At 42.6% G+C, this 1,153,433-nt stretch overlaps 2 protein-coding genes across 3 annotated transcripts; one reads left to right on the forward strand and one right to left on the reverse strand.

Moving 5' to 3' along the window:
* The first annotated feature begins 9,660 nt into the window (after positions 1-9,660).
* PAXIP1 (PAX interacting protein 1) lies at positions 9,661-60,864 on the forward strand. Of its 2 annotated transcripts, XM_040984379.1 has the most exons (21): positions 9,661-9,765; positions 13,013-13,147; positions 16,142-16,185; positions 18,586-18,649; positions 25,561-25,674; positions 31,101-31,733; positions 39,135-39,870; positions 40,315-40,409; positions 42,685-42,780; positions 44,629-44,766; positions 45,431-45,552; positions 46,293-46,477; positions 47,832-47,875; positions 51,197-51,267; positions 52,777-52,879; positions 54,358-54,526; positions 57,708-57,808; positions 59,127-59,261; positions 59,722-59,797; positions 59,886-59,946; positions 60,383-60,864. In XM_040984379.1, the coding sequence occupies exons 1-21, from the start codon at positions 9,685-9,687 to the stop codon at positions 60,396-60,398; spliced, it is 3,219 nt and encodes a 1,072-aa protein (XP_040840313.1). In that variant the 5' UTR covers positions 9,661-9,684; the 3' UTR covers positions 60,399-60,864. The 2 variants fall into 2 exon arrangements, with proteins under 2 accessions (XP_040840313.1, XP_040840314.1); XM_040984380.1 differs by lacking the exon at positions 60,383-60,864 and having other exon boundaries at positions 9,676-9,765; positions 59,886-59,961.
* A 62,119-nt stretch (positions 60,865-122,983) lies between these two features.
* On the reverse strand, positions 122,984-891,567 carry DPP6 (dipeptidyl peptidase like 6). The gene is made up of 26 exons (XM_040984381.1): positions 891,238-891,567; positions 547,534-547,648; positions 523,739-523,837; positions 462,946-463,040; positions 446,635-446,709; positions 379,261-379,313; positions 353,933-354,014; positions 292,903-293,023; positions 256,788-256,942; positions 253,917-254,014; positions 232,670-232,793; positions 231,044-231,082; positions 224,300-224,407; positions 222,606-222,697; positions 221,762-221,809; positions 219,492-219,610; positions 169,304-169,351; positions 148,738-148,836; positions 145,356-145,425; positions 142,143-142,337; positions 138,859-138,913; positions 134,763-134,874; positions 131,702-131,760; positions 130,819-130,891; positions 130,644-130,717; positions 122,984-124,916 (listed from the first exon to the last, which is right to left on the reverse strand). Exons 1-26 carry the CDS (start codon positions 891,463-891,465, stop codon positions 124,770-124,772), a joined length of 2,583 nt encoding a protein of 860 aa, XP_040840315.1. The 5' UTR covers positions 891,466-891,567; the 3' UTR covers positions 122,984-124,769.
* Positions 891,568-1,153,433: the final 261,866 nt, after the last annotated feature.

Raw genomic sequence — 1,153,433 nt, forward strand, 5'->3', positions numbered from 1 at the left:
AATCATGAAGAGAACTGCAGGTTCCATGGTGTGACCATGGAGTTCATGTGTCAAAGCTGAGCCTCCTCAGTGGCTCAGACACAACAGTGGACAGCATATCTAAGTGCACAGGGAGGAAATGGCAGTCCATTGGAGCCTGCAGAGGACACCTGATACCACAACAGAGGACGGAGGACAAAACAAATAAATAAATCGGTATCTGCCCCAGCCATATGTTGACAGTGAAGATCTGGGCAGAGACTTTAAGGTAGACTATGTCAGCCAGCGGATTCTGGAGAGATTTGATCGTGCTTGGAATGGCGAGATTGGCAGTAATTTAGAACTGTTGAACTATTGAAACCACTTGAGCAGTGCCATCGGAGCATGTCCCACGTTGGGGATCCTGAGATGGGGTGGGAGATCGGTTGGGGCTTCTCCTTTCATCTCCCTCCTTACTCCAGATACACACACACACACACAAATATGGAAACAATGGTCTTACCCACTTTCTTGTAACCTTTGACCCTTTGTGCCCTAATGAACTATACAAAGATTAAAAAAAAAAAAAAAAAAAAAGGATCCTAGGCAGATATCCTACTGGAAGTGCCAGGGCTCTCCATGCTTTGCAGCTTCTTTTCACACCACATGCAACTGACAAGGATGTGAGGTATTAAGGTGAGGCTAGTATGGATCCCCAAATCCAGCATCGCAAACCATCTGACAGCATTCATCCCTACAGGATTCTTAGTCTTCCTTACTTACTCTTACTCCGTAAATTACTAATTTACTGGAAATTTCCCCCCAAATTCAGGGCTTTCTTGCTTTAGCACGTACTTCCTGCAACTGGTACTTAAGAAAAGTGACAGGGTCCAGGGTGGTAGTAGTAGAACAAGCTAATATTCCATCTGCAGCGCTGGTTTGTGGCCCAGCTACTCCACTTCTGATCCAGCTCTCTGCTTATGGCCTAAGGAAAGTTAACGAAATTTAGCCCAAGTCCTCATGTCCCTGCACCCAAATCGGAAACCTGGAAGAAGCTCCTGGCTCCCAGCTTCAGACTGGCCCAGCTCTGACCATTACAGCCAACTGCAGAGTGAACCAGCAGAGGGAAGAGCTCTTTCCCATCTCTCCCTCTTTGTTGCTGCCACCCTGGTTTCCAAATAAAATAAATCTTAAAGAAAAAAAAAACCTACATAAATGAAATGTAGCCAATCTGAGGATCTGATGAAGGTCTTATAAAAAGCACCAGTAGAGACCAGAATGCCTTATCAGTAATTTTTTAAAGGCCTTTTAATCATTTATATTGTATTTGACAGGCAGAGAGAGAAGGCTCTTATCTGCTGGGCCAATTCCCAGACGACTGCAATGGACGGTTCGCCTGCACAGGTTTCAGGGTGTCCCCCACTGGAACCCTCTCCCGCAGCTGACCGAGGTGTGTAGGAAGCTACGGCTGGGGGAGGGACCAGAGCCAGCTTTAAACTCAAGCACACCAGTATGGAATGCAGGTGTTCCAAGGGTTGTGTTAACCACCATGGCTTTACCAAACAGCTACCCTCCCCTCCCAATTCGGATGTTTAACTCATTTATTTTACTCAATGGATGTGTTCTTCTGTCACATTATTGTCCTTGGGTGCATTTCATCAAAAGATCAATGATCTTAATATAATTAAGATCATTTTATTTTCACATATTTCAGAGGCCATAAAGAAGCAATACAAGTTTGCAATTTTTGATATTTCCAAGGCACATTTTTTTGTTTGTTGGTAACACTTGTACTTTTCAGGCTTCATGTTACTCATGAAAATGAAGAGGTCTGTTAGGTCTAAGTAAAACCTACTTTGTAAAAGAAAAATTCTAGGCCTGGCACTGTAACTTAGTGGCTAAACACCTCACCTTGCACGCACCAGGATCCCATATGGGCGCCGGTTCTAATCCCAGTGGCCCTGCTTTCCATCCAGCTCCCTGCTTGTGGTCTGGGAAAGTAGTAGAGGACGGCCCAAAGCCTTGGGATCTTGTACCCATGTGAGACCCGGAAAAGGCTCCTGGCTTTGGATTGGCTCAGCTCCAGCCACTGCAGCCGCTTGGGGAGTGAATCAGCAGATGAAAGATCTTTCTCTCTGTATCCCCTTCTCTCAGTAAATCTGACCTACCTTTCCAATAAAAAAATAAAATGAATCTTTAAAAAAAAAAATCAAGTGAAACTGCTGAAATTTCTCCTGCAAGCAGGGTTGGTGTGTATATGAAGGGCGCATTACTGTAAGCCTACATTGGAGACCAGCAAGGACTATCAGCAGACCATATTGCTATCCTCAATTATGTGCTATCTTCCCAGAAGAGAATTTCTTCCTCTTGCCCACTGCATGACTGGCAGTGCCTCCCTGTGAGGGTTAGAGTCACATTTTTACACCGACATCAGACTTGGCGATCAGACTAACTTTGGCAAATGGAGTGTGAGTGAATTCCTAAGAGAAGCGTTAGTACTAGACCATGGCTCTGCCACGACTGTGTTCCCTCAGTCTTTGCCCAAGTTCTAGAGAAGACATGAGCAGAGCCATCATACATAATGAGTGAGAAGTGAACACTGTTAAGTCACAGGATTTGGGAGTGAAAACCAACCAACAGGCTCCACAAACCATTGGATTCATGCAACATCACATGGATAAACTAAAAATACTTAAAATGTGTCAAAAAGAGTTAAAGCATAAAAACTAATTTCTTAAAAAGGTATGTTTGAAAGGTAGAGTTAAAGAGAGACAGACACACAGAGATCTTCCATCCTGCCCAGGCAGTTATCATAGCCATGGCTGGGTCAGACCATATTCAGGAGCTTCTTCCACATCTCCCACATAGTACATTCTCCAACTTTGCCTGGCCTTAAGCAGGGAGCTGGTTTGGAACCAGTGTTCATGAGATGCCAGCACCAAAGGCGGAAGCTCAGCCTGATACACCATAATACAGGCCCCATGAATTGAAATTCTTAACACTCCTCATGCAGTCCTTGAGCACTAACTTATTTGGAAATCTTGGCATCCTCTTAGGGTCTAACAAGTTTTATTATTTTTTAACAGGGCACACAGAGTATGTTTGGCTTACATTAACTCCAAACATGGTCCAACATCTTAATTTTTAGCTTTGAATATCACTCCACTCCCTATCACAAAATGTACCTATTTAAGAGTTCCTGATTTGGTGTCCTATGGAAGTTGTAGGCAACCTACTTACAAAAGCATGTTTTTTATAAATATTAGTTTTCAATCTTGGCTGTGAATGTTTTTACAGAAGTGCACAGATTTGATGGTTACTGTTCAGACATGCTAAGTGCCATTAGATGCCTGGACATGCTGTGGCCAAGTACCACACATCCGGGAACAGCAATAGCAGCTCTCAGTTCTGAATCCAAAAATGTACAAATTTGGTGTTGGTGGGGCCCTGCCTTCTCTGAGAGCCCTAGAGGTGAATGCCTTGTCTCTTCCTGGTCTCTGGTACTCCCAGCAGTCCTTGGTACTACAGAGCCTACAGACACATCACTCCAACCCCTGCCTCTGTGGTCATCTTGCACTCTGTTGCTGTGTCTAAATTCCTATCTTCTTACACAGACACAAGGGACTGGATTTAGAGCTGCCCATCCTAATCCAGCAGGATCTCACCTTGATTGCGTGTGCAAACATCTTGTTTTCAAATGAGGTCACACTCACAGGAATTGGGCTCAGAGTCTTAGTTAAGATTCAGTTTATCTTTGTGGAGAACACAATTCAACCCACAACAGGAGTCAACAGACAACCCCAGATCCAGCACATGTCTACTTGTAAACTACTTTTTCTCAGTTCAACTACTTTCTCTGGCAGAATCATCATATGTGAGACATAATGTATTATTTTTATTATTCCTCATTTTTAAAGAGGTTGGTTTACAGAACTAGTAATAGCAGGTAAGTTGCTGCTTGTATCCCATATAGGCACTGGTCACCACATTTCCCAACCAGTTCTCCACTAATGTGTCTGGGAAATCAGTGTAAGATGGCCCAAGGTGCTTGGGGCCCTTTATCTTCATGGAAGACCTGGAAGAAGCCCCTGGCTCCTGACTGGCCCAGACCCAGCCATTTGGGGAATGAACCAGTTGATGTAAGAGCTGTGTCTCCCTCTTTCTCTATAACTCTTTTTTTTTTTTTTAAGATTTATTTTTATTATTTTTTTCTTATTGGAAAGGTGGATATACAGAGAGGAGAGACAGAGAGGAAGATCTTCCGTCCGATGATTCACTCCCCAAGTGAGCGCAATGGCCAATGCTATGCCGATCCGAAGCCAGGAGCCTCTTCTGGGTCTCCCACGCGGGTGCAGGGTCCCAAAGCTTTGGGCTGTCCTTGACTGCTTTCCCGGGCCACAAGCAGGGAGCTGGAAGGGAAGCGGGACTGCCAGGATTTGAACCGGCACCCATATGGGATCCCGGGCGTGCAAGGTGAGGACCTTAACCACTTGCGCCACCGCGCCGGGCCCTCTATAACTCTTTCTAAATAATCTTTAAATTCACACCCCTGCACCCCATTTTTTTTACATTAAATCACTATTAATATCTAAAAAAATGTGCAACTTCTTACTCAGCAAACCCACTATTCTTTTTTCTCCATTTTTTAAATTATATTTTTGACAATCTTTACATAGTTAATTAGGGTAAAGAGGTTCAAGGGCTATAGGAAAGTGAGTAAGACTGTCATTTCCATATTGTTTCCTTCATGTATCTGAGGTAAAGGGGGATATTGAGGGAGAAGCCCCACCCAGTTTCCCACCCATCCCAGGTCCAGGATGTGGGGCATGCTCTGAGATTCTTGCTCAAGTGGTTTTGATAGTTCATCAGTTATGAATCGTTGCCAATCTCGCCATTCAAAGCACGATGAGGTGGTTGAAGAATCCACTGATTGACATAGTCCATCATAGAGTCTCTGCCCAATCTCTGCTGAGGTGGTTGATTGACTTATTCTGTGTTCTGTCTTTTCTTGGTTAGGGTTCTGAGTCGGCAGTTTGATTGGGGAGATCCCCAAAGAAACTTTGTCTGAGGTGTTCCCAGACCAGATTCTTGTATGTACTAGCAAGTACAGGGCCCGGCACAGTCCATCGCCCTGATCAGCCAGCGGTTGTAATTGCTGGGCTGATTCTGTTTTCAGCCCCGACTTCCACTGGAACCAATGAAACCCACTATCCTAACTTCCCCCTCTTGGCTGTCATTTTTTCTTCTCCTTTAAGAACTATTTTCTTCACATCCAAACTATTCAACAAGTTTCCCTCAGCTGTCCTAATACCTCTTCTCTAAATATCTGCTGCATCTGTGAGTAATTCCAACACGAGTATTAGGCCTGAGTATGTGAGTGTTAGGGTAGACACTGGTTAAGAAAAAAAAAAGTCCATCGTCACTGTCACGTTCTCCCGTCCATTAATCAGGGTCACAATCGGACTTGGCACATTCACACTGAGATCATGTTTACTTACGAAAGCACGATAAACAGTGTAAACACGACGCGTGGACAGCGAAGGAAAGTCGAGAGGGAAGTGGGGAAGCCATCGCTGCTCCCAGGACCTGGAAGTCGGGAGTTGTTAGAGAAATCTGTCCTTTGCCAGTTCAAAGAAACCTGCTCAATTACCTGGAGGAAAACTGCTAATCCTGCTGCTCTCAGCCTCCCGTCGGAGTTTTCCTCTTTGGAAGCCAGACTTCATGGGTGTCTAGCCTAAGTCAGGGCAGTGTCCTGGGGTGGACCAGTGAAGGATGGAGCTCAGATCTGAGGGTGTGGAGTTGAACAAAAGATATCCAACACTGCCATTACAGGACTTCAACAAGTACTGACTACATAAATGCAGAAGGCATTTTCTAAAGATCTGTTTATTTGGGACACACACATGTGCATATAGAGGGAGAGATGCTCTTCCATTGGCTGCTTCGCTTCCCAGACGGCCACAAAAGCTAGCACGGGATCAGGTCAAAGGCAGGAGTTTCTTCTCCCACAAGGGTCGCCAGGACCCAAACATCTGAGCCACTTTCCCCCGTTTTTCCAGGATTATTAACAGGGAGTCTAATCGGAAGTGGAGCAGCTGGGACTCGAACTGACAGCTATGGTGTTGCAGTGCTGGCTCAAGCTGCCGCCCTACAGGCTAGTACTATTGTCTTCCACATTAACAATAAAAAGCAAGTATACAAAGATTTTCTGGAATTTTTGTTTTATATTACAAGGTAAAATTTACACAATTGCTTTTTAAACAAATGGAAGAAATTGGCAAAACTCCAAGAATGCATTTCCTGTTCCTGGACAGGAAGGAAGACCATGTCAGCCAGCTACCTCGTTTAAGCATGGTGGGAGACGGCAGCGTGCCAGTCTTTACAAGCCTGCAAAAGTGGGGACCCCTAGCTCAGGCCTTCTGACTCACATATGTGCGGTGTGCTAAATGACGAAGCAGGTATGGGACAGAGTCTGTCCTTAGAGCGCAGGACAGAACACATAATATGCATATGCCAATTCTAACATTACTTCTTTTCATTGTAGCATTGTTAGCAATTGCTTAATTAGAAGCAAGAAATGTGTAACAATACAGTTACGCAGTATTAAGCATGGATTCTTTTATTCACTTGAAAGAACATTTTTAAAAAAGATTTATTTATTTTGTATTGGAAAGGCAGATTAACAGAGGGAAGGAAAGACAGAGAGAAAGATCTTGCATCTGCTGGTTCACTCCCCAAGTGGCCAGAATGGCCAGAGCTGAGCTAAGCTGATCCAAAGCCAGGAGTCAGGAGCTTCTATCTCCACCTGGGTGGAGGGTCCCACGGCCTTGCGTCATCTTCTCCATTGCTTTCCCAGGCCACGAGCAGGGGGGGCTGAATGGGCAGTGGAGCAGCTGGGACAAGAACCGGCGCCCCTGAGGGATGCCTGCAGTTGGAGGTAGAGGATGAACCAATTCACTCTCCTCCTGCCTTTTATAGAAGGAAAAAAAAAAATATATATATATATATATATTTTGTGTAGGATTTCATAGTGTGGCTGCTGTGGGTACAGGCTTTGGGGTAATTTACACTTATCCCTGTCTTAGGCTTTTTAGATTTTTTTTATGCCAAATAACTAAACTGCTACTGGTCAAACAGTGGCTCTTGTCATAAATCGGGCCGGTTTGTGCCTCTGATCTTGGCGTTCTGTCCTTTGGATTGCCTTGGGAGAAGTATGGTCATACTCGGGAGTGCTACATGCACCTGCTAGACACAGGAAAGGCAAGCTAGCAGGTTAATGAGCAAGTATTATGACCTTGACATGGGTCATCTTGAGTCAGAAAAATCGAGTTATCTGTGAGGAAAACATCGCTGTCTCAACATGGTATTTTTTCCACCACCTTGCATATGGATACTTGACATTACAGAAGACATCATCTTTTTGTGCAAAGTTGTAATGAGTTCCACTGCTTCTCTTTGCACACTGGTCACCTTTTAGTCTTCTGCTGGATCATTTTTCCCCTCCCAACCTCAGACTGTCAGCTTTTTAGATTTCCTCAGAATAGCCATTGTCCAAGTGAGAATGCTCTATGCGCATCGGCCGCAGTGCACACTGACACGTGAGCAGTGCTGTGCGTGGCTCTGGCTGTAGGCTTTCCGGACCCAGAGCCGTGAAGACCCACTGCGCGCACTGCACAGCTCACCTCACAGGCCACACAGGGATTTTACATAGCAGCCCTCTCACCATATGTCTTACTATTCAGAACCTGAAGGAACAACTGGCTTGCTGTTTATTACAAATTGCTTCTAAAAAAAAATTATTTGAAAGAGAGAATATCTTCTGGTTCATTCCATGACTGTGGAGCCAGGCTGAAGTCAAGAACCGGGAACTGAACCCGGGTCTTCCACGTGGCGGCGGGAACCTGGATACTTCCCAGCTGCTGGTGTGCACGCTGGGCAAGCTGGAACAGCGGGGGCCGGGGACTGGAACAGCAGGTGCTCCGAGCCAGGCCCTACCCACGGTATCAAACGCCTGCCCTTACAAGCTGCTCTCCCTCACCACTGCTTTAAACAAATCGCTTTCTTAACTTACAGAGTGATTGTCTCTGGTGGCCCTGTTCAAGTCTTTTAGAAGCAAAATGTCACGCATAATTTTGTGTTGGAGAGACAGAAGGCTTTTCTCACACAGGCCACTGAAGACAAATTCCATATTTGAGTGCAGAGTTTAAAGCAGTGACAATGTTGGAATACGCATCACCAAAGCTGCTCCTGGGAATTTAAAGACTGCCCCAACAGGAAAGTTAGACAGACCTACCCATGCCGACGGCTAACCTGTTGATTGTTCATTTAGACAAGCACTCTATGTTACTACTACCTGGAAAGGAAATTTCTTAGTCGTACAGTAGGGCTGCTTCTGATTGTTCATCGGAGAAATGGAAAAAATTATTGGCGATAACACAGTTTTTACATGTGGCCTGTTTGCTTTCTGTCCACCCCAAGTCATGTATTATACACAAAATTAAGGACAAGCGAAACTGATGAAGAACCTTCCAACAACAGCCATCCGATGAAGCCAGCCCATAGTACATGCTGATCAACGAACAACCAGACCAAGTGTTATCTCAGGTGTGGTTGATTTTGAAAGGATTTTTTTAAAAAAAGCTAATTTCACTAACACTGATTTTAAATGCTCATTTTCTGCTCAGCAGGGCGGCGAGGAACCGTAGGCCTGACTGAGCCTTGCCCTTTGGCAAACCAACCTTCAGTCACCGTACAAGATGGTTGTATCCCGAGAGCTAGTTCGGAGACCGGGACAGGGGCCTTCCTACCACGGTGGACCGGGCACAAGAACGGCCACTGCGGCACGTTTTAGCATCGGCAAAGGAGATCGGATAGCATCAATAAACTCAGGACCGGGTCAAATCAACACATCCCACGTTCGCTAGTCCCACGGCGGGCTTTGGAGGACCAGCGGCCGTTGGCCAGGAAACCCCATACCTGGGGGATGGGGGAGCGGTCAGAGTTCCAGAATCCCTCTGCAGCGTCGCCAGGCGCCCGGAGCCCCCAGGGAGCACTGCGTGTCCGGCTGGCCAGCGGCTGGGGCCGCGGAGAGCGACCGAGCGGGTCCCGAGGGGCCCACGGCCGGCAGCCCACGCACGGGCAGCGTCCCGCGGACACCTCCGCCGCCTCCCACACGGCCGCGGCTCGGCCCCGCCCCTCCCGGCGCACGCATGCGCCGGCGCGAGCAGCGGCCGCGTGTGGTGACGGGAGGGGCCTCCCCGTTCCCCTCCCTCCCGGGACTGGCTCACTCGAGCGCTGCCGCGGGGGGGAGAGGCGGGCCGACCCACGTCCACGGAGCTCCCTGGTCGGAGGGCAGCGGCCGTGGACTCCTCGTCTGCAGGACGGGCTCCGCAGCGCCGTCTGCGTCCAGAGCTGTGGGCTGCAGCGGAGGCGCCGGGAGGCCAGGCTGTCGGGGGGCGCCGGCCGCGGCTCCCCCTCGGCGGCCGGGAGCGGATGGTGCGTCCCGCAGGGCGCGCGCGGCTCCCGCGCTTCGGGCGCTCGGCGCGGGCGGGGGCGCGGAGGGCGGGGGAGCGGGCCCCGAGTCGCAGGAGCGGGCCGGGGCCGTGCGGGCCGGGGCCGTTGGTCGGCGCGCGTGGGGGGCACCGGCCTGTGCGGGCCGCGCGGGGGTCGGGGGCGGGGGTGGGCGGGGCCCGGCGCCGCTGCGGAGCCTTCCGGGCTGCCGCGATCATGTCGGACCAGGCTCCCAAAGTTCCTGAGGAGATGTTCAGGGAGGTCAAGTATTACGCGGTGGGCGACATCGACCCGCAGGTACCGCGCCCGCGCCGCCGTGGCCTCCCTCCGCGTCCGCGTCCCCGTCCCCGCTTCGCTGCGGGCGCGCGCCCGGCCGCTGAGCCCTGGGCCCCGCTCAAGTCCGGCCGAGGGCCGCCGGCCTGCGCTGCGCCCTGGGCGAGGGGGCGCGGGGCACCGGCTGGGGGGAGGGGACGGGGCCGAGGGGGGCAGGGAGGGGTGGTGGGGGGTCGCGCTCGCCCCTCTCGTGCGGGCCACCTGCTCCCGTCGGGGTCTTCACTGTCCCCCCCGCCACCCTCTCACTTCCCTGCGCCCTGATCCCCGGGCTTGGCGCCACGGGGTGCCCGTCTTCCCAGTCCCCCCCACCTGGCTGGAGCAGCCTCGGTGGGGAGCTGGAGGGAGCCCCGTGCTTCGGCCGCCTCCTCGGCCGCAGATCGCCCATGCCTCTTTTGGGAGCCCTCGGCGTTGCATCCTCTCGGACCCAGGGCTGGAGAAGGGATGATTTGGAAGGCGAGGGGGTGGCGGACGAGCAGGAGGCCGGGGAACAGGAGACTGGAACCCGGGGCGCTGTAGCTTTTGCAGGGACTCCCGGGCGCACGCAGCAGCGGGGACGCTCCTGCAGGTTCCTGCTAGGCGACTCCGGTCTGTGCGGAGCCCAGAGCGCTCGCCGCACGGCAGCCTCCTGTCCTGCCGAGCGGGGGCTGCCGCTCCTCTTCATTGGTTTTCCTAATTGGGAGAATTATACAATAAGTGTGGGAAATAGCCCCGGTGGTGTGATCACATTGAACATTTTAATTTTTCTCACGCCAGAGGACATTGTAATACAGCTGTTTAATCGTCATCATGGTAGGAATGAATCAAAATACTCGCCTTGCAAAAGTTGAAGTACACAGCTGTGTTGTTTGGGGTGTCTCAGCGCTAAGCCACGAGGATCCGGAAGCTATTGCATGCTCAGGATTTAGGCCTGGGACGGGGTGCGGGAGAAAGACTGGAAGGCAGGTCGGTCTCGGCCTTGCCAAGGCTTCCAGTTGGTTTCTTAGTAACTAAACTGCCTTGGATTCTTTCCCACTGGAACTTTAGGGTAAGGAGACTAGTAACTTAGGATTTAAAATGAGATAAGTGCTGAACCCAGTCTGGCGCAAACGAATACCTGTAATAGGGTCGCTTTTTCCCATATTGCTCATTTCTGCATCATTCGCATCTTTGTCCTTCCTACCCTTGTTTGATTTTAGGATTTTGGTGCTCTTATGGGGGCAGGGTGATTTGAACCAAAACCTATGATAAGCTGAACCAGAACCATGCTCGCCTGCACCTAAGTGCTGGGGGCAGGGGTCGAGGCCTTCCAGCTACCGCTCCACTCCCCAAATGGCTGCAGAGGGCTGGGGTTGAGTTTAGTGAGGCAGGAACCTGAAGCTGCACCCGAGTGGTCCTTCTGTGTGTGGCAGGGGCACCGGTCGTGGCTGTGGCCGGCTCCTGCTGCTCTCGCAGGAGCCTTAGCAGGGATATCGCATATTATGCATAATACGTAATGTAGAATAGGGTCTGGGAAGGCAGTGAACGAAATGTAGAAAGTTGAGCGTCCCAACTTCTGACTTACTGAAAGTTGTAAATCAAATGCGGATTTGAAAGTTCCTCTGTATTCTACATCTAGTACATGGCAGGCAGCAGCCTAGCTCCCAGGTGTGATGGTTGAAGATGGGGCAGCTGTCCTTGAGAACTTGCTACGTCGCTGGGGAGGACACACCTGAAGCACGGGTGCTGCTGAAATGCAGAGAAGACACCACGAAATGGCGCTGGGCAGGGGTCGGTGCAGCCGAGTCTTGCGCTAAGCAGAGTTTATGAAGGTGTCAGGTTATTTTCTTAGTGCTGGAGAATGCAAGCATTGGTGTATTTGGAATATGTCAGGGTGATGGCTGTATCTGGAGCAGAGCCATGTGAGGTCAGTCAGCAACGGAGATGGACCAGAAGCTGTTAGCTTTGACATCCTCAAAGTTCATGCAAATTGAGTAAGTTTTCAGTTGTTGCTGAGGGCTGCTGTGAGAAGTTGGAGACTGACTGGGATGGCAAATGAAGGCAAAAAGGTTAAGACTTGGTTGAGGACATTGGTCAGGAAAAGGAAGTGGGGAAGGGAGTAGAGGAAGATGAAGTCCCTTAAAGGGGATTTGAGTTGCATACCGTGCGAGTGGTGGGAAGCGACTGCCTTCTCTAAAAGGTAGTAAAGTCAGGCTGCAGGGTAAGTAGGTAAAATAGATGTGTGAAGTCAAAGATGCTTGCTGGTCCAGGGAGGAAAGAAAGGTGAGATGGCTCTAAGGAGTGTTTAGCATCTATACGTGTATGTTACTGACCCATAAGGTCTTCTGAAAGGTCATCTGTTCACCGTGTGAGAGTACCATTTCGCTTGGTTCGCTTTGAGTTAACCTGTTTCTCAGCAGTTGCTTGAGTCTCCCTGTCGGGGCTCTGTTTGCTACCTTGTTAGCCTTCAGTTCACCTGCCACACCCTCCACACCTGGGGGATCTCTGGCCCTCTCAGGGCTTTGGCTGTTATGCTGATGGTTCCCCAGCAGGGAAGCGCCAAGTCCTTTTAGAGAGAACAGGTGTGTCTGGCCAGGTGTTACTCATGGCACCACAGCCTGTGCCTTCCCATCTCTCGGGGGAGTGGCTCTTTAAGTCTAGACTTTTCTCCTGGGTCTGTATCCCTTTCAGCCACCACATCTTGCTGATTCTCTCACATCTTTCTTCTTCCTGGTTGCATTCTTGTTGATCCGCCACCCCAGTGCATTCTTAGCAGTCACTTTTTTTTTTTTTTTAATATCACCTGTTATTTCTCTGCTATCTACTGACTCATGTGGATTGCGGAGTGAAGTGCGTGCTTTCTGCATAACATGTGAGATGCTTATGAGGTGGTCTGCATGTCAGCAGCCTGTCCAGGACCATGGATGTAATCCTCACCATGGGCATGTGCTTTGCATGACTGGCAGTCAACAGTTTCTAAGGGTTCCACTCGGGTTTGACTGCCTCCTCTTCTGGACGCTCTCCCGTCCCGTCCCTTTAATGGGGAGACTGTCTACACGCTGGGCAGTGCCCAGCTGCCAGTCTGCAGGAGCCTCCAGTTGTTGATGAATCAGGAGTTGCTGTTCTGACTGGGAGTAAAAAGCTGTCAACTGTATGATTCAGGGAATATGGTGTATTTCCCGTAATTACTTCGATAAAGCAGGGTGGCACTGCAGCCTTTGCCACGCTGATTTGCATGGGTGGCTTTGTCTTTCAGGTTATTCAGCTTCTGAAAGCTGGAAAAGCCAAGGAAGTGTCCTACAACGCTTTGGCCTCACATATCATTTCGGAGGACGGGGACAACCCAGAGGTCGGCGAAGCCAGGGAAGTGTTTGACTTGCCCGTGGTAAAGGTCAGTAGTGCATCAAATGCTGTTGACTTTGTTTTCCAACCTTGCGCACGTCTTGAAAGCTGTGTGTTGAAGTTTCTTAGTGGCTGTCCTCAGGACCTTTGCTTTAAGTGTGAAGTTACCAGGTGAGTGGGACCTTGGACATTTCGATCCCTTCCCCTCCAAGGAGCTGACTCTGCATACCTTATGCAGATTTCATGATAGGGGGACCTGATACCTTTAGGGACCTTGGCCATTATTGCCAGGCCACCAAGTCAGAGATCTCTTTCTAACTCCAAAGCTGCTTTTTGTGATAGATATTTTGCGTATCCCATTTGTTACCTTATACCTTATATTATTATATATATTATTATTATATATTGTTATATATAAGGTAATATATATAATATATCTGTTTACCCAAGCTGAAATGTAAAAGAGCATTTTGTGACTACTTGGACATAGTTACGCCAGCATGTAGGATGAGATTGTCAGATGTTGCCATGCGTAGACCCACGGAGTATGACTGTTAAATGCAGATCATCGAGTGTCGTGTCCTGCAAGTGGAGTTGCCAGCTGTGAGGTGACGTTTCAGAATGGTGACTAATCCTTGGTGAAGTTCTGGCTGGCTAAGCAAAGCAGTCTGCTTTCGTTTTACATGCTAGTTGTATTCCTGAAAAAGTCAGGATATAATACGTCACTGCTTAAAAGTGCCCGCGACTTTGACAATTACCAGCTCACCTCTGCAGTGGCCAGCGTGGTGTCGCTCTGCTGTTCTTGCCTGTGGTTGTAGTATTTTACAGTGGGTGTCAGACACGCTTCCTCTGTACCTGTTTTCAGTATTCCAGCCTGCCTGTAGTTTGTGGCAGCCCCTGTGCAGACTGCAGTCTGTCACATGACTGCGTTGGGTGATGGCATTTTTAAGAGCTGATCGGCAGCTGGTACTTACTCTTGAGATGCGGCCAGCCCTAGCAGCCCTAGCAGTCTTGGCTTGCACCTCATGGGCTGTCTGATTTAGGCTCCCACTGCTGCTCCGAACTGAGCCTGAATTCAGTTGAAGCTTGGTTCACTAGGGGCACATCCCTTGGCCTTTACCTTGGTATTAAACTTGACAGTGTATTTCAAAAATAAGGTATCCTGGTACACAGGGACAGTATATCACTTACATACTTTGATTTTAGAAATGTTTAAGATTTGCTTCTTTAGGCACCCAAACTGAATGGGAATATTTTTCTCAGTGGCCTTGGGGGCATCATTGGAAATGTTAATTATGCTGACTTGAAGTGGGTTTTATTTTTATATACTGCTCTTTGCCTGTGGGAAAAATGAGTCTTATAGCTTGGCTTTTATAGTTGTCCGTTTCTGCTTCATTAGGGTGTCCTACTTCTTAAATTTGAATTATCTTACTTAGCCTTAACTGACTTTGGCTCCAGGGTGATTCTGCTCTTGGGCAGGACTTGATGATAGTCACACCAGCAGACGTTAAACCAGGATCTGCTGCCCACTCCAAAGGTATAAACTGCCCGGATGTTTGTGAGGGTTGCCTTCCTCTAGCTCTGCCTGCCAACCCAGCTGTGGTCATGCCAGCCGGCTCCCATGTTGCATAAACAGCCACGCTGTCCCTCATTCTGATGGCTCAGTGTGTTAGCTCAGGCTGTGGGGCAGTATCAGGGGCTCCCATCCCACGGAAGAAAGGCTGTGGGGCAGTATCGGGGGCTCCCATCCCACGGAAGAAATCACCCGACACTGGAGAGCGTCTCAGAGGCGCTTTATTCAGACCTTCCGTTAAAACCGTTATGTCCATTAATTCCATTAGGCAGAAGCCCCTCCTCCCCATCGCCTGGCTTATATATCAATCCTATCCAATCAGCTTAAAGATCACCAAGGCACGCCAATCAGGGCAAAGGGCAGGACATTGTCAGTGCCCCCAACAGGGCAGTCCTTCTGGACGTGGGAGAAAAGTACAGCTGGAAGCGCTGGTCACAGGGAGTCCGGCCTTAGGCCTCCATCAGTGGGCATGGGACCAAGGGGCTGCTCGGTGGTACTGCGGAGAGGAACGTGGCCCAGGTGAAGAAGTTTGGAATTGAGGCAGTGAAACTAATGCAGATTACCGGTGCTGCTACAGTCTTAAAATTTAGCTGGGATTTAGCCAGCATAAATAGGAACATTAAATATTTTGTTCCATGTTTGCTATAATTATCTGATGTAATTATACAAATTATCATGAAATAAAGTTTTCTAGGTAAAGCTGCTCTGTTTTAAAAAGTGTCTAGCATTTCCATTCTTTTGTAGAAAATCTGCTTATTTAAACTTCCGCTCATAGCTAAAATAAATGATGAGGGCAGAACTTGGTTGTCCACTAAGGTGTTCGTGACAGGATAGTTTGCAGCTGTTAAAGTTGTATGAGAGCAAAGACTTTGTTTCTTGTGCTTGTTGTTGTGTCTGAAGAGTGGTTTTGTGAAGTAGAATTAACAGTGATGAGTATAATTTCAAAGATTAAATATGGAAACATAAGATGATGATTTTTCGAAAATGGACATTACCCAGAGGAATAGCAATTAATTACTGTGTTTTGGAGTTCCTCAAAAGGGTACCAGGTAGAATTAATTGTTAACATTATGAGCACTGTGTCTTTGTTTATTTGTTGTTGCTTATTTGTTTTGCTGAAACATAAAATCTCATGATTTACTTTTGAAGTAGCATTCAATAAGGAAATGGTTGGGGCGCTGGTCACCCTCTGACGGGGTGGCATGGTGGGTGTCAGTCTCCCTGCCCCTCTGATGGCCAAGTCAGCAGTCACGAGTATGTAAACCTCCGATTTGAGTGAACGCACATAAATTTGAAAGCATCCGGTAGCATTTTCATTTGGTCTTTCAGTTTTATGTTTCCATTATTTGAACACTTACATCTGTAATCTGAATGTAGCCTTTTCATTTGTAGAAGCAGCGCTAATAAGGTGGTTTTATTTTGATTCTAAATGGACAGTATTTACTAATGTGTTCATCTTTTCCCTTTCAGCCTTCTTGGGTGGTTTTGTCCGTCCAGTGTGGAGCTCTTCTGCCGTATCCTTTTTCGGAGTTGGAAGGAGGGAAGGAGAACTGGGTTGAAGGTTAGACAGTGGTTTGCCTGCGCCCTCGGTCGCTGCTGCTCTCCCTCCTGCCTCCGTATTGTCATCAGCTCTGTGCAGAGGGGACCGAGCTGGAGGCAGCAGGCCTGGTTCTTTTCAGCTGTTGTGCTGTGTAGTTAGATGGTGGTTTCTAAAGCTCTCGGACTGTGTGGACCAGATCATGAATTATTTGAAGATGAGATTGGGGAAGAGACGACCAGGAGAAACACTGGGGTTTTGTACCTGTGTTCAGATGGTTTTTAATTGCACCAGATAGGAAGTCTGTTAAGTGTGCATGTTCAGCACTGGTTGTGAGCTGAGCACTGGGAGTGGAGCAGTGAGGAAGACACCATTCAAACTGCCTGGCCTGCTTGTGTGTGTCACGCAGCATCTCTGGCGTGTCAGCAAAGGGGCCTGCTGCTCACGCCTTCAGGTCTGATGGCGCTGTGTCACTCTAACAGGATGAACCTCACTGGAGGTTCACTCCACACAGTGACCTGCTTGTGTGTTTTTAACAGTACCTGCTGCCATACGGTTGGGATAACATTTACGGCACAAGAGATGATGTCACTCACCCTGTTTTGTCTTATGCTGATGCCAGGCAGTTCCTTTTAATGCACTTACACCCTGTTGAGTCAGTGCCGGTGGTAGGACTCCCGTTTTTAATGAGGTATCTTTACAGAGGATGTCACATAAACAGAGAAAACATTAATTTAAAAACAATTCATGGAGGAGGTACAGGACTTCAGCAACCCCTAAGATTCTTGTCAACTGTCTAAAGTGATGAAAGAAAGCAGTTCCTAGTCTCTTGTCATTTTAAACTTTTGCTTTGGCTTTATTTCTGAGCTCGTGGAGGTGAGGCTAGGGGGAATGGGGTTTTTGAGGCTAAGAAGCCTGTGATCCCATTTGGGATCATTTACTCAGCACAGCAGACTTCCTTAAACTGCCTCTCCTCCGAGCTCTTACTTGCCTGTCCAGAGAAGCCTACAGGACCGGAAAAGAGGATCCTGAACTCTCTAGTGGATAGTACGCTCTGGTGTTGGCCTCTGTTAATATTTCCCCAAGTCTTTGGAGGCAGAAAATCTCTGAGATGAGGTAGGAAGCGGAAGCAGGCCTTGGCTAATGGGGCTGAGGGCTTCCTGATGGACTCCGTGACTTCGTGGAGTATCATCACAGCCAAAGAAGGCTTAAGCGTTCCTGAGATAAGTATAAACTTGCATAGGAGACTTCAAAATTACAGTGACTTAAATATGGTATTTTTCTTAAAATTCTAATGGGCCCAGCACAATAGCTCAGTGGCTAAATTCTCTCCTTGAATGCCAGGGATCCTACATGGGCACTGATTCATGTCCTGGCTGCTCTGCTTCCCATCTAGGTGCTTGTTTGTGGCCTGGGAAAGCAGTAGAGGATGGCCCAAAACCTTGGGACCTTGGAAGCTCCTGACTCCTGGCTTCAGAATGGCTCGGCTCTAACTGCTGCATATGTGAACCAGCAGATGGAAGATCTTACTCTATCTCCTTTCTCTGTAAATCTGACTTTCCAGTAAAGATAGATAAATATTTTTTAAAAAATTCTAAGTAATTATGCTTTTACCCTATAGGGAGAGAATTAATACTTGAACCCATTTTTAAGTCTGGACACCAAAAAAAAAAAATTTTAAGTCCATGTGTTTGCTTCAAAAGGCTATAAAGTAAATCCACACGGATACCATGTCTGCCTCCTGGTTAGCCACAGCCTTCATGCTGGGAACATCTGAAGTTCTCAGTATGACTTTGGATGAATTTTAGACATCAAAAACTTTAGAACGAGGAAGGGTATTCTCGGAAGTTCTGTATTTCAACTCTTAAAAAAGGAGATTGATACTCAGGGTTGCCTTCCCCGAGGTAACAGAGCGAATGGTAACACTAGTGTTCCCATTCTGTGATGAATTCCTCAGAAATGATTACATTAATGCTTCATTCTAAAACAGACTAGAGACATTTTAAATTTCATTTGAAGATAACTGCTGTACTGTATGTGTGTATATTCGTGGATATGTTTATAGACGTATATATACTTCACTGTTGGAGGGCGGATGTTTTCCTCCAAGAGAAATTATGCTCCTTTTATTTATGATATGAACACAGAGATTGAATTTTATGTGCTTTTCCAGGAAATTGTTCAGTTATTTTTATACTACCATCTACTGTCTCTTTAGTCCAGTCTGCCCTGCCCTGTTAGGTCGTCCTAAGTCGGTCCCTCTCCAGTGGGATGGGGTTGGTGTTGGTGTCTTAAGTGGGCATACGGAGTGTGTGTGCTAGTGAAATAAAGGTTGCATTTATCTTATTTCATTGTAATCTTAATGACTATACAACAGAGTAAATGGTTTTTCTCCAGAGTCATGTCAGATTTTTTTTGGAATCACTGCCTGCCTTTCTCAGGTAAGCATGGTTATAGTTTGTCTTGAATTCTTTCTCCTCAGATTGGATTTATGCTGTGTTTGATAAACAGTCTTAGAGAAGCTAGTTACTACAGTAACTGTATATTCAGTATGAACTTATGGCACACTTAAATAATTTAAATATCCGTACTTTCAAGATTTAATAGTTTCTGCAAATGGTCTTTAAAGAAATAGACTTAAAGCTTGGTTGTTAAAAAAATATTAGAAATGAAGCTCAGAAATGACAAGGAAAACTCAAATTTATAGTCAGATTTTCTTAATTAATAAAAGATTTACAGATCAATAAGACGAAAGTGAAGAAAGCTTTAGCAGGTGAGGCAGAGAAATTAATTTACAATTTATAAAGAGACTAATATTTGACACATTTTATAATCAGACGTGAATATTATAGTAATAAGCATTTTTGCTTAGCAGGTTTATAACACTGTTGATGCTGAGGGAGATGCTGAAGGCAAACTTTCATCCTCATTTCTGGCAAAAGTGTAAATCAGTGTAGCTGTTTTCTAGAAAAGTTTTGCAGTGTCAGGATCCTTAAAATACTCATTCTATTTTCACCTGCAGTTGTCTTATATTTGGAAATTTATCCTGAGCTAATCAGAAATAAGGGCATATGGTTCAAAAGGGTGTTTACAACATTATTATAAAGGAGTAAAATTTGAAACTAAGAGAGCATCTGCTGTTTGCATTCAGAAATATTTAAGAAACTTGTTGTATACTTAATAGTTCCATAGCCATTTTAAAATTGTTTTATAAAAATACATCAAGATGTGGGAAATGATTTAAGTAGGAACATTTACGGTGTTGTACAACGAAACAAAACATGTTGGAAGTGTCTGAGATGTAGGACTTGAATGTTAACGGTGGTTAATTTCGGATAGTAAGAGAAGTGGGTAATACTCTTTTTTTTTTTTTTTTTTTTGTAATTTAGTCTTGTATCCCTTATCCAAGGAAGAAATCCTAAGTCATAATAAAAATTCTTAAAATGACATGAAATAATTGGTTTAGAACGATTGGTCATTATATGGGAAGAGGTGTGATGGAGGGTGCCTCCATTTCGCGTGACCCTGTCGGCCTAGTCCCAGTCATCCTTCTTGAGGCTCAGAGTTAGCCATCTATTCCTGTGCATGCTGTTGACAAGGAGATATTTCACAGATATGAAGTGCTGTGGAAAGGATTTTGATTACTTTATTAAAAAATTCCTGTGTGAGAGGGTTAGGGAACTGGCAATGTTTGGTTTAGCATTGTTGGATTGACCAGACTCGAACTTTTATTACATGTGATACTGCCAGTGTCAATTTGAGCCCTTGTCCAGTCATTTAAAAAGTAGGTTTATTTGTGGTTGCTGTGTTTTGTTTCTGTCTCTTGTAAATCCTGGAACTTCTTTAAAGTTATAAAATCCTGTTTCTTCTTCTTCTTCTATTTTTTTTGTTTTTGGTGTGTCGTTTTGATGGAGCTCTTTAAAAAGGAAAACTCTTTGAGAGTTTTGTCTTTTTTTCACTGCTTGGAAAAATATTATAAATGCATATTTACATTAGCATCTCTGAAGTTGTCTAAAATGAAAATCTTTTAATGCTGGGTGTGGTGCTTAGATGTGGTTTTTGTTTTCTTTATACGTCTCTGTATGTTCCAAATTTACAGTCAACATTATTTGAAAAGTTTTAAAATTAAAAACATGAGTATTACTGCTTATGCAAAATGGTACATTTTGGCTAAAATGTGGACTTTTCAGTTAATCCTGTTTGCATTGGATTTCTGGGTTTAAGAGGCTCTGAGTTCACTGTTCAGAAAGGCTCGTGTTGAATGGAGGGAGGTGCAGGAGGGCGCTGTTGAGTGGGACAGATCAAGGATCCCATGACTATTTTCCCAAGATTGAAATCACAGTAATGTAAGGTTTAATAGAGTTGGCTTATAGAAATAAGAAAGAAGATCGAACATTAGAAGATGGAATATAAGATGATTAAATTAACTATGCACTAGAGTTTGCAATAGAGAATAATTTCTGTCTTGGAAAGAAAACTATTAAAGTTTGTGGTTCACGAAAAAAAAATTATTGCATCAATACACAAAGCAAGCTTATATGATATGCTGTATGAATGCATGTGTTTAGAAAGGGCGTCAGCTGCAAGCTGATGTAGATCTTGATGGAGGGGATAAAATTGAGTGTGTCCAGCAGAGTAGGTGTAATTGTTATGAGTAAAAGGGAGGAAGGCAAGAGGGCAGATAGTGCGAGAGTGAAGGAGATGGTGAAAGTGCACAAGAGGCTGGTTAGCAGTTGGTGATCAGAACTAAAGGATAAATGGTTGGGTTGGGAGATCTGGAGCAAATAGAAACCTTTGGAAACATTATCCAAAGTGTGTACTTTAGGCAGCAGGATACTTCTTGCATGTTTAATTTTAGATTATATAATCAGAAAAATTAAAAAACAAAAGACTCAGACATTTGTAATTGTTTGAAGTGAAACAGATTCAGAAGCCCTGACTGTCATATTAAGGCAGGGTACTGATTGGAATGTTGATGAGCTGCGTAGTTGCGATCTTTGGTGTTCGTGTTAGCAGATAATGGTAGGCCTTGGTGACCTAAGCCAGCACTCACTGTGCCTACCTCTGCGTTAGATCCCAGGATGCGTACCCATACCCGGAAATGCCAGAGGTCTGCTCTGGCTTCTGATTGCAAGTGCCAGTTCAGTGATAGCAAACTGATGGGAGTGGAAGATGGAGGAGAGCCTGAATGGAGAGGCAGGATGATGCGGTTTGAAGCTGAGATGTTCAGACGTGGGAACTGGAAGATAATGGGGCTTTAAGGAGATTCTTATAGAACATATTAGAGAGAGATACCTTGGGTGGCGTGCATGGTTTTTGCCAAGTAGGAGGGACTTGAAAACAAATTGAAATGATGTTGGAAGAGTTGGATATTAATTTTAGAAACAAAGTGTTACACTTACTCATTTTTGTTATTCTCTTTGAAAGGTGTTATTTATTTGAAGGCCAAGTTAAAGAGAGGTGACAATGATCAAGAGAGACCTTGCATTCACTCGTTCACTTCCCTAATGGCCACAGCAGTTGGGAATGGACTGTATGGAGACTGGGAGCCAGGAGCTCCTTTTCTGTCTCTCACATTGGTGGTTGGGGTCCATTGGGTTGGGCGATGCTCGTCTCCTTTCCCAGGTGCATTGGCAGGGAGCTGGATCGAAAGTGGAGCAGCTAGGACACAAACTTGAACCCATATGGGTTGTTGCTACAGGCAGGGGATTCAGCAGCTGAGCCATGGAACTGGCCCCGCATATTTATTTTGATAGCTAGAAAGTAACACTGTCCTGGTGAAAGGTTAAAGCATAAATATACAGGTAGTTGTGCTGTTTCACGTTTCCTTGGAATAGAAGAGAAAAAGGATGATAGATAAGCAGGAATGTTGACTGAGCTTCCCACAAGCACGCAGATCTAAGTAGATCCCGGGTATATGGTGGACAGCAGGTGAATTCAGCAGGATCTTTGACAATAAAGTGTTAGCATCAAATAAGTTAGGGAAGAAAAGTCAAAATCCAGCATTGGCATGACGTTTGTGGGTTAGTCACAGTTCATCATCTGCTATGATGAGTTGAAACACCAGTGTGTCATGGTATTTCTTGTACCATGTAAAAAGTCTCTTGAAGTTCAGAAAGAATGCTCAAATATGGATGGAGAAGACTGTTGGAGCATACCTCATCTGGAAAACACCCTGGAAATTTTTGTCTGAGAAAAGTCTATTTGAGGTTGCTGAAAAATGGTAATTTGGTTTTTACAATAAATGTGCTCTCTGTGCAGCCTGAAGGGCTTTGGTTCAACAAATCCTTCATGCCTGCCTCCTTTGGCACAGGGAGCGTGAAGGGTTACAAATGAATGAAGATAAAGTTTCTCTACCAGTAAGTCTGCAGTTTAGGAGACAGATGTGAACATGGTATGTTGTAACATGTGCAAGAATGAAAGTAAGTGCCAGGTACAGACACAGGAAGGATGGTCATTCATGGTGGTTAGCCCCTGCACTTGGAGACGGGGCTGGTACCTGCGGCTTCAGCACCCTGCCACCCCTGTGCGCACGCCCCAGGCAGGACCCCACCTTGCGAAAGCACTGTTTGTTGGTGGTTCTCAGTGACCTTCTGTCTTTTCCCGTCAGGGTTTCATACAAGCTGGAGCTCTTTGTTGGAGTCTTCCAGAGCTCTCCCAGGGAGAGGTAGGGAAGGGAGCTTGTGCCAGCAGAAGTTGGGAAGCACAGAGATCATCTGCCTTCTTCTGAGCCGGAATTGATGCAGGCTGAGGCCTCTGTTGTAATGTGCTGGGTAGGTTTCGGGGAATAGGTCAAGAGTCTCCTGGAGAGCCTGGCCAGGTCACACTTTAAATCTAGAAGCCTAAAAATGAAATTCCTTTCCATTCTCTCTCTCAATCAACAAATATTTCTTGACTGCCTACCCATGTGCCTTGCACTGTTCTAGGTACTGTGAAAGATACCAAAGTTTAGGATATACTTCTCACGTAAGACTTCAGTCTTTTGAGTAAGTGTTGTTAAAATCCTTAACCAAGACTGGTCAAAGAAAAAATCCTGTAAACTAGAATCAAGAAATGTCTTTGGGGGATTGGGAGACCTTAAGGAACAGGGAGTGTGTTGCTGATTGGTTTAAAGAGAAGCATTTATTCTGGAGGATCAGCCAATTCTAGCCCTCTGTCATAGGTACTTGTAAAAGCCTGGGGAGTTGGGGAAAGCCCAACTAGCATATAGTTCCAGAGTGTGAGAAGTGTTCAGATTGCTTTGGAGTTTGCTGGGGGTGGAGTACAGTGTTAATGACTCCTGAATTGAATCTCAGAGGAGGAGTTGCTGAGTGCTGGAGTGGTCTGGGTGCAGGGCAAGTGTAGAGGGTTTGAGGAAGGAATTTAGGTATCACTAGAGTTCAGCGTGCACCTGGGACTAGGTACTAACAGACAGGAGGTCAGAAGCCACCTGTACCAAGAAGGGCCTTGGCATATGTTGCAGTTACTAAGTTTTAGCCTTAGAACACTGAGGAGATAGCACAGCTTTTTTTTTTTTTTTTTTTTTTTGGCCAACATGATAAGGTTGATATTTTAGATAGATGGCTTAAGAAAGAAAAGAAAAACAGCATTTTTTTTTTCCCCAATTATAAAGCTAGTGGATTTGGAAAATACAGAAAAGTATAAAAATGTTCCCTTAAACCTCTTACCACTTTGGTGTGGAAAGAGCATTCTTAATTCTGTTGAGGCAGATTCCCTCAATGAGCAGGTGTGGGAATCTGAAGTCACTGTGTTCTAACACTTTGAGAAGAATCTGGGTCAGGGAGATTTTCCAGGTCGATGATATTCTTTCCACAACAGTGTCCTGCACCCTGTTGAGGTGTACACTTAGGTGTACAGCACTTAGTAAAATGATGTAATACTTAGCTGGTGTGTAGCCAGATCTTGCTAATAAAGGCATATCTAGATTATGGTTTTTAATCATTTTAAATAAGGATTTGTATGATTTGTTAGATCAGTATATATTATCATATAATTAAATCTCAGCTCCAAAAACTGCAGGATATAAATGTTTTTGTGACAGCCTCTAAGAAAAATAACCTGGTCCAATTTTCTGAAATGTGACATTGACTTACTAAAGATATGAAATGATCTTAAAAGTGATTTTAGGAAATTAATTTGTTCTCGTTAGTTTTCATAGCATAATGTGGAATACAAAGTAATTCCTAGAAATACTTGTAAAAGGGATGAGAGTAGTTATAGAATGTTAGATTATTGGCAAGCTGCATGCTAGCAATTAAAAATAATTAACTTGCCATTTATAAATATTTAGAAATTGATACAAGTTCAGGATTCTTGAACATTCATAATCTTCAACTTCTAATAAATTTATTCAGAAAAAATTCAGTTGATTAAGTGATTATCTTAGAACTAATGCTTATATCTTTATTTTTCTTGAATGCTTATTTTGCCTTTCAGGTTCCAAAATTTTGTTTTTTGAAGAGTTACTATTACTGTCCGATTGTCACTGCCCTTAGGGAAGCAGTTTGGAACAGTGGAAAAAGACTTTGAAATTAAGCGTGGGTTTTAAAAGGCAGCTTTGCCGTTTATTAGGTACAAATTTAGTTTGCTTTCTCATCTCTAGAATAAGGCTAAGAATTTCTCTTTCACATAGCAGATTACAAGGATCAGGAGTATGATGGAAGCACTGGCACAGTTCCTGGCACATAGTAGGCAGGCAATAAATGGCAGCTGCTCGTGTTGGTCTGAGAAAGCCTGTTTTACAACATCAGCCATTGCATTTGGAGTCTTCATCACTGTCCAAAGCATAAGAACTACTCCGTTATGCTTGCCATATTTTTTCTGTATGTTAAATGATGTTTTTATGCTTGTCCCTGAACTGTTTATTTTACCCATTGCCTAATTAGTATTTGTTATCCATTATTTAATATGGCTCCAATATTGCTATTGTACGTAAATATTTTGAACAATGACAAATGGAAGTTGGAGTGGTATAGTGGGTCTTTCTGCCCTTTTCCCCCCTATCATTTTGTTATGGATAGAAATAACCCCAGTCTTTAGAATGTGGATATTAATCTTTTTTATTCCTTTGGTGATAAGGCAAAATATAGAACAAGTGATTTACAGCTGTATTTTGATTGGAATAATTTTTATTTTGATCATATTGCTAAAAACTTCTTTGTATGTGTGTGTGTACGTGTGCTTGAGTGTGTCTGTGGGTGTGTGTGTTTTGCAAATAACCTTAGGTTAATTTTATTTAAGAAGGGAGAAATAGACAAGGCACAAATTGTTACAATGTCACAGTGTATTCTAATAGTTAAAATGTAAACGTGTCTGAGTCGCATGGTATAAAGCTGTTTCTAACTTTGTGCAGGTGTCTTCTGAAGACAGAAGTGCCCTGTGGGCTTTGCTTACTTTCTATGGGGGGGATTGCCAGCTGAACCTCAATAAGAAATGCACACATTTAATTGTTCCGGAACCAAAGGGGGTAAGCATTTCATATACGTTCTTCTTGTTTCATGAGATCTAATTGTTTGCAATAGTCCCATTTCTTTTTTGAACTTCTAAATTATTAAATTTCTTTGATAAAAGCTGTTTATATTGGTTTGCATTATTTATATCTAGCTTCACTCCATAAAAGATGTAAGACTGTGGCAAATTCTATTAATACAACCTCTGAATACAAAGAACTTTGGCTTTATCTCATAGGGGAGTTTTTTTTTTTTTTTAAAGATTTATTTTTATTATTTTTTTTATTGGAAAGGCAGATATACAGAGAGGAGACAGAGAGGAAGATCTTCCATCCGATGATTCACTCCCCAAGTGAGCGCAACGGCCGATGCTATGCCGATCCGAAGCCAGGAGCCTCTTCCGGGTCTCCTACGCGGGTGCAGGTTCCCAAAGCTTTGGGGCCTTCCCGGGCCACAGGCAGGGAGCTGGAAGGGAAGCGGGGCTGCCAGGATTAGAACCGGTGCCCATATGGGATCCCGGGCGTGCAAGGCGAGGACCTTAACCACTTGGGCCACCGCCCCGGGCCCCATAGGGGAGTTTTTATAATCCCTAGAATTTACTTTCAAACCCAATAAAACTTGCATTTTTAAAAGTATTTTACTTAGTAACATTTTATTTTAAGAGGCAGACAGACAGAGTGCTTGCTCCTGCACCCTCCTTCACCTCTTGGAACTCCACGCGTCAGCAGGGGCGCCTGTTCAGGGCTTCAGTCTGGTCTCCCGCAGGCCTGAGCCGTCACTGCAGCCTGCAGTGCACCGACAGGAAGTGTCGTCAGGAGCCCGAGCCCATGTGCTACGGCACACAGGTGTCTTGACTCCTGGGATGAGTGCCAGTCTTCCAGATTCATCATTTATTCATTCACTTTTGTTTATTTTTATTGGAAAGGCAGATTTACAGAGAGAAGGAGAAACAGAGAGAAAGGTCTTCTGTCCGATCATTCACTCCCCAAGTGGACGCGACAGCTGGAAAGGAGCCAGGAGCTTCTTCCGGGTCTCCCACATAGCTGCAGCGTCCCAAGGCTTTGGGCCGTCCTTCACTGCTTTCCAGGCCACAGGCAGGGAGCTGGATGCGAAGTGGAGCATCCAGGACATAAACTGGCACCCGTGTGGGATCCCAGCACTCGCAAGGCAAGGAGTTAGCCATTGAGCCATTGTGCCAGGCCCTGTTGGGATAGTTTTTTTTAAAGGTGATTTTAATGAGAAATACATAGGATTTTGATTAATCAAGCACAACTATTCTAGAAGGTAATTAAATAATAAGACATTTATAAATGTGCAACAAAAGTGCATGTTTCTAAGAGTGATCGTGAAATTACCAGTGTCTTGTGTAATTATGACACAGAAATCGTAAGTGATATTGGTATGTTTAGTGACATTTACCAATAAATTCAACTTTTTTTTTTAATTTTTAAAGATTTATTTGTGATATATAGATAAACATGTATGTAAATATATTCATCAAGAGGAACTCTATAATGGAAACTAGCATACCGGGAAGTGAAGATACGTTGCAATATACGTCTCTACTTCTGAATTAAAGATGGACACCTAATGAAGCTGTTAAATATATCTTGACAGTAGGATATTGGACTTTCTACCATTGTCTATAACTGCAATGTCAGGATACGCTTAGATAGCAGAAAATGGACTTGTGTCTGCTGTTGAAAGACTATACCATTGTTACTGTTGAGGGGAAATCAGTTGGCGGGAGAATAAATTCAATTTAAAAAATGATTGACCAGGACCCGGCTTGGTGTGCTGGTGGCTAAATCCTTGTTTTGCATGTGCTGAGATCCCAAGCGGGTGCAGGTTTGTGTCCCAGCTGCTCAGCTTCCTGTCATACTCTGCTTGTGGCCTGGGAAAGCAGTGCAGGATGACCCAAAAAATGAGTGGCCAAATTTTAGTAGGTTTTTTTTTTCTTTGGTAAGAATTATTTTTATGTTTTTTTGTAAGTGCTTACTTGAAAAAAAAAACACTGTATGGTTTTCCACGTGAGTATTTGGAATGTTGTTTTGAGTTTAATTTGACCAGGTAGTATTGCCTTTGGCATTGAGATGGTTGGCATCCTGGGCACCCCGTCCTCCTCTCAGCTTTGTTCAGGACTGCGCAGTGGTAACAGCTCCTCTTCAGGGTCACTGAATTAAGAGGTTAATTGTAAGCAGCTCACAGAGGCATGCTGTCTGCTGTGTCGTGTTTCTGTTGGCTCACGGTCGCCTGTGTGCCCTGCTCTGGTCAGCTCAGAGAGCATCGATTCCCCCTTGAGCCTGCCTCCCTCCTCTTCTGCATCACGGCCCAGAGACAGCCTGCCTCCCTCCTCTCCTGCATCACGGCCCAGAGACAGCCTGCCTCCCTCCTCTCCTGCTTCACAGCCCAGAGGCTGAGAAGCGGTAATCTCAGGTGAGCTGGTTTCTAAAACCAGCATGGTTTTAAGTTAACGTAAGTTATAATTAGCAATTATATTCTTGACTCGTGCTTCTCTCTGTGGTTCACATAATTAAATTACCACAATATTTTGAAATCATATCCAAAAGAGTCTGGTTCAGTTATTCCTTTCTTTATGTTACTACACTTTATAACATATTCAGGCATAAGTTTTAAAATGTATTGAAGAAGTTAAGAGTTTTGGGGCCTGGCGTTGTCATGCAGTGGGTTAAATTTCTGCCTGCAGTGCTGACACATTACGTGTGCAGTGGTTCAAGTCACGGCTGTCCACTACCAGTCCAGCTCCTCCTTGTGTGCCTGGGAACGCAGCAGAAGATGGCCAAGTGTTTGGGCCCTGCACCACTTGGAAGACCAGATGTGATCATTTGGACCAGGCCAAAATCAACAGCCAGGAACAGCTTCTGCGTTTCCTACATGGGTGCAGAGGCCCAAGCATGTGGACCATCTTCCACTGCTTTCCCAAATGCATTGGCAGGGAGCTGGATAGAAAGTAGAGCAGCCAGGACTCAAACCTGTACCCATGTAAGATGGCAGTGCTGCAGGTGGTGGCTTAAAGTGCTGTACCACAATCCTGGCCCCACAAAATTTAACACTAGGTTTTCAGAATAGAAAACAATAGAAATAACTACATGACTGACATTAAGTAATCGATTAAATTATCTAACTCGGAAAAGAAAGAACACCCTCAAGTTAGAACTGTTGTGTTCTAACTTGATAAGGTGTTTGAGGCTCTTGGAGAGACTTGAAGAAAGCCCGAGTAGGAGATGTATTGTGGTTCATTTTATTGGGCATGGTAATAGGTGGCTTAAATGGGTGGCTTCAGGTAGCTATCAGATATATAAATAAAGCAGGCATTTGGTATAATGGCTAAGTAGCTGCTTGGGATCCCAGCACCCTATGTTCGAATCCTGGCTCTCCTTCCCATCCAGCTATCTTGTACTTCTCCCGGGAGGCAGCCGGTGATGGATGGCTCCATTACCATGTCTCTACTTCCCACGTGGGAACTCCTGAGTTCCGGGAGGTTGACTTCTGACCCAGCACCAGCTGTTGCTAGCATTTGGAAAATGAGCCAGAAGATGGTGGCTCGCTCTCTCCCTTTCAAATAAATGAAAGAAAGACTGAGTGCTTTGAGTACCACAAATGGGATAAAGGAAAAAAAAAAAAACTAGTTTAACAACAGGAAAGAAACAGTCAGAAGATGGATGAGGCCAGATTTGCTGTGGTTGGAGCTGGGTGATGGGTTAGGGGATGTACTGGGCTTTGAACTTTGAACTTTGTGAAAATGTACATTTAAAAAAGTTAAAATATTGGTGCCAGCTTCAATATATGTATATGAAGGACACAAAAGGACAGTTCTCCATGTTTTAGGTTGAAAAAGTACCTGGTTAAATTTTGTGATAATACGGTTCTTCCCTTTACCATTCTTACGTATATTTATTACAAAAGTAACTACAGCTGGGCACTGGAAATGCTCATGTGGTCCCAATGTGGTTACCACCATGATCGTATCCTTTGCTTAGCCTCTTGTTCATTGCTGTGTGTTTTACTTGTATCTTACAAAGGTTTAGAAGGAACATCCTTAGTAATACAAAGGACACATCCCACTTCTGTGGAGCTTGCTGCTTCCCAGGAGATAAGTCTCCCAGGTTTATTCTCTCTCCCGTTGAATGGGAGCCTAACCCATTCATAAACTGGACCAAAAGCTGCAAGTGCCTTCTTGGTCCCAAGTTTGTATTTGCCAAACAACAGGCTTTTAAAAGAAGCAGATGAGTAAGACTGTATTAGTTATCTGAGCCAAATTTATGAATCCATCTACTTATTTTGTTTTTTTTTTTAAATCTATATATAAAGTTATTTGAAATATGAAGTTATAGAAGGAGAGGGCTTCCATTCTCTGTCTCGCTCCCCAGACAGCCACAGTGCCTGGAGCTAGCCAGGAAGGAGCCAGGAGCTTCCTCTGGGTTTCTGGGATAAGCTCTGTGTGGGAGCAGGGCTCAAGCACTTGGGCCCTCTTCTGCTGTTTTCTCAGGCACCTTAGTAGGGAACTGGCTCAGAAATGGAGCAGCCGTGATATGAACTGGTGCCTCTATGGGATACTGCTATTGCAGGTGGCACCTTGATTTGCTGTTCCACAATGCCAGCCCCCAAACTCATTTTAAGGCTATTTTATTTGTGTTATTCGATATAAAATTTTTCATTTCTCTCTTTTTCTTTTCTTTTCTTTTTTTTTAGTCCTAAACCCTTTCTGGGGGGAGAGCCCTCTGCCTGTTAGCACTCCTCACATGTCTCAATACGTGGTTAATTTCTCGCGTAGAGCTAGATTGCGAACCTTGTTAAATCCGGAGGCTTGCTGTATAGCCGGTGTGTCTCCAACCCTTATTGTTACTTGGCATATCTGCAGACTCAGAAAACACCAGCCAGAAGTCTTTCCTACCACGTCAGCTACCTTTCAGTCACTTTGGAGGACATGCTGAAGATAATACTTAAAATACATCTGGTGTAGCTAACCAGCTTCATGAAAACCATCGGTAAACACAGACTTAGATATCAGCTCCTCACTTTCCATTTTCCCACAAGGATCCTAGCTCTGCTGCTGTATTTGAATGTGCATGGGTTGGGCTTTGTGGCCCAGGCTGACACTCACTCAGATTAGGTTCCCCCCATTCATTCCGGATTTCAGCTTCCTGCTCATGCAGACTGTAGGAGGCGTTTGGTAGTTGGGTTCCTGCTGCCTCTTGAGGATGCTCTGGCTGGTTCTGATTTCCTGGCTCCAGCCCCGGGCAGCGAGAGCCTTGATGAACGGGATCTCTGTCTCCATGTCTCAGATGAATGTTACTTTAAACAAAATAAGCGTTGCTGTGGCGGGCACGAGTTTTTCCTAACGTCAGTGCTGTCGGGTTCATCTTTATTTATGGACCTAACATCTCCGTTTTGTATGTTTGTGTTTCCGCTTAACTTGCAGGAGAAATATGAATATGCTTTAAAGCGAGCAAGTATTAAAATTGTGACTCCTGACTGGGTCCTGGATTGCATATCTGAAAAAACCAGAAAGGATGAAGCCTCTTATCATCCTCGTCTGATTATTTATGAAGAAGAGGAGGAGGAAGAAGAGGAGGAAGAAGTGGAGAATGAGGAGCAAGAGTCGCCCAACGAGGGCAGCACAGATGAGAAGTCGAGCCCCGCCAGTTCGCAGGAAGGGTCTCCTGCCAGGGAGCAACCGTTTTCCCCCAAGTCAAACACGGAGAAGTCTAAAGGAGAGCTGATGTTTGATGATTCTTCAGATTCGTCACCTGAAAAACAAGAGCGAAATTTAAACTGGACCCCAGCTGAAGTCCCGCAGCTGGCTGTAGCCAAGCGCAGGCTGCCTCAGGGAAAGGAGCCTGGCCTGATTAACTTGTGTGCCAATGTCCCGCCTGCCCCAGGTAACATTGTGCCTCCTGACGTCCGGGGTAACTTAATGGCTTCTGGACAGAATCTCCCAAGTTCTGAAAGATCACAAATGCTAGCTACTTGGAATCCAGCTGTGCGGACATTGAGAAATATCACTAATAATGCTGACATTCAGCAGCTTAACCGACCTTCAAACGTAGCACATGTAAGTCACTCTCTAAGGAGCAAACATTTCACTAGTGTATTTTAGAATTGAGTTTCGCAGTCTGTTTCAATACAACGTACGGGTCTTGTCTCTGGCTCTTCAGACCCGCGTAGCTTACAGGCTATTTGTGAGTATGTGTGTGTGTCTGTCCGTGTATTGAGTGTCAGTTTCTGCTGTGGAAGCGCTCATTGATAGAAGCGCTCAGATAGAAGGCCTAACGGAACTGAGTAGAAGCAGGGTCCACACGACAGAGTTAGAGAGGTCTTCTGTCAACTGATCGACTCCCTAAATGGCCACAACGGCCAGAACTGAGCAGATCCCAAGTCAGCAGCTTTTTCCACATCTCCCACGTGAGTGCAGGGACTCAGACACTTGAGCCAACCTTTGCTATTTTCCTAGACCATAATCGGGAATCTGGATAGGAAGTGGAGCAGCTGGCGCTCAAAACTGGCTGGGACACTGATAGTGTGCTGTGCTCCAGCTCTGGTCCCTGGAGTGCTGGTTTTGAGGACGGGTTTGCACACAGTTACTTAGCAGCAGTAGCAAGGAGAAGCCTAAAGTTACCAGCTGTTCCTTGTTCCTTAAAACAGGCTTCATTCAACATAACAGAAGTTCATTCATTTATCGAAGCCTTTATTTTCTAATTCATGGCCTATACCTTGTTGATACAGAAGAGGATTTGTTTTGTTTTGTTTTTTCAATAGGAGTAGGTGTTCGGCCATATGGTTAAGCCCCATATGGGGACTTCTGCATCCCGCAAAGGTACCTGGATGCAGTTCCTGACTGCAGGTTCCTGTTAACATGGGTTATGGGAGTCGCTGGTGTTGGCCCTAGTGACTGAGCCCCTGCAGGAAGTCCATGTAGGAGATTGGACCGAGTTCCTAGCTCCCAGTTTGATCCCCTGGACGTGGTGGGCATGTGGGCATGTGGGCATTTGGAATTTGGTGCAGTGGCTGGGAGCCCTGTCTGTCTTTTACTGCCTCTCAAACTATAAACAAGGTCTTCATGCAGAAAGAAGATTGTTGATGTATATTGGCAGCTGTTTCTGTTTTTCTGGGCAATAGAGATGAAATGGCAAATAAGGACAAGCCCATTACATTTGTTGTAGGTAGAGAAACAGGCAGTGCGCAATCAAATTTGAATAGAAGCACTTCTCCCGGTTACAGAACTTCTGGTTATAGATATTTGAAGCCAATGCTAAGGCTTCATATTAAAAGCCATTGATGGCAGCAAGAGACTCTTCCATGTCAGGTGCTGAGGGTCGCCTTGTCAGGCGGATGATTTGAATCAGGGCTGAAGGACAAAAGAGACTGGAGGAATGATGGGGGGCAGAGCATTCTGGGTGGGAAGATGCAGAAGTAGAGCATGGCTGTGCTGTGCTTTATGAGGTTTATATGTGGTGGGTGAGTGACCGCCAGGACATCTTGAAAGGGGATCTTGCAATGTAGGGCTGTAGTGAGGGATGCGAGCTTCCTTCAGAGGAAGGAGTAGGGGTGAGGTGAGATGTGCTAGGTATTGTAATGTCGAACTGTTGTAGAGGAGGAAGCGTGCAAACAGACCCTAAAAAAACTTCGGGAGGTGACGTTTGAGAGGAGTGCAGGGTTGGACCTAGCTTTCTAGCTGCAGCAGGAGAATGAAGGCGATGCCGCCTCAGAGATGAGCCGTGTGTAAGGAGCTGCAGGGTTGAGAACTTGAGCGCCTTGCCAGATAGGTTGGATTTGAAGTATCAGATCTGATTGGTCAGTGGAAACGTGTTTGTCATGTTGAAGGCTTTCCTGGAGTTAGAACCCGGGGCAATGCCGACTCACGCTGTGGAAGGGGAGAAGGATGTGTAAGGTAGGGAAGGGAGCCGGGGCAGAGCCCGCGGAGTCAGAGGCGTGCAGCGAGTGCGGGTTCCTGGGCAGGAGAGGCGACCTCCTGTTGGATGTGTTCTGACAGCAAGGAACCTCCCCCTGCGCTCTCGGCTCAGATGGACTAGTCTGTCTGATAATGAGGGCCGGGATGTTGACTCACTTGGTTTGGTATATGTCCACTTCCTATTTTTGCTCTTAGAATAACCATTCAGAGTTCCAGGAAAACGTCTGTAGAGTATAGGAACAAGGGGAAGCAGGATGTAATCCACAGCCCTGCTTGGAGTGGAAGGGGTTGATGTTTAGGAAATGGGGAAATATAAACGGGGCCTGGGTATGAAGTAGTAGTAAGAAACATTGCTGTTTTTCTTGTGTATGGTAAGGGAATTGGTTTAATAAAGTATTTGTTACACATACCTTAAAAATCTCCCGTGTTTATCCAAAGGACAGGAACTTTATCAAAGAGCTAACTTCTCCACCGGGTTTATAGCAGCATTGTTAACAGTAACGATGTCAAAATGTGGAATCAGCCAAGGTGTTCATCATGAGACGAATGAATAAAGAGAACGTGGTGTGTATGTATAATGTTATCTTATTCATCTAGAAAAGCAGTGGGATTCTATCATGTACAGCAAAATGAATGGAATAGGAAGGGAGGAAAGGAAAGAAGGAAAAAAGGGAAGCAGAGAAGAAAAGGAGGGAAATAAAAGTGAAAGGGAGAAAAAAAGGAAACTGGGGGGAAGGAAATGAAAAAGAGAGGGAAAGAAAACAAAGAAGGAAAAGAAGAATAAAGAGCAAAGAGAGGAAGAAAGCTCACCCTCCTCTCCTGGCTGGCAGCGAGTTGCGAAGTGGCGCTGGGATAATGGAAGGGAGCCTGAATCCTCGGAGCTGCCAGGAAGTGGCGAGGCTCGGCACATTGGAAGAGTCGTGCAGTTTGGCATTCAGAGTAAGATGGAAGATGCAGTTCTTTAGCTATTCGAAGAGGCAAGTTAGATGGCGTGAGGCAGAGTGGACCTGTGGCAGCTCGGGAGGACGGGCAGTGAGGAGGATTTCCGGGAGGAGAGAAGGTTTTGAAATAGACAAAGGTGAGAAGACGGTATTGCTAGACATGATTAGAATCCAGTGTGGGATGGTGACCGTAACTTTGCATGTTAACAGGAATAATGAATAAAACGGAGTCCACCACACAGGGAGGAGAGACCAGGGGCGCAGTTCTGTGAAGATGATTGTGTCAGATTGTTAAAGTTGTGCCAGCAGTGGATTGGTCAGATTTTGGCATATTTGAGTGATCAATGTTTGGGATAGAACAGCTGTGGGTGATGAAAGATGCATTTCGGTCCAGATACTTAATTTGATCAGATTAGTTAAAAGATTTGGTTAACTTGCCCAAACCATGAGGTTGACCAGACAAATTTGATGTCTGATTTGTCTTGTCGACAAAGCTTCGGCTGGCATTCTAGAAGTCCTAAAAGCAAGCCAGGGTCCTCTGGGGCTGGGAGAACCCTTGGACTTTATGTTCCCACGATTCCCTGTTTGATTCCTTCACTCTGCACTCCCTGTCTGGGTGCCGCAGGAGCGTGTGTGCTTGTGACTGGCTGTTGCTCTAGAGGGTGGCTGAGGGAGCAAGGCAGTGCCCAGTGAGGCTGAGGTGGCTGTAGAACTCCATGGCCCCGCTTGTCCAGGATGGTGTCCCATATGTACACGGCTTCTTGAGTGAAGAGGAGACGAAATCATGCAAGGAAAAAACAAATGTCAGTGCGTTTCAGGCCTGCAGGTGCTGTCCACCTGCTGTCCAGGAGAGCAGTGACAAAGCCACGTGGCTGTATCTCAGCAGAGCAGAGGTTTCAGAAGACAGTGCTGCCAAGCCTGAGGAGGTCATGGCAGACAGGAAGCGTGGCGGGCTAGAGGAAGGGGATTCTAAAGATTTAACCTTGGGCCCGGCGCGGTGGCACAGTGGTTAAGGTCCTCGCCTTGTACGCCCGGGATCCCATATGGGCGCACGTTCTGATCCCGGCGCCCCTGCTTCCCATCCAGCTCCCTGCCTGTGGCCTGGGAAAGCAGTCGAGAACGGCCCAGAGCTTTGGGACCCTGCACCCATGTGGGAGACCTGGAAGAAGTTCCTGGCTCCTGGCTTCGGATCGGCATAGCATCAGCCGTTGCGCTCACTTGGGGAGTGAATCGTTGGATGGAAGATCTTCCTCTCTGTTTCTCCTCTCTGTATGTCCGCCTTTCCAATAAAAATAAAATAAATTAAAAAAAAAAAAAAGATTTAACCTGTGACTATCAAAGACTAGTGACCCACCCCAGAGAGGGAGTTTTGAAGGTAGATGGAGTATTTGGGACAATGTGGTATGGTGGGTTAAGCTGTTTCCTGGGATCTATTGATCCAGCCACCTGCTGCTGTGCCTGGGAAAGTAGCACCAAATGGCAAGTATTGAGGTGCCTGCCACCTGCATGCTAGACAAAGATGGCGCTCTCTAGGCTTCTGTCTGGCCTTGCCTAACCCAGCCCTGTTGTAGCCATTTGGGGAGGTAAACAGGTGGATCCGAGTTTTCTTTCTCTCCTTTATTCTTTCTTAAAAAAAAAAAGACTTATTTAAATTTTTAAAAAATTTACTTATTTTTTATTTGAAGGTAATTATACAGAGGCAGCTTCCATGTGCTGGTTTACTTCCCAAGTGGCTGCAACGGCCAGAGCTGGGCTGGTCTGGAGCTAGGAGCCAGGAGCTTCTTCCAGGTCTCGTGCGTGCGTCTAGGGGCCCCAGGAATTAGACCCTTCTCTGCTGCCTTCCCAGGCTGTTAAAGGGAGCTAGATTGAAATGGAGATGCCAGGACTTGGACCAGAGGCTTAGTCTGCTGTGCTATGGTGCCAGCCCTGCGTAACTGTCGTTTAAGTGCGTAAGTAAATCTTGCTTCAAAATCTAAGAAAGAAGAAACATATAGAGGTGGAGTAGTCCTGGTGAGATCTCGGCCGTCTGGGAGACCTGTCCTGTAGGAAACTGGAAGAAGTGTGAGGCCTAAGCTCAGCAGTGTAGCTGTGAGAATTGCACACCATGGAGAGAACCTGTGGCAGCCTGAGGAATGCTTTTCCTTTTAGCAGTTGAGAAATTATGGATAGAAGTGACCCATTTAAAGGAAACATTGTTATTGTTGGCAGTGTGGGATATGTCATCCTTACTGCCTCACGTTTTCCAGTTGTAGAGAATGGATTGGCTTGAATGCGAAGATGCCTATTTGTATACCAAGAAACAGTAATCCCCTTTGACTGCATAGGAGTGACTACGCCAGGGAGGTGGGCCCAGCTCTGCTGTTGAAGTAGTTTTTGGGAAAGCAGCTTGAGGCTCAGCTGCGTGTTCTAGAGGTGGAAACCAGGAAGGGTCCACCGAGTTCCAGGAAAAAAATGTCTACTCAAAATGTTGAAAGATTTAGTTTAACGTTTGGTGAGAACAGAGTTGACCATGAAAATCCTGTTGAAGTTGTACTTTGGTGGTAGCTAGATACCACGTGGTACGTATCATCATGTTTATAAGTTGTGGCACTCAGTATTACATGTGTTGGAGCAGCTGTGGTGGAACAGTAATTCATATCTGATAGTGATTCGAAGTTTGTTTTGCTCTGTGGCAGAGCAGTTGTGACCAAGCACGTAAGAGTCTCAGGTTGCTGTTTGTTACGTGACCAAATAATTAACAGCAGTTATTGTTTTTTTCTTGCATTTCTCAGGGTTAATTTATGTGTTTAACAGGCGGCAGAGAAGAGGGTTGAAGAAAGTGGTCTGAGAAGGGCAGTGGGTGTTCTAACAGGGTGACTAGCTGTCAGGTGCCTTCCTCTGCCAACCTAGCTGTGCCTCATGTCCCCACCCTTGAGTAGCTACAGAGTATCCCAGGCCACTGGCCATTTCCATTCCGGCTGTGGCTGTTGACCTGCTTCTCTGATCTCTAACAGACTAGGTTGGCTGTGGCCATGACTCTGACCCAAGGCTGACTGGCATTTGTTTCCTTAGGACCCATCAAATTTTTATTGTTTACTATTTTTTTTAAGAATTCTATTTGAGAGGCAGAGAGAAGACGTAGAAAGAGAGAATTTTGTCTGTCTGTTCACTCCCCAGGTGACACACCCGCCTGGGCTGAGCCAGCCTGCGGCTGGAAGCAACATCTTCACTGCTACACTAAATGCTGCTCCCTGTGTTGAGTTCTGAGGGCTGAAAAAAATATATAGTGCAACATAAAAAATAATCAAATGATACCAAAGCATAGAGAGTGAAAATTAAACTGCTTCCTATCCCCAACTCTTCAGAGGCCTCCCCACCCCTTTGTTGTGTGGGCAGGTGTCTTCCCCACGCCTACCCTCCACCCCTGCCTTTCTGTACTTGTGGACATACAGATGCTGCCCAGTGCTTGGGGGAGTGTGTGGAGGTGTTCGTTTCCTCTCAAGTTTACTTTCTAAAATGCTTCTAAGCGTAGAGAAGAAATCATTCTATTATTAAATTTGTTCAAAAAAAGTTTTTCTGCTTAGAGTGCAACTGATGTGTTTCTGAAGTATTGAATATCTTTACAGAGGGTTTGTCTTCAGGGTGATTTCAAAGACAGGTGTGTCCAAGCTATGGAATTTGATGTCATCTTTAAACTCAATTATCTTATTAAACCCAAAACCTGTTATTTTGAAGTATATTTAAGTGGAGAATAAACAATAGAAATTTTTGTGTGGCTCTTGACGTATATTAAATTAGAATTTCTAGGGTTTTATTTAAATGCTTTCAAGATATTAAAATAGGGTGAAGTTTATTAATTCTTAGTTAAATCTTTTCTAATGGTTTCCGTGATCATAAGGAACTGATTGTAACTTTTTGAAGAGTGAGAATTTCCTAGTTAGAATAATGATTTTTTTTTAGTTGATGGAATGCCTATGTTTTTAACCTTGATGTAGTACACCCACCGCACGGAGTAGGGTTGCCCTGACGGGCAGCGGAGGATGGGCACAGATGGGCCTTGCTGGGCTAGGCTCATGTCTCAGCTGCTGCTGGTACTGTAGCTCGGAAGGGGCTCCTAGGGACCTCTCCTCGTTGGACTCTGGGCCCGTAAGGTAGGTGGAAGTGGAGACTGCTCGGTGTGGCTGCCGCTTACTGTTTCCCTGAGCACTCCGTGGTGTGCGGAAGTGCAGCTGGAGGAAGGGAGACGGGCGAGGGGAGATGCTGCTCACACAGCACAGTGCAGGGGGCACCAGGACTCGGGCTCCCAGAGGAATGCTCTCGCTGTCCGTGACTGCTGCTGAGTACACGGCAAGCGTGAGTTCTTCCATGTGTCATCTTTCATTCATGAGCTTGTTCAGTTTGACTTACAAGTTTTAAATAAATTAAAAACACGAATTGATTCAGTTGCCTTGTTAAAGTTACAAAGAAAATCAGCAGGAAGGATGCCATGTTATTTGTGAAGTGTCCAGTCACTTGGTGCTTCTGCTAGGTGGAGTGTTTGTGTCGATGGGGTGTGCTGTTCTCTTAAGCAACTAATATTACATGTAATTATTGCTAATGACTTTACCTACCTCCTGTTTTCTAGATCTTACAGTCCCTCTCTGCACCCACAAAAAATTTAGAGCAGCAGGTGAACCACAGCCAGCAGGGCCATGCCAACGCCACTGCAGTGCTATTCGGGCAGATGAAAGGCGGGCCCGAGACGCAGATGCTCCAACAGCACCACCAGCCCCAGCACCCGCAGCAGCAGCCGCTTCTGCATCTCCAGCCCCAGCAAATCATGCAGCTGCAGCAGCAGCAACAGCAGCAGCAGCAGCAGCAGCAACAGATCCCTCAGCAACAGCCCTACCCCCAGCAACAGCCGCATCCTTTCTCACAACAGCAGCCACAGCAAGTTCATCAGCATCAGTTTCCACAGCAACAGCTCCAGTTTCCACAGCAACAGCTGCATCCTCAGCAGCAGCTGCATCGGCCTCAGCAGCAGTTACAGCCGTTCCATCAGCCGCATGCCCTGCAGCTGCAGCAGCTACAGCAGCAGCAGCTGCAGCAACAGCAGCTGCAGCAACAGCAGCTGGCACACTTGCAGCAGCAGCAGCAGCAGCATAGCTTGCTGCAGCAGCAGCAGCAGCTGCAGCGCCTACACCAGCAGCAACAACAACAACAACAGCAACAGCAACAGCACATGCAAAATCAGGCAGCACAACACTTGAGTCAGACATCCCAGGCACTACAGCATCAGGTCCCACCTCCGCAGCCCCAGCCGCCCCAGCCGCAGCCCCCACAGCATCATCAGCTGTTTGGACATGATCCAGCAGTGGAGCGTTAGTAACTGGAATTTATCTTTTCTTTCTCCTGAAAATCTTATATAAATGTGTGAGGAGTATGTGAGGGGGTTGGGGGCAAGGATCCGTATGAAATAGTTACTACGAGGTAGGGAATGGGACTCCTATGTTACGAGGCACTTACTGTCCTTCGTACCTTGAGGCATTGTATACCAAAGGATAGATTTGTTCCATAGAACAAAGAGGCTGCCAGGTAGCACTAATTCCATGTTTAGTTGTCTGGCATAAACTACGTTGGTTTTAGTTTTTAATAATTTCTTAGTATACATAATCAAACCGGTATATTTGTGTGAACATTCCCAAATGCACTCAACATAATTCTTGAGACCAATTAGCTTGATTAAATTCAGATGCTGTTAGATTATGGGGACATGCATATTCACAGAATTTCAACTTACCTTTTCTTGCATTGTCCTGTTCTAGTTCCAGAAGAAGGCTTCTTGCTGGGGTGTGTGTTTGCAATTGCGGATTATCCAGAGCAAATGTCTGACAAACAGTTGCTGGCCACTTGGAAAAGGGTGAGGCCTTGCAGAAGTGGAGAGCTCTGGAGATGTTCCTTGTTGGGTGGAGATCTGGCTGTGTTGGGCTACCTTGGTCTGTCCTCAGTGTCCTCAGTGTGTTAGGCCTTGTCCAGGACTGTCTCCTTGACCTTAGGGACTTAGGCAAGTCCCGTTCCTAAGATTTCAGTTTTCCCGGCTGAAGCAATAGGTGAAATTTACTCTGTCAAGAGTCTTTCAGAAAGTCAAAGGGACACTTATTTATGTATGATTACGGGCATGGCAACAAGATAAACATTCTAAAAACATAGGAAGAGAACTATCAGCTTGTATGACTTAATCATTTTTCTTTCTCCTAAATGTTAGAAAACCTAAAATCTCTAAGTAAAAAAGGACTGTACGTCATCCCTGTTGCGCTAGAGCCCATTTATTATTTTAACTTGATTTAACTGGTCTATTCTACATATCTAGCTTTAGTCCTTTTGCTAAACACGTAGCTTCTAGAAGTGAATGCTTTCTTGCTGTATCACAAATCAAAGCTAAGTCTTTGTTTTTTTATTTTAACAAGAGCTAACTTTGTGTTTCCCCTGCAAGCATCCTGACTGTGTGCCAGGCGCGCTGCACGATGCAGTGAATGCAGAGGGATACACGGAGTTCGTGATCCGACCAGTACAACAGACTGTCCCTGTGCAGTGTGTCACTGCCCCGCAGAGGTGGCCCAGGTCCTTATGCGAGCCCGAGAAGAGACATTATAGCCTGTGTGGTCAGAAAGGGTGTGTTACACTGTTTAGGAAGGGAGGATTCCTGAACTGAGTCCCAAGGAGATGTAGCAGTGAGGCTTGGAGGAAAGATTGTCCAGCCAGACCAAAGAAGACAGGAGAGGACCACAGTGTGGCTGGCAGCGATGAACGATAGACACTGCCCGCTGGCATTTGTGAAAGTCCATGAAGACATTCCCTCTATTCTCTGTTAAGGGGTTTGGCGTTTTCTCCCTGGAGTCTTTAAAACCTGTGGGAAGGGGTGGGGCAGAGTGGTCTGTTGCTGTTGAGGGGGCGACAGGAAGAAGATTGTGCTGTGACCAGTTAGAGATGATGATGATAAATAAAGCTTGGACAGCATGGGGGAAGAGGGAGATGTTTCGGAGAATCACAATAGCAAATATTTATTTTCTTCCAAAAGTTTATTTATTTGAAAAGCACAATTGCAGATAAAGAGGTCTTCCTTGTGCTGGTTCCCTCCTCAAGTGGCCACAATGGAATACACATTTGGGAACAGAAAAAATGAAGGAAAGAAAATTATTGAAGAAAGTAGCTTATAATTTGAAGGACCTGTGTCTCCAAATTTACAAAAAGCTGAAAAGAGTGGTATTTTTAATTTAAAATTTTCTTTTTACTAGTTCATATAATTGAGTGGGATGAACATGTGGGCCAAAGTGAGTGATATTAGAGCAACTTAACCACTGTACTAAATTCCAAAGATATTCAGCATCTCAAATACAAAATATGGGAGCCAAGAGACGATTGAATAGTGTTTTTTTAAACTGAAGAAAAATAACATTCAACATTGAAAAATGTGTTTCGCCCATATGACTTTAAGGGTTAAAATATTTTCAGATTTCTGCTGTCAGAAATTTGCCACTCGGGTGCCCTAACGTGAGAAGCCAGTGCAGTAATCAGGAGTGTGACCTGGTAGGCACTGAATAGAGGATCTGATGTGCAGACATGGAGCGGTTATTCCAAGGGTGGAAGTGAAAGGAAATCCCAAAGATTTGGGATGGCACTAGATGGCAGCCGTACTTGGAACCAGCAGGTAGGATTCCAGAAGGAAAAAATAAAAAAAATGGCATGCGGGATTAAGAAAATACATGAACAAATACTGCCTTAGTTCAGTTTTGTTTTTTGAAATGCAGACTCCTGTCTGCTGGAATAGCCCAAGTGCCTGCAGTAGCTAGGGTTGGGTGCCAGGCTAAGGCCAAGAGCCAGAAACTCTCAGATCTGTAGGAGACGGGCCCCCACGTACCTGAGCCATCATCTGCAAGCTCCTAGGCTGCGTTGGCAGGAAGCTGCAATCGGGAGCAAATCCGGGATTTGAACCCAGGCCCTCCAGTATTGGATAGGAATGTCTACAGTGCTGGGTAGGAAAGTTTGTATAAATACTGTGGTAACCTATCTGTCATAACTTGGAAAAATCAGTATAAATATGTGGTGGGTTCTTTTGATAGCTGTCTTATTGAAATAACATTTATCATGAACTGCATTGTGGACTGATGGCTTCCTTGTTTGATTCTGTTGTGTAGATAATCCAGGCCCACGGTGGCGCTGTGGACCCCACGTTCACAAGCCGATGCACACACCTGCTCTGTGAGAGCCAAGTCAGTAGCGTGTACGCACAGGTGAGCACAAAGCCTGTCCCTTTGTATAGAGCATCTGAAGATTTTAGTGGCTATTGTTTTTATTTATATTTTTATTTTTAAATTTTTTTAAAGATTTATTTTTATTGGAAAGTCAGATATACAGAGAAGAGGAGAGACAGTGAGAAAGATCTTCCGTCCGATGATTCAATCCCCAAGTGAGTGCAACGGCCGATGCTATGCCAATCCAAAGCCAGGATCCAGGAACTTCTTCCAGGTCTTCCACATGGGTGCAGAGTGCCAAGGCTTTGGGCTGTCCTCGACTGCTTTCCCAGGTCACAAGCAGGGAGCTGGATGGGAAGTGGAGCTGCCAGGATTCAAACCGGCGCCCATATGGGATCCCGGGGCGTTCAAGGCGAGGACTTTAGCTGCTAGGCCATGGCGCCGCTGGGCCCAGCTATTGTTTTTAAAAATAAGGTGATTCTTTTTAAAAATTAGTTAGCTAATTAATTAATTTTTTTTTTTTTACTGGAAAAGCAGAGTCATAGAAAGAAGGGGAGAAAAAGAGAAAGATCTCCCACCCACTGGTTCACTTCCCAGTGGCTGCAGTGGCCGGAGTTGGGCTGATCTGAAGCTAGGAGTCAGGATCTTAATCTGGGTGTTCAGTGTGGGTGTAGAGTCCTAAGGACCTGGGCCATCCTCTGCTTTCCCAGGCCAAAGTTAGGCAGCTGGATGGAAAGTGGAGCAGCTGGGACAAGAACTGGCACCCAAATAGGCTGCTGGCACTTGCAGGTGGAGGATTAGCTGGTTGCACCATCACAGCTGCCCTGATTGGGACAGATAACTTTTGTGAAACCATTTGAGTAATAGAGAAAGAAAATTTCCCCTTTAGCGTTAAAAAGACGCCGCTCGCAATCACGTATCAAAGCAGACATGGGCAAGTGTGGGCTGAGGAAGGATCTTACTCTGTCTCTGGACTTCGCACAGAAGGGCCTAATGGGACACGCTGCCGGCCGGGCAGCTCTAAAACAGTCAGTGTCGCCGCCTCCTCTTATTCATAAAGATGGTCTTATATACGGACAGACTGACGTTAATGTACATGTAACACATGACTTTTGAGAAACCCTTCTTCGGATTTCCATTTACTGGTTCTACTTTTCAAGTAAAAGGCTAGAAATGCTTTGAAACTTTATCATAGAGTTAATTGTAGGAGAATGGTGATTTTTTTTTTTTTTTAGACTTTTATGTGGGGCCTCTGTCTTTACGGTCAGTTTTATTTTTTTTGAATGTTCGTTTATATATTTATTGGAAAGTCAGTACAGCAGAGAGAAAGGGGGGAAGAAAGAGAGAGGGAGAAAGAGGCTGCATTGCTCATTCACTCCCCAAATTACTGCAGAAATCAGCTGTGGGCCGGGCCAAAGCCAGGAGCCAGGGACTCCATCCTGGCATCCCACGTGGATGGCGGGTCCAAGTGTTTGAGCTGTCTTCTGCTTCCCGTGGTGTATTAGTTGGAGGCTACATTGGGAATAAAATATCCAGAACTGGAACTGGTGCTGCCGTAAGGGTTGGCTAGCACCCCAGGCGCCAGTGTAATCCACTACACCACCACACTGGCCTTCCAATGGTCATTCATGACTCGAGTGGTTTTTAAGGTTGTTATAAAAGTTTTTGTGTCCCATTACAGATTCTTATTCACAGAAAGATACGCCATTTTGGGATTGTGTTAAAAAAGCAACCACCCGGCCATCTGATGTAGTTGGTTACTTTAGTTCATCCTAGACTAAATGGCATGGGATTCTCAGTGATAGGCCTGCAGAACGGTGGCATTGGAGTCGTACAGCTTCACAATTGCCAAATGAACAAAATGACAAGCTAATTTTATTTTCTTAGGCAATAAGAGAGAGGAAGAGATGCGTGACCGCACACTGGCTGAACACCGTCCTGAAGAAGAAGAAGATGGTGCCCCCTCATCGCGCCCTGCACTTCCCAGTGGCCTTCCCGCCAGGAGGAAAACCGTGTTCGCAGCATGTAGGCCGAGTCCTCTTGCCCTGTTGTGGCTGTACTTCGTTCTGTTTCTAATCCTTCTGCTTTGGTAAATGGTGGTGGCTTCATTCGCCACCTTCTGCACTGCATCAGCGTCTGTGTGGTTTGACCCTGATTTTAAGTGCAAAGCGTAAGGATTTCTGATTTCCTTCCTGTTACTCCCTTCTCAAAGGCCCCGTTTTTCTGTAGTTAGCTCTAATTGCATGGTATTTCCAAAACCTTTGACGCCATTTAAAATCTGAAAAGAAATCGGGGCTCTTTCAACAGAGGCACCTGCTGGTGAACACAACTCTGTCAGTAGCTGTTGGGTTTTCCCAAATGACTCAAACTTGGAAATCAGTAAGGAGAGAAAGAACTCACTGATGTTTATTTGCTCAGCTAAGCGACCAGCGGTTCTCTGAGCAGTGTCCTGAAGCTCATTCAGGTGCTTCTAGATTCGGTGTCTTTATCTTTTTCCTCCTGCAGGAGATCTGTGTGTGATATTTCACCATTGCTACAGTTCTGGCCTTGACTTTCTCAGGAGTGATATGTGTTCCATAGCGTTCATTAAACCATGGCAATATCTATGTATAAAACAACTGAGAAGCTGATAGACATGGTACTTGTGCATAACTTTTCTTTTTCCTTTATTTGTCCTTTTTCCCCCTAGATTATTTCTGTAACTGGGTTTGTTGATAATGACAGAGACGACCTGAAGCTGATGGCATACCTGGCAGGTGCCAAATACACCGGCTATCTGTGCCGCAGCAACACGGTGCTCATCTGCAAAGAGTAAGCCGGTCCTTGTCGTTCTGGTCGGAGTGAGCAGGGAGAGAGAGAGAGAGGGAGAGAGAGAGAGAATCTGCATTGATTCATTCCCCAGTGGCTGCGCAGACTATGTGCAGCTGCTGTCACCAGCCAGGAGCTTCTTCTGAGGCTCCCACTTGGGTGCAAGAGCTCAGGCACTGGGCCCTCTTTCGCTGCTTTCCCAGGCTCCTTAGGTGGGAACTGGATGGGAACTGGATTATCTGGGACACAAACTTGTACCTAAATGGAATACCAGCGTTGCACATGGTGGCTTTGCCAGCTGTGCCACAACATCAGCCTCATAGTAAGCAAAATTGTAATTTATAGTGACCATTTCAATACTTCTGTATCTCTCACTTTGTCCTAGTTTTGTGGTAGAACTTTGAGTGCAAAAATTAAGATTTTTAAGTAAATGATAATGTTAACGTTAGTAGAAATACCTGGAACGTGAATTAGAGGAGTTAATGAAATTTGAATTAAGAGAATTCAAGAACAGAAATAGATAAAAGTGGGACTAGTGGATGGTTTGACGATCCATACCGACCCCTGCTGTGTACATTTAGTGATGGGTTCGGGATTAGCAGCAACTTGGCTAAGACACGCCTGCCATTTCTGTTATGACGAAGCATTTTAATTGGGTTTTGTTGAAAAGTAATGTAGATTTTTGACAGTAGACAGCTCTAACATTTAATAAATGTGTTTTCTCCTCCTCAACGCCAAAACAGACCAACGGGTTTAAAGTATGAGAAAGCCAAAGAGTGGAGGATTCCCTGTGTAAACGCTCAGTGGCTTGGCGACATTCTCCTGGGCAACTTCGAGGCCCTGCGGCAGGTTCAGTACAGCCGGTACACAGCGTTTAACCTGCAGGATCCGTTTGCCCCCACCCAGCAGTTAGTGCTGAACCTTCTGGGTGAGTGCCATCTCACGTGGTACGAACTGTCCACCACTTTTCATCATTATTATTATTATTATTCAGTATCAAACTTGGCTTTAGCTTCCTAATCAACTTTCCCTGCATTTCCCGTGTCCTTGGCCCCCTTGTGCCCAGGATTCTGGTTGGCACAGGACCGAGCATCCCCCCCCCCCCCAAGTGTCGGGTACCTTTTTTCGGGGAGCCCTGTGGAACAGTCCCTGCTTTCCGAGAGCCAGTGGCTCGTCATCCTCACTGAAGTGCTTTTCTTCTGTTTGAAAGATTCATTTTATTTTTATTGGAAAGGTAGATCAGATTTACAGAGAGGAAGATCTTCCATCCACTAATTCACTCCCCAGGTGACTGCAACAGCCAGAACTAAGCTGATCCGAAGCCAGGAGTCAGGAGCTTCTTCCGGGTTTCGCACGCAGGAGTGGGTTCCCAAGGCTTTGAGCCATCCTTGACTGTTTTCCCAGGCCACAAGCAGGGAGCTGGATGGAAGTGGAGCAGCTGGGACACACACCAGCATCCATGTGGGATCCTAGGCATTCAAGGAGAGGATTTAGCCACTAGGCTACTGTGTCAGGCTCGCCACTGCTATGTAACTGACTGGCTGTTAAAGTCTGCCTGTTAGCTGTGGGCAGGTGGTACATGCCTGCCACCTTGTCACCATGCCCCTCAGTATCAAATGCCCTTCTTACAAATATTACAAATGCTGAATTTTTTTTTTTTCTGCAGTGCATTCAACATATTCCCCCAAAAATCATTTGAACTGCCTGGGCGTTCTCAGTGGAGCATATTTTGATCTCGGATGGCTTTAATCAGGAGAAAGCTCCTTGGTTACAGTCTGTATGCCGTTAGTGTGCTCGTCGGTACGGCTTTTACTGTGGATCATTCTAGAACCAGCAGATCTTCCCTCTTAGACATCCTTCTCCAAGTGTTCAGCATGGGTGTATCTCTCCTCTGTCCCACTGCATACACATTTTAAATCTCTCTGGCCAGGCTCTTTCTCCTGGTCGTCCTTCTTGCTGACCGACCACTCGTCATAATTGGTGTGTTAAGCGAACAAACTATCTTCTAGTCAGAAGTAGGTAGAGACTTCTAGAAATGTCTAACCAACGCTTCGTAGCGGGCTGCTGACTGCCACCGATGTGCTGCAGGGTTTCTGACAAAGGAAGCACTCAGGGTGTGCCCCGGCCCTGGCGCTGCCCGTCTCGGCCTGTGCTGGAGAGCCTTCCTCTGTGTTACTTCAGCTAAGCCACCCGTGTGCCTACGATTACTGCTCTGGCAAGGGAAGAGGCCCTTCTGTTGAAGCAGGATGGTGTTGTAAAGAAGATTGTGTTTCTCTCTTTAGATGCCTGGAGAGTGCCGTTGAAAGTATCCCCGGAGTTGCTGATGGTATGTCAAGTTAATAACCTTATTTTGCAACATAGCATGTAGAATCTGGATGTTCTCACTGGTCACAAAAAAAACCTTTGAGGATCATTCGGAGCCGTAGATGTGGAACTTAGCAGGCCACAGCCTGGAACAGGACTCGCAGTTCTTCAGCAGTGAGGGGAGGTGCCTTCCTCGGGTCCCAGGTCGGGTCTCGGACGGCGTCCTGCAGGCTTGCATGCCCTGTCTTCTCAGTTACCACAGGGGGGTTCATCCTCTAAGCGATGAGCCAGGATGAGCCAGCCATGTTCTCATCTGTGCGGTAGATTGTGAACAGCGTTGTTTTTTTTTTTTGCATTCTTCCTTCTCTGTTTAGTTACAGACAGAAACATGACTGTGATTATCTGAGAATCTTGTTGCTTTTCAACACTGAGAATAACGCTGCTTCTTCATTGGACGGCAGCCCTGTTTATTGCCTTTTTAAAAATTTTCATTTTTCATGATGCCGTTTGATAGGCTCAGGGATTTCCACTTCCATCCCCACTACCCTTTCTCCTTCCCCATCACAGAGCCCAGCTTCCAATTGTCAAGAGAGCTTTAACAGTCTCCCTGGGAGCAGAGACTGTACCGCACTGTATCTTTAATTCTCGGTACACTTGTCTGCATTATATAGTTCTTCTAGGTAGATGTATGTATGTACATGCTTACCTATATCTATTGATTCTGTATTTTGCGTGAGTGTTGTCTTATATCAGAGAAAATATGATAATTGTCCTTTTGGGATTGGCTTGTTTCACTGAGCGTAGTGGTCTCTGTTAGGACCATTTTACTGTAAGTGGTAGGATTTCATTCAGTAGCCCTGTAATTTAAAGATTTGGGAATATGTTTGTGTTACTTTCCTAATTTTTTTTTAAAGATTTATTTATTTATGGGAAAGTCAGATATACAAAGAAGAGGAGAGACAGAGAGGAAGATGATTCACTCCCCAAGTGAGTGCAACGGCCGATGCTATGCCGGTCCGAAGCCAGGATCCAGGAATTCTTCCGGGTCTCCCACGCGGGTGCAGGATCCCAAAGCTTTGGGCCGTCCTCGAGTGCTTTCCCAGGTCACAAGCAGGGAGCTGGATGGGAAGTGGAGCTGCCGGGATTAGAACTGGCGCCCATATGGGATCCCGGGGCGTTCAAGGCGAGGACTTTAGCTGCTAGGCCACACCGCTGGGCCCTCCTAAATTTTTAAAAAGTCAATTTCCATGTTATATGGTCATTTTTAAAAAATGATCTATTGATTTTCATTGGAAAGACAGACTTACAGAGAGAAAGATCCTCCATTCACTGGTTCACTTCCCAAGTGGCTGCAAGAGCTGCAGCTGAGCCAGTCCGAAGCCAGGAGCCCCTTCTGGCTGTCCTGCTGTGTCCGAGGCTCTGAGCCGTCCTCTGCTGCTCTCCCAGACCACAAGCTGGAAGGAAAAGTGGAGCAGCCAGATACAAACTGGCGCCCAGATGGGATTCTGGCACATGTAAGGCGAGGACTTTAGCCACTAGGCTATTGCACTGGTCTTCCACATCTTTTTCAAACCATGATTTTATCATGCAGAGATAATTTAGTGTTTGTGTAATTCAGCAGCTACCTGGGGAGAGTCTTCACAAGATTCCAGAAACTTCTGCTACATCTTTCCCAGTTCTCCCAGAGTTCGGTCTGCAGAAACATGTGATCATATACAGGGGGTCTTGGAGTGTGTTACAAACAACTGCCTGGATTCAAAAAAAATTTTAATATGAAAATACACTCCTACCTCCACTTTTACATGAACTTGTTTTTTTAAAGATGTTTTATTTGGTTTAAAAGGCGTTGTTACAGGGAGAGCGAGTCAGAGATCTTGCTTTCACTAGTTCATTCACCAAGTGACTGCCACAGCCGGAGTTGGGGAAGGCCAAAGAGCCTGTAGCTCCATTGGGGTTTCCCACGTGGGTGCCGGGGCCTAAGCCCTAGGGCCACCCTGCCCGGCTTTGCCAGGCGCATCAGTGGGGAGCAGGAGGGAAGCGGAGCAGCGAGGACCGAAAGAGGCGCTCAGGGGCTGCCTCACAGCGCTGGCATGGCTGGCATGGCTGGCACGGCTGGCACGGCAGGGCCTTTCCGGGTCTGTGTGTGGTTCTCCCCGTTAAACTAGTAGTTCCGGTTTCAGTAGAATGTGACCCCCTCTGAAACGCGGGCAGAAAGAAATATTCTCACAGTAGCTAGATGAAGGAAATTGTGTGGTGACTTTTAAAATTAAACCAGAAACCTGATTACTCTAATTGTGCATGTGTTAATTTCCAGATATTCATTTCTATTGTGGTTTTCTATTAAAAGTGAGAAATCATAGATACAAGGGGTTCAGTTTATCTTTTTTACTTAGATAACTAATTTTTTATGTCTTTACTACCAAGAATATAATTTGGAGACTTGATGGTAATCTTTGGAAACAGAAAGTGAAGGTTTATTTTGTCTTGTGTAAAGATAGTGGTTAAAAAAAAAATAACCTTCTTGTAAATCATTGTAAGCTTTTTCCACGTGTGGAAAGACTAGTGGTTCCATACACTGATGTTTAGATTGGTTACCCAAATATAGTCGCAGTGTTCAGAAAATGTAGGTTACGGGTAGAGCAAGTTAACCAAGGTCAAGAAGTTGTTAGAGCAAACAGAATGTCTTTGAAAGAGCCCTGGATCTCACACGTGGAGCATCGTGCTGGGAATGGGGCGGAAGGGGCCGTCGGCTGGGGGGCCGCAGAGGCCCTGCTCCCTGTCTCCTCTGGGCTTCTGCTCCAGGGCCAGGCGCTCCCGCTGGGCCAGCGCGCGTGGCATTTTCCCGAGACTGTGACTTTTGGCACCTTGTCTTCCTTTAACGGCACTGTTGGTCTGCTTTGTCATGTCATGTCATTTGTGAAACTTCATAGGTGATAGGCTTTTTTTTTACGAATATTTAGCTGCAATGATTGTTTTTCACATTCTAAATTGGGACGCAGAACAAAATCCACGAAATCCAAACCTTTGTGGGAAGTTGAAAGGTGAGAGCTGCAAATGTAAATTGAGGTGAGGGAGAGGAGAAAATGAAGACACCTTAAACCAAACCCGAGCTAGGACCAGAGAGGATTTAGAAAGCAGGAAGGGAGACCAAGAAAAGGCAGCGCGGGAGTTCTCTGTGGCTCGCTGCCCACTGTTCCCGGCTGGCATCGTTGTAGTTCTCTGAGGCCAATGCTCGGACTGCGGGCTGGTTAGCAGCACTCATACATGATTCGGTGATTGAATTGTTCGACTTGTATAACCTGGGAGATTGATTTGATTCAAGTAGATGATATTCTGATTGCAGGGTGTAAGATTACCTCCCACGCTGAAGCAGAAAGAAGTCACTAACATGCAGCCTTCTTCCAAAAGAGCCAGGTAGGCACGCCGCTCCTGCGCCGCACGATTGTCGCTTGGATTCATTCAGTAAGTCTGTTCTGGGAGATTCTGCTTCACAGGTTCCATGTGAGAGAGTGAGTGATGACATTGGCCAGCCTATATGGACTTTGGTTTGTTTTAATAAAATAAAATGTTGACTATTTTTTAAGGTGAGACTTTACCAGTAAGAACCCCATACCTAACACTCCAGGATTGAAAACAGAAGCTGTGGTCATTGAAGTGCGCTAGCACCCTAGGGTGCTGCAATGTATGGGATGTGGGCATCCCAAAGGGTGGCTTAAGCACACCTCTGAGGAACTGGTCCCACATTGTACTAGGTCGAACAGAACTGCTTGCATTGTTTTTTGCAGTCATCATTTAAGAAAAATAAAAGAGGTTGAAAAGTTTGATTTAAACTCCAAGCTTCAATGAAAGAGCTTGTGTTCTGCTTTTTGGCGGAAAGCACAGGCCTGGAATTGGAAGGAGACCCCAGACACTCTGGGGGGACTCCATCTTGACTAACATTGGTCATTGCTGAACAGCAGAGTGAGGAATGGCCTACATTGGACAAGATTTAGAAAGATAAACTGATATAAAAATGAAAGATGGCCATTTTAGTGGTTGAGCTAGCAAAGTCAGGGAAATGTAAAAATCACCTATTTGCTTTCTTTTTGAAAAATTGAGAAGGGATTGGTGAGGAAGAAGAGAATGCGTACATATGGAGCGTGACCAAACGGCAGCTGTCCTCGTAGGCTTTAGAGGTGGCGTTGGGAGTGGGTAGAAACTTCATGTAGATGATGGGAAAGGCGGGGCAGCAGTTCACTGCCTTTTTTTTTTAAAAGAATGAAAACCATGTGGGGCGACGTTTGGTGTGACAGCACTACTTAGGATGCCCCTGTCCCATATTGGGGTTCTTGAGGGCAAGTTCAGGCTTTGCTCCCTACTCCAGCTTCCTGCCACCCCTGTGGGAGATCTGGATTGGGTTCCTGGCTCCTGCCTTTGTCCTGGCCCGGCCCTGGCCATCTAGGTATTCGGGACCTGAACCAGTGGATGGAAGGTTTCTGTCACTCTCTCTATCTCTGCCTTTCAAGTAAATGGAGAAAAAGAAATGTTTTTTTTCTAACCTGAATAAAAGCTGCACATACTCAAAGCTATTACCCTTTGTTGAGCCATTGAAATCTGCTTTTCATCAAAGAGCATTTTTAGTTCCCACTTATTTATTTGAAGTAAATATTTATTTGAAAGGCCAAGAGAAAGAGAGGGAGAAACAGAGATGTTGGCCAGGAGCCAGGAGCTCCGTCTGGGGCCTCCCACAAGGGTGGCGGGAACCCCGACACTGCTGCCTCCCCGGATGTATGGGAGCAAGAGGCTGAGCACAAGTGGAGGCAGGACCGCGTCCTTGGCATCCCCGGCAGCAGCTCCGTTACCCACGTTAGCCAGCCATGGGAACGTTGCCATCTGAGTAAGCAATAACGTCCTTGCTATTTTGTTTGTGTATTTATTTTATAGAATTGAAGATATACCACCTCCCACTAAAAAGTTAACACCAGAATTGACCCCTTTGGTGCTTTTCACGGGATTTGAGCCTGTCCAAGTTCAACAGTATATAAAGGTGAAATTTCGTTCTGCTTTGTTTAAGGATTTGTAGCAGTATTCCTTCCAGTGCATATTATGTCAGGCTACAAGTTTATTGAGTAACATTTGATCAGGAATCTCATGTTATAACAGTTTGTATAGTACATATAAAGTATTTGTGGTAGTTTTTAAAATAATTAAGTCACTAAATTGTTTATGACTTCCTGCCATGTTTCATGTTATCACTTCATATTTAGATACTTAATACCAGAATATTCTGGTACCGTGGCCAAGGACCTTTTTTTTCTTTAATGACCAAGGGAACATTTGTAAGGGTACTCTAGTGTCGTTTTTGTAAAGCCAAAATTTTATTTATTTGTTTGAAAGGGTGACAGAGAGATCGCTTCCATTCACTGGTTCACTCCCCAAATGGCTGGATGGCTGGTGCTGGGCCAGGCCAAAGCCAGGGGTCTGGAATTCCATCAAGGTCTCCCACGTGGGTGGCAGGAGCCGAAATAATTGGTCCATTTTGACCTGATGCATTAGCAGGGAGCTGGATTGGAAGTGAAACAGTCGGTACTTGAACTGACATTTTTCCATGATGCTGTTGTCGCAAGCAGTGCCTTAACTCGCTGCACCACGGCGCTGACCCTCAGAATCTTTAATGTGTACTTTGAAATCACATTGCAAAGGATTGTGGGATTGGTTCTGCTGCTTTGCTTTTTTTGTTCCGAAGAAGATGGATAAGAGTATGCTGACCTGTGTCACGCTGGATTCATGTATTTTACTTCTATTTGTTTGCTTATTGGAAAAGTAGAGTTGCAAAGAGAGAGGTCTGTCTTGCAGTTACTAGCTCATTCCCCAAACAGCTGCAATGGCTGGTGCTAGACCAGGCCAGAGTCGAGAGCCTGCAGCCCTTCCTGTGGGCGCAGGGGTACGGGCACCGGGCCATTGGAGCCTGATTGGACGTGAAGCAGTTAGGACTCGGACTGGCACTGGCATGGGATGCTGGCATTGCAGGTGACGGCTTAACTCACTGCCCCACAACAGCAGCCCCAGTCCTAACATCTTTTTGTTTTGAGGAAAGAAAACCATTATAAATACTACTATAACAAAGTTAGCACGGTTTGACTTTTCTGCCTTTGGAATGTAAGTATACTTGTTAAGAAATAATTTTTGTGTCATAAAAGTTGGGCATAATAAATTAATATGCCTGGCGAGAGCAGTTTCAGCTTAGAAAGACTATGCTGTTTTGAAACGAGTGGTGTTATTCTGGGGTCATCTTTATTCATGGAAATGTGTTACTGAGAATTCAAGACTTTAACCTTGGTTTCCCTGGAGTTGATTGGAACCCTGCCATTTGCTTTTCCCCTGCACTTTGGCCGGCTCGGTCGTGTTGGAGCCGTTGGGTTGTTTTGGGCCCAGATCGGCACCTGTCTGCATGGTACTCTGCTGACTGCGGCACACCGCGGATGCTTAGACTTTTCATCAGCTGCTCCCTGTTTGTCACTCTAGAAGCTCTACATTCTCGGTGGGGAGGTTGTCGAGTCTGCACAGACGTGCACGCACCTCATTGCCAGCAAGGTGACCCGCACTGTGAAGTTCCTGACGGCCATTTCCGTGGTGAAGCACATCGTGACGCCGGAGTGGCTGGAAGAATGCTTCAAGTGCCAGAAGTTCATTGGTAAGGAGCAATGTCTGCCCCCATGTCCGTTTTGGTTTTTAGGTATCTTCACTGATATCCTTTGTTCCTGTGATTTTATTTCTATTTATTTGAGAGAGAGAACATTGTCTTCGGTGCCAAGTACCCACCTGAACGCCGCATTTAAATGCCCTCAAGTCCATTCTGTCACATTTCCCTCCATTTTCATGTCAACACACATCCAGTTTGTTTAGCTATTAGATAATTATTTAATAGGCAGATTTCTTTCCCGCCTCATGTGTTTCCAAATGTTGCAAGTATAAAATAATTCTGAATTCTAAATGGTGGGTTTTTTCCCCCCTGGAAGCTAGAGACTTCAGAAGCCTGGGTACCTTTATCATGGCAGCAGTATTGGCCATGTCTGCAGGACTAGCGTGCGGTCTGCCACCCAGACCTGGGACCTCCTCTCCTCCCCACTCCCCTCTCTCTTTTCTTCCCTCCCCTTCCACTTTCCCCAGCTCGTCCTCTTCCTCTCCTTTTTTCTTTTTTTTAAGATTTTATTTTACTTTTATTTGAAAGAAGCTGAGTTACAGAAACAAAAAGAGGCAGAATGAGAGGGGGAAACAGAGAGAGAGAGAGATGTTCCCATCTGCTGCTGGCTTACTCCCCGTAAGGCATCAGTGACCAGAGCTGAGCCGATCCAAAGCCACGAGTCTTTCCTAGTTTCCCTCATGGGTGCCAGGGTCCAAAGACTTGAACCATCTGCTGCTGCCTTCCCAGGCCAGAAGCAGGGAGCTGGATAGGAAGTGGAGCAACCGGAACTTGAACTGGTACTTATATGTGATGCCAGCACTGTAGGCAGAAACTTAGAGTGCTACGCCATGCACCAGCCCCCTTGCCTTCTTTTTATTCCTATTTTTTTATTTGAAAGTTCAGAGAGAGGGATACAAAGGGAGACATATTTTTCTGTTAATCGCTTCACTCCCCCAATGGCCAGAAATGCGAGGGTCGGACCACCCAGGGATTTGGAATCGTAATTAGCCTGAGTACTTTGAGCATCTTGGGCTGCTTCCTCAGGCACTTTAGCGGGAGGCTGGATCAGAAATGGAGCAGGTGAGACTCGAGCTGGTGCTTGTACAGGATCCCAGTGTTGGCAGTTGGTGTCTTAGCCTACTGAGTCCTCAAATGGGTAAAAGAAGCAGCAGCCCAGCCATTGGACCCCACTGCGTTCTCAGTTTGACTGTCCATTTGGTCTTCCTGCCTCAGCCGTACAGGACGGACTTGGGGGCGACCTGTATTTGCTTAGTGATAGGAGTTTCGTGTTGCCAGCCAGAAGCGTGCAGTGCTGGCTGGAAGCCCTCGTGTCCCCAAGCCTCACTCCTTGCTCCTGTATCATTCTGCCTACAGATGAATAGAACGCAGTGATGCAGGCAAGCACTGCGCAAAGCCCTGAGTGTGTGTGCGCTCCGGGTTAGGGCAGTGTGGAAGGTAACAAGGAAGACAGAAGGAGAAATATTTAGAAATATTAGGTCCCAACTGTATCGAATGTGAACGTTATTTCTAAGGTCCTCAATTCATTGAGGTTCTTCATGTGGGTAAGATGCGCGTGGGCCTGCGCACTGGGGAGAGGCCCGTGCGTTTGCTGCCATTCACGCCATTGGTTGTCTTTTGGGAACATTAACTTTGGAGCTGTTTGTTTCTTTTTCTTTCTTTTTTTTTTTTTTTTTTTACTTTCTTTTCTTTTTTCTAACAAGAAATATGCCAGTTTTTTGAAAATCAGTTTGTTAAGCCTAATTTAATAAATGATGTTCTCTTAATATTTCAGGGCTATCAGCTTGTGAAAACCTGGCTCTTTTATCTGTTTCTGATGCTCCCAATACATTTTTTATGGGGAGATTTGGTTGAGTGGCTTTCATTTCTTCTTGTCATTGCTAACAAATGTTTGCGGTGTTGATCCCAGAGGGTTCTAAATTGGTTCAGGGATAAAACATTTCATATTCAGAAATCGTGTTTCATAGTTAACCTGCAAATCTAGGATTTCCTAAGAGAATTTTATAGCTTGTCATGGTTTAATTGTTAGATACGTTTTTAAAGATTTATGACTTTACTTGAAAAGGACAGTGACAGAAGGGGACAAATAAATCTTCCATCTGTTGGTTCACTCCCCAGTGGATGCACTGGTCAAGATCCGGGCTGTGCGGAAGCCAGGGAACCAAGAACTCCGCCCTGGTCTCCCACAGGGCTCACAGTGGATAGATGTTAGCATTGCCGTAGTGATATGATTCCTTGTGCTTAAGGGTCAGCCAACTATGGCCCTGAAGGCAAGAAAAATGTGCAACAGAATCATACAAATACATATTTATACATACATACATACATACGTAATACAAATATGTAGAGTGCGGCCAGCCCCAGCTGTAGGTGGTTGGTTGAGCACCTGGGGTCAAAGTGACGTTGTCTGTATTACATGATGTGATTTTTGGGAAATGGTGGGTAAGAAATGCTCTTCTAAACACGAGACACACAAAACTTCTTAGGAGTAGGAAAACATTTTGTGACTTCTAGCTTCCCACAGTCCAGACATTTCTTAAAACGCTACTAAGCAAACGAAAGACCACTTAATTAGAATTTCTGAAAAATTCCGTGTACTGTAAAAGGGTGTGTTTTTTGATACATCCACATTTTGGTAGGTTCACTTAGTTGATCATCACCCAACTGACTGTAATGTCCCTTCAGTGATTGAGGAATTGGTTATAGTGGGTCTGGGGTGTGACAGGCAGGGACAGGTGTGAATGGAAGAAGTTTGTGGACAATACAAGACTATATGGAGCTACATGTTTTTGCACCCAAACAAACATGTTTCCATTTCACTTTTGCCACTTTCTGAAGTCTCTACATATGCGCGCTGGTCACTGTGGACCTGGAGTTTATCCCGTGGGATCTTTCCGCTCAGGGAGCTTGTCAATTCCCTGTAACAGATCAGTGTTGATGAGTGGGAAACGCGGTTGCTGCTGCGGAGCCGTGTCTGTCACTTTCAGGACATTTTTTCCCTGAGTTTAAGGACCCCTGAAAGTGACTTGCCACTGATGTAGGAGAAGGAATAATTTGCCTGTTTGCTGTTACTGTAAATACCTAGTGTGGAGCACTTGACCGAGGGCTCGGGTCCCCAGCGTGCATTGCACTGGCCGGACTGCACGCTCCAGGGTGTGTCTTTATCTTGCAGATGAGCAGAACTACATTCTTCGAGATGCTGAGGCTGAAGTGCTTTTCTCTTTCAGTTTAGAAGAATCCCTAAAGCGAGCCCATGTTTCTCCACTCTTTAAGGTATATATAAGCGTATGTGTCTACACACGTATATTATTTATTCAAAAGGCGGAGACATCCACAAACGTTACATCTCCTGGTGTGTGCCCTGAATGCCTGTGACACCCGGGGCTGGGCCAGGCTGCAGCCAGCAAGGGACTCGGTGTGCTTCTCCTGTGGGAGAGCAAGGCCCAGCTGGAATGGGGCCATGAATGTACCCAGGCACTCTGGATACCTAGACATGCCAAGAGGCTGCCTCAGCGCTGCCCCTATAAAGAGCATGTTAGGTAGACGGCGCTGTGGGTAGGTCACCCGTGCAGGCGCTGGCTTACGGGGCAGCTCCAGCGGGGTGGGCTCGCTCTGACTTCCCGTTTCCTGGTCCATCCTCCTTGCCTCGCCCAGAGGGGCACAGCATAGCTCCAGAGAGCTTTTCTGCACAGTAATTAAACAGGCTGCACATGACTGAAAGAAACAGGTCTAGCAGAGGTGAGGTAGTCAAAGAATTCCTTCATGGGCTGTTTGATTGGTGAGACATTTAAGTTTATTTTCTACTTGTACAAATCTTTGGAGGAATTGCTTACTTAATACAGCTCTAAATAAATTTGTATTCACTTGGAAGAGTATTAATTGAATGTATGTAAATAACCTAGAAATAAGGATTTTAACATAGTTGTTAGATTCGATACTTAGAACAGCTGGGAATTTTTCTTGGCATCAAAAGCTAAGTAAATTAATGAAGATAATCTGTTCTTTTAATTTCCTAAAGAGCCAATTTAGAATTAGAAGTGACTAGCAATACTAAATTGATACATTTTCCATAAAACAAGCTACTTTTTCCAAAGTCTGCCTGTTTCATGTGAGTGGACAATGTTTTATGGCACGCTCAGGGGCAAGCTTGTTAACTCTTCAGCATCTGTGTCCCTTCCCAGTCGCCTCGAGCCCACAATGTAGAGAAAATGTAAAACGCAGACACGGCCCAGGAGCCAGGCTGTCCCCGCTGGTTGGCAGAGGCGCGGTGGAACGTGATCCTGATTTAGAAACCTTGCAGAAACTCTGCCAAAGTGTGCGGTATAGTTTACCCATGTCAGAGCACCGCATTTCTGAGGTTATTCGTAATCCTCATGCTCAGATGCAACATGAGAAAGTGTGTAAGCCTTTCCCAAATGTATCTGCCTGGATTGAGTACTAGCGGGATGGGGCAGTATTAGCTTACACATTTCATGAGATTAGATGCTTTGTCAAATACCTCAGGGTAGAATCTAAGAAAGATTTTGATGCTTCTAAAAACTAAAAAAAAAAAAATTTTTTTTAAATATGGTACATGTTTTCAATTTTGTAGGCAAAGTATTTTTACATCACACCTGGCATCTGCCCAAGTCTTTCGACGATGAAGGCGATTGTGGAATGTGCAGGAGGAAAGGTGTTGCCCAAGCAGCCGTCCTTCCGGAAGCTCATGGAGCACAAGCAGAATAAGGTGGGCAGTGTGCGGTGAGTGGCTGGGCCCCTGCCGTGTGCGTGACTCGGCAGTGTGCGGTCAGTGGCCGGGCCCCTGCCGTGTGCATGACTCGGCTGTGTGCGTGACTCAGCAGTGTGCGGTCAGTGGCCGGGACCGCCACTGTGTGACTCGGCAGTGTGTGGTCAGTGGCCGGGACCGCCACTGTGTGCGTGACTAGGCAGTGTGCGGTCAGTGGCCGGGCCCCCGCCGTGTGTGTGACTCGGCAGTGTGCAGTGAGTGGCCGGGCCCCTGCCATGTGCGTGACTCGGCAGTGTGCGGTCAGTGGCCGGGACTGCCACTGTGTGCGTGACTCGGCTGTGTGGTCAGTGGCCGGGCCCCCGCCGTGTGCGTGACTTGGCAGTGTGCAGTCAGTGGCTGGGCCCCTGCCGTGTGCGTGACTCGCTGTTCAGCCACTGAGACCCTCCTCTCTTTCCCTTAGAGCTTGTCAGAAATTATCTTGATCTCCTGTGAAAATGACCTTCATTTGTGTCGAGAATACTTTGCCAGAGGAATAGGTACGGTTTGTTGCTTTGCTAGATGTTTGTATGTGTGTCTACACTCGGAGCACTGTACTGACTTCTGAACTGTTCCCGTTCCACTCAGATGTTCACAATGCAGAGTTCGTTTTAACTGGAGTGCTGACGCAGACGCTGGACTATGAATCATATCCTTTTTGAAAGAGAGTAAAACATGGATGGATGAAAAATGGTTATAGGCGATTGACACAGTGGCCCTTTCGCTGGTTTTATAAGCTGTTTTTCTTGTGTTTGCTGTTATGTGGTTAGCACTTTGGTTAGCGGTGTCGTTAGATGCGTGGAGACTAGATAGTGCTGGGCTCGTTGGCCAGTGCCTGGTGGTGGAACGTGGGTAACTCACCAGCATGAGGCCCAGTCCACCCACCTGCTGACATGCTTGCGCTGATCAAGCTTGTGTGGTCAGGATTTCAAGTCCCCCTTGCTGCTGTAAGGGCAGCAAGACTGACTGGGTAAAGTGGGTAGCAAAGAAAAGCTACAGCATTCTCTTAAATAATGCCTGAAACTGGTTAATGTTCATGTAAAGTTTGTCTCACGTTTCCGAGTCATTTTCCTCAACGAGCCCACATATAAATTCAACTGACGGCCTGTGCTGCTGTGAGCGTGTCGTGCGGGGTCGGGGCCGACTGCCAGGCTCGGCCAGCACCAGGGCTTCCTTCAGACACTCTTGTTTTCCAGCTGCTTTCTTAGGGAATGAGATTTTAAAGCAGGAAAACAAATATAATAAATATACTGCATCTTATTAAGATGTGCAATTTTATTCCGAGGAAACATAAATTATGTTTTGTATTATATGACTTTGAGAGCCCACATTAGGTTTTATGATTCATTTGCCAGGTTTTTAAGTGTTTTCACAAAACCATGCAGAACTTCAATTACAAATAAAATGGTGTAAATAGACCTTGCTATCTATAAATTATGGATGTTAAAGATTTGAAATGTTTTGTACTTTGATTATTTTTATTTCTTATACTCTTTTCTTTTATATCGATATCTTGCCCACCTTTTAAATAAATGTACTTTTGAATTTTACTTAGAATTGAATGATCCTTTGTTGTTTCACATTTTTTTTTTTGCACCAAACTAAGATTTGTAGCAAACCGAATAACATTTTAAGTAATTTCAAAGCAAAATATTTTCTAGTGAAATAATTTTTAGGGGGTAGCTGCTCTTTCAGCAACACGATAATACATACCCACAGAGGGGAAGATTCCAGATGCTTCACAGTCAGCAAGCACAGCACCACTAAGAACAGGAGGTTCCGCAGAAACGCACGTTCCCCTGCTGCTCCAGGTATGACAGCCGTGCGCTCCCTCTGGGCGTGGAGCCTGTGGGGTAGGCGCTCTCAGCAGGGGGCAAGACCCCATCGCCCAGCCCTGCCACTGACTGGCTGTCCCACATCGCTACCATGCCGTTGTGTTTCTGAAACACTGAATTTGCCTCCTAGAAACACTGTTTTATCCATTGGAAAGTCTCTTCTTTAGTTGCACAAGTCCGTGTAATTTAATCTTGAACATAGTTGGTCTGGTAGCAGAATCGTAGCAGAGTAAATCTCATTTACAGAAATTCTCAATATTCCTTCCTACCGGACTGTACTGTTCGTTAACCATTCCAGATGTGATTCCTTTGGACATTTCTCCCCACTGATGGGTTAGGACTCTGGAGTTACTTCTCCACGTAGAAAGGCATTCACCACACAATTTCTTGTTGTTAAAGTAGTGATCCATCTCATCAGCATTGTGCGTGGCCTTTCTGACCTTTGACCTTGTAGTGACCTCGGCGGGTTGGGCGTACTTTCCATCTCTCCCGGGAGGGCTAGTTTGTGGGTTTACTGTTCACTCTGTCGGCCCGCTGTGCCCTAACAGCAGTTCTTTCCAGGCACACCAGGTGCCAACACTTCCCGGGATTTGTAACAAATTTTGTGCCTTAACATGTCTACTAGGAAAGAAGTCTTTCTCAAAGTATCTATCTGTTAGAGATACTTACCTGCACGAGTGAACTTGTCACTTGAGATGTTCCAGGTAGAATTACTATGACTGTTGTTTTAGGTTCTGTAGAATCCTAAAGGAACACAGAGATTTCTTGAGTTACAATACAATCTTGATTTGCGAAGGATCCAACATACTGCCCTACTCTTAGAACCTTGACAGAGCGAAGGTAATTATGGACTACGTGAGCCTTCTGGGTAGAGCCGAATGCATCTGTTCAATCCGTAGTGAAGACAGGGTGTTTATTTAACCAAAATACAACTCTGACTGATTTGATTAACCTTTCAATTAGTGGGTTTTTTTCAAAAGCTGCCAAGAAATAATCTTTAAAAACTCCAGGAGCTGTCCAAAGCCAACTGGCTTGCACATCTGTTAAGCATTGACTTGGCGGCTGAGGGGGAGTTACATATGAACATACAAGAATAAAAAGACAAAATGTTAAGTGAATACTCAGGAAATTGGACCAAGACGTTATTTTGCCTAAGAAAAGGCTGCCTCTTTCAATTAGGCATATAGGATCCATAAAGAAACGTGGTGCAAACTACAGACACAGTTTTTGAAAATGTTAGCAGCAGCAGCCACAATAAAAGTACTTTAAGGTTTATTGTAATAATTTATAGTTTGTTTTATCTAACCAGTATTTCCAATGTATTGTTTCCACTAAAATAATATTTGATAAAATTATTAATGTCTTTTTTTTTCAGTAACAAACCTCTAAAACTCAGCGTGTATTTTATATAGTGAACAGATTTCTATTCTGATTGTCGCGCCCACGTGTCTTATTGTCCCGCAATAAGACGCAGACGCGAGTGAAGCCTTCTGCGGTAAAGTTTATTGCGCGCACAAAGATTAGGAAGAGGAAGGGGGGGCGGACCCCGGCAGTCTTTCTGCTCTTATGTGCTGACTGGCCCCGCCTCCGCCGATGATAGGTCGGCGTCATGATCACGCAGGGTCCTGGGCGACTGGATTCGTCAGTCCCCAGTGTTCACGTGCCGGCCACGCCGCAGCTCACTGCGCATGCGCTAGGCTACGTGACACGCACGAAGGTGTGGCTTCTCCGGCCGGCGCCATTTTAGGCACAGCATGTGGCCAGTGCATACAGATGCGGCTTGCAACATCTCTCCCCTTCTTATACAATAGAAAAAATAAGTTGGTATGGGCCTGTCTTAGGTTGTAGACTCAAGGCACACGATCCGTCATAGGGAGGCTGCGTAGCTTGACGTAGTCCCTGTCTTAGACCGATAATTGTCTGGGTCTATCTTACCCGTCATGGGCTACAACCGCGGTGGTTGTAAAGAGCAATGTCTCGACAAGGCAGTTATAAGAGTGACTACCCTCTCGCGTGCAATGGATAAGTCCTGCGAGGTGCAAGGGCTAGTCGGGTGCATCATGCTCGAACTCAGTGCAATGCCATAATGGCCTGAGGTGCAGGAGCCATGATGTCCATGCTCTTAACTAAACCCGTTGAAGCATGCTCAACCATACCATGGGGGAGTCACCATACTGCATGGCTAGTAGGGCTTGATGTATTGCCACACGATCTCGCTGAGCGCGGTGTCTCAGATGACACAGGCAAAAAAGGCATAAGGCACAGCCTGCACACAAGAGCAGAATCAGCACAACCACTCCCACCCATTCCTTAATATGGGAAGTGATGTTCCAAATCCAAGTGGCCAGGGTTTCAGCAACAACAGGATCCACCCGTGTAGAATTAATCTGGACAATGGCAATTCTCAACTCCGACTGTAAAATATCAAATTCTCTCGTCCAATTTCCTAAAAGATAAGAAGAAAGCTGGCAAGAAAGATTAGCAGCCGTTGAAACATTTTGAAAAGGAATGGAAGTAACACATAAACCTTGACACTAAAATTCTCAGGAAATGCTTGAAAACAAAGCGTGTCCTGTAGGGGGAATAAAAAATTACTCACATTCTCCTTAATATCATCATAAGGGAGAAAAGGCAAATCCAAAGAAGAAAAAATCAAGGAAACACTCGGGCTGAGTGGGCGACCGGTAAGGGTCGTGGAAAAACACTCAAAACTCCTCATTGTGGCTCAGCAATCACGGTCCTCACAAGCGCCATACAGACCATTAGTTGCACCATCAGCTGTGTTTGCACTGGGCGGGGCACCATTGTCCTGTGGGATTGTAGGAGGAGTTTCTGATTGCGGGGTTGCATGAATCTTCCCCAAGTCAGATCCTCGTGCAAGCGCTCCAGCGGTTGCAGAAACGTCAGAAGGCGGTGATGGACAGGAACGAGTCAATCGAGCTGGAACCCAAACCGGAACTGGGGCGTCCTGTGGAAACACACAAATGGCTCCTCGAGCCTGCCTAATAACTGGGTCTGGGCCCTTCCATTTGGACTCCAGAACATCCTTCCACTTGACCCAAGATTGCTCTTGCGCCGTGTTAAGGGAATGACGATCTGCAGCACTAAGGCCTTGCTCATCCAGCTGTAAAAAATTGATGGTGAAGAGAGCCAGGGCTAGGGTGGCCCGAGGGCTCTGACTGGCGAGGCCAAGTGATTCCCAGGTGGTTTTTTGTTTTTGTAACAATTCCTTAATAGAGCGATGAGCACGTTCGATTATCCCCTGACCTTGTGGATTATAAGGGATGCCAGTCACTAATTTGACGCCCATCTTCATGCAAAAATCACGAAATTTGGCTGAAGTATAGGCGGGACCATTATCAGTCTTAATACATTCAGGTTTACCCCACTCGGCCCATGCCTCCAAGCAGTGTTGGATTACCTGCGGGGCAGATGGCTTCACAGCAGGAGGAGCCATTAGTGTAATGGCTCCAGAGCCCTGAGGCCATGGGCCGAGCGTGGCCGGCGCAGTAGCACCGCCATTCTCTTTCTTCTCCTTTTCTGATCCTCCTCTGTCTCCTGCGGGTTTGCGTTCTAAGCGCCTATGCCGCCTATCCCGCTTGTACCCTTCCTCCGCGTCGGACGTCTCCGAATTTGATGAGGAAGATACTGCTTTCAATTTCACCTCTATTTTTTGCTTCAAACCGGTTCTCCTCTCCCGCTCTGTTTCTGAGAGACTATCCTGGGCAGACTGAAGGGCTTTGTCACTCTCTCTGACCGCTCCCTTACGGAGGGCATAAACCCTCTGCAAAAATTTCACCAGAGAGAACCGTGCGCCCATGTCTATAACCAGAAGCGGTGGTTCCTATACCTCCGATTTATGCTCCTAGTCACCCGAAAGTTCTCCCTCTCAGAGCTCCTTACCTGTCTTTTGGCCGCAGTTCTGACTTCCACCCGTTCGAAACGGGAGGCCCCCTCCAGGTCCCGGGTTCCCGGCACCAGTTGTCGCGCCCACGTGTCTTATTGTCCCGCAATAAGACGCAGACGCGAGTGAAGCCTTCTGCGGTAAAGTTTATTGCGCGCACAAAGATTAGGAAGAGGAAGGGGGGGCGGACCCCGGCAGTCTTTCTGCTCTTATGTGCTGACTGGCCCCGCCTCCGCCGATGATAGGTCGGCGTCATGATCACGCAGGGTCCTGGGCGACTGGATTCGTCAGTCCCCAGTGTTCACGTGCCGGCCACGCCGCAGCTCACTGCGCATGCGCTAGGCTACGTGACACGCACGAAGGTGTGGCTTCTCCGGCCGGCGCCATTTTAGGCACAGCATGTGGCCAGTGCATACAGATGCGGCTTGCAACACTGATACTTGATCTGTTATTTGATCTGTATTTAGAAGTTATTCAAATCACAGTTGAACATTGTCTAGTAATGGACTCAGTGCCAGTTTTTAAAGTAAGATCAGTTTTAGTTAAAAACTGGTTTTCTTGCTTGTGCTAGGCTCGTTCATAGCTCTCCGTAACCAGGTGTACCTGGTCTTGTTTGAGGAGAAACAGCCGTCTCTAACCATACCCGGTCCTGTATTTGCCCCAAATTAGGTAATGGTTGGGCAAATAAATAAGGCAGGCTGGAAATGTGAATGCCAATGATGAAGATGTAAGTATTCCAACCAAATCATTTCCAAGGTTCTTTGTGTGGAATAATCAGAATTCCCCCCAACTGTTAGATCACTAAAGGTGCTGTGTCAGTGCTCGGTAGTAAGAGATTCGGAGGAAGTCACGAGTGTCCTAGCTGTAGGAACTGCAGTCTCATTAGGAAAAGTTAAAGAATGTCAGAATCTTGCAAATATTGAATAGAGGGGGACAACCGACTAGTAGCAGCCGCCCAGCACGATCCTCTGGAGGTCATTACACCCTCGGCTCAGTTCCCCCAAAAACTCCCCGGATCGTTCAAGACAACGCGTTTCTCTTCTGCCGTCACCTTCTCTGCTGTCTGCTCACCACCAGCAGCCAGTCATCCGCCTGGCATCTAGTAGAAGCCAGCAGCTTTTCAGCTTCCTCTGAGCCTCCCTAGCTCATGCACCCTGCTGTGGAACCCCTGAGCGGCACCCTGCCCCGCTGGCACGCACATTTCTTTCCCCCATCAGTTTTGGCAAGGGTTCCATTTACTGCGTGTCCCAGCCTCTCCTTGTTCAGGTTGTCCTCCATGATGTTCACAGAATAACTTCCTGCAGTACAATTCTTCTTGTCCCATTCCCGCTCATCGGAAACAAGAAGCCAGCTTGTGATGTTCTGGAATTCTCTTACTGTGACATCCACATCCCATCAGCCTCATTCTCATCAGTCATGCGGAATTGTTTGCTGCTGCCTGCGTCTGCCAGACCCTCGGTGGTCCTCGCTGACTTGATGTGCGCGTATCTTACAATGGCATGATCCCAGTTCCTGTTTGGCAAGCTCTCCAGCGCTTGCAGAGCCTTTCCTGGCATCCCAACCATTCTTCCTGGCCTCAACATCCCAAGTGTCATCACGCCCTACAGGTATGAGCTGACTTGTTTGCTGGTGGGTGGAGCCTCAGGCACCCTCTTCACCTGGAGGGCTGATGACGAGCCCCTCCCACAAGGCACCCAGTTGCTGTGCCCTGGAACCCATGACTGCAGGGCTAGGGGCAGAGGAGACCCTGTGGAGATGAAGGGCTTTGAGGTATGGCGCTAAGCACAGGCCACATCTGACACCCAGAACTGTGAAGCTGGATTTTGGTCCTTTAAGTCATTCATTTGGGGTCTGGCACCTTGTCCTAGTGGCTGAAGTCCTCACCTTGAACGCACCGGGATCCCATATGGGCGCCGGTTTGAATCCCGGCAGCCCTGCTTCCCATCCAGCTCCCTGCTTGTGGCCTGGGAAAGCAGTCGAGGATGGCCCAAAGCTTTGGGACCCTGTACTCACGTGGGAGACCTGGAAGAGCTCCTGGCTCCTGGCTTTGGGTTGGCGTAGCACCACCCGTTGCGCTAACCTGGGGAGTGAATCATCGGACAGACTACCTTCCTTACTGTCTCTCCTCCTCTTTGTGTATCTGACTTTGCAATAAAAAAATAAATCTTTAAAAAATAAATTTAAGCCATTCAATTGGTGGTCATTTGTTACGGTGGCAATAAAAAACTGATAAAAAAAAATCCCAGATTCTAATGGAATTGGTGATTAGTACATTTGCTCAAAATACGTAGAATACGGGCCCGGCGCAGTGGCGCAAGTGGTTAAGGTCCTCGCCTTGCACGCCCGGGATCCCATATGGGCGCCGGTTCTAATCCCGGCAGCCCCGCTTCCCTTCCAGCTCCCTACCTGTGGCCCGGGAGAGCAGTCGAGGACGGCCCAAAGCTTTGGGACCCTGCACCCGCGCGGGAGACCCGGAAGAGGCTCCTGGCTTCGGATCGGCTGTTGCGTGCATTTGGGGAGTGAATCATTGGATGGAAGATCTTCCTCTCTGTCTCTCCTTTCTGTATATCCGCCTTTCCAATGAAAAAAAATAATAAAAATAAATCTTTAAAAAAAAAATACGTCGAATACAATTACAGGCAAAGGTGGCGCATTTGGAGAGGGAACATGATGAAGGCTTTTCCTACCAGGCAAGGCAAGGAAACAACAGGGCAGAATCGTCCGTGTCAAGGACCGCGGTTGGAACAGGTGGTGGTCCAGAGGCAGGACATCATTTTATGATTTAACTAAAAAGTATGCGTTTTTATGATTTAACTAAAAAGTATGCGTTTGAGGAACAGACAACAGTGAGACTGATAAAGGCACCCTGAGAGAAGTGTAAGACGAAATTAAGCTGGAATTCGGGTAAGACATGTCAATGGCGTTTGGCATTAACGAGCTGTTTCAGTGGCATTGGGTAACTGCAGGCTCAATGTCTCATAACGACCTGTTTCTGCCAACACTGAGACTTGAAGACTACTTTTCAGCAGACAGTGAAAGATGCCAAAGAATGGCTGGAGTGGCTTCACAAGAGGCATTTGGCATTATGAGATTTAAAGGCCCCCATGTGCCCCTGGCCCCACAGTGGTACTCCTGAGAATGGATACTACTGACGTTAGTAGGCAGATTAAACATTAACCGATGCGCGGACAAGCTAGGCCCAGGCCAAGGATCAGCGTCAGTGGGAACTCGGGGACCAGTGCCTTTAGAGCGTTTTCTACATAACTGAACTGGACTGTCAGTTTCCACAGCCTCACTGGGGAGTGATGCAAACCTCAGGGTCTTCTCCAAGCGAGGCCTGGTAGGCGAACCTCCCTCTCGCACACTGGAAGCCCAGCAGGGTGTCTACTCAACACCAGTATGACCAATGTTAGGCTGCTACCAGCAAGCCTGGGCATCATGGCTTTGTGCTCGCCTTGCCTGGGATGGACTGGAAGGCATTTCAGTTTAGACGAGGAGCGCCCTCAGGTGCCGGGCAGCGGCTATTGCAAATCCTCTTCAAGGGATTCCTTCGGTGTTCAGAAGAGCCAACCGCCAGTGAGGATGGGAGTGGGTTGGATTGATGATTGATCATAAAAACGTGACTGGGAAGTACAGCAAGGCATTAGAAGTAAGACCTGAACTATCCAATGGGGAAATATATTTTAAATGTGAAGCTTATAGATATTTTGAAGATTAAATGATTTTATATGTAGAGAACTCCAGGGATACTCTAAACGTAACTGTTGGAGCGAATAAATGAATTCGGCAAAGGTACAGGGCACAGAATCAAAACACAAGAATCAGTCATGTTTCTGTATAGGACCAGCAAACGATCTAAAAAGGCTACTAAAGTAATTCCAGTTAAATAGCATCAAAAGGAATATGATACCTAGCAATAAAGGCAGTGAAAAACCTGTACACTGAAAATGAAAATATTGTTGGACATTCTTTAAGACACCAAAAATAAGATGGCATCCGTGTTCGAAGACCTGACGGTGTTACCAGGCCAGTGGGACCCAAGGCAGCCTACAGGTTCAAAGCGCTGTCAAAATCCCAATGACTTTTTTTTTTTTTCAGAAATAGAAAAAAAAAAAAAACTCTGAAACTTCACATGAAATCTCAAGGCATCCCTAAAACACAAGACAATCTTGAAAAATAGCAAAGTTGGACGACTCACTATTCCTGATTTCGAAATTGACAAAGGCGTGCTGTTGCTGTCATAGGCACGCTAATGGAACACTGGAAGACAGAGTGTAGACATAAGCCCTTGTACATAGAGCCAGAGAAGCTTTGAAAAGGGCACCAGGACTAGCAGAGGGAAGGGCCATCTTTCCAACAAAGGATGCTGGGCAAATGGGGGAATCATAAGCTGACAAATGCAGCTGGACCGTTGTCTTATACCATATACAAAAATGAGCCCCAAATGAAGCAAAGAGCTAAACCTGTAAAACTTAGAAGAAAACCTAAGGAGAAAACTATTTCATGACATTTGGCGATGATTTTTCTTTGGTGAATGCAATGTCCAAGATCACAGGCAACAAAAAAGATGAAGATGAGTTGGACCATTTAAAAATGTAAAATGCCTTGCATATCAAGACACAACAACGTGAAAACGCACCCCATAGCATAAGAGAAAGCCTTACGAATCGTTTCCCTGCTAAGGACTGAATATACGGAGAGTATAAAGGACTACAGTTCAACCACAAAGCATCAGACCGTGTAAAAAGTCATCCCGGGGCAGCTGTTTCCCCTGGCACCCGGAAGGCTCGGTTGAGCTGCCTGCATCCCATATTGGGGTGCCTCGGTTCGGGTCCTGACACGACACTGCTTCTGTTCTAACTTCCTGCTGATTTTAGGAGGCAGCAATGGTTGGTCAAGCGGTTAGGTCCCTGCCGCTCACACGGGAGCTCGTGGGTGGATCCCTGGCTCCTGATTTCAGCCTGTTCTACATCTGGCCACTGGAGGGCAATGCACACAGGAACGTCCCCCTCTCCCACCTTTGCCTCTCAAAGAACTAAATTGAACCGGCAAAAAGAGCTTCAAAGAAGGTATGCAAATGACTAATAGGCACAGGAGAAGATGCTCGGTGTTGCTAGCTAAAGGGAGTCTGTCCACTCACTGGGAGGCCGGCAACTATCAGAAAACCGAACTAAAACAACAGAAAACAAAATGGTGGACAGAAACAAAAATGGTGCCAAATGAGTGGGAAACATTATGGTGGTGCCTCCAAAAATGAGGCAGAATTAAAATGAAGCCTATGCAATGAATTCATTGAAAGCAGGGTCTCCACAAGGTATTTTGCACCCATGTTCTTTGCAGCATTATTTACAGTAGCCACAAGTTGAGAGTAAGCCCTCCGTCAATGGGTGGATGAATAAACACTTGTGGAATATCTCTACCAGGAGATATTATTCAGCCTTATGAAAGCAAGGGTGTTTTGACAAATGCTACTGCATAAATAAACCTCAAAAACACGCCGAGTGACAGTCGTCAACCACGAAAGACAGAGGTTTATGATTCCACTAATATCACACACCTAAAATAGTCAAATTTCTGGAGACAAGAGGAGTGGTTGCCAGTGGCTAGCTATTATCTCGGGGAATTTTCAGTTCTTAGATGGCTCATTCTGGAGACAGACGGTTGGTTGCACAACACTGAAATGAAATGCACATTTAAAAATGTAATTTTTTTTAAAAAGACTTATTTATTTATTGGAAAGGCGGATATACAGAGAGGAGAGACAGAGAGGAAGATCTTCCGTCTGATGATTCACTCCCTAAGTGAGCGCAACAGCCGATGCTATGCCGATCCAAAGCCAGGATCCAGGAATTCTTCCAGGTCTCCCACGCGGTTGCAGGGTCCCAAAGCTTTGGGCCGTCCTCGAGTGCTTTCCCAGGCCACAAGCAGGGAGCTGGATGGGAAGAAGAGCAGCTGGGATTAGAACCGGTGCCCATATGGGATCCTGGCGCGTTCAAGGCCAGGATTTTAGCTGCTAGGCCATGCCGCCAGACCCTAGTTTGTTCGTTTTTAAACATGTGACAGAGCCCTTGTTAGGCATTGAGGTTGGCTAGGAAGTTCAGTTGCGAACTCATTCTGTTCTTCTATTACCTTTCAACTCAATTCTTACCCAAATATCCACACATGGAATTAAATTAGAAGGGTGTCGTGGAGCAGTGGGTGAGGCCACTGTTTGGGGCGCCTGCATGTCCTCACTACTCCAGGCTTCTGGTCCAGCTTCCTGCTAATGTGGCTGGGAGGCAAGAAATGATGACCCAAGTCTTTGGGTTCCTATCACCCACTGGGGAGAACCAGGTGGAGTTTCTGGATCTCGGCTTTGGCCTGTCCTAACTCCTGGACTGAACTGGAAGCTGGAAGGTCTCTCTCTGTGTCTGTCCCTCAGTGTGCGAATGCGGTCGGCTTTTGTCTTCAGCTTTCATCACAACCAAAAATGTTTTCCATACAGAAAAATGCGAAATCGGCAGTGATCCAAGCAAGCATTAAAACCCATCACCAATGACGACCCACTCCCCAAGGTGGCCAGAGAAGTGGCTGAGACTTGTGGAACTACGGAACAAGGATGCCCTGAGGGTTTGCTTCTCTGTAAAAACCACAGCGACGTGGTGGTGAAAGTTAAAAAACTTGTTCTGAACTCTGGAAATTAACCAAAAGTTTACAAAAATATGCTGACTATTTGCTTAAGAATGAATGGTTGAGGACAGCTCAAAGCCTTGGGACCCTGCACCCACGTGGGAGACCCGGAAGAGGCTCCTGGCTTCTGGCTTCAGATCAGCTCAGCTCTGCCCCGGCTGTTGCGGCCACTTGGGGAGTGAATTGGTGGGCAGAGGGTCTTTGTCTTTCCTTCTTTTTCTGTATGTCTGTCTTCCCAATAAAAATATGTCTTTTAAAAAGAGTAATAATTGAAACTCCATGTCATTTCTGCAGCAGGCTTGAAACCCAACAACCCAGTGCAAGCCGGAGTAAGTGGGATGGATGTGGATCCCCTGCAATGCCCTTAGATGTTGTCATCCTCTACCCTGGCTGGCAGTTCAACCCCATTCACAGGGCTCCTCTGACTCAGGTCTTGAGTGGAGAAAGTTCTGTCCGTGCCTGGAGAGTTTGTGGGCCATGAGCACTGTTAACTGTTTCATCTTACAGCTCCCTGAGGCGCGGAGGTCGTTTATGACAGATGAGATGGTCAAACAGTTTAAAAAAATGGAGGACCACACAGTGGCATAGCAAGCTAAGCGACTGCCTGGAGTGTCTTGCACCCCATCACTGTGGGATTTGAGCCTGTTTGAGTCTTGACTGCTCTGCTATCAATTCAGTTTCTTGATAATGTGCCTGGGAAGGCAACAGAAGATGGCTCAAGTCTTTGGATTCCTGCCACTCATGTGGGAGACTCCAGTGGCACTCTGGGTTCTTGGGTTTGGTCTGGACCAGCTGTAGCTGTTGCAGCCATTTGGGGAATGAACTAGCAGATGGAGGCATTCTCTCTCTCCCACTCTTTCTCTCTCTGTGTCTCTCTCTCTCTACAGCAGGAGAAGGGGATTGTCCCTGGTCTCCCACTTGAGTGCAGGGCCCCAAGCACTCGGCCCTTCCCTACTGCTTTTGCAGATGCATCAGTAGGAAGCTGTGTCAGAAGTGGAGTAGCCGGGACTCAAACCTGTAACCATTGGGATAACAGCATTGCAGATGGTGGCTTAACCTGCTTTGCTGCAACACCAATCCCCAAATAAATAAGTCCTTTAAAAAAAGAAAATAAGAAAGAAAAATTTATCATAAATGAGTTCAAATTTTTTTTTTCTCATCAGACTCTCAGAACTGAATTCAGAATTCTTTCATATTAATTGTGAACATTCTCCTCTCTTTGTGCTCTGTGTATCCCTGGGTGTCTCAGAATGCGTTTGAATGCTGTCACAGCAGGAGAGAGAAAGAAGGTACAAATAGTTTCTAAAACCAGGAGCATGTTGGAGGTTTCAGCCATTCTGTCCATTGGACCCTGCAAACGTCTGAGGTCCTGGGGTTTCTTCCTGTATCATTTTTTTTGCCTGCATGAAACAGTAAGGAGGACCCCTAGAAGGGAGCAGTGCCGTTTCCTTCTCTGTGCCTGTCCCAAAACACGGAGTCGGAAGTGAGGAGGGAGGAGGCTTACCTGGAACGAAGCAGGTGCCCAGGGTGCAAAGCAGTGCTCGTGAAACCTCATTTCTGCAAGAGACTTGGAGAAGGCCACGTGTGGGTCGCAAAGCCCCATTGCAGGAGTGCTGGTCATTGTCTGCTGTGGCAACTCCAGCAGTGTAGGGCTTGTGTGCTTAGTCCTTGGAAAGGAAGAAAGAATTAACTCTTTTAGGAAATAGATTCTGAAATTCCAATGCTGGGAGCTGATACTTTCTTAGCCAAGTGCAATGACAAAAAAAAAAAAAAAAAAAAAAAACCTTTCTAATTAAAGATGTATTTATTTGAAAGAGAATGACAGAGAGGAAATAGAGAGGGAGAGGCAGTGAGAGAAGGATAGGAAACCAGAACAGAGAGGGAGAAATATCTTCCACTTGCAGTTTGTTCCCTAGAGGGAGTCTGAGTGAGTTCAGAGACTCCATGTGGGTCTGCCACATGGGCTGCAGGGTCCCAAGCACCTGACATTACTTGCTGCTTCCCCCCGTGTATTAGCAGGTGGATGGATTTGCACCTGTGAGTGGAACTGGCATTCTGACATGGGATGCTGGTATTGCAAGGGGGTGGCAGACCTCCGGGGCCATATGGTGCCAAACGAGGAAGCCTTGGGCAGAGGGGGACATGCAAGATGATGTTCCTGTATCAGCACACGCATGCTGAGAATAGTACAAACAAGGGCCTTCCGCTACCCAAGGTACCACATGAAACAACAAACTGTCAGTTACCAACTTGCATTAACTTCCTATTCCTATAACGAAACACCTGAGGCAACTTACTTTATATAAAGAAAGCTTATTCTGGTTTATGGCCTTGGAGTTTCACAAGCAGGTCCCATTAGTTTGGCCTTTGGGGAGGTGTCCTTGCTGGCAGAGTCCTGCCAGTGCCTGGCAAGAGACAGAGTTCAGGTGGCTGTATACATTGGATTTCCTTGCCTCTCCTTATAAAACTACCAGTACTGAATTGTGGAGTTCTAGCCTAGCAAGCTAACCTCCCAGAACCCCCACTTTCAGACACAAGCATGGAATTAGAGTCTCCACCCTCTCAGGACCACTAATAGGTTTACCTCTGAGTGACAGGTACTCTTAGACAAGCCATACCCTGTGCCTTACTGTCCCATACCTTCTAGAGGCTCCCAGACCTCACTGCTTGTGGGGTGCAATGGTGTGGAGATGGAACAGAGCAAGATTTTGTGGGACCTGGCCCTGTTCCATGCTCCCCACTATGACAGGTGTCAATGCACACTTGGGTGGTCCCCCTAACATGATTAGGTCTCAGCACTTGGACTGCCTTTCTTTATTAGATAAAGAGAATGACTCCCCTTCCGGGTTCTGGACAAAGAGAGAGATTACCTGGTTATCCCAGCATGTGAAGAACCTTCTGGAAAGCAGCAAGCTGGCCCCAAAGAGATTGCTTTCTTGCTTCTGGTGGTTGGGAGAGCACGTAATGCTTCCCCTAGGAGGTTATGTTTGTACTCCGTAATTCTCTTTAATTAAATGAAGAGCACTCCTAATTATGTTGCATGTCACAGTGTCACTGTGATGTGCAGAATATTAATTTGGATGTAAATAAAAGTGTGACTGGAAATGCACTCATCTCGCACGCGAGCCGGGGTATTCATCACCATGGAACAGAAGGGACTTGTGCAGGAGTGTTGTTAGCCGAAGCAGAGAAAGGAGGTGGGACTTCCACCACCACCGGTTCCTCCCTTGAAGGGTTTGTCACTGGCTGGGCTCCTCCTCCTTTGTCCTGTTATCTGAAACAGCGGGTGCGGGGAGCAGCTGTAAGTGAGATGAAGTTGCTGAGCAGTTTCAGTCCTTAAAGGTGAAAACAGTGGAGGTGGAGCGTGCAGGAAAGAGGCAAGTTTAGAGCAAGTCTTGGAGGACTCGCTGGTCTTGATGTGTGGGACGTTGGGAAACGGGTGCTCTTAAGAGGTTAGGAAAGCCAGTTCCCCGCGGTGTTTTAGGTCTTTCCCTAAAGGTTCACAATCCATCTTAACAATAACATGGCTCCTTTTGGTCCCAGCACAAGTCAGGACAGTGTCCATGGAGCCACCAGGCTCCATCCTGAACATGGCCTTCCAGGATTCCAGTTCTCCACGCTAAGGCCACGCTTCCCCTCCTGCTCATCCTCCTATGACTGTTAGTCTGGGCCGGTGCCCACCTTCCACAGGACCGCTGTGAGCTGTGATCCGGAGCACACCGCCTGGCCTCGCAGCCCCCTCAGCCACCAGATGAAGGACAAAGGTACAACTTGCAGATGAATTTCCTTCCCTGTCATTGTTCACTGTTTCCAGGTTCATGGGTGATGTGAGCTACTGAGCCGTGCATTTGTTTATTTCAGCAAAGGTTTAGAACTGCTGGAAATTTGTCTGAACATTATACACTTGCTGGACCTCAACATTTCCGAAGGTAATATGTATGTGTATGCGTGTGTGTGTGTGTGTGTGTGTGTGTGTGTGTGTGGTTCCATGTGATTTAATTGTGGCACCTGACACCAGAGAGATGGATGTGGCTGTGGCATTGCACCTCGCCTGAGCTTAGAACTTCCTCAATTCTGAACATAGTTCAGTTGAGATGTATCTATTGTGGAACTTCATATGCGGTTTTGCAAGGCTCTACCTGTGTGTCATAAGAAGTCAAGTTACTCTCTCAGTTTGATAACAAGAGTATCCGATCTTAAGGACTGATTGCAAGATTGCGCAATTCACGATGAACTGCAAATGCCCCGCACTGCTGCTAAATTCCTCATTTCAATCACCCAGGGAAATGTTCAACGTTGTTGACTTTGGAACCCATGAAACAAAGGAAGCACTGCAGACCACCTGGGAGTGATACCTTGGGCTGGCGACTGAAGACACGTCAGGAGTGTATGCTCCTTCTAATGCCAAAGGTATTACTTCATAGGATGAAGCGTGTATGGAGGCTGAAAGGGTGCTGTTGACAGCCCAGTTAGAATCCTTGCCCAAGGGGGAGCTGAAGTGCAGGATTCATATTTGCACAGCTTCCTAATTGACCTCATAATTAATAACACAGCCACTGCACAAGCACCTTTTCGGCTGTCTTCGGGTTTAACTACAAATTTCACTCCATGTGGCTGGTTGACTTATTCACCTATATGAGCCTATTACTAAAAACAGTTGACCAAAATAAATGGAATTCTAAAATATCTACCCCCATTAAAGGAATCTCCGAAGACAAACACCTGCATGACCATCACTTGTTTTGGAAAGAAACACAGGAACAGCTGCAGGGGATGAGAGAACCCCGGTGGCCAAAGGACCAAGTGGAAGCACCCAGGCCTCCAGGGTCCACTGCAGGGCCTGCCCCAAAGCCCTGAGCATCAGGCAACAGCATTTCATTGGTAGAAAAGAAAGTTTGGGGCCCACAGTATCTCGCTCCCAAGTGGCAAGTTCTAGTGAAATCCATGCTGCCATCCCATCTCTGCATCTCCAGCTGTGTGAGGAAGTGGCTTTGCTCTTAACTGGCCATTTGCATTAGTGGACATTGCTGTTCCATCGTGGCTTGCTGCTGCAACCTCCAGGGGCTTGGGCCACGTAGCAGCAACCCTACTTCAGTGGGGGACTACGCCGACACTCTTTCACAATCATTTCATTTAGGATGAGTCCAGAGGAGTATCTGGAGTCCCACAGAGTGAGGACACAGAGGGTGGGGACAAATATAAGGAACACAGGAGCCAAACTGAGATGTTCCCAGGTCAAAGCCAGGGATACCGAGATTAAATTCACAGGATTACACAAGTATCCATCAGTCTCACTGAGATAAAGGGTTGAGCAAATGAGCAAGCTGGGAAGAAAAGAGAAATCCCTCATGCGGAGGGTTCCAAATAACTCATGCTGATCCGCGCTCCAGGAGGAGGTCAGCCCCTCCCTGCCTCACATGGACTGGGCTCAGTGGCCAGCAATGCCCGAACCAGGGGTAAACCCAGATACAGCTACCACCCACTCTCGATATCCAACTCCACATTTTTTTTTTTTAATTTACAAAAGTGACACACATGGAGTAGAAGTCAAAGTTTGAATTTTGAATTTGGATCTTATCCCAGGGGATTGATATGCACACAGTCCTCTCTCATGACATCGGGCAGTAGCAGCTCCTTCAACTCTGTCAGCCCCATGATCCCAAAGTGAAGTGACAGGTACCTAGCAGTGCGTGGTCCAGCTGTGCTGTGTGTGGTGCTGTGACGTCCAGCTGGCGAGGAGTACTCAATGGGAGACCCGGAGGAAGTTCCTGGCTCCTGGCTTCGGATCGGCATAGCATCGGCCGTTGTGCTCACTTGGGGAGTAAATCATCGGATGGAAGATCTTCCTCTCTGTCTCTCCTCCCTCTGTATATCTGACTTTGTAATAAAAAAATAAATCTTTAAAAAAAAAACGAATAGTGATGGAAAGTGCTTGCTTGCTTAATTGCACTTGTCTGCCAGGACCTGACTTAAGCCCTTTGGGCATGCACACTCACTTCATTCTCACCATGACAGAGCAAGACGGGTGCACCTGCTCTTTCCTCCTGTGCTGGCGAGGCTCTAGGAGCTCAGAGGCTTAAGTAGGTCAACCAGAGTCTGTGCCAGGTGATCGGCACCAGAATCAAGTCCCAAGGCTGCCCCATGCTCCAAGCGTAGGTCTGTGGAAAGGGACCAAACGGGCTTGGGGTGGCATACTTCCCACCCGCTTTGCCCTCTCTGCCAACGGCAACGAAGGCCGTGGGCCAGGCCCCTCCTGGGATGCCCAGAACATCTTCCCTCTTACACAATGGCCCAAACACTCTTGCTGGGCTGCCCTGACAGCCTTGGTCTGGTCCATCTGTTGCAGGCTTTGTTCCAGGCCCACGGAAGAGAGAGAGAAATAGTGCTAGCAAAGACAAAAAAATGTCTCCTTGTGCAGTAAGCGCATGGGCACTCTCTTGGGTATGGCGGAAAGTGTTGAACTGGGAAGGTTGACGGGGAAACCAAGAGAACACTGCATGTGCTGGGGAAAGCCTGTGCTTGCCTGGTGACAAGGTAGCGTTCTGGGGCCAGGGAGACTGGGATTCCACTTGCCATCTTCCATCCTTGCTGTGACATCGGCAGTCACGGGAGCCCTTGCCGACATTTGCAATTGGGAAGGCAGTGCGTCAAGGGCTCTTTCATTGCTCGTGCTTCATTGCTGCGTCCACAGGCTGGGATCCAGCCAGCCTGCCCTGCTCTGCCTGGGTGTGATCTCAAAATGCTGAGTTCCTTCCACACAGATTTGCTGTAGTGGTAGTCCTGGCTCCCCAAATTCCCTGTCTTGAGAAAACCCCTTTCTGCCCCCAAAGCTCTCTTCATAATCCAGAAACTTAAGGGTTCATTTCTCGCCCCTCTGAGGGCCTGGATGGGGGGCACCACTCCAGCCAGCCCAGGAAGCCCAGCCCACGGGTTGGTGGTCTTCTGGGCCGAGCTGTCAGTAGCCTGGGCTGCAGGTGTTCTGCACGGAGGTTGCTGGTTGTCTACCTGTCCTGGTGCTGCTGCCTCTCTACCTAGGCTTGACTCTGGAGCACTGCCCACCCCCTACCCAAACCCCCTGCCCATCACCCCCCATAGTTCTAGGGAACCTTGGGTGCTCACCCTGGCCTAGGGCTGAAAGGGAGACATGTGCTGGGAGCAAGGGCTCTGCAGACACGTGGCTCTGGCGGTCCACGGTGAGTTTGCCTCAAATGCCATCACGAGAAGTTGCCTTAATTCTCTATGCTTTCTTTGTGATGAGCTTACAGTAGGAACTCAGTGAAGCAGCACAAAGGGCCAGCTCCACGAAAGAGCAAGTGCCTATGGCACCTGCATCCCATGGGAGCTTTGATTCAAGTCCCACCTGCTCCACTTCCGATCCTATCCCCTGCCAATGGCCTGGGAAAGCAGCCACGTGGGAGAGGCAGCTGAGTGCTCATTTGGGAAGTGGATCAGCATATGGAAGCTCGCTTGCTCCCTGCCCATCCTTCCCTCTGTAATTCTGCCTTTCAAATACAAATAATTCTTTAAAAACCCCAAGACTCTCTCTCTCTCTCTTTCTTATTTGAAAGGTAGAGTTATATATATATATATGAGCTCCAGCTTCCCAGCTGGCCTGACCTGCCTGATGGCCACACGTAGGGACCCCTGCTACTCGGGTCCTGAGCGTGCCCTCCCGGCTGCTCTGTGACTGCCGTCGGAAACAAGGCTGAAAACAACTCAAGGAAAGGGAGGCGGAGGCCCGTCGTGGCCCCATCCGAGCCGGTGCCTTAGAAGAGGCACACAGATGGACCACCACGTGGGGACAAGATGCTGTTTACCAGCGTCGGGCTTGTGGATTTGAACTTGGACGTGGGGCCGTTAGTTCACTGCCCTGGATGCGCTGCTTTGGGGTGGCAGCGGAGTAGACCGGCACTCCAAAAGTGTGGATGTGGTGGGGCTCCCCTTGACCTGGCTGGGCTGCTGCCAGGCCCCTCTCTGACCATGCCCTTTGGTCCCTGTGCCCACGGCGCTTCTAGGAGCCTCCACTGTGGTGAGAAGTCAGGCAGGGCTCGGGGGGGCCTGTGACTGGGGCTGGGGGCTGGAAGCCAGCTCACCTTTCCCTCGAGCACACCACACGGACGTCATCCTTTCCTCTGGGTCCCAGGGGCTTTCTTGTGCAGCTTTGGAGGGTTGCCGCTGTGTCTGGGCATGGCTCATGACCCAGACTCAGAGAAGCTGCCACCTGCTTAGATGCCACGCGTGAAAGATGGGAAAGCTGGGATGCACGGGCCTTGAAGACAGCAGCTCAGTGGCCCAGGCTCGCCCCGGATCAGGGAGCCTGCCTTTCCACTCGGGGGTCAGCTTTGACAGCCACACTTCCTGTCCTCAGGCGCTTGGACTCCTCCATCTCTCTTGCCCTGGAGCGGTGCGCCCTCGGTTCCTCTGCGCTCAGTGCATGAGCTGTGTTTGCCCCTGATCGGAGCTCCTCTTAGTGCACCTGCGTCTCGTTGTCACAGGGGCGTTCCCACTCGGGCTCTTGGAGATTGCACGGGGTGGCCTTCTCCCTTATATCCTACACCCAGCGCGGCAGGGTCCCCTCCGCTCAGCCTGCGGGCTGTGTGCACACCCCAGGCGGGAGAGCGGCCTTTGCTGCCATCTGCTGGAGCTTGTCAGAGCAGCGGTTTCCTAACAGGCTGTGGGCAGCTCCCAGGACACCTTGCCTTCTGCCCAGGCCTGGGAGAACCAGGAAGCCTGACTCCTGGCTGCGTGAGCTAGCTGGTGCTGCTGCTCGGCCAGCTCAGGTTTCACAGAAGCAGCCCCTTGGGACCCTCTAGCCGGGCTTCTCATGTCTCATTAGTAAAAGCCCAGAAATTTGCAGAGACCTCTGCGAGGTTACAGAAACAGGTTCCCGAAGACCTGGGAAGGGAGAAGTGTCCAGGCACTTTTGTGGGTAGTCTATTTGTGGGTGTGTTTCTGTTGGGTCTGGTCCAGCCTGTCTCCCCTGGAGGTGAGACCAGGCTCTGCTTTGGTTTGTCTGTTCACCGAAGTCTGTGGCCGTGGCACAAGTGAGGGACCTCAGAGAGCAGGGGCTGCATCCTGGGATTCTGCCACAGGCACCCCTTCGCCACTGTCTGGCTGCTCTCTTCCTCACTGGGGACATTATTTATTTAGGACCACGCTGAGAGCAGAGGGCCCTGGGAACAACACGCATGCCCCAGGTCTGACCTGGTCCCCCTGAAGGGATGCAGCTAGAGTGGGGACCAAGTGCTGTGTGAATTCTGCGGGAGGAGGAGGAGGAGGAGTGGGCAGACATGTCCACCTGCCTTAGCCTGCCAGAGCCTGTCAAAGCACGCTGTCTCCCCAGGACATGGTGACCAGGATCCCATGATGCACATTGTCCTCACCCTATGAGGACTCAAGGACCAGAACGCCATGCCATGACTGCTACTGCTCTCCCAAACTCTGTGAGCATATACCTGCGCTGGGCATTGTCCCCCAGATACTGTGGCCAGGACCCTGCGATGGATGCTGTCCCCCAGGACCATGTGATGATGGCTCTGAGGTGGACACTGTCCCACACCCTGTAATGGACACTGTCCTCCAGATACTGTGACCAGGACCCCATGGTGGACACTGTCCCCCAGGACCCTGTAATGATGGCTCTGATATGGACACTGTCCCGCACCCTGTAATGGTTGCTGCCACCTCTGGACTCTGTGACCAGGACCCTGTAATGGACACTGTCCCCCAGGATCCTGTGACGATGGCTCTGTGGTGGACACTGTCCCCCAGGACCCTGTAATGATGGCTCTGATATGGACACTGTCCCGCACCCTGTAATGGACACTGTCACCTCTGGATTCCATGACCAGGACCCCATGATGGACAATGTCCCCAGGAATCTGTGAATACGGCCCTGGGATGGCTACTTTTCCCCAGACACTGTGATGTGACAAGATCCTTAATGGACACTGTGTATTCTTACTTAGGCTGTAGACTGACCCGGAGGGCCTGTGGGTAGAGCCGGGACAGTGTCTCTGTGACATGGGCTCGTGTCTTAAGGTCTGAGGTGGCCAGGAAAACTGCAAGCATGCTCAAGATGGGAGCTCTGCCTGCAGACACGTGGGCCTCTCCTGCTGGGGCCTCTCCTGCTGGCCCCAGGACGGTGTCTCTGTGACAAGGGCTCATGTCTTGAGGTCTGAGGTGGCTGTGGTGATGGAGGACTTGGGGAGGGGATGCTGAATTCCACCTTTTACTTGCAGCTGCACTGACAGTCACTGACCCCTGCCTGGCACCCAGCTCTGTGGGCCTGGGGCCAGCAGGAGAGGCCCACGTGTCTGCAGGCAGAGTTACCATCCCGAGCGTGCTGCAGTTCTTCTGGCCCTGGCAACTGGCCTGATTCTGGTCTCTGGGCTGGCTTCTGCACACCCTGCTTCCCCCACTGTTGGGCCCTGGAGTCACCTTTAGGATTTCAGTCATAGAAAAAGTGTGACCTGAACCCACTAGGCCTCGTGGGATGCTGCACCCTCATTTATTTGCCAACTTTCCAAGCAGCAGCAGCAGCAACTCTGCTTTGTGGAAGAAGAAGGCAACCAGAAGAGAAAATACTCAGGGTGGAATTTGTGACAGCACTGCCAGCCACAAGTACCCTGCCAGGTGCATCTGTGGCTCAGCCAACTTTGGCATTTACTGGAGACCTCAGCAGCATGCATGGCAAAGCAGGCCCATGTGTATCCGTCGTGGTTTCATTGGGAGTCAAGGTGGGCGAGTGGACTTGGATTTGGTTGGAGTTACTTTTGCCATAGGACCAAGACTCTGGCATGCCACCTCTGAACAGGGACTCGAGTGGAGTCACCAGCTTCTATCTTGGAGAGTTCACTGCTGCTCAGGATGGAAGGAAGGAAGGATGGAAGGAAGGAAGGAAGGAAAAGAGGAAGAAAGGAAGGAAGGAAGGAAGGAAGGAAGGAAGGAAGGAAGGAAGGAAGGAAGGAAAGAAGTTAGTTAGTTGGCAGAATGGGGATGCTGAAGGGAAGTCTGGGAGACAGTGGATTGAGCTGTGCTGTCAGGAGCAGGTGGGTTCCTGCGATGCTCTTGGCCTCATGAGGCCAAAGGCATGAGGCGTTGGCGCAGCAGAGTTTGTGCCCTGCTGCTCAACTCCTGGGACTTTGACAAGTTTCTGAATTCCCCGGTGGCAATGGCTCTAGCTCCCTCATGCTCCTGGAGTTCCATGCGACCTTTGTATCTTCCAAGGAGCTCAGTTGCTGGCTTTTGACCACTCCCACAGTGGCCCTGTGGCAGGAGGCACTACAGTCCATTGCCGTGACAAATCAGATGCAGCCACGGAGGGTGATGCCCTCCCCAGTGCCCATCTAAGTCGATTCCAAGTTATAAGAGCCCAGTTTCTCCTGGGCAGCACCCCATGTTTTATGCTGATATTAGCTAGCACAACGAGTGAGTGAGTGCTGACTGGTAGATTGTATGTCTTGCTGTCACATGATGGGCTGGAGCATCTGTTTCAGGGAAACAGAGCAGGCAGTCAGCCATGGGAGCTCCCTTCCGTGTGAGGATCACATTGGATCCTGCTTCTGAAGCCCATGGACTTTTGGTTCAGCAAGGGCCACAGCCATCAGCGGCAAACAGCTGCCAATTCTTGCTGGCTTCAGAAAGTGTTAGGGTGGGTGACAGCAGGCCGTAGGAACAGCATGTTCATTTCAGGTCACAGACAGAGGAGCGAGGACAGGCTGCTGGTGGCTGTGCCTGGGCTGCCCAGAGCAATCAGATCAGCCTGAGTCAGGTGCTCAGATTCCATTATCTGATATGGACTTGCTGTCCTTCTTGTCATTAAGCTGCACTTGGCCACTTTCTAAGAGTCAAAGTCAAGGCTGTTGGTGTGTGTGACCCTGACTGACATGGGAGCACTGTGCCACAGGGCCTGTGCTAAGGCTGGCAGGGACTCTCCCACCCGATGCTGCAGCATCTCAGCTGTCCAGCTCGGGGGCAGTTGTCCCTGCGGTGGCAGTGGTCGAGGCTGATGTAAAAAGGCCATGGGAACTCACGGGATCCATGAGGCTGTTCCAACAGCTTCTGGTGTGCTAGGGGCCCAGAGCGGGTATGCAATTGTGTATACAATTGTGCTTGTGGCCTATTGCTGTAACCCCAGCACAGAGCAGCTGGGAACAGCAAACATTTGTTATCTCACAGTTTCTGAGGATTGGATGAGGCTCTACCTCCCAACCTGTTACAAGTTTGCAGTCAAGTTCTCAGGCATGGCTCAGTTCTGGCAGGAGCTGGAGAGCCTGCCTCCAAGGCCCCTGTTGGTCAAGGACCTCCACCTGGGTCTTTGCTTACGGCTGAGAGAGAGAAAGAGAGAGAGAGAGAGAGGAGAGAGAGGAGAGAGGGAGAGGTACTCAAGCACAAATTGCTGCCTTGTACACATCCCACTTAGCTATGCTGCCATCACTGTCAGTCCCACAGATCGCCCCTCACACAGTGCTGGAAAGGACTCCACGGGGAGTGTGTACCCCAAGGTGGGGACCCCAGGGCATCTTCTTAGAGGCCAGACACCACAGTGCCCTCAGGCTGAGCTGCAGGACGGGGCTTCAGTTCAGAATCTGGCTGGGTAGCCAGTAAGGGCTCCAAAGACCCAAGCTCAGCAGGGGAGCTGAGGCTAAGGGGAAGGCAAGACCCACATGTGGCTGCCAAAAGGCCGCCCCTTGGGCAGGCGGCAGGAGAGTGGCCATCAGTCCGTGCATGGAGGGACATGGCTGTCCTCTGACGACACTGTCATGCCAAGGTTCTTCTGTGCAGCTTTGGTGGGGTGGGTGTTGTACACGTGTTATCTGAGCTAGTCCACAGGAGAGGCTGGTCTTGCTGGGATGGCGGGGTAGGTGGGTGGGCAGCACACAGGGCCCTGATGCTCCATGACTTTGAGACCCTTGCACTTGGGGTTTCTGGGTGTGAATATTCGTGCCACTCCTTGGCCCACTTGCAGATCTGATTTCAATGCTGTCTTCTCAGGTCAGCCCCTGCCCAGCAGCACCACCTCCCCACCTTGCTCTGCCGTTTCTGTTGAGCAGGTTGCCTTGCAGTGAAATGCACTTGCGTTGCTTGTGGCTGATCTTCCCGCTGTGCACAGAGATTTCCATGTGCCTCCACATAGCCAGCACCAGGGACCACACCCAATGCAGCCGACGGTGGCAGGAGCAGCTGCCATTTGGGATGCTGGCTGGTAGGCTCCTTGGCACCTCTGGAACGTGCTGTCTTAGCATAAGGGCTCTCTGTCCATACCATGTATCTGTCCACCTGTGAGACAGGGTGGACCCTCAGCTGCCAGCCATCCCAACAAAGCATGATCAGGGGTGTGTAGACCCAATGTGACCTAAGTCACTCTTAGAGCTCTGACCCCATGTGTGGGGCAGCATAATTTCCATGTTGCATATCAGAGTGTGAGGCACAGAGCCACCAAGCACTTTCTCCAAATCCCATTATCCAAAGACAGCTAATGAGTTAGGATGTAAGCAGAAGTCTGGATTCAAATTCACAGGAGTCTCTGTTTCCAGAAGCGATTTTGCTCTTGCTAAGATGGTGCCCTTACACTGATTTTTCAGAGTTCCGCACCCACGTCTACCTGCCTTTGTAAAACGGCAAACCTGGAGAGGCGTCGTACACCAACCTTTCTTTCTGCATCTCTCCTGGCACTGTGCAGAACAGCTCAGCCTTTAGCATCTGTAAGCATGCTGGTCCGGAGGGTCCCACTCCCAGTCTGTCATTCCTGCCTGCTCCAACCTTTCTCTGCAGTGCCACTCAGTGGCACCAGGGGATGCCAGCGCTGCACATCCTGTGTTCCCTTCCTCCTGTAGCCCTCCTGGCAGGGCCGGGGAAGATGGTGGGCCCCTTTGTCTCCATGAGAACCGGCAGTGTCCTGTGGTGTGCCTGGGATCTGGGGGCTGACACAGAAACCAGTGGGAACACATGGGGTGGGTTCCAGGCTGTCTCTCAGTTATGGCAAGAAGGATTTTCTTCACAGGCGTCTCCAGGGAGCTGTGGTGAGGTTGGCCATCTCTTTCTCTTTCTTTCCCTGTCTTTCTTTCCCTGTCTTTCTTTTTCTTTCTTTCTTTCTTTCTTTCTTTCTTTCTTTCTTTCTTTCTTTCTTTCTTTCTTTCTTTCTTTCTTTCTTTCTTTCTTTCTTTCTTTCTTCCTTCCTTCCTTCCTTCCTTCCTTTCTTTCTTTCTTTCGTTCTTTCTTTCTCTCTTTCGTTCTTTCTTTCTCTTTTTCTTTCTAAACAATTTATTTATTTTTATTGCAAACCCAGATATATATATAGAGGAGGAGAGACAGAGAGGAAGATCTTCCTTTTGTTATTTCACTACCCCAGCGGCTGCAACGGCTGGAACTGAGCCAATCTAAAGCCAGGAACCTCTCCTGGGTCTCCTTTGCAGGTGCAGGATCCCAAGGCTTTGGGCTGTCCTAGACTGCTTTCCCAGGCTGCAAGCAGGGAGCTGGATGGGAAGCAGGGCTGCCGGGTTTAGAACCAGTGCCCATATGGGATTCTAGCGGGTTCAAGATAAGGACTTTAGCCACTAGGCTACCGTGTTGGGTCTTCTTTCCCTGTTCTGAAAGTGCAGCTGACTCCAAAAGAGTACTGAGTTGGTTGCTCTGGGATTGGATTTGACCTGGTACTAGTGTGAGGATGCTGGCAGACCTGAGATTCCTGAGCCAGACACCAACATGCTTTGTCACTTCCTGTCAGTTCTCCTGGCGCTTAGGTCCCCTAGGGTCATGTAAAGGACTCAGATGGGTGGACATTAGACATGAGCGGGCTGCATTAGACATTGGGCACGACCCGGCAAGTTGCCATTCTCTGGCAAATGGAGCAAGAGGCTCTTTGGCCAAAGGAATGTGTGTTCTCATCTTCCAAAGTGGCTCGCGGACAGGCAAGGAGAGGTCAAGGCAAGCAGTGGCCAGGGCCTCTCCTTCTTGGTGTGTCCAGCACGCCACTGGGGGAGCGTGCAGACCCAAGATGGATGGTGTCCTTATGCAGCACTGGTTGTAGGTGCACCAGGAGACCGTGGGCTTCCTTTCAGAGACATCAGAGCCGGTAGGTTGGCTGGCAGGTGGCCTGCCCAGCCCTGGTGGGATGGCCTCTTGTTTTTGAGGTTGTGATGGATTCAAAGAATGAGAGTAGGAAAGCGGGGGTGGCACTTGCTAGTCAGAGTCCCTGGGAGAGAGCCCAGGGGAGGAACTGACCTGAATGGTATCCTGAGAGACAGGGAAGGGAACCAAGCAGCCCAGAGGGCAGACTTCAACCCAGGCTGAGCAGATGGGGTTGGCCTCACTCCTTCCTTGTGTCCCTTTGGAAGCCCACAGCAGTGTGCAAATGGTCTCCTGGTACCTCTGTGGTCTTCACTGGGGTGGGCAGGGAGAGTGTCCGGGATGGATGAAGGAGCCAAAAGAAGTCCGTGGCTTGCATGAGCTGAGGGCAGCATGATGGCACTCAGGAGAAGCAGAGAGGGATGGGGTGGGAGAGCTCTCAAGAGCTGAGAGGGTTTGGAGGCCGAGGCTGCTTGGCCCCAGCCTGAGGAAGCCATGATGCAAGGAGCTGCATGGTTGCCTATGTTCCTCTCCTTCGAGAGCCACAAGCCTGTAGTCTCCAGGGCTCTTTAACTACGGGTGACCGGCAGCACATACACCTTGCCTATTTCTGCTCTTGGATCCTACTGTGTATTCTCACAGGCTGTCAGGTAGCTAACGATCTGACAATGATCACTTAGGCGGGCCAGGGAAGTCCTTAACAGGTTCTCCCAACTGTCTGGATGAGTCCTTTCTGCTGAAATATGCGTCCTTGTTCTTGGGTTAGTCCCCTTCATTTTCCAAATCCTACACATGCATAGGCAGGATACTGTTCTGTTCTTCAGCCATTTCTCACCGTCTGGGTTGGATGCCACGCCCTTTCCTGGGTAATCTGCATGAACTCTCTTCTCTGCCCTGTCATCACTTCACTGTGGTGCCTGTGATGGCCGGGTCACCCCTCCTATAGCGGTTTGGCCCTTGTGGTGTGAGGTGCACAGGTTTGACTTGCCTGCCCCCAGCTATCACGGGCACTCCCAGGGTCCTCTCAGCTTTGTACAACTCTGATGGTCACTCATTAAACAGTAATACAAAGCATCCGAGAGCTCATTCCTGTGGAGAGCCAGTGACATTACAGCAGCATCCTGTAAAGTTCTAGGATGTTCTAGAAGGTTCCTTAGCACCTCAGCAGTTGGGGCATGTGTGGCTTAGTTAGCCATGGTGGCCCATGTCTGAGGCTCTGTGCTCTTTGTCTGGGAAGGGGAATAGTTAGGGTGAGCAGAATAACCTTGACACAAGGAATACAGTCTGTGCACTGAGGGCTAACATGACTGCCTCCATTTCACTCTTCTCTTTTTCCCTTGGGGCTGAGGTGAGAGGAGAGTGGCTGTAACACCCCACTGGCGTGTCGCAGGAAGGAACACCCAGGCTCAGAGGCTGGGCTTGGAAATCACTTTTTCTAGTGAAATCTCTTCCTTTTCCAGAAAAGGACCTGGAAGCCTCTGTGAGAGTAGGGTCTTTCTCAAGGCAGTGAGAGCATCAGGATTCTGTGGGAGGCCACTCTGCTGCAGACATTGGCAGGATCACTGGACAGAGGGTGGGAGGCGGGGGGGGGAAGAGATGGGCAGGACATGGGAAGATGACCTGGTGCCATCAGCAGGGTGAGTCCTGTCCATGGGATGGGCAGAGCCATCTTCTGTAGAGCAGGCTTGAGGAGAAGGGAGAGACCTCCCCCACGTCCAGGGGCATCACCTGCCCTGCTCCCCATCTCCCCCACTCTGCTCCCCTCTTGGGCAGCTTGTGGAAGGTGGTCTGAGAGGCCAGGTGATCAGATGGTGGTGTAGCCACTTAGGGTAGGGGAAAAATTGAGATTCTCAATCGTAGATTGGAAAATGCCATTGGGCAGTTTCCTGCACCATCCTTGATTCTGCTTAGGTGAAGAGCAGATGTGGGCAGGCCAAGGTCATGGCTGAAGGTTACGCAGTGTGTTTGATTTCTGTCTGCAGAGTACGATGCAAAGAGACCCAGGAAGGTCCGGGAGCTGTGTAAATGGGAGGTGAGGAATGACTTGTGGGTTGTCAGTGGGAATGGAAAATGGGGCTTCCGCGATGGAAAGCACTGTGTGGCTTATCAACTAGAAACAGAGTAACTCTGTGATGCAGCAACAGCCATTTCTGGGTATTTATTCGAAACAATTGAAGTCAGTAGCTTGGAGTGCTAGCTGCATGCCATGTCCATTGTGACATCCATCAGTCACAACAGCCAGAACCTGGAAGCAAGGCAACTATCCACCCACAGACGACTGGCCACTCCAAGTTGCATCTGTCCATACCACGGAATTACCTACGTTTTGGAGAGAGAGAGACCACTTTCTGACATGGTCTTTCTGACCATGTGGGTGTACCTGCAGGACATGCTGAGTGAAAGAAGCCAGACACAGAAGAGCAAGTCTGGCATCGTATCACCTGTGTGACGATCTACGGCTGTCCAACTCACAAGAGCAGTGTCCGGGGATGGGGGGGGGGTGACAGGTGTTGGGGGAGGAAGGAACGGAGGTGGCTGTTCCAATGGGTGTCAATTTTGGTCTTGTAAGATGAATACATCCTTGGGTTATGCTGTGCAGTATTGTGCCTGCACTGAATAGTGAGAAGAGATAGGGTTTCCTTTGCTTGCAGACAGCATCTGGGGCCCTGTGGAGCTGCTGCTGGGAGCTGGGTCCCACCCTCTTCCAGAGAGGGTCAGGATGGCAGTTGTTGTGCCTGAAGTTGGTCACTGGGGGGAGCCTAGAGAAGAGAGAAGCAGGTGATGGAGACAGCCGAGGTCAGGGCCGACTTGTCCACTCGGCCAAGGAGGCTCTGTGCGGGGCCCACAGGCTGTAAGGGCTTAGGCACATGAGCTAACTTCTATTCAAAAAGGAAGAAGAAAAAACAATTTTGGGGCTGGAGAAAATGCTATAACATTAAAGTATACTATTAATCTTGGTCATATGATTTTAATATTTTTTTTATCAGTGCAACAAAAATCATCTTTGTGTGTGTGTGTGTGTGTGTGTGTGTGTGTGTGTGTGTGTGTGTGTGGAGGAAGGGGCCCTTGCAAATGACTAGGGTGCCTTGACCCAGACCCACTGTGCGCTTATGTCAGGTAAGGCAGCACTTTCATCTCAGCCTGCACTTTTATCTTCTGCCATGAAGAGCGCTGTTTGCCTTGACTTTGTCCTGGACCTTGGTCAGCATGCCACAGGGTTGTCAGAGAAGTGGGCTAAGCTGCTCTGTTTTTGTCCATCTATTGCTCAAATCCGAATCCGTTTTTCTCTTGCAGTTTGCAAACCAGTGGAACTCTCCTGGTAGGCATTCCTCTGCCACAGACAGCGTTGCAAGACAAAATACAGAATGCCCAGTTATATTAATTCCAAATAAACACAACTACTGCATGAGACAGACTGGAGCATGATTTGTCATTTTTCTGAATTGCAAATCCAATGGGCTTCTGGCATTGGTATTTGTTAAATCTGACTACCACATACATCCAGAGAAGATTTCGCAATCTATGGAGGCATCTGTCAGTACTTGGGGCTGCTGCTACCATCTGGCGGGTGGGGCCCAGGGACACTGCTCAGCATCTTGCCTTGCACAGGACAAGAGTGTCAAGGTGCTGCCCTGAGTAGCTCCATCCTGGAACTTCCTCTGAACAGAAAAGGGGAAGTGAGGATCAGCTTCAGGGCTTACGGAAGGAAAACGCTTCATCTGTCCTCCCTGGTCCCCTTCCTTGTTTGGCACATATCTCTGAAGTCCTTGCCATCCTCTACGAGCCTTGCCTCCCTTCCTGACCCCCAACTCCCTACTCTGTATCGAAGTCTGTCTGGTCTCCCTTTTGGTGCTGTAGACCCACCACATGCTGCCCCTCTGTTCTGGATGAACTTGGTCGCAGGTCCCTGTTGGGGAGTGGGGGCTAGAAAGGGATATAGACAGGAGGAAAAGAGAGTAAGGAGAGAGGAGACAGGCAGGAGAGGAAGAGGCAGTGACAAGGAGGGAAGGAGTGATGGGAAAGGCAGAGATACACAGAGAAAGGAAGCAAGCGAGAAAAAGGGAGGTGAAAGGAGGAGTGGGGGTGGAAGACGAAGGGAGGGGAGACCAGAGTTTCACCTTTTCAACCAGAGGGTTCAGCCCTGCAACTGTGCTGTAATTGATACTTTATAAAAACTTTGAAGCAGTTGACTAAATAATTGAAGAAATATTTGCAGGGTTTCTGCTGGAGTGCTAGCAGCTGTGGCTGTTTTGATATTTATAAACCAGATAAATTATGCAGGAGCTAGTGCTGTGCACTGCGTGAGGCATATTACCCCCAACAGCCAGAGCCCTAGATATAAGCTTCACTGTGCTTTCCTGGGCTGTGGCTCCAGAAACCTGCTTCCTGGTACTGAACTCAAGCTCTGGTGCCTAACTGTGCATGCCTCTTCCTCGTTCCACACCCTGCTCCTTGGCGAGTGACGGGATCCACTTTGAGTGGTGTGATTCCAAGCATGAGAAGAAGGGTGGTCCCTTCCACACAGAGCCACTTCCCCCACAAGTTCTCAGTCTCGTAGAGCTGAGCTGGCAATGGACTCTTGCTGGGGAGAGAGAGTGAACGCAGGAAGCACAAGAAATAAACACAGATCATGGGCGTTGTCATCGGGTGGACAGGAGGAGTTGGCTGAGCCAGGCCAAAGCCAGGAGCCAGGAGCTACATTCAGGTTTCCCACTTGTGTGCAGGGGCCTAACCACTGGGGACATCCCCCACTGTTTTTCCAGGAGCTGGATTGGAGGTGGAATGGCCAGTACTCAAATTAACACCTGTATGGGATGCCAGGGCTACAGGTGGTGGCTTAGCTCATTATACCACAATGCCTCCATGCATGGTTGTGTTCATTGTACGGCACAGGGCATTCTTGGGTTCTCTAGAAGCTCCAGCCCATTGACTGACCCTCAGTAGCTTCAGATGAGTGGTCCTTAAGCAATATTTCCTGGCTTCTAATCAGCTTCCAACTCCGTTTTCAGTGATGCCAGACAGGTCATTGGAGAGTGGCCACCGTGAGAACGTTTACACTGTGAAATCAATAAATGCCATAGATTAATTTTTTCTCCCCACCCTCCTTGCTTTTTCCTTTTTGCTTTGAGAGGTGGTGTTATAACAGGTGCTATAGCACCTGGTAAGCCAATCACCTAAGTCCAACTCAATGTCATCCAAGTGTAGGGTCAGAGGAGTAATCAAAGCAATACAGTAGTTCAAACTCCTTTAAGGAAGTATTTCACTCAGGGGTGATGATTTTTGTAGGCACTATTAGGATTTTCATAAACACAGGTACTTAGCAAGCCACACAATCGGTAACATAATCTAAGTGAGAGAATTCCAACTGACATGGTGTAGCTTAACAGTTACAAGCTAGCAAGCTGGGAAGGTGGAGTTCCTCCAAAGGGATGCTGTTGAACTGTCAGTATGATACACACCCACCTTCCTAGGATGTGCCTATGGCTTCTGGGACCAGAATGCATGCTCAGGAATGCACTCCCCAACTCTGGGGTCGTCTCGTTGGGATACCAGCCACTCCTTATAAAAAGAGGTGGGTGAAGAGGAACGCTCTCGCTCCACCACGGACCCTGTTTGGAGGTGCTGCTCTCCCTCTTTCACATTTATGGACAACTTTTTTTTGTATTTCTCTGTGTGTGTTGACCCACATTTGTGCGTGAATCTGTGTTTATTTTCTTGTAGCTAAATCAATTCTCTTCCCGTTTGCACACCATGCCAATCTCTGCTTGGCGTTTCTGTCTCTATGGGAGACAAGAACCTGGATCGATAGTTAATCTGTGCCTTGAGTAGATTACAGCAATGTTTTTTTCTTTATTTTTTACAATCTTTACATAGTTGATTAGGACACAAAGGGTCAAGGGCTACAGGAAAGTGGGTAGGACTAGTGTTTCCATATTATATATTTTTTTCTGTATCTGGGATAAAGGGGGAGATAAAGAGAGAAGCCCCACGCAGCATCTCACCCATCCCAGGTGTGGGGCATGCGCCTAGGGTCCTGCTCAAGTGGTTTTGATAGTTCAACAGTTCTGAATTTCTGCCAGTCTCGTCACTCCAAGCACAATGAAGTCACTTGCAGAACCCACTGATTGACATAGTCCACCGTAAAGTCTCTGTTTTCCCAGCTTTTCACTGCCAACATATTATGGCTGGGTTAGATATCTCCAAAAAACAGAGTTTGGAAGCATTGTGGGGATCTAATGATCAACATCACCACCTTGATTTAGTTTAAAACACCACTCTTCTCATAGAGAATCTTAGCAATAAGATCCAGCTGAAGATAGCCCAGGTTTCCCTACTCTTCTTGTCAGCTATTAGGTTTAAAAACATTTTTCCATCAATGGAAGTAACCTGTGTCCACAGACTTTGACAATCACCATCCCCGTCTAAGACTCCAGCCTGCTGAGGTTTTGCCACATTTGTTGGGAGTTAGGGCCTCCAGTCACAGGGTTAGAACACTTGCGCTTAAGTCAGTATCCTCTCCCTTGGAGATGCATGCATGCATAGGCAGTGTCCCTTCTCTGTAGGGCTTCGTGGAGCCCACACTGGGTGGGCAGGACGCTGGGTGCAAACTGAGTCTCACTGAGGATGGCCCTGGATCTCACTGAGGACTCACTGGTCGCCTATGTGTTTCCCTATGCCAGGTCACATCTGCTCCCTGTCTCCCAGAAGGTCCTGCCTGTGTCTCAACCTTTAGTGACCCCTCTTACCTCCTCTCCTGAGTTCTTGGAAGGAGACCTTTCTTTGCTTTCAGCCCAAATGAAAAATGGGTCTGCAAGAACAAGACCAAACCTGCTATATGGAAGCTGAGCCACTGTATCAGCTGGGCCAAGCATGAGCGAACTGCCTCTGTCCGGTGAGGAGCTAGTGATGGCCGCACTCATCCGGACACATTGACCAGCTGTTCTCTTGGGCGGGTACTGCTTTCTGCCACCCCACACCCCATCCTTTCTGCGTAGCTTTGCATATTAAAAATTGATCAGCTTTCAATTGACTCAATGTAGTTTGTAGTTACAATTTTAAGAATAGAGTGATATTCCCTTTCTCCCTTCCTCCCTGCTACTTCTTCTCCCTTTCTTCTTTTTAGCATTTGGGATAACATTTAAAATTCACAGTACAGTAAAAAGGCTTAATGCTTCATCAAATAATATGCTTAACAAATGAAAAATAAAAAGATCCTTGTTGAGTGAGAATATAGGCAATGGCTAGAATCAACAACAATTTACTAAAAATATGTTGTTTAGGTATACTTAGAAGTTTCATTGGAAGCCTGCTTTATTCAGTAGGAGAGATGCATTCTGTCAATTGTCTTTGATTTCTGCTACTGTGGGTCTCTATTACATCCCTCATTTGTGAGATTACAAGTGTACATTTGTTTATTTTTTGTTTTCTATTTTCGATGGAGGCTGTCTTATACTAGAGTGAACATATGACATTTGTTCTTTTGGGATTGGCTCAAAATATTACATTTCTACCATTGCCTGTACCAACAGTGTCATGATCCATGTAAAGAGAAGAAAGTCGGAGTCAAGACTACACCCGATAGACTATTTTACTACAAAACACAGGGGACAATGTGGGGTGGGGAGAGAGAAGAGGATGGGGGAGGGGAAGAGAGAAGAGGATGGGAGAGGGAGAGAGAGAAGAGGAGGGGGAGGAGGAGAGAGAGAGGGGGAGGGGGAGAGAGAAGAGGAGGGGGAGAGAGAAGAGGAGGGGGAGGGAGAAAGCCCTATGCCTGCAAAATTGTAAAATGGAAAATAAGAATTAAAAAACCCGAAAAATAAAAGAAAAAAATAATTTAATGAAAAATAACCATTTCAACTGTATACAGTAAATTTGAAAGTAATCACAGATGATTAAAACAATATTAGTGCAACAACTTTTAACTTTTTATTTGCAATGCAGATTTTAAAGAGAGAGAGGAAAGAGAGAAGTCTTCCATCTGCTGGTTCACTCCTCAATGCCCGCGGTGGTTGGAGTTGAGCTGATCAGTGAAGCCAGGAGTCTGGAACTTCTTTCTGAGTCTCCCACATGGGTGCAGGGCCCAAGGATTTAGCTCATCCTCTGTTGTCTTCCTCGGTCATAAGCAGGGAGCTGGATAAGAAGTGGAGCAGCTGGGACATGAACTGGTGTTCATATGGGATGCTGGTACTGCAGCCCGAGGATTAGGCTGTTAGGTTACTGTGCTGCCCCCATGGTATAATGGTCATAACCATTGGTTTGACAAAGGTATAAAACAAGGTTTTAAGTAAGTATATTTGCAGCAACACTGATACACATGGATGTTTCTTTTTGCTATTTTTTCCTTTATTCTTTAAAAAAAAATTCAGTTTCCACATGCAAGGGAGAAGATATGGTATTTGTGTGTGTGTGTGTGTGTGTGTGTTATTTCACTCAATATGATGCCCTCCAGCTGTATCTATTTTTGAGCAGTTGATGTGTTAAAATTTCATTCTTTTTAATAAATGATAGCACAGTGACATTCCATTGTGTTGGGGGCTAAGGAGTTGATTAGTGCTCATTAGCCTGGGCAGGAACAGGAACTGGGCTTGTGGCTAAAAACACCTGGACTAATTGGATTTATCTGTACCCAATATCCTGCTACAGGAGGTTGTGGGGGAGGGGGAAGAGTATATAAGGAGAGGTGAAGGAGCAATAAAGCGAGACTTCGCAGAGACTTCTACCGTCGCTGGTCTCCTGTTGGTGCTTCATTCCCCAGACCCTCCCCGTGTCCACGTTACTGGCTCTGTTGGCCAGAGCAAATGGTGCCTAACGTGAGGCATGACACGAGGAACAATCTGAGGGACCCCTGGACCTATGAAGGTAAGTTTAGAATTAAAAGATTTTGTCAGGGGCATTAATGATTTCATCCCCAGACTTCTCCCCGTCCTGGGGCAGGAGCGATAAGTGAGGGACCCCAGGAATCCAGAGGTAAGCTTAGAATTAAATATTTTGCAGGGGCATAAGGAAAATTTATCATGGAGTAAAAACTCGCTAAAGTGCAGATTAAGGAAATCAGAGATCTGCTTCAGTCACAAGGCACCGACATTAAGCTTAAGGCCTCGCAGAAGTTCATTGAAACGGTCTGTGACTATCCCCATGGTTTGCTCTCCTTGTAGCTACCTTTTCCTCTGGCACTTGGTATATTGCTATCTTCTCAAGTGGTGGTGCAACCCTTCTTTGAAAAATTATCCATAAGAAGGGGAAGGGAACCGCAAACCAGGGTAAAAAAGGAACCCCAGACCAGACTAAATCTGGAGAAACTACGTGAAGAAGATTCGCGGTCCTCTTCTGAGGAGCAGGAAGGGGAAGAGGATGGAAGCGAGTCTTCCGAGGGTCCTCCTCCGGTAGAGCATGTGCCCATAGAATGTGTGCTGAGCAAAAATCTCTTATGGCCAGGCACGGAGCCCTGTGCACTGCCTGTGCCATTGGTGCCGTTAAACCTGGGCACAGCTGTGAAGATTTACGGAGCAACTTCAACGTCTCCCTCTTCAGCTGAGGCAAGATTAGCTATAGCCCCAGACAAAATACAACTTGTTTCTCCATTGAATTTTTTAGAATTTCAACCTTTTCACAATTGTATTAACATCCCCCTCCCCCCACCAAATTTCCATAGCCCAGATGTTTCTAGCCATCTTTTAAAAGGCATCCAAGAATTCAAAAGTTTCAAATACTAGGGCTTCCCTTGGTATTCTTATGGGGCCTCAAGAATGCCAACGGATTAATCTCCCGTTTTGTGGAGACAGTTAATCAGGTTGATTGAATTATATTAAGATTATTTGCAAATGGATATGACACACATCCTAGACTTTGGGACACTAAAGAATGTGCATGTTACTGTTGATACTTGCTCTGGATTTATTCTAGCTACTCCTCAGACAGGGGAACAAGTCGGGCGCACTCTAGCCCATTGCTATGCATGTTTTTCCACTTTGGGTACTCCCAAAGTTATTGAAACTGATAATGGCCCCTGCTATACCAGCAGTAAGTTCTGTGATTTTGCTGCCTCCACCATATACAACTAATTACAGGCATTCCTTATAATCCTCAAGGACAAGGTATTGTGGAACGTGCCAACCATACTATTAGGGATTATCTTATTTAAACAAAAAAGGTGAAGTATAGCATTCCTCAAGATCATTTGAACCTTGTACTACACAACCTAAGACAGGTGCATTCAAGTCTGCTTTGAAACAAAAAAGGAGGACCTGTTGTGAGCTAAGGAGTTGATTAGTGCACATTAGCCTGGGCAGGAACAGGCTTGTGGCTAAAAACACCTGGACTAATTGGACTCACCTGTACCCAATATCCTGCTAAAGGAGGATCTGAGGGGAAAGTATATAAGGAGAGGTGAAGGAACAGTAGAGAGACTTCTACTATCACTGGTCTCTGTTGGTGCTTCATCCCCAGACCCTCTCCATGTCCATGTTACTGGCTCTGTTGGCCAGAGCACCATTGTGCTTTTGTGCCACATTCACTTTATCCATTCACCTCAACACCTTGAGTCCAAGGTGCTGCTAGAAGCATGGTGGTGGAGGTATCTCTTTGATGCAATGTGTTTAAGTCTTTTGGGTATACAGCCTGTGGTCAAGTTTCTGAATCATGTGACAAGTCTGTTTTCCAGTTTTTTCAGAACTCTCCATACTGTTCGACAGTGACTGCATCAAACTGCATTCCCACCGAGAGGATGTGTCTCCCTTTCTCCACATCCTCACCAACATTCATGACTCTGTTTTGCCCTTTAGCTACTTTGAGATGCTCTTATATGTGGTTTTGATTTATATTTCTGGTTGGTTAGTGTTGTTGAGTATTTTTTTCATATTTGTTGACTTTTTGTATTTCTTTTGAAATCTGTCAACTGAGGTCCTTTGTTCATTTTTTAACTGGATGGGTTGTTTTGTTAAATTAAGTTGCTGATATGTTTGTGATACTAATCCTTTGTTAAAGAGTTTGTTTGAAGATGTATTTTCCCATTCCTTTGGATGTCGGATCACTCTATTGACCATTTTGTGTTACATTTTTTCCTCATCAAAAAAAGGGCTTTTTTTCTTTTTTTTTTTTAGATTTATTTTTATTATTTTTTATTGGAAAGGCAGATATACAGAGAGGAGATACAGAGAGGAAGATCTTCCGTCCGATGATTCACTCCCCAAGTGAGCCGCAACGGGCCGATACTATGCTGATCCGAAGCCAGGAGCCTCTTCCGGGTCTCCCACGCGGGTGCAGGGTCCCAAAGCTTTCCCAGGCCACAGGCAGGGAGCTGGAAGGGAAGTGGGGCTGCTGGGATTAGAACTGGCGCCCATATGGGATCCCGGGCGTGCAAGGCGAGGACTTAACCACTTGCGCCACCGCGGCGGGCCCAAAAAAAGGGCTTTTTTTCATGAACAATTTTACATGCACAGGGATGTTCCACTTTACCCCCTTCCCCTCACCATTTCTGCCCATATTGTTCAATAGTATAATTCTTCAAAAGCAGTCACAATTCCAACATTCTGCTATTTAAGTGTATCATGGCATTGTAAGTATGGACAGTGGGATAAAGTCTAGCATCCTGTTGTCAAGGGATAATAGTTTCATTGGGAATTCTCCTTTTATTCAGGAGTAGAGATGTTCTGGCAGCATTTCTTCGCTTTCAGAATGCTACTTTTCATCCTAGTTTGTATATACAGGTTTACTTACACATCTACCTTTTTTGCATGAAGTTGCAGGAAAAAATATTTGTCCTTTGGGGATTGTTTTAATTCATTGACATAATAGTCTCCAGTTGGGATCATTTTTGTTGCAAATGGTAGCGTTTTCTGCTATTTTAAACAGGATTGTACTAGTTCTTTCTCAGCCATTGAGTTATTTGTGTATATTAGGGCCTTTGATTTGTGTCTATTTTATCCTGCTACCCTGCCAAACTTTTATGAGTTCCAGTAGTTTCTTGATTATTTTGATTCTGCTTTGTATAGAATAATGTCATCTGCAAACAGGGATAATTTAAATTCCTCATTTCCAATTTGAATTCCTTGAATTTCTTTTTATTGCCTCATAGCTCTAGCAAGGAACTACAATACTAATACTTCGAATACAATACTGGTGAAAGTACATCCTTGTCTAGTTCCAGATCTTAGTTGAAAAGCTTCCAGTCTTTTCCCATTTAGTATGATGCTGGCATTTTTAAAAACAGAATTTCTTTTAAATTCTGTGTTGCATGAACTTTTAAAAAAAGATTTATTTTATTAGAAAGTCAGATACAGATAATAGGAAAGGAAGATCTTCTGTCCGATGATTCACTCCCCAAGTGACTGCAATGGCCAGAACTCAGCTGATCCAAATCCAGGAGCGGGAGTATCCTCCACACTTCGAGCAGGGTGCAGGGTCCCAAGGCCCTGGGCCATCCTCCACTGCTCTCCCAGGATACAAGCAAGGATCCAGGACACGAACCAGCACCCACATGGGATCCCGGTACGTACAAAGTGAGGATTGCAGCCACTAGGCTATAGAATATTCCTTCTATGCCTGTTATGTTAACAGTTTTTAGCATGCGGTGGTGTTGGATTTTTATCAAATGCCTTCTCTTCATCTGTTAAGAGGATCATGTTTTTTTTTTTAAAAGATTTATTTATTTATTGGAAAGGTGGATATACAGAGAGGAGACAATGAGAAAGATCTTCCCTCCAGTGGTTCTCTTGCCAAGTGGCTGCAGCAGCTGGAGCTGAGCCAATCTGAAGGCAGGAGCCTCCTTTGGGTCTCCCACACGGATGCAGGGTTCCAAAGTCTTGGGCCATCCTTGACTGCATTCCAGGCCACAGACAGGGAGCTGGATGGGAAGCAGGGCCACCAGGATTAGAACCAGTGCGCATATGGGATCCTGGTGCATTCAAGGCGGGGACCTTAACTGCTATGCTATCGTGCCAGGCCCAATTATATGGTTTTTATTCTTCAATTTGTTGATGTGGTGTATCGTGTTTATTGACTGGCGAATGTCAAAGCACACTGCAAGTTAGGGATATATCCCACCTGGTCTGGGTCAATGATCTGCCTGATGTACTGTTGCATCCTGTTGGCTAGTATTTTGTTGAGGATTTTTGTATATATGTTCCTCAGGGATTTTGGTCTGTGATTCTGGCTTTGGTGTTAAGGTGATGTTGGCTTCACAGAAAAAAAAATTTGGAACGATTACCTCCCTTTGTATTGTTTTGAATAGCTTGTGAAGGCTTGGAGTAACTTATTCTTGAAAGTTTTGGTATAATTCAGCAATGAAGCCATTTGGTCCAGGGCTTATCTTTGTGGAGGGGTTTAATGACTGATTCAATCACTATCCTGCCTATAGGTCTGTTGACAATCCTAATTACCTCATGAATCAATTTTAGTAAATGGTGTATGTCCAAAAACCTATAGATTTTTTTTGTAGGTCTTCTGATTTGTTGGCATATAGTTACTTATATAGAATACTCAAACTATTATATATATAGATATATATACGAGGTGTCCATTGTTACATTCCCTTTTTCATCTGATTCTATTGATTTGCATCTTTTCCATCCTTTTTTTTCCTGGTTAGTTGGGCTAGTGTGAAATCAGTTTTGATTTTTCTCCAAGAACCAGCTCTTTGACTCACTTATTTCCGTGTTGTTGTCTTGACCTCTTTACTCCCTTGTTTTGGTATGTTCTTATTTCCTGTTAGTTTTGGGATACTATTGCTTTTTGTTGTTGTTTGTTTTTTAGCTCCTTCAAAAGTATGATTAACACATCTTTCTGGTACCTTTATTTTTTTGTTTGTTTTTAATTTTTTTAAATAGTGATTACATGGTTGACCAGGGTCTGAAGGACCGAGGTTTAGGGAAAATTGGGTGAACTCATTGCTTCCAGATTTGCTGTTCCTTTTTGTTCCTGGAGGAAGCGGAGAGACAAAGGGGGAAACCACTCATGACTTTTCTGCATGTTGCAGTAACCAGGGATGAGGAATTGGTTCCTCATATCAACTTCAACCCAGAGTCTCAATGTGTACACATTCCGAGGGTTCTGTCCAAGTGGTTTGGATAGTTCTGAAATACTGCTCATTTCATCGATCCAAGGATGATGTCACCCTCCCAATGTCCATTGGTGCCATTCATTGAGCTGTTTTTTTTACTGTCATCATTTCTTTGGGACAGTTGTCTAGTTTGATCTATTCTGCTACAGCACCAAATGTGCTGCCATATTCCTTTTACAACAGGGCTGTGTCCACTGCTCCACCTTTTATTAAGTAGGACATGCTCTTGCAAGAAGTCCAAGTACCCAGGCCAGGCATCCCAAGAATCACCAGATCCTGAACCCCTGGGCTCATAAACCCAACTCCCACCTGGTAGGCTGGCACCAAGACCCAGGCCAGATGACCCAAGCCCCACCGGATCATCCACCCCTGGGACTCATGAACCTGACGCTCACCTAAAAGGTGGGCCTTCGAACCCCGGGTTAGGTTACCCGAGCCCTGCTTAAACTCCCACCCCTGGGGCTCATGGACCTGGGACCCAATCCAGGAAACCCAAGCTTTACCTTATCCCCATCACTCAGGTGGGCCCCATGACCTGAGCCAAGCTACTCAAGCCCTGTCAGATCCCCTGTCCTTGGGACTCATGTACCCAGCCCCCACTGGGCCCAGGCTAGCATGACTCGCCTCCCTTCAGCGTGTACAATCTTATTGCACAGCCTGGCCTAGTCTGGTCTGCCCTGTTCTAGCTCCTGTTGGTGAGTGCTGCAGCCTATCCCAGCCCAGCCTGATTGCTGTCCCGATCCTAATGTGAACTGGTTGGTGTTGCAGCCCAATCTGTCTCCTCCTGCCCCCTCCCATAGTTATCAGTTCTGCCAGTGGGTGTTATGTGCTTGCCCAGATTGATCTATCCCCAGACCTGACCCACATGCATGCCAGCAGGTACTGTAACCTGCTATGGTTTAGGCTGTTCCTTGCCTTGCTTCCTGCACTTACTTGCAAGGATAGCATCCCAATGAAGGAGTTTCTCAAGCTCCTCTATCACGTTTCCTCCCAGTGGCAGTTCTTGCACACACCAGTGGGTCGTTGGCCCAGATCACTTTGTCTACCTCCTGTCCTGACAAGAACAGTGGCCTTGCTCAGCCAGCCCCACCCATTCTGGTTCTTATTCTTGGTTGGTGTAGCCCAGAGATACCTGGTCCACACCCAGACACAAGGTATGCCATTCACACAAATGTACATCCAGTTTTGCTAGCATAATTTCATAAACTGATAGTCCATACTCCACTGTACTATGTAAGCAGTTTTGTTAAAAATCATTTGGCTGTATGTACATGCATTAATTTCTGTGCTCTGTGTATTGTTCCACTGATCTATGTGTCAATTTTTATACCAGTACCATGCTGCTTTAATTACTAAAGCTTGTTAGTATTTCATGAAGTCAGTTTTTTGCAGTGTCTCCAGTTTGATTTTTCTTGTTCAATATTGCTTTATTTTGTAACTCTATATAAATTTTAGAATTCTCTTTAGTAATTCTATAAAACATGATATTGATATTTGATATGAATTGCACTAAATTTGTGTATTGCTTTAAGTAATATACACTGTAACAATATCGATTGTCTCAATCCATGAGCAAGGAATAGAACTCATTTTAAGTGCCTGATCTTGTTAATCAGTATTTGATAATTTTCCTTGTATAGATCTTCATTTCTTTGATTAAGTTTCTTTTAAAAATCTTTAATTTATTATTATTGTATGATACAGTTGCATAGGTCCTGGGATTTCCCTTATCCCAGCCCCAATCCCCACCCCCCGCCGCCCCACCTAGTTCATCTATATCATTACTAAAGTATAGTTCTTCATACACAGTCATATGTCCATCATTGTGGGCATGGACAATGGCAGAGAGTCCAGCATCCTATTGTCAAGATATAGTAAACATTTTCATTGGGAATCCTTCTTTGTCTGGAAGTAGAAATGCATACTACATTGTATCCTCACATCTGGATATGTTGGTCTCCATTTCAGCTACTGTACATCCCCTTAAATGAAAAGTCACAGCACAAATCAACAATAGGAATAAAAATAGAAATTTACAATGCCATGAAGTTAAATAACATGTTACTAGATATGACAGTCTCCATTACACAGCTACTATACATCCCCTTAAATGAAAAGCCACAAAACAAAATCAATATCAGGAAGAAAAAAGAAATTAACAACACCATGTAGTTAAATAACATGCTTCTAAATGACTAACGTGTAGCTGAAGTAATGAAAATTAAGAACCTTCTTGCAGAAAATGATGCTGCTGTATGATCTATGAATCATTGAAGAATTTAATCAGAAGAAAGTGTTTTGAAGAGAGAAAACATGCAGAAAACACAAAAAACCATGTGATATAGTTTCTGCTGATTTTTTTCTGGTGAAATGTGTCTTTTCTAGACAAGAAATAGATGGGTTTTATTTTTTTAATCCAGTCTACTAATCCATGACATTTTATTGAACTTATGCCATTTACATTCAGGGTTAATATGTATGGGTGGTACTTTGGTTCTGTCATTTTAGGAATGGGTTATTCATTGGTTTAGTCTTCTGGTGTCATTTTACTGGGATGTTCTTCACATTTGCCTTTGGTTTTGTTTGGTGCTATTCCTCTTCTCTGTCAGGAGAACATCCTGAAGTATCCTTTGTAGGGCAGGTTTGGAAGAGGCAAATTCTTTTAACTTTTCTTTACTGTGGAAGAATTTTATTTCATTTTCAAAGACAAAAGAAAGCCTTGCTGGATATGTTATCCTGGGCTGATAATTTTTTTTTCTTTTAGAATCTGGAATATGTCCCTCCATTCTCTTCTTGCCTGTAGAGTTTCCTGTGAGAGGTCTCCTGTGAGTTTAATTGGCATTCCTTTATATGTCAATTGATTTTTTTTTTCACATGCACATTTAAGGATCTTTTCCTTATGTTTGATTGAAGACAGCTTGATGATCATGTGTCTTGGTGAAGATCACTTTTGATCAAGCCTGCTGGGTGTTCTGTGCCCCTCCTGGATCTTGTTTTCCAATGCTTTCTCTAGATTAGGGAAAATTTCCTTTATTATTTCATTAAATATATTTATAAAACCAGTTTCTCTTTCTGAATCTTTTGGGACTCCCATAACTCACATATTAGGCTCTTAATAGTGTCTTTCAATTCTTGGATACTTTTTTTGGCCTGATCCAGCTCTGCTTCCAGCTTTTTGTCTGCTTTCCCCTGGTGACAGGAAATATCTTCCAATTCTGAGAATCTTTCTTCTGCTTGCTTCATTCTATTTTGGAGACTTTCCATTGTACTTTTAATTTGCTCTACTGTGTTCTTAATTTGACATATTAGCCTTGATTTGCTTTATTGCTGCTATTCTCTGTTTAACACATTCCTTAAATTCTTTGAACTCTTGTATGTGCTTCTCATTGTTGATCAGAAGCTTTAAAATGACTTTTCTGAATTCTGTGTCCCCCATTTTCTCGATGTCTTCCTCGGTTAACTCTGAGGTTGGCATAGGGTTTTGCTCCTTTGCAGAGGAGTCTTCAGTAATGTTCATATTGCCTGTGTCTTCTTTTGCTTTTGGTCATGGTAATTCTAGTTGCCAGATTCTTCTCCTTGGGAAAGGTTTCTAAGCTGTGTCACCCTCAGGTCTACAGTTTGATTTTACTTATTGCTGTTGGTACTCATCTCTTTTCTTGCGGCAAATTGTGCCACTCCCTCCAGCAAGTTCCAGGTCTGGGTTCTTATGTTTGATTTTCACCATGATCTCCGAAGCCCCAGCTCTTGGCTCAGCAGTCTCCACCTCCTGTAATATTGTGCTGAGGCTGCACTATTGTCTCTGCAATCTTTCTCCCACTTTTGAGCAGGTCCCAGGATTAGGGAGATACCAGGTGTCATATATAGCTAGGTTGCTGTTGGTGCTGATCTTGTCAGAACCTGTTGGCCGTTAGGTCTGGGTGCCACACGGACTTTTTTTGTCCCGTACAATGCAACAGTTGATATTTTCCTGTGGGACCAGTGCCATCCATGGAGCTCAGTGAGTTCTCGCGAGCTCAGCATGTGCGCAGTTCACTGTTGTCCCCTGCAGCCCTAAAACTTTTGCCATGGTGTACAAAATGGCGCCTGATATGCCACTATTAGAGTTCTTGATGTGCTAGCTGTCAGATCGAAGGCTACGCAGACCTATCTTGGGTGGAACCTGTAGAATGCCACGTTGATTTTTGGTTCACCGAGTCAGAAAAGAGTCGACTCCCAGCTCAGTGTATACTCTGTCCTTTCCCTTGCCGTTGCCTCCTTATGCAAAATGGCACCCAATTCAGCTCCCAGGGGGCTGACTAGGCTGGGAAATCTACCCTGTTCTCACACTGCCTGTCTGAGATCTGCTGCTCTGTCTCTGCTCCTGGTCAATCAAACAGACCAGCAGGACATACAGTTTTTTGTCTGGGTTCACCTCCCAAGCTCCCAGTGACCCTTCCTACTTGGCTGCTGGTGGAGTTCAAATCACTGTTAGCTGAATGCTACTGGAGTATCAGTCACTGCAACACCACACCATTGTTTTTGCTGCTTTCCTGTGTCTGTCAGTCTCCAGATCATTCTGTCCTCTCCTATTTCCTGGAATGTGTCCTCTCTGCTTCATCCTGATACAGTGTTTCTCTGTCTGTTTAAATGTGTCCTTACCCTATTCCGCCATTTGATTCTTTAAGTTTATTTCTAGATGTCTGATTTTTTTTTGATCTGTTGAATGGGATTTCTTGATTTCTCTTTTAGTGAGTTTATCATTAGCATATAAACATGCTGTTTTTTGGTATGTTTATTTTGTAACCCTGCAGCTTTACTGAATTAGTTTAAGTTCTAACAGCTTTTTGCTGGAGTGTTTAGATTATTCCCCCCTGTACTATAACATCTGTGAACATGGGTTATTTGATTTCCTCCTTTCAAATGCTGTGTTCCTTAATTTCTTTCTTTTTTCCCTAATTGTTCTTGCTAAAACATATAGATTATATTGAATACAATTAGTGGAAATAAACATATTTGTCTTATTCCAGATCTGAGGGGTCTGAGTGAGTATCATACTTCCTATTGCTTTGCCATTTATAATCTTTCTGTTTCACAGTATGTCCCTTCTGTACCTAATTGTGGGCAGGTTTTTATCATATAGGGATTTTTAATTTTGTGAAGTGCCATCTCTGCATTTATTGATGGTCATATGGATGTTTTTCTCCATTCTGCGATTTGTTTGATTTGCAAATGTTGAGACACCCTTGAATTGTTTGAATAAATCTCCCTTTACCATTAAGCATGATCATTTTGATGTGGTGTTGGATTCAGGTTGCTAGTACATTGGATCTTTGTATTTATTTTTATTATGGATATAGGTCTATAATTTTCATGTCCCATCTTTGTTTGGTTTGGTATCAAGGTGGTCCTGGACTCCTAAGAAGTGTTTGCACAGCTCTATCTTGTTCACTATTTCAGAGTATTTTGGTTCCTCATTGAGTGTTTGAAAGACAGTTCTGGTCTTTTCCTTCGTGGAAGACTTTTGATTACAGCTTCAATTTCATTATTGTTCACCTGTCATTTTAAGTTGTCTGTATCTTCTTGATTTAATGTTTGTGTTTCCAAAGCCCTAAAACTTGTCAATTTCCTCAGAGTTTTCAGGTTTATTAGCATATACTTTTACCTTAGTTTTTTTTTTGTAAAGATTCTTTGTATTTTAGTAGTGTCAGTCTTCACATAGTGTCTACAGCTTCACATTTGAATTTTATCATTTTGCTAGTCTCACTAATGGTTTATCTATTTTGTTTTGTTTATCTTTTATAATTTTTTAGTTTCAATGTAATTTGTTTTTGCTCTGATCTTTTTCTTTTTTGCCTTATGTTTTTTGGGTTGGTTGGTTCTCATTTTTCTGACTTTGAGATGCATGATTATATCTTTGAAACATTTTTTTTAATGGAAGAACTTAATGCTATGAACTTCCCTTTTAATATTACTTTTGGTTTAGTCCACAGATTTTGGGATACTGTGTTTTCATTTTCATTTATTGTAATAAATTGTGTTTGAGTTCTTAATTTCTTCAATGAATTACTGAACATCCAATAACATGTTTAATTTCCAAGTATTTATGAATGTTCTATTGTTGATTCCTAGCTTTGTTCCTTTGTGACCTGAGAAGACAATAATATGATTTTCTTTTTTTTAAATGGCTAATTTTCCTTTTAATATTGTTTACATCAAAGTGAGGGAAGCATGCCCAGGTAGACCACTGATTAGGGTGGGGATGGTCAGGTGTGGAGGAAGGTGGGTGGGACAAATGTTTCAATTTTTTCTCCTGTGTCCACCGTGGAGAAGAGGGATGCTCCTTGCTGTAAATCTACATAAGCACCAGGATGGGAGACAGTCATTTGGGAATTCCTTAGAGACCCCAGTGTGGGGAACAGTGTTGCGATGGTGTTACTTGAGTAGTTATAATAGTTCTGAGACATTGGTGGCTTCATTGCACCAGGGTTGAGATGATCTGCCCAAGATCTCTTGGCTGACCAAGTCCATCTTTATGCATTCACAGACCCAGACACTTGCTGCAAATCTTGGCCAGGAAAGTTGTCCAGCCTGTCCTGCTTTCCATTCTCTGATGTCCTCTGCTGGCCTAGATGACCTGTCAGGCTTCTGTGTGCACCTGGGCCTGCTATCTACTGCATTGGCATCAGCAATTGAGGAGGCCCAGTCCTGATACATGCACTCCAAGGTTAGACAACAGATTCTGTTATTTTTCCCTGTGGGTCTGAGTCCAGGAATCTAGTTGCAGAGTCCCCTAGAGACCTTATCTAGAGTGACCTCAGACTTGAATCTTGTGTACAACAGTTAATGCATGGTCCAGTTCAGTCCATCTTCTGCACCAGTCCATGCACGTTACAGTCCCAGTTCCATACCTCACCCGAACTACTAGTGCTGTGACCCAGCACATTCAGCCCAGCACAGACTCGGTCCTCATGCATATCAGCAGGTGCCATGGCCTAGTCATTGTGACCCCCAACCCCCACCAACCTGCTTCTAGCCTTGTTTTTTGTGTATGTCAGCCTTTGCTGTGACCTAGCCTGGCTCAGCTCATATCCCATCCAGCTCTCATGTATACCTATGGATGTTGCAGCTTAGCTAGGCCTGCCCAGCAACCAGACTGGGACTTCACATATGCCAAAAGATGATGTTGCCCTGTGAAGCCTGGTTCACCCCTACCCCTGATTCTCCGGCATATCAGTAGCAGGTGCAGCCTAGTGTCAGGAGCCGTGTACTATAGTCACTCTGAAGCCATTTTGAATATAGAACTACATGCCAGTGGAAAACCCCCGGTTGGCTAGATGCTTGGGAAAGAGGTTATGAAACTGATCACACACCTAGTTTCAATTGTTGCTAGCAATTGTTTCAGAATGTGATTTATGCTGAACCTGCCGACATCCTGTTACTGGTTACCTACACTATTGATATGGTGGTTACTATTGTTGATATGGTGACTGCTCAAGAACAATCAGTCTTGAGACCATGGCTTGCATCCCAGTTTCTCCTTTCCTCCATGAGCCTCAGTTACTGCAGAATATAAAAACCCTCAGTTGAAATCAATAAAATGACAGCTTGATCAAACATCCTGTCTTGCTATTCATTCTTTGTGTCTCTTGTCCTTTCATTCTCTCCTAGGTTGGTTGAGACCCCCGTTGACTATCCTGCTGGATGGGGCAATTGGCACCCAATGTGGGGCTTGAACCCATGACCCTGAGATTGAGTCTCATGCTCTACCAACTGAGCTAGCCGAGCCACGGCAGTGAGAGCACCGATTCCTAACCACTACTGTCCATTCTTCATGTCTCTCATCCCTTCATTCTCTCCTAGGTTGGTTGTGACCCCTGTTGACTGTCCTGCTGGACGGGACAGCCTAGCAGGGAACTACCCAAAGTTCTCCTGCCAGGCATGCCCCAGCCTCAGATTTCAAGTGTGGCCAGTGGGTGTAGCAGTTTGCCCTCAGTCTGGCCTTTGCATTGCTGGGAGTCTCCACAGCCTGGCCCTGCCTGGCTGCCTCCCAGCCCCAGCTCCTATACATGTCAGGGGAGTTTTGTGGTCCAACCTGGCTTGACATATCGCCTATCACCACCATTAGTTATCTGCATCAACTCTCTTGCGTGTTGCCGTCACCCACAGAGGTGAGCCCAAAAGTTCTTACAGAATCTGCCCCCAGATCTGGTTCTCCCGTGTTCTGATGGGTGCTGTGGCCCAGCCTGATGTGGCCCACATTCTGCTCTGACACTGGTAGGCAGGTATTGTGGTCTAGCTCAACCAGGCATGCCTCCCAGCCCCAGCTTTTGTGTGTACCAACAGGTAGCAAGTGATGCTATTTAGTTGAGCGCAGGTGTCCCATATAAGCAGATGCCTTGGCCTGACTCAGACATGCCCTTGGGTTTCCTTCCTCTAAACCATTTCATTTCAGCTCCTTTTTTGTTACCTTCAAGTGTAGTATCCCAGTCTATGGAAGCTTCCATAAGTCATTCCTGCCCTGTCAAGCAAGCCCTCAGCTGTTCCCACTCCAGTACGTACCCAGATTCCCTTGCCTCAGCAAACTGCAGTGCCCTCAACTCCCCTTCCCCAAACCTGCTGGGCAGAGTGGTGTGTCCCAGCCTGCACCCCTCACCTTCCATATATATAAAGGAATTGGTAACTGTGTTGGCACAATAGTATAGTTAATATGAATTTGGTATTAGCCAGGCTGAGTGCCTGGCAGGTATTGGTTGCTTTTGTCCTGGCAATATGACAGTTGTCTAGGTAGAAGGCAACCTAGGCAATTGCTTACTGAGACTTGATTTGAGACCTAATATATGATCTATCGTAGAAAATGTTCCATGCCGTCATGAGAAAAATGTGCAATCTGTAGTTGGTTGAAATGCCCTGTAAAAGTCTCTTAGGCCCGTTTGCTCGATAGTATGTTTCAGTTTTGATGTCTTTATTGATTTTATGTCTGGATGATATGTCCATTGATTAGAGTGGGATGTTGAAGTCACTCAGTGGTGTTGTTGTACTGGAGTTTATCTCTCCCTTTAGCTCTAGTGGTATTTGCTCTATATATCTGGGTGGCCTTGTGTTAGGTTCACACTTATTTATGATGTGTTGTCTTGCTTAATTGAATATTTTTTAGCAAAATATATTGTTCTTTATGTCTTTTTACAGTTTTTGATTTGCAATCTATTTTATCTGCATCAGGATAGTTATGCCTGTTTACTTTGCTTTTTGTTTGCCTGCTATATGCTGCCTTTAAGTTTTAGTCTAGATCTTGTTGAGTTTCCTGTATGCAATTGTTTTGGTTCATGAAGTCAAGCTAAGTCTTTGGCTAGATAATTTCATCCATTTACATTCAAGGTTAGTATTGATAAGAACTAGCACCCGTCATTTTGATTAGCCACTAATTATGTCAGCTCTGTTAGTGAACTTGGTAGCGTCAGGTGTTTGAAAACACTTGGGGTTCACATCTAACACAGGGCTCCACTCAGAATTTCTTGTTAGGCTAGTCTGGTGATAGGAAAGGCTTTCAGTTCTGACTTATCTGGAAAATGCCTTATTTTTCATTCACTTTTAAAGGATAGTTTTCTTGAATATAATATTCGTGGTAGGACTTTTTTTTTTTCTTTTAAAATTTTAAATATACCATTTCATTCTCTCCTGGACTATGTGGGTTCTCCTGAGAAGTCTGATGTTAATCTAATTGATTTTCCTTTATAGAATTCTCTTTGTTCTCAGCTTTGGACAATGTGATTATACGGCTCAGAGAACATCTTTGCTGGTTGAGTCTGCTTGGGTTTTCTTGAGACTTGTATCTGGATGCCCCATTTCTTTTTAAGACCTGTAAAATTTTCAGTTATTTCATTTAGCAGGTTCTCAATACTTTTTTACTTTTCTCTTTCAAAAATATCTATATTATGAATATATGGTCATTTAATGATATAATGTATTTCCTATAGACTTTCTTCACCCTTTTTAGTTCCTTTCTATTTTTGATCTAATTGGTTATTTCAAAATCTGACCCTTGAAGTCAGAAATTCTTTCCTTGGCTCCGTCTATTTTTTCTCTAAAATTTCTTATTTGGTTCTCGCTAATTATTTTTTTCTCCTTAGTAATATTTTCATTCCTGTAACCCATCAATTATCTCATTTCTTTAATCTGTCTATCTGTATTATGCATCTTATTGAGTTTCCTTATGATCATTATTTTGGATTCTTTATTTTTTCAGGAAAAAAAATTTATTTTGATGAAATAGACTTAGTAACTGGTCATAAGCAAACTGTTTATGAGTAATGTTTTGGCATTTGAACATTTCTAATTTATAATGTTTGAAGCATAATCAGTCACATATTAAGCATTTTCAGCATAGTTATTTCTTGAAAAGGCAGTGATGTTTTCAATATATTTTAAAATTTATTTTAATAACATTGTATTATGTGACACAGTTTTATAGGCACTGGGATTCCCCCCACCCCTCCTCTAACCCTCCCCCCATGGTGGATTCCTCCACCTTGTTGTGTGGCCACAGTTCAAGTTCAGCTGAGATTCCTTCATTGCAAGCATATATCAAGCATAGAGACCGACATCTTATTGTCCAGATAAGGTCAACAGCTTTTTGGGGAGACCTTCTCTGGTCTGAAGGTAGAGTCAACAGAGTAAAAACCCAACCAATCAAAAGCCCCAACATATCATCGGCAAAAATATACAATGTTATGGTATTAATTGATGTAATATTGAGTAAACAATCTATTAAAAATAATGCAAGTTCTTAACTGCATCCTGTGACTACTCCATTGACATTTCAGCAGTTGAGGTGTATAACAATTATATTAGGGGTGAAACACAAGGTTTTGAAAGTATTTTTCAAAAACACATGGGTTGAGACAGTATTAATTGCAGGTTCAAAAAGAAAAAAAAATTACAGGTTAAATTAAAGCAAACATGTGGTATCTAACCTTTTGGGATTGGCTTATTTCCCTTAGCATTATGGTTTCTAGTTGGGCCCATTTGGCCACAAAGAACTGCATTTTGTTTTTTTAATAGCTGAGTAGTATTCCATGGAGTAGATAAACCATAGCTTTCTTATCCAGTCCTCTGTTGATGGCTATTTCGGTTGCTTCCAGGTTTTTGCAATTACTGATTGTGCTGCTATGAACATATGGGTGCATGTTGGTTTGTCGTGAAACAGGTATTTTGGATATATTCCTAGGAGTGCTATTGCTGGATCATATGGTATGCAGATTTTGAGTTGTTTAAGTGTTCTCCATATTGATTTCCATAGAGGCTGTACCAACCTGCAGCCCCACCAGCAATGGAGTAGGGTTCCCTTTTCCCCACATCCTCTCCAGCAAGTGTTGTTTGTGTTTCCCTGTATGTGGGCCAATCTTACTGGCGTCAGGTGGTACCTCATCGATGTTTTGATTTGGATTTCCCTTATTGCCAGGGAGCTTGAGCAATTTTTCATGTGTGTGTTTGCCATTTGGACTTGTTCCTTTGTGAAATGTTTGCCCATTTCCCGTGCCCATTTCTTGAGTGACTTGCTTGTTTTGGTGTTTTGGTTGTTTTGGAGTTCTTTGTATATTCTGGAGATTAGCCCTCTATCACCTGTGTAGTGCACAAAGATCTTATCCCATTCTGTGGGTTGCTTTTTTACTTTGTTGATTGTTTCCCTTACTGTGCAGAAGCTTCTTAGTTTAAGGTCCCATTTGTTTTTTTTAAAGATTTATTTTTATTATGTTTTTTTTTTATTGGAAAGGCGGATATACAGAGAGGAGAGACAGAGAGGAAGATCTTCCGTCCGATGATTCACTCCCCAAGTGAGCCCAACGGGCCGATACTATGCCGATCCGAAGCCAGGAGCCTCTTCCGGGTCTCCCACGTGGGTGCAGGTTCCCAAAGCTTTGGGCCGTCCTCGACTGCTTTCCCAGGCCACAGGTAAGGAGCTGGAAGGGAAGCGGGGCTGCCGGGATTAGAACCGGCGTCCATATGGGATCCTGGGTGTGCTAGGCGAGGACCTTAACCACTTGTGCCACCGCGCCGGGCCCAAGGTCCCATTTGTTTTTTTGGTGTCCTTTTTAGGAAGTCAGAACCAACCCCTAGATCTTGCAGGCTATTTCCAACATTTTCTTCCAAGAGTTTGAAGGTTTCTGGATGTAGGTTTCTGGATGTCTTTTATCCATGTAGATTTGATCTTAGTGTATGGTGATAGATGTGGGTCTATTTTTTTTGTTTCTGCAGACTATCAACCAGTTGTCCCAACAGCACTTATTGAAGAGACCTTCCCATTTGCCTGGATTGTCATTTGTCTTTTTCTCAAAGATTATTTGGCTGTAATTGTGTTAGTTCCCTTCTGTTGCTTCTATTCTGCTCCATTGATCCTCCTCTCTATCTTTATGCCAGTACCATGCGGTTTTGATGACGATTGCCCTATAGTATGTCCAGAGATCCGGAACTGTGATTTCCCCCTGTTAACTTTCTGTTCTTCAAGATGGTTCTAGCTATTCGTGGTTTTTTGTGTTTCCAGATGAGCCTTTGTATCACTGTCTCCAGTTCCAATTTGATTGGGATTGCGTTGAATGTGTATATTGCTTTAGGTAGTATTGACATTTTAATGATAATTATTTTACCTATCCAGGAGCATAGGTTGCTATTCCATCTTTTGAGGTCTTGTTCGATTTCTTTTTTAAGTAGTTTGTAGTTTTCTTCAAGAAGTTCTCCTACATTTTTGGTTAGATTTATTCCTAGATACTTCATACTTTTCTTTGTTGCTTTGAATGGTATCTTGCTGATTAGATCTTCTTCCATCTTGAGGCTGTTTGCATACACTATGGCTGTTGATTTTTGCTCATTAATTTTGTACCCTGCCACTCTACCAAACTCTCGTATAAGTTCTAACAGTCTCTGTATTGAGTCTCTTGGTTTTTCTATGTAAAGGATCATGTCATCCGTGTATAGTGAAAGTTTGACTTCTTCATTTCTCATTTGAATTCCTTTGATTTTCTTTTTCTTGTCTTATAGCCTCAGCGAAAACCTCTAGGACTATGTTGAATAGCAGTGGTGATAGCAGACATCCTTGTCCTTGTCTTGTTCCACATCTCAGTGGGAAGGGTTCCGGTTTTTCTCCATTCAGTATGATGCTGGCGTTGGGTTTTTCGTATATTGCTTTGATTATGTTGTGGATTGTTCCTTCTATGCCTAACCTGGTTAGGGTTTTTAGCATGAAGTGGTGTTGGATTTTATCGAAGGCTTTTTCTGCATCTATTGATATTGTTATGTGATTCTTGTTTTTCAGTTTTTGGATGTGGTGTATCACATTTATGGATTTCCAAATGTTGAACCATCCCTGCATTCCAGGAATGAATGCTACTTGATCCGGGTGAATGATCTGTCTGATTTTTTTGAATTCTATTGGCTAGGATTTTGTTGAGAATCTTAGCATCAATGTTCATCAGAGAGATAGGTCTGTAGTTTTCCTTCTCTGTTGGTTCTCAATCCGGTTTTGGGATTAAGGTGATATTGGCTTCATAGAATGAGTTTGGAAGGGTTGCTTCCTTTTCTATTGTTTTGAAGAGTTTGTAGAGCATTGGGGTTAGTTCTGTTCAGATTTTTTTTTTTTATCATTGAGTTATAAAAGGTGAATTTTATTAGCTTCTTAACCCGCAATGTAAATATTTCTCTTAGAACTTTTTCATTCTCTGTAGGTCTTATGTATCAGATCACAAGTGGTGTGTGAATTTTTTAAAAATTTATTTATTTTATTAATTGCATTGTATTATGTGACGCAATGTTATGGGCACTGGGATTCCCCCCACCCCTCCCCGAACCCTCTCCCCATGGTGGATTTCTCCACCTTGCTGCGTTGCCACAATTGAAATTCAGTTGAGGTTCTTTCATTGGAAGTATTTACCAAGCATAAAGTCCAGTGTCTTATCCTAGTGGGTTCAACGATTTCTTGGTGAGACCATCTCTGGTCTGAGGGTAAAGCCAGGAAAATATCATCCCAGTCAATTAGAGGCCCCAACATAACATCAACAGCCATTTACAAACTTATGGCATTAATTGACATGGTATTGATTAATAGTATGTTGATAGGAAAATGCAGTTGCTTAACTACATCCTGTGACTTCTTGATAGACATTTCAATTTTGGTTTATATTCAACCTGATTCCATACAGTTATCAGTTTAGGTACAGTACATTTTTTTTTTTTTTTTAGGATGGGTGTGCAGAGAAATCCCCCACACCCCAGTGAGGTGTAACTAATCTTTGTGTCCCACCTAGTGAGGCATGTTTGGGTCCACGCTGGCTGTTTCCTGTTTGATTCTAAGCTTTCCATGTTGTTGTCTGTCCATTCTAAATTTTTTGTTTGTATGTTTGTTTTGAGGGGTTACTGGAGAGATCCTAATGGTCACTGCAAGGGAGCATGGGAACCCAGAGCCAGAGCCAGGCTAGGACCAGAGAGAGAGCTCGCCTCCCTTGTCCTGAAGAAAGTTTATTATTCTTTTGTTTCTGCAGATCGCTCAGGGCTCCTGGCCATTGTTCTGATGGCGCTGGTTTCTGCAAAGCAGAGTTTGGACTTCTTCCACCTCCTGTGGAGGCTCCAGATGGGGGCGGGTGACCTCAGAGTTCTCGGTCTCCAAAGGCACTCCTATTCACCGTGGTCTCCTTAGCGGTTGGGATGTAGTCCTTGGTGTCCGTGTTGATGGTCTTTGGTGAGGATCTGGGAGTCTTCAGGGTTGGGATGTGAGCCTCCTCCTGACCTCCCGCTCCACTCTGGGGTCTCCCCCCTGCTCCATACTCATGACCTCCTGTTAAGAGGTTTTCAGGGTCGCTCCCAATCCCCCCCTTATGCCTGTGTAGCTTTACTATTGTCTAGTGCCGAATCGAGTCTGTTGTCTATGGGTTATCAGATTTGATCCTGATAGGCTATATTTCACGTCTTCCTCTCTCTTTTTAGGGAGATGGAAGATTTCTCTGCATTCCCTCCCCATTACGGAGTAACATAGGGTGTTAAGAGTGTTTTAGGTTTTACAGTTCTTTGATGTAGATGCATTCTAACTCACATTAATTGTTGTATTATAGGCTACGATGCATTATCTTATTGCATTGGATACATGTTGTCAGAGATTGCAATAATATTACAATGTATAGGTATTATTTTCCAGAGTAACAACTTTTCATCTCAGATTAAGGCAAACATGTGGTATTTAACCTTTGAGATTGGTTCGTTTCTCTTAGCATTATGGTTTTCAGTTGGGCCCATTTGGCCACAAAGAACTGCATTTTGTTTTTTTTGATAGCTGAATAGTATCCCATGGAGTATATGAACCATAGCTTTCTTATCCAGTCCTCTGTTGATGGCTATTTCGGTTGCTTCCAGGTTTTTGCAATTACTGATTGTGCTGCTATGAACATATGGGTGCATGTTGGTTTGTCATGAAACAGGTGTTTTGGATATATTCCTAGGAGTGCTATTGCTGGATCATATGGTATGCTGATTTTCAATTGTTTCAGTATCCTTGACACCTTCCTATCTTCCACACCCATCACACAGACCCCAGCATCTTCTCCTCTTTTATTATTAAGTTGGAGGGTGTGGAGTTCTATATGAGTGGCTTGAATCATGGCGCTCAAACGTCAGAAGATGACTGTGCCAAAAAACAATACAAAAAGGAGCACAATTAGTGTGATTCCTAAATTTATAAAATATGAGTAGAAAGTCAGAAAAAAGATGAGAGTTTGTAAGAATTGGTTAGGAATGCCTCCTGCACAGACAGCCTGAAGATGAGAGTGTGAGATGGCAGAAATCTGGGCATGTAATTCCTGAATGCTAAGGCTAGTAGATGTGTCATTCCCTCCACCTTGGAGGTGAGTTTTAACATCACTCCAAGAGATATTTGAGTCATTATAACAGAGAGGAGTGACACAAATCCATTTGTAAATACTATGGCAAGTGGTACCAAATCTGGTTTTTAAATGTTAAGTTTCATTGCTTCTTCTAATGTACCAATCTTGGCCTCCAAATCTGTCAGTACTTTCCTATGAACTTATTGTACCAGCTGTATGAGGTCCAATAAGGGTAACAAATGCAGTGAGACCCAAAGATAACCCACAAAGCATGGACAAAGTTGTTAAAATTCCAAAGCATAAAAACAGCATCATCAGTCAAATTTACAGGTAACATTACACATCAGGGACTTCTCAAGATACCAAAAGTACCAGGCATCAGGGAACAATTAAGACAATTAGTGACAACACACTTTGTACAAGTTACAGCGTATACAGAGCCATCTCAGGAAAGTGAGAGGGAGCTTACGGCTCCATCTTGTAAGGGAGGAATGTTACTTATCAGCAGTCCCTTTGGAAGTAGCTTGAGTCCTGCGCAGGGATGTCTTTGGTGGTTGAGGGTAGTCAGCAGATGTGCATGTGACATGTCATCATGGCAGGTGTTATCTTCAGACTCGGCCTTCAAAACATCTCCAGGTGGAAGTGTCTGTTGACCTCAGCAAGGGTGGCACTGAGGTTGGTGAAACTCTTGCTGTTTTGGCCAGAGGAAGGCAAGAAGGAGAGATAGCACCAGGGTTCCTCCTGGTACCTAGCTCACTACTCTTCCTCTGGACCTCTGGGAAAGTGGGCTGTAGAGGCAGTCTTTGGGATGTCAGGTTTATAAGTTAGCCGTACCTATATAAATTCTGGAGATCTAACTGTATATTCTGAGAAGCCTTTTGGAATTTTTAGAGAAAGTAGAAGAGAAATGAAGGATAACTTAAAAATAAGTATACAGATCACTTTCAGTATCAGGTGAAAACTATCAAATAACAGCTTTTGAAAATATTTGCCCAAAGGTCTAATGTTCGGTATAAATTTAAAATAAAGGTACAAACTTATTCTCATGGCCCCTTTCAATGTATTTAGCAAGAGAAACCTGGTTGTAAGTGAAGTTGAGCAAAAGCATATGGGTGACTTAAAACATTTCCAATGATAGTCTGAGATTTACATTATGTGAGCCAAAGAAACATTAGCTTAGGATAGCACAATAAAGTAGTTTCAGTAATGATCTAAGACCTTAGACATTTTAAAATTATAAATTGGTTAGAATTACCTGTTATTAGTAGAAACATAAGTTTGCCATGGATGTTCAGATGGCTTACAAATATAGATGGAGGGGAATGCAAAGTGGATTATGATAACGATTTTACCAAGATGACTTGGCGAACATACATCAATTACATCTGTTCTTTAGATAATTTTTCTGTTACAAAAACTTTAGGAGTCAGTTAAAAGTATAGCATTTTGCAACTAGCAAACACAGACAGTAATGTATAATAACAATTAAAATGTATAATTAAAAAATTAAAAAAAATTTTTTGACATTCCCTTTTTCCTTCTTGAAATTGGGGGAGGGGAGAGATAAGGGAAGATGCCCCACCCAGCCTCCTGACCTTCCGAGGGTCCTGCTCAGATAATTTGATAGTTCAACAGTTCTGTATTGCTGTTGATCTTGCCACTCCAATCATGATGAAATCTTTCCAGAATCCACTGGCTGATACAGTCCACCATAGGGTGTTCGATTGCCCAGGTGTTCACTGCCAATGCTTGGCTGGGGTAGTTGATTGATTTGTTCTGTCCTCCATCCTGTGTTATGGTATCAGGTGTCCTCTGCAGTCTCCAGTGTACTGCCATCTTCATGTGTATCTGGATATGCTGTCCACTGCTCTAAGCCTTGGAGGAAGCCCAGCTCTGATGCATTCCACAGTCAGACTGTGGAACCTGCAATTTTCTCCATGGCTGGAGTTCTGAGTCCAGCAGTTCAATTGGGGAGGATTTCCAAAGAAACCTCATTTGAGGTGATCCCAGACCTAATTCTGTGTGTGCATTGCCAACACAGGGTCTGGCAGAGTCCTTTGCCCAAATCAGCCTATGTGCACAGTTAGTTGCAATTGCTAAATCAGTTCTGTCTCCAGCCCTGTCTTCTACACAAACTAATTGGTGTTACTGGCCATCCCGATCCTGCCCATCACCTACTCGGCCCTCACGTAAACCAGTGGAAGCTGCAGCCTAGTTAGAGCGATTCCCCCAATAACCCTCACTTGGCTTTCCCCCTACCCCCACCCTGGTTCCTGTGCTTGCCAGCATGAACAACAGACTGGTCCAGTCTGTCCCACATCTCATTCTGCTCTCCTACATGTCATTGGGCATCAAGGCCTGGTTCAACCCAACCGGTCCCACTATCCATTTCACATTGGTGCTGGCTGGTGCCACTTTTTGTCTAGCCATGCCTGACCCTAGTCCTGGTTTCCATGTTTTCCAATGGGACTTGCAGCCCATCAGAGTGGCCCACTTTCACTCTCAGATCTTGCATTCTCCAGGTGGTCCTATGTTTTAGCTCAACAGAGTTTTGCCTCCATGCCAACATCTGCCTGCTGATGCTGCTGCAAAGCCCAACCAACCCACACCCACTCTGGCTTATGCATGTACCAGTAGGTACTGTCTGCCCAGCCTGGCTTTTCCCCAATCTAGTTTACATGCAGGCCAATGGGTGTTGCAGCCCTGCCTGGCTTGGTCTGCTCTCAATCCCAGCTCTCATGCTCACCAGTGGGAGTAATGGTCTAGCAGAGGAGACCCCTGCAACCCCACTACTGGGTTCGCCCCTCTCCCCCAGGTCTCATATGTGCTGGTTTGATGCTGTGGCCCAGTCTGGAATGGCCCAGCTCACCTCGGTATTTGTCAGTGGGTACTGTAGCCTGGCCTGGCCTGGCCCACCCCCAGTTCCAGCTCACAGTGGTGGAGCTTACAGCCTAGCCAGCCAGCCAGCCCCTAGTTCCAGCTCTAATGTGAACTGGCTGGTATATGGCCTGACCTGGCATGACCCACACACCATTCTGGTCCTAGGATTTTTCCAGTGGGTAATATGAACTGGTCCAGCCTGGTTCACCCCAGACCTGAGCAAAAGTATGCTGGTGGGGACTGTAACCTGGCCTGGTCTGGGCTGCTCTCTTTCTTGGTTCTTGTGCTCACCTGCAGGGACTGTGTCCCAACAGAGGAATTCCCCAAGCTTCTCCATCAGAACTTCTCCTAATGCCAGATCGTGCACACCAGTGGTCCATTGGCCAGTCCTACTTAGTCCATCTCTTGTCCTAGCAGGAACAGTGGCCTTTTATAACTGGCCTTTACCCATTCCAATTCTTACTGCTGGATGTTTCAGCCCAGCCAAGCCTGGTCCACACCCATACACAGCTCACATCTGGCTCGGCAAGGCAGAGTCTAACCCAGCCTGTCCTCCATCCACCCTGGTTCTCATGAGCACCAGTTAGTGCCAGAATCTAGGCCAGTCTGGTACACCCCAGACCCAGTCCATTTTGGGGCCAAGGGACACTTCAGCCATGTCCAGACTAGACTGCAGTCCCTAACTCTGGCCCCCGCGCTTATCAGTGGGACCCACAACCCAGCTAGGGCATCCCTTTAGCCCACCAACCAGGTCCATTCCCAGCCACAAATCTAGTACCATGGCAGTGGTTGTCCTGACCCAGCTTGGCATAGCCCCTTACCTGACTTAGCCTTTGTCTTTGGATGCTGTAGCCTGACCTGGCCAGCCCCCAGTTGCGACTTTCATTGTTAGGTGCTGCAACCTGGTCCTGCTCAGTTTGCTCCTCTTCCTGGCTCACACCAGTAGGTGTGATAGCCTAGCCAGGCATTATCTGCACTCCAGCCTGGTTTCTGTACTTGCCAATGAACTAAGGTTTACATGACCTTGCCCAGTCCACCCCCTTCCAAAACCAATCTGCACAATTGAAAATGGATGGAGCTACCCTGCCCAGCCTACCCAACACCAAGACCTGGACCATGTGATCACCAGTGGCAGCTGTGACCCATTAGGTGAGTTTCCCAAGTTCCCCCTCTCAATTTACTTCTAGACCCAGATCTCACACTTGCCATTGGGTGCTAGGCCCTTACCTTGCATGACCTGCCCCATCCATCTTGGTCTTTGTATGAGCTGGTAGATGTTGCAGCCCAGCCTGCCTCGTGCCCCGTTTTAGTATGCTCATATGATGCTGCAGCCTGGACCTGCTGCACTTGTTCCCAACCCCAGTACCTCTGAGTGTCGGTGAGTTCCAAGGTCATGCCTAGCTCAGTTCATCACCAACCCAACTGTTAACAGTGTAAGCTGTTAGCCAGCAGGACTTGTAATTCCATAGGGTTGAGCCCGCATATCCCCCACAGAATCCACCCCTGGACATGGTTCTCTTGTGTGCTGATTGGTGTCATGGTCCAGCCTAATGTGACCCATCCCCTGATGTGACACTTTCTGTGAGGTACTGAGATGTAGCCTCGTCAGACAGGCCCCAAGCCCTAGTTTGCGTGTGAGCTGGCATGTGTTGGTCAGCAGTGTTCCATGGTAACAAGCCCAGCTCAGGTCTCTCATGTGAGCTGGGGCATTGGTCTGATCAATAAAGGTGTCCCAGTCTCTCTCCTCCAAATCACCAGGAACCAGTCCCTTCACTTACCTGCAAGTACAGGGGCCTTGTCATTTGTGAGTCCCTCAGGAGTCATTCTTTACTTGAAAGATACTCCCAGGACAATCCTCCCGACCTGACCCTATATCACCTTGCTCCCTTTGTTAGTCAGTCCATAATCTTTGTTCCCAAGAGTGCATGGGTTCTCCAGCCCAGCCTTTGCAAGCCCAGTGGATGATGTGCAGGTCCAGTGCTCTGCTACCCACCAGGGTCCCAAGCTTCTGGCACATGTGCTGGCTTTGTGCCTTACCCCTTTACACACCCAATATCCAGGCCCACTTAAGTTTCCATGCCTGGTCCACCAGCACACCAGACCTGCATGCTGATCTGGGGCTCTCCCTTCTGTTCTCCTCACCTCACCTAGGACCAAGTACGTGAAGGAATGCCCAGGTTCACTCCAAATGGAGTTTTTAATGGAAGCTTCCTGCAGGCAATCTGTTCCTTAATACAATCAGTGCTTTTGGGACTGTTACGCAGAAGAAGGGGTGTGTTTTCTGTTCTAGGGAGATAGAGGAACCCCAGCATATGTGGGTGCTCATGTCCTGGGACAATCCATAAAGGGCTGGGACCATTAAACTGGGAACTCAAAGGAGCCTCATGGATTCTAGTGCCTCCTGGTTGAGATTTCAAAGCATTTTAGATTGTTTAAACCTGAAATTAAGAAAACATGTCATTGTGCCAGTCATGTCTGAGCTGAACTCACAGGGAATGCCTGGGGAGATTGCAAGCCAGAGGGGGTCCTGCAGCTGCAGGGGGGTCCTGCACCTGCAGATCACACAGGTGCCTTTCCTAGGCCATCCTAGATGTCCTACCACAGGGCACTGTGTATCCCCCATGTTATCCTTGTGATCGAGCTCCTTCTCTGGATATATGCTGACCATCATGTCCTCTTACACCCAGTGTTTTTCAGAAGTATTTGTGTTCTTGTGTAAGCCATCAAATCCTGTCCACAAATCAAACCCTGTCCAGGAGGAATGGATTCAGTAATGGTAAGGTGAGTTGAGGAACTAGCTTCCTTGGATAAGGCCGTGGTAGCTCATGGTGACAATATTGGGATTAAACTCCTATGGTATTTGCAGCTTCTGGTTTACAAATGGAATTTTGCTTTTCATGAGGAGTGACCAGAGTCGTCTAATTTGGCTGGGGTATTTGGGCTGAGCTGAAGTCTCCACGTCAGCGGCTGCTCAGTGATTTGGCAGCATTTGTTTCATCAATCCTTTTGCTTTCAGGCTGGGCTGTGTTTACAGCAGACTTATAACAAAATGAATAGATGCATTACTAACTGATAAGGCTGTGCTTCCAAAGCATTATAGTGGACAATGCTATGGCCTCAACTGAGGATTGATTTATCATCAATTTTAGGGAACATTTCTGTCTCCTCCCTAAAATGTTCAAGACACAACTCGGTTGTGTTTTCTCTGATTTGGAACTCGAACGTAACTTGAATGTATTTGGTTGGGTCTATCATTTTTAATTACTGACATTGCTGCTGGATGTATTTTTTTTTTCCTTTTAACCTCCCGTAGGTTCTTATGGTATAATGCATCTGTCTTGGTGAGGTACAAGAAGCATTTCAAAAACTTAGGGAAACCTGTACACTTTCTAAGGTAAACTAGATGGAGAAACAAGAAAAGAACAATCCAAGTGGTAAAATAATGTTTTATTCCATGGATGAACAAATGCTACCATGCCACATCCCACTTCCCTTTGACCAGATCTTGTGCCCAGAGCTGGCTTCCCCTTTCTGAACTAATTGGCTCTGTAGTAAGTCAAGCCCGTTGAAACAGCAAAAGCATGATCAGGTAGCATTCAGGTCGGTCGTGCTTGTCGGTGCGTTGATTCTTTTTGCAAATAGTGAGGCATCCCCTTTAATGTCCTAGAATGGAGATCTTCCAACCAACCCTAGTACAACTGACATTCAAAGCTCAAATGGATGAAACCAAAAACCCCCAAAACACCAAAAAAAGCAACATGGACACATTTCCTCTGCAGACAGGATGTGAGGGACACTCCCAGCAGGACAGGAGCTGGAGAAACCAGTACCGACATTCAGGTTGTCAACAAGCTCAAAAGGAAATGACAGTAATTGATATATGTTCAAACTAGCACTTCTAGAGAGTCCAGATCAGCCAAAGAGTGTCCGCATGCAAGCTCAACACAAGGTTAGTGCTGTGGGAGGTGGCGGGCAACTGCACAAATGCTGGACACACATTCCTTTCTTTATATACAACAAAATGAAATATACACTGGGAACACTGGCTGTACATTTGGTCAGCGTGTATCTCACAAAGCTAGCGCAGAAGAACACAAGCCTTGTTGCTAGTGGCAGGAGGGTAAATAAGCCATCCCCACAACTGGAGACAGACATGGTCCCTTACTTTCCTTCAGGACACCAGTGACCTGAGCATACACAGCAGACCTGGAGGGGGCTGGGTGGAATCCACGCTTTTAAAAAAAAGTGTCACCTGAAAAGACTAAAGAATACGCGTAAGTAGACTATGGGAAATATACAGCCAAATCCCAATGTAGAGAGCTCTGATTATGTTTTCTTTTCCTGAATCCTATTGAGTGTCTCCTTCTTAAGTGTGTGTAAGGTCTCCACAAAGCCTGAAGGCAACCTTGGGGAAACAATAGTTATTTCTGGTCTATTCCTTTATCCAAACAGGTGCAAAGTTCATTGAAGAAAAGAAAGCAAACCAAATCAAAACAAAACCCACCAACCTGCAAACAAATAAACAAGCCACCAAAAACCCCAAACCCCATGACCAGAGACAATGGAATGTCAAGTTAAAAAAAAAAAACCCAGAAATAAGAATGAATTTATAAGGTTAACTGTTAGTGTTGTTATGATGATACTTTGTACAGAAAAGGGTCTGTCTTCTTGGGGCAGCCCCTTACAAGGTCAAATCTCCTAAGTATAGAAAGGAGCGAGCCAATTTAGGGACACACACTGTTAATTGTGCTATGATTGTTTCCTTGGCACAGTTATATCAGACAGGATGTAATGCTGAAGACGTGAACACAGTACTCTAATGTAGAGGGTGGGTCTTAATGCTACTGTTTGATAGCTTGAATTTAAGGGCCAGTTCCATGTGGGCCCAAAGTGGGACTTCGCTGCCATCTGTCCTTTCTTTGTTCCTTGGGGAAGGGGCTATGGGATGTGCCAGCTGCAGTATGGCCAGGAGGAGGCAATGCTGCTGATGTGGAATGTTCCAGGCAGTGTGGAGGCCATCACGAACCATGGCGCATCTCCACCTGGGAAGGAGCTTGTTTCCCAAGCAAAGCCGCCTTCCTTATCTGAGACACGCATGCTATGGGACATGAACACCTCTGTCCCCACCCCACCCTTGAAGGGAAGAGACAGGGCGGGGACATTCCTCAGTTGCATATAGTTGTAGAAAGAACCACATCTGTGCTTCCGGCTGACTTGTAATTAGTCCTCCTCTTCATCTTCTTTTGTTGTGACAGTGGGTAGCTTGTCCTGAATCCTGAAGCATTCCACGAAGAAGTTGATAATGGACCGGTATAGATGCTGCTTGAGGAATGTGCTGTGAAAGTAATGGCTTTCATCTGGGTATATCTGCAAGAGACATGGAGAAGTTACTCCTGGTCTACCCTTTCAATGAAACGTGAGATAAAGAGCTTAGTGACACTCAGGACTGTGCAGGCCTGATAAGATGAATCTCCTAATTACTTCAGTCCCACCCAAAGTGCTTTCCTCCTGAAAGCTTTGCCTGGGTTCTCCCCCTGCTGTGCAAAGAAATGAAACATCAGAGACATCAGCCAGTATTTCCTCTATGCTTTCCTGGCTCCTTGCCCCTGACATATGCAGTGGGAAATCCGTGAAAACCAGTGCAATAAACAGAGAACACAGACTGGTTCCCACTCTGTCAGCGATGCCATCGCTGACGTAAGTGACAACACCTGTTCCCCAAAGTGACTGTGTATTTCTTACTATTTCTATTTATTTGAAGGATTGGCATGGAGAGAAATGTTCCACCTACTGACTCACTCCCTAGGTGGTCGCAATGGCAAGGGCCACGCCAAAGCTAGGAGCTTCATGTAGGTCTCCCATGTGGCTGTAAGACCCAAGTCCTTAGGTCATCTTCTGTTTTTTTTTTCCCCCAGGTGCATCAGCACAGACAGTTCCAGAATGGAACTGCCAGGAAACAAAGTAGAGCCTAAACAGGACGCTGGCACGCCACAGATGGCCACTGAACACGCTGTACCCTGACACAGACCCTCTGCTGCTTTTGTTACAGGTGCTTCTGTATGTGCAACGACCCAAAGTCAAATCTCACTAGGAAGTCCACACTCTTTTTATGATATAAAACTGCTTTTAGAAAACTTGCCTAAGGAGAACATATTTCATGTATTACATACAATTTAAACACACAATGCTTCATACTCTCCTTCCTTGTTTCTTTAATTTGTTATAACATATTCATCTTCCATAAGTAATTCAACAGGCAGAAAGTAAGACCAAAATTCCACATTAGGCAAAGGCATAAGCAATAATCAAACCTCAAAATGTAAATTTCACTAACACTATATTTATTGGTACAGTACCACAAATCGGAAAACATAGGATATTATGGTCTGGCTTATTTCATTAAGTACAATGGTCTCATGCTGCCTCCATTTTGTTGCAAAAGACAGGGTTTCATTATTTTTTATGGCTGAGTACTATTTCATTAAGGATATATACCACATTTTCTTTATCCAATCACCAGGTGATGTAAACTGGGTTGGTATAAACATGGGGACAGATAACCCTGTCACATGTTGATTTCATTTTGCTTGGGCAAACTGCCAGGAGTGGAATGGCGGGGTCCTGTGGTAGGACTATTTTCAGATTTTTATAAGTGGAATCTCCATGTTGTCTTCCATAATGATTGTACTAGCTTACATTCCCATCAACAATGGCTTAGGGATTTTTTTCCTCCACATCTTCACCATTAGTTGCTTTCTGATTTCTATATGATAACCATTCGAACTTGGGTGAGCTAAAACCTCATTATGGTTTTTATTTGCAATTCCCTGACGGCTGATGATCCTTAGCACTTTATATGTCTGTTGGCCAAGCTGAAAAATTCCTGTTCATGTTCTTTGTGCATTTATTAACTGTATATATGTATATATATTTCTTTTTTTTAAAAGACATATTTCTATTACAAAGTCAGATATATAGAAAGGAGGAAAGACTAAGAGGAAGATCTTCCATCCAATGATTCACTCCCCAAGTGAGCACAATGGTTGGTGCTGTGCCAATCCAAAGCCAGGAGCCAGGAACTTCCTCCAGGTCTCCCATGCAGGTGCAGGGTCCCAACGCTTTGGGCCGTCCTCGACTGCTTTCCCAGGCCACAAGCAGGGAGCCGGATGGGAAGTGGAGCTGCTGGGATTAGAACCGGTGCCCATATGGGATCCCGGGCACGTTCAAGGCGAGGACTTTAGCCACTAGGCCACCACGCCGGGCCCTGTATATATATATCTTAACTGTATACAGTTAAGATAGTTAACTGAACATAGTTTGTAAATCAGTTCTTCCATTCTGTTTGGTGCCTCTTCACTCTGCTAGATGTTTCTTTTTCTGTGGGTAAGTTTTTTAGCTTGACAGTCCTATTAGTCAACTTTTGCTTTTATTTCCTATGCTTCTGGGGTCCTCTGTCAAAAGTCTGCCTCAGCCAGGGTTGTGACTCATTTCTCTTACACTTGCCAGTAATAAGTTTACTCTTCCAGGTCACAGGTTTAAGATGCTTGATCTATTTTGAGTCTACCTTTTGTGTAAGGTGTTAGATGGCATTTTATAGGCAGAGAACCAATTTTCCCATTTGTTGAAGAGACTTTCACTCCGGAGGATGCTTTGTCAAATATTGGTGATATTATACAGATTAATTTTGGGGGTTTCTAACGTGTCCCATACGTCTATTTTTGTGCCGGTTCAGGTGGTTTTGATTGTAATCACCTGCAGTATGCTGCGAAGCCTGATGTATGAGACCTTCAGTTCTGCTTTTATTGATAAAGATTACTTTAGCAATTTGGGATCATTTGTGTTGCACATGAACTTCAGATCATTTTTTCTAGGTCCAAGAATGCCTTTGGTAGGTCAATTCTAATTGCATTAAATCTGTAATATTTTTGAGTGGCATGGACATTTTTTTGAAATTATTTTATGATACAGTTTCATTGATTCCGGGATTTCTTTTCCCCTTTTCCGAAATCCCTTTCTCCTTTCCCCAGATCCTCCCTCTGCACTGCCCTCCCCTGTGCACATTAATAATTTCTTAGCAGAATATTTCGGTTCTCTTATATAGGATTATATCATCCACAAGCAGAGTGAATTTAACTTCTTCCTTTCCAATTTATATCCCTTGAATTTCTTTTTCTTGCCTACCGTCTTTGCTAAACTTTCCAGACGATGTTGAATAGTAATGGTGAGAGTGGGCATCCTTGTTTGGGGCTCTGGATGCTGTTGGAAAAGCTTCATGTTTTCTCCATTCAGTGTGATGCTGGATGTAGGTTTGTCATATATTGTATTCATTGTGTTGACATGTGTTCCTTCCATATCCGAATTGCTTAAGGTTTTTTTTTTTATCATGAAGGGGTGTTGTGTTCTATTAAATGCTTTCTCTAAATCCACCGAGCTACTTCTATAGTTTTTATTCTTCTGTTGGTTAATGAGAGGTGTCAGGTCTATCGATTTGCATATGTTGAGCCATGTCTGGATTGGATCCTTTTTGGTCCAGGTCAATGATGAGTCTCATGTGTGCTGAATTCCATTAGCTAGTATTTCAATGAGGATTTTTTTGCATCTTTGTTCTCTTTTGTTATTGAATCTTTCTCTGGTTTCTGAATTAAAGTTATGTCAGCCTCACAGAAGAAGTTTGGGAATATTCCCTCTTTTTTTTTTTTTTGAAGAACACATTTTTATTGAATTACTGTCTTTAACAATTAAAAATTCAAATCCATATGTTCTACATTTGGAAATTTGATTCTTAAATTTACGTCAATATGCAATGAGGGTTTTTTTAATTCACTTTATATAAATTAGTTACATTGCATTATGTGACACAGTTTTATAGGCTCTGGGATTCCCCCCATTCCTCCCCAAACCTCCCCCCATGGTGGATTCCTCCACCTTGTTGCAGTATTATAGTTCAAATTCAGTTGAGCCCTCCTTTTCAATTGTTTAGAACAGTATAAGAAGAATCGGGATTAATTCTTTAAAATTTCGGTAGTATTTAATAGCAAAGTCATCCTGTTCTGAGTTTTGCTTTCTTGGGGAATCTTTATCACTGATTCAATTTCCACCTTGATATTTGGCCTGTTTAGGTTTTCTAGGTCTTTGTACGTCAATTTTGGTAAGTTATATATAAGCCTTTTCTCTAGATTCATCAAGTTTATGAAAATAACTGTTTATAGTAAATCTTACTATTTTTATTTTTAAAAATATTTATTTATTTATTGGAAAGTCAGATGTGCAGAGAGGAAGAGACAGAGGAAGGTCTTCCATCCAATTATTCACCCCCCAAGTGAGCACAACGGCCGACGCTATGCCAATCCGAAGCCAGGATCCAGGAACCTCTTCTGGGTATCCCACATGGGTGCAGGGTCCCAAGGCTTTGGGCCATCCTCGACTGCTTTCCCAGGCCACAAGCAGGGAGCTGGATGGGAAGTGGAGCTGCCGGGATTAGAACTGGCGCCCATATGGGATCCCGGGGTGTTCAAGGTGAGGACTTTAGCCGCTAGGCCACCACGCTGGGCCTGCTATTTTTATTTTTTGTGGCATCTATTATTTTTTTAATCTATGATTTTATTAATTTGGATCTTCCGCTTTTTCTGGTTAACTGGGCCAAGAGTTTATCAATGTTATTGTTTTATGTCTTCAAAAAACCAGCTCTTTTATGTTTTCAAGAAACCAGTTAACTTTTAAAAATTTTCAATTTTGTTCTCTAAATTTTACTATTTCCATCTTGCTACTGATTTTAGGTTTGGTTTGTTCTTGGTTTTTATAGGTTCTTGAGATGTTGAGTGAGAACATTTCCCAATTTCTTTATGTAGGCCTTTCTTACTATAAACTTTCTTCTTAACAATACTTTTTTGGTATCCCTAAGTTTGATAAATTATGTTGCCACCTTCATTAGTTCCTAGGAACTTTTTATTTTGAAAGAGATCATTTTTCTATCCACTGGGTCACTCTCTAGGTGCCAGCAACCACCAGTGGTCAGCCAAGCTGGAGTCAAGAGCTTCATTCAGGTGTCCCACGTGAAGGGCAGGGGTACAAACACTTGGCTCATGTGCTGCTGCTTTCCCCAGGTCTGTGGTAGGCAGCTGGGTCAGACGCGTAGTTAGGACATAAACTGATGCTCATATGAGGTGTTGGCATCAGAGGAGACAGCTTAATGTGATACACAGGACTGGGCCCTGAGTTCCCTTTAGATTTCTTCTGTGATCCACTTTTAATTCAACATATGGTTTAATGTCCATGAATTTGCATGCTTCCCTAGAGTTTCTTATGTTGTTAATTTCCAACTTCATTTTGTTGTGGTTAGAAAAGACACATGGTACAATTTCAATTATTTTTTTGATTTCTTGAAACTTGTTTTATGGCCTAGCATATTTTTTATTATGGAGAAAGTTCAGAATAAGGGTGTGGGATAGGGAATGGTGGAAGCAGAAGGTATATCTGGCCAAAGCACGCTTCCATTCATCTCTGAACCTCAAAAAACCAACCAACCAACCAAACACCCCAAAAACCATCAGGTCACAGGTGTTTGAACCCTAAACCAGGAAGAACATGAAAGAAGTTTCTAGAAGCAGCTATGTACACCACTAGAAATGGCTTAGGGTTGCTGCTGCTATGTCTGTAGCTGAAGATAGCTTTCTGGGAAGGGTACGGTTCTGTTACTACAGGCTAAGCCATAGAAGGTGTGGGACATGTGCGCAGCACTGAACTTTGCACAGTGTTGGCCATGAGGGAAAGCTCAGGACCTGTCAATACCCCCTGCTCCAACCCTGCGGCAATACCCCACGCCACCAAGGCAGGAGAATTCACAACCCGAAGCCTGGCCTTGCCCACTGCCTGAGGTGGGATGAAGCGGTGGCCGAGGAGTTAGTTCTAGAGGGTTTTAACCACAGCCTAAGTGCTGAGCTATCACTAATTAGAAGCAAAAGTTAAACCTGTGTTAATTTTTCAGACCTGATGTGCATGCTTTGAACATTATCCAATGTTTTTTTTTCTCCATGGAAGGGAACATCTTGCTCTGAGTGCAAAATAAGGTAGGTAAAGTAGATGCGCAGGCAGTACCTGTAAGCTGTAATTAGCCTTTGCCTTAATTAGCTGTGTAATGAGTTCTGCTGTGTGCTGGAAATGGATTTTTTCTGTAAAAGAAAAGAGGACAGTGTTGATCAAAACCCACAGCACCACCAAGGGGCGTGCTTTCAACAGACACGCAGGGTCAGTGGACGCTCTTGGTCCTCACCATCAGCAGTGGCATGAATGAGCAGAAACTGCTGTCCCTCCAGTGCCGACACTCGGTGTGCCACCTTGGTCATCTGTAGAAACAAGGGGAGACGGTGAGTGGGCTGCAGTGCAGGTGGGCAGGTTTGCTGATGGGAAGGGGAACATCTTATGAGAAGTCCTGGGAGACGTGGGAGGCTTTATACTGCAGTAAAACGCACAGCAAACCTCAGCTGTCTCTGCTTTCCCTTCCGCTCAGCCGTTTTGTGTAAGAGACAAGGGTTGGAGGAGAAGCGAGAAAGGGAAAGCTGTTATCACTACTGATACGCAGCCTTAGAGGGTCTGTGTTTTCCCTCTGGGCTGCTGGGGGCAGTGGTGATATTTGGTGCTAAGTCAGTTCTATTACACATGGGCGGCAGTGGTGATATTTGGTGCTAAGTCAGTTCTATTACACATGGGCGAGCCTCAAGATGGCACAGATCTCTAGACTCCCTGTCTGCACTTGGCTGATGACATCAGAGGCAACTGGATCAGAGGAGCTGGCTGCAGCACAGTCAGCAGCTGACTTTCCCACAGTGTAACCAGCCCTGGGTACTTGGGGAGTCAGGAACACTGACCCCTCTGTGGTCCTGCGAGATTGCCCCCATCAAATACTTTCTCAACACTCCCCTGCTACTCTGGAGCCCTATTAAGGAAACAGAAGGAAGCTATAGAGGTCACGTTCCCAGTGGTGGGTCTGGAGGATTCCTGGCCTGACTTGCACTGTGGAGAGGAAGAACTGCCAGGCCACAGAATGACGGAGCAAGTTACAGGCAGGCCAACGTGCAGGGCTAGGAGCTGGGAATGCGAAGACTGGGGTCTTGAAACTTCCCATTTTTGCAAGTGGCAGTTTTGTCCAAACATACCTCATATGCTCTGTTGTCGAGTCCATGGAGGCCCAAATATCGCTCAGAAAACGCAGAGGCTGGACAGAAGCAGAGAAGGGGATTATGTCTCGTCTGAAGGACCCAGATGCTAGGAATTCCCTGGCCTGGGTTCAGGGCCTAAGCAGTGGGTCCACTTCCATCAGGGTGGCAAAACAATTTTTTTTAAAGATTTATTTTCAGTGGAAAGTCAGATCCACAGAGAGAAGGAGACACAGAAAGATCCTCCATCTGCTGGCTCACTCCCCAAGTGGCCTCAAAGGCCAGAGCTGAGCCAATCTGAAGTGAGGAGCCAGGAGTGTCTTCTGGGTCTCCACTGTGGGTGAAGGTTCCCAAGGCTTTAGGCCATCCTTGACTGCTTTTCCCAGGCCACAAGCAGGACACCAACTGGCATCCACATGGGATTCTAGTGCATGCAAGGTGAGGACTTTAACCACTAGGCTACTGAGCCAGGCCCACAAATGCTGGTTTTTGCAAATGAAACTTGCAGCACAGTGCATTAAGCTGTCACTTTTAGTGCCTCATCCAGTGTCCCACACGGGTGCAGGGTCCCAAGGACTTAGGCCATCCTCCACTGTTTTCCTGGGCCACAAATGGGGAGCTGGATGGGAAGTGGACATGAACTTGTGCCCACATGGGATGCTGGATTCTGCACATAGAAGATTAGCCAGTTGAGCCATCCTACTGGCCCCATAACTCTGCACTTCAAATATAATATATATATATCACATTTATTTATTCTTATTGGAAAGGAGGATTTACAGAGATGAGAGAGAAAGTTCTTCCATCTGTTGGTTCATTTCCCCCAGTGGCCAGAATGGCCAAAGCTGAGCGAATCAGAAGCCAGGAGCCAAGAGCTTCCTCTAGGTCTCCCACGCGGGTGTAGGGTCCCAATGCTTTGGGCCTTCCTTGACTGCTTGTTTTTCAAGTCTACAAGCAGGGAGTTGGATGGGAAATGAAGCATCCAGGACGTGGACTGGGGCCCAAATGAGATCCTGGCACATGCAAGTGGAGGCTACCACACTGGGCCTTAAATCTCTGTCCCTTGGGTCCTCACAGAAGCAATTGGATAGTGCAGTTGTAACATTTAAATGTGTCAGTTTTGGTGGTTGAGTATTAAAATAACATCCAAAGCAAGGAAAATATAATTAATCTGAATCCTAAATAAACAGTATAGCCCTTCATCTCATGGTAGAGGAATGAATGGCAAGGGTGTATGCTTCCATCAGGGTCTGTTTATTCTTTATGAATTTTAGTTGGGGGCTGGTGTTGCAGAGTGGGTAAGTTGCCATCAGCCATCCCAAATGGGCACAAGTTTGAGTTTTAGCTGTTCTATTTCTGATCCAGCTCCCTGCTAATGGCCTGAGAAAGCAGGGGAAAATGACCTGGGTGTTTGGGCCCCTGCCATCCTTGTGGGAGATATGAAAGAATCTCCTGGGTTCAGCTTGGCCCAGCCCTGACCGATGTGGCCACATGGAGAATGGATAAGCAGCTGGAAGTGCTCTGTCTCTCCCGACTTCTCTGCAACTCTGCTTTTCAAATAACACAAACATGTTTCAAAAGTTGAGTCACATCCCTGTCCAGTTGAAACCTTGAATGCAGGTCTAGGTTCTGCTCACAGACCTGGCTGCTGCCAGTTGACAAAGGAATCCAGAAGCAGGGCTGCCCTGTTTGGCAAGGCAGGTGGAGGGGGCACTGCACAGGGTTGGGAGACTCCTAAATGACTTGGAAAGACAGGAGGAGGACTTGCTATCTTGGGCTCTGATGCAATCCAGACATAGGTGGCAGCATTTGCATGCATTTGAATCCGGCACATGGGCAAGAGTATGATGAAAAAGGTAAGAAAGTCTCACTGAACTGGAAAAGTCTGAGCTATGCCCCAAGTGTTCCCCTGGGAGAATGACTCTTGAATAGATTAAAATTTTGAAGTAGGAGAGTTTTTGCGTATTTCTAAGTGGACCACATTCTAATAAGACCGCATTGGCAGAATTGGGCACATCTGGACATGCGATTCAACTTCTAAACTCAAAGTGGCTCCTGCATTGTGCCATGCGGTCCACAGGCACTGAGATGGGTACAGGGCTCAGCTGGCAAGGTGGCACCATGGCAGGGAACAGCTACAGGAGTTGAAGCTAACACTAAATTCAAATGTGCTATTAATGTTGGCAGTTGGACAGGCCACAGCAGACCAGCCACACAAGGCCCCATCACTTGATTTTACAGCCTTGTGAAGCAGCTCTGCCTAGCGCAAGGTTGTGCAGGGCTAAGAGCCTGACTGCCCTGATCTGAATCCAAATTTCCAGAACCACAAGCAAGAACTTTCAGCACATGAAAAAAAAAAAAGGGGTCATGATGACATTCACATTCAGAGAAAAGGGGTTAATAAACAGAAAGAGGGAAAATTCAGAGAGTTTGAGCCACTGGACAATGAAGTCCTGTCTCCTTGGACAGAGAGCCGGCTCCATGCCCAGGGCTAGTCTCATCTCTAACCTCACAGCAAATCATCCTGACAATCTGACCCCCAACTCTGGCTCAAGACCATCATAAAATAAACTTTCCAAGGACAGGTGCTGGCCAGGGAGGAAATAGGACGGAGCTGAGCTATATGGACTGAGGGGTTAATAGTGATTCTTGGGACTGCCCCAACTAGTTTCACATAATACCTGCCTTGCAAACAGCCCAGCTGCAGAACTCCGTGCAGGGCCCTTGGCCAGATTCTGGGAGCAAAGAGGAAAGGCAGCCTGGCAGGCAACATAGCAAATATTTTCTGTTCACCATTGATTCAAGTCTTTCTGACTCTCACCACTGCAAACTGAGTGATGAGTTCTATTTTCACTCCTGGTCGCATATTTTGGGAATGATAGTCACAGGCTGTTGGTGGATTGATCACCTTTGTACTAAACATATGACTTGGGACTAACTCCTCTCCTCCCCTAGACTCTTCTTAGGAGATTTAGCCCATCATCCATACAAGCTCTGAGTGATTTGTTAGGAACTGGGGGAGTCTGAGATAGGGAGACTTTAAGGTGGTGAGGCCACTTACCATAGAGTTTGAAGTCTGTGATTGGAGAAACAGCAGAGCCACAGGTGAAGGTCTGACCTTGATTTTCACTCTTTGCTGGGAGGATGTAAGTGCTCAGGTACCCACCGTAATCCTGGAAAAGATCACCAGAGGAAGAACAGAGAGAGGCAGGAGGAAGTATCAACAATTCATCGGAGGGTGTGAAGGGGGCACTGATGCAATGGCTCAATTGGCTAATCCTCCACCTCCAAGTACTGGGAGCCCATATGGATGCCAGTTTGTATCCTGGCTGCTCCACTTTCCATCCAGCCCTCTGGTTGTGGTCTGGGAAAGCAACTGAAAATGGCTCAAAGCCTTGGGAACCTGCACACCTATGTCAGAGACCCAAAAGAAGTTCATGCTTTCTGGCTTCAGAGAGGCTCACCTCCGGCCTTTGTGGCCACTTGGAGAGAGAACTAGTGGAAGGAACATCTTTCTCTCATCTCTGTAAATTTGTCTTTCCAATAAAAATAATAAAGCAAGTCTTAAAAAAAAAACCCCTCCAGATCATCAGGAAACCAACCTTGGATGCAGCAAGGTCAGGGCCTTCAATAATTTCTATTTTAAGAATATTTTAACTTACGAATTGTTTAAGAGCCATAGTAAGAGATGAAAATCAAATGCCTTTCCAACTCAATATTGCGTGATATTAGTCTGTTTGTCTTGGGGCTTCAGTGCAAAATGACAAGGATTAAATGCAACGTGAACTGGAAATTCAGCTATGAAATTCACAACTAGGTGCATTATCCTTACTCAGGCAAATTGGAACACCTGCCTTGCCTACAGGTAAAGACAATGATTTTGAATGGGGAACCAGTGCCCGGGACTTAATGTTGACTTTCCACGATGCAAGAACTGGGCATTCATAGGGCCCACACTTCTACAGGGGTGAATATTTATGCTCCCATGTTGTCCTGTTATTGGGGTTGGCATAAGGAGCTTACTTCAGAATAGTCTCCTAGTGAAAAGTGTCACAGCCACCACCTCCTGTGGGTAACACATATGTGCTGTAGATTCCCAGTGAAAAGACCCAGCGTTATGTTAACCATCTGCCCGTGGAACCTGCATCCCATAGAGCTGCTGGTTCCAATCCCAGCCATTTCATTTATGATCTAGCTCCCTGCAAAAAGCCTAAGGAAGTAGTGGAGAATGGCCTAAAGCCTTGAACCCCCCACACCCACAAAGGAGTCCCAGAAGAAAGCTAGCAGCCCCTGGCTTCAGACTGGCTCAGCTCTGGCTGTTTTGGTCGTATGGGGAGTAGTCTAGCAGATGGAATCTCTTCCTCTCTCACTTCCTCTTTTTTTTGTAACCCGAACTTTCAAGTAAAAAAAAAAAAACCATGAATAAAATGCAAGACCAAAGGGAGGAAGACACAAGTGTGATGCTTTGATGAGCAAAAGTGGGCAGAGGGAACCAGGGTGCAGCTGGGTAACTGGATAAGGGGTGTGTGTGAGTCTATGAGCATGTATGAGGGCTTGTGTAAACGTGTGAATATATATAGGCTTGTGAGTATAATGAGTATGAGCATATGTGGGTATGTGAGTTTGTGCACATGCATGCGGGTGTAGACACGTATAAACGTGTGTGAATATAAGCATGGATGTATTGGGGTAGGAGCTGTGAGTGTGTGGGACATATGTATCTGATATGAAGCCAATATTAAGTCAAACTCACTCCAGGATCAACCACTTAGCAACTATAGAGTTATAATGTGACCAGAGGTGTGTTTCTTTAACAGCAGGAACATCTTCATGTCAGTCAAAAAATCTTTTTACAAAGAATGCTGTTTAACAATGACTTGTCAATGAACAAATCATCCGTGCTTTATCTAAAAACTTTATTCTACAGGGTTGTACGGCCTACCTGAGTTTTAGCAAGGGGCCAGCAAAATCCTCTGGGCAATTTTTAGTCTCAGGGTCCTGCAGACTCTGGCTCACGTGTATGTGGAGCAGTCCTGGCTCCTTCAGGCTTTGTGACTCCTTTACTAAGCTGCACTGCACAATAAGGCAGCAGACAGAGCCTACTGCCCCTGGATTCATATGTTTTGGCCAAGAGAAAACACAGATGAAGCTACAGACTTCCAAGAAGCTGCACTGAAAGAATTGCCAGCTCACATTCTCTGAGCAGTGCAAGGATGGGACCATGATACCTCTGCCTAATGCATGTTACAAAATACGTGGCATCATGAGTTAAATTGTTTTCTGTAATCCAATATGGGCACTGGTTCAAGTTCTGGATGATCCATTTCTAATCCAGCTCTCTGCTAATGCTCCTGGGAAAGCAGCAGAAGAGGCCCAAGTGTTTGGGCTCCTGCACTCACATGGAACACCTGGATGAAGTTCCTGTCTCTAGCTTAGCCCAAATGGTTGTGACTGTATGGGGAATAAACCAGTGGATGGAAGGTCTCTCTATGTGACTCCTTCTCCAACTATGACTTTTTTTTAAAGATTTATTCATTTACTATTGGAAACAGATTTACAGAGAGAAGGAGAGACAGATCTTCCTTCCATTGGTTTACTCCCCAAGTAGCTGCAGCAGTGGAGCTGAGCTGATCTGAAGCCAGGAGCCAGGAGCTTCTTCTGGGTCTCTCATGCAGTGCAGAAGTCCAAGAACTTTGGTTATCCTCTGCTGTTTTCCCAGATCACAAGTAGGGAGGCTGGATTGAAAGTGGAGCAGTCTGGACACAAACCAGCACCCATATGGGATCCTGGCGCTTGCAAGGTGAGGATTTGATCACTGAGTCATTGCACTGGGCCCTATGACTTTCCAGTTAATAGAATAAATCTTGAAATACATACACACAAAATAGACATGTTTTGTTGAAAGAGGCATGGAAACCCATTTAGATAGACTAGGAAAGAAAGCCAGTAAGGGTGGCAAACACATTCCTTGGCCCTGATTCCAGCATCAGAAGTGCATGATTTGAATCTGAGGGGTGCACGGGGCTCCCTTCTCACACAGCATACTTGGTTGTCAGTGCTATTAAGCCAACCACTGAGAAAGCTGGCTACTTGCAGATTCCTGCATCTGCTAGCTTCAGAAGTGAATTACTAAAGGTCCCAGGAATGACACACATGTACTTTAAGGCAAATTAAAAATGGATAAAATGAACCAAGGCCCAGTCCTACTTCTGAGCTACATGTCTGTTGGAAATAGCATAGTGAGGTAAGGGTGGGGAGGAAACCAATGATGATTCTAATACTCAAAATCCTGTTCCTAATTGGCTCTGATTTGTCTCTGGGCCAATTAGAGAGGCAGCTGACTGCCTCGCTTCCCATATGTGGGCATGGGATGACTCCGGTATGCCTGTTTCTGGGATCAGCCCATGGGCAGGGCCTGGTCTCAAAGGCACACTGCTCCCATTGAAACCTGGAGTTGGAGGTTTGGAGATGATAAAGTGAGAGCTGCTTCAATGACTGCCTCCTCAAATCTTCACCTGCTGTGGCACGGAGAACCACATAGGGAGGTCATGCACTGTGAGTTATCCTCTGAGAAAAAAGATGGAGGTATGTGGACCCAACTGTGTTCTTGTCTTTTAGAGACCGAGGGGGTTTAGGACCAAACTGTCTTAGGAGAAGTAGAGGCCATATGCCAACACAATAGGAGGTGGTTTTTTTAAGGACCTAATTGCCAAACACACATCTCTGAACCGTGGCCGAAGCTTCTGACATGGACCCCAGATGGATGTTTCTCTGATTTGACAGCACAGTACATGAAACCCCCAACAGCCTCCTCCATTCCTGCTAAAGAGCCTGTCACATAACACAGATAACATGCTTGCCTTCCTTTCTGGGGCGCCATCCTAAGACTATGGCCAGCTTATAGATACATAAATCAAAACCTAAAATATCTTCATTTCTTTCCAGATTATGTAAAAGGAAACATGGCACATGAGATGATCAAATGGAAGCTCATAGTAACAGAATCATAAGCATCCAATCTCTTGCTCTTAAGGAGATAGTTCCTCGCACACTGCCAGGTCAAGGGCATCTTCAATACATCAGCATGAGACCAGGTGATGCCACAGTGAGTACCCCATTCTTGAACAGAGAGCTGTTTAGACAAAACCCAAACTCACCTTCCCAAATACAGCAACACGTGTTTTATCAACGTACTGTTCTTTCAGCATGGTCCTGCAGAGTTAAGCAACAGAAAGAGGGTTCAATGTGTTGTGGTAGTATTTTTTTCTCCAATGGCTTGCTGCTGTTCTTTCCAATCATCTTAAGCATGAAACTCCCCCTGAATTTTGGAACTCTGTTTATTGTTATCATTTAGTTATACAACTTATTGACAGAGGAACATTGGTTGAAGGCAGGAAGATCATTCTGGGAAACCCAGCCCCCATGAGCTTCCTGCCATCTCCGTTGCTGCTTGACCCAGGAGATGCTCAGCCACTCCATGCTCTGGGATGGCCCTCAGAGTTGGAGCTGTGGGTCTGTTGTATAGGGCTTAGGTGCAAGCTGCTGAGTTTCCATTCCATGTGTGGGGCCCTTTGTCTTCAATTTCTGGGGAGGAGGTCCCTTTCTTGTGCCTCTTTGGCTGCAGGATCACTCTTTCCTTGAGCTAGCTGCTGAGATCCTGGCTTGGAGGTAACTGGCCTATTTTTCCAGCCTGACACTGCTTGGGTCCCTGATCCATTCCTATCCACTCTGGTCTCTTCTGTCACCACAACAACTGCGTTTTTTGGGGCGGGCAGCGGGGGGGGGGGGGAGCGGTTCTAGGCTTTACTTTGTGGTAGCCATCCTGCCACCTGCTGGCACACTCACTTCATGGTAGCTGGTTGTTTTCTGGATATCTAAATTACGTTTATTTCCATGTATGTACCATTGTCAGAATCCCCTGCCTATCCTCTTCCCCACTCCCCCAAACTTCCATTTCTATTTTGTGTTGATTATTTTCTTGTCCCCATTTGCCATATTCTGCCAGCTGGATAGGGCAACTAAAGAACTTCTAATGGCCCTTCTCAACTGGTAGGATATAAAGCTGGGGGTATGGGGCCACCTGGATGCTTCATCCCACTCCATCCATCTCAGCAAGGACCCTCCCTCCCGCCCCACAAGGCTGCAGACATGGGCAGCCTTCATGTTTAGAATGGCAGGTGCCTTTGTTGTTAATTAATGCTGGAGGAAATGGATAGGAGTTCAGGGAAAGGCTGCATCTGGTATTAGTCTCCACAAGTCAGGCATTTCCATGACTTTCACAAGTCATGGAACTTCAGATGACTTTGGCATCTTCCATATATTATTGTCTGGTTTAACATAATGGGCTTCTGCAGATTAGTCCTGGAAAATTGATGATTTACACATTCCCTTTATGATACGGTTTCAGCTTCATTTATATTTTAGAATACTAGTTGAGAATGAGACAACCGGGCTGCTTATTCCTCCTATTTCTTCTGCCTCTGCCCCCTCCCCTTCTTTCACCCATGTCATCTATTTAGTGAGAACCTGTGATTTGTTATAAGGTTCTGTGCTAAGTCTTGGGGATCAATACTGAATAATTTATAGGCCTTGATTTTCAGAAACTCCCATTCTTAGGATGAACAGCCCTTGTGTTGGGTTCTTGTTTTATTATGTAAGAGCTTCGTGATCTTCATGTGTGTCCCTTAGAGTTTCAGGCCTCTTCTCCTGCAGCCTCAGACACTGGGCTCAGGGGAGTACAAGAGGAAGGTGAAGTGAGTGAACTCCGTATTTAAAGTCTTTGCACCCTGCACCCATGTGAGACCCAGAAGAAGCTCCTGGTTTTGGATTAGCTCATCTCCAGCCACTGAGGACACCTAGGGAGTGAACCAGTGGATGGGAGATCTTTTTTGCCCTCCTTTTCTCTGAAAATCTGACTTTCTAATAAAAATAAGTAAAATCTTAAAAAAAAATCTCAAATGGTCCCACCTGCACATTTTATGCTTGGACTGCAAACTATAAAATGTGCTGTACTGCTCTCAGAATTGATTCTGAGAAGATGTGCTTGTCATCTCAATGAAGCCTTCCGTGTTCCTCCGTTACGTATAAAGCAAGCAGGAACTCACTAAGATGATGCGAGGTGCATCTCGCCATCTGGTCCTGTCACACTGCCTTCCTGCCCTGCAAACTCTACCCTATTTCTCTGTTCAACCTGGCTCTATATGACCTACCACACCATGCATGTCTGTGTGCCCAGCATAAGTTAGGTCTCTGCATGATTCTAACCTTCTGTTCACCATACTTTCTCTGTGTGGAATTTGCATCTCCCCTTTTTCTATATGGGAAAAAAAAGCTTATTCACTTTTCAAGGTTGCCATAGGCCACTTCTTCCCAGAAAGCTCCCTAAGTAGGGCTTTTTGCTTCTGACGAATTGTGATCCAAGTACTGGTGTGGTTCCATGTGTAACTAAATCGCCCATTTACATGATTGTGTCATGTCAGCTGCCCATGGAAATGAGGAGCAGGAGCTCCAGGATTAGATGGAGGGAGAGGTTGAATAGGTGGCTAGGTCAATACTTTATTTTTAGAAAATAATGTGAGAAGAAGCCATTCATTCACTCATGGAAATCATCAACCAAGTGTATGCCATACTCCGTCCATATTTTTAAAAGCAAGAGCAAATACTTTGAAAAGCTAGGAAAGCAAAGTATTTTAAACTTGCAACAGAACACTGCATGACAACAAGTGCAGAAATGTCACGCTCAGGGTCTTTCTGTCATTAGACACTGCTAAGTTGGCACCTGTTTTCTCTCCTCCTCACAAGCCCAGGCTTACTATTACACAGCTCTCTTTATGGTGAATATAATGATTATCATTAGAGGACTCTCTGTCACAGGTGCTTTTCGTTGTCCTCCCTGGGAGCCTAAGTGCCAGAGTCTGTGGAATTGGTTGAACAGTTCTTACAACACCTCTCAGTGGCAAAATCACATTGTGACATTAGATTGTGAGAGCTCTATTCCTACAGGGAGTCTGGAAGACAGTTGTAGCCAGGCGCAGTCTCTTGGCATCCTTTTATTTTCAGTGTAACATTCAATTAATAATTTTAAATGCCTGTTCCTTGGTGTTTTGCTTCTTTCTGTTCTCTCTAATAGGTGACTGGTCTCACTGACTCAATGATAGGAAAGTGAAGAAATGAGGTAGCAAGTACAGGTTGCTCTTCAGAATTGAGGATGCTGTTTCTGATACAGGAGAAGTAGTATGAATGTGTTTAGGAGACTACCACTAGTAGTTTCCCTTGACGTTAACTTTGGGGCTTCCTACTAAGCTTTGTAAGTATGAGCAAATTGCCGGCAAAATGTGGCTTGATCAGAGGCATCTGATGTGCCCATGTGCAATGCTCTGAAAGCAATTGTCCTCTCTCAGCCTTTCTGGTCTCCCTGGCATCAGCCAGGCATGGTGCTCACCTCACAGCCTCCATTTGGTCCTTCTCTTCCAGAGAGCCCAGCCGCCTCCTCACTTCATGCAGGAGCTTGGTTCCTTGGAAGCCACTGCCTCGGCCATCGCACTTGACCACCAAGGCCCCGTGGCTGCTCACCAGAACTGTTTCCCAGGTCACCTCAAACTTCTCCACCACACTCTGGCTCCCTGGGGTCCCATCGCTGGAAAAGACATGACATGGACTCAATATGATGCAAGGTGAACAGTGGCTGGTCTAGCAAAAATGCTAGTTCTTTCCTAAAACGCTGGATCTTTCCTAAAGGAATCTTATATTCTGTCCTAGCTGCCATGTTCTCAACTCCTGTCAGCAGATTCTGTTTCCCCAAGGTGGATAAGACAGGCTGCATCCACATATTCACACCATTAGGAAAACAAGTCCTTCTATAAGGTACCCTAAGTACTATGGCACCTCCAATCAGAAAGCAACAGTTGGGTGAGCAGAGCTTAAACTCCTCCAGAATTCTCACAATGGAGTATTTTCCCAATATTGCGAGACTCCTGTCCTCCCTGGAAATGTACTGACTCCTTTTAGTGACACACCTCTTTTGAAGAAATTGTCTTTCTTTTGGATCAGTTAGAATGAAGCCTCATCCATGCTAGCAGACTTGCCTTTCTGCTGTGAACCCATCAGAGAGCAAAGTACATATTCACTTGTGGCAGTGGATAAGGAAAGCTCTCAGCTGATGAGTTCTACTCTGCTCACTGCTTCTAGCCAACTCACTGATGACACAATGTTTGCAGTCATCCAAGTAGAACATTTACAGACATTGGCTAGTGCAATCAACAGAGCCATTTTCAGTAGAAGACTGGTTGTTAAATATTTACTGGCATGCTAACATGTAAAGGATAAACAAATTTTTTTTTTCCTGTTGGTGGGGACAGGATGAGATGGAGAGAGAGCCAGGATCTAGGCCAACACTGTCTCTAAGGAATGGCAATGTGTCCTTTTGGGAAAGGGGTCATGGGTTGCAGCCAGGACCCCTGTCACCACCTTGCCTATCTAACAAGGACTGAGGGGTGCAGGGGGGTGAAGGGGAGAGAGTATGTGACACATGGAGGCTATGTGTTAAGGCACTACCATTCTATGTGAAGTACATGTTCTTTCTTTGTTCAAGCAGGTGCTGGTCACCCGTACAATGTATTTGGACTCCTGAGGTTCCAGATTTTCTTTTCTGCCATGTGTTGGACTCAGCAAGAATCAAACAAAAAAGATACTGCTTCACAGGCTAGCCAAGAGAGCAAGATAGCAGCCACTTGGCATATGGGGTTAGTCTTCATTGGGTCCCTTCTGAAGCCATGCAACCACAGTTTGCCTTGAAGGCAATCTCTACCACTTTTATTTCAAAAAGGAGCTTGAATCATTTTGTGCAATGAAAAACCTTTTGGGATTGCTTTTAAGATTACTGAAGAAACTGGGTTAGGCAGGAAGAAAGCTGGTTTGAAAATTATTGGCCTTTTGGATAAAGTGGCTGAGATCTAATTTAGCAAGGGAGGAAGCAGGCAGTGTGAGAGAGGTGTTGATATGTGTGTGTGTGTGTGTGTGTGTGTGTGTGTGTGTGTGTGTGCACACGCACGTGTGTGTGTGGTACGGAGGTGTGGGTTTAAGGTACAATAGTGATTGTGAGGACCAAGTTGGCCCAAAGGCTGTTCATGCTGCTGCCAAGATGCTGCCCAGGTAATGGGGCTTTTCCTTTCTAACCGTGACCAAGGACACACGCACTGTTCCGTAGGAAGCAGGGAGACTTAGGCCAGAGGGGCAGAGTTGGAAGAGTGATACATGAGCTCATTGTTTACTTCTCTTTGAATGTAGGCCACACCAGCGTAGGAATGAGTGCAAATACCTCCTTGATCAAGAATCAAGGCCGTTAGCTATTACCAGATGTTCTTAGATCTTTCAGTGTGATTAATACCTACATTTAAGTCTGCATTGGTTAAACCTGACCCCATGCATTGTGTGAGACAAATATAAAACCCACGACCAAATTCAGGCTGGTAGAGTAGCCAGCTCAGACAACTGACTGGTTGTGTCCACTTTAAGTCATCAGTGTGACTTTCTGAATAAACTTTGACTTTCCAACTAGACTATTGATGATTTCTGTCGACAGTGGTGAATATGTATAAGAAGCAGTGTGTCAGTGGTATGAATATGTGTGTGTGTATCTGTGTATGTGGTTTGAGTGTGTAGAAGGCTGTTGGTAACGTGTTAAGTCATTCCAATCAAGAAAGGTGGATTAGTGACCATAGGCATTTTTACTTCCTATTTAGGGACTAAGTCCCCAGGATAGGAACAGGGCAAGTCGACAGGCTTCAACAGAGCTCCACTGGGCTATTCGACGCACACTCAAGGGAAATGACTCTCTTGTACATAAAATACCTCCAATACTGGTCTCTGCTTTAGCCTGGTTCCTTTCAGACCATCTGGGGAGGCCTCAAGTTTCTCTTGCTCTGTGGGTCTTGTTGGTGGTACCTTCCTTTAACCTGCTTCCCTGTGCTGGGTGAACACAAATGAACCCTTATGGGCACCCTGGGGTAGCAGTTAGCATTTGATGTAGTTCACCTGAGTGCACAACCAGGAGTAGATGCCCAGCATTCAAATGACCCTCATCAGACTATACCTTTAGAAATGTTCAGAGTATTTAGAAAGTTGCTTTCATTATATAATCCACAGTGCTTGTCAGGTAGCACAGAGAGTGGAAATAGCTTTTGGTTTCCCCTTATGTAGTCCAGTATTCAGGGAAATAGCTAGAGATGCTATTTTGGCGAGAAGTCAGCTTGCCCAATACCTAAGACATTGCTACTGAGGCTTGGATCTAAGATACTGGTAGGATCTATGTCCACCCTATGTACTTCTTAGAACCAGGGCCAGCCTGTCTTGTAAAGTATGGTCCTTTCTCATCTAGTTTTGTGACTATTTCTGAAATCTTTCCCAACCACTATTGAATGAGCCCTGCCATTTGAGTTCTTTCATTGTAGCTGACTGTCCTGAAGCAGACTGCACATGCCCCTTTCTCTCTCAGCCTCTGGGGACCTCCAAGAGGCATGGAAAGAATCTAACACACGTTGATGCACTATTTTTTCTTAAGTGTTTAGGTTAGAGCAACATCATCTCTATCTTTCCCTAATAGCTTCCTAAGTCCCAAGGGAAACAGCCCAACAAGGAATGAGACCAAAATACTTACACCACGAGGAGCAAAGGGTAGTGGGTAGTGTCTGTGAAGGTTGCTGGTTTCAGGATCTGCATTGGCAAGCCTAAGGACAGTTAGAACACAGAAACAGGTTAGGGGCAGTTTGGACCTGGAGGTGTCTGCATCAGCAGGGTTGGGAATGTTCAAGGGCATGAAAGGGAGGCATGGTTGAAGTTCCCAGGAAGAGACTAGCCTAGCTTTCCATCTCAGTGACTGTGGCTTGCAGGGTTGGTGGTCTTGGGCAAGTCACACAACTGCAACAAGGCTTAGTTTCTCCATCTGAAGCTTACATTTAATCTTATAGATGGGAGTGCATTGAGAAGACTAGGCCAGCACCAGAGCTAGTGAGCAGCAAGAATCCATGCAAGAAGCATGACCTCTGCAACGTGCAACGGAATGTCTCATGTCTTGTGTTCCTTCCCTTCCAGCTGCTATGTTGCCCACACATCTGCGACAGATATTTTGAGCAGCAAGGATGGAAAGAGGAAGAGACAAAGAGGTAGTGGGTGAGACCTGGGAGAGAATGGGAAAGCCACGGAGGAGATTCCTGCAAAAAGCTAGGAGGCCTTGCCCAACTCACTGTCTACAGGTTTCTGTTAGTGTGTGACTGCTGGGGCCATATGGAAGGAATTGTTTCAGCCCCACTGTGTCTGTGGCAGCCTCGGTTATCAGATGTGGTTTTCAGGAGCAATGAAATCCAGTGTTAAAAACCTAAACTCAAAATATTGCTTCATCAGTTTTTTCTCACCCACCTCCTTCGACCTTCCTCCAGGACAAACCTTCATGCCTAAGTTAGAATTTGTTTATTGGTGTTGCCCACAACCCAGATTACCAAAGGCATAGCAATTAAATTGGAATTACTAGGGTTTCCATACAATAACTACACAGACACACTCTAAGCTGGGTGGTCACAGCATCTCATTACCGATTTGGGTGGAATGTTAATAGCTTGCAAATTGGATCAATGGCCCAGGGACTGGCAGAAAGGCAGGCATTGGATTTTATCATTTAAATATCCATAAAGCATGGCCTGGGTTGCTCTCTGCCACTGTCAAGCCCAAGGGCAGACTGGAAGTGTGGCCTGATTGGCTGAACATCCTATAGGGAGCCTGTCCTGCAGGCTGCTCACTGTTCTAGGGAAAGTCTGGGCCTCTTGCACTGAGAAAGGAAGAAACAAAACAGAAACAGGCCACAGTGCTGACATGAACCAGGTTTCTCCTGGTGCTCAGGGATGGCTTTGCAATGCCAATCCCCGCACATGCAGCTGCGACCTCTCTCCTTGTATTCCTCTCTGTTGACCTTTCCAACAAGCCCATGCTAGAGAGAGCAGGTGGTAAGGGTGGGAAAACAGGATATTTGTGCATGTTTTAGAGGGAGTGACTTTCACACATCCTCACAATGCACTCCAGGGTTTGCAAATGTTATTGGCACAGAAGTGAGTAGTAAGGGTTGGGTTAAGGTGCTCGGAATGGGATCTTGTGGAAGGATGGCTTGGTCTCCCAGGCTGGGCAGGAGCAGCAATGTGAGAAAATTGTGGTAGGTTCAGAGACACGGTGGCGTGATAGTCCCATCAGCACAGACAGATTCTTGGTCCAATTAGGTTGTTAGATTCTTCATTTCTGTCCTTTTTCCCCAGTTAATTTTTCTTGCAGATCTCTCCCTATGTCCCTATTCATTTCTCTCATGATGCCTGTCCCCAGAGGGGCCACATTTGGTATATTTTTAGAAGAAGTTAGGTTGAGGGGACTTGCCACTTATATTTCTGTGCCTTTCTGACTTTCAGAGGTGGAGAGATCACCTACAGGATCACAAGGGAAATTTACATCTTTCTAGCAATGCTTGGAAAAGTTCTAATAGTAAGTGAATTTCTGTGGCTAAGTAATGCAACCTGAGTGCTCTGTCCAGTGGCAAAGGAGTGACTGTCGCGAGTGGCTTCACTGGTCACACCCTGGGGCTCTCTGTGGTGGGAATCCAGGGCAGCTGCTCAACTCACCCACAAGAAGCTTTGCTCAGTCTTGCCTAAACGCCCATTCACCTCTTTTGAAGTACACTCTGTCGTCCTTTGTCCCAACCTAACACTGCCTGCAGGCCACCTTCAAATCTCACAGGACTCCAGTGTGTTCTAAAACTCTTTTTTGAATTTGAGAGCCATCTTCTTTTGCTCCAAGTCAGGAGATTGACAGCACATCCTACTGAAGTCTGTTTGTCTTGGTCTCTGTTCTTGACAGTGTATAGTCTGAAGTGGCTGTGTCTTTTCTAAGTTGCTGGGCACAGGGGATGCTTGCAAAGATACCAGGGCACACTGGTCAAGCTGCTAAGCCAGCACCCTATTGTAGGGGAAAGGACAAAGAGTTACAGAGATGGTGCACGCATAGCACATGCAAGGTATGCAGTTCCTCCCTCACGCCTTCAGCTCAGCAATTGTGCTCCATCCTGGTAGACTTCTCCATGCAGCCCTGGTGAGCCTCTGCTCTCCAACAAGAGCTCTGGCAGTTACTACCAGTTGGTGAGTTTACACCAGAGGGCAAACCTTTTCACAACCTCAGAGCTAATGAGTCTACAGATGTCAGTGAAGGACTCAAAGGCAACTTTGAGTTTGGAAGTCTGAGTTATTTGATATCAACCAATCAGCAAACAAGAGGGTCCAGTGAACAAGTCTGGAGGAACATGGAGTTCTGGGGAACAAGAGTGGTCTCTTTTGACGGCATTTTATCTTTGATGCTTCCCATGGTCAACTAGTGGTCCTTTAGGATTCCAAGGCTGGCTGGCTTGAGTTGGAAGCCTTCGGTGCTGCCATCAGGGTGAAGCTGTGAGGATTCTGCCCTCCTCCTGGATCTGTGTGTCACTTTCCTACCAGACTTGGGGAGTTTGCATTGCCTACCAGAGAGCTGGTGTTCAGCAAAACTCAGGGAAGAAAGAGTCCGACAGAAAGAAGGGCACAGAGACAGGCTGAGTGACAGCTATTTCTTAGGTTGCCACAGCACACAAACCTATCCTAACCCATCGTTACGTATGTTTCCAGTTGCAAAGGTGCCTCCACTTCAGGCCATTTAGAGGTGATGTGATAAAGTGTTCAGGATATCAACCAGCCCAGAGAGAGAGGACTTCTAGAGGGAAGATATTATCCCTCAATGATGAGGTGGATAAAGGAGGATTGCGTTTGAGATCTTAGCTACCTTATGGGGCCTCCCAGGAAATAAAACCTTCCTTCTACCTTTTCTTGTTTGTCACTAGTAAGCTTAGCGTGGGGCAAGCCTTGGGGCACAGGTCTGCCACGTCATGATGGAGAGCTGTCTGCGCCCAGCATCTGAGAGCCACCAGGCTTGAAAAACCTCAGAGTAGCTGCTTTTTCCAAAGGGAAAAATGTCCCACTTACTGTAGTCGTCAATCTCAATCTTCCGGTATTCTATTATAGGCATCTGTCGGTCACTTATGGCCTTCTGCACATGTTCATTTGTTTCCAGGTCAAAGATTTCTGAAAGAGAAAATCATTGAGACTCAGCAACCATTGACTGTATTCAAAGCAGGGCTTCCCAGGTGCTCAGGCATGTTGCACCTCACTCCAGCACTGCACCATTTCAGTATCATTTCTACTGTGCAGACCATGAGCCTGAGACACTGGAGGAGTCGTGCAGGCCAGGTGAGAGAAGTGCTGGCTCACACCAGAGTTTTGGGAAGATAGGAGATTTTCTCCACTACATTAAGATGTCCCCTTTCCTGCTGCATATTTGGTGATATTTTTGACATGCTTGGGTTTTGATATATTTCATCTTGAGGTTACTCTTTCTAAGAGTACATTAACTCTGGTAGTCATAATACCAGGGAAGGGAAGGAGAGTGTTATCTTTATTAAATTTCTTTAGAAATGGATGCAGAATCCTCACTGCTGTCATCTGTGTTTTGCTGTGTTATGATTCCCATAAGTTGGTATTTAATTATAACTAATACGACTGCACTTGGATGGTACTAAGTCCATTCGCGCTTTTCTTTGTAACACAACCTGTATCTGAGTCCAAAGGCGGGCTGACAGCCAGGGAGACCCTTTCTGGCTTCACACTGACTGACCGGTAGTCACATTGGCCTCTGTTGATTGACTGTGTGGAGTCCTGTTACTGCGTACTGGTTGACTGATAGCCACATGGAGAAATGAGAGCCAATATGCAGACGAGAAAGTTGGGACTGTTCCCTCCAATGTTGACATTGAAGTAATAAATCTGAGTGCCTTAACAACACCATGTGAGTCTCCTGGTGCCTCTGTTCCCAGAGACCATCCACTTGGAGGCTTGGGCTACATGAGATTCTGACAGCGAGAAGCCCTGTACTTCATTGTTCATAACATGATGGGATCCCACAACTGGAACTGCTGAGCGCTCCATTGAAGGTGGGTTTTCTTGGGCCTGTTGAATGTATGCTGTTGTGGTTCCTTATTAGCACTCTCAGCTAGAGTAGTTTTTTCCCCATCTAATCTTGTTTCTTTGTTTCATATTCCTTTTGCTTATTCTGCTTTTGTATACACTGAAAGAAACTGATTAATTTGGGTACAGCCTTTGCCTCACTTGATTTGTCATTTGGTTAAAAAGGAGCTGTTCCTCTTGGAATAGTTGTAATCCTTGAGGCTGAAATGGGGGCAACCAGGGTACTTTGGCTGGTCCAGTATAACACAAGGTTAGCTGACCTGGAGTGACCTTAATTTGTATTATACATTCATCAGCACTGAAGTCCCAAGAGCCACATTTCACAATGCAGTGAGACCAGCATAATTCTGTGCTGGTAGCTTAGATGCATGGGCGTTTTATCCCTTATATTGCAGTAACATACATGCCCTTATTATACATATTCTCCAGCTGTAAGAAAGCTCCTCATTAACCACTTCATTAATTTCCTGAAGTAATCATTACATCTAAATTCCTTATTGACATGCAACAAAAACCATCTGATTCCCTTGCTTTACTCCAGAGTATATGTGAGTCCAAGTGGTAGTTGGTCAAGAAGCGAAATTTCATCTGCAAGGAAACATACCTTTAGTTGACCAAAATCACCTTGAAACTGCTATAACTCGCAGCTGTTTCATAGAATAAAATGATATAATGACTGTTGAAGCATTCTTTCATAATAACTTCCCTTTTTAAAAAACCTACTAGGTGGGTGTGCATTTCTCGCAGAAAATTGGAGGTTGTTATCACTCGTAAAAGCAGACACCAGTGGCATTGCATTCAGCATCCACATGATTCAGGGTCCTAACGATCGTTTCGAGCAGGATTGGCACATCCCTATGAACCAGAGGGAAGTGAAAGTTCCTAGGGCGTGTGAGAAGCAAATAAAACAAAAACAGACTTGCAAGCTGTTCAACATACACGGGAACCCTGAACTTTGATGTAAAGATAAGAGGAGAAAGGCTAAAACTGGTTTTCAAATAGTTAGAATATTTAAAAAATCTAGTTAGACCACTACTGGGCAAGATCGCGAGCACTGTGTAGCATGCAGGAGACAGTGTTCCTTGTAGACAGCAGGGGTGCACAGCTGTCTGACCGCAGGCAGTGCTGTTGAAGGGGACTGCAAGCGGACTCCAACTCCCACACTCTACCGCAGGGTGGCGCACACGCTCATAGCCTGCTTCACATCATGGCCCATATTCTTCACAGATCAAAACGAAACTCACTGTGCTAACTCTAAATGACCTGAGGCCTAGGGATGACAGTGTGGTGCAGTAGGTAAACCTGCTGCCTCTAACACCAGCATCCCATATGGATGCCCGTGCATGTACTGGCTGTTCTATCTCCAATCCAGCTTTCTCAATCCAGGCCTGAGAAAGGAGGTAAAATATGGTCCAAGTGTTCAGTAACCTTCCAACCATATGGGAGAACCGGAAGAAGCTCCTGACTCTGGCCTGGCTTTGTCCTGGCCATATAGCATAATCAAATCGAATATTAAAAAAAATAACTGCAGTTCTTTAATGCCACGCTCTAAGCATATAGGATCAGTTAATTGGCATTGGCTTATGAGACTGTAAGGCAGGAAGATGAGAGGGAGCAGCACATGATAGTGAAAAGAAGAACACTCGCCAGGTTCTTTGCTGCCTCAGGGAGCTTTGCTACACCATGTCTGGAATATTCTTTGCTAATTCCTTTCTTAGTATCCAGCGATCACCTCCTTGATGAGGCACTGTGACACTCCTGCTTCAACCTTTTTAGAATCAATTTAACACAAAATACAGGAATTTACCGATTTGGCTGGATTACCCCAGTGCATCAGCGTGCAATTCCACTTAGTGACAAAATGCAACCGCCTTTTCTGGAACCTGGGTAAATCTGTTTGTGGCAATCCCAAGCATGTCTGGAAACTAAGCATCTTCGGAGTGTAGTTGCATCTGTGTTTCCACTCCAGTTTTTCCCTCTGTTCACACAAGGCCCTTCTGCTATAACCCAAGAAAGGTCTCAAAGAAATTAAATAGGATAGAGAGGTCCTCCTGAGGGTCCCAGAAAGCCTGAAGCTCTCAGATGTCTCTGAGGTTCAGACTCTTGAATGTCAGGAGTTGATGAAACAGACCTGGCTATTAACCACGGTTGTATGCATAAAGCAAACACTCATGAAATCAAAGAAACCTTTTATTAAATGGGTCAAAACTTCCTGGTGCTTGGAAGACTCATGATATTTGTATGTGACTGTTCAATTAATGCTGGAATTATGAGGTAGTTCATCAGTAGTACCCAAACTCAAGCTTGTTATAGGAGAGCAGCAGAGGGATTCTCTTTTATGATCTTGAAGTCTTACACTAGTTGAGATCAACAATGACCCTCAATCAGAAAATCTGCCTGTTTTGCCTTTCTACTTGCCAACCTGTAGGTCACATGATAGAAGTGGAAACTCCTGAAAACCTGCAATCAGCAAGAGCAGAGGCAGAGTTCTTGCAGCATCGGGGGCCCTCAGCATCGGCCAGCTTTGGTTGCTTTGGGCTTGCCAGAGACTTGCAGCTGGGGAGGTGATGCTGTTGATAAGTCCCCCACTCCAGCCCCCCTGTGCAAGGACCATAGAATTTCAAAACAAATGAGGACCAGGACAGGCTTTCTCACCATTTCTTAAAATGTTTTGATCCCCACATAGATGCCCCTGAGTTTGGATGCTTCTGGCATCATTCTGTAATCTCAGATGTTGAACAAGAAGGACAAATTTCAAACTCAGGGGTGCAATATTATTGTTTTGCTGCCTACTTAGCTTTGTTTCCCTAGAGCTCACGAGGACACACACTTGTTCCAAAAGACCCTGTTACCAGTTCCTGGACTCTGTTCTGGCTTCATATGGGAACACACATTGTCTCCAAAATGCTCACTACCACACAAGGCTGCATTTGAATAGCTCCTTCCTCTCTATTGAAATCTCAGCCTTCACAGCAAAGCACCAAAGCAACAGACTATTAAATTTAGTTAAATATTAGATTTCTCATTTAATGATTGCCCACACAACTGGTTTTATCAGCAGAGAGCTGACTGTCTCACAGGGGAGTTGAGTTAAGCCATTTTATTTGTTCCCATAATTGCATTCAAAGAGGGCAGGAGCTCAGCAGAGAAATAAGAAAAGATTGGCATTCTCCCTGAAGGACTCTTCCTTTGCCTCCGGGGCAGTGGGGACCTCCAGACTGGAGCATACAAATGGCCACTCCTTAATTAAATGTGAGCCCCCTCTAATATTGGGTGGAATTAGCTATTATCAGATCTGGACACAGTGAGACCGCAGAGACGCGTGCCTCTCACAAGGGCTGCTTTCTTCGCTGTGTGGCCCACAGGCTGTTCCAAACCACACACTTCCATACGGCTATGCAGTATGAGGACTTGGTGAAATCACCAGGGTGCCAAATTTGGGAAAATTAGTGACCAGATCTTAATGCAATTTATACTCATCTGATGTAAAGAGGGGAGAGGCAGCATGTTCCTTTTTCCGACTTCTACAAGAAGTCAAATGGCAGGACTGTGTGCACGTGCACAGACCCATCTGATGGTCTGTTCTGACCTCTGCTGCTTGGGTTTTCTGGGCCCTTTGTAGTCCAGGCCTTCCTGGATTGATGTCTGCTCACTTTCTTCATTTATCCCTAGTCTGGGGCCCTCCGGCCTGTGATGCTCACTGATAATTTCACTACAGGTGCTCTCTGCCCACCTATGGCTATGTCCCTCGGAAGGATCAAAAACTAGGTCTGGACCCAGAGCCTACATTGAGTCTTAGAATCTCCTTACATGGATATCTTTGCCCTGAACTTGAACATTCTTGGAGTCAGTAGGACACAATTGAGGTCACAGCTGAATTTTCATTTTCTTTTTTCTTCCTCTTCCTCCTATTCCTCCTCTTCTTCTTTACCACATCTCTTTTTCTTCTGCTAAAATTTTAACTCAAAGGCAAGGTGCACTTATATGGTATTTACCTTGGTCCTTCTAGCATCATGCCAGGCAGGTATCTGATGCTGGAGGAGTTGTGAGTTGCATGTAGTGAAATGTATGGCCTCCCATGAAACAGATGATCTTCATTCTCACTTAGTAATGGGAGCAGCGGCTGTCATAGTAGACAAAGTGTAGGTGCTCTGTGAACCCCCGAGAGTGGTCACTGGAAAGTGAAGCCATCAGCTTGCCCTGAGGTTGCTGGGAGAGAGGAAAAGGTACCTGCAGATGTTCTTGAAGAGTGTGTGGCACTTTGCACTTTACTTGCTCAGCTTGTCCCACCAAAGAGGCTGTGCTGAGGTCTAAAGTGCAGCTGTCTGCAAACCTGCTCATCACCACTCTTCCAGAAAGTCTGTCTCAGTGTATGCTCCTGGGGTGGAATGACAGGAGCAGGTCTGGTGCACAGACCCTGTTCTGAAGCCCTCTGTGTGCACACGTACCATCAGCCAACGTGCTGAGAGCGAACACGCCTGGGATGAGCTGCAAGGCAGCACTGCTTGTTCCCCTGGCCCTTTCCACTGTGGTCTTATGCACCTGTCACAAGGGAAAGGCAGGACTCTGGGACCCTTTCCTGCTCCTCATGAGTCTTGCCCAAAGGCGGGTCCCAAAAGGTGGTCCTGAAGGAAGGATGAGGGGCCACTGAGGCCAAGTTAGCTCAGAGAAACCCACCAATTGGCCAGGACGCTCAGTCATCTCCTAGGCCCTGGATGTGAACCAACTAAAGGTTGGTTGTCCTGAGTGACAGTAGACAGATCTTTAAGAACAATTTTGATGATAGACGGGACACAATTTTGTGGGAAACAGGAATTCAAAATCAGTGATGCTGCTATAACAAATCTCCCCCAACTCCCTATATTCATGGGAATGCATTTCCTGAGCTCCTACAAAACCAAAGAGAAGCAGTTACCAAAAGGAAGCACAGACAGGAACATACTGTGGCCAACACAGTCTTGTTCTAGAAAGAATACGATCTGGCCACTTAAATGGGTGGTTAAAAAATAAGAGACACCTATGTGACAAAGAGATGCTTCAAAATGTTATTGTTGTTTAGATGTGAAATACTCCTAATTATGATAATTTGATTAATAAGAAAACAGAGAACAATTGTGCCATACAGTTGTAAGGCATAAAAGAGAAGTCCCAAAGAAGACACTTCCAAGCCTGCCTGACAGTAGGGACAGTTGGGGTGGAGAAGCTGACAAGTGGGATAAAGTTTGAGCTAGGGAGAGGAAGGTTGTAAAAACTTGTCACAGAAAAATTTGTTCAAGGGATGTTTTAAATGGATGATGGTAGGCATCAAATTGCTGTAACATTTATAAAGCGAAGTGCTATGTAATGATTTTATTTTTAAAATGATAACATTTTGTCGTATGTGCTAATATAGCCTGTCTGGCTCTTCAAACTGATGAGGAAAACATTAGGTACAGACTTCAGGTTGTAGAAGGGGGTACCTGGTTTTTTAAAGTTCTTTTAGGGGATTAACTAGTAAAACTTGCAGGGATTCAGCTTGCCTCTCTATGGGCCATGCTTCACTCAGATGCCACTTTATAATAAGGCTTGCTTTCCTTGGCTGCCAAATTTCAAAATATTTGAAACCTGTGAGGGTTATGTATCAAGTTGCCTGATGCATCAAGACCAAGACATAGGGCTAGGCTTGAGGCAACAAGTTTGGAATTAGATTCCTGTTTTTACTTGAGACCGGGAAAGATGAATGAGAGAGAGAGAGAGAGAGAGAGAGAGAGAGAGAGATAACGAGCACTCTCAGTGCAGATCTCTTGGGTCACGGGGACTCAACTGAATCACCATCTACTGCGGCTCAAGGTCTGCTTGAGCAGGAAGCTCCAGTTAGGGACTGAAGCTGGGACACTCCCATATGGGATCGCAGGCATTTTAACTATAAAACCAGACATCTGGCCCAGCGTTGGTTGTTATCTCTGAAGACAATGTGCGCAGTGGCCCGCACGGCTGTGTGTGGGCTCTTCCATGCCCTCATGACTTATTTAAGGTCAGAGCTCCAGGCTGCTGACCCTGACAATGGAAGGCAGTGCCTTACCCCTCTGGGACAGAACGCATCCTTGCAGCTTGTTGCTGTTGCATCCTTAGAGTGCCCTTACAGCATGCTTGTTCCTATTCTGCCCGGAGAAGACCCAGGCGTTTGAGGCCTCAGAAGACATTTCAATTAGACTAGCAGACTACTACGTGCATTCGTAAAAGAACTTTGAAACATCATGTACCCTCTTGCATATTATTAAGTTGTCACCTGAAGATTCCTTTTGATTTGAAGAGCCACACTAAAGAGATTCACAGCATATAGCAAAATATTTTCATTCTTAAATAAACTTGTTGTCAGCCAGTGTCAGCAGTTGCCAAACTCGCCCTGTACTGAAGTGCATTTACAAATTGTAATTTCCAACGTCAGCTGTTAAGCCCCCTTTTCCACTCTTCTTTTCTCCCTTTAGGATCTTTACAGAGTAGCCCTTGCGCAGTCACACCCTGAGGGTTTGAACTCCCGTCTGTATTATCTGGCTACCACCTCCAGCCAGCCCTCAATCTGTGCTGTGGCACCTTTTTACCCCACTCGTTATTCAGTGGCAGAGACAGGTCTTCCTAACAAGGAAGTCTTATTGTGCCAGTCTCAGCTTCTACAGGGCAAGGGCCACACTGCTCGGCACACCTCATGGGTCCTTTTTAGTTCTAGGAATTTTGACATCATCTGGCTTCTCAAAGCCTTGAATCTGCATCATGCACTTGAGGGGATTCAGGAAGATGATGGGGGATGCCGTGGGGAGGAGCAGGGATAGCCCCCCACCAGCCTTTGCAAAGGAACCGAGGCGTAAGACAGAGTGTGGGTGTGGTGCAATTTCATCAAGCTGCCTTGGTGCCAGTTGGCTGGAGGTTTTGCTCCTTAATAAATATTCAGCTGAAGTGGGTAGGAGGGAGAGAAATGGATCTTTTCACGCTGATCAAGGAGTGGTAAAAGAACAGCCTTGTAATTTAGAGTTCATGAATACACTTTCAAGACACCATGGGGTGTTGTCAACGGGCACACATTGTAAGTTTGCTACTCTGCAAACCCATGCATTTTCTCTGGGAGACAGCAGAGCTGTGTGGTAAGCTGCTAGGTAATTGCAGCTCTCATCCATGGCATTGCCATCTACGTATCTAAGTTGTACTCCCTTCCATATTTACATTTAAAGCAGAAATGTATTAACTGTGATTTTGTTAGCTTTATATCCCAATATCTAAGTTGTTTGAATACCCAGGCTCCAAATGAGTATACTTTGGTTCCAACCATAATTACATTCTTAAGGAAACAGCTTTTAAATAATTCAGAGTCACATCTGTGAACACCCTGCAGGCTCTGTTTGCATATAAGATTTTCTAAAGGAGAAAAAAAGTCAAATATTCCCAGGGTGGCTCTAGGGTCAGGGGAGGGGAGGAGCAGAAAGGACAAAGCACTGTGAAACAGTAATTTCACATTTCAAAGCAGGGTCAGGGTAGAGTGACATGATGAGTCTTCCCCACCAAGTCAGGCTCCTCATCTTCCACAGCCTCGACTGCTGCCCAGCCCTGGCCTTCCTCAATGCTGTGCTCTCTGGTTGTTGGAGGAACAGACAGCAGCCACACCTTCACAACCTGTCAAAGCTTCCCATAGTTTGCTTGAGAATCACCTGTCTTGGAGTTGGCCTGCCTTCATGTAACCTGGTCGTAGGCATAAGGCTTGGGTTTCCGAATGAGGAGGAAGACCTGTTTGAGATGCAAGCATCATGAAGACTCAGCACTTCATCAACACTCATCTTAAAGTACTCTCCAGGGGATGCTGGGGAGAATGCATTATCTAGGTGACAATGATGCCAAGACTGGGATATTCCCAGTCTTGGAAATTCCCCTTGCCAGATACCTGGTATAGCTTAATGGTCAGGAGCAGGTGGACTGGGTTCTTGTCTTGGCCTTGAACTTTGTTCTGTGTCTTGAGTGGCTTGTTTGAAGTCGTTTTTCTTCACATAGCTGTTAAACGAGTGGACAGTGATGCTCTGTGCCAAGCTCCAAGCTGTGCTGATACAGCCTGCTGAATGGCTGTGTCAGCTGCACTGTGACAGAATGATGACTGGCAGGCTGAGGGTGCGCAGGATTAGAGGTTGTCATTTGAGTGTGCAACGAGAGCAAGGCTCAGTCCTTCCAGTGCACAGGGTCCAGCCCCAGCCTGCACGTGGAGACTGAATGTCTTGATTCCAGGGGTCCTCTGGCTGATCTGTTCCAGTGATGTGGGAGGCTTCTCTGTGTGGCAGGAGGTCCTGGCTGTGCACTCCCACCACAGCCAATTCACAGACCAAGCAGGGTGTAAGAGGGAGAAGCCTTCTGAGGAAAGAGGGGGCTGCCCATTTCCTCCACAAGAGTGCAGGCAGGGGGAAATGGGAGGTCACCCCGCCCTCCCAAACCTCCCCGTCGGCCAAGCAAATGAGCAGAGACTGACCACAGATAGAGAATCCCTTGTCTAAATGCTGGGACCGGAAGTGGTTCAGGTTATGGATTTTTCAGATGTTTGAATGTCTGTATATTAGGAATGAGATACCTGAACACTTGAATCCGCTTGCGGTCTCTAGATACCTCCCACACATAGCCGGAAGATCATTTTACACATGACTTCTAGTGGACTAGCATGAACAATTTATTTACTACTTCTTATTTGAAAAGCAGACAGAGCGAATGAACAAACTCGTCTGTTGATTTATGCCAGGACTGGGTAATGTCAAAACTAGCAACAGGGAATGCAACCCGTGTGTCTCGTGTAGTTGGCAGGAACCCGAACACTTGAGCTCTCTCCTGGTGCTGTGAAGGTGCATAGTCGCAGGAAGCGAAGTGGAGCCAGGACTCAAGTTCAGACCCTCTGATGCAGGTTATGCAGTGTCTGACCACTGGATCACATGCCCGCTCTGAGTGTACCTCTGTTTTGACCATGTCCTGTTACATGAGGTCACATGTGCAGTTTTTCACTTGTGGCGTCATGTTAGGAATTAAGTTTTGCACTTCGGAGTATGGTACATTTCCAATTTTTTTTTTTTAAGATCAGGGAGCCATGCTAATAGTTGGCATTTGGGCACACTACTAGGGTTCTTATGCCTCTGTTTATCAGCTGACACATGGGAATAAAGACAAGTCCAGTCTCAGAAGCAACTGAGGATCAAATTATGAGTTCACATATATGAAGCCAGCCAGAACCTGTGCTCCAGGGGTGCTGCCAGGGCCCCTGTGGTTCCTATTGCTTCCAAAGACTTCCAGGCTCCCAAAGACTTTTCCTGGCTCCCGACAGGGATCCGTTTACCTAAGAGCTTCACGACATAGCATCAAGCAGAGTCAGGGCAAACACAGTGGACTTTGGCGGAATCCTAATGCTGCGGAGCCACGGGTGGGGCTGTCCGTGCTTTCATCTACCGGGATGCAGCTGCCTCCTCACGCCTTTGTGCAGCTGCTGGAAGCTTTCCAGGGCTCTTTGCAAATCATGAAAGCGTGCAACTGATCTGAAAGTGACCTGGGGCTCAAGGTTGGCCTGTGACGCATCAGCCTGACAGTGACTTTGTTGCCAGCCTCAGATGTACATCCACCCACGTGCTGTGGATCTTTGACTGCAGAGGCTGCTGGGAGGCTTTGATGCAGCCATGGTACACCAATGCGGACAAGGCATCCCTGCTCAGGCGGGGGGGGGGACCAGGCACCTTCCCTCAGCTGGGGATGCACCAATTTGACAGACAGAATGAAAGCACAGAGTGAGTTTTTGCAGGTGGACACAGCCAGGGGTGGGCTGGGCTGTGAAGCTCCAGGAGACAACATGAGATCTATCAAAAGTTAAACTTGCTGGAGGAAACATACACACACCCCTATTGCTACCTGCAGGTGAGAGCTCAGAACATTGGACTGGGGGCTTAAGGCTTGCAATCCTCAGTTCTGAGTTTCAGGTAAGGCCAAGGCTGGCCAGTTCCTACAGGGGCTGATCCTCGAGGTGGAGCAGAAGGAACCTGGGGCTCATGTCCAGAGTGTCGGGGTTTTGGCATCCTGTTCAAATCAGCACTTGCAAGCAGACCAAGCCTCCCCCAAAGACCCACACTGTAATTGGTACATAACATGCTGACATGATTGCCGACACACTGAGTGAATTTAAAAATTTAAACAATTTGTTTAATCTTTCATGAGTCTGCACTCACTGGAGCATTTGCTTTATATGGCTTCTTGATGGTTCTTCTTTATTCCTCCCTTCTTTTCATCTTCTGTACCTTTCACTCCCTCCATCTCTTAAAAAAGGTCTTTCCCACTTCCTGTTTCCATGGTGATGACTTGTGTTTTGAATGGGCAGAATTCCAGAAGTGATGTCTTAACCATTACTACTCTTTCACCTTGAATCTCAATTTTCCTAACTGTGAAATGGAGCTGATGTTGCCTTTCTTGCCTCCTTGACAGCGATCCTGAGAGGAGCCAGAATACACAGTGTGGATGAAAGCGCTTTGCAACTGTATCGTTGTATTGCTCTTGGTCTTAAGCACATTCTGAACTCCGCAGATATGGGAGCCAGGTCTCCAGCCTGGTCCCTTCCCTTGTCTCAGATCCTGGGTAGGATGTCTCTCCTTTCGGCATCCTGTAGAAGAACCTTTCTTGGCTGAGTCATCCCTTCCCCCCAGTGTCCTGGAGACTGGAGCCATCTGTGCCCTCCTGTCCTTCTGCAGACTACCTGCTTGGATTGTGTTGGAGAAGCCAACATGAACCTAGTGATCTTTATTTATTTATTTTTTTTTTATTAATAAATTTTATTTTGACATTCTTTACATAGTTAATTAGGGTAAGAAGGTTCAAGGGCTACAGGAAAGTGGATAATACTAATATGTTTTCCATATTGTTACCTTCATGTTTAAAAGGGGGGTTTTAAGGGAGAAGGCCCACCCAATTTCCCACCCTCCCCAAGTCCCGGGTGTAGGGCATGCTCTGAGGTTCTTGCTCAAGTGGTTTTGATATTGCAACAGTTATGAATCGCTGTCAATCTTGCCGCTCCAAGCACTATGAGGTCTTTGAAAAATCCACTGATTGACATAGTCCATCATAGCTTAGATGGTTGGTTGACCCGGTCTGTCTTCGCTCTTTTCTTTGTTATGGTTCTGAGTCCAGCATTTAGATTAGGAAGATCTCAAAAGAAACTTCTTGTATGTGCTAACAAGTACAGGGCCTGGCACCGTCCATCGCTCCAATCAGCTGGTGGTTGCAATTCCTGGGTTGGTTCTGTGTTCACTCCCGTCTTCCACTGGAGCCAATGGGTGTTGCAGTCCAGTCTGGTTCTGCCCAGCACATACTTGGCCCTCACATAAACCAGCGGGAGCTGTAGCCTAGGTTGGAGCGACCCACAATAACCCCAACCAGGCCCACCCCCTACCCTGGTTTGCCAGTAAGTGTAGCAGTAATCCAGTCTGTCCCACATCCCATTCCACCCCAGCCGCTGTCTTAGTTTTATGTCCTCCCGTGGAAGTGGTAACCCAAGAGGGATGAGCCCACTATTTCCCTCCCAGGCCTCTCCCACTCCCAGATTCCAGTTGATGCTGCCCAAACAAACCTCGCCCACTTTAATTTTGTTTGCACCAGTAGGAATAATCCGCCCAGCCTGGCTTTTCCCTGATCTAGTCCACATGAGGCGCACAGGTGTGGTAGCTCTGCCTAGTCTGGTCTGCCCCCATCCCAGCCCATGCTCTCCTGCGGAAGTAGCTGTCCAGCAAAGGAACCCTCCCTTATTCCCCTGCCAGCTCTGCCCACTTCCTTTCTTGTTCTCAGGCTGGTTGAGCGCTGCGGTCCCTTCCGGTACAGGCAACCTCACCGCGGCATTCCATAATGTGCACTAGTCTTTGTTGCGACCGACCCTGGGTCGACCCACACTGGTGCCTGGATTTGCCAGTGGATGATGTGGACAGATTCAGCCTGGTCTTGCCCCCACGTCTGCCAACTGTATGCCAGTGGGTAGGTTTCCATGGCCTTTTCTGGGCTGTTTCCTATCATGTTTCTTGCGTTTACCTGCTGGGTCTGTGTCCTGCCAGAGGAGTTGCCCAGGCTCCTCCATCAGAACCTCTCCCAATGCCAGGTTTCACGCTTACCAGTGGGTCCATGAGCCAACCCTACTCAGTCCACCTCCTGTCATAGCAGGAACTGTGGCTTTTCCTGACTGGCCTTCAACCCAATCTGGTGCTTGCTGTTGGATGTTCCAGCCCAGCCATGGTTTGTCCATACCCACGTATGGCTCACACATGGCTCAGTAGGGGTTTGAGACCCTGCCTAGTCCATCCCACATCTGCCCTGGTCCTCCAGAACACCAGGGGGAGTCGGGGTCCGGCCCAGTTCGGTGCATCCAATCCCAGTCCACACTTGTGCCAAGGGAGACTACAACTGTTTCCAGATCAGAACGCAGCCCCCTTCCAGGCCACGCGCCTCTTGGTGGGAACCTCAGCCCAGCTAGGGTTGTCCCCTTTGCTCCCCAACCGGGTCCGTTCCCAGGCATAGATCACATGCCTGCCAATGGATGCTCTGACTCAGCTTGGCACAACCCCTCCCCTGTCCCGAACTCTGCCTTAGACACTGTGACTCAGCGTCCCAGGCTCCCACAGACCAGCAGGTACAAGAGCCTAGCTCGGCATGACCTCTGCTCCCTCCTGGTTTCTAGTTTTACTTGTGGGCTAAGGTTTGCTCAGTCGTGCCTAATCTACTCTGTTCCATTACCAGTTGACACATTGGCCAACTGTTGGAGCTACTTGTGCAGGGCAAGCCCCAAGCCATAGCTTCTGCATGACTGGTATTTGGTGCTCAGAATTATTAGTGATTACAAGTTTTGCTAAGGAAGAGTTACTGCCTCTTTCAGGTCCAAGAAGCACAATGGGTTCAACCTGGAGCTAATTAAGCAGCAACTCAAAGAACCAAATCCCCAGAGCTCCCCAGCCGGGCGGCCAGCAGGCGGAGCCTGGCACCAATGGCGCACTGGCCGCCCGAGAACGGCTCACCATGTGCCCATGGCGGCCGTCCGGAATCCAGGCATGAGACGCCCCGTCCTGAGACCCACCAGCTGCCGGGGGCAGCTGGTGGTTTAAAATTCCCAGGCCCAAGGTCGCGCCCCTCCCAAATCCCCTTCACCGCCCTATGAGGGCGGTGGCTGGGTGCCGGACCTGCCCAGTCCCGGAGGCCTCCCCCCCTCGGTCTACTCACCCCGAAGGAAGCGGCCCCCGAAACCCAGCAGGCCCGGGGAGGACGGCTCACCATGTGCCCATGGCGGCCGTCCGGAATCCAGGCATGAGACGCCCCGTCCTGAGACCCACCAGCTGCCGGGAGGCAGCTGGAGGTTTAAAATTCCCAGGCCCAAGGTCGCGCCCCTCCCAAATCCCCTTCACCGCCCAATGAGGGCGGTGGCTGGGTGCCGGACCTGCCCAGTCCCGGAGGCCTCCCCCCCTCGGTCTACTCACCCCGAAGGAAGCGGCCCCCGAAACCCAGCAGGCCCAGGGAGGACGGCTCACCATGTGCCCATGGCGGCCGTCCGGAATCCAGGCATGAGACGCCCCGTCCTGAGACCCCCCTAGTGATCTTTAAAAAAATGATCAATAATTACTCAATGAGCCACTCCTCTGAGGAGTTGGTAAAAGCAGCACGCTTCTCCCCTATCTGTATCCAGCATCTTCTTTTTGCTTACACTACTAGAGAATGTCAGTATCCACCAGAGCCTGACCTCCCATAATCTGGGGCACACAGCTTCCCCTGCATCTCTAGGGATCTAGGTGATGCGGTTCCAGGCAATGGAGCAGACTTGGACCACACTGACTCCCTTACTCAAAGAGACCCTATATAATCATCCCCTATTTCCTTGTGTACATGGCCAAAGTAGAGGCTGCCAGGATGATGGGGTCTTAGGTGAGAAGGAATTCCCAAGGTCTTTCCAGAGATACTGATGGAAACACAATGACCAGGTACATGAGAACCAAGTGTGTAGAGAAATAGAAGCTTGGGTTGGATACATATTCCCATTTGAGCTGTATCCCCACCAGACTGAAATTCTCACTCCTAGTATTTGTAAATGTGACCTTCCTAGGAAGGTATCTGGAGAAGAGGCCATTCTTGTGGATGCTAACCCAACAGGACCATGTCCTATTGGGACAGAAAAGTTGGGGCTGGCCCCTCCCTCCCAGCCTCAGAAGGAAGCAGCTGTGCTGAAGGAAGGTGGCCTCATAACCATGAGCCCATCCATTGTGGTGGCTTAAGCTGCCCAGTTGGTGGGCCTTTGTGACAGTATCCCCAGGAAATTTACACACTATGTCCTTTAGTAGCTCTTATAGCACTTATCATTATTTAGGAACAAAATCCTCACTCTATTTCATGTGGCCAAGGACCCCAGATAAAAGACAGTCCCCAACATTCATTGCAGCTAGGAAGTGACAGATGTCACTTGTAGGAAGGTGGTCTAAAGGGGACTGAATCAGTGGGATAAACTTCTAACTCTTGGACTCACCCTACCTCCCATCTTCCCGCAGGGAATGCAGACATGAGAGATTTTGCAGCATTACACAGCATCCACCTTGAGCTGAGAACTGCCACCTAAGCAATGGTGGATGGGAAGGATACGTTGGCAGCTGTGAAGACCTTCATGGGCTCACGTGAGAGGGGAGTGTCTTCTAACTTGTCAGGGTGATGGCTACTTTGAGTTTATATTTCACATGGTCAATGGAGGTGATGTTTATGATATTTACATATCTTAAAAGAAAGTTGCATGCAACTATGACAAACAAATCCATTGGAATTAATATGGAAAGATGGGATTTCAGGTACTGAACCAAGAAGGAAAGAAGAGTGGATATTTAGGTAGGTTTCCCTGCTACCTGCTTTGAGGGTGGGTATTACAAATGACTCAATCGAATGTAGTCATTCTTTCCCCAAGTGAAAACCAGGGGACAAGTTAGCCTTCTGAGAAACCCTAAACTGACAACTAGAATTGAGAATCAAACAAGGGCAGTGGGTAATATTGCCGGACTTTGAATTAAGCTACAGGATAAACCAAAGTTCAAATACAGCCTCAAAAACGGGCTTGTAAAATAAATGCCATACATCACAATGCAATAGAGATTCTGACTAGTTTTCCATTACTCAGACAATTTGTTGAGATAAGGAACGATGGTGTCTCCCTTACTGATGCATTGCTAACTTTCACATGGAAGAAAAGGAACATCAACATGTCATACTAACTCCATCCTGTGTGCACAATCCTTTTGGCATTTTATCCTACCGGGTCCCTTCTCTTGGCCACAGGGAGTTGAAGTCATAAGGTGACAGCTCAACTACACACAGTAAAATGCTTCCTACAGCGCTTCTTTAAGCAGCTCCTCCATGGAACGTGGATGACAAGTTAGGGTCTCTGTCTGTCAACACTGACTGGACAGTTGTTGGGTTTCCCTGTAGAGTTAATCAAACATCCGAAGACACCGGGGGATGGAGGATATTGCACTCACTGGAGAATATTTAGTAAATTCTTATCTGAATCCTTTCAAAGCATCATACTCCACCCCACTCATCCATATTGTTTTTAATAAATAAATAAAATATTTTTCTTACATATCTATGCTATCAGCAGGCTACATTTTTATTTACACAGAGCTTGGGAAAACTAGGATGAACTAATCCAGCATTTTACGGACAGAAACGATTTCCCAAAATCGTTCCCAAAAGTAGGCACTGTAAAGCATGCTGAATCAAAGACTGGAACGTTTCATCCCTTGACTGAGACCCAGCAGCATCCAAAGAACCAAGTAAAAACACTTGAATTAGTTTTCAAAAAAAGAACCAAACATTATATGTTTAAGTCCCCAGAAACAGCTGTGTGTTTTCTATTGGACCATTGATAATTTTTTTTTCACAGTTGAAACCATGAGAGAATCACAACAAATTGCAAAAATGGTACATAGAGTCCTGTGTCTCCTTCCACTAGGGGGGCATCTGATAGAACAGGAGTGCAATAGCTAAGCCAGGAATCTGGCATTTGCACAATTCTGTTAAGTACATCATACACCTACTCAGATTTTTACCAGATCTTTGGTTTTTAAGAAAGACAAAATATCATAAAATATGGGGACATTATTCAAGTAATCCTAAATTGTTACAAACATTCAAAGTGAATGCCATTTTCTTCATTAAAAGGGGCCATAACTGAGGCTCTGTGGAACACCTGCATTTTTATGTGAAAATCACAGTTAAAGAGATGTCCAAGCATGGCAGTTGCTACAGAGTCCTGCTATGTTGGCACATGTCTGTTAGAACCCACAGGGGAGGTGTCTTGAGCCCGATACTGTAGCTAAACCTCCCATAGGCTCTTCACATCTGCACCTGTTGGAGTGGCGAGCATGTGGGTGGATGGAGTGAATGGGCATTGGGAAACCCAAGCAGTCACTTCTGAGATCCTTCAGGGGATACTGCCTAGTCAGTACAGCCAAGGAGATGGCTGAGCTCAGAATCCCCTCCCTATGACTCTGCCTATTCTCATCCAACCCTTCCACCATCTTTGTGTTGGAAAGGCTGTTGTTTCCATAAAGCCATTGCCCAGAAAAAATAACCAACATAGCTGGTCATTACTTCTCTGTAATGATCTATAGCTTTCTATTTTGATATTATTATAATAATATTAACATGGCTGACTCTCAAATACACCAGTATGGCTCTCATTGTACACCTGAGGCTAGAATATTTCCAATACTTCTTTACAAAAAGCCATAAAGTGAGTGAGATTCAAGCTGTACCCCAGACACCATGTGCTATGCCTCCAAGCATACAAACAATGCCTCTCACCCTCACTGGGCACAGCTCACTCTCAAGTATGGGCAGCCTTCCTCATGAGTGTGTACTTGTACTTTGCAAATAAACTGCATGCCTTTATTGTCCCTTGCTTGGCACATGTCTAGTCCTGAAACTCCTTCCTGCATTGGAAACCAGAACCTGGAGCCAGCTGTTTCACAACACCATCACATACATGGACCAGTTCTCCAAGATTTGCACTTTTCTACAACAGTGCCTTGGTGACGCTGGAGATGAGGCTGAGTGCAGGTGTACCAGTCATTAGGCAAACCAGCCCTTCCTAGGAGGATGATGAAAGGGCCATCATAGGCCTTCCCAATATCCGCTCCCCTTCACTCTGACATGGATTTTTTGGCCTTTTTTTCTTCTAGATTACGGACTTAATTACTTAACATTGAATAATTATTTAGGAAGTTAGGAGAAAATGATCATTATTTAAGATGATTTTTAAAATGTTATCTCTTTCAACAAATAATATTTAATCTCACTTTACTTTAACTGGAACCTGGGCACAAGTCTTGAAGCTAGACAAAAGGGTGCCCAGTATGACTGCAGTGAAGCATATGGGTCATCATCGGTAGGACAGTGCAAGGTCTACAGAGGGAGGGACCATGGACAATCTCTCTTCACTTTTCAGCTGTGAAAGTGACCCCTTATCCAGCGCCCTGGATGCAGATGCTACAGACCATCAGGTGCTCATCTCCCAGTCTCTCAGCCTCCCTTCCTTGGCTTGCAGCTCCCTTGCCCTGCTTTTATGATTACAGATCAATCTCTTGCTAACACTAACTCACTGACTTGAGGGAGTGGTACAGCCAGCCCTGCAGGGTCTCTTAAGACCAGATGCATGAAAACATTTAGCTCCTCTTGATGTCAGGTCTTGCTTTGAGGGATCTCTTTTCCAAGAATCTCTGGCTCTGAGTAAAAACTATCATCTTCATGTAGACCCAACTTGATCATCATCTGAATTCCCTAAAGGACTTGATGTCAGTGCGAAGGAAGGCCATAGGTACTTCAGAACAACCAGGGACTTAGACATGATCTGAATACAAACATCTCAGTCTGTACTTCAACCAATGAGAACATGTACCTCTAACCCCTGTGGCAGCTTGGGCATTAAGTGTTTGGTGCCTGGCTTCTTGCTTTGTGCTTTGCAATGAATACCTACCTTAGTCCACTACCCTAATGTCAACAGTCATCTTGCTATGCAGTGGGTGAGTGGATTCAGTTTTGGGGTCTCTGTAGAAGTCTTTCAACCAGCTTTGGGGTTTTCTATAACAGCTTTCCTGAGCAACTGTCTCTGACCACACCCATCATTTCAGATGCTTCCAATAACAGACATGTGTACTTGGCAACCTGCACGGGTCCTTTCAAGCAAAAACGTGCTGAATCAGAGACTCAGGAACACTTCATCTCTTGAGCCAGGTTCCTAGAATTCCCCTCTAGACGAGCCTCCTGCTTTCCACTTGCAGCATCTGCTTTAGCAACGCTCCTGTTAGGTCAGATCAATAAAAATCTTCCCAAGTCAGATTGATAATATCTTCACCCCCTGCTTTTCATGTCTAAGAACTTGGGCTATTTTAGCAAAAATCCCTGACTCTTTAGCAAAAATCTCCTCTCAATGCGTTCATTTGCTGACTCCTTCACTCCACTTTCCATAAATCTCCAGCTATCCTGTCCTATTCAGGGTTGAACCTGGTCTTTGCCTGTCACAATAGTCATATCTTATGATATTCCCAAGATAAAATATTTCCTATTATTTTAACAAGTGATAGAAAACCTTTTTCTTTCTTACACTGAAGCAACATGGATGGTAGGCTCTCCATGCCATGAGGATGACCCAGACTGACAAAGTCAGATGCTCTCCCCCAAGTGCCCTGCAAACTTAGCTCTCAGTGCAAGGAAGAGTCAACAGCCCCAGGCTGTCTGTCAGCACCTGGGTTCCACTCAGTGTTTCAGACAAGGACTGTGTAGTCCCACACCATCCTTTCAGGCTCAACGCTTGCAAGGGGCTGGTGGGATCTTCTGTGACTTGAATCCTCATTGTGTGTCATGAGCATTACCCCTGAGTGGGGTTCATTCTGCATGGGGAACATGACTCATCTCTCTGTCTCTGATGAGGCACATGTGAATCCTTCATCAAAAGACAAAGCAGAATGAAGCACCCCAAAACCTCGGGCCAGAGAAGAGGAACCTGACTGCAGGACCTGACCCTGTGCAGATGCATCGTCCACCGCAGCATTTGCTGAGAGCCTGGCAGACCCAAACATCTCCGTCTTCATGTTACTTACATGCCAAGAGCCACAGTGTTTCTTTAAGCAAAACTTGCTCACAGCATAGATGGTCATGGAGACAACTCATCCATCATTCCCTTCCTTCCCAGGCTCTCTCCCCGAGAATGCTTTGTGTGCATTCATTTATTATCCAAGCCCTTACTGACACATGCTTCTCTGCCTTCATCCATGTAAATTACCAACCAATATGATGTAAGCGTTTAGTCTTTGCCTTTAAAACCTGTTTGAAAATAAGAATTTCAGAGCACAAATCCAACACTAAGTTGTTTCATAATACATCTTGTTTCAGTTTCTCTTAAGCGTCAATATCTCAGGAAATGTTTTTGCTTCCTTTATCCTGAGTCTAAGCAAGATTTAGGGAAAAAAAAAAACAACAAGGCACTTACTTTTCTTGTCTGTTGTGTTGTGCACCGTCACAGTTGGAACTCCAGGACCTGTTGAGTCAAAAAAGAAACAAAAATGAGGCCACTAGTTTAGCTGAGAATAAAGAGAAAGAAGACAAGATTTCTTTACAATCTGGGGATTTGTGGTGTTTAGAGAACCCGATTTCATGGAAGAGCCATTAGTGGAGGATGGCAGAGGCCAGTTCCTTGGGGTGGTAGAAGGCACAGATCTCTAAGTAAATACCCGCATCATTGCAGTGAACACAGTTCAAAGTAAACATGGTTTCTGACTCCCAATAGCATGACAGGATTTTGCATTTTACAATGGTACAAAAGCAGTGGAAATCATATTTCACGTCTTGAATTTTAATCTTCCAAAACTGGATATGGTGCAAAAGTGGTGGAAATCGTACTTCACTTTTGAATTTTCCCAGGTTGTATATGTGCAATATAGTGCTCTCTCACAACCTTGCGCAGGCAGCAATGAGCCATGGCGTGGTGTGCTGCTAAGTTAAGATGTTTGAGAGGCTTTTTGACCGCTGCCATCTTCAACTTATGAGTTTGTCAGGAAGTAAGCTTTTTGCAAATTGAGAAGCACCTGTATATTTTTAGATTATTGTAATGGCAAGAAACGTGATTTTACAAAGCATGATTATTTTATACCTTAATAACCTCATATTTACTCTCCAGATGCAAATTCTATGAAGGCTTCATTGAATTCTGACAAATGATCTTTGCCTCAGTGCTAAGTCAGTTTTTACAAAGATGTCTACCCTCGTTAGCTCCTCTGGGAAAGCCACTCCATAATCTGGTGTCTTAGCACACTATGTTCAAACTCACTGACATAACAGGGATGTTCTGAAAATGCAAATTGATGGATGCTTCCATTTCACTTTGAATTGCTTTAGCTTGTGGCTTCCCCATGTTAGAGCTGCCTTAGTCTTGGGGAATAATCAGGAAGGTATAAATTTGAGACAAAATGGCCTTTGATTAGCTTTCTTTGTGGGTTGAATTCTCTATTTTTGTAGCTGAAGGAGTGTCAAGAAAGAAAAAAGGGGGGGAATGCTTTCTGAGTCAGAAGAGATCTCTTCTGGCCTTCCTGTAGGCTCTGCTCCCATTGGGGTGACTGTTCTCCCCGCCTGAGGATGCTCTGACCCCAGATGTTGGTATTGTTTATCATCTATCTATTTGCTTAACTCTCTGCTCTGCTTAGATGCCTTTCCCAACCACCCAATCTCAAATCCTTCTGTGACCATCTGATCAGACTCCATCTTCTAGCTCAGCTTCCCTTTTCCTTATGGATTTCATCACCACACTGTGCCAGGACCTTACAATATGTGGTTACCAATATATTTGTATATTGTTTTTCTCCTTAGCTATGCTAGGCTGAACATTCCATGTAAACTTGGTGTCCATTCACTGAGGTTACTGTCAGTCACACATTCGTGGAGTGCATACTGAATTAGTGACCAGAGAGTAATAGAGAAGAAACAGATGAGGTTACCCCTTTTAACTCAATTGGATTGTGCAGGGAGAAAGAAAAGTCAGAGGTCCTAAAGAAGGGAGAAAGTATGGGTTGGGCATGGTAGTTCAGCAGCCAAAATCCTCGCCTTATACACCAGGATCCCATATGGGCACTGGTTCATATCCTGGCAGCCCCACTTCCCTTCCAGCTCCTTGCTTGTGGCCTGGGAAAGTAGTCGAGGACTGTCCAAAGCCTTGGGACTCTGCACCCACATTTGAGACCTAAAAGAGGTTCCTTGTTCCTGGCTTCGGATTGGCTCAGCTTCAGTTGTTGTGGCAGCTTAGGGAGTGACTCATTGGAAGGAAGATCTTTTTCTCTGTCTCTCCTCCCCTCTGTATATCTGATTTTGCAATAAAAGTACATTTTTTAAAAGAAGGGAGAACATAGAAGTGAGAGACAGGAGAGTGGCAGTGATCAGAAGGAAAAGATCCATCATGGCGAGATTGTGGCTGGGTGGTGCTGTGCTTCAGGTTGGAGATTCAGATTCCTAGAACTCACGAGAAGAGCCGCATCAAAGACATACAATAGTCAGGCATAAGGATGCCTGGAATTGAGCATCTTTAGGGTCATTCTCACGACTTTGCACATCTCTGAGTGCACATGTTCTAGAGGCTGGGTTGACAGCTAGGGAACCTGGTGCTATTGATTCTGCCATGAAGAGGCCTTAAGGAGAAGACATCCTAGTTCAGGATACCAGCAGCACTGTTTGAAAGGCAAAGAGATGTTCTTCAAAGAGAGGTAGGGTGGCCAGCATCAGCATGGTCCTTTTATGTTGAGGCATACAGACTAAGGTCAAGGACCCACAGATATCAGAACACATCCTTGTCCATTGTTCCTGGACCCAGAGACTATCAAGTACACACTCAGTCCTTGAAGTCCAGGGGCATTTTCCCCATCACACTGGCTCCTTACCCACTTACAGTTAGGAGTTGCCATATAAAATGCATGATACCTGTAAATTTCAGGTGGATAAACAATGAGTATTCTCTTACTGCAAATGCCTCTCAGGAAGTATTTGAGTTACACTGGAAAATTATAGATTACCTGAAATATAAATGTAACTGAGTGAATGGGCATACCCCACCTCCCTTTTTAAAAGTCCCTAAATCTGCCACACCCAACCCAGAAAGGCAACAGTAATCAGAGAGCAAATATTTATATCTGAAGAGACACCACTTATGGCAAGAGATTTAAACATTGACTGTGGGTTTAAATTATTGAATCAAACTAAGTTTTCTGGCTGTAAGATCCTTTTCCCCCCATGGGGAGCCAAGTGGAAGAACAGATCAATCATTGAGAAATAAAGAACTGACAGCTATTTTCTCTGCACATTTCAGGGTGAGTCAATTTGCAAACAGAGCAGTCTACATTCTTATTAATAATGTAAACAATTATTATTTATTTAGTGCCTACATTGTAAAAGGCACTCTGTAAGATGTTTCATATGAATAATTCCTAATCCGATCTTCACAGTAGTTCTGCGAAGTAGATGCTTCTTAGCATATTTTACAGATGGGGAAACATGAGTTTAGAGATCTTTAAGTCTTTTGTCTTATACATACAGTAAGAAAGGGGCTGACCTGAGCTAGTCCCTTCTCATTTTAAAACTTATAAACTTAATACATATTTCTAAACTTTCCAAATGCTGAGAGAAGACAAACACTGGCAAGTAGAAGCACTATCTCATCCTTTCACAGAAGGAAGCTACATTTTTCCAAAGTGTCCTAAAATGTTTAACTAAACATAAAAGGGATCACGAAAAGGTTCACAGAAAATATGTAGTATTAAAAACTAGGCCTGGATTTGAAACAGTTTTTGCACCAAAATGAACTTATCATTTATTTCAACCTTAGTTCATAAACTTTTTGATGTAACCTCATAGGTCATCATATTGATACATAATGTTTTAGACATACAGATAAAAATAATACTTGAATGCGTTTTTGCCAAGTCCTAATGTTAATGCATGTTTAATCTAGTTTATTTTAAGACAGTGCGAATGATAGATTTGAAGCCAATCATGCATTATCATTTCATCTCCGCCCCCCTTCCTAGACAGAACTGATTGTGAAGTTAGCATTTATCATTACCCCTTTGAAATGATGTGTTTGAATACATGGTTATGTATTCTGAATACTACACAAGGAGAATTGAAAAAGTTCATAGAAAATGAGAAAATGAAAGGAAAAGACATGTGTGTTTTTGGGGGGAAATTCTAAATCTATGCTAGATTTTCACAATCTGCATTTTCATCAACCCTTTGGAAAAGCACTTGTGTGTCAGATATGTCTTTCTCTTGCTTACTGGGACTACACTGAATAGAAGTAGCAAGAATGAATATTGTCTACTCCCTGAGTTCAGAGGCAAAACTTTGGTGTTTTCCCTGTGGAATAAGGTGTGATTTTGTCATATATGGATTATACGGCATTGTGTCCGTGCCCTCTATACCTAGTTTCCTGAGAACTTTTACCATGAAGGGGAGCTGAATTTTGTCAAATGTTTTTTCCTGTAACCACTGAGATGACCTCCATCCTATAAAAGTAGTGTATTATTTTAATACAGATACATGTATATTGAACCATTTTTTTTTGTTTTGTTTTTGTTTTTGTTTTTTTTTTTTATTGTTGCTTACATTATATTATGTAGTACAGTTTTATAGGCGCTGGGGATTTTTTTTATCCCTGGGATAAGCCCCACTTGATCCTGGTGACTGATCCTTTTAATGTATTTCGTCCTTGCTAGGTCAATTAATGAAGAAAGAGAAAGTTTCAGATAAATATGGTGTTATATATTGAACACTCAAAAGACTCCCCCCACAAAACTGTCAAATGAATAAGCTGCAGGGTATAAAATCAATATATAAAAATCTGTAGAATTTCTAACTAATGGGGGAAGAAAGTGGAACTTCTTTGAAAAAGAAACTGAAAGATGTCCCTCAGTGTACCTAGTCTGACGATTAAGAGGATAAGGTTTAATATATTGGCCAAATTCTTTGGAGGCCAGAGTGGCCACAGCTGCATTTGAGAACAACTTAGAAATATTCATAAAATTCTCAGATAACCACATGGTAGGTTTGAGAACTCCACTCCTGGGAATCTCAGAGTAATCAGTACAAGAGGCATGCGGTGGGTTGCTCCTGTGGCGGCTACATACAAGGCCCAACTGGAAATTACCCCGGTATCCACTGGTAGGAGAGTGGATGATGAATGTAGATTCACTTGTGAAATATTACACAACACAAGCTAATTGGGATATACCGATTGACATGGACATATTTGAGAAGCATAAGGCTAAGGCAGATGTTAAGTTGGAGAACAGTAAATCTTGTTATATACAACTATGCAAATAGCCCTACAAAGCTGTGAAACTTCATTTTTAAGAGAAATGCACAGTAGTCCATTCCATGGGCTTATACTTAGCGAATTCTCTTCTGAAGAATTTTGAGGTTGTTCCCTTTTGTTTTCATACACAGTGCTGCTGAAAACTCACAACCGTCTTTGCATAGATGCGATTGCATCTGCCATTTAAGCCAATTAGCAGTACTGCGATTGCACAGCTAAGAACAATTTACAGTTTTCACTAGGTAAGCATAAAGTTTTCAGACACGAACCCCCAAATCGCGGTGCCTTAAACCAATGAAGTTTACGTCTTGCTAATGTGGGGTCCTGTGAAAACACCCTGAGGCAGCCCTGCTGTGCTCTCCCTGGCTGTGTTTAGGCAACGTCTTCATGCCAGCACGCACAAAGACCAACCTTTATCTGGAACACACTAGGCTCATGACAAGGGCAAGGAGCAGGTGGTCTGTAAAAGCACTCAGTGGTCCCTAAGTCATCCTGAACCTTGAGTCATTCACATGCATTATGCTAACAGTCTATGTTGGCCTAAGTCACAGCGTTCAAAATGCGGTTTTTAAACCTCTCTAATATATAATAGTCTGAAAAAAAATCTAAAAGTGACATTGGACGTCTTTTATGTTGGTCTGACATTTGCGTTTCTTGTACACATTTGTGACTGTGAGCCACTCCTTTCCTCCAGCACATTTTGATTGCACTGTTGCCTGTTTGTGTGTCACTGAGGGGATTCGCTCTTCACCACGCTGTTGCTGTGTTTTTTCTCACCTGTCACTCAGAACTAAGTGCCGTCAGTGCCCATGATAGCAACTGTCAGAATGAATTGCTATTTTAAAAACCGAACTGCTCTTACTAAGCTTCTCTGTATCCCAGATAGACAGAAAGCAAAGTGAAATCTGTGGACCGTGCACATGGGCCTCGTCTCCGTGACTGCTGCTATATGCGGGAGCCAGCAGTGTTTACGCAGATGTTTACTGAATGGATTCACGGATAACGAATGTATGACCTTCCACGCAAATAGCACATAACCTTACCAAGGCAGCAACTTCAAACCAGAGCAGTGAAAGGTCTCTGATGGCCATTCTCTGAGCACATCCAAAAAAGTTTTCTTTTAAATATATCTGTTTCGGGCCCGGCGCGGTGGCGCAAGTGGTTGAGTCCTCGCCTTGCACGCCCGGGATCCCATATGGATGCCGGTTCTAATCCCGGCAGCCCCGCTTCCCTTCCAGCTCCCTGCCTGTGGCCTCGGAAGGCAGTCGAGGACGGCCCAAAGCTTTGGGACCCTGCACCCGCGTGGGAGACCCGGAAGAGGCTCCTGGCTTCGGATCGGCATAGCATCGACCCGTTGCGCTCACTTGGGGAGTGAATCATTGGACGGAAGATCTTCCTCTCTGTCTCTCCTCTCTGTATATCCGCCTTTCCAATAAAAATAAAATAAATCTTTAAAAAAAAAATATATATATATATATCTGTTTCTCTTGGGCCCGGCGTGGTAGGCCTAGCGGCTAGAGTCATCGCCTTGAACCCGCTGGGATCCCATATGGTCACCAGTTCTAATCCCGGCGACCCCGCTTCCCATCCAGCTCTCTGCTTGTGGCCTGGGAAAGCAATCAAGGACGGCCCAAAGCCTTGGGACCCTGCACCCATGTGGGAGACCCAGAGGAGCACCTGGCTCCCGGTGTCAGATTGGTGCAGTATTTTCCGATGCAGTCACTGAGGGAGTGAACCATCAGACAGAAGATCTTTCTCTCTCTCCTTCTCTCTGTATATCTGACTTTGCAATAAAAATAAAATAAATCTTAAAAAAATATCTGTTTTTCATTTTATTTGAAAGCCCCCTCTCCCCAACACACACAGAGACGCATAGTCCATTGGCTGGTTTACTTCCCAAATGCCAGCCAGCTTCCAGGGCTAGGCCAAGCTGAAGCAGGAGCCCGTGACTCTAACCAGGTGTCCCCCCAGGGGTTCAGGGACCCATGGACTTGAGCCTTCCATCTGTTACCTTCCAGACCATGCATCAACAGGGAGCTGGATTGGAAGAGGAGGAGTCAGGATTGAAATAGGAGTTCCAATATGTGATGGATATAGGCATCTCAAACCGCAACTTAACCACTGCACCATATGCGGGTCCTAGTGTTAATTCAGTTTATTGTCTATCTGTAGAAACTTAGAGCCCTTCCTGAATTTTCTGTTCAGTATCAAGGGTAGCTGCCTCCATTTATATGATCTGAGTTGTGTTTTTTTTTTTCTCTTTTTCTGCAAGCCACATCACAGCCAGATCTTCATGCTATCTTAATGCAGGATTAAGCAAAGACAAACACTACCAATGAGTACTACCTTGAAAGAAGACACCAAACAAAAGCTCAAAAGTCACGCCTAGGTGTCATTTGACGTTTGTTGATTGCAACCTATACTTCTCCAACCCACCCAGGTTCTGAGGTGGAGAGCAGGTCTTCTTGGGGGTGTGCAGGTGCCCTGGGTCTGCCTCCCCTGGGGTTCCATGCACTGAGGTTCTCTTCTTATGCTGTCATCACCTGGGGTTATTTATACCAACCTCTCTTTCTGTGTGAATTGCAACACCACCCACCCACCTGTTTCAATGGTTCATCTTCTGAAAACTGACAGGCAATTTAAGAAAACACTGACATCAAAATGCATTTCCTCCTCACAAATAAGAGGAAAAAAAAAACCCTAAATGGAATTATCCAATTGGATTTGTCTAAGAAAAGCAGGAACATGGGCATGGCACTGTAGCCCAGCAGCTAAATTCCTTGCCTTGCATGCACTGAGATCCCATATGGATACCAGTTCTAATCCCAGCAGCCCCGTTTCCCACCCACCTCCCTGCCTGTGACCTGGGAACACAGCTGAGGACAGACCAAAGCTATGGGACCCTGCACCTACATGGGAGACCTGGAAGAAGCTCCTGGCTGCTAGCTTTGGATCGGCTCAGCTTCGACTGTTGCGCCCACTTGGGGAGTGAACCATCAGACAGGAGATCCTCATCTCTGTCTCTCCTCTTCTCTGTATATCTGACTCTCTGATAAAAATAAATAAATCTTAAAAAGAAGAAAAGCAGGAGTATGATAAATACATTAAAAGCATGTCTAATAAATAATCAAAAGTACAAATAAAATTTGGGGGAGCTTGGAATATACAAAGGGGAGCACTTCAGCTTCATTTTAAATGATTGAGACTAATTTACTACTGAGCTCATGTGGGGTTTTTTTTTAAAGATTTATTTTTATTATTTTTATTGGAAAGGCGGATATACAGAGAGGAGAGACAGAGAGGAAGATCTTCACTCCCCAAGTGAGCGCAACGGCCGATGCTATGCCCATCCGAAGTCAGGAGCCTCTTCTGGGTCTCCCACGTGGGTGCAGGGTCCCAAAGCTTTGGGCCGTCCTGGACTGCTTTCCCGGGCCACAGGCAGGGAGCTGGATGGGAAGCGGGGCTGCCAGGATTAGAACCGTTGCCCATATGGAATCCTGGGCGTGCAAGTGAGGACCTTAACCACTGCACCACCGCTCCGGGCCCCATGTGGGGTTTTACCCTTGAAGTTTTATATAGATTTTTCCTGATAACCTTAAGCACACTAGCCTCAAACTACCTTTAAAACAGCTGTCTATCATTTGTACATACACCGCTGTGATGAATGCCTAGACAAAGTTGTCTTGGTCAGAATCTTAGAGCACTTACTCGCTATTTTTATGACAACTCAAAGTATCATTTCACTTTGTACATATTTCGTCAACACATACATATATTAGCTCCTACACGATGTCAGGTTCAGGAAAAAACAGAGAATGGCTAAGTGTTTGCTGCTAGAAAGCTCAGAGTCAAGTAGGGAAGACGGACATGCACCGAAATGCGCTTTGATACCATGTACTTGGCTTGTGCAGAAGTTGGGGACCCTTTCAGGATGCGTATTTTCATCTAGTCTGGGGATATAGGGTGTTCTTTAATTATATTTCATTGTTAAGTAGGTTGAATTTTAAAGATTGTTTAAAATTCAAAGGTCAGAATTAGACAGAGAGAGAGAGAAGGGGGAGAGGGAGAAGGAGAGAGAGAGAGAAGGGGGAGAGGGAGAGAGAAAGAGAGAGAGAAAGAGAGAGAGAAAGAGAAAGAGAGAGAGAGAGTGAGAGAGGGCCCATTCCCTGGATCATTCCTAAGATGGCCACAACAGCCTGTGCTGAGCCAAGCTGAAGCCAGGAGCTTCATCCAAGTCTCCTATAGGGGTGTTGGGGTCCAAGCACTTGGGTCATCCTATGATGCGTTTTCTAGGCCATCAGCAGGGTGCTGAATTGGAAGCAGCAGAAGCATGAACCAGAATCCATTTGGGATGCTGGTGCTTCAGGTGGCAGCTTTAATCACTATGCCACAGCACTGGTCCCAGGGTAAATATTAAATCTTTTATTTTCCATGTACAGACTTGATGATAGATTCTTAACTATATGTTCCTAAATTCATATGCAAGAGCAAGCATGAACACATACATGTAGACATGAACATATTTGGTATGATTTTTCTTTCCCTTGAACTTGGTAAATAACCCATTTTCATGGCTGGGGCACCTTTGAAGGCTATCATGTGAGCAATAGCATTCAGACTTCCATACAGAACCGCATGCCTATCATTGGCAGAAAATACATTTTATTTATTCAACCTTTGCTTAGAAAATGAAAACTGCTCGGACCTCTGAAAAGTTTCGTTACTGGCAGGTATTATTTTGGCTCAAATTAAATGCCTGACTTCCAAATTTACATTGTTCTGGCAAGAGAAAACAAAAATATCCAAGAAATTCACAACCAACCTGCGGGTGGCTTCTGTCCATATAGATCACGTAGCCCATGGCAAGTGTTCAGATTGCAAAAAGGAAAGCTTCGAATGACACCATGGACTTGTAACTAGAAAATATTTATTCCTGAATCTGCGGCTCCCAGCCCCGTTCACTTTACAACATCAATCTGCACCTGCTTGACTGGCTGGAGAAATGTGACAATCGCAGATGAAAATGAAGTAATTAAAAGGGACATAAAATGGTAAAAGAAAAAAGTCATCAGAATAAATTTTAAAAATGCATGGAGACGGCGCTTGTCTTCATTTCTCTCTTCTCTGTCCTCTGAGGACACTTATGTGACAGATAATTTCCAACCAGCAGCTAACCTCCCAGTATGTAAACAAGAGAGACTCCAACAGCCCCGGCCAACCCCATGCGTGTCTCCTAAGCGCGGACGAATGGTTTCAAAGAGCAGCTGCGAGCAAGCTAGAAAGGACAGCTCTGGCCAAGCGAGATAATTGGCAATGGCCCTGCTGTGCACAGATTCCAGATCTCTTTATTTGCCAGTTCATGAATTATGGATGCCTGATGCATAAAGTGTATACATCGAGGTGATATTTTCATACTAATAAACAGAGAGTCAGCCAAGCTATGAAAACTGCCCCAGATAATTAAAATATTTGTTCCAAAGACGGTATTTCCTAGTCAACACTCAGAAGGGTTTTGTAGTTGCTTGATTTTGAAAAGTTGGAGTTTGAAACCTTGTTACTGCTGACATCAGATTGGAGATTTAATCTCCCCCGGATCCATCACAATGCCCCGCAGCATTTAGTTGTGCTCCAATCCACTTTTATGCATCCAGGGGAACTTGAAAGCGATCTTTTCTCATGTAGCAGTCAGGGTAGCACCGCTCAGCAGGGGCCAGCGAGATGGGCAGGTGGCTTTACAGGATCAGAAATGATTGCAGAGGCAATGGCACGTTGCCCTTTTACAGTCATGTGCAACCTTTTGCTCTGGAAATTTCCAAGTGACAGTCAGGGCTCATGACAGACATTTCTAGTAAGAGAAATCTTCCCAATCATGCTTTTTTTTTTTAAGGAAAGCATTCTGTACCCACTCTATGTTCCATCCACTGGTTTACTCTCCCAATGGCCACAACAGCCTAAGTTGGCTCAGGCTGAAGTCAGGTGCTAGGAGCTTCATCTAGATTTTTCACATGGATGCCAGGGGCCCAAGAACTCGGGTCATCTTCCCCTGCTTTCCCAGGCTCCCTAGCAGGGTGCTGGGTCAGAAGTGGAGCAGCTGAGACTCTGACAGGCATCCACATGTGATGTCAGCATTGCAGGCAGCAGCAAAGCTGCAATGGTGGTCCCTCTGCAGTGATTTTCAATCAAAGCAATTAGGTTCTGATCATTTCAAATTGTATATTCATGCATTATTTCTTCAACTATTCTTCAAACTTGTATACAACTTTGTGTCTCACATTAGAGCATGACCAAGACTCTTTTTGGAAAGGATTTAAATTTTATTAAGTTGAAAAGAATGACGAAGGGAATCAGAGGGACAGATGGAGTGGAAGTAAGAGATCCATCTTCCACTGCTGGTTCACTTTCCAAATGATGCCAAATGGCCAGCACTGGGTCAAGCAGAAGCCAGGAGCCTGGTCCTCTGTTCTGAGTGTGAGTCACCTAAGCACTTGGGCCATCTTCCATTGTTTCCCATTAACAGGAAGTTGAACTGGAAGCAGAGTAGGCAGGACTTGAACCGGTGGTCATACGGTAGCTGGTGTTGCAAGTAGCTGTGCCACAGCATCAGCGTCTAGACAGCTTCTAGCTGACTTTTCAATGGATAGCTGCTGCTTAAATGAATAAACTGGTAACCTGTTCATGATAAGCATTTCTCAGGTAGTTGAGCACATGGGGGAGTTACTAGTCTAGAGGCTGTGACTAGCCTCTTGAATAGCTTCTCAAAGCTGCCAGCTACTTGTTACTATAATTTTTTAAAGAAAAATGCATAAGATTTTGTAACGAAGTCAACACTGCACCTGTGATGATTAGGGAACATCAGTAACAATCAAGCATACTCAATAGTCGAGAGTTGTATATTCCTATGAGCCTGCCACAAAAGATGATTTTGCGAGAGGAATTCTGCACACTTCTGAGCAATATCACCAACCAGGGAGTAAGTGCTTGGGCTCCCAGGTAGGACACTGCATCTCTGAGTGAACAAGTAACCATGTGGGATATCGTCACGCGGAGGATGCACCTGCTTTCAAATCTGACTGGATCATGACACAGGATTGGTTTACTTTGTCAACCTTCCAGACCAAATCATTCCCAAGGGCTTCTGTACATCTCTTCTATCCCTGCAAATCATCCTACTGAAGAGGATGGGGGCTCATCCAGAAGGGGTCCTCAGTTACTTACCACAGGGCAACGAGGTGACCAAGTGAGCTGACCCCCAGCATCCCTGACACTGTCTGCCACTACCTGAGACACAAAACCATCTGCTTTTCTTTGTGGACTCCAAGAAGACAGGGCAAGGAAGCGGCCTTGCTTAAATACAAGTACTGTCACACTCTTCTTTCTTAATCCTGTGTTTGAGTCTTCACCAGACTGCTCCCCATTGTGTCACTCAAAATCATCCATCTCCATGGCAATGCCCTCAGAACTACCCTCCCCTCACCCACCCAATTCTGACCCTGATATATGCTATTAATGAAGAGATCCAGCTTAATCCTTGCTATGAAGTCCAAGACCGTCTCAGACCTAAACTCCTCAACTCACGCCTTAGACTCCAGCAGTTCTAGACCACATATTATGTTACGGCAGGCTGTTTTCACCCCTGGCCAGGACTTCCCTTTCAGTCTTCCTGCCACTCCTACACACACTGTCTTTGAAGCTCAATACAACACATCTACAACGCTTCTCCACTCTGTTAGGCTGCTGTGAGAACAATAGCCCTCATCTTGACTCAGTTATCCCTAAAAACCACCATATGAGACAAAATGCATAGCCCCATTTCACAAAAGGATAAACTGAGGCACAGAATAATGTGGGAAAGCCAGCACAGTTTATCCCTAGCACTATTGCCAGGCATCACCTTAAACTCACTGTGCCTCTTGGTCTCTCTCTCTTGAATGTACACAGGAAGATATTTCAAAAAATGTGTAGGAAAATCAGATTCCAGGTCAGCTTCTTTGGATGCAAAAGTATTTTGGAATCTATGCCCTGCCTTTCCATCACACTCACTTTCCAACCCCTCATGTATGAGTATTTTCCTTATCATTGGCAGCAGTGCACGTCAGTGTGCAACCTTAGCTGCATGATTGTCAGCTCAGCCAATTTGGGCAAGTGATTTTAATTAAAATAATTATAATTAGATGAATGGGAATAACACTGCCATTCATCTAAAAAGTTGTTATGGCACTGACGGATGCCTCACTCATACACCATGCTTAAGACATGCCACGTCGCCTCCTCAACTTCCAGGAAATAGGCTGATTGTTACTTTTGCATAATCTGCTTACTGTGTTTATTATCCTTATTGCTTCATCAAAAAGCCTTTAACATCCATTTCCATTCATTCCACCATGATCTACTGCCTGGAGCTCCTGGAGTATTTGGTCATATTGGGCAGTTGGTAAGGGACAGGAGCAGACCCTCCCAGGAGTGATTATGGATCCTGAAGTGGGAGGAAGGGTTCCTTTACAGAAACCCTATTCTTGATGGCAACTGTCACTTGACAAGCATCCTTGCAATGTGCATCCTTCTAGCGCCCCAGGCAGGTGTCCTGTTGTTCTGGCTCCACATATTGTGAGATGCTGAGAATCAGCACAATCCGCCCACGTGGGTCACATCTGAAGAGCCAGATGTCACCTGCACACCTGAAGCATCCCACTGTCTAGTCCTGTGGGTGCTAGGAGCTGCTCCATGTAGGTTCTTGGGATGTAGTTCATCTCTAGTTCCGTCAAGGGAGACTCTTCCCATGTCTTAACCTGGAGAATAGAATCGTCCAGTCCTTGAGTCCCTGGCAGTCCATCGCCAGGGGCTCCTCCCTGGAACCTATTCTCCAATAGCATCCCTTCATATCTGCATTCTGGAGGCAGGAGATGCTGCCCTGCGTCCTTTACTTGTCTGGTCTCTACCCTGAGATGAGCAAGTACTTGAGGTGTGACACTGCTGGGAGCATCCTGCAAGATGTGTTTCTAAATATTGACTGAAATAAGCCCAGCACAATTGCTGTGTTGTTCTATGCAGCCTCTTGGTACAACTGATGTTTATTTTCTTTCCAGGAGACTTTCTTATGACTTAACCTTTTTGTTCCCACATTTCTTTCATCTGCACAATGAGGCAATGGGAACAGATCAGAAATCTTCAAAATAAGCCCCAGTTATCTCTCAAGGAGCTGTTATTTCCATACCTGGCTTCCCAGTATGTTTCCTTTTGAAGGTTGGAGGTTCTGTGGCTTAAACCAAGCTGGAAAACAATTGGATTAGATGATCTCATTCCATGAATTTAAAAACATTCCTGACCATCTAAAGCTGGAAGAAGGCTCCTAGTCCTTTGCGTTCTTTACAAACACCTTGCTGTTCTTCCATGTATCACTGTCCTTGCGAGCATCTGTCTTTCTGGCCAGCTACATCCCAAGACCTCTGAAGAGCAACTTCCCATTGCTGACCGGGGCCTCAGAGTCCCTGGAAAATCGACGGCCCTGACTTAACATTTGCAGAAACAAGGAACAGTTTTTTTTTTTCTTTTCCCCAAAGGAAAGAGCTCTTGCAGAGAGTGTAAACATAAGTCTTGTATTCTTTGCTTTGGAATGGAAATGATTTTTAAAAAGAACTGAAAATAAACTAACAGAGAAGTTGAGTCTTGGGTGATCAATGGTCAATGCTCAGCAGAAGCGGGAAAAGAAGGGCAAGAAAAGAGCAGCATTATCTTACAAAGGCAAACTGTGTGAGTGAATGCTTGCACATGTGTGTGTCATATGCACATGAATGTGTGTGTGTGTGCGGGTGAGAGAGAGAGAGAGAGAGAGAGAGAGAGAGAGAGAGAGAGAGAGAGAGAGAGAGATTGTGTTCATGTACTTGCAAGCATGTTGTCTACAAATCCCACCTTGAGTTAGGGCTTATTACTACAATTCATCCTTTATATTCTTTTGTTATTAAAATGCAAACTCTTCCTTGCAATTTCCTCCTCATTTCTTGTCATGTCAGTGAGCAATTAAGAATAATTTACACAAAGTTAATGATGTGTAACATCACAGTGAAATATTTTCTAACACATACGTGAACGCTCTGTGGAGAGGAAGTAGGAATATAATTCGAACAGTCACACGAGTGACAATTCTAATTAATTTTCTCCCGCTTTAATAGGCGTGTTGTTAAAGTGGGACAGAACAGATGTTCTCTCTTCCACGCCAGCCTCCTCGCTGCCTTCTATTTTCGTCTGGAGGCTCAGCTCCCCACGTGGGTGGAGAGTGGGTGAGGCTGAACTGTGCGCTTCAGGAGAAAATAGTGCCAGTGGAGAGGGAAGGAGGCGGGTCAACCAAGTGCATTTTGTGATTCAGCGGGGGGGGGGGGGTTCCTCTGCCTGCGAGGGGGCACATCTGACAAGGGGAGCCCTTGGACCAGAGATGCTCCTGAGAGGCAGGTGGGGATGGCGGAGTCGTTCACAGTAATTAAACAGAAGTGGGACTTGGAGATGAGACCCCAGGTTCCGGAGCCTCAGGAGGAAGGTTCCGAGGGTCACACCGCCCCCGAGGTGCTCATTACACCGCTCACCGCCGGGACACAAACAACCTCCACATCACAGGCATGGCATCTGCCTTCAGCTGCAGCCTTCTGAGCCAAGATAGGACTTAGCAGGCACGCTGCGTGACTAGTCCCGTTTACGACTCGTCACTGATTCTAGGATCCTGACAGTTTAAGGTGACCCTTCAATTTAACATGATGCTGCAGAACTTTAACCATTCCAGTTCTTGGTCATTGTAAAAGCAAAATAAATGGGAGCTGTACAGTGTCAGTGTTCCTCAGTAGTAGCTGGGAATTCCTGGGAAATGAATCAATGTCACATTTCAGGCTAATGCGAGGGGCCAGCTTGTGGCATGGCAGGTCAAGCCACTGTCCATGACACTGACATCCCACATTGGTGCTGCTTTATGTCCCAGCTGGACTACTTCTGATCCAGCTTCCTGTTTACGTGCCTGGGAAAAGCAGAAGAGGGCCCAACCCTCCACCTGTATGGAAGAGCCAATGAAACTCATGTCCTGGTTGGCTTGTCCCAGTTCTAGCCAATGTGGCCATTAGGAGAATGAACCTGCAGAGGGAAGATCAACTTTTGTTTGTTTCTTTCTTTCTCTTTCTCTTTCTTTTCTTTTCTTTTCCTCTTTTTTTCCTTCCCTTCCCTTCCCTGCCCTGCCTTTCCCTCCCTTCTTCTCGTTCATCATCTAACTGACTCTCAAATAGATTAATTTAAAAACAGCCCTAGGAGATGCAGGCTGTCTGCTTACTCAGCAAAAAGATACCAGGGTAGGCAAGTCCCTCAACCACGTGCTTCTTTGCTTTCTATTTTGAATGCTAAGTATTCTGCATGCAGGCTTCCACTTGTTTCCTGCAATAAACACATGCCACTGTGAGCACTGCTAGACCATGGTCAGGTTCTGGCTTATGTCTTCAACATCTAGTCTGCTGGCTTTGAAGTCCGTTGTCAACTGCTTCTTCTACGTAGCAAGGAAATGAAAATCCTTTATCCATGTAAGTTTCCTGGCTCAAAAACTTTCTTTGCCCATAGAAACTTAGCAATTTACTTTTTGCACAGAAGGGAAGCTTGCTATTATTAATGAGTGGCTGCATAAATTTATGTTGTCCATCATCAGAAATAAGGAATAAATGACAATGACAGGAGGTCCCCAATTTGGGGACGCTGAATTGACGGTACACCAAAAAGCATGGTAACAGTAGTGCATCATTGACCACATCCATATCATCACCGTCACCATCATCAGCAGCAACAGTGTTAGTACCACCAGTATTACTGGTAATAGCAGCAGTGCAAGTCCTGCTGCAGGTGTTCTAATTCAAGCTGGAGCGAGAACTGAGGTACATGATCACTTCCTGTTACTTCCTCCTTCTCGGTGAAGCACTATCGATGTTTGTTCTCCCACTCCCATTCTGGTAAGTCACCAAGCTCCTTTTCTTGGCCACCTGCAGCACAGGGTCTTCCTGAGACAATTAGGCAAATTCCATACTTTATTGTCCTGCTAACTGTGCATGTGTTGTTCACAATTCAAAGGGCATCGAGCCTCTGTGGCTGCCAGTCTTCTGAACAGTGCACCTGCTTGTCAGAGTCCCCAGCTCTATGCACTCAGCATCCATCTCATCCGGCATAGTCCCTTGGCAAATACTAAACTCCTCTCCCTCCGGCAAACCTGTGCTCAGTCCATTGACTGGGGGTTAAATATCACAACGATATTAATCTTCCTAGACTTTGGGCTACTTGAGGGCAGAGTTCAACTTTGCATATCCAGCATCAGGGGTCAGACTACCTAGGGATCCCCAGGGTAGTCTGACATGTTTAGTTGAGGTGGTATGATATGTCTGTCAGAGAAAACAACAGACACTGGGAAATCACCAACAATTCCCTAGACCCCAGCGCAAAGCCGTGAAGTCCAGATATGCAGGGTCGCAGTGCCCTCTTGTGTCTGCAATGTGAGTAGGGTTCAGTACACTTTGGTCTACAGAGATTTCCAAGCAGCATCATCTGCCAACATGGGCCGCCTCTCCCAGTGCTCCAGACAGTGCAAAGGGATTGTGAATGGACTCCTGAGCATGTGACTATGGTCTTAATGCTGGCTGTGCCCCTGAGTGACTGAGTGTGAAGAGTCTTGACATTTTTATCTGCTAAATGGGTAGTGGCAATGCTAGCGGGGAGGCAGAGGGTAAACTGGGTTCCGTGCCATGACTCCATGTCTATCTGCCTATCTGCGGCCTCCCTGAGATCCAGAGTGAAGTCCTAGGTTGGCGTGTACTGTTGGTTCCAGTGAAGGTTCTGGCATGTAGTTGCAGAATTCCTTGAGCCCTCCAGCCCCCTGTGCTGTGCTCTCAAGACATCACTTACCACATGATATGACAGTTATCTGTGTATCAAAAGCACAGGTTTCCCCTACTCTACCACCCTTTGTTGATTGCCTGGTGTGCAGAAGGCACTTGGCTATGAGCTGTGTGGATGAGGGCGGAAAAGACCACGGCCTGTCGGGGGAAAACTAGGTGGCTGGCAAGGGTGGCTGCCTCTGAGACTGTGATGATAACACTGACCAACCAAGCAGGCAGTGTTGTGTATTTTCAGGAAGACGGATTGCCATGTGCTCTGCCAGTTCTCATAATAAATGACTTCGTGTGGGTCTAATTTGCGTACTCTCTGCTGTGAAATGTCAGCACCTCCAGCTCGCAGTGTACCTTCCAAGACGACATTCTCATCGCTGCTGTATTTAATTGAGGGGACAAGAGATCGAGTGTGGCAATGAGTGAGCGGAAGTGCTCACAGGAGGCCGGCTCTTCAGTTCCATGAGCTTCAGGGAAGCACGTGCTGATCAAGTGATTCTCAGGTCTTTCTAAGTTTTCTTGCCATTAAAATGAAGATTTGATTAAGACAAATAAAATGCTCCGAGACTCCTATACTATATGAAAAAAAGACTAACCTGAACATGAGAGAAATCTGATTTCTGAAGATTTCTTAGAAGGGGGAGAGAACGCTCCGATGGCTGTCAAGGACTAACAGCTACAATTGCTACCTGCTGAAATGAGGAAATAAGCCACAGCCACAGTTGGCTTGGAAGTGCAAAGATACCACACTCAAGTTGTCTTCAGCAGAAATCAAACTCCCTTCCACAGCTCCACTTGGGTTTTGCTTTTTCAAGAATGAAATTACTTTTTGATTTTCTAACTGGCTTGACCTGAACTCTCAGTAACCCAAAATTGCAGTCCCCTGGATAAGCAAGGGCTCATTAAAGCCCCAAAATGTGGCATGCCCAGTCACCCCGTGACCAAGGAGAGATGCAGAGTCTCCACGGAGACATCGTGTAGTGGTTTGAAAAGCTCTCGATAGGAGGGCTCTTCTCTGTGGATTGTCACAGACTACTCTCCATTCACCTGTTGCAGTCTTTTCTTTCTGGATGGAGAGTTCTACACACCTTTCCTTTAGGTGAGAGCCTACGATGGGGCGGGGGGGGGCAGGGCTGGAGCTTCTGAGCATGAGGGTGAACGGGCACCCACACACCATGGACATAACCGGCTAAACTGCATGGTGAAGAGGAGAGGCAATAATGAGTTGAGGCTTACATCCTAGAGATGGGCTGTAATGTCAGCTTAGCTCAGGAATTGGGTCAGAGAGCTTCAAACAACAACCGAGGAAAGCGTCCTGTCCGTCCCCTCAAAGCAAAGTAAGTGTGATCATAAAATGCAGGAATCTGAAATGTGACCTGGGGACCAGAACCCCGGCTTCTCTGGGCTGGCAGGTGATAGTAATTGTGAATGCCTCATCACTGGATGCTTCATGCGCGTATTTGCAGGGTGGTGGTATTAGAATGTGGAAGTATACATAGAGAAAATAAATGATGAAGTATGGTGAGACATGAGCATAAATCACACAGTTAAGGTGGACTTGCAACACAATGGTGAAGATACTGCTTGACAACCTACATGCTACATTAGAATTCCATGGTTGAATCCTATTCTTCCAACTTTCTGCTACTGTGTACCCTGGGAGGCAGTAGTGATGGCTCAAGTTACTAGGTTACTGCCCACCACATGGGAAGCCAGGCTTGAGTTCTTGGTGCTTCGCTTTGGCCTGACCGAGCTGTTGGGTAATTTTGTGGAATGAACCAGCTGATGGAAGAGTTGTCTTTCAGGCCTGGCATGGTAGCCTAGTGGCTAAAGTTCTCGCCTTGCATGCATGGGATCCCATATGGCCACTTCCCATCCAGCTCGCTGCTTGTGGCCTGGGAAAGCAGTCGAGAATGGCCCAAATCCTTGGGACCCTGCACCCATGTGGGATATCTGAAAGAGGCTTCGGGCTCCTGGCTTCAGATCAGCTCTGCTTTGGCTGTTGTGGTCACTTGGGGAGTGAATCAACAGATGGAAGATCTTCCTTTCTGTCTTCCTCTCTACATATCTGGTTTTCCAATAAAAATAAAATAAATCTTAAAGAAAAAGATTTCTCTCTCTCAGCCCTCTCCCTCTAAACATTTCTGTCTCACTCTGCCTTTTAAATAATAAATCAGAATATAAGTAATCGAGCTGGCTTTGTAGAATTTTACAACTGATAGGAAATTGGACTAACTGTAGTAATACGAACTGAGGATCACTTTCAAAGTGAAGCAAATGTTTGCTTTTAATCTTCTGGAGCATCAGTAAGCTTACACTGTGACTGCTGTGTCTGACTTTGGTCTAACTAATGGGTTGAACATGCATGGGTAGGGAGGGTGCCTGGAGCCTGCTGTGGGATGTTAGAGCAGTTGTGATTAGCTGCCTAAACACCAGCATCGGAGTGAAACACACCCGATTCAATTCTAAAGGAGGTACAGAGAGGCTGCCTAAATGCAGAAAGGGGCGGTGCTTGGGTCCTACATCTCAAACCATCTCTGTCCAGAGTGCTGACCATGCATCCAGCACAGAGCACACACGGTATGTCTGTCACTGCCCCCTGCTTTTGGAGGGTGTTTTCCCAAGCCTGTGCCTTTTTCTTCCCTCCCTATGAGGTGCCAGCACTGACTCAGGCTGAAGCATTCAACATTCCCAGGTTGTGGACATTATTGGCTCCTCTGGCTGCTGAGCACCACATCTGTTTGCTGGAACACTTTCCTTACACTAGCTGTTATGCCAATGATATTCTCAATTAGGGTGAATCTTCTGCAATAAGAACATTTTTTTTTCTCCCTGAAATCAAGAAATTGTGCTGATCACACTGAGCGGGGTGACCAGGCCTCAAGCCAGGGACATGGTCTCCTGTTAGGTATATTTCTGAGTGTCAGCTTTTCTGCTGTTTTTGCAGGCAGTTGGAGAGGAGGAGCTGTGCGAGTTGAGTTAGAGGGTAGGTGGGTCTTGATGACACCTGTTGACCAGTCCTGAATCACTGGCATGGAATGACGCCCGCCCCACCCTCAGCATTACAGTTCCCTTAGAAAGCATATATGCACAGCAAAAATGTCCTGGAGAGCTCTCCAGGCATCCCTTAAATCCCAAGGAAATGGAGCAGACACATAAGCCGGAAACCCTACTATGGCCATAGAAAAGACTTTGGCCTGCTGCTGAGCAGAGTTTCCATCTATTGCAGGAGTCATCTCCCATCCCAGAACAGTATTGGGTCACAACAGAAGAGGAAAGGTGATGGTAGGAAGAGGGCCTCGAATGACACCTGCTTGGGAAACGGCAAAGGTGAGGCTCTACCAGGCCTTATAGACGGATACACGGATGAGACACGGCGAACCACTCACTCACCCACTTCTGGCTGAATCATTCACAAAGGGTTTTGTTTCTTCTTTCAGATACCCACAGTACTCTGAGGTCCCAGAGCCTTATGGCAGTAAACTCTGTTAACATCCAGTCACAAGTGGAAGGCTACTAATATGTCCATGTGTTGAGTTTTCTCAAAGACTGCAGCATAGGAAACATTTGAAGGGAGCTGAGTAAATGGCAAGGAGTTCCAGTGCCCAGAAACGGAAATAAAATGACAAGTCAACAGGGGCTTGCCCTCAGCCAATAGCACGGAGAGGAGGAACAAAGAGCACTATTTGGGGAGCCCATGGGGTATGGAAAAGTATGCCAAATACCCAGGGGAGGGCAAAGGCTCCCTTTGTCTAATCTTACGTTCTTAGATCCCCCTCCGATCTTCTGTCGTCTCGCCAGTAATGAACCATGTGTCACTGCTCTTCCCAAGATCTTTCCTCTGTGGGTATTAAGGAAAATCCCTAGGAGCTTAAAAACAGCCCTGAGAGTTTACAGTGAAAACCAGTGGAGAGCTATAAGTAGTTTGAATCTGGATTATTTATGGAAACGGATTTGCCAATGTGGTATACAAATCTGTTAAGTAATAAATATTTTCTGATTTGACCACCAACATTCTGTAGTGCTTATTTTCTGAGGGATGGTAATGAAAGGATTTGATAGAGCGCTCACATTTAAACATGGTATTATGAATGCATTACCCAACATGTATGTACATCAAACATTGTGCATTGGGGCTGGCGATGTGGTATATAGTTGGTAAAGCTGTGACCTGAGGTGCTGATATCCCACATAGACACCAGTTCAAGACCTGGCCACTCTGCTTCCAATCCAGCTCCTTGCTGATGTACCTTGCAAAGCAACGGAAGCTGGTCCAGGTGCTTGGGATCCTGCAACCTCATGGGAGACCCAGGAGAAGCTTCTGGCTTCTGCTTTGACCTGGTTAACCATTTGGGGAGAGAACCAGCAGATGAAAGATCTGTTTTCCGCTTTCTGTAGTTATATTTTAATCAAATAAATAAATCTTAACAAAGAAAAATACTGTACTGTACACATCAAACATATGCAAGTTTTTTTCAGTGAGAAATTAAAGAAATGAAATTTTTGCTAAAGACTTAATTATGAATCGAAGCATATTTGGCATACAAGTAGTATGAAGCAGTAAGAATGCCAATTTCTCTTTTGAATCAGTATGGATTTCCAATTACAAATGTTTTTGTGAATAAGAGTAATACACAAGATCGTGATGTACAAACCCTGTGTTATGAGATCAGACAGCTTTGGCTCTGAGTGAAATCTCCTCACTAAGTTGGTGCCCTGGAATGAAGTCAGTATCCTGTCTTTGAGGCTGGGCATGCAGAGGAAGCAGCCTACTGGGTATGGAAAACATTTATGGATATAGTAAAAGGAAAAAAATGAATAAATCCAAACTCCCCAAACTGGAGCTGCACAATGAACATTTGGCGGGACTACGCCACACTCAGGATGGACAGACACCACCAACCTCTCTGTATTCCTCTATTCCTTCCTTCTGCGCCCCGAAATCAGTGCATTCGATAGATGAAGAAGTGGAGACTCAGAGAGATGATGTGCTTAGGCATGTTAGTGTTCTTATTGACACTCATTGTCCCTTTCCTGTAAGCAGTACAAGGAAAGGAACGCTGAGCAAAAAGCAGTGGCTCAGTGGGCACCCCTGCCATGGACACCACACTTGTCTGCCTGCCCGCCCCCTGAAAACAGACTGCATTATCAGATGGCTCCCTCCCCGTTAGCACTGGCTGCGGCGTGACAACCTTTCACAGAACAGAAGTCATAGCATGGTTTCTCCCACCTGTGAAATATCGGAGAGCTGCATTTTGTTGGTGTTAATTGATCTTCATGCATAAAGTAGTGTGTAGGTCTCCAATGTAAGATTAATCTGTACAGAACTAGGTCCGTCACAGGAAGTTCAAGCAGAAATTTCATCCCAGTTTCAACATCCACAGTTTGCACCTCTACACTGCACAGTAAAAAACAAAAACGCTGCTCATATGGACAGAAAAAGAGAGTTCCTATAACTTCAGGATGTGATCCCACTCAAAGCAAGCTCTCCTACGCACACAGCTGCAAGGAGGAGCCACAACAAGGACCGGGGTTGACATTTAGCTTCTAAATCATAAGCAAGTTAATCCTGTTCATTTACTAAATAAGCTATGAGGTGATATCCAATCTACACACTAAACTCTATGATAAAATCTGAATTTCTGAGCTGGCTGTGACTTCTCCCTTCCTGTAGCTTGCCTCATAGCAATCCCATTCCACTTCATTAAAGTTTATTCCACTTCAAAGCGTTTATGGCAAATGCACTTTTTTAAAGAAGCTGGGTGAAGGTTTAATTTATTTTTCACTTAAAGACATATTTGGAATTTTTTCCATAAACTTTTTGAAGTACTCCGGTATTAATCTGAGAATTGTATGCCTTGGATTCTCGATTTAGAATCCACCGCTTGCTCAGAACACTGTGGATTCTTTCTTCCTTTGAGAGGGCACCTTGCTGGCGAACCTTCCCCTCCAGGACACAGAGCGGTAACATTCCTCACAATTACATCACAGATTGTCTACATAGCTGTCTTCCTTTATCCACCTTTCCCGACTGAGTTTTCCCTTTAAGAACTTCTTTACATCAGGCCCAAATGACCACCTGCGCTTCTCACTGCACATTCATTCAGTTTGGCCTAGTTTCGCTCTGTTTCCTTCTTGGAATTTATGGCAATTAGCAATTGAGAAGAGACTTTAATGAGTGGGCAAGGGATAAAGGACCAAATAGCCAAGCAGAATAGAGAATTGGCAAATGCAGATTTTTAAAGTAAAAGAGAGAGAGAAAAAAAAAGAAAACACATTTAAAGGTACAATGGGGGACCCGGCGCCATAGTGTAGCAGTTAAGGTCCTCTCCTTGCACACCCCGGATCCCATATGGGCACCAGTTCTAATCCCGGAAGCCCTGCTTCCCATCCAGCTCCCTGCTTATGGCCTGGGAAAGCAGTCAAGGATGGCCCAAAGTCTTGGGACCCTGCACCTGCGTGGGAGACCTGGAAGAGTTCCTGGCTCCTGGCTTCAGATTAGCTCAGCTCCAGCCATTGTGGCCGCTTGGGGAGTGAATCATCGGATGGAAGATCTTCCTCTCTGTCTCTCCTCTCTGTATATCTGACTTTGCAATAAAAATAAATAAATCTTTTTAAAAAAAAGTATAGTGGGAAAATGTTTTTAAAAATTATCAAGATAATTGATAAATGCTCAGGACATATGTACAAACCTGGCATTAGCCAGAGAATCTTACAAAAAAGGTAGAATTGTGAAAGCTGAAAGCTACTGGGAGGATATATCATATAGTGAGAGCAGTCAAGGGAATGTACAATGTGATTCTAAGATATGAATAGTGGGGACTGGCACTGTGGTACAGTGAATTAAGCTGCTGCCATTGGAGCATCGGTATGGGGTTTGGCTGCCTCCTTTACAATCCAATTCCCTGCCAAGCTTTGCTTTTCCAGGAAAGCAGTGGAAGATGACTCAAGTGCTTGCACCCCTGCAACCTGCATGGTAGACCCAGAGGGAGTCTCAGGCTTTTGGCCTTGGACTGGACCAGTCCTGGCAGTGGAGTCATTTGAAGAATGAAGCAATGGATGGCAGAGCTGTTTTTCTGACTCCTCCTCTGTGTCACTCTGCATTTCAACTAAATTGTTATTATTATTGTTGTTGTTGTTGTTAGAATAGCAAATAGTAAGTGCTCTGGGGTGATATAGGACAGTTACAGGGGATTGTTTTGAATGATGATGCGAAATCACGGAGGTCCTAGACTCCACATGGGCTGCAGAAAACAATATTGGTGGCAATACCAAACGTGCAGCAGAGAGGACAGCCCAGCATCTTGACTGTTGTGATTGCTAGACCAAGGGAAACCCAGAGCTCCTGTCTCAGGCTTCTGGATGTTCTGAGAGCTGATGTCATCCTAAACCACAACTGCCTACGTTCCCACAACTTGGGCCAATGTTTTTCTAGAATCTAGCCTGTTTTCTGCTAGTGTCTTCATGTTTCTCTTACTCTATAGCTGTGGCAAGTACATTGGGTGTCTAATATAGAAAAAAGTAACCAATCTGAATGCAATTAGACTTTTTAAAAACATGAAAACTGAATTGTTTATAACATGGTTTGCAAAGTGACCCAAAGAAGAGTATGTCAAAATGTTTAGGGAAAATATGTATTATGAAAAAATCGGCAGATTCCATTTTTTTTTGCACCAAAATAAATTTATCTTTTAATTTCATTTTCCATAAACTTTTTGAGGTGTCCTGTGTAGTTTTTCTTTTCTTTCATTATTATTATTGTTTTTTAGATATTTGTTTATCTGAAAGGGAGAGACAGATCTTCCATTTACTGGTTAACTCTTCAAATTGTTCCAATAACAGAGCAAGAAACTCTATCCGTGTCTCCCCCATGGGTGCTAGGGACTTAAGTGCTCGAAGCACCATCTGCTGCCTCCCAGCGGCATTATCAGAGAAGAGGTGTCAGGAGAGCACCAATCCTTCAGCTGGTATCCAAATATTAGATGCAGGTGTTTCAAACGGGGGACTTCCTGTGCTGCACCGCAACACCCTGGCCTGTGTATTAGATGTTCAGGACAAGAAAAATAATTGAAAGTCGAATTGGAAAACAAAACAAAAATACTTTTGCTTAGGTTATTGAAGATTGATTTTGAATGGAAATGTTAGTCTGCCACAATTTTACTATCTGTGCTCATTCAAAAACTGTAACCTGTTCAACCTGGAAGATGAAAGTTACATATGCGGATCAATGAGGCTGGGGAACTGCTTCTAGATCTTATCCATACACAACAGCTGTGGTATTCCAGCATCCTTATCCTCACAAAGCATACCTACTGTTTATTGCAACAACTACAGATTTTAGCCAGTCAACTTTAACCAACTCCACTAACATACATTACAGAAGACTAAAAAAATGTGCTAAAACGAGAGGACTAGCCTAGGCAAGAACTTCCTATCTGATTTCTCATTTCCCCTAGACAATGCCCTTTGGAAAACTTTCTAAGTTTTTGTAGGGGAATATGCTGTCATTTGCTAATCGGTGCCAGTTTGAGACCAGGAGAGAACATTTAGCGTCCAAAACTTCACGACTGCGACACTCAGTCCCTCTTGACTTTGTTTTACTCATCTGATTTATTTTGTGTAATTAAAACATCCTTTGCAATGATTTAAAACTCAAAGCACAGTTGCTTGTTCAGTGCTGAGAAGTTTCTCCTCCTGAAAATTCAGAGGATATACTGCTGACCTGATGTCCCACAATTCCCAAATACTCTTGGTCTTGTTTATTTCCTACAGACAAGGCTGTCTCCAACATAACCACAATATCATCAAGAAATTCAGGAATTAACAAAGAGGCACCACTACAGCCGAGTTCTCACTCGGGCTTTGCTCATTGTTCCAGTAATACCCTTCACTGCAAGATGAGCCGGTCGTTAAGTCTAGCACTGCATTTGGAAAAAACCCCAGAACTCACATACAGCTCGCTGGAGTCCCAAACTAACAGCATAGCAAAGTCCGTTTCAGTTCCTGCCTTTGCATATTTGTAGCTTTCAGACCAAACAGTAAGAAGCCAGGTTTTCACTATCCTTGCTTTTGTTATTCACTTGATCCTTTCCCCTGAATGTGAACATTGGACATTACCACTGCCACCATTTATCTGCCCCTTCAGAAAGCACCCCCGCATCCTTTGTGGGCTCTGAAACTCCTCAATCCACAGCCCTTTCAGGTAGATGAGCTCCTCGCCCTGCCTAGCTCTGACTCCTAAGCCCAGAGGCTTGCAAGGGTTGACCATGTTCTGGTCATCTGAGTTGAATTCAGTCTTTCCAAAAGGCTGCTGCCTTGCGCAAAACACGACTTTGTTTTTGCCCAGCTAAAAGCTCCATCACTGAACTGATTAGGAAGGAGCAGAAGCGAGGAGAGGTGAAGAATAAGGGGGAAGGAGGGAGAGGAAGAGGACATAGGGGTAGAGAGGGAAAAGAACACGGAAAAGGAAGAGGGTGATACAGCTTCAACTCCCAGTATGGACTCTCTTCTCTGCTTCTGTGTTGCGTGTCTGAGATGATAGAGTTCATTGTGGCTCTTGCATTTTACATCCTCACACTATCTGATTTCAAAAGGCATATGTTATTCTAAGTGGAATAATACACGCTTAAAGCACTTCTTGTCAATGTAACTTAAATTATATGCTCAGAAACTATGTCTTATACAATAGGGATAATTTTGTGTTCATGGATTCCCCTTATTCATGCCCATTTGGGTTCACTCTTGGGACTTACAGTTCTTTACTACAAGAGTGTATTGAGACTGCTGTCCTGTCGTTCAGCAGCTAACATTATCTAACATCTTCTGGGAGGAAAGAAAAATAATGGAAGTGAAGAGATGTAATGTTTTACAGACTTCTCTACTCACTTTTTTTCCTTGTGTGTGACCATTTTAAGCCCACGTGTGATTTTTCTTTGTTCCTATAAAGACAAAAAGCTGCTGACCTCTGCTCCCACATTTCCTAGAAAAAGCACTTTGTAGTATGCTTAGATCCTTTTTCAGTTAATTTTTCCAGACTTTTTCCCCTTCTCTATTCTGGCTTGGTTGTTGGGTGACGGGGCTTGAGCTCCTCCCATTGTACTTATCCTTGTTCTTACCTGTGGGCATTCTTCAGGGGTCTGTAGGTATTGGAGGAGCAATGGACTCAGACCCCACTTCTACTATACAAAGGGGGACCTGCTCATTTCCTTCTCCTTCCCTGTCCTAGCAAGCAGCTGTGTTTGCCACCTTTTTCTCAAAGAGGAGCAGGAAAAACAGAAGTATATGGCCAGACGAGTATCTTCATGTTACCTTATGCTTTTCTCTTTCAGTTGGCATTACTTATGAAGTTTGGGGTGGAGTTTTTGTATTTCGTTGTGTTTAGAGTGGAAGCTTTTTTTTCAAGAGTGAGCAGATACTTCAGAATACTTGTGTTTCATCTGTGCTGAGTGATATGATGATATGCCTTAGATTTAAAAAAAAAAGGTGATCACTTTTGGAATGTAGGTGGGAGAGAGATAATGAGATAGTACTGCTGGTCACTACAAGCCAGCAGTTTCTGTCTCAGGTGAAATTTCCTTTGGTGCAATAGCACTGCTTTCTTTCCTACATCTAAAACAAACAAAACAACGACGACAATAACCCCCACCACCACCACCACCAACAACCAAACAACTGAACTTTTCATCAGTAACCTCTGTGAGGAAAATGAAATCAACTTTATCTTGAATGCCTTTCTTAAGAATGATCCAGATGACGAAGTCAGGTTCTGACACAAACAAAAAACCCAAATTCTATCCAAGCCATGACCAGGTGAGCTACAGGCTGCGAAGTAGAATCTACCCCGTCCCTAGAAGGTTTGAATCCCGAGTCACTGGTTAGTCATTAGTAGACAGTGATGAATTTTTTAAGAAAGAGAATTCAATAGAATTTGCCCCCAAAGTCATGAATACATTTTTTTACATTTAAAAATATTTTATTTTGTTTTATTATCTAGTTCCATAGGCTCTGGAGTTGCCAGTGCCCTTCCCCAATGTTCCTCTTCCCGACCTCCATTGATTTCCCCCTCTAGTTTTACAATGGATGTCCTTCACGAACAGTCACAAGACCATCATGCTGTTATTGAAGTGTTACCCAACAACGTAGGTATGGACAGTGTCAGAGTTCATCATCTTAATGTTAGGATGTATTCAATTCTGACTTGAAAATGTAAGCCAATCTGGATGATGATTCGGAATATAGTTTAGCAACTAACAATACGTTCATTTTTTTTTAAATCACTAAGATAAAGACCACTGAGTACATCCAGAGAAACTCTATCTTGAAAAGGTACTAATGGTGCCTGCGCCTGAAATGTTCCCTGCAGTCCTCCATCGATGATCAGTTAAGTCACAGACTCCCACTGGCAAAAAATCTTAGATCATTTACAAAAAATCTTTAAACAGAGTTCCAGAACGCTCCTCCCAAAACATGTCCATCCCTAGCCAGCGGCTTTAGCCCGAGAAGGCCTAGCAACCATTGCATGTGCACGTTATAGTGCATGCAACCTCAGCCACTCCATGATGATCTTACTCTCAACACCGTTCTCTTCATGCTAAACTGAACATGGCTCCCGGAGGCCTTGCCCAGAGGCCTGGAAGCAATAAGGAAAATCTCTTTCAGATCAACCTACTGCAATACACATAGACTTACTATTGAACAGTATGTTATCTTTATTATACTTGAGTATCTATCTTTATTTCTAGCACTTCCATTGAGAATGAAATTGAGGTATACACTTCCACAACTTACAAGCCACTTCAAGGAATTACAATATGCAATAACATTTTAAAGAACAGCAATCATGAAAGGTAGCTTCTAAAGTACTCTAAAGATGCCACACACATTCATTTATGTTCTTTCTAGAAAGTTCTAGAGTATGATTAGGACTTTAAGTCAGTTCTGAATTGGACTCAAATGTAGGTTAGTTTTTCATTCCTCCAAAGGTATTGTCTAATCAAATGTACTTCATACCAGGCATTGTTCTGGGGTCAATATGATGGGTGAAATATGGTTCCTGTACCCATTGAACTCACATACGAGTGGGGGAAATGTATGTTCTTGAATACAAAAATATGCAAGGCATGGCTTAAGTGAACTGTGCAGAAAACAGAAGCAGAGCAGCAAAACTGTAGTAGAACTTGAGAGTTTAAGAAAGAAAGCTTAAAAAGAGTAGATCAGTTTCATCCCATGGTGGTCTGAGAGGGAATCCCCAGCGCCTATGAAACTGTACTACATAATACAATGTAAGCAACAATAAAAAAAAAAAAAAAAGAAACTGCACTGTAGGTCCATTTACCCTGACAGACCCTGCAGATTTTCCCCATCTCCAGTAATTTTGAACTTAATAGAAAAAAAAACCCTGTAGTGTTTTCACATTAATTTAAAAAGGTTTCTTCTGCCTGTGGGTTTCCTTCTCACTGGCAGAGGGCTTGGCTCCCAGCAGAGCTGATTGTAGGGCCCACTGCACAGCTCCTCAGACTATGGGTACTTTATTCTGTGTTTTGGGAAGGAGTCAGGCTTTTGTCTTGTTGAGAAGCTTTTAGTTTTCATAGATGGATGTGTAGTGACTTGGGCTAAGTGCTTGGTAGTGTTTTGCTTGCTTGTTAGGATTCCCATGGAAGCCTACATCCCAAGTCAGAGAGCCTGGCTTGAGTATGGCTGCTCAATTTCTGATCTAGCTCCCGTCTGCTACACATCCTGGGAGGCAGACGGTGATGTCTCATGCTACCCACTTGAGAAACCAGCCATGGCTGTTGTGGGCATTTGGGGAATGAACCAGCAGATGAAAAGATGTTTTTCTGTCTCTAAAATAAAATGAAAAGAAAGAAAGAAAAAAAAAAGAGTAGATCAGCTAATTGGAAAACAGCAAAAATAACAATAAGACCCTGGAGAAAAGACTACAGCATGCAATGTATACAGTAAGGACACAACCTCATGGCTGCAGATTCAGTCTAAGCTCTCTAGCAACTGACACAAGGAAGAGAAACACGATTCTCAACCCATTATACAAGACACTCAAGACAAGCTCAATTGCTGCAGGTCTTGAAGCCAGAGAAATACCTGTTCATTGCATTCACATCTCTACAGAGGACATCTTGACGTCAGTAGACAAAACAGGAGTTCTGACACTGAGTTAAGAACATCCACCAAGGAAGTATGAAAAGAATGTTACAGGGGGTGAGGTCCTATTGCGTCATTCCTGTTCGGCCAAAACCTCATCCCAGTTTCTGCACTGTGTCGGGGCAGAGCACACGCTGTTGGTCCTTTAAAGCAACCAGAGGTTTCCTCCATCGGCATCATTGAGGTCCTTTTTATCTAATGATGTGCCGTTCAGCCAGAACATTACAGACGAGGTGGCCAGAACAACTAACAGTCATTTCTCAAGGCCCTAGAGGTGGGCAACCTGTGTCAGGGTTGGATTCTTGTAAGGGACGTTTGCTGCCATGTTCCTCCTTGTGTTATAAAGCACCAATCCCATCTCAGCTACTTTAGTCTTACAATCTCATTTAACCCTGATCATCTCCTTGAAGGCCCCTTTTCCCCAAAGCAACCACATTGGGGATTTCAATGCACAATTTGGGGGTTCTAGAACATGTGACTCGTGGGTCTGCATCTCCAGCTTTCTTTACTATTTGCGCTTCAAGTTCTCACTCCTTTTCCATTAAAAATTATTTTGATCTTTAATAGCTTTTAAAAACATATTTCTAGGAATCGTGATGCAATGGTTGCATCATATTTTATCCAAGTATAATTTTTAATTTTAAGCAAGTTGACTGGTTTCTTTTTTACTGTTGTATTTCCTTGTCTTCCTGACTCCTGCAAAGCATCTGTGTGCAACATTTTGCAGGGCACGGATGTGACTGCTAAACGTGACACATTTTACTGTCTCCAAGTTCCATTTTCTGTGCATTTTATAAAAAAACATCTCAATGGGTCAGAGTTGAAAGTTAGGCATCATTTTCTTCCAGCAGTATGCAATGGTCCTACTTCCTTGTGTCTTGGGATGCTGTTTTGAATCTAAGAAGTCTGACCCTAAGCAAAAAAGAAACAAAAACAAACAAACAAAAAACAAACCAAAAAACCTACCAAAACCCAAAAAACACAAAACAAACAAACAAACCCTATGACTCAACCACTCATTCTTTAATTTTTTCCTCTGCAGCATCTATTGAAAATCTCTAGAACATTTTACAGTCTCAAGATCACAGATATTGGTACCCAGAACTAATGAGGCTTGCTTGGAGGAACAAAAGGACACCCTCCTTATGTTCCACAGTAGCAGGGGTGTGGACAGTACGATTACAAACCCTACTGACAGACATCCAACTTGGAGGTCTGAAGACACACACTCTTGGAAGCCCACGTTCCTTTCAAAGTCATAGTGCTACCTCCATGAACTGCTGTAGACTAGAAAGCCATAACACGCCTAGACACCATTGAGATTGCTTATGGCTGAAGATACCACTAAGAGTTAGACTCGTGGACTCACCCAGAGCCAAAAACAAAGAAATTGTCCCACTGATATCTGATATTCCATCTGAACAAGAGAGTAGTTTCCAAGATACGCTATTCTACAAAGAAGAAGAGACTATACAACAGATGAAGTGATGTCAGTGCAGGGAGGGAGTGGAACAGTTCAACAAGAGCACAGGAGCTCTCCTGAAACAGATCCTGGCTTGAAGGAAATCAATGAAATACTGAACAAGGAAAATAAGTCCAAATAGTGAAGTTAAGGAAACTCAGTCAGACATAAGAGAATGCAGATAAACAATTCAAATAAAAGAGGAACGACAAGGCATGTTATTAACGAGATTCAACAAAGGGAAAGAAATCATTAAAAAGAATCAATTGGAAATTTTAGAGCAAAAAACTTCAATCAATGAGGTAAAACATAATGGAGAATTTCATTCACCGAATATTTCAATGAGAATAAAGACTTTTTGATCTCGCAGGCAAGAATGTTGAAATAAATTAGTTGGGTAAAAGTACTGAAAAAATAATTTAAAAGAATGAGGAAAGCCTGTGAGGCTTATGGGATAACACTAAGTGAATACATATTCATGTTATAGGAATATTTGAAGGAGAAAGGCATTGGAAACTTGCTTGATGAAATAATAGTTGAGAATTTCCAAAGTCTTGAAAGATACATCCATGTACAACCAGATAAAGGAAGCTCAAAAGACTCCAGCCAGAGTCAATCAAAAAAGATGTTTTTCAATGTATTATATAGTCAGCTGGTTAAAGTTAAGGACATTGAGAATTCTCAGAGAAACAGAGAAAAACATCAAGTTATTTATAAAGAAAAATTCATTACACTCAGCAGACTTCTCAGTAGACACTGTGTAGGCCAGGAAAAAAAAAACTGATAAAATCTATTCAAGGTTATATAAAAAAACAGAATTTTGATCAAGGATATTATGTCCAGTAAAATTATCCTATGGACTTGAAGGAAGAATAAAATATTTTCCAGGCAACCAAAAACTGATACAATTCAGTATTATCAGACCAGCCCCAGAAGAAACCCTTAAGGGAAGTTGATATGAAAAATAAAAGGATAACAACCATCATGAATGAACAGTGTAGCACAAAATTCACTAGCAGAACAGACACACAAAGAGAAAGAGAATCCATGTTTATCATGACAGAAAGTTTCCAAAACAGAAACATAAGAAACATGACAGAGAGAGAAACAGAAAATATTTAAGCAATCAATAAGCAAGAAACAAATGACAGGAATTAGTTCTTATCTATCAGCATCGATCTTGGATTTTAAATAGACTAAATTCTGTAGTCAAAAGATACATCTTGACATGACAGGCTAACCCTTCTCCTGTGGTACCAGCATCCCATGCAGGCACTGGTTTGAGTCCTTGCTGCTCCACTTCCAATCCAGCAGAGGATGGTACAAGACCTTAGGTCCCCGTACCCACATGGCAGACCGGGAAGAAACTCATGGTTGCCAGCTTCGCACCGACCCAACTCTGGCCATTGCAATCATTTGGGGAATGAACCAACAGATGGAGAAACTCCCTGTCTCTTCCTATCTTTCTCTTTTTATAACTCTGGCTTTCAAGTAAAATAAATCTTTTTTTAAAAAAGTGACAGTAGGAAAAATATATAGCAGGAAAACAGAAAGCCGAAATGAATTGGACTAATGATATCCATATCAGCAACTCTAACAGATCTTAAGTAAAAAATGTAAAAAAAAAACCCACAAAGAATCACAACCACTTAAGAAACAAAGAAACACATATATTGATAAAGAGATTGATTCAGAAAGAAGACACAATGAGCAGCAAAATATTTAGGAACTTAATATAGGACCACTCAGATATGCAAACGTATGTGACTACACATATAGGAATAGACTTAAAGGGAGAGATAGCTTCAGATATAAATGGTGGGGTGTTTCAACACTCCACTGTCACCAATGGACAGATAATCCAGACATGAAATCAAGAAAGATACTTTAGAGATAAGATATAATATCGAGCAAGTGATTCTAATGGATATTAACAGAACACATCACCTAACAGTTATAGAACACATATTCTTATCAACATATACAACATTTTCTAGGATAAACTGCTTTTTGGGTCACAAAGTAAGCTTCCATAAATTTTTTTAAAAGATTTATTTATTTTTATTGGAATGTCAGATTTTTAGAGAGAAGGAGACAGAGCGAAAGACCTTGTCTCCACTGGTTCACTCCTTAAATGGCTGCAACAGCTAGAGTTAACCTGATCCGAAGCTAGAAGCCAGGAGCTACTTCCAGGAATCTCATGTGGGTACAGAGTCCTGAGGCTTTGGAATGTCCTCCACTGTTTTCCCAGGCCACAAGCAGGGAACTGGAAGAGAAATGGAGCAGCTGGGATACAAACTGGTGCCCATATGGAATGCCGGTGTTTGTAAGGCAAGGGCTTTAACCAACAGGCTGCTGCGTCAGGCCCAACTTTCTGTAAATTTTTAAAAATTGTATTCAAATCATATATCCTTTCAAACTACAAAGTAGTAAAATTAATAGGGTAAGGACACGTTTAAACAGAGAAATATTAGCCAGTGTGAACCAAAGAGGGCACATTCCAGGAAATTGAAGAGGACAGAACAACAGCAGAGGGGAACCTGGAGACTGGCAGACACAGGAAAGCATGGGACACATGGCGTGGTGTTGCAGTGACTGATACCCCAGTGGAATTCAGCGAGTAACAATCTGAATCGCACCAGTAGCAGGAACTCTACCAGCAAACAGGTGGGAAAGGACATCTACTGGGAGGTCAGGCGGTGAACCCAGATATAGAACTGCTCATCCTGCTGGTCTGTGTGATTTGACCAGGAGCAGAGACAGAGCAGCAGATACCAGATGGGCAGTGCGAGAACAGGGTGGATTTCACAACCCAGTATGCCTGCTAGAGCTATATCAGATGCCATTTTGTTTAAGGAGGCAAGGCCTATGGACAGTACTGAGCATGCACTGAGCTGGGAGTGAAATCATTTTTGGCTCAGTGAACTGCAACAATGTGACATCCTATCAGTTCGACCCAAGATAGGTCGAGGTAGCTCTCAGACCTGATGGGAAGCAGATGAAGAACTCTAGCAGCAGCACATCAGGCACTATTTCATGAAGTGTGGCAAAGACTTTAAGACTGCAGGGACAACAGTGAGCTGCGTATGTACTGAGCTTGGCAAGAATTCACTGAGCTCAGTGCATTGCACTGGTCCCACAGAAAAATAATACCAATTATGGCCTTGTATGGGTCAAAATAGATCTGTATGGCCTTCAGACATTACAGCCAACAGGTTTCTGCAAGATCAGCACCTAGCTATATAGGACACCTGGTGTCTCCCTAAATCAGCGATTTGCTCCAACTGTAAGTGGAAGAAAAGTTGTGCAAACAAGTGGAGAGTGGTGATCCAGGAGCTGGGGCTGTGGAGACCATGGTGGAAATCTAACGTAAGAACTCAGGCCTGAAACTCACTGGAGGGAGTGGCACAAGTAACTACAAACAAAGAGCCATGTACCAGCTGCAACAAGTAAGATCGAACTGTAGACTTGTGTGTGACAGAGCTTAGAAACCTGCCCCAAAGGGAAGACTCTGTTAACCAGAAGTACAGTGAGCAAGAGCAAAAGAAGAGACAGAGGCACAATCAATATTACTGAGACTCCCCTGCAAAGGAGCAAAACCCTTTGCCAACTTCAGAGTTAACTGAGGAAGACATCGAGAAAATGGGGGACACAGAATTCAAAACACTTGTTATAAAACTTCTTATCAACAAGGAGAAACATGTAAAGCAGGCATTCAAGGAATTCAGGGAATATGTTACACTGGAAATGAATCAAATGAAAGCTGACATCTCAGAAGTTAAAGAACACAGTGGAACAAATGAAAAGTACAGTGGAGAGTCTCCAAAGTAGAATGAAGGAGCCAGAAGAAAGAACCTCAAAATTAGAAGGTATTTCCTGTCACCACGGGGAACAAAGAAAAAGCTGGAGGCAGAGCTGGGTCAAGCGAAAAAAAAAAGTATTCAAGAATTGAAAGACCCTATTAAAAGGCCAAGTATAAGAGTGATTGGAGTGCCAGAAGGTACAGAAAGAGAAGCCGAGTTTACAAATGTATTTAATGAGATAATAAGGGCAAATTTCCCTAATCTGGAGAAAGAATTGGGAAACAACATACAGTAGGGGCACAGAACACCCAATAGGGTTGACCAAAACATCTTCACCATGACACATGATAATCAAGCTCTCTTCAATTGAACATAAGGAAAGATCCTTAAATGTGCACATGAAAACAATCAACTGACATATAAAGGAATACCAATTAAACTCACAGGAGACCTCTCACAGGAAACTCTACAGGCAAGAAGAGAATGGAGCCACATATTCCAGATTCTATAAGCAAAATATTATCAGCCCAGGATAACATACCCAGAAAAGCATTCCTTTGTCTTTGAAAATGAAATAAAATTCTTCCACAGTAAAGTTAAAAGAATATGCCTCTTCCAAACCTGTCCTACAAATGATACTTAAAGATGTTCTCTTGACAGAGAAAAGAAATAGCGCCCACAAAAACCAAAGGCAAATGTGAAGAACATCCCAGTAAAACAACAGCAGAAGACTAAATCAATGAACAACCCTTTGCTAAATTGACAGGGCCAAATTAACACCATTCTTATCAACCCTGAATGTAAATGGCTTAAATTCATCAATCAAATGTCATAGATTAGTAGACCAGATTAAAAAACAAAACCTATCTATTTGTTGCTTACAGGAGACACCTCTCAGCAACAATGATCAGCTGAAACTATATCTCATGCATTTTGATTATTGTTGTTAGTTTCACCACTTCAAAAAACTTTCTTCTCATAAAATTCTTCAATAACTCATAGATCATATAGTAGCCTCATTTTCTTTAAGAAGGTCCTTGATTTTTTTCCATTTCTTTAGTGACTCATTAGTCATGCAGTAGCATGTAATTTAACTTCATCGTATTGTAAATTTCTTATTTTTCTTCCTATTGATTTTGTATTGTGGCGTTTCATTGAAGGGGATATATAGTAACTGTATAATGAAGAATATCAGATCCAGATGTGAGGATATAATGTAGTATGCATTTCATTTTGAGGCCTCTTTTGGAAAGAGGACTCCCAATGAAACTGTTTGCTATATCTTGACAATAGGATGCTGGTCTCTCTGCCATTGTCTATGCCAGCAATGATGGACATATGACTGCGTATGAAGAACTATACTATATAATGATACGGGGGAACTCAGTGAGTGGGGAGAGAATTGAGGAGAGGAGAAGGTAAATCCCATGGCCTAGGAAACGGTATCATCAAATTATAACAATAGAAACAACAAGAACAACAGAAAATTTACAAATACATCAGAATTGAACATTATGTTCCTGAATGGCCAATGGATCGCTGAAGAAAATAAAAAGGAAATTAGAAAAAATTCGAAACACATGAAAATGAAAACACAACGTAGCAAAACCTGTGGGTTATTGCAAAAGTAGGATTGAGAAGAAAGTCTACGGCAACAAGTACAGATATTACATGAATAAAAAGATTTCAAATAAATAACCTGACAATACATCTCAAGGATTTAGAACATTCAGAACAAACCAAACTCAAATCAGCAGGAGAGAAATGAAGATCATAGCAGAAATAAATGCAATTGAAGCTATAAAAAAACAATGTAAAAGATTCAGAAGACACAAAGTCGTTTGCTGAAAAGATAAGGAACAAACATTTTGGTGCAATGAGTGAAGCAGTATCTGAAATGTCAGTATCCCACATGGACACCGGTTCCAGGCCAGATGTTATAGTCCCAAGCCACCTCCCTGCTCAGGGTCCTGGGAAAGCAATAGAAGAGGACCCAAGTGCTTGGGCTCCTGCATTCACATGTGGGAGAGCTGGATGAAGTTCCCACCTTTTCAGCTTGGCCCAGCCCTGAGTTTTGCAGCCATTTGGAGAGTGAGCCAACAGATGGAAGACCAATCTTTGCCTCTCCTTCTCTGTAACTCTGTCTTTCAAATCAAGAAATAAATCTTAGAGATAGAAAACATAAGCAAAAAAAGACAAATCCTTAGCTAGACTAATTCAAAAGAACCAAAACCAAGATAAAAAAAACCCTCAAATAAAATATAAAAAATAGGGGGACATTACAGCTGATAACAGGAAACACTGAGTATTACAGGAGATTAATCTGAAGAACTCTATGTTAACAAATTGGAAATTCTTGAAGAAATAAATTCCTGTATACATACAGCCTACACAAAATCAAGAAGAGACAGATTATCTAAGCATACTAATAAAAATAATCAGATTGAATTAGTGGTCTCCCAAAGTCTATGATCTGATAGCTTTACAAGTGAAGGCTAAGAAATATTTACAGAGAAATGAATTGCCATACCTTTAATCCCAAAGTATTAAAAGGATGCAAGTGTGTATAACTCCTTTGAATGAAAGCAGAATCGCTCTGATTCAAACACAGACACAACATGAGTGGAAAACATAGACTTACACCCTTGAGGACACAATGACAAAAATTCTCGACACAGCATTAGCAAACCCAATGTAGTTCTACCTCAAAAAGATAGCACATCATGATACACAGCCATTTATATAATAGATGCAGATGGCGCAACATTTACACATCAATAAATATAGCAAATTTGGTCAGCAGAATGAAGAACAAAATCCATATGATTATCTCAACAGATGCAAGAAAAAGCATGTGCTAAGATTCAACAAACCTTCGTGTTAGAAACTTTCTACAAATTAGGCGTAAAAGGACATATCTGAAAAGCATAGTCTGTAAATGACAAACCGTAGCCAGTGTCATACAGAAAGAGGAAAAGCTGAAAGCATTTTCTCTCAGATCTGGAACAAGGCAGGGCTGTTCACTTTTACCACGCTCATTCAAATAATATTAGCAAGAGCAATGAAGAAAGACAGAAATAAAGAACATGCAAGTTGGAAAGGAGAAAATAAAAATATTCCTGCTTGAAGGTGACATAATTTTTACATGGGAAAACCAAAAAACTGTTAGAACTGACACATTTGGTAAATCTGATCAAGTCATAGGTTAAAAATCAACACACAGAAACAGTAGCATTTTTTTTTTTAATGCTCTTGCTGAAATAATGAAATAATGGTCTGGTTGAAGGGAAAATCAAGAAAGAAATCTTATTCATAATAGTTATAAAAATAAATACTTAGGAGTACATTTAACTTAAAAAGTGGAAAATCTCTATAATGAAAATTGCAAAAAAAAAAAAAAAAGGAAGAAAACTGATGAAAGAAAACAAAGGATACCAAAAAATAAAGTTATATTTCCTATTCATGGATTGGAAGAAGTGGCTTCATTCAAATATGTAGAATACCCCAAGCAATCTACAGCCTTAATATGATCCTGATAATAATATTAATTACATCATTAGAAAAAAAGCGTAAGATTTATTTGGAAGTATAAAAGACCCAAAATAGCCAAAGCGATTCTGGGCATGCATGCATGAATACACAAAAAAATAAAAATAAAACTGGAGGCATCACGGTACCCAACATAAAAGCATACTTTATATATTTTATATATTTTATATTATGACATCCTGGCTACAGTAACAAAAACAGCATAGCAATGGACACATAGATCAATAGAAAACAATAGACAATCCAGAAATTAATCTATACACATACAGCCAACTTATTTTTGACAAAGGTTCTGAGAATATATATTGGAGGGGAAAAATAGTCTTTCTAATAAAGGGTGCTGGCAAAACTGGATATGCATCTGGAAGAATGAAGTTAGAGCCCTACTTCTCACGATGCACAAAAAAAATCAACAGAAGATAGGATTAAACACCCAAGTGTAAGGCCTGAAGCTATGAAACTGCTAGAAGAAAACATAAGGGCAGTACTGGAAGAAATTGATCTTTGCAAGTATTTGGGAAGGCCCCAGAATCACAAAGGGGAATATGTCAAACTCAGGAGATTTTGCAATGCAAAGGAAACAGTCAGCAGAGACAATCCATAGAATGGAAGAGAATATTTGCAAGCAAAGAGTGAAAATTTAGAAAATATTAGGAATTCAAAATACTAAACAACAAAAACCAACCTTTAAAACCCGATTTTGCTAATTATGCTACCTATCATTCTCATTGTTTTCACTTTCAATGTGATTCATTGGTCATAATGTTTTTTTTTCAAAAACAATTTAATATTACAGTTTGCTGGTGGCCTCCTTCCTGCTGTTCTAGTGGGGCTTTATTTTTTGTTTTTATATTTTTTCTATCATCTTATTTAGAAAAGGGAGAAACTTCTGGATGTGTTCAGGAAGCCATTTTCAACAGAACTTTCAGCCTTTATTACCCATACTCAGGGCAATAGGAATAAAAGAAGATACTAGAATAATCAAGGAGATTCCAGAAGACTAAGATTCCAGAAGCACTATTTACTGGATTGAATGTCATTATTTTTTAAAGGATATCTGCAGTAAAATACAGCATGCATGGCCTCCCAGTTTGCAGAAAGATATAACATCAACAAGTAATGACAAGGCAGACACTTGTCCAGTAATGTGGACGGTGTCAAGGAAGAAAGCAAAAAATTTTTTTTCCATGGGAGATGGTTAGTTGTTACCAAGAAGTTATAGGGCTCCTGTTGACTGGGTTGCTTGGGTCCTTTTAGCGCTTACTAAAGAATTTAGCATGATGCAGAGTTTCCACAGCACTTTAAGTTCACAGTTTACCCTGAGAAGCTTTCTCCTTGTTTCTGGTACACACATGCTCAATGGGAATTGCTCCAAATGTTGAGCAATTGAACAGATGTTCGTGCTCACAAAAAAACACTAGCAAGACTCCAAGGAGTCTCAAGCCCGGCTCCAAACATTCACTTGAACAAAGGCAGAATTAAAAAGGATAGCTGAGGTTAACATTGTATAAACCTGGTATAACAGATGTCTTGAGGATTAGGTAGCTTGCAGAACCAAACCATTTTAAATTTGCCAGTGGGAGTTGGTACCACACTACGTGTTTGAAGTTAGCAGTGCAGTTTTGTCAGTTTGGATGCCATTTATTTATTGTTTTCTAGTTCTGGAGCCACACACAGTCATGAGTCACTAATAAGTAATCTTAACAGTATTGGAATATTTAACTGCTGCATTGCTGTGAAGACTACGTCTGTTGAAATGGTTGTTAATACACTGAGTGGAAGTGGGTCATTCTGGAGGAATCTGAAACTTTCTTTTCATGAATTTATAAAGCACATGAGAGATGGAGTCTCAAACTGAAACCATGGGCAATAGCCTGCCCTTGGGAGTATTTCTCAAATAGCCATTTCCATTACTTGGAGCAGCAGAGTCCCAGTGTATGTCTTTGAGTAACAGAGTTCCAATGTGGATGCGTATTTCTATTCTCAGAAACAGTGACATGCTGTCATCTTTATCTCAGCTAACCAAAATGCTCAGCTGTTTAAAAAATAATCTGCTTTACTTAATTCTGCAGCGCAAGCTGAATTTCCGGATGCAATCCTCTAAAACCATTCCATCTCAAACCACATGGAATGTGAAAGTCCCGTGTTAAGGAGGCATTTGTCTGTTTTAGGCGATCAGACCATAGGTGAACGGCAGACACAGCCCTTGGCTACTACCTCCTTTCCACCACCATGCATGGTAGATGCTACCAGTTGATTCCTTCTGACATCATTGATGAATCCCTTTTGACATTCTTCCTCACTGAGTTTAGATTTGGCTTCAGGTTCCTTCGCATTTACACCACTGCCTCCAGTAATTTCAATCCAAGTGGAATTGGTGTGTTGAGAGCTGTTTTTTGACCTTGCCTTGTTCGCTACACTGTTATGACTAAAACTCCTGGAGAAGATAGCACAACAGCATTATAACATGTATTTGTCCCCGCATAGATTATATTTTTCAAAGAGGGGATGGATGCAGGGAAGATGAGGCACTGCACACTTGGAAGAAGAAAGATAAAGAAGGGGAAGGCAAAGAGGAGGAGATGTTAAGAGTTAAGGAAACGTGAGATAATTTGGCTAGGACAACTTTCACCGAAAACCAATGCTAGAGGGCACCTTGGTATACGATCTCATGGAGTCACAGGTACTTCTTCATGCCTAGCAAGTGGTTGGCTGAATCTACAGATATGGCTTCCATGGTAATTTCTAGAACTTTCTAACCTGAGAGTGCACAAGACTCGGGGAAGAGCTTGGTAAGATACAAGAGATGTTTGTACGGAATGACATATAGGGGGTTTTGCTCAGCTAATTTTATGCAGGTCACCATGTCCAGTCCTAGTCCCTCTGGCTACTGAGTCAGAGGCAAGTGGATGTCTGAGAAATTATTAATGCATTTGTAAAGTTACGGTAATGATGACAGCAATGCTTCTACAATAGCTGACACTCCTTAAACACTTAGGAGATACCAGCTGCATGGTAAATACTGTGTATGTTCCTGGTCAATCCTCATAGCCATCTCACATGATAGGCACTGCTATCTTATAGATTTTTACAGGTTGATGACATGGAGTATTTAGCAAGTTAACCAATATGCTGTTAAGTGGCACAATGTAGGTGTCTAACCCCAGATCTATAATTTTTTGTGTTTGTAGGAATCATTTTTTTAAATCATTTTTATGTTAGAGAGAACATACAATAATAATTGTCTTAATAAATGAGGCTGGTATGTTTACCACCAGAGATCTCACATACTAGGGAACAGCTTTATATCATGATTTTACATCGATTGTGGGGATGGTAAAAGAGGTCCACGTGAAGGGGCAGTACTCATTAATTAAGACTGTTTCTTCCCCAGATGAAGCACAGGAGGTAAAAGCAATCATTCTTTCTCTGGCTCTGAGAAAAAAATCATTTTTAAAATATAGGAAAAGTTTCATTGTGAAGAAGCAAATGTGATTCATACAGGATTCCTATTTTTCCTGGTGTTATTTAGATGCTTCTGAGAAATAAGACTGATCAAGTAAGTCCGTTCGACAAACTTGAAGGAAAATGAGTCATGTTTTTGGTTTTTGGCTCCAAGAGAAAAAAAAATACCCAGTTCTCTAACAGAGGGTATGCCTGTAAATGTGGGGGCTCTGAGTTCTTCAGCAGCTCTGGGAATTGACTGGAGCCAGGAAAGAGAACAGCTGGATAGCTTTTGCATTGCATAGCATCTAATAACCTGGCTGTTGACTTTGCTTTGTGACACCAAAGAGGAACTTCTGGACCTAACTCCAACTGGAATTATTCTTGGTCCCTCAATGTTCCGGAGTTACCATCACCCAGCCTCTTTTGGACCGTATCATTTCCCTCAACGGCCTCTCTCCCTCCTGTTAGCATGTAGAAAGGCAGCTTCCAACCAACGAAGGTTGGTGTGCTTCAGGCTAAGGTGGCTGTCCTTAATTTTGTGTTCCTGAGAAAGGCAGAGTTCTCTATCACTCTTTCTTATAAAAGAAGACAATATGGGTCTTGGGTGGGGGATAGTATCTCCCAACATATAAGTTGAAGTCTGAACCTCAATCCTTATGAATTTATCATCAAGTTAAGATGCATGGTGTGATTGACATTTATTCCATCCTTATTAAAGGGAAAATCTGGACAAAGACACAGGTGGTGAAAGGTTGTATAAAGATAAAAAGAGAGATTAAACTGGCAATATTGGAAGCTGGAGAGAGGCATGGGACCCACACCTCTAGGAGGAATAAAATCAGCCAACAAGTTGATTTTGAATTTCAAATAAGCTTCTGTTGTTTTCTGTCATCCTGTTTGTAATTTGTTACAATAATCCTCGGGAATGAATCCAAGGGTATTTCTTTCTTTAAAAGCTGTGGCTGTCATCATCCAGAATAGATGGCCCAGGCTCTTTCCATGCTGGGCATGCCTGATTACCCACAACAGCTGAGAGCGAAGTCCCCATCACATGCTGGTCAGAGCGATGAAGTCATGGCCATGTACACTGTGCCCTGACAGAAGCATGAAGATACGAAACATGATACTTAGTTTGGGGAATTCTAAGGTTTATTTGGCCACTTACACTATATATAGCTTTCACTATATGCAGATGACATGATTCTGTACATAGAAAAACCAGGAGACTCAATACAGAAACTGCTAGAACTTATATGAGAGTTTGGCAGAGTGCCAGGGTACAAAATTAATGGATGAAAATCAATAGCCATAGTGTATGCAAACAGCCCCAAGATGGAAAAAGATCTAACCAGCAAGATACCATTCAAAATAACAGAGAAAAGTATGAAGTATCTGGGAATAAATCTAAGCAAAAGTGTAGGAGACCTATTCGAAGAAAACTACAAAACTATTCAAAAAAGAAATTGAACAAGACCTCAAAAGATGGAATAACATCCCATGCTCTTGGATAGGTAACATCAATATCATTAAAATGTCTATACTACAAAAATATATATCTTCAACACAATTCCAATCAAATTGCCCACAACATTCTTCACAGAACTGGACACAATGATTCAAAAGTTCATCTGGAAACACAAAAAACCACGAATAGCTAGAACCATCCTAAAGAACAAGAAGTTAGCAGGGGGAATCACAATCCCGGACCTCTGGACATACTATAGAGCAGTGGTTATCAAAACAGCCTGGTACTGGCACAAAGATAGAGAGGAAGATCAATGGAATAGAATAGAAGCACCAAAAGGGAACCCACACAGATACAGCCAAATAATCTTTGACAAAAAAACCAATGACAGTCCAAGCAAATGGGAAGGCCTCTACAGTAAATGTTGTTGGGACAACTGGCTGATAGCCTGTAGAAACAAAAAGATAGACCCACATCTATCACCATACACCAAGATCCAATCTACATGGATAAAAGACCTAAACCTACATCCAGAAACCTTCAAACTTTTGGAAGAAAATGTTGGAAATACCCTGCAAGACCTGGGAGTAGGTCCTGACTTTGTAAGAAGGACACCAAAAGCAATAACAGTCAAGACTAAAATAAACAAATGGGACCTCATCAAACTAAGAAGCTTCTGTACAGCAAGGGAAGCAATCAGCAAAGTAAAAAAGCAACCCACAGAGTGGGAGAAGATCTTTGCACACTATATAGGTGATAGGGGCTAATCTCCAGGATATACAAAGAACTTCAAAACAACCAAAACACCAAAACAAACAAACCACTCAAGAAATGGGCACGGGAAATGGGCAAACATTTCACAAAGGAACAAGCCCAAATGGCAAACACACATGAAAAAATGCTCCAGCTCCCTGGCAATAAGGGAAATCCAAATTAAGACATCGATGAGGTACCACCTAACACCAGTAAGACTGGCCCACATAAAAAAGAACATCAACAACACTTGTTGGTGAGGATGTGGGGAAAAGGGAACCCTGCTCCATTGCTGGTGGGGCTGCAGGTTGGTACAGCCTCTATGGAAATCAGTCTGGAGAACACTTAAACAACTCAAAATCTGCATACCATATGATCCAGCAATAGCACTCCTAGGAATATATCCAAAACACCTGTTTCACGACAAGCCAACATGCACCCCTATGTTCATAGCAGCACAATCAGTAATTGCAAAAACCTGGAAGCAACTGAAATGCCCATCAACAGAAGATTGGATAAGAAAGTTTTGGTTCATCTACTCCATGGAATACTACTCAGCTATTAAAAAAAACAAAATGCAGTTCTTTGTGACTAAATGGGCCCAACTGGAAACTATAATGCTAAGGGAAATAAGCGAATCCCAAAGGGTTAGATACCACATGTTTGCCTTAATTTAACCTGTTTTTTTTTTTTGATCCTGTCATTGATACTGTTTCAACATATGTGTTTTGAAAAATTGAACTTGCATTATTTTCAACATATTGTTTACTCAACACTATGTCAATTAATTCCATAACACTATATATAGTTGCTGAAGTTTTGTTGGGGCTTTTAACTGACCGGGATTTTACTCTGTTAGCTTTGCCTTCGGACCAGAGAAGGTCTCCCCAAGAAGCCGTTAAAGTTATCAGGACAATAAGATGCTGGACTCAATGCTGGGTATGTGCTTGCAATGAAGGAATCTCAACTGAACTTGAACTGTGGTTATGCAGCAAGGTGGAGGAATCCACCATGGGAGGAGGGTTGGGGGAGGAGCGGGGGAAATCCAAGCACCTATAAAACTGTATCACACAATACAATGTTATCAGCAATAAAAAAAAAATTTATAGCTACGAAAAGGACACCCAAGGCTGCTGTGCTATCATAATCTAACCAGGGACCATCCATTCTGGCGAGGTGGAGTCCACACAATTCTCATCAAATTCTTAGACTGTCATCGCTGCTTGTGCTCACACTGATGCACATGCCATTCTTTATGTGAAAGTTGGAACAATTCTAAACATGGGCGAATTTACAGATTTTCAACTGTCTAATTCACTAAAAAGGAGCCCTCTCTTTGCCAAGAAATTTTCCATAAAAAAGGATGGAGTTTTTCTTTTTTAAAAAATTCTGCTTGTGTGCCTGGTGTGGTCGCCTCATGACTAAAGTTTGCACCTTGCATGCACTGGGATCCATATGAGCGCCAGTTTGTGTCTTGGTTTCCCTACTTCCCATCCAGCCTGTGGCCTGGGAAAGCAGTTGAGGATGGCCCAAAGCCTTGGGACCCTGCACTCATGTGGGAGACCTAGAAGAAGTTCCTGGCTCCTGGCTTTGGATTGGCTCATGTCTGGCCATTATGGTCACTTGGGGAGTAAAGCAGTGGCCATATCATTCTCTCTGTCTCTCCTTCTCTCTGTAAACTTGACTTTTCAAAAATAAACAAACAAACAAACAAATAAATCTTTAAAAAATCTGCTTGCACAGGCAGGCTAAGCAAAACAAGAACTTCTAACACCAGGATTTGAGAAGCTATCAAACTTTTCGAAGTGTATCTTTATGAAACAACAAAATAAACAGGAGAGGAAAAGGAAGCTTCATAAATGTTGGATTCACCTTAATATCTGCTGAGAAGTATGGGGGAAAATAAATTACTACAAATTACCTTCGGCTGTTAAATTGTGCTTCTTACATGTCAGTGCTCCCTAGCTTGGTGCGATTCAGAGGCTGCACAAAATTTCCAGTGTAAAATCTTAGATTGCTCCTGGTATGTTTTCCCAGGTCTAACTTCCCTTTGAACTTTCTTCATGGTCGAAATCCTACTTTATTTCAAATGCTATCCCATCCGTGAAGCCTTCCTCCATTCTTTTCCACCAACAAAGAATCCCAAGCAAGTCCTCTGGGTCTACTCATTCGCTCCTTTAAAATTTCATACCCATTGATCTTTGCATTCCTCCTGACAACCCTTGTTAAAGGTTGTGGCATAAACTGGGTCATTGCTCAGCTTTCCTTATTGCTGGATCAGAGTACAGCTGTAGGGACTGCGAAATCTCACTTACCTTGAAATTTCTTCCAAGTTTGACAAGTTGGCTGCTATTGTCTCCTCTTCCTATTTTGCTATTTTGGGAAATTTGTACCTTTGTAGAAGACCCCTTTTTAAACACAGGGCTTTGTGGGAAAGGTCAGTTTGGCCATTTAATTTACTTTAGCCAGAAAATAAATTCTTAGAGAAAATTTAAATAGAGCCACTTCTGTTTTTCAAAGAAGATGGCTTATCTATGCTTAATTAAGATAACAGGATAAATATTTAAATATATTTTAGGTAATTTGGAAGAACTTGAGGGTGACGATTTCATAATCAAGAGGTCATTTTAAAAAAAAGGAGATATCTTAGAGATTAGATTGTTTGTGAGATCTTTTGCTATTCCTTAAATTCTTTGAATCTGTGAAGATCCAGGCATTGGTGAGGCCATTCCCTCCTTTCGCAATAGTAGGTCACACAGGTGCTCAGCGGTTGGATTAACTGTGTTTGCAACTAGGGAGTGGCTTTACTTTTGCATCTTTGCTTCTGTTTTTTTCCTTAGTCACAACTGAGGAATTAGTTCTTTACGCTGAGCATTTGAGCATTGTAACACAATGGGCCCTAGAGACAGCCAATGTCCCATAATGGCTATTCCCTGCCAAGCAGAGAATGCCAGCAGGCTACCAGGAGATTTGCATACAACCAACTGTTCAGTGATTTCCAAACACACTTGGTCCAAACAGCCTCTCAGCAAGGGTACCATTTTAGATCACCATGGGGGACACTGAAATTTTCTTGCTTCAGCTCAGAGCCATCAATACCTGGGAAGAACCCTTCAGATTTCAGTCTAGGGGTAGGACTCATGGAAATGGACCAGTTATGGTTGTCAGTTATTGGAAATGATGCATCCATATTCAACTTTTCTTTAAACTTAGCAGGCAGTATTTGACCTCCAAAGGAAAGCAGCTAAAAGATTTGTTAACAAATAAGATGTTAGATTCCATGAAGGATCACTTTATGGAATGAATATCAGCAAGAGTGAATAAGAATACAAGAAATCTAAATGTAAATGGTTGCTGCTTAAACACTTAAACCCCCAAATTTCAAAGGTATCTAGTCCATGCTTTGCCTTCTAATGAGGCCCCAGTAAACCCACTTCTGAAAAATGATATGGTTACCGTCCCAATGCAGTTTCTATCACCTTTCTCATTCAATCATTTTTTGTTCAGGATGTCTTCTTCATAGCCACTTTACCTATCCCCTAATATTTTTATCATGAGTTTTCAAGTCACCTCCTCTTTCTCTGAGGGTTTTACAGTTTCTCACGGTCTGTTTGCCCATTTCTTTCCTCTCTAGTGCCATTGGAGCTTTGTATTTGACCAAAGTGTTTTTTATTGAAGTTTATGCTGTGGGGAGACAGCACTGGGCTAGAAAGTGAGAGCTAGGGTGTTGGTCCTCCGTGTATCACCGATTCACAGGAGGGAGGGAAAGTCCTTAATTTCTGACTACAGACTGTCAACTGACAAATGATGTGGGCTAATTAGATGCTACGTTACAGCATCCCATGATTTCAGCTGCTCAGTGGTCTGAGTATCACAGGAGGGAGGGGTTTGGGATTTAAGCATTGCAGGAACTGCCAGACTAATGTTACATTCCACATACACCCCTGCCCCAGTTGTCTCCCATTGTCTTGGAAGATTTTTAGGAGCTGAGCTGGTGATAATCAAGGGACTGAGTCTCACTGCCCTCTGCATTTCCAAGCTTTCAGACAGCACTAAAAAGATGCAATCATGACCATGCAGGGGTTAGCAAAGACGGCCAAGGACATTATTCTAGCAGGAACAGATCTTCCAGTTCTTGTATAATTGGAATTCTTATCAAGGAAGGAATCACTCCTGATCTCAGTTGGCCTTCACCTGTAGCATATTTTTGTTCTTTGAGACAATCTTCATGGATCGTGTTTCTTTGGGACACCTTTTTATGGCCACATTTATTATGACTTACCTTTTCATAGGCTTATAACTTTCAAGACAATGAAGATAAAACACAAAGATATATTTAATATTCACAGGGGGACTACTCAGTGCATTCTGAATGGGAGGGCATTTGCTGGAGTTTGGGATAAATGACCAAGGAACTGAATCAGGGAAAATATTTTTATAAAGCTTCATTTATACTATAGGACTTTCCAATGTGTTTTAAAAAGTTGATTTAAAAAAATTTTATTACCTTCATGATGAGCCTAGATTCACCATGCGTACTTATTCCAACTAGCTTACAGAACTGTTATCATTGCAAAATGGACAAAGCAAAAAAAAAAAAACAAAACTGAGATTAACTGCAGACTATAAACTTTGATATGATTTGGAGGTTATCCAGTACTTTTTCTCTTCATCAGTGTCCGTACCTGTTTGGAATACAATTCTGTTGCCACTTCCTCTACTTTGCTGCATCTGCGCCTGCGCAGCTGTGTCAGCATTCACCTGCAACAGGCTTGACAGGGCGGCATGAACTTACCCTCACACTTGAGCAGAAAGAAGTCTGAGCTGTGGCTGAAGGAAGCGCTGAAGTAAGTGCAGTTCTCAAGCAGGTCGCAAGAGAGGCACTGCCTGTTGAAGTTGCCCACTGTGTTGGCGCTGGAAGAGCAAGCACACAGGCATGAGCTGAGGAGGAGTGAACAGGGATGTCTCCCATAAAAGTGTTCCGTGGACCCCAGCTGCTGACCTTTGGAAATTGCTCCTATCAGTCTCCTTGGTGGAAGAACTGAGATTGCCTGGCTCTGCTTCTGCCTTCCTCGTAAGTCCTTCGCAAACTTGCTGATCCCTGCCTCCTGAGAATTCTTGGAATTTTCCTTGCTGGCATGGTGTCCCCTTGGTCATCTACACTGTGTGGCTCTGTCATGAGGAGGTTGCACTCACAGACTAGCATTATCTAGCCCTTCATATCCATGTGATTGGGCACAGGAGGTGTGTTCTCCATATCTGCCAAGAGCTCCCAGAGTGCCACATACTGGCAGGTGACATGCAAGGGGTTCTATCAATTCCGGCTGAATTGAGCATTTGCTGTTTGCAAAAGGTGATGTTTATGCTAGAGCAAAGTGGTGGAGGCAGGCATTATTTTTTCATTCAATGGAGCTACACAGGCTTGAAGACACTCCTCAGGGATCATTTTGGTTAAGTGTAATTTTAGAATGAGAAGCCTAAAGTGTATTACCACAAATTAAAAGACCCTGAGGTAACCTATAAGAAAGTACTTAAAAAAGTTAAAAGTAAAATGTGTATTATCAAAATCTCCATATGCATTTCCAATTTTTTTCTTTTTAGCCAGAATAAACTTATCTTTTTACTTATTTGAGAGCCAGAGAGTGAGAGGTGAGAAGGGGGGATAGAGAGGTAGGGGATTAAAGAGCGGAGTGGAGAGAAGCCGACAGAAAGAAGTTTGATTTACTGGTTCTCTCTCCTAACATTAGCAATGGCCAGGGCTGCACTGGGGCTGAAGTTGGGAGTGGAAATGCAATTAAGGTCTCCAATCACTTGAGCAATCGCTTCTTGCCTTCTAGGGTCTGCATTGGTAGGAAGCTGGAACAGACTCCAATGTGGTGTGCATGGTCTTGACTGCTAGGATACGTGTCTGCTTACCCTTCAACTTGTCTTTTATTCCCTTTTTTTCTGTGAACTCTCTGGTGTATCCCCAGACTTCAGATGCTTCATGACTGAACATTTTGCTTAGAAAGACTGTAAGAACGAAACTATTTCATGGAAGAGAAGACAACCTGCTAATGTCATCCATTCCTGGAGTCGGGGGCAGGCTGCCTGATCATTTTTAATTAATTGGATGACATGACTGATGTTGGTAATCTTAGTAGACAACAGTAATGATTGCATGGATGTGCCAAAGAGTTTCCTACCCTCAGCTAGGCCGCCCTAAGCTGATCTTACTCTCAGATATAGCTGTCAATAGATGGAGGGGACACCAGGGCGTTTCCCCAACATCATAGCAGTGGGAGGCTCTAAGCAGACCGTGAGCCACTGGCTTGGAGCTCTTTGGTCTACACTGTATGATGTAGTCAATGTGCTTGCAACATCCTTTCTCTCATGGAGGGCTCGAAGAAGATTCAGACTGTCTATCTGTGGGAAGCATCAAGAAGCTGCAGGCCGCGCTTGCTCCGGCAGCACATGCACTAAAGAAGAAGATGGAGATCTTCCCACTGGTAGGATGTGCCTAGGGCTGACTCCCTTTTATGGTGAGATACCTTCTCCAGTCAGAATAGTAGCTGGTGCAGGTGACAGGAATAAATGCTGCAGAGGGACAGAGTATACACAAATCTAGTCATCCTCTGAGATTCAGAGCTCCTCCCCAACTCTGTCTCCTTAAAGGAGACAGTGTGCAAAGTGGCATGGCAATAGGGCAGCAAAGCTGAGACAGCAGAGCTGGCCTCACTCCCCGAGTCCATAGGTCCCCGGTCCACGGGTCTACATCTAAACCTGACTGTGTGCTTCTAGAAACACCCAGGTGAGAGCAACTCCTCCACGTCTGTGTCTGAGGAAGGTGAAGGAAGCACTGCTAATGGTCAAACACTTATCAAGGGGAAACCAAGAAGGGACACAATTATCTGTTATTTTTATTTACTGAGCTCAGCTTTTTTCATTCTTTCTTCACAGACTTCCTACTAATTTATGGTGAAAATCTTTCTTTGACCTGACCTTACTACTGCTAGGAAAAATATAATTTTGCAAGGCTCAGGAGCCCTGCCAGAGGCAGGCCCAGGATGCAGGGATCAGAGCTACCTGTAGAGCTGTCTTCTCCGAGGCAGGTCCTCCGTACTCAAGAAGTAGCTGCAAGATGGCCAAAGTAGACAGGGTTAGTCTGATTTAAAAAAAGAAGTTCACACATCATATACTGTATACAAGCTTTATAGATCCCTCTTAGGGACAACCACTGTTCCATGGCCCACAGTGGACAATTCTGTTAAGGTCCAGTTACATCTACAGGCAGAGCAGCTAAGGGAGAAGGGGCACAGGAGGCAGGTTCTGCAGGCTCAGGGCATCTTTTGCACCTGCTCAGCCTCAGAGCTGCTGCTGTTGTTGATGATGGAGATGGTGACAATGAACATCTGACACTAGAAGCAGATTTGTCTTTACCAGATGGTAACCTTCACAGGAACAAGGGGGGGGGACAACTGATCAAATGCCTGCTGACCGATTTTCACCTAAGGCCCTAAAGGCCCTTGTCACAGGAGCAGACATACAGAACGGCATTGTGGTAACATCCTAGATGTTCACCATTTGCACTGAATCCTAGCTCCACCTGCTGCTAGTCAAATAATCTGGAGTAAAGCACTCTTTTTGTCTCAGTTTATTTATTCTTAAAATATGAAATAGAGTAAGCCTACCTCAGAGTACCATTGAATTGAGATAAAGCTTGTCAAGCAGGTGGCATGGAGACAGAATGAGTAAAGATTGAATAATGCCAGTCATAGCACTCCTGTCCCTGTGAACATGTTTCACCTATAGGTCTGGTTGCAAATCACACTTGGGCGCCAGCGCCGTGGAAACCAGGCTGCTGATACAGGACACAGTCATAAAGAAATACGGAGTGAGGGACGTTGGCTAGGAAGGAAAGAGTACTCACATCTTATTCCGCTTCTCATCATAGGACAGGATCTTGGTCACGTCCCAGTCCCCGGAAGTGATGGATTGGATGTTGTCATTACTGCTGTTGGGCTGAAACATACAGACAAGGTAAACATCAGGACGGGGCTGGACCCTCTTCCTCTCCAACTTGAGCTGGTGTAGAAGCAAGGCCTGGCCTGCCTGACTGCCTGTTCCTCTTCCAGGAGGTATGGCTTAAACCCAGTATTTCCCGGGAAGATGAGCCGACCTCCCAAATGCCTATCTGAGTACTGTGTATTTCATACAGTCACCTGACAAGTGTCCTAGAGCTATGCAGAATAATTATAACAGTGACGTACAATAGAAACATACCCAGTATCTGTAGCTACTGGTTTACAAAAGGTGCTGTTCTGTACCATAAATGCTCTGGAGGGAAGGCACTGGAGGGCATGGAGGGGAACCTAGTTGAAGATCCAAGGCCAACACCCTGGCATTGCAGGCACATTACATTGCAGTGTGGGAGGGAAGCAGGGTGCCAAGAGGACTCAGAAAGCAGTGGGGCTTCGAAGGGCTTGCTGCAGCCATGAACAAAGGTTCAGAGTGAGGACCTCTGGGCAGCAGGCAAGGACCCGTCCCCTGCAGAAGATGGACAGGTTTGTAAGCAGAGGCTGAGTGAGTACTTGCATCGACTTGACAGAGAGCTGGACAAAAACCTTTGCCATGTTTGTATCCTAGCTGGAGTGGTCCAAGATGGGAAGAGCAAAGCAATCTGGCACTACAGATGGAAAAACACAGGAATGAAGGGATGGCAGGCATTTGCAGGCAGTCTGTAAGCCCTGTGGTTGCTGGAGGAGAGATGAGGATGTGTGCCTCAGCCTCGGGGGAAGCATCTCCATCACTGGAGTGAGCAGCTTCTCCATCTTTTCCCACCAGAACTGCTTCTACACAGGAGGGTTTTAGAATCTTCCTTTGACATGCCTGAACCACATCATTAAACATGAGCCACTCACTTTGCCTCCACAGAACATTTTTTGGTTAGCCTTTTCCCTGTTCAATGTATATTTGACCTTGACCCCGGGTAACTGCACCATGCTTGAAAATGCATATCCATGCCCTGAGGGTGGGGGTCAGGCATACCCACGGACCCTTAGCATCTGCTTAGGCCAAGTTCTTCCCAAGAGGGTGCAGTGCAGTGGCAGCCAGCTCCAGCAGCTGTGAGCTCCTCCCCGGGGGGACCTGCTGCACATGCTGTGTTCACAGGAGGCTCCTCTTTAGGCTCTAAATAAATATCATCAATCTCTGTAACTCCTCCTCCTCCCAAATTCCAGAGTCAACTAAGTCACACTGGGGAGCAGCCACAGCATATGATGGTGATTGTACTTGGTTCTAAGAGGAGTAGCAATGATTTGACCACTCTCAGGAGAGGCCCCGAGAGGTCTGGGCCAACTCAATGTCCAGAGTTAGAATGAGATAGGGAGAAAGGCAAGGCCAGACACAGGAGGGAGCCCAGAACACACCCTGGGGTCTCTCCTGCTGTCGCCAAAGCTACCATTCATGTTCCTGAGCACTCAGAGTAGGAGTGAAGCTTGCCGCTCGGCCTGATCCCCAAGGTCTGCCTTGAACCTTTGGGAACACTTCTTGGAGTCTTGGTTTCTCAAGATCACTTTCAAGTCCTTGGAAACCACAAGAGTCCCTGGAGCCAGCAGGTCCTACCTGGGAAGACGACACAGTGATGTGATAGAATTTTCCTCGGCCTCCCTGGGGAATGGCTCTCACAAAGAAAAACTTCCGGCCATCCTTGGAGAAGACAGGCTCTTCATTCTGTGGACAAAAGGAGTGAATTCGATCAATACGGAAGCGCTGCTGGATTTCCAGGCGGTTGCATCAGGATGAAACAGACTCCGAGAGAAGTTTTCTATGGCATTTCTAAAGAGAGATGGAGTGGGAAGAACAAGAGATGTATGGGGTCTTTTCTTTCCTTGGGAATCATGGGCCAAACTTTCAGTTCTTCAAAGGAAGAGGGACAATGGGGGATTAACAAGACACATTCTAAGCATGCACAGGTAGAATGGCATCCCTTTGTTCATAAAGCAGCAATAAAGACACCTGAACTGGGCAAGCCACTCTCTTCAGGGAACAGCGACTCAGCTCTCAAAATGTGTGTCATGGTGCTTCCCCTGTGAATGACTGCCCCAGGGAACCCGGGCACATTGTGGATTTTCCCCGAGGGGCTTCATCATACCCTATAGCTTATAAGAAACATAATTGCCAACAATCACAAACCTGATTTTGCCTAGAAATGAATTTTTTCCTTCCAATCCTGTCCTTCCTTCCTTTTATTCAATGAAATCTCACACTGAATTGTTCTTCTGGGGGTGGGAAGGGAGCAAAGGACAAGTAGGGAGGGAGGAGGGAAATCCAAGTTCTATTTACTCTGAAATAACTCTGCCCAAGGCTGGCACTAGATGGCACACGCTGGCTTGTATCCACTGCCACTGATAGCTCCCTGGAAACAGAACCTGCACTTCCCAGTTTTCCCTGGATGGATGGCCAGTTCCAGGCTGGAGTTCAGGCCTGACAAGTTTCACACCATTTCTCCCAGATCCCCAATGTTGAGCAGCCAGTCTCTCAGCCTCAGCCAACCCCTAGTAGGTTGGATGTCACTCTGATGGGTAAAGGAGATTTTGCCTCTCTGCCTATTTGGAGCTGCAGTCTGAAAGTTTCCATCCGTGAACACCAATTAGTTGGCTATGATATATATTTTCTGATTCAAAGAACAGCACACGAATGCAGGGATGAAAACAAATGGTAAATCAGCCCCAGCTGGCACAAGGAAAACTCATTTCCTTGCACAGAATGAACACATGCAAATATGAAATGCCTAGAGAAATAAACGTACGTGTGATTAAAATGACATTTAATCTTCATGAATATTTGCAATAAAATGAGACCTTTAATCTGTAAATATTTATTTTTTGTATTTAGAGTTGGCAGCATGGTGTTTAAAGGAGGAAATGAAGAGCCCAATGGTTAATTTGGCTTTTTAAATGTTCTCTTTGTCATCAACAGAATAGAACAATATTCCCTGCTTTTTGGGGGGCAGGGAGGAATATTTGCACATTTGGCACAGAAAAACACTCTGAATAAATGTAATAGCTAATTAGTGTTCGCAAGAAGCTCTGTGTTTATAATGAGACGATGTCAACCATCCTGGTGGTACCATTCCCTGGAAACACCCCAGCCCATGCAGGTGACAGCACCAGCCTTTGAGGCGGATGCTTGGTTGCTCGAGTAGCGCATGCATTTAGTGACAAAGCATGATGGTTTTTAACTATTGGTCCTGTTTTTGTTTTTAATTTTTTTTCTGATACTGTCTCTCATCTTATTTGGGGGACAACATTTCTAGTCTCTCACACATGCCATCCAGTTTCAGCAACTCTGCTCGAGTCACTCTGAAGAATTCCTCCTCTTTCATTGATGACAGTGAGTCACGGAGGACCCACTGGAGACTCTAATCCAAATGAGAAGTTCTGGACCTCATATCCAGAACCACACAGCACGGCCATCTACCCAAAGGCTTGGCTTCAGCCAGCACGAAGCTGGGCTCCCGTAAGAGTGGCACTGAGGGGAGAAAAGGACTGAATGCCTCACCTTTCTTTTCCAACATCTTGCCTGCCCTGGATAATTCGTTCCTGCTCAACAGCTCAAGTAAGGACATCCTTTATCTCCTCCTAGTTAAGCCCAAAGTCTTCATGCAACACAGGGTTCGAATCCTCAGGGCCTGCACCTGTGACTCAGCTTCCAACCCCATCCAAGCAGTGACACACAGTTTCTGACAGGAGTTCAGGATTACTCTCACTTCCTGCACTTGGGAATTCGTGTCCACATCTCGCCTCCCGGGCTAACCTGTAACATCTCAGAGAGCTGGTGCTTTCACTGATGGAGTTTCAAAAATGTATTGAGGCAGGATTCACGAAACAAAACATTTTACTAAGAGTGAACAATTCAGAAGCATTGAGTGGCTTCACAATGCTGGGCAACTGTCACCTCTGTCTAGTCTCCATTTCCATCATCCCCAAGTCAAACCTTACGTCCACAAAGCTGAGACTCTCCACGCCCCCCTCCCCTCAGCCCTTGGCAGCCACCAGTAGGCTTTCTGCTTCCCTGAACTTGGTTATGCTGGACACGTCACACCATGGATTTGCACAAAAGCTCATCTTTGTATCTGGCTCCTTTCAGTCCACATCATGTTGCTAGTGGCACTATTTGTAATCACCCTGGTATCTGTCCACAGAGGAGCTGTGAGAGAGAAATTTAAAAGTATTACTGAGCCATAAAAGAAATGGAATTCTGACTTATGCTACAATATAGGCTCAGAGACCATTTACTTCTACAGTGGAAAGTTTGTAAGTGGTAGATGGAAGTTGTATATAGTTAAGGTGCACAGCACATTGTGTGAAATACAGACAGATTGTGGGATGGGTAAACTGAGTTCATTAGCATATGCATGACTTCACAGAGTTATTTTCTTTATGGTAAGAAACTATACTCTCAGCAATTTTCAAGATTATAACATAATATACAATATCTGTTATAACATATATAAAATATAACATTACATATAATTATGTAATTGAAAGATAGAGTTACAGAAGGAGAGAAAAGGTGAGGGAGAGAAAGAGAACGAGATAGTGGAAAGAACAGAGAGTTGTTCATCCACTGGTTTACTCCCCAAACACCTGCAAAGGCTAATGCTGGGCCGGGCCAAAGTCAAGATCCTAGAACTCAGTCAGGCCTCTCAGGTGGGTGGCAGGGCCCCAGTCACTTCAGCTCTCCTCCATCGCTTTCTTAGATGCATTGGCAGGGATAGGAAGTGGTACTCATGTGGGATGGCAGCAACGCAGGTAGCAGATTGACATGCAACACTGGCCCCAAACGAACTGTTATGAACTAAAATCACCACACTGCAAAACTCTCTTGAAATTATTCCTTCTGTGAGACTGAAATTTTACATCCTATGAACAATACTTTCCCAACTCCTACTCTCTGACAATCGGCACGCAACCTTAGATTTGACCTGTGAAGCAGTATGTTTTCTTGTGCCTGCCTGATTCAATTTATTATAATCTCTTCAGGTTCATCCACGTTGTTGCAAAGAGCAACATCCCTTTAAGGCTGCAGAGCATCTCATTATGTGTTTAGAACACATTTTCTTAAATCTTGCATGCATGGATGGACACTTGGATGCTTCCATATCTTGGCTGCTGTGAATCATGTTGCAATGAAGATATGAAAGCCACTATTTCTTCAACATACTGATTGTATATTCTTTGGTGTTATAACCAGAAATGGCATTGTTAGGACATAGTATGGTTTTGTTTGGGGACTTCCATGCTGCTTTCCATAATGAGTGCACTAATCTATTATCCCAACAGTGTGCAAACAGTGTGCCCTCTCCACTGTGCATCCTTCATCTTTACAACACTCATGTTCGCAGGTGTGGTGTGATGTCTCCGCGTGGTCTTGCACTTCTTTGATGATTATTGATGTGCAACACTTTTTTTTTAAAATATACAGGTAACATCTCTCCAGGTTCTTTGCTCATTTTTAATCTTCTTACTCGGTTTCTTATTATTGAGTCGAGTTCCTTATGAATTTCACATTTAAACCCTTTATGAAACCTCTGGTTTGTAAAGCTTCCTCCCACGCAATAGTTACCTCTTTGTCGACTGACTTCTTGGCTGAGCTGAATCTGTTTGATGCAATCACACTGTTCTTTCCCTGCTTCTGGAGTTTCTATTTTAAGAAATGCTGCTCATGCTAATTTCATGAAAAATTTTTTGTGGATTTTTTTTTCTCATAGTTTCAAGTAGCATTACAGTCTTATATTTAAAGCCTTTAATCTGAGCTTATCTTTGTACGTAGATTGAGGGATTTTTTTTTTCTTTTGCATACGGATATCCAGTTACACTAATATACAATGCTAAACAACAATATACTACTATTCAATACAATTTATTGGAAAGGCAGTCTTTTTTCCAATGTGTGTTGTTCACAACTTTAACATTCTTGGAACATAAACATGTAGATTTGTTTCCGGGCATTCTAGTCTGTCCCACTGGCCTATTTTGATTTTTTTTTTTTCAATTTAGGACCAAGCCCTTCTGGTTGCTAAAGCTTTATGATATATTTTCAAGTCAGGTAGTGTGGCACCTCTTGCTTTGTCATTTTGCTCAGGATTTCTTGGATTATTCAATATTTTTCCTGGTTCCATTGTTTTTCTGTGTCTATGAGAAATGTCACTGGAATGTCAGCTGAGTCTGTATTAAACACGCACACAGCTTCAGATAGCACATTTTCACACTACTAATTGTTCCCATCCATGCTCACGCTGCACAGCTTTCCGTTTCCTGGCCTCCACCTTCCTTAAACAACTTCTTGTTGTGTTTTTAATTGTTTCATTTCTTTTTTGAATGGGTTCTCATTAGTCTACAGATACATGTCTGATTTTTATTAGTTAATCTTGCATCCTATAGTTTTGTTGGGTTTATCAGTTCCTATTTGTTATTGGCTAGTTTTAACAGTTTTTTTTTTCTTTGAGGTTTTTTCTTTATAAGACCATGTTAGCCATAAACAATTTTACTACTTCTCAATTTGGGTAACTTTTTCTTCCTAATTTCTCTGCTAGGTCTTCTAGCACTTTCTGACCGTGGGCCTCTCTCTCTCTCTCTCTCTCTTTTTTTCTTTTTTTCGTCTCCTGATCTTGCAGGAAAAAGCTTTTCACTCTTGAATATGACATTAGCTGTGCATTCATCACGTATAGTCTTTCTTGTGATTCATTTTTGAAATCGACATGGTGACTGCTATGATTCATAACTACTGGCACAACTTGACTATTTAGGTAATAGATGCTTAAATGATCCTTTCCTTCCTGTCTCTAACTTTGTCTGATGTAAGGTGAACATCACAATATCACTTGATACTTATGCTGCACCTTTAGTTCGGTGACACTCAAGAACTTTCAAGTCTAATATTCTTACATTTCCAGGGTTCCCGCATCCTTTCATTCATAATATGTTCTTGGGTTGGACATACCATTCTGATGGGGACATTCCTCTTTTGGACATAATTGGCATGGGGCACAGAAATGATACAGTTTAAAGAAATTATCTTCAAGACTAGCACTCTTGAGACAATTAGAAAACAGTTAACTCCATGGATTAAAAAAATAAGGCTAGTGGTTAGAGAGCTAGGATGTTCTTGGAGAGCCTGTGGCAACAGCTGTCCAGCTTGACTTATTTCTCAAGGTAAATTTCACAGTTCCAGTCAAGACGTGTACCTGAACCATAATTCTCGAGATTCAAATCCAATTTGATTGTGCTCATAGATTTCTTAGCCACTTTTCACCCCGTTAAGTAGGATACCAAGAATTCTGAGCTTCCAGAACATTCCTGTCCATGCTTCATAACGTCAGAGTATAGAAGCAGACATGAAGACGTGAAAAAAGAAGTGCTGAGATTTTTCCATTTTGTCCAAGTTTAACTTTGCAAAAATTTTGTCACGGGGTGACTTATTCTAGCCTTCTTGCAATTTCTTTTCACCTCGAGCTCCTAAAATCTATCCCAAGGAACTTTATTGTTTGATTGATTGATTTTTAGCAGCATTAGGGAAAAAAATTGGGGGAGACAGTTTTAAAGTCACATCCTGAAGAAGGATCTCATTGGCCTGCAGCGAGTCCATTTCACATCCACAAGAATATCTACCAGATGTCGGGTTTGACTGTAGGCAGATAACTTTTATAAACTCATTGCTCTGAATTCACCAAAATGATGTCATCTGACATCAAAGGTTTTATGTGGGGACTTCATGGACATGGAGCAAAAAGTTCTTTTTGTGCAAACAGATGAAAATCTATGCACGTTTTTCATAATATGCATATCACATGACCTTTCTTGAGATTCAAAAGAATAGTGTTTCTGGTGCCTGCACAATGGTATGGCGTGTTCAAATGCAACCCTGGCACCCCTATGGGCACTGGTTTGAATCCCAGCTGCTCCACTTCTTACCCAGTACCCTGTGAGAGCAGTGGGAGATGGGCCCGAGTGCTTGGGCTCCTGCATTCCTGTGGGCGACCTGGATGAAGCTCCTGGCTTTGGCCTGGCTCAGCTGCAGCTGTTGTGGATGTTTGGGCACCAAACCAGCAGATGGAATCAATCAGTCTCTGTGTGTAACTCTTTCTTTCACATAAATAATTCTGTTTTAAAGCTATTTTTCCACGGAAGTTCCAGCTCCTCTGGTGGTGTCTCTGGGGCCATGGGAACACCCCGAGCCTGTTTGCGAGGATCACAAGAGTCCCGCGTGATTTAATTTTAAACATGGTTCTGCCACCACAAAAACTCTGACACCCAGCGAACCCAGTGATGATGCAGTGGAGGGGCCCATGCCCAGAACTCTTACCTGTCTGTGGAGCCAAGCTTCACTTTCATCCTCGTGTTTCTGAAATGAAATACGAGCGTTAGAAAATGGGATGTATTATGTCTGTGACCAACCATGCACAAAACAATTTCACTTTACCTACATGGTGCCTGCCCAAGTCCAGAGGAGCCGCTGTGGCTCATCCAGTGTGAGGTCATTTTGGCTCTCCTCTTTGTCTTGGGTTTTGGCTCAGAGTCAGCCGCACGTGCCCTTGAGCCAGGACACTGCTACTACCCCCAATGATGAGTTCAAATCCACAGCAGGGAACAATCTACAGAAGAGGAGGGCCTGACTCCCACTGGGTGGGCACCACTGGCAGGCACATGCCCGTTGAAACAACTTGAATTATTACATTGTTTTAGGATTCATGTGCCTGCGCTGGACATGGAGTCAGAAAATCCATATGGGCTGGGTGAGGAAGAATCTAGTAGAGCGAAGTCCTTTACAAGGCATCAACATACTGAGCAAATGCGCTCAAAACTGTGTGGACAGGGGCACACACACAACAAAGGGAAAATCCTGACACAGCTGTTGGGCACACGAGGTGACACCCAGGGCACCAGGCTCCTGGGGCTCGGGCTGTCCTGGCTCTGGGGGCTGCTATTGACTGTGTGAGCCCCTGGGATGGTTTCTGCTGCTGCCCAGGCCCACAGGGAAGACATGTGTGCAAAGCAACCTCAGCTGCTACACTGAATGTCCACTCTTTCCTGCTTCACCCCCCCCGGAACCGTCAGAACAATCTGGAATCTGCACTGACCATAGAAACAAGTCCTTGTGCCTCATCTTGAAACCACACCTGGCCAGGATACGAAAAGCTGAGCTCCTGGGCGGTGGTGGTGGTGGGGTAGTGGTGATAGGGTTGTGGTGGTAGGGTGGTGGAGGGGGCTTTGCGACCCACAATAGATCTGTTCAGCAAGACTTGCTCACTCACAGTGTCAGAAGGATAATTTAGGTAAAAAACAAAACAAACAACAACACTAAAACAAACAACCCCTCCAGAACAAAAATTAAAATCCCAGGAGTTTCTGAAAGAGCTGCCTAATGCATTAATCAAGATGTTTGAAAATGCATGTGAGGGGACCTGCATCCTGGGCTGTGATTTAGCCACACCAGGCCTTTCCTTCCTTGTGCCCTGTGTGTGTGTGTGTGTGTGTGTGTGTGTGTTCACTGTCTTGTTGCTGACTTCCCTGGGAGACCTGCTGCATTCAGGACTTCCTGGTTCTGAGTCCCAAGGAGCACAGACAGTAGAAATGCAACCCAGCAGGTGAGTGCTGGCTTCCCCAGGCTCTGCAGCCCACAGCCAGTCCCTGATCCCTGCCTCTCTAAGAGCCACAGTTAGGCAATGAGGAGAAGGGAAGGACCATGAGCTAAACTAGAAATCCCAACAGCTCTAGCAACAGCTTGAGCCTGGGCTTTTCCAGCAGTACTTCATGTATCCACAAGGTGGCTCCGAATGCAGTGAGCTGGACCAGCCAGAGGCACAGCATTTTGTCCATATTTCTCAAGCCCAAATAACCTCAGATGTCGAGGCCACTGACGCTTATCCCCTACACACACACACACACACACACACACACACACACACACACACACACACACACACGGTACCTTTGTGCAGACCCCTGTGGTGGCATCGCAGAGCGTCAGGATGGACACGTTCTGTGCCCGGTTCAGCCAGGTCACAGCGACTTTGGTACTGGTGGCCCACTTCACCATGGTGATGTAATACTCCCTGAAAACACATCAATGCACAGATTTAGGCTTGTAGGAATCTGCCCGATCCATGGAAATCAGGAGATGGTTTCTTTCCAGTCCTGTGGCAGGAGGTGGGGTGACACCCCAGGAGGGTCTTAAATGGCCTTTTTCCTGTAAAAATGCACAGCTTTGAGGGAGTCTTTGAGCTACGAGAAATTCAGAGTTCCATGCACTTGCACTTGGCCCCTGGCCTGCAGTCCTGCCCAACCTGGAGGGTGAGTGAGGTGCTTGGGGGCTACACCGCGGGGCAGTCACACTCTCCCGGAGCTGCTGTGATGCTGCCACGATTGTCACATCACAGTTCCAGACCTACACTCCACTCCACACTACCAGGAAGGAGCGGGGAAGTGGGAGAAGAGGAAGCAAGACTGGGAAAGACCCAGGAAGGGGCATGATCTGTCAGAGAACACGGAGGAACAGCATCACAAGGGGCGGCCCTCTCTTCTGCTCTTCTTTAAAAACTCCCAGCAACACTCTAGCTAAGAAGGGAAATCCGTGCAGGGTTCTGGGTTTCAGGCAAACTTGGTTTGATAGCTTACATAGCATGTGCCTCATTTTGCCGAAACCTGAAAACATCACAGAGCTCTCTGTGAGGTGCTTAGCACGAAAACTCTTTGGTTTCTGGTGATTAATGAGACAATCCAGAGCCTTCCAAAAATGGCACTGGAAAAGCTCAACAGTTTTACAGCCAAGAGGAAGAAGAAAATGTCAAGAAAATGAGTGCCCCAAATGAATGTTCTCAGGTGAATTCCCAGAATGTTCTAGAAGCCAGCGAACATGCCTTCAATCACCCACCCTATCTATATCTGTAATGAGATCTACTGTTCAGAATGATTACTTTGTGGTCTTACAAGATCCTTTATCATAGTGCACATTCACCACCCAATGCTGAGAACCTGGAAGGGGGGCATGGCACATTTGGTAATTCATCTTCACAGAGAGAATTAAATGACCAGGTTCTTTGAATGAAGCCTCAGTTAGCCAGGAGATTAGATGGACAAATGCCCCCCTTCCATAAATCCACCTCAATAAAGGATTTAAATAATCTAAATCTAGAGCCCACAGTCAAGGACAGAGTCTCCACATCAGCTGTGGCCTTGACCAGCAGTGGCCTGGAAGTTGCCGTCATACTCAGTGCTGGGGAATCCTCTGAAGGCACAAGTGGGAGAGTACACACACAATATATCCACCACTTGCGTGGTGTTCAGCCTCTACCATCTCCGTGACTGCCAGCACAGGGCTGTGTCTGCTCGCTCGCCATCTGTTCCCTGTCCTGCTAGCCCTGGGGCTATGTGATCTTGACCCATACCTTCCCTCTGTCCTGCAGCCCTTCAAACACATTCACCAAAGGCCCTGCTTTGAGAGGAGCATGGGTAGTGATGGAACATGGTGATCTCCTAGACAGTGGTAGAGAAAAAAAATCTTATTATTAGAGAATGGCAATGTGAAAGGTTGTGGCTGTGAGCATGGGGTGGTGGTTGTCGGGAAGCCCCAGGACCATCTGTACTTAGTCCATCAGCAAGCACATCCCAAATACAGGAATTCAAGGAAGAAAATGGAGGAACTCCCAGAGTTTGTCTCCATGGCCTTCTTCCTGGTGAGAAAGAACCCCATTTGTGTTTCCATTTGTTGGAAACCTTCATCCACCCTTTGCCTCTTTCTAGTTTTCATGGTGTTTGCAGAAACAGATGACCTTCATGGATGTCCAATATGGCCGTGCGCTGTTCTTAGCATCCGCACTCTCTGGTTCCATGTTATCAGTGGGCACTGGTAGCTGCGAGCAAGCCTTCCCTTTGGGAATCAGCTCCTCAGTGAGTCACTGTAGGAACACCATGCAGCCAGGGGCTGCTGGGCATCATGGTGCTGGGGCTGGACTGTGCCACTCCAACAGGACCTGCAAGATGAGCTGCTTCTGTTTACAGCCGTTGGCCACACATTCTGGAAGTGCGGTAGCAACCTGCTTCACAGAGTTAGAGCGAGGCAAGAACATGGCTGAGGAGATGTTTGTCACTTCTTAGAAGTTTCTTCCCTTGGTGTACTGAGTCCACTCACCACAATTGGAAAGGTTCTCTTCTGTTTTTATTTTTCTACTTTACACTGTGAGGTATTTCATAGAGAGGAAGAAGCAATTGTCCTCACAAAGACAGCTAACTGCCTCCTTCTGTGGCCGGAGGTAAAGTGAGGCTTACTGGAGGGCTGCGGAAAACTTTGTTTCTATTCTAATTTTACATGGAACTGCAGGAATAAACAATACTGAAAAATAGTCATTCAAAATTTGAAACAATAAAAATCACTCAGGAACTCTATAAAGATTGTTTAATGAGACTTCTTTTTAACACTTAAATTTTTTAAAAATTATTTTATGATACAGTTCCATAGGCTCTAGGAGTTACCTTATCCCCTCCCCAAATCATTACAATAGTATAGTCCTTCATAAGCAATCATAAGCTCATCTTTCGGCTATGTATGTGTACCCTGACACTGAAGGTCAATGGCAGAGAGTCCAGCATCCTATCGCCAAGATAAATATTTAACTGTCTCAGTGGGAGTCCCTCTTTGATTTGGAAGTAGAGATACATACTGTATTGTATCTTCACATCTGGATGTGACAGTCTCCATTACAGAGTTACTATCCATCCCCTTAAATAAAAAGCCATAGAACAAAATCAACAACAGAAAGAAAACAAAAAATTTACAACACCATGGAGTTAAATATCATGCTACCGAATGACCAATGTATCCCTGAGGAAATGGAAATCAAGAACATTTTTGAAGAAAATGATGCTACTATATGACCCATGAGTCAGTGAAAAAATTAATAAGAGAAAGAAGCCGTTTTGAAGAAATGGAAACAAAAGTAAAATATCAAAATCCATGTGATGTAGTAACAACAGCACTGAAAGGGCTATTGATCTTGTATTTTATGAGGAGGTTACCTTATGTCAGAGTCACATGTGCAAGGTTCCCTGGTCTATACAGATGAGCGTCATGATTTAGCCAACTGCCTATATCTTGTTTCTTTTCTTTGAACATTTATTTATTGAAAGGCACAGTCAAATGGCTGTATCAGTCTGGTGTGCACCAGGCTGCAGCCAGGACTCAGGAACTGCATCATGGTCCCACAGGAGGGGCAGACACCCAACACGTGGGCCATCATTTGCTGCCTCCCCATGTGCATTAGCAAGAAGCGGACATGGGATGCTGAGATCACATGTGGCAGTTTAACTTACTGTATCACAGTCCCAGCCCCACTCATGCCTTTTGATTGGAGAACCACCTATGAAAGCTCTTCTCAAACCTTCACCTGACTTGCTCTCAGAGTGTGCGCAGACCTCACTCGAGGCACAGCTATAGCTCAGATCTGAGATAAGCACTTCCTAACTCCATGACATTCATCCAGGATTCCACTGAGTATCAGACACATTGAGGTCATCTTTAAAAGAGAAAGCAGCTTCCGAAGCTGAAGCATCACCACTAATGGGGCTATCGAAAAGGAAGGCTAGTGGCACACGTGTGAGAAAGCACAGCGCCTCACCAACAGCTGACCCCGTGGCTGGGGTGAGGGTCTGCCGTGGAAGCTTTTGCAGTCATGTTGGTATCTCAGGATGGAAAAATGAAAGTGCTATCTCTTGAAAAACTGTCTCCCAGCAGAAATAGGCAAATCTCCTACTTCCTGATGTGTTTATCATTTTTCTTGATTTCAAAGTTGTTCATCTAAGTTAGGAGCATGGAAACTTCTGTCAAGGGCCATTTGTATATTTATAATATCATTTGCAGGCCATGTAAATTATGAACAAGCACTGGCCTACTGGAGTCTTTCTGAATTTTGAGTTCCACCTGCGGTGGTGGCTTTGGTAGGGCCAGACCTAATGATTCTGCAGGCTTTCTATGACCTGTGAGCCAGATGTTTGCCGTCTCTGATTCTTTCTAAACCCAAGAAATAGTCTAGACCCTGCTTGTGAGGCAGGGACCAAAGAGGAGTGTCTGCTCAGTGGATGCAAATGGCATGATTGCATGCCACATCAAGGGCGTCTTTATTGGCACATAGAGAGAGACTCCCAGTATTAGCAGGGTCTGCCCAGATATCTAAGGCCACCATTCCCCAATTTGTTCTCATGCCTGTAGAGATACAAAAGGAGTAACACACTACCAAAAGCCTATGTTGAAAAGCTCTAATTACAACATGGATGTAGATGATGGAACCTAACAGTGGCTCAACCAACTTTCCCTCCTATGAGATCCAGGCTGACACCAGGTGTGAGGAACAGTGTAGAAAATGCCTATCCTTTTCCCAGGGCCTTAGCCTCTTTTCAGAAAACCAGGCTGTCCCAGCCAAATCTTTACTACAGGAGTTCTAGGGAAGGTGCCCCTTTCCTAGCCATACCTACTGACTTAGAAAGTCAAGGCAACATTCCAAAGAAGACAGAAGAAAACTATCAATCCAGTGCTTTCAAAACATATCCGTCGGAAATACATGAGAGTGTGTCTTTCAGATTTTTTTAGTTCGAGAGACAAGAATATTTACTGGGGGTTAGGAGTCAGAGAAAAAGGCAAGAGTCTGAATCTCCTACATGGGTCGTAGGGATTGAGTACTTGAGCCACCACCTGCTGTCTCCCCTGTGAGCCTTAGCAGGAAGCTGGAACCGGGAGCAGAGCTGGGACTCACACGGGGCATTTAACACTCACCTGTCCTTCAGCTTCATACCAGAAGATGCCTCAACAGCACCCAAAAGGTCAGCGGAAGGAAGAAAGGGAACTGTTAACCTGCCTCTGTGGCCAAATATCAGCATGAAAAGCTGAGGGTCAAACAGGTCAGAATAAAGAGAAGGAATAATACAAGGAATGAAAAAGAACACAGGTCTAAACCTACCACGTGATCCCACATGAACAATACAACATGAGATGCAAAATGTGTATGATGGGGATTCCAGGGAACCAAACTAGAAAATCAGAGATGTCTGATTCAGAGAAATCAAGGAAGACTGGGGGCTTTCTCCCCCAAGGACAGATGCAGGTCACACCAAGGAGCCATGGCAACAGGAGGTTCTTCTTGACTCCCCAACAGGAGTGTTTTCCATGGGGAACCACAGTGAGGCAAAGGCATGTGGCTAATGACAGAGAATGGGAAAAGGGAGAGAATGCACAGGCTTAGAAAGCTTTGTTCTAGGAGCTTAATAAAAACACTTATATACTTTTAGTTTATATGTTTTGAGTATTAAGGAAAAAGAAATCTCACAATAATTCAATAATAAGGAAAGCGATTCTACAAGTCAGAATGTAGGATGATACAAATTTTCTCCTATGAAACAGTCTACTGTTGAGTAGTATTTCAATGTTTTTAAACAAATACGCATCTTCTTGTTTAAAACATACTGTCTGCTTAAATATACCCTGCGGTGATTTGAAAGACAATTCAAACTTAAAAGTTCAAGAAAGAGATCATTTTTTAGCTACTTTCAAACTACTGTCAACTGATTATAAATTCAAATTAGATGACATAAATAGCATAAAAGGGAATGCTAGGTGAATATTTTGGAGAATTGTAAACATGCAGTAAATGTGAAGAAAGTAAAAGGCAGTGCACAAAAGCAATGATGAAACAGAAGGCTAGTTTTAGGAACTGGAAGAGAGGAGCTTATAGACTCTGAAAATGAGGAGAAGATAAAGAATGGGAATAACTGCGCATCCCCTAATTCTCTCTTTTCATACTGCATGCTTGTGTTGAAATGCCGCACTACATTACATAGGAAATGTACAGATACTCATTGCCCATGAAACCCAATCATATATGTATGCGCACAGACTTAAGAAAAAGGAATGGGAACATACAATGTCTTTGTCAGTAGAATAAGCAATGATAATCTTTTCACAATCAAGAATTGATCATATTTGAGATACAGATCATACCCCCCTTAATCATTTATCTGTTTTCAGGAGTTTGCATGGTGCTTCCTTTAGGGTAAATACTTGTTAAAGGAATGAATTTAATTCTGGTAATGAATGAGATACTTTCAGGGGGAGTTTCTGACAAACTAATTCTCAAATCTACAGGTAAGATGAAATGGACAGAATGATCAAATGGCCTTCAAAAAGAAAAAAATAATAGACAATTGATAGAAAAAGTTAGCAATAACATAGCTCAGAGTTACAGGTCTTTTAAAGAAAAATGTATTTGAAAGAAGGAAAGGGGGCTGGAGAGGGTGAGAGGAAGGGACAGGGAGAGGAAAAGAAGGAAGAGAGAGATTGAGAGAGAGCGTGAGAGAGCGTGAGAGAGCGTTCACAAGAGGCTGATCTACTGGTTCACTCGCCCAATTCCTGCAAAGCCTGGGCCTGCGTCAAGCTGAATCAAGGACCCAGAACTTTTCCCGTGTCTCCCACACGGTGGCAAGGACCCATGCATTTGTGCCATCATTCGCTGACTCCCACAGTGCACAACAGCAGGACATTGGTTTGGAAGGGGAGTCAATATTTAAACTCGGGTCCTCTAGTAGGGGATGTGAGTGCTCCAGGTGGTGTCCTCACCATTGTGCCAAACGCCTCATAACTTCATGCTGGATATGAAGTTGGATCAGTATTTGGGGCATTTGCAGCTTCAAGTTCAAAAGTTTGCATAAGAACAGAAAGGCTTTGTGAGAATTGAGCCAACTGAAGGAAGCCTCCTGCAAGAAATACTACTGGGGCAGGGGAAATATAATTGCTAATAAAGACCAAGAATACATTTCTAGAAAAAAAAAACTCAGAGTAGAATTAATCAAAAGCCTTCAGAGGATTTTATGGGTCATGCAGTTATAAGTGATTATTATTCTTTGTGTTACACAGATAAGTTTTTAAATAAGAAGGTTATTAAGCTACATTGAGGTTTATAATTTAAGTTGGTGGCTATATCACATTTGTTTATTTTCCATCTAGAAATCTAACTGCAATGCTAATACAGTAATCAAATAGGTATATATGTACACAATAATAAAGAGAACAGAAGGATGTGAAGAGGCAGACTGATGAGTACTTAGGAGTGAATCTGGGTCCAGGGAACAGAAGCCTAAGAAATCTGTAGCATTATTAACCCCAGGGAGGATATGGGAGGCTCAACGAGTAGGGAAAGGTCATATAAAGTTGAGAAACTGGGTTGAACCAAGCATTGAATATCTGTTGATGAGTAGGAGACAAAAGGGAAGAAAACACACAGGCTTGCATTATTTCAAAAATCTAAGAAGGAAAAGGAAAGGAAATTAAACAGCCAACAGAACTCTTGGACTAACTTCAGGTTTATCAGCAGCAATACTGAATGCTAGAAGCCATGGAGCTACACTTCCTAACTTTGAGGAATAATAATTTTTAAAGTACAATTTTACATTCAGTTGAAATTCTTAAGTTGAGTGTGGGGGGAAAATCCAAACATTTGTAGCATTTGAGAAATCATAAATTTCATTTCTCAGTCTCCTTTTTTTCAGATTTCATCTGGAGAACGTGCTCCAGGCAAATGGGAGTACACGAAGCAGGGAGATGTACATCAAGGGAGTGCATGAACAAGGAAAACAGCATGACATCCAGGACACAGTCACTTGAGCCTGGCACAGCCTGTACACAAGCCCCAGGGTGGCATCAGACTACAGCAAGGCTGTGGACGGTCCTGGGAGAGACCATCAGGAGAAAAGAAAAATGTAACAACTGATAAAAGTCATAAAAACAGGGAACGTGATACGACTAAGTGTTTTGAGCAAAGAAACAAACAAACAAACAAAAAGGAGCATAAAAGAAATATGACCACAAGGCACTACTTAGGTTTACCATGCAGGATAATTTACTTAGCTACGATCCACTAAATGTTGCTTATAACACTACTCTTTTAGCGTCCCCTGAGATTACAGGACAAATTAGAGATGCCACCAACTTCAGTAGTATCAAAGTCAACACAAAGTCCATAAAGGGTACTTCGTGTTAGGGGCAGGGAAAAGATATGTAAGAAAGGGTACAAGATTACCAATATATTCATTCTGTAAGTTGGAGAGTTAGGACTCCTGTCTAATTAATGGAGTGTGAAAACATGGTGAGGATATTACTTTATCTTACAAAGATTATCAGTAGAGAAAAATGCACATACTTATACATAGGGAAAAGGAGTGAATGAAGAGTTAAGTGTCCTGGATTACCATGGGTCATAAGAGACAAGTTAATAAAACAGCAAGCTAATTAGCAAACTAATACTTTTACTATTTAATACTTTATCAGGAGGAACTGCAGGCAGAGGTAACAGTCATCTTTATGCTAGGGGGTGGGATGGGTTAGAAGGGCAGAAAGGGACAGTTCTTTTCCACTAGAAACCATTTCATAATATTTTATTTTTTTTTAGATTTTATTTATTTGGAAGGCATAGTGACAGAGAAGGAGCCGGGAAAGGATGAGAAAGGAGAGAGTGAGAGAAGGAGTATGAGAAGGGAGAAAGGAATGGAGAGAGAGATCTTTTATGTGTTGGTTCATTTTCCAAATGGTGTGACAGGTTGGGTTGAAGCCAGGGGCACCATCGGGGTCTCCCAAATGAGTGGCACAGGACCTACTACTTGGACCCTCATCGTTGTCTCCAAGTTGGTTAGCAGAAGGTGGACTGGACTGGAGATAGGACTCAACTCATCCACCTGTTTGTGGGTGTTGCAAGAGGCAGCACAATACCTGCCCCTATTATTTTATTATAAATCATTCATATGTAGAACTTTGATATAAAGAACAAACTTAAAAGTAGATAAAATATATATATATTTTAAAAGCATCAGGTTGTGGAAAAAACAGTTTAGGATTTTGTGAGGGTTAGGAGAGGATTTTGCCACGAGGTTATCACACTGAGTTGGTCTTTTTAATTTAAGGGAGGGTGGCTGGATCTATTTGGAGCAGCCCAGGGCCTTGACACAATGAGCTTTTTGCTAACCAACCCCAACGTGGAGCAGACAAAGGTTTTACACAGATTCCTTTTTAAAAATTTATCATTTTTATCAGGTTTTTTTGTAATGATGCTTTTATAGTTGATCGGGGTGGGATGGATCAGGGATTAGGGAAAAGTGGGTGTGATTATTGTTTCTAAGTTTTCTACTTCCTCTTCCTGTTTCTGGGGGAAGGGAGGAGACAAGGGGATGAGCCATGTCCATTCTCCCAACTGCCCCAGCACCCGGGGATGAGGAAAGGCCACCCGATGTCAACCCAGGGTCACAATGTGGCATGTGTGCTGAGGGTTCTTGCCAGCTGGTTTCAATAGTTCTGAAGTGCTTTAGATCTCACTGATCAGAGGATGAGGACATTTTTCCAATGTCTATTGACTAACATAGTCGACCTTACAGTCTCATTTGACCAGATTTTTGCTGTCATTGTTTGCTGGGATAGTTGTCCAATTTGTTCTGTTCTTCCTCTGTCCTCAATGGGCTGCCACATCTTTCATGTGCATCAGGGCCTGCTATCCAATGCTCTTTTACAATGAGGAGGACCAGTTCTCACAGGTGGACCCAAGAGTCCAGGCCAGGTGACTCAGGCATGCTAGACTCCCTGCATCCGGGGCTCATGGGCTTGACACTCACTATGCAGATGGGTCCAAAGGCCTGGGCCAGGCAACCCGGAACCCTCAACCTCGGGACTCACAGACCCAGCACCCATCACTCAGGTGCGCCCAAGGACCTGAGCCATGTGACCCTGGTCCTGCTAGACCTTCTGCCCCTGGGGCTCACAGATCCATGTACCCACCACACCCAGACTGACAAAGCTCATCTCACCTCAGCATCCACCAGTGGGTGTTGCAGCCTGGCCCAATCCAGTCAGTGTTCAGTCCCAGCCCTAACATGAACTGGCCAGAGTTGAGGCCTGACCTGACCCATCCTGCACCTTATTGTGGTTCTCAGATCTGCCAGTGGATGTTATGAACTGGTCCAGCCTGGTTCAACCCCAGAGCCCTTGCACATGCATGCTGCTGGGTACAGTAACCCGGCATGGTCTGGGCTCTTCCTTGCCTTGGTTCTTGCATTCACCTGCAGGGACTGTGTCCTGACAAAGGAGTATCCCAAGCTTCACACAGATTCTTAACAACACTTAAGCCCCGCCCTGTGCCAGTTTTTAAATCAAGCCAAACATGAACTGTTTAGAACATGTCAGCACAAACTGAATACAACATACTAATTCAAAATAAAGAAGTATGTTGCTTTGGTTTTGTAGAGAAAAGTTTTCTGAAAGAGAAAACTAGAGTTCTAAAAGGCTTGGCTGTGCTGAATTCTCTTAGGGTTTTGCAGGGAGAAGCTAATGTGATTTTTTTAATCTTAGAGTGGGGCTTTGCAAAGCCTGGGTGAGTGTCAAGGCAGTGGTGCCCACGGTCAGTCTGGAGGCCCAGCTGACACGCATTCCAGGTCTCTCTCCTAACAAAGCTCTATTTTTCCAGAATGCCACGTTCAGCCCTCCCAAAGGCTCACTGTGTTTTATGCTCCATGTTCATGCCAGGCAGGGATTTACGTGCTGGGAATTCAGCCCACAGACAGACAACGCAGCAAACAGGACTCGTTACTCCGACCTTCTCCAAGCCCAAGGAACTCAATCTGAAGCACACAACTCCCCTACCTCCGGTATCCCAGGCATTCTTGTGCCTACTTGGGAGTAGGAAAGCAGGTGACAGATCCTTTCGGTACCTTATATCCTCCAAGAAAGCCACACTTACCTCTCCTCTCTGTAAAACCTTTTCTAACACTCAGCACGTGTGCCCTCCCAGCTCACATAAGCACGTGTCATCATTATTGTTTACAATGCCAAGTCAGCAGGGCTAAACTCTCCTTGGGACAAAGAACAAAAAGCAAAGAACAAAGCACATAGTTCTTTTTCATGATGCAGGCCTGAGGTTTGGACTTGGACAGAGGTCTGGAACCATCTTCTGGCTTAAGTGACACTGTTAGGTCGGGAAGGAGAAGCTTGTTGATCTCAGGGAGAACCTGGAGGGTGATTATAAAAATTAAGATCTCAATGGAAATGAAGCCCTGATTCCAATAGGCCACATCCATTGGAAGGGACTGGGTGCCTTCCCCAGTGAAGCTGTGAACTGGGGTACAATAGTGGGAGTGGATGTGCCTAGAGTGGCAATGGGTTTGGTTATGACAGGAGTGGATGTCGGCTTGCTGAGAGCTGCTGGGCTCCTGCTGCCTGTGGCTTCTCCCGCTGAATTAGGTCATCAGTCACGGTGACCTCACTACGACTGTTCTCTTTCTGCTGCTGCCAGGAAGGGGCATGAGTAGAGACAAGAAAAGCCCATGTCCACTGCTTCTATGTACCCGTGCCTTGGTGTACAGCTCTCAAAGGCAGCCTGGCTCCATATTGTCACCTTCATTCAAGGAAGCCAGGCCTGTCCATACCAGGCTCTGAGACCTTTGTGGCAAAATCAGCTAACACTCATCTCATCAAGAGAAAGCCTCTACACCAAATCTTCAGAGCTCTCCAACAGTGGTCCTCAAATTGTGTTCCCCAAGATCAGCTGCATCTGGAAAAGTGTTAGGAACACACATCCTCAGGTCTTGCTCAGATACCCACTGGATTTGGTACTCCATACCCACAATGTCCAATGTAGCAAAGATCCTCACTATTCCAAGCAATGCTACAGACAGCGAGCCACTGATGAGGGACTAGGGAGTCTCTGGCCAAGAGGAGAACCCATAGGAAGCATCCCAAGACTCTTCCAACTCTAGATTCCTCTTTCCATCTCCTTCCCTTATTAAACATTATTTAAGAATAAATGTATTTGTGGCAAATAAGGTATTTTAGAATACAGAGAAATTTGAAAGCAGTTAGAGGAAAGGATAAAAAAGATTTGAAAGGGAATCACTTCTTTTGAAGATAGGGTTGGAACTTGGTATTGAAAGACAAGGACTGATGTCAAGATGAAGAAAGATACTGAAGTATTTTGATTGCCACAGGAAATAGATAATCACATTTCGGTGATGATTGAAATTGCATTTTAAAAAGAACATAGTAACAAAATATTAGCAGGAATCAAAGCAAATCAGGAATCTAAAACTGGAAGCAGTGCTACCAATTTTCCTTTTATTCTAAAAACATTCCATCTATATTGTTCACTCAAAAAGGCACTTAGTCATGGCTTAGTGTGTGAATCTAGCCTGGCAATACAGACATGGACAAAACTTGGATGTAGGGCAACTCACAGACAGAAAGGGAGATAAGCAATCAAGCCATTCATTTCAGCACATGGTGAAAACTGCGCTAACAGCAGGAAACAGAATTGGCCATGGAGTATGTGGGAGGCGCACCTGCAAGCACAGCTTGGCTGAGAAAATATTACAACATTCCTGTGAATCCCCAGCTAACACTTCCTTCAACTCAGATGACAATGACTCTTCCTGGCAAACAGTATATGAATGTTTTATTAGTCCATTTGTTTGGCATAAAATATTAATAGGGCATTGTCTCTCTTGCAGGGATTAATGTGCTGTGTCACTTCTTGGTATTCCAACTCTGGCAAAGATTCTGACAGTTGCCTTGCAATTAAGGGCAAGGGGAGCAAAAGCCTATTTATTTAGTAAAATAAAGAACCTGCAATTGACTTTGACATTTTTCAGCAATATTTATTTCATGGACCAATCTGGGGCTGAAAGTACTGTGTGAGAATTTTTTACAAAGTATGTGCCTTAACAGAGGGCACCTTTTAAAACATTTGTTTATTTTTGTAGAGAGTCAGTTTTATAGAGATAAGGAGTGACAGAGAGAAACATCTTTCATCTGCTGTTCACTCCCCAGATGGCCACAATGCCCAGAGTTGAGCCAATTTGAAGCCAGGAGCTTCTTCCAGGACTCTCACCCAGAAGTGGGGAGAGTCCCGAGGTTTGGGATAGCTTCTGCTGCTCTCTCAGGCCATAAGCGGAGATCGGGATTGCAAGGGGAGCAGCTGGGACACGAAATGGCACCTTTTGGGTGCCAGAATTTGGAGGTGGATGATTGGCCAGTTGAGCTATTGTGCTAGCACCCAGAGGGCACTTTTGGACAAGTGGAGATGACACTAACTGCCAAGAGCTGCCCATGATGAAGTGGCTCCAGATCTGAGCACGTCCTCCTCACACTTATATTAAAATATATTCAGGAAGTAGGTGCTTTTTTTTTCATTATTAAGAAAATAATGACATTCAGATAAATTACTTTCATAATCTCATTTTCAATACATGATTAGACCATGCTAACTTTTCTTGGCATCTTGGGGGCTCAGTGTAAATCGGAGCCAGCTGTAATATGCCTTAGGGATTGAGGAATCTTCATTCAACAATTAAATGCTTTGAACATGAAAGGATCCATCAAATGGAAGCAGGGGGTAAATCTTGTCCCTTCACAGTATCTTCATTTTAATTTATTACTATTCATCTTTATGTCATCTGTCCATTTGTCTGTCCACACATCCACCCATCCTCCTACCTACTCATCACCCATAATCTATTCGCCTGGCGTCCCTCATCCATACATCATTCATATATATACCACTCTTTCTTCATCCACTCACCCATCCATACATATTTATCATTCATTCAACTACTCATCCATTCAGGTATCATCCATGATCATTTATCTATCACCCATATATCATTCACACATGTATTATCCATCTATCAGCTACCTATTATCTATCCAACCCTCCATAATCTATTCACATATATATCCACATTCATTCATCCATCAGCCATTATCATCCATCCACTCACACATTCCTCATTCATTCACATATGCATCAACTCTAACCCAGCCACACACGCACATACTCAATCTGTCCATTGAGTATGGATTAAGCACTTCTGGATACTCTCCTGGTGTCATATGAGGATATAATATGTTCCTGCAGGTTTTCTCCATTTTATCTCTCCTTATCGGCATGGATGGTGGGGATTATCTGTAGATACAACATCTGGAGCCAGGATTACCCCATGGGAGCACTGGTACCAGAGCAATGAGAGGATAAGATAAGGTAGGTTTTTCTCTGGCTTCCTCCTTAAATTCTTCCATCAATTCCTGGTTCCTAGCCCATTGCCAGCTTGTTTCACATGGTTCTCGCCATCCTTGTAACACAGTTACCACTGTCTCCTCTCTCAGTTCCCTTCAGGACCAGAATGGTAATAGAAAGCTGGCTGCCCCTGGCCACTGCATTCTCCTGGTGTGTGTCCCCCTACCCCCACATCCACTCTTTTATGTGCCTTTGAGAAATGCTATTGAAATGAAACCAAATTGAATGCCCTCTCTTTTCCTGCAGTAGCTCTTCCTGGTGCAGAGAAGGGCCACAAAATCATGGATTACAGCTTCCTCTTTCACCAAAATGCCTCCCTCAAGGAAAGGTCAGCCCTTGAATTGAAGGTATTGTGGCTTTAAAATGGTAAGATAGGGCCCGGCGCGGTGGCGCAAGTGGTTAAAGGTCCTCGCCTTGCATGCCCGGGATCCCATATGGGCGCTGGTTCTAATCCCGGCAGCCCCGCTTCCCTTCCAGCTCCCTGCCCGTGGCCCGGGAAGGCAGTCGAGGATGGCCCAAAGCTTTGGGACCCTGCACCCGCGTGGGAGACCAGCAAGAGGCTCCTGGCTTTGGATCGGCATAGTATCGGCCCGTTGGGCTCACTTGGGGAGTGAATCATCGGACGGAAGATCTTCCTCTCTCTCTCTCCTCTCTGTATATCCGCCTTTCCAATAAAAAAATAATAAAAATAAAATCTTAAAAAAATGGTAAGATAAAGTATGCAATTAGATGAGATCGGGCGCATTCAGGGTCAGATACATGAAGGAAGCGGTATGGAAGTGATGGTCTTGCCCACTTCCCTGTAGCCCTTGAACCTTTTTTACCCTAATTAAATATGTAAGGATTGTCAAAATAAAAAAATTAAAAAAATAAAAAGAAAAAAAGTATGCAATCAATAAGGACTTAGAAAGAAAAAGGATCTTGCTGATGCCTTGCCTGACATTGTCTCCATGACATCAATCTCTGACTCTTCTCATGTTATGCTTGGACATACTCAGGTCTTGGACTGACAAAGAAATATTGCTACTTCAACCACACTGGGCACATCAGGCCTGCTGCCCTCTGCTCAGTGTTAGTAGCCCCTTGGGTATTTCTTCTCTGTACCCATTTCCCTGCCTGAGTCTAGACCGGGGGGCAGGGGGGCATTGCCCCCATCTCCTTTTCCTTTGGCCACCCCACTCCGCCTTTTGTTTTAACTCCTGCTCCACAATTGCCACCTTTCTCACTCTGACCTATCCATCTCCTTCTGTGACTACTGGGAAGTTGCAAAAATTCTAAACCTTTATTGTCTCCCCCACTTTGAAATATTGCCAACAACATCGTGTCTGAAGTTAAATGGTATTACTACAGTCAACCAAGTGCTCATAAGTGCCTTGCAGTCACTGTCTGTCTTTTCCAGATGTCAGGCTCACTGCTTTCCCTTCCTGCAGTCCTCTAAACCCTGCCGGCCCCAGTCTGAACAAATCCAGAAACAGTGGGATGCAGTCTCCTAATGGGCTTTCTCAGTGCACCTGCTGTACGTGTCGGACCCCGTTGATGATTTCTCCTTGCTTGTCCAGTCTCTCTCCAGTGACTCCTTTGCTTGCTTCTACCATACTTCACAAAAGAAAAAGCTGACTTTGAGATGTTTACAAATTTATGAGATCCATTTTTTTTTTATTATCAGAGTTTTCCCTCCCAATCCCACTATTTCTCTATCTAAATCCAGATTTGCATTGTTCAGTGGAGTCCTACGTCTGTACACTGGTTCTCTGAAGTAAAGGTACTTCATTTAGTCTTTTGTCTGAAAGGTAACTTGAATTGGCTGCAGATCTCGGGAAGCACAAGGAGCCTCCATCCCTCAGATTGTAACCAGGACAGCCACCTGCTTCCATCTGTAAGAACTCCCACAAGAACACCTCATCAATATGGAGACTACTGAGGAAGACATGATCATATTAGTTGGCTACTTGACATGGACCTCAAACAACCGAGGGCCACCTGGGAATTTTTTTGGTAATCCAGCCCGTAAGACACAGCACAGCAGACATCCTCTGATCTGCAAACCAAATCCTAGGAGAAGAAACTTATTCAACAGCTCAGAGGTAGGAGAAGGAATAACCCAGTCCCTCAGAGAACTGGCTTTTGTTCTGAGGGCCTGGACTGTTCTGTTCTGACTCAAGTGTGGTGTCTCGTCAGTGTCTTTAAGGGAGCGACATGTACAGCAGGTGCACTGGGAAAGCCCGTTGGGGAGACTGCATCCCACTGTTTTTGGATTTGTTCAGGCTGGGGCCGGCAGGGTTCAGAGGACTGCAGGAGGGGAAAGCAGTGAGCCTGCCATCTGGAAAGGACAAGGGGAAACCTCAGGAGTCTTGATAGTAACAGAATCCCAGCTTAAGAAAGCCATGAAGATAGTGGAAAAACCCTGACTTGTCAGTGGGTGGTAGGTGATCATATTTGTTTACATCTTAGTGCATCAGGATTTTGCCAAGTTCTAGTTTCTTTCAGATGCTATCGTTATCAGTGCTCTGGACTTACTACCTCTGGCTCATGGGAGAGAAGTGGAGCTATCACTTCTATTCTCAGAGGTTATCGTCATGTGGTTCACCAGACCTGGTGGCATGGCCTTGGAAAACCTTGTCTCATGTGATTGGCATTTTCAGATGCCAAGACTCCGGTGCAGGCTACAAGGGTAGGCAGAATCATATTCTACTCCTCTGATGTCTATTGCTCTTCACAAGCCTGTCAAACATCAGTCTCCCTATTCCTGCAGGGTCTTCGGGATACTCTGGCTGCGCTTTAGCACACGAGCCACAACAACATAGATTTGCAGTGTCAAACAGTAGAGTCTGCATGTGTTAGAAACAGAGGCAGAGGGACCCTCCTCACAGGCAGAAGCAGGGACAAAGTGAGAGGATGGTGGAAAAGATGGTGATCTTAATAATGGTGGTGGTGGGGAGGTGGTGGTTGGTGCTTTTCCTAATGTTTATTGTAGCGGGGCTCAGGTCGTTAGGCACAGGGATTCTATCATTTAGGAAGCTTTCACGGCCTGAGGAGGTTTGGCTTCCCTAGTGCCTAGTGAAGATGACCCATAACACTGTGATTCATACAAACTGAAAAAGAGGAAGACTGAAAGACTGAGTTTCATATCTGGGTCAGCATAGGCTGTATCATAGAGGAGGCCAAGAGGGTACCAGCTGCTTGGGAGTTTGCAGCAATTGAGCATCATCGTAAAGTGCATATCACCCAGTGAGCTGGAAATGTGCCATCCACACACTCGGGGCTTACAGAGTAAAACAGGGAGGGGTGGGATACCTGTATCTGTAGCTGTATGTGTTATCTACTCTAAGAGCGCTGTGTTTGTAAAGCCTGCATAATCACGCACACACAACACTACAGGTTGTGCAAAAATAGGCAACAGCAAGCTCAATTCCATTTTAACCATGTGCTCATGCAAGTGGGGCAGGGCACTGGAGTAGAACATATGATTGAGAAAGAATAAATAACAGTAGCCTTGCTTGGATTAATGCTAGAGCTGTGCCAAGATCCAAGCAAAACTAACTCTTTGGAGAAATAGAAAGTGATGGATTAAGAAAGGTTTTTTGAAGTGTGAGAGGCCTTTAATACGCCGTGGAGGTGGGTGTGTAGAGCACACGGAGCCCCAGTGATCGAGGCTCAGGTGCAACAGGACACTGTGTTGATTTTTCCCAAGGCTGTGTAAATCCTTTATAACCTGCTATTGTCAAGCAATCGGGAGCAGCATGCAGGGCCAGCATTTGCACTATGCCTGCGTGGGATATTTGCAGAACAAAAGCACATCTTAGTACAGAAGGATTCCGCTGGGTATCTGCCCTAGCTTAATTCAATAACCAACTCTATCACCCTGAAAAGGCCTAAGGAAACCAGGAAACAAACAAATGTTTTCTCAGTGCAGCTGGGTTTCTATGTAAAGTGGTGGAAACCTCGGGACAGCCAGCACCTAGTGGCTTCCATTTATTTTTTTTCCACTCACAGGCTGTACCACATTTAGGATTTTTTTGGGACAGGTTCAGTGTAACTCAGCTTGACAATGCATTCTTGCTGCTGTTTTTACCTGTGAAGGCTGATCCAGTTTTATTGGGGCCACTACGTTTGGTTCTCCTTAACACAGATGTCCAATTTGGCCACCAGTGTTTTTCATGATCTTTGGCATCCGGGAAGCCATTCCAAATACCCTCTGCTCTCCCCCATCAAGCGTCCTTTTTTTTTTCCAGGCTGGTTTCTTCTATATTCATCACAGCTACTGGTCAGGCTAGCTATTGAAGTTTTATTGCCTTGAGTCCTTCGATGTGAGAGTCCACCAATTGTTAATTGCCCAAGTTTCTAACATATTGCATGGTACATATGGTGATTGTTTGTCTAGTCATTCGGGGGTGGGGAACTTTTTTTTTTTTTCTGCCAAGGGTCATTTGGTATTTACAGTATCATTTGTGGCCCATGCAAAGTTATCAACTTAAAGATCAGCCTGCTGTAGATTTATTGCATGTCAAGTCCCGAGTGCCTATGGCCTTGGCAGAGTCAGACCACATGAGCTTGCAGGTGGTAGATGTCTCACAAGCAGGACAGTTTCCGCCCCTGACCTCATCAAAGGATTTGAAAATGTTAACTCGATGTTCATAGTATCTTGGGGGAACTCAGGCAGGTTACCAACCAAAGAAAGGAAAGGGCAATGACCAGTAAGAAGCATGACTGACACTGCAAACCTGTTAATTCTCATTCTTGATTGCTTCCCACTGGATGCTGTATAGAAATTGAGGATTTCAAGAAATCTCTGCACCTACCCCTCTCCCGGAATTTTGTGAATGATTCAGTAATCCAGTCCCAATCTCCTCTGCTCATCTCTTTAAATGTTCACAATCACTCAAGGCAAGACACGATTTTATTATTAACATGCCATTTTACCCAGAACCACAGAACCTGACATTGAACCCTGGCAGTGGGATGGAGAATCTGCCCTGAACCAGTTGCTCTCTATCTGGGAACACTGGAAAAGGCTTATAGACATCTTGGATGGTCTCAGCAAGGGCAGGGGTTGGGAGAAGCAGGTTACTATTGGCATTCAATGTATAAAGGGCAGAGATGCTATCAAATCTACAAGGCTCGGGGCAGTTCCCCACAGGAAAGAGTCATCAGGCATTAACTTGCCAGCACTGCTGGGACTCTTTGGAAGACTTGGGTAGAGACCACGACACTGTGACCCTGCACGCCTGACTGCCTCTTACACATTTCTTCCTGACCTTCTATGCCTGTTTATTTGTAATGATTTTTTCCAGGTCTATATCCCCCTTCATACTGTCCGCTCTACATTTCCATCTCCAGCAAATTCCCAGTTCTCAGGCTAATTTCTAGCAAATGTTCATGCTAAATAATTGCTCACATTTAGTCTATGACTTCTGATACGCTGTGTTCACTTGAAAAAAAAAATCTCAAGGATGTGTGACAGAACAGCAGCACGAGAAAGTGACATTTGCATATTCTAGATTTATTTTGGGCATAAAATGCATTATCGCATTTAGCTTAGGAAATTAGAGCAAGCAGAAAACCAGAAACCCTGCAACCAAACTTCAGGTCCTGACTGCAGCTAATTTTTCATTGTCCTTGAAGCTAATCATGCCTGCGGAAACAGCATCACCAAATTGACTGAATGAGATTTTCAATTAACTCAAACAGATGGCTGAAATTTTCCAGGTGACTTTCCATATTAATTCAGTGAGTTTGCTGGACCAGGCCCCAGGAGGCTCGCCAGGGATGGGGGCTGAAAGGAAAGCCATGAGATAGCTGGATCTCTGGGAGAGAAGCGGAAGCCAGAAGTTGCACATTAAAAAAAAAAATCCTAGACGAGATTGTCAGCCAAATAGATCCAAATCCCTCAGCGTGTACATGCAGAGTCAGGCCCTGGGTTGGCTGCTTAGGAGCCAGGCCCATCCACTCTGGAAAAATGTTGGTGCCCAGGGGAGGGAGGAGAGCCGGCAAGGATGAGGGCAGGGACTGCCTCTCCAGCATACAGGGTTTTGTGTCAGTCCATTGGAGGGTCTCATGGCGTGTTAAGTTTTGTGGAAGAAAGGAGGGTTGAATGAACCTCAGTAGTATTCTACAGAGGTCTCAGGCTTCTGTGCGAGGACTTGGGTGTTGGATGAAGATCTAAGCATCCGTCCCTGAGCCAGGGGACCCAGAGATGCTGTGGCCAGAGGCACCTGCTCCTCTGGTAGCTGCCAGCTGCTACAAATAATATGGAGTCCTGTAATTGAATAATGATGACCCCCAGCTAGTGGTTTGGAAAAATTTGGACTATTTGCTGAGCCCGAGAGTGAGTCACTGTTGGCATAAATAACCCCATTTATACAATTAGGGATCTAAACATGAGTGGAACCTGGTGCTACTAAATTCTCCATTTTCTTGAATTTCTCACCAGTATTCTCAACAATCAAAAGTTGAACGATGACAGAACTGCAGTGTGTAAGGATAATCGGCACTCGGACTGAATTTGTGGATCAGAGAAAACTGAGCCCCGGGTTACTTCACTTGGGTAGATGTTACACAACTGTTTTGATTTTTTAAAAAGCTGTAACAACCAGACATTAATACTATGTCCATCACATTGGCAATATGATTCACAACTATTTTTTTTTTAATCTTACTGTCTGGGAAGTTTGGCCTTATTAAAACAGAGTGCATCACACAGCTGTTGGAATTGGAAAATTACAGAAATGCTTGGAAATGATGCTCCTGAACCAGGGGACTGCTTTTAGAAATTCCAGCCCCACAGATTTCCTGGGAAATACTGTGACAGTTCTTCCATTACTTTTGTTAGCCAGGCTGTCCCTGCACAGATCTACAGTCGATCTCAATGGAACCCTGTCTCAAGGGAAGCTAATTTGCTCCTGAAATTAACCAAGAAATAGTAGCAGTCCTTGTTGGCTGGTATTCCTTTTCCTAAAGCACCAAATCACAAAACAGTCCTGAAAACTTACCTTTCTGTTGGGTGTTTAAACGGTAGCAAAATAAGTCAGATTCCACAGAAACCAAGCACTTGAACCTTTATCTTAGTATTTTTCATAACAGAAGCAAACAAACCTCATGCGTGGGTCATCAGGTGGCATCATTTCCAGATCATGGGTGGGTCCGTTCAAGCCAATCACGTGCAGGGAAATGCTGGGGTTTTCGGAGCCGGCCTGGGGAGGGACAAGGACAGAGACGTGAATGAGCAGCCTCCTGCAGCCTCTCCAGCAGAGGCCCAGGTGGATCTCCGAGAACTCTAGGGTCCAACACGCAGGAGCCACGTGCACACTCAAGACAGGTGCTTCATGTGCAGAGCATCGACAAGGCTGAAGAGGCACTTGGGCTGATTTGCTTCTATCCTCTTTCTTCCAACTTGGTTTATGTGCATGAAGTGAGTTCCTCTATAGACAGGAAGATGGGGCAAGACCAGAAAGGCCAGCTCAGGGTGATAAACACAGGGTACAAGGGGGTCGGATATAGTGAAGGATTTAATAAGGAAAAAATAGGAACAGTTCTGCTTCCCGGCTCCCTTCTGGGAAACAAGTACCTAGAAGTGTGCAGGAAAGTTGTGGCATTTCTCCTCCAATGTACTGGGTTGGTCTGATACTCTTATTTTCTAGCACCTTCCACGAAGTGCTCTGTTTAATGCAGGAAACGAACCTATCTGAAGGCACAAGCAGGGCAGATTTACCAACTTACAACTTGGATTTTGGAGTGGGTGGGGATGGGGCAAAGAGCACCCCATCTGTGCTTGCCAAGCATGTTGTTTTATATTACGGCATGAGCTCCCCATCCTGAGCAACGTGGAACATCAAAACCCCATCTTCAGAACCTGTCCTAGCGCCGTTGGTGAGGATCGCAGGTTGTTAGTCTTTGGCTGGGGGAACTTCCATAAGGGTCACCATGAAAATTCTTCCTTCTCCGGCTGGTCTGTGTGTGAGTAAGGGCCTGTATGTACGTATGGGTGAATGTGCGTGCATTCATGGAACCATATGTGTTGGTGTATGTGTTTGTGTATATTTTGAGAATAAAAAGGAATCAGGAAGATTTGGCATCGGTCCACTCCGGTCTTTTCCATGCACTAGAGTTCAGTGCAGTCAGTTTGACTGAAAATAGAGCGCAAAGAGTGGAGTGTGTTGCCATCCAGATGCTCTAAGAATGGGAAAAGCAGAGGTCCAAGCTGTAGCCTCAGCAGACTTGTGCTCCTTCTAGGCTGGGACTCACTTGGATCTTGATCATACCCATCCCAGGGCTGTGGAAAGGAGTATGTTTTGCACAAGGTTTGGACTGATGATGTCCCCTCAAAATCCTCTGTTGAAGCCCTAAGCGCTGGTGTGGCAATGTTTGGAATGGGAGGTCTATGGCAGGTGACTGGGGCTGGATGAGGCCATGAAGGTGTGACTGCCACGACAGGATTAGTACCTGTGTAAACAAAGGAAGAGACCAGTGCTCTGTCTTGCTTCATCTTGTGAAGTCGTAACAGGTAGGCAGCTGACTGCAAGCCAGCAAGAACACTCTCTTTCTCCCCAGCAAGCCAATGGGCCAGCACCTTGACCTCAGACTTAGCAGCCTCACAAGCTGTCAGAGATAAATGTCTGTTGTTTAGTCACCAAGTCTGTGATCTTCGGCTTTAGTGGCGGGAGAGGGCTAGGGCGCCAAGTGTTTCCATTCTCTGACCTGTGGGTCTGGGAACTTACTGTCTTCTGGTATGTTATGCTTTTCTCATGGCTCTTACTGAAAACTACAGGACAGCAGGTCTATAGAATGTGCATGGTGTAGGGGGCGTGGATGACTGACTCCCAGGGCTTCCTGGTGGGATAGGGAGCTGAAGTTCAAATGCTTCCTGGGGAAGACTTGCAAGGGGTGTTTCAGAGGCAGTCTTCGGCAGAATAAAGGTGGGACTCAGGCACTGAACTGCTCACACTCCTCTCACCAAGTGGCCTTGCAGGTATCCAGTGAAGCCAGTAGACCTTCTATTTCCGTGAGAGCTGCATTCCTAGTCTCTGATATTAACCTCTTTTCAACGGAGCAGGCCATATGGGTTTTCACATCAGCTCCTCCACTCACTCTGGATTGATGTGACTGGATAATGAAATGAGGTTTGGATGTCCTGTTGCCACTACTCCCCAGCTACTTCCACTCCCTACCAACTCCCACCCCTCAACACTCCACTGGACCCTTGATGTTCCATTGGCTCTTCAGGTCAGAACATGACTACCTCATTCTCCTCAAGTTTCCTGTAATACAATACCAGAAACTGAGTCGCTCATAAACAACCATGATGTATTTCTCTCTGTTCTAGAGGCTAGGAGACCAAGATCACACATGGCCCTTCTTGCTGTACCATCACAGCATAGAAATTCAACAGTTCCCCTGTCTTGCTCACTAGACACTAACCTCGATCCCCATGGCCTCACTCTCATGAACTATTCTAACCATGACCTCCCAGAGGCCCCATCCTTTAATATCATCATCTTGGACCTTAGATTTTTACATAGGAATTTTGAAAGACGCAAAATTTTGGACCCAATCAAAACCCAAAGACAGTGCAGCCACACCCAGACCCAGGGAGCAGGACTGGAAAGGAGCCCTCTGCTCACCAAATAGCCAAGCTCCCCACAGGAATTTAAGCAGTCAGTGTTGGCAGTACGTGAGCTTTGACACCTGGAATTCAGGATGAAGCCAATGCATTTTTTTTCAGTGATGCTTAGGCAAATGATTAACAGTAGTCCCATTATCTGAAGTAAAGTGAAGCAGCCAACAAATACAGCTCAACAAAGATAGGAACTTAATGCAACATAATGAGAAATAATGAATCTCTTCTCTGTTTACTGCATTACTCATAAACACGTCTGATTAACACATTTCCACACTGAGACAGCTGGGTGTGCGGGGTGCAAGCATGAATAATCAAAAGCATCTGCTCTGTCTTTTTTTCCCACGTACCTTGGGGTAGTGGTAGGGCTTCACTGTGGGGTAGACAGAGCCCGTGTAGGTGGGGAGCTCCATGAGTGGGACGCGGGAGTCGTTGATGGTGGCGTAGGCGAGCCTCGTGCCATCTGGAGACCACCAGTGCGCAATGTGGGTCTTCAAGATCTCCTCTGAGGGAAACAAATGGAAGAGAGAGATGTGAATAGGCAACAAAACAATCACAGGTCAGAGGTGCACAGGCATGGTGGTGAGCTGGCCAGGGAGGAGGTGAGGCCCTCAGGGGTCGCTGAGAAGTATCTACTATGTTCTGCCCAGGTGCGCAAGAACTGTCCCAGGCTGCTGACCAAGCCCCAGCACTAGAAAACCCAAGGAATCGAAGCTCAACAAATCCGTGCGAATCGTTCTTGCACAAACTTGAGCATTCCGAGCCCTTTGAGGGCTTTGTAATGGTACTCTTATTGTGCTGTTCGACATGACATTTAGTTTGTTTTGGAAAAGTGGAGGAAATTGGTGTGCACACTGAAGCATGGTGCATCCGGACAGAAGCAAGAGGGAAGGGAAGCACTATGGGAGGGCTGGTTCTAGAAAAGTAGATCAACTTCCAGAAGGCACCCAGGGGCTCATGCATATATGCAGAGCGCCCTCATCAAATGCCCTGTGAGAGGAAAGAGTGATCAAAACCCAGTATGTTTCTCCCTCTTAGGAGAAGGGTCTAATTTTGTGGCAGAAAATCAGAACAGTCCCATTTGAAATGGAAATGGTGATCCTCTTAAGCCTCAGCAGGAACATCCTTATTCTGTCTTGTCCCACAGTGTTTTGGCTGATTGTAGTTTTAACTGTAGATGAGTCTTGTCAAGCTTTAGAGCCATTCCAGAAAGAAAAATTCCTTATTTGTTTTCTGACATATCCTAAGAGTTCACAGTGTTGGGAATCAGAGAATCCATTAGGTTCTGGTAGTGAAAATTAATTCCCCCTAATTTGTTTTGAAAATCAATGTAAACACATAATTATACAACAGGAGGCCCATTCAACTGGTATTTATGAGGGTATACTTCAAAAGTGGAAAAATGGAATCAAAAGGTAAGTTTATTTTAGCACTCTTTTTTGAAATCCATGTATAGCTTTTTTTCCCCCAGAATATGTGTTTTCTGTGAACTTTTTATGGACCCTACTTTTAGTAGATAAAATGCATAAAACTGCACTGTGTGTATGGTGGTAGTGAAGAGTTAGTTAAAGAATCTGGAAACACATTGGGAAAAAATGGGCACACATACAGCCACAGACAGTAACATACACTGCAGCAAACCGAAAGTGCAGAGAGGGAAGACTGCAAGCTGGTCCAACTTTGACCCTAGTGGCTTCTGAGAGGGACGTGGAGGATGAGATTTGATCCCAGGAGGACTCAGGCCCTTGTCAGTGGCAACGCTGTGGCTGTCATCCATGACAACATCTCCAGTCAAGTTCAGAGGATTACATGGGTCCGTCTGCAATGGTTCCTCCTGGGGCTGGGGCTAGAGTCAGAGTTTGAGCTCAGGGCAGACCAACTCATTTCCCCCAGGCTTTCCCATGTGTCTAGCAGTACTTGGAGCAGCAATGGTAGGAATGACAAACTCTTACTTTAGGTTCTTTTTCCAACTGATTCCTCCTCCTCCACTGGAACAGCATCCCTCAGACTCACCCACGCCCTGCAGAGCCTCCCTGTGTAAAGTCATGGTGGCTTTCTGTGTGTGAGTTCCATCACTATGAGTAAAGCTTCATGACACATGAAGCCTGTGACAAGACTGAGATTCCCATTCCCCACTGCCTCCCAGGATCTAGGACACAGTGTTCAGTGAGACAAAGAGTGCCAGAGTCCTGGGTTCGAGCCCCAGTATTGCTGCTTATGTATGAGCCCCCAATGAGGGTACATAGTAACATCTTCTAACATCCCTTCCATGGTGCCCATGCAGCATCCCTCCCAGTGATGCAGGACCTATTGCGAGGCTGACAAAAATGGAAGGTCCACTCAGGTAAGTGAGAAGGAGACAAAAAAGATGCATAGCCAGGTCTGAAAGTCTGTAATTTTCCAGCGTCTCTAGCAGCCGGGAGAGTGACTTTCAGGTGCAAGCCTGGCATGAGATGATTCAGCAGGGACTTTATACAGAATCACCTGATCTGTCTGAGCTACTCGCATGGTATGGTGAGTAATAGACTCCAGCCGATGCTCTGCTGCAGAAAATAGGCACCATTTGCAATGTAATTTGCGGTTGATTCTGCTCAATCAACTTCTGCACTGTGGGGCTGGGAGGAAAGGGACCAATCAGAAATCACTTTGAATGAGTAGAATCGAAGGCATACAGGAGAGAGGAGCAGAGCCTGCAGAAATCAGCAGAGGAGCCCTGCAGCAATTTCCACATGACATTCATTCATAGGCAACTCGGGAATATCACAAAGAGAAAGGTGGCTGGCTGCAACGAAGCCTTTATCAACCAACAAGCACTGCAAAAATAGCCAGCCATAGTGATAAAACGCTTGACCAGTCAACTCATCTGTTCTCTTGGAACCCAGAGCAACCTCCTGCAACTACAGAGATGGCATGTTGCACAAGCAGGCCACTTCTTTCTTACCCAGTATGTGTGGTGGGAAGTGACTAGGCAGCACAGTGCAAAGTTCACTGCTCATGTACATTTATCTTTGTTTACATCTCATTTCTATGCTTACATCTCATTTCTTTGCTCATCCTCACGCCTAAAGGGAATACTACTTCTCTGGGCTGACCAACAGAGACCATGGAGAATCTTGCATGTAGGGGACAGGGACTGAGAAACATGAGCCAAGTTTGAACCTAAAGATGAGCTGAGAATTTTCTGTTTGCATCAATGCCAACAGCAAATGCCAGGGTATTTCCACTCACTTCACTGGAATGTTCAAGGATTTAGGTGCATGAAGCAATCACAGCAGATTACACAATGCAGTGGTTGGAAGGGAACTTGGAAACCCTTCTATTTTGGGGATGACAACTATCTTGTGTGCATGGCAGCAAAGGTTAGCGCTTTCCGATTGCATCCCGCAATGAGCTGGTAGTATATAAAAGGAAACACTGCCAAGCCCAAAGGCCAGCCGCACAAAACTAGGACAGCTTTGGTTTATTTTCTGGAAATGTCCTTTAACACATTGTTCCTTGGCATTTTTATTTTTCTGTATGTTAGTTTTTCATTAAAGAGATAATTAAGTGAAAGAAACCAAGGGGCAAGGAACCAGGCGGATGGAATCTTGACATTTTACCATTAATTACAAATGTCCCGATTCTGCAAACAATTTCTTCAGTATCCCCAGCTTAATGAGGCAGTTGGCTTAAATGCCATGCACCAAATGTAGTTTAGAGGCAGAATTTCCCCAGTCAGAGTAAAACAACATATTTTGTCAAGTGAATTGCATAAACTCTTGCCTTGCAATGAAGTACTTTGTCTTTCTGAGCAAGCACAGTTGGGTAAGAAAGTGGATATATCTTCCCTTCCTCTCCTTGCTCTGCTGGAGGACCAGCTTAGCATTATAAAGGAAAAATTCATATTTGCTTGTCTAGGACTATCTTTCTTGAAGATATCAACAGTTATTTCCATGGAGCTTAAACCCATGTAAGGATATGGGCTGGTTTTGCCCATTTCTTGTCACTATATCTTGAAGGAACCGATTCCATTATTTGAAGTGCAAGCAGTGGTAAGGAACTATCCAATAGAATAAAATCCCTTTGGGTCAACCTGACAAAGGAGAGGAAATCTTCACATTTTCTGGGTTGTTTGGCGGCTGCAGAATCTGAGGCAGCCACATACCTATATAATGTTCAGTGTGGTTTGCATGGGGAGCACATTTAATTGGAATGCTGACCACCTGAGGATGGGGGAACCACGATGGCGGGTTGTAGGGTGAGAACACAGGTCCACAGTCTGCCAAAGTTCTCCAGGTGGCTTTGGGGCACATTCTTGTTAAGCATTAAAAAGGAAAGGACTGATGGCCTTTAGGACTCCACACATGAAACTGGGGACACGATAGTAAATAAAATAAGCTAGACACAGGTAAACACTGTGAGAACTCACTTACTCCAAGTTTACAGAACGCCCTTGGAAAGTGCATATTATCAAAGCATCACCAGTGGATTTCAAAATTTTGTGCACCAAAATACATAGTTAATTCTATTTGCTATAATCTTTTTGGAATGTCTTTGTGTGTGGGAACAGTGAGCAGATGGCTGGGGTGGGAGGAGAGAAGTGAAGGGTAGGGAGATATTGGTCAAAGGGTCCAACACTTCAGCTAGACGAGAGGAATAATCTGAAGAGAACTGCAGTGCATAACTGTGACTACAGTTAATAACAACGTATACTATAAGATCACTGAAAAATGAGATTATAAAACAAATTACGTGAAGCAATACATATGGTGAGTAACTTGATTTACTCATTCCACAGTATATTCATATTTTTAGACAACATGTTCGCCACATATGTACAAATTCCAATCATCAGTTACAAGACAAAATCCTCATGGCTGACTAGAGAAATACCAGATATAGGACAACGATGTACACAACTGAACTATAAATTATGAGGGGGAATCTCACACCAGTATGGCCACTGTCCTTACAATAAGAGACGAAGAGATACAGGGGGAGAATGTCAGGTGATCACAGAGGCAGAGGACAGGGTGATGCTTCCAAGAAACTTAGAGCAGGTCATTTTGCAAAGAGGAGATGGAGGTTCCAAAGAATCTGTTGAACAGACTGGGTACTCAAGTCTTCAAAACCCTGCACAGTAGTTTGGGAGGACAAAGAGTGGACACTTTTCATAAGCCGATAAACTGCCATGAAGAACCCCAATACACGTATGATCACTGTAGAAGTCATGAGGAGCTATGAGCAAGATAGAAACATCTCTTTTAGAGGAAATTAGATGAGTCTGCTAATTGCCTGCCAACATCCACCCACTCTCTCTGCTGTGAGTAAAAGAAAGATGAAAGCATTTCCAACCTCCTTTGAAGGCAGGTGTGGCACTTGATGAGTTCTGGGTCCTAGCTTGAACAGGAAAGTGGGAGACGGCCACAACTTCTCTTTTCCCCTTCCTGCTGACTTGAAGGGGACACAGGAAGACCTCCTTAGCCACGAAGAAAATGTTAACTCTACCATGGACCTGAGAGATGCATATGTGTGTCAAATGTCCTTGAGGGTATTAATGCCACACAGAGTTCTAGCAAATTCACGGATTCCATGCTCTACTGTCAATGTCATTCACAAGTGGGAGGCAGAACTACCAATCAGGTGCCATTTTTAGAGGTCAATAAAAACTCAAAGTCCACGAAATGTTATTTCTCCTGTTTATATTCTGCCAACTCTTTAACAAGCGAATTTGTCAGACTGGTGCTGTGGCATAGCAAGTTAAGCCTCCACTTATGGCTTTGGCATCCCTATAGCATTATAGCACCCCTATAGCATTATAGCTGGTTGGAGTCTTGATTGTTGCGTTTCCAATTCAGCTCCCTATTAATGGCCTGAGAAAGCAGTGCGGGAAGTCCCCAGTGCTTGCACTCCTGCACTCATGTGGGAGACACAGAAGAAGCTACTGGATTCTGTCTGGCCAGCTTTGGTGATTGAGGCCATTTGGGGAGGTAACCAGTGGATGGAGGAATTCGGTCTTTCCATCTCTCTTTGTTGTAATTCCATCTTACAAGTTTTTTCCTTTTTTCTTTCTTTCTTTTCTTTTCCCTTCCTTCCTTCCTCCCTGCCTCTCTCCCTCGTTTCCTTCCTTTCTTATTTTCTTATTTCCTTCCTTTGAACTCACTTCAGAAGGAGTGCTAAATGCTAAGGCTTAATCGCAGTTTTACAGGGAGTTTGCAGAGTTCAGGTGCAAGTGTGGAGGGATTCCACAGGTGTGATGAAAGGTCACTGCTAGGCTGAAGGGACCTGGAGGGCAAGAGAGAGCACCATGGAGAACCTGAAACAGAGCATGGGAGGGGAGAATCAAGATAGTGGAATAGGGTAAAGACACGTTTAAATGAAAGGAGAAATATAAGCAGAGAGGGCACATTCCAGGAAATAGGAGAGGACAGAACAACAGCAGAGGGGTACCTGGAGAATGACAGACACAGGAAAGCTTGGGACACATTGGTGTGGTGTTGGAGTGAGCAATAGCCCAGCAGCATTCAGAGAGTAACAATCTGAATCGCACCAGCAGGCAGAACTCCACCAGAACTCAACCACTGGGAGCTCAGGAGGTAAGCCCAGACAAAGAACTGCTCATCCTGCTGGTCCGTGTGATTTGACCAGGAACAGAGACAGAGCAGCAGATACCAGATGGGCAGTGTGGAAAGAGGGTGGATTTCACAACTGATATAGCTAGAGCTATATCAGGTGCCACTTTGTTTAAGGAAGCAAGGGCTAGGACAGTATTGTGCATGCACTGAGCTGGGAGTGAACTCATTTTTAGCTCAGCAAAATGCAACAATGTGACATCCAAGATAGGTCCAAGTCACCCTCACACCGGATGAGAAGCAGATGAAGAACTCTAGTAGTGGCACATCAGGCACCATTTCATACAGTGTGGCAAAGAACTTAAGACTGCAGGGACAACAGTGAGCATGCACTGAGCTCGGCAAGAACTCACTGAGTCCCACAGGAAAATAATATCAACTATGGTAGTGTATGGGTCAAAATAGATCCTTGTGGCCCTCAGACCTAACAGCCACCAGATTCTGGCAAGATCAATACCACCAGCTCCCCAGAAGTGGGAGAAAGGTTGTAGAGACAACGGTGCAATCTCAGCACGGTATCAGAGGAGATGGGGACTGGTGAGCCAGGATCGGGGTCTATGGAGAGCATGGTAGAAATATAACATAAGAATCCAGATCTGGAGCTTGCTGGAGAGAGTGGCAAAATGACTGCAAACAAAGAGCCGTGTACCAACTGCCACAAGAATCAAGATGGTGGTAAAGGGTTCAGACATGTTTGAGATGACAAAGATCAGCAGAAACTATATCTCATAGAAAACTGTTTCTCATTAAATTCTTCACTGAATCATACAGTAGCACAATTTTTTTGAAAAAATTCTTGATTGTCTTTTTCACTTCCTCAGCTACACATTAGTCATTCGGAAGCATGTTATTTAACTTAATGGTGTCATAGATTGTTGATTTTGCATTGTGGCTTTTCACTTAAGGGGATGTATAGTAACTGTGTAATGGAGACTATCATATCCAAATGTAAGGATACAATGTAGTATGTATCTCTACTTCCAGACAAAGAAGGATTCCCAATGAAACTGTTTACTATATCTTGATAATAGGATACTGGACTCTGCCATTGTCCATGCCAGCAATGATGGACATATGACTGTGTATGAAGAACTATACTATAGTAATAATATAGGGGAACTCAGTGAGGGGGAAGGGAATTGGGGGTAAGGGAAATCCCAGGGTCTATATAACTGTATCATCAAATGATAATAATAAAAAGAAGGAAAATTTAAAAAGAAAGAAAGAGAAAAAGAAAAGAGAGAAAGAAATAAAGAAAGAGAAAGAAAGAGAAAGAAAGAGAAAGAAAGAAAGAAAGAAAGAAAGAAAGAAAGAAAGAAAGAAAGAAAGAAAGAAAGAAAGAAAGAAAGAAAGAAAGAAAAAAAGCAAGCAAAGCAAAGCAAAGCAAAGCAAAGCAAGCGAGCACAGGAACTGAAACACCACTGAGAGCTCCCTTGGCTGTCTCCAAGGGGCTCCCTGACTGACAGGCTGAACCTGGCACTGAAGTTGGGCTGAAGATAAACCCAAAGGCAGGTAGGAGAAGGAGAAGCGTAAGGCAGAAAGGGCAGCAGAGCCTTTACAGAGAGAGGACTTAGGACCAGCGTTTCTGGGTGTCCTTCTCACCTGTGCTCCTATAGAAAGGACTCCTTTAGACCTTGGTGGCCTCATTTTCCGGGGTGGCGGAAGGCTGGGGTGTGGGAAGAAGGAGCACTCAGGCTCCAGACAGAGACCATGAAATGTGCAGCAGGAGTCTTGGATCTAAGTCCTCTCTCACAGACAGGCATTGCTGATCTGTGTAGAAGGCGAGGGGACACCAGCACCCTCTGTCTCCTGTGCCCTGAACAGCAGCTCAGCAGCCACAGATGCCCAAGACTCAGAATCCCATTTCCTGGCTTTTAAGGCACCCCCTGCCATATCCACATGTTGTTTTCTCTGTTTGCTGCTTCATTTTCACTGTTTAGCAGGTCAGCAGCTGTATGGGGACTGTCTCATTGCCTGACTTTTCTTCAGGAAGTCAAAATTCATTCTTTTAAAGACACAATGCCCAATGACCAACAGCAAGAACCACATAATACAAAAATTTAAAGAATTTAAAGAATTTGTTACACAGGAAATGAATCAAATGAAAGCTGACATCTCAGCAGTTAAGAATACAGTGGAGCAAATTAGAAGTATAGCGGAGAGTCTAAAAAATAGAATGAATGAAGCAGAAGAAAGAATATCAGAACTGGAAGATATTTCCTGTCACCAGTGGGAAATAAACAAAAACCTAGAAGCAGAGCTAGGCCAAGCTAAAAAAAAATCTAGGAATCAAAAGATACAATTAAAAGGCCCAACATAAGAATTATTGGAGTTCCAGAAGGCGCAGAAGGAGCAACTGGGATTAAAGTTGTATTCAATTAAATAATACATGAAAACTTCCCTAATCTGGAGAAAGAATTGGGAAACAACATCCAGGAGGGGCACAGGACTCCCAACAGTGTTGACAAAAAGTGACCTTCACCAAGGCACATGATCATCAAGCTCTCCTCGGTTGAACACAAGGAAAAAAATCCTTAAATGTGCACATGACAAAAATCAAGTGACTTATAGAGGAACCCCAATCAAACTCACAGCTGACCTCTCAGAAGAAACACTGTAGGCCAGGAGAGAATGGAGTGACATATTCCAGATTCTAAAAGGGAAAAATTTTCAGCTCAGAATAACATATCCTGCAAAGCTCTCCTGTGTCTTTGAAAATGAAATAAAATTCTTCCACAATAAAGGAAAACTTCAAAAATTCATGTCCTTCAAACCATCCCTACAGCTAATACTCAAGGATGTTCTAGTGAAAGACAAAAGGAATAGCAGCTACCAAAACCAAAGGCAAATGTGGAGAACATCCGCTAAAAAGGCCAACAGAAGACTTAACCAAAGAACACCACATTACTAGGATAACAGAACCTAATTGCCACCTATGCATATTAACATTGAATGTAAACAATTTAAATTCATCAACCAAATGCCATAGATTAGAGGAATGGATCAAAAAACAAAACCCATCTATCTGCTACTTACAGGAGACACATCTCACCAACAAAGACCAGAGGAAACTGAAAATGAAAGGATGGGAAAAGATATGCCAAGCAAATGGAAAGGAAAAACGTGCAGGGTAGCCATTCTTACATCAGATGATATAGACATTGATGTGAAAAACATTAAAAGGGATGAAGAAGGATACCATATAACGATCAAGGGATCCATTCAGCAACAAAAAATCACCATAATAAATATAAATGCACCAAATACCAAGGCACCTAGCTGGGACAGAGCAGAGAAGAGCCATGCCGACCACACGCTGCCTCCTTCACACATGTCACTATTGTTAAGACATTGCATTTTGAGTCACTGAGCTCATCTTCAGTTTAAAATTTGTGCAAGGAAAATGGTAAGGAAGAGAGGAAGCCTCAGTCACAACATTAGATGCTACTCCTAAACCAGGCTCTTCTTTGAGTTGTGTGTAAATCTTTCCTCTCTCTATATATATTTTTACTGTGGGAGCTTGAAGGAGTTTCTGGCACATAGGGTCCAGAGTCTTCTATGCACTGGCCTCATGCCCAAACAGGTAGAAGTATGTTAGAGTTGTCCTCTTGTTGCCCATCACTTGTCCATTCACTCATTCATTCAGCCATGCAATCGTGATCTCACTCAGGAGATAAATGAACACACACTCAGGAAGACAGCAGGCATCCCATGAGGCTGCGCTCGTAGGGGCTGCCTCCAAGTTCTTCCGAGAGTCAGGAGGAGGAAAGGCATGGTATCTATTGCCAGTGCACTTGGGAACAACGCCGTAGGTTTGAATTTAAGTCAGGGCTCCCTGCATGGGTCTCAGACTTGCTCAGTGGAGGGGAGAGTGGGGCTGACAGCATTGTGGCTTAAGCCAGAGCCTTGAGAATCCATTTCTGTGGCCGGCCGCTTGCCTCTCATCACCTCCCTGCCTGCTTGTGTGGGTGAGGGAAGAGCGGGTCCCTATTCTCCTGAGCTATGGAGTAGAAATCAGTTTCCCTTCCTTCTTGCCTCTCCCTTCCCTTAGTGTAATTTGCTGTGTTGATGTGAAGGAGCCATTTAGAGAACAAGTGGGTCCTCATCAGGGAAGATAATCAAGTGATAATCAAACATATGTGGAGATTTAGGGAGGCAATGAGCTGCAGCGTGCGAGTTCTCAAGAGTCTTTGCGAATTGGTTGAGGAAAGACAGGGCCAGAGGTAGGTGGTAGTGGGTGGGATGGAGGTGGCCGAGCTGGGGTTTCAGGCTGCTCAGAAGCCTCAGCTTACATTCAAAAGCTCCGTAAGTTCTCAACTTTTTAAGTTCGATTGCCTGCACTGGAATCTATCTCAGTAAAGAGGTAAATAACATTTAGAGCAAAATCCAGGATGGAATGGCATCAGCTAGAAAAATGTTTGCCGCTCAGCGGGGCCAGATGCTTTCCTGGAAGACATGAGCTGACCTCTGGAGCCCCGGCTCTGGGTCCACCTCTCAAGGCTTAGTTTCTTCAACAATGCAATAAAAAAGCTTTTTCTCAGCCTCTCTAAATTGGTTCCCAGGACAGAGCTCAGGCCAAGTCTGCCAGCCAGAAGTCAATGTGGATTTAGTACGTCCAGACATGAATGTGATACAGGGCGAGAGCCACCGGGTAGGCAGTGCCTGCTGAGGGCAGAGCAGGGGGCTTGGTTCAGGCCCTTGTTGAGCCACCTGCTCCTTGGATGGGTCTTTGACCTCATGAACCATTTCCTAATCTGTGCGTCCTCCTCTCCAGAGTGAGATCATCCACAGAGGATATCTGAGCAACCTGTAAATGTGACACAGCTGAGAATTAAGGTCAACATTCCTTTGCTACGTCACTGTGATGTTCCATCCATCGCACTGACACTCTAGCAAGTGTGGTACAGATTCCAGAGGATGCAAAGATACACAGAACATGGCCCTCAGCCAGCTTTGGGAAAAACAAAAAATTTCACTGTTGATCAGAAAACACAGCACTTGAAGGAAAAACACCTGTTATCCCACACCCACAGTATGGGCAGTTGCTGTCAGAAGACCCTCTCACTTTCAAATGATTCGGTAAAAGAATCACTCATGAGCCCGAGCAATAAATGTCAGTTGGTCCGGTTTGGGTTTTGTGTTTTCTCTGAGTATCCATGGAGGTCTTCAGCAGAAGATGAAGGAGGCCTTTCCTGTACTGAGGAATGATGGAGCAGTGGATGTCACTATGTGCTTTATAAGTCCCCCCTGAAAAGTCTTAAAGGGAGGACACCGCCACCCCCAAAGGGAGAGCAAAGAGGCTGATCTGCTCCTTGAGGACATGGAGTAAGGGCAGCAACCATTGTGCAGTGGGTCTCCTGCCCCTTTGTTGGAGGAGCAGGAAGGGTGCTAAGGGATACATGGCAGGTGTATCCATCAGGTATACCACAGATATATCCATCGGGGAGGGGGGTCGTGAGTAAGGGCAAGTGGACCAGGGCCACCCATGGATTCTTGGAAGTGAGAAGAGAATGAAGAATTAGGAAGTGGCAGGAAGAGAGCGGCCTGCTCCCCAAGGTGGTATCAGGAGCAGGATCTTGGCAGCCACACTTTGAAGATGACTTCAGCCAAACCATCGGCTGTGTGGCTTCAGGCAAGTGGCTCAGCCTCTTACGACCTCACTTTCCTCTGCTGTTCAGGGGATAACAGTATCAGCCTTGGGGGCCGTGGCTATAGGGCTTCTTTAATTACTGTTCTCACACCGCAAGTGCTGTTGGAAGGCTGGGTTGCTCCTGGGAGGTAGCCAGCTTGAGGGGTTGAAGGTAGGAGAGAAAGAACACAACTGAAGAAATCCTAAGGGCTCAGACTGAAGCCAAATCCAAGGAAAGACAAACCTGTTAGACCAGGGTTAGGCGCTGCAGAGCCTTCTGGCCCGGGCCTCTGCTTTCCCAGGATTTCTGCTAACAGAGTCAGCTTCCTGACATGGGAAGCGTCTTGCTGGTTCACTCTTCTTGAGCAGGGAAGTGGAGACAGAGGGAAAGAGCACAGGCGTCACCTTTCCATATGGGTGATCCCCGTGGATTCTCACTGATGCGTTGTTGTCGTCGTCATTGTTTATGAAAAAATGCCAGAGTAAGATTTCCTCTTACCCCAACAACCTAAACGAACAACCTTTGCTCCACTCCTCAGCATTTTTCTTTCTTTTAATAAAGAAAATATGATGAGGCTAGAAACACAAGGCAGGGCTGACCCACAACAAAAGGAGAGAGAAAGCAGGGTCACCTTGGATCTGGCACCCCTAAACCACAGAGCACTCCACTGTGACCCTGGCTTTTAGCCCCAGTTTCAGAGTAACATGGTTATTTTTCCTTCTCTCTATCAGCATAACACAGGAAGTAAAAGACTGTTGGTTTTTTGTTTGCTCGGCTGTTGCTGCTGTAAAGTTTCTGCTGATTGTCAATATGTCTTGAGTTTCTGGGTGAGACTCGAGTGGAAGGCCAGTTAGGATAAGAACAGTAGAATCCACACTCATGAGCAGTGGGTGCACGCCAGGGCTGCTTTCAAAGTCGTCACCTCCCTACCCTCAACTTTGCCTAAAGTACTCAAGCTCACAGTTAATGAGAAGACATTCCTCTTGCAGGTCTTCCAGCTTCCATCTGCTTTCCTCTCTCCCAGCACAGCCCAGCGCCCACCTGTACATCCAGGGCCTGTGCGTGCCTGGCTCTCGGGGACTTGGAGTAGGTTTCAAACTCAAAATTCATTTTCAATTCAGCTCATGAAATACATTCAATCTAGAAGAGAATCTTCCACCATAATATTCTGGCTTTGATATGCACTTAATAATCTAAATAGTGATTGCTTTAGCGTCTCAGGTAAAACATATTATCTATCCCATAATGATTTTTAATTTTCTTAGCTTTAGTTTTTTTTTTTTTTTTGAGTTTTTGCCAAAGCTGAATATCCTGCTAATATTCTTCAGGAATTCAAAAGTAATTGAGATTTTTTTTTCAATTAGGATTTTAATTGATCAATGACTTCACTACCAGCTGAGTGTTAGCACCACTTAAATTTGTTGACTAAGAGTTTCATCCAAGTGCTGATTTGTTCCCTTTAAGAGAATAACAAAATTATGACCTTAAAATTATATTTATGACTTGTTTATAGTTTGGTTTTCATTTTAAAATTATTTGATGAGAATGTTTTCTTTTATGATGCACTTAGGAGAGTTGATTGTAACACATTTTCAAAGAAAATTTTAGCTGAGTCACAGTCCCCCTAATCAGACAGAGATAGTTAATTAATTATTTCTTAAAATCAGTGGAAATACCTTTAAAATAGTGGGTGTTAAAAGCAATGTGTATCAGAATGGAAACGGGGTCAACATTTTTTCAAGAGGAAGGTTAATCAGCTGTAAGTTATAAACAGCACTCAAAAGCGCTTTCCAGCCCAACTTCCTCACAGGAGTGATTACTCTTGGTTCAGTCATCATGAGTCAGCCTTCCGTTGGCACAGGTACCTGCTGCCTAAGGCGAAGCAGCTCAGGGCGTTCTGTGTCGGTGAGAAGGGGTCAGCAAACCTCTTGTGGTTACACCTGTAGCACGCATCCCGGGGTATCACTATGTTCCTAGGGTGCAGGTGCAGAAATATCAGAGATGGTCAGTTAATGCCAACCCTGAGCTCAGATAAGCCATTCCTGATCCTCCTGCCCCCTCCTTGCAGTTTGCCAGGATTACTGCCTTAGTTCTGGGCTGACGTCATTCAGCAGAATGTACAGTATGCTGAAAAGGATGAGGCCAACCCCTTCAGTGTAGGCATAGACCATATCCCTAAGCTGGGCAGCCCTACCTCAAATTTCCAGAGCTGGATTTAAGACAAATTCTGGGCAGTCATGTCTTAAATACTGGCTGAGGTTGCAAAGCAGAGAGAATGGATGGAATCGTCTACCATATCCGTTGGAAGTGACAGTGAGATGAATACTAACTAAGGCACAGAAACACCATCCACAGGGACCACACCTGCCCATGGTCTCGTCCTTGCCCTTGCTTTAATACTAGACAGAAATTGGACCTACACTCACATCTCATTCCTGGGAGCTTTCAAATCTCCAGGTCCAGGCTAAACCGCTCCCATAGTGGGACACCATGGAGCAGAACAGACACCATTACAAAGCATGGCCTTCTAAGGTGCTGTGCAGACAGGAAGTGCCCAATAGACATCTCCCAAGTCAACATAAACATGAGAGCTATTTAAGCACCCACAACACCCAGCCATCACAAGAAACTCGGCAAACGGATCATCACAGAGGGCAGGGGATGCTTGTGGGGTCAAGATAGGATGGCAAGGTGTCACTTTATCAGTAGACAGATCAGAAGAGTAAGGTTTAGAATGGCATGGCCAGGGTGAGCTAACATTTGGCAGATGCCATCTTCCCCCCGGGTTGGTTAGAACTATAATGTTCTTTGGAGGCCAGTCCTGAGGTGCAGCCCTAGCATCCCATGTAGGTGAGGGATCGAGTCCTGGCTGCTCCACTTCCAATCCACCTCCCTGCTAACTGCCTAGAAAAGGCAGCAGAAGATGTCCTAATTTCTTGGCCATCTGCCACCCACATGAGCTCCTGGTTTTGGCCTGGCCCAGCACTGGCCATCAAGGGAGTGAGCTGGTGGATGGAAGATCTCTGTCTCTTTTTATAACTTCGACTTTTCACATAAGTAGACAAAATATTTCAGGAAAAAAAAAAAACTCTGTTTTTACTGACCCCTACCCATCCCTACTGTTGATGGGATCCAGGCTGGTTCAAAGAGGCTGCAGTGGAAGTACAATACAGTAGCTGATAGAGCATAAACTTCTATTCAACAATGGTCCCTGTCTCTACTTCACACTCTTCTCAGGGTGGAGTAAAACCTGACCCTTGCTTACCACTGTATGGGATCAACTCCAGTGATACAACATATAGACAGGCGTTGCGGAGCTGGGCATCCTCAGACACCTGCAGGGCTTTTTGGGGGAGAGGTTTTCCATCTTTCACGAAGCATTAAGGAGCACTGGTTCTATTCCAGAGCATTGACTGAATTCTTCCTGTAAGCCTGTGTAATGTTGAGAATGTGGGTAACACGCTCTGCGCATGTCACAGGGAGAACCTTGTCAAAATGGAGAAGGCAGTGGGTAGAGGCTGTGCACAGATCGAGAGGATTCTCCGTTCTTCATGAATTGATTTCGTCTGCTTCCCTTCACATAGGGAGCACCGGGATCCTCTCCACAGTCCTTGGGATCATCCATCAGATCTTTCTGTGATCCCTTCACAGCCGCCACCACCCACCACCTGGACTGTCTCATACTCTTTCCTTTTGGAAAGCACGAGTGGTGAGGGATGGGGCTCCAGATGCCTCCTCTTCCTATAAGACCCATTAGACACCACCCGGTGTGGTAGCGAGTGACTGAAGTCTTTGCCTTGCTTGTGCCGGCATCCCATATGGGCGCCAGTTCTAATCCTAGCAGATCCACTTCCCATCCAGCTCCCTGCCTGTGGCCTGGGAAAGCAGTCAAGGATGGCCCAAAGCTTTGGGACCCTGCACCCAAGTGGGAGACCCGAAAGAGGCTCCTGGCTCCTGGCTTTGTGCCAGCTTAGGCTCTGGCTGTTGTGGTCACGTGGGGAGTGAATCAACGGATGGAAGATCTTCCTTTCTCTTGCTCCTTTCTGTATGTCTGACTTCTCAATAAAAAAAAAATCAAGCAAATCAATTCAGATGTTGCCATCGGCTCATCAGCTGATCTCCTTCATCCATTCATGCTCATGATTAAGAAAATAAATCAGGGTCACTATGAACTGAACTGCTTAGATGCATGGCACACAAAAAGAGAACTATTGCCACTGACAACTGGAGAGATAACCTGTTGGTGAGGTGCTTCTTTTTCAGTTGCACATCTTCCCACATGTCAGGAGCCGTGTACTGTAGCCACACTGAAGCCATTTTGAATATAGAACTATGGGCCAGTGGAAAATCCCTGGCTGGCTAGATGCTTGAGAAAGAAGTTATGAAACTAATCACACGCTTAGCTTCAATTGTTTGTAGCAACTGTTTTAGAATGTGATTTATGCTGTACCTGCCGACATCTTGTTACTGATTACCTATGCTATTGTTGATATGCTGGTTACTATTGTGGATATGGTAGCTGCTCAAGAACAATTGGTCTGGAGACCATGGCTTGCGTCCTAGCTTCTCCTTTCCTCCCTGAGCCTTAGTTACTAAAGAATATAAAAACCCTCAACTAAAATCAATAAACTGACAGCTTGATCAGACATCCTGTCTTGCTGTCCATTCTTCATGTCTCTTGTCCCCCAATCTCTCCTAGGTGGTTGCGACCCCCGTTGACTGTCCTGCTGGACGGGACACCCACACATTACACAGAAAACATAGGAGTGCCAATTGATGGCCACACACACCATCTCCAAGTTGCTGAGGCTCAGACAGCAACTGTTTTCCTCACTCTGAGCAGTTGGTAATGACAAGCACAGATGAAGGCTTGCTCCTGTGAGGATCTTGGGCATTTATTGGGACAGAGAAGAGAAAGGGTTCTATTTCTTAAAGCAGCATATGGGTGTTTTCTAAGGCACCCAAACAAGAACCAATCACTGCCAACTTGCTGAGTGCCTAATGAATGCCCACAGCATGAAGCACCTTACACACTATGCCACCCAGCCATCTCCATCACGATCCACGATCCACGGTTACCACCTCTTCCCTCATGGATGGGCAGACAGAGGGCCTACAGTCAAATCAACAGGTAAGGGCCTGGTGCGATGGTGCAATTTTAAGGTCCTCGCCTTGCACGCCTGGGATCCCATATGGGCACCGGTTCTAATCCCAGCAGCCCCGCTTCCCGCTTCCCATCCAGTTCCCTGCCTGTGGCCTGGGAAAGCAGTCAAAGACGGCCCAAAGCTTTGGGACCCTGCACCCATGTGGGAGACCCGCAAGAGGCTCCTGGCTTCGGATTGGCTCAGCTCCAGCCATTGTGACTGCCTGGGGAGTGAATCATCGGACGGAAGATCTTCCTCTCTGTCTCTCCTCTCTGTATATCCACCTTTCCAATAAAAATAAAATTAATCTTAAAAAAAAATCAACAGGTAAGTGGTGGAGGCAGAATGTTGAACTCAGGGCTGCCCAACTCCAAAACCTTTCTCTTCCCACCCTACCACATTTCGCTGGGTTTTCTGGGCTTCCACCTCTGAGCAATTCTTTTGGCTAGCAACATTCTAAGAACCCATGGATTTATATCCACCTGTTGGAGTAAAGTGAGATTGCCCTGGAATGCAAATGGAAGTTAAGTGGTATGAGGCCAATTAAAATCCAGCTCTGGTATGAGACCCTGTGTTGAGATGAAGTTCCCTTTCTACAGAGCAGAGATGGGAGGCATTATAGGCAGATGGGTGCTTGCCTTGAGTGAACGTGTGATGGCTCTATGTTATTTACTGAAAAGCCAGGGTTTTCCTTTCCTTCTCTGCTGGAATCTTCCAATGTTTTCATTCCTTAGATAACCTCGTGATATTAACATCAAGCAGAAAGTGTGAGGCCCTGCGAGATCCAGGGAACAACGGAGACATAATAGGAGACATCACTTCCATTAGAAGGGAGCTTACACTCAGAGAATCATGGGATTTTTTTTTCCTAGGAGTTAATTTCCAAGGCGAACACAAGATTATTTTAGTTGTATTTGGTTTTCTCAATGAACGTTGCTTGTTTTTGTATGATAGTTGGCTGACAATTTCAGCTTCTTTTTATAGCAAGAGGCAATAATTACAGTGACTTCTCTCTTTCCCAAATCAAAACAGCTTATAAAAGTCTAAAGTTCACTGTATCAGGACTATGATCTGTTTTCTTCCTAAAGGTTTTGGTTAAATTGTGGTCCATCATAAACATGCAGACATGAGCCTGGCTGCCAGGATTGCCTGATGAATAAACCAGTCCCAGGTAGAAACTGTCCGAAGCGTGGGAAGACTTGTGGGGTAGAGCGGCCCAATCAGGCTGGACTGGGAACCTCACCCTGGAGGGACTGTGTCTGGTCCCTAGCTCATGAGATTCAAGGCAAGCTGAAGTGAGCGTAGACATTATGTTGGGTTATGTTCTAATTGTAGCCACAAGAAGCTCTGCCTTCTGCCATGGGAAGGACTTCAATGCTGTGTCAAAGGACCAGAGCAAAAACAGGCAGAACCTGGTGAATTTTCAAGTTTGGGCCTTTGGAACACTTTAGAAAGGGTCAGTGGTATCTTCCCAGAAAAGAAGACTCAGTTAAGCCATGTCAGCTTGATCCCTCTCAAATTCTGAAATTCCAGAACATTCTGTTTTCTTGCAAACATTTTCATGCATGCTTTAAACTAATTCCACTCCCAGTTTTCTTTCCTTGGTAAATGGTGCAGGAATAATACCAATTCACAATCAATCAACACCCTGGATGCCAAAGCAGATACTTTCCAATTTCACAGCCACCTAATGAGCCGGGATGCACAAATGCCGTAAGCTTGGCACATGTTTTTTCATGCTGGTCAGTGAACACTCCTGCAGCGCCAGACACGGTGGCAGTTCTGTTGATAACACATCCAGTGGTCTGTGGATTTGCTTTTGTTACCCTATCTCATGGAGGAGAAAGTTGAGCCTCAGAGATGTTGACAACTTGGTCAAAGCCCCTGGCAAATGCTGAGGCTTGAATTGACTTCAGATGTGGTGCCAAGGCTTTTCTGCCATTGCTAATGAGCGGTGCTGGAAAATTCCAGGGTGAGACTCTGGTCTCATTCACCCAGGATCGACCAGAGGAGGGTCAGGGTCTCCCCTTACTGCTCTATAGTTCTTTCCATGACAATGCCACTGGGCCTGGCCAGGCGACTGCAGCCAATGCTCTATTTTGTGCTTCATGCAGTCTGTCAGTTCAGGCTAGGGCCCAGCGTTCAGAGAATCCATCTGCTTGGTGATATCGCTAAACCAGATTGTCATCTTTTAATGAGGCAAGATAGAGATCAAAAGAGGATATAGACAGCAAGACAGAGTTTAGGATCGTCTGAAATGAAATAGCTCCAGATCCTGAATGCTAAAGAGAGCCTCGCTATGCCATGGGATGCTTCCTGGTCTAGAACTGCTATAGTTTCTTGACAAAATTCAAAACACCCTGAGAAGTGTGGGTCCTGGAAAATTGCAACAGGCATAAATACCATGCTGATAGATCTGTACTTGGAGATAAATGGCCTCATTCTAAATACAGAAAATCTTACTTATTTCCACTTGCATCTGCTGCCTTCTTTCTGCCACTAAATATTTTATCCAAGGTGCCAAGAGCAGCAGAATTAAATATGGGGGCAGGGGATGGGATTTAAAAAAGAAATCTGAGAACATCAACCCAGAAAGTAAATGGGCTTTTACCTTGCAAGACTCACAGCCTTCTTTTTTTTTTTTTTTGCTAATCAGCGCTATGTTATTTGCATTTTACAAACTGAATATCTCATTACTATCACGGAGATCTACAGATTCCCAAAATCAACTCCTTGGGAGTCCTGAGGATGGCGCTCAGCTCCTTGACTATGCCTGCACCGACCACTAGGTGGCAGCATCCCTCCCCTTTTCCATAACTAGGAAGTCTAGAAACTTAGGGTTTGATTTTCTGCTGCATGACCGCTCAGACTTTTATTATAACCTCACTGACTGCTTATGTGTAGCTTCTGTAAGTACACTGAAATATGGCTTTAATTTCCCCATCCTCCTTTTTCATACTTGGGGAAAAAGACAGCGGATGTTTGGAGAATTTTAAGTTGAATATTTTTGAGAAGTTGTACGGTGAGAGACTCAAGCCTTAGGCACCACCTAGCTATCCTGTTATGCATGATCTGTGGGGGAATCAGGACACGTGGATGGCGCAATGCAAATCCACCTGCCACACCAGGTGATAGCCATGCTGGATCCAGGGTGAACAGAAGCCCTTCCCATTTCCCTGCTCATTTGAATGCCAAAAGCAACAGTAATTCTGGCAGCAAATTACTTTTAAGACTGTTGAACTCTGTTGAAAGCAGGTATTTGAGCAATTAATGGGGAAGTGTCTTCTCATCCCATCTCTCACTGGCTTCCCTTCCCCCGCAAAATATCTGTTCTATGTTTCTGTTCCTGTGTCACCTGCATCAGAGGCCACGAAGGTCCCATTCTTCTGGGAAAAAAAAAATTGTCTCCTGGACACCCTCCTACAAAACAAGAGAAACTATGCAAAACCCCGACAAAGAAAAAGACAACCTGTGACCCCAGGGTGAGGGAAGTCAGATGGCAAAACCCACAGGAACTCGGGACAGGAAATCCGTGGAATCCACCACCCCAAGAGGAAGATCTTGGTTCTTACCCATACCTCTGCAAACTGCATCCACAGCCACTTGTGCCAAATTCTGCATAAATTCTAGCCTTATTCTCTTCGAATCTGCATACCTTCAAGTATGGCATATTATGTCTCCAAACTTTGGCTTAGGGACACTCTGGTCCTTTGAGAGCGCAGTGACAACATGCTAGTATTTTGCCACATCCCAAGGCCTTAGATGCTCTTGAGACCTCAGGCTCACCTTCCAATGCCTCCTGAATGCCAAGGCTAGCGGCCGACTGCTTCCAGCGGCCAGAAGAGGCGGCACCTAGTAGACTTCCTGATCCAGGCCCCCCTTCTGTGTCCTGGCACAAAGGAGGGGGACCCCAGTCATTGCAACAGCAAGGGTAGACCGACAATCCAAGAGAATGTCAAGCCAAGAAGAGGTTCAGCAAGACAGGCTCTCCAGAACAATGCACCTGGCAACAGTAAACTGCCGCCACCCAGGGCACATACGTAAGCAAGGCCATGGTCAGAGACAGGCCAAGGTCAGCTGGAGAAAAGGGGAATGTTTTCAAGACAAAGAGAAGTCAGCCTGAGCTGCTTTGAAATCAGGTTTGCAGGCTCCAGCCGCTCACGGCAGAAGCTGGCATTGTTCATGCAGAGACAGCTGCTGGAGGGGAAGGGGCAGTCTCCAGGATGCTCTGTCCTCTGCCCTACTGCCAGGTTACAGCAAGGAGCACCTTGGGGTAAAACCTTAAACAGCCTGTCGTGAGCGACTGCCTACAACTTCCAACCTTCGGGCTCCCTCTGCTTAGGGTTCTGACATGACTCCGTTATGGTTCTGACAGCTTCACAGGGACTTTCACAGATGTTCTGATCATCAACGTTGCCTCTTGGCTCTCCCTGCTAGGTAAAGTTTACACCTCATAGGACACCACTGTAAAAACTAAGTAATGAACAGCAATTAGAAAAGAGTTGGGGAACTAGATTGAAAGAACATATTATTCTCTGAAAGCATCTAAATGTGAAGATTCGTACTATAAATTTAGGATTGTTTATATATATCATCTTGTATTATATAACTTCCTTGAAGGTATGGCCACAATAAAAACAGGTTTTTCCCTTTATTTGAAGGGGAGGATACACAGAGACATCCAGAAAAATCTTCCCATCCAGTGGTTCCCTTTCACAAACACTTACAGTGGCTAAGGATGGATCAGAAGCAAGGCCAAAGACCTGAAACTCCATCTGGGTCTCCCAAGTGGGTGGCAGTGACCCTAGCCCTTGGTCTATCATCTCCTGACCCCTGGCAAATTAGCAGCAAGGTGGATCAGAAGACAAGCAGAGACCAGCATGGTGGCCTAGCAGTAAAGGCATCCCACACGGCCACTAGCTTGTGTGCTTGCTCTTCACTGTTCATGATCTGGGAAAACAACAGAGCTTGGCTTAAGTACTCGGACCCCTGCATCCATGTGGGAAATGTGGAAGAGGGTTCTGGCTCCTGGCTTCAGATTGGCTCCGTTCAGGTCTGGCCATTGCACCCATTTAGGCAGTGAGCCAGCTGATGGAAGAGCTCTCTCTCTCTCTTCTCACTGTAAGTCTACCTTTTAAGCAAGAAAAAGGAAAGAAGGAGGAGAAGAGTGGGAGGAGCAGATGCTTGGAACATACACTTTGGTATGCAGATGTCTTAAGTGACATTTAATTGCTACACCAAATGCTCATCCCAATGCAGGTCCAGGCTTAAAGCATATTTGTTTCCTATAAAGGAACAACAAAACAGAGAACTCTGGGGAGAAGAAATGCATGGAGTATTTCTGAAAGATGGGGTATGCAGTTGCATCTTCCAGCAGAGTTTAGCTTCCTGGCCAATCTGGCTGACCACACACGAGTGAGGGAAGGGCCTGTGCCTATTACTCCTTCATTTCCCAGGTTTAGATGCTTCTTACTTCTTGAGTGTCCAGGAGCGTGGGGTCCTGTATATTACAGTGATGAAGCCAGCCCTGGGCACCTGGCCGAGGTATGGAAACACAGCTCTTGAATAAATGAGGACTACATGGCTATTGTCCATTCCAGCAAAGGGGATGGTGAGGTGCCAGTTTCTCATATCGCTGCCATCTGTGTGTGGGCACAGAGGTTGCACAGTGGTGGGTGACACTTCATGCTTCATGAAAAACATGAAATGAGACGAAGGGATAAGAGTGGGATTATAAACACATGAGTGACCCAGAAATGAGCCACGTAATGACTGCGCTGAAAGGAGGAGGTGTTGATCCAAAGCTTTGATCCCAGCAGTCCTGCGGGACCTGGCTAGAGCCTGGTGTCTCCATGGAGTGACAGCCACATGCAGGGTCCCAGCTGGCCACTTCCTTAGGCAACATCTGTTTAAAATCTCACACATCACAGGTGTGGTTTCCACATGGCCATTTTCACTTTGTAAAAACCAGTAACCCAAGGTCCAGTTGTATCTATTTCTATAAACAAGATGCTGTATGCATTTTTTTTTTCTTTTGGGAGAAGAAAGGACCCCCTCCTCTAGTTCTGAGGCTCAGCTGCCCATTTGCCACTGCCTGGACTGGAACCCAGCCTTGCCAGGAATGTGCTGTGGACAAATGCACCTGGGCTTAAGCAGCCCGCGTGCAGGTGCCCCCTGGGTCACCTTGGCTCCAGGATGTAGTGCAGGGTGTCCATGAACATGAGCTTGGGTCATCAGAGAGGACAACAGGCCTGCCAGTCTGACGCTCCACCCACTGCAGGATCCCTTGAAGGCGTAACCATCACAATGGTGCAGTCTTCTCTGACTGCCACTCCCCATCGTCCACTCCCCATTGTCCATTCCCCATCCTGGTTCAAGGAACCAAAGAGAGAATTCTGACCTCGAGAATACACACTGCCATTCACCCGCACCTACCCAAGGGCAGACATCAACAAAAGAGTGACGCTACAGATGCCTTTGGGTGGAGAGGGTAACCATGGGAGTAGGGGAGAGAGAGATGCCTGCTTAAGATGGGGACAGGAAGCATTTCTATCACAGTCAAGTTGATAAGCATCTCCCCAAACACACCCCTCACCATGTATGGGATTGATGGAGAGAGGCCTCGAAGGGGACTAAGAGATCAAAGATGCTCCACCCCCTCCCACCCCCAGAAACCACTGAGGGGCTCTGCTTTAACGCAGGCACTAAGTAAAATTGAGGCTTATCCACTGTATCATGACAAGGTCATCAGTACGCCATCAGGCTGTGTGCTGATGGCACCAGCTGACTGTGAAAAGTGCTGGAGACAAGGGAGTTTAGACTCTTCTGGTTCACTCTAGAGAGGGAACCAAGATTGGCAAGTTAAAAAAAAAAACAGGTTTATAAGCCAAAGGAGCTAAGACTAGAAACCAGTGCCAAAGTCTCAAATGACATTGTCTTTAGTGCCTCTGATAACATTGTCCGAATATTTGCAGCCTGTGTTGTGGTATTACCACATCAGCAGAATTTCATATAATAAGATAAGTGGCCTAAGTGTTTAATGTACTTGAGTGATTTAAAAAGAGAAAAATAAAAAAAAAAAAGAAGGGAACTGGAATTCCTAAGGATATCAAGGATTTCAACTTTGAATATGTAAATTTCATCAAGATTCTAAAAAAATAAGGTGAAAGTGTTGGTCTTAACCTTACAGCCAATGTTGAATTAAAAGCCTTAAAAATGTAACACTTGAACATCATATATTATTAAAATCTCTTGGGATTAAGTCACTAATTGTGAGCACAGCTCTCAAGACCACTGAGAAGTTTTTCTATACTTTGAGAATTCCCTCTTTTCAGATTTCTCTTATTATTTGTCACAACTTCGTGCAGATCACTTCTTCTTGCTGAGTTGGAGTAATCAGTCAGCTTTCTAGAATATTCACAGAACCCTTCTTCTGGTTTTCGAACATAAATTCAGCTCTAATTCCGGAACCAGGGGTTGGCATCAGCTCCATGCGGCTCATGCAACAGCCCCACAAAAGCAGAATCTCCTTGGAGCAGCAGTGTCTCTTCCCTTTAGCCCAAGGGCTGCTCCCAGGGAGCCACATCCACTGATTGAAAGACTCCAAGGAGACACCAAGTAAGGGAGCTTATCTCAAGGTGCGTGTGACACCTACCGAAGTGATCCCAAAAGCTAATGACTCGGATTTCTCTCCTATATGCAACCCCTGAAATATACACTGGCAAGCAATGTTCAGTGACAAATCAGAATCCAGCTCTTACCCTCCTCTAATGACCCTGCGTGGGCACTGGGTGGCCTGGCACGGCCACTGGGTGGCTTGGCATGTCCCTCTACAGTGTATTCACCAACATCATCTGTGATCTGGATGGATGCTGCAGCCCTCAAATGCATTCTACACTACCCCCACATTCCAAAGCAGCATCCCAACTGGAAGGATTCCTGGCATTCCCTTGGCTACCCTGAGTCTTGCAAAAAAAAAAGAAAAGAAAAGAAATATTTGTTTGAAAAGCAGAGCAACAGAGAGAGGAAAGGGACTCTGACCCAAGCTCACGAGCTAAAACTCTTGAACAGGTGTCCCTTATAGGTAGCATTCCACACCTGCTCAGGTGCATTGGCAGGAAGCCAGTTTGGAAGTGGAGTAGCACGGACTCCACCTAGCTTTGCTATATGGAATGAGACCATCAGCCAGAGGCAGCTTAATCCACTGTGCCACAATGCTGGCCTCTGCCCTGTTTTTAGAACTCTCCAGCCTCTTCACAGATTCCAAACAAATCCCCTACATCTCTCCAGAAAATCTGTCCTCTGCCCTAGCCACTAAATTCGAGCTCCTTCGCTGGTAAGGATGCTGCCTAGGTGACGTATCAGCAGCACTATTTCTCAAGATGGCATTCCCCTCTCTCCTAGAAAACTGCTCGCCAGAACTTCCTAGTGACCTGGCATGGCGGGGGGTCACCTGATGTTTTCAGGACAGTTAGTCCCAAGCAGAGGTGCCCATGTTAACTAACACCAGGCTGGCACCTGCTCTCCAGCATGGCCTGCCAGAAGGCTCCCTTCTCCACTAGCTCTCATAGATGCCTAAGATAGGGTGGCCCAGGAGCTCAGGACCCCATGTGACCACAGGAATCAGAACCCCCCAGTTCCAGATGGGCTTGGAGTGACTGTGTGAGAGATTGCATTTTGGTTAGCCTTTGTTTTATGCACAGCACGACCTGGCCCATCTTAGCCAGCATACCTTTCCTCCGACCTTACTCTGAATGTGTTTATTTTATAAGTGCAGGAAAGAAAATACTGGGATGTAAAACATACAGCATGGATTCTTCCGTTGGCGTTGCATTTCCTAGGAGAGTCCCAACTACTGTTCTCATATTCACTGTCTAAATTAAAATTTCTCCTATTAAGTTTTGTTTTTGTTTGTTTTTATTTTGTTTTACTTACTTGAAAGGGACAGCGAGGGAGGGAGACGGGGGTGGGGAGGAAGAGACAGAGGGAGGGATTCTTTTCTTTCGGGTCACTCCCCAAATGCCCACAGTGGCCAGGCTTAGGTCAAAGCTGGAAGCCGGGGACTCATCCAAGGAATCCCACATGCATGGCAGAGGCCCAGCCATCTGAGTCATCATCTGCAGCCTCCCATGGTGCACATTAACAGGAAGCTGGAACTGGAAGCAGAGCTGGGGTTTGAACTCAGCATTCTGACAGGGGACGTAGGTGTCCCAAGTGACACCTTAGCTGCCCAGTATATTTCCTTTGACAAAAGCTGTCATCATCCAGCAGAGCTCCTTGCCACTGTTCTTTCAGTGGAGCCTCCTGTCTAGGCAGCCTGGAATACTGTGCCTTGCTCAGCATGCACTGCTGCCTCATCTTAACTGTCTCCAGGCAACCTTTTGAGTCAAGAACTGTGAGAATACCACACTGAGATGGATCTCCACAACTGAACGGTTTGTTTCTTTCATCGTTTAAAACCCACCTCTTGGCTTGATAACTACCAAGGCATGCATGTTATAAGCAGTCTATTAGTTAGAAAAACAACTGGTCACCATGCTGATCAGCAGGGAGATAAGAACATGGATGAGAGACAAAGATCCTGAAGAAGCAGACGCAAGCAAGGAAATGCATCAAGTTTCCCTTAAAATCCAGGGGCTGGAGGAGTCCAGCAGCTGTTTGATCTGCCATACTTTGAGATATATGGATCTGACTTTGTCACAACTTCCTTTGTCCTCTCCATGGCGGATGCCATAGGCAAGGAACGTGAGCACTTGAGACTTTGCTACACTTGGACTGCGAGGCTAAAAGTGGGTTTTCACTGAATACTTCACATATACCTGATACTCTGTAGTTCAGAGCAGAAAGTTTTATTTTTAATCCAAATTGAGCAGTTTATAGTATTCAAGTGAGACTTTGCAGAACTTCATGCATTCTAGGGCAATCAAAACAGTCTTAAAACTCTAACAAGCCATATATTAACAATTACAGAGTAGAACAGTCTTAGGCGGGTGAGCAGAGAAATCCCCAATAACTTAACAAGTGAGGCATAACTCATCTCTACATCCTACCTAGTGAGTTCTAGCAAAAGCCAGGTCTGGAGCCTGACCAGTAAGGCAGAGTAGAAACTTCTTATGGTTTTACTTTGTTGTGCTTTGGAAAATAATTTAGGTTCACCTCTTATAAAAGAGTCATGCCTGCACATGTTGAACCTCAGGGTCTTATATTGCAGCTTACGTATAGAACTTATTTCAAGAGGATTACATGAATTTATATGTATAAGGGTTGTCATGGAAGGGACACTCACTTGAAGTTAGATATTGCTTTTCTTATACATTCAGTAAGGTGAACTGTCATTAGCTAGAAGGTGGTCTAGAGTCTGGTCCACTACAATGTTAAGAGAGCTGCTATCCTCCCAAATGTTACCCCGACTTCCTCTTTCCTTGGGAATTCAAAATGAAACCCACAATTAAAATTAGGTTAATAATTGCTGATGATTTTGAGCAACTAGGTGGTTTTCTCCTGCAGAAAGTTTGTGGAAATAGAAATTCTGATGATGGTGAAGTGAGATTCAATACGTTTTTCCTGTTGAGGGAAGGCTCTAGAATATGTTAGTTTTGCTCTGTGAAGCGAATCATTCAAATATTTTCTGAACATTTATTAATTGCTCAGAGATGAACCTTATGTTCCAGCTGGCATACAACATTAAATATATTGTTTGCTTTTAAGCAATTGGGTTTATTTGGAGAGACCAGATTTGAAATACTTGCTTATCATTACAAACTCTCTGGGCTGAGATAACAAGAACTTGAAAAAAAATCAGACATTCAATCCTTTGGGTGTCAGTGGTCTCTTTCGCTAACATGCTGGTGAGGCTACCAGGGATTGACCAGCCATAGCTTTTGGGATAAATCCAGCTCTTTTTGTATGATTTAAGAGCTAAAAATTGGTTTTGTTATTCTTAATAATTGAAGAAAAATACTAGTGATGTGACTTGTATAGAATTTGAATTTCATTGTTTTTGTTCAACCACCATTGCGTTTGTTTACTTGTGATTCATGGTTTCTCTTTTGTTATGCCAGCAGAATTGAATCATTGAAGATCATATGGACCACAGAGCTACACTATTGACCCTATGTGTCTCTATATAGAGCTTTCTGAGTCTTGAACTAGCTGATTGCATAAAAGTTTCCCATGTCTGTGATGAGAAAGTGTGTAACCACATGATATTCTTTCAAGAAAGCTCAGATGGAACTCATGTAAGTGAGGTCATGAAGGTAATGGCTATTTACACTTAGAAAAAAAAGAATGTGATTTGGCAGGGTGTGTGGTGTTCACTGAAGATCTACCTTTACTGATGTTTTGGAGCTGAGGCAGTGTCATGAAGGAGCGGAAAGAATTGCTTTACCGAGAGCAGGTGCTGATGGCGGAGGGTCTCAGTGACCTAAGCTGACAAATGCAGTTGCATCAGCCAGTCACAATTGGATGTGGCTGATATGCCAAGTTCTTGATACTTCCTTTCCTGCTTTAGTTTATGGTTCTTACAGTTATCTGAGCAAAAATCTAGAAACCTGAGTCATGTCTCCCAGGATCAGAGAAAGCACAGGAGGATGGAAGCAGACGAGACCTCATGCCTTTCTTCACCGCAGATGGATGCTATTGAACCACTTCACGTTTCACTACAAGGTGAGCCTCTCAAGCAATCCAAGACAAGGTCATTAATACTTTGTGTAGTTTGGGGCTGCAGCTAGACAGGGAAAACACTTGTTTTCCTAGCATGAAACACTGAAAGCATTAAGCTCAGAATGGCTGTCTTCCCAATTTTGCCAATGCTCTGTTGACCCGCCACCACTGACCTGAGACTGGACAGACAATGATTAAGTTTCAGATATTTTCATCCTACTTCTACTTTCATATGCTTTTCCAGAAATCAGGTATGTAATTTCTACAGGAGATCATGAGGCATCATTGTTACCGAGCAATCGGAACTACAAAGTCCACCGAGACAGCAGCTGTCCCTTTACTACTGACAACGCAGTCTCTAATTCCAGCTCTGTGAGTGTGAACACAGACACAAGAACTCCAAGGGATATTCTCCAAGGATGTCCAAGGGATGTTCCAGGTGGGAACTCATAGTGTACTTTGTATACACATTACACACAATAATTCATGAGTTGCTGGAGATCAATAGTTTTCAAAACTCAGCCTGAAGAATTATGTGTTAATGTTCTTGATTCCTGACTGTGCTAGATAAAAGTAATACAGCAAGACCCTCCTAGTTTATCGGGTGAAATAATATAGTACTCCAAGCTTCAGGCCCGACAGCACAACTCAATGTGTATTACCTTGCTTCCATTCCTACTGTGATCTTACGAAACATTTAACACATTATCTTTGCTTTGCAGACAAAGAGGTTAAATATTCATCTACAATCATGCAACTTGCAGCGGTGGAGCTGTTATACAGCACAGATGAGCGACAACAGAGCCCCTGGTTTCACCCCTTCTATTCTGCCCTCCCACAGGAGCTTCGTAAGGAAATTACAACTTCCTGCCAATTTACTGATAGCAATTTCATTGTCTAACCAGAGGTTTGCTATCATACAGACCAGAAACAAAACCAGCGGAGTCCCAAGTAACTATGAATCTATGGCTTCAATAGTGATGCACACATTCAAAAACTATTCCAGGTCTGATTGTACTATTGGCTCTATAACTCACGTAGAAAATGTCAGTTGGATCGGTGGAATGTGCGACAGGCACGGACGTCTACTTTGAGCCACTGTTTGGGTGTGTCTTTAGCTCGTAATTGAAGTGCCCTAACCAGGCACTTGAGAGACAGTAAATGAAGACTCTGCACTCTAGCATGCAATCTATACTGCAGATGAATTTCAAATATCACTTTCTAAATATATGTCAGGAAGTTTCAAAAATAGCACAGCAGATTAAGAGAGCTGCTCCACCAGGAAGGCACACACTGCACTCTGCATTACCGCCTGTTGATATTCACTGGGAGACTGTCAGAACCACTTGAGGTCCCAGCTATCACTGGCCTGGTGATGACAAGCGGGAAATGAGCACTCCACACACAGAATGTCAATGTGCAGGACAGCACGTAAAGCACACAGATAGCTTCAATGTATTGAGAATTTAAAATCAAAGCAAGGCTACAAATTATAGCCAACGAGTTTTGTTTTCTTTCTTGAGGTTGAGAAATCTAAAACGATTCTCATGAACACTTGTCCTTTGAGTGGATGGATTTCCTGTAGAAAACAAATACATTTCCATGGAAAAATTTTCTCTTGGAAGCCATCTTTACGCTCCTAAGTCCATCCCTCCTTGAATACTCAAAATTACAAGGCATGGAATTGCCCCCTTCTACTGCCCCCGCCACCCACTCCACTCCAAGATCATTAAGTCGCACAATTGACTCTGCTTTGAATTTGCTGCTACAACATGCTTCATTGGAACAAAAAAGTTCGATGTCCTGAGTACTGAGTCTTCAAAAAGATATTTAAAATAACTGTAAAGAATTGCACAACAGGCCTTACCTTTGCAGTCACTAGAGAAATGTTTGGACATTGACAGTGACACACAATGAGTGGCCATGATCACACGAGTTGAGCCTGCATTCATCTGACAGCACTGGGTGAGTATGACTCTGACCCCACTTTTCCAGCAAGGCCTGACCACATTTGAGCATCACTTCCAGAACATTCTGAGTCCCATCTCAGGATTGCTGAACACGTCTCTAGCTGCAGCATGTCTGGGAGGGATTCTTTTGGCCAGACAAGCCTGACTTTCACTTCTTCCAGGTTGAACCCCCGGTGAAGAGCAGTAGTTGAGATGGGGTTGGCTGAGAGGATTTATCTGGAGCCCCCAGTAGGGTAGACTCAAGATGGAGTGACCATAAGGTCAGTGACTCCCAGGAGGAGGTGGGACTCAGGATCAGCAGCAAGGACACAGGAAGTGAGTTTCAAGAAGACACGAGGAGGACAATGGCACTGGGGTTAGGGCATAGCTGAGTGAATGCTGTTTTATGTAACTTCCCTCTGACTATTGCTAATCAGTATTGGCTGGCTGGGTCTTAAAACCCATCCAGGTAAAGGATATTAGTTAGGCTAGTTGAGTTTTGCTAAACATTTTTCCCACTCCACTCCACAGGGCCATTACTACCTGTGTAACAGGATCTCCAGATCAGATCACATTTTTTTTTTTTTCCTGAGCACCTTTGGAATTAAGACTGGGATTCATCCCTGAAATTTTATTCACACAAAATGAAACATAACATAAATATCCTCCAGGATACTTTCAGCCAAATAATTGCAGACTATGCTCCATAAATTTCTTAACCTTCATTGTCCTCTCTCCAAAACCCATTCAAATCCCACTGCTATGGCTATTTCAGAGGAATGGAGGAGAAAGAACTTCTGCTTCCATGGGGAAATGTCTTTTCCCAAGACATTCCATGATAATGGCATCTCACTGAACAATTTCGATGATTTGGAGTATGGATATGCCTTCTTGAGCAATACAGGTATGGGTAGTCCATTGTTTAGCTGAAGCTTTTAATGACTTCAAGTCTTATTATTGGAAAATCCTAGGCCAAAAAATTTTATAGTGTAGCACTCTATTTCACAGAAATGGTGATTACGATGGAATACGATGACAGTGGTTTATTGACTGAGGGCAGCAACTGGGAAATGCAACCAATTCTATAACAGAAGCAACAAAGGACCTTTCGCAAAAACTTAGAGAATTCCAATTTTTGCCCATATGCAAAACTGCAAAGTCTTGTGTGCAAGTACAAATTCTTTTTCAAAATTATTATTATTTTATTTTATGATATAGATCCATAGGCTTTGGGATTTCCCTTAACCCTAACCCCAAGTCCTCCTCCCTACACTGATTTCCCCTATATTATTATTGTAGTACAGTTCATAAACTGTCATAATTCCATCATTGCAAGCATGGACAATGCAGAGTCCAGCATCCTATTGTCAAGATAAATTTAATAGTTTTATTGGGAGTTCATCTTTGATCTGGAAATACAGATGGCATTGTATCCTCACATCTGGACATGACAGTATCCATTAAACAGTGACTATACATCCCCTTAAATGAAAAGCCACAAAAGAAAATCAACAGCAGCAAGAAAGATGGAAATTTACAACGTCATGAAGTTAAATAACATGCTACAGAATGACTAATGTGTTAGAAAGTGCAGGTTCTTAACAGAGTCCTGCAACTACTTCACTGACATCTCAGTTTTAGTTTTTGCATAACCAACTACTGTAAACCTAAAATGCTTGTCACATACTATTCACCTGCCTCTAGTCTTACACAAAAATAAAAGTTCTGTGTAATTACATGATTACTGGTTGGAAGCATAGCGCAAAGAGATGTAAAATTTTTAGCTCTGCTTGTGGTTCTAGAATCTGGTTAACGTGTGAGATGGAAGGCAGCAATGACTTAAGTAGTTGGGTTCTTGCTATATGGGAGGCTTGGATTCAGTTCCCAGTTCCTGGTTTGATCTGGGCCAGCCCCAGCTGTTAGCGACAGCTTGGGGAATGGGCCAACAGATGGGCTTCTCATTCAGTCTGTATGTCTCTCGGTTCTTTAAATAAATTAATAAAATCAGTCCATGACCAGCATAAGCTCTACAGACAAATTGGGCTGTGTTCTCAGCCAGTGTGTGGCAGGTGACTTAGCTAATTGAAGGAGTTTTCCCATGTTGAATTTATACACCTCTGTGGAAGGGGAGGTGATTCTTGGCAGCATTCCTGTCTCATACCAGTTCCCAGTACTCTGCAATGCTCAATATGTTTCAAGTCCCTTTTGGAAAACAAATCAATATGGCATTTTTTTTCTGCCAACAAGCTACAGACTGCAGTGGTTATATCTAACTTATTTGGCTTATTATTTTTTTTCCTCCCAGAATTAATATCCCAAGTGAATCAGGCCCTCAGAAAACGCTGTTAGGGTTTTATCCTCCCAATTTCCCCTCCCCACCATTTAAAGGAGCAGTCTGGAAGTTGAAGAGTGTAAGTTAAAGATGAGGCCAAAGACATCTTCAAAGATTTCCAATCATTCAAGGAGGTAGCTCAGAGACCCCCTTCTCGGAAGCATCAGCATCTACAAGCTGCCAGGGAGCACCACTGCGTAGATTAAGCTGACACAAATAACTAAGATGCATTGAAAATATTTGGAGCTCTGTTACCACATCAACACAATTTTAAATAAATGCCTTAAAAATGCTTTCAGTGGATTTATTAAAGCAAAAGCTAGATATGCAAGGCAAAAAATAAACTTTTTAAAAGAAGATATTAGAATGATACATATTTTTAGAAGATTTATTTAATTTTATTGGAAAGTCAGAGGCACAGACAGGAAGATCTTCTGTCCGCTGCTTCACTCTCCAAGTGGTCAGAGCTGAGCTGATTTGAAGCCAGAAGCCAGGAGATTCTTCTGGGTGTCCCATACTACTGCAGGAGCCCATAGGCTATTCTCATCTGCTTTTCCAGGCCACAAACAGGCAGCTGGATGGAAAGTGGGGCTGCTGGGACATGAACAGGTGCCCATATGGGATCCCCGCACATAAAAGGTAAGGACTTTAGTCAGTAGGCTACTGTGCGAGGCCCAGAATGACATTTTAAATCTCCTGATTATGGATTTTTTTCATATTATCCTAGAACAAGATAAGGCCAATGTGCTAAGACCTTCTCTTTTTGGAGTTCATGGGGTTGTTATTTGCACTGACCTCTCCAGGGTGTTCAGGTTGGACAATTTCTGCAATGGTGGCTGAAAGGCCACTTGCAAATGTTGCCTTGATACTGTTTTTTTTTTTTTAAATCTTTCCTATACAATAAAAATAGCTGCAAAATAAGATTAATAATACCTGCCAATTATTATAATACGACTTTATAAAAGATTCATTCACTTAAAAGGAAGTTACAAAGAGTGAGAGAGAGGCAGGGAAACAAGAATATTTTTGTTCTGTGAAACAACAATAGCAACCACCATTTGCTGACTACATGCTCTCACACACTAAATGCCTTGCTTCACAATCTCACATAACTGCTGGAAAGTATGTTTTGCTTAATGTGTTATTCTCATTACAGATGAGCAAGTTGAGCTTATAGGAGTGGAAGTCACTGGCCAAGGTCATATGCCTTTCTGGGTCCAGTGGCCACACAGCCTTGCTTTAAGCACTAAGTGTCCCCTTGCCCCTCCCATCTCTGGGACTCCTTCCCTATCCAGATACAAAATCATCTCATACCAAAACCAAAAAGCAACACTGGTAAGAGAATCTCAGATATCAGGGAATAAATAGGGCAAATCTCACAGGACTCTGGAGTCCTCACTGTCAGGCTCAGATTGACCTGCAGAAAGAGGCACAGGTATGCTTGGTTTTCTGTGTCTCCTGTACAAAGATGGGGACATCTCAGGGCTTGGCCTTCCCAGGATTGTTTCTTCACAGACTAAGCTTAACCACAGTGGATACTGACCAGCATTTATTTTGTTCCAGAAACTCCCTGAGATGGGACTAAGAATATCACAGGACAAAACCCTCAAGGTTGGGTGGGCATTTGATCCAGAGGTTAAGATGCTGATTGAGGACCCCAGCATTCCATATTGGACTGCTCGAGTTTGATTCACAGCTCTGCTAGCTCTGGTTACATAGGTACTACCCTGAGAGGTAGCAGGGGATGGCTCAAGTATTTGAGCTCTTGATGTCCACATCAGAGACCTGGACCGAGCTCCAGGTTTGTAGCTCCTAGTTCCTGGCCTCAGCCAGCTCAGGTCCCAGGTATCTGCAGAGTGGATCAGTAGATTGGCATATTCTGTCTCTCATGTAACAGAAAACAAGACAAATTCCTTCAAGGTTTCCGGAATGATGAAAATTCTTATTTTAACTGGGAATACATAGCATCTTCATTTGTCACCATATCCGCCTTTCCCTAATAATGTGCTTTTTATTGTGTACAAGTCATATCTCTGCTAAAACTTGTTAGAAATCAAGACCCAGAACTTTACAGTGAGTGGCTCACTGAGGTGAGGATGGGGGCAATGCTAATCTTACAATTCTGCCTACTTCCTACCTTATGGTACTCAAAGTACTCAAAGCAGAGCTCCAGCTTGATAGTGGCACAGCACTAGGAGAAAATGTTACTGCCTTGATAAGATGCCCAGCATCTCCTCAAACCCCTCTGGAACCAACCTAGGGGTGAATTATTCCCTCATGGGAGGAGCTGTGCCCTTAGAAAGACAGCTCTGATTGCTAGCCTTCACACAAGGCCACGGCAAGCAGACAGCAGTGCAGAAGTCGGAAGGAAGTTCTCTCTGGATGCTGGATCTGGTGTCACCTTGGTTTTGAACATCCAAGAATCCAGAACGGTGAGAAGGAAATCCTGCTGTTTCTATGGCACCTCATTAGAGCAGCCCAAATGGACTGTGACAGAGGGTTCTAGGAGGTCACAGATCACAAAACGCTCCGAACTATGTCTGGCACCTGAGAGCAATTAATACCTGGTTGTCAAGGATACAGTAAAGGTCTCATTAGCATGGAGATGGATCATAAAAGTTTAAAAAGAATACTTCTCTTTTGAGAATTTTAGTTTATTAATAATGTATATGGCAGGAATCTTCTATCTCTAGGAGCCAGTCAGTGGTAGAAAAGGCCCAACAAGGTGGATGTGACTGGAAAAGTGAAGTCACTCTGGGTTACTGGGAGACGTTCCCCATCCATTCTGCTCCCATCTTCCACTTCCCCAGGGGACGCAAAACGCTCTACGCCTTGTACTTGCAACCCTTGGAACAGTCATGGAGGTCACCTCTGCCTTCAGCCCATCTCCTGTTAAGGCGTCTCTGGCCTTTTAAAGAAGCACTGCAGGGCTTTGGGCATCCTGCACACCTGGCCACCAGGTAAGTACCCTTGCTGAAGAGCCTGATCCTCCCTGAAGCTTCATCAAAATCTTTAAAATAGAGCTGGCCCCTGAAAAACCAGAGTTGATTTTGTGATCAAGGAAAGAACAAAAAGACATGACCCCAATCTAGCAGAAGAAACCACAGCAGTGAACCCATATCCCATTCCATGCCTTACCTTCATACAGCCAGTCACTGAGGCCATTGTAAATGACACCCTCCTTCCCGGTGGAGACCACCCGAATGGCCTGCTTTCCGACATGTGCACAGTAGTAGATATTGTTTTCAAAGATAAATATCTATGTTGGACAGAGGAAAAAAAAAACATAGCATTAAATCTGGTCGTTCACTGACCTGCTTTATTTACCTGATATCACATAGACGGTCTCAGGATGTTAAGGAGTTCAACTATCTCTAACATCATCTACACTTAAAGATTTATCAGAAACTTCAGCTCCACAGACAGGATGATGTGTGATGAGATACTTTGAGCACATTAACATCAAACTGGAATGACTATTTCAGCAATCATGCTTTCTTGCCAATCCAGATGAATTGGGAGGGAAATCTAAATTTTATTCGATCAATATTCATTAAAATTGTGTAGTGGGCACCTGCTCTATGGCAATCACAGGGGACGATAGTGGTACACAAGGTGAAAAGTACCATCTGGTCAAAGAAGAGATTGCACAGGACACTGAGGAGAGCACCTGGAGTCTCGAAAATACATTAGAGGGTCACCTGACCCAGGGCAAGGGGCAGACAAAGCCTTCTCCATCAGCAAGTAGTTAAGACAAATGTTATTGTGATATAAGGCAAATAACACAAAATTGATGACTTTAATATGTCTCAATGGCATTAAGCAGATTTACACATGAAATAATCATTAATATCTTATGTCTCTAGAATTTTCTTATCTTCCTAAATTGAAACTTTGTCCTCATTAAATACTAACTCCATTCCCTTCCTCCAGCCACTGGCATTCACCATTCTATTTCCTGTGTCTGTAAATTTGTTTATTCTTGGGACCTTATGCATGTGATTAATAAGCACTTGTCCTTTTGTTTAGCAATTTTACCCAGCATCACATCCTCAAAGTTCATTTGTGTGACCCTCAAAGTTAATCATGTGTCAGAATTTCAAGGAAATGAGACCTGAATGTCTAGGAGTCCATAGGAGGAACTAAAAGCTGACATGTTTGCTGTGAGTGGCCCAGAAGCCACAATGGCCAAGGATCTGGAAAAATGCTCTTTTTGAATGGTCCCACTGGGGACAAGAAGAGGGGCGGGAGAGAGTGGATGAGAAGAGGCTAGGAGCCAACTCCCAGAGGGCTGGTCACCTAAGAGTTGCTGATGATGGAGGACACACAGCAAGATAGCCAAATGAACACACTCACTGACCATGAAGCTGCAGAACTTGGAGAGTTATTCTCCAGCTAGATTTGGTGATGGTGATGCCACACATTTGTGGAGTTGGGGTGCAGTGGAAGTTATTATAATTCTGATCTTTGGCATGTTGCTCACTCTCCAGGGAAAGAGTGGGGGGGGATTGGTTCAGAAGCCCATAGTTCTCAGATTTTGTTGCATGTTTGACGATTTGGGGAGATCTTAAAAATCCTTTGTTGAATCTACCAGTTCAACGCAATGTTCAGAATATCTGCTGCTGGGACCAAGCCATCAACATTTTTAAAGAAAGACACCAGGAGGATCCAACGTGTAGTCAAATTAAAGAACAAGTGGTCTCAGAACTACCTAGCATCTTATGAAGTTCCAAACCATTACCAAGCCTCCATGATATTGACATTCCCCCTAAGAATTAATCAGTTGTTTTGTGTGTGTTCTAAGATTTATCTATTTGAAACATAAAGAGGAAAGAGGACTGGCATCATGACTCAACGGGCTAATCTTCCGGCCTCAAGCATCAGCATTTCAAAAGAACGCTGGCTTATGGTCCAGCTGCTTCAGTTCTGATCCAGCTCCTTGTGGCCTGGAAAAGCAGCAGAGCATGGATCAAGACTTTGGGAGACCTGGAAGAAGCTCCTGGCTTCAGATGGGCTTAGCTCTGCCATTGCGATCATTTGGGGAGTGGACCAGTGGATGGAAGGTCTTTCTGTCTGTCTCTGCTTCTCTCTATGAATCTTCTTTTCAAATAAATAGACAGTGAAGTAAGTAAGTAAGTAAGTAAATAAATAGGATCCATTTTTTTAAAAAAAATGAAGTCCCCATCGCTGGCTCATTCTTCACATGGTCACAGTAGCCTGCTCTGGCTTGGGCTGAATGAAGTCCAGGCTTCCAGATCTCCCATGTGGGTGGCAGAGACCCAATGTTTTAGCTGTTTCTGTCTCACTGCCAGGCACATCGCTGCTCATCAGTGTGGATCAGAAACAGAGCAGCTGGGACTGGATCTGGCACTCCATGATGGGGTGTTGGTGTCGCAGGTGATGATCAGTCCTCTGCACCACAATCTGGGCTCCAACACTAATCAATTCTTTCCTGTCTCGTTTTGTACCTGCATTTACTGCCGATGGTTACTTCAGAACAGGAGACTGGTCTGACTGGCAAGCACTCAATGTCTGCAGAAAATGGGCTTTACAGACCAAGAGTAGAAAGTGAAATAGCTTTTTATTTTGACTTTTAGAGTAAAATTCTAGAAAAAGTATTGTCAGTGTCATTTAAAAGATTATTGGGAATAGGCGTTTTATGTAATAGAGGAAATAGCATAAATATTGAGTTTTTAAAATTGAAAATATCCAAAAGGCATTTTCCCCTCACCATCCTCATGGAAAGCTGGTTCTGAAAACACTAGCCTTTTCAGTTAGTAGCGTTAGTGTTCTGCTCAGGCCTCCCAGCTCTTAAAATATTCACTTCTGCCAGAGATGAGCTGGAAAACATTCAGGATCAAGTATACATCCTGATTTAATTCCAGCAGCTGTTCTGACGAGCTTGCCTTAGGGTAAGATATGATACTAATTTTCATTTCTTTTATGTGTTCTAAACCTACAATGGATTTTTGCATAAAATCAGGTGGTAGTCAATTAATATTTTGAGTAAGTAAAATTTGCTATGATAAGATATTAAATGCTTTGTCACCCTGGCTTCATTGTTAATGGAAAATAAACGAAGAATAAGCTATAAAGAAATGTGCGTTTGGCTTTGAAGATGTTTTACATTGTCCTTTCCACATTGAGGTGAAGACAATGATGATGGGAAGTATGTGTGCTGCCTGGGGTTCAGCAAGGCCAGATGGTGTAAGCCATGCAGTGCTGGTTGCTAGGCCTGGGCAAGGTTAATTGCAGGGTCAGGTGACTAATTTTCGCTTTTTACCCACTATGGCCACAACGGATGGCATGCAGGTCCACCTGAGTTTTCAATTTCTGTAGGAGCTTGGGACTTCCCCAACCACAATTACCGATGTCTGGGTAAGCCCAGCTCCCCATCTCCTCCAACCCCTCAGCTCAACCTAGCTTCAACCTTTCACACCCTCACTGGTTGCACAGTTTATATTGCACTGATTTGATGCAAAGGAATATGTTTTCCTTTAATGCATGTCAGAGGAATGTCCAAATTATTAGCATGTAATAAAACACATTTTTTTGCACACACCATTCTGTTTTGGTAAGTCTGAAATATCTTTCTGTCCCTTTCAGGACAAAGTTTAAGTTTTCGTTCTGGAGTCAAGCCCCACCCCCAATCAGGGGCTGCCTTTGTTGCCAGATCTTTCACTGCTGCAGCAGTTACCAAAGTTCCAGGACACAGAGGGAAGTGACAGCCTGGGGCTGGCTGAGCCTGCGGAATGCACATGGCCAAGCTAACTCCAGTTTTCACACAGCTCAGGGTTCTGGGAGTAGTGCTTAATGATCTACAGCAGGTGCTGGACTGTCACGTGCCTCAGATTTTTTAGCTGTTAATATAGACAAGAGTGGAACTCAATCTTGGGATGGATGTGATAAACCAATGAGATTCCAACAGATTCCAAGAACATTCCTTGGAACAGAGTAAGTCCTCAAGGGCGTGTCTGCTGCTGTCGTGGGTGTAATATCATTCTAATCACTCAGTCTGTATCAGGGAGGCCAGGCTTTCTGAGAGAGCAGACGTCTCAGATCACAAAGGACAGATGCTTTAAATTCTGATCAGGCCCAATTTATTATTAATGTTATCGCTTGTGATTTTGGTGTCAGGGCTGAGAATCCATGGCCAAATCCAAGGTCATGACTACCTATTCTATGCTTCACTGTAAGCTTTTTATAGATTTGGCTAACTTTTAGGTCTTGGATCCACTTTTAGCAAATTTGTATATGTATTGATCAGCTGTTTAAAAATGCTTTATTTATAATAATGTACCTCATTTTTATTAAAAAAAAAGATTTATTTGAAAAATAGAGAATCACATACACAGAGGGAGATGCAAGAGAAATCTTCCTTCTGCTGTTTTACTCTTCAAATGGCCTCAACAGCCAGGTACGGGCCAGGGTCAAGCCAGGAGCCTAGAATTCTCTCTGGATCTCCTATGTGGGAAACAGGGGCCCAGTATTTGGCCTCTTCTGCTTGTTTTTCCAGGCAGGGAGTTGGTCAGAAACAGAGCAGCTGACACTTGAACTGGTATCCCGTAACAGGATGTCTATATCACAAGTGGCAGCTTAACCCAGTGACCTACACTCTGGCCTCAACTCCCCTCATTCTTTGGATGGGCATTTAGGTGGTGCTTATAATGTCAGTCAGACTAGCTATATCCCATGTGCCTGCACCTGGGTTTTGAGTCTCAGCTCTCTTTCCAATTCCAACTTCCTATTCCCCCACCCTGAGGGGCAGCAAGTGATGGTTCAAGTACTTGGGACCTGCTGCTCATGTGGTGGGCTTGGGCTGAGTTCACAGCTCTTAGTCTTGTCCCAGACATGGCCAATCCTGACACTGCTGGAATCTGGAGACTGAACCTGTCTGAACCACTGTCTCTCTCACGTGAAAAGGAACAAATGAATAACCAAGCAAGTCCTATGCGCGAAGTGCTAAGATTCTTGCTTTACAAAGCTGAGAGGTTCAGTTATTGGTCAACTAATCAGTGGTGGGGCTGGGATTTGTTTCAGACAGTGTGAGGGTGTTAAATGCCTTGTACAAGCACAACAGTGAACAGGAGTGGGAGCTTGGGTTGTGATTTTGGCTGGGGTTCTAGAATCATGGCTTTATGACCAGGGCAGGTTGCTTCTTGGTGTCATGTGCTTGAAAAAAAATCAAAGATAGGAATTTTAACTGGAACTGTAGCAGTGACTACAAACACCTCTGCCAGTCACAGTACCACCTTTCACACCCTTTGTGCCCACCTCTTTTTTATTTAGAAGGAACATGACGGCAGAAACTCACACACAAGAGTCCTTCACAGAAGAACTCACATGGGATTGGAAAGAGGGGAAGGGTAGCTATCATCAGAGTCTTTGAGCAGTTAGGGCAGCCATGTCAGTAGCCTGTGCCTCCCTGCCTTATTTTATTTTATTCAGGAATGTCAGGTGCTCTGTGAACAGGTGCCTCAAGACCCTTCGGATGACATTGGCTTTGAGTTCCTGGCAGCAGGATCATGAGTTCTTGACAGCAGCACCCCATACAAGTCACTTTGGAATCTCCAAATCCAAGGGAATTATGATGGATATAGAGAGCCTGTGGGTGTAACCCACCCAATCCTAAGTAAGTAAGAACCCATCAGGTCACCCAAACAAGACCAAAGCAAAGCAAAACAAAACAAAACAAAACATGAACAACAGCCATATACTTTCGTTTTAAAGAATAATTGGGCATTTTAAGTGAAGGAGAAAAAAAATGTCCCTTTAATCCACAACCCCAAAAGAAAACTTTAGGAAAACAGAGCATATGGAATTTCTGAAAGATTGGTAGGACAGAATGTAGTTTTGAAAGAGGTTAGAATACAGGAAGAGGAACTCTCTGGAGAGTGAGTAATGAAGAATTTTCTGGGGGTGGCTGAGACAGGCAGGTGATCTTGAGGCAGATAAGGAATATCTCAATGTAGGTTATCAAATGGACAACAGATGATGGGTAGGGGAAGGAGAATGTACAGAAAATCAAACAGAAGATGCTAAAATGCTCTAGTTGACTTAGAATTTTATCTAAAATGATCTGAATATGAAATAAATGATGGCATAATAGGCTAGCTTATCTTGACAAATCAGGTTTGACCCTTTGGGAAGAAAATAATGTTTTTTCTTATTTAGTAAATTCCATACTTTGAACCAATTAGTCCTCCATCAATTGGTGAATCCATCAGTTTGACTGGAGGTGCTGAGCACTAAAGATCCTAACTTGGATCAGGAATAAACCTTTTCTGATAGACCCAGTGGCGGTCTGTTGTGCATGGGATGAGAAAGGAAGGTTTTAGAGAGGGATCTGAATGATTAATTAGGTATTCATGGATAGGAGAGACTTGGAGGGAGAAGATTTCAGGCCCTGGCATAAACATGAGAAAGGGCTTTGCAGACAGGGAAATAATGACACCTTTTGAGAATTGCAAGTAGGTTGGAAGAACTGTGAAACTTAAGTAGGAGCATGCGGGTGGAAAGATGTGGCAAGTGGGAAGGACAGATTCGATTACGGGAGGGTCAGAGCCCCATGTGACGGAGTTTAAAATTCATTTTTACTAGTAATCAGGAAACAGCATGAACAGAAGAGCAGTACAATCAAAAACACATTTCAGAAATTCTACCATCTATCACATACGGGTGTGTGTCAGATAACGAAGGAAACAAATATGCTTTCTCCAGTTCACATTTTGATCATTGGGTAGAGGGGGTTACTGAGAGTTAATATGGTTGATATTATATTAAATAAGATATAGAATGTCAAGAGGAGGAAATCAGAGCTGAATGTTGATGTAAGAGATCCCTGAGACACTCCAGGTTGATGTTTAGTGGGCAATTAGGGATATCTTTCTGGAGACAGATTGGAGAGGAGGATGCTGGAGTTGTCATCTGTTGGTGACAGGTAAAGCTATATCACATAGAGTTGGCCTAGAAGCAAAGTGTGGGGCTGACAAAACCATCAGAAAAACATCAGTTTCTATCAAATTGAAAAAGTGAACTGACGATTCATTTAATATCATTGCCCATACTGAAATTCCTCGTGTTTGACAAAGGCCAAAGGTCACTATTTGGAGGACAGCTATAAAAGTCCTAAATTTTCTAATGATTCAGACACTTCAAATGGCCTACCATGGTCCCATTCCATCTATCTACATCATATTAGCCAATGTTCCAATGATATGTTTGAAAAGGTGCTTTAATCCTTCTCTTCATATGAAAATGATATTGAAATTAATACAGTTGCCATCAGATATCAGCTAGGCAAATGTTCCTTTTAAAGTGTGTTCTTCCAGGCTGAAGGGATTTAAGTCTGAAGACTTCCATTTGGAATTCCAAGCCATCACCTACTAACTCTGAGCCATTTCTCACTTCAAATCATTTCTTGCCAGAACCATCTCCTTAGTTTCCTAAGTTAAGCACCACCCATTTCTATTCGAACAATTCCCTCCCCAGAGTAAACCGGTGACCCTCTTCTCAGTCCAGCTAATTCTGACTGCATAAGGAGGAGCAGAGGTAGTAAGTTAGAGGGTTGGATTGTGGGATTAGCCTGGTCACCACTTCTTTCTACCATGTTGGTTCTGGCTTTTCCTGCCTTGCCAGTTTTGGGTTTTCTTCCTGTACTTTGCATGTTTTGCCTTTGCAGAACAGGGATTCCTCTTCTTCCATACCCGTATATCTTGTCTCTGCACTGTTCTTGTCAGATTCCTATAAGGCAACCACATTCTTCCAGCCCTTCCCTCCCATCTCTGCAACCTTAACAGCAGTGTGGAAATGCTCAATAAATAAGGAAATGCATTACTTTCCAAACATAACTAGCTCGCAAAAGTCCATTTTTCTACCGAATTTGCTTGGCCTGTATTTTACCAGGACCATTTCCTTCACTCATTTTAAAAGATTTCTACCATCCTTATGAGAGGAGACTGGGGACAACACAGGCCTACAGAGCTCATTTCTCCCAACAAGCACTAATCCTAAAGAGAGTTTTTGTGAAACACTACACAGATAATGAATGGAGAATATAATATGTTAAACTTTTATAATATTTCTTGCATTTTCATTAGTCTGGGTTTTTAAAATAAACACTGCTGACTAAATATAGCTCATATATTTATGACAGACAAATTCTATGGAAGTTCAATGAACTGAAATTCTCTAGAGGAATAAAAGCTTTCAGTTAAACAAATTCTTTTGAAATTTTTCCAATAAAGGGAGAGACCTTTAATTTCAGTCCCTGTTAGGGAAATATTGCCATATACTTTTTGCTTCCTTGATTTATTAAACAGACTGAGGTATGTAAGATAGACTTATTGTTGATCAAAGACCATACAGCACCTAAGAACATCAATTGCCATTGTCTAGAATGGCAAATAAAAATGGACTGGTATAAAAATGTTACTGTTGATAAAAACAAATTGGACTAAATCTATATCCATTTCTAGAAAGCATTTCCCCTTATTTGACTGTTATGATTACTCATCTCTATGTCAGCAATATGCAAAAAATTCCAGCATTTAGTATATAAGGTAGTCAAATGTTAAAGATTTATTGGATTTTTCTGGGCATCTGAAAATATCATACAAACTTCATGTAATTCATTGAACAGAAATCCAGATATGTTCTTATGAGCAATAAAGTATACCTTCAATACTATTAAAAATTATTTAAAGTATATGACAACTAAACACTAGTCACGTTTCCAAGGTGGAAATCATTATCAGAATACTCAACAAACAATCGACGGAATAGACTATCCAATTTTGAGGTTAAATATACTATTTAATCTCCTACTCTCTATTTTGTCTATTCTACTTCCCACCTGGGCAAAGAAGTGATCTTCCCTTATGCCCTTTTGTAACTTTATTTGAAAAATGAACACATGTTGTTCAGAACGAATTTGAAAATTCTTGGCGATTCTTATCAAATCTGGCAGCATCATTAATAATGCCCACATGAACATCTCCCATGGCAGTTGATGTGGAAGGATCATATCTGATCTTTTTTATGTCTATTACCTGAGTTTATCCTGAATCTTTTAAATTTCCTGTTAAGCCTTCAACCTAACACCCATAAAATTTGGACCAAATACCAACAGCTCCTGCTCAGGCAGCCATAAGGAAGAGCCAAAATCACCTAATTGTTCTAGCTTTTTATTTTCTTACTCTTAAAATATGGAAAATTGCACCTGCTGTATTTGCTATTGGTAGAATAAAATGAAATAATTTATGGGATAAAATCTTGAAGGGTATAAAGCACATTCAGTGATAACATAATTAGCATAATAAGTACCATCAACCTATCTAATCCTTACTAAAAAAGACACGATTCTAATAACAGAGTTCTTGTAGTTTACTCATTTTAACATTTTTACCCTCTGCCCTTTGCTGTAAAAATCAGTGTAACACATTACATTAGATTTCCACTCTTGAAAATTAATACTGGATTTAATACCAAAGGGCAGAGTTAAGTGCCAAAAAAGAGAAAAGCTTATAGATAATCTGAAATTACTCTTCTGATGAGAAAGTACTCACATTATTTTTCCTTTCAAAATGTCATCCAAAATCAAGATGAAAGTCTGAAATGCTGCAACAAAGACCTTCCCATCAAAGTGGCCTTGTAGCATTGAGGGGAAAATTTTCCTTTCCAAAGTCCTCCACCAAGAGAAAGCTCTTGGGATCTTTCTCACCTACTCAGGCCACATTTTAGCCTGGGGATTTCTAATACATTTTTTTCCCCACTGTGTAGACAAAGCCTCAAGATAAAATTACGTTTGTGCATTGGATAAAACCTGAAAGTATTTAGTCCAAGAGAGGAACTAAAGAAGTTCATAGCTGACTAAGTGATGGAATACTACTGATGAATTCAGGGAAGCAGAGAAGTGCTCACCACAATAACAGAAGCAGCTATTGTCAAGTCCTGCTGGAATTGGAATGCTTTTTATAAGGTCCCTTCCTTACAGTGTGTCACTGAGATTATAAGGCTGTCCCGACCAGCCTTCCTGGAATTCTGCAGATTGGGAAATGCTTGAAGTAAATATATAAGTGCCCCAAGGAAACACATCAGCGACCCCTAATGGAGCAATCTCATCTGGGTTGTCAGGGATAAACTCCGTGAATGGCATCTGAAAATGAACCAGGGGAGGAGGGAGAAAAAGCATCCCAGCAGAGGGTTGCATTCACTTAGGGCCATGAGTAGGATAGGGGACATTTATCCAAGCATGAAGAAGATCAGATTGACCGGGTCAAGACTAATGGTGTGGGAAGGAGGCTGGAGAAGAGGCAGGGGACAGTTGGTGGAGGGTACTGTATACTATAGTAGTGAGTTTGGTATCATGTTCGCTGGTTGTTCGCAATGAGGAGTGAGAAGGTGAGTGTCATGTTTTCCATGATAACCCCCATGATATAGAAACAGAGTGATGGTGGCAGAGTGGATGAAGACGGCACTGGACGGTCCAGATAAGTGTCTCCCCAAGAGCTGCTCATGAAAAGGAAGTGAGCCAAGTGAGTAGATCTGAGACTGTGTAGAAAATCCCTCATGTACTGGGATGACAATAAGGCAAGTTCAAAGTTCAATCGATCGTCTGGCATTTGCTTGCAGAGGGACGTAGTGCACACAGCAATTGCCGGAGGCTGGTCAGGCAGGGAAACTGTGAGGTCACCTTAGAAAGAGAATATGTGGCGATGCTGGTAGATCTGGGAAATGGGGCACTGGCCTTCAAAGAGGTTTTGGTCTTAAACTATGAATGGGATGAGCAGGAGTTAGGCTGATTCTCTCCCCAAATGTTGACAATAGCCAGAGATTGGCCAGGTTGAAGGATTCTAGAACTCCAATGTGGCTAGCAGAGATACTGTTTGCTGGCTCTCAAGGTACACAATCGCAGGAAAGAGGAGGAGCCAGGACTTGAACCAGCTACTTTATGATGGCTTGTCAGGCTTCCAAATGGTAAATTGGCCACAAAATGACCTGAGTGCCTCCTCCAATGACCACGTTTCCTATGTCTGCTGTCTCCCTTCTCCCTTCCTCCCCATCTCTTCCTTATGCCATGTATTGTGCAGAAAATGAGGCCTTTGCCTTAGATGAGTCTCTTCTCCTGCTTTAAAATTTACAGATACAGAAAATACTGGCAGAAAAGTGAACACGAGTTCATGTACTGGGTTGACTATCAGCATTCTGCTTTCTGGAGGAACCTTACCTCATAAAGTTTCCAAGGAGTAGTTTTGAGGGTTTTTGTTTTTTTTTCCTTTTGCCTCACTAAGGGTACTGTCTGATGCAATCTAAAGATCCGTAACCCTTTCACAGACCGGCAGCCACAGAGTTGGGGATAAATCATCATAAGCAATGAGGGGGAGGTACATGGTCTGGCAGGTAAAGCAATGAGATATAATAAGGGAGTACTCGCGAAACTCCCTACGCACCGTGCTAACTCACCAATGCAAGCAGGCTTGTCACTCTCCTCAGCAAATGGTGGAGCTCAGACTGCTCCCTAACTCTCCAGATCTCCGTTGGAAGGGATGTGAAAACACTTGGGGAAAATTGGTTGGCATTTGAAGAACACATGCTAGGTGCCATTGGGTTGTGCTCAAAGAAGACAGCAGCTGCAAACCTGAGCAGAAAAAAACCAAACCAAAGCACGACATTCTGCCTGCAGGAAAATTAGCAAAAGAAGGGCCTGAGGAGACACAGATGGATAAAGGACCCGAATGTCTCCTCCGATGAATATACAGAGTTAGACTCAAGAAGACAGGAAGTGATGTGTCTCTCTAAACTCTGAGGTACAAGTGAATTCACGCAGGCTGGATGCTCATGGGGTTAATCAAAGAAGATGATACTGTAAGGACAATAGCTGATAACTATATAACTATGTACCACCTGACACTCATTGCCATCTCTGAGTCTCTGGGACACAGCTAGGCTTGGGTCTCTCACAAAGAGATCTCTGAGGACATCACCTGGAGGTCCAAGAGATGAGACAAGGGCTGAGGTGTGACAGGGGTCAGGCTGTCTGCACTGGGGAAGGGAACGCATTCGATCTGCATGAGGAAAGCAGGCTTTGATGTTCATGTGAAATGATCTGAGATCCCACTTAAGCAGCAGAAGTATGGCGACAGCAGTAATCACCGCCCAGCACGGCTCATTTGATTCTTTTGTCTGAATAACTCAAGCCCAGCTTAAACGTGAATGCTCTAAAAACTTCTCTTGTCATCCCTCACTGCCTATTGATCTTTCCTTTGGAAAAAGTGATGTGTGGTTGCTGTCCTTCAAACCATGCTTGAAGCACTTACTCAAACTCCAGCCCTTGCGGATCTCTCCTTTTATGTTGCTTCCCCATAAAACCAGAATCTGTAAGTCCATGGATTATCACTCCCATTTTAGAGCCAACTAAGTTGGGCTATTGAAGAACCATGTTCATCCAAGATAATGCACTCTGTGGGTTGAAGAGCCAGAATTTGCACCCAGGCAGCCATGTTCCAGAGATACATCTGTCATTTGACCTTTGTCCCAGCACCTCAACAGGTAGGGTGCCATCTCTGATTTAAAGAAATGAGACGCAGGTTCAGAGACGCTGTCATGGAAAGGCACAATGCTAGTAAGTGAAAGAATCAGAAAAGCACATTGAAAATTGACCACACTTTGGGTCTCACAGCGTGTCCCAGCAGCACCTGGGAACTCAAGAGACCTGCTGAATCCCAGGTCCCTCCAGTTATAAACTTTTGGCATGGTCTAGTTCAACCGGCCCATAGTTCTGATGCAAACTGTAACCTCAGCACACTGTATCAGGGCTTGCTGCTTATTTCAGACAAAAATCACAAACAACAAATATGAGTAACTTTCGCTGTAAGAGTGACTAAACCACTGGTTCTCTGTGGGAGTGGGTCTGAATGGAAACATAAACACCATTAACTGGAAATGCCATGAAACCTTTGAGACAATTGACAAACTTATTGATGTAGCCAATGAACCGAGGCACACCTTCACGACACACATTTTACAGCAGTTCAATTCAAACTGTATGGGTTGTCAAACAATGTCTTCTGAGTTCAGAGACATGACTGGCTTTTCACAATCCTCCTAAAGTAACAGAAACCATCAGTTGTCTTCCACAGTACATTTCTGGGCTCTTCTTGTATACAGTTGAAATATGAATGACCTTGGCTGCCAGCATGAATAAAGTGCTGCTGGACAGAGGTTACTCAGGCTTTTGTAGCTGAGTCACATGGCCAACACCAGGTATTGAAGTGCAACGGCCTTTGGTTCAAGGGTGCATTGAAGGCATCAATATGTTTCACAGAAAACACCAGCTCCTTCTATTTAGATCCTTCTCTGATGTTTCCTGGGTAACTGAGTAGAGAATTTTATTCTTCCTGAAGGGAGTATATGAAATAGCCAAATTCTTCTTAAGTGAAATTCCTGAGTCAAAAAAAATTTTTGAACCCTTTATAAAGATTCCTGGTACCTACTAGCAAATGAAGTTCTACATGTTTTCTCATTCATTCTGATTGCACACACACACACACACACACACACACACACACACACACACACACACACACACACAGCAACAACTGATACCCCGGAAGGGAGCTCATTATCCAATCTGTAGATTATTTGAGGTCTTTGAAGTTTCATCTTCTTCTGGCTCCTTATTCCAAGCTTGTTTCTGCTCATCAGCACTGCTGCAGAGCAGGAAAGGAAATTAAACAGAGCTGCAAGAGCTCAGAGGACAGTGGCAGCCACAGAGGCCAGCTCCCAATGACACTCTGAAATACTCCAAGCTGGTTTCTAATGCCTTGCTCCATTAATAATCATTTCTTTCTAGTATTAATGTCAAGACATTAAGAACTGAATGGACCAATGATAAAGCCAGATAACTCACAAGATATCCTATACACAATCGTCTATTAAACATATATGGATCTAATTAACATATCATTAAATATATGCTGATTTAAATCGTTATGATATTAACTTGTATTAGCAAAGATTTTCTTTTGAATTATAGGATTAGCAAAATTACTTTAAAATGCATGCATAATCACTTGTTGGTGTGTGTGTGTGTGTGTGTGTGTGTGTGTGTGTGTGTGTGTGTGTATGCGCAATCAGAATCAATGAGCAAACAGGTAGAACTTAATTTGCTAGTAGGTGGCAGGGTTAAAGGCTTAAAGGGTTCAAAAATTTTTTTGACTCAGGGATTTCACTTAAGAAACATTTTAGGTCCAAAAATGCTTTACAACATTATTTCTAAGACAGGATATTATAAATAGTCTCATTGTGGAATTGAAAATCAGCTAAAATTCTATCAACCCATTTAATGAGATATTACATAACTATTCAAAATTACATTTACAATAACTATTGCACAGAATTCTAAACTTGTTATAGTAAGCATGAAATGGTCAGCGTGGATTCACTTACTCCTTACTAGGTGGGACACAAAGATTAGTTACTCTACACTAGGGTACTGAAGATTTCTCTGTACACCCCTCCTAAAACTGTCCTGCACCTAAACTGTTGATGTATGTCTTGTTAGAGCCAAAGCCAGTCTAGACTACCCTCCAAAAAAAACCAGGTTCAGCAAAATTATGCTTCAACGCTATAAACTGCTAAATATTATAATGAAAATAGGCACGAGACAGGTGAACAGCAATTTATAGCCATTTTAAGATGTATAGAATGTATAGAACCCAGTTGTATATAAACTAAAATTGAAATGTCAATGAAGCAGTCAGGTTAAGAACTTGCATTTTTTAAACATATTGGTTCCTCAATACCATGTCAATTAATTCCATAACGTTATAAATTGTTGCTGATGTTATGTTGGGGCTTTTAATTGATCGGGATGATACTCTGCCGCTCTACCCTCAGACCAGAGAAGGTCTCCTCGACAAGCCACTGAACTTATCTGGACAATAAGATGCTGGACTCTATGCTTGGTATATGCTTGCAATGAAAGAATCTCAACTGAACTTGAACTGTGGTTATGCAATAAGGTGGAGAAATCTACCATGGGGGGAGAGGGCTTGGGAAGGGGTTGGGGAGGAATCCCAGTACCTATAAAACTGCGTCACATAATACAATGTAATTAATAAAAAAATGAATAGTATACAAATGTATATCTATGCTTGGAAATAAGATAACACATATAAACCTACTATAAAATTAATTATGCATGCTGCATTGGTTTAGGGTACTTAGGATGTTTTTCTATTTCTCTTGTTTTTACTTTCTTTTTTGATTTGAAAAAATGTTTATTTGGTCATTTGAAAAGAAGAGTTGAGAGAGAGAAAAAGAGAGAGAGAGAAGGAGAAGGCTCTTCCATTCACTGGTTCACTGCCCAAATGGCAGCCATGCCCAGACCTAGATCAGTCTGAAGCAAAGAACCAGGAACTACTTTCAGATCTCCCATGTGGGTGGCAGGGACCCAAGCACTTGGGCCATCTTCCCCTGCTTTCCAGGGTATATTAGCAGGGAGCTGAATTGGAAGTGGATCAGTCAGGCTAGATCTGGTGCCCCTATGGGATGCTGGCGCCCATATGGGATGCTGGCACCACAGGCAGCAACTTTACCCAATGTGTCACGGTGCTGGTCCCTTTACTTTTACATTCTATATTATGAGATATTTTAATAGGAACGTAGGAGATATAAAAATTAACCAAGCAGTTAAAAAGAACACGTCATCAGTGCTGGGAACTGGAGCTAGCACGCTAGGCTCCGCGGTATGGCATACGTTTTAGGAGAGTACATGGAGACAAACATTCACCACACCCCACAGACACAGCGGAGACAGTGTTACAGAAGACGCTTTAGGAGAACAGGGACTCGTCTCCTTTTGACCTTATCTCTACCACTTATTAAAAATAACATATTTAGGGCCTGGTGGCATGGCCTAGCAGCTAAAGTCCTCACCTTGAACACGCTGGGATCCCATATGGGTGCAGGTTCTAATCCTGGCAGCTCCACTTCCCATCCAGCTCCCTGCTTGTGGCCTGGGAAAGCAGTCGAGGATGGCTCAAAGCTTTGGGACCCTGCACCCGTGTGGGAGACCAGGAAGAAGTTCCTGGATCCTGACTTTGGATTGGCATAGCATTGGCCGTTGCACTTGGGGAATGAATCATCGGACGGAAGATCTTCCTCTCTGTCTCTCCTCCTCTTTGTATCTCTGACTTTCCAATAAATAAATACATATATTTATATATAAATATATTTATTTCATTTTTGATGATGTTTGCATAGTTTAGAGGGATGCATGCCCATGTGGACCACTGAATAGGGTTGGAGGGTTGAGAAATGGGGGAAAGTGGATGAGCTAACTGCCTCCAATCTCCTTTTTTCTTCCTCTTTCTGGGGAAAGTGGGGAGAGAAGGGTAGGTGGCCTCTCCCAGCAGTCCAACTGCATCAGTACCCAGTAAAGGAGGAAGGCCACCCTATGTCATCCCAGGGTCCCCAGTTGGGGGCATGTTATTAAGGATACTGCTTAAGTGGTTTCAATGGCTCTGAGACGATGTGTATTTCATTGCTCCAAGGTTGAGGAAATCCTTCCAAGGTTTATTTATTGAAATAGTCCATCTTAGAGTCTTGATTTGCCCAGATAGTTGCTATCAAGGCTTGATTGGGGGAGCTCTCTAATTTGTTTTGCCCTTCATGATACTAGATGCCATTTCCAGGCCTCAACAAACTGGTTGTCATGTCTCCAATGAGCATATGGGCATGCCCTCCACTGCACAGACCTCAGAAATTGTGGAGACCCTGTTCTGACACATACATTCCAGGGTTGGACATAGATCCTGTGATCTTCATTATAGTTGAAGTTCTGAGTTCAGTGATTCAGTTGGGGAGTCCCCAAGGAAACCTTGCTAGAGGTGACCCCTGAACTGACTCTTTCGTGTGCCAGCCAGTACAGGGTTCAGCTCAGTCTGTCACCCACATCAGCCTACACACACATTAATGGTTGCAGTTATCTGGACAGTTCTGACCCTAGCCCCATCTCTTATACAAACCAATGGATGCTGTAGCCAGACTGTCCCTGCCAACCACACACTAAGCCCTCATGTACAATAGCAGGAACTACAGCTAAGTCTGAATGACTCCCCCAAATGCCCAGCAGGCCCATCTGCAGCCCTGGATCCTATGCATGTCAGTATGTGCAGCAGACTAGTCCAGTCTGTCCTCCATCTCATTCAGCTGTTGCACATATCAATGAGTGTTGGAGCCTAGCTCAGACTAACCAACCCCGCTATGCAGCAAATACTCATGCCAGAGGGTGCCACTGCCTATTCAGACAGACTTGCCTCCAGTCCTGGTTCTCATGCTTACCAGTGGGTGTTGCAGCCCATCAGAAGGGTGCCCACAATTTCCCTACTATGCCCACTTCAATCTGCGGATCTTGCACTTTCCAGCCAGGTGGTTCTACAATCTAGCCTGATAGGACTTGGCCATATTTTCAGCACCTGCTAGACAATGCTGAGGCAAAGCCCAATCAGCCTGCATTACCTTGGCTCATGTATGCACTAGCGAATATGGTCACAGCCCAGTGACCATATTGTAGCCCTATTAGCCTGTTCTGCCCCTAGTTCTTACACTCACCAGTGGGAGCAGTGTCCTAGCAGGAGAGCCTCCACAGCTTCCCTATTAGGCTTGTGCCCCAAACCCAGGTCTTACATGTGCTGGGTAAAGCTGTGACCCCAGAATGGCATGGCTTTCCTTACCTCAGCACTCACAAGTGCATACTGCAGCCTGGTAGTCTGCTCTGTCCCAGTTCCAGCTCATGTTGGTGGATGCTGCAACTCAGCCCAGCCTGGACTTCCCCCATTCTGGTTCTAATATGAATTGGAGTGTTGAGACTCAACCCAGCTTGTTCTGCACTGAGTCCTGGTTCTCACACCTGCCAGTGTGTGTTATGTGCTGGCCCAGCCTGGCCCACCACCAGACCTGACCCATATGTATGGCAGTGGGTACTGTAACCTGGGTTGGTCTGGGCTGCTCTCAGCTTTGGTTCTTGTGCTCACCTGCAGGGACTGTGTCTTGACAGGGGGGCTGATCTTTTCCCCCTTTGTTCTCATGCTTATTGCTTCTATCATTAATCCCCTCATCTGCCAAGGAGTCTCAAGGTCAATGGATAAGCACTATTGAAAGCAGATTGGATCTGGAGAGCAAGAGACACACCATGGCAACTTTCCAGGTCCAAAGTGTTGGAATGAGATTCCTCTTCCATGGTCAATGTGTTACTTCTGCCACAAATAATCTCAGCATCTTCACTCCGTCTTGGCTTCCATGAGGCAGTTCAAAGAACAAGTCATTCATTAACAGCGGGATTGATACTGAAGGAACCAGGCACACAATCACACCAGGACCAGGGGCTATGTCTGGGCAGACATGCTTCTTCCTCTTCAAGTATGCATGGCACATGTGCGCGTGGTACTGGCACCAGGTCTAGACACGCCAGTGTTAATTGGCTATCAGACACAGACAGCATTTTGAGTCACCTGTCTGAGAGAAGACTTTGTAGGGAATGTGAGACCAGCTGAGGAATCTGTGTCGTGATCGGGTATGGGAGGTCACTGTGGAATCAAGTGACCTAGTTGCAAAGCTGGCCCCATCATTAATTTGACACAATCCTGACTGATCCAAGGTTGACCTTGCCCTTCACCCAAATGATCCTGTATAGCCTTGTATGTATACACAGCACCTGGGAAAACCTGTGCCCCTCATTGCCTCACTTCCCATTATGCAGTACTCAGAGACCTTTGGCAGAGTCGAATTCCAGCCTCCATCATGTGGAGTTCTGTGGTAAGGGCCTCACGCTGCCTTTGCTGGAGTTCTCAGGCCTGTGTCGGCCCTTTCTTTCCATAGTGAATTCCTGTCTGATTGAGTGTCTACCTGATCTGAGACTGACTGGGCCACTCATGTCTGCGCTGACATGAACTCTAGGTTATTCCCCGAGGACCTGCCTGCTGTGGGTCCTCTGGCTATCCACGCCACAGAGTGACAAGTCCCATTAAGCAGATATCAATGCAGCATTGCAAATAATGTCAACTATGCTGTCATACTTGGCCACTAATTTGATCTCCCTTTTAGAGGAAAATGAAACACAAAGAGAAAAGCCCAGCAACTGATCCATGGGACAGAGCTAGGGAGTGGCAGAGCTGGAGTCAGCACCAGGCAACTCGCTCCAGCTCTGTGCCTTGCTGCATCACAATCCAGCTAATACCCCAGCTAGGGACCCCAGAAATCACCCACCTACACAGGCCCATCTGAGCCTGAAAAGGAGCCTCGTTATTGGTAAGTTCCTCAGGATAACAGGTGTAAGTATAATCTGCCCTATCAGCACCAAGACGGAATTTCTTGGGACTCTGGTCATGTCTGCTGAATACTCTTCCCCTCTACATATTAAGCCTAAGTCCTCACTCACCCCATGTGTACATGACTTCTTGTTACTGCACTTCCAGGGACCAGGGCAGCTCTGCTCTGTGTCAGTTCAAAGAGAACAGCTTTTTCTTACAGACTGTCAGGTTAAGTTCAAGCATGATGCTTCCCTACAAGACTTGGCTTTGGAGTCTCCAGGTCCAGTCTTCCCTGGGCTCCTCCTGGGGTGAAGGAGCATCAGACACTGGACTACAGGAAGGCACCTGAGCAGCATCAATATGTTTGTTCATAAAGAAGGCTACTATGGGACCCCATTGTCCGCATGCCTGGCCGAGGTCTCATATCTACGTAGACTGTGGCATCCTTATACCCTGCAGGTGTTCCACTCACTCAGCCTGCTCCAGGTCTCTTCATTAATGCCCACTCCTACTTTGCAGGATCCTCATGCGCTCTACTCCCCGCAGGAAACCTTTCATAACTACCTTCATTTTACTTCCTCTAAACTCACAGAACACTAAGTCACTGCCTTGTGACTCAGGGGCATTCTCAATCCCTCTTTGCTGTACACTGTGCTATCTTAAGGGTCTTAAAGGAGGAAAGGCTTGAGGTTCTAACATTCTGTGATATCTTTTCTAGTTTGTGCCCTGCATATATGTCTCCTCCAAATACTAACTGCTTTCATCCAGGTCATGGTGGCATGATAACCTTCATCTCAGATAGAGACTAGCATGGCTCAGACACAGGTGGCTTTTAGTATTACCTTGATCTGTAGAAGCTCTCAGTCCCTAAACCAGTACTCTACAGCCCATTCCAGATCCCTGCCAGGGTGTGATCTTGGTGGAGGACAACACATAATTCTTTGCAGATAGCTTTGAGCTTTATGCATCCCTGACCTCTTCTTCCTACATGGCAGCTCCTCCACAGAGGGTTGGTTACTAGTTAGCTTTGTCTTACTACAATAGAATATCTAATGCTAACACACAGAATAGTTTTATTTACTTCATACTGTGGAGTTATAATGGCCTGGCACCTGCCAGAGGGCTTTACATCAATTGCAGGACTGCCTATATAGAAGGAAATAGAGGGCTACATCTCTCACTAGGAGCTGAGAGATACGGCTGGTATCATGGCTGTTTCTTTTGTAACAGCTCTGTCATGGGCTCAAGGGCTCACATGAAAGCTACCTTCTAAGGGTGGCTAAGGAAATCTGCCTAAATCACACCTCTCACCCCCCCCCAACAGTGTTCCCCTGGGAACAAAGCTTTTAGTCACAATAAACCATTTCTCCACTAACCCCTGTAGGTTCACATCTGTCTCACAATGCTATATATGAATATTCTATCCCTACGAGTTCTAACGCCCTGACCGCTGAAGCATTGCCCCAAAGTCCAAGTTCAAGGCTTCCGCTGAGATTCATAATTGTTTTAACTGTTACTCCTGTAAAGAAAAAAGAAAACACACATGCACGCACACACACACACACACACCATAAATGTTCCAGAAGGGAGACACAGAAAAATAGGAAAAATTGGTCCAAAACTAAGACTGAAACCAAGTAGGGCAAATCTACTAAAACTACAAGTTTTGAATCCTAAAACTACAAGTCTGAAATTCTAGGTACTCCCTTTGGAGGTGGTCTCCTAGGGGTTTAGGTCCCTAGAGCCTTGCTGGTCACAGCTCTCATGGATGTTCTCTTAGGTTGCTTTTGTATATTCTCTGCATCTTCTGTGTTGGGTACCATTACCTGACTGGGTGGTGGAGTGATGGAGTGGTCACATTTGGCAGGGTCAAGACACTATCCAGCATGCAAGAGAACTTGGTCTGGGGGTAGACTCTGTGGGGTTGTGTGGACCCAACCCTGTGGATATACAAGTTCCCCCGGGTTAGCTCGCAAGCTGGGGTTGCAATGGTCTAAGCTAGGTGTGACCATGCCATCTGCCATCACTCAAAGGTAAAGGAACCCACAACAGTCAGGGCAGGTCAAGGCAGCAGCACCTGAATGTGCCTCCTAAAACAAGATGTGTGCTGGGTGGGGGGCTGGGCTGCCACTGGAAGGGGACAGAATGGGCAGGGCTAAACAAACCTTAACTCATAAGAAACAACAGAAATCAGGTTGGAGCACAGATCATGCCAAATAGGCCCTTGCACCTGCTGATCTGCATGAGACAGGGACTCTAAGCCACAGCATCCAAGAGGCCAGGACAAGTGAGGGGCTCTGCCAAGCTGAGTCAGAGCAACCACTGGCCTGCACGTGATCTAAGACTGGGAATAGGCCCGGTTGGGGAGCTAAGGGGAACATCCTAGCCAGGTTGAGTTTCCCACCAAGGAGCACATGGGCTGGAATTGGGGCTGTGTTCTGATCAGGATATGGTTGTAATCTCATTTGGCACAAGTGTGGACTGGGATTGGAAGCACCAAGCCAGGCCAAACTCCAACACCATTTGGTGCTCTGGAGGACCAGGGTAGATGTGTGACAGACTAGGCTAGGTCTCAGCCCTTACTGAACCATGTGTGAGCTGTATAGGGGTATGGAAGAGCCGTGGCTGGGTTGAAACATCCAACAGTAAGAACCAGATTGAGCTGAAGGTCAGTCAGAAAAAGCCACTGTTCCTGCTAGGACAGGAGGCGAACTGAGTAGGGCTGGCTCATGGACCCACTGGTAAGCACGAAATCTGGCACTGGGAGAGGTTCTGATGGAGGAGCCTGGACAACTTCTCTGGCAGGACATAGTCCCTGCAGTTAAACGCAAGAAGCATGAAAGGAAACAGCCCAGAACAGGCCATTGGAAGTTTCCCACTGGCATACACATGGCATGGGTTGGGGGTAAACCAGGCTGAATCTGTTCACATTACCTTCTGGTGAATCCGAGCACCAGAACAGAGTGTGGGTCGAACCAGGTTAGGTTGCGACACATACCAGTACACATTAAGGAATGCCAAGGTGAGATGAGCCGTATCAGATGTAGTTGCAGCACCCAAACAGCACATGTGAAAATCAGGGGGAAAAGGCAAAGCTGGCAAGGGAATGTGGGCTCCCTTGCTGAACAACTACTTCCATTGGAAAGCATGAGTTGGGATGGGGGCAGTTCAGACTAGGCAGGGCTATATCACCTGTGGGCCTTGTGCGAGCTAGATAAGGGAACGGCCACAGTGGGCTTACGGTTCCAACTGGTGCAAGCAAAAATTAGAGTGGGTGAGGGTTGGTTGGGCTTAGCAGCAGTATTAGCTAGCAGAGGATGGCACTGGGAGCTAATTCTGTCAAGTCAAATATGAGAACCACCTGGAGAGTGCATAATCTGGAAGTGGGTGTGGCCTAGAAAGGAAATAGTTGGGCACCTCCCTCGGGGTTGCCACTCTCACTGGACAGCACAAAAACCAGGACGGGGCAGGGGTGGCTAGACAGAAAGGCACCTGCCAGTAGGTGTATGGGCTGGATAGTAGGTTGGTTGGGTTGAACTAGGCTTCAATGCCCATTGACATGTGCAAGAGCTAAATGGGATGTGGGACAGACTGGACAAGCCTGCGGTACATACTGGCAAGCATGGGAACCAGAGTAGGGGGCAGAACTGGTGGGGGTTATGGGGAGTCGCCTCAACTAGGCTGCAGCTCCAACTGGTGTGTGTGAGGACTAAGTATGAAGTGGGTAGGATCGAGCTGGACTACAATACCCATTGGTTCATGAGGAAGACAGGGCTGGAAACAGAACAGACCCAGCAATCGCAATGACCAGCATGTGCATAAGCTGATTGGTGTGACAGATGGCATTAGAGTCTGTACTAGCAAACTCATGCACGAGTCAGGTCTGGGATCATCTCAGATGAAGTTTCTTTGGTGATCCCTTCAACTGAATTGCTGAGCTCAGAACCCCAGGCATGAAGAGACTATGCCAGCCAGTGGACTCTGAATAGGTTTCATTGTGATTGGAACTGCGAGAAGGGCAGCAATCCAGAACTGATGAACTATCAAAACTGCTTGAGCAGGACCCTCGGAGCGTGCTTACCTTTGGGGATCTGGGATAGGTGGGAAGTTGGGTGGGGCTTTTCCCTTTGTTTCTCCCCTGACCCCAGATACAGGGAAAAAATGATAATATTAGTGTGGAAACAATGGTATTACCCACTTTCACCCTGTAGCCCTTGACCCTTTGTACCCTAATCAACCAAATAATATTATTAAAAATGATTAAAAAATATTCTCTGCAGCTTCCCCTAGCAGGTACACCATGTTGCTGGCATCTTTATTTCTTTGAGGCTTAATATGCTTTTACTTTCATAGCTCCGCTAAGCATCACACCGTCTGAGACTCAGAACCTTGTGGCACAACTCTGCCTGGTCTCCCAAGACATCCTTTGAAATTCTAGAAGTTGTCATGACCCCCAAACTCTTGCACTTGGTTCATCTGCAAAGCCAGTACCATGTCTACCACATCACATTCTGTTGCTGGTATGAGATGCATCCAGGTGAACTTTAATCACGGCTGCAGCAGGCATAGAGCACTGCATACCCTCAGCGAGCTAGGATCCAAAGCTGGATGTGCAGGGGACCTTGGAATCTCTTCCAAACATTTCCACCCTGGAAGGTCGCTAAAATGCATGTGTATTTGCAAACCCAGGAGCGGTGGTAGCCAGACACTCAGATATGTCTATCATTATGACTAGCAGAAGCCTAGACAGAAATGTCTGGAGGAGGAATGGCCAAAACATACTCCAGTTTTTCCATAATTCCCATTTAATGCTTCAAACTCCTTCACTGCTAAGAATACTGATATTCCATTGATACATAAGTGAAACTGACTTCCATAAACAGAGAATTGATAGAAAAAAAGCAAATGATAATAGAAGTGGCACTTAAGCATTGCAACAAAGCATAAACACAGATGATGGTTAACCAGTGTTTGGGAAATACCTCCACAAGGCAGACAGAAGCCAAGATTGGAAGTGAGAGTGAACTGGATTGGAATCTAGTCCTGATGCTCATAGGACTGCGTGGTGTTAATGACCCTGCAATTGAGCTTCCCCATCTAAAAGTGAGATTAAAAGGACCTCTCAGGGGGTTTGGTGCGGTAGCCTAGCAGTTAAAGTACTTGCCTTGCACACTCTGGGATCCCATATGGACACAGGTTTGTGACGCAGCCATCTCACTTCCCATCCAGCTCCCTGCTTGCACCCATGTGGGAGACCTGAACGAGGCTCCTGGTTTCAAATCAGCATAGCTCCAGCCATTATGGCCTTTTGGGGAGTGAACCATCGGACAGAAGATCTTCCTCTCTGTCTCTCCTCCTCTCTGTATATTTGCCTTTCCAACAACAACAAATAAAGTTATATTAAATAAAGACCTTTCAGGAACTTCAAGCAGGCTAAATTATGTAACCTATATGCAGCACTACTCAGTGAAGGAAATGTTAGTTTCATCTCTTGGCAACTTGAAGGAGAAATCTAGTATCTTGAATGTGGACCAAATCTATAATGATGTTTACACAAGTGATTAGAAAATTACAAAAGGAATAAACATGAACCTTCTTTTTTAAAATGTTGAACTTTCTGAGTTCCTCATTCATAAAAGGAAGATGATTAAGTTACATATTTTTTGCATCTGTTGGGCAAAACTGAGGCACTAAGAATGTGTAGTCAAGTCGCAGAGAATTGATGCTATGAAGCACAGCCACAGAAATCAGCAAGGAACAGCCACTGTTTTTTTTTTTCTTACCTCATTTGGGTACTGTCATGACACCCCAGTCCTCATAGGATAGCTGCTGCTTTGTTTTAAAAAGTGTCCTTGTGCAAAAAAAACCCTGTTTTCTGGAGTTAGTCATTAATATTTAGGTCAAGGAACAGTGAGATGTTGGTGAGTCATTCTCCAGGGCTTTGAGGATGTATCTGTGTTATGTTTTTCTAAGGCTGCAGCCACTGTGCATAATGTGAATCATGATCTGACCATTATGTTGTGACTGCAGTTGCAGGCTAGCAGATGCTAATGAGAGCAAGCAAATGTTCAAACGGCTGGGAAGGAAGAGCCTCCCTGATGATGAGCCCATTAAGTCTCCTCCAAGTCACATTTTCCTAATGCCAAGTGATATCGTGCAGCTTGAATATCTCCTGATATTACAAGGAGCTTAAAATTTTTGCTTTATTAATTAACATTTTCATTTTGCTTAAAGTTTGGAGTGCACTGATTTTCCAGAAGTGCTAATTACCAAGCTCACAGCAGAAGGTTGGCTGCATATTAAAATATTTCATCACTCACTCCCTGCTGAGCACAAAGATGTCTCATTCAGCTGAGCCAGTCTCCCAGACGGGTGGGAGGCCCCTGGCTGGTATAGCACATGGGCTGGGGGGTTTCTTTTGAATGTGCTAAATGTTTGCGTTTCTAATAAATGGTCTACGCTTTCCAAAGGAGCTGCGCACATCTCTGGTTTTAAGCAATACTCCCTTACCAGTACTAAAGTCTCATGTGTAAAAAAGGCAGTTGGAGTATGCTCTGGCCATTTCTCCTCCAGAAGTTTCTGCCTTGGTTTCTAAAGAACTCAAAGGCAACCAAAGAACTCACACATTGCTATGGATTCTGGTTAAGGTTGCTTCAAGTTCTTGGGCTTAGACCTACTCTGTCTATCATAAATAAAAATAAGGAGAATTAGGAGATGCCAACAGCTTTCTCCTTGTTTTCAAGCCAAAGTTTCAAAACAGAATTGAAAATGGAGTAACTTCTTTACTTTGTGCTTCCTCGATACTCAGTCCTAAAATCTTATCCGCAGCCATTTGAATGTTCAGTTGCTTTGTTCCATAATATTGAGGAATTCCACCTAAATAGGGCAGAGGAAAGCAATCTTCAGAGGGTGTGTGGGTGTCACCATTTATGTTACTTTCACTGGTGATTCCAAAACATAGATATTTTCTACCTGTTGAATAATGGTGTATCTTCTAATTTAAAAAAATTTAAAACATGCTCTAAGATTGGACATTTCTGCTCACAGTATTTAAGGTAAGTAACATAGGGAGAAATATAGTAGCTGGTCCTTGAGGCAGAGGGCTGCTTGGCATACAGAAGTCTTTTCTGTTCTCATGTAGGTGAATGGGGCTTACAACCACCTCCATGAGGGCAAGGGATGGGGAGCAAATGAAGCCAAGGCTATTTTATGTCTTCAATGTTGCATTTATTGTAAACCAGGTTAAAGACAACCTTTGGGGGGAAATGACCAAAGAACTTTCTGGAAGGTATATCCAGGCAGTGACAGGAGAGAGAGAGATATGGCCTGCATGTTTAGGTCTATGTTGAAGTCAGCGGCAGTTCAGTTGGCAGATCATTCTCCCTCCTCCTCTAGCTGAGATGGATGTGTGGGGAAGGAGCTTGACTAGGTCATGAAAGCATTGTGGGCCCATGGGCACAGCTCATTTCTCTTTTGAGCTCAATCTAGAACAGTGACTGGGTGACTTTGTCAACAGTTCCATTGTCAATAAGGTCACCTCTTCTGTGAGTTGTGCCAGAGGAGAAGGCAAATTTTTGTAAGGTTTTTGGCTCTTCTTTCAGCTCTGCACTTCTGAATAGAGGGCTCTTTGTTTAACAGTGACCTAACAGGGGCCCACCGCGGTGGCACAAGTGGTTAAGGTCCTCGCCTTGAACGCCCGGGATCCCATATGGGCGCCGGTTCTATCCCGGCAGCCCCGCTTCCCATCCAGCTCCCTGCCTGTGGCCTGGGAAAGCAGTCGAGGACGGCCCAAAGCTTTGGGACCCTGCACCCGCATGGGAGACCGGGAGGAGGCTCCTGGCTTCGGACCGGCATAGTATCGGCCGTTGAGCTCACTTGGGGAGTGAATCATTGGATGGAAGATCTTCCTCTGTCTCTCCTCTCTGTATATCTGCCTTTCCAATAAAAAAATAATAAAAATAAATCTTTAAAAAAAACCCAGTGACCTAACGAACCTTTTTAATGGTTCTGATGGAGGGAAGGAGGTAGTGTGAGCAAAAGCAGCTGAGGCTCTGACAGCACCTCCCTACTTTTCTGCTCAGCCTGCTGTAGCTCAGCTGTGGCCTGCATGTAGCATCTTGGCTCTGTGGCATGATAGCTCCAAACATCCAGAGGGTCAGCTCTGGCTGCCGTTCAGAAGCCCCTGTTAGGTAGTATGGCAGTCATAGCTGGCCCAAAAGACCACTGCTCTGGTCTGTAGCACCCATTCTCAGGTCCTCCCAAAGCTCTTTCTGTATACCACCTACTCTCATTCTCAACTCTTTTCCACATAGCAGAATCTATAGGTTCTACCCAGCTGCAAACAGGACCAATAATAGGTGGAAAAGCACAATATGGCTCTATGCTCTGTCCTTGAAATGACTTTTAGGTCACTATAACATTATAATAAAATTATAAGGATGAACACATCCACTTTTCTCATGAAATTGGTGGCATGGTACTTTTAAAAGAGGGCATGGAAATGAACATACTCAAAGTCCTTTCCGGCAGACATAATTCACTGTGCGTCCCAGCAGTATAAATGCACAGCTCCAAACTTTGTTACTCATTCCTTATATCATGCCCAAGCTTATTCCTTGAGTATGTACTTTTCCTTTGCCATAAATAAATCTTGCATCTCTGTCCATCTTTACCCACAGCTCCATAAATTCCTTTTTGCCATGAAGAACTGGGACGAAGGCTAGCAAGGGACACACCCAGAACAGTTTCCTCTGGAGAAAATTCTGCATAAAAATTTCCCAAATTAAGCAGCACTAAACTAGAAATCTGAAGACATGTGCTCTTTAGACAGACTTTTGAGTTGTATATGGTTACTTTGATGAAAATCTTTAAAAAGTGATATAATGCATTCTGGAGCATCTGAATCACTATGACTCCCAAGTTCTGGTATATGATTTTAGTGCCTGAATTTATTGTATTTGTTATTATAAGCCCATCAGTGCCAAATGGCACTCCTTTCACTGTAGCCCACTGAGAAAAGAATAAAAGGGAACTTGAATCAGCAATGGTGAACTCCCTCCCTCCAAGCAAAGCAACAATATTCTCCTGTACAATACAATATTTTGCTGTATTTCTGTAGAGGGTTCATTCATAGGTTATGCAAAAAAAAAACATGAGAAATTGAGTTATGACATGGCACAAAGTCAGACAGACACTAAAAATCAAAGGAAACGTGCAGAGACAGTCACTGCTATCCAGTTTCAAATGCAGGGCAGTACCACATTCTTTTTTAGAAAAGATTAGTTTATTTTAATTTGAAATGCAGGATTACAGAGAGGGGGAGACCCAGGAATATCCAGAGAGAGAACTCTTTTCATCTGATGATTCACTGCCCAGGCCAGGCGGTGGCAATTTCTCGGGCTGGATGACCCTCTCAGGCCCGCCCCATCACTCCTGCCTTTTGAGTAGATGAACATAAATAAACATTGAGAGTCAGCAGCACTGTCAGTTGATGCGACTGCTTTTAGACTTGCTGATTCTGTGATTTACTGATTTTAAATGGCAAATTACCTTTGGGCTTATGTTTGCCTAAGTTTATATCCCATTTTGTATTTGGACCCATTGAAGTAACCATTTTAATGAAGTTAGTTATGTCAGACTCAATACTGTAATTTACCACAGCAAACCAGTTTCACTTATGAACATAGATGCAAAAATTCCTAAACTAAATATCTGTTCAAAAATCCATCAGTGTGTATATTCAGAAATAAAATCTATCAGAAGCAATTGGGCCAATTCTAGTAATGTAAATCTGAGTTTGCATTGATCAGTACAATTTGCCTCATTGCGATGAGGAGAGAAAAACCACATGGTTATCTAAAAAGATGCAGAAAACACACTTTATAAAACTCCAGTCTGTTCAAAATATAGCAAAATAAAACATGAATCACAGGAGAAATGACACATTAAAAAGTCGTAAAAGCTCAATGGAAATGAGGTATTTGCAGGGAAAATGGCCTTTCTATTCTGACTGAAGGTACCTAGCAGACACATCCACAGAAACTTTACACTAAACGGTGAAAATCTGAAATAGTTTCTTTTATGATCAGACGAAAGATAAAGGTTGGATTTTCATAATTACCATTCTATTCTGAGTAGTGCTGGTACTTTTAGAGAGTTCTAGAACAGGAAAAATAAATAATGTAGGTTTAAGAAAAAAGAAAAGAAATACACTTGCCATTGTTTGGAGAGGATATCATTGTCTAAATATATGATACAAAAGAAAACCACAGGTAACTGTTTTACATAAATGAATTTAGTGAGACTCCTGGACACAAAAGAAATACAAAATGTCAAGTGTAATTCTATTAAATAGTACACATAAATTCTGAAAATTATATTTGAAAAGTGAAACACATTTTCATGCCAAAAACAATCCAAGGAATATGTTTAAGAGTAAATTGAAATAAAATTTAAAAGCAATGAGGGGAAATTATAATAATATATGGTATTTCCTTAAGACCTAAATAAATTGGGAATTATGCCTGGTTTTAGAAGCTTCAATAGCTGGCAAACAAATTTAATGTAATTCAAATTAATTTTACCAAAGTGTTTTAATAAGAAAAGAAACTTTAAAAAATTTTGCGTGTTTGCATGTGCAAGTATGTGCCTGCACACCACATAGGCCAAAAGACAAAGACGGCTGAGATATTTTGAAGAACATGTTTGGGGAATAGCTGTCCTAAAGTCATTGTTCTTTTAGAGCTGTGCTGAATAAGAATGTGTGTTTTTACAAATGAGAAGGTGACCTCAAACCCTGTATCTGTAGCAGAATAATCCACAATAGCAAAGACATGGAAATAAGCCAGACACCTATCAAAAGAGGAATGAATCAAGAAACTGGCAAAGCCATTCCATGGAATACTACAGAGCCATTAAAAAGAATAAAATCCATCATTTGTAGCCAACTGGTCCCACCGAAGACCATTATGCTCAGTAAAACAGCCAAACTCCAAGTGACAAATGTCATACGTTCTCTCTGGGATAAGTTAACATCCAAGCAAAAATACAAAATCAACAGAGATACAGGTAAATATGTGTGTGTATATATTCTCACGAATGAACTGTATAATGCAGATTAGCATACTGGGAAGTGAAGATACACTGCAGTAGGCATCTCTACTCCGAAATAAAAAGAGGACACTCAGTGAAACTATTAAATACACCTTGACAATATGATATTGAATTGTCTACCTTTGTTGATACCTACAATTCCAGAATGCACTGAAATAGCAGGATGCTGAACTTGCAACTGTTACTAAAGGACCATACAACTGTATGGGAGTGGGGGAAAGTGGGAGGGAAAATGAGGAGACATCGGGGGGAAGGCAAAGGGGAATCCTTATACCTACAAAATTGTATCATGGAAAACAATTTCTTAGGAATATTGGATAGAATTTTTAAAAAGAATTTGTGTTTTTGTTACAACGACAGACAAAAGGTCAGTGAAACATGCTGGTGTTTCTGAAACCAAACAGATGACTGAGACAGAGGCGGGGCTAAAAATCAGCAGAGCAAAAACACCTTCACACATAATCTGGGACACCTGACAATTTCTGCTCAAATTGTAAATATGCTTTACATCCTATCTCAAGATCAATCTTGGGGGATATTAAATCTATCACTAAGAAAGATAAGATTATGAAAATATTGGAATACATTAAATACGGTCTTACAGTAGGAAAGAATTTGCTTCAGCAATGTAGAAATGTAAACTATAAATATATAAGTACCACTTAAATTAACATATCATATTACCAAACTATATCCAAATGAGAGTGAAAAGACAGGCTGTAAAATGAGACTACTAGAAGTAATATACAAGACAAATAATTAGAATTCCAAATTTATGAACATATATACATCGATTAAAATATTCCCAAAGAAACAGAGATTAAAAGCAAGAACAGCTTAATGTTCAACATAGTTAGTAATCAAATATTTTCAAAGTAAAATCTATAGCAATATGGTACACATCCTCCAGGAAACATCACCAACATGTCCTTAGTAACACTGTAGCTATTTCTGTAGAATCAGAAACAACCAGGCAGGCATTCTAAGACAGTAGATGAAGCCCTGGCTTGAGATTCCCACATCCCATGCCTGACTCAAGTCCTCACTGTGTCACTTCCAATCTAGCTTCCTGCTAAGGCACTTGGGGAACAGCAATTAACAGCTCAACCATTTGAATTCCTGCTCTCCACTGCCCACGTAGGAGGTGTGGGTGGAACTTCTGCATCCTGCTTTTCACCTGGCCCAGTCCTGGCTGTGGCAGATGCAATAGGAGTGAACCAGTAGATTGGAAGTTCTATCTCTGCCACTCTGTGTTGCAAATAATAAATAAATAAATACATTAAAAAACATAAACAGCCTGCATATTCAAGGACAGAATTGTCATACATTTGTATATCAGACTACCAGGGAGTATTGAACAAGACTCGGTTATGGTTTCAGAATTGGAATCAAGACAGTAACTGAGTAGAACTCACAGTGGTCACCCCCCCATCCCGACCACCCAGGGATCAGCGTGAATGGCTCTACACACACCATGTCACCTTCACAAGAGCTGGGAGAGAAGGCACAGTGCCTTGTTTTGTTATGATCAGAAGAAAAGCAGCATGGAAGAAGTCAAGAAAGTTTGTCCACTATGCTCCAGGAGCCCAGTGCGCAGGGACTCCCTGTCCTGGAAAGGGAGAGTGAACTGAACCCCAACTCCAGGTCCTCTGCAACAAAAGCAAACAAACAAACAAAACAATCAGCCACACTGAGTCCCCTTGCTCCAGTCCTAAACCCCTTACTGTGCAGCGTGAGTCTCTGGAGCTCACATTACCAGGCAACCTCTGCTATCCTTCCGCACACCACAGGCAGTAAGTCAAACTCCGGTCCATGGGAGGGTAGGAAAGGGTTAGGAGAGGAAGTTCAGGACTGTGCCTTGGATCTAAGAGGTGAGTCTACAATGCTGAGACCCAACAACAAGATCTAGCTATCTGGTTGGTGTTCACAGGAACTATCAACTTGCCTGGCATCAGAGTGGGACCTGTGCTGGGGGACTAGGGAGGATGGAAAGGGAGAATTCATCTTGGTTTATGTCACTAATGGCCTCTGCTGGACTTGGACTTGGTGGATGGCCATGGGAAGTTCATAGAACCCGGGTAGGACTGATTAGGGTAAATGTGTTGCCAGAAAAATGCCTTTACCACTTTATCACTTTCCTTTCACCTTAATAAAATACCTTGGGACACAGTTCTGGGCTACTAAAACCCAACACTGTCAGATACCAATGAATTCTCTCCCCAGACAAGAGACTGTGAACACAGTGTCTGAACTTGTCCCCATATTGGAAGCAACTTGTACCACGGTGAGGCAGACTTGTTTTGGTATATGTCACTACCAACGTCTTGCAGGCTTGATGGACACCCTCACGGGGCCTGTACTGTGGTGTAGTGGTAAAGCAATGGCATTCCGCATGGGCAATGGTTCATGTCCTGGCTGCTCCACTTTCAATCTAGCTCCTTGCTAATGGCCTGGGAGAGCAGCAAAAGATAGCCCAAGTGTTTGAGGCCTGCTGCCTCTGTGGGAGAGCTGCAAGAAGCTCCCAGCACATGGCTTCAGCTCAGGTTAGCCCCAGATGCATGGCCTTCAGGGATGTGAACCAAGGGATGGAGATTCTCTCTCTTTCCACTATTCTGTAACTCTACCTTTCAAATAAATAAATAAATAAGTCTTTAAGTAATACACAGAATCGTGATGGTGAGCCTCAGGTGCCTGGAGCCTGCCTGAGTAGCTGAGAGGCAGATTCTGTTACCCCTCCTACAGCCTTGAGCAGAGCAAGGAATCACAGGATTGCGTGGGGGCTCAGTGTCAGTCTGACAGAGCCCAGCACTGAGCCAATGTTGGTGGTCACTGACCCTAGACAGGACCTCTGGGCCTGATTCAGTTTCCCTGCACAGCTCTACTGTCAGTTTTATATCGCAGCCATCATCACCCATGTCTGACAGGTGTGGTATTGTGCAGTGAGCCAATCCCCAGCAGCAGAGAGAACATATCAGTGAGAGTTTGGGTACAAGACCCCCCAGTGTGCACAGGTATCGGTGGTTGTGGGCTCTAGCTGTAATTAAGTATGAAGACACTCCTGGACACAGGTCAAGGAGTGTGAGCCTGTCACAGGCCCTGGAAAGAGGCTTGTAGGGACAGACTGCTCCTTTGTAGATACTTCGTCAGTTCATACTGAAAAGCACATCAACAGACGATATGTGACAAATTTGAGTTTGGGGCCTACTATAAGACTGAATTAGGAGGAGAAAGACATCAACAGAAGACCTGAGTACAAATCAAGGTGTAGAATATTATCTAGTGATGCAATAGCAGAAGCACCCGCAGGCTCAGAATAAACAAATACCTTAGAGTTTCCAGAAAGGAAAAGCCAGATTACTATAATCCTTCATGGCAAGGGATGATGTTGTACACTAGTAAGTACCAAGAACTCCCAAAGCTGCAAGATTTCACCTAAACAGTAAAATAAGATCCTAGAAAGCATCGCCTAGGAGCTGAAATATCCGAATGTCGAGATGAAAATATGAAAATTGCTGCTATAAGGCAACTCAATGCAACCCAACAGAGCACAGAGAATATAAAACGATCCTATACTCTAAGAGAGATTTGGTAGAAGAATTAAGCAATTCAAACAGAAATCCTTCAATTGGAGGTGAAGATAAAATATGATACAAGGCCTCAATAGCAGAAAAGATCAAACAGAAGGCAGATTGGGTGAATCCAAAGACTTCTATTTGAAAACATACAGGTGGAGAAGAGAAAAAGGGAGAGAAGAATCAAGAGCAAGAAAGAAAGTTTACGGAAAAGATGCTACAGCAAGAAAAGAGAAAGTATTCAAGTTATTTGTATTCAAGAAGGGCTTGGGAGTGCCAAAGGGATGGAAGGCATCTTCAAAGAGATGATTCAGAAAACTCAAACTTAGGGAAAAGAAAAGATACCACTTTCCGGTACAGGCAGATCAAAGATTACCAAACTTAACCCAAACAATTCAAGCTCTCCAAGGTTAATCATGGAAGATTTCTCAAAGCTGAAAAAGAAAAGAGGGTAAGTAAATAAAAGAAGCAGCAATGTGTTTGAAGATCTCTTGGTAGAATCCTTACAGGGGTATACGATGAGTCTTTCATGGTAGTGATGAGAAAAACCTGGTAGCCATGGATACTGTATCCAGCACAGCCATCCTTCACATGGGAGGGAGTGATAAAGTCATTACTCAATAAAAGCTAAAGGAATTTATCACCAAAAGATTTGGGGTTAGTGCTTCCTGCTGAAAGAAAATATCACGAGATAGAAAGCTCACTGGTAAGAGAATATAGACAAGTCCAGAATGCTCTTTCATTGTAAATATGGTATGTAAGCCATTTGTGCCTTTTACTGTCAAGATGAAAAAAGGTAATCACTCATTAAAATATTAACAGACTGACATTAGAAAATATAATAGCAAATTTTTGTGTTTCCCTTACTTTACAATCGATGTCAATTTGTTAATATTATAAAGTAGTTTGTGATACCCAAAAGAAGACTTTATAAGCCACAAAAGAAAAATCGCCATCAAACTTACCAAAAATAATAAGTATAAAATCAAACTACATCACTAGAGAAAACCACTTATCCACGGATGAAGATTCTAAGAGAGGGAGAAACAAAGAAAGCAACGACAATGAAATACAAAACGAGTGTTAAAACAGTAGTAAGATCTTAGCTATCAATGATTACCGTAAATCCTCTAGTCGGAAAGCAAAGACCCAACTCCTTGCTGCTTACAACAGACTCAAAGTGGAGTGATGTGACTGAGCGTGAAGGTGGGGTCAACACATTCCATGTCAATGAAACCTTCAAGAAAGCAGAACTAACTATACTTCTATGAGATAGAATGCTTTAAATAAAAAAGCAGTATAAAGAGACCAGCAGGCTGATTACTTAATAATAAAGGGGCCAATCCAGTACGAATCAATAACAATCAATAAGAATCAATAACATGAATAAATATGTAGACATTCAAGTAAGGAAATTTTAAGGAAAACATGAGTAAAACAAAAGGGGAGATAAAGTTCAAGACTTCGACAGTAAATGCCTTTAATATCTCAGTTTCAGATAGATCATCCATAGATTAACAAAAAAACCCCAACAAACATCCATGTTAAATTGCACTCTGCATTAACAGGATTGAATAGACAGTGACAGCACTTTCCATCCAATAGTGGCAGAGTATAAAGTCTTCTCAACATCACATGGAACACTTCCCAGACAGTGAAAAGTCGCTATAAATGTTAGAGAATGGAAGCAGAATAAAGGATCTTTTCTAATTACAATGCAGTGACAATTTAATAACAAGAAAAACTTTGGAAACTACAAAAATAGACAGTGATGTTCTGACCATGATGCAATAAAAGCAGTTAATAACAAGGAAAATTAGGAAACTACAAAAATACATGGAAATTAACAGCTTAGTTCTAAACAACTAATGGATTGGGGAAGAAATCCAGGAGAAAATTGCTTCAAACAGAAGAAAGTGGAAATACAACATGCTGAAACCTATAGGGTGCAGCAAAAGCAGTGCTAGCAGGAAAAGTTATAGAAATCAATCCTTGCATAAATGATTTATTGCTGCATGGAAGAAAACAGAAAGCTAACATGTCAAACCCAAAATTTGTAGAAGAAATAATAAAGCACACAAAACAAAGTGTGATAAAGACCTAAACAATGCAAAATCATCGTATTGAACTAAATTGTACAACTGATTGTAATTATACTACTCTCAGATGATAATCAAATAAATGCTCCAGATCAACTTTTCATTAAAAAATAATTTTTAAAAAAAAATGCAAAAATCAATGAAACAAAGAGCTGGTTATTTAAGGAGACAAGCAAAACTGACAGATCCTCAGCTAGACTAAGAAATACACAGAGAAAATTAAAATACATAGATTCACTGATGAAACTGAAGATATTATGACTGACATATCAAAAATATAAGACTGGTTGAAATTATTATACATGTTGACATATATTAATTTGGTCATCTGTAAGAAATGAACAAATTCTTGGATACACACACCTTACCAAGACTGAATTATAAGAAAGTAGAACATCCAAAGAGATGAACAGTAAGCAGTGAGAATGAAGCAGCCATAAAAACATCTATCAAAGAAAAGCCAGGACTAGATGGCTTCCATTGCCCTTCGAAAAAGATTTAGCATCAGTCTCTCTAAAATTATTTTTAAAAAAGAGAAAAGTGAAGTTTTCCAAACTCATTCCCCAAATCTAGCATTGCTTTGATACCAAAACTCTACAAAAACACAACAAAAGCAAAGCAGCAGGCCAACATCCTTAAAAGAAACACAGAGGTAATGATGTACCACAAAGTATTAGCAAGCCAAGTTAAATAACACATTACAAAGATTCTTCTGATTGATACCAGGGATGAAGGGATCATGTGACCCGCAAATCAATATATGTGACACATCAATGGGATGAAACACAAAAATCTTACAGTCATCTCAACAGTTGCAGAAAAAGGCAACTGATGAAATTCAGTACAACTTTATGATTAAAAACTTACCAAATCATGTACACTAGAGGCATACCTCAACATGATAGGGCCATATATAACAAGGCAATAATTAATATGTTGAATGAGAGAAGTAAGGTTTTCTAAAATATGGAACAAGGTAAGGATACGCAACACAGTACCAGAAGTCCTAGATAATGCAATTAGGCAAGAGAAAGAAAGAAAAGGCAACCCAACAGGAAAGGAGAAAGTCAAATTCTCACATTTCACAAATGATGTGATCTTATACACAAAACTACAGTAACTCCATCAGAATTATGTAAGGACTAAAACAAATTCTCTGAAGTCACAGGGGAAAAAGTCAATGGACAAAAGTCAATTACATTTTTAAATGCCAGTAGTGAATGAACTGAAAAAAAAATAGGCAAGAAAACCATCCCATTTCTAGCAGTTATAAAAAAATCAGTTATCAGGGAATAAATTTAATTAAATAGATGAAAGAACTTAACAATGAAAACCATAAATTGAAGATGAAAGAAGACAGAAAGAAACAGATATCATGTACATGGATTGTAAGAATCAACAATGTCAAATGAGCTGGCTTCCCAGGTTGATTTATGTAGTGAAATCTCTCAAAATCCAATGATACTTTTCAGAGAGAGAGAATAAAAAAAAAGTGCTATAATTTGTGTGGGATCATAAAATACCTTGAATAGTCAATGTGACAAAAATGAATGAAGCAGGAGGCATTACACTGCCTCACTCTAAAATGCATAATTTGTTTTTACAATAAAAACAGAATATGTTTGGCACAAAATCAAGTCCCTAGAGAAATAGAACATAAAAGATACTCTAGCCTAAAAGAAAAGTCAACACACATGCAGCCAATTAATTTCTGACCAAGATGCCAAGAGCATGCATTGGAAACGGGATAGATTTTTGGTTAAATGTTGCTGGGAAAATTGGATATCCCCATATAGGAGAATGAAGCCAGATCCTTAATTCTTACCAGGTATAGAAATCAGCTCGAAGTGAATTAAAGACTTAAATGTGAGATCTGAAATTCAGAATCTATTAGAAAAAACAGATGCAAAACATTTCAGTATATTAAAATGGACATGGATTTTCTAAATCAGATACCAAAAGCATAGGAAATAAACAAAAATAGACAAGTAGGATTTCGTCAGACTAAACAATTTTTGCACAGCAAAGGAAACAGTGAACAGAGTAATGAGATGGCAACAGAATGGGAAAACATATTTACGAACCATGTACTTGACCAAGTAGTATCCAGGAGTTATAAGGAACTCAAACAACTCAGTGGCAAATAAAGTAAAAACCAAGAGAACCTAAGAACTAATCTGTTTGAAAAATAGGTAGATTTAAAAAGACATTCTCAAAGGAAGACACAAATGGCCAAAAAGCATATAAAAGATTCTTGGGTTCAACATTGTGCTACAGTGGGTTAAGCTACCACTTGTGACTTCAGGATTCCATATCAGAGTGACAATTTGAGTTCCAGTTGCTGCTCTTCCAACCTACCTTCCTGCTAATGTGTCTGTGAAGGCAGCAGACGATGCCCTAAATACTTGGCTCCCTTCCACTTCCATGGAAGACCTAGGGGGATTTCTGGGTTCCTAGCTTCAGTCTGACGTAGACCTGACTCTTACAGCCATTGGGGAGACTGTCCTCCCTTGCTCTCTGTCACTGTGCCTTTTGCGTAAATACATACACACATAAAAAATGCATGCAGACACGAGCATGCAAAATAAAAACATTCAACATCGCTAGTCACCTTGTAAACGCAAATCAAAACCACAACAAGAAATCACCAAAGATTGACTCTGCAACAGACAAAAATAACAAATGTTAATGAGATGCAGAGAAAACGGAAGCCTTGTGCACTGTTAGAGAGAACATGAATTAGGGCGGCCATGTGGAAACCAGTCTGGAGGTTCCTCAGAAAGCTAAACATAGAACTACCATCTGATACAGCAAACAAACTCCTGGGCACCTACGCAAGAGAAATAGAATTCTTCTGGAAGAGACATCTGCACTCCTGTCTTTACTGTTACACAAATTGCAACAGGCAAGTAGCGGGAATAATTCAAGTGTGCTTCCCTGGTGAATGAATACATGAAATGTGCTACATATACGTCACGGAACGTAATTCAGTCATAAAAGAATGAGCTGTTGCCATTTGCAACAACAGGGATGGATCTGGAGCTCATTATGTCAAGGGAAATAAACCAACTATAGGAAGAGAAGTATTGCATATTCTCTCTTGTATTTGGATACTAAAGGATAGTTGATTCCTTTGCCAGAGGTCAGAGAGGGAAGTAGGGAAGGAGATGAGATGGAGCAGTTCCTTGACAAGCACTAGGGTACAACTAGACAGTAGTTCAGAAGTGTTCTTTCACACTCTATTGTATAACAGGATGACTACGGAGGATGTTAGTGTGCTGCGTATTTTCTTTCATTTTATTTTTTACATTTGTTTTTCATGGAAAGGCAGATTGAAAGAGACAGAGAGAAAGATCTTCTGTCCATGGGTTCATACCCTAAGTGGCCACAATGGCCAGAGGTGAGCTGGTCTGAAACCAGACTTCAGGAGCTTTTTCTGGGTCTCCCACACTAGTGCAAGAATCCCAAGGTTTTGGGCCATCCTCTACTGCTTTCCCAGGCCAGAAGCAGGGAGCTGGTTGGCGAGTGGAGCAACCTGGACTTGAACCGGTGTTTTTATGTGATCACAGTGGATTGCAAGGTGAGAAGTTAGCCTTTAGGCTACTGTGGCAGATTCTGCACTGTATATTTCTTTAAAAACAAAACATTAGATATTGCCCCATATGTGTATAGTTTTATGCTTATAATTTTAAAAACTGAATTTTCTAAATTTGTCAGAACACAATTTTTGTAAGATGGCTGGAAAGCATAAAGAAAATGCATTGTAATGGTTTGAGTTGCATAGGAATGAATGCAAATTGCATGGGACTCCAACTACTACAATAATTTTGGTAAAGTTCTACTTCCTGCTGAATGGATGATTTGTGAGTGCCAATTCATTCTTTAACATAAAAAAGGGCACCTGAAACAAAAATGCAGTTTTCTTTATAAGACTTCAGAAAAAAAAATTAGGTTATCCCCTGGGCAGAAGACATGTAAAGTTTTGTTCATTTAACTGCCCTCTAAAATAGAGGACTCTGTCCATCACCCAGACTTACATAACATCAGACTGGGTTTCATAGACTGGTCTTGCATGAAAGGGCCATTCTATTTCAGTTGGGGTTCAATGTTGGCTCTTTGAAGGAAACTGCCAAGATGTCAGATAGTGATAACAGTTAGGTCAAGATTTCATTTGCTTTTTGTCTGCTTAGTGGAGAGAAAGCTATGGGTGCTAGGCTAATTACTTCAGAGGTTGGAAGATGAGATTCTTAGTTTCCAATGACTGTAAATATGAGAGACTTTAAATACAGCCTTCACAGTCATGATGATGATGATGATGGTGATGATGATGCTTTGTATTTTCAGGGCATCTTTGGACATTCTGTACACATTCACTGTCTGGAGATGGGTCATTACGGACGCTGAGCTCAGTCCTCAGAGTTAGTGCAGAGGAAAGAGTCAGAAACATTCAGCTTTCCATCCTGATCTCATCACCTGTCAGTGACCTTGGGCAAATCGGTTTCCTTTAATCAACTTCTATTTCCTCACTGCTCCCTGGGGATACTGCAAACCAAAGAGGCACTTATACACAAAATGTTTAGCATGGTGACTGAAACACTGTGAACTCTAAAGAAAGGCTCATGGTTGTATTAGTTATTGTGTCCCCCCCACCCCTCCACGGCCAGGGAGTAGAGAGACAGCTCTCTGCAGCCTAGCAGTCCAGATCCAACAAACTGTCTTGTTAGTATGCCTGACTGCTTACAGGTTTTATGAGCGGAAATCACACCAAGAATGATGAGTGATGCATCAGCTCTCTGTGTGGGCAGTGGCTCCTTCTCCAGGGTTAGAAGAAAAAGAAAACCATTTCGTATCATCTTGGTCTTCACTGATGCGGCTGGCATCTGCTTGGACATGGCTGTGAACCAGACAGAGTGCAGCACTTTTTGAGGCGATGGATTCCGTGAGAATGTGTTAGTGACTGGCAATTTTGTATGTGGCACACGCCCTCGTTTCAAGCCTGAAAATTACAAACATAATACCACAGACCCTTTGTTTCCTCCTGATGTTGGGATTGGTCCTGGGGTGCTTCCGAGTTTGTTAGAGAGGTCGCCTAGTCCCATTTGTGCTAACAAGCATCCAAGCCAGTGAGCACTCAGACAAGGTTGTACACTGGGAGCACCTGGGCATTTTCACATACCCTGATGCCCTAGTCCCACCACAATCCAAATGAATCAGGACCTGGGCATGGATTCAAAGCATGGGTAAAAATAAAAGTGTAGTTGAGTTAGCAACCATTAATCTAAACAACTATCTGCTACCATAAGTGTTTTGCTTGTAATATGTGCACCAGACTGTCGAGCCATTGGGCACTAACATTTTAGAGTTATTGGAAGAATGGATTTACAGACTCACCGCCTCCCTGGGAAATTATAATACATTGGCACATTTCTTTATGACACAGGAGGCGAAAGGCAAGCTGTGCAGCTGCTTGACAGGCTGGCTCTGCTATTACACAGATTTACTGTTCAGATATGATTCAACAGGGATGTGAGGAGATGGCTAACTCCATGTAACAATGAGATATTTTATTATGCTTCATTGGCCCGGAATGGTTTACTTTGCTATCGCCTGATTAGTTTATCCTTTTATTATCTTGAGTCTTTTTGTAGGAAGATGTTGAAGCCAACTAATCTTGTAATGCAGTAACACATAGGAAATTTAAAAGACAGAATTCACTAAAGAAGCCCATCATGTACTCTGCCCTATGGTTATTTGATTTAGAGGCAACAGAAGGCTGATATCAGAGGAGATTCTGATGACTCACATTCTATGAAATAATCATTTCTTCGGTTTTAAAATATATGTTTGCATGATTATGAAGAAAATTAACCATGGGACTGGTGCTATAGCATAGTGGGTAAAGCTGCCACCTGCAAATCCAGTGCTCCATATGGGTGCCAGTTAGAGTCCCAGCTGCTTTGCTTCCTATTCAGTTAGCTGGTGATGTATTTGGGAAGACAGCACAGTATGGTTCAAATGCTTGGGTTTCTGCACCCACATGGGAGAGCTGGAAGAAGCTCCTGGCTCCCAGATATGAACTGGCCCATCTCTGGCCAATGTGACTATTTTTGGCGAGTGAACCAGTGGATGGAAGCTCTGTAATTCTACCTTTCAAATATTAAATAACTCTTAAAAAATAAAAAAACAAGTAAGTACATATACACATATACATACTGTTACATATATATTTTTGCAATGTAGTGAGAATCAGATTTTGAGCTTGAGTTTGAACATAATTTCATGAATGATTGTGATTCTTTTAGAAATCAATAGGTTAAGACTTGAGAGAGGGATGTCAGAAGTTTGGTGTATGAAGGAAGGTCATTAAACTTGTGTAACAGGTGAAAGTATAAAGAAGAAAGGTCATAAATGAGCTTGGGTTTATGTTTAAATCAGAAAAGACAGTTAATGGCATCCATGGATATGCCTCAAGTCAATCACTCATTTAGCCTTTGAATACTTGCACATACTCACTGATAATCAAATCCATATCAGGGGTTGAGAACGTATCAGTGAGTCAACAACATCTATTCCTAAGGAGTTCATAGCCTTCTAAGTAAGAAAAAAGTAGGGCATAAAAATACCATCTGATAGGGCCTGACGCGGTGGCACAAGTGGTTAAAGGTCCTCGCCTTGCACGCCCGGGATCCCATATGGGCGCCGGTTCTAATCCCGGCAGCCCCGCTTCCCTTCCAGCTCCCTGCCTGAGGCCTGGGAAAGCAGTCGAGGACGGCCCAAAGCTTTGGGACCCTGCACCCGTGTGGGAGACCCGGAAGAGGCTCCTGGCTTCGGATCGGCATAGCATCGGCCGTTGCGCTCACTTGGGGAGTGAATCATCGGACGGAAGATCTTCCTCTCTGTCTCTCCTCTCTGTATATCCGCCTTTCCAATCAAAAAAAAAAAATAATAAAAATAAATCTTTAAAAATACCATCTGATAAATTTATGGAAAATGGCAATGGCACAATGGTAAGAGAATGTTGCCGAAAAGCCTCTACCCTAGTTGTAAGGACTAAAGAGACGTCACGTATGAAAACCATCAAATGACAGAAGGTCTAGGACTTTCAGGGAACAAAATGCAGTCACTCATTAGGACAGTTCAGTGAGAGCAACTCGCGGTGGGCTGGGCACAGCATAGAGTGTTAGCTTTAAACTAAAGGCAATGTGAGACAATAGACGTATTTCCAACAGAGAAACTGATATGATTGTGTTTGCATTTTAGAAGATTACTTAGGGAAGTAGTATAGTGAGTTGGGCTGCCACCTGCAGAACCAACATCCCATATGGGTACTGGTTCATGTCACTCAAGAGCCAACTCCCTGTCAATGTACCTGGGAAAGCAGCAAAATAGAACCCATGTGTCTGGGACCCTGCACTTATGTAGGAGACCTAGAAGAAGCTTTTGGCTCTTGGCTTCAATTCAGCCAAACCCAACTGTTTTGACAATTTGAGTGTGAACCATAGGACAGAAGATCTTCCTGTGTCTGCCCTCCTCTGTAATCTACTTTTCATACAAAAATAAATATTTAAAAAGATAACAACTTAGTTATAGAATGGATAAACATCCTGTAGAATAGTGGATTCATGACAGGGAATCCAAGCAGGAGGTTATTACAGAAATCTGGGTGTGGGTGATGGGAGGATTAGAGAGTGGGTTTGTATACTAGCAAAAAGGCAAAGGTTCTAGGAGGGTGAAGTTGCTGGAGAGGAAGTCAGATGATGAATCAAGGGCATCAAGTTTCTGACTTTGGCAACGGTGGTGCTATTCAATGAACAGTGATCCCAGTAGGAAGAAACAGAGAAGGCACTGCAGAAACAATGGTGATTTCAGATTGTGGGTATTCGGTGTGTGGTACTGCTGGGAAGGCAGGGGGAGACACATGGACAGTATTGCATGCAGGTGGGTAGACTTGGGGAGAGCTCTAGGCTGGAGGTGCGCATGTACCACTCATGAGCAGCACTGGCCTCAATTATACCTGCCAACATTCATGATGTACCCTAATAAAGTGAGGACTGAGGACACTAAACATAATTTTAAATGCTCAGGGCTAGAGAAGCCATTATTGTAAAAGCTAAAACCATTCAGGAGAATTAATTAGATTTTCAAACTGAAGAACAAACACAAAAATCAGTTCATTAATTTCCTATCTGTTTTGTAGAATGGAAGTGGCTGAACTCAATTTTAGCCAAGACATAACTAAAATTAAACAGCTTTAAAATTAAAATTGCAGCTGTTATTGAAATAGATACAATGTTTTTCTACGTCCACTCCTACCATTGTTCTGGCATAAATAAGAGACTGCACTTCCCAGGAGTCTCTAAAGAAACAAAAAATCTCATGGGACATGATGAGAATCAGGCCAAAGGGTAGAAAGATGCTGGTATGGACAGTGGTTCCTTACGAACAACAAAACGACGCCACCTTCTAATACCTATATCTGATTTAGAGTAACCAATAAAGGCAAGATGTCTGTTGACAAGGAAGAAGTCCATTTTTGAGAAAAGGAAAAAAGGCATCATTTGTAGATAGTGACGTGGATGTTGCTAAAATACCTCCTCAAAGCCTTGTGTCATGTAAGCTAAGTATTCCCCACCCTGTCTTCGTGTTATTTAATGATCCAGAGAATAAGCCACAGCCTTCACCTCTCAGGTGATTAGAATCAAGGTCAATACCAAGGCCAGCCTGGAGGATGAGTGAGAAGCACAAATCCATGAGGTCCGACTGTGCCCTGTGACATCCAAAACACAGAATCATCCCCCGTTCTCTGAAGACCAAAAGCATCGTGGGGGACAAGGACAGAACTGCCTCCATCCTCTGAAGTGTCTGCGAAAAGTCAAAGCGTTCTGATCCCTTTGCTCTTCTCAGTTCTGTTTGTTCTTGAAGTGAAAACTCACTTTTTTATATAGCATGATATACATTTTAAGAAAAAAAAAAAAAAGATGTCTGGCTCCCAAATCTAGAATTCCTTCCCTGGTATTGTTCACAATAAGAACTGAGTTAATTAACCATCAAACAAGTTGTTAAATCTTAAACTTGTAAGGTTATAATATCAAATTATCTCCATTCCCATGCAATTTGAAGCTTATCTCTATAAATTTGACATTTAATTTTACTTATTTTACTTTCCCTATTGGATATCATTCACTTAACAAGTATTTGTTGGAAACCTATATTCTTCTCAACACTGAGCAATGGGCCATGGAAGATAAAAATGTGATAAAAAGCATTTTTTTTTTGTCCTTGAGCAGCTTACATTTGGTCTGCGAAATAAAGTTATTCAAAAGTGAAATGGTTGAATAATAAAACAAAGAGGTGTAAGATTAACGGCTGCCGTAAGTGAGACTGACAATACTTCAGCTATTTAAGGAAGGAAAGGTCATAGCGATTCTGCACAGGCAAGGAGAAGGAAGCAGTGCTTTGAAATTTTCCAGGGGTGAAACATTTTAGGAACTGTTATGAAAATGTCTTCCCTTCAAACAGAGGATTTAACCATGTAATATTCAAGAGTCTGTGCACTGCAAGAATTCGTAGCAGTATCACCATTCAGCTCTTATCTACCCCATGCCAGGCTGCTGGATACAGCGCCCAAAGTCCAGAGCATTGGTTCCTCAGTGGCTGTAGGGATGATCCTGGCTCCACTCTCCATCCAAATGTCTGCGAAGGTTATTTGAATTCATAAATGCCTTGTGACATTATCTCAAGGATCCAGCATTACATGCACTTCTCCTTAATGCAGAACCCTGGTCCTGCTTTTAAATTCCACTTGATAGATTATCCTGAAATGCTCTAACCTAATATTGCCAAGGCTGATGCAGAGCACCCTTCTAAATTGGATCTTTTGCAAGCAGTAATACACGGTTCCAGTCACAATTACATTAAGGAAGCTCTGAAGAGGAAGAAGACATGGTCCACTTTCATAGGACGAGGTGGGCCACCAGATCATGTGCTGTTGTCAACCATAAATTCAACTTTTTCTTACTTTAGTATTGGTGTAAGAAAGAGTCCTAGATCCTCACTGGCTTTTCTTGGTGGGGGGGCATTTGACATTCACTCCAGTGACTGGAGATACTGACTACAGTGTTACTGATGACAGTCACTGGCATAATAGGGACAATCGTGATTGTCAGATAAGATAACGCCAACTGAAATTAAGTGAGTCTCAGGAAATATCTCCTAAGGATTTGTAATGGCAGCTATAAAGAGCTTTGGAATCCATGGGAGCAGACACTGATGCCCACTTGAGGGCTAGCTTATTCATGTCAGTATTCCCTGCAAAAGGACACCCCTGCATTTTATCTGCAATTAAACATAGCTCTTGAGTAGATTTCCTAACCTCCTATTTGGCAAACTTTTCTTCCTTTTTAATTTTTAAATGAAAGTGTTTTTTTTTTAATCATACATTTTTTTTTTGTCACGGCACACATTTTTAATGAATTTCTTTAAAGATTTATTTAATTTTATTAGAAAGACAGATATACTAAGAAAAGGAGATGGAGAGAGAAAACTCTTCCAACTGCCGATTCACTCCCCAAGTGGCTGCAGCAGCTGGAGCTAAGCCAATCCGAAGCCAGGAGCCAGGAGCTTTTTCCAGGAATCCCACACAGGTGCAGGGTCCTACGGCTTGGGGTTGTCCTCTATTGCTTTCTCAGGCCACAAGCAGGGAGCTAGAAGCCAAGTGGAGCTGCCGGGATAGAAACCAGTGGCCATATGGGATCCCAGCATGTGCAAGGTGAGAACTTTAATCATTAGACTACTGTGCCAGGTCCTATGAAATTTTTTTTTTTGAGCTCCCTGTATGCATGAATTTCATTTTTTGACATTCAAATAAACTCATTTTAAATTCCATTTTCCATGAGCGTCCTAAAGTCTTCCCATGATGAATACTGCTGCGTTTGAGAATGTCCTGCTCTTAAAAGTAGGAAAAATGTCCTCAGTCTGACAAAGCTAAAATTACTTTGTGGGGAATTTATTATTTTTCAATCCTTTCTCATATGGAAGCATACACAAAAATATATTTTAGTCCTACTATTAATAGGTGATACATAAATACAGTCTTTCTAATCATATTTTTACTAATTTTCCCTATTAATGAGCTCTAATTTATCAAATTGTTTTCCTACAAACATGGAAGATATTTGTAGCTTTTAGATGCTGTTATGGATAATAGGGCTATGAATGCACTTTGTATGAAGATATAGCTTCTCTTGGAAAGGAATTTCTGGGCCAATATGAGGATATAGGAATATCTTTTTTGTTATTAGTGAACGATTTAATTTTGTTTCAAGAATGACTTTTCTCTAATACCGATATTCATAGAGCATGAGAAAGGCTTCTAAAAGTCTCCATTGCACATGATGTTTTCCTCATTTCCCCCATAACTCCACAATTGTGTTTGTACTTGTGAAGCTGCCGTATCGCCTGAGAGCCTGTTGGCAGCACGAAACAGCTTCCTTATTATTTCCCAATTCTGTTTCTTAACCATGATCATCAGGTAGCCCTGTGATATTATCTCATCCATTCAAGTTAATTACCAAAAACTCAACTTATTTACTTGAGTGCAAGTGAATATTAAAGTGATTTAGCCCCACAGAGCCATAAAATGATAACATATTGCATTAAATCTGAAGGGTACCCTTGGTGGAACCAGTAAATCATTAACCAAACTGTCTCCATCCATTCATTATTTGAGGACACATAAGGCGATTTCCATCCCTGCAATATTAATTTCTTGGCTACTGTCATGTACTTCAGTGCCCATGATGAATGTTTTTACAATGAATACCAAATTAACCCAAACTGATTAGGGGCTTTTATAAGTTATTAATGGGATGTCACTTCAGGCTGGTCCATGGGTATGACATTTCATTAAATACTCTCCTCTTGCTGGAAAGATCAATCTTTCTCTGCTCATTGGATCTGTCAATTTCAATAAAATGTTCCCTGCCCCCTTGGTTACTTACTATAAACCTAGGTGAGCAATAATGCCCTTGAGTAAGGCTGTGCTCTGGAGGAGGCAGCTCTTGCCATTCTATTTCTGATCAGTACCTTCGTGGCTGCTCGGTAATGAAAGGGCACTGCGGACCAGCTGGAGGTGCTAAGGCATGGGATGAGCAGGCTTCCAGGTAGCAAGAGAACAGTCTGGCTTTTTACAATGAACACGCTCTCTGCTCAATGAATACTTGCTGGGCAGAGTCAGAACAGGGGAATTGTCACCACCCCGACAATTGCCTTACATTTTTTTATAGTCTCTCAAATTTACAGAGAAGCAGGAGCTTTGAGAAACAGAACTTGATGCATGTTTTTGAGTAACAACCCTCAGAGTTGGAAGAGAGTAAGATGTGAGGCCTCCACAGCAGCCTAAGCTGGTAATGGACACTGGGCTAGCTCACTGTTAAACTCTTCGCATGCGCTCTCAAATTTGTCTGCTCACTTGAATTACTCAGGCTTAACGGTTACCCGAATCATCTTCTGTTAAATGCCAAACATTTAGTTCACTAAATGCTTGTTTTCTTTCTCATTCTTTTCTTTGAGAGTTTAGTTAAACTCATGGTAATAGAAATAATGTCGGCCGTTATTTATTGAGTACTTTCTTTATTGCAGGCTCCACAGCATGAACTTAAAATAGATGAACTTAATCCTGAGGGTAATATACCCTTTGTTTCCCAAGGAGACATGATTATTCCCATTGTACGGATGAGCAAGCAGTAACTGAGTTTTTAAATTAAAGTCGCACTGTTAGTGCTAAAATGATGACCTGAATCTGGGTCTTTTGACTTTAAGACTTCCATTATAAAGATACTTCAACAACAAAATGCAAAGCACATCTTTTTCCTCCTCAAGATCAAAATTAGAACCATCAGATTCTGAGAAGAGACTTGTGACATCACAGGGGTGTTTCCCAATGGGAGCTACAAGATGAAAATCCACACAGGGTCCTGGATTCCTGGATTCCCACTGTGGTACCCACCCTGCAGCTTTGTCCTGGTTTCACGCTGCTGTTGCAGTGCGCCCCAGGTAGCCCTTCCGTCTGTGTTTTGCTCTCTCAGTGGAATCTGATGATTTTCTTCATGCCCGCCCAGCTGTTTGCTGATGTCCACATCAGAGAGACTCATGGAGCAAGCGTATCATACTCCCTTTGATCTGTTACCTGCCTGCCCTTTTATTCCATCTAACCAAGCAGGTTGGGGCTTCACGAACAAGATCTTCAGCAAGTATCTTGGTTGAACTCCTGACATTTTGGTAGCATGAATTTTATGACTTTGGGTTAGTTTTAAAATTTCTTGTACTTTAGAGCAGAAGCCTGAATGTCATAAAGTGACCCAGTGGGAATGCAAAAATCTTCCAGCTCAAATTTTTCTGTATCCTTCACTAACTTAGAGAGAAAAAAAATGTGTCAAAATGCTATCCCAGGAGAGGCAAGTAGGAGCTCGATCATTTGCAAAGCCTGAGACTCTGTGAAGCAAGGCTCTTGATCCCTTTTGCTTTTGACAGAGGGAAATAATCATTGGTTGATGAGTTTCCGTCTAACAGGTCAGCTGTGATGGAACCACAATTGCTGTGTCACAGGTCAAGGACATGTACCCTCACTCACTAGAGAACACTGGTTTGGAAGATGAGAATGTTGAAGAACAGTTGCTGGAAAGCCAAGCTTGACAGATGGACATGAGGTGTTGGAGCAAGCCAACTATGGCTAAAGATGGCTTTGTTATGTCCCTGCGGAGACCAAACTTCATGGCGTTCATGTTTTGCTCAGAGAAGAACTGGCCTGAAAGGCACCACTTTTTAAGCAGTAGAGACGGACTGATTACATAGATATAAGCTTTGTCCCAGAAGGGGGCTTTGTGAGCCTCCTTTCAGGTGTTATCAAGTCCTCAGGGCTCAAGAGGGCCCAAGGGCCTTTGTTGGAAACAAAAAGAAAATCATACACACAGATCAATGGCCCATCACTTGGAACCTCTGCTGTCAGTAGCCCATGGAATTTTGGCAGCATAGATGGGCATGACAGCATGGAAGACATGGGAACTTGCAAGAGGGTCGAGGCCACAGCAAGTGATGGCAGATGTTGAATGTGTGTGTTTGGCACCCCGGGTGTTTTCCATTAGGAGCTGAAGCCAGTGAGAAAAGAGACCACCACATTTTTCTTAGAAATTTCCAGAATTTTACAGTGTGTAGAATACAACAGTGTTCAGAACAGAAAACAAATGAGTGAATAAATGAAACATGGAAATGTGCATACACAAGATAACTTGCCTTCAGGGACCTTCAGGTTCACCTGACCAACAAACCAGGGCACTCATCAACCACATCTGTCATTCTGGAGAGCCGAGGCATGGGGAAAATATCTGGGGTTCCCATGTACTTCCCCCTAGACCTTGTCAAGTGACCTACCATTTTAACTATTTTTGAGTATTTCCATAAAATGACTTAAATAAAAATTTCCTTAGCTCTTACAAATTATTGAGTCCAAGACCTATGCAGGAAAATCTTCGTAGAGTCTGAAAACTCATATAATCATTACAGTTCTGCAGGTCTGGCTTAAGTTCTCCTATTATGGTAAGCTATGTTTGTTTCTCCGACTCCAGGGAGACACAGAACAGCTGCTCACTGGCATTTACAACCGCAGCCTTGCATGCTCTGGGTGACTGTAAGTCTAAGCTCTGAAGCAAACCCTATGAGAATTCCTTAGTTTTCCTCTGATGTGGTTGCTATCGTCACCACCTGCTCCCTCTGGGGACAGTTTTCTCCAGAACACAGCTCCAGCTCCAGTCCCTGTAGGTTTCCTGGCTACTGTATATGCTCTCCATTTTTCACATTCTCATACTGTTGAAGCTCTCTCGCTGGACTTACTAAACATGCCTTCCAAAGCTGTTCATTTATCTCTATCATGGTAGTAAGCCAAGCAAAGAACAGTTCCAATTTCTTTGTCTTTCACATCCAGGTGTAGCAACAAAGATTCTAGCCTTGAATTCTTAATGTTGTGCTCTCTGCTGAAATTTCCAAGGCACTTGGTTCCAAATGATGCTATGGGAGAAACCTGCAGGTGTTTGCTCTGCTGGCACATTAACTGGGGCATCCAGAGGCAACTTTAATCCTGAGGATATGTCCTAACAGCAAAGAAGGTCACTACAGCTGCCCTAGCTTTGTTTTGATTGTCTCTAGTGCAAATGACCTATGAATAAAGGACATTCCTAAATCTTGAAATTTTACCACATTCTGGGTGAGCAATGACAGAACATCAAATGTTTGCACAAACTCATATGAAATGCAGGACTACATGAAAAGGCAAAGGCACAAAAACTCACGGGAGTTCTCCACTTAGCAAAGACTGATCAGAAGAGGATAAAGTTTTCAAAGCTACAGTATGGAACCAAAGTCTGAAATTACATATGCTTTGAGTGTAAATATGTATGTGAGTCACTTCTGATCGAAGTGAAAGGAAGAGAAAGCAAGGGAGCGCCCTTCTGCCAATATCTTGCATGTATTCTCTCTCTTAATCTTACTTAATCTGGACAGATCCATTTTCCTGCTTCTAGCCTCAGTGGACAACATCACATTCTCAATTGTTAGTGAATACGTTGGAATCTAGTTGGCTATTTCTCATGAGAATGACAACCGCAGACCCACACTGCCAAGGAAGCAGAGCCTAGAGGAAAAGAGTCCTCCCACGCCACAGTTCTTCCTCTGCTCTAATAGTGCTCAGCCACTCTGGCAGAATTCATGACCAAGGTCATGATCTGAAGGTATGAAAATAACTTGAAAAGGTAAGCACCACTAATTGGAGACCACATAGGGGCATTGGAAGGAAATGTCTTAACGCGCTCTGCGCGCCATATGCCAATTCTCAAAGACACATGGACCTCCTGGGCTGAAGACCCTGCTGAGCGCACACAGCCCAGGAGGCTGGGATACTCAGCAAACTCTTGGTGAACTTTAACTGCAGCTGGATTCTCTGTTCCCAGAGGAGGAGGATTACTCACTTCAGTCTGACTCATTATAATTAGAGTGAATTTACTTTAGGGAGCAATATTTACTTTTAAAAATATAATGGCGATGAGGGATTTCATGCTTGCCATTAATGAATGCATTAGTGTTTGCAGTGCCTGCTCCTGAGCTGCAGATTTCTTCTGCAGGTCGAGCAGCAAGGTAGTTCCAAACCCTGGAGTGGTGGCCTGGGATTGATATTTTTCCAGCTGAGGACAACCAAGAGAGCACATGATTGCTGATATTAGGGTCTGGAAATTATGGCATGCAGGACAAATCACCAGTGCTTGCTAAATAAAGTTTGATTGGAACACCATCATGTCATTTCTGCACAATCCATGGCTGCTTTTCTGCTCCAGTGGCAAAGATGGCTAGAAACTGTTGGGGCGGGCACCTTGGCTCACCTGACTAATCCTTCTCCTCTAAGTGCCGGCATCCCATATGGGCACTCTTTGAGCCCTGGCTGCTCCACTTCCAGTTCAGCTCCCTGCTTACAGCCTGGGAAGGCAGTGGAGGATGACCCTGCACCCATGAAGGATACCTGGAAGGATCTCCTGGCTCTTGGCCTTAGATCAGCTCAGCTCTGCTTGTTGAGACAATTTAGAGAGTGAACCAGTGGTGGGAAGAACTTTCTCTCTGGCTCTCTGTCAATCTGCTTTTTCAATAAAATAAATAAATCTTTTAAAAAAGGAAAATATTTGGTGACTCTTTATGTCATTCTCTCAACAGTGAATTATATATAGTACCCCATATACTCAGTACAACAAAGTACAGCAAAAATCCCAAAGTTTAAGCAAGCTGAATTTTGGTGCTTTTGGTAATATTAGCAATTACTACTAACTGAAGCTTCATTTCAGTAAAGTAGAAACGAATTCAAATTCTTTAGTCTTTTCCTGGTGTCTATTTCTAGATTCCAGTTATTTACCTTTAGCCAATTATTTTCCTCCTTGAGTGGCTTAGGACAATAAAAATAAGTTCACTAATTAATCAATCTGCTTCCACACTAATATTTTACTTCCACAAATATGCGGTAAGCTGCGGGCCCTGGACTGGGCACTTTAGAATATAAAGAGGAAAATAAGTAAGTTCTCGGACTGAAAGGCTATTTATTTAGCAAAGGATCCAAAATGGCTGTGTAGGGTGTAGCCACACAGACTCTGGGCTATGAAGTCAACAAATGAAGAACTACGCTTCCAGAGGTCAGACTGATGGAAACTACAGTAAAGAAGAAGGGTAAGAAAGGACTTTGTAACACAGGAGGAGGGAAGACAGAGACACTGCTACAGTCAGCAAGGTGGCACAGCCCTTTGCTAGCTCTGAGTCTGCGATTGACCACCTCAAGGCAGGAAGCACTTGCTGTGTGTGCCCTGCTGCTCATGGTTTTAAGCTGAGAGGGAAGTCCTCAGTCACTCAGTCACTTTTCCTTCAGCCTGGAGAACCAACGGGGTCCTGTGCATGGCCCAGTATGGAGTAGGGTCCTGAGCATGGCCCAGTATGGAGTAGGGTCCTGAGCATGGCCCAGTATGGAGTAGGGAAGCCGTTTTTCTTTCCTTTCCTTTCCTTCCCTCTGCTCCACACTCAGCAGAGAAGAGCTGCGCAGTGCCAAGGATGAAGAGCAGGTGTCCTATATCCTGCAACCGTGGGATATTTGGGGCATCTGTCCCAGGGCTACCTATGTTCAGGCGCTCCAAAGACAGTCAAGGGGATTCTCTTAGCTTCTGGAACCTACCACCAAAAGCAACCCATATAGATTTACTCCCACCTTGGAAGATCTGGGTGATGACCCCACTACACCATGCAACACCATTTTAGTTTAAAATTCATTCCAACATTCTCAGTGCCGTTAGATTCTACCCAACGGACACAGAGAACAACCTTACCTGCATTTCACCTATCTGGACTTACGCCAGCCAGAATAGAAGAAGCTCCTGTATACATTGTAGGTAACCTTCTGTTACCCAATAGGAAACAGGGTTTTACTTCAGGGCTTACTTAGTCCTAACAGCAAGTTACATACAAGGAACAAACAAATCAGGTTAACATCAGACTTCTCATTGGACATCCCACCAGCCAGAAAAGAGTGCGTTGATATATGCAAGGTATTAAGAGAAAAATTACTTTCAACCAAGATTATTATATCCAGAGAAGCTAGAGTAGACATTTTCCAGGAAAGAAAAAACAGAGAATTTACAACCTACAGATTAGCTGTATATGAAATTCTGAAGGGAGTCCTTCATTAGAAGTGAGCATGAGGGCCTGGAATGATGGCTCGGTGGCTAAATCCTCATTTTGTATGCACCAGGATCGCATATGGGGGTTAGTTTGTGTCCTGGCTGCTCTGCTTCACGTTCAGCTCCCTGCTAATGGCCTGGGAAGGCAAAAGAGGATGACCCAAAACCTTGGGATCCTGCACCCACGTGGGAGACCTGGAAGAAGCTCCTGGCTTCGGATCAGCTCAACCCTGGCCATTGTGGCAGCTTGAGGAGTGAACCAGAGTATGGAAGATCTTTCTGTCTGTCTTTCCTCTCTGTAAATCTGCCTTTCCAATAAAAATAAATAAATCTTTAAAAAATCAGTAAACATAAAACACACATCACCACTAAATTTAATAACAGAGCAGGCAGATTCATTATCCAATCAACAAAATGACAGGGCTTGGTTCTTATCAATATTAACCTGAAATGTAAATGGATTTAATTCACCAACCAAAAGACTTAGGTTGGATAAATGGATAAAAAAAACCATGCATGCCCTCTATATGCTGCATGGAAGAAACTCATTTCACAAAGATACACATAGACTCAAAGTGGAAAGTTTGGGGAAAACATACCAAGCCAATGGAAACAACAAGTTAAGGAAAATAGCTATCCTGGTATCAGATAAAAGAGATTTTCAATCAAAAGCTGTATAACAGGATGAGGGACATTGTATTTTGATAAAAGGTTCAATGCAGCAAGAAGATAATATTAATCACAAATATACACACACCCAAAACAAGATCACTCAGATGTATATAACAAATACTACTAGATCTAAAGAGAGAGATAGATTCCAATATAATAATAATGGGTGACTTCAACATCCCTTCATATCAGTAGATAGATTATACACACAGAACGTCAATCTACATACATTGGTGTTGAAACCTACTATCTGGCAAATGGACCAGGCTGGTGTTTACAGTGCATTTCACCTAACAGCCGCACCCTTCTCACCAACACATGGGATATTTTCTAGGGAAGATCACATAATAGGCCACAAATCAAGTCTCAGTAAATTTAAAAAGCCTGAAATCACAGCACGTACTTCTTCAGACCATAAAGTAAGGAAAGTGGAAGTCAACAGGAAATCATACATACGTGGAAATAAAACAACGTCGAAACTTAAAGAGATCAGAACTTTTTTGAAATGAATGAAAATACAGCAAATCAAAACCCATGGGATATAGCAAAAGCAAGATTAATAGAAAACTTTAGGGCCCAGCATGGTAGCCTAGTGGCTAAATGCTGACCTTGCACATGCCAGGATCCCATATGGGCACTGGTTTATGTATCAGCAGCTACACTTCCATCCAGCTCCCTGCTTGTGGTCTGGGAAAGCAGTAGAAGATGGCCCAAAGCCTTGGAATCCTGCACCCACATGGGAGACCCAGAAGCTCTAGGCTCCTGGCTTCAGCTTGGCTTAGTTCCACCTATTGTGGTCATTTTGGGAGTAAACCAATGGATGGAAACTCTTTCTTTCTGTCTCTCCCTCTCTTTGTAAATCTGATTTTCCAATAAAAACAACTAAATCTTTATTTTTTTAAAAAAGAGGGAATTCTATGGCATGAAATTAAAAAACAGAAATGTCTCAAATTAAACATCTGATGGTGCTTCTTAAAGACTTACAAAAATGATAACCAAACTAAACCCCAAATCAGCAGGAAAGTAGAAATAATAAGGATCAGAGCAAAAATCGATAAAATTGAAAACTAAAATAACACACAAAAGACCAAAAAGAAAAGATAGGCAAAAACTCTAGCTAGACTAACAAAGAAATAAAAAAAAAAAAACTCTCAAAAAAACAGATATTGCAACAAATGTCACTGAAATACAAAGTACAAAGAACTCTATGCTAATAAATTGGATAATCTGAAGGAAATGGATAAATTCCTTAATTTATCTAAATTATCAAGATTAATTCAAAAAAGGTAAGATAACCTAGACAGACTCATAAGAAGAAATTAGAAGACTCTTAATTACTGGTTCAATCAAGGAAAAGACCAGAGTATGATGGCTTCACTACTGAAATATAAAGGTATTCAAAGAGGAAGTCAGTCCAGTATTCTTCACACTATTGCAAACTATTGAACTGGAAGGAACTCTGCCAAATTCTTCTTATCAGGCCAGAATTATTTTGATGGCAAAACCAAAGACATGGGGCAAAAAGAAAATTACAGGCATATTCTTAATGAACATTAGTCCAAATAGTCTCAACAAGAAATTAGCAAATAAAATTCAACACCACATCAGAAAGATCATACATCATCACTAAAATGGGATTTACTTCAGAAATGCAAGGATGGTTCAATCTGTGCAAATCAGTAAGCATCAAAATCACATACGCAGAAAAAAAGGAAAAAAAGAAAAACATAGTTGTCTCAGTAGAGGCAGAGAAAGCATTTGAGAAGATTAAGTATCCTTCATGATAAAAGTCCTCCACAAATTATTGAAGGAATATGCCTCCAAAGTATAAAAGCTATATATTACAAACCAACAGCCAATGTCCTATTGATTGGGGAAGAGTTGAAAACATTTTCCCTCTTGAATAAGACTCCCAAGCATAAGCAACAAAAAGCAAAGCTAAACAAACGGGACTACATCAAACACAGAAGGTTTCGCACAGCAAAGGAAATTATCAATAAAGTGAAGAGATATCCAAAAAGATGGAAAGACATTGCAAACCAGCTATGTGATAAATGATTAATATTCAGAATATATCAGCAACTTAATTAGCCCAACAACAAGAAAAATGCCAATCCAGTTGAGAAATGGGTAAAGAATTTCAAAAGATTTATCAAAAGGAGAAAATCAAGTGGCCATATACATATAAAACATATATAAATATATATATTTATATACATGTAGTAAAAACGGTGGCAAGGAGGAAGCTGAACAGCCTTTATAAAGAACAATGTGGAGATTTCTTTTAAAATTATGAAGAGATTTGCCATATGATCCAGTCATCCGCTACTGGGTATGTATATTCTAAAGACTTGAACACAATCAATCAAAGAGATATCTGCTCCACTGTGTTTATGCCCGTGATACTCACAGTAGCCAAGACGTGGGATCACTCAAGGTGTCCACCACCAAGTGAATACAGAAAAAGTGCTATATATACACATGGAATAATATCAAGGTATAAAAAAGAATCAAATTCTGTCACTTGCAGCAAGATGAACGTCAGGGAAAGACGTTATGTGAGTGAAATACGCCAGAGCTAGAAGGACAATGTTGCATATTCTTTCTTATAAGTGAGAGCTAATATTAAAGAAGCAACTAATCTGTGGATCAGTACTGCTGTGAATACAGCTTTGTAAAACTGGGCTTTATACTTTTTCAACCCAGTTAAGAATGTTACAACACTGCAGTTTTAATGAACTGTGATTAGAATTCATTATGCGTGAAACGCTCAATTTCCCACTCAGTCGTTGCTTGTAGTCCTTTATGTACCCACTAAACTGTTTTTGCTTAGTTTTTTTATTTGTTTTTGCTTTTTTACTTAATAATTTTCTTGTGAAGTATTAAGTTTTTATTATACTATAAACTTAAAATATGTTATTTGAAAAACTAAAAAGAAAGACAGGGAAAAGGAAGGAGAGTGGGAGACAGAAAGAAAGGGAAATATTTCTAGAAGGGAATTTACAAATCACAGCAAAACTGTTCAAAAAGGCTAATTAAAATAAGTAGTAAAATAAATAATAAAATTCTTTTCTTGAAAAATGTTCATCTCTCTCATCCAGTTCTTCACAAGGTCGTTTGTTTTGCTGTTGCTGAGTTTCTGAAGTTATTTGTAAACCATGAAAGCTAAAAATTTGAAAAAAAAAAAGAGAAAAAGGAGAAAAAAAGAAAGAAGACAAACGCTCAAACGCTTACTCAACTCATAGAAAAATCCTGTTTTAAAATATATCTTACTATTAATACAAATATTTTCAAAAAATGGTTTCTAATATGGAAAAATAGTAAAATAAAATTTAGTCACAAGTCTTGAAACGTGTAGGTGTTTGTTCTACGATTATTTTTATTAAATTTCCATTTTGCCTGAAGAGTTGAAGCCTTTGAGAAAGGCAGGATGTGATGTCCTCACTGTGACCAAGTGATGGACTGGTGTCTGCTGAGCTTGTGTGTGATTTGACTGTATCTCCCACAGGTTCAGGTGCTGGTAGCCTGGGTCCCCCCGTGTGGTCCTGTAGAGTGGTGATGATACTTCCAAGAGGCGGGTCTACAGTAGGTGGTGGTGAGGTCATGAGGGCACTGGCTTCAGAACTTAATGCTGGACTTCACAGGAACACATGAAGTCCATGCTTCTGTTGCTGTCTCTGCTTGTCTGTCATGTTATGATGGAGCCATGACGGACCCTCAACAGGGGCCAACCACACAAGGACACCTGACCTTGGACTGCCAGTCTCCAGGACTGTGAGCTAACTAACCCTGTCTTCTTTATACAGTTCTTGGCTGCAGCTCTTTTGTCATAGCAGCAGGAAGTATGTTGGCACAGCATTCCTCTTCCACTGTCAGCTCTTCCTCACTCCCTCCTGCTAAAGGTATTTTGTGAAAAATTCATTGCTATGGGCCTAGGTAATTAGTTCAGGGTCATACGTTTGGAAGCCACATCTCCTCTGCTTACGTAATCCTTTCTGTCCACCTGTGGGTCAAATGGTGCTCACCCATCATCACGTGGAACCTGAGGACACGGTGCTCCATTGCTGTATAACTACTTCCCTCTCAAGCCCATGTTGGGGAGGGGCTCACTCTCTCGGTCGCTTGCCTCCTCTCGGGTTTCCTAGGTTGTATTTCAGTGCTACGCCTTGGCCTTTCATGTACCTGCTTTCTCTCTTGCTTCCTGCGGATGGACTCAGGGGACAAAGATGGCAATCTCTCTCCCTTACCCTTTTGCTTCCTGGCTCACTCTCTCTGAACATGGCCCCTGTATGTCTACATTCCTTACCCTCTGAATAAACCATGTCACTTTCTTAAGTTGTGTCACTGTCTCTGTTTAAAGTGCACCTAGGAATTAAATATTAGGCCCAATCCTATGCCACAGCAACATGATCAGTAATTCTGCAGCATTAGGGACACTTTGGTGATAGCTTAAATAGTTGGCTGTCCCATCTACTTGTTTCTTTAAACCAATGCATGATAATAGAATTTATATTCAACTAAGGAAATATAATTGTACTGTAGGGGAAAATATGGTAATGTTCACTCAAAAGATAGCACAGAGCCTAACCACAACAACCCTGGATAATCTTTTAGATGTGATCAGTTCATGCACTATTTTAGGGTAAAAGAGCGATAAAAACACAATGAATCTGTTAAATGCATCTTGACAATAGGATGCTGGACTCTCTGCCATTATCCACGCTTACAACGTCAGGATACAATTAAATAGCAGAATGATGGACGTAAGACAGATTGAAAAGTACTATACCATTGTAATGACATAGAGAAAACGAATGTGTGTGGTAGGGGTGGGTAGAGGGGAGAAGGGAAATCCTGGAGCCTATAGAACTTTATTATGGGATTATAAAATAAATTAAATAAAAAAGGAGGACTTGGCTCGGAAACTTAGTGGCTAAAGGCCTTGTCTTATAAAGCTTCAGGATCCCTTATGGATGCCGGTTCATATCCCAGATGCTTCACTTCCATTCCAGTTCCCTGCCTATGGCCTGGGAAAGAAATAAAGAATAGCTCAAAGTCTTGGGATCCTGCACTCACGTGGAAGACCTGGAAGAAGCTCCTGGCTCCTGACTTCGGATCAGTTCAGCTCCAGCCATTGTGGCCACTAGGGGAGTGAACCAGCAGATAGAAGATCTTTCTTTCTGTCTCTCCTTCTCTGTGTAAATCTGCCTTTCCAATAAAGATAAATAAATCTTAAAATAGAAAAAAGAAAAAAAAACACACAGCTTTAGTTAGCTTAAAGATACAAAAGAAAATGGTGGATTAAGTACAGCAACTAAGGAGATTTCGTATAAGAGACGATGCAATCTGTTGAAATAAAGCTCAGTTGAATCAAAGAACATCACAAGGTTGGAGATACAGATAATACCACAACAGGAATCTCCCCAAGACATCATGCTACTCAACTCCTTCATCTAACAGTTGAACCAGTGACCTGCAACCTCATAGTCAACCTAGCAGTTGGGTCAGTTAGTGAGTATCCAGGTTTGGAAAATTTCATCCTAGACCAATAGCTCAGGGTCATCGTGCCTAAAACCATCCATTTTCATTTCTAATTGGTTGAAACATGTCACATGTTATACTGCAAGTATTGTTGAAGATGTTGGATGTAAGGCTGAGAGCGCTCCACTAGCTATGCAGCATTTTGTATGTTGGTGTAAGCTTCCGAGGGCTCCGTAGCACCTAGCCCAGGGGACTCTCCACAGAGAGAGATCTGAGTTCCCAGAGCTGCTTTCCATGATTCTGTGACTCTGATGGTTTCCCACTGTAGCTCACTGAATGAAGTTCATCTCAGAGCTCACGGTAGATATGGATTCCAGACACGGAGCTGTAGTTGCGCTTCACTTTCAGAATATGAGATATCAGAAACAAAACATACGCTATTCCAATTCTAGCGATTTCTCCAACTAAGAACAAAATTCCTATTAAATTTCTTTTTAAAATAATAGAATATATATTCAGATACACTGGTATACTTACCCCAATTTATTTTGTGTATACATATACACACACACTCACATGTGTGCATGCTAAACACAGACCAAACATCAGCTTATAAAACATAAACCTCATCAAAGTCAAAACATGGTCACTGAACGTGGTTGGCTCACCAGCTGTTGGCCTTTAGGGCCCCATCCTGCATACTGAAGCTTTGCATTGCTGACTTCTGGTGGGTCCAGACTTTGAGGATCCCTGGAAAAAATAAATGAGAAACAATACAAAATGATGTAAAGTGGGAACTTCAGCTGCTGCATTAAAAAAAAAAATACATTGATTTTTAAGGGCAAAGAGCGATAGTGAGCAAGCACATGATACTGAGGCAGACTCAGCAATGTCATTCATTCACTGGTTCATCCCCCAAATCTGACAACATCTGGATGGGCCAGTCTGAAACCAGGGGCTCAGAACCCAATTTGGGGTTTTCACATGGGTGGCGGGACCCAAGCAGGTGAGCCATCACTGTTGCCACCTGGGCTGTTTATTAACAGAAGCTAGCTTTTGAATTGGGGCCAAGACTTGTCCCCAGGCCCTCTAACACAGACTACAGGCATCCCAAGTGACATCTTCATGAACCTGCTCCACGACACCATGTATGCTCTTAATTGTTCTCCTAAATGTTTATTTATTTTCATCTGTGAGATCCAGGAGGAGTAGAAGAGGCAGGGAGTTAAGGAGAGAACGAGGGAGAGTGAGAGAGGGAAAGAGAAGGAGAGGGAGAGAGGGAGAGGAAAAGAGAGAGATTGATTGATTGATTGATTGATTGATTGATTTCATTGACTAACATCCAGGACTGGGTCAATCTGAAACCACGAACATGGAGTTCGAAAACTGAATCCAAAGCAGAGGTACTGGGACTTACACAAATGATAATTTTTAATTTTTAATTTTCTCTTTTATTGTACTATTAAGGAATTTGTCTCCTGTGTATTTAATAGGATGTTTCATTCACCCACCATTAGACTATTTCTCATGTGTATAAATTACAGGAAGCTGAAATAGGTCCATCATTGCTTAACACAAGTAGTTATATCCATCAGAGGAAAGCATGCAAGAGTTCACATATCACTTTTTAAGATATCTAAAACAGTCAAAATTAAAACTTGCAGTGCCTGGCCATTCAATTATAGATTCTGACAACTCATAGCCTCCATTTCTGGTTCTCCTAACAGACAGCTTTTCTCTGAGAACATTAGGCCATTCTGATCCTGTCAAACCAGTGGGCACAAGCGTGGACTGCACTTTGGGTTCGTTTGCAACGCAAGAAGGAAAAGAGAGGAGGAAAGGGTAGGAGATGAGAGAAGAGAAAGGAATTACTTTTTTCCTATCACATATCACTCAAATTTTTCATTTTTAAATTACTGATAATACAGCATTCTACTACCAGAGAATCTTGTCCATGGACTTAAAGGTCATAATGGGTCAAGGTAGTGATGAGAAAATGAAGCACAAATCCTCACACTATTGTGAGCAATGAACATTTCAGTGTATTCTGTAGCTACTGTTGGCTTCAGCATGCAGGAAAGATTGATTTCCATGTTTCTTTTTGGTGGTGTCACTCCTCATGAAGAATTACACCTGTACTCTGCTGAGGAGGCTGAATGTCCAGTGAGCAGCCCTCGCTTGGCTATAATGTATGTTATGCTGAAGACATAGCTTTAAATGAGCTCATTCATCTGCACAGGGAATGGCTAAGTGGTCTTTGAAAAAGGAAGGTGCTGAATTTCAGGGTTGTGCTAAGAGAAAACATAACGCTAGATGGGGAGCAATGTGACAAGGCTAAGAATATGCTGACTCAGAAGTAGCATCAGTAGAGAAACCTTGAGCAACTACAAGGAAAAACAGGGAACACAGGTAGAAATAAAAGAGTGGGGGGCTGTGAAGGATTCCGTTAATGCCCCAGGTCGCTTTAGATGAAATTCCTAGAAATGGAGAAATCAAGAAAGCCTGAAAATGAGGTGACGTGAAGCCAAGTAAGAGCGATATCAGTTAGCAAAGAGCTGCTTGAGGGCAGTTAAGGTTGCTGGGACGGGGAGGAGTTATACTTCTCTGAGTTTATTCTGTGTACAATACCAAGTATTAGGTTGCAAGAGGGTTTTGTGTATCGTTTGTGTACACCTAAAATAGACAAAACCAAGAAGGATTAGAATAACCCAACTCTATTATAAAAGGAACACAGATTTGTGTTGAAGAGGATTAAAAGAGGAAAAATATGATAAAGAGAAACAGGATTTGGAGTGTGGGTCCTCAGGGTAAAGATAGAAAGAGCTGTATATGAGTGTGTTCACCGAGTAACTGTCTCACAGGGGTTGGGATTACCAATCATGGAACCACTTATGTATACTAGAATTCAACAAGTATGCGAATTTGTTAATATATTGGAGGTCATGAGATACAGTTTTTTCTCATCATTCAGGATGCAAAGGTATTGGTTGCATTGGAATCACAGGAGTCAGTGTAAACTTGTGGTTGCAAATATATTATATACAGAGAGTTATATAGACAGCTATATATATAATCTGTCCTCTCTCTCTCTCTCTCTATTCATCATCCAGCCATTCGTCCATCTCTCCGTTCGTCCATCCATCCGTCTGTCCATCCATCCATCCACCCATCTTCCCATCCATCCATCCATCCATCTTCCCATCCATCCATCCATCTTCCCATCCATCCATCCATCCATCCATCCATCCATCCATCCATCCATCCATCCATCCATCCATCTAACCATCCATCCATCCATCCATCCATCCATCCATCCATCCATCCATCCATCCATCCATCCACTACTTAGTCCATCTATCCATCCATCCACCCATCCATCCATCTACCCATCTTCCCACCCATCCATCCTTTCACTCTTCCATCCATCCATCCATCCATCCATCCATCCATCCATCCATCCAAAGCAAAGCCAATACATGTCTGTCCTGAAGCACCACCGTTCAACAAAAAATTAGGGCCTACAGGAGAATTAATTGTACCTGGTCAAGGGTATGGAAAAGTCTAAAATTCTTTAGGGATCCAGATGATGATAGTTAAAAAATTAGGGGTCTGTTGAACGAAAGAATAAGCTAACCTGAAAGAATGCCTAACGACAAACATCAAAATCTTACGAATAATGAAATAATTATAGTATTGGATTCATTCAAAATGCTCACTGACCCATTTTAGTATATCTCATATAAATAAATAATGAAATAAATAAATAAAGAGAAGAACATTCATTTAAATTAAATAGAATTTAATAAATGACATAGAAGGCAGGAAGGAAACAGAATGCCCTGAGACTGACAGCCCAGGACTAAATGGTGCAGACATGCTCCACTGCTGGATGTTAAAATCAGAGACTAAAAGTTTGGAGAGAGGCAGGGTACGTATAGTCTCAAACTTCCTGAAGATGTTTATAACCACAAAAAGCAAGATAAGGCTTGACACGAAATAAGCCTGACAAACAGCAACTCAAGTGACCGGAGTCAGTATTCCAAAGAACACAACACTAGTACGAGTGAACCCTTGCTTGGCACACGATACTCTGGGGAGGACAAAGTGTTGCTTATGTAACATTTTTAATAGATAATGTATAGCTGCCCCAATTATGATAAAACACTGGGAAACATCCACATTGAGGGACTCTGCAAAATGACCAACATGCGTCAGAAGTGCAGGGTCATTGCCAGGACAGACAGAGCAGGTGCTACAGCTTGGAAAGCACTAAGGTTGTACAGCATCCAAGGCCAATGGAGTGCAGGACAAGACAAGGACACTGTGAAAATGCTGGTAACAGTACACTAAGCTGCAGGGTTAAGGACACATCAGTGTTTATTTCCTGTTCCTGATCATTATACTGAGGCTTATGAAGTATGCTAACATCAGAAGTGGCATGAGGGAGCCGACACAATAATTCAACTGGCTAATCCTCCACTTCCTGTATGGGTGCCATTTCATGCCACAGCTGCTCCACTTCCCATCCAGCTTCCTGCTTGTGGCCTGGGAAAGAAGTAGAGGATGTCCCAAGTCTTTAGGACTCTTCACCCACAAGGGAGACCTGGAAGAAGCTCCTGGCTTTGCATTAGCTCAGCTCTGGCCATTGTAACTATTTTCAGAGTAAAACAGCAGGTGGAAGATCTTTCTCTGTGTCTCCCCTTCTTTCTGTAGATTTGCCTTTCCAAAAAAAAAAAAAATTTTTTTTTTTTAAAAAAAGTGGCATGGGGAATGCAAAATACTCTGATATTTTGGGAACGTCTCTTTAACTCAAAATTATTTAAAATAATTCTCTTAATAAAGGAATCATCATATCTCAATCTCAAACTTTCTTACAGAAAGGAGCAAACGTTGGATCATTTCTCTTAATATAGTATGACCTCTGTGGTACGAATGGGACTGAAATTTCTTCCATATGGAGCATAGCACAGGCACATGATGTATTTGACTAAACAAATGGACAAATATATATGAGCCATGTAGGAGACTTTGGACAAATATTCTTTTAAAAATTGGGAGGCATGGGACAGCACAGTGGCACAGCAAGTTAGTAGAAGTCTGACTGTGGAGTTGGCATCTCCTCTGGGTGTGGATTTGAATCCCAGCTGCTCTGCTTCCCATCCAGCTTCCTATTTATGGCCTGGGAAAGCAGTGAAGGATGACCCAAAGCCTTGTATCTTGTACCTATGTGGGAGACCTTGTAGAACTTCTTGGCTCCCAGGCTCAGCTCAGCCCAGTTCTGGCCATTGCAACCATTTGGGTGAGTGAACCAGACGGCTGAATATCGCTGTCTGCATCTCTCCATTTCTCTGTAACTCAAGTAAAATAAATAAATCTTTAAAAAATTGAGAGGCAAACCTAATAAAATCACTTGACTTCAGTTTACTTAGAATTTTTCTAAACACGAAACCTGGTTCGGAGACCAGAATAAAATGTTTAACTTCCTCTGCCTTATTTAATATTGAAATTCAATTTGTTAGACTGTGATTTGCAATAGGTGCCTATTCAGGAACAGTAGGAGATTCACTTCTATTTAATCTGAAGAGGGCAGATTCCTATAAACTTGAACTGGAAATATTATCTCCACATGAATGAACTACCTCTCATGATTGCACAGCATCAGGTCCAGTGTGCTATACACATTCCAATTCTATCACCTTCTCTCATTGATGCAAAGAGGGGGTCTTTCCTTCTCTGAATTTAAAATGCCTCTTCTTCCCTTAGCCACAAATGGATCAGACAGGTTTCTTTGGGATGAGGGAAGAAACAGGAAGAACCACAAAATAGAGATTAAAATGTTGCATCCTAATTTCAGAGCTAAGACTTGTATAACATGAACCTGGCAGGGTTTGAAATCTCAGTTTACTCTCCCCAGGATTGGGAATAAGAAGTACTTTCCCCCTACGGAATGCCATGAAAATCAAAAGAAACAAATACAGTAATGATCTCTGACACATTCTAAAGATAATTCTCTTGTTTTGGCTAGTGATTCAACTTCCCAATCCCTCTCTGTAAATTTAAAAAAAAAAAGACTACAAGATGCCAGAAGTGAGTTGCCTGCAATACTTGTATAAACTGTCTTGCAAACACTGGAGTTACCCTTAAGGGGAAAAAACTGTGAAGTGTTGGAACCAATTCCAAGAAGCTGTAAATCCTGAATTCTGACACCAAGTAGCACTGAACTTAGAGCAATAAAGAAACTAAATCCTAGACTGTTTCCTTGCATATAGAATGAGAATAGCTTTCTCTGGGGGTTTAACTCAATAATATATAAAAAAACAGGAAGCACAGAAATCACTTAGTAGATATATTCATTAATAAATTAGTAAATCATTTTGTTACATAATTAATAAATTTGAGTAGGTATGTACAGGGGCCTGTAAAATTCATGGAAAATGAAATTATAGCAGAAGTTTATTTGTATTAGCAATTTTTGTAATGCTTGCCTATGAGGAATTTTCAAAAAGTTCATGGAAAATACATGTTATGAAAAATGGCATACAGAATTCAATTTTTTTTACACCAAAACCATTTTATTTTCCATGAACTTTCTTAGATCCATATGTATGCATAAGTATATATATATATATGCGTACATGCTTTTAAGCTTTCACTTAATTAGTGTAAATTGACTGAACACTGATAAGATGGTCATAATCTATATGTATTTTTGAAAAGGGGCCTTATTAGTTAGTTACCAAATATTAAGACATTTCTCTCTGTGGAATTCAGCAGCAAATAACAAGGAACTGAATTCCAGTGCTAGGAAGGAAGTTGGGTTTAGGGTTTTAACACCCAACCATATTCTCCACATCTGTGTCTGTACACCAAAAGTAAATTTTTGCACTGCAATTTCATTTCACCTGACTCCTTTTGTGTTCAAGTTAAAAAAGGATTACGGGGTCATGTCTTTCAAATACCCTTGTATCGTGAAGTCCCTTTGTCAATGATCCCCTGGATCATCATTCATTGGCTGCTCAGGCTCTTACGGAATGCTGTTCCTTGCACAATATGTTCTCTGCCAGGTCTGCAACTGTCTGGCTTGATTTTATGATAAGCACGCTTCCTCGCCACCAACACCATGCCTGTTCAGGACTGCCATGAACGTATAAAGCCAAGTGAGACAGCTCCAGCCTTGAGTTGGTGACTGACCCCTCCCATCATCACCAATGACCATTTGATTCTTAAAAATTCTAATCTTTTCTGTTTTCTTCAAATCCCTCTTCTAGCCCCACTCCCTTCCTCAATCAGGTGACTGTGTGAGGCAGACACAAAGGGGAGCTCTGCTAGTTCTGTTTCAGGAGGAACTTCTCGTTCCTCCATCTCTGGCTTGAGTTCCTGGCACTTCTACCCAATGAGCAACTCCTTCAATAGCCAGGGATTGCTGAGTTCCCGGTGTGGCGGCTCCAGGTGATAAAATCTGCAGGAGTTGAGGGCTGTCACTACCAAACCCTGCTTGAATCTCTCCACGTCCCCTTGAGGTGTCATATTTGCATAGTAGCCTGAAGGCCCACCCTCCAGTTCTTGATCACTTCCCCTTTATGCCTTCATAGCTATCATTCCCAACAACCCCCTGTACTCTCAGCCTTTGCTTCTCAGAGGACAGAGCTGGCCCCAAGCTTCTTGCCTCACAGAAGGATGGTATACAGCCACTAAGGACACCCTGAACAACATGCCTGAAGACAAGGCCTCCCTCTTCTTGAGTAATCGTTGCCTCCTTCAGTTTTTTCCTTTTCTAGCCTAGAGCCATTAAATCCTTGCCTCCTTGATAAAAACTATTTTTAATAATAATAGGACTTAGTTTTTAAAGCAGTTTTAAGTTTACAGAAAGATGAACAAAACTAGACTTCCCATATGCATCATATTCCCTGTTTTCTAAGTCATCAACATCTTGCATGCATGTGGCACTTAGGTTATAATGGGTAAAACAATGTTGATTTATATGGTATGCTACTAGAAGCTTTGGGGTTTTAACAAATAATGCTAAGTAGTCACCATGACAGTATCAGGTAGAGAAGTTTCACTATCCCTCAGATTCCACATGCTCCGCCTATTCTTACTTCCCTCCCCACAGATTTTGACAATCACTGAGCCTTTGGGTCTCCAGAGCTTCATTTTTCTGGAGTGTGATAGAGTTGCGATCCTATGTAATGTAGTTTTTGTAGTTGGGCTTCTTTCATTGAAGGATGTGCACTTAGGATCTCCCTGTTGCTTCAGTGTCCTGGACACTGTCCTTTCATCCCCTTCCTACTTGTTTTCTTTACAGATTAATGTATCTTACTTGAAAGAGTTATAGGGAGCAAGGAGGGAGGAATGGAGGGATGCAGGGATGGAGGGATGGAGAGAGGGAGTCAATGATAAAAACAAAGAGAGAGATCCTCCATCTGTTAGTTCACTCCCCAAAGAGTTGCAACAGCTGGAACCAGGCTGGTCCAAAGCTGGGAACCAGCAGCTTCTTTTTGATCCTTGGGCCTTTCTTCATTGCTTTTCCAGCTGCTTAGCAGGGAACTGGATGGGAAGTGGAGCAGCCAGGGATAAAATGTGTGCCCCTATGGAAAGCTAGCACTCTTGTTGCAGTGTTGTTTTTGCTAGACCACCACAGTGGTTCCCTTTCTATTTTCATTCTCTCTGATTTCTCCTTTTGTCAAGGCTATTTTCCCAATTGCATAACAAACCAAACCACCTCCTCAAACAGTTTCTTTATCCATTAACAATCCTTCCCCTACTGGTCATCTCACAGCAGACTTCCTTAATGAGTTGTCCATATGCAGGACCCACCTTCTAACATTTTATCATGTCCCCAACACAGGGCAAACCCATGAAGCTAAAACTGCTCTTCTTAAGACTGTTCCAATACAGCCCAGTTCTGACTCTGGTGGGTCCTCTGGACTTGCCTTGTAGGGATTCTGCCAGTGTGTGGTGCTGGTGCTCCTCTTGCTAGTCTTCATGACCTTCCACTCTCCTGGTTCTCATCCCCCCACCAGGTCCTCAATGGCCTGATCAGTGCCTGCACAGCATGCTCTCCCTGCCTACTCTTCCAGGCCAGTGTCCTAGGCTTTCACCAGCAGCTCTGGTTGCCCTTGTCCCCCCTCCACATCCTGCTTCAGTACCATGAAACTCAACCACAATTCCTACTTAACAGAACACCCAAGCCACATCACTAATAAAAGATTCCCTGCTGTGTGTTGCAGAGATCAACTGGCCAGGATCTTTTTTGTTGTTGTTGTTCCTTTGTCCCCCACAAAAAACACACTATGGCTAGAATTCCTAGTACTTCTGATTTTTAGGGAATAGGATCTTCATAGATGTAATAGTTAAATGAGGTGATAAGCACTTAGGGTAGGCTCCATTTCCAGCAATATGAATAAGAAAAGGAGAAGATATATAGACACACGCGGGAAGTATGCCATGATGCCCTGCAGGTGCCAGGATGATGTGTCTGCAAGCCCAGCCACACATAGGTACCAGAAGCTGGGAGACAGAAGGCCCCTCCTCCAGGGCAACCAGAGGGCTCAGAGCACTTTTGTTTTGGGTCCAAAGCTCCATAACTATGAGAGGATAAATCTGTTACTTCAAGGTACTCATTTGGTAACAGTTTCTTAAATATTGATATTGAATATTGATATGTCCTCAGATAAACTGAGGTCCAAAGTGATTTGTTGTTCAAGGACACAACTGATTTGCTTCTGTTTGAAGACTGAGTCAAATGGAGAAATATCTCCACTAGATTTAAAAGACAAAGCACAAAGCAAGCAGAGCAAAAACAAACCCCGCGGAAGTCCTAGCTTTCTGCTGTGTCTTTCTCACAGTGCCTCTTCGTGCTTGTTCAGTGAAGGGTGATGCTGAATCTCACCTGCACACACAGACAACGCCAGGTGCCCTTTGCAGAAATTCCATACCTAATGCATCACAGTCAGACGATTTTCCATCATGTACGGGATGATTATGATCGTGGTTTTTTTTATTAGTATAGAAAGAGAGATTGAGACATACATAGCTAGAGCTCTCATCTACTAGTTCACTCCTCAAATGGCCACAAGGGTGAGGGCAAGGTCAGGTTGAAGGTGGAAGCAAAAAGGTCAGCCCAGGACTAGCATTTGGAGCCGTCACCTCCTGCCTGCATGCTTATACATGAGCAGGAAGTTGAAATTAGTAGCACAGCCAGGAACTCAGGTTCACACATACAGAATGTGTGTGTGTGTGTGTGTGTGTGTGTGTGAGAGAGAGAGAGAGAGAGAGAGAGAGAGAGAGAGAGAGAGCGCATATGCATGAGGAGTATATTGATTTATTTGGGCGCTGGATAATGCTCCTCCTTCATTTTTATTTCTTTCCATTTACTTATTCATTCATTTTAAAAATCCCACAGCAGGCTCTGTGATGAATTATCTACAGGGTAGAGATGGATTGGTGAAAAAATGATTAAGGAAGAATAAAGTGATGTGGACTTACTATATCTCAAAATAATCAGGCAATCCATTCTGATTTTGCTTATTTGAGCAATAAACAAAACAGAGCATAAATCATGCTGAATTTTGAAGAGTAAATTAGTGCAGCAAAGTTTATTCATTTATCTTCCTAAGCTACTTTGAAGGACAGAAAAGCTTTAAAACAATAACAACAGTACTTGGACAAGAAAAAAAAGCTGAAAAATACTTTTACAGCCTCTGAACTCTGATGAGTAAGCATGCACAAAAGAGAGAATTTTTAATTCAAAATCACATGTTTGCTGAGTCTGTGTGCTTAGCATGACGGGTGATATTTATATATCTCTCTTTATCTCTTTCTTTCTTTTCCATATATATATATATATATAAGATACAATCCATCGTCCTTGAAAAGCACCTGACACAAAGCAGGCAGGCAGTGAGTGCCACCTGAGCAATGGCAAAACATGTATAAATGAATGGATTAGTAACTGGGTTGTAGTTTATTAGCTAATTACTGATTTATGCAGTGATTCGTTAAATTTATGTAGCACTTCATGGTTCTATGGGCTAATCCTTCACTGTCAAGTTTTAGTATCTCATACGGGCATTGGTTCATGTTCTGCCTGCTCCACTTTCCAAACAGCTTCCCGCTAATGGCATTGGAAAGCAAGGGAGGGTGGCTCAAGTCCTTGGGATCCTAAACCCACATGGAAGACCCAGAAGTGATTCCTAGATTTGGATCATCTCAGCTCTGGCCATTGCAGCTTTCTGGGGAATGAACTCACAAATAGAAGATCTTTCCCTGTCTGTCTCTCTTATCTGTAAATCTGCTTTCCAACAGAATTTTAAAAATTGTGTTTAAATTATCAAATGAAGTTCTTGAGGGCAAGAATCTTTACGCGTACAAGTATTCTCCAGTTGTCAACATTTGAGTATGAACCACCATCAATTTTGGAGACCTTGTTTATCCATGGCATGCCAAAAGCTGTTTTAGTCATGAAGTGTATGTTTTGAGACAAAGAAACTCACCTTGTTAGAAGAGGAATGAGAGAAGCTGATGCACATTGGAAGGAATGCTTTCATACATCTGAGTATAAATACAAAGCTGAGTAAAGTCATGGAAAAGTGGAAATATTCTTTTTGATAAAAGGAAGCTTGTGTCTTCTTTGTTATTCTACATCCAGACTCTACAATTACATGTGCCACAAACTTCTGTCAGACTAGCCAACATGGAAGAGGGGTGGAGTGGATATGAGGAGCTTGTTGAATGCTCAACCATATTTCAGGGCTGATGGGAATATTCTAGCATGAAATGGGATGAAAGCTGTATAATCCTGCAGACTTATTTCCTAAAAAGAGCTAAGCTGTACAGTTTAAATGAGCAAATTGTGTGGTACAAAACTTTTATCTCAATGAAGTCAGGACATGGAGAGGGAGAAGCAAAAGAAAGAAAAGGAGCACAGGGGATGGAGGAGGTAAGTCTTCTATACAGACTTCAGGTCAAAAGCTACTTCTGCTTTGCTGTGTCTCCTCCCGGAAGCCTCCTGTCAACCTTCATACTCCCAAATGGTGCCCGCAGATGCATGTCCTGATTTAGAATCATCACCCTCTTCTACAGGAATTCCTTAAGGGGGCACAATCGCACATGGCCATCCTGAGTGGGGCTAAGGCAGAAGTCCCCTCTGCACTTCCTGGACAATGTTAGCGAAACATGAGCTGAACTACAGAGCCCACCCCTGTCCCACATCTATGGATCTGCATGTGTGCTGCTCCTCCAGAGAGCTCTTACATACACGTGTAACAGGAGGAATTATCAGGCAAAAGAGCACCTGATCACCCTAGACGGGACACAGGTCTTGCCATCTCCTTTTTGCTGTATCATAGCCAGGTGTCCCCGGTCTCATTCCCCAAGGTCTGGCTTTCTCGAAGCAGCCACCTGATCAACATGAAAAGCACTGTAACATCCTCTCAGCTGAAGCAGCACAGGAGCTATCTAGAAGCAGCACCTTCACTCTGATGTTCTGAGTACGTATGAATGGCAGTTGGACTCAGATGGGGCCAAGATTCCAAGCAATGGCTACTTAGAAGTTCTTAGCTTGTTTGAGCTTACATGTTCTGCTCTTTGAGGTAAAGCGGTCCCTGACTGGTTATTGTAAGGATTAAGTGAGAAGATGAACATACAAGCCCAGCACATCATCTGGATCATGGGAATCAGTTCATGATATCATTGCTTTGATGTTGTTGCCACTGATGATGATGGCGATGAGCTGGGGGAGGATGAGGATGAGGAGGAGAAAGAAACGATTCATTTGTTCAAGGTTTATCCAAAATAAGATGGTCTCTCTTATTTAAGGTGTCAAGGTAACCAAACACAACTTCTAACACGGAGCATGTGCTGGAAGCGGACGCAGAGCTTGGATAAACTGTGCAGCTTCTACAACGCCATGCAGCAAAGGACTTTCTGCAGAGAGCTGGAATGAAGATGTGTTTATCTCCTAATAAGTTTCACCTTATAACATATGGCATCAAAGGCACAAATTTCATCATTGCAAGGGCTTCCTTTTTTGCACCTTTCTGTAAAAATCCCATTATAGAATAAAGGGCTTAAGAAGCCTGCCCTGAAATCCATACAGAGAGGATGTCACTGGCTTTCTTTTGGCAAGTGTCATGGAGGAAAATGATATCCCAGCCTTAGAGGTGGAGGAGGGAAGGAAGGGGGCCGGGAGGTAAGGGCAAAGGAGAGCTCTTTGAAAATGGCTAAAGGCTAACATAATCACTTCAGAAAGGTCCTCTCTGCCTTTCTTCCTGCCAGGAGGGTCATTCCTTTTTAGCTCCTTTGTGTTTTCTCTCCCAATTCACCGACATCGGCTCTGACGTTGGGGAGATCGGCTCTCAGCAGCCTTGCGAACTGCTCCAACTCTTAACTCGAGATGTGGCTGCAGTGAACACAGCGGTCTGAAGACTGCGCCACCGACCCAGCCCCGGATCAGCGGGGGAAGCGCCATCAGTCTTAGCCACCTGTACCCACACCGCCAGCTCCTCAAGCTTTCAGGATGGACACCGGAAAGGCTGCTCAGCTCTGCCACCTGACATCATGTCCGTGCGTCCCCCCACGAACTTCCTCGCACGAGCTCAGAGGGAGACAGCCCTCGCCCGCTAGGTCCGCTGTACGCCCAGGGAACGCCCCCTCCTCCTGCAGCGCTCCAGGTATCATCTCCGGACCCTAAACAGAATTATTTTAAAGCGATGCAACTGCATATTTTGATCTCACCCCCAAAAGTGCGGGCCAATAATGAATAAGAATAAAGAAAAAAGCCAGTCAACACTAAAATCTCCAACAGCGCAGGCGGGGAATAAAGAAGAATAAGTTAAAAGGCAAGATAGCGGTGAGCCATATCAACAGGAAATATCTTCGGAGCAAAACCTGTTTAGATTTTTTTCAACTAATTGGCAAAGCGGGGTTCTTGGTGAAGACGCTCAGTTTTAGGTATTTTGCCGCTCGTCTCTTCAGCAATTACTAGGTGGTGTACTTAAAGCCTGCGGAGAAATCTGCTTTTTCCTAACACGTCACTACCCAGCCCCAAGCTGGCTTCCCAACGACCACCGAGGATGGATTTTCACGGCAACCTTCAGCGTTCAGACATCCCCCAAACCTTTGGCATCCATCTTAGCTAAGCTGGGAGAGTTGGAGCTTACTGTTAGAAGGCCTGGGACCTTCTTGCCAGTTAGGGGACTGCTTTGTGCTGTTGGGGGTGACCGTCGGCCACCCCGGGCTGTGGGCTGCTGCGATGGTGGCCGGCGACTCCTCTGTGGCCTGAGGTTGGGTTATCTCCCTTTGGTCCCCCTTTAGACTGCCCAGCTGATGGCCAGCAAGGCTGAAAGCAGAGTCACGCTGAGAAAGACTAATGTCACCAGAGCAATTTGAAGATTCAGTTCTTACAGACAGGAGTTCGTGCGATCTGACAGCTAGTGGCCTATCCACAGCCCTGCCAATTTAGGTGATTTCTGCCACAATTAGGACCCCGCAGCACTGTGATGAATTTCTTCCTGACTCACTGGGTCCTAGATCCAGGTGGTACCCTGGTCATTAAGAGTCAGCAGTGTTCTTAGCCTGGCAAAGGGGACGGAACATCACCGTGGGGTGCAGGAACGGGAACTGGGGTGTAAACCTCAGACGAAAGGCTGCGGTAGAAATAGTGGACCTAGAGTTACATCAAAGTGACGGCAGGACATAACATTACATAGTCTGATGTAATCTAACCAGAGGATAAAAATCATCTAATTCACTTTCCACCTGAGCATGGTTTCTCAGATAATTGGGGAAAATGCTTGTGAATCAGAAAGCCTTCATTTTTTATCCTTTGATCCACAGTAGCCACTGCAGTATTAGCGCTCTTGTATGTACTTGGGTAGTACAGAGACTCGGTTCTATACTGATGGTTAAGGGAATACTAGGACCCGGGGTAGTACTGGCACTTTGCACAGTACTAGTACTCGCTGAAGTACTGATGCCTAGTTCAGTAGTGGTACCTTGCTGACTTCGTACTAGGAAGCGACTGGTGTGCATTTCAGTGCCACCCTGGGAGGTCCTTCAAACAACTGAAAGGGTTGACATCATTGGCTACAGGGTAATGATGTGGTGAACCAGTTAGGTTGTCCTCAGAGACACAAAACAAGTGATCTTCCCATTGGCCATCAAAAACTCTATCTAAGTTTTTACCCCGGTTAGCCTCCTCACCCTCCCCTGTCCCTAGCTTGAGCCACTTTTGTCTCGTTTTGGTGTAGAAGAGATACAAGCTATGGGCTGAGGTTAAGCTGTGTTCTAGTTGGTTGCTTCTGTGCACTGCACAGCTTTGAGGATTTTGCATGATTGCACCTTATCTGGCTGTGTAACTCCTGAGTGTCTGATACCCCGGCAGGGCTGCGGGGTCCTGGGAAGCCAAACAGCCTCCACATAGGAAGCAAATGAGCTCCCGGAGAAGTGTGCTGCTGGGTTCTCTGCTCCTTCCCTTGGAGTTTGGCCTTATCAGTGATGATACCATGCCTTGTCTTTGTTTATTCTGTTTTTACAATGCCTAGTTCCTGACTGCAGAAATACTACATAGACAGATGCACACGCTGCATTGATGGTTCTTTGCAAATTGACTCACTGCTCAGAGATTTTCAATAAAGCCTATTTTTTCCTTTTTATGTGGCGCTGTCCAGCTATGGAAAAACTATGAGAGTCTAAAACAGCCTACAATATTCTCCGCACCCAAACCTGCTTTCTGGCATTTTCTAACCCTCCAGAGGACCCCTCTCCTCTGCCCCTGCCGTGTTTGAAGCAGACTTCTCCTGCGCAGCCTCCTAGCAGGTCCACGTGCTATGGCTTCATGCTCTTCTTGTAAGCCTGGAGGCAACAGACAGACCCAGCCAGGACTAAGTCACCAGCGTACCTGTTCTAGAGTATGGTTCTTCTTCTTCTTCTTCTTTTTAATTGATTACATTGTATTATGTGACATAGTTTCATAGGCTCTGGGATTCCCCCAGCCCCTCTCCATACCCTCCCCCCATGGTGGATTCCTCCACCTTGTTGCAGTACTACAGATCAAATTCAGTTGAGATTCTTTCATTGCAAGCATATACCAAGCAAAGAGTCCAGCATCTAATTGTCCAGATACATTCAACGGTTTCTTGGGGGAGACCATCTCTGGTCTGAATAGAATAGAGCTGGCAGAATAGCATCCTGATCAATTAAAAGCCCCAACTTAACATCAAAGACAATTTACAACATTATGGAATTAATAGTCATGGTATTGAGTAACCAATATGTTACAAGATGCAAGTTCTTAACCATATCCTGTGACTACTTCATTGACATTTTGATTTCAGTTTATATACAACCAGCTTCTATACATCTTAAAATAGCTATAGAGTCCTATTCAGCTGTCTTGTGTCTTTCCTCATTTTAGTATTTAGCAGCAGTATGGTTCTTTCTTAAAGGCGATCACTGTTAGGAGCAACTCTTGAAATCTTTCCTTCTAAAGTCTGGCCAAGACATGCTGGACTGCTCACACGAGTAAGACTGGAGTCTCTTGAACACTCCTGAAGTGCTGGCCCCGGGAGGTGTAAATGTCCAGGATAGTGTACTGTCAGCCCAATCATGAAGCTTCTGTTATCTCGTCGCTGTAATGCTGACCTGGTACTTATGAAGTGCTCCCAAAAGACTATGTGTGGGATGAGTCGTGCGTCAGGTAGCTGCATCTGCAGATTGAGTGTGTAAGGTTGCAAGTGCCTGGTGGAAAAAGGAGTATATGGGCTGGTGTCTAGTGTATGGGGCTAGGACCACAGTGACCGTGGGCTTCACCCCACAACTACAGACAGAGCCATTCCTAATGCATGCAAATTCTACAGGTCACCAGGGGAGCACAGGGCTCCAAAACGTTAGCTCCATAGAGCAGTGAGTTTTAAACCTGGGACAGCTACATTGGACAATACTGTGCAATTTCTTCTCAAGTAAACTATACATCATGATATGCCTCAGAAGTTCTAGTTTTAGGTTTTTACCCAAGAGATAGGAAAACATACAGCTGTTAGACAATATATGTAAATGTTCATAGCACTTTTATTCATAATAGCCCCAAACTGGAAACTACTTAAATGTTAAGTCATTGTTGAATGGATACACAAGTTGTTCTAGATCTGGAATGAATGAGTCCTTGGCAACCAGAAAACAAACTACGGATGCTTGCAACAATAGGTGAATCTTAAAAACAGCAAAAAAGCCAGCCACAAAGACAACCTGCTATGTGACTTCACTGACTTGACATTCTAAGAAAGGCAAACTTGTTGGTCAGTTTGCCTGGCAGGGTTATCAGAGATATTCCCAAAGCATAAAGGGAGGGCATGACTTTTTGGGAAGATGGAAACATCTTGTAGCTTGGTTACGGGGATGCCTACGTGATTGCACCTGTTAGGTGAAACAACTGAACTACACATGAGCTTTATTATAAATAAATTTCACTTTAATAAGCGTGCCATCAGTGACACTTCTCTCATTAGCCTTCCTACCACATTGTCTAGACAGACTGGCCCTCCCACTGTCCTTGAGTGATTTCTACCAGGACAGCTGCAGAATCGGAGTCACTGTCATTACAGAAAATACCATGCAACTCTGTAAGGGATGAGGCCCAGGGCACAGAGAGGAAGACGATGCAAACGTATCAACTATATCAGGTATAAGAGCTATCTGGGGGGGTCTCTGTTGTCCATTCCCATGTGTAACATAGTGCCTGGAATATGTCACATGCTCAATAAGTTCATCTCCAGCGTGAACACGCGGCATACGGCACACATTTTCTAGGCTCAGCCACCCACGTGTCAACAACGCAGAAACTAATGTGTGAATGCAAGAGCTGTCCTCAGGGATGTACACAGCTCTTCCCTGAGCGATTGCTCTCCACATACACACGGCTAACTTTGTGTGACTTCCCAACATGAGAAATACATCAACAGCCAAGCAACAACAACAACAAAAACACTTTACAATGTTACACCCTGGCCCTTTAATTTGGGCTGGTTAAAGGCATGGATTTCTCAACTTCTAAGAATCCAGTCTACTTCACCATTGCAGTCCACTAGGTGGCGCTCACGCAAAAGGCGAGTTTGGGGAGACACAGGAAGAGGATACAATTTAACATCACTGGGGGCTGTGAAGGGGATGGATGAAGAACACCAAAGAAGAATGTCTATCTCATCGAGCGGGTGCAGGCTTTGAAACACAACAATGTCCAGTAAATCTCCAAGCCCACAGCTAATCTGAAAACTACCATCATTTCTGAGTCTGTTGAAAAGACAAAGAAATGAATGTTTCAGGGGATACTTCAGTGTGACTTGTCTCTGGAGACATTGCTGCAATTTCTTAGCTGCAACTAATATCCTAGTGTCACTTGCCAATGGCAGCAAGTAAAGGTACGGCCAGGCCAAAAGACACTAGCTCCGCACAGGAATCACCCAGGTAACTTAAAAAAAATATCCCAAAGCATCCTTGGAGACTGTAGACTTGGAAAGGGCCCAGGCATGCTTATTCTAAGTAGACATCATTGCTTAGCTACTTAACCCTTTCACTCTATCAAATGACATTGCTGGAATCATTTGTACCGGAAAGGTGGTTATGAGTGTTCTGTTTAGGATGAACAAAGAGCCTGCCAAAATGAAGAATCTATCTAACCCCATGCCTGTCATTTGAGACTTATGCCATCAGAAAGAAAGCCTGTTTCAACCACTGGTGCATTGGATGGTGTCTGTCATCCTGGCAGCTGTTGCACAGGATGACAACTGGGTGAAACCAGATTGCACAAGAGGTTACCACAACTGCTCATGGGATTGAAAGTCCAGGCCTCTCCCATCAGTTCCTCTCTTTGACACTAAGAGTGAAGAAGAGAAAATACGTCGGATAAGAAATGCATGCTGAACATTTGCCTAAACATTCCCTTCAGAAAGATCGTACAAGATAAGTAGCAATTGAATGCAAGAACAAATGATTTTGTGCAATCGGCAATAGTGTTTACTCTGAGTTCAGGCAGTTGGGGGATACAGGAGATGGCTTTAAAGTTGAGGCTTAAAACATTAGAGGATTCAGGGCCCAGCAGTGGCGCAGTGGTTAAGGTCCTTGCCTTGCATGCCGCAGATCCCATAAGGGCGCCGGTTCTAATCCCAGCAGCCCCGCTTCCCTTCCAGCTCCCTGCCTGTGGCCTGGGAAAGCAGTCGAGGACGGCCCAAAGCTTTGGGACCCTGCACCCACGTGGGAGACCAGGAAGAGGCTCCTGGCTTCGGATTGGCATAGCATCGGCCGTTGCGCTCACTTGGGGAGTGAATCATCAGACGGAAGATCTTCCTCTCTGTCTCTCCTCTCTGTATATCTGCCTTCCAATTAAAAAATAATAATAATAAAAAAAAGATTAGAGGATTCAGATTCAAGATGTGCAGTGAGTAGGGAATTTCTGCTGCACGTACGGTGTGTGTGGGGCAAGGGAATAATGGAGTGAGCAAAGGTGCGAACACAAGGCACGTGCTTTGTTTTTGGGAGCAGCCAGACTTCAGTGGTTCACACACGAAGGCACGATGTGCCTCGTACAGGACAGGCATGCTAACACTGCCTTTCCTCCCTCACTCACTGTTGATGGCATTCTGCTCCATGGTCTCCTTTTCAATCCCACGCTCCAGGAAGCCAATACCAATTGAACAGAGTTAATATTGAGGATGAAATGATTTTCTATCCCAAATGCTGGCACAATGTGGGAAGGGCGATAAATTTGCTTTTGCTGTATCATGAAAAGACTTCATGTTCATCTTAAATAGAGCTGGCGTACTTTCCACACACCCAAGTAGGCCTTTAAACCTAACACTTCATGATCCAGTATTTCATATCATCTCCACATGAACCCAGTAACTAGACTAGTTTATGGAAGTTGTTTATTCAGAGGAGAGAGGTACTTTTCCCAGATTCCACAAGTGCAGAGATTGACAGCTGTTCTAAGTTTGCATAGGTTTTGGTAATATTTGCTTGAGAGTTTAGACTTCAGTGGTACAGAGAGGGGATGATCAGCAGGAGGCTGAGAGAAGCAGCAGGTAGCTATTTCTGAAGCTTACAGGCCAATTTATGAGCTGTCCACGGTTCTGAAAATCTGTGCACGCCAAAGATGGGAGGATTCTCCCCATCGTGTTGTCATTGTATTGACAAGGGAAATACCATTCTAAGACCATGTCTTTTGTCTACATTTTGGCTTCCCATTGGTACTTTTCAAAGGTGTACAAATAATCCCAGTCATGTAACTTTGGGCAGCTGTGAAACTACTCTGCAGAGCCAGAAAGGATCTGCTTGCGGGCAGCAGCCAGGGTCCCTGAGATGGCACACATGCAAAAATGGGGCTGGAAAGGACACGGGCTTAGCTGGAGAGGTGTGGGTGGGGCTGGAAAGGACACGGGCTTAGCTGGAGAGGTGTGGGTGGGGCTGGAAAGGACATGGGCTTAGCTGGGCAGGAGTCAGGGTCACAGAGATGCACGCATGCAAAAATGGAGCTGGAAAGGACATGGGCTTAGCTGGAGAGGTGTGGGCATTGATGCTGAGAACTGCATCACTGCCTTCCATCCTGAACTTGGCATTTTGAATCTGCCCATGTACTAGGCTCAATCCATGCCAGGACCCAGGATGCCAAAGGTTTAATTAGAGGAGCATGGATTATAAAGCTTAGAAACTCACCTTCCTTTTTTTTTTTTCCAAAAGAACATCAGTCACTCAGTGCAGTTCCCATGTTTTCTACACTGAGCTCCTCTGCAATCCATCCCTGCCCTGTGCACCTCCTCTACTGGGTCTCCTCATTAAATCTTGGCTTCCACTCTTTCCTCTCCTTCAATCTACTCAACATACAGGAATAAAGGTAATTTAAGCTCATCAGCTTCATCACAGTTTTCTTCTGCTTAAAGCATCTGGTGCACATTTATTATAAAGACAAATCACATTCAGGTGGCATTCAGATAGACTACCCCCCCCCACACACACACACATCCTAAAAGTGGTCCAACTCTATGAACTCCATGTGAAAATCCTGCTCCAGGTCGGCCTGGCACCTCATTGTTTCCAGGGAGCATAATCTCACCACAAAAGTTCAAGCTTGGTTAATGCATTACTTAGCCTGGAGTATCTTCTCATTTCTCCATCTATTAAGCTACAAATACAATTTTACTCAACTATAAAGCTCAGCAAAGTCAAACTTCTTTGATGAGATCGTTCATAATGATGGGGTATCTACAATTCTCTCTTTCTTCTTTTTGGTGTTTAGTGTTGAAAAAAATCATTTGAGCACCTTATTACATTGGTAGATATGTCTATTTCCTTATCAATAAGATTCTGAGTTTAACAGTAGAAGCTCAAACTAATATTCTAATACCTACTGATTTACAGTGTCTTTTCTACTCCCACTGGAAGAAAAACAAGGATGTCGAAAAAATTAATTGTAGTAGGTCAGAATGAGATTAAATTACAAAGAACTTATTGAGCATTGAGAATTGCAGACATCTGAGGCCAGACATCTCTTTCAAGAGGGAAATTAAAATTACATAGGCATTGTAATTACCTCAATGTCATGGAATAAACCTCAGCTCAGATAAATTATGAAAGAAAATGTTATTATTGTGGAAGTATATTGTTCCTCTACTTATAATAGAAAGGATTTTTGCCAGCCACTATATGGTGTAATATTAAAAATAAGTATAAAGCATTTCTCTGCAGAATGCACATGTCATCCTACTTAATTTTTACAGGAAAACTATGAGTTGGCATCATTGTAATCATTTTTCTTTGATAAAACTTACTAATTTATATTTTATTTGAACAACAGAACTACAGAGGGAGAAGGAAAACAAAACAAAGAGAGAAAGAGAGAGCATTTTCCATCCACTGGTTTACTTCCCAAGTGGTCACAATGGCTGGAGCTGGGCCACTCTGAAGCCAGTAACCAGGAGCTTCTGCGTCTTCTAAGTGGGTGTAGGAGCCCAGGGACTTGGACCCTTTCCCAATGCCTTCCCAGACCAATAGCAATCCAGGGAGCTGTATTGAAGTAGAGTACTCACTTTGGCAGCACATATGTTAAAACTGGAAGTGGAGCCACTGGGACTTGAAGCAGCACCTTTACGGAATGCTGGTGCTGCAAGCGAAGGCTTAGGCTGCTATAACCTGGCACTGGCTCTTTACCTTTTTAAAATAAGGAAATTTCATGTAGGCATTTGGTGCAGCAGTTACCATGCCATTTGGGTTGCCTGTATCTCCTATTGCAGTGCCTGGGCTTGAGTCCTGTCCCCATCCCTGATTCCAGCTCCCTGTAATGCACATCTTGAGATATGGGAGCCTCATCTGAGTTCCCCGCTCGTGGCTTCAGACTGATTTAGCTTCAGATACTGCAGGCATCTGAGGGGTCAACCGGTTGGTGGGAGAGCTGTCTCCATTCAAATCACTGAAATTATGACAACTAAGAACTTGTGGAAGTAAAACAACACTCCAGGTCACACAGTCCAAATCAGTGGCAGAATGAGGATAGAAAATCAAGTTCACATGGTCTTAATTCTGCATCTTGGCTAAGCAACTGTTACTGGCACAGAGACCTGTTTTGTTATAAATGGAGTACTTCTCTTTCCAATCTATGGAACTGGAGCATAGTTCCATGAAGAAAGTGACCTATATCTCTGTGTATTATTTTCACAAATATAGAAATAGTTTTAAAAGATCAAGCACAATTCCAAAGGAATGCAATTTTTGTACATTTTTTTTAATGCCTGGAAATCACTGGCAAGTGAATAAAGGTAGGGCAGCGGTATCCATGGGAATGGCCTGGTATGTGAAAAATAACACCTCTGACTTATTGCTCAGTTTCTGTTCTGTTAGTACTAAATTTATCAGTCTCCCAAGTGATAAAACTACCCAGTGAAGGGAGTGCCTGTTTCTGCTTAATACTGATTTGTGATGGAAGGATTTGATTTTCTCTAGCTCATGTGTCTTTCAGAATCATCCAGATATGACACCTAATTTTAGATATATTATACATTATATTATATATGGTTTTCTAAAGGACTCAAGTAAAAGGCCAAGAAAAAGAGTCACTCCAACAGAACAGCAAGCTTGTCAAGTCTACTGAAAGCTAGCAAGTCACAGATTCTTGATAAACAACACTGAGCTGATCAGAATCTTTGCTATGCAGTATTGTTTGATCATGTTGAAATCAGGATATCAGACTTCCGGTGAGATGCTTTATGTTAAAAATAACTAAGCTTGCTTAAATTGGCACATTTGTATAAAAGGCATGTCCTTTCAGAGTATAATTTTTGAATACTCAGCATGTAAGTCAAACTTACCTACTCTCAGTACCTTGTCTTTGAATAAATGAACATTCAGCTACCTTGGGATTCTCATTTTAACTCCATCCATGACATACAAAGAGAATTCTAAATGGCTCCAGGTATATACAGACAAAACTTAGGGGATGGAAGCAAGCTGTACAGGACAAGAGAGAGAGGGACATCTCCCCCTCCCTGCCATCTGCAAAATGGAAGGACATCAAGTACCAGATGACACTGAAACATCAATTTGACCCTTCTCTGTGACTAGTCAGAAAGCCTGGGGCTAAAAAACAGCAATTTAAGATATAAATGGATAATTACCCATCCTGAAGACTGAGATTAGGGGAAGGAATGACAAAAGGGAAAGTATTTGTGAAAAAGTGCCTACAGAATTACGGAGAAAAACTTAATTTTTGATATATGAATAATATGTACCTAGATATTTTAAAGGAGATCCATTTTTAATTTTAAGAGACACATTTTTCTTCTGTGTCCAAATCCTTCCTAAGCAGGATTCCAGCTCTTCTATGTACTAGCAATGAGATGCTGGGTAGATGATCACTTTTCAGGGCTCTCACTTAAAATGGGCATAAGGAGGGCAAGTGGTTGGCCTGGAGTTTAACACACCAGCTGAGCAGAAGGGCAGGTGAAGCAGGAGGGAGAGGAAGAGGACTCTTCCGTCCACTGGTTTATTCCCTACATGGCTGCAGCCCCCAGGGCTGGGTCATACCTTAGCCACAGCCAGGAGCTTCCTCCAGTGGGTCTCCCACATGGGAAGCAGAAGAGCAAACACTTGGGCCATCTACCCCTGCTTTTTTTTCCAGGCCACTAGCAGGAAGCTGGATTGGAAGTGGAACAGCTGGGACATGAGCTAGTGCAATTATAGGATGCTGGCTTAGCAAGCAGTGGCTTTAGCTACTATGTCACGATGCTAGCCCCCTTGTTTCAATATCTTAGGCTATGTTCCTCTATAATTCTAATGCAGTATCTAATGCAATATCAACACAGACTGTTAGGTATAAACTGCCTTGGAAGTCTAGAGTTTTATAAATTTATTAAAGAGGGACTAAAATAGCTATCAACTATAATAAATTCTATTGTTCCCAGAAGGTGTAGATAAATATCAAGGCATAATAATCTATTTCTGTCTGCTATGACCTTTGATGATGCATATCTGCTGAAAAAGAGTAGAATTATTCCGTACTGAAGAGCATTTTGGCTTCTACTTGAATATATTTTTAATGAGCAATTTCTAACGACATTTTATTTTTGCTACAGTAAGTCATCTTCAGTTTGTTTGGGCTTGATGTTTCAAATAATTTAATAGAAACTCTCACTCCCATGGCACCACAGAGATTAATACAGCTGTGTCTGAAGTCTAAGTGAAACTGTTTTGGCCATGTCTGTTTCCCAAGGACATGGCCATGTTCTACCTAAGTTAGGTGGAGAACAGATAGGGCAGTTGTAATATTCACGCTGTGATTAATGCTCTCTGAAGGCACAATGCTTTCTAGCAACTCCTGTTGTTTGTTTCAGTCCACTTGGGAAAATCAGGATATCTTAGCCTGAATATTTACAGAAGCTTACACAACATTGTCAGCAGCACAATTTAATTTACAAACACTCCCTAGGAACCTAACCTTTTCAAAAGTATTATGATAGAAACCATGGAGGACATTAAAGAGAAAGAGGAGGTGTGGAGCAAGAAAGCCTTGGAATATTTCTGAGAATAGAGAAGGAGAAAATATAGAAAAAAGAAAGCAGTTGAAGGAAGAGAGGAACAAAAATAAAATGATGAGAAGTTATCCATTAGCCTTTCTTGCTCTGCATCTACTTTTTCTGCTGTATCTGGCTCTACAAGTGCTTTCACTAAACTTTAAGTAGGGTCTTCCTTGCCCTTGCATCCTGAAGGCAACTCTACTAGTAATGCATTAAAGTGGGATTGTCAACACCGAGTACTTTGAAGGAATCCCTCCTGTTCTCCTGTGTTTCCTTCCCACATACACTTTTGGGGCTCAGAGCAAGAATTTCTGAGAGACCAGAAGAGCTTCTTGGTATAATCAGAGGGGTTGTAAAACAGCATGATGCCCAATCAAAAGTGAGCTCTGAGACCTTTTTCCAAGGACCACAACCACACTCAGAAATGACCACAAAGCTTGTACAATTATACCACAGGCACATTTTGTCAGAGCTGCTGGGCAGAGGTCAGCTTGTGACCACTCCCTAAGACAGATCTGCTCATTCTGACTCCTATCACAAAGCACTGCTAAGTTTGTGACCCCCCCAGAGCTGATGCCAAGTCCTGCCAATATGTTCTGGGTTTCTTTATTGATGATGTGTGCCACTGTCCCTTAGTACTTGATCAGAAAACCAGTAAAGGGGAAATTGTGCTCGCAGAAACTCAGGGGCTCAGCAACTGGAGCAGGAAGTCGGTCTAGCTGTTCTAGGACCAGGGTTTCCCGGTGAGTGATAAACTTACGTGACTCCCTGACCATGCAGTATTATCTAGGTAGGGATGGGCCACGGGAGCTCCAACAATATTAGAACCCCTCATTGTGAAATCAGAATCCATGTTTTGTGCCCTGAGCAACTTGTCACTGCTACTGCTCCTCTTGGTCCTGCAGAGTTATCAGCAGAAGAAAATGAAAGGACAGTCTTACCCATGAGGAAGTTTGCTGAGGACGTAGTATCCTGTGTAGGAGTGTTGATAGATCTGAAACAGAATAAGAAAGTGCAAGCGTTGAGACAAAGGCTATAACTAAGATATTTTTCAAATCACTGAAAATTCAAGTATCAGTAAACTAAAAATACCCACACTTGAAGAGCTGGAGGGGTAGTTTCTTTTTTTTTTTTTTAACTAACTTAGTTAATTGTCATGTCCTGTTTCTTTCATTTTCATAATTGGTGGTGGCTTCTAGGGCAAGGAGAAGCTTGATGCCATCTCCATGGCTACGTGGCTGGTGATTAAATTGAGGCCACAGTTTCTGAGCTTGCTTAACTAAATATAGCACAAACTAATGAGCACACCTTGGCGATTGGAGACTGTCACATACAGTAAGACCATGTGCTGCCAGAGTTCCCCGTTAATTATGGCAAGCAGCCCAGCAGAAACTCCACTGTGACTCTTGAGTTTCAACACTGATTCCAACACAGGCTTAATTGGGCAAACTTTTGGCCCTCTATGTGACTCGCTGCACATTTTTACAAAATTTATGTTTATCTGAAAGATAGGTTTACAAAGAGACAGAGAGGAGAGACAGAAAAAGGAAGATCTTCCATCTGCTGGCTCACTCCCCAAATGGCCACAATGGATGGAACTAAGCAAATTCAAAGCCAGGAGCCAGGAGCTTCCTCCAGGTCTCCCATGTGGGTACAGAGTCCCAAGGGTTTGCGTCATCCTTCACTGCTTTCCCAGGTCACAAACAGGGAGCTGGATGGGAAATGGAGCAGCCAGGACACTTGCTAGAGTCTGTCTAGGATGCTGGCACCGCAAGGAAAGGATTAGCCTACATGCCATCACACTGGCCCCTTGATGCGCTTTCATTTAGCTTTGGAGAGCTAAATAAAAATACCAATGACACCAAGAGGGGAGTTAGAAGTAGCATGGCTTTCAAAACAGATGTAACCTGAAGAAAAGGAAAAATACCTAGAAGCCAAAACACAAAATGGTCTTTTCAAATTTCTGTAACTTCTAAACCTCAGAGGTTTCTCTGAATATTTTGAGCTAAGCGATTGCTCCTGGTATAAACACACTGAATACACAGAATACGGACCTCAAGGGAGACTACAACAGTTTAGCAATGATCAGTTGCTTCTATCTCTATGAATGGAGACACTCTCCGATATCCAGAACTGGATGGGTTATTCTGTAGGGTACATGTTCAGGGACTGTCTCATCTTTCTACAGCTAACAGGTGAGAGAAAACGTGTCATTGCACGGTGAAGGAAGAACGTGCTGAATACGGGAATGCATTTGCATTACTGACGACAGAAATGGACACGGGAATTTACTAACAGCACTCATTGTCTCCCCACTCTGGACCAGTGAACTCAGGGTGATTTGGAGAAAAAAAGACCAAGAAACCAAGTGAACAAACCTGCTTAAATCCCAATAATCTGGTGCTTACAGATAGCATGAAACTCCTGAAGAAGACATAAGGGGCTCAGAATGGCCTGCAGGAGGCAGAGGCACAGGATGAAAAATGTTGCCAACAAGGGGGCAAACTGTGCCAGGGAGCATTGCAAAACTGCTATGGCAACCCAGCAAGGAATGCCTGAGTCTAGTCCTCTTTGTTCTTTCTGAAGGGATTCGGGATGCCTCTCCAGATGACACTTTGCTGCTGTATCCTGAGTGGGCTACTGCTCAGAGAGAGCCCACACTGAACATTTGTGTGTGAGAAGAACCGCCTCCTCAGGTTTAAGAGCAAAAAGCTAAATGAATACGTCCTATCATCCCAGTTAATATACATGGCACTGGTACACAGTACCACTAAGCTCTATTCCCTAAACCAGCTTTTTATCTTACTTTATTTTCACAGTAGTCCTAGGCAGGATTCTGATTGTTGAGAATTGGAGGTTTATCAGGAGTACAGGAAGAGAGAGGACAGAGAAAAGGAAGGTGAGAAGGGAAACATAATAGAGTTAGGAGGGGGGGGGGAGGGACAGGGGGAGGGGGAGGGAGAAAAGCAGGGAGCCCAATTCTGTGTGTTGGCTGGACTTCGTGACTCCAACAGACGGGATGAGGTAGAAAAGATGGTGTTAGACTTCTGACACCAGAGTATAAAAGGGGCTGTGGCTTCCTTTTATCTTACCTGCTGTGAGGAAAGCCAGTTATCACACTGTGAGAACATTCAAGCAACCCCGAGGAACAGTCCATGGAAGTTTCTCCTCATTATGGTGCCAACAGGCAGCCAGGGAACGAACCTCTTGCCAGCAGCCATGGTTAGGGGTTGCTCACCCCAGGCAAGCTTTCTGCTGACTGCAATGAATGGCGGCTGCAGCTGACAACTGGATAGCAGCTTCGGGAGAGAACCTGAGCCAGAACCACTGAGAAAAGATGGCCCTGGATTCCTGAGCCACAGTAACTGTGTCACATGCATGTCAGTTTTCTAAAGACACTGGGTTACTCAATGATGGGTAAATGCAACACTCAATTGTACTCCAGAAAAAAAAACAAAACAAGTTACTATTACATAGGATGCACATAAACTTCTAGAGCGACTTGGTTCCCTCTTTATAAACATGCAGCAACTGTTCAGAATAACAAAGACATAACTTATCAAGATGGGATCAGGACAGAAGAGGTAGTGCTTGCAGGAGGTTGTGGAAATTACTGCAGAGATCGGTCCACAGCACTGGAGACGATCAGAGTCTGACACTGATGGTAGCTAGTGTTGATGGAGCAGAGATCCTGCCTTGGTACCACTGCTAGCTTTACAGTATGCGTGAATGTCTTTATCCTCTATGAGATGGATACTGATATCAACCATTTGTTCAGGCAGGACCCATTCAGGTAGGAAAGCGGGATGTTTAGTTTAAGCCAAATCCAGTGTAATGTAATTCAAGGTCTGTTTTCCAGACACTACTTTGGAAGATGCTTTCAAGAAACAAGGGAAGAAGAAAGAAAAGACACACAGAGAGCATTTGTCTCTTTGAAGTTTAACTGTGAAATAACAAAAGCAAATTCAAAAGCAGATTGTCTGAGAAGCTCAGGCTACCCAGAAACACAACAAATTGCAGAGCCAGAAAACACGCCCATTTTTTCTTGATAGAACACCTATTTCTTAATCTGCATAGAAATAGTGATTTAAATTCATTGCCTGGTCTTACCATTCCCCAATGGCCAGACTTAGATCTTGGCATGTTTCTTTAAATATAGAATTGACAGTGAAAATTAAACCATAAATATTTGTGAGTGAAACTAATGAGAAATGAAAGACCAATTTAAAATAACCCCACGGGGGGATGGCAAGATGAGAGTGTTATCATTTACAACACCTGAAAATGGGAAATGTAATAAAATATGGAATGTGGGATCACCAATTAGAAAGACTCAAACACAAAATGAGCAAATCGGGAAGTAGAGACAGAGGCTGACAAACTGGATCTGCCAAATGCCGGAACAGGAAAGCAGCATTGCAGTGGAGACTGTCAGAATGGAAGTGGAACAGCTGGGACTTGAACCAGTGCCCAAATGCAATGCTGGTGCCAAAGGTGGAGGCTTAGCTTGCTATGCCATGGCAGTGCTCCACCACTACCTCACCCCTGCTCTCTCTCTCTCTTTTTTTAAGAAAGGCAGAGTGACAGAGAGATGGAGACACAGAGCCATACCTGCTAGACTTCCTCCCATACCTAAACTCATGATGGCCCCAAGTAAGCTCTTCAACAGCCTTTAAAACCTCATCCTCCTCTGAGAGCGCATATTGCAGCTAGGGTTTCTTCATTCAGTACACCGAGGTGAAAATCTAGTTTTTCTTGAGTCTGATCTTTTCCCCTTATTTCCTCTACTCCAATTCAGTCAATCCCCAAAGAGTCCTCCACTGACTTCAAGTCCGGAGCTCTGTCACCCACTCCAGTGCCTTGACTCAGACCTCAAAGTCTTTTTAAAAACCAACTCCTAAAGTCTCAATCCTTGTCCCTCTTGAACTGTTACAACTCTTACAGCACAGATCACTTTGCCTCATTTTTATTATATTTTTGACTATTATTGACTTATTAACTATTCACTTCCCACGGTTGCTTAGCCCAAGTTTATGGATACAATGCATATCTCCTACACCAAAACAATAAACAACCAATCCCACCAACACAGCTCATCTACCACATCCTTCGGACCATTAAGGGCACGCCCCTGGTTCATTTTGCATATACCACAGCCCACTACAATATACTCCCAAAGTTCCCAAACTGCATTATTCCAGGAAAACCCTGGGTGAGGCAGGTCCCATTCATATCTATATTCTTAGATTGCTTCCTATTGAATTTATACTTTTGTACTTCGTCCATCTTCTGATTCCTAGCTCGCATTTTTAACACGCACTCTGTCTTTTCCCTAAGGATGTTTTTAACCTTCTTTTGTCCCAAATTCAGTGTTTTGAAAAGTCAATTCATTATTTTGCTGTCATCTTGGACCACCATGCATCTCTATAAAAAATACCTGAGAGTGGATGTTTTATAAAGGGTTAATTTGGCTCACAACTGTAGACGGCTCAGGCAGAATGATATGGGCCTTCGGATGTTTTCTCCCAGCTCTGTCACAACAAGGCAGACACATGGATAGGGAATGGTGCTGCGCAGAAGAATGAAGCCTGTGGAGTGTCCTTGTTTTGTAACAATACATTCTTACAGGAATTAATTCACTCCTGCAGTACCGATCCACAATAGGGGACCAGTACTAATCCACTCATGTCCTGGAACCATTAGGACCTACTGACTGGGCACCATACCTTACAGGGCCTATTACCTTGTTAGTCTCATACTGGGGAACACACTTCCAGTGTCAGATTCCAGCAACTGCAGAAGAATTCTTTATGTTCTTCTATTTACCTTGGCTCACAGCTATTCTCATTTCTTGTCACTCTCCATACTGTTGATGTACATTTATTTGGTTATCAGGTTTCACTGGACTTTCAAGCTTTGGAACATCCTTGAAATTCCAGGCAGCACTCCCTACTCTAGCTGCAGTGGCTTCATTGGGATGTTCTTCCTAAAGCCTAAATATGGCTTTCCTGGTGACCAGCCCCCTTCCTTGTTCTCATTGCCACAAGTGTTCTCTTTCAAACAACATCCTAAAGTGAGTATGATGGCTACGAGCAGCCATGACATTGGACATGCCGATTGCTTTGCAGTTGCTACAAATACAAGTACGTAGCCTTAGTGTAAGGCAGTAAGCTGGATCCTTAGCCTGCTTCTCATAGGGTAGGGTCAAATTTGAGACATTACTTTTCTGAATCTCAGCTTCCTTTTCTACAGAAACATAGATATAACATCTGCATTTGCTAAACAACATTAAATGATGAGAAAGGCATGAAGCTTACTCTGATGTAAATTTTTGAGGAGAGTTATATCATTTAGCTGTTACCATTGTGTAATTCATGAAACTATTACTTCTCTGCTCTTTTGGGCTCAAGAAACAGAACTCGTCCAGAGAAGGTCAGATTTGGAGCTGAGCCCTTTTGAGATGAGAGTGAGGAAAGAAGTGAGTTGTTGTCTGGTTCTTTTAGATGGATATCTGGTCTGCTTGTCCACTCTATTCACCAGCGTGTCCCAGCACCCTGTTAGTACGGGTGGGCTCCCTGGGCTGTGCTCCCCAATACTGACTGTACAGAAGCAACACACCTAACAGCCACCCCCAGATCCTCTCGGATGGCTGCCTGAGGGGCCTCTGCCATCCCTTTCTCATCTAGTCCTATGATCCCAGTCGTAGAGGCCATGAAAACTATCAGATGGTGAAGATGAGCTCAGCCTAAGATTTTCCCAAGCTAGGATCAAAGACGCAGGTGGGTTTATGTAATCAAAGAAAGAAGGCTAGGTAACATGATGTGAACAGAGTCCTAAAATACAGAGGGAGATTAACATGGGAGAAAGATGATAAAGTTAATCGAGACAGAGGGAAAGATGAAGTGAATTTTGGAGATTGGATGATTCAACAACAACAACAAAAAAGTTAACACATGTGAGACATCAGAGATGATAAGGGGGAAAAACACCTCAATGAGAAAATGAAAATACTGTATAAACAGCTGGAAAATGTCACCGAATGAGAAAAGCAAATGTTTCCTCAGAGGGTTATTTTCTCGCAATTTTGAGGTGTCCTACTGCCAGATAAAAAGGAAAATTTCATTAGTGTCTGGATGGCGCAATTCTGCACCTATTGGCAATAAGCACAAGAGAAGAGAGAACAAGCCATCAACTTCCAAAATTCCAGCTAAGCTTCAGTCGACTATGACAGACAGAAATACCTACGAACGTTCCTGTGGCATCCTGATGGTGTTTTAAAAAGTCAAAGAATAAAATCAAAATTCCAGCTATCTCCTTCCTAGCAGTTGACGTTGGGGAAAATGGAATGAGGAAAAAACATACCCTTCACTTCCCAGCAAGAGTTCATGCATTGCCACATCTATACAGTGCGCTGTTCTATCATTGTCATGACACATCCCTTGAAAACAATCCTCCCCTCTTGGTTTTCATAATTATTGCTATCCGTTATCAGGATCACCCATCCCAGAGCACGTGGTGTGCTTCCAAGAAGCCTTGGAGACCTGCTCTGGGAGATGGACAATTCTCAGGGGTTCTCAGGGCAGGGGAGGCGGAAGCAGGCACTTCTGATTATTCCATCCAGATCCCTCTTTCGGTAATTAGAATAAATGAGCTCATCCCCAATACTGTGGGTGGCAACCAGAGCTAAGCAGTTCACAAGGTCTTTCTAGGACAAAAACTTGTTCTAGATCGTTCAGGGATGCTTTTCCTTAATTTTAGAAAAATATGCAAAGGTGAATTTGTCACGTTTTTTCTAGGAGTAGGATTGATAGAACAAAATGCTCTAAAGATGGGGGTCAGCTGGAACAAGTAGCTGTGGTCTGCAGAGAAGAGAGATCACGGGGAGATTGACAGATACTCTTTCAAAAAAAATGATTATTTAACAGAAAGAGCAATACAGAGAGAGGGGGACAGCTAGAGTGAGACAGAGGGAATTACACAGAGAGAGGGTGAGATGAATTATTCTCTGGTTTAATTCTCAAATGTGTGCAGCATTCAATCCCGAAACCAGGAACTGTAGCCTGGTTTCCCATATCCATATCAAGGGTCCAAGTACATGGGCCATCATCTGCTGCTTTCCCCAGTGCATTAGCAGGAAGCTGGATCAGAAACAGAGGCCAAGGGTCCGGCGTGATAGTGTAGTGGTTCAAGTCCTTACTTGCACCGCCAGGATCCCATATGGGCTCTGGTTCTAATCCCGGTGGCCCTGCTTCCCATCCAGCTCCCTGCTTGTGGCCTGGGAAAGCAGTCGAGGATGGCCCAAGGACTTGGGACCCTGCGCCCAGGTGGGAGAACCGGAAGAGCTCCTGGCTCCTGGCTTCGGATTGGCTCAGCTCCAGCCATTGCAGCTGCTTGGGGAATGATTCATTTGATGGAAGATCTTCCTCTCTGTCTATCCTTCTCTCTGTATATCCACCTTTCCAATACAAATAAATAAATCTTAAAAAAAAAAAAAGGAAAAAGAAAGAAAGAAACAGAGGCTAGGACTAATACTGACCTTGCAAGCAGAAGCGTAACGCACTACGCCACAAGGCCAGCCCGATCGTGAGAATTTGAAAGTGTTGTTAGAGGGAGTTGGCCTATTTGCTTTTCTCTCAGAAGAACAGTAACGCTTACCTGTGATGTATTGCAAGGACCTCACTTTCAGACCATTACACAGACCATTTGGTGGTTAAGCTTACTCGACACTGACTGGGTTAACATTGCCTGCTTGTAAAAGCAGAGGAGTCATTTGTTGGCACAGGAGGAGAGTAAGTGCCCTTTAAGACTGGAACAAATGACTGCTAACATTTCCTCCTGTTCATAGCCTCAACGATTCTTCTTCAAGTCCCCAGGCAGGGATGTTCTGTCCCTTTTACATGTGCTTCTGTCTGCTCTGGCCAGCTGCATAATTCTTTCTTGGTGCTGGTCACAGCTGCTTGAATCTTAGATAAACAAGTTCAAATCTTAGTGTATCAACATTAGCAATCTCCTGACTGTGATAGAAATTATGTATGCCCTTCCAAATTTGAAAAATTCACGCTCTTTTTTTTCCCCAAGGTTCTGCAGAAGTCTCGGTCCATTGTGGCGTCAACCTGAACTCAACTTCCACCTCAGTTTCATCCCTGTCTTGAATCTCTCCTCTTCTGTTGGACAGCATTCCGTGATCACCCCTGGTCAAAAACCTTTATTCTACACTCAGTTCTGCACACGCTTCTACTTTATATCATTTTTAAGAAGACAGTTATTTAAAAGGAAAGATACTCAACAGGACCCAATGAACAGCATTACAATGCAAATTCCCCATAGCAAAATTAGTTAGTTCATATGATACAAAACAAGTACTAGGAAAGAATGCAATATAAATGAACATTTCCCCCATTCCCAAAGTACTGTGTTTGGGTCTGATTAGAACGCATCTCCCAAAGTTAATATACGGGGAGCCTGGTCCTTAATCTAAGTGAATATGTAGGTATTACACACGCATATTAACTTTTCAGAATCGTTATAGATTTGGGAATTTTCTTTTTAGACTGGGAATTTTTAGTAGCAATTCAATTTTTAGGATTTATTTTTCTGCATTAAGCTAAGGGTCAAGAGTTGAGTTAACAATTTTAAATTATTTCTCAGAGTTCCTTTCTATGCTTAATTGTATGTTAGCAATACTGTCAGAGCGCTGTTTTGTATAGAGTACTGGCACAGAAGACTGGGAAACATCAAAATAAGAGGTGTTTGGTTTTGCAAACAGAAAGTGTGGTTACTTAAGATACTATAGTGCATCCTGGTTACATGGTTTAGCTAATATTGCTTAGAAATATTTCATTTCCAAATTTCTATTCCAGGTATTCCTTTTTAGATAGCTTAGCTTAAGATCAATCTTTAATGGGCTTTAAGGTAGTTTGGGAACTATTTAAAATTTTAATGCAAATGATGAGTTTTGGGGGAAGAAGCTCATAATAATATTTTCAAGCTTTGGTCAAATTTTGATCCAGTAAGAAACAAAAAACCGAAATTATAAATCACTGATTCGAGAGTCTCTCATTTAAAATAGAACAGATTATTTACCTCTCCCACTCCCAAAAACATCCTGGCAATAACATATTATGAGAAAAAAGTGAGGTTTAAAAAGCTGTGTTGCCTTCTGATTTTGTTTTTCGTTTATTTGCTTGTTTGTTTTGGTTTTATTCAAATGTATTTTTTGTGCCCATTTATTTCTTTTTCTTAAAAGATTTATTTTTATTACAAAGTCAGATATACAGAGAGGAAGAGAGACAGAGAGGAAGATCTTCCGTTCACGGATTCACTCCCTAAGCGGCCATTATGGCCGCAGCTTTGCCAATCCAAAGTCAGGAGCCAGGAACTTCTTTCAGGTCTCCCACATGGGTGCAGGGTCCCAAGTCTTTGGGCTGTCCTTGACTGCTTTCCTAGGCCAGAAAGCAGGGAGCTGGATGGGAAGTGGAGCTGCTGGGATTAGAACCGGTGCCCATATGAGATCCTGGGTTCAAGGTGAGGACTTTAACCACTACGCCAGCCCCTTCATTTCTTATTATTATCATTTTATGATACAGTTTCATAGGACTTGGGATTTCCCCTTTTCCCTCCCCAACCCTACCCTCCCGAGTTCTACCATATCATTACAGTACAGTTCCTCAAAAACAATCATGAGCCCATCATTTTGGGCATGGACAATGGCAGAGAGTCCAGCATCTCATTGTCAAGACACATCTAATAGTTTCACTGGAATCCATCCTCAGTCCTAAAGAGAGATGCACACTGCACTGCGTCTGGACTTGACACTCTCCATTACCCAGTCGCTGTATACATCCCCCCAAGTAAAAGCCACGAAACAAAACAAAATCAACAGCAAGCAGAAAAACAGAAATTTACAATGCGACGAAGTTAAACAACTGTGTATCCCCTTAAATGAAAAGCCACAAAACAAAATCAACAATGGGATAAAAAAAGAAACTTACAACACCAAGAAGTTAAATAACATGCTATTGAATGACTAATGTGCCGCTGAAAAAAATGAAGAAAATCAAGAACCTTCTTGAAGAAAATGATGTTACTGAATATGAGTCAGTGAAGAAATTAATGAGAAAACAAAACTGTTTTGAAGAAGCAAAAGTAAAAACAAAAACATCCAAATCCATGAGATACAGTTTCTGCTGATCTTTGTTAGTGAGATGTGCCTCCTGTGGGCAACAGGTAAGTGGGTTCTGTGTTCTTAATTGAGTCTACTAATCTATGATGTTTGATTGATGAGTTTAAGCATTTTATATTCAGGGTTAATATAAATAGGTAATACTTTGCCTTTCAAAACAAAATTTTCTTCTAGTTTCACATTTTTCATGAACATCTTGAAATGTGTTTCTATTCACTCTTAGGAGGTAGTGGGATCTTTGCAAGGGGACACCTGGCAGAAGCTGCCTAGGGCATCGTGACATTGGTGGCAGGGGTTCCAGCAGTGGTTGAAGTCTTCAGCTGGTTCCTTTGAGAGAACCACACACAGATCAAGTTCGAGTACGTCCCACTTCCTGCTTTCCTGTCTCACTCTGTGATGGTCCTCTCCAAGAACTCCCGCCATTGAGATGCCATCTACTCGGAGGCCCTCACCAGCCGCTGGGTCACAAGGAGCACTGGAACTGTCAGCTAAAGGAATGGGTTTTTGCACACTGTTCAGCCTTCAGAATTTTATACTAATGAGAGGAATAGATCTAATATAATATACCCAGGTTGTATGTCTTTCCTTGTCAACTTTATGGAGCTTACAAATTTGTGCAACATTCTAGCTAGGCAAGGGCTAAATTACATAGGATGCACAAATGCCAGATTTATAAGTCAAGAGCAGCTGGTCAATCGTTAGGATTCAGTATTTATATTGCAAGTCCTCTTCTGGATTAACTGGTCTCCTACCAAACCTCTGAAATTTAAAAATAGAAATAATTGTCTTGAACTTAGAGCCTCTTTGTGTAACTCAAACTTTTGCTTCGACCCTTCATTGCACACCTATCCTTGAAACATTGTAGTCCATTCTTCATGATCAATCCTTCTATGCATTGAAATCCTGATTAGCCATGAGCATGGATCTAAGTACAAGCATTTCAGAGACAGAGAGCAAGCATTTCAGCTGTGATTCCAACTGTGTTTGCCAACACCATTCCTGACGGATCTCTTACATCCTGGAGAATCTGGGTAGGTTTTCTTGGTTCCTACTGTTTCCTCCAGCTTTCACTTGGATGTTGCAATTTTAAAAGCTATGTTCATGTATCATAGATTCATCTTCTCAGAACAAATGCAACCAGTCACACTGTGGCTACGAAAAAATCCAAAGGAAGCATCTTCCTACATTCTTTGACTCTATCCTTGCAAACATTTCTTCCGTGGCTGGAGAAGCATCGGTTTGCTTTGTCTTTTAAATTGAGAAATTGAGGTTCAGTATACATTGCAATTTGTCTCGTGTCACATAGCACCAAAGGAAGAGAAAGGGGAGTTTCATAAAGCGTTTGCACTTGCAGCTTAAAATAGTTTTAATGAGAACCTGCAGGTGAGAAAGCCTCGCCTACCCTAATCCTTCTTTTCCTTTCTAGCCAAAAAATGAGAGGTCCATTTTCCAGAGAGGCGTAATAAAATGAGAATAACTCTGAGGAGATGAACATTAATGCCACAATTAACTAAGCTATGGAGACGGATCAGTCACCAGTCAGCTGAAATCGAGCGCTCAAGAGAATGTTCCAGAATCCAAAAGAGCTGCTGAGGGACAGGTTGAAATCAGGCAGGAAAGCAGGGTGACTGAGCGAAGCCACAGCACAAAGACAAGGCAGGTGTCTTCCCGACAGGTCCAGAGCTGACCTGACTCAGCGGCTGGCTTTACTTGGCTCTTGCACTCAGCAGCTCACGGGCCTCTTCTGAAGCCATTCTGATGCATGCCTCCACCTTGAGCGTTCCTGGCTCCTTGGTCTCTCACAGTATTGAAGGTCAGAACCGCTGGGCTCACTTCCAAGAACAAAGACAGCGGAGCAGGTTCTCATCTCAGGTAACGGGGAATTAATGAACAGAACCGCTCACTGGCAATGACACAAAAATCCACCTGCTCTTCCTTCAAAGGGGGCACACTGGATGCATCTGTAGGCTCACATATACTCGGGCTGTGTACACGCCAGTCCTTCACAAAGGGTTACTAACGAAAAAGTCCAATGATGCCGATTCCTTTCTTTTCTGCTCTTTGCTTAAATCAGTGTGGGTGTGTACGTCCCCCTAATGTGAAATGACATTCAAGTCCAAGGTTGCGATCCTTAATGTTTCTTCACCTGCTTAGCGCTCCTAGTTGGATATTCTGCTCAATTGACATGCAGCTAGGCTCAGGGGGTCTTCCCTCTCAGTCTTACTCCTGAGCGCCACCTGGTGGCCGGCACGAGCCCTCCTGTGAGCACTCAGGTGGCAAAGGGTTTAGGATTTTTCTCTCCTGTCCTCAAAGCCACGCAGTCACCAGACTTATCCCCCCAGTACATTTATCTCTTTAGCCATTCCTTCAGATCCCTTCTGAAATGAACCCAGCACAGACCCCTTTTGTCTCAGCGACTTTCTAATCCATTGCCCATTTCCCTGACACAATACACCCACCTTTAAAAAAAAAAGATTTATTTTTATTTGAAAGGCAGATATATAGAGAGAAGGGGAGACAGAGATCTTGCACCTGTTGACTCCCTCCCCAAGTGACTGCAACAGCTGGAACTATGCCAATCCAAAGCCAGGAGCCTGGAGCCTCCTCTGGGTCTCCCACGTGGGTGCAGGGTCCCAAGATTTTGGCCCATCCTCGACTGCTTTCCCAGGGAGCTGGATAGGAAACGGGGCCACTGGGATATGAACTGGCACCCATATGGGATCCTGGAGCATTCAAGGCGAGGACTTTCGCTACTAGGCTACCTCATTTGGCCCCCACCTTTGTTTTAATGGGCCTCAAAATTTTGTAATAGAACTTTCATCAAGAAGTTCTCATGAAGAACTGCCTTTAAAAACTGATTCCTTCATAAAGCCGTACAAATCCAAACAATGGTCCCCCCAACATTCTCCCTTCCTCCTCTAGCTTTTGTGATGCACTGTCATCATTAGCGAGCACGTTCTAACTACTAAACTTAAACGGTCAGATAGGAGAAATGGCTCTGAGCCCTTTCTTATACCACTGATTCTGTCTGGGGTGTTAGATGTTGGGGATAACATTCTGCGGTTCCTGGGAAGACTTGGGGACTGTGGCAACTCCGGCAGCCTGCTTCTATGGGGTTTTGACGATACCCAGACAACCGAAGCTCTCCAGTCGTTACAGTAACACGGGCCAGAGGAAAACAGAGAACATGTCAACATGCATGAGCTTGCCAGGTGTCATGGCAACCACCGAAGCAGCACCAGGTCTCAAGAATTTGGGGTCATTCAGCAGTTTACTTTTCTTTCAGCTCAACAAGTTGGCAAGCCATGAGAGCTATTTAACAGTCTAGGGCAAGGATATAAATAGCACTGGCTTGGCCTAGAAGAGTTCCAGATAATCACCTAAAGACAGCTACATCTACTGGGGGGCCACTTTTGCTGTCACCAGCAACACTTCTGTAACAAAAGTCTTTGACTGATGTGTTCCTTTTTTTTTTTTAAAGATTTATTTTTTATTATTTTTTTTTTATTGGAAAGGCGGATATACAGACAGGAGAGACAGAGAGGAAGATCTTCCGTCCAATGATTCACTCCCCAAGTGAGCGCTATGGTCGATGCTATGCCCATCCGAAGTCAGGAGCCTCTTCCGGGTCTCCCACATGGGTGCAGGGTCCCAAAGCTCTGGGCTGTCCTCGACTGCTTTCCCGGGCCACAGGCAGGGAGCTGGAAGGGAAGTGGGGCTGCTGGGAATAGAACCTGCGCCCATATGGGATCCCGGGCGTGCAAGGCGAGGACCTTAACCACTTTGCGCCACCGCGCCGGGCCTGACAGATGTGTTCTTGATCTAGAAGCACGCATTGTTTCCACACTGAGTGTTTTAAGACCTATTTCAACATCAGTAGTGACAATGATTGATGCAAAGAAGATCCCCCTTCTGAGTTTAAGAATTCCAATCTCCTGGAGCTGGTGTTGATGGCATAGCATGATAATCCTCTGCTGAGAGTGCTGGCATCCCACAGGAGTACCAGTTCAAGTCCTGGCTCCTCCACTTCCAATTTAAGACCAGAGAAGGCAACAGAGGCTTGCTTGTCCAAGTCCTGGGGCCCCTGAAACCAAATGGGATACTTGTAGAGAATTCCTGGTTCCTGTTCTCAAATTGACTGAGTTCTGGCTCTTGCGGTCATTTTGGGGGGAGTGAATCAGCGGATGGAAATCAATTTCTCTCTCTCTCTTTCTTTCTCCTCTCTCCCTCCCTCTCTCTCATTTTTCTGCAAATCTGTCTTTTGAATAACATAAATATATTTTTTTTTTCCAAAAAAGGGTACCAGTCTCCACCTGGCTCACAGAAACAGGCTAATATGATTGAATGGATGGACAGCCTGGAGCAGGTGCTAATTGGACTGGCCAACAGCAGGGTCTGCTAGTCTTTAGCTTTCCCATTTTGGCTTTGATTTAGTTTTGATTTTCATAGCACCAGTGTTCTGGTAGCAAATCTATTGCAAAGAAAAAAAAGACTCTAACATGTCTTTACATTTCACTTTCTTTCATCTTCACGTAAACTTTGATAAGCTTTCTTTGTCTCTTAAATCATGGTTAAACACCTATGACGTTCAGAACTGCCCATGATTAGATCTTGATCTATTTTTCTAATTTCAACAGCCGTTACTCAGTTTGTTCTATTCTCCTAACAAACATGATTGGCCTGTTTTATTAACTCACCCTTCATGTTCCTCAGGAAAGCACCTCTCCACTTAGAATGCATTTTCTCTTTCTGGGTGTTTTGAAAAAAAACTATATGTGGTTTCCAAAACTTAGTTCAATTTTTAACTGTTTGAAGTACCTGTATATTGGTCAAGGTGAACAGTTGGAGAGTGCATACCTGGTCAACTTCTCATAAAGTCAGCTTCTGAAACATTCCCTACTTGGGTCTCCATTTCACTTGCTTTCTTGTTTCTCTTACAGACAGTTGGTGTGTTGGGGGACATGGACAGGGCAGTAGTTGTGCAATAAGCACATGAGACAATGAAGTCCACTTTCATAACCGTCGTGATGCTCAGTCATTGGTGCAGTCAGTGACCCTAGGAACCATACAAATTAAAAGGAGATTCCCTCTATTCAGTGGTTCACTCCCTCAAAGACCTACAACACTAAGAGATGGGCCAAGCTGAAGCTGAGAACTGGGAACTCCAACTAGCTTTCCCAAATGGAGGTCAGGGACCCAGTACTGGACCCATCATCCACTGCCACCTGGGATGCATATTCACAAGAAGCGGGATCAGAGGCAGAGACAGCAGCAAATCCCAGACACTTGGGTTTTGGATGTGGCATCCCAAGTGGCAACTTAACCTACTTCTCCATATCCCTCTCCATGACCTTTCATTTGGCATGCTGCAACTAGACCTTTGCCATCCACCTTGTTTCTAAGTGTCCTGGCTGAGATGTGCATAGCAACTTGGAAAACAAGCTTTCTCGTGATTTTTGCTCTGTGTATGCCCTCCTTTCTTTCTGCTTCTTGTACCCAGATGAAAGTCATTACTCATGGATCATCTGATAATTTTAGAACATAATATGATTTCCCATCTTAAACTTGTAAATTATTGACCTGCCCCCTTGGTTTTGACATATGTTTATCCACTGACTATTGATTTATACAATGAAAATCCAACCAGCACCCCAGTGAGAATAATGTCAGAATCCATATAGCATCCACATGTCATGGAGGTGGGGTCCATCTTTAAAATGCAAAATGCTGGTCATACATTCATCCTAGAAACACAGTCATGGCTGTGCCAATATGCACCTGCTTAGGTTAGCTGGCATTTCTCACTCATCTTTGATTGTTTGAATGCCACTGGATTTGCTCATGTAAGATGCTGATTCCTTACATCATGGCTGGAGCCAGAGAAGCTGTCTTAATGAAGGTGCCAGTTATTTTGTATGCAGAGCAATAAAGTAATGACATATACATCCAAGCTTTCCTACCACCCTGATACAAATTATCATGTTAAGTCTTTCAGATCATCCTCTTGAATTCAAACAGCCACTGACACAACAGGTACCACCCCCCCCCACTCCCACTGCCTTAGCATAAGCTGGAATGATAAGTGAATCACAGGTTACCTAGAGGATAGCATTTCAGCATAATGATAAACAAACTTGCAGGGCTCCCCAGATCTAAGCAAAGACACTCTCTCCACATAATTTCAGCAGAAGGAATTTCTTGCACAAGGCATTGGTGATATCCCTCTTTTGGAATATCAGTATTAATAAATTTTTGCAAAATATGTTGGAGAACTTCTGTGGAATATACTGCTGTTTCTAAATATGAAAATGACTCCTAATCAAAGATGTTGACTCCACTGTTCTTCTGAAAGGAGAAAATTGCAATCAGTATATCTGCCTCTCTATATATAGAGAGTGAAGAAAGTTGGAGTATTTTAATGGAATATTATGAAGCTGTTAACATAAATGATTGTAAAGACTAAAGTAGCATAAAGTGATAAATGTAACAAATGTTAATAAAGCAAAATATAGTTTATACTGAACATAATTATGTTGACATAAGAGGTGTATTCATACAAGAAATACATGGTCTCCTCACTAGTGTCTGTTTTTGGGTAACTGTACTTGCTAGACAATTATTAAGTTCCTTCTTCCCGTTGAACTAGGAAAAGGCAAATACTAAGAAGAAATGCTATATGGAAATGCTATATGAAAATGCTGACTACAGATAAACTGAAGTGGGAAAATAAGCTGAGACTATCTTTGTAAAGCAGTCACAAATTCAGAAAATCAGTGAATTAAACATCTCTGCACAGTTAGTACCTCGTTCATTTGGCTTCTGCCTCTTTCCCAAGACTCAGTGTGTGCTCATGTGTCCACGTCAGATGGCACTGCCCAACAGCAGGTATCAGTGCTGCCTGGCTGGGGGTAGAAAAGAGTGACCACAAAACAGGGAAGAGAAGACTCAACGGCAAGGGTTTGGAAAGATTACTCTCAAGACGAAGAGGCAGCATTAATGTTTAGAATATGGAAGCCACTGCTGAAAAAAAGCTCCATGGACAACTGGTTAAAGGTAGGGTTATGTCAACTTGTAATAACCTTAAAGGTTTTAGTACATAAAATGCATTGTACATTCCAAGCATGCTGCCAAGTCAATCCTTGGTTTCTAGGATAAGCTAGAAAATCAAATATAAGCCATTTCACGGCAGGAACAGATAAAAACTTTTCTTAAAATTCAGGTCCATAGGTGAATGATATTAGGTTAAAACAAATAGGCTCAAAGATTTTGGAGGAGGAAAAAAAATGAATGGGAAAGAAAGAGAGGGAGGGAAGAAAGGAATTATCATTATGTCCTTCAAGTGGTGCCTGGGAGCTACATGAACTCAATTGCTTTTGCATTAATATGACACTAACATGAGACTTGGTAATCACCATGACTGCTATGATTCTGATAATCCACTCTACAGAACCTTTCCTTAAAAAAAAATGTGGTGGTAGCAGCTGGGGTGGAGTTCACAATCTCAGTTCTAAAAATAGGTTTTATTTTTACAAATCTATGGGCACCCATTTATTTCATGTAATTTTAGATAGCTTCAAAGTGTAGGGCATTCTAAAGAAAGTTACAGGTGATCTTAAAATGGCACACATTTCAGGTTTTCAGCTATCTCTCAAGGCACTGGGTTACATGAGGGGTAAGCTTCGCTTTTAATGTGAGCTCTCATCTGCTTTGGAAGGAGACGACGGGATGGAAAGACCAAAATAACACAGAAAAACACTGTCCAGTTATTCAATTCGGTGATGTAAATGAAGACCAAAAAAATGCACAAATGATGGCATGGAAAGGGGTGTAAACAAATGTCAACTACTAACAGAGGCAGCGATTGTTGCTTTCAGCATTACTTCTACTGTGGAGAAGGTGCTACAGGCAGCGCCAAAGGAAGAAGAAAAAAACAATCAGTTAAAATTGCCCATGGAGAGGAGGAATCGTGAGAATGTTTTTTTCTGAGTCTCTTGTCCTAATTAGTAATTCTCTGTGTAGTGAAATTTCGTATTATACAAAAACAGGCTTTCTCTGTATAATTTATAATCTTCTGGACTTTGACAATTCCAAATACATTGGAGGAATCACAGCATGTTTTTGCCTCTGATAAGAATTTTAAGCCAGGGCTAGGGGGAAAGGGAAGGTATTTACTGCATGACATTCCAGTACTGCATGAGTGTCCTGAAACTGACATTAAAAAGTGATCAGTCGATTCGGATTGCACATTCGCCATATGGTTAAGGTCCCCTAATGAACATTTAAGGCAGAATAGCTCTGCATTTGGACTGGGTTGCTGAATTTCTTTCGCTTCTTTCTGGAACTAAAACTACAGAAGGTGGTGAGCTGGCATGGCTCTTCAGGGCTCACCAGATGGCTACATACAGCTTTTTTTAGGAGCTGCTCTTGCAGCACAGCTTGTAAGGTGTCAGCCCTGAGCTGCTTACCAGCCTCAGACTCATTCTATGAACTTCTTGCATGTGCAGCCCTCTGAGTTGGCCCCGGACTTACTACATTGAGTCTTGAGGACTAAAAATCTGCCCTCTGTAAAAATCCCTAGGCTTGGTAAACGCACTTTAGGCCATGGGTTAAACTGATGAGACTGCTTAAAAACCAAATCAAACACAGTCTATCAGAGGTGCATTAATGTACAGCAGGAACTTAACAAGCTTGCTGTGGGAGTGATGAAGGTCAAGTGTGGATGGATTCTGATGTCAACAGCACCATGATCTCCAACTTGCAGTTGTAGCTTCTCTTGGTTAAAGGTCACAGGCTTTTAACTTGATGAAATAATATTTTTATGAAAGTAAAATTAGAGAATTGATATCTTTGGTTTCTTCAAAGGAGATAGAATCTTAAGCCAGCACCTGCAAATTTCTTTGTTACTATAGTTCTCAAGGCAAGCACTTATTGGCCTGTTTAAACAGAGAGGCTCAGGGTCAACTTTTTGTGCTGACCATTTCACAATTCAAGGAAACGATTCTTTTGCTCCCAAGAGTCACACGTTACAAAGATTTTTCTATCTTCTTCCAGTTTCTTTCCCTCCCAAACCCTCAAGTCTTTATTGTTACATTTTCAGACTTCTAATGCTGTTTTGGATCCATTTTCTTCCATTTAAATAAAACACATGGGGATTCTGGAAGTTTCTTAAGCTCATAGAATTGCTTACAGCAAACAGTATTCAATTTTGGAAAGACACTGGAAACATAGTTGGATGATCAAATTGTAATTGTCCTTAATGCCACTGAAATGCATGCTTTCAGATCATTGAAATCACATCACAAAGCCAATGCAAAGGATATTTTAGAATGCTTTAAAATTCAATATGTGATTAATAGTTACTTAGGAAAAATTATTTAGAAATGATAGTCATTTAGCAAGAGAACTAAAATGCATTCTATGATAATAAGTGTAAAAGGAATGGGGTTTTAGTAGGTTTGTGAAATACGGTTTGATGTGGCTCCAAAGGATTAGTTTGTTTTTTTCACGCTAATGATATAACAAGTTCCTAGCCATTCACAGAGTATGTATAATTGTTGAATTGTGAAGCTAATTATGGAAGGCCATGTAGGATTATTTTGTACTCTTATTCAGCAAGGGGGCGGGGAAGGGGGCTGTCATCTCTGGTTCCAGAAATGTAATCAGTGAGGCGAGCCAGAACCTGTGTCTCAGTTTTTCCAGTCCATTTGTGTGTCCATACAAAACTCTCCTGCACAGGAAAGTCAAAGAACTCTGAGGAAATGTACACTCTGGATTCCTAACATGCCCTCACATATTGGGACAGTATGCGGACCAAGCCAGGCTCCCAAGGCAGGGCCCTCTAGAGACTTTACATGTACCTGCCAAGTGAAGCTTCCCAGCAACCCCAGGTAGGAAGTGAATTATTAGTTTGCACATTGGAGTGAAATTGGGAAATAACAACATCTGACACACTTTGCAATTTTTTTATTTTTATTTTTTTTTGGGGGGGGGTCAAGAACAAGTCCTCAATAAATGTCTAGCAGAAATGACTTACGCTAGTCTGGTCTCCCTCTTCTTCCGTTTTGTCATCTAATAAATACACTCCAGTCAATGCTAATATCTATGAATGCTTCAATTAAAGGAAACACGAACATTTTATATAAGTTCCCAAAAGAATTTTACTTGCAGCTCCTACTGTTCACTTTGTTGCTGACATTAATTTAAAGCACAAGCAATGAAAGAGCCCCTGAATGGTTCAGAATAGCATGGTTTATAAGCAAAGATGGGACAACCATGTGAGAGAAAACAAAACAGAGCTATAAAACCTGCTAAGCCATTCAAAACAACGGGGCCCAGTAATCAGATTTCAATGAAAACCTCTTTTGTTTGCACATGACAAATCATGTTTGTGTGCTCACAGATACTCTGGATCAAGAACTGAGAGCAGCAGAGAGGGAGCTAGAGAAAGGGACGGGGGGATGAGAGAGCCTTGGGTAAGGGCCATGTTGGCTGCATGAAGGGACTGAGTGACAGAGAAAGGTTGTTAGGGCAAGAAAGAAGGAAACGGGGAAAGAGTAGAGATTTATATATCTACAGGAAAAGCAGAGCTATAGAGAAGAAGGGACAAAGAGATCTTCCATCTGCTAGTTCGTACCCAAATGGCCACAAAGGCCACAGCTGAATAACTCCAAAGCTGCAAGCCAGGAGACCAATCTAGGCCTTCCATGAGGGCTCAGGAACACAAAAGCTTGGACCATCATCCTCTGTTTTCCGAAGCCACAACATGGGACTGGAATGGAAGTGGAGCAACCAGACTTTGAATGAGTGCCCATATGGAATACTGCCCTTTAGGCAGATGCTTAGCAAACTACATCACCATGCCTCTGCAAGAGCCTTCCAATTCCTTCCATCCGGAGGTCTGATCCAGAATCAATTGTGCATTTAAGCTCAAGCTCTCACTTGGTCTCAACACGTATATAATATACCAGAATCAAAATACCAAGTTCACCAACTTAGGGAAAATAGATTTTATTAGTGAGCTTAATTGGATCAAGAGAATATAAGGGAGAGATCTTCACAAAGTTCATAGAGAACGTATACTGTGAATAAAGTATGTATGAGAGCTCTGGGGCACTGCATCCTTCCTCCAAGTGCCCACAAGAGTCAGGGTTGGCCAAATTGATGCATCAGACTGGAAATCAACCTGGGTTCCCCGCAGGGTAGCAGGAATTCAGATACATGAGCCATTACTTCCTGCTGCCCAAAATGTGCATTTTCCGGAAACTGGGACAAAGAAATAGGAGCAGAACTCAAATCCAGGCAATCCAAAATGGGATGACCGTATCTCCACTGATGGCTTCACCAGTGCACCAAAGACCAAACTGTAAGCAAGTGACGTCAAGATCCTGATACTTCTGTTGGAAGAAGAACTGTAATAGCAGATTAACTATAAACTTCGCAATCTGCCCCTGAAGACAAAGCACAAACAAGGTCATGGCTGCCAGCCAGTGAAGGTGGTCTAACCCAAGCAAAGTGAACCACCAAGATGCTCAAGGAACTTTGCTTGTTAACTTTCTCTTGGGACAAGGACTGATGGAGTTTGCTTATCATGAATATTTTGAGAATCTAAGAAAAGGTTTAGCAGGAAAATGCTTCAGAAAAATCCCAGGAGTCCTTCTCTATCATGCCCCGGAATGCTATGACTATCTCAACAGAAAATTCAAGCACCTCAAGTGTGTATCTTGCTTTGTCCAACTTTTAAAAAGCTCCAATTTTTAAGCATTTTCTTTGGTTAGTAACTTGTAACATAAAAAGCCTATACTGATATGGTTAAATCCCTCAGACCTTTTGTTCTTCAGAGATGAACTATTTAGTGAATGGCTGGCATCAATAAATACAAACATATACTAAAACTAATGGAACTGATGAGAAATAAAGTGTGTTTTCTACTTTTTGTCTTGGGAGCTCATTAGGGTTAGAAGACAATGTGAGGGAAGAGCCTTATGACCCCTTAGAACAACCACAAGAGCTTGTTTGACCTCACAACAAGGAAAGGACACTTGGAAGAGGCCTATGCTGGAACCAATATGCAGACTGGAAAACTGTTTTCTATACAATAATTTACCGAAATGGACCACGACAGCTCCTACCAGAATGGTAATTATTCCCATACTGTCACCATCAGATGCTCCAGAAGATACGGAGAGACTGAATTACACACTGATGGTGAGAATGTAAAATGACAAGCAGTGGAAATTCCATTTTCAAAATTAAAAATCCAGGCCCAGTGAGATAGTCTGGTGGTCAAATCTTTGCCTTGCACGTGCAAGGATCCCATATAGGCACTGGTTCATGTCCTGGCTGCTCCACTTCCCATTCAGCTCCCTGCCTGTGGCCTGGGAAAACAGTAGAGAATGGTTCAAAAACCTGGAACCCTGTGCCCACATGGGAGATACAGAAGAAGCTCCTGGCTCTTGCTTTGGCTTGGCAGGCAGTTGAGGAGTGAACCAACAGACAAAAAAAAAAAATCTTTCTGTCTCCCTTTCTCTCTATAAATCTGATTTTCCAATAAAAAAATTAAAAATCCAATCACTATAAAACCCAGCCTTTTTGTTTGCAGATATTTTTTTTATTCCAGAGAAATGAAAAGCTATGTTCACATTAAAAACCTTTACATTAATTTTCACTGAAACTTTTTTTTTGTAATAGCCAAGAACTAGAAATGACTGCCATCCATTAACAGGTGAATGGATAAACTGCTAAACCTACATCATGAAATTCCATTAAGCAGTCAAAATGAACAAACTACTGACACACACAACAACTTAGATGGGCCTCAATGGAATTATGCGAACTGAAAAGAACCAGTTTTAGAAGTTTATGCATTCTATGATTCTGTCTGCAAAACATTCTTGAAATGATAAAATCAGGATGAACAAAAGATTTAGATAACCAAGAGTTGAGGAGAAGTGGAGGATGGGAAGTGTGCTGTTGTTATAAAAATTCCACAAAGGGTGCAGGTCACAGAATCCATTCATGGGAGTACAGCATTCGTGACCCACACAACATCTAGAAGGTCCTTCCATGGCTCTAGTGGGGACTATGCTTCCAACACATCCTTTTTAATGCAAGGGGAATATTCAAAGTATTTGAAGCAGTGTTACGAATGTATCTATGACGGAGTTCTGAGTCTATTCTTGTACCATTGGTTTCCAAATTTCCTCAAACACAGTTGAGCCAAAGAGTACATGAGATGTGTTTTTAAGTGAATCTCTAACTACAAAACTTAATTTCTAAGACACATGAAGTCTACAATTATAATGCATAGGTATCAATAGCAAATGCCAAGTAGGAAAAGCACTATCTACTGACGCGGAGTAGGAGGCTGAGTGGTAGTAAGAGGTGACTCCTTGGGAATGTTGCTGAAGATGTGGCAGCAAAAAGAAGGTTCAAGAAGAAACAGATACGGTATTTCTCACACATGTGCTAAGAGGTGCAAGGGGTAATATTGCACATTTGTCTCACAGGCATTTGCTGTCTAGTCTATTAAACAATCTAGTCACCTACTTTTCTCAAGGTCCCAAGCTAATGGAAGAAAGTAAAGGGTGTTAGTGTCAAAAGGAGTATCACTGTCAGAGCCATCATGTGTTTTCTGCTTTATTTAGCCATAGTAGAGTGTAGAATGGCTCACCTCAACAACATTTACAAGACTGGTGTGCCAGAAGTCACAAGACAAACAAACAAATGGTTTTGACTAGTTTCACGTTTGTTAATATGTCAATTGCATGAAACTTTTTATAATGTTATACTGGAAACAAGTTCATTTTGGTAGGTCACCAGAACAAACAAATCTACTTGTATAAATAAAGACTTCTTTATGAGTAAAAGCATTTAACTGGTAGCCTGATTGAATTTAAGACATCATTTGAATATGAAATTAAAAAAAAAAATAAAGCTGAAGAAAAGATGGGTCAGTATCAACTTCTAAGAAAGGAGTAAAGGTGGAGTTGGAAATTATAATCCAGTAAGAAAAATACCAACACTGTTGAGATTTAAATTCAGCAAGGCTATGTCAGGTGGGTGAAAAAAGGGGAGAAATCAAAATAAACAACTTTGGGGATCAGAGTTCATGAAATAATTTTCTAGAGAACAAAAAACAGACCCTCATAGACAAAACAGTACCAAGGCACAAATAACATAGCTAACACAAAGTGGAATAGGTTCTAAGTTCAAAATGATATCTGATGGAACATTAAAACAAAACTTAGGATTGAAACTCAAATATCAGTAACAGAAGCATCTTGCTATTGCAGAAACCAAATAAGAGATTCAACTCAATAGGATGCATTTGTTTCAAGAAAACACAAGTTTATTTTTGTTTTAAAAAATGGGTACTTTAAACGGTAGGGGATTGCGTTTTCAGTCCAATCCTTCTCACTCTCTGCTCACTTTGAATTGCCTTTTCTTTTGCTCCCACATAACACTGGGCGTATTATCACCTCAGGGTCTTTACTCACTTCCTTTTCTTCACCTGAAATGCCTTCTCATCTATACTTCTGGCCTGGATAAGTGCTAAGTCTTTTTCAAGACTCAATTTCAGGCCTGTCTGTTAGATGAATGCATTAGGAACATTGACCTACTTGCTTTTTGTTACTTGGAACACACAGCAGTTTGTCTTGGGACCATTCATTTCACACTCAGAGCCTGCTGCCTAACGTTACCAAGTATTAAAAATCTTACCCTTCAACTGGGCCACATGGGGATAAAGGCCAGGCATTTTCTGTCTTCTTTTCTCTTCTAGGGGGCAGAGATTGCCTATTTGCTTAGCAATGTATACCCAACACCTAACAGCCTACTATGCAATAGTTGCTATGCAAACATCTACTAAACAAGGTCTAAATGAATTGACTGATGTGTTTTGTACAGTTAATGATCAAGATTAAACACTTTGTCTTTGAACCAGACTATATATATACTAACAATTGATTCTGGGAAATTTCAGCAGGAAATGGACCCAACAGATGTATGAAAAGTAGAGATTTATTTCACAAAGGCAGATGCAGCTGAAAGTACACTAAATGGTGATCATACAACATTTATCTCAGAGGTGGAGTAGCAATATTTTGGGAAGGCAAAGGCCGGCAGTAAGAATAGCAAGTTGGCTGTGTGCATGCTGATGTCAGTGAGGCAAGGCAGTTTGTTTGTAAGGACTGATCGTTGTCTTACTGTGTACCAGGAAGTATGTGTATGTGTATGCACACATGTGTGACTTTCTGAATGCTTGTCCACATGTGTGTGGGTACATGTGTGTGTGGGTGCGATAGAGAAAAAGAGAGAGAGAGAGAGAATGAATGATATAGACTGACTAGCAATGCACTAGAGTGGCTTGAGAGTATAGAAGATACTGTATTTCAAGGACAAGAGAGTAAACAACTATGCCTGCATAAATCAACAAGATTTGGATCAAAACCAACATATCCGCAAAATCAAGACCTAAGTGAAGTCACTTGTAAACTTCCACCTTACAGGTGTTACCTTCCACAGAACGAAAACTCTGCAAATGTATGAGAGCCTCACAGAAAGGCCAAGCGCTCACCTGGAAACAGCAGAGAACAAAGGCAGTGCTGGATCCCTGCAACATGATCCATCCAGCCAGCAGAGAAAATCCTCCCAGGAAACACGTGCAGATACAACAACCAAACACATGTCAAAATATGTAAAGCTTGAAATAAGGGAAATATTCTGATTCCAGAAATGAGAATGAAATTCATAACTGGAACACTGCATTCCTATTTACACATGATTGGTTCATTCGGTAACCCGCCTGAATATAAGTGCAGGGTTGGGGACCTTGGTTTTGGTGACTCATGAGGCCTCCAGTAGTCAGAAGAAACTGTAGCTTCTTTTCTTTGTGGGTTTATTTTACTTATTTTGAAAGACAGAGTTAACAGAAAGACTATAGGAAAAAGATCCCTCTGCTGGCTTACTCAAAATGGCCACAACAGGGTCCCTCATTTGGGTAGCAATGGATCAAGTACGGAGGCCATTGTCTGCTGGCCTCCCTGGTGCATTAGCAAGAAGCTGGATTGGAAGGAGAGCAGCCTGGACAAAAGACCGTGTCTCAATATGGGATTCTAGTGTTCCAAGTGGCTTAACTCACTCTATCATAACACCAACACTAATTATGTACATCTTTTGATTTTTGTAAACTTTAGGTTTTTTTTAATTAGTTAATTTATTTTAAAAGTATGGGGAAAATGGGAGAGATAGAGAGAAAGAAAGATCTTTGATGTGTTGGTTAACTCCCCAGACAGCCACAACGGCCAGTAAAGGAAGATTCTGAAGCCAGGGGCTTCATCAGGGTTTCCCATGTGAGTGGCAGAGGATCAACTATTCGGGCCATCTTTGACAACTTTTCCCAGAAGTTGGATTGGAAGTGGAGCATCTGGGACATGAACTCATGTCCATATGGGATGCTGGTGTTACAAGCAGTAGCCACATTGCTAGCTCCATCTGCGAACTTCTTAATAAAACCAATGCCTATATGTGGATTAACTTTTCTTGAAAATTGCACTAGAACATTCTATATGTCTTCTGTGAAAGGGGAAATAAAGTTTTCTGTCACATCAGTACACTGGGTAGGAATCATTGGGTGAAATTAATCTATCATAGTTCATGGAAATGAAAATTCCTGGGATTCCAACAAAATACTTGAAAAAAACCAAACAGTATTTCTAGATATAACACAACATATATCTGTGGTAATAGAAACTTTAACGGGCCCATTATTCAATAGATCAAATATAGCTGAAATAAAATGAACTGCAGCACAGATTAGAACAAAGCATGCACAATGAATATAGTACAGAGGAAAATGAGAACCAAATAAATCTTTAAAGATATACAATACAAAAGAAGTAGATGGAATATGCATCACAGCCACTCTGGGAGAAAAGAAAATATATACATAAGAAAATTGTTTTTAATAAAGAGAATGTAGATACGCATTTATTTAGATCCAACCTGTGGTTCTTTAAAGAAGTATAGTGAAAGCTGTATACATTTAAAACTATTCGCGCATATATGAGAGTACTTCTAAAAGCTCATGGCAATGAATTTATCTGTTTATTTCAGTGTCAAAATGTTGCAATTCATCCATAATGTTTTCACAATACACATTTTCCATGACCTCACTGAAAATGCTTTGTATAAATCACAGTGAAAATTCAAGTGTTCTTAAAAGCAGTTCAGAAGACAGAAGATTCTTTACAAAGGAAGTTACAGGCAGAATTACAATCAGCAACAATGGACGCCAGGAGAAAATGATCTGTCAGCTTTAAAACTGAAGAATAAAGATCAACGTAAAATAGCAGCTAAGCTATTATGCTTGATGACAAGAGAAGTGAGATAATGTATCAGCCACAGATACGTACTGGGATGAGTACTAAAAGTTACTATTCCAGAAAAGAGTGAAATGCTGCTGTTGGTTGGCTGTGTACAAAGAAATTGCTCCATATTTGAATGTGTACGTGGAACTAAATAAGCTGAGTAAGTCAAGAATTACTATTATGCCTAAGTTGAGAAGGGCTAAATAACAGTTGGTCAAAATACAGACAGCATTAATAATATGCAACAGGGACAGGAAAATTGGAGAGAACAACAATGCTAAAAAAAAAAAAATTGACTAGTTTCCACACATTCAACCAAAGGGAAAAAGAGTGAAAAGAGAAAGAATAGAATTTAAGAAAAAGAAAATGCAATTTTAGGAGTTGACTAGCAATCATAATAATTATAGAAAGACTAAACTATTTTAGATGTTTACAAACATACACAATTTGGAGAATAAAGCAATAAACCAGAAGGGCTAAGACAGGCATGCAATGGAGGGTTAGGTAAGGACACTGCAGGCAAATAATCAAAACAAAATGAATGTAATTATCCCACCGACAGGTATTATTTTGAGGGGAAAAAAAATCCTTCATTGCTTGGGATACAGAAAGCAATCAGTGGATAAAAACAAAACCTAATCAAGATATTACAACATCTCTGAACATTTTATCACTAACTGACATACAACACAAAAGCAAACTTCAAAACATGAAAGTGAAATAAAGAATTATGACAGACAAAAAAATAGAAATTACCTCCAGAAGATTAATGCTACAAGTTAAGAGCATTTGTTTCTGAAAGAAAGTGCTATCAGAGGCAATTTGTATCCACAAAACAGGATTGAGATTTAAGTAACAGGTGGGTTATTATAAAATATTTCCCCTTATTTTAAATAAATTGAGCTTCTAAACTATAAGTGATGAAAATATATTGCAGGGTTTCAGCTTAGAAAACAAAATAAATGGTGAAATGTCAGAAAGAATGGTAGAGGAGAAATGCAAGAACATTGTTCGCAGCTTTTGATGCTTTATGTAAAGCATGTATAATTAGTACATAAATCTATGCTGAATATGTAAGTACACATATGTTGAAATATAAATACTAGTGCATAGTTAATATATAAACTGTGACAAGCTAAATATTGTTCATTTTAAACCCAGAGTAACCTCCATAAAGCAGAAGAAAATGCTAATAATAATCATCTCATACAACAGAAAATAGGCTAAATTAAACCCGAAATCAGATGGAATACATCAAGAAGCAAATTCAAAAAGGGCAGATTGAAACCAAATCATGTTGAAATTCTATCAAATGCAATGATGTAAGCAAAGTTCAACAATCATTTTCTGTAAAGGACAGACAACAAATGTTTTGCACAACAAGCAGGCTAGGTTGTGACTACATTGGTAGGACAAAAAATAGCTGTAGACATTTCATGAGAAAAAAAGAGTCATGCTCCGTATGAAAGACTATACTATCGTAGCAACATGGTGAAAATCTGTTGGCGGGGAGGGATCCCAGTCTGTATGAAATTGTACCATAATATTCAAAAATTCAAAATAAAATTTAACCAAAAAACCATAAGTGACGATACTTAAATAACAGACTGATGGGCTTATGACTGCTTACGAAGGACTACAGTACTGTAATAATATGGGGGATATTAGTCAGGGGCTCGGAATTTGGGGAGCGGTAGAGAAATACCAGACTTTATAGAATTGTACCATAAAATCTAAAAATCTAAATATCTAAAGTGAGAAAGAAAAAAAGACATGATTATTTTCCCAAATAATCTTGTTAGCAAAATTAGGCAATTTATTGATGCCTGATATAAATACTCGGCTTAAAAGTTGAAGCTTACTGAATTGAATTGAAGCAAAACCTAACTTGCCTTTAGGAAACACACCTTCCATATGAATATCTACAGAAGCTAAAAGTAAAAGAATGGAAGAAATTCATACCATGCAAATGCTAATCAAAAGAGAGGTGACGTGGCTACCTTAATATGAAACAGACTGCAGAACAAAGCCTACTAATAGAAATAGAGGGATTCTGCCAGGGGCAGTTCACAATGATAAAACAGTTCCTTCATCAAGGAGACATAAAAATCCCATGTTTGTCCGTAGTGGGAGAACTTTACTATCTGCTACACAGGATTTGACTGAGAGATTTGGAAACAGAGTTAAGACAATTCACAAACACAGTTTCAGAATCCAAAACCTCTCACTTAGTAACTGCTTATAAAGCTAGGCAAAATACCTCGTAATTAAAGAGAACGCTAAAAAAAAGCACACACTAATAAAATAAAAGCACCCATCCTTTCAACCCAGTAGCTATATGTAAGGAAAAAAATCAGAATCACAATCCACATTTTTTTTCCCCCTAGTCCAGGCACACAGGTCAATACAAAACATAATCGTTAACCCTGAATGTTCTCGACAAAGGTGTTTATAAATAATGCCATTTGGACTTCTTCATTCATGTAAATTGCTTTTATGTTTAAACAATCAAAGCAAATTAAATACCCCCTTTATCTTAAAAAAAGCACAAGTTTCAAAGTGGATAAACATGTTTGCAATTTTCTTTTTTTCCCCAAATTACCATCTGAGTCACCTTGAGTATTTCATTGAATTTCTATTGGTTTGGTTTTCTCAACTGGCAAATGGTGACAAACTGGAAAAGCCACCACAATTGGCTTCCTTTGAATTTATGGACATGTTGTACATAAAGGTTTTTTTTTTAAGATTTATTTATTATTTTAATAAGAAAGTTAGATATACAGAGAGGAGGAAAGACAGAAAGGAAGATCTTTTGTCTGCTGATTCACTCACCAAGAGTGGGCAACAGCCAGAGTTGAGCTAATCTGAAGCCTGGAGCCTCTTCCGGGTTTCCCAAGTGGGTGTAGGGTCCCAAGGCTTTGGATCATCCTGGACTGCTTTCCCACACCACCAGCAGGGAGTTGAATGGGAAGTGGGGCCACCAGGATTAGAACCGGTGCCCATATGGGATCCTTGTATGTGCAAGGTGAGGACTTTGGCTGCTAGGCTACATGCTGGGCCCATATATAAAGTTTTGAACATAGGGTATAGTACATATTTAGCTGTCAAAAATGTTAATCATTACTTTATAAACCAGCCTTTAGGACAGTATAAAAATTACAGAAAATGAACAGGCTTCTAAAAAAATTTACACTCCCTACAGGAGATGGAAACTTAGAGTAAGTCTTAAGTACCAAAACAGATTTAGATAAGGACCCATGCGTGTGGTTGCTTTGCAGAGAAAACGTGTGACTTAGAAGGACAAGTAGGGATGAGGTGTCACAACGGATGCTCAATACACATAAAGGGACTGGGGAGCACACGTTGGGGTCCAGATCTTACTCTTTGTGCATGCACCCACGGTGAAGGTGGGATTTTACTGGGAAGGACCTGCTTCAGCTTTGCCTCACGTGTTCATTTCATCGTGTGGGGTACAATTCCTTCATACTTACAGCGAGGAAAGTATCTTTTACGCTGTCAGCTGCATGCAGTTATTTTGTGAAAGTTACAGAGTGTTCTATAACCTCAAAGCAGTGTGGTAGTGCTCAGACAGCTTCGGGGTGACCATCTGTACCCACCGTGGGGCGTGTGGCCTCCATTTTCCCTGCAACACCCAACTTCTCTATCAAGCTTCCTATGGACTGTTATGTTCATTTCCAGTGAATGTGATTTCAAGGTTGGGACGCTACCTAACGAACAAGCAGCAAAATACAGACTGCCTATCCGTGGGCTGTATCACTCAGAAAACCAAGTGCAGGTGTAACTAGATCTGCTTCTCAGGGAACTCAGCTCTCTGCTGCAGGGTCTCTTCTGAAAGCAAGCTGCTCCCCAAGCACGTAAAGCACTCCGCAGCTCTGTAAGGCAGGGCTCTCAGCCACACCAGTCGTCCGCGTCACAGGTTCCACCGAGGCTTTCCGAGTCAGACACACCAAGGACAGTTTTCCTCATTAGCATTTTCGCATTCTCGGGGTTTCTGTTACTTACATCTAACAGCATATTAGATGAAAACATATTAGATGAAAACTTCCAAATATCGGCCGTTGAGGTTTAAAATTTCCTGCCACTCTGAATGCCGTGATATAATACCTTCACACCCAAGACATAAGTCATCCCTCTGCCCAGCAGTGTGGGTTGTATACACAGATGATCCGGTTGTTTCTGAGTAGTCATCTACTGCTATGGCGTCGCGGCACTTCTGTTCCAATAACTCTTACTGTACTTAATAACAGTCACAGTGATGCTGCAATTCACATATGCCAAAGAGAGGACATCCATGCTTTCTATACGTGACAGTCCTCAGCTTAGTGAGGAAAAAAAAAAGGTATTAGCTAAGGTTCTAAAATAGCTTGAGAGTAAAAGAGATCACGTTCATATATACTGTTAAAATCATTCTATTAGTGGTTGAGTCCTTCCTATGCCTACTGACTCTGCCTAAGATTTCCACTTACTCATGCAGTTATTTTTGTCTATACTATGTGTAACATATATATTCTTACTGGAGGCATATAATCATGGGAAAAACATAGAGCTAAAGTCATAGGGACTCACTGGAGATTTGGAGCAAAACCATGTGGGTTAGTGGGGATCTACATAGTTTTTTTTAACATTTATTTTTTATTGGAAAGGTAGATTTATAGAGAGAAGGAGAGACAGAGAGAATCGCTCCCCTAATTGCTGCAATGGTCAGAGCTGAGCTGATGCAAAGCTAGGAGTTTCTTCTGGGTCTCTCATGTGAGTGCAGGTTCCCAAAGCTTTGGGATACCCTCTACTGCTTTCCCAGGCCACAAGCTGGGAGCTGGATAGAAGTGGAGCAGCTGGGACATAGAATGGTACCCAGAAGTGGATGCGAGGATTATCCAATTGAGCCATTGTGTCAGACCCTGCAGTGGTGTTTTAAAAAAATTGACCATGATACAAATCAGTAAGAACAGACGAATGCCTAACACAACAGTCCAAAAAACTTCTTTGAACATTTTTGCTCACTTAAAAATGCACGCAAGTTGTTCCATTCCATTCTTGGCAACAACGCAGCAGAGTTGAGTTCTAGAACATAAAAGAGGAGGCAGTACAGTTCATCTGTTGTTAGGTTCTGTTCTTGTATTACAAAGAGATATTTGGCAGTCTCTGCCTGGAATTGTGTTCATTTGTTTCCAGGGGATAATTGCAGCCTTTTGTTCCTCTGAGTTGCCATAATCTATTCCGAAAGTTGTTAATTTCATGCACCACTGTTTTGCTGTTGGAGTCAGTGACACCAACAAATGCAGGCTGGCAGCTGATGCAGTGCCAGCCTGAGCAGTGATGTGGTAGCACACATCCTGCCACCTACGGGATCTATGCAAGGGCCAAAGGGAGTCTGCACAGATGACATCACCGGAAAGCAATACTTGCCCTCTCTCATTTACATCTAGAAGTTCATTGCCAGGCTGTTTCTACTCCTACATTTTCCGCTTCCTACAAGGGGCTTTAGTTTAAGTAGTGTTGACACAGCTGCATTTCTCAGCACAGAAACAGTTCAAATTCAGTGAGCTTGGGAAGACTAAGTACAATTTCCTGCATTAATATACCATATTGGCTTGTCATCTATGTCCTGATTTTGATAAATATCTTACTTCTGTAACAAAAGTTTGAAGAGAGGATGATTTTAACATTTGCTCATATTTTCTTAATTTGTATTAGGGAAGGGATTTCATCTCTCAGAAATTTATGTTGGAGTCGAAGCCTCAGTCCCACCAATGCGAGCTCATCTGGAAGAGGGATTTGTAGGGATCATTTATCAGGTAAAGTTAAGAAGGGGTCTTTAGGTAGCAGAGGGAGATACCAGGATGCTGGCAGACCACCCGAAGCTGGAAGAGAAGTCTGGGGGCAATTCTTCCTCATACAACACAACAAGGAGCTCACATTGCTAACACCTTATAGTTGAGCGATGACAATTTTCTGATGTGTAAGCCGCTCAGTCTATGTTACTTTGACATAGCCCAGATGGCAACTTCAGCAAGGTCATCAACTTAAACAGCCCTTTAGGCCTTGAACCACAAGACAGCAGCACTTAGCCCTGCTTCCTGTTCTCCCTGGCTCACCCAGTGCTCACTCCTGGACCAGCTTTCAGTGCCTGCAGAAAGCCTGGCTGTTCCTGCCCTATGCCTGTTTGCTCACGATGCCCCGACCTCGGTGGGGTCCAAGGCTGCTGCTGCTGCTTCACACTGATTGTGAGATGGTTCATTTAATAATCACCTGATAGTGACATTAACTAATTATTAGCCCATAACTTGACAGATACTTTATTAATCCTGTTCTTTCTAGCTCATCTTTTAACATTTCCTAAAATAAAATAAATGGACCAGAACGTTAGCTGCTATGTGGAAATGAATCTTAAATGTGTGGTATTGGGATGGTATTATTTTCATAAAATGTCTCACATTTGCTCATTTTTCTGCTTGTGAGGATTCAGGCTGGCATTGAAGGGTGGTTTATTCTTAGTTATTCTCAACAAAACTCTGAATGCCTTTGTGTTGACATTGCTTCTTCAAAGTATAGTCCACTTCTCCAATCTAGCCTCCAGATTCCTTCAATTTTTCCTTCCACTAGATAGAGCACCACATGTCCCCTCAATACACGGCATGGCTTGATGTCCATGTTCTTTTGGGAATTTCCCCTATGTCATGCTGGTTTTGGCTCCCCATTTCAACAACCCTTCCATTCACTGTGGCCAACTTTGAGGTTTCTCAAGATAGTTTAAGACTGTGATGCCCAATGGCTGTGACAGCAGTGAGACCCTGACAGTGCCCAAACGGCCAGCTGGCCATCCACTCCCTGTCTGCAAAGGTTAATCACTCTCCTTCGTTCCTCAGAACACTGAATTCAGCACACAGCAAATAGGAGTTACTCAAGGCATTTCCCACTGAAATGTGAAGACAAAAATTGAATAGTTTTACTTCAACAGTTTTTATCATTTGGGTCAAATGGCCTTTTCTTTTTCATGACTAAAAATGAATATCTGCTTCTGAAAAATGTGAGTCCTGCACAGTTCTAAATGTGAGATAAGGGTTTTACTACCCAAGAAAAATGTTGCAAAGTGGAGCTCCACTCAGGTGTCAGAAACCATTATGCACAGGCTACGGCAGGGGACTGCAGCACAGCTTGCTCCACCAAGAAAGGCCATTCCGCGTCTGACACCTTAAGTTCTCCTCTCCCCATGAACTGACAGAGAGGACAGTAGTATTGTTGTCATATATATTCTCCACAAATGGGAGGAAAGTACCAACTAATAGATGATTGTTACCTCAGTTGGAACGCTAGAATAAGAAAACCCTCAGTCAGCACTACAAATCTGATGATTAACACCCAATCCACAAAGGCTATGTGGAGTTTATAATCCTAGATAGGTCTTCAAAAAACATTGCATGACACTCCCCTTTTCGATGACAAACAAAAACCTAGAGAGTTCTAATCATAGAAAGTGGCAATAGAGGAGTCACACCAAAATCTATTCAATTCTCATTTTAAGTTAGACACATATATTAAGAAAGGTACATAAAAATACAATGATAGATATAATCAGATTTGAACCAGCCAGGAGTCAACAGAGATGTTTGAAATCCAGGCTGCAAAAAGCATCTGGCTCTCCATGGCCTAGGATGATCAGAACTCATAATCACATTTAATACCTATCATGAACTATCAAAAGGAAGACTGGATTAATCCTGATTAAGGTTCTACCATCACGAATGGGTTAATCCATTTATGCAATCAATGTGTTGAGAGTGGGTCTGCTGTAGAAACGGGGCTATTTAGGTCTCTTGTGCCTTCTCTGTATATGATTTGAACTCATGATTACACATGGTGATGGAGGGGATATTATTTCCTATGGCAGAGAGCTATATGCACTGATGACGCTGAGTTCTGCTGTGGAGTGAATCATAACTTGCAGCTGGAAGCACCTCTGTGCTCCAGGGTTGACACAAAGAGTGTGCTCAGAGCAGAAGCCATCCTTCTGGTTACTTTACCTAGAGCATCTCCCATTCAGACACACATTGAGCAAACCATGCAACAGCAAACAAACGCATGGCTTTAACAAAGCATCTGCATTCCGTAACATTCTGAATAAACAGCATGATAGAGTTTATAACCACTACTTCAACATGCAAGGAAAGCCAGTTTATAATCTGCATACAACAGCAAATGAACACAATTTAATTTTTGAAGTAATATAGATTTGCTTTTTCAAAGGTTCACGGAACAGAAAAGCTACTCTATGATTCTAGAGGGAGGCTGCTTTCATGCTCCCGGAATTATTAACAATGTAAACTGCATCATTATTCAGCCAAAATGTGTTTTCTTCTGCTTTCCTCCTGCCAAGTAAATCAGAATTTAGCTGGACTGGAGCTGTTCTGCATGACTCTAACAGAGTGTGGTATGCCCCATTTATGTCTGATGTGAATACAGCCATGGGTACAGGTGATTAATTTGCAGTGTCTGTAACACCTGTCAGGTGCCCCCACAGTGCATCCTGCCCTGCTGACAATAATATCACAGAATTAACTCTGGAGACTGGAAAAGTTCATTGTATGCACTGCTCCTCCCATCATGGCTCATTACCAGTCTTGGAATTCTCAGGCCACAGCTTCAGACTGACACCTGGATAGAATACGTGTGCTTTCGAGGCGCTTTTGCTCTTACTTCAGCACCCTTACGCCAGCCTTGCCAAAGAGGAGCTGTTGATTAGGAAACTGTTTTCCTACCACCCCAAACCTTGAGCGAAAAAGGGTCTCTGCCCTTCCCATGCTCATTTTGCAAAGCTGTATCAATGGTGGATAAAGGGGAAAGTGACAGAAAGGCTAAAAAAAGTGTAGGCTTGTGTTATTGAGACGAAATACTCAAATATCCAGGCTGCTGGTCCACTGTGGTCCACTGGGCTGGTCATTGCCCCTCCCTTGGGCAGTGATGCATCCAGTGGCAGGTCCAGCATCAATCACGCCCTTCAGATCCTTGCTTCTTCCCTTTAAGTCTTTGCTTCCATGTGACCCCTCCTGCTCCACATCCTCTCTTAGTAAGCCTCTCTGGTCTCTGGATCTTCATTTTCTTGGAGAGTACCTATCTCCACTCAATATACTACAGACACCGTTATCTCAGGTTGTTCTCTTTCAAGCAGGAAAATAGGGGCTATACTCCCTGTGCCTTCTAACACATGTTCAAGACTGAATAAGTCACTGTGGTATAAGAGAATATGTACTAACAAGAATCAGGAGTGGACCCACAGGTTGACGTTGGATGTTTTCCTTGCAGTTTCTGGGTAAGATGTTTTGAACCCATTTCTTTTTTGTGCTATCACTTCTCGCATTGTTCCTCCACCCCACAGGTTTTAACAAGGGAAGTTTTTAAGCTAGAAAGGACACCAGTTTCAGATAACCACTCTTATCAGCACCATACAGTCAGAGGTCTGAGCAGGGTCACTGTTGCTGCCTCTCCCCACCCCACCCCCCGGGATGCAGAGATGAAAGAACACATCCTCTCATAGGCCTGTGGAGTAGGCACGTGGGCCTGAGTGACTCCAGAAACATCAGAACAGGGAGTCTGGTGTCCGTATATCCTGCCAAAATCCTGCTATTTGTCTGCATGCAGCCTAGGGCTGCAGCCATGCCAGTTGTCAGGTCTTCCCAGTACCCTGTCTGCACCCATCACAACCCTGTGAAATTGAGGCATCCAAGTGTGTCACGCCTTCTTTGTGACCCTGGACAACAAAACATCAATCTGACACTGTTTGAACTTGAACTTCGAAACATGTTCCTAGGCTCAGGTCTTTTGGAATCTGTGGCAGAATGCTGTCCACCCCCCCTTTTTTGTCCCCTTGCCTTCCCAAAGAGTCTTAGCCAAGGCCTGCAGCTGGTGACAGATTGGGCAGCTGTTGTCTACTTCACAGATCAGGGCCTGAGGCGGTTTATATTTAGATGCAGAAATGCTACTGAAACAGCAAGACCCCCAATCTGGGCAGCTTCACTCCCAGCATGCAATAGGGCAGAGGCCGCCGTCACAGGTCTGAGGTGCCCTAGTGCTCTTTTCTCATTTTTGCCCAGCTTCAACTCTTGCGAGAGAAACAGCGAGATCATGACACAAGTCCTTCTCCAGTCATTGTCATTATCACTACTCTCACCCGTGACATTGTTCCCATAATTAGCAGTTGTTTTCACCATGCTTGCTAATATTGTCCTCTTCATCTCTGTCATGAACACCACCATCACAGTCAAGGAACTCCCAACACGAATATCCAGTCATAGCTCCTTTCCTGTACCAAAACGTGACTGCATTGTGAAAACTCACCACAGGCACGTGTCATGGCGAATTAAGAGTCAGAGAAGCTTAGCCTACTCTCCTTCAGTTCCCACTGACACTGGCTTCCTCTCTCCAGATGTCTTTGTAGCATCATCTTTGTGACACTAGTCTACAATCTTAACAACAACAACTCAAAGAACAATCCAATGCCAAGATGCTTTAGGAAGACACAAGCAATCAAATTCTTTTTCTGTGTCCTGGGCTAAGTGCGTTTCCTGCACTGCCCTATTCTGGGGCTTAGTGTTGACCCATTCACACTTGCCTCTTGGTATCCCACCCCCAGCTCCTGCCTAACAGCGACACTGACTATGACTTTCCTGATTGTGGAGTCACTCTGCCGGCCCAAGAGCTGATGGGCAGTGCACACACGCTTACTAACACAATGGATTTTTTGGTTAGAGTAAAAAATGGCATCTGTTTTCTTAGTAAACAAGGATATATTTGCTTAGCTTAGCTCTTCTAATTTCAAATGCAAACATAGCACAGTTCATGCCCTTTGTTTAGACTAAATTTGTGTTACTGAAAGGATGTAAAAAAAATGGTGCTCTGCCTTGCAAAAGAGGTGAAAGTACAGGAAAAAAGCTTCAGAAAAATAATTAGAATGGAATTTTTTGCTGAAATGATTTTTTAATTTATTATTATTATTATCATTTTATAAAACAATTCCATAGGCACTGGGATCTTCCTTACCCTCTTCCTAAATCCCCTCTCCCACTGAGTTCCCCATATCATTACAACAGAATAGTTCCTCATGAACAGTCATATGTCCATCACTGAAGGCATAGATAATAGCAGAGAGTCCAGCATTCCATTGTCAAGACACATCCAACAGTTTCGCTGGGAGTCCATCTTCGATCTGGAAGTAGAGATGCACACTGCACCGTATCCTCACATTTGGACATGACAGTCTCTACTACACAGTCACTATAAATTCCCGCAGGTGAAAAGCCAAAAGCAAAATCAACAACAGGAAGAAAAAAAAAGAAATCTGCAATGCCATAAAGTTAAATGCTTGTTTTTGATTGGAAAGCTAGATATATAGAGAGGAAGAGAGATGAGAGGAACATCTTCTGTCCACTGATTCACTTCCCAAGTGTCCACAATGGTCAGAGTTGAGCTGATTCAAAGCCAGAAGCTAGGAGTGGAGTCTCTTCTAGGTCTCCCACTTAGATGCAAGGTACCTAGGTTTTGGGCCATCCTGCACTGCTTTCCCAGGCCATAAGCAGGGAGCTGGATGGGAAGTGGGGCAGCTAGGACACAAAGCAACACCAATGTGGGATCCTGGTGCATGCAGGGCGAGGATTTTGTTATTAAGCTATTGCACTGGGCCAAGAATATAATTTTTAAGTAATAAAAATGTTTGGATTTATATGTTGACTTTCCTCCTGAGCAGCATGGACCATGTTGCCAAACAAGTGACAATTGCTGATGTCACTTCAGGATGATTTGCATTGCTGGGTACATCTGATCTTCATAAACCCATGATTCCTGAGTACAAAAAAGACTATGTATTTTGTTTCAATTGGGTTAGGAAATATGATCTTCTGGAGTCTGTCCTCTACACAGCTTTTCCATTTAACAGTCTTGAAACCAAAATCTTCCTATTAGAAGATAAGCAGTTAAACTAGGGTGAAATTTACATGAAAAATTAAAACTCACTCATTCACTAATTTCCTCGATTAATTACTTCAATCATTAGCCCATATATTAATCAGGAAAATTCTGCTGCTAAGAAGACTCGTTCTACAACATACTCTCAGTCCCAAAGGGAAGACGCAGAGTGATGTGCAAGCAGAGCTGGCCGTAAATATTTAAGAATCAGCCACGTGGTATAGCTTAAGGTTACACAATGTAATATAATTTTGAAAATTGTTTTTCTCGGATACTTCCCCCACATTTCAAGTGCCCAATAGCTCAGGGTAAGTATGCTACCAACTTAGTCAGCCAAATGGCAGGGGGTGTCATCATTCCAGAGAATTCCAGTGGACACTAGTGTGTCAAAGTTGGAACAATATTCACCAGATAAAAAAATGCCCTTGTGGCACTTTGGGGAGTGAACCAGAGGATAAAAGAGCTTTCTCTCTGTCTTTCCCTCTCTCTATAAATCTGCCTTTCCAGTAAAAAAATACTTTAAATCAAAAAGTAGACTTAGATAAAGTAGCAGTTGACAAAAATCAGATCTGACGTCAGAACGGGTGATGTGCATGGATGAATGCCGTGTGGCCACAACTTGCTAATAAGAAGCAGTAGAGCTGATAGATGATGGAACAGATAGCAACTTGGGTTCCCTTCAATCTTAAACTTCTGTTGCTCTATTAACCACACAATATGGTAGATTCTGCCCATGCAAATAGTACACAACCGTGTTGGAAAGGGTAAACAAAGGAGGCAAAAACATCAGGTTAACATGCCTTCAGTTCATTATAAGCAGAAGAAATGCTAAGACTTAACATTCTTACATGAAATTCCCAAGAACGCCACACCTATCCCCACTTAAGAGCAAAAATAAAAACTAAACACAACAACAATAACAACAATCTCACACCTGAGGACCAAAACCTAAAGTGACAGCCAAAAGAAAGATGTGTATAAATTGACTTACATGGGCACGGTTTTTAATATCTAGATTCTAGATTTTTTTCACTGATAGGTGATTTTGAGAGAATAAAATAATAAATCACATTTTAATAAGATTTCTGCCCATTTATCTACCAAGATAGCAGGTGACCACATAACCATCAGCATTCACATGTAATAGCTACACTGGCAACGTCCAGCTTCACACACAAGATGTTTTAAAAATTATACTGATTTTTTTTCTCCCCACATCTACACCAGCAGATGTTGTTAGTAGAATTCTGAATGTTGGCCAATCTCACTGGAGTTAGGTGGAACCTCAATATGACTTTTGTTTGCATTTTCCTGACAGCTAGGGAGCTTGAACAATTTTCTATATATCTATTAGTCTTTTGAGTTTGTTCTTTTGAAAATGTCTGTTCATTTGCTTCACTCACTTCTTTTTTTAAAGATTTATTTATTTTTATTGGAAAGTCAGACATACAGAGAGGAGGAGAGAGAGAGAGGAAGATCTTCCATCCGATGATTCACTCCCCAAGTGAGCGTAACGGCCGGTGCTAAGCCGATCCGGAGCCAGGAACCAGGAGCCAGGAACTTCCTCCAGGTTTCCCACATGGGTGCAGAGTCCCAAAGCTTTGGGCCATTCTCGACTGGTTTCCCAGGCCACAACCAGGGAGCTATTTGGGAAGTGGAGCTGCCGGGATTAGAACTGGCATGTATATGGAATCCCAGCGTGTTCAGGACAAGGACTTTAGCTGCTAGACCATGCCACTGGGCCCCTTTACTCACTTCTTCACAGGGTTGTATGTGTTGCTGTCACTGAGGTTCTGAAGTTTTTTGTAAATCTTGGATATTAGTCCCCTATCAGTTGTATAGTATGCAAAGATTTTCCTCTATTCTATTGGTTGCTTCTTCACTTTGTCAATCATTTCCTTTGCTGTACAGAAATTTCTTAACTTGATGTAGTCCCATTTGTTTATTTTGGCTTTGACTACCTATACTTATGGTGACTGTCTAAGAAGTCTCTGAATTCCTATGTCTAAAAGAGTGCTTCCTATGTTTTCCTCTAGTAGTTTTATAGTTTCTGAGTGTAGATGTGGTACATCTACTCCATGGAATACTACTCAGCCATTAAAAAGAATGGAATTCTACCATCTACGACCAAATGGTCCCAACCTGAGACCATCATACTCTGAGTCCATACAAAAGGACAAATGCATGTTTTCTCTGATATAATGCAACCTTCATACAAAACACAAGATCAATAACACGTTCAACACTCTTTTTGCTACATCTCAGGGGCTTTGACATTTTTGTTTTAATTTTCATTCATTCAGAAAATGTTTTTTTTTCTTATTAATTTGCTCACTGACTCATAGGTGACACAGTAGCATTATTTTCATCAAGAAAATTTGCTTTTTCAGTTTTTCAGAACACATCAATCATCCAGTAGTATGTCATTTAAATTCATGGCATTATACTTTTTTAAACTTTTTTCCCATTTTTGATTTTGTTTCATGTCTTTTATTTAAGCAGATGTCTAGTAACTGTATATAGATTATCATATCCAGATGTGAATATACAATACAGTAAGTATCTTTATTTCCAAGTTGAATATGGACTCCCAGTGAAACTGCAGAATGTATCTCTGCCACTCTCCATACATACAATGTCAGGATATCATAAAATAATAAATAAACAATGAAAATTACATTTAAATTTTGATTTCATTTATAAAGCAATGTTTTAAGCAATGAGCAAGTTACTAATTCAGTGAGGCCACTCACTGGCTTCGAGAGAAAAACTAGTTCTGTTATTTATTCAATCATTAGTAGATCGTCATGGGTGTTAAGCCGATACTGATAGGCACAAACTGTTGGATAAAACCCTAGAATAGGGCCCAGCGCAGTGGCGCAAGTGGTTAAGTCACCTTGCACGCCAGGGATCCCATATGGGTGCCAGTTCTATCCCAGCAGCCCCGCTTCCATTCCAGCTCCCTGCCTGTGGCCCAGTAAAGCAGTCCAGGACAGCCCAAAGCTTTGGGACCCTGCACCCGCGTGGGAGACCTGGAAGAGTCTCCTGGCTTCAGTCCGGCATAGCATTCGCTGTTGCACTCACTTGGGTAGTGAATCATCGGAAGGAAGATCTTCCTCTCTGTTTCTCCTCTCTGTATATCCGCCTTTCCAATAAAAAATAATAATAAAAATAAATCTTTAAAAAAAAACCCTAGAATAAATGAGAAACCTCAGGTATGGGTCATTTCTCACTATAATAAGTAGGAAAATAGATAGAAATATGATGTAGTCATACTCATATGAAGCTAATCACACTGTCACTCAAAAATGGTGGTGGAAGTTGGAGACCGTCTTCTTCCTCGGATTAGAAATCACCAGTGTTTCTCAGAATTATTCATCATAACCAGCAAAGGGGCCCTCCATTTTTAATGGGGCACTTTTAGGGCATCCAGGGATGAAGACAGAATGGAGAAAAACAGCTTATTGAGTTTGATAGGGCCTGTCTCCCTTTCCTCCATTGTTGAGTAAGCTCGTGCCAGTGACACACGCTGTGGTCTCTGGATCTGCCAAGAGACCTGTTGGCAATTGCTCGCCATTGTCATCTAGGTGGGCAGATCTGACAGAAAAAACTTCATGAATGGCCCAATTCTGGCCCTGCTATACACACATTACAGCTGAAGAACACTGCCCATGGGCTGCATCTGCAGGTTTGGAAAGGCTGGTGCTTCAGGAACCCTGCCTTTCTGAGTACCTCAAACCTTAGCACTAGAGTCTCATGCTGATTATCTGAAACAGATCCAGACTGTACGTCTTCAGCTGGAAGTCCCCTGAGGCACTTGTCTGTGCTTGACACATGTCCACACAAGATGGTGAAATGAGATAGGATAATGCCATGAGGAAAGGAGGAAAGTCTGGGGAAAAACACAAGTTTCTACAGACTTAATTGCTATGAAATCATAAATTTGGATGAAACAAATTCATCCCTCTGGACTTTATTTTTCTCATTCATGATATGGGAAATAAATAGAATGAATTTCAAAATGCCTATTTCAACCATTTATTTCCATGCTACTTGCTGTTTTGGCTAAGGGTGTGGAAAAATAGAGCCAGAGCAGACTCTGTGAAGTACATAATACTCAAACGGGTCTTTGAGCACAGGTACAAAGGTCTGAATGCAAGCATGCCATGCTCAGAACCATTCTTGAGATGTGAAAAAGGAGCAATCCAAATGTGATGCACAGAAAAATTTGGTAGGAGCTGCAGTATTAGTCCTGGAGACAGAGGTGAGAGTCAAAGTGGAGACTGTGAGAATGAAAAGAAAGGTGGTCTTGAAACACTGAGGAAATCACCCATTGGGCTCTATTTAGATAAAACACCTCTCTATCATGCTTGGTCAGATGGGATTAGTATGTTGGGGCCCCAGAATATCACCAAGAAGAGTCAGAGATCATCCAGAAGCGGGACAACAGACTGTGGTGCACGGCAATTGTTCATTGATGCTCTAAGGAGTTGTGGCAAAGCGGTGAGGATCGACATTGCATGCATTGATACCCCTCACTTCCTTCTACAATGGCAGAAAGGCTGCCAATGCAAGAAGATCTAGAACCATTTCTTTTCTGCTTGGTTGGCCCTATGACATTCATTTTTTTTTCCCATTTATTAAGCAACTATTTGCTGGTTGCTTATTATCTTCCTGATACAGAGAAAGATATGGATCAGGCCTTGTTCTTGAGGAGCTCACAGCCCAATGATGAGGCAGCTGGCATGGGAAGTGACACACTGAATTTGACATTTGGAGAAGCATTCGTTCCTAAAAGAAATTAAATTTTTGGACTGAAGAAATTACCTGCCAGACAAGGTTGAGAAGGAGACCTTATGGAGGAAACAGCATGAGCCAAGTCACTCGGGACTCATTTAGTTGCAATTAACGGGAAAAAAAATTATGGGCACCAGCTTAGACAAATGGTATTAATTTTTCCAGTGGCAAGGAGCATCAGATTGATGGTGCTGTTTAGTGCCCAGGCTCAGTCTCTTCCTCCAGTTGCTTTGCTCCTTGTATAAACACCAACAAGTTTAACATCACATCTGTACAGGTCGCTTAAGGCTTGACATACATGAGGGAGGGGCACAGTCTTTTATATCTTTTCAAGTGTGTCAGAATTTTATCAGTGGTCCTCCAGCAGACCTCCCCTTATGTAACAGCCAAGTGAAACCATGATATGTGTACCTTGTACCTTCGGTCATTAGGGACTCGGGTAGGTAAAGGCATTGATCGTAGAAGCACAGCATTTGGTGGGGTGATGGCACAAGCAATCAAAAATGTCTTCAAACTCACTGAATGACGTTACAAAACAAAGAGCTAATAGCATTAAAATCAAGGAAGCTAGAAGAGAGTGTTCTGATGTAGTGGGTTAAGTTGCCACTCGGAACATAAGCATGTCATGCTGGAAGGCCTAGGCTTGAGTTTTGGCTGCATTCCCAATTCTAGCTTCTCCATAATGGGCAGGGCAGGAAGCTGAAGATGGTGGTGCCAATACTTGGGCTCCCGCTTCCTATTTTGGAGATACAGATGCTGTTCTTGGCTTTTGGATTCAGTCTGACCCAGCACTGGCTTTACTACACATTTGCAGAGTGAACCAGCAGATGGAATCACTCAATGTATCAGTCTCTACCTTTTACTTTTCCTCTCAAATAAATTAAAATAAATTTAAACAAAAAAAAATAGATGACCATCAACAGATGACTGGATAAAGAAAATGTGGGATATAACATGAATTGAGTATGTCTACTCAGTTATAAAAAGAATGATATTTTGGGATTTTTTTTTGGTCAATGTATTCATGTATACACTTCATTTGCTTATAGATATTATATTGCATGCAACTGCTGTGAGTATACCGAAGTGTTTATTTTTGCAAAAATATGTATTGTATTGTGAAGTATTTTACTGTGTAAAATGGTTTATGAGGTATTCTGCTACATTTTTACATGTATGCCATGGAAATCTCCATTAAAAATATAAATAATTGCAAATTTTAAAAATCTTGCATAATATGTTTTCAAATGAATTTCTGTAATATCTTTTCTATTTCTGAGAAGAATATTGCTGGGATTTTGATATTTTAATATGAACCTATGAACCTTTTGATAATGTTGATTTCTACCAACTCAGGAACATGGTAAATTTCACCAACTTTTAATGTCTTGTTCTATTTTTTCTTTAACGTTTTATAATGTCCACTATAGATGTTTTCCATGTCTTTGGTTAGGTTTATCCCAAGGTATTTAATGTTCTTCTCTGCTATTTTTAAAAGGGACTATATTTATAAGTTCTTTCTCACCATGGAGTTGTTTGCATATACAAGGAACATTAGTTTATGCTCTACCCTGAATAATAAAAGTAAAGCTGAAGGAGTTGCAAATCCAGACCTGAAGACATACTACACAGCAGTAATCATCAAAACAGACTGATAATGGTATAGAAACAGGAAAAAAAAAAAGCAATGGAAAAGAATAGAAACCCCTGAGGGTGCCCATACATGTACAGCCAAATAACTTTAACAAGAAAGTTTAAAATAATCTAGAGAAAAGTTTTTTTTCTCTTCAACAAATGCTGTTGGGACAATTGGATAACAGCCTGCACTAACAAGCAAGCCCTCACCTGTCACTCTATACAAAAATCAGTTTTAAATGGATCAAGGACTTACATGTACACTCAGAAACCATCAGTTGTTACAGGAGAATACAGGAAACACTCTGCAAGATATAGGCACTGTAAAGACTTCTTAAAAAGTCACCAAAAGCACAGGCAGAAAAAGCCAAAGGTAACAAATGGGACTTCATCAAGGAAAGCAATAAACAAAGGGAAGTAGCAGCCAACAGAACTGGAGAAAATCATTTGCACACTACACAACCAATAGAGAACTCATATCCAGGATTAACAAATAGTTGCAGAAGCTCAACGACATCAGATAAACAACCTTGTGAAGAAATGGTTGAAGGAAAGAAACAGGCCTTTTTCAAAAGAACAAACTCCATGGGCTAATAGGCATACGAAAAAAATGTTCAGGCTCTCTCTTGATTAGATAAAGATAAATGCAAACAAAACCACACTGAGGTTCCACCCAACTCTAGTGAGATTGGCTTACATTCAGAAATCTACTAACAATTTCTGCTGGTGTGGATATGGGGTAAAAGGTACTCTCCTTCACTGTTAGTGAGAGAGTAAGCAGGTGTAGCCACTATGGAAGTCAGTATGGAGAATGCTAAGGCAACTGAATACTGATCTGCCTCATTTCTGGAAACACATTCAAAGGAAGCAAAATCTTTACTTGAGAAAGTGACCTGCGTTCTAATATTTACAGCAGTATAATCCACAACAGTGAGTATAACCCATGTTCCTGGCAAAAGAGGAATGGTGAAGAAGATGTGCTACATCTATTCTATGGAATACTACTCAACCACTGAAAAAGAATGAAACTCTACTATTTGAAACAAAATGGTCTCAACTGGAGAGAGGAATAGTGAAGAAAATGTGGTACATCTATTCTATGGAATACTACTCAACCATTGAAAAAGAAAGAAACTCTACTATTTGCAACAAAATGGTCTCAACTGGAGACCACTATGCTCAGTAAAACAATCCAATCTCCAAAGAATAAATATCATATATTCTGTCAAATAAGGCAACTTTTACACAAAATACATAAGTAGATATCTATGTGTACACACACACACACACACACACACACACACACACACACACATCCTCATAAATGATCTGTGTAATTGTGATTAGCATTCTAGGAAGTTAGGACACACTACAGTACGCATTTCTACTCCTAAATAAAAGAATGACTTCTACTGAAACTGTTAAACATATCATGATAATAGGATATTAGATTTTCTACCACATTTCTATTATATACTTAAACAACAGACTATACCCACAATCTCATTATACACTTAAACAACAAAAGGTTGTACTTCTCATTGTTGCTGAAGGACTATGCTATAGTAGTAATGTGGGGAAAAATGGTGTGGGGAGTGGAATGGGGAAGAGTAAATACAGGGAGGATCCCTATACCTATAAAATAATATGGAAAATAGTAATAGTAAGCCACACAAAATACATCCTGCATATGCTTCTCGGAAGGATGCTTCTAGATTGACGTCACAAAGGACTTTGAAGTTAGGCTGATGAATACGATGGTAATGCAAGAAAGCTTGAATGTCTACAGGCATACAGAGATGAGTAACTAGAGAGATTAGTGACAAAGCATCTTCGAATACTTATAGGCCTCTTTTGTATGAAAGGTTGTATTTCATTGCAACAAAGCATTTTAACAAAAGTTCACTTGATTTTGGAGGTTAAACATGCATGTTGGCACGATAGGCTAACCAAACATTGTGGGCAAAGATTCCATTTACAGATACAGTCCAGGAGAGGCCACAGCAACCCCAAGGAGGAGGTGGGGCAGTTGTGTTTTGCAACTGAATGGATGTGTCTGGAGGGTCTCTTATGGTTTAGCTTGTGTGCCAGGCCACTTGCAATGATGTGAAAACCGCATTCAACAAGAGGTAAAACCTCAATCAACACGAAACTGCAAGCTGCCAAAAGAAAGAAACCCTGTGTCTAAAGTTATGAGTTCTGTGGAAGTACACTCTTTCAGATCCAGCAATAATAACTGTTAAAGAAATTAGCACACAGCGAAATTCTGAAGTAAGTGGAGGAGGCAGAGCACTCCTGGCATAGCAACAGCCGAGGTTGGAGGTGACAGGGTGCTCTGGGTACCAGGAAGCCAAAACAGGGGTGGATGTCAGAGTGGACGGATGTCCATCCAACAGGGATTCTTCCCAAAAGGAGCTCTGTGGATGGTAGCAGGAAGAGGACAGGGGAGACCAGGCTGGGGAATGGGTCACCCAGTGCCCATCTCAACCAGTGACTCCATGGGTGATGTAGAGAAGAGATTGAAGTTGGGATGCAGGCCAAGTGGTGAATTCGGTTCTTTGGAGAACAGAGGAAGATGGGGTATGCTCAAAAGTCAGCAGAATGGTGATGAGGCCTAGGTCATGTGTCCTGGCAGAGATGCTGCTGCTTTTGCTGATGGGATGATGCTAGAGGCAGGCAGTAGGGACAGTTTGGTGCCAACGATGAGTTCGGTTTGAGCACAGTGTGTCTGAGATTCTTCTGGGCTCCCAGGGACTGCTGGGCACATGACTCTGCAGAGGCTTGCTACAGGATCTGAGCCAGCAACGTGATCTCCCAGTCATAACTGTCTAGATGACAATTACTAGTCTAACAGCTGAAGTTCTCACCTTGAACACACAGGATCCCATATAGGTGCTGGTTCTAATCCTGGCAGCCTTGCTTCCCATCCAGCTCCCTGCTTGTGGCCTTGAACACAGCTGAAGATGGCCCAAAGCCTTGGGACCCAGCACCCGCATGGAAGACCCAGAAGAGATTCCGGGCTCCTGGCTTTGGTTTGGCGCAGCTTTGGCCATTGTGGTCACTTGGAGAGTGAATTATCAAACAAAAGATCTTCCTCTCTATCTCTTATTCTCTCTGTATATCTGACTTTGCATTAAAAATAAAATAAATCTTAAAAAAAAAGAAGAAGAAATGAATGCCCTGGACAGGACTCTGGCAGAAAGCCAGTGAAATTTGGTCTCAGGACAAACTTGCAAGTTTCCTGGGCAAGGAGGAACAGCTAGAGGAGGACAGCCAGGGTTGTGAAACCCAGGATATCATGAAGGAAAGGGAAGGGAGGCTCAAATTCTCAAGAGACCAAGTTGCAGGAAGCTTAAGAGGAAGAACAGTACAAATTCAAGGGGTGGGGAGAGGAATGGACAAGTCAGTGGGATATTTTGCCACCAGGGTACGGGTAATAGAGATGTAGGTGGGCCTAGGGAAGCAAGGCATGGCGTTAGGAACAGGTGCATCGCTGAGAGGAAGACCTCACAGCATCCAAAACGTTCTGCCATCTTCTCGAGCTGCTGTCTGTCCAATGGGGATAACAGTGGTACCTTCCTCCTGCCCTGGCGTGGAGGTGACCAGCACGCAGCACTGCTTGACAAAGAGGAAATTCAAAGGAGTGTGAATGGGAACAGAGCAGAATCGGGGAGAGGCCAGGTGCTTGTACTTTTACCCAGCTGACTGGCAAGGGCAGGATAATAAATGGAAATGTGAGTTAAGAGAGGGCGGACTTGTCTTTGATGTGTTTCAATATGAAAAAATCTACACAACACAAATGCTCCAAGTATGGTAGCCGGGATAAAGAAGTTGACTTTATGGGAGCCAGGAAATCTTGGAATCCAGAGTGCAGCTGAGGGGCCTAGGATGAAGGAAGAGAAGTTGGTGTGAGAGGGCAGGTGGGTGAGGGGTGTCTCTCTTTCTCAGTGTACTCCACTCCTTCTGGACTAGGGATAACCAGGGAGGGGCCTTCCACCCTCCTGCAGAAACCCAGTGGCCAGATAAGTGGAGCCCATCAGAGGAAGCTTGTAAACTTTTTTTTCTGGGCCGATCTGTCCCTTGTTCACAGAAACACCAGGAGCAAGTATTTACAACAGACTAGATCATCCCCACCAATGCCTTCTTGGTTGACTTTGTATGGTAGCTGCCTGTGGTGAAGCTTTGGGGTCTCCACTCAGGTGATTTATGGCATTTTAGCCAGGAATGAGGATAATCTTGAAAAGCACCAAAGTTAAAATGCTTCTTTAAAAATACATTTGTTGGGCCCAGCGCGATGGCTCAAGTGGTTAAGATCCTTGCCTTGTATGCCCGGGATCCCATATGGCCACCAGTTCTAATCCTGGCAGCCCCACTTCCCATCCAGCTCCCTGCCCGTGGCCCAGGAAAGCAACTGAGGATGGCCCAAGGCTTTGGGACCCTGCACCCGCGTGGGAGACCCAGAAGAGTCTCCTTGCTTCGGATTGGCTCAGCTCCAGCCATTGTGGCCACCTGGGGAGTGAATCATCGGAAGGAAGATCTTCCTCTCTGTCTCTCCTCTCTGTACATCCGCCTTTCCAATAAAAATAAAATAAATCTTTAAAAAAATACATTTGTTTGCAGTTGGAACACAGAAGAGGCAGCTGCCATTAAGTAAAGGAAGGTCTGGTAGACCCATAGTGTCCACCCTCCAGCAACTGTAGAGACAGCTCTGAGCAGGGTGACTAAAGACCATCTCGTGTCCAGGGCAGAATCCCAAGAGCCTAGTTTTGCAAGAGTACAGGAGGAGGGAGGCGATGGACTCTGAAAGAGACTTGGGACATTCAACAGAGACCAGATTTGCTAACACAAGGTGTGGGTTATGATTTAAGCATATACAAATCAGTCTCCCTCTTGCAATTATCCTGCTGGCCTCCCTTAGTCATCCTCTGTACCTCCAAGGATCCCACTGCTGTTTCTCCCTGCTATATTATACATGCGACAGCTTAGGGAAAGATACCTATTTCAAAGCACTTGAAAGACTCAAAGTTCTTTGTTGTCAATAAAAGTTGGAACTTCTAAGCTCTCATCCCTACCCCCATCAGACCTTGTAAAAGGATTTAAAAATCCACAGGCATCCCAACCATGCCAGTCATCCTTGCCCTCTTTCGAAGCTTTGATGTTCTTTCTCTCCCTTTCTGCAATTGCTGCAGTGCCCAGAGCACTCGTGGGCTGAAGTTCAGATACACCTGTGAGCTAAGCAGGTGGGACTGAGCGTGAGCACATCAGCTCTGTTGTAGGGCTCTGATATTTATCCTATTCATCCCCTGGTTCTCACAGAAACTGCTATTCAGTTGGATCTCCCACTTCTTCCCCATTACACCAACCCAAATGCCATAATCAAAACAGAAATGATCCAGGAATTGTTCAGCTTTTTTTTTTTTGCATCCTCTTGCTATCATTCAAGACCTTTTGTCGCACTTTATCTCTGTGGAATAACTGTTCTTGCCCTAAGAAGTCCATGGTCACAGCTTTTCTTGATTTTTCCTCATCTTCTGCCCAACTTGGGCTTCTTTCTGCTCTGCGCAACATGGACTTTTCTCATGTATTTAAAAATACTCTGGGGAGCAGCACCTCCTCTGTTGGTTGAGATACTTGTATCTTATTTCAGGATACTTGGCTCTGATTCCTACATGCATCTGCCTACTGATGGACCCTTGCCACCCATAAGGCTGACCCGGATTGAATTCCTAGTTTTTGCCTCAGTCTGTCCAGTCCTGATCACTGTGGGTACTGGAGCAGTGAACCAGTGAACGACAGCTGAATTTCTCTCCCTCAGGTCAATAAAATAAATACTCAAAAAGAATAGTGTAGATTAAATAGAAGAAAGAAGCTTGGATTACATGTGACAGAGGCCATGCGGTTGTGTGGTCAAACCATGAAACTAGCTGCCTTATGTACATACTAGGAAGGATTATATTAGCAGAAGGGACCATTTTCTATGTTTTCAAATATTTTTTCTCAACAAGAATTTTCCCTCCTGTCTCCTTTTGATACTTCAGCATTTCCAACTCTTTTAAGACTTTCTTTGTGCTCTTTCTCATTCTGGCATCTTCCCATGACCATTTCTGTGCTTTTCTGCTTTGATCCTTATCCCTTCTGTCTCGATCAATAAACCTAGCCCTCCATCAATAAATCCAGCCCTCCATCAATAAATCCAGCCCTCCAAAAATGTCTTCCCCAACAGCCTTCCCTACTCAAGTCCCCTGTGCCTGTGTTCCATGAGCAAGCAGTGCACACATTTTCTAAATCTTTCACTTCTACCCATGGTGCCCGTTGGTTTGTAATCCGGACATTCTATACCAAGTGCAGACCCCTGACACTCCACTGAGTGCTCATAAAGTCTTAGCTCATTCATTCCCACAGACCTCACCGACTCTGAAGCTCTTGAAGGGAAAAATGATGCAAAGTGGCATCCCAGTGGGGGTGGCTTACTCCTCTACAGGCCACATATCTTTGTCCCACGGCATTACTAATAAGTGAGCAACGCGACATCAGTATATTTTCCATTCATTATTAGCAAAGAAGTGGTTAAACCACAGAAAAGTAAAGGTTGCCCAGGTCAGTTGCCTCAAGCTTTACCTTATGAAAAAAAATAAGCATGTTAATGATAAAATCTAGCAATGTAACAAATTAAGCATACTTGAGTAAATTGTTTTAATTTGTGCACACTGGAAAGAATCAGACACCCATACTGGATTTGGGGGCCTTATTAAATCATTATCTACCATTCAATCCTCAATTAAAATCCATTCTGGATATAGGAGACAGGGTTTTCCATGGGTAATCAAAGGCCCTGCTAACTGGGAAGCAGTTTCTGATAACGGGTCTCATTCCAGGGAAGGTGATCTCTCCCTCCAGTGACTGTGTTCAAGCCTATCCAAGGAGGTGAATCTACTTTTCCCTTAAGCCATGTTGACAGTTTGCCTCCCCATCACATCTCTGCCTCTCTGCTTTGGCCACTGCACAGGGAAACAGGCATGAGTTAAAAACAGTTCTCATGTTCCTGACCTTTTCATCCCAAGTTCCTGTCTTCCCTGAGGGCTCAGACGGACGACATGTAAACACCTGGTGATCTTCCAGCAGCCTGTTACCTCCCTCTCCTTCTGCCACTGTGCGATTCTCCTGGGAGCTGGGATTCACCTGCTGTCTGCTGTGGGATCCCTTGTGAGTGGCAATGGAACATGCACCTAACATATGAGTCATGGCAATACGAAGGGACAGGTTTGCCAACAGAAGCTTCTTACCTGGCTCTTAAAAACCCCTGTGACCCTGGACATGGTCAAAAACAGTTGACCAATTCAAGGCAGGACCAAACAAGTAAAACTCACCATGGTGATCTGGCATAGGTTAAAACACTGGGCGTGTTCAGCTTTTCTCCCTTATTTTGAAGAAGCCATGCAAACAGGGCCACGTAATTGCCAAATGGATTCACAGATTTCAGCACCTTCATATTTCTTCAATGCAATGTTCAGAAAACAAATGATTTCTTTTTTTTTTTTTTTTTGATGACTGACTAGATGATGTGAGAGCCCTCACATAATCTAGACCTTTCTAAAGCTCTGAATCACCCAAATAAGATAGGCAGCTAGATTGGGCAATGATTTGGAGCCATGGGCTAAGCCCATTTCTCTCTCTCTTCCTCTTTTTCTCTCTTTCTCTCTCTCTTTCACACACACACACATGACTACTTATCCAGTTTCAGATTTCTTAATTATACAATGGGCTGCAGTGCTGATCGAAGAAGGACTAGGCAAACTCCTCCTCTCCATCTCCCATTGTGGGGGAAGGGCTTCCTCTGCTCCAGTACATGCACGCACCAGAGGCGCATTCTGCAACCACAAACACTTGGGTATCTGTGCTATTGGCACTGTCCAGCTGAGACAAACCATTGAAAGTCCCAAGGTGGCACCTAATTTAGGAAATCACTGAAGCAACTCATCACTGGTGCTCATTAATCTCTGCAGATTCAAACACTGTGGGTATGGATTTGGCCCAGGCGTTACCACCCAGCAGATGCCTCAGTAAAACCTGCCAAGCCTTCCTATTCCTGTGTGCTATCATAAGGAGCCTGCCAGAACAACGCTCCTGCTTTTAGGTTTTGGGCATTAGCAAACACTCAGGAATAAAGCAACACAGCAAGGCAGACAAAAGACTATTAGCAAATAAAAAACAACTGTTGGCTAAAATTGAAAAATTCCAAGATACGTGCCATGCCACACACAGCTGTCACACAGAACTTTCAAATGACAAAGCCCACTTACCAGGAAGATCACTCAGAGGGCCTTTTGAAAATTATCTTCCAGGAAGTCGACCTACTGTCATAGGAACCATGTTAGCTGCCTAACACAGCCTACTCCTAGAGCTGCTTCTAGAAATGGGTTTTGTCCAATTTCACCCCGTACCCAAATGGTGGTAAGTGTGATACGACTGGAACACTCAAGACCATCTTCATTAAACACTTTGTTAAGTCATTTCGCTAATAGGAGTTGGAGTTAAATTCACAAGCAGCCCGGGTCTTAACTCAAGAGTGTGATAAATCCTTGCAGTTTTGAGCTGTGGGAAAATGCACCTACCACAACATAGAACTAACAATCCCTGGCAAAAGTCCATGGAACCTAATTGTTGTTCAGAAGTCCTCGGCAGCCTGGGCCACATTAATCAGCTTCGAATCTCTGCATATAATTGCTGTTAATGAACTCACCCACATTCATGGACTGCTAAATTGGAACCAAAGAACAAATCTTTCAAGAAGAATTTGAGTCCTTTTTTGCCCTCACTACATTACAACAAGGACCATTCACAACAAAAGCAATTAAGTGTCCTCTATGTAATATCTCCCCGTGTCACCCAGTAAACCCACTTTTCTTCTCATTTACATTTCTTCATTTCTTGTTTCCAATTACACAAACCTCAGTGGTTAATGGAGATTACTCAGAGCCCCTTCAGGAGTGGGTGGTCTTTAATTATTATTACATTATCACCACAGGACTGCAGGATGTGAAGGCAGTTGCCACTCTCTCTTGAGCATCTCTTCCAGATACTCAGCCTCCCATCCACTTGTGCGATCCCATCATCACCATCTCCATCATGCCTTTCACTAGCATCTGCTTTTTGATTAGCAGCTGCTGGCAAGTCTGAAGTCTTAGCAGAAATACTGTGTCCTTGCAGCTTCTGCTTGCATGGAAGCCAAGATCTCAGCAGGTCACCAGGACCCCTTTACAATGCAGCCTTTCTCCAGTCTGACCCTCCTATGCCCCATGCTGAAGATGGAGCAAAGGCTCTTCCTCTGCCTCCTACTTGCACGCCCCAGAGCTTCTGAGCTCAAGTCCTCCCTGTTGTAGCAGCATGGAGAATTCTCCATGCCATGTCCCCTCCTCCCCATCATACCTCATTCCACACTTGTCAGATCCTTGATCTGCTTTCTTTGCCTTCTCAATACATCTTGTTAGTGTCATCTCCACAGGAAACTGGCTGTCCTATCCCACACTTATCTTCTGATAACTGCAGTATCTTAATAGTATGTCCAGCTTGCCCTGTGATTTTAGAGGTCTGACCCAAAGAAAGACCAGCAACTCACTGACTCCATGATTTTCCACCTGTGGCCCCTCCTGGCTTCACTTCTTCTCTTGCAAGTGAGTTTCCTTCTGATGATAATCACTCCTTTTAAAACACTTTTACCTCTCCACCTCACTCATCTGCCAATCTCTCTGTAGACCACACACCCTGATGCTTACCTGCTCCTCCAACATCCTTCACAAATGGCTTCATCTCTTCATTTTTAGGGTCATGCCATTGCAACAGGAGGCCTACAGACAAGCTCAGTCAACTGCTCCTTCTTTTCTACTACGAAGTAAAAATGTCTCTTGTAGTCTGAATCTGGTGGAGAGTGCAGTGAGTATAAAGGGCTTGATGAACTTTTCAAGTGGAAGTTAGGGAGGAAGACCAGTGTGGCTGGACAGAAAGTACGTAAAGGTGTGTAGTTTTGGTGTAGGAAGGGGAGTAGAAGCAAAAAGGAGCTGAGGATTGCTACTAGGTTAGAGCCCCAGGTGTACCACCCAAACCAGCCTGCCTCCTTCCATGTAGAGAGCAGTTTCTAGGGTTTTCCCACTTAAGAGTTGGGGACTGCCTAATGAATCCCAAATAAGCTACTGGCTATATCCCTGCAGTCATCCTTAGCTTGCATGACAGTAAAACCACCATGGTCAGCATTCCCACTCCCATCAAGAACCCGACACCAAGACACTTTCAAGGTTTCCAAAGAGGGACAAGGAAATGGGTGGTCTTCAAGAATCTTTCCAAATACTGACTTCTTGGAATATTCAATGAAACCCGACTCCAGACATCATTCCTAAATCCCGAGATCCTAGCAGAGCATGGCCTCAAACATTGAGAATTGCTGCATTCTCTTGAGTTTGTCTGTACTTTCTCTTGAATTAAGTCTTGATATATGGCTTCCTCTGACCTATGCCTCTTTCTTGAAATCCTACATGTGTTCAATGAGAATTTGGTGCAAGCCTAGCCATTTTGTACTCAGGCCTCACAGCCAGTGAATGCCCCACCATTCTGCTTTGAAGGAGGAAAGAGTGGAGCTGATTGACATGGCTCTCAGATCACTTTTACCTCACTTTGGAGGCCATCCTGCAGAGGGGGCTAGCGCAGAAGCAGAGAGACCAATTAAAGGTGGCTTGGCACAAGTGTCCGGGTTGGGAGTGGTAGTGGGAGATGTCTTCCCTGGCTCTCTGCAAATCACACAACGCTGTCTACTGCTTACTGTAACCCCTCCAACTGCGGGGCCGACTTGCTTCTATAGCCTCATTAAGACTCTTCTCTTGCCTGTGTGTGAGTCCCAAAGGCCTTTTTTTTTGGTAGCACTGCAAGATTCAAATCAATATTTCAAGTGCCCTGCAGTAACAACACTCAAAAGTACTACTCGTTAAATCATTGGAGTCATGGAATGTTTCTGGCAAGAAAAATCATCAATTTTTTTTTTTCACTCTGGCCAGAGCAACAAACTCTCATAATAACACTAACGATGATTGCATCCACTGGGTTTGGGCTACATGTTTTCCTATGCCCAAATCTGTGCTTTTAAATGTCTGTTTGTGTTTCGAAATGGAGTTCCATGATCCAAATAGAAATATGCATAAACAACAAAGGAAAATAATTCTGTGCTTTGAATCAGCACAACAAGGAACAACAACCCTCACCCTAAAAACCTATAATTTTTAAAACAAAAACCAAACAACCACAGATAGGGACCTTCCAGAACAGGAAAAAGACTCCCCTCCCGCTGTTGCTCTCTCCCTGACACGACAACTAATTCCCAGGAAATAGAAATCTACATCAGCCTTGTCTTATACTCCTAGCCTCTTAGTTGGCTCTCAAGGATTTGGCCTTGTTAGATTTTCACAATGGTGTGAATTGCTGTACATAGTGATTCATTGGGAGCTGTGTAGAAACACAATAGTGATAATTTTCAATCATCTGAGAGTCTGAGTCACAGATAAGGAGATCTAAAAAGTAGCTGCAGAAAGAGAGGCCTCATAGAGTTAACGGGCAAAGAAAAGGATGCCAACTGTAAATGAATCTGTGAAGGAAAGGTAGCTGCAATGAAGACACAGAAATTCATCACAAATTGCAGAGGTTTCTGAGAAATCTTGACGGAGTGTAGCGTACACTTCCAGGCAGCTGTAACGGAACAACTTCGGATCCTGGCAGGCTGTGTTCTCCAAAGAGCAGAGGGAGAAATACTGAAGCCAGACCCGGCTACCCTCTCTAGTGCTACAGAGCTGTACCTGGGAGCTAGGCAGGGATCGCAGCCACTTACTGTAAAAAGGACGGGCCAATTCTGCTTGCCCTTTGAGGCAAATGCAGGCAGAGAACTTGCGACATTTTTGACATCAGCCCTAATACATGGAAATATGCAAGGATGCCTCCAGCTTGAATCACTTGGATCAGATGGTTTCTGGAGGTGGGCCCAGAAAACAATCTGTAGAGAAAATGATTTGATAGCACAAGCATCATGAAACACATCTCCTTAGAGAACCCTTGGCAAAGAATTCATCAGTGCACCTAATGGGAAAAGGAGTAGTAAACAGGAGATACACCTTGCAGCAGGAACTACAGCCTGCAATACAGAAACTTGCATATTTATAATTATGTAAATGTACTTGTTGTAGAGTTATAATTCTGTGCATATTCATGGGCTCGGGGCTCTTAGGTATCTTTTACATAACGCTTATAGTCTCAAGTTACTTTCCAAAGCTAACTTCTGGAGACAAATGCATAACTCTGATGGACACATGCTCCAAAGATTCAGGAATTCAGTGGGGTTCAGCTCAGCGTATGTACTTGATCAGGCCTATGCACATTCCAGGGCTGTTCAAGATTCACCTGAGCTGCAAGTGGCACTGTCTCCTAGATGACGCAGTAGGCGGCATCAACTCACACAAGGCTAGGGGAAGGGCAGAGACTTTTTCAAGTGTGAGAACTGCTTCAAGTTCTGCATTGAAAAAACCCACCATCCTTTTTAGGTTGGAGTTGGCTGAATCTGCAGGGGGAGAAGCATGTGGCTGGAGCTGCCCACTGTGCCCTCTCTCCTCTGAGCCAGAAGCCGTGCCACCCAAGAGATCATCCAATTTCCTGTTCTGTCCCCAGTATCTGCCCGCTGACTATGACAAAAACAAACATAAGACAAGGTCTGCGACTTGCTTATAAACCAATGTCGGAAATATTTTAGGTGCTAGAGACTCCAGACAAACGCCACTTCCTGCCTATGCGGACAAATGCCTAAGGCTGCACACAACTCACAAATCAATCTCTAAGACTCTTTGTCAAGGGCTGCAAGCAGGACTTTCTGGAGAGGACATAGACACACGGAACTTGATAACAAGGGTGCCTGGGTGTGAATGTAAATATCATCTTCAGGGACTATGGCTGGGTGTTCACAGAATGCTTGAGAGACTTTCCCAATGGCAAAGTGAAATCACGGACTTTTCCTTAAGACACAATCCTTAGAAGACAAAATGGATATACTAAAAGTCTTTTAGAGAGTTTCCTTCGGTGGTACCTATTACAGACAAACAAACAAGAAAATCTTTGAGAAATGTACCAGTAGGGGCCAACACATTGGCTCAATTGGCTGATTCTCTGCCTTCAACATCCCACATGGGTGTCAGTTCATGTCCTGGGGGTTCCACTTTCATCCTGCTCCCTGCTTGTCATCTGGGAAAGCAGTCAAGGACAGCCCAAAGCCTTGGGACCCTGCATCTGCGTGTGGGACATTTGGAAGAAGCTGCTGACTTCAAATCGGCTCAGCTCCGGCCATGGTTGCCACTTGGGAAGTGAACCAGCAGATGAAAGATCTTTTTTTCTGTCACTCCTTCTCTCTATTAATCTACCTTTCTAATATAACACAAGTAAATCTTTCTTTTTCTTTAAGGAAGAAACAGCAGTAAACCAAAAGAAGTATACTCATATTTACAATGGCCTAATACATTTCTTTTTTTTTAAAGATTTATTTTTATTATTTTTTTACTGGAAAGGCGGATATACAGAGAGGAGAGACAGAGAGGAAGATCTTCCGTCCGATGATTCACTCCCCAAGTGAGCGCAATGGCCAATACTATGCCAATTTGAAGCCAGGAGCCTCTTCCAGGTCTCCCACGCGGGTGCAGGGTCCCAAAGCTTTGGGCTGTCCTCGACTGCTTTCCTGGGCCACAGGCAGGGAGTTGGAAGGGAAGCAGGGCTGCCGGGATTAGAACCGGCGCCCATATGGGATCCCGGGCGTGCAAGGTGAGGACCTTAACCACTTGCGCCACCGCACTGGGCCTACCTAATATATTTCATTTAACACTAAATTTACTGTGAAGTTTAGGAGTCTGGGAGTAGTTAGTAAGCACCCCCAAAAGTAAGATTTGGACTTGAGTTACTTTGAGAATCATACTAGTACTGTACTTTCATGCATTTACTTCCCCGAGCTTGAACATAAAATGAAAATACCAGGGATGAACATGCAGCCCAGTAGTTAAGATGCTAATTAAGATGCCTTGTGTCACATGCTGGAGCAACTGAATTTGATTCGCAAATTTGGCTACTGGTTCAGTTCTAATCAAGTGGACCCTAGGAGGAAGTCGGTGATGTGTAAGTTATTGGTTTCCTGGCAACCGCATGGTCCAGCTGGATTGAGTTTCCATCTCTGGTCTCTGGTTCCCACCCAGACAAGTCACTGCAGACATCTTGGGGTGCACTCCCAGATGACACATGTTTCTGCCCACCTTTCTATCTCTGCCTTCCAACAAAATAAAATAAAATAAAATAAAAATTTAAAAAGTATTAGAAGAACAAAATGTTTGCTGTATATTAAGATTTGGCTTAGCCATTTTCTAAATGACTCATTTAATTTGTACAAAACACAGGCAGTTCTGTTAGTGTCCATATTGGTTTCTACCTGAGTCACTAACAGATTGTTATTGCCAGTGCCCTGACTGCAAAACTGAAGCTGTGCGACCCAGCCGGGGTCTTCTAAATATTTGCAGCAAAGCAACAAGAACTTGATTTCCCTGATTTCCAGCCCAGACCCTCTTTCAAGTTCAGATTAAAAGCACACCTTGCTTCTCTAACTTTGTGGATCTTCAAGGGCCATAAGAGAAATAAGCAGGTTTTACATAATCTAAATAGACCCGTTATGCCCTTCTACTGGACAGTAGGAACATTCCTGTACATGTGACAAAGGGTGCTTCTAACCCCCTCTAGTCATTCTGTCCCTTTTGATATCCACTCCCTTTTGGAATGAGCTAGCTGTAGCATTTCATTTCTTACAGAATACGGCAAAGACAAAGAAGTACCATTCATGACCTGAAGTCTTAAGAACCATGGCAACTATCGTGCGGACACTCCTTTCCTGGCTCTTCTTGTTTTTGATCTCTGATGGGGCAAATAGTTATATTTGGAGAGTCTCAGATGCGGGCAACTTTGGATGGTCCCCGGCCAGCTTTAGTGAGGAGGCCTATAGTTAGCAGGAACAGAGTCCTGTAATAGCCATGCAGTGATCTAGACGAGATGAGATGACCCTAAGATGAGCTTGCAGCCCAGGTGGGGCTGTGTGACAGACACTGTGCGAAAAGGTAGGGCCACCCACAGCCCCAAACTCTGACAGAGGCTGAGATAGCTGTTGAAACTATTATAATGTTGAAGTCATCTTCTGTTGAAGTCATTATAATGTTGATTTGTTTTTTAAAATGTATTCATTTGAAAGGCAGATGACACAGAGAAGGAGGAGAGGGAGATGATTAGAAAGAAGGAAAGGGGTAGGGAAAGAGAGAGAGAGAGGTGTTAGGGGAGAAATTTCATATTTTCCTGGTTCATTCCCCAAATGGCTGGAAGAGCCAACTCTTGGCCAGGTTGAAGCCAGGAGCTAGCACTGCATTGCGGCCTTCCACAGGGGGGCAGTGGCCCATGCCTTTGGGCCACCCTCCATTGCCTTCCCCGGTGCATCAGTGGAGAGATGGATCAGAAACAGAGGAGCTAAATGGAGATGCTACTTCCATAAGGCATCCCAAACATGAGCTTAGCCCACTATACTGCGATGCTAGGTCTGGTCATTACATTTTTTTTTATGTAGTAAAAGGTAGCTAAGATCAATTCGTACACATTAACCCATTTGTTAATTAAATCATTGTGTGATATGATATTTTATTTAAACCAGATTTGGGACAAAATTTTAGTTTTGACTGGAATAATGTTTCAACATCCATAAAAATGATCATTCCACTTAACTCTCTCAAACATTGCAATGAAACTTTTCACAAATTTTCAGTGATTTTGTCAGAAAAGATACTCTAAGGAAGAATTTTTACAGATATAACTTTGCCTTGTTCTTTGAAAGTCACAAAATATGCTAATATTTCAAATGTCCCAAGGTATTACAAGTACACTTCTTTCCTCTTCCATAAATGTTTTTCACACTTTTCATATTTGTCAATGCACCTCAGTCTGAAGGAACATGATGTTCTAACTGAATAAGTTTGCTTTAGGTATTTTTCTCCTGCAGTACAGGTGGTATAGTTAGCATAATTTTCAAATTAAAGATTAAAAATGCTATTCCCCCCAACATCTATCTTCGTTTCAGGAGAAATTCTTCGGACATGTTGTGTAATGTAAAACTGCTTTAGCAAACAGTGGCTCCTTTGGGCAGGAATGAGATGATGTCAATTAAAAATGTAGACCACGATAAAGTTGATAGCACATAAATCAAACCGGATCTTTTAAAATATTTCCAACAACCCTCGCACACCACTTAAGGACCTATCCATAGCTCAGGCTGAGAAAGTGTGGAACTGTGCTTCAGCTCACTGTTTCTCAAAGTTACTGCAGAATTGCTATTTTAAACTTCTTTAATGAGCACTTTGGAGGCTATCAATAACAGCGTTGACATAGCTAAAATGAGCTCATTTGTGAATATTCAAGAATGTGAACCAAGTTACAGCTCTGCAGTGTTAAGAAGAGTTTACAGAAACAAGCATGCTAATTAGCATGGCACATATTGTTAGAAAAAAACATGAGGATACATTAAAACCTGGGTCTTCTTGTATTATTACATTTGTGTATTGGATGGAATTTCAAGAATTTGGAGTACATCTTGATCTAACTAAGAGGCTCAGAGAGACGACAGACATGTCTGTTTGGCAGAAAATATGCACAGATGGTCTGAAGAGGGTGATGTACAAGGAATAAAGAAGGCTGTCCCTCTCTCTGAGGGGCTGCTTTGTAGACACAGGCAAATAAAACTTATGCCTATCGAACAGCTGAGAAATAATACAGCTCTACCGTTGCTCTGAACAAATAAAAGAAAGTGATACGTAATAAATGGAGAAAAACAAAATCTGTTTTCCATCTCTTATGCTCCTTAAGATATTACCCTATGATTCATAGCAAACCCCTTGACTTTGATTGTTATTTACTAAATTCTCTCTCCACACATGCTGAATTGGACAGCTCTTCCATACTTGGTCTCAAGCTATGCGGAGGTAGACGGTTCCATGTGGGTTTTGAGCAAACTCAGACCACTGTAACCAGGTGGTGCCTTACAACCACTCCAACATGTAGACACAGAGCTTCTGTATGCTCAAGTCTGAGCACCCTCAAAGTGTAAGGGGACTGATGCTCACTGGACCACCGTCCAGCATTGAGCACAGAAAGCACGAAATCAAGACTTCCTCTTCTGGTGCAGCAGGCCAAAATGGCTGGGGTGCGCTGCTTAAGGCTGCCCAGAAAGGAACAAGTTGATTGTGATGGTGAGCAATGGGATTAAATCTTCCCCCTATTCACAATCCCTCTGGAGCTTCAGGGAAAGGTCCAGAATTAAAACGTAAACCAGGACTCCCACATCAGTCAGTCCAGAGAAAGTATGAGATCACTTGGGAAAACAAGGAAAGGAGAAGAAGCTAAGAGTCACGCACCCAAGGCCTGGAACATTTAGACACCCATCAAGAGAAGCCTTCTGGAAACGATTTTTTTTTTCCTTCTTCCATTTAACAAGGCACTCTTGAGTTTTTATCTATTTGTTTAGCTGCCCCTTTTCTCATTCTGCACAAGATTAAATCCTTTCCAGGATCCTATATAAAGCCTTATAGGATGGCACTAGTAGTTCTTGAAAGCTCAGTCTTGGGACTCTTCCTATTTTCATGTGTTGCTCCCTACAGGTGACATGAGTGGCTTTATTTTCCTTCTTTAAGATAATTACCCTTCACATTTTTCTCCACTACTAATGTCATCTATGAGCTTCACACTCCCATTTGCGCTCGCTTGTAATCTTGTCTTAATGTTCCAGAGAAACTCAGCAATTGCAAAGCCAAAGGCACGGAGAGCTGAGCTCCTTACCTGTTAGGCCAGGTGGCTGGCTGCTCTCTGTCTTGTCTCCAGCCACCCTGAGTTCGTCCTCCTTCCTACTCATCATGCGTACTCCTGGCTTCAGGCTTTAGAGGCACCAAGTTTCACCTCCTCCTGAAAGCCTTCCCTGACTTAGTTAATGAAGACAACTTTGCTTTACACTCATGGAACTTCTTATCCCACATGCCATTTACACACTTGTTCCTATTGTGAATTCCATGAGGCAAGTTGGCATATATCCTAGATAGAGGCCGTTTAAGAAAATAAAAGTTGGAAAAGGGTGGCAGGGGTAGGGCATGGTAGCCTAGTGATTAAAGCCCTTGGTGTGCAAGCACTAGGATCCCATAGGGGCTCGGGTTTGTGTCCTTGCTACTCCACTTCCTTTCCAGCTCCCTGCCTGTGGCCTGGGAAAGCACTAGGAGATAGTTAAATCCTTGGGACCCTGCACCCATGTGGGAGACCTGGAAGAAGTTCCTGGATCCTGGTTCCTGTCTTCAGGTCAGCTCAGCTCCAGCCATTGCAGCCATTTGGGAAACAAACAGGCAGTGGGAAGATCTTTCTCCTTCCCTCCTTCTCTCTGTAAATCTACCTTTCCAGTAAAAATAATAAGTACATCTTTTAAAAAGTTAAAAAAAAAGATGATTACGTTATGAACTATGGTAAACACAGACTTTTCCTAACAAGCATGTAAAGCCTTCCAGAGACGCATTAAGGAGAAACAGAAATGGAAATTCAAATGTATGGATCACCTACTGTCTGCCAGGAGCTGAATGAGTTGTATAGCACTTTAATATGTGTTATGCCATGCAGTCCTCATGGTTAGATATACATTAATTCATTTCAATAGGGAAATTAGACTCATGAGAGTTAACTGGTTTCTCAAGAAAATATCTAGTAAGCATTAGATTAGAGCTGGCACTTGAATCTGGGATTGTTAGAATTCCAAGACTATTGTCTTCAGAGGAGCAGTAAAGAGAAGCAAGGTTGGAAATATGATAACCATCCTGATGGTAATTGGAACCTCAGGATTTTCCAACGAAATGGCAACCCATAGCACTGCAATTTTATTGCACAGGGAGTATTTGTAAACTAAATGCAAGCTACCCAACAACTGGCAAGTTAGTCTTTACTAAATGATTTTTTATGATGCTCTATTAATTAATAAAAGTTGAGTTGGTTTGCATAACCAAGATATTTATACGAGCTATCTTTAATCATGAGAATATGATTAGAAAGAATCCCAGAAAAAAAAAAGTCTAGCTTTCTTACAGTTAGATGGAAATTGCATTTTGTAATGAGTAGCAATTTCCAATTAGGAAATACTATATAACCCTTGTGAGAATACAGACATCTTAAAAATATTCAGCAGTATTGTTCGTCTATAGAGCATTTTATTTTTCAAAAAGAATACCAAGGGATAATGTAGCAGTAACCACTATCCATTATTATTTTCCTATTAATAATAATTACCAATACTAAATACAACTCAGTAACAGTCCTGGTCTATCCCATTTATTCCAGAAATAAGTACTTTGACTCTTCTGTTGAAATCCACTCCCCTTTTCTTTGTTTTTCCAATAAAGAAGTTCTGCTTAACAACTAAATTACAAATTCTTATACAGAATCCTAAATTTTTCAGGGTTTTTTTTTTGCAGAAAGCCACAGCAACTTCTCAGTATTTGAAAATTATTAAGGGTAACTTTAACAGAAGCTAAAAGTATCCATTTCTGTAGATGCTTTAATTGTAATACTTCAATCATTTTAGAGTTCTCTAAATCCACTCCAAAGTTCCTGAATTTTCCTTTAGTTAAAAAATATACCTAGTATATGGTATTCTAAACGTTGGCAAGCTCTGCAGACTGAGAAAGGATAATAGCATAGCTCCCAATCGCAGTCCATGATCTAGCTGACGACAGCTCCATCGTGTTCACTCATTCAGTTATTGGCAGCAGTGGGCAGTCTTTCACGGACAAAGATGAGGGAAACGGGTGCCCGATTCCACGAGGCACAGAACCACGGCCCCAGAGACGAGAGCCTCCTTCTTCGCATGGGTGAGAACCTGTTCTGTAACATTCTGATGAACTGATACAGGACTGATAAAGGCTTGGAGGAGCAGGATGCTCTGAGATGGTCCATCTCACTGCTGGGGAAGTCCTTGACTTACAGATTCTCTAGGTAGATAAGATGAGATAGGTCTATGTTGTTCTGTCAGGTGTTGGCCATGCTACCAGGAATGAGCCTGAAACAAGTTTGTGAATGTCCTTCTTCTGTCTGCAGATGGAGGGTGTGTTCCTTTGTTTGTTTTTAATTGAGCTACTTTTGGTACTCTCCAAGGATAGGAAAGGAAGCATTTATTTCTCTGTACATTTCTCTGATGCTTGAAGCTTAAAGAAGTTTAAAGAGATGGGTGTGGGAAAGAACAGGGACCAGCAAGGGTAAAAATCACCTGTTAGAATGTCATGTTCATCAACAGCTTCTGGCTGGATGAATAAAAATACCTGATTGTTCCAATAAATTTGGATGGAGAAAATGCAAGCTTTTAGATAACAGACATTTGAAAGATAGAAAAGTAGATAATTGATGATAGTTTCAAATATCTGCATTGGGAAGAATAAAGCTGCAGTTTCCAATAAAGCCAGCTGTCAAATCAATCTATAGAAGGAAAAATTTAAATTCTAGAATTGGATACTTGTATCTTCATGCAGATTAATCCTGGATTTCCTAAATTAATATTCTAAATAAATGCCCATTTCTAAAATTGCTAATATCTTAAAAGGCAAATGTTTGCTTTACATGTACAAATAAATTTCATCTTCTAACTCATTGAAAATGAAAAGGCTGAGGCCAATTCTAATATAATAGTATGTTGAATGAAGAAAAGGCAAAGAAGAAAGAAAAGCCCACGCTAGCGCAGGAAAATTTAGTCTGCACATACAGTCCAGGGTGAGATTGTATAGAAAATTCTTATGAGATTTTACAGCCAACTCGTATTGACAAAGTACTATCAGCAGGGACTGAAATAATGAAAGTGAGGATTCAACACTTCACTGGAACAGTGTGATGGCCTGTTCATTAACCTCATGATTTTGACTTAAAGGAAAACCTGGCAAGCGCATTTTGTGGTCAGGCTTAAAATTATAGTTTGAGACAAATGCAAGAAAAATTACTGCACAAAGGGTAAGATAAATATCTATAAAAAGGCAAATTCTCACGTTTTCCTCCAAGAAAAACCTCTAAGATTTTCTTTTTCTGCCGATGAAGTTTTTATACCTTTCCTCTCTCCTAGGTGGCAGTAGTCCTTACAAGAGAAAGAGCCACAGAACATTTCAGGATTCAAAGATCATTCATTGCAATGGAAAATTTAAAGAAACGTCAGAAAGAATACAGTGTCAGAATGAAGGAGCCACTTGGGAGAAAAAGCTGGTACTCACCGGTCCCACGTTATATGAGAAAAGGGCATACTCCTTATCTGGAGATATTTCATATCGGACGGCTCTTAATGATTCCTAAAAGAAAAAAGAAAATGGCTGTCAAGGATTCATTGTAACAGCTTGGCACTGTGTAGTGCACTGGAGCCTCCTGGTGCTGCTTTTAAAATTTGCTAGTGAGATTGGTACTCAACAAATCGTCTAACACCTATTACAAATGCTATAGAGTTTCAGTATTACTTGAATGATGGCTTGTGTTGTTTCTTATATGTTATCCATATTTGGATCTAACTTCCACTAAACAATGCTTACCAAAATAAATCAATAGAAATGAGCATTAAAACAATCTTTGCCCATAGAATTCTCAACCTCTTGACACATTTAAATATTATATATATATATATATTTAGATTTTTATTTGTTTATTTATAAGTTACAGAGATAGAGAGGTGAGGGCTTCCATCTGCCAGATCACATCCCTATTTGTGGCAACATCCAGACTTGAGCAGGTGGAAGGCGGGAAGCAGGTACTTCGTTCCAGTGTCTCACGGGGGTGGCAGGGGCACAGGTACCGGGGCCACCTTCTGCTGCTTTTCCCAGGACATTTTCAGAGAGCTGGAATTGGAAGCAAAGTATCTTGTACCTGAACCAGCACTCACACGGCAGGCTGGCATTGCAGGTGGCAGCTTAACATGCTACAACACAATGTTGGTCCCCTCACTTCCTTTTCTTTGCTTTATCTCATACTACAGGCATGGTAAGCAAGAATCATATTTTACATATTATCTTGCAGCTTGCTTCTTACCCTCTCATTCTGTCAGGATAATGCCACTTTTTATCCCTTTCCAATGAATTTCTTCATGGGACACAAGTCATTCTACATAAATGATGTTATTTTGTTTAACCTAACCCAACGTTTGTTACTGCAAAGGGCCACTTACAGACCCAAGGTCACTCTGAAGAGCCCTCCATTCTCACCCCAGCGACTCTGAACAAGTTCACACAGCACACTGAAATTACAGAGAGGGCAGTCAAGATGACATCATATTATCAAGCCCTGCACTTTAGTCTTTCATGCAACAATGTCTTTGGGGAATGATTCAAGGCAATGGAGTTTTCTCAAGTTAGTGATTGTTAAACTTTCCATGAGGCATGGCAAGTTAAGCCACTGACTGTGATGATGGCATCCCAGATGGGTTCAAGTTGTGCCAAATTCACTTTAGATCTAATTATCGGATAATGTGCCTCGGAAAGCAATAGAACATGGCACAAGTCCTCAGGCTCCTGCATTCACTTGGAAGACGTGGAGGAAACTCCGGGTTCCAATCTTGGGCCTGGCCCAGTCTTGGCCATTACAAACATTTAGAGAACGAACCAGTGGATAGAGAATCTCTCCTCTCTCTCTCTCTCTCTGTGTGTGTCCTTTCTGCAACTAAATTTTTAAAAAGCATTTATAGAAGCTGATGCAGCAGCCTAGCAGCTAAAGTCCTCACCTTACATGCGACAGGAACCCATATAGGTGCCAGTTCCTGTCCCCGTGACTCTGCTTCATTTCCTACCCAGCTTCCTGCTTGTGGCCTGGGAAAAAAATCAAGGGTGGCACAAGGCTTTGGGAACCTGCACCTGTATGGGAGACCCACAAGAGGCTCTGAGATCCTGGCTTCAGATCAATTCAGCTCTGGCCTTTGAGACCACTTGGGAATTGAATCACCGGATGGAAAATCTTCTTTGTCTCTTCTCCTCTGCATATCTGATTTTCCAATAAAAGCGAATAAATCTTTAAAAAAAGCATTTATAATTTCTACAGCCCACACCATAGGGTCTGCCTTAATGTGTTCACACAGTCCTTTCTGAAGGAAAACAGTCTATTCTTGTTATTAAAGGCAGTTACATTCTATAAGATCACCACCAATGCTGAATTGCTGAACACCAAACCATTGCTCCAAAGAGAAGCACAGGGTTAAGATCCTTTCAAGTTTCCCTGTTCAGATTTGTATCAACTGATGAGCACATAATCTTCCTTATGTTTCTGTGCAAAGAAACCATATTGGATCCATATTCTGAAAGTATTAACCCTGGACTCATGGTCCACACCGTTACAACTCATGCTTGAAAAAGGGTTATTTTACATATATATGTTTCTCTCTGCAAGGCAATTCAGACCCTTCTTGCACTTAGGAACACCAGACAGTATTGGCCCCCGCCTGAGGATCATTTAAAGCACTGATTTCTTCAACATAAACCACAACTGTGTGCCAGATGTGGCACTAAATAGAACACAAAAAGGCAGTTGTTTACAGTCCAAGTATTGAAAGCAGAAAATTGTTCTACCTCTGCTGGGAATGCAAGCATAGGACAATGCAATTATTTCCTTTTTTTCTGTGCTCTGGAATGACTGCAAATATAATGTATTACTATGAGGTTGCAACTGAATTGTATCACTCCAGTAAATTAGTAAATATGAAGCTGTGAATAAGGAAGATCAATTACAAGGTTCTCGGTCGATTGTTCCTATAAACAATACTATAGTAGAAATCCTCACCTACGGGTCCTACTGAAGTACGTGGGGTTTCAAAATCCTTCTATAAGACAGAGATCTAACATTGGGTGATTTACACACATTGAAAACATTTAAATAGCTATTGCCAAATGGCTTTTCAAACATGTTTTCAGAATTTGCACTCCCACCACTGATGGAATGTGTCCTTTCTTCCCCTCATCTAGAAATCACACATCTTCCCTTTCATTGTGACATGCTAATGGTTGAAAAGTGCTGCTCCGTCAATGGCATCGGTTCCTTTCCTTGCCTACGGCTGCATGCGATCCTCCTCAGCTATGCTTCAGGCAATGTGGATTCTGTGTTCAGAAGGCTGCCTCTTCCTCTGAAATATTCTGCATGCATTTCCTGGGCTTCAATTTTGCCCGCCTCTTCCTTCTTAACACTCCTATCCCTGTCATCCTCACCACACAATCAAAATGTCTCTTGCGGAGACTCCTGAGATCCACATTGTTCCATAGCATAATTTCTCCATTGTCATCCTGCACCTTTCCTTCCTCAAATTCCCACTTTTGCTTGGCCACAGGCACACACTCTCATTGTCCCTCAATCTGCCTCACTGTTGTGTCTTACACTTTGTGGTTCCTTTCACTTCCCTGACCGTGGAATCGTGAAGTGTCCACGAATGAACATTTGGATTTTTCTACTAATGAAAATCTCTTCCTAAGTGATGTGACCAGTCCCATCCATGTGCCTGCTGAGGATGCCTGCTGCTCTCCATCCCAGGTCAGCTGAAGCTAGATGAGGCTGACATCTCTGGGCATCCCATAATCGCAGAATAATCTTTTCTTTTTTTATTTCATTCCCTACCCTCCTTCTAAGTGAGAGTTTCTATACCCTGTTTGCATTTTTAAAAGAATTTATTTATTGATTAATGAAGAGAGAATATATTTATGGTAAAGGAAACCTTAATCCTACAACAGGAAAGTCAAAAACAAAAAAACTCTGGAAAACACTTGAGAGTTGTTAACCAGCATCTTGCTTCTCCTACCCTGTTCTCACCGCAACTGGGACTAGAGGGCTCAGAATAAGGGCTCTTCATTTCTGCTAATGAACAAAAACCAGCCACAGGGCTATTAAAAAATTAAAGATCAACAGCAGCAAGGCAGCACTCCTGAATAGGAAACTGGCTCATTGACCTGGATGGGGCCAGGACCCAGCCTGTTCTGAGTGGCTACAAGGCAGGCACGTACACTCAGGGAAGCCGGCTCAAGCCATTGGCAGAAACAACTTGATTCTTCCATTACAGGAAATGCTTCAACAGAGGAGTTTGCACAAGCTAAAACCTACACGGTCCCAGCTAAACAGCACTGAAAATAAACTTTGGCACAAATACCAGAGCCATCTGATGGCATCACAGCAGAGGCAGGGCTGTTAGACCTGAATGTTAACAACCTTGCTTCCAAGCTGATTTATCTCCCTAGCTGTAATCATTTTCTAAGATTATACGTATTGTTGTTATTTTTCTTACTTATTGCTGGCTCCCTTTAGGAGAATGTAAATGACTGTTCAATCTTTAATTTCTCTTAGCAACATTTTATCATTTTCAGCATACAGTTCTTGGGCATATTTAGTTAACCTTTTCCCTAAGTATTTAATCTCATTGATAATTTATACATGTAAAATGTAAGGTATATTTTAATGTCAATATGCAAGTGCTTAATGCTAATGCTAAAGAAACAGGAATCTGTGAATGTTTAACTTCTCAAATTTGAAACACTGGTAAACCATTTTGCAGATGCCTTAGGATTTCCTAATTGTGTGTTTAATGGATGAAAATTGTTTCTTTTTTTTCCTTTTCTCCACATCAAGACTCTTTTTATTGCCTTAACATATTTTAGAGGACTTTCAGTACAATAAGTAAAAATAGCAAAAGTAGGTATTCTTGAACTTTTCTTAATCTTTTGAACAAAGTATTTTTACTTTTCATTATTTACTATAATAGGGGTAGGTAGAATTTTTTGTAGATACTTTCACAAGGTTGAAGATTTTCCTTGCTTTCTAGTCTGTGGAAATTTGCAATAGCAAATGTGTGTCAGAATTTCTCAAATGTTTTCTACACTTATTTAAATGATTTTTTTCTTGTCTTATTCTGTCCATATGGCAAATTACATTGCTTCATTTTCAAGTATCAAACCAACCTTGGATTCCTGGGATCAACTTTATTCAATCCCAACTTATCAATTCTTTTGCATATTATTGGATTTGATTTACTAATACCTTGCTGAGAATTTTTGCTTTGTGTTTATGAAGGAAACTGATCTTTGGGCTTATTCTCTGGGATTATCTGATAGATTTTCATTTCAAGGTAATATTAACTTAAGATATGGATTTCAAGTATTTCTTCTTTTCTCTTGTATCTATACATTTTCTCTTCCTGTAGTAAAACACATGATACCTAGTACTCTATAAAGAATAGATATTTGGGACGAGTGCAGTAGCCTAGTGGTTAAAATCTTCACCTTGCACGCACCAAGATCACATTTGGGTGCCAGTTTGTGTCCTGGATGCTCCATTTCCTTTCCATCCAGCTCCCTGCTTGCACCCAAAGCCATGGGACCCTGCACCTGCATGAGAGACCTGGAAGAAGCTCCTGGCTCCTGGCTTTGGATCGCTTAGTCTGTCTATTGCATGTACTTGGAGAGGGAACCAAAAGACGGGAGGTCTTTCTATCTCTCCTTCTCTCTGTAGATCTGACTTTGCAGTAAAAATAAATAAAATAGATGTCTATTTTGCTCATACTTCTGGAGATTCGTAAGCCCGAGGTATCGGGCTGGCAGTTGCTCAGCATGTGGGTAGGCAAGGGTCCTTTCTGTGTCCTAACATGACAGTGAGCACCATATGGCAAGAGAAACTGAACGTGCTAATTCAAGGTTCCCCTCCCCTTCTGCTAAGCCACTGAAGCCACAAGAATCCACTGGAATTCTGTTCTGAAAACCTCATCTAATCCTAATTGTTCCTCAAAGGTCCCACCTAGAAGTCATAGCAACTGATGGATTTGGGGATTAAGCTTCTAACAGGAATTTGGGAGGCATTTTTCAATCATAGCATTTCTGTGTAGAATTGGTATTATTTCTTTTAACATTTAGTCAAACTCTCTAACGAAGGCATTCAGGTCTTGAACTATTAACTTACTACATCAATATGGAGCTATACATATAAGTTTTTTCTCAATTAGTGGGCTGTTATGATACATTTGTTAAAGATTTATTATTTATTTAAAATACCTGATTTACTTTTATTTGAAAGGCAGATTTTACAGCGAGAAGGAGAGACAGTGAGAGAGGATTTTTATCTACTGCTTCACTCCACAAGTGGCCACAATGGCCAGAGCTGAACTAATTTGAAGCCAAGAGCCTCTTCCAGGTCTCCTATTAGGGTTCAGGGTCCAAAGCTTTGCTTTGGGCCATCCTCTGCTTCTTTCCCCGGGCATAAGCAGGAGAGTGGGTGGAAAGTGGATCCCTGAAAGACAGCATCACACGGGGAGGCACTGGCAGGGAGAGACAAACCAAGACAGAGAGAGAGACAGAGACAGAGATAGATATAGAGAGAACATCCATATGCAAATGACTGAAACAGCTAGCTATAGCTGGGCTGCTTGAAAAAGCTAGGGGCTAGGTCAGCCACATCAGTGCAGGGGCCAAGTATTTAGGCCATCTTTTCCTGCTTTCCCAGGAGCATCAACAGAGAGCTGGATCAGAAGTAGAGCACCTGAGACTCGAACCATGCCTATACGAGATACTGGCACCACATACAGTGGCTTTACTTGCTGTGCCACAGCAGTGCTCCCAGCCGTTATGATTTGTGTCTTTCAAAGATTTATCTACTTCACAAATGTTAGCAAATTTGACATAACACCTTCACAAATTTTATTATTTTTAAAAAATTATCTGAAATTGTGGCTTCCAGGTTTAATAAATGCTTCGTAAATGTTTCTTGAGTCAGCAAATGTTCCCTGCTGTTACAAAGATTGACACATCATTATGACCGATACAAAGATACTTCCAACAGAAATCAGCCAAGAACTCAGCTTGCCAGACTGAGAAATCAGGATAGCTCAGACTCCTTGAAGGAGGTCAGCTGCTAATGATAGCACCTGCAACTGGGGATCTCCCCAGGCTCTTGGGTAACTTACTGCTGCCATTCTTATGCAGGAGTTCATGCATTTCTCATTCAGTCTCCCGGCCCTTCACCTTTGTGGAAATGTTAGGCTGCAGGTCCACCTCTCCACCAAATGCAGACAACAGATGCAGAAAGCACCAGGCACATTCTTAAACTTTTGCCCTGAGACTGGAATAAAAGACCCATTTTCCAGGAAAAGCAAGCTTTGGCTTGAAGCGTGCTTGACCCCTCCCTGCCATATTTTTCATCTGTTTTGTATTAATCATCTTTCTTTTCTGATAAAGTTGAAGGAACTCACTTTGCTTATACAGTTAGTTATGCCAGCACTGTTTTTCAATTGTCACCACATTTCCTAGTATTTTACATAAATGAATATTCATTTCTATTGGAACTTACTTCTCAGCTGCTGTTCAGGCTTGTACATGCTACTCCTATGTAGAGTTTGGTGACCTTAATACTAAAGTTTGGTGATTTTAATACTGAAATCTGGTTTTATGTCCTGCTTACACCACTTGACATGCAAACTTTATTTTATTTGTTTATTAATTTTTCTTATTAATATGTATGCTTTAGAAAGCCTCCCAATTTCCCCCAATTTCTTGGGCCTTTTTTAAATAGAATTAAGATTTGTCCTTATCTCATGGAATATGTAATAATTCCATGGAGTAATTAAATATTAGCAGCAATGATGAGTAGTCCTGCTTCATAAACAACTATAATTGAAAATTTCCTCCTGTTTGTTATTTAGAATGATTTTGTCCTGCTGGGTAGTGCTTGGTAAATGAGCTTTAAAATATTTAAGCAGCTTCACGTTATTGTCTTACCTTGTGTCTTTATTAGGATTTGCCAATGCATATTATCACATGCCATTGTGCATCTAATGATATAATAATAATCTTTATGTTATTTCACAGTTGTAATTGGTTCCTGATGTCCAAATGCTGTTGTCATGATTAAACTTGCCTTGTTCACAGCATTGAACTCAGGCACTCAAATTTAGGATTCAGAAGTCCCTAAGCTATCTTCTTTATTTAATGTGGCAAATAGTCTCCTCTCTCTCACTCTCTCTCATATATATATATGATTTTCATGTTACTTGATAGGTAAAGACAGAGACAAACAGACAGACAAGCAGAGAGCCACCATTTACTGGTTCACTGTCCCAAAGCTTGCAACAACAGCCAGGACTGGGCTACCCTGACACCAGAAGACAGAAACTCAACCTTTATCTTTCACACAAATGGAAGACAACTAGCTACTTGAGACCATGCTGCCTTCTGATGCATATTAGCAAAAAGATGATAGTGAGAGTGAAGCTAATATTTGTTTAACAATCTATTTATTTATTTATAAAAATCTCTCCTCTACAGTGCTGGTAGCATTGTGTAGGAGGCTAAATGTTTGCCTATGGCTCCGGAATCCCAAACGGGATGCTGGTTCAATCCGAGCTTCCAATCCAACTTCCTGCTCATGGCCTGCAAAAGCTAGGAAGGATGGCTCAAGTCCTTGGGACCTTGCACCCATGTGGGAGACCTGGAGAAAGCTCCAGGCTCCTGGTTTCGGACTGGCTCAGCTCCAGCTGTTGCGGCCTTCAGGGAAGTAAGACAGTGGCTAGATGAGCTCGCCTCCCCCATCTCTTTCTTATTGTTAAGATTTTTTTTTTATTGGAAAGGTAGATCAGATTTGCAGAGAGAAGGAGAGACAGACAGAAAGATTCTCTGTTCACTGGTTCATTCCCGAAATGGCTGTGATGGCCACAGTTGAGCTGATCCCAAGCCAGGAGCCAGGAGTCTTTCCCTGGTATCCCACATGGGTGCAGGGTCCCAAGACTTTGGGCCATCCTCTACTGATATCCCAAGCCACAAGCATAGAGCTGTGTGAAGAGGAACAGCCAAAATATGACCTGGAGCCCATATGGAATCCTGGAGCTTACAAGGTTGAGGATTTAGCCCTCCTCTATCCCTGTCACTGGCCACCAATTTGTCAGGCTTGCTCAACTTTATGACACAAATGCTCTGAACCCAGCAAGAGTCCTTCATTGCTATCACTGATATTCTGAAGCAAAGACCTTCTAATTGGGTTCCTGTAATCACTTTCTAATTATCTAAATTTGTTTTACACAAATAAAGCAGTTTTATAAGTGGTGCTTTTAGTTAAACATGATTTACAAGTTTTTGTTTTTATAGATTTTATAGAGAAGTTCATGGAGACCGACAATTTATCAAAGGTCACCTGGCAAATGAACGGAAGATACCAGTACAGCTAAAATCGCTGGAGGTCTGTACCTAACAAGCATAGTGCACCTGGTGTAAAAATCTGGTCATGAGCTACATAAAAAATTCCAAAGTATTATTTTTACGGTGGAGGTGGGATTTGAACCTGGGGATTCAGACACAGGATGCAGGTGGCCAACGTGGCATCTTAGCCACTGTGTCAAACATCTAGCGCTGGCAATTCTCTCGATGAAGGGAGCCACATCCCACAGCTGGACACCAATTCACATCAAACCATTCCATTTCAAGCCCTAGGGATGGACTCGGCTGTTGCTCCCTTATTGCATCCACTGGTTGTCAAACTCAAAGTAAACTTGAACACGCAGCTATAGAAAAGAGTAACAAGATGATGAAGGACCTTGGACCTGGAAGATTGAATCATGTCTTAACTTCTCCATTCTTCTAAGGAGCTAAGTATAAAACATTCTAGTCATCTAATTTAAAATTAAAAAGATACTCATGAAATAAAAGATAAAATAGCAGAAAAAATAAGTAAACACCATTGTTATTTTCTGTTCTATTTTACAATAATAGAAGTAGCAAAAGAAAAGAGAAAAAGAGAATGCAAGGAGACAAAAAGGGACCAAAAGACCACGTGAGATGCAAGAGGAAATGAGAATGTGGGGGTATATAGAAGGCCCTGGCCCAGACGCAAACAGAAGGCAGCAGCTGCTCATGCCATAGCTTTTAATGAAACTCTCACAAAAGATGTCGAATCATCATGCCATCCTTTTGTATCTTGGCTAAAGAGAGTTTCATGTGAGGGGTCAGTCCAGCTGAATGCCAGCGAGTGAGCGAGGCTCACTGTGAGCATTGGCCAGAATAAATCCTGTCTGAGAGGCCGGCTGCTGCCCAGCTCCTGCCAAATTTTGCTATAAGGAAAACAAGGACTTGGTGCAGCCGCCAGATAGTCATAGTTTTCAAGAAATGCCAGAAATTTGGGTTTAGAATTGATATGGGCCAAACCAAACATTTCAGAGGACAGCATGGATGGCCGGAAGCTAACCTCTTCACTACAGATAAACGTGACATGCAGTCTTAGATTAGGGAACAGCCTTGCTCTGGAGCTTCATTGTCACTGCCTGACTGCTGCCACTGTCACCCCTATCCTGGGCACAAGTACAGGAGCTTCAGGGTGGAGGAGTCTGCCCTGGGAGTTGAACAGCAGACACGATCCACATCCCCCAGACTGGCCTGCTCCTACCCCGGGCCAAGCCAGGCAGTCACAGCTCCTGCACAACAGCGCTGTGAACAAAGGATGTTGCCTTTCTGTGTCAAATGCACTCACTCCCTAGAAGGGCTTAGCCAAGAGCAGCGGAAGCTCTCGGAGGAGATAACCTGACATAGCATGAAGTCAACATACTGAAGGCTGAACATGGCCCACTGTTTAAAACCCAAGCTATCTTGAGTCCCAACCTCCATCACACACTGAAGCTCCTCGCTGCACAGCCATTTTGTTCCGAACACTGGAATACATCTCATGACACCTAAATCTTCTGAGTTCATATTCACTTTCAGAAACTTAGATAAAAATTCAAACCCTTCATGTAAAGATGCTATACTTGTAAATGAAAGGGGTCGTGATTTAGAGAAACAAAATACTTTTAATTTAATTGCTAATTTAGTAATTAAAATAATTAACTAGACAAATAAATTAGCACGTAAAACAAGTAGCGAGAGACAGGAAACCTGATGAGCAAAGCAGCTGAGTGCTTTCCTATTTTAATGGTTTTAATCTCGCCTCCAAGTATTTCTTGGAACTTTCTAGAACTCCTACTTATTCATCATTGGAAGACATCTACTCTCTTCAAAACATGAGACAAAATCTTTTTTAAACTGGTCAAAATGACTGAATAAGTGACACTGAAACTTCTATTATGAAAATTACCACACTAGAAAATAATATGCAGAATTTCATCATCTGAAAAGATAAACTGTTTTCAGAGTTCAGTATTCATTAGCCAGTCTTTCCAATACATCTTGATGGTATCTGCAACAGAAGCCTAAGAATGCAAAAGCCTATTGAATTGTTCCACTTATTTAATATAACATGATAAACAATTCTCATATTGCTATAGAACCTTCACAGCTATTATTTTAATGGATATAACATAGTTCATATTTTTACTTATTTCACTTTCTTAATTTCAGGTATTTTTCTAGAATAAATCATCTTGCAAAATTTGCATCATTTCTAATATTTACTTACAATCTCCAGAGTGAATCCAAATGCATAAACGTTTTCATGGCTCTTGAATTGTATTGTAAAGTTGCCTGCCAGCACATGGGACAATTACAATGATCCAGTGATCCAGCCTTACTTATTTCACTGTCACTAGTGGCATTATTGATTTCAAGGGCATCTAATATACGAGGAGCATAGAAGAATCTAGGGATTTATTCTACACTGGTCTTAAGATCAACAACACACCAAATGGATGTCAAGCCACACTTCCATGTGTGGACCTTCTTGGTTTCCTCATGTCAGAAAACAAAAATTTTGATGATCCAATCTTCAAGAACTATTCCAGCTTCAAATACATAAATCTCAAGCAAAGGCAAACATTTCATCCTTCTGAGAAGTTTTATTGTGTTATGTCTTAATCACACAGATATGGCTCATTTTTCAGGAGAATTACAGAATGGTCCCAACTAGAGATCATTATGCTCAATGAAATATACCAATCTCTAAAGACAAATATGTTCTCTGTGATATAGGCAACTTTCATGTAAAATATAGAATCAATGCATAGGTAAATATGTATATACATATATTTATTTAGAAGAACTGCATATTAGAGGCAAGTATACTGAGAAATAGATACAGTGCAGTATGCATCTCTGCTCCCAATAGTGTCTCTTAATTCTTGAATATTTTTTATCTTGATCCAGCTCTGCTTCCAGTTTTTGTTTGTTTCCCCCTGGTGACAGGAAATATCTTCCAAACCTGAGATTCTTCTGCCTCTTTCATTCTATTTTGGAGACCCTACAATGTAGTTTTAATTTGTTCCACTGTATTCTTCATTTCTGATATATCAGCTTTCATTTGATTCATTTCCAGTGTGATGTATTCCTTAAACTCTTTGAATGCCTGCTTTACGTGCTTCTCATTGTTGATAAGAAGTTTTATAACAAGTGTTTTGAATTCTGTATCCCCCATTTTCTCAATGTCTTCCTCAATGAACTCTAAGATTGGCAAAGGCTTTTGTTCCTTTGCAGAGAAGTCTTCAGTAATATTCATTGTGCCTTTGTTTCCTCCTTTGCTCTTGATCATTGTACTTCTGGTTATCCGATTCTTCTCTTTGGTGCAGGTTTCTAAGCTGTGTCACTCATAAGTCTACAATTTGGTTTTACTTATTGCAGTTGGCACATGGCTCTTTGTTTGCAGTCATTTGTGCCATTCCCTCCAGCAGTTTCCAGGTCTTGGTTCTTATGTTAGATCTCCACTATGGTCTCCGTAGCCCCAGCTCCTGGCTCACCACTCTCTACCTCCTGTGAGCCCATGCTGAGGCTGTACCATTGTCTGTACAGCCTTTCTCCTACTTCCTGTTGGATCAGGTCCCAGGATTAGGGAGATACCAGGTGTCCTATATAGCAAGGTTGTTGTTGATGGTGATCTTGCATAAACCTGTTGGATGTTAGGTCTGAGGGCCACACGGACCTGTCTTGACTTGTACGATACCAAATTGGTGTTATTTACCCTGTGGAACTAGGGCAATGCACTGAGGTCAGTGAGTTCACTGCCAGCTCAGCTCATGCACAGCTCGCTATTGTCTCTGCAGTCTTAAAACCTTTGCCACACTGTACAAAATGGTGTCTGCTGTGCCACTACTAGAGTTCTTGATCTGTTGGCCATCAAGTCTGAGGGTGACTCAGACCTATCTTTGGTGGAACCTGCAAGATGCCATGTTGTTGCAGTTCACTGAGTCAGAAATGAGTTCACTCCCAGCCCAGTGTATGCACAATACTTTCCCATAGCCTTCACCTCCCTGAGAAAAATCATGCCCAATTGGCTCTAGGGGCTAGACTGAGCTGCGAAATCCACCCTGTTCCTGCACCATCTGTCTGAGACCTGCTAGTCTGTCTCTGTTCTTGGTCAAATCAAACAGACAAGCAGGATGGTCAGTTCTTTGTCTGGGTTCACCTTCTGAGTTCCCAGTGAACATCCCTTGCCACCTTGTTGCTGATGGACGTCCAATTCAGAACACTGGCTGAATGCCGCTGGGGAATCAGTCATTGCTACACCACAACATTGTGTCTGCTGCTCTCCTATGTCTGTCAGTGCCCAGGTACCCCTCTGCTGTTGCTCTGTCATCTCCTATTTCCTGGAAAGTGCCCTCTCTGTTTCACATTGGCTAATGTCCTGCTGTCTGTAAACATGTCCTTTACCCTATTCTGCCATCCTGATTGTGACAATGCGGCCTCTTCCTTTTATTCTCCTACTCTGCTCTTCTTTGTCTCTCTCTCTACACTCTCTGCTTTGTTTCTCCATCTCCATTGCTTCTTTCTCTCCCTTCCTCTCTTTCTCTGGCTCTCTTGCTCTCTAGCTCTCTGCTTCTGCAGTCTCTGTGCCCCACAGCTGACTCTTCTACCAAAATAAATGACCTCTTCTATTCCTTGCTCATTTTATCTGGCTCCTTGTGTTTGTGGCAAATATAGTTAGCATGTTACATTTTGACCCCTAGGCAGGTGCTTCCAATCAAGGCTGTGCACACTCCAGCACCTGTTACTACTTTAGCATGGTGGGTTTTCCTACTCCCTAAAGCTTGTTCCTGGTACTCCTTGGTTGCATTGTCCTCTGGTTCTTCCTGCTTAAACCCTGTGCTCATTCTGCCTGAGCCTTGAACCTCAGCCAAACCTTCTGGTCTAAACTTCTGCCTTGTATTGTCATTCATAAAACACACAGCCATGGGACACCTGCTCAGTCTAGGTCATGTTACTAAGCACTATGGGAGACAACGTTAACTCAAAGAGTGTCAACTTTCACACTGAAAAGCATTTTTCCAGAGATGTATTTAATTTGGGGGATAACCACATGAACATTTAGTTCATGTTCTGTTGATATCAACATTTTTGCTTTAATTTAAGATGAAATGATGCCAATATGAAGACTATTTATTGGCTGGGGAAAGGGAGTGAAATGAAAGATCAAAGTTGCAGGGGATATTTTTAAAAACCTGCAGTTCACAGCTCAGTTTGTATTTCTCTACTTGTTTCAGGATATTTTATAGACCAAAATAAAAAGGTTGGCCACACAGTAGTTTCCGGTTAGTAAACTAAGATTCCTGGAAACCCAAGTAAGAGTTGACTGGCGAGTCGCCAGAGAGGCACAAACAGAATGTGGATGCGCAGCTGCACTGGATTTCTCAAGTCCACACCTTTCTCCAGGCTGCAGATGCTTCTAGAAACTCTGAGCCCTTGGGACACCATCCCTGGCTTCCTCACTTGCTCATGATAATACACAGATCTTCCGGGAGACCTAGGACCTAGACCGGAAGAGGAAATCTGCTTTGATTTAGAGATAAAAGATCAAGCCAAAGCCCCAAGAGTGTTCATGGCTAACTGGCCCAATAGAAATGAAATGTGAATTAACTGCATTCTAAATTATGCGGCTGGCCCCACCACAATATGCTCCCTCCCCACCACCCGATTTTTTGAGGTTTATTTCTAAGTATACTTAAATTCAATTTAACTTTTAACAAAAATAATGAATTAATCACCTGGCACCCATTTGGTACTTAATAAATGTTTATAAAATACAAGGGTTAATGATGTTGTAAGAAGAAAAAGGTCACATTGCTTAGGATAAGTCAGGTGACATGAGATGAGGACACTTATTTGCCTACACTGGTTTCTGAAGTGACTTTATTACTTGGCTGAAACAACTTCAATTAAAATCTATGGTGCCTCAGAAGCTAATGATTTCAGGATACGAAAGTGGTTCCTATTCTGGCATTTCATTACTAAATACATCTGTATTTACAGTACGCAACCTTTACTAAACTGATATTCTCATAGGATATACAAATAACATCCTGACACTATCATGGACTTACTCTCACTCTTCTGATTTTCTTCTATAAATTAATATTTGAAAGCCATTTTTGAGAATTTTAGCATTTTAACTGGATTGAATCAAGTCTTCATGGAATAATTCTACTAAACATTATTGCTTCATGTAAGAACATAAGTATGTACATTTTTTTAAACCACGCCCTAACTTTGCATGATACTGTCTAATGACACAAATCAGTTATTTTAAGAACTCCACCGTCACCCTGCAGTGCAAGCTCTCTGAGCCCAGTTGTGGTGTAACCACAGCTCCCTTTAACACTAAGCCTCAGTAAACCGATTTTTGCCTGAAAAAAAAAATCATGATAACAAAACAAATTAGACTAAATTCTTAAAACAGTAAGTTAAACGTTCTTTTGGTTAGAAAACGAGGTGGAGTAGTTTTCCCACGGGTCTGGGAATGGGAAGGACACACGTGCCCTTCCACCTCCACTGGACCCATCGTGACTTCCCATTCAGCTTCCAGTGCGTGCTCTAAGCTCTGCCGAGCCAACTCATCAACTTGAGGCTCAGCATCCTCGTCTCTCAAATCAGGCTTACCTCTTGTTTTTTACACCGATTTTGGCTTGGTTTTCTTCCTTTGCTTTCCCTGGCATATCAGATGAGAGGATCACCTCTGTAAAATGGGGACCTCCCCTTTTTTTTTTCTCCAATAATGAACATGAATATGTTGTCAACAGTTATCTCTCATACGCTGATTTTTGGTACATAGCTTTCATCAATGATCCTAATAAACATCTTTAATTGTATATAGACCCAGAAATCTTACTGCCATTCAATACTTCATGAAAACAAGTTTCTTTTCTAGGTTCTAATACAGTGGCATTTAAACAGACTCCAGTACACGTGTTAAAGCACAGCCATCACTTCACAGCATTAGGATGTGCAGTCACAGAGCCCAAGTTAACATTCCCTCTGTATGTAAAGGTGAGTTTTCTTAAATGAGATTTCAACACGTTCTCCTGAAGTATTCTATAGGCATAATTGCAATTGTTCTGTAAATGTGTAAGAGCCTTAGGACTTTATCTTTCAATTATATATGATATGCAATGCTTGTTTCCGACACCTGCAGAGAAATTTCCCGGACACCAAAAGAAAACTGTGCTTTCATTTCATTAAATTAGTGTGGCTTCAATTTCACATTATCTTTAGCTGCTCAGCCCATACTATTACAGGTTTATTGCTTCTCCTGGGCTATACTAAAAGTTGAAACCTCAAGTCATTTTCTGCTTTATTGATTTGTAGGAGGAAAAACTGAAATTAATCCTGGTCATTACAGAGAGTACTTACAATTTTTTTGCCTTCTATTAACACAGTAGAAATATTTGTTTCAACATTCTGCAGTATCACATTTCCTCTCTTTTCTCTGTAGATGAATTCTTTATCTACAAGAAAAGAAATAAAGAAGAAACATGAAACATCAAGAAACTTACCCCAGGTTTTTGATGGACGCTTACGTAAAATGAATTAACTAGTTTTGAAAAACAATATTAAGTAACACGCATGTGGATGTATATTTACAAATACTGTGAAACAAATGGTAAATGCTCTGAAAAAAGCAGCCATTGATGAAGAGGCAGGACACACAATGGGAAAATGAGAAATGCCATCTGAATGAAGGCAATAACACAGCCAGTTTGACAATAGGGAATTTCCCACTAGAGTAGTTGATTGAATAGCATTATGCCAATTGCATTAATTCATCCCATTAGGTAGATCCAAATGGGGGTGGGTGACCTCAGAGTTCTCGGGCTCCGAAGACACTCCAATTCCCCGTGGTCTCCTTGGCAGTTGGGATATAGTCCTCAGTGCTCATACTGATAGTCCTTGGTGAGGATCTGGGAGTCTTCAGGGTTGGGATACAAGCCTCCTCCTGTCTACCTGCTCCACTCTGGGGTCCCTCCCAGCTCCATGCATATGACCTCCTGTTAAGAGGTTGTCAGGATCGCTCTTGATTCTCCCATATGCCTTTGTAGTTTTACTATTGTCTAATGCTGATTCGAGTCTGTTGTCTATGAGTTACCAGTTATGACCCTGATAGGTTATACTTCATGTCTTCCTCACACATTCTAAGGTGATGTAAGATTTCTCTGCTCTCCCTCCCCATTATGGAATAACATAGGGTATTAAAAGTATATTAGGCTTTACAGTTCTTTGATGTAGATCATAAACAGTCTGACTCACATTGACTGTTGATTCATAGATTACATCACATTATCTTATTGCATTAGATACTGGCTGTTTGAGGTTGAAATAATATTACAATATACAGGTACAATTTTCCGGATTGACATAATTTCATTTTACATCAAGGCAAACATGCGGTACTTAAGCTTTGGGGATTGGCTCATTTCCCTTAGCATAATGGTTTCCATTTGGCCACAAAAAAACAGCAAATCGTTTTTGTTTTTTTTTTTTTAAATAGCTGAGTAGTATTCCATGGAGTAAATGAACCATAGCTTTCTTATCCAGTCTTCTGTTGATGGACATTTTGGTTGCTTCCAAGTTTTTGCAATTATTGATTGTGCTGCTATGAATTGAAGAACTGAACTCTGGTGTATCACGTGGGTGGCAGAGACCCAACTAACTGACATATCATCTGCTGTTCCCCAAGTTGAACATTAAGAGAAAGCTAGGACTGGGAGCTGAGCTGGGACTCAAATGTCGGCATTCTATTAGAAGATGTGGGCATCCCGAGAAATGTCATCTTTTTAAACATGGATTTGCCAATTATTCTCCTTTACCAATATTCTCTCATTCTAGTATTGTAATTAGCCATTTAAAGTATCTAAAAAGTTCATAGAAAATACATCTTATGAAAAGCAATGCATACATTTTAAGATAATTTTTCAATAAAATAATCTTTCCATTTAATTCCATTTGTCCCCTTAACTTTTTGAAATATATTGTAAAGTTTGATTTCATCTCAGATATCTAATGCTTTGTTCATTAAAAAGTATGTTTTGTCTCTATTCGCTTTTGGAAATTTGTCTTGAACTATTATCAAAGTTAAATTTTTTTTATGCTCTTTAACCTATCAAGTATACTCAGTGAATATTTTAGTTTCAGAATTTGTACTTTCTATTTGGAAATCTCCATTTGTTTACTTTGTTTCTAATTTTCTGCTGAATTCTCCCATTTCTCTATTGTGATTTTCATCCACCAAAATGTGATTACATTAATTCATCATAGGGAGCTTAAAAATAGTTTTTAAAATATTTTTTTTTTATTCCCAAACCATTTAAGAGTATGTTCCATCTTCTCTCCTCTTTGTATGTCTGTTAATGTTGGATTGTATCCTTGACATTATAGATTTCTGGACACTCTGGGCTTTGTTGTTATTCCCCAATGAGTGTGGCTGATGTTGCAATAGCAGGTCATTTTCTTTGCTCTGTTAAGACTACCAACCACCAGGTATATAATTATACCTACAGCTAAATAGACACAGGTATGTACATATGGATAGATTGATAGATGTAGATACAGATGATATAGTGATATTGTTTGCTTTTGCAGAAACTATTTTGGGTAAATTTCTTAACCTGACATTCCAAGCTCCTTACATTCTGGCCTGGGTCTCTTGCCCTGTTTTAACTTCCCAACACCTTCACTAAGCATCATGAACAACACTGCCCTGTCTTCCTTGCTGCTGTGCTTCCTCACGCAGCTGTGTTTGCCTGGAATGCCCTTCTCAGACAGCAGCCAGTTGGAGTGTTCTGGTCTCAGCATCAATGTCAGCTCCTTTGTGAGGTTTCCATGCCTCTGCCAGACAGAATTAGTCATCTCTTTTCAGTCCATATTTCATTCACTCTATTCTATCTCACATAAGCTCGAGTTACGTGTCTGTTAGAGTTCTCTGACTCCTGCAGTAAGGTGCATGTTTCTCGGGGTAAGAGGCCAGACATTGTTGTCATTCTATCTCTATACTGAGTATAGTGTCTGGTCTGAAGTAAGTTGCTGAAGGAATCCATGATGAATCGAGGGAATTAATATTGCCATAAGCCTGATTTATCAAACTTTACATGTGAGACAACAAACAGAACCACTTCGTGAGAGGAACTGCTGGAGGATAAAGGAATCATATAAATCAAAGGACACATTAGAAAATAGATACATAAATTCTGAATTTTTCAAAATATGTATTTTGTGCCACATCATGAGACTCTATTTTATTGCTGTCTTTGCAATGCAACACAAAGCTACATGGTTAAACATACACTGCATAAGACCATTACAGAATTGGGAAACAAAGTTGAAAAACCCTAACTCAATGTGAGATGTAAGAAAGATGTTCTTTCATTGGAATAGTTTTCCCAAGAAACAAATGACAGTGCCATCAACCAGTGGTTCTTTTTCTTTTTCTTTTTTTAAAGAGATCTATTTATTTTTATTGGAAAGTCACATATACAGAGAGGAGGAGAGACAGTGAGAAATCTTCCGTCCGATGATTCACTCTCCAAGTGAGCGCAACAGCCGATGCTATGCCAATCCGAAGCCAGGAGCCAGGAACTTCTTCCAGGTCTCCCATCTGAGTGCAGGATCTCAAGGCTTTGGGTCGTCCTCAACTGCTTTCCTAGGCCACAAGCAGGAAGCTGGATGGGAAGTGGGGCTGCCAGGATTAGAACCAGTGCCCATATGGGATCCCAGAGCGTTCAAGGCGAGGACTTTAGCTGCTAGGCGATGCCGCTTGGCCCTAGTGGTTATTTTTCATATAACAAATATCTAGCACTCAATATTTAAAATGTATTATTTGTCTCACTGTTATATATATTTATGGAATTTTACAAAGCTAAAAATAACAAAAATAATGAGTTCAGTTAGTTATAGAACAAAGAAAGTGATTAGATTTCATTTTGTTTTGTTTGACCAAACTGATGCAAAAGGATAGAGCAAATGAAACATGCTTATTCTAATTCTTCTAAAAATAACATCCTAATCAATTACAAGAACTATCATATACCAAATGATGCGATATGTTGCTAAGCAATGATGGTCATTAAAAAAATATTTTCAAAGGTCATAACTGTAATGAGAGCTTAAGTAATCTCATGGCATCTAATGGTATTACAATTTTTTTTAACAATCTGAGCCTAGATCTCATTTTTAAAGTGTCACTGTAGATTAGTTTTAGCTTTCTAAAGTGTGCTTTGGTATAAATATGAAAAAGAATCTTTACAAAGGGATATATATTAATTTCATTCTTTTTGAAAAGATTTATTTGAAAGGCATAGTGCCAGAGAGAGGAGAGAGGAGAGAGGAGAGGGAGGGAGGGAGGGAGAGAGAAAGAGAGAGAGAGAGAGAGAGAGAGAAAAGGCATTTTTCCATCTAGTAAACAGATACAATAGCCACAGTTGGGCAGGCCAACACCAAGACTAAGGTACTTCCTGCACATCTCCCATACGGGCTGCCATGACTCATGCTCTCATGCTGCTCAGTTGGCTTCCGGGGACTGTTAGGAGGGAGCCAACTTGGAAAAGGGTGGATGGGACTCCAACTGGCCCTCCAGGATGAGATGTGGGTGTTGCAAGCTGTGGAGTAAGCAGCTGCACACTAATCCATGGTTCTGAAACAGATAGTAACAGCAGGAACTGATTTTTTTTCATCACCATCTTTTCATTTAAACAATGGCTGAAAGTAACAATGTTCTGATTATTTTCTAGATATAACTTACTTATATTTATATACAGTATAATTATTCTGATTCACCTATATCCCATGACAGTTGAGATCAATGTTATAAAACCCTTATCAATAACACTTACATTGCAAATACCATATTCTACTAAATGAAACCAGAACTTTTCATGAGTAGCTGATTCCAGGTCAATGATAGAAAATATATGGGCCCCAGGGCGTGGCCTAGCAGCTAAAGTCCTCGCCTTGAATGCGCCAGGATCCCATATGGGCACCAGTTCTAATCCCAGCAGCTCCACTTCCCATCCAACTCCCAGCTTGTGGCTTGGGAAAGCAGTCAAGGACGGCCCAAAGCTTTGGGACCGTGCACCCGTATGGGAGACCTGGAAGAAGTTCCTGGCTCCTGGCTTTGGATTGGCATAGCATCGGCCGTTGCACTCACTTGGAGAGTGAATCATCGGACGGAAGATCTTCCTCTCTGTTTCTCCTTCTCTCTGTATATCTGACTTTCAAATAAATAAATCTTAAAAAAAAAAGAAAATATATTAAGCCAAGGAATCTGAGAAAATACACTAGGATTATGGCAAAATGATTCAGAAGCCACCGTGATTACAGGGCTCTCTCTAGTCAGGGACACAACGTTTGGAACATCAATGAGAAAATAAGTGAAGTGGACTGAAGCTCATCAATTGGTCTTTGAACATAAAATGCTGCTTTAAAAACAAGCATCTTATTTAATTGGTAATTATTAGAGAATGATTATAATTCAACATATCATTCACAGGAAAGACATCGGATAAAAGAATATTTAATTAATACCATAAGCACCAAAGTAGGAGATTCTAAGAAACTATAGGAAAACATGACTCATTTTCTTAATATTTATGCAGCATTTGGAAACTTAAATATCAAAATAATTAATGACCTAAGAAATCATTTTAAAATGTTTTTCAATGTGCTATAGTACCTGTTCTCGTCTTTCAGGGATGTCCACAGCGAGGCATATCAGGATAAAATGTCACAGTATTTGGGTTTTGCTGCTGAATAACATTGGTGGAAAAGCAAAAGATCAGATAAAGATGAGCCAAATCGGCCGTTAGAATTTATTTATTGAATTTGGATTATGGATACTTAGGGGGTACTATTCTTACTTTTGTGTACATTTAAAATTTTCCACAATAAGAGACTGGCATTGTGGCACAGTGAATAAAGACACTGCCGGCCATGTCAGCACCTTCGTTTGTTCCAGCTGTTACATTGGTTCACTTTCAACACAACTCCCTGGGAAAGTCGCAGCAAAGGGCCCAAGTGTTTGGACCTCAACCAACTACATGGGAGACTTGAACAGAGCTCCTGGCTACTGGCTTCAGCTTAGTCCAAGCTGGCAACTGTGGCCATCTGGGAAGTGAACCAATCAATGGAAGACTGCTTTCTCTCAGTGTTTATCTACTGCCTTCTTTCTTTCTCCCTCTGCAGCCCGATCTCTCTGCAGCTCTGCTTTTCAAACAAATAAATGAATCTTTAAAGTTTTTCTTTTATAATAAATCATTGAAATTGAAATCAAAGCTCAACAATTTTTAAAGCCATGCAGTTTACAATGAACATAAAACTACTCTATTACTTTATTCTTTTAGTCCTTATAATGTTTCACAAATAATTTTTATTTACAGACTCAATCTGGTATTTTGTTTGTAGATATTTACTTATTGTGTTTTCACTATATTTCTCCAGTAATTAGTGGACCACAAACAAGTTCCAAAATATTTTCTTTTTGAATCATGACCGCCAGTTTTGAAGTTGCACAACCTTGCGTCCTTGAAAGCAAGTAGCTGTTTCCAGGTCTGAGAAACATTAATTTTAGAATGAATGCAGAAGGTCTTACTGGATACACGACAAAGACAAATGAAGACAAACAACTGATGTAGCAAAGTCAAGATCAAACTGGTTGCAAAAGTGACCCCAATTCTTCACTCATGCTTTGCCATATCAATTTTCAGGATATTTTGTCTGAGCTCCAGGATTGGATAGATAAATTGTAATCGTCTCTTTCTCATATATTTATATACATATGTATAGAACGTATGTATACACATAATGTCACACATGTATATATAATACGTTATGCATAAACAAGCAAGCATCTCAAAAGCTCTTTTGTCATTTGAGTTGTCCTCTTGGGTCCACTGCTACGAGACACATATGACTGGACTAGTCTTTTGGCCTTTGGAGAACAAAGCTATCTGGAGGAGAGATGCGTTGCCACATTTGTCCAAAAGGAGTTCACTCTAGGGTAGGGAAGAGACAGCTGCTTGACAATCCACGTGAATGAGTCAACCAAGACATAAGCAGAGTTCTCTAATTATGCACCAGCTGACGATGGATGAAAAAGGAAGACTTGCTTTACATATCACTAAGGCTGGTGGACTTATACAGCCTACTTGAGGCACTAGGTAACTGGTATGAGAAGTGCTGGGGTCCGTGCGGTGTGTGTGGAGGACACAAAGGTGTGAAGAGAACTGTTCCATTGCAGGCAAGGCCACAAGCAATTTCCTGCTGCATGGCAGGGCCCGGCGGATGTCTCGGCACCCACCTGAAGGCAATTCCACCTCCCTTTGCATGGACACCGGACAACCCTGCTGAGATTTCTATCATCTATTTAGGCATTGTCTGCCACTGCGGAGTGGGTCTTGACTATCAATGTGAGCTTGGAAGTTGATGTTGCTGAAGGGCATTTTATAATTCCTACTGTCTATCTCTACTGCCTCCGTTGAACATCCTTGATCTTTAGCTCCCTCCTTCTGAGATGCATTTCCTCCCTAGAGTGAGGATTGCAGTAGCAATGTGTTATTGATTGATACACACTGTCTACTGAGAACTTCTATTGAGAGCTTTAAGGTGAAACAAACAGCAGAATTATCCTTGGAAACACCCACTTGACCATGACGTAAAAAGTCTGTGCCTGAGTCTGTGACTGCTTCTGTATAAATAAAGCAGACAGCTTTCTCACATTGTTCATTATGATCCTGAAACCGTAACGGCCCATTTCTTTTCTCTTTACGCCTAATCCATACACCCTTTGCGAATCCCGAACTCAACTGGAGCTGGACCACAGCAGTGAAGAACCATTTACAACTGTCTCAAGTATCCCAAGGTAGAACAACCGGAACACTAAAGAATGCTATCATTAATTAAAACAATTGAAGCTGAATTAAAATTTCTGTCCACGGGCCAGGCACAATAGCATAGTGGTTAAAGACCTCACTTTGCACATGCCAGGATCCCATATCATCACAGGTTCTAATCCCGGTGGCTCTGCTTCCCATCCAGCTCTCTGCTTGTGGCCTGGGAAAGGAGTTGAGGACAGCCCAAAGCCTTGATATCATGTACCCACATGGGAGACCTGCAGGAGGTTCCCAGGTCCTGGCTCCAGATTGGCACAGCACTGGCCATTGCGGTCACTTGGGGAGTGAATCATCAGACAGAAAATCTTCCTCTCTGTCTCTCCTCCTCTCTGCATATCTGACTTCCAATAAAAATAAATAAATCTTTAAAAAATTTTTTGTCCATAATAATACTCAAAAAGAAATAAAAATGGTCAAACATTGTGTTTTCCACAATTGGACATGCTGTCACAGCAAATTCTTACTCTAAAAGGAACAATGAAAAAGGCATAGGAAGTAATTCAGCCTGCTAAGCTAGTAATTCAAAGACACCAAAGAGTCTGTTGTGGAGGAAAGTTCCTCATTTTAAAAGATTCGGTTCAGCCATAGGATTGGAGCAAAAGCAGCTCCCTGCAGTGAGGCAGCTGTGGGGGATGTCCCAGCCAGGCTGGACCCAAGTTGGGGACTCAGGCCAAAGCCACTGCCAAAAGGCAGTGACCAAGTCCTAGGCTTTGGGTGGTCAGTGTGCCTATTGGTCGTGAGGCTTTGCCTGCTGGCCACCTGGAGGTGAGCTCTGGGGTTTTTAGGATATGTAATTGCTGCATATTACATCCATGGATAAGGCCAGTGTGAGTGTAGGTGAGGGTTGAATTCCGGGTGACTCCCAGCAACAGGCTAATGGAACTTTCAGGCAAGTATGGGGACTGAGATCTGGTGGTCTGAAAGAGTGAGTCCAATAAGATCTATTTGGGCCAGACTGATTCACCAGCCCAATTAGGAATCCTGAGATGAGCTGTTAGCATAGAGCACCACTGACTGCCACGCACCAGTCTACACAAAAGTTATGGATGGAGGCTTGTCTGGCAGGGCTAGGTACCAGTACCTGACTGGGTGGTGGAACAATGGACGGGCCACACTTGGCAGGGTCATGACACTAACCAGCATGCGAGAGAACCAGGTCCGGGGAAAGATTCTGTGGGTCCAACCCTGTGGAATATAAGTCCTGCTGGTCAGCTCACGAGTTGGAGTGGTGATGGGCTGAGTTAGGTATGACCAGGGAACCTACCACGACTTATTGGTAAAGGAACCGACAGCAGTCTGGGCAGGTCAAGGCAGCAGCACCCAAATGTGCACCCTAAAATAGGATGTGGGGTGGGCCAAGTTGCAACTGGAAGGGGGCAGACAGGGCACAGGTGAGCAGACCTCAACTCACAAGGAAGAACAAAACTTAGGATGGAGCACAGGTAATGCGGAACTAGGCTTTTATACTGACTGATTTGCATGAGAAAGGGACACTATACCAGAGCATGGAAGGCAAAGGCTGACAGGTGAGGGGCTAAGCCAAGTGGGTCAGAGCAAAACCGCTGGCATGTGCGCATAATCTAGGGCTGGGAATAGGCTCGGTTGGGGAGCTGTGAGAGTACACCCTTGCTGGGATGGGATTTCCACAGGAGAGTGCGGCAGCCGGAATAGGGACTGCATTCTGGTCTGGATATGGCTGCAATCTCCCTTGACACAGGTGTGATCTGGGGCTGGGTGCATCAAACCAGGCTAGACGCAGGCACCATCTGGTGCTCTGGAGAACCTGGGTAGATTTGGGACAGGCTAGGCTAGGTCTCTGCCCCTACTGAGCCATCTGTGAGCAGTGTCTGGGTATGGACAAGTCTTGGCTGGGCTGAAACATCCAACACCAAGAATCAGAATGAATTGAAGGCCAGCAAGGAAAGGCCACTGCTCCTACCAGGACAGGAAGTGGTCCTTGGACCCAGCAGTATGTGCAAGACCTGGCATAGGGAGAGGTTCTGATGGAGGAGCTTGGGAAACTCCTTTGTTGGGACACTGCCCATGCAGGTGAGTGCAAGAACCATGATAAGCAGCAATCCAGACCAGGCCAGAGAAAGATACCCACCGGCATACATATGGCATAGGTGGGGGACAGACCAGGCTGAACCAGTTCACAACACCCACTGGCGAATCCGAGCACCAGAACAGAGTGTGGGTCAAGCCAGGTTTGGCTGAGACAAAAATCAGTGTACATTACAGAATGCCAACCAGATTAGCCATACCAGATGTGGCTGCAGCACCCAAACAGCACATGTGAGAACCAGGGTGAGAGGGGGCAAAGCTGGCAGGAGGAATTTGAGCTCCCCTGCTGGACAACCAATCCCACTGGAGAGCGTGAGCTGGGATGGGTGCAGACCGGAGCAGTCAGGGCTACAACACCTTTGGACTTCAGGTGAGCTAGAAAAGCCAAGTTGAGCTGACTGTTCTGACTAATGTAAGCAAAAATCAGAGTGGGTGAGGATTGGGTGGGCTTTGCTGCAGCATCAGCTGGCAGAGGATGGTACTGGGGACTAAATCTGTCAAGTTAAATTCCAGAACCACCTGGAAAGTGCATAATCCGGGAGTGGGAGTGGCCTAGGAAAATAGTGGGCACCTCCCTTTTGGGTTACCACTCCCACTGGAGAGCATGAAAACCAGGACGGTGGCAGGAGTGGCTAGACAGAAAGGCACACAACAGCATATGTGGAGCTGGATAGTTGAGTTGGTTAGATGGACTTAGGTTACAATACCCGTTGACATGTATGAGAGCTGAATGGGATGTGGGACAGACTGGACTAGTCTGCTGCACATACTGGCAAGCATGGGAACCAGGGTAGGGGGCAGGCCTGGTGGGGGTTATGGGAGTTGCCCCAGCTAGGTTGCAGCTTCCACTGGTTTGTGTGAGGGTCAAGTATGACAAGGGCAGGATCAGGCTGGACTGCAACAACCATTGGTTCGCATGGAAGACAGGGCTGGAAACAGAACGGACTCAGCAATTGACATGACCAGCACGTGCATAAGCTGAATGGGGAGATGGACGGTGTCAGACCCTGTACTGGCAAATACACACAAGAATCAAGTCTGGGATCAGCTCAGATGAATTTACTTTGGAGATCCCTCCAACTGAACTGCTGAGCTCAGAACCCCAACCATGAAGAGACTATGTCAGCCAGTGAATTCTGAATAGATTTCATCATGCTTACAACGGCAAGACTGGCAGTAATTCAGACCTGTTGAACTATCAAAACTGCTTGAGCAGGACCCTCGGAGCATGCCTCACATCAGGGACCTGGGATGGGTGGGAGGCTGGGTGAGGCTTCTCCCTTTGTTTCTCCCCTGGCCCCAGATACAGGGGAGAAAAATGATAACAGTGTGGAAACAATGGTCTTACCCATTTTCCTGTAGCCCTTGACCCTATGTACCTTAATCAACTATGTAAGATTATTTAAAAAAATTAAAAATTAAAAAAGATTCACGAGTCATAAATGTAGAAGGATGATTAAGTTAGAGAAACTATTGTTTCTAGATTATCAGTGCACATTCACTTCCTTTGGGAAAAGTTGATTAGATATTTATCTATTGCCAAAATATTTCCCAACAGGAAACATACCAATCAGTGGCAATGGAAAAAAAAATGGCAGTTATCTCTACCTGGTAATTAACCTTAGAATCCTCAACAGGCGGACAAACAGACACCAAAGATAAAGATGTAATACTCTATAAGGAATCACACAAATTCATTACATGGACAATTTTATGACACAATTGGCCCAATCAACTGAAATAACATTACAAAGCAAGTACTATTCTATATTACCAGAAATTAAAGGGATGTGATCAAATATAATTATGAGCCTTAATTTCATGCGATATGAAGATAACAGTCTTTAGAAGGTGTTTTTAGAATGAATGAGGAAATTTGAATATAGCTTTAGAATTCAGTCATATTAGAAGGTCATTGTCATTTTTGTCAGGTAAGATCATGCTCTTGCAGATAGAAAGGTATACTTTAGAGATGCATTATTTAATATTTTAGAATGAGAGAAAGCAATATAATTTGCACTTAAATATTTTCAGCAGAAAAAATATTGGTGGAAGTGGCAAAAATGGCAAAAACTGAAAATGATATTGCTGTTAGTTATATGGGTGCGGGCTATGTTATCCGATGTAATTTCCTTTCAGTACGCTTTTCCATTAAAAGAAACAGAAAATGACACGCCACAGTCTCTGATTTCTAGGAACACACAAAAGAGTTGGGCAGTTATCCCCAGAACACTCAGCTGGGAGTGAGTTGACATATCAGAAAGGGATACTTGGAAAAGTTCAAGAGGCTTCTTCTTGGATTACTCAGGAAGCCGATTCCTAAGTGATAGGTGGTGAGCGGATCTCATGTGAGGGAAAATTTCAAAAAAAGAATATAAGTGAAAAGTTAGAAGATGCTGAGTAAGCAGCCTAGTGTTTAAGCAAACCAAGTGAAAAAAAATAGGAGTTACCACAGGTGGTAGACCAGATGACCCCTGAAAAGCTTCACTCCCTCAGTAAATGTTTCAGTGAGTAGAAAGTTAGCACAAAAATTCCTCAAAAAAATGTATGAAAAAATGTGATGAAAAAGTTTCTGGTGAGTGCTTGGCTTCTGCCTGCACAGGTGGCCTCATGGTGGCCTGGGGGGTGCAGACTTGCAAGGGGTGCAGGGGCTCACACTCAGGCAGTAGAGCAAATCTCGGGATTTGCACATGTGCTTGATCCCAGGCATGGTGGCAGAGGAGGGGAGAGCCCTCAGAATACTGACCCGGTGTGCTGATGGGCCAAGCTTGAGGAATTGCGAATGTGCTGGGATCCTGGGTAGGTGGAGCAGGAGGGTCACAGGCCAGCACATGTACCTGAAGCTTGGGTCCCTGATGGGCGGGCAGAGCTCCAAGCCAGTACACAACCCCACATGAAGACTGGACTTGGGAAGACCAGGCTGGGGACTGCATGCACTTCCTGGTGCAGGGACTGTGGATCGTGCAGGGAAGGGAGCATGGGGATGCGTGTGTAGGAGGACTGCTGGGGGTTACGTTGCAGATGAGGAATGACTTCTGGCGAACTTCCACCAACAAGGCCACTCTACTTGCAGGTGAGTGAGGTGCCTGAGGCCAAGCTGTTTGGAGGAGGGAAGCTGGAGGACCTTTCTGGGTCAAACCAATGCACCCACTCACATGGAAGACCAGAGCTGGGCTACTTCGCACCACCCACCAGTGAACACTAGAGCTAGGGTTGGGGGCCTATCTGGCAGGGCTAGATCACGTACCAGCCAGTGAGGGTTAAAACAAGGGGCAGGTAATGTTACGCTGGGCCATGACACTAACCAGGATGTGAAAGAACCAAGTCTAGGGGCACATTGTGTAAGGGATATGTGGGCTCACCCCTGTGGGACTGCAATACCCACTGCTTTGCTCAAGAGCTGGGAGTAATGATGGGCAGAGCTTGGCATGATCATGGAGCCCCAAGACATGCATGGGTACTGGGAACAGGCTGGTGGTCCAGGCTACAGCACCCATAAGTGTACCCAAGAAGAGGCTGTGGAGTGGGTCCAATCACAACAACCACCAGCACACACAAAGGCTGAGAAAGAGAGGGCAGACTCTGCAGGATAAGGGCCTAGCACCCACTGGCACATATGAAATCTGGATCTGGGAATGGCCTGGTGGGGGAACTTGAGGAACTCCCTGGTGGGCTATATCTCCCACTGGTAAGCATGTGATTCAGGCCTGGGTGTTGGTCAGGCTGCACAAGGCTGCTCTACTTGTCAGAAAGTGTGTGGGTTGGTTCAGGACAGTAGGGGTGCTGATTGAACAGAGTCAGGTCAAACCTTTGCGCACTGGCTTATGAAGCAGCCAGGACGACAGAGTATGCTAGGCTAGGCTGTAACACCTACTTGTTTGCATGAAAGCTAGGAATGGGGGCAGACTTGACAGGACTCGGTTGCAGCACCCATAAGGGAGAGCTGGAACTGGAGGCAGGCCACACCAGGCCAGGGTGCATCATCTGATGGCAACGGCCAAGACAGTAAATGGGCTATGTTGGGTTGGGTTAGAGCAATCACTGGCTTGTACAAGGTCTGTGTCTGGGATCAGGCCTGGTTGGGGATGCTAAGGGGACACCCAGGCTGGGCTTCAGTTCCTTCTGATAAGTGCAAGAGCCAGAATGGGGAAAATGGACGGCTGGGCATGGCTACAGTATTCCTCAGTACGGGTGTGGACTGGGTCTGGGGTTTGCCAGACTGGGTTAGATTCCAGTACCAGTTGGAGCTCTCAAGAGCCAGAGTGGGTGTGGGACAGCTGGGATAAGTGTCTGCACCCACTGAAACACACAACAGCTGGGTTTGAGAGTGGGTCAGGCAGGGCTGAGCTCTAGCACCCAATAGTAAAGAGTTAGAATGGGTGTGGGCTGGTCAGGCAAGGCCACTGTTCTTCCCAGGACAGGAAGTGTGTCACACCAAGCTAGTCCAAGGACCCACCAGAGTGTGTATGAGATCTGCAAAGGGAAGGTGACCTGAAAGAGGAGCTTGGGGGACTCCTTTATCAGGATGCAGTCCCTGCAGGTAAGTGTAAGAATTGAGATGGAACAGCCCAGACCAGGCCAGATTATAGTACCTGCTGGCATACATGTGTGTCAGGTCTTGGGTCAACCCAGGCTGGGCCAGTTTTATAACACCAGGATGGGATGCAAGACAGACCGGGTTGACCCAAAACACCTGCCAGTTCATATTAAAAGGTAGGCCATGTCAGATTATGCTGTGGCAACCACCAGCACATGCAAGACCCAATGGAGGGAGTGAGATCAGTGGAGGGACAGCAAGGACTCCCCTGATGGGCCACTACTCCTGTTGGTGAGCATGGGAGCTGGGAGCGGGGACAGACTATGCTAGGCAAGGCTATGACACCCACTGAACTGCATATGGACTGGTTTAGGGGGAGAGCTAGGCTGGGCTAATTGACTGTACCCACTGGCATATGCATGAGCCAGAGTAAGTGCAGGCTTTGCCCCATTATCAGCTGGTAAGTGCTGGGAATGAGGCAAGTCACACTAAGCTAGACTACATAACTACCTGGAAAGTATAAGATCCAGGGTTGGCAGTGCGCCTTGCAAGCAAATTATGGACAATTCTCTGGTGGGCTGCAGTTCCCACCAGTGAGTATGAGAACCTGGGCTGGAAGTGGACCTGGCTGGGCAGGCGGTAGCACCAACAAGCATAAGTGTAGACTGGATAGTGTGGTTGGCAGGGCTGAGCTAGGCTGCAGCTTCCAATTGGTGTATGCAAAAGTAGAACGCAATGAGGGACAGACCAGACCAGTCTGGTGCACACACCTTCATGTGCAAGAATCATGACTGGGGATGAGCCTGGTGGGAGTTATTGGGGGTTGCTTTTACTGGGTTGCAGTTCCAGCTGGTATGAGGGCTGAGTAGGTAGTGGGCAGGGTAGGGCTGGGCTGCAGCATCCATTGGCTTGTGTAAGAGGTGGGGCTGGGGACAGAACTGACCCAACAACTGCAACCACCAGCCCAGTGCACCATCTGCAGCAACTGAGGAGGCTCAGTTCTGATGCGTACATTCCACACTCAGCCCACAGATCCTGTGATTTTAACTACGGTTTGAGTTCTGAGTCACGCAGAAGCGACCCCAGATCTGATTCCTGTGTGTGCTAGCCAGTACAGGGTCTGGCTCAGTCTGTCACCCACATCAACCTGCACACTCCAAAAGGGAAAGATTCATTTTGTAGATGCATCTCTAATTGCCTGTATCTAATTCTGTTTTAATATTGTTTTTTTCTTTGCGTATTATTGCTTCAACAATTCATGAACTAAATAACACCTTTAACTAATGGACTAGTTGAAAGACAAAAGCTTGATAGAAAGAGTCCATCAAGAATATCTTGGAAGAAAAGTACCAGCGAGAGGAGATAAACTGTTAGGAAATGCCTGTTCTAGGAAATTGGAAATTTGACTTCTCTTTATAGCTTTACTACAAACCAGCCATGGCAGAAGACTGTGACAAAGTTTCTGAGAGTATCCTGAAAGGGACGGGGCATTGTGTTCCCATCTCTTCTTTTCCTGTTAACAGGAATGTTTTCATATGAGGAGGGGCTACTGTAGTCATCTTGGGTCACCAGCAGATTCTGGAAACGTAATGAACATACTAGCAAAATAGGCCATATCTCCTGATTTTATGAAAGAGAGAAATGCAGTTGACGGTCAAAGTTGTGCCATTAAAACTAGTATTTGGATTCTTTTTTTTTTTTTTTAAGAAAGTAGCTAATCTTGGGCCCAGCACGATGGCCTCGTGGCTTAAGTCCATGCCTTGAACATGCGCAATCCCATATGGGTGCTGGTTCTAATCCCAGCAGCTCCACTTCCCACCCAGCTCCCTACTTGTGGCCTGGGAAAGCAGTCGAGGATGGCCCAATGCCTTGGGACACTGCACCTGTGAGGGAGACCTGAAAGAAGTTCTTGGGTCCTGGCTTCGGATTGACACAGCACCAGCTGTTGCGGTCACATGGGAAGTGAATCATCAGATGGAAGATCTTCCTCTCTGTCTCTCCTCCTCTCTGTATATCTGACTTTGCAATAAAAATAAATAAATCTTTTTAAAAATAAAGTAGCTAATCCTAATAAAAAAAGATGATTGTATATCACCCCTAATTTTTTTATGCTCCTGTCTTTCACTTTCTTCTCTTCTCACTTCTTAAGCACAACAGTCAACCCTGAAGCAGACCAAAGCGAGAGGCATGCCATCACCTACTGCCTCCCACCATGGGCAGAGATAGGCAGCTGGATCAAAAGCAGAGCCCTCTGAAATGGAATGCAGGGGTTCCAGGTGGCATCTAAACAATGGCATCTTTTTCAATACGAAAATTTCTTTTTGGAAAGGGCTAGCGTGCTGACTGCAGAGACCAGGCAATGCGGAACCCTTTGAAATAAGAAAAACATTATAATGTATAAATACGAGGTGCTGCCTCTACCAGCAGTATTCTTTTCTGAAAGGGCGAAAGAGCTATGCTGTTTAAACCACATATTCACCAAATCCTCTACATTCAGGGGAAAATGCTGTGAATCACGCTCAAGGATTATTTGGGGTGAGATCTGCACAAAAGTTTCCCTCTGCACAATTTTTGTCCTTCTGACTTACAAACAAACAAAATAATCTGAAATGTCAGCGATGAGAAGACTGGTATCCTAAGTCTGAACATAGAAAATCATTATGAAAAACAATTCCCCTTGTTCATTGGAGTGGACAATCAGAGAAGCAAATGACGATGGGTTCCTTTACTGTCCTTGAGAGGATTTCTCCTCTCCTTCCCATCTGCTCATTACATCTGACAAACCTCAGAGTGCCTGATTAGACAGCGGATGATGTCAACGACCTGTATCTTCAGGGAAGCCAACATGACATGTCCCCATGTGCCGTGACTGCCCGAGTCCATCTACTTTAGGCATAGCATGAATCCAAATAGGACTGGCTCTAGGGTTGATGCTTTGAGTGCCTTGATTGGCTCTAGGGTTGATGCTTTGAGTGCCCTGATTGGCTCTAGGGTTGATGCTTTGTGTGCCCTGATTGGCCACCACAGAGCTCCTCCTTGCCTGGCCTCCTTCAGGTGTACTGTGTTGCAGATTTATCACGTGGCATCGTTATTTCAAGTTCACTGCCATGTTATAACTCCGGTTCTGATCTGAGCAATTGCCCTGTATAGAGCTGTGAACTGTATGGCTTTGCCAAGATTATCGGATACATTTTATTCTATTAGGGAATTAGAACTGTCTAAAAGCCACAGCATGACTGAATTATGATTCTCAAACTCAAGGGGGTGGAAGTCTCATCACATACTTACCATTAATATACTACAGCTATTAGAGGAAATTATACCACCTAATGCATAGTCGAGGGATAACCTACGTGTGATACCCAGGCTTACTCTAAGTAAGACAAAAAGCCCCCCTTCACCAGCTATGAACTCTGTACTTAGAGTCTGTTTCACTTACATCTCCACATTCCCACACAGAAAAAGGACTTTATGATAACCTGCGTATTAGAGCAATATGTCATTCAAATAGTAGGCACTATCAAGTATTATACAACATTAGCACTAATATTAGTGCAAAGCTACCAGGGACTGTTTGTCATCATCTGAGTAACTGACGGCCAAGGGGAAATATTCCGAGAACTTCACAGGAAGGCTTTACCTGTAAGGCTCCGATAAAACTGCAACCACAACACCACTCATTGCTCATGCTCCTCTGTTTCATATATATTTCATACATTTCTAACATATAAAGCTGTAATTTGTCACCTAATGTAGAAAATTCAATAGTGCAAACGGCATTTTATAATCAAATCAGGAGGCCTGGCGCAGTTGCTTAGTGGCTAAAGTCCTCGCCTTGAACACGCCGCAGTCCCATATGAATGCCAGTTCCTGTCCCAGCTGCCCCACTTCCCATCTGGCTCCCTGCTTGTGGCCTGGAAAAGCAGTCAAGGATGGCCCAATACCTTGCGACCCTGCACCCATGTGGGAGACCCCAAAAAAGCTCCTGACTCCTGGCCCCTGGCTTGGATTGACTCAGCTCCTGCCATTGTGGTCACTTGGGGAGTGAATCATCAGAAAGAGAATCTTATCTGTCACTCCACTTCTCTGTTTATCTGACTTTGCAATAAAAATATATATTTTTAAAAAATAATCATAGCAGGGCAAATATTTCCTGGATGTGAAAATTGGTTTATTCCCAATGTTAGTGGAATTTAGGAGTTGACCAGTATTTCATAGAGCTACCATTGGTAGAAACAGGTTTTCATATTTATCCAAACTTTAAAGAACTCAAAAATTTCCCTTAGGTTAACAGAGATATGTTTCAGTTAATGTATTGGAAAAGTTGACGTATGGTGTTTCAGATCTCTTTCTAGAACAGGCATCGTTTTGACTAGGGAAGATGCACCCATTTTAATGGCACCCATCTTAGTCAAAGGCAACATGGAACAACATGGAGCATCAATGAGGTTTTTTCCTGGTAGCTGATGGGAATTTCAGCTCCATATATGGCCATTGGTAGGGCTGATCTGAGTGATAATTACATCTTTTTTTATTAAATATTTATTTTTATTATTTTTTTTATTGGAAAAACGGATATACAGAGAGGAGAGACAGAGAGGAAGATCTTCCGTCCAATGATTCACTCCCCAAGTGAGCACAACGGGCCGATACTATGCCGATCCAAAGCCAGGAGCCTCTTCCGGGTCTCCCACGCGGGTGCAGGTTCCCAAAGCTTTGGGCCGTCCTCGACTGCTTTCCCAGGCCACAGTCAGGGAGCTGGATGGGAAGCAGGGCTGCCGGGATAGAACCGGCGCCCATATGGGATCCCGGGCGTGCAAGGGGAGGACCTTAACCACTGCGCCACCGCGCCGGGCCCAGTGATAATTACATCTTGCTTCTTAGAGTTGCCTTTCTGAATGGTGAAGGGACACCGTAAATGATATTGAACATCATAACTTGCAATAGATTACCTGTCACTCTGTTCAGAAATATATTTTCTAAAACATTTACTTATCTGAATGTCGGAGTTACAGAGAGAGAGAGAGAGAGAGAGAAAAAAAATATTTCCTTTATTGGTTCACTTCCCAAAGGACAAAACTGACGAGGACTGGAGCCGGCTGAAACCAGGGACAAGGGACTTTATCCTAGTCTCCCATCTGAGAGCAGAAGCTTGGGTCAATTGTGCTAATCCATTGCTTTTTTCAAGGTCACTAGTAGGTAGCTGGATTGGAAATCGAAGAGCTGTGACTCGAACCTGCACCCCTATGGGATGCCAATGATGCAAGCGGTGACTTTATCCACTACAGTACAATACCACCCTTTGAACTAGATTTTTAAATGCCCAAGTTCTTGTTTTCCTACTTCGTCTGCATTTGCTTTTGCTGCATACAACTGCTATGATTTACAGGTGAGCACAGCTGCAGATTAAATAGGAATGGCTCAACAAGTAGACACAACTTAAAGGGCAAAATCATTTTTCCTCTATTTTCAACATCACGGAATTACAAAGTAAATTTACTTTTCCCCAATGACATCTTGTATTCTTGCCAACTGGATCAGCATTAGTAACTGTCATGTGAGTATGCATGCAAGCACACACTCTCACAAACACACGCATACACTTGCCTACCAATGTCAAAGTATTTGACTTTATGAATGAGTGGCTAATTTCCAAATTCTGTCACAGCATGTCTTACGCAATTCAATGCAATCCATATTTGATAATTTTAAATTCACTGTGCTACGCATTAGGTGCTGAGCATTTACCACTTAATGTGAGCAGACGTTACCCAAGCCTCCTCCTGCCCATTGACGTGAGAGACGCACCTGTCTGCCGAGCTAAAGGAAACACTCCGAAATGATGGTGAGAGTCAGATGCAAGTTGGTTCCCTGTTCCATCCTTCTTTAGTGCAATCTCTCTATTCTTTCACTTTGTAACATCAGATTCATATTTCCTGCGAAGCACCAGTAAGGAAACAAAGGGAAACAATGACCTCCATTGCACATGCAACACTTTGTCCACCATGTTTTCCATGACATCTGCCCTGTGTTTCCTTTCAAGGGAGTGCCCTTGTCATGGTATGTTTTGATGTAGTTTAATACAATTAGCATAACAAATATTCCTAAATAAGAAAAGCTAATTTTTTAGGAATGGCCTTCTGGTGCTGGGACCAATGAAAGCCATACTGTGAGAACCACCAATCAATTTCACGTTCTGGCATAAATTACTGCTAATGCACGGCTCAGTCTTGAGTCCTTCTTGCAATGTCACCAACTGCTGTTCAAATAGTGATGCAAATTTTACAAGTTTGGCAGAGGGACAGATCTATCTCCTATTATGTCACTTTGTAAATGGCTGCAATGGTGAGGGTTGGACCAGACCAAAGTCAAGGGCAGGGGCCCAAGCACTCAGGCCATCTTTCTTTACTCTCCTAGGCACAATATCAGGGAGCTGGATTGGAAGTAGAGCAACTAGGACTCGAAGAGACAGCCATATGGATTGCCAGCCAGGCAGCAGCCCTACGTGCTATGCCACAATGCTAGTCCCAGTCTTTAGTTTCAAGTTTTTACTCTATGTTCCAAATCAAAGGCGCCTCATTGTTTTCCCCAATGATAGTGAAACAGTAGTATTTGCAATATTTGTTCCGTCCTATTTTCTTGCAATAAGTTATGTGCACATTTCTCCCAGGAGATCTTCAATGCTGGCCCTGGGGGTTCAGCTCTAACTCATCCTTCTCTTAACAGCACACAGTTTTCTCAGGTTGGAAAGCAGCTTCCCAACATGCCAAGCCTTTTTGATCACATGCCTCTTCCAACACTGAATCACAGTTTTCATGTTTGGGTTTCTGTCTGAACCAATAACACACCAGAGTTTTGAGAAGGTGTTGAAGAAATATTGTTGGTCATCAGGGAAAGCAAAAAATCACCATCGCTGGAAGTCGTGTTATGAAGTTGTGTTGTGAAGTAAGAATCCATGAAGTCGGTGCTGCAGAATGTCTAGCAGTAAAAGAAGATTGCTAAAAGTTAGTCTAATGTCCATTAGCATAGTATGAGGCCAGAGAAAAAACAACTGCTTGTATTGGAAACAGACAAAAGAAGCAAGGAAGGCTTGACGAGGTAGTGTATATCATGAATCAAATTTGATAAAATTGAGCACCAGTGGTAGCCTAGGGACATTTGCCTTGTGGCATTTTAGTGCTTATTTATTTTGAAATAGACCCAGAAGGGTAAATGTCCAATATCAGGAATCTGATGCAGTAGTTAAAACTTCTATTGGGAGGTTCCGATGCCCATTTCACACATCAGCATCCCCGGGTTTAACTCCCAGTTCTCTGGCTCTCCGTTCTAGCTTTGCCAACACAGGCCATGTGAGGGAGCAGGTGATGGTTCAAGCAGCTGAGTGACCACCATCCAAGTGGGAGGCCTGCACTGGGTGCCTGCATCGTCTTCAGCCAAAGGCCCAGGCCAGTTGTTGTTGCGTGTTGGTGAATAAACCAGTAGATGGTAGGAGTTAAGGGAGGGAATGGCTCTCTCCTTTACTCTTTTTTTCCACATTGCATCTCAAATCTTTTAGAAAGAAGCCTGCAACAAGTTGTTAAGGGAATCAAACCCAATCCTCCAGCATTGCCTCATCTTGTCTCTCCTTCTGATCATTGTGCAGTGCATTATACAGCAGGAAATAAAATGGAAATTATTCAGTGAGGCAATGGAAGACACCTGTAGCTCCAACAATACAGTATTCCTGTGGAAGGTGGCTAGCCTTTGAAGTACCACAGCACAGTCCTCAAAGGTGCATGTTATATCAGACTATTCTAAACAGACTTTCTAAATCACATAGTGTTTCTATTTATGCTTACAAATAATTTTTTTGAAAAACGTTACATACTGTTTGTTAGAATATCAAGTGCATTTTTTTCTTGTTTAGGACTTATTTCCTAGGTACCAAAGAGTCATTGAAAACATATTTTCTATCTGCATTATTGATTATTTAGGATGATTTCTGGAAATATTAAGAGTTCTTTTTTTAAAAAAATGATTTTTTTTTTCAAAAAGGCAAACTTACACAGAGAGAGATTGGGGGAGAGAGAGGGAGAGAAAGGTCTTCCATCCACTGGTATACTTCCCAAATGGGCACAGTTGCGGAAGCTGAGCTTATCCACAGCCAGGAGCCAGGAGTCTCTTCTGGGTTTTTCATGTGGATTCAAAGTCCCAAGCACTTGGTCATATGCTCCACTGCTTTCCCAGGCCACAAGCAGGGAGCTGGAACAGAAATGGAGCAACTGGGTCATGAACTGGCACCCACAGAGGATACCATTTGGAGGTGGAGGATTAGCCTTCGTGAGCCAATGTACTGGCCTCTATTAAAAGCTCTTAAGAAATGCTATGACAGTTCCTCAGAAGTATACCAGTGTGATGGCAAACAGGAACAGGGAGCACTTGGACTGCATTCCACCAATGTAACCATTGTCTTTTTCTCCTCAACTTCCAATCAGATCATCTTTTCAGATTCTTTTGAGGTCAGGCAATGCTGGATGCCCGAGTTACAGAACAGAGGAGAACAGAAGTCAAGTTCACCAACTTCAGTTTTAGTGTTTCTTCTCCCAGCTATCCTACTAAGTCACATTTCCCAGGCTCTTTCTCAGTTGCATACGGTTATGAGATTGGCTGCAAATTAATGGGAAATATAAGTAAAACAGAAACACATTTCTTTTGGGGCCAAGTCATATATGTCTTTTGAACTCCTATTCATTCTCTCCCGAATCTCTTATCAAGACATAGAGCATCAGGGGAAAGGGTCAGAGTCCTTGGAGACATCAGAGCCATGAGATGCAGGGACAGAAGCAACCTCAGCTCCTGGAATGCCGCCTTGAGTAACTCTTACAGCCATTCATGTCAGATACACTATAAACCAAACAGTCCAAATCATCTTAGCATATAGGCAGAGAGAGAGAGCTCAGAGGCTAGAAAAAAATGGGACTGGACAGAAAATAATAGTGTACAAAATGGAAGTAGTACCCAGAGCTGGGAGGTAAGCCTAAGCATTGCTTTTCATACAGCCAAATCCTGATAGAGAAGCCACAGAGAAAACTGTAGCATTCAGGAGCGGCAGCCCAGTCTGGCCTTTAAAATGAAAACAATGGACTATGCAACTGGGGTTATAAACCCCAGCAGATTTCTAACCAGAAGTTCTTTCCAAAAAACTGGAATGGAAGAGAAAGACGAATAATCACGACTTCTCTACTGCTCTCCAAACTGTTACACAACATAATTTATTCCGAGTTGCTCTCAAAGACATAACTGAAGAATAGCACAATTCTAGATGCAACCTTTTCCTGAATATTATAAAGATCTGCCAAATGATCATCACATGGTTTGTCACTTGACAGAGGCTCCGACAAGCCTCGGTTAACCATGGGGCCACACATTACAAAGTTCGCTTTACTGATAGATGATGAGTGAGATGGCCTTAGACCTCCTCTGGACTCTACTCCAAGGAAGGCATTGTGCCCTCATCAAAGCCTGCGTTTCAAATGCCTGGAGACTTCTGATCATTTATTTCCATTAAATCCTTTAAATCACATCTTAAAATCACCCCTATGGTCTTCAGAACGAACCTATCTCCATATTAGTCATCTTGTTTTGAGTTTTCCTTCATTACATTTTCTTGAATTTCTTGATTTGATTGTGTTTCCTGAATATTCTCTAGGTGTTCCAATTTTCACTTAAAAAAGAAAAAAACCTCCTCTTCATTATGTAAGTACCAATAACATTATTCAGTTACTAGGCTTAATATGCTTCTTATTATAAAGAGTGTTATACATTTTCCACTTAACTTGTGGAGTGGTCATCACAGATCAAAGGCTATAAGAAATTATAAAACATATTTCATTCACTTGCAAAACTAATTTCTTCATCTGTGAGAGGCTTCGGCAAACTCAAAGTGGCCCATGGAAAGATGCATACAATATGAAATTTCTAGGATTTCAGAGAAATTTCTAGAAAAATAACTGAATCCTTCTTATTTTATTACTTTAAGAAAGAGAAAATGTATATGTATGCATAAGTTATTTTCCTAAAAAATGATGAGAATGTCTGTCACTGCTTCTCCTAATTGTATATTGATCATATCAAATAACTTGTCAGAAAAGAAGGGGGCTGGCACCTGATTTCTATTACCTTAAATGTGGATCTTAATTTCAAGTGAGACATGGAAAGTCAAGTTTTTCTTCCATACCTCATTATTCTTCTATGATTTTCAACACAGATTACTGTAGGTAACTTGGAGGAATTTGGCTATCCCTATGTATCATGTCCATTTACTATATTAAGCAGCAAAAAAAAAAAAAATAAACAGCATACACATTTCATTTTTTCAGAATATTCTTTCTCTCTAAGCATGAGCCATTTCAATGTGGCACAATAAACATGTCAGTGTGATTCTTTTTCAGCTAATTGCATCGTCAGAAATATGGGTTTCTATGTACTCAGTCACCATTTCCTAAAGGCACACATCTCCCGATGGCACAGAACACTGAATGTTTTAAAATCTTCCTTGGAAATTCACAAAAGGATTGATGTCAAATAAGAATTCTTTATCATCCCATATCTAATGTGTCACATTGAGAACAAAGTCATTTGGACACAAAAGGTGGAGAGCTTACGAGTACAATTCTATAACTGGAGGAGCCATTCCCAGGATGGCAAAGTAGCGACCTCCAAAAGTCTGCACGTGAACAATCACGAGAGTATAGGTCAACTCTAAAAGTCAGGTAAAAATAGTAACATGACTGCAAACATGAAAACTCACTTTTACAAATCTCAGTAACTCTGCTTTCCACTTATTTTTTTTTTCTAAATGTTGAATCTCAGCGATAAGAGTAAGCTTTGGGGCAAAGCAGAAAATGAATGCTATACTAGAGATGTAAACTGCCTGGCTGAACACCGAAGCTGCCATGACACTCATGCAAACTTGTGGGCAGAAGATGGGGGGTTTATTGATTCAAGACATTTCCGGGAATCTCTGTTCAGTTATTATCTGATCACCAAGCTAACCAAGTAGGGTCTCTTTAGCCATTTGTAAAGGAAAACAGATTTCACTAAATTAATAGCAGTAACCATAACAACAAAAGATAACAACAAATACTACGACTCAAGACTATTGATTTTCAGAGTTGCCACACTCTGTTATGTAAAATCCTTGGCACTGAAATGAGAAACAAGAAGTGTAGGTTAGACACAATAGTTTTGAGTAATAGAAGTTGAACAATAGAACGTCCTGAGGACACTTTATTGGACGTAAAAGAAAAAGCACCAACCTAGCTATTTTGTTCAAAGGCCTAAGGAAGTCATAAAGAAATGTGAAAATTGTATAGCGTCGATTAGGGGCCATCAATGAGGAATATGAAGAATTAGAAATCATTTGAAAAGAATGGAATAGAAGTCTTGGAGTTGAAAACAAAACAACTGAAAGGAAAAATTCATTGGTGGGATGCAGAAGAAAGATTCGGCAGTGGAAGAAATAAAGAACTGATAACATAGCTGCATAGGCACATGGAACATTGTTAAGGGTATCAACAGAGTCATGGGAGTTGGAAAAAAAGATTAAAGATTAAAAGGAAGAAGAGAAAGAATATCCTATTATGAACCTACACAGTGAAGAATCTCAAGTTCTAAGTATAAATGTCAGGATATCCAAGCCTCAACAGATCACAACCAAACTATTGGAAAAGGACACAGGTGGAATGTTGACAGCAACAGAGAAGTCATTTATCTTGTCTGCAGGTTAATCAATAAGGTGATCAGTTTATTTGATAGCAGAAACCATGGAGTTCATGAAAAAGCAGTGCAACAACATCTCCAAAATACTGAAAGAAAGAGGCCATCAAGACTTGTGCATCCAAAAAAATTATACTTCAGAAATTACTCTCCATAAAGATAAGACACTGCCAAAGAAAAAGGAATCAGAAAAGCTACTTAGACAGTAACTCAATCTCCTTGGAGAATTAAGGCACAATTATGAAAAAAAAAATGTCACAAATAGAAAAGATAATGAAATATATACTTGCGTATTTTAAGATTTGTTTATTTAAGATTTATCATTTTTTAAAGATTTATTTATTTATTGGAAAGTCAGATATGCAGAGAGGAGGAGAGACAGAGAGGAAGATCTTCTGTCCGATGATTTACTCCCCAAGTGAGTGCAATGGCCGATGCTATGCCAATCCAAAGCCAGGATCCAGGAACTTCCCCTGGGTATCCCACGCAGGTGCAGGGTCCCAAAGCTTTGGGCCGTCCTCAACTGCTTTCCCAGGCCACAAGCAGGGAGCTAGATAGGAAGTGGAGCTGTGGGATTAGAACTGGCGCCCACATGGGATCCTGGCATGTTCAAGGACTTTAGCCAGTAGGACACGCCACCGGGCCCAAGATTTATCATTTTTAAATATTTACTTGAAAATAAAATCACAGAGATAGGAAAAGAAAAATACAGAAAGAAGAGAGACAGAAAAATCCATCTTGTGTCTGCTGGTTCACTCCTTAAGCCATCACAGTAACTGTCAGGGCTGGGCCAGGATCAAGCCAGGAACCTGGAATGCTATCTGGCCTCCAACATGGGTACAGGGGCCTAAAAACGTGGACATTTTCAGGAAGCTGGACAGGAAGTGAGGCAGCCAGGCTTTGAATGAATGCCCATATGGAATGTACTATGTCACAATGTCAGCACCAAAATGCATAATTCATGTTTTTTGTATGATTTAGAAACTAATAGATTAAGACAGTATCAAGTTAGGCTGATGGTATTATGCATAAGGCATTTATTGTATGTGAACAATTACAAAAGAACAGCAGGAACAGCATTATATGAGACAAAGCTTTTGTATACTCAAGAAATTAAGTATTAATTGAAACTGGATGTTTTGTAGCTCCCAGGGCAACAAGAAAGAAACTAACTTCAAATACAAAGTAAAATAATGGCAAGTGAATTAAAATGGTGGCCTAAAAATAGGTCCCTGCCACCCTTGTGGGAGAGACCTGAATTAAGATGGTGGTTCCCGGCTTCTGTCTGACTCATCCCTGGCCATTGCAGCAACTTTGGAAGTGAATTCGTGAATGAAAAAACTCTTTCCTCTCTGCTTCTTCCTCTCTCATCTGTAATTCTTTCAAACAAATGAACGCTTCAAATATAATGATATTTCTCATTGCGTACAGTGGGCATACTTCATATGCAGGATGGAGATAGGTTCAAAATAGAATAGGAAACAGAATAATAATGGACTGGTCATAGTAAGATGAGAAAAATGATCTGTAACATAAAGTTTTGCTAGAAACGAAGACTTACATTGTATGGTTATGACAGCATCACTTCATTAAGATGTAGAAGTGTTAGTCATATATGCTTCATTTTACATGAAGCATACACTAAAACAATTGAGCGAAAAATAAAGAATTCACCTAAATGTATGAGATACTTCAATACTCCAATTCAAATAACAGGTAGAAGAGCTATAAGAAAAGAAAGAAAATGGATGACATAAATAACCATAAACCAGCTGGACCTGAAATCTTTAATTGACTTCATCGATAGCGAGAGATACTTTCTTCCGAAGACACATATTACTAAGACACTATACTGCTGTAATCATTTGGGGAACAACAGTGGTGATGGGAAGAATCAGAAATGAGGAGGAGAAAAAAAAAAAAAACCTACAGCTATAAAACTGCATAGAGGTAATTAATACATATATTTCCAAAAAGAGCACATGAGATAGTCTCTAGGATGGAAGACCTTCTAGATCATAAAATAAAGTTCACTGGGACAGGTGGCGCGCGTCTTTCTGTGTCTGGGTTATTTATAGAATTATCAATCTGGAGAATCGGCATTGTGGAATACTGGCTTGAGAAACTGATCTCATATTGAAATGTCACTTCAAATTCTTGCTGTTCCTCTTGCCATCCAGCTACCTGTCGTGCACCTGGGAAGGCGCTGGAGGATGAAGCACCTGCCACTCATGTGGGAGACGAGGATGGAGCTTGTGGCTCCTGCTTTGGCCTGGCGCAATCCTGCCTTTTGCAGCCATTTGGAAAGCGAACCGGTAAATGAAAGGCAGTCCCTCCCTTTCCCCTTCTCTCTCCCTCTTTTTCTCACTCTCCCTCTTTCTCTCTGTCTCCACCTCTCTGACATGGCTTTCAAATAAATAAATAAATGAAAATAAAAATACTACTTGAACTTAAAAATAGTACTGGAAAAGATGGGGTAAGGGACAGAGGAAAATCTTCAATAATACAAATGAAATGAAAATGAAAGCAAAGCACACCCAAACATTCATACAAGAGTCAGCTACAGCAATCCTTGGGGGAAAATTAGCTGCTGTAAACACCAACATCAAAGAAGGAATATCAATAGCCAAATTACTTATCCAATTGTTATCAAAATAAAGGCAAATCAAATCCAAAGAAATCAGAATAAAGGGAATATGCAAGTTTTTATATTTAATGCTCTGTTCTTTATTTCTGTTTTTGATGACGTTTACATTTTGGTTGATCAGGGTGGGAAAGATCTAGATTGAGGGGAAAGTGGGTAAGAAAATGGGTAACTTTAGGCTGCAAAAAGGGAATTCTAAGAGGAGCCAAGAGCCTCATGAACCGCCCAGCAGATAAAAGTGCCATCGCCACCAAAAATTAAGAGAAAATAAATAATGAAAATAGCAACAACCATGATCAGTCCCTTGGCTCAGCAAGTTAAGCCTTGGCTTGCAGCCACTGGCATCCCACTCGGAAGCCGGTTCAAGTCCCAGCTGCTCCACTCTGATCCAGCTCCCTGCTAATGCAACAGGGGCAGCAGCAGAGAATGGTCCCAAGCCTTGTGACGCTGCACACACGTGGGAGACCCAGAAGAAGTTGTTGGCCCGTGGATCCTGAGCGGCCATTTGGGGAGCAAACTAACAGATGGAAGATCAAGATCACTGAATACCCTTCTTTCTCTGCCACTCTGCCTTTCAAATAATAAATACATTTTAAAAAAAACTATCATGTATGCAAATCCACTGCTTTACGACATATGCACACCCACTAGCACAGGAGAGAGCATCCTACCGACACAGGAGAAGCCGTTGGCTTCCATAATGGGCTAGAAGAAACAAACCACCACAATGCTCAAGCATCCAGAACAATTTACAGTCTGCCCCTCATTTTCATGAAGGTCACCGCAAAGAAGGAACATGGATGACTAAAAGGCTCTCATGGTCAAAGGAGCTTCCAGATGAGATTCTGCAAGAAAGGTACATGAGCTAAAACCCAATATAATATGAATATAGATTTTCATGAACAATTATACATTAGTATTATTTCAGTAATTATGATAAAGGCACCCCATGGAAATGACCAGTACTGTGGAGGCTGAGTGAAGGAATCTGAGAGTTCTGTTATCTTTATAATTTTTATGTGTGGATAAATCTAATCCAAATGGTTATTAAAAATTCAGGATCAACAGGAGATTTGAGGGTGTTGCTGGGCTACGAGCAATAGCTTTAAGCTCTATAATTCTTTAAATCTCAGCTGGAAGTCCTGAAACCTAGGAGTTTAGACTTACCAATTCTGCGGCCAGAGGAGAACAAACAGAATATGTCCCCCTTGGGTTAAGAGTCTGTTTTCAACCCTCAATCACGAAGTGGGCATCTTTCCGAGTTAAATTTACCAAGCATGATGGACCTCAGATTTCCAAACTCTGAAATTTCTACAAACATGGTAACTACATGATCCCAGAGGTACATATGCATGGCAGTGCATGACTAACAGTTTAAAATTGCAAGCTATGGGGCCTGGCGCAGTAGCCTAGCAGCTAAAAGTCTTCACCTTGAACGCGCCAGGATCCCATATGTGCTCCGGTTCTAATCCCACCGGCCCCACTTCACATCCAGCTCCCTACTTGTGGCCTGGGAAAGCAGTTGAGGACAGCCCAAAGCCTTGGGACCCTGTACCTGTGTGGGAACCCTGGAAGAGCTACTGACTCCTGGCTTTGGATCGGCGCAGTACTGGCTGTTGCGGTCACTTGGGGAGTGAATCAATGGACAGAAGATGTTCCTCTCTGTCTCCTCTCCTCTCTGTATATCTGACTTTGCACTAAAAATAAAATCAATCTTTTAAAAAAAAATTCCAAACTATGGTGGCTGGTGCCATAGCCTAGTGACTAATGCCCTCGCCTTGCATGTGCCGTGATCCTATATGGGTACCAGTTCGTGTCCTGGCTGCTCCACTTCCATTCCCGCTCCCTGCATGTAATCTGGGAAAGCAGTGGAGGATGGCTTAAAGTCTTGGAACCCTGAACCCACGTGGGGGACCCGGAAGAAGCTCCTGGCTCCTGGCTTCAGATCAGTTCAGCTCTGGCCATCGTGGCTATTTGGGGAGTGAGCCAGCAGATGGAAAATCTTGCTCTCTGACTTTGCCTTCTCTCTGTAAATCTTAATTTCCAATAAAAATACTCCCTAAAATAAAACAGATCATGCATTGTAAATAAAACATTAAATCATGCATGGTAAGAACATCAAATTTTGATAGGGTTCCGCAGAAAAATGATTTTATGTATTTTCCATGTATGGAGTTATCTATTTCTGTACCTCATATGCTATGCAAATAAGACCTGGCTCCAGTTTACGATATAATTACTGGAGCTCTGGCTTTGGCAGAAAGCAATGCTTTTACTCAAGTGATCCTTTGTCACGCCGGTAACTGTAACACAGTTCAATGTGCACTCAGGATAACATTACAAATTAGTATGTAAATTCACAGGTCAGTGACCCAGAAGTCACCCCACAGTGAACATGCCAGATCATGCCTGTCTTCATGCTTATTTGCTACACATTGTACATCTGCCGCCAGCTCATACATTTCTTTAAGTGTTGGTTTCACAATCAATCTTCCAGCTCAAGTAAAATTACCATCGCTCTCATACTTTCCAAGTGCATCTTTAGCCACTGGAGGGCACTGTTTCATAAAATGCCATTAAGGACTGCTGAGGCTCTTAAATTAAAAATAAGAGTATAGATTAATAAGACACATTTCTGAATGTACTGGCGTTAGTAAGCAGAGGTAACGCAGCCAAGAGAGTATTTTGTATTTTACAGTATGTACCCATAGATTAAGAGTATTGGGTTTTAATCTGTCTTTTCACTCGCTTCATTTCCTGATTCCTCCTTCCCCTCAAGAAACAAATCATGGAACCTTTTCTCAAATGTATAACTGTGGTCATACATACGTAACTAGCAGTCTCACATGTTTCTGGACGCGCTGCTTTACTGAGAAGTTTCTGTTGAGTTTGTTCAAACTCGTAGCCAAAGTTAAAGGAACCATCACTTACTGCTTCCCTGGGACTTGCCACGAGGCAAGGCAGGCAAAGGATTAGCTCTTGGCTCACTGCTCCGGAACGACTGCTCTGAGCCGTGCTCTTATATCATCCAAAACGGCGAAAGTTTGTGTTTATAAAGTGCTTTTAGTCACGCGACCTCCTCACAAGCGCACCGACTATAAGCAAGGCCTTCCGGCAGGTTCGACAAAAACACACTGAGCTGCAGCGTCACTCACATGGCCTCAGCACCGGAATCTCCACCTACTGAAAGCTCAGCGAATGCTCCTCACACCAGCAGCCTCCGTGTCCTGCATCCTGTGCAAGTCTCGCTCTGGAGACGGAGACCCTGCCATCCTGGACCGGGGCCACTTCCTTCTCACAGCTCACGAAATCCCTCCGTTCCAATCGTCCACCAATCAGTAAGCTCCCTGCGTCTCACCTGAGAACGCCAGCCACCAATCACTCCAGGCGCCCCTAGCCTAACCCCGCCCCTTTACCAATCACCTGTGACCATCTCCACGCCTAGCCCTTGGGACGCGCCTGCAGCTCCTCCCAATTCTCCCCAGCCCGCATCTTCCAGACTCACACCTCCACCTGTGCCCTATTCCACCTTATTCCTCTTATTCAACATACCAATAGGGACAAATGCACCAATGAGTAAGTTGACAATTTTGCTGATGTGGCCAAGGGACTTCAGGAGTTCCAAGGAAGGTTGTGTAGTATTGCCCGGTGTACTTGAAGCCCAGCTAATTTCTCATTTCCAGAGAAGAGCCAGGTGGAAGGATAAGCAGAGTTCATGGGGATGTCAGAATAGCAGCCATTCTACCACTGACCAGAGGCCTTGAAAGAGAAGTTCAAGGTCCCCGTTGTAACTGTGAAAACCTAATGACCCACTGTTAGTTATTTATAAAAGGTCAGAGTTCTAGTTCACACATTATTACGATGTTATTAGGCGCAGCTAATTCCCGCAACCTGGGTCTTTACCGTGAGCCGAAAACACCAGCCGCAACAGGTATCTTCGGAGGTTTATTCCAGCCGGGCAGGGACGGGGTGCAGGTGGTGGAGATCAGCCGGGAGGAAAAAAGGGAGAAAGGGGAGATGGAGGTCCCTGGGGCCCCTTATGTTCAGGTAGGCCAGCAGCTGTGGTGTGAGGAGCCGGGGAGCCGGAGCTGCCCCATGAATATGCAGGTCCCTGGCAAGATGGCGGCTGGCCCAGGGCCAGGAGGCGGGGTTGGTCCCGCCAGAAGGTAAACAGGAAGTGACGGAGATAGGCTGATGCCCGCTGCGAGTACGCCATTGCTACTGGCCTATCAGGTAGCGCCGAGTGGACCTACAGGAAGAAGTGATTGGTGGAGAGCTGTATAAAAGCCGCTTTTTGCACTAAGAAGTGATTGGTGGAGAGGTGTATAAAAGCCGCTTTTTGCAATAAAAGGTCCGTCTGGTTCCAGTTGCTGTTAGGGGTTTTTCCAGACCCTCAAGAGTGTGCCTGGCCATTAGTGTCACAGCAGGTTCGTGACAGTGTGGGGGGTGGGATTGAAAGGGATTGAGGGGAGGTCCCAGGGGATTGGTGCCTGCAGGTGAATGCCTAGGGACAATTGGTGAGTGGGTGGGGTTGGGGAATGAGCTGGAAGCTTGGGGGTGGGATTCTCAGGTGGAATGCCGGGTTACATCTGACTGATGCATGGCTACACCGGGAATTTCATGAGCTGTGAGGAAGAGGAAATGGCCCCTGGTCCAGGGTGGGATATTCGAAAAACTCCTTACACTCCACAAGCTTAAGACTCCAAAGAAATTGTCAGAAAGCCTGCTGATGTCTTGGCCACACCTTCAGGTGGGCAGCACAAGCATTGCCCACTCATTTCCTAACTGGTTAAGAGACCATCAATGGGGAACATCTTACCTGTAGGTTCCTGCCCAAGAAGAAGGGGTCAGGGAAGGCTTAAAATCCCAAGACCCGTGCCTGGCGGCATCGCCTAGCAGCTAAAGTCCTCGCCTTGAATGCGCCAGGCTCTAACCCCAGCAGCTCCACTTCCCATCCAGCTCCCTGCTTGTGGCCTGGGAAAGCAGTGGAGGACGGCCCAAAGCTTTGGCCATGCAACCATTTGGGACACCTAGAGAGGTTACTGGTTCCCGGTTTCGGTTCGGCGCAGTATCGGCTTTTGCGCTCACTTGGGGAGTGAATCATCGGACAGAAGAGCTTTCTCTCTGTCTCTCATCCTCTCTGTATATCTGACTTTCCAATAAATAAATAAATCTTAAAAAAAAAAATTTCTGGGCCCAGCGCGGTGGCGCAAGTGGTTAAGGTCCTCACCTTGCATGCCCGGGATCCCATATGGGCACCAGTTCTAATCCCAGCGGCCCCGCTTCCCATCCAGCTCCCTGCCTGTGGCCCAGGAAAGCAGTTGAGGATGGCCCAAAGCTTTGGGACCCTGTACCCGCGTGGGAGACCCGGAAGAGGCTCCTGGCTTTGGATCGGCTCAGTTCTGGCTGTTGCGGTCACTTGGGGAGTGAATCATTGGACGCAAGATCTTCCTCTCTGTCTCTCCTCTCTGTATATCTGCCTTTCCAATAAAAATAAAGTAAATCTTTAAAAAAAAATTCCCAAGACCCGTCCTCAATCCTTTGGTGTGCTTCTCTCTTCCTCCCTCTTTTGAGAAGCACCCCACCTCCTGGCTTTCTCCTGGGAGGTGCTTTCCCCCTCTGACCCCCTTCCCTGCTCACCTGGTCCCTTCGCAAATAAACTTTGCTGCGTGCAACAGATTCCTGTTTGATTTAATTTCTATAATAAACAGGAAAGAACCCACCGGACTATTCTGGTAACAACTTAGTATTTGCATACTGCAATTTTTTCTCCCCAGCACCAATCTGTCCCCAGTTCTCAGGGCAACTGCCATATGCACAAGCTCCCTCTGCACAGAAGTGTTCTAGTGGCTTTCCTGTAAACCACAACTGAAAAGTCAGTGTCCTTGCTTGACACTCACTATTATGTAGTTTCTTTCCAAAATCAACCCAAGAGTTTTATGTCTCGTTATTCCTTTTTATGGAAATGGACTTTTTGTCCTTTTTTTTTTCAGATAAAATTCACATAACAAAAGATACCATTTTAATAATTTTAAGGATATAATTTGATATTTTGACTGCATTCACATAGCTGTACATCTAGCAGAACTATATAAGGCCCAATATTTCCATCCTTTCTAGGCTGTTTGCCTAAATTATCTGTGCAATGTAGCTTACACCAATCACATGTTCTCCTTAGATTTAAGAGCTTGGCTATATCTTAGAAATATATCTAGTATGATCAGACACGGGCAAAAATCATAAGTATTGAGTTTTTTTTTTTCTCTCTCTCTCTGTTAAAGATATATTTGATAGGCAGACAGATGGAGAGACAGAGAGAAAGAAATTTTCCATCTGAAAAGTTCAATGGGTGGAAGCCAGGTGCCTAGAGTTTTTTTCCTGTCTCCAAGTGGGCTCAGGGGCCCAAGCATTTGGCCCATGCTCTGCCACTTCCCTAGGAACATGAACAGGAAGTTGAATCAAAATGAAAGCAGGAGGGACCTGAACTGGCACCCTCATGTCACACTGCTGTCACAGGTGGGAGCTTAGCCTGGTCCTCCACAAGGCCAGCCCTACCATCGAGTCTCTAATGAGGATCCCCAACAGAGAATAGCTCTTCCATGACTCACAACTCACTGGGAGGACTAAGCACATCTCTCCTGGAGCTCGCTCCCACAGGAGAGGACCCTTGGAAGGGTGGTTGGTTTCTTCTGAACTTTCCCTATATATATATTACCTTTGATAACTTTTTCTTTTTATGGTTCACTGTGAAACATAACTGCGAGTACATGAGCGCTTGCATCTTTTGAATCCTCCTAATGAATTATTAATGCTGCCTGGGTTGCTTTGAGGACCCTGCTCTCACGTACCCGAATCTCTGAAGATGAAATAATTCAGCGTATGGAATGCTTGCATAATGACTGCAGGGGAGAGGGCAGTTGGAGCATACAGAAAGTAAGAATTGATCGTGACTTCATTGTCGAAGCTAGAGTTGTGCTTACAAGGGGATTTATTTTACCATGCTCTAATTTTAAGTATTATTGAACGTTTTATGAAAAAGATGTGTGAAAAAGTGTGGTGTTTTGGAGGTTCAAGTGAACATATAGAAAAATTATTTTACACCGTTAAGATGAATCCTTGACTAGAGCACCTGTTACATGAAAGTCCATTATGTTGTTTCACTTTAACGCATAGCTGTTGACTCCACGTGTCGGTGATGTGGCATTTGAAATGATTGTGCATAGTTACCTACAGAATTAAAACTTTTCTTGAAATAGTGAAATCAAGCTGAATAATGAGATCTAAGCAAGAACTGAGTGTTGCAAGGAACTGGCTGAAGTAGTGACCACAGACACATTGTGCTTTTAAAGGAAGGGAAACAAGACTTACACGAGTGTGTACCGCATCTCCAGGGCCCTCTCGTTAGCCACAAAATACTTTCTCCTTGAGCTTGCTGAAATCTTTTGCCCTACTCTCTTTAACTTCCTCTAGTAAGCACTGCCAATTGCCTGCACCAATCCATTCTTGCCTCTTCTTCTTTAGTAGTAAGACCCCCTGTTGTCTAGAAATGAGGTATGTCCAGAGGCAAAATACTACCCTCGCTAACTTGAAGGAGGAAGTCACGTGGCTGAGTTTTCACAAGTAGAACATTACCTTGCATTTTCTGTACAGCTGTTCCTCCCAGCCAATGGAGGTGCCTACTTCCCAATTTTGAATTGGAAGATGATACCACACACTTGTGATGGCAGATCAGAGATCTAGAATAGTCTTGTCAGTCAGAGGGGACATTGATCGCCAGGGGACACACGACCGGATTTGGAGACAGTTTTGCTTTCACAGTGCCAGTGGTTGCCAACAGTGAGTGGAGGAAGGGGTGCAGCTAATCATCCTGCAACACACCAAACAGCCCCCCTCAGCAGAAACTGTCCCCAATGTCAATAGTGCAGAAACTGACAAATCCTGATCCAGAAGACTAAGTACCTGATGACTTTTGTGGGGGTGGGAGGGTAAGTCTATCAAGTCATAAATTTTTTAAATTGGTTAAGCCATTTATTTGGGCTTCTACTGCCTTCCTCCAGGCTCATGCCCAATCTACCATTGGGCTTACCCACAATGTCAGCTTCCAAGCGGAAGGAGTCTGTTTCTTTGCCTGTTTATCTCTGTGCTCAAAACAGTTATCCACACATGCTGGATCTTCCCTACTGTGCTGGAGGAGTAAACAAATGAACCAGTGTCCCGAAGATGAGGATACCTTTTCTATTTTCTTGAGTAACACGGGATAATGAAAATACATACAAAGTTCATTAGACATGATCGTGGAGGACCGAGGTAACCCAGGTATTTAAAGAAAACAGGTGCCAAGTGTATACTTCCTGTTCTGATGTGCTATTCAGCACATGGTTTTGAGTGGTGAGAAACAGACCTTAAACCCATTCTTATTTGCTCAATAGCACCACGGGATGATAATGATGGACTCTGCCTTTTTATTCAAGAGGCTGCCTCACAAAGCATACAATAGAAAGTCAAAAGCTCCCTTCCTGGTGAGCTGACGTTCCTGCTGAGATTATACACAGATGCACCCCATTCTTTGGGCTCACACTGATGGATCATCCTACAGCCAAAAAAAAAAAAAAAAGCTGGAAACTAAGGGTTCCATGCTTGGTAATGAGCTGGTTTCCTACAGTAAATGCTTGACATCTCTGGGCTTATATAGCACCTCCTTTGGCTCAAGTTAATTCTATTAAGTGAATTTGTACAGCTTTCATACCCCTAACATCTCTGTTCTATTTTCCTCAAAGTAATTCATTCCTCCTAAACAGGAAATTTATAAACTTAGATTCTAGAAAAAAAAAAAAGAATTTTATTGTGTGTACTTAAGAGGTTTGCTTTCTTTAGCATTTTCTCCTGAAAGAAGTTTGCCAGGTTTATTGCAGAGAGAAAAAAAAAAATCTTAAAAACACACCATGGGTATCTAATTAGAAATTAAGATGTGAAATATTTGTGAAATTGCTGCCTTTTGAGAGAGTCTTCTCTAGGAAAATGTATGATTGCATAAGACGTCGTTGAGGTGTGTACCTGATGACACTGGCATCTAAGTCATTCCTGGCTCCTGCAAACACAAGGGAGTCATTGCCCTCAGGTTGAATGATTCTTGTGATTGATCCAATATTGAACCCCACACTGATTTCCAGGGCGTTCTATTAATCCTAATAATACAGGAAGCACCGTCTTTTCACAGAATCTCAGGTTTAATATGAGGACTTAGGGCTTGGTCTTTGCTTACCATGATGGATAATAGTGCTCCAAGAGCTTTAAATGACTGATTCCTGATTCTGCCTCACATCCTAGTTGTAGGATAGACTAAACTAGGTCTTCATGACACTGTATCTCATCCTTAGATGCAGGGGAGGGGACAAGAGCTTCATCCCACATCAAGGAACTGCCTCCTTGCAGTACAGTGTCTACTTTATAGTTCTGGAGACCAGCTACTTGGAGTCACATCTCTTATGTTTGGATATTAGCCCTGAGACTTGGGATTCATCTTTTAGTCTTTCAAAACTTTTGTTTCCTCTTGTGTGATACGGAGACAAGACCTGTTCCAAAGAACGGCTATGGCTAGCACACGGCTAGCAGTCCATCTCATCACCAGATACAGTAGGCAACAGGTGGAAAAGGCAGAGGATGAAGAGAATAAGTGTAAGCTCAGCAGGGAGGATGCAAGGAGACAAAATCTTTGATGATTCCTGACACTCGTAGCAATGTTTCATTCCTTCAAAATCCCTGTCAACATACACCACAGGCACCAGTCTCACACTATTTTCTTTCTGTTGTAGCTAATGAGAGCTGTATTTCCAATGTGTGCTTGCATTGCGTTCGCCAAAATGCTTTCTGAAACAAGGTGGTGTGCTCATCTATGCATTCGGTTACCTAAGTCTCACTTGGCAGTGCATTCAGTGCTGTGGTTACATCATAGAGCATTCAGAAAACAAATACGCAGATGCTTTATAAGTTCACATTTAAAACAGAGCTTAGGACATATCTGTAAGGTGCAAGCCGTGTCTTGTATGTCTTTGGGATCCCTAATCGGCCAACAAATCATAGTTCTGGACATTTAGTAGATTTCATTTAAATTGACTTAATTTCTAGATTTGATTTATATAGAATTTATATGATTATGTAGATTTAATTTAGAAGGCAAATGAAAGATACTATAATAAGAATGTTACTATATTTATTTACATGGTTTATGCAGCTATATCTGAACAGAACATAGTCTTGGCTGGCACCAAGAGATGGAATACTAGAATCCCTGAGATAGAAAGAAATCATGAAATAGACTGAGTTATTAGCCTGTAAGGGAAGTCACTCCAAGGTACATTACGAGATTTCGAAGGGTCATGTGCAAGCAGAGGAAAGGAGCTGGCCAAACTATGCTAGGGAGCCCCAAATGACATTGCTCCTTCTTATGCACACGGCACTCTAATCAGGTCTGAAAGAAATATTAAATTGCTGCTGTGTTGGTTTAAAAATCAGACCTCAAGGCCAGCATCATGGCATCGTGCTTTAAGATGCTGTTGGCAATGCCACGTCTCAGGTTGAAATCAGTTACAGTCCCAGCTGTTCCACCTCTAGTCTGGCTCTCTGCACTTGTGCCTAGGAAAGCAGCAGATGATCCATCTTGGATCCCTACTGCCCACAAGGGAAAACTGGATGCATTTCTAGGCTCCTGGCCTCAGTCTAGACTCGTTCTAGCCACCTCAGCCTTTTGGAGAATGAACCAGTAGATGGAAGATTTCTATCACGCACCCTCTCTTTGACTTTCTCTCTGTAACTCTGCCTTCCAAATAAATCAGTAAATCCCTTTAAACATCAAGTCTGTATAAAAATTAAATGATGAACTTGCTTTCCATCTCATTTGTTCTATTCATGAAGTGTGTATGTCAGGCAGATGGGAGGGATAGAGTTTTTGTTCTTTTTTGAAACTCTTTCCACTGCTGACTCAGAGGAGTGTGTGTGTGTGTGTGTGTGTGTGTGTGTGTGTGTGTGTGCATGCATGTGTGTTCTACGGTGCTGGTTGCTGGGTTCTGGCATTGTGACACAGCGTGTTAAACCTCTGCTTGCAGTGCTGGTATCCCACATAGGTGCTGGTTTGTGTCATAGATGCTCCACTTTTGATTCAGCTCCCTGATAATGTGCCCAGGAAAGCAGCAGAGGGTAGCCCAAGTCCTTGAGCCCCTGCACACAAGCCTTGGAAGAAGCGCATGGCTCCTGGCCTCGGACCAGCCCAGCTCTGGCTTTTGTGGCCATATAAGAAGTAAATCAGGGGATGGGAAATCTCTGTGATTCTTTCACTCTCTGTTCTTAGCTCTGCCTTTCAAATAAAAATAAATAAACATTAAAAAAAAATAAAAGGAACAAGGGGGCAGAGGATGCAAATTCAAGGCTGTAGCAGCAGAGCAAGCACAGGAAGAAGCAGGTTTCTTTAGAATTGAAAGTGAAACAGATCCATGCTGTAGTCTTTTGTATGTTTTGTGTGATTCCTTTTAGATCTTTTCTAGAGTGTCTGTGCAATCAGAGGGAACAGCTTTCAGCAGAGTAAGAAGAGCTCAGGGAATGCTAATATGGCAATTATGTCTAGTGCCCATCAGTTGGTAAATTAACAGGCTCTGTTTATTCTTCAATTCCCTGATATGTTTAATCTTACTTATTAGGGGATTTTAAGCTACCATCAAATTTTGAAAACTCTCACATTTGGTTTCAGGATTAACATAGGTGCTTCAGTTTAGCAAAAGTAAATTTTAGCATCCCATCAAACATTGGTGTTTGATTTGGGCTGCCATTCCCTCCTCTGACCAGGTGAGCTCAGGGCTTCCATTCCCTGTTTTATAGAACATGTCCAGACGGAGAGCTACATTGCAGGGATTTACAACCGAGTAAGGTAAGTGCTCACTGCTGAGGCAGTCTAAGTGTAACGTAGAATGATTCAAATGACCTTTGCAGATTCAATCCTGATCTCTTGCTATCACTCTATAAACCGTCTTACCACCACGAGAACTATGCAATCAAGGAGCAAGCTTTGTGTAAATTTGTCCATTATATTTCCCCTACTTGGAACTTATAAACCCCCATATAGGTAGCATGGATGTATTGCAAATATATCAGCAAAAGGTTAGATTAAAAAGCAAAAGGGGGGGCTCTTTTACATCCTTCAAATAAATCCTCAGGAATATTATTCTGTTCAGCTTTCCTACCACTTTATTAGAAATTTGTCTCTGTAGGATACAACTGCATTAAGGGGAGTATTGAATATCCAGAGATATTTGAATAGGGCTGAGAACAATGGCCATTGGAGAGCCTCATGGCATTTTGGCATCATCTATTAGAGCAATGCATTACTTTGGCCCAACAATTCTACTTGTTGAAATTCATTCTTACAAAGACTTGAATCATGTATACAGATACTATTAAGAGCCTATTTATTATCTGTAATATCAAGAAACCAAACATAGCAACTCTCTGATAATGAGTGATTAATAAATTATGGCACATTCTTGCAATGAAAAATAAAAAATGTCAATCACCAAAAATATATATGTGCTGTCTGATGGAGACAGCAAATACCATGCTGTGTGTGGCTGCCCTGCAGAACTTGGGTGGCTGAGGGAGAGCGTAGACAAACCCCCTGCCATCCCAAAGCACTTTTGCTTTATCCTCCAGGCTGCTGTGAGGTGTCAGCTACTGAACTGAACCAATCCTGAGAGCAAGAGGGGAGAAGAATCACCCAGACAGTGTCAGCCTTCCCAGATGCTTCTGGACTTCAACTGCACATTCAGCGCCATGGTGACCAAAGCAGGCAGTATCTTGGTGCATAGCAAGCAAACGGTCTTCATTGAATTTTGAACAAAGTATTACAATCTTTTTAGGATGTTTTCAGGGCAAGTTAGATGGAAACCTTAGAGTAGACTAATTCTGTCATTTACAATTATATGACCCAGGGAAACTCACTTGACCTCTGTGATTCAAAGCACCCTTAACCTTAATATTGGTATATTAGGAAGCATTGTACTATCAATTTCTGAGGGTTTTATAATTTATTCAAAATTTGGGTTTAGATGTAATACACCATCTAGGAGAGGCGGATTAACTTATGTCTCTCATTCCTTCCTTTGCTATAGGTAGATACCTCAGGTATATGCCATGGATTTAAGAAAACCACCTCTTCTGTCTTTGTGTCTGTTGTGGAGAAAGACTGAAGAGCCGTTGAGGTGGGAACACAGAAAGGATGGACAAGGACACTTCATCTGTTGGGATGATGTGTCTGCACTTCAGTTCCCTGTCTTCTTTACAGTGAGAATTTTTTTCAGGAGCCTAAAACATTCAGAAGGAACGGGAGATAAGCAGAGGTCCTATTTTTTAAAGCTTTATTGATTTTTATTGGAAAGGCAGAATTACAGAGAAGGAGAGACAAAGAGAAGGATCTTTCCTCTGCTGATTTACTCCCCAAGTGGTTACAATGGCTGGAGTTGAGCCAATCCAAAGCCAGGAGGCAGGAGCTTCTTTCGGGTCTCCCACGTGGGTACAGGGTCCCAAATCTTTGAGCCATCCTACAGTGCTTCCCCAGGCTACAAGCAGGGAGCTGGAAGGGAAGTGGAGCAGTCAGGACATGAACTAGCGCCCATGTGGGATCTTGGCAAATGCAAGCCAAAGACTTTAACACTAGGCTATCGTGCTGGGCCCAAAGCAAAGGTTCTTGACAGATAAGAGAGAACCATGGCCCAGGAGACTTCCAGACTTGGTTCCAGTGAGTGCTAGAAGCATCCAATGAGGGGGCAGCACTTATAAGAGGCTATGGAGCTAAAGCATAGAAGCTTCTCAGAGTCACAAAAGTTCGGATGCCAGTGAGTCTGTTCCTGTGTACGTGTACCATTTCCATTCCAGGAAGGCAGGTGAAAGCACAACAAAGAACCATCCTATTTCAACCATTTCTAAACCACCAGAAACTAGAACTATCCACCGCAGGGCTCAAGACAGCCTCCCTCCTGGAAGAACGTAGCTTGTTAGAGACTACAGCCCCTGGCTGTACCCCTTCCGCATGGAATCTGAGCCATCAGATTCTCAATGCATTTGAAGGCAACCTTGATTCCTCTCCTTAGCCCTTAGTTTTAACGCAGTCATTTTTGGCCACCATGTGTGGCACTGGGGGCTACTGACTGGTTCTATCACTAAAAGCAGCAATAGCCAATTGAAGCCGCATCGTTTCTGAAGACATCCTAAAGCAAGAACAGACACGGAGGCAAGCAAAAGTGAAGCACAATGTCATGAGATTTTAAGAAAAGTGAGCCATGCTATTTGCATCTAAGTCTCTTTGTATTCCGTGGCGTGCCATTCTAAAAGGCCAGCAGTTCATGTTCATGCTTCTTGGTGGTGTTACCCCATTGGAAGAGCTGCAGTTATTCAGGCTCTATGGAGATGCTGGCAGAATGCATCCTTCTTAGCACAGTTCTGAACGACTGGGTGCAATGTACCACATCTGACACATCTTATACATAATCAGTAAGGTCAAGTGTCAAACCCCTAATGAGGAACAAATGTAATATAAGAAGTTATGGCCACGGTCTATTAGAGCTGCCCAGGTAAAGTGATAAAATACTTAGAAGTAAATATGCATTTATGATGGTTAATAGATGTATAATTCCTTAAAATGTCAAGGCTTACGATAAATACAAGAGTTGTTGGCCCTAAGGCTATCAGAAATTTAGTTTATCTGAAGTCTGCATGTATGGAAACTCTATTTGTCCATTTGCCGAGTTCTTCATTTAATTAATTAATATCTATTGTGAGGGTTTTTTTTTTATATATCAGGCACTCTGGCCCATGAGTGAAACATGGTAATTACTATGCTACATCTGTGCTTCCCAAGAAGAGGGAAATGGGATCTAAACAGCCACCTGACTATGCGATTCATGGGTCATAGAGAATTATGCTTAATTAGGAGATCAACTGATTCACTTAGTAATTAAAGGAGTGTTCAACATTTGAAAATACGGCAATGATAATTAACTAGGCTTTTGCAAGTTATGTGTTTAAGGACTAGGTGAGATCATTTAGTTGCGACAAATAATGACATGAGTGTTCCTAAGAGGGTCACTGTCCTGCAGAACGTGGGGTCTCTAATTAACGGGACTCCCTGGTGTGTTCCACACAGACAACTCTAGAAACTTGGGCCAAACACACACGTAGCACGTGGAGATTTGGTAAAGTGCTCCGAGTCTTTTAATTTGGAATGATACTAAAATAAAAGAAATATGTGAGTCCTTAAGATGCTGGGTACTGAGGTCAAATTATTCTTGTTGGCATTGGGATGGATACTGCTCTCAGGCAAAACATCACCTGACCCAGACCAAGATCAGGTCTTAAAGTAAGGCCTCACTATCATGCTTGAAATTCATTTCACCCACTCACCCCGCTGGGCAGGAAACTGCAAGGGCTTAGTACAGTGAGGGTCCTCTGGAAAGATGCTCACAGAATTTTTTTCTAAATGTACATATCTGGAAATTAATATATATATATATAAGTATGTATATTTAGAACATATGTACTTACACATACAAATATACATAGTTATGTATTGTTCTAGATTCAAAAAACGTAATCATAAAAATTATGATTATGCCCAATAAAATTGAAAAAGGATTCTGCTCTTAGAAATTTAAAATTGGATTTGACAAGAACGGCAGTGGTATTTTAAATTTCCCAGGAAAGAGTTGTTAACCAAGCAAAAAGTCATTAAAAGACTCAGGACATATGTCCCTTTGTTGGAAGATGATCAGTTCAGTTGAGTCCACAGAGACTTGAGTACACAGGCCCTGAGTTGTGCCGTGTCAATAGCAGGGCCAAGCCTCATGCCAGTAGGTGGAGGGATGGGGAAGGTTTGGCCCACAGGGCAGTATGAGGCCTGCAAAGTTTGGTCTGGTTTCTGCCAAAGCAGGCAGGACTCAATAAATCTACAACAGGCCTGATTTTTAAGTTGATAATTTCTTATAGCCTGAAAATGATGTTATAAACATCCAAGGCTCACCTCTTGCCTTCTCTCGAGGGCTGTGGACACCAGTTGCTCCTGCCCCAGCCACGGATGGTCCAATAGCCATGGATACTGTTATTGACCTGAGCATGCAAATTCAACAAGGCTAGCTGATGGCAGATGCTTCTCCAATTGACGCTCTAATTCAAGCTTTACTTCCTATCACAACCCAGAATGGATCAATGGACGTTAATCTGAAAAATCCAGAGAGGATTTAGTTGGAATCAAGACATGAACGATGAATGGGGATTTCTAGAGCAGAGAGGTACTAAGCAAAAGCACTGACTAAAGAGAGTACAGTTCAGTCCATGGAGCTGCTCAAGAACCAGATATGACTGGGCCATGCTGGCAGCTGTGGTCCAGAGAGGGGCCATTCTGGAAGGCTGGTGAGAGCAGAGAAACCAGCAAAGTACAGCAAGGCAGGAAGACCAGTATTTGTACAACTGTATTGGTAATTCTGAAAAAAAGAAAAAAAAAAGCACTGCATTTCTTCAGTGCATTGTTCCCTACTTTCCAAAGTCTTGATAAAAATTCTTATCTCCCTGGGTTTTTGTGAAGGCAGAATGAAGTAATTGGAGGTAGGTAATGTATTTTCTGCTTTTTCTGTTGCTGTTTGTTATCGTTGCTTCTACTGCCATCAGCAATCAATGCGATTGCCTTTTGGATATTTGCCTGTTGGTACTGTAGAAAACACCGAGGGAAACTTCAGAAGTAAGCTAAGCAGATAAAGTTTTGGCTCAGATATTAGAATTGCGGAAGATGCTTTGAGGATAGGACACAGCTTTGGAAATGCTGTCAGGTGCGGGAGGAGGAGCCCCAGTGTGGGGAGGTTTTACGACGTTAGTGCAGGTGGAGATGCAACTCAACTCAGAGAAAAGATGGAATCTTGAAAATAACAGCGAAAGAAAATACATTGATGATTTAAAAAATGCGTCTGGAGCCAAGTGCAGCAATCTGGTGACTAAAGTCTTCGCCTTATATGCAGCAGGATCCCATATGGGCACCGGTTCATATTCCAGCTGCTGCACTTCCCTTCTAGCTCTCAGCTTGTGGCCTGGGAAAGCACGGTAGGATGGCCCAAAGCTTTGGGACTCTGCACTCAGGTGGGAGATCCAGAAGTTTCTGACTTCGGATCGGCTCAGCTCAGGCCGTTGTGACCACTTTGGGAGTGAACCAGCTGATGGAAGATCTTTTTCCCTGTCTCATCTTCTCTCTGTAAAACTGCCTTTCCTATAATAGCTAATCGATCTTTAAAAAACAATGTGTCTGTATTGTAGTGTGTCTTTCTGTATCCAGACCAAAGACCGGACTCCCAGTGAAACAATTGAAAATAACCCGACAGTAGCATTGTGCTAGGGTAAGCAGCTAGTTCAGGGTCACCAACTTAGAAGCCACACCCCACCACCCAGGCATTTCCTTCTGCCCACCTGGATGCTCAGCTATCATCACCTGGAACCTAAGAGCAGGCCACATTGCATTGTTTCATAACCACTACCTTCGCAAGCCCCCATAAAGGCCCCTGACATGGAGGGGCTTTCTTGGTCACATGCTTGCATGACTCTGGCACTCCGACTCTTGGCCTCCCAGCACCTGCTTGCTTGCTCTCTGGCTTCCCAAGGCTGAGTCTGAGGACAGGTATCCCCTGAACATGGCCCCTGTGTCTGTGTTCCTCACCCTCTGTTCACTGCCTCCAGGGGACAATAAAGATGGTGATGCTAAGATGCTTTATATTTCTAATTTATGTACTTTTCAAGAGTTCCAGGCAAGATGAGGCCTAGCAGTAATGGGATGTGGACAGAGCAGCCAGGGAATGGTGAATGTTTGAGATGTTCTAAATGTGCCCGGGTTATTCACTGCATGTTTCTTAGGATAACTTACATTGCTGGGGAAGCTGGGACATAGGTCTTCAGTTAAACAGATGGACTTCAGGGTAATGACCCTTTGTTCCTCTTGGGGTTTCAATTATATGGACTTGACATTTGCTAATTTTTAGTGGGCCCTATTACCAATGAGGGAGGGGGAAAGAATTTTGGGAGGGGGTCAGGGAATTCCAGAGCCTATGGAACTGTATCATAAAACAATAACTAAAAATAGTGTAGGGCCCGGCAGCGTGGCCTAGCGGCTAAAAGTCCTCGCCTTGAACGTGCCCAGGATCCCATATGGGCGCCGGTTCTAATCCTGGCAGCTCCACTTCCCATCCAGCTCCCTGCTTGTGGCCTGGGAAAACAGTCGAGGACAGCCCAAAGCCTTGGGACCCTGCACCTGCGTGGGATACCTGGAAGAAGTTCCTGGATCCTGGCTTCGGATCGGCATAGCATTGGCCGTTGCACTCACTTGGGGAGTGAATCATCGGACGGAAGATCTTCCTCTCTGTCTCTCCTCCTCTCTGTATATCTGACTTTCCAATAAATAAAAATAAAAATCTTAAAAAAAATAAATAAAGTAACAATAGGGTAAAAAGAAAAAAAAATGCAATGTGTCTGAAAGTGATACAGTATTTATTTCTTAAGGGTTTTCACAAGGACACTGGTTTCTTCCAAGTCCATTTTGGGTAATGACCACATGGTGACTGCTGTATCTTCATTAAGCTCACTCTCCCCTTGAAGGGATTTGACTCTTTGGAAGCCTGCCCCTTCTGAGTACATCACTGTCTGTCCAGGCTGCAGCACTCAACAACCTGCAGGGAATTCTACTGCACTCACTCTAAGGCTTCGTGGGTTGGATGAGTAACATAACCTCCAAAGCTCCGTGGAAACTCCCAGGCCATTTTAAATTTGAATTGTCTCTCACCTTAAACCTGGAACTTATAAAAAGAAATGCCCATCCTTCTTTTTTTTTTTTTTTCATAATAACAAAAGAGGGTAAAACCACGTATGGAAATTAAGTTGCTTTGAGTCCTGTGCACTAACTTCAATTTTACTTTCAGAAACATACACTTTTCCACTATCACCCAGCCAGCTGATATTTTCCTACATTCAAAGAAAGCAATTTACTCCAATTTTACAGTCTTGTCAGTTCTGCATCCTAGTGGCAGAGAGGGCTCTCTGTTAACAAGTGACTGGGTTAATGAAAAGGAACATAAACAAAGATCCTTGAGAGATTCGGCTGCCAGCTACAGTGCTTTTTCAAGCTAAACTTGAACATGCTATAGGGAGGAGGCTGAGTCGACAGGCTGACAGGCCACGTCTTGCCTGGGGCTTCCAGAAAGCGAAGCAGCTCTGCCCCTCAGCCCAAGGCCTGCCTGCATTCCAGAGATACAGTGGGGAGGAGCAGGGGCATGCAGATCTCCGCACGAAGGCACATAGCCTAGCCTGCTCAGAGCACAGCGCTCTGGGCTCATCAAACCATGTCCAAGGTGTAGCCTAGGCCACTTTCATTAACAGTGGAGCTGCAAGAGAAAATGTGTTGCAAGTATGTGTCATCCAGGGACCCATCAAGTTCCATCATACTAGCTACCTGAGCAGAGGGATGGATCTTATTGATGAAAATATTTTCTCTGTTATTCATAGGTGCATCGGGCAGGTGGGTGAGTGGTGAGGGGGTGGGGAAGGGGTCTGACTATATGTAAGTTTCTACTATTTTGCTGGAATTAAACTTTGCCCCAATTACAGTCTGATAAACTTTGTCCCAATTACAGTCTGAAACGAGGTTAATAAGAGGATATTGACTCATATAAATGAGGCTGGTATAAGGCTGTGCAGGTAAACTCAGACCATATCAGGGTGAAAAAAAATTGGCTGAGCTCACAAAGCCCATTGGCCTGGTAAACTTGCGGGATTTGCAAACATAAGCTACACTTTCCTGGAACTGCTACTGGAAGTTAAGGCTAGCCTGTCAGAAACCACCAATTAATTTGCTACCTAGAAAGGTATTCAAGCACGATGGACCAAGCAAAGCAATTTCATCACTAACAACCTAGTGTTTTCTTGGTATTTTTGTTTGCTCTAGAAACACCTGCTCCTTGTTTCTTTGGAGGACTTCCCACATTACTTTCTTATTAATTTTTGTAAAGACTTTTTTTTTATCTGAAATCAGATTTACAGAGAAGAAGAAAAAGAATGATCTTCCATTTTCTGGTTCGCTCCCCAGAAAGTTGTAATAGCCAGAGCTGGGCCAACCTGAAGCCAGGAGTCATGGGTTTGTTTTTTTTTTGGCCCCCACACATGGGTGCAGGGGACCAGGGACCTCTGTCACCCTCTGCTGCTTTCTCAGGACATAAGGAGGGAGCTGGAGCAGAAGTACAGCAGCGAGGGTACACACCAGCACCCATCAATAGTATTGGCATTTGCACACGGAGGGTTAGCTTGTTGAGCCACTGTGCCTTGAGTCTTTTTGTACATTTATTGGTTAATTTATTTGAAAGAAGGAGAGAGCTTTATCTGTTGGTTCACTCTCTAAATGACTAGGCCTAGAAGAAGCCTGGGCAGGCAGCGGCTCATACAGTTGAGCCATTGTGCACTGCTTCCCACACGTGCTGACAGCGAGCCCAAGTGTGAAGTGGTCGCCTGCACTGCAACCAGAGCTCTGACACTGGGGCCGCCCAAGTGGCAGCTTGACTGGCTGTGCCGCAATGCCCACTCCTCCACAACCACATACCTTTGACTCCACCAGATTCACATAATGCCAAGACTTCAATAAACTGCTACATCTTTTTTAATCACACCTTATTTTCCGTATAAATTGGTCCAATCCGATCCTAATTATTCTGCATTTTCTACTTCCTTCGCTTTTTTATTGTCTACCGATACATAAAGTTTGTACATAGGGCAACGTTTGATGTTTTGATGTATAATGTTTGATTGTGTAAGATTCAAAGCAGCTAAACCTACGTCTGTCCAGACAGTGCAAGTAAGGATCTCTTATTGGGAAAAACGCACAAAATCCTGTCTTACAGCTTTTTAATAACTATATAAGTACATCGTTCTTACCGATTGTTGCCCACTATGACACAGAACAATCAAGTTTTCCTGTCTGCCCCTGACCCAGTCTTCCCAGCTCTAATAACTGCCACTCTACTCTCAAGCTTCAGATCAGTTTTATTGAGTCCCCATCTGAGGCAGAAATCTGGGCCTGGTTTATTTTACCTAACATACTGACTTTCTGTTCTAGCCGTATTGAGAGAGGAGTTAGAGTGGGTAGTAGGCAGTTAGGGTATTCTGGGTCCCCGAGTCATCATTTTTGTTTTTTCAAATACAAAATGGCATTTCCCCACCATGTCTTGGATTCACCAGAGCACATTTCTCCCGAGACAAGTGCTTATTTTAACATGTCAAGAACACCCTTCCCCAAGAGACAAAGATGACATTATCATACCAATTCCCCACCTGAAGCATCTGCCTGATTCTGTCTCTGGCCATTGCCAAGGGCAAGGGTCTCAGACTGGTGTATTTATCATTAGAAAGGGACTAAGGAAGTTTCTGGGCCTTTGTCCCAGGGCCAGGTACCAGGAAACCAGGAATTCTCCTTTGGGTCTTCCTTGGCTACTTTTCCAGGCCACAAGCAGGGAGCTGGATGGGAAGTGGAGCTACTAGGATTAGAACCGGTCCCCACATGGGCTCCTGGCGCGCTCAAGGCGAGGACTTTAGCCTCTAGGCCACCGCACTGGGCCCAGGAATTCTTTGTTTCTGGAGAAACACCTTTGACGTGAACCTTTAAAAGATGCTTTCCCCACCATTAATACGGGTCTTTCTTCTGCACTTTTCCTCCTGCCACTATGGCAGAGCTCTAGGGTTTTTCTCTCTTAGCCATAATGGCAGGAGGTACCGGTCATTTCTATCTCAAAACCCCCTCCCATCACTAGGATGGGAGCTCCTTTTCTCAGCTTTTCTAATAAATCTTGCTTTAAAACTAAACTGTCCGTATGAAAATTCTTCATTCCCGTGAGACAAGAATTGAGGTCACGGCCGCATTCGAGGACAAAAACCCTACAACAATATTAGCACTACCTGCAGGATTTTACCCTTGTTATGCTTAAGTAATATTCCATTGTGTGTGTGGGCGTGCCTGTTCTTCCCAAATGAAGATGCATGATTGTTTCCATTTATTAATTACTGTTGCTAATGCTGCAGAAAACACGCACGCATGCAGACAGCTCTTCAAAAGCCTGATTCCATTTACTTTGGATTTGTGTGTACCAGCTAGTGGGGTGGCTGAACCTCACAGTGATCCTATTTTTGCATTTTTAAAGCAACATTGCCCTGTCCTCCACAAAGGTTACACACATTTACCTTCCCACCAGCAGTGAGAGAGGCAGGCACTCTTTTCTCCATTTTCTCGTGAGCATCACTTTTTTTTTTTTTTTTGGTAATATTTGGAGTTTTTTTATATGTAACTTCAGACCATCTTAGAGTAGTGGTAATTTGACGTTCCCCTTTGCGATTTGGCTGCCTTTCAATGACTTTCTCTTGCTCTGGTTAGGATTTTGAGCACTATGTTGAATAGAGGTAGCAAGAATAGAAAACCTTTCCTTGTTCCAAACTACAGAAAAGAAGCGAGCTTTGAATCTGACCCCTCGAGTCTGGTGTCGGTGTCTGTTTTGTTACGGTATGTTCCTTCAATACATAATTGTCTCAGGATTTCTCTTCTGAAGCTGTTTCAACTTATGAAGACCCCTTCCTGCATTTATTGAAATGGTTTTTTTTTTAAAGCGTTACTACCATAGTTTTTAATTATTCTTGATTCTATTGATGCGATAGCTTAGATTCATCGATTGTGTAACTTCGTTTCCTCCCTGACAAAAATCACATCTGATGGGAAAAACACTTGTGCGCCCTGGCAGGTCCTGCTTGTTGATATTCTGTTGAAGATTTTTTACATCTGTGTTCATCAAAGATACTGGGTCTCAGTGTTGTTCCTTTATTGTGTGATAACTTGGTTTTGTTATCAGGGTAAGACTGCCCTCAAGGGATAAGTTTGGAAATATTCCCTCCTTTGCCAATTGTTTGGAAATGAAATAGGATTCATTTAAGGCATTCATTTTTTGATGTGTTTGGTAAACTTCAGCAGTGATGTCACCTGTCTCTGGACTTTTCCGTTCACAGGAGGTGTGTACCACCCAGAGATAGTAGAGTCCGTGGTTCTAGAAATTTGCCCATTTCTTTTAGCTTGTTAAATTTGTTTGGATATAACGATTCATAATATTCTGTAACTAATCTGTGCATTTCCGTGGTTTGTAATCTGCACCTTTTCATTCTTGTCTGCATCTTCTCATTTTCCTCAGTGTAGCTAAGGGTTTGTGAATTTTGTCTTTTTAAGAACCAGCTTTGCTTTGGGTTGATGTTTTCTTATGGCTTTATTTCCATTTCATTCATTCCTACTCTGTGGTCATGGTATCTCCCCCCGCCAGGTAAGTACCATTTCTACTCTGATCTCAAATATTTCTTTCTTTCCCTAATTTTGGTGATTTGGGGTCTGCTTGGTTCTTGGTGGTTTTTGTTGCTGTTCTTTGAGTAAAATTGAGAGATTTCTGTTCTTCAGTCTGGGTGTTGATTATTGAAAACTTTCAATGTTGCTTTTGCTGTATTCCTATAGATTTGGATAAATTTTGTTTCCATTTTGTTTCAAGAAATTTTAAAATTTGTTTCTTAATTTCTTCCTGTGTGTTAGGGTTGAATTCTTTATCTTTCATGTGTTCCAGGGCTTCCCGAGTTTCTCATTGCTAAGTCTTGTGCTTAAGACTAGTGCCCATATCATCCTCATTGTTTGTGATCCACCCTATGATCTGCCTTGGAGAACATTCTGTTGTACCCAGATTTTGAGATCCCAGAAATGATCAGCAGTCTGAAGTTGATGGAAATGCATAAGGGTGATTTATTCAGACTACCTTGGGCTCCCAGCTGCCCCTAGCCCAGTGGAACTGGGGCTGGGTAGCCATGAGGTTGGACAGCACAGGGTGTTTTTAGATACTTCAGACCAATTCCACACAATTACACAGTTATGATTGGTCAGTTTAACTGTTAAGTTTTAAAAAGAGCAAGTTGGCAGGCTTCTGTTGGTGGGTTTGAAGCAAGCAACTATCAAATAGTACAAACTGGTGGACTTTGGGGTAGTGAACAAGTCTTACCCAAAAGGCACACCAGGGGCCTCCTTCCTGAGGAGTGCTCTGTCTATGTGACCTGCCCATATGTCATGTGGACTGTTACGCCTGGAGCTCACACAGCACCCCCCACCCCCCGCCCCAGCCAAGCAAGCAAAGCAGAAAGCACAAAAGAAAAAAAAAAAAACAAACACTGCAGTTAGCAAGGAGCAAAGGGCAAATGGTTGGGATCCTCACTGTGAGGTTCTTCAGTTCCAGGTATAAAGACATGGTCTGCAGCTCTTGGGTGGAAAGTCTGCCAATGTTTGTTAGCTCCATTTGGTCTAGGATCATTGCAGGGTCGTTTCTCTGGTTTGATTGCTGGATGACTTGTCCATTGTTGAAAGTGGTGGATAAAGCCCTTGCCACCTCTCCCTTTGGGACTATTAACATTTACTTATTTATTTTGGTGCTCTGCTACCGGCTTTATCCATACTAACAAGGTTTACGGCTTCCAGTGAAATGACTCCTATGTCATTCTAAAATAACCAGGCTTGTCTCATTTTAGTCGTTTTGATTTATGGTCTATCGTCTCAGTGTGGCTGCTCTTGTTTTCTTCCACGGGTTCCATTTGCAATGCGCGTCTCAGTCCATCTTTCCACTTGCAGCTTAGCCATGCCTGTGGAGGTGACATACTTTCAATTCTTCAGGTCCTGAGGACTGGCAGAGTGGGATGCTGGCCTGAGCAGTGTGAGAGTGAATCCTCATCTCCTCAGGATGTCTGCAATGCCCACCACAACGAATGCCCTGTGCTACAGGTCACAGCTATGAGGGAACTGATGAGTTTTGGCCTTCTCCCATCGGCAGCTCCATGCTGTACACCCTGGGCGGCCATTTCACTCATGTGGTCACTCTACACTGTGGAAGTGGTCCTGGTCCATCTTCTGCCGAGGAGCAATCTGTCAGACTCCCCTGATTAACAAAACCATTTGCCTAAACTAAAAGCCTCTTTTTCTTTTTCTTAATCGCCTCTTTTCCTAACTCAGTCACTTATACATGTAAGCAATTATTGATAGGGAAAGTGTTATTATTGCCATTCTGATGGTTGATTTCTAGTTGTTTTGTGGTTCCTGTGTGGTTTAGTAGTTCCTTCTCATTCTACTTTCTTTCTACTGTTGTGTTTTAGAAAATTGTTAATTGTTTTTAGTGTGTCTGTTATAAGCCTTTTTCCCCCCGGTCATCAAGACACCTCAATATGTTTTTACGGATAAAACAATTTATATGGCAGGACAATAACTTAAGATTATCATTAGGTAGGGAAAACAGCAAAAATAAAAAATACTGGTAAGAAAATTTGCATACCCTCGACAACTTCCCACATTTTCAACAGTTCATGCTCCTTTTACATCTTTATTGCCTTAACATATTAATGCAGTTTTTCAGATTGTATTCTATTTTTTTTTAATCGGAAAGTCAGATAGATGGAGAGGAGGAAAGACAGAGAGGAAGAACTTCATCTGCTTATCCACTCCCCAAGTGACCACAACAGCCAGAGCTGAAACAATCCAAAGCCAGGAGCTGGGAGCCTCCTCTAGGTCTCCCACGTGGGTGCAGGGTCCCAAGCTTTGGGCCGTCCTTGACTACTTTCCTAGGCCATAGCCGGGAGCTGGATGGGAAATGGGGCCATCGGGATTAGAACCGGTGCCCATATGGGATCCTGTAGCATGCTAGGTGAAGACTTTAGCCATTAGGTTACCACACAGGGCCCCAGAGTTTTAGTCTTTACACGCAGAAATGAAAGGGTTATACATCATGTATGCACGATTAAACCATTATTACTCTTATCATTATGTTTTACATCTTAAAAAATTTCTTCTTGCACATTATTTTTTTCTTTGTTTCTTTGGCTGGGAAAATATCTGGTTCGTCTGGCGGTGATTAATTCTCTCAATATTTGTTTGTCTTTATCTTTATTTCTTCTATATAGCTAAAGGACAACTTTTCTGGGTGCAGTATTCTTCCTTGGCAGCTTTGTAGATTTGCTATTATGAAAATCTTTTCCCCGCCTTTTTCTGCCGTGCTAGGTTTCTTCTAATAAGTCCACTGTTAGGCTCACTAGGACACTTTTATGATTTATTTATTTCCCTGCACACATTCGAGAACCTTCTGTTTGTCTTATCCTGGGACAGGTGGTTTCTATTATGTCTCCAGGTAGACATATTTCAGCTGAATTCAACTGGTGACTTTCCATCTGCCTGTGTATGACTATCTGTATCCTTCTCCAGGCTTGGGATTTGTTTTCTGGAATTTTCTCTTTGAATAACCTTTCTCTATCTTTGGCATATTTAATCCCCACCCATCCCCCGGAATCTTAATTTGGGAAAGCTTTCTTAGTTCTTTTTTTTTTTTTTTTTTCTGTTTCCTGTTCTGTGGCTTTTCACCTAGGTCCCCTAGGTCTACAAAGGTGATTGGTGCATGAGTGATTGTTCAAACTTTGCAAGCATGCTGCAGTGTGACAGCTAAAGCCTCAGAGCTGCCGGATTGTCCTGGCTCCCTGTGTCTTTGGTGTGGCCAGGTTGATGCTCCTCTACTGCCACTCTGACATGCTTCACACCTCCATGAATCCCTTCCCTCTGTCTTCCAGGAGCTGTACAGCAGCACCCAAATGCTCCAGGCTTTTCATGGCTCTCCAAGCAGTTCTGACTCGGCCTCATCTGCAGTTCTCAAGACTCAAGGAATATTCCCACTTGGTGTTGACTATGAACAACTGTTGCAACGTCTCTATCCAGCATGGAAACTGGTTTCCTGTCACTTGGATCACTGTTCTTATTATCTAGGCTGAAAACTCACAAGTCATCCTCGTTGTACCAGCTTCCTCAGCACTCTGTGAGTATCCAGTTGGTACATCCATTGATTTATCATTAATGAAGCCTTTTTATGCTTGTTACTTTCAAAATAAAGCCAGACATTTAATTATGAGGTTTTCCAAATTAGTGCACAGTTCTATCACAAAATATCAAAACATTAAAAAGAAGAAAATTTAGTTATATGTAAACATACTTATGATGTAGATTATGTTTCTCCAATTAGACACTTAGTATTTTATTACATATTATGAAGTCCATAACGATATGTTTGAAAATTTCATAGTGGTTCTACTTGGAAAGATGATTGATGGTTTCTAATAACTATCAAAACAATGTTTTTCTGTAATTTCTAACTTATTATAACAAATCATCGATATGATAATAGCAAATAACTAATGTGCAATACATACTTAAGCTTATAACATTCCATGATGTTTCTGAAACTTTCAGGGTTATTAGGTCAAATCCAATTTCTTGGTTTCTCTAAGCTCTATCTCCTGCTCAATTGCCTACTCTCATCTTCTAAAAACCTGAACAATCACTCTGAGCAAACACTCTGGCTCATCTATTGTTTTCTTTCCAACCTTCACCTTCGCTGTTGAATACGCTAAGGAGCAAGTCCATGAGATATGCTCTTCCACGTTATACAGAATGCCTTTCCACAGAGAGCTTGTGTGCACAATTTTCACATTCAAACTCACCCTCATTACAAAGCACTTCCAACCATTTTGTGTGAAATACTGTTTCTATGTTTCCTACCTCTAAAACTAGGTTGTTTAGTCATGAAAGGAGAAAATGTTTCGAAGTACTAGCATGTACCATGTGTCTGGTACTTTTCTGGTGTTCGGGGATATTATGGTAAAGAAATGGTTGTGAATCTTATCCTTGTGGCATTTCCAACTGGAAGGAACGTTGGACAATGACTAAATAATTAGACTTCATAGGCGTGCCGAAAGGGCAAGTCCAATGTACATGAGCTCTCTGAGTTCTATGGAGTACAGAGGGGCCTGCATGAGAAGCAGTAACTAGGGAACAATTGACAAGAAAAGCGGTGTGCGTGGGGTTAGTGGTGAGGAGAGGTCATAAACGAACAACACAGAAAATGCTCGAGCAGAAGAAATATGACATCTAAGAACTACTCTCAAGAACGAGGCTTTTGTAATGATCAAAAGGTAGGTGAAGGCAAAGGGATGCCAGTCAAAAAATAAGACCTAAAAAGTGGAGAGTACCTGAAGAATATGAAAAAATGGATGATCTGGGAGGCCAGAGTTGTGTGCTTCATTTCCGAGGCAGTGAGGAACCACAGAGTCAAGAGGTAGGTTGGGAAGGGTGAGTCAGTGCTGTGCACGTGAACTTTAGGAGTTTACGAGCACAGTTCAAACAGCTTAGTGCATCTGCACACTGTAGTATTTGCACATTGTGACAAGCACATGCACAGTGTCTAAAGGTGCTTTTGGATATTAGATAATTTAAAGGGTATTAATCATTTTCAGAAGAGAGATTCAGAATCAAATCTATGGTACAAAATGGAGCAAGGAGAGTCCCTCCTAATAAGCAAATTGTGTTAGTGCCAGCATTTTAAGTATATTATGGAATCAAAATAATTTTTGATGACTTGAATGGATAATGTGTACGTAAAACATCAAGTTTTGCTCTATCACCTAAGAATTTTGCTGCTTTGCTGTCGAGGCATAGTGGGAATAATGGATGGTAGGATACAGAACTTCAAAATGACAATGTTTCGAGATACTCACAAACTAAAATCTTGTGTAACGCATACAGTATAGCCAGTAAAGTTGCCAAAGAAATTGAATAGAGATAGGAGAGACCTGAATTTTATCCATTTAACTTAGTGTTTCAAAAACAATAGAAAACTTGGTTCAAGTGTAAATTTTGCTACATATCATACGGTATTCATCAAGTTATCTGAACCTCAGTTTCCTCGTCTTTAAGAACAATACAGTTCTCAGAATTAAATCACCCATTACATATAAATCCTTTAGCAGAGAGCTTAAGGCAGGATAAACATTCATTAGACACTGGTGATGATGGTGATAATGATGATGACGCTAACAATGGTGTTACCAGGGTGATGTGGTCCTGATAATAACATGTTCTTGATGATGAGAGAGTGATGATGATAATATGATAACAATATGATATGATAACAATACGAGATGATCATGAAAAAAAATGGAATGAGGGGGAAATTGTGGTGCTTGTAGTGTCAGTGGTGGTGGCTGACGGCAAGTCCCGTGTCTGCTTTTACAAATCAGTGTCCCGGATAAATCACTACCTCTGGGCACAGCAATCAGCCTGCCGCATGAGGTCCATGAACTTTTAGCGAATGGGTGATGTTCTAACAATGGCTACAGTTCATCTCAGTTCTACAACATGAGACAATCTTATAAATTTCTAGTAATTTCTTTCTAGATATTAAGCTTTAGACTCGTATTTGAAAAAGTAAAATCTTGATGGTATTTGTTAAATGCAAGCGCAACGACTCGGTTAATTATTTCAAAGTTATTCATTCCCTCACAGCAGTACATCTTTAGAGAGCAAAGTTAACCCATAGAAGAAGGATACGGAACAATAACAGAGGGGACCAGGAACTCCCAGCACCCTCCCAACGGTCATCAGGGAAGAGTGACCATCTGGTTCCTTCTTAGCTCAACTGCACATTCATTGTGCACATCTGCAGAAGAGGAATTCTCTAAGGAAGCTGTTCAATAAGAGTGGAACAACTCCTTGTCCACTCAAACTCACAGGGCTGATTATGAATAGATCCAAAATGCCAGAAAAGGAAGGCTGGGCATTGTGTGTTACCCACCTGGCCACACTTTGATTGCTTGCGTTAATTCCTGATGACATGGATGTAAACAAATTCTGGATGGTTTTCTTTTATAAAGAGCCAGTGTACCTCGGGGTCTAGGTTCACTTATTCATGAAACACAAACTTGGCCTACTAGCAAACACAGATTTTTACAGAAGCTTCCATCTTTATTATTATTTTTTAGAATGTTACATTTTGTGCTTTGCTTGTTCACTTTTTATCCACTCACTCTTTGCTTCTTTTTGCTTTTCTTTTATCTGTTTTTTAAAAATGCATGAATACAAGGAGGATAGATTACAAACATTTCATAGATAAAGTTCTTAGAAGACAACAGTGATTCCTTCCTTGGCTGTTTCAATCTGCCTCCTACCTTTTCTTTTCTTTCATGTCCAGTCCTATTACATCATTATGTTTTTATCCCTGGATATTGTTTCTGAGTTCTCCTTTCATTCTCCTAATCAGAAGTTGGCATGGCAACAATTTTGACTGGCATTGTTTCAGATATCCAGCCTTTGTCTTAGGCATACTTCTGTTCATACCATTCAAGCAGCATTTGTAGGTTTACACTGTCTTTGAAATGCCCCCTTGGGAAGAATAAGCAATGCAGATTCCTCCTCCCTGCACCTTGCACAGCTGGATTTCCAAGGGTTATTCACTGCTTTGTTTTCCTAACATGACTACGATGGGTAAACACACACAGATTGAGAACACCTCAGAATCAAAGGTAAATATCAACTCCTCAATCAACAAAAAGACCTTTGCTGCATGTTTTAGTTTGCTGTGTGCCCTCTGCTGGTGTTTTTAACATGCTGTTCTTGTATCTGCTTTATCTTAAGCATTACATTTCCTCCAAGAATACTTCTCTTATTGTTCACCGAGCATGAGCTTGGGTCAGAGCCCAATACTGACATTGCACTAAAGGAGAAAGAGACGCCATGAAGTACAACAAAGTCCTACTTACTAAGGACTTAGTACTAAGGACAAGGTCATTGTTCATTTATTTTTGAGAGTTTGTGAAGCCTGGAAGGCACCTCTGAGGCAATTTGACAACAAAAACATGAGGATTCTGTGTCATTCATTCAAACTCTGGCGGGGGTGGGGGGCAAGCACTTTAAGTAAGGCAACAGGCCTCAGCCCAGTTATATCACCAGGCAGCTCGGTGGCCTAAGCAGAAGTGGGTAACCCCTGGCCTTGACTGGTTCTAAGCTCAGGGATTTGAATGGAATTTCAGGCATTTAACAATGACTGATCTGTGACCTGTGGATTCACTTCCAGTGCGTTCTGTAGGAGGTACCAGCAGCTCCAATGGATGCAATCCAGCCTGGAGGAGCCAGCTGCACAGAAATGGCCCTTTGACCCTGTAAGTGCGCTCATGTTTTCAGACTCAGTTAGGTGAAATAGACCATTTTTCCAACCAAAAAAAATAATTATGAACATACTGCCTTATGCCCCAGTTCTATTACTTTTTGTTTTCTAAAAAGTCCCCTGCGGCTGCTTCCGTGTGTACTTTTGTTATTGTTGTTGTTTTCTTTGTCTTTCTTTTTTTTCCCCTTTGGTTTAGTGGGTTCACCACCTGGGACACCTGGGATCCTTGGGACACCCACATCCCATTATCAAAGATTGTATGTTCAAGTGCGAGATGCTCAACTTTCAATTCTGCTTCTTTCCACCAGGTCTGGAAATACAGCAGAGGATGGTGCAAGTACCTGGGACCTGGACACACACGTGGGAGATCTGCATTTGGGCTCCTGGATGCAGCCTGGCTCACTCTGTGCTGTTGTTGTAGTGGTTCAGGGAGTGATCCAGCAGATGGAATCTCTCTCTGGCTCTTTCTCTCTCTCTTTGGCTCTCTGCTCTATTTCCTTCTTTCTCTCTTGCCCCATTTCTTTTTCTCTGTTATTCTCTCTTTAAATAAATAAATAAGTCTTAAAAAAAAAATCTCCTAGACAGGACAACTAGACTACATATTGACTAAAGCCCCAGGGAGATGAGTTTATTTACCTCTGTGCACTCTGCCTCCCCTCCCTCTCCACCCCCCCATTCCTCCAGGAATTCTATTGGATACTTTTGGTTCTTCACCTCTGAGAAAGCAGGAGCCGAAAGGGAAGAGAGAATGTGGCAAAGGAAAGGATGCTCAGCTGAACCTTTTCACCTCCCCTGTTGCCTAGCAACACTCCCATCCTTGCCTGAGAAATAACGACCAGAAGAGGCGACACACACACAGAGGCAGTCTTCTCAGCAGACCCATTTCTCACGGAGTAAAGGCTGAGCTGGTGCCAGTAAGGCAGCACTACACAGGGGACCCCTGCTTTCTTATTTAGCTATTGTGACCAGGTATGTATTCTCTTAGTGTGATGAAATTTGGATGATCACAGAGAAGGCTCCGTGGATCTCTTTCACGAGCCAAGGACAGAATGTGAGAGGCGAGGCCCATGCCCCATTCATCAGAAAGAGTCAGGCAGGGCGGACACTGCGTCTCACGCACACTCACCGCTTATCCACTTGGCCTCAGGATCGTGGATCTTGAAATCTTCACTGAAGAGGTCCTCCACCGTGACCTTCTTCTTCTGCGACAGACTGTTATCCTCCGCTGGAAGAGACACAAGCAGGCAGACGTTCTTAGTTGATACCGGACCTTAAAACATGAACTGTCTTTCTGAAATAGCATCTCTGAAAAGGCTTGTTCACTGTGCATTTCTGCACATACACAATGAACAAACTGAGTAAACTCTCAGGAAGTATGTGAAAGAGCTCGTGAGTCAGTAACATCCACTCCTCCCGTCATGCTATGTGACAGATCACATTTCATAGGTGTCAGCCAGCTATTCATTTCAGTATCAGTTATGAACCATAGGTTGGCATGATCAGTAAAGGAAGGCATAAAAGTCCAGAACAGACCTGAATTGCATGATATAATCAATAATTCTTTCAAATGCCACTCACTAGAGGTAACATTCGGGGTTCTCAAACAGCTGAAACACACTCTTCAAGCATTTATATTTTTCATAATCCCTCCTGGTCCTTGCCTGTTTTGGAGGGGTGGGTTTGTTCTTGTTCAAACAAGGTGATAACCCAAAAACCGGTATGAAAACTGTGAGAGCCACCCTGCCTCCTCTTGGCTGCTGCTCCTGGCTGGGTTTTCGCTCTTCCCCAGAACAGGCCCTCTCATCAGATGCTCTTCTCCACTGATCTACCCAGAAGAGACAGCTGCCTGAATGACTAGAAAAAACACAGCAATCAATGAAACCACCTTCACTTCTGCCATATTACTCAGAAAGTACCTGATGTCTTACACCTTTTTAATTTTATTTTTTATTTAATTTTTTAATATATGCATTTTTAAATTAATTGCATTGCATTATGTGATACAGTTTCATAGGCTCTGGGATTCCCCCAACCCTTCCCCGTACCCTTCCCCCATGATGCCCTTCCCCCATGGTGCCCTTCCCCCATGGTGGATTTTTCCACCTTGTTGCTGTATTACATTTCAAATTCAGTCAAGATTCTTTCATTGCAAGAGTATACCAAGCATAGAGTCCAGCATTTTATTGTCCAGGTAAATTCAACGCTTTCTTGGGGAGACCATTTCTGGTCTGATCTGGTATATTTTTGCAATGCTCATCATCTACTAAAATGCTATTTGATTCACTGCCCTCTGAAACAGAAGATGCCACACATCATGGCACATTTCTTGAAGACTCCAGGCCCTCATTTCATCAGTTTCATGCTGTGCTGCTAGGAGGGGATGATCTCAGGGCTAATTAATGTACACATGTGTGTGTGAATTCCATGTCAGGCAGAATCAGATCAATGTTTTTGCATTTTGATATCTGGTTGTTCTGTTGGATTCTCTTTGGAATTTCTGATACTTGAAACTGTTTTCACCTCTTGTGCTGACCTTGGCATCTTTTAATTTTCCATGACAGGTTGTCAAATTTTTTTTTGGAATTATAGAATGAAATAAGAATAAAGAGCTTCTGAATGAAATCCACACAGCTTTCACTAGAACTCTAGTTCACAGCTCTTATTCCATCACATTTGATTACTTTTCTGAATGCTATCAATTATTCGAGGTGTCAGAAAATTCATGTGTCCCCTGGTGAACTGATTGATGTATTAAATATCAAATAAGAATAATGTGTGCAAATGTCTTTTGAAAATTGCAGAATGAAGTGACTTGGGGGGACCCTCAAGTGAGATCAGAGTGTGTGTGGAGCTGCCCCAGTTGCTGAAAATTACATGTTAGAACAGATCAGAGTCCTCCTTCTAGTGGCTTTCTGCTTTGATTAAAGTGGCCCTAGAAAATCTCATAGCTCCAAATGCAATGTGTTTTCATCTGAAAAACAAAATAAATATGAATTTAAAATATCATGAGTCATTCTTCATAAAGTTACACTGTGATCTAGCAAAGAAAAAGCATGGAAATTTGGAGGCAAAAATCTATGGTCAGGACACATTTTTTTTTTAAACTAAAATTCGCTATTCAGGAATGAGTCGAGCTGCACATTTCAAGGCATCTACAAACTCAAAAAAATAACAGAAGACTCTCATTGAATGGAACATGGCTATTCACATCTTGGGAACACAAGAGGGCAAGGAAATATGCAGTTTCTGAAAAATTTTCTCTTGATAGGTGTGTTTTAACTTTAAAAATCATCTTGCTGTATTGGATTTTTTTAAATATTTATTTTTATTATTTTTTATTGGAAAGGCAGATATACAGAGAGGAGAGACAGAGAGGAAGATCTTCCGTCCGATGATTCACTCCCCAAGTGAGCCGCAACGGGCCGATACTATGCCGATCCGAAGCCAGGAGCCTCTTCCGGGTCTCCCACGCGGGTGCAGGTTCCCAAAGCTTTGGGCTGTCCTCTGCTGCCTTCCCGGGCCACAGGCAGGGAGCTGGAAGGGAAGCGGGGCTGCCGGGATTAGAACCGGCGCCCATATGGGATCCCGGGCATGCAAGGCGAGGACCTTTAACCACTGCGCCACCGCACCGGGCCTGCTGTATTGGATTTTTCAAGATTCTTTTAAACCTGAAGACTTCAAAATGGGGATGATTTTTGATGAAGGCATTTTCTCTCTCTCTCTCTCTCTCTCTCTCACACACACACACACACACACACACACACACACTCACACACACACACATTTTAAGTACTTTATATACTGGAGTTTTCTGGGAGGCTTACGTCTCTTACCATCCAAGTGTGCAAGCATTCATGCACTGGGCTATCGCTTTTCTTTCCAAGGGTGGGCAGGAGAAAATGCAGGACAGAGCTGACAACAAGCCAAGGTCCAAGTTCAATGTGTCCCTTTGCAGCAACTAGACCCACCATCACTAGTAAACATAGGGTATTGTTCCGGAATAAGCTTAATTATCTGAGCAAGAAGAGGCAAATTATCTGTCAGACCATCCATTCATGCATCTCAAGACAGTGTTTATATGAAAGCAGCAGTTACTCAAATCCGCAGAGCTTTTTTCCTCTTTGGGTTGTTTTTAAAATTAATAGAAACTTGGGGCTGCTGGGAGCGCAGTGACTGAGGTCACCATCTGTAATACTGGCATGCTGTTTGGGCACTGGTATGCGTCCTGGCTGTTCCACTTGGGATCTGACTCCCTGAGTATAGCCTAGGAAAGCAGCAGAAGTTGGCCCAAGACCTTGGGCATCTGAAGCCTCATGGGAGATCCAGAGGAAACTGTTGCTTCCTGGCTTCAGATTGGCTCAGCTGCGGCTGCTGCAGCCACGTGGGGAGTGAACCAGAGGATGGATTCTCTCTCTCTGCTTTTCTTTCTGTGATTCTTCCTTTCCAATAAAAATAGATACCACATGTTTGCCTTAATTTAACCTGTAATTTCCTTTTTTTTTTTTCTCTTTTTGAACCTGTCATTGATAATGTCTCAACACATGTGTTTTGAAAAATTCAACTTGCATTATTTTTAGCATATTGTTTACTCAATACTATGTCAATTAATTCTATAACATTGTATATTGTTGCTGATGTTTTGTTGGGGCTTTTAACTGACCAGGATTTTACTCTGTTAGCTCTACCTTCAGACCAGAGAAGGTCTCCCCAAGAAGCCGTTAAACTTATCTGGAAAATAAGATGCTGGACTCTATGCTGGGTATGTGCTTGCAATGAAAGAATCTCAACTGAACTTGAACTGTGGTTATGCAGCAAGGTGAAGGAATCCATCATGGGGGGAGGGTTGTGGGAGGGGCGGGGGAAATCCCAGTCCCTATAAAACTGTATCACATAATACAATGTTATTAACAGTAAAAAAAAAAAAGAATGAATATTAAAGAATATATATCCTTAGGAAAAAAAATAATAAATCTTTTAAAAAATTCATTTCCCTCTTAATACACCTTGGAAGGCCACATAAGAACAGCACAGATAATAGGGCTGCTATACCCTTGTGGGAGACAAAGAAGTCTCAGGCTGCCGGCTACAGACTGGCCAAGTCCCAGCCATTGCTGTCATTTAGGGAATGAGTCAGTGGATAGATTTCTCTCTCCTCCTCTGACTCTCTGCTTTGGAATAAATAAGTAAATCCATTTTAGAAATTGAATGAAAACAATGTGAACAACATAAAGACAAGAAAGATGAGAATGTTGACTAGCTATGATTGGCTTTACCTCCTTAATAAGCTCACTGCTGCTCCCCCGGACTTCAATGACTCATTCACACATTCTAACACCATCTATTTAATTCATTTGTTCACAGTTTGGTTTATGTACAAACTGACCTGAGATTCTGATAGCCTGTGTCACTGCCATGTTCCATGAACAAGGCTGAAGCCTGAGGAATCAAAATGGAAACACCTTCTACGTCAATGGAGGAAGCCCACTGATCAGCAAGGGAAAGCCAAATTACCGATGAGATTGCAAATCTGATGGGGCTGAGAATAGTGAGGCCTACTGTACTGATCCTTAAGTGGTGAAGAAATAAGGCAGTGGGAAAACATTCTAGAAAGAGAGGGCAAGGAGACACAGAAAGCTCCATCTTGCATCTGCTGGGGCTGAGTCACGCTGAAGCCAGGAACCTGTAGCTACAGGGTCTCTTATACACGGGTAGAGGAGCCCAACTACCCAGGCTCATTAGCAGGGAGCTGGATTAGAACTGGACCAGCCAGGTCTCTAACCTGGCATTACTGGTAGAAGCTTAATTTTGCTAGAATACAACGCCAGCCCAAGAAAGATTTTCTTATGGAAAGAACCTGCCAGCAAAGATGTGCAAGGACACTGGATCCAGGAAGAATTGCAAGGACCTGAAGGTACCAGTGGGTATATCATGTCCAGGAGACTGTGGGTGTGTTTGTATTGAAAAGACAGGCAGCTTGATTAAGAAACAGAGAAATAGATTCTTGCATTACATCTGGGGTACTAGAAGTCTGCTAGAAAATGTTCACTTGTGGATTTTTTCTAACCTAACAGTATATTTGAACACAAATTTTTTTAAATTTACTAGGGGAGACAATGAAACAGAGAGATAGTCTGGGGTGCAAACATCATAATCCATATAAGTATATAGGTATAAATAATTAAATCACATATTAGATATGAATGATTAAATTGTATATATATATAAATCAATTGAAGAAAGCTAGGGAGTGAGTGAGCATATTCACCTTCCAGACCTTCTAGTTAATTCTCAACAGGCCTGCAATTGCCAAGGCTATGCTGAGGCTTAAGATGGAAGCTGGGGTGTGGAGAGGTGCAGGGGGCTGGCACCATGGCATAGCAAGCGAATCCTCCTCCTATGGCACCAGCATCCCATATAGGTGCCTGTTCATGTCCCAGCTGCTTCAGTTAGGGTCCAGCTTCCTGCCCTGGGAAAGCAGTGCAGGATGGGGCAAGTCCTTGGGTCCCTGCATCCATGTGGAAGACACAGAGGAGGCTCCTGGCTCCTAGCAGTGCAGCTCTGGCTGTTTCAGCCATCTGGAGAGTGAACCAGTGTATGGAAGATTTGTCTCACCTTTTCTTTGTAACTCTGCCTTCCAAGTAACATAAATTAAATCTTTCAAAAGAAAAGCTGGAAGCTGGAAACTCAACCCAAGTCTTCCATGCAGGTGGCAAGAACACAATCATGGGAACTGTTCCTTTTCCTGCCCCTCCCCGGCCCCAGGGGCTCCAACATCAGGTTGCTGAAGTCTGCAATGAGCTGGTATTTATTGCAGGTGCTTCCATATGCGACTTGGGGGTGCTAATGGGCGAAATCACAAGGTCAAATGCCGGCTATGACATCTTCTGAAATCCTGTCTAAGGGACTTTCATTATGTTCTTTTCACATAAACATACTACAGCTACTTCTCATTTACTATTACTTCTCTATTCTTCCGTTCCTTCCTGACAGAATTCCATCTGGGCTGTCCAGGAGTTCCCGGATTCATGTCCAATACTCCTTGCTTTTTCTTTCATGCTTTCTATCTTTGCAGCCCTGGGAGCCTCTGCATGGATGCTTCCGGCTGAGCCTTCCGTTTATCATCACACTCTGTAGCATGTCTTAGACTGTTCTTTCATCTGCCTACTACTAAGCTTTCAACATTTAAATGACTATATTTTAATTTCTAAGATCTCCAACTTGTTCTTCTTAAAGATCATCTATTCCTATTTTACAACTTCAAGCTCCTGTAGCACATTGGCAATTCTTTTAGGAACCTGAAATGCCATCTGCTTTCTCAGCTGCCTTGCATTCAGTTGGAGTGTGTTAGCTTGCTGATCTGCTCTACAGAGGGTGATGGCTTCTGTGAGTACCTTGGTTGCAAGCTTTCACCCCGTCTGGATTCTGGGTCATGAAACTCCTGGTAATATGGTGTCAAGAATTCCCCTGGGGGCCTAGCATTGTGGTAAAATAGGTTACGTGGCTACCTGTGCCACTGGCCTATCATATTGCAGGGTTAGTTTAAGCCTCTTTATCCTCTGCTTCCAATCCTGCTTCCTGCAAATGCCCCTGGCGAGGTAGTGAATGATAACTCAAGTACTGGGCTCAGCCACCCGCATAGGAGAGCTGGGTGGAGTTTCAGGATCCTGCAGCAGGCGTGGCCCACTCCAGGCTGCTGTAATCATTTGGAAAAGCAACCAGCAGATGAAAGTGCACTTGCACTTTTGTATGCTCTCTCTTCTCTTTCTAATCTCTCATTGAAATGAATCAATAATTTTAAACACAATAATACTCTTGGGCAGTTCTTGTTCTGTCCAGGTATAGTCTATAGGCCACTGGTGCTGCAATCTTTTAACTGGTGACACAATTCGAGGCTTTCTGTCCATGAAGTCGATTTTAATGCATAGCGATTGGCCAGCCCCTGGCTCCTCATGGACACTGTCATGTCTGACCTCAGCCTGTGTGTCTTGGTAATGTCTTCCTCCTTTCCAATTCAGGTATGTGGACAACTCATCCTGGCTCAATGAGCTGCTGTGTTTATTATTCCATCACTTCTACATGCTAACAATGAAAATCGCAATTGACTTCTATGCTCAGTCTTCCATACCCTGATACTGAGTGTAAACTGGAAGCTAAAATAAATAGCCATTGAGTTTTATAATTTATATTTAACCCTGAGGGCAATTCAGGGATTATTGGAAAGCAACATCTTTTTCAGAAGTTTAGCTCATGTATATGACAGATAAAGACAGAGTGCTTCTAATAATTCAGTAACCTCATTAGCTCAAAGGCATGGTATCATCTACAGTGATGCAATTATTCCTTGTGTAGGACAGTATGCCATGCAAAGTACTCAGGCTCTTTTTCTCAGCTACTTTTCAAAAATAGTTATGTTGCTAGACACCGACATTTTTACAGACGCTTTGGGAACTTCTCTAGATATTTTTAAAAATATGAATTAAATCCCATCATCCTAAAATGAATTAACTGGTTTCATGTGATGCATAGCTGTACCAGGAGCTTGCAGTAATGACAAAAGCAATTGGGTAACAATATGTATACAGCTTTGAAAGGGACCAATTAGAAGGTGATGCTTTCACTATGACACAGAATAACAGACAACACCAACAATGTTTTACAATAACACCTATTGTTCTTCCCATTCTCCCCAGTATTAGGAATGAAAGTAATTTTAAAGGAGACACATCCAATTTATGAATAAGTTCAGTAACTCCATTCAAGCTAGACTGGGAGATTGATGGCAATGTGAAGGATAAGTGTGTCAAAAACTCGAAGGAGACAAAGACTTTTGTGTTCTAATCTGGCAAAGTTCCATACAGGAAAGAGACCCCAGGATGGGATCAGTGGAAAGTATTATTTTGTTGTCAATAGTTTGTATGTATTTCTATAACTATTGACAGTATTTGTTTTCTCCCTCAGAAAGAGTTCAGAAAAAAATTTGGAACCAAAAGAAGCCATTCGTTTTCAGTGTTTGTACTAGGAATCTGAAAGTTCCAATGAAATAGCTTTTCTTGAAGTAAAACCACCCTGGCTTTTCCACTAATGGAGATCTTAACGTGGATGATGTTTAGCAATGAGAAAATGTTCAACAAGAACACAGGATACACTTTGTTTAGCTATACTAGCATTTTGAGTGATAGGGTACCTTATGTGGTACACTGTCAGATGCTGAGACAAATACAGTTAGCTGGGCCCAGCATGGTAGCCTAGTGTCTAAAATCTTCGCCTTGCACACACTGAGATCCCATATGAGCACTGGTTCATGTCCCTGCTTCCCATCCAGCTCCCTGCCTGTGGCCTGGGAAAGTAGTCGAGGACAGCCCAAAACCTTGGGACCCTGCACCCGCGTGGGAGACCTGGAAGAAGCTCCTGGCTCAGCTCCAGTGGTTGCAGCCTCTCCTCCTCTGTATATGTGACTTTCCAATAAAACAAATAAATAAAATTAGGTTTCTTCCATTTCTGTTTGGAGTAAGAGAAGTAGAATCACTGCTATCTTCTATGGATGTTGCTCACATTTCCCCGATACATTCTCATCATCATGAAAGGATAAATTTGTGAAACATGAGCAGCCTGAATGAAATGTAATACCAGGTAACGTGCCTGCAAATCACAATGTGAACCTTGGAGATGGTTGACCTAATTCCCAATTAAACTATCCAGCCATGGCAGACAGTTTATCACTTGAATCCATAGGTCGGAACACAGCCGGTGACGTGTGTTACCTTCACAGATACCCCAGGGACGGGAGGAAGCAGCGACGGCCGTGCCAAGGGACCAGTCTGTTTACCAAGAGTGTGTTTACTCCAGCAGACATCAAAATATATTTCTCTGGGGAAGTCGCTCTGCAAAATCCAACCCTGAATGTAAGAAACTAACCATGGTCGGGATGAATATGGTATTAAACCACCTTATCTGAGTAACAGTGGAGGAGTTAGAGAAAAAGTCATCTTTCACAGATCTTTAGAAGGCTTTTCATCCTGTCTTGCCCAAAGTAGGTCATACTTTTTTCCCCTATCAGGAACTATCTCTGCCTTGGTGATCCACTCTCTGGCATATAAACCTTGCCTTATTTGTGCTTTCTTTTTGACACAAGATTTGTGACTTCATCTCTCCAAGAGACCTGGCACGTAATAATGAATTTCTTTTGAATGAAGAAAATGTATTTACAGTCTCTTGGTATGTTTGCTTCGTAGAATGAAGTCTTTGTGCCATTGAAGTATATTATTTGTAATTATGCTGAAAGTTCTGCTTATAAAGTCTCACAGATATTGTTTTATCTATTTCTTTTAAGTTTACAAGTCTTCAGAACCATCTGTCAAATCTAGTAGCGTAATATTGAAATTCAACACATTATTGGGTTTATTTTAAGTATTTATTTGTTTTCATATTCTTGAAATAGAGCAAAGAAAAAAAAGAGATTTTTCCTATCCATTCGTTCCCTTATCAGATGCCTATTATAGCCATGGCTGGACCAGGCCAAATCCAGAATCCTGGACTCTCTCTGTCTTCCGCACAAGAGGACGGGGCCCAAGCACCTGCTCGGTTCTCTGCTGCTGCCCAGAAGGCATTAGCAGGAAGCTGGATGAGAAACAAAGCAATGGGAATCGTTCCTTGGCCTTTTGGGTGAGATCAAGCACAGAACCAGAGTATATGGGAATCAAATCAGCACGTTGTTATGGAGTCCTCCAACTTTGATCCTGGACTTCCAACCTCTACAACTGGGAGAAAACAACATTCTTTTGTCAAAATCACCCCATCTGTTCTGTTGTGGTATCCCTAGCTGACTAATCGCAACTGGAGCACTCTAGATTTTGATTTCCGACTTTGTGCTGCTGGTCCACAGAAAGGCAAAGATCTGTACACAGATCTTTCATTTTTAAAAACTTTTCAAATTTATATGTTCTATTGGCAACTACATAATGGCATTCATTTGGTCTGTATTAAAGAGAGTTCTACTTTTTCATTTCAGTATAAATAATACAGAAGTATCATGAAGCAAACCCATTTGTTTAAAAAAATAAAGTTATGCTCCAAGTAACACTAAACTATAGCTATTGATGGATTTTAAGAAATGAGAATCCATTTGTCTGGATACCTCAAGACAAATTGCTCAGTAAGACAGGGTCATAATTTTTTTACTCTCACTGTGGTTTTATGCACTTTCTCAGATTCTAAAACAGAAATACTTGTTCAAGGGTAAAACTGACTACTAGGCCTGGCTCTGCAGCCCAGTGGTAGAGTCCTCGGTCTTGCATCTGCTGGGATTCTATATGGGCACTGGTTTATATCCAGGCTGCTCCACTTCCCATCCAGTTCCCTGCTTGTCGCCTGGGATGGTGTCGAGAACGGTTTAAAGCCTTTGGACCCTGCAGCTATGAGGAGGGCCTGGAAGAAGTTCCTGGCTCCTTGCTTCAGATTAGCTTGGCTGCAGCCATTGTGGCCACTTGCACATTTAACCAGAAAATGAAAGATCTTTCTCGATGTATCTCCTTCTCTAAATCTGCCTTTCCAATAAAGATCAACAAATTTTTTTTAAAATGTGATTTTTGTGACTCCTTTTTAAAAATTCATGTTGCCATTGTTTGATAGGAGAGTTTGATAAGATGAGGAGAGAAACCACAAATATTACTCAAAGGAGATCAAAAGCAGAATATGCTGAGAGTAATTGCGAAGGCCAATTCTGCAAGCCAGTTTATGTCTGAGAAGACTGGTGGGATAAGAAGTTTATACAGAAAGAAATTGTTCTATGCTGTAATGAAATAAATCTATTTATTTAAGGACTTTAAATCACTTGATAGGATTTATAGCTTGGACATACAAGAAATGAGAAGGGTGAGGTAGATTTTCAATTTTCCAAGTTGATACTATGAACACTGACCTGTAGGCAAAATGTGAAGAAAGGCATGGATAAACATCACAAGAAACACATCAGAAATGGCCAATAGTGCTATAGCTAAGGGTGAATTCTAGAACATGCGTCGTTAGAAACGACAATCGTTACTGTTAATTTGGCATGTTTTTCAACTGCTTACATTTTGTCTTCATACATGTTCCTTGTCAACCAAACTAGTAAGATCAAATTCTTTTTTTTTCAATTTTATATACTTTAATTTATATTTTTTATTTTATATACTTTTATTTTATTTTTATATACTTTTATATATTTTGTTTTATTTTGAATTTTTGAATTATGTGTTACAATTTCGTATAGACTGGGATTCCACACCCCCAAACTCCCACCCCCTGGCAGATTTTCCCCATTTTACTACAAGGGTATAGTCCTTCATAAGGAATCACAATTCCATCAGTCTCTTATTTATGTGAAGCCTGACATTGCTGGTACAGACAATGTGAGACAGTCCAGCATCCCGTTGTCTACACATTTCCAACAGTTTCATTAGGAATCCATTCCTTTTTTTTTTTTGTCTGGAAGCAGGAATGAATGTTGCATTATTCCCCACATCTGGATATGGTGAACCCCATTACTATATACATTTCCATAATTGAGAAGCCATGAAACAAGGTCAACAACTGGTATGGGTTAGAACAACCACCACCACCACAACAATGACAAAAACAAATAATCTTACACTTGCATTCAGATTGGGAGATTGAGTCAGTGTGTGTTTTTATAAGGCTCTAACACAAAAGGCCAGCTCGTTTAGCATCCCATGTGATGGCCTCGTCTGTGGTATGAAGCATGGTGTGCAGTCCTCTGAAGGAAGAACTTGGCAGGTGGAATTCTTCACTTGAGTCCACAAGGACAGGCACATGAAACACCTGTGACACAGCAAGCACCAGACACAAACACTGCAGAGGCCGTGATTCTGCTTCCCAAGGTATTAGTTGTCACATAAAATGTGCACTTTGGGTTTTATTGGCATTTCTGGTCTGTAGTTAACATAGCTGTCTGTGTCGATGTAACACAGACTGTGAGTGAAGCCTCTAGCTGATCAATGTAGATGCATAAAGGAATAAAAGATCCTATGCTGGATTTTCCTTTAAGATTGTGAAGCAAAAGCTCTATACATCTTCATGCGAATAACTCCCAGTTCTGTTTTTGGTGGTTAAGCTGATAAAGAGCCACATTTTAAGAAAGAAGGCATTCCCTAGATGGATGGAATAGAGACCAGCATGGATTCCTGCCGTCAAAACAGCAGAAAGGGAGACCCAAACAGAGCTGTTGGCTACTCCGTGGTCATTTAGCAAGCACGTGCTTCCTTTTAGCTCGAATCTTCCCGCGGGTCGCAGCAATGGGCAAAGTCATGCATTCTCCTGTTGCTAGTTTCTTGCGACTGCTGTTAGCAGCTGTGGAGGTTGGGAGCAACAGGCACTTGCTCTTCCACACATCTGGATGCCAGAAGTCTGAACACATTTTGTGAAGACCCAAATCAAAGTGTCAGGAAGATGGTACCGCTTGGAGGGCCTAGCGGAGAGCCTGGTCTTTTTTGTCTATAGTTTCCTGTGGTTGTTGGATTGCAACCATATCACTCCAATTCCCATGAGTCTCCCTGTCTGTCTTGTCCAATTTTCTTTGCCTTCTTTTTGTAAAGAACGCATGTGGTCCCATTTCGGATTCAATGAATAATTCAGGATAATCCTTGATTGATAGCAAGCTGCTTAATATAAATACATGAGCCCCATTCTTTGACCATTTAAAGCAATATCCACAGGTTCCGGGGATTAAAACATGGATATCTTTGGTGGAGGGAGGCATTTTTTAGCCTTAAGGCCTATTTCCAACTAATCTATCATTTCAGAAGGCATTCCCCGGGGATGCACTGATTCGATTTAAATAAAAAAAAAAAGAAAAGATCTGAGGAGAAGAGGAAGAGAAAGTCAAACTGATTAAGCTTGAAGTTTCTAATAAATAATCACTTAAGTGAATTTCTGATGATGTTAATATTTCATGCAGAGCTTAGAGTTAGTTTAAACTTGAGGAATATCAAACAGTATCATGAGAAAGTATATAGCCCTGCAGAACTGATAAGTAGCAAAGCTTAAATTGAGCGCTTGGCCTCAGAGAGGAGCTGGAATCATTTCAATTGGGAGCTTCATTTTCCTGTTCCCTCAACCTGCCTTGTTTATTTCCTTCATGTTGCTCCACTTCCCTGATTTCACTGTATCATAGTTATTTGTGTCTCTGACCTTGACCTGCTAAGTCAGCATAAGCCCCCTAAATTACTGCCTCTGGTTCTTGACTGGCCACAGGGTTCCATAACACGGCAAGGAGGAGAGGAATCAGCCCCTTGTATCTCAGAATCCCCGAGGCTCCAAAAATGTACCTGAAACTGATGAATAAGCTCTCACCTAAGCAATGCAAAAACACTTCAGAGAAAAGCCTGGTGTTAGGGGGATGCATCCATTCTTCATGGTTTATATACAGCAGCGCCTTGAAAATCAAACGCATAATGTAGCAATGCCGGAAAGTACCCCTTTATGGATAAATATGGAGACATATTTGCCTAAGCTTATAGTTTTAAAGCAAGCATGAATAATAAGTATCCATTGCAATCCTTTAGAAAAATGGCTCTTTAGTGTAAGAATTCAATAAATAAGCAAGATGCACCTCACAGTGCTTCTAGAATTAATGATGGAAAATCAAAAGAGAGGTTTGGAGATGCTCCCGGGACCCATTTCTCAGCACTTGGGAAGGTTGCAAAACTCTCTGTCAGGTTAGTAGCAGTGGAAACTAATATTTTATTTCATGAAAATGCATCACAGATCCCTCTTTTCAGATCGGTTTCGTTAGAAGAGTGATTCCAATTCACTGCTCCAATTCAAGTAAGGCAGATGGCACTCCTCAAGGATTGCGTAAGTCATAGGACCTTGCTGGTGTGGCAGATTCTGAAGGCTACCTCCTCCACGTGGCCTCGGCCTCTGCCAGTCCTCCAGAGCCTGATTTACAGCTACAGGCGAATGTGACACAAGCTGTCTCCTTGTTACGTACAGGATACTAGTTTCCTCCAAGGAAGAGAAAGAGATGATGTGCATGGTGAATGTTTGTATTTGTTCCGCTAGGATGTGTGGAGCCACAGTGGACACTTGGCCAAAAATGCCAAGGAATGATGGGGAGAGTCTGGCCTGTGACGATGTCCTGAGCCACGGAGTGAGCCCAGGGGTGTCTTTGTGCAAACATATTTGGTGCATTTGTGCTAGTCTGACACCTGCAGAGACAGGCATTTTGCAATTCTGACGCCTGCTGTTTTAACTGACCGATTGTAACTGCTGGGTTCCGGTGACAGCACATCGCTGAGATAAGCCATGGATCAGTTGATCAGTTCCACACGCATTCTGAACTGTATTCAAATCTTTATATGTACACAGGTGCCCTTTCTTTCCTTTTTTCTTTCCTTTTTTATTATTATCATTGTATGATACAGTTCAATAGGTCCTGGGATTTCCCTTACGCCCTCCCCAAATCCCCTTCCTCTTCACCAGTTCCCCTATATTATTACTATAGTAGATTCTTCATAAACAGTCATATGTCCATCATTTTGGGCATGAACAAAGACAGAGAGTCCAGCATCCTATTGCCAAAATATAGTAAATAATTTCATTGGGAGTCCATCTTTGGAAGTAGAGATGCATACTGCATTGTATCCTCACATTTGGATATGTTACCATACATCCCCTTAAATGAAAAGCCACAATGCAAAATCAACAACAGGAAGAGAAGCAGAAATTTACAATGCCATGGAGTTAAATAACATGCTACTGGATATGATAGTCTCAATCACACAGTTATTGTACATTCCCTTAAATGACAAGTCACCAAAAAACTCAACAATGGGAAGAAAAGAAAGAATTTAAAAAGGCATGAAGTTAAATAACATGCTACTGAGTGACTAATGTGTCACTGAAGAAATGAAAAAGAAAATCAAGAACTTTCTTGAAGAAAATGATGCTACTGGATGGTTTGAGTCATTGAAGAATTTAATGAGGAAGAAAGTGTTTTTGAAAAGATGAAACTAAATAATATAGAAAACCCATAAAAATCCGTAAGTTACAGTTTCTGTTGATCTTTGTTGGTGAGATATTTCTCCTTTAGGCAACAAATAGATAGGTTTTGTTTTTTAGTCCAGTCTACTAACCTGTGACATTTGATTAGTTTAAGTCATTTATATTCAAAGCTAATATGAATGGGTGGTAATTTGGCCCTGTCATTTTAGCAATGGATTATTCATTGATTTAGTCTTCTGTTGTTATTTTACTGGGATGTTTTTCACATTTGCCTTTGGTTTTAAAGATTTATTTTTTTATTATTATTTTTTTTATTGGAAAGGCGGATATACAGAGAGGAGAGACAGAGAGGAAGATCTTCCGTCCGATGATTCACTCCCCAAGTGATTGCAACGGGCGATACTATGCCAATCCGAAGCCAGGAGCCTCTTCCGGGTCTCCCACGCGGGTGCTGGGTCCCAAAGCTTTGGGCTGTCCTCGACTGCTTTCCCAGGCCACAGGCAGGGAGCTGGAAGGGAAGCGGGGCTGCTGGGATTAGAACCGGCGCCCATATGGGATCCCAGGCGCGCAAGGCGAGGACCTTTAACCACTTGCGCCACTGCGCCGGGCCCTGCCTTTGGTTTTGGTGGGTGCTATTCCTCTTTGTCAAGAGAACATCCTCAAGTAACATTTGTAGGACAGGTTTGGAAGAGGCATAGTCTTTTAACTTTTCTTGACTGTGAAATAATTTTATTTCATTTTCAAAGACAAAGGAAAGCTTTGCTGGGTATGTTTTCCTGGGCTGACAATTTTTTTCTTTTAGAATCTGGAATATGTCACTCCATTCTCTTCTTGCCTGTAGAGTTTCCTGTGAGAAGTCTCCTGTGAGTTTAATTAGCATTCCTTTATATGTCAGTTGATTTTCTTTCATATGCACATTTAAGGATCTTTTCCTTATGTTCAATTGAAGACACTTGATTATTATGTGCCCTGGTGAAGATTGCTTTTGTCAACACTGTTGGGAGTTCTGTGCCCCTCCTGGTTGTTGTTTCCCAATTCTTTCTCTATATTAGGGAAATTTTCCCTTATTATTTCATTGAATACACCTTTAATCTCAGCTTCTCTTTCTGTACCTTCTAGGACTCCCATAACTCTAATATTTAGCCTTTTAATAGCATCACTTAATTCTTGAATACTTTTTTAGCTTGACCCAGCTCTGCTTCTAGCTTTTTGTTTGTTTCCCACTAGTGACAGGAAATATCTTCCAATTCTGAGATTCTTTCTTCTGCCTCCTTCATTCTATTTTGGAGACTCTCTGGTGTAGTTTTTTTTTTTTTAAGATTTATTTTTTTATTTTTTATTGGAAAAGTGGATATACAGATAGCAGACACAGAGAGGAAGATCTTCTGTCCGATTATTCACTCCCCAAGTGAGCGCAATGGCCGATGCTATGCCCATCCGAAGCCAGGAGCCTCTTCCGGGTCTCCCATGTGGGTGCAGGGTACTAAAGCTTTGGGCCGTCCTCGACTGCTTTCCCAGGCCACAGGCAGGGAGCTGGATGGGAAGTGGGGCTGCCGGGATTAGAACCGGCGCCCATATGGGATCCCGGGCGTGCAAGGTGAGGACCTTAACCACTTGCGCCACTGAGCCACCAGGCCGGGCCCTCCAGTGTAGTTTTAATTTGTTCCACTGTATTCTTCATTTCTGATATATCAGCTTCCATTTGATTCATTTGCAGTGTGACATGTTCCTTAAACTTCTTTAATTCCTGCATTGCGTGCTTCTTGTTGTTAATAAGCTTTATAACAAGTGTTTTAAGTTTTGTATTTCCCATTTTTTCAATGTCTTCCTCAGTTAACTCTGAGGTTGACAAAGGGTTTTGTTCCTTTGAAGGGGAGTCTTCAGTAATATTCATTATGCCTTTGTTTCCTCCTTTGTGCTTGGTCATTGTACGGACGTATTTTGACCCATATGATGCCAAAGTTGGTATTATTTTCCCTCTGGGACCAGCGCAATGCACTATGGTTAGTGAGTTCACTCCCAGCTCAGCTCATACGCAGCTCATTGTTGTCCCTGCAGTCTTTTTTTTTCAAAAATTTTACTTACTTTTCTTGCGAAGTCACATATACAGAGAGGAGAAGAAACAGAGGAAGATCTTCCATGCAATGATTCACTCCCCAAGTGAACGCAGTGGCTGATGCTATGCCAATCAGAAGCCAGGAACCTCTTCCAGGCCTCCCACTCAGGTGCAGGGTCTCAAGGCTTTAGGTGGTCTTCAACTGCTTTCCCAGGCCACAAGCAGGGAGCTGGATGGAAAGAGGAGCTGCCGGGAAGAACCGGCACCCACATGGAATCCTGGTGCTTTCAAGATGAGGACTTTAGCTGCTAGACCAGTCCTTGCAGTCCAAGTTCTTAATCTGCTGGACCTCAGGTCTGAGTGTCACTCGAACCTATCCTGGGTAAAACTTTTAGGATACCACATTGTAGTTCACTGAGCCAGAAATGAATTCACTCTCAGCTTGGTGCAAGTGCAGTGTTGTCCATATAAAAAATGGCACCCAAGTTGGCTCTAGGGGTTGGACTTGGCTGTGAAATCCACCCTGCTCCTGCACTGCCCATCTGGCACCTGCCACTCTGTCTGTGCTCCTGGTCAAATCAAACAGACCAGCAGGACGGGCAGTTCTTTGGGTTCACCTGAGCTCCTGGCAAACACCCCTTCCCACATTTTTGCTGATGGAGTTCAGATTACCACTGGCTGAATATCACTGGGGTATAGGTCACTGCAACGCCACACCATTGTGTCCGCTGCTTTTCTGTGTCAGTCTCAGGTGCCTCTCTGCTGTCATTCTGTCCTCTCTTATATTCTGGAATGTGCCCTCACTGCTTCACACTAGCTGATGTTTCTATCTGTTTCAATGTGTCCTTACTCTAGTCTGCCATCTTGATTCTCTCTGCTCCTTTCTTTCCTTCTAATGATAATGACTTGCAGTTTTCATGAGATTTTGAAAATGGTTGACGCACTACTTGATGACAACAGTAAGAACCAACAGCTGCAGCTCAAATCTAGCATCTAGCACCCTGGACTAAGACAGTCTGGTCCTGCATCCTTCCATCTTCCTCACGCCCTACACAGACAACTCTATGACCTCCTATGACTCTGAGTCTGGCTGCCCTCCATCCTGCGGTCACTTCACACTGGTTAGGGCTTACGGTGATCTTTCGTGGACTTCCTTGCATCCCTACTGGATCTTTCAGTGCTTCTAAGTGGCTCATTCTTCAGGCTTCTGTCCTGTGTTCTGCATTATCAAAATAAATATCCGCAACATACATTTACAGCAACCAGTCTCAATTAGCACTAAGCAATTCACCTAAGGCAGAAACAGCATTAGCAACAGTAGCACCAGCAGCAGTCAAAACACATCTGTTTCATGTGCAGAATAGACGCCACTTGCCCCAACCGGTAGGTTGGCAGTGGAGAGCACACATAATGTGAAACAAGCTCTCCAAAGACCTAAGACTAAATATTATATTTAAATTTTAAAATTTGATAACCCATATGTTACTTATGACATACACAAAAGATAGTGATGTAAACCATTCTGAATTTTTTGGTAGACATCATCTGGGACATTATCATGAGATAAGCCAATTTAGGTTAGAGACTGGGTACTGATGCAATCTAACATACAGCAACGAGTCTCATAGGCCGACAGGATAAAACTCACAAAAGGAACCAGATCCACAACCACACTCATGAGATAAATGTCAAAACTATAAAACTTGCAAAAGTGTCTAAGATGTTAGAAATGAATTGACCCTTGAGGGGATGAGTCTTTTGGGGTGCTGACTATATTTCACTGCTTTTTTGGGGGGTGCTGATTTCAGGATCACGTTCAGTTTGAGAATTATTCAGAAAACACATACATGTATCTATATGGAATTTATACATAACATTTATGCATACATAATATGTAGCAAAATATGCATTCCATTCTTCAACACAATTAAAAAAATAATTTTTTCCCAGGATTTTTAAGGATAAGATGAAGGTTAGGTAATCATATTAAATTTAATTGAACATTCATATTTCAATTCCATAAAGATTCATTGTATATTATGCTCCAACCCAAAAGACTAACGAGTCTTCTATTCTGATAACCATGATTGGACTTAACCTCATATACTACATAAATGTATAGTTTTTCATCATAAATCACTGCCCATCTCTAGTGTGAAAATTCATGAAAATCTGGCATCCAAGCTGCTTGAATACATAAATCAGATACTGCTGGATTTTTATAACCCCACAACGACTGTAGCATGGCAGAATGTCACAGTCCTTCTCATTAGAATGCAAGATTTGCAACTGCCAAAAAAGACATACGCTCTGTGTGACCTATTATAGACGCATATTTAATATCTGCAAATAAAAAGGTAACTTTGAGTCTATTATTCCAAAGAGAAATTTAGAAAAGAGCACGGACCAGCAAGGGAGAAATGAATGACAAAATTGAAAAGGACACATTCTCATTTGCAGAATCCCTTTGGAACGAAGATTACTTTAAATGCTTTTAATTTGATTTCTCAAACATAAATTGTGCCTAACTGGTAATCATTAGACTGTGCTATGGAACAAGGAGCCACGCTGTTCAGAACGATTGCCAGTCGACCCTTCCACACCCTGGGCCATCTAGAGGGCATGCCATTGTACTCTACAGAGTCTTCTCACCAAGCTGAAAAAGAGGCCTGGGAGTGTCAGAAAGTATTCCCACCAATCCACTCACAATCCAGTGAGTTCAGAATGGAAGAAAACTGGTACCTCACTCTGAATGCTAATAAATCAGAAAATGAGACTGGAAACAACAACAAAAAAATTGAATAGTATTATGTTTTTACAGCCCACAGCCCATTCTGTCTTCTTTCACTCCCACATTTCAACTAGCACTCAGCATGGCATTCCCAGATCCTACAGGGAAATCTTTAATGTTACATAGTTTAATAGGCACTATCAATTGATGCGAGGATGCCCTGAATAGGAGAGAATTTAAGGAAGCTCAGCAGCCACTGGTGAGTTGATGGGTTTAACATTCTCTCTCTCTCTCTCTCTCTCTCTCTCTCTCTCTTTTTTTTCTGGCAGAAAATTGAATGTAGTGCAGGAGAAGGAAAATGGAAAAAGAGTGATGGGTCTATGTGTGTGGGGGAAGGGGGCAGTGGTACAATAATCATGGTTCAACCTGCACATCTGATTAGACTCAGGACATATACAATCCCTGCATAGCACCAACTTGAAAAATAAACACAACCGCTGGAGACCTCACACCACAAAAGGATTAAGCAAAGCCTTTTGTACTTTTATTTTAATAGAACAATAAAGGAAACTCCCTCTTCAAAAATCTTCCTGGAATTCAGTGATTTCACCAGGGCACTGCCATTGGCACTGGCTGCCTCTAGCTCATTGTTGTTGCTCCTGACAACTGGCTGCCAGCATTCAAAGAGATAACAGTTTGCAATGCGTACATTCTCCATTGCAGGAGGGATGGAGCTGCGCCAGAACTAAATGTGAAACAGTCTCAGGATGCGCAGCAGTGCTGGGGAGAAGAGGGACCGACATGAATTCTACTGCAGGAGACCAGACCTAGGCTGTTCTCTCCTCTGCTGCAAGCTGTGGGTTGAGCACAGGGAGGGGAGGCTCCCAGGAGCCTCTCTGACCTTGATTGGTTTACTGCCACCCTTGTACTCCATGTCACACTGTTGCGGCCCCCACTTCTGTGGCAGCAGCTCTGAGCAGCCATGGCATTCCACAGGACCAAGGGACACACATATTTCGATGTACTTTGAGAAACCACCTAACACTTTACCGCCTTCTGAGTCCCACAGGAAGCATTCGACAACCACAGAATCCAGTTTCAATAATCATTTACTTATTTAAAGCAAAAATTCAGTTCAAATGCAGTTGCACTTGGATGCACACTCCACAGATCCCAGGAGAGGCCTATTTCCTTTACATTAATTGAAAATACGTAACGTCTCCAGCTGTGTTATATCCCTGTCAGTATGATCAGAAAACAAAACAATGATTTGTCTTTACTCATCCTGCTCTAGCCTCTCTCGGTGCTGCTCATTTAAATTGGAATCATTGAACTGATTTTTTGCCTTGTGCATTCAGAGGCACTTTGTTAAACCCTGAGTCCAAATGTACTAGACAACTCTGACCTACTCACAAGACTAACTTTCACCAAATTGTTGTTGAAGCCTCTTGGATGTTAAGCAAGTGTTCGTGGTATGTTAGGGTTTTCATAGGCAGGTTTAATTTTTTATCCCCGTCACATTCTAAAACTAAGAGCTTCTTTGAAAATATACAGCTCAGAATATTTAATGAAGAAATGTGCAATTTAGCATATTTAAGATACATTAAGAGTTGTGCATATACTATAGACATCAAACCCCGGAATACTTTCGTTACCCATGAAATAAACTCATCGCTGTTTGTGTCACTTCGTTTAGTCTCCATGGCAATTGCTGATCTCTATCTTTATGAATTTCTCTCTTTGGGAATCATACAATAGATAGACTTTTGTATTTGGTTTCCTTCACTTCCTGCAGTGCTTTCAAAGTTTATCTATACGGTAGCAAATATGAGTAATTCCTTCCACGTTGTAGCTAAGCAATATTTCATTGCATGGACGCTGCACTTACTTATCCAGTCACTTGGTGATGGATATTTGGGATGCTTACACATTTTTGTCTGATGTAAATAATGTTATTAGGGATATCAAATTCAGGGTTCCGGAGCGGCTATCACGGAGTCAAATTATTATGTAACATCATAACTTAGAGTTCAAGTTTTAGGGATCTCTCAAACAGTTTTCAATACAGGCTACATGATACTCATTCCTACAGTGAGTGAACTCAACGCTTACATTTTCTTACCAACACATTTTACCTTGCCTTTTCGATTTGTTTTTTTAATTTAACATCATGCTCGTGGGTATAAAGCAGAATTTGCAATTTAGTCTTTCGTCTTCCTGGAGATGAATGATATTGAACATATTTTTCTACGCTTATTTATCTTTCGTATTTCTTTGGTGAAATGTCTACTCAAATAAAGATTCAAATATTTAGAAATCTAATACTTATTTGTCATCTGTCTTGGGTTAAAAGGGGTTTTTGTAGTTTTATTTTTTCTTATTTGAAAGGCAGATTTGACAAAGAGAGAAGAAACAGAGAGAGGTCTCTTCCCTCAGCTAGCTCAGTCTCTAAATGACTGTAACAGCCAGAGCTGAGCTGAGCTAAAGGAAGAAGCCAGGAGCTTCTTACAGGTCAGAGGGCCAGATGCTTGGAACATCTGCCACTGTTTGCTTAGATCATAAGCAGACAGATGGATCAGAAGTGGAAAAAAAATGTGACATGAACTGGAGCCCATATGGAATGCTGACACTCAGTTAGGAGGCTTAGTTTGCAATGCCACCATGTGAGCCCCACAAGTGCTTTTTTTTTTGGTGTTGTTTTTTGTTTATTTGTTTGTTTTTGTATTTCTTTTCACATAGAGTAGAGTCTAGACTTTCAGCAGGTATATGGTTTAAAAATATTTTTCTCCCATTCATTGCATTATAATTTTATTTACTCATGGAGTTTTCTGATGCATAAAGAATTTGAATTTGAGAAAGTACAATTTTTCCTTTTGTTTGTGCTTTTGGTGTCATATTTCAGAATTTACTGAGTGAGAGTCCCTTCTTGTGCATTGCCTTCCAACCCTTATAAGGTTTAGCTGTTGTGTGGTCATAGATCTACACTGGTTTGATTTTCACATATGTTGTGAGGTTGGTCTCAACAGGGGCTGCTTTGCCCATTACATCCTGAGGCTGGCCCAAGATCCTTTCTACATTTGTAACTTATTTAGAAGATGGAGACAGGAAGACAGAGATCCCTGTGTCTGCTGGTTCAATCCCAGATGTTTGCAACAGCCAGGGCTGCATTGAGCTAAAGCCAACAGTCCAGAAGTCAATCTGAGTCTTCCAGGCAGAAATCAGCCAACCAAGTACTTGGCCATTCTCCTACTGCTTCTACAGCGTGCAGGAGCAGACAGCTGCAAGGGGGAGCAGGAAGAGCCAGGACCACGCCCAGCCACTCTGATGCAGGCCACAGCTTCTCTGCTGCATCGAAGGTCCTCTCCTTTAGTTCCCTCTCCAGGCCTAACAGCTGTGCAGTCTATTCACTGAGGATTGGAACTTTGGTTTCCTCTTATTTTATTCTTGCTCACACACATAGCTAATACGAAAGAGGGAATAGATAACATTTACCTATTGTCTTCTCTACGGCCTCAAAGTTCCTATGATAACTTCTGGAAGGTCATCTTACAGGAAAAAAGCTTTCTTTACTCCATCTCACCATCAATCTCTGTCTACTAAATTTTAACCACTCCTTTAATATGTCACATGTTACCCTCTATATGAATTTTCTCATGCAGAATATTTTTTCTCTAAAGTCCTATCATGCTTTTGTTTTAATCACCCAGTAACACATGCATATGTATGTATTTGTTGTAAACGTTCATTACAGATTTTGATCTGCTTTTCCTTGCCTGAAAAATGTCTGATTCTGGTTTATATTTCATTTCATCAATCATTTCTAAAAAGTAATATTTTTATTATGTCACATATAATATATGTTGTTGCAACAGTATCCTTAATTCATTCATAATAACCAAGAATTATATGTGCTACACGAAATTACTACATGGTCATTGGAATTGTTTTTGAATTCATCAAGCATGACTAATAGATTGTGATTTTAATGTATTCGAGCCATTTCCATGCAGTCAGTATCTATGGTGAAGTGGACTCCAGCCATTGACAGCATATCATGTCATTTAATCGCATTGTAAAATGAAGACTAGAGCGTGGGAGAAGCAAGGGAAACGCGTGCTCTCCGTGACAGTACCTGGCGTCAGCAGGATGACGGAGGTCACGATCAGGGAGCAGATGACAAGGATCACGAGAAGTGCGATTGCGATTCCTTTCCAGTTCCTCTGTGGAGGATTGCTCCCCACCAGCTCCTGGAAACAGCAACACGGAAGGATCTCAGCGAGTGACATAAGGACATCAAATGTGCTAGGCAGCCATACCCCACGCAAACCAGCCAACACCACAGGGAGCACAAGGAAGACGATTTCTCGAAGCTACCGGTCTCACGGCCAGAAGCCTCCGATGTTCTCTTTGCTATAGCACGGTAGAACTTTACCATCTCAGAGAAGAATCCGTGAGGTTTATGCTGTAGTGCAGTATGTGAGGCTGCCATCTGAAATCTGGCACTTTATCCCAGAGGTTTGGTTTATGAGCCCTGGTTGCTTTGATTCCAATCAAGGCTTTAAATGCATTGATAGAGTCATAGTAGCATTATAGTAAGTGATGGGGAGGAATCTTGAGACATTGCTGAAAATTGCTAATGGCTGAATAATTGTAGGAAATTAATCAGGAATATTGGTCTTTGAGATCAAATTTTAGGGAGAGTACGTTATTTACAGTCCAACCTGAGACTCTCTGAAAGATAAGACTCTATGGAAGACAAAGGTGGCACAATGAATCAATAAATAATAAGCACAATAGTTAAATACTATTCTTCTTATTAAATATATAGGAATACATAAGGACACAGGACCACTCTGTCAATGGACTACTCCTAGTAATGTAAAGATCTGGGAATAGTCATGCTCCTCTCTTGGGGTGTGCATAATTGTGACCTATATGAAATGAAGGTCCAAAATGAAAAGTGGCCAGGACCAAGCAGGGACTGAGGTGGCCACTGCTGTCCTTCACATGTCACCATACTGTCCAAGAAGACCGAAAGAGGAGAGACACTAGAAATTCATCCAAGAAAGAAAAAGACCCTCAGAACAAATGAGGAGTCGAGGTCAGAAGTGGCCCACAGGCAATGCTCAGCACAAGCTCAAAAACTTAGCTTGGTTTGATAAAGCTATTTATGACGAGTTCTGTAAGAAAGTTTCCGAAAGCACGTTTCTAACCATGACTATGCTTCCTGAGAGACAGAGAATTCATGGAGCACTTGAGTGAAGAACTTATTAAACCAGTTTCTAAACAGAGCTCAAGTAGTTGATATCAGACAAAAGTGGTGGCTTCACAGACACTGAGGAAGCTTGAGAATCGGCCCAATGAATTACATATCTGGAAAAATAAAATCTTTCTAATTGCAAAACAGATAGTGCAATAACAAATATTTATCCATGATTGAAAGCTCATAAGAACATATCAAATTACTGCAAAATGTTCATTGTGGGTCTTCCTTGGCCCAAACACACTCACCATGCATTGCACAGGCTGATTTTAATAGTGGTTTGTATCAAGCAATAAATACTTAAGAGTTTTTGGAAGAGAGAGAGTTATTTTGTGTAGCTTCAGAAGGTAAGGTGAGAACAAAAGCGATATACAGAAACAGAACTGTAGATCAGCATAACTTCAGAATGTCCACCACAAAGAATTGCATGATAACAGAGTAACTGCTTTACCGGGGAGCAAGCAGGATGAAAGAACATTTGTGAGTCTCCTCAGGGACAGGAACAGAAATGTGGTCTTAAAATTGTCGAGCACAGCATCAGTTACTTGGACACAAACAGGATGCTGAAGACAGATACAGAACTACACGAGTTGGTACTGAGGATGGAAAAGTTGACACTGACTGGGAATAGACAAAAAATCAACTCATATAATCAAAGATCTAATGCTGGAAACTCAGAAACTGCTAAAAGAAAGTATAGGGGAAATATTTCAAGATCTCGTATAAATGATTACTTCTTAAAAGACACCTCAAAAGCAAAACCAGGCGAGTGTGGCAATATCAAACTAAGAAATCTCTGTACAGCAAAGAAAATAATCAATAGTGTGGAGTGGCTTCAAACAGAATATGAGAAAATATTTGTAAACTATTTACCTGAGAAAAGTTAATACCCACAATATACCAGCAACTCCAAAAGTTCAACAAGAAAGCATAACCAGTCCAGCTAGTCAGTGAGCAGAAGGCACAAACAGATGGTTTTCAAGAGAAAAACAACGACAATTGTTCAATAAATCTATGACAAATAGATGCTCAATAACAATAACCATCAGTGGAATGGAAATCCAAATGAGGATGAGTTGTCACCTTACTCCTGCCAGAATGGCTAACACTGAAAAGAAGAGAGCAGTAAGTTCCGGTGAAGATGTGAAGAAAGGGGAATTCTCACATATTTCTGGGAAGGTAAATGCGGGTACTCAGTGTGGAAAGAGTAGGAAGTTTTCTCAACATGCCAGAAACGGAAATGCCATATGACCTCAGAGTCCTACAACTGGATACATACCGGAAAAATGTGAAATCATTGTTACCAAAGAGGCACCTGTGCCACCACCACATTTGCGGCAACACTGTCCATAGTAGCTAAAACACAGAATTGGCCATATATCAACAGATATATATATATATATATATCTCAACAGATATAGGGATAAAAGAATGTTATATACATATGTTATTATATGCATACAATGTACATACTAGACACAATGAAATACTATTCAACCATAAAAAGTGAATGAGATCCTGTCATTTGCAACAATATGGATAGAACTGGAGGGTGTCACTTGGAGAAAGACAACCAACTGACATTTTCCATCCTGCGTGAAAGCTAACAAAAAAGGATACCCAAATCCGTACACAGAATAGTGATTTCTAGATGCTGTGAGAGATGGAAAGGATAAAAAGTGTTTGGATAATATAAATAGAAGAATCTGGGTGTGGTTCATTCATTCTAGCAGAGATATGAAGACGAGACATTAAAAAGGGAAATGAGGTGAAGAACATATGTAAATTTACATCTGATCTTAGGCAAAAGGCGGAGAGGCGATAATATATGTAAATGTAAAACTGTTCTGAGACACGACGTATGTAACGCTAAAGCAGGAAAAAAACAAAGCTCCTCCAGGTTTATTGCACTAAGAAAATATTTTGCACAGAAAACCCATTCAGTTCTTATTATTGAATGAGATAACCAGAGGCAGCTCAGACACGACACTGCAAGGGTTCTTGTAGACGCCATTCTCTAAGTACCGACACATCATATTTTCCTTCAGACAGGGTTCCTGCATTTAAGCAGCAGAAAAATGTCACTCGGGCACAAAGATGTTCTTTACCAACTTCCATTTTCATTTGTCACATTTCATTTTTCAGAGTACAGGTCATCTTCTTTCGCTATACCAACACCATCGTAACATAATAAAAGGCAGTAAGAGGAAAAATTACGAAGAAGATGGCTAATCCAGGCAATGAAAACTTTTCCACGTTCCTCTCTATTCCTGGTCTATGTGCATATTTCATTTTTTATAAAGGTATGCCCAGAGAAGAGACAGATTTTTAACTTCAGATTCAGGTTAACAGGTGCTTCTTTGAATATCCACTTTTACTCCTAAAATTCAGACTTCTTAATATTAACTTGCCCATGTTGAACTATGAAAAATTTGAGTCAAACTGACCCTGAGTTTGAGAGTAAATCAATCAGTCAATTGTTGCTGACATGTTCAGTTTCAGTAAGTGCACTTCTCAGCTGAATTACATATTTTAGGTCCAGCATGGCAACAATGAGACCATCATGTGTTACCTGTTTCTAGTTAATATTATGTGAAGACTTTTGAGAATCAGGAGCATGGCGATGAATGTTTACAATTGACCTTTTACGTAAGTAGGGGCCAAAAAATCTACCACCTTCTCATTGTCCATCAATTCACCCAGCCAGCAGGTTGTATGTACCCATTCACTCACCTGCCACTCAATGTCTCCTCATTTCCTCACCTGCCCTTCCTCATCCCATACCTGCATTCATATCCATACAGCAGCCACCCAGCCACACGTCCACCTCACACTTACCTAGGGCTTACTCTGCTAGGCCATTTCTGGAGACTTGGATATAGACCTGAACAAAACAGCGATGCCGCTCACAAGCCAAATTTCCTACGTTTCCTCCATATTTCTCTCTTGTGTTCGAGATCAGGTAAGTCCATTAAGAGAAGACAACACAGGATAAGTAGCTCAGGTAAGCCGCTGGCATGACAAGGTCAGAGAGACAGCCTAGCCAAGTGCTGTCTGAACACAGTCGAGAGAAGATAAGTCAGGTAGAGGTCCTTGCAGACACGATTCAGCAAGATAATACAGGCTTCAGGCGGGGGCGCAAGCAGGAGCAGGGATCAGCACTGCACCAGGGAGCTGACTGAGCTGTTAGAAACCAGGCTAGGCGGCCCGGTGCAGTGGCCTAGCAGCTAAAGTCCTCACCTTGAACCGCCAAGATCCCATAGGGGCGCCGGTTCTAATCCTGGCACCTCCACTTCCCATCCAGCTCCCTGCTTGTACCCTGGGGAGGCAGTCGAGGCCGGCCCAGAGCCTTGGGACCCTGTACCTGTGTGGAAGACCCTGAGGAAGTTCCTGGCTCCTGGCTCCTGGCTCCTGGCTCCAGACTGGCGCAGCACCAGCCATTGCAGTCATTTGGGGAGTGACTCATCGAACAGAAGATCTTTCTCTGTGTCTCTCCTCCTCTCCGTATGTCTGACTTTGTAATGGAAATAAATAAATCTTAAAAAAAAAAAAAAGAAACCAGGCTATGAGCAAGGGGTCGGGGGTACACGTCCTGGCACTTATATGTGAGTCTCTGCTTTCCTCTAGGTCAAAGAGATGTGGTCACAGGAGAGTGTATGACTCCAACTGCCCCTTAGATAACCAGGGAAGCCGGGGTGGGGACAAGTTGGGGCCAGCCAAGAGAGGAGTATGGTCAATCGCTCCAGGTAGCAGTGGTACTCATTGTGAGTTGTTCAATTCTGGGCACAGTGCTATTCCAGACAGATTACACAGACCTGGTGCTGGGAAACACGTGTGTATCACATCCATATTTATAGATCTCTCTGAGGATCTAGCCTTCCGAGCTCTCAAGAGAAGCCTCCTTGGTGCAATGTGACCCAGTAACTGTCCTCAGAATGAGGCTATTGCATCCTGCTTCACCTCTCCCCACAACCACGCTCCAAGCACCCACACCTCTAACACAGGGAATTCGTTCAAGATGACTCCTCCCTGCGTTAAACTTGGATTCTTCTCATCTTAGCCCAAGTCTCCTCATAGATTTCCTGAATTTACCTATAATATGCTTCATGTTTCGTAACGAGGAGTGTAGATTGATTCCAGTGCAAGTTCTAAGCGGGAGATGATTTTTAAAAATTAGACAAAAGGAAAGAGGCACAGATGGAAGAGGTAAGAGATCAAAGGATCTAGTTGCTGAGGTGCTTCAAAGATGAAAGTATGTTTGAAAATACACTGTGGTTTATAAAGAGGCATAGAAACAGAAGTCCTTGCTTTAATGTATGTTGCCGTCACTGCTAAGTGATGTTTCAGCGACATCTGACAAACGTGCATCACATTGCTTACACTTCATAAACAAAGCAGGGGTCCACGGGGGTCACATTCCTTTGACCCCATTTCTTGTTGCAATAGCTTAAAGAGGGGAAATCATAATGTTAACCTTGGTTTGCCCCCAGAGAAAGGAGATCCCAATTCCAGCTCTGTGAGTCCAGGATAAAGCGATTAATTCCTCAAGCAGTAGCAATCTGCCATGAACACAGAGCCTGCTGGCTTTAGGTAATGTGTGTACAGTTTCACGCAGCTTGAGCGACAGGGAGAGCCAGATCCAGCCATGTTGGGATTGGAAGTTGACTTCAAGACCAACTGGAACCTCTTCCTATAGACACAGTTCGATCACTGCAGATTACAGCGTGGGGAGCCACCAATGCAGGAGAATCCGAGTGGTGGGCAGACAGCAGGGACCCTGCTCACCTCACAATGGGGACAGCTGGCGATTGTGCATGTTATTTCCCTTAGTGAAAGGCAGAGAGGTCAACCAGATGGCCCTCTCACCAGGACAGGAGGAAGTGAGTTGAATTTTTTTTTCACAATAATCTATCTTTGAACCCATCAATCTTCTGTTCCATCAGGCAGCATTCATAAATATATGAAGACTGAAGATTTTTCGGGGTGCCCAAATGGAAAGGTAGCTTTTTATAGGATTAGCTAGGTCCAAGGTTAGGTAATAGACAGGTTTTTTTTTTAATTGCAGAAGATTAATATATAGACATATATGAGATGAAGATAGAGCATATGTGTATATATGCATGTGTGTGGGTTTGTGTATATGTGAGAGAGAGAGAGGTACAGAGAGAGAGATTTTACAGAACAGCTTGTGGATACGCCTTGTAATTTAGACTGAGAGTGAAGGCAAGTTCCCATCTTACTGGAGCTACTTGAGTTTACTTGGATTCCCCCTGGTCCAACAGATCCACAGTACATATACTCCTGTAAATTTCTGCCTCCCTCACCACTACTGCTTTGCTTTTTGTAAGCACTTTTGGGTTGTGCTTGCTAGTTGCGAGTGTGAAGGAGGGAAGCGGGGTATGGCCACAAGACATGAATCAGCACAGACTCTGAGTCACTCTGGGAGACATGCAGGCAGGGACTGAGGTGGGCTGAGCTGCCGCTTCTGAAAGACAGAAGGAACCAACAATGGTGTGGCAACTAACGGGAGGGGTGGGGGTTGAGAGACATTCAATGCTGCCCCCCAAAATACTGCTGCTGATTTCATCGATTAAAAACCAATCTTGGTGAGTGGAGTAGCTTTTGATATCTGGGAGCTCATTATGAATCTCCATCATTTTTGTGAAAGAACAGCCAGACAAATTCCAGTGCACCTGTGCATCTGTCATCATGTGGCTGTATGTTGAGAACTAGGTCCCTGGCCTCACTTTCTCCACCAAACATCCTCTGTGCCTTATGAACTTGTCTAGGAGCCACTCTCGTTTTCTCATATAAACTTGGAGACATCTGAAGCGGGCTGTTTTACATGACTTTGTATTACCACCTGAGGGCACAGCACTTGGAAATCACCGCCACCACCATCCCTAAGGCAGCTGTCAGCTCTCTGCCTGCAGCTCAGCAGAGTTCTGTATAGAAAATAAGCTTCTCTATTCATTCTTCTGGAGAACAAGTAAAAAAACAAAACAGCAGGTTTACTGTCTCCAATACCAATGTCAGAATTTCTCTTTGTTTTTACATGTAAATCCAAACAGCTGGGCTGGGATTATTTCGACTCCTCCGTTTAATTGACTGTGTCAGATGGATTCTTGTAAGAAGTGAAGGCAAGATGTGATTCTTATCTTTGGAGCTGTAACTTGGAGCTATTTTGATATAATATTTTTAAGGTAGTAAGGTGTTCTTTTCAAACCAAAAAGCAGTGGAACTGTGACCTGATCTTTCTCAGAAGAAATTTCACAGCATAACATGCAGGAGAGAAATCTCTTTGTGACAATATGTTTGTCCAAGTCAGTATATTGAGCATTTGTAGCTTTCGCATTGCTGGTTATGATAACCATGTCTCAGCACCTTCAGATAACGGCTGCCTTTGCATGAACTTGCTAAAACCCACAGGCAGTTCTGAGAGGAGCTTGCTCTCCTGGGTTGCTGTTTTGGCAAGTTCAACACATCACTTTTCAATGTCAAGAATCCCTGCAGGCACTCAATACATGTTAAGTAACTAACAAATAATTCTCACAGACATGAACCACCAGCAATGGAACAGCAAAGACTAAAGCAATTCAAGCTCATGTTTTCCTAAAGTGTTTTTGCCACCTGATTTGAAGCTTGCTCCAGCTCAGTACAAATGCCCTGTGAACAGAAACCCAGGCAAAATGATCTCAACTGCCCTCCTCCATCTCCTCTGGGTGCTAGAAGACACATCTCTGCCCTGTCAGCCCTCTCTTCTCCACAGCCACAGATAATTAGCCCAACTGGGGTCAGGTGTCTGTCCCAGAATCTTAGGCATGGGATTAAAATATTCCAATTTTCTCTCGTCTGCTGTTGAAATCAAAGGGCTGGTGTGGGAAATTAAATGCCAATTTCCATACGCTGCAGGGAAATAATGGATGTCTCTCGAATGAGAGGCACGAATTTAAGAGTCTGAGCAGCAAAGAGAATAAAAACAATATGATAAGACACAAAAAAGATAATATGAAAAAAGAAGGAGTCTCTTAGTCTTCCATTCTTGACTGACTTTTCCTCCTGGGGCCTGGACAATTTTTTTTCCCCAAGATTTAATAAGGCACTCTTGTTATTTTATGAAATATTTCATTTTTCCTCTTAAACAAGTTTGAATTGATTTGTGCAACTTGTGAGCCAAGAAGCTGAATATATAGCAAGCAAAGGCACCGGATCCAGCAGCTACAGCCCTGGGCCTTGCTCCTCATCCTGACTGGCACACCACATTGACTAATGAAGCACCTGCTCCTGTTAGGCCCTTGTTGAACATCAGGGAGTCTGTGCCCTGTTCATTAACGAAATATGTGCTGCTGTATTCATGGCATTTTTTTGGGCCAAAACTACACTAAAGAGCCAGGTGAAAATTTTAATCATTTACTCGGTTTATAATTTTGAAATGACCAATATGCAAATTCTGATGTGTAGTTTTCTTTGAAAAGCCTTGTTATTCTTCCTACCTATAAAGTTATACTCCCATGGAATCTCCTAGCAATTACCTTAATAGACCCTCAAGAATGCAACTTGCAATCATCTACTGAGAGTGTAGGATGTCGCCCTCTGAGACAGGAGGGCACTGACCGAAAGTGAAGCCAGCTCCAGCCAAGACAGCACAGCACGATGTTCGCTAGACTCATAAAAAGAGAGGTTTTAAATGACCTGATCAAATGCTTAAAAGGAGATTTGTGGCATTTATAAAATACAGCTGTCCCAGAACGAAACCTATCAAGTAGATCTATGTGAAATGGCTATTTGTCTGATGCCAGCATTTTCGTATTGTTTAGTCTAATCCAAAGACTTACAACATTAGTGAAATTATCAGTCACAAGATACAGCTATGGTGATAACAAAGTCATCATTCAACATGCAACCTTCACTCACCTTTGTCCTGTTACCTAACAGTCACAGGATCTGGTGACACGTGTCCTTGTGGGAGGAATAGGTGTCATTGTTCTGCCTGGCATAGTGGTGAATTCCATGAAATAGGGTGTTATACAGTGAGGAAAAGAACAACTGACTTTTATAGACAGCCTGGATGAGATCTTACAAATACAATTTTATGGCAAATAAGCCACATATGGAAGAAAACAGAATGAACCATTCCATTTATATAAATTCCAAAAAGAGGAAAAAGCACACTACTGAAATAAGAAAGGAGTTCATGCCTAAAGTCTAAGGATGCAACCAGGAAAGGAATTTCTATAAAATCCAGGCTATTGCACAGCTCAGGAGGCAAGGAGGGCTCAGTCAGCTTGGAAGCTCAAGGTGCAGGAGTTGCGGGGCTCCTAGCCATAGTTTGCTTTCTGACTTGTGTGGAGGTTACTGGGAGTTTCAGGCAATACTCATCTGACAAGTGCCATGTTGATATTTTACATAGTTAGTACACTGCAAAATTTCATACATAGCAAAGGTTTGCAGTGTGTACTGTGCTCCAAATTTACAAGGCTAATCACTGGCCAGACAGAGTCAAGTGGAAAATATGTCTCTGGGAGTATGTATAGGAAGGGGACTAAGAGGCAAATTAAATACTGTGCAGTAGAACAATGGGTGGAAGTTTGGGGTGCTTTGATGGAACGTCATGATACAGGGGCAGGTATTGGGTGGAGGCCAGGGCTCTCAGGAAGAGAAACTTAAGCGCAAAGTTGCAGGATACACAGAAGGGAGGGGTTCAGAAGCTACATCATGTTTTGAAGTGGAGGAGACAGAGCAGAGCAGGTGTGGGCCTGCTGCTGAGCAAGGACCTGCTGAGACGTGCTAAGACAAAGCTCAAGGAGCAGCACAGAGACTGTATGCCCAGCCTTGTAAATGCTGTGTTTCACACCAAGTGCAATGGAAAGCCACTGAAGGATTCTGGAAGCCAACATTCATAACTTTTAGATGTCAGGCCTTTGTTAACAATGCAATTTGATTTAACCGACATAAAGTGCATAGAAAGGCAAGGGTGATTGCTTCCCCATGAGGGCCTTAACATGTGTCAAAATATCGTACCAAGTTGGGATCAAACACATTGAAACATAATATTCACATAGCAGCTATAAAAATTAGTGGGAGAAAATAAATGGTACAAGCCTGGCAGCAGAATCTGTCATCACATCACTTCATTCTATTGTCTAAATGTGGTTTGTTCCTAATATTTATTCACTATGAAAAGCTCTGACATAAATTTCTTTTATGTACCATGGACCATTTACTGTAAGTAGAAGGTAGCAACAGATTACAAAATCAATGGTGCATATATCTTAGGATGGTAAAACAGCTTTTCTAATCATTGTATTTCCATATTCAGGAGAACAACCAATGAGTTTAAGCTGGCAAGAACAAGTTTTGAATAACACTTAGCAACTGACACATGCCTGTCAATGATAATGCTGGGAGCCTGTTGGATACACGCTCCCATTTCCATTCAGTTGGCTCATTTATTTCATCTTCATTACTGGTGCCTTTCATCTTTTCATACATGGGTTAACAGCACAACAGAGATAATACTTAGATTGAAGAACCGAGATTAGACCAGAGCAAAATGCAAGATCCCGTATGTTCCCAGTAGCAATTGGATGGCCATGAGTCTTGACAAGACCAATCCATATTGGTGAACCTGGAGGAAAACGGGTTGGCACACAGCCCTGGTGGTGGTTTGTTGTACTCTCTCTCAATCTTTCCCATGTCTCTGTCTCTCCTTTTTCTCTCTCAGCACCCCCCTACCACTCTCTCTCTCTCACAAGCCTAGTTAATACTCATTAATTTATGACATAAATGAAATTTCCTTTTCTCTGGAATGAATAGTGGTGAACATCAAAGCAACAGCAATGGAGCTTCTAAGCACAGGGCAGCAGCAAGCCACCATGTGGAAGAGACTCATGCATCCAGAGAGGCGTTCGTTCCCTCACATACGGGATGTGGTGTCTCTTAGACCCCAAGAGCGCTTGAATTAGAAAATGCCTGTGATCTACTCAGCATCCCAGCAGAGCACATGAGCAATGCAGAACAAAATGTGCAATGAAAGAAGAAATAAGGGGAATGAGAACTGTAAAAGAAATGCAAGAAAAAGGCAAGAGGTGTAAAATACAGGTGCAGTGAGAGCACACTGCTACTCAGAAGGCCTTCAAAGGCCACACTTAGTGGACCCTGTGCAGTGCATTGCCCCTTTGTTCGCACATCCCGCCCCTACCCAGCTCCCGTTACTACATTCCCACAATTCTTCCTGTGCACCTTCACTCAGTTTTCTGCCATGCTCTTTGTCCCCAGGAGGGTGACCCCTGCTTTGGCAAACTAGCCCCCTGCACATCGTTGTAGCCTGTTTGACCAGTGGGAGCCATTGCCAGGAGATGGCTGAGAAAGAGGAGAGGTACTCAGAGAACTTGGCCTGGGCTCTCTGTGCTCTGACTGTTTCCTGGAGGAGGAGGTTTCCTGGGGTTTGGGGCAGGAGAGGCACACAACCCCAGGAACTCAGCCTTCAGAAAGCTTTTTACCATTCACTGCCCTTTCAGACAGCCTAAAATTGTTGCTATTTTGTGGGTCTCTCCTTAGCACACCCAGATTTCTGCAAGCAGCCCTGCCTGTTGCTGTCTTGAGCAACCAACTGCCTTTGTTTGAGCTTTCCTGCATTGGCTGTTTAATATGGCACATACAGCACCCCTTGGAGCTTCCTTATAGCTGCAACAAAGTGATGCAGCATTTAGTGTCCATAATACCTAGCCTTCTTTCTTGGTTGCTTGCTCTCTTGCTGATTCTACATGATGTTTCTTTAGAGGATAGACTGTGAGGGGTGTGTGTGTGTGTGTATCCCCTTGCTACCACAGTCTCATGTAGAGTGTTTTAACATAGATTCTGAATGACAGTTTGCTTTCTGGTTCATTAATGTTCATTAACAACTTACAACAGATGGCCAGGAGGTCATACTTAAAAAAAGCAATCACATTGTATAATAAGAATGAACAGTCTGTTTGAAGCATCCGGCAAAGCGATTCAGGTTTCTCAGGTCTAAACCATGGAAGGTTCTATTGCTCAAAGAACTCAGTGACATGCTCAGGAGCTGAAGACTTTGAAACTTGTAACAGACTTTTCTATTCCCATTATTGTTCTTTCCTTCTGGCCAATACAAACCCATACTTGGTTCTGGCTGATACTTCACTGAAGGAGTTGTGAATAAAACTGATTTGCTTACTGAGATAATTAGAACTTTGGATGTGCAATGGTTTCCACCTGTCACAATACCAGGGGCACTGGTCTCTGACATCCAAACTGTAAATGAACATTCCACAATACTTCAGAATTACATGAAAAAAAGAGTGTGTAATAGACGTTTTTCAGATGTAAAATTCTACCCAGCAGCATATTATGGACTGACTTGGAAATATGCCCATGCAATAATAAAATTCTACCTGGAGGGCTTATGGCATGACTCCCCAGTCATCCCTGTAGCTGGCCCAATGTTACTGTGCTAGCCAGGAGGGTGTACAGAGGTGGTATCATGTAATAGTGGTGTGGCTAAGACGCCTGCACTTCTGAACAGTCAGAGAGGCAGCCTGTGTCACGATAGCATTAACACACATTTCATGACTAGCAGTTTTTTTCTAAATATGATTGTTTTCTTTTACAAAGTCCAAAGCAATATGTGTGACCTGCTGGTAGTAGAGAACTCTTGATATGCTATGTCACTCCACTTTGTTACTTATTTCAATAAACTTAAATGTGAAGTAACACACACACACACACACACACACACACACACACACAACCCGAGTATATAAAAGCTTTGCATGCAGCCACTATTGGTAAAATTGGTAAAATTGGTAAAACTCAATTGTGTTATGCAATCTACATCAGCTGATAGAAGGCTAGATATGTGAATGTGACAGAACACAGGAACAATTACATTTTCCTTCCTGATTTGAAAGAGATTTATGGCTATGTTCAAAAAAGAATATTCCTAGTAGAAGATGATCTCACTGCTTCTCTTTTCCCAAAGATGTTGAGATACGTATCCAGGAACTTAGGTTAACTTAGAACCATAAATATCGGTATCGAATAACTGCAACTTTGGCTGTTAACTAAGTGACGCATCATCAACCGTTAATATAAAAAGGCATGACTGCTGACCTTGGAGCCAAGGCCATTGTCACATGTGACATACAGGCTGAGAACAGAACCTACAAAACTCCTTTTCACATGAATACCTACTGCCGCTTCTCCCACACCTAAACATCTAATGCACAAATATGGAAGATTATTTTCAAAAGAGCTCCCAGCCAACTGTCCTATGATAGTTGCTCTGTAGCAATTCTGCAGATAGTCAAATTCAAAACAATAAGCATGATAAAGAGAACAGCAGAGCAATGCCAAGTACAAGGTAGGCAATCCATAAGTCATGGCTGCCACCCATGTTACCATAAGATTACTGTGCAAAGTGTCACAGCAGTACAAAGACCTGAATGACTTTATAACCCCCCAATTCATGCGGAAATCCTAACTCTCCCCAGGGTTAATTATAGCAGGAGATGGGTACAAAAGAGCCATTTAAGGTCATGAGGGTCAAATTCTAGGCACAGGATTTATGCCTTTGTAAGGAGATGCACAGCTTTCTGCTCTCTGCCTAGTGAAGATACAATGGGAAACTGCCATCTGCAAGCCAGAAAGTACCCGCCCCCACAGCAGAATGACTGAGTTAAGACCTGCAGTCTCTAATACAGGGAGAAACATCTTTCAGCAGCTTTACTGTTTGTGGTATTTATGCATGTATTTTTTTTTACAAGTGGCCCAGACTGACTGAGGTAGGGAGCCAAAGGAAACAGGGCCCAGTGGGGTAGACTAGTGGCTGAAGTCCTCACCTTGCATGCACCAGGATCCCATATGGGCACCAGTTTGTGTGCTGGATGCTCCACGTCCCTTCCAGCTCCCTGTGCATGGCCTGGGAAAGCAGTAGAGGATGACCCAAAGCCTTGGGACCCTGCACCCATGTGGGAGACCTGGAAGAAGCTCTTGCTTCCTGGCTTCAGATTGACCACTTGGGGAGTGAACCAGTGGATGAAAGATCTTTCTGTCTGTTTCTACTTGTCTCTGTATATCTACTTTTCCAATAAAGAATAAATAAATGCTTTTAAAAAAGAAGTGAAAGGAAACAAAGAAACAGACATGTATGGAACATGAGAATTTACAAATGGATATACACCATTAAGCTAACCCAGTGTCAGAGTGCTAGGTGCTCACACATGGGTAAAACATTAACCAGAGATCAGATGAGATGAGATGCTGTGACCTATTCAAGAATGTAAGGCTGATGGATTAGCTCCAGGGATACAGGGGGATGCAGTGATCTCAGAACCCTGAAATTCTGAGAGATCATGGTCACCAGAAAAGAAGCTTCCAGAACTGCCAGTTGCTTTCTCTCATTCAGACTTTGAAATATGGAGGCATCAATTGATCTAGTTCCCCTTTCAATGAAGTTACCTGGTTACAGTACTAGTAATGAGATTAAAAATGATGATAACACATAGATGAAAAGATGTAACCAGATTCAGGTCTCTCATACCATCTCTAAGTAAGCCATGTTTTCGAAAATGTATTTTGGTGGTTTGATCCTTGTGAAAGACAATGCAAGGCAGGCAGAGTTGGCCTGAAAAACATGAGCAGCTTCTTGCCTGTGCATTTATTCCCTCACTGATAGACACTGAGCATCCAAAGGCTGCTGTTGGAAGCTCCCCAACAGAGAAAGGTAACAGAAAAGTGGCTTTCCTCCTTGAACTGCTGACAACTGAAGCCATTAGACCTATGTATACAAATCATCCTGAAGTAATAACAGATAAGCACTCGTAATAAAGAAAAGGAAGGAAAAAAAGCCATGCATCATATCTATTCTATTATTGACCATATCCAAACAAAAATTTTTAAATATCTATGGCAGCTTGTATTAAGACTAACTTGTAATATTAGATTAGAAGTTTATGAGTCTGTCAAGGTCAATCACTTCTAACAGTTGAGGGCTGTTTCAAATACTATACCTTTGGGTACAGCATAATTTGACTACACAAAATAATTTTATTTCTATGAAAGGAAAGCCAAGTCCATATGGCTATCACAACACAAAACATCTAGGTAAAAGGAGTAGAGAATAAAAAGTAATAAATCAAAATGTGATGTGATGCTGCAATAAATTTGTTTACAACATTAAAACATTAATGATTGTGGTTGCTATGTTGATGTGCATAAAAGCCCTCACCAAAATTATGTCTGATAAAAATAAGCCCATTATCATTAACTCTTGAAGAGGTAGAAATTGGTTAGAAAATGCCACATTTACTCTTGAAAAAAATACCATCAACATTCAACTCCTAGTGAAAGAAAGGGTTCACTTTGAATTTTTTATTCTATTTTTTTATTCTATACTTTTATCTGCTGTTTTGAGCATTCATCTGTTAATTTTTTTTCTGTAGAATAACAAATAACCCACATAGTAGCTTTCTTTCCAAAGACATTATTGCTCATTGGTTTATGTTATTTCAACCCATCTTCTCAACAGGGACCACGTGTCCGAGTGCCAGATCCTCAGTCTTAGTGTCCTCATTCGTGTTTCGCTTCCTGGACCTGTGCACTTACAGCTGTGTCTTGCCTACATGAGAACCACAAAGTACAGAAAGTGTCTACTCGGATGTCCCAAATAGAATCTCACAAAGACCAAAGACCTGAGCCGTACCTCATCAAAAGCAACCAGATCTATATGGAATAAGAAAAATACAAACTTGTCTACATGCAGCTGTCTCCTTGACAGAATTGCAAACTCCTATGAAGCCACTTGGTATCACAGGTTCACCAAAGCTCATCAAAGCCCCACAAAACTGGACCACATTTTAATCACATAAATAATGAAATAATCACAATAATAATGAAGTTTGTGTCCTACAATTTATCTTCTTCATATAGACCCCAATAGCCTTCTAATTGGCTATTTTTTCATCTTCTTCTACCAACTGCTATAATCAAAAGCAAAAATGTTAAGCTTTAACTGTATTTTCTTGTAGCAAAGCATTTTGTTTCTGACTTGAGCAGTCTTTTATTGGCAAACTCCATGTACAATAAGGAGCTGAAGTAACAGCACAACTCTAGTGACCATCTGGAAAATCAAATCTTGTGTAACAAATTTAGCACTTGACATGCAAGAGAGTGCATGTTGAATCCAATTCTGAAATTGCCTCTGTTTTTCAGCCTTTTATTTTAGCTCTGTCATGACCACATTTATTTACAATTGGTAACTAAGACTGAACAGTTTTTTTTTTCCCCCAAACTAACCAATAAACAGAAGAGGAGCAATTAGTTCCAGCCCACCTGGACCACCATAGTTCTGCAACATCAGCTTACTAGCAACAGCACGCAAGGACAAAGCCAACACTTTTGTAAGACGGGAAGATGGCCCACAAACCACAAACCAAGGTAGAGCTTAGGGATGCACGATAGGAAAATTGTTTAGGGCAGACCAATTGCTAACCAATTGCCAAAACAATAAGCCTAATTATTTGCTTTGTTATTGACAGCTTTTTTTGGCAAGTTTTAATTAAGTGTGCATAATTCCTGTGCAGTGTTGTTCCGTATTTATCATCAATTGAAATCTATGCACAATTTAAGACCAACAGTCAGTTTTAAGTTCGGTCTCCACATGAAGGAGCTGCTACTGGAATGGACTGCTCATCTATTTTTGGAAAGAATGCTGTCCATTTGACACTTTACACCGGCCTCAACTACATTCAATTACATAACTGGGAAATAATTAAGCTAAATGCATGTAGTGTTTTATGGCCATCCCAATAAAAATAAATCAACAAGAATGCATTATTATGCCAAGACACATACTGCTCTTTATGACTTTCACCTCTTACCAGGAGGAGTTCTCAAGTTGGTAGATTCTACAAAAGATGAGATACATGAATACAAATATATAAATGTAAAGACTGAGACAAGTCATTTGAAACGCTTTGCACAATTTTCAAATGTCTGGAAAGGCCAATGGTTGTCAAGTAACTATCGCTAGATCTGGGATATACTGTAATTTCTTTTTTTTTTTTTAAGATTTATTTTATTTTTATTGGAAAGGCAGATATACAGAGAGGAGAGACAGAGAGGAATATCTTCCATCTGATGATTCACTCCCCAAGAGAGCGCAACGGCCAATACTATGCCAATCCAAAGCCAGGAGCCTCTTCTGGGTCTCCCACGCGGGTGCAGGGTCCCAAAGCTTTGGGCTGTCCTAGACTGCTTTCCCGGGCCACAGGCAGGGAGCTGGATGGGAAGTGGGGCTGCCGGGATAGAACCGGCGCCCATATGGGATCCCGGGCATGCAAGGCGAGGACCCTAACCATTTGTGCCATCGCTCTGGGCCCTATACTATAATTTCTAATCCAGTTCTCCTTTTACAGATAAACAGCTCACTGTCATATATCATTCAGTGCTAAGTTGGGTCCTCATGCAGGCCAATTCAGAACTGAACAGGATAAAAGTGAATGCATTTTAGTAAAGGTAAATGGGCTTCCTAAAAGATGTTGATACTGCCAAGAACTTGTGAATATTTTCCATCGCAAGAGGAAAGCAGAGTAACAGATGAAATTAATATCTCTAATCAGTAGGCCTGAAAATAGAATATTATTGGGTGCAATTATTGGGGGCTAGCGGCTAAAGTCCTCTCCTTTCATGTATTGGGGTCCCATATGGATGCTGGTTTTAATCCCAGCTGCTCCACTTCCCATCCAGCTCTCTGCTTTTGGCCTGGAAAAGCATTGTAGGATGGCCCAAAGCCTTGGGATCCTACACCCACGTGAGAGACCTGGTTCCTGGCTTCTGATTGGTTCAGCTCTGGCTATTTTGGCTACTTGAGTAGTGAACCAGTAGACAGAAGAAGATCGTTCTCTCTGTCCCTCCTTCTCTCAGTAAATCAGTCTCTCTAGTAAAAATAAATAAATCTTTTAATTTTTAAGAATATTATTCTGGATATCCACACAGCTCCAGATAATCATAAGAGTTCTTAAATGCAGTGTGTAGGGGAAGATACATCAGATATAAGGTAAAATTCACGTGTAACATCCTTAGACTTGACATTATTTTATCTTATATCAGAGCAAAGATACGATATCTGACCTTTTGGATTTGGCTCATTTCCCTTAGCGATCTCTAGTTTGGCCTATTTGGCTGCAAAGAATTGTATTTCATTTTTTCTTATAGTTGAATTGTATTCCATGGTACAAATGAACCACAGTGTCTTTATCCAGTCCTATGTTAATGTACATTTAGGTTGTTTCCACGTTTCTGCGGTTGTTAATTAGGCTGCAATGAACATTGGGGTGCATGTTGCTTTCTGGTGTAACACATCTTTTGGATATATTCCTAGGAGCGATATTGCTGGGTCATATGTTGGGTAGAGTTTTAGTTGCCTGAGTGTTCTCCATACTACGACCATACTGATTGCACCAGCCTGCAGTCCCACCAGCAGTGGAGTAGGGTTCCTTTTTCCCCACAACCTCGCCAGCAGGTGTTTTAAGATCTTGTGATAGAATTCATTAAGCAATAATCCATAAGAGGCGGATTGTATATAATCATTTGAGATTGCTAATGTTCCTCTTATCATTGTTATTGCTACTGCCCACAGATAACAAGGATCTAGTCCTCATTGTGCCTTCATTAGGGCCTTGGGACACATGATAACATTTATTTGTAAGCAAAGATGCTGGACACTCTTTTTCATCACCCTGGAGCCTCACTGATGCCTTTGTTATATGTTCACTAACCTCACATGAATGAAGGTTCAATTCACTGTTTTTTCTTCTTCTTCATTTTCCTTCTTCTCCTGCCTGTGGTGGACTGTGCGCAAGGGGATACATCGCGGAAATGTAACAGAAATGAATATGTACGTAGGTGAAAACAAAGAGAAATAAGTCCTCATGAATCCACGGCAAGGATGGACTCATGAAGAAGTGACTGACAATGTTTTATAGTATTGGGAGATACCTCAGTGGCAGCATGATGGACTTGCAAAAATTCACAAAAGATACCCATTTTAAGACTGGAGGGGAGATCAGAGGGGAAGGGAGGGAAATTGGGGGAGGGAGACAGGAGAACCTAGCGTCAACTAAACTGTATCAAAAAACAAAAGCAAAAAGATGACATCAGAAAGGCAAAATGGCCATTTGACTCTACTGACAGAGCAAGGGTTCTGAGCTGTGGAATGCTGGCAAGATTACTGGGTTTCAGAATGCGAGATAATAAACTGAGCAGTTTTTAAAAAATTTTCATTTGATATTTTATATTGCAGAAGGACATTTGATTCACTTCCTGAATGCCTACAACAGTTGTGGATGGAGGAGACTAAATTCTAGATTCCAGAATTCAACCTGAGTTCCCCACGTAGGGGTCACAGTAATTCAGACCCTCGAGCCATCACTGATGCTCCAAGCAAGCACCCCACCAGGAAGCTGGATGTGAATACGACTCTGGGAATCCAACCAGGCACACCAACACAGAACGCAAGCATCCAAAGCAGCAAGTTCATGATTATTTCTTAGAAGAGCAACACCTGGCATGTTTCTTTGGACAATTTCCTCTTTGGATGATCACAGACCTAACTTACAGAACATGATTCTGTTTGTGTGTTGAAATAAATATCATTTCAGCGTGCAGAGGTTCCTGGCCCATGGCACACTTCTCTATCATCCTTTCAAAGTCGTGCAAATGAGGGACAGAATACCAGAGACCGTTGACTAGACTGCCAGGTTCCTTAGAGACCCTTTTAAACCAGATCGCAACCTGAATGTGCAAACACCGACATGCTTTCTAACACTAAAGCCACACCTTCCTCCTACTAAAACCACAGCTGTGTGGGGGGTTCCAGTAAGGATTCTTGGCTAACAGTGACAGCAGCTCCCTGATGTTCTGGCCCTAAAATGCTTCACCGTCTATTACTCTGTCTCTTGAGCCAGAACATTCCTTCTTAACTGCCATTTCACTACAGGAGTGCACTTCAGAATGTAATAGAAAACAAAATTACAAAATATACTTAGTTTGGTGTAAAAATAAGAAATCCAAGCATATTTTTTCCAGAATGTATGTTTCTTATGAATTTTAAACACTCCCTTGCATGCAAGAATTTCAAAATTTTGGGCATCAAAATAAAAAAATATCTTTTAATTCTATTGTCCATTACATTTTTAAAGCTTTCCTCTCCTCTTCAAACACCCATTTTGCATATGCCATCTATTTCCTGAAGCCACAACAGAAACAAGCTTTTTATCTCAAATTTAAAGATGTCCCTTGAGGACCTACTATGTTATGGGCCTTGAGAATGTGAGATAAATATGATACACAGTGATAGAACTTGTCTGAATTCATGATTTGAAGGAATTAACGAATGGTTTGGAGAGGGGACATGGACGGTGGGGGGAGTACAAGGGAGAAGGGAAGGAGAAGGGAGTAAAGGAGAGGGTGAGGAGTGAGAGTGAAAATCTTGAAGGGAAGAGACAGGAGATGGGGAAGGAAAGAGAGAGGAATAGGGGAGGACGGGGGAGAAGGGTGGGAAACAGGGCGAGAGAGAAGGAGTGAGAAAAGAACTATTTGCTGGTTCATTTCACAAAAAGATATAGAAGTTGGGGCTGATTTGGGTCAAAGCCAGGAACCTGGAATTACACCTGGGTCCCCTGTGAGGGTGGCAGGAACTCAGACACTTGGGTCATCTTTCATTGCCATCCAGACACAATAGCAAGGAGATGGATGGGAAGTGGAGCAACACTCATACAGAACTCCAGCATCAAGGCTGGTAAAGGCTTAATGGGGAGCCCACAATACTGGGCTCAGCTACTGCTCTCTTTATCCAGCTTTCTGCAAATGCTGGATAAGCATTAGGAAATCAGCAGGTGACTCAGTATTTGAGTTCCTACAACCCACATGGGAAACCCAGATGAAATGCTTGATTCACAAACCTGTTTGTTGTAGCAGTTTGTGTGGTGAAGAACCAGCAGACAGAAAGTCAGTCTCTTGACATGTCCAGATGTGAGGATACGGTGCAGTGTGCATCTGCACTTCCTGGTTGAGGATGGACTGTTGGATATGTCTTGAGAATGAGATGCTGGACTCTGCCATTGTCCATGCATGCAATGATGGACTTAACGACTGTTTACGAGAAACTATTGTAATGATATAGGAGAACTCATTGAGTCGGGGGTTAATGGCAAGGGGGTAGGGCCTATGGAACCATAGTATAAAAAGAAAATAATAATACAAAAAGAAAAAACAAGCCAGTTTCTCTCAAGTAAATGGAAAGAATAAAGAAAAGAAGAAAAAATAAAGGGAAAGAAAGAACAGAAAAACGGAGGGAAGCTCAGAGCAGAGCTAGGAGTGTGGGAGCTCACGAGCTGTGTGTATCAGCAGCGCCCTCCAGCCTCCATCTGAGATGCACATGTGAGGATGAGGCAATGGTCAGTGCACACCTTGCTGTTCTCAAGGCTATTGTGTTCCCAATGGTCAAGGCAAATGGAAAATGCAAAAGTAGCTGTGAGCCTCACGGCTAGGGGCGGGGGGCAGGAAGGGAAGAGTTCATCCATTATGAACTTAACTACTGGAAGGATAATTTATTTGTAAATAGAGCATATCCAGTAGAAAGCAGTCCCCATTCCCCACTTTCATACTGATGGATATACGCTTGTTTTTACACAAAAAAGTGAGTTGGCATCTTACAGGGTTAATCTTCCAGCCCACTGATATGCACAAAGCCAACATCCATTTACAGAAACAGTGATAAAGCACAATGTCCTGATTGCTTTTCCTTTAATACCATAACGTCAAAAGCCTCTGCATGAAGCCATAAGCTTTGGTGAAGATCGTTACTTCTTGAAACTTCTATTCCTGCATTCCATTCCCAGCAGTCACTGCTACAAGTACACTGATGCTTGATAAATGCTAGCTACTAGCTGTAATTACTGAGTTTATTTCCATTCATCTTCAACCATGTGCCTCAAACACAGGATGCGTTGCTGAGACAACAGACTCGGAGGGTCCACAGCCTGAGCTGTGCACAGCTCCCTGACTGGTGTTAGCTGAATGACATTGTCTCACGTTAGACCCTCACTTTCCAAGAAGAGTTCAAGGTGCTTACTTAAAAAGAAAACAAAACACAGGAAAAAGCCCACACCCCACTTTATATAAACAAGTTTCATGTATTTCATATATACAGTTTGAAGAGCTCTTCTATTCTCTAGCTTAACCCATGAATAGTCACAATGGCCAGGACTGGACCCATCTGAAGCAAGGAGCTCCCTCCAGGTCTCCCATGGGGGTGGCAGGGGCCTAGGCATCTATGCCATCCTCTGCTGCTTTCCCCAGGTCACTAGCAGGGAGCTATCGAGGATTGAAGCAGATGGAGAAGTAACTGGTGCCCATATGGGATGCGTGCATTGCAAGTCTTGGCTTTGCTCACTCTGTAACAACACTGGCTCCAGGTTGCTCCAGGAAGGTTGATGCTATAGATATTTGTTTGCCAGATTTCTGATCTTGTGTTCCTGTGGAAGCTGTATTTCAGCTATAAAGGAAATTACAAATTATAGCAAAATAACATTTAAAATGGTATTTTTCATAGGGGATAGTGGAAAAGTAAAAGCAGGGAGCAGAAAAGAATGGTTCCCTTCTGAGTTTGGCATTCTTTCCTTTTTGTAAAGACTCACAGCATTTGAAATGAAGAGTGACAGGACGTGGGAGGGGGCAAGGGAGAGAAATAAAAGGAGAGGGAGAGGTGGAAAGGTAGAGAGAAATGGAGAGGAAGTGAGGCAAGATGGGGGAGACGGAAAGGAGAGAAAATGATAGGAGATTGAGGGGGAGAGCACGTGAGAGAAAGAAACATCCCTCTTTTACCTACTGGCTCACTTCCCCAATCAGTGCCCCTCAACAGCTTGGCCTAGGCCATGCCAGGGAAGCCGAGGACAGGAACACTGTCCAGGTTTCCCACACAGGTGGCAGGGCTCTGAGAACTTGCGACATCATCCTTGCCCTCCCAAGCGCATTAGCAAGGAGATGGTTCAGAAGTCTGGAGTAGCTAGGACTGAAACCAGGTGCTCAAGCATGGGATGTAAGCATTCCAAATCGCAGTCTAACTGATGCCCCATAGTGCAGGCCCCAACATTATTTCTCAGGTGCTCTCTGGGAGAAGGCTACAATTCAATCATCGTTGATATCTGCTCTGTTAACCTCCCCTCTCTTTTTAATAATGTTATTATCTGACATCTTTTTATCTTCCCATGCTCTCCTGACACAAAATCTATTCTCAAGAATCTAAAACATCCATTCATTCAACTGACAATGGATTAAACATTTCTTAAATACCTTTTGTAAACAAGGTCCTGGGTTGGCTGATTTAGCAGACACAAACCTTTTCCCATAAAAACTTACAACCCCATAAAAAGTTCTCAAATACAGAATCCAAAGACCCTTCAGTTGCTGAAACTCAAAGCAAGGTTGGGCAGGCACTCACATGTGTGGTGCAGCTAGAGAAGGCTCCATGCAGAAAGAGAAATTCAAGTAAAATCAAGCAGATTTATTTGAATCTGTCAAGTTATGCTGGAGCAGGATATGGTTTTTGGTTGAAGAAAATGTTGAGGACAGAGCAGTAAGCAAAATGGGGAGGGCACTGTGGCACAGTAGGTCAAATTGTTCACTGCTTGCAATGCCAGGATCAATTACCAGAGTGCCGGTTGAGTCATCGTGGCTCTGCTTCTGATTTAGCTTCCTGCTAATGTAATTGGGAAGAGCAGATGATAGCACAAGTGTTTGGGTCCCTCTGATCCATAAAGAAGACCAACACGGATCCACTGTTTCCTGGTTTAGGGCTGATCCAAACCCGCCTTTTACGATTATCTGGGGAACAAATCAGCAAGTGGAGGGTCTCTCTCTTATCTCGCTCCTCTCTGTCATTCTGCCTCTCAAAGAAAGAAATTAGTCTTCCAAAGAAGAAGCAGTAGTGTGCATTTTTCGATGTGGTTGGATTTTGATATTGTTGTGATTACACTGATTACGGTGACTGTGGTGTTGTTAGGAATCAAACTTCTCTCTTACGCAAGGATTTTGACTAAGGGTGAGGGAAGAAAGGGAGAAGCCAATCAAGGATAGTTTGCATTGGTTGAAAGAGCCCAGACCAGAGGCAAGGAGGCTGGCATACCCCAGTCATGAAAATGGAGAGGAGGGGGAGACGCCATGCAGCTGTCATTCACATGTTATCCCTGGAACCTATTGGGCAGGTGAGAGATGGGGTAGGGAAATGACAGGAATGAACTGATCAGAGAGAGTGTGAGCACAGCAGAGCCATTGCCCCCAGTAGGAAATAGGGTTGAAGCCTGTCCTGCCTCTCCTTGTCGTGGGGAGTGCAGTGTCAGTTGGGTTGGGGGGGGGGAGCATGCTGAAGGCAGACACCAGGAACCAAGGCTGGGGCATATCACACTTCAGGTGCCAGGGGACGTTGTATGGTTCAGAGCTTGTGGGTGTGACGTGTGCTACAGAGAGGGCTTCCAAAGTGTGCAAGTTCAGACACTCTTATCCTTAGAGATTCTGCAACTGACTCCCTCCATGTGTTGTACCTGGATTAGCAGCGTGCATGCACATCTGTACCAGATCCCTGGATGGGCTGTATGCAGACAGATGTTGGAAGAATGTTACAACCACTACGAGAAAACCTACAAATCAAGGAATTTCTGTTGTCACTGAGCCTGTTTGCAAGGTAATTTAAATCACTGCGTGTGTGATTGATGGAATTACATGCTCTAGAAGTTTTGACTCTCACTTAGTTTCCAATTATTTCAAATAATTGGTTATTGGATTTCTCAAGCAGTGGCAGAGAGAGAATTGGACTCACACACTTTATTCACACTTGTAGAAGTCCTACGTTAAACAATGAAGCAGTAGTGAATGAGCAAATTTGATATTTGAAGCCCTTATTATAAAGCTTTTTTTGTGTACTTGATGTGAAGTACAAATATCACATGCTAAAATACTTAAAATGTGATCTTCATAAAAATGGATTCAAATAATAGTCCCTATTTCTGCTTTACAAAAGTCAAAATTTCATGCAAATAAAAGTGTCACTGAATAAGAATTACCATAGGGAATTTACAGTACACAACTTTCCCTGCAAGTGACTCAGCATAGATCACCTTACAATCAAAAAGATATATCTGCCATACATGACAGGCACAATAGAAACCGTGTGATTACTGCAGACAAGGATGGTAGGCGCACAAGCATCAGATGTGATGTTTGTAGGAAATGAGTCCCTGGAGGAAAGTTGTGACTGGGTTTATTTAAACAAAGTAGAAGAGACTCCGAAGGGAATAAAGTGTTCAACCCTAGTGATTGGACAACTGGGGTGGGCAGCTGCTTCCCCTTTCTATCAAGGATGCTCTCAAGCAACACGGAGAAGAACTATGCCCAGGCATCAGGGGCCACTGGGGACTTTAGGAAAAGCAGGTTGATACGGGAGGTGAAGTGTGGTCTGAGAGTCTGTGTTTCTAATCGGCTCCCAGGTGATGTGATTGTTCTCCAAGGACACTGACGATTCTAAAATGGCACCTTGGACAATTTCCATTCCCTAAACCAGAACACCAAGCTTGCTGCTGTCCCTGTGTGCAGGTGTGAACACACACTCCTCTTAGGATCTGCACCTGTGGCAGGGCAGACACCAGGAGAGAATCAACATCTGATTCTAGCAAAAAAAAAACATCATTCTGTTCAGCTGGTCCTGAGAAGTTCTGAAAAAAGAAGTAACATCTTTTGCTTTGGAGCTGTGAAAAATGAGAACTTAAAGCTTTTCCTAGGATTAGTGAGAACCCATGAGAACTTAAAGCTTTTCCTAGAATAAGTGAACAGCCACCAACACAGACAGAATTGTGTCTAACAAAATAGCCATGCTTAAGGCCTGCTCTTGGAAACAGACCTCTAAGGAGATAATCAGGTTAAATGAGGTCAGGCGATGAGGGCCCCATCCTTTACACAGAGGAGACACCAGGACCAAGGGCACGCAAGGGGTCAGCTCAGTGGCAGCCAGGCAGGTGCCTTTGGACTTAGGCCTCCACAATGAGAAAACAGGTGTCTGTCATTCAAGGCACCCACTCTCATACTCTGTTATGACAGCCAGCTCTGTTCTCAGTGCTTGCTCCCTGAATGGACGTTTTGAATTCCTCGACTCTAAGGTGTTGGTATTAGGGAGTGGAGCCTTTGGGAGTGAAATGGTCCTGAGGGTTGAAGCCCTCATGAAGGAGATGCAAACTCTCCTGGAAGAAGGCTGTGAGAGATTCCTCCTCGCTTCCCCTCACGTGAAGACACTGCAAGAAGGTATGGTCCATGAGCCGGAAAGCAAATGCTCTGAACACATCAAACCCGCTTAGATTTTGCATGTCACTTTCAGAATGCTGACAAAGTTCTCATCAGAAGGCTGCTCTATTTGTGGTACTTTGTTGTGTATAGCAGCCTAAATAGGTAAGGAGGCCATCTGAGCAGAGTAGCAGGCCCACTTTCAAGTCAGGAGGAGGAACCGTGTGGACTGAAGCTCCAGATGGGTTGAGCCTGCTTCTGGCCCAGGAGCACAAGTATTACACAACCCGAATCAAGAAATCACTGCACTCAAATGCAGGTGTTCTAGCCTAAGCTTATCTCCATAGAAACAGTGGAATCAGCTATCTCAACATTAAGCATGCCTATAAACAAAAGTCAAAAGTTACCGAGGCTTAATATTCAGCCTGGAGAGAAACAGTTCATACATGTCTTTGTGCACGTAGTTGACTTTAGGCTGCATGGTGGAATTTCTGGAAAGTTGGCTACCATAGTGATCTCAGTTAACAGCCGATATTCAGGGAAAAGCATTACAGATATCCATCCCAGAGAAATTGTAACTCAATATCATTTTTAAAAAATGGAGCAGAAAGACAAACACAGTGAGGGTTATTAAAAGCTGCAAAAAAGAATTTAAAGAGCATGCTCCCTCTGCAACAGGTCTGCTGTATATCACGAAGTGTTCTTTGAAAAAGGTCAATTCACGTGTAACAAAAGGTAGATACGGATGATGTTCCAAGAGAGTATTCAGTTCTAGAAGTTGGTGTCTTCATGAGGACTTCCTCCAAGGTTGAGGTAGGGGAGCTTCTTGGAGTGAAAACTGCAGGTGGGGCAGGCATTCCATGCATTGTTGCTTTGTTACTGGGGATGCCTGCAGTTTGAGGACTAGCTCTGCTTCCAATTCCAACTCCTTTCTAATTGGTACCCTGGCTGGCAGAAGGTGCTAGGTCACATTGTTGAATCTCTGCTACACACTTGAGAGACCTAGATTGATTTCCCAATTCCAGTTAATGACGTGACCCAGCTCCAACTGTTGCAGGCTTTAGGCAATGAACCAGCAGATGGGAACTCTGCCTTTCTAACAAATTTTTTAAAAATCAAAAACTACTGCAGGCAGGCCCTGCAGTATCTTCATTCCTAAGAGTCAATTATAAATGATCATTCGTTTTTAGGGATTCAAATGTGCACTCGCGTCTTTATAAAAAGAGAATTTGAACAATCATGATGTTTTCACATGTGTTCAGCCACAATTTTTGCATGCCTTTTAATCTGAGAAATAAGTCAGACTCTAAGGAAAAGCACCAAAACTTAATTTTTTAAAAGGAAAGACACAAAGTACTGCATACTCTGGGACTTTAATGCTTATTAGTGGTTAAATGAAAAATCTACTGTGGTAATAATGCAGAATCCATTTTGCTGCTAACATCTATTGGATGAAGATTCTTAAGTGAAAATAAATGTTTGCCAGTTCATCACAAGCAGTTCCATCTTCTCCACCTATACGCACAGATCAACATGCCAAAAAGATACATGGAAGGGACGAGCAACGTGGCACAGTGGATGAAGTCGCATCTTGCAATGCCAGCATCCTATATCAGACTGCTGCCGGTTCAAGTCTCTGATGCTTCACTCCAATCCAGCTCCTTACCATTGTTCCTAGGAGAAGCGCAGAGGATTCAAGTGCTTGGGCCCCTGCACGTGCCAGGGAGCCCTAGATGAAGTCGTGGATTCTTAGCTTTATCCTAGCCCAGCCCTGGCCCTTGCTGTGATTCGGGAAGTGAATCAGTAGAAAGATCTCTCTATCTCTGTGTTTCCTTTTTCTCAGTCTTTCTGCCTTTTAAGTAGATTATTATTTTTTATTGAACAATTTACAGAGAGAGAAGGAGAGACATTAGACAGAGAAGGATTTTCCATCTGCTGGTTCACTCCCCCAATGGCTGCAATAACCAAGGCTGAGTTGGTCCAATGCCAGGAGTCTAGAGATTCTTCAGGGTCTTCCACTTATATGGAAAGGCTTAGAGTTGTAGACCAGCTTCTGCTGCTTTCACAGGCTCATTAATCAGAAGTGGAGCAGCTGGGACTTGAACCTGCATCCATATGGAACTCTGGCACTTCAAGCAGAGGCTTGACTTATTATGCTCTGTTGTTGGTACACTCAAATAAATTAATCTTAAAAAAATATAGAGAAATATATAGCATATCAGAATTTTGCGTAATATGAAGCATGCAAGTATAGGATCAAGAAAATTTCAAATTATGTGTGTCATGATAGAAAAACATTTGCAAAGAATTATTGAATATGAAGTATTTATTTTTTTGAAGATTTGAAAAATGGAGTTACCCAGAGAGAGAGGGAGAGAGAGAGCGTGCGATTTTCCATCTACTGGTTCTACCACCCAAATGGGTACAATGGGCAGGCCTGGATTGGACCAATACCAGAAACCAGGTCTTTTACAAGGGTACGGGGCACAAGCACTCAGGCCATCTTCCATCATTTTCCCAGACACAAGAACAGGAAACTGTATCAGAAGAGGAGCAACTGGGACTCAAACAGCTGTTCATGTGGGGGTGCCAGCATCGCAGACCATGGCTTAACTCAATGTGTCATAATTCCAGGCCCTGAATCTGAGATATTTAATCTAGGTACATCTGAAATCCAGCCTGTACTTGTTTATCAGCAAAATTCAAAGAAGCATTGGCAAATCTAATTCTTGTGTTTTCCCAATCCCACTAGCAGCAGGACATGCACATATGTGCAGTAAATCCTTCCAGCTGCAGCAATGGCATATCTCCTCTTGCACTGTGGCATCATAGAGACACTGAGAACAAGACCTTACGGCATCTTTGCGTTCTAGAGGCTCTCTTGTCCTTTTCAAAGGATGGATGTGCAGACAGATACGACTCATTAAATTCTAAGACTGAATTTCTTCAACCCGAGTAATACCTTTTCCTTCTTCGTTATGTGGCAAAGGTGAACAGAACTGAGAGTGAGCATGTCTGTGTTGAAGTGGGATGTTCTTACATATTCTTTCTTTTCCTCTGTCTCAAGAACAAGGAAAGTAATGTCTTTCACAAGTAGTAACTTGAAGAGGCATGAGTGGAGGGTGTGACAGTATTCCAAGCTGGGGAGCAAGGTCTACTTGCACAAGTCAAAGGCTCTGATTTACAGAACCACTGTATGTTGAAGGCGTTTCCACAAGAACAAGGACCAAAATCAAAATTCACTGATCTTGAATCCTAAATGTCATCTCAAATGAAGGGAACCAACTTGCTTTGGTGAAAGAATGGACTCTGGAGCCAGAGCAAGGAAAGCTACTCGCAGGACCAGAGAACACGCGTTCCAAACCCAGTAGCGTGAGGGCAGGACAGGTGGAACAGGAAGCAGCCAGGAGAGGTCCTGGAAGACAACTGGGGGATTCTGTAAGACGAACACCATGGGGAAGGATTACAGCGACAAGTTTCCAGTACACACTGATGGAGTCCTTACTTGTGTTAGTTTTCTGGGGTTGCATTCATGCCCAGCACAAGCTGGAGTCCAAAACAAGGCATCTATTTGCTCACAGTGCCTGAAGTCTAGGGTGAAGGTGTTAGCAGGACTAACGCCCTCCCTGAGGTCTCTCATTATGACTTGCTACCCTCTCCCACTAATTCCACGGAGCCTTCTCCTCCCCACAGAGGGAAAGCAGTGTTACAGGCGTGATGTTCACCCACACGCCTTTGTTTTAACTTGCTTCCTAAGGGACCTATCCCTAAACACCGTCACATTCTCAGGCGCTGGACTCTAACACCTGAACATTGGGTGTGCAGAGATTAACATCATAGTGATAGCTATGTAAAGAAAGAATCCAAGGCTAAGGGAACAAAAAGGAAAGTCAGGGAAATTGTCATTGGCCAGAGGACACTCTGCAAACACGACAGGCCAATGCAGTGAGGTGCTCAGAACTAGGTTTGGGAAGACAAAGAGCACAGCAAAGAAACAGCTGGGAGGATGTACACCAAGTCCGAGGTTCGGTTCACAGCCATGTGCCAAGGTCAGTTGCTTAGGACTAAGGAACTTACAGAAACTGACATGTTCTCTCCAAGCAGGAAGCAGGTGAGAGTTAGGTAAGAACTCTGCATAGTATTCTTGAAACTTCTGTACACCTAAAATTATTCCAATATTGAACATGTATATATAGTAAATATACACATATGTTTGTGTATTATGTATTAGATACATAGGCATATGTTGACTATAGGCATATCACATATATAAATATATATTTACGTAATTTTTTAAAACCCACAAACCTGGTGCTAGGATTAGCTCGAAGAAATCAGGACCCAACCCACTTCTCCAGCTGTAATTTAACAGGCTCACACAGGTAACTGGTGAAACCAGCCTGCTGGGTTTTGTTGTAGCCCCTTTGACACTGAAACACTGCATTCACTCACTGAACATAACAGAGAAGATCTTAAGTACTAAAGAAGAACTTACTTTCTCTCATTCTTCTTGAAACATGATTGCTTTTGTTTAATTTTTAAGATGTATTTACTTGAAAGGCAGAATGGTGGGTTGGGGAAGAAGAGGGAAGGGGAGAGGGAGAAAAAAAATAAACAAACAAACAGAACCCTAACAAAGAAAAGAGTGAAGACAGAACAGGTCAACCAATCATCTCAGCTCTATGTTGGCAGTGAAATACGGGGCAAACGGAGACTCTATGATGGACTGTGTCAATCAGTGGATTCTTCAACGACCTCATCGTGCTTGGAGTGGCAAGACTGGCAGCGATTCATAACTGTTGCAATATCAAAACCACTTGAGCTAGAATCTCAGAGCATACCCTACATCCGGGACCTGGGGAGGGTGGGAAATTGGGTGGGCCTTCTCCCTTAATACCCCCCTTGAAACATGAAGGAAACAATATGGAAATAATGATCTTACCCACTTTCCTATAGCCCTTGAACCTTTTTACCCTAATTAACTATGTAAAGATTGTCAAAATATAATAATAATAATAAAAAAAAAACCCAAAAAACAAACACACAAGGCAAGGAAAGGCAAGGCCAGGCAAGGTCAGGCCCATTAGCCCTCCCACATGCGTTACAGGCCCCCAGTACTTGAGCCATTTTATACTTCTTTCCCAGGCACATTAGCAGGGAGCTAGATGGGAAATGGAACAGCCAGCACTGAGGCAGGCACTCATTCACGGGATGCCAGTGTTGCAAGTGGTGGCTAAGCCGCTGTGATGCCACACCAACCCCACGTGAGTTTTGTAATCCATCCTCTGGCTTCTTCTTGCTTCACGAGAAAAGATGGTAAACATCTTTACCACCACTGTTCTTACCGCTGAGCCAGGCACAATAAGCTGCACTACAAGAAATAATTTTTGAGCCAGCATCTCTATGTGTTAGGTACATTTGGTCCTCAAAGGGCAAAGCGACCAATAAGCTCCTAGGGGAATGAAAACACAAAACCTGGGTATTTTTGAAGTAAGTCACATGTTTCACTATTTCTGTAAAAAAAAAAATGCCCCAGAATTTCTGAATTTAGATTTAAGAGGAAAACCATAGCCTGGCACTGTAGCCTAGTGGTAAAGTCCTCTCCTTGCATGCACCACCTCCTGTATGGACATTGGTTTATATCCTGGCAGCACCACTTTCCCTTCCAGCTTCCTGCTTGTGGCCTGGAAAAGCAGGAGAGGATGACCCAAAGCCTTGGGACTCTGCACCTGCATGGGAAATCCGAAAGAAGCTCCTGGCTTCAAATCGGCTCAGCTGTGGCCTTTGTGGCCACTTGGATAGTGAACCAGTGGATGGAAGATTTTTCTCTGTCCCTCCTTCTCTGTGTAAATCTGACTTTCCAAAAATAAATAAATCTTAAAAGAACAACAAAAAAAAAAGGAAAACCAACAACAAGCAGCTGCATTTTCTAAGATCCCAAGAACTGCAGAATTGGGAGAAAGACAGAGTCATGTCGTTTATACACCTGCTACGAAAATCATGGTGGGAAAAACACACACCTCCTTCAAGGTCGCTGCCATGAACACCCTCCCTGGCTGTACAATACTGGCTGGGAAACTGCAAGGACACAAAGTATATGTGAAATGAGATTATCCGTCTCACAGCTTTTTCAGTAAGTTTGAAACAGTTAGGTTGTCACAGGCATGAGATGGTCTCTAAAAAATATGGACCATGGTGAACCAAATGACTGCTGTAGTCAAGAAGAGGAACAAGCCACGAGGCAAAGGAAGACTTGAAATTGAATCAGAAATTTAAGACTGGGGAGGACTTCTTGCAGCAAAAGCATAAATACCGGAGCAGTGAGATGACAGCTACTGTGCAGTCCACTGTCTCCTCTGAGTGCGGGAGCATTGATGAGCTTGGTATTTACACTGTGAAACGAGCGCCCTAAAACAGCTCCGCTCATCTTTACGGGACTCTGGTGGCCGAACTGCTTGTACGCAGGATCAAGTTCACTTGTGTGTGCCCCCTGGAGACACTGAAACTTCCCTGGAGTTATTTTAACAACTGGCAACCAGGATTGCAAAATTTTGAACTAACTGAAGGAAAGACTTGCCCTGGAACCAGAAGAAAATTGCCAAGTGTGTTGAATGAAAGTGTGGCCATACGATACTCAACTGTCTTCCATTATCTATACCTACAATGCCACGATTCACTGCTCAGCAGAATTTTGGACTTGTGACTGTTGCTCAAGGACTACACTATTATAATGACACGAGGGAAAACAGTGGCAGGGGGAATGACGGAACACTGTACCTATGGAACTATATCATGAAAAATAATAATAAAAAGAAAAGAGAAGTTGGGGCCAGCGCCATGGCTCCACAGCCTAATTTTCCTCCTACAGCACTGCGTCCCACACACTATGTCCCCTGGTTCATATCCTGGCTGTTCTACTTCTGATCTAGGTCTCTGCTTGTGACTCAAAAAGCAGCAGAGGATGGCATAACCAAGTCCTTGGGAACATGCACCCCTGTGGGAGACTTGTTGGAGGCTCCAGGCTTGCTGCTTCGGATTGGCTCAGCACTGGCCACTGCAGCCATTTGTGGAGTGAGCTATGCATGGAACAGCTCTATTTCTGTAAATCTGCCTTTCATATAAAAATGAATCAATCTTTAAAAAAAATAAAAGCTTTTATTTGCTTTTGAAAGCTTTACAAAAACTACCACTTCTCCTTTCAAAATTTAAAGATTGACTGGTAACGTTCTAGTTTCTTTTTCTTTTTCTTTTTTTTTTTTAGATTTATTAGATTTATTTATTTTATTGCAAAGTCAGATGTAGCAGAGAGGAGGAGGAGAGAGTGAAGAAGATCTTCCATCCAATGATTCACTCCTCAAATGGCTGGAGCTGAGCCAATATGGAGCCAGGAACCAGGAGCCTCCTCTGGGTCTCCCATGTGGGTACCAAGTCGCAAGGCTTTGGGCCATCCTCAACTACGTTCCCAATCCACAAGCAGAGAGCTTGATGAGAAGTGGGGCCACTGGGATTAGAACTGGCAGCCATATGGGAGCCTGTCACATTCAAGGAGAGGACTTTAGCTGCTAGGCTACTGTGCCAGGCCCCTGGTTTCTTTTCTAAAAGAGGGAGAATACTTAGAATGGTACCATGCGGCATTTAGCAGGAATCGTGTCCAGTGATGCCCATGTGCTAGCCAGAGTTGAACACATGCCTCCTGGCTTTCTTAGCTAGCATTCATGCAAGACTTATGCCTACTTCTCAGAAAAATCAGTAGCGCAGTCTTTAAGATAACTTCACCCCTAAGACACTCATTATTTTACATCATATGTGAAATAATTCTGCCTTGAGCATAGAGATATTCACCAAATGAGAGTGGCATGGTGGCACGGTACACTGATCCTGTGTCTGTGACACTGGTATCCCATAGGGGCATTGGCTCTGGTCCTGGCTGCTCCACTTCTGATCCATTGCCTGGAAAGCAGTGCAGCATCGCCTTAAAGCTTGGGCGCACGGACCCACTTCAGAGACCTGGAAGAAACTCAGATTGTTGGGGCGTAAAACAGCAGATGGAATCTCTCTCTCTCTCTGCAACTCTTTAAAAAATAAACAAAAAAGAAAGAGAAAAGAAGTAGAAAGACGTGCTCACCAAAGTTTTGCTAAAGGTACTGTCATGCATGAATGTCTATTCCCAACCTTTAAATCTTCAAATTATTTGCTCCACAAGGTGAAAAGAGAAGGTGGCTATATTCACTCGGAACGGGGGAAGGCAAACAGCGTGGTTCAGAAACAATGATATGAAGCTCAGGATGCCTGTCGGCGGCCTCCACACTGTGCCTCCCTGCTCCTAGCCAGGCTGCCTTGGAGCCCCAGGCAGTGAGCAGAGCCAGCTCGCTCTGGCTGCACGGTCGTGCCCCGTCAGACTCCACTCAGCCATGGAGCTGTCAGACTGAAGGCACAGAACCCTGGCGGGAGAGAACCGCCCATGAATCAGCTAACTCACGCACTGTCAAATGGAATAGAGTCTTTTCTCTGTCTGCTTAGAAAATATTTCTGCTTTCTACAATAAGGCAAATGAGGGGGATAAGGCAGCTCCCAAAGGAATATATCACACTTCCATATAGACAAAGAAAATATCTTCCTTTGCAGGTGTAGCTAGAAGGAAAACAGGCCAAACACCAACACGTGCCCTTCACAAGATATTATTTGAAGCTGAACATCTTCATCTAGTATTGGGGAACATTTATTCAAAAACAAACCACAGGGGTGTCTAATATCACTTCCCCTTTCCTTTTCTTTACAGAATATCTGGCCTGTGGGCTGTGTGGTTCAATGGGTATACAATTGTGCATGAGTGACTGTGCTCTCCAAGTCAGTTTCCTGTCTGCAAACTGGGGCAGGTAAGAATGAGCGCTGGCTCTGAAAATGCAATGAGAAGATAGAGCTATGTAGCTATAGGAGGAACAAATACGTATGTGCTGACACAGGTACAGTTTTCAAATACTCATATTCACATGTCTATTTAAAACATGCACACGTGGACTTGGTGTTTTGTACACAGGTGCAAAATACACATTTGCTATTATGGTTAAACTTATTTTCAGAATAATTTTCAGAGGAAGTGTTTTTTTCATCTTTTTTATCTAAAAATTCTAGCATACACATATTAAGGCTCATCTTCGTGTACTGAGTCCGCATACAACTTTATTTCCTTGGGACTTATTTGTAGAAGTTGAGTTGCTGGGTTGAGACATACTAGCATTTTGATGCTCCAGCAACACACGGTCAGTTTCATTCAGAGAACACTTACATCCAACTATGCCGTTAGTAAATATTGCTAATTTTATAAGCATAATCATGTGCTATGTTTAATGTGATTTTTAAAAAATACTGCTTGAAAGGCAGAGTTACAGAGAAAAAGAGCACTCTTATGCCCGTATTCACTCTCCAACTTTCTATGTTGGGCCATACCAAAGCAGGAGCCTGGCACTCAACCCAGGACAGCCATGCAAGTGGCAGGATCTGTTGCTTTTCAAAGCGCATCAGCAGAGCTGGGCTGGAAGTGGAGACTTGGACCAGTACCCACAGGGGATGCCAGTTTTGCAGACAGTGGCTTAACACACTTAGCACAAATCCACCCCTGGTTTCTTAATATTCAGTTGAACTTCTTTCCCTCCCAATGATCAGTTTTGAACGGTCTGGGAGTTGCTCATATGTTGTTTCCCAAATAATCACCTGTTCAAGTTTTAGGTTTTTCTATATTTGATCTTTGTTATTTTCTTCCTGACTCTCCTGAGTACTCTTTCAGTTCAAAGACAATAATTCTCTTCCCTATTTGTCCAAAACACTTTCCCTGGGCTTTTTTCCTGTTCTGATTTTCTATTTCTGTTTGATATATTATATATTATGTATTATGGTTTTCTCTGGGTAAGATGCATTGATCTTTTCTTTACGGTTTTTACTCATTGCTTCTGGGCAGAGATTTCAGCTTAGGCTGTGTATTTCAGATCAGTCTTATTTACATGGCACATGTCACATCTTGGATGGTGTGTTTTTCCTGAGCCCCGTTCACAGTCCCACGCAGGACAATGTAGAAGTGCCATTAGGAAGTGAATTCCATTCTACAAACCAATGACTAAGACTGCCTTCACCTCGAAGCCCCCACTAGGACCCCGCTTCCTCTTCACCACTCTGCCAAACAAAATATGCGATGGGATAGTTTTAGGGGTGTATTTATGAGGGACAGTAAGTAAATTCCACATTTTATACCGTACCCTTTCTGCGGCACATGGGAAAATAAGATGGCTTTTTTTTAAAAAAAAAAGTATAAATAAAAGTCAATGTGAGTTTAATGAGCTTAAAATTAGTGATCTATTGAATACTGCTGTTCCAAATATCCTGCACAAGTAAATGAGGTACTCCCTAAGAAAACAGTGTAGGCAGCGGTGTGTTATATGTATAAGCAAATAAAAAGATAGTTCTTGACTCGCTGTGGCACTGAGAACATTTTAAAAGGCCAGGAAGATAAAAGAGAGGGAGTGAGGCACAAGGTTCTGCCAGCTGCATGCAGGCCTGGGCCACCTGCTGCTTTCCTGCAACCATCTGTAATGCAGGGAAACAAGCTGCAGTTCACTGCCCCCTTACCCCGCCCTCCCGTCTCAGGCCTCAGACAGGTCCAGAGAATAGTTCTATATTTGCACGCTCTGCAAATGTAACTACTTCTAACTCCCTCTCCATGCCCAGGATCTGGGGGTGTCCTTGAACTCCTTCAGCAGGTGCAGATGCAGACACGGTTAGGATGTCCATGAGAAAACATCTAGAAAGCCGAGTCTGGTGCCTCCTGCTTGTACTTCTTCCTGACAAGTTCCAGCAGCCCTCTCCACTCTGCTACTCAGAATCCTGTGGCTCTTCAAAGCCCACAAGGCATCCACTAGAAGCTCCAGTCTGTCCTGTGTCCTTTTCCTCCAGGATTCTGAAGTTTCTATATTGTCACTTGGGACTGAGACAGGGGTGGTCAACTTGTTGCGACCTCCCCCTGTGGTGTGCATGAGAAAGTGAGGCTCTGCTTCATACACACCTTCCCTTATCTTGGCAACGAGGGCTGATGCACCAGAGGCCCGACACACGCAACAGATCAATGAGCCTCACTGTAGCAATGCCCTGAAGCTATGAACCACATTGTGGGTGAAGCAATGTTTAAGCCACAGAGAAAAGAAGCAGTCATTGCTTGCAGGGTGCAGTTTCAGGCATCTTCAGGTCTGTATCTGACTCAGCCAGAGCATTCCCCTTTTACACATCATCAAGCTCTGTAATACCACATCCATGGATGGACTGCCGGACACCTGTGAGGCTGAAAATTAGACTTTTTGTTTGAACAAGAGCTAACGTGAGGCCTGGCGTGGTAGCCTACCAGCTAAAGTCCTTGTCTTGCTTGTGCCGGAATTCTACATCGGCATCGGTTCTACTCCCGGCAGCTCCGGTTCCCGTCCAGCTCCCTGCCTGTGGCCTGGGAAAGCAGGAGAGGAATGCCCAAAACCTTGGGACCCTATACCTGCGTGGGAGACCTAAAAGAGGCTCCAAGCTCCTGGCTTCAGATTGGTGCAGTTCTGGCCCTTGCGACTGCTTGGGGAGTGAACCATCAGACGGAAGCTCTTCCTCTCTGTCTCTCCTCCTCTCTGCATATCTGATGTTGCAATAAAAATAAACAAATATATCTTAAAAAAAGAGCTAACATGTCTTTGAGAATCTAGTCATTTCACTTATGTCACAACCAAAGGCTTCCCCTGTTATTTAAGACATAATCATTTTATTTAAGCTTTCCAGTAGCGACGCTGGCAGACTATCAGTCTGTCTTTTTGAACCCAGTTTTCAGAGAGCTAGTAGCTCTGCAGTGGATTGCATGACCCAAGTTAAAGTACAGAATCTCGGCAGTTACTTTCCAAAGTTGTCATTGTATTAAAATCGCTCTACTTTTTTAAGGATGCTTGAATATTTTCCCATCAGAATTGGGTGCAGTAAATCATGTACTCTATGCAAAGGGGCCAGAGAGCACGATTTTTGAATGACTTCCGTCCTATATATCTTATATTACATTCAATGCCTAAAACATCAAGGCTTTTCTCATAAAATGTTATAAACAGGCAGTGTTTGTGCAATGATTGAGATATGGATTAGGATACACATAAACCACATAGAAAAGTCTGGGGTTGAGTCTCGTTTCTTCCTCCAATTCCAGCCTCCTGCTAATGTGTTCCCTGGAAGGGAGCGGGTGGTGCTTTCAGTGCTTGGGAAGCCTTCATTGAATTCTGGCTCTGGGTTCAGCTTGGCCCAGTTGCAGCTGTTGCAAGCATTTAGGAGTAAATTAATAGAATAAAAGATTTTTCTTTCTGTCCCTTGTCTCTTTGACTTTCAAATAAGTAAAACGAAATAAAATGTCCTGCAATGAAAAAATATAAAATGTTATGAAATATCAGAAATTTTTTGTTGCCTTCAAAACAATGACCTACAGAGGCATTTGTGTCTCCCAAGCTATAGTCTAGATACGAATGTCTGACTCCTGACTCAGTCAGCTGTCTGATAATTTGTTTTCCATTCGAAAAGCAACCTCATTCCATAGACTTGAGTCAGATAAAATGATTTTCTGGATAACTCCAAAGAAAAATAACAGTGTATTCCGCCACTGGATTTGGTGCATAGCCAGATAAACAACCCTAGGTATCCTCATCTCCTGGTCTTCACACCATTGTGTAAGACCCAACTTGGGATGCAGACTACAGGTGCAGGCTGGTTCTTTCTAGTTTCACACTTGCTCTTGGATCTCTAGCTCTGTGGAATGTGCTCTGTTGCAGTACTCTACATGGAAAAGGACTCTAGTCCCTTGCCCACAACGGTCTATGCCTCTGGTGAGGCTGGACACAGGGCTGCCAGCCTGGGCCAGCACCGTGCTGACACAGCCCTGGTTCACAGCTTGTGAGTACACTGGAGCTGCCTCTAAGCTCAGACTTCTCAAGTTGCTTAGTAATATGTCATGCAGCAACAGATGACAAATAAATATGGAAAAACGCTCTCAGAATCCGACAAAATGGAGATCTCTGGACTGTAAATTTCTCCTCTAGAAAGAAGACCTTTCTTTAGGAGAAGTCATATCATAAGGGAAAGGCAATTTAGGACCAAGGTCTTTGGAAGAATTCCAGATTCAACAATTTTTGATTAAACAAATGTATTGACTATAACTGCACTAAATTCTTACTATATCTAGATATAAGCCATCTTGCTGCAGCAATTTTGGTTTCATCATATTAGCATGCTGTTTTGCTCTGTGTGTGTGTGGCAGGTTTGCAGACACATCCGGGTAAGTGGCTGTTGTTGGAACCAGCCACTTGGGGAATAAACCAGCAGACGGAAGATCTTTCTCTCCGTATTGCCTTCTCTCTATATATCCACCTTTCCAATAAAAAAAATAAATCTAAAAAAGGAAAAAAAAAGAAATCACCCTCTCCTCCCTTGATTTTGACAAAATAGTCAAAATGAATATGCGTCCTGCCAACCAGATAAATCAATAAACACAAAGTCTAAAATTCCGTTTCTCCAAGCACTTATCCAGCTCCAGCTTTGCACAAGGCCTGCCCGGTCCCCGGGGAGTACACTCCTTTTCCCCAGACCCGTGGACTTGACAGCCTTGCTCAGCGGCAGAGCCAGGGTACAGCTGCAGATGCATTCTGCTCTCCTCTTCCCCCTCCCCCCTGCACCCCACTCTGCTGGCTCATCCACTGGGGAGTGCATCTACTTCCAACCGCACTCTGTCAATATGTAGGACTCGTGAGTTGAGAGAGCTCTTTGCAATAAAGAGATGCTCAGGGGTGTACAGAAAGAAACACATCAAGCTAAAGGAAAGGAACAAAACACAACCAGAAATCTGCAGCATCACACCTTGCGACCGACACATCTCAGCCAAGCTCTACAAGCTCCTGCCTGTGGAATCCAATCAGCTTTTCCTTTTGCAACTCTCCATGACATTCTGTCTCAGCTGAAGCTCTTAGTGCCCAGGGCTGGGTTTGCCAGGGCTGGGTTTGCCTTCATTCTCTTCTGCTTTGGCAGGCATGGCCAGTCTGTTTTCAACCCTCTCCACTTTGGCATTTCCTCTCTCATAATTTCATTTAGTTTCACAATTCATGTAATTTTTCTACAATCTTTAGCCTAAACACACATCAAATTCATTCTAAGCATACTACCTAAAGCTGGAAATTGCTGACCTCTTGTCCACTGTTGTAAGTGGCTAGGCTGCCTATTTTTAAGGTGTGTTGTCTTTGCTAAGACCTCCGTTTTCACTGGTGAAAAACATCTTCACCACATCTACCAATTCTACCTTCCATTCCCATGGGCTCATCAAGGGCTTCACTAAGGGAAGCACATGGATTCCCCAGGAAATGCACATTGTTCCCAACTGCTCCTTGTGCACTCACTTTACTATATTCCCTGGCCTCTGTCACTTTCATGTACTCACCAAGAAATCTTCCATAGTCACCAAAGGCTGCGGTACCTTTACCTAGCACAACTCAATCCCACTCCCATATACACAGGCACATTCCCTCTAAGATGAACCATTTGGTCTCCAAGCACACCCAGGTGTCTATCTGTTTGACCTCAGCATTCTCTCTCCCCTTAAAGATTCTGAGTACGTTAAAACCCAATCTCTCGCATGAAACATCCCCACAGCTCAAAGCTGCACGTGATGGTTCCTTCCTCCACCTCCTGGGCTTACCTCAGGCATCAACCATCCTAAAGAAACTATCATTTTTTTGTGTGCAAAGAAAGATTTGTTTTCCATGGCATCACAAACGCATTTGTGTGTCCAGAGGAGGTACACATTGCAAATGCACAAAACATTTGTTCGGTGTCTGTGGATGGCAGCCAAAGTGGAAGCAAGCTGACACCTGGCATCTGAGGTGGGTGCAATCCAAGTCCTAATTCACACACTGAATTTGATTTTTCCAAGAATATGGTGCAGTGAACAAGGAGGACCTGCCTATTAGCATTTTATTGAATTTATGTGCCATCTTTGAAAAATTATCTGAATTATTCAGCCTAACTGTGACACTTAACATTTTATGCAGGCATGATCCAGGCTTCTAGATTACGGATCATTTTAGCATGTTGTGGCAATTGAATGTGAAGGCCTTCCACAAACTGCATCAGTAACACCAATACTATCCCAAGGGTCATGATGTCGTGAAAAGTAAACTTTGGAGAAAGTAGCCTCCCTAAACACTTCAACCAGAAAGAGGATTATTTTAGAAGTTGAATGGTCTCTGTTGGATTTCCAGAATTAAAAGATTCATTTTCCTGCTCCTCTGTTCTCTCTTGCTTACCATGCTGCTGACAGGATCAACCTTGGGTTAGTGTTTTAAATTAATATTCCCTTCACTGGTAATTATTGAAACAACTCCTAACCAATTAGCCAAGCATGGTTCCAGCAGCTCCAAGCAAGACTGGGTTGCTGGAATAAAGCTCATTCAAGGATCTGGCTGAAACATGTTTACCTGGAACAAGCCATGTCTTTCCTTCGAAAGATAGCGCTTCTCAAGTTTGTTTTCTGAAGCAACCAAGCGTGCCATATAAAAATGACCTGAAATGTGCCTGTCTTGTCGTTTTTAAGAAACAAGGTTTGGAGACAGATGTGATGAATAACAAGTCCTGAAAAACCTAATCCCTCTACCTCATCCGCCCCCAGAGAGCTGAGATAACAGAATCTGACCCCGTGCAGACGGGTGCTGTGGATGCACCTGACAGTCCTGCTTCCCCGCTCGTTACGGACATCTCATTTCGAAAAATAGAAACAATATCCAGGAGAGAGAAAAAGAGAAATAAATGTTTCCCACTTACTTGAAATGGAGGAAAAAATGTGATCATAAGACAGCAAGGAAAAATGACGAGCGATATATAGATTTTTTTTTTTTATCTCTACAGTTACTTTGATGCCTAAACACAAGGTTGTTCAGACTGATCAGGAGCTTTTGAGGGCAGATCGCAAGGGAGATGCCATCACTGCACACATCACTCACGAGGAAAACTCAGAAAATGATCCCAAAATGTGAATGGGACAGTGTGGTGCTCCAGCATGACGGTTTTTGGGAGTTAAATTCACCTTCGATGGACTCCAGGTTTTCTTGCTGACTGTGGAGAAACCATTGGCAAACTACTTCAGTGTTCTGCCCCTCTGTTTCCTGGTGTTTCAAGATGGGCTGATAACGATGCTGGGGTTTGTTGCCAGAGGTCCAGATGTTGCCAGCCTGGTTGCCATTGCATTGATGTTGAGCTGGGGGATTTTTAGGAGGTGGGCATGACAGGAGGTTCTTAGGATTTAAGAGACATTATCCTCAGAAAATTAACTCTTTCAAAGGTGAATTATTAATGCCTGACACTGACCCAAAAATCACCCTCCGCTGCGCACTTTTCAATGGATTGTCTTCGTCTCACTCTGGTTCTTCAAGCACCATCCATCATGAAATCAGCATGAGAGCTGAGCCAGCCCAGCTCCATGTCCCTGAAGCTCCAACACTGTAAGTATGTAAACTTCTTTTCCTGATGAATGTCCCCAGCCCTAGATATTTGTTTACAGTAACACAAAGGAGTAACTCATAAAGGAATTGGGAAGATTAAGAAGTGACACAGGTCTGACATTTGGTACAGATACTCAGTGCAGGCTCTCAGTACTCGATCGGTGCTACTCTCCGTGTTGTATCCTGACGTGTCACACACTCCCAGGGTTAGACCTGTGAACTGGCCGGCAGTTCTAAAATGACAAGCTTGGCTATTTCTTTTATAGCACCGCATTCTTCAGGTAGCATCTAGAGACGTATATTCAAGGAAAGGTTAAGTTGAAATAAAAACACTGCTCTAAACTTGGGCCATGAATCCGAAAGGCAACATGATTTAGTTAGAAGTATTTGGAGAACTAACAAAAGAAGGCTGTCTGTCGGAAGGGACCTTTGCTGCTGTCTTCCCTCCGCAGACAGCGCACACCTACGGATGTGCTGTGCACCTGCTGCTCAGTTTCTCCATCGACATTTCAGGAGTGTTTACAAATAAGCGAATGTGTTAGAATCAATTCAAAATTGTGGCGCATCAGCATTTCTGTCGGTATACGACCAGTTTCTCCACCACAAGAGAGTTAATCTTAGTGTTGGGAGCATACGGCAGTGCAACACGCTTTATTAAGGGTCATTTGCTTATAATTTCTTCCCCCGCAATCACATCCCATGCATAGATTATATTTTATTCAATAGCGCAGGTGCTGCTTCATAACAAAGGTATTGCTTCTTCGGTGGTTAGCCTCTTGTCTCATCATTTTTATGATTTCAGACTCTGGATGCTTTTCTAATGCAGCTTATGAATGAGAAATGAAAGCCGAATTGTGATCATTCCATTCTTTTTCAGTCGAAATTGCCTTTTCCGTGATCATTTTCATAGTGTGTAAATGAGAGTGTAACCTAAAAACTTTGCATTATCCTCTACTGGTATTCAGTTGGAATTGGTGAATTTTCATGAGAAAAAAAATAAATCACCATGAGTAGATTCTTTTTGATCTAAAATAATTAGATGTTTGTAAAAGCATCTTCAGTTCATTTTGCATTTTATGGATATTTAGGTAGTTTTGTAATTTTCTGCATTCATTCAAAAAAGGTATGAGTGTGGACTGACTGATGCCAAATATTTGTAGTGTTAAAAATCAAGGAAATCGGGCCTGGTGCAGTAGCCTAGCAGCTAATATCCTCGCCTTGCAGGCACCAGGATCCCATATAAGCACCAATTCTAATCCCACCAGCCCCGCTTCCCATCCAGCTCCCTGCTTGTGGCCTGGGAAAGCAGTCAAGGATGGCCCAAAGCCTTTAGACTCTATTCAATGGGATACCCAGAAGAGGCTTCTGGCTCCTGACTTCGAACTTTCACAGTTCAGGCCATTGTGGCTGCTTGGGGAGTGAATCATCTGACAGAAGATCTTCCTCTCTCTGTTTCTCCTCCTCTCTATCTCACTTTCCAATAAATACAGAAATAAGCCTTTAAAAAAATTAAAGAAATCAAGATTATTCTTTAGGCTAGTTTAATCATCATTACAACATTTCAAGAAATACATTTTATTATTGGTTCAATAATGAGAGTATTTTCTTTTTTTTTTGTCAAAGAAGGTACTAGCTGTTTAATTAATCTTTCTGAAGGAACAAGACGTGAGGAACACTGTGTTTGTTCCCTGACTCTTGCTTGCTTCTCTTTGTGGTATCTGAGTAGAGCTGGTTCCCACTCAGGGACCAGAACCATCACTAGCGCAGGCTCAGCAGTCAGATGGATCAAGTTTGGATCTCATTTCTGCTACCTTTGTCCTGATGCTTTGAATACGGAAGTAAACACATCCGAGCCTCATTCCTCCTCTCTAAAGCGGATATAACACTTACCTATTAGGTACTTCGAGTATTAATTATGTGGCAAATATGTATTTAGCACAATCCTTTGTGTATAGGAAGTGTGTATCATGCTATTTTTATTTCTGCCATTTATTTCCAAATAATATCCAGCTAGAAGCATATTTTCACCCAAAATTTGTGAAGGCTTAAAAAAGCATCCATGTAATCATCTTAACTGACACAAAACGTGTGACATCATTCGTCACCCTGTTGTCATAAATACACTCAACAAGTTAGGAATAGGAGGGAATTACCGCAATCAAACTCTATTTGAAAACCCTACCGAGAACCTCATATTTTCATCAGCTTCAACTCCTTCTCTCTAAAACCAGCATCAATACATGAATGCCTACTTTTTTTCTACTTCTATTCAACATCGTTCTAAAAGTGCTAGCAAGAAAAAATTCTACAAGATAAAAAAAGCTTCCCAATTGTAAGGAAGAGCTAAAATTATCACTGTTTATCTATGATATAATTTCATACATAGAAAACCACCATATCTCATAAAATACAGAATTAACAAATAAATTCAGCAAAGTAACAGGATGTGAACACATAAAAATCAATTGTGCTTCTGTGAATTACCAATGAGCAAGCTGAAAAGGAAGCTGCAAACACAATTCAATTTAAATCATCAGAATGATAAAATTATTTTCCTGATTAATTTCACCAAGAAAATGGAAGACTTTTACAATAAGCACTATAAAACACTGCTGAAAAACCTTAAAGGAGAGGAAACAGATTTCAAAAATTGGTGACTTGTTTTTCAAATGTTAATACAGTCTGCTATGTACCGAGTGTTTATTTTGCTATCAAATTCCTATTTTGAGCCCTAAGCCCCAAAATGATGACACTTAAACGTGTTGTCTTTGGAGACAAAGCCAGATCTCACATGAACAGGATTGATGCCATTTAAACAGTAGGCCAAGGAATTTTGTCTCTGTATCATCTGCAAACACAAAGAGGAGGCAACATTTGTGATCACAACGGGCCTCACCAGACCTTGAACTTGTCAGTACCTTCACTGTGGACTTCCCAGCCCTAGAACCGTAGGAAATAAATTCCTATAGTTTACAAACCTCCGGCTCTGTAGTATTCTCTTAAGAAACCCAAATGCAGCAGAGTACTACCCAAGATAATCGCCACAACTGAAATATCACAGAACAATCCCAAGTTAAGATTCAGGTGGCTCTCCATTGATCCCCTCTCATCAAAAAGACCTTGGAAAAGAATAAGAGGGTTGGAGGACTGTCATTTCCAGATTCTGCAGTATTAGAGTCACATCTTATTGGCATAAAGATAAGTAGAATAGACTGCCTACGAATTATCACACACATGTTCAAATGAACTTTGACAACCATACCAAGGCTGCAAAATACAGGAAAGAATACAGTTTTCAATAAGCGGTGCTTATAAGATTGACGATCAAACTCTGCTTCCCCAAAAAGGGGCTTCCAGGAGTTTATGGAGAAAAAGAAAATTAAAGGCCCTTGCATTTTCCATATTTTTGAAGCTGCTCATATAATTTTAAAAAATCGAAAAAGTATTAAAGACACTAATACTAATATTTAAGTCATAGAACACGTAAAAAACAGAGGAAAGCTTTATAACATTAGATTTAACAATGGTTTCCAATGATAGACAATTTTAGCTTTATGAAAAATTATTAATATCTTCATCAGGGACTAGGACTGTGGCACAGCAGGTAAGGACACCACCTGCAGTGCTGGCATCCTATGTGGGCATCTTGGAGTCCCCACTGTTTTGTTTTTGACCTAGCTCCCTCTTGTTGTATCCAGGAAAAGAGCAAAGATGGCACAATTGCTTGGGCTCCTACATAGAGGATGTAGAAAAACAACTGGCTCCTGGCTTGGAAAGGACTGGTCCAGCTCCAGCCATTGTGGTCATTTAGGGAGTGAACCAGCTGATGGAAAGTTGCTCTCTCTCTCATTCTCTTTCTCTCTCTCTCTTTGCCTTTGAAATAAATCTTTCTTTTCAGGATTTATTTGTTTTTATTTGAAATTCAGAGATGCAGAGAGATGGAGAGACTGAGAGACAGAGAGAGTAAGAGAGATCATCTCTATGCTGGTTCACTTCCTAAACGGTTGCAACAGTTGGGGCTGAGCTGATCCAAAGCCAGGAGCCAGGACTTTCTTTTGGGTCTCCCATGTGGATGCTAGGATCCAAGGACTTAGCCCATCCTTCCCTGCTTTCCCAGATAATAAGCATGGAGCTGCAATGAAAGTGGAATAACTGAGATACTATCTGGTACCCATAAGGGATACCAGCACTACAAAGTGGAGGATTAGTCTGTTGAGCCACTTTACTGGCCTCTCAAATAAATGCTTTAAAAGTTTTGTTTTTCATCAAAATACAATATCAACGGAATGAAAGGGCAATGTAAAGAATGCATGAAAATACTTGTAAATCACACATTCAATGAGGGATATAGAACATACAGATATCTTCTAGAATTCAGCAAAAATATGAATATGTACAAATGACCAATGCGCATATAAAAAAGAAGCTCACCATCAGGTATTAGGTTGGGAAATGCAAATAAGAAACATGAGATGCCGCCCCACACCCATTAGAATAGTTATTCCAAAGCAACAGCAACAACAACGGAAGAGAAGTGTAAGGATGTGGAGAAAATGGAAGTTTCAGACACTATTAGTGGGCATATTAAATGGTACCTCTATCGTGGTAAACAAGAAGGCAGTTCCACAAAGGACTAAAAATGACTCCACTTTTGGATGTAGTCCTGAAAGGATCGAAAGGAAGGCTTGGAGAATCATCCGTACACTGACAGCCTTTGCCACAATAGCTAAAATGAGGATGTGAACCAAATGAGCATTGAGGAATGGCTGAGTAAGCAAAACATGAATTGCACTCAAGATAGTCTAGTACTCAGACCACAAAAAGACGGAAATTCTAGCATATGCTAACGCATAGATGAAATGTGAGGACATAGCTTCAAGTGGGACAAATCAGACCCAGAAGACATGTATTTTATTATTCCATTTATACATTTACAGTAGCCCAAACCATAAGAGATGGGAATGAGGATGGTACAGGATATGGGAAAAGGGACTGGGGACTTAGCATTAATGGATACAGTGCTAGTTACATAATGTGAAAGGTGTTATGGAGATGGATGGTAATGATGGTTATGAATTATTCAATACCTACGAACTGTCTGCTTAGAAATAGCTAAGCAGCTAAATTTTACATTACATATATATATGCACACATATTTTGCTACAATAAAACATGCAGAAAAAATGAATCAATGTAAATGTTAAAGTGATTGAGACTAAAAGCATAAAGGAAAACGGAGCCGTCTCCCACAGAGAGGCCAATCCCATTGCTTCCCTCCTACTAGCTCCCTTCCCCGAAGTCTCAACAAGTCCCAGAAAAACAAGAATCTGAAGACAGTTATAATCAACTCTGATTTAGCTAACTGAGTCTCCCAAGTCACATAAGAATGCATGAGTCATAAATAGTACGTGGCGCACACAGAAATTTCAGTTTGGGCTAGACTATCTCAAGGTGAAGCTACTCTGAGAATCTTGTTTCCACTGATACATTCTTTTAAAACAAAAAAATAGATTTTTGTTTTGCTTTGTTTTTATTGGAAAGTCAGATACAAGAGAGGAAGATCTTCCATCCGATGATTTACAACCCAAATGGCTGCAACAGCTGGAGCTGAGCCATTCCGAAGCCAGGAGCCCGGTGCCTCTTTCAGGTCTCCCACATGGGTGCAGGGTCTGAGGCATTTGGACCGTCTTCGACTGCTTTTCCGGGCCACAGGCAGGGAGCTGGATGGGAAGCGGGGCTGGTGGGATTAGAACCAGCGCTCATATGGGATCCCTGGTGCATACAACACAAAGATCTTAGCTGCTAGGCTCCTGTGCCAGGCCCCCACTGATACATTCTTAAGCTTCGCAGGGAACATCAGGGTGATTGTTAGTTTCCAGGCAGAAGGTTCTTCATTTGGACAGTTTCAACTGACACAGAAAAAAATGTCTGATTGCTTTTCTGAGCAGGACAAACTTTTGGACCCTGAAAAATGTCTTGATTGCACTCTGTGCATTTCTAAAGAAGTCTTGTCCAAATTCTTGGAAACTTTAGAAGAAAGCTGCCATGGGGGGGGGGGGAGAGAAAAACTTTGTGGCTTTACATGCAAACTAAACGACTAGCATTCAAGCGCTTAGATTCGAGGGTTTTGATGAGCAGGAGAAGTTAACACTACATCCTGAATTCTGCACTCAATAGCTCTTGACCCTAGTTATTGCCTCCGGAGTGTAGACTCCCTGGTTGGGCCTGCATTCTTACGCAGGGATGCCTCTGCTGGGGGGTACTGGGAGGCCCACCACCTTGGAACACGGCAAATTATCTAATTCCTTCTTGCCTCAATTCTCTAATTCTACGCAATTATAACCTTGCGTCTCCCGGGGCCTTCTCTAATCCAAATACAGTAAAACATCAATTAACCAGTATGCTCTGGGAGTGAGGCTTGTGGTTAATTTAATTTCCTAATTAACTGAGGACTAACAAGAAACACAGCTTAGCTTCAACTCTATTGAAAATCTTCCTACAATATATTAGTTTAACCTGCACCCTCAGGAAAGTCAAATAAACAAAACCCATCCCTTGGTGTGGCAAGGACTCCGTTGCAAAGCCTCCGGTCACTGCTGGAGAACATTGGTCCAGCTTGAGATGATGTAAAAACAGCTTGTGGGTCTGCACATTGCATGGAATCCTCACAGACATCACTTGATTGTCACTTCTTTTTAAGCGAAGAGTTGATAAAAGAAAGGGAAGTTCAATCAATTCAATTTGCTGCTCAATATACATTTCTGAGCTAGACTTTTGAGCGCTATAGCAACAACCTGCCATCTTTCTCTTGATAACCTACCAAACTGTGGCATGGGACCACTGTCGTTAGGGAAAGACTGCCAATGGCTGTTCTCTTGGACCATGGGCTTTTAAGACCTCCATCATTTTCAGGTGAGCTCTAAGCTGGAAGGGAATTTTAAATATTGTATTTGATTTGGAGAAACTATTAGTCAAGTCACCATTCTGCTTTCAACAGCATTCTCCTTTTACCTTCATTTTGTAAAAGGATTGATTTGTTTGAAAAGCAGAGGGGGAAACATGAACAGAGAGAGAGAAAGAGAGAGAGAGAGATCTTTCATCATTGATTCACTTCCTAAATGGCCACAAAAGGCCAAGGCTGGGCCAGGCTCAAGTCAGGAGGCTAGAGTTTCATCTGGGTCTCCCATGTGGGTGCTGGCCTCCTAGTTCTGGGGCCATCTTCCACTGCCTTCCCAAGAGCATTAGAAGGGAGCGGGCTTGGAAGTGGAGCAGATGGGACTTAAACTAGCACCCATATGGGATATCAGCTTCACAGGTATCAGCTTGACACACTATACCACAATGCCAGCCTCTTCATCATTTCAAAGACAGCATTTTTGCCTTAACAAATATGCTCTGGCTGAGTCCAAATAGAGTTTGCTCAGAGTTCAAAGGCTGGAGCTTAGTCAGCAGATGGGGTAACGAAATTTTAAGAGAAGCGGAAGAATTACAAAGGAGGCTTCTTAATGGACTGGCATGTTACTAGAGTTCTGAGAAGTATGAATTGAAAAGAATTTCTAAGAAGCAGAGTTTGACTGATTTATGAGTGTGTGAAATCACAGATCCAGTGACATAGCTACCGATAAGAGAGACACTCAATAGGAACCAAGGACTAGGCAGGTGAACCTAGAGATGATAGCGCGGTGACTAGGGATAGAGGCAGGACAGGTGGATTTAGAGTAAATGACTGCTCAACTGCTCCCCAAGGGAAACCTGAGTGTCTCTACTCTCTAAGCTCTGTATGAAATTCTGTGTAGCTTCTCAGACATGGCACCTGCTCTTGAGGGCTTGTAGTCATGACCTGCCCCAGTGTATGAAACGCTAGAACAGATTCCACCACAGGTTGGTGCTCATATCAGGGCATATCTCCAAACACAGCAATGACAGATTTAGATTTCATCAATTTAAATGAGCCCCCTCTTGAAATGAGAACACAGAAGTGCAGAGAAACAAAATAGCCTTTGCAAGGATCAGGGTTAGAAATAATAGGACAATTTTTTTCCATTGAACATTGTACATTGTACATTGTTTGTTAAGGCAGGCCCCAGAGATGGCCGCCCCAAGAAAGGCCTGGCAATGTACACAGGAGTTTGGAGATGGTCTCTGACGACAGGTGGCATGAAGCTGCATGAGAAAGAGCGGGAGGACCTGAATGTGGGGACCTGCTTGTAGTGAAAGGAAAGCATGGGGCGTAGTGGGGCAGTTTCAGAGACGACCATGCCTAATGAAGACCAAGTAGGTCACTCTGCTGTTCGTGCTTCTCCACCTGTCCTGAGATGCTTCTTGAAAGAGTTCCAACTCCCACCTGGTGTTTGTTCACATGACTTCCCAGGAGAAGTTCTATTCTTGGACGCAATTTTCTTACATAATGCGATAAGATTTATAATGTATTAAGCAAGCTGGTTGAAACACACAGATTGTATTTTCTGCTTGACATTAATCTCACTCAGAATGAAAGCAATGCCTTCTTTGGGCCTGCAGGGGCTACGAGGGTACAACTGGCCTCCAGATAATCACCCACATCACACTTATCCTGCCTTTTAACTGCCCCCTTATTTTTCTTTAAATCTCTGCTTGATGTATTAAATATTTAATGGCCATTTTTTCCTCACCTGATGTAAATGCTTAGTAGGATATCTAGTATATTATAAATATTGGTAAATCATTTGTTGGATTGATAAATACATTAATAACAAAGGAAAACTCATTCTTTCCACTGTACCATCATTTGACTACCCACACAAGCATCCATGGAGGATCTACATTTTAATGTACACTTTTTGGTAAATAGTTTAAGAAACAATATGTTAGAATCATGCATTATAAACTTACATATTTAAAATAGCTATTCTTACAAGGTTACTTATAATGTCATCATCTAGAAATTAGGTCAAATTGAATTAATCTGTTTTTTTTTGAAATAATTAACCAGCTGACTTCAAAGCTTGGACACTTAATCCTTTTGGAAAAAAAAATCAACTACTACATAAGAATCTTAGCATGTGAGTTTTGATTATATGGCTTTCATCTAAGAATAACTTACCAATTAAATTTTGGAGCACGCCAGAATGAAAGGAAAAATGATGCATTCTCTTATGAATCTTTAAGATGCTATGTGAGTTATACATTTTTAAATGAAAAACCTTTTTTAGTTTCCGAAATAATTGGGCATTAAAATAGTAATAAAACTTTATTAAATACATTATTGCTTGACACTGACTTCAAGACATAAAAGGTTGAGTTTCAAATGCAAAGTAACAATGGAATAATCAATGACTACTTAATGAAACATTAGGACACTGATATTTGCTTCAATGAAAGAGAAATTATAATGATAACCCTGAATCATAATTCTTTGAAAGTTGATGGAATAATTTCCTTTTTATTAATTTCAAATGTATTGTTTTAGTCCTGAAATGAAACTATCTGAATTTAAGGGCACGGTTGCCCTTTCAGATGGGAACGGCATCCATTAAGCTCTCTTATCTTCTCACTGTTTGAGGGCCTTGGGCAGAGCAGGGCAGCAGCCAGCATCGCCTGTGACTTTCAAAGTCCTCCTCTGTCTTCTCCCTAAAGTTGCTCTGGGGTTGCTGATGTCAGCAAGACTGCCTTCCTAAATAATTTATCGACATTTCTACATAAATTAGATATGTAAGGTGAGGGTGTTGTGAACTTTGTGAGTGCTCACTGAGGGGATGGTAATCCATTAGCACGGACGACAGTTCTTCAAATCAGCTGAGACCACAGCAGGCTGGCCCCCTGCGCAGGAGGACTGAATGGACCCTTGGAATGTCATTTGCAGCAGAAACTATTTGGGAAGCAAATCAATCACAAAGATTTAAGACGTAAACTGTTGACCATTCAAAAACTCTGTTACATCATCTTGGTCCCCTGACTTTCACGTTACTTACATGGTAATGGATCAATGCATTCTTCATCTGAAATCAATTTCCCATTACCATTACTATGATTGGATTACTTTTTCCATAAGAGACTAGTCAACACTGCCCAAGTCACCCCTGCTATGTGCAGCATCTCCCCTCAGACTTCTTTTCTATGCTCATCAGAGACCCAGGAAACACAGGGCGCACTGCTATGTGTGTCAGGCAAGGTCTCCTTACTCAGTCTCCGGCAGGAAGAAGACATTCGCTGTTGCTCTCTGGGCTTACTCTGTCCCCTGCAAACTGGACAAGTGGACTGGACTTATGGTTCCCACACTTGGATTCTAGTAGGAGTTACAAACAGAAGCTCCTGGGTAACGCCTGCAGAAGTAATGACTCCAGCTGCATTGAGAGACATCCGGGCATTATTTTTTTTTAAGCAACGCAAATAGTTTTGATGGTCAGCTAAGTGTGGAAACACTTGGATCTGATCATTAGGAATTGGCTTCAAAGTCTGAACGTAAGGAAAAGTACAGCTATAGTAGGACAAGGCTTAGAATAATTTATCACAGAAATTCACTCGTTCAACAAATACCCTCGTAGCACCTACTGTATATCATGTGCTCTTCCAGGTGTTGAGTATATGATAGTTGAATACAAAAGGCCATTCCTGCTCTTGTGTTGCTTATCACTGAGAGTCACATGGTGACATGTCAGGCACTGGCAAGAGGATGAAATACCAGGGGCAAAGAAAGGCAGGGCATGGTACTGGGAGCTGAACAGCATGGACAGATCTCAGCTTGAGTGTCATGGTCTGTGCCAACAAGAGCTGTATCCTGACTTTACAATAAACTATGGGACACTATTTAGCATTTCAGTTGACAGAGGTGGGAATTCTGTCTCACAGAGATTAAAGGACTTTCTCGGACACCCAGTAATGTGATGATAGATCTGATCAGGAACTCAACTCTCCTAGCTTTGTTTCCTTTGCCTGCAGCATTTTCTAAACAGCCAAAGGTGGCGGAGGGAACGTGGAGTGAGCGCTGCTCTGTGGACTGGGCTATCTGTGTTCCCAGCAGGACACGTGGGCTGGAGGACTAACGAAAGATGCTAATGAAAACAGAAAATCAACTCACACATGAACCAGAGTGCTAAGCCAGAACACGACCAAAGTTTTCCATTTCCAGGAAATAAAAAAAAAACAATCTATTTATTGATTCATCTGGCTTTCACTAAAAAGAATGAATCATGTAGATGAGCAAGAGTGGCATGGGCTCGGACTGAGGAAATCCCCACAACTTATTCCCACCAGTCGTGTAAACCAGTCTCTGCCTCAGCAAGATGCTCTCCTTTTTCTAACTTCAGTGTCCACATGACAGAATGCCCATGTTTGCGCGCCCTCTCAAATTCTTTCTTGCTATACCTGCCCAGTCCTAGACATTCCTGAATTCCTACTGGGTGTCTCTCCCCAATCCGTAGTCTTCCTTCACCATTTTTTTTTTCCAAATGCAGTCTGAAGACATCCTCCAAGAGGTACAAATCCATTATTCATGCCAGTTAACATTATAATAATGCCTTCACTAGTCCTCTACCACTTCAGGTCTCTGTGCCTTAAATGCTGAATGAATGGTAATATTCCTGAAGGGCAAGGCTTGCCACACTTGTATCCCTAGAGGACACAGTCTTTGCTCTACAAAGACCTGAGTTTGAGTCCCATCCTCATTTACTGATGCTCTCTGGTTTCACTGTACAATGAGTACAATTCAGCTTCCATCAGAGTAAGGGTGAAGACTGAAGTTAATGTTTGAGATTAATGCGGACAGAATTCCAAGTGCCTGAGGTGAAAGAATGGCTCAGTCACCAGCAGCACTGAACAGGGGGACTCATTGTCCACCAAATTTGAGAGGACCCCGCCTCTTGCTTGGCGGTTTCAAAAACATCCCTCCTGGATCCAAGGGATGGATTTTATATGAAATATTCACTAACACCCTTTAAAAATCACTGAGCCATGCATTGGACAGAGAATCTTCATTTATTTTTTAGTATAATTATTGATAGTGTGCTCTTTTCCTTAAATTAAAAAAATAATGAGAAGCCACTCTGGTATACACATAAGAATAACTAACAGGGTCAAAAGGAAATGTACAGGATATATGTTCACATTAAATGGCATTTTAATATGAAATTTTGTTTAAAGGTGAACACATTTTAAAAACAGATGTTAATGCTTGCATTTATTGGAAGATTCAAAAGAAAAGTGGAGAGCAAGAGGTTGCAACTGATGGAGAGGAAATGAGGATGTTTTCCGAATCTGTAAGTAGTCAGTTCAGAAGGGCAAAGGAACAGTTAGAGAACACGATATACAAATCCCAAGCATCTTCTCATTTTCCTTTTCAACTTCAGTATAAGACTGTATTAATGGCTTTCTGATTGTTCATCCTGAGCTTTGCCAGAAATAGTCATATGTTAATAACAGCTATCGACTGTGAGTTATGCCCCCACCTTGTCACCAAGTTCATTTTGAAATACTGAGTCAGATGAGCTAATAATTCTCCCATCTGTGTGGTTTGGCAAGTTTGAGATTTCACGGGAAACATTATTAAAATACATATCACCAACTACATATGGAAAGGGAAGTAAATCTATTATGGAAGCAAGCAACCATACAGTAGACTCTGCTAACAAAGAAAGTAGAAAATGTACAATGAGCCTTTGGCACCATGATGGCTTTGCAACGGGCATTTGTTCATTATTATTATTGTGTGGAAAGTGATACACGGAAAATCTTTGGATGCTATTTCTGCTTCATTTCTAAATCAGCAAATTAAAGTCCAACTTGACAATGCACTCTAAACTGTGCAGAGCCTTATGCAGTCAGCCTCCATTCAACGGGGGCAACCTTCACATAGAGAGGTCATGAGGTCTATTCCGGCGATGTGCCACACCTGGTGTATGTCTGAGTTCCCTGGGGTTCAAATTGGATTCCAGGGTGGAAATACATCACCTGGAGCCCTGTGCTTCTCTGTGTGATCCTGTTACCCATCTGCAGAGGGAAAGGAGCAGTTCAGTGCAAGGACAGTCTGTACTCCATGGTTTTCACAGGCGCCCAAAGGAAGGAGCAGTGAGAAAAGCAACAAGGGCAGCAAACACAGGAAAACCGCATCGGTTGCAAATATCAATGCGTGTTTGTGTGTGCATGGAAATTACAGAAACACATTCAAGAAGCATACCTGCCATCAGACAGAATTGATCTCACACCTGTTCTACCCTTTATTTAGCACTTTCAAATGCTCGCCATGTAGCTTAAAATTATCACGCATCATGATAATACATTAAGGATGCCTACCAACAACGTCTGTTTTAAAGAACAGAGAACCTTAGTCACTACCAGGGTGGAAATACAGTGTTCTATAAACTCCTCTTTCTTATATTAAGATATAATGTATGTACTCGCATGCATCTATACTTGTCTTCACACTTGGATTTACAAACCTGCATACACACACAAACCCACAAGCATGAGGATGGATGTGGGTTATTGCCAAAATGTTGAGGCCATCGACAGCATTCACTGTGGGTTCCCTCTCCTCCTAAAGAATGCTTTAAGTGAGTGGGAGGCACAGGGCAGGAGATGTACACCTGGCTGACATGCTTTTGACCTTGATGGGCAAGGGCCTTCAGGTTGACTTTCTGACACCGAAGCACAGAGCTGACTGTATCCCAAAGTATGGCACAGTGACATTTTGTGCCGAAGCCTATCTTTGCCCACGGAGAGGAGAAGCTCCATGGCTGTTACTGGGAATTCACAGAGGCCCGGATGTGGGGATGGTGATGTGGTGGTGATGATGATGACCCCAAGCAGTGGTGTTTTATATTAAAGAGCTTTTGTCTTGGGTAGGTGATGATAAAACTTGTCCCCCTCAATCAAAACAGGGAGGAAGCTACAATTAAACAGGTTTTCTTTGGACACACATGGAATGTTGTACTGAGGAGTGTGAAGCAAGGATTGACCATGCAGGGACACTTGACTGATACTCCTGAAACTCAGAGCAAGAGGCAGACAGCATCTGCTGACAGCTGGGAGCACAGGACAGCTGGATTGCGCTCGCAGCCAGTGAGAAGGCATTGGGACTTTGAGAAAAGGAAAGATCATGGATGCATGTTCACTCCCCCAACCCCGCCAATGCAATGGAGTATATGGGATATTCCCACCGCTGATGAAAAGGGTGCTGCCTTAGAGATATCTCACGTGACTGGGATGCAATTTGCCATTCTTCACATTTACCTCTGCCCCCTGTGCACAGACATCCTAGGTCATCTGCCCCAACACGAGTTATTTTGAAAAGTTACAGAGCTCAGGTGCAACTGAAGTGGTGGCACAATGAACGTGTGTCTACCTTTGATAAGGGTAACATCATCCTTAAGCAGGCTTGCCCTACAGTGGTGGTCCCACTGCAGTACGTATGCATGTGGACACCTTTCTGTGTACTTACATACACTCACACAAACAACACATACAGCAGTTTTTGGTAAACCAATCCGAACATATAATTTTTACCCAAGAGCACTTCAGCACGCACTTCCTGATCAAAATATTCTTACTCCTTGTCAATCCCCACACACGTCCTTCTGTTACAAAATTGATTAAAAAAAGGAGTCTTACTTCAAATTCCTCAGTTTTTCCAAATACCATTTATATCTGTCTTGTGTCAAAGGAAGCAATCAAGACTAATGTTCTAAATTTGTTATGCCTATTTTATCATTTTTAATTTATTATATCCTCTTTCAACCCCACCACTTGTTAGTGGCCTTGTTTTTCCCCATGGGGCATTGAGTTTTGTTTTGGTTTGTCCTCACGATTCCAAGCCACAGGCTGGATTTATCTGTTTATTCTTCCTGACTGAGTTACTGTAGCACTAATAGTACCCATGGGGGCTGTTTGTTGCCTCCTATCAGCAGGGACATCTTTGGTCCTAATTTTGGCAACAATGAATCTGACCACCATGCTAAGCTGTGTCTGCTAGATCTCTGCATTAGAGAACTAATTTGATTTCTCCCTATTTGATGAAGAGTCTGTGGAATAATCCACCAACATTTGGTGGCTAGCCTATCCCCTGACAACCTGCTGCTTAATGATTTTGCAGCACTCAGTTGAGACTTCTGACGGAATCATGATACTGGGAACTGCAAGGTCTAAATTTTTAAAATACACAATTCTTTCTATATTTATTAAACTGCTGCTCCTGTAAAGAAAGCTTTCATTTTTGTGAAAAGTAAATTCTTAAAGTAAAATCTCAGATAGAAAACTTATTTTACCAACCCTAGAGCTTTTTGTTTATATGATGTTTGACACGTGCATTTCTTGGAGTCCCCATAGCAACACACGCACCACGGACTGAACACAGCATTATGTGACTGAGTCTCCCCCAGGGATGGGACTGGTGCCCTCGTCCGGATGGGACAGGCAGACAGGAGGGGTCCCTCTTTTCCTCTCTTTTTCTCCTTGCCTGGAACACCTAAGCAAACAAGTAGGTACCTCCCTGTAGACCAGGAAGTGAGCGCGCCTCACCAGATACCATAACTAGGAGAAATAAGTCTCCTAGACTTTTGGTAAGGGAACCATTCCGTATATAGCATGAGCCTGAGCAAAGACATACATTTTTAAAGAGAACTTTAATCTCTTATTTTTGCATGATGATTTGTAACTTTCTATACAACTATCTCCCATTTCTTTCCTTATCCTAAAATGATACAACAGTTTATCCCCACCCCTTGCTTTCAAATTCCTAATAAGACATACAAAGAACAAATATCTGGGAATGGTTGGAAAATGATGTCAAAATTACATAGCTTTAAGACCATGGGATTCAGTCTTATTAATCTCAAGTTTCTGCTCCATTATGCTGCATTCTTTGGATAGAAGAAGAAACAAGACATAGTGTCTACCTAAAAGGGGGCTTCACCATACACTGAGTATGCTGTGTTAATAAGAAGTTTATTTATAATGGGTCCACCTGGTGACATAGTCTGGTTTACAAGCCCTAAATCAACGCTGTGCTTTCGGAGTTCAGCTGAAGACTGATGAAAACCCCAGGCTCTCAATGGAACTGCCTGGACATCTAAGCACAGCCACTATTTGAGGGAAATATAAACCCCTAAACCCCAGCTTTGCAAATGCAAGGCATGGATAAGAATACTACGTTCCTACGAAGCTGTTAGAATTACAAGCAAATGCGGTAAAACTGCTTAAGTCTCTCGATGCATAATACGTGACTATTCATTGTTATTTTACATCATCATTATTACTATTAATTTAACTTGCTTTGCCACTGTATGTGTTCGAAGTAAGAGACCAAAAGGAGCAAAGCTAAAGGAATACAATACAGGACTGCTGGTTTCTTTAAAACAAATTGCCGAGAAGCAGTAAGATTTCTACTGTACTGTACAATGAGAAAAAAATAATCCTGCAGTTAGGAGCCAAATTACAGTTCACTAATACAGCGGATTACAGCCAATTCTGCGGACAGGATTTTCTTAACGTAATGAGGCCCAGGCTGCAAGCTATTAACAAGAGAGATTAGCTGCATGGGCCAGCGGGTTGAGATTCCCAAAGCTACCAATTTTGTGAATTAACCAAGAAGGGCTCACTATCCAAGTGTCTTTCATAGGGCACACACTTCTGATTTGGCTCACATATTAATGGGCATTGCTATATGTCATTTTAATGGAACTGCAACATTTTAAATCCCAATGAGACTGTCTTGCTCGACTGGGAATAACAAGTCCTTCTGACGTTTACCAACATAATGATTAATGAAAGGCTAGATAGTTCTAAATATTAGAAAGAGTTGTTGAATCAGGAAAGTGGTTAAATTACATTTATTGGAAATCTGATATTTTATAGGCCATTTCTGTCCTGTGCATGGAATTGTTTGTTGCTAACGTTATTTCCTAAGTCACACTGACATACAGAACCACCACCAATGGTCTCAGTCATTCCAGCACAATTAAGCATGGTCACATGTTGCCATCAGTAATGACCACCATCTGCTCAGCTTCAGAGCTTAACAGTCTGACCACACAGCAAAATCTCCACATATCTACCCAATGCTGTTTGATTCTAGAAAGTATTGTTTGAAAGAAACAGCTTTTCAACATACAGTAATTGCCCGAGTGCAAATGTTTGTGGAATCTGGTTTGTGGGAGCTAGTGGCGCCCTGGCAGCTGTGGTGTGGGATGCATGGGACATGTCATGCTTACCGCTAGGGTCTGACCTCATTGGCTCCCCCAGATGGGATTCAGAGGAGGATATGTGCCTTTGAGGAGGGAAACATTTGACCTTATGAGTCAATGTCAGCAATGCATTTAAGAAAAGGCAGGTTTTTTTTAATGGTAGAAATTGTAGAGAAAGGCATACACAGGATCATCTTGAGAATAAAGGGCTTGCCTGTCAGCTCTGCTTGCTGTAGCAAAATGCCAACAATGGAGTGGTTGAAACAATACATATTTGTTTTCCACACTTCTGGAAGCTGAATATTCTGGTCAATGTGCCAACAGACTGTCCCTGGTGAGAGCTCTGCTCCCCGCTTAAGAAATACTGCCTTACTATGTTCTCACATGAGGAGAGACAGTAAGCAGGCTCTCACATCTGCTCCTATTGTAAGAAGAACATTTCACTATGGAGACTCTACTTTCAGGACCCCATTCAACCCAAATTACCTTCCAGACATCCACTTCTGGGCCAGGGACAGTGGCTTAGTGGCTAAATCCTAGCCTTGAATGTACCAGGATACCATATGGGTACCGGTTGATGTCCCAGCTGCTCTACTTCCCATTCATGTTCCTGCTTGTCACCTGGGGAAGGAGTAGAGGACAGCCCAAAGCCTTGGGGCCCTGCCCCTGAGTGGGAAACCAGGAAGAAGCTCCTGGCTTCCTATTGGCTCAACTCCGGCTGTTGTGGCTGCTTGGAGAGTGAACCAGTGGATGGAAGGTCTTTCTGTTTCTCCTCTCTGCTTTTCCAACAAATATAATAAATTTGTTTTTTGTTTTTTTTTGTTTAAGAAATCCACTTCCACGCACCATCACATGGGTGGTTAGGGCTTTAGCCTACAAATTTGGTGCATGTGCAAACAAAGCTTGTACTAAAGGGTAGTAAATGAAGGATGCTAGAAAAAACCCATGGCCCAGAATGCCTTCCCGTAGCCTGCCTAAGTCATGTCCCCCCTCCTATTCAGTAGAGTTTGTTATCATCTGCCCACTAGAATCTATACTTTTCCATGACATATGTCAAGCTTATTCACCTGAGAATTTGACAATTGTCTCTTTCTTCTGCTTAAGAACATTGCTTTCAATGCTCTTCAAACTCACTCCCCCATTTCATCCTTATATTTCACCTCCCAAAGAAGCATTTCTCAGAAATCCCTCCAGAATTTTCTACCCTCTGTTTCTCCATACTGATTTTGTATTATTTTATTTTGTTTTCAGAGCACTCCTCTTCATCCACCTGAAGATAGGGTTACTGATTCCAAATCTGTCTACTTCCCATATTTACTTAAGAATAAGACCCGATGGCTCTATACTGTGCCTTCAATAGATCTGTACTTAATAAAATATTGATAGAGAGAATTAATTAAAACCATGTAAGCCCATTCTTACAAAATATAAAGGAAAAAAAAAAAAGGACTAACTAGGGATGTTTATGCCAAAAGGATGTTAGAACAAAAGGGAGTGGGGAGCACCTTCCTCGTGTGCCTGCATCTATAAACGTGTGTGGTCATCACCAACGGAAAGATAAGAGGAAAATCATACCTTTCTGTCATGAAGCTCAAGGGCAACAATGACACTGATGATTACCACACCCTTAACAAAGTCAATACTTGCAAGCAAACCTCTGCCATTAGAACAAGGCAATGAGATATTTATTCTTTTTTTTAAAAAGATTCATTTGTTTTTATTGTAATGTCATGTTTGCAGATAGGAGGAGAGACAGGAAAGAAGATCTTCCATCCACTGGTTCACTCCCAAAGTTGCCACAAGGGCCAAAGCTGAGTCAATCTGAAGCCAGAAGACAGGAGCTTCTTCTAGGTCTCCCACGCAGGTGCAGAGTCCCATGGCTGTTGAGCCATCCTCTATTGCTTTCCCAGGTCACAAGCAGGGAGCTGGATGGGAAGCCAGGATATGAATCAAAGCCCATATGGGAACCTGGTGGATGCAAGGCAAGGACTTTAGCCACTAGGCTACTGTGCCAAGCTCGCTATTTACTCTTATTGCCTTAATTTTATACACAAGAAACTAGAGGTAATCTCCCCATCATCACAATGATGGTAGTTGTGATCGTAAAAATGCTGTCTGTCCTTTCTGAAACTTGTGGTTTGTTTATGTGCCCTCATTAAAAGCACAACAAAAATTAGTCCTATTTTTGGAAACAACATGTCCATGAATAAAGGCTGGTTTCTGGAATTTTTAACGTAAATCAATTAATTAGAAGTCAGCACACATAGACTTAACAAGGAAAGACATTCTGACACATGTTATAACATGGGAAAACCCTAAGGGTTTCATCCTGGGTGGAATGAGTCCTGTATGATTCCAAGTGCTGTATGATTCCACTAACAGGATGCACCCAGAGCAATCCGGTGTTTTTTGGAACAGAAAGCAGAGCGGTAGTTATCGAGGCCTGGGGAGAGCTTCACTTTGGAATGATGAAAACTTCTTGAGATAGATGTGATGGTGAATGCACAACAACAGCACCACTAAACTATGTGTGTAAAGATAATTAAGAAGGTAGGATGAGTTCCAAGAGGTCTGACAAGCTGACCAAATTTGATTGTGTCTGGAAGGGGCTCCGTCTGTGTGTGGCAGGAGAAGTTGCTCTGTGAGCAAACAGATCTCTGTGTGATGCATTCCCAGGGTGAAGAACTTTATCAGGACACCTGCCTGACCCACACTGCACTTGCAGGGTCTCCTGGATGTGATTTTAATTAGAGAACCTGTACAGCCTGTGGGTCACCCTGGAAGCGTCTTTGCTTTTCCAGATTTAGTGATCTTGCGCTTTTGTTTGCAAATTAAATTTTGAACACATTCATTAATCCTTCAATGGCAATTCCTTTTGATATGCCAGGGAGTAATTTTTTAAAGAGCATCTGTGGATGCTCATGGTGGCTTGGCTCCATATGCCAAAAGGGTAAATCAACAAGATCAATACCATCTCTGATATGGGGCAGGAGTGAGCAGATAACTCCGGTCTGAGAGATAGACCGAAGAAGAGTGCCCAAGAACAGAAGGCTGCTGGTTAGGCTGTCTACACTGTTACATTCCACTTTCCAGACAGTGTGAACCCTGGGAGGCAGTGCATGATGGTTCAGGTAGCTGGGTCCCTCTCCCCACCAAGGATTCAGTTCCTGTTACTGGTTTCAATCTTGCCAACTCAGCCTTGTAGATACTTGGGGAGTGTAACACTGGCCAGGAGGGCTCACTCTCAAACTCCTCATTTGTTCTATTTCTTTCCATTTGTATGTTTCAAATATAATATTTTTTAAAAACAATATATATATATATATATATTAGGGTAAGCTGGATACCGCCACTGCCACCCACTGTAACATAGCTAAGGCAATGTGGAATGTGCATTGGCCAAGGCTTGCTTTTCAGAAAATCCATGTTCTGGGAAACTATCATTTCTAGTCAGGCATCCTAACGCTCCTTTCAAAACCACCACAGGAAGATGTCTGAAATCACCGCGCATTAGATTTTCACACACGTTCACACTCGGAGAACCACCCATCTTCAAAGTCCGGGCTGCTTGCAATGCTGCCTGCCTGAAGAATACGATCCAACAACATGAAAGCGAGAAACAGCCTCCACTCAGGATGGCCCTGGGCACATCTTAAATATGAGGCTTTGATTTGGGCTCACTCAGACTCACCTTCCACAGTTCCCCCTACCTGAAAGTGCTCTCCTCTTGGCTCAATACCTGTTTGCTCTTGGGGCACACTTGCCAGTCTTCTCTTTGTGCCAGGTACACGGATCAAGGAAAGCTACTTTCAGCAAACTTGACAATGTCATTCACTAGCACTCACTGTGCCATACAAGTAAGGAATTCCCACACTCCTGGCTCTGGCCCTCCTCCATGGTCCCCAGGACACCCCTTATCCCTAGCATCAGGTGTTGTCACAGATAACAATAGGGGACCACCACCAGGGTAATCTCAGTAAGGCAGTGGAGAGCCTGGTTTATGTAGATTTGGTTTGGGATCCCTTGTCCCTTTGGAACAGAGGTCTTCCTTGCCACCCTTGAATTATTTGGTACAGGTACACACCTGGCTACCTTCTGCCCTGCTCTTACACTCTGCAAGCAGTCCAGATCCTCCAGTCCATTCTCAGATTATCTACACATCATTCTGTAACTCACAGACCCAGTCACTCAAGGCACTCAGGGACCACTTGCAAGTCAGTTCCCAAATGTCAGAAGCAGAAAAAAAAATCTGTTCCTACCTTCTCTCTTTTTAGAAACTTGAACCTACTTAGGAGAGTGGGCTGAAATCCAACTCCTAGGGGAACCTTTGTCAGCCGAGAATGTTCGGTGTGATGCTAAAAGAGGATTTCTTTGGCAGACAGCAAAACTTCCCTGAGCCAGGAGCATACCTCCAGATGACACAGAGTATTTTCAAGCTGCGTTGGGAAAATCATCACTTAGGTGAACTCATTCAAGCTGTTGCATTATTTGAATTTGAAAGCTGCTTTCCACTTAGTAGGATGAGAAAGCAGTTGTGCTGAAGCCATCAGCTCTCTGCACTCAATTTTCTTGCCCTGCTGTGTATGTAGAATTGCTAACCTGTGCCTTTCAGCATCAAAGTGTGCCACGCAAGCTGTTCATATCTGCTGCATCATTGCAATCTCATCAATGGGTTAGAAGAAGCAGATATCTGAAGACATCATGGGTGTGTTCCTAAGCAATCAAGGAAACCGGACGTGTGCATTGTGAGATCCAGCCAGAAGTTTTTTGAAAGTCAGAGAGCACAGAATCTCAAGGCTGGGCTGGCAACTGACAGGTTGCTTGTAAAGGAAGACAAAAAGACAACACATTGATAAATTTTTGATTTTGTCAAGGGATGATTTGCACAAAACTTGATACACAATGAATTAAAGCATCAACTGCAAAAATAAAGGAAGAGACACTCCAACACTGAGTGAAACCCATACTTCAGTGGATTTACTGTTACAGTACATTTATGTCCTTATATGCAGAAATGATTGGCCCACCTTCCCAACTGGCCAATCGGGTGTTTTCACAGCAGCACATAGTAGAAAGGAGTGGCCAGGATGAGAATTTGAGCTCCTGACAAAACTGTCATGGGGGACTTATGTCCCAATGCCTATGTTTGAGTCCCACTCTGTTTGTGATGTTAGTTTCCTACCAGTGTGTTCCCTGGAAGGTAACAGGTGATGTCTCCAATGGGAATGGGTCTCCGCCTCCCATCTAGGGGTTCCCCAGTCACAGCATTGGTCCTAGCCAGGGGCTGTTGCATGCATTTGCGGAATGAGGTAACAGATGAGAGCTTCTATTTTGTGTGTCTTTCTTTACCTCTCAAACTAACAAGCAAACAGAGAAGAATCCCCTCCAGACTGACCCCCAAGAGTTTCTAGTTTGGTAGATAGGGGATTCGAGCCTGGAGTTTTACATTTCTTGCCCATTCGCACAGGTGCCAGTACAAGGATATCCTTTGAGAACCACTGAACTGGTTATTCAACATGCAGTCAGGTATCTAGTCGAGCTATTCTTTTACTGATGGATAAGCAGGGCAGTCTACTAACTTGATGCTTTGGTTTGGGCCGTGAGATTATTTTAACTGAAACAGAGATTCGAGAGCTTTGCAAGTTTATTCATGTTCCACAATATAAAAAGCACGTTATGTTAAGAACCTAATGACATTCACACACAACTGGAATTAAAGTTCCTGCTTACTCTTACTTCTGTAATACGCTCTCTCTTTTTTTTTTTCTGATGTTTTCTTTTCTCACTTTATTTCATGAAAAGCATATACTTCATTCAGACTATGTTTGCTATAGGATTCTGGCAATAGTTTTGAAAAAAAATACAAGAAAAGCTATTTAAATAGTAGACGTGGTGATTTTGAGATTCAATGGAAATTAAAATCTGAGAAGTGGATAAGCATGTAATGTGTTTGGTGGATACAATGTGCTTGGTGGATATTTTTTGTGACTCGTTAGTCTTTAAATTTCCATAGGGATTCTAGAAATGTGAGCGCAGAAAAATGTGATCAGAGTTACTTGAGAAAGTCAAATCCCAGACTTAACATGAAAAAGAAAGGTCTTTTGGATTTGATAAACCGTGCACTCCCAAACTGCAAAAGATCTTCCAAAGCTCACAGAAAATGTACACTATGCAAAAAATGATTCAGGGCTTTCAAACATTCTTGCACCAACACAAACTTAGCTTCGAATCCCGTTTTCTACAATATTTTCATGTATCCTCATAGATCATATATACTTTTTTTTTTAGCTTCACGTGGTGCCATGGGAACAAAGACCAGGAGAACAGCTACTTGTGGCCCTCAATGGAACCATGGAATGCCAATCCCTGTTTATATCCTGTTTGTATCTGTCCCTGCCTGTCACCTTTGCAATAACCCTGGGCAACCACTGACGGGTTCCATCACAGGATGCAAATGACCCTGACAATTCCTGCCTTTCAGTTCCCTCAATGGACCACAGGAAATCTCGCTGCCTCTGGTGTTACATCTCACTGGGGGAGGAAGAAAGTCCTTGCCTGTGAATGCAGAACAATGGCAACAATGCATTTTTTTGCATTATGTAGAAGAACATCTCACAGGCAAAATGATCAAATCAGAGTAAGTTCCATGAATGTTCCAATTCTTCCTTCAACATCAATTTGACAGTCGTTGCACAGCTCTGTTACTAAAGACAGCTCTGAGAATTATTTTTAGAAATGCTTTACATTTTTTTTTAATTTACTTTGAAAAGAGACAGAGCCACAGATGGAAGGAGACAGAGATGAAGGCAAACAAAGAGAGAGATGGAGGGAAAGGAAGAGGGGCTTTCACCCACCATTAACTCCCAACACGTAGGCAACAGCCAAGGTTGGGTCAGGTCAGAGCCAAGAACAGGAACTCCATCTGGGTCTCCTGTAAGTGGCAGGGGCCCAAGCACTTGGCATATTATCCATTGCCTCCAAGAATGCAGGAGTGGGAAGCTGCACTAGAAATGGAGTTGCCACAACAGGAACTTGCTAGCTAATATGTTGCAAGGGTATCCTATATGGTGGTTTAACCTACTGTACTGCAACGCCTATCCCTGAAAATTTCCTAAGGTTTCATGTGGAGTAAATTATATTCAGATTTATACAGAACTTAATATTGTGATGATTATAAAGGAACATATCCTTTTAGATCTTCCAATTTTCTTACTCATTTTTTTCTTTTAATGTTTAGCTATTTTAGTGTATTTTATCCCATGTACACTAACTAATGATGCAAATGAGTTATGACGTATTCATCCTAAGCATGTGTCTCCACCTTGGTTGTACTTTCCAATCATTGGGGAGCTTTTGAAGGTGCAAATATGAAGCGTGTCCTACATCAACTAGATCAGACATAAAGCAGGCACTTGGAATTGTAGAAGCTCTTTCTATCATTTTGCTGTATGCACAAATTTGAGAACCATTATGTAGTTTTTGATGTGACTCCTACCCCTGGATACAGCATAATGTAATTAAAAAAAAAAACCTAGGGCATAAAGGCCAGCTCAATTGCAGAATGGCTTGTTCTATCAGAGAAGAGAAGCGAGATGTATTCAGCTCGAGGTGTAGAGAATGTCTGCTAGCCTCCCCACCTCCTAGTGTATTTGCTGCCAGTTGTAACAGCTTGTCAAGCTGGCTCTTACATGACTTGCACTTTTTTATTCTTATCTTCCTCATCCACGGTCAGGCAAAGACAATCCATAGCCACTTCAGGGAGAACGCACTGGTCACCTAGCTGCAGCACTACTGTCTTTCAGCCCCAGCAGTGGCATCCAGAGCTGAGCTCCGGTGCCTCTGATGAGTTGTGATAACATGGCAGCTCCTGCTGCTGGACTGTGAAGCCTTCCAGGAGCAGGACAGTACACACATTTAGTCCAGAGCAGAAAAGGCTCCGTGCACTCCAGAAGAAAGGTTTCAAATGGCTAGGCTGAGCCCAGCAATCAGGGAATCCGAGCTGTGGATTCAACAAATCCCAATCATCAATGAGCCATCCTTCGCTTCAGTTTTATTAAAACCTTATGGTTTCATGTCCTCATTTAATCGTATCTAGGTACACATGAAGAGCGATTTCTCACTCTTTACAAACTATAAGAAAACAGAGAGAAAGCTACCAGGTTCTTTATTTCTCTGTCTTGACCTAATGCAAGAAGTGATCACGCATTCCCTTATAAATTTTATAATCTCCACTAAAGCTATGTATCTTGAATCTTTCTTTAAAATTGCTTCTGGGGCCTGGCGGCATGGCCTAGCAGCTAAAGTCCTCGCCTTGAACGCTCCGGGATCCCATATAGGTGCCAGTTCTAATCCCAGCAGCTCCACTTCCCATCCAGCTCCCTGCTTGTGGCCTGGGAAAGCAGTTGAGGATGGCCCAAAGCTTTGGGACCCTGCACCAATGTGGGATACCTGGAAGAAGTTCCTGGATCCTGGCTTCAGATAGGCATAGCATCGGCCATTGTGCTCACTTGGGGAGTGAATCATCGGACGGAAGATTTTCCTCTCTGTCTCTCCTCTCTGCATATTTGACTTTCCAATAAATAAATAGATCTTTAAAAAAAATTGCTTCTGATACCATCAAGTCTTTTTTATCTATTTTCTTTGTTTTATTTTGTTCCTATGAGCCATATAGGAGGGGAGCCTCACTGTGTAACTTGCCATAATCCAGCAAAGCATCTGGTATTAGCAAGCCCTATAATTACATGTGGCATGTGGTACAACAGTAATCTATGGTGCAATTACTTCCTGAGTTAAACTTTTTCTGAAATAATGGTGAGTGGAGTTGCATCCTCCCAGCCTGATGACAAGTCAAATTTATGACCCATTTATTTAGTCCAGTCAAACCATTTATTTGGTTTTGCAAGCCTATCAGAATCACTTGACAAAACGCTCTCATTTCTATTGGCTGTGTGTGGGGCCCATGGAAGTACGTCTAACTGCACTGGGATAGCAGAGAAGGAGGTTTCCCTTGTGATTTCATTCATCCCTTTGCTTTTGGAGAACAATGGCTATCTGGCCTTTCACTGTGACCTAACTCAGGGAAGGACAGCAGAGGGAGATCTATGCAATCTTCGAGAACGGAACTTTCCATTCCTGCCTGTTCCTTCACACAGTCCGGCTGTTGGCATGATTTATGAACTGTGGATCAGGGATTGTCAGATCACTGTCCTTTTGGGTCTTACTGGATCATTCAAATAACCAGAGGGTGAGCTGAGTTGGAAGGTCAGTTTCTGTAGACTTGGGCTGACCTCTTTTCTTCAGTAGAGCATAAGTGAGCTCGGGGCCTCTGAGTTAGTGCCTGCATGCATCTGTCCCTAGCAGACAGACCAACAACATATTGGAGAATGAAAACATGATAATGTGAGCATGTGAATTTCAAAACATGTCCCAAAGCATTTTTTCAAGTTTGATATATTTCAAGTAAGATATATTAAAGCATATATTTATGGTCAGTGTGTTTGGTTTGTATTTGAGACTTTATAATGTTTATAGAAGATTGAATTATAGAATATGCAAATTGTAATGCAAAATATTTTTAAAATCTGAATTTTTAATAATATGTATTTTTTATCAACATTCTGAAGATCTCTCACATGTATAAATTTCAATTGTTCTTGCAAAAAAATGAAGTTAGCTTTAATTCAATTTTCATCAAATATTTTCCAGTGCTGGTAGAGCCACCTTTACATCAACAAGTTCATTGATGGTTCCTGATGAAAGATGAGAGACATCTGAAGACAGACTCCTGCCTGGGAGCCCCTGAACACACACTTCCCAAGCAGAGGGCGGGGCTCACTCAAGTGTCTCCTTCTCTGTACAACTTCCTGATTGCTCGCAGATAAAGCAAGGATGCTGCTTTGTAAAAGACAAGTGATAACTTCCCAATTAGTACCACTTCAAAATGTTAACGTTAGTACATGAAAACGGCTACGACACAAGAGGACTCTACTCCAAATAATGTAATAGGCGAACAGAAACTGGAGATAATTCGCAATAATCCAGTGGTAAAAGACGTTGCATATTTTAAAACAAGAACACTTACCAGATGAAGAACTATGGTCAAAATTTTAAGTCAAAGCATTTCTTTGAGTAAATGTAAACAAAACATAGATTTTGAAAATCACAGTTATTTTCCAACCAAATCGGCAAACCACTACATGGACCATAGGTTTAAGAACACATGCTGAAGAACTCTGAGGGATATGGCGGTAGGAGTTGTCTCAGCAGTCCCCCCCTCACCATCCCTTCCCTGAGACACGCGAGCCTCTCATTGGAAGAATCCCGAGAACTCAACTGAAATCTCTGAACCTCTATAAGTGCATATAGAGAGAGTGTGTATACGTGTGTGTGTGTGTGTGTGTACATACACAGAGGTTCAGTTACTCAGCTGTTTTCTTCAGTAATTTATCCAAATACAAAAGAGCCCATCCACTCTTCCCTTGCAGAGTTTAGCAACAAATACAATAGCATTACCACAAAAAGTTAGTAATTTAGGGTGAACATTTGGCCTAGCAGCTAAAATGCCGCTTAGGACAACCACTTCTCATATTGAGTACCCGAATTCTTTTCCACTTTTTGGCTTCTGATTCCAGGTTCTTGCTAACGCATACTCTAAAAAAGAGCAGGTGATGCTTCAAGTGGTTGGGGTTTCTGCCACTCAGTTGGAGATCTGGGTCAAGTTCCCATCTCTTGACTCCCACCACAAACCAATCTGTAACACTGTGGGCATTTAAGGAATGAATCACCAAATGACAGCCTCTCTCACTCTCTCTTCCTCCTCAACTCTTGAACAGATGAAATAAATATTACTGACCTAGTAATGATGAATATTTCTTTAATGCTGAATAGTTGTCATGACAAATGCATTTCCTCCTTACCAGTACAATATTATAAAGGGTACAAAAACACATATTGATTGGTGAATTTTCACTCCTCAAATACCATGACCAACTTCTCACACCTGGCTGCAAATTACGGTCACCAGTAGAATACTAAAAATCTTTGAAGACTAGGGCCCTGTTAGAATAACAGGGGAGAACAAGGCCAGACACCTCAGTCTTTTGGAAGCTTCCTTAGACGAATCTAAGCAGCAAGCAAGAGCCAAGGCCACAAGCCTTAGATCATGGCATCAAACCGCATATACAATGGGAATCAACCAAGATCTCATAAACAGCTAATGCTAATCAGCAGTTGGGGCCTGTGTATGTCTTCAAGGAAAACAAGCTGATGTTGATGCAACTGGTCACTGGCAAACCTCCAACTGCAGTAGCTCTGGCCAGTTAGATCAGCAGCTAAGTCACAGCGTATGAAAGGAGAGTGAAGGTGGTTCAGGATGGATTTGAAACTACTAGTGTGAAGTCAAAAATACCTCACACACTAAACAAGTTTAGAATTGAACACGACCTTTGTGGTCACCTGGTACAATTCCTACTGCAGGGAAACTCAACCTCACTCTACTATGTCAAGGTCTGGGTGAGGATTTAATGAGTTAATGCTTGGAAGTCTATATCCAAATACTCACTACCCAATGGGCAACACATTAGCGATTGTTAAAACAATGTCTTTCATTTGATAAAAATATCTACTGCATAAGATGCCTAAACTTCATGCCAACCAAAACCAAAGGTCTTTCTCTTCTTTTTCTTTTCTTTTTTTCCCCTTCCCTTTTTTTCTCCTTATTTCTTTTCCCCAATTCTTCTGTTTCAAGTGGTTTTCAAACATTTTTTTTCTAATCCACATGAAGGATTATATTTATCACTGGTAAATTTTACTTTGTTGATTTTGGTCTGTCATTCTGTGTGTGCTTTTCAATGCAAACAGAAGACGATGCTTTCATAGGTTTCATAACATCCTTACACATTCAGGCAAGAAGAAACCCCAAAGGCTTTTCATCTCACTCTGACCTTCAAGCAAAACCATTCCAGAAAAGTTAGGAGCTAATGTACTTCATCTGGTCTCTTGGAGGAAATGTCTGTGGGAACACTGTTCTGTTAACTAATATGGCTATCATCATTAAACACAAATAAGGGATTATTAAATGATTTCTTTCCATCATATAAGACTATACTGGAGTATTTTTAATAAGCCACTGGTCTATGCAACTCAGCATCTTTTTAAAAAATATTTATTGGGCCTGGCGCGGTGGCGCAGTAGTTAAGGTCCTCGCCTTGCACGCCCGGGATCCCATATGGGCGCAGGTTCTATCCCCGGCAGCCCTGCTTCCCTTCCAGCTCCCTGCCTGTGGCCCGGGAAAGCAGTCGAGGATGGCCCAAAGCTTTGGGATCCTGCACCTGCGTGGGAGACCCAGAAGAGGCTCCTGACTTCGGACGGGCATAGTATTGGCCGTTGCGCTCACTTGGGGAGTGAATCATTGGACGGAAGATCTTCCTCTCTGTCTCTCCTCTCTGTATATCTGCCTTTCCGATAAAAACATAATAAAAATAAATCTTTAAAAAAATTTATTTATTTATTTAAAATAATTTTACTTAGTTGATTAGGGCTACTGGAAAGTGGATAATACCAGTTACCACATCAATATCATCATTTTTTCCCCCTGTATCTGGGGTCAGGGGAGAAGTGAATGAAAAAAACCCATCCAGCCTCCAACCCATCCCATTTCCCCAATGTGAGGCACGCTCCGAGGGTCCTGCTCAAGCAGTTTTGATAGTTCAACAGTTCTGAATTGCAGCCAATCTTGCCAATCCAACTGCGATGAAATCTATTCAGAATCCACTGGCTGACATAGTCTCTTCATGGGGTTCTGAGATCAGGAATTCAGTTAGAGGGATCGCCAAAGAATCTTCATCTGAGGTGATCCCAAACCTGATTCTTGTGTGTGTTTGCCAGTACAGGGTCCAGCACAGTCCATTGCCCCAATCAGCTTATATGCATGGTAATCATTTCACTTACTTTGAAAGGTTTTTTAAGTGTATCCCATCCTACCCTTCAACAACTCCCATGTTTATGAACAGTGCAGTCCACACCTTGTACCATAGGGATTTTACTTTCACATACTTAAGCTTCTATATGTACAATTAAATATTTATTTAAAATTTACACCTACTTCAATGTTATAAGCCAAGAACTCCATCTGTATCTTCTGCGGGGATGGCCGCACCCCAAGTACTTGGGAGATCATTATCTAGGGCTGCTGCCTTCCAAGACAGATTAGCAGGAAGTGGGGTTGGAAGAAAAGAATGGAGTCTTAAACTGATACTCCATCATAGAATATGGATGTCTCAGCAGCAACCTAACCCACTCAGCCACAGCACATGCCCTCTTATATGTTAGTTCTTCCTACAAATACATTCATCTATTCAAGGATTAATTTTCAAGGTCAGTGATGTGGCATCGCAGGTTAATAGGGGTATGGGTACAAGTCTAGGCTGTCTCACCTTTGAACCAGCTTTCTACCGAATGTGCCTTGTAAAGCGATAGAATGCCCTAACTGCTTGAGGACCTTCACTGGTGTTGGAGACCCAGAAGATGCTCTGGGCTCCTGGCTTCAGCCTGGTCCACTCATGATGTTATAGCCATTTGCACAGTGAACTAGAAGATGGACTCTCTCTGTCTGTCTGTCTCTCTCTCTCTCCCGTCTTCCTGTTCTCTATGCAACTACGTTCTTTTAAAATACATTTTAAAAAGAACAACTAATTCTTTCCCAAAGAAAATACTTTCAAACATTTACCATGCCAGTTACTATTATTCCAGGTGCTTGTAACAGTGGGAACAGCAAACAAGTGAGCAAGACTTTGCCTTACATTCAGAGTGACAGCTTCCAGGGAATGTGGGTGGAGGCCGGAAGCAGTACACGGTAACAGGTAAAACTGGAGCTCAAGGAGGAAGGAATGAGCACTTCCGGTGTTTCCCTAAAAGATGATCACCCCTTGGGACAACAACAACAGCCTTTTTCAGTATCACTCACAGCAATCCAGTGCCAACAAGTGAATAATGAATAGGAATTATTCTCTAAATGAAATCTGGGATCCACTCTGTTTATGTCACATGATAAGACAGAATATCAAAACACCACCCAGGACAAAATGCTGGCCATCATGGGAGCATCTGTTCCCTCTGGGCCATTCCAGTTGACCACTGTCTTCTTGGTGAAGTCTAGTAGACCATCTGAATTCATCTGCCTGGTAAGATGGTTTCTCCTTAGATCTATGCAAAATAAATATATTATTTCTTCAATTAGCAATCAGTGTATTGAACATACTCTAATAGTAGTTTTGGTCTCATGAGAATGCAGTAAATAGAAAGTGGATAGCGGTCTTCAAGACTCATAGCCATGACTTCCCCTCTCTTAGCACAATCTCCTCTGCCTCCTGTAGCTACTTTCCCTTCCACCTGAATCTTTCACTTGCTTTTTTACTTTTCTTATGATATGATTCCTGTTTGCGTGCCTCTCCACTATTTCAGAAACACTCACACACACAATGTTCATAGTTTACCTGCTGAGATTACTGGAAAAGTATGCACCTTAACGGATAAGCCTGATGAAGACTTCATCAAGCCCTAGGGTTGTGTCAGGTGTGTTGCATCTGTGAAGCCTCAGCAATGTCCTGGCCCTGCCATGAGGGCCCCACATTGTGTGGGCCTACTGCCTGTCACCACAGGCCAGCCAGCTTCTGCACTGTACACCGGACAAAGAGAGTTGGGCTGTCTTGTGAACACATCCTGTCTGCAGCAGCAAGAGAAGTTAAACGAAAAGGAATGAATGGCACAGACTGATGATCATAAAATGAATTCAACTCCATAATGTATGGTGTTCAGCAGGTGCCTGTCTCCATTTAAGGGACACCACTGTCATAATTAAGGAGGAACAAGGGAGTTGTTACAATCAAAGTGTCTTTTCTAAACCTGCTTTGGTAATTCCCAGCCTTCCTGCCATCCTGTAAAAATGGAACATTTTCAGATTAGGTAATAAAAATCTAATGGTCCACATTCTATGAGTTGCCCCAAGCCTGATTGCATTACAGAGAACAGGCATTTATTTTCTGCCATTTTCAAGAGAGAATATAAAAAGGCAACATTTATTGACCTTACCAAAGCCTTTGATGCAATTAGCAGCAATTTGGCTAGAAGAAAACTGCATGCAATTGACCTTACTTCATTAGTTTGAAGATTATTTTACAAATGGAGAGCAAAGTGCTACAATTTAACAGATGAACTACGATAGCTGATTAAATGAATTTTATTTCAATTCCGACAAACTCAGGCTACTTTGTAAAGATAATGCATTAAGGAAAGTAGCACTACGTATGTTTGGTTAAGTTCAAAGAGAACCAATGCAGTTTCATTTTAAATTTTCATTTTAGACGAACAGAAATTCATCCTTTATCTTAACCTCTTACTTTCCAAGTTAAGGTCAAAGATTACTCATTCATAGTGTTCATTTAAAATTTTATCATGAGAATGATAAAATGAAATAATAGACTTCTTTTAATTTAATGATGATTGATAAGTCAAAAAGTAAATTTAAGTGAAACTTTTGTCCAATAATCTTTATTCATGTTTGAACTCAAAGCACAATGTAATATTTTGCCTAAACTGTAAAACATGGGACTTGATGAAATTTGAGCTAATAGTGTAGTAATGCAAGACTTTAACAAATTGGCTAAATATCTTCATTATTGTTTTATTTTTCCTGTTTATTATTCTTTTACTCTTTTTATTCTTCAGTTTAGGCACTTTCAATTTTATATAAATTCCAACAAATGACTTTCCTCAAGATGTCATGCAGGGCATAAATCTTTTCAGGGAAATGTGTATATCTTACTTCAGGGGTTTATTTCTTTGTTTTAATAGTTGTAATCTAAGAGAAAATAGAGCCGACTATAAAATTCAGTAATGCTTAACTTTTCATGTTTAGCTAAAATTGCATGACCATGAAAATAATTGGTTTAATTCCCAAGTAACCCAATAGGAACTGAAATAACATATATATCATTATTTAAAAAAAAATAAACATGTAGTTCAGCATTATTTGGATGAAATTATGCTAAGTACTTTATGGACAGGGAGAATAATACTTACAATGTAATTTTTGCCAAAATCAGCAAAATAAAATGCCTACCTTTGAAAAAGGACAAACAAAATGTAAAGCACACTCAAAATTATTTGTATTTTCATTTCATGAATGCAAACAGAAAATGAATAGAATTTACTCTAGTTTTAATTGAAACAGAAAAATTAAAGTAAAAGAATAAAAGTAGTCAAGTATTAACACATCCCTTGGCCAGATGTTTAGGAATACGTCGCATAAAAAGCCTGCAAAGGCTTTACACAAAATAATTTTAAATGCTATTTAGAGAAATCAAAGATTATCTAAATAAATGAGGGCTCTATCACATCCCTGGCTTGCAGATGTTTACACTGTAACTATGTAAGCGCTTTAAAATAAGTAATATACTTGAGAGACAGAGTAATCTCCCATCTGCTGTTTTCCCCCAAATGCCAACAATGGTTGAGGCAAAGCAGGTCTGAAGTTAGGAATTCAATACAGGTCTCCCACGCAGGTGGCGGGAACTTATCATCTGCTGCCTCCCTGGACCACGTACGCCCAGCAGTTAACAAGACTCCAAAGAAATTGTAATTTCAGCTGTATGACTTGAGTCCATGGATAAGGAAAGAACATAACGCAGCGTATAGAGTTCAGAAACAGATACCACAAACATCTAACATTCACCGAAAGTGCATGAAGACAAATGAATCATGAACTCCGCCCACAGCATACTGTAACACACATCACAAGCATCCTGGACTAATCGTAGAAGTAAATATTGAGGGAAAATAGAGCTCTTGGAAGATAACAACAACAGCAAAACATTTTCATGACCTTGAATGAAACAAATTGCATTCAAAGATATCAAAATAGCAAACAAAAGCAAAGGTAAAAAAATTAGATTTTAACCAAATTTTTCAATTATGTTAATCAATAGATGTCATTGTGGAAAACAATGAGCATGATAGGACAAGCGACAGAGAAAGCACACATGTTATTTTCAATGAAATATCTGAGATTCCCAGAACACCTATCCATTATACATAAATTAAATTTTACAGATCAACAAGTATGGAGAAAGGGGAAAGGTAGTGTAATAAAAAACTAATAACAAAACTCAATTAGGCACTTGGCCCAAGAAACTATACAAAATGACCAATAAGTATATGGAAAGCATTAAACCTCACTGTCATACAAAAGGAAATTAAAATGACAACAAAATCATATGACAAATCTACAAGAAAGCTAAAAACATCACCATCACTGAAACAAAACCAAAAAACCCAGCTTGAACCAATCAAATGTTGCAAAAAGTGCATGTGCAGAAAATGGTGTTTTTACAAACCTAGTGGGAGCATACCTTGGTATAACTTCTTTAGAAATCTCTGGCAGTATCAGCTCAAGCTGAACCTGCCCACAGCTGATAACCATCAATACAAATGCATGAACTTAAGCTGTAAACATCCAAAGATATCCCTAACATTACAAATAATAGCCAAACCTTGGAACAACATGAAAGCCTACCTATAGAGGAATGAATAAACGATGCTAGGGTCACACAAGAGCCTTGGCCCCCTAGGAGGTCAGTCTCTGAGACAGTTCTGAATAGCATATTTGACATGAAATAAAATGTATTATGCAATCTCTTTGATACACAGATCAAAAACAAGCAAAGGTGAATGGGGGGGAGGGGTGTTAACAGATGTCAGACTCATGTTTACCTTTGGGAGGACAAGATGACTGCAGGATCAAGTGTCTGAACCAGATGCTTTTACCTCCTTAGCCAAACGGAGCAAAAGTGGTGTTCTCTCTCTAGAGCTGATGCGCTCAATGTAAAAGGGGGTCGGATGGAATGCCTTTGCTCTCAATGTTTACACTGTGACACCGATTCAAGACAAAGGATGAGGAAGTGTCAGGTCTCAGAAGTATGAAGACTGCAGGAAGACAGTGGTGTCTACTCCCAGATTCCTGCTTGCTCCTGGAGGACCCTCTCTTGGAGGGATGGGATGGGGGAGTGGAACAGGGTGAGGCTAGGGATGGGTGTTGTGCTTGGGAATTTAGGCCAGAGATGGAAGACCAGTGCAAAGACCTCTGAACCTCTATGCTGGTTCAAGGCGAACAGAGGGAAAGGCAGAGGTCCAGCTTTGTATAACTCTTCAGCACCACAATCCTCAGGATGTGACAACACATTGGTTTCCTTCCACGATAGTAAGACATACAGAACACTTACCAAGGCCAGTCACATGGCACTTGACAATACTCAAGAAATATTGGCTATAATCAACAATCGGCAGTAAACCTTGGAACTGAGAAGAGAAGAACTAGTTGAGAATGTACTTTGTGAAAGTTAAACATCCTAGATATCTCAGTAGTTGATGAAAGAAGATGGCTATGGAACTAGGTTTGGTGAAGAAGACACAATGGCTCCATTGATGTGAACCTAGAACAAGTTTTGCTCCTGCTTGGCGGACTTCATGGAGCCAGGGCTGGGACACACTAGACAAAGTCTGGCTTTTACAACCTTGTACTGAGCTAGGGTGGCTCAACACCTGACTAGGGATCAATAAACTTGTGACCAATGGAATAAGCCCCATCCTGAATAGACTTCAGTGGAAATTCTCACCGGGCATGAAATGGAAAAGTGGAGGGGAGATGTGGACACTTGACAGTGGACTCTGTTTTCTAAAAAAAGATTTTCTCTGCCAAGGCCTTGCAGCAATGGTATATTTGTTCTGTGAGCCAGACACTTGCCTGTCATTTTCATACTAAAACCAGGAGTCTGCCGGCTTGATTTTAACTGCAGGCTTCCTGGCCCTAAATCATTTTTAATGTCAGCCTTACCTTTCGTCTGCAGGAGGTGTACTGGTGATTTGAGGCAGGAAATTTTCCCTTGCTTGGCTGGTGTTCAATTTTACTAGGTTATTTGTCTGGTTCCTTACATGAAAGACCCTGGTAAATCAGGGCTCATCAAACAGTCTGTCCACTTGCCAGAAGAAAGACACAGGAAAAATCTTTAAATTCCACCCTCCATCGCTCAATTGCCACGGAGAATTCCCTAATCAGATTGGAATAATGGGCAGGCGCCTTGATGTGGAAGATGAAGTCAGCATGTTCATCGCCCCACATGCCCTAATGGTTCACAGCGCTCCATTATCCTTCCTCTCAGGACACTTGGGTGCACACAGTTTTCCTTCTACATCAATTCAACAGACTCAGAATAAGGTAGACCAATCTCGAGTTCCCAGAAAGCAAATGCTATTCAACTAGGAAGACAAAACAGGGACTTGATGAGAGTTGTACTAACTCATAATCTGTTTCTTTGACACTATGGGCAGGTTAATCAGGGCATCCTGTTAAAATATAAATTTTGATTCAGCAGTTTGGGACTGACACCAGGAAGATCTGAAGCTCCCAGGTCAACTTGAGGCTACTGGCCTCGGGCCAGAATGACAGGGAATGCATTGAGTATCTCTTTCCTGGACTCATGTTGCTAAGGAATACATGTCATTCATAATTCTAAAATGGAAAGGAGTGAAGGCAAAGGAGTTAGCCATTCCTCATTTTTTGAAATGAAAAGTACCAGTAAACCAAGATATTAGAGCACTCCTTAGGATTTAATCCTTGAATCAGTCCATAAGCATTTAAATGTTAAGAACAAACAGAGATGGGCCAGAGAAAGTGCTCTATAAATGCTCATTTCTCTGCCGGTAGAGTTTGGTTCATTCAGACTGAAAGCACTTCTGAGGCAATGGAAGGTAGTACCTGCGTGGGGCCTCTGCCTCTGGATAGTGGGATGGGGCAGGGTAGGGTTGAGTAGAAGCTAGGAGATAGGTCCATGGGCAGAGCCAGGTGTGGACCCAGCTAGGACTTGAGGGTTGGACAAGGACAAGGCCAAGTGTCTCCCCATCCCTGGTGGAAGGCATTGCTCTCATGATCACTTCGTGGAAGTCCTGGGTCCAAATGATGGCAGAGTGGATCTTCCTACCAGGCCTCCAGGGATGTGAGAAAGTTCTGCTCAGCTATGGCAAAGGAAACACATCTACTGTTTCAGCATGTAGACTCTGGGATCTTAATTCCAATCTAGCACTAAGAACTCTATAAAGCCACATTGATTGGCCTTTTCCTGATTTCCCATTTTTAAAGTGAATCCATTAACTGTGCTTGCGTGGTAGGGTGTGAATGGAGAAAGAACTCCTGCTGGGCTGCGTAGGGTGTGGCAGTCCTGAGACTGGCTGGTCCTAGGGGAGTGGGTGTGCAAAGGCAGCCTTCTTCATGCCCAATCATTTGTCTCAGTGAAAACTTGCACCAGGTATTAATAAGTGGTGGGCTGACCCTGGGCTGTGTGCTGCAAGCTAGGCTGTCCCCCCGGGCAGAAGGATGTCAGGGATTTCTACCAATTTGGATGAAGGCTTGTGAAAAACTCCAATCCCTTATTCTCAGGTTAATAGGTGCTCCTGGAGACTGTTTTCCTTCCCCAGTGTCTCTGCTCCAGCTAGATTCAGGAGAGGAGAAGAGATGCCCATGAGGGCTCAGGAAATTGGGTGATGAACCAAGTCGCGGGGTCCTACCTCCTGCAGAGCCTCTGAAAGCTGATGCCTTTCTGTGCTGCTCAGAGCTCACTGTGCTGCCCCTTATCCTGGCTAGAAAACCAGCACTGTGGTACAGGGAGCCCCATCCCACTGGACTAAGGGGCCCCTCCTCTGTAGCCTGTCCGTGGGCAGCATTGCAGAGGTCTTCCATCTGTAAATCTCTCTACAATACTTGGTTGACAGATAACAAGTTATTAAGCCATGGTCTATTGCTTTGTTCCCCATATTAAAATAACATCAGTGCTGTGAAGCTTGGGTTTATTTGTGACCCAAGACTCTTATTCCACAGAGCCTCCAAGATCACACACAGAGCAGGCTTAGGAAGACCCTGTTCTAAGAATTGAAAGCACTCTCCGACTGAAACACCACATGCTTCTCACGCCACGGAGCATTTTCCCAACAGCACAGTCGAGTTCTAGAGCCAGCTGTATCCTCTTTTCCTATCTCTCCACCTCCCTTCTAAAGCTCTACTGAATCATCTACCAGTGGATCAAACTCACTTTCTCCCCACAAGTGAAGCGTTCTTCATATTGTTAAGGGAGTGACAGGGTTTTGTCAGTATCCCCGTAGCCCTTATCCATAGCCGCATCATAGGAGCTAACCATCTGCCTCATCTTTCACTCACTCTCTTGGCTATGCGTTTCTCCTTCTGAGAGCAAGAAGTGCATTGAGGGGCTCACCTTGGGAAAAACACTTCTGTCCTGGTGAGCATTTGATGCTTTTTTTGCGGAAGAGAATCAAATGCAGCCTCAGCCAGTTTCCTAACTCAAGGGATTGCCCATGTGAAACATGCACAAATAAAACTTCAGTTTTTTTAAAAGTCTAGTTTCAGTATAATTGAATGAAATTCTAATTCCAACCTTTACCAACACACATATTTTTTTTTCAGCACTTGAGTTTGAGATGATGGGAGCTTTAAAAGCATCTTTTGAAGTTAGAGCCATAAAAGGTATGGTTCTGATGAACACGCTGATTAGGGCTGATACAGCTATGAATCATACATGCTGCACATATTGTAAGAAGTTTATTATTTTCCAAAACCTTATCTCTCTCAACCATCTGCTGGAGACATCCCATGAACACCATTCTGCTTGGAGCTACACGGCTTAGTATACCAAGCCCATATTAGGGCAGTCGCCATGGGAAGTTAAGTGCACTGTATCTAACTGAAAAATTCAACAACGTTTTAACTGAGAGCTCAAAAAAAAAAAAAGTAAGCAGTCATAAAACCCACAGCATCCTCCCCTGTATTGTCGCTGGCTCATGTCATGTGTTCAGAAGGATGTCTTGATCTATGGCTGTGAACTTATGTTTCAACCTCTGCCAATGAGGAAGGGGCGTGGTCTTCTTTTGAGCTGTATTTGTTCAAATCAGTGAACACTTCACCATCACCTAACACTCTTAGCCTTCCCCTATTGCTCATTACATAACAACATGTGTTCAAAACCCTGAAAAAATGTCAAAGAGAACAGAGAGCCTGCACTGTCGGTGGCCTCATGAGAACTAACGCCTCGGCTTAGCTTGTCATTCTCATTTGACTCTCTCTAACTTTAGGGCCAATCAGCTAAGTGGCAGAATAAATAAAGAAGAGGATTCTAGAGGATTCTGGAGGATGACTAAGTTAACTGCCAGAAGAGGGGCTGGCGGAGAGATGAGGTGGGAGGGGGGGAGTTTGCTTCCAGAAACTGTCAGTTCATACTTTCTCAAATGATTAAGACTAATATCCATTATTTTAATCTCCAACCTGTCATTTTTAACAATATTGTCAGAAGCAGTTATTTTGGAGAATATCCAATTATGCCAGGCAGTTCTGCAACTGGGAAGAGGAAAGATAATGAAATGCACAGATCTTGACCCCGAAGTCTTCATGAAATGAAGATGCTGCATGGGTGTCTTTGATCTTCCACCATCTAGGAAATACAACGATTTCCGTGTGGTTTGTTTCTGTGATACTATCACTGAAATAATTAGTTATATCACCACGTATGTTCAGTGAGAAAGAAAATAGTATCGAGAACCTAAGTCTGGAAAATGCAGTTTCAGATTTAATTAAGACTTTCCATTTCTTTTAAGGATTTTGATTAAAACTGGCAATGCTGTGTAAAAATCATATTTCGGCCATTCATTTAAAGCATGTAACTGAACTATCTGTAAGTAGGTCTGCCATTTGAGCAAGAAGAACTTACTTCAAATATACCATCCTATGACTTTCAGATCACTTACAAATATTAATTTAAGTTCTTTGAATTTTCAGAAGCTCAGAAAGGAAAATGACTTCACTCTGCTACTTTAAGCGTGTTTCATGTGTCAGCTCTGCTTGGAGAACTCCATGGCAGCAGAATCAGCGAGGGATGCTCAAACGACTTTTTCAAAGCCACCCAGCCCTTGCCTGTCCTCAGTGCAGACTTCTGCAAAGCCAATGAAGGCCACACTGCCAAATACGAATCCTAACAGCACCCAAGTGATTCGGAAGCTTTGAAAGCAAGCTCCTGGTCGATCAATGTCCATTTGACACAAGGGGCTTCACTGTCGGCTTCTCCACAAAGGAACCGGTGTTTATTAGTGGGACTGCGTCAGCCCACTGGTTTGCTGACAGCTAAAGGAGGCAACATTGCAAGGCAGGACAGAGTAAACCGCTTGGTCATAAAACATCCTATTCTTTCTATGCTCTTTTTCGCCAATAGCCTCCTAGTCTATAAACACCTGTTACCATTGTTGGGAAAATATCCATTCTTCTAATGTTGTTCCCACTTGGCAGCATTTGAATGGCACAAAATAAAAATGGTAATTTATTTCTAGCAATGTTCATGTAGAAGAACAGATAGGCATATTTATATGTACACAGACTAAACACCAAAACACTAATTAGGTAAATTTAGTTTTCTCTTTAATCAGACTTCCAGGTAATTAGCTGTCAGCTAAGATAAATTACAGTTTATTCCATTTTTGTACCGTGCTTTGGTCAAATAAAGATTATGTTTTAATAGTCGGATTTAGTTGCTAAATTTTTATGGATATGAAAGGATTTGCAAATGTTATCACTGGAATCTTTCAATGTTCTGGAAAACTAATTTGAGTCTAAAACTTCTCTCTTTTTTCAAACAGTTCTGTTCAAGTCTAGGGAGCGTTCATCAGATCTTTTCTATGGAATACATCAGCATGGCCATATGTTTTTTTCAAATGATTGATCAAGAGTTTATAGCCTGTGTAAATTAGTACTCAACCCGAATTAATAATGGACTGACAATGTTAAACTTAAAGAACATGTTCGCTGAGCTTGATTTGAGCTGGGAAGGAGGAAGAACTTAAGATCACAGTGCCTGGCCAAAGGCAGCAATGTGAGTTACAGCAGCACTAGCAGGATATTTTGCGTAGGTGTTTGTGTGTGCCCAGTTGACATGGATTTAAATAGGCTCTGCTGAAGAAGCGAAGTATATCTCCCACATTATCTCTTCTGTATCAACCCCCACAAAAAAATTCCAGAGAAGGGAAAATGAATGGAAAATTTTTTTACTTGGTCAAAATTAGTGGACTTTTCAGTTGCCTGAGATTCCACTGTCAGAATGAAGCACCCTGTGGGTTTGCTCTGACCCCAAGGAATATTTGTGATGTTGCATGGATGTAGATGGATACACAAGCCTCAGTAGCAGATTCGATGCCTCACCAGTGAGTCTCCAACCCACCTGTCATGAAAACTGACTCTGTCCTCTGCGATGGTGCTAATGACAAAGTGTCATTACCATGACGATGTCATCACCATGCTCAGGGACTCGAAGGACAGAAGAAGTGTGTCATAATAAGCATGAATGTGAGAACAGAGATGCTCGAAGGGTCCTCATTCTGTCTTGGGACTGCAAAGACTCAAAGGAGATTTTCTTTATCCTGGGAATCTGAGCCTACCCCTGGGAAACAAGGAGACATGCCTTACTGTGTTTGATGACACAATGGAAAGAGGCAAACCCTCACACTCTTGAATCAAAAAGATTTTACATCTGCTAACTTGTGCATGACAAGGGGCTGGTGCAGCGGCACAGTAGCCTAAGCCTCTGCCTGTAGCGCCAGCATCTCTTATGGGCATCGATTCTAGTCTCGGCTGTTCCACTTCTTATCCAGTTTCCCGCTCATGGCCCAAGAAAGCAGCAAAAGATCGTTCAAGTGTTTGGGCCCCAGTACCCACATGGTAGACTCGAAGAAAGCTCCTAGCACATGAATTCAGATCAGCTGAGCCCTGGCTGTTGCGACCCTTTGGAAAGTGGATTGAAGTTCTCACTTTCGTCTCTATCTCTTTATAATTGTGCTTTATAAATAAAATTAGAATAAATCTTTAAATAAAAGATCTTTTGAATGTCCCTGTGGCACTTGGAAGTTACTTTGCATAGGGAGAGATGATGCATCTGAGGACCAAGAGGTAGGGCTTATTGCGGTATCTATGGGGTCCTTTCTCCCTCTCTGCAGTTAGGACAGGACAGCACAGGGCAGACAGAGGCTCTTGTTACTAGAAACAGACAGGACAGGCTCAGAGGCATGCCTTTGGTGGGGTCCACACAGGATGTGATGCACAGCTGGCTCCAAGAACGGGTGTGTGTGTTTGCTCAGCCTCAGGATGGGGATGGGAGAATGAGGAGCCAAGGGCAGGGCTGGTACCAGGTGTCAGGAGGAAGTGAACGCTAGGAAAAACACACTCAGTAGCTCAGCTAAAGCAACAGGACTGGAAGTACACCTGTTACAGACTGAATGCTTGTGTACCCCCCAAAGTCCACGCGCCTACATCTCACCCTCACGGAAGCGGTATCAGGAAACAGGACTGTGCATGGTGATTGGATATTAGGGAGGCTGCTTCGAGGAGGGGGTTAGTCCCTTCACGAGAGGCAAGAGGGTACTGCACACCTTCTCTGCCTGTGAGGAAATCAGAAGAACCTCCCCAGACCCCAAGTCTGCCAGCACCCTGAGAAATAAAGTGCTGTTGCATCAATCACTGCATCTAATTGGAACAGCAGTCCAAACTGACTGAGACAGCGAAAAAGGCTGGAAGCTGGATTTGCTACTCGGCTCTTTCTTGAAACCCAAGTCCTCTGCAGGACCCGTTGTGAAAGCTTTCTCTTACAGTGAGTTCATCTGAGTTATTGCAAAACTTCATGCATGTTTTATTGAGAGAAAATAAGTGGGAGTTAGAATACAGACTCTGAGGTGAGTTTGAAAACAGACAATTGTGGATGTGGCATTTGCCACAATACAAACGAATAACCAGGACTATGGCAAGAGGAAAGGGCTGGATCAAGGATACAGTGATAGCCCTGCCACCTGCCTTCCATCCATCTCATCTCCTCCCAGCCGTGCTTCTTTTTGAAAATACAGAATACTGTGGCCTGGTGCTGTGAGGTAGCAAACAGAGCCCATGCCTGCAACACTGGCATCTAACATGAGTGCCAATGTGTGTCCCTGCTCCTTCACCTGCTAATGTCCTGGAAAGAAGGAACGGGAGTGTTTGAGCCCCTGCCACCCACGTGGGAGGCTCTAGATGAAGCTCCTGGCTCCTGGCTCCTGGCTTGGATTTAACTAAACCCTGGCAATTGTTGCTATTTGGGGAGGACACTATAATATGGAAACTCTCTCTCTCTCTCTCTCTCTCTTTCTCTCCCCCCCAAAGAGTGTGACTTTCAGATACATACATTTTTAATAAACAGTAGTGTCACAAAGTTAAAAAGAGCAACATGTTTATTGAATCTTTCCCTAGAGGGGAACAAGCCAATGGATATGTGAGTTAAAACCCTCTTGGGGGATTTCACACTGGATTCTGTGGTAGAGCTGGCTGGCATGCGCATCTTAAAATCCAGACAGGATGGCTTGTCAAGTCCAGCACCTGTACTGACGCTGTCTGTGCACTGTGAAGGTGTGGCGAGATGTGCGAACAGCTCAGTGACATGGCTCCACTGTTTATCAGCTGCATGCCCTCGAGGAATTTACAATCTCTTTTCCAAGCCTTGATTTTGCCATCCTGAAATCAAGGATGCTGTCAAATGCCCTACACTGTGTATTGTAATGATTAAACAAGGTAATGGCACCAGTAGCAGTTCCCTTGCTATTTTCAGGACACTGAAGTGTGTTTTCATTGTAACAGTTTACAATAGTTTGCCCCTGTTACAAATATAGCTCAGGTCATTTGCAGCAAAGCTAGACAAACCTGCAGCATCCCAGTAAACAAGGAAGCTTTAAATATGCTTTCAGCAAAGCACATCAATATTAGCCACTTGACATCTCTTGTCCCTTTATCAAATAAATGAGTGGCTATTTATCCAAAGGTAAGCACATTGATCACTTGAGCAGGCTGGGTTATCACAATCAAGAGCTTCAAGAGCAATTGCTTGGCCATTTGAACATCGGCAGCCTCGTGGAACTCATGCTTGCCCTTCGCTGCTACACAGCACATGGCAATGGTGTTGTCATTTGGGATCTACCCTTTGGAAGAATAAAAGGATCTAATTCACTTATATTACCTTACACAAAACTCACCATGGGACTCTGCAAAGGTCTTGAAGCCATGAAAACATTCACATCAATTTCGGGAGAGGAGACAATGACTGTTCTATCATCTTGCCAGACCTACTGGTTTGCCTCCAGGAAAAGAGGTCTGAAGGTGATGGGCGTCCACCTGCTTCCAAAGCTGCTCTTTCAAGAAGCAGCCAAGGTTCGTGCATACCTCGTCACCTCTCAGTAGACAAATTAAATGTTCTGGAATGAGACTAGAATGAGGCCTCTGAAATGTACTTTGCCAATTTTTTTTAAAGATTTGTTTTATTTTTATTGAAGAGGCAGATACACAGAGAGGAGGAGAGACAAAGGAAGATCTTCCATCCGATGATACACTCCCCAAGTGACTGCGATGCCTGGAGCTAAGCCACTCTGAAGCCAAGAGCCAGGAGCTTCTTCCAGGTTTCCCACATGGGTACAGGGTCCCGAGGTTTTGGGCCGCCTTAACTGCTTCCCCAGGCCACAGGCAGGGAACTGGATGGAAAGCGAGGCTGCTGGGATTAGAACCGGCACCTATATGGGATCCTGGCACATGCAAGGTGAGGACTTTAGCTGCTAGGCTATCGCAGGGGGCCCTATTTTGCCAAAGTGTGAAGCTTTGAGAGCAGGGAGAGTAGAAACAATTCACTCTCTTGATTCCTGCTGCAGTTTTAACATTAGCTTACGTGTCCCCCGAAGTTCCATGTGTTAGTGGCTTGGCCCTTGGGGAGCACTATTGATAGCAGAACCTTCGGGGATGGGATCCGGTGGGAGATCCTTAGGTCACAGGGGATGTCCCTGGCAGGTAGTTGTCCTGTGACCCTTGACCCTTGGAGCTCCCATGAGAGGGCTGACACGCCAGTCTGTGTTTGGCCTACACGATCGCTATCACCATGTGATTCTCTCCACACATTCCACCACCATCATCACTGCTTTCATCAGCGCCCAAACCAATGGCGCCACCTAATCCAACATTAACTCCAATACTCGAGCTCAAAAACACTTGTCGCTTCATAGAAATGTTAACAGCCATAGTTCTTCACTTGTGCTAGCGAAAAGCTCAGTGCTGAACTCCCTAAGGACATGGGGACCTTTGTCCTTCCTTTCCATCTGGCTGCAGTCTCAGGGCGCATTCTCCCACTCTGTCCCAGAGTAGATGGACGGCCATCCAGTCACATGGGCAAGCCTTTCCACGTGGTCTCTGCACTCAACTGCCTCCCTTCAGATCTGCCTGGGCTGCTGAGCCAAGCCTGAATCATACTCCACTGATTGATCCTTAGCTCCTCTGCCTTGAGGGTCTGCACACTGCTAACCATTTTGGGAACCCCTATCTACACTGCCAGCATTCAATGCATTTATTGGACATACGTTGACAGAGGCCTAAATATAGACAAAAGGAGAATCAAGAAAGTGGGGATTTTCTGTGACGTGTAACCAAATGCACATATCCACCCTGGATAGACCCTTGCTTTTGTGGGATTGTGGGTGCTGTGCCACTTTCTACCTCTGAGAGCTCAAACATTCAAACTGTGCAATCTCCTGTGCTGACTATGCTACAATGGGGATGGTTACAGAGACGAAGACAACGGCTTGCATAATCACAATACTGAAGAGCACTTGCCAGCTACGGCTGCTCTCAGTATTACATCTATATTCAACACCTAGAAAATTACCGGGCCCACAATGATGAACTTATGACTGTTTATGAAGAACTATATTATAGCAATAATATACGGGAACTCAGTGGGGCCAGGGGCAGACTTTGGGAAGGAGTAGCGAAAATCCCAGGGCCTATGGAACTGTATCATACAATGAAAATTAATAATAAAAACAACAATAATAATAAAGAAGTAGAAGTAAAAAAAGGAAAAAAGAAAAAAATATTGAGCCTATTTTTTTTTTTAAATTAGCTTTAAACAAAGAGGTTGTATGGCAAACATTTTCAGTCTCCAACTTTTAAAAACACAATAAAACATACAGCATTTAAATTAGACAAATCATTCACCATGGGCGATGACAAGGAAGCCTAAAGTGAATGAGGATTTCTGTAAGAAGGATACGAGACAAGTTGACAGCTGGGAAAAGAAGAAAAAGAGCAGGGACCCAAACACACATAGGAAGGCTGAGCTGACTGAGAACTGCTGTGGAATTTCTGATTTATTTCATTGCTAAATTGCCTGTACGTTACAGTATGTTTGTGGAATATAAATAACAGTAGTGATTACAGAGAACAGACTATGTCCCATTAAGGCACTCAGACTTCTTGCAACTCTATCTAAAAAACACATTCATTATAATCTACAGAATGTCCTTCTGCAACTGCTAAACCTAGCGTTTGATCTTTGCCTAGCAAAGCATCTGGATTGAGTAAGATGCTGCAAGGAAAGGCTAATGCTGTACTTATGGTCAACTACATTATACTACTGATGGTGTGGTAATAGGACAAACTAAACAGGTGTTTTTGCTGGACTTCAACATATACCACTTTACAACAAAGACTGCTTGCTACTTTAAATATATCAGCTGCAACATTGCAAACCTAACGCAATGAGGCGAAAGAGCAAGGACTGTGAGTAGATGGGAACTGAACTTTAGGTTGTAAATCCCAATGAATGGCGAGACAGATCACTGCCGAGCTCTGATGGGCTGAATTGCCCACGGATAGCCACAAGCTTCTTAGGAGCCTAGGGGAGGCAGGGCTTTTCCATTCTGCAGACCTGTTAGGAAATACCACTCTATAAGTATCAGTTCCACTGAGAAGCCTCACAACTCCCACTGGGGCCAGTAGGCAGCCACAGCCTCTCCCCCACTTTGCTCCCCTCCAGTCAAACTACTGCATTAAAAATAAATCAACCGGAACCCCTGTTCTCGTGCCCTGTGTTTCCAGCTCTCCTTCCCCCATAAATTCTGAATTCACTGCATTTGCAATGCGTAGCACACGCTGCCTAATATATCTTCAGGAAGAAAAAGCAGCAGAATATTTTATCAAATCCTATCTTCGTACAGCCTATGCATGTTTATTAAGTAGCAGTAACTACCAAAGATTAACTCCACACAGCCCGACGATCGAGTGCTTTATTTCAAAGGAAACAAATAGTCTGGCCTGTTCACGTTCAGAATGGGGTGAGATGAGAAATCTGGAGTTGAAACAGCAACTCTGGATTCTCAGCGAGACAAATTGGCCTCAGTACTTGGGTAGAACAGTGAGGGCTGCTCAGGGAAAAAGAGAAATGGATGAATGCTGAGATGAATGAGGGGCAGGCGGAGGCTCCATTGCAAAGGTGGGGGGATTCACATTTGTTTGCAGATCATGTTCAGAAGCAGAAAAAAAAAGGCAAGGGAGAGAGGCAGAAAATTCCTGAACAAGTGCTAAGTATGAGAATTTAAGGCAGGTTCTGTTTTACCCATGGCCCAGACACTGAGTAAAAAGGTTGGCAATGTGGGACTAGGACCATGTCAACTTGTGACACAAGAAATCAAGCACCTCCATTCAGAACAATGTTCTGCAAGACAAGCATGGCAATTAATGCCAGCTCTGCATCACACAGCAGGCCCTCACAGTTCATTGGTTGTTCTTCTATCTCTCTTGATTTCAATCATTCTCATGCTGGAAGGGCCAGACAGGAACACTTCAGGCTTTAAATTTGAACTTTCTCAGCATCGTGAACTAGCGCTGGTGCTTTTCTAAGAGTGTACGTGTCTTCCTGACGCTTTGGTAAAATTTAATCATCCTTTGGGCATTTGCCTTGATGTCACGATGCTATGCTGATAACAGCATTTTGCACATGTCTGAACAAAGTCTTTTGGATTTTAGATGAGGTGGGCTCTGAGACACAGAAATGATCAGAAAAATCTCTTCCAATCTGGTGGAGAATCGAATTAGCAAGGACAGCTGTCTGAACAAAACTGATGATAAGCCCTGTTCAAGCCATCTAACTTTGCTACCTATCTCTCTCTCTCCAATGTTCTCAAAAAAAACCAACCTATTCCCGAAGGAGATAATTGACTGAAGGCTGAAATGGAGCAAAATGCTATGCAGAAAATATGTGCAGAAAGGTAAGACAAGTACATCCGTAGAAGGACATAAGGTCAAGGGTGGAGCCACCACTCCCCTTCCACTAACATGAATCTGAGCAGCACAGGCGTATGTGATATGTGCTAGAATCTGAGGAGTGTCATGGAAGAGAACTGGACCACGCATCCTTCAGGGCACCAGGAAAGGGCAAGAAACTACAATCACTTACAGGTGGCACTGAAAATTCAGTCCTGTCCCTTCCCTCATGTCAGTCTTGATTCCCACTGAAACTCAAACACTGGAAAAGGAGGTGACATTTGCTATATTAACCTTGTGGAATGATGTGTCATCGGATCCTCTTTTGCCCTCAGGACTCTGAGTCCCTGGGAAGAAATCTGGGGGCCTGAGATGTCTGGGGAAGGAAGCACATAGAGGGGCTGAGAAAGGAGAGGATGATGCAGAGCTAGATCATGACTGATTTCATAATCATCCATTGGATCTGGAAGGGATGGGCACCACTCTGCCAGGAATTCTAGATTTCAGAAGATGTTTTCTAAAAGTCCAGATTCTAGGCATATAATGCTCTCCTTGAATTACCGACACTATTTCCCCTTCCCTATTATAACACTGAAAACTGTTCAATGCATTGCAATCAAACTTTCTCCTTGGGGTTATTTTGACATTATGTTTTTAAAAAGAGCAGGGATCCTTTGGGAGAGGAATGAAGAAGCTATGTGCCAACATGTGTGAATATCACCCTGATATCAAGGATTGGTGCCAACTAGAGTTCCGCCTACAGAGGACACCATAGCAGGTGTCGTACCCTCGCCTTCATAAGTCACCAACAGCTACTTTTCCCAAGTCAGCTCCCTTTCACTAACAGGAGGCTGCATTCTAATACCGAGGAAGATTTACCTTTTCCTATTTGGAATATTTTGATATTTAAGGGGATTAAATACGCTGAGGCATTGAAAGCTTCTCTTTCTTGCCTTTCTAAGCCCGTGGTAATATCATTTGGGACCACTGGGAAATAAAGGTTACCACCATAGGCGTCAGGATTCCTGCTGGAGACACAACTACAGATGAAAGCTACAAAGGCATATTGTCTCATGTCCATAAGGCCAGGTGGTCACGTCTGACCCTCCCCAGGTGGTTCTGCTCTGTAAAATCTGATTCCTGGTCATCATTCTGGTGCCTTCCTTGCCTCTGGCTACTTGTTGCAGCTTTCATTATGGCTTACCCTACCTCCCTCTATAATATGAAAATATTACAAGGCTGTCTTCAGTGACTCTGGCTGTGTGGCCTGACTTGTGTGGATCACAAGGGGATGGTCCCACCCAAATCTGAATGAATTTGGCATTTAGACAGAATTGCATTCATTCTAAAATTGCATTCATCCTAAAATGTGGAGTGTTGTACTCAACAGGTACATGAAATCCACAGGTGAAGCTTGTGTGACTGCCCATGTCTCCATGTGGGTGAGCCCTCCACAGGAGTGGTGTTAGCATCACCACATGAAGTCCCGTGCTTCCTGCTTCCCCGATGGCCGTGGCTCTTGCTACCTCTCCCCTGCATCCAACACTGGTCATGAAGAAGGATGAGTCAAGAGTCTTCCAGGAAGAAAAGCGAATGTGCTCATCCCAGCCCTATCATTTGATAATCTCAGATAATACCATTCACATCTTTTGGATTCACATCCAAATTCTATCAAGTTATGAGACACCTATTGGTTGGACACCACTTGAGTGCTTTCTAAGTTCCTAACGCTGTATTATTAAGTTGCCTAATGTTAGCTCTCTTATATACGGGCATACGGGCATACGGGCATACGGGCACGAGCTCTCCATTCTGCTGTTCTGTTTACAATATGCCACAGAAGAACTAACTAAAAGCCGTGGGCACTATAGCTGCTTTACTTGTATTAATATTATTGAGTGATGCTTTCCCACGTATATGTGCAGAGTTTCGAGTTAGAATGAGGCATGAGGCAGCATCAGAAAGTCCGCATTCCAGGAAAGGCTGTAACCCTCAACGTGCATCATGGCAAACTCTGCTCTGATTGTTGCCATGTTAAAACACTGCCCTTGGATTGTGGAATCTGATTTATCGGTCTCCTGGATTGATTTCATGTTCCTAATCTACCACAGCAATTGTTTATTAAAATGTGCAACATTTCCTGTGCACTATTTGGATTTTCAGCATCATAGTCTATGGCCTACATTTATACATCATTTTACATTAACAGTGTGTACTGCAGCCAACAAATCATTTTAATGGTCATCTATAGAACCAGTAAGTGGAAAAATATCGACATTTATTAGGTAAAATGATAAGATGATATGCATTCACAACTCAGGTGTGTGGCATTGCTTTTTTTTTTTTTCCTTTTTAAATAAGAATACCATGCTCATTTGCTGGATCTACAGTGTAAGAGGTATGGAAAGTTTGATTCTAACATTCCATATTCACTGAGAAACGGCATAGGAAAAATGTCACAATTGATAGAATGTGCTTCTCTTGGATGTAATTAAAGCGACAACGTTAACGGCAAGGTCTTGAAATTACCGATTTGTTGTCACGCCATCTCCTTTGCTTGGTCTTCACTCTTTTGTTATGTATCATATAACCTCTTGCTGGTTTCTACATTTAAGTGTTAGAAAAGTGAAATGAGCTCTTCAACCTTGGGAACAGGATTTGATGGCATATAAAAACTGAAATAATGTCTACAAGTTAACAAAACACTCTGATGCACAAAGCAGGTGGATCTCACAGAATGGCACCTGTGATTCTGCAGGAATTTGCTGGATGCTGGAATCCAACACGACTGGGACCCGATGAGCAGATATCCCACTCCAAGCTATGGGTGATAGGGACATCTCAGCTTTCCTGAGGTGATTGGAGAGCCCCTGGGGTGGGCATCCATTCATGCTCAGGAGCATTTACCATCTTTTCATTATGCATTTTGCTTACCGATCTACATTTCAGACAACAGTAATGGTTCTGCCCAGATCCAAGAACCTAGAATGGTACTGCTAAGACGCCCACTTCCAAAAGAGTTTCCACATGAATAACTGCCTACCTTCACTGCACTTAGAACCTTGCCATAAACCACACTCAGTCGCATTGCTCTTAAAGTCTGCATTCCTCTAATATTTTCTAAGAAAACAGGGGATAAAGAATTGCCTGTGTCTCCTGTTTTCCACTAGTTTCCTCCTTTTCTCCCAATAAAATACACAGGTTTTCCTCAGTTCTACACTAAAACTAAATATTCTTGGCCTAAACATTGAATGGGTGCCGCTGCATTCTTGGTTCTTTAGCCTACGATAATTGACCCACTTCTGAGGGTCATTCAAGGGGACACAGTGAACTGCTCCTTTCTCAGGGTTTTTATTTTTCCTTGCAGGAAAAGAGCTGAGAAAACAAGTGATGGCAGTGCACAGGGATGTGAGTGAGGAAGCTGGACTCCTGGAAACCACGGACACAGAGCAACTTGAAGCTACTCACTCCCTGGAACAACTCAGAGACGTTGGAACAGCAGCCCTCTAGTCACAGCTTTGTGAATTTTTTTTAATCGTGAAGTGGTGTTGGATCTTATCGGATGCTTTCTCTGCATTGCTTGAGATGGACACATGGTTTCTGTTTATTCTGTTGACATGATTTATGATGTGCGTATTGAACAACCCTTGTATTCACATTAGCCACAAAAAAAAAAAATCAAATGTACTGGAGTAAATTTAGCCAAATTTTAACTAACTTAACTAAGTTTAACCAAATTTAGGGGGGAGATTTCACCAAAAAGTAAAAGATCTCAATAATGCAAATTATCAAATAGTGATGAAAGAAACATCAAACACACCAAAAAAGAAACAAAAACCATTCTTGCTTTTGGATTGGAAGAATTAATATCACTAAAATGTCTAAATTACCTGAAGCAATCTACAGAATAAAAGCAATTCTTCTCAAATTGCCAAGGGCATTATTTACATAATCAGAAAAAGCAATCCTAAAATCGACATGAGATTACGAAAGATACAAAGATAGGCAAGAGGATCCTCAAGAGGGAAGCTCAAGCTGAAGAAAGCAGAATTCCTGAATTGAGAGCACAGTACAAATCTATAGTAATTAAAGCAGCATGGTAATGGCACAAAACCCGTGGAACAGAAGAAAGGACCCCCAAATTAACCCAACTGATACTCCACACAAATTCTCAGAACATGTAAGGGAAGAAATATGATCTCTTCAACAAAATGGTGCTGGAAAAACTAAATATAGGCATGTGGAAGAATGAAACTAGATCCATACCTCTCTCCACATACAAAGCAATCAATTCAAGATAAATCAAAGGTCTACATTTAAAACCTGAGACTATGGGTTTGACAGAAGAAAACATAGGGTGGATGCTTCAAGATATTGGCTTAGGAGGTGATTTCTTCAACAAGATTCCTAAAGCACAAATGAGAAAAGCAAGACTAAACTAATGGGCCTCTATCAAACTCAAAAGGTTTTGTGCAGTAAAGGAAATGATCAATAAAGTAAAGAGGCATCCAACAGAATGGGAAAAGTACTTGCAAACACTTCCTATAAAGGATGAATATCCTGGATAAATCAGCAACTTGAAAAATCCAACAATAAAAACAACCAACCCTGCTAAGAAATGGGCACAGGACTTCAGTAATCAAAAGAAGAAATATGAATGGCCAACAAGTCTACAAAAAAATTTTGACATCATTTATCATCAGGGAAATGCAAGCGAAAACCACACTGAGCTATCACTTCACTTTTGCCAGAATGGCTAAAACCTGAAACAAAGAGAAGAACCAATACTGGGGAGGATGTGAGGAAGGGGAGGACTCAAATACTTTTGTTGGGGATGTTAATCAGTGTGGACACTCTAAAAAAATCATCTGAAGTTGTCTTGGGAAATCTAGGAATAGACGAGTCATATAATCCTGCAACCCAACTGCTAGGTTTATGCCAAAAAGGCAGGAACACAATGAATCAAAGAGACGCCTGCACTACTAGGTTTATAGCCGTACCATTTACATTAGCTGAAAACTGAAATTAACCAAAGTCTCCATCATCAGACGAATGGATGTTGAAAATGTGACATGTATAAACAGTGGAAAATAATTTACCTCTAAGAAAGAAATAGATTCTTCTATTTTTAACAAAATGGACATAACTGGTGGACATCATGTTGACTTAAATGCCAGACAAAGAAAGACAAATACCACATGTTTTCCTTAAACTTTGAAATAGCCTGAAAGTAAGAAGCAAAAAAAGGAACTGCTGGTATCACTGCAAACATAGTTAAGAATGCTGTGCAGTGTAGTTCTACTATCTGTGGTTATTTTATCATTGCAGGTATATGGCTGATATTGCTATTTTCCTATTCATTTATGGTCTATAACTGCTGTCTATATTCCCAATAAACTAAGATGTTTTGCTTTTTGTTTGTTAAACTTCTTATTTGGTGAAATATTAAGTCTTTCACTATGGTATTTTAGGTTGTATTATGCCAAAGACAGTGGAGGGGAGTAGTGAGGGAAGAGGGGAATTTTTTTTAAATAGGTAAAAATACATTACCCAATTAGGAAAATATAAAAGTATCTTAAAATAGAACCAAAAAAATTTTGGAATTTTTCTCTCTTGTTGTCATCTCTCTAAACATCATTCATGATGGACTTGTGGGTAGCCAGCATACTTTGTTGGAGGCTCAGGGTTCCTAACTGAATTGTTCCTGAAGGTGGAAATTCCACTGTGACCCAGTCAGCCCTTAGACTAAACATCTGGGCTCTATGATCACCTCTCCCCTTGTTCTCATCCTCTATTTCCTAGGAGAGTTTCTCAGACCTCTTTCTCACTCAATATTCAACCAAAAATGCCTGTTTCTGTAGTATCTGTGCTTTGCGTACTCTACAGGACTCAGTTTACCTAGAATTTGAGCTCTTAGACCTACCCAGCTCCCTATTCAACCTTGCCTTTCTATTCTTTGGGACTCATTTTTCCCAGTACCATCACACAGGTTAGATGTTTCCTTCCCTGTCAACATGTAGGTGGGAAGCAGCAACAAGGAATTTCCTTCTTTCCATCTTAGCTTCACTCTGCAAATCTAACCACAAGTTGATGTGGAAACAATTGGTTTCGTTCTTTTTTCCCTAAGATTTATTTCATTTACTTGAAAGGCAGAGTTACAGAGAGAGGGGGCAGAAATGCAGTAGAAAGGTGAGGGAAAGAGAGACAGGAAGGAAGAAAGAAAGAGTGCTAGAGAGAGGGAGGAAGAAAGGGGGAGGGGGAGAGGAAGAGAGAGAGAGAGAGAGAGAGAGAGAGAGAGAGAGAGCACTTTCATTCATTGGTTCATTTTCCAAATGTGCTGAACAGCCAAGGGTGGACCAGGCAGAATCCAAGATCCTGGAGTTCCATCCTTATCTGCCACGTGGGCGGTACAGTCCCAAGCAGAAGGATCCTCTTCCACTGCTGTTCCAGGTGCAGCCTCAGGGAACTGTACTGGAAATGAAGCAAGCAGGACTCAAACTTGTTCTCACACGTATTCCCAGCTTCGCAGGTAAGGACTCAACCCTCTACTTCACAGTGCTGGTCCCTAGTCTTTCATTGTGATTTTCCACTCTCTCTCTCTCCACACATACATGCAGAGACAACTGTGACAATAATGTTTTCATATGGTAAATAAATCTTACATACATCATTAAGTGTTTTCTTTGGACAATTTTTTTTCCCATGGCTACCTCTTATTTAGCCATCTCTCACTTTAAAATATTCAGATTCTTCATAGATAGAGATGATGTCACGATAAACGCCTTGCTTATATACATATATACGAGTGTAACTATAATTACGCACTAAACTTCAGTAACAGCGGTCCTCAGAATCAAAAGAACAGTAAACCTCCTTCGGGACAAGGGAGAGAAACCTTCTGTGGTCCTTGCTTAGTTCCAACTTTGGGTCTCCACCCTCTCTGCAATGACTATCAGGGTCACTCCAGAGCCCTCTGCCCCTCCCTCCCCCGCCCCCCACAAATTAGAATAGATAAACAGAGAACAACAAGGAAAGCTTGGTCAGCATGGACTCTCACATACCTACTAGGTAGGACACAGAGCAAGTACTCCTCACCAAGGTGCCGAAGATTTCTCTGCACACCCCTCCTATAACTGTTGTGCACCTCAATTGTTGAAATGTCAATGGAGTAGTCACAGGATGTGGTTAAGAACTTGCATTATTTACAATATATTGTTTACTCAATACTATGTCAATTAGTACCATAACATTGTATACTGTTGCTGATGTTATGTTGGGGCTTTTGATTGATCAGGATTTTACTCTGTCGGCTCTGCCTTCAGACCAGAGAAGGTCTCCTCAAGAAACCGTTGAACTTATCTGGACGATAAGATGTTGGACTCTATGCTTGGTATATGCTTACAATGAAGGAATCTCGACTGAACTTGAACTGTGGTTACACAACAAGGTGGAGGAACCCACCATGGGGGGAGAGTTATGGGAGGGGTGGGAGGAATCCCAGTGCCTATGGAACTGTGTCACATAATACAATGCTAGTAATAAAAAAATCAAATACATTCACTCAAATTATTCTGATTTCACAACTGAAACTGAGAATGCATAGAATTTTCACTGTCATTGTAAAGAATCATAATACCTGGAGTCCCAAATAGGATTATTTTGATAGTGCTTTGAATGATCTTAGCAGGTATTGCTGTGTTTTTCTTCAGCACTAACAAAGATCTGCTTGACATTATTTCCCCATATTGTGAGGTGTAATTCATTAGAGATGTCTGTTTCCATAATTCACAATGTCGCACCTCACTTCCCAAGTGTCACATTCCACGTTCAGATAGTCTATGTGACACTAAGGATTACATGTGTCCAAAGCGAGGTCTGGATTCTTAGATGGCAAGAGCACTCATACTGTCCCACGTTACTGCCAGAGGAGCTAACACTGCTCTCAGTGGCATGGGGAGTGGCCTTTGCCTAGACCTTCCCTGGATCCTGTCCCATCCATCTTTCCTTCTGGTGATCTTCAACTGCTTCATTCTGTGTTCTAAACCATACTTGTAGTACAAAGCTTCCTGAGTTCTCTTAGTCCTTCCAGCAAGTGGTTGAAAGGGATGTTAGGGACCCCTGGACTTGTAATTGAGGAGGAATGAACTTGGTCATTTTGGAACTTCCACACATTGCAGTCAAACATTGGGTGTGTTGGAAGCAGCATCCCAATGGATGAGTGGACCTGGAAGCTAGTGTTATGGGCATCAATAACACCTATTTTTCCATTCTGCATCTGTCACTCTTCTGTTGTAGAAGTTATAATACCAGAGAAACACACCTCAAAGTGGAAGCAGAGTACTTGGTAGTGAGGCAAAGTTAGCACTCCTAATGGGATCTGAGCAAATGTTTTCACTTTCTGTCATATTTTTAAAGAAATAATAAAGCACAGACTTCATACAAATTTGATCTATCCTTAGTTTAAATTCTCACTGAAGATGAAGTGTTGATAACATACAAGAATGAGTTAAATTAGTACGAGCCAATAATGTAATGCTAACACTGAAATGACTCCTCCTTGTCCCTAAAATGATTTTGTATTTATAGTATTAAGTTATAAAAATGATGCTAGGATGTATAATGGAAATGATCTACCAAAACCTGATTAGCAGTGACAGCAGATGATATTAAGGACTTTGAATTTGGGTTCTTCATCTTCTTATTGCTATCTTAGCCATGATGTGAGCCTTGAAAAGAGGCTTGATAGAAATCATTACAAAATATAATGCAATTCCAATGATGACCTTAATGATTAAAATTACAGAAAATCAGATAGACTAGATAAATTGTTAAATACCAGCGTGAACATTGTTTCAAATCCCAGATCCCTTAGTTCAGTGAGGAAATTCTGATTTTTAGATTCCAAACTTAACAATGACTTCAAGCAATCTTCATATCCCTTGTGTATATGAAGGAATACTATAAATTCTCCAATATTCGCTACAGGAAGCAGTGTATATGCTGTGGAGATTAACCAACCTTCTTCCATTTTTTAGCAGTCAATATCTTAAGAGTTGTCAGAGAGAGAAATCAATGCTTTAAATCATCTAAATGCAACATAGGAGTTCAGCTCTGAGACTGTATAAAGCATTAATCTATACTACCAGCTGTTCACAACTTAAGTACAGAATTATGGAAGAGTGTCGCCATGTTACTCTATTGGAAAGGACCGCCTAGTGGCTTTAAACCTTGGGACATTTCCTAGGAACTAATAGGAAATGAATGTGCTTGTCTTTCACATTAAAGACTGTCTGGAAAAAAAAAAAAAAGCTCAAAGTCCAAAAACAATTAAGAACAACAGTGAGAAGTGTGCAGGCTTCCTCCCAAAGTAAAATATGTCATCTCTCCAAACTGCATCGCAAAGATAGCTTTTTTTTCTCAAAGACATTAGAAAAAAAAGGAAAAACAAATATGCTTGAAGCAGAACTATTAAAATAGCCAAAAGGGAGCATTTACATTCATTATGTGGAGGCATCAAGCTTGCAGCTCTCTTCTCTAATGAGGCAGGCATTGGCTGCAAGAGCATCCATCATGGGATGTCCACAATAGGCACTGGCTCCTGCAGGGACACATCAGGTCCTCCTGGGACACACTGCAAGCCTCCAGGGACAACACACACTGGCTCCTGCAGGGACACATCAGGTCCTCCTGGGACGCACTGCAAGCCTCCAGGGACAACACACACTGGCTCCTGCGGGGACACATCAGGTTCTTCTGGGACACACTGCAAGCCTCCAGGGGTGACCGCATGGAAACATAAAGACTTCTGAGGTTCCTAGTCAAAGGATTATCTGTGGGTCACCAGCAACTGTGTCACAGAGGAGGCTATTGGAAAGAAGTGATCTCATGACCCACACCATAAATCTGGATTTTCCACCAAATGTTCAAGTGATTCGTATGCACACTGGAAATTTAAAATTTGCTAGTCTCTCTCAATGTGAGCAACATGTATTTTAGAACTTTCATTGGTGACTTTCTGCAATCTTTGGTCACAGATTCTATGATATAAATCAGAAAAAAACATGAGTGATCTAACAGGTTTGACCCATTCCCAATTAAATACATAAACCAAGTGAGAGTAGAGAGATTTTTATACTATCATTTTAAATCCTGAAATTCACAAGGCATGAGTGTGTATAATAACTGTATTTTCAGAAGCTCAGAGTGCACTTTTCTGGACTCTAACAACGTGGCTCTATTTTTCAGCAGGCCATTAGTTTCACACTAGATCTTTACATTTAACCACACCTGCTGTGGCAATGAGCCTGTGGAGGTGTGTAAGCCCTGGCCTGCCTTGACACATGATGGGAACAAAGCACTCTGATGTGTTCTAGATCACGAGAGCATACAGACATGGCACCTGCTGGAGCTCCCCTGTGAACATCTTCCAACACTGAATTTTCTTGATCCAACAGCAACCTCCTCCTGTTCCATTTCTCAGATGAACTGGGAATTTAAGGGCTACAAAATCAAAAGTCTGAGAGTTTCATTGACAAAGAGGAATTCTTTCATCTCACATATCCCTTTTTTGGTCTTCCAGTTATCCACCTGCCTATTAGTACAGCTCAAACACGACCCCTCAGGGCTTGCCAGAGACCTTTTGTTCTTTGCCAGCAGGCAGGTCATGGAGAAAAATAAATCTTACATTAGCTCAACAGAAGCCACACAGATAGGCCCTGTATACTCAGTATACTGCCGATTGAGGTAATAAGAGATGAATGGATCCTTCAAATCACACCTCTGCCTGCCAGTTCCAAATGATATTCGGTTTTTATATAAGCACACTAGAGTAGGCTTTTATTTCAAGGAAATAAGACAGCTGGGAAGGAAAATAACAACACAGAGCCAACACAATGACCCAGAGCATGGTACTGTTGTCAGGCAGGGGCGATCGCCATCACCAGTGACCCTTGGAGTATCTTGGTTCTCCAGAATATTTTAGTGAAACACTTCCCAGAGTCAGAGACAACACCGAGAATGCTGGCATCACAGAAGCTATTCAAAATATATTCTCCCGTGGAAAATGTGAGAGAAATGGATCATTACCAAGGTTAGAGGAGGGACAGAGCCACACAATTGCTTTTGCTCTGCCTCTAGGCTTGAAGTCATGACTCATTTCCCAAAGAGGAGACTAAAGCCCAGAAAGGCAATTGGACTCCTCCAAGGTCACAAAGAATACTAAAGGTAAAGGTGGGGGCTACAACACCACAGGACAACTTCTTATCTAAAGCCATCCACCAGAATGAACCCCTTCACGTGTGTGTGTGTGTGTGTGTGTGTGTGTGTGTGTGTGTGTGTGTGTGTGTGTGTAGGTATAATCATATACCTAAAATGTATAATCATGTACCTAAAATGTTCACATGAGAAATAGAATCAAAGGATAAGTTTATTTTGCTGCAGAAATGTTTGGAATCTATGGATACATTTTTTCATAATATACAGTTTCTAAGCACTCTTTGCAAAGACTTCACATCTCGCAGAGCAAGACTCCTATGGGCCTCTCCATTCTCTCACAACAGCAGGACTGTTTACATGGAACTGCCTCAACTCTTCTATTGAGATTCAGCTATGGTCGGTTTATCAGAAGTCCTTGATGCCCCTCTACCCCTTCCAGATTTGTGCTCCTTCTCTTTCATGCTCTCCCACGACGTTATTGGGAATTGTGCCACATCACAATCATACCCCAGCACAGTGCTCTGTTGACCTATCTTCCGTGCTCTACCAATCCTTCAGGCAGGGAGGACTTGACCATCACAGGTCACGTCTCATCTTTTCCTTTTTTTTTTCTTTCATCATAGACCAGCATCTGTAGTCTTACTGTTTAATACAATGGCCACTAGTCATGTGTGGTTAACTCGCCTTCAAATTTAATTCATCAAAACTAAATAAAAATAATCATTCCACTTCTCATTCACACTAGCCACTTTTCAAGGTCGTATGCTCATACTATACTGGTCACTATAGACAGTAAAAAGTTTTATTGGACAACACTACTGTAGAAAATTCTAGAATATGCTATATTCCATATATAGCAAAAATTTGTTGAAAGCAAGAACTTATTCTTGGGTATGCCACAGCTGTATATGTCATAATGTTAATTGGGAACATTAAATAAATTCACAAACTGAAAACAATCACCCTTGTAGCAGTATGTATGTATGTGTTTGGGTGTGTGTGCATGTGTGTGTGTGTGTCTTCCTAAAATATAGGGAGGGTTAAAAAAATCAATGGTTTCCACTTGGGAAAGTTATTACAGTAAAACAAAGTAATCAGTGTTTAAAAGACGCAGTATCCTATTCATAGGGCTGTGCATATTTAGAAGCGCTTGTTTTCAGTGTTTCTAAACAAATTTTGCTGGTGAAAAATGGAAGAAAGTCACGGGAGGGGACTGTAGAGCTTGTCAAGGTCTGTCTGGTGATCCAGTTTCTTCCAATGTTTTAGATCGCCTGGCATGGACGAGGTATGTCAAAGCGTGACCACAGAATGCCCCCCCTTTCTCTAGGGAAGCAGGGTTGACGACAAAGATGTAGTGCGTACGTTCTAAAGCTAGTTCTTTGCACCAATTACTGTATACACTTGGGAGTAAGTAACCCCTTCACTTCTGTGAGATTCATCTTTGTTCATTTCAGAATGAATGTGATTATCACTAAGTCTCCTTTCGACTTTAGTATTCTAGGATCCTTGATACTAATCCTAAATGAATAGGATTCTCAAAGTGGCCCCTGTTATTTCGCACCAAATGGGACAGACCAGCCAAATATTGTCAGGTCCACATTTATATTGATTCTCTGCTTTGCCTTTCGCATGTATATCATTAACTAAATTCATCTTAAAAAGCACCAAAAAGCAAAAATACTGCACTGTATGCTACATTAAACAGAAATCCTTCCTACGAGTTCCACTCTCATGACAATTCCCTCCCTTCTCCTACTTTTGAGCATACATTTATAATGAGTCCAGATCTTTGTCCTTCATGAGCATTTACAATGGGAAAAGGTATGAATCAGTGCTGAGAAGCCAACTCTAGTCATAAAAACATGCTGAATGAAAAAAGGTGGTTTCATTTCTACGCAACTATTACTCAAATTGCACTAGCCTGCAATACTTAAAACTACTTCTAGACAGGCTAAAAGTAGTAATACAATAGAATATCAGTGCTATGGTTCAGATATATTCCCTTAAATTTATGGGTTGGGAATTTAGTCCTCAATGCAATGGTACTGACCCTCTTCTTCCCACCGCATGCTCACCGACCCTTCTGTCTTGGTCATAGCTTCACACAGTAAGAAGACCCTCAGGAGATGTGAATAGCAATGACTTTGTTCTTCCTAGCCTCCACAAATATATATATATATATATGCATGTATATATGTCTATTCTTTATAAATTGCACATGTTTAATTAGAAGCACAAAGTGGACAACCAGAATTTACATTCTTGATATACTTAAAACACTGAAAATGAGTTTTTAATTGGTCCAGGTGGGGTCTCCCCCAAAACAAGATGAAGTGACTAATCCGCTGCTATCAAAACTTTTCTATTGTGCTTCCAGATGATAACTTCAGTTTTTATCATGAGTATTGCTGCATCATTGCTATATGAAAGTACAGATTTTGTGTTCTTCACTTTATATTCGAGAGTATGACGTACAAATATCAAAGTCTGGCCTGCATCAATGAAGAACCACTGAAAACACAACCATATCTTGTTTCTAAGAGGCACCTCATTCACAGGCAGCAGCACCACTCTAAATAGGAGCCAGAGCCGGTAGACCATAGATCTCAGACTCAGGGTTCTATCTATCTTGATATACTGCTATCCAGACAGAGCATACCATGTCCCATTCCCTACAGTCATTGCATTCTAGGACTGTGGAGTTAAATGCTCAGTTTCCATGACATCTCAAAAAACGTGTGAGTGATGTTTTCTTTTTCCTTGAGGCCTGGAGGTAAGGTCATCTATATCTGGATAGTCTTCACTAATGAAACACAGAGTCATGCAGTCCTTGTATATGAAAAACAACCTGGAATCCATTTTTTCCAATAAAAGTGTCAAGCTTAAGTTTCAATTAAAATGATACATGTCTGTCATTTGGTAGTTTCTGACAATAAAACCTCTAAACAGGTAAGATATTCAGGTAGCAGAGAGGCGCAATTTATGTTTGTTATTTGAATCCATTAGAAATATGCCCTTGGTCTAAGCAGTTAGAGGTATGGAGATGACAGAAAATGCACTGTCTCCTCCGATTATTAATAATGCTTATTGAATACTGAGGGTCTTGATACAATTCTCAATAGCTTGTAAAAAATGCAGACCTAGTCTTTAATTTCCAATAAAAATAAACAGGACCAAGTGATTTCATTGCTGAATCATTAACTACCCAAAAATTGTTGTTCTAGCTCTTCAACAACAGAATCTGCATCACGAAAGACAGACTCCATCTAAGTTCCTGTTGATTTTAGAAATGATTCTTAAGACAATGTACAGATAGAAGCAACGCTACAGAAGAATAATGAGAGCTCTGTATATGAGAAACAAATGCATGAAGTGAGTCCTATGGGAACTGGTAGGTACTGAAGACTCATGAACACCAAGGACAAACAGGAATAATTTGGACAAAAAAAAACCCCGTTTCTCTGTAAAGGAGTTTCATGAAAAATATTGTTTGCAGTAAGGGCCCTAAATCCTTCTTAAGCAGAATGGCCAATGATGCAGTAGGTAAAGCAGCAGCAAAGCAGGAAGGACAACACCCAAAGCCCCAACTGTCCACTCAGCAGCTATCAAGCCCTAGGCATATATTCCATGAGCTCCCACTTCCTCCCATGGAAAATGGAGATGATAAATATCACCACCAAGAGTTTCTGACAACCACAAGAGTCTTGCCTGTGAAAGGGCTAAGTGACCAAACACGTTGCATGGCCATGTCAGCATCAGCGTTTCCATAGCATGCTGAAAATCGAAAACTTCATGACCTCCCACCTAGGTGGAGAAAGTGTCCACCGGGCTGGTGCTGTGGTTTAGCACGTTAAACTGCTATCTACAATTCCAGCTTCCTCCACAGCACCTGGTTCTAGACCTGGCTGCTTTATTTCTGATTCAGTTCACTGTTTTGGCACCTGGAAAAGTAGCAGAAGAGGGCCCGAGTACCTGGGCTCCTACACACAGGTGGGAGACCCAAAAGAAGCTACTGACCAAAGACTTCGGGCTTCTGATGGTCCAACCCTGGCTGTTGAAGCCATTTGGGAAGTAATTCAGAATATGGAGGCTCACCCCTCTCTCTCTTTTTCTTGCACTCTCTTCCTCTCTCGATGTAATTTTTTCAAATATGTAAGTAAATCTTTTTTTTTTTTTTGTAAAAAAATACTTGTAATGTGACAAACTATTCAGAAAACTGATAGGAAGTATGAGAGTTTAGGGCAATGATCGAAACTGTAGTTATGGTGAAGTAGCACGGAAGGACACCCAGGTGCTGTGCTTGACAGAATTGAGGAAGGATGTGCTATACCAGAATGTGGTGATGGATAAAAAGACACCTTGAAGCTAAGCTCAAATACAGGTCCATGAGAACTGAAGACACAAGCGGAAAAAGTGTCAGTGTTAAACAGTGCCTGCACCGAAGCAACAGAATGTACAGGAAGATCAATTCAAAGAGCAGAGAGCAAAGAAATGAATATAGGTGTCTTAACTTGAAACAAACTCAACAAAGGAAGATACTGGAAAAGTCCAATCTAATAGACAGCACGTATATAAGTATTTTGCTATACATGTAGAAGGCAATTATGAACATGAAGTACTAAGCAACAGTTACTATTGGAGTTATAACTTTAGCACTCAGTAGATACCTCCACATAGAAAGCCAAAATGTTTCATTTCTTCCTTGCAACTCCATTCAATTTATTTTCTCCTCATGGGTCTAACCCAATTGATTAAAAAAAAAAATGACGCAGTATACTCAGTCTTTCCTTTTGTCCTCAACCCTCTTTATAATAAATAGAAAGTATGAGTGTGTGCTCTGTATTTATGTTGTTATAATATAGATTTTATAAAGTTTCCACCCATGCTATTTCGCTTGTTAATCTCATTATTCTTTACCTCATCAGATCTTTGTTTTAATGGAACAGAACTGGTTTTTAACCACTTCAAGCTTCATCTAGTTAAACATGTTCTAGACTCACAGGTATCAGCTAAAAGAAGATTCAGAGAAACCATTGTGGAAATTCTATCCAAAGACTGCATGCCAAAACCCTTGGGCAGTGGTCTCAGATTGACAGAGAAAGAAAAAAAGAAGCTACCATTTAAGTTCTCTCTCTTTCTCTTCCCTCCTCTCTCTCTCTAACCAAGTTCAACCTGCCCAGAGCCAAGTATAATATCCTCCTTGGAGTTTTCACTTTCACAAAGGATGATTGTGTGAACTTACATGAGAGGCAGCAAGTGGGTTAATAAAACCTTACACCTGGCGAACTACAGGCAGGAAGTGCTTAGCAGAAGTTAGTAGGTGTTGAAAATTAGACACCTACACAGAGTCATTTGTCACCAAGACACGAGGTGTCCCAGGCAAAGGTCAAATGCCAGAGGCTGCTTCTCCACACATGCTTTAGTCATCAACCCCACAGTGCTTCCTGTGAAAGCTTCATTTCCTACCACCTTTTTGGGAAAAAAAAATAAACTTGCTCTTTTCATTTTTAAAATAAACCAATGGTGTTAGCATTAGGCCAATTCTATCAGGAAGGAGCTACCTGTACAAAAATTCCAAGAGCCTTTCAAATTATCTTGAAGAAGTGAATCTTGGACAGGATCATCAAGCTGACGACATTTTTCACATGTTTAGCACTAAAACTACTTTCAAACTTTTTCAAGATGTGAATGGAAGGTCTTTTGTTTTAGTTTAGAATTTTCCTCATTATTTCAGTTGTTCTTCCTATATGGGGTCCTTCTCTTTGAAACAGGCCACGTACAGAAGGTTAAATCGCAGTCATACCAGCATGGTTGTATTGTGGAAGAAGTTCATAATAAAGTTTTTGCACACAGCTTTTAAAGCTAGGCTGATAACTTTATGGTTGTTTGACATGAGTGGAAACATTTAAAGAAGGCAGACTCAGTTAATGGGAGTGTGTCTTATGGTTCAGACATCTGGGAGACAAGGGCTAGGATGCTCAGACTTAGAAAGCCCCTGTCAGTGCGTCCAATCTGTGTGTTCCTAGAACAGGTTGAGCAAATGCTACTATCCTCCCGATATACTTGTAATGAAGAGGTTTCTTGGAGTGTTGGACATTTTCTGTTCTATCCACTGGTGCTATGGTTCTACAAATCAGTGCTTTAACTTTCTATGCCACAGAACCCACTAAGTTCCCTGGAGGTGGAGGTCAGGTTTCCTGCTGTTGGGAATCTTCTGCATTGTCTAACACAGCTGGAAAATGAATTATTGAGCATGATTCTCTTCACAGCACAGAATATCATCAGGTATAAACTTTTAGACCATTGAAAATGATTTTCTTTCTGCCGTTGACCTTTCTGCTCATAATTTGCTTGTTGAAGTGTCAGAGCATGGTGACTATGTGGTTAACGATGCAGACTTAGACTGTGCCCATTCTGCCCCGATAAGAAGGCGAGAGGGCAACACGAACTATTCTCTTTTACATTTCAAATCTCCATACGTGTTGCATGATAATATAATAGAAGCACTTAAAATCTGCTAATGATTACATCTTTAATTCAGAACTTGGACTCATAGTACCCAAAATATTCAGTTCTGTGGTCTAGAAGTGAGCTTAAAGCTATAACCCAGCCAGGAAGAGCTTCCCACAGAGTACACCCATGGGTTCCTGGCCTGTATCCAGGCAGAGTGGATACAAGAGCTACCACTCTTTTGGCCCTGGTTTTCAGTCCTCTTCAGTTCCACAGCATCACACACAGTTTTACACAGAAGTCCACCTCCCTTTAAAACAAAAGACCGCAGGCTGATGTCTGCCGTTTCTAATGTGTTCTTCCATCTTGAATCCTCGTGGATTCCCAAAACACCTATAATGGAATCCTCCCGCAATGCCCCCATCGCTGGTTCTTAGCACTTTGCTAACTACTGCCTCAACACCAGCTTTGGGGGAGACCCCATCCCTGAGTCAGGAATCATCTCCTGGTGCTTAGAAAGGGAAGCATGGGAAAAAGGTTTTGTAAAATTACAACACGTTTTCTTTGATGAACACTAACCCAGGCTACTGGCAATACGGAGTATTATGCCTGCTATATGTGAATTATCTTATTTAAAATTATTACTACTTGTAAACTTCGTTCTAGAAGTTTTCTTGACTGCTAGCATGCAACCAGACAAGACTGCCTTCTACTCAAGAAATACTCTATGGATATTTTTAAGGAATGGATTCTGCCTTTTCTAAAACTCTCAAAGACCAAATTTGACAGTGCAGGTTGAAAGGGAAGCACATTTGGCTCATTTCCATACATATAGCTGGAAGTGAATCTTTCATCTTACTGTAGAATTAAAGCTATCAGATGGCACGAACTAATTTATGTGAAAAATAAGTATACAGCTGACATCAAAATTATTAGTTGCCAGCCACGTACAGAAACTGAGCTTTGCAAAAGTGACCACTCTTAATTGATATGCGCTGTAAGTACAGGGCATATGCCTGATTCCAACGCTTCAGCATGGAGAGTTGATTGTAGAATATCTCTCCATCCATTTTTATATTTGTTTCACGTCGGAATGTTATGATTTTGAGTATGTTGAATTAAAGAAAATATATTAATCCCATCTTTTACATTTTAACGTGGTCATTAAAATGCTTTAAATGACATATGCACCTTATCTTGCATTTTTATTATCACAAGTCCTTCACATTACATAGATGCAAAGCAGCTGGTCTTATTACTCCTCTCCAGATACAGAAATTATGCAAAGAACAATTAGACAGCTTAACCTTGTCTTTGAAAACAAGAATTCCACTCGCTCTGGAGCAAAACAATTGGAAGGCAAGAAAAAGTAGTGACTGCTCTATTTCAATCCTTACACTACAACAATGTTGCTTCTTTTAGGGAAAAAAAATAGATTTCTTTAATTTTAAGGCAGAGTGACAGAGAGGGAGAGAGACACACATTCACACTCACAAACACATCATACACAGAGGGAATAAGGGAGAAGGGGAAAGATGACACACACAGAGAAACTCTCATCTGCTGGCCCACTGCTTCAAATGGTTATAATGGCTGTGGCTGGACCAGGCTGAAGTCCTGAGTGGGAGATTCCATTTGGGTCTTCAATGTGAGTGGCAGCAGTCCAGGAGCTGGATCACCATCTATTGCCTTCCCAGGCACAGCAGCAGGAAGCTGGATAACAGAAGCTGTGTAGTCAGAACTCCAACATGGGACATTTGGATTGCAAAGTTGTGCTTAAACTATTCTACATTGCCAGTCCAGTCTTGGAGTTTTGTTTTTTTGTTTGTTTGTTTGTTTTTTTACATAAAATAGATAACCGTCTGGTATAAGCTTGCCTTTGAAAAGTCAGTAAGACTGTAAGGAGAAATTTATAATGACAAGTCCTTTGGAGAGAATGCATTTTGGTAATCCCCCCATATTTATGCTTCATTACTTTCCCTCGACCCGCTGTTCTCTTCTCCTATAACTAACTGCCTTATTTCACGTATTAGTCTGTTTTTTGTTGCTATAACTTACTACCTGAGGCAGGCTGCTTTATAAAGAAAAGAGGTTTGTTTTAGCTCATGACGTTAGAGGTGCAAGATCTAGAGGTCTTATCTGATAGACTGCCTTTCTGCTGTTAGAGCCTCAGGGTGATCTAGAATATTTCGTGGCTATAAAGACCGTCTATGTCTGACTGCGACTGTCTCTGTCTGTCTTACTCTTCAGCCACCAGGATCCCATCACATGCCTTCAATCGAATGATGCGTTCTAACCTGAAGCACTAGGCGAAGGCCTGGAGTCCAAACGCTAGAGTTGGGCTTAGAGAGTTACTTTTATACACTCATTAGTGCCTGACATCGGGATTGAACTACTATGTGAGTCCAGGGTCCCAAGGTCCAATGGAGAAAGGGATATAGCACCAGATCAACAACCAAGCCAGAGAGGTACAGAAGTTGTTATTGGCTGGAAAGATACCTGAGCATGTTCATGTGAATATCATCTACATCTTGACAGCCCTGCCTGCCCACAAAAAAACTGTAAGATAATATAGCTCCCAAAGGATCAGGGGCTCCAAAGCTATTTCATTTTCTCTAATTTTTATGCCAAAATAAATATCTGTGGACAACCGATGCTGGGTAGCTTCTACACTCAACTTACTTGTCCTATGAAGGAATAAAATAATATATCTTGAATAACAAAGGAAAGAAATACACCTCTCTGATCTTACCTGGCAGGAAAAAAAAAAAAAAACACTGTCAGTGATTTCTGGTTCTGCTGGAAGAGGCCTGATCTGTGACATCTTTAGCTTGCTTAACACAAATCAGTCCAGGGACATATCTTCCCACAGGGTTCTATTAGGTCCACTTGCTTTCAAAGGCCCTTCAGTGATGTCCAGCTTCTTGGCCTTGGTGGTGGAGGCATAGAGGGAACTTTGCAGTGGAAGGGAAAACGTGGTTTACAAGGATATGATTACGAATGGCTTAATATGAAGCTTCCCCAAGAGCGTTCTCATTATCTTTAACTTTATATACTTCTTTATGGGGAAATGTATGAAAGTAATAGGTATTCGTAAGATTTTAAAGAGGGAAAAAAATGAGTCCTACATCATTTAAAAAAACCTCTCACACACATTTCTAAATAGAGTAATATAATATACAATCTCTATGAATAGTTTCATCAGCAGCAATAAATAACTTCAAGCCAGGATTGAGGATCCTCGCAGAATAAAGCTCATATGAAACATTAACTTTTGAAAAGTTAAGTTCTAACATTAATCAGAACCCTCTTATACTCCTAAAATGCAAGACATTGGATCATCTCAAAAGTTACCAGAAAATTAAAAGACATTCTAATTCATTTCAGGAAGCGATCATTTGAGTAGAAAATACTTCAGTTTAATATTTCTTTGCATGCTCTTCATTTTATGAGAACATTTTCTATGAGCTACCAGAAGGTTCACAAATATGCAAGCCAACTTCATTATAGAAAATGATCTTTATTTTCATAATGTCTTTCCTGGATTCAATTACTATCTGTTTTTTTAAGTATAATTTCTTCATAACAAAGACAACAGAATTATACAAATTTGAAGTTTTCAACAAAGATATAATAAAATCAAAAATAAATAAATTAAAACTCTAATCATTGCCCATTCATTATTGGAGCCATAATTCTTCATATTCTAAATTTAGTAACATAAAACCTAGCTTCATTATATATAAAACTTCATCACATACGAAACAGAGCCTGTTCGTCTGCAACATTCAATACCTTAAATACTTGACAACTTCCAGTTACTAATGGCATCACTACTGAGCTAAAAGTAGTGACCTCAGTTCTCTACAACTAAGCTTCAAGAATCTTAAGCATAGCTTCAGCCATGCATCTGAGTAAATACAGTAGAGTCAAGAATTTTAGACTAATTGCTTCAACTCCAGCTTATCATCTGTCCAATTTCAAGCACAGCAGCAGCTAGAAGAAAGTAAACTGAGTTCATTTAGTGCAGTACACACCACATGGAGTAAACCTTTTGCATTTGTTTAGTTAGTTCTTTCTGAAAGTCACACCGGTAAGATGCCATATAGACAGTCAAAAAACTGCCACAAATCAAACATGCCATCATGTCCCTGCATCCTTGCATGCCATAATACCAGTAAGGTAGCACTCATAGCATTCAAAGATGTTATGAGTCAAGCATTTCCTCAGTGTGGAAACTGGGAGAGGCAGAGAATGGCCCAAGTCCTTGGACCCCTGCATCCACTTGGGAGACCTGGAGGAAACTCCTGGCTCCCAAGTTCAGGTCAGATCAGACCAGCTCTGATTGACCACTAAGGCCATTTGGGGAGTGAACCAGCAAATGGAAGATCTTTCTATCTCTCCTTCTCTCTTTGTAAAATCTCCCTTTCAAGTAAAAATATATAAATCTTTAAAAGTAAAAAAGAGTATCAAAAACACAGCCTATGGCTTGGCTGAGTGGTTGCTGCTGTGTAGCGGAAAGAGGGTTTTGGTGGATACCATTGTGGGAAAGGTAGAGCGGCCGTGAGGCTTCTAGCAGCAAGAGATGCAGGGGATGTAGCAACTCAGAGGCGATCTGCCACTCCTCTAGAGTTCCAAATTTTTACAGAAATATTAATTGCTTTATTTGGAAGAGTTACAGAAAGGAACAGTTCATTCATCTGCTGATTCAATCTTCAAATGGACACAGTATCCAGGGATGGGATGGCCTGGGACAGGCTAAAGCCAGGATACCTGATCAAGGGACTCCACCAGGTCTCTTATGTAGGTGACAATACATTATAGACATATTAACAAGGGAGCTGGATCCAAAGAGGAGTAGGCGACACTCCAATTGGCTCTCTGATTTGGAATGTGGGCATCCCAAGTGTCAGCTTGACCCGCTGTCCATGAAGCGGGCTCTAGGTTCTGAAAACCTGGCTCATTTGTTGAGTCATCCACATTCATTGTTGCATAACTGAAAAAGAATGACTCCTGCTTTCTGGACCGCTCATGAAAGGTGGTTTAGAGAGGACTCCGTTCATTCATTCATTCACTGATTAATTTAGCACAATGAGTGGGTCTAGCATTGTGATTCCTTTTAGAGATTTAATAAGTAACATGACACGCTTGCATGCCTTAGAAATTTGTAGCTGTATATCACAAGAAAGTAAGATGGGCATCACTTCACAGTGCTAAAATCTTCAAAAGATTCTTCCCGGGGAAGATTCTACCAGGGGAAGAATACAGACTAGCATTACAATCCATTGCAATCAAATTTACTGGAAATATCCCTGGATGGTAAGTAATCCAGTGACCATGGAGGGACAAAACTATAAAGATTGCTAATTTGGTCTCTGGGAGAAACCCAAAAAGTCTTAGAGATTGAAATTTCATCTCTCCTAATAATTGAACTGTCCTTGAACTACTAAACGCAGCATTACGACATGCTGTAGCTCCTTTTGTCTGCAACCATACAACCATGCTCCTTCAGCTTTCCATCATCCCAGATGAGTTTTGACTCATGATCTAACACTTTGGGATCATTCTACTGATGGTTCCTGGACAATTCTTCCCCAGGCTCCACTCCCCAGCTCCTTCTTTATGTCTTATGCTCTCTTCACACAACACACCTAGTCAGTAACTGCACAGGGTTTGAGCACTGAGGACACTTGTACTGGTGTGCATTAAGACTGGCCTAGCTTTCTGGAAAGCCACATGGAAACAGCAGCGCTACTCCACCTAGCTCTAAAGATAGAAATGAAACAGAGCTGCACCTCATGAACTCAAGAGTTTTGAGGATCTGGGGAGGGAGCAGTTCCTTTCAACAGATGCTCAAAAGGTGCATGTAATCTAAGAATCAATGATCAATGAACATTTGGTCCAGTTTCATTGTGTGAACAAACATTTTCAGATGTTTCAACATCTGGACCCCTTCTGGGCCCAATCTCCAATCTGCAAAAAGATGATCTTTTAGGGCCCCTCTAGACTTCCCATCTCCTACACCTGTTGTGTAAGTACCAACTTTAAGGTTATTCAAGCATAAGATAAGATTGAAGGGAACCTACAGCGTATGTCCAAAGCATGCATAATTCATTGCGACATTCTTTTAAAAATCAGGGAGCTACACGTTGCTTACACCTTCGTTTTTTTCTTTCTTCAAAAGCAACTCATTGAATAATTAAGAACCTGCACATGACAAGCTGCTGTGAATGACTGAAGGCACTCAGATGGTGTCATAGAGTGAGAAATATTTGTGTGTATCCTTGAGCTGGGGAAGAACTGCAGGGGCCCCCAAGCCACTCAAAGCCCACGCCCTTACTCAACTGCCTTCTGGGTGAGAGCTTTTAACCCATCTGAAATGCCTATTTCCTTTATTATCCCTTGTAGCTTCCAGTACATAGTTGGTTGGTTTTACTCCTATCGCCATGTTATTTTTCTCATGCTTCATTCAAGATACCTTGATTTGGAACAAACAAAATTGATTTCTTTTCAGAATCTACGTCTGCTTTATCCAATACTCAGTATCTAGGATCTTTCCCCTCTGCTGTGGCCTGGCCTCCCTGGAAGCTCAGTTGACCTATTTTGGGGATGGGAGGAATGTGTTCCCATTCTCCTTCAAGGACCAGGTCTGACTTACCTACTTGGGATAAAAACCTTCTGCTACCAAAGTGAAAGTTCAAAAATACGAAGGCAACACAATTTTTAAGATGCTTTAAGCATTGGGCCCGTCGCTGTGGCCTAGCGGCTAACGTCTTCATCTTGAACATGCCAGGATCCCATATCTACGCCAGTTCTAATCCCGGCAGCCCTGCTTCCTATCCAGCTCCTTGCTTGTGGCCTGGGAAAAGCAGTCAAGGATGGTCCAAATCTTTGGGATCCTGCACCTGCATGGGAGACCTGGAGGAAGCTCCTGGCTCCTGGCTCCTGGCTCCTGGCTTCTGATTGGCATAGCACCTGCTAAAGGAAGATCTTCCTCTCTGTTTTTCCTCCTCTCTGTATATCTGACTTTGCAATAAAAATAAATAAACCTTTTTTCTAAAAAAAACACGATGCTTTAAATGTCACCATCTTTTTTTATATTATATGATAGCCTATCTCAGAATGGATACACAAATCCTCACCAAATGCTGAAAATAAGATCCACTCAAATACCATTGAGATGTCTTACACACAGTAACTGCTCATGAAATTGCTCTTTGAAATCTCCAGGCCTAGATCAGAGGGCTGTGTTTAACTGAAATAATTAAAAAAAAAAATCCCCTACACCAACAGTGGGGTGGACATCACTTCCATTTCACAGACAGGGAATTAAGCCAGATTTACCCAAGGTCCCTTAGTTGGGATATGAAGTCAGGGGCTTCCATTTTAGGGTATGACTCTTTCCATCTAGCTCCCCAGACGGTAAGATGGAGGTAGAATCCTCCGGGGCTCCCGAACATAACAGCAAACAGACACTTAATAAAGTATATTAAGGAGCCTTGAGACATTAAGACTTTGTGATATTTAATGATAAAAATCTACTTACCAAAGTTATCCGTTACTTATTCTTCAATTGTATATGACATGATTTGGGGTTTGCTTATCAAATTTATAACCAGAATTTTGAATTTTCTTGAGTCTTCCCAGATATTTCTCAGATGATTTCAAGAAATAATACCATATACTTATAGGTAAAGGGCTTTCAAAAAGTTCATGAGCAAATGTAATTAAAACAATAATGTGTACTTCCATCAACATTCTGAAGCTGTTTGTGCACATATTCATATGCAAATATATGCACATGCCAAAACATCTTAAACTATCTTTCTACTTCTAGGTAACTTTGTGAAATCACAAACCATTTTGGCTGTTTGAGAACCAAATGCTTCCCATATTATTTTTTTTTAAAATCCATCTGACACTCCTATAATAAGTAATCATGATTACAAAATGCAATCTTCATGTGCAAACCACATTTCCAATTCCTTATAGTCCATGTATTTCAGGTCAAGTTCAGAATTCACTTTTCCTTCTCTGCTTTCTGTTGTCTACTTTCTATATCATCCTGGCTTTTATACACATTAATTCATATGAAACATTCCTGTTTCTGTCTTCCCCAACCATCAATCCATGCTCCCCCCAGCTCCCATGAACACACCCACATTTCCCACGTGGATTGCTCTCCATTTCCTTAGGAGAGCCACACGCTGGGAATTTTCCTGTGTTCTCCCAACCTTGGACTGTCTCCTGCCTCCACACACCCAGCACACAGGCACAGTAATTTTCTAAACACTTGAGCTCCAAATAAACAACGGAGCAGTATAGGACAACCACCGACTCTCAGGCCATTCTAGACTGGAAAAGGCTATTTCCATTGAGTTCTGTGGGGATCTTAAATCTCTTACAAAATGGTTTGGTCCTCGTAAGGGAATAATACCTACACTGTGACAAAAACTTTTAGTATCAAGACTTCATTGCATCAGTAATGTCCTTTCATTTCCACTGATAGAGAGCTGCAGTCTGTGTCCTGTGGCATCCTGGTCACTGCTTCTAAAAATAGCCAGGCAGTGCTACCAGGTGGATCCACTGACTCAGTGTCGGTGCTCAGAGCAATTTCTCCTGAAAGACTGCTATACAATTCGACTCCTTTACCATAAAATCCTCCTGCATGCTGAAGCAGTAAATAGCAATGGCTCTGCCATCAGATACTTATCTGATGCAACTCCAGCTCTAATGCAAACAACATCATCGGGCACTTATAGTGTATACAAAACCTATCAGTGATTGAAATGAGGCCAAGGCTGTCCTCACCGTGACCCTGACTAAATTTTTCATTACTGATTTTGACTGAAGACCTGACTTTTTCTTGCATTCGCTCTAGTATAACTTGGTACCTGAAATTTCAACCATTGTAACATCCAACCAATCTTCTCTAGGGAGTCATCCCTCACACCCATCCTACACAGCTTCTTAAATGATGAATTTGTGTTAGTCATTTAGCAAGGCCAAGGTGGAACTGCATATATAACCATTTAGGGTAGAAATCATCAAGTCTGGGCAAACAATGGCATTATATAGGAGCAGAAAAAGTTGAAAAGGCCAATATGGAAAGTGGCATGGAGTTTTAAGGGACCAATAGCAAATGCAGGAAGAAGGAACTGTAAGGATAAACTTTCTGGGTTGAAAATATTTCTTTGGCTGTTTGTGTTGACGCCTCTCCCCTCCCCTTGCCATGTTCCTCTTCCTTCAGGATAAGCAGGAGGATGGTGGCTGCAGGCAGTTCCAAAAACAAGCCTGAAGTTTATCTCTTCCCCACATGGATGTGGTTCTCTCACCCCGGATATCAGGCCACAAGATCAGCAAAGCTCAAACTTGAAAGAAAATAATTTTACTTCTTTTTATTTATTTGAATGATGTCTCAAGAACAGACAACTCCTCTTCATGTTGCTAGGGAACAAACTGTATTTTCTGCCTCTTTCCTTTTTTCACTCTAGATCAACAGGCCACCTCGGACTTCTCTTTCTCCACAAGAGGTGGCGAATGACGCCTGCTGCATAACCAAATCAGTTAGTGCCATACACAGGCACAGCTCATTTCCACAAAAGATAATAACGCTACAATTCCCGATGAGGCAGAAACAGGGTGACTGTTCATTACTGTAAGTGATTAGCATCTTCACATTTTCAACACACACACACACACACTGGCGCTAAAGATATTTTGCTGAAGGTTAATGAAAAGCTTTCTCCAACTCTCAGAGTCCCCCATGTTTTCCTTGTGTGGCATTTGAAGGTCTTCGCTAAGCCTTCCCTGGTCATGATGGTATTAAAAATCAGGGGCAGGATTAAGACCAATGGAATGTTAAAATACTACAACAAAATGCAGCGAGTGCACAGGGAGAGCGTTTTTTTCAGACTGGAAAGCAAGCAGCTTTTCATTATTATCATTTTGGCCTACACCATTAACCAATCTGTGTATCTTTTTGTTCATGTCCTACCAACTGTCCTCTGACTGTCTGAGTATACCAAGGGCCATTTCCAGATTGCATTTGGAGAACAGACGTGCATCCCGGGAGACTGGGGAGCACCTACAGATACCCACAGCACAATTCACGGTGGCTTTCAGGAAGCTATGTCACCACATTCTTTCCCGTGTCTCCTCTTGAAAACAGCACTGCTGTAAATCTCCCCTTCCCTCCCTAGCAGGGCTCTGGACCAGGCGCCACCCTGATGATCTAACGCCCAAAGTCCCTGCTCTGCGCTCTCTCTCTCGGGAATTCCCATGACTTCTAAGTTCTCCACTCAAACCCTTCGGACACTGGAGATTGTGCAGCCCAAGTGCAGTCCTCTTCCACCCCATTCTGTAAGTTTATGAGTCCTGAATCCTATTTCAGCAAAATAACCTAGTGTTCCTATTCTTCACCCAGTTCTGTTTTTGTTTTCTTTTTTGTCGTAGACAACTTGGACAACGTACAGGAGGGCATATGAGTGCAGCTACTATAGCCAATGTCTCTTTCTTTGATTCTAGAAAGAAACACTTTTACCAACAGGATTTACAACGGAATCACCCATGTACTTCTCAAAACTGAATTTGATTTATTTGGGTTTCATCCTCTGTATTTCTTCCAACATCACATGTATCTTTAAAGTGGTCAGCTCATAGTGCCTTTTCCTTAACAAAGTTACATTAAAAATTCATTCTCATTATAGTCAAAGCTAGATCCTCTATTATAGGATATAATTGTATTATGGCAAGAAGCAACAAGATCGAACTTAAAGAGCAGTCGATAGGAATGCCATATGTCCTAGTCATTTCCTATGTCTCCTTTGGGAAGTCATCTCACCTCTATTAGAATTTTAAGGAACATGCGTTTTAATGTTCACTCCATCAAACATATTGCCACAAAATTATTTTCATTCCAGAAAAACATTTTGCAAAGGCATTATTATAAAAATTCCAGTAAATAATGTAAGCTATTAGGCGGCACTGGTCCTAGGCCTATGATTGCATACATTAGTATTATTCTAGAAAATAATAGATACCCTTCCCCCACCCTACAGCTTGATCCAATCAGGGACTGTCTATTAAGACCTGCGCAGCTTGCAAAGGCAACAAATTTGATTATCACATCTGCAGGTTCAACCAGAAGAGCCAATTTTCAGGTCTAAGGAAGGAAAAGATGTGACTAAACTTAACATATTGCAAAGCATCCTGAAGCTACAAAACAGGTTACATTCTCAAAGGGGAAGAGACAGTTTTGGAGATCTTATGAGGAAAGCACGAGGCTCTCACATGTTTGGGAGATTCCTGAGCAACAGTGAATAAAAACATGGTTCACACTTGCAGAGTCTATTCCAAGTGTTTTTATATTAGTGATGCAAGCATCCACAAATCTACATAGCACAGTGCTGCATATTTTTTTAAAGGTTTATTTATTTTTATTGGAAAGTCATATATACAGAGAGGAGGAGAGACAGAGAAGTAGATTTTCTGTCCGCTCATTCATATCCCAAGTGGCCACACCAACCAGAGCTGAGCTGATCTGAAACCAGGAGCCAAGAGTTTCTTCTGGTTCTCCCATTTGGGCACATGGTCCCAAGGCCTTGGGCCCTCCTCAACTGTGTTCCCAGGCTACCAGCAGGGAGCTGGATGGGAAGCAGGAGCACCAGGACACAGACTGGCACCCATATGGGATCCTGGAGCATGCAAGGCATTTGCCAGTAGGCTGCCCTGCGGGTTCATGGTGCTACATGGTTAACCAGGCTCAGCAGATTAGCAAAAAATTCATTAGAGTGCATCAGAAATATAAAAACTTTGCTTTCTTGTTTTGTCTTAATTGCACTTTTATTGGTCCCTACTCTCCAATTTTAAATAATGTGAAATGGGAGCATTAGATGTTAAAGTAAATACATGTTTCATATAATTAAAGAGGAAAACCCTCTTCATGTGCTGCCCTCAGGAAGGAGTAAGCACTGCTGGGAACACAAGACATTGGAATGAAAGTAGCCTCAACTCTATGTCCTTCCCTGGGTTTTCTTCTGTGCAAGGTGAAGGCGGCTGTCAGCAAAGATTATTCTCATTGAGGAGTTTCAGGGTCATCTGATGGACTTTGAAGTCAAAGCATGAATTAAATTCATTCAGAGGAAAAGAGCTACAGTTTTAAAACATCTCTGGGCTGATAACACTTCATTTAGATAATAGATGTTCAAGGACAGGCACTGTGGTATAGCAGGAAAGCCATGGCACAGGACACACCTGCATCTTGTGTCAGACTGCCTGGTTTGAGTGCCGGCTACTCTGGCCGTGATTCGCCTTCCTTGGAAGGTGGCAGGTGATGGCTCAGTGTCTGCATCCCTGTCACACCTGCAAGAGCCTTGGATGCAATTCCTACCATGCGGGAGCTAACCAGAGAGAGGAAGCACTGGCGAGTGCTCTGTCTCTTCCCCTCTCCTTCTCCATCTATTTCTATCTCTACTTCAATGTCTTTATTCCCTTTCCAAATAGACTAAAATAAATAAATTTTCACCTCTCCAAAGTGAGAGTGATGGTCTTCTAGAATCTAGCTCCGTTTTCTTTCAATATATTAATGTAGCTTCATTTAAAAACGAAAGAACCCTCCCTTCCCCCTTAACATATTTAGTTATGTTTAGTGCTGTTTTAGGAGGAAAAATGAAAAAGACAGAAATCTCTAATTAGCAGGCACAGTCACTTGGATTTAGATCTTCTCCTAATTTTTTTCACCAGTGGTAATCATCAGCACTTAACAGTTAGAACTATCTGACACCCACATGCCACCACAGTGCTGGAAGCAGAAACAGAAGTGCTACTAGCCCGCTAGGAGCTTGTCCAGCAATGAGGGTAAGTCCCTTGTGGTGATGACACAATTCCTAGAGCATTGGAAAGAAGTCTGATGCTACATCAGGCTAAACCTAATCCATATCCCCAGATCAGCTCCTCCCCATGGTGACACTGCCTTTCTCATAAGAAGCAACATTTGGCAACGTGAAGGAGATCACTCAGTTAGTACAATCAAAATGGCTCTCAAATCAAACCTAGCCATACCTCACAAATCTTCTCCTTTATCTGCCTAAAATATGAAATGTGCTCCTCTCATGGGCTCCCTATGAATTCCTATCAGACCAAGCATAAGAGTAGCACCAAGTTCTATTAACAGCAAGGCAAAAAGAAGAAAGAGTAAGAGCCCATTAAGAACTCTACCGCCTAAGCACATTGAATAAATAGTTTTGACTTCTTGTAAACACTATACACGGGATTTTTCAAAAAGTTCACAGAAAACATGAATGGTTTTTTTTTAATGGCATTGAGATGAATCTATCTTCTAATTCACATTTAACTAAGATTTTGGAGTACTGCTGTTAGTGAAGGAATAAGAAATAGTGTTTAGGATTTTTTTAAATTATATTTTATCTACCTCTTTGTGTTTCAAGCCACTTGTCAAAATTCTAGCCAAAATCCCTTCAATATGAGATCCTGTCCTCCCTGTTTTGGTTCTTTTGCCCTAGTCCCACCACTGAGCCTCTGTCAAAACTCTGTTGTGCACTCTATACCTTGTGCAGTCAAGAAGATGGTACTGGGAATGGAACGTAAGGCGTTTCTGACAGCATGCGCTGCAGACACCTGCTCCCGGAGACCCTGGCTGCTCGCTCTCTCTCTCTCTCTCTCTGGACGTCCCATGGAGCCATGGTTGCTTCTGGTCTTCAGTTTATACAATTGTACATATTCCACTATTGAAACTGGTTTTGATTATTCCCAATGACCAAAAGATAGAAACTGAAAGCCAGTACCCATCTGTCCTCAGAACCCAGACATCCTATTACCCATTGCCATTCTCCTAACATATTGTGTTAGGTAAAACAGGAGTAAACATGCACAGAAAATAATGAACTTCTTTTACATAATCTGCACTGGGTTCTGGATTCTCCTTGGATGAACAGCGCTGTGTCTATTTTATAATTATTATCTCTGTCCCATCATAGAAATACTACCTGAGTCTTAGTTTGAGTCTGTATACTTAGTGTGGGGAGAAAATTGCAATAGAAAGAACCTCAGTTAGTTACAGGATGCTAATTTAGGATGGAACTAGTTCTTAATTAAGACAGCCGTCTGCAGATTTTTTTTAAAGGGAAAGGTTTTGGTTTTTCTATTCTGAATATGTCAAGCAATACGAGTTATACTGAACATTAACCCTTACATAAGCTTTCACAGAAAAGAAGTGCATTTTTTACAGTTCCACATTTACAAAATCCTCTCCCCAGAATGCATTTAAATTCTGAAGAAAAAAGAAAGAAGAGGAGCAGAAAGAGAAATCCACTACTAAGGCGAGTTCTCTGTTTCCTTTTTTTTTTTTTGGTAATTGAAAGATGAGGTTTGGGGAAATGAATTAAAAATCAGAATTGGTGCTAAATGCATATCCAAGTTTTATTCATGCATGTCCCTGAACAGTTAATGATGGGATTCCATGACCACAATGTTCCCACAGAGGCTCTTTGCTTTCCAAAAGTCTAGAGGGAGTCTCTTTCCTTTGCCCTGATTGTAGCAAATGGCAACCTAAATGACACCTCAAAAAATGTAAACGAAAAACCATGCTCATGCTGTTGATGTATGATGCTTGGGCAATCTGCCTTGCAAATCTGTTGGTGTCTCCAAAGATGTATTTTAATGATCTGCCTGAGGTGAACGGAGCAGCAATTCAAAAACCAGAACCCCCCAGATATGCTAAGGAGGAGTAGCAGCAGTTCCATTGGTGCTGGAACTGGGCTGGCTGGTCACCTTTGCTACCCAGAACACAGAGCCTCTGCAGCCAGTGGGCCTCCTCAGGGACGGGGAGAGAACCCAGCTGCCCTCTGCCATGCCAGACAGATGCCGACCTCGGCCATCCTTGACTGGACCTTTATCCCTGCTACTTCTCAGCGGAGTGTACCTCGGCCCTCATAGGTGCATCCTCCAGCCCAGAAGCCAGAGTTTTCTCTCTCCATCTATCCAAGATGGTCAGCATCAATCCAAACCTACCTTCAACAATTGTTGAAAGGGGGGGAAAAAGAGAAAGAGGAACAGCAGGCAAGGAAAGCAAAGTGCCCCGCATATGGCTCCTTTGGCTTAGAACCCAAGCCATGTTCCCCAGGAGGGTCAGCAGAAGGCGATCGCCCTGGACTGCCTCCCTCCCTCTCTCCAATTGCAAAGTAGTTGGAGACCTTCGCAAGTCGCACAGGTGAAACGAGGCAGCTCTAAAAAGAAAGGCCTTGTATCCACAAATGCTTTCTATCCAGTCCACCTGGTCCAAAGCTCCCCTCGCCTACACATCATCAACAAAGCCAAGCCATGCTTTCAACATAGAAGCGGAATGTGGGGCGAGAGGAGGAAGGCAGAAACCCAGCACTCACTCAGCACTTTATACTACCTGCCAGTCCTGTGTAGCTCGGGGGCTACAGGCTCACGCAAACACATAATCATTTGAAACATGAATTCTCTCTCTCTCTCTCTCTCTCTCTCACACACACACACACACACACACACACACACACACACACACGAAAAGCAGCATTACCTGTTCCTGCTGCTGCACGGGTTTTCCTGTCGCGCTGGGCTCTTTAGCCGTAGTCATGATCTGTCCAGGGCGCTCACCACCACGGGGGCAGGTGGGATCTGCCGCTGAGTTTGGAGCCACCAGAGTCCAAACAGTAAGGTCAGGAGGAGTGTGCTCTTAGTCCATACTTCCGAATTCCCAAAGCTATTTTGGGCAGGGTGGGGGTGGCAGATGGGGTAGAGCAGCCCTTTAAATGCAGACAGCAGGGAGAGGACCAGAAAGGGGAAGATGCCGGCGGCTTAGCGGGGCTTCTCCAATTAGCAACAGCCGCTGTAATCGCCACAGAAACAGTGATAACTGCTTAGCAACCAGCAACTGGCGGCTGGGTGCAGGAAGGGGACCCGAGTGATGCGCGCTGCCTCCCCGCTGCCTCCGGCCGGCGCACGGCGCATGCTCCGGTTGCCGGGCAGCTCAGGCTGGGGAGGGGGCGGCGGCGGAGACCGCCGAGGGGACTGCAGCTGAGGGGACGCCGCGCCCACAGCCCGGAACCTTGTCATCCATCACGCGCTCCCGCCACCGCGTCCAGGTGTCTGAAGCTGTGTGCCAGCGGCTGACACCTGGGCAGGGGCACAGAGTGGCTACAGGAGGGGTAATCTTTCTTTTCCCCTTGCTTCACCGAGTCTGGTGCAGAAGGAAGACACCCCCTGGAAGGCATCTTTTCAGTTTACCCGTTGAGTTTTGCAGGGGCGCTAGTTGCTGAAACCTTGGCCTTTATTTTCTTAGCATTGAGAAAACTTGGATTCCATATTTAGAGTCACATAATATGTATTTTGCTAGGAAAATCAAGCAGGACCTGAATGGTATCTGTCCATTAAAAGAATTTTTTATTTGAAAGAATGAAAACCCAGTCTGTGTGATAACCTTATAGCAACGTAAGTGCTCTTTGCAGCAACCTGAGCTCAAGGAGAAACCAGGGACAGAGAATGGCCTGTCCAGTGCTCCCTGCCTGGTGCATTAAATGTTTCTGGCCTCGTGCCTCTGCAAGTCCCATGGAGTCCCTTAAAGACAGCAGGCAAAGTAAGTATATTCCCCTCACCCCAGCTCATCTTCTTTCCAATACCCCCAACACCAAGTCATTTTTTACAAAATCAAAGTAGCAAATCCAAGATGCTGTGTCTTCCTTTGGGGTTGCCGTTGAGTGCACCTCCTGCCCTTCTGCCTTGTGTAGCAGCCCGTCCCTCACTCCGGCCTTGGTTTTCATTTGGCACCGATTCCCAGACGTCTGGATGGGCAGCTGGTAGCTTGCAGGGTTTGGCCCAAACTCCAAGAAAGCAAGCCTCTTCTATGCCTTGCTGTGCCAAGGGGTCATGGTTTGCTCTGTTTGTAGTGGTTTAGACCTCCCTGCAGGACTGTCTGCTTCGGCAGTGGTAGAACCTTCTTCTATTCACATTGGTGGCCGTGTCTACCAGGCTGCTTAGAAGCCGAGTGGTTATTACAGTGTTTTAGATGAAGGGGAGCATAACAGGTAGTTCTAGGGCGTTCATCAGTGCAAGGAGCCTCATCCCATCCTGCTCACATCCCTGAGTCCTTGCGTGGTGTAATCATGACACAAATCTCTCATCAGCCAGAGGAACAAGGTGTACTGAAGCTTAGAAGGGAGGGTTGGGTACCAAAGTGAGGGATGACTCTCCCCTCATTCACCTGAAGCACAGTGAGTCCCCAGAGAACTCAGACATGGCTCAAAAGGAGAGCCCTGCGTAAAAATATATCTTTGCCATTTGAACCTCAGAATTGCTGTGTCTTCAGGAGATTCTTCTTAAGCTGAACACACCTCAAGCGGCTCAAATCTGGAGTGGCTGTTTGTTAACATTTCAACAAAGGTCCCTTACAACCCGCTAAAGTCATGGGCATTGACCAGGATGATAGCCCCAGAGAGGGATGACAATCAGAAAGGCACAGAGCTGAGGAGGCCAACACCTGTCTCCCACACTGCTTCCAGGACCCCTGCATCTAAACCAAAAACTGGTACCCTGGGGACGCTCAGCCGAGTGTTGCAAACACATGAAATCCCTCCTGTACATTCTGTATTATTTCTCCATCACAAGCTTAAAAATATTACTCTATATCCCCAAACAAACAAGGGTTTAACACAGTGTGTGGACATCTGTGAGATTATATGTGACATTTCAACGGACATCTTGCTGGCAGAATCACTCAGTAAAGGTCTGCCCAGTCAGGTCCCACCCCCACACTCCATAAGCCTTCCTTCATGAGCTGTACTGGATAGCCAATGGAAACCAGGCCCAAGAATTATTGGTGGGAGGGGCCAGGCCAGGTGGTGCCACTCGGGAGCATTCCTCAGCATTTCCAGGTGCCAGGTTCCTTGCTGCCAACTCTTTTGCACACTTGAATTTGACTGCTTTCAAAGGAGCAGGGAATCCTACCTTGAAAACCTGACTGAGCCCAGAGAACATTATTGAAGAGAAATACGCCAGACACAGGAGCAATGCTGCAGGATTTTACTCATCAAAGAAACCTAAAGCCGTCCAACTCAAAGAGGCAGATGATGGAACTGGGGTTGTTAAAAATAGGGTAAGGCATAGAGGTTGCTAATTAACAGACATAACGTCTCAACTTTGGAACACACAATAGCTCTGGAGATCTATACTGCATTATGTCTATAGATAATAATGCTGGCCTGTGCATTGAAAATCTGTTGATAGATTTCCTATTAGGTTTTCTTAGCACAATGAATATAAAAGACTACGTTTGAGTCCTAGTTTAAGATTGATCAGCATTCCTCCAGAGGATAAGCTTGTCTCACCACCTAAGGACTATCTCTCCTGTAAGAACAACATGAAACTGTCCTGTACATGAACAATATTCTGGAAACTGGTGACCAGAGAGAAAGGTCCATAACTGGGAAATGCAGAATATGACTCCCTCACTTCCCCCACACTGCTTCCAAGATTGTGCCGAGCAGAAAAGAATAAATGGTAACTCCTGGAAAGCAGGTGTGTTACTACTATGGTCTCAATAACTTGACACTAAGGGCTACCATGCAGAGAAGGGTTGAGAGTGAGTTTAGAAGCAAATGCAGCAAACAGGAGCAGGGTGTCCTCTGTATATCACCTTAGTGTCAGGTACTCAATGAATGATAGGTCAGTTTCAGTCACACAAGGGTATTTCAACATTTTATGAGAAATGAAGGCAAGCAAAAGCTTTATTTTGATTCAAAAAGCGTTTCAATGTGTGCACAAAGAAGTCTTCAAAAAGTTCATGGGCATGCATATTGTAAAATCCTTCCTTAATAATAACAGCATACATTATAAACTAGAACTATGAAGCTAGGCTCTGGGCAGGTCCTCTGTGGCCAGGATGAGTCCAACCTAATGATGTACAAACACCTTCTGAGTGGCATCTTGCAGAATGAACGGGCCTCATCTCTTCCCTGGGGAAGGCTCCTGCTGTCTGGGAATGGAAGTATTTCCACCCAGCAGCTAAGTGCTTCAGGGCAGCTGTTAACCACTTAGTAAGGACTGGACAGTACTTCTCAGCCCTGGCAGCTCTTCTGTGTTTGGTGAGCACAGGTACCTGCTGCAGATCCCACCATGTCACTCACTGACCATTCCCCCTGGAACTTTTGCCCAATTCAGTTAGCGATTGCTTGGATGGCTGTAGTCAGCCTCACTGAGTGGATTTCAGGCCCAGTCAGTCCCTACGCAGGTGCACCTGGATAGAGGCTCTTTCACCTGGGCAAACCAATTTAGCCTCCCTCTGTGTTCTCCCCTCCAGATGTGTCTGAAGATAGCTGGCACAGGCGCAGCTAATTAGGTTTGTTTGTAGATGTGAGGGCCTGTATCCCTCTGGAGCTTGATGTAATTTCTCGCTCCTCGGATTCTCACTCACCCTGCCCCAAGTAACCAGTCAGCTGCAATGACTTTTTACAGAGTATTGCTCCGTAAGTAAGCATGCATCAGGTGCCTCCAATGAGCAGACAGTAAAACCCTCCATGAGAAGCAGGAATGCTGGCTGAATTATTGTAGGTAAGGTAGAAATGACGAGGTCTTGAGAATATGACCTATGAAGATTTTGAAGTGTTTAGCATTTATCATCTGCAAAAGAAATCTTGTAAAATTCCATGATAGAAGAAAACCATGTGGGATGGCAAGGGATGCTCACTGCAGGGTCAGGCTAGGATCTAAAGAAGCAAAGGGAGAGAGGATTGTGTGTAGGTTTCCTAAACCAAGGTCTACCTTCCCAACAGGTGACCACCTCCACACTCCCAATGTCTGCACTGATGTTTCAGCCTGCAAGCTCAACCTCCAACAGAAGACTGATCCTTTCATGTACAGAGGCTTGTTCTGTTTGGTTCTGGTTTTACCTGAAGAGGCCTGACCTGATATCCCGTGAGCTGCAGGGAGCTACACCAACAGGTACACGTGCGTGAGGAGCAACCGAAACACAAAAGCAGCACCAGAGGCAAAGGTCTTGGACGACAGGAAAGTGTCCAGGAAGAGAAATAAAAGCTTAATTTTTGCCCAACACTTAAGCATCAGTGTCTCACACTGAAGACACCCGGGTGAAGTGCCAACATCCAGCTCCTGAGAGTGCTGGTACTGGTGGTGATGGTGCCAAGGACTGGGTTCCCATCACTCACATGGGAGACCTGACCTGTATATCCAGCTCTTGGCATGGGCCCTGAATCTGGTTCACTTCAAGCCCTTGATGAACCAGAGTATAGAATCTCGGCCTTTCAAGTGTAGAATAAAAACCACTTAAAGGACTGAAAATCTGAGACATTTGAGTGGCTAAAGCTCACCTGAGGAGGACATCTCCATGATGTCAGAATGACATGAAGCCCCAATGTGATTTTTGGCTGTGTAACCTATTTCTCTTATGTCCACTAATCTATACTTCGAGAATGAATTCTCTTTCAACAAGAAGGTCTCGAGGAAGGACCATGGTGAGCTGACATGGGCATAGGTTTCTCTGATGAATGAACAGAACTGAGTTAAGCCCATCAGACAAGGCTGGACATCTGGGTGGAGTTCATTTCCACACACGTTGGACTATTTTCTCTCCTCCTGCCAGGCTGTCAATGGACGAGTTTCTTAGGAACATCTCTTGAGCACAGCTGCATAGGCCATGGCTTTATACTCCAGTTTCATGAACAGTGAGGAAATGACCAATTTGGTTCTCCAAAAACCCAGCCCAGTGCTCATCCCCTGTGTCATGCTTTAGCCATCATTGCTGCAATTAACATGTAATATTGCTTCTCTGGTTAAAAATACCACTGAGCTACAAGTGGAAGGATAGACCGTTGTGTCCACTTCACTTGGGATTGCCTTCATTTTCTTTCCTTTTGGAAAGATTTTCTTATTTATTTGAAAGGCAGAATTACAGAGAGAGAGAGAAGGAGAAACAAGCATGAAACCTTCCATCACTGGTACCTGGGTTCTGGCTTTGGTCCTCAGATAGTTTAAATGGTTGGGTGGATCTAGGCCAAAGCCAGGATATAAGAATTTTATCAGGGTCTCCTATGTGCTTGGCATGCTCCCAAGCACCCGGGTCATCTTCCACAGCTTTTCCAGGGGCATTAAAGGGGAGCTGGATTGGATGTGGGGCAGCCTGGGCATGAATCAGTGTTGATATGGAATGGTGGGGTTGTAGGCAGGTAGCAACTTACTCAACCCCATCACACCATAGCTCTGGTCTCTCCTTCAGTTTCACATGTCTTATCTAGACCTAAAAAAAAAAAAAAAAAGCCTGGAGGTGGTTGCTGGGTTGCAGAGTAGTCACAGGCACATCCCTTTTGAATAGACTGTTGACTGCTCTCAATATACAGGCTCTTATTTCTCAAAAAATAATAGAATGTGTGCTTAACAATGTATTTTCACACTTGCTTGAGCCAGGAGTACTCTGACAATGCACCACAATTAGGGATCTCTAAAGAAACAGAACCAATAGCAGTGGTGGTGGTGTGGTATGGTGTGGTGTGGTATGTATGTGTGTATGGCTGGTACATCTAACAGACTCGAAGATCTCCAGAGAAGCAGAACCAGTGGGGTGGTGGGTGGCAGTGGGTATAGCTGGTAAATCAGAAGTTTGCTGGCCAGGCCAACAGACTGAAAGAGTTGGAGCTGTAGCTTGAGACCATTTACAAACAGAATCCCTTCCTCCATTGGGCTCACCAGGCTTTCGTTTTAAGACGTTTTTTTTAAAAAAAATTTATTCATATATCTAAGGTAAAGGGGATATTGAGGGAGAAGCCCCACCTAGTCTCCCACCCACCCCAGGTCCCCAACGTGGGGCATGCTCTGAGATCCTTGTTCAAGTGGCCTTGATAGTTCACCAGTTATGAATCGCTGCCTTTCTCGCCACTCCAGGCAGGATGAGATTGTTGAAGAATCCACTGATTGACATAGTCCATCATAGAGTCTCCACTTGTCCAGCATTCCGCTGCCAACATATAGCTGAGGTGGTTGATTGACCTGTTTTGTCTTCTGTCTTTTTTTGGTTAGGGTTCTGAGTCCACCATTACAATTGGGGAGATCCCCAAAAGAAACTGTGAGGTGTTCCCAGACCAGATTCTTGTGTGTATTAGCAAGTATAGGGCCCACCACAGTCCATCGCTCCAGTCAGCTGGTGGTTGCAATTGCTGGGCTGGTTTTGTTTTCAGCCCTGACTTCCACTGGAACCAATGGGTGTTGTAGTCCATCCTGGCTCTGCCCATCACATACTCGGTCCTCACACAAACCAGTGGGAGCTGCAACCCAGTCAGAGTGACCCACAATAACTCCCACTAGGCCCACCCCTACCCTGGTTTGCCAGTATGTGTAGCAGACTAGTCCAGTCTGACCCCCATATCCCATTTGGCTCTCATACATGTCAAAGGGTATTGAAGCTTAATTCCATCTAACCAGCTCAACTATCCAGCCCTCATGGATGCTGCTGAGTGCCTCTCCATCCAGCCACCCCAGTCTCTGTCCTAGTTTTTTCCTTCCCATAGGAGTGGTAACCCAATTGGGAGGAGCCCAGTATTTCCCTTCCAGGTCTCTCTCACTCCCAGATTGTGTACTCTCCATGTGATTCTGTGGTTAGACTTGACCCAGTGCCTGCTTCTGCTGTGGCTAAGCCCCCAGTGCCTGCTTCTGCTGTGGCTAAGCCCCAACAACCCTCACCCACTCTAATTATGCTTGCACCCATGGGAATAATCCGCCCATCCTGGCTTTACCCTGATCTAGTCCACATGAGGCACACAGATGCTGTAACCCTGCCTAGTCTGGCTCTTCAGTGGGAGTATCTGTCCAGCAAGGGAACTCATTGTAAGACTTTCTTAAGATGAGATAGGATGGAGGGGTTCTGCCTTACTCAGTCTGTACTGATTTAAATGTTAATCACAACTTAAATAACCAAACAAAACAAAACTCCAGAGTAGCATTAGATTGACAGATGATCAAAACTTGAATACCATGGCTTAGCCAAATTGACACCTGAAATTAACTGTAAACCAGATGTAAATTGGGGAGTTTACAGCAAAATCCATCAGATACAGGTTCTTGGCTCATTCTCTGCTTTGTTTCCCATCCTCCCTCCCTCCTGTAGCCCATCTTCCTAGCTAGACCCAGGAGATAGGACCATTCCAAGTAGAAAGCAAAACAGAAGGACTGTGGATTTTGAAAGGAGTTGCCATAGCACCTCCGGACTGCTTGTCTCCAGATGTCATTTACAGCACACTGTTATTGTGGGTTTTCTGGCATGAACAAACAAGCTGAAAGGAATACAGTACAAATCCATCTTCTATCTTCTCTTCGTATCATTCCGAACTGTTGTAGCTAGAGTGACCGCCGCCCCCAAATGACAGCAGAGAATCTTGGGTAGATGCAGTAGCTGAGCTGCCTACTTCATTGATGAATTATAGGTGGATGGAACAAATACATGAGCGCCTGAAACAGTGTCAGCAAACCATGACCAATGGGCCAAAGGAAGCATCCTTCCTGTTTTGAAAATAAAGGCCTATTAGAATGCAGCTATGCCTACTCTCTTATATATGGTCTAATGCTATTGACGGCCTTTTACCACAACTGCAGAGGTGTTGGCTGTAACGAAGGCCAGGAGGCCTCTGAAGTAGAAACTATTTATTCTTTGCAGAAAATGTTTGCTCAATCCCTGGCCTATAGAAGGACTATGCTGCTTGTCCAGTAAAGATGTAGAGTTCACTCAGTCCTGCAAATTCAATAGCCAAACATCTTCCAGCTTCATGGCAGACTATTCCCTCTGGCCCCAAAGGAGAGAAAACTAGCACCATTGACAAGCAGGTCTGCAGATGTACTTTGCAGGAATAAACATATATTCTGTAATCAACAGTCCCACCTCCCTGACTGCTTATCAATTAGGGAGGCTCATCTGATAAGCATTTGTTGCACAGTCTAAAGTGTAAATTCCGGCACCATCCTCATCTCTTGCCACACATGTTTCCTGGGATGGAATTACTGCTCTGGAAACAGGAATCTCCCTTGGATTTAGGAAAGGTTGCAAGCACTCAGTTTATCAAAATCATACCATGCTCACTGACTGCTCAAAAACACATATGTAAATGCATGAATGATTAATGTAGGTTGTTTAGGAAATATTTCAAGTTTTTCATCTTTCCTTTCCCTAAGAGGAATTTCCCTGGCAAATCATAAATCTTGACAAGGTAGGATAATGTGAGTTGAGGTGTTGAAGTTAAGGCTGTCACTCTCCTGGGGACCATGGCCAGAGCAGGCTCAGGCTGGGCCGTTGTGTTCAACTGCCAAGAGGCCAGCAGTTCCAAGTTCACTGTGAAAGTGCTGGACGGTCACTGCTTTGGCAAAAGGGAGCAATTTGTTTTCACAGTCTCACAGTCTAACAGGAAAGAGAAATGCGCAGCAAATAAATGCTTTGGTTCTTTAATAGGAAGTATGAGAGAAAAACTGAATGATCGGGAGCAGGTGGGATAAAGGCAACCTGGATGTTGTCCTTGTGGAGCTGAGGGCACACACCATGTGGTGCTACGCCGTGATCAGAAACCAACGATTATGCAGGGATGGCTCCTAAACACAGCGCTCCAGGAAAACAAATGACAAATACAAATATATACATAAACATACATATATGCAGAACACATGTGTATATATGTTCTAACAAACAAAAACACATTCAGGCAAAACACATGTTTTGAAAAACAACACACATGAACCAAAGGTCTCCTTAGAATATAATGTGTGCTGATGGTGGGGAGAGAAGTAGCTTAATAGGATCTGAAAACAAAGGAAGGAAAGAGGGAGGAAGAAAAGCATGGAGGAAGAAGAAAGGTGAAGAAATGGCAGAAGAAAGAGAGGTGGATTTGCTGAGACCATGGATGCTAATGTAATATGAATTCCATGCTTCCAAACCCGTTTCCTCACCTCTAAAGCAGAGAAGAAAAATCCCAACACATTGAGAGTTCTCTGTAGCTCTGAATTACCACTTGTCCTATCTTATTTAACCCTCGCAACAATCCCAAGAAAGAGCTATTTCAATGCCTAATTTATAGGTAAGGAAATTAGGGTGTAGAGGGGATGGGTTATTTACCCAAGGTCACACCGTGATTTGATTGATGGATGGGGCATGAGTCGCATATCTAAGCCCGACTGTCCCCACACTAACTCCCACTTCTCTAAGTTACATTGTAGCTAGGCAGTTCTGTGAGCCCACATAGTTATTCCCTTTTTCTACCCACTTTAGCTATGATGCAAAAGGAGTTTTATGCCCACATTCTAGTTTCTGGATGTCAGCTTCAATGATATCCTAAAAGGAGACTGAATGAAATATGAATGGTATAACATTTTGAAATCTTAAGTTCTCCTGTTTCAGGGCAAAGGACCTGAATTCCATTCCCGTTGCTTTGCTTTTCCTATCTACCCCTGAGTAAACTTGTGGCTTTGAACATATCCACAGGGCCAAGGCACGAGGCACACTGTAACCCTCGTTGTCAGTATCACCGTTTTGCATGCTCCTCCTCGGGCATCTCCTGCTGCCAGGTGACCTTGGAGACAGGCTACTGCAGCGTCTTTCTTTATATTTCCAAATGACTTCACATGAAACTCCTGGGAGTTGGTCCTGCCTGTTCGTTCTGCTGCTTGTGCATGGTCCTACTTTGAAATGGCTGTGGAACAGTCTCTTCCTTTGAGGGACGAGTGTCACAGCATCAGGCTCAAATATTTCCACTGCCACATCGTGTAGCATTTCGTGAAAAATATCCCCCTAAAATTCTGGAGTCTCTTCCTAGAATGATTTAGGAGTCTTTTCTAGTTTCCCAGGAGCTGTGCTCAATTCTGTGTGCTGAACTCTGTGTGGTTGTCCAGCAATAGAACTAGAGTCAATGAAAGTTTTCATTTTCATGTAGAGAAACATTTTTGGTAAAATGTCCTCCACACCATATGATCTCATGCTTCATTTTCCATACAGAAGAAATCCATGTAGAGAATTTTTAGAGAAGGATCTGTCCATACAATCCCTGTTGTCCAGCTTTGGATGATACGTATGATTTGGTTACAAGGACTTGTGTAAATTGTATTTGAAAGGACCGCTTTAAGTTGGTGTTACACATAAGCAACAGAAATTGAAAATCCCAAACATTTGCTTTTAGAAGGCATTCTAAAAGCAGAAGCATAAACAATGGAATGTCAAAGACAGCCTGCCGTCCCACCAAAGGCACCTGCACCAGGCTCATGCCCATCCCCTCCCATCTGATAGATCCCTAATCACCTTCTCATATTATGTTCAAGTGTCTCCTATCCTTCGGCCCTCCTAGGCCTGTGACCCCTGCCTGCTCATGTTCTCCCATCACACTCCATGCCCCATGGCCGTGTCAAGGACTTTCACATGACAGCATCACTGTCCACTCCTCTACTTGGCTTCCTGATCCTGTTAGGAGTTTTCCCAAGGCAAGGGTCATTTAAAACGAAGTTTTGCCCATCAGTTAAAGAAGTTAACTTTGAAACCAGAATCATTTCTTATTTGCACATCCCAGTTCCTTCCACTGGGTAGCTATGGAAAGGCTAGTGAACCACTGCTTTTTTTTTTTTTTGTTAGGTAGGCTCATCGCTTATGGAATGCTGTCAGGATTAAAGCAGATAGGTTATGCAAACCAATGGACACCTAGTTGGGATTTGACAAATGATTCTTCTCATCATGAGACTGAGATCTCCATATTAACATATCCATTTAATGTTTCTAGCACTTAGCACACAGAAATAATAGAACTATGCATGGGGTAGGGAGAGAAATTAGAAAAACGCACTTAGACTGAAATTAGGAAGCAAGCATAAGAAGGGTCAAAATTGTGTCACTTTTTTAAGACAACTCACTGTCAGTAAAGAAATTACAACACAGAGAGCGTCTCATAGTACGGTCAAGGTTTACAAATAACTGACAGTTGCTGACATGAAAAATTAAACACTTATATAAGCTGCATTGGGAAAATGTAAGGTAGACTAAGATAACTGAGCCAGATGTTTCTAAATTGTTCTAGAGAAGCACTCCATACTGCACCAAGATGAAATGGTTGACAGACAAGCTTAGTTACAACTTGGTTCTCCATCTCCATTAGCCTTTGGTCCAGGCACCTTCATTTACATCTATGTCTGAGTTACAGATTATTGTAACTGAACTGCCGATCTCAGAAACCCAACCATGAAGAGAAGTGCAGGCTTCGTGGTCTGACGATGGAGTGCAAGAGTCAAAACTGAGCCTACTCAGAAGTTCAGATGGAGCAGTGGACAGCATATCCAGGTGCACATGGAGGATATGCCAGTCCATCGGAAACTGCAGAGGACACCTGGTCCCACAACAGAGGATGGAGGACAGAACAAATAAGTCAACTATCCCAGTCATGTGTTGGCAGGGAAAATCTGGGCAAACAGGGTCTCTAAGGTGGACTGTGTCAACCAATGGATTCAGGAGAAATTTCATCGTGCTTGCAGTGGCGAGATTGGCAGCAATTCAAAATTGTTGAACTATTGAAACCACTGGAGCAGTGCCCTCAGAGCAGCATGCCCCACGTCGGCGACCCTGGGATGGGTGGGAGGTTGGGTGGGGCTTCTCCCTTTACCTTCCCCCTTACCCACGATACAAAAAAAAGAAGTGGAAACAGTGGTCTTACCACTTTCCTGTAGCCCTTGGCCCTTTGTTCCCTAAATAACTATATAAAGATGATTAAAATAACATTGTAAAAGGATTTGAATTATTAGAATGATTAAGAGTCATTGATTCCCATAGAAAGTAGAAAGTAGAAAGGATTAAAAAGAAGAAACAGTGACCACAAAAGAGAAGAACATTTCTTACATATTAGGATTCAGAAAAGAGATCTATGAGGAAGATAAAATCCATCAATTATTCACATAGGCGTATCATTTACATATAGCCTATGACTATTTTAGGGAGTCTGTTTTGCTGAAAATTAGAACCAGTCATTGAGGATTAGAGCCAGTCTAGCAAATTAAAACAAAAGACAATCTGCATATTTAGAGTAATAAATGAGAGAAGGAACAGGAAATCAGAATGTCCACCAGCCCCCATGAGAATCCTAAAAGGTGACAAATAGGGGCATACACCTGCATTGCCCCATTACAGTGTGAACCAGCATTATAAGGTAGAACAGAATAACATATAATACTGGTGAACAAGCACATGATACGGGTGGGTCTTATTATTTTTTTTGCGAAAATTCTACGACATGAAGTCATCTGGAAAATATTAGCAAGCCACTGTGCTAATTTCTATTGGTAAGAGTGGCAGTCCATGGGCCCAGTATTTCTTCTATTCTATAGAAAGTTTACCTTGCCTAAGAATGTTCTCAGCCTTTAGCTTCTCCAGGAGGCCATCTGAAGTTGACACCAGAGTCAATCCTGAAGTCATCTTACACTGAGATCCCATTTACAGTATGTCCATTGATACAGTATGTCCATTTATACAGTATGTCCACGTATAAATTATGCCAGTATACCAAATCAAACTGCATTCTGCATGCAGAAAAGAAAAAGAAATCTGAATTATATTCATAGTTGATGAAGTCTCATTAGAAAAAGTCTCTGACAAATGCTAACAGGTGTGGCCTTGGAGCTGAACACAGAACCTGGGGTAATTAGTGTGGATTGACCCACACTCCACAGGAGAAGTAGGAAGAAAGCAGGAAGAGGATGAATGGCTCTCAAAACCCACCCCTGAGGAGGATGACAAGCCTGGAGGAGCAGAGTGAACATGGTAAATGGGTAAGGCTTGAATTCCAACCTGTTTACCTCACTGAGACTTCATAATTGGAAATTTCATTGCTCATGGTTGGTGTCTGACATTGATAAGATACAGTTGACAAAACACTTGAGACATCACGTATCTCCAATCTCTGGTATTATGTATTTGGCAACATATCATACTAACAAAGTTACCAATCTGACTTAGATAAGTTCAAGAAAATCATCTTCATGTTCAGGGCCACCTTCCTCCTTTCCTCTTCTTACCTGCTTTCAGAAATCTCTCACATACTCCAGATGAATGATGGCCCACTTCTGTGCAGAGAGTCCTGCACTAACTCTGAAAAGCAATGTGATGCACACACCCACTCAAGCTACAGCGAAGGGTGAAGAATGCTTTCTGCTTCAAGAGGTTGGGATTTCTGCCCTCACATTGTCCATCAGATGCCTCCAAGATGTTATTTATTTTCATTAGAAAGTCAGATTTACAGAGAAGGGAGAAATGGAAAGATCTTCAGTCTGATGGGTCACTCACCCCCAAGTGACCACAATGGCTAGAACTGAGCCAACCCAAAGCCAGAAGGCAGGATCTTCTTCTGGGTCTCCCTCACAGCGACCAAAGGCTTTGGGTCATCCTTAACTGCTATCCCGAGTCACAAGCAGAAAGTTGAAAGGGAAGTGAAGCAGCAGGAATATGAACTGGTGCCAAATGAGACCCAACTGCTTGCAAGGTGAGGATGACTAGGTTACCATGCTGGGCCCTCGGATGCCTCCTTTCCAAACCCAAGTTTAGCATTGGATGCTGGTTATGAGCAACTACTATGTATCAACCTTTACGAATGCTAAGCTGCCTAAGGCTCCTCTCCACCTAGCAACCCAGTTTGCTAGTTTGCTGGGACTTTTCACATTATATCAAAGTAAGAGATACGTATTGGATGCCTTATCACTTATGTTTATTTTTGGTCTCATTTAATTTCCACATATTGAAACTTTATTATCTTGACAGCTGCTATTTAGAGACTGAGAAATGTAAGCACACAGCCAGGTTTCAAGGTATTCTAATTTAGTGGAAAAGTTAATGGGGAAACACTGAGCATTTGTCTCTAAAAGAACACTGAAGCAGGTGTGTCCACCGGAAGAGTAACAGATCCACAAGAGGACCTGTGCAAAAAAGAAAAAAAAAAAACACTACTCAATTCTGGAGGTAAAGTGGATGAAAACCTAAAAGTGCAACATCAAACACACATGAAGAGTGGTAATTCAGAAGGCACTTTTGAGGCATTGGAGTCAAGGTGTGTGAGATAGTACAGATTAGGTAAGCCTTGCGAAGGAACTAGTTCCCTCCAGATGATTGTAAAGTTTCAGGTGATAGAATGCTACGGGTAGATCTGCCGTTTAAAAAGTTTCTTTTTTCAGAGTATTGGAAATGGACTGGGACAGAGATGCCAAGTTAGGAAGTTTTTGGAACAATCCAAAACAAGAATAATAATGGTTGCCTCAGATCAAACAATAGACAAGGAATGAACACAAGAAATTCGGGTATCAGGGTTCCTTGGAGAGAACGCAGAAGCTATTAAGATGCTGGGCATTTCCTAAAGATACATGGCTTAAGCAATACAATTCTCTTGAAGACCCAGAACAAGGTATTACCAACATTAGAAATATTTGTCACTAATTTTCACCTTTTATTTCTACTTTTGTCTGGCATTGAGCTGTGACCATGTGGAACTTTATAAGTGATTTTGTAACGATAGGAATAAATTGCAATGATCACACCTCATTTATTTTTCAACACATTCTCCCATTTGGTCATTTGACCTAGCATTATAATTTCTCCTGATCATTGTGTTTCTATTTGAGGGCTTCTTGGTTCTTTATTTTGATGAACCTGGTAAGTTAAGTTCACTGCTGTATTCCCATCACATTACCTGGTGATTAGAATAAAGTAAATACCCTCTAAATTCCCGTGGTTGCTAAAAACATGAGAGAAAGAAACCAGCTCAACAGATCCCCCTCCCTCTGCCCTTCCAACTTGCGATTTGGGAGGCTGAGGGCAATTAAACATGGTTGGCATTACATGAGCCATATGTTAATAAGGCACTTGAATGAAAGGTCTCTTCTTGACTGGGTTGGTCTTTTTGAGAGTACCTTGGCCACATACGTTAGACAAGCAACATATTCATCCTGCCGTGAGGGCTTGGGAACCAGCATCTGGATGATTTCTTGTTTAGAAAATATGTTCCTGCCTTAGTTCATTTCTGTATTATATCTTTCACTTACGCTATTCTTAATAAAATTCAATGAAGTCCTCCTTTCTGTTCACTTTTATTTTCCTGGGAATCCCCTATCTTTGGAGTGTTCTTTCTCCTTCTTTCTTCCTGTATCTTTTGTCTAACATTACGGTTTGTCTTGAAATGCCTTTTTTTCCCCACCTACTCTGTAAGTTCTTCTTTGCCAATAGCTCCGTATTCCTGACACGTGGTGTTCTTTAAACTTAATAAGGATGCAGAAATGGTGACAACAGAGTGTCAGAGTCTGACAACAACACAGATTATGTTTTAAAAGATTTATTTATGTATTAAAAAGGCAGATTTATAGAGAGAAAGAGAGACAAAGATCTTCTGTCTGCTGGCTCACTCCAAACGTGGCAGGCGCTGCATCATTTGAAGCCAGGAGCTTCTTCCAGGTCTCCTATGTGGGCACAGCGTCCCAAGGCTTTGGGTTTTCACATACTGCTCTCCCAGGCCATAAGCAGGGAGCAGGATGACAAGTGGAGCAGCCAGGACACGAACCGGCGCTCACACGGGACCTTGGCATGGATTTAGCCACTGAGCCATTGCTCCAGGCCCAACAACACAGATTTTTTTTTTTAAAAAAAAGATCATTCCTGAATTTTCCAGTTGCACTGCTCTCTTGCTGATAAGCTGCATGTTCTGGGTCTAACTTTCTTGCCTCTTCACTCTGGGTATGTGGAACTGGATCTTTTTTTAATGTCTAATAGAACTTGCACAAATCAGGGGATTAGCGCTGGGTGATTTGTTTTGTTTCCTTTACCAAGTGCTTTAAAATAATACCTTGTGTAATATAGGTGCTCAACCAATATCACTGGAAATGTTTGCTGTCACAGTGCCTTCCTCTGCTGCCGCTTGCAGAGTTATCTTACGCATCAGGTGGCTTTACATGACTCATTCCTTCCATGGCGACACAGCTTATCAAATCTTTTTATGTACAAGGGAATTGTTCAAAACTCCTCAAGAACTAGGCGAGGCTGCAATAATTCTCTTATAACAGTAGAGAGCTGTTAAAGAAGGCAGATGCACGAACAGGCTGCACTCCCTGCCAGTGGTGTTGGAGCGAGCCAATCACAGAGGCTGTGAGCTTCTCTGGGTGTTGTCTGCACCCGGCTATCTTCTTTACAGTGGATGATTTGGGAGGCTGAGAGCTTAAGCTGACTCTGCCTTCCTCACATATCTTCCTTGTCCCAAAGAAAGTGTAACTAGGTCTTGGTTTCACCTGGACAGGCAGACACAAAAGTAGCACTACTCTCCCTATCCAACGTGTCCCACCACCCAGATCCAAATCTCACTTGGTCCTAAGTTAGAAATTTTGTCTTTGAGGGTCTTGTTCTCTCTCTCAATTACTTTCTTCCTCTCCAGACAGAACAAAAGCACTTATACACTGAAGAGTGAACTGGGATGAACAATGGACAACTCGGTCAGAAACAAAATCATGAAGATAAAAGATTTTCATGGCTCTGTGCATGCAAGTTCAAGCAGGCATGCGAACTTATAGGAAGGCCAAGAGTCTGTGATTAACTCAGTGACTGGGACACTGGGTGAAACTCTGTCAAGACCCGTGCTTAGAATAGCACCTACCTAATTTTGGCCAGAATTAATGTTCATTGAAGACTGTATTGTCAAATCCTCAGAAAACAAACAAAAATCCTTCAAAACTCTTGAAGCCACTTCAGAGTAGATTTTATTCCTTTCACCTTTAACATACACAGGATACACAGAATAAAGTGTCTGAGGACAAACTCCTAATGAGATGCATGCCTTATGCCCATGCTTGAGTTGACAGTGAGTTTTGATTTTCTTGCTCAGCCAGATGTACCTGTTTAAGCAAGGGAGGTGAGATGTGACAAGCACCCCTTCTGCTGGCCCGCTGGGAAGTCCAGCTCTTAGAAGTGTGGCTGGGCTGCAGTCTGAGCCACCTGAGCAGATGGATACTGCAGGAGGCAGACCATGTGCTCTGTCCCTCCCTGGGCTGCGGCTCCTCTCAATTCCTTTTTTCCTTCTCCTTTGGACAGAATTCTTAGAAATCAGATGACAACTGCAGAGGATAATGGCCCATGTGAGACATGTGCAACTGCATGGCAATGTGACACTTTATAAAATCATCTATCAATCCTCCACTAGGCATTTTTTTTTAAACTTTGAGTAGGATTTGTCTAAACCTAAAAGAATCTGCACAGCAATGAGGAGTGAAATTTACCTCTACATAAACAAATGCAAGATTATCTACTTTGAAAATTAAAAACTTCGGTGTCATTCAATCTATGTTTTTGCTTCTTCTCCGATGGCATTTCAAAATTTTCATAAGCTGACTCCCTTAAATGACATGGCATGCATTAAATACATGTTTCCCCTTCTCTTTGCCCTTGAGTGTTGGGAGTCTCAAGCCTTCTCAGGCAACACAGATTTATCCACTCATCTTTGGACAGGCATCTGAGTCGTTTCCATGTCTTTGATGCTATAAATATAGGAGCATAGATCCTTTTCTCCTATGTAGATTTCATTTCCTGTGCGTGTATTCCCAGAAGTGGAATAGCTGGGTCATATGGCACATCAATTTTTAGTTCTCTTAGCACTCCCCATACAGACTTCCATAATGGTTGTACTAGCCTACATTCCCACTAACAGTGAAGGAGGTACTTTTCTTCCCACATCCATGGCTGCAGCCGCTGTTAGTAGAGATCTGAATATAGACCAATCTCACTGGAGATGGTACAACCTCAATGTGGTTTTCATTTGTATCTCCCTGACAGCTAGGGAGCCTGAGCAATTTTTTTTTTTCATGTCTATTATCCATTGAGTTTGTTCTTTCGAAAAATGTCTGTTCATTTCCTTCACGAACTTCTTCACAGGTTTGCTGTCATTGCGATTCTGAAGATCTTTGTAGATCCTGGATATTAGTCCACTATCAGTTATGTAGTGTTCAGAGATTTTTTTTCCTCCATTCTTTTAGTTGCTTCTTCACTTTGTTGAGCTTTTTTGTTTGCTTGTTTGTTTGTTTTTGCTGTATAGAAGCTTTTTAGTTTGATGTAGTCCCATTTTTTCATTTTGCCTTTGACTACTTGTGGTTTTATTGTCTTTTCTAAGGAATCTTTCCCAATTCCTGTATCTTGGCGAGTGCTTTGTATGTTTTCAACTAATAGTTTGATGGTTTCTGGGTGCAGATTTAGATCCTTGATCCACTTAGAGTTGATTTTTGTATAAAGTGACATGAGACGGCCTAGTTTTACTATTTCTTCAGACTGCTATTCAGTTGCCCAACAGGATTTGTTGAATATGCCAGGCTTTTCCTCTGGATTATTTTCAGTTCTCTTACTGAAGCTTGGTTGGCTGCATATGTGTGAGCTCCCTCCTGGTGTTTCTATTCCATTGATATATCCTGATTCTGTACCAGTAGCAGACTGCTTTGATAATCATTGCCTGTAGTATGTGCTGAGGTTAGGAATCATAATTCCTCTTCTTGACTTCCATTCTTCAGGATAGCTTTGGCTATTTGCAGGCTCTTGCATTTCCAGATGAGCTTTTATATCATCTTATCTGTTTCTGAAAAAAAAGTTGGGTTTTTACTGAGCTCCCTCTGAATCTGAATATTACTTTTGGTAAAATGCATATTTTAATGATGTTGATACTGCCAGTCCGGGGATATAGTATGTTTTTCCATCTTTAAATGTCTTCCTCTATTTGTTTTTAAAAGTTTTTATGGTTTTCATCATAGAGGTCTTACACATTTTTGGTTCGATTAATTCCAAGATATTTGAGATTCCTCTCCACTATTTTAAAGGGGACTGTACTTACAATTTCTTTCTCAGTCATGGAGTTATTTGTGTATACTAGTGCCATTGATTCATATTTATTGATTCTTTATTCTGCTACACTGCCAAAGTCTTTTATGAGTTACAATAGTCACTCGATTATACCTTTTGGTTCTCTTATGTAGAGAATCATGTCATCTGAAAACAGGAATCATTTCAATTCCTCAGTTACAATTAGAATTCCCTTCTTTTTTTTTTCTTGCGCAATAGCTTCGGCAAAGGCTTCTAATATCATATTGAACAGCGGTGGTTAAAGTGGACATCCTTGTCTAGTTTTAGATCTTAGTGTAAAAGCTTCCAGGCTTTCCTACATTGAGTATGATGCTGACAATGGTTTTTTTTTTTTTTTTTGTATTTTGCTTTGAATGTTCCATCTCTGCCTATTGTGGCTAAGGTTTTCCATGAAGTGGAAATGAAGTGGTATTGAATTTTATCAAATTCCTTCTCTTATTCTATTGAGGTGATCATATGATTTCTATTTTTCAACTTGTTGGTGTGTTATATCACATGTATTGATTTGCAAATGTTAAACCATCCCTACATGCCAGGGATAAACTCCACCTGGTCAGCTGAATGTGCCTGATGTACTGCTGAATCCTGTTGGCTAGTACTTTGTTGAGGATCTTTGTGTCTATGTTCCTCAGGAATAACAGCCTGTAGTTCTCTTTTTCTGTTGTATCTCTCTGGCTTTGGCATGAGGATGATATTGGATTCATGGAAAGAGTTTAGAAGGATAACCTCATATCTCCTTTCTTGGAATAGCTTGGGGATTTGGGGTTAGTTCTGCATAAAATATTTAGTAGAATTCATTGGTGAAGCTGTCTGGTCCTGAGCTTTTCTTTATTGGTAGAGACTTAATGACTTTTAGGTTATCAATTGCCTCATGATTCAATTTTGGTAATTCGTATGTGTCCAGGAATCTATCCTTTTCTTCTAGGTCCTCTGATTTGTTGGTGCATAGTTGCTTGTGATAGTTCCTGAGAAATCTTGTATCTCCAAAGTATTTGTTGTTATATTACCTTTTTGGTCTTTGATCCTATTGATTCATATTTTCTCCTTCTTTTTTGTTTGGTTGGGCTAGTAGGGAATCTATTTTGTTGATTTTCTCGAAGAATCAGCTCTTTGATTCATTGATTTTATGTGTTGTTCTTTTGGTCTCTATTTGGTTTATTTCCTCTCTCTTTTTTTTTTTTTTTTTTGGTCATTTCTTTTTTCCTGTAATCTTGGGATTGCTTTGCTGCTCTTTCTCTAGCTCCTTCAAATGTATAGTTAGCTCACTTACATGGCACTCTTCTGATTTCCTAATATAAGCATTTATTGAGCTGAACTTTCCTCTTAACACTGCCTTGATTGTGTCTGATATGATTTGATATCTTGTGTTGATGCCTTCACTTATTTGAAGCACTTTTTCTATTTTTCATTTGATTTCCTCCATAACTCATTGCTCATTTAATAGTGTAAATTCAGACTCCTTGTATTTGCATGTCTTCCTGAGTATTTTGACTGATTGGTCTTTAGTTTCATTCCAATGCTATCTGAGAAGATGCATGGTATAATTTTGATTTTTTTTGAATTTAGCAAGGCTTATTTTGTGGTCTATAACATGGTCCATCCTGGAGAAAGTTCCATGTCCTGATGAAAAGTGCATTCTCTGTAGGATAAAAGGTTCAGTAGAAATCAATCAAGTCCACTTGCTCTAGTGTCTGAGTGAGCTCTGTTATTTCCTTGCTGAGCTTCCATCTCACCAATCTGTTCAGTAATGTTAAAGGGGTATTAAGGTCCCACACTATTATTATATTGGAGGTTATTTCTCCCCTTAAATCCATTAATATTTGTTTTGCATAGCTGGGTGCCCTGGCATTTGGTGCATGTACGTTTACTATGGTGATCTCTTCTTTGATTATTATGTGCTGTCCTTCTTCATCTCCTTTAATGTTTTTCACTTCAAAGCCTATATTATCTGATATAAGAATGGCTAACCCCAGCATGCTTTTCCTTTCCATTTTCCTGGACTATCTGTATCCATCTTTTCAGTTTCAGTTTCTGCTGATCTTTGTTGGTGAGATGTGCTCCTGTAGGCAAAATAGATGGGTTTTGTTTTTTGATCTAGTCCACTACTCTTTGACATTTGATTGATGAGTTTAAGCCATTTACATCCAGAGTTAACATCGATGGGTAGTAATTTGGTCCTGTCATTTTAGCAATGAGTTCATTGATTTAGTCTTCTATTGTCATTTTACTGGGATCTTCACCTTTGGTTTTGCTAGGTGCTATTCCTTTTCTCTGTCAAGATAATGTCTTTAAGCATCACTTGTAGGGCAGGCCTGGAAAAGACAAATTCCTTGAGCTATTTTTGCTATGGAAGAATTTTATTTCATTTTCAAAAACAAAGGAAAGCTTTGCTGGGTACATTGTTCTGTGCAGATCATTTTTCCTTTATGAGTCTGTATTATGTCGCTTCAGTCTCTTCTGGCCTGGAGAGATTTCTCTGAGAGGTCAGCTCTGATTCTGATTGGGAATACTCTAAATGTTAATTGATTTTTTTTCATATGGATATTTAAGGAATTTTTTTCCTTGTGGATGAGATCTTGATTATTATGTTATAACAAAAATCACTTCTTGTCAGTTTTATTTGGAGTTCTGTACCCTTCCTATATATTGTTTCCAATTCTTTCTCCAGATTAGGGAAGTTATTATTTGTTATTTCATTGAATACATCTTCAATACCAGTTTCTGTTTCTGTATCTCTGGAACTCCCATAACTCTAACATTTGGCCTTTTAGTGGTATCCTCTTGATCCTTTAATTTTTTTTTTTTTTTGAGCTTGACTAAGTTCCTCTTCCAGCTTTGTGAGTGTTTCCTCGTTGTTTACGGAAATATCTTCTAGTTCTGACATTCTTCTGCCTTACTCATTCTATTGTTGAGATTTTCCATTGAAGTTTTAATTTACTCCATTGTAGTCTTGATTTCTAAAATACCTGCTTTCATTTGATTCATTGCTGCTGCTAATTCGTGTAACATATTCCTTAAATTCCTTAAACAGGAGTATGTGCCCTTCATTATTGATAAGAAGCTTTATAACAGGTTTTTAAAATTCTTTATTCCCCATTTTCTTGATGTTTTCCTAAATTAACTCTGAGGCTGACAAACACTTGTGCTCCTTTTCTGGGGGTCATCAATAATACTCATTGTATTTCTGTCTCTTTTTTTTACTCTTGTTCATAGCTATTATGGTTAGCAGATTCCTCTCCTTAGGGCCAGTTTCTAAGCTGTGTTGTCCACTGGTCTACAGCTCAATTTTATTCATTGTGTTTGGTCCCCAGTTCTTCAATTGCAATCACTTATGTTACTTCCTCCAGCAAGTTTCAGTTCCAGGTTCTTGTGGTAGGCTTTTACCACGATCTCGTAGCCCTAGCGTTTAGCTCACCACTCTCCAGCCACAGTGGTCCCACTATCTCCTGCACAGCCTTTCTTCCACTCCCGTTTTGAGCAGCACTTGGGATTAGGGAGATGACCATTGTCTTAAATCACTGAGTGCTGGTCTTGCTGGAATCTGCTGGCCGTTAGGTTTGAGGGCCTCCAAGACCTGTATTGGTTGGAACCTGAATACTGCTAAGCTGGTATTTTTTATCCTGTGGGACGAATGTAATGCGTTCAGCCAGAATTGAGTTTGCTCCTGGTTTCGCACATGCGCAGTTTACTGTTGTCCTTCTGGTCCTTCAGTCTTCGCTATAGTGCACAAAATAGCGCCTGATGTGACACCGATGGGGATCTGGGCTCTGAAATCCTCCCTGTTCCTGCTCTGCCTCTACAGAAAAAGATGGAATGATTAAGGTCCAGAACCACTGATTCTTCACTTTTCTGATGTCACAATAAAGGGAAAAAATATGTTGCCTTGGATGGTGCCATTCAGTATGCATCAATGGCACAGTGATATTTTTATTACTTTCTTAAATATTTGGAATTGTATGGAGTTATCACCGAGTCTTCCTTGGCCACCTGACTGAGCTTATTTGCTTTCACCAAGATCACAGGAAAAGTAGCAAGGTATAAACCAAGTGCTTGGGGCCCTGCACTTGCATGGGAGAACCTCAAGACTCTTGGTTCCCTGGCTTCTGACTGACCCATCTCTGGCCATTGACAGCAATTTGGGGAATGAATTATAAGATAGAAGACTTATGAAATTCTTATATAATTATTTGTATAGTGATACCTTTATACCAAAAACAACCCTGTGGAAGAGATCACTGTCATTTTCATTTTATAGATAGGAAAATTGAGGCAGTGAAAGATGAAATCCTTGTTCCAGGTTACGCGTCCATGCAAAGTATTTCAAGCAGGTATGTGGCTGCAGATCTTGCCCTAATTCTGCTATTCTCTCACTTGAATGATGTGGGATAAGGAATGGGACCCATGGGCAGCACACTGAGTTGAAACTGTTTCTGGGGTGAGTATCTGAATACCACCCAATGCTTCGTAATAAAATGTGAACTGAAAATAGGATGTGCTCATGTAGACATGCACAGTCATGTTGCCCTTGGCACTGCAGTGAGATGTCATATAGGTTCTGGTTCTGTTGATGTTCAAGGAACTGCTGACATTCGAATATGACTCCACAGAGTCACAGTATCTCATTGAATCTCCTGTCAGAAATTGACTGTGATGATTACTCAACACATCATGAAATGACTTTATATTTATCAACTCATTTTTACCATCCCAATAACACCTTGGGTTTTTTTTTTAAATTATTATTTATTAGTTTGAAAACCCAAACTTTCAACCCAAGAAGTTAGAATTTAATTAATTTCAAGTAAAATTAAACCACTAGGTGTAAACTCTCAAAGGAAACCACCCGAGGAAATCCCCTGGGCTGTAGATTCTTGCTCCACTTTGAGTCTAGTGGGAGAACTGCACCGTAGGCAAGCCATACAGTTCACAGAGCGTTCCACCTCTCTCCTGATGACCACAGACAATAAAGGGAAGGAAAGACTCAACAAAGAGGAGACAAACTTCTGAAAGTTACACAAAATTATGCCATGACTGGGGAATGTCTGCTTCTTTATCAGCGTACTAAGAAAGTCATTGTACAGACCACAAGGTTGCATGGGCTGGGAGAGAATCCTGAACACAAACACTAATGAGAGATGGACAACTGAGGGACAAAAGCCACTGCCATAATGAAATCACAAGTTAAAATCTTCCTCATGGAGCCAGTGACACGGAAAGAAAAGGCACTGTCATAAAACTGCTGAGATTACAATCAGAGCTCTGCCAACCTTGGCTCCACCCAACTCTGACATGCATCCTTATCCAGGGTCCTCATCATGATTTTCAGCTGCAATGAATCTCCTCATGTGACAGATGTGGAAATGGAGGACTGGAAAGGCTAAATCATAGAGATAAAACCTTGGAGGTTCAGGTCTAAAATTGAAGTCTAATCCTAAAACTTCCTAACCTGTGGTCTCCCTTCAGCAGGAGCTGAGTATCTGGGAGGGCCTGCTCAGCAAGGTGGTCAGAAACCTAAATATATGGCAGGACCATAAATAGATGGTCCCTGATACAACCAAGTTCTCATGTTGAAGTCCATGTGTGAAGTCCATTTCGTAGTAGGCCCTACCCAAACTCCATACTGATTCCAGAGATCTTACACTAAAACACAAAATGCCTTTGACATATCACTTAACATAATATCCTAAGATAATCTATGGAGCATTCTCTTAGTCAATGTTGTTAACTCTTTGTACTTTTGGCTAATACTTAACTTTTTAACAAATTACGCTATTTCATGCAAACAGTGTTGGTGTAAGCTGGTAATGCTATTTGCATTTTCAAACCAGATGTGACAACAAAGAGAAGAGACAGGAGAGTGGCTCCCAAGCAGTCCTTAGAACAACTGAAGGCCGGAAGGCCACTGCTAAGAGAGCCTCCCGCATCCAAGGTCATGGGCAGACACAGACCCCTTCCTCAGAGGCACACATCCCAGCACTGAAAATGCTTATCCTCGTATGTCACAATTTTATAACTCTACCATTTACAAGCTTTAGTCAAGTTTCTTAAACAGCCTCAATTTTCGTATCTGCAAAATGCATGCCGATGGTACTTGGCTGATAGAATGGCTATGAAATAAACTCAGCATTAAGTTGAAAAGATGTAGGATGAAAATGTATCGATCCATATAAGCTGCTGAACATCAACGCTTAGTCACACGGTGCGCTGCAGCGTCTGCATGATCCCTGTGTGAGCGTGAGGCTGATGGCCACTGGGGCTGTGCTCTTGTCCAGCCTCCTGAGGGCAGCTGAGTGGAGATTAGAGGACAGGCCCAGCCCCACTGCTCCTAGGAGCACACACTTCCTGCACTCCTCCTGCCAGCAAGCCTGAGAGACCATGTTCAGTTCAAGAGAGGAACCTCAGACACACATACTCACATAAATGCATTGCATATGTGCATGTTTGCACACACCATGTTCATACATATGCACACACACGTAGGCATGCACACACATCTATTTCAGTAAAAGTTTCTAATGTAGTGTCACTGAACCCAGTAAAAATCATGGTGAATATGTTCAAAGATTTCAAAAACATTTGAACAATAGTAAAGCAATACAATATGTCATAAGCAATTCCTCTGAAGATGGAAGCAAAAATTCTGATTTCTGAGTTCTAAAATGACTATTAAAAATGCATACAATTTCATACCCAAATGTTCTTACCTGTATGTATTTTACATGTGAAGAAACAAGCTAAAGTATTGCATTTGTAATAGATAGGGTATCTTTACATCAGTACAGATGGTGCTGTTACAATAGCAGTGAAAATCTTTTTGTTGCCCTCAGTTTTCTTCAAGCTGCCTTTGAAAGCAAAGCAGTAAGCAAGTTCCTCAAAGGGGGCATCTGAATCCAACAGCAAACAAAAGTCATTTAGAACTTTCTGGAGTGTGAAAACTGAATTTCAGCCAATGTGTTTTGAGTTACATATTTTAAACTTAGTCAGCAAGTCGGCAAATGGCCATGGTATTTCAATGCTTGTGATTCATGTAATGCTGCCACAGACATGCTTCGTGGATCTTGCAGTTCTAGGCAGTGACGAAAGCAGCTCTCTTTCTTCATTGCATGTCTACATAATGGAGCATCTACATGGTCCCTCCTTCGTGTAAAAAACATGGTCATTGAACTCAATTATATGGAAGGTCTGACCTCTGACTCTGAGCGGTCATTCCCTATCTTCACCACTCAATGAGAAAAGTGATTTAACGGTATTGTAAATTTCTATTTTTCTTCCTGTTGTTGATATTATGTTGTGACTTTTCATTTAAGGGGATATATAATAACTGAGTAATGGAGACTATCATATCCAGATATGAGGATGCAGTACAGTATGAATTTCTTCTTCCAGACCAAAGATGGACTCCTAATGAAAGTTAACTATATCTTGACAATAGGATGCTGGACTTTATGCCATTGTCCATGCCCACAATGATGGACATATGACTGTGTATGAAGAACTATACTATAGTGACAATGCAGGGAACTCGGGGGGGGGTGGGGTAGAGAAAATCCCAGGGTTTATCAAACTGATTCATAAAATGAATAATAATAATAATTAAAAGAAGTAAAAAAAAATGTAACACTGAACTCTCCGTAAGACTAGCCATAACAGTAAACCAAACCCTAATACTATCCCTAACCCTAACGTCTAACCCTAACCCTAACGGTGGGTGATGGGAGGAACAGCTCACCTTTCTGATTATTCAACATAGCACAGAAAGCATGTGGTGAAACTCTTGGTAGTAAGAGTTCTAGCATGGTGCATGCTGGCAAAGCTGTTCCACATTTCTTTGCACTGAAACAGTAAATTCCTCAACAACTGTGCCAGTGCCACTTGAGACTGGCAGACATGGTTAGAGATGGTTATTTTTCAGCATCTCAATTCCTTTTAAATAAAGGAGTAAGTTGATCTTGCCAAGCTAATTGCTACTTCTGATGGGCATGAATGGGTCTTTCCTTTGGTTTTCACGCTTGCAGCATGTTCAAAGCTTCAGATAAATGCTGAGAATGTGAGGTAAGGACAATGAGCTGATGGAAACATGAGTGATCCTCATTGTGGAGTCTGTATTTGCAAATTCACCTACTTGCCAATATTTATTTGTAATCTTCAAATCAGTACTTATAGTATTTTTATGTTATTCAAGGATATGCATGAATGTAAACACATTTGAATTGAATAACCACACATTCCTAGCTGAAAATAAATAAGGTGTACTCTTGTCCCACCTCATACTGCAAGTATCTTTTTTATGATCTATAGAGTGCCATGTTTTCTCACATTTTTGTGCTTTTGTATTGGTCCTTTTGCGGTTGAATATATCGCTCAAGTGCAGTGCCAAAATGAAGTGCTTTGTAGCACTTCTAAGGCAGCAAGGTATGCTGGGCCATCTGCAGAGACCATGTGTGTTCGAGAAGCTTCGTTCAGAGAGGAGTGATGTGCTGTGGGCTGTGAGCACAGTGTTAATAGAGCAACAATGCTTTCGTATGCTCCATGAAGTTTTGGCTCACAGTTGTGCATTTTTTCAAAATGGTATATTGTTGATACGTTGCCTGCTACGTGGTCAGAGGCTTGAAGAACCAATCCCAAGCAATGTGTCTGTATTTGTTTATTTCCTTCCTCACAGGAACTTTTCAGAGCATAATTATTATGATGATTGGTCTCTACCAATCACCCTCATTTAGAGCTGTGTGGAATTTTCTTTTCTTTTTTTTTCAGAGATTTATTTATTTTTATTGCAAAGTCAGATATTACAGAAAGAAGGAGAGACAGAAAGATCCTCCTTACTATGGTTCACTCCCCAAGCAGCCACAAGCCAGGAGCTCTTCCAGGTCTCCCATGCGGGTGCAGGGTCCCAAAGCTTTGAGCCATCCTTGACTGCTTTCCCAGGCCACAAGCAGGGACCTGGATGGAAAGCAGAGCTGCTGGGATTAGAACTGGTGTCCATACGGGATCCCAGCGCGTGCAAGGTGAGGACTTTAACCACTACACAATTGTGCCTGGCCAGAGCTGTGTGGAATTTTCTATTTCACCCAAGATTCTTCACTTCAGAAACCTGAATGTTAAGTTCTCACAATTATACTTCTTGATTTCTTCTGTTCCATGAGAGTATTTTGAAATTTTGTGAAACTGGGGAATGAAAACATATTAAAATAAGTGCACAAAGTTTGAAGTCCATGCATGGGTTTTCGAAATATGTATTTGTCATAAACATGCTAATCCCCTTCATATGTAAGAATTTTATTTTTTCATGTAAATAAAGTTATCTTGTAATTCTGTTTTCCATTAATATTCTGGTTATCAAGTGGCAGATTTTCATTTTTCCCTCAAACAAAACTAAACCTTCCTTAAAAAAACAAACATTTATTATGGGTAGGTATTTATCATTAACATCAGTTAGACCCCAATCTGATTCAGGAGTTGTCATTTTATCTGGGTGAATCAATAAATGACTCTTTATCCGACTGGCCTTGTTTCTCAGGTGAGAATATTAACTAGCCATGGGGTTTTAACCTGTATGTCTAAGATCACAGGTATACGTCGGAGACAGGCTAGACATTCTGTTTAGCAGAACCAACGTCATCCTCACCCACCCTTTGGTTTGGAGTTATCTCAAGAGTGCCTGAAAGGCAGTGACCACCCTTGTAGAGCAGACAGGAAACTCTGAGGTGTAAGCAACGACTTGATCTCTGCAGTACAAGTGCCACAGGAGAACAGCCCCAGCTCCTGACTCCTTACATCATATTCCAAATCCAGTGCTATTGCATTTGGAGAGGATAAGGACAGGGGAGAGAGATCACAGGAAACACGGGGCACTCTTACTGGCTTGTGCAACCTTGAGCATTGTCTTAAGACGGAGTAATTAACAATTCCCCACACGAGTATACCTGGACAGGGTGGTCCAAATCGATCCTAGCACCTGCCTCCTTCAAGCAAAATCAGGAAACATTACATGGGACAGAACCATAGAGAATTCCCTCTTAATTCTCCTCCTATGATTTCCTGAGTTAACATTTGTAGTGCTCTCTTTCCCTTTTTTTAAGGAGGTAGCCAGTGCTCTCATTGTCTGGGTTTAAGTGCTCCACATTCCACAGAATAGAGAGCAAAAGCAGAAGTCTTTCCTTCAGTTAATCAAACATATGTCACACTGGAAATGAACCAAATGAAAGCTGATATATCAGAAATGAAGAATACAGTGCAGCAAATGAAAAGTACCATGGAGAGCCTCCAAATAGAATGAATGAAGCAGAAGAAAGAATCTCAGAATTGGAAGATATTCCCTGTCACCAGGGAGAAACAAACAAATAGTTGGAAGCAGAGCTAGATCAAACCAGAAAAAGTATTCAAGAATTGAAAGACACAATTAAGAGGCCTAATATAAGACTTATGGCAGTCCCAGAAGGTGCAGAAAGAGAAGCTGGGATTAAAGGTGTATTATTCAATGAAATAATAAGGGAAAATTTCCCAAATCCGGAGAAAGAATTGCAAAACAACATTCAGGAGGGGCACAGAACTCCCAACAGGGTTGACCAAAAGTGATCTTAACCATGACACATGATAATTAAGCTCTCTTCAATTGAACATAAGGAAAAAATCCTTAAATGTGCACATGAAAAGAATGAATTGACCTGGAGGCATCCCAGTCAGACTCACAGGAAACTCTACAGAAAAGAAGAGGATGGAGGAACATATTTCAGATTCCAAAAGAAAAAAAAAAAAACACATCAGACAAGGATAACATACCCAGCAAAGCATTCCTTTGTCTTGGAAAATGAAATAGAATTTTTTCACAGTAAGGAAAAGTTAAAAGAATGTAAATCTTTCAAATGCTCTACAAATGGTACTTAAAGATGTTCTCTTGACGGAGAAGAGGAATAGCACCCACCAAAACCAAAGGCATAGGGGAAGAACATTCCAGTAAAATGACAACAGGAGACTAAATCAATGAACAACCCAGTGCTAAAATGACAGGACCAAATTACCACCCATTCATATTAACCCTGAATATAAATGGCTTAAACTCATCAATCAAACAACATAGACTGGATTAAAATAAAAAATCTATCTGTTGCCTACAGAATACATATCTCACCAACAAATTTCAGCAGAAACTATACCTCAGGGATTTTTAATTTTCTATTTAGTTTCATTTCTTCAAAAATACTTTCTTTCTCATTAATTTCTTCACTGACTCATAGATCATACAATAGAATTATTTTCTACAAGAAGGCTCTTGATTTTTTTCATTTCCTCAGTAACACATTAGTCATTCAGTAGCATGTTATTCAACTTCATGCCATTTTTGACTTATTTCTTTCTTCCTTTTGATGATTTTGTTTCGTGGCTTTTCATTTAAGAAGATGTACAGTAACTGTGTGATGGAGACTAGAACATCTAGTAGCCTGTTATTTAATTTCATGGTATTGTAAATTTCTACTTTTCTTCCTGTTGTTGACTTTGTATTATGGCTTTTCATTTAAGGGGATGTAGGGTAACTGTGTAATGGAGACTATCATATCCAGATGTGATGATATGATGCAGTATGCATCTCTAGTTCAAGACTAAAGATGGACTCCTGATGAAACTGTTAACTGTATCTTGACAATAGGATGCTGGACTTTCTGCTATTGTCAATGCCCTCAATGATGGACATATGACTGTTTATTAAGAACTATGCTATTGTAATAATATAGGGGAACTCAGGGTGTATGTGGTGGGGGGAGGGGGTGGACTTTATTAGGTAAGGGAAATTCCAGGGCCTATGGAACTGTATCATAAAATGGTAATAAAAATGATAAAAGAATTAAAATAAAAAATAAAATAAAGCAAGCAAAAGGTTCAATTTTCATTCACAAAATTGTATTTCTGATCTTAAGTTTTGAAATACAAGAAGAAAACTGACATTGGGACTCACTGGGTTTAAAATTATACTCCTAGGGTTCTGTGTGGTGGTCTAGCGGCTAAAGTCCTCACCTTGCACGCCCTGGGATCCCATATGGACACCAGTTCTAATCCCAGCAGCTCTGCTTGCCATCCAGCTTTGCTTGTGGCCTGGGAAAGCAGTTGAGGACGGCCCAAAGCCTTGGGACCCTGCACCCACATGGGAGACCTGAAGGTCCCTCAGCACAGCACCAACCATTGCGCTCACTTGGGGAGTGAATCATCAAACGGAAGATCTTCCTGTCTCTCCTCCTCTCTGTATATCTAATTTTGTAATAAAAATAAATAAATATTTTTTAAAAAAATACTCCTAATTGCTAGAGCCAGTTTGCAACCTGGTCTTCAGTGGTAGACGCAAAAAAATGGTTTCAAAAGAGGAATATTAAAAAAGATGTATTTGCACATTTTAATCATCACTGCTCAAGGACAAGAAAAAAACTCAGTTTTAACATCCAATCTAAGTTAATCAGGAATGAAATATTTTAAAGTAATAAATAATATGGAAGTAACCCAATTAGTAAGAAAAAAAAAAGAAAGAAAAGAAAAAGAGAGATTTAAGTGTAATGTTTCTGGCCCCCAAGGGGCCAAAAGCATCCTCATTCCCACACTAGAGTTACATATAGTTTTGTGGATGCTGACGGCTGTGGGGATGAACTTAAAGTCTCAGATGCAGCTGACTCTACCTCGGACAGCTCTAGTTTGAAATGTCTCCTATATATTCTGCTTGGTTTCTGCATTTGACACAATTCTATTGGCGATGTCCTGACTGGACAAGCAACGGCAAATAAGAACCTCTGATCTCGACAGTGCAGCTTTCAGTTTACAAAGAGGATTTGGACATTGAGAGAGGCAGGCATGCATTCCACAGTTTGAAGGTCATTGGAGAGGGATTCACATTGCACATTCTCTCTTGAGTTCTGAGATCTCAGGGGTTCTCCAAGGCAGTAGCAGAGGACACACATTTTGCTGCTCCCAGGGCAGAGTTTTCTACCATCAGGTGGGGTGGCCAAGGCACTGTCATCTCACTCCCGAGCTTGATGGAAAGGCATAGGCAGCGCAAGGGTGGGAAGTTGATGCAGTGATGAATTTTTATGAATGAGTGGCTTAGCACTCTATCTGCTCGATGCGTGACACTGATAGCACGTACAGTGAGACAGCTAGAAATGTTTCACCTCAAGTGTGATTTATCTCCTAGCTGTTGGCGCAGCTGTAACTTCATCTCTCTGACTTTGCCAATCTGACTGTAATCTTCTGACCGTATCCAAGGAAAAGATACTCTAAGAAATACAGCATGGGGCCAACACCTTGGCATTGCTAATTAAACATCTGTCTGTTCAAGCTTCAAGTCCTGGCTGCTCCACCTCTAATCCATAGTGTGCTAATGGAAAAGCACAATAGAAACCAACAGAGGATGACCCAAGCAGATGGGCTCTTACACCGTGTGGGAGACCCAGAAGCTCCTGGCTCCTGGTTTCAGATAGGCTCAGCTCTGACTTTTGTCATCCCTTGATGAGTGAACCAAGGAATGGAACAATTTTCCCTGTCTCTCTCTCTCTCTCTCCCTGTAGCCTTGCATTTTAAACAAACAAAAATTAACCTTAAAGAAAACATACCACACCCCCTCCAATTTAAGTTTTTTTTTTTTACATACATTTTATGTGTAAGGCAGTCGGAGAGGGGGAGGGAGAAAGAGATCAACAGACCAACAGTCATAGAGCTACATGGCGTTCATTTGTTCGCTCCTGAAATGCCTGCCACACGGCATTTGGGTTAGGCTAGCCTAAGCTGCAGGAGCCCAGGACTCCATCTGGGTCTCCCACGTGGCTGGCAGGGGACCAGAGTGCTGAATTACAACCTGCTGCCTCCCGTAACATGCATTAGCAGGAGGCTAGATCAGAAGTCAGGTCACTGGATTCAAGTATCCCAAGTGCCAATTTATTACTGTGCCAAATGCCAACCCCATCTTTTTATGCACATAGAAAAATCCAAAGTGTACACATGACTCTGATATAGTTTCAAATATACTGCGAACTAATAAATCTAGCCATAGCAAAAGTCTGCAGACTATGAGCTGCTTTTAGCTCCTTATGCAGATAATCTACGTACCAATACGATTTCAATTGATTTCGGTATTTTAAAAAATGTGTTACCCTCAAATGTAAGTAACTGCCGCTTGATTGTTTTTAAAGCTAATGATCATTATAATGATGAGAATTACAAATATCTTGTCACACACCGTGGGTGACGCCTGGGAGACCGGCTGTCACACGAGCTGGATTATATCACTAACTTACACCGTCTTTTGCGGATCTGTTTCTCTGTCCATATCCTCCATCTGAAAGACTTTCCCACCTATTGGGAGCGCTTCCGTCTTTACTCTGCTTCTTTTACTCCAAGACTGAGCCTCCTGCAGCTAGTGGAAGTGCAGATCAGACAAATACGGCAAGCCCTACATTATGGGGAATTGCAAATCCATTGGCCTCAAATCAGTACTTACCAAAGCGCCCGGGGGGCAGGAGGAAGTGTGAGAGCTGAACAGCAGCACCTACTCATTGTGCCGACACATCAATGAATTCTGTCTGTATGCTAGAAAATGACTTAAATACACCTGCATCGTGTTGAGGGGAATTGGCAAAGCGAAAGGTGTGTTTCTGTGAGAGCCTGGGATACTCACTAGCTAGAGGAATAAAGTTTCTGGGAGCGCTAAGTCACAGAAGCCTGCAGAGACCCAGGAACAGGACAGGTTTCAGGAGAGGGTGTGAGGTGAGGATGCTATAATGTTTCCTAGGGCTCTTCCAGGCAGGGAAGCAGCCAGCTCATGAACTGTACCAGACCACAAAGTCACAGAGTCTGGCCTTGTCAAAGCAATCACAGGCAGGACTTGAAATGTAATAAATCCACAGCAGGCTCAGTTTTGTATTTCCATTATTGTGTGGTTCATGAATGTTGTTATAAAAATCCAAATGGATCTTGCCAGAGAAAAGTTCCCCACCCTTACTGTTTACCCACATGCATTTTTAAGGACAGATTCACCTTTTCATTTTTAATGCATATATTTAACCTTTGATAAGATTTTCACTTTCTACGCATTTATCATTTCACCTAGAAAATGGAAAACTGCCATGTGCATACAGTTTAAGGATAAATTCATTTTTTCATTTTTTGCTTTGAATGTACACATAACTTTTCTACATGCTTATAAAAGATTATCAACCATCGTCACTCTGTGAACAACACCACATCTGACTCATCCTCCTATTTGTAACTTTGCACCCGTTCACTGTCTTGTCCCATCTTCCTCTCTACCCAACCTCCAGTAGCTGCTATCCTATGCTCTCCCTCTGGATGAGTGTCTTTAGAGACCACAGATCAGTAAGAGAGATGATATTGCCCCTTCCGAACCTGGTTTATTCCACTTAATGTCCTCTGGGTTTATCCATCTTGCCACAAACGACAGGATTTTGCTCTTTTTAAGTATTATTTTTGTTTCTTTTTTAAACACAAATCTCCACGAAATTGCTGGTATTCCCAAATTTGTAACATAAAATTCCAAACAAGAGAAGGAAATGTACTAGAGCTCTTCTTGGTAATGACTTTTTCGGGTGAAACTTCAGCAGTATGTACACTACTGATAAAACCACTTTTGTGTGCTTCTTACCCATGTGGTATACAAAATACTTCCCATTGGATTAATGTCCTTTTCAATTAGGCTAATAGAGTGTATGGAGTCAAATTCACAGCTATCCCAAAATGTTCATAAGAACCTGCAGATGTGTGTTCTCTGTCATCTGAGGTAATGCACTAAGTGAGACATATTTTTCACTTTGATGAATATTCCATTTAATTAAAAGTAAACACTGCAAAACAGCCCCCATGGGAAATGGATGGATCGCAAGTGGGCCTAGTTTAGTATATGGTGTAGAATGCTAACATAATTTGACTTTAGTTCAAGGCACTATGCAAGGAGCCAAGAATTCCAAAGTAGATAAATAAGAGTCTGGTTTTCAAAATGCTGATCATCTCTCCAGGGAGATAGATCCATAGATTATCTCACGATGCAGAAAAAAGAGGGAATTTTGAGAAGATTTTATTTTAAACCAGAAAGCTGGATAAAACGGTCCCTTGATATAACCTAAGGGCTTGGGTTCCAGGCTTTATAAAATATGACTTATTCGTACCTCGATCTTTCCATAAGGCAAGGCAGCAAACCCTAGAGTCAGAGACATCACAAAGGCTTCTCTAAATAACACCCTTCTCCCGCGTTCCTCTAGTGTGCTTCATGGTATTCTGATTTTTACTCTTCGAGCCAATATTTGAGAAAAGCGTTTGGGTCACTATGTGGGAGTCAGCCACGGGTGCTGTGCCCAGCCCTGACCTGGTTACTGTGTTTGTCACATTCATATCATCGCCAACACAGGATCTTGCTTACGGTGTCAGCCAAAGGCAGTGATCCCACCGAGTAGGTGCCCTCCTTGCAAATAAGACGCCATCTGACTTCTCTCCAGTTCAGAGATGAGCTGTGTTGCTGGAAAGCTGAGAGGTTTCCTAGCCTCCCTGGAACCTTCACTTCTGTCTCCCTCATCTAACACTGCCCTCTGTATTCTTCATTCCTTCTGTGCTCTGTGCCCTGGGTGATAGCAGTCACAGTGGAACTTTACATCTACCTACACTCAATATCCACATTTTCCTGTTTGCAACAATGCTTGTGTTTCTAATTGCAATCCTGGAAGGGCTCTTATCTCTGACTCCCTCTATTTGTTTTCCCACCATCGAAACAAAAGATCCTGGCATTTGTCTCATCTGATTGATACATAAGTGAGGACTCATTGAATCTTGAAACTCAATAAAGACAAAATGAATTTACAACAGTCAATTTACTTAGACTATTACGTAAAATTCTTAGCTGTCTTCCCCCTCACTAATGAATATGCAAGGTCTTCTCAGTAGGATTAACAACAAATGGCATTCTGGGACCCTGGAAACTTCCAAGAAAAATGTTTGCTATGCTGAAAATAAACTCAGTCTTTAGTCACAGCTTATTATTATTGCGATATCTTTTGCTGATTCGGTTTTATTAAGCCTCTTTCTTCCAGTTTTCAACAAAAGCATTGTGGGTCCTTATGGCCCAGGGTAATGCTGTATGTGACAGAATAAAACCAGACTTGCATGAACTGGAAAGTTCCCATTCTGAAAACACTGTAGACCTTGAAATAACCCTGAACCCCAAATCAAGATGGAGTTCCTACACAGGAAGACCTGGAGTGTAGACACCTATTTTCTGGTCCCGCAGAGGAAATGCCACCCCCATTCTTAGTGGAAGTACTTATTTAAATTCTTGGTGTCTCAGTACAAACATTGTCCCCTTTAGACAAGAACTATACTTTCTCTGGTCCCATGGAAAGAACTCTAAGACTTTTTGGACACAAATGGCTTAGGTATTTCAACCTAAAATGTGAGTAGCCTCTGGTGCTAGGGCAACGTGGCCTGCCCCTTTGCATACAGCAGTTTGGTAATATGAGAGCTGATGTTTTTTCAGACCTTTACCAGCTTTAGGATTCTACTGTTCCGAATTGTTATTCCACAGCCTACAGAGATTTTGTTGTGCTTTGCTTTTGGAATATGATTTATTCTTTGCATTTAAAATGTCTTTTCCTGTATTATTAATCCATAAACAGTGACAAACAGATTTTCCCAGTGGGTGCAGGGCATTGTTCATACACAGTAACTTGGCATAATCAGGTTGACACTAATAGCAGAGGCTATAAAACTGCACAGCGAAACTTACTTTTTACTCAATAGCAACAAGATTAGATGTACTTAATAACTGTATTACATGGTGAATATGGAAAACAAACAATGTAAGAAACAATATTCTTCTATCAACATGTTGAGTTTAACTTTCCCCATTTAATTTGAAGTAAAGATGAGCATTACTTGGTCCAGAGTAGAAAGCTTACAGGGCGGTGGCTCAACAGGCACCAGCATCCCAATTCTAGCCCTAATTGTTCTGTTTCCAATTCTGCTCCCTGCCTATGGCCTGGGAAAGCAGTGGAAGATGGCTCAGGTCGTTGGGCCCCTGAAGCCATGTGGGGGACATGAAAGAAACTCTGGGTTCCTGGCTTCAGATAAGCTCAGCTCTGGCTGTTGCACCCATTTGGGGAGTGAACCAGCAGGTGAAAGGTCTCTCTCTGTCTCTCTCTGTCTCTCTCTCTCTCTCTCTTCTTCTCTCCATTAAGTCTGACTTTCAAATAAAAATAAATAAATATTAAAAAGAAAGTTTGTGATTAAATTAGCACTATAAACTAACCCAATAATGATATTGCGACAGCCACCTTCCTGTTTGCTAATAGGAAACACATTTCCTTTGTGTTACTTCTCATTATTTAAGACTTGACACTGGACGAAGAAAGACATTTTTATAGCATTCCATTAAGCACAAGATGCCACAAAATTCTGGAAAAGCATATATATTTTAGTGTTTTCTGCACATATCGCATTTCTTTTATTGCAATACACATTTCTAGTTTGTTTTTTCTGAGATTTGGGAATATCATCCAGATAATAAAATTCTATTATTAGTAACATAGTTTTAGAGAAAAGAAAAAGCCCAGAAAAAGCAAGGAAGTTGTCCATTATCACAAGTTGGATTTAAGCTAAGGCATGTAATGCATTCTTCTAATTTATGTTGTCTTAACATCCATTTGGGGCACAGGTTTAGCCTTCTCATACCATACGATTCAGTCATCCTTGACACAAATTCCAGTTCTTCACCACACCCAAAGGACTCAAGGCAGGAGACAGAGATAAGAACCCAGAGACACTTGTCCTGCCCAGCACCCTGGTTGCCCACCATCCTGCCCGCTTCGGTGCACCATTCACGCATATGCTAATGCGACCCAGCATTACACTAGGACAGACTGCATTTGACCTGTGGTCTCTCTTTTCCTGATTCTTCATTTTTGCCTCCTGTGCCTGTCACAGACAGAAGACTGCACCCTTAGAACTCATTGCATCTTCTTTGTACTATGTCTCTATTGTGGTGGTGTACTGAGTTCATGCACTCCATTTGCAGTATCAGGCACTACCTCAGGAGAAGTGGTACCATGGTGCATGAAACTGGGGAAAAGCTGGGGTTGGGCTCCTACGAAACTGTGAGGGTCTAATTCCTTGCTTGTGCACCAGACAGATAACAGCCATGTTTCATGATGGACATGCTATAAATATATTGATCCTGCTTTCTTTCATTTTCTGTTAGGAAATTTTCGCTGACTGCCCTGGCTACAGAACTCCGGTTTGGTTGGGGGTCCCTCAAGCCATAGCAACAAATTAACCAGCAAATGTGCATTAAGCATATCTAAATAGAAGCTTGTTCCCATGCATTCTAAGCAGCTAAACCTACTTGAATGGCATAATTCAACTCTCCAAAAATAATGTGACCCAGGAGAAGGGCAGGATGGGAGGAAATCAGATTGTCTGAGCATCTGTTGTATACCTGGCATTTTGCTTGGCCATTACTAGCTCTACTTTACTGTCACCCCGTGGACTTTAAAGGCAGACCATTGAAATCAGTTGAGGAGAAAAGCTACAAGCTTTAGAATCAGAGAGCTTGGTTTCTCCACTTACCAATTGTGTGATTGCATGTGTTAATTAATTCTCTGATTTTCAATTTCCAGAATTAGTATCTTGATGTCCTATTAATAAGTTATAGTGTCTTTTCAATCACACGAAGTGGCATAAGGACTTAAAACGTTATAGCTAACATTCCAGAATTACAGATTTAAAAGAGAAGACTCATGTAATTAGGAGAGCCTGGGTCTATTTAACAAGCAGTCATTGAATCAGTTTTCACGCCCAGGTCTGACCTACCTAAGACTCACCTTTTTATCTGTTCATCTACATTGTCTAGTGGTATGACCCAATCCTGTGTCAAGATGATTAAAACGTGAAGCACTTTCAAAAGTTCTAATGTAGCTAATTAAAATCGTAAGATAAAGCTTTGTCATTTTAAAGTGGGGATATGGCAATAAAAATTCACTTTTTAGAAAAGTTTGTTAGTGAAATCCGTAAGCATTTTGTGGAATATGGACAGATTTGGGGTGAATACATCTCATCAGAGAGAAAGCCATGGAGGTAAATGGAAAACCTGCTTTTTCCAAACCTATCTTCTCTTAGTCTGAACCTAGGTCTGAATGCTTATGCTTTCCATAAATGCATTTATTGAAATTCTGGTCCCAGTGTAATGGCATTAGCAGGTGGGGACTGTGGGAAGAGCTGGGGTCTTCAGAGTTTTCCTATGAATAGGATCAATTTCCTTACAAAAGAGATCCAGGTCAAACCCCACTCTCTTTAACTTGGTGAAGACACATAAAGAAAATGATCTTCTATGATAAAGAAATTGAGTTTTCAGCAAACATCCACTCCTTTGCTCCTTGATGCTAGACATCCAGTTTCCAGAACGGAGAGAAATAAAATCTTGCTGTTTATAAGCCAACCAAACTGGTATTTTGTTGTAGCAGCGAGTGAACTAAGAAAGCTGTGTAATTTACTGTGTTGATATAAATATGCCCTGTCCCCATAGCAATGCTGTCAACACTGAGACAGAAGACAATCACATTTATTCCTCATAAACCAGGGTAGCCATTGTTTGGCACTGAAAACTTTCAGACTTTAGAGCTCAAAAAGTAACCCAGGAGCTTGCAAGTATTTTGGTTTGGGGAAAACTTTATACTTTTAAAAGCGATGGAGACTAGGACATATTTGTTCTTTAAAATAGAAACAATCATGTCTTAACATAATTAAGATAAACTTTGTAAAAACAGCCATACATTTTGAAAATTTATGTGTAGCAGCGTTAGTCTGTTACTGGCTACTCTGATTCTGATCCAGCTCCTCCCAATGCATTGTGGGAGACAGCAGAAGACAGCTCAAGTGCTTGGAACTCTGCCACTCACCTGGGAGACTCAGATAATAGCACCCTGCTCCTGGCTTCCATATGGACTAGTCCTGACTACTAACAGATATTTGGAGAATGACACAGTTGCTCCTTCTCATTGTGCCTTTGGAGTACACAGAAATAATACACATTGAAAAGAGAAAAGAAAAGAAAGAAACAAGTCTCAGCCATCCTTGACTTAACAGAAAACGAAGGAAGGAGGGAAACATGGGGAGAAAAGCAACCAGCAGAAGAGCGAGAGGAGGGGAAGGAGAAGATGAAGAAGAAAAGAAGTGAAAGAGTGACTCAGAAGCCAATTACTTTTGCCTACAACTACTTCTGTACTGTATCATTTTGGCTTAATTGTAGGAAAGAATTTTCATTAGAGAATGAAAGTGAAAAGGCAAGTAACACCTTATATGATTATTAAAATGATTTTGATGGGGCCAAAGTCCTCGCCTTGAACACGCCAGGATCCCATATGGGCGCTGGTTCTAATCCTGGCAGCCTGGCCTCCCATCCAGCTCCCGGCTTGTGACCTGGGAAAGTGGTCGAGGATGGCCTAAGGCCCTGAGATCCTGCACCTGCGTGGGAGACCCGGAAGAGCTCCTGGCTTCGGATCAGCGCAGCACTGGCTGTTGCAGTCACTTGGGGAGTGAATCATTGGATGGAAGATCTTTCTCTCTGTCTCTCCTTTCTGTAATATCTGACTTTGCAATAAAAATAAATAAATCTTTAAAAAAGTGATTTAGATGTTCAGATGCTACTTCAATGATCTTTAGAAATATTTGAGAACTTGTGGTTGAATCATTCCATTCAACAGGTGTGCTATCACAGTAATCCAGGGTGATTGACTGGTACAAACTCAATGTGAGTTATTGTGAAAACGAAATCTGGCAAGCACTGTTGCTTATCCAAATGACTTGCGGTAACATATCTTTGATCAGGTGTTTAGAAAGGATACATAATTTTCCTTGTTCCTTCCTTCAGAACTCCAGCCACACTTTGGTGAGACCTGTCTAGGAGCCTTGAAAAGACTAATTTCAAGGCTCTGTACCATTGAGGACATGTGTGAGATTATTTCACTACTTTTTTTATATGTTCCATCATTTACTCATCCATTATGCATGGGGTGACACTCCTGGGGAGTTGCAATCAAATCTGGGTCATGAATCACCCAGACAGACCTAAGGAGAAATCAGAACCTTCATATCAAACCCCCTTACACAAGCAGAGGTGGGAATGGGGGCACAGCCCCGCAGCTCATGCCAGGATTTGGCAGTTTCAGGGTTCTAGCTCATAGTTGACCACACAAGCTATTTCTATTTTATGGGATTCATACATTTCACAGTTAGGTAACTCTTGTTCCTTTGGATCCCTTTCTTATTTATTAAAAATTGGACCAGGATAAAAGTCAAATAGCTAGGTAAGAACAAAAAGCCAGATTGGAAAGTCTGGTGTTTGGTAGAAATGTAGTTGAATAAATATTTTTAAAAAGGAAAAAGGAAAGTACAGGTTCTGCTACAACAGCTCGATGGCTAAATCCTCACCTTGTAAGCACCAGGATCCCATATAAGTGTCCAGGCTACTCCACTTTCCTTCCAGCCCCTTGCTTCCGGTCAGGGAAAGCAGTGGGGGATGATCTAAAGTCTTGAGACCTTTCATCCACGTTGGAAAGCTAGAGGAGGATCTGGCTCTTGGCTTCAGACCAGCTCAGCTGCGTCCATTGCTAACTTCGGATCAGCGCAGGACTTTTGGGGAGTGAAATAGTGGATGGAAGACCTTTCTGTCTCTCCTTCTTTCTGTAAATCTGGTCTGCCTTTCCAATAAAAATAAATAAATCCCCCAAAGTTTAAAAAGTAGAATTAAGTCTATTTAATACATTAAATACATTTAATACATCGATACATAAATACATTTAATACATTAAAATAGAATCATTTTTGCCATTCCTCTCCATGTCCTGATAGAAGACTTCCTGGTCAAAATAGGAATTTTATGCTTATTTTTTATAGGTAAGCCACAAAATCACTCAATGGCTTTATGAATCTTGCTTATAAAATCTACGGTACAGAAATACTGAATAATATCATTGAATATATTTACTAAATGCTATAATATAATTCTTTACATTTATGATTCTGAATCTTGCTTCATGTAAAAAAATAGGAAATGATAAATTTCTGTAAAATTCACTTAACTAGCTTGCCTGTATTAATGGGAACTACAAATGGATTAGAATGTCACAAGTCAGTGTAGAAATATGTCACTGGAAGCCTTTTTGTTTGATTTTCTGAGAAGGCAGCCCTGCATTTGATTTCAGACTTAATTCAGAACAACATCATCATCATCGGGTCCACTATCAACACCACAATCATCATGTCATCAGTCCCTCTGCCATCAATGCTGTTTCTATCCTCACCACCATCACCATCACTAACATCGTCATCACTACCACCATGATCGTCATTATCATCACAACCAGTGTCGAAATCCCCGTTAGCATCATCATCCCTACCCTCACCATCCTTAGCATCATCAACGATTCGATCATCATCATTAGCACATCTCATTACAGCTGCTGTTCGGGCTCTCCTCATTCATATCAAGCCCTGTGCTAAACTTTCAATAACACAGTTGCCTCATCACAATAAGCATACAGGGCATATTTTAGTTCTGCTTTTCCCAGTGAGACAGGAAACTTTATGATAGCTGCTAATGTTCCAAATGACATCAAAGAACTTTATGAGCTGATTTGGAGTGTGCTTCTATGTTCTACCAGGAAGCATATGATAATTTGAAAAACTTCATTATCAATTATATACATGCCACATTTTGGCCTGAATGGAGTCCTTCTTTAGTAAATACATGATACATAATAGAATTTAGGGGTACTCCACACCAATGTAAGTAAAGAAATGAATATTTCACACTCTGAAAAGGCCATTTTTTTCCTTCAGTATTATCTTGATAAGCTTTGATTATGTTAGAAAGTAGGACTCTAGCAATCTGGTTGGTCACGTAAATTGTTTTCTTCATATTGATGGTGCATCACTTTCAGACAAGTCCCTGCAGACATATATTCCTATTGGTGCAGTCCACAATTAGAGTGGGTGAGGGTTGTTGGGGCTTAGCCACAACATCAGCCGCAGCAGAAGCTGGCCCTGAGGGCTTGATCTGTCAAGTCTAACCACAGACCCACCTGGAGACAGCACAATCTGGGAGTGGAAGTGACCTGGGAGGGAAATAGTGGGCTTCTCCCTCTTGTGTTGTCACCCCCCACAGGAGGGCAGGAAAACTAGAACAGGGGCTGGGGTGGCTGGACAGACACCCAACAACATCTGTGAAGGCTGGATAGTTGAGCTGGTTAGATGGACTTAGGTTTTAATATCCGTTGACATGTGTGAGAGCAGAAGGGAATGTGGGACAGACTGGACTAGCAACCACATATGCTGGCAAACCAGGTAGGGGGTGGGCCTTGTTGGGGTTATTGTGGGCCGCTCCAACTAGGCTACAGCTCCCACTGGTTTATGTGAGGGCCGAGTGTGTGCTGGGCAGAACCAGGCTGGACTGCAACACCCATTGGTTCCAGTGGAAGACATGGATGGAAACAGAACCAACCCAGCAATTGCAACCACCAGCTGATCGGGGCGATGGACTGTGCCAGGCCCTGTGCTTGCTAGAACACACAAGAACTTGGACTGGGAATACCTCAAAATTTCTTATGGGGATATCCCCAGTCGAAATGCCGGACTCAGAACCCTAACCAAGATAACACAGAACAAGTCAATCAACCACTTCAGCTATTTGTTGGCAGCAAAATACTGGACAAATGGAGACTCTATGATGGACTTTGTCAATCAGTGTATTCTTCAACAACCTCATCGTGCTTGGAATGGCGAGACTGGTAGCAATTCATAACTGGTGAACTATCAAAACCACTTGAGCAAGAATCTCAGAGCATGCCCCACATCCAGGAGTTGGGGTTGGTGGGAAACTGGATGGGGCTTCTCCCTCTATGTCCCCCTCTACCTCAGATACATGAAGGAAACAACATGGAAATAATAGTGTTATCCACTTCCCTATAGCCCTTAGACCTTTTACCCTAATTAACTATGTAAGGATTGTCAAAAATATAATTAAAAAAAAAAGACATGTAAAACAAAGGACCATAGCAGGGGACTGCTGGGAAAGTCCCTGACACCAGAGAGGCCTTGCAGGAACAAAGGCAGAAAAGATGCAAAGCAAGGAATTATTGGAGCACTCACTGGCCACAGTCACCTAGCAATTAAAGTGCTGTGACAGCTCATGTTTCAGTGACATCTCACATTTCAATATTCTAAAGCTGGAACCCTGTTGATTTAGCCTCTGCCACCGTGGCAATGGCCACTCAGATTATACTCCAAAAAGCAATGGGATTGAAAAAAAAATTCGCACCTACAAATAGGAACTAACACTTCCATTCAGCTTTCCACTTTTGATCTTGGCAGTGAAGAATTTGTGGGCGGGCACTGTACATCAGCTAAGCCACAAGAATGTTGACATCTCGCTTCACAATACCTGATTTGAATCATGGTGTTTTTTTTTTTTTCTCCTGGTTCAATTTTCCTGCTAATTCAGCTTCTTTGAGGGAGCATGCAATGGCTCACGTTGCTGAGTCCCCTTCGCCTTTGTGGGGTCATTGGATTCAATGCCTGCCTGCCTGCCTGCCGGCTTCTACCAGGTACAGCCCTGGCCATTGTGGACACTTGTGCAGTGCACTGGAAAGATGGGAGTTCTGTGTCTCTTTACTCAGAAAACAAACAAAACAAAAACACTGAATAATTTAACCTGGTAAGACAAGAAACTTCCTGATTCACTTTGATCTTCACTGCTGTCAGAGACCGACCCTGTATCCCATTGCACTTTCTGTTGAGTCCTTCCTTCCTTATTCTTTAAATTGACCTTTACTTTAGCCAGAAAGATGGAGAGATAGGCTTCTGTCAGTGACACAAATTGTGAAGATTTTTCTTGAACAAGACTGTGTGCTTTCTTGATTGCTTCCCAGATGGGAGGCAGATGTTTTGATATACCCGGATGGAGAGCTACATATAATAATGCTGCACTTCTTGGCTCTATCCCTCTTCATTGGTGAGTAGGTTCTTGGACTACACTGTTCGTGAGAAATTTTCCTGTTATAACCTAATCCAACAGAGACATTTTAAAGTCACTTTTTTTTTTCCCAGCACTGATGTTAGCGAGCCCAGGTACGTAGAACACACACTGCAGCCTCTCTTGTCTCATTTCCGCTGCTTGTCCCCTGTTTTATTTTGATTGAGACTGATGGTCCTAAATGCAATCAGATGTGTTATAATGTCTACTTGGAAGATGTGGTGTGGTGTGTGTGTGTGTGTGTGTGTGTGTGTGTGTGTGTGTGTGTGTGTGTTAATGGTGGAAGTATAAGGCTTTTTTGCTATTTGTTTAATTCAAAAGGCAAATCGGGTTTATGGAGAGAAACAGAGACAGAGAGCAATGTCTTCTATCCACTGGTTCACTCTCCAAGTGTCCTCAAAGATCAGAGCTGAGCAGATCAGGAGCCAGGAGATTCCTCTGGCTCTCTAACTTGGGCGCAGGTCCCAAGGTTTTGGGACATCTTCTGTTACTTTCCTAGGCCACAAGCGGGGAGTTGAAAAGGAAGTGAAGCATCCAATACATGAACCAATGCCCATATGCTATACTGAAGCTTGCAAGGTAAAGATTTAGCCATTAAGCCATTCCACTGGGTCCAAATAGCCCTCTTTCTACTTATGATAGTAAGTGATTTCCTCTGCAAGAAATACTTACGAAATGCAGAAAATGGGAAGTAGCAGATGAAGTGGGCTTGAAGGAAGACTCACTATTCACATACACATTTGTCTATAATCCAGCTACTCGAGTTTGTCACATTAAAAAGCATACATCACACCTGGTATTGTAACTTCTCATCTGATCTCCAACAGCCCCTCACCTTCCACTCAAAGTGCAGTTAAAGGGCTCCTCTTCCTAAGCAAACTGCAGGCCTTTTGGAAGGTTAAAAGTACTGTGTCTCATAAGCACCCGGACTATTTAACATCTGTAAAATTATGCTACTACCTTGTTGAGATGAGGTCCTTGGCTTTTCCTTATGTGTCACTGAGAAAGTATTTGAATGATCTGTCTAAAACCCCATTTTCCCCATGAATGCTATGGTTCATATTGTGTCACTGCAAGCACAGTGGTGTGGTGCTTTCTTAGGAATGCATGTTTTTTTTCTTTTTTCTTTTTTGCAGCTAAATTCTCTGTATATTTCTTCTTTGCATTCCCCCTGCTGCAGACACTTGGAAGGCACCAGCTCCATTAGACACTCTTGAATTTGCTATTCATGAATATAGGTTAAAATTCACTGGACATGACTCTATTTACTTATGTTGTCCCATACCAAGCATTTGTTGCTTTTGCTATTCCTTGAGCAGCGTGACAAAAGAAGAAGAAGAAGAAAAAAAACTCAATACATGGATGAATGCACATATTGCAAGAACAAAGTCTGCATTCCTGACCTGCTGCCATTTCCAATGACTCTCAACTACCCTTCAAGTTCTCAGTCAGGATTGTGGTTTTTTGTTGGGAAGTGAACATCTTGCTGAGCCTAGCTTTTCTCATCTTCCAAATGGGTATGATGAGGATGGAAACTCTATTACTACGATAATAAAACAAGATTGATATTAATGCAATAATGCCTAACTTAATTGTCTTGCAGCATATCATTAAAATGTAATCTGGATTTATGTGAAGGCTAGAGGAATCATTTAGAGAGATGAAAAGATGGGGCAGCTCCTGAATGCCATTTGTTTCCTCCTCTGAACACTTTCCATCTCATCTTTGCTGTTGATTCCATTAGCTGCCATTTCCAGGGATGCCCCTGGCTTCTCAGTCATTCAAAGCACTGCATTAGGACACAACAACCAGAAACAATTTCAAGTGGTTTGCCCTTTACTACTTGCTCTTAGGAATAAAGAAGAAAAACTGAGATTCAAGGAAACAAGTGGCAGAACCTCATGTCAAGGTCTCTTCTAACCAGTAGCAGGCACACAAGGTCATGGTGGCTCTGCCATTTACTCCATTAAATCACACAGACCATTCACTCACGCATGCCTTTCTTAGCTACACAGTTGACATCATTACCACACATCTGACTTGACAACCTTCCCCATGTGTGCCGGGTTTTGAATTTCACTGTTACAAATGAGATAGCTGCCCTCCTCAGACACAGCAACTCCATGTTGGCAGAGTCCTGCCATCCCTGAGGGTAGATGGGATATTTAAGCCAAGGATGGTTGCAGGGAAGGGCAAGCAAAGATCCCCTGCAGGTGAGACTCCATCTACTGTCTGCACAAGATCCAAGGGGATATTTTACTCTGACCTAGCATCTTCTAAATCCAGGAGACCTCTTTGCAAAATGCACCTGCAAGGCACAATAGTGGCAGTTCCAGACTCAAACTTCAATAACTTAGAACTCGAGGCTGACTTTTGAAAAGCACAACATTCTGTAACATGCAATGATTCATTTAAGATGAACAAACGTGAATTAACAACAATCTATTGAGAAGCTAGATTCTGTATTTCCCTCTTTCTCCAAAATTATAATGATGACCTGAAAGGGTAGTTTGTCACAGTGAAATAGCCTCACAGATTCTTTCTCTATTATTTGGTAATGGCCCGAGCAGATAGAAATACATATGTGCATATATATGGAAATATGTACATAAATACATATGCATATATATGAAAGAGAAAGAAAGCTTCTGGGAAACAAACCAAAATTATGGAAAGCTCTGATTCAAAATTTGAAGGCTATGAATACACAGATAGATGATCCTGGTTTAAAAGTATTTCAAAATGTGCAGCGGAAGTGTGATTTTGTGCAGCCTGCTTCATCTCGAGCAGCAGTGTTGCAGACGCTGGGTTTCCCCTCTAACCTGCGGCACTCACATTGTTGCACAAGTCCTCGGAAAGACAGCATGTCACGGCGCTGCGCTCTGCAGGGCAGGGGGGTGTCCAGCTTCTGCAGGGAGCCCCATGCACAGCACGCTCACAGGGCGGATCAATACTTTGCAGGCTAGAGTTTATGAAACCTTTCCCCTAATCAAGATAAATTATAACCTCTATTGGACTTTAAAAAAAAAAAACACAGTTCAATAATTTATTCCATAAATTGGATAGCCTAATTCATCAGGAAGTGAATTTTCCTCTTGGAGTCAGGTTTTAATCATGCCATGTTTGACTCTACGGAATACATCTTTCCTCCATCAGTTCCTAAGTTCTAGACACAATTATCATTTGCCTCAATTCTCTTGAAAATAAAACTATAGTTTATAAAACATTGTGCTTTCCGTAGGATGTTTTTCTATATGAAGATATTTCAAAACTTGTATGGAAAGGGAATTTAAAAGATAGGCTTACGTTGGTTCAAAAAACTGAAACTTAAAATAATTTGAAACATACATTTTTAGGTATTCAAGAAGTTTCTGGAGGATTTATATTACAGAAAGAAGCTATACAGGGATTTCAAAGCTTTCTGCAAAAGTACTAATGTCTTTTTTTTTCTTAAAAAAAAAATATTTACTTATTTAGGGTCCAGTACCATGGCTCAATTGACTAATCATCCCCCTGCAAGCTCCAGGATCCCATATGGGCACCGGTTCGTATCCTGGCTGCTCCACTTCCCATCTAGCTTTCTGCATGTGGCCTCAGAAAGCAGTGGAAGATGCCCAAAGCCTTGGGATCTTGCACCCCCGTGAGAGACCTAGAAGAAGCTCCTTGCTCCTGGCTGCAGATCAGCCCAGCTCTGGCACTTATGGCTATTTGGGAAGTAAAGCAGGAGATGAAAGATATTTCTCTCTGTCACTCCTTCTTTCTCTAAGTTTACCTTCCCAATAAAAATGAATGCATCTTTTAAAAAGACTTCATTACTTATTTGAAACTCATAGCTAAGAACTCTTCCCTGGATGAGAGACAGAAAGATTGATATCCCGCTTGCTGTTCTCTCTCCCTATAGCTGCAATAGCCAGATCAAGGCAAGCCAAAGTCAGGAGCATCAAATGAGTTCACATGCTCGCAGCAGGGACCCAAACAGTTGGGGCAACTCCTGCTGCTTTTCTAGGATCATTAGTAGAGAGTTGTCTTGGATGCAGAGCAGCCAGGATACAAACTGTTGCTGATAGAGGATGCTGGCATCACAGGCAGTTACACCTGCTATAGCTCATTGATATTCCATACGCTTACTGTTTGTTGCATGCCCCATGTTGACCTCGTGTGGTCTTTAGAAAAACTGGTGAGGAAACCAGGAAGTGTGATTCTTGTTTATAGGTGGCAAAGCAAGCACAGAGAAGCTGAATGGATAACAACAGAAAGCACTGATCGGATCCGGCCATCAGGTCTTCTAGTTCATGTGACAATCATTTTTTCCATATTATGTTAAGTTTTCACTTGGTAATATTGTCATATAAACACAAAATGATTTTAAAACTTAGGAACATTTAAAACAGTAGGGTATAAAAACATTGAAAACATCTTGTTTCAGATCTGCAACTGGTCCGTCCATCTATATACTATTTTGTGATGGAAGGCTCCAGAAAGAAGGATGGAAAAAGGAGGAGGTGGGGTGAGGATAGTGATGTTATTCTTCCCAGATGAGATGTTCTTCACCGAAGGGAAGCCTTGACTATGTCTTACACCTGCTGGGCTCCGGGATAAACACCTGCTCCCTGCTGAACCCTTGCTGGACTTGGCGTGCTCTGTAGCATTCCAAAGTACCACACTGTCTTCTGAATTCCTTCTGTTAGGGTTGGGAGTGCCTTGGTTCTGAATTTCACAATTCACCAGCTCTTCTCTCCACCCTTCTGGGGTATAGTTCATTTAAGCCTACTGGCTTGTCAGCCCTCAAATAGTTTTAATTGTTTACCTGTCTGTTCTAGCATAATCATGAAACATTTAATTTCACATGCCCCTTAGGAAAATGGATTTCTGTTTCCAGAATGTGTGTTTCAATTCTTCTGTCCTAAGGTGGCAGTCAGGGACTCACTCAGCATGCATCCATCATTCCCATCCCATGATTCCAGCAACAAGCACCAGCAGAGACTTGCCATAAGCAGGTTCCTTGAGTAGGTCCTGCAGTCGTCATGTGAGATTTTCATGCATCTTTATTAAGATTTACTTGTTTATTTTTCTTATTGGAAAGTCAGATTTACAGAGAAGGAGAAACATAGAGAAAGATCTTTCATTCACTGAGTTATTCCCCAAATGGCTACAACGGGTAGGGCTGAGCTGATCCAAAGCCAGGAGCCAGGAGCCTCTTCTGGGTCTCCCACGCAGGTGTAGAGTCCAAGGGTTTGGGCCATCCTTGACTGCTTTCCCAGGCCACAAGCAGGGAGCTGGCTGGGAAGCAGAGCAGCCAGGACATGAACTGGTGCCCATATGGGATCCCAGCACATACAAGATGAGGAGTTAGCCACTATGCTCTTGTGCCCGATCCTCTTTAATAGTTTTATTTATCACATTCTCTTAATAACCCTTTGCTTCAAAAAAATCCAATGACCTGCCTCTTTTCCTTTCATAATGTATTCCTCCTACACTCCTCTCTCATTGACCTTCAACAACTTCACACTTCCACCGTTGGCTCTTTCTGTAGGAATTTACTTTGGCTAAAGTCTAGTTTTCATGTTCAAAAAAGTATGTAATATATGTTTGTTCCCCGACAGAATCTTTAATTTTGGTTTTAATTACTCAGTGAAAATGGGATTACTTTCCCCCATATTCTTGCTGCTCTTAAGTCTTCTAATAATGTGCAAATCTACATCAAGAGACACCCAATCTCTTTCCTTTGGTGGAGGCACCAAATTAAATTATGAGTTCCTCTTTCTTCCTCATTCAGATATCTGGAGAATGGTAACATGAAGTGTCTTATGTAACAACGGTTGTATATCCCCCCATTTGACTTTTCTCAGCAAATTCAGTGCAGCATAAGCTTTGCTTTTTTCTTTTTCTTCAAAATTAATATTACTGAAATACTTGTTATCACATGCTGGATATTTTTTATTTGCTATTAAAGTTATCAATAAATAAAAAAGCAAATATGCCTCTAACTATACCTACTTACATAGAGTACAATTTTCAAGCAAAAATAAACTATGAATTTAATGGGGGAGGAGGCAGTGCAGTGGTTCAAAAGTTAGTCCACCACCTGTAAGTGCTGGCATTCCATGTGGGTGCCAGTTTGTGTCCTGGCCACTCCATTTCCAATCCAGCTCTCAGTTCATGGCATGGGAAAGTAAAGAATATGAGTCCAGTCCTTGGGAAGCTGCATCCATGTTGGAGACCCAAGAGAGACTCCTGGCCCCTGGCTTTGGATCGGCTCAGCTCTAGACGTTGTGGAAGAAAACACACTCTCTATTTTTTCTCTCTCTCTCTTTCTCCCTCCCTTTTTCTCCCTCTCTCTCCTTCTCTCTGTAAATCGGCCTTCCCAAGGAACATAAGTGAACCTTTGCAAATTATTTTGATGGTAATAATTTAATATCCATGCATAACCTTTTAAAAAAATCATTCCCAAGACCCATTTTAAGATAAAATGGGATTCTTTAGCTTTAACTTTATAATAGCACAAAGAATTTTTAAAAAGAAACTTAAACTTGAAAAGCCCATGGCAAAATTATGGCCCTGGTGACATTTGAATACAGCAAGTTGTTTAACCTCTATAGCCTATCATTGCTTTGTCTATAGAAATGGGATAATAAGGGCCCAGTGCAGTACTCTAGCAGCTAAAATCCTCACCTTGCACACATCGGAATCCCATATGGGTGCTTTTTCTCATCCCGGAGGCCCTGCTTCCCATCCAGATCCCTGCTTGTGGCCTGGGAAAGTATCGAGGATGGCCCAAGGCCATGAGACCCTGTACCCACATTGGAGACCCAGAAGAGGCTCCTGGCTTTGGGTTGGCTCAGCTCTGGTGGTTGAAGCCACTTGGGGAGTGAATGAATAGACAGAAGATCTTCCTCTTTGTTTCTCCTCCTCACTGTATATCTGATTTTCCAACAAAAATAAATAAATCTTTAAAAATACAATAATAAATGTGATCGTGAAACACTGCTGGATTGAATAAGTGTGATAAATTATCAAAATCCTTGTGTTAGTGTTCCAGCTTCTCGAGAGTATATGATCAGCAGCCCTTCCATCATCATCATCATTAGCATCAATCCGTATCATCACTTTCATTCTTGTCACGGGTTTAGTCACATACCAGATTAAGCTCATATATTCTGATAAATATGTTGAGAAATTATGATACTTGAAATAATTTCCAGTGGCATTATTTCCAACTTTAAAGAAATACTAACTCATTAGTTTAGTGTATAGGGAGAATGCACCTGTTCCTTAATCAGTGCTGGTTTCATTCTACACCAGCTTTCTCTGTAAGGCCTTCCCTGTAAAGCCTTACTGCTCATCTTCAGCTTCAGTTTTGCTTATATCAATCTACTCCAGTGATCTGCCCGAGTGAAAGTGTGAAGTGGCCCATTAACTGCACCCCTCCTCCAGAAAAATCTCTGAAGGTGAGCTGACTCCCCTGGTTCTTTAAGTTTCTGCAAGAGCATTATTCGGTTGCCTTATTTCGTGGCAGAGAAAGGACTCAGAAAATGCTACTGGTAGTTCTTTGAAACAAACACACTCCAGTACACCGTGACACCCATCTTATACACGAGTTTACTTTGCATTTAATGTTTAAAATTAACAATGACTAGATAATATTGTACTGCTCCACGTTCCCTCAATTTTCCTTGCATTATCTTTTGATCTGTCCTCTTGCTAGAGATGTAAAAATTTCTCATGTGCATGTTGTTTGAATTCTGTCAGATTGAAATCCTCTTAAACAAAAGGGAACACTCTAACATGAGCTACCACGTAGCCTCGTCGCACAAGTTACAGTTTTTATAGCTACATCCAGGAGCAGATCAGTCTCAGGCACAACTCTGCTGACAAGGCAGTGAAGTTGACCAAGACTGTTCTCATGCGAGTCTTAACTTCCCAACTTGTTTGATATTTCACAGGTATAAATCTCGGCCTTTTGTATAATCTTGTGTTTTTAATCTCTCATAATCCACAAATGCTAATAAATCTCATGTCTGATGGCATAGAAACCATTGATTTGTAATAGTAACGTTAAAACTTGCTCACGTGCTACTGAAAAAAACAGTGGGAGTGGAGAGGTATAGTATGTAGTTCAGGCTGAGGTCATTCTTCTAGGGGACAAGGTATAAAACACATGATGTGCAGAAGCTGGAAAATGATTATTAGCTAAATAGTCATAAATCTATTTTGTGTTAATACCAGAGCCCGTCAATTGTAAACACACCCTGCCAACCTGGAAAGACAACCTCCATGGCCACTTTCCCAAGCTGGGGTTCTCTTTTGCTTTTTCCTTTTCCCCGCCCAATTCTCCATCCATGTGAAATGCTGGGCCCTTGGTTTTCCATTGAACTGATGTAGCTAAATGTGCTCATCCTGGCATTGGGCCCATGAGCAGATATAGTCCCTCTACTGTAATAGATAAATGCCACTAGACTATAAACTGACACACACACACACACACACACACACACACACACACAATACCACAAAGCATTTTTCCTATCTGAACAACACTATCTGTGCTTCACTTCCCATCAGACCTGCACAGAATTCTTGTTGACTCTGCCTGACAGGTGGTCATTGTCTTAATGGACTCATGCTTTTACTCATTTCCAGCATCCCCTTCTCCCTTCATTCCCAGAGCACCTTGCTCCTCAAAGTTCATCATTTTCCCAAACATCTGTATGTAGCTTTTCCCATGATATCAACAAGGCTTGTGAATATCCATCTGCTAATCTTGGAAGAAACGTTACAGCTTTTGCTGAGCGTAGTCTCCCTTGATGGTGTAAGACACTCAACTCGGGCTTTAATGGTAGAGAAGAGAAACTAACAAGCATTAGCACTCCATCTGCAGACTGGGCTCCCCTGAACATGTTCTCTTTTACTCTGCATAACTATTCCTTGTTCAAGTCTACCCACCCACAAAGGGAGAACCTGAGGCTCAGACAAGTCATGTAATTTAAGCAACTGCATGCATTCAGTAAGGTTTAACTTCAGACCCATGGCAGGCCGATGTGAATCTCAGCATCTCCCCTACCGCCTCTCATGACTCCAGGATGTAGTTCTGGAAAATGGCCGGTCTTTAGGAAGGCAGACATGATGTACCATCCCTTGTGCCTCCAGGACATCATTTTCCAGTGTTCCACAACTGGCTTTCCAGTCCGCATCTCCTTGCATTTTTCCACCTTTATCTTCTCCCTCTTCCTCCGCCTTGACACAGACTTTCAGTCACAAAGCTAATTTTTCTCCTTGCTAGGTGTAAGCAGCCAGGGAAGGCAACGTTTAGAGACAGACAAAACATTTTTTTCTATTAAATAAAGCTGTCTGAATTCATCTTTGGGAAAGGCATTTCATTCTAACTAGATAGAAACACCTGTTTTTCTATATTTCCCACACAGAATCATAAAAAGGGAGGAAATAATTTGTCTCCTGGAATTCGCAAGAGAAAAATGGAGCCAACAGCGAGTGCCTTTGCCAAAGTTTTGTGAGATAAATCTTTTGAGCAGCCACAAACCATGGACCTGCAAGTGAGCACACCCACAGTTGCTCCCCACAGCGCACCCACACTCCTGGTGGCAACATGGGCTGACCAGCCTGCCTTATCGTTGGTGGAAAGGGCATGAAAAGTGACTACCAGGCTTCAAATTCAGACTACGTTGTCTAGAAGACCTGAGACAAAATTCTAAGGGCCCGAAACTAGTCTAAAATCATATGCAAAATTGTATGTATCTGCTTGCAGTATGAATGAGCAGATGTAGGCAGACTCTGTGGCCCTCAGTTCATTAAGGATCTAAGCAAAGCCCAAAAGGGCTCTGAGTAGCAACCTACTATCTGGAATAGCGCAAAGATTCTCCTCTTGACTGCCAAAACCAACAGAAAACAAAAGTCCTAAAACACCGGAATATCTTTATGGAATCTGAGGAAAACACTCATGAAAAAGCTATGGGTTTTTAATATTCAAATTTGCTTAAATATCTTATGAAAGAACACTGGATATTTCTAAATGTAATTATTTGTGCAGCTGCTCTGTTGTCATGTAATCTTTTAAAAAGAAATTTGGTGATTTCCCAAGCTAATACTTTCTCTGGGTTAATTAATAGGTTAATTGACATTCTTCATTCTCTATTAAATTTGAAGCTCCTTTGGTAAAGTTGGATGTGATTTCTAAAAATGAACAGGATGCTTGTGTTTGATGCACACAACCAGAAAATGACTTCTTGCTGTCACGTTCAAAGAAAGAATAGCATTTCTTAATAAGCTACTTACCCATTGTGCATATGATCTTCTTGAAGAACACCCAAAATGTATCTTCCTCTCTCTCTCTCTCTCTCTCTCTCTCTCTCTCTCTCACACACACACACACACACACACACACAATATGATCATTATTAGCTTTCCCATGAGTTCTCAACAGCCCTGAGTCCTAGATTCATATCTACAAAATTTAGAGCCAACTCAATCACAGCTATACTCAAGGTTTTAGGAAGCCCTGTTTTAAAATTAGTAGGCTTAAAGAACAGAACCCACATGTCAAAATATTTGCTCTATTTTCTCCATTGGTATGAAATTCAGATACAAGCAAAGACCTGGGTCTCCAGTGTGCAGTTTAAAGACTTGGAAAGATCTGTGCAATCAGTTGGGGTTATGCATTCAAATGCATACACTCCAATTAAGATCTAAGATATTTTCTTCCATCTCCAAAGCCCTTTGATTTTCCTTTACAAGTTAATAGCACTCCCACCCTCCCATTGGCAAATACTCTCCCTTCTTATACACTGAATTATAGAACTATCTTTAGCTATCTGGTTTCATTCAGGCCAACCATGGCATTCATATCTGAGATGCACTTGCATTTGTGATGTATACTAGAAGTAGTTTCCTTCCCTACTATCTCTGATCGTTTGTGTCCCACCACAATGTGCATGTTTGACTCCTAACCTTCAAGGTGATGGCATTAGGGAATGTGGTCTGTGGGAGCTGATTGGGTCATGAGGATGCCACCCTCATAAATGGAATCAGTGCCCTTAGAAAGGGATCCTAGAGAACTCCTCAGCCTTTGTTCAGCCATTTAAGAAGCAATGAAGGATGGTTCAACTGAGTTGGGCACTTGGAATTCATGTGACGACCTGGATGAATCTCCTGCCTGCTAGCTTCAGCTTGGCACAGGGTTAACCACTGTAGCCCCCTGGGAAGTGAATTGGTGGGTGGAAATCTCTCAATCTCTCAATCTCTCTCCCTCTCTCTCTCCAATGGGGAAAATGAGTCTGTTCAAACTTGAATCATCTTGAACATGCAGTCTTCAAAACTGAGAAAAAATAATATTTCTTGATTTATAACTCACCCAAACTGTGGTATTTTGTTGTAGCAGCCTGAAGTAGCTATGGGAATTACTACCAAGAGTTCACTATGTGAATATATTACAATGATTTATCTCCTATTCTGTGGAGTGGTATTTTGATTTTTTTTTTAGTTTAGCAGTATTATGCAGTATTATGAATAGGATTTATTTAAGTAATCTTGCAGGTGAGATTTCATTCTTGTTGAGTAAATGCCTAGGGGTACAATGCATTGCACGTGGGTACATGCCATCAGCTTTATAGAGAAACTGATGGTGATCTGAAGTTGATACACTCATAGGATAGTCCCACCAAACATGTATGAGGGTTTGTGTGATTTCACACCCTTTCCTTTAAAAACTTTGATTTTTTTTTTGAAAGCAGTGGAGGAAGAGTTGGGGGGAGGGATGGAGGAAGGGAGAAAGAGAGAGGGAGAAAGAGAATGGCAATTGTCCATCTGCTGATTCGCTCTCACTGTGCCTGTGCTGGTTTACCTTCAAATGTCTTCACTAACCAGGACTGCATCAGGCTGACGCCAGAGGTCGGAAACACAAGCCAGGAATGCGAGGTAGGTCACAGGGACACAAGGACGTGAACCAATATGATCCCCTTGTGCTGCCGCCCAGAATGCTCATTTCCAGAGAGCTGGACGAAAGTGGAATAGCCGAGAGGCAAGCCATCGGCTCCAGGATCAGAGGTGCACATCGCACACATTGACTTAGCTACACAAGCATACTGTTCTCATGTTAAGAAAATTGTGAGTGTTCTCTGCTTTAATGCCATTTGTAATTTCTATAATCAGTATTTGAATATTTCTTATCAGATGTTAGAAATCTAAGAAGATGATTAAATGTATATTCTCAATTCTGCCCTTGTAAGACTCAAAGTGCATGCATTTCTGGCCAGCTGGTTATTGTCTGCTGGTCTCTGAGACACAGCTTATTATATTGTCCATATTTGTACATTAGTTTTGCTGTCTCTATTGACCTTCCTGCCATCAAACAGCATTTCATCTGCCATTCTAAATATATTATTAAACAAATCTTGATTTTTCTTTAATGTCATCTTAAGTTCCAGAATTTTATTTTTGATATTCCTCAATTTTATATTAAAATATCTCCCTTGTCACACATCATAATCATGTTTTCTTTTATTCCTAGGATACACTTGGAATAATTATTTTGACTCCTTGACTAATAATTCTAACATTATAGGATTACTGCTTTATTCTTAAGATCCCAGCTACTTCTAAGACCTAAACTCCAATCTCCCCCATAGGTCATGAAGCCACAGTTGAAACTGAAGTCTACAGAAAAGTGTCCTAGGCAGCAAGCCAGGACAAGCTGAGTACAGCCTCCATTCCCCTTCGGTGCCTCCTAGCCAGTGCGTTAGGGACATTCACACATTTTACCTGATTTATACTTGTTTACGCTGGGAGTGAAGCTACGGCGCCAGTTACACCATCATGGCTGAAATATCATTGTCTATGCACCACCAAACTATGTAAATGCATAAATCCGCAAGACTCTCCCTGTAATACTGAATACCCCGCAATAAGCCACGACACTTGATCTCTGCTTCATGATGCATGGGGAATCACGGATGTACACAGCTCTTCACAGAGCCTGGAGAAAGCCACGATGCCTTAGCCAATGCACCCGCACATGAACCTCAGCCTCACACAGAGCACGCGTGGGAAGCTTCAGAAGCACTGGTCCGCAGGGATGCAGAGACAACAGGCTTCCCAAAGAAGGAAATGCCAGCACGTTCCCAGGCACGCGAAGCCCAAATGCAGAAAAATAAAGAGCGACCTCTGCATCTTGGCCCATCTTCCTCCTCCGTGTTGCATCACACTGCCTTCCCCTTTTCTACTCAAAAGAGGGCAACTGTTCGCACAGAAACGATTTGATGCATTATCAACTGGAACTCACTTTTCAGTGAGGAGGAGAACAAACAGCATGTGGAGGGTGAGAGGTTAAGTGTGGAATCTCAGCCATGGTCAACAGCTGGGGACCAAGTGCTTGCTTTCTTTGACATCCGCTTCTCCATTCCGCAGACTTTTTTTTTTAAACTTTAATCTGGGAGGCAGGTGAAACATGTGTGTTTTTTGCTGGGGAAAATAGTAGTAAGTGAAAATCTAGTACTGGGTGATGCTGAGTAAGGAAGCATTATGATGTTGAGAAAAGAAGTGAATTGTCAATATGAAGGTAATTGAGGGAAGCCTTTGGGGGTAGATCGGAATGACATTGGATATGCAAAAAATGCTGGTGATTTGAGCACTTTAAAAAGACAAGAAGACACACACACAGACACACACACCTGTTAAGCACATTTTGAAAGAAAAATAATTGCTAACTTATTTTTCCAGATGGATAAAAACCAACTTACATTTTTTACAAACATAATTGTATCCTACCACTGGCATAAAAACGCTATGCAGTTTACCGACAAAAAGAGTATTTAATCAGCACATCACACAATGAAACCTTAAAGTGTTTCAACATCAGATGCAGTAATGACTGGGAATGAAACGGCCTCGCATTTTTAGGTTGAATTCTTTCAAATCACAGTCTTTTCCCCAGGTTACTTGCATCATGGAAATGCCAAATATCTGACACCATGTCAAGGCAGAAATCCTGCTCACTTCCAAGAAATGGTCCAACCTCACTGCCCATCACACATCAAGTCCAGAGAGAGCAATTAAACACTACCGGCATGCGTTTCCTAATCAGTGGGTACTTGAATAATCATTACACAAATTAGCAGAAATGTATGAAGCAGAGTCGATCCCTGAAGAATACAGGTGGCGAACTGAACATTGATTTTGGGTCACATCCTTGGCCTGCGCAGCTGGGGCTGCACCCTTGAACTGAAATCGCTATAGAAAAGACAAGCAGGGGGACATCAGGTGCGTGGGATCCCAGCAGCTCTAACATAGACAACACTGTTCACGATTTAATAGAACACAGGTGCAATTAGTCCATTCCATGACATCATGGGTGAAGCATGGGAAGTTGGAGAACGAGGTGGTCATCTTCTGTTTCTGTTACTGGAGAAAGAAAAGTTTACCAAAAACCAAAAGCCCGGGGACTACATTCCGATAGAATCAATGTGCTCAGCCAGGTAGTGCTGGGCAATTAAGGGAAAAGTAGATGATTGTGTCTTCGTTGGCTGATGTATTGGATAAATGCCTTTCGGGAATAACCTTCAGTGATAATAATGAATCTAGACAGGCCATGTCTTAACATATGAATAGAATCATACTGTGGGACACAAATGTAAATAGAGAGATATGTGATAGCGCAGTTGGTCCTTTTTCTTACAAGATCCATGACAGAAATGCACAATAAATGTTATCCTGAAATATTTTGTACCATGGGAAAAAGTATCTATAAAGAAGAAATGCGGGATCCAGCGCGATAGCATAGAGGCTAAAGTCCTTGTCTCATATGCACCTGGATCCCATATGGGCGCCAGTTCTAGTCCTAACAGCCCTGCTTCCCATCCAGCTTCCTGTCTGTGTCCTGAGAAAGCAGTTGAGGATAGCCCAAAGCCTTGGGACTCTGCACTCAGGCTCCTGGGTTCGGATCAAATCGGCTCAGCTCCGGCTGTTACGATCACTTGGGGAGTGAAGCTCTTCCTCTCTGTCTCTCCTCCTCTCTCTATATCTGACTTTGCAATAAAAATAAATAAATCTTTTTTTATTAATGGATGAATATATGTGGAGTTTTGATGTTAGAAAGCCATGTTTTTAAGGGTTCTTTTGAATTGGGATTCTGTTATGCTTTCAAATATTGGTAGGAAAAAAAATTAGGGAAATCCCATAAGATATTTTGGCTTTGAGCTTTTCACTTATAAGAAGGGAGGAAGGGTATCTGTCCTGTGCACCTCACAGGGATTTTGGGGAATATCAAAGAAGAGCAAGAGCTGTGGACTGCAACATTCAAGATATTCACAAGAACTTAAAAGAGAATCTATACACACGTGGGAGTGAACACTGGTATATGTAATGACGCTGACTCCCAGTCTTGAGTCTGGAGCCAGACAGCTGGGTCTCCAGTTTTAACGCTGCCACTTATTAAGTTGTGTGATAGCTGGCACCTTGCTTTCGCCTGGTTTGTGTCCCTCCACCATGACAACGGGACTTCAATTTCCTTATTCAACTGTTGCAATGAGCAAGTCAGAGAATTCAGCCTTTGCCAGAGTGAGTGTTTCACAAATGCTTCCGGTCACTGATGCTGTCAGCCCACCATGTCCTATATTTCATCTTAAAGGGGAGAATTTCTATACCCCTTTTGCATGGTTCCTGTTTCGAAGTAAATCTTACTCCTTAATATATGTCAAGATTATTTTAGAATCCTGAAATCAGACCTCAGGAAAAATACACATCTTGATATTTAAAAAGAAAATGATATTCTTGGACTTATGCAGCCTGAACACGAAACTGGAGCAAATAAAAATGTAATTTATAAACCCAACTATCAGGATGTTCCCCAAAGTGCATCAATACTGCAATTCAGAGCTTCCCCTTCCTGGCAGGTGGTGCTATGAAAAATACCAACTAATACATTTCTTTGATGAGGCAAAGAATCCCTCAGGCAATTATAATGCCCTCATGACGTCTGAAGTGTTCACTTCTACCGAGAGGGCAAAGCCAACGCACGAATGACCTGGGCTCCTTGGAAAGAAGCCAGACAGAAGCTTCTGCCTGTGGGATGCTCAGACACCCACTTCCCCCAGGTCTCTGCATTAGCAGCTGGAGCCCTGGCCAGCCTCCCTGCCCTGCTTCCTGGGTTACCTTAGTGTGGAAAATAAACCTCTTTTCGAAATGAAGTATTCTTTTAATATAAACCGAGAGATTGCCTGCTGTAAATCCAATACTTCCATTTCCCTTCAGGTACTAGAATGTGGATGTCTAAGGTTTTAGGAGAAAATACTTTGAAAAGTCAGAACTACACTGATTTTCTTTTTGGAACTGTCCAGAAGAAAATGAATGAAAGGAAGGGTTTCATGATTAAATGGTTGAGACCAGGCTGAGCCTACAACGGGGAAGCCAGGAAATGCATGGAAGATCAGATCAGAGAAGTGAGGCAGCACTTGGCTGGCACCCACACACTATAGCACAAATACAGCTACAAAATATGACAATGGGTGAGAGACCATCAAGCTTTGAATGAAGCAACCCTTGTGTTCAATTTGACTCTAAGGTTTTTTTTTTTCTGCCAGTATTTAACCACTAAAACTGTTAACAGTAGCCAGCCACCTTAAAGTGAGTGGACTTATGCTCTTCTGCATTTTACTTCCCAATGAATTTGTGTGTCCTAACAAATATTCCAAGACATTACACAATACATAAAATATGTTCTGAATTTGTAAGACGTGCTGTCCCAGAGCCAGTTGTGCACAATACATAACTGTGAGATGGCTGTGAGAAGCACTGTCCCCTACAACTTTAGAATATCATCTAAAACTCTGCCACCACCTTCAGGTTAGATTCCCATCAAGGCTGGCAAGCCTGTCACTGCTCCCTCACTCCTAGTTGCAACACTTTGAATAACTGCCTCCAAACGAAACACTAACTGGAAGGAGTCAGAATGAATCAGTTCAGGGCTGGACAGAAGTCTACACAGGTACTAGGCCCAGGAGTGGGAAGCCCTGATGGGGTGGGGCTGGGGGTGGGACTGGCAGGAAGGTATGTAGTGGAGACACACATACTGAGCTGGGAGGCTGGGGGACTCTGAAGGACTCCTTATCTTCTTGCTGGTCTTTGCATTTGGCAGCCACTGAATGGAAAACCTGGTATCTGTGATATAAATCCCATTTATAATGCCCAACAATACAAGTGCATGCCTGTGTTTCTGCTCATCTGGATTCAAACTGAGCCCTTCTGAAACCACAGAAAGGAAGGATGAGTCAAACACACAGGCTGGGAATGCCATTTGTACTCAAAAGAGCGATGCTCTAATCCATCATGCCCCACCTTACTATGTATAAAATATTCAGAAAGACTTAAACTGAATTACTTATGGTAAGCTTGAAAACAATGTCAGGTTGCATTGTGGCACAGTGGGTGAAGTCAGTGCCTGCAATGCCGGCATTGCTTATGCGCACTGGTTCATGCTCCAGTTACTCCACTTCCAGGATGGTCCGAATGTTTGGGCCACTGCTAGCCATCTGGGACACCCAGGTGAAGGTCCTGCTTCTGGGCTTTGGCCCGGCTCAGCCCTGCCCGTCACGCCCATCTGAGAAGTAAATAAGGGAACAGAAGAATCTTTCTTTCTCTCACTCCTTAACTGAGTTTAAAATGCATAAACCATTTTTCAAAAAACATGATGGTGTTGAAATAGTTGCAGACTTAAAAATTCGCATCATTCATGAGAAATGAATGACTATAGTTGCCCTAGCCGCAAAAAAGAAAGTGAATATTTCCTTTGGGACTAAGAAACTATCCTAGGAATCTAACTATGTTGAGATCAGTGGTACATGTCTGAATTTTTGTTGTACACCATTATAGGAGAAATTGCTTACCTGAATTCTCTGGCCTCTTGTGTTCATAACAAAAGGAAGTATTCAATAATAATTAAGTGAGGCAGGAATTTGATGCAGTAGTTAAGACAGTACTTTGAGCACCTGCATCCCAAACTGGAGAGCCTGACTTTTCTGCTTCCAAGCCTTAACCCTGATAGCACACATCCTTGCAAGTAGCAGAGTATGATTTGAATAATGGTGTCATTGTTACTCATAAAGGAGGCCCAATTGAGTTCTGGGTTGCTGGCTAGCCCAGCCCTGTCCATTGTGGGCATTTGGGTGGTGAACCAGTGGATGCAAGAATATTTTCAGAGTCTTTTATCTTTCAAACAGATATCGAAATATGTAATCCAAAATTTTAAAATGTTAAGCTTGAAATGTTCAAACTCGTATGCTGGTATCATGTATAATGCCATACACTCATATTAAACATAGAAAATGACACCTAATACTAAATTTTAGGTATGTCTACAGTAAGCCACACATTGTCATGTAATGTAATAGTTTATTAAATAATTCAATTTAGCAATACCCTTATTAGTTGGTATTATTATTATTATTATGAATCCCACTTTAAAGATAAGAAAACAGATGAAGAAGAGTTCACGATTGTCCAAACTACCCACCAATTTGACCCTAGGCAGTTAGACATCAATGTCCACAGATTTATTTATCTATGTAGAGAGTTGGCATATATAGTGAAGCAAAAAGGAAAACGAAAAAAAAATTCTAGTTCCTAAAAAACAAATTACAAAGACCCCCCCCCCCCAACTTACAAGGCAGGACTAACCCGCTTGGAAAAGTGATTGTAAAGGCTTTTGTGGCTATACAGGAATGATCTGGAAGGAAAGAATGAGTCACACTATGGCATGTGTGAGCACTGCATGTGATACCCAGAGTAGGAAGCCACAGAACTCCCCCTGGAGTGATTCCATTGATGTGAAAGGTTCAGAACAGAAAAGAGACAGAAAAGCAGATTCACTGCCACCAGAGGGTGCAGACAGGTGACAGGGAGGGGCCACGATCAGGCATTTTCCTCTAGGGCTAAAACTGTTCTGAAATGAGTTGTGGTGATGGTGGTACAACTCTGAGTATTACAGCAGACACTGAACTGTGCACTTTGAACAGATTGCATGATCTGCGAGTTACACCTCAACAACGCTGTTGAAATATAAACAGGACAGACCAAAGTCCATTGTGCAGGGTCCTACACTGTCCTTCCCATCTTCTATAGTCAGTGTCCAGGAGGAGCTGAAGGAAGGCAAAGGTGTGGACGCTGAGCCTTCTGAGGGCAGCTTTGTTCCTCCACGCACAGGGGTGGAGGGAGAAGCTGAGGAGAAGGGACCCAGACCTGGAGAGGGACAAGGACCAGACAGTCCGTGGCATGCCAGCACAATTGTAGCTGGCCCTTCGTGTCTGCAGATTTCATAGCAGTTGCACTAAGAGTCTTCCCATGAAGGAGGAAAATCCACATGTTTGTCCCTAAGCGTTTTCTCTGCAGAAAGAGAGGGGCACACGATTTCATGACAAATGGGTCCGAATGCTGATGACTCTGGAAGTTTGTTCGCAGTTCTGCCTCTTTGCCAGATTTTCCCCTCTCAGCAAGGTCAGCTGACTGTGTGACCCTCTGAGTCAGGAAGATCAAGGGCTGCAGAGGAATCCCGACTTCTCTCTACCCAGAGAAAGACTAGGCATGCTCCCCATGACTCTGCAGCTCCGATTACTGGCTTCCCTCAGCATAAACATGATTCTCATTTTATCACCTATGAAATGAAAGTAGTCAAGGTTACCTCTGGGGCAGGCGAATCTTCAGGGAACCAGTGTGTGTGTGTGTGTTGATATATACATACATATGTAATACATAGATGCCTCTATGTGTATCTGTATCTGAGGGGTGTATCTGTATTGTGTGTCATGTGTATGTTTCTGTGTTATGTTTGTGTGTCTGGACATGCAGCATGTACAGAAGGGGAATGGGTATTGAATATGATTATTTGTTCATTCGAGTGCTAATATTTAAGTCTTTTCAAGTTGGAAGGTGGGAATCAGAATCCAGAAATAAGAGCTTGGAGCAGAACAAAAAAATCCTGACTCTTAAACTCCAGAAATAAATGCAAGTACTGGCTATTTCCAGGATAAATGAAAGTCAAATATAGGGAATTAGTAAAGGGGAATTATTGTCTTTGGAATTTTCTGTATAACACCCAGTTAACAGTAGGGTTTCACCTGAAAGCCTTCCACATCTAACTTATCAAATGCTACACACTGCCCAAGATTGTCCTGTCTAACAATGGGCAAAGCACCAACATTATCTCATTTCCCAAAACAAGAGTCAGCGGAGGTATCTCTTCAACACATCACCTGTGCTCCTGCTGTTTTCACCGTCTGAAATCTCCTTCCTGTGGAAAAGCTGGCCATCCACGCTGTCCAAATTTAATCCATTGCTTCATCACCCTAGCAGGGTACCTGGCAGACTACGCTCACCCCAGGTATGCTCTGAATCATTGATGAACACAACTCAGCCGGTAACAAGCACGCTGGCATTCCATCAGGGTCTAACCTCCTTAGCCACCAGTGCTGCGCTTTCTAAATATTTTTCATCACTACCTTGATAGCTAAACAATGACTGAATGAACAAATGGATGCACGCTTTCCGGGGCCTCCTTTTGCAGCTCTATAAAATGTATAATTATATCTTACTCCTAACTTGGCCAGCAACAAATGTTTCCCTCTCTAGAATAGCTTTCCTTAAACAAAAAAAAAAAAAAATCAAATTCAACCCCTCCAGATGACTCTAAATCAGAAGCGGAAAGACCTACTGTGCACACAGACTCCCACTGTGTTCGTTCGGGGGCCTCTTGGGAAAATCATGCTAAGCAAACCAGACTGCCTAGGGATGCTGTATCTTTGTCATCAGCAGGAAACATACACATTTATAAAAGAAAAAATGACGAGCTTGAGATCTTTTTGGAGGTTTTACATTTCAATGGCTCCTTGCTTCTTCCAACTCTCATGCCATCTATTTCCATCTGCACTGCTTCTGCATGATAGATCATTCATTTCAGCTGTTTTCTGTTCACTCCTGGCCTTTGCTTGCCTTCTCTGTGCATGGCAACTTCAAGATACGGATAGAGTTCAAGCTAGAGAAACAGATGCATAGCTATCCCGAAGCAAGCTGTGCAGGGATGATTTGTGAAGGCATTCAATTATCAGATTATACATTAAAAAATAAGAAAAAAAAGGAGTGGCTGGCATTGTGGCACAGCAGCTCAGCCTTCTGCATGTTGTGTCAGCATTGCATCTGAGTGCCAGTACGTTTCCCAGTTGCTCCACTTCTAGTTCAGCTTACTGCTAATGGCCTAGGAGAGGCAGAAGAAACTGGCCCGGGTGTTTGGGCTCCTGCTACATGCATGAGCGATCTGGTTAACACCGCTGCCTTCTGAATTCAGCCTGGCTCAGCGTTAGCTGTTGAGGCCATGTAGGGAGTGAGCGAGAGAGCGAACCAATGCTCCCTGTCTCTCCCCGCCCTCTCTCTGTGACTCTGCCTTTCAAATACATAAATAATCTTTTTAAAGGAACAACACAGTAACATGATGACCAGCAGCAAAAAGTATGTCCTTCCAGTGACTGTCCTGCCCTGCCCATCTCCAACTTTCCAGGGTCATTTACCTTTCTGAAGTCACCTCCAGAATTCACAACCAGCTTCACCAGAGACAGGAGCCATTCAAGCCATTCAGCAATGACCCATGCTTAATTCCAGTCCAATTCAGGTATAGGTGTTTATTTTGAGACTGGCTTATCTGCCTCCCAGGCATGGGAAGCAAGATTCCCATTTCTGTTGGCAACTGGCATTTATGTATTTGTGGGAAAATATCCAGAAAAGAAGTCTACCTGCTCAGAATCCCAAGCACAAGCACAAGGCTCCAGTGTTTGCTGGAAAAAAATCTGTTTCTGTGACTGCCAGGTTTTTTTTTTTTAAAGATTTATTTATTTTTATTGCAAAATCAGATATACAGAGATGAGAAGGAACAGAGAGAAAGACCTTCTATCCAATAATTCATTCCCCAAGTGAGCGCGAAGGCCGGAGCTGATCTGATCTGAAGACAGGAGCTTCTTCCAGGTCTCCCAAATGGGTGCAGGGTCCCAAGGTTTTGGGCTGTCCTTGACTGTTTTCCCAGGCCACAAGCAGGGAGCTGGATGGGAAGAGGGGCTGCTGGGATTAGAACCAGCATCCATATGGGATTCAAGAGGGTGCAAGGTGAGGACTTCAGCTGCTAGGCCACTGCATGGAGCCCATCCTGTTTTTTTGTTTTATTTTTTTTTTTTGTCTGTTTGTTTTGTTTTTTATCTACCCTGATGCAAACTAGTCTACACATTGAAGCGCTTGCTCTGCCTTTATGCAGCCAGCCTCTCCACACCTCACTTCACCCCATGCTCTTGTTAGGGTACCCCATTGAGTCCAGCTTTCCTTTAGTGGACCCTGAGCTAAGTACTAGTGCAGCATACTGAAACACAGCATGGTCTGAGTTTAAACACTGTGATGTTCCTGGCACATAGCAACCAAGTTGTTTCCAGATGTCGGTGGGCTTCAAGTATTGGAAGCTCATAACGAAGTCAGTGACAGCATTTCAGATGCAAACATCCAGGCAGCCAGGGCTGTCTGCTGCTATCTTTTAGGTCATCAGCTACTGACAGGTTATCTCCAGATGAAAGAGGACCAGGTGGTCTTGGGGAAAGGCAAGAGGGATGCAAAGGTGTACCTGCTGGTGTGGATGAAAACAAAAACAGACCTGCAAGAGGTGTGGAGATAATAGAGTGTCCTCCATCCCAGGTGAGAATCAAGGAGGCCCCTTGGGGCTCAAAGGGGCTCGCCTTTCACCCCATTTTCTGTATATCATTGTCACCCACTTTCCAATCTCATCCTTGCTCCAGGGCTCACCATCTACTTAGTCTTTCCACTCTGAGTAGATTTCAGGTTCTTGATGCTTTCAAGGTCATGACGAGCTCACAATACATCTTTGGTTAATTTCCTTCTTCTGACTTGCAGCACCATCAGTTCAGACATTACTGAAGCCAGGGGCAAAGCAATTAATATATGAAGCATTCAGGAAAACAATGATAAAATGTTATTGTCCATAAATACGAAATGGAAAATGAACGTTTTAGCAGACTCCTTATTAACAAATGCTGCAATAATATTTCTGAAACATGGAAAACCAATACCCCTGTCTTGCAGGAAATGCCATGAGGGAAGTATCGTGGGGGTTTTGTGGGAGGGGCAAGGGCTCAGCAGACATACAGTGCTGTTCTGTTAAGGGATAAGGGACTGAGAGGGGCAAGGCAGTGGCTATAGGAGAATCTCCAGGGGCCAGAGAAACAGACGCCCCTGGAAATTTCTGAATGCTTTGCTTGCATCTATATATCCTCAGGCATTTTCACTGAGTCTCATTTTTCTCATCTGTAAAATAGGTATCCTCCTGGCATTCCTCTGAGGCTTAAGGAGAACAAGGTCATATAATGTCCTGGGCAGGGAAGATGTCTGTTGAATGTTAAGGAATGCTCCATCCTATCCAGTAGTTATGGTTGACCAGCAACCCTGCACCCACCTTTAGTCAAATCACTGGCATATTGCTCAGGTGGCCTGAGGTTACTGAGAAAATAAGAAGAATCCATAGAGGACAGGAGACAGATTCTCCCTCCCTTCCTTCATCTTCCACCAAAGAATGCAAGGTGATATAGAAGGGCAAACAAAAAGACCAAAAACAAGTTCTTGTCATAGAAAAGTAAATATTAGACAAAGTAATGAAATATTCAATAGGGAGAATGAGTTTGTGTTTATATACAAACCTCTACACTTACTGCTTTTTTAAAGTCTTATTTATTTTGAAAGCCAGAGTTACAGGCAGAAGGGAAGTGATGGAGAGAGAGAGAGAGAGAGGATCCTACATCCACTGGTTTACTCCTCAGATGGCCATAACAGCCAGTCCTGGACCAGGTCAAAGTCAGGATCCAGGGGCTTCATCTTGGGTTCTCAAAGGAATACAGTGGCCCTTACACTTTGACAACCTTCTGTGGCTTTTTTCAGGCCATTAGCAGGAATTTGAATTAGAACTACAGCAACCGGGATACACTGGCACCGATATGGAATGCCAACATTACAGGCCACAGTGGCTTTACCCACTATGCCACAAAGGAGGCCCTAAACCTCTACACTGATGTTACTTTGCTAACTGAACTCATTCACAAATTCTGCTCCTGTATGTCATATCCCTCAAAGTGTCAAAAACAAGCCAACCTGGGAAATCGCTACACTAGCCCACTGGTAAGTGTATATACAAAAAGAACGACGGAAATGAGAGAGGATTTTAATGCAGCATTTTCGCAAGCATAATCTTACTTTAAGCACAATGACAAATTCGTACTCTCCTTAGGGTCATGTCCTGGGTTTGCCTGGCTTCCGTAACCTGCAGTTCTCATTGCCAAAGTCCTTGACCATTGGATTTAGGAGTGTCTCTAGTACCCATTCTGATGTGAGTCGTTTTAAGTACTGAGGGTGCTGATCTAATCCTCCAGGCATTGCAAATGTTCAGGTCTGTCACACAAGCTGCTAGGCTGCCTCTAGGTCACATCAGATTTATTCTGATCCAGATGCCTGTGCTGATGGCATGCCCACATTCTCCTTTGAAAGACTAGCCATGCTCTGGTGGTACCTAGCTCATCTTTCCACCACACTTCTCTCTGATGTTGCCTGCCTACCTGATTTACGTGTTTTCCGGTTCCTGGACTTCTGGTAGGATAATGTGTCCATTCCTGGCACTACATAATAGTTGATTTTCCTCCAGTGCTGAGAACATACCCTTCTTTGTTTTGTTTAGACCAGACAGGCTCTCCCATATATACTTGACCCTGACCTGTGTATATTGGTTCTAATTATTCAAGCCTGGAGCACCATGGACAGCTCTGATGTACTCAAATGAACCAGTGTGCCCAACACCGTGAAGTCCAACACATCTGCAACCTGTCCCTGTAATAATCCCCCCATACACACTCAGGGTCATCCAGAGCATCTCAGCAGCTCTCCTTATGCCTGGAAATGGAGAGGCCAGAGACCAAGGTCACACCTGCCTTCTTCCAAATCAGAGAAGCTACATTCCAAGACAGGACTCAATGCCATCTATGTTAACCCTGAACCACTAACGACCCAGAGTATAGAGGGCTCTGTCAAGAACTCATGGCTCCTACAAGCTAGAAAACCATGGAAATATGGTTCACTATGCAAGAATAAGCCATATAAAAGGCAGTTTTCAAATGCTAACTTTCAAAATACAAGTGTCAAAATAAGTAATTGCCACTCATTGTACTGTGAACTGAATCGGTGAAACACATTTCTTTACAGCAATATACAAATACCTATCAATTAATTTACTTGCAGCTGGAAATGTATGACTTGATTTTATGTAATGATCACCTTTGTCTACTTGGGCTCTACACATTATAAGCTGTTCCTGTAGATTAAAATAGTACAACTGCTGAGTGCTCATTCAATGGATGTTTTTGAATGACAAGATGACACTCAACCAGAAAGCCTATGTGGGCCTCTTCAGGTGGACCTCTGTCACAAACTTTCAGTGGGGAGACTGGAAAAATAGGCAGGACTGAGACATGTGCCTATTGGTCAGACAGCTCCTTGCCTGCTCCAATCTTTCAGAGGATTGCTGGGTTCCTTTGAGCCTTCAGCATCTTGGTTATAAAATGGGGCAGTTGAAAGGCAAGACACTGAAGATCCTGTTGCTCTACCAGGCCATGGCCTGGTACAAAGCTTGGGAGGGACTATGAGCTGGAAGCCCCAAGCCAGAGAGCCAGGTGGAAATCAAGCCACATTGGTTCTTGAAGAGGAAGAAGTCATGGGAGTATGAAGGATGCCGGAGAAAGCCACCTGCAGGGTCACACCTGCATCTGAGGAGCTGTATTTCATCTCCTTTGCAAAATGGAGAAATAGTTTGATCGACATTCCTTTCAGAGGAAACCTTCACTGCTTCTTTCCAAGGGTGAGGCTCATACCTTACTGCTGCCACTTTCCCAAGGTGGGAAAGACGACAGGAAGGGTAGCCGGGAAAGAGCCAGGGGAGAGAATGGGAATTTTGGGTCTCTGGTTACAGTTCAGATCTTGAAACTCTTTAAAACTGCCCTGCTGATCTTCAATTTCCAGATCTGCAATATTGTTTTCACTCATCTCTTTTGGAAGCTAATTCTTTTTAATTACAAGGCATTATTCAAGTGTCACATATGTTATCATTAAAAAAAAAAAACTATCTTAAATGCTAATTCAAACTTCCCTTCTGCCCCTGAAGCTGCAAATGGAAGACAATAACTTGAGTGTTTCAGTAAAATGCAGGAATATACATCTTTTCCCAATTACCTTTTGCTTTTCCTTCAAAACTATTTAGATACATTTTTGAGAGGCGGACACACAGCTCATGTATTGAGTCATTGGACTAATGCCCACAACATTGGGGAGCAGGCCTGGTCTAGGCAAGTCAGGAGCTGAGAATTTAGTCCATGTCTCCCATGTGTGGGGCAGGGAGCCAACCACTTCAGCCATCACTGCGCCCTCCCGTGGTGTGTATTAGCAGGAACCTGGAGTTGGGAGCAAGACTGGGAATCAAAGCCAGGCACTACAATACAGATACAGGGTGTAGTGTTTCAACCAGCACCTGAACTGTTATGCCAGACACCTGTTCCTCCAATTCCTTCTCTTTCTTTCTTTCAGCCTATTGGACTGTCTCCTGACTTTATGTGTATCAGGGCAATCCCTTTGAGATTCGACTCTGAGCAGAAGTAATGCCACATTTGAAACAACATGTGTCAATTGTTCTTATTCCTGTCGTGAAATAAAGGGCATAATATTGGTGCGCTTTCTGGTGGAAATTAAAATACACAAAAATAAACTCACACACCGAGTAAATAAGAATGTCAAGGTGCTTTGACGAGCTGAGAATCCTGCAAAATGCAGATGGAAAGATGAACTTCCAGCTGGTTGTACTGTGCCTCTTCACTCCTGGGTTTAAACTGCTAAATTTTTTAGTGATCAATTTAGCATCTTTCATTCGATGGCTTTTAAAATGAGGTGGCTGAATCAGGCCGAAAGTCACAATGGGAATTACTGGACTACAAAAAAACAAACAATCTGAAACGTATTGATCTGCAGATTGCATTTGATTATTAATTCTATTAAGTTCAGGCTCTGGAGTTTATATAATCTTATCCTTTAGTTCTACTGCCACTGGAGGGAATAAGGAAAATGAACCCCTGCTGATATTTCTGAATGGGAAACTGTTCATTATGATGGACTTTTCATCCACCTACTTTCTCCCTGGGATTTCTAAGCAGGTTAAATAAACTGGGACTTTAGTGAGCAAGAGCCCTGACACAGGCCGAAGGCAGGCTGAAACCGCTGATGCTGCTCCTGGTCCTGTGTCAGGGTCCATTCAGGTAATCCACATGGGGCAAGAGGAGGGCTGGGCAAGTGCTGCTAGTTCTGTTTGCATGAGGCACAGACCTTGCCCAGCCTCTCCCAGCCTGGCAGGCTCAGCAGGCTCCAGGAGCAAGCTGGGCACTCCAGTAGGTACCGATGCAATGGGGACAAATGTCACCGTGAGTATTCACAGCGATGTGGCCAACTGAACCTAGCGCGATAACCTAGTGACTAAATGCTCACCTTGCAAGCTCTGGCATCCCATACGGTCACCAGTTAGTGTCTGCTCCCTGCTTGTGGCCTGGGTAAGCAGTCTAGGGCAGACCAAAGTCTGGCTCCTGGCTTCGAATAGTCTCATATTCAGCTGAGAAGTAAACCAATGGTTGGAAAGATCTTTCTTCTTGCCTCTCCTTCTCCTTGTAAATCTGTCCAATAAAAATATATTTTAAAAATATAAAATGCATATAAATAAGATATATAAATAAATATAAATAAAATAAAAATATAAATAAAATGCAAATATAAAAATAATATATAAATTTAAAATATAAATAAAATATCTAAATATATAAAATATAATATATATAAATAAAATATATAAATGAATAAATATGTATAAATAAAATAAAAATATATAAGTAAAATAAAATATAAAATATATATAAGAAAGTGGTTTAACTACAACTTTGTGAATATGTCCCTAGAACTTCCATTACAGGTGAAACTGTAGCTTGCTTTTCTTCCTCCCTCAGAGTTTAGGCAAGCACCAGTCCGATACTTCCTGCAGTAAGATTGGTTATTTTGGCTTTTTCATCTAAGCAGAGTCGTACAGTATCTGTCCTTCTGCACGCAGCTCTTTTAGCATAGAATCCTCCATCTTTTAATTTACATTCAGTGAGCAGATTTCACATTTTTCCCTATATACATTTAAAAGCATGAGGGTTCCACTATAAAAAAGAGGCGCAGGGGTAGGGGACAAGTGGGTGGGCTGACACGGTAGCCTAGTGGCTAAAGTCCTCGCCTTGCACATGCTAGGATTCCATATGAGTGTCAGTTCTAATCCTGCAGGTCCTGCATCCCATCCAGCTCCCTGCTTGGCCAGGCTTAAGTCGATCCAAAACCAGGAGCCAGGAGCTTCTTCTAGATCTCCCATGCATGTACAGAATCTAAGGCTTTGGGCTGTTTTTGACTGCCTTCCCAGGCCACAAGCAGGGTGACGAAAAGGAAGTGTCACATCCAGGACACAAACAGCACCCATCTGGGATCCTGACACATGCAAGGAAAGGACTTTAGCCATTAGGCTACCATGCCTGGCCCGTAAACAAATTTTGAAAGGGGTTTGACCCCATTCCAACATTGGTCATCCATCTTGGTTGTAACTCAGCTGAGATTAAGTGCAGATCTTACGTGTGTCCACACAGCTGGCTTCCCTGGAAGACTCTGGAAACCACAGAGCAAGGAAGTCCTTGTCAGCCATTTTAATAAAACTTTCAGTAGTAAGGCTCCTATGGTAATTTACTATTAGAAACTAAGCCATTGAGGACTGAACAAGTCATCAAATAGGCTCTGTTTAACAGAAGTAATAAAAAAAGAAACAGACTGGGTGGGGCAGGAGGAGTCCTGCGAGCTGATGGTTTCCCAGAATCCTTGTGGTGACGGAACCGTCAAAGTGATTGCCTTCCAGATGTGACGAAGTCAAGAGGGCAGAGGCTAGAGGGAGCCCCTCTTTGCCTTTCTCCTTGTCTACCGTGTGAGTGCACAGCATCTTCCCTCAGGGGAGCAGTGACAAGACCACCGTGCAAACACAGCAGCCTCACCATGCCTCAAAACGACCACTGTCTTCACAGTAGACGGCCAGTCTCTGGAATGTTATAAATGTCTATTCTTTACAAATGACCCAGTCTCAGACTAAAATAAATGGAGACCCTGCCTTTCCACTGCATACTTGTGAGTGATTTTCAAATCTACAACCCATTTGAGACTCGTCCAAGTGCTGGATGTGTGTAGTAAAACTCTGCTTACCTGTGGGTCATTCCTGCACCAGCAGACGTGAGGAAAGGAAGAACATAGCCTCCTCCACCCAAACTGTCCTGTGAAAGGACACTTAGATCTCAAAAATAACTACGGCAAAGCTTGCTCACCAAATCCTTTAGATTTAGCTCTGCAGGAGAGGGAAACTATTTTTGCAAGAATATCAGCTCTAATAAGTTTCCTTAGCTCCTGCATGCTGCCATCACAAGATGCCAGAACAGGGTAATTCTTTACATTTTTTAAGATTTTTATTTATTTTTGTTGGAAAAGCGGATATACAGAGAGGAGGAGAGACAGAGAAAAAGATCTTCCGTGCAATGATTCACTCCCCAAGCGGCCACAATGGCCAGAGCTCAGCCGATTTGAATCCAGGAACCCGGAGCCTTTTCTGGGTCACCCATGCAGGAGCAGGGTCCCAAGGCTTTGTGCCATCCTGCACTGCTTTCCCAGGCGACAAGCAGGGAGCTCGATTGGAAGTGGGCTGTCGGGATTAGAATAGGGGCCCATCTGGGATCCTGGCAAGTATGAGGCGAGGACTTTAGCCACTAGACCATAGTGCTGGGCCCAGAATAGAGTAATTTATAAAGAACAGAAATTCACGGGTCACAGTTCTGGAGCCTGGGAACCCCAAGATGCAAATACTAGCAATTTCTGTGTCCAGGGAATGTTGTTCTCAGTGAACTCTTTCTCATGATGTTCTCACAAGGCTGAAGAGATGGAAGAGCAAAAAGGGCCAGACAACCATGTGTGTATGTGTAAAAATATTTATATATAATACATATGTATACCTGCGTATAGTATATATACATATATATGTATGTATCTGTGTCTATTATACAGAAATCTCATGCCTGACAGCACAGTTCTCATGATTAACCGGTTCATCTCACCTTTTCCTATTATCACATTGGAGTTAACGGTCCAACTCATGATTTTTGGAGAGACACATACAATTTAATCATCGTACAAATCTTGCAAACCGGGCTTTGCAAGCCTTGTTCTATTTTTTTTAATTCATTGGAGATTCAGACTGAGAAAAAGAAGCCAGGGAGCTCCATTCTACTGGTTCACTCCCCATTGCCCACTGAGGCTCAGTGCTGAGCTCAAGCTGAGTTCTGGAACTGCTAACTTAATCCAGGGTGGGTGGCAGAAGCCCAGCTGCTCAGCCATTACTGCTGCCTATCAGAGTCTATAGTGGCAGGCAGTTGGAGTCGGGAATTGGAGCAGGGAATTGAACTCACATACCGATTTGGAATGTTCATACCTTAACCACTAGTTCTTCAAGTATGCTAAGTGGAGACCATGGGGGTGAAGCTTGTGTGCTTGAAGACAGGCACCTGTCAGGCTGCAGTGAGACCCAGGTAGACATCATGATTCCCAAGATGATCAAAGAATAAAAAATGTTCGGCAACATTTGATCAGGAAAGCAGGCAAATAGTATGGTTTACAAAGATTCCAATAAAATGGTTGCATCATGAAACAAAAACCCTTCAAAGAGTTTGCTTCCATTACCGGGAAAGTTCTTTCTTCCTCAACGATGCCAAGTAAAACAGCTTAGTGTGAATGTGTTCATGAGTGAACTAGAGTGCTAACTCACAACCATGCTTGGCTCAATTGTCAGAGCAAAAGAACCACAGAAGAATCAGTTACCACTGAAAACATCGTGTAATGCCCCGTTCCCACCAGTGTCTCCGCAGGTTTGGTGAATTTAGTTTTATCTTTGGAGATGAAGAGTATTCCAAACTCCGGGGGTCCCTCTTTTTGAGTAAGAGGTTGAAAAAGGTGGGAGAAAAAATGCCTCCAAATGTCACTAAACTGAAAACAGAAACAAACCATTTTAGTTATCCGCTATCAGCGCCGGCTGACAACGCTGTATAAGTGAATAATCTTTGGAAGTAAAGTTTCACAAAAATCCAGATTTCATGTACCAAAAGCCCACAAAATACACCATTCCCAAATATAAATCGATCGTGGGAAATAGACACACCTTTCAATATGTGTTTAGGGATGTAAATTTCTGATGCTTTGATGTCAGATCATTACCTTTTTGAACATCCTTCAATTTTGACTCATTGCTGCAAAGTAGAAATGGCTGCCTATATTTGCAGCATATATGTTTGCGTTTTGAACCCTGCTGTTTATTACAAAAGTGATTTACAATTCTGGACTGGCAGAGCCAGATCCTGTGGTAGCGCATGGAGTACTTCCAGAAGAGCAGAGCAATGGCTTCTGATCATGAATTATATGTCTGCATGTAAACAAGACAAGGAAAATGATGGATCACCTCCTAGCATCTTTTAGTGCAAAACTGAAGTCTATATCATTTAAAATTTATTTTACTGCTGACCGTACCCATACAGTGTGATCAGACACAAAGAGCCTATCCAACACATTAGGAAACAAAAGCTATATTAAGGTTTCCTGCAAACCAAAGACAGCGCATGAATAATTCACATTCCAATGCATTAGGCCCTCTAAAGGTGAATACATACGTGGTATACTTAATTGTAAAGAAACTGACAAATTAGCTGAATAATTTGATCTAACATCAATAGAGCATTTTGGCTACTTTGATGGATTAAATTGCCCTGAAGGTAATCTTTGGATCTACGCAGTTTAGGGTGACAGTCACTGGAAGGCTGTGGAGGCGACCAGCACTGGATGTAGGGAGCTTGGGCTGTGGTGCTAATGGCCCAATGGTCTGTCTGCTCTCTATGACAGACGGGTGGCCAGCTTCCTGGGGATCTTGACACACCCTGTCCTCAAAGACAGGGCCAATGCAGCATCCACCCTGCAGCATCCAGTGCAGCCTCCAATGCAGAATGTTGGGAAAATGGAGGTAAAATAGACTTGGACTATTGGTAAAATGGAGGAAACAAACCCGGGCAGATTTTAAATGTGAAGTGCTTGGGCCTGGCACAATGGCCTCATGGCTAAATACAGGATCCCATATGGGCGCCCGTTTGAATCTCGGCTGCTCCATTTCCCATCCAGCTCCCTGCTTGTGGCCTGAAATGGCAGTGGAGGACAGCTCAAAGCCTTGGGCCCCTGCACCTGCGTCGGAGACCTGGAGGAAGCTCCTGGCTCTTGGTTTTGGATCAGCTCAGCTCAAACTGTTGCAGCTAATTGGGGAGGTAACCAGAGGATGGAAGACCTTTCTCTTGGTCTCTCCTCTCTATAAAGCTGCCTTTCTAATACAAATAAATAAATCTTCTTTAAAAATTGTGAAGTACTTGGCCATTCCTTGGTTGATTTGCCTTCTTTTTATTTTATTTTTTTTTTGAAATTTATTTTTATTGGACAATCAGATATACAGAGAGGAGGAGAGACAAAGAGGAAGATCTTCTATCCACTGACTCAATCCCCAAGCTGCTGCAACAGCTGGGGCTGAGCCAGTCCGAACCCAGGAGCCTGGATCCTCTTTCGGGTCTCCCACATGGGTGCAGGGTCCCAAGGCTTTGAGTTGTCATTAATTGCTTTCCCAGGCCATAAGCAGGAAGCTGCATTGGAAGCAGAGCCTCCGGGATTAGAACTGGCACCCATATGTGATCCTAGTGCGTGTGAGGCAAGGATTTTAGCTGCTATGTTATCACACTGGGCCCTGCCTTCTTTAAAAAAAAAAACAAAAAACACTAATTACATTGAGGATACTGAAAGAAGCAAACTTCAAGACCCAGTAAGCTGCAACGGAGTGAGGATAGGTCACAAAGTCTTATCGTGCACAGGTACCTTTTGGTCATCAGTCTTGCTCCCCAACATGCAATAGGGGTGGCAGTACGTGGAGGATGCAGACCACCCTCTCCTTTCTTACTCTGCGTCACCACGGTGCCCATTCGCTTTTTTTATTCTGAGCAGGGAAGAAGGCCAACTCACGGAGGATTTCACCAGCAGCCTTTTAAGAGTAAGCAAGGTTTGAATGGGACCTTGAGTATCTTATGTTGTGTAAACAAACATCCCATTTACTTTAGTTTGGATGAGTCCAAATGGGCCAAAGCACACTCTTTCTCTTTTCTTTTACAGCAATACATTTGTTTTTAGCCTTTTGTTGGCTTTTAGAAAATTCAGTTTTATAAAAACTGGCCTATTTCGTCTCCTTCATTGACTGGATTATGCTTTACCAAGCACACATCAAGATCTTAGAGTTACATTATTTGCAGTTGACTAAACCTCTGGACACTTTGAATTTCTCTGCCACCTCATTCCATCCTTCAGGTGTTAGTAAAATAATTAAACATTCTAAGGAAACCAACAGTTGAACATCCCAAGCACAGTGCTTGCCCACAATGGGCTCACAGTGGCTTCAGAGCTCATAGGTCTGCTGGAGTAAGTATGGACACTCCCATGACAATGAGTGCAGACCATCGGGCCAACCTTTTCAAGGAAGGCTCACGCCCTCTTTCTTCTGTTTCCCCCTGGGTCTTCACTAAAAGGTATTTGAGTGGTGGAAGCACTTAAGGTTTTATCTACACAACTGTTCCCTTGGAAATTTTTTCCAATATCTTTCAGAGAAGTTTTACTTTCATCACTATACAAATTTGGGTTTAGCCAAAAAGTAAAGTTTAATACACTTGTGAGATATGTAATTTAAAAAAAGAACTACAATAGCATAAAGTATTGTTCCCTGATAAACAATGACAATAATAAATGTTAGAAAGTCTACCTACAGACCCAGTCATGCCTGGAACAGGTCCCTGTAAATAAGGTCAAGTTATGTTACTCCTGGGACAAGGGCATGTTGGGGGCACCTGATACTGATTCTTAGAATAACAGGAAGGGAGAATTCTATGATCTATCCTGTAGTTTGACAGAAATCTTTTTTTAAATTTTTTTAAAGGTTTATTTATTTATTGGAAAGTCAGATATACAGAGAGGAGGAGAGACAGAGAGGAAGAGCTTCCATCCGATGATTCACTCCCCAAGTGAGCACAACGGCCGATGCTATGCCAATCCAAAGCCAGGATCCAGGAACTTCTTCCGGGTATCCCACACGGGTGCAGGGTCCCAAAGCTTTGGGCCGTCCTCAACTGCTTTCCCAGGCCACAAGCAGGAAACTGGATGGGAAGTGGAGCTGCCGGGATTAGAACCGGCACCCATATGGGATCCCGGTGCCTGCGCGTTCAAGGTGAGGACTTTAGCCGCTAGGCCATGCTGCCAGGCCCGACAGAAATCTTCATCTGCCACCATTTTAAAATATCTGTATCATCAATCCTTCCTCTTTCTTACAGAAAGGAGTGAATCTGTAAGAATCTCTGAGCCATTTGCCACCAATTCTTCTGTTATGTTTCTACAAAGCTATTAGCCAATGTAGGGTCGGCTTTAATCACTGGTTCAAGTAGAGAACTGTCTCTCAAAAAACCTGTCCATCCACAGACCACACACCTTCCAAAGCTCTGTGTCAGGATCTGTATATGTTAACATCCTCCATTTTATATTCTCAAGTGTGAGCCACTAGCCATTGCTTTTCAAAAGTGGATCTTGGAAGCATCATCCCCAAAGATCTGTAATTGTCAAAATCGGTAAATAGGTAGGGCCTCCAGGCACGTTCATTTGCGGAGCACAAACCCCTACAGGCTCTGCCCTCTGTCTTATTTCCCAGGGTTGTTGGTATTATTGCGTTCCTCTTCTCTGAGTCAGCTGAAGTACCCACAGGGATCTGATGACTCCCCTGGGGTCCCTGATGCCAGATTGCACTGGGCTTCCCCGAAGTTCAGACACTCAGAGATAAATGGGCTGCCAACTGGGCATGTCCTGAAAGAACCTCAGAATTGTGTGGTTCTCAGCAAAGGGAAGGCAAAAGAGGAGCAGAAAGCGCATGCGTTTACTGGACACAAAACTACTCTTTGGGCTGTCTGATAAGAAAACACTTGGCAACTCCTATCTAAGCACAGGCCTACTCACTTGTTTTGTTGGCTGGATAAACAATTCAGTTTATTCATAAAATTCTCCAGTAGTGTCTTCAACCTGCACATTGGTCAGTTAGTGAGACTTGATCAATCAATGAGTCAAATGACCCAAAGACGGATAAGGTGCTATATGCCAGAGTGAGCCAACTGAGGACCTTGTTAGAGCGTAGATTCGGATTCAGCTGCCTGAGCTATTGAGGGTGGGAGATGGAAGCTCCATTTCCACAGGGCTCACAGCTGATGGCAGCCTGAGAGCCACAGAGGGTGCTTTTGAGTAGCAAAGCTTTAGGTTGAGAGAGGAAAAGCCACTCTCTCTTGCCACTATCAACTTGTTGGGAAAGAACAGAGTCCAGCTCTTCCCTTTAATTATGCGTGTCAGATCTCAACCGGCTTCAGAAAAAGGCGTTCTGCTAATGATGTTCTCTGTGTGTTTTTGGCCTCTGAAACCATTTACATATCACAAAGCTTCCTAAGCATCCCTCACTTCTATATATCTACTTGATATACCCATAACTTCTCCCAATTCCAATCGAAAGGCCACAGTGAGGCACTCACTTTTAAGCTGTTGCAGCACACGAGGAAATGGCTCTCTAAGCCGTACAATGATGCTAGGAGACACACTGGTTTTAATAGTTTTTGCACAAGAAGACAGAGACTCAAGAAATTTAAGGAATTTGCTAATGTCAGTCAGAAGCAGACACTGTAGTGTCTACATCTAACTGGATCTGCTTCTGTCCTCTATCAAAGAAGCCACTTGCTCACAGAGTCATACATTCCTTCAGGTAACACATCTGCTAAGTATCTGTGATGTGCTGGGTGTGGAGTTATCAATGGCTGATGCTCTACAGAAAAGTCCCTAGAGATCATGCTAAGCCACAAGCATCTAAAGCCTTCCTGGAGGCTCTACACCAAGAGCACGTTTCAGTCAAATCTTCATTTCAAACAGTCTGATGTAAACTACATTCTGGCTGAATGCTTTGCTGAAAAAATTGGGTTGTCTAAATTTCCATGAAGACGTTGTTCTTGAAACCCCTGTAATTTTGAGCTTAAACGCATATTTGAAATGCATGGAGTGTGTGGAGAGTGTGGAGTGTCACGTGACCATGCCCGATACACAGTGGCTTTGTTCTTCATTACTGATCATGGCCGCAAAGCTGCCTCTCCAGCCGCCTGTCCTCCTGTTTGCTAACAATGGACATTTAGAGACACATTTTAGTTGCCACAAAAAGGTGGAAGGCAATTGCCTTCAAAGACCAGTTTCCAATTTATGCCCTCCTCACCTTTCCTAGGGAGAAAGGAAGAAAGGAAGACACATCCTCCGTTTGCACATTGGCAAACACTAGCTGAAAAGGTCTGCTGCTGGTTTCCCAAAGATCCTCCACTAGGGCAATCCGCTAGGATGTGATTGCCTCGTGATGTCCTATCTTATTTTCTGATTGCTCTTGTTTCCTTGAAGTGCAGGGGGAGTACACGTGAGCTTACCCCGCTAATTTTAATAGACTCAACCAAACCAAAGGGCAGAGTGTGGTTACCAGTCAGTGGTGGGCTGTAAACCTTTAGATCTGAGAGCACACACAGGTGTGGAGATGAACAGAGCATTCTTGCACAGGTGGGTACAGCAGTCAAAGAAAGGCAGCTAATCTCATTGTAAGCCTAGCAGTGTCTCCCAGACTTTAAGGTTTGCGGCCATGTCATTATTTCTCTCTGCTCTCTCTATGCTCCCAGACATTCCTGGAAGAGCTAAAACTGGAGGCAAGTGGATTCCACAGGCAATTTAAAAAATATATCTATTTATTTGAAAGTGATAATTCAGAGAGAGATTGGTTCCACATTTGGACTATATGCAAAGAGAAGGTCAGAAGACAGGACCCGGGATGTTCTGCCAGCTGTGCATGTGTGCATTCGTAAGTACACGTTTCCAAGAGGGCTGATGAACCTGAGATGCTGTATTCTTTCATGTTCCCCATTGCACTTGGAATGCTTTGTTCCTGCAGCAATTCCTCACTGAACACTCAGTGTTGCGACAGTGAACGGAAAGAACTGCCTCAGCCTGGGAGCACATTCTTGAATCAAGGGCGGAGAGACAATGGGCCGCGCCTTCATTACCTGAAATGCCCACAGGAATTGTGTTATGCGTTATATACTTACATGGAAGCCAAAAAATTTCCATCGGATCATTTTGGAATGCAATTATTCAATACCCTTTCAAATTCTGTTCCCATGACTCCCTGGCGCCCTGAGCCCCACCAGAATGGATCTTTTCCCGCAGTTGCAGGTTTGGATCATGTATATGATTGGAGTTGTACTGCCTCACCCCAAATACGCTGGCTGAAACTACAGCTGTCTTGATCACTGGAGCAGGCTCCAAGCTCTCCCTTGCAGAGAGAGCATCTCCTGTCTGTTAAGGCTTCCAGCAAAACTGCTGCCTAGCATTGCCTGACTCCCCTTGCCTTTGTTCACAGTGCATTCTTGCCCAATGCTTCTTAGGCTTTCTTGTCTGGGTGCCGTTCAGCGATGTCTCTCAGATAAAATTCTCCAGGACCCCGCTCTGAGGCCAGGGTTAACATCCAGCCCTCGTACACGATTGCATCTATTTTGTTCCAGTTGCAGTACTTGTCATATTGTAGTATAACGATTTCCATGTGTTCTCTTTGAGTTGGCTATAATTTTCAAGGACAAGTTTTTAATGCTGCGTGTAATTATTGAATGGATCTACAATAATACATCTTTTTCATTAAGTAAGTTAATAAAATAAGAACTTTCCCCTTACACAACTGATGCCCAAGAAAAATGTGTTCACTGATTGATTTCTAAGCTCTGATATCTTGGATACTTAAAAACCTATTGCCTACTTTCCTTGTCCTTACAATAATATGTTTATTTAGGATAAAAGCAGTGATGATGTACTAGAATTACCCATCATTTCCATGGATACCTGTAATAATGTTAGAAACATTGGCCAGTTTGCAATTCTCAGTATTGGGTACTTAAGGCAAGTGGAGTTCTTATTGTGCAAGTTCTTATTCTACAAGCTAAGTGTCTTTATTCTATTAGCAAATCTTACAAGGAGTCCAGTAATGCACTTGGCATTTCTCTTAAGGCAGAAGGAGCAGAAAATGCCTAAAAAACTGTCTTCCGGAGCATGTGCTGGTGAAGTACAATCAGATTCATAACAGTTGACTTGAAGTTTCGTGAGAGAGGAAGGTAGCAATTGAAGTGTCATTTTGAAAAAAAAAGATTTATTTTAATATATATGGTTTTAATTGGAAAGGCAGATTTGCAGATAGAAGGAGAAATGAAGATTTTCCATCTGCTGGTTCACTCTTCAAGAGACAGAGGTGAGCTAATCCTTAGCCTTCTAGTTCTCCCACATGGATGTAGGATCCCTAGGCTGTGGGCCATCCTCAACTGCTTCCCAGGCCACAAGCAGGAATCTGGATGGGAAGTGGAGCAGCTGGGACATGGACCAGTGCCCTTGTGGGATCCCAGCAGGTGCATGGTGAGAATTTGTTGCTAAGCTGTCACGCCAGACCTTGAAGTTCCAATTCTGCAGCTAAAAGTCCAACTCTACTTGTCCAAGTGATGGTGGCAAATAATCTAGCTTGTTTATATCTTGTTTCTTCACGTCATAGCCCACAATCCTCAGATGCTCTCCAAGGAGAATCTGAGATACGCTAAGCCCGTAGAAGAAGCTCAATTAACAGTATCCCTCCTAATCTTTCACCTTACACACATAAATGGGGGAAGGGGTTAGCCACAGTGTAAATTACCTAAGAAAAGACCACCTTGGTCCTCCGCACGTACTTGGAGGAAAGTAGCATAGGGAGTCAGTCTCCTTTCCTGCAACAGCCGACACAGGCAAGAATCTGTGGGAGGCTGCAGCTGTGAACAAGTTTAGGGAACCTCTGTCATCTGCCCTCAGCTAAAAGGTCATTGTGATCAAATTTTTCATCTGCTTAGGCAGGTGGAGAAAAGAAGAAAAGTGCGGAGCCACGGAACTAACAATTTAGTGCCTAAAAGAGAGTCACAAACACATTTTCCGATCAAAGCTCAGGGGAAGACATCAGCAGCCGCTTCAACAAGCCCACAATTAGTTTTCACTTTTTGGCTGCTGAGAATTTTACGCAAACTACATCAACTGGCAAAATTTTACTTTCTTTACTTCCAGAAGACAAAAAAAAAAAATCGATTGGAGGAGAAATGCTGAGGTGGTTGTGAATGAGGGAAGACAGTGGGTCATCACCTGGAATGCAAAATCCTAGTACAACACCGATCGCCAGGTAGGATCTGTTTGCTCATCCATTCCGTCCTTCAGTGCCACTTGTGTTTAAGTGGTTTGTGGCCACATGCAGTTTTTAAACAAGAGAGGTTTGCTCAGGAGAGATCCTTGAACCACCTCAGGCTATAAGGACTATCCTGCATGACCTTACAGACCACGTGAAGCCGGGTGGAGAGCAAGGGTGGGGAATATTCTCACTCAGTGGACATGACACAACTCTTTGAATTGATACTGCCCGAGGCCATTTCTCGATCATTAATCTCATTCTTCCAAAAATGATTCTTCTTCACAACCATTTGTTTCAAAATGGAGAATATTTCTTGGCATGAGGTTTTTCCTAACTAGATCCGAGTAGGTAAAGTTGAAGGTATATTCCAGACAGAGTTCTGGAGAATCCTTAATTAGGATCCTCATTTCTGATTGTTTTTTTTTCCATTAGAGATGTATGCACTTGAGTCTAAATGCATATCAGTTTTTTTCATCAAGGTCAGTGCCTTTTGGCTGTCCTGTCCCTCCTGTTTTTCAAGGAATAAAGAGGAATGCAACCTTAATAATTTTACTTCAGAACCTATTTCAATAATTAGCAACAATAATATCCAGTATACACAGTAGATTCCTGACCTTTCTTTCTGTAATAGTCAAGAAGTAAGACCCTTTCTGAGCTCACTGTATGTTTGAAATGCTGATCTTAACTTACGGTGATTTGCAGCTAAGCTCGGTTGTCTAAGAGATATTTTGCAAGAAAGGAAAGCTAAGTGTAATGTGAATTACTTGATCTTTTAAAGATCCAGCATTAAAATCCAACTTGCTCACAATACTTGGGAACTAGCAGGAACTTTAACCTTGGTAACAGACACCACCACTCATTGTGTAAACTCTCATATGGCAGTTAGAAATAGGAAAGGCAGAGATAGACACATCAAATGAGGTGGAGTTTTGTAAACAAACTGCTCCCACATGAAGCCCTCAGACTGCCCTTTAAGAATGTGGAATTGAGATGGAATATTAAACAGGATAACTAGTCTAGCAGTTCTCAACGACTGACTATGCTAAAAACAACCATCAAAGATTTTCTACTGTATATTTATATTTCATTTACAAGAGAAAGAGAAACAGAGATTTGCTGGGGTCCATGCAGTGGGTGTGGAGGACATGAAGGTGTGGAGAGAACTATTCCATTGCAGGCAAGGCCGCAAGGAATCTCCCGGTGCATGGCAGGGCCATAGGATGTCTCTGTATCCAGCTGAAGGTTTTTCCACCTCCCTTTGCATGGACACCGGACCACCCCACTGAGAATTCTGTAATTTATTGTGGCATTGTTTGCAGCTGCGGAGTTGGTTTGACTATCAGTGTGAGCTTGGAAGTTGGTGTTGCTGGTAACATCTTGCAAAGCGGCCTTTACAATTAATGTTGTCTCTGTCTCTGCTGCCCCCATTGACCATCCTTGATCTTTAGGTCCCTCCTTCTGTGATGCATTTCCTCCCTTAATTGATTCAAGCTTAAGTTGTAGAATGAGGAGTGTAGTAGGAATGTGTTACAAATTGATATGCGCTGTCTATTGAGAACTTCCTGACCACAGTGACAGAATGGATAACATAAGAATGAAAAGATAGAATACTTAGTTTCCAGAGAAATAAACTGACACAGTTAATTTCTTGCTAGGCAATTTCTTAAGACCTTACAAGAATTAGTTCCATAAAATGCTTTCACATGGTCTGAATAAGTACCATAAACATTTTAACAGCTTTTTTTTTTTTTTTATTTGATAGCTTTCTTTATCTTTTAGCTTAGTAGTAAATGTTCCAAATAAACAAGATTGATTGTGTGTGTGGTATTGAGAGACGAGTTAGACTGGGTAGTAGGCAGTTAGGGTATTCTGGGTCCCTGAGTCATCATTTTTTCCCCTCAAATATAAAATGGTATTTTCCCCACCATGTCTTGGAGTCACCAGAGCATGTTTCTCCGGAGACAAGTGCGGATTTTAACACATCAAGAACACCCTTCCCCAAGAGACAAAGATGACATTATCATACCAATTCCACACCTGAAGCATCTGCCTGATTCTGTCTCTGGCCTTGGCCAAGTGGGAGGGTGTTAGACTTATCTCTTTATCATTAGAAAGGGAAGTTGGCTGGTGACACCTTTCTGGGCCTTTGTCCCAGGGCCAGGTACTATGGAAAAGAGGAATTCTCCTTTGTTTCTGGAGAAACACGTTTGAGGTAAGTCTTTAAAAGATGCTTTCCCCACCATTAATACGGGTCTTTCTTTTCTACTTTTCCTCCTGCCACTATGGCAGAGGTCTAGAGCATTTCTCTTTTTTTCCTCCTCCTTCCCCAGTGCAGGAAGTACAGGTCCTTTCCATCTCAAACCCCCCTCCTGTCACTAGGATGGGAGCTCCTTTTCTCAGCTTTTCTAATAAATCTTGCTTTAAAACTAACCTGTGTCCAAATCAAAATTCTTTCCTGTGAGACAAGAATTGATGTTGCTGCTGTATTCGGGGTCAAAAAACCTACAACAGTATTTTTTTTTTTTCTAAAATTTAACAGTTGGCTAGGTGTGGATGCATTATTTAGTTTGGGAAGAATCTTAAAAGTCTGCATATTTAATATGTTCTAAATTCTGAGTGAGGAGGTAGAGTGTAGGAGGAAGAAATTTACATTTTAGTGAAACAGAAATCCATACTGAGGCTGCCCCCTTTCTTCACTTCTATTCCAAGATCTGAATTTTTTTAATGGGCAAAAATTAAAATAACTTCTTTTCCTGACTGTGCTATCTGGAATGTCCCCTCAAAGTGTGTGATCATTTTACAATAAGTTTCTAATGCACAATGGTCTATTAAACTGTGCATTTACTCTTTTCACAAAGCACTCCACTTTCTTTTGCTGGGGAATCAAGCTTTTAAGTCAGCCAATCAATTCTGCAAATTATGTAAGCACACAGCACTCGCTTAATATTTATTATGTTGGGCAGAGCGGAATATGACTAAGATGGTGATAAATAGCACATCACACGTTCTAGACGGGATGAATCAGCTCAGCTATCTGGATATTGCAGAGTCCAGATATCTGTGCTTATCTAGGGCTGTTCATGTACAGGGGGATATACAGAGTAAGTCTGGCAACTGTAATAAGCAGAGTCCAGCTCTATTTTTGGCCACAGAAATGCTTCATTTTCTCTGCCCAACACTTGCCTAAAGCAAGGACCAAAGGCTCCATGTCGGATCCCTAGTGGATGCCAAGCACAGTCTCACTAGGGAATACCAGTAAGAGCTGTTATTGGACAGGAGGTCGTGCTTCCCTAAGTGACCGCAAGAAATTTGGACTTGGGGAGGTTGATGTGTTTTCTGATACTTTTTAATTAATGAGGAAATGCTCTATGTCGTATCCCTGGAAACAAAATAAAAATGATTGGTAATTGGAAGCATTTAATTGATTATAAAAAAACAAAACTCTAAATATTCTTTACAAATGCTACTTATAGGGCTCAGCGCAGTAGTGTAGTGGCTAAAGTCCCCAGCTTGCATGTGCCAGGAACCCATATGGGCTCCGGTTCTTATCCCAGCAGCCCCACTTCCCAGCAGCTCCCTGTTTGTAGCCTGAGAAAGCAATAGACGACAGCCCAAAGCCTTGAGAACCTGAATCCATGTAGGAGACCCATAGGAAGCTGCTGGCCTCAGATTGGCTCAGCTCTGGTCGTTGCAGCCACTTGCTGAGTGAACCAGTGGATGGAAGATCTTTTCTGTCTCGCCTTCTCACTGTAAATTTGACTTTTCAATAAAAACAATTGGTAAATTTTACATGCTACTAACTAGAAAAGGGAATCTTCCTTCAAATTCCTACTCAAAAAAAAAAAAGATCCTCTCTATTCTAGTTTTCCATTTGAAATGGAAGTATACACTAAAAGTTCCATTATAAGCCTAAATCTACACGTGGCTCCTGACTTATTTAAAAACAAATCTGTGTTATAGCATTTTAGGTGCAGCTATAACTATTATTGCAAGCTGCAGATTATGATGAACCAGTTTTGGGCTTCTAGCCTTGGAGGGTGAAAACATTGATGCAATTTCCGTAGACAATGCCTCTTGGGTTTTACATGTCTGTGGAGCCGCAGCTACGCCTGTGCAAGGCTGTGCTGAGCCGAGCAGGTGAAGAAGTCTGCTTTAGAAGAATTGGTATTATATATGTTTGAGTACGTTGGGTATTAAAGCCAGATACTGATATTTTCCAAATAAGGTGAACTGAGAGGTACACAATCTAAAATCGAATTGCAATGTGTAAAATACCCTTTTAGGAGCATACATGTAGCCTGGTGGTTCAGATGCACACATCCCATACAGGAGTTCTGGGATTACAGCTTCCTGCCCATTAAGAGCAAAGGAGAACAATACTGTAAGATCAAGTGGTTGATTTTCTGCCAGCCACATTGAAGACCTGAATGCATTCCAGACCCAAGCTTCTGACCACCCCAGCCAGCCCTGGGTGACATGGGCATGCAGAAAAAAACCCAACAGGTGGGACTACTGGCTTCCTCTCTGCCTGACTCTTAAATTAAAAAAAAAAAGTATATATATATGCATAATCTTCCAATTTTGTACCCTATGGAAACAGATGCCATTAAATTGAACTTCGGGAAATGCATGTGATTGGATTGTTTCATACTAATTAACTTTAGCTGCTGGTTATTAAGCTTTGGACTTGCAAGTAAGAGATGAACGTTGGAAATCTTTACATGTATGCTTTCTGGGTGTGTTCAGGTGGCTTTTCCAGCAATGTATTTTATGCGCTCATCTTCATCTCTTCCACAAAATTCTTAAAATCGAAATGCAGAGCCTCAGAACCTCCGACTATGGTTCATGTTAAGGAGCTGGGAAGGACAGTGCAGCATCCGTGATCATGCAAAGTAATGAACATATTTCTTAAAAGAATATTTCGCTAAGCTGAAAGTGATGTAACACAATATTAGCCATGCTAAAGTGAATGATTCAGGAATATTTCATCTGCTGTAAAAGATGTACAGTCACAATTTCAAGTTCCAAAACATCTTTACCACCCTAAAAGAAAAACTCTTATTGCATATATTTTTTTTCCCAAGAAGTTTCAATGACTTTTGAGACTATAGAATGTATTGAAAAAGTTGTGTTTTTTTTTTTCTAGAATCTACTACTACTTGGCTAGATTTATGAATCCACTTGGAGAGAAGATAACAATGAAGAAAAAAGTCATTGACACACACATATTAAACATATGTCTTCAAAAGTTCACGGAAGAATGGAATAAAAATGTGGTTTATTTTTGTGCGAAAAAAGGCTTCAAATCCCTACAGAATTTTTGTGTATTTTTACTGTTATTATTTTCCATGATACAGTTTTGGAGGCATAGGGATTCCCCAAAATGTGTCATTATTTTAATTTCTTCTTCTATTTCATTTTTTTCATGTTTTGCATCATAGAAGTCTTCCTCGTCTTTGCTTAGGTTAATTCCAAGGCTTTTAAGGCTTTTCTCTGTTATTTTAAAGCGGATTGTACTTACAAGTTCTTTCTTAGCCATAGAGTTGTTTGTATGTGCTAGGGTCCTAGATTTTTTGTTCAATAATTTTGTATCTGGCTATGCTGACAAACTGTCTTGTAAGTTGTAATACTCTCTTGATTGAGACATTTGGTTTTCCTTCTGCATAGAACCATGCCATCTGCAAGCAGGGATAATTTAACTCCCTCATTTCCAGTTTGAATTCCTTTCATTTATTTTACTTGCATAGAAATTTCAGTATACGTTGAACAGCAGTGGTAAAGGGGATCTTCCCCAACTGTGCTTTTTGAGTGTTGAGTGTACTATTCATGATCTGTGTGACTGTGGCATGTACTAAAATTCGCCGAGCTCCTCCACGTCTCGACCCTTCAAGTAACAGGGTTGACTCGCTCTGATGTACTTAAACGGATGCTATAACTTCAGCTTCAAGATTCTTCCAGGGCCTACACCATGTAAATGCAGCTAAGTGACCTCCAGTGAAATGTGCAGAATGGAACACAGCAAATGCAGAAGGCAGCCCTGTCTGATTCCGCTTACATAACTCCACACAGGAGGCCAGTTGGGAGGAGCTGGCAGGGGTTACAGTGGAACCTCAGGTGGGAGGTGGACGGTGTGGTTCGGAAAGGGCAACATGAGATGAAACCACCATCCCACACTTCACACGTGTGAGTGTTTGGAAAAGTTTAGGTCCTCCCAAACATGATTTTGGTCCACTGAAAACAATCTCAAACCAACTTTCCAGGGGCACTTTACATACGGATTAGGTTATAGAATCACTATAGTGCCTGAACAAATCCAGGTATGAAGCTGATAATATCATTGTTGTTCCTGAATGCTACACACAATTGCACAGGTGGCAGGCCCTGGGGGATGATCAGGCAGGGACATGCATGAGAGAGAAATCAAAATAGTACACTTAAAAAACAGGAATAAGGTTGCAAGGAAAATGAACATTTTTAGAGGACTCGGTTGCTGGCCTACAGGCCTCAGGCCATGGAATCCACCTGTGACGACCTTAACAGCTCCTCTGACATCAACGTATTCAAATGATGATACTTTATGTATTATTTAGCAATTTATTTAGCTCCATACCTCACATACTGTTCATATCTGAACAACTGTGGCATCAACACAAATGCAAATCTTGCGTATGAGCTCACTTGTGCTCATTTCCATATTTAATACATTCAAAAAAGTATCATGACAATTGTTTCCAGTTTAGCAAGTCATTCATTCAAGGTCACCACCAAGTCAGCAGCAAAATGAAAAGCTGAAGCTAAATTTGCTTGATTTCAACATTCTTACACCTTATCTGGACGACTCTTCGCTAAAATCAAACCCTACTTTATGTCCATACAGGGTGATTTAAGCTTGCACATAAATTGACATTTGGGGACAAATTAAAGTATGTCTAGGCTCTATACTAAGTTTTGTGACCATAAATATCAAGTTAGAGATGATACTTGTACTCAACGTTCAGTGGGTGAAAGCCAAATCTTTAACCTTGACCCTCTATTTAAAAAAAAAAAAAACAGATTTTGTTTCAAAGGCAGGAGGGGGAAGACAAAGAGAGAACATAATCTTCCATCTGCTGGTCTACCCACCATTCACCCTCAAATGACCTTCATGGTCATTGCCAGCCAAAACCAATGACAGGGACCTGGCACTATCTCCAGGTCTTCCATGTGGGTGCAGGAGCCAGAGGACTTAGGCCATGTTCCACTGCTTTCCCAGGCAAATTAAGGATCAGAAGCAGCAACTTGGATTGGTGCCCATATGGGATGCAGGCACCGAAGGTGCCAATTTTACTCAGTATACCACAACAATGACCCGGACCCTAGCCTCCAGTGAGGAAGACACTGCATTGAAGGACCAGGGAACATCAATCGATGAGCTTCAACAGCTCAGTGTGGTAAAAGAGAATGTTGGGGTTTGCTGGAGTCTGTGCAGAGATCTAATTGCTGGTGTTGAACTCAGTGTAAACAGTTCTCTGGAGAAATGAACATAATGGGTTAGCATTACTTTGCAATATGTTAAGATGTGGACTGTCCCACTATCATCCCTAGTTGTAGTCCTGGCTGCTCTACTTCTATTCCAGTTTCTTGCCAACATGCCTGAGGAGAAATAGTGGTAGGCAACCAGATGTGTGAGATCCTGAATCCACGTGGGGAATCAGCCTGGAGTCCTCAGCTCCTTGGCTTGGCCGAGTCCTGGCAGTGCTGCTCTGAGAGTGAATCAACAGATGTGTGATTATCTCTGTGTCAATTTTTTTCTCTTCTTCTGTTAAAAACAAACTAACAGGAAAGGTGGATGGAATGAAACGCTTCTGTGAGATTCAAGTATATGGTGGTAGAGCACTGAAAAAACATACACTAACCAACATTCCCTCTCTAAATACACAAGAACATTTAAAACTCCTAAGAGTTTACAACTAGATCAGAAGTGCACAGAAGGAGCAGAGGGGTGGGAGAAGTGAGGAGACAAGGCAGCACTGGAGGAATCTTAGCTTCTGCCCCTAGTCAAGTCTCCCACAGTTGGGCAAACCCCCAGTGCTTCAACGGCTCAGGGTAGTTTTTGCATGAAGCAAGGTTTTCGAAGGACCTCAATGATGAACCTGAGGCTATGGCCAAGGGTTGTGATAACCAGGGAAGCTGGAGGAAGCAGCTGTGAACTGAGACAGGAAAATAAACAAATGACCAGATATCACCAACTTAATCCATTCTTTCCCAGGCTTTCATCCAATGCCCAGGCTCATTCCTGAATTTAGAGTCAGAAGGTGAAGGTCCAGGGACAAAAGAGGAGAGAGGATCCATGCTATGGGATAGTCCTAATTTCCAACATGTTTAGCTCTCTAGTTTCTATTCTAGGTTCTCAGTTGTGATCATTTCCCAGTAGAAAAAGCCCAAATGGTTTTCCTTTCTGCCCAAAGGACACCTGCTTGAAGGAAGGACTGCTAGGCCCTGGACCTGTGTTTCTGTGGGAAGGAAATTCTAGGTCACTGAGTTGAAGTCCCACACTAAGTGACATGACTTTCTAAATGGATGTTGTTACACGTGGGTCAAGAAATGAAACAAAATAGTAACAATTTATAAACTGCTTTGTGACCAAATATGTTAGTTAGTGGGTATGTGACAAGGAAGCAGTGATGTGTCAAAAGGACTTCATTATTACACCCCCCTAGCTATTGAATAAAGCTGAGTCAAGACAACTGGTCCCATCTACTGTCAAGATATCTGAGATCAAACACCGGGGCAGCTGAGTCTCAAAAACTGCTTCATCTTTCCCCAAGCTGGACTCTCTGGCTAGGAAAACTACAAATGATTAATGTCCTCTGGTGATCAGTCCTTATGATGGATAATCTTCCACCTGCATCAAAGTGTCCTTGCCCCTACACATGGTGTGGAAGACAATGAGTTTGGGCCAGGAAAGAGGGATTGTGTAGGGAGGGAGCGCATACAGGGATACATGAAAGCATCCTGACCACCACCACCACAACCAAAAGGTATAGTTTGGTTCTTTCCTTGTTTGTGCTTGACTATCAATAAACTTTATCTCCCCAAATCATTGAAATTTTGTACCAATCAAAACATTCAACAACACAACAGTTGTACCAGGCATTACAGAAATCTGTGTGAAGTAGTCACACCACACAAACTTTATGATATTGTCTCATTGGATGTTGAAACAATACGTTTGCAAAGGGTCTTCTTGGAGAGGCTATCACAGAGCCTGTCTTTAGCTTTTGTTGCAACACAGAACGCCAGAGACTGGGTAATTTACAAAATGCAAGTTATTTTGAAGTATTGTTACAGAAGCCCAAAGCATGGCGCCAGCATTTGCTCAGCTTCTGATGAGCTCTTCATGGTGAAAGTCAAAGGTATGCAGAAAGAGAGGCAAAGCATGAGGAATCCTGGCTTTACACTAGTTGCTTCCTTGGTAACTATTCCAGCGTTGTGAAGATAAGAAAATGTGTGAGAAAACCTTTGTGACCTTGTGTTAGGTAAATATTTTTTTAGATAAGTTACCAAAGCATGGTATAAAAGAGAATCAGTTGGTAACTTGGATATTACCAAAATGAAAATTTTCTGTTTATCAAAAAATTGATAAAATACCGAAAAAGGAGAAATTCAATCATAAAACCCAAAATGCTGTTTATCAAATGAACAAAAGAGTTGATGAGACACTTCACCAAGTGACATAGAGAAGACAAATAAGTCCATGAAAAGATGTCCTCCTGAAGGAAATACAAACAAAAGAGTAATGAGGAAACAGGAAACACGGATGAGGAAGCATAAAGAAGCCTGTGTGGCTCCATCCACGTGAGTTCTGGGAAATGAACATCAACTTGGAACGTCAAGAAGATCCCAGGCTGTTCGCAAAGACACGGAAGGAAACTTGCTATCTGGACACATTCATAGGCCAAAGCTTATCTACTTACATGCCTTAAAATAATGTGCAGTTTATTTTATATCTATTTCTCCATCAATCTGTACAGAAGATGAAAGGAAAACCCTGTATCTGTTATTTTTATAACTATCTCTTATTTCACCCTCTGGATTTCCGGAAACACAGGCTTTTCTGTGTCTTTGCCTTGCACTTACAAGCATCCATAAGCTTTCCTTGTGCAGAGACAATGGTATGCTGGCTTTTAGGCTATTCTCGCAGTCACAAGAAGTGGGATGGGTGTCCAATTTTAAAGTGACCAACACATCAAGGGTATCTTTATGTTGAGGCTGCAGCTTCTTTCTGAAGTTCAATGGCTTCTCTGATAAGTAAGCCACGTTCCTAGACTTCATCAGAGCTAATTCAAATTGGGGATAATATCCTCCTTTAGAAAACGTTTATTCACATTTATGACAGCACTTGCATTGGGACAGTCTGTTTGTCCATGATGAGTGCAGCGTATGGAGCATGTGAGGGTGCTGGAATGCTGCTCAGAATTCGCTTAACAAGGAGGAATATTTTTTCCAGTTTTCATGTTGTTGCTTGATCTTGAGAACAACACTTGATTAGTGTATGTCCTTCCTCTCCAGGGCTTCCAAACACACGTGGGACGACAATGAGGACAGAGATGCATTTGAACATCTCCCACACTCACGTCTCAACCCGATTCCAAACTGTTGACCATTCTCTGCAGACATGTTTCAGCCCAGCTACTCTGAGTCTTAGCTGTTTTTGTCTAGGACCCTCCACCTGATCTGCTGGTTATGCCCCTCGAACTTTTCTGTTAATTGAAATAAAGGGCACCTTTCAAGATACCAGCCAACACTTAGCTCCTCTACTTAAATCTTACACCAATGAGACTCTGAAAAAAGATTCAACTTCAACACTTCTGTTTCTCCAAAAATATAAGTACGTCACGAAGGGGTCTTCAATAAGTTCATATGAAATGCATATTATGAAAAAGTTATGCATGGATTTCCAAATGCCTTGCTCCAAAACAAACAAATCTTTTGGTTCCATGTTCCTCCAGTTTTAAGTACTCATGTCAAACATTAAATATAAGAAAGGACATCAAAGAGCAATTGATTGCACACACGCATGCTGTTTCTTGTTTCTTTTATCACCCTCAATATTTTTTGCACATTTTTGCACACACAGGTAAAGTTCAATAACAAATGCTGAGGAAACAAATCTAAAAGTATAATGTGCTTTTTCTTTATAGCAAAGTCATTACAATGTTTTCCACCCAGTCTTGAAATGTCCATGTGAATAACCATGAACAAGAGTTGTCTCACTGGAACGCAGTTTGTTGCCTCTGCTACTGCAATTAAAAAAAAATAAAGCCAAACACCCATCTCTGGTTGTTCTTGTTAAGTACAGTAGTCACAGATACACAGCCTGTTAATATTTACAGGCCATCCTAAATGCTGAATGGATTGATTTCCCTGTTTACTATTTGAATTAATTAACTTGCCTGCACTATATAGTGCCACATTTCTTCATCCTCTTGCTTCAAGTTCTATTTTTTATCCATGTGTGGTATCCTTCATGCTCCAATTCCCTACCTACTTGAAACATTTCCTTGTCTAGTGGGAATACAATGTTTCCTATTTGTAGAAGAGTTATAGAACTGCATATTTCTATTCTAAAGATTACATTAATTTCTTTACTTACAATCCATTTGTTCCATGTGGGAACTTTTGGACCCATATTTAAGATGTATAGCTGATGTGTCCCTTTCTATGTGTTCCAGAAACTACACCATAGGAGAAAATTTTTTCCTTTTGAATATTGTAATAATGTATTCCAACCTCTCTGGCACTTATCTTAACATCTTTCCTTAAGCTAATTTTGTATGCCTGGCTACAAGTCTGAACATTGCCTTGTGACTTATGCCTCTGTCCTAATGCTTGTTGCAATGCTTAGCACCCATAAACACTTAAAAACTGGAATATGTTCCGGCTGAATTATTAACCATGTTAGGTACTTTTGTAAAAATGAAGTTTGGGTGTTTTGGAAATAGTGAAATTTGTTATCAGCACGCAAGCTCTTCAATGAGGAAATACTTTCATGAACACTAAATGATGTCCTCAACATATTGCACAATCAAAAAATGAAAATTGAATGGTAACATGAAATTCAGTGTTACATCTTTGTTCAGCTAGAGACTTGGCTTCCTCCTTCAAATTTTGGTCAAAATAAAGCTTCCTGACATTTTAAAATTCTCCTTTAAATCAGTGTTCATCTTACTCTCTGGATTGTCAGTGCGACACACATACAAAGCACTACATGTTAAGATGGGAATCCACCAACCCCGGCTTAGGTCAAAGGCTTTTTTGCTGGGTGCCTCTTTTTATCTAGTCTACAAACTTCTGAGCAACAAATATTCTACTTCCTAAGCCAATGAGAGATATTAAAATCAAAGAAGAAGAACACACAATAGCAAACATACAGTATCCACGTATGGTTATCATGCACACGTATGTGATGTTACTGTACCCGAAAAGGCCAGATGAGAACAGAAATAGGGGAAGAAAAACCCCAAGAATTTCATATATTGTTATTCTTGAATAGCAGCAATGAGGTAAAGGTCTTAAAACAGACTTGACAATGAGGCTGGCCACTGTGGCAATAGCAGGCCAATCCTCTACCTGTGATACCAGCATCCCATATACTCGACAGTTCTTGTCCCAGCTGCTTCAGTTCTAATCCAGCTCCCTGCTTCTGATCTGGGAAAGTGACAGAACATGTCCTAAGGCCTTGAATGCCTACATATAAATGGGAGACCTGGAAAGAACTTCAGGATCCTTGGTTCGGATCAGCACTTGTCCAATCACTGCAGCCATTTGAGAAGTGAACCAATAGATGGAAGATACGCTCACTCTCCCTCTCTCTCTTGCCCTCTCGCTCTGTTGCTCTTTCTCTCTGTATACCTGCCTTTCAAATAAAAATAAGTAAGTCTTTATAAAAGAGAGACTTGGTGGACCTGGAGCGGTGGCACAGTGGTTAAGGTCCTCGCCTTGCACGCCCCAGGATCCCATATGGGTGCCGGTTCTATCCCAGCAGCCCCGCTTCCCATCCAGCTCCCTGCCTGTGGCCCGGGAAAGCAGTTGAGGACGGCCCAAAGCTTTGGGACCCTGCACCCATGTGGGAGACCCGGAAGAGGCTCCTGGCTTTGGATCGGCACAGCATCGGCCATTGTGCTCACTTGGGGAGTGAATCATCGGACGGAAGATCTTCCTCTCTGTCTCTCCTCTGTGTATATCCGCCTTTCCAATAAAAATAATAAGAAGAATAAAAATAAATCTTTAAAAGAGAGACTTGGTGCATTGCTAAGTGTTTCAAACATAAACGATAGTGTAGACAATAACTCACCCATTCAATAGGTAGAGTGTATACAGCAGCTAACAACTGAACATGGGCTAGTGCTTACAAAATAGAAAAGAAAAAGCTAGCACTTGGTGAAGTCTGGCAGGCCCTACACTAGCACGTTACAATTGTCATCTCATTTATTTGTTACGAAGTCTCGTAAGATATAATATTACCACTATTAAATCAGTAAAGCAACTGAGACAGGATGATTAAAGAATTTCTTAAGATATGTTAAGATATTGATTTTAAAAAAAAAAAACTCTCACCAAATTTATTGTTAAGGAAAATGATCAGTGTTTTCTTCATTAAGATGTCAGAAATTGGCCCTGCCTTGGTAAAAAAAAAAAAAAGTGGTTAAATTCTTGCCCTACAACGTCCAGGATCCCATATGTGCGCCAGTTTGTATCTCGGCTGCTCCACTCCCATCCAACTTCCTGCTTGTGGCCTGGGAAAGCAGTCAAGGACAGCCCAAAAGCTTGGGACCTTGTACCAGTTTGGGAGACCTGGAAGAAGTTCCTGGCTTCTGACTTTGGATTTACTCAGCTCTGACTGAATTGGCCACTGGGGAGTGAACCAGCCCTGCCTCTCTGATAAAAAAAAAAAAATAAATAAACCTTTTAAAAGAAAGATGTCAAAAACCATGTTTAAATTGCAATGTTTTTAAAACATATGAGCATATTTGTGTACAGACACGTTTCCAATCAGTCACCTGACTCAGGCTACATTTGGAATCAACAATAAAAAGGGAGACCTTCCATCTATCAGGTTATTCCCATTTAAAAAAAAAAAGAACTTTCAATTTATCTCTTAATTTAGAAATGGGTTCAATGAACCACCCTGAAATGAACAGAAATTGCTCTTTAGTTATTATTGAGGAGAACTACTTTAAATAGTAATTGTACAGTTATTAAATGTCTACCATATTAGCTTTCAGGATGCTTGATCATAGCAACATTGTGGATTTCCATATGAGTACATGCAAAGCAGGATTATGAGAAAACTTGCTGGCTAGGAATGGTTTTTGGAAGGACCATCCCATGAAAAAACCTATTTTACACTCCTTTTTTCTATACCAAGTAAAAGCTTTTGCCAGCAAGCAAATAAATACATGTGCCTTTTGGACCTTTGAGGACAGGAAAATTTACTGATTATAGATCTGCTCTTCAAGCCAAGTATACAGACCCGTCCATCTGTGCATTTCCTAGTGACCCTGATGTATCCCATGGTTTGATAAAGAGGAAAATCTTCAAAGGAACCAGCAATCCAGTTGACTTCCTGAGCATATTTTTAAGGTGAAAAAAAAAATAGCAAAATGTGAAGTCAACATTAATTTAAATTCTCTTTAACTGGCATTTGATTTCCAGCAACCCAGTGCAGCCCAGGAAGTCCTCAGTATTTGGGAAGGAACAGCTGCTAAATGCTCCTTGATGTCTTGACCTAGCTAGAAGAACTGAGAGCGTTGCTAGAAATGTCACCTTCTTTGACTAGCAATTCAAACCACCCTCAGCTAGAAAATAGGGAAAAGACACAACGCTTCAATTTGCCCAAGGTTTCCCTTCCCGCAACATCAAGAGGAGCTGCAGCAGGATTTCTTGGCAGTGCCATTCCCTCCCAGACTCCTTAATCTTGGCCAATTTAGTTACACATCTGGTAGGTAATCAAAAGCCCACTGAACACTGAGGTTGCAAATTCTGGAAGGAGGATGTCTTTTGCTTGCCCTCTCTTCTCCATCCCTCAGTATCAGCCAGCTACGCATTGAAGCTTTAGAATCCTAAAATATTCATTAACCTCTAGCTTTTAAAGTTCATGAATAAAGAGTCAAATTAATAATTTTTGAGTGTGGGTCAAAAAAAAAAAAAAAAACTCAAAACTTTCTCCAATAGGACTGTATTCAAGGCCAAATAAAGAGCTGCTTATGAGAAATCAAACGACTGATTGTAAAATGACAGAAGTTCTTTGAGTTATTGAAAAAGAAAATGATTTGAATGTATTTAATTCTGGCTCTTCAAGAGCTGAAATCAGTTGACCTGGTTTATGTGAAAAAATACACACTGTAATATAATCCAAATTACAGGGAGAGGCACAGATACAAAGACAGATACGTTGATCTCCATGCAACAGACTACTTCTATGGGCAGTGGGGAAGAAGCATCTGGAAGAACTAACCACGGTGGTGTTATTTTCCCAATATCCCAGGAGGCTAACAAGAAGCACTTTCCTTCTTCAAAGTACTGCTATCTTCTAAGTCATATTTCCTACCAGTTATTAAGCAGAGTGAGTCAAAGCAAACGTCTTATTACTCCACTCATCACTTAGCCTTGTTCTCTAGTTAGTGGTGATGTCGGATTTTACCAGTAGAGAGCCTACTGTGCCCTAGTCATTCAGACAGTTGCTGTTAAGATATTATCAACTGTAATTTCATCCTGCAACTGTAAGTAATATTACCAGGCTCATCTTCCATAGGAGAGTATTTGATTTGAAACAAGTTGAAATCTGTCTAAGTCTACATTCAAACTCTGACTTGCTGTGATGGCGAAGCCTGTTTCCCTAAACTACAAAGATAGATTGATGGGTCGGCTAGCTCCGTGAAAGAGAATGGATTCTTCTACCATCTTACTTCTTACTAAGATGAACAGGTTTACGATGGTACTTTCTACCTCTTCTCCACCTGAGGAAAATGGTTCTTGGTGGAATTGCCATAGATAAGGAGTAGATTCACAGATTATTCCAACCAGGTTATGTTGCTGGTAAGTGACAAAGGTTCTCAGAGAGGAAATGACATGCTCTTCTTCACCCAACCACTGAGAGTAATGGCTGAAACTAGACTCTGAATAGCTAAGCATCATGTCTCCTTCTGGCCTGGGTAAGTTTTGACTAAAGTTGGATACCAAGGCAAACCTGAGATGGGGAGCTCAAATGTTTTTATATGGAGCTGCCTGCAACAACTAAAGGAAAGAATGAGGACCAGCAAGTGTTTCAAAATGGTGTTTGCCTCTACATCATTACTTATGAAACACCCATTGCGTTATATTCTTTAGCAATCTGCACACACATAGGCTTTTACGTTTGAATGCAAAGATGCTTGCTGCTCATTAATGCAAACACCTTGCAATAGCAGAGTTTGTGGTATACTGTTCTGGATTCTGTGTGTTTATGGGAAACCTTTGCGCCGTAAGAGATACTGAAAGTATAATCAAAACTGATCCACAACATTCAACTTTTTTTTTTCTTAAAGTGAGAAATGATGCAATGGGGAGAGTGAATCTGCTTGAGGTTAGAAAAGCATACATTTTCTAGAAGCAACATTAAACACTTGTATCTCCAAACCGCACAAACTCTATTTTCCTCTCGCCTCCAAGGGATTGTGCATTCAATATAAACTGTGTCTTAAGAATTTTTGTACTCTTAGCGCTTTATTAGACCTCAGTGTGACCAAGACCAACCTCAGTGTGGAAGAGTGTAACTTTAATCTGTAGTATTCTGTTGACATTCAAGTTCTCTGTCCTTAACAAATGTATCCTCTAGGGAATTAAATATCAGTTGTGCACCTGATGTTTCATCCAATATTCAAAACCTTAACCTCGAAAAGTCACTTTGGAAGGTTCAATGCCCTTACACTTAAAAAAAAATTATTTATTTATTTCAAAGTCAGAGTGACAGAAAGAGGGAGAGACAGAGACAAAGAGACCTTTCATCCTCTGGCTCATTCCCCAAGTGGCCTCAACATCCAACGCTGAGCCAGGTTCAAGTCAGGAGTTCCATCTGGGTCTCCTACGGGTTCGGTTGCCCAAGCATTGAGCCATCTCCTGCTGCGCATATTTATCTATAGGAATAAAACTCACTTCATCTGTTGGTGGCCAAGTGGGATGCCAGCGTGACTGGCAGCTTTGCCTGCTATCCCACAGTGCCAGCCATGGAACAGCCCATATAGTCTTTTCCACTCACTATCTACTGAATTCATCAGAAGAGCCAGAAGTTAGCAAATTGGAGCCAGACAAACCTGCAGATGTCATTACTGATGACCTGGAGAACTTTAAAATATCTCAGCATGGTTTACACGTACACACACAGGCACATATGTGTATATACATGTATGCATATACAGACAGGGCTCTCCTATGTTGACTTCACGGAGTTGGTTAAAATCTAGGTATTTTGAGATTTGCTAATTGTTTATATTCCCTGCCTATATTATGGAGGAACAGTCATCTTTCTACTTATTTTTTGGTGAGTTCTTTATTTGGTGGACGGCTAAGCTTGGAATGTTAAAATGAAATGAAAACGTCATTGTAAAAAGTGAGCAAGTAGTTAAGGGAGGAGAGAGCGTGAGAGCATGGGTGATGGGAAGGATCCGGTGGAAAGCATCATTATGTCCTTAAATCTGCATGTAGGAAAGATCTGAAACGTGTTCACCTCACGTAAAATTGTAAAATGACAGTAAAAAAACAAAAATGTATTACAGAATTCAAAGGGTTTTTTCCCAAAATCATGTTTGATATAAATATTGGCAAAGGAGGCAGTTTCTCTGCTGATCATTTCCATGGTCTTGGCTTCACTGGTTGGATTGTGAAGCGCAATGAACAAGAGGCAGAGATAACAGAAGAATGCCTTGCCACATTGTTGCAGCAGTGAATGTCTCAGTGAAACTGATTCTAGAATTTTCTGAAAGGGCTTCTGCAGTGGCACACAAGGTTAAGCTGTTGCCTGTCATATGGGCAGTATTTGTTCTTTCTTTTTTGGAAGTGACCTGAGAAAACTTTATAGTGTGGGGCAGGGACAGAGCTGGCAGCCACTAGCCCACTCCAGTTCTGACCAGGGACAGGCAGGCACAGGACTGCCCCTGGCAACGGGCCATTGGGGCTGATCCTGAGAGCAAGGTCATAGAAGCACAAATTCAATTCACATCTGGCCCAATGCTGCTGATTTAGCTCCCTAAAAATGCTAGCAATGAAGCAGTGGAAGGTGACCCAAGTGCTTGGGGCCCCGACACCCAAATACAAGAGCTGGACAGATTTACCAACTCTTGGCTTCAGTGTACTTGAACCCTGGCTATCACTGTCATTTTGCTGCTAAATTTGCAATCCAAGATTCTTTTTCTCTCTCTCTTTTCTTGTCTCTCCCCATTGCTTCTAATTCTAACTTTCAAACAAATAAAATAATCATGAAAATAGTGCCTCTGCTCCATTAAAGCAACCTGAAGCTTAGGGAGGATGGTGAGTGACTTCTGACAAACCGTGGGAAAGATAGGATTAATCCAGGGTTTCTTGCATCCTGCTCACACTTCTATGAATGTTCACATTTGGATTGTTCTATGTGCCTGTAATCAACAATAGAGGGCACACAGAAAACAGAAGCAAAGCTATTTTGCATTCTTTCATGCATTCGTGTCATCTTCTTTTCTACCACTCAAATCTCTTACTGTCCAACATCTGTTCAATCAAATATCTTTACAAAGTATAAAATAATCAGATTTACAGATTTTTCTGGTACAATTAAAATGTACTTGGCTGCTGTGCATATGCAGTCAAAAAAAAAAAGCTAGTTAAACAGGAAGCCACAGTCCTGAATTTGTTGACAAAATTTCCCTTTGATTTCCAAATTTTCTGGATAAAAGTACATAAGCAGTACAAAACCCATGGCCATATGGACGCTGGTTTTTAGTGAGGAAAATGCAGTAATGAAGTTCGATTCATGCTAATACCCTGAAGTCCATCAACTTGAACATGGCTGCAGACCACCTCACATGCGTTTTCTTCAAAGTCCACTTCAATATGTACAACTGTCACCGCAAGGAGTTTGAGCCCTGGGTGGAGAACTGCTCAGCCCATAGTTCTTGCGGGGACTGGCTTAGGAATAGAGTCAGACAGACTAGAGAAAAACACTGCGAGGTTTTGTCTCTAACTGTTTGAAACGGATGGTGTAACGCCACTTCTCCGTGAAGAATATTTGAAATCTTGTCCTTGGAACTGTTTCCCAAGTTAGCTTTGATTTTTAAAAAACCTTATTGGAGTTGTGAGCATAAAACTACCGTGAAAAAAAGAGAATGAATAATTCAGAATGAGACAGTATAATTATACCAACAATTTAAATGTCCTAAATAATTAAAGACTTCCTGGGAATTGAATAGAATTCTCTGCATTCTCTGGACTGTGTTCATGGCTATAGTGAAATTCTTTCCCCCTGGGATTTTCCTACAAAACACATCTCTAATTGAGTCCCATCAGAAGCCTTGGGTTATGCATACACTTAGAGTGTTGGCAGGTATTAATGGCTAAAATGAAACTCAGAGAGAGGATACAAACTTATCTTTAACATATCTAGGGGTGAGTGATGCACAGTACACCTGATGCCACTGAGGAATAAATTTTTGATAGTCTGGAATCAGATTTGAGTTTGATTTTAACCAGACACTGTCAAGAGTCCCTTGTATTGGAAGGCATGACAAGCAAGACGTTGACAGAGACTTCCAGTTGCTAGCTGGACAGATGTTTGGTGAATCTGGAGCAGACAGTAATCTGCTTTCCTTGTTGTTCAATGTAATCTCAGCCTTCAGAAGAGCCATTCATTTTATAAATGGGGAAGACAGATTGGGAACAGTAAGCAACATTCCCAAGATGAAGAGCAAAATTTCATAAACGACACAGTGGCTGGTTCGCCCTTCAGTCGGGGCCATGCAAGGTGCACCCCAGGCTTCCGGGGAGTCCCATCCTTTAAGGGTTATAACATCTTCTTGTTTAATCAGAAAAAGAATAGCTGCTCATTTACCCCACATAGGCTTAATAATTTGGGAAGAAAATGTTTTGGTTCTAGCCAGTTGAACATAGACCCTTGCTGAAGAAGTAAATTCGAAATTATCAGCAAACCCATCACATCTCATCAAGTCTACATAAGTGAATATTAAGACTCAATATTTACTTGACATAGCACATCGCTGTATAAGGTAATCCCAGTCCTACCTTACACAACTTAGACTATCAGGACAGAAAAAAATAAAATACCTACTACAAGAGACACATTAGATGCATTAACTGCTTATCATTATCTCATGTGGTTTTTTAATGAACTAGGTGCCGATACTAGCATTTGGAAAAAAAATCATCAGAACACATATAGTTGGAGCACAATGAAACTTACGCATCTTTTGGATTCAGCTCTGCATCACCAGTGTCAGGGATCCCAGAAAGTCAGTTTTAGGGTCACCCATTCTTCCCCAGGTTGTCAACACTCAGCTCCCTGAATCCCAAGTCCTGGGGGGCTCTTTACTTGTTGCTCTTGAGTCCAGCTCCTGACAGCTGGAAATAAGCAATGAATTCCCCAGATGTCTTGTCTTTCTGGGAGGAGAGGCAGAAGTTGAAATGCCAGAATCTGCCAATCGTTAGGCTGGCTTGATGCTGATTTTCTCGTGACATAGGATTCCAGTAATAGACTATAGTGTGCATTTGAACAATTTGTGATCACAACTGCTTTTGTATTTTCTTTCATTTATTTTATGATACAGTTCCATAGACTCTAGGGTTTCCCCCCCTCCCACACATTTGTATTTTCTAATTTCTTAATAGTGCAATGCAAATCTTGTGACTCCTCTTCTAGTCAGAGAGGGCTTCTGATCAAATAAAGCAGAGGGAAAAAAAGAAGCAGAAAATATAATCCACATGTAGGTTTCATTTATAGAATTCTATTTTGCTATTGGCATTTAGCACTTATTTCCGGACCCCAGGTCTAATGATCAGAATATGCTGGCTGGTGAACTTGTGGCTAATAATGCTCCATTAGCCTTTTCAGCAAACTTCTGCACAGAGTAAATACCCAAGGCAGAACTGGCTGCTGATTGCATCTGCTGCAGATTAGTCAAAATTAAATTCTAAACCTTTGGCAAGGCATCAAACATCCACCCCGAATCTCTTAATAGAAGTCCCTTAAAATAATACAAGTTTCTTGTGACACATCTCACACAGCAGGTAAGCTATTTTCTTGCCTTTTTTTTTTCCGAAATTAAACTTTGTTTCTCAGTAAATGGATCCATGTCCTTTTACTCACCCTCCAAAACTGTTTGAATCTGCTCACTCCGGACACTGTGGAAGCATTCATCCCTGCCAGTTGCAGGTGGAAGTGAGCCCCTTGCAAGCTGCCAGGACGTCTGGTATCGGCACCAATTCGATGTCCGGGGCTTCGTGCAGCTGAGACACTCCCGGGCTTTTAATGCTGCTTACCGACAACCACAGAGTTCGTGTGGAGCACCGAGCAGCCAATAGCTGAACACAGCATTCTCGGCCTCTGGGGATCAGAGGGGCACAGCGGCATCGCCACACCGCAGGCTGAGCCTCTGACCTCTTCAGGGCGGCTAAAAGGTGTTTTCTAAATGGCCCCGCCTGCCTCTTCCCATTTCAGATGGGCTCAGATAGATCATATTCTGCGCATGTTTGTCTCAGCTCGGAATACTCAGCCTGAGCCAGGGGCCCCCGCTAATCTTTGCTTCTGATTTAGCTGTGACCACAGGCATATATGAGTCTGGCACTCGGAGAACAAGCACTTTCCTTGATCCCCAAAGAGGCTAGATGTTGATTACTTACTTAATGTGGTTACTTGGAGAACTACAGACTGGGCGATTTTCCACTTGATTTCTTCTGGGACAATAAACAGGCATTTCAGAGTGGTACTAAGCAATGCTCAGGACACTGAGGAGTAGATCTACAGTTCTCTCCTCTCATGTTTTAGTGCCTCTGGCATGAAAACACAACGAACAGGTCCACTTACCCATGTTACTTAGCACTCTTGTGACAAGCCCAGTGTTCAATGCTGCATTCAAGAGAAGGGCTTTGAGCTCAGACTCTGCTAGGCATGAAGGAAGGTTCTGGGGCTGTGGGTGTGTCAACCAGACGGGTACAATGTCTGGGCTCATGAGATTTCAGTACAGAGTTTAATCCCAAGAGTCTGCAAGTTCCTCAAGAGCAAAGCTTGGCCCCTGACCTCATCGGAACCTCAGAGCATGCCATGCAGGCTCTAATTGCGAAAGGAAGGCGTTACAAAGGAATGCACACATCAGTGAATGCTGAGGCCATCCGCCCAGCACTTGGAAGAATCATGCCCTTGCCAGGATTCGTCCTTTATGGGAACATAGAACGGAACATTGGACATAGTTAGATAATTTAGTTCATATTCAGTCTAAGCAACTGCTTCAGATCACCCACAAACGTTCTGGTTTTCATTATCATTATTGAGAGAATTTCTGGTTATCACCTAAAAGCGGCAAATGAACATAAAAACCTCTTTGGGGAAGTTTCTTGGTGCAGGCTATGTTAGCACAATGAGCGCCATGCATAAAAAGCTTACTTCAGAGTCAGGGATAAAATGATTGAAATGACAGGCTTGAGAAAGTAGACTTAATTAGAACAAAGAGGGTAAGGAAGGAAGGAGGAATAGAGCCATAATAATAATAATAATAATAATAGTAATAATAATAACAATAACAGCTAAGAGGCCTGGAAGGTTGAGGGTTCAAGCAGATAAATGGAAAAAAAAAAAAAGCTGCCAGGGACCTGTGCTTGGGCAGTGAATACAGGGATGCGTGATCTGAGAATTTCATCCGGTGTCATCTACTCAAAAGACAGAGCAGAGGTGAGAACACCATCTCTCGAATCCAGGAATGTGCTACCAGGCACACAGGGACACGGCAGTGAGGGAGTGATTCCAAATGGAGAATATCCTGATTCGGCAAGAATATTGCACAACACCACCGCAAGGACCCCAAAGAGCCAGGCACTCCCCTGAGAATGAGCTGATCTCGCTCCAAAGCAGTTAACAAGAGGTTTCTCTTTATGTAGAAATGGGCCGATAGTGAGGGCAACAAATGGGAGCTCGTTGTGCCCCAAGGAACATAACGCAAACCTGTCTTCGTGGAATAAGGGAGCTACCGCTCCTTTAGTAGGTTACTGTCTTGTCTTTCCCATGGATACCATCGTTCTCCTTGACATGTCAACGGTGTTGGTTGCCTCTGCTGGACAGGTGTGACCTGATCATTCCTGGCCCCTCATGGCTCGGAGGAGTCACATGACAGCTCTGGAAGGAAGAGAAGCTTGCTACCTCAGCATCAGCACTTTCAACTGCAGTGGCCTTCTTTCTAGTAGGATGAGGCAGAGGACAGAGCCCTCTGTAGACCAACAGGTCACCCCAGTAAGAAACACTTCTTCGCCCTTTGAGTCTCAGATGCCATGGAGCTGCCACCTAGTATCCTGGTGGTCACCACGTTTAAAATTATCTACTTAATCTGCAATTTTCCAACACAAACAGTGATTATCTCCAAATTAATTGTAAGGCTTCTATGTATGCTGGTGTTTTGCAATTTCCAGAACCCTGACAAGAATCACACTTCACCAGTGCAGCTGCAATCAAAGCCCATGCAGCAACACAAGGGATCAAAAGGATTGGGTATAAAATTTATACCAAATGACTTGCTCAACATAATCAAAAACATGCTCTGCATTTCAATCCACCCGCCTAGTGGAGTAAGCTACATTTGGACAACTCGGTTCTTCCTTGGCTACATGAGGTCAGCTAGACTGAGACCATTGAGGCCATCACTCACAGGCTTTCTCTATGTAGACCACTCACACTAGAGATGTAGACCAACAAAGGACTGGGACATTTCCGGCCCTTGCAAGGAGGGATGAGAAGAGGCAGGGAGCGGGAGATGTCCTAGTGACTCTTAAATTCCCCCATGTCTTCACGGTCCATACAATGGCATCCCCTTCCTATCTGAAAGAACACATCTGTTGCATGAGTAGAAAACCAAGATAATGGTCATATATCAGCCTAAAGGTTTACTGGAACCCAGGACCACTCGCAAGGGAACCCTTGTATTTGGGAATCGAAATGCATCCGATCTACATGGAGTCTATTGATCCTGTCATCAATATGGAAACAGCAAGCGAATACTCCTAGGGCTCTTCCACTTTCCACTTAGGAGAAGTCGCAACTTAAGCAGCACAAAGAGCTACAGGAATTGGTATTGCTGACAAATTGGTTCCAGGGCAAGGGATTTGAGCTGGCAGGGCTTCCAGAATTTTCCCCCGCAAAGGCTTAAGTAAATCAGACCTATGGCTAAGGGCCAAGAAAACCCGATTCATAATTAATTGACGGCTGATGAAAATAATATAGAGTGGAATTTACATGATTTGGGCAAGGGAGAAATGCTGAATTTGTAACAGAAAATTGTGGAAATACTTAGCATCAGAGGCAACTATTAATCATTAGAAATAAGGGTAAGAGAATGTAGAGTATTGACAATTTTTTATTACGCTAGATTTCTTTATTAAAAATACTCTTCTTGAAATATTTTTTCCCAAATAGCTTATGGTCTTCTCAGTTGTATAGATTAAAAGTAGGATATTTGTGGCCCTGTATTTAAGGTAAGGGGAAAGCTTTGGAAATTTCAAAATATTAATTAAAGCTCAAATACCATAATAATTAGCTGTATTTGAAATATACCCCTTACTTTCTCAATTTCTATGCAAGAAGGGGTTTTTTATTTCAGTATTCTAAACCAACAACTTCTTGTGATAATCCAAATGATTTTAAGAAGTGTTGGTAAACCAAAACCTGTATTGCCTTCTAACTTAAATTGTGTTAACACAGCACTAACTACGTCCTGATTTCTAAAGTGTCAGTGACGGAGCTGGTGTTCCAGAAGTTTTGACCTGCTACAAGGCATGAAGTATGTGAACTCAAGTGATTACAAAGTGAACTGCTTTAGGATGGAAGATCATGGTGAATATTTCCAACCTTGAGTGCAGTGTTCCACTGTAAACACATGAAAGTGACAGAGGGCAGGCACCTGCCAGGGTAAGCCAGAAATGCTGAGGCTGAATGAGCCCAAAAGCCAGCGTGAGCCAAGAAGGGCTGGTAACTTAGGAGAAAAGGGAATGGCCGTCTTAATGGAGCCATGATGGCATTGGTGAGAGTGATGTCAGGGTGAACACCAATTTCTAAGGAACAACTTCTATGAAATAGCACTCACATGTATGTATGAGGGGTCTTTCAAAGGTTCATGAAAAGTGGATATTTTGGAAAAAAAAAAAAAGCTGTGCACAAATTTCAAAAGATTTGGTGCTAAAAAAAAAAAAAAAAGAGATTTTCCCAAATTTTTCACAGTGCACTCACAAGGATTATTGGGAATTTAGCTCCAAAATGCCATTGTTTATCCCACTAGTTTCTAACATAAAGACCTATTTCAAGACCCATATTTTCTAATCTACCTTCAGTGACCAAACACTCCATATCCTCTATTCATTCAATCTGCACGTAAAAGTGTTGCATAAACATCTTAGGTCTCATTGGGTCCTGGGCACACCCTATAAATTAAGAATGCTAGAAATAGCCACTTCCTTATTTTCTATACAATAATGTGAACCCCTGTCTAAATAAATAGGCTTTTAAATCTGTCACCCCTGGGAGCACCCTCCTTAGCATTCTGTGGAATGATGAAATGCCCGGGCAAGAACAGGACATTGTGGTCATTTATAAAGAGCTGCAGGATTTAGTTCACCCTGCACAACTTCAGTTAGTGTGGAATCTTTGCTGCGTCTGTCCTCTTCAGGCTATAAAACTCTTGGGAAGGCATAGACACCAAAAAGGTGGAAGCCAGTCGTTGCCAAAAAATCCTCCAGCCTTCCTGGTGGGGTCTTGCAACTTATACTTTGTTGTGTCTGGAAGCAGCACACAGATCCGTTCTACTGGTCAACATACTCCTTCTTCTCCACTGGGAGTCTATCTCCTTCTTTCCGCTTCCAAATGTCTTCCCCCCTCCATCCCAATCTGAATGCCCCTCAAAAAACAATCCGGGAGCAGGGGTCTTTTCAAACTGCAAAAACAAACAAACAACATACTCTGTCTCCATTAGCAGTATGTTTTAGAACAAAGGTTGGATGGTGACTTCCTTCAAACACACAGTTATCCATGTTTTTAAGTCTCTCCTCATCACAAGTCACACCCTGCAATAGAGGCCCTACAAAAGAACTGGTGATATTCAGGGTTTGCCTTTTACAAGTACCCATGACTTATTAAAACTATGAAATGATTGCTCGGGATGGGTAGAGAAAGCCCATTTGTTGTACTTTTCTGCCTTCCTGTGGTTTTGGGCTTTGTGGTCAGGGACTCAAGATAGCAGCCAAAAAAAATATAAATAAATAAATAAAAGCTGGTCAGCAGGAAAGCACTTTAAGAGAGGTGTGGTGGTCCTTGAGGCCTCAGCTATTTCGGAGTTTCTTCAACAGTGACTCTGTTGCTTCCTGCACAAATGGCGGATGCCAGGCTTGGTGTAGTAATTGCAGGATGTTGTCTATCCAAAAATTGTAGCTTAGAATTAACAATGACCTCTCGCTCTTCAAATCTCATTGAACAGAAATGTGCAAATTCCGCCTTCTGTAGGGACTCCATACGTATTCCCTAATGCCTCCACTCAGGAGCTCCAGCTGGGTTTGTCCTTCACGGCTTCCTGGGACACTGTGGTGGACACAAGGGCATGACTGTTCAAGGACAGAATGATTGATTTTTGCAAAGATCCTGGTCCCCACTGTCCCTGCCTCAGCATCCAGCAGTGCTCATGTTACCTCTGAGCTTCAATTTCCTGCAGCATCAAATGGCAAAAATGGCATTTTCCTTATGGTCTATAGGTTACAATAGATACTTAATTCTACGTCCACCATAATCCTTCCATGTTGGGAAATGTTTTTACATCAGAGTAGATCTCATTCATCCCACTCCTAGTAATTTAGTGTCAATGTTCTGTCATTGCCTACCATCTCAAACAAGATTGGGTAATGAGAGGGATGTTGCATTCAAAACAAATCTATGGGCCAGCACGTTAAGCCACCAATTACTACATCAGCATCTCATATGAGCACTGGTTGGTCTCGGCTGTTCCACTTCCAATTCAGCACAGCACTGATGTGCCTGGGAGAGCTGAGAAGGGCCAAGGATGTGGGACCCTGTCACTCGCAACGGAGAACTAGATGAAGCTGACGGTTCCTGGCTTTCACAACTTGGGGAGTGAACCAGTGGTGGAAGAACTGTCTCCCCAACCTTCTCTAACTTTGCATTTCAAATAGATGAATATTTGTAAATAAAAAAAAATCTGAAATACTCATACGAGAGTTTTTTTGTTTTTTTGTTTTTTTAAGCATGAAAAACACAAAACCATGCCTTTCCCTGGGGGAAACAGTGAGCATTGCATATTTCAATGACTTCATAATGCACTGTTTCTGGGACCTTCAACGATTAGTGAACAAGTGGCAATTCTAATTTTAATGTCAATCATTGCTCCTTAGCTTTTTTCAGCATCCTATCACTTTCCCAGTCTTCTATTATTATCACCACTGCTTACAACTAACATAACTGGCTATTACTCTTTCCTTCTGAGTGTCTTCTGTTTAATATCCCCTATGTCCTTAATTTTCATAATCTGACTTTTTTTTCACATTGAATTCTATGGATTAAAGCAGATTTTGAAGGTTCTTCTTTACGTACAAGGAAGTTTCATTCCAAGAAATGCAATGACATACCCTGCATGGAAAACATCCACATCTACCCCTCCGGAGTCAGCCACCTACGTAATTTTCATAGCCACTGACACCTTCACAATCATTACTCCCCTAAGGAGCAGAAAATAATTTTCAGTGAGATGACTCACGGGTCCCAGATGGAAGGAAGTCCCAAGGTTCCTCGCAGGACTTCCCTAGAGCAAAGCAGGCTGGGGTGGTGCAGAGCCAGTGCACTGAAGAATCTGAGGTCAAGGTCCGCAGTTCTGAGGATCAGAGCAGAGCATGTTGCTCAGATATCTCCGATCACTGTACACGGTGGTTCTGGAGGCACACTAAGAGACACACACACCCTGAAAGTCAAGTTTTGCCAACTGCACTTGCCTTTGCCACTTGGCAAGGCATTCTAACAGTATTTTTTTTTCTTTGTATTCTCTCTCTTTTTTGAGGAGACAGTCTGTCTACATCGATTTCACAATCCACTGGGTCTCAATCAGCTGTTTAAAAAACACTGGAGTACAGCAGTTGTTTTCAGTTGTTGCTATGTGGAAGATTTGCCTGGATATTTGCCAAAAAAGCCCCCGTCTCCTCTCCTGTCTCCCCAGAGATTCCGATTCAGAAAACAGGGAGTGATTCACAGAATGTGGTACTGTTAACTTGTTTCCCAGAGGACTTAACTGATTCCAGATACTCCTCTGCCCTTACTCCCTTGGTTAGGAAATATTTCTAAGATGGAGTTTGGTTACATATCTCAAGTTTTCAACTAACTCCATCCTATGCTCCCGGCATACAATTCATTAACATTGCACTGGAACGGTGTTGGTAAGAAACAGGTGAGGCAAAAAGCCATCATGAGACCAGCACAAATATACCTTTCTATAGGAAACAAACAAAACAGCCCTAACTGGAAGCCACTGGTCTGCCAGTGGGCGGGTAACTGGAGTTCTTCACAACTCTGACAAATGGTCACAAGTGTAGCAGCTTTGAACAACACCCATGTATCCTGGCATGGTTTGGAGGCGAGGGAGCCAGCATGGTTCTCTGAGCTTTTTGCTTTACGGGCTGAAAAGGTGTAGACCCCTGTGTTACAGGGCTGCAGGACCCTCTGAACGCCATGGGGAAGGACTCATTTCAGACTCATGGAGGATCCAGAACTTTCTCAGGCCTTTGTCTTCTGTCAAACACAAATGCACTGAGATCTCTGGCTTCAGATGGTTCTGACTCTTCTTGTAAGGGGCCACCCAGATTAGCCAGTATTATTCCCAACCAAGATTTCACCTATAACATTGCTTTGCCAAACACCAAAGTGGACTCCTGGGTGTTGTTAAACCAGGCAACAGAGATGGTAGGGATCAACATCTCTCTTTACTACACGGGGTTAATGGCATCAGTTTTGTGAAATAAACAGTATTGATTCAAGAATAAGACATTTCAGCTGATAAGTAATGCTACAACTGTGCAATATAAAAATAAATAAAAATGAATTTATCATTTTGAGGTTTTACCCAATTCTACATAAATTCGCCCAGGAATATTTCTACTGGCGAACAATTGACTCAAACATATTTCATTGTTTTTATTCCAGAGGTTTACAGCCAACAAGGATCCTGTAAAACATTTTTCAATAATTTATTTTCATAACTGCTTTTATCAGAGGACACTCAGCAATGCAGTATGGAGACAAAAGCACTCCTTAGCCACATAGTGAGTGAAGAGTTAGCAAGCCTCCAGGCCAGGGCCTTGGGGTCAGGGGCTTCATAAGTCATCCAGCTGGGTCTGAGACTTGCTGACTTACACGATCAAGGGAATACAACGTCCATCTTCAACCACTGCATTTCAGCATAGATTATCACACAGCAATACATAATTGAAACTGGGATTAGTGCTGTAGCATTGTCAGTTAAGCTGCCACTTACTGTGACAGATTCCGACACAGGTACCAGTTGGACTCTCAGTCGCTCCACTCATTTAGCTTATTGTTAATGCTCCTGCGAAAGTATGGGAAATGGCCCAGTTGCTTGGGCCCTCGAACCCGTGTGGAAGACCCAGAAGAAGCTCCTGGTTCCTGGCTTTGGACTGGCCCAGTACCAGCCAGTGTAGTCCTTTGGGTAGTGAATCAACCAATGAAGACCCATCCTGCTACATAACTCTGCCTTTCAAATAAATACACTACATCTTTAAAAAAATAATTGGAATGGCAACTGTCTAAGATTTTACAAAACTATGAAACAAGAAAGCAGGTGTTTGGGATGGAAGCGAGGATGCCTTTTTACTTGAGTTTGATTCCAGCTCCAGCTTCTGACTCTTGCATTTCTGTTGATGCAGACTCAAACAGACAGTGGAAGATGGCTTAAGCATTCGGATTCCTGCCACCCATATCAGAGACCTGGATGGCTCCTTCTGGGACCTGTCTTTGGTTCAGCTGTGTTAGAGTAGAAAACTGGGAAATGAAGTAGCAACTAGAATGCTGTTTTATTCTGTCCATCTCAATCTCTGGTTCTGTGCCTCTCAAAAGAAAAAAAACTAAATAATGTATAACACAAAATTCAATCAAAATAAGAAGCCAATTCCTAAAAAAGCAGAAGCAGAAATTATAGTAGATTTTAGTTGGTACAAGACAACGACATAACCAAGCTGAAAGTAGTTCATCTCAGGGGCTTGAATATTTAGCAATTTGCATTTTTAGTGAATGTACCCTAAGGACAAAAAGGAACATGAAGAATTCTGAAAGCATTTCTAATAATCACACTGTCTAAAATATCATTTATATTATTATTCTGAAACTATGCTTTATATTTTATACCATAAAGTAAATAGTAGCATTTTAAAGTCATTAGAGAAAAATATTTTTGGCGAAAAGATTAAGAGTGTGTGTGCAGTACACATCTAAGCTGCAAATGCCCATTGCCTTCATAACTCGGCTCTTACTGCTCTGTCATTCCTTTGGCTTTTCCTGGCTCAATCATGTTTTTATTTGGAAATCAAGTTCCATGTGTGACTGGTCAGATCAACCCCAATTTCATTCACGCGAAAGATGAAACAGTAGACTAAATAATGAACTCTGGAAGAGATAAGAAGAAAAGCTATTCAATAGGAATTGTGGCACAGGAGGTGAGGCACCAAGGCTAGTTCTGCTTCTTGTCCCATTGCCTGCTATGCACCTAGAAAACCATCAAAACATGGCTTAGGAGCCTGCACCTAGGTGGGAGACCCGGATGAAGCTTCAGGCTTCAGGATTCAGCCTGGCTCAGTCTTGGCTATTGCGGCCATTTGAGTATGGAAACATAAAGAAAGATCTCCATCTCTCCCTCTTCTTTCTGTCTAAGACTCTGCATTTCAAACAAAATAAATGTTTAAAAAAATAGAAATTGGGAAAAGAAAGTGTGATGGGGTAGCAAAGAGAGGGGAAGGATAAAAAGGAAAGGCAGAACTTGAGAAGCAGGAAATGAGCAATTTGCATGCATCACAGGGATGCAAAGTCTCCCGTGAAACGTTCAAAAATAAGTTGCTTAACCTTGGGGATATTGATTTATCCACAAAAAGTCAGGCTTGCAGCAATGAAGAAATGGTGATTAAAAAGTAGACTGTAAATAAAGCAAAAATATTTCCAGACAGCTCTGCCAATATAGACAGGCTCGATGTTAGATGCCAAGAGGCCTCAGGCTTGGACTTGAGTGTGTTCCCCAGTTCATGCTTTGGACACATAATCAATGCATCTGTAGAAATGGGGTCCTTAAGATGGAATTCTGGAGTAATGGTGCTACGGTGAGAGCGGGTTAGTAACAAAAGCAAGTTTGGTCTTCCATCTTCTACTTTCGTAATTAGTCATGAAAGCTGCTATTTATCGTGTAGAAATTCCTAGTCTCCGAATCCAAGAACTTTCATGTTGAAGACCTGTTAGGCACTGTAAGATGTTTGCCAATAATGTGAATGCAGCTACACTGCCGATTAGAACATGTGAAGAGGATTATTATGTATTATTTCTAACACAGTAAGATGTGCTGGGTACTATAAACAGATCCGTTCACCCACTTCTCCCAAACCATGTATGGTTTTTACTATTACTGCTTTCATACAGGAAAATTAAACCCTGAGACCATCAGAAACCTAATCAAGTATGCAGCTAGTGGGTCCTGAAGCTAACATCAAGGAAAGACTGTGATGCCTGCCCCCTGGTCTGAACCATTTCAGCCTTTTCTCACTCAAACAAAAAATGATAAATAGGTCAAGGAGAAAAAATGCCTGTTTGAAAAATAGTTTATGAGCAGAAGGTGGAATACTGGGCTCATAGGAGCACACCCAGGTCTGCAGAAAAACAAGTGGCAGTCATCTTACAAAGGATTCACACCTGGACTTTCAGGCGTGAGCAGAAGCCAGGAACACTTGCTTGCAGTTAATGTGGGCCAAAGAGCCTGAAACCACGTTCTTAGAAGTGCAAAAAGGAAGGCTTGACTCAAACTCTCTGATCACTCTTTGTAGAAGAGGAAATCAATCAAGCCACAGGATAGCCGATATTGCATGTGCTAATGATAACTAGGTAAACTTGGGATATTTTGCGCAAAGCTCTCCACCCACCTAACGTATGAAGGCTAGCCATTTTTTTCTAAAGATTTATTTGATTTTTATTGGAAAGGCGGACATACAGAGAGGAGAGACAGAGAGGAAGATCTTCTGTCCTGTCCGATGACTCACTCCCCAGGTGAGCGCAACGGCCAATGCTATGCCAATCCGAAGCCAGGAGCCTCTTCCGGGTCTCCCACGCGGGTGCAGGGTCCCAAAGCTTTGGGGCCGTCCTCGACTGCTTTCCCGGGCCACAGGCAGGGAGCTGGATGGGAAGGAGGACCGCCGGGATAGAACCGGCGCCCATATGGGATCCCGGGCGTGCAAGGCAAGGACCTTAACCACTGCGCCACCGTGCCGGGCCCAAGGCTCCCCATTTTTAAAATAGATATGAAGAAGTTTGTAGCTGACCTGCACCTGTGCAAGAAGAGAAAAACAAAAAACAGGTACTGCCTTTGTTCAGTCGATCAAGCCAATCCATTAGCTCCCATGCTTAACGCCTGTCCAGAGTTTCCCTTCCTAACAACATCTCTTATAAAAGTCATTGGGGGAGTCACACTTAGCATTGCTTCTGACTCATTACTGGCTTGGTTTGTAAAGGACACTGCAGAAGATCAAGGCTTTAGTGTCCAGCTTTCGGATGCGCATGGTCAGCTGAACTCGGGCCGGTCTCAGCTCAACCCTTTGAAGGCATTGGATGCCCAACTAGTGTGGTGAACTTGTGATGAACATTGGAAATTCAGTCTCAGCTTTGGTGTTCGTTCTTTGCCAAGCCCCAGAGAAGTAGCTTTATTCAATAAAATGTGGATGTTGTGTCTGTAAAGCAGAACAACAGCTGAGACAAGACAGTTATTTGCTGAGAGTAACAGCTGTTCAGCTGCAAAAAGAAAATAAAAAAGGCAAGGGTACTGCGAGGAAAGAATGGATGGCCAGAGACCGATAAGAACAAAAAGCAAGGAGAGAAACTGAGAGAAAGAGCCTCAAAAGAACGGAAAGATTGGGGTGCTGAGGAAGGAGGACATGGCGGCAGACAGGACATTGGATAAAAATGGTCCTTTTATGATGAAAGTAAAAGTAAAATTAAAAACAAAGTTGGATCATTTCCAAAGTCGGATCAAGTAACCTGGATGTGTTCCTGGAAGGAGTATATATTGAACCATTCTCTTTAGTTAGCTTCTTTAAGAAATTAAGGGTAAGGGCCTGGAGGCGTGTGAAGTCTTCGCCTTGAACGCTCCAGGATCCCATATGGGCGCTGGTTCTAATCCCGGCAGCTCCACTTCCCATCCAGCTCTCTGCTTGTGGCCTGGGAAAGCAGTCAAGGACAGCCCAAAGCTTTGGGACCTTGCACCCATGTGGGAGACTTGGAAAGAAGTTCCTGGATCCTGGCTTCGGATTGGCATAGCATCAGCCGTTGCGCTCACTTGGGGAGTGAATCATCGGACGGAAGATCTTCCTCTCTGTCTCTCCTCCTCTCTGTATATCTGACTTTCCAATAAATAAATAAATAAATCTTTTTTAAAAATTAAGGGTAAGAATCCTTGTTTTTCATTTACCAGTTATAAAACATCCATTCCTTAAAACAAATGATGATGACATTCATCTCACCAATGTGTGCACGTTCAGAAACTATTTTATTATACAGAAACTGCAAATGTTATTGTATGACGGATAAGCTAAGCAAGACTCCAATTAGGCTAAGAAACACAAGGTATTTGTCAAAGTTCTTTTGAAAGAAATTAACGTCATTAGGATTCGAGAATAAATCAAATGAATTGGAACTGAATTTCAAATTCTCAAATGAATTTCTACCAGGAAATTCATTTCGTTCCTACATTGTTTTTAAACATGGAAGTATGCTACTCTTTGCCACAGTTGTTTTCACGTTATGGATTTTTAACAAAGTATATTTCTTTTGAAACCACAGTTGTACATAATGTTTTTTTTTTAATGGTCTGTAACCACAAGAATCTCAGAGTTTTGGGAGACCACTCATATTTGCCTCTGCTAGGGCTGTAGTCTGTGGTTCAAGCTTTAGAATTATGATGTATCCCAAGCAAGGTGATCAAGAGTGAAAGTTATGATCAATATTTTCATAAGCAGATCTATAAAGGTAATAAAAACATAGAGAGGTTATATCAGCACAGTTCTCTGCACCTGCAAGGTCCCCTGCCATTATTATGGAAGATGCTCAGATAATACGCTTAAGTGGTTCTTGCTTCACATCATTTGCAATTGCATTATTATTATTTTTTTTAATTCACATCATTTATCAGTGCTTGATATTTCCTCGGATATTTATTTATTTACATTTTCCTTCTTACCAAAATTTAAAGTCAGTAAAACAGGGGTTCTGCTTTTCCAGTCCATTCCACAAGCCTTGGCATAGAGTTAAAGCTCATTGAACAGCCTGGGAGTGAGGAAGGGAGGGAGGGAGAAAAGGAGGGGGAGAGGCAGGCTTCCAGCTGAGACCAGGTTTGTAGATGAATTCCTGACACACAAATGTAATTAGCCCCAAGCAGAGTCTTAACAAAAGCTGTGATGGTGAAAAGAAAAGGAAGTTCACAGAGGGATTTGTGGTTTTGTATTTGTGCCCTGGGAGTGAAAAATCATGACTTGATTGTCACTCACAGTATGATGATTCAATAACCATCATGTCAGCCACTGGGTTGGACTTGGGGATACTGTAGCAACAAACAGGGCATGCTCTGCTCTTAGGAAATCTTGTGGACTCTTCTCAGTTCTGCAGAATGCACATTTGTTAGTGGATCTGTCTAGCATTGTATTGAATGTTTGCAGTCATAAAAATACCATATGGCCAAATCTTTATTTGATAGAGAGAAATTGGGAGCCTACGGAGTCCAGCAACACGTCCAAGCCAAAATAAAAAAAAAAAAAAACCTCAACTCAGAGAATACATTTCTTGCTTTAAGTCAATAAATCCCCTTCATTTTCTCAGTATATGGCTCTTAGAAGCACAGTAACAGTGATTTTTGCTACCAATTACAATTTAAAAATACGAAGGAGTTGTTTTGTACCAGGTATTTTTCTAATGTGTCAATTCATTTACTTCAGTGATCCTGCGAATTAGACACCATTATCTCCATGTCAAGCTTAAGGAAATTGAGACAAAGAAAAATTGCTGTTTCTAGGACTTCAGACCAGTCCTCCTGAATAATGCTTAGTAACAACTTAGTGCTGTCTAAGGGGGAAGTGGAAGTCAGAGAGTCTGACTGACTCATGCCACCCCTCCTGGTGTCCAGCCCTGGTGATAGCTCCTGCCCCACGCTCACCACCATAGTGACTCAGGACCACGTGAGCACCTCATCCACTGGCTACAAGGATTTCTTCTGCCTGGCCAGCTGATTTTGACTGAGGCTCATCACACTGAAATTGGAAGCATTCTTTACCTGCCTTCTCTCTTCTCTGCTCCGTGAGCCCATGACGTGATCCCAGAAGAGTAATTATCTTCTCTTCATTGCTCATTAGAGAAATCAACAGAGGGAGAGGAGGGTGAAGATGTTAGATTTACCTGTATCAATGAGCACATGTGCCCAAGATTAGCCTTACCCTGCTTACTCCATGGCTTTCCCTTTTTTTGTAGGGGATGGTGGGGTGCGGGGGAGGGAGGTTAAAGATAACTCCAACTGAGTGTCAATCATTCGTTGCCGAAATGTAGCCGATCAGCTCAATTCTCTAAACTTTAATTTGTTCATCTAAAAATGGAGATGTTGACACTCATTTCCTTGGGTGTTAACATTTTAACAGGAAATGCGGCAATTTCCTTATCTAGATTGTGACATGGAGTTCAGTAAATGCTCAATACTGTTAATGTCATTGTTTGAGAAATGCATGTACTATCCCCCTGACAAGTCAATACAAGTTCTTGGCTCTTGACTATGTCAGTGGAACATGGGTCAATTTTTAGTCAATGACTAAGAGCAGTTATTTAAAGAACCCAATCTGAGGTTCATGCAAAAGACATTCATCAGAAGACAACACATCCACATTGGTTTCTATCCGTCTGTATTTTGAAGGACCCTGACATGCTTGCCATTCCTCATTGGAAAGGCTGTGATTGGTGGTGGGACCTGTTTGCCAGAACCGCACGTGGTGAGCTTTCTTTACATGCTTTTTCCCTGCATTTCCATGCAGGGCGGGTGAGCAGACTCTACTGTGGTGATCAATGTGTTGATGCATCTGCATCTGTTTTGTTGGGTCAGTATGGTCATCTGGTTAAATAGCCCTTTCATTGATCCCAAACACCTTCTTAGAGTCGGAACAATAAAAACCTCTGAGCTATTTTCTCTGCCCTGTCTAGACGTCCAAGGTCCCAGACTCTCAGAATCCTGAACTGATTTTCTGTTGACTCTACAAGCTCTTAAAAGAGTCAAAGTTTTCACTGCCGTGGCCTCATTCCTTTTGGGAAGCTGGCATCCATGGTTATCTTCTGCCACCTGTCTCTCTCCATTATCTGCTTTTGCCTGCATTGACTCCAATAGCAAGCAGCAGATTTTCTCACTGATAAAGGCTCCAAAGGAGATTGGATGGGGGCCCAGGAAGCAGTTTCAGAAATAAATCTTCCCAACAGGTGTGAGACAGGCCAGTCTGTCCCAGGTGAGGTATAGGCAGCAGTTGCCCATGAAGGCCAAGTGGCTGGCAGTCCTGGGAGATTGACAGTTGACCCAAAGTACCACGGCTGGCGGCATGAGCAGCAACCTGCTTTCTAGTTACGGGCGCTATGACATTGGCAATACATTTATTCCCACTGCAGCCTCAGTTCACACTTCTGAAACTAAGGAGGATGTTAAGTATCTCGTAGGGATTAAAAGAAAGTATATGTGCTGAGTACTTAATTGGTTTTTAAAATGCCAAAGTTAATACATTAACTGAGAATTAATTAAAATGATCAAAGTCACTAAATGAACTGAAAAATTGGGATTCTGCCTGCCAAGTCCATTCACAGCTCATGTTGTACAGCCTGATGAGCATGAAGCAGAAATGACTCTTAAAAACAGCTACCCAAACCTCGCAAGTCATAGAGCCTCAAGACCTCTGCATTTCCTGGGATCCAGCAGATCTTGATCAAGGAAGAGAGTTATTCTGGGAGCACCAGGTCAGAATGGCTGGGCAGGATCCCCAGGCACATAGTGACATCTGGAAGCTATAGAATGCTTACACAGGTGCCCTCCCATGTCAGGATCTGACTCAAGATAAGAAAGCATTTATAAGCAACCATTTGCCTTGGGAAACATTCATTACACCTCAGCAAATAAGCTCACTTTGAGAAATGCTGACTTCACCCATTCTAAAGCTAGCTTTGCTCAAATCTTACCCTGGCACCTACCGCTCCAAATTTATGCAGAAGTTTGGCACTAATTCGGGTAGCTTTCTTGAAAATGCCACTTGCTAAGCAACTGGCTGACTTTTCTGCACAGCTCAGCTTTGACATCTAGAATGCATGCTTTTAAGTGTTCAATTTTTTCTTGCCTGTCTACCCTCTCCTGCATACTTCTCTTGGTCCTTTTGAAACACAGAATGCTTCCATGTGTTAATTATATGGATGAAAACATGCTGGGAATAAAATAAACTGTGGGCAAGAGCGGGATTTCCCGAATGGCAGCTTTCCTGGGACTCTGTCCAAACTTTGGATAGCATCAGGGGGAAGAGAGGAGACTCCGGCTCTCCTCTCACCCACATGAGCACACAGACACAATTCAACTATGGTCTCCTATTTGAAAATGCTGCCTGCTTTGCTTCCAGCCCCAAATACAGAAAACAGTGGAGTCCCAAAGAGGTGATTCAGGTGGGGAAGTGGGTGATGCGTGTTCCTGAAACAAACAGTCACTTACATTCCATCCTCAACAAAGAAAAGCATATATCTTTATGCAAATGTAGGGACAGGAGAGCAGAGAGCAGCTTTCACACCATTTGCTATCACACACTTGCACTGACCAGTCAACTTCAGGGGCATGAGGTCAGAAGAGCTATCACAGGCTCCATAAGAAGTTACAAAATGGAATTCCAAATGGAAAAAATAAGTTAATTTTGGTACAAAACAAAGCAACAAATAAATCCTTGTAACCCTATGCAAGTTTTTGCAGGATACACAATATTCCATGATCTTGTTGAAGACACCTATTACGTGCAGAAGCTGGACTTTCTTGTTTTTCTTTCTTTTTAAACATTTATGCATTTTTATTGGAAAGGCAGATTTCTATAGAGGAGAGACAGCGAGAAAGATCTTGTACCTGCTGATTCACTCCCCAAGTGGCCACAACAGCTGGAGATGAGTCGATTCGAAGCCAGGAGCCAGGACCGAGGAGCCTTTTCTGGGTCTCCCACACAAGTGCAAGGTTCTAGCGCATCAAAGTGAGGGCTGTAGCCACTAGGCTATGACACTGAGGCAGACCTTCTCGTTTTTCAGACCAAATGATCAAACTCTCTGCCTAGGGCAGCCTGGGGGATGCTGCTGGTCAGGGCACAGGAGGTAGGGAGAATTTCCAACTCCTCTGGCTGTCAGTGGAGGAAGAAGCAATGCTGAGAAAAATCGCAGGCCACCATTGTTTATAGGAAGTTGGAAATCATTTTACTACTTCTTTTGGGATCAGAGTTAGATCTGGTGACTTCAAAATATCTTCTAACTTCTTTCCTCTCCAATAATGGTATATAGATTATTTCACAATTATAATTTATCTGTCAAAGTCATTCATTATTATCATCCTCTCAATTATGATGAAAAATATTAAAGAAAAGAATAGACACATCTTGGATGCATGAAGTTCTTGGGCCTAGATAGGCTGAGGGACCAGAATAAAAGTATTCAAGTACGCAAGAGAAAAAAAGTAATAAAGAGAATCACCAATAAGACTAGGTCTCTGGTGAGCTAGAAAACTATCCATTGCTTCTGCACCTGCACAGATCTACGCAGCATTTGTGAAAGTAGAGGACAGAAGACAGCTCAAACATATTTAATCCTTCCCCTATCAGATTGTGGGAGCCTTCAAGAGACCAAGCGATGATGGGATCTGGTGCAGTGTCTTACAAATGAATAGAGCTCTCATGTATATATAAAGGAATAAACTGGAAAAAAGGAGGAGAATGTAGAAGAAATAGACTGCCATGTAGGGTCTTCATAGGTAAGAATCAGTCTTTCCAACCCGCACACAGGACATCTGTGCCACTGACCTCTGATTAGACCTGACCTTCCTCAAGGCTCTGCTCTCCTTTGGCACATACTATGAATAGCTCTGCTTTCTACTGGGTATACCTTGTCCCCTCATGTAGATGCTATGCCATAAGAGACAAATACCCTCTGTAAAAATGCTTTCCCATTTGCACAATCTCACCACTTACAGCAACATGGTGGGGGCATGCTCAGGCTTGCAAAACACAGGAGAGGACTCATGCTAAGAATCACAGTCCCAAGTAATTTCCCATCTCAAAATAAGCAACTTGCCCTCAAAACTCAAGACTATTTACCTGCAAAGCTTTTGTTAAACACATATGCTTCCCAGTTGGAGTTCTGGGTGTGACAGATCAGGTAAGACACCCTACTTCTTTTGGCTTAAGGCTTACTTCTGTATCCATCCTTCATGGGTCAGAACTTCTTGCCATGTGCCCGTCTTTACTTGCTTGATCTTCCCCTCTTTGGATGCCTGAGTGTTACGCTCACCTCGTGATGTCCCATCATCCCCCTTGGTACCTCCGTGTACCCCCTGACAGCAGCTCTCATGCTGGGTATACCTGGGGATCTCTCAAGGTGTCCCCACCATGAGCTTGCTCCATGAGCACCTTGCAGCTCCATGGATGGTTTAGTTGGCAGTGACTCGGATGCAACATTGCATTGCCTTTGTGCAAGATGCCTATGGAGTGGAGCTCTGTTGGTGGAGAAATCTACAACTCAGAAACGAACTGAAGAGTTGATCTAAAGGAGTGTGATATTACTGTGCTCTTGAACCACAATTAAAAGGAGGAAGGAAGAAGGGGATAAATCCTGGGGAAGGAGGCAGGGAAATTCCTTTAAAACACTGCAGGATATATTGTTTTGGGGATGTCAATTGCAGAGAAAATTTTAATAAATGACAGTACTAAAAAACTGATTTAAAAAAACTATAGAAGTTGGTTTTTTTTTTTTGAGCAAAACTAAATCTGGAAATTGCTTATTTTCAAGAGTTTTCCATGCCAAAATGAGGAAGCACATGTATTCTCAAGCATAATTTGTGTTTCTATGTTCAAATATCCCTTTTCTAAGAAATAAAATATCCAGATTCGTTGAAAAGTACCAATATGGTTAATTATAATCAGTATAATTCTGATGGTTACATCTGTATAAATCCTTATAAATGACAATTCCTAGTGATCTTATTCAATGGTTAAGAACAAGAAGAAATACTGATCAAGAAGAAGGATACTCATCAACTGATGAGCTAATAAATAAAATGTCCTAGGTCTGCATGTAAACTGGAATATTATTAATGACAAAAGAAATGAAGTTAAGACACATGTAACAATATGGATGAAACTTGGAAAACATTATCCTCACTGAAAGACGCCACTTAAAAAGACCAGCTCGTATATAATTCCATTTTCTTGACAAGGTCAAATAGGTTTTTCCATGGAGACAGAAAGTTGATTAGAGATGACGGAGGTAAAGGAAAGAATGAATGGGAAGTGACTGCTAATGGGTATAGGGTTTCTTTTTTTGGATGACAAAAAGATTCTAAAATTAGATTGAGGTGATGTTTGCACAATTGTGTGAATATACTAAAAGCCATTGAATTGCATCTTCAAAAGAGTGGATTTTATGTGATGTAAATTACACTTCAATGGATTGGTAAAACAAATGCAATCGCCAAGATGAAGTGTCCCATTAAGTCAAACGCAATTACGATGTTTTCAACAGGATTATACGGATAATGGCATTGTCACTTGCTGGCATGTCTGGCGCTGTGTGGAAAGTCAGGGATGTGAGGTGGAAGCTCAAAGGCCAGAAGAGAAAGGAGACAGGGAGAGAAAGACACAGAGAGGGAGAAGGTAAGAGAGAGAATCCTAATGGCCTTACATTGGAACACAGAGCAACTCAAGGACCTATGTGTTCTGGGGAAGGAAGTAGAGGGAGTGTTCAGAAAACAGGCCCAGGGAGCTGAGAGGCACAGGTGCAGGAGCAGGTGCAGAGGAGTCACTCCTCAGAGGATGCTGAAGGGTGCTGGCCATGCCTGGCAGGCGAGTTGGGGTAGGTAGGAAGGAAATATGGGGGTGTGGGGAGAGGACTCCACTCAGAAGTCCAGGTCGCAGGGCCAACAATGTAGTGAACAGTCGCTGGCAGAGAGGAGGTCTGAGTTGGAGCTGAGTGAGACCTGTCCCTGAAGACAGCTGGCAAGAAGAGAGCAATCACTGGTCCTAGAGACACTCTGGGCTGTTGGAAGCAGAAGAGGTTAGACTCCGCCCACTCACTGAATGCTGTCCCACAGCAGCGCATGCGCGCCACACTGCTCCCCAGCAGTGCCACAAAAACACGTGACATCCTCGGATCTTCTCCAGTGGCTGACAGATCTTTCTGATCACGGCCCTCAAATCCAAGATAACCCCCAACCCACCTTCCTATCAGCACTACTGCACTAGCAAACCTGGAGAGCTTGTGCATACTCAGGAGTTGTTAGAGACTTTAAACGGTGGAGAAACAGATTTAAAAGTTAAGTTTTTCTGGGTTCAAAAGAAATGTTGAAATCTATGTATAGCTTTTCAATGCTAGACATTTTCTTTGGCCTTTTGATTCCCTTTATCTAAGACTTACTTTTGAACTATAATGGCTATAAAACTTGTAAGGTAATTTGGGAAAAAGTTGAGGTGCAAAAGAATGTTTGGAACAGATACGTGTTTTTAATAGAATTATGAAGTACCTGCTAAAGCCAGAGAATGAAATTGAAAGTATTAAAAGAAGTTAAAGATGATGTTTAAACAGAAAAGAAAGATGAAAGCAAAAATAATTGCAAGTAAAAATCAGACCAGTGGCAAGAACTAAGCAGCCAGGTCAAAGCACTGGCCATGCACAAAACGCAGGCTTCTGCTGCACCTGTGTGAACGCGGAGCAAAGCAGAGGCTACACAATCTATCAAGGAGATGGGAGCTGGATTCAGTGCAGTAAGGAAAGGGTCCTAGATCCACCATCAGAACTTGCTTTCATATTACATGGTAATACTGTTGAATAACTCCTTTAATAACCCTTATGTGTACATAAAAAAAAAATGACTGACCATAGAATCATGGAATGCTACACCAACAGCTTACCTGGTTAGGAAAGGCTATTTCACCTTAACGTGATGCTCTGGGAAGGTTAACCAACTCAGGCACTGCTTTGAGCCTGGAAAAATGAACTAAGGCATCCATTTCTTAGTGAGAAAAAAAAAAAGTAAATTCAGAAACCCAAGAACGGGACATATACTTCTGCTCCTCCCAGTAGCACAACGCATGAGCAGTGGCCGCTGAATGTTCCATAATCCCAGTGGAAGGATGTTCTCTTCCCAGACTCACAGCAGTATGCTATTTATGTTGGTGTTGAAAAGGTGAACTTGTTTTACGCATACTTTGTATTCTTATCAGCGACAACATTAGCCCACACGTAATAACTCACACAGAGGCAAGGAAAAAATAAACAATGCTATGGCTTAATTTACTGTTCCTGCCATTTCCTCTAAATTTATAGGACACGTCTATAATGACAAAAATATTTCTTTCAGAGGAAAGATAAACAAATGGAATTTCAGTTAGTTGTGGGACTAGGTGTCATTTGGGAACTACTCGAGTTTCCGGAACCACAGACTGACTGACATGGCATTCCCAAGGGCACTCTTGATTCTCACACAAGGAAAATGATTGTGTTTTGATTATGTGGGATTTTTTTTGCTAGTAGAGCTTTCAAAATTTCCCTAATATTTTAAAAAAAGAAACATGGGTTTTGATGCTTACAACTTATGAAGGGGAGGAACAAGAATATGGAATGTGTTCAATCATCTCACACAGGAGCAAAGGAACTGTCCAGAAAAACCAAAGCCGATGCTATGAATGTGAAGGCCTGGAGAAAAAAGAGAAGCCAGAGTTTAAGGATGATCCAAGGTAACTGTCTGAGAAGCAAAGCCAAAAAGGCAAATAGCAAGGAGGAGGAGCCCCCTGAAGGTATCTGTGACAAGCCTCATGCAGTGGCTCCTCGTTGGCCCCTGGTAGTTGTGTCTCCATTGCCTTCATGGAGCCAGTATTGAAAAGTTGGGATTGATAGACAATTATATGTATTTCCAAATGCTAGAAACTTGATATCAGGTATCTTACATCTTTTTGGCATTGCCTTCCATGCCCTGGGCAAGGTATAATGTAAATAAGTCCTCATTTAAACTATATAAGGATAGGAAATTCATGGCCCAAATGATACGTAAAGGTTCAGAAATACTGACTCTGCTTCTAAGATGGTTTCCAGTAAATGAGTCTAACAGTCATTAGGAATGCCAGAATCTCAATACACGACATGGTTTGTTGTACACAAAGCCACTGAGCACTGAGTGTGGTGACTTCCATTCCTTTCCGTATGCCCCACATCACCCTCCTTCAGTGACAGCCAGCAAAGTGATGGAGGGACAAATTATCCTGTGGCTACTTGTACCTGCCCAAAGTCCAAAGGACACTTTAACATGATCTTATCATGAAAAGTGTATATGGTACAGATAGGCACCCCCTGCTGGTTTAAAGCTAGTTTGTCGGGGAAATAATGATTACTGTCCATGATGACTTTAGAAACCTGAGTTAGGGAAGCACTTGTGGATAAGAGTAATTTTGTGGTTTGTTCATTTTGTACCATTGGGACTAATGCATTATATAGCCTCCAGTGGGCTCCATTTTATGTAAGATCATCCCACTACTGATTCAAGATGAAATAACTCAAAGACCATCCAAAAAGCACTTTGGAATTCTAAATACACATTCCATTTTTGCTACTTAGTGCTCTAGATTAGGTAATTAACATCTCTATCTCTGTTTTTCAACTTTTCTAGATTCTAGAGATATTACCAAATAATAGTGAGTTGGAGAGATTAATATAAATGATCAACGTAGAAGTGCTATGTATTTGTAGCATTTTCCTTCCCTTCTAGAGTTGTTCAAGTGATGTGCAAGGTCACTCCCTAACTTCCTTTTGATGCAGGTAAAAGTTGACAGATAGTCTGGATGAAGTATGGGATAGAGGCTTTATTTTTCTTGGGAGAAAGTATGTTATTGTATTTTTAAAATGTTGCTATTTAGTGTAAGTCATCATATTAATTTGATCTAAAAAAATAGGCAGAGACCACCAAATATTTTTGGATTAAACATTCTGAATTTTCCTGGATTTAACTACTGTTAACTTCCTCTCATCCTGAAAATCTAACAAAATGACATAAAAAGAGATAAAAGGGGATTTAACAAAAATACAGGCAAGAGGCCAGATGGTGGGATAGGGTACAGACGGGTTTAAACTGATGATGGAGAATCATTAGCCAGAATGAAGCACAAAGGCCAGATTCCAGGAAAAGAGGACAGGCCAACAGCAGAGTCACCCGGAGACCCCTGGACATGCGGAAGCAGCAGAGACAACGGAGCAGTGTTTCAGTGACCAAACTCCCCAGCAGCAATCAGCAAGCTGTGATCCAAGCTTCACCAGCAGCAGAGCACCAGCAGCAGTTAGGTGGAAAGGAGAGTTCACCGGGAGCTCAGGAAGTGAACATAGGAAAAGAATTGCCAGTCCTGTTGCTTGATTTGACCAGGGGCAGAGACAGAGAAGCAGTCTCCAAGAGGCAGTGCAGGAACAGGTAGATACCACCAGTGCTGCATTGGTGGCAATTTTGTCCATGATGTCAAAGGCTGTGGGACTGAAGGGCGTGTGTGCTGGGCCAGGAGCAGACTCATTTCTGGCTCAGTGCTTTGCACTGATTCCAAATGGAAAGTAGTGCTGACTTTCCATCCTGCAGGTTGCACCCAAGGTGCATCTAATGACCAATACCCAGAAGATCACCAGTGCTTCAGGCACTATTTTGTGGAGTGTGGCAAAGGCTATGGCATCGGAGGAACAACAGTGAGCTGCACATGTGCTAAGATGGGAGCAAAATCACTTTAGGCTCATTGCATTGAATTGATCCCCCAGGAACGACAGTACCAAAGTAGGACCCTGCAATTTCCACATAAGACAGGTCTGGGTAACCAGAGTTAGTAGGTTCCAGCAAGTTCACCATGACCAACAACCTAGTTATTAAAGACATCTTAATAATCCTGGACACTGCTTGAACTAGAAGTAGGAGAAAGGCTGTACAGACAATGGTGTAACCATAGCATGGTATCACCAAAGGTGAATGGTGAGCCAGGAGGTGGGGCTATGGTGAGTCTGTGGCTAAAGCTAAGCAAAAGAGCTCAGGCCTGAAATACACTCGAGGGAGTGGGAAAAGTGACTACAAATGAAGAACTGAGTACCAAACCCAATCAGCAAAATCAGTCTGTAGATCAGTAGGTGATACTGCTTAGAGAACTGTCCTAAGGAGAAGATTTTACTAAACACAAGTGCAATAACCAAGAGCAAGAGACAATGAATATTCCTGAAGACTCCCCTGCAAAGCAGCAAAAGCCTTTGCCAACCTCAGAGTTAACTGAGGAAGACAGCATGGAAATTGGGATAACAAGCTCAAAAAACGTGTTATAAAGCTTCTTATCAATAACGAAAAACACACAGAGGAGTACAAGAAATTTAAGGAAGATATAACACAGGAAACAGCAACACTGAAACAAATGATTAAAAATGAAAAATACAATGGAGGAAATTAAAAATTCTGCGGAAAGTCTCCATAATAGAATGAAGGAGGCAGAAGAAATAATCTCAGCATTGGAGGATATTTCTTTCCACAAAGGGGAAAAAAGCCAAAAAGCTGGAAGTAGAGCTAGGACAAATAAAAAAAAATGTTTTTTCAAGAATTAAGAAGACACTATTAAAAGGCCAAAAATAGGAGTCATTTTTGGAGTTCCAGAAGGCGCAGAAACAGAAGCTGGGATTAAAGATATTTTTAATGAAATAATAAATGAAAACTTACCTAATCTGGAGAAATAATTAGGAAACAAGAAATAGAAGAGGCACAGAACTCCAAATAAGATTGAACAATAGCAATCTTCACCACGACACAAGACAATCAGGTTCTCCTCAGCTCAACATAAGGAAAAGCCCCTTAAATATACACATGAAAAAAATCAATTGACCTATAAAGGGACCCCACTCTGACTCAGAGCTGTCCTCTCCGAGGAAACTCAACAGGCTAGAAAAGAATGGAGTGGTGTATTACAGACTCTAAAAGGAACAAGTAGTCAGCCCAGAAAAAATTACTCAGCAAAGCTTTCCTTGTCTTTGAAAATGAAATAAAATTCTTCCACAGCAAAGAAAAACTCAAAACAAATGTGCCTCTTATAGATCCGGATGACAAATGATACTTAAAAATGTTCTCTTGACTGAGAAAAGCAATAGCACCTACCAAAACCAAAGGGAAGTATGAAGAACATCCTAGTAAAATGATAACAGAAAACTAAGTCAAACAATGAACAACACATTTCTAAAATGATAGGCCCAAACAGCCACCAATCCATATTAACCCTGAATGTAAATGGCTTAAACAAATCAATCAAACTTAAATAGACTAATGGGTTGAATCAAAAAACAAAACTCATCATTCTGTTGCCTACAGAAGACACAGCTCACCAATAAATATCAGCAGAAATAGAAAGTGAAAGGGTTGACAAAGATATTCCAGACTAATGGAAAAAAAATCAAGCTGGAATAGCCATTCTTATATCAGAAAACGCAGGCTCTGAAATGAAAAACATTAAAAGAGATGAAGAAGGACACCACATAATGATCAAAGGATCTATCCAGCAAGAAGAGATCACCATAATAAATCTATACAAAATAAATGTATTTTAATGTAAATAAAATTCCAGAGCACCTAGCTATGTGAAACAAATATTAATGGACTTAAAGGAAGAAATAGACTCCAATACAGTAATAGTGGGGTCCCTTAATGCCCCATTAACATCAATGAACATATCAACGAGATAGAAACTCAGCAAGGAAACAATAGAACTCACCCAGGCCCCCGAGCAAAGGTTCTTAATTGATATCCACAGAACATTTCAACCGAGAAAAATCACAGTTCCAGACCTCAAGACATACTACAGAGTACTGGTCATCAAAACAATCTGGTACTGTTTCTGGTACAGAAACAGAGAAGAAGATCAACGGAACAGAATAAAAACACCAGAAGGAAGCCCACACATGTATAGTCCAATGATTCTTTGACAAGAAAACTGAAAACAATGCAGGGAAAAAGCTTGCTCTCTTCGATAAATCCTGTTGGGACAACTGGATAGCAGCCTTAGGTGCTAAGAAGTAAGACCTCTACCTGTCCGCTTATACAACCATCAGCTCTAAATGGATCAAGGACCTAAATCTACACCGAGAAACCATCAAATTGTTAGTGGGAAACACAAGAAGCACTGTGCAAGATATAGGGATTGGAAAAGACTTCTTAGAGAAGGCACCAAAAGCACAGACAGTCAAAGGCAATGTAAACACCTGGGACTACACCAAACTAAAAGGCTTCTGTACAGAAAGGAAACATTCAACAAAGAGAAGAAGCAACCAACAGAATGGGAGAAATCCTTTGCACACTACAGAACCAATAGGAGACTGATAACCAGGATTTTTCAACTGCTTCAGAATTACAACGACAAAAATACAAACAACCCTGTGAAGAAATGGGAGAAGGAAACGAACACACGTTTTTCAAAACAACAAATTCAAAAGGTCAGTAGACATATGGAAAGATGCTTAGGCTCCCTAGCCATCAGGGAGATATAAATGAAAACCATACTGAGTTTCCATGTAACTCCAATGAGATTGGCCTACAGTCAGAACCCTACAAACAACACCTGCTAATGTGGATGTGGAAAAAAAGGTACTTTCTTTCATTGTTGGTGAGAGTGTAGGCTAGTATAACCATTATGGAAATCAGTATGGAAATGCTAAGAGAACTGAAAACTGACCTGCCATATGGCCCGGCTGTCTCATTTCTGGGAATATTACCAAAGGAAACGAAATCTGGATATGATGAAGGGATTTGTAATCCTCTATTTACAGCAACACCATCTATAACACTAAAGATGTGGAAACAACTCCAATGCCTGTCCAAAGAGGAGTGGATAAAGAAACTGTGGGACATCTACTTCATGGAATAAAGAGAATGAAATTCTACCATTTCCAACTAGATGGTGCCAACTAGAGACCATTATGCTTAGAGAAAGGACAAATATCATATATTCTCTCTGATAGAAAGCAAATTTCATGCAAATTGTAAGACCAATATCCCTTTCAATTTTATTTTTGCTGCAACTCTTGGGTTTTGATATTTTTGTTTTTATTTTCACTTCTTCAAAAGTTTTTTTTTTTCTTACTAAATTCTTCACTGATTCATAGCCCATGCAGTAGAATCATTTTCTCCAGGAAGGTTTTTATTTGCTTTCCATCTCTTCAGTGACTCATTGGTCACTCAGTAATATGTTATTCAACTTCATGGCATTGTAAATTTTTTAAACTCTATTCCTGTTGTTGCTATTGCTTTTTGGCTTTTCACTTAAGGGAATCTATAGTAACTGTGTAATAGAGAAAAATATCCAGATGTGAAGATTCAATGCAGTATGCATCTTTATTTCCAAATCAAAGACGGATTCCCAATGAAACTGTTCAATTTTATCTTGAAAACAAGATCCTGGACATTCCCAATGGAATTGTTAAATAGGATGCTGGACTCTCTGCCATTGTCTGTACCCACAATGTCAGGGTACACTTAAATAATAGAATGATGGACTTATGACTGCTTGTGAAGGATTATAGTATTGTAAGAATATAGGGGAAAAAGGGAGTTTAGAAGCCTATGAAATTGTATTGTAAAATCCAAAGAAACAGATAAAAGGGTAAAAATACACATAGAAATGAGGGCAGCAGATAAAGAGTAAAGATTTTGACAGTTAAGGTAGAAGATAGAAATGATGAAAGAGTGCAAAATGATCCAGGAGTCCTGAAAGAAATGGGAGTCAACCACCTGAAGAGGAAGAAAGGAGAGATGTGAGAACATCAGAAAACATAGAGCAAAAGATCAAGGACTGGAAAGAATGGGTGCCCAAGAAAGGGCAGCCACGGATGTGCAAACTAACAAGATGCAGGAAGGTGGAAAATCCGAGTACTGTGAAGCTTGCTCCCTTAACTCAACCGCAGCAGCTAGGCACACATTCCTCCTCTGATGAAACAAACGAGGATATGGAGTCAATGGAGAAATCAAGTCTAAGAAGCTCAAGTCTCAAAAATGCTACACAATGAGTGCTGGGTTGCAGGTGGCTCTCCCGTGCAAGTGCGAATGCTGAAGACTGAGACACATCTCCCAATTGCCTTACATCTAGTCACTAAAATGCCAATGTGGAAGAGTCTGTTTCTTAGAGAATTCTGGGGAACTCCACTTGCAAAAATGATAGGGCTCCAGAGAAAATTAACTCAAATGAAGGGGGTTCAATTAAAAAGATAATTCACTGCTACATCACCTACAAAATCCTCTACAAGTTGATAAGTTTTCCTTTCCATCTCAAAGACTCTAACCAGTTTTTTTTTCTCGTCTCACAAATATTACCTGACTTTTGAGAAAAATAAAGACTAAATGGATATATGTTTCAAATTTTTAAAATAGAGGCAGGGGCTGGCATTGTGTCGTGACAGGTAAAGTTGGCATCTGTGATGTTGGCATCCCACATGGTAGCCAGATCAGGTGCCAGTTCAGGTCCAAGACCAGGATAATACACCTGGGAAAAGCAGTGGAACATGGTCCAAGCATTTGGACCTCTACCACACAAAGCTCCTGGCTTCTACCTTCAGTTATCTGTGCGGGGGGAGGTTGGGAATCAGCAGAAGGAAGATTCTCATTCTCTCTCTTTCTCCCCCTCCCTTTCTGTTGTAACTCTGACTTTCAAACAAATAAATAAATAAACTTTAAAAGAATATAGTAAACTTGGGAAGTTGAAGCATTTTTAAAAACAATACAGGAATGAAATAAAAATCAGATAATCACCTCAATTCTGTTAGAATGGTTGATTCAATGAATAAATGAAGTAACAAATGCTGGCGAGGTTGAAGATAAACTCTGAAACACTATTGGTGGGAGCGTAAATTAGTAATAACCTCTATAAAAGACAGTGTGGAGATTCCTTACAAATAGAAAGATAGTGCTGCCATAAGATCCAGCGACTCCACTAAGGAGCAGATAGCCAAAGACATAAGATCACAGTGTCAAAGAGACACCTGCTCCACCACACTTACTGGGCACTGTGGACAACAACCCAAGAGAATCAACCAAGGTGCCACCCTCCAATGGAGTATGGACCATTTTCTTTGCAACTGAAGCTTATCCAATTAGGAAAAGAAATGACATCCTGTCACTTGTAGCAACATGGATGGAATTGGAAAACTTCATGGTAAGTGAAACAAGCCATGACAAAAAGAACCTTCTGGTGTTCCTCTTCAAGTATGGAAGGTGAAAAACAAACAAACAAACAACAAGCAAATAAAAAAACAAAACCTCCGTCTGAACATAAAACGGTGATTACTAGAGCCTGGGATGGGGAGGGGTACAGAGGGAGTTTGACACCACATTTTATCCTATAAATTAGGCAATTGTTGCTAATAAAAGTGAAAGTTAAAAGATATTTAAAAATGCACTTTATTAATAGTTGCCATGATAATTTTCACGTGTAATTTTATAAATCAAAAATGGATATTATAATGAAGGAACAGCATATAAAAAGATTATGACAAGTGAAGACATGGTAGTAAAATTTAACGACTTGATAGTGAAGATGAAAAACATAATGATAGGGTCCGGCGTGGTGGCGCAAGTGGTTAAAGGTCCTCACCTTGCACGCCCAGGATCCCATATGGACGCCGGTTCTAATCCCGGCAGCCCCACTTCCCTTCCAGCTCCCTGCCTGTGGCCCAGGAAAGCAGACAAGGATGGCCCAAGCATCGGCCATTGCGCTCACTTGGGGAGTGAATCATCGGACGGAAGATCTTCCTCTCTGTCTCTCCTCTCTGTATATCCGCCTTTCCAATGAAAAAATAATAAAAATAAATCTTTAAAAAAATAAAAAAATAAAAGCATAATGATAGTATACGTCTTTCTAAGTAATGATGCAATCAAGTGTACATTTCACCCAAATTATAATCATATGGGAGTTTAGGTGAAGATGAACTTGGGTATAATGTAATCCAGAAGAATTATTCTTCCTCTTTAATAGTAAGAATGGTAGAGCAATGTCTAAATAAGTAAAAACCATTAGTTGAGTGTAGTAAGACATATTAAGGTGGATGTTCAGCAGAAACAGAAATATAAAACAGTGATGGAGTAATATAGACTGCCAGAAGTGAAGATAGATTACAATCTGCATCCCTACTTCCAAATCAAAGATGGACTCCCAATGAAACTGTTGGTCGTATCTAGACAATGGGATGCTGGACTGTCTGAGACTGTAGCAGCAATATCAGGGCACATTTAAGTAGACTGATGGAATTATAACTTTTTTTTAAAGATTTATTTTATTTTTTATTGGAAAGGCGTATATACAGAGAGGAGAGACAGAGAGGAAGATATTCCGTCCGATGATTTACTCCCCACGTGAGCGCAACGGCTGATGCTATGCCGGTCCGAAGCCAGGAGCCTCTTCCGGGTCTTCCACGTGGGTGCAGGGTCCCAAAGCGTGCAAGGCGAGGACCTTAACCACTGCGCCATCGTGCCGGGCCCTGGAATTATAACTCTTTATGAAAGACTATACTATTGTAACAGCATGGGGAAAATCAGTCAAGTGTGGAAATTTGGGGAGGAAGGGCTCTCAGACTCTACAAAATTGTAGCATGAAATTCAAAATTCGAAATAAAACAGTGGTGATTCAGAAAAACAGTGGTGATTCAGGAAAAGGGGACAGAGGAAGTCAATTCGTTTCTTTCAACATGAGACAACAAAAGTTTAGCTTCAAATCTTGTGCGCGTGTGTGTGTGTGTGTGAAAAGGATACAAATTTTGAATTTTTTTTCACATGGAAAACAAACAGAAGCAGAACACAAAAGCAAAATGAACTCTCCTATTTAGGGAGATTCTATTCTCCTGCTCTTTTACATCCTTAAGATTTTTGGAAATAGGAAACAGGAAAGGGATTAGTGTTCTAGGCAGGGCTGTTGGCTTTAAATTCCTGCAGATTTGCTCATCTGTTTTAGAGAGGCCGAGAGGGCAGCTGCTAAGTTACGGAGTTAATGCCACAGGGCTCCTTTTCCCTTCTGGCTCTGAAATTCTACATGAGTGCGTTTCACATACATCAGAGGAAAAACATATTCAGCCTGAAGCATAATGACGCTACAGTGTATTAAGCAAAAATGCTCAGAATAACCTAAGCGTGAATACCTCCAGGAAATCATCTACCTGAGAAACAGAAAGCACCTTACACATCAGGCATTCATTATCCCAGTGAGGGTATATATTTTAAATTATTTGCTCTCCCCAAATTATAAAGGTCACCTGTTCTTTACCACCAGTGAGGCAACATAAAACTATATAAACAACATCAAATTATACTACCACTGCCCATCAACGGCAAATACATTTGCTGAAAGTGTTTTTCCCCAAGGGAATAAATCATTATGTCACTCTGGTCTCCTTTGGCAAAATTTGATATACATGGATTTGTTTTATAGTCATGAGTCATCTGCATATATTCTGTAAAGGTCAAGGTCTAATACAAACTACCTGGTTAATCAATTTGTTAACAATTGTTAATCAGGAGAGACTTTATTGAAAGAAAGAATTTGCATGTGTGTGTGTAAGTGTGTGTGATATGTTCTATGAAGATTAGGTAGCTGTTGATTTATTTTTCTTCCCACGCCCCCTCAAAGAAGGCCAGATGAACTCAATAAAGACCAACTCTGCTTTCTTAATAGTCTATTACTGACACTTCCTCCTTGAAAGAGATTAATCTGGGGGAGAGATGGTGTTCTGAGCCTGGCCAAATAGCTTTTGCAGACCTCTGTTTATAAAACAATTTGATTCGTTCAAAATTAACATGCTTGCACTCTTCTTTCTGTTGGATGAAAAAGAAATACCAGTCTGGCAGGTTGCGGAAGTGAGCAGGCTCATCTGTCTTCTCACCTAAAACTGGAGCCTGCCTGGCCACAAGGCCGCAGGATAACCCTGCAGGTGCAGGCGCTGAAGGTCTTGCGTTTCCAAGCATAAGCAGGCTGGATGACTTCCCAAACAGACCAGGCTGGGTTTGGGAGGTCTCACCCATAACCCTGCAAGCCATTACAGCTCTGCAAGTGTCCATTCATGTCTAAAGGTGACATTATCCATAGTTTTCTAACCTTAGAAGCACTCAATAAACATATGACAAGGCTGATATTTAGATGAACATTTTACGTCATGGCTGTCTGTTCCCCGGGTCAGAGGCTGAGCTCTGAGGTTCACGGGATGAGCAGCTTCTACATACTTCACCATGTAGGACAGAAGCAGTGTCACCAGAGAGCTACATCATCAAGGGTCCTTATTTAGAACTTAACAGGGGCTTAAAAGCACGTAAGTGCAAGCTGACAGTCACTGTGGTGGGTGTTAGACTTTTGAAGAAACTGCTGACCAATATCTGCGTAGAGATCACCACTGTGGCACAAAGTGGTAAGGTCACCTTAACCTTCCCACAGTCCCCGTAGTGCCTATGGTGGACACACAGCTACCCAATCTCAGAACTGCGGTGTGCAATTCTAAGGTTAACAGTCGACTGTTAGAGTGCTTGTTTCAAAGATAAGCACCCTAATTTAAAGCACTCAGCCTTTTACCTGGCTGCCTCTACAGGCAGAGTAGGCTCATTTAATCCTTCAGGTCCTAGTTACTCCCCCAACATTGCTCATAAAGTTCAGCGAAAGATACCAGCAGACTGTAACAACCTCCTAATCCCTTTCCTCTCTCTGGGTACTGTATGGATGATGAGGCTTGAGACGAGGCTCCAAGTCACAGGATTGGGAAGGAAGATACCAAAAATATGCGAGGAAATGGGACAACAGCGAAGGCGTTTTTTGGTTGCAAGGTGTTTCTCAGGAACTTTCTGATTAGGGAACTTAGAAAAAGACCTGCTTTCAGAAAGGCAAGGAACAAAGGATGAAAACCCAGGAATGCCCATAAAACTTGCTTCAGCAGCACAGGCTGTCCCCAGCATGTTGGCTCAACCGTGGGCAGTTCAGAAAGAGCAACTGTACAGCTTAAATTGTCCTAGTCATGGCATCCAAACCTCCAGGTCTACAAGGGGCTGATTCCATGTGCTGATAGACTACGAGCTCTGCATTTCTGCAAAGGAGGTGTACACTTTGCACACACAACTGGATTCTGGGATTCTGGCTTTGGATGTGCAGGCATTTTTGCACATGAGCATGTATGGAGAGTGATCAAATTTTCTATTGGACCTTGTTTATAGCAGCTCTAAGCTAGAGCTTGAACTAGAAGGGTTCCTGTGCACCATTTATAGTCTCATTCTCCAAATTTGGTAACAGCTGTTAACACTTTAAACAGTTTTCAGTGGATAAAGTAAGATTAAATTTCATGGGCTGTTTTGCATCACGAATATTTTTCTGAAAGTGTTATTTTCTTTGCAGAAGTTTCTTCATGGGTACAGCAGGGAAAGACTAGGTCCATCAAGAGCATAAGGCAGCATAATCATCATTATTATCATCGAGAGATCCTGTAGCCCAAATATTACACACAGAGAGACAGAGGCAGCGGGGAGGATAAAATGCTTTGTTGGACGGAGTATACAAAGCTTTATTTGGTCAGAGAAATGGTCCTGGTTCTCTGTTCAGAAGCATTTCAGTGCAAGAGCCCAGGGACCAACGGACAAGATGAACGAGCCTTTCTCCTCACACCTATACTTCTTGGTCACTCTTACAGCCCTTTTCCACTGATAGTGTCAACTCAATGGCCATTGTGCTAGCTGGATTCAGACTTTTCCTGCCAGCCCAAGTCAGTTAGAATCTGATCTCTCAATCACTTCTTTGTGCATAGGAATTAGGGAAAGAACTCTCTCTCTCTCTTGTGCTTTGATTGCACACTGAGCAAATAGCCAGGTGCTGATTAAATTACAGCTGAAACCCTAAGTGACCCAAAGCAACTACTGGTGTCCCTGGGTTGAGAGGATATGCCCTCTCTGCTTCTGCCAAAGCCTCACTCTGAGTGCCTCTTTAGGCCACCTTCTGACAGAGGCGGAGGCTTTAGAGGTCTGCTCTTACATTTGTAAACAAACTTTCAATGGATGATGACATCCATTCCTCCGTGGGGACATGGCGTTTTGTTGATATACATTCATGTCTGTCACCCATGTGTTTTCTTTTGGTTTAGAATGACTCAGGGGAAGGATGATTGCATGGTTGCTATGGAGATTGTCTAATTTATAAGGCTTACAATATTCACCAATTGTCATATTAAGTAAAATTTTGTTGTCCTCAGCTCTGGGTGTGGCTATTAAACATTAACCATCCTGAGAATTAGAAATCAGGGGGTGCTACCCAGAGGAACATTAGCAATGAGCTGAGGTCACTGAAAGTCTCCTTATATTGAAGCATCCACCAGCACATGCAGATCAGGGGCATGGTGGGAACACTGTGGGGATTTCCCTGCTGGACACTTGCAAGAGCCATAAAGGGTGTGAGGCAGTTGAACTAGGCCACGGTACCTGCCAGTGCACATGACAACTGGATCTTGGGGAGAGCCAGGTTGGGCTACACTGTAGCACCCACTGTCAGTAGTCAGAATGAGTGAGAGTTAGCTAGGCTGGTCTGCAGTACCCACTGGTGAGTGCTAGGACTGAGGGCTGGGCAATATTTGGACATTACCTTTCTATTGCAATGATGACACTTAACCAACACTACTTGGGTATCCAACCCCAACCTAGCTGCTGAACACTGCATCCATATGCTGTGTTCTATATGATGTGGAGGACAGAAAAAGATCCAGCAACAAAGGCAGCCAGGGCCACAGAACTGTGAACCTGAAAATGGTGACTGGCTTATTGACGTGGTTTGCCATGCAGAAAAAAAGCTTATTTAAGGAGATGTTTCAAAAACTAAAATCTAATCTTTGTTGTGTTGACTTCTGAATATGTTAAATAGGTTAAAGGATGCCAGGAGATTAGAGAAGCAATGGTCAAAATTCCTTTTTGTCGCTAGAATAAGGTGTCCCCTGAATGAACTGGTAGCACAATGAACAAGACCGTCTCCTATAGCAACTAAGAAGGGGGAAGATACACCTCACACATCAGCTGAGCTGTGGAATGAGATCTACAGGCAAATTGACACAAGAGCTAATTGCTTCATTCTAGCTTATGAAATAGATGAGAAGAGACAGACGAGCTAGAGAGAAAGCTGCTCAGTTTCCAGGACGGATTTCGAGAAAATATTTCCAACCACAAGTTAAAGGGCTGCAGAAACAGAGCAATTTCTAATTCACAGAGTGTTCTTCAAATAAAAGAGCTCCCATATATAAAAAACAGTCTCAGGTTAAATATGTCAAGGGCACATGAACAGTGCAGCTCTGGGGCTTTGTTTAAACTCAGAAAATTTCAGTTTTTCTGCAGGTACCCAATGAGCTAGGCAGACGTGCACAGTCATTCTAAATAAATTCTGCCACACACAATGCCCCAATCCATACACAAAAACTTCAAATGCAGTACCCTGCTAGCTGAGAACATTCCAGAAGCAGGAAACTCACTCTGATGGTCTTCTCTGTCCATCCTCTAAAGGTATGACCATGAAGGATTCTCTAACATAACTCCCCTGAAAGAAAGTCTTACAACTCACATTGCAGAGGAGTCCTGCCACAACTGGTAGGAAGCCATGTGACATAGAGACACAGGAAATAACCTGAAAAAACCAGCTTTGTTGAAGTTCTCTCCAGTTTGATAGTATATCATGTCCATTTCTGTTAATTTTCTTCACAATCATCCATGTCTTTCTTCAGCCTCTGCCTAAAATTGCAGTTCACCTTAGTCTTTGGATCTTCATTTCCGAGGCTTCCATGCCTCTAAAATCTTACTCAAATCAGTTTAATATACTTTTGCTTGTTAACATGTCTATCATTATATGGCACTCAGTCCTGGCCCTTACGGTAGATGAAGAGAACACTCTATTTTTTCTCCTACATAAAGGTCAGGCTTTCAAAAGTACAAAAGAATCGCCCAGCTCAGCCCAGCCTGAACTGCAGAATCATGGACAAATACACAACCATGGTTTAGGTTGCTAAGTTTGGTGGTATTTTCTAATGCAGCAGTAGATAACTGAAACAGAATCTGATGTGGATGATAAAAACTAGCTTCATTAATATATGAATTAAGTGCCTCTCATGCATCAGGTATTAAGCTTAGAAGTAGTACTACAACAAAGCAAGATTCATGCTCCTTGAACTTACAACCCTTACTGTAATAGAACAAGGATGGAAAGAAGCGATGTGAGAAAGAGACTGCAACATCTGCTCTGCAGAGTTAGAGAGAAAAAGGCATGGGTACAGCTCTAGATACCACCATTGAATGCCTAAGTTAAAACCCTGAACATGATGAGAAACTTGGGAAAGCAGGAGAAAGCAAGGGGATCCTTGGACAGGCAAATTCATGCTGGCCTTTCTGCAGAGGACAGAGCTTGAAGATATTAGGTCTATGAGCACATGAAGGGGGTGGGAGGGAAAACAGGTTCCATGAGCAGAATGGTGTGGTGTGTGTGTCCTTAGCAAGGAGAGTGGTGAAACGGCTTAGGATCACGCATGTTCATTGAACCCGAAAAACAATAAAGGAAAAAAGACTGCTTTATGAAAATTAATGTAGAAAAAAAAACAAGTAGAAGAAAGGAATTTAGACTTAAATACGAAAATAATTCTTGAATTGTAAAGAAATCAGGCCCACCTTGAATAGACATGTGACATTGGAAGAATAAAAAAATCTCACAGCAGGCACTGAATTCAATCCCATGGACCATGAGCACAGCAGCAAGTTGGGGCTCCCTGTATTTAGCCACTGCCCTCAGATGTTGCCTGCTGTTGGCTGAGTGTTGTGGGTAAGACGGTGAAGAGCCCCCACTGCTTTGTCTGCCGTACAGATGTTCACTCATGGGCAAATGATCCTTCCTGCTGGCACTACTGCTGACACAGACTCAGACACGTTTTCTCACGGAAGCTTCACACTTTGTCAGCAGAAAAAAACAGAGATTATTAGAAAAGAGCAGTCATGCCAGCCTGGGAATCCTGTTTCCTATGAGTAAGTCCCAAGCACACAACTGCCCCCACCTCCTCCAGTGATTCCTCCCCCTTCGCAGCCACAATACAGTGCAGCACTGAGTCAGCAAAGATGATATGCCGAGGCACATGCTGACCAGCCTTCCTTTTCTTTTTCTTTTTTTTTTTCCTTTTTCTTCTTCTTTGTAAAAGGTATTTATTTTATTAGTTTATGATACACTTCCATAGGCTGTGGGATTTCCCTTACCCCTGCTGTGAATTGCCACCTCCACTGATTTTCTGTGTGTCATTACAATGATTTGGCCCTTCATAGTCATAAATTCATTATTCTGCTATTTCAGTGAGCCCTGATATTGTAGACAAGGACAATGGCAGGGTCCAGCATTCTATTTCCAAGACATATTTAAGAGTTTCATTGGGAGTTCATACTGGATTTGGAAATAGAGATTTATACGGCATTGCATCTTCACATCTGGGTATGACAGTCTCTATTACACAGTTACCATACATCCCCTTAAGTGAAAAGCCACAAAAGAAAATCAATAACAGCAAAAATAGAAACTAACATGAATTTAAGTAATATACTATGAACTGAACAATAATATATCACTGAAAAAATGAAAAGCAGTATCCAAGAGCTTCCTGAATTAAACGATGCTATTGTGTGACCCATGAGTCAGTGAGGAAATTAATAAGAAAGTTTTTAGGCTGGTACCAGCATAATGGCCAACAGTATGGAGAGTGATAAGAGAACAGATCGGCTGTATGTCGCAGGTATCCAGTTACTGGGAATATATACAAAGGAAATGAAATCTGCATATGAGAAAGGGATCTATAATCCTGTATTTACAGTGTCACAGCCTACAATAGCAAAGACATGAAACAACTCAGATGCCTGTCCAAGGAAGAGTGGATAAAGAAACTGTGGTATATCTGCTTCGTGGAGTAGTACACAACATTAAGAAGAGTGAAATGATACCGTCTGCAACCAAATGGTGTCAACTAGAGACCATTACGCTCAGTGAACGCTCAGTGAAATAAGTCAGTGCCAAAAGGACAAATATTGTATGTTCTGTCTAATATGAGACAACCTTCATGCAAGATACAAGACATCATATGTGTTTTGATTTTTTTTTTTTTGAGCAGTCTTTCTATTCCAGTCAAAGGATTGAACTTGTTCAGGAAGTCAAAACAACAAATGTGTGTCACTTAAGGACCATCTCATATTTTTTAAACAATGCTGTGGCTAGAGTCGGCCATATTTTAGCTCTAGATGGGGATGATGGCACCATGCTTGTGGTCCTGTATTTCCCTGAGCTATATGATTACAAGGCGACCCCTCATTCGGACCCAAAAAGCAAGTGAAACTGAGAGTTTCAAGCTCAACTGCATGAACCCTAGGGCTATTTCCTGATAGCTTTTTAATCCAAAAATGAGTTGGCTTGAAATACCAACCAACAACCTGACTTATAGGGTGATTCACTCACTACTTCTAGGAAGTCTTCCCAAGCAAGCAGCCTCTCACCCAGTGCATCCATGCAGTGGACGTAAAAAACATTAGAACACTAAAGAAATTTGAACAGGGTGTGCCCTCTGGGTGCCTACATCACTCTGAACATCAGCATTGAGCATGGTGGGATCCAGAGGGTGCCTGTAGGCAGGATCCTATAAAGATGCTGTGGAGACTCAGATGGCTCATCACATAGAATCCGTCCCCTTACGCCTAACCAAGGAATCTGGGTGGGCACTAGCCTAATTTGCTACGTTGGTCCATTCTGACTCTCCTTACCATATGAGACTGAGAGTGGTGTCAATGGAGCATTGCCAGCGTGGACAGGGCAAAACCCAAACCAATATCCAGTAAGAACGCCATATGAAGGGTATACGAATAATGCTGAGAACAATTATGTCAATAGGGAACGAGGAACTTATCAAAAGAGTCAGCCAGTGTTTAATTATGGTGGTAGCTGTAACAGCAGTGTGGAAAATGGATTAAGAGGGGGTTCACCTGAAGGCATAAGGTGACATTTGAGAGGTTAGTCTACCAGTTCAAGCTTGTTTAAGCTATTGTTTAATAGCAATGATGATGGAAAGAAGTTTTGGTATATTTTATGAGACCTGAGAATAGATTACCCATGGAAAGGCGATGGGCAAGTATAGACAGTTCCTAGGTTCCCAAGTGGCTAGATGTTACAACAGTCGCACAGCTGATGGAGACCAAGTTCAGAATATAGAGAACATTTTTCATCTTTGCTGCTGAAGAATTGTTCCTAATGCTCATTTTAAAATCTGCAATTATACACTGTGAATCGGCATCTAATAAAATCTGTATGTTGTGTGAAGCTAAGAATGTGTACAAAATTGCTGAATGCAAAACATTTTAATGTTTTATATCAACTGTGGTCTGAAGTACTACATAATAAAAAACTCTAAAATTAGCCTGAGCTTTTATAAAATACCTGCATTTTTAAAGTTAAAAAAATAAATGACTTTTTTTTCCCCATTTAAGAAATATAAATAGGGGCTGGTGAGGTGGCACAGTGGGGTATCTTCCAACTGCTGCACCAGCAACCCACATGAACACTGGTTTCAGTCCTCGCTGCTCTACTTCTGATCCAACTTCCTGCTAATGGCCCAGGAAAGTAGCAGAGCAAGGCACAAGTCCTGGAGACCCTATGCTCATGTGGGAGATTTGGAGAAGCTCCTGGTTCCCAGCTTCAGATTGGATATGGCAACCACTCAAAGAGCAAAACAAGATGAAGACGCCCTTGTTCTGGTTCGCCCTTTCTGTAACTCTGACTTGTGTGTGTGTGTGTGTGTGTGTGTGTGTGTGTGTGTGGCAATGCTATTCACTGCAGAACAACTATAAATACTTCCAAGTGTAGGAGTGAGACAACAGATTAAGATTACTTCTGAGAAAGCCCTGGGACAGAGTGAAGATTAGACTGGTGGTGCAAAGTGTCCTAAGCCAGAGTGCCAGCCAAAGGCTGCTACAAAGGTCCAGGCAGATAAGAACTCAGGCTGGGGCCGCAGCACTGACCTGGAAAGGAGACCTGAGTGGGGTGGATGAGTGGGCTCAGGTGTGGGGTGAGGAAGGCAGCAGGAGCCCAGGGCAGCTCTGGGTCTCACAGCAGCAGGCTGGCCACAGACTGGCATCATTGACCAAAGAAGCAGTTGTGACCTACGTCATATTCATAGGGAGGACCCGGGAAGCTGACCTGTGAGTTTTGTGCAAGGTTGGAACAAGGCTGTTGCTGGGAACACAGATTAAGAAAGTAATCCAGATGGTTTACAGATGCTATCATGGAGCACTGCTGGGGAGACATCACCCACTTGCATGTGGAGAAGGGGTCAAGGTTATCTTTCCAATTTCTCTTCCTGCTTTCAAGGGGAGGATGAGGAGGACAATTTGTCCATAGGAGCCTCAGTAAGGAACTTGGAGGGAAAGCCCTTGGCTATCCCCCACCTGAGGTACCCAGTTCTCAAGCCTTCTATGCTGCCATCCACACAATTACACATCTAAATTAGAGTCAGAGCTTGCAGGAGTTAGCCTGAGTCAACTATGGCAGGGATCAGGGTTGGCAGGGGGCCCTCCATCTCTGAAAATGGGAGGACCCAGGGCCCCAAGAGCACTCATTGGAAGCCTTTTTAACTGAAATTCTTAATTCAGTCCTGACATCAGAGAGAGGGCTCCCTCTTTCAGGAAGTGTGGATTTCATGCGGCGAGCAGGATGACACAAGTGACTCCGGGATGAGCTGAGGTTCTAAGGGGGCTGTGTCTGCCACGCACACATGCACACAGAACCACGCATGCACACAGAGGCAGAGGAAGCATCGCAGAGAACTGCTGCAGGAAGCGGCTTCTCCCTTGGCGGTGCTGAGACCATGGGATGACCTCACTGAGGAACGGTGGCACGCTTCTCAGTGTGAGCTCACGGCGATCCTCTTACTCTAGCACATATGTCCATGTCTCCTTTCCACGGCACACATTTTCCGGTGTTTGCATCCGTTCTCTCAGTATGTTCCGGGAAATGTCAAGTTTTCACAATATCTCCTTGCTTACTCTCCGGCTGACAGGTGAGTGGACAATTCCACTGCCCTCCCAGGATGTTTTTCTCACATCCTTGACTATTTCTACTTTTTCTTTTAAAAGCCAAGACCAGGACCCAGCACTTTAGCCTAGTGGCTAAAGTCCTCACCTCGCATGCAGTGGGATCCCATATGGGCGCTGGTTCTAATCCCGGTGGCCCTGCTTCCCATCCAGCTCCTTGCTTGTGGCCTGGGAAAGCAGCCACGGACAGACCAAAGCCTTGGGACCCTGCATCCACATAGGAGACCTAGAAGAGGCTCCTGGCTCCTGATTTCTAATTGTCTCAGTTCCAACCATTGCAGCCACTTGGGGAGAGAATCATCAGACAGAAGGTGTTCCTCTCTCCTCTTTGTATATCTGACTTTCCAATAGAAATAAATAAAAATGAATGAATGAATGAATAAAACAAGGGCCAGTGGTGCTCAGGTGGGGTGAGAGATCTTGGATTTTGTCAGACGAGAGGCAGTCATCAAGTTCTATTTATTTTCTATGGGTCAAATACTTTCCGAGGAAAACTTCAGATTGACAGCAATATGCCCAAAGGTCCTTGTGGCAGGTTCTTTCTTAACAGCAGCAAAAGCAAAACCCTCCACTTAAGAACCATGGGATCGCAAGGCATCAGAATCGAACTGTGACAGTTTTTCTGGAAACTTTACCATCAACTCAAGGGATGAAAGACAAAAAAAAAAAAAAGGCATACATTTTTGAATGTTTATTGATTCTCCTCTCATACTAAACACAACACAAATTTAAGGAAAATAATAATATAGTAGCAGCAATAAAAAATCAAAGGCATCTTTCCCACCACTTGTCCTTATTGGTGAAGCAGACGTTCTTTTTTTTTTTTAAGATTTATTTATTTTTATTGGATTTAGCAGATTTAGAGAAAGAGAGACAGAGAGAAAGGCCTTTCGTTGTTGGTTCACTCCCAAAGTGGCTGCAACAGCCGAAGCTGATCCAATTCAAAGCAGGGGGCTTCGAGCTTCTTCGGGGTCTCCTACACGGGTGCAGGGTCACAAGTATTGGTTGCTTTTCCAGGCAGCAAACAGGGAGTTGGAAAGGAAGTGAAATAACTAGGGGTGCCAGCAGATGCAAGGCGAGGACTTAGCTACCTGAAGCAGGTATTTCTGCCTTCGCAGAATCTCTGGATGGCCTGAGCTTCCAGAGCGGGGTGAAAACTGTGGTCTCATTTCTGTCCTGTCATGGGTTTCGTGGGAGCCTTCACTATATTCCTCCTTTCTCTTGATTCCAGATCTTGCCCCTATAAAACAGATTTGCTATTCCAACAATTGAAAAATAAGCTGCTTTCAGTTCTCTATAATCATTTATTTCTCTTCATTCATCCATTTTCTCCCAAATGCTGATTAAGGTTTAAACAAAACTTATGGATAATCCTGTTATGCCTGGGACCACAGATGTTTACAGACTGAGGTTCCTCAAGCAAAGCAGTGCAGAGTCCCCGGAACTCCGTAAGATGTGCAATTGTGTTAGTAAGCAGGCTGTTCTCCCCAGTATTAAGATTGCAAGGTTTGATTAACCGCTCTGTGCACATCCTCTTGGTGCTGGGTAACAGGCTGCAGATGCTTCGCCAGATGGAGCTTCCAGGAAGGAATCTCACTGCAATTTCCCCCACCCAGCAGCCAGACGTCAAGAAAGGGCTTGGCTCCCCAGGCCCAAGGCCATGCATCCCGGCGGGCTGTGGCTGCAGGTGCGCAGTGGCCTCTGGCAAGCGTGGCAGAGCACTCCGCCCTGAGTGTGCAGATGCACTGGGATGTGCAGCTTTGCAGAGAGAGCTGACAGCTGGAGGTCAAGTTGTCTAATTAGCAAGGTGCCGAGCTGTTCTGCTGATGCGGTGCAGCTATCTTGAAAAGTTTCCCGGCTACAGGGGGATAACTGGGGGAAGTTCTGGAGGTCGAGAACCTGCCAGGGGACAGCACTGTGGTATTTTGGTTGGCCAGGGGTTCTGCTGGGGATATTGTAGCACTTTCCACAGCTAATCACTTTCGAAAATTATTCTGCAATGTGTCTTGGTTCTGGCTGAATTTCCTGTCACATGGCAGAGAGATGTACATGCAAACGTTCACAGAGCAGAAAGAATGATGCAAACTCAAAATGCTCCTTATCTACTTGTGACTTGTTTTTTCTAGTCGGTAGGGGATCCCTCTCTGTGTGTTGGTCTTGGGAAAATCATGAAAACCACTAATATAGGATTTTAATAAGGGTAGTGGTGGTTGGGGATTTGGAAACATTTCCAACACATGCTCTAAAAAATAGCATGTGTCCTTGAATGGTATTTGCAGTTTCAGAATAAATGAAATATTACTTTAAACAATTAACAGCCTAGTAATAACGAGCAAGCATTTAATCACCAACAGAGATCCATGTAGGAAAACCAGGCGGGTCGCAGTGAAGCACCAGGCATACGCTCCTACTGCTCTGATGGCGGAGTTATCCCAGCCACGTCTCTGATTGTTACCCTAATGACTCCATCTTCCAGACAAGGCAGTGTAACATGGGGCAGTCATGTGTGTAGCCATCACTGTAAGAGCACAGACTGCACGTGAATCTCCCACCATCCTTCTAAGGCAGTTCTGCCATCTATGCCAACCATTACTGCCACCTGCTCCGTGATAACTGTCACCAATTGGACTGAACACTTATTACCTGATAGGAGTGCCCAGAGAGCTATCTACTGGGACTTTTCTGAAGATATTCTTGATTCTGTAACTTGGTGTTTCACTCTCATTTTTCTTTATACGGGTGTTCCGGCCAATGTCAACCAGTGGGATTTCTGCTTCTAATATTTCTTGAATAATCTGGTGGATGTGTTGCTCAAGATTGTCCCATCAGCCAAACTGCCAAAAGTAGAAGTCTCTGCTGGGAATCAGTGACCCTCTCCCTTTATGGCTCATGGCTCATGCCACAGCACCAGTGGGCATGCAGACACAGGCATATCAAGACAATTAATCCAATGCCAACCAAACTATAGTTTCTAATCTAATATTGAATAATTTTGCTTAACTGACTTAAGTTCAAGTACTTTTTCTTTTTTTTTTTTTTACCAATATACAAAGAACTTGAAAGCACTCAGAAAAACTCATTGGTTTTTCAGTTCAGTTTCCCATGAATGTTGATGCCTCTTAATGCTTGTATTTAACTTATGACCTCTATCACGTATTTAAGTCACTCAGCTGAGAACGTGTGGCATGAATTAAGGATGAGGTCATAACCAATCTATCCTGTGGTCATCTTTGTTCCTTTCTTGGAAAAATGATATGTTTCAATTCAAAGCCACAAATAAGAAGGATCTTTGTAAGAGACACTGCATAATTAATTGTATAAACTTTAGCTACAACTCTTTCATGTCTCTTTTAGGCTCTTCAAAAACGGTCCTCCTTTTGCTAGTCCTGTCGCAAGCCAGAAATGTGCATGAACTACAGGGCAGTGCATGACATTTAAACCTAATGGCTATGCGTGCTGGCTCATGATTATGTCTCATAATCTCATAATTATGAGATTCACCAATTTCTCTGGCTTCTTGTTGTTGCTCAGCTAGGCATCCTTCTGTCAGAGATTATCAGAAACTTCAAAACTGCCATTGAACAAGGCTCCCTTGACTGGGGATACTGAAAGATACTCTACTTGGAATTCACTTTCGTGACATAAATGTAAGCCATTTATTTTACAAGAACATCCAAAGAAGCACTTCTTATGTACAAATAGAATTGCTTCTCCAGTTAGTAGCACTGTCTCCAGGGTTGTGTGGCTATGCAAGGCAATCAAGTTGACAAAGGTTACCTCCAATAAGAACACAAGAATGAAAATGTTGCATAGGAGTAAATTTAGGTATGGGCACTAATTCATTGATTGATTACTGAATGATTCACTCATTCATTCAAACAGTTTCTGTTGGGCAATGACTGCCAAACACAACAACATAAGGTGTTGGGGACATACTCATAAACAAAAACATAATTAAAACCAAGATGTGTGTTAGAAGCTCAGATTAAACAAGGAATAGTGTTCCTTGTTCCTACCTTAAAGCGATGGGACTTGTATTTGAGGAAAACAAGAATCACAAATCAAATATTCTGCTTATTAAAATAAGGAGAACTGACAATTGAAAAGTTTAGTGAAATTCTCATTTTCCACAACACAGAGAGCTGACTTCTTCAACAGGGTAAGGATATGAGTAATTATGGTTTTGCAAAACTGTGTATCTTTGTACACAGGTGCTGCAGAGAACAATAGACCACACATCTAAACTTCCAAAAAGTGAGGATTTATCTGTGAATTGAGGTAGATTAGACAAGCCTAGACATGACACGTTCGTACCAGATTATTGAACTCAACAGAGAAATGGACTCAGCTTATAGCAAAGATTGTAATCAGAGGTGAAAGACAACAGGGGCTCCTTGAATTAAGAGAACAGTTACAGACATCTGCACAGAACGGATTTTAGAGACTATGGTGGAGTCAATTTCTTGTTTGACACAGAAACACGAGGAGCAGGAGGTCCCAGAGCTTTAGGCATTTTACATATGTATCGATATTTATATATTGCTGCCTACTATGCAAATGGATCACTTTTTAAAGATGACTTTTCTGAAAGGCAAACAGAGAGGAAGGGAGAAAGAGATATCCTCTATCTGCTGGTTCACTCTGCATACGCCGGAAGTGCCAGGACTGGACCTGGCCAAAGCCAAGAGCACTGAATGTCATGCAGGTGTTCCATGTGGTGTGCAGGGGCCCGGGCTCCTAAAGCAAATGACTCTGCGTCCCCAGGAAGCACAAGCAAAGAGCTGCGCTGGAAGCACAACAGCTGGAGCTCAGACCGGATCTCGTATGGGATATCAACACCGCAGCTGGCAGCTTAGCTCTCTGCACCACAAGTCAGGCCTCCCAAAGGTTAAATCAGTATGGTTAACCACTCTGTTGTTACTAGAAGCAAGAGTTTAAAGAATAACTCTAAAAAAAACAACTCTTCAAAAAAGCTCTAAAGCGATTTACAATGTGTTGGGTAAACATTTCATGTAATTATGCATATGCTGAAATTTTGAAAGAAACACCAGTATTTTGAATCCTCCAATATTTCAAAGGATTCCTGAGATCATGTCACTGGTCTTGTATTGGGAAGTGCTATAAGCTATAGTATAGTATGTAGACTGGTGTTGATAATCAGGAACAAGGTTTAATCAGATAAGTTCCCTTCATTAAAAAGACCCATCTACAAGAACTTTGCGTGGGGTAGATTGAATACAAATGTGTGCTTTGGATTTTCAGGAGACTCCATGAGTGAAAAGAACTTTTTGGGAGGTGAAACTCAGAGTGCAAGTTGTGGGCTTTTCCCTTGGGATCTGATCTAATATTGGAGTTATCCAATGAATGCCTTCCCACAGGCTACACTTTGGTACATTGTGGATCTCTCTCTCTCTCTCTCTCCCCCTCTCTCTCTCTCTGTGCTGTATCTAAACAGATGCACCAAGCAAACTAAGAATAACAGCAACCAGAACCAGGAGCAGGAATTGAATAGTAATGTAGGCATTTCCTGTAAATTTGGTCTGCAGATCCATTGGACTTTATTAGGCTCAAAGTTCTGAAAGAAGTGAGAACGAAGGCATATCTTTACCAGCTCTGAAATCTGCCAGAGGGCAACACTGTAACTTCTGTCCCCTCCTCCCCTCCAGAGGATTGGGAGACTGCAGAGAGGACCGTGTGCTGATGGAGGAAAGAAACGAGATGAGGCAGAGCCTGTTTAGTGCTGAGTTGCGGGGCAGAGTCAAGCAGATAGCACAGCAAGATGCTAGGTGACGCTCAATGCAATTGACAAGAGCAAAGAGATAATCAATGGATCCAATGTCTTTGCCTGGACTTCTTGGACTGTGTGGGGCCCATGGAATCACTGAAGGGGATGAGTGTCTTCCCAACCCCAGGTAGCAGTCACTCAGACCTCTTCTCTTTTCCCCCAGTGTGCTGACTGATTTTAGCTTGACTGAAATAAGGGATGCCCAGATAGCTAATGAACTGTTATTTATGGGCATGCGTGTCAGGGTGATTCTTGAATCAGGAGACTGAGTGGGGACTTTTTGTCTTCACTCAATATAACCAACCACCATGCAACTGGCTGGGGCCCAAATAGAACAAAAGGCCGATAAATTGAATCTCTTTTTCTCTGTGACTTGGGATACCCTTCTCCTGACCTTGATTTTAGGCCCATGGCCTTGGATTGAGCCCTGCTTCCAGCTTCTTTGGTTCTCTAGCTTGCAGAAGGCCTACTTCTCGACCTTAGCTCACAGAAGACCTACTTCTCAACCTAACAGCAACTGTTCATTTGAGAATAGTTCTCCTGAAAAATATGCTCTGCTATGTCTACGTCTGTGCTTGTACATTCAAGCACGAAGCCACTGGTTGTATTGCTCCAGAGAACTCAAAATACCTAGGACCTAACAATCTTATCTGCATCTAGCTATGCTTATGTCTCCTGCTCTTGAACAAAGGAAAGCTCCCTGTTATGAAAAGAGAGAGCTATTCTGACATTCAGCTCATCACAGGATGTGCTCTGGACCCAGTTATTTCTGCGACACAGGACATGTTTCCTGTAACACCTGAATTGTTAAAGTAAACGATAAGGGATGATGTCCATTCTCTTCCCATTAGTATCAAGAGACTCTAACGTCCTGTCATCTGACAGGACTAAATTTCTTTCTGTTTAACTGGGTTCATATTGATGGTTGCCTTGTCAAATTAATCTACCCAAAACTCCTAAGTCAATAAAGAAAACAATTTCTCAACCTCATCGTCTGGCCACAGCAGTGCCCTTCAAAGTTGAGGGAGACGTCTTTCCACTTCTAGTCTTGCTGTTTTACTTACCAGGCTATAGTTTTCAACAGTGACAACGCTGGCTTCGTGGTGGGTCCAATACTGTCTTACCCTCAGAGAAGCAGTACTGAACCTCACAGCCAAGAAGTTCCAATGAGAGCTGTGGCCCATCACTGTCAGGATAAAGGGATTGACTGTGTCCCTTTCCTGTGGACAGCAGCTTTCCAATTGATCCGTGCTTAGAGCCAATTAGTTTCTTTAATTTTCAGAATTAAAATTAAATTGGGTTGGGAGGGGACAAGTTTCTGTTGAGATCTGTCACACAGTTAGTTACCTGCTTAATCTCAACATCCCTGCAACTTTGAGCATCTGGAGATTGTCCAAATAAGGTCTTCACATTAGAAAGCATCTCCAATGTGATAATCAAGCATTCCCTAACTTGCTATTTCCATTCCATTGAATTGAGGGTCTACTTTACATAAATACTGCTGGTTTCTTCTTGGAAATTGTGTTTATTGGCACCATGCACACTAAACATCTTGCCTGTATCTTATCAAAAGCTTTGATTGGTGTGCACGGGAGATTTTAATGAGCTTCCATGTGGTTAAACAAAGTAGTAAAACCCACATAGTTTCCATCCCTAAAGGCACCTGCTTTGCAAAGAATGAGACAACAGACTGAGAGCAGAAGCCAGGCTGGCAATTTTTGAACATTTGCTGACCACAAATGGTGTCACTATGCTCTCTTTCAGGTGGTATCAGGACTTCAAGCAGATCCTTACAAGCTGAACCTGGCCCAATATTTATGAAGGAAGAAACCACGTAGTTCCATGCTTTGGCAGAGCATAGCCATTGTTAATTCTAATCACTTATGGTGTTCCACAGCGTAATACATGTTACGCTCCAATGATGTGACACAGGTTGTCTCAGGTCACCACAGCTGTGCGTTATGCTCATTCCCTAGGCACTTTCTTCAACAGCAAAGGGTTGTCTTCATCCAAGTGGCCTGGGCCCATTCCAGTTTGGAGAATTACTCTCCACCCACTGACTTCCTCCTGCTACTATCTCAGCCTTGTTCTCCTGGGTTGGATACACACAGACCACTGGCAAGGAATCTGACACCAGCCAACTGGCTGTTTCCTGTTTGCGACTCCAAGTATTTTTCAGAGTAACTTCACCTGACACAGATTTCAATTCTACAGAGGAATAGGGAAAAGCCACTGATTGGACTAACTGTCCTTCATCTTTCAAGATCATCTGTTTCTGTGCCTCTGCCTCCGCATGACACACCTCGAACAAGAGGCTCCAGAAACTGACCGCATTTTAAAGAAAAAAGCTGATGGATGCAATTGACAGACACAGATGCAGATTCAGAAGCAGGTTGATGTCCCTTATGGGCCTCACTGTGCAAATATTCTACAGGAAGGTGGGCATCGTAACTCCGACCATGGACTGGTCAGAGGCAGGTGCACTGGGTTCAGAGGGGCAGAATGAAAATACATTAAGGCTAAAGAAGTCCTCCATGTGTGGAAACAGAGCCTTTTCGATTCTTGGTCCTAACAGATGATTTCGAGGTCTAGGAGGCAATCTTAGGTAGGGACAGGAAGGGTGTGGGGCTCATCAGGATGGCTCCTTCACTTCCTCTCCCCAGGCCTCGGAGCATCTCGAGAGAACTTATCCCTTGCTAAGAAGGGGCGGCTCTACGAGCTCCGTCCAAGGTGAATTTCATTTTCACTGAACTCTCTGTTCTGAAACTAAACTGCTTTATGAATTTTCTCAGGAAGCTGCTCTTGGATATACTATATACACCAGCCAGAGGAATATCACACACCTGCAGGCATTTTCCCAAAGCTTCTGCTAATTCACGTGGATTAGTAGATAGGTGTTATCTTCAACCCTCTACCTATATCATCAATCTGATTAGAATCATCCTTCCCATGGGATCCAAGGTATTTCTTAACCTTCCTGGAGAAAAATATCTTTGAGAAATTAGGATCCAGATATTGAAGGCCCTTTTTTAGTCTTCAGCGTGTGAGTAGTACAAAAGGAAGGATCCATTTAAGGCTTGTGAGAGCATCTAGGAGTTCCATGAGCAGTGTGTCAGAAAATGCACTGGCAACACAATACAAAAACACTGCTTACCCTGGCCGTCTTTCCAGGCACCTTTCCAGATTCTGTATCCTGCTATGCAGTCACTCCACTGGTGTGGTCACGGAGAAAGTGTAGGTTGTATGTGCTTAAAAAAAAAGTTCATGTGTGAAAATTATAGACCTAACACACCCAAGCTCACTTCATCTTTAGTTGTATTGTTTTACGAGAAGAATCCCAGCTGGAATTTTCCCCTAAGGAAATCTGTGGTGAGTCCCAGGGGATGCTTGTTCTAGAGATACTGCAAAGAGCAAGGCCAACTTTCTTCCACCAATATGATACCTGTGAAGTGGTGAGGAGCCATCAAACAGCCTTAAATAACAAAGCTTCCACATAAATGCCTCCGTGAAAAATACATGTCTCCAGGGAAGTCCAGCACAGGGAGTTTCACCACATTTACAGGGAAGGGCAAATTGGCAGGAGGATGCTTACAAGACATAATAGTCTTAGAAAGCTCAAAGTTTCTGAGATGGTGACCAAAAAAACCAATGTGCCTCAGGAACCAGAATGACGGGGGCATGTACACTAGGAGCTTGCATTCACAGGAGGTTGTGTTCACAGAAGTGCACACAGTGAGAACTTCACACTGAAGGGAAGTGTGTATTCTCAGGAAATGTGCAAGGAACCCAGTGGTGGCGTCAGGGCCCGGATCGTGCGAGGCTCCTTAAGGAAGAGAAACGCATTCACGTACAGTGCTGAGTTCTGCACATTTTCAGCTTCATGTACCTGCCAGCTCGCATGCTGGCATTGAACAGAATCCAGCTCCGTGGAAGAGACCAGGAAAGTGCAGGTATGTCAGAGGTCAGGCTGGTTTCTCAAAGTATTCCCTGCCTTTCTCCTGGGCTCAGGCTGATGCTCTTCTGGTCAGACTATCTCCTTGTACTGTTGTCTATGGTGGGATTAAACAACATCATGGCCAAGGAGCAGGGGGAATAACATGGAAATCAGAGTTTTGGAGACAGCTAGCATCAAAGCCTGATTCTTCTCTCAGGGTGTCTGTGCTGCAAATATGATGTTCAGTCCAAAACAGGGAACAGCGCACAGCGGAAATGTGAAGGGCAAGTCAGCCTTGTGTGTGTGTGTGTGTGTGTCTTCGCTCTGGGTGATGTCAAGAAACTCTGTCTCACTGATTCACAAGCAAGCTGCCCTCTGAGGGAGAAGGTTTTTCTTTTTTTTTTTTTTTTTTTTTTTTAATTTGAAGATTGTGCCGAATGGTAACTCTGTGAAGTGTGAGAGAGAATTCGCCTTTTTGAACATGCAGGAGTGAGCTACCATAAACGCTGGAGCTCTTCCAGCCTGGGGCGTGTCTCATTGCATTAGTAGGCTGCTGCGCAGAGGTGTGGACCTAATTAGCAGAGTCCACAGGAGGCCAACGGAGCCTGTGGAGACTGGGATGGTCTTGTAAGGCACCACTGAATTGGCCTCACTGCCTCCCTGGGATCACGCCAAGTCTGTACTGGGAGAATGACTCATTGCAGTGATGGAAGTGGAAGACCAAGCGTGCCCCCGCAGAGTCAAAGCCACTGCTGAAGATAACAGATCATTCGAGATCCGGCAGGGAATCTGGCACCCCGGCCTCAGAACAGCCCTACCCCACGTCGTTACTGCTCAATGCACGCTTTTCACCTTGAAAGGCACCAAAAACAATAATGTCGTGAAGTTCAGAGAGCGTGATTTTCTGGTGTTCTACGTGAGGCTCATGGTTGACCATAATCATTCTAGATCCACTTTCTAAGAACATTCTCCCATAGATTCTCTCTGGTTTGTCCTTCCTTCCATGTCCCTGGAGGACTGTGATCATGGGGCATCACTCTTAGTACCTACTCAGAAACAACTTTGGGAGCCACAGCACAGCTTGACTACACACGTGATGCTGCGGGGCAGCCACAAAGCAGTCAACTGGAAGGCTGGGCACACCGCAGCCTAGGTTAAGCTCCACTTTGCTGCTTGGGAATGACTTTAACCCCTCTGAGCCTATCTGGTGAGCCTAATATTAGAAAAAGACGAATGTTAATTTAGACACTAAATAGAACCCCAGTTTTAAAGAAACTAAGCGGTACTCTCCCAGAGCTAACTTTTTTCCTATAACTGTTTTAATCAATACTATTATTATTAAGTCAAGTCTGTGTGCGTGTGCATACACAATTGTACGTGTGTGCGTCAGCTGTCTCCATCTCTCTCTGACCATGGAGTTTACGCATCACCGAAGTTCAAAGTGCAGTGCCACGAGAAATGGCACAGGGCATGGAGGAGAGATAACTTTTCTGAGTGGAAAGGCATGACAGTGGCGCTACCGTGAATGGTGAGCCGTGTTTCAGCTAGCTGAGCAATATGGGAAGGGCATTCTATCAAAAGAGAATCCCAATGGTCAAAGAACAAAGACATCAAAATGTGCTGCATACCCCAGGAGAACGAGTGTGAAGGAGGCTGTCAGCACAGTGGAGGGTGAAAAAAGGGAGACCTACTGTGGAGTCCTTTGTTCCAAAATGAAGAAGCCAGGTGTTAACACGTAGGCAATAGGAATTCACGGAAGACGCAGAAGATCATTGCTGCTGTAGGTTATAACATGCGCTGAAAGAAGGAGTGGGAGGAGCGTTCTTACAAGGCTCTTGAATGAGGATTGCAGGCAGGAGGGTCAGCATGGGAAATAAGGAGGAAGAAGGTAAGGGCAAGAGTGGTCGCACGGGGAGCAGGTGGCTGATGGAGACCACAGGTTAGGGACGTGGAGGGGAATGAGAAAGAGACTCACCTAGAGTTTGCAAGTCTGAGCGGTGAATGAGGGCAGTGAATGAAGCATCCCCGCCGACCAGCCCGAATGAGGGGACTGAGGCCAAATTGAGTATTGGATCTGTGGCAATAACTACGGTCGTTTCTTTGTAAGACATCAAAAACCTCGGTAGATTTATACAGAATATATTTAGCAAGCCAAGGGAATACTTAGTTAGATCAATATTAAGCCAGCAGTAAGACGAGCAAATCAATCAGCTGTCCAACCCAAGGTTTTCTGGAAAGCAAAGCTGATGAACATTTGAATTCAATGATTTTTTTTTTTCCAACGCAAATTGTAGGATCCTATAGGACATCTGGTAAATGAAAGTATCTGTCTTAACTAGATCACGTTTAGGAAGAATGAATCAGTTCTGACGTAAGCGGGAAAATGACAAATGCTCATTCAAGAATATTGTTTTATTTACTAGCAGACGAAATAAAATTGTGTAGGTCCAGAAAAATGCAAAAAAAAAAAAAAAATGAAAGATCCAATTTCCTTTTAGATTTTTGGGTTAATATTTAACTTTTCAGGACTATACAATGCATGAACGGAATTCATTTTTACTGTAATTAGAATTTGGATAAAGTTTCAGGAGACTGTTTATCCTTTTCTCCTTGAATATCTTTCTGTAGATAAGCCAGAGTTCAAAGGCCGCTTTTCAAGCTATTTTTTTTTCCTTTAGCTGTCTTCATTTGCATAAGGAACAAAGCTCTGAGTTGTATCCCTGCAGACAAACATTAATTCTTCCAGATGTAATTAGTAAGAGAAAAGCCCTCTGCGATTTCCAATTATTGATTTAATCAAACATTCTACCAATCCAATGTTCTGCAAATAAGATTTTGATCATTTTCCTGACGCACGTTGTAATGACAGAACAAAAACATCAACAGCATTGAAGGGGGATGACCTGTGTCCAATGGCGCCTCCGTAATCACACCAAGGATCTACTTGGTGTAGCAGACCAGGACCCAGGACGGGAAACTAAATCTGCAGTGAAAAGGCCACTGAGACCATCCGCTGCTTTTTTCCCAGCACAGATCTAATGCATGATTAGCGATTGCAAGGACTCCTTGAAAAGAGGATGGCATGGCCCTATGGTTCGGGGCCATGCTTGTATGTCACATCCCCCTGCTGGAAGCCTTGCAAATGTCCCATCAACTTAAACCAACTTCCAAGACTAATGATAAACAAATTTAATTCTTTCGCACTGAGAATTCTCCATTTATCCAATCAACTTTTCTGCAGAGAATCTAGATATCTCATGGAGCTAGTGAAAAACAGAGGTGTAGGTTATCTTCACCTCTTTCCTTTAAAGGAAAGAACCAGGCAGTTGTTACTACAATGTGTCTTAGAATACCCGGCTTTCATTCTCTACCTGCCTCACTCGTTTATTTAACACATGTTGCCTCATTTAGGTTCAGCTTGACTCTCACTACACTTGATAAAAGAATCAATGTGTCTAAAAGGACATGAAATTCTCTGCCCCGGGTCTTTTCTATGCTGACTTGTTTAGTGGTTGTGTTTTGCTCCATCACGCATAATCTATTCTTGATTTGCAGCACTCACACTGAAGTGCTACTGAAGAGATTGGCATTACGATTAGTCAATATTGTGAGCACATATAACAAGAGCATATTCAGTGCATATCATCATGGAAACAAATCCCGGAAGGCTTTATCTCCCAATCATCTGATGTGAGTTCCAAAGTATAGGAACTGTCTGACGTAAGTTGCACCTCACCGCTAAAACACAAGTTGACGAAAAGTCAGAGTTCTTGATAAGCATCATGAGAAAAATGAGGATGTTTCAGATTTTCCCTTGCACGACCCAGCTTTCATAAAGACCCTTAAAGGGACGGTGGGCATCTGGACGGGTAGTTAAATTATTGATTGGGACACCGCAATCTCAGATTGAATGGAATACCTGGGCTTAGTCCTGGCTTCTAGCTTTTACCTGGTCTGGCCATTTGTGGGTGCTTAAAGACTAAACCAGCAAGCAGGGCCAGGCTCTCCTTCTCCCCTCTCGCATCCTCTCAAATAGGTTTTTCAACTTTAAAATGCTTTGCAAGAGAAGACAGCCTCTTCTGGAATAAAAGTTCATGCACTAAACCTTAGTGATTAAAGAAGCTTCAGGTCAATGGTCAGTGCAGGCAAACCCCAGCACAGAGTTGGCTGCGGGCCATGTTCCTATGCGCCTGTGTGTTCTTCTTTGCTTACTCTACCACCACTGTCCCCTCTTTCAGCATTGCTCTTGCACCATTGCTTTTCAAGCCCCTTCTCTCTGTGTGTCCCAGCCTCTCCCTGTAAGGGACCTAGCAACCTTCTGTAGGTCAGGTGTGGTGGAATCCGCTGCTATAGAAAGCAGAGCTCAGAGCTAGACAGCATCTTGCAAAATGAAAGACTGACAACAAATAGCTTCAGAAAAGAAACACCGTCTTTGTTCTCGGACAGAAATAGCTCACAGTCTGGTCTGCACGAGGCAGCTATGTCAGTGGAAGGAACAATTCCTTCTTCATCCCAGACAAGCAAGAGCCGGGTCTTGCAAGGCTGCTCCCATTCCCACTGTGATCCGTCTCTCACAGCACCACCAGAGGAGCAGGAGGTGATGGAAAACAGCAGCCCTGGAAACACAGAGCTTGTACAGTAGGTTCATGCCTTGCACACAGCAGGTGGCCTAGTGGCAAGCTAGTGACATGTGTGAAAGACTCTCCAGAGTGAGAGATTTTATTTCCTCACCATAGATTTTAATTCCTTAAAACACAGACACACACACTCACACAAGCAAGGGTGGCCATATAACAATTTTGGTGTTTTTTTTTTTTTTTTCCTCAGTATTTATTAGGGTTTAAACACACTTAAAGTTCTTATGGTTCTTAAAGTGCTTACGTTTTCATGTGCAGCTAATTCCTAGAGCAAGTCCTGTTTGACCTGGTGGGAGGATGAGGACTGCCAGGGCAGCGGAAGAGGCAGGACGGAGCACGAGAGAGAGAGAGAGAGAGAGAGAGAGAGAGAGAGAGAGATGCAGGAGAAGGGGAAGAAAAGGCAGAAAGGCAAGAGGAGGGGAGGGGACCCACGAAGAGGCCCATTTACACAACACAGGTGAGCCTGCAAGGTGTGGGAGGGGTCTGGGGAATTGGCTGGGCGGAGCTGTGGGCGGGCCTCAAGGGACAGGTGATGAGTCACAGGCGGAAGGGTGAGGACCAAGGGGAGGGGCCACGAGAGATGGGGGTGGGATTCTGAGAGGTGAGGTTACAGCGCATTGGTGGATAACCGGAACTTCACTAATTGCCCAAGCTGTAGCAAAGGGGAAGCTGGAAGCTGCGCGGGTCCGCAGAATCACCACTCACATTACTGAGTTAAGTATGATGGATTAGTGTCAGGAAAAAACACGTTAGACTTTTAAAAGCCCTTTCTTCTTGGCAAATATTTCTTAAAATATATACATCGTTGCTAGATTTGTTTTGGGTTTTTTGACTGTGAGATGTTAATTGCTTTAAAGCACAACTCGTTAAGAAGGCTGGATTATATATGGATTCAGCAGTGCAGAGAGAATTTTCTTAAAAAATAATAGGAAATGGGATACAACTGATTAAAAGCAATTATTTTACATCTAGCTCCTTAATTCCAGTCTTAGAGACTCCCAAGGAGTGGGAAGGGTGAAAGACTTTGGGAGAAATCATTTAGAAGAGCTCAGGGCTTACAAGTGAGTGAAGAAAAATCGATAAGACTAGACAACAGGTCTGTTTTTATTCAAATGATGAAGTCTTCAAGGGCAGCGCGATTCCTGTATCTTATGGAAAACTGCAGTGGTTTCCTGAGCAACAGGATATCCGGTCAACAGCCAAGTTGTTTTACAATTAGCCAGGTCCAACACATTATACTCCTGCACGACATGTACCTGCATATGAATTGAAACAGACCAAAGCTTGTAGCACCACAAAAGGTGGTAAGCCAGGGGACGCCCCCCCAAAAATCAAATATACAATTGCAATTGCCAGGAACCCCCGAAAACTACATATACACTGACCTTAGAAATAAGACCTGAGGACATGTTTAGGGAATCTTAAGGAAACAATATTGGGGACATCAGCGAAGATTAGCACCACGATGTTCCTAGTAACGACACATCCTCAGGAGGTGACAGCACTGATACGCTTCTCCAGGGCTGACCCATTTTAGCTGCCTTGACATTAATTTTTAATACTTTCCCTTTGCCCTCCCCCACTTGGATGATGAATTATATGATCACTTTGCTTCTAGGCCAAGTTTCCCTTGCATTAATTCAGCATAGCTCTATTTCATGGTTGTATAATTGAACCACAATATGCTAAAATTTATTAACACATATGGCTGTAAACTCACAGTTTCTAATTTTGTAACTCTTCCGGAACCAAAATCAATCTCCAAAAGCTTGGAAATTTAACCTTAGAGTCCAATAGTACCTATCCATTCTTTAGTTTTATTATAAACCATGTTCACTATTTTTCTGGTTTACTTTGCCAAGCACCACTCTATGCAGTGAACATTCTCAAATGGGATAAAGAATGAGAAAACCCGAGCCCTCATCTTCTAAGATTTCATAATTTGGTTCTTGCAGATGGCAAATTTCTCTGGGTTCATGAACAAACACAGAACTAATGGGAGTGTGCTAACCAACACCACAGTTATATATATATATATTTACATACATACAGAGAGAGACAGAGAGAGACAGACAGGCAGACAGAGAGCTTCAATCCACTGCTTTGGGCCCCAAATGTCCATAACAGAAGCAGAGGCAGACAGAAGCAAGGAGCAAGAGGCTTCTCTCAAGTCTCCCAGGCAGCTACAGAGCCCCCAATCGCTTGGGCCACTTTTCTCTGCATGTATTAGCAGTAATAGCTGTATTAGCAGGGAGATGAAATAGAGCAGTGTGAACATTTCCTGGCACCCATATTGGATGTTAGCTACTCAGGCAGCAGCTTGACCCCTGTGAAACAAAGCTGGCTCTGAGACTGCTTCTCCCCAACTTCCCAGCTCTTTACAAGACAATCTCTTTCTCAGTCTCTAAGCCTCAAATCAAGCTGTAAAGTTGAAAACAAAATGCGGTAAACATGGCTCATTGCTGCTAAAAAACTGGGAGTTTGTTGGCCAATCAGCCTATGCGACCGTTAGCGCCGATGGGTTCCAAGTCTCATGAATCTAGGCCCAAGTCTTGTTATCCCACAGGTGGCTCCAAGAAATGAAGTGGGTGGTTATTGGAATTACCGGAGCAGAGAAGAGCCGGGCATGGGCTGTCCCATCGAAACAGGTAGGGAATGCGTGGTGTTTCTTCCCTTACTTTGTCCCTTTTCAAGCTCTTGTAAACTACCCCTAAAAAACCCCTGTGAATGTGCTGTTTGGGGCCACACTCTGGTAAGGGGTGTTGGTGCCTGCTGGCTGGTCAGTCGCCTTGCCTCTCGTTTATAATAAAACTTTGTTGTGACTATCACTGGTGGATGTAGCATTCTGTTTTAGTGGCCAAGTTGTATTCTGGATAGAAGAGAATATCAGCCAGGAGGAACTTCTCGTGACAATGCTGCCAAAGGCATCACCCTTGCTACCCCTCTCCAGCCTTAATTTCACCACTCCATGCCAAAACCCTGGGTATTTTCACTGTGACAGTGAAACTGAAACTGGAGGGTGAGAGTAAGCCCCATGAAGCCAGGCAGTGTGCAAGTGTGTGGGTCCCTGAACTCGTTCAGAAAGGAGCAAGCATAGACGCCCAGCCCCTGTTGGAGGATTACACCAGTGTATTTTCATTGGCCTTAATGGCTTTACGGTAAAGTAGAGTTTGAACTGAGGAAATAACAATATTGGAACGTCGATGGTCATATACTCTGGTTTAAAAAATATCACTCATTCTACTGAAAATGAGGTTATGCTTCTGACAATTTTAAAGGGCAACATACCTTCATGTAAATGCAGAAGCAATGCTTAACAAAGAGCTTTAAAGTTGAGTTGCCATTGAAGTTCAATGAAATATGACGCGTTTACAAGGCGATTTCAAACTAAGCCCTGGGACTTATTTGGAAGGGAGAAGTCATCCGGGCCATGGAATTGGGAAGTACAAGGAGCAGCCGGTGATTTACTGCTGTAATTACTTGATATGGGTCAAACTCAGAAGTCTTGGGGGATCACTGAAGGCAATTTAGTGAGCTTGGAGTTGGTATTCTTTCTTACGGTTTACTGCCCTCGAGACTCCACTTCTTCTGTTACAAATATGTCGAATGTGTCTCAACAGTTCCCGCTCGAAGCCGGCTGATGCAGTTCTGATTGTTTGGACAGAAAAGCAGTACCTGAGGATGTGTGCCTGGCTAGTCGTGCTGCTTGCTGAGACCCACTGGGTGGCTGCTGAAGTGAACAGCTTATGAGAAATAGCGGTCTAAAGAGAGAGGGACTGCAGCTCAGAGGAAGGCAGGTAAGTCTAATAATCTAAAACGGGTGATTTTGACAGCAGTGAAAATCCAGCTGTAAGGTTCATTACAATTGCAGGGTCATAATACAGCACACATTGTAAGATAGCCTCAAGGATTACTGCAAATGGCCAAAGTAGGTATTATTGTTACTTGTAATGTGTATACAAACAAAAGCTCACAAAAGTTAAGCAGCATGGCATTCACAGAAAGCGACTGGTAGTGTAATGCCCAATGTTTTCAAATCACACACACACATATATAGTATACACACACACACGCGTACACATATTTATATAATAGACATGGAGGCATCATTGCTAAGTCATTTCAATAATATATCATGTAGCTATAAGTCACTTCTTCTTTCCTTGCTTACATTTGATTCTCTTCCAAGCTTGTATTTCAACCAGCTTTGAATTTGAAATACATAGAATTCTTCACATTTTCCATATCACAACTACCAAACTACCAAACTCAAAGCTAATGACAACTCTGACCCATATTAAAAAAATTTAAATACACGAGCCATGCTCAAGGCTCAAGGGATGAAGAAGTGAAGTATTCCAGGAACAATTCAGTAATAATCCTGAATCATCATCTCACACCTTTCAGCTCCCATGAAGCTATTACTTTCTGATCAACATTGACACAGGTCATGAGAATAATGATTAGAATTGTAAGAAATCTAGCCAGATGAGCATTCTTCCAGAATAATGGACCACTGCAAATAGCTACAATTATATGTATATATACAATCAAATGTATATGAATATATGTATATACATTTCTATGACAACGTGGCTTTAGAGACAGCAAAGGGAGACTTGAATATTTTTGTGTCCTTGTTGACAGAGAAGGGATGTTCTAACAGAAGCTTCCACGTAAGAAACTACATGTATCCTGTATTCTTACAAACCTTCCAAGGCAGCAGCACAGCAGGCACTCCCCGGCAGCACTCAGGGAACATTCTCCAAGACCGACCACATCTTAGGGCAAAAAAGAAGTCAACAATTTTACTTCACAATGCTTTTCATTTATTTTCCACTTTTCCTGATTTAGTTCTTTATGCTTAGTGATTTTTTAAAAAGATGACATAAAGGAACTTTTCTAATGAATCTAGAAATCAATAATAGACCGAAGATTGGAAAAATGCACACAACAACGTGAGAGTAGACAACGCCCTCATAAATAGCCAAAAGATGAAAGAGAAAACCAGAAGGGGGATTCAAAAATTCTTGAACTGCAGGGACACAAAAACACAGTACACTTACGGGACACAATGAAGGAAGTCCGTGAGAAGATTATAGCTTGAACACTTCTATTAACAAAGGGGGTGATGCTCAACCAATAACCTACCAAGTGACCTTAAGGAAGCAGTAGAAAGGAGAGCAGACAAGAAGGATGGAAGCGATAAACAACAGAGAAGAACCAAATAACTCAGATAATCAGAAGAAGTCCTGTCGCTTGACAAGTCTTCATGGACTGTTCTGGCTAGTTTTTCCACTTTCATGATGACTTCCTTCAACTTCCCGTCAGACCAGGCTCCTTACGCTTTCTGTGTCCAACCAACCTGTGTGTTAGTGTTTAGAAATCTATGCAATAAGAAAAAGTGTTTCTGCTGCTTTGATAAGCAGAAACAAACAAACAAAACACCTTTAATGAATGATGATAGATGACGTTCCATCATTACAAACGACTCCATAATTTTTTTTATTCAAAGGAGTTGGATTTTAGGAAAATCCTTTTAGGAAAGCACTTGTGTGACATAAGAGTATAGGAAAGGTGATGAAGACCAAAGCGTTTTTGAAAACATTTTTATTTGCATAAGGAGAAATATAACTGTTTTTAAAAAAGATTTATTTATTTTTCATTGGAAAGGCAGACTTATGGAAAGAAGGAGAAAGAGAGAGAAAGATCTTCCATCCACTGGTTTACTCCCCAAGTGGTCACAATGGCTGGAGATGAGCCAATCCGAAAGCCAGGAGCCAGGAGCTCCTGTGGCAGCCCATGTGGGTGCAGGGTCCCAAGGCTTTGGGCCGTCCTCTGATGCTTTCCTAGGCCACAAACAGGGAGCTGGATGGGAAGTGGAGCAGTGGGGATACAAACCAGCAACCACATGGGATCCCAGTGAATGCAAAGTGAAAACTTAGCCACTAGGCTACCACATCGGGCCTGAGAAATATAATTCTAATAATATAACTTCCTTCTCTCCATCTTTTCTTTTAATTTTTATATAACACATTTTTAAAGATTTTTTTGTTGTTGTTGGAAAGTGAGATGTACAGAGAGGAGGAGAGACAGAGAGGAAGATCTTCCATCTGCTGGTTCATTCCCCAAGTGGCTGCAATGTTTGGACCTGAGCTGATCTGAAGCCAGCAGCCAGAAGCATCTTCTGGATTTCTCACGCGGGTGCAGGGTCCCACGGCTTTGGGCCGTCCTCGATTGCTTTCCCTGGCCACAAGCAGGGAGCTGGAGGGGAAGCGGGCCCACTGGGATTGGAACCGGCATCCATATGGGATTCCTGTGCGTGCAAAATGAGGACTTTAGTCACTAGGCTACTGCCCCGGGCCCTGTATGACACATTTTCAATCTAAGTTATAGTCATAGGTTTAATTCTCCACTAAATAATTCAACAAATTAAAAGTAAAAAAAAAAAAAAACTGTTCATCAGAAACATAGAAAAGAACTGTGAACAAGAATCAAACCCCAAGATGTCAATTTCACTAACAACCTTTAAGTATTTTTAAACTCTATCTACTAGCTGCCTCAAATTAGAGAAAACTTGTGATAACTGTCATTTGGGCTACGGCTTATTTCACTAAGCATAACAGTCTTCAGTTTCTTCCATTTTGTTGCAAAAGACAAGATTTCTTTCCTCTCTCTCTCTTGCCCTCTCTCTCTCTTTTCAAAGCTGGGTAGCATCTCATGGTGTACATATTCCACATTTTCTACATTCAGTAATTAGCTGGTGTAGCGTTGGGTTGATGCCATATCCTAGCTATTATGGATTGAGCTGCTATCAACAGAGTTAGCAAGGATGCATTTTTTTTTAATATGCCGATTTCACTTCCTTGGAGTAAGCTTCTAGGAGTCAAATGACTGGAGCATATGGCAACTCTGTCTAGATTTCTGAAGACTCTCCACACTGCCTTCTGTGGAGACTGCATCACCTACATCCTCACAAAAGGCAGAGTTCAGTGAAGCCAAGCACTCACAATCTATGGAAACAGCACCTCTCCCCAGGATAGCTCCGGATACTGCATCAGGACTCAGATTTGGGAGTAAAACCATGAATACCAGAGTTTTGCAGAAATGAGTCCTTCTACGTTTGCAGGGGATGCTGGATAAGGAAATGTCTTTCAAAGGAAAGGACCAGCATTGGGTGAGGGTCTGTGGTCCTTATTCTGAATAAGAGTGAGCAATGAGTGGCCTGAGATGACCAAGGTTGGCAGTCTAGAAAGAGCTGGACAACAGGTCAGAAATGAATGAATGCAAACTGGAACTCCCAGGTGGTTCAACTTGTGTCTCCCACTAACTCTAACCAACAACACCACCCAGGAGCTGCTGCCACACTTCACCTCCCAAGTCTCCAGAGACTCTAAAGAGAAGCATATATACACAAGACAGGAAATGATGAGAAGTTCCCAGCATCACATGCTGACAGCAGAACAATCCATCATGGATTACCTGCCCCACATTTTTGACAGCTGACAGCCCATTATATTTTTTACATATTTTTTACATGTTTGGATGTATGACACACCTCACAGCATTGCCCTGGCACATAAGACCATGTAAACCCTAAAATGTCAGGTATGATCATGTTGGATACTATATCAATTTTCCAGACCACTTTTGAGAAGTGAAACTAGATCTAAAAGGGGAAAAGATGCATTGTGTTAGTTACAATCGATGTGCAATAAGATCAGCCTGGATCTGAATCAAGAAGCCTACTAAGCATGGGGGTGGTCTGAATGCTTCCAGGCCAATGGTGTGGGATTTCTGCAGGGAGTAGAGAGACACTCCTTTGGTTTGATTTGAGCACACAGTGGCATCAAGGATCAGGTATTAGTTTACAGGCCACCACTAGCCCTGGTTAGCCCAGAGAACAGAGTTTTCTTCACTCCAGCCAAGATGCATGGTCCCTTCAGGAAGACACGGTGTGTCTGCATGACTATGGACTTACCGAAGGGACATCATCCCTCCGATAACATTGTCAGGACCTCTGTCAGGCTGCTGCTCCTGTTTATTGTCCGTGAAACAGCAAATTCAGGAAAGTATTCATGGCATACACAAGGACCAGTGATTCTCCAGAAACAGTGACACCCAGTTGCACTGTCTGCCAGGCTTTAAGAATCAACATGATACCTTCTTGTCCTAGCAAATGTGAAAAAGAAGATATTCATCGTTGCTTGGAAGAAACGACTCACATTCCCATGTCACTAATTTTGAACTGGCCCTGACTAGAGCGTCGAGTCTGTGACAACACCGCCGCTAGACTCTTCCCTTCTTCCAACAGTAGACAGATTTTGCTGTTTTTTCTTTTCTTGGCTCCCAAAGAAACACCTGATGTTCAGATACAAGCATCTACTTCGTTCCATTTGCCTCTGGCAAGTTCAAGGCCAGTCAGATTGTCGTTATTCTTGAGATGAGTGATCACGACAGCCGGAGAGCCTATGGCCAATGGTCAGAGATACATGTGTCATTTTCATGTCTCACTCGAAGGAGCCAGTCCCTGGCTGTATGTCAAGGACACGGGGGAATTCTTATTCTCTGCATGGGGACAGACTTTTGGCCATCTTAAAGTCTTCATTCTAAAGAACTGTACGTGACTGTGCTACCTGCCTGATCATCTCTGTATCCCACAGCCTAAGCAACATTTTCCTGTCCACCCACTGGTCAGATGAGATTTAGGGAATAATCAGTTCATTTAATTTAATTAAATAGCAGAGTTTAACATGAATCTCTTTGAAGCCCAAGGCATTTCACATGCATTTACTGAAAATCATTATGCTTTACTATAATGAACTGGCAAGTCACAAGTCATGTTAAACAATTGAGAAAAAAGGGATAAAGGTTTGCGAAGAAAGGTAAGAGAGAACGGATCCTGCCTCTCATTTTAAAGAAGTCACATTTTTGTTTGTTTGTTTTGGTCAAAAATTTTATTATTTGAGTACAAAGGACAACAAAACAGACACTGTTTTGATTCTTCTAAGTGAGAGGTTTTATTCTATTGATTCTGAATTCCAATTCATACATATTTAGCGTACTCAGTCTATGCAACCTGGATGGTACATAGCAATGGAAAATGATACTCTATCCCGAAGGCACTCATTGTGCAACACTACCAATACTAATGAGAGGTATGGTGTGTGGCTACAACAAGGTTACTCAGAAGTTAGCACTTGTAAGAATCAAGAGGAAATTTGCAGGTCAGAGCAGACATACATGAGCATATGGAGGCAGTGTGCTCACATGAGACTGGAAAGATTGAGAGAATATCTTAGGTTAAATTTAAAAATTAGTTGGAGTTGCAGGCAATTTAAAAAAAAAATGTATCGACAAAGGATCATTAGGAAAATTCCTTTTTAGAAGGCCTGACTCTTCCAGGTAAATGTCACTGAGTATTGAGAGTGTCTGTTTATCAGACTTTGGTCAGACATAGGTGAAGCCCGTATACGTATGAAGCTGACCAGTACAGATGAAGTGAATGTTAAGCTAGAGTTTATATATTAACGCGCAAATTGGATACTTATTCTATGAAAAATAAGAGGATCATGGGGTTTCATCTCTATTTTTTTATAAAGATTTATTTATTTTTATTGGAAGTAAAGGATCCTCTAACCAGGACTCAGCAGGTAAAGTGCCTTAAGTAGTACAGAAGTTGCTCCCAGTGCATTGATGTTGAAAGACTAACCAGAGGGTAAAAGACTCTCCTTACACGAAGCTCCCTTTTGAGGTATGGATGCACTTGTCTTTAACACTAGCTAAGAGCTCTAGAAGCACTCCAAGGGCAGCCAGGAACCAGTCCAAAGTAAGCTGAACATCTACCAGGGGCACCCAGAGAGCCAGGCCTTGAATTTCCATAATGCTCAAATATAATAAATTATATTTGCCTGGATAGAAAAAGAAAGACCTGAATTCAGGTTTATGCCTCACCCCTCCGGATTTCGACCTGCCAATGAAGCTTTGGAGAGCCAGACGATAGCATATAGAACTCTCCGTCCAGAAACCATCTCAGCTTCATCCCCTTTATTCGCAGGCAGGCCGTGTTAGAATCCAGTTCATGGCTAATAGATAGCATGCCGCACAAATGTGGGTCCCCAGTTGTAGCAGAGACTCAGTTGAAAACAGGACAGACATGCCAGCAACCAGAACAACTGCAATAGGTGGTTCCTTGTAAGATTTGTTTACCAAGATGAGAGAGCAACTACATTGATATCAAGAGTGCAATTCTCCACTCCTCATATTTGCTGCTGGGCACCTGACCTGAACCATGAGTCAATTTTTTCTTGACTCTCAATGGATAAAGGCATGGCATCTGAAATTGTCTCTACTGTCTACAATATCTAGAGCTTGAATTCGCTTGAGTCAACATTTGTTGAACATTCCAATCACGCCACCTTTTTCAGAATTCCTAGTCTTTCTGATCCGTTACAACCAACTTGTACAATAATCACTTTGAGCAGAGGTGGGTAAATGAAAAAAAAATGTGGATACTGTTATCAAATTCTTAATGATTATGACCTGAATCACATTTCAATAAGGACCATAAAAATTATAAATATCTGTGCTTCATCATTGTTATTCTGTCAGGGAAGAGGAACTTGTCTTATATCTAAAACATGTTAACATTTTGGTAAAATTATCCTTAATTATGAAAAATGTCCACGCATCCTCACAGTATCAGCCCAGTGCTTAGACGTATACTTCCGCCAGGACACTGTGCATGGATTTGCTTCAGTTACATTTAAATGGGATTTTACGTTCCAGCCTGATGACACAGAAAAATAGATCAGAAGAGACAACTAATTTCATCAACTAAACCATGCTTGCAAACAGAGGGGGAAACAATACGTGCCTGTTTTTATTTTTTATTGTGCCCTCTGGCATTATCTAGACAAGAAAATACCTTAAATAAATATTTTCCATTAGCCACTGGCATAAATCATGATTCATTGTGACAGGTACCTCAAGAGGGCACACATCTGTGATGATAGTAATGGCAATATTTGCTGAGGAATCGCTGATTACCAGGCATGGGTGTAAGAGCTTGACATATGTTTTCTCTATTGATTTTCACGTTATTCTTATGGAACAGACACAGTTACTATCCTTTAACTATAGATGAGGCATAGCCATTTAATTGGACCAATGAGATGTTCTGTTGATTGCTAAAGTTTGATTTAACTTGTCCTAATGACGACCGATCCTCCTCACTGGAACCCTAAAAGCTATGTAGTAGAACCCTACCCCTAATTACGCCCGGCATCACCCGTAGTGCAGTTGGCGTTAATGACAAAACCAATAGATCACATCTGAACCTCCGCTAAAGTCAAACGCACGATGTGCTCCAAATCCTTCTCTCTGCATGCATTCAATGGCATCTGTTTTTCTACTTAAAATGACGCCCCGTTCTGAACGGACTGGACCTCCTTCTGTCCCACACACTTAGTAGTAGTCTCAGTCATATCTTTATTTCTTTTCTCAAATGTGCTAGTCTCTCCACTTCCTTTTCAACCTGTCTGATGCTCATTTTCTCACGGTAACCCAATCCCATCCTATGCTCTTTCTCTTACGTTCCCGTGTTTCTTCTCCTAATATCCCAGACTGTGGAACTGTGCCAACTTTGAATAGCAGGGCGACTTCTACACTCTGCCTGGGTGCATGGTCCATCTACTCCAGGGCCTCCCTCCCCAGCCTCCCCTTCATGCCCTTCTCCACTTGGTAGCATGAGCTTTCAAAACCTTCTATGGCAATTCCACAGACCAGCAGATTTTACACTCATGCATCTGAAACTCTGAGAGCAACAGTGTGCAGATCTGTTCCTTTTTCCCACATGCAGTACCTACCCACATATCTTATCCCAGTCTGCAAACTACAGCCAGAGAAAAAAGACTTCATCCTTCCTACTTTGATTTATATTACTACCTACACCTCTGACTTGAGCCATTTGAAAACCTCTACTTAAATTTAAAATATATATATATATGGGATGAATGTTTTGCTGTATCAGATTAAGCCGCCCCTTGAGACAGCTGAAGTCTCTCTCAGAATGTCTAGATCCACCTCTGTCATCTGGAGAAGTAAGTTAGGGTTCAAGTAGTTGGATGTCTGCCAGCCACATGGAAGACCTGGCCTGGATTGCTGGCTCCTATTACCAGCCCCGACTTTTGGGGATATTGGAGAGTGAAACTAAAGATTTTGCATTCTCCATTTCTGACTCCCTGCTTCAATGTTTTTTTTTTTTATCCTAAAGATTAATGTTTTTATTTGAAAGGGCTAGTTAGAGAAAAAAGGTATAAAGGAAGGAGACAGGAAGGAGAGAGAGCACACGAGCTTGATTGATTCTAAGTGCTGGTTCATACACCCAAAGTCTGCAGCACAAAGGGCTGGACAGGTCAAACCTGGCAGCCAGGAACTCTGTCCTGGTCTTCCACAAGGGTGGCAGGTGACCAAGCACTTGGACCATCTTTTGCCTTCCCTGAAGCTGTACAGCAAGTGAAGCACCAGGACTCGAAAGCGTTCTCAATATGCACAGTGTCTTCACACAACTGGCTTCACTTCGCTGTGTCACAATGTTGGCCCCCCAAATATGATTTTTGAAAAATGCATTGCTTTAAATAATTCAGAAAAATATGCAACATGGTAGAGTATAATTTTCATCCACCACACATCACTGATATCTGATAATCATTCACATATTTACTCCATATATATTTTTAGAATCATTACAAGCATGTGCAGACATTAATCCATTTTGCCTCTAAATAGCTCAGGATGTATCTGAAAAAAAAATAAATAAATCTGGGTTGTGGGCAGGTCTTAACAAGAGACACCTTGTGGTCTGGATACATTTCTTTATAACTAACTAAGAGCAAGTTTACACTTTAAATGTTTAATGTAATTTTCTAATATCATGTAATAATTTATGTAAAAACAGCATAGAGATCCTGCTTGTAGGTGAAACAAACAGCAGAATTATCCTTGCAAACACCCACTTGACTATGACAGAAAAAGTCAGCCAGAGTTTGACTGCTCCTATATAAATAAAGATGACAGCTTTGTCACTTTATCCATTATGATCCTGGAATTGTGGTGTTCCATTTATTTTCTCTACTCCTACTCTACACACCCTTCTCGAGTTCCAAACACGGCTGGAGCTGGCCTCCGGCAAGGCACAGAGCACAGTCGTCAGCAAAGTGGATCTATCTTTACGACTGTAGAATCAGCGATCCTTTGACCATCCTTTGACCGGGGGATGGTTGCTAGGGAGTTATGGAGAAAGACCAAATGTTAGTCACAACCAAACACCTGGTCCCATGGAATCACATTCAAGCAGAACAATGATGAGTTATGATGGGTAAATGAGTCTGGCTTTGGAATCCCAGAATTAGACATCTTTGTTTGCTTGTTTGTTTTTGATTAGTCCTTTTGTTAGTATCATTTTTTACTTTCTTTTCAACCTCCTTCTCCTTGATAACGAGCATCAAACAAGGAGAGAGGCACCATCACCTCAGGCCATGTTCCTAGCACTTGCCTTCTTTTACACAAAACTCCCTACTTATGAGAAGGGGGGGGGGGCACAGAAGAATTCAACCCCACTTCAAAAGTTCATCATATTCCTTGGAGTTGAGTTTTGAATGAATGACTCATAGGCTAAGAGCTCCAACATGTACAAACCGATAAATGTACACCATGCATCTAGAAAAGTCCATGAAAGCTAAAGAAGTTCCCCTAAGAAAATCAGAACTGTATCCCACGTTCATGCCACCCAACAAACTCATGGCAGTGGACTGTCTTGAGAAGTCATAGGAGCTTTGAAACATGAATACGGTGCCTTGTTAATCATGGGAACGTATTTTCTGGTGTCCCTAAACCAAGTTCTATGATGGGTATCACACCTGACTTTGACAAAGTATTGAAGGAAGAGCTCGTTAGTTGTTTCCAGCCATATTTCATGTGTGTCCAATTTTCTAGCCATTGACAAATGATGTTCGTAAAACAGGACTAAATTGTCTAGGAAGCAAAATTTCTTAAGGTCTAGCCCTGCACCTCCCCACAAGGAAATCAAAGCGCAAAACTCTGTTGGGCACGTGCAATCCTAATGATTCCGCATTAAGCTTCAGGGACACACCTCCCTGCTAAGTGGTTGCTGGGACAGAGGCATCGAACTCCAAGAAGCAAGGCAATACGGGACCTGTAAGGCCATGTGGATGTGCAGGCGGCACAGAAGGGCCAAAACATGGGATGTGCATCATGAGCAATGCACTGCAAATCAGAAGGGAAGGATCTTAGGCAGTGGGCACAGAGGAAATCCATGAAAACAATGCAATGGTGATTTATTTTTTAAAATATTTTTTTAATTTCAAATGCAAAGTTACATAGAAAGAAGAAGGGGGAAAAGGGAAAGGAGAGGGAGAAGGAGAGGGAGGGAGTTGGGGAACAAGGGGGTAGAGAGAGGAGAGAGAGAGAGAGAGAGAAGAGAGAGAGAGAGAGAGAGAGAGAGAGAGAGAGTTTTTCCACCTGTTGTTTCACTCTCCAAATATCCTTTTGCAACGAGGAGCCAGGAGCTTCTTCCAGGTCTCCTGCATGGGTTACAGGGATCAAAGAACATGGACCATCTTCCACTGCTTTTCCAGGCACATTAGCAATGATCTGGATTGGAAGTGGAACAGCTGGGACTCAAACCAGTGCCCATACGGGACGCCGGTAGCAAAGGCGAAGGCTTAGCTGGCTACACTGCGGCACTGATGCTGATGCTGGCCCCGTGGCATGTTTCAATCCTAGTGTCATGATTCTCAGCCTATACTCAGGCTCTTACTTGGTGAGCATCAACATCTAAATACACCATTGTAATTTCTTCCCGCAAAGATAATCCAGATGTTTTTGGAAAATCTAACATCACAAGCATGGTTAGTTTCACGGACTTTTCTTGTACAATTCAGACAGTATGAGGTACAGGATATTGGGGAGGGAGTGTAGAGAGAGCTGAGTAGATTACGTCCCTGAAACCTGATGTTGAAATCAGGTTCGTTTTTTCTTTTAAGATCTTATTTTTTTTTTTATTGGAAAGTCAGATGTACAGAGAGGAGGAGAGACAGAGAAGGAGATCCTCTGTCTGATGATTCATTCCCCAAGTGACCACACTGGCCGGTCTGTGCTGATCCAAAACCAGGAGCCAGGAACTTCCTCCAGGTCTCCTATGCGAGTGCAGGGTCCCAAGGCTATGAACTGTCCGTGACTGCTTTTCCAGGCCACAAGCAGGGAGCTTGATGGGAAATGGGGCCACTGGGATTAGAACCTGCACCCAAATGGAATCCATGAGCATGCAAGCGAGGACTTTAGCCGCTAGGTTATGACGCCGGGCCCCAGAATCAGGGTCTTTGGAAAACAATCACCCTGAGCTAAGAAGGTAGAGTCAGTTCTTCTGTAAGTCTCACTCACAAATCCTGCAGAGCAGTAAGTGTTGTGATCAGCTGGTCGCTTGAGTGTAGAAATTAAATGTGAGCCTAAAGTCTACAGCTTGAACAAGCTAATCAGATCAACGGATTGCTCTTAGAGGACTGGCCTCTTTAATTGTGGGTCGGCCTACTACACTCAGCCGGTAGAAGTACATGCTGTTTATTTTCCATATAATCCAAGAGAGCATATTGATTGGTACATGCAACAATTCATAACTCATAAAGTTCTGTGAATGGCTTAAAACAGCATGGTATGACCGATATAGCTTTGTTTATTATGAAACGATCAAACGTTAAAGCATTTGGACTGAAGAAACTGGGCAGAAAGGGAGCTGGAGTTACGTGACATGGGACAGATAAAGAAGAGGCATAACAGTCCCTCAAAGAGTTACCTCCTTGTTGCTTTTTTGATAAATATGAATGCACACGATACGAGACCTATCCCAAGCAAGACTCTGAAAAGTCTTAAAGTATTAAATAGTTTAACCCTCAAGCTGAGGAAGCTACTTGGGAGCAAATAAAGATATGTATAGGAAAATCTTTAATAGATGAATCTTTGGCTAAAGAGGGATTCTGTATAAAACAAGGACAGTGCAAAAGGAAGGGTTCTATGGAAACCACAACCCGAGTGATGGCCTTACATCTCAGGAGTCTTAAACGCCTGCCAGTAGTCATTCGTGACAACAGTTGCATGTTTGAGACCCTAGGCAGGAGGCAGAAGACACGAAGCAAGCATGCACGGAAGGAATGAGTGTTTGCATGAATGCATGAATAAGCAGAAGGGTCAGAGGAAAACATATTAAGGTTCTTTATATAAAAGCTCTAAGCGATGTCCTAATTGCAAAGTCTAAACAGGTTTTTAGCTCCATGTTTGCTGTCTTGGCCACAGCATTAAACATTGCTGATCACGCTTATCTAACGTGATTTCTTTCCTTCCCTCTTGAGAATTATACATGTGTTGAACGAAGAAGGAAAGAAGACAGAAAAGAAAGAAGAGGATGTTGGGAAGGAGGAAAGAGAAAAGAAGGAGGGCCCAGCCTGGTAGTCTAGTGGCTAAAGCCCTCGCCTTGCATCCGCTGGGATTCTATACAGGCACTGGTTCATATCTGGCTGCTCCCCTTCTCTTCCAGCTTCCTGCCCGTGGCCTGGGAAAGCAGTGGAGGATGGCTCAGATTCTTGGGATCCTAAACCTGTGTGGAGACCTGGAGGAAGCTTCTGGCTCCTGGCTTCAGATTGGCTCAGTTCTGGCCATTGTGGCCACTTGGGGAGTGAACTAGCAGAGGGAAAATCTATTTCTCTCTGTCTCTCCGTCTCTCTGTAAATCTGACTTTACAACAACAACAAAAATAAATCTTTAAAAAAGGAGAGAGAGAAAAGAAGGAAAAGGCATGAAGTCACAATTATGGCCTGGGTTCTAGCCAAGTACAAACACAGTAAGACAGATCCTGTGTCTCTGGGATCTTTTCAGATTACCCAGAAAACCGCACAGAGAAATCTAAATATAGGATGAGGCTGCTCGTTAGAACTGGGCACAGGATGACACTGCAGTACATGCGATGAACGACAAATCTGAATTTGAAATGCCAGGAAGGAGTTCTCCAGAAAAGAAAGAAATAGGATGGGGTATGTTGGGAGAGGAGTGTCAGCTCAGCAGTCAGATTATAGCAAACCCAGAGGTGAGGCATTCGGGGATGCAGGGAACTCACGCAAACACAGGCCAAACCCAGGGAGATGTGGCATCAAGAGGGTGAGCAGTGCCCTGCACCATTCCAAAGCAAGGAAGCCACCTTTGGGATCCGAATGATGGGGGTGGCTCAGAGTGGGCCAGGTGGAAGGGCTGTGAGTGGCTTCACAGGAGATGGCATCTGAGGTGTCATCTTAAAGACCCAGCAGGCTTCTTGCCAAGGAAGTCCCTGCAGAAGAAAGCCTATAGCCGTCTGCACTCTGCTGCGTGTTGAGGTTGGAAAAGGATGCTGGGAGCGGATGCAAATGGAGCGGCTTCATGGGAAGCAGGCAGCTGATCCCGCGAGCAGCAAGGAATGTAGGGAGTACTGAGGCAGGGTGTGGTCCTGAATATGCTTCTGTACTCAGAGGAAACTCAGGAAGGGGCAGATCTCTGTGGACTTGAGAAACAGGTCAGGGGAAGAGGGAAGTGCCATTAGTCAAGATGGGCATGAAGAAGGGCCAGAGAACTGGTTATGACTTCGAAGGCTGGGAAGGAATAGGGAAGAAACGAGTTAGTAAGGCTAAGAAGAGAAATAGATTTGCTATCCAAAAATCAGGGGGGCAGACAACAAAACAAGCACAAGAACAGACAGGGCAGATAAGCAATGGGTCTCATTCTTTGTTTTTGAAATTCTTCCTTTTATATTACATCTAATTGTTAACATCTAGAGAACAGATACAATTCTGATAACACTTCATATACGTGCAAGGACATTGCCATGGAGAGAACGATTGTAGAAATATCCTTCAATGAGTATGCTAAGGAACTCTCAGAATTTTGTTTTTTTTTTTTTCTTTTTTAAGAGGATAATTCTAGTCAAAAAATCTCCCTCTGGAAATTTGTTTTGCTTTATTCTAGTCTAGCCTAAACATTTTCCAAAACTCCAGACACAAGCATTCATTTGAATCTCCACTAGCCTCTCCCACTTCACACAGACCTAACCCTGCACCGGTTGCTCAGGCAGTGCTGCCCACTTCACAAGTGGCAGTTCTATCCTTCCAGGACCAAACCACAGACTTCACCCTGGTGCACCTCCATCTTGGCATGTCTGTCCTCAGATTCCATCTTTACCCTCTGCCCTGCTCCTGACTGCCACCTGGCTCACTCTGTTACCCCATTTCCTGGCTGAATGCCTGTAACGGTCACACTTTCACAGCCATTATCACCTGGTATCCCACCAGTGTAGCTGTCTGTGCTCAGGCTGTCTAACCACTTGCCAACACAAATTGGATGCTTGCTGTGCCTCGGAACGCGCTTCAGCCTCAAAGGCCTCCTTGATACTCTTGTGTAGATTAAGCCCCACTTGCCCCAGGATCTTTGCATCTCTTTTCTGTTCTTGAAACCGCTCTTTCTGCAAATGATCCCATGGCTCACTCACATTCTCAATGAGACTTCTTGGTTGCATATTTTATCATCTTAAGCCATACTCCTCAAACTTTATATTCACTCTTTCTTTCTCCTGTCATCAATACGTATTTGTGCAATTTACAATATGCTTTATTAATTTACATGTTTATTCTATGCACGAGATCTTAAAACTACTTAAGGCAAAGATTTTTGTTGACTTCTGCACCCAAAGTGCTCAAAATACTGTCCAGTTCTTAGTACATATTTGACACTCGATCAGTATTCATTTAAGGTGGCTTATGAAGAGAATCTTCAATTTATTTCTAATATGAATTGATATCAATATAATGCTCTGTCAAAGCAGAGGACTGGAGAAGATGAACTCCTATTTTCATGAATCAAATGAGCTCTGTCCTGAAGTGGAGCAAACTTCTTTCTATTTCACTAGATTTACACTATTACTCCATGCACAATATGTGTTTTTGTTTAACCACTCTGCCTAACAGCCATAAATCTTTGAACTGGCTCAGCATATTAGAATGAATACTTGGCAGGATTGTTTGCAAAACAAATCGGAAGGCTGTTTGCAGTTTCTCCAGTATGACCAGCTTGGCATGATTTACTGTTAGAGCGAAAAGTATACTCATGAGCGAGTTCAGACATTTGCCTTATTTACAAGGCTGTTTAGAAGGAGCGTTTACTAGGGCAGGTGTCTTTAACAGTTCCCTGAATGGCAGGGTGCAGGAGATGTGGCTCTCCACCAGGGAAAGTAGCCACGGTAGGGGCTCCAACTGCAAGGTCATTGTTCTTCAGCCATGGTGGGGCCTCCGACTGCCAGGTCATTGTTCTTTTGAGATGGATCTTGGGATGTAGGTGTACTGCAGATACCTATGGTACCTCCACCGTCAGTACCATAAACAAGGAGTGGGGTTCATCCTGGCAAACTGAGCTAAGCTCTCTGGAAGAAGGGGGAGAAGAGGTTCCCAGAAGTGACTGTAAAACACAGTGTTGGTACCAAAGGATCAGCTAGGTTCACATTTCTGAGTCCTTTCCAGTTACCTACACAGAGTCCTACTTAATGGAATCTCTTGAAATGCAGTAGCAATTAAAAAAAAAATGTCCATGCAGTTCCTTGCCACCCATGGCTCCCCAAAAGGGGCAGAACCTGGAAAGACTTTGTGACTTGTTTCCGAACAGAGTACAAGAGGTCAGATTCAGCTTTGGAATGAGATCACATTGAAAGGTTTCAGTCCATTTCTCTTTATCTCTTATCTCTTTCAGACTCTGGGGTTGTCAGGCATGACACTCTAACAGCTCACGGGGTGGGCATCCGATGCCTCCTGCCATAGCCACACCTGTGATTCTATTGCCTTGGTCAAGTACACAAATGACTGTTGCCTTGGCTGGCATCTGTGCTGTAGGCTCCAGACAGATATGAGCCAAAACCTCCACCTAAGCTGTTTCCAAATTTCTGTTGCCAAAACATCATGGGTAACAAGTGTATATCATTTTAAGCTACTAAGCAGTGGAGAAATTTTTATAACACAGTGTCTATCTCAACATTCAAATGAGAATAATGTTCTATATTAAATATGTAATTATTCTGATGGCCAGCTTCACCCGTAATACGAGAGGAACCAGACTGATTTACCAATCAGCGATTCATGATTGTAAGCTCGCTGGCATGTGCTGCTGTGGATCTCCATGCTAAGCATCCAGGAGCTGCATAATCGAATTAAAGTTGTACCCGTTCACAAAGGGGTATATTTTCCATGGAAAATGGAACCGTGAGGATGTGGTCCGAATCCCATTCACTTTTCATGGCATCCAGCTGCCTTCCTGTTTAGTTAACATGCCATTGTATGAATCATACATAACGTAAGTCTTTGCAAAGGTTTAAGCATCACCTCTGAAGTTAACAAGTCTCACATTGCAATCTGAGCAACAGAGCAAATCACAAGCAACACCAATGCATTAGATCACGTCCACCATGTTCTCAGCTTCAGACATACAGAGGATGAGCTGAAATCAGTGCCCCCTTCACCTGCCCCCTCCCCCCACGTGGGACTCAGCTCCTCCTGCTGAAAGGGATGGTACCGCTAGTGTGAACTATGAGCAGGCACGTCTAATCTACCCTGTAAATCCGCTTCCACCTGCTCCTCTATGCTGCTAAACCCCTGCTTGGCTGTGGATCACAGACCTGCCGGTGTAGCTGGCTGTCAGGAGATGCTGGCCAGCATTGTGCAAGAGAAATGGCAGTGTCAGAGCGACTGCACACAATCTCAGCCACACACCAAGGCCATCTTCCGGAAAAACAAAAGGAGTCTCAGCAAGCCTTTGAGAAGTTGTGAGTAGCCAGGTACTGGAAATTGCCCTTCCTGTTTTTCTGTACTGTCTTAACTTTAATCAGGAGTGACACTGATGTATGAAAAAAAATCAATTTGAGCACAAAAGGTTGATACTTAGTATGATCCTATGCACGCAGAGATTTTTACAATAGAGACACAAAATTACAAGGCTAGTGTGTTTCCACCTCTGGAATACATCGTTTCAGTTTTATATAATGCCACTAACTCTGCTAGGACATAATGGAGAGCCTTAATAGTCAAGGATACATTTTCATATGTTGCTTTCATATGCTCAGATACCAAAGGTCTGTCCCATACTTTCCAGAGCAATGAGGTGTTCAGAGGTGTGCAGTGTGTCTAAGACTAAACTGAATCCAGCTCACCATACAATGAGGAATGCAGGCAGGAGTAGTAACACAGGTGCAGAAAACTCTGCCAAGCTGACATTTCCTCCATAATAAGGAACTTGCCACACCGTTAAATTCCCTTGAACAATCCTGCAGAGCTGCATATTGATAGGAACATCCTCCCCTTCCTAAATCAATGTTTATGGATTTGTATTCTGAAGCATCCCAGGAAACAGCAATTAATAGGCCTCAAGAATGGTGTCACATCTGTTATAAAGCAAACAGTCCAATGCTTAAGGAGACCTTCTGAGGCTCATTGTGGATGTTTATGCTATTCACAATGTGTGTGTGTATATATACGTAATTATATATAACTATGTAATTATATATCTCATAATTCTATGTTAGTTATATATTTTTATGTGATTTATTATACATAAACATATTTACATATGACATACATATATATTTGTATACAAAGATATATTATATTAGCCATCTATCTGTCCAGTATTCTAATCTCAAGAATTTCCAGATTTAGACACTATTTAGCAAAAGTGCTGATTCCTTTATGATAACAATGGAAGGAAATTACCTTAACCAAAACAGGAATGACGTTTCAATGTGAAATCCAATGTAACAGAACACAAAGGAGCGTGTGAGAGTGAGGGGCATGTAGCATAGGTTTCTATCCATCTGTTCAAAGCAGTAGAACGTTCCAAAGTAAGCCAGCCCAGTTAGATCAGTTCTACAAGTCCCCAAGTCTTTGCTGATGAAAGTCTTTGCTGAAATGCCCCATCTGCCTTCCTTTTACCTTACTAACTGTGGACTCTCAGGAGAGCATGTCTGTGTTTCGTATGGGTGCATGTCGGGTGTTCAAAGTTGAGGCCAGCACTTGCCTCAAAAGCGCACAAACGAAAATGGCACACCTGAAGAACATGACGATGGCTCCTGTGCAATGCTGATCAACACACTCCTGAGCTGCTCCATGTTTTTGTAGGATGCTGCCTAGCAGATACAGAAGAAGAAATGAAGCCAGAAAAAAATCATCTTTCTAGGACTTGATTTAAGCCAGAATCAACAATAGATTTCAAGACCAGTTGGTGAAAACTCAATAATGCAAAAGATATCACTGTGATTTTGAAGATCTTATATTCATTGCCTGTTAAAATCGAGGGAAATACAATTATTTTTCAATAGAAAACCATATAGACAGTAGTTTCAAGAGAGATTGGAAATAATGTCTCTGAGGGGGAAAAACTGGCTCTGTGTCTTTTGAGCTCATGCAATACAGGATGCAAGATCATTTCAATGGAGTTTTGGCCAAAATTGTAATTACTTAGGGAACATCCACTGAATCATATGCATGGATATTACACAGAAAAATAAATATCTTGTTCTCTTAAAAAAATGGTGAGAGTCAAAAAGCCAAAGAAAGATGGAGAAGATGTTCCAGAAGAAAGGAAATTAAAGAAACATACAAATGGGCACTCTGGTGGATCCTGAATGCAGTCCTGGAGCCAAGTCCCAAGTGGTCCACAGTGCATCACAGCACCCATGTGAGAGACCTAAATGATACTCCTGGTGTGAGCCTTGCCTATCCAAGTCAATGCACCCATTTTGGAAGTGAACAAGCAATTAATCAATCAATCCTTACCCACCACCCTCTTTCTATATATGTGTGTGTCTTGTGTGTGTGTGTGTGTGTGTGTGTGTGTGTGTGTGTGTGTGTGTGTGTGTCTTTCTGACAAGATGCATGAATACCTGGTCATACATAAGAGATGTCAGGAGCCAGTGACGTGTAAAGGCCAACTGGGCTTAGGAGAGTGAGGGAGATTCAGTTCAGATGTGGCAGACGCTGCAGGACTGAGTCCGGGACAGCTTCCAGGGAGACGGGGGTTTTCCCAATAGGATGGGAAGGCATGTTGGGAATTGGGCCAAATGAAATATAAAAGAATATTCCAGATGAAGATGCGTTGTTGGTCCAGCAAGAACTAAGTAACTACCACAACCTGTCCCAAGACTGCTGATCTTTAATGAAATTCTTCCCAACCTGTGCAAAAATTAAACATATGTTAATGATTATTAAGTTTATCAACTAACAAAACTGATATTTCTTCTGAAAACATGTTCTTCCTCATTTTTGAATGTGAAAATGTTTTATATGAAATTTTGCTAATAAAAAATGATATTTTCTACTTTTTTCAAGTGAGTTAGTTCATTAAGAAACAAGTTGGAGCCCAGAGTAGTAGCCTAATGGCTAAAGTCCTTGCCTCCCAAGAACCGGGATCCCATATGGGCACCAGTTCTAATCCCGGCAGCCCTGCATCCCAACCTGCTCCCTGCTTGTGGCTTGGGAAAGTAGTGCAGGACAGCCCAAAGGCTTGGGATCCTGCACCCATGTGGGAAACCCGAAAGAGACTGTGGGCTCCTGGCTTTGGATCAGTACAGCTCAGGCCGTTGTGGTCGCTTGGCGAGTGAATCATCAAATGGAAGATCTTACTCTCTGTCGCTCCTCCTTCCTGTATATCTGACTTTCAGATAAAAATAAATAGATTTTTTTTAAAGAAACAAGTTAGTGTCAGCTTTTACCTCTACCCATGGCCTAATTTTAAAAATCTGGCATCAGGGCTGGTGGGGTGGTGTGGCAGGCTAACCCTACACTTGTGGTACCAGCATCCTGTATGAACACTTTTCCAAATCCTAGCTGCTCCCTTTTCAATCCAGCTCCCTGTCTCTGCCCTGAGGAAGCACCACAGGATGGCCCAACTGCTGGGGCCCCCACACCCATGTGGGAGACTGGGAAGAAGCTCCTGGCTCCTAATTTTGGATTGGCTCAGCTCTGGCCATGGTAGCCAATTGTGGAGTGCAACAGTGGACCAAAAAAAAAAATCTCTCTTTTTCTGTCTCTCTCTATCTCTCCCCTCTGTCTCAGTAAATCTGACCTTCAAGTAAAGTGATTAGATCTTAAAAAAAATTATCCTGGCACATAAGCATTGCCAGGGTACCTGCAAACCTGATCTGAGTAGTGTCTGGGAGGTGGATTTGTAGCTGGTGAGGCACAAAGGCAGGGTCATTTATAGAGCTCACAAATGTTCAGACAAAGCTTCCTTTTCACCTAGGATTATCCAAAAGTTTTTGAAAAGGGAGTAACGTGATGAAAATAGAGTTTGGGAGATAAGAGTAGTCTCTACATAAAATGTCACTTTCAGACAAATAAATACAATCTATCAGCTATGTACCTGATTATTTTTACCACTCTCCTGCTCAGTGGAAATCAGCTTCCCTCTTCGTTCTTTCCGAAGGTCAACACAGATTGCTCTCTTGTCGTCCTTCAGTAAACCATGAAGTTTCTTCTAGAGTTCAGGTTAAAATCCCAACACCAAAGCGCTTTCTAGTTGAGTGACAAAATCAGCTTCTCCAATTTCAAAATGTAGGAAATCAGGTGAACAAAATGTAAACACCTTACAGAAAAGTACGTCATCCATTCCAACACGCGCTCATCACAGCATGTGTCCTGGGACCCTGCCGTATCAATCACTCTAAAATGCAAATTCTAGGTAAACCTTGTGCACCGTGAGGTTTAGTAAGACTTTGGATTTGTGATTAAGTAGCAGCCTGAGGAACAAGACCTCAGTCAACAGGTGCATTCATAGGAAATGAATAGCACAGTGAGGTTATTCACTACAAGCCTCCTGATCCTCTCCCTACACAATGCTTCCTTCACAGGTTTCCAGTGGCAGCCTCCTTGCTTGCACCTGTACCATCTCTTGTAGCTGCCCCACCCTCAACTCCCCACAGGTATTCACTGGAATTTAGCAGTTCTTGTAATGACGCTCTCTGGGCATCCTTTGCTGTCTCCCAAGACACGGATACATGATACAGTTGTATCATTCACCTGGCTCTGTTCCAGGACCTGTGTTTGAGATCCCTGACTCTCAGGCATCAGTTTAAAATTGTGGGATGTGTAGGATGGAAAGGAACATGAGGGTTGAATGGACAGCACAAGGCCTGCATGAGGGAGCCTGCTCAGAGTGACAGGGCATTAGACAATCAGAGAAATCTTCCGTACATCCTCATCCACTGAGCCCAGGTCCATCTGACTTACAAGCATCTGCCTTTGCTCTCCAGCACCCACTCCCACACTTAACTGAGCAAGTCTTTTACCCACCTCACCTAAGGCAGTAGCTACTGCTTTCCCAGTGCCACCCGACCCTCACCTGGCACCAACCATTCCCATCTCTCTACAGTTCTGTCAGAGAAAACATCAAACTCCACCTTGCCCCTCACGTTGAACCTTCTGGGATTTCGAAATCAAACTCTTTCCCTTCAGCAGCTTCTGCTCTGCATTGGCCCCGTACGTTTCATACGGGTTTCCAAAGGTATCAAGGGCAACGTGCTTCTTCTCTCTTGCAAATCACAGCTGAAAAGTTAACAGGTGCTCAAAGCAACTTTGTAACTTGGCCTTGTAAGAAGCAACTACCCTCAAACCAGCTAAAATAGTGGTTTTGGCAATCGAAAAAGTGGCCCCCATGAAAAGAAAGCAGGGCACTTTTCTAAAGAAACTATCTATTTCTGTTTCCTTTGGAATTTGAAAAAGTGTTTTGAATCTTAAAAGGGAAAACTTTATTTTTAAAATCTACAATCACTTTGAAAGCAAATATAAAACACAGTTTGTTTTATAAATCATTCCGGGCGAATTTCTTTTTCTAAAATTAAAGTCTAAAACCAGGTGGCTATCTTTGACTCCAATCCTTTTCATGTTCTTCTGTGTCATGTGAAAGCACAGTTGCTATGGCAACTACTCATTATTTTTCAAGAGTTGGCTAGATATGTTAACAACAATGGGAAAAAAAATCCCCCCCAATCTTTTAAGCCTCAGATAGTCTTATTTTGTAGTCTGCAGTGGCTTCTAATTTTTGCAATTCCTCAACTAAGCACTTTTTCGGGCAGCTTTGACAAACCTAACCAACCCACAACTTTGTCACTAAATGAGATTTGGGAATAACTGAGTATTCTGACTCCTTCCTCAACCCCCATAATGCTCATCGTCCAAAAGACTTAAAAATGTTTCTGACATTTTGGAATTTTGTTCTATCTTTAGGGTAAGGAGCTACAAGTCAGCTTAATGATGCTTACATGTGGGGTGTGTGTCTGGTGTTGTATGCACTGGTGTTCAGATTTACAACATAAATTAAGGAAGAAATAATTTATTGTTTCATGATTCTAATTCCAAACCTTATTTTCAGAGCGTCTTATTCCCAGCACTGTGCTAACATTCCTGAGAAAATGGAAAAGCGAATGGCAATATATTCAGCCTGTAGCACACTTACTATCTGGTTGGAAACAGCAGGGTTAGACATTCATGGCAAGGCACGATGGCTCAATGGGTAAATCCTCACCTTGCTAGTGCCAGGATCCGACCTTGGCACTAGTTCATGTCCTGGATGCTCTACTTCCCATCCAACTCCCTGCTTGTGGCCTGGGAAAGCAGTGCAGGATGGCCCAAAGCCTTTGGACCTTGCATCTGTATAAGAGACCCCAAGAGACCCCTGGCTCCTGACTTCAGATTGGCCAAGCTGCGGGAGTTGCGTCCAAAGGGGGAGTGAATCTTCCTCTCTGTCTCTTCTCTCTCTCTCTGTATATCTGACTTTCTAATAAAAATAAATCAATTTTACCCTCTGCCCCAACACCCGCCAAAATAAATAAATGAATCTTTCTAAAAACAAAACAAAGCAAAACAAACCTTCATACAGTAGCATCAGTAAGCATAATAGTGTGACACAGATTCATATTACACATGTTACACGACTGGAAATCAGAGTGGCCTGTGAGATTAACCATGCTGCGTAAAATCACACAGCCCATTCACATTGTTTTGCTGTAGAGTATTCCATGACATGAGCATATTGCTACGTACTTAAGAATTCTTCTCTTCACAAACTGTTATTTTCTCTTATTACACAAACACATTTTTATGCAGCTATGCTTAGTCAAGCATTTCTGCTCTATTATAGGGAGTATGTCTGGAAGAACTGGATGCAACATGGAGACAATTGCAATGCTATTATAAACTTCTGAATTTCTTTTTTAGGAGTGATTATATTAACCATTTCGGCCACTAGCAGTATATGGGAATTAGCCTTTCTTGGTGTTATGGAAAAAACTTCACATGCTTTAAATTTGTGAAATTATATTGTCCCATTGTCATTATGTGCCCTTGTCTGCCTCCTGGGGAGGCTGGGCTTGAGCTGGGGGACAGGTCCTCTGACGGCGGATTCAGGCGTGTAAGCCATGTACTGACTGCTTAACCTGTCCATCCTTGACATAGAGGCGCGTGCCATTTTATCTGAAAAGCACAAATAATCCTTACTTGTTTGTAACTTGCAATCATTGGTTAGCATCAGCCTGCTAAATCCTGTGGGGCAATACCCATTGAGACTTTTAGTGGGAAAACTTGACTTAATGGAATAATGTATACAGAACTTTTCAGGAACGTTTTAAAAATAAGTTAAATTTAGGCGTTGTCTCCACCACGAATACCAGTTTCTCCTTCCAGTGTTTGTCAAACACCACTGATTTCAATCTAACTTTTAGCCAACAAACTAAAGGTTTTTTCCCATTTCTATTTTTAGTTTTTAATAAAGTGGTTCACTTGTGATTATTTAGAATATTTTTTTAAATTGTTTTGAAACTCAGTGTTACAGAGAGAAAGGAATAAAGAGAAATGGAAAGATAGGGAGACACATAAGAGAGAGAGAGAAGAGAGAGAGAGAGAATTCCCGGGTTCATTTCCCAGATGGTCACAGTGGCTGGGGCTGAGCCCGGTGGGAGCCAGGAGCTTCTGAGTTTCCAAGACTTCCCCAGGCCTCCCAGCTGGCTTCAGGGACCCAAGCACTGGGACATTTGCTGTTGCTTTCAGGCCATTAGCAGGGAGATGGATCAGAAATGGAACAGGCAATACGCATATAGGAATTGCCTTAAAACAACGCACAGCTGAGATAAGGACCCAAAGCTTTGTTATTGAACACTAGGCTTCAGATACTGAAACGATTTGCTTGAAACCCTTCTACTTACTAAACACGATGTGCACTGAGCACGGATTTGGTGCAAATAAAACACCGTGAACCAGACAGAACACTGTGTTGCCACAGGGGCCTAAGCAGAAGCTGCGGCTCAGTGGGAGCAAGGCGGAGGAGGAGAAAGGCGGAGGGAGCAGGGACTGGGGAAGTACTTTTCGGGGACACACACTTTGGGGAGCTGGAGCAAGGAGGGTTCCCCTAGTCCGGGTGTCAGGAGAGGGGGAAGAGCATGAGGGCAAGTAGAGAGACACAAAAGACCACGGAGGATGGCAGCAAGGCACAGCACACTCAGAGCAGGGACAGACCGCTGTTGGGCAGGGTGAGCTGGGTAAGGGCTGGGGCACAGGTGCATCCCGTGTGACCCGCCCCTCCATGCCAGGAGAGCTAGAGGAGGCAGGGGGTGCTGCCTCTGCATCTCCCTGAAGCTGGCAGGGCTTGGATGAGCCTGTGGGATTCCCGCTGGGGCATTCTGGGGAACCGTACCTCCCTCCGCCTGGCACAGGCCAGGACCAGGGCTGCAGGGCAGCCACTTTGGATGGACATTCCTCCCTTGGCTGCACCCATTACACGCATTAGAGTTCCTGCCTTAGAGCTTAGGGTTCAGGCAGGTGCCCCCAGCTGAGCACACTCTGTTTTTACTTACATAGGCCACAGTGAGGCTGACAACCCCGGAGCACAACTGGGGGATGGGAGACTAAACCTGTAACCAGGAGTCTGTCTAAGACCAATCACATTTAATATTGGAAAACCTCACCTGGCCACCTTCAGTACTTCCTGTTGAGCTGATATTAAAAACAATCACTCAATTCCGGCTACAGCGGAGAGCTGTGCAGTACAAATACAGAACCAGGGGGCTTGTTCATGACTTAAAGGGACTGCAGCCTCTGGGGCAGTGGGAGACAGCCAAGTACACCGCAGTGGCACCAGGTTAGCAGCGTCAGGGGAGTGGGGCCTCTGCACAGGGTTTTTATTTGTCCGTGCAAAAATAAGCAAATGCGCTTCAAAATCAAGAACTCTCATGTATATCCTGAAATGATGGAAAAGACCTATAGGCTAACGGAAGCCCTTCCTCTTTCGCCTTACAGGGTAATTCCCTTCTGTTGACATAAGGGATCATTTTTCGCAGCCCGCTGCTTTTCCTCCCTCAAAGCCTCACAGCACTTTTACCAAGCTGAGAAAACGGAACGGAATCAGTACACTCTGCCCTCTGCTGTCCGTGCGCAGAAAGCGCATCTCCCCATTTCATCCGCATGCGTGTCAGGTGTGGGGATGAACCCAACAGCGGCCCAAGCAACCACACTTGTTTACTTGAAACGTCTGGGTTTTCTGTTTTCAATCATTGAGATTTCGGACTCATTTTTCGGTCTGGATTTTTTTCCTGGCAATACATTCGGGGGCGGGGGGAGGGTGGTGGAGGAGTGAAGAGAGAGAAAAAAAGCCTTCTCCTTTGTGGAATTTTCTGTTTGGAAACATGCACAGATTGAATGACCCCCCCAACACCTTAGCGTGATGAAGACTGGGCAGCTATTGCCAAGGACGAATAATGCGACTTTGTGATGGAGGGAGCAGGGGAGTGGGCAAACATGGTTTTGAGGTCAGAAAAGTTAGGATTTTCACCCTGCATCTTGTAAAATGAAAAGAATAAAACCCTACTACACGGGGACATGACAGAGATAAGCACAGATCTTAAAATGCCCAGCACACAGAAAGCAAACAGGCTTTTTTTTTCTCCCAGGAAACCACAGATGAATTTCAATGTTCAGAAAACACAGCCACCACGCACGAATGACTTGCCCGAAAGGGGCCCGCTTGTGCAACTGGATGAACCTGGTGCGCCCGCTCTAATCCACTCTCCTTCGGTGAAATGTGTCAACAGCAACAACAAAAATAAGAAAATAGCAACAGCAGACATATCCACTATCTTATGCATGCCATTCTTGATCACTTTCAATGTATTCTTCCGCAATATTGCTTATGCATCAAAAGTCCCTATTGCAGCAAAGAGGATCATTTGAAATCACGAGAAAGATGGTTCAATACACCACCGACTTCCTTTATAAAATACAGATCGCTTATCGATTCTGGTTTCTCTTCAGATCCTTTCGCCTTTTACCAATTCCTAGAGTGGGCCCTCTGCGGTATTCATGGATGAGGAATGGTTGATGGGGGCACTCCTTGATGGCGTAGTTCGTTGTACCCCATGTCCACCGCAGGATTCCAAGAATGCCCATTGCGGCTGATTTTGACTTTCTGTTAAATCACTGGCTGTCCAGAGAGCCCTTCTTGCTTAATGTGGATTTTAATGAAGAAGTTGGTTGGTTGTTTTCTTTAAAACTTTTACACGACCTCGCTAACAATTGGCGACCTCACCTCGCCATTCAGGAAAGCGAATCTAGCAGACACACGTGTAGAAGTTGAAGAAAGTGCAAACGTTCGCAGCACACATGAGCTCCAAGCCAGCGAATGGGTAGCTTCTCAGATAACAAAGGAGAGAAACCCAAATTTTCCTAAGAACTTGGAGCAAATTAACAGAAATTCAGAGGTAATGGAAATCACTTTGTTCTGAGGAATAAATGTATTTATTTCTTTTTTCAAAAAACATTCATTTTTTTTTTTGTTGGAAAGTCAGATTTAGAAAGAGGAGAGATAGAAATATCATTCAACTACTGGTTCACTCCCCAAGTGGCCACAACAGCCGGAGCTGTGCCAATCCGAAGCCAGGAGCCAGGAGCTTCTTCTGGGTCTCCCACATGGATGCAGGGTCCCAAAGCTTTGGGCTGTCCTCTATTGCTTTCCCAGGCCAGAAGCAGGGAGCTGGATGGGAAGTGGAGTTGCTGGGATTAGAACCGGCGCCCATATGGAATTGTGGTGCATGCAAGGGAGGACTTTAGCCACTAGGCTACTGCGCCGGGCCCAGTTTGCTTCATGGATTTTCTTCCACATCTGCTATCTGTGATGGACCCAAGAATCAGACCCAAGTGATACGCCAACCTTAGGACAAGCTTTCTGCCTCACACATCCGCGCCTAGCTGCACGTACTGAACCGAACAGTCATGAATCATGACAGCGTCTGAAGGCAACACGTGACAGCTCAGCATGGGATTCCCAATAGAACTTTCTCTTTTTCTCTTTTACCTAAATTCCGGATACAGGCTCAACTGGAATGCTCCAAGGCATCTGCAGCAGATTACATTTGAGAAAATCAGATTTTAAGTCTTCCAAATAATTGGGGATTTTGTATAAGGCCTCCTCTTTTAGAAAGAAACTTCCCTCTCCTTGAGGAAGAATTAAACATTAGCATGATTGATTTGTGTAATGGTATCAGAAAACAGACCGATCGCTACATGATGTATTAACAAGAGAAATATACAACGACCCGTGACCATCCATTTGCCAAACATGCTTGCATTTGTGTAAAAACAAAATATTTCCTTGAATTCTAAAAAAGTATCAAAATATAAAATTTGGGGCAGACCCTCTAGACACTTCCCAAAATTGCAATTTGTTCTCCAGCTTTGGGATGCAGAGATAAATCCTTGGAAAGAGGGCATGGGAAATCCCACAACCCACGAGTTTTCTATTATTGTAGTTTTATTTCTAAGCCTAGACCCAATCTTAAAAAAATAAGCATTATTCGTGTTTTCGTGTTTTCAATGGAGACTACAGAAGTGATCCAAAATTTGGTGCTAGGAAACTGTATCTTATGCAGAGCCTTCCTCCATCTCTATTTCTTTTTTTTTTTTTAAGATTTATTTATTTATTGGAAAGTCAGATATACAGAGAGGAGGAGAGACAGAGAGGAAGATCTTCTGTCCGATGATTCACTCCCCAAGTGAGCGCAACGGCTGATGCTATGCAGATCCGAAGCCAGGAGCCAGGAACTTCTTCTGGGTCTCCCACACGTGGGTGCAGGGTCCCAAAGCTCTGGGCTGTCCTTGACTGCTTTCCCAGGCCACAAGCAGGGAATTGGATGGAAAATGGAGCAGGTGGGATAAGAACCGGCGCCCATATGGGATCCCGGTGTGTTCAAGGCGAGGACTTCAGCCGCTAGGCCTGCAGTTCGGCTCCAATGCTTTTGTCAGGAGAAACTGGAGTGATCATGCTAAGATCTGCTGAGACTTCTCTCTCGTTCAGCAAACTACCTCCCATCCAGTCTCCAAGTTCAAGCTAGGAAGACTTAAACACAAACAGGAATCCTAGAGGAGCCTGCGACCCATGTCTCATAGGTCTGTTTCAAACTCATGCCAACCTTGCTTCACCTAGCAAAATGTCACCTAAGGCCGATCACTGTGCCCAGGCACCGTCCCGCGGGCCCCTTTCTGCTGGCAATATCTGAGCTCTTTGAATTTGGACATAGTATAAAATCATTTCAGTGGAGCCTAGAGCTGTGGCCAAGTGGCTGAAGTCCTCACGCGGTGGGATCCCATATGGGAGCCAATTCTAATCCCAGCTGTTCCATGCTTCCCACCCAGCTCCCTGCTTGTGGCCTGGAAAAGCAGTAAAGGATGGCCCAAAGCTTTGGGACCCTGCACCTGTGTGGGAGACCCAGAAGAAGCTCCTGGCTCCCAGCTCTGGCTGCTGCTCCACTTGGGGAGTGGACAAGCGTACGGAAGATCTTCCTATCTCTCCTCCTCCTCTCTGTAAATATGACTTTCCAATAAAAACAAGTAAATCTTAAAAAAAAAATCTTTTCAATGAGCACACTACTGTCTCAGACCTACTGCTTGGCTAATGCTAGCCCTACCTGCCACATGGACCTCACAAGGAAGGTGACACTCATGCTGGTAGCCAGGGAGAGCCAAGAAATTTCCAGACGTGGAAAAGGGCAGGGGACAACAGGTTACTGTGCGTACCAAGGCGGGGTGGCAAGAAAGAAGCTGATAATACATCGGCAGCAGGAACGAGTCTGGAAATCTCCAATGCAACGCAGAAACTACTGGGGAGCTTTGTTAAACAGATATTCCCTGCTTTTTTTAAAAAAAAAATTTATTTTTATTATTTTTTTATTGGAAAGGCGGATACACAGAGAGGAGAGACAGAGAGGAAGGTCCTCTGTCCGATGATTCACTCCCCAAGTGAGCGCAACGGCCAATGCTATGCCGATCCGAAGCCAGGAGCCTCTTCCGGGTCTCCCACGCGGGTGCAGGGTCCCAAAGCTTTGGGCTGTCCTCAACTGCTTTCCCGGGCCACAGGCAGGGAGCTGGAAGGGAAGCGGGGCTGCCGGGATAGAACCGGCGCCCATATGGGATCCCGGGCGTGCAAGGCGAGGACCTTAACCACTGCGCCAACGCGCCAGGCCCTGATTTTCCCTGCTTTTTACACACAACACACACACACACACACACGACCTGATTTGATAGCTATGTTGAACTGCATCATCATGGCATCTATTTAAAGAATTATATGTGTGCCCTAACATTGTGCGGGAAGCCTAAAAGGTAGCAATGGGATTTCTTTCAAAAACCAAACCAAGACACTTAGGATCCCCTTCATTCACAGTATGGACTTCTTAAAAGCCCTTTTAGGGGTCAGTGTTGTGGCATAGCGTGTTAAGTCGCCATCTGGAAATCTAATATTCCCTAAAGGCACTGGGTGTTGTACTGGCTGCTCCACTCCCGACTCAGCGCCTCCTAACGACCTGGGAAAAAGCAGCAGAAAAGGACCTGAAGTTTGGACTCCAATCATCAAAATGGGGAGAAAGCTGCTGCCTCCACAGGGCCCAGTCCAACCATTGCGGCTCATCCGGAGAGTAAATCAGTGGGGGGAAGATCTCATTCCTTCTCTCTTCTCTTTCTCTTTCTCTCTGCCTCTTTGCCTGTGCCCTTCTCTATCTCTCATCCTTTCTGTCTTAAATAAATACATAAATCTTTTTTTTAAAAAAAACTTATTTTAGGCAATACATGATTATGGTTTAGCTTAGTTTATTGGTATTTCAGATATACAGAGAGGAAGAGAGACAGAAAGAGAAGAACATCTTCTATCCATTGGTTCACTCCTCAAGTGGCTGCAATGCCAGAGCTGAGCCGGTCCGAAGCCAGGAGCCCGAAGCCTCCTCCAGGTCTCCCACGTGGATGCAGGGTCCCAAGGCTTTGGACTGTCCTTGACTGCTTTCCCAGGCCACAAACAGGGAGCTGGATGGGAAGCAGGCCGTTGGGATGAAAAACTGGCCTCCAAATGGGATCCCAGTGCATGCAATGTGAGGACTTTAGCTGCTAGACTACCACATCGGGCTCCAAAAAGCTGATTTAAAATAGCTGTTAGAAAAACCAACAAATTCAAAAACACATAAAATAACAACAAAAAGAATCTATAACATTGAAGGAAAATTCTTGGAAATGTATGGCTGAAAGAGGATGCTAAGGAAGGACCTGGGTCTCCAAGGCCAAGGCAGACTAGGGTACAGACGGAGGGAAGGAAATAGGTCACCTTGGGAAGCAGGCTTGTGGCAGCTAAGCATGCGCAGAGATGTGCACTTACGTCATTTGACAAGCCGCACAGAAAGAGCAGCCAAAGGCGATGGTGCCTTTAATGGTTTGTGACATTTTACTTTTTTTTTTTTTTTTCTCATTGTCAACTAAACTCTCCCCTTTCATTGTTTGTTCTCAAACATGAATTTTATCCACTGCCCAGGAAGTAACTAGAAACCCCAAGAGACATATGACTGTGGTTTTGTGAAAGGCCACATCATTAAAATCATGTCATTTCTTTGCAATTGGACCAGCACACAGAATGAGGTGTCTGGCAAAGAAATGTGACTAGCAGAGAAATGCCGGCAGCTTCAGGGGTGCCCTTGGAGGAGGAAGTGACCTCATTCCCATCTTCATCTTCCTCATCGTGGGCCTTGGGAACTGACCATTTGCGTCCTCAGAGCTCATCCTGGCTAGTATGTTAGGTGGGCTGATGAATGGAGATCTTTGAGGGTCGAGGCTGACCCCACCGGCCACGACTCCTAACAGGACCAGAACACATCTAGAAGTGGCATAGGGACAAAAATCACCTAGGGCCAGGACTGCAGAGAGTTGTGCGGAGTGCCATGTGGCAGTGGGGTTGGGAGATAATGCCCTCCTGTGGCCCTAAGAGCCTCTGCTCACCCTTGAGTATTATATCAGTTGCCTTGGGCTTCCACACCAGGCCAAGCATGAGACGAGCGCCGTGTCATGACACAGAAGCCACGTGGAAGGGAAAGTGCCAGTTCACAGTGAGACAGGACAAGAGGGCTGATCTCGCTTTATAGCCACCTGTGCACCTGCGCTGCTGGAGGCCAAGCTGCAAGAGAGCGAGTGGTCCTGGGAAAGAGCAGCAATGATGCCCTTCACAGGGCAGAGCCTCACTCTGACTTCTTACGAGTCCACCGCCTCTCCACTCTGTGACTTTGTGGACCCGATTTCCACCCGAGTTTTGCAGGGGATAAATTACATTCACTCCACGATAGCGTTTGCTGGGGATTTCACTGACACACACTGGTGTGTGCTTTGGCTCCCAGGTCACCACAGCAGCAGCAGCCTAGCAGTGTAGAACCAATCAGAAGTCTTTGCAAAAGGAACAGAAGCAGATACAGGTGAGAGAACGCTCTCCCGTGGGGTCTGAGGATACTAACAACCTGTGCCAGCCTCCTCTTTTCAAGTCATCCTGCCAGAACAGGTCCCAGTTTGTATGTCTGCCAACATGACATGCATGCTGTCTCAGCATTTTATCACTCTGGTTTACCTAATTATTTAAATCAAAAGCAGTTCCTTCCATTCTATTTCAAAGGATTTTCCCAAAATACGTGAAACAAAACCGAAAACCAGAAAGCACCAGTGACAGGGTAATGACAGTAACTGGTCCACCATACAGAACGGGTCAGTCTAATTCAGTAGTAAACATCATTCCTTTAAATTCCGACAGGCAGACAACCTCCAAAACAGGACTACATGGTTTAAAAAGTTATGCACTTTTAAGACAAATTTCAATAAATCAGTGGGCTTCAGTAAATTTACTGGGGCGGGTGTGGTGGCTTAATGGGCTGATCACTCTCACGCAGCATCAGCATCCCATACGGTTGTTTTTGTCAGTTTGTGGTTGGCTTGGTCCACATCTGATCCAGCTCCCTGCTCAGGACCCGTGAAAGCAGGAGAGACTGGCCAAAGCTCTCACATCCCCTGTACCCATCTGGGAGACCTGGAAGAACCTCATGGCTCCTGGATCCTGGCTTTGAATCGTCGCAGCTGCAGCTGTTGTGGTCATCTGGGGAGTGAATCAGTGGATGCAAGACATTCCCTCTCTGTTTTTCCTTCTCTGCAAACTGCCTTTCAAACAGAAATATATTTTTAAAAAATATTTCTAAAAAACGTTGAGTTGCATCCTTATAGAAAAGCTGCCTATCCTCCAGTGGCTTATATAACGCAATTATATTTGTTCATACAATTCATGCAAGAAATCGTTGAGTTAAATGAGGTCATGAAGGTGGGCCCTCAGCACCATCTAATGTGAGCAGAGAGTGCCCATGACAAGATGGAGCAGGACCATGAGGAGGGGCTGACAGCAGCCAAGGGATGCCCGTGACCACCAGGAACAAGGCGAGACGTGGTGGGAGGCTCCCCACCAAGGTTCCCAGGAGCAGGCCCTGCTGACACCTTGAACGCCTCCAGTTCTTCAAAATCCCTTTTTTGTGGAATGTTCTAGCACTTCTGGGGAATAGTCAGGCTTGATATATAGTAAATCAGAGCAGCCATAGGAGTCACAGGAGCTGTTTCCGGTCCCTGCTGGATGGAGGGGATGCATATCTGACCCCAAACACTGTCAGTACCACAAACTGACAAAAACATTTGAGAACTGTGTTCAAGCAGATCTATTTCACATCTTGAGATTCACAGTGGGAGTGTCATTTGAAGCTAAGAAGCCAGCTTTTAAGAACTCAACATTTCCAAGCTTTCTCACCATAATATTCTCCTTGAACAAGTAAATATTGAAGAAGGGCAGCCTGGAAAGCGCTGCTGTGGTTTCTTCTAAACTACATTAACAAGGACCCAATCTTACAAGGAACTGTACGTCTGTCAGTTAAACATATACCTAATGACTGATGTTAAAAAGTCAGATTACATTGGGTTCTTTATAATTGCATTTTTATGTGCACTTTTATATTCTATCAGTCATCAGATTTCATCTGGAGTCTGTGGAGGACAGATTGGAGTCCTGGAGCCATAGTGACGGGGGAGAAGAACCACAAGAGATGGATTATTGAGGACAGTTGGATATGCTCAAGGTTCTTCAGTGCAGAACCAGAAGTTGCATCATAAAGGGAAATATGGGGAATTGCCCATACCTAAAGGCCACCTGCTAAGAGCTATGTGGAGTTATAGATTTCCCCTCGTCACTCTGGCAAGGTATCCCCAAACTGTGCCGTTTTCCTCTTAGTTGAGCTGGGTTAATTAGAGAAACATTTTTTCCAGTATTTCTCTAGATTGGGTTTCCTGAGATATTATGGGAACATCCTGCTTTATGGAGGTTCGTGTTTTGAAGACATTGAGCTGTGAGTAACTGTGACACAGACAGAAGTCGTGGCAGTGCGCGAGAGTCGGTGCCCTGCAGTTACACACATCGGTGCCCAGGAAGTGAATGGCCAACGGGCATCCTGGGAACCCACAGAGGACACCAGAAGGCACACAGATATTTTAGCCAACTAGAACTAATAATCAGGATTCCATGATAACACAATATCATTTCATGGCTTTAACTGACTCACTGGACCAATTTCAAAGCCTGGATGCTGATGATTTCCTGAAATCATCAAAAACTCTCAGGATTGAATGCAAATCTGGTTCTTTGTGTTTCATTTTGAAAGACCTACAGCTGGATTTTTTTCCCCCTTTTTTTTCTCACTGTGTAATGCTGCTGCACTCTCTGGCATCTTATCTGATGAGCTGCCCTGAGATTAGTGAGCTCAGAACTGCTGGCCATGCCAGCAAGCGATCTGGCACCTTGGCATGTATTCTGAATTCTGCATGCTGTGCCTGAGTCCCGGGCAGAGACTGAGTATCGTGTTCTCTGTGTCATAACAAGAACAAGAGGAGCGTCCACTCATCTCCAGTACAGCAAGTCAGAAGGCCATGGCAAACTCCAGACAGGAGGACACCTCTGCCATGCAGGACAGCATCTTGCATGGCTCTGAGCTCATTGTCTCTGTGTTGAGACTCTACCTTTCCATGAGCTCACAGTGACTTCTGAACTCAGTACCGTGTGTGTGTGATACCAAAGGTGGCTATGTGGTGCTGTGTGCGTGCTGGTGTGGTGTGTATATGTGTTTAAATCATGTGTGTGTGAAGTATTTGCTATGGAGAGAGAGAGAGTGTGTGTGCAGCATTTGCTATGGAGTGTGTGTGTGGCATTTGCTATGGAGTGTGTGTGTGTATTTATGTGCACATGCGCAAGTTCAAGATGATTGGTATGAGTTTGCATAATGGAAAAGCTGGATTTGATTAGATAAGCCTGAGGGAAGTGGAGGAAATATATTAGCTTTCTGCTTTGTTCTGTGAGAGGAAACATCACGGTTCAGTCTCTAAACGCAGCCTACATTCCCTTCATCTGATAAGACATCGCTCTCCCTTACTGGCAGTGAATGACAAGACTTCTCCAACCGCACAAAGCTACAGAAACCATGACACAGCCATGTGTGCAATCCCGCGGAATCTGATAACACCAAACGTCCCTTTACTTGATTTTTGAAACCTGAATACAGAGATTGCTGAAATGGTTTTAAACAACACAAAGGGTTGCTGATATTATTGCCAACAGAAGCAGATCCTATTACGGTGATTGCATTAAACGGAAGCTTTATAAAAAATACTAAGAATCAGGTTCAAGGTTTTTAACTTAAAGCTAGAGCATTATTTCTCATTGTCACTCTGATCTACTGTACCCAAATCTCTGTCTGGCCAGTGTGACTTCCTATGATCCTGATCATTTCCACTGGTTTCATTGGTTTCTCCCCTCAGTGCATTTTAGAAGGATGCACATCTTATCATGGCCTGTTATAATAAGGTCTTACATCGAGGCAATTTTGCTTTTGGCTACTCACCATCAGTGAGCCACACAATCCTATTTCTACTGTCCTTCAATTGGACACATTCCGACCTTGCCCGGGCAAAATTCAATTATTGAGCACTTACTGTGTGCAGTATTTTAGCCTCAATCAAAGCAACACCTCATAAGACTGAAAGAGACGTGATCCAGCTAAATTTTGAGATGGGGGCTCATGACAGTAACAGAGAACAACCTTGGTGAAACTGACATATCCTGTGTTTCTGCTCTACTGCGTCCTAGGAGGGAATCTCAAGTCATGCTAAACATCCTGCTCGGTTCCCTCTTAGCAGAGAGACTCAGGACCCATCACCTCAAACCTCCACGTCTCAGTTCCTTTAGGCGGTCACAGCAAAGTACCAGCAGGAAGCTATCATTCACAGTTCTGTGGGCTGGATGGCGACTGTCAGGCTGTAGACTGCTAACTTCTGATTAGAATCTGACCAGGTGATAAAACAGCTAGAGAGGTTTCTGGGGGGTCATTTACAGGGGTTGTACCCTCCAGATCTAATCATTTCCTCAACCCCCACCCCTAATCACCACCAAATTCCAGCACTTTGGGCCTTAGTTGAGAGAACCACACATAATCAGTCTGTTATATTCTGCATGCTTCCTGAACAAACGCTGCCAGCAATGGGCAAAGCAGGGCACATAGTCAAAGAGACCTTGACTGGCTCTGTCTGTAGGATCCTCTGGACGCCAATGTATGCATCTGGTATGCTTTCCCATAACCAAATCGCTTCCCCCACATGTGGCAAGTGGTAAATTCTGCAGGTGAATTCTAAACGAACAGGATTGCAGTCAGACGATCAGTGCCTTAGTGACCATGGGGGACTTTTGACATCTGCTTCCTTTCCACAGTTCCGAACCCAGGAACTGACCCCAAAGCAAAGCCTTCTCGCTCTCGTCTGCCCTTCCTCGAAGGAAGAAGTAGATAGAGTGCTGAGATCATCAGAATGACATTGCACTCATCTGTGGCATGCCACACATGTCTAAGAGGTGTGTGTACATGTAACAACTCAATCTTCATCATAAACCAAGAAAGATGAATTTTCCTGTTTTTTTAAAATGGAGAAGAAAAGGCTGAAAACACTTAAGCGTTTTAAACAGCCACTCAGTCACAGAAATCATCATTATTCACGCTTCGGAGGTCCGAGTCTGGGGGCAGCAGGCCACGCACCAGGTTGCACTGTCCTTTGTCAGGGAACACCTCTGAGGACCTTTGTCAGCCAGCACACTGAAAGACAGCCCTGTGTACTATAATAACGGTGTTCGGTGCAAACTTGATTGAACTCTGTGAGCAATGCTTTTATAAACTGTAACAAGAACATCTCATTACCCAACCCGGTTGGAGATCTGTGCATTTATTGAATAATTTGGCTATTATTCCCATAGAGCTCGTTTGATACCAAAATCGCTTTTTACATTTGAAATTGGATATACACGCAATATATTTGCAAAAGCACAATTGCTTTAAAGAAGGGCTGAGTTCTCTGGGCTGTTTCCTTCTGCCTTTCCAGGTGGTTTGATCAGGAGCCACATGATGGCAAGAAGCACAGCTTGAAAACCAAGATCTCTACCAAGTCTCCAAATCTGGTCATTGTGAGCTAGAAAAACAAATATTCGTGATTCACACAACACCAGATGGTTCTATTCTCACAGAGGCTTAGCCCTCGTTGTAGGCTCTAAGAAGAATCCCATTAGTGCGCAATCTCACTGATGCTCCAAGTTCACCCACACTGCATTTATGCTTCCTGACTTGCACCCAGCCACATTCTCTTAGGGTCCCCCCCACAAAGCCCCAAACATTCACCATCCTCCTTCCTTATCCTTGGCTGCTTCCTGCTCCCATCCCAGATTTATTCCAAGTTATTTTTTTTCTCACTCTGTACATGATCATTTTTCACAGTAACATTAAACACATAGGCCCTGGAAAGACCTTGAAATTATGCCCCAATGACCAATTCCAGCTCTTTCCTGAGCTTTCTGGAGACAAGGAGAACAGTGGAGGGTCAGCTTCATGGACTGCCTGCTTTGGCTGCTTTGCTGGTAGCTGGCATTTCTAGGGATGTCCAGGGACTCCCCTGGATCCTCCCAGAAGCACAGTGCCCTTATGCGCATGGCCAAAATGGAGGGGAGATTTCTAGGTGCATGGCTGAGCTTCTCGTGCTGGGCTCAGTCCAGACACTGAGTATGGAACCTTCTGCTGTTGATATAATGCTAGTGGGAATTGGGTTTGACTAAGTCATTAGGCATGGAGTAGTTTGAACTGCTTTGGCTAACTAAACCAAGTGCTTAGAAAGCAGGCTATCCATGCCTATGCCTCTGCTTATTCTTTGCTGCACTGGTTTTGTTTAATAGTGTGCCTTTTGGTAATAGCTGTTAACTCCAGGAGCACACACGCTTCTCATTGGACCAACAGTCGGAAGCCACATGTGCCCGGCCTGCAGCAATCCGATTGTCTTTCAACATGCCGTGCAAGACATCTCAAAATCAAATGAAAGGGTTTGTTTTTTCTAGGGTTCTTCTTTTTTTCGTGAGATTTATTTATCTTTACTGGAAAGGCAGAGTCACGGAGAGGAGAGTTAGAAAGATCTTCCGACTGCTCTTTCACTGTCCACATGGCCACAACTGTTGGAGCTAAGCCAATACAAAGCCAAGAGCCTTCTGCAATTCTCTCACGTGGATCCCACAGTTTTGCGCCATCCTCCACTGCCTCCCCTGGCCACAGGCAGGGGAGCAAGATCAACAGTGGAGTAGCCGGGACCCAAACCAGCACCCATACAGGATGCTGACACTGGTAGGTGGAGGATTGGCCAGTAGAGCCATGACACCAGCCTCTTTTCTAGAGTTCTTATAAAACAGTTCAGCACAGCTTGGTGCAGGTGTAAGTGCCGGTTCTCTCTGGCAACGGCAAATACTGCCCATCTTGTTCTGCATATTTAATTTGGAGTTATGAGATTTGATTTGAAATGTGTGGCTGCAGCCTTGAAGCAGCTAGAGCGGGGCGGTGGGGGCAGGGAAGGAAGATGATTCCCTCAGGTGATTTTATACACGGATGTGTTCAGGCAAAGATTTCAGTCTCTGCTCCCAGTGCCATGCTATGTGCCAAAGAGTTCTGATTGCATTATCATAAAAATGCATGCTATAGATAACTGGAGAGCCTCAGGCTGTTTCAAATAGATTTCAGGAGCAAGGAACACTATTTTTTCCTGCCAGAAATTGTGTTTTAGTGTGAGAAATTTAGTTTTCCTCTAATGACACAAAGTTCAAAAACATTCTGACTTGACTTCTTACCTGTCAAATACAGAAATGATCACAGTGTCAGGAAAACACCAACTATGATATATCATATCATATCATATCATATCATATATTATATTATATATGTTATATTATATTATATTATATTATATTATATTATATTATATATGTTATATTATATTATATCATATTATATTATATTATATATATATATATTCTGTTACGTTGAGGATGAGGCAATACAGAGTTATAATCACAGACAACTTATCAGATTGCTGTATTGACAGGAATAACTTCTCCCCTTAGCCTTACATTTTCTCCCATGGGACCTTCTTTTGTCTGACTTTATGTTATAAGCACAAAGAAGTCAACAAAATAGTCACATAGAGAATTCTGATACAGCTATTACTCTCTCAGTGCAGCAAAGAAATAGGAAACACTGCAATGCTAAACATTACACATCTTAAGCACGCCTACAAAAATAAACAGTACTTTTTTTTTAATATAACGTCTGCTCAGCTATACTCTCCAATCAGTCAGAAGGAGCCTGTTTAGAATCTAACAATAATGAAATCCTTCAAAGTCGCATATTTGCAAAAACTGGTAAGCTGGTAAGCAGCCGTTATACAAGGGTCAAGGTGCTACCTTCAGAATTCTGCCATGTCTACTGTAGGAGGACATTGTGAGCCTGGAAGGCCAGCGAGCACAGGTTTACAGTTCATTGGGCAGTATTTGCATGGAAACAACCAAATGGCTACCTCTTGCATACCTGTTGGGAGATAGTTCCCACGGGTCGAGTAAACAGCATGTAAATGAGAACACCTAGCGCGATGTAAAGACTAAAGGAATTCCAATCTAGAGTGCGAAAACAGTTGATGGTTTTGTTTATGAGCTCCATACTTCCTCCCCTACCCAATACGGACTTTCAGAGTATAAAGTCTGATGCCCCTAATAAACTTCGGCTTTGACCATCAGTCAGGGTCCATGTGTGTTATTATCGGCTCCGTGCACCAAGTCCGTCGCTGCGGGACAGCGACAGTCTACAATGTTTGGAAAACAAGATTGAAGCAGCTGTTAATCTGATAGAAGTGAATGCAGATTTTTTTTTCTTAAATATCATTCAATCAACAGATACAGATCGAGCACTTCCGGTGCGGATTGGGCACTACACATGGCATGTGGGAACATCCGAAGAAGAGTCACAGATCAGGGATTGGATGGGGAAGGCAAGCATGATATGCAGTGCATGATATACTAGAAGACGGTGAATTCCTTGGTAGGAAAAAGAAAAAAAAAAACCAAGCACTGGGAAAAATACACGAGTGACAGATGGGATGTAGTACAAATTTACATAGGGTGAGCAGAGTAGAAATAATTGAGAAAGTGACTTTTGGGTCCTGCATGGTAGCTTAATGGCTATGTAAGATTAGGGTAGTGAATATAATCTTAAGTAATGATAAGGATTAATTAGGGATCTTAGTAAATTAGCGTGAAGTAGATGAGGAAAGGTAATGGGTCCTAAAGAGGTGTTGGAATGCCAGGCAACATTAGTGTGCTAGTCACTAAGTATTGATCAAATATCTGCTAATTTTGCTTCTGTACCGATTGCTTTTGGTTTGAATGTAAGAGACAAGACTAACGCCATGATTGGCATTACATCAGGAGTAGGCCTGAGTCTCATTTCCCAAAGGTGACAGCATGGGATCTTGGAGACCGCCCTGGAAAAATGTAACCAACAGAAAAAGAGAGAAAAAATCCCTTAGCCTTGGATGAGAGCAACAGACTCATCATTGTCGGCTCTCATAGTCCTTTGTGTAATTTGATCTGCACTATTTGAATATGCAGTAGGTAATTAAGAAGAGATAACTTACGTGGTGTATGTGACTAGAAGGATATAAAAGCTGCCTGCAAAAAACAAGCAAGGTCCTTGTCAAGACTCGGACCATAGCTCAAGCTAGCAATAAAGTTTCTTTGCTTTTGCATTGTTGCACTTGTCTACACATTGTAGAACTTGTCTGTCTGCAGTCTGGAGATCTTTTGGACCTAATAGCTAAACTCCTCACCTTACATGCACCAGAATCCCATATAGGTACTGGTTCATATCCAGGCTGCTCCACTTCCAATCCAGTTCCCTGATTATGGAAAGCAACAGAGGATGGCCCAAAGCCTTGGGACCTAGCACCCACATGGGAGACATGGGAGACACAGAAGCTGCTGGCTCCTGGCACCTGGTTTTGGATCGGCTCATCTTTGGCTGATGTGGCCACTGGGGGAGTGAACCAACAGCCTAAAGACCTTCCTTTCTTTTATCTGCCTTCTCAATGAAAAGAAATAAATTTTTTTTGAAGGAAGGAAGGAAGAAAGGAGAGAAGAGAAAGAAAGAAAGAAAGAAAGAAAGAAAGAAAGAAAGAAAGAAAGAAAGAAAGAAAGAAAGAAAGAAAGAGAGAGAGAGGAAGAAAGAAAGAAAGAAAGAAAGAAAGAAAGAAAGAAAGAAAGAAAGAAAGAAAACAAGCAAGCAAGCAAGCAGGAAGAAAGAAAGAAAGAGAGAGAGAGAGAGAAAGAAAGAAAGAAAGAACGAACTGGGAGAGGAAGAAAGAAAGGAGGAAAGAAGGAAAGAAAGAACGAACTGGGAGAGGAAGAAAGAAAGGAGGAAAGAAGGAAAGAAAGAAGGAAGGAAGGAGAAAAAAAGAAAGAAAAAGAAAGAAGAAAGAAGGAAAGAAGGAAGAGAGTAAAGAGAGTGAGAAACTGTGGAAAGAGATGACTTTTTGCAACCAGCATGAGGAGCACAGTGAGGACAATCCAGGGGCAGGACTGATAGGCATATGGAACAGCCAACATAAAGGCAGTGAGGTGACAAGGGAATACCAAGGTAGCCAACTGTTGAAACACAGCAGAGGAAATATGGCCGCATTGGTAAAGGGGGTACCAATCATGTCAGCTCTTAGATCATTCTGGGAACCATACCTTCTGCCTTGAGTGCAGTGGAGTCACCTACCAGAGTTGTGAACTGAAGACCCATAAGGGAATCTGACATGGGGAGCCTAAGAATGTGTTTTCGGTGAGGCCAGAATCTAAGTAAATGGACTTGAACCACAACAAATTGAGCTGATTTTGGAAAAGGGAAAAGTACAACCTAAAGAAATGATGGAAAAACTTTCTGGATGACCATTAAGGTAGGACATTGTTTGCAGGTGTGAGGACAGGGAAGATGGAGAATGACAAATGATCACTCAAGGCAAGGCACTCCTCTGCAAAGAGGAGGACCCCGGGAGCTGGCACCAGGCCAGGAGAACAAATCTGTGCTTTTTCCATCTGGTTATGGCAAAATAAAAGAGCAGCTAGAGCAGAAGCGGTAGGATTAGAAAGACCACGAGGTGGCAAGTACAGAACATTAGGATTCCACTCAGGTACCCTCCTGTACCTGCAGAGACAGAAGCCTTGCTGATTGATGTGATCTCGTTGGAGTCAGAGAACAACACAGAGGAAGTGCACCATGATTGAGTATTCAGCTAGGCTGGCAGCCCAACCAGGAACCTACAGCCTCTGCCTGTCACAGCAGTTCTGTTTCTATAGAAACGACACCCCTGCCTCCCATGGCATGCCTCTTTCCTTTTAGCAGACCATCAGTCAAACGGACATTTAGGGGCTGAATTCCCTGTGTATTTGGAAGAACTAAAGATTTGAAAAGCAGGAAGAGAAATAAAAGGCACCCTTGCCACATAAAACATGGTGACTAAATGGTACTAGGTAAGACACGAGTTGAACGAGAACGTCCTGCTGGAAGACCTTAATTTCTAAATGATGACTAGGTTTGTCCTGCATTTGCATAAAATGGAAGAGCACATTGCATGGCAAGCGGCACAGACTAAGGTTTCTGGATTTTGCTCCATGCAAGGAACCTCTCCTTTGGAAAGTTTCTTCAGGAACATCTCTACTTCTCTGACTTGAAGGCTCGCAAGTGCAAGTCTCTCAGTAGTGTGGTTGACTCACAGAGGCCCTCTGAAAGCAGCGCTATGTGCTGGCATTCTCCCTGTTCTCCTATCTGCTCCCCATCCACTCCACTCCACACACTGAATAGGAGATGCCTTCCAGGGAACTGGATCTTCTTGACGTTCCTGACATCAACAAAACAAGCGTTCCAAAGCAAGGACCTGGTAGGGATCATGCATTCTCAGGCCCACTGTCTTTCCAGGCATAGTTTTTATTTAGTGCTTTTGAGAAGTGAAAAAGCTCAGGGTCATTAGGAAAGAGAAGACCCCCCATCTTGAAGTTTAGAGAGCATCCATTTTGCGCCTGGCTGATGATGTCATTGAGGGCCAGATCAAAGCACCACTTGCATATATGATTTATTCCCCTGTCCCAGCCACAGTGACATATCGCAGTGATGTACAAACCACTTAGTTTCTTGCTTGCTGAATAGGTGTTATCAGGAACATTGCTGGTTTTCATAAAAGACAGACAGTACAGAGCAAGTCACACATACTGGCTCTTAAAGCTTTCATTTGGAATTGCTCCTCTTTCTCCCATGCTCTTTTTACTTTGCAGCCACACCCAATTGCAAGAGATCATATGAGAATAGACCTACTGGGCACTCACGTGTCTAGAAATATTAGACGAGCTATCCTGACAACTCTCACCCTCACTCTCATGAGAAGCCAGCACCCTCCAAACCCTTAGCTTGAGTTCATAGCTGTACAATCTCACCCAAGCTTGACTCTGTTCACTTGCTGCACACTGATGTTTTCTTGCCTCTTCTCCATCTAATAGTTATTGTCATGTAAGTTTTGGCTGCAGTTACCCTCTGTCTGAAGGGAATCTATAGTTGCGAATGTGCACAGTGTCTGAGAAAGAAAAGGAAGAAGAGACGAGTGAATGGATTCAGGGATGCCCTCCACACAGTTGATTCTTGAATACTTGGCCATGCAAGGCATCAACTAGCAAATCAGCAGACAGGACAAGGATGATGAAGCAGGCCCCAAAGTTCCCCAGGGAAAGGAACTGGGTTTTCCCGCAACTTAATCCAAGTGTCCCAGAAAACTTAACTAATTCTCTCCATGAATGTTGCTAGGGGTGAGAGGGCTCTGCCAGAACCCTAGAGCTGGTGTGGAAGATAAGGAAAAAGGGAGACCCAGGAACAGAAATGACAGAGGTACCCTTACAGGAGACACCCAGCATGCACTAACAATAAGTGCCATTAACACTGGATTAACGCTTGGCAGGTGGTTAATATCCAGTAATTCTAAAAGCATTCAGAGAGGAGATCATTTTCTCTACCATGACTCTTCAGAGGTGTCTTGCTTTTTAAAAAAAGTTTGGCAAGGAGGCACTTAACCCAGAGGCGATGTTATTGGTTAGGACACATTCATTCCATACTGGAGCACCTGGCTTTGAGGCCTGGTTCTACCTGCTGAGTCTCATTGTAGGAGGCAGGGTGTGATAGCACAGCTAACTGTGTCACTGCCTCCGACCGGGGAGCTCAAGATGCAGCTCCTGGCTCCTACTTTCAGCCTAGCTCAGTCCCATGTGTTGTGGGCATTTACAGAATGAAATAGCAAGAGGCATCACTCTCTTTTTGTTCTATCTCTCAAATTTAAAAAAAAAAGTCATTAGGTGGAATAATAAGTGTTATAATGCAGTTTCCAGAATTGGGGAATTTGAGAAAAGTTATCTAGGACTTGTCCTCTCTGTCTGTAACACTGTCTTTACATAAGCAAACAAGTCTTTGAAAAAGTTTTAGAACTTATATATATATATATATGTATTGCATATAATCTATAGGCATTTATTTGGGTAAGTATATAAAGATATTTCAAAAAATTTATGAAAATGGAATTAAAAGATCATTTTGGTGCAAGAAAACTTGAAATTTTTTCATCGCGTCTTCCAGAATGTGAATTTTCTCATGAACTTCAAAAATACCCTCATATGCACAGATTTCAAAAGACTTTTTGTATCATGGAAACATTCATTTCCATGAATTTTTTGAAATATTCTATTATGGATATGTAACAAAAACTCATTTCTATCTGCAAGCTGCTATGTTGAATTGCTTTATTTTAAAAATAAATGCTATTCTATGTCAAATAAAATCAAAGTGGATAAGGAGATAGAAAGGCTAAATGGTTTTCTCAGTTAAATTGGGACAGTTACATATACATATATATCCCCTCTGCTTCTTTAGTAACATATGCATATGCTAATATTGACCTATTATCATCCAAGGTCAAAGCTGATACAAAACTAAAATGTGAACACTATAGAAAAATAAAATTTGATTTTACAGTTACTTGAAACACCTGGTATATTCTTAGGTTTCCTCTAAATTTAAGAAACAGTATCTAGATAGATAGACACGTTTTTAGGTGGGTATGTATATATATATACCGTGTGTGTACAACAGATATAAATAATTTCTATTGCACACATAGCTAAGGTTATTTTAATAAATCCTAAACATCTTCAAGTTGTTTATTCACCTCTACAGAGTTGACTAGAACTTTCCTCATACTATTTAGAAGTGAACTATAGCTTCAGGACTACAGAAACGAAGTTGCTTGTCTCTCAGCCCTTTCTACATCACCATAGGTCCCAGCTCCTCCCTGGTCCTCAGGACCCACCAGCTGCCCTCCCGCCATGCCAACCCAGAATCTGGACATTGGGAACCACAGCGTGCCTCCACGCCCCACATCATTGGAAAACTGATATCTGCACCTCTCTGGCCCCATGTGCTTCTGGTCTCCATGTAAAATACATGGATCCATGGGTTTCTCTACACATCTACATGGATCTTAGAACATAGAGAAAACATTTATTACACTTGAAATGGACGACACAGAAACAACGCTATGTGGACATCAGGCTAACCCATTCAGAACCGACGGACTCAGACAGTTATCTTTTCTAAATTCCAGATATTTTAAACTGAGCAACACAATGAAGTTAATTCCTTACCTCATTTATATTACAGTACAACAAACAGAAAAGAATATAAGAGTAAGGGAAGAGGTTGAGGTTCTCTCAGGTCTGAAAAACACGAACAATGTTCTGTGGCTACATGTAATATTCTCATTTGTAAAATCAGATGTTAGATTTTAAATTTTTTCTACTTATAATATTAATGTTTGACAGTTGTAAAGACAAATGCTCTGAGAGTTATGAATTGAAAAGGTTGAATTTTTTACATGCATCAGAATTAAGCCAATGTGCCTGAAATAGAAGCCAGTCATAATGTGGCATGAGTATCCAATGCTGTTAACACTAAATTTATTAACCAGACTTTGATTTTAAAAGGATTATGATTGTTATGATTTTCATAGGCAGTGCTCCATGAGGGGAATCGATATTGCACACTGCAGAGAAACATTTCTCACGCACTTGATTAATGCATTGTTATCATCAGAGTAATTAAAAGGAACAGGGTTATAGACAATCAGCACGTACATCTTACTCAGCAACTCCTGCCAGTTGCATGCAAAAATTAAACTCATTAATCATTCTGACTATTAAAGAACAAAATGCTTTGGATAAGACATGTTTAAAAAAAATAAAACTTTGTTTTATTAAAGAACAAAATAAAACAATCTTGTTTTTCTAGCAATTCTAGAATATTAATCACATGTGGGCAAAAGAGCTGATTCCTTTCTCAAAAATATAAATTAGATGATGTTGTTTTAATGCTGTAGACCTCCTTAAATCTACCAGTAACATACGCACGTAAATTACAGAGAAGTATGAACTGGAAGTGATAAAAAGAGAGTGCTTAAAATTCTCTTCTCAAAAAATCCTTTCCTGTTAACTTAGAACTCAAAGGTTCTAGGAAGATGCAATATTCCTTTCCTGTGATCAAATTTGACTTGAAGCAAACATACACTTTGGACAGGCAGGCTGGAGAGGGCACAGGCTTAACACATTGACATTCCTTTCCCATGATTCACAGTTCACAACTGAGCCTTCCAAAAAAAAGGCAATCAGGTTTACCCAGGACTAATCCTTCACATCAAAATATTAGCTATTAGACTTTCCCCCTGTAGCCAAGACAACTGCGAAGGTGATATAAGGCACATGTAACAATGCTTCACAAAATCAAAATGTGTAGTACAGGCATAAGGTGGTTTGGATGCTATATCCAGATGTCATGGAATACCATTCCAAATATATTCATTTCCTCTTTTACAGAGTTATTTCTTTTTCTTGGAAAGACAGATGTACAGAGAAGAGGAGAGACGAAGAGGAGGATCTTCCATCTGGTTTCACTCCCAAATGACTGCAATGGCTAGAGCTGGGCCAATCCGAAGCCAGGAGTCAGGAGATCCTTCTGGGTCTCTCACATAGATACGGGGTCCCAAGGCTTTGAGCCGTCCTCAACTGCTTTGCCAGGCCACAAGCAGGGAGCTGGATAGGAAGCCGGGCTGCCAGGATTAGAACCGGTGCTCATACGGGTTCCCAGCGCATTCAAGGTGAGGACTCCATCAGCTAGGCCATGGTGCTGGGCCTTATATATGCATTTCTTACAACAAAGACAGCTCCTAATTAGGACAGCAGACACTGGGCTGAGATGAGAAGTATAATTCCTACATGATTTTGTAATAGTTTAAATGAATTTTCATTCACAGCATTACATTTTTAACATTACACATTTTATCAAAATATCTACTATGTAGCCATTTGAGTTAATGCTGTGTGCTGAATGCATTCAGAAAAATGGAACGTTTCAAATACTAAACTATTCTGTACAGTAGGATTGCTTGATTTAGCATGGTAGAGCCAGAAGGGGTCTTGAACGTTTGTCCAGAGAAATATGTGAGGCTACAAGAAAGTGATTAAGACATTTGCAACTGTGATTTGTGCACGGTTATATGAAGTGTTTTCCATGTGAGAAAGCTGACAGAATGGCCATACTGGATGTAGAAATAAGGGGATTAAGCTCAAACACTCTTTTGAAGGCGAATGTAGAAAAAGAAGAAGATGCAGAGTTAGGGACAGCGTCCATGAGGATATTTTCTCACCTCTAAACCCGTGATGCACGAGGCTTTTTGATACACCATACAAAGGTTGGAGAAGATCGAAATGATGGTCTTTAAAATTCTGAAATGTTGGAACCATCAATTCTAGAACACAGAAAGGCAAACTATCTTCACAGGAAATGCTAAGAGGCAAATGTCACAGTAAGAGAAAGACAGGGAGAGAGGCTCTCCTAGGGGTTGGCATCATGACATAGAGGATTAAGCTTCCACCTCTGGGGCCAGCATAACATATGGATGCCAGTTGAGTCTCTGCTTTTCCACTTGGGATTCAGCTCCAGCTAATGTGCTGGGGAAAAGCAACAGATGAAAAGGCCTAAATCCTTGGGCCCCTATACCCATATCCGAGACCTAGAAGATGCTCCTGGCTTCGGACTGACCCAGAACCAACCATTGCAGGTATTGAGAGAGTTAACCAGCAGGCGGAAACTCTTTGTCTCTTCATGTCTCTTTATAAATTTCTCTTTCAAACAAAAATAAGTAAACATTTGAAATCAAAAGCTGTCTTCTTGTAATTTAGTATGATCAGAATAAACTTAGTTCTGCTGATGTAACAGAAAACAAGAAAAGAGAAAGAATAAAATACTGAAAACCAGTGTAGATATAAAAAGGTTCTTTTACCCTACTACATAAAGGGTAAGAGGAAGTTGTGATTAACCAAAGAAATTACAGCTCCAATTCAGGAAGAGAGAGAGACATGGATTCTTGTAACCTCATGAAAGTCATGAGATACAAAATTTTGAGAAGGTAGTGATCTTAAGAACAAAAGTTGCAACCACATCAGGGTTAAGGGGGAAACAGGAAAGTCATTGCATCAGCAACACTGCGTGTGCTGTGTCTGTAATGAAAATAGAGTGCCACGTAAGCCTGACTCCACTGCGGGCAAGCAAAGAAGGATTACTGACAACAATAAACGGGGATCACTCAACTGCCTGATGAGAAGAAAAAAATCACAAGACGACAAAGCTGGGAGTGCAGGACAGTGAAGAAGCTCTGTGCTTTTGCAGGCAAAGAAAGAACAGATGGAGGAGTGATTAAGGAGTGAAATTATTACTTATGGCAGCAGAAAATATTCATTGAGCAATTTCCACTAGCTGGCACTTATTAACACCTACTTTGTTTCTCAGACCACCGGCATGAGAAATAAGTGACATCACAACTTTCCATTGGTGAAATTAAGTTCTGAATGACCTTGCAATATCCCCACGGTGAAGAAGATTAAAACACTAAGTAGTATCGAATTGGTCATGAACAAAATAGAATCAAGTGGATTACTTGAAAGGATTAGCATTCTTACACAATAAAAAAATGGTTAAAAATTTAATTTTAAAACCATTTACAATTAAACAGAAGACATTAGCAGAGTTTATTAATATATTTGTGAAGGCAAGCTATTTAAAAAATCATGAAGTTCACCAATCCCAGGGACTCAAGAATAAGATACTGATATCAGGCCAGTGGAAAATCAAGTCCAGAAAGAGACTGGCTGGTTGTAGAAGACACACATAATTATGAAGTTGGTCCTCTCAGGCTGCCGGTCATCATGGGCCATGATCCATCATTCAATTCCTGATTTGATCAATTTGTTTTAAAATCCTATCGTCATCACATTTTGTTGGCAAATAACATATCATTCAAAAATCAAGCAGATAGCAACATACAATGTATCTGTGACACATCTCCTACTCTGATAAAATACGCAAGGCATCCAAAGTTCTGTAGCAAATCAGAAAAAAAAATGCTCTGAGTTCAGCATTTTAAAATTAGTCACAATTAATTTCTACAGACCTTTACCAAATTCACTTCCAGCAACATGTCCTTTAAGAATCAGCTTATTTCTAGGTCCATGAAACAAAATTTAACCTGCAGCAACAATTGATTAGGTGGAGGCATTGCCCAAGTAATTGATTTTGTATTTAAATATATCTAGGATTTTTGAGGAAATGGAAAAGATGCTCCAAAATTATTTCTCTTTCTAAGACCTTCTTTGCACTTACTTGGTAAAAGAAGGATTTTCTGTAGACTTACATGAGTGAGAGTTCACTTTCTTGAAAGTTTTAGTGTGTGTTTAGCTAATACATTATTAGTTTAGCTACTGGTCATTCCACATTTACATTTGGTTCATCTTGCTATACCCTATCTTCCCACGCCTTGCTGACTTGCTGAATTAACATATATTTTGGTTCTTGAGGAATTTTCCCCTCTCAATCACATGTAGGTATGTTCACACACACCAAAAAGACTACCTTTTATTTCTCCCTTTCTAACTGGAAGGACAAGAGGTAAAAAATTCAATGACTCTTAAAAGGTCTGCAACTAACTCTACGCTCAGTCATCAAGGTGGCGAAGCCATTACTCTGTCTTTGAATAACTTTCCACAACAAGCCAAAGAAGCAACTGAGCAGTCAGAGAAGAGCCATGGACAGTTCCTGCGTGTAGCTCTAACAAGAATGTGTCAGCACCCCGGACAGCTCCGAGTGCCTAGGAACTCCTCAGCAATGGCAGCAGCTTTAAAATGCATAATTTTATACAATTTAGCTTTAAATTTGAGATGCAAATGCTTATTCCAGATTCTTTAAATCTTGACCAGAGCAGCTATCTAAAAAAAAATTAATGACTAGTGACTTTCTTTAACTTATATCTCTTGACTAAGTTTTAGTCAAGAGAAAGAAAGAAATCTGGAAGAAATCACAGACTAAAACTTAGTTTCTTTCTTATACGCATCTACTTTTAATGAGCTTCTGGATATGATTCTACCAATTTTCTAAGAGATTATACTAAAGTTGTTTTTTTGAACTTGGAGCATTTCTTTCCGATTTGAACTAAAGTTGTTTTTTTTTTTTTAATTTATTTTTTTAGTTCTTGTGGCAGTGACTAGTTAATACATCTTTAATTTAACAAACAAACCTTATTGTATATTTTACTGGTATTCATATCCTGCTTTGTGATGTGTATCATTAAATATTATAATAATTATGCTTAACATGTCCATTAGCTCATATAGTCACATATAGCACAGTTAACTTACAATTCTCATGGTGTACATGCATCCTCTAGCCTGTTATTGAATAGCACATATGTGCTATTTGCAGCTGTGAACTCATTGTGACCAGATAGTAAAACAACAAGATTACATGCATACGCATAGGAAGCTGTCTCTCCATGGATATACTACACCAACACACGTGTGCAGGCAGGCATCTTTCTGAATTTTTCAGGAAAACTACTTCTATCAGGACATAATCAAAATTAGAGATGTTCAGAGCCTTATCAATACAAATCATTTGTATTTGCTAACACCCCCGATCTGTCCCTCAGCAAAACACTTGCTTATCTGAGAAGCAGTTCCAGATACATGTCAAAATGAAAGGAAGAAAATATAAGCTCAACGCTAAGATTAAAGCAGAAGAACGGACAGAACATCTGAAGATCCAGCCACTTGCCTTTCCTTTCCCCTAGCGACACCTACAGCCCAATGGGAAAAAATGTACTTTTTTTTTTTCTCCAAACAACAGTTTAAAGTCATACTTAAGGTGGAAAAAATAAAGTGCATCTTTTCTGTCTGCATTGCAGCTCAGTTGTTTTTCCCCACACCCACGGTTTAATCTGAATGACTTTTCCCAATAAGCCTCCTTTTTTCCAGATATACAGATCTGTGACCCTGATGACAGAATGGTTTGTCACATCCCAAAGAAACTGGGCCCTCAAGTAAGGGGCATCTCCATACCTTCCCTCTAACCAGCAAAACCTGGAAGGGAGTCACGAAAAAATTGAAACTCTCTTGCAAGATGTCATGCAGGGTTGTGGGATGTGTGTGTGTGTGTGTGTGTGTGTGTGTGTGTGTGTGTGTGTGTGTGACAGAGAGAGAGAGAGAGAGAGAGAGAGAGAGAGAAACACTTATCATCTCTGTTGGACTGACCATATCCTCCACTCATAAAACAAAACAAAAATCGGTAACATCAACCAAACCTGGCAATTAAGAGTTGTCCACGAGAAAACACTCTCACTGTGTGTATGCCTTCCTTCTCCACACGTACACACAGATGTATTAAAACACCATCACGTCCTGTGACCACCTCTTCCTGTTCGGGCTTCTGTACAGTCTTGGGAGGGGAAGGCAAGACTGAGCCAAAAGGTCAGGGGCTTTACAATTCTGCTGACAGTTGCCTCTGAGTGGACAACTCCTCAAAGCAGGGAGGCTGCTAAGACCCAACACGCTTGTTTTGCTTCTTGGAGGCCACACACCTGCTAAGGCTTGCACCGGCTAAGCCACTCCTGCCTTTCTGATCTTCCCTGAGAATCTAAGGCCTCAAAGGAAAACAAGTTTTCTCTTTTTCCCTTGCTAAGGTCCCTCTGAACCTCCGGACAGGAGCAACACGAGATGGGAGGTGGCTCAACCCACCCATCTAAGGAGCCAGTGGCATCCTGCATGAGTCACCGGTTACTAGGGTGATATGCAAATCCAACCTTTGAAAGCAGGCTGCCCAAGTAGCAGAAGGTGCTCGCAAGAAGTTTTGGTGATCAGCCTAAGCCAGAGTCCAGGGCATGAGGCAGGAGAGAGTTGGCTTGAGGCCTTCCAATGAAAGCTGTACTCGCCCCTTGGCCAGAGGTTGGACCTCTGGGGCTAGTATTTCTACAATTTTTCTTATTTTCCAGACCACTTCGAGAAATGTGTATTATGTGTGAAATAAGGAGAGACAGAAGCATTCAAGTCAAGAAATAAGCAGAAGGGCGAAGAAAGGTCCAATAAACAGATTTCAGGAACGAGGGGAGGAGGGGGAAGGGGTGCGAGGATGTGAGACTTCATTTTCGCGATTTTTCAAGGAAGTGAACGAAACAAAAGCAACTGGTAAGCACAGAGGGAATTCTATCCTGAGCATGCACAGCGGCATGAGGTTCCAAAACACACATTCACCCATCTAGTGAAGCCCAGGCGAATGCATCGCAGATGCCAGCGGGCGCAGCACCAACACCCGGCTGCCTCCAGCCGCCCAGTCCCGGCCGCCACGGCCGCAGACGGAGCCCCGCTCTGGGAGCGCGGTGACCGAGATCCGGCACCGAGGAGAGTGTGGTGGGTTCTGGGGGGAGCGATGGGGGAAGGGCCCGGGATGGGCACCGGGAGGGCGAGCCCCGCCGCAGCCCCCCACCCACCGCGGTGCGCTTACGTCCTCCTCGTCACCGTCGCTCCGCGCCTGGTACTGGAACCGGGGCCGGCCGGCCGCGCCGCGCTCCCGGGACGCCGCCGCCTGCACCTGCGGGCCGGGGGGCTTCGCCGCGGCGCCGCCGTCCTCCTCCGGCCCCTGGCCGCCCAGGAGGTGGCTCGCCTCCGGGGGCGCTGGAAAGGACCGGGAGGTGTTGATCTTGCCGGTGAACCTCTGGTACAGCGAAGCCATCAGTCAGTCACCGGGCGCGCTCTCGCTTGTCTGTCTCTGGGGCTTTGAAATATTTTGCTTGCTCTGTCTGGGATTCCCGCTCCCCGACCCTCCTCCAGAATAGGAAAGGAAAAAAAAAAAAAAAAAAAAAAAAGGAGAGGGGGGGGGGAAGACGGCAGGAGGAGACGGGGAAGAAGCAGCGGAAGAAAGGCGAGCCAGCGGCGGCCGCTGCTCCGCGCGCCACTCTCAAGTCGCAGCTGGGCGACTGCTCGCTCAGCCTCCTCCGCCCCCTCCCCCGGCGGCTGGGCCACGCGGGGGTCTGGGTGTGTTGTCGCTCTCTTTGCTGTTTTTTTTTTTTTTTTTTAAACTCCTTGCCAAGACCAAGCAGGGCCTAATCAGAGAGATCGAAGGCAGCAAGAAAGCAGAAAAAAGCATAAAGAGGGAGGGAAATGCCTAGGCCCCATGATCTGGCACCACCTAGAGACCGGCGAACATCCAGAGCGAATCTCCGCGCTCGCCCGCGCCCCTTTTGCGCGACTCCTTCTTCCCTCTCCCCTTCCCGTCCCGACGCTCGGCTGGCTGATGGCGCCTGGGTGGCCCGGGGCTGGCACACCGGAGAGGGCGGGCGCCTAGAGCGCTGGGCGCGAGCTGCAGACACGAGGGGAAGGAGGCGGGGGCCAGGGCCACCTTGGTGATGGATGCGGGATGGGTACGACCGGTGGGTAAGTGTTTGGGGCGCTGGGGAACCTGGGGCGTCACTGGCTCCGCCAGAGGTCACACCCCAAGGCTCAGGGAAGAGAGCTATCAGACCCAAAAGGAGATGAGGGAGGCCGAGCAAAGATGGGGAGAGATCTTGATGGCAGCCCCACCCACAGAACATTACTCTGCACCCCGCCTTCCCAGCACCTGCTACCACCCGCAGCAGCACTGGGCTAACTCCAAGGGGGTACCTCTCCCTAGGTGCCCCCTCCCCCACCTTCTACGTTTTTGCCTAACTTGAAACAACAACCTAGCAGTAACCCCGAGGGCTTAGTATTGCACCTCGGGATAGGAAAAGTGAGATGAGCTTGGAGGAGAAAGGCTGGCCTGCGAAGAACAACTCAGGAAGGGCAGGCTGCTGATGGACCCTCCTGCTTGCCTGCCTGCCTTCCCAAAGCTCGCTGTTCTCTGAAAACAGCTTCACCGCCCTGGAGGAGCTGGGAAGGAAAAGATGTTTTGGAGGAGGCCTGCTGGAAGCCTGCACAGCAATCCCATTAAACGCTCCTCCCCACACATCCTATTTGCATATTTCACGAATCCCGTTTCTCATTTTCAGTAAACATCAGTCAAAGCCAGCAGAGCTGGGATGCCCGCAACTTTTCCAAAGCCTCCTCCTTGCCCCAACCCCTCCCCACCCCGCAACCCCACCTCACCCACATACGGGGAGGAAGTGAGAGGAGCAGGAATGGTACCAAAAGATGTGCACCATTCTGGGGTTCTTAGGAACTCTTTTTTTTTTTTTTCCTGCATTAAAACGTGCTTCAGCGCCCCTGCGTGGAAAGATGAGCAAACTGCTTTCTTGCCAGTTACTGAGTGAGAGATGTGGGTTTCTTTCCCTCCCTCTTCCTCTTTTAATTTCATCCCAGACTTTCTTGAAGGTCTGGAGACTTCTCCTGCCCTGGCTTCAAATCCCTTTGGCACAGCCCCTTCTCTCTTCTCCCTGGCCCTTCCAGGCTGGGGTGGATCACTTCCTTCCCCTGATGCCCTCACAGGTGCAGCAGAGCCACCTGCCCCTGCCCAGACTCGACTGCCCCTTGCACCTGGTGTGAAGGTGGGAGTCCCCACATTCTCCCAGGACTCAGTGGAGGTACTCCCCGGTCTCTCCTAGGTCTCCATGACTATTTCCACGGAGGTTTTAAAAAATGTAGAGACTGGGCTATTGCCAGGGAGATCGGATTGGGGGCTCACGTCTGCCAGCCACATGCTGCCTTCACTTTCGCAAGCACAGAAAGCCAAGTGACCGCCACACCTGGTCCCAAAATAGCCCCCCTTGCTCACCTCCTCAGCTTGGGGGCGAACACGGGATGCTGGACAGTAAAATTTCCTGGTCGGAAGCAACCTGCCCCCTCTTCACTTCTGCCTCTTCACCACCTTCTCAACCCAACTGGTAATTTTCTGCTTTATTCCATCCTGTGCATTCTGTTAGCTTCCTCTGTGAAGAAGCATGAAAAACCTACATCAAATATGCAAGCAAGTACAATCCGTATTCTAGTAGCTGCAAGGTCTGCTGCAAGCTGCAATTTCCAACTGTGCCTGGAAGACAAAGGCAACAGTCATAAGACCCTCAATGTTAAACGTTTTTTAAAAGTTTGTTTTTAATTGGAAAGGAAGATTTGCAAAGAGAAGAAGAGACAGATCTTCCATTCACTGGCTCACTCCTCAAATGGCTGAAATGGCTGCAGCTGAACAGATCCAAAGTCAGGAGCCAGAAGCCTCCTCTGGGTCTCCCGGCCCCAAGCAGGGAGCTGGATGGGAAGTGGGTCAGCCAGGACACGAACCGGTGCCCATATGGACCCCAGTACCCATATGGGAGCCCAGTGTATGTAAAGCAAGAAGTTTAGTCACTGGACTACTGTGCCCCTAATACTAAACTTTAAAAGTCAACTTATTTAGAGCCACAGGAGCCTTGGTTCTGGTCCCCCCTGCCGCATTGCAGCTGTGCCTTTGATGAAAGGAGGCTGCCTCTCTCAGCAGAGGCTTCAAAGGAATGCTCATGCTGTTCACCGTGGCCTCAAGATCCTGACATTTCACTAAATACAGATGCTCTGAGCGCTTATGTAATGTGTATGTGTTAAATGTGCCATGTATATTTTTGCACAAACTGACAAGGATTGAAGAATTCTGTTATAAGCTTATATTGAGACATTTATCCAAAACATACTAATTACATAGTTCATCCTAAACAGCATGCATCATGCTTCATAAATATGAGGGTATTAGCAATCACAGTGTGAAAACACGAAATAAAGGAAGCACACGTGCTGCTCAGATGTCTAAACTCTCCTTCACTTACATATTTTGAGGGGCAGAGAAGCTCAAAGGGGAGTGACAGGGAAAGAGGTGTCAACTTGCACCTGTTTCACAGCAGCCACGTTTGAGTTCCAGCTTCCTTCTAAATCGGGAAACAGCAGGTTCATGAACTTGGGTCCCCATCGCCCACGTGGTCGACATGGATTGAGTAAGTGGCTCCTACTTTTGGCTCAATGAAGCAGCAGATGGCCCTCTGTGTATCAATCATTCAAATAATTCAAAACAGAAACAAAAACAAAACACTCTACTCTCAGGAAAGCTTGCGAGTGATATTTAGATTGTGATTTGGTTAAAGTTAATAACCCTAATTAAATTGTTCAGAAAACATGGCACGTCTTTTCTATTTTAAGTGGTTTTTTTTTTTTTACAATGATACAAAACTATAACATTCAGATGCACTCAAGGAACTATTTGAAGCTGAAATTTGCATTGAAAGAAGCAAAGCTAAAATTAAACAGGGGAAGTGGAGGGAGACGAATGGTTAGGAAAAGTAGCAGCTGCTCAGAGGAAAGTCTATAGACAGACTACTTGAAGCAGTGAGGTGGCAACGTAGCAGCAAGGAGTCGCCTCAGGCCAGTCTAGTCTGCGGGCTGAGGAGCAACCTCGACAGAATACGGCCAGGCATCTACCAAGGTGGTTAGGATCCTGCTTACAACGCTGCATTCCACATCAGACGGCCTGCGTTGAAATTCTGGTTATGTGCATGCGTGTTCCTACTCATTCACGTGATGTGTTCTACACGTTAATACATAGGTTGCAGGTGTATCCTCAGAGACTCTGCCGACGCCAGAGTCACATATGTCAAACTACTATTTTAGAATGAGTGCAGTGATGCAATGCTATAGAAGGACAAACTATTTTATTTTATATTTGTGATACAGAAGTCAATTCTCGCCTCTAATAACCCCTTCAAGTATCCCTACCTTTACCAGCTTATCTCACCCTGACTGCAACAAATGTATACGCGTATATATGTATATATATTTACGTATATATGTCAAGAAGGACTCTGAAGAGCAGTAAAACTACGCAATGTACCTTTCAGCATAGAGGGTTGTGTGAAAACCCATGTCAATACCCCTCAGCTCAACTTACTCTTGAATGTCTAAATCTACCTTATTGAAGCAGATTTTTCACTCTCACTTTTATTGTTTAATTAATTTCATTAGAGAATCAAAGAAATGGACAGAAACACTCCAGTCTGCTGGTTCTTTCCCCAGATGCCCAGCATGCCTGCAGGTGGACCAGACTGAAGGCAGCTTACAGCAACCGAGTAGAATCTCTTGTGTGTCTATTTTTAATCGCTATCATTATTTTCCATGGTATAGTTTTGTAGGGATATGGAGTCCCCCCTCCTTCTCCTACCCCTCACTTTTCCTCCCTTCACTAGTTCCCCCATATTATTACAACAATAATTTACTCCTTCAGCAACAGTCAGCATTGCAGTACAGCATTCTGCAATGTAAGTGTACCACGATTTTTTTATGTATAGACAGCAATAGAAAATCTAGTATTGAGTTGTCGAGATATAGTGGGTACTGCAGTGCATCTCCACTGCACACAGGTGGCAGAGACCCACCACTAGAGCCGTTGCCACCTGATGCCTCCCAGAATATCATCAGCAGGTATTGGGAGCTGAGAGTAAAGCAAGGATTCAGTTCCAGGCATTCCTATGCATTCTTACATGGCACGCAGTCACCTTGACCACTATCAAATGGTCTGTTCCCATTCTGGTTCCTGAGTAAGTATGGGGAAACAGGTTTTCAGTTATTATCATGAACTCATTCATATTAAGCTTTAATTCCTTAAAAATATTGCAGGAGCCAGCACTGTAGTATTCCTGGTAAAGCTGATACAGGTGATGCAGGCATTTGATATGGGTACTAAGTAGTGCCCCACTGCTGCTTCACTTCTGATCCAGCTTATTGCCAATGAACTGGGCAAGACAGCAGGCGATGGACCAAGTACTGGGCCTCCTACCTTGCGTAAGGTTGATGAAGATGAATCTGCTCCTGGCTTTGACCCAGCCCTCATTGGCCTTATGACCAAGTGGGGAATAAAACAACACGTGGAGGGCCTTTTCTCTCTCTTTCTTCTTTCTCTCTGTAGCGCTTTCAAATGAATAAGTAAATCTTTTTTTTTGTTTAAATGCTTCAAATTCCCATCAACCCATTTTTACTACATAGTTTCCCTGGATTACTTCTTTCCTATTTATGAAGTAAAAATGTGAGAATTTTCCCTCCAATCAATTTACAAAGCAAATAGGATAAGTCACTGGCATTCCTTGCTGCAAATTTTGGCGGACAGTCACTTAGAAAAAAGACAATAAAGGATCCTTTGTTATTGCGGGAATACCAACAGCATGTTGAGTTCTAAAGCATAGCCATGGCTTTTATAAGCCAAGAGGTTTTCTTACTTCTGAAAAAATTGCATTTGATGGCTTCCTTTCTCTTTCTTAGGGCAGTGAGGGCCAAGGCAAGAATTGTGTTTAAGACTCCATACATTAACTCTGTATTGATTCTAAAGACCGTTACACTTTTTTTTTCTAGCACAAATTGGAGAAACAACCAACTCAGCACGTTGTTAAGGAACTTCTTCCATAAAACCGTGATTACCAGAAAATTTTTCAGTATTATCACAATGAAGTCATGTGAATGGGGAGAAATAAATATAAGGGTAGTCTGAAGAATGCACAAACGTAAGACTTAATCCCGACTGTTTCCCATATTTCTTTTTGAGGTTTTGTTTTTTCAAATATGTCTAATAAAGCTGAAGACTGGGGGGTTGTGGTATAGCAAGTCAAGCTTCCAATTAGAGCGCCAGATCCAATATCAGAATGCCAGTTCGAGACCTAGTTAATGCTGTTTCTGACCCAGCTCCCTGCTATTGCACCTTGGGTAGCAGCAAAAACGGTCCAATTGCTTTGATCCTGCCAACCATGTGAGAAACCCAAATGAATTTTTTAATCCTACTTTCAGCTGTCCTTCTGACCAATGACAAAGAAGCAGTAAATACAAGATTATCTCTCCTTTGGGCATAATGTGATGGCTTAATGGCTAAATCCTTGCCTTGCAAGCACCAGGATCCCATATGGGTGCAAGTTTGTGGCTTGGCTGCTCTACTTCCCATCCAGATCTCTGCCTATGGTTTGGGAAAGCAGTTGAGGATGGCCCAAAGTCTCGGACCCCTGACTTGTGTGAGAGACCCAGAAGAAGGCCCAGGTTCCTGGCTTTGGATCAACTCTGCTTGGGCAGTTGTGTCCATTTGAGGAATGAGCAAGTGGATGGAACATCTTTCTCTGTGTATCCTTCTATGTGTAAATATGATGTGCCTTTCCAATAAGAACAAATAATTAAAAACGTTCTCTATCTCACTCTCATATGCACAGATGAAAATAAATAGGCATTAAAAAATAAGGATACCATCAGGGACTCGGGGGGGGGTATGCCCTGTTTGCAAACTTCCAAATATCAAATGGTCAGTGCGTGTGCGCGTGCACACACACATACACACACACACACAAATTCCTCTTCAGGGCTTTTAAAATAACAGAGTTAATATATGACGTGAGTGAATTTTCAGCTTTTCAGCTTGATACCTAAATCTGAATGTTTTAAAAAGTGTTTTCTTTAAAGACAAAACATTACATTTAGCGTAATCCAAAAAGGCCTTCTCTTAAATCAATAAGGTTGAATTTAAATATTTCTAGGTAACCTTTGCTGTGTATTTCAGGACAGCATTGTGCACCTCTGTGGTTTTTGTACAGTTCATAACATGTATACAGAGTACCACCCTGGCATCATCGTCACGAACTCAAGTGGCTCATCAACTTAAGTGTGATCATTTGCTGCAGGAATGTTCACCAACCATTGATTCAAGTTAAGTGGCTGGTTTCCACTCGGAAAGTTTTGTTCTTGATCCCATGGAGGAATTGTCACAATCTTCCCTCCGTCCCTAACATCATTCACCTCCCTGCTCTACTTTCAACCCTGAAACACTTCCTCTGGCCTCTCTCTCTCTTCCTTGCTTTGCCCTTTCCTGCCTCTTCTCCAGAACAGTAAGCGTATGTATGTCTTTCCTCACAAAATCCCTGGGTGATCTTTGAAGGCATATAAAAATCTGGCCTTTTACTAGCAACACTGCCTCAGAAATTATCCCAATACTCCTGTCCTAGAGGAAGCCCAAACCTCCATGTTTTCATATTTTCTATTTATACAGCAGTTTTCCACGGGCTCCTAGGAGTTTTACACCATACAACAGAGAGGAGTGTATGCGCTTCTCTTTGTCCCTGGTGGTCATTTGGACGTAACCATGTCATTCTTTCAAATATCTTAATTCATAGATCTAACATGATTAGATTAAAAGGGAGATGACTTTTGCTCTGAAGTGTCCCTAGAGTTCCTTGCCCTTTTCAAACCATGCCCTTCCCTGGGTCCAGTGAATTAAGTTAAATATGTTTCCTGTAAATGTTAAAGTGACATTAATGAGCCTCTGCACTTCACTACTTTAATTTTTTATTTAACAGAGGCAATGGCTGGAAGAGGAGAAAGCTTTTATCTGTTTTTCTCTGGTGGCGACTGGTGAGCATTTTGAAGCACGGAATCCTTGTTGAAGTACGCCTGGCCGTAGAACTGCGTGTGGCATGGGCCGTAGGTCAGAGTACACAGGACTCAGAGCATCCCTCACTTGTACCATGTCTCCCAGAGCCGATTCACAGGCTACCACTTAAAGGAGCACAGCAGTGGGCTACAAACAGGGTTCAAATACACAGTGCTCTGGAGGCAGTGTGAAACAAAGAGCGAATCATTGGAGCCCGCCATGGAGACCGGTGCCTGCAAGCAGGTCACAGGAAACCATGACAGAAAACGGAAAACCTCCCCCAATGAAAAAGCTGCAGTTACAAAGAAAGAGAATATAACATAATCCTAGAATGTGCATCAGAAATATGATTCACCCTAGGAAGAGAAGGGTAGACTGTCAGAAATAGTAAAAAAAATAGTAAAAGCAGCTCCGCAAATTAGCTTCCGGTGCAAGCACCACCCACCCGTATTTTTCCGTATTTGTTTTTTTTCCCAGCAAGCCAATGGCTGTGAGGTCAGAAGGAGAGACGAGCGCAGTGCAGCACAGTGGTCCTTTCCGCAGCAAATGGTGATGGTGAGATGTCTCAGAGTTAGGACCAGAAGCCATGCTGCAGGCAAGCCAGACCCGGAGAGCTTGAAAACCCACTGGATGCGTGTTTGAAAACGTCTCTTGAAAACCAGTTTCTTTCACTGCCATGCCCCAACTCCAACATTGCCCAAATTAAATCTGAGCCTTTGAATCAAGGTACCATCTGGAATAGCATCAATGTTAACCAACAAACAACTAAGACTTGAAAGTCAAGAAAAGAAGCAGACCCCGGCTCTGGTGCATTTGCACATGTAATAATAAGATGACAAAATAGCTTTTCGCTCCGCACCAGCGCTGTTTGAATGAAAACTTCCTCTGCCCAGGGCACAACACACGTCACTGCATTTCCAAGCCACGGGTTTCTCAGGTTTGATGACTGCAGTTATCTCCACATTCAAAACTGTGACGGCTGAACGTTGCCCAGCAAATCTCACTGACCCCTTAACATCTTTGAGGAAGTATGCGAACCTGGCTCACGGACTTAGAACTAAACCCTGTGATTGCTTCGGTCAAAGGAACGTCAATGGACATAACGTAGGCGGAGCCTTTGCAAGCGCTGGTAGAACTTGGCTCATCTCCACACTCCAGCAGTGTTGCACGTGAGAACGTGCCTCACCCAGCTGTTGCTGTTTGGGCCACCTGTTCCGAAGGAGTGCATTTGCAGCTGATTGAACCCAGGCGTAGCACAAAGCAGAAGCACCTAGCCAAACCCAGGGTGGAGCAGTTAATCACCGCCAACCAGAGGAAACAAAGTTCTTAGAATCAATATTTCTCCAGGAAGTCAATGCATTGGGGATAATTACCCAAGTACTAGTATCTTTAGCTCATGAAAACAAAACTAAACCTGTGCATGAAAATGATAAAAGAGTTAATGTCAGGGCTTATTGGAAGCATCTCATCTACCCAGGAAGCTTCTGAATGTGCACTAGATGCCAGGGGCACTGCTGGATTGTAAATGTGAAATGAACTAAAATGAACTTGTTCTTATATAGATTGTCATTAATGTTTCTTGAAGTGAATCAAGTCTGATGCTGTTAAGGACCAGCTCGATAATGCTTTCTCTGTGAATAGATGCTGGTTTTGTGTGTGTGTGTGTGTCTTGTTGATTTTCATACTTTTCCAGCAGTGCTGGTTTTTATCAGAAAAAGATGTTTAGCTTCCCTCAGATCACAAATATTTCCATACTAAAATCTTGGATTTATTACTATTATTTTTATGATTCTTTTAGGAGCAGTATGTTGCATTGTCAATGAACTGGTTCAATGAGTGTCAAAGGCTTGTCCCTGGGCCTGCAGCATCCACATCCTCCACATCCTCCTGGGCCTGCAGCATGCCACATCCTGCAGCATCCACATCCTCCAAGGATCTATTTGAAGTGTGCATATGAGAATCCCATCTAGGCTTCACTGAAATTGAAACCTAGGACTGAGGCTAGGCCATGGGGTTACAGCAAGGCTTCCAGATGACTCAGATGCATGCTCAAATTTGAAAACTGCTGCATAAGAATAAAGCTCTAAAGAGTCTGTCTGCCTGAAGAGATTTCCTGAATGGCTGCTTATTCTTAGGGACAAGGTCAGGAAAGGCCTTAGTCAGAGTCTTAAACAAGGTTTCTTTTAATGGGAAAGTATTTCCAAGAATGTGAAATTCATTTCTCATTGAAATAGGAATTATCTTAGGGATTCATTCAAATTCAGAATCAAATGGCACAAGACTGGTCATTGCAAGGCACTCTCAGATGCCCTTTGACCCCTGGGTGGTCTGTCTGGACTGATTTCAGGAGGCCTTGCAAAGGGCATCGGAAAAGGGAAAGCAAAGCTAGGGTCCAAAGCAAGGTGCCAGGACGGCATGTCTAAGCTGCTTGATTACGGGCCTTAGCCTCTGTCATCTTGCCAGAAAACATGAAATTTGGCAGAGGTTTCCCATAGAATGTTCAAGTGAAAAAGGGCTTACTTTCAAAATTGATTTCATTAAAAAACCTTCATTGCCTCTGTTTCGGCCATTTTGCTTGTTTAATAAAAGAATCTCCATTTCAAAATCAATGAAGCTCATAAACATATCTAAGTTGAAAACTGAATTTTACGAACTTAATTTTTCTGAATTTACTCATTGAAAGCTTGTTGAAATGCTCACGTTACAACTTACTTCCTTTCAATATCATTTCATATTTCCTTCCAACTTCATGGAATATAGTTACAAATTTTAGAATGAGAGGATATGATGTTTGGTGATTTCTTGGTTTTTATTGAATTTTAACATCTTCGCTGACCCAGCTTCACATGTTTAATATTTATAGGCAAATAGCATTGTACACACAGAAGATCTTAAACAGACAGTATAAGACCTAAGCTTGGAAAAGTGAATCTTTCAGTGTAGTCTGAATTCTCAGAGTTTTCACGTTCTCATCAACAAATACAATAGACAGCAATGCAAAAGTTTGATTCATGTGCACGTGTGGGTGTGTCCGTAGGTGAAGCGGTAGGTTTCCACTAATGAAAACAGATTGTGTCAGGAGCAATGCTACTGAAATTAAGCCTTACATTTGCTTCTTCTGGGTAATCCTATTCACTGTGGATTGTAACTCCAGCAGCTCCACTCTACCTATTTTTGAACAATTTCCTTCTCATAAAGGGGGAGGATAGATTTGTCGGTACTACTAATTGCATGTCAAATCATAGTAATTTGGCACCCAGAAAAGTAATTCTCCTAACAATGACTTATATTTTGTGCTTGGCAGATACACAGAAACTGCCTATTGGCTAAATAAATCCATTAGTCATGTAAGCCTGAGATTTGAAAAGAATTTTTCCTACTCATGGCAAAGACAGCACTGACTCTCACATGCGTTAGGGTGAGGTGGATCCTCTTTGCTCCTTAGATTGCGCTGTGAGTCCTTGATGGGCCCCGTTATCTTAGTCCTCTGCTGTGCAGCCATAAGCAACACTATGACATCCCTTTATAAGCCAACAGTACCCAAATGGTGCCATTTATACAGGACCCTTTCAATGTTCATGAGAAGCAGTGAGCAAATTAATACTTTCAAGACTTGAAAGGATTTCTTAGACAGGGTGGGGTAAAGCGACGAAGCAGGACACACTGCCTTCCAGGGTTTGTTCTTTTTCTCCTCTCTCAAGAATATCATCCACAGCCTCAAGTTCAATCAAAATGAGGCATACATCACTGTTTGTGATCTTAATGAGCGTGAAGTTTCCCAATGAAGACATGCAAATGTATTAGGTAAGCTGTTTTCTTGAACAGGTGATTTGCTCATGAAACATAATGAGCAAATGCAAATGTGGTGTTAGAGTGAATGCAGACTCTGACTACCCTAAAACAGAAGGCTCTGCACGAGTTACACGGTTCAGCACTTCAGCTGCTGGACTCACACTGTGATGGGTGCTTTCACAGAAGTCTCAGAACAGGTGCTAGCCCAACATTTTACCCACTGACCACATCTGCATTTGATTAAGTCTCCCAAGGACAGAGGAGGTGCCCCTAAACTCGAAGCCTTCACCTTCAAAGGTCACTATCGATTTTTCTGGAAAGTCAGCCTGGCTTGTCACATGATGAAAAACAGCCACTTTTGTTATTTCAGACATGTAGACAGAAGAGAGGGGAGAAGAAAACCATTGTTTTGCCAAATTCATTGAAAACCATGAAATTCATGTGTATCAGCACTTTATACTTAGGGTGCTTTCAAGTACGCAACGTCATTCCACGTAGGTAATTTCCAAGAAGCAAGCCTTGCTTTGGTGTCAGAATGGCCAGTATGCAACCCACTCCACCAGGACTGGACTGTTTCAAAAGAAGACAGGCTTATAAGACTCTGTGGGCAAAGCAATTGGGAGGAACAGCATGAGGGTGTGCTGCAGGCAAGCCAACCATGTCTTCAAGGCTCTGAATACCGTAATAATAATAAAAACACCCAGCTCCAATGGATAGCATTGAATACACCTAGAATTTTCACTCAGACTATCTTAGCAGAAACTTCTTTTCTGTAACGCTTATGCTTTTGTTATTCCACAACATGGATTTCATTTTATAATTGGCTATGGGAAATACCACATGATGTGATAAGCATTAAGGTTCTTTAGGAGTCAAACGGCAACCCTTAGAGGTAGAAGTTTCTAAGAATTAGTGGAAAAGCAATTTTGCTCCACATCTGCTGACTGGTCTCCAAGAGCAAAGGCTGGCCATTCTACAGGTTCAATGTACGTAGTCTTTTTCAGATGATCTTACACAGAACTTGGCTTTATGAAAAGGAAGATCATAAGGCAGTGTGTGCTGTTGCTTTTGCATCCTGTTTTGATTTTTGGGCCACGTGTGGTGTTTCTTGTTTTCATCGATCTAGGAAAAGAAAACTGCATGAAGTAAGTAGACAAACGCATTTCTCCTCATCTTAGATTTCTCTCATATTCTCACTTCTTATTGTTTCTCTTCACAGCCCCTACCACATAAGAGAATTCCCTGTGATAACATCTCTACCCCTTCCAAAGGACTTGGAAGATCAATTAACGTATAGCTTTTCATGTGAATAACCCTCTGATGAATTCAACCCACTCAGAAGTAAAAGCAATAGAACAACACCACAAAAGCCAAAGCAAGACTGAATGCAGAGCTGCCAGCACGCTGGTTTGCAGCACAATGAGAATAACTCAGAGCTTGATGTTGCCACTTGGGGGAGCTATGGGCGTTCAGAAATGCAAGCTCCCTCCAGCGGTAGGAAGCCTTGGCTAGGCGAGGGGCAGCCCTTCATTCTGATCACACCATCCCTACAGCCAACTAATGACACAGGAAATGAGACAGCCTTTTCGGAGATTTTTGTTTCCTATGAAAAGGAAGACTGCTGCTATAGAAATGTTTTCAATGTTCTCACAAATATTAAAGTCAAGTCAGTAAAAGGGCTATAACTCTGTCGTCTCATTTACTTAAGAGCCAGATACTCGAGGAGGGGGAAGAAGGCTGAAATCAAGTTTAATTTCCATTCACGATGGAGGACAGAAGAGATGAATTTGTGAGCAAAGTAGTCCGTGGTTCAGAAGAGATCCTGACCACCTTTTGTTTGTTTTTAACTTGGTAAGCCCTGGGTGGCTGGGTTACAGGACCGCATCTGATAAAGTGGGTGCGACAAGGGTGTGGCTTGGAGCAGGCCACAGCACTGGCGTAGGCTTGCTGCGCTACAGTGAGCTTACCATACGGGAATGGTGTCTACCCCTACTGATCCTGCTTCCAGCTAGTGTAGACCCTAGGCGGCAGCCTGTAACTGAGGTCCTGCCACTCTGGGGGATACCCAGATAAAGGTGAAGACTCCCAGCTTTGGCCTGCTCCTGCCTTGATTGAAGCGATTATTTGGGGAGTCACACGTAAAAGATCCATCTTACCCTTTCATTTCCAAATAAAATGAAAAGAAAAACCGAAAACAAAACCAAACATAAGCTTCGCTGGGACATTGCGGGGCTTAATCTTTCACTTCCTTCTCACAGAGTGGAAGGATTCAGAGGCAAGCATCGATGCTGGATAACTGGCACTCCCTGAGGAAGCAAAGTGTAGACCTTGGAAAGAAACCAAACATGGTCCTGTCCACACCAGTCCTTCAGGAACATGAATTTTCTGATCGTTGGAAAGTTATCGATTCCTTTGGGGATATGACTGCACAACTTACAGAAATCAGAGTTTTAAAACTGCATGTTTTTGTAAAAACTGGAAATAGATCTGGGATAGCACCTGGCCCACGGGAAACCTCAAAGTAAACTGGCTGTATTTGAAAACTTTTAGCCCTTGGTAAATTGCACAAATGACTCATACTGCATTTTATTTGTAGGAATTTGATAATCATGTGTTTTACCTATAATACTCTTATTTAATACTTTCAAAACTCCTGTGGTTTAAGAATCACAGAGTTGGATTAAAACCCAGTGCTTCATCAAGCAGGGAAGTTTCTCGTAGTCTTCTATTCATTCACTTCTGTCATTTTGGATGAGTCACTCAGTGGAAGCATATTCCAAGAGCTTGTGAAATTGTTTCCAGATGGCACAGCTACTGCCTTACTTTGCCACCAAGCTCAAATCAACTGCTCCAAGAGAGCTTCTATGATTTCTTTTAGAAGTTACCTTCCATTTTCTCGATTCCTTGTAACGATTTATACCTGCCTTATAAAACAGACCCCCACTATTAATCCATTTATTCATGCAACACCCATCATCAAGCCATTATCATGGCCATCCAGGTCATACCTCCCCCCGCTCCCGGTAGATTCCCTATGAAGAAATAAGTATTTAAGGCTCATATAAGGAACTCTGCAATGTATAGGGTAGGAACTCAAATTAGAAATCCTTTGATTCAGTTAAATTCTGCTTATCTACAGAGAGTCTTCAGAGATGTCATTAAATGAAAAACACCTTCCTGGAGCCCTTTGAGAGACATTCTGAATGGAGATTGCTAAGATGCTACTGACAGGAAGGTGCTGTATTCATTACCAGACTGTAACGCACTGACAGACCATACTAATCTTAAAATTAGAATATGATTGTACAGAAAACTTTGCAAAGCTCTGCCATCTTCAGTCTCTTTTTCTCATGCCTGCTCTAAGGGCTCCTCCTGGAAAGGCAGGCTGGCTTGTTCGGTACATCTTGTGGGTCTTCCACAATAACCACAGGCTCCTTGATTTTAAGGATTATTTGTATCTCTTATGCTTTTCAAAGCAAGTGGCTGGAACACTTGAGGTTAGCTATATTTATTAAATAAGTGGATGAGGTTATAATGACAACAATAACACAACCATGGCAGGCAAGTCTTGGTTTATACTTGGTAAAACCAGTTTAGAACTCTTTAACTGGGCCCAGCGGCGTGACCTAGCGGCGTGACCTAACGGCGAAAGTCCTTGCCTTGTACGTGCTGGGATCCCATATGGGTGCCGGTTCTACTTCTGGCAGCTCCACTTCCCATCTAGCTCCCTGCTTGTAGCCTGGGAAAGCAGTCAAGGATGGCCCAAAGCTTTGGGATTCTGCACCCGTGTGGGATACCTGGCTGCACAGCACCAGCCATTGCATTCACTTGGGGAGTGAATCATCGGATGAAAGATCTTTCTCTCTATCTCTCCTCCTCTCTGTATATCTCACTTTGTAATAAAAATAAATAAAAATCTTAAAAAAAAAAGAACTCTTTACCTGAATTTAGCACTATATATTTTAGACGAAGGGGAATTTGTAACATTGTAGATTCCCAAGATAAACATAGAAGGATAGCTTCTATATAAATCAAGCAAAAACATCTTGGTACATGTGCTACTGAGTTAAGGTGTTGCCATTGGACGACGGTCATTATTAGAAAAAGGGCCTTGATTCACCAGGTCTAGATGGCCACAGTGCCCTCCTGTGCCCTCCTGGGCCCTTTGTCAGCATTCCAGGATTAATATATCTCCAATACAGCGTAAACAAGTGGATAGGGAAAGGAATTTCATTTAAGATCTTTATTGTGCTGTGTATTATGGCCATTAATCTCTAAAAGTTTAATAAAAGATAGTCTAGAAAAGATAACATCCCATAATGCCACTTACAACATATATTAAATCTCCCCAAGAGAATTCTACCCCAAATAGATAACTTCTGTTGCTTTAAAAAGTCAATGCATATTTTTCAATTTTATAATGAATGAATTTCTTAGAATTGAAAATTTTTTAAGGTTGGAAAAATCCCCTGCACTGTACTTATTTTCCTCATATATGTGCGGTAGACCTTTTCAAGGAGACAGTATGTCCTATTGCACACCTCACTAGTAGTGTCAATTATTTTGATTATCTACTTGCTCATTTAGTAATCCATCAAGTCACTTTTTTATTCTTTATTTTCTGACACAGTTTAATAGGCGTTGAGGTTCCCCTCCTGCTCCCCTCACCATTATTCTCCCCTCCAGTCTTTCAGTAGGTGTCTTTCACGTACCCTCAGAAGCCTATCACCTGCCATTGAGGTGTCTCCCACCAGTGTAGGAGATTATCTGTTGTTTTGCTCTGAGTTCATCCTTATACTGCATGCGCGGGGATAAACTTCCCTCTGTTTCCACCTATGGACATATTTTTTTTTCACTACACTTCCATTATACATCCCCTCAGGTACAGTCCACAATGGGTTGAACAGAAAAAGAAAATTAAAGTAAAATTAAACAGTGAGTCTCCATCTCTTTGATGTTTTTGACCTTGTAACAGAGATATCAATGTGATGCTATGGTGCAAGCGAGCGTCCAGCATCTTCTTGCAGAAATAAATGCTAGTGATATGGTTCAAATTAGAGTACAGCAAGGGCTAGATTATTTTTACCCATGGATAGTAGTAATAACAGTGATAAGAGGGGTATTAATAATTTCAGGTGATCACAAGCAATCAGTTTCTCAAGAATTATAGATTAATAGGTTACACCATAAGATCTAATACATGTGGTATAGACAGCTAGGAAGTGCAATAGGATAAAACTCATAGGCACAATTTTTAGATCTGACATAATATTACATTAAGGCAAACATGATATCTAACCTTACATCATCAACATGCACATATTAGTAAAAGCAATATATGTATTCAATGGGATTCCAATCAAATTGCCAAGAACATTCTTTATAGAGCTGGACAACATGATACAAAGGTTATTCCGGAAACACACAGAGAAAAACACGAATAGCCAAAACCAACCTAATGAATAAGAGCCTAGTTGGAAGGATCACAATCAAGGACCTTTGGATATACTATAGAGCAGTAGTTATCAAAACAGCTTGGTACTGGCACAAAAACAGAGAGGAAGACCAATGGAGCAGAATAGAAGCATCAGAAGGGAACCCACACATGTACAGCCACCTAATCTTCAACAAGAAAACAGAAGACAATCCAGAGGAAAAGGAAGTTCTCTTCAATAAATGCTGTTGGGAAACTGGTTAATAGCCTGCAGAAATAAGAAGTTAGACCCACACCTTTCACCATACACAAAGACCAAATCTGAATGCATAAAACATATAAGCGTACGTGTAGAAACCATCAAACTTTTGGAAGAAAAAGTTGGAAATGCTTTTTCTTTTCAGTAGGCACTTACTTCCTAGAAGAATCATCAAAAGTAAAAGAAGATCAAAATAAGCAAATCGGACTACATTAAGCTAAGGAGTTTCTCCACAGCAAAGGAAACAATCAACAAAGTAAAACGGCAACTGACAGAATGGGAGAAGAGCATACTACACAGGAGCCAAGGGGCTAATCTCCAGAATGTAGAAAGAACTCCAGAACAACCATAACAACAAAACAAACAAGCCATTCAAGAAATGGGCAAGGGAAATGGTCAGACACTTTACAAAGGAACAAATCCAAATGGCTAACGGACATATGAAAAAAAATGCTGCAGCTCTCTAGTAATATCGGAAATTCAAATAAAAACATCAGTGAGATACCATTTAACTCCAGTAAGAATGGCTCCCATGCAGAAAACCACCAATAACAGCTGCTGGTGAGGATATAGGGGAAAAGGAGCCCTACTTCACTCTGGTGGGATTGCAGGCTGATGCAGCCACTATGGAAATCAATATGGAGTGTATTCAGGAACTGAAAATCTACTACCATATGACCCAGCAATACCATTTCTAGCAGTACATCCTAAAGGCCTATTACACGAGAAAGCAACATGCACCCCTATGTTCATTGTGGCACAATCAATAATCGCAAATATATGGAAGAAACCAAAATGCCCATTGACTGGATAAGGAAATAATGGCTCATTACTACTCTAAGGAATACTATTCAGTGATTTAAAAAAAATGAAATACAATTTCTTTGTGGCCAAATGGGTCCAACTGGAAAACATCATGCTAAAGGAAATGAGCCAATCACAAAAGGTCATTAAGTCACTTTTAAAGTCTAAATGTTGTTTTCAATGACCGTATTAGTGATATAAAAATATCTATAGATATTTGTTCAAAGAACTACTTTTGAACTCCTGAAGAAAACTCATCGGTAAATCTAGGCTAGAATCTGTGTAAGTACTTCTTGTGTGGTCCTGGGAGACTTGCACTACGGTGCCAAGCATCAGCTGTGCCAGCAGACACCTGGGAATTCTAACAGGAAAGGGAATTCTCAGCATATGAGTAGACTAGAACAGTGACTCCCAAACACTTAGCCCAAGGTGGCTCTCTCTTCTCATTGCTGCTTCTGTGTGGGTCACCTGTTGACTGTGCCTGAATAAAGACTCGTGGATGGCCTGCATTAGAAAGACTAAAGCAGATATTATTAATAAAACAACTGAGATTTTGATTTTTGGCTGTAAATAAATTGCTTTGACTTGATTTCACTGTATCATCTCATTTCTGCTAAGATTGCAGAATGCTGTGCCCTTTTCATTCCAAAGCAAATCACCTCTTTAGTGAGTCACACACTTGAGGATGAAAGGTGTAAAGATTAGTTAGTAGTGGCACATTCCTGTTACCCTGTCTTTTACTACAGACAATCAATCTTCACAGACTTCATAATGTTACATGTGACTACTAACATAGCAACTTAATTCGGGAAACTATTTCCTGGTGGAAAAAAAAATATATCTCTTGTTTGAATAAGTAGAGTGCTTTCAGTACAAGCGGACCATCTGCTGTTTCTTGCCTTACTTCCTGGAGAAGGTAGAACTGATGCACTGGGAATGATATACATAAGCCTAATGCAAGAGAAGGCACTTTCTATATCACTGTGGATTATGAATAAGAGGATCCAGAAGGACTACAAAAATGGACAATGAAAACCCCAATTCAGAGTCTTAACAATTTTTAGGCAATGACATTTAAAGTTTACTTACGTTGGCTTTATCATTCAGAGGATATAGAGGCAACACCATATTTCAGAGGAAAGAACACAATTAAGAATAAATAAACATACATGATGCTAATCTAAACACACACACACACACACACACACACACACACACCCCTCTATCAGCTGGTTGGCCATTCATCAACATTTCTGTGGCCACAGTTCTTTCACTAGATTTAGCCAGTGAATCCACATTTACTAAACAGTCTATTTCTTTTTTAAAGACTTGACATTTGCCAAGGTCTGTAACATTGAAGAGTGTCACTTCCCCATTTTTCAGGACGGCCAATAAATACATTGTACAAAAGATCTAAAAATGGCATGTGGTTGTTACTGTACCCTTGGTCCATGGAAATGATCTATAGGTTCAATCTTTGTGGATCTCTCGGATGAGACAAAATTTTAAGGCGCAACTGGGCTGTGCCGTTGCTGTTATTCTGAACTTTCTGGTGCCCATTACACAGTCCATTGTAGCCCATCTAGGTGTTTCTAAATGGAAACTTCCTCTCTCTATAGACATATAATATCATGATATGAGTTTATGCAGATGGAATTCTTTCATCAGAAGCTCGATATTTTAATCCCCCACTTCTCGCACTATCATCACAAGCAATTCCTGTGAGGAAATAAAGAAAAAAAATACTCTGATAAGGGAAGGGAAGGGAATAAAGTAAATTAATAGTGTAAAAGAGACTTATGTTACTGGCTCATTATCTGTAATGAATGAAATGATTCACGTAATTTAACATTGAAAGCCAAAAGTAATTATTGTATTACAGTATTATGGCTATATATGAAAACTGATGAATTAGAGAGTGCAACTTATTCACTTTACTTATTTATTTTTTAAGTCATAAAGTGAATCCATTTCATGACCACACCATAATTCTTTCCTAATGGATCCTTTCCATTCTCTCATTCAGCAATGGCAGATGAGGATATATTGTCCATAGAATGTTAATGATCAGCTAGTGAGAAATCTCTCCATGAAGCTATTGCAATGACCTGATGCCCAAAATCATATCACAGAAAGGACTCTTAAGTTCCAAAATATTAGGACCTAGAGAGATTGCTGGGTTGGAGGGGGTAGGGATTGAACAGAAAAAATGCTCTATCAGAAAGCCATTGGAAGCCATGGACTTGGTACATTGTTGTGCATTTTTGGCTTCAGAAAAGATTAGTTCTCTCTATTTGGATTAGATGGACGAAGGATTTTAAATTACACTGATGAAAACAAATGGTCCAATTGATGGATTCACTTTTTCAATTGACTATTGGTTAAGCTTTTAGGAAGCAAAAGCAATCTTTCAATAAGTTGGAGATTTTCATGAAAGGAGACAGAAAGAATAGCACAATTTAAATAAAGTTCATGTGCCAACATGCAGTAGATTGTGACTTGAATAATATTGACCTTTAAACTTATTTGAGCCTGTTTATCCTTTGCCAATTCTATGATTTTGGATAATTTGAAGATGTCATTATGCTGTGTTGAGCGGTATAAGAATGGTTTAAGAATTTGGGTAAAGAACAAGGGAAGAGGAGAAGGTGGCATTGTGGTGCAGGGGGTTACATGTTTGTAATGCTGGCATGTCATTGGGAGTTCGAGTCTGAGGCCTGGTTACTCTCTGCTAACTGATACAGGAAGACAATGGACAATGACCTAAGTACTAAGTACTCATGTGGGAGACAAGGATGGAGTCCCTGGCTCCTGACTTTGCTCTGGCCCAGACATTACTACTTCGGCCATTTGGGGAATGGTCAAACCAGCAGATGGACAGTTTTGCTCTCCCTCCTTACTTCTCCCTTTCTCTAGAGCTTCTTTTTGTTTTTCTCCCTCCTTTTGTCATTCCGAACTTTAAATCATTTTTAAAATGGGAAGGGAGGTTGAGATGGCAAATTTTATGTCACTCACATTTTACCATGAAAATAATAATAAAGGTAAGTGTAGTGTTTAACCTGATGAGTCACTCAAGTTAAGGTCTCAAACAAATTATATCTTAAAAGAAGAATCCCTAATCCCAAGAGTACACACACACACACACACACACACACACACACACACACAAACACACGAAAGGAAAAAAAGAAAGGGAGGTTGGGACAAAGAAAAGGGGAAGGAGAATCTAGAAAAGCATGACAACAGCTGTGTTTGGCAAAGGTGCAGTTAAGGCATGCTAAGGCTTTAAGCAACCAGAGTCATTTAAACTCCGTCTCCTATCTGACCTTAAAGGTGTCTTAGTCATTGGGATTTCAGTTCCCTCAGATTTAAATGTAAATTGTAGAAACCATTGAACATTTGAGGCTTTCTCATGCATTGAGATTTATAACATATACTACCAGCAATAGAATTCCTTTCCTGTTATTAAAGGATTTGAGCAAGTAAATCTGTTTCGATCTAAGAATAACAGTACAATTTCTGGGTAGGAACAAGCACAGTGAAAAAGAAAAATGTAGCTATATAGGAATATTTGGGCTACATAGCTGACTTCTCAGTTAATAACCATCATTTAATTCAGCTATAAACATTGTTTCTACAGTTAATCTTAGCCTAAAAGTAGAGATGTGATTAAACATAATTTCTAAAATTATGAAATTCATAACATTCACAGTAACCATATTAATAAGCATTCTGATAATATTATCATGGCAGATATATTCTATTTGGTATCTCATTAGATACATGGTGCTTCCAGAAGGAAGGAAGGAAGGAAAGAAAGGAGTGAGGGAAAGAGGGAGGGAAGGAGGGAAGGAAGGAAGGAAGGAAGGAATGGGAGCGGAGGAAGGGAAGGAGAGAGAGAGAAGGAAAAGAGGAAGGGAGAAATTAAAGGAGGACGAGAGGAAGGCATTCTTCTGTCCTGAAAAGTTAAACAGACAAGCAGTATGGGTAACTGTTGGTTTAGCTTACGGCATCATTCAAGGTCACAAATACAACTAACACCAAAGACACACAGACATGAAAGAACGATAGGCAAAAGGTTGTCTCCTCATGGCAAAGATTCAGAGCCTAGCAAAATCTGTGACTCTGTAGTTGATGCAAAGAAAGATCTATCCTTAAAGAGGTTACGGGGCCACTGTAGGCGGGAGCAGTGTCTAGCTTAGAGTTGAATGGGAGTATTGACAGTGCAAGGGGTCTTGGAGATGGTTCAGTTTGGCCTTCAGAGAGCAGGACACAACCTGAGAACTCCACAGTGAAATGTCAATGGAGAGGGGTTTAAAACCTCAGGAAAAAACAGCAGCGCAGCTAAGAACATTTTTCCTATGCCAGTAAAAGTGCACTCTACGGGCAAAGTAGAAGCAAGACCAATAGAGCTGAATTTACGTAGAAAGATGCTAGAGTGAGTGCTCAAGACACAGGTCTAGGAACCGAGCGACTGGGTCCACAGCCACAATCACTCGTGTGCTTTCAGGCAGAGGAGTTTATGAAATCATACAGGGAACTCACCACACAGCAACTTCATGAAGTTAGCTCTAATGAGCTATATTGATGCTTAACTTATGAAGAGTCCCATGAAACACTCGTAAGAAAAAGAAAAGTGCTAAATGGGTCTCTACAACAAAACAACCGTGTAAGCAGGGGTACAGGCAAATCATGATGGCAAAGGAAGGTAAGGCTTTAGATTTAAACAAGGAAAATATGTGCATAGAGATTAAAGGCATTTTGTGGTCTCTTTAGACCGACATACAACAACAAATGAACTCCTTCGATAATCAAATTCTAGCATTTTGTCAAATTCTGTTTAAACATACGAATAAAATCAAATGATTGAACTGTAACTTTAAATATTGTCATTAATTCACAAAATGAAAGATTATATTGCCTTTATAAACACAAGTGATTTAAAACATAAATTTGAAATGAAGTTTTATTTTAAAAGATGTATCATGCAATAGCTGTTTTGGTTTAAATAAATCAACTACATTTAACCAGAGGAATTATATTTAATAAAGCAGCATGGTCATCAATTTGGAATCCATTTTGATGCTTTAGTTTTAATAACTATTAAAACGGTACTCTTGCTTTGCCATGATATGTGATTATAAATAATGTGCATTTGTATGACTTACTTTATAGGAAAACACAGGCGTTTTTACAGAAATAATTGGATTCTACAGTTATCTAAGTTGAACTGTGGCAATGACAGCATACTAATTGAAGTCTTTTTTTTTTTAAGATTTACTTATTTTTCTTGAAAAGGCAGATTTACAGAGAGAAGAAAAAGACAGAAAGATCTTTAATCCACTGGTTCTCTCCCCAGCTGGCTGCAATTTCCAGCGCTGAGCCAATCCAAAGCTAAGAGCTAGGCGCTTCTTCCAGGTCTCCCATGTGGATGTAGGGGCCCAAAGCTTTGGGTCATCCTCCACTGACTTCCCAGGCCACAAGCAGCAAGCTGGATGGAAGTGAACTAGCCAGAACATGAAGTGGCACCCATGTGGGAACCTGGCATGTGCAAGGTGAGGCTTTAGCCACTGGGCCATTGTACTGGGCCCCTACTTGAGGTTTTTGTGCATAGAATTACCCAACACAGGTTAGCTGGTTAGCTCTGTCAGCTGAGTATATCCCCACAGTTCCTGCAAAATATGGAAAAGTTTTAATCTTTTGTGATTTTGAATAAATTATTGAGATTAAACTCTATTTTGAGACAGCTTTCATCACAATAAGAAACTCTGATTTCAATCAATCACAGGTAATGTCAAAACCCCCATGGATTTTGCAGACAGACATACTGGAAGGCAACTATAAGTTTTGGTAAAATATTAGTATAAATAATTAGGAGCCTTTTGTAGTGAATATTCAACAAAACTTGCTGTAAAGATTGATACGAGAGGTCTTCTTAGCCTTTGTGACCTGGTCATACGTAAGCCTTAGAAACACTTGGAAAAGAGAAGAAGCTTCTGTAAAACTTTGAGAGTTGCAGCCCTCCCAGCACATACTGGAGAGAAGGGGTCACATTTGCCCTGGGGACATAATGAACATGAGAGTGGGCAGTCAGCAAGAGTACCCTAAAGCCTTGTGAGGCCACATGGAGAGAAGACAGTGGCCAGCACGTGAAGCTGGAAAGAGACAGAGCGACACACACACAGACATCTTCAGAAACCGTCGTGAGAAGCTTGTTCATTGGTGGCTCAGACACATTCAGATACTCTGAAATATCTCAGAGTCGGCATGTTAGAAACAAGGACCCCTTCTGCCAGAGAGGAATGAAGACCACCACTGTGCTTGTGAATGGTCCCGAGCGGACCGTCCAGGAGCCATCTCTTCTGGCTTTGAAGTAGCAGGTATCTGTGGGGTGACAGACAGGTGGGGCAGTTCCCAAGAGAAGGGCAGCAAAATGCTGTGGGCGAAAGGGGCGCAATCGAGACTAGGTGAGGCAAAGCAGAACTCAGCTGCAGGAAGTCTGCTTTTCCCAACTCCCTCAAGGGAGACATCAACAGCAAGAAGAAACAATTAATGCAACTTTCTTAAGAGGGGGAGAAGGTGTGCTACGTGGACCCTTTCTATAAAGATGGATGGCGACCCTGATCGGTACTCTACACAGTGTAGGGATGTTTTTCCCTCAGTATTCATGGGTGTATATACATATAATACTCTAACTCCAGGAAATGAGAGGGTTGAGATGCAGCTTGCAGAGGAGAAAAACACGAATTTACCCTGAAGAGAGAGCATTTCTTGGAGAGAGGCTGAAGGTTGTGGTGTGGCCGGGCTGAGAGCCTCTGAGGAGGCTGAGAGCAAAGATCTTTTCTTTCCGGGAGTAAGAGTCTGCCATAGGATGGCATCCCTAGCCCACAACCCTTAGTTTTAAAATATTCCCAAACCGAAATTTGTTGCATACCATCCCATGGAAAATTCCAAACCTGACCTCCCACGCAAGCTGCAGCAAAAATCAGCCACACCAAAAATAATGTAAAAATTTGCTCTAGAAAACTTAGATGTAACAGGCATATGAAAGAAAAAGAAATGTGTTTAGACTCGGTTCCCCCAAACGAGGTCTCATTGTGTGTGCGTGTGAGTGTGAATTCACATTTTTAAAAATCTGCAATCTGAAACACTCCCTGAGATGCTATTGTGACCTTTTTGCAGCAATGAAGGTTACACAGCAAAAGCTTCAATAAGTTAAACACGTTAGAGTCTGGGGGAATTGCAGCTAAAATTAAATTATCTCAGGCAAAATGAGCCTAACAACAACATATTGAGAGATTCTCACTTAGCATTTAGAACGCATGCACACGGGTGCCGTAGTGGGCTCAGGGTGTCACACACGCAAGGCTGCACCCCAGGACTCTCACGAGGTAGAAGGGAAGCATGAGAGAGCTGTGTCTGGGGACTGCGCCGTTCCATCCCACGCTATAAAATGAAGCGTTGCAAATGGCTGAGAGTGTGGAATACAATGAAGCAGGCAGACAGGCAGATGCATTGATCCTCAGGGTCCAGGATGCATGTAAACAAACAACTTTGGAACGTACACCATTAATCGGACAGATGTGGACAAATTCCCCAGTGTTCCAAGAGAAGGGAACAGAGCGGATACAGAGGAATTTCTTTTTTTTTTTTAAAGATTTATTTTATTTTTATTGGAAAGGCGGATATACAGAGAGGAGAGACAGAGAGGAAGATCTTCCGTCCGGTGATTCACTCCCCAAGTGAGCACAACGGCCAGATGCTATGCCAATCCGAAGCCAAGAGCCTCTTCCGGGTCTCCCACGCGGGTGCAGGGTCCCAAAGCTTTGGGCATCCTCGACTGCTTTCCTGGGCCACAAGCAGGGAGCTGGATGGGAAGAGGGGCCGCCTGGATTAGAACTGGCGCCCATATGGGATCCCGGGCGTGCAAGGCGAGGACCTTAACCACTGTGCCACCGCGCCGGGCCCAGGAATTTCTGGTTGCAGTGAAAGGAAGAAGGAAGAGTTCAGGTGAGCCAGAATTAGTGGGCAGAGAGAAAAGGCGCTCTAGGAGTTTTTGCTTGAGGTGCAAAAGAACTGAAGGTGACTCCCCAAATTCACATGTCAAGATCGGTCCTCATCCTCAAGAGAAAGATACAGGTGGGGGACGGGAGAGGGGATTACATCACAAGGTACAATCATCATGATGTGATGCATGCTCTTAACAGGAAGCCTGGGCAAGGTGTCCTCTGCCTGCCAATGAACACTCACCACTTCTGGGGCAGGAATTATTTATCTGCATGCGCTACATCTTTAGCATCAGGATTTTTTTTTTTTTTTTTTTACTTCTAGCCTGCAGGATTGAGGGGGGAATTTCTGTTCATTTTTAAAAGCAATTTTTTATGATGTTTTGTTATAGCAACCCAAGTGCACGGAGACAGGCAGCGAGGGCATTCTGAGAAATTAAAGCAAAATGAAAAGGAGAGGCCAGTCCAGATGGAGTCCAACATCCCAAAGCAGGCAGGACTGTCGCAGGAAGAACACGGGGATGAGAAAAGGGGAATGAGAGCAAAGAAGGATGCCAACGAGCAGAAGTCAACAGATTTCAGAGCCTGGCGGCATGGCCTAGCAGCTAAAGTCCTCGCCTTGCACGAACCTCGATCCCACATGGGCACTCATGCTAACCCCGACAGCCCTGCTTCCCATCCAGCTCCCTGCTTGTGGCCTGGGAAAGCGGTCAAGGACGGCCCAAAGCCTTGGGGGTCCTGCACCCATAAGGGAGACCTGCAAGAAGCTCCTGGCTCCTGGATTAATTCAACTCCAGCCACTGGGGCTGTTTGGGGGGTGAATCATCAGACGGAAGAGCTTCCTCTCTGTCTCTCCTCCTCTCTTTATAACTGAATTTCCAATAAAAATAAAATGAATCCAATACAAATAAAATAAATAAAGAGACTTCAGAAGAAGCCTCCACGAATTGAGTAAAGTGGGAAACAGGAAAACACGTCTCAAACTAGACGCAAAGGCTTGAATGACACAAGAAGAGTAGTGCAGGGAATCCAGGGTAAAGGATGTGATGCTATTTCTGAACTGTAGAAGGCGCTACCCTGTGAACAAAGATCATGAGCCATGGATCTCAGTCCTTCCGACAGGAAGGTGTCATCAATGTGGATAGGTTTCCTATGTGATAAAGCAAACACTGAACTGAACTGAACTGATGTGTCCTCTGGCTAAAAGCTACACGGCAAAGAAGAGAGGACGATTGAATGTATACACTTCTCCATGCCCTTAAATGACGCAGGACCAAAGCCATGTCGAGGTACAGTGCTTTTTCAGTAAGAGTGGCGTTAGACAGTAAATTTACTTGAATTTCACAAGGAGAAGGTTTAAGAATAAATAAGTGGGGGGCCCGGTGACATGGTCTAGTGGCTAAAGTCCTCACCTTGCATGCACCAGGATCCCATATGGGCGCTGGGTCTAATCCTGGCAGCTCCACTTCCCATCCAGCTCCCTGCTTGTGGCCTGGGAAAGCAGTCAAGGATGGCCCAAGGCTTTGGGACCTTGCACCCATGTGGGAGACTTGGATCCTAGCTTCGGTTTGGCATAGCATCAGCCGTTGCGCTCACTTTGGGAGTGAATCATCGGACGGAAGATCTTCCTCTCTGTCTTTCTTCCTCTCTGTATATCTGACTTTCCAATAAATAAATACATCTTAAAAAAATAAAAAAATAAAACTGTGTTCGGTATACATATAAAAGAAAGAGGTAATTAGTGAATGGGATTTTTCTGGCAAGAAAGAATCAAATGTGAATGTTAAAGGGAAAGAAAAGCGTTGTCTTTTCCAATCACGCCTTGGGAAAAGCAAACGTTTCCTGGTGGAAATCAGGAATTCTGCTCGATGGCAGATGAGAACACTAAACAACACTGAAGTTTCACAAGACAGAGTCCAGGGGAAAACTGAGGTCCGTTTTTTAATTGAGAAGTCAGACATACAGAGGAGAGGAGAGACAGAGAGGAAGATCTCCCATCCACTGATTCACTCCCCAAGTGGCTGCAATGGCCAGAGCTGAACCAATTCAAACCCAGGAGCCAGAAGCCTCCTCCAGGTCTTCCATGTGGGTGCTGGGTCCCAAGGCTTTGGACCATCCTCAACTGCTTTCCCAGGCTACAGGTAGAGAGCTGGATGGGGAGTGGGGCTTTCGGGATTAGAATCAGTGCCCATATGGGATCACGGTGCGTGCAATGTGAGGACTTTAGCTGCTAGGCTACCATGCAAGGCCTTCACGTGCACCTTTCTTGAATGACGTCAGCCACCCATATCATCCCCAGAGTAAGAGCAGGCTTCCACCATCAATCTTGTTGTTACAACAAACTGTCTTATCAAATTGCTTCCATGTGGTCCAAGGCCTCGGGCATGCAAACGAAAATTTTATTAGGCAGCATAGGGCTGGAAGCTAATTTCTCAGGAGTCAGCCAAGAGCCATCTGGAAGGCCTTTTGCATGTGTAGGACTTGAGCAACTAAAGCCTGCTGAGTTAACTCTTCCTTTTCATTGCTAAACATTATTTAAAGGCTTTTAAACTTGTGCGACTTTATCCATGCCCATGAACAATGTATTTTATACAACAACACACTAACACATGCTAAATACATATGCAATAGACAAGAATCCCACTATACATATCATCAGCTACTATGCACTGGGTTATTATTTTTTTGAAGGATGACTTTTATTATACAATCACTACATATTCATATTATATTCTTGTACACTCTCTTTAGTGTTTTGGAAGCATTAATTCAGTCATTTTTAAAAGGCAGCATGAAAGATTTCTATTATCGTTTCCATTTTGACATATTTTTATGTTTTTTTTATTATATCCATTTTACAGGAAACTGAGAACAAAATGCTAAGTAGTATGTCTAATATTGCACTCCTTGCGAGTCGAACTCCATGCTGTCTATACACAGCGTCTATCTCATTCAGTTCTATAGGGCTCTTCATGTCCTGGGTTTATGCCTCATGAATCTTCAGTACGCTCCCGATGCAAGTCCCTCAAAATACCATGAAACATTTATCCTGTCTCCCAGAGAATCCTTGAAAGCAAAGTATACAGCTTTATTTGCATACCAAGGCAAAGGCTTTCCTCTTTCCATCATGACAGAAAAGGAGCCGTGCAGTTACACTGGCTTTGATGTGAGCCCAGGAGCATGATATTGTTGGGAAATTCATAACATCATTTGCTGGCCTTCCAAGTTTGTCAACTGAAAAGCACCCAGCAGAGTGTCAGCACCCACCTGCTCTTCTAAATGTCTCTGAGATTCTTCACAGTTAGCACCTCAGGAAAATAATATGCCCAATCCAGTAGTGTTTTCACTAGGATACAAAGTGGTCACATCTCACTATTGCTTGTTAATTAAAAGCATCACTTGAAAAAAAATCCTTATATAAATAAGCTCACTAGAATCAAAGTCTAAATTTGTTTTTCCTAAATCTACAAATCATCAAGCTATTCTTCATCCTCCTGATTTTTTTTTCTTTTTTCTCATTAAATGCTTATTTTCAAAATCATGTTCCAAACACAAAACCTAGTATAATATAAAAAAGCTAGTATAAAATATAAAATATAAGGAATGCCAGGGTGCTAACTGTTTAGGCTAAACACTTGCTCTGTAAATGATTGTTGTACTTCATATGTGTACATACACATGTAAAGTAATTATATAGGTAATATATAAAATAAGTAAATATGCATAAAATATATGATTATATAACAATTTACACACTGAGGTATAAATAATTATATATATTATTTAACACACAGAGAGGTAAGTATTTATCCTAGCAGTTAATACCCTGGCGTCACTTATTGCCTCAGTTCTAACTCGTGACCGGTGTCTGTTAATGGCAGCCCCAAGCTTGCAGTGCTGATGAGTCAAGTAGTTGGGTATCTGTCACACACACGTGGGGGACCTGGACTGAATTCCCAGTCCTGTCTCCTGCCTTTGGTGCCTGACCCTGCCTGGCTGTCACAGGCACCGGATAGTCACCCAAAAGACAGTTTCTCTTTTGTTCCTCTTTTTGTTTCTTTCTATTCCTTTCTCTCTCTCTCTCTCTCAACTACAATTGAATGAAAAATGATCATTTCTCTCTTATACAGAAAATTTTAAAGTAATCACAAATCATTCACATTGCAGTGTTATACATCCTCGGCCCTGCTTTTACAAAGCTATTAAACAAAATTTCATGAAACTGTATTTGGAGAAATACTGATACACACACAGACATCGCTTTGTTTTCCCTTCATCTTTTGTTTGTTTAAATTTTAGCTCCCACACATATGGTAGAAATGCAGTATTTGTCTGTTTCAGTCCAGCCTCTTTCACCTAACATGACAACCTCAGGTGGAATCCATTTTGCTGCATATGGAAGTTATTTATAATTTAATACTTTTTCATGAGTGCATGTACCATATTTTCCTTATCCATTCATCTGGTGATAGAGGCCTTGGGTAATTCCAAATTTTGGATATTCTGAACAGTGCTGTTATAAACATGGTAGTGCAGGCATCTCTGGCATGCATTTGCTCAAGTCGTTTGGGTATATACCCAATAGTGAACACTCGATCACATTCAAGTTTATTTCTGTCATTTCCAAACAAACCTCCATTCCATTTTCCACCGTGGTTGTAAACTATTCATTGTGACAGAAAGGCAAGTATTGAATGGGTAAACCAAAACAATACTGTAGGGAGAAAGGAAATGGTGGTTAAATTATGCAAATATTCTATAATGGTCACATTATCAAATGCTTCCTCTTGGTGTCTCTCCCATCTTTCTGATTGCTTCTTATTCTCCTTCCTCGTTTCATCCTGGTCCCTCATCCAACACACACACACATGCATCACTGTCTTTCCCCACAACACAATATTTTCTGAGTTCAATTTATTCCACATCTCAAAATTCTTGTGTTTATAACATTTCTCAGATGAGTAACATAATTAGGTATATTTATTTATAAGACATAATGAAGATGCTGTGTTAAAACCTGAAAAGTCAACAGTTAATCTCTGGGCTCCTAGAAGTAATATTGCTTTAACTCCCCTTTTTCTCATGAAATCACACCTTTTTTGAATTGTATGCAATTTGGGATTTATAAGGTTGCTCATATTCTACCATATGGCTTAGTTTACAATGAGCCATCGCCAATTATTTAACCCTGAAGGATCTCATTTCATGTCACATAAGTCAATGCTTAATTTCTGATATTACAGAATATCAGCCTGTAACAATGGTTTGGGTGCCTGGTTAGAAAACTAACAGGAGAAAAAAAATCTCAGCATCCAGGGATCCTATATTTATGGGAAAAGTAGCCCACATATTTGGGATTTCTTTTATAAGATGGTATGATTATTTAATTGAGTTAGCCAATAAACCCTCTAGATAACAATTGCATTATGAAATCATAAAATGTGCAGATGAAAATAGATTAGAGATGATCTCAATTAGACTGTGCCTTCAATGGCATCTTGCCGTGAAAGTTTGATTTTCAACTGAATGTTTTTCCCGATGTAGTATCCCCTTTCAAAGTCATCTGGTGAAGCCGTGACCTGATTCTCTAGTTCCAGGTATTTTGGCTTTCTGTTTTGAAGGAGAAGTGTTTCAGTGAGCACTGGCATGAAGGAGAAAATGAAACTGATCGTCTAATACGTCTATTGCATCTCTAACAACTCCAGTCTTTAACTACACATGGAAATGTATTCAATTACCATCTATCTTTTTTTTTGCAATCTGAATTGTGACTGACAAGAAAATAATATTCATAAAAGCGCTTTGGATGTCCATCATGCTCAGACATAAATCTATCTGTTTTCCACAAGTTCTGAAGCAGGCTGCTGACAGTGGACACTCCGTGGATTGAGAGCAGGAATGTTCGCCAGTTCAATTGTTTAACTCAAGCAATAAAGAATGTATTTTCTCCAATCATTCCTTCTCACCCACACTTGTGTTAAGGATGTATTTTATAGCTGAGAGCAAAATCACACAGCTTGGTGGTATAACTTCCTCTCTTGGCAGATCGAATGAACGTAAGTACCTCGAGCTCCCAGAATAATGAGAACATCAAAGGTCATGGGAAAAAATTTCAAAGTAGAAGAATTCAACCTAAAATTACTATAGAGAAGTTGTGATAGCCTTAAGTTCTAATAGTTGTCTTGATTTATTTTTACCAGAGGCACTCTTTTTTTGTAATCATTTTCTTCATTCTTGCGTAAATGATAAATTAATATAAAACTTTTCTGGGGAGTAGGATGGGTCTTTGTAACATCACAATCTTCATTTAAAAAAAAAGTTAGGTACTGTTTTAAGTATACTGATTTCATGAAAAGAAATGATAAAGCCTTGAAAACAGATGGCTCCCTTCATCTTATTTTTGGGAAAGACACACTTCAAAACTGCGTGTGCACACATGTGTACATGCATACATGGGCAGAGACAAATCTAGACCATGACTCAGGAGGCCTTGGTCCTCCACGTGTGAGAAATGTGAGTGAGCTGGGACAGAGCCTGGGTGTGACACTGGATGAGCTCTGGATTCAAGGGTAACAGGCCCAAGGCTAAGTATATGGCACAGGTAACCCAGGTCATAGTTATGTTTCTCCTGTCCCCAAAAGTGTAATTAATACAAAGGACAATTTTCATCCCATTCTGGTGGAAATTTAAAATCCTATTAATGTTTCTTTGAATTTGCAGCAAGATAAGTGCTTCTGTCCACCTTCACTGGTAAACTCCTCTTTCAGGTCTCTTTCTATCCCATGAGATAAAAACCTTACATGAAATTAGACGTGTGGGTCAGCCACTTCTTGAAATGCCCCCCATGTACACAGCACACATTCACATATAGCGATAGTGTCCTCAAGACTGGCTTTGAACTATGTGAAGGGAGAGTTCGTGGTAGGAAGTGTTAAATACCCTTTCAGTGAATAAGTCTTTTGTTCTACCTCTCACCTGATCTTTGCTTTCATAATGGTACAGGCAACCTTGTTCTGCTCTCCTAATAACCTGTTCTCTCCTTCCCTGTTAAATGCAACTGTTTCTGCTTTCTGACTTAGGACTATATAAACCATCTCCATGTTGCCTAGGTGTTTAGCATGTCACTTTCCACACTCAAGCAATTTTTCCAAAGACTCTAAAAGGATAAAAGGTGATTCTTCTATGAAGGAGAATTATCCCTTCCTTCATAAAAACATAAATAGAATTGTTATCATCATGATGGCACCTGTTCCAATCTTCTGTCACTCCCTACTTGTCTTATTAATTTGATAAAAATATTGGAGGGAAATATCTGTAAGGTCTGGTACTTTTCCCATTGAGAGATGCTATGTATATATTTTTTTACTTGAGTCTGAATTGCCTTTGTCAAGTGAGGTGGTTACACACACACACACACACACACACACACACACACACACACATACACACACACACATTTATTGATGTGTTTATTTGAGAAGTAGAGAGGGGGAGAGAGAGTGTTATTGAGTGGTCTACTTTCCAAATGCCCCTACCAGGCATGGCCAAATCAGAGCCAGAATCAGAAGGTAGATACTTGCATCCCAAATGAGTGGCAGGAAACCGATGACTTGAGTCATATACAAGTTAATTTCATGTGTCAACTTGACTTGGCCATGGGGTGCCCAGACAATTTTTTACAGGACATTATTGCTAAGTGTGACCGAAAGGATGTTTCTGAAAGAGATTAGCACTTGAATTGGTAGACTAAGCAAAAAAGATCTGCTATCATCAGTATGGTGGCACCAGCTAATTCCAGAACAAATTGAACAAAAAGGCTTAAGCTCCATAACTATGATTAACAACATCGCACACACACACATGCAAAGACAGATTCTCTGTTACAGAATGCCCTAGCTGACGGAGCTGGAGTGCTTCCAACCTCTCATTCATCCACAGGATGAGTACAACAGGAACTCTCACAGTATCATGAGCCTCAGGCCCCACATAAAGGCATCTTGGCCTTGGTCTTCAACACACTGTTTTTATTATGTCATTTTTGCCAGTTTTTAATGTGGAGATGGAAGATGTTGGTTTTAGGGCAGGCTGTGCTCTTCCCTAATGTATGATGTTTCTGCTACATTTAACAACATGATAGAAACACCTTTCTTTGGGGTCACTCAAGTCACTGGAAGGGAGAGGGGGTGACCCTCCGGGAGCAGGACTGGGCTTCAGAGCAGAAAATGCTTAGGAACATGGACTGGAGCCCAATCACAACACGGTGTAAGGAGGTTAGAGGAAGCTTATTTACGGATGAATGATTCTAAACCCTAAGACTTTAGCTTCATTTTATGGCTTCCCGCTCTTCTCCAAAGGAGAAAATTAATGCGGGCTAATCAACCTCAAGTGACTATTGCAAAATACTTGGGTGACCAATAAACAGCGGCAGAAATATTCCCTCAGCACTGACTATTTTCTTCCAGTGACTGGGTTAAAGTGAGCGTTGGCACAGTACATGGTGTGGGAAGGAACCTCTGCCTTCTCAACCTGTGTGTTGCTTCTTATTTGGTGCCATATTCCTTCATGGGTAAAAAATGCTACTCTTGACAGACTGTCAATCCTACTCTCTGCCTGGTCCCTCCTCTCTGCCTGATGCCATGCCACGTTAAAGGGGATTCACAGCCCCTTGGTATCAGAGATCACGGTTGTCTCCACTGTGTATTTTCTACGGTTGGAGTGTGGGGAATTTGCTGGGTGCATTCTCATTGGCTTTATGAGGGAGTTTTATCTCCTTCTTTACCCTTCCCCATGGGTACCTTTCTTAATGACTTAATCTTTCCACTTCACCCATTGCCTCCACTTTTCTGGGGCTTTATACGCTCTTCTGCTTAGTCTTAAATTTGTCCTGTGACATGGCTGGTCATCTCGGTCCATTTGTGGGATGTGGTCATCTGTCAAGTAAGAACTTGAGTTTACTAAGACCAGAGACTATTTAAATTCCTGTAAAAATGTTCAGAGGGGAATGCCAACGTTAAAATACTTGCTAAAATGTTTAAAGCATAAAAACGATGCATAGAAGCCGTAGACGAATAAAAGGAAAATCCCTGGACCATATCCTGGAAGACCTGGTCCTAACTCAGAATCAATGTAACTGCACGTTGTAATTGGTCGTCTCCCAAACATGCAAACTTGGCTATATCAGTAACAGACACCAAGGGGAGTTTGGTTGGCCTGGTGGGTTATCCTGATGATGAAGAAGAAGAGATATCCTCCAGGAAAAGACCACAGTTTGGCTCATAAAATAATTTGCAAGGGAATCATTGACATCTTACTAAAATGATGCGACCGTTTAATGAGCTGAACATCTGAATCAGAAAGCTTTCTCACTCGAATTCATAAACGTACCAGGAGTAGCAAAGACACAGTATCAGCTAGGAGACTTTAGTGCTGCAAAAACCAAAATCAAAAACAAACAGGCTTCCCAGGAATGCAAACCCTTGCTGATAGTTAAGGGGTGTCTCTCATTGTGTTAAAAACAAAAGTCTTAATAAAGGTTAGTAACCAGAATCTAGGAAATAACTTTTCAGCATGGGAAGTCTCAGGTGTTAGGACTGTCTGGCAGCAGGGAAAAGCTAAAATAACGCTAATACAGGATTGCTGAAGAGTTCCAATCTAGAAGCAACTACAAAACTTCAATCACAAACCCAGGGACATTAGTTGCATCATGATGCCGGTCATGCTGCTGCTTTAATTAGTTGCATCTTTTTAAAATAGATTTTTGTGGGAAAAAATGATCATTCAAAAGAAGTGAAGCTGTTGGGACCATTGCTCTGAAAATTTCACAGAATTTGGCCCTTTAGTTAGTTGAAGGTATATCGAGGATGTAGCGTATGGTGAGTTTACTAACACCAGGAACTTCCAAAAGGTATTTTGACACAAATAAGCTGGATTCAAGTGTAAAATTTTGCTAATAGAACTTTCAAATCAGCACTTTGAGGGATAACAGAGACCAAGAATCAGTACAGTAGTACCCCAAATGACTTTCTCTAGAAACTTAGGGCTGTATTAAGCAAAGTGTTATCAACTTTGTACCAATATTCTCTTCTGTGGGAGATACTTGAAAGACACCTTGTGCCTCATTAAAGAAGTAATCACTTGCCCCCAGTGCTGAGGCAAGTGTTAAAAACTAATTCACAAAGACTTAGAAAGAACAGTGTGCAGTTAAGTGGCATTTAACATCTAGAAGTTACTATGTCAGTCTTAGCATGCAGCATCTGAGTTTTTCCAGGAAAAAAAAAAAGGATGTACTTGGAAAGCTTTTTTTTTTTTAAGGAATAAATGCACATTCCATGTGCATTAGTGAACTTAAAATAATAGAGGCAGTGAAGAATTATAGTTTTTACAACAGCAGGTTAACTCTAAATATTTTAATGTTAGTTTATGCATCTATGATCTGGGATAATGCTGAATTGAGAAAAATGTCTCCAAGCTATAATTTATTGCATTGGGAAAGAAATTCTAAGATAGGAATATCAGCTTGCAGTCTTCAAGTCGCCTTTGTGTTTTAAGACTATTTTTCTTGGAAATAACTTAAATTGAAGTAGTTTCCCTTGTTTTTTTTGGTGATTTTGTAGTTCATTTTCGTTTTGGCTATTGTTTGGAAAATAGACTATATGGATATGAAGTATAGTTTTTCCATAAGACAGATGGTTGTTTTGTATTACAAATACCACTGTATTTCTTTTGCACCATTTGTATATATGTAGCGATATTAATGTTGAATTGCAAATTTCAGAAATTAAAATGTGACCCTCTAAAAAACACAGCACAAAGCAGAACAAGCAATGCAAGTGCTTTGTATGGGCTCCCTGCCTCTTACTAAAACATCTCTGGAGGGAGAATGACCAGCTGCTGAAATGTGTGTTACTGTGTGCTTGAACTGTGAAGCTCAGGGTCAAGAATTAGGTAAAAATACAAAAGTGTGGAGAAAGATACTTGATATATGGGGGAGTCACTGAGGAGGATTCGGAAACAGGATGCTTTCCTCTTACAGACATCATTCAAGACGTTTACTTTAAAAAGATACACTCTTAATAAGATGGGCCATATTCGTTTCAGCTAAGCTATTTAAGGTTTTAGCCAAATATACTTAGACTCATTCAAAATCATTTTTCTTTGAAAATGACTAATATCAACGAATGCATTACAAGCAAAGATGATGAAGGCTTGCGTTATTCACCTGTGCTTTGAGTCCTGAAATTATTTTCCATGGTGATGGACTTTATTTTGCATGTTTCCATACTTCCCCTTCAATCATGCTTTAAAGGCTGTGCTTGAAGCTTTGAGAACACGAGGAAGGAAGGTGACATCTGAGGAGGTGTACAATGGTGGTAAAAATTTCACAATGAACCCTTTCTTATCCCAGGAGAATCCGGGTTAATTAAGAACAAACAGACTTGGGAGGAGCTCTGGGGCTGTTTTTCTGCAAGAGAGAAGCTCATCCATAAGGAGCTGCCTGTATTAACATTCTGAACGTGCAAATGTGTTCAGTCCTGCTTTTAATGAGTTTAAGTTCACCTTGATTTCCTCTGTGTATAAAAAGCAACAAATTCTTCTTTTAATATTGCAGTCACCATGTGCCCTTAGCACCTAACCTCTTCACTGCCTGGGAGCTTCTCCTACAAAATGTCATGGCAACCACTGTAGTAAAAGCCCAGAGAAGCTGGGTTGTGCACTTAGAAAGCTTGTGGAATGTTCTTTCCTTCAGCACAGGACAGCAGGCCAGTTGTTGGTTCCCAGCCCCAGAAAGACTTCCTCTCATGACTCAGCCATGAAAACTACGACCTTGAATCTGAGGATGAAACGCTGACAAGGGGTAAGCTTAGTCTCAGAGCTTCTTTGTGGTGGCCTTTATCTATTTTGTAACAGCAGCCAACCTTGTCTTCCTTAGCAAACTTACACTCACTGAGCATCTAACGTGTACCAGGGTTGGACCCTGATGATACCACAACAAACTAGATTGTTATTACCAATACCAAAACGAAATGAGCTAACACATAACACTGTGTGGTGCTCTGTGATCCTTTTGTAGTGTCAGTGTTTTATTCAACAATCCCATGAAGAAGAGAAAGATGATATCATGAGCTCCTATAGATGACCAAATAAAAGTTTAGAGCCACCGAAAGTAGTAGCAAATCTTTAGCTGGGCTTCAAGTTACTAGTTCTCAATTCAAATGTTTTATCACCTTGCATGACAACAACTTGGCATTCCTAAAATAAATAACCTACCTGAAAAACTGAATGTATCAATTAATTAATAATTGATTCATAAATATTTATTGAACTTATTATAGATAGAACAAGGAAAACATACATAAAATTCTTCTTTGAGAAACTGAAATGACAAAATTTAAGTCTTCCCTTGCTTAACATCTTAATAATGCTTAAACAATTAAAGCAGAATGAGGAAGTGGTGTGACTATGCCCATGGGGTGAGACTTCAGGAGGAACTCCAGGCACAAGCTTCATTGAGAAGGTGCTATTGAGCATTTTGAATTTTCAGCTGGAAGTTCATTTGTGGAAACACACTGAAGACATGGGAAATCATGACCACGTTGACAGTAGAACTTGAGGCTGGATGACTTCATGCATATATGTGAGAAAGAGAACACAGATTAAGCTTGAGGCCCTAGTGCTTTAACACCAACAGGGCCAGAAGAAGAGACACGTCAGCCAAAGAAATGGAAAACGAATGGCCAGTGAAATCAGGAAACTAGAAAAATCAGAAGACAGCATTTCTAAAGCAATACTGGCAAGTAAAATAAGGCAAAGGTACAGCATATACAGTGAGGGCAAAATGGTAGATTATAAATGTACTATTCTAAGTATGCATAAGTATACTACCCCACAGGTTATGTTGGGTTTGGGAAGAACAACGAATATTTTGGATACTGCTTGCTTTCTCATGCCATTAAAGTAACTATGTGAATTCGAAAACGTTTTTGCCAACATTTTGTTCCATGAAGTTCAAGTGTCTGGATGAAAAATTGGATCATTCTAAAAGCATATCCTGAGATCCATAGGAAGGAGTTTAATAAGTATCCATCATTATCATGCAGCCGTTGGGAGATTAAGAACGTGGCAGTTTGACCTTTAATGAGATCCTGAGCAACTACTCTCTCCCAGTTTTTCAGGATCAGAATCATTGCTTCATTATTCTTAGGAGACACATTAGAAATTTGAAGCAAGGTTTCCCTTTTAGAATATTGATGGGTATAAAGTGAAAGGATATGAGATATTGGAAAATGCAAACAGAATTGCTAGCTCATGCATTATTTTGACCAGGGTAATGGAGCACACACATAGAGTACACGTGGCCATAGCCTCAAGCTGGTATGAATTTTAAACTTTAAATAAATAGGGGGAAGAGCATTGGCCATTGTTGGAGAAAGATCTGATCCGATTTTTGTCACCTTTGTGCAACTACAGGGACTCTCATAGTTCTCATCAACTTGAAAGAAAAAAAGCAAGTTCCTGTTGTACTAGGTCTCCATATTCTTTGTGTTCCAAAGCATAAAAATTCAAGTTGAGTTGCTAACACCTTTCCAAAATTAGTTTACTTATTCTAGAACTTAAGGGGCAAATACACAGACCAGGAAAATCGAGAGTGGAAGACTGGAAAGTACTGGGTACCCTGAGAGTAAAGAGGATTTGAGAAAAGGACATTCAGTTGCCAGCATTGCGGCCCAGCTGCTTAAGCCCCTCAGTCATGAAACCTACAGCTCAGTGCACTGGTTCGAGTTGCCACTGCTGTGCTTTCAATCTAGCTTCCTTATAACTTGCCTGAGAAGACAGCAGAAGGTGGCCCAAGTATTTGGGACCTGCTGTCCATATAGGAGACCAGCATGAAGTTCTTTGCTTCTGGGCTTGAACTGGTCCAGATATGGCTATCATGGGCACCTGGTGGGTGAACCAGCAGACAGAAGAGATCAGGGTCTCTCTCTCTCTCTCCTTCTCTCTCTGCACACACACACACACACACGTATATGATCGAAAGCCTTGGTACCCTGGACCCATGTGGGAGACCTGGAAGAAGGTCCTGGCTTTGGATCAGCATGGCTCTGGCCATTGTGACCATTTAGGGAGTAAACCAGTGGATGGAAATCATTGTCTCTCCTTCTCTCTGTAACACTGATCTACCTTTCAAAAAAAAAGTGGAGAAGAATCTTCCATGGGGATACCTATGACTTAACCAACGAGGCAGAGGAAATATCAAGGACAAATGCCTGATGCCAAAGGAGACTTTATCACAGGAGTAAATTAAATTATTTTTAAGATGATGGGCAGACAGTGTTAGAGCTCTTGCTATAGTCTGATCAAGATCAGATTACGGTCCAGCAACCCTCTGTTTAAAACTAAACAAGAATGCAGCTATTTTAATGGGATTTGGAGTGGGGCTTCTATTCAGTCGCATTCATAGTCCTAGTGAATTTCTCATCCAATGGCGGCATGAAGGAGCAGGAGAACCATCTGCCAATCAAGATAGGAAGGTGAGATATGAATATAGAATAGCAAGCTAAACATAAGGGGATAAAGACAATGAGAGACATTCTAAATTATCTTCTAGTGCAGTCCTACCACACCCAGAGGCCAACCCCCAAGTGTCTGCACTTATAAAGAAAAAATTTCATAATAGGTTTGTAAACATTATTATCTTCTTCAATAGATGAAGTAGTTATCACAAACAGATATTCTTATTTTAACTAACTCACTTGTGTTTATTTCTTAACTTCTAGAACATACCTTTTTTTTAAAGATTTATTTATTTTTGGGGGGAAAGCAGATATACAGAGAGGAGGCGAGACAGAGAGAGAGAGGAAGATCTTCCATCCGATGGTTCACTGCCCAAGCGGCCACAACAGCTGGAGCTGAGCCAATCCGAAGCCAGGAGCCAGGAGCTTCTTCTAGGTCTGCCACGCAGGTGCAGGGTCCCAAGGCTTTGGGCCATCCTTGACTGCTTTCCCAGGCCACAAGCAGGGAGCTGGATGGGAAGCAGAGCTGCTGGGATTAGAACCGGCGCCCATATGGGATCCTGGTACGTTCAAGGCAAGGACTTTAACCACTACGCTATCATGTTGGGCCTTCTAGAACATATCTTAAGATCAAAATTTGTTTAAATAAACCTGAGGGACTCTCAGGATTACACACCAGACTAAGAGTTTTTTGGGGGGCTGGCATGGTGACAGAATGTGCTAATCCATATGGGATGAATCATGTGCATCCCATATGGGCACCGTTTCAAATAATGGCTGCTTGAGTTCTGGCTGCTTCACGTCTTCTTCTTTTTTGAGATTTAATTATTTTATTGGAAAGACAGATGTACAGACAAAGGAGATCCCAGAATGTGCAAGGCGAGGATTTAACCAGTAGGGTGTTGCGCTGGGCCCACCACTACACTTGTGATTCAGTTCCCTACGTATGACTTTGACAGGAAGCAGAAGATGGCCCAGGTCCAGGGGCCTGTGCATCTAAGTGGGAGACTTGGAAAGGAGCTTCTGGCTCATGACTTCAGGCTGGCTCAGCTCCGACCGCTGAGGCCATTTGAAGAGTGAACCAGCGGGTGGAAGACTTCTCTCCGTCTCTGTCTCCTTTTCTGTCTGTAAAATCTGCCTTTGAATAAAAGTAAACACTCAAAAAAAGTTTAAAAATGTTTCACCAATTGTGTTATTGGCCTTGGATGTCTCCCCATAAAATAATTAAACACACGGCATATAAATGTATCTAAAAGAGCATAGGTAACAATCAAGTAGGAGAGACTTGTAGATCTGTTCATGATAAAATAACAAGTAGACAAATTTGCCCCCACTACAAGTAATGATGGTATTTGGAAGAATGTATGAAGGATATGTTTGCAGGAACTGGATCATAGTCAATCTAGGCCTCTGCCCACTGGACAGAAGGAAGCAAGCACTCATTCAGGCCTGCTTTCCACCTATGATCTCTGGGCAGGATTCCCGCAGTCCAGAGAGAGATGAGAAGGCTTTGCAGGCTCAGTAGGGGCAGCAGCAGAATGTGGATGTTGAATCAGCTGCAGATTCTGGGGTAGATAAGGCCAGGCATCAAACCTCTCATCCAGACCTTGCTTGACAGAGCCTGAAAACAAGCGACAGTGACATGGGGGGAATTAAATGCCTCCTAGAACCAATTCAAATATTCAAATATTCAGATTGGAAACAATACAGAATCCGTAGCATCTTTAAGATGGGAAAGAACAAACAGGACATTGACCAGTAACTGGCAGAAAATAATTCCTAGGGAAGACTGAAAGATGATGCTTAGAAAAAGAAAGCAAGAACTGCACTACAGCTGCTGCTGATGCATTATTAGATGATTTAAACAGAAAGGCATACGTCACTCTGCCCAATTACGTTTGCACTGTCTTTTCATAGCATTCTTTATATACACATTTTTAACATTTATTTATTTTTATTACAAAGTCAGATATACAGAGAGGAGGACAGAGAGAGAGGAAGATCTTCCATCTGCTGATTCACTCCTCAAGTGGCTGCAATGCCTGCAGCTGAGCCAATCTGAAGCCAGGAGCCAGGAGCCTCTTCTGGGTCTCCCACATGGGTGCAGGGTCCCAAGGCTCTGGGCCGTCCTTGACTGTTTTTCCAGGCCACAAGCAGGGAGTTGGATGGGAAGCGGAGCTACCGGGATTAGAACCGGCACCCATATGGTATCCTGGCATGTTCAAGGCAAGGACTTCAGCTGCTAGGCCACCGTGCTGGGCCCATATGCACATTTTAAAAGAGATTTATTTGTTTTTTATTGGGAAGTCAGATTTACAGAGAGAAGGACAGACAGAGAAGAAACTTTTCCATCCACTGGTACACTCCCCAAGTGGCTGCAATGACTGCAGCTATGTTGATCTGAAGCCAGGAGCCAGGAGCCTCTTCTGGGTCTCCCAGACACATGCAGGGTCCCAAGGATCTGGGACTTCCCCTATTGTTTTCCTAGGCCACAAGCAGGAAGGCAGAGGGATGTTAAGCAGCCAGGATACGAACTGGCATCTATATGAAATCCTGGCTCATGCAAGTGATACACACACACACACACACACACACACACACACACACACACCACATTTTTTTTTGTCAACTATAAATTTTGTGTCTAATTCTTGTTCACTTCCTTGATGATGTTTGACATACAAAGCCTTTAATTCCAATGAAATTCAATTTGTCAAATTTTCCTTTGTGATTAAAGTTTTGGAGTCATGTCTAAGAATGAATTGTCCAATCCAAAATCAAAAATTTATGAGTTTTGTGTCATAAGGCTTCCATTGGGTTCTCTATTACATTAGACACATGGTCTGTTACATTTATGCCTTTATTTATTTATTTTTCTCTGGATAGAGACTTTTCCATTAGAAAGAAGAGACAACAAAAAGCAAACCTCCTGCACAGGCAAACTCGGTAGGCTCTCCTTCAGTGTCGTTTGCAGATGTTGTGTATTTGTTACCTATTGGAGAGTTCCTGCAACGCTACATCGGGCAAGTGGATCAGCACCATTTTCCAACAGGATGACTCTGTCACGTTTTGACAATTCTCTCAGATTCTCATTTTCCCACCACTGTTTTGTCTGCTGTGGTGATGTGTGATCAGTTGATGTTTGAAGCTATTATTCGGATTGTCTTAGGAAAGCATGAGCCGTATCTATAAAGAATGCAATTTTAATACAAACATGCCATGCAACTCTTCTCCCAGTTGCCATTCCTACATCTCTCTCCTACTCTCTGGGCCTTCCTGTTTCCTGAGACACAGCCATGTGAGCCTTGAAATTGGGTCAATTAAACTCCTAATGTCCTCGAGGGGATCAAATAAAAGAAGAGTCAAATAGCTTTTATTTTAAAATCAGAAGCTAGAAATACCAAAAGCTGAGACAGGTTGAAAGCTCAGCCTCTTGTTCCAGTTGACCAACTTGTGAATGCAAAGGGGAAGTTACCGGAGATTAGAAATGATACTCTGGTACACACATGGATGATAAACAAGCTCACTGCTGACACGGAGAAAGGCTCAGTAGTCTCCATAGAAGATCAAACCAGTGACACTACACTGCCAAGCCTAGCAGCAGGCAATGCGCGACTCTGTGATGTCTGAGAGATGAGGAATCCGGGGCAGAGTTGTCTGGAGCCTTCCCGCAGCTGAAGGAATGGAGCCGTCTCTGTAACACGCAGTGCCAGGTGACGCGGCAAACACAGACTTGTTGCTGCACTTATCCACAAGATCAACTTAAGCTCCGTAATGAAAGGAGCCACTCTCTGTGATACATCTTCAAAGTAGCTTAAAGAGCTTCCTGTTAGAAGCTAGCATTTTCATAGCTGGAGAAGAAAAGTCAGCAATGGAACCAGAGCTCCAACAGATGGGATGAATGTCCTACTAGGGGCTAATGTAAATGATGACTCAATTAAAGCCAGTCCTCACTATTAAAATCTGAGAGCTGGCACCATTTACAGCATCAGCTAGACGTCCCAGCTGCTCCATTTCTGATCCAGCTTTCTGCTCATGCACCTGGGAAAGGAGCAGCAGATAGCCCAAGTCCTTGGGCTCCTGGGCGCATGTGACAGGTAGATTCTGGCTCTTGGCTTTTCATCAGCCCAGCTCCAGCCATTGCAACCATTTGAGAACTAAATTGGTACCTGGAAAATTCTTTCTCTTTTTCTGTCTCTCTCTGTCTCACTCTCCTTCTCTCCGTTCTATCTCTCCCTCTCTCCTTTGTAATTCTTCCTAATAGATATAAATAAATCTTAAAGAATTTGAGAGTCTTTAAGATTGATGCTGAATATATTTTGCCTGTGCTGTATCAATGTCACTAAAAAGCCTGGATGGTAGTACATCTATTTGCAAAAGGTTTATTGAATTTTTGAGCCCGTTGTTGAGCTATCCTGCAGAGGAAAGAAGACTTTAGCGTATTACCGCTCATTGGTAATGCACTCACCAATGAAGGTTTGTGATAAACTTTGAGATCGCTGTTGCTTTTGTGCCCATTAACTTGACATTCATTGTGAAATCACTGGATCAAGACTTGATGCCCATGAAGGAGCCCATTTCACTCCCTGCCATTGTCCATAACTACAAGGTAAGGTTACACTTAAATAGCAGAACGATAGACATGTGACTGCTTATGAAGGAGTATACTAATGCAGTAATATGTGGGAAATCAGTGACAAAGAGAGGACTTGCGGTGGGGTGGGGGAGAACCCCAGAGTCTATGGAACTGAATTTTAAAGTAATAATAATAATAATAATAATACAGTACAATGATCAAAATTTTGATCATTTAAAACTATGTTTAGTAAAGTCTTAACAGATAAAGTCGAAATAATTTACATTTTTAAATCAATTTAAACTTTGTTCTGTAAGTGAAAAATGGAGTCTGTGAGCACTGATTCAGTTGCTTCATTTAACTAAACCATTCATTCTTCTAATATTTTGATTATGTGTTATAATAACTGCAATTTAGCCAGACTCCAAGAAATGTAGGAAGCATTGGCATTGTCATTAACATTATTATAATTTCATGTATTATTTACTAAGGTCATAATCTATACAAATTATTATTTTGAGAAAAATAATACCTTTACAGAGGCATTTTATTTTATTTAATAGCACAGCCAGTCGAGGTTGGCATAATGACCAACAGATTTCCTCCCTCTGATGTCAGCAACCAATATGGTGTTAGTTCATGCTCTGGATGTACCACTTTCAATCCAGCACCCTGCCCATGGCTTAGGCAGGCATGGGGAGGATGACCAAAGTCCTTGGGAGCTTGCACCCACAAGGGAGGCTGGGAGGAAGCTTCTGGCTCCCAGCTTCAGAGCAGCTCAGCTCTGGCCTTTATGGCCATCTGGGCAGTGAATCAGCAAATGCAAGACCTTCTCTGTATTTCTGCCTTTCAAATAAAAATAAAGTAAATCTTTTTTAAAAAATTGAAATTAACCCAACCAAAAAAAAGGCCCCTTTCATGAAGTCATCACTGTCATAGTGATTCCTCTGAATATCCCGATACCCCGAAAACCTTCTGGAAAGAGTCACCTTTCTAGATGCTACTGAGGACATTCGTAATGGATGGGGGAAATTAAATATCAGCATTAGTAGAAGTTTGGAAGGAGTGAATTTGCACTTCAGAGATGACTTTGAGGAGTTAGGGACTCCTAACTGAAAGAGCTAGCAGGAGCTATTGTACAAACATCAGGAGAACCAAAATTAGGAATGAAGCTGGCAGTTGCGACCGAATTGATGCAATTTCATGAACTGTAATCAGGTGACAAGTTGCTTCTTACAGAAGAGCAAACAAAGTGGTTTTGGAGGTAAGATCCATCCCTGGTGAGGATTCTGGCTGCACTGGTGGGGTGATCACAGAGGATTTATAAGATCACATAAGCTCAGCTGATAAAACAGCAACAGGTGTTGGAAGGACTGACTAATTTAGACATAGGGTCTTATGTGAATGCAATGATATCAAACAGCACTGTGTACTGCAGAAAAAAATTTTTGTAAGGAAGACTCAATCAACGAGGCAAGCCTCGCTTGCTGTCATACTTTAAGCAAATGTCATGACCACCCAACCTTCAGCAAGCACTGCTCTGATCCACGTATAGCCATCAACAGAGGCAAGACCCTCCACCAGTAAAAGCATCATGACTCACTGGAAGTCCAGATTGTCTTTTGTTGGATACCATGACAGTCCATACTCAGAGAACCATAACATAAATAACATAAAAAACACCTTCACAGCACAATGGAATGTGAGTGATATTATTGCAATGTCACTTTACTGTAGTGGTCCCTAGCTACATTCACAAATTTTTTTTGGGGGGGGGTATTCTTTGGTGAGAAGAAAATAAAGCGATTCTTTGTTTCTGCCATCCTGTGTACTAAGTTTGGCTCTGACACTCTCTTCTTTGTGGCTCTAGGGAAGTTACTTAGATGTTTTTGAGCCTGGGTTAGTTTTTAAAGTTTTTAAACTTTATTTTTGTTTGAGGGGTCTTAGAGGTAGAGGCATATATAAATGGATGGAGAGAGAGAGAGAAAAAAATATTACTATTTATTGATATATTCTCTAAAAGCCTGCAATGGCCAGGGCTGGGCTGGGTCAAAACTAGAGTCCAGAAACTCAAACCATGTCTCTCACGTGGGTGACAGGAGTCCAACTTATTCAGCCAACACCAGCGCCTCCCCTGGCTCATCTGAACAGAAAGTTGGAATCAGGCAAGTCAGACACCAGAGCTGGTAATGGAACCTAGTACTCGAACTTGGGAGCTAGAGATCCTGGCTGGAGTCCTACCTGCCAGGACAAATGCCTGCCTCCTGAGTCAGCTTTACCACCTATGAAGTGGAGATGCTAGAATCTACTTGGTCCTTTGGCTGTCATTTAATAAAATACAATGTATGAAGTCCTTTGTCATATTTGTTTCCATCATTATCATTCTTTCCATCACTTGGTGTGACTTCATGATATGGGCATCACCATTTGCAGGTTGTATCATGAGCTCTGTGCTCTTAGGAACCACTGCTTGTCTGAGCATCAGCTTCCCTGCCTGAGGGAGGATGGATGCCTATGGTCGTCACGTAGGCCCACTCCAACGAGAAGCACCCCATTACTAATCTCACCAATTCATTTGGCACATTTCTTAAATTCACTCTTACAGAATAACACTTGGCTTAAAAACTCATATTTTTTTGTTTGTTTGATGAGCTTGGCTCCTAGCATTAAATACTACTTCCAAACAAATATTTGCCTTAAGTGGGAAAGAATACTTTGGGTAGAAATAACAATATATCAAATCAGTATTTTTTCCTTTGGATAATTCTTAGTGAAAATGCAAATACGATTTTTATCACTGTTGAGTTTTTAAAGTTCACATACTAAAGTTTATTTTTGATGTCTCCCAGCCCATTTTAAAATGATACATTTTTTAAACTCCCTATCGAGATAAGCTCAGATTTCAGCTGCCTACTGTGCTGTGGGCCAACGACAGCTCACAGTGTTCATCCAAAACACTACAAATCAAGCAGTGGGGTACCCCAGCTACAGAGACAACTTTCCATTATCATCAGGATGTGAGACATTCATTTCTCATCACTGGAAAGTAGGACAGTCATCCATCCAACCATCAGTTCCCATCCCAAATGATGTGATGCAGTCTGCAAGCCCTGGGGGACAACGGGGAAGGGATATTTGTAACCCAAGGGAAAGGTATCAAATCATTAAACGATGTGACCTGAAGGGTTTTGGGGGTACCACCATGAGGGTAACCCTGCTCTCCTTGTCACTCTGCTGCTGACATATTGGGGATCAGATTTGAGGGCTCTCAGTCCCAAACAGCTCCCTCTACTGTCACTCAACTCCACATTTCCACTTCTATTTCTGATTGGGATAAGAGCCAGAGGAACCAGCATTTGAAATGCCAAATAAACAAAACCAAATATCATTCTTCAAGAACTTTTTTGCCAGAAATCAAATGGAACTGAGCACAAGTCTGGCAGAGACGCTTGTTCTTGACGCAATTTCAATCCAATTGCATAATTGAGTTTTATAAAAATTTCCAAAGGTATGGACTATTTTATGACCTCTCTCTAAATTCCTTCAAGCTCAGGTACATTTATTCATAACTAATAAAAAAAAGAAGCAATTTTTTGTTTTTAATAAAAGTGGATTCAAAAGAACCAGTCTGTGGTTCAATCCTTCGTTGCTCTCTGAAGCAACAGAAGTTATTGAGGAAAAACCATATCCTGTATTTAATTTTTTCACTTCAAACAAAACATTCACGTGCAAATACATTAATGAATGAACACATAAGAAACCATTTGAAGCAGCAGGCAATAGAAGCTATGATGAAGCAACGCTTGTGGCTTTCCTGAAGAATTTGGCTTGGATTTCCATTATTTCAGGTGACACGTCAGTGGTAGTCTGGGGCACCAAGTTTTATGAATTTTGGTTTTCTGACATGCCAGGGCCTTCATTGCTTCAGTGTATCCTGTGAGTTCAGACAGAAGTTGCGTTTGCTAAGTTGGATGTGTTGCATTTTCTTGTGTAGGTTTAGGAAGCACAGCCAGACCTTGGAGGCAAAGTTAAGCTGATTTGTATCCTTTATTTAGAGGATTTTGGCTAAAGGCAAAAATCAAGCATCGTTCAAATGAAGTTGCATTAACCTCTTCAGAGGCAAGCCAGTTTAAGAGCAGGGAAAGCTAAAGACTAAAGAAAACTTGGAAGGAAATCACAGATCTTTCCTTTTGGGGACATCACAGCACAGTTGCTTCCAGGAGTGGACACACCTGTTCTCAGCTGTGTCTCCCTAACTACCTGTGTGACTTCAGGAAAGTAAACGTCATTGATATCAAGTCCCTTAGAAAAGATCAGTAAATTGGAAGAAGCACCTAATATCCAGTTCTAGTTTTCCAAAAGTGTCTGGGAACAGAGTTTCATGCATTTCAAGTATGTTCATATTGGATTATATAATTAAGCTGTGTCTTTAACTGTTTGCATCATTGAGAGGCCAATTATGGGGCAAGGGAGTTTGATTACTTTTTTGGTATAAAGGCTTGGGACTCAGCAGAGCAGGAAAGATAGAAGGACTCTTTTCCTTCTGAAACGATAGTAGGAATTAACGATCTGGAATGCAATTACTGAAAGTGAGTCATGGCTGGAACACCAGAGAAGAGATCATTATTCTCAAGGTGTTGCCAGGACCCCTGTTTCCCCTCCATCACCAGCAAGATGCCAGCCTGGCAGATCTATGGGTTCCTTCCTAAGGATCTTGGGGGAAGGGTCAGTGATGACTCACACGGGGCCTGGCCGCTCTATTTGTTTCACCTGAAGTTTAAGTCTTCAAAGGTTACCAGGTTAGGGTGAGTATTAAATAGCGTCATTCATCTTCCGGTTGGAGTTGGGTGATCAGGCAGAGCGTTATGGTGCCCTCTGACACCATGGTGACAGGCAGTGGCTCCCTGGCTCTGTGTGTGTGTGGCGGGGGGGGGGGGGGGGGATGGTTCTTCACTTCCAGAGGAGCCGGTTTCAGCTGAGCTTGACTTGAGCAAATGTTGTCATCAGTGAGAGGATGCGAGTCAGAAGAATACCATTTACAAAGACTAACTCTTTCTAGGTTACTGGCTTTCCAAGTGACCTTCATCTGTTTACATAAAGGCGTGTGTCACCTGCTATGTGATCAGGAGGTAACAGCAGGTGGGAATATCGCCTCCAGGATGTACAAACATGCAGAAGTCCCTCTGTGGGCAATAAATAACACTTCCAATGACTACATCATTGAAGCTGCTCATATGGGCAAGAGGGATGCTGCTTCTGCCAGCCTTTCAGAGAGAAGGGCCTCAGGAGAGGTGTGGGCACATTTCAGTAGAAAATATCTGAAATGCACATTCCAGCACACTTACATTTGTTTTTTTTTCCCCCTTTGTGTCAATGAAGACTTGCTTTTAAACCTAAGCTCAATAGGAATTCAAGGAAAAATAAAACCTGAAAAGGACCTTGAATGTTGATGAAGTTGCTGAAGTCCATTTGTACAGCATGCTGAAAACAATAAGATATAATACAGTGGAACAAATAACACCAGGGTGGCAGCCAAGAAACTTGAGTTTCAGTCTCCACGTTGTTCTAACTCCAGATACAACTAGAACTATAATATGAACACACTACCCTGGATTTAACACTGTTAGTTCCTCATTTCACAAGATGTAGCCCACGATAGTCACTTGAATTCTTAGAATCAGAAGGGGCCAGTATTATGGAATCATGGGTCAAGCTGCACCTGTAACACCAGCACCAATTTATGAACACTGATTTCAGTAATGGCTGCTCCCCTTCTGATCCAACTCCTTGCAAATGTGCCTGGGCAAGCAGTGGAATGCCACACAAGGGCTTGGGATTGAGTTTCTGATTTTTATTTTTCACGTTTTAAAGGATTTATTTATTCTCACTTGAAAGGCAGATTTTACAGAGGAGGGGGAGAGAGAGGTCCTCTATATGCTTTCCAATGATTGCAATGGCCAAAGCTGAGCCACTCTGAATCCAGGAGAGTGGAACGTTCTTCAGGTCTTTCAGGTGGGTACAGGGGCCTGAGGTCTATAGCCACAGCTTTCCTAAGCCATAGTCAGGGAGCTGATTTGGGAAATGGAGTAGCCCCAGGACTCAAACTGGCACCCATATGGGATGTCAGTTCTAGCAGGCAGAGAGTTAGCCTGTTACATAACTGTGCTGGCCCCAAAGTTGCTGGTTTGGGGCTTTGGCCAGTCCTAGCCCTGGCTGATGCAGGCATTTGGAGGAATTAACAAGCAGATAGAAATGCTGTCATGTTAGCAATTCCCATTTCCTTACATCTGTAATTCTGTGTTTCCCAGTAAGTTGATTTTTTTTAAATAGAGGAGGTAGTACTTTGCTGGGTTGTGGCAGTGGTAACATGTCAGTAAAAACAGGCTTCATCTACAGAAGAGTCTCATTGTCTAGGCCTCATTATTATGATCCATAGGAATTCAATTTCCTCTGAACACACAAGAAAGCAAAGTTCAGTCATTGCATCAAGATAGATCCTATGCTATAGCATACGCCTCAGTTCCGGTGAACAGAGTAGACACAGTGGTGGCCAATAGGGCTTGGGTCACCATGGAATCCACACACCTGCCCTTCTCTGCCCATACTCCTGAAACTGATGGGTCCTGCTGTGTGAAGGCAAGCAAAGAGGGAAGAGAATCATAGAAAGATGATTCGTGAGCTCCACGTAGAGCAGGTGCCTAGGGAGCCGCTCAGATGATGCTCAATTGCACTACAGCAATACACGTTCACGCTCAAGAATGCACACTCAGAGTCAGGTTTTTGAGAGCTAGAAAACATAGGCTAAAAAGAGAGAGATTCAATTACCCTAACATAGATTAGCAACTTCTGTGACTTCAGCAAATCCAAGCATTTGTTTTTTCATCTATTAAATATGGAGAACAGCATCTGTCCATTTCTGTCTTGCAGGTGGCTGTGAGAGACAAAATGGGTGAAACACCTGGAATTCTCTTTCCCAGCTACTCATTTGAGGGCTTTCTGAGAACACAGATGCCTGACTTCTCCTGGAAGGTCTTCCGGAATAGCTTCTCAAGCATGGGATCCTGGCATGTGCAGATAAATGCTCAGCGGGTACTTCAAGCAACCAAGTTAAAAAAAAAAAACATGAATGTTAAATCACTGTAACAAGAGAAAGAGAAAATGACAATATCTTATCCTCAGATTTGAGCATGGGATTGCTTTACAGAAGCACAAGTACATGTCGATTTGAGTGATAAAGTGAGGATTCTGGGCAAGTGTTGGCAAATGTCTGTGCTCCTTCTGGAAGTAATACCTCCAACTCACAGCACCAGAGGGCAGCACTCTCATCTTCTCTCCAGTGATTCACCCAGAGAGGTTCAGTCAAGGCCCTGCCCTTGCATGATCACCACAGCTCCCAGGTGCTGCCCACGGCATACCCAGGCACTGCCCATGGACACACTCAGGGTCTGCCCATCGTCACTTGATAATCCTCTGTAAATTCCCTCCCACAAGCCACTGCTGGGGTGAGACTGAAAACCCAGAGGATGGTGACCACCTTGCTTCAAAGGCAAAATACTCTCAAGGCTCTGTTACATAAGCCAAATATCCAGCAAAGCCAATCAAATATTGCAGGCTATAAGTGGGGCAACCGTCAGTTATTAAGGTCTTCCTATATTATACACCAGACACTTGCTGATATGCTCTCTATAGATTAATTTATTTTCACAGACTCCTGTGATGCAAGTGCAAGTATGGATTCAGTGTTTTGGTGAGGAACTGATGCAGAGAGAGGTGAAATAGCTTGGGCACAGTCCCACCAGCACTCAGGCTGTAAGGCTTCAGAGCCTGCCCTAGCAGTAAGAATTATGTAACATTCACTTTGCTCATGGAAGTCACCATCACTTTTTGAGCCCTAGGTCTGGCTTCAAAGGTAGCTGAATTTAGTACTTGAATATACCTGTGGACTTTTGGAAAGAAATCTGGAAATAACTGTGGATAACAGAACCCACAGTAAAACCTATTTCTGCCTCCAGCCACTTAATTTCACATCTTATTAACACAATGGTCATCTTGAGGTTTGTAGGGAAGACTGATTCTGACACTTGATAAGTAAAATAAAACTTGAACTTCAACATCCTGAGGTCCACCCAGCACAGTGAGTCCTTTGCGACACTTACTTGTTCTCAACAATCCAGTGTCTCATTATAAGTCCAAGGACAATGCTGATGCTCTGACTTGTATGTGCTGGTCCCCCATCATGGTGCCTCACCCACCTGTCAAGAACCCTTGAAACTAACTCTCAGGTCTTAAGTTGAGAGGTATTCCCCACTCCTCCACCAAGGTCTACTTCCAGGTTCATGTGCCATTGCTGGAACAAACATAGCTCTGAGACCATGTGATCTTCCGGTCTGCTGAACCTGTTGAGGCCAAGCAGGTTGCACCCAAAGGAGCTGAATGCAGGGCTGGATGTAGACAGCAACAGATGTCTGCCAGCGTCCACAGTGGGGAATGCAAAGTGGGGCTCCACAGCTTCTCAAAGCACACACGACCAAGACAAGGATGCCATGTGTCTTGGGAAATCTCCACTTCTTTTCTGTTTTCATTCCATGGGGCAGGCCACAGATCTTCACCCCAGGTCACCCTTCCTTGATGGGACAATAGGCATCCAGCTCCAAACTCTGAACTCTCTTCATGCCATAGCCCTTTGGGCTTGCCCTCTTGAGCAAACTTCTTCCAGCCTTTCTATGCCATCCTAACTCCAAAATTAAATTCTTGATGGGAAACTAATTCATGTTAGGTTTCCTTCTCAGGCAATCCACTTTCATTTTCAGAAGAGTGTTCTTGAAAGTCAGACCCCTGGTGTGACCACTGAGTACCACTGGAATGATCTCCAACGAGTCCCTTCTATAGAAAGCCAGGCAGATGCTTGCAGCCCCAGACACAGCTGGTCTGCTTCTCAGATGGCCCAGCTAGGCACCTCAGATTGTTCCATAACATGGAACAGATTGAGACCAGAGCTTAACCAAATTTGTTGTTTGTGATTTAAGATCTCTAAGACAGAATTTGAAATAAAGAAATTGAGGCCATTGCAGATCATCTTGGCTTCTTTTCATTGCTTGTTAGCATATACGCCTGAAGAAGAATCTGTCTGATGCTCCCCACACTGCTTTTTGTAGGTCATGGAACAATATTGTGGTTATGTTTTTTAGATCTGATTACACCTTCATCTTCAAAGCTGTGAGCATATAAAAAGGCAGAAGGCAGTGAATCCTTTGACATAGAAGACCATCACAATCTTCCATAAAACACAAACAACTATTGTAAGAGAAGACAAATGTGCAGGGAGCAAGGCTGTCTCTGGCATTGAGCTTCTTCTGACAACGGATGAAGCACGTGGCTTCATCCCGATCATGTGGCCCCTGGCTTGCTTGTTGCAATAGACCAAGGGGGGAGAGCAAGTGTCCATCCTGAGCATAAGTCTCCAGACACCACAGAAAGATGAAACTTATGGACTCATTAGCTGAAAGCAAAACGGAGCAAGGCTGTGGCAATTGAAATAAGTTAAAATTTAAGAAAATTTCCACATAAACCATAGTCTCCTACACAATCCAAAACTGATAGGAAAAACTTCAGATAAGACAGAGGTGTGGAAAATGCATTCTTCTAATATGTAGAAGAATGTAGACAATATCTTATGGTTTCAAATTGTACGTGCAAGGTTAAATATTAAAAACATTTCAGAGTTTGGAGGACTACTATTTTATCATCCTTTTCTCCAGATCAAAACAAATGCAAGCAAAACCAAAGCTGGAGAAATCTTCACTTACAAATGCTTGTTTTCTGCATTCAAGCACAAATCCTGGAAATGGAGTCCCTTTACTTTGTCAGTGATGCCTACAAGAACTATGTACTTTGGGTAAATGCCTAAACTAACAGTGAAATATTAGTTAGATGCATGGAATGCATGCTTGGGGGTTTAAAAAGTTCTTGGCCCAATTTCTGCTATGAGGTGATGACTCAGTAAACAAATGTTCTCCTCATTCCATTTCCCCATGAACCCAGCAGGTAGCAGATCTTTTCATGAAGCAGCTACTCGGTAGCTGTTGACCTGTTCTTAACTGATGCTGACTCAGTGACCTTAACCTTGGCCAGTGTATGAAAATCAGCATGCACAGTGAGAATAAAAGCCAGCCATGATAATCTACTCATGGCTTTTCTGCAGTCACCCTCCTAATGGCTTGATGGGCATACTCAAGGTCTAGATAGGTCACCGATAGCATCAATGAGAGTCGAAGACCAACTCAACTGTTATAGTTGAACTAAAGGTCCTAATACTTCACACTCTGTTTATTCACTGCCCATGGGGTATTACAGACTCTGTGTAAAGGAGATGGAATCTATTTTCCCATTCCTTAGCCACGTAATATGCTTGGAGTCTTAGACCAAGGTAGAAGCAATAATGTCCGTGGTCTGAGCCTGGGTCTCAGGAGATCCTGAGTACATCCTCATCTGTGATGGCTACACAAAAACTGTGCTTCCCAAGTTGTGGAGGTAAAGAGGAAGAGCTGCAGCAAGCAGGGTTTCCTCACTTAGGAAGTCTTAGGGATATCTTGTCTGGAACAAAGTCCTAGAATAAGTAGAAGCAACCCAGCCGAGAAGATGACATATAGCAAAAGCAAAATTACCTTCAGCAATACCCAGATGCACATTTTATTTTATCTATTTCATACTTGAGAGAGAGAGAATGAAAGGAAGAGAGAGAAATACATTGAGATTGATCCCATCCACTGGCTAAGTGGGCAAAACCAGAAAGCAGGAACTCCACTGGGTTCTTTCACATTAATGGCACGGGCTCAACTGCTTGAACCATCATGTGAGGTCTATGCGGGAGGGCTTATGCAAGATTCAAACCCAAGGATTCTGACACGGAATGCAGGCAATGCTGGCAGCATCTTCAATGCAAGGCCATATTCTCTCAGCAGGAAGATTTTCTGATGTGCCTGGATAGCACTAAGTATCTGCTGAACCCCACGAGAATCACCAGAGTTTGTGACAAGAGGATCAGATAAGCCAAATTTTTATTTTATCAAATGTCTGTTGATTTAGAACCTGGCTATCCTGATATGATACTAATTCTTCTTTTAAATGGTTCCTGCTTCTTTAAGATCCACATACCAAATTATGTAGACATGTTTGCATGTGTTTTTATTAAAATCACATTATTTTGCACACATAAATTAGTAAGGATTTATAAGCTCTAAGTAGTCATCTAGATGCTGCCAGCCACCCCCCTCCACTGGGCTGCTTATGAAGGAGCTCTGGGGTTCTCTGGCAGTGATAAAAACCTGAATAAAACTGAACAAAGTATTTACTGCTAAGTCAGCATCAACCTCAGCTTTCCTCTTTTTCTTTTAAGATTTACTTATTTCTATAGGAAATTCAGGTTTACAGAGAGAGACAGAGAGAAAGATCGTCCATCTACTGGCTCACTCCCCAAATGGCTGCAACAGCTAGAGGTGAGCTGACCTAAAGCCAGGGTCCAGGAGCTTCTTCTGGATTTCCCACATGGGTGCAGGGTTCCAAGGTTTTGGACCATCTTCTACTGCTTTATCAGGTCACAACCATGGAGCTGAATGGGAAGTGGAGTAACCAGGACATGAGCCAGCACCCACATGGGATATCAGTGCAGGTAAGGCAAAGACTTTAGCCACTAAGCTACTGTGCTGGACTTCCGTTCATTTTTCTTAAAGCCTAAACCATTTGGAGTTCTCAAACAAGGCAAGGGCCAGTGTTGTAGGATAATGGATTAAGTCACTGCCTGGGATTCTGGTATCCCTTATGGCTATCATTGAAAACTATGTGCTTCATTTATAATCCAACTCCCTGCAAATGTGCCTGGGAAAAGCAGCAGAGGGTGGTCCAAGAATGCGTTTCCCTGCCAATCACGTGGGAGACTTCAGTGGAATTCCAGGTTCTTAGTGTCAGCATGGTTCAGCCCTGGCCATTGAGATCATTTGAAAAGTCAACCAACAGACAGAAAATCTCTTTTTCCTCTTTCTGTAACAGTGTCTTTTAAATAAATAAAATGTCTTAAAAAAAGAAGATAAAAGCAAGTCTTTTGTTTGTTTTTGAAACATCTGAGAAATCACATTTCATCCTCTCCCTTTTTTTTTCTTTTTCAAATTTCCCTGCAAAAAATTTTGCTTTATCTTGAACTCAAGACTCTGAGATACCACAAAATGAAGTATTCTAACATTTCCATAAAGTAAAAACAGTAACAAACTTGGGCCCAGCTGGAACATGGGAATTGGTAGAATTTTCTGGTCATCTACATTTCTCCTTTTGAAAATTGGTTTTCAACTCTTTCTGCCAAATCCATCTTCAGGTCCTCAAACTCTAAAAACAGAACTTCTCATTTAAGACGCAATAGCATTACTCCTCCCTCACATACCCATGCCAGCACCCTCTGTCTGACTGTATTATATGCATGCTCAGAGTCCTTCCCAGGCCTGCTTCTGTTACGGGATAGTTTTCTTCACATGAGCCAACTGCCTTCACACAGACCCACCCATATCTCTTCTCCTACTGCAAAATCAAGATAGCCCCACACATGCAAGGTTATGCAATCATTGGGTCATACCTATTACAACCTGAGTACTGTGCCAAGGCCTTCCTATCACAACCATTGATGTGACGTGGCCAACCCCCCTAAAAATTATGTATTTAGAAAGCTTTTAGCATTGAGGCATGATGCTGAGCAAAGCAGCCCTTGCTGGCACTGTAACAGGCCTGTAAAAGAGATATGTGGTCAGGTCTTACTTTCAATGACTCATAAATTCTGCTCCATAGGCAACTACTCATTACAGTTCACAGAAGGCTGATTGGAGGCAAAGCCTGTTCTCACTAGGATAAAAAACACCCAGGACAGAAGGCTGAATACATGTAGTCCGCTTCACCCAATCTACCTGCAATTTACCTACTGTACTTCATAATTTCTACTTAACTTTCCTTAACTTAAAGCATTTTCTAAACTCAAAATATTGCAAGATAAAACTTGACCCATGACAGTAACTTTGAATGCACACCCTTGTGAGACAATAATATGTGATGCAAATTTGGAAATCACAAGTCCCGAACAGCAATGCACATAACAAAATCTGTAGGAGCTTGGAAGAAACCGAAGCGCTTCAAAGGTAACACCTGCTTAGACCAGGCAGTGTCAAAGCTATGGCCAGGTGGCACCAAGAGAGTGGGAGCAATCCTCAGTGCCCTCTTTTACCCCACGAGGGAAAGTAAATCATACAGTTGGCCTTCCCTTACTTCATCGTAAGATTCTGAATGCTAAGTTTTTTTTTAAGCAAACACAATAACATTTAAGAGAAAAAAAAATCAGTCTTCAGAAACGTGTCATTGTTTCTTCACTGCAGAGAGGTGCAAAGAGAGGAAAAGGCATCATTTAGAAGTGGGAAAGGGCTTCAAAAATCACTTAACTCGATGATTGCCAAATACAAACAAACTGGCACAGTTTGAAAAGGATCTTGGGTGGTGGCCTTAGGTGTCACAGAATGCCTAAAGATTGGGATGCTGACCTTCTAGAGCCCTTCCCTCTGCCAATGTATGTCACTGCTATTATCTTGTATCTGAGTATCTCGAAGACATCTGTGGGCCATATCCTCTTCACAGGGTTTTTATAAGGTTTAGTATAACTCCAATTCATGGCTTATCATTGAAGGTATACAAAAAAACCTATATGCTATTCACATCTCCCTTGGGGCATGTCAGGAAAACGTTATCCTGGGAAGGTGGCAGGTCCTCTCTTTGTTCTTGTTGCAGATCTCCCTTTATGGTTTGTAGGACCTCTGACCCTACTCTGCCTCACTGTAGGGCAGTCTGGCTAGGCATGCAGAAAAACTGAGGGAGGCAGAGTTAGAAGGCAGAGGGGAGCATTTTCCAGACCCTGTTGTCCCAGTTCTCCTAATGGAGCATCAAACTCTTTCTACTCTTTTCAGATCCCCAGCCTGTTGACAGCGCCCACACACCTTGAGACTGTGCCTCTCCACTTAGTCCTCTCAGACGTACATGCTAATTTTGATTGGGAGACTCAGACACATCCAAAATAATAACCTTCCAGGTTTCTTGGTATTTATTAATCCAGGCAAGCTGATGTCTAAAACGAACTGTGGCATCTAGAAAGTCAAGAACAGCCTATTGTGTCCTGCATGAAAAGTATCCTCACCTTGCAATTTGCCGGTGCTCTGCCTCCATGTTCTTTCCCTTGTCTTATGCCTCTGGGTCTGAACATGTTGTTGTGGCTAACACAAGTATTGCACGGCAGCATAGTTCAGCACCTGTGGTTCCCCAGCCACCCAGACTGGCCTGATATCTACATGACTTTGGGTAAGTTGCTCAGGCTCTCATCTGTGAGATGTAAATCATAGCAGTGTCTGGTCCTAGAATTATCTGAATTTCATGAATGAATATATGTAGAAGCATACCTACTATATGTAAGCACCCCAGAAATGCATTTTAAATCCTCCTACAAAACATGAAAATGCAGAAAGCAAATCACCTTCTGAGGGCCGCGACATTCAACTCTTCTGATGTGGCCTCTTTGTACTCACCCGATGAAGCCACTGTCGCTTTCCTGTCCCTACTTGTGCATGGGTGCACCCTCTCTTTGAGACCAGATGATTGTCACACAGACCTCGTCTTCATCAGCATCTGTGTATCAGGAACTGAAAAGCCATTCTAGGTGCAGTTCGGCTCACGATTTGCGTGAAGCTAGTGAGGAAACACAGCTCCACTGATTTGCCGGTATCTGCTCTAAGTCGTATGACTCCCTAGGGAACTATACTCCAGCATCTTGATTTGAAGTGCAAATGTCAAAATATTTTGCTTCTGTGAAACAATGTTGAGGCTTGTTACTGATTTTTCTTACTCGTTCTGACAATTACAAAAAAAAAACAAATGGTGCGCAAAGGAAATAGCATCATGCCCAGAGCCTATTCATTTCCAACACATTTACGTTATAAATGCTAAATGCATGGTGAGTGTATTGTAAACATTGCAAAGCCAAGTCACTTATTTTCCCAACTATTTTATGTGCATTTTCTAGCTTGGAGGTTTAGATTTTTTCACGTAGGCTTACTATTTTTTATCCAGCCAAGCTGATACTAAAGAATAACATTAGATGACAAAAATGACCCCAGTCTTGGAGGAACTGGCTTTCATCATGATTCTATACACATTACGTACATGCAGTGATTCATGACTGGATCCTAAAAGGATGCACGCATTTCAAGAGTGAATGATTCACAGAATCACAGAAGGAAGAAGTTCATCTGGGTCTAAAAGTCCAGCAAGGCTTTTTGGATTTGTTGGGAAACGGCACTGTGAATGAAGAAGATACTAGAAACAAGTTTCATGAAATAATAAATAATGTTACAGATCTCAAGCTTTTATACTAATTAGAGGATGAATCACAAACTCCTTCACACATTGCAGATGACCTGAGGGGCTGAATTCTCTATCTGCATCTAGAGCAGACTCAGTAAGAACCTGATTATCTCCCTCATGATTGTGAAGTGCTGACATTATTGGACAATGCTGCTCCATGACACAAAAGTAGGCGACTCAGGACCTGGGAAAATACCGCTCTCCTGCTGCCTTGGTTTGCTTTCCAGAGCAGAGTTAAGCTGCTCATACCATATTTGAAGGCACAACGGGCTCCACTGTCACCTACATGGGTATGGAGGTAGCTTAACTCTTCCTGTGAATGAGAAGCTGGCGTCAATCGCATTTGGTAACTCAGGGTTCGCATGAAGTTTCCTTAGCTCCCTATGAGACCTCCCCCACACACGTTTTAAGCCAATGAGCGAAAAGTCAACTTCTGCCACGTAGATGTGCTATTTGCCGTCGTTCTTTATGGAAAAGGTGCTACTTATTCATGAAATCCTAAGCACTTGATTAAGGTTGGAGTGCAAAGAAATGCAAAGGACAGACAATCCTGGCTTCACGGTGCAAAAGCGATTCAGAGGTGGGGTGGGTGCATGTCACAATCATCAATTTCCATGAAAGCTTTAATAAGAGGTTTCAGGCTTTCAAAAAAGGCAAGTGCCACTAAGAAGAAGAATCAAGGAAGTGAACAAATGCTGGGATTTTGCTAACATTATTTCCACTGCTCTCTGTCATGCCCCTTGTTACTAAGATCTAGAATAAATTGATCAAAGTAGACATCCAAAGGGCTCCAACACTATTCCACAGCATTCACTGAACTTTAAGATTTGAGATGATAGTTTCCCTAGCATGTTCCATAGCTTAAGAATGTTATGTGATGTAAATCAACCTTATAAAATATCTGTGGCTGATCATTATATTACTGTATCCTTAAAGTATGCAATTCAGTTTATTACTTACATTCCAGAACTTTCCAGAACATTCCCAAACATTCCAGAACATTCCAAACTTGCATTCTGACCCATTTTGTTAAATGCTTTTTAGGAGATTCTCCCCATGGCTGACTTTTAATGTCTTTCTCTCCCATTTTTCCTCTCAATTACCAATCTGTCTTTGTGAAGCATAAGTCTTAATTTTTTTTTGCTCTCACTTTCCAAAACCGAGAAACAGCAGATGCTAGATTAGACGTTGCTGCTGTTTCTCCCACTCAGAAGTTGCAGGATTCCACAGGAAAGCAGAACGCTGTCAGGTGCTGCTGCCTTGGCTGTGCTAGTCTCATGGTGCCAGGCCCTTCTTGACTCACTTCCTTTTCCTGTCCTTCGATCAGAAAGCGCTGCTCTGACACTGCTTTCTGGAATTCACATTCCTTACCACTCTCTGTCTCTTTCTTCATTTTTCCCTCTAGCATTCATCACTACCTGACAAGCATTTATTTTTGTTTTCACTCCTCTTATTAAAATGTAAGTGGCATTAGCACAGACATATCTCTTCTTTAGACTGATGTTTTCCCAGCACCTTAACAGTGCTGCATGAAATTGATGCCCAGTAACTATTTGTTGCTGATGTTGGATAAAGGAATTTGCTCTACCTGAATTTTTGTGGTGCCAAAGATAGAGGAAAGACTGCATTAAAATGAGCATTATCAACGTGCTTGAATACATAAAAAGGTACATGGGCGGGGGGGCGGGGGGATGTACCTGCCTTCAAGCTCAGATGTAAACTGCAGAAGCAATGAAACAAGCCTTCAGTCATCACCAGAGTATAGGATCAATAACATTTGTATGAAATCAAATGACTTATAAACTGTGCATTATTCATTTATTTACCAGAGAAAAAAGATTTTACTGAAGGCCCAGACATAACAAGAAATGGTCACTTGAAAATAGAGTAACGAGGCTCCCAGTTTGGTCAGGACAGTTTCCAAAAGTACGCTGGGATCCAACGTTTGAATATTAAGTCAGACGGGGAGCTCCATGCCAGAAGCCAGGCTTGTCAGGTAGCGTGGATCCTTCTGGGCTGAGAGCTGAGTGCTGCAGAGCCTTCAGGCTCTGGTAACATTTCCTTCCTGTTCAACCTTGGAGAACCAAGCTATGATTTCCATGATATGAACTTCTGGGTTCCACTGCAATGGGTAGTGATAAATTTGGAAAGTTCAATGTTTAGACATTCTTAAGTAGCCATGATGTAATTGGATGGGCAACCTGGAGTGGCTATAGGTATCATAGAGATAAAGATGTATAAGTATTTTTTTTAATTCAAAAGGAATCTTCCCTTCTGGAAAAGTTGCCTTTCATTTATTTCAGTGAACCCATCACTGTTGAGGACATTTTTGCTCTGTAGAGAATTCCTAAGGAAATTCAACCTTCACAAAACAGACACAGACACAGCAGCTTTCTGAACCTGAGGACAACTGCATTCTGGAAACCAACCCTCATACTATGGTATCACTCATTTTGGGTATCCTTTATTTATAGAGCTAGGCACTGAGTTAGCTTTACTCTGCAGACTGCAAACAATTATCCAAAGGGGCTGGTTTGAAAATGATGAGCTAAAACATACTTAAAAGGCTTGAAAAGAAATTACTCAAGAGGACTACCAACATAAATGAGTTTGAAGGGGAAAATGCATCTTCTTGCACCTATTTTAATGTTCAGGATTTTGCTTCTCATAGGTCAGTCATTAATGCTGTTCCCATAAAATGACTATGCACAAGAACATTGCTTATTCCAATTAATCCTAAGACTGTAATGGAGGGGTGGGCTGAGGAGCCCCATGTCTGTCTGTATTGGAGCACCCAAAGAACCCTTGCCTGAGACAGATACTCAGAGATTTAATTATGAAAAGTAAGTAAGAATTTTCAAGATTTCTGCAGCCCTCTATCTTTCTAAGTTTGGAGCATGTAGTTAATGAACAAAAATGCTGAAGAAATAATCCATTTTAAAAAATACATTGTATAGTAATTAGCTTTGTAGGGCCTTAGCTAAAACATCAGATAGGAGCTTGAGAAGGACGAGGAGTATTGTGGTATAGAGTGCAGAGTTTGAGGACCAGATGCTATACTTGTAGCCCCAGCAATAACCTGAAAAAGACAGTCAAACATGGCCAAGTGCTTGGGCCCCTGCCACCCATGGAGGGGACCCAGAAGATGCTCCTGATTCCTGACTTGGTCCTTGTATGGTCTCAGCAGTTTCAGCCATCTGGGGAGGGAATCAGAAGAGATATGTTCTCATTCCCCCACTCTCTCCCTTTCCTCCCTCTTTCTAGCCTGCCAACACCGCCTAAATGAATCTTGTCATTGCATATCTAGAGGAACTGTATAATAGAAGCTATCATACTGAGAAGTGAAGATACAGGAGTGTATGCATCTCTACTCCCAAATCAAAGATGGGCTCTCAAAGAAACTTTTAAGTACATCTTGACAATAAGATGCTGGACTCTCTACCGTTATCCATACCTACAATGTCAGGAAACACTTATGTAGCAGAATTATGGACTCAGGACTGCTTATGATGGACTTTACCCTTGTAATAATATAGGGGAAATCAGTGGGGGAGAGGAATTGTGGAGGGGGAGGGAAAATCCTGAGCTATGGAACTCTATCAAAAAAAATTTTAAAATAGTCAAAATTATTTTTATTCTTTTCATGCTCGGAAACTTTTTGTTTCAAGTAAATAAAGGCATAAATAAATAAATCTGTTTAAAAGAAGCAAGATTTTACTGATTCGAGAAATAAATTATAAGTTGACCTTAAGAAACACATTTTTAAAAAAGATTTACTCATTTTTATTTGATAGGCAGCCTTATAGATAAAGAGAGACAGAGAGAAAAAGATCTTCCATCCACTGACTCACTCCCTAAATGGCCACAGCAGCTGCAGCTGAGTGAATTCAAAGCCAGGACCCAAGAGCCTCTTGTGGGTTTCCTATGTGTGTGCAGGGTCTCTAGGACTTGGGCTATGCTCAAATGCGTTCCCAGCTATTAGCAGGGAGCTGAATGAGAAGTAAACCAGCTGGGACGCGAACTGGAACTCATCTGGGATGATGGCACTCTAAGGTGGAGAATTAGCCTGTTGAGCCATACCACCAGCTCCTGAGCAACATGCTTTATAATATAATAATATAACCACAACCTTTATAAAATATTGCCTACTTGGAAACAAAGAAATCAAGGTTTCGTAAAAGGTCTCCATCATCGGTTAATGACGTCGAAGCAGCCATGAGCTCTGTGGCCTCAGCAGGCCAAAGACTTCTTTGGGAAAATGACACTTCACCCGGATCTTAGCGTCGGTAGGGGTTTAGGAAGGAAGAAATGCCAGCGTTTCCCTTTGGCTCTTTGCTGCCTCTTAGAATTGCCTTTTCTGAACTGCATTTAATGGCTGTGCAGTGATTCAAAATGTTCATGCAAGGTGCAATGAAAGCAAAATTTATTTTGATTTCAAAATGTTGCAACCTATGTCGTTTTAAAAAAAATGTATGAATTCCCATAGATTTCTGACCCCCGATAGGCATGGATTTTTTTTTAAGTACCTGCAAAATAAATTTATCTTTTCGTTCCAATTTCAGTCATCTTTTTGATGTGTGCTTCTCTGTTAATATGTGCTAATGGTAGGTCCTTAGGTCCCCTGAATGAAACTTTCCATCAGAGGAGTGCTATTAAGTACAATATCCACAAACTTGTTGGATTCTATTTGCATCTGTTTTATTGATCCCTTCCTAAAGAACCCTTGAGAGAACTTGTCCAGTTTTACCAGCAGGAGATTGCTAGTAAATGGCTGTTTTACCTTTATCAGGTGGCTGCTGCAAAAACTGCCTCAATGGATCTTCCTCCTAGGCTTGGCTACAGGCAGGCTGGGAACTCATTCGGTGACTATACCAAAACACAAACTCCATGTTGGCTGTGCTATGCTTGAGTCTGGCCGTTTATGGAATACTATGCTTGCTTCAGGAGGATTCGCTTTCATTCTCTCCATACAACTTTAAACCACAGTTTGATTTTCAAGCTTTTAAAAATCTCTTACGGAAAAGGCAAACTCAGAGTAAATGAAAAGATGTAACATGGGATCACCTTTCACCTGAGGAGTGCCCAATGCCGGTTTTGCTCCTGAAAAATGAAAAGCCTGGCAAGCATCTTCTAAAACAGGTAAGTGAGACTTACCTGTGGGAATATTTTGCGATCAGCATGGTTTTTGCTTTGCAAAGACACCACAAGCCAGAAAAATCCATGGCTGCAATCAATACCAACTTGTATTTAGATTAAGAAAACAAAATACTAACGAATTAGATTTTTCACAGACGTAGACTGTTAGAAGTGCCTTTTATAGAAAGAAATGAAACAGAAAAAAAAATAAATGTAAAAACTAGCTTCATGTAAGAAACAGGAACTCAGGGCAGATGTTTGGGAATTCCCAAAGCCACAACTGGATTGTGCAAGTTATCTCCTGCAAGTTTAAATGCATCGCCACTGCAGCTCAGATGGATGGCTCTCTGAGGACATCAGTAACCAGGGCATAAATGTTATCCCTAACGTACTGAAAATAGCTAACAACAAATTTAATGTTGGATACCAATTGATTTTAAAAAAATTATCCCATAAGGCCCAGGACAACAGCCTAGTATCTAAATCCTCACCTTGCATGCCTGAGATCCCTTATGGATACTGGTTTGTGTCCCAGGTGCTCCACTTCCCATCCAGCTCCATGCTTGTGGCCTGGGAAAACATTCAAGGATGACCCAAAGCCTTGGGATCCTACATCCATGTGGGAGACCCAGAAGAAGCTTCTGGTTGCTGGCTTTGGATCGGCTCAGCTCTGGCCCATTGCACCCATTTGGGGAGTGAACCAGGACGCTGATCTTTCTCTCTGTCTCTCCTTATCTCTGTAAATCTCTCTTTCCAATAAAAATAAATAAATCTTTTTAAAAAATCCTCTAGATAACTTCAACCACAGTGCATTATCACACACCCCATGATTCCTTTAAATTTACAGTTTAAGTTTTACTGAAAACCGATGATGCAGGCCTCATAGGGAGGCAGATTGTTGAAGCTACCCAGGGTAGTTTGAGCGAAGATACATTGTAGCAAACTGGAGGTTAGTGTGATAATCTGGCTTAGTGACTGAGGCTGTGTCTCTCAATCAATTCATTCAGCTGACTCACAAAAGGGAAAGACATGGGGGCGTGAATCCATAACATTCCTTCCAGAATGTGTGCAGTAATTCTGCAAAGTTACAATGTTAACTCAACTGCTCTGCTTCAATAAACCCACCCCATGTGGACATCACACATAGCGAGTAGCATCTCAGCAAAGATGGGCTGCAATCAAGGTATCTAGTGCTGACCTAGGTAGTTGTGGGTAGTAGAACTGCTGGGTGCCTATGGAAGATGTGGTTTTCACTGCAGTCAACTTTCCAACCTGATTAAACTCCCCCAGAGAAATCTTGGGGAGAGTGACAAATGATTCTTCTTACCAAATCATTTGGAAGAACGAAATGAATTCATAAACACACATAAAACTTAACTTCGCCTTCAGTTGACGTACAAATGCATGAGAGCAGGTGTATGCATGGAAGAGTGGGGGAGGGGATACCTATGAACATATACACCCACAAAACTTACGGTCTTGGGCATAACCAGTAGTCAGTGTCATTTGATGTGACTTTCCACTGAGGTTTCTGTATCACAAAAAGATACATTCTTTTTTTGCCACGTTTAAAGATTTACTTTTACTTTTATTGGAAAGTCAGATATACAGTGAAGAGGAGACACAAAGAGAAAGATCTTTCATCTGATGATTCACTCCCTAAGTGGGCTAAATGGCTGGGGATGAAGGATCCTGCTTTGCCAGGCCACGAGCAGGTAGCAGGAGGGGAAACTGTGCCACCAGGGCATGAACTGGTACTGATATGATATCTGAGCACATGCAAGGCAAGGACTTCCGTCACTAGGCTGCCCTGTTGGTCCCCAAAAATACTTTTTTAGCAAGTCATGTAACAAAGCATCTTGGAGAAAGAATTTTCTAATGAGCATTGGTTTCTGGGTAGATGACTTCCAGGTGATTTATTTCCACATTTAAATGAAGTACGGTTTGCTGAATGTCAATATTGGCTTTGAAGAAGTCCTAGAAAACCTGAAGACATATTTAGAAGCCAGTGCAGGGTGTATCAGGATAATCCTCTGCTTGCAGTACCAGTATCCCATTTGGCAGCTGGTTCTAGTCCTGGCTGCCCCACATCCAACCCAGCTCACTGATAATGTGTGTGAGAAAGCAGCAGAGGATGGCCCAAGTGTTTGGGCCCCTGCATCTGAAGTTAGAAGCTCCTGGCTACCAACTACGAATCAGCCCAGCTTGGCTGTTGTAGCCCCCTGGCGAGTGAACCAGCAGACAGAATACTCACTCCCACTCTCACATTTCTCTCTGTAACTATTTTTCAAATAAATAAATCATTTAAGCAATGGATATTATCTCAAGAAATGAATATTAAGGATGAAAATGTTAGGTAGAGGTAGGATCTTTGTGAACAATGTAAATGCATGCAGAAGAGATTCAGAAATGAATGGATACTGAGGGGCACAGCAAGGCATCCATTTTGTTGTAATGTTGATCATATTCAGATAATAATGGGGATGATGACGGCCTAACTAGAGTGTGAAAGGTATCTTTCAATTCTGGAATGAAATTGGCAGTTAATGTAACTTTAGCACAGGTTGACATAACTGGCTAGACAGGCTCACGGTGTTCCGAATGGCAGTGAGTGGGCTAAATCATGCAGGCCCATGGTGGTCACTGGTGGTGGGTGGGCTAGATCAGACCCTAGCAGGGAAAGCAACAGGCATGGGGACTATCCCCAGAACAGGCGTATGCCAGTGACAATAAAGGGAACAATGCATGGTCCTTAAAGGACATCACACTTAGGCCAAACATGGCCACTGACTCCATGGAGACCATTCAAAAGTGTTCAAAAGTGACAACCAGAAGAATGGGGATTTACATAATAATCAGAAGTAGGAAATAGGAACTAGTGTATGTGAAGGAGTGAGTGAGCTATAGATGGCAAGACATGATAGGAAATTGGTAAAAAAAAAAAATGTTTGGAAGATGGTGGCAATGAAGAAAGTGGAGCTATGAGCAAAGCAGAGGCAGTCCCCTAGATTTGAGTGGTCTGTGGCCTGAAGCTGGGGAGTGTCAGGGAGGAAATGGATAAAAAAGGACTGTGGTATAAAACAGCTGTACATTGAGGAGGTTAAAGTAGCTATTGGAACATCAATAGTGGGATCAGCATGTTGCCCACATTCTGTCTCAGAGGGGCACTGAATGACTCACAGAGCCGTGGCCTCAAAACAGATCCGTTGGGCATAAAACAAGCACATATATGACCGGACAAAAGAAAAATGCCTGAGCCTCACAGCTGTAAGTAAATGCACATTAATTTAGCCCTAGCAAGGAAGACTCTAAATACCCTTTCTTCACGCAGCCAGTTCTTTTCCTTTTAAACAGTGCTCTACTTTAAAACCACAGATGCAATGTACTTTATCAAAACAAAGTCTTTGCAAAGTTCAGGTAGTTTGTCTTCAGTGTTTATCTTCCTTCATAACTCCAAACTCTTTATTTCAGGAAAATGCAACTAAGGCCTAGAGAATTTTAACCCTTTTTTTTTTTTTTTAAAGCACCCAGAGGACTCCCTCTAAATTACATATAAATAGTTTTGCAACAGTCTTCACTAGTCCCTCTTCGGGTAAACCTTAAGGGATATGAGGATGGACATGGGAACCATTCCACTTTGATCACACTTATCAGATCACCACAGTGTATCCCAGGAATCTGTACAATTCAACATTTAAAATGAAAACAACCAAAACAACATGGACTTTTCAACAGAGCATGAGGGAAGTTCAAACCTGATTTAACTTTTCTTTATGTGATATTCTGTTCCTCTGTCACGCACATTTCTTTTCATTAGAGCTTATTTATAAAATCTGGAATGTTCCAAGAAGGAAAACCGCTCTTGAAAGTTAAAGCTAACTTGTTGTTGGGATGGAGGGATCTGGGGTAGGTGCTACCTTCTTCCTAAAACTAAAGAATGGCCTTTTTTTTTTTTTCTCTGTCCTCGCATCCATCTGCCTGCTAACCATAATGTGCTTGCTATTAGGACAGTAGCAGGATTTTCTTCCAAACCTTGACTTTTCCACTCTTCTATGAAACTGCATCCTCTCACCCCAGGAATGGCAGATGCCCCAACACTGCCTTACTGTGTCTTCGCATTTCATGATCAGATGTATTGCTGACAGCTTAGGAACTCAGAAGGGATGTCACATTTGAATCAGTTTTCAGTAAGTGAGAAGGAAGCCCCAAATGGGACACCATCACTGTCTGTCCAAAGTGTAATGAACTTGGAAGTCACCCATGAGCTTGCCAATGACATGCTAAATACAAACATGTTATTCACTTTTCTCTAAATTGCCCGGAGGAAAGTGGATTGCTCCCAACTGTAATATCTGGAGAACTTATGGGTTGTGGGCTGTGTCATTTTTTCTGACAAATATGTTACCAATAAAAAGAAGGAGAATCTGCCCATCTTTGAGCATAAGGCCTCCAAGAAACTGCTGAAGTGAGGTCTGTATTCTCAGAAGCCATCCCGTGTTTTGCAAACAGTGAGAAGTGGGACTAAAGACAAGGAAAAATAATGGCAGTCTAAGCCTTCTTCCCCAGTACACATTCCCTTTGTAATCAGTTTATTGGCTATGATTTCAATTCCCTGGAAAAGGAGAAAAAAAGAAAAGAGGGGAGGAAGATCATTTTAGCACTAATACAGTTACTCTCTCTATCCCTCCTAGATGGGGTATGTTGGGATAATTAGAGAATTGCAGAATAAGGCATAGGACCTGTGTGGGTAGCATGGGGGCAGGTGCTCTGAGGGCTGTGGCTTCAGGACAAGCTATAGGCCCTGGTGGCACCAGGTTGTCCACATGGCATCTGGTAGGTGTGCTGGGCTCTAAGTTGTGTCTCTTGCTGTGGCTCTCCCTCCATCACTCTGACTCGCAAGGACAAACCACCGCACCTGATCCACGCTAAGCATTCCCACACGTTCTCAGACTCGCGCAGGACAAGCCATGGCTTGGGAATTTTCCGGAGACTCAGACCCTGATCTGGGTTCGCTCCTCTCCTTCTGCACCTCAGTCAGGGTTCTGCCTTCTATACACTTGGCCAAGGTAAAGCGACACATAAAGCAGTATGGTGCTCCTGGAGAGGGCGGCAAGCCTAGAAGACCTCCTGCATCTCCTCAGTTCACTCACCAAGCCCTTGCCCGAGGCGCACCTGCACACCCAGCGTACACACACTGCTACACTCACTCACAGTGCCCTGCTTGCCCCAGGCTCTCCAGCTCGCAGCTTCCAGTTGGCTGCCTCTACCCCGGGTGAGGGAGGGTTACCCTTGAGAAATGCGAAGCACACATCAATACCCCCTCCCCTCCCCCCCCAGATTAAAACGCTGATTTAGTTTTTCTGCACATAGAAACCCCAGTTTAGTGAATCAGGCAATTCATCTCCCATCCCTCACCGCCTCAGGCTCTCCGCTTCACTTCCATACATCACACTTGCTACCTATTTTGCTGACTCCTCGTTTTATGTCTTGGGAAAGCAATGCAATCTCCATAGTAATTTGGAATTCACAGAAACTGCATTTCCGGGGTACATGTGTTCATCTACCTTCCTGCTGGAGCCTCAGCACTCCTTCCTGTCTATCATTCCGCACCCACATTGAGAAGACCTTCCACAGTTGCTCGCTGCCCACCCAATGGACCATGACCAAGATGCTCCCAGCACTCCCAGCTCCACGCTGCTTTCCTCAATGAGAGCATCCCTGGTATCTTTCCAGACTGATGGCTGGGAAAGTCTGCCTTCCTTACCCTGTTCCTCCTGCTGAAGCCAATCTGGGTAGTATTCAAGTTTGAAAAAACAAACAAACAAAAATGTGGTTAGGGTCTGAACTTTTAAAAGAACAGGAAGGAAAAGGAAATACAAGCCACAGTAAATCTTATTCTAAATGAAAGAGACAAGAATTGTCTATCTTCCTCCTGTGCACACGTTACACACACACATACACACACATACTCACCCCTTACCAGCATGGCTGGGAAGCTGAAGGGCACAGTAGTATCCACTTTCTGTTGGGCTGCCACCAGCAAAGACATTGTGGCCAGCCCTGTGTACACCTCTCACCAGCATTCAGACCCCAAGGAGCTCCGGACTCGGTCACTCCCAGCACCGTCAGCCCTCCTGGCCGGGAAATGGAGCAAAAGCTGCCAGCTCCGTGTCAGCCTTACACTGATGCATCGCCCTTCCATGCCCTCCCTGCCACCTCCATCAAGGGAACAAGAGAAGGTGGGAAACCACCCAATAAGCTCCAGTTCATTAAGAGATTCCCATCCTCGCTCTGCAGAATTCTCCAGGGATAAAGGGTAAATTGGAAGCAGTTGCTGAGCAGCTCTCCATGTGTCTTGGGACTGGCTTCTAAGGTTCAGATCCCTGTGCCCCAGCTGAGTGCCTTCTGGCATCCTGTCTTGCCCCCTCCCATGACTTCCCCTCCTCCACGCTCATCTCTCGGACCAATTCTGTACTGACCGGAGACAAAGCACCCCACATATGTATGCTGCCGCCTCGTTGCTCCTCATAATTTATGGCAGTTCCCCAGACGAAGGCCCCTTGGCACTGAAGGAAGATGCAGTTTTATTTATGCTGCACTCACACACCTGCATATTGAACTCTATATGTAAATTAGACAACAAATCAATGGAGACAGACTGAGAAAGTTCTGTGCCTCTTCCCCAGGCACAGTACCCGGCAACCCACTCCTGGGGGCTGCTGTGTGGTCTCACTGGCTGAGTTCAACCTTTCCAACGACTCCACAGCTGCTCCTAGGCATAGTTCTTCAGGATGTCAGAGACCAGGCAGTGACAGCCACGGTAAGCAGAGTGTGACAGACACTTTGTTTAGTTTTGTGAGAGCAAACAAAGATTGGCATTCCGACCTCCTTGGTCCTTGTGTTTGTCAACTCAACACAGGAATTATCAAAAGGGACTTAACTGTAGCCCAGATTACAACTACAAACCCCCATCACTCCCTGGTGTGAAAACTAAGTTTCCAAAAGAGATGTTGCTCCAAGCTCATGGGAAGCACACCAACTTGGGATGATTTTCTCAACATCTTTAATGCACAGAGCTGGGATAGCTGGTGAGTTGCGTAAGGAAGGAGTGCTGAGCTGGACTCACTATTGCTAAGAACTTTCTACAGTGAGCAGCACACAGATGGAGCTTTTAAAAACAGCCAAAACATGTCTCCTGTCTGCTCCTCTTTGGAGTTCTCATTTTTAGTCATAAATGAATTAGCAGCAGTGATACCATGAGATTCAGAGGGATAGTATCTTGACACATTACAATTTTTCCCAACAATCAAAAACATAAAATAAAAACACATGGAGTCGTGGCATAGAAGGTCAGGCCACCGCATACCTACATTGCCAGAATCCTATATAGTTTAAATTCTAGTTGCTTCACCTTTGATCCAGCTCCCTGCTAATGTGGTTGGGAAAGCAATGGAGGATTTCCTGGGTGTTTGGGCCCCTGGACCCATGTGAGGGACTAGGAGGAGATTCCAGGCTCCTGGCTTTGGACCTGTCAGAGCCAGCCCTGATGGCCATTTGGAGAGTAAGGCAGCTGATGGAAGATCATTCTTTCTGTCGCTCTTTCTGTTGCTGCAATTCTGCCTTTTACATAAATCCTAGACGCATTTAATAAACTATTTTCCAAATAATCTGTTCCTACCTAAAATTTATGTCACACAAACCAAACCTTGCTCTGAAGGAAACAGGACTTTCCTCTGAACTTCTTTTGCAGGTAATTATTTTATTTTATTTTATTTATTTTATTTTATTTTATTTCATTCTATTCTATTCTATTGATTGATTTGTGATACAGTTCTATAGGCTCTGGGATTTCCCCTCTCCCTTTTCGAAGTACCCCTCCTCCTAGTGATTCCCCCATATTATTACAATAGTATAGTCCTTCATTAACAGTCCTATGTCCGTCATTCTGTCCTTTTTCTTAAAAGATTTATTTATTTTTATTGGAAAAGTAGGTATACAGAGAGGAGGAGAGACAGAAAGAAAGAGAGGAAGATCTTCCGTCCGATGATTCACTCCTCAAATGGGCGCAATGGCTGGAGCTGAGCCAATCCAAAGCCAGGAGCTCTTCCTGGTCTCCCACGCGGGCGCAGGGTCCCAAGGCTTTGGGCCGTCCTTGACTGCTTTCCCAGGCCACAAGCAGGGTGCTGGATGGGAAGCGGGATTAGAACCGGCACCCATATGGGATCCCGGGCACGTGCAAGGCGAGGACTTTAACCACTACGCTATCATGCCAGGCCTATCATTCTGTTGTTTATGTTTATTCTGACATTGTGGGTATGGAAATGGTGGAGAATCCATCATCCTATTGTCAAGATAAATGTAACAGTTTTAGTGGGAGGTAACCTTTCTATTCCTAAAGCTTCACTCAAATCATGAGCCAACTTGGACTTTTTGGGTAAATGTGATGGGCCATCTATGTATTAGGTATTCTACGGGACACACACAAATGTAGGGGTATCACCCTGCACGGTGTTTCAAGCACTTACAAACCACCTGACCAGTATTCTTCCTGAACAGTCAGCGATGTTTCTGGATGAAATTTAAATGAGACATGACAGTTCTAGCATAAACTTGTCTGGCTGAAAAACAAAGGATGTGTAAGATTTAAAAGGAGAAGCTCACTACACATTCCAACTGAAGCAGGATCCAGTGTTCTGCTGTCTTACTGACCTGAACACAGACTGTACTCAATTCTAGAATGATCTACCGTCATTTATTCCCTGCTCTGGCTGACCGTCTAAGGAGTCTTTTTAAGCTTGGACTAAGGCAAGGAGTTTAATTTTTTTTCTCCTTGCCCAATGCTTTCTTGAGGGCACCTTTTTGTTGTTGTTGTTGTTTTGTTTTGTTTTTCTCCTCCATCTACAAGATCTGAGTAAATGTTGGGTGGATTACATCTTACTTACAAATCTGTGTCCAACTGGGGGCTGCAGAAGTGAGATGAACACATTTTGGTAGAAATTCAGGGGAAGCAATTCAAAACTAAAAACAAAATTTATTTCTCTACTTAAATAGGCAAAAGCACTAAGATTTTCTGGGGAAGGTAGGATTTCATGGGGTGAGCTTAATAACATTTTTTTTTTTACATGAAGTCTCCTTTAAGAGTGAGAAAAAATATTATTTTTGTTTTCAGTGAGGACTAGAAAAAAAAGGCATGTTCTGAATTTCAGCAGAAAAGATGCATGCCAGACATGAGCAGTCAGTGCCACTCAAGAGCTCCCTCCCTTTTCTCAGTGGACAGCCAAGAATTACAGCGGGTATTTGCTGTCTGTTGGAGGTTTGACTTTACCTTTGTGAATACTCACAAATTTTGAAGTGAGAGATGGCTATAAATTAGATTCCTTTTTAGCTCTTTTTCCCAAGAAGTTGTTTCTCAAACCGTAATTATAAGCTTGAAATAGAAACTTTTCATTTTGATGGCCAGGTTCTTGCAATAACATATGTTTTGTTCCAGGGTTATCTGAAAATTTAATTTTTTTCCACTCTAACCCAAATTATCTGATGCAATATATAAGCAATATAGTGCACGGATTCCCTAAAATGTTATTCAGTCTCTCCTTCTCTCTGTCTCTCTGCTTTGTGGCTTAATTGTTTAGTGTGCATTAAAATATTACATGCTCAACTTTTCTACTGGACTAAGAAAATGGCCATCATTAGATCTCTTGAGCGCCAAACACAGGAACAACAACAGCAACAACAACAAATGACAGAGTCCCAACCCTCTTTGTCCTCAACCCCATTTGCAGTGTGAGGATAAAGAGAAGACACTGTCCTCTCTGGCTTGGATGAACAATAATGTGTGACCCTGCAAATGGCAAGAACACAGGTGTCCTCAGATTGGCCACAGGTGCTACTTGGAGGTGCCCCGGGTCACCAGAGACAGTGGTGTTTGTCTTTCTCCAGATTGCGGTGGAACAGCAGAGGTGAGCCTGCTATGAGCATCAACTTATACTCTCAGAGGGAGCAGGGAGTCATGAAGATGAAGTCATGAAGCCTTGCCAAAGGAGGCCCAAGTCTGGTGGTGCCCTCCCAATGGCCAGCCTTGCCCAGGTTCTTGGGTTTTCCTTTCAAGGCCTCTCTCTATGCCATTTCAGTTCATGGGAGGCCACGTGGACTCTGAACTCAGGATTTTCAGTCTCACTGGAAAATACCAAGATATATATGCCACATGCACAATTCAGTGTAACACTCCATCAACCCTGCTAAAAATGGGTTGCTCAATTCTTTAAGTTTATCCGCTTCCTGATATAGGCTAATAAAGAAGCTGGCAGGAAGTGGGTATCGAGTAAAGAATGGTAAAGAAAGAGACTTCTGACTTGTAAGAATCAGAGACATTTGGCCCATTAATCCTACAGCCCTTTAATCCTGGAATAGCACACTGCAAGTGTTCTTTTCTTGTAACCCCTGAACAAATGGCTAATATGAGACTCGCAATATCCAAATCTTGTCACACATCACAAATTTGCTCTAAAGGGGAGAATGTCTTGGAAAAGAATGAGGTCAGAGCACAATATATCTAAAAAGTTTGCATTTAAAGAGCTTGGATTACAAGTAAAAGTCCTCCGGAGGAAATCGATGAAATGAAAGAGCAAAATAGTTATTGAAGAGGGCACAATGATACTGTTGTGGCCCATGTTTTCCTCATTGGTATACAAATGCAAACAACAGAAGAACAGGAGTCCATTTGTCTATAATGTTCATGTTGCTGCAATAGGAAGAGGAGGAGAATAATTCTCCTGTAGCTTCAGCTGTTCAGAGGCAGTCTAACGCACAAGAATTCACACTGCTTCTAAACATCCCAGGATTGGCAAGGGAAGAGATAGGGACCTTGCACAAACTCCCAAATGCCTACTGCTCTCACGCGTATTAACATTTGTCTTCATTTCTGGTAATACTGTCCACACAACTGGACTTCCAAAGGCTTATACAAAATGCTCGGTAAAACACAAACTCATAGAAGCTAAAACTAAAACCTCACTTTTTGGGGCTAGGTGAAGTGGGCCAAATTGTTGCCTGCAATGCCAGCATCCCATATGGGCACTTGTCACAGTCCTGGCTGCTCCATTTCCAACCCAGTTGCCTGATTATGTGCTTGGGAAGATAAATGGAAAGCTGTTCAAGTACTCAGGTCCTTGTTACTCATGTGGGAGATCAAGATAGGATTCCAGGCTTCATCCTGACCCAGTCACAGCTGGTTTGGCCACTTGGGGAGTGAACCAGCGGATGAAAATTCTCTCTCACCTCTTTTTTCCTTTTCCTCTTCTTCCCCCCATCTTTATGTTGCTTTGCCTTTCCAAAAAAAAAAAAAAATCATAGCACACATTATTTGAAATATATTTATCCAATCTACCAAGGCTTAGGATAATGAGGAGAGTGGGAGACCAAAGAGTAGAAAAACCGAGTAAAGAGAACTTGGAAATGAACGTATTGAAGGCCCACAGTAGACATGAAATAGAGCTGGAAATCACCATGGTGGAGAAGTGTAGAGTTCTCTTATGCTGAGCAGTAGCACAGAGGGTGCTGCCTGTTGGGCAAGATAGCAGGTGCACACAGCAGGATGTCCTGGGGCGACCTAGAGACCAGAGTGAAGAGAGGGCCCAGCTCAGAGTCTTTTGGGTGCCTGCCAGCTCTTGGAGATGCTTAAAAGCGAGCCTCAGCTGACACTTTCTTTCCAAGTTCAGCCATCCAGTCCTCAGGAACATCCTCTTACAGGATTAAGTGCCTTCTTTCCACGTTCCTTAACGCCTCATGATGGTTTCCAGGCGGCTGAGTTCTGGGAAACACTAACACAGTCTTTCCTTCTTCACCAAACACGTTTCTTGCCCTCCTAACCAAATTAAACATCAGATCTTTCACTGTAAAATTTCTTTGAAGGTAAATTTTGATTGAAGTGGAAGTTCTTAGCTTTACCTGAATATATTCCCTTTAGAACTGTTTAAACATAGGAATGCTCTTTTAGTAAAATATCTTCCTCATCATTTCCAGATCCTTGAAGGGATAAGACTGAAACACCACAGGGAACTTTAAACCATCTTAGCCTTGGGCATGTATACAGTTGGCTCTTGAGCTTTTTCTGTTGTGTGTCAGAGCACACGTCCTCACTGTTTCCTGTTAAAGAAATGTCCCCTAGAAGATAAGTAAAACCAGCCCAGGATCAGGTGTTTAATATGTGAGTCGAGATGCTCACATTCAATTGGGAGTGGTGAGGGTAGCCTGGACTTTAATCCTGAGTTTAGCTTGCTGGTAATGTGTATGCTGGGAAGCAGCACAGAACAGCTCAGAGTTTGGGTCCTGGTCACCAATGTCGGGGAGATATGTTGAGTTCCTGTCTGTGAGCTTCAACCAGGCCTAATTGTGGCTATTTCTTGCAGATATGTGGGGAGCAAATCAGAGCTCTGTCTATGTATTTCTCGCTCCTTCTCTTTCGCTCTGCCTCAAAATAAATAAATAAGCAAGTAAGTAAGTAAATAAATATATAAATAAAATCGAAAGCTGGCCCAGGCACCTCAGTGTTTTAGACTAAAAAATTCTAGACTTAATCAGCACAATGGTCTGGTGGCTAAATCCTCACCTTTCATGCACTGGGATCCTATATGGGTGCCAGTTCCTGTCCTAGCTACTCCACCTCCCATCCAGCTCCCTGCTTGTGGCCTGGGAAAGCAATGGAAGATGGCCAAAGCCTTGGGACCCTGCACTGGCATGGGAGACCTGGGTAAATCTTAAAAAAAAATTCCATGGACTCTTAATGCCCTTTATAGTCTAAACTCGTCACCTTGTGTGTGATACATTTTGGCTTATTTTTGCTTCACTAAAAATTGACTTTGGATTTTGACTTGTTTCTGCAACCCTTCCCACTTGTCTCTCCAAGCGCATCACCTGTACCTCAGACAATAAAGGTAATACTAACAGCAATAATGGCAATAAAAGAGACTGTAGCCTCATGTCTTGCCTGAAACCTCACCCACAGATCTCTTGTGGCCCTTCCCCCTAGTCTCCACCATCTACCTGTGGTTCAGATAATCTCAGTCACGTGTCCCTTGGGGAATGACTATAGTCCCTCCTTCCAACCAATTACACCCCCACCCCCAACTTCCAGGCTCTCCTGGGTTGTATAAATTAACCCTTTCTCTTACCCTTTTCCCCTTTCTACCTGGCTGTCCGGCCCATACCCCACCCATCCCCTCTCTCTTGCCCATTTTTCCTGCCCTGGCAGCCCCACATCCTGCCACCATGGCAGGAGATAGTTCCCAGTGTGTTTTCTCCCCATCTCCTGTTCCCAGCCTGCTCAAATAAAGGATTTCCTGGTATCCCATCGTGTCTGGTATTTCAGCCTGCAGTAAACTAGCAGTGGAAAGTTCTTAGCTGCACGGTAGAACTTAACTGCCTTGAAAACCTAACAGCAGTAACAATATCTGAGCTTTATTGAATATTTCCTGCATGTTGGACACTAAATATTAAGCACTCTCCAAATATCATTTTGTTGAATTGTTGAAACAGCCTCCCAAAGCAGATACTAGTAAAGTCGCTGTTTTACACATGGGAAGATTGCGATTGAGAGGTTCCATACGCTGCCCAGGATAACACTGGCAATGAGACAGAGCCATCACACGATGAGGCGTGTTGATTTCAAGGCCTCCGTTCTTGCTCTCAGTCTCATGTGTTGCTTTTCTCCTTTGCTTTTAGGGAGGGTGAGTATTTGCAAAGAAGGCTTTGGGAAATTATTATCTTGATTTATAGTTTGTTTCACCAAGTTGATATGGGTCAAAATAATAATATTTTTATCTGACCATGGCCTCAGAGCAAAATTTTAGATATAACACACTTTGCCAAATAAAGCAATAGAATTTTCATTGCAGTTTTTTTTTTTTTTCAGAAAATGTACTGTATTTTTTTCTCCTTTTAATTCAAACTGCCTTAAATTCCCTGTAGAATTGTAGCAAGAATTTCTCTGGAACTTGCAAGATGGTCTTTGGGTAAAATGATTCCCATTTTCCTGAAAATTTTGGTAAATTCTTGTAAATATGGGCCCTATATAGTCTGCATAGGCTTAAGTTCCCAGGCATGTTAGGGGGCTCTGTGGGTGTATTCTGGAAGCTCGGACCTACAAGTGATCTCATCAAGGACTCATTCATAAGCATAGCAATTTCCTTGGCAAAGTCAAGCTATGTTGTTGGCTTGTATTTCATGTCTTTCACTAGTTTTTAAACATTTGAGTATATGTCTCAATGAAGTTTTATCAAGCTTAAGATTCCTACTGTATATCTAGATTTTGTGAAATGTGGTTAGCCATAGGGAGTGTTAATCTCGCTGGCACACAGTAGCTATGAGGTGTTTGCTAAATCAAGAAGTTCATTAAGTTCATTGGCTTACATTCCCTGACATGTGAATCAGAAGTACTGACCTAAGTAAGAATGATTTCATTCAGAGTTGAAGGGGCCAGTGCATCAGGCATGTGTGGGTCTCCTCCCTAAGTGCCTGCTGCAGCTGGGACTAAGCTGGGAGCAGAGTCAAAAGTGGGTTCCTAGTTGAGATGACTCACATGGGTGGCAGGTGCCCAACTCCTTGTGCCATCACCGCTGCCTCTCAGCTTTTGCATTGGCATGTAGCTGCAACCTAGTGCCAGAGCTGGGTACCACGCTGCAGGATGTGTTTTACTGCTTAAAGTTCATGCCATTTTCAAATTTCTCATCAAAATAAATCTACTTCCCTCTATTATCTAATCGGAACCAAAGAAGCACATTTTTTTTAAATGAAAACAGCATAGAAACACACAATATTAAAAAATCTTCATGTACTCCAAAAAAGAAAAACTATACCCAAAGAAGTGTATCTTTTACTTTTATTTTTCTTTTTTTTTTAAAGATTTATTTTTATTATTTTTTATTGGAAAGGCGGATATACAGAGAGGAGAGACAGAGAGGAAGATCTTCCGTCCGATGATTCACTCCCCAAGTGAGCTGCAACGGGTCGATACTATGCCGATCCGAAGCCAGGAGCCTCTTCCGGGCCTCCCACGCGGGTGCAGGGTCCCAAGGCTTTGGGCCGTCCTCGACTGCTTTCCCAGGCCACAGGCAGGGAGCTGGAAGGGAAGCGGGGCTGCCGGGATTAGAACCGGCGCCCATATGGGATCCCGGGCGTGCTAGGCGAGGACCTAACCGCTTGCGCCACCGCGCCGGGCCCCTACTTTTATTTTTCAACAAACTTTCTGAAGTCTCTTCATAGTCACACAAAGCCTTACCTCTAAAAAAAATTTAATACCTAATATATATGCCTATATATTTATATGTATGTATGTTTATATCCTCAAATATAAAAACAGACACCACACTTAATTAGAATTTGGCCTCCTTTCCTTTTTATAAAATCATACATGGTGATATTATGTGAGCACCACAAACTTCTAGTAGATAAAATAAGTTTTATACAGGGAGATGTTAATCTATAATAATGAGGCTCCGAAGTCTCAAATGCCTGAGTCAAATCACATAGTAAACCATTTGACTAAATCCCTACCAGGTGTCTGACTGGCATACCTAGCATAAATGTCTGTCACAGTCCCAAATACAATCACATATTCAGGGACTCCTCCTGCTGCTATTGTACTACAAATCGAGGTCAACTCCTACTGTCCTGCAGCAAATCAGAACGCACTTCCAATATGTCTGAAGGTCTTAGGAGCTGTAGACTCCTGGATCATGCTGCCCAAATGACTTCAATTTGTATCTGCTTCAATCTCGGTAGTCTGTCCAGACTATCTTGTTTATTTCATGCAGTGGAGCTCAGAATCATCTTCAAGGAAGTGGTATGTAGCAGTGGAGTCACATTTACCATATGCTAATGTCTGGATTCTGACTCAGTTTGGCAGAGATGGGACTGACCATCAGAATTTTCTGAATCTTACCTAGGCCAACGCATGACAGAGGACTATGAACACCATTTAATAAGCCAGTTGCCTTAATCCTGCTGTTACCTAGGGCTTGCAATGCTGATTTGATTCCCTTAAGAGCAAGCCTAATTTCACAAGTTTCTGTCTCATACTTGCATCCTTTCTGAAATCACAAGAGGTAAGATGGAATTCCAATTTCACATGTTTCAACAGTAGATTCTACTTCAGACCCTAATGAAAACACAAGGATTGGATTTGGTCTCAGGCTTAAAATAACAAACCCAGGAAGCTCACAACAGGATGGGTTTCAGACCATGGATAATAAGCCTTGGGAGAGAATAGTCCCTGAGAGATAAAGAGCAAACAGCTGGGTTTACAAGTGCCCTTAGCTCATTCACAATGAAGCTACACTTAAGACAGGCAGCCATAAAGCCTGCAGATCCAGAGTTCAGAATTGCAAGGTCAAGGGGTAGAGTGATGGGCGGGCGGGCTCCTCGTAGAGACATGGAGCCTGACACGCTGCAGGGCTGTTGGATGGAGCCCTGAATATGGATCTCTATACAACTGTGAGTTAAAAAAGGAGCAAAAGGGACTTACCTCACTGAAATGTACGTGTGGGGGTACATGTCAATTTCCAGAAATTCCCGTAACCTTGGAAGCTATCTATAGAAAAGCAACGCAAGTAATATAATAATTCCATGGCTAAAGACTCTGGTGTCTCCTTAAGCTCAAGAAGCAAGGAGGAATTTCAGATTTCATCTCTCTCAATTCTTTTTGCCATAGAACTGTTAGGCCTAGGCAGACCCAAAAGGCAGGGGAAAAAAAATGAATGGCAAACACACTGGAAAGCAGCAAGTAAAACTGACTTTAGAGATGAAATGATAAACTCTGGAGAAAATCTAAAGATTCAATGAAAACTTTGTAAAGACGAATCTGTTTAGCAAAGTTTTAGGATAAAAATGTCCATGTGTAAGAATATTTTATATTTCTATATACCCTCATAGAACAATTGGACTAGATTGTGAAGATATCAAAAATTTACAATAATAGAAATATATAAACTAAAAAATCCATTAAAAAATGTGTACTATTGGGCCCAGTGCAGTAATCTAGTGGCTTAAATCCTCACCTTTCATGCCTGGGATTCCATATGGATCCTGGTATGTGCCCCAGCTGCTCTACTTCCCATCCAGCTCCCTGATTGTGGCCTGGGAAAGCAATAGAGGCCGGCTGGCCATGTGGCTACTTCGGGAGTAAACCAGTGGATGGAAGATCTTTCTGTCTCTCCTCTCTCCTCTCTGTAGATTTGCCTTTCCAATATAAATACATGAATCTTTTAAAAATGTGTACTATTAAGGGGTGGCCATTTGGTATAGCAATTTGAGGATGCTGTTTGCGATGACTGCATGCGCTCTCAGAATGCCTGCACAGGAGTCCCAGCTCTGCTTTGGATTCTGACATTCCCAGGGGTGGGGGGTGGGGTATGTAATGGTTCAAGCTGTTGCATCTCTGCCACCCATGTAGAAAAACTAGATTGAATCCTGGGCTCCTTGCTTGGACCTAGTTGTTTTAGGGTTTTGGGGCGGTGATCAGTAGATTTAAAATTTCTCTGTATGCCCTCTTCTCTGCCACCCCAGATGATTTTCTGCCACCAGATGATATTCTGGTTCCCCCAGGACTGGTATAGAAGCCCCTGTGACTATAAACATATAGGAGAGTAGGCTAACAAATGGGAGCCTATCTGCCTCTTAAATACATTTTTAAATCAATTCTATAGCTTTCTGAATTATATACCAGTCAATATTTTACAAAAAGTCACTTACATCCATAAGAGCAATGATACTTATTTTATAAGAACCATTGCAATAAACAGAGCACACCAGAAACACAATATAATGGTTGCTTTGTGGAAGGGGGAGTAGAGGATGGGTGAGCAAAAGATAATTGGATGCTTAGCCCCTGTATCAGTCACAGTTCAGCCAGAATTCTGAATATGGTATTACAAACTCTTTTAACTAAGAAAGCATGGCTCCAGGGTCCTCTCCGGAAGCCCTTGGTTTTCTCCTTGCACTTCCTGCCATGCGACAGGTGGCTGAAGTTGGTACTGCACAGTAAGTTCCAGGCCCTGAGCGTTATGCCAGTGAGCACTGCAGATGAATGGAGCTGTAGAACATGTACTGACCGCACACCAGGCCAATTCGACTTGCTGATGTAAGATGCCTCAAGATTCTAGTTACGTCTGGGAACATGAACAAAATTCAGCACTTCCCCCACTGCCATGTGGTGAAGAAATATATGGGATCCAGTCTGTCATTATGGAATACCATAATTTCCTTTATTACATTACTTATGTCTTCTCTCATCCTTGTTCCTAAGCTTTGACAATCTTATACTTGTGGCTATTTCTGGTTTGCAAAAGAATTAAAAACTCTCATCCATGCACAGTACCAAATCCTAAATCACCCACATGGTTAGCCTGTCATGGACAGCTTTCATACTGCAATAGGAAGCTAGACCTGCTCACCATTTGGCTGCACAAGTAATCACCAGGCATAACAAACCCTTGCAATTATATGCTTAGGAGACAGTCACAGAGGCCAGCTAACGGACAAGGCACAGATGCAGCGATGAAACCAACAACTGTAATCTTTGCACAGAACATGAGGCAATTTGACACGGGGAGGGGGGCGGTCTGCTGTAGCTGCTCCGCTGGAGCCTGCTTGGCTTGGTCAAGCTGCGATCAGGAGCTCTGACTTCTTCCTATGAGTGGTTCCTGAGAACACTTGGCTCCTGAAATGCAGAAACACTGCCTTACTAGAAACTGAAAACTAAATCCCATGCTGATCTCGCAGGGTTGGGTAGATGCAGGACTGGGAACAAATGTGAACCAAGTCCAAGGTCACCCTGAGGGAAGCACAGGAGAGGTGATGTCCTACAGAGAGACACAACACGGCCAGCATGCTAACATCGACTTTCAAGTATCTGACTTGTCATAACATACTTCCGAGCTAAAGGTGCCTTATTGTAAAGCAATGATGGCTTCCTCCATTTTGCACAGTCCCTCTTCTAAGAGTAGGTGCATTGTTCAAACCCTACACATGATTCAACACTGAAGAATCTTAAACTACTTCCTTTTCTGAAACATGACGTGAGGAAGAATCTCAGGTGAGCATGGAGCTGGGGTGGGAGCTGCAGGGCTCAGGGAAGTTTGGCTGAGGGCCATGGAGGATATGTACTGAGAGGAAGGAAGGGTTCATGTTCAGGGTTTCCTTTAACAAATCCTGCAGAAAAAGGTACCGTGTCATCATCACCGGGTCCACTGGCTACCTCTCACACAATACTCACACGTAGTTTCTGTGGGAACGGTGATATGTGCATCTTAAAATCAACATACGTCAAAGCAAACAAGATTCGCCATCCACAGAGGCTTTCAACACCAACAAAGGGGATGCTTTTCTGGTCCCCTTTGATGCTGTCTCTGGTTCATCTTCCCCATCCAATCTGTCACAAGTCACAGGCTTTCCTTTTACAAAAGTTTCTTCAAATCTACCTGTTCTTTAATGTTCTGGCTAGCCCCACGGGTCCAAACACATAAATCTTTCTAGGTCAACTTTCTCTATAGGCAATTTAACCATCAAGTTTATATCACCCAAACAAACAAACAGCAGCAGACTCCAAAGTAGGTTGTCTCTGTACTAGAAAACACGGCTACGAGTAGGTCAAAGCAGAAGCTATACCAACAAAAATAGTGAATTGGTGCACTCGATAAACCCGTGTATTTTTAACAGATTGATGAACTCAAGCTGTTACTTCTCTGGCCATGTAGAAATAACTGTAGCAAACTTGGCTTTATTCTTAGTGGCCATGTGGATGTGGCCCACAGAAACACTAGAATGGTTAATGAGTTAAAACTAGAGGAAGAACCAAACATCTGAATAATAAATGCAACTGAGAGGTGCAGATGCTGACATATCATAATATTATCAAGATGGCAAGCTGGCCACCCGTTCTAAAATGTACAGTAATGAATATGTTAATAAGTCTACATCCTACATTATTTTAGAACATTAATAGTAAGAGATATGCTGGATAAGAGCCAAGGTTGAAGACCAAGAGAATTTAAGCTGGCAAATAAAACATTGCATTACATGAAGAAACCAACAGAGTAGAAATTATTAATAGGCTTGTCAGGATTAACCGAAACCCCAGCTCTTTCCATGAAAAACTAAGAAAGAGAAATGCAACTGAAGAGAATGTGCAGCCATTGAAGTAGAGCCTGCTTTCATTTGACCTGCTCAGATTTGCTGTATTCCTGACAGATATGAAATAATTTAATAATGAAGAAAACATCAATGGTTGGAGCCAGGCATCTGTGTAGCTGACTGGTCTTAGACTATGCTTCAGAAAGAGGGACTCCTGAGAAGCCACCACTGCCCAGTGCCTCAAAGCTAGTTGGTGTTTCCTTGGATTCTGGAGCTGCTCTTCCAGTCCCAGAGTGGACCTAACTGTGAGGAGCCAGCATATGCCAAGACGACCAGCTGGTACTGCTAGGCCACAGGAGAGGCACTGTCGCTGGCATCGTCTCTGCCATGCCACATTTGCAGAAATGTCAGTAAGAGATGAGTGGAGCATAGATTTTGCAGACCAACTCCTGACAACTGAATACCTCTAGATGGGCTTTAGTTGGGAGCTCCGAAGTTCAGCTCAGGTTCACAAAGGAGTAGAAGGCCTCATTCTAAATTTTCCCCAATAGATTCTGCCACAAGGGCTCCGAAAGGTTCCTTGTACCATACCTGCTTTAGATAAAGGAGCAACTGGCCCCAGCTAGCTTTCTCATTCAGAGAGCTAAACCAATAGACCCAGTGAACACCCAGTAAAGGAACTGGACAACTTCTTCAGGCGCCTCTCACTCGAGTGCTTTTTTCTCTTGGAAAAAAAATATTCAAAGAGGAGATGTCATATTCTAGAACCCCAAGGTGTTCTTTTTTGTTTTTTATTTTATTTTTATTGGAAAAGCGGATATACAGAGAGGAGAGACAGAGAGGAAGATCTTCCGTCCAATGATTCACTCCCCAAGTGAGCGCAACGGCCGATACTATGCCGGTCCGAAGCCAGGAGCCTCTTCCGGGTCTACCAAGCGGGTGCAGGGTCCCAAAGCTTTGGGCCATCCTCGGCTGCTTTCCCGGGCCACAGTCAGGGAGCTGGAAGGGAAGCGGGGCTGCTGGGATTAGAACTGGCGGCCATATGGGATCCCGGGCACGCAAGGTGAGGACCTTAACCACTGCGCCATCGCTCTGGTCCCACAGTGTCCTTTATGTTTTGAAAACGGAGAGCCACAATGCTTCTCACTGCTGTGCCTTGTCAACTTCTGTCCTTAGAACAAGTGCTGTTCACTATCTTCCCAGATAGCTTGCCTTTTTTTCTGCTCTCCTTTCCTACTTTTTAGTTCACATTTCCCATAAAAGGAAGATTGCATTTGTGAAGTTATTTCCATAGCTCAATAAGTGTGATAAAATAATGAGTGTATATTTCACACACTCTCTCTAGGAGGGCCAAGAATCGTACTTGAATTGGATCCTAAAAGAGCAGGTCAGGTGTGTAAGAATGAAGGAAAGACATGCCCAAAACAACACAAATAGACATATGGAAATGATCAATTTCATGTTCTAAAGAAGTTTGTAATGACTGTATAATTCTGGAGCATGAGATATTTGTGGATTGAGGAGGCAATGTTGGAAGGTCACTCTTAGGCTTCTTGAGTATTCGCATGATGGTACCATTAACTACGACACACAGAATAGGACAGATGGAAGGTCAAGAATGACAACTTAGCAGCATGTTGACTGGGAGCTCGCTACAGAATCCATTGGAAAATCCATCGAGGAGCTCAAAAATAACCAAGTTTGGGGCAGGGATCGGGCCTGGAGTAAAGCATGAAGGTGTTAGTGTGATGAGACCAAAGAGTAAATACAATTACACAGTGATTATATGACATTAGTTAATGGTAGTGATAACAGGACTAGAAACAGTGATATTAAAAATTTAGCACTTGAGGAGAAGCATAAATAACTCCAGGGGCCAACATCATGATATAACATGTCAAGTTATCATCTGCAATGCCAGCATCCTACATGGACACTGGTGCGCATTCCAGCTGCTCCACTGCTCTCCCAGTTTCTTGTTAATGGCCTGGAAAAAGCAGTGGAGGAATTCCCAAGTTCCTAGACCCTTACTATACATATAGGACACCTGAAAGAAGCTGGTGGATCCTGGCTTCAGTCTGACCTAGCCCTGACCTTTGAGGCCAAGTGGGAAGGGAATCTGAACTCTCTCTGTAACTTTATGAAATAAATAAATAAAACTTTTATTTTAGAAGAGAGTCTGGAAAAGAAGAAGTGGTCATTAGCAACACATTTTGTAGCAAGCATCAAATGCAGTAAGGATTTAAATAGGACAGCAGATTAAAACGTAAAATGACTGCTCAGGGATGGTCTTCAAAGTATCGCTCTGGAGAAGCTGTTTATCCTCCGCACATCTGCCACCACTCCCTTCCGTGTGAAGGCAGAGGCATCCATTCAGGCTCTTTGGAAATGAAGTTTTCTGATGAGCCCTAAGTGCTGCCTTTATCTGGCCTCCACAATGCCTTTCTCCGCCTTTCCCAAAGACGTGGTTTGGCAACTGATTCTTTTCTTCACAGTTAAGCTCCTCTGTATGTAGTTGGTGTCACAAGGCAGGACACACGATGGCTACCCATGACACGAGTAATTCATGTATTAAAACAGAAATCAGCAAGGGAAACTTGCTCAAGGAGAAATATTTTTCCTTGAATCCCATGACCCAGGTCTGAAGTAAATTCCCACCACACCAAACCGAGGAGAAAAAATAGTGAAGAAAATGGTAATTATCTTTCAGCTCCTTGCAAGAGTATGTACAACTAAACTGAGGTTCTGCACTCATAGCTTGCAGATTCCTAAGAGAACATTTGGCTGGTTAGTGAGTTCTCATCTGGAGACAGAGAGTTCAAATACCATGTTTCTTAACAGCAGTGGAGTATCTGCTTCTTTTGGCTTCCTGGATAATCTCTTTTTATTCCGAGACTTCTTAAAAATAGCTCAGAGCAATTTTCGAAGACTAATAGGCATAAAAGGAGGTGTTAGGAATAATCACATCTATGGAAACTCAAAGCACAGCATGATTCTCCAGCTTGCTCATTAACATGCCTGCCATGCCCAACACAGATTCTAAACAGCAGAAACTCTTCTGAACATGCCACCCTTCCAGATGGCACTGGAGCCACTCACCCCTGGGAGAGCCTTCTGAGAAACAGTGGGCATTTTCCTGAACAGATATTAAAGGAAAAGAGATGGACATTCCCACGGCTGGGGGAAAACCTCAGCTCCTCCCATGGTACATTTGCAGGTAGGCAACAACCTCCATGTCCCCTATGTGGCACCTGGAGAGATAAGCTATTACACACACACACACACACACACACACACACACACACACACACACACTTTCTTAAAGATGAATCCTCAAGCTGCTAAGCTGGGCTTTCATCCAACAAATACTTATTAAGCTCAGTGAAGAAAATACAGCACTTATTTTTGGTGACAAATTCAATATTGCTCATTCTTTTCAGTTTTCACTTTCCCTCACACATCAACCATCAGCGATCATTTACAGTAATGTGAAGAGTAAATTTCTACAGCTTTTCTCTACGAGAATTTCTCTTGAATCAAGATGGAATGTGACCATAAATAATGTGACCAATTTTTTTTCGAATAACTAGAACTGTGCCTTCAAGCAATATGACAATGTACGCACCACACACATACACACACACACACACACACACACCACACCTCCAGCACAAATTTACTTGAAACGATGTATTAAAATGATCATTATAGAAATCATGGATAAGCAAACATTCAGAATTCATTTATATGTCCAGTAACAGCAGCATGATTGTGCAAGTTCTGGAATATCAAATATACACAGATTGTATAACAGTTTGAAATGAAAATGACTGGTGTGTGTAAGAGAGCGTATATTCAAATGTAACTACACAAGAAGGTATTATATTGTTGAGTGATATAGGTTGAGAAAAATGCTTCAGACAAAGGAATCTTCCTGAACAAGATACTACTCCGGAGTGAGAACTGAGACTCAAAGAACCTGACATTCCAGTGTGAGATATAAGCATCTTAACCATTAGGTATTTCCCTATTCCCTTCCCATAAGCATTTAAAAATATCTTCATATGTTATATTTGCATAACAATCCTACATATACAAATTTATGTCTATATATCCTTCTACGTATCACAGTGAATATATACATCTGTGTGTTTATATATACATGTAAAAATATATCTACATTATATATAAGACCAATACTTTATATACCAGAGCCATGCCAGCAATTATTTCCAGCTCTGACACTGAAAAAAAGGCTTTGCTGATAACAAAGATTTAATCTTTTAACTAATCACTAAATGATTAGGATTATGTCACAGTAAATGTCCTTTATAAGCTAAAATATGCCCCAAAAAGGATAAAATACATCTATGAGGCATTTAAAGTAGCAGTGTGACCAAAAAAAACAAAATTTATCTGTTTCATTTATTTAACTTTCACTTCCAGCAAAAGGTACTCAGAGAAATCAGAACCGCTGAAAGATAAAAGTCTTTTAGAATTTCCTATCCACATTTAGCTGTTAACACACACACACACACACACACACACACACACACACACACACACACACACACACACATACACACACACCGTTTTAAAGATAGAGCCTCATTCAATGATGTGCCAGCTCTTTTCAACTCTTTTTTTCAACTCTTTTTTTTCCCAGCCTTGTTACCAGTTACTTGTGCAACAGTTACAAACAGCATTTATTAAGCACATTCAGAATTTTTAGTCTTTATGTATGTTGGTAGGTTTAGGGAAAAAAAACAGAGAAAGAGGTAAATTAAAAAGCAGAATTAGAATCCTGTTATGCAATAAGGACACCCCAAAGTAGACTTGTAACAGAAGCTGCAGTAAGTCTCATTGCCATCATCTCTCCTCCTGATACTGAGCTGAAATTTTACTCCATTTAATTTTTTTTTTCCTAGGGAGGGTTAATTAGAAGAAAGAGTTAACCATTTGGATCTCCACCTGACGTATCCATAGATAATGTGCCTCGTTCAGTGTTTTGAGAGATCATGTTCTCCTCAGGATGTTGAGTTGTGCTTAAAGTAAAATGACTTTGAGGAATGAAACCTTTTACACCTGCTGAGCATGTGAGAGTAAACCCAAAAGCAAGCTCCAGGACATTACAGCTAATTTAGCAATCATTAATAACAAGCGTGCGATGCGCCAGGAGAAAACGGACTGACATGAGACACAGAAGTGCAAAGCCTGCTTGCCCTACTCTTTATACTGCAGGAAAAATATCAACAGTCATGACTTATTGTTGCTATCATTCACTTCCCTTCATGACCATTAGCATCAGAGCAGCCTAGAAGCGGAACAGAGAGGAGGCCAAACCCTTGGCCTGCTGTTGATATATGCCATAATTAATTTTTGCCACCAAATGCCTTTCATTAGAGAATCTCTGAACTCATCGCAGCAGGTGAACTCATGTATCCTCTGAACAGCGCTCTCTGCCAAGCAGGTAAATATTATGATTACAAGCAGGGGGTGTGAGAACATGCATACGGAGCAGATTGCGCTCCATGTGTTTGGCAAGCAGTTTTTAAAAGAAAAAAAAATAATGTCCCTGCTCACAGGTGCTGAGACGAGGCTCTGAAAGAACAGAGTACCTCTCTATACACACCCTGAACAGAAAAGAAATAGCAATGAGCTTTCAGGGAATAGAACCAGGAGAGATGGCTTCGTTTATGGTGACTTCTGAACCACAGAGATGGAAGTCAGGGCCAATGGTTGAACACTTGTGTATATGCCTTGGAGAAAAGTGACAAGGATGCCAGCTCCACCAGTGACCCTGGAGTATAAAACCAAACAAGGCAGCAGCTAAAGAGAGGAACTCAGCCCTGTTCAAAACACTTGGGTCTTGGCTAAACCTGCAAACATGGTTAGGGCAGAAGCAAAATTTCTCTCCTTGCTTAGTTTCACCATTTAGTCTACATTTCCCAGCCAACCATGCGATCAACACAATTACAAAACTGAGGTCTGTCTGAGAATGGGATGCGTGCCATGATGATCAAAGCACTCAAAGAGACTATTCCATGCTCCCCGCCCTCTCAGGTGTATGGAATGAAGTGATACTTTGGAACAACATTAGAAGAAATCTTCTATGCAGTGACCATGGCGGGGCCCACTGCAGGTCAACTCCCTCAGCCCAGCCTGCAACAGACATTGGTAGTGTTTGCGTTATTCCTTACTTTCGATCTATCTTCTACATTAGCCAACCAACCCCAACTACAGCAAACCAAACAGCATGTAAACTTGTTGGGAAAGGAAATTAGTATACTTTCCCAAATGAAGCAAGAGTGAGAAATATATTAGATGGTTTTGAGGGTTTTTTTTTTTTTTTTAATTTCCAAATAGCTGAAAACACAGAGCAGACAGTAAGATAACCAACCATACTGGCTGAGAGGCCAGGACATTTTGTTACTCATCAGCACTTCTATAAACTAGCCATGGGAAATAAATTGAGGTCTTTGTTTTATTCAAGTACTTTGGGTCTTCCGTAACCTAGAGAAGTTTACTCTGCATAAATATCAAACTCGCATCAGTACCACATCTCCAAGCTAGTTGTGGTCTAACGGAAAAATCAACTTAAATTTTTTGTTATATCTTCATGCCTGACACTGCCTCTTAAATGTCATGCGCGGAGCTCATGAAGACCCTTTCTGTTCCCAACGTCTGTGCATTTTCGTCTCTATTGGAATTGCTGGAGTGTCTAGCTCTCTGCAGAAAAAGCATGGACCGTCTGTTGGCTTGGGAGTGAGCCAGAAGACTCGGAGAGCAGCAAGCCTTGCAGGGCCTTCAAGGCCTCATCCACATTCTTGGCTCAATCTTTCTGTGGTTTTTCTGACATCTCAGGCCCCCTCCACACCATGCTATTTATTATCTTTCTGCCATTTACTCAAACTACTTTAGTTCAAATTTCTATTTCTTGTCTTAGCAGCTGCCTTTCTGAGTGTAAACCGCAACTGCAGGGGACTCCTTTTTTCCACTTCGGGTAATCTATTCCACTGGGGGATCTATAAGAAAGAATTTACAAACTGCCTCAGCCAATCTGCGCTCTCATGATGACTTTATTAGTCAGAATGTAAAACTAGATCACTTCTGTTTTTTTGTTTTTGTTTTGTTTTGTTTTACTTTCACCCTCTAAAACTATACGTTTCTGACACTGAGGGCAGTTTTGAAGGAATTGTTTAGGATTCATTCCAGATAATACAGATAGCAGCAGTGTTGCCCTGCAATAAAATTGATCATAGAAGGAATGAAAGATGAACAGTATGCAAGATAACCACAAAAGTTTCCATGTGTACTGGGGCTGGAATTAGCTGGGGCATGGAAAAAAGGTTGCTGCAATGATTAAGTTGTCCAGAGACTAACTGAGAGGATTAAATTGTTGCAGAAGACAAAGGACTGTGTCCTTTCATTGCTTGGAAGAGCACATCCTTTTAGCTGCTGTTGAAGTAAGTACTAGGCTGAGCAACTGGCACTCCCAAGATCAGAAGGTCAGGAACACAGGCTACCTAGACAAGAAACCATCTGAGACTGACTGTCTTTCCACAGACAGCTGGGATTCGATGAGAACGTCAGAAGATCCATCCCTTAGCAAGAAAATGGATGCAAATGGAGATTTTTGCTTAGCGAGGTAGTCTCAAAAAGGCAAATGTTTTCTCTGGTTGGTGGTAACTAACAGAGTACAAAATATAATAGAAGCAACGTTGATAGTTTCAGATTTGATTTTTGCTTATAGATTTTGTGTATACTCTTGAGGCACAGTGGTGTTTCTACTTACTCCTTGCTGAATGTTTTTAGAGGAGTGTTAAGTTCGTGATTATAAAATAAACTGAATGTATGATATTGTAAACGTTAAAGAAAATAAGAAGGAAATGAGAAGACACTATAGAGATAGGGAGGGAATGGAAGGTGGGGAATATTATGCTCTTAAAAGTGTATATATGAAATGCATGAACTCTATTCTCTTGATTCAAATAAAAATAGATGTAACAAAGAAGAGATCTCCAAAGACAGCCTGGGCCCCCTGCACGCTCACACTGTACACCCTTGACCCCTTGCACTCATTTTTTTCCTACTTGCTGAAATATGCAGACACTGTGGTTTCAGCCGATATGTATCAGTCAGGGTTTTCCAAAGAAACAGAATCAATACAATGTGTATTTTATATGTAAGTATACATGCATAGACAGGACAGTTGTTTTAAGGGACTGGTTTATGAGATCGCTAGTTCAAGATCGGATGAGAAAGGCCAGCAGGGTAGACTCAGGAGTCCCAAGTCCAGTGCAAAGGTCATCTTTCGTAGAATCAAAAACAGCAAACACTGCAGTTCAGCCATGAAGACATCTGCTAGAGAATTCCCTCCAGCTGTCTGAGGTCAGAATTTTTCCCCCTTTTTTTCAGACAGAGTGAGAGCAAAAGCAGATGAGGCAGAAGTGCCAATCGTTGATTCATGTTCTGCATACCTGAAATGGCTGGGGCTGAGTTGGAGGACAACGTGAAGAGGTAGGAATATAAACCAGATCTTACGTATGGGTGACCAGAACCCAACCCCAGACTCTTCACTGATTGTAAAAACTGGAGTCAGGAGCAGAAATCCGGGATCAAATTCAGGCTATATGATTCAGTCAGCTTCACCGCTAGGCTAAAGGCCTGTTTCCAGTATGTTTTTTTTTTTTTTTAACTCAAGTTTGTAGTTGATTGAATAAGGTCCAGTCACATTATCAGCATTTATTTGCTTTGCTCCAAGTCTTCTGATTTAAATGTCAATCACTTCCAAAAATCACAGAAAATACTCTGAATGGTTGAACAAATATTAGGGTATACTGTCCAGGAAAACTGACACACAAAGTTATTTACCACTGATTGATATCATTTTAATGATGTCACAACCTACTAAAACTGTCTTTGAAATTATGAATATTTGTGCTATATGCAGGATCTTGAAAGTCTTATAATTTAAAGCATTAAATAATAGGAAACACACACTAAAAGTATTGGAAATTCAAATTTTGTTCATATTTCACAGTGATTTGCAACACAGAGCATTCATTAGTATTGAAAGTTTTTGCTCATAGTTTATTATTCAGCTAATGTATCTTTTGTTTAAAGAGACAGATCACAGTTGTGATAATTAAATACTATAGGCACACACGGTAGCCTAAAGAGATATTTTCTTGTGATGGCTGATCTGATGAGTCAATTTGGCTAGTTCATGGTACCAGTGTCTTGGGCAATTGCTTGGTCAGACACTAATCTAGGCATTTTAAAAAAGTGATTAGCAGCTGCAAACAATTGACTTTTGGTAAAGTAGATTACTTTTTATCGGTAGACTCGTCTGTTTTATTGAATGCCTTCAGAGCACAAACTGAGGATTTAAGGAGAAGGCAACGCTTTTGCCTCTAAATGGCACAGAAAAAATATTCCTTGGTTTGTAGCCTGCTGAGGCATCCTACAGACTTCACACTTACTTGTCAATTCCACAATCACTTCGCTAGTTCCTTGAAAGAAGTGGCTTTGAGTGTGCGGACATACACACAGGCACACATCTTGTTGGCTCCCTTTCTCTGGAAAAAGCCAATTGACACAATAGTGCAGGTAGAACATCTTTCATCTGAAACAATAAGGACCAGAGTGTGGTAGATTTCAATTATTTTTGAATGTTGCACAAACTTAGCAAGGTATCTTGAGTTTGGAGCCAAGTCCAAAGACACAATTCATTCGTTTTCATATACACTTTATACACATATTTTGAAAAGAAGTGTTTATAATATTTTTAGTGTGCAGCTGTTTTGAGGACGATCCATCCCAAGTATGATAAAATGTTTCACTTTGTTGCCGTCTTGGCATTCGAATTTAGCAGCGTTTAAAATTTAAGATTAAGGATGTATAGTCTGTGTGTGTATTAAATCTCACAGTTTAATCCAAGTGATCAAGCAATATTTATCATGTACTTTCCATATCTACTGTTGAACATGTAAAGAAGTAAGTATATTTGAAAAATAAAAAAAACTGGGCCCATCATGGTGGCCAAAGTCCTTGCCTTAAATACACTGGGATCCAATAGGGGTGCTGGTTCTAATTCTGGTAACCCTGTTTCCCATCCAGTTTCCCGCTTGTGGCCTGGAAAAGCAGTCGAGGATGGCCCAAAACTTTGGGACCCTGCACCTGAGTGGAAGACCTGGAGAAAATTTCTGGCTCCTGGCTTCGGATTGGCACAGCACAGGCCATTGCGATCACTTGGGGAGCGAACCATCGGATGGAAGATCTTCCTTTCTGTTTCTCCTCCTCTCTGTATATCTTCCTTTCCAATAAAAATGAATAAATCTTAAAAAAAAAACAAACTGGGCCCCGGCACGATAGCCTAGCTGCCAAAGTCCTCACCGTCAAACACCAGGATCCCATATGGGCACCTGTTCTAATCCCTGCAGCCCTGCAGCCCTGCTTTCCATGCTGTGGTCCTGGGAAAGCAGTGGAGGACGGCCCAAAGTGGAGACCGCCCAAAGCCTTAGGGTCCTGCATTCATATGAGAGACCCAGAAGAAACTCTGGGCTGTTGGCTTCGGATCGGCTTAGCTGCAACCCTTGTGGCCGCTTCGGGAGTGAATCATGGGATGAAAGATCTTCCTCTGTGTATATCTAACTATGCGATAAAAAATAAAGAAAGAAAATAAATCTTTTAAAAAATGTAAAAACTGGGCATTATGGCAACAAAAGAGGAAGAAGTGCGTTTCTCTTCATGTCTCACTCTGGGGATGTCCTTTCCCAAACCATGGCAACCTGTGAATGAGTTTCAGACAGCACACAGCATTTGGGGGACCATGGACACATTCTAATCAGAGCTTTGTGTCATGGCCCTGTCCACCTTTCAAGTGGCAGTGGAGTCTAACCTCTCGGGCCCGGGCTTTCCCATTGTCAGTGACAAGGATCACACCAGCCCCTTTTTAATGGAAGCTATCAAATAAATGATAATGATAGTATTCATATTTATTTCCAGTGGTTTTTGAAGAATGCCTTCTGAGTTCTCTCATTTTATTGCTGCCTACTGGAAAGAAACATGAGCTTTCCTCTTCATTCTTTCACCTCCCTTAGCATGACTTACAATTATAGTTGAGAATGTAAAATTCTTCTAGGAATGATTTAGCAAAATCATTGTCTCCTCTATGATGATATACTTGGCTATACATATTTAGAGCTTTCGATGGTAAGTCTTTTCAAATTGCCTCTGCCTGGCTTCGGTGCTTGACAGGGCTTGGAAAAACTGCTGGGTGTACTAATTTAAGCATTTGCTATAAATTGTTATAATGGAATCCTTGTTTGCATCTCAGGTTCTCGTGGTGAACAATGTGATTTATTATGATCTGGAGATTTAGGCTGAGACTTACAAACTATTAATAAAGTAAGTATAGAATGCAGTGAAGGAATAAATAAGCCTCTCAAGTTGGCCTTTCTCTTCTGGAAGAAGTTAAGATTCATATCCGAAGATGCTCACAGTTCTTCAGTCCTCCACATTGCACTTCTTCTGGCAGTGGACACTCTAGAACAAACTCCGTGCTCATCACACTTAGTATTCAGAAAGTCAAATTAGCCTTCTTGCAGGAATCCTTTTAAGAAAAAGAGTGAGCATTTTTTTTTTTAATTTAATAGATGTATTTATTTTTACTGGAAAGGCAGATTTTACAAAGAGGAGGAGACAGAGAAAGATCTTCCATCTGCTGGTTCACTCCCCAATTGGCCTCAACAGCTGAAGTTGAGCCAATCCGAAGCCAGGAGCCAGAATTGTCTTCCGGGTCTTCCACACATGTGAAGTATCCCAAGACTTTGGGGCCATCCTGTACTGCTTTCCCAAGCCACAAGTAAGGAGATGGATGGGAAGTAGAGCAGCTGGGACACAAACCAATACCCATACAAGCCTCATGCAAGCAAGGATTTAATTACTAGGCTATTGCTGCAGACTGCAGAGTTTAATTTATTATCTATAGATACTGATTTTGAGTTAAAATATGGATATAAAACTCAGTAAAACTCAAGGATCAATGAGTTTTTGTCCTCTTTATACTGGGAGTGAAAATACCTAATTCACAATGCTGGTTGGAGGATACTCATGCATAGCATCCACACACAAATAAAGAAAGTGCTAGAAAATTACATTCTGTGTAGCAGAACTGAGCACTGATCATGAGTAAAAACAGTATCCATGATACAAAGAACAATGGGAAGCAGATCTTGCATTTACAAGGTAAACCTGTTACTGCAATACCCAGGAATAAACTTTGCATAATATTAGAATAGTTCAATGCAGTAAGAAGAAATATTCAGTAAATTCATTCTCTCTGGGAAAAACAACACACAAGCAAGGAAACTTTCTTATGCTTGGTGCTAGAAGGGTTAGCAACAATATAATAGAAAACAAGACTCATGCCCAGTTGACTAGACATTCTTCAACGGTAAGACATAACACTTGTGCACTTGTCTTCACATTCAATATCAGCCACACAACATGTTGATTTCCAACAAGGAAGTTTAGACAGAAAAAGATCCCTGAAAAAGGTTTCAGACAAAAGCAGGAGGGTGGTACACAGGGTCAACAGGTGGAAAAAAGGCAAAGTTCTTCTCCTGGGCCTGGAAGCATCTTCTTCCACCAGTCTTCCTGACTTCATCTCCTCTGCCTAATCTATCTCAAATCTATTCTTGTGAATTAACATCTTATTTTCAGACAGGCCTAAACTTAGACTCCTTCCAGTTGTTTCTTTTTTTTAACCCCTCTTCTTCTTCTCACTCTATGCAGCTTACGCAGGATCTACAATAAGCAGGTGCTTATCTGTGAAGGGGAGATTCTGCACTCACCGCCCCAGCCACTGCTTTCACCTAAACTGCTGTCTCAATCTTCTGTGATCCACGACCTTCTGGCTGTGAGGCTCCACTGCTCTGAGTGGCTCTTTAAGGTCAAGTAGCAGCAGGTGGGCAACAGCCTTCTCTCTCAGCCTTTAGCCTTTTGAAATCTTTCTCTGTTGCTTGGAAATTTCTCCTCTGCACTGCCTTGTCATCACTTCCTGTCTCACTGCTTCTGATGCCAGTGGTACCGGTTTATTGCTTAGCCCCTAAGTCCTGACTGTGTGTTCTCTACGGGCTCCAGGGACTCCCACGTGCACCTGTGATTTCCAAGGCCACAGACACATCCGTGGCCCTCAGCTTGCTCCTCAGGTCATCCTTCTGTAATGCCCAAACCAACTGCTTATTTTCTGTATCTGCCACAATGCGTCTCCTCATCCAACATGCCTAGGTGTGCATTTGATACTCTCTGTTCCTGCTTATTCATATTTCTTAGTAAATGAAGTCAGCATCTATCCACTGTCGAAGGAAGAAATATGAGGTGTTTCTTTTCGAGACTCCCTCCCCCCCCCCCGTGAGCTACTGTATAGTCTTTTGAAGTCTCCCACTTAAGGAACTGTTGTATCATTTCAGCTTTCAGGCACTCCTTCTTGGACTATAGACATATGTGATTATCATCATTTCTTTTTTAAGATTTATTTATTTTTATTGGTAAGGCAGATTTATAAAGAGCCGAAGAGAAAGACCACGATCTTCTGATTCACTCCCCAAGTAGCTGAAATGGCTGGAGATGAGCTGATCTAAAGCCAGGACCCAGGAGCTTCTTCCAGGTCTCCCATGCGGGTCTGGGATCCTAAGGCTTTGGACCATCCTCCACTGCTTTCCCAGGCCACAGGCACGGAGTTGGATATGTGTGGAGCAGCCAGGACACAAACCAGCACCCATAGCAGATCCAGGCACATGCAAGGCGAAGATTTGACCACTGAGCCATCATGCCAGGTCTAACCCGTTATGAGCTCTAACAAGTTCCTGGGATCATAGGACTGTCTTGATCAGAATCCAGTGAGCCCCACCACCTGTACCATCACTTGAAGTTAGGACCTTCACAATCAGGCTTCCCACTGCCAGGGCAGCATAATCCATCTCATGTACAAGATACTGTGTCCGGGCCCAGCGCTATAGCCTTGTGCTTAAAGTCCTCACCTTGAATGCACTTGGGATCACATATGGGTGCCAGTTCTAATCCCAGCAGCCCGCTTCCCATCCAGTTTCCTGCTTGTGGCCAGGGAAAGCAGTTGAGGATGGCTCAAAGCCTTGGGACCCTGCATTCATGTGGGAAACCTGGAAGAGGCTCCAGGCCACTGGCTTCGGACTGGCTTAGCTTCAGCTGTTGCGGCCGCTTGAGTGTGAGCCATCGGAAAGGTCTTCCTCTCTGTCTCTCTTCTTTTCTGTATATCTGCCTTTCCAATAAAAATAAACAAATTAAAAAAATACTATGTGCACCTAAGTCCTTTTCAAGCCTTCCCTTCTGTGGGCACATTGCCATCTGTGCCAGGAAGCCCCCCTACTATCAAAGCTACATGAAGAACTCCAGTTCAGTCTATAAGCCTCAACCCTGATCCAATGTGGGCTGAGTCTTATTAGCACTTGTGAAAGTAATTTTTATGATAATTACTGTTTCTCTGCTTGTCCATGCCAGCATATGAGTTTTCTTTTATTGTCAGTGACCAAGTTTATGCAGTCCTGGCCCAACATACAAAAACAGCAAGGATTTTTTGACAGATGAATCCAGCCTAGGCTGGAACCAGCATTGAAATTCTTCCTTAAGTAATGCTGCCTGCTCCTCCCCCAGAGCTTGTTTTAATCTTTCAGATGGCTTCATTTATTCTCAAAAGACAATACCCACATTTCTTAGATAATTGCAATTATTACAGAAAAGCAAGTTTTACCTTAGTCCAAGAAGAACTAATTTTTTTTCTTCCTTTCTACTCAATCAATTTCACTTGTCCCCCTGTAGTTGCAGACATAAAAAGAATTCTTCCAAGTGACTAGAAGAAAGGCAGCCCTGTAAGATACATGCATAGTTTGGGGTGGTAAACTCCAGATGTTAAATCATAAAGTGTTTGATGTTGAGGTGAGTGAAAAATCTGCTTGTCCCTTTCTTGGAAGTGACACAAAGCGATTTTAGTAATTCCCTTTGACTGAAGTGCCCCTATCCATTTCTTCACTAAGATGCACGAGGCATGTTAAACTAGCAGACGGATCTAGGCAACGTCTTCCTCAGGCTTTGAAAGTGGTGCCAACACCACAGACCCTGTGGACCACGAAAGCCCTTGATGGAGCCATCACAAATCATTCCAAAGATTGGGGATAAATGGATGCTGCTGTAAGGAAAGGAGGAGGACGGATTCTTCCAGGCCTCTTGAAACAGCATCCAGGAGGATGGAGCCCAGGTTCCAGACATTACGGCTGCTTCCTGGTTGTCAGAGGATCCTATGCTCTCACATGGAACTTCTCCCACTTCACTTAAAACCTGCAATTCCAAACATCCACCAGGGAGTAGGAAGAGCATGCTCCATAGAGGGCTTACCCAGCACACATGCCCTGGACCCAGACACCATCCCAGGTGCAAGGGGACAATTCTCAGAACAGCTTCAGATCATTGAAGAATCATGGCCTATTAACTGTGTTCCTATTTGTTCTATGCTTTTCCTTTAAAATATGGCAAAAATTGTGAGTTTTCAAGCAAAGAGGACACATTTTCTGTTCCCTATTCTTTCCCACTTTGTTTAACAGTGTGTCATGCAAATTGTGAATCGAAATACCTTCATCAGTTGTCTTTAACTGTGTTTATTTATTTAGCATGTGCTTACTATGACATATTGGACAGTCTTGGTCACTACCTGAGTGGGTTGAGGTTCCTGGTGCTTTAGGAGAAAACATTTACTGTTCTAATGATGTTTCTTTGTTTTTTTTTCTGAATGGAAAGAGACCTCTGTTACAGAAAATATTTAAATGGGACTTGCATGAAACATACATATGAAAAAATGGACATTTTAAGATTTAATTGTTTACAGTCCTTATTAACACTCTTGTGGAAGGGTTAGTTTTCTATTTACTATTTGTTGAAGCCTAGTAGGGAGTTAGGCTTATGACTATAAAATAAACTGAAGCTATGCCATTGCAAAAAATTACACTTGTCTCCTTGTTGGATGCTATTAAGAACTAGTAAGATGGAAGGGAAAAGGCTGTTTAAATCACAATTATCTATCCAAATATTAATATTCACATTTCAAACTATTTTCTTCAAAGCCAAGAAGTTAGTTCCTGATAGACGAAGGCCAGTACCCCCACTCAGACATGAACCATCATTGTAGCCTTGCTGGCTTTCTCGTAATACATTCAGGATTAATGATAAAATGCCTCATGTAGTAATACACGATTGGCTATTATTTGCAAACATTAACTAACCTTGCTTCAGGATTAATACTCCTTCTTTTACAGTGATACAGAGGTGGACCACACACATGACCCACACAAGAGCATTATCTTCCCCAGGTCCAAAGGAAAGGAGCACCCTTGTCTCCAACGACGAGCAAGTTAGGACCACTGGCCTCTTTAAGGATCCCAGGGCACTTTCTTTGCTCTTTCCCCTCATCCTTTTTCCAACGACTTCTCACTTCTGCCACACAAGAAAACCCAAGTTCGCTGCTTACCAGTTCCTTACTTTCCTATGAAGACTCCTGGGTCATACAAAATGTACAGTAAGTATAGTTTTATAAACTTGTTCATCTAATTTACAGGGCCTTGATCAAAGAACCTGAGACAGCAAATGGGAAAAGATACTTCCCCCTCACTGCAAGGCAAAACACCGTGTGCACAGCAAAATCATCCGTGAGTTCAGGAGAGGGGCTTGGCAGAGATCTGTCCCTCACAGCCTTGGAGATGTACCCACTCGTGCCTTGATGTCCGGTTGGATGTTTTAGCTGTTGTTTATGTGGCTGCCTAGTCTGTGGAGTTTTGCTAATAGTATTCCCAGAAAACACACACGCCATCTACTAACCCATACGTTTCTATTTCTCACGAAGTGTGTTCATGGCTTTCTATGCATTCCTTTGGCTAAAGGAAGATCAGGTGATTTGATCGAGTGATTGCTTGGTTTGACAGGCAGAGAAAAGAGAGAGAGAGCGAGAGATGTAGAGAGAGTTCCCCTCTACTGGTTCATTTCCTAAAAACCCACCAGTACTAGAACTGGACCTGGGTGAAGCAGGGAGCTGGCCACACAATCCGGGTATCCACACAGATAATAGGCACCCAATGGCTGGAGCCATCATCTTGGCCTCCCAGGGTGTGCAATAGGAGCAAACAAGAACCAAGAGCTAGAGCTGGGAATCCAAACCAGGCATTCTCCCACGTGCAAAGCCAGCATCTTAACACTTGGGCTAAATGTTAAGACCCCAAAAAACTATTTCTGAAGCCACTTGTGTGAAAAGGAATCACTCGTGCATCTATGTGAATTACTCCTGTTCACCTTTGGAATTTTCACTGTCTGCAGGAAGGGACTGGAGTAAGTTAACAGTGGGGCTTGTGGCCTGGTGAATGGAACTTGCTCTGGCTCTACTCATCACCGGTCTGCAAAACAGCATTTTATATCAGAGAAAAACATTTTATAAACAGAAAAAAAATACTCTATCCATATTTGTCCCAGTCGGTCCCCTGATCCACTTAACAGTTCCCATCCCTTCTCAGTATTGCCAAATCATCCCTGATGTTCTTGAAGAAGAAAGTCTTCTCTGGGTGCCATATATGTATCAACTATTTTTCACTCATCCAAACTTAACGATGATCATTTAACATGAAACCATACTAAATTTTTTTTTAAAGATTTTATTTTTATTATTTTTTTTCATTGGAAAGACGGATATACAGAGAGAGGAGAGACAGAGAGGAAGATCTTCCGTCCGATGATTCACTCCCCAAGTGAGCGCAATGGGCCGATACTATGCCGATCCGAAGCCAGGAGCCTCTTCCGGGTCTCCCACGCGGGTGCAGGTTCCCAAAGCTTTTTGGGCCGTCCTCGACTGCTTTCCCAGGCCACAGGCAGGGAGCTGGAAGGGAAGCGGGGCTGCCGGGATTAGAACCGGCGCCCATATGGGATCCCGGGCGTGCAAGGCGAGGACCTTTAACCACTTGCGCCACCGCGCTGGGCCCAAACCATACTAAATTTTCAGCTCTAGGCTATCCCATCCATGTGGGCTTTCTCTCCCGTACGGGGCCACAGCTGTTTTGAAGAGGTGCACCTGCTCTTAGAACTTCTTATTTTCTCATGAGATTTCTGCAACAGGAGAATGCCACCCATGTTGAAACATGCTCTCCTCAGGAATCCAACTCACTGATTGGAGATCAATTCGGTTCTACTTCAATAAAAACAAAGATCTGAGAAAACTCAATACTTTGTCAACACAGCATGCGGGTTGGGCAAACGCAAGGACAACACAAGACCACAAAGTCACTTGAAGTTGTGCCACTCTCAGACATTTATAGATTTCCTCCCTTCTTTAATTGGACTGTCCCCTTCTCACATATTGATTGGTGAAAGTGCTTTGGAGAAACACAAAATTGGCAACTTTATTGGCATGGCCATGACCTTTAGGTATTTCCTTAGAGGAGAGTAAGAAAAAAAGGCAGAGCCTACCTCACTCTGTCCATGCCTTTACATGTCCTTCACTGTAATTCTACAGTCATTGTTATCTGAGCAGGCCTCACATACCCACTCATCCCATTTTATCCTTTATCTTCCCATTTTTCTAGCTTCCTAATTTTATGCCACCTATTTTCTCTGAAAATAGACCCACCCTCACTACCCCCTTCCACCTCTGTCTTCATCTGAGTAGTTGCTCTCTCTTTTCCATATACTTCAATAGCCATCTCAACAAGACTTCCAGTTGCAGTTCCCATCCTTTTGTTCAATGTACTTTCTCCGGGCTAAGTAGGGAGAAGCAGTGTGGAAGAGAAGAAGGGAGATGGCCTCCCCTCCCCCAGAAATTAGAAATATATAGACTCACAGGAAATTAGCAAACAGAGAAATAAGATCGTTACAAGCTGCACAGTGGTCTGGAGGGCATAAACCGAGTGGAGTGATGTAGAACCATTGGTACCAAGAAGACCATGCGTGTTAAGGGAGTACAGATGGCTTTTCTTGTCTGTGCTCAGAGATTCTCTGAGACTGTCCCATTTCAGTCAATACCTTTGAGGGAGGACTGGTCCTGGACACAGCAGTAGGACCAGGAGGAGAAGTGGAAGCAGCAACAGCCATCACAAAGGACCCCAGACAGGACACAATTCAGATAAGTCGGAAACAGCAAGGATGTTCCTGAATCAACAGCCTCGTGCTGACTGATCAAAAAGAGGACAAAGATACTGTCGGCTTTCGATGCTTCATGTGCCGTGAGGCCTCCTGAGTTTTCCTCTTGTGACTATTAATCACTTAGTCCATGTTACAGAAAAAACAGGCCATGCTGGGGGGCACCTCCAGGCCTCCCCACAGCAACAGACATGCACATTTTCCTTCCTTCTCTGCCCTAATTTAACCACCCCATGAAACAAACAGGGCTTCTGTCACATCCTCATTTCCCCAACTATGGACCCAAGGGCTTGGCCGAGAGTACGTGTTAGAACAAAGCACTAAGAAGGTCCCAGCAGCAAGTACATGCATGCATGCACACATTAGGGGACACCGGGTCACAGCACTGCCAGTTGTGAAGTCAGTGGCCAGAGAGTTCCAGGCGTGGGGTGCACGGGAATCAGTGTAGTAATGAGCCTCATTAGAGCGGGGCTTTATTATGCAATCTTATTTCACTTGATAATTTGGGGAATGATTTCACATGCAGGAGCAGCCTCCTCCGTTATTTCACTTGGACCATTTTCCATGTACACAGCAGATGCTCATTTGCCTAAGTGGGGAAACCATGGAGCTGCTATCTGAGGAGGGAAGAAGCAAGAGAGGGAGGCATAAGACACAACAGACCCAACTGGAGCTGCTTTTGTTTCAGTCTGGGTGCTGGAGTTCATCGCTCTTTTCAATTCCCTTTCGTAAAAAAAAAAATGCAATGTAGCTTCACTCCAGCTTAGGGACACAGGGATGTTTAAATATTAAATGTAAATTCTCTATTACATGTTTAATAAACACTGCTAGCTTATGGGGAAGCCAAATTGCTTTTTATAAACACTGGAGCTGGCAGACACATTTTTCTGGCAATAATCTATGAAAAACTCCTCTCACTGACTTGTTCATTCACACCACGGCAGGGGCTGAATGGAACTGAGTGTGTTGCTTCCTGGGGGTGTTGGCGATTGGAGACTGACACTGGAAAGGGAATGAAAGCAGAGGCAAGCCATTAGAAAGCAAATGAATATTGAAAGCGGAGTGCGCCCAAGGAAATCTTGATGAAGCTCCTGCCCTTCCCTGCTTGAGAGGAAATGAGAAAGTAAAGGGGGAAAGCTGAGACGACGGGTAAGGAACAGGTGTATATGCATCTAGCGTGAGATGGTCTGGGGGCCCCTGCAGTCGGTCTCAAGTGCCGAATCAAACTCATGTCTGACATTTCCACGTCTGATCACTCTTTCAGACAGGTCATTCAGATGCAAACCGGTAAAATTTGAGAAGCAAGGGAAGATCTTTCCACCCCTAAGTATGTCCTCACCAGTCTGCTAGCGTCATGAACTGGCTGTTACTTCCTGTAAATCTTCTTGTGTGTATTTAGGAGCTCTCTAATTAATAAAATAACTACCTTTGGGTCTTCTTGAAACTCTTAATTAAAGAAAAACTTTGTCAGGGATATGCTGATACTTAGTGAGGAGCAAGGCTCTTTTAGAATCAGAATTATCTAAAAGGAAATAGACAAAGCTGGGGATAAGGGAGAGGTGATGAGCTATAACAGAGCCTTGCTCAGACTTAGGTTCATTGACAAGTTAGCTCGTGCCAGCCCTGCTTTTGAGTGAAGTTCTTCCCCACAGTTTAGAGATCAGCTCTAGTGGCCATCTGATGGTTGGCACGGAGGGGCAGCCATTACATTCACTGTGATTGCTGGATAGGGTGCTGAAACACACAGGCACAAGGGGGAAAACTGGTGAGGCCAATAGGGAGAGGGAGAAACACAGGCAAACATAGAGTGATCTAGCAATGAGGTCCCCAGAACCAAATACTGCGCAGATTTACAGGCAGTACAAGGATCCCACTGCACAAGACAAAGCCTGGTGGGTCGACAGAGGCCAGGGAGATAGACAAGGAATCAAATTGAGAACAGGGAAGTATGGCTGTCGCTGACATTATATTTTTAACTTACAGTTGAACTCCTTATTCCTAAGGTATACAATCTGCTAGGTAGGAGTTCCAAAGCTAGTAAGAGACTGTTAAATTCAAGTGCCCACAATCCTGCCCTTCCACAAGGAAGTGGCATTTTGCATCACAGAGTAGGATTTTATCCCCTTGAACAAGTTTTGAACATTAACCAACAGATGAGGTGTTCTGTTTACAGGATTATTCTGTGCTATGGAGATAAGCAAGATGCAGGACTTGGTGTGGTAGCCGAGTGGCTAAAGTCCTCAGCTTACATGTGCCAGGATCCCATAGGGGAGCCAGTTTGTATCCCTGCCACTCCACTTCTCTTCCAGCTCCCTGCCTCTGGCCTGGGAAAGCAATTTAGGACAACCCAAAGCCCTGGAACCTTGTCCCTGCAGGGAGAACTGGAAGAAGCTTCTGGCTCTGGAGGCTTTGGATCAGCTCAGCCCTGGTCTTTGCAGTCACTCACCGAGTGAACCAATGAATGGAACATCTTTCACTCTGTGTCTCCTCTCTGTAAATGTGACTTTCCAATAAAAACAAATAAGTCATTTAAACAGAGAAGTAAGATGCAGCCCTAGGAAGGATCCAACGGAGAAAGAGTCAGGAGACTGGTGTGGGCTACACAGAAGTTACTTCGTAACGCGATACTGCATAAATGGGTGGATGTGCTAACCTGTTATAGATGAAAACATGCCTGATGGGTGGAAGTTGGGGGACACTTCCTCGGCCAACTCTTGAGGCTAGAACAGCTATTTTGTCTCTGGCCACTATCTTGCATGGGAAGTTTGAAATTACCATTGCAAATCTCCTTCAGAGGTGCTTGGATCACCACCCTTCCCTTGTTTCCCAGTGGTACATGAAACATAAGATTAAAAAAGCTTCCCACCAACTGTGGGGAGGAAGATGGAAGGGAGAAAGGAAAGGGAAGCAAACAGAGGAGAAAAAAAGAAATGTAGAAATGAATTCTTATTCAGAATATCCTGGAAATACATCCATTAACCGTCTCAGAAATCTATTTTTTTTTTGTTTGGGTGGCATTTCCTCTCTTTCTGCATCCCTCATACTTCTCTAGCTCTGTGGGGAGTGGGGTCTAAAAATCTTACCACTTCAATTCATGTTTCTAGGAAATCCAGAGCAAAAGCTCTGAGGTGAAGGGGTATGTTTGTATTGTTAGAGATGGAGAGAATGACGTCATGTTTCTTCTTTATTTGCTTTCTTTTATACAAAAGGTTATCAATTGATAGGGCTGCCCAAGATCCTGTTGGCAATTTATCCCTTGGATGTGGGATACAGGCCTGGGCTACAGGAAGAGATACTCATTCCTGAAATTCTGAAAAATCTTTCCTTCCATATAGAAGACACTATAAGCTCCCTGCACCTCCCATGTTAACGGTGATGGAGCAGTGAGGTGCAGGTCGTTACTGGAAACGCCATTTGTTCACCTGACATTCACAGGTCGTAGGCAGCTTTAGTGATCTCTGTTGCCCCAGCAGCAGGTATCGCCAGCTTCAAACACCCGTGTATGCTCATACTCAAGGTTGAGCAGCCATTTAATCTTCACTAGAAATCAATCACGTAGTTTACATTCTCAAAGCCATCACAAAAACCTCCTTTTGGGCACAACACCTGCACAACAGGAAAACGTGCTGAACAGGTATTTCATCTGCAGTAAATTTCTTGTCTAACAATGGGAAAAGTCTTAAAGCTCTTCAGTTACTTCTGCAATGCCATCTGTACACCTTAGCACCCTCTGTATCGCTCCTCAGTGTGCAGAGTTCCTGACCAACAGTGTTCATGGGAGTCTGGTACAATGGCTCAACTGGTTAACCCTTCCCCTTTAAGAGCCGGGATTCCATATGGGCATTGATTTGTATCCTGCCTGCTTTACTTCCTTTCCAGTTCCCTGCTGTGACCTGGGAAATCAGCAGAGGATGGCCCAAAGCCTTGGGATCCTGTGTCTATGCGGGAGACCCAGAAGAAGCTCCTGGCTCCTGACTTCAGATCTGCTCAGCTCCAGCCATTGTGTCTACACATAGGAGTGAACCAGTGGATGGTAGATCTTCCTCTCTGTCTCTCCTTCTCTCTGGAAATCTGCCCTTCCAATAAAAATAAATAAATCATTAAAAACTTTTCTATTTAAGTTCTAGATTTCTTCCTGCAAGATGCATCAGAAGCCACGTGATTAAAAGAAGGAGTATGGAACCTTGCTTGAAGTTACATATGCTTATCAAACACATGAGTTTCCTGTGGATCTTACAGGTGTTGGTGTTGAAGATCAGGGCCACAGAGACTGTTGGAAGTGGTAACGGAGGTGGCATTTCACTCTTGTTAGCCAGGCAGGCTCTTTCTTCCGGAGGTCAGAAATGGACAATTAAAGAAAGTATCCTCCCATTGAATGTCAACGATCAGTAACCTGGGGGACAACAGGATAGCATTTCGCCTGTAGTTGAGGTCATACTATTTCAAACCAATGACCTACTACCCTAGACACTGGGTTGCAGCTTAGGTAGTTCCTATCAAAATCAAAATAGAGGGTTTTCATGAGAAGCTGCATGTCCTGGAACCTCACCAGTACTCAAACAGATCCTGGGTCTGAACAGAGGCAGTGACTCGGTCCATGGCAGCTGCTATGTGGAACGATTATTGCCCGTTTGCTTCTGAGCACTCAGCATTCTACTTGCAGGTGCCATGCAAGAAAGCGTTCCCTGCATACAGAGTCAGAAGAAGTGGGAGGGAATCCGAGCATCACCTGTTATTGGTATCGTGATGGTTATTTATGAGAAAAGCCATTCAAATTCTTGTCCTTGCTAACTCACCCATGGAACACATTTACCAGCTTTCTTCACTGACCACACTCATTGTCATGTGGTCATCTTTATTGTTCCATTCCCTTTTGGCTTTGTACAAGAAAACCTGAGGCTGTGTTGCCAAGCTGTCAAGTTGTCTCCAAAGACCTGGCTGGCGGGTATAGTCCACTAGCTATCACTCAGCTCTTACTTTCAGGAGAGCAAGCAGCATCACACCTTACTCAGCAGTGTAGTAACGTGACACCATCTGAGTCTGAAGAATCATTTGCTTTTCATAAGTGTCCTTTATCTGGGAGAAGAAGAATTTTGCCTTGCTCGTCTTATCTCCTTGAATCAAACACAGGACTTGGCACATTCAAATAAATAGCAAGCTAATCAGTGAAGCCATTCACAGGAAGCAGCCTTGGAGGAGAATTCTCTGACCCCAACCTGGGTTGCTCACACCCCTGGGAGGATTCAACTGCACCTCGTGTGTCCTCATTGCACAAGTCGTTGAAGAGAAATTTCAGTGACTGCTCAGCATCTGTCTTCATTGCTAGACTTTAAAGCTGTGTGCTCTATGAGCTGTGAGGTCATGTCTATCCTGTTCAACCTGTGGCATGTAGCAGGCAGTTAATAAATACTGGTGAAATAAAACAGAATAATGTTTGGCAGTCAGAAGAATTACACAGTGCTATAAGTTAATGCTGAGACTTTATAGACTGTGTAGTATTTAGAATGCTTTGAGCTCTGAGTCACTATTAACTAGTAGTAATGAGCATATGCTACATATAAAGGATATGACTAATGACAGCATTTTCAATGGAATGGTTGATGACCTTAATGTGCTTTTTCCTAGGCATTGAAAAATAAAAATAACATATTACCAAAATGACATCATCTTGCCTTTTACTGAATATTTGTATTCTGATTGCGAAAAGTTACAGTGATATCCTAGAAAAAACTACATTTCATTTAGAGGAGTAAATAAAATTCTTATATTCTAAAAGCACAAAAATGAATTAATAACTACTTTTGTGTTGTCATTGATTGTGTGTCTTTTGTGCTTTTGTGTCTATGGCCCAAGAATTTCTAATTAAAGGATTTGGTTGGCAAATTGAGTGTGTCTAACCACCAATATACTGATGAGATTCCATTAGGCATTCTCTGCTCTGTGTCGCACAATTATTCAGATTCCTTATCAGGGCTCTCTGTCCCTAGGAATAGAAAGGGGTAGGGTGCAGCCCCTAGCTTGCTTTCTTCAAAAGAAAGAAACGTTTTTGATAATGCTATTCTTGAGTCTGGCACATTGCCTAGCAGCTAAAGACCTTACCTTGAACATGCCAGGATCCCATAAGCGTGCCAGTTCTAATCCTGGTGGCCCTGCTTCCAATCCAGCTCCCTGCTTGTGGCCTAGAAAAACAGTTGAGGACGGCATAAAGTCTTGGGACCCTGCACTTGTGTGGGAGACCTGGAAGAAGCTCCTGCACCTGGCTTCAGATTGGCTCAGTACCAGCCGTTGTGGCCACTTAGAGCGAGAATCATCAGGCAGAAGATCTTTCGCTTACTCTCTCTTCCTCCCTGTATATCTGACTTTCCAATAAAAATAAATAAATCTTTAAAATAAAATATCAATCTCAAAATGAAGAGGCAGAGTTTTTAGCCTAGTGATTGGGACTTTGGCTAAATGCTCGCATCCCATACCAGGGCACCTGGGTTTGAAACCCACCTCTAGCTCCTGACTCTAGAATCCTGCTAATGCAGAACCTAGAAAGCAGTGGTGATGTCTACAGCAACTCGGTTCCCAGCCACATGCAATATGTGGATTGAATTCTCAGCTCCCAGTTTAATCTTGGATCCTATGTAGGTCAGTGCAGGGTTATGCAGGAGTGAACAGTGGGTGAGATCTGCTGTTTCTTTCTCTCATTCTCTGCTTCTTAAATAGTTAAGTGAATATATTCTTTTCTTAAATGAAGTTGCAGGGAAAAAGAGAGGCAGAGATGTGAGGGAGTCAAGATAAATGGAGACAGCAACAATCTCATGGAATTGAACATTCAGAACTTTGTGCAGCAAAGCCCATGCATGCATGTAATGAACCCATTAGGAAACTTTGACTCATATTGCTTTTTTTCATCCTCCACACATCCATTAGACTTTTCCTAGAACTCAGACACCTACAGACAGAGAATGTTTGTGCTTTTCTGAAAGACTCAGTGTCATGTTCTTTGCTTTGCTCTGTTTAACACTTACAGGTTTGGTTTCTACTCTGGAAACATTTTTCCCTAGAAGGATTTGAATGCCTGTTCCAGACTGCGATAAATCTAAATGGGTCCTTCTGCATCTTTTTATTGCATCAACAACAACGCTTCAATACAAAGTGGAAAATCCCTAATCATCCCATATGAAAAGTTTACCTGCTCTAACAGGGCAGATGCACATATAGCAGCAATATCAGAGAAAGTTGATAAAAGGTAATCTGTCACACATCTGGAACAATAAAAATGCCATCATATTCTAGGTCCGCTCACTCCCTCTGCCAAGAGAAGAAAATAGAGCTTACAAAAAGTTGTTTGAATTCTTCGGAGACAAAGGGACTCTGCAGAGAGCAACAGGAAGAACTGCCTGAATCTACAAGCTCTCATTATTAAGGCAAGAATGGAGATAGCCATGGTACATCCAGCCTGTTTATTGAAATTTTCTCATTTTTTAAAAGATGTATTTGTTCACTGTAAAGGCTGACCTACAGAGAGAGAAAGAGAGAGAGAGAGAGAGAGAGAGAAATAGAGAAACTCCATCTGCTGGCTCACTTCCCCAAATGGATATCATGGCCAGAGCTTGGCCAGATCAAAGCCAGGATCCAGTAGCTTCTTCTGGGTCTTCCATATGCGTGCAGAGGCCCAAGCACTTAGTCCATTCCCCTTTGCTTTCCCAAGTGTATTAGTAGGGTGTTGAATTGGAGGTGCAACAGCTGTGATTCAAACTGGCACGTCTAAGTGATGATGATGTCACAGGCAGCTATGCAACAATATTGCGCAATCCCCCCGCCACCAGCTCTTCTTCTTTGTTGAATAAACATGACAGATATAAGCTCACCTATCTTAACCAAAGTGCCAATGCAATGGCACCTGTCCTAGCCCCTCCCTGGGCATGGGTCCCCTGGTCTTCCCTCCTTTAAACCATGATTCAGAGACAGCTTTGAAAGGTGGGGAAAACACAAGGGAACAAATGCAAAACAGAAAATGTCATGAATGAATTGGAGAGTAGAACTCCTTTGCTTTAGTGATAATCAGAAAAGAACTGGGCTGCTTTCGTGTAACCAACTTTTTTGTGTATGTCCAGCATTACCCAACAGTCTTCTACTCTTTATTTCCTCAACAGTGGATGGTGGCCAGCATGAAGTGCAGGGCTTCCTGCGTGTCCATTTATCTATACCAGGAATGGTTCCAGGATTTGAGAATAGGCGGCTTTTCTTAAGTCAGGGCCCCCTCCCCTACAGAGCCACCAGTTGCATCTCCAGGGATTTTTCCTACTACCTGGGTCTACCATCTGCCACATGGAGCCAGTACCTGAGAGCCAATTTCAAGTTAACCCTGTTCTCAAAGGCTCTGAGCTCTGACCTTCTCTCTCCTCCCCTGTCTTTCCCTCAGCCTATCTCTCTGTGTTTCTGGTTGGTGTCTGTGGTTGGTGGGGATGACAGAAGCAAGTGCCACACACAGAGCAGCTCATACCACAAAATGGATCAGCTCTCAGCTCTGAGGCAGTGATGGAACTATCATTCATTACTGGTCTCCCACATCAGAGTAGTAATATAGTCACAGGTATATAGTAGTAATACATTTCTACCTATAGGAAAAGGAAGCCAAACACTCAAACAGCCAGGGTGAGGAAGAGGCACACGGAGTGGCTACTCACAGCCTCTCCCATGGTGATCTCCATGCACACCCCATCTGCTCATACAGCTCACATACCTTTAATTCGCAGCATAAACCCTACTCTCATTGAGAATGATCACTTGGAAACTTCTTCTGCAGTGTTGCCCTGTTTGCCTTACCTCACTGTTCATGCCTCGTCTCCACTTATTTGTTTATAAGCTTAGGAGGCGGGCCCGTTGTGATGGCACAGTGGTTAAGGTCCTCGCCTTAAGCGCCCAGATCCCATATGGGCACCAGTTCTAATCCCGGCAGCCCCGCTTCCCATCCAGCTCCCTGCCTGTGGCCCGGGAAAGCAGTCCAGGATGGCCCAAAGCTTTGGGACCCTGCACCCGTATGGGAGACCCGGAAGAGGCTCCTGGCTTTGGATCGGCATAGCATCGGCCATTGCGCTCACTTGGGGAGTGAATCATTGGACGGAAGTTCTTCCTCTCTGTCTCTCCTCTCTGTATATCCGTCTTTCCAATAAAAAAAAAATAATAAAATAAATCTAAAAAAAAAAATAAGCTTAGGAGGCAAACCTTGCGTCCTATTCTAAACCCTACATATTTTCTAGAAAAAAAAAGTGGAAGCCAGGAGCAAGTCTTTTCTCTTAGAGAAAATGTACAGAATTCAGAGTTGATCCAAAAGCTGCCTGGGACTTTGGAAGTGAAGCATTTCAGATTTCTACTTAGCAGATCATCGTGTGCATGTGTGTGACCCAGTGTCAAAGCTTCAGGTATGAAGTACACAGGAGGAACAGCAGGTCTGCACTGCAGACTTGAGTGGTGGTGGAAAATCGGAAGATCGTAGGGGTGTTGGTTGTGGATCCCCAAGGGCTTTAGAATATAGGAGTCAGGTGAGCAATAGGATGGCATCCCTCTGTGGGGACAAAAGCTACATCTTTATGTCAGTAGCGCTGTGAACCCAGGATTCCATGTACTTTCCCATCTAAGCCTTAGCTCCTTCCTTTCTAGAGTAAAATACTGTATATTTCCCATGGCAATTGTGAAGGCTAAATGAGATGATATATAGCAAACAGGGAGTCATTGCTATGTGTGGCTGGCACCTGTGCTGTCATCACTGAATGCCGCTTAGCCAAGGGGAGGGGCATGGATAGGGCATCTGTAGGCAGAAGTTCTGTCTATCAGGACTGACTCCAGCAGAGGTACTGGGAATGGAAGGCAGGACATCAAACTGGGCCAGTGTAGAAAGGATTTTAAGGCAGGGGTATTCAATGCTGGATGTTCACAGGAAAGGGCTGATTTCCAAGCTAAGAAATCACATGTTGAAAAGCCATAATTACATAGTCTCACAGTCATCCTCTCAGAGCACTCACTGTCTTCCCTCTGCCTTATGACAAATACTCTTTTCTCCTGCTTGGCATGGACACTCCTCCACAGGACCAACATACCTGGACCCTTTCACTTTGGCTGGCCATTCACTCCTCACTGTTCTCGGCCAGCTCTTCCATCAAGCTTCCATAGCACACACTGAAACTGGTTCAGCTATTTATTGGGATGTTCTTCCTCTCTTACGCTCCTGGGAGCTCTGACCCCAAGATCTTCAGCTAGGTTGGCTGGCACCCAGCGCTATAACCAAGCCTCCCTGCCTCAGCCTTGTTTCCATTTTCATCTGAACATGCTGGCAAACTGTGGGGTGAGATGCTGCCACCGCACATCCTGTTCCCAGGAAGCATGACATTTGGCTCCTGTGCTCAGTTTTCCATTGTCCATCCCAGGGGCACAACATCCAACACTGTCTTAGCACAGATGGCCTTGTGCTGCTCTGCCGCATAAATATTCACTGTGTTTCCTACAAAGTCTATGAGTTTGTAGCAAACTAAGCTCAAAATTGCTATCTGCTATCTCCTGGAATTTCCACCCTCCCCCCCTTAAAATGGCGTCTGCATGTGTGTGTAATGCACGCATGCCTGTGCACAAACATAGGTACAATGGCATTTCAGAACAAGAATATTCCTGTGCATAGTCTTGAATTTCATAGAAAATAGCCCCCTGTTCATTCAAGAATGAATGAGACAGAATAGGGCAGCTGTGATTCAGAGTCACCTGCATCCAGAAGTTATACTCCATACTGAAGGGTTAACTCCATGTGGAAGAGAATCCGAAACACTGACCCTAAGCCTCAACTCTCCCTTGTCCAAAACTGTTACATCCATACAGTGACACATGGCCAAGACAGATCCTAACAACTGTGTAGATGAGAAAATGAAGAGAACTCGCAGCCCCCACACTGAGCACCCTCCAGAAGGCCTGGCGATCTCAGGGCAGTTCCTAAGTCCCCGAAGCCTGTAGCTTCTTGCTCACATTATTCAGCAGCTCTCAGTCTGTGGTGTACATTCCATCCCAGGCCACCACGCTCCTTGTGAAAAAACAAATGATGCTTCACATTAGATGGGGGAACCCATCCAATTTCCCTTTTTTCTGCAATGGTGTCCTAGCAGAGCAACCATTAAAGATGGCAGAAGATACACAAAAGCTGATGGCCTCACCCCATGGTACAGCTCAGAAATCTTTTCTTCATAAAGGTTCAGACTGTATGAGCTCAGACTTTGCAGACTGGGTAAGGTTCTTAGCTACAAACACACGACCATGCAGGTGTCTCACTAAGCACATACATTCCATGAACAAATGTCAGTGTCTGCATTCCCACATGCCACATGACTTATAAAAGCTTTCCAGAGGCTAACTATGGCTGCAAATCATATCACCCGTCCTATGGAACAGAAACAACCCAGGTCATGACACAGTGTCAGCTGCATGGCACGTGGTTAGACAGAGAAATTTGTCTTCTGAGAAGGAAGCAATAGGGAGAAGACTTGGTTCTGGGAGGTGTGTACTTCAACACAGGTGTGTGTTCATAAGAGTAGAGTTACAAGAGGGAGAAAGACTGTGGGGATGGAGAGCATAGAATATTTCAATCGAAGGGAAACAATGCAGCTGTGTAGAGAAATAACTGCCAGCCTAATCTAGAGGAAGCATGTTCTCAATTTTCTCTGCACCTGTTAACATGCTACAGAATTGCTAAGACAGTACTAGATTCTCAGTGAATTCTCGGAAGAAGCATACACATTTAAAATGGTAGAAGGGTTCACAGTGCTGATAAAAGCCCAGAATAACCAAGCTGTGTTTTCTTCTAGCTATTATGAATTTTATTTTACTTTTAAAAAGGTAGAGGTTATCTACAGGACAAGGGGCAGACATCCCTGCCTTTATAGGAGGATCTGCCTATTGTTCCTCTGTTGCAGTCAGAGACAGAGCAGGCTGCTGCATCTGGTTAATGAGGAATAATTTTCATGGAGTCAGAATGGTCAGGATAAATGGGATGGTGGAGACCACTGAGTTCAAAACATCTGATTCACTGTTGAAGCACCTGAGGGCTTACAGGGGTCAAGGTAATCACAAAGAAGGGAGACAGGGTTTATAAACTAGACCCTGGAGTCCCTGTCTAAAGTCCACAGAACTATCATTATTTTGTTTTTGACATGTTTCTGGAACAAAATATCTTCTTCCAGAAGTCTGGAGTAAGTATAACAATCAAAGCTTCCTCTTCACTACAGATTCCCAATATCATTTGGTTCCGTATCACAGGAGGGGGAAAAGACAAAAACATCACTTGTCCTGCCATGGCTATGTCTCAGCACTCCTTCAAGAAATGAAAGAATGCTCTATCAATCCAAAAACGTTTTCCCTCTGTGGATGCTGATGGCCTACAATTCATATAAACAAAGTGATCAATCACAGGTGAGCAGAAAATACAAAATAAAATGAAGATTTATTCTAGCCTTTTTATAGCTCCTAATTTTTGTCATCTCTGAATGATCAAGAGTCCTCTCTTTGGTTCCCATCAGAAAGCAAATGAGGAGCAGCAGCTTCCCTCCATGCTGTTTATAGCTTAAATACCAGCAATGCCATTACTTAGCTAGCACATCAAGATTGCTCTCTGCATTTAGCAGAGGATCAGGTGATCAGGCAGGGCGAATTCAGGCAAACAGGGCTGAAAACAACTGGATGTTTAGCACTTAGATTTCCTCACGTTCATTTTAGATACTTCTAAGAGGCTGTTGAAATAGAGTGCTTGGGCTACTGGCCTTAATACAAGCTCAAGATCAACATATTAGAATTCATCCGCTGTCTGAGCAAAAATCATTTGTAGAAAGGGATTTGAATTCTCAGGGAACAGCAATAGTGTACACCTAGAGAAAGGCTTGTTTCTGACAACCTCAGAGGACCTCAGTGGAAACTGACAGAAGAATGGATTTAAATAGCTGTTTTCTTCCATGGAGGACTCTAGGTTTTTTGTTATTGTTTTCGTTACTGTAAGGAACAATTTTTTGGAAGATGATACTTATCTGAAAAATCAGAAGTTGCATTTGGAGCAATGAGCTGAAAGGATGGCAGAATGCGGCTCCTCTTCCCACTGCAGGAAGACGGTGGAAGCTTCCAGGAGGATGCAAACTCCATTCGCGCTGATGCTGTTTCTTGGCACAGGCTTTGATGAATGTGATGCTTCCTTTTCTTCTCAAAAAATGGTAAATCTTTGAAGCACCACCATTCTGATTTTGAGTGCTGAATTATATACTCTCTTACAGAAAGTGGGTACCACAATCTTGCGGTTGCAGCTTGAATTTCATCCATGTAATTTTAATTCATAGTTTCCAGTAATTAGCTGCTGTTTTTAATTCAAGGGGAAAGTCATAAGTGCACAATTGGGACTAGGTCTTCCAAGATTGCTTTTTAAAGGCCAAGTAAGCACACAGCCAAGGGTGCCTCATCGTCTCCAGAGGAGTCACCTTGGAAAGGAACAATACTCATCCTAATAATGCTGTTGCTATTCAAAATATTTTTGGAATCCCTTTTTGAGAATCGTTTTCGGGACCATAAAAGAAAATTAGTCACGTTGTTCTAAAATGAGCTATGCAGAAGCAACATAATTGGCATTGCTAGGTTACTGGAAACCAACCTTAGTAAATATTTCCCCCAGTCTAGTTCACCCCAATTACCGTCCATGAATGTCCTCATTTTTTGCAGATTTATGATTTTCAAAAGAACGTCTCCCTAGACAATATCCCAGGTCCTGAAGGCAATTCCTAAAGCCACATTCTGCCTCACTGAGCTATCTACCCAATGTTTATTGAGCTGCTCACGTGAAAGCCAGCAGGTGGATCATTAGGGTTTACACTTCCCAAGTCTTCGGGAGAAAAATATTTCAAAGCCACTTGTTCCTTGATATCTAAAATACAATGCACTTTTATTAACTAGAGTCCTCATGCTGTACAATATGTCAGCTGATTGAATTGGGCTTACATGAATATGTACATATACACTAAACATCACAATTTCAGCCAACTAAAAGTCTTTTGCAATCATGTCCTGCAGAAACCACTGGCATAGAGGAGTTACAAAGCATGAATGTCATATCATTTTCCATGAAGACTTTCACCTACTGACCCACCAATGACTACCTTGACCATATGAACATTGCCAGCTTCTACCATTTTGCTGAATGTATTGGGATTGGGAGAGGAATAAGGGATTGAATCAATGATTAGCTTTAAAAAAATGCTAAATAACAGAATGGAAATATCCTTATATTCTGTCTAGCTTCAAAGCTGGCCAGTTATGCTAAGTGATTGCTATACTTTGCGGCCAAGAAGATTTGCTGTGGTTTCATTTAATACTCGGTTTACCAATTCATACTCAACTTACAATTATCCAAAATCATTTTTTTCAAATCTCTTAGTAAGTTGAAGCTCTGGAGACTGGACCAATAAGATAGGAGGAGGGGATAATAATCCTGAATATCCACCTGCACCATGCTGTGATATTTAAAAACCTGCAGTGGCAGAACAAAACAAAATTTCTGACTCAAAGTTAGGCAAAATGAACAGATAATTCACTTCATTATAAATAATGCCAATGACTAATGCATTTATGAAAATTCACTCCTTCTGACAATCAAATAATCATTCAAATACCAATTCAGCCTTTAAAAAAAAAAAACTTCTTTCACTTTGACCAAGATTAAAAAAATCAGTAACGCAGAGAACAGGTGGGGGGAGTGTGGACAATTATTCCTATATACTACTGCAGACAAGTCCTTTGGTGCCTTTCTCCAAAGGCATTTGCAATTATGTTATCAGAAGCCTCCGAAGTCTCCAGATTCTCCCTATGGCTTTTTCTTCTCTATTTATATTCACTTCCTTCCTCAGCTCATCCATCTCCAGGCTGTAAATATCATCTATTCACTGCTGACTTCTAAAGAATATCCCCAAATTTCTAGACTCGTCCACCTAACTTCTTACAACTTCAAACTCAGCATGTGCAAAACAGGAAACTTCTCTAGACCTGCTTCACCCACTTATTCCCAATCTCTATATCATGAACTTTATTATTTCCGTTGTTGCAGTTCATATCATGATGTCATCTCCCACCCATGCTTGTATCTCACTCCTATCTAGTCTGACTTGGAGTACTTTTTTCCCCATACCTGAGCATCACTGTCTAGTTTGCGATACCAGCCATCTTATCTCAGCTGAGTTACAGAAGCAATCTTCCAGCTGTAGTCCTGATTCCCCTGCAGTTTCTTCAACACCATAGACAGCAGGAGCCTGTCTGCTCTCAGAGGAATCACCTTGCGTTTTAGCTCAAAATCGTCCCATCATCCCCATCACAAGAGAGGAAAAGAAAAGCCTTCATCATCTTGTAAGGTCATAGTGGTCTGGTTCTTTGTTCTTTGATCTCTTCTCCCATGAATGTTTTCTTTTTTTGGGGGGGGGAAGGGGGGTGAGCTGTTTCACTGCTCTACTTTTTCCTGCTCAACAACTTCCAAACTGTCTCCAGCTCAGCTCTTACCTCTACCTGTCCCCTCTCTGTAGACTCCTAGAAACCACATTGTCCTGTCCCCCAGTGGCACCTCACCTGGTGGCAAAGCATAGCATGATCTTAATGTCAGTCTCGTATGTCTAGATGTTTGAGTCCTCTTTACAACTTAGGTTTAAGTAAGCAATATTAAGAAGGTGTGGCCTAGGGAAGTAATTGGTTCTTAACCATAAATTCTCAGGGATGGCATGAATAGCCTTCTGAAAGAAACATAAGAGACTGCCCACACTCACTCCTCTACTGCTTTCCAGATAAAGGGCATCAGCCAAGTCTACCTAAATATCAAAAGGGTGACATCAGCACAACAGGACTTCCCATAAAGTTCTGCTTTAAAATTTCTTGCAATGAGTATGCAGGTGAATCCATTTTTCTTTCACAGTAATAGTTTTAAGTTAACAAGATTCTTTTCTATAAAATTGAAGACATTCTTGTAGTAAACTTTTTTTAAAAAAAAATATCCGCATCTTCTAGAAAACCTGGGACTAACTGTTTGGTTGTCTATTATGCAAGGAGAAATTTGATACAGTAAATGACTTCTGCATCCCCTGTCCATGTCACAAGTTTTGCAACAAAGACACATTCCTGGATCCTTCCCAGCACAGGACAATGAGAAGATGAAGGAGGTAAAAATGCATAGCTGACATATTTAACCTTTGCTTGTCCTTTGGTCAATATCAGTTACCTATCAATTCCCATACTACCCCTGATCTCTACTTCGAACTTCTGCAGCACCCATCTCCCAAAGCACACATTGTAAATCAGCTGGTGAAAAATTGGACTCCCTGGCAGACAAAAGCATGAAAATTCACTTTCTCTTTGCCCTGATTATGCCACGGCACCTTCCCCCTCCCAATGAATCAATTCTTTCACAGAGAAGTGGGGCCTCAGGACTTATATTTCTGTCTTTTTCTCTTCTAATAAAATAGAAATGTGACTTCAAGCAGTTTGTAATAGAATTTTACAAATTAATTAGGTGATTCCTACTCTGACATGATTTCCTTGACATATGATCCCAAGAAACTCAAAGATAGAAACAAGTGCTTAAACAGGGACAGGTAACACAGATCATGTGAGATTTGAGTGCATATGGCTGAAGACCGTGAATGCATTAAATAAATGGATACTTCCCTGTAATTACTCTATAAACTTTTGTTGAATGAACGAACATCTAGATTCAACTGGGAAGGGTGTGAGGAATTTGTCCCTGAGATATCACAGTGACTGGAGTCAACTGCGATATTCAGTATGAGGTTGCCATCACCATGAAATCACAGTGGGAATACTTGTAATGCAACTGGAAATACGCCAGTCTCCTACATTGTAAAGGCAAAGAAAATATTCACACTTAAAATGAGTGGGAATGTTAGAATAGGAACAGGCTCCAAAAGAATATAGAAACCTGCCTTGCTTTACACTGCTAGGAGAGATCTTCCACCGTGATTGTCTTTTGTCTCCAATGGGAAGCTAGGATTTAACTTAGTCAGCTATAGAACCAGCCTTCCTATGGTACCAGAGCGCTGAGCTTCCTCTCCTCACACTGCCCCACAGCTCCTACCATCTACCTTTTGCTTCCTCAGCTGGCTTCCAGGTTAGCCTGGGAAAGCCACAGTGCTGCAAGTACATTGAGATGGAAAGAGGACAGTGACATGCTCATGATTAGGATCTGTCCTAATCACGACAGCATGAGATTACAGAAACTGTCGCAACACAGCCTGATGCCTAGCAGCCAGCCTTCACAATGCCCCCTCCCCCTGCTCTGCCCCGCTGGCTCTCCCTTTGCCAACGGAGCACTTGGTCTGCTGTTATGTCTCTGCCATGCAGCCTGGCTTCTGGTCATCTACAGTATCATGGAACATCTGGCCCTGGGACCTCTCTGCTCTTTGGATGTGGCCCTGGATTACTCAGACCAACAACCAGGCAGATGGTCTATTGCTCGTCATCATCAGAGACCAACTTGACAAGGCTACAGTTGTTCTCCCACTTTTCACAGCACTGATCTAAAATCAGAGCCACATGCCCAAATGCCATGATCTGTAAAGAGCACGGAACACGCTGAAAAGGGTCCAGCACTAAAAGTTTGAATCGCATCTCCAAGAAGGAAAGAATGTTGGCTGTCAGAAGGGAGAGCTGTCCTGCTGACAACTTTAATCTTCATCATCATCATCACTAAATGCATTCATTTGTAAGGATCCTCTAAAAGTTCATGGAAAAAGTGAAATTAAACATGTTTAATTTGGTTCAGACATTTTTCTTGGTCAACATTTTTTAGACTGTAAGATCATATTATGCAAAAAAAAATCACTGATTTCAAAAAGTTTTGCACCAAAATATGCTTTTAATTACATTTTTTTTTCCCACAAACTTTTTGAGGCTGCCTCAAGAGTAAATACCGTTCTTCTATGACACATATACACACAGAAAGAAACTAAGGTAAACACTAAATAACTAACAGAAGGTTATCCAGCTTGTAAGTGACGAATAAAGCACACACTTAGGAGGTCATCATTGAGTTTGGTGTGGTTGGTGATGTTTCTACCACAACATGGAAATAGACATTTGGCCTGGCATTTAAGATGTCCTATCCTACGTTCATGCGCTTGGGTTTAATCCCTGTCTGTGGCTTTCTGCCCATGCAAACTCAGATGTAGAAGCTTGTGGCTCCAATGATCCAGTTCCAGCCACCCACGTTATAGAGTCCCTACTATCTGCCTCTGGCCCCAATCTAGCCCCATTCCTCCATGTCTGTTATTTTGGAAAGTCAAAGCTCGGTGTGTATGCCTGGGGAGGGAGTTACCTTTTAAATCACTCTAAAGAAAAACAATCTTCATAGCATGAACAAGATGGCATTTTTTTTTTTCAAAAAATATCCCCTTGTAATCCGTATCAATTACTTAAAAAGATTTACCCACAAGTGTATGAGAATCACAAGAGAGCAATAGAACCAGTTGTTGCTCCCTCAGCTGCTCTTTCTAAGTTCAAGGAGTTCTCCTATCATGAGCATGGCTTTCACAGACTTTGAGATTTCCACAGAAAGTTATCAACTTAACCCCACTCAGCCTGTCTAAACTTTTAATTGTTAGCATACAAGATGGAAATTGCTTGAAGACACACACATGGACTCTAACCTTAGCATTGAATGTTTTAGAACTTTAGGGTGACAGGTTTATGTTGTCCTTTGCCTTCGGGAATTGGTTGGTCTAGGAAGCAACGATTTGGTCCTCTAGGTGTTCTATGCCCGATTGACACTCCTTTCTCAGCTGGGATTCCCTGACTTCTGGCTGTTTGGCAACTTCTATTGCACTAGTCCCTCCTGGCTCATTGGAGATTCTGTGACTAATTGCAGAAATGTCTTCCATACATCATTTAGTGAGCAACACTGACCATTCTGAACAGTAAATTCCACTGTGCTGAAAATCATAACGGCCCCAACCCATTTGCAATCACTGGTTCAGGCTTACAGATTTCTGTGCTGGATTTCCAGTTCGGTTGAATGTCCACAGGTGGATGCTGTCCCTCTGAGTTTCTGAGACTTCCTGAGATCTTTCCCAAATCCAGCATGATCTAGCCAGGTTAAAATACCTTCTCCATGAGGCAGGGTGCTATTTTTGTAAAGGCAAATGTCCTTTTCCAAATCCCATCAAATCCCACATTGTATTGTGCAACATTATTTTATGACCTCCTTATAAGGAGACATTTTTGCGACATTATTTTAGACATATCATAAAAAAATTACTTCCAATTAAAATATGACATGCCGTTATTTATAAAATCTATCATAGCATCAGAGGCATAGGATTTGTAAATAATTTGCAACTTACAGCTGAAAAATGCAGTGTTAAATTCTGTGACAGGTTCTGGGATTGTTGCCTCTGTTTTTAACAAAGGAAAGTTAACCCACAGGGGTCTGCAGTATGTGTGAGGATGACAGGTGCGTCTACCTCTTCAAGAGACCTTGCTGACCACGCAGACTGCGTCCCTACCCCAGGATTCCTATGCAAGACCAGGACACCAGATAAATCAGATTAATTGTGCACCTGGATGCTGGGCATAACATACAGAGCCATGAGCCCCATCGTTTTTTTCTCAACCTCCTGTTCTGCATTAAGCATAGGCAGTCCTTGGCCTGATTTGGCTTTGCTACATATCGGAATATACAACTGGGTCTATGAGTTTAGCCAGAACTTCCCCCTCAGACATGGCTACCTCCTCCTCTTTCATGCAGACAGGTTGGAACCTGCCAGAATGAAGATTTCAATTTGGAAGTTGAGATGCAACAGAGGGAGGCAGAACACTCTCCTGAGTCTGCAGACTTAAGGGGTGTGTCCTAAAGCAGCAGTTTATTTCAGAGACAATCGTGTGCTGTTTCATTTCAGATCTAGTATATACTTTAATTTTCACTCTGCTGTCACTCACTGTGTGGAAATGAAAACAATTTGTTTTTTCAGGAGTAGGGAACGTGTGGCCCTCACGCAATGTACAGCCTGTGCAGTCAGTTGGTCTGGCCCTGCCAAGGCAACTGCAGGTAGGACTCAAAATTCAACAAATCTATAGCAGGCTAAGATTTAGGTTGATAACTGTGTGTCACCCAGAAATTATGTAATTGGCAGGAAAAAAATTTCTTCTGAATGCAATGAAAAATGTGGTTTTTTTTCCCCATAAATAACACTTCGCCAAGCCATGGGTAGACACATGCTCACTAGTTCAACGTGTGCCAGCTTTGATCCCATCTTACGTCTCTGCCTTCCTTTTCTTCTACTTAGATAGAACCCCATGCGTATGTTTTGTATGTAACATATGCATTTTAATTTCACTGACCTGGATTCATTTTGTGAATGTCATTTGAATCCTCTTTTGGACAAGATGCAGTTTAAAATAAATGTCAGCGTGGTCAGCCGTGAGGTGCCCATTACCAGTGTGGGTGGACTGGACCACACTATGACAATAAACAGCTCTGAGAACACAGGTTCACTCCTTTTGTCCACAGAGCAATCTGCCACTGCCTTCTAAGCTTCCAGAACAGCCTCTGTCAAGCGTGCATGCTGGCCTCACAACAGAAGAGATGGAGTCTGCAGTGGCTTCTAACACACATTACATTTTCTTGTGTACAGCAATGTAAGCTGTAAGTCAAGTCTTCTCTCTACAGAACAAAGAATTATATGATTTGAAAAATAAACACACTCTCCCATAGATGCTTCAGGATGATTCCAATCATGCCATTAATTAAGGCTTTTGTGCTCTATTTTTTTTATTGGTGAAATGATCTATTATTGTATACTAACAGTGAAACTGGAAACCCCATTGATATTGTGATTAAAAATTGCTCAAAATGACTGGGAACCGTATGGAACTTGCTGAGCACGCAAATCCTTTTCTTTTATCCCTTTCTTAAAAGCACTTTAATTTTTTTGGAAAACAGAGAGTGCACTCATCCACTGGGTTCACTGCCCAAATGCTTGTGACTGCCAGGACTGGAGGCAGGATCTCAGTTCAGGGCTCCTATTTGGGTGACAGGATCCCCTTGCTGCCTCTTAGAGTCTGTGTTAGCAGGACATTTCAATTAGGAATTGGAACTTGATATTGCAGCCAAGCATTCCACTATGGGATGTAGGTCACCTAACTGGTGTCTTAACCAGTTAACCTGCTGCTCTTCTTTCTTGTTTTTCCTCCTCTTCATTGCTTCCATCTCTTCTTCCATCCATCTTACCCTTGCATTATTTTCCCCTTCTAAGTCAGTTCTTTTAACGACTGAAGCATGACAGAATTATTTTTGCATGGCGTTACAATATTCCTCAGTGTTTGGAACAGCAAGCTACTGGTGTCCCATTTTTTGTGACCCACATATGAAGGACACTTGTTCTAGAGGATGTTGAAAAAAATAATAAAAAGGAAAACCAGTGGCATGTCTATACTGACTCAATCTTCTCAACTTAATTCGGAATGGCTAAATACCAGTGATAGTGAAATAGCTTGTTGGCTATATCTGGTGGGAACTACAATCCCCCAAGAGTTGGCTAGGTGGGCAAAATGCATATTCTTTTTTTTAAAGATTTATTTTTATTATTTTCTTATTGGAAAGGCGGATCTACAGAGAGGAGAGACAGAGAGGAAGATCTTCCATCCGATGATTTACTCCCCAAGTGAGCACAACGGCCGATGCTATGCCGATCCGAAGCCAGGAGCCTCTTCCGGGTCTCCCACAGGGTGCAGGTTCCCAAAGCTTTGGGCCGTCCTCAACTGCTTTCCCGGGCCACAGGCAGGGAGCTGGAAGGGAAGAGGGGCCGCTGGGATAGAACCGTGCCCATGTGGGATCCCGGGCATGCAAGGCAAGGACCTTAACCACTTGCGCCACCGCGCTGGGCCCCAAAATGCATATTCTTACATAAACTTACTTGATTTCCTGCGAGATACACTTCAATTATTGTTGCTGTAGGATATTTTGAACTCAGGTAGCAGTAAAAAAAATCCATGAGTGAGTGAATGCCATCTTCAGGTGTTTCTACAGTTAATGAACCAGCATCCTCTGTGTCAGCCATAGGTGTTATCTTCTGGACAGGGGTATCTACGGCCTGCGAAGCCTCAGCATCCTTGGGCCAGCTCCACAGTAATCTCTACAACCAAGTAACTTACACATGCAATAAAAACAGTGACAACCTCAACAGCTGCCTCTCTGCCCTAAAACATCTGAAACAATTGTCTATAAGTTTCCGTGACTGGGAGGGTGTGATGTGGGATGAGGGGAAAATCCACTGCCTAATATGCTGGCTTCACGTAGGAATGCTAGTTCACATCCGGCTGGCTTTAATCCCCATCCAGCTCCCTCCGCACGGCCTGGGAAAAGCAGAGAAAAAGGCCCCACCATTTAGGCCCCTACCCACCTGTGAGAAACCTGAAAGAGGCTCCCAGCTCCTGGCTTTGCACTGGCCCAGCCCTGGCCTATTGTTACCATCTGTGGAGTGAATCAGTAGGTGGAATCTCTCTCTCTCTCTCTGTATCCCTTTCAAATACAAAATAATTCCTTAGTAAATCTCTTTGAATAATTTCATCGAGAAATGAGAGAAACGGAAGCCTATGCTTTTATCGTGTTTTAAAGCATCTGGCATAACACTTTATGTCATTTTAAGTGCATTTTATATGCTTTCGAAACAGATCAATTAGAGGGCAGTTTATCACTTGTAAAAGACGCTACGCAAGAATTCTTAAAAGTCCTTCCCTTAAAAGTATTTTATATTCAATTTGATTCTCAAAAATCGGATTTACAGACAGCTCTTCAGGACTGACATAGCTGCTGAGACGTATTCAACAGTATACACGGAGTCACACTTGATTGGAATGCTGCGAAGCAGAAAGCTCTATTAGTGGGAATTAAAGCACATTTGTGGTAAATTTAAAATGTGCTTTTATACAGCTGGCTGTGGGTTACTCTAAGTGGCCTTTACTTCTTCAGAGTAACACAGCATCCAGTTTCCCTCTCTGCTTTCACACGTGGCAACCTTGGTTCTAAGCAGGACAGGCAGGTGCTTCCATCACGGAAACAACTTGGTCTTTTTCATCTTCGGAACTCAGGACCATACCAGCAGAAACTAAATAATTTTTTTTTTTTTGTCATTTGTTGCTTTTGTTTTTCTGATGCAGTTCCAAATTGTGGTCTCTTATGAACTTGGCCTGCAGCAATGTGGTTCCTCTTCCTAAGAATAAATGTATCCTTTTATAAATCAACCAGGTTGGATTCATAGCTCTTAAAAGCCATCAAATCGGGTTTACATTTCTTACATTAAGAATCTTCTGTTTGGGGCTGGCACAACAGCTCAACTGGCTAATCTTCTACCTCCAAGCACTGGAGTTACACATATGCACTGGTTCGTAACCCAGCTGCTCCCTCCACTTCTCCAGCTCCCTGTTTGTGGCCTGGTAAGGCAGTGGGGAATGGTCCAAAGTTACAGGAAGCTCCAGCATGGTAGTTTCAGATTGGCTCATCTTTGGCCATTGTGGCTATTTAGGGAATGAAACAGCAATTGAAACATCTTTCTCTCTAGCTCTTCTTCTCTCTGCAAATTTGCATTTGCAGTGAAAATTAATAAATATCTTTAGTATTACATTTTTTAGTATTACATTTTTTCTAATCTTCTAAAAACTCTCACTTAAAGTATACTACATCAGGACATTTTACCTTAAACATTTCTATGTTTATAATGTAGACAATGACAGACATTACCATGAATTAAATTAATTGACAGGTGAGCAGTCATGGGAATGAGGCTAGAGATGAACCTGGGGTTTCTCTCAGGGCTAGCTCTCTCAAACCTCCAGGGTATTTGGATGCTGGGCAGGTGACCTGGTAGTGCATGCCTTCATTGCTCCAGAAGACAGCCCAAGAGGCCACTGAAAGTAGAGCACAATCGGACTCTTGCCTGATGGAATCAGTACACACAGCGCCTGCATGCCAGAATCCTCCCTCAGCATCCCCTCTATCTGCCTCATCACTTTTAACAGATCATGAGCAAGACTAAGAAGACTCAGCTGCAGTTAAAAACTTGTCCCCAACTTGTGAGTTCTGATGCTCTGTTCTGCCACAGGGAGCAGCGTGAGATCCTCCCTTCTGCCTCCCCTGCCCAGCTCCTTCAGCGTCACAGAGTAGCTCTGATTTCATCAATCGCAACTTTTATGGATCACTTGGCTGCAGAGAGCTAACACCACTCAGTCACTTGAAAGACACAACTGAAGAAAACACCCCATCTTCACTTTGTCTTCGTAGAAATAAACAAAGTGATTCATGTGCTCAATCATGTTGAGATACCAAAAGGAGTTCAACTGAAAGGAGTCTACTGTCACGTTATCTCCAAAGTTATAAGGGCTCTCAGAAACCTTCCATAGGTATTGAAAAGTGTATTTCATTCTATTTTAAGCATCCATCTCCACAGCAGTCAAAGTCCCCTGTGGTCATGTTGTAGGAACCAACAAGAAGGCGTAATGTACAACACTGTTATTCCCAGAAACCGTTATCTGACACAATGGGTATGGCGATGAATGCAGCGTGTGGTAATTAATGTTCTAGCTCAGTGCATGAAGCCTGCTGACTACATCAAATGTGGTGTGTTCTCATCTGTTTACATCCAGCAATCAATATAGCAGATGTGTATCCTACATCCTTAAATAATTCATCCAAGATGACGGAAAACATCATAAATGATCAAATAAACTAATTATACAGAAATGTTCAATTTCCTGAGTTGTGGCTAAGGATGTTAACATTTAGGAGATAAAATCATTTTGGAAAGATCTTTGGAACATTTCCTTTTATTCTTGCATCAATGCATATGCAAAAGCAGCATATACTTAAATGTCCAAACAAGATACTATTTTAAAGCAAAACACCTAGTCCACTCTGACCTAGTCCACCCTAGAAGAATCATATGATATTCATTTAATGGTTTTCTAGAATTTTGTAATGGACAGTCTTTATTCCTATCTTGCCAGAGCCTTTAGAACACGAGAGATTGCTTGAGGTAGGAGTGAAGGGGCAGGCACCTGGCATACTGCTGAAAATGCTGTTGCTTGAGAGACCTGTGTCCCTTATCCAAGTGCTTGTGTTTGCGTTCCAGTTCCACTTCTGATTCCAAATCTCTTCTAACGTGCAAGCTAACAAGCAGATGCTTTCTCCCTGAGTGGTAGACCTGGGTTGAATATTGGGCTCTGGGATTCAGCCTGGCCCTCTGCTGTAGCTGTTATGAACATCTGAGGAGTGAGCCAGTAGACAGAAGATCTCTCTCTTTCTCTCTCTGTTTACATGCAGGTGCATATGGCTTTTCAACTAAAAGTAAACATATAATTTATTTTAAAAGGCAATGGATGGAAGCAAACCTGAGAAGGAGAAAAATATGGCAGTGGCATCCTAAGAGCCTCCATCCTTCTGAAGTCCACAAACACTTGCCCCAGAAAGGACATCAGTAAAGTAAGATGCTTTCACAGGTGCCAACCTTATTCACCTGCTAACAGCTAACACATCCAGGTTTTAGAAATTCCCTGGGGTTATATTCATCTCTCACCATGTGAATAGCCCCAGTCTAAATCTACTTAAATGCTGATAAGATAAAGGAAAGAGTGCAGCTTTTCTTCAAGAAGGTCTGCCCTCTCAGAACATACTCCTCCATGTTGTCTGTTGATGACAACATGCCCTAATTCTCTCTCTCTCTCTCTCTCTCTCTCTCTCTGTCTCTCTCTCTTTCACACACACACACACACACACACACACACAATAAAGTAAGGTGTAAAAAATTCCAGTCTTTGGGAAACCCTGCATGGTTCATTACCCCACTGCTCCTATAAGAACAGGGTCCAGGAAGCATAGCTCCAAGAGACAGCACTGACCATACAGTAGTGTCTAAGAAATACAGAAGCCCAATCTCCCGAGACCTGCCTAACAGGATCCACACTTCCACAAGACTTTCAGACTACTGGTCTGCATGTTGCAATTTGCAAAGCAATGCTGAAACACCTTGCAGTCGACAGTGACAGCCATGGCTGATGGCACTCTGCTTATGAATCACTTTTAGAGACAAACTCCGTGTCAGAACAAGCCACTGGCATTGTTAGCAGAGCTAAATCGAAACAGAAAGTTCATTGAAACTTTGGTATCTAGCATATACACCGAGATAATAAATGAAAGATCAAACAATACATTGATTCCTTCCTTCTTAAAGTCTTGAAGAGAAGAGTCAGTGTGAGCCAACAGCTGGTTCGGCCTCTGGATTATATACAAAATAGAGCAGAGAAAGAAAAGGGAAGAAAATTGTTCCGTCTCCACCTACTTGAGAACACGATGCATGGGAACCAACGCACAGGAGCTCTTCACCTGAGAGTGCCTACCTGGCCCTAATAGCAGGTATGTTCCACTTATTTTCTCAAATTTGGAAGAATTAACCCTGTAAAGGTGTGTGGAGAGATGTTATTGTCTGATCATTTTCAATGCTCTTCTCACTGGTTGTTCACTAAAAATACAAAAAAAAAAAAAAAAATCACCTGGGTCCTTGATGCTCAGACAGCACAGTGACTAATAACACACAGTGCCAGAAGGTCATCTTCCATGTCCTGGAAGGCTACCCAGTCCTTCAGCCACTCTGTCCCCAAACCCAGTGGCCTGGGTGACCCCCCCCACTTGTCTGCATCTCAATCCAGCGATCCTTTCCCATTTTCTCAGTGCAATCTCCTCTTTCTCTTCGACGTTAGCTCTGCTTCTTCCGGTTTCCACCCACTTCACTGTTGTCAAAAAGATCTCATAAAAATGGTCCCTCAAAGTACAGTAGATGTCACATACTCAAATAGCTCCAAGATGAGCAAGCCATGATGAATTTTCACAGAGAAGACAGGAGGGCAACAGGCACAGCATCAGGGCTGGGGACCAGGAGTGTTATTGCCAGGGCCTTTATTTTTAGACATCCTTAAGTGTGCTGGAAAATGGCCCCAAACTTACTTTTTTTTTTCTCATCCCCTACATGATGGAGGCTTTCTGTACAAACGTGCTTGGAAGTTTCTTATTAAGGTTTGGGTGGGAAGGGGTAGATTTCTACACGAGATGGAGCAGGAATTCTGAGACCATACCTCTTACCGTTGTGCCTGCAATTGAACACAATTGCTGGTCAGCTTTTAAGGACAAATTCATTTCCTGAAAGCAAATAGGCATGGCATGTAAATCAGAAAAGATTTTATCAATAGTTAGGTCATTTTATTAATTAAAGTTAAAAGGGAGCATGAGTAATTTTAAGCTGGGCAATATAAAGAACTTGGGCATATTAAATTAGTAATAAGAATAAGAGTCCAGACCCAATTATTGATGAGCCGAAGAGAGAGGAGAGAGTAGTGAGCATTGCACAGACAAATGTAATCTAATTCTCATAATTTACATGAACCTGGCATTTGTGAGATGATGCATCGTGGGTCCTGTTCAACAAGGAGCAAAGACAGTCAGACATCGTGGCAGCCTGATGTCATTAATGGCAAGGATAGGAGGAAGGGACTTTCCCAGAAGATCCAAAATTAGGCCCAGAGGCTTCACTTTTAAGTGAGTCAAGTGTCACAAAATTAGATCGTGGTGGTGGTAGTCCAACTCTGGAAAGATACTCTAACGCATTGCATTGCACACTACGTAGGCTTCGTAAACTGTAACTCAATAATGCCATTTAGAAAAATATATCTGTGGTCAGGAGAAGGTTCTCTCCGAAAGAGAAGATTCTAGCAAACACTTATCTAGTAGAAAAGGCAGTGGCAACAGCGGATTCCTGAGTGCTTAGCCAATCAGTTTTCAGGGAATAGATACTGCAAATCTTTGCTTCAGGTCATTCAAACCAGAAACTATGACATTCACAAGAAAGCCCGCAGATCCGGTATAAAATGTAAATCTGTAAGAAATGTTGGTTATATTCTTCATGTAAGAACACTCTAGAATACTTTCACGGCACAGGTATCCCATTCCACAGTTTGGTGCTCACCTAGTCATACAGTTACAAAGAGTTTTGCAAATCTTTAAAAATTCCCAGGGCCTGAGAGAAAGGTGATCAACTTCCTTCAACACAAAGCAAAATTCATTGTAATTTTTGTTTCAAATTTTAAATGCAGAACTAAATATATATCAGGTAAAAATAAAAGGATAAGCTATAATTTTCTGGTTCAAACTACAGCTCTAGGACTGATCAGCACAATTTATTGGGCAGAATAAACTAAGACCGATATCTTTATTTTTTAAAAATTTAGATTGTTTTTTCATAATACAATTCCTTAGGTTCAAGGATTTCCCCTCTTTCCTCCCCAGCACCCCTCTCCCCAACTGTTTCCCCCTATATTGTAACAATAGTATGGTACTTCAATAACAGTCACATGGCCATCCTTCTTCTATTTTTTTAAAGATTTATTTATTTTTAATGGAAAGGCAGATGTACAGAGAGGAGAGACAGAGAGGAAGATCTTCCATCTGCTATTCACTCCCCAAATGGCCACAACGACCGGTACTGTGCCAATCCGAAGACAGGAGCCAGGAACTTCTTTCCGGGTCTCCCGCACAGGTGCAGGGTCCCAAGGCTTTGGGCCGTCCTTGACTGCCTTCCTGGGCCACAAGCAGGGAGCTGGATGGGAAGTGGAGCTGCCGGGATTAGAACTGGCGCCCATATGGGATCTGGGCGCGTTCAAGGCAAGGGCCTTAACCATTACACTTTCGCGCCGGGCCCCATCCTTCTTCTATTTAAGTGTATCATGACATTGTAGCAATAGATAATGGTAGAAAGTCTAGCATTCTATTTCAATATATATTTAACATTTTTCATTAGGAGTACATTTTTAATTTTCTTTTTCTTTGTTATTTATTTTTTTTTTAAAGATTTATTTTTATTATTTTTTATTGGAAAGGCGGATATACAGAGAGGAGAGACAGAGAGGAAGATCTTCCGTCCGATGATTCACTCCCCAAGTGAGCGCAACGGGCCGATACTATGCCGATCCGAAGCCAGGAGCCTCTTCCGGGTCTCCCACACGGGTGCAGGGTCCCAAAGCCTTGGGCCGTCCTCGACTGCTTTCCGGGGCCACAGGCAGGGAGCTGGAAGGGAAGCGGGGCTGCCGGGATTAGAACCGGCGCCCATATGGGATCCCGGGCGTGCAAGGCGAGGACTTAACCACTTGCGCCACCGCGCCGGGCCCCATTTTTAATTTTCAAAGTAGTTATGCATACTGCAATGTACATATACTTGCCATCACAGTATACTTACCACCATTATATAATTCCTCTGTATATATATATATATATGTGTATTCATGTTTAGCTATATCTATTGATCTTGTAGTTTGCATGAAGATTGCCTTATAGCAGAGGTAACATGATGTTTGCCCTTTGGGGATTGGTTTACTTCACTCAGCATGATAACATCTAGTTATGAGAACCTGACTTGTAATCCTAGATTGACAGAAGTCCAATCTACAGTAGCGAAGACAGGGAGACAACTCAGATGCTTGTTGAAAGAGCAATGGATAAAGAAGCTGGTATATCTACTCAATGGAATACCACTCAGCCATTAAAAATAATAAAATGCTATTGCTTGATACCATTCATTTTACAATCCAGGGAAATCAATAGCAAATGACATTTCGATGAGATGCTTTCAAATTTGGGACTTTGCCATGCTGTAATGTGGCATACAGGGACGAGGACACACACATTCTTGTTATTAAAGTCATGTTGCTTACCCTACTACAATTTAATGGATTACCATGTTTAGACTGGAGAGAACTTTTTATTGTATAAATGAGAAAATGATCATGGCTCCCAAATACAATTCCACACATAAAAAATCTTGGCACACGCAGTGATTGCTGGCAAAGATACACACGTTTTTTACAGGAATTTGAAAAGATATCATGATGTTCAAGTTCTAGACTGAAGAGTTAATATGCAACGTGCTCTGATTGTCCTGGAGGTTTACTAGTTTTCTTAAATTAGCATAGCTGTAAAGGGGTTAACTAGAGCAGTAACCACAAGGTCACAGAAATTACTTGGTGAGTAGACCTTTTAAACTCTGCCATTCCTTTCCAAAATGTATGTCTGAGTGTGATTTGAAAAGTTTAATAATCTCTCCCTTTTAAAAATGAGAGAACTCCTTAGAGGAAAAATAAGTTTAAGAAATCTCAAGTTTTAGGAAGACGGTCTTTATTTTAATCCTCAGGTTTTTTTTCCTTTTTTTTTCAAGTTCACCCTATTATTCTCAACAACCCACTTCTCTACCTCCATTGCTTTCCGCTTACAAATAGCTCTGTAGGAAATGTTGCAATTTTTAGTCCCTCTAAATCCTTCTAAGCACCAAAATCAAAGAGCTATTTTGGCAGCTGAAATGGAATAGGAAACAGGCTGGGGAGGTCGACTTTTGCACGGTCCTTCCCCTAACGCACATCTGCAGGTGCATCTCCTTCATGTGGCTCCAGCTACCCAGGGCCTGACTCATCTCTGTTCTCAGCTGACATCAAGCCACCTGTTACTGCATCCTCTGCCATAATGCCTGTTCTTTTTATGAGGACGTGTGTATGTCTCGATGATACACTGGCTGCCAGGGGGCTGGAGTCATATCATATACAGGCCATAATCAGGAAATCCATAAACCTCCTTTAAGTTCATCTGGAAATAGAATCTTCCATCCCCAAATCGTTTAGTGTCGCAAGTATGTTTCTTGGTGTATATATTATACTTGTGCAGAAATTACAATGGTAAATGGGATGGTGCTTCAGATATCATTAGGGTTGTTACATGATGTACAATAAAATCATCACTTTTGATTTTTCCATTCCAAAAAGTTCTGAATTCTCAATTGGTCCCACTGTTTCCTGATAAGTTGTTCTGTACTTGTACCAATGTAGGCTACACACACAGCATTTGGCTTGGTAAAATAGCTTCACTAGGTGCTTACTGGGGACCATTATATTGACTATGCAGCAAAGCACACCCTCATCCCAAGAGAAGACCTGATAAGAAAATTATTTAAAAATAGGCATAAAAAATAAGAGCATGGGAATCGAGTTGACACTAATATTTCACAACACATATTTCTATTTCTGTATTTTGTGCATATGAGAGAAATTTCTTCTGACTTCAATTGATGAATCTGCATGTTCACAATGTTGTAGCCATGAGCCAGAGCTGGCCCCAACACCACTTTGTACCCATCCCCACAACCAACACAGGACTCTTTCAGTAATCCTATTACAAATGTCTGACCAATCTCCAGCACCTGTGCCTTCTGGAGAAAAAGAGACACAGAGAGAAAGGTAGTCAGGGAAGTCAACCCAAATACTGACCTATTTCCATTTTCTTTAAATGTGATCATTGAACCCTTGGTTTGAGATGAGTTCCTTCCCTGTAAGGAAACTGGTGATACAGAAAATAAATGAAATAAGTCACCATTGTCATTGGTGGAGTTGCATTCCCATTATGGAGATAGTATTCAATCCAGCTAATAAACAGATTATAAAACATCAAGAATGGAAATGGTAGAGTTTAAGAATAACTGTGGAGTCACCATGACACTGTGACAGGGATGCAGAGCACAGAAAATTCCTTCAGGCACAGAGCAAGAACATTCTTGGAAAGAAGAAGCCAACGTCTGGGGAAGATAGTCCAGGCAAGAGTAATGGCAGATGCAAAAAAGCAAAGGTGTTCCAGGTGGTGAGCCTGGCGGCTTCTGCAGCAGCCAGGTGGTGTCGTGCTCAGAGCTATGGCATTTCTGCTAGCATGGCAAGAAACTAAGTGAAGGAACATGACCTGTTTCTGAAAAGATCACACTGGAGCCTAGGAAGAGCATGATCTGAGCCCTTAGCTCAACGCAGAGGTGAAAACAAGCAGGAAGTGATTTTTGATCCAGATGGGAGATGATGGTGGCAATAACAGCTGAGCTGGAAGCCCTAAAGGAGAGGAGACTTGGGGATAAGGGAATCATCAGAAGTCTGGCTGCTCACTGATGGAGTGACTGAATATCAGCGTAAATGACAGCTCTGTGCCTGGAAATCAGAGAAAGCCAGAGGAGAAAGGGCAGCCAACAGTTGCACTGATTTCGCCACCTCATTGGGAACAAGAGAGGCGGTGACTAACACTGTTTGGTATAGGTTGAGATAGAAATTTGGGACTCCTCAAAAATATGGATTCTGCTTAAAGCAATGCAGATGAATGAGGTCATCCAGTAAATGGCAGGTAGATGATCACATACGAAGTTTACTTTTAAAAGGATTATACTTGTATTGGGACACAGCATCAAGAAATATCTTTCATTTTTGAAAATTTTTTAATGCCTTAATTTTTCCCCAGTTGGCTTACCCAGTGATCATAGATGAGTGGGGTCGTGAATGGACCTGCTGGCATCCAGTCACTGTTGAGAGACAAAGGTGCTAAGCATCCTCTACCAGCCCCTTGCTAGTTCCGGGGCATGAAGGCCTGCTTGAGAAAGCTAGAGCTGCATGTTTTCCTGCAGCCAGTGTCATAGCACTGCACTCAATAGCATTCACCCTTACCCCTGCCAGGTTGCTCTCATGCAGGAACACGCATGCTCTCATGTTTTTCTATCTTAAAAAGCTAACTTAGAACTCACAAAGCAACAGCCTGCATTTCCTCTTGAAATTCTCTCTCCCGCAGTTTTGGTTATCCAAAGACTGTCAGCCACAGACTTCTCAGTCTCTCGGGGGAAATCGGTCTTCTATTGTCGGGTTTTACCCACCTGAACAAGATCTTCATGTAGGGGAGGATCCTATTGTTTTTCAAAACCTACTGATTTCAGGGTTACCCTTAATGGGAAACATTCCACATACATATCCAAAATTGCTGAGTCACCTATTTGTGCACTGTGGCTCATCTAATTTAAAACACAACATGAGCCATCACGTGCAGACTAAATATCATTGTCTACTTCAAATCTCATTGGAATGCACATTTCCAAACTGTTTGGAATTCTGTCTCTTCTGAATCTATGCCACCTTGTCTGTTCTTTAGGGTACCTGCGACTGAACATTTCAGCTGCAATTGAATGAGCGCAAAGTCATCAGAGTGTTTAGTCCTTACATGCTAGCATTTGCCTTCCTAATGGGATTTGTTATAAATGGAATCCTGAAATATTCCTCTTTTACCTTGATCCTGACTTCTTCATAAAAGTTGTTTCAAGTACGCTTCCATGTTTCCAAAAAAGAGTGTTTCTTTTATAATGACATATATAGAGACAGGTGCCATGGTACAGAGGATTCAGGTGCTGTGTGGCATGTTTGCATCTCTTATTAGTGAGAGTGGGCTGGGTTGCCATGCTTCTGATCCAGCCTCCTGTCAGTGTGCATGGAAAGGGAGCAGATGGTGGTCCTAGTACTTGGGTCCCTGCTGGCCATAACGTCAATCTGGATGGAGTCCCCAGCTCCTCAATTTAGCCTGACCCGGTCTCGACTACTGGGACTTCAGAGGATGAAACGGCAAATGGAAGTTAGCTCTTCACTCACTCCATCTGTCTTTCTCTCTCCTCGCTGTCTTTTTGCCTTTTAGATAAATAATAAGTAAAAAAAAAAAAATTTAAAGTAAAGTCCTTGTATAACTTCATTAGTTTTAATCTTCAACTTTCATACAGTATAAATCCTACTACCATAGGTTCATTCTTGCTTTTCTTTCTATTGTTTTACTCTAACTCCTCCAATCTTTTTCGTAGTTGGTTCCAGTCTACATATTCACTTTCCACCAATTGCTCCTCTCAGCTGGCACTACTTGCTTTCTTGCTTTCCAACATCTGATCAGTACATCTTTCTGCCTAGCCAAATGAGTCCTAATGCCTTTGTCCGAAGAAGCATCTTCTATTTTTCTCACAGCTCTCACAAGTTGTAGCTAATTAAACTTCATTTGAAATTTTATTTCATTTTTTTTCCCTATATTTAAATGCAGGATTGTAGTAGCAAACTGTCAAAACATAGTTCTTTTATCTAATTCAAGAAATGTTCTGGGCCTGGCGCGATGGCGCAGTGGTTAAGGTCCTCGCCTTGCACGCCCAGGATCCCATATGGGCGCAGGTTCTAATCCCGGCAGCCCCACTTCCCTTCCAGCTCCCTGCTTGTGGCCTGGGAAAGCAGTCGAGGATGGCCCAAAGCCTTGGGACCCTGCACCCATGTGGGATACCCAGAAGAAGTTCCTGGATCCTGGCTTTGGATCAACATAGCATCGGCTGTTGCGCTCACTTGGGGAGTGAATTATTGGATGGAAGATCTTCCTCTCTGTCTCTCCTCCTCTCTGTATATCTGACTTTCCAATAAGTAAATAAATCTTAAAAAAAAAAAGATTGGATTTGGTAAGATTCTGAGTGCTTAGGACTGAGTCTGGTGTTCAGCTTTAAATAAATTAAGGCGTCATGGCCCACATTGGATATTTAGCTTCAGTATTGAACTTGGACTCCAGTTCCAAATGCTAAAGGAGACCAATGAGTCAGGACCAATGGTTCAAGTATTTGGGTTTTTGGCAAAGACCTTCTTATCTTCTACGATTCCCAGCTTCCACTTGGCCCAGTCTCAGCTACTATGGGTTTTTAGGGAGTGAATTAGAAGATGCTTCTTTCTCACCAGCAAAAAGACGAATGAATATTCCATGTCACCAGTATAACCTTTCCATTGTCCCCACTAAACCACTTAATTAAATCATGAGCATTAGAGGAATTCGACTTTACCAATGCCTTTGGCACTTGTCTACACTGACCAGGGTATTGAGAACAGGAAAATTACCCAAAGAAATTGTAAGGAGAATCTGAGAATGATCCCACATTAATTCTTTGGTTAGCAAAACTATTTGTCTGCTTTCTTCATCGGTAATGCAGGCATAGGAAATGCTCTGCTTGTCGCACATGTGATGACTGACAATGAAAAAATAAAAACAAAACACTCTCAAAGTCCTTTCCTTATATCAGTAGGAGCTGTGCATGGTCATTGATCTCTAATGACAAAATAGAGTTAAAGAATTGAAGTTAATAACAGTATTACTATCCTTGAATATGAGAACAAAATTTGGCAATGGAATATCCAAAAGGGTGACATGCTTAAAAGAATGGGAAAATCAAACAAAAAAGGAAAAGCATGAGACAAGCCAGTAGAACTACATCAATGGAGAAGACTGCACAAACCCTCAAGAAGATTTAGTCAACACAGCATCCATAAGATTTTAGTAAGTGATTATTTTTGTTGAGTATCATCTAAGATAGTGACTCCCAAATGTGATCACCCGTCTTAATATGACTGGAGGCATACATGCATCTGAGTTGAATATTTACTGGCTTTGTTCCTACTCCTTAGACAACCTTGAGAATTTTCTGTTGAGAAATTCTGCGAGTCTTAGCAACTGAATTCAACATTACTTTTTATCTTAGGCTGTTATTTCTTAGAGAGATGCAGCACGCAAAGTGCTTGTCACATGCTCAGCACTGATTAAATAACGGCTATTGGACATAAGACTCTTGAATAGCGTGGTCCTTGGGTCTAACTGCTTCCTTTGTCTAGAGTTCACACAGAATCTCCAGCAATTTCTCTGTCCCACACTTTGCAGAACCCTAACGCTTTTCGGATACAAAAAGCCCTGCTCCAAATGTGTTGTGCTGTTTTTTATTTCTTGCTTTCCAATTTTGGAAGAAAAGATAATTCCAATAAGCACTGGCATCTTCAGCAGCCTACTGATCTCACTTTTGGTTAAACTGTGTTTGTGTCTAAAAAATCCAGCATCCACCAGCCAGGGTACCCAAGTTACTGCTGCTTGTGGCAAAAGTCATTAATTTGCATTCTCTGGTTTGAAAGGACAAAGCTGAAACCAAAATTAAGATGTTTCATTCTCTGCATTGCACATAAGGGAAAAAGATGTCTGTCTTCTCAATTTTTTGGAGCACTTGTTTTAGAGAACTTATAATTGCAAGCACGTTTTCCGTCTTTAAAATATGTCCTTTTGTCAGTTTCCAAACCTAGGGATGTCTTATCACAGATCCTTGTAGTAATAATTTTTTGGAAATGTAAACATCAAGAGAGCAAGCTGCTAACTTCTGTTCCCTGGTGGGGAACTTCCCTTGGACACATTCCTCCAAATGAAAAACCTCTCCTATCATAGATTTAAGAGTTTGTTTTTCCTCTGGGTAATCAACAACCAGCGAACACAGCTATTGTCTCAATTACATGTAGAGTTATGATGAAGTGCTTGTAACAAATGATGTTGTCAAGCCTCTGACATGAGGACCCATTACCAGTTATTTTGAAGGCCCTTGTTTCACAGCTTGAATCCACCTGGCCATATGAGGAAAAGGTTACCTGTCGTTGCAGTGTTTTAGCGTATTGCTTATGATGTATGCAACATTCTATCTCAATAAACTAGTACTCAAATAATAAAAGCTTTCTTTGGAGAGAGGGTTTCTGGATCAGGAGAGGATTTTGTTTTCTTTCTATCTCCCCAATAGGCTCCAAGGATAAAGTCCTCACAGTGGGATTACCAGGAGGTACGCCAATGGCATGCTCACTATGGCCATTGTGTAGGCTGCACATGGCTCCTCTCATCTGAGTTTAAAATTAAGAGCTCAATGAATAAAGAAAAAAAGAAATGTACATGGAAGTATTCAGAAAAGTTGGTAGCCATTTGAGTAACCCTAAGCAAAGCTGTCAACAAAAAGTCTAATACTCATTTCTTCAGCATATCACAGAAAGAATCCGCTAGTTGTCTTGGATTATACAATGTTTGACGGTATTTCCCGAGAGTTTACATGTTGGAAGCTGGGTCTCCAGCATGAAGACAGTAAGAGATGGGGCCTGGTAGAAGAGAAGTATGCCATTTTGGGTCTTGCCATCCAACAGGATTGACACTGATCCAGTTTCAAGGAAGAAGGCTTCACTGTAAACAATAAGATTGCCCTTTCCACACTCAAGCTTTCTGTCTTGCGCTGTAACCATGCTCATACCTGCCTCATCACAATGTCATCTGGAGGTTGAACACATGGGACCGCACATCCTTTGCCACGTTCAGCCTCAAAGCCAAGCCTGATAAACCTCTTTTATTTACACCTTGCCAGTCTAAGTATTTGTGAAAGTAATTGAAAATGAATGAATGGACCAGGTCGGTGCAGGAGAGAGCAGAGCTCTGCCTCACTTTACTCAGCTACTGACCAGCCACTCCATCCCTGATATTGCTCCAAAGGATCCTGGTAGAGGATGACATCCTTCTCAGTAACAGAACATTTCTTCATCCTCCTGGAAGGAAACCTTGTCTTCTATGCAAACTGCGCTGGTCACCTTGGGGTGCACTGCAACCCATGCTGCGGTCCGGGAAGGCAGCTTTCACCTCCAAGGTCTTGCCAACTCTCCCTCTTAAACTGGACACCGAATATAATGTCAAAGAACTAAGTTTCAGGAAAAATTGCACTTCCTGTATGTATTTTCAGGGTGGTCCTGAAACATCTCTTTGAATGCTTCAGATCACAGGGAAGCTTTATGAATACATTAACTGTCATTAGCATTGTTAATGTAATGGGGAATTTAAAAATTTGCATAAGAGCATTTTAACATTATCTCCTTTATACGTGCTGAAGAAAAAGGAGAAAAGCCTTTGTGGTTGGCTTTAGAACTGAGAGTCTTATCTGCAGTAATGAATATTTCCCTCAATTAAAAAAAAATGAACCACTTTAAATAATCAGTCAAAAATAAACTTTAGAGCAAATACCCAATTCTTCCTTAGTAATAAAAACTTAGAAATCAAAGACATTTCTTTGGCCTTAGTTCTTTAAATGGGTGATTATACTAAGAAAGCAAAATTACGCTTAGGGAAATTAGAGTAAAAAAAAACCAAACATCTTGTTGTCCCTAATATGTGATCAATAATACAGAGTGTAAAAATGTATTTTATAGGAGATTGGTATTTTAAGAATTGATTATTGTTTGCAACCTTTGTCTATACTCTCGAGAAACATTTGCAATACACACCAGTACGCATTACAGCTTGGACTGAGTGTTGACTGGGCTGGGCTAGGCTGTAACCCCCAGCAGCGACAGCTGGAATTAGGAGTGGGTTGGGCTGGACCAAGCTACAACATCCACTGGCAAAAGCTGAGGTGAGGCAGGCCATGCCAGAAAGGGCCATGGCACCCAAGCAACACAGACAAGACACAGGAGTGGGGTGTGGAGGGGTAAAGCTGGTAGGGGAAATGTGGAGGGCTCCCCTGCTGGAATACTACTCCCACTGGAAAGCGTGAGTTGGGAAGGGGTTAGACCAGACCAGGCAGAACTACAACACCTGTGGGCCTCATGCGAACTAGATGAGGGTAAAGCCAGGTTTGGTTGACTGTTTCTACTGGTGCAAGCATAAATCAGAATGGGTGAGGGCTGGTCGGGCTTTGCCACAGCATCAGCTGCCAGATACTGGAACTGGGGGCTAATTCTGTCAAGCCAAACTGCAGCACCACCAGGAAAGCGCATGATCTGGGAGTGGGAGCGGGCCCAGTAGGGAAATAGTGGGCCTCTCCCTCTGGGGTTACACTCCCACAGGAAAGCATGAAAATCAGAACTGGGGCAGACCTGGCTGGACAGAACAGCACCCACCAGTGTGTGCGTGGGTTGGATAATGGGGCTGGTTGGGTTGAACTAGGCTTGAATGCCCACTGACATGTAGGAGAGCTGAACAGGATGTGGGACAGACTGGACCAATCTGCTATACATACTGCTAAGCATGGAACCAGGCTTAGGAGGCAGGCCTGGTGGGGGTTATTGTGGGTCACCCCGACTAGGCTGTGGTTCCCACTGGTTTGTGTGAGGGCTGAGTGTGTGGTGGGCCGAATCAGACTGGACTGCAACATCCATTCATGTAGAAGACAGAGCTGGAAATAGAACTGACCTAGCAATTGCAACCATCAGCACATGCGTATGCTGATTGCAGCAACGGACTCTGCTGGACTCTGTATTGGCATGCACACAGGGATCACCTCAGACAAAGTTCCTTTGGGGATTCCTCCAACTGAACTGCTGATCTCAGAACCCGAACCATGAAAAGAAGTGCAGGTTTCAGCGTCTGACCATGGAGTGCATATGTCAAATGTACTCCTCAGAGACTCAGATGGAACAGTAGACAGCAAATCCATGGAGGATATGGCACTCTATCGGAACCTGCAGAGGACACCTGGTACCGCAACAGGACGGAGGACAGAACAAATCAATATCTACCCAAGCCATATGTTGGCAGTAAAAATCTGGGCTAACAGAGACTCTAAGGTAGACTGTGTCAGCCAGTGGATTCTGGAGAGATTTCATTGTGCTTGGAATGGCAAGACTGGCAGTAATTCAGAACTGTTGGACTATCAAAACCACTTGAGCAGTGCCCTCAGAGCATGCCCATGTCAGGGTCCCTGGGATAGGTGGGAGGCTGGGTGGGGCTTCTCCCTTTATCTCTTCCCTTACCCCAGACCTAGGAAAGAAAAATAATGTGGAAACAATGGTCTTACCCACTTTTCTGCAGCCCTTGACCCTTTGTGTCCTAATCAACTATGCAAAGATTATCAAACTAAAATAATAAATAATTTTAAGAAGAATCTATCATTGTTTGTAACCTTTCTCTATACTCTCGAGAAATAGTAGATATTAAAAAAAATCTGCTTTCTAGTTGTTGAACCCTTTAACTGATGGAGTGGTAAGTCTGTGATTGAGAAGTGATCCTGAAAGTAGGACATTGTAGAAATTTGTGGAATTGAAAGAAGGAAGAAGAAGAATGAATGGGGAATGTAGACAGGAGAGAGTGGTAGTGGGGGATCACTCGGCTACTCAAATTGTCTTGTGAATTGTGTGGAAATTGTTTATTTTATATAAAGAAATTAATTTTTAAAAGGAATAGAAAATTATTTGGGGTTCACAGCTCACAGATCTCTTTGCTGTCAAAAGACATATATAGATAAGCCTGGCAGAAAGAAATAAGACGTGACACCTTCTAAATTTGAGGTGTAAGAGCAAATACAAATGAAATATAAAGGGCCAACACTATTCTACAGTGGGCAAGCTGCAACACCAGCATTGTGTATCAGGGTGCTTACCGGAGCCCCTGCAGCTCTATGTCCAACCCAGCTTCCTACTGATGCTCCTGAGAAAGGAGCGGGGCTTGTGTCCCTGCCACCACATGGGAGATGAGGAGTGAGTTCTTGACTGTCACCTTTAGCTTGATACGGATTTAACTATCCCAGCCATTTGGGTGGTCAAAAGTACATGGAAGATTCTCTCTCTTTCTCTCTGCCTGTCTCTCCCTCTGTTTCCCTATCTCTCAGTATCTCTGCCTTTCAAAACAATGAGACCAAACTAGAAATAAGGATTTAGATTTCCCCCACTGAACATAAGGGAAGAGACATTGTATACAAATTTACCATTCCTTTCAGAGTTTCTTTCTCTGCCCTTTAAAAGGATAAATTTTCAAGGACCTGGAAGCCATCTTACAGAGACATAAGAATCAAGGAAGATAAAGTCCCATCTCCCAGGTTCTTGGGAGTAGATGGATGAATCTATCTTGGCATTAGACTCCAAAGTGCAAATCAACTTGTATAATGGGTTGCATCCACATAGCTCTACTAAAGAACAAGCTTTTTATCTCTTCGCCATCTAGTCAGAAGCCTGCCTGGAATGCCCATCACATTTTGATTGAATGCCTTTAGTTTTTTTTTTTTTTTCCTTACTCTTCTGACTTCCTAGCAGGCTTCTTGTAAGGGACATTTTGTTTTTAATGATACGTTGCCCACATGGACTTGACAAGTAATGGCTATTTTAGAAAGGCCCTGGAGACCCATGAGCATAGAGGTGCAGTGGACACAACCAAGGCCAAATTCAGTTGATGGATTACTGCTACTGGCTTTCTAATAGGTAAGTTCAGAAACTGAGAGGACGCCAATTAGAAGAAAGTTTGAAGTCAATCTGATAGAAAAAGTTTATGTCATTCAACCTAATAATACAACATGTAGGATTATATTTTGCATCTTTTATTTTTTGAATTACTTCATTTCCAATTTTACAAAAGTGATGATCTGTGATGAGATGAAAAGGTTAAAAATAATGGCCTTTGGGGTATGCAATTAGGTTAAGATACCTGCATCCTATATAGAAGCACCTTGATTCCTGCCTCTGGCTCCCGACTCTAGCATTCTGCCAGGGAAGACTCTAGAATGTTGTGGTGCCAACTCAAGTAATTGGGTTCCTGCCACCAAATGAAAACCCTGGGTTAAGTTCCTTCCTTCAACCTTTAGCCTACTCCAGTTACAGCCATTGCAGGCACTTGAGGAGTTAACCTGTAGGAGAGAGTTCTCTTCTTAGCATTCTATATCTCCCGTCTTAAATAAATAAAAATTAAACACAAACAAACCACCCTTCACTACAGTTTGAGAATAGACAAATTCAGAATTAAACTCTCGCATACACTAGAATCACCAACTTGCTCAATTTGTAATTCTATAGATCTAGAAGAGGTCTGACAAAGAGAGGCACATGAAGTTCCCATGTTGACGCTAACACCCAAGCACTGCATGCTCAGAACCACTCTATGCCTAGAATACCTTTCAATGTACGGATGGCTTTATCTTCAGAAACAAAGCCAGGATTCAACACGGAATTAATTAATAACCATATAAACACATGGTTAGACTATGATGGTCTTAGTCTCTCATAATGCAAAGGATGCAAAGTCCAGCTTCCTAACCCTAACATGCACATACACGCACTGTGCATACGTCTGTGCATGTGTAAGATCACACATTCACACACACAATCATATATACACCCAAAGGAATCATTCGACTCTGACGATTTCCGTGCACTCACTATTACAGCTGAGTACCTTGAGCAAAGCACATTTCTCAGAAGCTAAGCCACAGTGAGAGATCAAATTATGTTATTGAACTGTTGTGATTCATAAGAAGCTATTTCAAGGCCGTCGGATAACTTAATGATATTCAAAAGTCAACAATGAAAAGGATCCATTTTTCAACCAAGTCTATATATAAAGATGACATTGGCCACCTATTTTGGTCAAATGGACTAGAGCAAAGCATGTTTCACAAGAAAACAAAACAGGGGTGGCAAAATTACCCCATCCTGTTTTAGCTACCATTTTTCTGAAGTCACCCCACTGTCCCTAGGTTGGGGTTCTGCATTCTCAAGTGATTTCCCATTATAAAGGCAGCAGTGGGTACTAAAAAAAATCCTGTGTAAGACACACATTTGGTTTAGGGCATTCAGATTTAAAGGTAGAGCAGACAGAGGGGAAAGAAGAGGGGAAAGGTGATGGATGCTAGAAAAGGCTAGTGATGTTCCTGGGCTAGATTTTGTGCTCAATTACAATGCTCAACAATAATGGAAACACAGGGTTCTCATCTCGCTTCCTCTCCTTTCTTGTCCAATAGCAAGCTGTGAGATACATTTCCTAAAATCAGCTACTTAGAATGCAAGATACTATTTCATTAGAATGAGAAATACCTTGGTTAAATTTATACACCAATCAGTAATGCATACGAAATAGTGATGGTACTATGCAGACATCATGTGTCAAGCAAGACATTTGATTCTGGTAGAAATAATGCCAGTTTTTAATATTCTCATTTTATCAAAGCCCTGTTTCTCCACTGTTTCTACTTCGGAAATCCTCTGGCACCCAAAGCTCGGATAGCCACCGTTCTTCCTCCCACGTCCATTGATTCCTGTGTCCCAGGTTTCTATTCATATACCACAGCTTCTTTCAACTTCCATGATATATTCAGTATATACCCTGTTGCACTTCGCTGCACCTACTCTGGTTACACACTTGGGCATTCTTCTTTATCCATTGTTCTGATCCAACTCTTCGAGAACATCCGGATTATCTCTCGACACCATTGTTTGCTTTCAGTCACTAACAACTCCACACACAACTGCGTTTACCATTGCTTTCATATAGGGATCCTGACGATGCCTTTAGCTATAACTACTAATACCCTCTCAACTCCAAAAGCTGAAAATTCCTTCTCTCGGAAAATTTGGCTTATATCCTGTGTTGTGCAGCAAAAGGCTTTTACCAAGCTTTCTTCATAGAAAGGTACATTGTTTTTGCTTAGATAAAAATCATGAAGAAGCATGTATAAGCACAATCCTGGTCAAACAATCTATCCTGGCTCCAGAATCCCTCATTTGTGTCCTCCAATAGTCTTCCTCTATTAGTACAGATATTAACAACCATTGTGTGTGTGTGTGATCCTTAGTTTCTTCATTTTCCTAGAAATGTGATTGCTTCTGCCAGGAATATTACATCAGTTTGTATTAGCATGCATGATGGTTACTAAATACAGACTTTATATAAACAGTCACGCAGCTTATATTCCTGCAGGATTGTTTTTTTTTTCCCCTCCACACTGTGTTTGAGAAAGTTTTTACTGTTTTAATTTGAATGCTTTTTGTTTTTGCTACTGTCGTGCAGTCCCTCGTACAAGCACACCAATGCATGCGTGTTTTCTAATCTTCGTGGAGATTGGGGTTCATTCTGCTTTTGAACTGTGGCAAATGTTCCTGCCAAAGCATTCTTGTACATTTCTCTGGGGGCACATTTGCATGAATTTCTCTTGGGAAATATCTAGCTATGAAACTCTTGGTCCCAGGGTAGGATAAGCTTCAAATTCAGATGGACTTGTATTCAAAGTTCTGGCTAACCTCCAATTCCTACCTATGAAAGGAGGCCCATTGCTATATATCTAGACCACATTGTTATAAATCTTTTATAAATTTTATACTTGATCTTAGCCAAAGGCCAAAAAGCAATCTTTTATGCCTCTTAAAGTCATTCTATCTGATCTGAGTATTCAAGTACATTTGCCACCCTTAATCTAGCTAATTCAAAATTATTTTTCTCAACTACTTCAAATAAGAATCTTAGAGGCGCAACAGAAAATAAATTAGGACGGGTATCCTGACAGAGATGAAAATTTCAAGCATGATCAATTGATAGAAAGTATATGTTGAGTTGGTGTGGTAAATAAGCAACATATTAGAAGAAAGTCCACTGTGAGATTTTATTCCCTATTTCCAATATATGTGTAATAGCATGATTGGAGCTCAAATATTTGCTGAAAGAATGAGTGAATAACGAATTCATCTATGATGAGAAAAATCATCTTGGACTCTTAGAGCAGGTGTGTGGCCTATGGTGGACTGCCAGCAGCACGAGTCAGCACACCTGAGTTTGATAAAAGGCTCTGCTTCTGACTCCAGTGCCCCGCTGATACAGGCGTCCAGTCACTGGGTCCCTGCCACATATGTAAGATACCTGGGTTCGATTTTCAGCTCTGTCAGGGGCCATCCGGTGTTTAGAGAATGACCTAGTAAATGTGCTCTGTCTCCTACATTTCAGAACTGGAGATACCTTTCTGTCTGGTCATTCACTTATTAATAAATAAATAATATTTAATAAGCAAATGTGATTTTTGTGATTTTAATTGTATTTTCTTGATTATGCTGACGTTGAGTGTTCCATTACCTCAGAGACATTTTGCTTTACAGCCTCTGGGTTCATAGAAGGCAGAGGTTGCCTTAAGCACTGATCAGTTCATTCCATTCTATAATTCTTATGAAACTTGGGTGTGTTTTCCACAGGATAGAAACTGCCCAACAGAACTCCAGCTGGTGGCCTAGCACTGCAGGTGGGCTTGCACACTTTGATATTGTTCACTGACAGAATTCCTTTCTCTTCCTTACTCATATGTCCTAGGGATGGTCACCATGGTCAGGTGATGAACAAAAAGATGAATTAAAAGTAATTGATGGTTTTGGTAAAGGTGAGCTTTGCCAAACACATCAACAGTACATAATTGAGTCTAGAAAGTAACCACTTACATGAGATAGGCTGAAATAATGTTAGTTTTGCAGAAAGCTCATCATTGTTATGAAACAATGGTAGAGGTGTGTTCATTGTTATGAAACAGTGGTAGAGGTGTGTTCTCTTTTGGGTTAGCAACCCTAAGACAATCAAGAGAAAAGTCAGCTGATTGGCCACAGTATTTTAAATCACAGCCTTTTCTTCTCTGAAGAATGTTTTAAAAATCATGTCATGTCCTGAAAACACAGGTGGTTTTAGATGAACCCAATTTTTTAAAAACTTTTTCTAGTGGAACCCTTAAAAGAGTGAGAAATAATAATAGACAAAAATTGTAGAAGCTAAAGAATTTATAAAAAGATGGTAGTGACTACATAAAAGTAAAGCATCTCTAACACTTAAATTCCTAGCTACTTCAGTCAAACCTTTAAATAACTTGAAGGAAATGATTGTGTGTGTGAGAGAGAAAGGAGAACGTAAAGGACTGTGGATAACAGCATTCACTTGAAAAGCTGTCAGGTGAAATAAGGATGAGAGTTACTTTATGAAGATAAAAGATTCTGAGCTAGGATGGTGGGTGGAGGTTAAATGAAGGCAGGTTCTTATGAACATGGGACACAGTGTTCCATTCTGGCAAGCAGACTGTTCACAATGGTAAAAGTTCTTGTATTAGAGGATGTTTCAGAAAGAGCCACATGATTTTGGAGGCCTTCTACCATCCGTGTGTTGGAAGATCCTGAACCCCCTGATTTAAAGGATAGAGCCTTAAAAGTACCACTCTAATAATCTCTTCATTTGCTTTCATCTCCAGGGCTCTAGGTTTCTTCCCAGCTGTGACTGCTTAGAGAATTTCCCCATGACACCATGCAGACTCCAAAGAGCTTGGCTTAGAAATGGGTAAGCAGCTGTATTCCTTGCTCACTCCTGCTAAACAAGCTCTCCAAATCTAAGCTCTTCTGGCTATAAGAATGAAATAACATCTGTCTTCCCCACAAAACGGATTGCTCCAGTATAATAAACTAATATGTACAAAATTATTCCATGATGTAAATGCTAAATGTTGCTGTGAATTATTAATAAGAGTCATACCTGAGTGCAGTTACATTTTGAGAAATACGCTGTTAGCAAGTTTCATGGTACGCACACGTTACGGTGCTTACAAGCCAAGTTGGTATAGCCTACTACTACTGTTATTAAAACTTTCTTTGTGTGTCACACACACACACACACAAACACACACACAAACACACACACACACACACACACACACACACACACACACACACACAAACACACACACACACCCCATCTATTGCTCATATTGTTAAGATGAGACATGAGATCAAATCTGGGCCAACATAATATGACTTAATAAAGATACAAGATGTATAAGGCTATTGTTACCATGACTCTTACAACAAACGTATACTCCTAAAATCAAGAGAAAAGGTTTGGGATGTTAAATACAAACACATAGTCCAGTAATGAGTTATCATCTGCCTGTACATTTTGCAATGTAGTTAACTCTGTGTGCTCTACTCTCATGAGTAGTGCAAAAGGTCTGCTCACACCAGCATCACCACAAGACACAGATGAACAATGCATTATGCTGCCATGTGACAATGGCTACAACAGTTCTAGAATTTTTCCGGATCATTAGAGATCATAATCCATCTTTGAGCAAAGCATTGATATGCAGACCATCATTGTAAATAGGTTTGAAATGAAAGCATTCGGATATTTGAAACATGTACACAAAACACAGAAAAAGAAAGAAAATTCTTAGTTGGGTTTTTCTTAGTGGATATTTACTGCTTGATATTTATACATGAAGTCATAAGTGAGAATTATTTGAACTAAGAGTATGTATGTTACCTGCTAGGGCTGTTAGTGCAACAGAAGGAGGAAAATAGAGAAAAGAAAACCTTTTCCAGCAGCAGTGTCAGTAAAAATAATGCGATCAACCCCAGTCTTCCCCCTGGATTAGATTCAGTGCCATCACGGCCCATTCAGCTGGTGCTCTGCCAACCAGAATCAGGGGCTGCCCTGGCAGCCAGCAGGTACACCAAACCAAAAACCAGAACTTCCTGGGTGTTTCTATTTTATAAGAACATAGCTATTTTTTAATAGTCAAGAATGTCAAGCAATCAAAACAATGGCCACTGCAACACCTCTGTTCCAACAGCTCTGTAGCTATGCAGGACAGCGGTGCAAACAATTTGCATGTGGCAAAGGTGGGAATCATGTGTGTGTGTGCATAGGTCAGCTCTGTGTGTGCACATGAGCACACACACATATAGCTTCTGCTTTGGTCATCAAAGCTTGTAGCATGATTGCTCTAGAGGTTATACGAGTTTCGCTTTGTAAAATGAAATATTATAGGCACTGGGAGATGCCTCCGAAAAGAGTAAAGAAGAAATTATAAAGCAAAACAAACAAACAAACAAACAAAACCCTTATTCTGGCAGGGAAGGCAAATCCCAAGAATATACTGTAGAGACGGTATTAAGGTTACCCTTGAGTGGGAGGGACTTCAGTGTTAATCAATGAGTTCATATTTGCTTAGTGACAGAGGAGCAAGCAGAGGTTTTGCTCTTGGAAACCATCCGGTCATCCCCAACTCCAGGACTTCTGTTGGCCCAACACTGTCTGTTACTATTCTTTCTACTCCCTCTTGGCTTCCGCTTGCTCTGTTTGGCTTGAAATAAATACAAATTTCCTTATGGGCCACAGAAAAATAAGACTTCTATGAGCTTCAATAAAAAGGAGAAAAGGACAATTTAGTTTCTTCAAACATTCTAGTCTTTCCCTGGCCCGAGTCTCTGACTGAGGTTAGAAAACTTAAATTAGAAACACAGCATGTTCTCTCAGCTTTTTTCCTGTTAACCATTTTCCATTCTCCTCTTGGTACGTATTTTCCTTCATTGTTTTCCTTATTCCCAATTCTCCATCTTCCCATATAGTTTCTCCTACAACCCATGAAATCAGTCTTGATTGCACATTTTCCAAGACCTCTTTATAAATGTTACAATTTTTTCCAGCCATTGATGACGGTGCTTATTTGCAAAATTCACCTCTTATTCAACAGTTTTGGGTGCTGGCTGCACAAAAGTAATTAAACAGTAGGCTGCAGGGAAGGCAGTGGAAAGCAAAGTGCGAAGCTGTGGATCTCAGTTTTTAAGCAAGGACTCTTGGCTCGGTATGGTGTAGCAGTACCCCCGGGTCTTCTGATAACCCTGGTATTTTTCAGAGCTCCCAGCTGATTCTAATGTCCTGTCATTACTGTCAGTCACTGCCAAACACAACTTTTCAGAACTTCATGTTTCGAATGTAAGAATTTTACCCATGCTCAAAGTTAAGTCACAACATTTTAAGGCCAATAACGAGGGGGCCTGTCAACCTTTGCTTTTCCAGCTTCCTCTGTCTGCAAGGTCTGAGGTTTGCTCTCGAGTTCTACAATGCAGTATTACTAACCACTTAAGATTGTCCCTCTTCACCATCAACAGTCAAACAACTCTCTTGTATTTTTAAAATTTCTTTCATATCAACAAATGAAGAAAAGTTTACCTTGAGTGCATTTATTTACTATTCAAATTTGTTAAATTGTTTCGTGACAACTTATTTTCTCTCTAGTCTCAGCATAATGTCAAAATTTTTTTGTAGTTATAAGTAGAAACTATCCTATACGTGGGATTATCTCATATTATCTGATACATTGCAACTGGAAGTAACTCTTAAAAGAAAAAAGTGAATAATTAAAATAATTAAAATCATGGGCCTTTCTCACAAAAGCAGTCTAGGCTCTGAAGTCCTTAACAACAAGCAACTATTCACTCCATTAATGATTTCATCCAAGCCTGTGTCTGCTGTACGACGCACTTGTCCAAAGAAGCAAAAATAGATGCCTGTAATTCAAAATGCACCATGCTGTCAAACTCCACATGGTGAGCAAGTTTGGAGGAATACGATTAGTCACTGTGATAAGTTCACAAAGGGAGAAATGTCTGATAGACAGGAAATAGCGCATAGTATATTTATACATGCTAACCCACAGACCCACGAGCTACATGAATCAAAATGCTGTCCTGGGCTCTATGGACAGGACCAACACCTCTGCCTCATTTTGTTTAGACATTTTATAACATCCTGAGTTGAGCACCAGTTTCTGGCTTTGAGAACTTTGTTCAGCAAGTTTTGTTATACATGTTATATACATGCATATAATATATTGACATTGTCATATATGTTACTCACATATATATATAAATTTGTTATACGTGTATATGTGCTATATATGTCTTCAGGAAACACACATATATATGTGTGTGTTTAAATATGAATATATTTACTGACTGTTAACACATAATGTCTTCCAAACCATAACTCCTTCAATAGGCTTATGTGGAGTAGACCGATGTCCACTTGTTCGATTCCAGAACATTTGGGATAAGTCAATATTTCTGAAGGAGTCTATCACAGGCTGATAGTTTTAAAAGGATGCTGAGCAACTAAGAGAGAAATAATTACCTTAAGTATTATACCAGTAGAATATTCTCCAAAACCAAGGATGTTTAGTTTGTGGAATTGCTTTTGAGAAGTTAAATTCTTCCCTAAACCCAGGCTCATATGCTCACATTTAGAATACGCATCAAGTCTTTCATGTCATCAAGTTTACAAAAAGAAACCTGAGTAATCTTTCTAATTATCCTCACACGGGAGAAAAACATACCAGATCGATCGTTAAAAGTTAAAAATCGCTTCATGTCTGTTTGTGTGCCCAGGCATGGCTCAGCATGAGGGTTGTGCCCCACCCAAGCCCACGAAACTTGCCTAGCAACCTCCAACACTCTTTGCTCACTTGGACTGCTGATAAACAGAGCATTGTAGCTTGAGGTGCTACCCTGTTTGACTTAACTGAATACTCTTCACATTGAACAGTCCTGATGCTGAAGTTTTATTCAACACAAGAAAGGAAGAAAATAGTTCTGAAAATAATAGGAATACCCTGAGAGTGACCCATGACCTACAAATAGTTTCTGTGACCACAGTGGGACACTTCCGGTTTATTTATACAGGGAATTCCCAGATTGCAGCTTTCATTTAAAACCGATGTCAATCAACCATGGGATGATTAAATGTTGCCATATCGTGTAGGCCTCTGAGGCCATGTGTTAATTTCTGACTCACTTATGATACCACTCTAGTCAGCAACAGTATCACCCTCATTTAGTCACCGTAGTGTAGTTCCTAAGACTCATTTTTCATTCCAGCTTTACTTGGTACCTCTTGGTCAATTCATTATCTAGAAATGCTCATATGGTGTAGGGGAGTTTACTACAAAGTATCTCCTTCAAATATGGTTCTCAAATGACCCTAGCACCTACTGCAAAATGCCATGGTGCTGCTACAGCAGAAGAAGGTCAACATACGAGCAATAAAAAGACTAGATGGAAAAAATGTGCATATGAGCCTCCCTTGTGAATTTTCAAGTGTAGATTTTACGAATATACAATAATTTTTGAAAACCATACTTGTTCTGAGAGTAGATGCTCTTGATTTCTCGCAATGTATAAGCAAAAAAAAAAAAAAAAAAAACAGGTTGAATGTGGCACAGTTAGGCTGGCAGTTCCTGCCATGTTACAAGTAAGATTTATAAAGTAGGCTTAAGACCCAAAATAGAGACTGTGAACTGATTCCCCTGGTGTTATTTCTTTAACTTGTTGATTAACACAAAACATGAAAAGATAAGGTTCATTATCTAACTGTAATCAGAAATAACTGCTAAAGCAATGTGTGAGGAAGATAACATTTATCAGATTTTACAAGAATGGATTTTTCACTGAGCCATGTGGCATGGTGAGGTCAAGCCGAGATGTTGCTGTCACGGTGCCTGTAGGTCTGGGGAATGACAGAGCAAGGTGCAGGATGATGTCACCATGTGCACATAAATATAAAGAGGATGGATTCAAAAGAGCCTCTGTGCAAAGCTGTTGGAAACCATGGCATTTTCATGGCCATTTGGGCAGTACTAAGTGTCTGTCTCTCTCTTTTAAATATCAAACCTCAAATGTGAAACCAGACGGCTCAAAGGGCTCTAAGTACCCGGAACTGAGATTCGTTCCGTGTGCCTCTGTGTGGAAGCGGATGCACTGACACGATATAATGCAGAAACCATTCTTTTGCTTCTCTGAAGCAGGCAGATGTGTGGCAACTCAACTGTCAGCAAGAGGAGCAAATCATGCAGCCCTCATGTTAATGCACGGCTATCACCTGAATTCCAATCAAGTCGGGAGTACAAAGACTTTTTCCAGTTACCTAAACCCAAAGCAGGCTGTGATTAGCGAGTCTTCCAAAGCTATGGATGAACAATCAGGAATGAATTCCACATTAAGGTTGCAAGAATAGAAAAAAAATCAACCACGTGAATTCCCACAGATTTACTTGGAATATGAAATTTTAAGTACATTACAAAAACCAGACCACAGTATCCTAACAATCAGTTTAAGTATTGACATAATTCAAAAGTTGAACACGTTTGCATCTCAATATTTTTTTTTTTCGGTCCAAAGAATGACTCATAAATATTGGTTGTTGTAGAAATATCAAAACTCAGTTTAACTTGCTCTAATTGCACTTATTAACCCTAGACACTATAGAGGATACGTAATGAATATTGCTTGGGAAAGCCTTTTCACAATATGGGTAAGATACCCAGTGGCACCAATCCCACTCTTTATTTTTGGAGGTGAAAGACAGAGAGGGGAGAGCAGGAGAGAAGACCTTAGAAGTTTGAATAAAGATGTAACATGAAGATTTTCCTATGCCAAGATGAGCAGAATACTTATTTGATAATAGATTTATGTGAGGAATGCGGGATCGTCAGTAAAATGTATCTGAATATGTATCTTCATCCTGAATCTTAAGTAAGCTGGCTCTGCATGCGCATTAAGGCATAATAAAAAGAATGAGTGTAGGAGGCCATTTAAAAATGACAAATATTTGCATCCTGTTTATACAAGAAATCACTTTGAACCGCACAATTTTTAAAAAGAAGCTAGAGAACTGAGTTCATTTAAGATGCATTTTTACACAGGAGCCAACGCTGGACCCCCAGTAGTTGAAGGCGGCTTTAGAACCAGGATCTGTCATCAGGAGGTGTTGACCATGCAGTTAGGGTGTCCCTGAGGGCACACTTGAGCAGAGCAACCCACACCTCTGCCCAGAAGCCAAGTTCCATGATGCTCCTCTGAGCCGTGCAACAGGTGCCCTGCTGAGGGAGTGGCTAGCTAGCTAGATACTTGTCCAATTAAACTAATTCTTTTCTCTGGTACTTTTCTCTTTGAAGGGACAAAAAGGCACTACTGAAGGATTCTCCACATTTCCCAATGCCATCCCTCGGATTCAATCCACTCTGGTAAATGACTCTGGATCTTGTGGCTGAAAGTAGTCCTGCCTTTCCTGCTGACCTATCAGAAGTCACAAGACAATCTGTATCTTCTTGTCTCCCCCAAAGCATACAGAAAGTGTCAGCAGGCAACACAACACCAGGGGTCTTTGGCCAAACATCCCGCATTAACACCTAAAGGGTTAACGCTCAGCCCAAATAAGTACGCGACAGGCATACAATTTCAACAGAACAAAATGGCAACCTCCTCTTCCTCGCCAGGAGATTTCAGCACCCCGACTCCTGGGCTGAAGGCTGGGGCGATTGCCAACTAGATAGCAGGTGCACTAAGCTCCAGGGGAATGGTTCGGAGCAGACTGTAGGTGGAAAAGAGGACACTCCTTGGTGTGGCAGGATGCAGCCTTCTCAAGTTAGTAAACTTGTCAGGCTGAGATGCCCCTTGGCCTGCAGCCCTGAGTCTCCCAGGGACCAGCCCTGGTTCCCAGGAGCATGTTTATTGTTTGGAGGCGTGGGGAGGGGGGATAAATGCCATTATTACTCTTTCGGGTACAGCTAACCCTTAGACAGAGTCATCTTGCCGAAACCAGGGGAGCAGGACCCTGCCCGGTGGTTGCTGTGGCCGCGATGGCAACCACTGGGGCAGAAAGGCTGGCGCCTGCAAGGGATGTACCAAAGGTTCAACAAACCCCAACAGGTCTCAGCTCCTGGACTTGCAATCCCGAGAACGGCGCAAGCACCTGCCACCACCGCCCTTCCTTAGCTGAAACGACCTCTTTCCCGAGTTCCCTTCTGGGACACTGGCGACGGGAGAGGACTTAACCGCAGCCCCTGCCTCACCCCCCTACACCCACGACTCCTCGCCCAAACACACAAATGGATTTGCCTACAGGGGAGCAAGCGCAAAGCTGCAAAGTTGTGACTAGCAAATTAAATGCCTGCTGCTTGGCACCCGGTGCGCCTCCGGGTGGGTCCGGCTGGGAGTGGTAGCAGCCCCAGGCGCGCCCGCGGGGTCACTACCATTTCTGGGACTCCGGAGGACCCTCCCCATCCCGACGACTCTTGACCCTGGCTGCCAGCACCTGGCCCGCGCCCCAGCCATCAGCACTCACCATCACGTTTCCCTGCATTTTAGCAGTCTTGATCATCGCCTTCTCCTTCATCTTGTCCCAAGTCTGAATTCGACTTTTGGCCCAGGGAAGAATAACTTAATCCATTGTCCAGGAGAAGATTAGATTTTGGACTGGCCGATGACTGGGTGGTGATAGCTTTTAGAAGGTGGAAAAAAAAATCTTCCAGATCTTCCAACCTCTGCTCACTCCTACTGCTCTCTGTTCCCTATAAACAATCAACTCTTTTGAGCTGCTTCCAATAAAGAAGGGGGGGGGGGAAAAAAAGAAGAAGAAGAGAAAAAGACCAAGTGGGGGTGATCTTAAACAAAAAGCCAGAAGCGGAGCCGGAGAGTGGCGAGAACCGGAGCAGAGAGCGTGCGTGCCCGCCTCGCTTGCTGTCAACACACTGAGGACCAAGGCGCAGCACGCGCGGGGCGCACACGGGGACACTGGGCGGCGTGGTCCGGGCTGACAGCGCGGGGTGCCGCGCTCGCTGCACTTGTCCCTGAGGGAGGGGAGCCAGCCGAGTGGCGACGCCAGAGGCAGTGTGTGTCTGGATGTGAGTGTGTGCGTGTGTAGCGTGCACACACGGTGTTCCGCCTGAACTGAGCTAGACCACGAAAACATCAAGGTTAAGCCAGCCCACACTGTTTGGGCAGCGATGGGAGCCCCTCCCCAGACACCCGGACTAGGGAAGACACCCCCTCGGCGATGGGCAGGGTGCGCGCACGGGCGCACGCTCTCTCCGGTTTTACAAACAGGCGCTACGGCCACTGCCGCGGGTGGAGCCGCAGCCTGCTGCCCGGTGTTAACTATTGATCCGCTGTGACTACTTGATGGCTGTGCTTAGGAGACAAGGAAAAGGCGGAGAGCTAGCCAGACGAAGCTGTGCACGCCGGCCGTAAATCTGTTGCAGGAACCAAGGGGAAGTAGGGGGAGAGGCTGAGGGTGGCAGCTTATAAATAATGTTGTTTCACATTACTATGGGGCGCACGCTGCATCTCCATGGCTGCACTCTGATTCTGCCTCCTAGTTCACCACCATGGCAGCTCCACGATGCAGAGCACCTTCCTGGGGACCCACAGAGCCCAGTTCGAGGCACTGGCTGGCAGGGAGTCCTCCCCGCAGCACACCTGACTTCCCAGACTCCACTTCCCTCCAGGCCTCCGCCCTAATCCTTGCTTTGTTTCTGATCCCCTCTCTCCTGCACGGGGGATCTGATCCTACCCAGCCCCCTACAGTCCAACTCAGGACCCCCGGGGTGGGGTGGCGTTATTCTGGGCTCAGTCCCCAAAAGGGACTTCACCCCAAAGGGCTGGGTGTCCACTGACCACGCCCTGGATTTTCTGATCGCCACCTCCCCATCTCCCCACCGGCGCTTTTATTAATCATTCCTAGTGGCAGGTTTGCTTTCTGGACAACACACATGGGTGCACCTCAGGGGGAGGACACAGAGGGTAGTCAAATTCATTTGAAGAACCCAAAACCTAGCTCCAAGGGTCGGATTTGGACCTAGCTCAGCAGACACAGATGCATGGTATGTGAAAGAGAGAGAGAGAGAGAGAGAGAGAGAGAGAGAGAGAGAGAGAGAGAGAGAGAGAGGGAGAGAACCTGCCTCCCCTGGGAAGGGTGGGACAGTGGCAGGAATGAGAGTGAGAGGGATTTGAGAATCCTTAGCATACCCAGAAGATACCTGTATGCAGAAAGCAATCAAGAGGCCAGTCTGAAACTCACAGAGGCAGCGCATTCTGAGTAACTGCAACAGAACTGCATGGAAGGTGTACACCATACCCATAAGCAGGCATGCAGCATACATTATAGGTGAGTTTTTCACAGTTAATGGAGACTGCATATTATAAAAAGTACACGATTTTAAACATTTTCATACAAAAACAAACATATCTTCTCATTGTTTTTCAATGAAATCTTTAAAATAATTTATTAACAGATTCAATTTCCGGGATCATAACAAACCCATATTTACACCACAAGAATCACAGGAATGTGATATTAATATAAAAGAGATAGACTGGAATGTAGGACGTACATAGTATGAAAAATAGGATGCTTGCTTCCTCCCACTTCCTTTTTTCCATGAACATTTTGAAGTCCTCTCATACAAGTTTGACCTGGACAGGACGCTGGTGAAAATAAATAAAGCCAAGCCAAATGCTGCCAAATCAGCTTTTGATGAAAGATGGCAATGATTGGCCTGGAAGTGGCAGACAGGCTTGCGTTTCTCCATTAGGCTCGCTTGTCCATTATGCGTGCCAGCTGCTATAACTAGATTCCATCAACTATGTGCCCTAGGAGCCCTAGACATTTATTTATTACAGTTGTGGAGGCTGGAGGTCCCAGTGGAAAGCAACATATTTCATATCTTGGAAGGCCCCCCTTTGTGGTTCCTGGATTAAGCCTGCTCACCACAACTTCACATGGGCACTCTGGCGTCTCTTATATGGGCACTAAATCCTATTGTGGGGGAGGGCTCATTCCCAAACACCTCACCTGTCATGACCGTAACTTTGGGTTTTAGGGTTTTCAATGATGCGATAATGCATGCATATTCCTATCACAGAATTCTAGATCACACGGTTCCCTCTGGAGGTACACTAAGCAGAGTTTATTCTTGCTCTGATCAACTTGAGGGTAAACATGAGCAGGAAGTATTGGCAACCTAAACTGTTTTAAGCAACATTGAAATAATTCTTCTCTCTTTGAAGCCACATGAATTCACCTGGAAGCCATATGAATTCTTCTTCCAAAAATGGACCTCTGACAGCTCCCTGCAACATCTCTCTATTCTGGCAACATCACAGCATGAAAGCGAAAGGAAAATCAAGGAAACAGAAAAAAGGGCATATTTTGCCCTCCCATTTTTTTAAGCTGCTTTTTAAATGGCCCTTAGAAAGGGAAAGGAGAATAATATATATGGATTAGACTTTTATGTGATAAAATAAATCACCCTGTTATGGGATGATGTTTTCTCCTAATAGAAAAGAACCATAAGCCCAACTATGAGGGTGTTTCCAAAACCTAACAGATAACGTCAATTATAAAAAAGCTGTAAAAGAGGTCAGATGATTTTTTTTTGTAGCTTAAGCAAATTCATGGAAAAACATGAATTATAAAATAAAAACCCATGTGTATACTTAAAAATTCACTTTCACAAAGTTTGTGGGAAATGCATCTTACCTAAAAATTGTGCCTGGATTTCAAAGTTTTCAGTCAAAAACTCATGTTTTAATTCCATTGTCCACCCACTTTTTTAAATGACCCTGGTACCTCTCTGCAATTGATGTGTTCTGTTATTTCTGCCCTGTAGAGAAGCAAGGATAAAACAAACAAACAAAGGCACAAAGGGCAGCATTCTAAGACATACACGTGCAAAAAGATTGGACATTCAGCACTTATTTATAATTGGCAGTTTATCTAACATTAGTCATTGGGGAAGCACAACACGGGGAGAAAAATAGTGAGAATAAGACTTCTCCCTGAGAAGGAAGACAAAAGGGTATCAGTGCGAAGTGCTTAATACAGGATGAGTCGCGGTTTCTACATTAACTTCCGGTATTGGATCCTTATGAGATTTCAGATTAGGAAATGCTGTACAGTAGGAAAGTCTCCTTCCTACCCACAACTTTGCCCCTGATGGGCATAGAGCCACATAAACAGTGCTGAAGGTATCAAGTGTTGGCTATTCTTTCATTTTGCAGGTGTATTTGCTTCTTTCTTTGGCATGTACAGGAGGAGAAGGTTCACCTTATGATTATGTGGTTGCTTTGAGGTTTGGGCTCTGCCATGTTTTGTAGCACCCAAGTTCCCTTTACTTCTATGCAATGTTGACTTACAGGCATTTAGTTAATTCTGGCAGGCTCCCTCCACACTAGCTAAAACATAGCATTTAGTTCTGTCTGTCCCTCTGCTCTGCCTTTAATTTATGGATTGCTAGCATTAGTAACTGCTTTGAATAAAGTAGCTATCATTTGAGACTTTTGGCAAAATGTTCAGTTTAACATTTGACATTTGGTAATATTCACGGCACAATACAAGGATGGATTGCATGTATCAATTTCTCAGCTATCTTTTCTTTTTACTTAACACTGGAAGTTTAGTTGCATGAATTCTTTTATTTAGGTGAATTTTAGCTGTATAATCGCTAATTTACAAGAATGAAAATCAAGGTGGCATACGAAGAAAGTGGTTCTTCTTTAAAAAAAAAACGATATTTTTACACAGATGAATTCATTATGACAGCCTTTAAAATTGACTGCTGATAATCTCTTTGCATAATAATGTACAAAGAAAGTTTAGGAATAAATTATTAGAGAGTATGAGAATCTTCATGTATTTAGGCAATCCTTTACATACCTATTTTACATAAACCCTAGAGCAAAATTTATTATTCCTATGGAATCTTTGAAAATGGTGAAATGACCAAATACTTATAAACTGTAGCTAATATACATAGAAAATTTACTTAAGCAGAGGGTAGAATTTTAATTTTGTTATTACGATTACATGTAATATTCATATCACAAACAACTGTAATTAATCAAATTCTGAGATAAGTAATTCAAAGAAGGAATCTTAAAAAAAACTGAAACAACTAGGAAAGAAATGTGGAGACATACACAAATATACATAATTAATTTTTCTATAATAGCATATTCATGAATAAATGAATCAAAATCTGCGTATTTCAAAAATTTAAAATTAACAATATGCAAGATTTTAAAAATTTAATCATTAACAGTTTTAAAGGGAATAGCCCATCCTTATAAAAATATGCAAACTTATCCTGCCAATAACAAATGAATAGAGAAGTACTATTAAAATAGTGCACATGACAGCGTTGCCAAGCTAGAATACAAAAAGCTCCTAGCTAGTTAATATAGACAATATTTTAAAGATTGATGTATTTATTTGAAAAGCAGAGTCACAAAGAAAGAAGAGACAAATACAAATCTTTTATTCACTTGTTTACTCTTGAAATGCTCACAGTGGCTGGAGCAGGACCAGTCCAAAGCCAGGAGCCAGGAGCTTTTTCTGAGTTTCTCCTGTGTGTGCAGAGGCCCAAGCAGCTGGACCATCCTTTGCTGCTTTCCCAGGTGCATTAGCAGGGAGCTGGATCAGAAGTGGAACAGCCAGGACTTCAGCCGGCATTCGAAAGGGATGCAGGACATGCTGGTGTCAGCTTCATCCACCATTTCCTAGCACCAACTCTGATTAATCTTAAGATTAATGGAAAAGTGAAACGTGTTTACAAGATTTCTTAAAGCATTTTGGAATCTGGAAAAAGTGGGCTGTGTGCTGGGCATAGTGCTATGTATGACGCCTCTGTCTTCCCCAGCAAGTCTGTGGCCCTGAAACTCCTCAAAGATTTCTTGTAATTGATCATTCCTCAAACTCCACCAGCAATATTGCAACCCAGCTTCCACCTGTCCTGGATCACTGCTATTATGCCTTTCGTCATCCACCTGTATCTATTTTTCCCTACTTTCCATTGCATTCAGCTGAAACCTTACCACAACACAGCAGAACTGGGATCTCTGGCTTCCATTGTCTTAGACGAATCCAGTTTTTCAGGATTTTGGAGAAATGTTATGCTTCTTTATGCCAACCCCATGCCACCAGCACCTACCTCCTCAACTCTTTTTTATTATTTGCTTCTTCTTTGTGTTTTATTTTATATTCCTGACTTCATTCTCCTTTTCTTAGTTTCTCTTCTCTTATTCCAACTCTCCTTCCTTCCTTTCTGCCCACACCATCCTGTACCCCATGGCTCCCCCAAAAAATCACCATCTTGATTCCTAACAGCACTTAGAAATTTGTTCTTCCACTTTTCAAATATTCTATATTTTATTTTTGTGAGAGTATTCTATTACCTAAAAAAGTATACTAAAGATAATATCATAAAAATATATGATTATAGATTTGTTCACTCTTAATGGGTTCATTTTTGCTTTATATATTTTTATTTATTTATTTTTAAAGATTTATTTTTATTATTATTTTTTTATTGGAAAGGTGGATATACAGAGAGGAGAGACAGAGAGGAAGATCTTCCATCCGATGATTCACTCCCCAAGTGAGCGCAATGGCCGATGCTATGCCGATCCAAAGCCAGGAGCCTCTTCCGGGTCTCCCACGCGTTGTGCAGGGTCCCAAGCTTTGGCCGTCCTCGACTGCTTTCCAGGCCACAGGCAGGGAGCTGGATGGGAAGGAGGACCGCCGGGATAGAACCGGCGCCCATATGGGATCCCGGGCGTGCAAGGCGAGGACCTTAACCACTGCGCCACCGCACCAGGCCCCTTTACATGCATTTTAAAACTTCATTTGAGAGGCAGGCTGACAAGGAGATGCAGAGAGCAAAGCAGCCCCTGGTTCACTCCCCAGATGCCTGGCACTGCCCTTATTGTTCCCACAGGCTGGCGCTGAGAACTCGCTTTGGTTCTTCCCAGCAGGTGAGTCATCACCTCTGCCTCCCAGGAGCCCGAAGCAGGTGCCTACCCTGAGTAGGGACTGATGCTCAGTATACTACGCTAAGGGATTGTCCTCATTGTTCTTGTTCTCTCTCTTCTGTGTTCATCTGTGCGTATGTTCCTTTGATATGTTACGTTTCATGGTCCTCCCATTATTGCAAGCTTACTAATGACGACTTCTCTGGGTTTTTCTTTTCCAGAAAATGTCCTCCTCCACATCTGAAAATAAACTGAATGTGAAATGTCCCTGGCTGCACTTACGCTTTCTGCGATTGAACACATGGCTTGGTCTTGTGCCTCCTTTGCATTGAGTTTGTTGCCATACTTACTATTACTCTTTGAAAGGGAATGTGCACTTTCTGCCAGATTTTCAGATTCCATGTTGTCTTCAGTTTTCAAAAATTCTCTCATGACTTCCTAAGATGGAGTATGTCCACTTGAACCTGTCTGAAGGTCATAGTGTGTTTCCTATCTGCTGGATTTTTCTGTTACCTTTTCTTTATTTTGCATGATACAGTATGGACTCAGAGATTTCCCCATTTTTCTTCTCCTCACTATTTTCCCTTACAACAACAATATAGTCCTTAAGCAACAGTCTCAAGTCCATCATTCTTCTGTTTCAGCATACTATGACATTATAGGTTTGGACAATGGTAGAAAGTCCAGCATCCCATTGTCAAGACAAATTTAACAGTTTCATCGGGAGTTCATTTTTTATTCATGAGTAGAGATGTACACTGTACTGTATCTGTACTTGTCAGTGTGCTAGTCTTCCCAAATGCGAAACTTTCCTTCATTCCTCTTGGAGTCTTACCCCACAGTGGGTGTTTTGAATACCAGAAATACATGGCTTATTCCTTTTTACGTTTTCTATTTCCAAACATTAAACTGTATTACCTACTCTCTCATCAGCTATTAATCTGCTATTAAATCCATCCATTGAATTCTTAATTTCATATCTGCAGGTTTTATATTCTGGTATTTCCTTCTACTGTTTTCCAGTCCATGATGTAATTTTTCATTTTGTCATCTGTTTTTAGAAACACATGGGTTTTATGGTGCTCACCTCTCTCCCTGGTAACTGTTCTTAGCTCTTTGTGGTGTGTGCTGTGTTCAACCATTCACATTGCTTCTCTCAGCAGCTTGTGGCCGTGCAGGAGGACCTGAGGCTCCAGAGTGGTCTCACTGTTGCTTGTCACAACAGGTAGGGAGCAAGGGTTGAAGTCCCACCAGGCATTGTGGTCTTTGAAGTCAGTTTCAGTCTCAGGAAAAGTCATCTCTAGTTCTCTTTACTGTGTAGTCCTCTGAGCTCTCTCTCTCTCTGGAGTTTTGTCAGGCCCTCTAATCATTTGTAGACCACAAACTCTGTTCAGATTTCAAGTCTGCAATGTGTTAACGAGCAAACAGCAGTCCTAAACTTTTCTCCCTGGCTTTCCATCTTTGTGGTCTAAACTCCTCAAGTCTTCACTTGCTCGGCAGCTCTGAAATGCTACCCAACTTTTCCGGATGATCTTGACAGGGGATTTGTAAGACACCAATCTGCCATTTCAGGAGACGGGGTTACCCTTACAAGTACTTTCCTTACCGAGTGAAGGCTTACCTATCCTTTCATACCTCTGCCCTCCCTAGCCAAGAAGGCTCAGCTGGGTTCCCTGCACAGAATCAAACCCCTATAAACAGTGCACTCAGTTCTGTGTACTTCTACCTTGTATTATGGGCCAACACTGAATTTTATGATCATTTTTTAGCGTATAAAGTCATATTTATCCTGTAACTATATTGTAAGCTCCATATGAGTAATATCAATGTCTGCTTTCATTCTTTATTTTAAATTGGACACATTTCAACGTTCTAAATGAGCAAAAATGTTGCTTACATGTCACAGATACACAGTTACAGATGATGAGATAAAAAGCTCAATGATAGCTATGTAATTGATACATAGGTGTTTGAGATATAGCACAATGTCTAAAACATATACTTTCCTTTTAATATAGTTTTTTGTTCTGTTTTTCATTTATTTGAATGGCAGATTAGGAGAGGGAGAGAGAGGAGAAAATAAAAGAAGAGAGGTAGAGACAGAGGGAAAGAGGGAAGAAACCTGACTGCAGGGAAAGAGAGAGGGAGGGAGGGAAGGAGGGGAGATGAAAAGGAAAAGTGCCACTGGTTCAATTCCCCAGTGGCCACAGTGGTTCAGGCTGTGTCTCACTGATAACAGGAGCCAGAAACTCCATGGTGATGTCCCACACTGGTGGCAGTAACACAAGCACTTGGACCATCTTCTGTTGACTTTCCAGGCACCTTAGCAGGCAATTGTCTTGGGAGTGGAATAGTTGGTAGCTAAACTGGCATTCTATGTGGGATGCTGATATTGCAAATGACAACTTACTCTGCTGCAACATATGCATTGTCACCAGCAAATATACACCCTTTGCCAAGAGAAGCCATATGTATGATTACTAAGCACTGGAGCACCGGCTGGACTGTCCAGTTTTTAATCACAGCTCATCCACTCTTGGGTGCATGAGGCCCTGGGCCTTCTCAACAAAGTGGTGATGTTAAGAGCACCTTATGGAAGTTAAGTGAATAAATGCAAAATACGTAAATGAATTCATTTTTCAAGAGTCATGCTTGACTTATTGTTGGCATGTAACATGTATTATCTATCAGTTTTTAAAAAGGCTTATTTATTTTTATTGGAAAGGATGGCCTTATTTACAGAGAGAGAAGGAGAGACAGAGAGCAAGGGCTTCCATACTCTGATTCACTCCTCAGATAGCCACAATGTCTGGAGCTAAGCTGTTCCAAAGTGAAGAGCCAGGAACTTCTGGGTCTCTAATGTGTGTGCAGGGTACCAATGCTTTGGGTCAAACACCATGCTTTCCTGAGCCATAAGCAGGGAGTTGGATGAGAAGTAGTGCAGCTGGAACACAAACCTGTTTATTATAAATAGCTGCAAGATTTGGGTATAAATTTAATATTTATACCAAAATTGTTTTTAAAAAGTCCGTGTCCTAATTCTAACCTTCACTACTATAACTATCTCAGATAGAAAGTGAGCCAATTCTTAGTGCCACAGTCCAAAATACTTTGTGCTGCAAAGTTCACTTACTCTTGTAAATACTTGTGTGATCAACCACAACAAAGGCCCTGACAGAGTGTACATATGTAGTAACTGGATGCTTTTGAAAACTGCACACTCCCAGGCCGCTTCCTGACTCAGCAGGTGTAGCTTTTGGCTGAAGAGTTTGCAGTGTGCAAACGTCTCCGGCTGATGGTGATACCCATGGTTCCTGAAGATGCTTGTAGAAAAATTGCTCTTTAGGGTAAAACACTTGATATGGGGATTGCTGTAGATGCATTAAAACTGGAAAAAAGGGGGCAAGTAAAGAAATAAAGAGGGAAGAGTGATTGTACCACTAACATGGATATTTGCAAGAGGAATTCAGAAAGTATGGAAATCACAAGATGATTTGGTCGTGGCAGTCCATGTTCACAGCCATCTTCACTGCAGGTATGAAAGGCCAGTTCCTGATGCAGTCACAGAAGTGAAAGATACAAATTATAACAAAGTTTATAAGACTGAACCATGAGCAATGACTGGCAAAACTGTCAACTATAGATGAGGGATTTCTGAATAAAAATCTTAGTGCCCATTCTATATGTTAGTGAGAGAACAAATGTTAAATAAAAGGTTTTGATTTAATTATGACCACATCTCATTCACTACTAGGTCATTTGTACGCTAGCTATTATTCAGGCCATAATTATTAGCTGACAATGCTAATGGGAAGATGGAGACATTGGAGTCCTTCGGATGCGCATTTTGCAAGTCAAAGTTACGATTTCCTGCCAGAAAGCATACCAATTACTCCATGATCCTCATTAGACTCTTGAACAAACAACAGCAAAGAGAACTACCATTGGCTGTGGCTCTGAATGAGTAATCTTATTTTTCTGTATAATCCATCTTGCTTTTTGACTTCCTGCCTGGAAATGATGCTGTCTGCCACTGCCCACTCTCTAGGAGGCTTTTCTTTATCTGTTCAACTCCGCACATTTAAGGTAATGTGTATGCACATGTATATGTATAAAACAGAATGCAATTATTAAAATAACACATTGGGAAAACCCTAAGGTTTTCATAGGTTACTCAGATTCATCAGTTTATTTTACTTCTTGAAATGTCGGAGACAAATTATTCTTATCTCTTGATAAGCTCTTAGGATCATTAGTTTAAGGACACAGCTGAGAGCAGACAGGTCTCTCAACTTGTGTCAGGATTCTTCTCACAGAACCTGAGATTCGATTTGCACAAAAAATGAGCAAAATCATTCTGCACCAGTATTTACCAGATTTTAACAGCACATCTCCCAAATTAAAAAAAAAAAAGTAAGTCCTGAAAACTCCAGTGTAAATATGAGGCAGAAGCATATGTACTACTCAGAGAATTTTTTTGCCTGTGAAAAATATCGTGAGCGATTTTTGTTTTAAAAACACAAATTTGGCCTTTTTTTCTGCAAAGGAATATTAAACCCCAGTTATTAATTAGTAAGCCCCAGAATTGCTATGTGGTTGGAAACAAGTCAGATAACAAAGTTGCAAAAATGCACGGCTGATGGAAATGTAAGATGATTCAGTTATTGTGTAAAACTGGCAGATCCCAGCAGCCCCGCTTCCCTTCCAGCTCCCTGCTTGTGGTCCGGGAAAGCAGTCGAGGACGGCCCAAAGCTTTGGGACCCTGCACCCGCGTGGGAGACCCAGAGGAGGCTCCTGGCTTCGGATCGGCATAGCATTGGCCGTTGCGCTCACTTGGGGAGTGAATCATCAGACGGAAGATCTTCCTCTCTGTCTCTCCTCCCTCTGTATATCCGCCTTTCCAATCAAAATAAAATAAATCTTAAAAAAAACAAAACAAACAAACAAAAAAACTGGCAGATCCTCAAAATATTAGGAAGTTTTCGTTTAATTCAGTTATTCTACCACTCAATACATACCCAAGGGGAATAATAGAATATACCTATGTAAAAACTTACACAAAATATTTAGAGTGGTATTACTTACAAAAAGCAAATGCAGAAGTTGTCTAACAACCCATCAACAGATAGATCAATAAAATGTATTTAACAAGCTTTGCTTAATAAATGTAATATAATAGGGACTATTGCTGACAATTAAAATGTGATTATATACGCTTCAGACACAGGTGAACTTAGACACAGGATGCATCTTAGTCTAAGTTAAAGAAATTATTCACAAAATACTACACATTACATAATTGTATTTATATGAAATGTTTAGAAATTGGTGATTGTCTGGCACTGGGGAGGTAATGAATGACCACTGATGAATACAAAGTTTTTTTATGGAATAATGAAAATGTTTAAAAATTATATTGAATTACAGTTGTATGAATATTGAAGTATACTGAAAACCACTAAATTACACAGTTCTGACATGTGAAGTTCATCATATAAAAATTACATCTGAATAGAACTATTAAGGTACAGTCCATGTGGGGAGCTATTTAACATAGCAGTTAAGAATTCTTCATCCTAAAGTGGAGTTTCTGGTTCTAGTTCCTAAGTCCAGCTACCTACTAATACAGCCACCAGTGGGAAATGGGGACTGTTCCCCAAGCACATGGAAGCTCTTCATTGAATTCTCAGCTTCCAGCTTTGGTGCTAGACAACCATGTCTGCTGAAGGCATTTATCTATCTATCTATCTATCTATCTATCTATCTATCTATCTATCTATCTCCATCCATCCATCTACTGTCTCTTTCTCTCTCCCTGCTCCCTCTTAAATGCATAATCTTAAGTAATCACCCCTATCTGAGGGGCCAGCACTGCGGCACGATGAATCAGTCCACTGCCATGACACCTGCGTCCCACATAGGAACAATGATGTGAGCCCTTGCCGCCCCGCTTCTGATGCAGTCCTCTGTTAACGTGGCTGGGAAGGCAGTGGAAGACAGCCCGAGAACTTTGTCCTGTACATAAAAGTGGAGGCAAGGATGGAGATTCTGGCTGCTGCCTTCAACCTGACTCAAAGACGGATGTTGTGGTCATTTTGGAAATGAACCAACAAATGGAAGCTCTCCCTCTCTCTGTGTCTGTCACTCTGCCTTTCAAACTAAAAAAATGACTAAATAAATGAATAAATCTCTCTCTCTCTCTTTCTCTAATATATATATATATTTTAGTAAAAAGAAAAACCAGAAAGATTTTAGACTTAGAAATTATTGTTGTACATGAAAGAAATTAGAATTGGAAATAGAAGGCAACACATAATGATTATATAATAAAACATGAAATGCTAATTACGTCAAAAGATTGGCTAACAAATATATGATTGCTTATTTTAGGTAGACAAAAGGCGTTTAAGATAAATATTACTTAACTAGTATTATTTAAGATAAGTGCATTTTCTTATATAATATTTTTCCTGGAAAGTGTTAATCAGATTTGCCTATTCTTTTCCACATTGGTTGATTTTTTTAATCATAGATTGATCTGAACTTTTTACATTAAGAAAATTGTAAAATTGACCCTTTACAAGAAGCACTTTAAGTAATGTAGTGCTCATTTATGATTTAACTCTCAACTCCAATAAGTGCACAGTTTCTATAAATATTTTCAAATATTTTAATTCAAAAAAGGTAATTCTTGACTAATTGAGAAATCTGGAGAAATCCAAAATATTTAAGAAAAAAAAAACCCTATTAAGTCCGCCACATCCAAGTAACTTTCTTTTTGTAAGTACAATCGGAGTCTGAATTTGTAACTATTATGTCACTTAGAAAACACGCTCTGCCTACCAGGAGAGCAAAATGTAAGCATTATTTTGGTTAAAATACTCTATGCATGTGGCAGAATTTCTGTCACCCAAATGAATGCAACTTTTTCTGCTCTGTTATCTTTATGTCAATGGTTGCTTGATGAACAGAAGAATTTGATCTAATCAAAGAGTACGACGTGCAGGGGCCAATGGAAGATCTCAAACCCACTTGTGAGAGCCTGCTCCGCAGTTCAAGGTCAGCCTAGCCCTTCTCTCTCCTTCCTGGCTCTCTGAGTGAACGCTGCTCTGCATCTGTTATAATCAGCTTCTCCCAGGCACGGGGCTATAGGGCTGCCCAATGCTGCAACCTCAGCTGGATGCTGAAATGAACCTTTTCTCCCACCATAAAAACTCATCTCAGGTAGTTTAGTGAAAGCAGCCAAAGGCAGATTAATATAATACCTAAAAGTCAAATGTAGTAACATAAAGCAAAATTGCAGAGTTTTAACTATACATTACCTGGGATTTTGACTATACATTACGGTAGGCCACCTACTCTGTGTGAAGTAAAGGGACAATCAATGCACAGGAGTTTTTCAAGAGGAAACTTGAACAACGCCAAACAAACAAACAAAACCCCCCAAAAACAACAAAACAGAGCTGAGAGCCTAATGGTATCTGATTTTTTATTTCTAATTGACAAATAATAACTGCATCTACATATATTTAATTTGGGTCAACATTTGAGTAAGAATAATTGATTACGAGATTATTGCATTTTTAGTTTGAGGAAAATGTACTGCTTCTAAAAGGGTTAGCTGATTTCACAATAACATCACCACTGACTAAAGCTCCCGTAACCCTCCGGGCACCATTTGTTCTCTTTCATCTTTTTAATGATACTGCAACGAACAGGTGTGCAGTGGTAGCTCACTGTGCTTTTAAGTTTTTACTTTCCTGATGATTAGTGATTTTAAGCATTTTTTATGTATCTGTTAGCTACTTGAATATTTTCCTTTCAAAAATGACTACTCAGATCTTAGTATATATGAATTAATAATTACCACTTATTTATGTTAAACCCTTGGCCAAATTTGTCTTACTTAGAAAGCATAGCTGTGTACAGAAACTTCATTTTGAGACTATAAAAAATTGCATTAATTATTTTGTGGAAATAAATCTACCTTTATATACTTAATTATAAATATCTTCAAGGCTTGTGGTAACTATTAATGTTAATCATATTAATCACACTGCATGAAATATATCCAACATCTTTTCTTAACATAGGTAAAATTAATTAACCAAAAGTTTCAAATTGTCTAAATATGATTCGAAAAGAATTGTCTGTGATAACTGCCTTGAAACATTTAACAAATGGTAACATAGCTGGAGAGACCATAATTTCCATGCTTCAAATGGAGAAGGATGATGAAAATGCAATTTTGTAACACCTGCTACTTTACTAAGCAAGCCAGTAATGCTTTAAAAATTAACATATTCTACATAATTTAAAATGGGAGAGGCAAACACAGAGGACTGACTCATCTCCCCTTTGCTTTGTTGGTGTAGTAGACATGTGTTTGTATGTCTATGTGACAAAGGTTAAAATATATGACCAGAAAGAGATGAGGCAAAATGTGGTATAAATAGCTTTGAAGCCATGGAAACAATTATATGGATGCGATTTAAAGGACAACAGGAAGTGCCCTTGGCAGGGAATAGAAAGCACACTGGTCCTGGAAGGTGGAGGGAAGTTTAATAAATGGGGCTTTTGTGTAAAGAGAGGGATAGAGTTAGGGATACGACCCCAGCAAGGTGCAGCTCCCCTTTCTAGGCTCCAAGGAACAAGAGGATAAGGCAAGAGCAGGAACTCAGGAATGGCAGCTGGAAGTACTGAGCCTGCCTGGTGACACTTTTGTCCTCAGTACAGCAAATCAGCAGGAAAGGAACTGGGATCTGCCCTGACACTCCTTTTTCCCACTCCAACAACTGCTGCTGATTCCCATCAACTGAACCCAGTTACAAAACAAAGGGTTTCTGTACTTGGAGCATGAACGCAAGTGCAATACACTCTGCATAGTCTAGGTACAGTGGAGGCTTCCTTAGATATCAAAGTATTTGGAATTTAAATCTTTGCAGGTCATTGCTTTGGAAACAAAGTAGTTGTCCACTTTAAAAAACTTCAATGCACTGAGATGGAAAGCACTACCGTTGGCTGTCCTAGAATACTAGCATTCATTTTTATAATGAAAATGATAATGGCAAACCTTTATTTAAATGGCATCGAGTTGAAGATAGTTGCTGGCAACAAGCACCTTGGCATGCTCTGTGCTTCTGTAACAAAATTCCTGCACCTGGGTGGGCCATTAAAAAGATATATTAGTTTATTTATTTGAAAGGCAAAGTTACACAAACACACACACAAAGAGAAAGGCAGAAACCTTCCATCTGCTGTTTGACTTTCCAGTGGCCTCAATGGCTGGAGCTGGACTGGTCTAAAGAGAAAGGCTGGAGCTTCTTCTGGATCTTCCATGTGGGTACAGGGGCCAATAGATTGAGGTTTTCCCAGGTGCTTAAGTAGGGAGCTGGACAGGAAGTGGCTCAGTCAGGACTCAAACCTGCCCATGAAAGATGCTGTTGTTACAGGCGGTGTCTTTATCTACTGTTCCATAGTGCTGTCCCCAGAAATTGATTGATTGTGGTTCTGGAGTCTATAAAGCCTAAGATTAGTTGCTGATTCTGGCAAGGGCTTTGTACTTTGGAAAAGCCGAAGAACAATTAGGTATATGTGAAAAGGGGAAAACATGAGAGATGGTCTCACTTTTAACCACCTGTTCTCACGATGGCTCAAGTTCTAGGGGTACCTAGAATTTCTACATGGGCAATCCACAAGGAGTTTGAGGCTTCTGGCTTTGCCTCAGCTCTTACAGGAGTTTGTTGAGTGAACTGGTTGGTCTCTCTGCCTCTTTCTCTCCCACTCGGTTGTTCAATAAAACAAAACAACTGTTCAAAACAAAACAATGTCTTGGTGGTAATAAATTCCAGTTCAATAAGAATGAATCTAACCCCTTGAAAATGGCATTATCAGTCTTTATTAAGGACTTAGTCACCTTTAAAGATATCACTGAACAACAACACCATGTCAATCACATTTCAACATGATTTTCAGAAAGGGCCAACCACACTTAAACCAAAGCAAGCAGCCTCTTGTTATTGGAACTCCAAAATCACATGGGCATCTCAAAGTTTCTGACCTGTCCAGCTCAGTACAGTGATTTCAGTTCTCATGTCTCGGTCGAGTTTTCCTACACAACTTGGTCTAGCCCTCTTCTTCTCATGTGCTGTTTCATTCTCCACCATTGGTGATGTCATTTCTCAAGTGAACTTAGCTTATGCCCTCAGATGTCAAAATCCCAAGTTCAAGTAAAAAGAAGGCTCAAATGTGAGTTTTGAGGCTGTTTGGTGCATCCTGGGCCCAAGTCTCTATCAGTTTTTGCGCTAAGTATCCCTCGTTTCTTGATTTATTTTGTGTGGTCCAACCCCTCCACATTTCTGCCATCACCCCCACAGTTTTAAGCTACTGACAGTTAAATTCCTATATAAGGAACAAAGGAGACCTCTGGTCATTATTATCAAACATCTTTTTTATTTTCTCATCTCTTGTATGGATTTACTCTGGCTTTGTGGGTCACATTCTCAATTTAAAAAGCCACGTTAGTAGAGAAATGCTGAATACATATGCTCTATCCACAGACTGCATTTATATAGTTATGGATTTCTGAACAGCAAAACAGTCACAGGGGGATAAATATCACTTTACTGCAGCAGCACATACCACAATAAACTGTCAAAGCACAGCCTGATGCTGCCTTAATTGTAGCAGATAATGCTAATTATATAGTGTCTCCATTAACTCCACCATAGCAAGCCACACTAGTCCCCCTCGCATTCAGCAACTCCTAAATATGGAAAAGGAAATAAAAATCTCATCCTCATTAAACATCTCTGTTTAAAGCTGGAAGGGAAAAATTCCACACAGCAGCCTGTGAAGTGTTACTGTGAATGAGTGGAGCTTTAACTCCCCCCGCACAGCAAGCTAAAATGCATTCTCTGATCAGGCACAAACAGGATGCAATTTTTTCTTGGAAATATCTTTGAGTGAGACCATCATTGGAAAATATTATGCAATCAAGGCAAATAAAGGTGGAGGACATGTGGTAATTGCACCAAGAATCCGGATATTTGGAAAGGAAGCAACCTTAGAGCAAATTTCCAAGTCCAATCTTTTCCATAGAGAATGAAAATGCTGATACGGGTTTCCCTTCATATATTCAAAACCATTCCCCATCATACTGCTCCAAACCAATCCTTTGTGCTAGCTTTTCCAAATTTAGGAAACAAGATTCTTCTTTGTGGTGAATACAACTATCTGCGCTTTATCTTCCTCAAAAATTCTCTATATTTACTGAAAACATACAGTTAATGAGTTCATGGGTCTGGCAACTGGCACAGTGGGCAAAGTCCTTGCTTGTGACATGGGTATACCATATCAGAGTCATGGTTGAAGACCTTGCTTCTCTCCTGGGAAATCAGTTGCCCTGCAAATATGCCTAGGAAGGTAGCAGAGGAGGGACAAGCACTTGGGGTTCCTGTCACCCATGTGTAAGAGCTGGTTGAAGTTCCTGGCACCCGGCTTGGGCACGGTACAGATCCTGGAAATTGTGGCCATTTAGGAGAGTAAAGCAGCAAATGGAAACTCTCTCTCTGTCTTGTTCTATCTCTCTCCTTCTCTATGCATATGTGAGTGTCTTCCTCTGTCTCTGCTTCTCTGTCTTGCAAATAAACAAATCTTCTATTTTACAGGTTTATTTTAAATTTAGAGTTGGAGAGACAGAGAGAGAATCTTCCATCCCCTAGTTCACTCCCCTAAATGACCACAGCGGCCAAAGTTGGCCAGTCCAGAACCAGGTGCCAGGAGCTTATTCTGGTTCTCCATCATGAATGCAAAGGTCCAAGAACTTGGACCATCTTACACTGCCTTCCCAGGCACATTGGCAATGATTTGTACCTGAAGTGGAGCAGCAAGGATTCAAAGAGGCATCCATATGGAATTCGGGCTGTACAGGGGACATCTTAAACTGTGCTACAGCACTGGCCCCAATAAATAAATCTTCTTACAATATCTGTCCTTTCTAACTCAGATGAGTATCTTTCAGTTGATTTTAGAAGAAATTACCTCTTGTGATTTTCAAGCAAGAAGGAGCATAAACAGCAAAGGGCAAAAATTTGTTTCGCATATTTATTAAACAATCCATGAAATGTATTTTAATACAAATAAATAATAAAATAATAATTGATAACATAATAAATGAGATAAAATAATAAAAAGATATTTTAATTTTAAAATGATTAGGTTGAAATCTAATGAGCACATGAGTATTTAAATAGTATTTAGGGAAAAAAAATGCACCATCACAACTTGGAGGTTAGGGGAAACTGAAATTAACAAAATCAAAATTTTACAGAATCAGTTCATTTCATTAAACTGGTCTTCATTTATACAGAGGATAACCTAACTCTTTGCACATCTAATATACCACAAAATCACAGTGTGTGTTATTGTATCCAATGAGGTTTAAGTATTATAGGGCCTGAATGCACAAGTCACACAAAATATTACTAAAATTTCCAAACATACCTTTGTCAGCAAGTATGCCAACATCAACCATGCATTTCATCCCTGTTAACTGATTTGCTAATAGTACATGGATACTGTATAAAATCTTCAAATAAAAACAATATCACAAGTGACCTAACATCCACAGTCTATCCCCAAACATTCCCCATTAGAAGAATCATGGCTTTGTTCCAACATTACTTGCCAAGTACCAAGCAGTGATTGCACAGAAAGAACGTGTTTTAAAAGGTAGAAATAGTTCCTTTCTGGCAAAATGTCAGATTTTATATTAAGGTTAGCACTTTAAACATTGACGATAGTAATCGGTGCCAGCAATTTCATACACACACACAGACACACGCAAGGAGAGGGAGAGAGAGAAAGAGAGAGAGAGAATATCTGATTCCTAAAACTGGCACAAATAGAGATAAATTGGATTTATCTAATATTTTATGAAAGGGGAGATAGTTACAAATTTTAAATGAAAGCTTTCATCTAATTTGTGACATAAAAATACAATTGTTTAAAACAACAATGTATTGGGCCCAGTGCGGTGGCACAGTGGTTAAGGTCCTCGCCTTGCACACCCGAGATCCCATATGGGCACCGGTTCTAATCCCGGAAGCCCCGCTTCCCATCCAGCTCCCTGCCTGTGGCCCAGAAAAGCAGGACGGCCCAAAGCTTTGGGAACCTGCACCTGTATGGGAGACCCGGAAGAGGCTCCTGGCTTTGGATCGGCATAGTATCGGCCGTTGCGCTCACTTGGGGAGTGAATCATCGGATGGAAGATCTTCCTCTCTGTCTCTCCTCTCTGTATATCCGCCTTTCCAATAAAAAAAATAAAATAAATCTAAAAAAAAACCAACAATCTATTTCCATGATAAAGGCCTCTTCAAAACAGAAAAAGGAACTAATTTGGGGGAATGTACTTGCATAGTAAATAAGGAAGGAATGAATATGCTGATAGGGTGCTCAATATGATTCAGATATTTTGACATTTTCAATGAAAGAATTTCTAATTCCACAAAACACTCCGACTTGTCGCATGCTAAGTTTCATGTTTATAGCTCATTCTTTGTATGACTGATTGAAACTGCCAAGGACACAGTAATTCTCATATCGCCTGCTTCCAAACACGATTTGAATTATACCCACGCCTGCAAGTATTCATTAGTGTTTAACCCTAAATTAATTACAGTGTTATGTTAGCAAACAAACAGAACTCATGTGAGAATGGGACACGGGGCAGGTGTGCTTCTAGATGTGCTCATAGGTAAATTACAAACTCATGATAATTTGTTCCATAGTATAACATTGGCTATAAAGTCAAGGCAAATTATTGCTATAATTATGTGCAGGACTGTTTGATCAGTCATAAACAATATCTCATCTTTCCACTTGCATTTTTCATATACAATATTATGGAGCCCTTTGAATATTACGAATCTACAATGAAAACCGACCACTGACTATCTACCGGAGTTAGTAGAATGGGGCTCATTCAAAGCCTCATTTCCAGAGAATTTAATCACCTGATCTGTCCAGCAGTACATTGGAAGGCCTTGCCCTTGTGCCAATCCTGGTCCAGTGCAGAAGGCCTTCGAGTTAGAGTGGCTTACAACCAAGGTACTTTGTAAACTTCTCGTTTGTCTGTAGTGTAACACAACTGCTGAAAGAATGACTAGATGAAGGACAACTTTAAAAGATAAAGCTGGGAAATGAAGAGTCTATAGGAGCTTGGAAAAGCTCTACCATGTTCCCAAGAGTACAGAAGTATAGGCATATGACCCATAGTCACTATAAGATACAGAAGACTTAAGACTGCAAGCTCTCATCACCCTGCCCTTCAGATAGCACATACTTAGGAAATAAAAGCTAAGCCATAGTTATCAAGTGCATGGTTAAGTGAGGTATGTTTTAACATGAAAACAACCATACTGACAATGACTAGGAGACAGATGAGATCCAGGGCAGTGGATTGGAAATGTCTACTTATACAAAGCATCAGTGGACACACATGAGAAAGAAAACAGACTTTTAGAATTTACGCATAAAATGCACCAAATAAACACAAAAATAAGAAATAGTCAAGAGAAACAGAAATTTGATTTCCAAAGTTAACCCGGTGTATAATTTCAAATGTAAAATTGTTTTTCTGAAGTATTTTTCAAATTTTAAGATTTAACATATTTTAACATTTTATACATTCACTTAGTATGTAGATATTATATACACAGGTATAATTTTCTTTAAAAATATCACAAAATGTGAGGTGACAATGGGGAGAAAGCTGCTTATTATCATGTTCATAGTATAATTCAGTAAAACAATATTTATAATTCTATAGCAAATAATATATGACACACAATTTGATACTCTATATGGAGTAGTATATATTACCTTTCACTTGTAAGAGGAAGAATGGTATTTGTATTTCTGCTTCTGGTTTGTTTCCTTAGCAAAATAGTCTTCAGTCATGTTGCAAATTTCTGGATTTGATTCATTTTTATGGCTGAACAATATTCCATTATATATATGTGTGATATCTATGTTATATACATGTTATATATTATATATGTTATATGTATATGACATTTATGCATATACGCATATAATATACATTAACATATATATGTCATGCACATATACATAATATATGTTATATATGTGTTATATATGTATATATATATATTACATATATAGAGACATCCATATGCCAGAAATTAACTCCTGATATACCTCCCTTAATAATATGTCCTCTTTATTCCAAAAACTAACGTATGTCTACTGCAGCTTGAGATGCAGTCATGGCTTTTGAAATCAACACTCACTTAATATGTGAACAATTGAAATTGAACAGCACAGGCAACAGGCTCATTTTACAATGGACTATTTCCATGTTACTCTCAGAGTTGCAGTGTGTTACCGAGTTCTTGGTGGGCATGGAGTTCAAAGAGTAAGTCACTCTATTACGTTTCCCTGGTCCCACTGCTAGGCTGGTTAGATCTGGAGAACAAAAGAACAAAACTAGCAGTACAACCAAGATTCATCTCACAAAAAACAAAGGAAAATACCATGAAGTAACTAACTCCAAAAACTAAAGAACTTGCAGTGAAGGGGTGGGTTGAGGATAAGCATGACAAGCACCATCGATCCGTGAGACAGTATTATATGTAGAATATCAAACAGAAACCATGTAAATCCAAAATTTTATCACCGAAATCTAAAACTTAATACTATTGCTATTAGATATACCTAAAATTGCAAACCTGATAGATTCGCAATCAGTGTTTGGGATTTTTCAAGAATCTTGTCAAACCATGGAAAACATTCAAGAGCTATGAAAGAAAAGACTCAGAAGGTAAGAAAATTAGAATGGTGGAATTTCCTGAATTTAGGCATAATAAAGGAGGGAAATTATTTGAAGAACAAAAAATAAATTTTCTCATTTTGAGGTAAGGAGGTGGGGTGGGAAATTCTTGAATATGTTCTCTGCAAGTAAATGGGATACATGGGAAAAAAAGTAATTAGAACAAAAACTTAAACTATTGGATTGTCATATTTCAGAATTTCAAATATAGAAAGCAAATTCTCAAAAGTTACAAAGTGAAAAGTGTGATCATATGGAAAGGAACAAACATTAAATTGACATCTGACTATGTTAAACTAATGGTAAAAATCTTGAATCAACAATAGGGCATAATTGAAGAAGGAAGGTGTGATAATAGCATTTTGAACTATAGAAATAAAATCCAAAAGAAAAAAAAAAGTTTAAAGAACCATGGAAAGATGACTTAAAACAATGCTGTTTTAAAATTTGCAGATTAGAAGCAAGCTCAGTAAATGCTAGAAAAGGCTGGAATTAATCCCTGTTAAGGTTATTGGCTTTTGGGAGATGAATATAATTTGATCAGAACACAAAATCTTAGAACTCCCACCCCAAATCCAAGCTGCTTGAAATGGCACAAGAGGAATGAAGATAGAGGTTTATAGAGAATACCAAGTAAATGGTAACAAAAGGAAGGGAGGTACAGCAATATTTACATGGAACAAAGCAGAAAACAAAGTAAATATCAGGGTAATTCACACCGGATACTTCTTGTTGGTGATAGGAAGAAATCTTGAAAAAATCTAAAAACCAGAATCTCTTAGGTACTTAAAACACAACCTTGAAAGATATGAAACAAAATTTGACACAAAACTTTTATTTCTAAATAGTTTAAAATAGATACTTGGGGGGTTGTCATTTTTGGCATGCTAAAAAAAGATAGGAAAATATTGTGAAAATATTAAGAAAGCACATCTCTGCAGAGTTGAAGGTAGTAAAATTGTCTGATTCAATCTTAACTGTACTCAAAAATGCAAAATGTGCACCTAGTATTTTTTGCCATCTCTGCCGTTAGCACTTCTCTTAACAGCTATCACATGTCCCAGTATAAATCCGGTGAAACAGTAAGATAATTCAATTTTGGTATGTCCCCAGAATCTTGCGTAGAAAAATCTAAAACTTTCCTCTGTAGAAATGTACTATGCAGTTCATGCTAAATGAATTCCTAAAAGATAGCCAAACTTTACAATAAATCTCCAATAAACAGGTGGAAAAAAAAATGATAAAATCCAGAGAAACGCATCCATCCTATGATAGGCCTCAAAATAGGAAACGTAATAATTGCATCTTAAACTAAAGCGATTATGTTTAATATGTTTAGGTGGGAAAGAAATTGTTGGAAGCACGACAACAGAGCAACCCAGCTCCCTGTTAATGTGTTTTAGGAAGCAGTAGAAGATGGTCCTTGTGCCCTTGCAATTAAGAGGGAGACCTAGAAGAATCTCTTGGCTTCAGATCTGCCCAGCACCTCCTGTTGTTGGCCTCTGGGGAGCAAACCAGCAAATGGAAGATCTTTCGCTATGACATAATATGGTTAAGTAAATCAATAAATATTTTAAAAATGCAACTGAAAATTTGAAAGCTGAAAATTGTCGGTAAAAGTAGTTTTAAAAATTCACAGAATATTTATTTTTATCTTATTATTGTTTTTTAAATTCTCTTAGGGCTGGCACCACCTGCCTGAAGTACTGGGATACTTTATGAGCACTGGTTCCTGTCCCAGCAGCTCTGTTTCCAGTCCAGCTTCCTGTGTATGGCCTGAAAAGTAGCAAATAATGGCTCAAAGCCTTGGGACCCGGCATCCATGTGGAATGCCAAAGCAGCTCCTGCTCCTGGTTTTGAACTTGCCCAGTTGAGGCTGTTGCAGCCAGTGGGGAATGGATTAAAGATCTGACTCTCCTTCTCTGTGTACTCTGACATTCAAAATAAGGTTAAAAGAAGGTAAGAGCTACAGAGACAGAAATCCCCCATCCTCTGTGGCCCCCAGTGGACCACCAAGCCAAAGCGGGGGCTTCATTCGGAACTTCCAAGTGTGTGTCAGGAACCCAAGCATTTGGACCATCTATTGCCGCTTTTCCCAGGCAAATAGCATTGAGCTAGATTGGAAGTAGCGTAGGCAGCACATGAACCAGGACCTAAATGGAACGCTCATGTCTAAGGTAGTGTCTACACTTGCTATGCTGCAATGCCTGCCCTTCACAGAACAGTGTTAACACCAGGCAAAAGATGGCTGGAAATAGAGTGTGGACTTGAAAGCGATCAACTGTAACTGTATTATCAGAAAAACAGAGATGGAGGAAATGGTTAAAATAACAGAGAACAGAGTCATATGCATCAGGACGCGCAGCATAATGCAAATGTAAATTGATCTCCATGAGAGACTTTGAACTGGGTAGCACTAGTGGTGTGCGTGGGGCTGACGTGTAGTTGCAGGAGGCTAAGTCACTGCCAGTAATGCCCATAGTTCATTTCAAGCTGCTTGCTCCACTGCTTTCAATCAAGCTTCCTGAAGTTATTGTGCTAGCGAAGCAGTGGGTGTTGGTCGGGTAGCACCAACTGTTACAGGATAGAACATCTCTCCCAACTCTGTCCCTCTGTGTGGCTCAGCCTTTCAAATAACGTGGGAAAAAATGATAGTGCAAAATTTCTATGAGTTTTTCAAAAATACTTACCTATTTCAAAAGCATAATTACAGAGAAGGGTACAGGAAGAGAGAGAAGGGGAGGAGGGGGAGGAGTATTAGAAGAAAAAGAGGAGAAGAAAAGGAGGAGGATGGGGGAGAGCAGAGGGGAGGAGCAAAAAAGGGAGTGGTGGAAGGGAGAGGAGGGGAGAGGAGAGGAGAGGAGAGGAGAGGAAGGGAGGGGAGGGGAGAGGAGAGGAGAGAAGAGGAGAGGAGAGGAGAGGAGAGGAAGGGAGGGGAGGGGAGAGTAGGGAAGGGGAGGGAAGAGGAGGAGAAGGGAGGAGAGTGCAGGGGAGAGGAGGGGAAGGGAGAGGAGGGGAAAGGAGAAAAGGGGAGAGGAGAGGAGATTGAGATTTCTTGGTTCATTTCTCAGATGGCTGCAGCAGCCAGAACTATGCCAAACTGAGGTCAGGAGCTCAGTCACAGCCTCCACACTGTGGCAGGAGCCCAAACCCTCAAACACTCGGGTCCCTTCGGTTGCTTTATGCATGCCATTATCAGGGAACTGGACCAAAAGTGGAGTAGCTGAGGCACAAACTGGTGTCCACATGGAATTATGATACCATAGGGCAGTTGCATTAACTACTGAACCATGGATTATTTTAAAGCTCCTTTGTATGTAACTAACGTAATTTACTCCTTTAATTCTGCTAATGAGACTTAAAAAATCTGTTTCTCAGAAAATAGAGAAATTATAATTACGAAAGTATGGATATAAGTTCAAGCAAAAGAGATGAATTCATAAGAATCTCTAATATAAGACATCAAATATACTATATTTTAATAAAAACTAAGTTGAGCAATAAAGAATTTCATAATGCATCTTCCATTATATTGATCTACATCCCCCGAAAAGAATCCATCTGTTAAAACCAAATTCTTCTTAAAATCTTACTGGTACTAAATTATCTTTCTGCTGATAAATTGCCTACTTCTTTAATTCAGAAATGAGAGTTAAACACATCATTATATTTCTCTTTGTGCTTTGACTGCCAAAAATTTTACAGCACAATTTAATGAAGTGTTAATTCATCTAAGCCTATGGCGTGAAGATTCAAAAATCTTTGTTTATGTCTTCCATCCTCATGAGTTTATATTTTATTTATAGTTCAATTTTATACAAGTTTATAGTAAAACAGCTTAAGTAATTAATAGTTCTGACAATTAAAACATTAAAAAGCCTATTCATTACCAACGAGAAGTGGTAGAGAATATCCTATTAAACTGTCTCTCCATGTATGAAGGGCTGTCACACACAGCAGGGGCTGGCAAAACCTACCATAGAATCCCATGCAGCCCATCACTTGTTTTTCTGTGCCTTCTGAGCTAAGAATATCTTTCATGTTTTCATGCTATTGGAAAAGAATCAGAATCATTTTCTGACATTTAAAATGATATATAATTCTAATTGTCACATCCATAGAATCAAGTTGAGTAACTGGAATAAGCGCATTTGCTTCCTCTATGAATTCTGCAAGTTGTTCCACAACATAAGCAGTTATGGGGACAGATTGGTGGCCATAATGCTTACAGGAGGAGTATACTGACTCCTGGTATAGACCATAAGAAGGGGTGTGTGTGTGTGTGTGTGTGTGTGTGTGTGTGTACGTGAGTGAGTTGGGGAGAGGACGATCTTCAATAAAACCAACTTTGCATTAAAATAATGGGAAAATCCAAAGTAATACTGGCAAAAATTTTGCATAGGAGATTTGAACATTACAAGAATAATGTACATGTCCTAAAATTTCTTCCAATACTTGAGTCTATTTTTGAGTTTTAATTTACAAATGTGTAAATAAGCATCTATTTAGTTTCTGAAATTTCTAAATATGAATCATAGCTATAGATACAAATAATGTGTTGTTAGGTAAATGCCGATTTTCACATAGTGAGAAAATAAATGATTTAAAAAATTTGTGGGGCCCGGCGCAGTGGCGCAAGTGGTTAAAGGTCCTCGCCTTGCACGCCCGGGATCCCATATGGGTGCCGGTTCTAATCCCAGCGGCCCCGCTTCCCTTCCAGCTCCCTGCCTGTGGCCTGGGAAAGCAGTCGAGGACGGCCCAAAGCTTTGGGAACCTGCACCCCTGTGGGAGACCCGGAAGAGGCTCCTGGCTTCGGATGGGCATAGTATCGGCCCGTTGCGCTCACTTGGGGAGTGAATCATCGGACGGAAGATCTTCCTCTCTGTCTCTCCTCTCTGTATATCCACCTTTCCAATGAAAAAAATAATAAAAATAAATCTTTAAAAAAAAATTGTGACAACTCGCTAATGGTTTGGAAAACTTTGAAATTTACCTTTTCTTAGTAAGAAGATTGGAAGATTTAAAAGTAAGAGATGAAGTCATAAATGGAGACAACAAAATCAACACATAGAATTTTGAAAAAAACCAACTGTAACCATGATTACACAGGTAGACATCAGAATAGATTGAATATGAATGGCAAGACAGAATTCTTCTGTGTCTCCAACAAAATGGATCCTCTGCCCTGTAGCACCAGCATTCCATGAGGGCCCCGGTTAGTGTGCTACTCCACCTCTGAACCAGCTCTGCTTATGGTGCAAGTTCTTGGGATCTTGCACCCGCGTGGAGGACCCGGCTCCTGGCCTCTGATCAGGTCATCTCTGCTGTTGTAGTCATCTGAGGAGGGAACCAGTGCATGGAGAATCATCTCGTTTTCCAAATGAAAAGAAATAAACCTTTTAATAGAATGGGGAAAGCTTTAAGCTCCATAAGAATATTCAAGTGTAAGAACTGATTAACTGTTAATCAATGATCTTAGCCAAAATGATCATCAAAATTAAAGAAGGATAAAAGAGAAGGAAAACTACAACGAGAAAGAGCAATGCAAATTAAAGCAATGAGACATTTCTTAAAGTGATAACAATTCTTGTACTAAATATTTCAGAACATTTCTAAAAACATAAATACTTATATTTATTTTCAGCTACAGGAACTATGTTTATGAAAAAAGTTTGTTTTTTTCATCTACCATAATTTTATGACAACACTGCACCTGTCAGCAAAATTTAGTCATCATTTCAATTGGGTCAACAATGGAAATTCAAGAGAAATGGGGATACAGATTAAATAATTGAATCATATAGAGGACACTGTTCAGCTATTTTGTGTTAGGAAGCTTCCTTTGCTAACAAACAAGCAAAAAGAACCCTGTATTACATGGAAAGACAAAGCAAGTGCCACGTGATGGCTAGTGCATTCTTTTTCTGAAGTGTGCTAAATCAGCATAGCTCAGTTATTGCTACTCATTTCAACCCTATTCCCTTTTCCCTCAGCCTATTCTCTTAAATATATACATATATATATTTTTTTTCATGGTAAATGCTTAGAACATTTCTTTTTTTCAGCTGACGCTAGTTGCTTTAAGATTTATGCATTTGTGTGGGATATTTAAATGGAATGTGCAAAGACTTTAATAGATGAAAAAAGCCGATTTAATATCAGTTGCTCTTGCAAATTCATTTGATTTCAGTGATCATATTGTTTAATGTAACACAAATCATCTTGGTAATGCAGCGAGACCCTTTAGCTTGTATTTAAAGAAGTTAATTCAATGCCTCATTCAGAACAAGAAAGATGAGTTCCAGCAGCCGGAACTTCACATGGGAATGGGGATGAAAAAGTGGAGTAGGCAATTAACGGGATGAGATGGCTGAGATCCTGGTGAGAGCTTCAGTTACTGCGGTGATTTGTCACATGCAAGTTGGCTTTCATTTCAGAATTTCATGGAGGTTGTTTATGCCATTAAGTGGTAAAGCAAGCTATTTCTGACTTTTAAATAAAACGTGTCTTTGTGGACGGGCAGTATAAATGCAAAGCGTCTGAAGACTGCGGATTCATTTCTATGAAATTCCTACATCGTGCTTAGGCAGTCATCACCATTTTGTAATATTTAATAAGACACAGTGTGACCAGTGAGGTGATGTTTAGGTTACTATTTGATTTCATGATATTATAACAGGATATTCTTTCCTCTTCCCAAGGTTCAAATGACTGCCCAGCAATAGTATGTCAGGATTGGGTTAGGGTCTTTCAACACCTTGCTTGCTTGTATGCGCGGGGTGGTGTGATGGTGGCAAGATTTTAATTTCATATCTCATTGGATATATTTTATCAACAGTCCAGGAACAGTTAAAGTCTATTGCTCTTCAGGCATGCTATATGCCTCATCACACAGGCTCAGCAAAAAAGAAGAAAGCTCTGTTGAGCTGTGTTGTTCCATGAATGAAGTCATGGAGGGAGGACAGGTCTGTCACTGATGTAGGTCAATCTGCCCTCCAACCTCAGCCACTTTGATGAACTTTTACCAAGAAGTTTTGGCAAAAAAATGTCCATTCTCTTTCCATGAACTGCTCTGGAAAGAGGATTCAGGCTCCTACGGCAATCCCTTGGATTAGGATAAGTAGTGCCTTTCCAGCAGGCCCTTCCCAATGTCTGTGACACCTGCATCTTGAGGTTGTCCTTGATATTGAGTATGAGTCTTTCATTTGCGGTTCTGGTTATTCTTTTCCATGTCATTCTCTTACACTAAGAAATAGAGGCTAAGGGGCCCAGCACTGTAACCTAGCGGCTAAAGTCTTCACCTTACATGTTCTGCAATCCCATATGAGTACCGGTTCCAATCCCGGCAACCCTGCTTCCCATCCCAGCTCCCTGCTTATGGCCTGGGAAAGCAATCAAGAATGGCCCAAAGCCTTGGGATCCTGCACTCATGTGAGAGAACTGGAAGAAGCTCTGGGTGCCTGGCTTCGAATCAGGTCAGCTCCAGCCTCTGTGGCCGCTTTGGGAAGCGAATCTTTGAATGCAAGATTTTACTCTGTCTCTCCTGTCTCTGTATATCTGACTTTGCAATACAATAAAATAAATCTTAAAAATGAAATGGAGGCTAAAATGTTGATTTTTTTAAAAGAAACAATATTATCAACTATCATGTTCAGGCATTGGTTAAAGATCCAAAAGACCTTAAAACTCTACCTTCTCCTTTAGAAATACATTATTTAATATCTTAATTCATATAACTACCAAATCAAATTATAAGGTAAAATCTTTGCATTTCTCCAAGGCACTGTAAGAATTGCTACAAGATCACATAGCATTTTAAATTCGTTTCTTTACTTTGTGACATGTAGTATTACAAATAAAAGTTTGCATATGTGTTCTGTTTTCTGAATTAGGACTTACAGGCAGTGCCCTCTTTGCTGACATCTTGTTGCGATGAACAGTTCAGAGTCCCATGAATTACCTAGTCACTGTAAGATAAGTGAAGCAAGATGGGAGTGAATATTTTAATAGATTGTAGAGGTATTCTTCACTAAAACTTGCATCTTGGGGACCTGTGCAATAACTCAATTGGCTGAACTTCTGCCTTGCCTTGCTGGTATCCATATGGGTGCTGGTTCGTGTCTTGGCTGCTCCACTTCCCTGCTTATGGCCTGGGAAGGTAGCGGGGGATGGTCCCAAGCCTGGAGACCCTGTACCTGCATGAGCCACCTGGAAGAGGCTCCTGGCTCATGGCATTGAATTGGTTCTGAGGTTCTGGCTGTTGCAGCCATCTGGGGAGCGAACCACCAGATGGAAGATCTTTCTGTATCTCCTTCTCTCTGCAAAATCTGCCTTTGGAATTAAAATAATAATAATAAAAAACCTCTTAAATAAAACCCACAAAACTTGCATTGGTGCCAGTTTTGTCCCTTGCACAACATCAAAGCAGTGATTTTCTACATTCCTTGAGATGCCTTTTTTTGAGGAGTCTGAGACACAATGGTTATATAGAGCCACTCAGCTGAGCAAAGGCAAGGGTCTGTATCAGTGATGTTTTGAATAATTGTCTTCATTTTGTTGATGTAAAAATGTCAATGGATTTTTGCTAAGGCCCCGTGATTCTTACAATATTTCCCTACAGAGCAGCAGCAGCAGCTTCACCTGGGAATCTGAAGTGCAAACTCCTGAGCCTCCAGCACCAGTCACAGAACTCTGGCAACAGAACCCTAGGGCTGTACCCCATTTTTTATGAGTGCTTTAACTGGTTCTGGCAGAATAATCTGCCATCACATCATACAATCATCTGTGGCTGTGACGAGAGAAAGGAAAAATGAAGTGTGGCCATTTAACATCTCCTTGCTACTGCTTTGAAGAGGATTCAAATAGCAAGTGTGTGCGTGTTTCCCTCCAAAATTACAACACCCCATCAATTGATGGGGACTTCCTGCACTCCTTGTCCTTTCATTGAAAACAAAACTCTGTCAGATATTCATGCTCTGAAGGCCCAGCAAAGAAATAATGCACATCCCAGCAACCTTGGAGAAGGGATTTTACAATGTGTTAGCAGCTCAGATGCAAAGATGACAATCATCACAATAACTGTTATTTGTTTGATTCCTAGTTGATGATATCAGTGTAAAAATCCAAATCCAGGCCCATAGCGACAGCGTAGTAGCCAAGATCCTCACCTTGAACGTACCCGGATCTCGTATGGGCACCGGTTCTAATCCTGACGGACCTGCTTCCCATCCAGACCCTGTGCTTGTGGCATGGGAATGCAGTCAAGGACGGCCCAAGGCCTTGGGACCCCTACACCCACGTGGGAGACCCGGAAGAAGCTCCTGGCTTCGAAATTGGTTCACCTCTAACCGTTGAGGCCACTTGGGGAGTGAACCATCAGACAGAAGATCTTCCCATCTCTCTCCTCCTCTTTCTCTGTATATCTGCCTTTCCAATAAAAATAAATAAATCTTTAAAAGAATCCAAATCCAGTTTTCATCATTGATCAGATCCACAGCAGAGGAAAAGGAAAATGTATAATCAGATAGCAAGATAATTTTGTAGCAGCTTTTAACACATTTGTCTGGACCATGCTTACCTGTGCAATCCCTGGACCAACAGTCCTAGAATAACATGAGGCCCTTTGAAAGCTTTCGGGACTGTCACTGTGGCATAGTGGGTTAAAATATAGCCTATGGTGCCGACAACCCATGAAAGCATTGGTTTGTGGCCTAGGTAGTCCACTTGCAATCCAATTGCCTGCTAATTTCTTTCTCCATCTGTATCCCTCCCTGTCTTGGCCTGAGTCTATAACTTCTTTTCAAATGAATAAATATGTCTTTTTTTTTTTTTTAAAGATACACTGACTAAATCAGAAGCTCTGAAGGCAGAGACAGAGATGTGTTTTAATAAACTCTGGAAGCCTCTGATGGCAAGTGTGAGAACCACAGATATTGAGAATCAAGTGCTCCTTGATTCCACGTGGGAAAGTGTTGCATTATAAATTCAGCCACAGTAATAACATCACTTTATCTTAAACTACAGCAAATGTCATATGCCAATTAAATTAGCAACAGAGTGTGACATCTAAGCCATTGGTTGTTTTCTCGTTATAGTTTCAGGAAAGCTTTCTCATTTCTATGCCCAGAAACCTATGTGAGACAAGGTGACATCAAATATTAAATACATTTATTTCTTTCTCTTTTAAAATATGTGCTCATTTTCTTGAAAGGCAGGATTAGAGAGGAGAAATAAAGGAAATGAGATCTTCCATCCACTCCCCAAATGGCTGCAACAGCTGAAACTGGGCTGCTCCAAAGCCAAGAGCTTCTTCCACATCTTCCATGTGACAGAGAGAGCCCAAGGACCTAGGCCATCTTCCAGGGCATTCCCAGAAGCATCAGCAGGAAGCTGGATGGGAAGTGACCAGCTGGGACATAAACTGGTACCCATATAGGCTGCTCAAGCCACAGGTAAGTTGCTTTACCCGCTACACCAAAATGCTGACCCCAATACCTGTTCTTTAACCTGGATTTGCCTTGTGTAATTTTAATTTTTCTGGAAGCTGAATACTGTTGAATCATCCAATGTTTGGGAAGAAGATCTACAATGAAACTGTACATTTGCATCATCTGGCCTCTGCATTTATAAGCAAATACTTTGGTAGTGGTATAGAAGAAAGACTGCAATGTACACACTATATCCCTTTGTTCAGTTATGTAGGATGGCAGCAACCATGACAGCAGGTTTCCCAGGAACCGCTGTTGCACACCAAGGGAGAAGGTATTACACACAGGTTTTAATTTACAATATATCTGAGTCTTCAGAGTAATTTTAGCTAGAATTCAGAGTATATATCGGACTTGGTGTGTTGAACACTGGGTTCATGACCAGTTGCTTTTTTTTTTAAGATTTATTTATTTTTTTTTATTTGAAAGGCAGATTGAGAGAGAGCAAGAGTGAGAGAGAGACAAGGATCTTCATCTACTGGTTCACTCCTCAGGTGTCCACAATGGCTGGAGCTGAGCCAATCCAAAACCAGAAATCAGGAGCTTCGTTTGGGTCTCTGATAGAGGCGTGTGGTCCCAAGGCTTTAGACCAACCTCTACTGCTTTCCCAGGCCACAAGCAGGGAGCAGGTTGGGAAGTAGAGCAGCCAGGAAATGAACCAGCACCTGCATGGGATCCTGGCACATGCAAGGTGAGGACGTTAGCCACTAGGCTAAGGGAGACCTGGATTGAATAAAAACGTCTAGCTTTGGAGTAACACACATTCCATCTGGGTTTCCTCTGCTGTGGGCATTTGTGTGATGCAGGAGTGGATGGGAGCTGTCTGCCTCTCAAATGAAAATGTGAGGCAAAAAAATCCCTATCACATGAAAGTGTGGGCAGGGATGAACCCTGGAGCCACAAGGGCAATGATGGGCACCTAGGCTTTATGAAAAAAAAAATTGAGAGAAAGCAAAGGCAGTTATAAAATATAATACACTGTTTTTCTGCAAACCAGGGGACATGCCATTATTCTATTTTTTGCAATAGAATGCCTCAGTCTGGGGAATAGGAACTAACCCCTACTATTACAGAGAACCAGAAAAGATGTTATATAATGTCCTTTTTAGAGGCCTGTGTAACTTTGAAACCCACTTTGGTCTGGCAGCTTTAAAATCAGAGTAAGCTGCTATTTTAGATGCTGAAGTCTAAATAGCTGGGAGATGTACAGATCTGAAATATGCTATCTCTTTATTCCCACCTCCCCCATGAAATGCTCACTTAAACTTTGATAGATAATATGGCATCTATTTTTTTTTTCTCTAAACTCTTGGCCAGATGCAATAAAATGCAGAAAAGATTTGAGCTAGGAAGACATATGCCCCACTTTAGTCTATATTACCCTTCTCCATGATGAGCTTTCTATTTTTCCATTTTCTGAAATCTGCGCACCATTGAGTGTGCAGATACAGTAAAAGGCTTTCAAAAAGTTTGTGGAAAATGGACATTTTGAAATAGCTGCACTTTGATTTCAAATTTTGGGCACCAAACTAATTTTATTTTTCAATTCCATTTTTTTTTTCATGAAGCGATTCTGGAGTCCCCTCATAAATGTTCATGGTGGCTTTGGGAGAAACGTGAAGAAGAGGATAAGACAATCTTCAGTGAAGAGAGGAAAATTTATTCTCAGAGGTTTATCTATTTATTTGACAGGTAGCATGAGAAAGAGGGAGGAAACAAGAAAGCTGGAGGCAAGCAGGGAAATGGAGAGAAGGAAGGAGGGACGGAGTACAGGTAAGCCAGGAATTCCATTCAATCGTCTCAGGTGGGCTACGCGGAGAGAGGTACATGAGCCATCCTCCCTGCTTTCTCAGTGTTAGCCAGAAGCCGGATCAGATGTACAGCACCCAGGATCTGACTTACCATTCCAATACGGGCTGCTTTCACGGCAAGTGCAGCATTAACCTGTTTCACTACGAAACTGGCAACTGGCCTGGGTAAATATAACACTACATTGTCATTGTCCTGTACCCAATACCTACCTTAGATACCAGGCATTCCAGCTGGGAGTGCTTGTGATCCAGTCTTTAGGATCTCTCTCTTCCTAGGATCTGAAAGCCTGCAGCTCTCATTCCTGTCAGTGCAGGGGCTGTCACCGTAATATGCCAACTACAAATATATATATATTATAATATATATAATATATATATTTATAATAATATATATTATACTTATAATAGATAGATAGATAGATAGATAGATAGATAGATAGATAGATAGATAGATAGATAGATATGGGTCCCAAGGACTTGGGCTGCCATATACTGCTTTCCCAGGCCATATGCCGAGCAGCCGAGCAGCCAGGCCTGGAACAGGTGTCCATATGGGATGCTGGCATCACAGAGCAGAAGGTTAGCTCACTGTGCTGCCATGCTGGCTGCAAGTACAGCTTTTGTCAAAGGTGTGTGATTACTAGTTTACTACCGCCATACCATCTCCTTTTCTTTTTCATTTTTCAGGTCTCAACTGACAGCCACTAACATAAGGATGGTATAGATTTTTATTTCTGATGCCATACTAAGTTGAACCAAGCTACTCACTCTTGTGTGTTGGTCAGCGAATCATGTTTTATAGAATGAATCAGAAGGCAGAACTGTCTGTTGTGATTTCTTTGTAGACCACTTGATAAATGATTCTTTAAAACTATCTTCCTTGAGAACTAAAATTCTATCCTGAAAGCATTTGATTGGTATATTGTGATTGATGTTTAGGACTAATGCTAAAGTAGATCAAACAATTTAGCAAAAGGATCTTGGACTTCTAATGTATGAAGCAAAGCTGTGTGGAGACTTACTCCTGTGTATTCCTAAAACCATCTGTGGTGTAATTCGGGATTCCAGCAGAGGGCAAGCTTAGGCTTCTGGTTTTCTAGATGTTTGAGCTGCACCAGGAAGCAGGCAGAACTTAACTGTTCTATCGCTGCTCAACAGTTTTATTAGCATTAAATTTATCCCTTATTTAATGATTTGTCAGGTCATTTTGTTAAAAATTGCAGCACAAATGGAAGGAATTAACAAGTAAAGACATATTGGACTGAAATAAAAGTTTCATTTCATTGGTTTGCCTCTGGTTTTATTAACATTACACCTCTTTGCAATTTGCTTGTCATGCAAGCAATAAGAGCAAGAAGTTCGTAGAGGGGCGCCCTTAGTCATTTTAGCCTGCACAAAAGAGCTCATGCCTTTCTTCTTTGCTTCCTCTGTTGCTTTTTTGCTGCCTTGCTAAGTTCATCACTCAAAACTGCAGTTGGTTGCTGGAACACTATACAGAGAACCTACTAATTACTATTTCATAGTGAAAACACAAACGGCCCACCTTTACTTCCTTACGTAAACAAAGCCGATATTTACTAACAAAATATGGCTGCTTGATTTAATTGGCTTTATGTTTGTTTGTCATGTTGTCTTTCTATTTTATACAACAAAGTACAGCACCTTCCCCTTATTCAGCAATTATTTAATAGGCAAATGTGTTAAAGAATGATTAAAATGCTGAAGTTCAAGTCAATGTGGTCTGCTAACAGATTATCCTGAAACAGTCCTTACCCATACCTTTGCATTTCAGCTTGCCTGACTGAAAAATGGAGATAAAAAGAAATGCCTGGCTATCTCACCGTTTCCAAAAGCAAATTAGATATTTGTGAAATGCTTTGTGAGCTAAAAAGGAACCTGCAGCCACATGAGTTCCTTCTGCAACAGATGTGTTACTGAGCCCTCCATTCTATTGCAATGTACTATTTAACCTTTACATGAACCCAGCAGATACTGTTATTTCTACTTTATATGTAAATAAACTGTGACTCTGGAAACTTTGGCCGAAGAAACTGAATCTCAGAATAGTTAAATATCTTGCTCAAGATCTACAGCACTGTTGACAATTTCTCAATATCCTTGAAATCTTTCAGAATGGACAGAATATACTCACCTTCTTAACAAGCTGAGAATCAAAAATTAAATAGGTAGCTAAGACACTGTGGGTTTTAAAAGACTTGTGCCTGTACCATTACAATAATATGGAGGAAAACATTAGGTCTAAGGGGAGATTCCTGACCCGAATGAACTATATCAAGGAAAAAAGAAACCCTTTATGATAAAGAAGGTTAACTGGTTTCAAAGAAGGTAAGCAGGAAGGAGAAATGTGTCCCGTGGCCAGCTGACAGGGAGCACGTGAACTAGGACAATGTATGGAATGCAGCAAGCATATTCAGTTGCAAGGATGTACTGCGGACCAAGGGAAGGCAGATGGAACAACAGGCATGTGGCCCGAGGAGAGTCCACAGCTGGATTCATTGACTGACACTCCGCTTTGTACTGCAGGCAGTTCAGCTTCAATCTCCAGCAGCCTTGACTATATACATCATGTTCCTTCAAACAGAGAGGAGACATTTTTAGACATGTCTAAAATGAACAGACATAAATTGAGTGTGATGATGGAAAAGTGCAGGTATCCAATACGATTATTTTCATCAATGATTCTAGTGAATGTTGATGAACCTGGATGTGCAATCTGGATGCCCTTCCACTCACACATTTGTAAAATATTAGCTGGCTGGGCTGCTCCACTTCTTTTTCTTAAAGATGTACTTATTTAGTCTTTTTAAAACAAATGCTCAATTTTATGAAACAATTCTAAGGGCTCTGGAATTTCCTCCCTGACCCCGAATCCCGTCCTCCTACTGATTTCCTCTATTTTATTACAATAGTATAGTCCTTCAAAAACAGTCAGAAGTCTATCATTCTGTTATTTAAGTGTATCATGATATTGTACGTATGGAAAATGGCTGATGCAGCATTCCTATTGTCAAGATATGTTTTACACTTTGATGGGGAGTCCATCTTTAATTTGGAAGTAGAGATGCCTACCGCATTGTATCTTCACATCTCACTTTGATAGTCTCTTACACAGATCCTCTAGATGTACATACATGTTTATCAATATATTTTCGATTTTGTATTTTGCATGAAGGTTGCTTTCATCAGAGAAAACATTTGTATTTGTCCTTTTGGAATTGGCTTATTTCAACTAGTATTAATTCAATGAGTATAATGGTCTCTACTTGGGACCATTTGGTTGCAAATCGTAAAATTTTATTCTTTATAATTGAAGACTTATTTGTTCTTACTGGAAAGGTAAATTAGCAGATAGAAGGAGACAGAGAGATATTACATCCACTGATTTGCTCCCCAAGTGGCTGCAACAGCCAAACTGAGCCAATTTGAAGCCAGGAGCCAGGAGCTTCTTCTGGGTCTCCAGTGCAGGTACAGGATCCCAAGGCTTTGGACCAGCCTCTACTGCTTCCTCAGGCCACAATCAGGGAGCTGGATGGGAAATGAAGCAGCCGGGACATGAGCTGGCATCCAGATGCCAACACGTAAAGGGCAAGGATTAGCTAATTGATCAGCTGGGCCTTTGCCGTTCTATTTCTTGACCTGCTCCTTGCTTGTGGCCTGAAAGCAGTGGAGGCTAGTCCAAGGTCTTGGGTCCCTGCACCTGCACAGGAGAACCCAAAGGAACCTGTGCTGTTGGCTTTGAACCGGCCCAACTCTGGCAATTGCCATTTGGAGAGTAAGCCTGCAGAGGAAAGTTCTCTTTCTTCTCTCTTTCTCTGTCTCTCTCTCTCTCTCTCTCTCTCTCTCTCTCTCTGCTTTTGTGTAAATCTACCTTTCAACTAAAAAAAAATAAGCAAATCTTTACAATGAATATTTTCATATTGCCATGAAAAATTTCAGACCTCAACTGGAAAAGCCAGGTATCTAGAGAATCTCTGTCCAACCACAGATGACTGCCACATGTTCCACACAGCAAAGAAGAAAACAGAGGTGATCCTTAGCTGTGCCACATTGCCTGTAACGCTGTGCCACATCTGAGTCTGTAAGGGTGCTAGCGTAGGCATATCAGGATCATGCCGGTTCTATGGTAGAGTATCTCCTGTACCCTGAAGGTAATGATGTGATTCTTGGAAGTGGAAGAGCAAGCACTATTCATTAAGACAGATGTGTATATAACTTTGGAATAATAACCAGATGTTTCAAGAAAAAAAAAAAGAAAACAATCTCGCTCTAGCACATGGTAACATTCTCCTACCACACGTCTCAAATGTCTCTGGTGTATTTTGAGTCAAATTTAACTTAACACCGAGTCAAGTGCTTATGACTGTCTGTGCTTCCCTAGATTCTGTCTCAAGTTCTTTGTGGTAATAAACAATCACCCAAGAACATGGGATCAGGCCGACTACCTTAGCAAGTGCATCCCGCTTGCTCATGAGCGAGAGCACCTTATGAAAAAGTGTGATGTATATGGACTAGATTAATATTTCATTTTTTTGTAAAATGTACATATTTAAGCATTGGGCTCATTTCCAAAAGAGAAATATTCCAAGCCACTGCTTGTTGGGCTGGCCTCCTATGCTGGAGTGCCAGCTCAAGTGCTGGCTGCAGTACTTCTAAACCAGCTCCCTGGTAATGCACTCCATGGCAGCAGAGAGTGGCCCAAGTACTAGGACTGCTAGTTGTGGTTTCAAGCTCCTGGTCTTGACCTTGCCCAGCACCAGCCATTGTGGCCACTTGGTGGGTGAATAAAGAGATTGTAGATATTTCTCGATCCCTGTGCCTTTTAAATAGATAAATAAAATCAAAAAGTTAGGAGCTAAACACGTGTGTTGTAGTCAACAAAATAAAGCTGAACTTTGCAGTGTGTGTGTGTGTGTGTGTGTGTGTGTGTGTGTATGTGTAGGTTGTGGTTATTTGCAGAGCTGGGCAGGGGACACAGAGGAGTAATAGATGTTCTTCATTGATACTTACACATGTACCTGCATCCCTCTGTCATCCTCAAACAGCCCCCTTGACAGCCTTGCTGTTACTATCCTGGGGCGCTGCAGTTTACTCAACAGACAGCAACCAGATTGATCTTTATGAAAACATAATTCTGACCACCATTCATCTGCTCCTACTTCCTTAGAGACTTACAGGTCTCTCGGGATAAAATGATCATTTCTCTAAGATCTTAAATGACCTGAGAACTGCCCACTGCAGTAACTACCTCCCACACCACAATGATCCTTTTCTCCAGTCTCTTATCTCAAAGTTGAGAAATGATAACCTTATGGTCCTATTTTTTTATTTAAAAAATAAGTAAATCTAAAAAAACACAAAGACAATAAATAAAAGCAATCTGAGCACAAAAACATTAGTAGAGCCATAACTGCTGACCTTGCAGTTGTACGAGTCGCGGTCTTCTCTAGAAAAGAGGTAGTTGTGTAACACTGCCCCTATTCCTACAGATACATATTAAGGACTGACTGAGCATAGCGCTGTATAAGAGCAAAGTGGACAGTAACCAGCACTCACGCACTCCCTGCTTTTGTGGAGGTCATGGTCTACAGAGGAGGCAGGTAAGGCAACGTGGCAGTGTCCAACCGCTTAGCAGCTGATCAGGAAAGACCTCCAGAGGAAATGAGGCCAGCACGGAAACCTGGAGCCCCAATCATGAAGAACCTTCACTAGAAACAAGGAACCCTGCATGGGAATTAGCCCAGGGGAGTGCTTAGCGAATGTGTTCTGCATAGGGCCAGGGAATATAGAATTTTGACTTGTACCCATGTGCACCAGGCCACATCTATTGCACTTTGCCTAGGCAATGCAAACACAACTACAGACAGTTAGCACGGTCACATTCCAAGACAATTGCTTTTATAAAATTAACATCTCATACATTTTTCTAGTGTCACAACATAGCATTCTTTTTTTTTTAAACCATTGGATATTGTACACAGCAATCTTAGCCTACACAGAGGCTGTCCAGAGGAAGGAAGGATCTGAGTTGGGTTGGAAGCCTTCCACAATGGTCAAGAAGGGGGCCTCCAAGAAACAAAGACCCAGAAGTCTGTGAAGGTCTGGCTTCTTAAACACCATTATGGAAAGAGAAAATGATAGTAAAAATCAATATCAATAATCTAATAATCAATTAGAATGTGGGAAGAAAACTCATCGGAGCATGCCAAATTAGTCATCTAGATTGGTTTGCTCAGAACAAAAAGCCATCAGAAGGGTGTCATCGGTGACTTCTTTGCGTTCTCATGATAAGCTGAAAGATGCATAGCTTGGTTTTGTAAGAGAGAATGATTTAGCCTTAGATAATCTTTCAGCAGATTTTTACTGTGCAAGACATAAAAATCCAATGATTGGAGCTTTGAAATCGTTCCAAATTCAGAAAAGAATGAGCTATTTTCCCGTCAGTTCTTTAGTTCACCGAAGGCCCTTGGCTAGCAGCTAAAACTGCTGTTGATGGTGAGTTAATATAATTGAAAAGGATTTACACAGTTTAATACATGATGAAACCTGTAACCAGGAGACAACTGCACCAGCACTCAGCTCAAATCTATCTCCCTTGTTCTATTTCTGTTTTGTATAAACATAACGAAATGAAGCTCAAGTTCCAAAATCTATTTCTGTTTCCAAATTACCATCTCAGAAAAAATACCTGCCTCCCTCTTTGTGGACGCCTGATGGCAAAGGCCACAGTATTACTGAGTAATATTTGGCTCCATGGGCTCGTGAGCGTGTGCTCCTTGAAGTTATTATGTGTGCTGGCTGCTGCTATGCTTAAGCATACATGTAAAAAATGCCCCCAGACAATCTGCTCACGTCTGATTTGCTCAGTTCCTGCTCCCTTGCAGCAGCGATGTTCGTTTTCTCACTGCTGTGTTCTCAATGCCCAGACTGCCGTTGTTCAGGTCCTAGAAGCTCCCTGAGGACTCTGTCGAAGGAATGCGTGCTAGAATGAAGCTTAGACAGACATCCAATGTGGAGAGGCAGTAATGAAGGAAGGGAGGAGTGGAAACAAGGAGCCCTCAACAATGATACTGACCAAAAACCTCAGAAAAGACTTTGAGCATTTGCCAAAAACATACATAGCTGCGTGTGCTTGTGTACACACGCACCCACATGCAGTCACTTGCTTGGATCCCCTGCAACCCATGTGCAAAATGCATATTGCTTAGACTGTTGCTTAAAGTCATGAAGATTTTTAAGTCACATACTCAGCAAGGTCAGAAGAGGAAGAAAGACCCTGACTATGTAACTCACCTTTAAAACAAATAAAAATAAGTTTATTCCTTTAAAAAAAGAGGGGAAAAAAAGAGGAATGGTAAAACTACAGTGTATTTGCATAACTGCACCATAAAATAAGAAATTGTAAATATCAGAATAAATCTATTGCAATGCTCCATGTAACTCGTATTAGAATTATCCCCAAGTCAGGATTTTTATGATTCGACTTAAATCTAGTTTTAATAGTATTTCCAACCGTGTCTTTTAAATATTACTTATTTTCAAGATCAGTTCTTACCTTTAGGTAAGGCATTTCAATTATGAAAGTGATAAATGCACATAATAAAATTTGCAAATAATATAGTAGGGCAGAAATGGAAAGAAAAATTCAAATTTTTGAATTGTCTGTCTTATCACCTGTTTTGAAACTTCCATACATACGTAAACAAGTATTCACATTTCTACCGTAACATATAATGATACACCCAAATAGAATAAAACCCCCTTTCTATTTGAAAGTATTTAACTAATCATGTCTATTGATGCAAGGTCACTTATTTTTCTTTTCGCTTATATATCACTAGCATATACTTTTAGAAAACTTACTGTACTCTGACTGTAGTTTCACAAGAATCTGAAATACTCCATGTCTTTCCTGTCACACATTTACTGTCAGCCCCCTCCGTGTCCTTCAGCACCTTTATGTATTGTGCTTAAGATGCAGACCTTCTCAGACACTGCGCTGGCAGAGGAGCGGGGTCCCTCCTTGCTACTAGCAGATAAAGTACAAAGCTCAATCATGCCCTTGGCTTTGGTTGACACTAAGCAGAATGAGTCCTTGTTTCAAATTTGGGCTGCACCCCTTGCCTCTGCTGAAATGCTCTGGACACCTTGGTGCTTATCCTCTGCTCTGAGCGTGGACACCCTGGGAGTGCGGCCTTGTTATCTCTGAGCCTCAATGAACATCATCACTTTTCTCTTAGTGAAAGTGAACAGGCATCTTGCTGTGCCCAGAAAGAGGTGAAAGCCCAGTTTTCCCACTGGATCTCAGTTGGTGAGGGCTGCCTCTAACCACACAGGCTGAGGAAGAGTCCCAGCTTCCCACTTGGCTTCCTCTGACACCACCACCCTGCCAGGTTTGTGGGAGCTCACTGTAGCTTGGCAAAGATTTCCATGTGATGCTTACTAATGGGTAAGGGTTGTGGATAGGGCTGAAGCACTTTAAGAAGTGGTGGTTGGAACAGAATGGCCACTTCTGTGATGGGCTGTCCCCTACCCCCTTGCCTGGTCATGCATTAGAGAAAATAGCTTTATTTTCTCCCACCCCTGGTATATTTGTTTGCATGTATTATAGTTCTCAGTTTGCAAGCATATCATTATCTAGTCTGGCAAGACAAGTATGAGGTAATAACATAACTTAGGAAATCAACAAGTAACTTATTCCACTGGCCTGGAGGTCTCTAGCTGGTCAGATCCCCTCACTCCTCCTTTGACCATCTCGGTGGCTTCTATACAAATAAATGCAAAGGTTTTAGTCACTTTGTGGGATGTCCATAGAAAAATATGACAACCTCATTTCTGCAAAAACAGAAGTGAAAGTTTTAGAGAATTTTAAATTCATTTTGTTGTGCGCAAGTATGCTTATTCCCAGTATTTTGAACGTTTTTGTAAATTACTGTATATCTGTTTAGAAATTTTTAATATCATGACTTGATATTCTTTGTCATTTTTATCTAAAGGATGAGTCACCACTTTTACATTCTATCCATTTATTTCATAAACTTCTTCCTAGTATTTTATCATTGAGGAATTTAAGTAACTCTTACGAATTTAAGTATTTTGTCATTTAAGAACAAAGTTGCTTTGTTATCCTTCCAAATGCTGGCTCAGTCCCAAACTGACAGCTAAGCCTTCATTTGGTTTGCAACACCCAAGTAGAGTCAAGTGCATTGAAGTGTAGTCTGCACTACCCTACATTCAGTTCCATGTTCACAAAAATCCCATACACCTTCTCAGGCTTTTCCTTCATGGATGATGGCAGTGGCGGTTTCCAGTCATATTTTCAGATGGGTAAAATGATGCATGTTGAGAACTTGATATACACTCAGTTTTCATTTTGCTACTTTTGTAGCTGCACAACCTCCTTAGACCATTGCGTGCGGTTATTTTTGTTTATTTTCACAAGCACGTTTAAACAGATTGGTAATATTTTTTAATAAAGATGACTTGATCAAACATATCCTGGATCCTTGCTACAGACCTGGCAGAAAATTAAACACAGGAAATGGCAATATCAATTGTGATACGGTGCACACATTCCCAGAGGCACTGCTTAGCTGAACTGGGGGAGGAATAATCAGTTACAATCAAATATGTAAACATGCACAAATTTATCCTCATATTTCTTTTTTTAAAAAATTTATTTATTTATTGGAAAGTCAGATATACAGAGAGAATGGGAGACAGAGAGGAAGATCTTCCATCCAATGATTCATTCCCAAAGTGAGCACAATGGCCGATGCTATGCCGAACCGAAGCCAGAATCCAGGAAATTCTTCCAGGTCTCCCATGTGGGCACAGGGTCCCAAAACTTTGGGCCGTCCTCGACTGCTTTCCCAGGCCACAAGCAGGGAGCTGGATGGGAAGTGGAGCTGCCGGGATTAGAACCAGTGTCCATATGGGATCCCAGCATGTTCAAGGCGAGGACTTTAGCCAGTAGGCCATGCCACCGGGCTCTGTCCTCATATTTCTTTAACAGTGCTTGCATAGCATCCTGAGAATGTAGGGAGAAATCAGCCACAAGAGATGCCTGTGTGAGAGGATGTGGGAAGACTACAGTTAAGATGTGGTTTAGGGCATTTACACCCCTATCAGATAACCTGGGTTCAAAATCTAACGACTCCCAATTCTACACGTTTGATGTACACTTGAGAGCACTGGTGATGGCTCAAGGAGTTGGGTTCCTGGCACCTAGATGAGAATTTCACAGGGTGTTTCTGGCTCCCAGCATCAACATGACACAGCCGTGACTGTTACAGACATATGGAGAGTGAATAAACTCATGGAAGATCTTTCTTTCAAATAAAATTAGCACATAAATACAATCCTGAAATAGGTGGAGATTTCAGAATAAGATTTCTATTATGTTAAACAATATTTATACCTTCTTTGAAACTTTAAGTCTAACTGTGAAGCAGCAGTTTCCATATAACCCACAGCTAATTTCCCCATTAACATATTAATATATTTTGTCATAATTGATGAACACACTCGGTTTCCACACTCAGTTTCTTTTTGTGTAGGTTCCACTGGCTCTCTTACTGCTTCAAGCCTTTAGAATCACACATCTGTGTCCACAAGGAGCTTCACTGTTATTTTCATTTGCTTTTTAGCTCTGACATACAAAAAACAAGTAGTATGTTTTTGTGTGTGTCTGTCACTGCACTCCACATGATACTCTCTATCCTTACATTTTGCTGAAAGTGACAGGTTTTTATCCCTTTTAAAGGTGGAATAGTGTTCCATGGTGAATATATACCACACTTTCTTTATGCATCTATGTAGCAAGTGACACCTTGGCTGATTCCAGATGTTGGTTGTTGCAAAAAGCGCCGTGCTAGACACGGTATAGCAGATATCTTTGCTTTAATGTCGCGTGGATATCCTGCTGGATCATACATTAGCTCTACTTCTGTGTTTCTGTGAAATATTCACACTGTTATGCATAGTGGCTGAGCCCATCTATATTCCATCAGCAGTGAGTGTTCAAGCCCCCTTTCTCTGCATCTTCATCCGCAGTTGCTCCTTTCTGTCTTCTGGATAACAGCCACTTGACAAGGTTGAATGCTACCACTTGTACTTCCCTCATGGCTACTGATATTGAGCTTGTATGCATACATCTGTTGCACATTTCCATCTTTTATTTATTCATTTTTTTTTGAGAATTGTCTATGCAGATCACTTGTCCACTTCGTAATTAGCTTGGTTACTTTTTTTAGTTGAGCTTTTGAATTCCTAGGGCATACTGGATACTGACCATTTCTTGGATAAGTCACTTGCAAATTTTTGTCCTGTTCTACCAGATGCATCTTCTTTCTGTTGATTATTTCCTTGCTGAGGAAGGCTTCTGAGTTGGACGGCAGCCCATTTGTCTTGCTTTGTTTCTGTGGCTTGTGTGTTTGTGGTCTCATCAAAGAAAGCATTTTCAGCACCACTATCTTGAAGAGTTTCCCTGCTTTTTTTCTGACAATTTCATAATTTCAGGTATACATTACGTTTGTTGATACATCTCGACTGGCTTTTGGATATGGTGACAAGCAGAGATGTAATATTCTACATCATCCTACATATGTATGTCCGAAGATTGAGCACAATTTATCAAAAAGATGGTCCTTTCTCCAACCTATATAATATTTACTGTTGTCAAAAACAAGTTGGTTATATGCATGTAGATTAACTTCTGAGCTTCACGTTCATTTGATTAACTTGTCCATTTTTTGTATCAGTATAATGCTGTTTTATCTACTACTATATAGCTTTGCAGTATGCTTTGAAATCGGCTATTATAATGTCCCCAGCTTCATTTTAAAATTAATTTTCATTAGAATTTCATTGCCTGCTCTGGATATTTTGTGATTCCATATTGATTTTATTTTCTAATTCTGTATATAATATCAGTGATCTTTTGATAGAAATCACATTGATTCTGTAAATTGCTTCAGACGGTATGGGAGTTTTCTAGAAATGTATCCTTCCAATCCATGAGCAAGGAATATCATTCCTTGTTTTGTCCTTGATGATGTCTCTAGGCCATGTTTTGTTCAGATGTCCCATTTCTTTCAGTGACCTTATTCCTAAGTACATAATTTTTTTTGTGTAAACGGAATTTCTTTAATTTCTCTCTTACAAAGATTATTATCGGTGTATAAAACACAACTTTTTAAATTGATTTTGTATTCCGCAACTTTACTGAATTGATTTTTTCAGTTTTCAGAGCTTTTTTTTTGGAGGGGGATGTTTAGATTTTTGTATGAATAAATTCGCATTATCTGCAAACATGAATATTTTTATTTCCTCTTTTGGATGCCATTTCCTTCTTTTTCTTCCCTATTTGCTCTTGCTAAAAATCCAATCCTCTGTTGACTGAAAATGTTGAGAGTGGACATCTTCATTTCGAACCTGATCTGAGGAACAACGCATTCACACTTCGTATGATGATGACTGTGCATTTGTCACATACAGTTTTTATAATCTTGATGTGTGAACCCTCCAGACCTAGCTTTTTTTTTTATCATGCAGGGATGTTGAATTATTTCAAATGCTTTTTTCCTATACTTACTCAAATGATCATATGGTTTTGTTCTTTATGTTGATATAGTTTATGGCATGTATTAATTTGAAACTGTTGATCCTTGCATTCCCTGGGATAAATCCAAGTACATCATGACTTAGGATCTTTGTACATGATGTTGAATTTGATTTCCTAATATTTTGCTGAGAATTTTTTTTACATTGGTATTCATCAAGTGTATTGGTCTGTAGTATTCTATAACGGTATCTCTTGGTTTTGGGTCCTCTTACATTGCTTTTTCTAGTCCCAAAGCAGGAAGTTAGATCAGAAGTAGAGCATTTAGGATACACACACAATCCAATATAAGATGTTGGCCTTAAAGGCAGCAGTTTTACCTGCTATACCACAACACAATAGTTTTTAAAGGGGTGCCTTTACACAAGACAGCAGGACCATTTCCCCAAAGCAAAATAGTTTAAATTAAAACAAAAGACAAAGGGACCCAGGAAAGAGTTAGACAACGCAAAGACAAATCTATAAAAAGAGTATCAAGTATATCTGGCACTTGAAGTTTGGGGAACTACTGCTTCTTGAACCCAAACAGAAAGAGCTGGGATTTCCAAAGGCTCCATGCATCAAAGACCTGGCAAAGCTATCAGCTGGAATGCATGCCTTTGTTCAAAGGTCTCAGGCAAGGTGTACCCTTTAATATCCACAAATTGAACAGTCTCCAGCCAGTCACTAGAGACTAATAGAAGTTAAGCAGTTACAGAAAAAGCAAATGTGGCTTTTGGGCAGATACAGGATACACTGAGGGGAAGGGAGTGTACACACTAGAAATCAGAAACACACCACTAGTCAGCTACATTTTTTGAGGAATTATATTATTATATCTCCCCTCCCCCCCTAAAATAAAGAAACCTCAAACTTTTCACTAGCTGTTCACTAATATAAAGAGTTCATGAGTACTGCCTGGTTCATGAAAGCGTCCCACTACTCTTGAGGACACAAATCTCTCTATTTGCTTCAGATGGAATCAGGAAGGGAGTCTGAAAAGAAAGATCCCATCAGAGATAAGGGATGGCAATGAAGCATCATGTACACTCACACGAGTTTCTCCTGAGATTCATTTGTGCAGGATCTCCTTGCAGAGACAAAATAAAAGGGAGATTAAGTTACCTGACCAATAAATATTTATGGCTGGCATAAAAAACACATACCAGACTAGTGACACAGTGGAAAAATGCAGGAATCTTTCTATTGTGGGAGAGAACCAGATTCAGTGAGAACAGACACAGATATTACTGAGGTTAGTTTTAAATCAGGTTAACTTAGGTTAAAAGTGGGTCTTCCAAACTACAATTTACATGCAACATTCATAATCCTTTTCATTTGACAGTTGTAGGGGTCTCAAGAGTTCTGTATGGTCATACGAGAGTTACCACAATTCAGGTGTTAAACACTACCATATATCCCCAAAGGTCCCTCATGACCCTTGACAATGAATTCCCTACCTTAGTCCCCAGAAAGGTTATTCTCTCATTCTCATTCTGGAAAAGGTAGAAGCAAAACAAACAAACAAACAAACAAACAAAAAAAAAAACAAACGGAATTAGTGGCTCCCAAGTTCCGGGAAATTTTATTATGTGCCAATCATCTTGAAGTCACTGCTCACCTGTATACTTCATTTTGTCATCTCTTCCTTAAAGAATTTCCACTAGTGACTTTCGTGGACTGAATTTATGCAAAGGAGGGAGGTAGAAGGCCTATGGGGAGGGTCAAGGTGGCATATAGGAGAACTGCTATGAAGCAAATACACTTAGCCAGAGTTTGAGCTAGAACTTCCTAAGGCTACTATTTTGGCTTTTCACCTTCATCAAGAATCCCACAGCACAAGGACCAAAGAGTTCACAAATGAAATATATACACTGAACTCAAAGGCATCATTTTGGCAAAGGAGGAAAGTGGCCTCTAAAAAAAGATGGTAGTTATCTACTATTTTGAAAGGGTGTTGCCGACCAAGGGAATGGATTTCACTGTGATTGCTACAAATTATTAAATTCAAGCTCTCAGAAAATTTCATTTTCTAAAACCTTGGAAACCTTTGAAAAAGCACTTGGATGAAGCTTTCATACAGACTAGGAAAAATATCATGTGGAAGATATATTTTAATATAGTGCTTCTAAAATCATGTTAAGTTCCTCAGAATGCCTGCTACTGTTTAAGTGATACATAAACTGCAATTTCTCTGAAAACTTGAGTGGAAAAAGTATATAATCTGCAAATAACACCGTAATTTATATTTTATTACTTGGAAATATTTCTGGCTAGAATCTTACAAATGTCTCTTTTGTTGTTAGGTAAGTTCAAAGCACATACATAAGTAAGTACTATTATTTTTGTGTATCACAGTGGATAATTTTATCATTCTCCTCGTGGTGGGTTTTAATATGATGACTTTATTTCCGGAATGCATAACTCAACTAGCTGTTGAATAATCACACCATCTCCACACTGTGTCAAAACTGTCACCTGCTTTTACACAAAATGGGGAGCTGAAAGTTGCTCTATTTTTCTTCTACGTGTAGCTTCTTTACAAAGCACACAATCAATCTTCCCCAGATTTCTCTACAAGCAGCTCACCTAGACAGGTGACTGCGTGGAAGAATGATGCCCAAGGAAAGGATGACACAGCCTGTTGGCAAGGCCGGTACGAACTGCTCCATAAACCGGTCTCAAGAACCAGAGAAACCTGGATGCTGCAAAAATGTGGAATTAAAGGAGAAATCGCTTTAAGGGGTGGGGGAAGCCTTTGGAATCATTTGGAATCATGCATTTTTCTTTTTTTTTTTTTTTTTTTTTTTTTTTTTTTTTCAGTAATGTGGAAACCTGAGCCTGGGATTAGAAACACAAAAGTGATGTTAGCCGGCAACTAACGACCAGCACATGCACAGAACGCAAACCTCTTGTAACAAAGACATGTTAAAGATGACAATATCTAGTTTTGATGATAAAAAAAAGCTAAAAAGGTTCCAGTGACTGCTGCTGGCCCTCACGGTAAGTAATGCATAATCATTATCTTTGCTCGTGGGAGACAACACATAAAGACATGTAAATCCCCCAGACCGCAGGTCAGTGGCTTAGCCTCAACCTCTCACCTCTCAGCCTCTTGCATCATGTCATTCTTTTTTTTTTTACCTTTTTTAAAAGGTTTATTTATTTATTTATTTTTATTAATTGCATTGCATTATGGGACACAGTATAATGGGCACTGGGATTCTCCCCACCCCTCCCCAAACCCTCTCCCCATGGTGGATTTCTCCACCTTGTTGCATTACCACAGTTCAAATTCAATTGAGGTTCTTTCATTGGAAGTATTTAACAAGCATAAAGTCCAGTGTCTTATTATCCTAATGGGTTCAACGATTTCTTGGTGAGACCATCTCTGGTCCGAAGGTAAAGCCAGCAAATTATCATCCCAATCAATTAAAAGCTCGAACATAACATCAACAGCCATTTACAACCTTATGGCGTTAATTGACATGGTATTGATTAATAATATGTTGATAGGAAAATGTGGTTTCTTTACTACATCCTGTGACTTCTTCATAGACATTTCAATTTTTGGTTTATATTCAACCTGATTCCATACAGTTATCAGTTCAGGTACAGTACATTTTTTAGGATGGGTGTGCAGAGAAATCCCCAATGCCCCAGTGAGGCGTAGCTAATCTTTGTGTCCCACCTAGTGAGGCATGTTTGGATCCACGCTGGCCATTTCCTGTCTGATTCTAAGCTTTCCTTGTTGTTGTCTGTCCATTCTAGATTTTTTGTTTGTTCATGTCATTCTTGCCACAGGGGCTTCTCTTTCTCTGACTTCAATGCAACTTAGTTCTACTTTCATCCTTGTGTCCCTTCTCATAATGCATTGACCCCAGGACACAAAACCTGCTCATTTTACCCATTTTCCCGAAACAATAACATACATATTACCTGAAACTTTTGAAAGACCCTGGTATTTAATGAAAAACAGAGCTGAAATGTCTCTCTCAAGGGCTTGCTTTGTAGCACTCTCCAGTGCAAGTTTGCCCGAAACAAGAAGACCACAGTAAAGAGATGCTCTCTGAATCACCAGACTCCTTTGCATTTCACAGGAGCATCATCACCAGAAGTGAAACAAATGCTTTTTATTGCTACCTGGTTTTGTGGCCTTTCGTTATCTTTATATCACTGGGCACCACGAGTATTATCTAGTAAATAATTCAGGACACAGGCAATTAAAATATGGCTGTCATCTGGAAATCAACAACCGGGACATGGATAATATATGAGATCAAATATGCAGCTAGCAATATATGTGGGATGAAAACGTAAGACTCATGCGTTCTTCTCCAGTGATTAATCCACCATTTGATAAAGCTGGCCACAGATTCAAGAAGCATACACACTGTTTCACCTAAGTGTTGCGTTCACTTTGGTGCCTCTTCTACTTTTGAAAACAAAGTGCATTCCATTGTAATCCTCTATTCCCAAAAATATAAACATTAATACAACTGATCAAAAACATGGGTGATAATAAAAACAAAATACAGATGAAAACAGGAAAATATCATTAATCATAAATATGCCCATAATCAATGAGTCTCTGCTAGTCTCTTCTATGGATATTACTTACGTAAAAAAAAAAAGATTATTTACAGCTTTCTGCCCTACTTTTCCCCATTGGCCCAAGTATTAGAATACTTAATATAATAATAAAAGTTGTAAAATCAAATCTTGTTCCTCATCTGTGGATTCTTGTTATTTAGGTGGATCGCTGCCTTTATGTTTGATTTTAGTTTACATTTTGCCACCATTACTATGATTAGTTCTATAATTACAGATATTACTCATGTACATGTAGAGTAAAATTCAAAATAGCATTGAAAAGTATCAATCAATATGCAATTGCCCCCATCTCTATCATCACCATTATTACCAAAACTGACATGACTATCGTTCTCAGTCCAAGTTTCCTTATTTCTTAATCCATTTTAAAATTCTTCTATTTTGTTTCTTGGAAAGACAGAGTGATTGACAGAAAGAGACAGTGATAGGCATTGAGCTAGAGAGCTTCCATCTGCTGGTTCACTCCCCAAAAGCTCAGCTCAGCTGGGACTGGGCCACTCCAAAGCCAGGAGCAGAAATGAAATCTGAGTTTCTCAGGGATGGTAGAAACCCAAGTGCCTGAGCCCTGACCTGCTGTCTGTCCCCTGAGTGCATACTAGCAGGACACTGCAATTAGAAGCAGAGCTGAAACTCTAATGGCGATGCTATGGTGCTGAATACCCACTCTTCAGCACGTATTCTAAATTGATGCAAACTCAAGTTATTCCAGTGGTTTCCTCCGGAATCCTCATGAATAATCATACAAGTAAACATCCACGTTTGGGTCTACCAACTTGAAGCAGTGCTTACAAACTGTCTGATAAAAGGAAGAATTCTTTTCCCCAATTTGTCTTACGTTTTAATTGCTCTCTTACCATTTCATAATAAAGGTGAATTGCTACTTCTTTATTCATGTTGGACATCAAACCTGCCATTCCTAGTCCCACACCAGGTTTGTAAGGCAATAAGCTCTTCTGCTGTTAAAAGGAACCCTTTCTTACCAGAGATGGAGACTCAAAATCCACTAAGAACAGGGAAACGTCAACACAACGGAAATACATAACTGATGGAATTAGGAAGTATGATGAAAGCCAAAGAGAAAATGTTATTTATTGTTCCTCAGCTTCTTCTATTTCAAAGAAAATGTCCTTAGCACGAAGATCAAATAGATTCACTTGTATAGGTATACCAGATGGATAAAGAGGACACTGCAAGTAATGGCAAAAATACTAATAAACATAAGCAAAAACAAACAAGAAAGTTGAGTACATGTTCTTAAACAAATATGAATCAAATCGCATTAACTTCAGTGATCTAGAGACTCATTTTTCTCTTGTTTCAATTTGGTTCAGTTTAATTTGATTATGTCATAGTACATGTATGTTTCTGTGTTTCCTGAGTCATTTCGATGATGCCTCCTTGAGTTACTGATTTATATCAGCGACTCACTTTTCTCTTCCTTCATTCGTCTTTCAAGGAGTAATTTGTGGAAACATATTAAAATATTATGCATAGTTAAGTCTTCAATTTATGGACTGCGTGGCTCTTCTACAAATGTCTACCTGCCCCTTAACCCAGTTTTTTAAAAAAAAGTAACAAAAACACACAAAAATGACACCCCGTGATGTGTTGACTGCTTTAACGAAGCTCCTGGGCAACGCTTGCTGTTGTGAAGCTGGGTCACAGGGGGAATGACTTGGTCATAGTTATTTTGTATTTATTCTCAACCTACTTGCCTTGTTTTCATACAATTACTCTGTTCAGCCAGCATACTCCCAGGGATAAAGCACAGGGTACACTGTTGACATACTCTCCTGTTACACTCTAACAACTGTTTTCTTTAACATGATGTATTTGGAAACGCAAAGCTACGTTCTTTCTGCACAGGAATTCATCAAAATCTTGGCCAGCTTCATGCCCATTTGCTTTTCAGTGCCTTATAGTCTCTTTCCTGTTTTTGACACTTATTCAAAACGTCTGGAAAAGATAGCAGATTTCTTATATGGATTCTATTCTCATCTTAACTACTAGATCAATCATGAACGTATCAAAATTCTCACAGTTATGAAGGTTTAATCATAACAGGTATTTACAGTTACTCATTATTCTAAATAACACATTACAACTGTTACAGTGTTTAAACTATTTTTAGAATATCCTGGGTGTGTATTTTGTGGAATTTCCCTCATGAATTTGTTTTCTCTCTTAATACATGGAATAGATGAACAAAATAAATTTGTTGCAAATGTTGTTATCTTGTTTTATTTCTGTTTTACATTTGATTTTGAAGGACTTATTTTTATTTTGTTTAGTTTTAGCTTTATTGGCATGAAGGAACATGTTTCATGTATTTCATACACAAGCTTTTAACAGCATACTGCAACTTCCCGCCCGACCCTCCCTCACTCATTCACATTTTCCTTTCTTAGTTTCTCTTAATTTTTGCAATGACATGTTCTCAATTTACTTCATAACCATGAGCTTAAGACTCTACTAAATGAAGAATTCAACAAGTAGGACATAGAAAAAAAAATACTGTTCTTCTGGGGTGTAAAGAGTTATAGACAAAAATATTAATTGTATGTACATATAATAAAACATGTAGATTATCACATCCTAATAATTAGGCTTCCGGCTTGTGAAGGATGCTAATCGGTAGTGAAGCACACAGTTAGCCATGCAGAACTGACAGATCATATAAGTTCATTGAAGTTGTATTTCAATGTCTATCCAGGTTTCCTGTAGGAAATTTTTCTTTCTCGGGCTGAAGCGCAATTTCTTGGGAGCTCACAAAGTCCCCTTTGTTAAGGTAACACTGGGATAGATTGGGGTTTTTATGTCAGAAAGGCTAACCTTGACAGCCGTAGCAACGATCATTTTCATCTAACATCTAACTTCATGAGGCATTTGGACTGAGGATTCTGGCATGATTCCATCTCAATCTCTCATCCTCACCACATTGCCATTGGAGATACCTTGTTTTCAAAGTAACTTTTAGTCTTTATTGCAGTATATTGGGTATTTCCATATAAACTAACCTTTCTTGCGATGAATTCATTGTGTATTACGGGTCTGTAGTGAGACCACAGAAACCAAGGCTTCCTCGTAGATCATGTCTTTGAGACGGCACTTGCTCAATATTTGTCTAAGGAGCAGCATCCCAATTCCGTGTCAACTCTCCTAGCAGTAACGTTTGCTATTTTCTCTGCATGACCAGGCTTCTTGGTGAAGCAGGTTACTCTAAAATAACTGCAAATATGTCAACAGGATAGAACACCATATACCGTTTTCATCCCAGCAATTCAAGAATTCATGTAGAGAATCTTAAGACAGGTAACAGGACAGAAACCCACCAAAGACACAGCAGTCGCACGTGACAAAGAAGTGCCTTGATATATCTAAGTAGAAAACATGGGGGTTCTGTAACAACTTTGTGACCTGGAAAGACGAACTCCAATGCACACCTGTAAAATGAGGGGTTCAGACACATGATCTCAAAGGTGCCTCTGATGACAAGTGTTCCAGGATTCTGCATTGCCTTTTCTTGTCATCACTCAGAAGAGCCTTACAGAAAAGAGTGCATTCTGCTGGCAGAAAACCCCTGAGGCAGAGCAACCCACAAATGTAGACAATCAAAAGGTAAGAACCTGTTCCATGTGGCTTAGACCTCCTCATTCTCCTGGATGCCACGAGTTTTCTAAAATGGGGAAATGCCTGCCTCTGTGCAATAATTTCTATAATGTTTCATTCCCCAGCAAAAATTTCAAATAGGATATTTCAGAGGGGAAAATAACTTAGCAAATATTGCTGTCAGAATAAATATGTAGAAGGAATTTTTTTAACAGCCTTATTTAACTCAAATTTTGTAGAATGATATGGAATTAGGTAACCGATAGCTTCAACCAACTTTCTCCCTGTGGGAATTATTTCTTTTTCTAGATAATTCATTGCCTAGAATCCCTGACTCATCCATCCAATTAAAGCCATTTTCACTTGAGGACCCTTTAACTATGAGATATTGTATCCTGTATATAGGATAAAACTGAGTACCAGGCTTGATCAAGTTAGCAAGAATCCGATTTGTATGATGGTGCTATGGAGAAGCGTGCAATGCCAGCATCATCCAAGAACACAGCTTTGTATTAAGGCTGCTCCACTTTCAATCCAGTTTGTGCTAAAAGCCTACGTAAAGCAGCAGAAGATGGCCCACATGCTTAGGTCCTTGCACTCGTGTAGAAAATTTGGATGAAGAGCCTGGCTTCGATCTGACACAGCCATAGCCATTGCAACCATCTGCAGTTGAGCAATGGGATAAGATCATCCATCTCTCTGTCTCTCCCCACTACACTTCTCTGTAAATCTTTCAAATATATATTTTTTAAAATATTAAAGAAAATCCCTCCCATTTGGACACATGTGGTCAATCCCAGTACTGGTTTCAACATAGACTGACCACGACTTTAAACTGTGTACCTAATAAAAGAGTTCATCAAAAGATCACCTTTAACATGATAGGCATGTTTATATGACACTTTGTTCTGCACTGGGGGCCAATTTCCAACAATCTTTTCATTATCCTAGAATACATTTTGAAATTCTGATGAAAATGAAACTAGGAGTTGAAAAAATTAAAGTTGTAATAGCTTAGAAGTGCTAGGGACACACCACAGGATAAAAGTCACAGTGCTGACAGGGAGGGAAGAGAGAGGAAGTGGGGAGGGAGAGTGAATATTGGCTGTGCTATTCCACTGTACAAGATGATGACTGTCAATAACAATGCACTGACAATTCAAAAACAGCTGAGCAGAAAAAGTGTATTGCATGCTTTCACGACGAAGAAAGCACAAATGAGGAGACAGATTCAACACAGGTGGGAAACACAGATATTTGGAGAGAAAATAGATGGGAAAAGGGAATACTAGGTACAAGACCTCTACCTAAAATTTTTATTGCTCTTAGGATAGGCAAATGCTTCATTCTTCATCCTAATTTTTCTTTACTATGTATGAAGGGACTTTTAGTTCATGATACTTAGAATTGAAAGTGTGGATTTTTCATTTTAAAGCCCTCTCATATATTTGCTACTATTTCTTCTAATTACTTCTTATACTAATGGTATCAATTTATTTTGGCCCAAGTATATACATTTTTCCTCTACTCTGTATCAACATTTTCTTGAGGGTTCAAAATAGGAATGTAAGGAAATGTTTATCTCTGTTTAATTTTACACCCTTCATATAAATGTTATGGCTCATTGATGGATCAGTTCATCATGCATTCTACAGTCTTAGGCATTCCAAGTTGTTCTTCAAGCTGAAAGTTCCGTGAGCCATCCATCAATGCCAGAAATGAGCATCTATGAAACAATGATAGGATTTTCATTTTTATTGAAATATAGAATTAATGTGGATAAGGCTTCAAACTGTGAGATGACAAGCTTGACACTTGTCCAGTTGATTTTGCAGAGGTGCTTCTTACGGCATCAAGTCAATTAATTTTGCTTAAGGCTTCAGCAAGGGATGATGAAAAAGGTGATCCAGGTCCTGGCTGGGATCCCACACATCTTCTTAGTCATCTGCCTGGAATTCCTTCCTTGAAGGCACTGATGACTTCCTAGGTTCCCTGTAAGATAAGGAGCTGGAAAAGAACATTTCATGCGCTTCACTTGAAAGCTTTCATGTCACTTATCTCAGTCCTTACAGAATTCTGGAGAAGCGAGCCTTGAGGAACATCACAAAACCGTAAGGTACGAGGCAGGGGTTTCAAGGAGGTTGGGAGTTGTCAAAGTTCATGTCATCAGTGCTGTCCTACTCCCAGTATGGAAGCATGTTCTTGTACACTCATCTATCATTCTTTCTTCAAGAACTGCAATTGTCTGAGCAGCAAAGCTGACCAGGATGCTCAACTTGGGAGGAGCTGCAAGACATTCTTCTGTAACACTCTGGCAGAAGAAGTACTACCCCTCAAGATAAACTGTCCAAATACAAGCGCTGAATAATATTTATTGATCGATTCAGCCCTAAATCAGGTGTTTTTGTTTATTTATTTTTTTTAAATGTCTGTTTCCTGCTAGGTGCTTTGCTTGGATATAGAGGCACATAGTCCTTGTCAACATATGAAACTAAATGAAAGCCATAATGTGTGAGATACAGAAAGGTCACAAAGACTGGCGGACTGCTACAAAGCAGAGTAGACATCAATTGAGAATAAATAACTCACACAATTAAAAAATACCCCTAAATGTAAACAACCTGACTCAAGAAGCATAGGATCTGAACAGCTGGTTTTCTCCCAAAAAGACGTAAGATACTCAGCATCAGTAATCAATAAGAAAATACAAACGAAAACAACAACGCAATATCATCTCACAATTATCAGGGTGGGTTTTGTAATAAAACAAAAAATGGCTGGCTGAGATTGAGAAGAAAAGGAACACTATTGACAGTGCTATACTTTAAATGCATTGTTACGGAAAACTGTGTGAAGATTCCTACAAAGCTGAAAACAGAGCTGCTGCAGTTGATCTAGAAAGTCTACCTCTGAATGTCTAACTCAAGAAAATAAGTTCAGATAATTAAGATAACTATAAGATAACTAAGATGATTAAGATAACTATACCCTCATGTTCACAACATTATCCATAATAACAAAGTGACAGAAATAATCTGAGTGTCCAACAGGTGAATGGATAAATAAATTATTATAACATATATACATATGTATATATTATATGTAAAACGGAATATTACTCAGCCTTTAAAAAGTACAAAATATTGCAAAAAGAATGGCAGACCTAGAGGCCATCATACTAAATGAAATAAATCTGGTAGGTAAAAACAAAAAAACTCATGGTCTTTTTATATGTGGTATCTATTAACTTAGGTTCTACAGAGTAGAAAGGTGATTGGTTAAAGGGTAGGCGTTAAAGGGTAAAGAAAACAAGGAGATCTTGCAGACACAGGACTAACAAGCCCCGAAGATGACTACACAATATGAGGACTATACTTAGTAATAATGTATGGTGCACTCAGAATCCACTAAGAGAGAAGCTCTTAAATGTTCTCACCGCCTGCCCTCTCTCCTACCCTGACAACACACACATATGCTGATTAAAACCGCAGGTGATAGGTTGGTAAGTCATCCTTTATTCTAAATGCAGAACGACAGAGAGAAGGGGAGAAGCAGAGAAACCTTCCATTCACTGATTCAGTTCCCAAATGGCTGCAACAATCAGAATTGGGTCAGACCCAAATCAGTAGCTTAGGAATCCTGCTTTGGTGCCCTGCCTGGTCAGCAGGGACCCGAGTACACAAGCCATCGGGTAGATGGGGCGGATATCGCACAATGTAGATACAGTCCAAAACATCTCATTGTGTAACTTAAAACATACAATGTCTAATTTGTCAATTATAAATCAGTAAATCTGTGGAAATTAAGAAAAAGGAGGAATGAAGACAGCTGCTCACCTTTCCATCCTATATCTGCCACCTGTTGGGATTCCTATCCATGAGGAGGTGGTTGGTATTTCTCTGAGCTTAACTGTGCCAGCACTGTCCAGGTTGACAGATTTTTGTGCACTTCATTCCTCCACTCACAGCTTCTAGGTGGAGGCTCTCCTGGGCCACAGGAACTCACAGAAGCATGGGAAGAATCAATATGGGTATTGGGAAATGAAAAGTGACTAGGAACGAAAGGCGCTTAGCTTCTGCGCGTCACAAAGTCTCCATCCAAACAGCTCCTTCTCCTTGCTGTTGAGCTAGAAGCTTCAGATCAACGAAAATTTCATCTCATAGCATTTAACGAACACTTTGTCAGAGTCTCCTCACCTGACCCAGCTAAGATCCCAAACACACAGCAGCACTTGTGTTTTAAACGTGTAGGTCAATTTCCAGAAAGGAAGCTCATGATATTTGCACTGTATGCCTTGTCTTCACTGAAATATACTCCTCCATTAAAGTCAATGAAGATCAGTTAATTATAATTTATAATAGAATTGTTTTTACCTTCTCAATATTACACAAGACATATCAAAGTCTACTCATCAAGAAAGGAAAGGAAGCATTGGGGGACCCTTGATCGGGCATGGCTGGAGTTGCCCGTGGGCAGCCTCGGGTGCCAATGGTGCCAGGCCAAGGCCTTGGGCCGCCTAGCAGTGAGCTCTGGGGTTTTGGGGATGTGGGTTTACAGGAGGTCTGGGATGAGGCACAGCTGAGGGTAAGTGGGGACCTGAGAGTTCAAAAGGTAAAGAATGACTACTAAGAGACCTCCAACATCAGGGGGCTGAGACCAAGGGGTTTGGAGGGGATTGGGAAGATCTTTAAGGGTCAGACCAAAGTACACGCACATGTGGGAGACATAAGCTGTGAGAGCTAGCAGCAACCATCATCGAATACCACCCACTGGTGCACATTAAAGCTAGAGCTGGGGCCAGCATCTATCAGGGCTAGATCACAGTAGTCACTTGTGAGAACTGGGGCAGGAAATAGATAATGTTAGGCTGGGCCATGACGATAACCAGAACACGAGAGAATCAGGTCTGGGGGTAGATTCTGGTGGGGGGTGGGGTACATGGGTTCACCACTGGGGAACCTCAATCTTTGCTGGCATGCACAAGCTCTGTGCCTGGGAACAGGCCTGGATGGGGAGCTAAGGGGATGCCCTGACTGGGTTGGAGTTCCCACTTGTGGATGTGAGAGTCGCAACAGGGGCAGTGGGCTGGGCTGGACATGGCTGCAGTCTCCCTCGGCATGAGTGTGGACTGGGTCTGGAGAGTGTCCTATGGGCTAGACTCTAGAATTCATTGGTACTTGTGAGAGTCAGGGTAGGTATAGAATGGGTAGGGCTAGGTCTCAGCTCCTGCTGAACCATGTAAGAGCTGTGTCTGGGCATGAACTAGGTGTAGCTGGACTGTAACACCCAATGGTTTAAACCGTAATGGGTGTGTGCCAGTTGGGAAAGGACACTATTCCTGCTGGGACAAGAGGTGGACCAAGTATACCTGGCCTAAGAACTCACAGCGGTCACTGGGTGGAGATTTAATGAAGGAGCTTGGGGAACTCATTTGTTAGGAGACTATCCCTACATGAGAGCCAGAGTCAAGACAAGGGGCAGCCCAGACCTTGCTAGGTTATAGTACCCACCGGTATGCATATGGGTCAGGTGTGGGGGCAGGCCAGGTTGGGCCAGTTGATAACATCCACTGCAAATATGACAACCAGGACAGGGTACAGCATGGGTCAGGCCAGGCCACAATATCAGCCAGCCCACATGAAGGTCAGAACTGGAGACCTGCTGTAGTGGACTAGGCTGCAGTATCTACCAGCAGGAGCTGGAACTGGGGACAGGCTAGACAGTGCCAGGCTGCAGCACCTGCTGATGGACACCTAGGTTAGGTGATTGATGCCAGTCTGGGCGCAGTTGGTGCTGGGTCTGTGAGGCCCAGTGTCCAGGTCAGCAAGCCTGGGTCCTTGGGCCTGCCTGTGCAGTGTTTGCCATGTCTGTGAGCCCCAGGTCCGAAGGGCTGGGGATATCTAGTGGGTCCCGGGTCGCCTTGCCTGGGTCCTTGGGCCCACCTGTGAGAATTTGTCCCCTCTCAGTGGAAAACACAGAAGAGTATGTGGCATGCTCTGAGGCCCATAGAGGATATGGCAGCTCACTGGGGCCTGCAGAGGACATCTGGTACCATAGCAGAGGAAGGAGAACAGAGCAAATTGGACAACTACCCCAGCTAAGCATTGATAGTAAATATCTGGGCCAAAAGAGATTCTAAAGTCAGCTGTGTCAGCCACTGGACATTAGAAAGCTTTCCTCATCCTTGAATCAGCGAGGTCGGCAGCATTTCAGAACAATCTAAACCACTTCGACAGAACCCTTGGAGTATGTGCCACATCAGGAACCCGGGTGGGTACCAGGCAGCCATTTCCCATCCCCAGGTCCTGGGCACTTGTGAGGATGTGTATAACCACTCTTATCTCTTCCTTTCCCCAGAAACAGGAAGAAGAAAAAGACAATTTGGAAACAATGATCTCACCCACTTTGCCCCGACCCCTGATCCTTTCCACCCTGAATAACTATGTAAACATCATCATGACTGAAAATAATACAAGAAAAGAATTCTGCATGTATAGATTTTATATAGATTTCTAGTAAAAAAAAAAAGGGATGCTAATCAAAACATCATATTATTCTTAGAAATTTAGTAAATGCTAGCACATAATAATAAAGAAAACTTCCATCATAACATTCCTTTATATTCCAAAGAAACTTTCTGCATTCTATAAACTTTTTATTACCTGTTTGCTCCCCACGCACTCTCGGACACTTGCTCAATTTGCATCCATGTGGTGCCACTGCTATGAAGAAGACATGGGCATTCCTAAAGAGTCATGGCATTAAAAAAAAAACTGACAGTAGAATGCACCGTGAATAAGAAAAATTTAGAGGTTCTTATTTTTAAAATGAAAAAGCTCAACCATTTATTAATCAGTCCAGAATAAACTTACCTGTATTAAATTTGACATTTTTCTACAGTTTTAACAATCATAAGGCTTCATGCACATATGTAAAGTATCCAAGTTAATTTTAAAATAATGCAAATCTCATTTTTAAAATGTAGTCACAAAAGTTGTTGTTATTCATTGGAAGAGGACAGTCTTTAAATGAAAGAAAATCAAAGTTCAGTAATCATTCTTTCAGTCATGAACCATATGGAAGACACTATATAAGCTTTTTTATATCCTTGAGATATATATATATATATATATATATATATTATATAATCTATATAAACAGGTAGTTAAATATAGATTATATATATAGACCAACTACGTGTGTGTGTGTGTAGTTAGTCTACCAACACACCTGTTGGATTATTTGTTTCTCACTGGACTACCTAGGTTCCAGTTCCACCATAGGATCCTGACTGCTGTATACTGCTTGTACAGTCCTTGGCAAACAGTTGGGCTCCTGTCACCCATGTGAGAGAATTGAGTGGAGTTCCTGAGTGTCACTTTTAGCTACTCCAGTTTTGCCTATTGTAAGCATTCTGGGTGTAAATCATAGGATGGGAGCTTTTTCTTTTTCTGTTTCTTAAATGTATGCATTTAAAACATAAAAACACATAAAAAGTATCTTCAAAAAGTTAACAATGTTTAATTCCAATTTCCACGAACTTTTCAGAGTCCCTCATTTAGACAGTGACATGACTCCAATTTCCAGGAACTCTGGTAATAGCTGGAAAGGAGTGACATTTGTTTATGCAACCTCACTCTGCTTTCTAGTGCCCAAGCCATGATTGACCCACAAAGGTACTGTAGAGGTACTTATAAAAGAAGCAAAGCTCAAGCAATGAATAAACGATTAATACATTTAGTCATAGAAATATAAAGTGCTTAGAATTAAGAGAGATGGAGCTGGTAGGTCTGGATGGAGGACACCAGGGTGGTGAAAAAAAAAAAAAAAGTCATCTGTAGGACTTACAGGGCAAGGAGAGCTTTCAGGGTGGGTTTCCAAGTGAGTCATCTCTCCTTGCCCTCCAGAAACTTTACTGTTCTAGTCTTACAAAAATATTTTTAAACTACCAGATACTTCATTTTTCCTACATGCAAAAAGCATCTTCTTGCTTGAGCCAAATGAAATGCGGAAGAACGCTTTGTAGTCAAATCCCCAGGAGTCTGACCAGGCTGTGTTCTGACAGCCTTCAGTGTGTTGCAACAACACTGACAACCGCAGCTCTTCCTGGGATTTTCCCACACGCAGCGCACCTGAGCAGCAGCAAAAACCCGACAGATCACCAACAAGGCCACAGGTAAATTGTAAGCCACATTTAATCATGCCTAAATGTCATTGATTAGAGAATGAATCATTATTTCATAACCGCTGCATAAGAAACACCAGTTTGACATTTAGAATCTGAAACACTGGGTTTTATGATAATCTATATTTCACGAAAAGGATATTTTATATCACTTTTGCTTTTGTTATTCATTGTTTATTGGTAATTTGGAAGCAAAATACAAATAAGTCACTGTGGTGTTTCTCTAACGTCTTTACATTCAAGGTTAACTCTTCCAAATTAATTTCCAAGGAGGATCAAATGATGTCATTTTTCCCCCTATGCAATATTATCCTCTGTGAAATTGTTGCATGTGGGGGTTTCTCATACATGCCATGATATAAATATTATAGTTTTATATATCTACAACATGTTTTAATTATAAAAGCTAAATATATTTCATGCACCTCACAATATGGATTTAGGAACATAGTAATATTTCCTACCCTACATTCCTTCTTTCCCACATTCCTACTCACTTCCTCCTTCCTTATTCTTTTAAAATATTTATTTCACCTCATTAGGTAAAGATTGTAACACATTACAGTAAAAAACAAAAAAGCTACTCGACAGTGTACAAAAAAGATGTATTTTAAAGTGTACAAAGGCTGCAAATAGCAATCAACATAAAAATACCTTTCATGATAAAATCCTTAAGAAAATTAAGTAGTGATGGAATACCTAAGCAATATATGAGAAATGCAGATGATAAGCCCACAGCCACAATCTCACTGAGTGGAGAAGAGCTGGAAGTATTCCTGCAAAATCCAGAACAGACAAGGTGTGCTCGCTTTGGCAGCACGCATACTAAAAAGCAACAGACAGGGATGTCAGTTTTCACCGTTAATATTCAATATAGTTCTGGAAGTTTTAAACAAGGCCTTTATGTAAGAAAAGAAACCAAATGAATATCGATGACAAAGGAGAAAGTCAGATTATCTCTCAGAGTTTGGTATAAGTTGCAGGATGTAAAAGGAACACATAAAAATTAATATCATTTGCATGCCCCAGAAAATGTCATGGTGGAGAAAGAACTTGAAAGACCAGCACCATTCACAAAAATCAAATACCTTGGGACAAATTTAGTCAAACATATGAAAGATCTGTACAATGAAAAATATATACAAAACTTTATGGAAAGAGATAGAACACCAGAAATTGGAAAAAAAAACTTTCCATATTAATGGATGGAATTAATAACATCGAAATGTCCATGTGACATTAATCAATTTACGGGATTCAATGCAATCCCAATGAGAATAACAAGGATATTCTTCCAAGATCTACAAAAAGGATTCTGAAAAATCTACGGACGCACAAGAGACCTGAAGAACTAGAGCAGACCTCAAAACTAAAAAACAAAGCTGTGGATGTCATAACACGAGGTTCAAAGCATACCACAGGACAGGTGTCATTAAAGCGACCTGCTACTGGCACAAAGATAAAAATAGGCCAGTGAAACAAATTAGAAGCCCCAGAAATGAATCCATGGATCTATAATCAACTCATCTTTGACAAATTAACAGGAATCACTTCCCGTAGAAAAGATAGTTTTTCTCACAATAGTATTGTGAAAATTGAATCTTTGCATGCAGAAGTATGAACAAGTTCACACCCTATAAAAAATCAACTTACACTGAATGGAAGATCTAAAACTGTGATGGGAAGCCATCAGATCACTAGAGCGAAATACAGGGAAACAATGTAAGACATTGACCTGCACACTTTGGGATATTACTCTACAAACACAGGCAATAAATAAAACAGGATTACATCAAGTTAAGACGTCTCTGCACAGCCATGGAAACAATAAAGTCTAATTGATAGAATAGGAAAAAAATATTAATCAACTGGATGTCTGAAAAAGGATTGATATCTGGCATGCATAGAGACCTCAAAAAACCTAACAACAAAACAATTCAACTAAGAAAATAATTATGGACGTAAAGGGCCATTTTCAAAGGATGAATATTACTGGCCAATAGACAAAGAAAATCGTGTTCAGGATCACTAGCCATCAGGGAGACTCAAATGAAAGTTATAACGATGTGTTGTTTTACCCATTAAATGGCTACCATCCAAAGACCAAAAACAAACGCTGGCAAGGATACAGAGAAAAAGGTATCCTACAAAAATATCGGTAGGAATGTATATTAGTACAATCATCATGGAAGACACAATCTGAAAATAATTATCATACCACACTCCTTAAAATCTACTCAGAGGCAGTGACATCAGTACCCCTCGTGTTTATAGCAGCTCAACTCACAGTAGCTAAAATATGGAATCAACTGGTGACTGCCTAATGACATGTATGCTGTACATGCACAATGGAGTAAGACTCAATAATAAAATGAATACAACTGTATCCTCCACAACAAAATGTGAATTGGAAACCATTATGTGAAGTGAAATAAGCCAGTCCCAAAAAGAAAAATATGTTTTCTCTGAGTTGTGATAGCTCACAGAGGAATAACAGTGTCATATGCACGGGTGGGACCGACGTCTTCAGATGTGACAATGGATTACAGTTCTCAGGCGACAACTCCTGACAAAGTGTTCTCTTGCTGAAATACTTGGTGCAGGACTGAGCCTGTGATGGCGAAGCAAACCAGACAAACGCCATCACAAAAACTAAAAGGAAAATAAGAGAGGAATCAGAAGGAAGGGTAGGAAAACTGTGTACAAAATGGATGGAATCTGTTCCTTTAGGTAAGCGAGCAAATATTCTCACACTAACTTTTACATTAAAAAAAGTTTCGATTGTGCATGTTTAGTCTCTGCGTTTTCTGAATAAGCAAGTGAAATGGAGGCATTATCATAAAATAGAGAAAATAGTTTAGCACATTTAAAAGCATCAATAATTGAATAAAGGAATATAATCTCTTGTATTGAAAAGGGAATAATCAGATGTCATGCTTCAAGCCAGAATATGAACTGATTTCAGACATTGGCAAGAAGACACTGATTTTTTTTTTCCTTTCCTTATCTTCTTCTATATTTCTGCAAAATGAAGGAATTCTTATGTGAAAGTATTGAGTGCTTTGAAATGGTAATACAACTTTGATATTTCGACAACAAAACCCTCTTAACTAGAGCCCAAGATGGTATGGGGAATTTGCTGCCACAGGAACAGGTGAGCCCCAGAGTTGGAGCTGGAGCTTACCTTTGTTTCCAGTAACATCATTGGGCCCTCACGGTTTCTCTGTGGGGACTGTTATCTGCGAGTCACAGGCAGGGAAGCAAGGCTGGCTCAGAGAATATGCAAAAGCAGCATCTGAATTTGGGTGAGCCCCTCCCCAAGAACTGGCTAATTGAGCTCCGCAGTGTGCCTGCTACAGAGCAAGGCTCTCCCAGCTTGATGTCTCAGGATTGCCACCACGGCACAGTTTGGTTTTAGTCGAGTTACTTAAATTTTCTGCACATTTTCACTTCTATTTTAGACATGACACCATTACCTGCTCTTTTTCTCTTTAACAGATTGTTTTTAAAATAAAGCGATATGAAAGCTAAGCGACAATTTTATAAATTACGAAAAAAAAAAAAGTATTGGGTTAACTCTCAGCAGACCATGACCATTTTGTGGACAGAATCTGCCCTAAGATTTCTCTGCATTTTAATATATTATATGATTTATTTGTTTTACATATCTTCTGAGGAAATACTTTGTGGTTTACTTTAGCCTCTAAAAAGTGCTGACAATTTCCCACCTTGAGCTATCTTGAAATCTGTTGTTTTTCCTTGGTAAAATAGACTCCCGGTGTTCTTCAATAGTCTGTGGCTTAAGAACCTGTGTCACTCAGCAACAAACCCGAGCAATACCACCTTTTCCAGCCCTCGTCCGTTAAGTTTTTCTTGCAAGAACTTACCTCCTGGGCAGTGTACAGTCAGACACAGGGCAAAGGACTGACTCTGTTCCTTACTTTCTTCCACAGTTTGCTGCCATTGGTGCATGTCTGGGGGACATGTGTGGGTAGTGCATAACTTTATTGCATAGCTGAGAGACACTATACTGGAAGAACATTAGAACTTGGAATGAAAGCTAACATAAAGTTTATGGTCTACATTTTTAGGAGATACATTTTGACATTGAAAAATATGTGTGTTTTTTCCTGACTGTTACATAAATTTTTTAATCACTGGTATTCTGAAAAAATAAAGTATACCCTACTATTACCACTCAAAAAGTTTTGTTTTTTTAAGAAGAGTTCTAGGGGCTGGGAGTGTGGCACAGTGGATTAAGCCACTGCCTGCGATGCCAGCATCTTTTTTGGGCACCAGTTCAAGCTTCAGCTGCTGCATTTCCAATCCAGTTCCTTGTCCGTGTGTCTTGGAAGCAGTGGAAGATGGCCCAAGTACTTGGGCCCCTGATAGCCAAGTGGGAGGCCTGGAGGAGCTCCTGGTTCCTGGCTTTAGCCAGACCCAGTCCTGGCTACCGCAGATATTTTGCGAGTGGAACATTAAATGCATGATTATAATATGAACTAAAAAATATTATTGCAAAATTCAAATAAATGAGGGGAGGGTAGAGGGAGGGACACAGGAAGTATACTATATGCTTAGAATGAGATCTCTGAACTATTTGTAATGTGTCCTTTTTATATTAAAAACAATTAGAAAGTCGGGGAGGAGGTTAAAATTTCAAAAGGTGAATCCACAAACATGAGCGAGACTTTGAACATCTCCATTAATCCTTCATTACAGAAAGCCTGTTTTCATCATGACCATGAAAGGACAAGAAAGACATTCTACAGATAATGCAAGGTATTGAATATGATCAGAAACTCTGCATAAAATTTATAACCCAACACCGGAGTGAATAAGGAGACTTAACAAGAAACTGCCTGGGAAAATGGATAAGATCATTGGCTTACCTAGCTGATAAAAGGTAAAGACGCCACCCTTCAAAAATTCTATTTACCAAAAACTATCCCTAAAGTGGTCTTGGAAGCAGCAGTCCAGAGGGGTTGCAATTGTGGTGCAATGTTCACCTGTAGGACCAGTTCAAGTCCCAGCTGCTCTGCTTTCAAAAGACTTTGCTTTTAGTGCTCCTGGGAAGGCAACAGATGAGGATTCGAGAATTGACCCTGCGACTCATGCGGAAGATCCAAATGAAGCTCAAAATATTTCAAACACTTTATTACAATACTCAGGAAAATAAGACATACGCAGCTTAGAAATATTTATATCAGGAATAAGAAGGATAGCTTTAGGTTTTATAGACATTAAGAGGATAATGAGGGACTCCTGAAGACAACACTGTAAACTTCATAAAGTTAACAAATACAATGGACAATTTTTTGAAAGATATTCACTATCAAAATGCATTCAAGAATATGCTTCCGGAATAGATTTACATCTTTTGAATAACAATTCCCTTAACTAAAACATTTTCTTAAAAAAAATTAAAGCTAGGTGGCTTTGATGACACAATAAATATTATCAGTTTTGCTCAGTGACTTCCAGACCAAATGCTGTTGAAATCAAAGAGCAAAATAGATGTTATTAGGTGAGAATATTTACCATTATAACGATATGAATTTTTCTATAGACTCAAACTAACTCTAATGTTAATCTGTGAATACTTGTTAAAATAAAAACTGAAAATTTGCAATTATACTGAAGAAACATATAATCTCCAACATAAAATCACTTGGCACAAATAGTCTGTGTTCCATTCTTTTGTTCATGGTCAAATGCCTAGTTCATGACTTCTATCATGATTTTAATTATATTTTGGAATTAAGCAGGTTGCTGCATAGTATTGTAAGAATCTAATCATGCTTTGCAGCATTGAAAATCAGTTTTTCAACCCACAGCACTTTCCAGAGATGTGAATAGACCTGAATTTTTTTACACTGGGCTTCAAAATCAATGTACAGTGCTAATTAAGTACCGGTCCCATAAAATTAATTGCAGCAAGGTTGCATCACCCTCATGGAACTATACTAAGAGGATCCGCTTCAACATCATTCTTCTGTAATTTACTGATGAGTATCCTATGTTAAGAATATTGACGGAAGCATAAAATTTTAGAACTCATTATTTATCTAAGTATTTCTGGGATTTTCATAACTAATTTGGCACAAAGATGAATGAGGAATTGACTATAATGAAACAGATCGACATCATTAAAAGGCAAACAACATGACTGCCGTTTTCAATTTCCTGGACCATTTCTTGGGTTCCTAGTCTTTCCAAATGATAACTAATTGCTCTGCAGATATGAATCAAAGCACAGGTCAGTTCTGTAACAGAATCATTCCACATCGCTCACGAATATAAAATGTCCCAGTAAATCATAATTACTTTATAGGGGAGACTGCGAATACATCAGTGCATAATCACCCTAGTAACATCTTCCAAGGAGTTGACAAAAAGTAAAATGTTTGCAAAAATATAGAAGAAAAGGATGTTTACAATAGGGTAATAGAAAATTCATTTACTCTCTACTTCTGCTCGATGTATTGCAAAGATTCTAATTTCACCTTAGAACACTACAATAGGAAGAAACTATGCAAAATTTCATGGATATAATTGCAAAGATGTAATAGAAGTGATTTGCAATTCTTCATGAACCTTACACCAAATAATTAAATTAGCAGTGTCACCTTGGCAGCTAGGGACCTCAGTGAATGCCAATCATAAGGATCTCTGTCAAAACGTTTTTACATCATTGACATTTTGTACAATTTTTTTTTCAAATTTGGTAGTTGTATTTCTTTTTTTTTTTGATTTGAAGGTTAACAAAATTTATAAATCTTTTTTTTTTTATTATTGTTGCTTACATTGTATTATGTAGTACAGTTTTATAGGCGCTGGGGATTCTTCCCAACCCTCCCATACCCCTCCCTCCATGGTGGATTCCTCCACCTTGTTGCATAACCATAGTTCAAGTTCAGTTGAGATTCATTGCTTGCAAACACATGCCTAGCATAAAGTTCAGCGTCTTATTGTCCAGATAAGTTCAGTGGCCTCTTGGGGAGACCTTCTATGGTCTGAAGATAGGTCTAACAGAGTAAAGATCCAGTCAGTTAAAAGGCCCAACAAGGCCTCAGTATCAATATACAACATTATGGAATTAATTGACATAGTATTGGGTAAACAATATGTTAAAAATAATGCAAGTTCCATTCTTCGAAACATCTGGGTTGAGACAGTATCAATGACAGGTTCAAAAAAATAACAAACAACCAAACAAAAAATTACAGGTTAAATCATTTTGTATATTTTTACAACTATTCAGCACATTGATAGACATTCTGTGAAAAACATCTATTCATTTTGTGGCTGAGTTTCCCCATTCTACTCTGACAGTATACATACAGGCTACACACAAATTATCTAGAACTTTCTATGTCAGCGGGTTTCCAAAGTTGACCTATGAAGAATATAAAACTTGTCCTCAACTTTTCAAAATCTAATTCTAAAAAAACCTGAATGCATTACTGGTGCTTTTAACAGTATTTCCTAGCAGTAAACATAGTTTCAATAATTGTCACTGTTGTAACTAAGGCAATTATGTTGACATTATACTTGTAAATAAGCACCAGATTCTATGTAAAAACATGTCTTCATTATTTCCAATTCAGCAGTTTGTAATTTTCTAAGATGTGTTACCTTCACGTCAATGAAAGTTATTTTTCCTGTCTTTCAATACAGATCATTCTCATTTGCATTATTTGTCACGGCATTACATTTTGCCATCTGTACCTCTGTAATTTTACTTTCACAGGCTTCTTTAAAAATACTTTCTGATTGTCTAATTTTTGTAAATCCTACATTATTTTACCATAAGTTGATATAAATATCTGATAAACTCATTATGTATTCAGTTATGGCTGTACCAACTGATTTTCACAGTGAATACATATTAATATCTTCCCTTAATTTATTTATCAAATTGGAGGTAAATTAGATTGATCCTTGAAAATTACACCCATTAAAAAATAAAAACAGTAAGTTCATGGAAAATGGAATTAGAAAATAAGCTTATTGGATGGAAAATATTTTGAAGTCATACATATTTATTAATTTTGTTTCAGGATGGTAAAGATGAAGTTAAACATTATATTCCCAATTAGATTTAATCTAAAGCAGAATTGGCTCTAAGACAATGTATTTTGCAACAAAAAACTTATACACACAAAATAATATGCACTGCAACAAACTATGGCTCAATATCATATCATGAGCTGAAATTCTGGACACACCGTCATCTTCCAAGTCATTAAGACCATTGATGGGGTTGCAATGGTTTCAGCTGACGATGGTTTCAGCTAACAGAGACCTCAACCTGGCCTGTTCACTGCTACATAGACATGGGCAGTGGGTTGCACCCCAGTCTCTCTTCTCTGTCCTTGGATAAGCTGCGTTGGAACTTCCTTGATAAGCAACGATGAGAAGTAGGTGTGTTGCCACAGCCTACCTGTCAGCCACAAGTGGTGTGTGTGACCTTCAGCCGTCCCACAGCCACATCTTCAGAACCTGACCTGAGGTTGGTTCCCACTGTTCTCAGTGTTTTATGCTACTGAACACTTCTGCCTCAGTGGTCATGGGTGACTGTCAGTCAGGACTCCCCCGAGACTGTTTGACAGGTACTAAGATACAGCAGGATAAGAGAAAGTTCTGGCATTTTATTGAACGGTAGGGTTACCATAAATGATTCTGAATTATGTAGTTCTCTTTTAAAAAGGTGTAAGAGGGCTCAGTAGAATAGCCTCCTCACCTCTCAACCACTGGCATGCCATATTGGCGCCAGTTTAAGTGCTGGCTGCTACATTTCCCATCCTGATCTCTGCTTGTGGCCTGGGAGAGCATTTCCCCATAAAGAAATAACAAATTTTTGTAAAGATAGATGTGGTTACTCTGATTTGAACATTATACAATGTGTGTGTATTGAAATATGACATGGAACCCTATAAAGATGTCTAATTTTTATGACAAGTGAAAATATTCGTTAGAAAAAGCATGAATTGTGCAGCATTTCTTAAAGGCTGCTCCACTACTGACATCTGTATTTTCCTACAAGGGTCAGCAGTGATCCTGAAAGTTTCATGGTCCTCTCGGCTTATGAATTTAAATTTCTAAATAATTAACAAAAAGGCATTTTCAATGTAAATTAAGCTCACAGAAGCAACAGTTATGCCACTTCGCAATCTATGGGTGTATGTTCTCAGAAGAGTATTTCTAGGTGATTTTGTCATTGTGTGAACATCATACAGCACGTTTTCAAAAGCTAAAATGACTACAATAGCTTTAAGTGATATAATCCTATAAGACCACCATCACAGATACGTCCTATCACTGATCAAAATGTCATTATCTGGCACACTACTACAGGTAAAGCCATCGTTGTCACTCAGTTAAAGTCACAGCAGTACCGACTCACTGAGCAGAGTACACTTCAGGCAGGGACAATTAATATTACATCAGGTCACATCAATTATGAGCTGTCATCCATTGTAACATGTACTGATTTCAGGGATGTTAACATGTGAACAATGAAATGTGGCATTACATAAAGTGAGCATTAGAATTGTTACATTTCAAAGCCACTGGGGTGACTCAGTTTCCTATATATGGTTCTTTTCTATAGGAAAATACTTTCATGCTTAAGTGGCTTTGCTTGCAAAATCTACACACCAGCTGACTTTGAACAAATTATTCTGTTGGCTGCAGCAGTTCACTAAAACCTATGATAGCCAATGAATCCATGCTTCTTCAAAGGCCTTCCTGAAATATGCCTGGACATTTTCCAAAATATCACAAATAAAGCTACATTCATGTACGTTGAAGTTTTCTGATTTAACCTCCTTAAAATAGCCAAACAATTCTTAAAGAATTTAGAATTTTTCTCCCCTCTGTTAAAGGCAAATCTGTTGGCTACAGACATGAGTTGGCAACTAGCCTGAAGAAGCCCAATTCTGAACTGCTGAGCGGTCAGTGGTAGTCTTTCTTTGTCTTGTTCTAGCTGTTATGGCCAAAGTGGCATTTCTCGTAGGGAAATCCTTTCCGTACTGGTCATCTTCATAGAAAATGATGCAAAACAATCAAGCTTATGGCAAAACAGGAAGCTTAAATAATCCTTATATGTAACATCTAAGTACAACTGCACTTAATGATTGCTTTCAGATAATAATTTTACATATTAACACATCATGTTTTTGCTCTATTTTCTTTTTACTTTTATGGTGCAATTTCATAAGCTCTGGGATTTCCCCTTATTCATCCTCATATTATCTTTCCTCAATTATTTTCCACGTTTTATGACAATAGTATAGTCCTTCAAAAGCAGTCTTAGGTCCATCATCCAGTTATTTATGAGCATCCTGATATTGTTGGCACAGACAATGGCAGAGAATCCAGGATCATATTGTCAAGATATTTCCAACAACAGCTTCATTGAGAGTCATTTTTTTTACTTGAAAGTAGAGATGCATACTGCATTGTATCCACACAAATGAATGTGAAAGTCTTCATTGTGCAGTTACTGTACATTCCCTTAAATAAGAAGCCATAAAACAAAATCAACAATAATGTTAAAGATAAAACAAAAGATTTACAGCACCATGGAGTTAAGTTACATGCTACTGAATGTTAACTAATGTGTCGATGAAAAATGAAAAAGGAACACAAAATCTTATCAAAGATTAGTGGCTATACATGTGTGGGCTCCCTTCTGGGGTTTCTATTCTGTCCCATTGATCATCTGTTTTTATACCAATATCAGACTGTTTTGATGACCATTGCTCTGTAGTATGTCTTGAGGGCTACAGTTGTGATTCCTCCAGCTTGGTTTTTATTCTAAGGGTTCGCTTTGGCTATTCACGGATAAACTTTTGTAACTTCTTTTCTGATTGAGATTGCATTGAGTCTGCATATTACTTTAGGTAACATGGTTGTTTTGATGATGTTGAACCTGCCAATCCAGTAACACAATAAATTTCTCCATTTTTAAATGCATCATTCTATTTCATTTTTAAAGTGCTTTATAGTTTTCATCATAGAAGTCTTCCACATATTTAATTAGATTAATTACTAGGTATTTAAGGCTTCTCTCCACCATTTTAAATGGGACAGTATTTACACTTTCTTTCTCAGCCGTGGAATTATTTGTGTACATGAGCACCACTGATTTGTGTTCATTAACTTTGTATCCTTCTAGCCTGCCAAAGGCTCTTATGAGCTCCAGTAGTCTTTTGACTGAGTCTTCTGGTACTCCTAAGTAGAAAAGAATCATGTCATCTGAAAACAGGGATAATTTTGATTCCTCATCTCTGATTTGAATTCCTTTAGTACCTTTTTATTGCCTAATAGTTCTGGCAAAGACTTCCAATACTATATTGAACTGTAATGGTGGGAGTGGACATCCTTCTTGACATATTTAGTAGAATTCAGCCGTGAAACCATCTAGTCCAGGGCTTCTCTTGGATTCAATCTCAGCAATGTTTTAATGTTTTAGATCTATTTAGATTATTTATTGTCTCATGATTCAGTTTTGGTGGATTGAATGCATTTAAAAATCTATTCGTTTCTTCTAGGTCCTAAGATTTAGTGGTGCATAGTTGCTTATGATCGTTCCCAATAATTTTCTGTATGTCCAACACATCTGTTGTTATATTTCCTTTTTTCATTTCTGATGCTTTTGATACATATCTGCTCCCTCCTTTTTTTATTAGTTGGGTTAGTAAGAAATCTATTTTGTTGATTTTCTAAAAGAACCAGCTCTTTGATACATTGAATTTACGTATTGTTCTTTTTGTCTCTATTTGATTATTCCCTTCCTTATTTTGATTCTCTCTCTCTTTTTTTCTTCTAATCTTGGAATTGCTTTGCTTTTGTTTTTCTAATTCCTTCAGCTGTAAGGTTAGCTCATTTTCTTGGTGCTTTTCTAGTTTCTTAACATAAGCATTGATTGACAAGGACTTTTCTCTTTTTTTTTTTATTTTTTTTTTTTTATTATTTTGTTATTGGAAAGGCGGATATACAGAGAGGAGAGACAGAGAGGAAGATCTTCCATCCGATGATTCACTCCCCAAGTGAGCGCAACGGGTCGATACTATGCCGATCCGACGCCAGGAGCCTCTTCCGGGTCTCCCACGCGGGTGCAGGTTCCCAAAGCTTTGGGCCGTCCTCGACTGCTTTCCCGGGACACAGGCAGGGAGCTGGAAGGGAAGTGGGGCTGCCGGGATTAGAACCGGCGCCCATATGGGATCCCGGGCGTGCAAGGCGAGGACCTTTAACCACTTGCGCCACCGCGCCGGGCCCAAGGACTTTTCTCTTAACAGTGCTTTGACCATGTTCCGTAATTTTGCTATGTTGTGTTATTGCCTTCTCTTGTTTCAAGCAATTTTTAATGTCCCCTTTGCTCTTTAATTGATTTCATCTTTAGCCTATTGCTCCTTTAGCAGCATGTTACTCAGTCTTTATGTATTTGCATGTCTTTATGAGTGTTTTGCTTCTTGGTCTCCAGTTTCACTCCTTGATGACCTGAGAAGTTGCATGGTATAATTTTCATTTTTAAAAAAGTTGCCAAGACTTGTTTTGTGGCCTATAACATGGTCAATTCTGGAAAAGGTCCATGTACTGATGAAAAAAAAAAAAAAACCTGTATTTTCTGTAGGATGAAAAGTTCAGGAGATACCCACTAAATCCATATGCTCTAGTGTCTATATGAATTTTATGGTTTTCTTACCGAGTTTGTCTCACTGACCTCTCCATTGATGTTTATTGGGTATAAAGGGCCCCACTATAATGATATTGGAGTCTATTTCTCCCTTTAAATCCATTAATATATGTTTCACATAGCAAGGTGCCCTGGCATTTGGTGGGTAGACATTTATTATGGTGATCTCGTCTTGCTGAATGGATCCTTTGATCATTATGCGATGTCCTTCTTCATCTCTTCCAATGTTTTGCACATTAAAGTCTATATTATCTGATATAAGAATGGCTACATCTGCTTGTTTTCCCTTACCATTAGCTTGGAATATCTTTTCTTTACGTTCACTTTCACTTTATGTTGATCTTTGTTGGCGAGATGTGTCTCCTATAGACAACATATAAATGTGTTTTGTTTTTCAATCCAGTCCATTAATCTATGATGTTTGATTGGTGAGTTTAAACCATATACATTCAGGGTTAATACGGATAGGTGGCTGTTTGGTCCTGTCATTTTAGCAATGGGTCTTTCTTTGATTTAGTCTTTTGTTGGTTTCTTATTGGGATGCTTTCCACATTTGCCTTTGGTTTTGATAGTTGCTTTTCCTTTTTTCTTTTAAGAGCGCATTTTTGAGTATCATTTCTATGACAGTTTTAGAAAAGACAAATTCTTAGTTATTCTTTATTGTGGAAGAATTTTATTTCATTTTGAAAGACAAAGGAGAGCTTTACAAGGCATGTTATTCTGGACTAAATTTTTTTTTCCTTTTAGAATCTGGAATATGTCACTCCATTCTCTTCTGACCTGTAGCATTTCCTCTGAGAGGTCAGCTCTGAGTTTGATTGGGGTTCCTATATAGGTCACTTCGTTTTTTTCACTTTCCCAGTTAAGAATCTTTTCCTTATGTTCAACTGAAGAGAACTTGATTATCATGTGTCACAATAAAGTTCATTTTTGATCAATTCTATTGGGAGTTGTGTGCCCCTCCTGGACATTGTTTCTCAATATAGTTTCCAGATTAGGGATATTCTCACTTATTATTTCATTGAATACACCTTTAACTCCAGCATCTCTTTCTGCACCTTTGGAAACTCTCGTGACTCTTACATTGGGTCTTTTAATCATGTCTTTATTTCCTGGATATTTTATTTTAGCTTTATCCAGCTCTACTTTTAGTTTTTTGATTGTTTCACCATTGTACCAAGAAATATCTTCCAATTCTGAGATTCTTTCTTCTGCTTCATTCATTCTATTACTGAGACTTTCCACTGTGTTTTTAATTTGCTCCACTGTGTTCTTAATTTCTAATGTGTCAGCTTTTATTTATTCATTGTTGCTATTTCCTGTTTGACATACTCTCTAAATTCGTTGAACTCCTGAATGTGCTTCTCACTGTTGTTCAGAAGCTTCATAACAAGTATTCTGAATTATATAACCCCCATTTCCTTGATGTCTTCCTCAGTTAACTCTTGTTCGCTGTCCTACAGCAATGCACTTGGTGCACAGGGCTGACAATAACACGCATGCACTACTGACTGGTGGTCAATAGCCGAAGATTACTAACAGCGTCAGACATTTAAAAGAAGGTTGTCATGTAGGCATCAAGGGAGGGGGTTTGGGTCTTTTACATTTCAACAGCAAGGGGACAGTCTCCCAATACACAACTTGTTCCTCTAGCAGGTCCTTTATCTAAACCCATGAACCAGGAGGTTTCCTGTACATTCATCTCCATGTCAACTGTTCCTGGTGCCTTCTGGAGGAATTGCAACTAGCTCTGGTTTTGCATGGCAAAAGACTCACAATGTCTTTCTACAAACTCTGAGGGTTGTAGAGGCTTTTTGCAGGGGAATCTTCAGTAATGTGCATTCTGGGTTTGTCTCTCCTTTTGTTTTTGGTCTTCGCAATTCTGGTTGGCGGGTTTTTCTCCTTAGGGCTTGTTTCTAAGCTGTGTTACTGATTGAGTTTGGTACCCAGTTCTTTGTGGTTGATTGTGTGACTCTATCGAGTTTCTGGCCTGGTCTCTTCTGCCAGGCCCCCCCACCACAGACTCCCTCTCTAGCCCCAACTTCCGGCTCACTACTCTCCACCTCCAGTGATCCCATGCTGTGGCCATTCTGTTGTCTACACAGCCTTTCTCCCACTTCTATTTCAAGCAGTGACCAGGATTAGGGAGACACCTGCTTTCCTAAATAACTGGGTTGTCTGTGGTACTGATTTTGGCAACATCTGCTGGCCATACTTTGGGTGAAACCTGTAGAATCTCACATGAGAGCTATTTTCTCTGGGGGACCAGTGCCAGGCACTGAGCTGGAAGTGATTTTGCTCCTAGTTTAGCACTTGCATAACTTGCTGTTGACTCTTCAGTTCCACCGCCTTTGGTCCTGTGAAAACGGCCCCTGATTGGTCCTCCTTTTGTGCATCTGCAGCTTTGTGCTGTTCCTCCTGTGACTATACCTAGGTCCCACTGCACAAAATGTTTCCTGACATGGCAGTTGAGGAGTTCTGGGGCTGCTGGCTATAGGTCTGGAAGCCACATGGACCCACTGTGTGTGGAACCTGCAGGTGGTGAGGTTGGCACTGCTGTCTCTGTGGGATCAATACAGTGTGCTGAGCCAGACACGAGTCTGCTCCTGGTTGTCCCCAAGATCCACAATCTTTGCCTCAAAGCACAGAATGGTGTTCAGTGCAGCATCAATGGGATCCAGGCTGTGAGATCCACCCTGTTCCTACACCACATTCTGTGGTCTGCTGCTCCCCGTTTAGCTCATGGTCTGGTCAAACAAATCAGCTAAACAGGGAAATCTTTGCCTGTGTTCACCTACCGAGTTCCCAGCGAGTTCCCTTTCCCAACTGGCTGCCACTGACGCCCTGGCTGCCGCTGTCCATGCTGCTGCCTCCTGAAATCTTATTCATCTTTAATTTTAAAAGAAAAAAATAGAATGTTTCTTACACACAGAGCAGTTTCTTGTGTACTTGAACAAGGACAGTTTAGGTTTGGATTATTTTCTGCCGATAATGAACAGGTGCCTAGAAATATATATGTATTTAGATTTATCCAATTGTCTTTTTCAATGCACATTTTTTCACGCAAAGTTCTCTCCCGCATGTCCCCTATTTTGAAATACACTGGCAAATGAATTTAAGTGTTGGTATGTTCTTTCACTTTCTTAAAGAGTGGTGAAATTTTGTTTCTGACAGAAATATCAGCAAAGGGTAAGTGCTCATGATTTGGGGATGAGTATTGGGCATAGAAGTTAGCATGCTGCTTGGCCACCATAACTAACATCCGATTGCCTGAGCTCTAGTCCTGGCTGTATTCTAGACCCCAGCTTCCTGCCGAGCTGAACCCCAGGGAGAGCAGGGGAGGCACAGGAGCCTGGGTCTCTGTCAGCCATGCTGGACACCCAGAGCTCTCAGCTGCTGGCTTTGGCTTTGTGCAGTCCTGGAATTTGAAACATTTGGGGAGTGAGCCAGAGCACTGGAGATTTATGTTTGACACTTTATGTCTCTGATTCTGTCTCTCTTTCATTTAAAAGTTTTCAAAAGATGAAATATTTATTTTAAAAAATGTGTGATCGGCTCAAACCGTAGTTCAAAATGATAATCTCAATCTATTTATGCTCTTTTAATTATTAGGGATGTGAACAATGTGAAATATCCTTTTTAAAATTATGTAACATCATTTACATATTTCCTTTGTCTTGGTAGATATATCATCAGGCAACATATCACTTAGGCTAATATTTTGAGCTTGTATTACTAGATACATAACCATTACATTACTAAAAGGTAGTTAGTAAGAAAATTAAAGTGTAAATTAAAAAAAATGATACTGTTGTGAATGTCTAGTAGGTATTCTCAAGAGCAGACACTAAAATCTCTAAACTATGGCCTGAATCACTTCACCAAATGCAAAATAAATACACATGGCCAAATGTCAAACAAATGCATAAATATCATGTCTGTCTTAGCAAATATATTCAGCTAGAACATGTAATGTGCACATGATAGCATTGTTTGTTGCTGTATCAAGAAAGCAAATTTTATTAAAGCGTTCGAAATTACGAGGTGGCATCTATTCTTCCATGAGAATACTCAAAATTGTAAGTACTTAAAATTACAAACTAATTTGCAAAGTACTATCATCCTAACACATACATACATTCTAAAATAACAAATTTAGAAAAATGAGATTGTAAGGAGGACCTTGAAAGGCTTGGGAAAAGAGGGGTAAATATTGCATGTGAGATACTCATGAATAAAATTAATACTAAAATAATATTAACATCACGTATAGTTAATTCAGTCAGCATGTGTCCGATCCTATTTTGAATAATTGAAACATGTCAGTGCACAAAGCAACAAGTGTTGCCTTCAACAAACAGACCCACAAGAGACAAAGCAACGTGGTTTTTATCTTAGAACTGACAGGAAAAGAGGAACAAAGTAGAACATACAGAAACAAAACTGGGTATAGAAAGATCTGGGTTTTCCGTAGTCCACATAACCAGTTTATTCTTATTCATTAATCTTTCCACCTAAGGATCCTAGCTCATTCTGTTTGTTAGTTTCTTATTTTTTAGAGATTAAAACAACAAAAATTAACAAACCTACAGGGAGAATCAAGATGGCAGGATAGCGTAAGGACACGTTTAAATAGATGGAGAAGTATTAGCCAGTGTGAAGTAGAGAGGGCACATTCCAGGAAATAGGAAAAGATACAAAAACAGCAGAGCGGTATCCGGAGACTGACAGACATTGGAAAGGCAGCAAAAGCAACAGTGTGCTGTTGCAGTGACTGATACCCCAGTGGCATTCGCAAACAGTGATCTGAATACCAGCAGCCAGAAATCACCTGCAACAAGGTGGGAAGGGACATTTACCAGGCGCTTAGGAGGAGAACTGCCCATCCTACCGGTCTGTTTGATTTAATCAGAAGCAGAGACAGAGTTACAAGAGGTCTCAGATGGGCGGTGCAGGAACAGCGTGGATTTCATAGCCTAGTCCGCCTCCTAGAACCATATCAGATGACATTTTGTTGAAAGAGGCAATGGCTATGGGGCAGGACTGCGCATTAACAGAGCTGGGATGAACTCATTTCTGGCTCAGTGAACTGCAACAATGTGACATTCTACAGGTTCCACTTAAGAATGGTCTGGGTAGCCCTTAGACCCGACGGCCAGCAGATCAAGAACTAAGGTAGTGGCTCATCAGGTGTCATTTTGTACAATGTGGCAGAGATTATTAAGACTGCAGGGACAGCAGTGAGCTGTGCATGTGCTGAGCTCGGCGAGAACTCACTGATCTCAGTACACTGCATTGCTCCCCCAGGAAAATAATATTGACTATGGTATTGTACTAGTCAAAATAGGTTCATGTGTTCCTCAGATTTAATGGCCAACTGGTTCCAGCAATATCAGCACCACCAACAACCTCGCTATATAGGACACCTGGTGTCTTCCTACTCCTGGGACCTGTTCCAACCAGAAGTGGAAGAAAGGTTGTATGATGAAGCTTTAGCAAGATATCACAAGAGGCGGAAACTGGTGAGCCAGGAACTGGGACTATGGAGACCATGGTGGATATCTAACACAAGAACTCAGACCTCGAACTTGCTGGAAGGAGTGGCACAACCGATTGCAAACAAAGAGCCATGTATCATCTGCAAGAAGTAAAATCAAACTGTAGACCTGTGGCTTAGAAAGTTCCACAGCTTGCAGAAACTCCACACCAGATTCCTCCTGGGCTGTGCCCTTGCACTTTGCTGCCCCCTGGCTGTCTCATCGTGACTTGCACATGAACCTCCAGTCCCCTCAAATTGCTCTGTGAACAAGATGCTTTGAGGGGAACCCCAAGTGCATCCCACAGAGAACAATTGGCAGTCCCACTGGGACATTTGTGAGTCCCCCCGGTCTCACTCACAGTGCCAGCCACATGGGCTGGTTCTCAATCTTCCTCTCCCACAGCAAGGGCTCAGCAAATTCATGGATGGATAAGGGTGTTCATGGAGAGGCATGCATGGTGCAATGCTATCCTAACCTGTACGCAACCGAAAAGTAAGATCCTGTAATTCCTACTTGGGGGAGAATGAGGAAGGAGGACTTTCTGGAAAATTCGTTCGATGTTAAATGCTATTTGCTGTGCTTTATCCAACACTGAATTCACTGTTTAATCTGGAAATACTTATGCTGCGTAAGAGTCAAAGCTGTTCTATTCAGCTCCTTGTCTTTCCCACCAAGTTCACTCAGGCTTTTTTTTTTTAAATACAGAAAATAAGACCTAACACATTTGGGAAATCTTTCACTATAATAGATTGTACATTGTTATGTTATTGTTTTTTAAATTACCCTAGAAAACTTTAAATGCAGATAGAACTATTGAAAGAAATTTTAAAATGTTGTGAATACATGGTTGTCAAAATAAAACATTCTTCTGAATATAAAAAAAAAGTAGTTAAAAAAAGAAACCTGCCACAAGGAGAAAAATCTGATAACCAGAAATGACCAATAACTCAAGAAGAGCGGCACAATGAATATTACTAAAAACTCCCCTGCAAAGGAGCAAACCCCTTTGCCAACTTCAGAGTTCATCAAGGAAGACATTGAGAAATTGGGGGATACAGAATTTAAAACACTTGTTATAAAGCTTCTTATCAACGAGAAGCTTGTGTAGCAGGCTTTCAAGGAATTCAAGGCATATGTCACACTGGAAATGCATCAAATGAAAGCTGATACATCAGAAGGGAAGAATACAGTACAGCAAATGAAAAGTACTGTGGAGAGTCTCCAAAATAGACAGAAGGAGACAGAAAAAAGAATCTCAAAATTGGAAGATATGTCCTGTCACCAGAGGGGAAATAAACAAAAAGCTGCAAGCAGAGCTGGGCCAGGCTAAAAAAAGTTTTGGAGATTTAAAGGACACTATTAAAAGCCCAAATATTACAGGAGTTACGGGAGTCCCAGAAGGTGCAGAAAGAGAAGCTGGGTTTAAAAAGGTATTTAATGAAGTAATACGAGAAATTTTCCCTAATACAGAGAAAGGATTGGGAAACAATATCCAGGAGGGGCACAGAACTCCCAACAGGCTTGACCAAAAGGGATATTCACCAAGACACATAATAATCAACCTCTCTTCAATCGAACATAAGGAAAAGACCCTTAAATGTGCATGTGAAAAAAATCAACTGACATATAAAGGAATGCTAATTAAACTTACAGGAGACCTCTCACAGGAAAACTCTACAGGCCAGAAGAGAATGGAGTGACATATTCCAGATGTGAGCCCAGGATAACATCCCCAGGAAAACTTTCCTTTGCCTTTGAAAATGAAATAAAATTCTTCCCCGGTAAAGAAAAATTGAAAGAATATGCCTCTTCCAGACTTGCCCTACAAATGATGCTTAAAAGATGTTCTCTTGACAAAAGGAATAGCGGCCACCAAAACCAAAGGCAGATGTGAACAACATCCCAGTAAATTAACAGCAGAAGACTGAAACAATGAACAACATTTGTTAAAATGACAGAACTAAATTACCACCTATTTTTTTTAACCCTGAATGGAAATGGTTAAACTCCCACATGGGTGCAGGGTCCCAAGGCTTTGGGCCATCCTTTACTGCTTTCCCAGGCCACAAGCAGAGAGCTGGGAAGGAACTGGAGCAGCCAGGATATAAACTGGTGCTCATATAAGATTCTAGGCATGTTAGGTGAGAATTTAGCCACTAAGCTATCACGTCAGACCCATCATGGTTTATTATTAATCACAGCATATTTGTTAAGTACACCTACAGAATAATTAAGAATTGGAAATGGGTTTAACTTCATTGTCCTTCCAGTACTCTGCGTAATTAAAAGGTCACTGTTTTTTAAAAAATTTTTCTCTTTTAATAATTAAGAATGTTAATTTAATCTTCAAATTGGTCTAATATTTAAGAACTTGTTTATTTTTTAAGTTTGAACAAAATATGAATCTACTTCTGTTCCTTGCAAATTTCAACATTTTATTAAAAGCCCCACACTGTGTTATTCAGTGGCAGTGATAATGGACCAGGATTAATAATAGGCCACTAGGACTTGTCAGACTCCTGCAGTATATCGTTAAAATTCCAAAGTCCTATCAATTAAAGACTGATTTTTTAATGAGCTCTACTGCGATTTAACTCTCAGTGTTTAACATTCAAAACGGAAGTCATAAGAAGACATTTGTATACCATCTGTCACCCAAATATGTCATTCAAAACTAATTCTTCAAAATCAAGAACTAAAATATTCAGGATTATCAAATGTCTACTATTCAAACAATTTGATTCTTCTGAATACTATGTTCGATGGAAGGCTGAATGCTGGTTAACTACTGACAGAAAAGTTATGATAAAGGGGGAAATATAGAACTTTCAATGTCACATAGTTTTACTTCGAAGGCCCTATTTTATGCTAAGTATAATGGATACCCATTTTTGTTTCTAGATTGAATTAGAATCTGCAAAACAGGCCTATTCTTTGCAAAATGCTTATTTGATGTACTGTAATTGTAAAGGTCATTTACGATGTTCAAAGGGAATTAAGAGAACCTTTGGATTTGCTTTCTGGACACTAATTATGTCTTCTGATACATCCTTACATTTGAAGACAATGACAAACTTACATTTTGGGGGAACTGCCACGTTTTATATGGTATATTACATATTTGCACATACATTGTATCATTACCTCTCTGTAAATATTTGTATAAGATTTATTTATTTTACTAGAACCAGAGAGAAGAAACTGGGAGAAAGAAAACACTTCCATCCACTACCCAAATGATCGCAATGACCAGAACTGAGCTGATCTAAAGCCAGGAGCCAGGAGCTTCTCCTGGGTCTCCCCTGTCGGTACAGGAACCCAAGACTTTGAGCCATCCTCCGTTGCCTTCCAGGCCCTTAGCAGGCAGCTGCACTGGAAACTGGACAGCCAGGACTAGAACCGGCACCCATAGGGGATGCTGCTGCTACAGGCAAAGAATTAGCATGTTACAGTACCATACAGCCCCTACAAATACACTGCAGATTCTATCTTCAAAAATATTATTCTGAGATTCCTCAAGGTTGTTAGATTTCATTAAAAATACTTTATCATATTTGTCCAATATAGTTTGATAGATAGAATTTTCTAACATGGAGCTTATTTACTTATTTATTTGAAAGGAAAATGGACAGAGAGAGACAGCTCCACTTTCCAGTTCAGTCCCCAAATGATCACAACAGCTGAAGCAGGACCAGATATGACCTGGATCCTGCGACACCATGCAGGTCTTCCACGCAAGCGGCAGGAGGCCAAGTACCTGAGCCATCATTCACTAACACTGCCGCGGCTTGGCTTCCAGCCAGCTCTCTAACATAAGATGTCCGCATACCAGGCCAGAGCGTACAGTGGTGCACCACAATGTCACCAGTGTGAGGCTGGATTTCAACAATGTCCATACAAATAGTAAATATATTTATCTTGATGTATACCTGCATACTAAGCAGTGAAATTACAGGAATGCATACAAATTATGATTGTGAAATTCATCCACTTTGTTGTGTCTATCAAAAATACCACATTTACCCAGCCTACTTTGGCAGATATCAAAGTGATTTCCATTGGTGGGCTCTTTTTTTTTTTTTTTTCCTTAAGATTTATTTATAGGAGCATTTTTCCAAAACAACCTGGACTTAGTATCAATACCAAAGTTCTTATTGACATTGGAAGAGTCTGGAGACTAAAAGGTGATAAGTACATATCGTTTCTTTCCTTAACTTTACATCTTATAACTTTCAAAATTACAGAGAACTGTGGTTAAAAAGTTAGAAGAATAGGCATTTGGCCTAGAGTGAGGATGCTGAGATAGACAGATCCCATAGGAGAATGCCGGTGCAGCTTGTTAATGAGTACCTTGAGGGCAACGGGCGATGGGTCAAGGACCTGGGTCCCTGTTAGGAGCAAGAGAGATGCCTGGCTTTGTTCTGGCCCAGAGCTATATGATCTACAGGTAATGAAATAGCAGATGGAAACACTCTCTCTCACCCTCATCACCAGCTTCCAGCTCCGGCTCTTAAATAAATAAACAAAAAGCTTATTAGTCAGAAACACTGTAGCTTGCTGATATTCTGTCTTTTTCCTCTTTGGACATGACTGTGATAGTCCCTGCATAGGACACGCTACACTGCTCCCCAAGGTGCTGTTGGTCTTCCTGCTTCTCCCCTCTGTGTGAAGTTACATAAAGTTACATAGAGTTACATAAAAGTGAATTCCATAAAAGGCAGACAGGTTAACACTTCAGAAAATACTCAGGATGTCACCTGCAAACTGTGTGCTCCTGTTAGCAGGAACCACAGAACCAGCTAGCCGCAGGTTTGTTTACACGTGTCACACAAAGTTCAGGTTTCTTGCGCAGTTGGTTTTCCTGAATTCTGTTTCTAAGGACCTTGACCTGACCCTAGTAACCACAGATGAGGCTAATCGCATGCGTGGTGGAAAAGAACACATGGCCAGAGACGAGTCCATCTTCATCCCTAAAGCAACAGTCATAATGTTGTATGTTAATACACCTTGATGGAAGTATCATGGGGTCCTGGGGAGATACAACTACGTCTCAAACCATCAGCAAAGTTCTTCATGTTTTCTTCAAGATGGCAGCTTGATTTCTTAGTGATGCTTAGTTTTGCCTTATCCTCATGGTGCCAAGAATTGCATTCCTCATGGTAATTAAGCAAAGGTTTTTCCTGTCTTCCATAGAACACAGGAGTCATCAAAGATACATGTTAGATTTTCAGTGAAACACCTGCCACTCAGAACCTTTAGATCCTGCCTAAATCAGAGTTTGTATGCCACAAGCCAGAAGGCTTAGACGAGTGACTGAAACTGAGCATTCGCGTGTACTAAGAGGAGATATTATTGATCTAGACAGAGAAAACAGAGACCATCTGCAACTCAGAGCTGGGGTTAAATCTGCCCAAATGACACGGGCGTGAATGAGAACCGATGTAGGGGATGAAATTGTGGTATTCACTACAATGATTCTATTGCTCTTTCTTTGTTGAACAGAGAATATTAAATACAGGGTTGTGTGAATAGATACGTGTGTACAATCCCTAGAGGAACCCATGAGTTTCTCCAGAGCAGAGCAGCATTCAGCTTTAACAGTTCATTATTACGGCTTTATGACTTGACTAGGTAACTTGATTGTGAAAAAAAAAATAATTTCTCATAAACTTGGCTAAAGTTTAAATATCTTAAATATATCAAATGTGAATTATTTTTACATAAAGGAATTCTTAGGCTAGTTAATAAGCAGGTTACTTAACCCTACCATGAATCTTTCAATGTCTGGGGGCTTGATATGCCATACTTGAACTGTCCGGGAGCAGGGGTTCTTCAGATCTTGAAGTTTTTTTGTGTTCTTAAATACTTGTATCAACTTTTTGGGTTAAGGATTCTTATTCCAACAATGCTAAATTTGAGATATTCCAAAGTGTAAAACTTTTTGAATTGCATATTGGTGTTCAGACATTTTTGGATTTCATTTTTTGAATTTTTGAAATAGGGGTGATCAGTGTGCACGTATGAACTATTTCACATCTCTGCTCCTCTCGCCCATACAGAGGATGTGTTGACTTGTGAGTGCTGTTGAAGGCCTATACTATTGTTATAACCTAGGGGAAAACAGTGTGGTGGCGAGGCAGGGGGATGGAGAAGAGATGGGGAGGGCAGAAGGGGGATGGAGAGGAGATGCGGAGGGTAGAATGGGAAATCTCTGAACCCAAGGAACTGTATCATAAGAAATTAAATAAATAAATACATAAACGCAAAGGTTGTGTTTTATAGGGTTGTCTATTGTAGAATGAGAGGGAGCCAATCTACCTTCTTTCTCTCCCGCCCCCGAAACATCTCTGCTGAAGAGAAGCAATGCATTCCTGGGGTGAACCAGCCTGCCCCACCTGACTTCTTTTAGCACATCCTCAAGAACAGAGCATTCGTGGGCAGCATGCACATCGAACTGTGCCTTTTTTCTTAGAAGTATACCCAGCAGGTAACTCTTTACAAGGTTCACTGCCTCAAAAGGTGGCTGGCGAGCAGTGATCTGACAAGCACATCTCTCATTGTTCATCACTCATTGCCCTAGTGGCCCACCGTTTCACATGAACCACTTGCCCTGCAGCCCTGTGAAATTCTGACCTGGGATTCATGCAGAATCAAAGCAGATCACTGGGCTATTTCTCAAGCTGAATTGAAACTTCATGAAACAAATGCAATGGGAGGCTAATCCAGAGCTGGTGGAAGTCTGGAGACCACACAGTCAAAATGAGAAATGGACCATTATGGACCAAATCATCATAATGTCCATTATCCTGACTGCACAGATAATTCATTAATTCACATTTAAAACTCTTCCAAAATGATTCATAAAATACACTTAAGTGTATGAAACAGTACAGCATCATCAATCTTTCCTCGACAAATGTTTCAAAAAAGAATTTTAATATATCCTCCAGGCACACTTACCAAGCCAATCACTTTTTCTTCTTACTTTTTATTTCCCCTTTAGCACTTAAAATTATTCTTTTCTTTCCTCCAAATATAATGCTATGGGAAGAGAGCAAGTTCTTGTGGAAACTTCTTTGTAGAAAGCATATGTCTTTGTCTTATTCAAATAGAAACTTGAAGGATGAGAAAAATCAGATTCTGGTCACTCCGGAATATTTTCTGCTCTGCTTCAAACCAAGTTTCTCCGCTCATTTTTCTTGCCGAATTCCCAGCAAGAGAATTCTTCCTTTACTTTGTAGAGTCAAAATCCAAGACTATTAACTCTTTTTTTTCCCCTCAAAGCCACTGTCTTTTCACAAAATTCATCCCATAAAATGAGCTCTTTGAGTTTTGCTCAAGTCTATGTTTCAGAATTCAAGTCCGCAGATATTAACAGATGAATAAATCCTTGTTTAATGAATATATACACAATGTGCACTGTGAATCATCTCCATGCCTGCCTGCATCAAATCATCATAGCTACTACATTTCTGGAACTGATACCAAGCAGCTACTTGAAAAAAAAAAGTGCTCATAGCTAAATAATTTGGAAAGCCACAGGATTTTTAAAAAAATATTTCATAGCTGAGGCCTTTCTTAAAATCTTATTTGTACCAATATGTATTGCATATTTTCAGGCTGAAGTGTCCATTTTGGTTTTGAATTTTTTTTTTAAATAACATGTTTCATGATTTTATTCTTATGTTTTACTCTGTATTTCTTTAAAATTCTGTTAAGTATTTTGCAATTTCACATTTATTAAAAAATATCACACATATGGGAAAAGATTCCTACTTACGCTTTGTGCATTTTCCCTAAAGTTCACTACCAAAGCTGACAGTACTACTCACTAATAAAAAATGCATTGAAGCTTCCCAAATATTATGGCAAAACACAGTTTCTGGGCCTGGCGCTGTGGCCTAGCAGCTTAAGTCCTCGCCTTGAATGCACCAGGATCCCATATGGGCGCCGGTTCTAATCCCGGCAGCTTCACTTCCCATCCAGCTCCCTACCTGTGGCCTGGGAAAGCAGTCGAGGACGGCCCAAAGCTTTGGGACCCTGCACCCGCATGGGAGACCCGGAAGAGGCTCCTGGCTTCGGATCGGCATAGCACCGGCCGTTGCACTCACTTGGGGAGTGAATCATCGGATGGAAGATCTTCCACTCTGTCTCTCCTCCTCTCTGTATATCTGACTTTCCAATAAAAAAGAAATAAATCTTTAAAAAAAAAAACACATTTTCTGTTCTGGGATCCAATCCCATGTCCCACATTGCAGTGAAAGTCTTCTTCTACCCCCTCTGAACTTTGATATCCCGTTAGTCTTTCCTGATGCAAATACTTTCAAAGAATCCTGCTCAGTCATTTTTTTAAAGATTTATTTCTTTTTATTGGAAACTCAGATATACAGAGAGGAGGAGAAGGGACACCCATTTTGGATAGTCAGTATCTGTCTGGTTTCTCTACTATAAAATTACTATTTTTTCCCCCTCAATGCTCACCAGATATCCTGGTGAAGATATTTTAGGACATGTTAGTCTTTTTTTTAAAAAAAAAGTATAACTTCTTATTTTGTTGGAAGGCAAAGGAACAGAAAAAAAAGAGATACAGAGAGATTTTTCCATCTGCCAAGTCACTTCCCACATGCGCACAACAGCAGAGGCTGTGCCAGGCCAAAGGCAGAAATGCGCATTCCCACCCAAGTCTCCCATAAGGATGGCAGGGACCCAGAAAGCACAGCCATCACCTGACACATCCCAGGGTGTGCCTTAGCAAAGAGCTGGATAGGAAAACGGAGGTTCCAGGAATTAAACCAGACATTCTTACACGGAATGCAGGTGTTCCTCACAGTGGCTTAGCTGCTGTGCCAAGCAGCCAGCCCTACGCAAGTCTCTCAAGTTTCCTTGAACTCTGCTAATGTTTTAACCGCTATGTGGCAGGTGTTTCAGTGGTAGACTTTGAGTTGCGTTCCCTATACTTTCTTAATACCCTCATCCGTTTTCTTAATATGTGACATCATAAGACTTAGAATCTTGCCTGCGTTAGCCATGGCCTCATCAGTTCTCCAAATTATCACTGTACATTCTAGAGGAAGATGGTGGTGAAAGTATAACATTTGATCTTTATTCCTGTAGTTACTTTTCAGAGTGTCAGACAAATGAAAAATGAAGGTTCTATAGACATTTGATTCTGACTTCTTTCACTTAGCACAGTTTTTTTAATGAGATTTATTATCACTGCTATATATATAATGTATATATACATATATAAGTACATATATACTTCTCTCTATATAAATAAGTCGTTTTTCTACTGTCATACAAATGTAACAATTTGCTCATCCATTCACTGAGACATTGATACTTTGTTTCCAGGTATTAATGGCAATAAATAAAACTGCTTTAAATATTTTCAAATAGGCCTTCGTCTGGGTATGGATCTATGCCTCTTGGGCAAACAGCTAAGACTAGGACTACTCGGGTTTATGAATATTTAACTTGACAAGCTAATGCCAAACTGTTCACCATTTTGCATTCCCTGTAGTGGTGTGCAACAGAGCTCCTGTTTATGGGAAGGAAGCAAGGAGTTTGAGCGCACAATAGTATGAGATGTTTTCTGGTGATGCAGATATTGTTTCATTTTGAAGATGGTACTGCTTATAGAACATTCCATAGAACTAGACAGCAAAAAGGGTATATTTAATGACATTTAATCTTTTCCTTGGATTGATGTTTGGCCTTGCACTTAACCTAGTAGACTGCACACGTGTCACCTGAGGGTACCTGGGTTCCATTCCTGGCTCAGCTTCCTGCTTAGATTCCTGCCGATGCTGTCCCTGGGATGCAGTTGTCACAGCTCAAGCAGCTGAATCCCTGCCATCATATGGGAAGCCAGGCTTAAGTTTTTGTTTCCAGGTTTAATTCATCTAAGCACTGCAGGCATTTAAGGAACTGACCAGTGCAAGGAAACATTCTCTCCCTCCCTCTGTCTCTCTGTGCACTTATGTGTGTTGTCTTTCTCTAATGTAAAAATGTCAAGTGCACACCATAAAATCGAAAAAAAATGAAAAGCTTTATCTTGAAAAGCCTGAAATCCCCCTCAAGATAGAAAATCCAAGCAATAGATGCATTCCTTGCTGTAGAGCTGCTATGGTGGAATACCTTAAGAGTCCTGAACTCACACATGGTCACCTGCTCATGGAATGCCAAAGGTGGAAATGTAACTCAACAACAGTTAAGTAGGAGGTTGTCCAGCAGGAAGTCCAGGACAGGCCATTGGGGCCCCATGTCCTGGAAGGCAGTTGGCTGTAAAATTCAAGTTCGATCCAGTCACCTGATCTTCCTGACTTGATTGCTCCACCATTACCATGCTTTGGGCTTACTCCAGAGGTGACCTGGGAAAGCCTGTCTGATCTTAGACTATGAGCCATCAAAACTGTGAAACTGAATATACTTTATCAGTAGTTTCCTTTTGTTAGACAGTTGGCTTTGGTGATGAAAAGCTGGTTAATACAGTTCACATTGTTACTAAGTCCTTTCAGTGAACAGATCTCAAAAGTTTATTTATTGTATTAACTCATGTGCAGTTTCATTTATTTCCTTACACATGTGCATGTGTGATACATACATGCTTTTATGCCCCATCCAACTTCCCCCATGTCTTGACCATCCCCATTACATTCCCAATGGATTCATGGGCCTGTATTCATGTCAACTAGGCAAACAACATCAAAAGCAAAATCTTTTAAAAAGAGAAATGAGTTCAAATTCATTGAACAAATTCCAATTCACCACCATAGGGTTTATTCTCACCTTCTACCTTTACACACAGCTTCTCTCTCTAACAAAGAGAAATTTGGTACTAATTGTCTACGCTGCATTTACTAATTCAGTCAAATCTAAATACATACAAAGGATTCTCAAGCAGTTCGTGAATAATGTATATTATCTGTTTTGAAAATATTCATTTGAGAAGAAGACAGAGATGGACGGCAACAGAGAATCAGAAGAACAGAAAGAGCTCCCGTTGCTGGTCCACTGCCATTGGCTGCGAGAGCTAGGGCTGAGAAGAGACTCGAGAGGGCTGCAGTCAGTAACCAGAGCCTGGATTTGAATCCATGATCTCTCATACAGAACACAGGAGCAATAACTGCTATGTTAAGTGCATACGCTCTGTGTTGTCTTTTTTTTAAAAGATTTTTATTTTTATTATTTTTTTATTGGAAAGGCAGATATACAGAGAGGAAGATCTTCCGTCCGATGATTCACTCCCCAAGTGAGCGCAATGGCCGGTGCTATGCAGATCCGAAGCCAGGAGACTCTTCTGGGTCTCCCACGTGGGTGCAGGGTCCCAAAGGTTTGGGCCGTCCTCGACTGCTTTCCTGGGCCACAGGCAGGGAGCTGGATGGGAAGCGAGGCTGCCAGGATAGAACTGGCGCCCATATGGGATCCTGGTGCAAAGCCAGGACCTTAACCTCTTGCGCCATCGCGCCGGGCCCCTGTGTTGTCTTTTGATTTCTACTTCTTCACGAAGTTTGTGGGGTCTTTGCCTACATATCAAGTATTCAGAATGCATAGCACCTAACTGTAGATACACTAGTTTTTCATTTTGAAAAGCTTTCGTCCCCTTCATTGTTATAGAATAAAATACAAATAACCCGTTAATAACTAATTAGTCCTTTTGTCTGATGTTCAGTTTAGTTATATTTATTACCTATAAAAGATCTAGGATCACTTATAATTTGTATTCCATTTACATTTCCAAATAGCTTATTATGCATTTTTAATGACATGAATTAAAACCCTTACATTGTATAATTTTGTGGGTCTTGGCAAGTGGATGGAGTCATGTATCTAATACCATGATCCTAACAGAATAGTTTCATTACCCAGAAACTCCCAGTGGGATCCTTTCACAGCCAGTTTCGCCTATATAGCCCTACCCCTGAAAGCCCTTGATTTAATTCCCATCCCTATAATTGTGCTTTTTCTGGAATATCTTATAAATGGCATCATGCAATATGAGCCCCTTGGGTCCTAGCCTCCTCCATTTGGCAAAATGCATTTAAGATTTACTCACATTGTTGCATTAATCAAAAATTTCTCTCTTTTTATTGGTGCATAGTCCTCAATTAGATGGATATATAATACTTATTATTTGCCAACTGGAAGCCATCTAAGTAACTTCCAGTTTTGAACACTTATAAATAAATCCGCCATAATCATCCATGCTTTCTTCAACACATCTTTTCATTTTTCAAAGTAAATAAGCACTCTAGAGTAAGATGCTTGGACCATATGGCAGACATATATTTAAGATTACAGGAAAATTTTAAACAATTCCCTACAAGAGATAAAGCATTTATGCATTCCCATAACCAATTAAATCTTCATGTGCTCTGCGTTCTTACTAATATTTTGTCTTGTCAGCTTGTTGTTGCTGTTTATTGAAGGTCACTGATTGTTTAGCCATTAAGATACTCACATCTCAGTATTTTATGAAGGTTGGAATTTTGGCATGTCCATAATGATGAGCCATGCTGAGCACTCATCACATGCTTGTCTGACATTCACACACATTTTTTGGTTCAGTGTGTGCTTTTGCTCAGGGTTGACTAGGTTGCAGGTTTCATTACTGTTGAATTTTCAGAACCCTGTTTTAAATAGTCTGGATACAAGTCCATTAAGAGCAACTTTAAAATACTTTCTACTGGCCAGAGCTTGTCCTTTTAGTCAATTAACAGTATCTTTCAAACAGTAGATATAACTCTTAACTTACAATACAATCAAATTTATTTATTCTTTTATGAATTTTGATTTTGATAGACCTAAGCTCAAACTCACATATATTTTCCCTTCTAAAAATTATTTTTTCATGATATAGTACCTAAGGCTCAGATATTTCCCTTCCCATCCTCCCAGCTTACTGATTTCGCCTACATTATTGCAATAATACAGTCCCTCAACAACAGTCACAACTCCATCATTCTTCTGTGTAAGTGTATCCTGACATTGTAGGTCTAGAGAACGGTATAAAGCCCAGTATTCTAGTGCCACAGTATATTTAGCAGTTTGAAAGTCCAACTTTATTTGGGAGTAGAGATGCATACTGCAGTGTATCTTCACTTTTCAATATGTTAGCCTGCGTTATGCTGTTCCTCTAGATGACTATATGCGTACACACACACACACACATATATGGAGATTTCTGTAATCATTTCATACTGAATACTTGTATCAAAAGATCCTGCTATACACTTAGACATACATGATAGGAAGATTGCTAAAGAGATAAATCAGAACAATAAAGTACATGAATTAATATAGCTGTCATCGTTTGCAGATAGTATGATCAATTTTTTGGAATCAGCAGAAACTCATTATTGGAGATAATGAGAATTATGAGATTAATAGGAATAAGACCAACTTATTTAAATCAATGATATTGCAGCAAATAATTTAGAGCTATAATTTGCAGAGCACTGCAACTGTATGGTATTTTAATGAGCATTTAACATGCAAATTACTTCCTAAACTTGAATTCTCTTTACAAAACACCTTTGTAGATCTTGTGTGAGATGAAATGAAACGAAATATTCTTGGGTAACATAACCCTTTAACTCATGGATAAGCCCTCTGCCTCTCTTACTGCATTGCTACCAGACTGTATTTTCTTTCCCAAGCTTTTCCACTTAATCAAAGAATATTAAAACTCATTCCCATAATACACAGTATTTAAGATATATTGTCCCATGTTCAAGTGTTGCTTTACTTATCTTACACTAATATTCTAGTTCATTTCCCATAATACCAAAGACCCTCAGTATTTTCTGAAACCTAATTCTACTACAAATCTTGCAATGTTGAGCTTTTTGCCTCAAATACTGAAAACATTTTCAAAGATATTAAAGGCACTCATATTGATCTCAGTTCTCCACTGCTCATTCTTTTGACAAATCCTCTTTAGATACTGACTTCACAGCAAACACAACAAAAGTGGCTCTATATATTATATACAATATAATACATGCAGATGTATTATATATATATATAACACATCCTCTATATGACAGGTACTGCAAAGGAAACTGCAGAGTGAGGTTAATTTAAACGTTGTAACATCTGATCTCTTTGCCAAGAACCTTCCTGTGATACATTCGATGTCTTTCTCAGTTTTTTGAAAGTTGAAAAAGACATGAGTTTTACACATGAGTGTTTCATTCTGATCTTAAAACTTCAGTTAGTGGAGCAACTTGAATTTATTTTTTAAATTAAAGGTAATTCAACAGGCAACTGCAATTGAACAGACTGAAGAAAAGTGGGTATTTTTCTGGTTTGTTTAAAGAAGGAGAACCTTTATACACAGCATCACCTGGACAAAAATAAGGAATCTTGAGACTGTGGAAGCCATTAACTCCTTTTACTGACTCCTGAAGCCTCCTTTCTTAGCTAATAAATACCACAGGAGTAATTTCATATTTACAAAGGCACATTATTATACTATGACTCTGATTCAACAATTTTGCTTTTCTTCAGTCTTTCTTTGTCACTGCTTCTCCTTAAATTCATGGTTCCACAACGCAGCTGAATTCCTGAAGAGGCAGCAATAACTCAGTCACTGATTTTTTCAAATACTATCTGGGGTCTAATGTGGATAGAATAAAGAAAGACACATTAAACGGTCAGAATATTGAAGCTTGTGGCAAGAAAGGATTGTTTTGAAAATGTCTTGCTTAATTCTAAATGGAACAGCAGGTTTTACTGAAGAACAATTACTAAAATTTGCAAACTAGGAAAGGCAGGTGTTTTGCCAACCTCTTTACAAAACTGTTACTTTTATTATGATAAACTTACAGTCCTTTGATTGTATTACTGCTAGTTTATGTAGGATTTGGCTTTATTAATCCTAGTGAAAGTAAACAAGGAAAAACCTGGCATGCATGAATAATATGGAAGTTATTATTTTCATGTCAGTATGTCAATATTATTTGCCAATACAAATCTGCTGAGAGTTTAAAAACCTCATGGATTACTTTCTATTTAGACCCATTCTCATTCCTCCACTATCGTAGTTCTTCTACATCACCATTAATAAGTATTTATTGGACATCAGCAAAAAAAAAAAAAAACCCAAAAAAACAAACCCTAACATTCTGCTTTTATTGTTCTAGAAAGTTAAAAAAAGAAGATGTAAAACATAGACTTGGCTGCCAAGTTTTTAATAATATAACAGAATAGATGTGATGAACACAAAATCTTTTTAAAAATATAATGTTACTATTGGCTAGACTTCCAGAGACAACCTAATACAACAAACATTTTAGTGCAAGTAGCTGTAGTTTGGGAATGTTGATGCTATTCAAGACCACAGAGTCAATTGCTAGAATAGCTGATGAAGGAGACACCATTCTCACTGTTCATAGCCCCCTACTAAATGGCACTGAGTGTCTAACTACAGTTTAGAGACATGGAGATTGGAGTGTTATATGCAAACTACTGTGAGCTTAATTTTCACAAAATGAAACATTCCCCTTGATTTGACCTTCATACACAACAAACAGTTCCTCTGCTGAGGAAACTGGTGCTTGCCGACACAAAGTGTCCTTACAAAACTAGCCATCACTTTCTAAAAGAAATACAGAATTTTGAACTTCAGATTTTTCAAAGACTTACTCATTTACATTTGAACAAGAACAAAGCTTGGAGACTTGCACGAACAGGTCTTCAGGTCTGTCTCAGAAGTGCCATATCAGGGAACTTTAGTGGAAACGAAAAACGAGTTGCATAAGCAGTTGAAGTATAGTCCCAGCTTACCCAAGTTCAAGAGAACCAGTGGGTGTCTGGGACTATGGGCAGTACCAAACCCCACACGAATGTGTATTGTTTTCTTTACAGAAACATCTAAGATAAATTTTAATAGCTCATGTTTTATGAAGTCATTTTTTAATTTTATGTTTTATTATTTTTACATTGGAGGGGGAAGGGTCAAGGGCTAGAGGAAGGTGGGTGAGACCATTGTTTCCACAGACTCCATTTTTCTTTCCTGTATCTGGGGGAAAGGGGTGAGAAAAGGGGAGAAGCCAAACCCAGCCTCCCAATCACCTCTGTACCCTGCGATGGGTGACAGCCACCTGATGCCCTTCCAGGATCTCCAACGTAGGGCATGCTCCGAGGATGCCACTCAAGTGATTTAGAAGTCTTACTATGACTAGCAACAGTAACAAGTAATGAAATGGAAGCTTTAACGCTACACCATAATAAAAGGGATATGAACATGGTTTCTTGAAATACACTATTGTCCTTTCAATTGCTGCTAGAAAGAGCACTTTTGTTTCCCTTTAGCTTATATGAATTGCCAGTATTCCTATCCTTGTCTTTGTGGAGATTATTCAGTAAACAGTTTTGAATACAAGTACTGAAACGGTTGCTTCTACTTTAATAGTGCTAACAGCTACTTAATGCCTAATGGGCAAATGGCATGTCTACTGCAGATATGCTAGACAAAGAGGGGCTCTTATTCTGGGCTGCTGTGAGATTTCATCGTGCACAAGTATTTTTTGGGTCATGATTGACCACAGAAAAACTAAAGCTATGGTAAGCCAGACAATGGATAAGGAAGGATGAATGTTTCACATGTACCGAAAAGGGACATTTTCTGCATTCGAGGAGTTGCTTGTGTTCTGTAGACCAGTACTTCCTCCCCTATCTAGACGAAGTCGCAGCTCTGCCGTGAATCATTCTCATATCATACACACCAAAAACACATGCTGAACCAAAATCACACTTATGCTGCACCGTATCATCAGCTAGCTAGCTGATGCTGCTAGAAATAAGAGGTAACCACAAACAATAAAAATGAAGACTTTTTAAGGACTTGTTTTTATTTGAAAGGTAGAATTACCAATAAAGAAGCAGAAACAGAGACAGCCTTAGAGAGAAAATTTTTCCATCCACTGGCTCCCTCCTCAAAGGGGCCTCCATTGCTAGGGCTGTGCCAGACAGCAGCTATGAGCTAGGATGTTCTTCTGGGTTTCCTATAAGAATGAAAGGGCCCAAGCATTAGGTCATCCCCTGCTGCCTTCCTGGACATATTAACAGGGAGCTGGATCTGAATTAGAGCATCCAGGACATAAAGTGGCATTCTTGCAATGTCAGAATCACAGGGAGTGCCTTAAAACACTACAGCATGATGCTATCCCTGACAGATTTAACAGCATGCTTTAATTTCAGTTCCAAATGAAGCATCCACATTGAAGAACTTTCAACTGGGAATCAAATATGCCTATAGTCTAAAGCAACCTATTATAATACCAATGAAAGAAATGATGGAAGACATAAGATTGATAAAAAACAAATGATAAACACTTGAGAGGAGGTTCACCCTACCAAGGGTCTTTGGGAGAAAGAATCAGAAAAATGAAGTGTTGGTTGTTTCTTTCCCCCGTCCAATAAGGTGGTATCTACTTCACAGCCATTCAGAAAGCTTTGAACTAGAGCTTGGCAGAGCAGATGCCTCGCATGCATGACCAATGATATCTACACCTCCCAGGACAGATTTTAAATCAAGAATGCTGAAATTGGAATTCTCCTGGAGGAAGCCTGACATGCAAAGGGGCTGAATCTGAGCAAGCTGTATCAGTACTGCTGGTGGAGGCAAGTGTGGGTCCCTCCAGAAATGGATCACCTGAGGGGAGTAGCCAAGAACCACCTTTTCAGGAATCTCACACAGAACGGCAAAAATGTCTACCCAAGAGGAGAGACAGGATACATGAAGATGAGGTTCAGTATTATGCAAGAGAAAAGGCCACGAACGTTTGTCAGTCTCCTCGGGTTCTCCACAGAAATTCATCAGGAATTCCCAACAAGAAAGTGACAGCTTAGTGTATTTCTCATATCCAAAGAGGCGCATCAGCAGATTAAGATGATAACCCACACCAGTGACTGTACAGAATAAAGGCATATACAAAAAAGGAGACCAGGAGAGAAAGTCTTTGCCATCCCTTCGATACAAGCTTCCATATCAGGTTCCAGCTGAGAGAGTTTTCATTTGAATAAATGTTGGCCTTGACAACATTATACCAGACTTGATTGGATATTTTAATTTTTTTAAAATTTGAATTTCTGATGCCACAAAACAAGAGAAAGCTATCTAATATCTGCGGGGAAAAGTAGCCCTTTTTGTAACCTCCGAAATGCTTCTTTATGAATAGTCACGCTGATATAAAATGTTGTTTCATCCTTGTTCCCTAAGTGTAAAATATTTAGTGTAACACTAGTGAACTCATCAAAAGGCATAGATGATTTCTAATGGTTTTCAAGTTTGCAAGGTGATTTACACATTGCAAATCATTTTCGTCAGAGCTCATTTGATTGTTAAGAAAGAAAATCAATAGCTATGCAAAGTAGCTGAAGTAAAACCACCACCACCACCAAATGCATTATGTTTGAAACCTGTATCTTCTTGGTCTCATTAGACAGTCTAGGCTTTTGTCCATTCCCATCGAAACCTCTATGCAATATTATTTCAAACTCTAGTCATCACAAACATCCCAAGTGAAGCCATGGAATACATTAGTGATTCCCAAAGATTTCTGTTGACATTTCTCTAACAAGATACAACACAGCAATATTTTTATTCTGCTCCCTGAAGAGTAGCTCCTACTACCAACATCTTTTTTCTTGTTTCCTTTTGTCTCCTGTCACAAAAACTTACTGGCACCTTCTATCTCCTATGATAAATTCAGTTCTGGAAAGTCCTATCCCATAATAGACTGTAAAGTCGTCACCATTCCAACTTCTGCTGAGAAAACAATGCAGAGTTCAGTCACCTTGCATTTAACAAATGCAAGCACTACTTCTGTCACACCCGCTGGTCCGTGTGGCCTAAAAGATCAGTCGTTTATTCTACCAAAGGAGGGAGATGCATTCCATATTGGTCATAACTGAGAGACTGTTAAACACCCCTCTGGGACAGCAAGACCTTGCCTAGGGTTGAAAGGGATTCTCTCCCTATAACACCACTAAATTTAACAGTTGGTTTGTCCAGCCCCTTTCACTTAACTTCAGCAAATCTGATGCCACCTTATCCAGCTGTTGAAAAGCTTTGTGCTATTTTATGCAAGCAAACTTCAGTTGCTATCCGCATGAAATAGACTAAGCTATTCTAGGTAATTCTCGGGCTACTAAGCAGGCAAAATTCTGGGTCTGGTGTGGTAGCCTACTGGATAAAGTCCTCCCGTAGTATGTTCCAGCATTCCATTTGGGCACCGGTTCTAATCCCAGCAGTTCCACTTCCCATTCAGCTCTCTGCTTGTGGCCTGGGAAAGCACTCCAGGATGGCCCAAAGGAATGGGACACTGCATCTGCATGGGAGACACGGAAGAATCTCCTGGCTCCTGGCTTTGGAATGACTCAGCTCTAGCCAAAGCGACCTCTTGGGGAGTGAGTCATTGGATGGAAGATCTTTCCTCTCTGTGTCTCCTCATTTCTGTATATCTGATGTTCCAATAAAATAAATGAATAAATCTTTAAAAATAAAAAAGCAGCAAAAATCTATAGGAAATATATAAAACAAAAACATACTGTGCAACAAACCATCAAAGCTGAAAGGAAAAATCAAAGAAAAAAAATAAGTTTGTATATTAACATGAGAAAACTGCAGAAAATTACAGCAGCAAGACCTTACCAACAATCTCCTTGAATACAAATTAAAAAGACATAGTGGAAAACGAATGTTTCATTGGAATACTGTCTACAAGAAACTCACATCACTTTAAGAAAGACAAAAAGTAAAGAAATAGGAAAATGCTTTATGTAAATTGAAACCAGTAGTAACCAGGGGTAGGTATGCTTATGGCAATGTAATAGATTTTTAAGAATAAAATTTAACCAAAATTGATGAGAACCAACAGTAATACAGCAAGACAGACTCTATATACATGGTAATAATAAACTTCTTAAAAAATAAATCACAGGAACAATGCCTGTTTCAATAGTTTAAATAAATATACACACATGCATATGTATATAAACATTCATATGCATATGCTTAAATTAATGCTACTTAACTATATTTAATTAAATGTATTTAAATGTGTACATGTGTATCTATATCTATGTATTTAAGCAAGGAGGTTAAAACATCTATGCACTGAAAACTATAAAATATCAATATACAAAATGAAAAAGATACCAGTGGTAATATTCCCCTCATTAATGGATTGGAAAAAGTAATGTTAAAATGTCTCTACTATCCCAACATCTATAGATCTAAGACAGAAGCTAGCACATCCCAATGCATTTGTTACAGAAACAATCCCCAGATAGATATGGAACCATATAAAGCAGGGAACAGCCAATGCAGTCATTAGCAGAAAAGAATGAAACCGAAGGTACCATACTACTTTATTTAAAACTGTACAGGGGACAGAGTTGTGGGATGGCAGCATAAGCCACTGCTTAAGGCGCTAGAATCTCATATGGGCGCCAATTTAGCCTTGGCTTCTCATTTTTCAATCCAACTACCTGTTAATATGCTTGGGAAAACTGAAGATGCTCCAAGTCCTTGGGACCCTGCACTCTGGAGACCCAGATGGATTGCCAGGCACAGCAATCCATTCCTCCTGGCACAGCCTTGGCCATGGCAGACATTTGGAAGGGGAATCTTTCTCTCCTTTCCCCTAGATTCTCCTCTCTCATTATCTGGCTCTCCTTCTGGCTCTGTAACTCTGCCTTTTAAATAAATAAATATTTTATTTTAAAACTATATTGCAGTAAAAATCAAATGGTACAGACATAGAAAAACAACGGGTTTGCCAATCATTAAAGCTCTATGATGAATCCACGTAAACAAGATCAATTGATTTTCAGTAAATATTTTAAGAATATAAACTCAGAACAAAGAAAACCTTTTTAACAGTGCTAGTAAAACTAGGTATTATATAAAAGAATAGACACGTAGATCATATTGCACACTTACATACACACAATAAGTCAAAATGGATGAATACCTAAATATAGAATCTGTTTTCAAAATAGCACAAGGAAACACGGGGCTGGGGGAAGCTACACAGCATTGATCTTGAAAAGGTTTTTTTTAGATATTATTTCCAAAGTTTAAGCAAAAAAAAAGAAAATAGAAATAGACAAATGAGATTACATTAACATAAAAAGACATGCACAAGAAAAAAAAAAGCTGCCAGAATTAAAAGGCATTTTGCAGATTAGAAAAATATCTCCATGTCACATATCTGAGAAGAAATTAATATCCAAAACATGGAAAATAGTCAAACAACTTGCTAAAAAGAAAACAAACGATCAGGCTTTGACTTGGTCAAGGATAGATATTTCTCAAAAGAAGACTTCAAATTGCCGAATGGATACACGAAAATGTGTTTCTTGAATAGAAAAGAAATGAAAACCAAAACCACACCGAGCCAATGTTTCACATACATGAAAATGGGGAGTAACAGCAAGCCAGAAGATCGCAAGTGTTTTTGAGAAAGCGAAATACTTGTCACAGGTGGTAAGAATAAATTAATATCTCCATTATGGAAAGCAACATAGAGATTCTTCAAAAATTGAAAAATGTAAGTACAATATGATTCAATAATCACACCTCTGATAATTTACCCAAAAAGTTGGGAATCCGTGTGTGGATGAGATATTTGCACTCCCACGTTCACGGCAGTGCCATTCACAATGCAAAGGCCGAGGGACCAGCCCAAGTGCTGT

Source organism: Ochotona curzoniae, unplaced genomic scaffold, assembly GCF_017591425.1.
Source record: "Ochotona curzoniae isolate NIBS_2020 unplaced genomic scaffold, NIBS_Ocur_1.0 contig_4105, whole genome shotgun sequence".
Classification (NCBI taxonomy): Eukaryota; Metazoa; Chordata; class Mammalia; order Lagomorpha; family Ochotonidae; genus Ochotona; species Ochotona curzoniae.

What these genes read in the sequence shown, in the direction of transcription:
- PAXIP1 (XM_040984379.1), top strand. Translation starts at nt 9,685, where the DNA reads ATGTCGGACCAGGCTCCCAAAGTTCCTGAGGAGATGTTCAGGGAGGTC. An exon ending in TGCTGGCCACTTGGAAAAGG is followed by an intron (nt 40,410 to 42,684) that starts GTGAGGCCTTGC and finishes TCTGTTGTGTAG; the next exon opens with ATAATCCAGGCCCACGGTGG. An exon ending in ACGGTGCTCATCTGCAAAGA is followed by an intron (nt 45,553 to 46,292) that starts GTAAGCCGGTCC and finishes ACGCCAAAACAG; the next exon opens with ACCAACGGGTTTAAAGTATG.
- DPP6 (XM_040984381.1), bottom strand. Translation starts at nt 891,465, where the DNA reads ATGGCTTCGCTGTACCAGAGGTTCACCGGCAAGATCAACACCTCCCGG. An exon ending in GATTGAGATTGACGACTACA is followed by an intron (nt 145,426 to 148,737) that starts GTAAGTGGGACA and finishes AACTGTCCTTAG; the next exon opens with GCTTGCCAATGCAGATCCTG. An exon ending in TACCCTTTGCTCCTCGTGGT is followed by an intron (nt 142,338 to 145,355) that starts GTAAGTATTTTG and finishes TGTCTTTTCCAG; the next exon opens with CGATGGGACCCCAGGGAGCC.